General features: G+C 49.5%; 1 protein-coding gene and 1 long non-coding RNA gene across 4 annotated transcripts; one reads left to right on the top strand and one right to left on the bottom strand.

The window, feature by feature from the left end:
* The first annotated feature begins 87,612 nt into the window (after window positions 1-87,612).
* On the top strand, window positions 87,613-92,025 carry LOC138579458 (uncharacterized). Its single transcript, XR_011304012.1, has 3 exons — window positions 87,613-87,727; window positions 87,919-88,098; window positions 91,544-92,025. It is a non-coding gene; the product is annotated as an uncharacterized lncRNA (long non-coding RNA).
* An 89,543-nt stretch (window positions 92,026-181,568) lies between these two features.
* Window positions 181,569-732,938, bottom strand: LOC138580080 (alpha-2-macroglobulin-like). Of its 3 annotated transcripts, XM_069650342.1 has the most exons (38): window positions 732,708-732,938; window positions 668,588-668,774; window positions 637,257-637,401; window positions 632,538-632,590; window positions 627,867-627,887; window positions 624,164-624,332; window positions 615,518-615,602; window positions 537,427-537,553; window positions 508,754-508,868; window positions 493,344-493,459; window positions 492,330-492,488; window positions 466,063-466,293; window positions 465,192-465,249; window positions 459,175-459,320; window positions 422,328-422,480; window positions 417,271-417,438; window positions 405,314-405,506; window positions 394,212-394,305; window positions 393,500-393,731; window positions 389,775-389,898; window positions 388,040-388,152; window positions 385,879-385,930; window positions 347,926-348,045; window positions 326,263-326,346; window positions 298,258-298,434; window positions 295,588-295,681; window positions 285,342-285,498; window positions 273,131-273,193; window positions 258,965-259,127; window positions 249,695-249,918; window positions 242,982-243,197; window positions 239,176-239,300; window positions 238,158-238,248; window positions 216,758-216,829; window positions 187,488-187,590; window positions 184,417-184,470; window positions 182,891-182,949; window positions 181,569-181,806 (listed from the first exon to the last, which is right to left on the bottom strand). In XM_069650342.1, the coding sequence occupies exons 1-38, from the start codon at window positions 732,830-732,832 to the stop codon at window positions 181,759-181,761; spliced, it is 4,716 nt and encodes a 1,571-aa protein (XP_069506443.1). In that variant the 5' UTR covers window positions 732,833-732,938; the 3' UTR covers window positions 181,569-181,758. The 3 variants fall into 3 exon arrangements, with proteins under 3 accessions (XP_069506443.1, XP_069506444.1, XP_069506445.1); XM_069650343.1 differs by lacking the exon at window positions 347,926-348,045 and having other exon boundaries at window positions 732,708-732,937; XM_069650344.1 differs by lacking the exons at window positions 347,926-348,045; window positions 385,879-385,930; window positions 388,040-388,152 and having other exon boundaries at window positions 732,708-732,937.
* Window positions 732,939-1,153,433: the final 420,495 nt, after the last annotated feature.

Here is a 1,153,433-nt window from a genome sequence, read left to right as displayed (position 1 = left end):
AGGAGATCAGAGCGTGTTGTGGGGCTTCAAGCCAGACACTGGTAGAGACCAGCATGGAAGGAGAGCAGAGCTTGCTGTGGGGCCACAAGCTAGACATTGGAATAGACCAGCTTGGAAGCAGAGCAGAGCTTGCTGTGGGGCTTCAAGCTAGACATTGGAATAGACTAGCTTGGAAGGAGAGCAGAGCTTGCTGTGCGCTTCAAGCCAGACATTGGTATAGACTAGCTTGGAAGTAGAGCAGAACTTGCTGTGGGGACTTCAAGGCATTGGAAGAGAACCGGTTGGAAGGTGAGTAGAGCTTGCTTTGGGACTGCAAGGCATTGGAAGAGAACAGCTTGGAAGGAGAGCAGAGCTTGCTGTGGGACTTTAAGGCATTGGAAGAGAACAGGTTGGAAGGAGAGCAGAGCTTGCTGTGGGACTTCAAGGCATTGGAAGAGAACAGGTTTGAAGTAGAGCAGAGCTTGCTGTGGGACTTCAAGGCATTGGAAGAGAAAAGGTTGGAAGGAGAGCAGAGCTTGCTGTGGGGCTTAAAGGCATTGGAAGAGAACAGGTTGGAAGGAGAGCAGAGCTTGCTGTGGGGCTTCAAGGCATTGGAAGAGAACATGTTGGAAGGAGAGCAGCGCTTGCTGTGGGGCTTCAAGGCATTGGAAGAGAACAGGTTGGAAGGAGAGCAGAGTTTGCAGTGGGGCCTCAAGCTAGACACTGGTAGAGACCTGCTTGAAAAGAGCGTGGAGCTTGCTGTGGGGCTTTAAGCTAGACATTGGAAGAGACCAGCATGGAAGGCGAGCAGAGCTTTATGTGGGGCTTCAAGCCAGACACTGGAATAGACCAGATTGGAAGGAGAGTAGAGCTAGCTGTGGGGCTTTAAGATAGACATTGGAAGAGACCAGCATGGAATGAGAGCAGAGCTTGCTGTGGGGCTTCAAGCCAGACACTAGTAGAGACCAGCATGGAAGGCGAGTAGAGCTTGCTGTGGGTCTTCAAGCCAGAGATGGGAAGAGACCAGCTTGGAAGGAGAATAGAGCTTGCTGTGGGGATTCAGGCCAGACAGTGGTCGAGACCAGCTTGGAAGGAGAGCAGAGTTTGCAGTGGGGCCTTAAGCCAGACACTGGTAGAGACCTGCTTGGAAAGAGAGCAGAGCTTGCTGGGGGGGCTTCACGCTAGACATTGGAAGAGACCTGCTTGGAAGGAGAGAAGAGCTTGCTGGGAGCTTCAAGCTAGATATTGGAAGAGACCAGCTTGGAAGGAGAGCAGAGCTGAGAGTAGAGCTTGCAGTGGGGCTTCAAGCTAGACATTTGAAGAATTAGAACAGAGCATGCTGTGGGACTTCAAGCCAGAGATTGGTAGAGACCAGCATGGAAGGCGATCAGAGCTTGCTAGGGGGCTTTAATCCAGACATTGGACTAGACCAGCATGGAAGGAGGGCAGAGCTTGCTGTGATGCTTTAAGCTAGACATTATAAGAGACCAGCTTGGAAGGAGAGTAGAGCTAGCTGTGGGGCTTTAAACCAGACACTGGTAGAGACCAGCATGGAAGGAGAGCAGAGCTTGCTGTGGGACTTCAAGGCATTGGAAAAGAACAGGTTTGAAGTAGAGCAGAGCTTGCTGTGGGACTTCAAGGCATTGGAAGAGAAAAGGTTGGAAGGAGAGCAGAGCTTGCTGTGGGGCTTAAAGGCATTGGAAGAGAACAGGTTGGAAGGAGAGCAGAGCTTGCTGTGGGGCTTCAAGGCATTGGAAGAGAACATGTTGGAAGGAGAGCAGCGCTTGCTGTGGGGCTTCAAGGCATTGGAAGAGAACAGGTTGGAAGGAGAGCAGAGTTTGCAGTGGGGCCTCAAGCTAGACACTGGTAGAGACCTGCTTGAAAAGAGCGTGGAGCTTGCTGTGGGGCTTTAAGCTAGACATTGGAAGAGACCAGCATGGAAGGCGAGCAGAGCTTTATGTGGGGCTTCAAGCCAGACACTGGAATAGACCAGATTGGAAGGAGAGTAGAGCTAGCTGTGGGGCTTTAAGCTAGACATTGGAAGAGACCAGCATGGAAGGAGAGCAGAGCTTGCTGTGGGGCTTCAAGCCAGACACTAGTAGAGACCAGCATGGAAGGCGAGTAGAGCTTGCTGTGGGTCTTCAAGCCAGAGATGGGAAGAGACCAGCTTGGAAGGAGAATAGAGCTTGCTGTGGGGATTCAGGCCAGACAGTGGTCGAGACCAGCTTGGAAGGAGAGCAGAGTTTGCAGTGGGGCCTTAAGCCAGACACTGGTAGAGACCTGCTTGGAAAGAGAGCAGAGCTTGCTGGGGGGGCTTCACGCTAGACATTGGAAGAGACCTGCTTGGAAGAAGAGAAGAGCTTGCTGGGAGCTTCAAGCTAGATATTGGAAGAGACCAGCTTGGAAGGAGAGCAGAGCTGAGAGTAGAGCTTGCAGTGGGGCTTCAAGCTAGACATTTGAAGAATTAGAACAGAGCATGCTGTGGGACTTCAAGCCAGAGATTGGTAGAGACCAGCATGGAAGGCGATCAGAGCTTGCTAGGGGGATTTAATCCAGACATTGGACTAGACCAGCATGGAAGGAGGGCAGAGCTTGCTGTGATGCTTTAAGCTAGACATTATAAGAGACCAGCTTGGAAGGAGAGTAGAGCTAGCTGTGGGGCTTTAAACCAGACACTGGTAGAGACCAGCATGGAAGGAGAGCAGAGCTTGCTGTGGGGCTTCAAGCCAGACACTGGAATAGACCAGCTTGGAAGGAGAGCAGAGCTTGCGGCGGGGCTTCAAGGTAGACATTGGAAGAGACCAGCTTGGAAGGGGAGTAGACTTTGCTGTGGGGCTTCAAGCTAGAGATTGGTAGAGGAGAGGAGAGCTTGCTGTAGTGCTTCAAGCTAGACATTGGAAGAGACCAGCTTGGAAGGAGGGCAGAGCTGAGAGTAGAGCTTGCAGTGGGGCTTCAAGCTAGACATTGGAAGAGACCAGCTTGGAATTAGATTAGAGCGTGCTGTGGGACTTCAAGACAGAGATTGATAGAGACCAGCATAGAAGGAGAGCAGAGTTTACCGTGGGGCTTTAAGCCAGACATTGGAAGAGACCTGCTTGGAAGGAGATCAGAGCGTGCTGTGGGGCGTCAAGCCAGAGATTGGTAGAGACCAGCATGGAAGGAGAGAAGAGCTTGCTGTGGGGCCTTCACGCTAGACATTGGAAGAGACCTGCTTGGAAGGAGAGCCGAGCTTGCTGGGGGCTTCAAGCTAAATATTGGAAGAGACCAGCTTGGAAGGAGAGCAGAGCTGAGAGTAGAGCTTGCAGTGGGGCTTCAAGCTAGACATTGGAAGAGACCAGCTTGGAATTAGATCAGAGCGTGCTGTGGGGCTCCAAGCCATAGATTGGTAGAGACCAAGAGACCAGCATGGAAAGAGAGCAGAGCTTGCTGTGCGGCTTTAAGCCAGACATTGGAAGAGACCTGCTTGGAACGAGATCAGAGCGTGCTGTGGGGCGTCGAGCCAGAGATTGGTAGAGACCAGCATGGAAGGAGAGCAGAGCTTGCTGTGGGGCGTCGAGCCAGAGATTGGTAGAGACCAGCATGGAAGGAGAGCAGAGCTTGCTGTGGGGCTTTAAGCCATACATTGGTAGAGACCAGCTTGGAAGGAGAGTAGATCTGCGAGCAGAGCTTGCTGTTGGGCTTCAAGCCAGACACTGGTAGAGACCAGCATGGAAGGTGAGCAGAGCTTGCTGTGGGGCTTCAAGCTAGACATTGGAATAGACCAGCTTGGAAGGAGAGCAGAGCTTGCTGTGGGGTTTCAAGCCAGACATTGGTATAGACCAGCTTGGAAGGAGAGTAGAGCTTGCTGTGGGGCTGCAAGCTAAACATTGGAATAGACCAGCTTTGAAGGAGATCAGAGCGTGTTGTGGGGCTTCAAGCCAGACACTGGTAGAGACCAGCATGGAAGGAGAGCAGAGCTTGCTGTGGGGCCACAAGCTAGACATTGGAATAGACCAGCTTGGAAGCAGAGCAGAGCTTGCTGTGGGGCTTCAAGCTAGACATTGAAATAGACTAGCTTGGAAGGAGAGCAGAGCTTGCTGGGTGCTTCAAGCCAGACATTGGTATAGACTAGCTTGGAAGTAGAGCAGAACTTGCTGTGGGGACTTCAAGGCATTGGAAGAGAACCGGTTGGAAGGTGAGTAGAGCTTGCTTTGGGACTGCAAGGCATTGGAAGAGAACAGCTTGGAAGGAGAGCAGAGCTTGCTGTGGGACTTCAAGGCATTGGAAGAGAACAGGTTGGAAGGAGAGCAGAGCTTGCTGTGGGACTTCAAGGCATTGGAAGAGAACAGGTTTGAAGTAGAGCAGAGCTTGCTGTGGGACTTCAAGGCATTGGAAGAGAAAAGGTTGGAAGGAGAGCAGAGCTTGCTGTGGGGCTTAAAGGCATTGGAAGAGAACAGGTTGGAAGGAGAGCAGAGCTTGCTGTGGGGCTTCAAGGCATTGGAAGAGAACATGTTGGAAGGAGAGCAGCGCTTGCTGTGGGGCTTCAAGGCATTGGAAGAGAACAGGTTGGAAGGAGAGCAGAGTTTGCAGTGGGGCCTCAAGCTAGACACTGGTAGAGACCTGCTTGAAAAGAGCGTGGAGCATGCTGTGGGGCTTTAAGCTAGACATTGGAAGAGACCAGCATGGAAGGCGAGCAGAGCTTTATGTGGGGCTTCAAGCCAGACACTGGAATAGACCAGATTGGAAGGAGAGTAGAGCTAGCTGTGGGGCTTTAAGCTAGACATTGGAAGAGACCAGCATGGAAGGAGAGCAGAGCTTGCTGTGGGGCTTCAAGCCAGACACTAGTAGAGACCAGCATGGAAGGCGAGTAGAGCTTGCTGTGGGTCTTCAAGCCAGAGATGGGAAGAGACCAGCTTGGAAGGAGAATAGAGCTTGCTGTGGGGATTCAGGCCAGACAGTGGTCGAGACCAGCTTGGAAGGAGAGCAGAGTTTGCAGTGGGGCCTTAAGCCAGACACTGGTAGAGACCTGCTTGGAAAGAGAGCAGAGCTTGCTGGGGGGGCTTCACGCTAGACATTGGAAGAGACCTGCTTGGAAGGAGAGAAGAGCTTGCTGGGAGCTTCAAGCTAGATATTGGAAGAGACCAGCTTGGAAGGAGAGCAGAGCTGAGAGTAGAGCTTGCAGTGGGGCTTCAAGCTAGACATTTGAAGAATTAGAACAGAGCATGCTGTGGGACTTCAAGCCAGAGATTGGTAGAGACCAGCATGGAAGGCGATCAGAGCTTGCTAGGGGGCTTTAATCCAGACATTGGACTAGACCAGCATGGAAGGAGGGCAGAGCTTGCTGTGATGCTTTAAGCTAGACATTATAAGAGACCAGCTTGGAAGGAGAGTAGAGCTAGCTGTGGGGCTTTAAACCAGACACTGGTAGAGACCAGCATGGAAGGAGAGCAGAGCTTGCTGTGGGGCTTCAAGCCAGACACTGGAATAGACCAGCTTGGAAGGAGAGCAGAGCTTGCGGCGGGGCTTCAAGGTAGACATTGGAAGAGACCAGCTTGGAAGGGGAGTAGACTTTGCTGTGGGGCTTCAAGCTAGAGATTGGTAGAGGAGAGGAGAGCTTGCTGTGGTGCTTCAAGCTAGACATTGGAAGAGACCAGCTTGGAAGGAGGGCAGAGCTGAGAGTAGAGCTTGCAGTGGGGCTTCAAGCTAGACATTGGAAGAGACCAGCTTGGAATTAGATTAGAGCGTGCTGTGGGACTTCAAGACAGAGATTGATAGAGACCAGCATAGAAGGAGAGCAGAGTTTACCGTGGGGCTTTAAGCCAGACATTGGAAGAGACCTGCTTGGAAGGAGATCAGAGCGTGCTGTGGGGCGTCAAGCCAGAAATTGGTAGAGACCAGCATGGAAGGAGAGAAGAGCTTGCTGTGGGGCCTTCACGCTAGACATTGGAATAGACCTGCTTGGAAGGAGAGCCGAGCTTGCTGGGGGCTTCAAGCTAAATATTGGAAGAGACCAGCTTGGAAGGAGAGCAGAGCTGAGAGTAGAGCTTGCAGTGGGGCTTCAAGCTAGACATTGGAAGAGACCAGCTTGGAATTAGATCAGAGCGTGCTGTGGGGCTTCAAGCCATAGATTGGTAGAGACCAAGAGACCAGCATGGAAAGAGAGCAGAGCTTGCTGTGCGGCTTTAAGCCAGACATTGGAAGAGACCTGCTTGGAACGAGATCAGAGCGTGCTGTGGGGCGTCGAGCCAGAGATTGGTAGACACCAGCATGGAAGGAGAGCAGAGCTTGCTGTGGGGCGTCGAGCCAGAGATTGGTAGAGACCAGTTTGGAAGGCGAGTAGATCTGCGAGCAGAGCTTGCTGTTGGGCTTCAAGCCAGACACTGGTAGAGACCAGCATGGAAGGTGAGCAGAGCTTGCTGTGGGGCTTCAAGCTAGACTTTGGAATAGACCAGCTTGGAAGGAGAGCAGAGCTTGCTGTGGGGTTTCAAGCCAGACATTGGTATAGACCAGCTTGGAAGGAGAGTAGTGCTTGCTGTGGGGCTTCAAGCTAAACATTGGAATAGACCAGCTTGGAAGGAGATCAGAGCGTGCTGTGGGGCTTCAAGCCAGACACTGGTAGAGACCAGCATGGAAGGAGAGCAGAGCTTGCTGTGGGTCTTCAAGCTAGACATTGGAATAGACCAGCTTTGAAGGAGATCAGAGCGTGTTGTGGGGCTTCAAGCCAGACACTGGTAGAGACCAGCATGGAAGGAGAGCAGAGCTTGCTGTGGGGCCACAAGCTAGACATTGGAATAGACCAGCTTGGAAGCAGAGCAGAGCTTGCTGTGGGGCTTCAAGCTAGACATTGGAATAGACTAGCTTGGAAGGAGAGCAGAGCTTGCTGGGCGCTTCAAGCCAGACATTGGTATAGACTAGCTTGGAAGTAGAGCATAACTTGCTGTGGCGCTTCAAGACATTGGATGAGAACAGGTTGGAAGGCAAGTAGAGCTTGCTTTGGGACTCCAAGGCATTGGAAGAGAACAGCTTGGAAGGAGAGCAGAGCTTGCTGTGGGACTTCAAGGCATTGGAAGAGAACAGGTTTGAAGTAGAGGAGAGCTTGCTGTGGGACTTCAAGGCATTGGAAGAGAACAGGTTGGAAGGAGAGCAGAGCTTGCTGTGGGACTTCAAGGCATTGGAAGAGAACAGGTTTGAAGTAGAGCAGAGCTTTCTGTGGGGCTTCAAGGCATTGGAAGAGAACAGGTTGGAAGTAGAGCAGAGCTTGCTGTGGGGCTTCAAGGCACTGGAAGAGAACAGGTTGGAAGGAGAGCAGAGCTTGCTGTGGGACTTCAAGGCATTGGAAGAGAACAGGTTTGAAGTAGAGGAGAGCTTGCTGTGGGACTTCAAGGCATTAGAAGAGAAAAGGTTGGAGGGAGAGCAGAGCTTGCTGTGGGGCTTCAAGGCATTGGAAGAGAACAGGTTGGAAGGAGAGCAGAGCTTGCTGTGGGACTTCAAGGCATTGGAAGAGAACAGGTTTGAAGTAGAGGAGAGCTTGCTGTGGGGCTTCAAGCTTGACATTGGAGGAGACCAGTTTGGAAGGAGAGTAGATCTGTGAGCAGAGCTTGCTGTGGGGCTTCAAGCCAGACACTGGAAGAGACCAGCTTGGAAGGAGAGCAGAGTTTGCAGTGGGGCTTCAAGCTAGACACTGGTAGAGACCTGCTTGAAAAAAGCGTGGCGCTTGCTGTGGGGCTTTAAGCTAGACATTGGAAGAGACCAGCATGGAAGGCGAGCAGAGCTTGCTAGGGGGCTTTAATCCAGACATTGGTTGAGACCAGCATGGAAGGAGAGCAGAGCTTGATGTGGTGCTTTAAGCTAGACATTATAAGAGACGAGCTTGGAAGGAGAGTAGAGCTAGCTGTGGGGCTTTAAGCCAGACACTGGTAGGGACCAGCATGGAAGGAGAGCAGAGCTTGCTGTGCGGCTTCAAGCCAGACACTGGAATAGACTAGATTGGAAGGAGGGTAGAGCTTGCTGTGGGGTATCAAGCTCGAGATTGGTAGAGACCAGCTTGGAAGCAGAGCAGAGCTTTCTCTGGGGCTTCAAGCTAGAGATTGGTAGAGACCAGCATGGAAGGAGAGCAGAGCTTGCTGCGAGGCTTCAAGGTAGACATTGGAAGAGACCAGCTTGGAAGGGTAGTAGAGTTTGCTGTGGGGCTTCAAGCTAGAGATTGGTAGAGACCAGCATGGAAGGAGAGGAGAGCTTGCTGTGGGGCTTTCAGCCAGACATTGTTAGAGACAATCTTGGGAGGAGAGCAGAGCTTGCTGTGGGGCTTCAATGCATTGGAAGAGAACAGGTTAGAAGGAGAGCAGAGCTGGCTGTGGGGCTTCCAGGCATTGGAATAGAACAGGCTGGAAGGAGAGCAGAGCTGGCTGTGGGGGGACTTCAAGGCATTGGAAGAGAACAGGTTGGAAGGAGAGCAGCGCTTGCTGTGGGGCTTCAATGCATTGGAAGAGAACAGGTTAGAAGGAGAGCAGAGCTGGCTGTGGGGCTTCCAGGCATTGGAAGAGAACAGGTTGGAAGGAGAGCAGCACTTGCTGTGGGGCTTCAATGCATTGGAAGAGAACAGGTTTGAAGGAGAGCAGAGCTTGCTGTGGGGCGTCGAGCCAGAGATTGGTAGAGACCAGCATGGAAGGAGAGCAGAGCTTGCTGTGGGGCTTTAAGCCATACATTGGTAGAGACCAGCTTGGAAGGAGAGTAGATCTGCGAGCAGAGCTTGCTGTTGGGCTTCAAGCCAGACACTGGTAGAGACCAGCATGGAAGGTGAGCAGAGCTTGCTGTGGGGCTTCAAGCTAGACATTGGAATAGACCAGCTTGGAAGGAGAGCAGAGCTTGCTGTGGGGTTTCAAGCCAGACATTGGTATAGACCAGCTTGGAAGGAGAGTAGAGCTTGCTGTGGGGCTGCAAGCTAAACATTGGAATAGACCAGCTTTGAAGGAGATCAGAGCGTGTTGTGGGGCTTCAAGCCAGACACTGGTAGAGACCAGCATGGAAGGAGAGCAGAGCTTGCTGTGGGGCCACAAGCTAGACATTGGAATAGACCAGCTTGGAAGCAGAGCAGAGCTTGCTGTGGGGCTTCAAGCTAGACATTGAAATAGACTAGCTTGGAAGGAGAGCAGAGCTTGCTGGGTGCTTCAAGCCAGACATTGGTATAGACTAGCTTGGAAGTAGAGCAGAACTTGCTGTGGGGACTTTAAGGCATTGGAAGAGAACCGGTTGGAAGGTGAGTAGAGCTTGCTTTGGGACTGCAAGGCATTGGAAGAGAACAGCTTGGAAGGAGAGCAGAGCTTGCTGTGGGACTTCAAGGCATTGGAAGAGAACAGGTTGGAAGGAGAGCAGAGCTTGCTGTGGGACTTCAAGGCATTGGAAGAGAACAGGTTTGAAGTAGAGCAGAGCTTGCTGTGGGACTTCAAGGCATTGGAAGAGAAAAGGTTGGAAGGAGAGCAGAGCTTGCTGTGGGGCTTAAAGGCATTGGAAGAGAACAGGTTGGAAGGAGAGCAGAGCTTGCTGTGGGGCTTCAAGGCATTGGAAGAGAACATGTTGGAAGGAGAGCAGCGCTTGCTGTGGGGCTTCAAGGCATTGGAAGAGAACAGGTTGGAAGGAGAGCAGAGTTTGCAGTGGGGCCTCAAGCTAGACACTGGTAGAGACCTGCTTGAAAAGAGCGTGGAGCATGCTGTGGGGCTTTAAGCTAGACATTGGAAGAGACCAGCATGGAAGGCGAGCAGAGCTTTATGTGGGGCTTCAAGCCAGACACTGGAATAGACCAGATTGGAAGGAGAGTAGAGCTAGCTGTGGGGCTTTAAGCTAGACATTGGAAGAGACCAGCATGGAAGGAGAGCAGAGCTTGCTGTGGGGCTTCAAGCCAGACACTAGTAGAGACCAGCATGGAAGGCGAGTAGAGCTTGCTGTGGGTCTTCAAGCCAGAGATGGGAAGAGACCAGCTTGGAAGGAGAATAGAGCTTGCTGTGGGGATTCAGGCCAGACAGTGGTCGAGACCAGCTTGGAAGGAGAGCAGAGTTTGCAGTGGGGCCTTAAGCCAGACACTGGTAGAGACCTGCTTGGAAAGAGAGCAGAGCTTGCTGGGGGGGCTTCATGCTAGACATTGGAAGAGACCTGCTTGGAAGGAGAGAAGAGCTTGCTGGGAGCTTCAAGCTAGATATTGGAAGAGACCAGCTTGGAAGGAGAGCAGAGCTGAGAGTAGAGCTTGCAGTGGGGCTTCAAGCTAGACATTTGAAGAATTAGAACAGAGCATGCTGTGGGACTTCAAGCCAGAGATTGGTAGAGACCAGCATGGAAGGCGATCAGAGCTTGCTAGGGGGCTTTAATCCAGACATTGGACTAGACCAGCATGGAAGGAGGGCAGAGCTTGCTGTGATGCTTTAAGCTAGACATTATAAGAGACCAGCTTGGAAGGAGAGTAGAGCTAGCTGTGGGGCTTTAAACCAGACACTGGTAGAGACCAGCATGGAAGGAGAGCAGAGCTTGCTGTGGGGCTTCAAGCCAGACACTGGAATAGACCAGCTTGGAAGGAGAGCAGAGCTTGCGGCGGGGCTTCAAGGTAGACATTGGAAGAGACCAGCTTGGAAGGGGAGTAGACTTTGCTGTGGGGCTTCAAGCTAGAGATTGGTAGAGGAGAGGAGAGCTTGCTGTGGTGCTTCAAGCTAGACATTGGAAGAGACCAGCTTGGAAGGAGGGCAGAGCTGAGAGTAGAGCTTGCAGTGGGGCTTCAAGCTAGACATTGGAAGAGACCAGCTTGGAATTAGATTAGAGCGTGCTGTGGGACTTCAAGACAGAGATTGATAGAGACCAGCATAGAAGGAGAGCAGAGTTTACCGTGGGGCTTTAAGCCAGACATTGGAAGAGACCTGCTTGGAAGGAGATCAGAGCGTGCTGTGGGGCGTCAAGCCAGAAATTGGTAGAGACCAGCATGGAAGGAGAGAAGAGCTTGCTGTGGGGCCTTCACGCTAGACATTGGAAGAGACCTGCTTGGAAGGAGAGCCGAGCTTGCTGGGGGCTTCAAGCTAAATATTGGAAGAGACCAGCTTGGAAGGAGAGCAGAGCTGAGAGTAGAGCTTGCAGTGGGGCTTCAAGCTAGACATTGGAAGAGACCAGCTTGGAATTAGATCAGAGCGTGCTGTGGGGCTTCAAGCCATAGATTGGTAGAGACCAAGAGACCAGCATGGAAAGAGAGCAGAGCTTGCTGTGCGGCTTTAAGCCAGACATTGGAAGAGACCTGCTTGGAACGAGATCAGAGCGTGCTGTGGGGCGTCGAGCCAGAGATTGGTAGACACCAGCATGGAAGGAGAGCAGAGCTTGCTGTGGGGCGTCGAGCCAGAGATTGGTAGAGACCAGTTTGGAAGGAGAGTAGATCTGCGAGCAGAGCTTGCTGTTGGGCTTCAAGCCAGACACTGGTAGAGACCAGCATGGAAGGTGAGCAGAGCTTGCTGTGGGGCTTCAATCTAGACTTTGGAATAGACCAGCTTGGAAGGAGAGCAGAGCTTGCTGTGGGGTTTCAAGCCAGACATTGGTATATACCAGCTTGGAAGGAGAGTAGTGCTTGCTGTGGGGCTTCAAGCTAAACATTGGAATAGACCAGCTTGGAAGGAGATCAGAGCGTGCTGTGGGGCTTCAAGCCAGACACTGGTAGAGACCAGCATGGAAGGAGAGCAGAGCTTGCTGTGGGTCTTCAAGCTAGACATTGGAATAGACCAGCTTTGAAGGAGATCAGAGCGTGTTGTGGGGCTTCAAGCCAGACACTGGTAGAGACCAGCATGGAAGGAGAGCAGAGCTTGCTGTGGGGCCACAAGCTAGACATTAGAATAGACCAGCTTGGAAGCAGAGCAGAGCTTGCTGTGGGGCTTCAAGCTAGACATTGGAATAGACTAGCTTGGAAGGAGAGCAGAGCTTGCTGGGCGCTTCAAGCCAGACATTGGTATAGACTAGCTTGGAAGTAGAGCATAACTTGCTGTGGCGCTTCAAGACATTGGATGAGAACAGGTTGGAAGGCAAGTAGAGCTTGCTTTGGGACTCCAAGGCATTGGAAGAGAACAGCTTGGAAGGAGAGCAGAGCTTGCTGTGGGACTTCAAGGCATTGGAAGAGAACAGGTTTGAAGTAGAGGAGAGCTTGCTGTGGGACTTCAAGGCATTGGAAGAGAACAGGTTGGAAGGAGAGCAGAGCTTGCTGTGGGACTTCAAGGCATTGGAAGAGAACAGGTTTGAAGTAGAGCAGAGCTTTCTGTGGGGCTTCAAGGCATTGGAAGAGAACAGGTTGGAAGTAGAGCAGAGCTTGCATTGGGGCTTCAAGGCACTGGAAGAGAACAGGTTGGAAGGAGAGCAGAGCTTGCTGTGGGACTTCAAGGCATTGGAAGAGAACAGGTTTGAAGTAGAGGAGAGCTTGCTGTGGGACTTCAAGGCATTAGAAGAGAAAAGGTTGGAGGGAGAGCAGAGCTTGCTGTGGGGCTTCAAGGCATTGGAAGAGAACAGGTTGGAAGGAGAGCAGAGCTTGCTGTGGGACTTCAAGGCATTGGAAGAGAACAGGTTTGAAGTAGAGGAGAGCTTGCTGTGGGGCTTCAAGCTTGACATTGGAGGAGACCAGTTTGGAAGGAGAGTAGATCTGTGAGCAGAGCTTGCTGTGGGGCTTCAAGCCAGACACTGGAAGAGACCAGCTTGGAAGGAGAGCAGAGTTTGCAGTGGGGCTTCAAGCTAGACACTGGTAGAGACCTGCTTGAAAAAAGCGTGGCGCTTGCTGTGGGGCTTTAAGCTAGACATTGGAAGAGACCAGCATGGAAGGCGAGCAGAGCTTGCTAGGGGGCTTTAATCCAGACATTGGTTGAGACCAGCATGGAAGGAGAGCAGAGCTTGATGTGGTGCTTTAAGCTAGACATTATAAGAGACCAGCTTGGAAGGAGAGTAGAGCTAGCTGTGGGGCTTTAAGCCAGACACTGGTAGGGACCAGCATGGAAGGAGAGCAGAGCTTGCTGTGCGGCTTCAAGCCAGACACTGGAATAGACCAGATTGGAAGGAGAGTAGAGCTTGCTGTGGGGTATCAAGCTCGAGATTGGTAGAGACCAGCTTGGAAGCAGAGCAGAGCTTTCTCTGGGGCTTCAAGCTAGAGATTGGTAGAGACCAGCATGGAAGGAGAGCAGAGCTTGCTGCGAGGCTTCAAGGTAGACATTGGAAGAGACCAGCTTGGAAGGGTAGTAGAGTTTGCTGTGGGGCTTCAAGCTAGAGATTGGTAGAGACCAGCATGGAAGGAGAGGAGAGCTTGCTGTGGGGCTTTCAGCCAGACATTGTTAGAGACAATCTTGGGAGGAGAGCAGAGCTTGCTGTGGGGCTTCAATGCATTGGAAGAGAACAGGTTAGAAGGAGAGCAGAGCTGGCTGTGGGGCTTCCAGGCATTGGAAGAGAACAGGCTGGAAGGAGAGCAGAGCTGGCTGTGGGGGGACTTCAAGGCATTGGAAGAGAACAGGTTGGAAGGAGAGCAGCGCTTGCTGTGGGGCTTCAATGCATTGGAAGAGAACAGGTTAGAAGGAGAGCAGAGCTGGCTGTGGGGCTTCCAGGCATTGGAAGAGAACAGGCTGGAAGGAGAGCAGAGCTGGCTGTGGGGGGACTTCAAGGCATTGGAAGAGAACGGATTGGAAGGAGAGCAGAGCTTGCTGTGGGACTACAAGCCAGACATTGGTAGAGACCAGCTTGGAAGGAGAGCAGAGCTTGCTGTGGGACTTCAAGGCATTGTAAGAGAACAGGTTGGAAGTAGAGCAGAGCTTGCTGTGGGGCTTCAAGCTAGAGATTGGTAGAGACCAGCATGGAAGGAGAGGAGAGCTTGCTGTGGGGCTTTCAGGCAGACATTGTTAGAGATAATCTTTGGAGGAGAGCAGAGCTTGCTGGCAGGCTTCAAGCTTGACATTGGAGGAGACCAGTTTGGAAAGAGAGTAGATCTGTGAGCAGAGCTTGCTTTGGGGCTTCAAGCCAGACACTGGAAGAGACCAGCTTGGAAGGAGAGCAGAGTTTGCAGTGGGGCTTCAAGCTAGACACTGGTAGAGACCTGCTTGAAAAAAGCGTGGAGCTTGCTGTGGGGCTTTAAGCTAGACATTGGAAGAGACCAGCATGGAAGGCGAGCAGAGCTTGCTAGGGGGCTTTAATCCAGACATTGGTTGAGACCAGCATGGAAGGAGAGCAGAGCTTGATGTGGTGCTTTAAGCTAGACATTATAAGCGACAGGCTTGGAAGGAGAGTAGAGCTAGCTGTGGGGCTTTAAGCCAGACACTGGTAGGGACCAGCATGGAAGGAGAGCAGAGCTTGCTGTGGGGCTTCAAGCCAGACACTGGAATAGACCAGATTGGAAGGAGAGTAGAGCTTGCTGTGGGGTATCAAGCTCGAGATTGGTAGAGACCAGCTTGGAAGCAGAGCAGAGCTTGCTCTGGGGCTTCAAGCTAGAGATTGGTAGAGACCAGCATGGAAGGAGAGCAGAGCTTGCTGCGAGACTTCAAGGTAGACATTGGAAGAGACCAGCTTGGAAGGGTAGTAGAGTTTGCTCTGGGGCTTCAAGCTAGAGATTGGTAGAGACCAACATGGAAGGAGAGGAGAGCTTGCTGTGGGGCTTTCAGCCAGACATTGTTAGAGACAATCTTGGGAGGAGAGCAGAGCTTGCTGGGGGGCTTCAAGCTAGGCATTGGAGGAGACCAGTTTGGAAGGAGAGTAGATCTGTGAGCAGAGCTTGCTGTGGGGCTTCAAGCCAGACACTGGTAGAGACCAGGATGGAAGGAGAGCAGAGCTTGCTGTGGGGCTTCAAGCCAGACACTAGTAGAGACCAGCATGGAAGGCGAGTAGAGCTTGCTGTGGGTCTTCAAGCCAGAGATGGGAAGAAACCAGCTTGGAAGGAGAGTAGAGCTTGCTGTGGGGATTCAGGCCAGACACTGGTCGAGACCAGTTTGGAAGGAGAGCAGAGCTTGCTGCGAGACTTCAAGGTAGACACTGGTAGAGACCTGCTTGGATAGAGAGCGGAGCTTGCTAGGGGGGCTTCACGCTAGCCATTGGAAGAGACCTGCTTGGAAGGAGAGAAGAGCTGAGAGTAGAGCTTGCAGTGGGGCTTCAAGCTAGACATTTGAAGAGACCAGCTTGGAATTAGATCAGAGCATGCTGTGGGACTTCAAGCCAGAGATTGGTAGAGACCAGCATGGAAGGCGATCAGAGCTTGCTAGGGGGCTTTAATCCAGACATTGGACTAGATCAGCATGGAAGGAGAGCAGAGCTTGCTGTGGTGCTTTAAGCTAGACATTATAAGAGACCAGCTTGGAAGGAGAGTAGAGCTAGCTTGGGGCTTTAAACCAGACACTGGTTGAGACCAACATGGAAGGAGAGCATAGCTTGCTGTGTGGCTTCAAGCCAGACACTGGAATAGACCAGCTTGGAAGGAGAGCAGAGCTTGTGGCGGGGCTTCAAGGTAGACATTGGAAGAGACCAGCTTGGAAGGGGAGTAGAGTTTGCTGTGGGGCTTCAAGCTAGAGATTGGTAGAGACCAGCATGGAAGGAGAGTAGAGCTTGCTGTGGTGCTTCAAGCTAGACATTGGAAGAGACCAGCTTGGAAGGAGAGTAGAGCTTGCTGTGGGGCTTTAAGTCAGACATTGTTAGAGACAATCTTGGGAGGAGAGCAGAGCTTGCTGGGGGGCTTCAAGCTAGACATTGGAGGAGACCAGTTTGGAAGGAGAGTAGAGCTCGCTGTGGGACTTCAAGGCATTGGAAGAGGACAGGTTGGAAGGAGAGCCGAGCTCGCTGTGGGACTTCAAGGCATTGGAAGAGGACAGGTTGGAAGGAGAGCCGAGCTCGCTGTGGGACTTCAAGGCATTGGAAGAGGACAGGTTGGAAGGAGAGCCGAGCTCGCTGTGGGACTTCAAGGCATTGGAAGAGAACAGGTTGGAAGTAGAGCAGAGCTCGCTGTGGGACTTCAAGGCATTGGAAGAGAACAGGTTGGAAGGAGAGCCGAGCTGGCTGTGGGAATTCAAGGCATTGGAAGAGAACAGGTTGGAAGGAGAGCAGCGCTTGCTGTGGGACTTCAAGGCATTGGAAGAGAACAGGTTGGAAGGAAAGCAGGGTGTGCTCTGGGGCTTAAAGGCATTGGAAGAGGCCAGCTTGGAAGGAGTGTAGGGTGTGCTGTGGGGCTTCAAGGCATTGGAAGAAACCAGCTTGGAAGGAGAGTAGAGCGTGCTGTGGGGCTTCAAGGCATTGGAAGAGAACAGGTTGGAAGGAGAGCGGAGCTTGCTGTGGGGCTTCAAGGCATTGGAAGAGAACAGGTTGGAAGGAGAGCAGAGCGTGCTGTGTGACTTCAAGGCATTGGAAGAGAACAGGTTGGAAGGAGAGCCGAGCTGGCTGTGGGACTTCAAGGCATTGGAAGAGAACAGGTTGGAAGGAGAGCCGAGCTTGCTGTGGGACTTCAAGGCATTGAAAGAGAACAGCTTGGAAGGAAAGCAGGGTGTGCTCTGGGGCTTCAAGGCATTGGAAGAGAAAAGGTTGGAAGGAGAGCAGAGCGTGCTGTGGGGCTTCAAGGCATTGGAAGAGAACAGGTTGGAAGGAGAGCAGAGCTTGCTGTGGGACTTCAAGGTAGACACTGGTAGAGACCAGGCCAACGTGAGCAGAAAGGGACAGGAGCCTTGCGTAATGACAGAGCCATTGGGCAGTACCCAAAAGATAGCAGAAGGAAGAAAGCCCAGGAGCCTACTGGGGACATTCACTCACATTGTGGTGAATGTCTGTCTTGGAAGAGGCCTTGGGGCCGGCTGAGAGCTATAACTCTTCCAATGAGGTGGCACAGCCCAGAGAAGAAGATAGCGATTGGAGGTATCTGTGAAATCGGATGCCTTATTCTTTGGCAAATCTAGTGGAACTGTCGATGACTGGGCGGTCTACACGCCCTTAGGCCCCCACTATAGGCTGGAGCTGGGCTCCTGGAAAGACACCAAGAGCCGATAGGACTGCCGGGGAAACACGATGACCCGCCGGCCGCTCAGTCCTGGAGACCTTGGCCACAGGAAGTGGTTCCTGACAGAGAGCAAGATAGACCGCAGTCTTGAGCCTTAGAAGTCATGTGTGTAGGCCTTGGCCTAGGAGGGTGATCCAGGCTGGGTTCAGGGTCCTCAGCCTACAATGTTCGCTGCTGGAAAAAGGGAACTACTCTTTGGTGAACCTTGATATGGGTGTGGGGTGATATAGCCCTGGAGTTTGCACCTGCTACCAGCAGTGAGTAGTTCATACAACCATGACAGTGCCTGGCAACAGTCTCTCCCATGCCTACACCAAAGCCCAGACTGTTGGCATTTCCAATGCTTGTGTAGGTCCGTCGCTGCCCTGTGCAGCAGTGGGTTCTGGCACGTGCTCGGCATCACCTTTCACCCCAGGAAGTCCTGTGGTGTCACTGGTTCTGCCCAGCTCCTTGCAGACAAAGCACTGAGTCTCCTGCCAGGAGACATTGCCAAGGAGGCCAGGCCGTGCCTGTGATGGGCAGAAGGGGACAGAGAAGGCTCTGTCACCGGATCCCAATCCATGAGGTCAGCAGAGGGGATTGGGTAGCTGTCTCCTCGGGGCTCAGATGTGCATTTGTGTCTCTGGAGGGGTGGGGACAGGCTAAGGGGGGAGTCTGGCCTATAAATAGAACGTGGTTCTTGATTTGGGACACACCCTGCATCCCTTGCTTGCCTTTAACTCATAGGTTTGATATTCAGAGATGCGGGCTGCCATGCTGAGGGTCCTGATACTGTCCATGGTGGTCGCTTTGGGTGTAGCACGTCACCTGAAGAAGGATGGAGGTGAGTGGCTGTAGGGCCACGAGAGAAAGGCAGGGGAGTGAGTGCCTGAGGAAGGATGAAGGTGAGTGGCTGTGCAACCATGAGAGAGAGGCAGGGGAGTGACTGCCTGAGGACGGATGAAGGTGAGTGGCTGGGCAACCACGAGAGAGAGGCAGGGGAGTGAGTGCCTGAGGACGGATGAAGGTGAGTGGATGTGCGACCACGAGAGAGAGGCAGGGGAGTGAGTACGTGAGGAAGGATGGTGAGTGGCTGAGGGACCACGAGAGAGAGGCGGGGAGTGACTGCCTGAGGAAGGATGAAGGCGAGTGGCTATGCAACTACGAGAGAGAGGTGGGGGAGTGAGTGCCTGAAGAAAGATGAAGACGAGTGGCTATGTAACCACGAGAGAGACGCAGGGGAGTGAGTACGTGAGGAAGGATGAATGTGAGTGGCTGTGCCACCATGAGAGAGAGGCGGGAGAGTGAGTGCCCGAAGAAGGATGGAGGTGAGTGGCTGTGCGACCACGAGAGAGAGGCAGGTGAGTGAGTGCCTGAGGAAGGGTGACGGTGAGTGGCTGTGCGACCACGAGAGAGAGGCGGGGGAGTGAGTGCCTGAAGAAGGAGGAAGGTGAGTGGCTGGGCAACCACGAGAGAGAGGCAGGGGAGTGAGTGCCTGAGAACGGATGAAGGTGAGTGGCTGGGCAACCACGAGAGAGAGGCAGGGGATTGAGTACGTGAGGAAGGATGAAGGTGAGTGGCTGTGCCACCATGAGAGAGAGGCGGGAGAGTGAGTGCCTGAAGAAGGATGGAGGTGAGTGGCTGTGCGACCACGAGAGAGAGGCAGGTGAGTGAGTGCCTGAGGAAGGATGAAGGTGAGTGCCTGTGCGACCACGAGAGAGAGGCGGGGGAGTGAGTGCCTGAAGAAGGAGGAAGGTGAGTGGCTGTGCGGCCACGAGAGAGAGGCAGGGGAGTGAGTACCTAGGGAAGGAGGAAGGTGAGTGGCTGTGCAACCATGAGAGCGAGGCAGGGGAGTGAGTGCCTAGGGAAGGAGGAATGTGAGTGGCTGTGCGACCACGAGAGAGAGGCAGGTGAGTGAGTGCCTGAGGAAGGATGAAGGTGAGTGGCTGTGCGCCCACGAGAGAGAGGCGGGGGAGTGAGTGCCTGAAGACGGATGAAGGTGAGTGGCTGTGCAACCATGAGAGAGAGGCAGGGGAGTGACTGCCTGAGGACGGATGAAGGTGAGTGGCTGTGCCACCATGAGAGAGAGGCAGGGGAGCGAGTGCCTGAAGAAGGATGAAGGTGAGTGCACTGTGCAACCACGAGAGAGAGGAAGGGGAGTGAGTGCCTGAAGAAGGATGAAGGTGAGTGGCTAGGCAACCACGAGAGAGAGGCAGGGGAGTGAGTGCCTAGGGAAGGAGGAAGGTGAAAGGCTGTGCGACCATGAGAGAGAGGCGGGGGAGTGAGTCTCTGAGGAAGGATGAAGGCGAGTGGCTGTGCGACCATGAGAGAGAGGCAGGGGAGTGAGTGCCTGAAGAAGGATGAAGGCGAGTGGCTGTGCAAACACGAGAGAGAGGCGGGGGAGTGAGTGCCTGAGGAAGGATGAAGGCGAGTGGCTGTGCGACCACAAGAGAGAGGCAGGGGAGTGAGTGCCTGGGGAAGGATGAAGGCGAGTTGCTGTGCGACCACGAGAGAGAGGTGGGGGAGTGAGTGCCTGAGGAAGGATGAAGGCGAGTGGCTTTGCGACCACGAGAGAGAGGCGGGGGAGTGAGTGCCTGAGGAAGGATGAAGGCGAGTGGCTGTGCGACCACGAGAGAGAGAGGCAGGGGAGTGAGTGCCTGAAAAAGGGTGAAGGTTAGTGGCTGTGCGACCAGGAGAGAGAGAAGCGGGGGAGTGAGTGCCTAAAGAAGGATGGAGGTGAGTGGCTGTGCAACTGTGAGAGAGAGGCAGGGGAGTGAGTGCCTGAAGAAGGATGAAGGTGAGTGGCTGTGCAATCACGAGAGAGAGGCAGGGGAGTGAGTGCCTGAAGAAGGATGACAGTGAGTGGCTGTGCGACCACGAGGGAGAGAGGCGGGGGAGTGAGTGCCTGGAGAAGGATGAAGGCGAGTGGCTGTGTGACCATGAGAGAGAGGCAGGGGAGTGAGTGCCTGTGGAAGGATGAAGGCGAGTGGCTGTGAGACCACGAGAGAGAGGCGGGGGAGTGAGTGCCTGAGGAAGAATGAAGGTGAGTGGCTGTGCAACCATGAGAGAGAGGCGGGGGAGTGAGTGCCTGAAGAAAGATGGAGGTGAGTGGCTGTGCAACCACCAGAGAGAGGAAAGGGAGTGAGTGCCTGAAGAAGGATGGAGGTGAGTGGCTTTACAGCCACGAGAGAGAGGCAGCGGAGTGAGTGCATAAAGAAGGGTGGAGGTGAGTGGCTGGGCCACCATAAGAGAAAGGCAGGTGAGTGAGTGCCTGAGGAAGGATGGAGGTGAGTGGCTGTGCGACCACGAGAAAGAGGCAGGGGAGTTAGTGTCTGAAGAAGGATGAAGTTGAGTGGCTGTGCGGCCACGAGAGAGAGGCATGTGAGTGAGTGCCTGAGGAAGGATGAAGGTGAGTGGTTGTGTGACCACGAGAGAGAGGCAGGTGAGTGAGTGCCTGAGGAAGAATGAAGGTGAGTGGCTGTGCCACCATGAGAGAGAGGCAGGTGAGTGAGTGCCTGGGGAAGGATGAAGGTGAGTGGTTGTGTGACCACGAGAGAGAGGCAGGTGAGTGAGTGCCTGAGGAAGAATGAAGGTGAGTGGCTGTGCCACCATGAGAGAGAGGCAGGTGAGTGAGTGCCTGGGGAAGGATGAAGGTGAGTGGTTGTGTGACCACGAGAGAGAGGCAGGTGAGTGAGTGCCTGAGGAAGAATGAAGGTGAGTGGCTGTGCCACCATGAGAGAGAGGCAGGTGAGTGAGTGCCTGGGGAAGGATGAAGGTGAGTGGCTGTGCAACCACGAGAGAGGGGCAGGGGAGTAAGTGCCTGAAGAAGGATGACGGTGAGTGGCTGTGCGACCACAAGAGAGAGAGGCGGAGGAGTGAGTGCCTGGAGAAGGATGAAGAAGAGTGGCTGTGTGACCATGAGAGAGAGGCAGGGGAGTGAGTGCCTGGGGAAGGATGAAGGTGAGTGGCTGTGTCACCGTGAGAGAGAGGCGGGGGAGTGAGTGCCTGAAGAAGGATGGTGGTGAGTGGCTGTGCAACCATGAGAGAGAGGAAGGGGAGTGAGTGCCTGAAGAACGATGGAGGTGAGTGGCTTTGTGGCCACGAGAGATAGGAATGGGAGTGAGTGCCTGAAGAAGGATGGAGGTGAGTGGCTTTGCAGCCTCGAGAGAGAGGCAGGGGAGAGAGTGCATAAAGAAGGGAGGAGGTGAGTGGCTGTTCGACCACGAGAGAGAGGCGGGGGAGTGAGTGTCTGAAGAAGGATTAAGGTGAGTGGCTGTGCCACCATGAGAGAGAGGCAGGTGAGTGAGTGCCTGAGGAAGGATGAAGGTGAGTGGCTGTGCCACCATGAGAGAGAGGCATGTGAGTGAGTGCCTTTGGAAGGATGAAGGTGAGTGGCTGTGCGACCATGAGAGAGAGGCAGGTGAGTGAGTGCCTCTGGAAGGATGGAGGTGAGTGGCTGTGCGACCACGAGAAAGATGCGGGGGAGTGAGTGCCTGAAGAAGGATGAAGGTGAGTGGCTGTGCCACCATGAGAGAGAGGCAGGTGAGTGAGTGCCTGAAGAAGGATGGAGGTGAGTGGCTGTGCCACCATGAGAGAGAGGCGGGGGAGTGAGTGTCTGAAGAAGGATGAAGGTGAGTGGCTGTGCCACCATGAGAGAGAGGCAGGTGAGTGAGTGCCTGGGGAAGGATGAAGGTGAGTGGCTGTGCAATCACGAGAGAGGGGCAGGGGAGTGAGTGCCTGAAGAAGTATGACGGTGAGTGGCTGTGCGACCACGAGAGAGAGGCAGGGGAGTGAGTGCCTGGGGAATGATGAAGGTGAGTGGCTGTGTCACCGTGAGAGAGATGTGGGGGAGCGAGTGCCTGAAGAAGGATGGAGGTGAGTGGCTGTGCAACCACGAGAGAGAGGAAGGGGAGTGAGTGCCTGAAGAACGATGGAGGTGAGTGGCTTTGCGGCCACGAGAGAGAGGAAGGGGAGTGAGTGCATAAAGACGGGAGGAGGTGAGTGGCTGTGCGACCATGAGAGAGAGGCAGGTGAGTTAGTGCCTGGGGAAGGATGAAGGTGAGTGGCTGTGCAACCACGAGAGAGAGGAAGGGGAGTGAGTGCCTTAGGAAGGATGGAGGTGAGTGGCTGTGCAACCACGAGAGAGAGGCAGGGGAGTGAGTGCCTGGGGAAGGATGAAGGTGAGTGGCTGTGCAACCACGAGAGAGGGGCAGGGGAGTGAGTGCCTGAAGAAGGATGACGGTGAGTGGCTGTGCGACCACGAGAGAGAGGCAGGGGAGTGAGTGCCTGGGGAATGATGAAGGTGAGTGGCTGTGTCACCGTGAGAGAGATGTGGGGGAGCGAGTGCCTGAAGAAGGATGGAGGTGAGTGGCTGTGCAACCACGAGAGAGAGGAAGGGGAGTGAGTGCCTGAAGAACGATGGAGGTGAGTGGCTTTGCGGCCACGAGAGAGAGGAAGGGGAGTGAGTGCATAAAGACGGGAGGAGGTGAGTGGCTGTGCGACCATGAGAGAGAGGCAGGTGAGTTAGTGCCTGAGGAAGGATGGAGGTGAGTGGCTGTGCGACCATGAGAGAGAGACAGATGAGTGAGTGCCTTAGGAAGGATGGAGGTGAGTGGCTGTGCAACCACGAGAGAGAGGCAGGGGAGTGAGTGCCTGAAGAAGGATGAAGTTGAGTGGCTGTGCGGCCACGAGAGAGAGGCATGTGAGTGAGTGCCTGAGGAAGGATGAAGGTGAGTGGTTGTGTGACCACGAGAGAGAGGCAAGTGAGTGAGTGCCTGAGGAAGAATGAAGGTGAGTGGCTGTGCCACCATGAGAGAGAGGCAGGTGAGTGAGTGCCTGGGGAAGGATGAAGGTGAGTGGCTGTGCAACCACGAGAGAGGGGCAGGGGAGTGAGTGCCTGAAGAAGGATGACTGTGAGTGGCTGTGCGACCATGAGAGAGAGAGGCGGAGGAGTGAGTGCCTGGAGAAGGATGAAGGCGAGTGGCTGTGCGACCACGAGAGAGAGGCGGGGGAGTGAGTGCCTGAGGAAGGATGAAGGTGAGTGGCTGTGCCACCATGTGAGAGAGGCAGGTGAGTGAGTGCCTTTGGAAGGATGAAGGTGAGTGGCTGTGCCATCATGAGAGAGAGGAAAGGGAGTGACTGCCTGAAGAAGGATGGAGGTGAGTGGCTGTGCGACCACGAGAGAAAGGCGGGGGAGAGAGTGCCTGGGGAAGGATGAAGGCGAGTGGCTTTGCGGCCATGAGACAGAGGCATGTGAGTGAGTGCCTGAGGAAGGATGAAGGTGAGTGGTTGTGTGACCACGAGAGAGAGGCAAGTGAGTGAGTGCCTGAGGAAGAATGAAGGTGAGTGGCTGTGCCACCATGAGAGAGAGGCAGGTGAGTGAGTGCCTGGGGAAGGATGAAGGTGAGTGGCTGTGCAACCACGAGAGAGGGGCAGGGGAGTGAGTGCCTGAAGAAGGATGACTGTGAGTGGCTGTGCGACCACGAGAGAGAGAGGCGGAGGAGTGAGTGCCTGGAGAAGGATGAAGGCGAGTGGCTGTGCGACCACGAGAGAGAGGCGGGGGAGTGAGTGCCTGAGGAAGGATGAAGGTGAGTGGCTGTGCGACCACGAGAGAGAGGCGGGGGAGTGAGTGCCTGAAGAAGGATGGAGGCGAGTGGCTGTGCGACCACGAGAGAGAGGCGGGGGAGTGAGTGCCTGAGGAAGGATGGAGGCGAGTGGCTGTGCGACCACGAGAGAGAGGCGGGGGAGTGAGTGCCTGAGGAAGGATGAAGGTGAGTGGCTGTGCGACCACGAGAGAGAGGCGGGGGAGTGAGTGCCTGAGGAAGGATGAAGGTGAGTGGCTGTGCCACCATGAGAGAGAGGCAGGTGAGTGAGTGCCTTTGGAAGGATGAAGGTGAGTGGCTGTGCCATCATGAGAGAGAGGAAAGGGAGTGAGTGCCTGAAGAAGGATGGAGGTGAGTGGCTGTGCGACCACGAGAGAGAGGCGGGGGAGTGAGAGCCTGGGGAAGGATGAAGGTGAGTGGCTGTGCCATCATGAGAGAGAGGAAAGGGAGTGAGTGCCTGAAGAAGGATGGAGGTGAGTGGCTGTGCGACCACGAGAGAAAGGCGGGGGAGTGAGTGCCTGGGGAAGGATGAAGGCGAGTGGCTTTGCGGCCACGAGACAGAGGCAGGGGAGTGAGTGCCTGAGGGGGGTCATCGAGGCAAGAGTCACCGTAAGAAAGAATATGTATTTGTTTATTTGTTTCTCTCTGCATGGCTGTGGTGAACTGATGGGGTACAGAAGGGGCGGGTCGGGAGGATGGGGCAGCGCGTCTCTTCAGAGAGAGGACGAGCAGATCATGTCTGCAGGCTCCAGGTGCCCCTGGCCTGGGAGGGGCGCCACTGGCTAGTGCCTTGCCCCATTGCGCGCCTCTTCACTGCTCTCTCCAGGGAGCTCCCTTTTGCCCCAGAATATCCAAGTAAAGCACGAGTGGGGCGTGCTTTTATTGCAAGCAAGGTGTGACCTCACATTTTGCTTATAAGAAGAAACTCTGATAACAACATGTTTTCCTCAATTCCAACGGAACAGCAAGTTCTGCATGGCTTTCTCTGTTCTGTGATGCGCCTCGCAGGCCGCTTCTCGGCGCCTCACGGTCCTGGGGTTTCCAACCTATTGACTGCGTGCGTCAGCGGGGGAGACCCGACGTCACGCCCGTGCTGGGATGATGGCGATGGCTCCCAAGGTTGGGTAAGAGAGGGCCGGCACTTACTGTGGTCTGGGGTCGGGATTCTGCTAATGGCAGGTAGTTCACGCAAATGCAGAAGTGGGGTAGACAGCAGGTGAGGGGGCATGCTCCCTACCCAGCAGCCGCAGCAGGCCAGTGCCTACCATGTTGCTCTCTTTGCTGGTGGTAGATCAGGATTGGCAGCGAGAAGGAGCGGCTCTGATGCTGTCGCGCGAGGAGAGAAAGGAAGGAGGCGGCAAGGGAGGGCAGAATGCCCAGGAGAAACACCAGAATGAGAAGAGCGCCAGAGCAAGTCGCCAAAAATGCAACCCCTTCTGCTTTTATATCTGTTGTTTCCAAGCATTAATTGTATACGCTTGGGAATTCATGCATCAGATGGCAGGTATTGCCATGATATGCTCTAGTATTCACATCATATAGCAGGTATTGCCATGATATGCTCTAGTATTCACATCATATAGCAGGTATTGCCATGATATGATCTAGTATTCACATCATATAGCAGGTATTGCCATGATATGCTCTAGTATTCACATCATACGGCAGGTATTGCCATGATATGTTCTGGTTTTCACATCATATAGCAGGTATTGCCATGATATGCTCTAGTATTCACATCATATAGCAGGTATTGCCATGATATGATCTAGTATTCACATCATATAGCAGGTATTGCCATGATATGCTCTAGTATTCACATCATACGGCAGGTATTGCCATGATATGTTCTGGTTTTCACATCATACGGCAGGTATTGCCATGATATGTTATGGTACTCACTTCATACGGCAGGTATTGCCATGATATGCTCTAGTATTCACATCATACGGCAGGTATTGCCATGATATGCTCTAGTATTCACATCATATAGCAGGTATTGCCATGATATGCTCTAGTATTCACATCATATAGCAGGTATTGCCATGATATGCTCTAGTATTCACATCATACGGCAGGTATTGCCATGATATGCTCTAGTATTCACATCATATAGCAGGTATTGCCATGATATGCTCTAGTATTCACATCATACGGCAGGTATTGCCATGATATGCTCTAGTATTCACATCATATAGCAGGTATTGCCATGATATGCTCTAGTATTCACATCATACGGCAGGTATTGCCATGATATGCTCTAGTATTCACATCATATAGCAGGTATTGCCATGATATGCTCTAGTATTCACATCATACGGCAGGTATTGCCATGATATGCTCTAGTATTCACATCATATAGCAGGTATTGCCATGATATGCTCTAGTATTCACATCATATAGCAGGTATTGCCATGATATGCTCTAGTATTCACATCATACGGCAGGTATTGCCATGATATGCTCTAGTATTCACATCATATAGCAGGTATTGCCATGATATGCTCTAGTATTCACATCATACGGCAGGTATTGCCATGATATGCTCTAGTATTCACATCATATAGCAGGTATTGCCATGATATGCTCTAGTATTCACATCATACAGCAGGTATTGCCATGATATGCTCTAGTATTCACATCATACAGCAGGTATTGCCATGATATGCTCTGGGACTCAAATCATATAGCAGGCATTGCCATGATATGCTCTAGTATTCACATCATACGGCAGGTATTGCCATGATATGTTCTGGTATTCACATCATACGGCAGGTATTGCCATGATATGTTCTGGTACTCACTTCATACGGCAGGTATTGCCATGATATGTTCTGGTACTCACTTCATACGGCAGGTATTGCCATGATATGCTCTAGTATTCACATCATACAGCAGGTATTGCCATGATATGCTCTGGGACTCAAATCATATAGCAGGCATTGCCATGATATGCTCTAGTATTCACATCATACGGCAGGTATTGCCATGATATGTTCTGGTATTCACATCATACGGCAGGTATTGCCATGATATGTTCTGGTACTCACTTCATACGGCAGGTATTGCCATGATATGTTCTGGTACTCACTTCATACGGCAGGTATTGCCATGATATGCTCTAGTATTCACATCATACGGCAGGTATTGCCATGATATGCTCTGGTACTCACTTCATACGGCAGGTATTGCCATGATATGTTCTGGTATTCACATCATACGGCAGGTATTGCCATGATATGCTCTAGTATTCACATCATATAGCAGGTATTGCCATGATATGCTCTAGTATTCACATCATACAGCAGGTATTGCCATGATATGCTCTGGGACTCAAATCATATAGCAGGCATTGCCATGATATGCTCTAGTATTCACATCATACGGCAGGTATTGCCATGATATGTTCTGGTATTCACATCATACGGCAGGTATTGCCATGATATGTTCTGGTACTCACTTCATACGGCAGGTATTGCCATGATATGTTCTGGTACTCACTTCATACGGCAGGTATTGCCATGATATGCTCTAGTATTCACATCATACGGCAGGTATTGCCATGATATGCTCTGGTACTCACTTCATACGGCAGGTATTGCCATGATATGTTCTGGTATTCACATCATACGGCAGGTATTGCCATGATATGCTCTAGTATTCACATCATACGGCAGGTATTGCCATGATATGCTCTGGGACTCACATCATACGGCAGGTATTGCCATGATATGCTCTAGTATTCACATCATACGGCAGGTATTGCCATGATATGCTCTGGGACTCACATCATACGGCAGGTATTGCCATGATATGCTCTGCGACTCACATCATATAGCAGATATTGCCATGATATGCTCTGGGACTCACATCATATAGCAGGCATTGCCATGATATGCTCTGGTATTCACATCATACGGCAGGTATTGCCATGATATGTTCTGGTTTTCACATCATACGGCAGGTATTGCCATGATATGTTATGGTACTCACTTCATACGGCAGGTATTGCCATGATATGCTCTAGTATTCACATCATACGGCAGGTATTGCCATGATATGTTCTGGTACTCACTTCATACGGCAGGTATTGCCATGATATGCTCTAGTATTCACATCATATAGCAGGTATTGCCATGATATGCTCTGGGACTCACATCATATAGCAGGTATTGCCATGATATGCTCTGGGACTCACATCATATAGCAGGCATTGCCATGATATGCTCTAGTATTCACATCATACGGCAGGTATTGCCATGATATGTTCTGGTATTCACATCATACGGCAGCTATTGCCATGATATGTTCTGGTACTCACTTCATACGGCAGGTATTGCCATGATATGCTCTAGTATTCACATCATACGGCAGGTATTGCCATGATATGCTCTAGTATTCACATCATACAGCAGGTATTGCCATGATATGCTCTAGTATTCACATCATACAGCAGGTATTGCCATGATATGCTCTGGGACTCAAATCATATAGCAGGCATTGCCATGATATGCTCTAGTATTCACATCATACGGCAGGTATTGCCATGATATGTTCTGGTATTCACATCATACGGCAGGTATTGCCATGATATGTTCTGGTACTCACTTCATACGGCAGGTATTGCCATGATATGTTCTGGTACTCACTTCATACGGCAGGTATTGCCATGATATGCTCTAGTATTCACATCATACAGCAGGTATTGCCATGATATGCTCTGGGACTCAAATCATATAGCAGGCATTGCCATGATATGCTCTAGTATTCACATCATACGGCAGGTATTGCCATGATATGTTCTGGTATTCACATCATACGGCAGGTATTGCCATGATATGTTCTGGTACTCACTTCATACGGCAGGTATTGCCATGATATGTTCTGGTACTCACTTCATACGGCAGGTATTGCCATGATATGCTCTAGTATTCACATCATACGGCAGGTATTGCCATGATATGCTCTGGTACTCACTTCATACGGCAGGTATTGCCATGATATGTTCTGGTATTCACATCATACGGCAGGTATTGCCATGATATGCTCTAGTATTCACATCATACGGCAGGTATTGCCATGATATGCTCTGGGACTCACATCATACGGCAGGTATTGCCATGATATGCTCTAGTATTCACATCATACGGCAGGTATTGCCATGATATGCTCTGGGACTCACATCATACGGCAGGTATTGCCATGATATGCTCTGCGACTCACATCATATAGCAGATATTGCCATGATATGCTCTGGGACTCACATCATATAGCAGGCATTGCCATGATATGCTCTGGTATTCACATCATACGGCAGGTATTGCCATGATATGTTCTGGTTTTCACATCATACGGCAGGTATTGCCATGATATGTTATGGTACTCACTTCATACGGCAGGTATTGCCATGATATGCTCTAGTATTCACATCATACGGCAGGTATTGCCATGATATGTTCTGGTACTCACTTCATACGGCAGGTATTGCCATGATATGCTCTAGTATTCACATCATATAGCAGGTATTGCCATGATATGCTCTGGGACTCACATCATATAGCAGGTATTGCCATGATATGCTCTGGGACTCACATCATATAGCAGGCATTGCCATGATATGCTCTAGTATTCACATCATACGGCAGGTATTGCCATGATATGTTCTGGTATTCACATCATACGGCAGCTATTGCCATGATATGTTCTGGTACTCACTTCATACGGCAGGTATTGCCATGATATGCTCTAGTATTCACATCATACGGCAGGTATTGCCATGATATGCTCTAGTATTCACATCATACAGCAGGTATTGCCATGATATGCTCTAGTATTCACATCATACGGCAGGTATTGCCATGATATGCTCTGGTATTCACATCATACGGCAGGTATTGCCATGATATGCTCTGGTATTCACATCATACGGCAGGTATTGCCATGATATGCTCTAGTATTCACATCATACGGCAGGTATTGCCATGATATGCTCAAGTATTCACATCATATAGCAGGTATTGCTATGATATGCTCTGGGACTCACATCATATAGCAGGCATTGCCATGTTATGCTCTAGTATTCACTTCATACGGCAGGTATTGCCATGATATGTTCTGGTTTTCACATCATACGGCAGGTATTGCCATGATATGTTCTGGTACTCACTTCATATGGCAGGTATTGCCATGATATGCTCTAGTATTCACATCATACGGCAGGTATTGCCATGATATGTTCTGGTACTCACTTCATACGGCAGGTATTGCCATGATATGCTCTAGTATTCACATCATACGGCAGGTATTGCTATGATATGTTCTGGTACTCACATCATATGACAGATGTTGCCATGATATGGTCTGGTACTCACATCAGATGGCAGGTATTGCCATGATATGCTCTAGTATTCACATCATAAGGCAGGTATCGCCATGATGTGCTCTAGTACTCACATCATACGGCTGGTATTGCCATGATATGCTCCAGTACTCACATCATATAGCAGGCATTGCCATGATATGGTCTGGTACTCACATCATATGACAGATATTGCCATGATATGGTCTGGTACTCACATCATATGACAGATATTGCCATGATATGGTCTGGAAATCACATCAGATGGCAGGTATTGCCATGATATGTTCTGGTACTCACATCCGATAGCAGGTAGCGCCATGATGTGTTCTAGTACTCAAATCATATTGCAGGTATCGCCATGATGTGCTCTAGTACTCACATTATATGGCAGGTATTGCCATGATATGCTCTGGTACTCACTTCATACGGCAGGCATTGCCATGATATGGTCTGGTATTCACATCATATGACAGATGTTGCCATGATATGTTCTGGTACTCACTTCAGATCGCAGGTATTGCCATGATATGCTCTAGTATTCACATCATATGGCAGGTATTGCCATGATATGCTCCAGTACTCACATCATATAGCAGGCATTGCCATGATATGGTCTGGTACTCACATCATATGACAGATATTGCCATGATATGGTCTGGTACTCACATCATATGACAGATATTGCCATGATATGGTCTGGAAATCACATCAGATGGCAGGTATTGCCATGATATGTTCTGGTACTCACATCCGATAGCAAGTAGCGCCATGATGTGCTCTAGTACTCACATTATATGGCAGGTATTGCCATGATATGCTCTAGTACTCACATCATATGCTCTGGGACTCACATCATATAGCAGGCATTACCATGATATGGTCTGGTACTCACATCAAATGACAGATATTGCCATGATATGGTCTGGTACTCACATCATTTGACAGATGTTGCCATGATATGGTCTGGTACTCACATCAGATGGCAGGTATTGCCATGATATGTTCTGGTACTCACATCCGATAGCAGGTATCACCATGATGTGCTGTAGTACTCACATCATATGGCAGGTATCGCCATGATGTGCTCTAGTACTCACATCATATGGCAGGTATTGCCATGATATGCTTTAGTACTCACATCATATAGCAGGTATTGCCATGATATGCTCTGGGACTCACATCATATAGCAGGCATTGCCATGATATAGTCTGGTACTCACATCATATGACAGATATTGCCATGATATGGTCTGGTACTCACATCAGATGGCAGGTATTGCCATGATATGTTCTTGTACTCACATCAGATAGAAGGTATCGTCATGATGTGCTCTAGTACTCACATCATATGGCAGGTATTGCCATGATGCTCTGGTACTCACATCAGATGGCAGGTATTGCCATGACATGCTCTAGTACTCACATCATATGGCAGGTATCGCCATGATGTGCTCTAGTACTCACATTATTCGGCAGGTATTGCCATGATATGCTCTAGTACTCACATCATATAGCAGGTATTGCCATGATATGCTCTGGGACTCACATCATATAGCAGGCATTGCCATGATATGGTCTGGTACTCACATCATATGACAGATATTGCCATGATATGGTCTGGTACTCACATCAGATGGCAGGTATTGCCATGATATGTTCTGGTACTCACATCTGATAGCAGGTATCGCCATGATGTGCTCTAGTACATCATATGGCAGGTATCGCCATGATGTGGTCTAGTACTCACATCATACGGCAGGTATTGCCATGATATGCTCTAGTACTTACATCATATAGCAGGTATTGCCATGATATTCTCTGGGACTCACATCATATAGCAGGCATTGCCATGATATGGTCTGGTACTCACATCATATGACAGATATTGCCATGATATGGTCTGGTACTCACATCATATAACATATATTGCCATGATATGGTCTGGTACTCACATCAGATGGCAGGTATTGCCATGATATGTTCTGGTACTCACATCAGATAGCAGGTATTGCCATGATGTGCTCTAGTACTCACATCACATGGCAGGTATTGCCATGATATGCTCTGGTACTCACATTATATGGCAGATATTGCCATGATATGCTCTAGTACTGACATCATATAGCACATATTGCCACGATATGCCCTGGTACTCACATTATATTGCAGGTTTTGCCATGATATGGGCCGGTACTCACACCATATGGAAGGTGTTGCCATGCTATGCTCTGGTACTCACATCAGATGGCAGGTATTTCCATGACATGCTCTAGTACTCACATCATATTGCAGGTTTTGCCATGATATGCTCTGGTACGCACAGCATATTGCAAGTATTACCATGATATGCTCTGGGACTCACATCATATGACAGGTATTCCCATGATATGCTCTGGTCCTTACATTATATAGCACATATTGCCACGATATTCCCTGGTACTCACATCATATTGCAGGTTTTGCCATGATATGCTGTGGTACTCACATCATATGGCAGGTGTTGCCATGATATGCTGTGGTACTCACATCCTAGTGCAGGTATTGCTGCAATATGCTCTAGTACTCACATCATATAGCAGGATTTGCCATGATATGGTCTGGTACTCACATCATACAGCAGGTATTGTCATGATGTGCTCTGGTACTCACATCATATCATAGATATTGCCATGCTTTGATACTCACATCATGTGGTAGGTATTGCCATGGTATGTTGGGGTACTTGCATCATATGGCAGATATTGCTTTTGTTTTCCTTGGAACTCGTTTCATTTGGCTGGGTATTGCCATCACACGCCCAGATACTCACATCACTATCCAGATATTGATAGCACACGATCAAATACTCACATCATTGGACAATTATTGCCATCAAATTCCCAGATACTCACATTATTAGCTAGGTATTGCCATCAGAGGTCCAGATAGGTACATCACTTGCCAGGTATTTCCAACAAATGCCAAGATACCCACATTACTGGCCAACTATTGACATGAACTACTCAGATAATGCCACACTAACAGGTATTTTCATTAAAAGTCCAAGTATTCACAGTGGAGCCTGGCATTGACTTCATATATGCAGCCGCTCACGCCATTGCCTGGAATTGCTGTCAAATACCAAAGTACTGCCAACAAAAAAGTAGTTATCCACAGGACTGACAGGCATTTCTTTCAAAATCCCACTTGCCTACACCATTGCCAGGTGTCGACCATCAAAAGGCAAGGCGCCCACCGCTTTTGCCACATAAGGAAATCCACTGCACACGTGCTCCCACCATAGGCCAGGTATTGGCATCAAGTGGCCTAGTACACTCACATCATTGCAATGTTATCAAAAGTCGATGTAAAGTACCCACGAGATGATCTAGCATTACCATTAATTGCCCAGATAGTCACATACTGAATTCTGTTGCCAATACAAATCTAGCTGTACCCTCTGGTGCTACATATGTACACCAAAAGCCAAGGCACTTACACAATTGCTAGATATTGCCATCAAAAGCCCAGGCACTCACACAATTGCTAGATATTGCCATCAAAAGCCCAGGCACTCACACAATTGCTAGATATTGCCATCAAAAGCTCAGGCACTCACACAATTGCTATATATTGCCATCAAAAGCCCAGGCACTCACACAATTGCTAGATATTGCCATCAAAAGCCCAGGTACTCACACAGTTGCTAGATATTTCCATCAGAAGCTCAACCACTGGCTAGTTGTTGCCAGCAAAGGCCCAGGCAGAGACCCAATTGCTATTTATTGCCATCACAAGTTCAAGCAATCAATCTCATTGCCAGGTGTTGCCATCAAATGCTGTGGTACTCTCCTTAATGGCAGGTCTGGGTACCGGCAGCTCCTCCATTATACTGAAAAGGGAGCATTATACTGACCCGCCGGCTACGAGGGACTTTTTTGTGTTCTGTTTTCCATTACTGGTCTGGTTTCCACCACTTATGCCCCTCTTTCCATCACCCTTTAATTACCCCTCCTTTCCCCCCACTTTTACTTGCCATAGTATGGTGTATGTATGGTTGGTGTGGAAAGTCATCACAATGGAGTCAGTACATTTGGATGGGCAATTTCCTTTTCGAGAATCCTGCACACCGAGCGGGGGAGCTAGCGGTAATGTGGCGGTCAACCAACACCTGCAGTGCCACCGTCACATGCATGCCCCAGCGGTACACGGCAGAGAGGCTCAGGAGGCAGGACAGGCTGGAGGATCCCGGGGTGACTGGCTGGGGAGAGTAGGTGTGCTGTGCCCAACAGGGCTGCTTTGGACAACACACAATAAGACAGTGGGGAGCAGGAATGCCAGGCTACCCATGCCACATGCCTTGCCACATGCCTTGTACAGGGATCTGTACAGCCAGCCTGAAGTCTAGCAGGGTGTTTGCTAAGTCATTAGGTTGCATATTCCTGTAAATGTACTTTAGGGAACATTTAGCTCTAGTAGACAGCTGTACCCTGGAGTGACCAACGAGTGCACCGAGCTTTGGCTGCTCACCCGTGCCGGAAATTAGGAGAATAAACCAGGATTGGATCTTGTCTTCTGTTGGCTTCCCCGATCTTCATTACAACCTCGAACTCGGGTCCTAGAGGATGTGGCGAAAGTGCTGGATAGTGGGAGGAAAATAATATTATTCCTTCTTTTTCGATATAGTGACTAGATACTGGCAAAAGGGGCAGTGTTAAAACAAAGAGAAGCAGAAAACTGCAGAAACTATAACCATTTGGGAGGGTTGTGATCCACACTTTATTGGCAATAACAGCTCCTCAGTAGTGCGTGAAACGGCTGCTGGAAGTCAGACTTCTGGGCCTGTATAAAGGGTCCTGTGGTCTCATACCCGCGCTTGGCTGGGGATGTCCTCTCTCTGTTAACTGCACTGTCCTTACACCACACAGCAGGGGTGCTATAGCCTCCCCAGAACCAGCACGTGGGGTTCTCGCATCTTGCTTGATGACCGGGCTTAAGACCGTGAGCCCGGGCTGCATGTCAGGAGCAGCCGGGCTCTCATGGCACCCTGGGGTCAGTTGGCCTGCCCGGGGCCCTGACCGGACAGGCCCAGTAAAAGCACGGGGCCCCTGCAGCCAGTGCTCCAGAAAGTCGGAAGGAAAGTGTTTTTTTATGGAGTAAAAATGTAAGTCCAATTCCCAATGTGAGTATTTTAAAAGCGGATGAAACTGTTTTAACTGGAAAAAGGAAATGTTTTTGTAATAATTATTCCTTTGCACCTATTTCATACACATTAATAGCTGCATGTTTACTTCTTCCAATCAGGCAGTGATTATAGTAGTTTCTTCCTGTGTTACTATGTGCACTACTGCTCCAAACACATCCATGGAGCTGTGAGGGTGAGAACAGGAGCACAAGGTCTTGCATGTCTGTTTCCTGTTTTTGGTTGGGAGTATTTTTACTCCCTATTTTTAATTTTTGGGAGTATTTTTACTCCCTATTTTTAGGGAGTAAAAGTGGCTGATACACCCCTTATCTGTAGAGCTGCGTGCAGTGTGCACGGGGCTGTCCGGGCCAAAGGAAAACTACCCAGTTCGAGGAATGTGAAGGGGGCGGCCCAGATCATGCAGCCTGACCGTGCCCCCAACTCGGCCCGCCTCATGGCAGAGGAAGCAGGCCCATCTGTGAAATCCTACTGGGCCGCACATGCCAGATGGTGTGGGGGTGAGGGAGGCGAAGTATGCTCTACCCCGTATGGCAGAGTCCTGAAGATAAGTCACGGGCTGCCCTGCAAGACAGCCCAGATGAAGCGGGTGCTGTGGAAGCCCCGGGCTGCTGCAGTGAAGTAGTGCATTGATGCTCCAGTAAGCCCACAAAATACAGAAGGGCGACCTGGGAAGCTCAGAAGGCTACAGGCATGGCGATAAACATAGAAGCATCCCCATAGCAACAGGGCTGCCCCATGAACTAAAGTCAATGCCTGGGGGATGTGGGCGGCCCCCATGCTAATGAAGCCAATCAGAAGTATACATTGTGGCTGTGGGGTACATTTGTGAGTGTTGGTGGACCCCAGGCTATGGGGTCACCCTGAAGATTGGAGATTGGCCACAGGGCATGCTGTGATGCAGATAGGCCCCACTTAGCAGGGGGGGCACCAAGAACTTTCATAAGCACGAGCCACACGGTGCTGACATCGCGTTGAGCCCCTACTTTGGCAGGGTGCCACCTAAGGTCATTCACAGTGTTGGCAGTGGTGTCTGGTGATTTTTTGAATTGGAGGGCCGTAAATATTGACCACAAATATGCCAGAACGACTGAGTGCAGCAATGGAGACCAAAGCCAACCTCCATAGTGCTTCTGTGGGGATAAAGAACACCCCCTACGTCTCCATAGCTCCTGCTCTTCTTGTGGGGTTCTACCCTGTATCTCTATTAGTTGCATAGTTGACAGCATATTAAACCCCTCTCGTATAATCATACTTCTATTTGATTCTTCTTTAACATTTTCAGTTTCGAAACTCGAAATTTCTCAGGAATACATAACCCTTTTAGCTTCTAAATCTGCTGCTTCGTTTCTGCAAGAATTCAAGTCTGTTCATAATGTATGCGCTGCGCATTTTACAACCGCTAAGGCTACTGGGAGTTATAGTGCCTTAATGAGCCTGTCCAATAAAGACGCATGTTTTACTGGAGTGCCGTCTGCACGGAGATAACCCCTCCTTTTCCAATGTGACAGCCCTGCGTGTATGGTTGATGTCATATAGGCAGAGTCACTGTACATGGTCACTTCCTGATCTTTGTGTTTCTCGAGCGCAAAAATAAGCGCTACCAATTCTGCTGTCTGTGCTGAAAAATGGGATGGTTGTCTTGCACTCGCCACAACCTCAAGTTCACTATTTAACCTGCATCTTACAAATGCGGATCCTGTATGCCTCTCCCCACTAGTTTAATCAATTTTTGACAAACCATCAATAAAAAGAATCTCCCCTCCAGCTACAGCATTTTCGTTCACACAGGGTATATCATCATAAAATTCAACATAGTTAGTGCAATCATGTACATGATCACCTTCTTTTATAGGTTCAGCTATAAACGTGGCTGGGTTCACTAATTTACATCTCACAATTTTAATCGCTGGGTTTCTCTAAAATGGCAAATGCGGCATGCTCCACATATAGTGTCATTGCACAGCCCACAGTAATGCTTGTGGAATTATCAATTGCAAATGCGGCAGCAGCAAAAGATTGTTTGCATGGACAATGTCCTCTCATAACTGGATCTAAAATCCCACTGTAATACGCCAAAGGTTTAAACCCTAGTGTTTTTCTTTGTGTGAGTGCTGCTGTCATTACAGATCCATTAGTGTGTGGAAACAAATAAAACTCTTCACTGTATTTGGGAATTCCAAAAACTGCTCTACAAATGGCTCTTTTTAATTCCTCAAATTCTTTCTCAATTTCTTCAGTCCATTCTATCTTTTCCTTACCAACTTATGCTTTCTTAAGTGCTTGCAAAAGTGGTTTTGTGTATGTGCTGTAGTTGAACACCCAGGCCCTGCAATAATTGCATCGGCCCAGAAACTGCTGCATTTGCCTCACTGTATTTGGCTTTGGTGTTTTCATGATAGCCTCAGCTCTCTCAAGTGTCGCTTTCTTTCCTTCATGTGAAATTTACTGGCCTATGTACAACACCATTTCCTGGCAATACTGTAATTGCTCATCTACTTTGTATCCCTTGTCCGCCAATACAGTCATTAACTGAACAGAGTCCTGCCTATATTCATCCTCTGTTTCACTGCAGATTAATATGTCATCTATGTACTGAATTACCACATGTTACCTAATTCCATCTGTAGGACCCTGTTAAAAATCGACGGGGATGCACAGTACCCCTGAGGCAAACGTTTATGTTGTAGTCTTTTTTTGTCTGAACTTAAAGGAAGTAAAGTCTTGTGAGTCTCTGTGCAGCGGGATTGAGAAAAACGCATTTTTCAACTCAATCACTGTGAAATACTTGGCTTCAACTGGAATGCTACACAATATTGTTGCATGGTTCGGAACTAATGGAAATTCCACTTCTACAATCTGATTAAGAGGGTGCAAGTCCTGGATAAATGTCCACTACCCACCTTTTGATTTTTTAATCGGATACACCACAGTATTGCATGAGGAGTCAAATGGCACTAGGATTCCCTGTTTCATCAATGCTGAGATAGTTTTGCTTGGGGTAAAATTGCTCCTGGTTTCAGTTTTATTTTAATATCCCCTATTCCTTTCAATAGGCCTACGTCATATGGGCTGTAGTCCAAAGGACACTTGCCACTTTTTTTGTGTCTTCCTGAAAGAAAGCTTGTCTTTGCCGCATCAGTGCCATTTGCTGCAGGACTTCCCTTTTCTCAATCTTTATCCAGTATGTAATGCTTATTTTAAAAAAACACTAGCTCATCATCTATATACCTTAATCTCTGAACATATCTTCATCTGTTATATCAGTCAATCTGTATCCTTCCTCAAGAGCTATCCCTTTTCTCCATGCTCTGCCTTTGTCGTCTACTCCTTAAAGCATTGCTGTTTTCCCTCGCACAATAGCTGCTTCCCATTCTATGGGACTATTCTGCCCTTCTTCCTCATCCATAGCTACTTGTGGTCTAAATAAAAATGCATCAAGTATCCCCACAATTTCCCCTGCAAATCCAGGTAGCCATGTTAATAAAATGCTCACCCCATACGTGAAGACTTCCGGATCTACCGGAACCCCTTGTAGAGCCACTTGCCTGGTAAATGCCAATATAAATTGCTTACGTTTAAATTGTGTATTCCTGGAGTGGAGCACACTATTCATTGATCAGTGAATGAAATCGTCATGTTAAGTTTTGTTATCAAATCTCTACCCAGAATGTTAACTGGCATTTGTCGCGAATATAACAACGGGACAGACATGTCACATTCCACAATGGAAACAGGTAATTTATCAGAAAAAGGAACTAAGTTCTTAGCTCCAGAGAACCCTTGAGCATTCATTCCAATACCTGACATTGGGTATTTTCCCTCCCTTATACAAGAGTGAGTCGCTGCAATCTCTACAAGAAAAGAAAGTGATTTGCCTCCTATCGTCACATTGACCCTTGGTTCCTCTAGAGGGTCTGGTGTTACTAATAGTACTGAACACATCAAGTCACGCTGTGAGTTGTCCTATTGAGGGTTCAAATTCATCCCTGTCTCTGTAAAAGCATTCCTCCCTAACACATTGACACCCGCTATTCTACGTGTTTGTGCTTGCCCTCTGTTCACATTCCATTGCTTCTGCATAGGTGCTTGTTGCGATTGCCCTTGCGGTGGGTGCAGTTGCACCGGCCCCTACTGTTATGCCTGATGTACTTGCAGCGCCTGTGTCTGATAAGATGTGTGACCCTGGGCATAGCCATCTTGTGTGTGTGTGTACTGTATGTCCGTGGATGACCTGTCCCCCTCCTGGATTTTGTCCATTCTGCTGCATGTTTCCTCGGCTTCTACATACACACACAATATGCCCTGTTATCCCACAATTCCAGCACAACAGGGGTGGCCCTCTGGCAAACCCACCATTTTATCCTCCCTGAGTGTTCTCACTTCCACCCAGGGTGCTTTGAAATCCACCTCCTCTTCCTATGAATCCTCCTCCTCTGCTTCGTGGCAGAACCTATACCCACTTTGATCCACTGGGTGTACATTATTCACCTGTGAGGCGCACTTTGTTTCTTGCGTTCCTCCTCCTTCTCCACTTGTCAAGACTGCCCCTTCTATAGCAAATGTTGACAATTTCTTCTGAACTAACTTGGCTTCCTCAATCTTCCTATTCTCATCTTTCTTTTTATTCTTCTCTTATAACAATCGGCAATGATGCACAATAGTCAACTGTATCTCAGCCCATGGCTTCGCTTCCATTCCTACTTGTTTTTTCATTTGTCTCTGTACTGTATCTTGCAATCGCTGACACAAAATATAATAGAATAATGCCACTGTTTTTCCCCATGGTTCACGCGTTTCAAGCTGCCTTCTCTCTTGTATATGCGCAATAGGGTCTTAATCTTTTTTCATTTTACGTGTCATAATTGCACACATATCTGACGTAACGAGATATTGTACCATGAGAGCCCTCCAAACATCTGTCCTACAATTATTAAATGGTGCTCCATCATGCGCTGTGTTTTGTGCTGTCACACTTGCATATCCCCCTTGTTTCAAAATGTCGTCAGCTTTCTCTCCAAGGATAGCTGCCAGTAGACCTTTTATGTCCCCTATTGCAAACATATTTCCCCCTGTCATTTTCTCTAATTCGTATATCCATTTTACAGCCCCAGAAGTCAATCTAGCATTATAACTTGCATTATAAGTTTTCCGTATCGATCTGAGGCCATGCAATATATTGCGTTCTTGCCCCCCTTCTCCAACAAGGGGAACTGTGTGAACCCCATCCCATAACTGGACCCCACTATTCAGTTATTCAATCCAGGGGTAATTACCCCTGTTTGTCTCCGTGCTGGTAACAACCGTAACTTACTCACATAGGGTGGGGATTCTCCTCCCACACTACACAATCATCTTTGGGAACGTTCGGGATGTGGTATCGCATCTGGTGTTCTTTTATTCGGGTGTTCCAGATCTGACCATCTTACCTCCTTATCCAGATTTTGACTTCCCAAGAAGCCGCATGTACCCTCCCCTTCTATCTTATGACCTGGCTCCCTTTCTTCATCTGACATTGCTACACCCCAACTGGTGTGACTAGCATCCTCTGCTCATCTTCCCTATTTGAATCCAATCTACTCAAAGACAATGCTCTGTGTTCATCACTAAACATGTTTTCCTCCTCATCCCTTGGTTTTGGTATCAGGGATTGTCTGCCACTCCCCCGAGTCCCATACTCACTGTTATGCCTTACTTGTTGATATATCTTATCAATCCTCTCTTCAATACCTTCTGCATCACATCTTTCCTCTTCTTGTGCTACTTTAGGTATTTCTTGAGCCATTTCTCTCATTGGGAAAATGTCTCTTATCGTTTCCCATCGTCCCTGTATTTTGTCGCCCTGTCTTATTCGTTCTTTAAGAATGAGACTGGCATCAAGATCTTGCTGCCTTCTATTCTTTTTTATTCCTTCTTCCACTTCCCTTCGTTCTCTTGCATCTCTTCATGCCCTCTATTCTTCTTGCTTTCATGCTTCCCTTCTTATTTCTTCTCTTTTCTCTTCTTCTTCTCTTTTTCTCTGAAATCTTGTTTCCTTCACACTTTGTGCCTTTTCTTCCTCGCTCTTTCTTTCTCTCCTATCCCTTTCTTTCTTTTCTTTCTTCTGACTTTCATACTTCCTTTGTTCCTCTGCCCGCTTTTCGTCTTTCTCTTGTTCTTCTCTATATAACTTTTCCCGTAGTTCCCAGGTTTTCCTTCCTTGCTCATCCTCCCTAAACCGCTTTTCTCATTCCCTATCCTTCTTTTCTTGCTCAGCTTTGTCTTCCTTTTGTCTAACCTCCTTGATGCTTTTCCCCTCTAACTTGAGTAATATCTTTCCTCCCATCCATTTGTTGTGTACAAGCATTACCTCATTGGCCCTATCCTTCTCTCCTTTCCATCTCTAAATTTCCTTGTCAACATCTGTTGATAAATTCGATCTCTCGCCTCGTTCCTCTTTATCTCATGTTAACATACACAGGTATTCCTTCTTTTTACTCTCTTCTGGACTGTCATTGCTACTATAAGCGGGGGGTGCATATACTGGGTTAATAAATCCTGCCGCTGCTTTTAATACTTTTGAAGGATAACATCCTGTCTCCTCTGCATCTACATTATTAGTTTCAGGCAGAGTAAGAGGAGCAGAGAGCTGGATGCCCTCCCCTTTATGCTGTAGAAGCATCCACTCCTCCGGTGGTGGGTCCTCTTTCTTCTCTTGATACATTTTAAAGAGTTCTAAAACTGCCAGTCATCTCTAATTTCTTTCCCATGTACGCAGCGTGCACATATGTGGTCATGTTTTGTAATACTGCCTTTGACAATGATCCCACTTGTGGCCATGGCATGAACATTTTGTCATCTGTGCCCTTTACCCATTCTGCACTGTACTGTTTGAGCTTGAGGGCATGTCGTGGTAATGTTTTTCAAAGGCGCATAAGAGGTGTGTCCTCCATGAGGACACGTCACAATTAACTGTTGATACTTACCACATCGTTACCTTGTTTATATTTAATACATCTCTACTTATCTCAAAGCTTATTGTTCAACTCTTTTAATCTCAAAAACAATAAAAAAGCACCATCAATCGCTGCACAATCCTCTTTTGTCTCAAAAACCTATCTGTCTACTGACTGGTGCCAATCGTTTACTGCACTTAAGTCAAAACAATTTAAATTCCAAATTTCACAATTTATCACTTTTCAGAACTTCATACATCAAATAAAAGAATAACACAGTACACATTAAAAATCCCTGTGATCACCTTCTCTTTTCCCTATAACATTTATAGTAAGCAGTATTCTTCCTATGCCTCCAATTATATTACCCCACACAGAGTTTAAAACGTCATCTTCCACGCTCCTGACCGTGGATATCCTCTCTCTTAATATTCCAAATGGAATTTGAGACGTCTTCTTCTATCTCCCTTGAAAAAGGATTACCTAGGCATTCCTTTATCCAAACAATATTCCTGTTACCCAATTTATTTTCATACAATATCACAATCCAGCCCCTTTATATTGCCATTTCCCTTAGTATACTTACATTCGTTTAATCGACTTGAGGCCTACGGTATTGACTCCTCCTCCAATCCAACCACTACGTCTTCCGTCCACGGAGCACCTGTGGAAACCAAGCAGGGATTTCTTCAAAGAGGGACCTGCCCATTATCTCGGTTTTTATTGCAAGTTTATTTCTATTGGCTGCTCTCCACAAGAAACTCCTCGATCTTCCAACTAATAGTGGAGGATGCCTAATCGTTCAAAACTCTGAAGTCAAATTAGTTTAGATCGAAACCATCGGCACTGGTACCACATGGGCTTATGGCCCTTGGAGCGTGCATCTGTTACTGGATGGGATTACACCACAATAATTTTGAGTCCAAAAAACCAGACAAACTCAAGAAGATGGCAAGTTGCTGTTTTACTAGCAATTATCTAAAACAGGGAGTTTACAATGAAGCTCATTCTCAGCGATTTCCACATGCAATACAATTATATACTCTTTGTGCATCAGAATGACGTCATGCTATGTGGTAATAGTGAAAAATCTATCAAGGGACACATCTAGAAATACAATCGTATAGGGGCTAGGTTTATTTTTGGCAGTCAGCTATCATGTGGACAACTTATGACTAACTCTTCATACGCGTCATTTAAAAAAATCAGTTGCATAGTTTTTCATTGGTTTCTCAAGCTATAATTTCCTTCGTTATATAGACTAATACAATTGGTTGGGCACGCTTGAACCATGTCTGGAACATTCGTTCAATTAGCAGCACATAAGCCAAAGCCCAGGTGCAAGTATTTAGGACATGAAGCTTCCCTACCACCCAATTAGCCCAACATCTCTCATAACCCGTGCCTTCTGCCATGAAATTCTCTTTGTACTTGGCCTTGCAGAGTATTCTTTTCCTAGGAATGCAACAGGATTAATGGCACTCGCTATCATGTTTGGATCTCCAACTTCAAGCCCTATTTTCAGCCTCGACTCATGTGCCAAGAGACCATGATTCTGTTAATTCTGCAAGCTTTTAAATGTTTTAATGAATTAAGGCTTGGCAACTTCTGTGTTCTTTCTTCCACTTTAACGTGAGAGGATTCATCCTCCACACACATGTTCCTCTTCAGCCTAGATAGCTGACCTCGACTTCGCAGTTCTTGACTTCAGGCCAGACAGCCTCCCAACGCAGCTCCAACAGCCTGCTATTCTACTGCGACGCAGCCTTTCATTTTCTCTTCATGATTCTATGGCTTAATTATTTCATGATACGAATGTCCAGTATCTGTACAATGGCGGCTCCACCTGCATTCTATTCACTACTTGTAGCTGGCCTATACGATGACTTGATCTAGCTCATTCATTATACTTCTGATTTCTGCAGCACATTTTATCGTTTAATCTTCTTCTTTTACACTTTTAAGGTTCACTTGTTTCTTTACTTTGTCATTTCTCCTCAAGGATTCATCCATTGTCTTCACTCAGTATCTCTGGACGTCATGCACACATTCTTATGACGTCATCAGTCCATTTTCTTAGCTCTTTCTCAGGAATCTCCTCCTGCAGGTTATCATCAACTCAAGGGTACATTCGATAGAGTTGTCTTAATGGATACCGTCTTCCGAATACTCACTGCGGTATTGGTACAAAAGCTGGTGTTAGACAGGGCACGGTCTCATGTCTCCAATACAGGGGGTTATAGGGTAGAATATCCTGCGGATGTGTACGTCTGCTCCTCTATACCAGTGTGCCCAGTCATCAGAGACAAGGCAGATTCCAGTGTGCCCAGTCAGCAGAGAGTAGGCAGGTTCCAGTGTTCCCAGCCAGCACAGTGAGGACAGATTCATGTGTGTACAGTCAGCCGAGAATAGGCAGAATCCACTGTGCCCTGTCAGCAGAACGTAGGCAGCTTCCAGTGTACCCAGTCAGCAGAGAGTAGGCAGGTTCCAGTGTGCCAAGTCAGTAGAGAGTAGGCAGATTCCAGTGTGCCCAGTCAGCAGAGAGTAGGCAGATTCCAGTGTTCCCAGCCAGCAGAGATTAGGCAGATTCTAGTCTGCCCAGTCAGCAGAAAGTAGAATGATTCTAGTGTGCCCATTCAGCGGAGATTAGGCAGGTTCCAGTGTGCCCAATCAGCAGAATGTAGGCAGCGTCCAGTGTGCCCAGTCAGCAGAGAGTCGGCAGATTCCAGTGTGCCCAGTCAGCAGAGAGTCAGCATGTTCCAGTGTGACCAGTCAGCAGAGAGTAGGCAGATTCCATTGTGCCCATTCAGCAGAGAGTAGGCAGATATTCCAGTGTGCCCAGTCAGCAGAGCGTATGCAGATTCCAGTGTGCCCAGTCAGCAGAGAGTAGGCAGGTTCCAGTGTTCCCAGCTAGCACAGTGAGTACAGATTCCAATGTGTACAGTCAGCAGAGAATAGGCAGATTTCAGCCTGCACAGTCAGCAGAGATTAGGCAGATTCTAGTCTGCCCAGTCAGCAGAAAGTAGGATGATTCTAGTGTACCCAGTCAGCGGAGATTAGGCAGGTTCCAGTGTGCCCAATCAGCAGAATGTAGGCAGCGTCCAGTGTGCCCAGTCAGCAGAGAGTCGGCAGATTCCAGTGTGCCCAGTCAGCAGAGAGTCAGCATGTTCCAGTGTGACCAGTCAGCAGAGAGTAGGCAGATACCAGTGTGCCCATTCAGCAGAGAGTAGGCAGATATTCCAGTGTGCCCAGTCAGCAGAGCGTATGCAGATTCCAGTGTGCCCAGTCAGCAGAGAGTAGGCAGGTTCCAGTGTTCCCAGCTAGCACTTTGAGCACAGATTCCAGTGTGGTGAGTCAGCAGAGAGTAGGCAGATGCCAGTGTGCCCGTTCAGCAGAAAGTAGGAAGATTCCAGTGTGACTAGTCAGCAGAGAGTAGGGAGATTCCAGTGTGACCAGTCAGTAGAGAGTAGGCAGATTCCAGTGTGCCCGTTCAGCAGAAAGTAGGAAGATTCCAGTGTGACTAGTCAGCAGAGAGTAGGGAGATTCCAGTGTGACCAGTCAGTAGAGAGTAGGCAGATTCCAGTGTGCCCTGTCAGCAGAGAATAGGCATGCTCCAGTATTCCCAGTCAGTTGAGAGTAGGCAGGTTCTAGTATTGCCAGTCAGCTGGGCGTAGGCAGGCTCCAGTATTCCCAATCAGCTGAGAGTAGGCTGGTTCTGGTATTGTCAGTCAGCAGAGAGTGGGCAGCTTCCAGTATTGCCAGTCAACTGAGCGTAGGCAGATTTCAGTATTCCCAGTCAGCTGAGCGGAGGCCGGTTCCAGTATTGCCAGTGAGCTGCGTTTGGGCATCTTCCAGTATTTCCAGTCAGCTGAGTGTAGGCAGCTTTCAATATTCCCAGTCAGCTGAGCATAGGCAGCTCTCAGTATTCCCAGTCAGCTCAGTGTAGGCAGCTTTCAGTATTCCCAGTCAGCTGAGAGTGGGCAGTTTCCAGTATTGCCAGTCAGCTGAGAGTAGGCCGGTTCCAGCATTGGCAGTCAGCAGAGAGTGGGCAGCTTCCAGTATTGCCAGTCAGCTGAGATTGGGCACCTTTCAGTATTCCCAGTCAGCTGAGCATAGGCAGGTTTCAGTATTCCCAGTCAGCTGAGCGGAGACCGGTTCCAGTATTGCCACTCAGCTGTGATTGGGCATCTTCCAGTATTTCCAGTCAGCTGAGTGTAGGCAGCTTTCAGTATTCCCAGTCAGCTGAGCATAGGCAGCTCTTAGTATTCCCAGTCAGCTCAGTGTAGGCAGCTTTCAGTATTCCCAGTGAGCTGAGAGTGGGCAATTTCCAGTATTGCCAGTCAGCTGAGATTAGGCCGCTTCCAGTATTGCCAGTCAGCTGGGAGTGGGCTGCTTTCAGTACTGCCAGTCAGCTGAAATTGGCCACTTTCAGTATTCCCAGTCAACTGAGTGTAGGCAGGTTTCAGTATTCCCAGTCATTTGAGAGTGGGCAGCTATTGCCAGTCAGCTGAGAGTAGGCCGGTTCCAGTATTGCCAGTCAGCTGGGAGTGGGCTGCTTTCAGTACTGCCAGTCAGCTGAAATTGGCCATTTTCAGTATCCCAGTCAGCTGAGTGTAGGCAGGTTTCAGTATTGCCAGTTAGCTGAGAGTGGGCAGCTTCCAGTATCGCCATTCCGCTGAGCATAGGCAGGATCCAATATTGCCAGTCTGCTGAGATTGGCCACTTTCAGTATTCCAAGTCAGCTGAGCGTAGGCAGGTTTCAGTATTGCCAGTCAGCTGAGCGTAGGCAGGATCCAGTATTGCCAGTCAGCTGACAGTGGGCGGCTTCCAGTATTGCCAGTTTGCTGAGTGTAGGCACGCTCCAGTATTGCCAGTCAGGTGAGATTGGGCAGGTTTCAGTGTTCCCAGTCAGCTGAGCGTAGGCAGGATCCAGTATTTCCAGTTCACTGAGCGTAGGCATGCTCCAGTATTCCCAGTCAGCTGAGCATAGGCAGGATCCAATATTGCCAGTCAGCTGAGAGTGGGCAGCTCCCAGTATGCCCAGGCAGCTGAGAGAGGGCCGCTCCCAGTATAGCCAGTCAGCTGAGATTGGGCATCTTTCAGTATTGCCAGTCATCTGAGAGTAGGAAGGTTCCAGTTTTGCCAGTCAGCCTAGCGTAAGGCGGCTCCAGTATTGCTAGTCAGTTGTGAGTGGGCAGTTCCCAGTATTACCAGTCAGCAGAGAGTAGGCAGGTTCCAGTGTGCCCAGTCAGCAGAGAGTAGGCAGATTCCAGTGTGCCCAGTCAGCAGAGAGTAGGCAGGTTCCATTGTGCCCAGTCAGCAGAGAGTATGCAGATTCCAGTGTGCCCAGTCAGCAGAATGTAGGCAGCTTCCAGTGTGCCCAGTCAGCAGAGAGTAGGCAGATTCCAGTGTGCCCAGTCAGCAGAGAGTAGGCATGTTCCAGTGTGATGAGGCAGCAGAGAGTAGGCAGGTTCCAGTGTGCCCATTCAGCAGAGAGTAGGCGGATTCCAGTGTTCCCAGCTAGCACAGTGAGTACAGATTCCAATGTGTACAGTCAGCAGAGAATAGGCAGATTTCAGCCTGCACAGTCAGCAGAGATTAGGCAGATTCTAGTCTGCCCAGTCAGCAGAAAGTAGGATGATTCTAGTGTACCCAGTCAGCGGAGATTAGGCAGGTTCCAGTGTGCCCAATCAGCAGAATGTAGGCAGCGTCCAGTGTGCCCAGTCAGCAGAGAGTCGGCAGATTCCAGTGTGCCCAGTCAGCAGAGAGTCAGCATGTTCCAGTGTGACCAGTCAGCAGAGAGTAGGCAGATACCAGTGTGCCCATTCAGCAGAGAGTAGGCAGATATTCCAGTGTGCCCAGTCAGCAGAGCGTATGCAGATTCCAGTGTGCCCAGTCAGCAGAGAGTAGGCAGGTTCCAGTGTTCCCAGCTAGCACTTTGAGCACAGATTCCAGTGTGGTGAGTCAGCAGAGAGTAGGCAGATGCCAGTGTGCCCGTTCAGCAGAAAGTAGGAAGATTCCAGTGTGACTAGTCAGCAGAGAGTAGGGAGATTCCAGTGTGACCAGTCAGTAGAGAGTAGGCAGATTCCAGTGTGCCCGTTCAGCAGAAAGTAGGAAGATTCCAGTGTGACTAGTCAGCAGAGAGTAGGGAGATTCCAGTGTGACCAGTCAGTAGAGAGTAGGCAGATTCCAGTGTGCCCTGTCAGCAGAGAATAGGCATGCTCCAGTATTCCCAGTCAGTTGAGAGTAGGCAGGTTCTAGTATTGCCAGTCAGCTGGGCGTAGGCAGGCTCCAGTATTCCCAATCAGCTGAGAGTAGGCTGGTTCTGGTATTGTCAGTCAGCAGAGAGTGGGCAGCTTCCAGTATTGCCAGTCAACTGAGCGTAGGCAGATTTCAGTATTCCCAGTCAGCTGAGCGGAGGCCGGTTCCAGTATTGCCAGTGAGCTGCGATTGGGCATCTTCCAGTATTTCCAGTCAGCTGAGTGTAGGCAGCTTTCAATATTCCCAGTCAGCTGAGCATAGGCAGCTCTCAGTATTCCCAGTCAGCTCAGTGTAGGCAGCTTTCAGTATTCCCAGTCAGCTGAGAGTGGGCAGTTTCCAGTATTGCCAGTCAGCTGAGAGTAGGCCGGTTCCAGCATTGGCAGTCAGCAGAGAGTGGGCAGCTTCCAGTATTGCCAGTCAGCTGAGATTGGGCACCTTTCAGTATTCCCAGTCAGCTGAGCATAGGCAGGTTTCAGTATTCCCAGTCAGCTGAGCGGAGACCGGTTCCAGTATTGCCACTCAGCTGTGATTGGGCATCTTCCAGTATTTCCAGTCAGCTGAGTGTAGGCAGCTTTCAGTATTCCCAGTCAGCTGAGCATAGGCAGCTCTTAGTATTCCCAGTCAGCTCAGTGTAGGCAGCTTTCAGTATTCCCAGTGAGCTGAGAGTGGGCAATTTCCAGTATTGCCAGTCAGCTGAGATTAGGCCGCTTCCAGTATTGCCAGTCAGCTGGGAGTGGGCTGCTTTCAGTACTGCCAGTCAGCTGAAATTGGCCACTTTCAGTATTCCCAGTCAACTGAGTGTAGGCAGGTTTCAGTATTCCCAGTCATTTGAGAGTGGGCAGCTATTGCCAGTCAGCTGAGAGTAGGCCGGTTCCAGTATTGCCAGTCAGCTGGGAGTGGGCTGCTTTCAGTACTGCCAGTCAGCTGAAATTGGCCATTTTCAGTATCCCAGTCAGCTGAGTGTAGGCAGGTTTCAGTATTGCCAGTTAGCTGAGAGTGGGCAGCTTCCAGTATCGCCATTCCGCTGAGCATAGGCAGGATCCAATATTGCCAGTCTGCTGAGATTGGCCACTTTCAGTATTCCAAGTCAGCTGAGCGTAGGCAGGTTTCAGTATTGCCAGTCAGCTGAGCGTAGGCAGGATCCAGTATTGCCAGTCAGCTGACAGTGGGCGGCTTCCAGTATTGCCAGTTTGCTGAGTGTAGGCACGCTCCAGTATTGCCAGTCAGGTGAGATTGGGCAGGTTTCAGTGTTCCCAGTCAGCTGAGCGTAGGCAGGATCCAGTATTTCCAGTTCACTGAGCGTAGGCATGCTCCAGTATTCCCAGTCAGCTGAGCATAGGCAGGATCCAATATTGCCAGTCAGCTGAGAGTGGGCAGCTCCCAGTATGCCCAGGCAGCTGAGAGAGGGCCGCTCCCAGTATAGCCAGTCAGCTGAGATTGGGCATCTTTCAGTATTGCCAGTCATCTGAGAGTAGGAAGGTTCCAGTTTTGCCAGTCAGCCTAGCGTAAGGCGGCTCCAGTATTGCTAGTCAGTTGTGAGTGGGCAGTTCCCAGTATTACCAGTCAGCAGAGAGTAGGCAGGTTCCAGTGTGCCCAGTCAGCAGAGAGTAGGCAGATTCCAGTGTGCCCAGTCAGCAGAGAGTAGGCAGGTTCCATTGTGCCCAGTCAGCAGAGAGTATGCAGATTCCAGTGTGCCCAGTCAGCAGAATGTAGGCAGCTTCCAGTGTGCCCAGTCAGCAGAGAGTAGGCAGATTCCAGTGTGCCCAATCAGCAGAGAGTAGGCATGTTCCAGTGTGATGAGGCAGCAGAGAGTAGGCAGGTTCCAGTGTGCCCATTCAGCAGAGAGTAGGCGGATTCCAGTGTTCCCAGCCCGCACAGTGAGGACAGATTACAGTGTGCCCAGTCAGCAGAGAATAGGCAGATTCTAGTCTGACCAGTCAGCAGAAAGTAGGAAGATTCCAGTGTGCCCAGTCAGCGGAGAGTAGGCAGGTTCCAGTGTGCCCATTCAGCAGAGAGTAGGCAGATTCCAGTGTTCCCAGCCCGCACAGTGAGGACAGATTACAGTGTGCCCAGTCAGCAGAGAATAGGCAGATTCTAGTCTGACCAGTCAGCAGAAAGTAGGAAGATTCCAGTGTGCCCAGTCAGCGGAGAGTAGGCAGGTTCCAGTGTGCCCAGTCAGCAGAGAGTATGCAGCTTCCAGTGTGACCAGTTAGCAGAGAGTAGGCAGATTCCAGTGTGCCCACTTAGCAGAGAGAAGTCAGGTTCCAGTGTGTCCAGACAGCAGATCGTAGGCAGATTCCAGTGAGCCCGTTCACCAGAAATTAGGCAGATTCTACTGTGACTAGTCAGCAGAGAGTAGGCAGATTCCAGTGTGACCAGTCAGTAGAGCGTAGGCAGATTCCAGTGCGCCCTGTCAGCAGAGAGTAGTCAGATTCCAGTGTGCCCTGTCAGCAGAGAGTAGTCAGATTCCAGTATTCCCAGTCAGCTGAGCGGAGACCGGTTGCAGTATTGCCAGTCAGCTGCGATTGGGCATCTTCCAGTATTCCCAGTCAGCTGAGAGTGGGCAGATTCCAGTGTGCTCAGTCAGCTGAGAGTGGGCAGCGTCCAGTATTGCCAGTCAGCAGAGAGTAGACAGATTCCAGTGTGCCCACTCAGCAACGAGTAGGCAGATTCCAGTGTGCCCACTCAGCAACGAGTAGGCAGATTCCAGTGTGCCCAGTCAGCTGAAAGTGGGCAGCTCACAGTATTCACAGGTGCTCTTTTGTACTTCTGCTCTCTGCTCCTATTTTCCCTCACACATTCCCATTTTTCTAAGGTCTTTCCCCCATTTCCTAGTGGCCTGTTATTTATTTTTGCACATTGCCCACTTCTGCTGTTTCCTTCCTCTTCTTGTCCCCTAACCCAAACCCTTAACTCTCCCAAGCACCCTTCCTTTTGAAACCTTTCCACCCCCCTAATCCCCCACTAGTCCTTTCCCCTGCTCCTTTAGCCTGGTCCCCAAATGCATGCAGTCGCCCGCCACATGTTGCCTTTAGAGTGTGCATGCTTGTTGTCATCCTAGAAACTCCAATGCCTAGAAGAATGTCCTGCCAATTTATAAAAGAATATCACCAGTGCAGATGGACATGACTAGCAATGTCCTTCTGATGGGTGATGGGGGCTCAGTCCAGTATCCTGCATGCAAGATGTGAGGAGACTGGCCTCTAAATGTGTATCTAATACAGAAGGTCCGCTTTCATTGGTGAGTCTACCAGGTCCACTTTAGCTTGACCTCTTCCTGTGTGGTCTTTTTTGGTTGGCATATCCCGCCCCAGTCTACATCAGGCCCAGTCTCCCTTGGTCTTTCTTGGTTGGCATATCCCGCCCCAGTCTACATCATGCCCAATCTCCCTTTGGTCTTTTTTGGTTGGCATATCCCGTCCCAGTCTACATCAGGCCCAGTCTCCCTTGGTCTTTCTTGGTTGGCATATCCCGCCCCAGTCTACATCATGCCCAATCTCCCTTTGGTCTTTTTTGGTTGGCATATCCCGCCCCAGTCTACATCATGCCCAGTCTCCCTTTGGTCTTTTTTGGTTGGCATATCCCGTCCCAGTCTACATCATGCCCAGTCTCCCCTTTGGTCTTTCTTGGTTGGCATATCCCGCCCCAGTCTACATCATGCCCAATCTCCCTTTGGTCTTTTTTGGTTGGCATATCCCGCCCCAGTCTACATCATGCCCAATCTCCCTTTGGTCTTTTTTGGTTGGCATATCCCGCCCCAGTCTACATCATGCCCAGTCTCCCTTTGGTCTTTTTTGGTTGGCATATCCCGTCCCAGTCTACATCATGCCCAGTCTCCCTTTGGTCTTTTTTGGTTGGCATATCCCGCCCCAGTCTACATCACTCCCCTTTTTCTACCAGGAGGGGCCTGACACTGGAAATGGCACAGTGCCTCCTGGTTTGGGGATCGGAGCCACATTAAATGTTCTGTTTGTTTTTTTTCTTTAGACTGCTCATCGGAAGGGGCCAACACCAGGGAGGAGAAGCCGGGACAGTGCCCTTCGGAGAACATCACAGTCACCACCCCATCTCAAGCTTGCGTGAATGGAACCAATGGCACTGATCCAAACTGCACCCTCACCGCCGCTGCCCCGGAATGCAGCAATGGCACTGCAGAGAACTGCACGGCGGATTCATCGTGCCTTGGATCCCAGAAGTGCTGCCAGACCCGCTGCGGCAAGCGCTGCCTGGACACGATACCAGGTGAGTAGCGCCTGGACAGCATTGCGTGTATCTCACATAGAGATCCGAAGGGATGAGGAAGAGACACAGGGTGTCATTATGAGTTTGGCAGTAAATCAGGCCACTAGGATAATTACTGTCCCAATCATACTATCCATGAGCTTTGTCCGCATATTTGTATTTATTTGTATTTACTAAATTTATAGAGCGCCTATATGGTCATTTGTGTTTTTTGCTGTTTCCGTACATGAAAAGAAAAACAAAAAAAAACTATAAAAAGTAGGAAAATAAAAAATGTGACTTTGCAGAGAAGGATCTAGAAAGATCTAGAAAGCAGTGTTGGGTGTTAGAGACTAAACGCAGTGCAGTAGAGCAAGCCCTCAGACCCCAGGCCTTGAGGCAAGCTTCAGCTTTAAGCCCAGACTCTTCACAGTATCAAAGTGTTTGGTCCATTTGCCAATGGGTAAACAAAAGCTAAAAAATAAAATAAAAAACACCAGACAAGTTCACGACTTCTCATTCGGAAACCAGTGTCCTAACCACCTCACAACTGATGCGTGCGCATGCGCTCCATAGTAGCTCAGGTGAGACCTTTCACCCCAGAGCGCTAGCAGGTGAGTGGGTGGGCCAGGCGACCCTCCTGGGCCTGCTTTGGTGTATTTTCAAACTTGCCTCCATTTCTGTAGGCCCAGACCCGGCACAGTCCCTTGCAGCTCCCGACACCCTCTCCCTCCCTCCTCCCGCCTCCCAGACCACCCCCGGTCCCTGATTGGGCAATGCAGCAAACCTGGCCGGTGTACTGACCAGTGCCTCCCTGCATGCTCGTTTTCACCCCAGAGCGCTAGCAGGTGAATGGGTGGGCCAGGCGACCCTCCTGGGCCTGCTTTGGTGTATTTTCAAACTTGCCTCCATTTCTGTAGGACAAGACCCAGCACAGTCCCTTGCAGCTCCCGACACCCTCTCCCTCCCTCCTCCCGCTTTGGGCCCTTTTTTAAATAATGATTAGCCCCCAGCGGTCCGCGTGCAGCCTTGTCCCCTATCGCGCCCCCCCCCCATGATTGGCCACCTGATACACAAATCTGAAATGCCCTGGGCAGCCCTCTGCCCAGCAGCCCCTTCAGCTAAAGGCCCCAAGGCAAAGGGCGGCTCCTACACTGGCGGCTCCAAGAGGTGTCGGGCAGGTGTCAGCAGGGGAAGCCAAAGAAGCCAGCAGCTAACAGACATCAACAAAAACTGTAAGTGTGGCCTGGGTGGCGTGTAGAGCAATTACTCTACAGCAGAAAGCCCCTGCCACTATACCTTACCTTCCCATAACACAGACTGCCATAGACTTAGCCCATGCATACTTAGAAGGTTTTGTGACCACGAACCGGACATCAACCATGACAGTGTTTAAAATGTTGCATTACACTGCATCCTAACATACTAGTCAATGTTAACAAGTGTCACACCTGGAGGGAATTGTGGACGCTGGCCTGCGTCACACCTAGATAGGTTTATGTATGTCGGCGCCTGCCTACTTGGATGGAATTAGGAAGGCTTAGCATACACCACACTTGATAGAACTCCAATTAACATGTTAGAAATGTGAATGTTGACAAGCGCCGCACTTAGAATTCCTAGCTTTGCCTCACATCTAGATGGGATTGTGAGTATTAGCAGCAGCATACTCAGATGAAACTGTCAATGTTGGCATGTGCAACACTTCGACGTAATTCCTAACTTGGGTCTGCGTCGCATCCAGACAGAATTGTGAATGTTGACATGTGCCACACTTAGACAGAATTATGAAGATTACCAAGCACAACACTTAAAAGCAAATGAGAATGTTAGCATGTCCCACACTTACATAGAATTGTGAACATTAGCCTGTGCAAGTATCTAGATAATATTGTGAAGATTAGTGACTGCCACACTCAGACTGAATTATGTAGGTCAGCAAGTGCTACACTTAGACAGAACTGTGAATGCTTGCATGTTAAATGTCACATAACCCACTAACCACTATAAACTCAAACTCTCTGCATACTTAAACTCACACAACCATCTCTCGCACAACAAGCTGCACGCACTTCACCACACCGCAACAACACATAAGCCGCACCAACAGCACACGCGGACTGACACTGATCCAATACTCGCACCAAAGCTCAGCACCCAGTGAGTTGAAGCTGCCAACAGTACACCACTCCTCTCACTATCCCACTCCCTCTCCACCTTACTAACCCATCCCACCTTCTCATTTACAGATCCTCCAGAGCGCCTGGGGACCAATTCCGTTGGTAACGGTGCGCTATATAAGTACCGTTAACATAACATAACATCTGCAGACAAGCCCATGTGTCGGCCATAGACTTGTGCATGCGCCGTGGGCCTTCTGTCCAGTTCCACGCCATGGAACTACTCTCACCAGGGAGTAGAGCGGGGCAGTCATTTTCCCTTTAGGCACGTCACTGATGACTCGCTGAGAGAGCAGTGTGAAGCAGGTGTTATTAGCAGGCACTGGACCTGGCATCACACGTCCAAACGAGTGCAAGTCAGCTGCTGCCTTCTGGTGGTTGCTGTGCACACTGGGGCAGAGCTGTGAACACACAGAAAGCTACTCAGAGAATGTGCACCTCTCTTCAAGGCCTTGGATTTGTAAACACGTCATCACTGGTCTATGTTGTAAAACGTTTTCAAAGAGGCAAAGGCTTGACCCAACTCTACGGTCCACAAAGCTGCCTCTCATGCAGAGCCACAAAGCATGCATGCGTTGCCAATCTGCCTGCCTCTCATGCAGAGCCACAAAGCATGCATGCGTTGCCAATCTGCCTGCCTCTCATGCAGAGCTGCAAAGCATGCATGCGTTGCCAATCTGCCTGCGTTGTCAATCTGCCTGCCTCTCATGCAGAGCCGCAAAGCATGCGTGCGTTGCCAATCTGCCTGCCTCTCATGCAGAGCTGCAAAGCATGCATGCGTTGTCAAGCTTATATTGCAGAAATACAAGATCCACCAATCGTGTGTACCAAACCCTTTTATTCAAACTACTGTACTGCACATCAGTATAACCAGCCTTCCGATTACTTCTCCATAAACATCTCTGTGGGGTAAATCGCAGGATGCAGACGTCTCTTTGGAACCCTCACCAAAGCGAATGTAATGTGCAGGGCAAGGGGGGCCCAGGCTTTCAACTGTATGTAGTCAATGAAATGCCTACAATGGTCCATTGATACTGTAGCTGTTACAATTACCCATTTACTGTGGCCTGTCCCTTTGTCATTTCCGGGGGGGGGGGGAGGGATGACTGGTGCGAGATGTAGTATGAAACATATCCCGTTCCTCGGCTCTCATTCGTTCATTCGTAACTCTGCTTAATCTTGCCAACTGAAGCAACCCTTTTTCGTTTTTCCGCAGGACAACCTCCACTACAGTTCTTATCCCCCTGCACACCCAGAAACCAAGAGTGTGTTTTTTGCATTCTTTATTCGCAAGTATTTGCAACACTTGCAGGGGAGGGGCTGTGGAAGCAGATGATTGGGGTGCAAAGGCTGCGAGGGGTGCCTGTTACGTTCTGGCTCCGCGCAGAGGCAGAACATTGAAGGCCTCTGAAGTTAGCCGCGGTGGCGCAGCTCCTGCCGGAGCAAAATGAAACACGCCACACGTTGTTAGAGTTGTGGCCCGGAACTGCCTCCCATGCGCGGGGGCTAGGCTTTTATTAAGACGCCCTGTGTCACCGCGTTGCGGGACGCAGAGCGGATATAACATTCCTCCTTTATTATAACTTAACTTAACATTTAACCACACACATCATCAGATATGCAAATGCTTGAAAATACAACAACCCAGGTGCTTTCCGCTTTTAGAGTCCTCGTGGGACAAACTACCACACATAGTCTTTGAGCCGAGCTGGCGGCTTGGTGGTGGTTCTTAGGCCATATCTCCCACCCCTGGAGCTGGGCCCCACTGTCTCATCGGGTCTCTCACCTTCCATCTCCAGCTCACCCACGTCCGGTTCGCTCCACTGCTCCCAAGTTCTGTCACTCGCTTCTTCTTCACCCTGAAAGTCAGTGGGTTCATCTTCAAGCAGCTGGGAGTCTTCATCTTCTTGGGGACAGTCCCCATCAGTCCATAGGTTGCGTGGCACTGCCTTGAACCACAACGCATTTTGTGTCACCTGACGGTGTCCTCTTTGCACAGTTATCATGGTCCCTTGTGTCTCGCTGACAGTCCATGGGAGAGACTCATAGCGGGAGTCCAACTTGGACTTTGTCAGGTTCTGCAGCATGACCACCTGGTCGCCTACCTGGTGGTTGGATGGTTTCGACCTCCTCTTGGCACTCCTGTGAGCATTGGCACCTGTTCTCCTTCTTGCGGTGCGCTCATTGTCGAATCTGTCCGGGTTTCTGCTGGGGTGATGTGGAATGGAAGACTTTATGACGGTGCCGAACATGAGGTCAGCTGGCGGGACACCAGTCGTGCTGTGTGGGGTGACCCTGTAGTTTCGCAGAAAACGATAGAGGTCGACTTTCCATGGACTGGCATTTGCTCTTGATAACCTCAGCACTTTGTTAATTGTTCTCACGAACCGTTCCACATCCCCATTCGCCTGGGGCCACCTTGGCATGATGTGATGATACCAGATATTAAGTTCTTGCAGGTAGTGTTTGAACTCCTCCCCTTGGAAAGATTCGCCGTTGTCACTCTTGATCGTAGTGGGCAGTCCATGCGTTGCAAACATCTTCTCGATGGCCGGGATGACCACCTCCGCTGCCGTGGATTCATCCACCTGGACTTCGGGATATCGGGAGTGATCATCAATGGCCACCAGGAGGTACAGGCCTTCTTGCAGTTTACAAAAGTCGATGCTTATTGCGTCCCATCTGCCAAAACCTCGTTCCGCTGACTGGATTGGTTCTGGATCAGATGGGGCTCCGGTTATCAGGCATGGTAGACAGGTGTTGACTAGCCTTTCCACCTTTGCATCTATTTGTGGAAACCACACTCGGTGTCGAATTCGGGCCTTCGTCCGAGCCATCCCTTGTTGGCCTTCATGGGCGAGCGCCACTATTCTGTCCTGCAGGCACGACGGGATGATGATGCGATTTCCCCTGAGCAGCAATCCTTGCTCTGTGATCAACAGGTCCTGTCGTGTGGTGAACATCCCTGTGAGGAACGCCTTTGCTTCCGCTGTCCTGTTGTGGGTGTTCTTCATGAAGGACCTCCAGTCGCCTGAAATGATGGCATCCTTTACCTGGTCGAAACACGGGTCCTTGTGTGTTTCATCTGCAATGTCATCGATGCTGACAGCCTTTGGTCTCATAGCCCGCACCACCTGGCAGATATGTTCCTCGGTCTCTTCGGCTACCTGAACTTCCTGTGATGTCGCCGCTCAAGGGTGTCTTGAGAGGAAGTCTGCCAGGTTTCCGCTTCCCGGCTGATATGCCAACTCAAAATTGTACTGTTGGAGATGTAGCAGCCGTTTGGTTATTCTGGTCGGCGGGTGCGAGGATGTGCCCATGAAGATTGGCAGGAGGGGTTTGTGATCCGTAATCACCGTGAACCTTCTGCCATACAGATAGAGATGAAAGTGGCGACACCCCCACAGTACGGCAATTGCCTCCTTCTCAATGTGAGAGTATCGCTGCTCTGTCATTGTGAGAGCTCTTGACGCATAGGCGATGGGCCTCTTCTCACCTTCTTTGGTGACCTGCATGAGGATGGCCCCTAGGCCAACGGGGCTGGCATCCACAAAAAGTTCAGTTGGGAGCGCAGTGCCGTAGTACGCCATCTTCGTGTCCATGGATAATGACTCTTTGATGCTTTCAAATGCTTCCTGACACGCTTTCCCCCATTCCCACTTTGTGTTGAGCTTGGTAAGTTCTCTAAGGGGTTCGGAGAGAGTGGCCAGGTTCCGGATGAATCTCCCACAGTACGTGGCCATCCCCAGGAAGCTGCGCACGTCAGTCGGTGTCATAGGCGGACTCACAGCCTGTATGTCGGCAACCTTCTGGGGGTCCGGGGAAATGCCTGTGCTGCTGAACTTGTAGCCAAAAAACGATATTTCCGTCTTGAAGAACTCACATTTTTCTTTGTGAATGGTTAGTCCAGCATCTTCTAGTCGGCCCAAAATCATCCGTAATCTTCTTAAGTGTTCTCCTCTGTCCTGAGCATGTATCAGGATATCGTCACTCACATTTAGGACACCTGGTATGCCCTGGATGACTTCCTGAATTGTCTGTTGAAAGACTTCGGCAGCCGAAGAGATTCCAAAGCTTCGCCGCTTATATCTACGCAAACCCATATGTGTCGAAAAAGTGGTTATGTACCGAGAGTCCCTATGCAGCTTCAGCTGGTGGTAACCTGCTTTCAAATCAACCTTAGAGAAGACCCTTGATCCCATGAGGTCAGCCACGATTTCGTCGAGGGTCGGCGTGATGTGGTGCTCCCGCTTGATGGCAGTGTTCGGGAGGCGCATGTCTATACAGATTCGGACCTTGCCCGGCTGTTTGGGTTTCTTTGTGACCACCATCGGGGAAACCCATGGTGTCAGCCCTGTTACCTCTTCTATAATGCCGGCTTCTTCCAACACTTTAAGTTCTTTCTCCACCTGTTCACGCATGTGAAATGGGGTCCTCCGGTGTCTGACGGCCTTTGGCTGGACCGACTTGTCAATATGGAGCTTGATTGTCTTTCCTTTCAAACACCCAATCCCTTTTTGCAGGTTGGGATACTGTGCAAGGATGTTCTCAACCTCTTGGGCTTCCTTGACTTGACTGATGAACTGTACTAGCCCTAGGTCCTCAGCCGCATCACCACTCAGAAGGCATTCGATCCCCGCATTTACTACGTAGATCTTAGACGGCAGACTGTTTTCACCGTGGCTGAGGGTGGTGCGGAATCTGCCAACCACCGGTAGGGTTTCCTACAGCCATATGCAAACAGAAGAGTGTCTGTGTTCTTCAGGTCTGGTCGTGGTTGCAGTGTTTGAAATGTGCTTGTGGGCATGACATTTATGGAAGCTCCCGTGTCTATGGTCATCCATACCCGCTGGTTTTGGAGAGAGACCTGGCATTTGCGCCTCCTGAGCCCTTTTTTCTGCGTAGCATGTCCATGATCCAAAGCTGACACCAGGTATACTTTTCTCCCTTTCGTCCGCTGCTTCCTGCCAGATTCTTGTTGGGCCTCTGTGACGTCATCCCCTTCTTCCTCAGTTGAAGAGTTGGTCGTTTCGACTCACCTTGCACTCGCTTGCTTCTTTTTCTTGGTCCCACTCTTCTCCTGGGGATTCTGTGGAGGCATTAGTGGGGTGCCCGATGACTGGCATACCTTAGCATAGTGGTCTTTTCTGCCACATGCCCCACATGTTGTCCCTTGCGCCAGTCAGTTCCGCCGTCCATGACGCGGTCCACCACACCATCCACACTCCGATGGTCCCGGGATCTGTGGCTCCCACATGGCTGGTGCGTAGTTGCCGCCAGCCTCATCTCTTGTGGACTGTCTATTGGTGACATGGGCCACCATGGATGTCGTGAGGGCAGGCTGTAGTTTTTGAAGAGTCACGCCCATGTTGGTGGCCCTGGCATGAGCCAGCTCCCTTTGACGACCCAACTCCAGAATGTGTGTTAGAGAGATGCCCTTCTCACTCAGCACCATCCTTCTCAGTTTCTCCGATTGGATGCCGTTGATGAGTTGTCTCCGGATTTCTTTCTCGACATCCATGAACTCACACGAAATTGCCAGCTTCCTGAGTCGGGTGTGGTAGGCGTCCAAGGTCTCCTCTTCTGCCTGAAATGTGGTGCAGAATATGAAGGTTTCATAATCCAGATTGAGTTGTGGGAGAAAATGAGCCGTCAAGGCATCTTTCGCTTGTTGGTAAATGTCCTGGCCATCAGCAATGGTTAGCGAGTTGAAGATACGTAGCACCTCGTCCCCCACATTTAGCAACAGGTGCGATCTCATTTTCCTGGCGGTGGTTATGTCCTTGCACGCCATTGCCATTTAGAATCTTTGGATGCATAGCTGCCACCGGGGGCCAACTGATGATGGATCCGTGAATGGGTCAAATGGCTGAATCATTGCAGAGGAGCTCCCTTGTGGGCGAGCTTGTGGTGACGACATTGACAGATTCGCTGCGAGTCTAGAGGGCGTACCGGGCCTGTTCCTTGAATGGGTCTATTCTCCTCACCTCGGTACGTGGTTTCAGGTGTCAGTGGTCCCTTCTGTGGCTGACCTTCGAACCAGTAGCTGATGGGACCGCTGCCTCGCTCCAGGTGCCTGCTGCCGTGATCACAAGTGCGCGCTGCGTGTGCGATGGCTTCTCACGTAGTGCTGTGGTGCCTCTGGCCCCTGGATACCAGTTGGTTGGATGTTGCAGCGCCCTAGGACCGCTGTGTCTCCTCCAGCGCCTGGGCCCCGTGTGGAAAGCAAATTCGACAATTCAGCCGAAAAGAGAATTATATTATATGTTTTATATATTAATTATATATATTTTTTTGGGGCGGGGGGGTTTTGTGCGCCCCCCCTCCCCATCAGGTGTGCAAAAATTGTGCGCGTCGCTGCTGAAATAATCAGCAGGTAGGGCGTCGAGCGTGTGTGCTGGGTCCCGTTTCCCTCGTCGCCAGTGTTACGTTCTGGCTCCGCGCGGAGGCAGAACGTTGAAGGCCTCTGAAGTAGGCTGCGGTGGTGCAGCTCCGGCCGGTGCGAAATGAAACACGCCACACGTTGTTAGAGTCGTGGCCCGGAACTGCCTCCCATGTGCGGGGGCGGGGCTTTTATTAAGACGCCCTGCGTCACCGCGTTGCGGGACGCAGGGCGGATATAACAGTGCCTGTGGATCACCCACCAGAATGTGTTCCTCTCGTCCTTGTGCACTGGGGAGATTTCCTGGGCGTCATCAGGGTGGTGCTCAGAATAAGAGCCGTTCTTGATATAGTGCACATGCCATCTCACCAGGGGAGGGCCTGCAGATACTAATGATCACAGCGAGGCAAGGGGTCGCAGGGCACTCCTTCCTCCCAACCATGGGCAAGGCACTGGTGCCACCACCACAAGGAGCAGTGGCTTGCAAGTAGGACTGGCGACTACCTGGGTGCCAACACCCAGCAGTCACGTGAGCAGAGCTGTTCGTCAATGCAATAGAGAGTGTGGCCAATCACAAGCTCGGATCAAAGGGCCAGAGGGGTTATTTTAAGAAGAGGCATAAGTGGCACGTGGCATGACCTGTACATAAAAAGGCATTCGTAACTGGCAGAAGAGACTGAGGGGCACAGCTCAAGGATCTCTATCTGCCATGACCTAATAGGAGGAGTCAAGCTTATCTAAATGACCATGTGCCTTGAGAGTGAACATCAGGGGATCTGTCCATCCCATATTGGGAATCCAGGAAAGGTGTAGGAACACCGATGAGGCCCGGGCATTCTCCAGCTTGCTCCCAGAAAGCACCGCAAGTCGCTCACACAGCTCTAAAGTGGGAGGAGCTGGAGCTGTCAGTGCACAGGGAAGTGAGGGGTCAGCCAGGCTGCAAACATGTACTTCTCAGGATGGAAACATATATGATTCTGTCTTCTCTAGAAACGCTCGCCGGCTTTCTGAGAAGAGCACCTTGAGTGATGGACTCGGAGCCGCCGGCCGCTCTTCTGCCCCTTGTCTAGTCCCTGTGATGCCCCACGGCTCGGGCACGACATTCTCAAGTGATGCAGAGCTATGTTAGAGGGGATTCAAGTGTCAAGAACAGAAGCCCTGTATGCATTCATAGCTGTAACTCTAAAATCAGCTATTAATCAGTGCGTGCCTTGTTGTATGATGTGTCCCTGCTCTTATCATCACTGACCAAGAGTGTAATGGCTTGAAAACAGGACAACCTGACAGGTGTATGTGAAACCCAGTAGCCATACAGTCAGAGAGAGAGTGAGAGAATTGTAACAGGCGCGTTGTGGGTAGAAAACCCTACCATACCCCCATGCAGTTGCATACCCTGCAAACGGTTTGACCAATGAGAACATTAAGGTAACATCTACAAAGTGCAGGAACATAACCGGATGGCTCAGTAGGACCGCCTCCTTCCCTTTGGGCCCTCAGAATGTAATGGCCTTCTGCCACCATCAGGGGTCTCTTCCATTTCATGGCAGATTTCGGATGCCCCAAGTCTGGGGTATCAATGAATGAAAAGGCAGCTTTGCATGGCATGGTCCCAACGCTTGCCATAGAAAGCGCTGGTCTGCACTTAAAGGCTGCAGCTGTTGGATAGGATGAGGTTGTGGCCATCAGATGGTGGCCTTGGGTTTTAGGTGGATTTGCAGCTTTGTAACTGGAGACAAGGAACAGACCCGCTCGGAGCGGCATTGCCCCTGGCATAATGTGGAGCAGTGCAATGTGGTCGCCACTTTAGCTGAGAGAATGGTGACATATGGGGATGGGTGGGCGTTCTTCCGTCCTTCACCTCTGCAATTGTTTGCCTTTTGGCATTAGCCTTCTCTTAAATTCATGTTGGTCTTTCCTTTTATTTTAATGTCATCAGTCAATTGAAATACAAAAATAAATAAATAAACAATGACAATTCTAATGCGAGTCGCAGATCACAGCACTGCGTGTACCCCCTGTGCGCTTGGAGCAGCCTTTCCCATAGGCGCTTGGTTGGCCCGGAGGTCTGATGCATTGACCTGCTAGTTGGGGATCATCGCCCCATGTATCAATGCCCCCAGGGGGGGGTTGAAATAATCCATCCAGGTATCAAACAACACAGGTTCAGAACTGCTGGACAACCAACATCATTGTGACTTTGTTGTAAGATAATAATACTCACAATGGAATCTGTTTACTTCAAGATCCTCATTGAAATGTACACCAAGGTGTGGGTGCCTTTTCCAATTATTTACTTTCTTATAGTTCCTTTACATTTAGAATTTTTGGTGGCTGTTTTGGTCGAGATGTTAACCTCCTCTGTGCCGAGTTCCGCCTCTGTTTGCACCTTGTACATGGGGTCCAGTAGTTGCCAGGAGTAAACAGCTGAGGGTGGGCAGATGAGTGACCACAGAGCAGCTTGAGCTGAACACTCCTTTTAAAGTAAGTAGTGTTCGGGGGCTCATCGACAAGTTCCACTATACATTTGATTGTTAGGTCTTTGTTGTGTGTAGTACAAACTCTGCGACTATACCCAATGCATTGCACCAGTAACGATAATCACTGCACACATTTCCAGCCGTATTTCCCGTACTTATTCACAGCACCCAAAGTTACAGTATACTAATAAATCGTAGGCGAGCATTTACTGCACGTCACAATGCACTTGGCTCAGACCAACCCTTGCCTATAGGCAGCGCTGTGTCTATCTAGAATCACTCCCCAGGGAAAGAGTACAGAGGTGCGGTTAGTTTCTCCTTAGACTTATCGAGGTCGGGAACGAATACATCAAACAGAGGTCACTCAACGAGACAATTGGGCTTGTCAACAGGAAGGAGGTCAATCTCCCCTCCGCCAGTACTGCACATCTCAATGACATATACTCTAGCTGCTCAACCCAGCATCCACAATCACAAATACCTGAAAATCAGCCAAGAACTTGAGAATCAAGAAATCAACCAAGTAGTGGAGGGCCAGGAAATCCTCCAAATACTGGAAAATCTTCCAAGAACTTGAGAATCAGAAAATCAACCAAGTACTGGAGGTCCAGGAAATCCTCCAAATACTGGAAAATCACCCAAGAACTTGAAAAACAGGAAATCACCAAAGTACTGGAGAACAAGGAAATCATTCAAATACTGGAAAATCATCCAAGAACTTTGGAATCAGGAAATCACCCAACTACTGGAGGACCAGGAAATCATCCAAGTACTGGAGGACCAGAAAATGACCAAATACCAGAAAATCATCCAAGAACTTGAGAATCAGGAAATCATCAAAGTACGGGGAGGACCAGGAAATAATCCAAATACTGGAAAATCATCCAAAAACGTGAGAATCAGGAAATCTTCAAAGTACTGGAGCACCAGGAAATCATCCAAGTACTGGAAAATCATCCAAGAACTTGAGAAACAAGAAATCACCAAAGTACCGGAGGACCAGGAAATCATCCAAATACCAGAAAATCATCCAAGAACTTGAGAATCAGGAAATCAACCAAGCACAAGAGGACCAGGAAATCCTCCAAATACTGGAAAATCATCCAAGAACTTGAGAATCAGGAAATCATCAAAGTACAGGGAGGACCAGGAAATAATCCAAGTACTGGAGAACCAGGAAAACATCCAAATACAGGAAAATCATCCACGAACTTGAGAATCAGGAAATAATCAAAGTATTGGAGGACCGGGAAATCTTACAAGTACTGGAGAACTAGGAAATCATCCAAATACTGGAAAATCACCCAAGGACTTGAGAATTAGGAAATCATAAAAGTGTAGGAGGAGCAGGAAATCATTCAAGTACTGGAAAATCCACCAATCGTCCAAGAACCTGAGAACCAGGAAATCATCCAAATACTTTAAAATCATCCAAGAACTTGAAAATCAGGAAATCATTAAAGTATGGGGAGGACCAGGAAATCATCCAAGTACTGGAGAACCAGCACATCATCTAAATCCTGCAACAGCATCCAAAAACTTGATAATCAGGAAATCATCAAAGTACTGGAGGACCAGGAAATCAAGCAAATAATGGAGAACCTGGAAATCATCCAAATACTAGAAAATCAGCCAGGAACTTGAGAATCAGGAAATCATCAAAGTACTGGAGAACTAGGAAATCATCTAAATACTGGAAAATCATCCAATAATTTGAGCATCAGGAAATCATCAAAGTAGTGGAGGACCAGGAAATCTTACCAGTACTGGAGAACTAGGAAATCATCCAAATACTGGAAAATCATCCATGAACTTGTAAATCAGGAAATCATTAAAGCACTGGAGCACCAGGAAATCATCCAAGTACTGGAGAACCAGGAAATCAGGCAAATAATGGAGATCAGGAAATCATGCAAATACTGGAAAATCAGCCAATCACCCAAGAACATGAGAATCAGGAAATCCTCAAAGAACTGGAGGACCAGGAAATCATCCAAGTACTTGAGAACCAGAAGATCAACCAAGTACTGGATAATCAGCCAATCATGTAAGAACTTGAAAATCAGGCAATCATCAAAGTACTGCAGGGCCAGGAAATCAAGCAAATAATGGAGAACCAGGAAATCATCCAAATACTGGAAAATCATCCATGAATTTGTGAATCAGGAAATCATTAAAGCACTGGACCACCAGGAAATCATCCAAGTATTGGAGAACCGGGAAATCAGGCAAATAATGCAGAAACAGGAAATCATGTTAATGTTAATGTTAAAGGACATTTGTACCGTGCACTATCACCACCAGAGTGGTCCCCTGGTGCTCTGGCGGCTCTGAAAGAGGAGGGGAGGTTGAGTTAGTGGGAGGAAGCAGGAAAAGTGCAAGAGAGCAGTGATGTGCTGTTGGCGGCCTCAGCCCGGTGGGTCGGTTGGCTGGGCCTGGGGCGTTTGCGGCCGGTAGTCGTTGTGTACTGTTGTGCAAGACTATGTGTGTTTTTGTTTTGTTGTTGCAATGTAGTGAAGTTTGTGCGGTTTGTTGTGCTGTAGGTTTTGGTTGTGTTTGGTTCAGAGTTTGAGAGGTGTATGCAGAAAGGGAAATTGTTAGTAGGGTTGGTTAATTTGCGTCTCTATCCTGAATTGAGGTGCTCGGCTTGCTTAGTCTCCCCTGATGCAGCTCTGTTTTGATCTGGGTCCGACTGGTATACAAGGTTTCTTATCCTCTGGCCCCCACCTCTAACATGCTTTCTCATAGCTCCCCTTATCCTCCCTTCATACTCCTCTGGCAGGTGCACCTGCCTATGTCAGCCTCTTAGGTAGTGTGGTGATTGCCAATATCTTGACAATTCCACGCTACTGTGGTACCTGGCAGTAACTCAGGGGTGGGCGAAAGTGTTGGTGGGATTGTCTGGGATAGTTGATCCAGTCTCTGTGCGTGCCGCCTGTGTTCCAATCTATCCTGTGCCACCCGTCCAGGTGCCGTGGGAGCTACCCTCTCGGGTCGGGGATGTCCGTGTCCTTTCCGGCTCAGTCGTCCTTTTTTCGGTTTTGGTTTCAAGGTGTAGTCTGTGGTGTTGAAGAGCCAGGTTTTTAGTGATTTCCTGCATTTTAGGTGATCTTCAGTGTTTCTTATTTCTTTTGGGATGTTGTTCCAGATTTTTGCGGCTAAGTGGTAGACGGAGGTGCCTCCAAGTTTTTTCTTAAGGTATGGTTTGAGTTCCAGGTGGATTTTGTTGCTTGATCGGAAGGGTCTCGTTGGTTTGTAGACTTATTTTCTTTTGTAGGAATTCTGCTCCTTGTCCGCTGATTGCCCTGTGCGTTATGCACATAGTTTTGAGGTGATGCGTTGTTTTACTGGGAGCCAGTGTAGTGTTTTTAGGGCTGGAGTGATGTGGTCTCTTCTGGATAGTTTGAGGAGTAGTCTTGCTGCTGCATTTTGGATCCGTTGCAGTTTCTTTAGGAGGTATTCTGGTATTCCGAGGTAGAGGCTGTTTGCATAGTCGATTTTTGACATGATTAGGGCGACGATAGCGAGTTTTTTATGTGCAAAGGAGAGGAAAGGTAGAATTCTTCTTGCCGTGTGGAGGAGAAAAAAGCTTTTCTTCACTGTTGCATTAATTTCTGGTTCCAGGGTTAGGGTGTTGTCCATTAGGACTCCCAGATTTTTTACTACCTTCGATGGTGTTGCCGTGTGTCCCATTTCCGTAGGCCATGGGATGGTGGTTTCATTCTCCTGGTCTTTGGATACGATCATGATTTCTGTTTTTCCTGGGTTGATTTTCAGGTTGTTGGCATCCATCCAGTTGAAGACTTCTTTTAGACATTTGATTAGGGTTGAGTGGTCGGCATCAGTGTCTTTGATTTTGTAGATGATCTGAGTGTCATCTGCGTAGTTGTAACATGTAATGTTGTATTTTTTGAAGATTCTGATGACTGGAGTCTGGTAGATGTTGAAATATAGTGGAGATAGTGAGGATCCTTGTGGCACTCCACAGTCGTTAACTCGTGGAGTGGATTTGAAAGTTTTATCCATACGGTTTCTGTTCTGTCTGTTAGGTATGATTTGGTCCAGCGTAATGCTGTGTCTGTTATGCCTATATTTTCTGGTCTTTTGGTCAGGGTGTCGTGGCTAACTGTATCAAAGGCTGCGGAGAGTTCGAGCAGAATAAGGGCTGAAGTAGTGTTTGAGTCTGCGTTAGTTTTGAGGTCATCCCAGATGGATAGTAGTGCTGTTTCCGTTCCTCTTGCTGGTCTGAAACCGATTTGAGCTTGGTCGAGCAGGTGGTGTTTTTCTATGTGTTCTTGGGTTAGTTTATATATGTAGGTTTCTAGAAGTTTTGCTGGGTAGGGAATGTTAGAGATCGGTTAGAGTTGGAAAGGTCATCTACATCACCACTTGTGTTTTTCAAGAGTGGCTTGATGTATGCTGATTTGAAGATCTTCGGTACGGCCCTTGTTGATAGTGATAGATTTAGAAGGTTTCTGTAGTGTTCTGCTGGCGATCCTTGCGCGAGGATTGATTTGTAGATGTCTGGGGTACAGGTGTCCATGGGTGATCCCGCTTTCTTGCTTCGTTTTACCAGCATTGCGAATGCCTCTGCTGCTATTTCAGGAAAGCTTTGGAATTTGTGCTGTGGTTCCGTGTTAGGTTTGTTGGGTTGTATGTTGTGGTTGGTTGGTTGCTTTTGTATGGTTTGTCGGTTGTCATTGATTTCTTTTTTGAAGTGGTCCGCCAGGTCGTTGCATAGTTTTTCTAATGGGGTTGGGGCGTTATCGCAGCCTGGTGGGTTTCTCATTTCTTCAGTGATGCTAAACATTTCTTTTTGTGTGTTGGTGGCAATGTTGATTCTGTCATTGTAATGTCTTCTCTTTGCCTTTTGAATTTCATTCTTGTATGCGCAGATTTGTTTCTTGTACAGTGTTTTTTCCCTGGGTTGTATTCTTTCCTCCATTCCAATTCCATCTTTTTTTTCCTTTTTCATGGCGTTTAATAGTGGGGTGAACCATTTTGCCATTGCTCTTTTTTTTGATGGGGTGAACGGTTTTTCTGGGGCGATCTTGTCTATTGTATCTGCAATCCATTTGTGCAGTATCTCTGCTTTCCCGTCTAGGTCAGCTAGCTCCAGTTCTGTAGTTGAGGGTTTCGTTAATTCCAGTTGTTCAAATAGGTTGCTTTCTTTGACGTGTTTCCAGTTTCTTTTGGTGGTGGTTGTGAGTTTCGGATGTTGGATGTAGGCATGGGTAGGCAGAGTGATCACGAATGGGATGCTGAGATGGTCGCTCCACAGTATTTGTAATGGAGGTGCCGTGGTGATGAGTTTTTCTTTGGCGATAATTGCGTCAGGGGTGTGTCCTGCCCAGTGCGTTGCTCCTTTGACTAGTTGTCGTAGTTTCATGGTGTTGAGTTGTTCAATTAGTGAGTTTTGGGAGTTGGCGTGGCTGTCTTCAGACCAGATGTTGAAGTCCCCCAGGATGATTAGGTGTTCGTGGTTGATGGCTAAGTTGGTGACAGCTTTTATGAAGTTATCGACGAATGTTGCATCATATGTCGGCGGTCTATATACCAGGATGAATGTGATGCTGGTTTTTGGGCTCGCTGTTAGGTGTATTACCATGGTTTGGCAGTTGAGGATGTTGAGTGGTTCGTCAGTTTTTATTTTCAGGTGTTCTTTGAATGCTATAGCGATGCCTCCTCCTTTTTTGTTTTTTCTGTTTATTTGTAGGCATTTGAAGTCGGACAGAAGGCAGCTTTGGAGTGTGATTTTGTAGTTTTCGTCCAGCCATGTTTCTGTGATGAACAGGATGTCAATGCCGTTGTCGTCGAGTAGGTCAAAGATCTGTGTTGAGATCATCTAAATACTGGAAAAATAAACCAATCATCCAAGTATTCGAGGACCAGGAAATCATCCAAGTATTCGAGGACCAGGAAATCATACAAATAATGGAGAACCAGGAAATCTTGCAAATACTGGAAAATCAGCCAATCACTCAAGAACTTGAGAATCAGTAAATCATCAAAGTACTGGTGGACCAGGAAATCATCCAAGTACTTGAGAACCAGGAGATCATGAAAATACTGGATAACCAGGAACTACCCTAAGTTCTGGTGAACCAGGAAATCACCCAAGTACTGAAAAGACAAAGATTATCCAAGTATTGAAGAATGTGCTCAGATGTCTTCTCGCCTAAACTTCTAGGCGCATGCTAAATATCTTGAAAAGGGAAGATGATGCAGATTGATCAAACTATGGGCCCAAGCATTGCCATGTTCATCCACGTGTGGCTCAGTCAAGCAGTACATCCCAGGTGCACTTGAGGCAAACTGCAAGCCATGCATATGCCACAGCTTTCTAGCCATTGTCTTTTTGGGCGCTCCCTCTATTGCAGATATGGAAAATGTATCTACGGGCCATTCTGTGAAGAACCCAAAAACCCACCTTTGACATCTTCTTCGTCAGCTTCTATCTCGCTCACAACACTAATGCCTTTACTGAACGCGCACCTTCACCCCCTTAGGCCCTTTACCGAAGGTGGAAACATTAAATCAAGCCCTTCTTTCGGGACCTTTGGCCTCCTGGTCAGGCCTAGGCATTATTTTAGCCTTAAAGAGCTCCAAAGTCTCTCCCTATGAACCCCTGTTCCCTTTCATAATTAAAAGCTCCTCACATTCTAGAGTGGTGCAAGCGTAACATGATGCACTGTCTTCTCTGCACATGATGTGTTTATGTTTAACACTGTGCACCTGTGCCCAGATGTCAGTGCTAAGAGAGAGTGTGAGTGAGGCAAGCTCAGCTAGGTATGGAGAGAGGGTGGACTGGACACATATTGTATAAGATGGAATGGATAGATCATTAGGGGCCCAGGACATGGGGCCCATGAGATAGGGCCCATGAGATGGGGCCCATGAGATGGCACCCATAAAGGGGAATATTTGGACACAGGATTCTCTTAGAAGTATTTCAATTATTGTTTGGGAAAGTGAGATGCCAAGAGAGGTCAAAGGAGAAGAGAAGGAGATGGTGAGAAGACAGCCGATGACCCTATAGCACTGCACAATGCTTCTCTATATTTGTGCCATGCTGTACTATGAACAATTCCGGGAATGGTGCCACACAATATACACAGAACGCACGCTGAGGGATCATGTGAACTTGAATGTGTACAGGATCCGTGGCACCCGGAGGGGGATCTGTGAAACGTGGAGGAGGATCCGTGACACCCGTAGCAGGATCCGTGACACCCGGAGAAGGATCTGTGACACCCGGAGGGGGATCTGTGATACCCAGAGGAGGATCCGTGGCACCCAGAGGGGGATCTGTGGCACCCAGAGGGGGATCCATGGCACGCAGAGGGGAATCTTTGGCACCCAGAGGAGGATCCGTGACACCCGGAGGAGGATCCGTGACACCTGGAAGGGGAACCATGACACCTGGAGGAGGATCCGTGGCACCCAGAGGGGGATTTGTGGCACCCAGAGGAGGGTCTTTGGCACCCAGAGGAGGGTATGTGACACCCGTAGGGGATCTGTGGCACCTGGAGGGGAATCTGTGACACCCGGAGGAGGATCCGTGACACCTGAAGAAGGATCTATGACACCCGGAGGGGGATCCGTGATACCCAGAGGAGGATCCGTGGCACCCGGAGGAGGATCTGTGACACCTGAAGGGGGATCTATGATACCCAGAGGAGGATCCGTGGCTCCTGGAGGGGGATCCATGACACCCGGAGGGGAATCTGTGGCACCCAGAGGAGGATCCGTAGCACCCAGAGGTGGATCCGTGGCACCCAGAGGAGGATCCGTGGCACCCGGAGGAGGATCCGTGACACCTGGAGGGGGATCTATGATACCCAGAGGAGGATCCGTGGCTCCTGGAGGGGGATCCATGACACCCGGAAGGGAATCTGTGGCACCCAGAGGAGGATCTGTGTCACCCGGAGGAGGATCCGTGGCACCCAGAGGAGGGTCCGTGGCACCTGGAGGAGGGTCTGTGACACCCAGAGGGGGATCCATGATACCCGGAGGAGGATCCGTGGCACCCGGAGGGGGATCCATGACACCTGGAGGAGGATCTGTGGCACCCGGAGGGGGATCCGTGGCACCCAGAGGGGAATCTGTGGCACCCAGAGGAGGATCCGTGGCACCTGGGGGAGGATCCGTGACACCTGGAGGGGGATCTATGATACCCGGAGGAGAATCCGTGGCACCCAGAGGAGGGTTTGTGGCACCTGGAGGAGGGTCTGTGACACCCAGAGGGGGCTCTGTGGCACCTGGAGGGGGATCTGTGGCACCCAGAGGAGGGTCTGTGGCACCCATAGCGGGATCCGTGGCACCCAGAGGAGGATCAGTGGCACCTGGAGGAGGGTCTGTGACACCTGGAGGATGATCCATGACACCTGGAGGAGGATCCGTGGCACCCGGAGGGGGATCCGTGGCACCCATAGGAGGGTCCGTGGCACACAGAGAAGGGTCTGTGACACCCGTAAGGGGATCTGTGACACCTGGCGGGGAATCCGTGACACCTGGAGGAGGATCCGTGACACCCAGAGAAGGATCTGTGACACCCAGAGGGCGATCTGTGATACCCAGAGGAGCATCCGTGGCACCCGGAGGGGGATCCGTGGCACCCAGAGGGGAATCTGTGGCACCCAGAGGAGGATCCGTGGCACCTGGAGGAGGATCCGTGACACCTGGAGGGGGATCTATGATACCCGGAGGAGCATCTGTGGCACCTGGAGGGGGATCTCTGGCACCCAGAGGAGGGTCTGTGGCACCCAGAGGAGGGCCTGTGACACCCAGAGGGGGATCTGAGGCACCTGCAGGGGAATCCGTGGCACCCGGGGGAGCCCGTGGCACCCGGAGTGGGATCCGTGGCAACCGGAGGGGGATCCGTCGCACCCAGAGGAGGGTCTGTGGCACCAGAGGAGGGTCTGTGACACCCGGAGGGGGATCTGTGGCACCTGGAGGGGGATCTGTGGCACCCAGAGGAGCTGAACCTGGATCTCTGAGCCTGAGAAGCGAGTGCTTGTGGTCTGTGGGTTTTGGATGGGAAAGGGGATATTGATGAGGTTTGCCTGCCGGTGCTGTCCCAGGAGCTTGGCCAATGAACTCTAGCAAGGGCGGGTATGGGCTGTGGAGGGAGGAGTCACATGGTGATGTCTTGTGGCATTTCCTTGTGTAGCTGATACATTTTAGGAGAAATGTGGGTAACGGGTCTGCCTTTGGCCTTTCAGGCCTGAGCAGGTGAGACTCATGTTCTTGTCTGTCCTTTGATAAGGACACCCGTGATGAAACTGGTGGTGGACAGAGCAACTTAGTGGAAGGACCTAGTCATGTGACAAGCCTCCTACTCCAAGGTGCTCAATGGGAGGCTTAGGGGTGTTGAAATTAACTTCTTCATGGGCTGCCAAAGGGTGTCAAGGTTCCTCATCGTGCAACACGTCTGAAATCTTCTCGGCTCCAGTGCAACCTCCCTTCCCCACTTCCTTCTTATCACTAATTATCATTTGCCTACCTTCCTCCTTGATGTGTAGAGATGCTCTAGACTGACCCTCTGCCTCCCTCCTGGTTGCTCATTCACTCACTCCTTCTTCTACTCCTCTCCTACTCCTTAATACTTTCCAACTCCTACTTAACACTTTACTGCACCTCAGTTCTTGCACCCCCCTCCTTCTCTCTCCAATTACTCTCCAGCACCTCCTTGCTATTCCTCTATCTCTATCAGCCTTTCTACTCCTCCTGCCTCCATGTTTCTCCTCGCCACCCCTCCTTCACTCTTTGCCTCATCTATCATCTCCCCCTCCCTCTGGTGCTCGCTCTACCTCCTCTCTGGGCATTTCCACCGCTACCTCCTCTCTGGCCACTTCCACCACCATCTCTTTCTCTGATGTTCTTACCACTTCCTCTCCACTCCCTTGCTTCGCAGGCACCTCCTATGGGATGTATGTGATCACTGCACCGCCTGCAACTGCGACGCCGAAAATGGCGACGGCAGCTACGGCGTGGAGCAGTGATCATATGGATCACTGTGCCCGCTTCCCCAGGCCTGCATTACCCCTCCCAACACCCCACCCCACTAACCTTTAGGGTGGCACACTTCTGCGTGTGCCGCCCGCACTCTTTGATCCCTGCGGTGTCAGCTCTTCCCACTAACGTGGGTTGGAGCTGACGCCGCAGGGTGCTTTTGTTTTTTTTGTGGTTTTTTTTAACGTGTCCACTGCTTTCCGAAATGGTAAACGGGGGACACCCCCGCATCCCCTGACCCCCATTACAGCACCCAGGAAGAGCGGGGGACACAGTAAATGTCACCCTCATGTTGTGCGCCTGCAAAGTTACAGTGACTGTGGGGGCGCACAAATGAGGGCAACATTTTGTATGATACCCCTCCTATGAACTCTCTCCCCTCACAGCCAGTTGTCAGCCTTCATACCTTGCCTGATCATTTGTCAGAGTTCAATCTCTTGCCACGCAGATGTGTGGGCCTTCTGTGTGTGAGAGCGGGGGTTGCAGCATTGCCTCTGGTAGTGAATAATGTCTGTAACCAATCATTTATCTGTGCCAACAAACTGTACCTATGCTCACTGTTCTCATGTAACCTTGGAAAATGAGCAATGTCTGTAAGCAAGCTCCTACTCTTTCCTGATATTACACCTATGCCAAGAAAATGTTCATGTAGCAGCGCCACAATGCCCGAGGGCAGCTGTGCGCTTAATAAATGCAAATAAATAAATATATAAATAATAACCAACTGTTATAGGCTTAGTCTCCAGATCATGGGCCAGGGACTCTGAGTTAGATGTCCTCAAAGACCACAGTGAGTCTGAGACCTTTCCTACTGGTAATACAGTCCCCCAGACTCCTCCCATTGCCTTGCCACCTGGACCTCTTGGGGGGACCATTGCTTAACTCCACCCGAGTCTCTCTAATTCTAACTGGGGTGGCACGGTTAGGTGTCTTCCGGAGCAGCTTCATGCCATGGCTGGTGATGCCCTGGGAGCCAGGGGAATCTTCCTGGTGCCTCTGCTTGTTGTCAGCCAGCTCCCATTTAGGGGTGTGCAAAGGTGTTTTCTTGTGGGGAGATTTTGTGCAGTTCCCATCTTGGAAGCTACCTGTATGTGCGTGAAGTCATTGTGAACAATCCAATTGTGCAGGAGAATTGAGAAGCATAACCCCGCTTGAAGGTTTACTGGATGAAGTACCTCGGGCAGAGCATGCACAAGCATGATAAAAGACGCATAGTTACTTATGCATGAGTTTATGCATACAGAGTGCGCGTGATGCAGGTGGAAGTGGAAATGCATGCATGCACACAACACACATGACTTTCTGATCCGCGAGGCCACCGGGTTCTCCTGGTGAGTATTTCTGGGAATAGGCCACTGGAAGAACACAGAATCCACGGAGGCCCAATATGCTACATGGCACAATACTTGCCAGCTGTTCTGGAGTAAGAAAGAGGGCATTCCCTCTCCCACTATAGAAGGCATTGTCGGAGCAGGTGGTCTCCAAGATGAAGGTGTGAATTGGCGTCAAACACTCCCCCAGGCAGCCCTGTCTCCATTCAGAAACAAACTCATCCACCGAGAAACAGATATTGTTTCTGAGGTCATCGTCCCGTTGGGCGCCCAATCAGATGGGCCAATCCCTTCTGGTCGCTGTGAAGCAAGACCTCTTCGCGCTTGCTTCTGGTAGATCTCTTTCATCGACCGGGGCCCTCAGTCTGGAACAGCCTCCCTGCCTCTCTGAAACTTGAGGAGAACCATCTCTGGTTCTGGAAGCACCCCAAGACCTTCCTCTTTGCTTCTGCCTTCTCTCTTCCTCTCCTCTGCTGATTTTCTGTCTGATACTGCGCTGGTCACCTATCTACTCTCTGATTTCGGGCCCAGGTGCCTGCCTGCCCAGTTGCACACCCACACTAGCGCCCAGCAATCCCTTGCACTTGGGCCTGTATCTGTAATCCTACAGTCCGCCTACCTGCACTTTTGGACACCTGCTGTCTTCACTTACCCTTGCACCTGCCACCTGCTGGCTGAACTTCTTGTTATTGTTTTGATCCCATGTACAGCACTGCCCCCTCCCCTTTCCCCTGGCACTTTTCCCCTCCCCCCCTAAACTTGCACAATCTTAATTACACTTGGCCTAGTAAGATCGTTGTCTCTGTCCTCCTTCTGTTCCCCCTTCCTTGCCTCGTCGCACCTTGTGTATAGGTGCGTTACAAATGCCATATCATATCATATCATGGAGGGGGAGAAGCAGGTGCAAAATGTGATGTTTTCAGGGGGGCAGCCAGACGTACCCGAGTCCTGTGTGGTGGAATGTTTCTAGGTGGTATCTGTCCACCTGGAGGAGAGGGAACCCCAAATCCCTGCCAGGCAGGTTATATGGAAGCCCCTGATCTGGAAAGAGGGGGTTGGTATGCGATTGGGGTTCACATGTTGGAGGCAGTGTAGAGGGAGCACTCTATGCCTCCACTGTGGTGGGGTCCTACAGGCAATGGCTGCTGTCTGCACAGGTGTGTGTATGAAGAGTAAGGTGCAGGTTAGTTGGCTGGGAGACCTGTGTCTGTGGTTAATGGGCTAGACCAAGTGGACAGGGCTTTGCACTGAAGGTGCACAGAAAGGTGGCTGTAGACCCTCCCGAGTGGGAACCAACCTGTCGAACAAGTTATTTAGCCGTGTTCGCTCTCAGTGGAGGGACTCTCAGCCCTGTGTAAATATACAAAAAGGAAAGGTTTCATATTCTTGGTCCTTGGTCCAATTTGATGATCATTATTGGGTGGTGGTCATTTGCACGGTCCTTGAGAAATCCTGCGTTGTCCGTGGTTGATGATTCGTCCACCGCAGTCTCGCGACACAGCCAGGTTTCGATTCTTTTCGGATGAGCCTGGGAGCTGTAATATATGCGGTCACCTGGCCCTGGATTTCCACCAGTTACCTCCCAGGGATGAGACGGAGGATGCTCCTGGTTGGAGTACGGGGCGGTTACTAGAGAGTTGCTGCAGGATCGCACCTGCCTGACTGGTGCACACTGGGCCACTGCCGTGGAAGGCATGATCCGTGAGTCCTTACATGTGAGACAATTGCCATGGCCTGGTGCATTTCAGGGTTCCGGACTGGCTATGCTTGCGGATGATATGAGTGTCATCTGTGTAGTCGTAGTAGGTGTGGTCTTGGTTCCTGGTGATTTCAAAGAGGGCGGCCAAGTAGATATTGGGGTACTACACAGATGATGTTGCGGGGTAGTGACCAAATGAAACATGCAAAATGCTCCCCCTCCCAGAATGATCTGGAAATCTTCTGATGCAAGCACCATTCCTCATCTTGAATGGCAGAGTAAAGAGACACGAAGGACAGGTACATAGTAAGCTCTTTATTTAATGTAATCTATTTTGTACATGTGTAAAGCGCCTCAGCCCACGGGCATCGGGGTGCTGGTGCCGCACCAGTGACATGCGATCATCAATGAAGCAAGCACATGGCAGCATATTACAAGGGCAGAGGATCTTCGTCCTTCCTACTGGCGGGGGTGCATAACTGGTAAGAGGTCAGTCTTGGCCCTGGTACTGCCAGATCGGGAGTATCTTAGGCGAGCGCCAGGTGTTTAGTGCAGTGTGGAATGAGCAGTAAGAAGATTCTGCTCTTGGAGCAGGTGGAAGGGCATTCCAGTTGGTCGTTGCCAGAGTCCGGAAGCTGGAGCCCCCTCCTTTGGCTCTTTTTACTCTTGGTAGGTCCAAGCGGTGAGCGTAGGCGGCTCTGGTTGGTCTGTTGGATTTGGATCTCACCGTTGTTTGGGGCAGGTATTGGGGCGCTGTGTTAGGCATTTCTGTGTGATAGGATTTCTGGTTGGTCTGATGGATTTGGATCTCACATTTTTTGGGAGCGGTATTGGGGCGCTGTGTTAGGCATTTCTGTGTGATACATAGGATTTCTGGTTGTTCTGTTGGATTTAGATCGCACAGTTCTTTGGGGCAGGTATTGGGTGTTAGGCAAAGTTTGAATGCAGTACCCTCTGGGAACACTACAAACAACTATGACTACAGGTATAGGCAACCCAACTTTTGGTATAAGCTTGTACTACACAGTTTTGGTAGCGTGTTGAGCAGCCAGGCTTATCTCAAAACAGGAGAAACATGAGCTGTAGTTGAGTTACACAAAGAGTTACAGTAACAGGTATTCAAATAAACGCTTATACTCAAGGATTCTTGCATAAACAATTAATAATGTATTAATCAGTCAGTTATAAAGCCTTCTTCAGAAGGAAGCAATAGAATAGTAACACAAAAATATACTTCATTAATGTACACTTTGAGTTCCTGAATCAGACAAGGTCCCTTTGGGGTGGCCCAAAGACCCAACCTACACCCACAGGTGACTTCAGTAACAAGGGTTCTGGGGACATTAATACCTTACTGTTGGCATTCAGAATACTCTTTAAAAGTTGGTAAAAGGCAAAGGTTATTAGAACACAAGAGACCACAAATATTCCAAAGCAGTGCAGATACTTTTAGAGTTCACTAGAAGAGTCATTCAATACAATAGGCTAAGCCAAAGTCAAGGGGCAAAAGTCTTGGATAGGATAAAGCACCTCTGGTAAGTAAAGGAAAAGTCTTTGCACAAGTTCTTAGGAGTCTTCGATGAAAAAAATAATCAAATGTTGGGCCACAAGCTGATTAGACTTGTCAGTTGTGGAAGTTACAAGCACTTCCACAGTAAGAGGTAAGTTCTCTTAGACTTCTTTTACAGTACCTTGGTAAACAAGAAAAGGTGCAGCAGATGGCTTCTGTTCCTGTGCAGGTCTGCAGGGCTCACTGTTCCTGGGCCTCAGTTGTGGAGACAAGATGGAGGACATCGGGGGACGCCTGCACTGCACTGGCACTGTCAAAACAGGCAACCGGCAAACTTTAATTTCAGTGGCTGTTTCGCGTTTCAGCTCCTTGCGGTACAGCAAATAGCAATAAGCGTGGTCCCTGGCTGTCAAGGTGTACTGTCCTTGCTTCTGGGGTCCCTCACTCTACTGAGGGGGCTCAGGCTTGGTCAGTCCTGCTTCGTGGGAGTACAGAGGATCTTCCAAAAGCTTTAGGCTAGCTTAAAAGTAACGCACACAATCTGGGGTTCCTCTCCCTGGCTATACAGTTTCCTGCAGCACTCGGAGGAAATTCAACCAGCTCCGAGATGGGTGTCCAGGTGGCTTACTTTGGAGTTGATTGGTCCCACCAACGCAAAGGGAGAAGTCGTCCTTGCAGGGGCTTCTGTGTCGATGCGAACTTGGCAAGTAGTCACTGCAGCAGGGCTTCACCAGGCAAACCAACGGTCCAGGAGTTGCAGCAGGCGTCCTCTTCAAGTTCTTCTTTGGTTCCTTTATCCAGTGGTTGACTCTGCCTTCTAAGCCAAAAGACTTGCCTTTTATTCAGTTTTCTCCCATTCATTCCAGCCTAGCGTCACTCACCCAGCAGGGTGGCTGTCTTTGCTTGACAGTCAGCCAGCCAATCACCACAGAGTGCATTTGGGTCTCCTGGCGAAAGAAGAAGACTGGACACCATTTTAGCAAAGATGGCTGGACACCATTTTGAAAAGATGGCTTCCGTGGTTACTTTACCGAAGCCACGAATGGTTGCGGTAAATACAATTCAAGGTAGTTCAAAATGAAACCACTGCCACCAGTGAGTCAATTGAGGAAAGTGTAACATGAAAAATGTTACATGAGCATTTAGAGAAAGCGGCTACTAAGTTATCCCTCCAGCACTCTACGCTAAAATGGGGTGTGCTGGGTCTAGCATGTGCAATGCTAAGTAAAGTCAGTTTCACTTCACTGCCCTGGGAAACAGTAGTTGATCCCAGAGAAGGTAGTGAAACCTTGGGAAACCTGTAAGACTTCCCTGTGTCACTGCACTGAAGGTGCTTTGGGACACAATTGTAAAAGATGATGCCTATGGAGTTGGTTAGACTCCATAACCAAAAAAGAAACACAGTGTTCAAATCACATTAAAATACATGGGAGAGTGGGAAAAAAGGGTCACCCTCTCTCCAGGTAAAAAAAACCAAGTCCTCAAAATCCAGAAAGTTGCTGGGGGTCTCTAAGGTGGAGGGAATTAGCACATTTTAGAGAATTCTCCCTAACATGAGGCACTGTGTTGGATAGGCATTTGTGTGTGATAGATAGCACTTCTGATTGGTCTGATGGATCTCAACGTTCTTTGGGGCAGGTATTAGGGTGCTGTGTTAGAAAGGCATTTGTGTGTGATATATAGGACTTCTGATTGGTCTGATGGATTTGGAACTCACCGTTCTTTGGGGCAGGTATTGGGGCGCTGTGTTAGATAGGCATTAGTGTGTAATATATAGGACTTCTGATTGGTCTGATGGATTTGGATCTCACCGTTCTTTGGGGCAGGTATTGGGGTGCTGTGTTAGATAGTCATTTGTGTGTGATAGATAGGACTTCTGATTGGTCTGATGGATTTGGATCTCACCATTCTTTGAGGTAGGTATTGGGACGCTGTGTTAGATATGCATTTGTGTGTGATAGATAGGACTTCTGTTTTGTCTGAATGATTTGGATCTCACCGTTCTTTGGGGCAGGTATTGGGGCGCTGTGTTAGATAGTCATTTGTGTGTGATAGATAGGACTTCTGATTGGTCTGATAGATTTGGATCTCACCGTTCTTTGGGGCAGGTATTGGGACGCTGTGTTAGATATGCATTTGTGTGTGATAGATAGGACTTCTGTTTTGTCTGAATGATTTGGATCTCACCGTTCTTTGGGGCAGGTATTGGGGCGCTGTGTTAGATAGTCATTTGTGTGTGATAGATAGGACTTCTGATTGGTCTGATAGATTTGGATCTCACCGTTCTTTGGGGCAGGTATTGGGGCACTGTGTTAGATAGGAATTTGTGTGTGATAGATAGGACTTCTGATTGGTCTGATAGATTTGGATCTCACCGTTCTTTGGGGCAGGTATTGGGGCACTGTGTTAGATAGGAATTTGTGTGTGATAGATAGGACTTCTGATTGGTCTGATAGATTTGGATCTCACCGTTCTTTGGGGCAGGTATTGGGGCGCTGTGTTAGATAGTCATTTGTGTGTGATAGATAGGACTTCTGATTGGTCTGATAGATTTGGATCTCACCGTTCTTTGGGGCAGGTATTGGGGCACTGTGTTAGATAGGAATTTGTGTGTGATAGATAGGATTTTAAATAAGATCCTTTCCCTGATTGGGAGCCAGTGAACTTTTTCCTCAATGCGGAGATGTGGTCTGTTTTCGGTATGTTGAGTGCGGACGGGAGGGCATTGGTTTGGATTATATTGCCATGAATATTGAAGGAGGAGAATGATGCGTTCAGATTATTCAGGTTGGCTGGCAAGCCCAGAAGGAGCAACTCTGTCTTGTCATCATTAAGACAGAGTCCGTGCTTCGCCATCCAGGCTTGTATGATGGTGTACATTTTGTTGAGATTTCTGACTGTCTACAATGTAGTCGCCGGTAATTGGGATGAGTATCTGAGTGTCATCAGCATAATTAGTGTAGATGACACCCAGATGGTCAAGCTTGTCAAAAAGGGGCTTGGTGAATACATTGTAGAGAGTGGGGGACACGCAGGAGCCTTGGGGTACCCCACAAGTGACAGGCGTTGGTGAAGCGGAAGCAGACAGTGCAAAGACCCTCATTGATCTGTTATTGAGGAATGACTCAATCCAAGAGAAAGGACTCAATCCAAGCATTGGCTTGGTCTGAGAAGTTTGCAGCAGAGGATAGGTGATTGCATAGGATTGTATGGTCTACCAAATCAAAAGCTGCTGAAAGGTCTAGTAAGAGGAGCAGAGCTAATTTACCTTTATCTTTCAGGGTTTGGATTTGGGTCTTGAGGTCGATAAGGGCAGTTTTGGTTCTGTGTCTAGGTCTAAAACCAGATTGTCTCAAACCTACAAGGTTGCTGGTTTCCAAGTGTTGTTGTATCTGCAAGTATGCAGTGGGGTCAAGAATTTTTAGAAGAAATGGGACCGTCTTGATGGGTCTTTAGTTAGCTGGGTTATTAGGGTCGAGTGAGGATTTTTATAACAGCGGGAGAACCCAAGTGTCTTTCAGGTTATTGGGAACTGTGCTGGATTTGAATGAGGCATTGATAACTGTTGTAATGAAGGGGGCTTAGTCCTTGGCAGCATCCTTGATGAGAGGGGCAGGACATGCATCACCTTGACAGTTTGAGGGTTTCAGTTTTAGGATGATGGTTTTGACCTCTTTAATGGAGAGTGGTGAGCAATTAAATTGGGGTTGAGAACTCTTAGTGGATACCTGAGGAATTGGGGTGGAATCGTTGTTTGAGATGAGGGATTTCTTCATTACTATTTTATTTTGTAGCATGGAGATTTTATCTTGGAGTGTGTTTTGTATATTGGTACACCATTGGGTGTTTTTAATGCATGTGTCTGGAGGCAGAGCAGGTGATTCTAACTCCTTCAGTATGTTGAAGAGTTCCTTGGTGTTGGACTCTGCTTTGGAGATTCGGTCATTGAAGTTGTCTTTCTTGGCTTGGATTATTGCTATTTTGTAGTTAAAGAATGCTGCAGTAAAGTTGGCTTTGTTGACTACAGTTGGTGAGTTTTTCCATAATGACTCGGCTGTTCTTTTGATTTTCCTAAGTGACTTGAGATGAGGAGTGTACCAGGTATTGAGGTGAGTACGAGGTTTGGATTTGCGTAGTTTCAAGGGTGCTAGCATGTTAATCGCTTTGAGGATGGTGCGATTGTATAAATCAACTACTACTGTCGGGTCAGGAGATGTTGTGGTACGGTTAGTGATCGGCTGTAGTAGAGGGATGAGTTTGTCACGGGTAAGATTGCGTTTGTTCCTGGTCATTGTGGCTGGCGCTTGAGTCGTTTGGGTGGGAGGGTGGGAGAGACTGTGTCATTAAGGTTGAACCGGATGAGGTGATGGTCGGTCCAGGCACAAGGAGAGTTGGAGAGGGTTTTGATGTTACAATTAAGGTCCGCTATCCAGTCAAGGATAGGACCTTTGTTGTGAGTGGGAGTCGATACACGGTGGGAAAAGACTAGTTCGGACAGGGTATCCTTCATGGTACAGGCATTCTGATCATTAGGGTCAAGAAGGCCTAGATTGAGATCTCCCAAGATGACAATTTGTGATTTTTTCTTAGTGTTAGATGATAGTAGGTGTGAGATGTTATTTTCAAAAGAAGTGGTTGGACCTGGCGGGCGATAGACGAGATGCAGAGTAATGGTAGATGTGGGAGAGGTGGCTAGTTTGGCAGTTGAGCATTCAGCTGAAGGCATAGGAAGATTGGTGGTTTTTCTCAAGCCTAGCAAAGGTTTGTGTATGAATGCCAAGCCTCCTCCTTTCAAGATGCTGGAGTCGCTATCGTCACAAATGATTGAGTAGTTGTCCAGAATGGCAAGGGCCAGTGAAGTGCCTGAGGCTGTGTGTAGCCAGATTTCAGTGACCACAATAAAGTCAAGGTCGTGAGTGGTTATGCTGCAGTGATATCTAGGGCCTGTGTCTGAAGGGATCTAGCATTAATGAGGGCAGCTTTTATAGGTGGTGAGGGTAGTTAGGTGATTCCTGGTTGGTATGGGTGACTGGTGGGCTTTCTATGAGGGCGTCTTGTACCACTACTTTGTGGTGATAACGTGTAGATCTAGAACTAAGTCTAAGGTTTCTGTGGGTTACGGGGTATGGCAGAGTGTGCGATGCAGTTGGTATAGCTTGGAGTGGTGTATCAATGGTGGTAGCTGAGAGGAGTTATAGGAGTTGGGGTGTAAGGATGCTATATTATTGGGGGGACAGACTGTCTGAGGATGCAGAGCTTTGCATAAAGTGTGCCTTGTCTTAAGGGGGGCAGTGAGCTCAGGGTCATAGCAAGGTGGTAAGAAGCTGGAAGGTGGTATTGAACCTGATAATGGTAAATTAGGTGATAATGTTAGTCGGATAGTGGGGGCCATGTGGCCGATAATGGAGAGTCTATGTTTCGCTGGATGGCGGGTTTGGATGAGTGTTGTTATTGGTAGGGAGCAATAAATTAGACAGCTAAATAAGCTTATTAGAGTTGGGTAGTGTTTTTTCATGACTATGCTAGCTGTGCGTTGATCGTGGTTGGGGCGGCGCAGAGGTAGCACTGTGCAAATAATTTACTGGGTAGTTACAGGGATTAGATCAATACAGTATACAACAGAAGGTCAGTATCTATGGGCAATGAGACAGTTGGACATTAAAATTGTGTTGTATGAGGCGTCTCACAATGAACAGCATATAGGAGGGGCACAGTGCAATGCGAAGGGAGAATATAGCAAGACGTTGCAATGAGTAGCAAGTTAAAAGTGGCACAGTTCAATACAATAATCCATAGCGAGGCATCACAGTAAACAGCATATGGGGGTGGGCAAAGTATAATGCAGTGGGTAATGGGTGATCAAGAAATCGCAAGGCGTTGCAATGAGGGACAAGTTAGGATGGCATAATTCAGTACAATAGACCATGGCGATGAGTCATAGTAAGCAACATATAGGGGGCACAATTCAATTCGATCCGCAGTGGGTGACCAGAATATGGCAACGGCGTCACAGTGAGCAGCATGTAGGAGGGACACGGTACAATGCAAAGGGCAATGGGCGACCAGAATACGGCAGGCGTTACAATGAGCAGCATGTAGGAGGGACACGGTACAATGCAAAGGGCAATGGGCGACCAGAATACGGCAGGCGTTACAATGAGCAGCATGTAGGAGGGACACGGTACAATGCAAAGGGCAATGGGCGACCAGAATACGGCAGGCGTTACAATGAGCAGCATGTAGGAGGGACACGGTACAATGCAAAGGGCAATGGGCGACCAGAATACGGCAGGCGTTACAATGAGCAGCATGTAGGAGGGACACGGTACAATGCAAAGGGCAATGGGCGACCAGAATACGGCAGGCGTTACAATGAGCAGCATGTAGGAGGGACACGGTACAATGCAAAGGGCAATGGGCGACCAGAATACGGCAGGCGTTACAATGAGCAGCATGTAGGAGGGACACGGTACAATGCAAAGGGCAATGGGCGACCAGAATACGGCAGGCGTTACAATGAGCAGCATGTAGGAGGGACACGGTACAATGCAAAGGGCAATGGGCGACCAGAATACGGCAGGCGTTACAATGAGCAGCATGTAGGAGGGACACGGTACAATGCAAAGGGCAATGGGCGACCAGAATACGGCAGGCGTTACAATGAGCAGCATGTAGGAGGGACACGGTACAATGCAAAGGGCAATGGGCGACCAGAATACGGCAGGCGTTACAATGAGCAGCATGTAGGAGGGACACGGTACAATGCAAAGGGCAATGGGCGACCAGAATACGGCAGGCGTTACAATGAGCAGCATGTAGGAGGGACACGGTACAATGCAAAGGGCAATGGGCGACCAGAATACGGCAGGCGTTACAATGAGCAGCATGTAGGAGGGACACGGTACAATGCAAAGGGTAATGGGCGACCAGAATACGGCAGGCGTTACAATGAGCAGCATGTAGGAGGGACACGGTACAATGCAAAGGGCAATGGGCGACCAGAATACGGCAGGCGTTACAATGAGCAGCATGTAGGAGGGACACGGTAAAATGCAAAGGGCAATGGGCGACCAGAATACGGCAGGCGTTACAATGAGCAGCATGTAGGAGGGACACGGTAAAATGCAAAGGGCAATGGGCGACCAGAATACGGCAGGCGTTACAATGAGCAGCATGTAGGAGGGAAACGGTAAAATGCAAAGGGCAATGGGCGACCAGAATACGGCAGGCGTTACAATGAGCAGCATGTAGGAGGGACACGGTAAAATGCAAAGGGCAATGGGCGACCAGAATACGGCAGGCGTTACAATGAGCAGTACATACACAATACAGTGGAACAATATGAACCAGAAATAGCATGTAATGCAGTGGGTCAATGGGAGCCACATGGGGTCATAATTATGCAAACTATAGTGATGGGGCTGGACCCATAGGGTCTGGTGGTGCATAGGTGGCACTACAGAACATACGAGTGCATATTGTTGTTTAGTACCGGGTATAACCACCGGATGACACAGACTGCTAACACATGTTGACAGAGCATATGAGTAATAACGTTGTTTGCGTGGATATCAATGAATGAACACTAAATAGCATGGGTTCAGTGTAGCAACTAGACACTAATGAAACAGTGTCGTTGACTAATGTCGTTGCGCCGGTCTTCTAGGTGACGGCGATCAAGAAATGTCTTGCAGCATTGATTAGCTTGGCCGTGTAAACTGCTGACGTGGCGATTGCATTCACTTGCTTGGTGAGGGTGAGAGAGGCGTGTAGGTGGACGCCCAGAGTTTTTATTGACGCAGAGATGGGGATCTGTATCCTGTCGATGGTGAAGTGGGAGAATTGAGGGGTCGAGATTCTTGAGTATGGCTGGAGAGCCTACCAGTAGGATTTCCATTTTGTCATCATTTAGGCATAGGACACGTTCTGCCATCTAGGATTGGATTGTTGAGTAGGTGCTGTTAACGGTACGAGAGTCTTCATCGTAACTGCATGTCAGGGTAGGTGAATTTGAGTGTAATCGTCATAGTGCGTGTAGAATATGTCGATGCTGTCTGGGAGGTTGAAGAGGGGTTTGGTGATACGTTGTAAAGAGCAGGGGATATACAATGAGCCTTGTGCGACTCAGCTGGGGGTGGGTATGGGAGGAACGCTGGCCAGGTTGGAAAAGACTTTCATGGATCTACCCTCTAAGAAAGATGCTACCCATGATGTTACCTCTGGCGAGAAATTGGCGGTGTCTGTGAGGTGATGGCATAAGCTTTCATGCCATCACCTGGTTTTTACGTCCCTCAGATTGAGGGTGTTATTTATCACTACTTCTAGACTGCACTAGAAAGGATGCCGTGTGTAGTGGCATGGTCAGGTCCCTGTTGTAGCTTGCATTATTGAGGGCCGAAGCAACCCCTGCAAGGGCAGATGTGACTCCCTGGATCTCAGGGTGAGGTTGCCTAGCCTTCCACTTGATATTACCCTGAGAGCATGCGCACAGAGGCCATGTGACTCCCTGGCTCCCAGGGTGAGGTTACCTAGCCTTCCACTTAATGTTCCCCTGAGAGCATGCGCACAGAGGCCATGTGACTCCCTGGCTCCCAGTGTGATGTTGCCTAGCCTTCCACTTGATGTTCCCCTGAGAGCATGCGCACAGAGGCCATGTGACTCCCTGGGTTGACGTCCACTTGATGTTCCCCTGAGAGCATGCGCACAGAGGCCACGTGACTCCCTGGCTCCCAGGGTGAGGTTGCCGTCCACTTGATGTTCCCCTGAGAGCATGCGCACAGAGGCCATGTGACACCCTGGCTCCCAGGGTGAGGTTGCCTAGCCTTCCACAGAGGCCATGTGACTCCCTGGCTCCCAGTGTGAGGTCACCTAGCCTTCGACTTGATGTTCCCCTGTGAGCATGCGCACAGAGGCCACGTGGCTCCCTGGCTCCCACTGTGAGGTTGCCTAGCTGTCCACTTGCTGTTCCCCTGAGAGCATGCGCACAGAGGCCACGTGACTCCCTGGCTCCCAGTGTGAGGTTGCCTAGCCTTCCACTTGATGTTCCCATGAGAGCATGCGCACAGAGGCCATGTGACTCCCTGGCTCCCAGTGTGAGGTTGCCTAGCCTTCCACTTGATGTTCCCCTGAGAGCATGCGCACAGAGGCCATGTGACTCCCTGGCTCCCAGGGTGAGATTGCCTAGCCTTCCACTTGATGTTCCGCTGAGAGCATGCGCACAGAGGCCATGTGACACCCTGGCTCCCAGGGTGAGGTTGCCTAGCCTTCCACAGAGGCCATGTGACTCCCTGGCTCCCAGTGTGAGGTCACCTAGCCTTCGACTTGATGTTCCCCTGAGAGCATGCGCACAGAGGCCACGTGGCTCCCTGGCTCCCACTGTGAGGTTGCCTAGCTGTCCACTTGCTGTTCCCCTGAGAGCATGCGCACAGAGGCCACGTGACTCCCTGGCTCCCAGTGTGAGGTTGCCTAGCCTTCCACTTGATGTTCCCCTGAGAGCATGCGCACAGAGGCCACGTCACTCATGTTTACACTGAAAGCCGCCCCGTAATAACTCAAAAATCAAGTCAAAGAGCCCGATCCTTGCTAGTGTTCACACAATGTTTCACGACGTTGCTATCCACCACAAAAGTAAGCCTCCCACTAGGAGATTGCCAGAGTGTTCCTACGCCTTTGACACTTCACCTTTGACCCGCTAGCATGCTCTGTTGTTGCTGCATCATGCTGACTTCAGAGGCTGTTACCAGCTCAACCGGGTCACTTCGTGAGTATGTCCGAGGCGTGATGCATACTCACCCTCTCTCTCTCTCTTTCCTCCCCAGAGTATGAATGCAGAGGCCATGATGACTGTGCAGTCCAGGGCAAGCTGTGCTGCCGTGGTGTCTGCGCCTATGTATGCAGCGGCTCCCCACTGGCCCACCTCTTCCCGGATATGTTCCCTAGCGTGTCAGAAAGCGGAGAGGAGTCTGGCAGCTGGAGTCTGTGACACCATCACATTGCAGGTAAGCAGAGTTGAGACTGGCAGTGCGAGTGAGTGACACCATCCATTGTAGGTAAGCAGAGTGGAGGCTGGCAGTACGAGTGAGTGACACCAAGCATTGCAGGTAAGCAGAGTGGAGGCTGGCAGTGAGAGTGAGTGACACCATCCATTGCAGATAAGCAGAGTGGAGGCTGGCAGTGAGAGTGAGTGACACCATCCATTGCAGATAAGCAGAGTGGAGCCTGGCAGTGAGAGTGAGTGACATCATCGTGTTGCAGGTAAACCGAGTGGAGGCTGGCAGTGCGAGTGATTGACACCAAGCATTGCAGGTAAGCAGAGTGGAGGCTGGCAGTGTGAGTGAGTGACACCATCGTCTAGCTGGTAAGCAGAGTGGAGGCTGGCAGTACGAGTGATTATCACCATTGTGTTGCAGGTAAGCAGAGTGGAGGCTGGCAGTGTGAGTGAGTGACACCATCGTGTTGCAGGTAAGCAGAGTGTAGGCTGGCAGTGTGAGTGAGTGACACCATCCATTGCAGGTAACCAGAGTGGAGGCTGGCAGTGTGAGAGAGTGACACTATCCATTGCAGGTAAGCAGAGTGGAGGCTGGCAGTGCGAGTGAGTGACACCATCTGACTGCAGGTAAGCATAGTGTAGGTTGGCAGTGTGAGAGAGTGACACCATCCATTGCAGGTAAACAGAGTGGAGGCTGGCAGTGTGAGTGAGTGACACCATCGTGTTTCTGGTAAGCAGAGTGGAGGCTGGCAGTAAGAGTGATTATCACCATTGTGTTGCAGGTAAGCAGAGTGGAGGCTGGCAGTGTGAGTGAGTGACACCATCGTGTTGCAGGTAAGCAGAGTGGAGGCTGGCAGTGCGAGTGAGTGACACCATCGTGTTTCTGGTAAGCAGAGTGGAGGCTGGCAGTACGAGTGATTATCACCATTGTGTTGCAGGTAAGCAGAGTGGAGGCTGGCAGTGTGAGTGAGTGACACCATCCATTGCAGGTAAGCAGAGTTGAGGCTGGCAGTGTGAGTGAGTGACACCATCGTGTTGCTGGTAAGCAGAGTGGAGGCTGGCAGTACGAGTGATTATCACCATTGTGTTGCAGTTAAGCAGAGTGGAGGCTGGCAGTGTGAGTGAGTGACACCATCGTGTTGCAGGTAAGCAGAGTGGATGCTGGCAGTGTGAGTGAGTGACACCATCGTGTTGCAGGTAAGCAGAGTGGAGGCTGGCAGTGCGAGTGAGTGACACCATATGATTGCAGGTTAGCAGAGTGGAGGCTGGCAGTGCGAGTGAGCGACACCATCTTATTGCAGGTAAACAGAGTGGAGGATGGCAGTGCGAGTGAGTGACACCATTGTGTTACAGGTAAGCAGAGAGGAGGCTGGCAGTGCAAGTGAGTGACACCATCTCATTGCAGGTAAGCAGAGTGGAGGCTGGCAGTGCGAGTGAGTGACACCACTGTGTTGCAAGTAAGCAGAGTGGAGACTGGCAGTGCGAGTAAGTGACATCATCGTGTTACAGGTAGGCAGAATGGAAGCGGGCAGTGGGAGTGAGTGACACGATACTCTACCACAGTCCTGAGAGAGCAGCGGAACTTGTGCAGTGGAATCTGTGCTCACACACCTGTACCGATGTTCACACTGCACTCTCTCTCCCTCTTTCTCTCTCTCTCGCTTTCTCCCTCTCTCTCTCTCTCTCGCTCTCTATTGGTACCCATGGCCGCTGCAAACACTGATGGTTTAATGTTGCTCTACAAACACATTGATGGCACTCAATTATTTCATGTGTCTTTCATTTCACTTTTGTTGGATGCTGTTGAGTGGGTTCTATGAGGGCAGTCTTCGGCGCTGACAATCCAGCCCATGGAGCGGAACTTGAGTTAGTATTTGGATAAACTACATCTGCACTAAGTCTAATTTAAGGTCCTTGTCGAGGCTGGGTTGGGATATCCTGATTCACTAAGATGCTCATTCCTCGTGTTGAGGTTCAAATCCTGCTGCGTTATGTACAAGGCTGTCACCCTTAAGTCCCCAAGCTACCTCACTGAGACACTCAGCATCTCCGGGAGCCTATGATCCCCCAGAAGTAAGAACATGTTCAGACTTGAACTGCACCAATGCAGGAAGGAAATAACCAGAAGACAGGCCTACTCTGTCTGTGCCACAGGTCTATGGAACCTCTGATTCGCCCCTTGCTTTTACAGTTCAGGAAGGAGCTCAAGACCCTCCTCTTCAAGGGATGACTCCTGCCTAACACTTAGGTTCACACAGCCTGAAGTCACACCCTACTTGAGACTTGGTGATCTGCTCCCCACTGTTTCCTCGCCGGGCTGCTTGTAGATCCCCTGTTGCTAAACTGCCTGTCCTCCCAACCCCATGTGGTTCCTCTGTTTCCCTCACTAGGAATTTCATCCTATGCTTGTAAAGCAATATGTTGCTTCCCGAAGCTCGGTCCGTGCTCCCTAAATGCCCTAATAATAAAGCAATATGACCCGAGCAGCGGGGGCATTACCGATTCAGGTAATGCCCCGGGGCCCATAGTTATAGGCCCGAGCGAAGCGAGGACCTTAACGAAGGCCCCGGCCCTATTAGTACCCGGCCTGCAAAAACTGCGTAACTGGGGCACTAACATCTTTTTTTTGTCCCGAAACACTGCAGCGTTTCGGGAGAAAAAAGAAAAAAAAGACGACAAAGAAAATGGCCGCCATATTGCCCTTTCCATGGCGACCATCGGGAACGGATGCGCAGAAGCGTTTCCAGCGTGTCCGGTCCCGAAAAAAAAGAAGATAAGTGCGGTTGGGACGGCGGAAGGGGGGGGAAGGGGAAAAAAAAAAGAAGCTACCTGGATCCCCAGCGGGGGACGATAGAAGCCTCCAGCTCTGTGAAGGCTCGGAGCGGGGATGGCCCTGCTCCGAGTCTCCACACGGTAGAAGGCTGCCGTCGTCCCCCACCGGGGACGAGGGGTGGGGAGGGTAGGGAGGTGGGAGGAGGGAGGGAGGGGAAAAAAAACAAAGCCTTACCTGAGTCCCCGGTGGGGGGCGAAGGCAGCCTCTCAGCCGTGGGGGAGGCTTGGAGCGGGATGGCCCCACTTCGAGCATCCTCATTGACTGAGGGGTTGCCATGCCCCCCCACCGGGGACAAAGGCCGTGGAATCCCGACAGAGGGATTCCCGGCCTGGTAATGACTCGGCGAGGGCCAATTAGAATGGCTCTTTCATTCTGATGGCGCCCTTGCTGGGTGCTAATAATAGTAATCTGATGGGACCCTGCTTTTCCTCATCGCAGGGCACACATGACCTTAAGTAGGGTACTCCTTTAGATGGACAGCAAAATGTGTGAAGGAGTGTAAATGCTGCAGGAAACTGTTCCTAAAAGGCTCAGACAGGACTTTGTTGACATTGGTGGTATAGAGGGGGATTGGGGGGGATGTAACCCACTTCTTTACATATTTTCTCCTTGTCTTTTCCAGAAAAGAGGCTACAACATGCTGTGTGCGTCCCACAATAAGGCAGTGGAAGAACCAACAAGCCTATCCAAATCCAAATGCTGAAACTTGACGGCCCTTCAGCGCTCTATCTTTTCTTGTCAGAGACACAATCGTTGCAGTCTGTGTTCAAAGATCCTGGGATTTGCGACTGTTGTGCATTAGTCGAAGTCCAAGTGTACACCTAGTAGGGGAAGTAAGGCACCAAGACGATAAGGACCAAAAGAAAACCAACACTGGTCCAGGAGCAGGCACTGAAGAACGCACCTTGAAGAAGAGATCTGATATACCCGCCTTACAATGCAAACAAGGTGGCACACTTTCCCGAATGTGTGATCTGTGTGACCGCAAGCAGATGTTCCGGGACTACATGTGAAACAGTTCTCTGAAGCCATTGCCTGATTGTGCTGCTGACCAGTATGTCCTCTTGCAACCCAGTAGTGACCATTGATAGTAGCAATAAAAAAAATTCAACAATGCCTTGTCACAATCTTCTTTCTTTCCCACCTGTCATGCTATGTGTTCACTTGTCACCACAGTGCTCAAGAGATGCTGAGCGTGAGGTGTCGCAAAGAGGCTTCTCGTGAAGTATGTCTCAATAATTCTCAGATCCCATGATACAAAGAGATGTTTCTGGAATCCTTACTGGTCACGACTCGTGGAGGTGGAGGAGCAGGCAAATAGATATGCGATTGTTTTCATTAAAAAGACGCTTTAGGCGCCCACAGGTGCACTGGATGTATAAAGCTCCATTGGAGGTTAGCTGTAGGCATATCTCTGCACCCATTGCCTTTCTACAAGATGGATGTTCATCGATCAGGAACATGTCACAGCCTCAGTATTTTGTCTTTATGGTTTGAGCATGGCTGGGTGCTACACGCTGTATCAGGCTTATCATTGATAGTGGACGTGGGTCCCGTAACATCGCGTCCATAGGAAGCTTCCTAGGAAACTGGCAGTAGCATTAGTGTGGAGCCCATATCATTTATATCCTCATTATATCCTCAAGACCTAGGGGTTAGCACTCCACCTTGTGAGTGGCAAAGCTGCACCTGGGCCACTTGCGACCTTCAATATCAGATATTTTGAATACAAGTGAAAACTGCATGCATACAAACACGATGAGACCGAAAAACCCTCAAGGTTTTTCCATAAACCATTCTGACTGAAATTGGAGCACAGAACCACTCCATTCCCACTATCTACCCAACTATAGGGCTGTAGCAGTTGACATCATGCGAGAGGGCTATAACTCATTGAGACTGTAAGAGTTCATCACCATATCACTTGGAAGCGTGCCCCTTTGTACTAGAGTCCTCCCCCCACACACCCCACGCCTCCATCAGACATCTATGGATTCTATGGATTCTCATGCTCCCATCCATCAGGCAGAGACAGGGAAAAAACAGACGCCTGGGAGTCAAAATGTGTCTTTAATCATAAAGAAGAAAGAACAACTCTCAATCCATGTCTGCATCCAACCCATCTATATAGATTTTCCAAAATTCCACAACATCTGTATGCAAATTAGCACCTTGTGAATGGTAGGCTTTGATAGGCCAAGTTAATTAAAGGGCAAACATCCCTTCATTACCATTGGATAACTGTATCACATGTTTACAACAATTTTATATTAGCATAACTGACATCCACAACAATTTTTCGCTGATGCACGAATTTAGACAAAACTAGGAAAGTGCTCATCTCCTAGGTAGTAAATAAAGGGCGCCTGGCAAAGTCCTGATATGCCCAGGTGGGTACATATATTGATAACTCAAATAATCAGGATTCGATATCCTCACAATAATCCACGGTTTTTTGACATATTTATTTCCATCTTAAAAAACCTGTGTCTTCAATTTTTATACAAACTCTCGCTAAGCACGAAAGCGATAACGGACAGATTTCAATAAAAAACATAGGGAAGTGCAGTTGTGCACCCTCATCGGGATGTGAAAGATGAGTACCCTAGTGACAAGCACATGTGAGTATACAACGTAGGTGACACAGGTAACTCAGATCAGTGCTGCCCGTGGTTGTTCTTCAACCCGGGTGTGGTTTTTCAAACAAAAGCAGTGTACACAACACGAAATTCTAAACATACAACAAAAGGGTATTTTCACAGTTGTGCCACAAGTGATCGACACAGTTGTGTTTCACGATATTTAAGTTCTTGCTGGGTTCACGTTGGCGCCACCGTGGACCCAGCAAGAACTTAAATATCGTGAATCAGATTAATGGCTAACCATAAGCCCAGCGCCGTTTAAATCCGGTCTCCACGGCACGGCCGATCTACACCAGACCTAGGATTACACCCAGGCCCCTTGACAGTTTTACCGCCTTGCTCCGGTCGGACGATCTTACCAACGGACAGACTCTTCAACTAGTCTCTCCTGATGAAGGCCACCAGAACTACTAGCTTCAACCGAGCGATTATGGCCGAAACACAACTGTGTCGATCACTTGTGGCACAACTGTGAAAATACCCTTTTGTTGTATGTTTCAAATTTCGTGTTGTGTACACTGTTTTTGTTTGAAAAACCACACCCGGGTTGAAGAACAACCACGGGCAGCACTGATCTGACTTAGCAGTGTCACCTACGTTGTATACTCACATGTGCTTGTTACTAGGGTACTCATCTTTCACATCCCGATGAGGGTGCACAACTGCACTTCCCTATGTTTTTATTGAAATCTGTCCGTTATCGCTTTCGTGCTTAGCGAGAGTTTGTATAAAAATTGAAGACACAGGTTTTTTAAGATGGAAATAAATATGTCAAAAAAACGTGGATTTTTGTGAGGATCTCGCATCCTGATTATTTGTGTTATCAATATAAGTGCTCATCTCCTGCCAAGAACATTCTTCATGAGTCAATGTCTGCACCTTATCTACTTCCTGAGGTCATCCCAATATATATATATATATATATATATATATATATATATATATATATATATATATATATATATATATATATCCTCATTATATGGTGCCAAATAATACAGCTGAGCTTTGCAACTAATTTAGTGGACACTTTCTCCACAAGAACCCAAGATGGACAGGAGAGTGAACCACGTGACCTACCTACCATTTTATCTATATATCAGTTGAGGGGGGAGGGGCTGGCACCCCATGCACTCCTTCAAGTGCAAATATCTGCCAATCCAAATTGAGGGTTATCCCCAATCCATACCTTCAGGTATCCCAGAAAGGCACCTATTGGCAGATCTCACCACAGACCATGGCAGTACTCAGTTTACCATGATGTCCACCAGTCTATCTGGTGACTGTAAGGAGGTGGCACACTTAGGCAGCCACTTCAGCAAGTTGGACGCACCCCTGTTTTCTAACGAGAAAATGTATAATGGTGTAGGTGTACTCCTTCTCCCTGATGCCAACAGACCTAAAGATTGCAGTTCATCGGACAATATGGACGAATTCCACCACAGCCCATCTCATCCACGAATAACTTCATTGACATTGAGGCTGGCATCATAGATGGGGGCAATACGGGTTGTATTGTTCAAATTTGTGCTGCTTTCCTTGAAGTCCGAAGAGGGGACACGGTGGCCCAGTAAATATGTGAGCAAATGTGCAACGCTTGGTTGAAAGAGGTAGGCCCTGGGAACAATTGTAAGAGAGGCCAGATGTTCTGGCTACACTGACCCTTGCTGGCGCTCACTGTAATCAAGAGATGCCAATTTCCAACTCAGTAACCCAAGAGCTTGTGTGGCCCACTGCTATCCCTGTCATTACACTAAAACCATTGCCATGGGACAACGAGAGGGTCCTCTGTTGAGGCATGGCTTGTATAAAAGTAGCAAATATGGCGAGTGCCTTGGAAAGAACCATGTGTTCTTCACAGAGAAACAAAGGCCGTTTGGTAGAATGGAACTCAATTATTAAGGTGATGGACAACCACGCCTTGAATTACTTATCTAAAACCCCTCCAAATGTCCACATGCTTTTAGCCCAACCCATCTTCTTGCTTGTCATTTGGCATGGCCAAAACACAAGATCATATCTGGGGTCAGTTCTATTGGACTGGAGTCTACAGCGGCTTCAAGAGATACTTGCATACATGTGCAATCTGCCAGGAGGCTGATTGTAAGGATATCCCAAAGGCACCATTATGGCCATTGCTAACCATCGAGGAATCTCTTGAGAGCATTGCCATAGATGTTCTCGCCCACTTAAACAACTTTAGGGGGAGGTTCCGTATGATCTAGTTCTTTGGAATTATGCTGCTCGCTGTCGAGAATCATCCTGGCTGAGAGCCTAAAACACTGCAGACATTATACTGACACTGGTCCTGTCCTACTTCACAATGTGGTCTTTCCACCAGCGATCTAAGCAGGCAGCGGATGACTCTACTTGTTGAAAGTGTATGGGAATGATGAAAACACTGTTGACTATTAAAACATTGCATGCCAATAATCCATCTTCAGACTGGCCAATGAGTCGGAAGGTTTAGCAAGACCTTGGATCACCTTGTGAAGAAACTCATTGAGAAAGCTGGATGGATCCTGGATGCACTGTAATCCTGGGAAATGTTGGTCGTCTGGGAGACTGCTCGGGATTTTATTTGTTTGCTCCCTTTGAGGTATGTCAGGGCTGAGGGAGCAACAGGAAATTCGAGGCCCCAAGTATTTCTTTCAAAAAGGTTTATTTTGTAAAGTTAATCTGCTAAGGATTTGTGGTAGACTGGAATTATGGTTATGTGGGATTGTCAGTAAATCACAATTAGTGATGTCACCTTCCTCAAAGGCTGTAATCCATCAACCCACCCCTCCCTTCCCTTCGGTTCCACCAACTGTTGGTGAAGGCGCTCATAGTATCCATTTAAAGTGCCTAAAGCGGCTTTCTTGGCTTGAAATGTTGGTTGCTATTTCACTGATCTTGTCAGGATGTTGCTTGCCTTGGGGACATGTGCCACCAGATTCAGTTTATGGGACTGTGTGGATCGTGTGCCGGGTCTCCAAGCCCTACTGATATTGAAGGATCCCCTTTTCGGCCAAAAAATACGAGCCTCAAGCCACTTCATGTCATTGGAAGTCTCTGCCACGCCTCTGGCAGCATGGGTTGGTAGGTGTCCCACCAGATGGCTTCCATGGACCTTGGCCACTTCATCCTCATTCAGACTTCATTCGATGTAACCTCTCCCCTTTACTGCCAGACTATCCTCTTCCTCCTATTGATGCCCTGCAACACCTGGGCCCTTTTAACATGCCCATTGATCTTCCTGCGTTTTCACCTGCTTACACTCTTCCCTCTATCCTGTCTGTCACCTCCTTCCTCCTCTCCATGTAATTACTTATCCCTTCCTCTCTGGTAGGGTGCTTTCCTCATGTTCTTCTCAAACATCTCTGATGCTTCACCGCCTGCTGGCCTTCTCAAACTATCAAACTCTCAATTTCCTCGAGCTCTGCCAGCTCATTCTTGTTCTGCTCCAGCACCACACCTGCTGTTCTCCAGCCTCCTCCACACACTCTCTCTGCACCCGCTCCCCCTCCTTCTTCTTTCGATCCACCCACTCTGGGTCATTCCCAACCCCCTCTCCTCCCTTTCTATTTCTTTGCTTGCTGCCTATGTCTCTTTCTGCTCCACCGCCTCCTAATCTTTCCCAACCTTCTCTGCTATCTCCCTCCCTCTCTGATTAAGAACACTTAGCTGTTTCATCAGTGTGCTTAAGCATGCTGCGTATTCCCTTGAATTTGGAACTTCTGTTGAGTCTGATTTTATTCCCACAGATACTTACAGTCCGGTGCTCCAAGCCCTCATGAAGACTATCCGCCATCTTGGACTTCTGTCTCTTGCTCTGATCCCTCATGGCTCGTCCCAGGGTTCTGTGAGCTCCACCAGCACTGCAAGTGTTCACACTAAAGGGTGGGGGTCAGGGTTCAATAGGTGATATTTTGGCATTTCGGAGGCCGCACAAAATCGGCCACAATAAATCTGCCTTTTTTGTGTTCTGTCTTCAAGTGCCGAAATACTACATAAAAGCCTTTTGGATTTTGTCTTGTATAGGCATTAAAGGTAACAATGAACAGGCAATTCCAGGGCATCGCCAATTTATGTGTGACTTCATGCAGAGGTTGGTGGTCCCCGGACCCAAGGCATCTCCAGTCCTCTAAACTCCTACATGGGAGCTGATCACTGGTAGCTTATGGCAGAAATGCAGAGGACGTATCTGTCAGGGCTGACATTGGAACTCTGCACTCACACCTCTCAAAAGGTGAATGCACGTTGCCATTAAAGCAAGTAAATTTTACAACAGCTGCTGGGAGAGAGGCTAGACAACTCCTTGGAGATTAACTACCCTGATTCTCTCTCTGAACCACGGAACAGATACAGTAGATATACAATTCCAGAATACTTAACACACTCCCACAATTCCATTATGTTCCTTTACCAGTCATTAACCAGATTTACAAATGGGTTGGCCCTGTTCAAAGAAATCTAATCCCCACAATCCCATTGGCTGCCTTCCACTGTGGCACCATCCCTTTAAACAAACAATTGTTATGAGATTGCAAATACAAGCCCAACCCTCTTCTTTGGTTTCTTCCCGCAAGACACACAATCCTAGCATTGCATGAAATACATTTTTAGTACAATGATGTGTTCTCCCCTATTCCCCTCCCTTGCCTTGTAATGCTCTGAAACACTTGTGTATGAGCGCGATACAAATAAAATATCATATCATATCATACAGTTTAGACTTGGTCTCCGACCTGCCATGCTAAATCTGACACGCATGGTTTATGTATGGACACTTTGTGAGGCTACAGAGAGTTAACAAAAAAGTTACTTTGATCGAGCACTAACTTTGATCGTTTCTCCAAGCATTCGGGCATTCCGGATATTTATTCTTGGTGTTCTCTCGCCTTTTCATCATGTGCTACAACCAGTTCAATTAATCCGGCGTCCTTTTCCATGGTAATTTTTCCTGCTAATCCATTTACCAGTCACATTGTTACACATTTAGCTACTACCCCTAGATTGACAGTGCCAGGTGGCAGATACGTCTCCAGCTATCTGCTTAAAAATGTCCAAGCTGAAAACCCTTGGCCCATGCTCTTCATTCTATTTCAGATCGAAATAGCCGTTCCCATGTGCTCTCAGCTGTTCTTTCTGCCAACCGATACTTTCTTCCCTGGCCAGTCAGATTTTTCCAAACAAGAATGCGTGCATGTCTATTTTTATGTATGTGTGTTCAAGACGACCGCATAGGAAAACACTTGTGCTTTTAAATCTCATCGTACTAAGTTGCACGATGTGCTCCCATATTTTTTTCACACAATGTTCCTTGCTACATGTATGCAAATCTAAAATGTATTACACTTGGCACAAAATAACATTAAAAGTAATCTTTAACAAACTTCTATTAACTATTCTAAAAACATTCCAAACTGCAACATTATAATAATATTGCATCCATTTTTAACATTAATATGGTGCATGCTACATTAACCTCTCTTTTCTATTGGGATACAATTGATCTACCCAACATTTTCCCCTTTAGCTAATGAATTAACTAATACATTTCCTATACCCAAACCTGAACCCCCACTTAATTCCCAATTTAAAGTTTGAGTAACCACATGACATGAAATGGCAATGTGTCAGACCCAAAGGGGTATCCACAACCCCTCACTAACCACGGAAGCCAAATGGAGTATGACCCTCCCACCTTGGCACAGGTCCCTGATACTTGCAAAACAGGTCACCACGAGGCAGCCAATGAGGGCAAGAGGGTTAGGTAGAGGTTGTGGATAGGTAGGCGGAAAGAGGATCCCCAGAAAGAGGGTTAGGCTAACATGACTGGGTGGGTATGGGGGTTGTAAGGAGAAAAGTCATGCAAACCTTCACACACCTGAGACATCACCTTGGCGAGTGTCTAACAGTCCTCACTAATTATGTTACCCTTGTACCAAAATTACTGCCTGTACGCTACCTAATGTGGCCTAGAATCCTGCCAGTCTTACTCTCTGGCACCAAAACAATGGTCATTCACATGAATGCAACATAGTGGGCTAAAACATATGAGTGAAGAAACACAGGATGAGATGAAACATAAATGGAATGGAACACTTGAAGAACTGAGATATGAACACAGAGTCTGGCTTTACACACAAATATTCTGCACAATTACATTAATGGCAATGGTTTTCTCTGCATTGACTCCCTTTAGCCTTCCAACTCAAAATACAATCCTGCTTTCCCACAACATATAAATGCAGAGTGTGGATTGATGCAAAGCTAATTTTCAGAAAAACACGCTGCCCTGTTACCTCTCAGAGTGCACATATAAACTCAGCGGACTTGTCCAGTAAATGCTTTCATGTACAGCGTATCATAATGATCCTGACAACTCATCCATGCCTTTAACCACTAGGTTAGTTATAGCGGGATGTTTATCTTTGGCTCAGAGAGATTCCCGCTGCATCCCCGAGCATGTACCTGAAGGTGGAACACTTGCAACCAGCGTTTTGCAGGTCTGGACGCGGCAAGCAGGCAAAGGAATCTTGCGTCTTCCCTTTCCTCCGAACACTCAGTTGAGCCTCACTGCCCCTCCCGGTTACACCACCTGCCCCTGGATCCACCTTCTGCCCTGCTCCTGAACACCAGTCCCCTGTTCTGTGTCCGACCTGTGCCTCCAAGGTCACAACAATCAGTACAGAGCACGCGCACAGAAGGGGCTTATCAGGACCTGGTGGCACATGCCCAAGACATGTTGCCACGGGGAATCATGGGGCTTGTAGTCCCCAGCAAGCCGCGGGCCCAGCCACCTGCAAAGCCAGGGCTTGTTGACCCGTCCATTGTAGCTAAATCCACAGGTAGCCCCACAAATCCTCACATGGTGGCCCTAGCCTTGGACGGGTTTGCAAACAGTTCTTGGCATGTTAAAGGAACAGTATCTAAAAAATATGTGACAAAGGCAAAACATACATAAAATGAGAACGATGAAGGGCATCTTCATTGCAAGGCTCATGCATGATGGAGTCCACGCGAACAAAAAGTCAATCCACAAATCTGATTTTAATACAGGCCTGGCAATGTGTAATAGTCTGTGTGTTATGGCTTGAACACCAGGACCAGGAATGAGGCAAGCACCATCTCAGCCTTGCTGAAAAGGCTGTACTGTGAAGTGCTTCTGTAGATGCCGCTGAAACATAACTTGAGCATTTGTACCTACTGGAAAGTTCCATCTTCATAGGCTCCAAAATGTTTGATGCACTATTCTCATTTGCATACCCAAAGGATGTAAGGGGCACAGGGGGCAAGGTGGGCACAGATACAGTTTTGTTGCCATATTTCGAAATATCAAGTGTTTTTCCGGAACCATGTACATGGGCACATGCAGTGTAGTTGTACTGCACACACCCCGCCAGGCTGGAGGCAATAGTCAATAGGAGTTTGTTCTACAAGTCCACATGGTGTTTAATGCAGATGCTCCTCCAGCCAGATCGGCAAGGCATGTTATGCAACTGCAGTTTCCATTGGTGCCCACAGGCACCATGCCATTGCCCTTAAACACAGAGAAACATGTGTACATAACTGATTCTTGACAGGTTTCTCTGGCTCCTTGAGCCATGTCGGACATCTTATATGACGGTCCCTGATATTTCACAGTCTTCATTACTCTGTGCTACCATTTCATAGGTATAGCGCCTCCTTACACCAGCTTTACAACTCTTCACCCCTTACTCCTATCCGGTTATCTGTGACAATAGAGCCTTCGAGATTCTTGTTGACACATTCCTCTTCATCAATAGGAATGACTGAAGCTCTAACAGACTGCTCTTGAACTGCCCTCCAACTTGACACAAGGCTAGACACACCAAACACAGTGCAGCTCCAGATTCGCTCTCATCCGGAATAAGTAAGCGAGGTACACCAGCCGCGTGAGGAAGGAGTGAGCAGGTATCACAAGATCCTACTGATTTCTCTCTCCCCACCTCCTTCATATGCCCATGCCAGACGTTCTCTACAGTGAAACCACACGTGTCTACGATTTTATCAAATTTGGTTTATTGTTCAATTTTATGAATTCTGTTTTCCAGGTCTACTGGTGACCGTAACAATACTTCATTAAACTCTATACTCCTAGATAACTCATGAATATTAAAATGTGCTCTTCCTGATCCATTAGAACAGAAAACGTAAGGAAAAAGAAAACCTACATAACAAAACATCCTAGTATTAATTATCCTTCATATTTTTCTCTAAAATCCTTGAAATCTTTCATCTGTCTTGTACTGGTCAACTGGAGTCAAAGGATTTTTCCTTGGTCGTAGTTAACTTACATTTTTGTCCTTCTTCTGTGTTGGTGGAGGAATACCGGTATCACAGTGGTAAAAATCGCCTTCCAAGGGCTGTGAAATCTCTTCTCACTTCACGGTTGCACAAAAGGTGGAATGGAATTGCGATCCCCGGCAGCAATAGCTAAAGCTTCAGCTGTCCTCCATTGCAGTCGACTGTTGATGAACAAACTCAACTGGTGAAGATATAATTCTGACAGCTTTGGTTAAGTCCCTAAGGTGCTCCCTAAACTCATTGCCCAGAATCTCTGCAGATTTTGGGCCCTCTGCTGCAGTACTTACAGGGGTAAGTGGTGTGCACATCCTTTTCCCTGTGACTATGAATGAACAGAACTGTGCACCATTCTTGACCCTCCTCACCGAAGCATGAGAGAAGTGCCCTACCTGTTTTTTTCCCTTCTTTTGTTTGTGATAATCACTGCCTCTAATATTATAGTAGCAATGGTACCTGGTATTATCTCTTGTGAATTTGTAGGTCGAAACAAAAGTTCAAGTGGTATTCATCAAGTCCTGTCTCAAATCCCACGGACCCATCCTAGCACAACCATGACCCCATGAAAGACCAGAGTCGAATGCACAAGCACCCCCCTCCCCCTTATCACGCAATAACCGTAACATGCATGCAAAAGTGCTGTTGTTCTTACTGGGTACAACCGTGGAGTTGAGCATACAATACCTTTCTCTGTGAATGTGATGGTCATATTTAGTTTGATGAGAATGTCTCTACCTGAAAGTTTTGCTGGAATATCAGTACGATATAACAAGGGAGCAGATACATTTTGATTAGCCACCTTGATGCAGTGATCCTCCGTGTATGGAACCAACAGGACTGCCCCAGAAAATCCCTGCATGTCCATTATATTACCTGATAAGGGAAACATACAATACTTGACACAAGATTTTGTAACCCCTGTATCCATATTAGACAAAAAGGTTTGATTTTCTATTATCACACCCAGTGCTCCAGATAAGATTTTGAAGTGGGTTTTGTTTTAGCCCCGATTTTTGAAAGTTGAGAGTAAAATGTTTTTTTTAGGAATTCTTTTCCCATTGGGAGTTTTTTTATAAACTAGTAAACATAGGTTCAATTGTAAAACAGAAATGTTTTTGTGAGAAGAACTTCTTTGCAGTAAGTTATTCATGGACATTAAAAGATACATTTTACCTCTTTCCTTCTAATAGCCATTTCTTCTGGTGCTAGTACAAGCACATCCATGGAACTGTTTTGGGGAAAACAGAGGCACAAGCTCCTTTGTGTCCATTTCCCATTTTTTATTGGGAGTACTTTAACTCCCTTTTTATATTTTTGGGGATTATTTGCCTATTGGTAGGGAGTAAACGTGGCTGATATGCCCCTTATCTGTAGGGCTGGTCACACAGACCCGGGTTCCTCTTCTGGATCAGCAGTAACAGACAGGACTGGACATGCTAGAGAGTTCTTTGGGGTTTCCTAATTTGGATACACATTGGCACCCGGGGGCGGGAAAGAATGCCTTCCCAAAACACTTGCTCCGGAGTAATGCGCCATTATTCCTTGAGGTAAATGATCCATATCCAATATCTGCACTGACACCTGTGCTGGCATGACCGACTGAGGTATATAATTCTGTGCAACTTCAGTCACTGGGTTCTGACCAACCCGAACCTGCTGTGGTTGCACAGATCCTGGGCCATATGACAGGGTTGGAGGCTGCAATCTGTTGTGAAGGACTACAAAGAAACCTGCCAACAAATCCCACTGAATTAGCATGTGGGTGGCAAAAATACAGAGATCTATTCCGACAATCTCTTGACACATGTCCCATTTTCCCACAAGACCAGCATTGCACTCCATACAACGCTCCATACTGACCCCCCATCGGCCCAATCAACTGGGGCCTCATCACACCAAACACACCAAAGGCACCTCCTCTTGGCAATGCTCCTCATCCCCTCATTAATCCACCCTTCAGCCTTATATCAGGAGAATAACCATCTGCCCATCCTGAGTCAAACTTTCCCAGTTGTTGCGATCATCCCCGCTGTCCCTCCTTTTGGGAGCTGGTAATCATTGCTCCTTCCAGATTAATTTTAGCTAATATCTTCTGGACAAGCTTACCCTCTGCCTTTTGTGCCTGTTCAGCATTATTTTTTTTCTTTTTTCAATCTTCTTTTACAAAAATGAATAATATGCACCTGTATCTCTGACCTCCTCTTGGCCTCTAGCCCCACACCTTTTTCCAAATCCTGCTGGCCCTCTTTGGAAACACCCTCTTTCAACATATGATAAAAATTGATATGTTCCTATCCCATGCTTCTCCTGTTTCTGCTCTCCACATTTCCTGAATTATATGAATATGTATAATAGGATCACCTTCCAATTTCATGGTTTTAGCTCAAATTGAATCAATATCTGGTGTATCGGGGTACATTACCGTAGTGCCTTTCACACATCCGACCTACAATTATTAAAAGGTGATCCATCATTTTCATTTGATTCTAATCTAACTTTGGGGCACCCTACTTTCCTCCATGGGTCTTCTGATTTTTCCCCAATTAAAGCTGAAAATAAACGTTTCATGTCCCCAATAGCTAACATGACCCCAGCAGTATATTGATATTGATATTGATATTTTATTTCTATCACACTCCTACACACGTGTTACAGAGCGAGACAAGGCAAAGGGAAGGGGAACAGGGGAGACCAAAAACAACAATCTTACTAGGCCCAGTGACATTGAACACGCTGCAAGTGCATGGTAGAGGGAGAGGGTCGGAAGTGCATGGAAGGGGGGAGAAAAGGGGAGTGCAGAGCAAAGAGAAAAACAGATAAATTGTAAAAAATGAATAAATAATGAAGGAAACAAACAATGGTAGTGCAGCCAGCAAGTGGCAAGTGCTGTGTTTAAGGCAGCAGGCCGGGTAGGTCTGATAACTGCAGGAAGAAAAGGGTGGTTGACTGCATTGGTACAGATACAGACCCCAGTGCAAGGGGTGGCCCGGAGGCAGTGTGTGAGGGTGGTGGGGTGACCAGGTACCTGGGCCTGGAGTGACAGAGGATGGCCAGGTGCACCGTGCCGAGGGAGAACAGAATCAGCTGGGGAGGGTGGGAGGGCAAATGCAGAAGCAAAGAGGAAGGTCTTGAGGCGCTTTAGGAAATAGAGGTGGTTCTAATCAAGTTTTAGAGTGACAGGGAGGATGTTCTAGAGGGAGGCCCCAGCCGAAGACATAGATCTACCCCCAGCTCCTTTCTTTGAGAAACGACTGACCCTGAGGCAGTTAGAGGTAGAGGAGCGGAGAGCTTGAGATGGGAGGTATTTGCAGAGGAACAGCTGAGGGTATGTTGGAACCAGACCCAAGAAACATTTGTGGACAATGCAGAGGGTCTTGAATTTAATCCTTGCATCCACTGGGAGCCAATGGAGAGATTTCAGGGCTGGAGACATACGATCCCAGGGTTTGAGGCCAAGGACAAGTCTCGTAGTCCTGTTCTGGATAAGTTGCGAAGGGCGGAGAGTAGAGGCAGGTAGATTAAGAAAGAGGCTGTTGCAATAGTCCAAACTAGAGAGAACCAGAGCTTGAGAGACTGTGAGGTTCTGGGGAAAGAAGAGGAAAGGCAGAGTACCTCTGAGAAGGTGCAGTAAGAAGTTTTACTTTTTTGAGACATCAGCGATGTGGGCGGAGAAGGAGAGTGTGGAATCAAAGGTGACACTGATGTTCTTGGCCTTGTAGGTGGGGATAGGAGGAGGGCCAAGGGAGGCCGGCCAGAGAGTGAGGGGAAAGGATGGTGTCCAGATGAAGAGGATCTCCGTCATTGCTGGTATTTAGACAAAGATAGTTGGCAGCACACCAATCTTGAATGGCAGTTAGGCAATTGGAGATGAGACAGCTAGACGAGGTGGCCGAGGGCAGCCGGAAAATGAGTTGAGTCTCGTCCGAGTAGCACTGGAAGTTTGAGCAGAAAATGTCAATACAGCGGGCAAGAGTTGCCAGGTATTGGTTGAACAGCCATGGCGAGAGGTTAGACCCATGGGAAACACCACAGGTAGAGAGGAAGATAGATGATAGGAAGGACCTAAGTTGGACATGGGAAGGTCGATCAGAGAGGAAAGAGGTCAGTATATATTCCTAAAGCATACATCGGATTCCTTGCACCTGCATTCAGCAGAGGGCAGTGCCTTTATTAAATGATTCTGGTCCATGTGCGACCATGAACATAATCAGCCTTGCCGTGTCCTTTCTGAAGCAACAGAAATTGAGATGCTCCTTTTTGTCTAATTTTTCTGTTCTTACAAAGTCCATGAGATGAGCACGGTGTGCCCTATGTCCCCATGGTGTGGATTCTGTGACCATGGGGAATGCCGGGGCTACTGCGCCTGAGCTCCCTCCCCAGTCACATCTTCCTAATCCTCATCTTCCTAATCCTCATCTTCCTGTTCTATTGCTGCATCCATTGCTCTTCCTTCTTGTTCAAATCCTATACGTAAAGCAACACTATTCTCACCAAGACCTACATGAACATCCTTGATGGAAGATTGATAAAGTGTTGAAAGTACTTTCCCATACCTCCAGTTCTCCAATCCAACCTCTCCTTTCTGTCTATTCCTTTCTTCCCTGTCTTGCTGTTGTAGTCCCAGTACCGCCTCATCTCATTTGTGACTCTGTTTCAGCCCAATCTCTTCACCTCTGATTTTCAAGTTCCCTTCTCAACCTATCTTCGATTCTGTCTGTTGAAAGCCCTTCCAGCCCTTCTTCCATTAGTCGTACCGGTTAAGAATGTTGACCTCCTCTTCTTTTCCGCTTTTAACCTTTTTGACTAACCTTTTGGTCGACGGCATATCCCCTCTGAATTCTCTCTAGTCTGAGTTACCAGGAAGGCTCCCCCTTTGGGACGTAACCCTCTCTTTTTCTTGTTGTTGTATGTCACGAAAAACCCTGCTCAAACAACCCAGTCCACCCCGTCTCCTACACACACAGCCCAGACCACCCCGCAGCAGACCACCCCAGAGCATGATACCTGTGTCAGGAATCCCTCTTGGCTGTGCCCCTCCAGATCCCGCTGCACCAGGAGCCCCGCGATGGGGAAGCAACGTGCAGGATCCTGGCGGTTGCGGCCACGATGGCGCTGGGGTGTGCCAGGTTCCTGGTCACGTGTCACTCGACATCGCTCACGTGACACCAAGAGACCATTCCGCCCAGCCAACCCCGTTGTCACTTCCTGGTAGAACAGGTCACGTGATACGCAACGCCACTCACGTGGTTCAACGAGGAAGCGGTTACATGATCAAAGAACCAGCATAAAAGAATGCTGAATCCACTCCTCCACGCTTCTCAGCTGTTCTTCAGCGTTACGAGTGGCGTTTGTTGTGCTTGGATCCTGTTTTCTCGGCTCTTGGACCTTGTTTTTTCGTGTTACCGGATTGCTTTTGCCTGTGCCTTGGATTTGGTGCCTTGGACATTGTTTTCGAGGACTTTGGACTACTTGGTTATGGATATTTGGACTACTCTCTTGGATTCCTCATTGGTTCAAGTTTGCTTTGTATTCTAGCTGTGCTCTGCATCAGGTGCTCCAACCGCGAAGGGGACTAGGGTTCCAGTATCCTCCTGGTACTCCCCCCATCATCCACAATCATTGGATTACGTGGGGTCTTCAATCCTTTCCCATCCTGCAGTTTAGGTAGGCGTTGCCCACTCCTATTTTTGACCCTATCTGTAATTCTTGGCCTTGTACTTACGTTAGCCTAACCTTTTTCCTTGCAGCTACCTGGTACCCGTGTTCCTGCCCCTTCGCACCTGTGGCCTCAATAACTGGTGAGGGAGTATCTCTTATTCCTCCCTGACCGGTGCTTGGGGACGGAGGTATTCATAGACATCGCGGAGCCTTGGCGTGACAGACTGAGAAGCCTCTCTGCTTTGGCTATGCATACCGCCGCCGGGGACCAGGTGGCAGCCTTAGTTCAGGCCATCACGGTTCTCAGAGCCGATATGTCAGCTGCCACAGCCGCCATTCACCAGCAGCTGGACACAATACAAATTGAACGCCATGCACTTCCCCCTGACTCTGAGTTTGGGGATGCCCCTCCCCAGGTGAACCCACCCGCTCCTGCTCCGACCCCTGCACCTGTCTACGTTCCTACCCCGTTTCCACTGGCCCCTCCCGAAAAGTTTCAGGGCGACCCTCAGAAGTTCTGCACTTTTTTAAATCAGTGCAAACTCCATTTTCTGTGTCGTCCGAAAGCTTTTCCAGATTCCACAACAAAGGCAGCGTTTACATCTGGGGGGCATACCGGCCGCTTGGGCCAATCCACTATTAGAGACCAACAGCCCTGAGTTATACGACTTCCACTTACTGATCACCGAAATGACAAGAGTGTTTGACACCAGACATAAAGCACAAGCACGGGCCTAGAACTTCTTGAACTGAGTCAGGGTAAGACTTCACTGGTCGATTATATTACTCGTTTCAACCAACTATCAGTAGAGACAGCATGGCCGGAAAACAAGAAAGCCGTGGTGTTCTACCGTGGTCTTAACGATGCTATGAAGGAGGCACCAGCGGTAGTGCCTTCCTTGCCTGCTCAATATCCCAAACTTGTGGATCTGTCCTTACAGGTCGATGCCTGAAGGGCTGAGAGAAGACATGAGTCTGGAAAATCCGTACCCTTATCAAGTCTAAACCCCAACAACACCCCAGGCGAACCCGTGCAAATAGGTGGGGTTCGCAGTCCTTTCACAGCCACAGAAAGGGAGCGTCGTAGAACCTCCAATGCCTGTTTCTACTGTGGGCTTAATGGCCATTATGTCCGTGAATGCCCCCGACGTCCCAAACCAAAGTCAGAGGTTTTTCAGAAAGCCCGTCCCTAAACGAGGAGGTTCGGACAGGCTCTTCTTCTCCTTCCTCCTCAAAGACATCCTCAGTATTAACTGGACCCATGCACATCCAAGCCCTTGGATTTCCACAGACAACAAACACTCCTCATCAGGTACACTTAGCCAATGACTCAGGGGCTATGGGGAATTACGTGGACATAGCACTAGCCGCCTCTCTCAATCTTCCCCTCCTGAATAAGCGGCGACCAGAACCTGTACAAGCTTTTGATGGTTCTTCACTCATATCAGGCCCAATAAAGCAGCAAACAGCACCTTTGACTCTTGTCATCCAGGAAACACATAGGGAAACCCTTTCGTTTGATCTCATCACAACACCACAATTCAGGCTCATACTGGGTCTCCCGTGGCTGCGAACCCACAATCCGGTCATTGACTGGGCTCAAGGTAAAATATTCTTCGAGTCCGCCCATTGCCAAAATCACTGCCTGGTATCCCCCGGTCCAATGACCTCCCCTTCTCAGGTTTTGGGCGCATTGGCCCATTTACAGCTCAATGGCGAGTAAGTCATGGATTGTGAACTTTCAAACCATGTTGTGGGGGGCCACCGTTGCTGGCATTCCTGTGGAATACAGGCACTATCTGGATGTTTTCAACAAAAAACTAGCTGAACATCTTCCACCACACAGGCCGTATGACTGTCCCATCAACCTTATCCCTGAGGCTGTCATACCCTGTGGTCAGATATATTCCTTGTCCCCCACGGAAGATCAGGCCCTGAAAGAATACCTACAAACTGCTCTGAGAAAAGGCCACATTCACCCATCACAATCTCCTGCTGCTAGTCCCATCTTTTTTGTTCCTAAGCGGGAAGGCGACTTACGCCCATGTGTGGACTATCGTCGCTTTAACCAAATTGCCATTAAAAACCGATACCCGATTCCCCTTAAAATCCGCTCCTGGACAACCTCACTCATGCTGTCATCTTCACCAAGCTTGACCTCAGGGGGGCCTACAACTTGATCCGAATAAAACAAGGGCACGAGTGGAAAACCGCCTTTTGTACCAGACATGGATTATTTGAATACACCGTCATGCCCTTTGGTCTCTGTAATGCCCCTGCAACGTTCCAGAGATTCATGAATGATATTTTTCATGACATTGTGGATACATATGTCGTTGTATACTTAGATGACATCCTGATCTACTCACCCTCCCTCTCGTCACATGTAGTCCATGTTAAAGAGGTGCTCCATAGATTTAGGACCAATGCCTTGTTTGCCAAGCCCGAGAAATGTCTTTTTCATGTCACAGAAGTGGAATTCCTGAGGTTTCATATCACTTCCAAGGGCCTTTCCATGAATTTGGCTAAAGTTGATGCTGTTCTGAACTGGCCTGTACCCACAACGGTTAGAGCACTGCAGTCATTTCTCAGGTTTGCAAACTTCTACAGGAGGTTTATTGCAGAGTTTTCCTCCATAGCAGTACCCCTGACTAGTCTTACCAGCCCACGAGAACCGTACGTATGGTCACAAGACTTGGCTTTCAAGACTCTAAAAGCAGGTTTTACGTCCGCCCCTATCCTGCAGCATCCTAATCCTGACATGCCTTTCGTGGTTGAGGCAGACACCTCATCTTTTGCATTAGGAGCAGTACTATCCCAGCACTGTCCTGCCACGGAATTACTTCACCCTGTCGCCTACCACTCCCGCAAGTTCACTCCTACGGAACAACACTATACTGTTACCGAAAAGAAGTTGCTAGCTGTCAAAGACGTGTTTCAGGTGTGGAGGCATCATTTGTTAGGGGCCAAACACCAAATAACCGTTTATTCTGACCATCGTAATCTACAAGACCTAGCAACCCTTAAATGTGTGAATAGCCGGCAAGTCCGCTGGCATCTGTTCTTTTTCTCTTACGATTTTGTTATACGGCATCGTCTTGGTACTGGTCATGGTAAAGCAGATGCCCTATCGAGCCTACTGGGTGGTGAATCCCTTCCTATCTTTCCTGAGAGTCTATTGGGCAAGAAACATGCAATCTGTCTTTGTACCTCTTCTGTTGGCCTTCTCGATTCCATCCGCCAATGGGTCTCCATGCATTCCAATGACACTAATGAATGGGATTTGACGTTCCACGAGAGGTTACCCTTCATGCAGGGCCGATAGTATCTCCCCACCCAGGATACACGCATCCAGGCCCTCGAATGGTCTCACGACGCCCCAATCAATGGACATCCTGGGCAAAAGAAAACCCTCACAATGTTACACAGATGGTGTTGGTGGTCTAGCATGTGCAGAGACGTGACCACCTACGTTTCGAACTGCCCAATCTATGCTCAATGTAAAAACACAAAGGGATGCCCCTTAGGGTTGCTACAACCCCTGCCCATTCCCCCACATCCCTGGCATATGGTGACAATGGATTTTATTACAGATCTGCCAAGTCCAGGGCCATCATACGATATGGGTTGTGATAGACACGTTTACCAAGATGGCAGGTTTTATCCCTTGCACTGGCATCCCCTCAGCACCAACACTAGCCAAGTTATTTTTTCAGTTTGTCTTTTGCCTTTTTGGGTTACCTTCTGTTATTGTGTCCGATAGGGGTTCCCAATTCACCTCCCGATTTTGGCGCTCCCTCACCCACCTTTTAGGCATAGATGCCAGGATCTCATCCTCGTACCACCCTGAGACTGACGGCCAAACCGAACGTGTCAATCAACCGTTGGAGCAGTACCTCCACTGTCTCTCCCTGCAACACCAATACACCTGGTACCAAGTGTTACACTTAGCGGAATTCGCATACAACAACGCACCACATTCTGCCAGTGGGTTTTCGCCGTTCTACTCCATGTATGGCCAACATCCTCGAGTTTTGCCCATACCAGATTTTTACACAGCCCTGGCTCCTGCAGCAGTCGCTTGCATTAGGGATTTGGGAGACGTGCATGCTCAGACCCATACGCATTTGAGGGAAGCCAAAGCCACCATGTGTCACGCAGCCAATAAGAAATGTGTACCTGCCCCTTGCTACTCGGTTGGTGATAAAGTCTGGTTGTCCACTCGTCATCTAGGAATACCAGGGGGTGGTAAACTCCTCCCGCGTTTAGTGGGCCTGTATCGTGTTTCTAGGGTCATAAATCAGGTGGCTTTTCGTTTGCCTGTACCCCCATCATGGCGCATACACCCGGTGTTCCACACCACCCTGTTGTAGCCCTGCCATCCTCACACGAGGCCACTTCTGCCGCCTGCACCACTTGTACAGGGGTCTTCTGATGAGTGTGAAGTTATGGGTATCCTGGGGTCGCGTCTCCGTAGGGGGGTTCTGTATTATCTGGTGGATTGGGCCGGCTTTGGCCCGGAAGAAAGATCATGGGAACCTGCCTCTAATGTCAACACCCCCCTCTTGGTGTCTAGGTTCCATCGGGAGCACCCATCCAGCCCACGTTGACATGGGCCCTTGGGGGGTTCTGTCATGAAAAACCCCGCTCAAACAACCCAGTCCACCCCGACTCCTACACACACAGCCCAGACCACCCCGCAGCAGACCACCCGCAGCACAATACCTGTGTGAGGAATCCCTCTTGGCTGTGCCCCTCCAGATCTCGCTGCACCAGGAGCCCCGCGCTGGGGAAGCAACACGCAGGATCCTGGCAGTTGTGGCCACGATGGCGCTGGGGGGTGCCAGGTTTTGCCGGCACTACTTCCTGGTCACGTGTCATTCGACATTGCTCACGTGACACCAAGAGACCATTCCGCCCAGCCAACCCTGTTGCCACTTCCTGGTCGAACAGGTCATGTGACATGCAACGCCACTCATGTGGTTCAATGAGGAAGCGGTCACATGATCAAAGAACCAGCATAAAAGAACGCTGAATCCACTCCTCCATGCTTCTCAGCTGTTCTTCAGCGTTACGAGTGGAGTTTGTTGTGCTTGGATCCTGTTTTCTCGGCTCTTGGACCTTGTTTTTTCATGTTACCAGGTTGCCTTTGCCTGTGCCTTGGATTTGGTGCCTTGGACATTGTTTTCATGAAATTTGGACTTCTTGGTTATGGATATTTGGACTACTCTCTTGGATTCCTCATTGGGTCAAGTTTGCTTTGTACTCTAGCTGTGCTCTGCATCAGGTGCTCCAACTTTAAAGGGGACTAGGGTTCCAGTATCCTCCTGGTTCTCCCCCCATCATCCACAATCATTGAACTATGTGGGGTCTTCAATCCTTTCCCATCCTGCAGTTTAAGTAGGTGTTGCCCACTCCTCCTTTTTTTGACCCTATCTGTAATTCTTGGCCTTGTACTTACGTTAGCCTAACCTTTTTCCTTGCAGCTACCTGGTACCCGTGTTCCTGCCCCTTCGCACCTGTGGCCTCAATAACTGGTGAGGGAGTATCTCTTATTCCTCCCTGACCGGTGCTTGGGGACGGAGGTATTCATAGACATCGCGGAGCCTTGGCGTGCCATTGTAACCTCTTAACTAACCGGGCTGGCAGAAGCGTCACTTCACCTCTATTCTCCATTCTCAATCTTCCATAGCCCCTCTCTGAAGGCGTTGGTTCTTGCCTTCATCTGTCACAACCACTGGAGTAGTTGACGTGGGGCTCATACACTGGATTGGAGAATCCTTCGGCAGGCGCAAAGGGATACCACCCTTATGGTGGTGGCAACGAGGAACCATCTGAACCTATCATATTTGACCCCTTTTCATATCCCTTTCGGCCCCCTTTTTCTCATCATATATGTTACATAATTCCTAAATAATTCATCACTTTTCTAATTTATAACCCTTATACTGCATAACTAAAAAGGTATGCATATGTTCTAAGATCCTTTTATCAAATGCCCCTTCCTCTGGCCATGATTTAAACATGTTCCCCATAGTTAATTGTAGTCATCCACTGTAATTAGGGTGACCAGATGTCCCGGTTTACTGGGACTGTCCTGGTTTTTGGTGCTCTGTCCCCCTTTCTCAAGATTATGTTTCCATTGGAAACTGTAGTGGTCCCGGTTTTTGGTAGTCGGTTTTTATAGCTGACAGGCTTGAATGCACAATCTCACACAGAAGAAATGCTGCATTGTACAACTTAAGATAGTGTTCGTTTGTGATAAATTAATTATAATATGTGTTTATTTGAACAGTAACACCTAACCCTTCACCTCCAACCTCTGCTGAAGCGTAGTGCCTTGACAGCCACTTTCAAGATTTAGTCCTACCTTTGTGTTAGTTGCCCTGTCCCGGTTTTTTACTTTTTAAATCTGGTCACCCTAGCTGTAGTACTTTAAAAATGTTTTTTTTATGCCCTGGAAGTACCTGGCACAAATGATTGAGCGGAGTCTCCATATTTATATGAATCCGAATAGAACAATCTATGTCTACCAAACCTTAACAGCTGACACTGCATCACAAAAATTGAATCATACATCCAGCAAAAAGCTAATGTTTACCTCCAGATTTCTTTAATAAAAATTCCCCCAATCATTCGTACACTTCCTAGTCACACCACAATTGTATCACTAACTTCTCTCCCCCTATTTCTTTCCAAGACATTCATACACAAAAGACAACATGTTATTACACCGCCATGGCCTCTTTATCTCTTCATCCCTTTTGCAGTGCTATCAACTATAACACTATCGTTTTCTGACTAGAGAGAGATTCCCATCACTACTTTTGACTAACCAAGAAAATTAAATAATAAACAAAGTAAAAAATAGAAAACATGGAAAACCTTACAGCATATTAACAATTCATGCACTCCCGCCAAGCACTCATCTTACACGGAGGATAGCACAGGGGAAACGCGCTGGTCTTAGATGCAAGATCACGCAGAACAATAGAGGTTTGAATCCCAGATCCGCACTTAGAAACCGGACTCAAGTACGGTATTAGGCACATTATAAAAAAACAATAAAAATAAATAAAAACCACTCTATCTGACTTCATACATACGTATCTGAATTATTATTCCCCAAAAAGATACAATAGATAGCCCTATAAAAAAGACACTAGGTTTCCAGCGAAAGTGCACTCACATAAACTAGACATCCTCCGAGGCTTTCCAAAGTGGTGCTTCTCTCAATCATCCTGCACAGCTGGGGCATGGCGCCACGCTTTAGGGAGCAGACATGTTATTACCCAATATGGTGCCTGGAAACTGCTCCTTTTCTAGGTGCACAGTACCTGGTCCCCTCAGAAAAGTGCCACAGCCAGTATGTGCCGATAGGAGATTCCCAACTTCTTGGGGGCCTGGAGATCACATCAGGGTCACCAAATGTCAGAGCTGATCTCAGATCTATGTACTCCAAAATAGCCCACCTCTCAAGAAGTGAATGCACTTTGTCATTGAACCAAGTATATTTTACAACGGCCGCTGGGAGAGAGGCTAGACAATTCCTTGGAGATGAACTACCCTGAGTCTCTCTCTGAACCACGGAACAGATACAGTTGATGTACATTTCCAGAACACTTAACCCACTCCCACATTTCCTGTATGCTCCCTTACAAGTCATCACACAGAAATACAAATGGGTTGGCCCAATACAAGGAAATCTAATCCGGACAATGCCATTGACTGCCTTCCACTGTGGCACCGCCCACTTGAATATCCAATTTTCATGACATTACAAATACAAGCCCAGCCCTCTTCGTTGGTTTCTTCCTGCAAGGCACATAATCCTACATGGTATAAAATACATTTTTAGTGCAGCTTCCACTTGGTCACAGACCTGCAATACTAAATCTGACACGCATGGTTTATGTAGTGACACTTTATGAGGCTACCGATAGCTAACAAAAAGGCTCCTTTGGTCGAGCACTAACTCGTTTCTCCAAACATTCTAGATACTTATTCTTGGTGTTCTCTCACCTTTTCATTGTGCGCTATAATTTGCTCAATGGATCTGGCCTCTGTTCCATTATGATTTTTCCCTGGTAATCCACTTGACAGTCACCCTGTTACATATTTAGCTACTACCCCTAGATTGACAGTGCCAGGTGGCAGATGCTTCTCCATCTACTCGCTTTACAATTGCCAAGCTGAAAACCCTGGGTCCATGCTTTTCATTCTATTTCAGATCCAAATAGCCGTTCTCATGTGTTCTCAACTGTTCCTTTTGCCAACCGACACTTTCTTCCCCTGCCAGTCCGATTTTTCCGAACGTGAATGCGTGCATGTCTATTTTAATGAAATATCTCAAATTGCAGGCACACGTGAGACCTTGCGGCAAAGAATCTAAACACTTGGGGATGCCGGCGCTAGAGTGTAATCCCACATATTGTGTCGGCCCGATATCAATATGTGGAATGCTTCATTTCGAAGGAGTAAGACATCTGCGCACAGGCTATGTTCTATTCAAGGCGAGTATACAACTTTAGTTGTTGAAACTTAGACATTTATTCTGGTTTCGCATTCAATTGAGCAAAGATTTATTGCCGTTACATATTCAATAAAGTTAAAAGGTTCAAAGTGTTCAATCTCACACTTGGAATGTAGATCCAAAATTACTTCAAAGTCTGCCGCAGAAAATAAATAATCACCCTCAATAGGGTCTAAAATGTTCTGCTTCGTAAAGTTCAGAGAATTCAATCTCAAAATTGGGATGTATATCCAAAACTTGTTTTGAGTTCAATACGTGTTGCACCGCTATATGTTTTTCACCACACTAATCAAATGTGGGTCATGAGGGGGTTTTGTTTAAACTGTGATTATTATTGGTGTATGTGGATCTAGAACAGAAACAGGACACTTAGCAAAATGAATACTGCTGTGTCAATTTAGAATATATTGCTTATCAAAGGTTACAGATTGTGCAAGAGCATTAACCAGTTAGATGCTTGTTGGCTATTCACCCGAGTGATTTCTATCTTTGCTTAAGGTCAGTATTGTTAATCGTTCAAATAAATAAAAAATGGTTTCTGTAAAAGTATTATACATCTCATTAGTATCTTTCTTCTATGTCTAGTGGTAGTATAACTAGAGATAATTGTAATGTAGGCATGCAATCATGCATAGCTTCAGTTCCCTTAAAAAGCAGTGTGCTGGATATAATAGTCCAGCGGGAACATTGACAAGCGTGGATTCGGCGATCCAAAATGGCCACCCCACTATAACGACACGCATGACGTCACTGCATGCGTGAGATGCCACAATGACGTCATCGCGCTGCCACGTGCTGCGGCCATCTCTGTAGTCGGCTCATTTGCTGGTGAATGCTATTTGTAACTATAAGTCGTTTGTGTGGGCTGCAGCCCAAATGAAGTACCTAATTTGAAATTTCTATTGGCATCTGTCAAGTAATTGCACAATCGTCAGAATATACAAATTTAAAGTGGAAATAGACTAATTCCAACAACAGATGGTTGGTCACTGCATGCATAAGATAATGCAATGATCTCCTCACACCACCACGATTAAGGAAAGATGGAAATCACACGCTTCATGGACTGATTTATAATGGCAACGCTGAGAAATGTCAAGAGTGCAGCCACATGTAAGTGAGATAATGGCAATCTTGTGGTCACACGCGTTATATGGGTGACATGGCATCTGTTTTTTGTTTTTTTTCTATGCTACCACATTTAATCAATTCTAGATTGTATGGATTTTTAAACTATTTTTCTCAAACACTGTTTCTATTACATTATTTGAAACAGTTTCTCAGCAGCTGCTGCACCCACCGCAGGCAGGATCATAATAATGCTACTGGTCGTGCATAGTGGAGGCTGGTTGATTTGGGTGCCAGGGGGCAGGTCTACCCTCCTTATTTCTCTGAGTAAACATCAATCCCTTGCCAAATGGTGGTATTTTTTCCAGGTTGGGGAAACCCATGACAAAATCCCTAGTGATCCTTTTTTACAGCCTGATGGGCACTTTCCTTGCACTAGTGGCCGAGGGGTGGGAGGGGCGACAAGCTTCCTTTTGTTGTGTGCAGACAGAGCATTCTTTGATCTAATCTTTGATGTTCTTTACCAGGGGTGGTGACCTGAACCATGGCTGGGTCGTCCTTTGTTTTTTCTCTGGACAGGATGTCCAAATATCTTGGAATCTTGGCTTCACTTTAATAATGCACAGGCAGTTTCAGGCACGGGTGTGTGCAGTGGTGACACAAAGGCCCTGTCCCCCATTTTAGATGAAAAGATTCTAATGTGGATTTCAATTAAACACTGAGAATAGTATCCGTTATATGGTTATATTTGGTAATTTAAATTGACATCTTCAACTAAGCCTTGATAGCGGTGTGCACCCCTCTAGGGACTTTGCTTCCTTTTTTATTAACACAGAACCTGAGGCTCCATGCAGAATGTGTAGTGTGCACTGTTGAGAGGCTGGTGGGATGTATACATGCATCTCTCATGTATGCACTGTCAGTGTACTGCGCTTCGGCCTGCACTTGATTGGCTGGAGACGAGGGCGGGCCATCCAGGGCGGCATGGTGGTGTGGGGCTGATTCGTGGAATATATCTTTTTGTATCTATGTATGTAGATATGCGTGTATGGCAAGGATATATGCAAGGGGTGTCTGTGTAAGTGCACATATGAAAGAGAGTGCAGTGTCAATGGTGTTTATGAATTTGAGTGCCCGTGTGAATGGTAATGCACTGTGAATGTTTCACGGGTGAATGTGAATTATTGAGAGAGAGAAGCTGCATGTGTGCATGACTGATGGGTGAATGTGTATGCATGTGTGTGCAACACTTGGGAGAATTGGTGCAGGGAGTTTGACGTTTTCTTCAATGGAATTTAATGTGTTGCTGGCTTTTTGGGGCAGAGTCAACTTGATGAGTGTATTACATGGAGGATGGGTTGGATAGGAGGAAGGGAACTAGATGGGGGTAGGAAGCCTGGACTTTGTCTTTATGTGGCATGTCATTTTTTACTTGCATTAAGGGCAACTTCAACAAGATGAGTGTTTTCCGTGGAAGGAATTTGTGCAGCCAGCAAAGACATGTTTTCTTACTGGGGTATTGCATTTTTACTGAGGTTAACGTCAAATCCAACATGGGGGACATTTCTGCAACCAGCAAGGACATGTATTCTTACTGTGGCATGGCATTTTTTACTGATATCAAGGGCAAAGCTAACATGCATAGTGTTCTAATGTGTGTGTGTGTGTGTGTGTGTGGGAGGAGGCGGGGAAAGGGGGGTACTATTGTGCAGCCAGCAAAGAAATGTTTATTTATTGTGCCATGGCATTTTTACACACATTAAGGGCAAAGCCAAACATGGCACATGTTTTCTTATAGTATCATTACTGGCATTGTGGACAAAGCATGTGCATGTTGGTATGTGGTAATACTGGCCTATAATGGTGCAGCTGCAATGGGCATGCATGGCCACAGTTAGCATGAGGATGTTGGTATGTGGTAATACTGGCCTATAATGGTGCAGCTGCAATGGGCATGCATGGCCACAGTTAGCAGGAGGATGTTGGTATGTGGTAATACTGGCCTATAATGGTGCAGCTGCAATGGGCATGCATGGCCACAGTTAGCATGAGGATGTTGGTATGTGGTAATACTGGCCTATAATGGTGCAGCTGCAATGGGCATGCATGGCCACAGTTAGCATGAGGATGTTGGTATGTGGTAATACTGGCCTATAATGGTGCAGCTGCAATAGGCATGCATGGCCACAGTTAGCAGGAGGATGTTGGTATGTGGTAATACTGGCCTATAATGGTGCAGCTGCAATGGGCATGCATGGCCACAGTTAGCAGGAGGATGTTGGTATGTGGTAATACTGGCCTATAATGGTGCAGCTGCAATGGGCATGCATGGCCACAGTTAGCAGGAGGATGTTGGTATGTGGTAATACTGGCCTATAATGGTGCAGCTGCAATGGGCATGCATGGCCACAGTTAGCAGGAGGATGTTGGTATGTGGTAATACTGGCCTATAATGGTGCAGCTGCAATGGGCATGCATGGCCACAGTTAGCAGGAGGATGTTGGTATGTGGTAATACTGGCCTATAATGGTGCAGCTGCAATGGGCATGCATGGCCACAGTTAGCAGGAGGATGTTGGTATGTGGTAATACTGGCCTATAATGGTGCAGCTGCAATGGGCATGCATGGCCACAGTTAGCATGAGGATGTTGGTATGTGGTAATACTGGCCTATAATGGTGCAGCTGCAATGGGCATGCATGGCCACAGTTAGCATGAGGATGTTGGTATGTGGTAATACTGGCCTATAATGGTGCAGCTGCAATGGGCATGCATGGCCACAGTTAGCATGAGGATGTTGGTATGTGGTAATACTGGCCTATAATGGTGCAGCTGCAATGGGCATGCATGGCCACAGTTAGCATGAGGATGTTGGTATGTGGTAATACTGGCCTATAATGGTGCAGCTGCAATGGGCATGCATGGCCACAGTTAGCAGGAGGATGTTGGTATGTGGTAATACTGGCCTATAATGGTGCAGCTGCAATGGGCATGCATGGCCACAGTTAGCATGAGGATGTTGGTATGTGGTAATACTGGCCTATAATGGTGCAGCTGCAATGGGCATGCATGGCCACAGTTAGCAGGAGGATGTTGGTATGTGGTAATACTGGCCTATAATGGTGCAGCTGCAATGGGCATGCATGGCCACAGTTAGCATGAGGATGTTGGTATGTGGTAATACTGGCCTATAATGGTGCAGCTGCAATGGGCATGCATGGCCACAGTTAGCATGAGGATGTTGGTATGTGGTAATACTGGCCTATAATGGTGCAGCTGCAATGGGCATGTATGGCCACAGTTAGCAGGAGGATGTTGGTATGTGGTAATACTGGCCTATAATGGTGCAGCTGCAATGGGCATGCATGGCCACAGTTAGCAGGAGGATGTTGGTATGTGGTAATACTGGCCTATAATGGTGCAGCTGCAATGGGCATGCATGGCCACAGTTAGCAGGAGGATGTTGGTATGTGGTAATACTGGCCTATAATGGTGCAGCTCCAATGGGCATGCATGGCCACAGTTAGCAGGAGGATGTTGGTATGTGGTAATACTGGCCTATAATGGTGCAGCTGCAATGGGCATGCATGGCCACAGTTAGCATGAGGATGTTATTTTACATTGTCAGAAGTTGGCACATAGTGGGCAAAGGAATAATTAAAATGCATCAAATGGATTTTTTCATGTCTTACCCTACAAGATTGAGACTTTTAATACATTTTCTTTCAGAAAGTGTGCTGTAAGGTGCACCATTTTAGCCCATTACTTAAATATATTCCCCTAGTGCCTGTGGTTGGTTTGGGGTCCCACGCTAATCTTGGTCGCTCCCATATATAGATCCAAAGTGTTTACACCCCTCTAAATAAATTATTCAGTAGCCACAACTGGGTATGTGCTGTCTGTTGTGCAGGTACCAGGTACTTTTGAGTATTGGCCATAACTCAGGATGTTGGTTGGTAAGCTCTATGACGGCTGCAGCTTGAGTGAATACGTTAAGCTTCTATTCCAGCTGAGGAATGTCCTAAGAGCTGTTGTCTGTACTGGCTGCAGAATGGGTCATTACTCTATAGGATGCCTGGGATAAAGCATCCTTCTTCTCTCAGTGGAGCCTGGATGATAAGGCGGTGTGTGGTGCAACCAGCCAGCATGAAGAGTGGTAAGGCCTTGCAATTAATTTCTGTGGTCAATTAGGACTTCCACAAATACCTGGCTCTGTAGATGTCTGTGTCACTGCGTAGTTCCATCTCTTACGGCCAGAGTGTCCTCATCATAGGTGTCAGTGTTGCAGTCAGGTGGGTCGAGCTTGTGTGGGTATTATGCCACAGAAAGTAGCACACATGTCTTATTCTTTGAGCAATAATACAGCTGCTGTGGTCACACTAGAGGAGGCACTTTCTAACACAAGAGGTTTGTGTGCAACAACTGGGTCCCAACAGGTGTCCTCGAGTGAATGGAAGGCTCCTGCGATACATAGCACTCTAGAGAAATGGAATGCACTTCTCCGACGGCCGAGAGCTCCACAACCGACTCCAAACAGCACTCTAATTTCTTTATTACTCTTCTCAGAGTTGCAATGGGATTTAAATGGCTTAAATCATCAGCGTAGCATCAAAACAGCGTGTGATGGAGTGTTCTACTTGAGTGCTCTATCCTTTGGCGTGTGATGGAGTGTTCTACTTGACTGCTCTATCCTTTGGCGTGTGATGGAGTGTTCTACTTGACTACTCTATCCTTTGGCATGTGATGGAGTGTTCTTCTTGACTGCTCTATCCTTTGGTGTGTGATGGAGTGTTCTACTTGACTACTCTATCCTTTGGCATGTGATGGAGTGTTCTACTTGACTGCTCTATCCTTTGGTTTGTGATAGAGTGTTCTACTTGTCTGCTCTATCCTTTGGTGTGTGATGGAGTGTTCTACTTGACTGCTCTATACTTTGGTGTGTGATGAGTGTTCTGCTTGACTGCTCTATCCTATGGTGTGTGATGGAGTGTTTTACTTGACTGCTCTATCCTTTGGTTTGTGATGCAGCGTTTTACTTGACTGCTCTATACTTTGGCGTGTGATGGAGTGGTCTACTTGACTGCTCTATCCTTTGGTGTGTGATGGAGTGTTCTACTTGACTGCTCTATATCCTTTGGTGTGTGATAGGGTGTTCCACTTGACTGCTCTATCCTGTGGTGTGTGATGGAGTGTTCTACTTGACTGCTCTATCCTTTGGTGTGTGATTGCTCTATCCTTTGGTGTGTGAAGGAGTGTTCTAATTGACTGCTCTATCCTTTGGTGTGTGATAGAGTGTTCTACTTGACTGCGCTATCCTTCAGAGTGTGATTGCACTATCCTTTGATTTGCGATGGAGTGTTGTACTTGACTGCTCTATCCTTCGGCTTGTGATGGAGTGTTCTATATGACAGCTCTATCCTTTGGCGTGTGATTGAGTGTTCTATTTGACCGCTCTATCCTTTGACGTGTGATGGAGTTTTATACTTGACTGCTCTATCCTTTGGTGTGTGATGGAGTGTTCTACTTGCCTGCTCTATCCTTTGGCGTGAGATGGAGTGTTCTACTTGACTGCTCTATCCTTTGGCGTGTGATGGAGTGTTCTACTTGACTGCTCTATCCTTTGGCGTGTGATGGAGTGTTCTATTTGGCTGCAGTATCCTCTGAGATCGTATTGTACTTCTTAACACTGCCTGCTTTCTCCGGTGTCTTTCTTGGCTTTCCAGGGTTCCTCATGGACTCTTTCTTTGCTGCCATGCACCCTTAGGTTGTCTAACATGGGTCAAGTGACACACTCTGCATGAACAGTTCTACCTCAGGTTACTTTCCTTTCCCCTGCTGGCAAGACTATAGTCGGCCTGTGGTAACCGTATGGCTGTTCAAGATGCTGCCTCTGGAGAAAAAGGACCTAGGCTTGTATGCCTTCGGTGTGGGCCGCACACCCAAAATCCCACTCAGGGTTTGTCAATTTCTTCCTGTTGCTTGATAAGTTACAAGACAATCTTTGGTAATAATTCCAAAAAATAAAGTCTTTCCTAATGTTCAAAAGTAAGGATTTATTACGTTCAAAAAATTGTGCGTTTTATTGGTTCATTTTCACCAATAAAACTGTTGCTGAATGCTGAGGCAAAATACGAAACCCATTTGGTTAATGCATTTCGGAATCTATCCTTCTTCAGAGCCAGGGTATTACTATACTGCACACATTATCATTTTTATGAGTCACAATAACAACGTTGTATTAGACACATGAACATATTTAGAATTTCGGATCAAAAAGTAGATATTTTTATACAATCTTTACTGGACAGTCCCTTTTATCATTGGGTAACAATTGTATTTTCGTTGTGTTTCAACTAACCAACGATCCATGACCTTGCAGAGATAAGCCTGCCATTCCGTCCACGTTACCAAAATTGGACAAGGAGGTTTATAATTGACCTGTGTTTCCAATCTGTTTGGATCCCTTCTGGTGTACTATGGGTGTAGGGCTGATTGATGGTTTAGAAACCGATATTCATCCCTAGACCACTAGTGCCCCGGAAGTTGATTCATCACAGAAGCCCTATAGGTTCTAGGGCCAATTAACTAAGAAAAGCCTGAAATCAAGTTATGGGCTACAAAATGACAGACAAAGCATTTGAAATCCCCCAGCATGGGTTCCTCTAATCCCTCCTCTGTGCTGATGGTTGCGCGTATACTTGCTTAAGTATTAGCGGTCCAGCACAGGCTGGTGTTAAGTGCTCTGCGAAACTCAGTTTTATAATTAGCTCGGTATGTCATGTGAGGGGTCAGTAATGTGAGGCTCACAACTGTGTTTAGCTTTTCCAAGTTTTCACTTTTTTTTAAAAAAACAAAACAGTACATAAACCCTAACTAAACCCATTCTACCAGGGGATTCCCTACCTAGTCTAGGATCTGAGGGAAAACCTCCCAGCATACACAAAACTAACCCTCACACTAAACATTAAAAGTAACATACACACAACATAAATAAAAGGTTACGAAATGACCAGCGTCTTGGATGACTTCTACTTGTCCTGGGCAGATTTCATTCCCCCCCCCCAGAAATGTCCCAAAGTCAATTTCTTCCACGTAAAAAGAAAGTCTTAAATTAGTTCTTGAAAAGTTCCAAAGAAATAGGTTCACTGAAACAAAAATCCACTGGTAACAGTTCCTTCTTTGCTTGATGAAAAGATTCCCTTTCCAAGTTCCACAAAGTAAACAACATAACCAATGGTATTCCTGGATAACCTCCTTTCAGGAAAGGATGGATAACATTTAAGACAAAAGTACCACTCCTGCTTAACAACAATGGAATACAATTTGTTAGGATCCTTCTCCTTAGAGGTTGGTCTCCCATTAGCAAGTCCCTCAATGTACAGAGTCCATCCTCCCAGTACACTTTGAACAGGCCAGGGGTCTCACCCTTAGCCTGCTTCTCCGCCTGCTTTCACAGACCCGCCAGAGTGGGACACTCTTTCTGGGCTGTGACGAAGTCAGTCTGACCTGGGCCCCCTGCTGATGCAAACTCATCCAGATTGGGAAGGCCCTTCAGATGTGCACTCACCTCAGGTTCTTGTGCTGCGCCTGGCAATTCTGAAGTCACTGAGTCCCCTGCTACCAAAGCAGGATCCTCAGTGCCTACTGGCCTCTCTCCCACAGGAATAGGCAACTCAGCAGTCTGTGGAACTGGACTAAGGGCTACATGCCATGTCGGTCCTTCCAATAAGCCCTCTGGAAGCACTCCAGGCCCTAACAGATGTTTATGAGAGGTAACTTGTTTCTCTCTTGGAAATCCTGGCCTTCCTTCTCTGGTGGAAGTTGTGAGGCAAACTGTACCTTCAGCCAAGGTCCAAATGAGTCCTTTGTCTTACTCCTTTCGAAATCGTCGGATGATCTGCTAAATGAGGGGCTCAGCCCTCTTTTAAAGACAAATGTGCCCCACTGATTGGTGCAGGCTAAGTCTACCTTAATGAACCAATCCTGGGTCCCCACCAACAATCTTCTGATATGCATGAGGTCATAACAAGAGTGATTTGCAACAGGAAAAGTAAGGGGTGACAGCATGTACTGCTAACTCCCACCCATCTTCCTGTCTGTTGTGGATCAAAGGGTCTCTCTGCTTCATTGAGCTCTCTGTGACTCCTGATCACAGTGCAGTTCTCCCTTGAAGTTTATGGTGAGAACAGACTTTCTGTCTCCATCAAACCACATACTTCTTCCCTCTGAAAGGGGGTTCCCTGCAGGGGTTGCCAACTGTAAACCTTTGTCCCAGATACGTCATTCACTGCCATTCATACAAAGGGATGTGAGCTAGCTTCAAGCTGACACATTGCATAGCAATGTGTATGTCTACACACATTCTCAGTTCTGGGTTTAAGGGGTTTCTGCACCCTCTGATGACCACTTCAGTGTCTCGCTACCCACGTTCTCAGTTCTGGGTTTAAGGGGTTTCTGCACCCTCTGATGACCACTTCAGTGTCTCGCTACCCACATTCCCAGTTCTGGGTTTAAGTGGTTTCTGCACCCTCTGATGACCACTTCAGTGTCTTGCTACCCACATTCTCAGTTCTGGTTTAAGGGGTTTCTGCACCCTCTGATGACCACTTCAGTGTCCCGCTAGCCACATTCTCAGTTCTGGGTTTAAGGGGTTCCTGCACCCTCTGATGACCACTTCAGTGTATCTCTACCCACATTCTCAGTTCTGGGTCTAAGGAGTTCCTGCACCCTCTGATGACCACTTCAGTGTCTGGTTACCCACATTCTCAGTTCTGAGTTTAAGGGGTTCCTGCACCCTCTGATGGCCACTTGAGTGTCTCGCTACCCACATTCTTCGTTCTGTGTTTAAGGGGTTTCTGCACCCTCTGATGACCACTTCAGTGTCTCGCTACCCACATTCTCAGTTCTGGGTTTAAGGGTTCCTGCACCCTCTGATGACCACTACAGAGTTTCTCTACCCACATTCTCAGTTCTGGTTTTAAGGGGTTTCTGCACCCTCTGATGACCACTTCAGTGTCTGGCTACCCACAATCTCAGTTCTGGGTTTAAGGGGTTCCTGCACCCTCCAATGACCACTTCAGTGTATGTCTACCCACATTCTCAGTTCTGGGTTTAAGGGGTTTCTGCACCCTCTGATGACCACTTCAGTGTCTCGCTACCCACATTCTCCGTTCTGGGTTTAAAGGGTTTCTGCACCCTCTGATGACCACTTCAGTGTCTCGCTACCCACATTCTCCGCTCTGGGTTTAAGGGGTTCCTCTACCCTCTGATGACCAGTTCAGTGTATCTCTACCCACATTCTCAGTTCTGGGTTTAAGGGGGTTGTGCACCCTCTGATGACCATTTCAGTGTCTCTCTACCCACATTCTCAGTTCTGGTTTTAAGGGGTTTCTGCACCCTCTGATGACTACTTCAGTGTCTTGCTACCCACATTCTCAGTTCTGGGTTTAAGGGGTTCCTGCACCCTCTGATGACCACTTCAGTGTATTGCTACCCACATTCTCGGCTCTGGGTTTAAGGGGGTTCTGCACCCTCTGATGACCACTTCAGTGTCTCGCTACCCACATTCTCAGTTCTGGGTTTAAGGAGTTTTTTGCACCCTCGGATGACCACTTCAGTGTCTCGCAACCCACATTCTCAGTTCTGGCTCTAAGGGGTTTCTGAACCCTCTGATGACCACTTCAGTGTCTTGCTACCCACATTCTCGGTTATGGCTTTAAGGGGTTTCTGCACCCTCTGATGACCACTTCAGTGTCTCACTACCCCCTCTGATGACCATGTCAGTGTCTCGCTACCCACGTTCTCAGTTCTAGGTTTAAGGGGTTTCTGCACCCTCTGATGACCACTTCAGTGTCTCGCTACCCACATTCTCAGTACTGGGTTTAAGGGGTTCCTGCACCCTCTGATGACCACTTCAGTGTATGTCTACCCACATTCTCAGTTCTGGTTTTAAGGGGTTTCTGCACCCTCTGATGACCACTTCAGTGTCTCGTTACCCAGATTCTCTGTTCTGGGTTTAAGGGGTTTCTGCACCCTCTGATGATCACTTCAGTGTCTCGCTACCCACATTCTCCGTTCTGAGTTTAAAGGGTTTCTGCACCCTCTGATGACCACTTCAGTGTCTCGCTACCCACATTCTCCGCTCTGGGTTTAAGGGGTTTCTCTACCCTCTGATGACAAGTTCAGTGTATCTCTACCCACATTCTCAGTTCTAGGTTTAAGGGGTTTCTGCACCCTCTGATGACCACTTCAGTGTCTCGCTACCCACATTCTCAGTACTGGGTTTAAGGGGTTCCTGCACCCTCTGATGACCACTTCAGTGTATGTCTACCCACATTCTCAGTTCTGGTTTTAAGGGGTTTCTGCACCCTCTGATGACCACTTCAGTGTCTCGCTACCCAGATTCTCTGTTCTGGGTTTAAGGGGTTTCTGCACCCTCTGATGATCACTTCAGTGTCTCGCTACCCACATTCTCCGTTCTGAGTTTAAAGGGTTTCTGCACCCTCTGATGACCACTTCAGTGTCTCGCTACCCACATTCTCCGCTCTGGGTTTAAGGGGTTTCTGCACCCTCTGATGACCATTTCCGTGTCTTGCTACCCACATTCTCGGTTCTGGGTTTAAGGGGTTTCTGCATCCTCTGATGACCACTTCAGTGTCTCGCTACGCACATTCTTGCTAATGGGTTTAAGGGGTTCCTGCACCCTCGGATGACCACTTCAGTGTCTCACAACCCACATTCTCAGTTCTGGCTCTAAGGGGTTTCTGAACCCTCTGATGACCACTTCAGTGTCTCGCTACCCACATTCTCGGTTATGGCTCTAAGGGGTTTCTGCACCCTCTGATGACCACTTTCAGTATCTCGCTACCCACATTCTCGGTTATGGCTTTAAGGGGTTTCTGCACCCTCTGCTGACCACTTCAGTGTCTCGCTACCCCCTCTGATGACCACGTCAGTGTCTCGCTACCCACATTCTCAGTTCTCGGTTTAAGGGGTTTCTGCACCCTCTGATGACCACTTCAGTGTCTCGCTACCCACATTCTCAGTTCTGGGTTTAAGGAGTTCCTGCACCCTCTGATGACCACTTCAGCGCCTCGCTACCCACATTCTCAGTTCTGGGTTTAAGGGGTTCCTGCACCCTCTGATGACCACTTCAGTGTCTTGCTACCCACATTGTCAGTTCTGGGTTTAAGGGGTTCCTGCACCCTCTGATGACCACTTCAGTGTCTCGCTACCCACATTCTCAGTTCTGGGTTTAAGGGGTTCCTTCACCCTCTGATGACCACTTGAGTGTCTCGCTACCCACATTCTTGGTTCTAGGTTTAAGGGGTTTCTGCACCCTCTGATGACCACTTCAGTGTCTCGCTACCCACATTCTCAGTTCTGGGTTTAAGGGTTCCTTCACCCTCTGATGACCACTTCAGTGTCTCGCTACCCACATTCTCAGTTCTGGGTATAAGGGGTTCCTGCACCCTCTGATAACCACTGCAGTGTCTCGCTACCCACATTCTCAGTTCTAGGTTTAAGGGGTTTCTGCACCCTCTGATGACCACTTCAGCGCCTCGCTACCCACATTCTCAGTTCTGGGTTTAAGGGGTTCCTGCACCCACTGATGACCACTTCAGTGTCTTGCTACCAACATTGTCAGTTCTGGGTTTAAGGGGTTCCTGCACCCTCTGATGACCACTTCAGTGTCTCGCTACCCACATTCTCGGTTCTGGGTTTAAGGGGTTCCTTCACCCTCTGATGACCACTTGAGTGTCTCGCTACCCACATTCTCAGTTCTGGGTTTAAGGGGTTCCTGCACCCTCTGATGACCACTTCAGTGTCTCGCTACCCACATTCTCGGTTCTGGGTTTAAGGGTTTCTGCACCCTCTGATGACCACTTCAGTGTCTCGCTACCCACATTCTCGGTTCTGGGTTTCAGGGGTTCCTGCGTCCTCTGATGACCACTTCAGTGTCTCGCTACCCACATTCTCTGTTCTGGGTTTAAGGGGTTTATGCACCCTCTGATGACCACTTCAGTGTCTCGCTACCCCCTCTGATGACCACTTCAGTGTCTCGCTACCCACTTTCTCTGTTCTGGGTTTAAGGGGTTTCTGCACCCTCTGATGACCACTTCAGTGTCTATCTCTTCCTTGATTCTCTGTCCTGGGTTTAAGGGGTTCCTGTCATGATGCCTACCTCCAAGGTGCCAGACAAAACCCAGCTACCTCAGAGGCAGACATCATGTCTTCAAGGGAAGTCACAACAGCCTCAAGTAGGGGCTCTTTGGACTCAGTCCTGGCGCCTTTGGCGCCAGGCTCATATCGGGCCACAGTCCTGGCGCCATAGGTGCCAGGCTCATAAAAGGGGACTTTGTGTTAAAGGTGCTTAGTGTTAACTTACCTGATGCAGACCATGCTGCAACATCCAGGCCTTCTGAGGCCTGAATGGGACTACTTTATCTTTGGAACTACTTAACCACACGGGTGTGGTCAGGGGAGGAATACATACCTGAGAGGAAGGATACATACCTGGAACTACTTTGAAGGCTATTTAAGCCACGCCCAAGCAGCAACTCACGCTTTGTGTTGTTCTGCATCTAGCAGCTGGACGCTCACTGTGTTTGCTCCTGCATTCTGTCTTCTGCCACTCCTGCCAGCATCCTGGAACATCTGCAAGGAGAGAAGAGAGGAGAAAAGGGTAAAGAAGAGTCCTTACCTGCTAAATCCGCATTCCGGAGACATCTCGCCGACGGGCCTGAAAAGGAAGACATCCATTTAAAAGCACATCGCATCGATCGCTGCAGCGCCGCATCTCTCTCACCTGTACAAGGTACCACCACGTTCTACGGCGACATCAGGACTCGCAGCCACATCACCGCGCCTAGGGAGAAAAAGACAAGAATAAAGGTGAGAGGGGAAAGAAAACAAGGAAACCTTAATTTCCATTACAAAGCTTACCTGTTGGGTTATTCCAACTTCATTTTGGGTCGGTGCCGCATCCTGGCATTTCCGGACCCCGGCCCCTAAGGGAAAAAAGAGACATCAGCGTTAGTGGGTGCATGAAAAGACGTTACCCAACGCCCATTAAAGTCTTACCTGATTTCTTCTGGATTGATCTTCGTTTCGGGTCGGTGCCGCATCCAGGCATTTCCGGACCCCGGCCCCTATGGGGAAAAAAGACATCAGCGTTATTGGGTGCATGAAAAGACATTACCCAAACGCCCATTAAAGACTTACCTGATTTCTTCTGGATTGAGCTTCGTTTCGGGTCGGTGCCGCATCCAGGCATTTCCAGACCCCAGCCCCTATGGGGAAAAAAGACATCAGCGTTAGTGAGCGCATTGATACAAGGACACTGAGAGAACTCTCATCAAGCTCACCAGAGTCTCATTCTTCGGTTCCACAGCTCTTCTCGTAATAGTTTCCGCACCTGAAAAAGAGACAACGAACAATTATTATTGCGGAAGCATACTCATGAACAGAATCTTTACGGTACTATACCGGGAAAACAAAACCTGAACCCTCTACAATCAAAATCCCAGTGAAGTAACTGGATACAACGCACCCCTGCATGAGAAGCAGGATGGAGAGCTCAACCTTTCAAACCCTAAGGTGAGACTTCACGTGGGGGTCGCAGGAGGGTTTCGTAGAGGGGTGAGAAGGGAGCGGGAGGCTTATACTTTCTCCCGCAGTGTTAATACTCCCTTTTCACATACAGAAAGATATTCCTGCGAGCCAGACAAGCCAGATTCGAAGGTCCGGTCCAGTCCATCTTCCGGGTCCTGCGCTTCACCATAGAAGAAGCAACAACACTCCAAACCAGACCTGTGCCTCCGTGGGAGTCAGGTGAGCGTAACAGAACGCAAAGCCTACCTACAATTTCCCACCCGGGCGCTATGGAAACTTCCGAGACAGACCAGCTGGCTCAGCTTTTGGGGGAATTAAGGGCAGAAGTACACTCCACCCGCCAGGAAACTAATGCTCTCAAAAGAGAATTAATCTTTTCCAAGGAAAGAACTGATGACCTGGCCAAACGATTGTTGCAGGGTCAAGCAGGACAAACTCCTTTACCTAGTTCTGGGGGTAATGCCTCGTCAATGGTTTCGAATAACCCGGTACAAATCAATCTACCTGGAAACATGCCTTTGGCCCCGCCTGAACGTTTTGTGGGGGACCCCAAGAAATATGCTGTTTTTATGAACCAATGTCGCCTACACTTTCTATGCAGACCTGGGGCCTTCCCTAATGATCAAACCAAGGTAGCCTTTGTATTATCTTAACTCAGTGGCTGTGCTGCCGATTGGTCTGTTCCGTTGGTAAGTCAGGATGACCCAATTCTCCAGGATTTTCAAAGCTTCCAGGCGAGCATGGAAAGATTATTCGCTCGACACTCTCAGGGACAGGCTCTTGACAACGAACTTCTATCCTTACGACAAGGTAACCAAGATCTCTTATCTTATATTGCCACATTTAATAGGCTGGTTGTAGAAATGGAGTGGCCCGAAAATAAAAGGATCACACTATTTCATCGAGGCCTGCGCGGAGAACTTAAGGATGTTCTAGCTCAAATAGTAAATCCACCTCAAGCCGGCGCAGAATACATAGATTTAGTGGTCCAACTTGACCACAGACTGCAAACTAGAAAAGCAGATCGGTCCAAGTTCGAAACTCGATTGCTGATCAAAACTCACGCTAACCCTAAGAGTACCGACATTTAAGAACCTATGCAGATCGGCGGTGTTAAAGGACCATTGACGCAGAAGGAACGAGAGAGAATATGGCAAAAGCAACTATGTCTCTATTGCGGGACTTCTGGTCACTTTCTACGAGACTGCCCGGTAAAGCCACCTAAGAAGGTGGTTGGAGCCACGGACAATAATTTAATAGAACCTGATTCGGGAAACGGTCAAGCCCGACAAGCGTAGAGGTTCGCTTGCCGAGCTTGAAAACAGACTCTTTGACCTCGCATTTTGTCATTCCAATGGTGCTCGTGGACCCGAAACAGCCTCAGCGGTTGCATGCTATAAAAGCATACATCGACAGTGGAGCTATTGGAAACTACGTAGATCGTGAATTGGCCTCCAGGATTAATGTTCCTCTCCGTCCGAAAGTCAACAAGGATGTCATTACTACAGTAGATGGAACCAAAATAGCCTCAGGGCCGGTAACACATTCCACTACAGAAATGACACTAGTGGGACAGGATGGACATCGGGAAGCAATTGTGTTCGATGTAATCAAGGCACCAGAATTTCAAGTAATTCTAGGAATCCCTTGGTTAGAAACACATAATCCTCGAATTGACTGGCGAGCAAAGAGAATAACCTTTCCTGATTGTGAACTGACTTGTTATCCAAGAAATCCAGATATGGGTCTGGCCACAGTAACTTCTACCACGATACAACTACCGGTTTAATACCAAGAGTTCCACGACGTTTTTCAAAAAGAACAGGCGAACATGTTACCTCCCCACCGGTCGTACGATTGTCAAATCGACCTGATACCCAATGCTCAACCGCTCTGTAGTAGGATTTATGCTCTTACTGAACCTGAGAACGTTAATTTGCGTCAGTATTTAGATCAGTATCTTGCCAACGGTTTTATTCGCCCGTCAAAGTCTCCTGTTTCCTCAGCTCTGTTCTTCGTGCCGAAAAAAGAAGGCGACCTTAGAACATGTATTGACTACCGCGCCCTAAATCAAATAACGATTAAGAATCGTTATCCTCTGCCTCTGATCCCTGAACTTCTTGACCAGGTAAAAGATGCTTGTATATACACCAAGTTAGATCTCCGAGGAGCTTATCACCTGGTACGTATAAAAGAAGGCGACGAATGGAAGACTGCATTCTGCACCAAATATGGGCTCTTTGAATATCAGGTGATGTCCTTCGGATTATGCAACGCACCTGCCGCCTTTCAATACTTTATGAATGATGTTCTTCGGGAACTTAACGATGTTTGTGTCATCGTATATATCGATGACATCCTGGTACATTCCTCCTCGGAATCCGAACACAGAAAACATGTCAGGGCAGTTCTTGAGAAATTGCGCCAGCACAACCTGTTTGCGAAACTCGAAAAATGCGTTTTTCAGACCACAGAGGTCGAGTTTCTCGGATTCATCCTGACACCTAAAGGAGTCCGAATGGACTCGCGAAAGGTGGACGCCATCCTCAAATGGCCATCTCCTAACTCTGTTAAGGGGGTTCAGAGTATGCTTGGCTTTGCCAATTTCTATCAAAGACTCATCCCGGAATTTTCTCGAGTGGTTCATCCCATAACAGCCCTCTTACGGAAGAATAAACGTTTCGAATGGACTCCTGAGGCAGAACAGGCCTTTCAAGACCTAAAGACCAAATTCACCTCCGCCCCTGTATTGAAGCATCCGCGCCCAGATCTCCCTTACATTGTTGAAACCGACGCTTCCAGTTTGGCCATGGGTGCTGTGTTGTATCAAAGGGATCCAGAAATTAACCAGATGCACCCTGTAGCCTTTTGGTCCAGGAAATTCACGGCTCCTGAAATCAATTACGCAATCACCGACAAAGAATTACTAGCTATTAAGTCTGCCTTCAAGGCTTGGCGTCATTACCTCCTCGGCGCAAGACACACCATTACGGTGATTACAGATCACAGGAATTTGCAATATCTAAAAACGCCCAAAGTACAATCATCCCGCCAACTCCGATGGGCTTTATTCTTTGCAGAATTTGATTTCATAATCACCTACAGCCCTGGTTGAAAGAATGGCAAAGCGGACGCTTTATCCCGGATTGGAATGGATGAAACAAATTCAAACTTAGAACCAGTACCAATTATACCCAAACAAAGAATTTTAGGCTTGACCTCTTTACAAACTATAGAGGACGTTCAAACTCGAGTTAAACAACTTTTAAATTCCACAGCCTTGCAAGAATGGACTCAAAAAGGGTCACACTTTTCTGTTAATAACAATTTACCGTACTTCCAAGGCCGGTTATTTCTGCCCAACAAAGAACTGCAAGAATTGGTCATTGCTCACTATCATGATACATTAATGGAAGGACATCCTGGTATCGCAAAAACTGAAGAAAAGATCAAACGACAATTCTGGTGGCCATCCTGGAGAAAAGGCATAAAATCTTTTGTGATGTCTTGCGGAGTTTGCACCCAAAATAAAGGTCAAAAGAAGAGACCAGCCGGTCTCCTACAACCCTTGGATATTCCACCGGCCCCTTGGCACACCTTGTCAATGGACTTTATTACCGACCTGCCTCCTTGCTATGGATATAACACTATCTTGGTAATCGTGGATCTGTTCTCCAAGATGGCCCACTTTATCCCTTTAAAAGGGGTACCTTCAGCCTCCATCTTGGCCAAGGAATTTCTGGAAAACATAGTTCGTATGCATGGTTTTCCATCCATATTAATCTCAGACCGAGGAAGCCAATTTATTTCCCATTTTTGGAGGAAATGCTGCCAACTGGCACAAATTGATTTACGCTTGTCCACTAGTCACCACCCCCAGACCGATGGTCAAACCGAGAGGACTAACCAAACCCTTGAACAATATCTTCGGTGCATGTTGCATCAATCTGAAAACAACTGGAGAGATATTCTTTGGATCGTAGAGTATGCATATAACAATTCTGTACATTCTGGAACAGGACAAACCCCTTTTTACACCTTGTATGGTCATCATCCTAGAACCTCAGACCTAGACCCTCCTCAAAACCTGGAAATGCCTGCAGTTGATCATTTGCATTCTACTATAACCCGAGCCTTCAAGGAAGCTACAACTCATTTGCAACAAGCCAAGAAAAAATACAAAGAAAATGCTGATCTACATCGGAGTGAAGCACCTTCGTACCAGATTGGAGACCAGGTGTGGCTGGCAACCAAGCATTTGCCTCTCAAAGGACCGCAGACTTTTAATCCCAGATACATTGGACCCTATCCCATCAAAGCTATAATTAACCCGGTGGCCTTTAAACTCGATCTACCAGCCAACATGCAAATTCATCCCGTTTTTCATGCATCACAGTTAAAACCGGTGCAGCCTGGAACTTGACTAAGCAAACCACCTGAACCAATTCAAATCGATGGGGAATTAGAATTTCAAGTTAAGGACATATTGGATTCCAAAATGTTAAAATCAAAACGCTTCTATCTAGTTGATTGGAAGGGGTACAGACCTCAGGAAAGATCTTGGGAACCAAGTGACCATGTACACGCCCCGCGATTAGTGCAAAGATTCCACCGAAAATTCTCAAGCAAGCCGAAACCCCCGTAAAGGACGACCTTGAGAGGGGCCTTGGGAGGGGGTACTGTCATGATGCCTACCTCCAAGGTGCCAGACAAAGCCCAGCTACCCCAGAGGCACACATCATGTCTTCAAGGGAAGTCACAACAGCCTCAAGTAGGGGCTCTTTGGACTCAGACCTGGCGCCTTTGGCGCCAGGCTCATATCGGGCCACAGTCCTGGCGCTATAGGCGCCAGGCTCATAAAAGGGGACTTTGTGTTAAAGGTGCTTAGTGTTAACTTACCTGATGCAGACCATGCTGCAACATCCAGGCCTTCTGAGGCCTGAATGGGACTACTTTATCTTTGGAACTACTTAACCACACGGGTGTGGTCAGGGGAGGAATACATACCTGAGAGGAAGGATACATACCTGGAACTACTTTGAAGGCTATTTAAGCCACGCCCAAGCAGCAACTCATGCTTCGCGTTGTTCTGCATCTAGCAGCTGGACGCTCACTGTGTTTGCTCCTGCATTCTGTCTTCTGCCACTCCTGCCAGCATCCTGGAACACCTGCAAAGAGAGAAGAGAGGAGAAAAGGGTAAAGAAGAGTCCTTACCTGCTAAATCCGCATTCCGGAGACATCTCGCCGACAGTCCTGAAAAGGAAGACATCCATTTAAAAGCACATCGCATCGATCGCTGCAGCGCCGCATCTCTCTCACCTGTACAAGATACCACCACGTTCTACGGCGACATCTGGACTCGCAGCCACATCACCGCGCCTAGGGAGAAAAAGACAAGAATAAAGGTGAGCGGGGAAAGAAAACAAGGAAACCTTAATTTCCATTACAAAGCTTACCTGTTGGGTTATTCCAACTTCATTTCGGGTCGGTGCCACATCCTGGCATTTCCGGACCCCGGACCCTAAGGGGAAAAAGAGACATCAGCGTTAGTGGGCGCATGAAAAGACATTACCCAAACGCCCATTAAAGACTTACCTGATTTCTTCTGGATTGAGCTTCATTTCGGGTCGGTGCCGCATCCAGGCATTTCCGGACCCCGGCCCCTATGGGGAAAAAAGACATCAGCGTTAGTGAGCGCATTGATACAAGGACACTGAGAGAACTCTCATCAAGCTCACCAGAGTCTCATTCTTCGGTTCCACAGCTCTTCTCGGAATAGTTTCCGCACCTGAAAAAGAGACAACAAATAATTATTATTGCGGAAGCATACTCATGAACAGAATCTTTACGGTACTATACCGGGAAAACAAAACCTGAACCCTCTACAATCAAAATCCCAGTGAAGTAACTGGATACAACGCGCCCCTGCATGAGAAGCAGGATGGAGAGCTCAACCTTTCAAACCCTAAGGTGAGACTTCACGTGGGGGTCGCAGGAGGGTTTCGTAGAGGGGTGAGAAGGGAGCGGGAGGCTTATACTTTCTCCCGCAGTGTTAATACTCCCTTTTCATATTCCTGCGAGCCAGACAAGCCAGATTCGAAGGTCCGGTCCAGTCCATCTTCCGGGTCCGGCGCTTCACCATAGAAGAAGCAACAACACTCCAAACCAGACCTGCGCCTCCGTGGGAGTCAGGTGAGCGTAACAGATCCACTCTCTTTTTATATGCAGTGGTGCTCCTGAGTGTCTCTGCCACTTCCCTCCCTCAGGGTCCTGGCTGCCATCCACTTCCCCACCGCAGTACTGCTGCTCGAGTCCTGCTTCTCCTCGCCACCAGGCCACATTCGTGTAGCTCCTACAACACTGGCTTGATCCATTCTGATCAGCGCCCCAAAGCTACCACCTTCCTTGGGCCAACTGTACCCGCGCAAGCATTTTTTTTTACGAACTTTATTTTTGGTATTTAAAACATGATACAACTTCACACCCACATTAGGGTGGACTAAAACTTTGCGCCTTGATCCGGAACCCACCCGTTGCCCCTCCCCCCCACCCCCTCACAACTCCGTCCCCCTGAAACAGCGTCCTCTATAATTGAGCTAGTGCCCCCTCCGACCAACACATCGAGGATGTGGAGTCAATCTGGCTCAGACCTCACCGGGGGGGGTGTCCTCCGAGTCTGAAGATGCAGATGTGTGCTCAGCCGCTTCGCCCATCACGAACAGGGTCAGTGGCCCCCAGATGTCTGGGGGTCGGGCGTGCAGCGGGAGTAATTTAATGAAGTCCGTTTCTACATCCTGGTAATATAGCAAGTCTTTGCGCCAGGCCTGGGCCGACGGGGGGGGCCTCTGCCCCATGCCATGGCGACCTTCCTACGGGCCAGAGTCAGCATTACCCCCGCCAGTTTCCTTATTGAAGCGGAGAGCAGCCTAGTCATGCCCAACATAGCCGCTGTATGACTTGGTTGTATTGGTTCTCCCACAACATCCGCAGTCGTCTTCAGAACTTGATTCCAGAAAGGCGAGAGCTCGGGGCACTCCCAGGCCAGGTGAGTAAAGTTTGCAGAGACCAGCCCACATCTGATGCATCTCGCTTCAGTGTCTGGGTGATGCTTGTTTGTCTTCGCCGGTGTGTGATATGTTTGATGGAGAAAGTTGAAGTGGATAAGTTTAAGGCGTGAGTTTAGCGCCACTTTCTGAGTTTGTTTCAGGCAGAACAACCAGTCTTCATCGGAAATCTCAACCTGTAACGACTTCTCCCATCTGGCCTTTGCACCTGAGATGGCGAGGGATGAGTCGGGAGTGAGAGCCTTGTATATCTGCGACACCAGCCTGCCCTCGCCCTGCGCTTGGATGACGTTATGTAGTAATTGCCATGTTGGTGGCTGGCGAGGGACGTCTGGTAGTAGAGTCTGTATTGTATAGCGAGTTCTGAAGTAGAGGAATACGTCCAGAGCCGTGTCTCCTCCTTTACTTTTTGCTTGCTGTGGTGTCAGAAAACCCTCCTCTGTGAAGAGATCCCCCAGTGTTCGTATGCTCAGCTTGTCGACCCACCTGTGGAACACCGTCTCCGAGGTCAGCGGGACTCCGGGAATAAACTTGATAGGTAGAAGCGGGGAGTACCGTGACTGCACCCCGAGCTTCTGGGCCAGCGTCTTCCAAGCCTTGTACGTTATGAGCATCACGTTCATCGTGGCACTGGGAACTGGCGTTTGACTAAGGACGATTGCAGTTAGGAAGTTAGGTGTTGCAAGGGCACGCTCAACTTGTACATGAGGTCGGATCGCCGGGGAGGCGTACCAATGGCTGAGGAACTGTGCTTGGGCCGCCAAGTAGTATCTTTCCAGGTCCGGCAGAGCCAATCCCCCCTCGGAGACTGGGAGTGTTAGCGTGGTGTATGCCACTCTCGCTGGCTTACCCGCCCAGAGTAATTCAAGGACCAAGCTTTTCAATTTTTTCCAGAAGGATTGTTGCAGCGACATTGGAATATTGTTGAAGAGATGTAGTAGTTTGGGTAAAATCACCATCTTCACCAGGGAGATCCTGCCCCAGAGGGTTAGTGGAAGAGACTTCCAACGAGAGATCTTGTCCTGAAGTGATTTGATCACCACTTCATAGTTATCCCGGAACACTTCCTGGCGATTTAGAGATAGCTGTATCCCGAGGTACCTAACTCCGGAGCACTTCCATGTGAGGTTGAAGTCGTCTGAGAACTGTTTGGTGGCTGGTGTTAGGGGGAAAACGATGGATTTTGCGTGGTTGATTTTTAATCCCGACGCTGCTCCGAACTTGAGGACTTCTCTCATGACTGGGTTAAGATTTTCTTCTGGGTTTCGGATGAATAGTGCTACGTCGTCGGCGTAGAGCGAGATGATGAGCTTGTGGGGGCCTATAGTAAGTCCTCTCTGCTGTCTCTGTTCCCGCAGATTGGAGGCTAGAGGTTCCATCACCAGGGCGAATATTAAAGCCGATAATGGGCAGCCTTGTCTTGTGCCTCGTTGCAGAGCTATTGGGGCCGACTTGGCCGTACCAACAATAATGTTGGCACAAGGCTTGGTATACAGGAGTGAGACCAGGTTAATAAAACGGGCGCCTAGGCCCATTCTAGTGAGCACCATAAACAGAAAAGGCCACTCGACCGAGTCAAATGCCTTTTCGGCGTCGAGAAGCACTGCCACGGCTTGTAGTGAGGGGTCCAGTGCGGCCATGACCCCGAACATTCTCCTAAGGCCAAACATCGTGTTGCGGCCTGGGATGAAGCCGGCTTGGTCCGCCAGAACAAGGGCAGGCATCAATGGTATCAGCCTCCTGGCCAGCACCTTGGCAAGTATTTTATTGTCTAGATTGAGGAGAGATATTGGTCGGTATGATGAGCAGTCTTCTGGTGATTTGCCAGTTTTGTGCAGAAGAATAACATTTGCTTCACAGGTCGTAGGGGGCAGGTGCCCTCTTTCCAGTGCTTCCGCATATACTGCCTCCAGGAGGGGGGCCAAGGTGCCCGCGAAGGCCTTATAAAATTCTCCCGTCAGTCCGTCGGGGCCTGGTGCTTTGGAGCTGGGGAGGGACTTTATGGCTTCTAAGATCTCTTCTTGCGTGATCAATTCGTTTAGGGGTTCTCGGAGAGGATGTTCGACCCAGTAGAGTTCCGTGTCTTGCAGGTACTCCAGCGGGGCAGTCGACGACTTGTTGAGTTTAGCACTATATAGTTCTTGATAGAAGACCCTGAACTCCTCCGCTATCCTGTCATCGGTATAGACTAACTCACCCGTGGCGGTCCGGATCGTCTCAATGTGTGCACTTCTGTTGTCGGCTCTGATTAAGTTTGCTAGAAGGGCCCCAGGCTTTTGGCCTTCTCCGTACTGACGAGCTTGGCTATTACGATTCAGGAATTTGACCTCACGGTCTGCTGCTAGATTGAATTTCGTCAATTCTTCTTTCAGGGCTGCTGATATTTTGGGATCCGCCCCATTAATGACTTGACGCTCGAGGTTCTTTAGTCTCCCTTCGCTGTTTGTGAGCTTGCGCTTGATGAGCCGGTGGATGCCATTTTCCTTGGCGTGGCAGACTCCTCTAATAAAGCATTTTAGTGCCTCCCAAATTGTGCTAGCGGATGTGACTGATCCAGCGTTGGCGTCAAGAAACACCATGATCTCGTCTCTTAGTTCGGAAGCAAACACTTCATCCCTTAGCGAGCCGTTCTTGAAGCGCCATCGTTGTAGCGGTGGTGTCGGCGTGGATGGCTTTAAGTTGAGGAAGATAGGGGAATGATCGGAGATAGTTCTCGGATGTATGCAGCATCGATCGCCTGTCAGAGGGCCACTTGCAGAGATGAAGAGATAGTCAATGCGTGAGCTCGAGTTGTGTACAGGTGAATGAAAGGTGAATTCCCGTGAGTCGCCATTGGAGACCCTCCAAATGTCTATCAAGCTGAAGGCGTTGCAGATTTCTTTTATTTGGAGGCCAGCTTTGGTGGGGGGCAGAGGAGAGGGTTTTGATCTGTCCTTTAGTGGATCAAGCACAGTGTTCATGTCTCCCCCCCAGATTATGGTCGCAGGATCCTGTTTGGAAAGCTGGGTAAGTACCCATCCGAAATTGTCGGGGCCGTCTGTGTTCGGAGCGTAGGAGTTGACAAAGGTCACCTTCTGTCCGGTTACGATGCCGCTTACTATGATGGCTCTCCCCTCCGCGTCTTTTGCCATGCGTAACAGGCGGAAGCCCATCCTTCTGTGTATAAGTATGGCGACTCCTCTAGAGTAGGTTGAGTAAGAGGAGTAGTATCTGTGACATCCCCAGCTCTTGGCCCACTGGTGCTCATTCCCTGGCAGAAGGTGGGTCTCTTGAATCATAGCCACGTCGATTTCGTGCCGCCTGAGGTATTGGAGGATTTTCCTGGTTTTGGCTGGGATATTGCCGCTTCTAATGTTCTACGTTAATACGTTGAATGGTTTGGGTGAGGCATTCAATTGTCTGCTTTTCGTTTACTACCGTTGGTCTCAGAGAGGTACCGAGAAGAGACTTGTTGGCTTTGGTGCTGATAGCTTTGTAACTTGCTTGAATAGATGACATTGGAGTCTGCCCAGGAGGCGGAGAGCGAGAGGGGGGGTGCGAACCGGTGGCGCTGAACTTTCCTGATGAACCATGAGGGCACCGTCCGTGGACAACCCCCCACCAACCCGTGGTGTTTCCCTCTTCCTGGTGGGCAACCCCCAACTGGCCCACAGAGAGATCCCACCTAATCCCTTTGAAACAAACAGCGTAACAATTGGAAACCATGTCGCTGTGAAAACTGTACCCCCGAGGGACTCATCTTAGAGACCTACTGGTAGCCGAGTGCACCCTGGGGAACAACTGGAGCTGTGCTAGGGGCACCAGGGGCCCTCCAAGCTACCCTGCCCCGCAATGAAATCACTATGTCTTGAGCCTGTTTCCGTCGTACCGTCTTGCGAGTTTTCACTCCGCCCCTGGTCGCTTCGGACTATGGCGGATTCCTGTTATTTCTGTCTCTTTGGGGCCTGGGACGGTTGGGATTCGGGTCCGGGCAGCCCATCTGATCCAGAAACATGCGTGCATCCTCGGGTGTTTGGAAAAAGTGGACCCTCTCTCCATGTTGCACTCTGAGCCGTGCTGGAAAGAGCATCGAATATGGTAATTGATTGGCACGGAGTCTTTGTTTGATGGCGGTGAAGGATTTCCTCTGGGTTTGTACCGTGGGAGAGAAGTCTGGATAGAAATGAATTATGTCCCCATCATGAAGGAGCTCTCCTTTCTCTCTTGCCAGGCGGAGGATAGTGTCTCGGTCTTTGTAGTTGAGTAACCTGGCAATAATTGGTCTGGGTGGAGCGCCGGGGGCCGGTCGGATCGATGGAATCCTGTGAGCTCTCTCCACTATAAACATTGGGGACAGTGCTTCCCTACTGAAGAGTGATGAGCAGAGCAACTCCACGAACTCCTCCATTCTACTTTGCGGCTGATGCTCTCTCACCCCGACGATTCTTATGTTATTCCGTCTTGAACGACCTTCGAGGTCCTCACATTTAGCTATCGTTGCCTTCATTTGGGTTTCGAGTTGCGAGACTTTGGTTGAGAGGGATGACGTGCCATCATCCAGATTTAACACTCTTTGCTCGACCTCGTCTAGACGTTCTGTGTGAGTGTCTATGCGGTGTTGAAGGAGGTCTACCTTGGAGGCGAGGCCGTCCATTTTATTATTCAGATTTCCAATGCCTGCCTTCAGGTCTAAAAGGAGTTCTTTTATTTCAAATGTATTGCCCTCTGGTTCTGTCAGGGCGAACCACCGGGAGCGGGCGGTTGGTCTTCCCGCTGGACGTGGGCTCTTGGAGTCGCGCCGCCCTCAAAAGTTAATTTCCTCTGAGACTTGTCGTTTTTCCCCATTTCGGCTGTGGAGCCGGTGCGCTTTAAGTGAGAGCTGTTGTATTGTAAGGCCTGGGGTGGGCAGAAGTTGTCCGGTTGCTCGGTTCTGGGCGAGTTATAGTTCAATAACAAAATGGAGCTCCGTTTTTGGGATGCGTTCTGCGCGCCCTAGGGGGCTGATGTGGTTTGATTTGTGTGAGGGGTTGGCGACCAGCTGTGGTGGCCGGTCCGGCCACCGGTGGGCTCTCTCTAAGGTGGTGCCGACACTGCGGTGGGGAAACGGAGGGCGAAGTTCTCTGTTGGGCTTGTAGCTGTGGTCTCGGTAGGCGAAAGAAGTGAGATGCAGCCTTGCGTTGGTGACTGTCCCGACTGGCTGTATGGTGGGTGTCAAGGCGCCGAGGTGCCGGAGGGGTGCAGGAAATTAACGCCCCCGGAGTGTTGGGTAGCCAGTCAGAACCGAAGCATCAATCCAACGTGGAGGGGAACGAGGAGGGCCGGATCATCCAGGGGTATTCCCCGCGACTCTCTCCTCCGCCGATACGAACCAGGCCCCCGGCTCCCCTTGAGGCCGAAGCCTCAGTGCGCCGGCGGGAACTCCACACGCCCCGCAGCCCCGGATCGTGGCCTCCTGCGGCCGGGGCTACCTGGGGGGGGGCCGGGCTGGGGGGGAGGTCGTGCCGGCTCGGGGCCAACTTCAGCGCGGCGCGCGAACCCCCCCCCGTACCTGGTGTCTCTGCTGGTCTTCTGGCCTCCCTCTTCCGAACTCCGGCGGGGCCAACTGGGGGCGGGCGGGCACCGATGTAGGCCGCGCGCCTGGCGGATGCCGAGCCCGCACCGCTGGACCCCCATCGCTCGTTCCCGCGCTGGGCTCGGTCCACGCCGAGCGGGGTAGACCCCCCGGCGGCGCGGTGTAGGCACTCGTGGTCGACGGGCTGGACGTGGGCTGTGGCCTCTCTTGCTCTGGCGGGCTACCTGTGTAGGGCTCAGACCCAGGGCCTCAAGGGTCCCGAACAGGCATGGAGAGGCTGATTCTCGTTGGAAAAACACCGGCAGGCAGCTGGGCAGATCAGGGAGACAGGAGACGGGGAGTTGGGGCTGTGCAGTGCAGGAAACAGCAGGATTATAAAGGATTGATGCGGGGCGATTGCGGGTGCTCAGGCCAAGGCGGCCATCTTGGATGGCCCTCTAGCGCCCTCTCCACCCACGCAAGCATTTATGCTCTTAACGGCCAGGGACTTCACCTTGCAGATGTTTTCTCAATGTTCCTGATAATCCAGATGTTCCACAGCCTTTCACCAACTTCCCTGTGATGTGTCCCATTTCCTCCTGGTAACTTTCACCAACCTCCTCTTCTTTCCTTCCCTCCTCCTGAGATCATTTGCCAACCTACTCCTGATGTATCCCACAATCCTCTGGGCCTGACTTCCCTCCCCTCTTGCCGCTACCCTCCTTCTCAGTGATTCCTGCTTTCTCCAATCACCTCCAAAGATCAGACTTCTGCAACCACCTATAATCGCCTGCTCTCTCCAGCACCCCATCTGCCTCTCTGGGACTTTGGGGTTGTGTTGCTCTGTGATCCCACTCTTGGCGCTTGTCTCTTTGTGAGGGTCTTCACCAGTGTATGGACTGAAGACTGTGATTAGATCTCTCCAATTAAAGCACCTGTGTGAGTGTAGGGCTGGACAAAGGATTTAAAGAGCGTGTACAGTGTACACCATTTTGAATCCCTCCCATAGCATTTTCTTTTGTGATGTCTTGATGGTTAGCAGTGGTGATGAACTAAATAGTGTCTCTTAGGAGCCAAACAAAACCTCCTTCAGATGATGATGAGGACAGGTCACTATGTTCCTGATTTGGGAGTGGTCTTGCTGAGTGAGCACCAGAGAAAATGAAATGTGTTCTTGATGCCGGAGCGTTTTTGCGGAGCGAACTCTGGGGGGACAGCAATGGACCCTTGATGTGTGAGCATGCATTTATTTTCTGCATCCAAGGAGTAGGTTTCCTTCACTGCATGGTCTCCCTCACATGCTGAGTTCAGGTTTATTTAAAGGGGCAGTAGTTTCAATGTTTTCTCTTGCAGAAACAGCAAACTTCTGCCCATGGGCACACCACCTGGCCAATGCCCTGCTGATCCAACTTAAGGGGGCAGTGCCCGCTCCGGCCCAAACGCATACTTACAGGAAGGGAATGGCTCTGGGGGCGGGGGGGTGATGAATGTGGAGAATATTGGGGGCGGGGAGGGGAACCCGCGCACCCAAGGACTTCCTTTTGTGACATAGGGAGGACTTTTGTGTGTGATTGTCTCCTCCCATTGTCAGGGACTGAAGGAGGGTGAGCAGGAGATCCCCCCACACCATCCCCAGATCCATCACCCAATAGCCCAGCAAAGCACCGCCCCCCATAGTCGCCCCACTAGAAGCCCCCAGACTCAGGCAGAGGACGTTCACACAGTACAGAAAGTGGTTCGGCTCAATATGGAGTCCAAATAAATGTGCAGCGAAATCTCTGACACAGCGTCAGTGCAGTTTCACAATCACACACAATGCACGATTGTATACCCTTTATTTGTGGAACTGATGCGATGCTGAGGGGATACAATGTATTTGTTTCCAAGCCCCACCCACGGCCGTCTTCACCAGATGCTGCCACCCATGGCACGAGTAACACAATACTGGACATTTTATCACGAAGAAAACAGGAGAGCTGTCCCTTTAAATTCCATTGGAATCAGGAAGACTATGCATGGAGTGTAGTCCTGGAACGACCACCTGGAATGACCACCAGGAACGGCCACCTGGAATGACCATCTGGAACGGCCACCTGGAATGACCATCTGGAAAAACCACCTGGAATGACCACCTGGAATAACCACCTGGAATGGCCACCTGGAATGACCACCTGGAACGACCATCTGTAATGACCACCTGTAACGACCACCTGGAATGACCACTGTTAGGGAGAATTCTCTGATTAGGCTGAATTTCCTAACCTAGTGAGTCCCCCAGCAGCTTTGCTGGATTTCTGGAGTTTGTTTTTTTTATCCTGCCAAGGGTGAGACTCTTTTCTCCCACTCTTGGACATGATGTGTGGTATTTCTTTGAATGTCAATGTGTTCTATGGGCCATGGGGTCTTTTACTCCATAGGGTCTCGAATGTTTTGCTATGTGTGTTACACCACACCCTCTGTGCCATGACACTGGGGTGTCCTAGGTGATCCCCACCATAGACTCCATACCCTGGGACTGACTACTGTCTCCCAGGGCATGTAAAGTCACCATTGGCTTTACTAGACCAAAATATACTAACAGAACCAGTACAAACCATCATATTGTGGATGTACTGGTAGGGGTAATTCGATTACCCCTGGGTCTGTTGTTCGAGGGGGCTCTGTCCCGCCCCCCCCTCGTCGAGTTTTGGCTGGTGGCAGTGGATACTACTTTTTATATTCGACCGCAAATATATTTCTATGGGATTCTTCCCATTGTTCGAGGCTAATACTTTTTCACATTAGTCTCTAACATACCGCCGGTTTATTTATCTTAAATAAATCCACCGGTTGGTATTTTCTGCCAGAACTCGGTTTTTAAAACGGCATATGTGTTCGCCTCTGTAACTCCGAACCAAAGGTTGAGCCCTTTGTTCCACTTTTGGCGGGCCTCTGCACAGAAGCCCTCCAGAGTGGTGCCATTCTGTCTGGGTACCACAGGGGGTGTGGGAGGGGGTTTAGGCACCCTGGACTGAGTTGCCTTGCCAACTCAAGTCGCACTCTGGTGTGATTGGCCCTAGTGGTGAGCCGCCCCGCTCACCACTTAGCGTGTTTGATTGACAGCTAGGCTGAATGAATGGGGTTTTTCTGCATAAAAACAGTGCTTTTGGGACTGGAATTTCAGAAGTCGCCACAGGACCTAAGAATCCGACGAGGGTAAAGCTGAGCCGACCTGCAACGACGACACCTCCGGTGGAGCCCTGCTGAACCGACTCACCACTTCCCAACGACAGAGGAGATCTCCCTGCTGGAGAGTCTTCTTCCCTTGACTGGTGGGAACAACCGGTCCCTTGCTTTTTCTTCGCTTCCAGGACGTTTAGTGGTCGAATTGTCCGTGCTGAGCACCCCGGCAACCGGAAAACTACTAACCACTGTACCGCGACCAAAAGGTGGTGCCTTGTGACGGAGCACTCCGCGGCTGGTCTCTTCCCTGGTGGTGCAACGATCTTCGCTTTCCTCTACGACGAGATCATCTCTTCTTCTGGCAAAGTCCCGACTTGCATCCACCACCAGGAACAACTGCCCCGCCGGAGCTGTCTCTTCACTTACAAGGTACTGTGTCCACCTGGCTTCCCTTGTGACTGTTAGCGTGAGGTGTCTTAAATCCTTACCTTTCCACTGGGTCGCCTCCAGACCTTCTTAACTTTTGTTCTAAAACTGGTCCAACCTTGCTGTGACATTTTGCTACAAAGACTCGAAGTGCATTTCCACTGTGATACTTTTAGGGACATATCGCCTTGCCTCTCTCCGAGTGGACCTGGCCTCTGAACTTTGTGATCTACAGTAGACCCTGCCTTGCTTGCCTTGCATTTGCTACGTAAAAGCGTTGGTACCGAGTTGGTTTCATACCCTGCCTTTTTTCTCTCCCTTTCTAACGAATATTAGAGTGCCATCAAGGTTAAAGCATTCACCTTTGTCTGCAAATAAGTGGTGCCGTTGAACCTAGACTTGTCGAAATATTGTTAGGGGGATTGATATATATTTATAGTGATTGTGATTGGAGTTGTTTGCCATATTAGTGCCAGTGTGTTTTTCATAGATGTGTTTTTCAATAAATAAGTATATATCTTTACACCCAAGCTCTGATCAGTGTCTGCTTGTTCTACTGTGTAAATTGCCCTATTTTGTATACTCTAAATACTGCCTAACACATGAGAGAGGTCTGACTGCTCAGCCACAGCTACCAGGTAAATCTAGGTGGTGCGGACTGCTACCAATTGGTTTTACTGCTAACTCCTGCAGACTTAAACTTTTTGCAGTGGTCCCAGAGGGAACTGCACAGGTTTCTGCCCAACAACCACCTGGAATGACCACCTGTAACGACCACCTGCAACGACCACCTGGAACGACCACCTGGAACGACCACCTGGAATGACCACCTGGAATGACCACCTGGAATGACTACCTGCAATGACCATCTGGAATGACCACCTACAACAACCACCTAGAATGACCACCTGGAATGACCATCTGGAATGACCACCTGCAACAACAACCTGGAACGACCACCTGTAATGACCACCTGGAAGGGCCACCTGGAATGACCACCTGCAACAACCATCTGGAATGACCTGGACGCCTGCCACGGGGTGATCCAGGGAGCTCGATAAAGGGTGCCAAGCACTGGGGCCTGGACACCTGCCACGGGGTGGATCCAGGGAACTTGTTAAAGGGTGCCAAGCACTGGGGCCTGGACGCCTGCCACGGGGTGATCCAGGGAGCTCGATAAAGGGTGCCAAGCACTGGGGCCTGGACGCCTGCCACGGGGTGATCCAGGGAGCTCGATAAAGGGTGCCAAGCACTGCGGCCTGGACACCTGCCACGGGGTGGATCCAGGCAACTCGATAAAGGGTGCCAAGCACTGGGGCCTGGACACCTGCCACGGGGTGGATCCAGGCAACTCGATAAAGGGTGCCAAGCACTGGGGCCTGGACACCTGCCACGGGTTGATCCAGGGAGCTCGATAAAGGGTGCCAAGCACTGGGGCCTGGACGCCTGCCACGGGGTGATCCAGGGAGCTCGATAAAGGGTGCCAAGCACTGGGGCCTGGACGCCTGCCACGGGGTGATCCAGGGAGCTCGATAAAGGGTGCCAAGCACTGGGGCCTGGACGCCTGCCACAGGGTGATCCAGGGAGCTCGATAAAGGGTGCCAAGCACTGGGGCCTGGACACCTGCCACGGGGTGGATCCAGAGAACTCGTTAAAGGGTGCCAAGCACTGGGGCCTGGACACCTGCCACAGGGTGATCCAGGGAGCTCGATAAAGGGTGCCAAGCACTGGGGCCTGGACACCTGCCACGGGGTGATCCAGGCAACTCCATAAAGGGTGCCAAGCACTGGGGCCTGGACACCTTCCACGGGGTGGATCCAGGCAACTCCATAAAGGGTGCCAAGCACTGGGGCCTGGACGCCTGCCACGGGGTGATCCAGGGAGCTCGATAAAGGGTGCCAAGCACTGGGGCCTGGACGCCTGCCACAGGGTGATCCAGGGAGCTCGATAAAGGGTGCCAAGCACTGGGGCCTGGACACCTGCCACGGGGTGGATCCAGGGAACTCGTTAAAGGGTGCCAAGCACTGGGGCCTGGACGCCTGCCACGGGGTGATCCAGGGAGCTCGATAAAGGGTGCCAAGCACAGGGGCCTGGACGCCTGCCACGGGGTGATCCAGGGAGCTCGATAAAGGGTGCCAAGCACTGTGGCCTGGACACCTGCCACGGGGTGGATCCAGGCAATTCGATAAAGGGTGCCAAGCACTGGGGCCTGGACACCTGCCACGGGGTGGATCCAGGCAACTCGATAAAGGGTGCCAAGCACTGGGGCCTGGACACATGCCACGGGGTGATCCAGGGAGCTCGATAAAGGGTGCCAAGCACTGGGGCCTGGACGCCTGCCACGGGGTGATCCAGGGAGCTCGATAAAGGGTGCCAAGCACTGGGGCCTGGACGCCTGCCACGGGGTGGATCCAGGGAGCTCGTTAAAGGGTGCCAAGCACTGGGGCCTGGACGCCTGCCACGGGGTGCATCCAGGGAGCTCGATAAAGGGTGCCAAGCACTGGGGCCTGGACGCCTGCCACAGGGTGATCCAGGGAGCTCGATAAAGGGTGCCAAGCACTTGGGCCTGGACGCTGCCACAGGGTGATCCAGGGAGCTCGATAAAGGGTGCCAAGCACTGGGGCCTGGACACCTGCCACTGGGTGGATCCATGGAACTCGTTAAAGGGTGCCAAGCACTGGGGCCTGGAAGCCTGCCACGGGGTGGATCCAGGCAACTCGATAAAGGGTGCCAAGCACTGGGGCCTGGACACCTGCCACGGGGTGATCCAGGCAGCTCGATAAAGGGTGCCAAGCACTGGGGCCTGGACGCCTGCCACGGGGTGATCCAGGCAGCTCGATAAAGGACGCCAAGCACTGGGGCCTGGACGCCTGCCACGGGGTGATGCAGGGAGCTCGATAAAGGGTGCCAAGCACTGGGGCCTGGACATCTGCCACGGGGTGGATCCAGGCAACTCGATAAAGGGTGCCAAGCACTGGGGCTCGGACGCCTGCCACAGGGTGATCCAGGGAGCTCGATAAAGGGTGCCAAGCACTGGGGCCTGGACACCTGCCACGGGGTGGATCCAGGGAACTCGATAAAGGGTGCCAAGCACTGGGTCCTGGACGCCTGCCACGGGGTGGATCCAGGGAGCTCGATAAAGGGTGCCAAGCACTGGGTCCTGGACGCCTGCCACGGGGTGGATCCAGGGAGCTCGATAAAGGGTGCCAAGCACTGGGCCCTGGACGCCTGCCACGGGGTGATCCAGGGAGCTCGATAAAGGGTGTCAAGCACTGGGGCCTGGACGCCTACCACGGGGTGATCCAGGGAACTCGTTAAAGGGTGCCAAGCACTGAGGCCAGACGCCTGCCACGGGGTGGATCCAGGTAACTCGATAAAGGGTGCCAAGCACTGGGGCCTGGACACCTGCCACAGGTGATCCAGGGAGCTCGATAAAGGGTGCCAAGCACTGGGGCCTGGACGCCTGCCACGGGGTGGATCCAGAGAGCTCGATAAAGGGTGCCAAGCACTGGGGCCTGGACGCCTACCACAGGATGATCCAGGGAGCTCGATAAAAGGTGCCAAGCACTGGGGCCTGGACGCCTGCCACGGGGTGATCCAGGGAGCTCGATAAAGGGTGCCAAGCACTGGGTCCTGGACACCTGCCACGGGGTGATCCAGGGAACTCGATAAAGGGAGCCAAGCACTGGGGCCTGGACGCCTGCCACGGGGTGGATCCAGGGAGCTCGTTAAAGGGTGCCAAGCACTGGGGCCTGGACGCCTGCCACGGGGTGGATCCAGGCAACTCGACAAAGGGTGCCAAACACTGGGGCCTGGACGCCTGCCACAGGGTGATCCAGGGAGCTCGATAAAGGGTGCCAAGCACTTGGGCCTGGACGCTGCCACAGGGTGATCCAGGGAGCTCGATAAAGGGTGCCAAGCACTGGGGCCTGGACACCTGCCACTGGGTGGATCCATGGAACTCGTTAAAGGGTGCCAAGCACTGGGGCCTGGAAGCCTGCCACGGGGTGGATCCAGGCAACTCGATAAAGGGTGCCAAGCACTGGGGCCTGGACACCTGCCACGGGGTGATCCAGGCAGCTCGATAAAGGGTGCCAAGCACTGGGGCCTGGACGCCTGCCACGGGATGATCCAGGCAGCTCGATAAAGGACGCCAAGCACTGGGGCCTGGACGCCTGCCACGGGGTGATGCAGGGAGCTCGATAAAGGGTGCCAAGCACTGGGGCCTGGACATCTGCCACGGGGTGGATCCAGGCAACTCGATAAAGGGTGCCAAGCACTGGGGCTCGGACGCCTGCCACAGGGTGATCCAGGGAGCTCGATAAAGGGTGCCAAGCACTGGGGCCTGGACACCTGCCACGGGGTGGATCCAGGGAACTCGATAAAGGGTGCCAAGCACTGGGTCCTGGACGCCTGCCACGGGGTGGATCCAGGGAGCTCGATAAAGGGTGCCAAGCACTGGGTCCTGGACGCCTGCCACGGGGTGGATCCAGGGAGCTCGATAAAGGGTGCCAAGCACTGGGCCCTGGACGCCTGCCACGGGGTGATCCAGGGAGCTCGATAAAGGGTGTCAAGCACTGGGGCCTGGACGCCTACCACGGGGTGATCCAGGGAACTCGTTAAAGGGTGCCAAGCACTGAGGCCAGACGCCTGCCACGGGGTGGATCCAGGTAACTCGATAAAGGGTGCCAAGCACTGGGGCCTGGACACCTGCCACAGGTGATCCAGGGAGCTCGATAAAGGGTGCCAAGCACTGGGGCCTGGACGCCTGCCACGGGGTGGATCCAGAGAGCTCGATAAAGGGTGCCAAGCACTGGGGCCTGGACGCCTACCACAGGATGATCCAGGGAGCTCGATAAAAGGTGCCAAGCACTGGGGCCTGGACGCCTGCCACGGGGTGATCCAGGGAGCTCGATAAAGGGTGCCAAGCACTGGGTCCTGGACACCTGCCACGGGGTGATCCAGGGAACTCGATAAAGGGAGCCAAGCACTGGGGCCTGGACACCTGCCACGGGGTGGATCCAGGGAACTCGACAAAGGGTACCAAGCACTGGGGCCTGGACACCTGCCACGGGGTGGATCCAGGCAACTCGACAAAGGGTGCCAAACACTGGGGCCTGGACACCTGCCACGGGGTGGATCCAGGCAACTCGATAAAGGGCGCCAAGCACTGGGGCCTGGTCACCTGCCACGGGGTGGATCCAGGGAACTCGATAAAGGATGCCAAGCACTTGGGCTCGGAAATCTGCCACGGGGTGGATCCAGGGAACTCGATAAAGGGAGCCAAGCACTGGCGCCTGGACACCTGCCACGGGGTGGCTCCAGGGAACTCGATAAAGGATGCGAAGCACTGGGGTCTGCAGACCTGCCACGGGGTGGATCCTGGGAGCTCGATAAAGGGAGCCAAACACTGGGGCCTGGACACCTGCCACGGGGTGGATCCAGGGAACTCGATAAAGGGTGCCAAGCACTAGGGCCTGGACGCCTGCCACAGGGTGATCCAGGGAACTCGATAAAGGGTGCCAAGCACTGGGGCCTGGACACCTGCCACAGGGTGATCCAGGGAACTCGATAAAGGGTGCCAAGCACTGGGGCCTGGACACTTGCCACGGGGTGGATCCAGGCAACTCGATAAAGGGCGCCAAGCACTGGGTCTGGACACCTGCCACGGGGTGGATCCAGGCAACTCGATAAAGGGCGCCAAGCACTGGGGCCTGGACACCTGCCACGGGGTGGATCCAGGCAACTCGATAAAGGGCGCCAAGCACTGGGGCCTGGACACCTGCCACGGGGTGGATCCAGGGAACTCGATAAAGGGAGCCAAGCACTGGGGCCTGGACACCTGCCACGGGGTGGATCCAGGGAACTCGACAAAGGGTACCAAGCACTGGGGCCTGGACACCTGCCACGGGGTGGATCCAGGCAACTCGACAAAGGGTGCCAAACACTGGGGCCTGGACACCTGCCACGGGGTGGATCCAGGCAACTCGATAAAGGGCGCCAAGCACTGGGGCCTGGTCACCTGCCACGGGGTGGATCCAGGGAACTCGATAAAGGATGCCAAGCACTTGGGCTCGGAAATCTGCCACGGGGTGGATCCAGGGAACTCGATAAAGGGAGCCAAGCACTGGCGCCTGGACACCTGCCACGGGGTGGCTCCAGGGAACTCGATAAAGGATGCGAAGCACTGGGGCCTGCAGACCTGCCACGGGGTGGATCCTGGGAGCTCGATAAAGGGAGCCAAACACTGGGGCCTGGACACCTGCCACGGGGTGGATCCAGGGAACTCGATAAAGGGTGCCAAGCACTGGGGCCTGGACACCTGCCACGGGGTTGATCCAGGCAACTCGATAAAGGGTGCCAAACACTGGGGCCTGGACACCTGCCACGGGGTGGATCCAGGCAACTCGATAAAGGGCGCCAAGCACTGGGGTCTGGACATCTGCCATGCGGTGGATCCAAGGAACTCGATAAAGGATGCCAAGCACTGGGGCTCGGACACCTGCCACGGGGTGGATCCAGGGAACTTGATAAAGGGAGCCAAGCACTGGGGCCTGGACACCTGCCACGGGGTGGATCCAGGGAACTTGATAAAGGGTGCCAAGCACTGGGGCCTGGACACCTGCCACGGGGTGGATCCAGGCAACTCGATAAAGGGCGCCAAGCACTGGGGCCAGGACACCTGCCACGGGGTGGATCCAGGGAGCTCGATAAAGGGAGCCAAACACTGGGGCCTGGACACCTGCCACGGGGTGGATCCAAGGAACTTGATAAAGGGAGCCAAGCACTGGGGCCTGGACACCTGCCACGGGGTGGATCCAGGGAACTCGATAAAGGATACCAAGCACTGGGGCTCGGACACCTGCCACGGGGTGGATCCAGGGAACTCAATAAAGGGTGCCAAGCACTGGGCCTCGGACACCTGCCACGGGGTGGATCCAAGGAAGTTGATAAAGGCAGCCAAGCACTGGGGCCTGGACACCTGCCACGGGGTGGATCCAGGGAACTCGATAAAGGATGCCAAGCACTGGGGCTCGGACACCTGCCACGGGGTGGATCCAGGGAACTCAATAAAGGATGCCAAGCACTGGGGCTCGGACACCTGCCACAGGGTGGATCCAGGGAGCTCAATAAAGGGTGCCAAGCACTGGGCCTCGGACACCTGCCACAGGGTGGATCCAGGCAACTCGATAAAGGGCGCCAAGCACTGGGGCCTGGACACCTGCCACGGGGTGGATCCAGGCAACTCGATAAAGGGCGCCAAACACTGGGGCCTGGACACCTGCCACAGGGTGGATCCAGGGAACTCGATAAAGGGTGCCAAGCACTGGGGCCTGGACACCTGCCACGGGGTGGATCCAGGGAGCTCGATAAAGGCAACCAAACACTGGGGCCTGGACACCTGCCACAGGGTGGATCCCGGCAACTCGATAAAGGGCGCCAAGCACTGGGGCCTGGACACCTGCCACGGGGTGGATCCAGGGAACTCGATAAAGGGTGCCAAGCACTGGGGCCTGGACGCCTGCCACGGGGTGATCCAGGCAGCTCGATAAAGGGCGCCAAGCACTGGGGCCAGGACACCTGCCACGGGGTGGATCCAGGGAGCTCGATAAAGGGAGCCAAACACTGGGGCCTGGACACCTGCCACGGGGTGGATCCAAGGAACTTGATAAAGGGAGCCAAGCACTGGGGCCTGGACACCTGCCACGGGGTGGATCCAGGGAACTCGATATAGGATACCAAGCACTGGGGCTCGGACACCTGCCACGGGGTGGATCCAGGGAACTCAATAAAGGGTGCCAAGCACTGGGCCTCGGACACCTGCCACGGGGTGGATCCAAGGAAGTTGATAAAGGCAGCCAAGCACTGGGGCCTGGACACCTGCCACGGGGTGGATCCAGGGAACTCGATAAAGGATGCCAAGCACTGGGGCTCGGACACCTGCCACGGGGTGGATCCAGGGAACTCAATAAAGGATGCCAAGCACTGGGGCTCGGACACCTGCCACAGGGTGGATCCAGGGAGCTCAATAAAGGGTGCCAAGCACTGGGCCTCGGACACCTGCCACAGGGTGGATCCAGGCAACTCGATAAAGGGCGCCAAGCACTGGGGCCTGGACACCTGCCACGGGGTGGATCCAGGCAACTCGATAAAGGGCGCCAAACACTGGGGCCTGGACACCTGCCACAGGGTGGATCCAGGGAACTCGATAAAGGGTGCCAAGCACTGGGGCCTGGACACCTGCCACGGGGTGGATCCAAGGAGCTCGATAAAGGCAACCAAACACTGGGGCCTGGACACCTGCCACAGGGTGGATCCAGGCAACTCGATAAAGGGCGCCAAGCACTGGGGCCTGGACACCTGCCACGGGGTGGATCCAGGGAACTCGATAAAGGGTGCCAAGCACTGGGGCCTGGACACCTGCCACGGGGTTGATCCAGGCAACTCGATAAAGGGTGCCAAACACTGGGGCCTGGACACCTGCCACGGGGTGGATCCAGGCAACTCGATAAAGGGCGCCAAGCACTGGGGCCTGGACACCTGCCACGGGGTGGATCCGGGGAACTCGATAAAGGACGCCAAGCACTGAGGCTCGGACACCTGCCACGGGGTGGATCCATGGAACTCGATAAAGGGAGCCAAGCACTGGGGCCTGGACACCTGCCACGGGGTGGATCCAGGGAACTTGATAAAGGGTGCCAAGCACTGGGGCCTGGACACCTGCCACAGGGTGGATCCAGGCAACTCAATAAAGGGCGGCAAGCACTGGGACCTGGACACCTGCCACAGGGTGGATCCAGGGAGCTCAATAAAGGACGCCAAGCACTGGGGCCTGGACACCTGCCACGGGGTGGATCCAGGGAGCTCTATAAAGGGCGGCAAGCACTGGGGCCTGGACACCTGCCACGGGGTGGATCCAGGCAACTCGATAAAGGGTGCCAAGCACTGGGGCTCAGACGCCTGCCACGGGTGGATCCAGGGAACTCGATAAAGGGTGCCAAGCACTGGGGCTCGGACCACTTCCACGGGGTGGATCCAGGGAACTCGATAAAGGGTGCCAAGCTCTGGGGCCTGGACACCTGCCACGGGGTGGATCCAGGCAACTCGATAAAGTGTGCCAAACACTGGGGCCTGGACACCTGCCACAGGGTGGATCCAGGCAACTCGATAAAGGGTGCCAAGCACTGGGGCATGGACACCAGCCACGGTGTGGATCCAAGGAACTCGATAAAGGATGCCAAGCACTGGGGCCCGGACACCTGCCACGGGGTGGATCCAGGGAACTCGATAAAGGGTGCCAAGCACTGGGGCCTGGACACCGGCTACGGGGTGGATCCAGGCAACTCGATAAAGGGTGCCAAACACTGGGGCCTGGACACCTGCCACAGGGTGGATCCAGGCAACTCGATAAAGGGCGCCAAGCACTGGGGCCTGGACATCTGCCACAGGGTGGATCCAAGGAACTCGATAAAGGATGCCAAGAATTGGGGCTCAGACACCTGCCACGGGGTGGATCCAGGGAACTCGATAAAGGGTGCCATGCACTAGGGCCTGGACACGTGCCACGGGGTTGATCCAGGCAACTCGATAAAGGTTGCCAAGCACTGGGCTCGGACCCCTGCCACGGGGTGGATCCAGGGAGCTCGATAAACAGTGCCAAGCACTGGAGCTCGGACACCCGCCACGGGGTGGATCCAGGGAGCTCGATAAAGGTTGCCAAGCACTGGGGCCTGGACACCCGCCACGGGGTGCATCCAAGGAACTCGATAAAGGGTGTCAAGCACTGGGGCCTGGACACCCGCCACGGGGTGGATCCAGGGAACTCGATAAAGGGTGCCAAGCACTGGGGCCTGGACACCTGCAACGGGCTGGATTCAGGGAGCTCGATAAAGGGTGCCAAGCACTGGGGCCTGGACACCTGCCACGGGGTGGATCCAAGGAACTTGATAAAGGGAGCCAAGCACTGGGGCCTGGACACCTGCCATGGGGTGGATCCAGGGAACTCGATAAAGGATGCCAAGCACTGGGGCTCGGACACCTGCCACGGGGTTGATCCAGGGAACTCAATAAAGGGTGCCAAGCACTGGGGCTCGGACACCTGCCACAGGGTGGATCCAGGGAGCTCAATAAAGGGTGCCAAGCACTGGGCCTCGGACACCTGCCACAGGGTGGATCCAGGCAACTCGATAAAGGGCGCCAAGCACTGGGGCCTGGACACCTGCCACGGGGTGGATCCAGGCAACTCGATAAAGGGCGCCAAGCACTGGGGCCTGGACACCTGCCACGGGGTGGATCCAGGGAACTCGATAAAGGATGCCAAGCACTGGGGCTCGGACACCTGCCACGGGGTGGATCCAGGGAACTCGATAAAGGGAGCCAAGCACTGGCGCCTGGACACCTGCCACAGGGTGGATCCAGGGAACTCGATAAAGGGTGCCAAGCAGTGGGGCCTGGACACCTGCCACGGGGTGGATCCAGGGATCTCGATAAAGGCAACCAAACACTGGGGCCTGGACACCTGCCACGGGGTGGATCCAGGCAACTCGATAAAGGGCGCCAAGCACTGGGGCCTGGACACCTGCCACGGGGTGGATCCAGGGAACTCGATAAAGGGTGCCAAGCACTGGGGCCTGGACACCTGCCACGGGGTTGATCCAGGCAACTCGATAAAGGGTGCCAAACACTGGGGCCTGGGCACCTGCCACGGGGTGGATCCAGGCAACTCGATAAAGGGTGCCAATTACTGGGGCCTGGACACCTGCCACGGGGTGGATCCAGGCAACTCGATAACTCGATAAAGGGTGCCAAGCACTGGGGCCTGGACACCTGCCACGGGGTGGATCCATGCAACTCGATAAAGGGTGCCAAGCACTGGGGCCTGGACACCTGCCACAGGGTGGATCCAGGCAACTCGATAAAGGGTGCCAAGCACTGGGGCCTGGACACCTGCCACAGGGTGGATCCAGGGAGCTCGATAATGGGCGCCAAGCACTGGGGCCTGGACAACTGCCACAGGGTGGATCCAGGGAGCTTGATAAAGGGTGCCAAGCACTAGGGCCTGGACACGTGCCACGGGGTTGATCCAGGCAACTCGATAAAGGGTGCCAAGCACTGGGCTCGGACCCCTGCCACGGGGTGGATCCAGGGAGCTCGATAAACAGTGCCAAGCACTGGAGCTCGGACACCCGCCACGGGGTGGATCCAGGGAGCTCGATAAAGGTTGCCAAGCACTGGGGCCTGGACACCCGCCACGGGGTGCATCCAAGGAACTCGATAAAGGGTGTCAAGCACTGGGGCCTGGACACCCGCCACGGGGTGGATCCAGGGAACTCGATAAAGGGTGCCAAGCACTGGGGCCTGGACACCTGCAACGGGCTGGATTCAGGGAGCTCGATAAAGGGTGCCAAGCACTGGGGCCTGGACACCTACCACGGGGTGGATCCAAGGAACTTGATAAAGGGAGCCAAGCACTGGGGCCTGGACACCTGCCATGGGGTGGATCCAGGGAACTCGATAAAGGATGCCAAGCACTGGGGCTCGGACACCTGCCACGGGGTTGATCCAGGGAACTCAATAAAGGGTGCCAAGCACTGGGGCTCGGACACCTGCCACAGGGTGGATCCAGGGAGCTCAATAAAGGGTGCCAAGCACTGGGCCTCGGACACCTGCCACAGGGTGGATCCAGGCAACTCGATAAAGGGCGCCAAGCACTGGGGCCTGGACACCTGCCACGGGGTGGATCCAGGCAACTCGATAAAGGATGCCAAGCACTGGGGCTCGGACACCTGCCACGGGGTGGATCCAGGGAACTCGATAAAGGGAGCCAAGCACTGGCGCCTGGACACCTGCCACAGGGTGGATCCAGGGAACTCGATAAAGGGTGCCAAGCACTGGGGCCTGGACACCTGCCACGGGGTGGATCCAGGGATCTCGATAAAGGCAACCAAACACTGGGGCCTGGACACCTGCCACGGGGTGGATCCAGGCAACTCGATAAAGGGCGCCAAGCACTGGGGCCTGGACACCTGCCACGGGGTGGATCCAGGGAACTCGATAAAGGGTGCCAAGCACTGGGGCCTGGACACCTGCCACGGGGTTGATCCAGGCAACTCGATAAAGGGTGCCAAACACTGGGGCCTGGGCACCTGCCACGGGGTGGATCCAGGCAACTCGATAAAGGGTGCCAATTACTGGGGCCTGGACACCTGCCACGGGGTGGATCCGGGGAACTCGATAAAGGACGCCAAGCACTGAGGCTCAGACACCTGCCACGGGGTGGATCCATGGAACTTGATAAAGGGAGTCAAGCACTGGGGCCTGGACACCTGCCACGGGGTGGATCCAGGGAACTTGATAAAGGGTGCCAAGCACTGGGGCCTGGACACCTGCCACAGGGTGGATCCAGGCAACTCGATAAAGGGCGCCAAGCACTGGGACCTGGACACCTGCCACAGGGTGGATCCAGGGAGCTCAATAAAGGACACCAAGCTCTGGGGCCTGGACACCTGCCACGGGGTGGATCCAGGGAGCTCTATAAAGGGCGGCAAGCACTGGGGCCAGGACACCTGCCACGGGGTGGATCCAGGCAACTCGATAAAGGGTGCCAAGCACTGGGGCTCAGACGCCTGCCACGGGTGGATCCAGGGAACTCGATAAAGGGTGCCAAGCACTGGGGCTCGGACCCCTGCCACGGGGTGGATCCAAGGAACTCGATAAAGGGAGCCAAGCACTGGGGCCTGGACACCTGCCACGGGGTGGATCCAGGGAACTCGATAAAGGGTGCCAAGCACTGGGGCCTGGACACCTGCCACGGGGTGGATCCAGGCAACTCGATAAAGTGTGCCAAACACTGGGGCCTGGACACCTGCCACAGGGTGGATTCAGGCAACTCGATAAAGGGTGCCAAGCACTGGGGCATGGACACCAGCCACGGTGTGGATCCAGGGAACTCGATAAAGGATGCCAAGCACTGGGGCCCGGACACCTGCCACGGGGTGGATCCAGGCAACTCGATAAAGGGCGCCAAGCACTGGGGCCTGGACACCTGCCACAGGGTGGATCCAAGGAACTCGATAAAGGATGCCAATAACTGGGGCCTGGACACCTGCCATGGGGTGGATCCAGGGAACTCGATAAAGGGTGCCATGCACTGGGGCCTGGACACCTGTCACGGGGTGGATCCAGGCAACTCGATAACTCGATAAAGGGTGCCAAGCACTGGGGCCTGGACACCTGCCACAGGGTGGATCCAGGCAACTCGATAAAGGGTGCCAAGCACTGGGGCCTGGACACCTGCCACAGGGTGGATCCAGGGAGCTTGATAAAGGGCGCCAAGCACTGGGGCCTGGACAACTGCCACAGGGTGGATCCAGGGAGCTTGATAAAGGGCGCCAAGCACTGGGGCCTGGATACTTGCCACGGGGTGGATCCAGGCAACTCGATAAAGGGTGCCAAGCACTGGGGCTCGGACCCCTGCCACGGGGTGGATCCAGGGAGCTCGATAAACGGTGCCAAGCACTGGAGCTCGGACACCCGCCACGGGGTGGATCCAGGGAGCTCGATAAAGGTTGCCAAGCACTGGGCATGGACACCCGCCACGGGGTGCATCCAAGGAACTCGATAAAGGGTGTCAAGCACTTGGGCCTGGACACCCGCCACAGGGTGTATCCAGGGAACTCGATAAACGGTGCCAAGCACTGGGGCCTGGACACTTGCCATGGGGTGGATCCAGGGAGCTCGATAAAGGGTGCCAAGCACTGGGGCCTGGACACCTGCAACGGGCTGGATTCAGGGAGCTCGATAAAGGGTGCCAAGCACTGGGGCCTGGACACCTGCCACGGGGTGGATCCAGGGAGCTCGATAAAGGGTGCCAAGCACTGGGGCCTGGACACCTGCCACGGAGTGGATCCAGGGAACTCGATAAAGGGCATCAATCACTGGGGCCTGGACACCTCCCACGGGGTGGATCCAGGGAACTTGATAAAGGGTGCCAAGCACTGGGGCCTGGACACCTGCCACGGGGTGGATAAAAGGAGCGCGATAAGGGTGCCAAGCACTGGGGCTCGGACACCTGCCACAGGGTGGATCCAGGGAACTTGATAAAGGGAGCCAAGCACTGGAGCCTGGACACCTGCCACGGGGTGGATCCAAGGAATTTGATAAAGGGAGCCAAGCACTGGAGCCCGGACACCCGCCACAGGGTGGATCCAGGGAACTCGTTAAAGGGTGCCAAACACTGGGGCCTGGACACCCGCCACGGGGTGGGTCCAAGGAACTTGATAAGGGAGCCAAGCACTGGGGCCTGGACACCTGCCACAGGGTGGATCCAGGGAACTCGATAAAGGATGCCAAGCACTGGGGCTCAGACACCTGCCACGGGGTGAATCCAGGGAACTCAATAAAGGGTGCCAAGCACTGGGCCTCAAACACATGCCACAGGGTGGATCCAGGGAACTAGATAAAGGGTGCCAAGCACTGGGGCCTGGACATCTGCCACGGGGTGGATCCAGGGAACTAGATAAAGGGTGCCAAGCACTGGGGCCTGGACACCCGCCACAGGGTGGATCCAAGGCACTCAATAAAGGGTGCCAAGCACTGGGGCTCGGACCCTTGCCACAGGGTGGATCCAGGGAGCTCGATAAAGGGTGTGAAGGACCGGGGCCTGGACAATGGACACCTGCCATATAGTGGATCCAGGTGTGCCAAGCACTGGCGCCTGGACACCTGCCAAGCGGTGGATCCAGGGAACTCGATAAACGGTGCCAAGCACTGGGGCCTGGACACCTGCCACGGGGTGGATCCAGGGAACTCAACAAAGGGTGCCAAGCACTGGGGCCTGGACATCTGCCACGAGGTGGATCCAAGGAACTTGATAAAGGGTACCAAGCACTGGGGCCTGGACACCTGCCACGGCGTGGATCCAAGGAACTCGATAAAGGGCATGAAGCACTGGCAAGAGCTTTTGTTTCACCCCATTAGCCTGGGGGTTCTTGGACACACTGCTACTGTGGCAAGAGCTTGTATTTCAACCATTATCCTGGGGGCTCCTGGACACACTGCTACTGTGGCAATATCGTGTGTTTCACCCATTAGCCTGGGGGCTCCTGGACACACTGCTACTGTGTCAAGAGTTTGTGTTTCACCCCATTAGCCTGGGGGTTCCTGGACACACTGCTACTGTGCGAAGAGTTTGTGGTTCACCCATTAGCCTGGGGGCTCCTGGACACACTGCTACTGTGGCAAGACCTTGTATTTCACCCATTAGCTTGGGGGCTCCTGGACACACTGCTACTGTGACAAGACCTTGTGTTTCACCCATTAGCCAGGGGGCTCCTGGACATACTGCTACTGTGGCAAGAGCTTGTGTTTCACCCATTAGCCTGGGGGCTCCTGGACACACTGCTTCTGTGGCAATAGCTTGTGTTTCACCCATTAGCCTGGGGTCTCCTGGACACACTGCTACTGTGACAAGATCTTGTGTTTCACCCCATTAGCCTGGGGGCTCCTGGACACACTGCTACTGTGGCAAGGCCTTGTGTTTCACCCCATTAGCCTGGGGGTTCCTGGACACACTGCTATTCTGGCAAAAGCTTGTGTTTCACCCATTCGCCTGGGGGCTCCTGGACACACTGCTACTGTGGCAAGAGTTTGTGTTTCACCCCATTAGCCTGGGGCTTCCTGGACACACTGCTACTGTGGCAAGAGTTCGTGTTTCACCCATTAGCCCGGGGGCTCCTGGACACACTACTACTGTGGCAAGAGCTTGTGTTTCACCCATTAGCCCGGGGGCTCCTGGACACACTGCTACTGGCAAGAGCTTGTGTTTCACCCATTAGCCTTGGGGCTCCTGGACACACTGCTACTGTGGCAAGAGCTTGTTTTTCACCCATTAGCACAGGGGCTCCTGGACACACTGCTACTGTGGCACTCGCTTGTGTTTCACCCATTAGCCCGGGGTCTCCTGGATACACTGCTACTGTGACAAGACCTGGTGTTTCACCCGTTAGCCTGGGGGCTCCTGGACACACTGCTACTGTGACAAGACCTTGTGTTTCACCCATTAGCCTGGGGGCCCCTGGACACACTGCTACTGTGGCAATAGCTTGTGTTTCACCCATTAGCCTGGGGGCTCCTGGACACACTGCTACTGTGACAAGACCATGTGTTTCACCCATTAGCCTGGGGGCTCCTGGACACACTGCTACTGTGACAAGACCATGTGTTTCACCCATTAGCCTGGGGGCTCCTGGACACACTGCTACTGTGGCAATAGCTTGTGTTTCACCCATGAGCCTGGGATCTCCTGGACACACTGCTACTGTGACAATACCTTGTGTTTCACCCATTAGCCTGGGGGCTCCTGGACACACTACTACTGTGGCAAGAGTTTCTGTTGTACCCATTAGCCTGGGGTCTCCTGGACACACTGCTACTGTGGCAAGACATTGTGTTTCACCCTTTAGCCTGGGGGCTCCTGGACACACTGCTACTGTGGCAAGACCTTGTGTTTCACCCATTAGCCCGGGGGCTACTGGACACACTGCTACTGTGGCAAGAGCTTGTGTTTCACCCATTAGCACGGGGGCTCCTGGACACACTTCTACTGTGGCACTCGCTTGTGTTTCACCCATTAGCCCGGGGTCTCCTGGACACACTGCTACTGTGACAAGACCTTGTGTTTCACCCATTAGCCTGGGGGCTCCTGGACACACCGCTACTGTGGCAAGAGCTTGTGTTTCACCCATTAGCACGGGGGCTCCTGGACACACTGCTACTGTGGCACTCGCTTGTGTTTCACCCATTAGCCCGGGGTCTCCTGGACACACTGCTACTGTGACAAGACCTTGTGTTTCACCCATTAGCCTGGGGGCTCCAGGACACACTGCTACTGTGACAAGACCTTGTGTTTCACCCATTAGCCTGGGGGCTCCTGGACACACTGCTACTGTGGCAATAGCTTGTGTTTCACCCATTAGCCTGGGGGCTCCTGGACACACTGCTACAGTGACAAGACCATGTGTTTCACCCATTAGCCTGGGGGGTCCTGGACACACTGCTACTGTGGCAATAGCTTGTGTTTCACCCATTAGTCTGGGGTCTCCAGGACACACTGCTACTGTGACAAGACCTTGTGTTTCACCCATTAGCCTGGGGGTTCCTGGGCACACTGCTACTGTGGCATGAACTTGTGTTTCACCCCATTAGCCTGGGGGCTCCTGGACACACTGCTACTGTGGCAAGACCTTGTTTTACCCATTAACTCGGGGGCTCCTGGACACACTGCTACTGTGGCAAGGCCTTGTGTTTCACCCATTAGCCCGGGGGCTCCTGGACACACTGCTACTGTGGCAAGGCTTTGTGCTCACAGCCCTTTTCCCAGGCATCTCGTCATGACAATGGGCAGGATTGCATCCCCTCTGCCAGTATGCCTTTCCGGCTACAATCATTGCCCTCCACCCAAATGCCCCCCTCCTGGGCTTGAGCCCTCCACAGGCTCTTCTAAGTCTTCCCAAGAACTCTTTTGGTGCAAGGTCTTTGAAAGTTTCACATTTTCATTTTTTAATGCCAAGGTTTTTTTTTTGCGTACTGAGTTGCTACTGTGCCCTCTCAAAAGCGGCTGCACGAAAGTGCCAGATAGAAGCAGTGGGAACCAAGGGGCACCATGTACTCTCTGCCAATTGCCCTGCAGCAGAGCCATCATTCGGACATTTAATTTTAACATCAGGAAAATATATATACTGCTTTTTAAAATACATTCAAATTAAGATGTATAAGGAAGTCACTTCAGTTGATAAAAACAAGCAGATATTTAAGTGCCCCCCCCCCAAGATGTATGTAAGACTGTAGCTGTCTACTTTGCAGATAAAGTTGGGGTTCCCATGCTTACATTGAGAGGGGACCCTGAAGGGGGGCTCGCCACTAGGCTCTTCTGAGGTGTTGCGAAGAGTTGGAACTGCTCTGAGGTTTATAGCAGCATCAGATGTCATGAATCCTCCTGCCACCTCTAGAAATCGCCCCCTGTCCATCTGGCCTTTTGGGGGACAACCTTGAAGCAGCGCCAGGTGATTTGGCCGTTTTATCAACATCTCTGCAAAGACGCTCAGTACTGTCTAAAGAAGTTCTAGGCTCCCCTGTTCTGGAACATCTCTCCCTAGGCCTGACACTACTGGGCACTTTCAGACCCATCTATACCCCCGCCGCCCCATTAGTGGGAGGGTAATTATCTAGAACTGGGTGACTTGTTGGCAGAAGTATAGAGACTACTTCTGTACTTTGTGAGGGAAAACACCTTGTATTGAGGGTGAGGGTTTGATCTCTTCTATTGACAGCGTTGGGCGCTGTAGGCCACGAAATGCGGCTCCGCCGCCTGGAGCGCGCGGTCGATATTAAAGGAAGAGCTTCAGAGCTTGGGAGACGAGCAAGGGGGTGGCTGCTGGAAGCTGCATCTGCCCCAGGCATCCGGGTATGGGTGGGGTTCCACAGGGTTCCCCTCTTTCCCACTTATCGTGTACTATCTATATGGACCCATTGCTCCATGCTGAGGATGGCCATGGGCTGCAAGGCCAACTGCACCTGGACGATGCGCCTGTTGCTGATCCTTCTTCAGAGGAGTGCCAAGGATGGGGAAGTGGTGCCTGATTGGTTGGGCGCGCAGCAGAGCAGCCGGCTTTGTCTTAACGGGGGATAAGGCAGGGCTTCCGCTGCTTATCACTTCTCTGTCGGTCCCTTCTTTTCCTCTGCTGACTTGGGTCACGTTGACAGTAATTTGCCCCCAAATGGATGTAGTGGTTGTGATGCTGGAAATGGATCGGAGGGACAGGGCCTCCGTATCCTTGTCCTTTACTGCTTTTTATCGTGTGTTCTGTCGTGTTTTCCGCGCAGGAGTCCATGTGTGACTCCTGGCGGTGCAGCTCTCTCTCTTTTGGTTTAGTGAACGGACCCGTGGGATACCCTTATGGCACCCATGGGTGGGGGTGCAACCCTGTGCCCCTAGTGTATGTTGTTGGGCACCTGTGGGTGGCCCGCAGAGCAGGGTATGGGCTGGTGGCAGCTCCATGCTGAATTTGACAGGTGCGTGGAATAACCTCTATTTTGGGATACCCCGGCCCTGCCATTGGGATCCGTTGATTCCTGATGGAAAAGAAAATGGCCCCTGCGGCCTCTTGCTTTCTATTACCCATTACCTTGTTTTCCCAAAGTCCTGGGAAGCCCTGACTCTGTCCCTTCCCCCTGACTGGCTGTTGGGTGGAAGTGCCATATGGTGCTGTTGTGAAGGCCCAGCCAGACTAGCTGGAGCCTTCCCGGTGATGTATGTTGTGGGTACCTCCTGTGGGTGGGACCTGGGTGAATAGAGTGTGTGACGAATATGCATTCTGTGTTGTGGATGTCTAGTATCTGGTGGTTGACACAATGACTGAGACAGCCCTGCCCAAAACCGGTATGAATGCAGCTTGGAGAGTTGAATGGCTTGGTACTTGTCCCAATACACATAACTTGTTGTGAGTGTCTGGAGAGAAGTGAATGGCCTGAATACCTCGTGCACCTGATTGGCTGCCTGCCTGCATGAATGTCCTTAGTCGTGATTGGATGCTTGAGTGTGACCCAGCGGAATGAATGGGAGATCAACAGTATATCTGGGGACCTCTCACTGCTAGGAATCGTGTTCAGAAGCTGAAGTCCACTACGACGATTAACTGGAGTAACTGAAGCTTGACCGTGAAGCCCTGCTGGACGAGAAGAATTGCTGTTGCTCTCCTTCACAATCTGAAAGCTGCTGTGCCTCCAAGGACTGACCCAGAGAGGACCTGGTAAGGCGCCCTCTTCCCGAGCTACGAGGGACCATCGTGCACAGCTGACCTTTGCCAAGGCTCCCTGGTAGACAGACCTTCGACAGGCTGCCGACCCGAGACGGGGACTGCTGTGGAATCTCAAAGAGAAGCACTCGGACTGTTGTCTGCCACTGTCGACGACTGCCGTCGCCGACCGGAGCCGCCGTGCTCCCGTTTGCCTAAGAACTTCATTTGATCACCGGACGCTCTCGTCTGCATCGTCGCCCGCTTTATCCCGCTGGAGAAGGCCCGACCATCGACGCACCGAGGAGTATCCGCCGGTGGGTTTCCCGCCACCTAAAGACCACAGAGACGCCGATGACTCGACGCCCTTGCTGGGCCACAGTTCTTCATCATCTCTTTGCAGTCCAGAACTATCATCACCGAGGTGCCCCGCACGCCTCTTCCTTGCAGGACACCAACGCTCTGTCGTCGACGAGCACCGCTAGGAACGAAGCTGCCACTTCACTGCCATAGTTCAACCTGTTCACCGTCGGACGTTCGACGACCCGTGACTCCTGCCTTAAAGGGAGGGCACTCACGAAGGGCCGTCGATTCCCCGACACCGAACGCCGAGTTCCTCAACGCCTCTCGATGATCCGTGGCTCCTGCTTTAAAGGGAGTCACTCAAGAAGGATCGGTCGACTCATCTTCGGAGAACTCTACTCCACCAGGTACATTGGGGGGGTGTAAAACCTTAATAGGAGGAAATAAGACTATTGAACATTACATGGACTGGGCTTGTGCTATATATCTTTATTTACAGGTTGCCCAGGCGGGGGGATCTCCACACAGAACTGTGCCTAGTGGTAGGGGTCAGCATTCTGCCTATTGTTTCAACCATCTTACGTTCCTGCCTATCTCTATTGCTGGTTTTCTCGTTATTGATCTGTGTGACATTTTAACCGTACAGTTGATGCACTTTAATGAGATTTGATAACATTGGTGGTACCACTTTAGAATTGTATATATTTATCATTATTGACTTCTGAGTACAAAGTGCGTTATTGTGATCGTGTACATACCTTTGAATATTAATTATATAAAGACTGTGTTTTCAGTAATACAGTGTGTGGACATTCCTTTGTGGGGGTTCGGGGACTACACTGTACTTAAGAAACAGCCTGCATCACTTCCTGAGAAGCTAGGCCTTGATTGCTCGTCCATTGCTACCTTATAGAGAATCTTGGCTGGGGTCCTCTGTGCCTCTCCTCTACCATATAGAGAGCAGAAGTACAGACATCCCCTACCAGTCTTTACACTGGTGGCAGCGGTGGGATGCTTATGGTTTTAAGAATCAGTGTATAACCGTGCCACTTACAAAATATCTGCACTTTCTTAAATTAAGATTTGGTTGTGTACAAAATAACTGCATTACAAGCAATGGAGTCTATTGCAAATGGTAAATTGACTCGGATGAGCTTAAAGGCTCTCCAGAGTGCTTGTGAAGCCAGGGAGTTTGACTTTGTGGGTAAGTCTAGGGCCGAGCTGATAGCTGCCCTGGTGGACTACCAGACCGATGGTGAAACTCTTGATGAGGGGGGGAATGCAATCAATGAGGACTCTGCCCCTGGGGTTTCTACTGAATCTGTTTCTGGGAATGCCACCATTCCTGCTGCCTCTATTCCGAACCCCAACAATTCCTTTGAGCTTGAGCTATTAAGGATGAAATTAGCCTTTGAATATCGCAAGTTGGAAATAGATGCTGAGCTTAAGAAGGAGGAGCTGGCTCAACAAGTTGAACTCAAGAATAGGGATCTTGAACTCAAAGACAAGGACACTGAATGTCAGAGAATCCAGCTAGAGAAAGCTAGAGTGGAGACTTCAGCGAAACCCAGTGAGAGTGTCAGGTCCCCAGCAACCAAGTTTATGAAGGATTTGGTTGGTGTGTTTTCGGAGGGTTCTGATATCCTCCAATGGATTGAAGCGTTTGAAATGGCTTGTGCAATTCATGATGTTGACAAAAGAGATTGGGCTAAGTGTTTGCTAAGCAGAGTGCCTCAAACTGGATATGACTGTATTCTGAAGCTGAGTGTGGAAGAAAGGGGTCAGTATGAGGGTATGAAATATGCTTTGATTGCCAAGTTTGGCAAGACACCTATCCAATACCTTAAAAGGTTCAGGGATTTTAAGGAAAGAGAGAATGTGTCTTGGGTTGACTGGGTGAGTGCTGCGCACATGAACATGATGGGGTGGATTGATGGTTACAAGGTGAAAACCTTTGTTGAATTGTCTCACCTTTTGTTTTTTGAGCATTTTTCTGAAGCCTGTTCACCAGAGCTGCGTCAGTATGTTGCTGACCAGAACATCTTGGATCCCTTTAAGCTGGCTAGGCTGGCTGACACGTGGGTCTCCCACCGGGTGTCCCCTAAGGACTCCAGTGGGAAGGACAAGGACAAAGAGAAGGGGGCCTCTCAGAAAGCTGAGGAGTCCCAGAAGCAATCACAGTCGGGTAAACCTAAACCCTCCTCTCCGAAGACCCAAAAATTTAGTGGGGATAAGTCAGCTGTGGGTGGGAATAAGAGTAGTGGTCCACCTGCTGCAAAGCAGGCTCCCGGTGGTTCCAGTACCATACCCCGCACTCCCGGCACTTGTTGGGACTGTGGGGCTCTGGATCACAAAAGGGGTGACTCCAAGTGTAAAGGTAAGGCACTTAGAGTACAGGCTGTCAGCCTGACCTACCCTTACCCCATGTCTGAGGTGGAGGCCACTGTCCTCCCCTCCTCTACCGGGATCACCTTTGGTGCTCCTGTAGAGATTTCCTTAGTGTCCTTTGGGGCCTGGGACCAGTACGCGGAAGTACTGGCGACTATCCCACAGAACACCCGTATATTTTTGTGAAGTGTCCTCCTGAATGGCCAGCCTTCTAATGGTTTGAGAGACACTCGGGCAAGCATGACAGTGGTGGACAGGACCCTGCTCAAGCCAGAGGACTATGTAGGTGCTCCTCTGAGAACCACCAGGTTAGCTGGTGGGCCTCCCAAATTATCGCCTGTAGCCCGAGTCACACTCGTAATTGGAGACAAGACAGCAAAGCTTCCTGTCCTGGTTCAGGACAATGTCCCTGCTAACATTCTGTTAGGTAATGATCTAGTGGAGTTGGGATTGATCGCGGATGGTCTTCCCATGACTGCTGCTGCGGTCACTAGGTCACAGGTGACACCGGGTCTGGCTGTGAGTCAGGTACTCGAGCCAAAGGTGCGGCCTAAGGCAAGATGAAGGAAGAGCAAGAAGGCCACCTCTGTGGAGGGAGCTCCTTCTCTTCCTGCTGTTCCTACAGCACCCATTGGGATCCATGCTCCGGACGGGCTGGGTCCAGTGGTAAACCCCGTCTCAACTCCTGTGGGAGAAGAGCCAGAAGACTCTCCTGTGGGAGAGGTTCTCAACCCGGAGGATCATCCCGACCTTCAATGCTTGTTAGCTGAAAGGGGACCCTCCCGGGCAGACTGCTGTAAAGGACAGAGAGAGTGCCACTCTCTCGAGGGTCTGAGGAAACAGGCCCTGTCACAGGCACAAGGAGAAGTGCCTAGGACATTCTGGATTTATTGGGAGGGTGAGCTCCTTGTTAGTGAGCCCACTAAGCCTGAACCTGGTGCCCTCATGCGGTTGGTGGTACCCCAGGTTTACAGGACCTTCCTACTGCAGTTGGCGCATGAGGTGCCCTAAGCTGATCATCTTGGTACCAGGAAGACTAAGCAGAGGCTCTCTGCTCATTTCTACTGGCCTCGGATGGGAGTAGAAGTGGAGTCCCGCTGCAGGACCTGCCCAACTTGTCAGTTGTCTGGCAAGACTGGTGGCAGTGTCATTGCCCCACTGCAGCCATTGCCAGTGGTTGGCACACCATTTTAGAGGGTGGGCATCGACATTGTCGGTCCCCTTGACCCTCCCATGTCAGGTGGACATCGGTTCATCCTGGTTTTGGTAGATCATGCCACCAGGTACCCTGAGGCTATACCCCTTCGGACCGTTACTGCCAAGGTGGTTGCCAGGGCTCTCCTGGGCATTTTCCCCCGGGTTGGATTCCCCAAGGAGGTCGTCTCTGACAGAGGATGCAACTTCATGTCTAGTTACATGAAGACCATGTGGAAAGAGTGCAGAGTAACCTATAAGTTCTCCACCTCTTACCACCCCCAGACCAATGGTCTGGTTGAGAGATTTAATAAAACTCTCAAGGGCATGATAGGTGCTTTGGAAGAGCCCCTGCAGAGGAAACGGGATCTGCACCTGCCATGCCTGCTGTTTGCTTACCGAGAGGTACCTCAAGAGGGTGTTGGTTTCAGCCCCTTTGAGTTACACTTTGGACATCCCGTGAGGGGGCCCTTTGCCTTGATCAGAGAACGTTGGGAAGCCACCCCTCCACGTCTCACCAAGCAAGTGGGGGACTACGTGTTAGGCCTCAGACGGAGGATGACACAGATGATGGGTCAAGCAACAGCGAATCTCAAGGCCAGCCAGGAATTGAACAAATACTGGCATGAACTTAGAGCGTCGCAAGTGGATTGGACTCCGGGACAGGAGGTCCTCGTGATGGAGCCTACCAAGCCTCGAGCATTGGCAGATAAATGGACTGGACCCTTCAGGATAATCTCCAAGATGGGCGAGGTCAAGTACCTGGTTGACATGGGAATCCCTGGGGTAGCCCCTCAGGTATTCCATGTTAATAGGCTCAAGCCTTTCCACAGGCGAGCCGAAGTCTCATGTCTCTTGCTGGCTTCAGAGCAAGAAGAGGATGAGAGTGAGCCCCTTCCTGATTTGCTGCATAGCAACCCTCAGGATGGCTCAGTAGAGGGAGTGCAGCTCTCTCCAGATTTGACAACCGAGCAGCAGAGGGCCTGCCGGACTTTGCTACAGCAGTATGCCTCTCTGTTTTCGCTGACGCCAGGCCTTACACCGTGGTGTAAGGACGAAATTGACAATGGTGACAGTGTGCCTGTCAAGAGCAGGAGCTACCGAATGTCAGATACGGTTAAGAACCACATCCAGGCTGAGGTCGCCAAGATGTTGGATCTGGGTGTTATTGAACCCTCAACCAGTCCCTGGTCCAGTCCCGTGGTCCTTGTCCCCAAGGCAAGTTCCCAGGCAGGTACCAAGGATTGGAGGTTCTGTGTGGACTACCGAGGAGTCAATGCCGTCACCAAAACTGACACGTACCCATTGCCCAGGGCTGATGAGCTCATGGACACCATCGGTGCTGCCAAATTTGTGAGCACCTTTGACCTCACCTCAGGCTATTGGCAAATAGCTCTGACGGACCATGCCAAGGAAAAGACGGTGTTCTCAACACCAGAGGGACTCTACCAGTTTAGGGTCATGCCTTTTGGGTTGAAGAATGCCCCTGCCACCTTCCAGAGATTGATCAATCATGCTCTCAGTGGGCTGGAAGCCTTTTGTGTGGCTTATTTAGACGACATTGCGGTCTACAGTTCCCCTTGGGAAGAGCACTAGACACATCTGGGTAGGGTCTTGCAGGCCTTGAAAAGGGCTAACCTCACTATCAAGGCCACCAAGTGCCAGATAGCTCAGGGGAAAGTCACGTATCTTGGTCATGAGGTAGGAGGGGGTCAAATCCAACCTCTCCCCAGTAAGGTACAGGATGCACAGGACTGGGAGACTCCCACTACTCAAACCCAGGTGAGAGCCTTTTTGGGCCTCACTGGGTATTATCGCAATTTCATGGCGGACTATGGAACCATAGCTGCACCACTGACAGCTCTGACTTCACCCAAACAACCTAGGAAGGTTAATTGGACTGAAGACTGTCAGAGGGCCTTTGATGGCTTGAAAGAAAGTCTGTGTAGGGCACCTGTGTTGTGTGCGCCTGACTACAGCCGACCCTTTATCGTCCAGACAGATGCCTGCGACACCGGAATTAGAGCTGTTTTGTCCCAGTTAGATGACAAAGGGAGATAACATCCTATCATATTCATCAGCAGACAACTCAAGGGTAGAGAACTTAGGTGGGCTACTGATGGAAAGGAATGTTTTAGTATAGTTTGGAGCCTTAGGCGTTTTAGGCCCTACCTTACGGGGTCTACCTTCAAGGTCCAAACAGATCATAAGCCCCTGAAGTGGCTTATGCAGATGAAGGGTGAGAACCCGAAACTGCTCAGGTGGTCCATTAGCCTGCAAGGGCTAGACTTCACCATAGAGCATAGACCAGGGAAGAGTCACGATAATGCAGATGGCCTTTCCAGAAGGTATGTTGACCGTCTGGATGAGGGTGTCTATCCCGTGGGATATTAGGCACCTTCCACCTCAGTCTGGGGGGGGGGGCGACTGTGATGCTGGAAATACATCGGAGGGACAGGGCCTCCGTATCCTTGTCCTTTACTGCTTATTGTGTGTTCTGTCGAGTTTTCCGCGCAGGAGTCCATGTGGGACTCCTGGCGGTGCAGCTCTCTCTCTTTTGGTTTGGGGAATGGACCCGTGGGATACCCTTATGGCACCCATGGGTGGGGGTGCAACCCTGTGCCCCTAGTGTATGTTGTTGGGCACCTGTGGGTGGCCCGCAGAGCAGGGTATGGGCTGGTGGCAACTCCATGCTGAATTTGACAGGTGCGCGGAGTATCCTCCATTTTGGGATACCCCGGTCCTGCCATTGGGATCCAGTGATTCCTGATGGAAAACAAAATGGCCCCTGCGGCCTCTTGCTTTCTATTACCCATTACCTTGTTTTCCCAAAGTCCTGGGAAGCCCTGACTCTGTCCCTTCCCCCTGACTGGCTGTTGGGTGGAAGTGCCATATGGTGTTGTTGTGAAGGCCCGGCCAGACTAGCTGGAGCCTTCCCGGTGATGTATGTTGTGGGTAACTCCTGTGGGTGGGACCTGGATGAATAGAGTGTGTGACGAATATGCATTCTGTGTTGTGGATGTCTAGTATCTGGTGGTTGACACAATGACTGAGACAGCCCTGCCCAAAACCGGTATTAATGCAGCTTGGAGTGTTGAATGGCTCGGTACTTGTCCCAATACACATAACTTGTTGTGAGTGTCTGGCGAAAAGTGAATGGCCTGAATACCTGGTGCGCCTGATTGGCTGCCTGCCTGCATGAATGCCCTTAGTCGTGATTGGATGCTTGAGTGTGACACAGCGAAATGAATGGGAGATCAACAGTATATCTGGGGACCTCTCACTGCTAGGAATCGTGTTCAGAAGCTGAAGTCCACTACGACGAGTAACTGGAGTAACTGAAGCTTGACCTTGAAGCCCTGCTGGAGGAGAAGAATTGCTGTTGCTCTCCTTCACAATCTGAAAGCTGCTGTGCCTCCAAGGACTGACCCAGAGAGGACCTGGTAAGGCGCCCTCTTCCCGAGCTACGAGGGACCATCGTGCACAGCTGACCTTTGCCAAGGCTCCCTGGTAGACAGACCTTCGACAGGCTGCCGACCCGAGACGGGGACTGCCACGGAATCTCAAAGAGAAGCACTCGGACTGTTGTCTGCCACTGTCGACGACCGCCATCGCCGACCGGAGCCGCCGTGCTCCTGTTTGCCTAAGAACTTCATTTGATCACCGGACGCTCTCGTCTGCATCATCGACCGTTTTATCCCGCTGGGGAAGGCCCGACCGTTGACGCGCCGAGGAGCATCCGCCGGTGGGTTTCCCGCCACCTAAAGACCAAAGAGACGCCGACGACTCGACGCCCTTGCTGGGCCACAGTTCTTCATCATCTCTTTGCGGTCCATAAGTATCATCACCGAGGTGCCCCGCACACCTCTTCCTTGCAGGACGCCAACGCTCTGTCGTCGACGAGCACCGCTAGGAACGAAGCTGCCACTTCACCGCCATAGTTCAACCTGTTCACCGTCGGACTTTCGATGACCCGTGACTCCTGCCTTAAAGGGAGGGCACTCAAGAAGGGCCGTTGATTCCCCGACACCCAACGCCGAGTTCCTCGATGATCCGTGGCTCCTGCTTTAAAGGGAGTCACTCAAGAAGGATCGGTCGGAGAACTCTACTCCACCAGGTACATTGGGGGGGTAAAAACTTAATAGGAGGAAATAAGACTATTGAACATTACATGGACTGGGCTTGTGCTATATATCTTTATTTACAGACTGCCCAGGTGGGGGGATCTCCACACAGAACTGTGCCTAGTGGTAGGGGTCAGCATTCTGCCGATTGTTTCAACCATCTTACGTTCCTGCCTATCTCTATTGCTGGTTTCCTCATTATTGATCTGTGTGACATTTTAACCGTACAGTTGATGCACTTTAATGAGATTTGATAACATTGGTGGTACCACTTTAGAATTGTATATATTTATCATTATTGACTTCCGAGTACAAAGTGCGTTATTGTGATCGTGTACATACCTTTGAATATTAATTATATAAAGACTGTGTTTTCAGTAATACAGTGTGTGGACATTCCTTTGTGGGGGTTCGGGGACTACACTGTACTTAAGAACCAGCCCGCATCACCTCCTGAGAAGCTAGGCCTTGATTGCTCGTCCATTGCTACCAAATAGAGAATCTTGGCTGGGGTCCTCTGTGCCTCTCCTCTACCATATAGAGAGAAGAAGTACAGACACCCCCTACCAGTCTTTACAGTGGTAAAGGCAGTTCATTCTCATGTACTTAATATTAGATTAGTGGTGACACTTTTCGGGGAAAATCATCATTAAATGCTGTTCTAGAGGAACAGATGTTTACCTCTGCAGGACATCCCGCCTCCCTACCTCCCTTGTATTGGAGACATGAGACCGTGCCCTGTCTGACACCATCAGTCTTGCCAATACCGCAGTGAGTGTTTGGAAGAAAGTATCCACGGAGACAACCGTATCGAATGTATCCACGAGGTAATGGCGGCCTGCAGGAAGAGATCCCGGAAGAGATATGAGAACAAACTAAGAAGACGGACTGATAACGTCACAAGAAAGTGTGCAGGAGGTCCTGGCGTATTGAATGGAGACAATGGATCCCAGAGAAGAAATAACCAAATAAAGAATTAGGTGAACCTTAAAAGTATAAAGAAAGGTGCACGTTAGAAAAGGCCTAAGAAAAGAGAAGCATGAAGAATGTACAGACGCTGACACGCGAGATAGATCATGTCATCGTGTAGGCTAGCTACAAGTAGTAAATAGAATGCAGGCGGCGCCGCCATTGTACAGAAACTGGACATTGGTATCATGAAATAAGTAAGCCAAAGAACCATGGAGAGAAAACCAAAAGCTGTGTCACAGTAGAATAGCGGGTTGATGGATCTGCGTTGGGAGGCTGTCTGGCCTGAAGTCAAGAACTGAGTAGTCGAGGTCAGCTATCTACGCTGACGAGAACATGTGTGCGGAGGACGAATCCTCTCATGTTAAGGTGCAAGAAACGACACAGGAGATGTCAAGTTTTATTTAATCAAAACATTTAAAAGCTTGCAGAATTAACAGAATCGTGGTCTCGTGTCACGTGATTTGAGGCTGAAAATAGGGCTTGAACTTGGAGTTCCAGAAACGATAGCGAGGGCCCTCACTCCCGTTTCATTCCCAGGACAAGAATACTCTGCAAGACCAAGTACAAAGCAAATTTCATGGCAGAAGTCATGGGTGATGGGAGATGCTGGTCTAATTGGCTGGCGAGTTAGCTTCCTGTCCTATCTCCTTGCACCTGGGTCTGGGCGTATGTGCTGCTAAATGAAATGAATGTTCCAGACATGGCACACACGTGCCAAACAATTGTAATAGTCCATATAAAGAAGGACCTTATAGCTTGAGAAACCAATGAAACAAAGTAACTGATTTTCCTTAAATGACACGTATGACAAGGTAGGCATAAGTTGTCTGCCTGATAAAGGACAGCCAATAACAATCCCAGCTCCTATATGATGGCATAACTAGATGTTTCCCTTAACCAATCCTGACCCCTGATAGGTTTTTTACTATTGCCACGTAGGGTGACGTCAGTATGATACACAAAATGAATAAGTGTATTTTGTGCGGAAATTGCTGAGAGAACGAGCAGACGTCCGTTGATGTTCGTTTTAGCTCCCTGTTTTAGATCATTGCTAATGAAAAAGCAACGTGCCATCTTCTTGAGTTTGTCTGGTTATTTGGACTCAGAATGATTCTGGTGTAATCCCACCCAGTAACAGATGCAAGTTCCAAGGGCTCAAAGCTCACTGTTGCAGCCAGTGCTGAGGTTGCAACTCCAGTAAGACCTCAGTAAACTCCATGCCACCCCGCTCTTCAGATCGCTGGGTCACGTGACCTATGCACGGAAGATACCATTCAACAAGGCATTCTTCACACCCTAGGCCCTACCACCATGGGCATAGGAAACGGGGGGGACAGAGGGGACAAATCCCCCCAACAATTTTAAGTGGGGACATATAATGTCATTTATCCCGCCAACAATGAGAAGCGAGGCGAGGGAAAGGCAGGGGTTATTTTTCATTACAACTGGGAAGGCTTCGCCTGTGCCAGTGCTACACTGCCTGCCAGGGTCCAGAGGACAGAAACTGTACACCAGTGCAAGTGCAGAAATTGCACGGTATTAGCACAAGGGCAACGTTTGCCCTATTTTTAAAAAACACAGGGACATATTAAAAAATATTGCACCATAACACGTGCAATTTGGTGTGGTATGAGCACCTGGGCAAAAATTGCCCTAGTGCAGAAAAGATGCCACCACATACACATCACCGCCCGCCCGTTCCAAAAAAAGGACCTGCCCAAGACACAGCCTGGCCCCTCTCTCTTCACCTCAGTATTACACTGTGCAGGGCTGGAGCATGTACCAAGAACAGGAGCCGGCCGTTAGGACCGTGGCTACCAGTGCAGTACTTCCGTGGGATCACGCATGAATTGTTAAAGCTGCATTCAGTGGGTGCACCGTGTCCAACTCATCCAAACGTCCCGCGCTGGGATTGCCTGTTAAATGCATCTACAAAGCACTTTATTGGTATGCTAAAAAAGGCAATTATTGACCAAATGAGTTCAAGGGGTGCAAACACCACCCCACTGGCTTCTCATGCATTTTCATGTGTAAAGCAGATTTATTTCCCTGTCCCTCCGTGGATAGGACTGTGGCAAAAAAAGTACCAGGTACCAAAAATATGGCCTGTAAACACAAATTGTGATTTATTGCAACAAACTAGTGCTTGGATGTGGGTCTATTCTTTTCTGAAAAATGTGTGGTGAATGAAGGTTTTCAAATAGCATTGGGCCAGCATTATGACCAAAACTACCAGATGTGGCCCGCCAGGTGCACCAAGTCGCAAAACTCCCTCGCGCTGGCCCACAAAATGGTGCACACTAGTCTGTCAGGCCAGCACTTCAGGCAAGCCTGAGTTTGGTCTACTTGTCTCAGTTTTCTTGCCACAGACACCTGTTCTGAATACTCACAAGGCATAGTAAGTTCATCCCCCTCCATCCTCCCCCTCTGCTCTTAAATATTGTGTTCTAATGTACTTCCCACTCTCCCTCCCTGCCCTGCGGGTGCTTTGAAACAGTATATTCTTATTGTATAAGCGCTTTACAAGCAAACAATAAATAAATACAAGTTGCTTCTATCTCCTGTTGACAGCATCTCCCAAAGCATAAGGAAGAGCTTTGCTTCTGTGGTGTTTTAGTTTTGAGTGGTGGGGTATCACTGCCTACCTGGGATAGGATAAGAGCACTTAGCATTTGGCAATACCCTGTGTGTGGTGTGAGTGACTGGGTATGTGCTGACAATGGTTGGCAAATGGGGCAAATACTTACCCTTTAATGGAAAGGCTGAGCACATGCTGATCACTTGATGATGATACCAGCTATATGATCTGAGAAGCTGGCATTTGATGGCACCACCTGGAATATGATTTGCTGACTTCAGCATATGATATGAGTGCAATATCTAAGGCTGCTTACGTTCCATTGGCATGCCCGCTAGATGATGGGAATTAGTGGAATACCTGGCTTCGGATGCGGGCACTTGGCAATTCATGTAGTTGCCTAGCATCAGCATTGGTAGAATAATCTTCAGAGTGGGGGGTGATGGCATCACCTGGCCAAACAAATAGCGTTTGCTAGCAATCATGGTGCGAGTGTAACAAGTAAGTGAACGCTTTCAACTGCGGCATGTGTGTCAGGAAGTCTGCTTGAGGAAATGTGTGATAGACCACCGTGCTTGTCGGTACCAGGAAACTATCAAATGCTTCTTGGTTCTGGCCGAAATTAGAAACAAATCACACCATTGGATAAGGTCTTATTCTTACAAGTATATGACATCAGTCAAAAAATATGTTAGCAGGCCTCCAAACTTTCAGTAGCCATTGACTAGTGATAATGGACTCTTGGTGAGTAAGAAATGGAGTGCTGTGTGTATGTGAAGAATTGAGGGGGCGAGTGACTATTAATGCCTGGCTAATAGCTTGTAACTTTCAATGGTTTGCCCTGATGGTAGCGCACTATAATTGGAGCTTCATTTGTGTCGTTCCCTTAAGTAGTGCAGCTCAGTGCTACACTGTGCGTGTTACAGGAATGGGACATCTGTAGGAGGTGCAGGTTTAAAAGCCATATATCATTACTCCTTATGTTCTGTGCTAAAAAGCATAGGCAGATCACACAAAAATGAAAATAAGCCCAGATTCTTTATCTAGCATAGTGGGCGAAACATATATCACTCATTCTTAATGCAACCCTGCAAGGCTAAAAACGAAACTACAGCCCCATGCTGCGTAATACTAAATAGTTCTGTAATTAGTCTGTGTAATGAGGGGACTGTGTGGTGTGGCATGTATGAATCACACTTGTTGAAAAGGAAGTTCAGAGTCTTTGCACTTCAATCACGAGCTCACTTCTGAGACACAAGGCAAGTGCTACAGCATTGAAAAACGGCACTCGGATGTGCTGTGAAGGTGTCATTGCAAAGTTTAGCAGCAAAGGCTCTGCTCGATGTGAAGTGCCACACCGTCTTATTAAAACTGTACCAGTTGTGTTGAGAGAGCTGTCGATACTGTCCCATTGATAGTTTAGTTGCCTTACTGGCAAGTGATGCACAGTTCCATTAAACACACAGCATCCGATGCCATGCTGTCGAATACAAGTAATAGCATCCAGTCCGAAAGGTTTTCTATAGGGCCATGAAAAAAGCATTTGAAAAATATTCTTCTGTCTGATCAAATGCTTATCAGCTCTGCTGAAAGGAGCAGTCATGTGGAGTATAAAGCTGTTTTTTCTGATTTTAATGTATTGTAGCTCTTCCGAGAAATGCCTTTACAGTGCCATGAAGTGGCTGCGAGGTGGCACTGAGCGCTATGTAAAAAGTGCATTGGGCAGTATTCCTCTGAAAAATCTATCCAGTAGATGCAGGCCAGGCAGCTCTATTATATCACATACTTCGGCTATAATTTAAGGCCAGCCATAATAGCATATACAATTCTAAAATAACGCATACAATACTATGTGGGTCTGCGGTCTTAAGAGGCCTTATTTGACACTATATGAATTGCGGGAAAGTGCTGGAGACCTTTGCTGGGATTACCCCAGAGCACCTCAATGCAATTAATCTGGGGTGATTTTGAGACTGGCAGCTACCGAGTTGCTAATCCAGGGTCGTGCTCTGGGTCTCTGTGTTAAACTAATGAAATCATGGGCGCATACTCCTAATTTGTTGCTAAGCGAAGCTTTGCTCAGAAACTCGGTTTGCTAGAAGGTGTGTTGACTTGCTGGTTAAGCACGGCATTAGCGCAGTGGTACATGAAGGCCTTAGCCGCATACTAGAGGAGGTACAAATCAAATTGAACACTCTTGATCCTTTTCCAACACCTGCATACAAAAGTCAATTGACTGCTACATGTAAAATAATGTCCTGCAGTACTGCAGTAGGCATTACACCATCTCACGTGGCACAGCTGCTTCTAACAGGAAGAAGTGCTGAAAATATTATGTACCCAGAAATCGATTATTTCCTCGTCTCTGCACAATTAACAACATTATCAAGCGTCCATAAGTATCCTTCCATCTCAGAATTGGTAGACATCAAAGGAGGCCTCCCACAGAAAGAGCTTTTATTTGCACAGGTGGAGAAGTTACTGAGGTTCCTTCTAAATGTTCCAATATGTTCCTGTGAGGCTGAGAGGAGCTTTAATGCTTTGCGACGACTGAAAACGTGGCTGTGTACAACTATGACTCAGAAAAGACTCAAATGCCACAAAACATATTTGTTTTTTTGAACAAATATGCATGATCATCGCTCAGTACAAATACATTGGCATATTTTACTCTGTGGTTTGTGTCTGTAGCAAAGTCATCAAGATGTCCCCTGCCCTCCTCCCCCAGATTTGAGGTGTCTCCTACGCCCTTGCCTACCACCCCTTCAAAATTGGCGGAATGATTGACGCAGTCCAGGCTATGCCGCTCTACTTCATTTCCAGCTGAAAAGTGGGGAGATACCAACGAGAGGTCATGGGGGGGGGGGGCGTTCACTGAATGGTAAAGGTACCCTGTTATTGAAGAAATGTCCTCCCGCGGAAAGCACATTTTTTTTTACACCAGGATGACGTGAGCAGGCCTCAGGTTACTACACTCGCTACCTGTTTTTTTGTTTGCTATTGTGTATGTTCTTTGTTGATTTCTAGCCTGTATTCTTTTATTTGTACCACAGCGCCTTGAAACGGTTTTCTTTTTTCTGGTGCATTTTGCACCTTACACGCATTTTTATTATTTCTGCTGCCAATAGTGTTGTGATTCACATTTCTCAAATTCTCGCACGTTATACTGAGGGTGCAATGTTGCGTTTTCGGTAAACTGGGCACCGCCCGACTCCATCCCACCTCCTCGCACGCGACAGCATGCCACAACACACCACATAACGGCAACCAATGAAACACACCATGCTGCGGGGTCGCATAACCTTTTATTTGGCACATGCTAGATCACAGGTTCACAGCAAGTGGGGGTCCCGGCCGCCGTCTCTGCATTGGTGGAAAGGGGCATCCAGGGTGCTGGTAAGAAGCTGACCTGTGCGACCTTCAGGGCAGGAAGGAGCAGAGCACAAGGATGCACACGCGCCGCTGTCATCATCCCCTCAATGTTTTTTCTCTTTCTTCACTCCTGCCTTTGTTCGCCCTTCATGCTGTAAAAGAAATCAAACGACTATAAAGAAAATGTACCTCACACATTTATCCTAAACCCTCAGGCCAGGTTTTGTGGCATAATTGATCTTTTGGCTGTAGCACTCTGTGTGATCTTGGGCATGTCTCCTGAACCACCTACTCTGTCTGAGATAAAGCACTGCATTGCTCAATCAATGAATGGCATATTCCAGGCCAGGGTATGAAGGCTTGAAGGGACATGCTGTGTCCACAATAAATTGGGGTGCAGCGGGGTAGCAGAATGGCCTCCCTTACAGCAAGTACATGTGCTTGGCCCTAATCTGGTGTCCTTCTTGGCACATGCCAAGGGACACTGAAAAGCTTTCGTTTTTCAAACATCTGCTAACACCCCACTAAAAATCCATTCTTGTCTGTACTTTCCATACTTTGGAATTACTGTCCTCTATAAAAGCGATGAACAAAGAGATTGTAACATGCAATCTCATTGGCTCTTGCCGGGTAGTTACCACCCTGACAAAGTCTTACCTGCACTTCTTCCGTGTCCCTCGAGGTTCACGTTTGGCCACAATGGAAAGGGAGAATTAACTAAATAGTCCTTTCTCCCAGTTCCCTGGCGGCCATTTTCTGTGTTTACCTTTTTTAAATTACTTTTTAATGGCAGCCATTGAAAGGGAGGAGGGACTATGAGTCCCTTCTTGCGTTCCATGGCAGCCATCTTGTTCTTCTTTTTTCTTTTCAGTTGTACCCCTGAAAAGATTCTATTAGTACCCTGGTCCAAAGGGCCTGTAACTATCGGCCCCGGGGTATTACCTGAAGCGCTAATGCCCCCCAGCTCGAAGCTTATTGCTGAAGTAAAGCACTTAAACTTTGTTTATTAAAAAAAGGAGAAACAGCCTAACAAAGAGCTTCACAATGAAGGGTGGAGAGTTGAGCAGACATCTTGAACATACGAATGCTGCCTATCAGGGACACATTATAAAACGCATGGATTGAGCTGCGGCAGCTATAGAAGGCCGCCGGGTCTCTATATGCAGAGCATAGTATAGCATGTGGTCAGTCTTCACCCTACACCTGTGTCCGTTCCCCCTTGAGTGTGGAACTTACCTGCACAGGCCTCTGTGTGGCAGGAGTCGGTGCAAGAGGGCGGTCGCCGCCAGCGCTTCCTAACAGGACAGAAAGGAAAGAGTAAAGTGTTATATATAGACAGAGGCTTGACACGCGTGCTCAAAACATTTTTATCACTCCCAGCACCAGAGAACTGGGCAGAAGATCACAGAGACTCCAATCCATCAGAAACAGATCGCCAAAACATAGGAAACCTTGCCTGACCTGTGGACCTCTGTGGCTTTGCTGTCTGTCCATAGCACCCACATGGGAGGTGCCACCCGAAAGGGTGGCTAGGAAAGTGGATGGCATCTCCCAGTAGCTGCCCACGTATCCCCTTGGGCTTCTTGAGATTCTCCCACCACAGGTCGGCCAATTGGTTTCAGCCAGCCCCGTGCATTGATGCTTGGCTGTGCATCCCATCACCCGCCTCCTAGTTGTTATTAGTTTCTTTTTGTGTGAAATCTGTGTTTCACACAAAATTTCCCTTAGAAAGCATCAGATCTCTTGGGACTTGGACATACCTTTCAGCGGACGGTAGGCATTGTTATGTTATGTTATAAGAATGTATTCAGCGCTCGTACGACGAAGGCATCATGGCGCTAGAGGCAGCTAGCAGAAACCGAACAGGGAGGAGAGCCATTAGGATAATGTTTTCAATTCACTTCGAAAGCAGAAATGATCAGCAGTGCTCCGCAGAGCATGCAGAAGTTTGTTCCAGGCATTAGCGGCTACAGTAGAAAAGGCACGACCACCTGAACGAGCCAGCCTGTGATGGGGAACCACAAGAAGAATGTAGGGGGCGGGGAGGAATGTAGTGGCTTGAAGATACTCGGTGGACCATACACATAGATTTAAACATGACACGGGCCTCCACGGGGAGCCAGTGCAACTGCCTCAGTGGCGGGGACATATGAGTGCCAAAGGACGGGCGGAGGATAGATCTGGCAGCTGCACTGCGGTGCCCATGAGCTTCTAGGTTCTTCTAGGCCCATGACTCCACTCCTGTGTGTGGGGGTGTGCGGGGAGAGGGACGTTCCCAGTGGCACGACCATAGAAGCAAATGGCCCTTGCTTCCCCAGCATCTGCCCCACCATGGCACAATCATCTCCTCCCTGGGGCAACACTGGTCCGTAATGGACCAGAAGACCAAGTTAACGCCCGACCAGAGACATTGCAGCCCAAGGGGGAGGGCAGTAAATGGTCCCATGCGCCGTGGCTTCGCGTTGGTCTCATTACTCGGGTGTGGGCTGGTGACGCCTGTTATGGCCCTGTCCTCCCGGGCTGTAATGGTGCATTATTGACCTTCCATGGTTGAGAGGCTGGGAATTCACTGGGTGCCGCTCACGCAATCTGTCACTGCCACCCTGATTTCTCCCAGTGCGGGACGGGTCCAGAAAACAAGATGGCGACTGTGACCTGCAGCACAGCAGGACCCACGGTAAGACAGTGCATTCAAGCATTCACAGGCTAGCTGACATGCAGGCTGCTGCGGCCAGCACTCCGGGTGCCCAACTGTACGTTACCTGAGGGTGAGGATTGGCTGCAAGGAGCGGCATATTGTGCAATACCATAACGGTCTGTGGAAAAGAAAAAACATTGTCAGAATCAGAGAAGCAATCACTTGTCATGAAGCAGAGGCAAGAGTGTGATAAAATCCCACTGCACCCCCAACAGGAAGGCAATGCTGCACACACACGCACCCACACATGCACGTGCACACACACACACATGCACACACACACGCACACACACACACACATGCACCCACACACATGCACCCACACACACACACACGCACACACGCACACACACGTGCACCCACACACACACACACACACACACACGCGCGCGCACACACACACACATGCACACACACACACGCACACACACACGCACACACACGTGCACCCACACACACACACACATGCACCCACACACACACACACGCACACACGTGCACCCACACATACACACACACACACACATGCACCCACACACATGCACCCACACACACACACACGCGTGCACCCACACACACACACACACACACACACACACGCGCACACACACACACATGCACACACACACACGCACACACACACACACGTGCACCCACACATGCACATACTAAAGCTAAGATGGCTGCGGCGGTGATGTAGGGCAGCACCCATGCCAGTAGGGATGCCCTGAAGATGTTGCAGGTGCAGCCGGAATTGTGGGTGGGCCCCCCAGCCTATGGGGCGCTCACAAAAGATGAATAAAAGCTGCGGTAGCAGCGGCGAGTGTGTCCACATGCACCGGGCACTACCCAAAGACTCCTTGGAAGCGTGACCCATGCAGTGATCACGGGTGCGCCATGTGGTGGATGGGGTCACACAGAAGAATGAGCAGTGGTGCCATGCCTCAGCCAGTCACTACTGGTGCAAAGATCGACCCCCCACACCTCACTGCATCTTGCATGCGCTCACTCCGATGCACTTTTTCACCCCTTCGACCATCCGCGCATATCAGGGACATTTTTGTGCATCGAAAAAGCGCATCCTGGATTCACAAACGCAATGCGCTTTTCAATGAGCACTAATGAGGGTCAAAGTGGGGTACGGCCATACATGGGAGGTCTCCCCTGTGCAGCCTGCATTAGGATTGGGTAGGACCTTGTTTGCTCAAGAAATAGTCTCTCTCTCTAAAGAGAGCAAAAGCCATAATGTATTGAAATTATTATTTTTTTCTTTTATTAAAGTGTTCATGGTTACAATAAAAATCTTTTAAACACGACACGCCAATAACAAAACCATTATTATTCATCGCCAACATTCCAACATTCATAATTCCATCAACATGATGAAATACATCCCTCAAACACTTTTGTTGGTTTATATACAGGAAAAGCTTGTCTATCATAGCCTGCATCCTTCCGCTCCCAGCACAGAATCCTCAAACGCTTGTCTCTGCCCCAGACGGATGCCTTTTGCTTAATCTCTTTAATACCTGCACCTAAATGTATAGAGGGTGCGGTGGGGGGGCGGGGGGGCGGCAATTCCATCAAACTAGAGATTGACATCTTCCAACCAAGGCGTAATCGCAACAGGGGCCACACGTGTCTTCAACACATCGACACAATGGGAGCAGAGTGGCTTATCCTGTCCTTTCTCCTGTGAAATCTTCATCTGTATAACCCCCACGGGTCTCCTCCTAGGCGCCTGCATTGCCACCCCCGACTCCCTTCGAATAGGGGTGGAATTGGGAAGACCCAGCATAGCTCCCCATAGCTTTGCCTCCAACCTGGGCAGCCAAGACGTTTATTTTACTGCCTGCACCCCCACATCAGGCACTATGCTAGATGTGGAGACCCCTTTTGCGCAATAACATTTTCAAATCGCAGCAAATCTTCTGCGCACTTTAGCAATACCCCAGAGGCAAGAGCAGCCATCATCTTCGTTTTCTTATAATTAACAATGAAATGGTTCTTGTCAGCGTGTTTTTGGAGCGTGATCAAACTCCTTTTCCCGCCTATTTGAGGGCGGTCTAGCAGAACAGTATCATCCGCACACATAAACAATCTATATGGTGGCAGCCAACCCGCAAAGGAAGATGCCATTAAATCTGCCCCATAGAGGGTGAGCAGGGTAGGGGAGAGCACGTATCCCTGATCAGTTGCCTGGCTGAGCCCCCCTTCCTGATCCAAGCTAACATACACCCTGGTGGCTTTATATGGGCTCCAGCAAAGTGCAATGTGACCGGGTCCAGTCCCCCTGCTGGCAGGCTCGCCCAGAATATCAACCGGCCCACTGTATCAAAGGCCTTTTCACATGATATGATGGGTTATTTATAACGCGCTTAATACGCGCGGACCCCAGGGATCGAACCTGTGTTGCTCCGTGTTATCTTGCTTCCAAGGTGAGCACGTTGCCCCTGAGCTATCCTCCTGAGTCAACAAATGCTATATACATAGCCATCCCCTTAGTACACAGGGATAATTCAATTACAAAGATTGATAGTTGTTCGGGCCCCTTTCCTAAAGCCAGGCATGAAAATCACTGTTGGGTCCCCAGACTTCTGCCCCAGTGTCTAGATGACCACAGACATGATTGGCAGCCACGCCCACTGCTCTGGGGTGCAGCGGGTGAAGACCCCTCCGGGAGTACCAGGGGGCCGCAGTTGCTGACCGATGCCATTGTGACATGGGACTGAACACCCCCCCAAAAAGCCAGGTGCATCCCAAGCCATGATTCCTGTCCCTGCCCCACAGAGCCAGTGGGCCCTGGGGGGCTTCTCTGCGTCCTCCGACAGTCTCCCATGGGGTCAGACATCAGAGGTCCGCCCTCCTCACCAGCACCAGAAGGTGATATGTACGTATGGGAAAATTAACTTGCCACAAGAGCACCCCCACAGCCCACTCACGACCAGGAAGCAAACACCCGCCCTTGCAACGAAAGGCAAAATGGGACATCTGTGTACCCCACTCCCCTTCTAAAATCCAGCCGATGGGGTCCAGAGCACCCCAAAATGACTCAATCATCTTCCATTCAGTGGGCAAAGATGAATGGACCCCCCCACACCCCACCCTGAGAATCAGTTCACGCAACCTTCTCACCTGGATTGTAGTAATCGTACACACGCATCTCCACCGGTTGGAGGTTGTCCACCGGAGTTAACTGCTCGACAGAGAACGAGAAACTGGTCTTGTTGTGGGTGATCTAAGGAGAAAAACAAAGGTAAGTCAGCCAACAAGCCAGTGGGGTGGAGTGTCTCCTCGGGGGAGTCCGCTGGGGCCCGCTGGTGGCCCTGGGTCGCCTCATATAGAACACGTCTTGAGTCTTGTACCAAAGTTCAAAGGTGTAAAGTGCACTTCTGCTTCCGGGTGAGGACATGGCTGAGTCCTTCTTAGCGAAACATTCTGGAGTTATGTTGCTGGTTTCTTTGGATCAATACATAAAGCGATGTACAGACATTGAGCAAATGCACTCCGCCTAATTACACACAGAGCAGAGTGAGTGCACATCATTGGGCAAAGCCAGGAGGAGTACAGTGGACTCAAGAAACTACCGAAATAAAGAACGGCAGGGGCGCAGCAGACGGGAGTGTGAGCAGCCAGACGATAGCGAGAAGCCGAATGAAAAGGATGGCGGAGGTCCCACAAATAAATCAAAGGAAAGAGATTATGAGGAAGGCTCATGAAGGGTGGTGTGGATGAATTGGACTCGGCCCCCTTAAGAGGGAGGCAACTGGGGAGCGAGGGTGGGAGCTGGGGAAGGAAGGGCAAGGGGAAGCAAGTTAGTTAACAGATGTTCAATAAAGGAGGAGGACGTGCCAGGCTGGTGTCCTGTGTTATTTAATAAATGCACGTGCGAATAGCGAGCACCAAATGGCAACGAGCCAAGGCCCACGCTTGCTGACTTGTGGACGAGGAGACGCGGATTAGGAGGAGGATCGCTGGCACCCATGCGCAGCGAGACACATGCCGTTGCTAGAGGAGGGGCCCAGCGCCAATGGAGAAGTGGCCAACCAGTGGAAGGGTCGCCGCCCTTAGCAACTGAGAGGTGAACGCAAGATGGCTGACAAAGGCAGCCACCTGAAGGAGAAGAGGAGGCAGCCAATCTGAAGGAGGAGAGGATCGGAGACAAGTGGACTGCCGGAGTCCACCCAATGGCAGTCAGCAGCGGAGAGGTGAACCGGACTCCGCAGACGACAGCCAAAGAGAAAACACATCCACGGTAAGGAGCACCATGGCTGGGGAATGAGTGCACAAGTAGAAACAAGGCCCAGCAGAATCAAATACATAAGCTCGCCCAACCAAGACCGTGCATTCCCCCGACCGGTCGCGATTTACATATGCCACGCAGCCTTTCGTTGAATACCCACTACAACGCGAGGAGCCGAACGAGAAAGTTCACTGTAGCCACACCCACTAGAACGCGCATAGCCGAACAAGAACGTTCACTGCTGCCAACAACGAAGGCGCACACCCGCCAACACAAATAAACGCCCAAACCACTTCCACACTTGGGTGCACACTACGATCAGTGCACCCACCCTGGAAGCAAGGACAAAGACCGCAAGAAGCCACATACCACGTGCACCATGCAGCCCGGAGGGCAAATCAATACACAAGACCACATGTCATGCATGCAAAGCAGTCTTGCCTGAGACACACCAAAAGAACAAGCAAGTCGATGCACTAGCCCACATGTGTAGGCAACCCTACAGTGCATGGACCACAACCCTACACTCCCAGGAAGCATGAGGACAGTACCAACAAGGTCATCGGACCTCAAACATCACAAGGAAAGCTTTACTGACGGAGAACAAGGACAAAGGGGTGAAGGACTCCTTGACACCACACCCGAAGTACAGAAGAAAGAAACAACTCAAAAAGTAATATCAGGAAAAGGCAACCATGTCGCAAGGAGTAGCAGGAGCAGCAGACACAGTGGCACAAATTGTGTCAGGAGTAGCTCCCACAAATCCAGTAACGTTCCTACGCCGCCCAAACCCCTTCACCCTAGAGCCACAAGATGATCAAGGCCAAAGATGCAGGAGTGGATGAAGGAATTTGAAGAATTCATGAGAGTGGTAGGCAACCAAACTGGACATCCTCACGTATCTTGTAGGGAAAGAAATGAAAGGCATTATTAAGACCATCTCTACCCAAGAAAAGTCCACCTACAAACTCCTCACTGCCGCGATCAATGGACGACTGGTGGTCCTCCCCAACAGGGACTACGAAAGATATACTTTCAACCAGTGCGCATAGGCACCTCATGAAACAATTGGACAATTCATACTACGCCTCCAGAGGAAGATAACATACTGTGACTTTACAAACTTCAATGATGACAAAGCCATCAGACTAAGGGTGATAGAAGGGTGCATATCATTGCAGTTCAGAAAACATCTACTGAAGAAACCTCTCCCGTTGAAGGAAATAGCAGACCTTGCAAGGGTATATGAAAGAGTCGACGCACAAGCAGCCAATACAGAAAACCCCAGGAAAATGGACACAGTGGGTGCCATAGTTACCAAACCACAGGGGCAGGCCCGATATCCGGGTACGATAACCCACCAAGATACGTGGAATACAAATCGTTGAGCCCTGCCAGAAAGACAATGCTACAGGTGCAGGTTTGAATTTGCCCATAAGGGCCAAAGCCCTGCCATTGGCTAAATGTGCATGAGGTGCGGCCAGGAGAACTATTTTCAGATTATGTGCCGAGAAAAAGCACCACTACTGCCGGCATACAGACCACCTCCACAGTCGACTCCCAACAGGAGATATGACTCGACAAGAACACCCAACCCATAGCCATAACCAGAGAACGATGGTGGGAGGACAAATCTCAACAGAAACACAGTGATGTACGCAACACATCCTGGGTTCATGTGAGCTGTTGAAAATCTACAGGTTGACACACCTGCCAGACTCTTCGAGACACCAGAACACCTCTTCCACACACAACCAAGCCGGGTGGAAACCCAGAGACCCGGGCGAGAAATTTCCACAGATGACACATATGAGAACCCCCCAGTAGAAGAAGAACCATCAAGTATGGAGCCATATTACAAATATGACAGGTAAAGCAGGGAATATGTTCAGCTCATATATGACACCTCTGATGATAGCACTGCCCCGAAAGTGACAGTGCAAATAGAAGGACTTCATAGCATGTTCCTCATTGATACAGGAGCCACAGTGAATGTGATGAACAAAAGGACATATGAGACCATGGCAAGCATCTACCTGCTGCATCCGTCCCAGGCTTGCATCTTCCAGTGGGGAGCAACCCTCCTGTTACAATCCAAAGGCCAATTCTGCTGTGACCTGGTACACAGAGTACAACGCATTCCTGCCACGATTCACGTCATCCATAGCCTGTGACGGGGAGAAGTCTCCTCAGCTACAAAACAGCCACCGCTTTACAGCTTATTAGCATCCAATACGATCATTCCGAGACGATACAGGACCTCCCACCACATGCCCAGACCATGCAGGACCTATCTCAAAGGGCATTAGACATCGATGAACTGAAAGCGATGTTCTTCAACCCATTCAAAGGAGTAGGCATGCTAAAGGACAACGTCATCCAACTCCATATTGACTCCACAATACGCCCCGTACCGAAACACTCCCGGAGAATAGGGTTTCATCTACAGGCCAAAGTGACACGTGAACTACAACTACTGCTTGAAAATGACATAATTGAAAGAGTCGATGGACCCACCACTTGGGTGTACCCTCTGGTGGTGGTTCCCAAGTCTGACAGACACCTACGTCTCTGCATAGACATGCAGATTCCCAATACTGCAATCTAGAAGGAGAGATATCCCGGGCCCAACATTGAGGACATGCTGGTAAGACTCAATCAGGCCACAAGGTTCTCTAAGTTAGATCTGAACCAAGGTTACCACCAGCTGGTCATTGATCCTGCCTCGAGACCCATAACCACCTTCACAAGACACAAAGGATTGTTTCCACTACAAGTGGCTCAACTTTGGAATATCATTGGCAGCCGAGATATTCCAGGAAATGATACCCCGTTTGATAGCACCAGTCACAAATGCTTTCAATTATAGCGATAATATATTAGTGTTTGGCAACACCCAGAATCAGCACAACGCGTTAAGGCAGGTGTGCACCATCCTACACGAAGCCGGCCTCACCCTCAATGGTGCAGAATGCACCGTCAACAAATGCAGCCTGTGCTTCTTTGGGCACATATTCTACGACCAAGGAATCAGGGCAGACCCTGACAAGATCAGCGCCACTGTAAATCTGGAGGCCCCAAAGGATGTGACGGAACTGCGGTCCTTCCTGGGAATGGCAGGATACTGGGCCTGGTACCTCCCACGCTATGCAACATTTACCCACTCAGACAGCTCCTCAAGAAGGACCTCCCCTTCGCATGGGATGAAGAGTGTCAAGAAACTTTCAGCACCATCAAGCAAGAACTGGCGTACTTCAACCCCGCCTGGGATACCGAGATCACAGTTGACACCAGTCCGGTCGGATTCGGCACCATCCTAGACCAAACAGACCCAAGCAACGAATCCGACATGCGCATAGTAGCGTATGCCAGCAGAGCGCTCACTGCCATTGAGCAAGCCTATTCCCAGGCTGAATGCGAGAGCCTGGCAGTGGTTTGGGCATGTGAGACATTCCATCACTTTGTCATTGGGAGAACATTCTTCCTCATAACAGGCCATCAGACACTCCTTTCCCTCTTCAGAAACCCCAAGATCAAGATGCCACCACGTATAGAAGGTTGGGGTATTCAATTGCAAGAATATGACTACATCATCGTTCACAAGCCCGTAGGTGAGGCCAACCCCGCGGACTACTTGTCAAGGCAAAATGAAAAACAAAATTGAGGTGTGCCGGTGTGGTGAGGCGCTGGGTTAGAACTAAATTTGAAAAGACAAACTAAAGTCAATGCGACCCTTACAAACCAAATAAGATTGGGTTGCTGCACGAAAGAGGGACCAGCAGTCACCACAAAAACTTCTAATAAATACATACACTTGAAAAATGTCACCTCTAAATGATTGCGCAGCCCTAAGCGAATGGTAAATGTCCTTTTCAAATTAAATGTGTAACTGGACAACAAATACTGTGAAACAGAGAGTCCAAAGCAATAGATTCTTCAGTCAAAAAACCGGTGTTGAAACAGATTTTATGAGTTTATGCAAAAACAAGACTGCCGACACGTGTTTCAACCCAAAACAACGGGTCCTTTTCAAGGCAAGACTGCAATGGTCTTCTGAATATTTCACTATGAACTGTACATACTCCAGACTTGGTGGGTTTTGTGTTCGTAACCAACGTCTGATCCTGAGTGAATGTGTTGATACAGTTGAACCCTTGCTTAATGCATTGACTACTGTATCCACTTTCATGGAACCTCTGCCTAATCATGCGACACTCATGTTGAAAAGCCATGTCAGTACTGCAATTACGTCTCGCACGATAGGAAATGGTTGTTTTGCTCTTTTGACATGATGTAATGTCCATATGGGCTTTTTTCTTTCTTGGTTGCATTTCTCTTCTTTAACTCTAGCCCCCTCTTCTTCCTCTGCTGGTTAATTTTGTTTATATTTCAAATGTTCTTATCCTTATGGCATGTTTATATTATATGTTGCTGTATTGGAATGCATAGGAATCATTCTAACACCACAGTCTTGCCTTGAAAAGGACCCGAGGTGACATTTTTCAAGTGTTTGTACTTGTCAAGGCACCCTGAAAGCACACCAGAAGACAGCATGCAGCTTCAAGCAAAAGCCTACATTGTGTACTTGTCTCTTAACATCCTGCCCCCCGAGATCACGAAGGATCTATTTACCGAGAGGAGTAGGACTGACCCCACCATCCAAGCGGCCATCCTGCTCACAAATACCAACAGGTGGAGGACGGGGAGGTGAACAAGAGAGACCTGCAGAGAATGACAAAGATACTAAGAGAATTGGCCACAACAGACCAGGGGACACTGCTGTGGGGAAATCGACTAGTGGCCCCCAGGAACCTCAGGAAAGCCCTACTCATCATATTGCATGAAGGCCACAGGGGAATCGCCAATACAAAGAAAAGTTTGCGAAACCAGGTGTGGTTCCCGTATATGGACACAATAGTAGAGGACACGCTAAAACACTGTACACCATGCCAGGTAACAGTAGCAAGCAGACCTCCGTGCCCTCTCCAAACAGTCCCACTACCTGAAGGACCCTGTTAAAGGGTGGCGATGGATGTCTACGGGCCCCTAGAAGAAGGAGGCCATCTATTGGTAACCATTGATGAATACTCTCGCTTTCCCCTGGTAAAGCATGTTCCATCCACAGCATTCCACCACGTAGTGGCAGTAACAGAGGAGCTATCCAGTGAATGGGGTGTCCCAAACACAGTAAAAACGGACAACGATCCACTGTTCCAGGGTCAAGAATTTAGGATGTTTACAGCACACTTAGGATTCCACCACCAAGGGTCATGCCACTGTGGCTGCAGGCCAACAGCATGGTGGAACGTTTTATGGCTACCATAAAAAGGACACGCCAGAAAGTAGCCGCAGACCTAATGTCCATGGCTCAAGCCATCACCCAAATGTTAAGGAGCCACAAGAATACACCGCATGAGACAAGCGGACGAGCACCTGCTGAACTCATGATGAAATACAAACCACGGACCTGACTACAGCAACTGGAAGACTACACCCCTGTGGAAGATGCAGAGATCAGGGAACGAGAGGCCAAAAAAAAGAGGAAAGCCAAAAAGTGGACAGATTGAAAGCGAAAGGCTGAAGAACACCTACTCCCAGTGGGTGAGGTTGCACTGGTCAGGAAAAACAACCAAAAAAGACTGACACAAGATACAGGCCCGAGCCGCTCGTGGTCACCGATGTCAAAGGACCAATGATCATGGCCCTGGGAGAAGACGGAGAGATAACAGGAACGCCACATTCTTCGTCATGCTGTTCCAAGAGAATTCTAATTGACGTGTGCGGTGGAAGAAGAAGAAGAAGGGGAACCCAGGATGGAACCTGTGGGATGTATTTACCCATGCATCCTAGCCCTACCTCAAAACTGTGCAGTACTGACACGGAAAACATCATGATGGCCAGAGCTTCCCAGAAAATGCACAGGGAAATGCATGAAGAATAGGCTGCCACTCATTTTTGCCGATGTTATGGGCACAGAAGGACGCTGCCTAAAACCACCATTGGACTACCCGCACAGTAGTCTGAAACCATTGGGAATGGCAATGCTGATTGCCAAATGCAACCTAAAATTGTGGGGAATTCATTTCTTAAATCCCAAAAATGGGTGCAGTACCAGTACTCACCACTATCCAAAAGCCGGCGTTTTAAAACCACTCTGTTTCCCTGAAGGCAAGTCAAAATGCCTATTTTCAAACATTGCAATATGTGCAAAATATTTACTGAACACCAGCAGACATTTGGCAGAATGGAGTTTTGTGTGCCTACAAAATCTGGGAAATGAAGATCATAAGACAAGGTTTATAACAAGACTGGCTGTGCTATGGAGTCAGCAGTTTAAGTTGCACTGGATTTAAAGACACTAAAATCGAAAATGTTTAGATTAAATGAGTGAGCTATGTTTGGTGTCACATGCCTTTGTAACTGTTTAAATGTCATAGTTTTAAACTTAGAATCAGCATTCTAGCTGCATGTGTAAAATTGCAAGTTAATTTAAAAAGCAACAAATAACATGACAGTAGCTGAAAGTCTGGCTTAAGGAACTTGATTCTGCCTGGCAACTACCCCCATCAGGAGGAAACTTGAGTCACAGCTGTGTTCCCAGGCCAACCTTCCTTTTGCTGCCCACACTAAGGATATGCCATCTATCTGATAATTGAATTATCTGTGCTCTGCAAGAGAGTGAACAAAGCCCTCTTCACTCAGGCAAAGGTTTTTATTACCGCAGTCGTAAAATGTAGCTTCCTCTTGGCAGGAGCTGGGAGGAGCACTGCCTGTGAGAGCAAGCTGGCTTGGCAGAAACTGGAAAGACTGGTTTCTATACCATGTGACCTGGGAAACCACACCCCTTTGGAGCCAGAACATAACTTTAAAAAGATGAATAACTCATAGAGCGGACATGTGAAAATTTTATAAATGATACCATAATTCTTGTGATTTTTCTGCCCACATTTAAGAGGTTTTTCGACCCGGTGGCATGTTCAGGGGGGTTTTAGCGGAAAAATGGATATTACTCTAACTGTATGCATGTTAAAAATCTGAAACTTCTTCAGTTAATGTCCATACTCCCTGCACACATGTATGTAAAGTTGGGTCAATGTCAGAAATTGAAAAATCAGTTAAAAAGTGAAATATGTGCCATTTCTGAATGCAAGCTCCCAGGAAGAGCAGAGTTTGAACAGGGGACGAATGAAAGCTGGACCAATGACCAGTGAGAGGGGCAAGTCTATTGATGCAACATCCACACCCACTCTAAAAAACACATAAAAGCACAGAGTCAGGACAGATAGGGATCTTCCAAATCCATCTGCAGCGGGGCGCTCTGCCGGAAAAATCCATACTTACCTCCATCAAACCTCCAGAGAGCCAAACTAGAGACTTCAATCTATCCAGAACTAAGAGACCAGACCAGAGAGACCCAGACCAGCAGAGAGAGTGACCAGAGCCCAGTCTAAAACCCTGACCAGATCCGTGATGAGGCCCATTTAATTCAAGAATATAGTGTGAGTACCCAGCAGAACTGTGTAGAACCAATCTCTTAGTTTAAATTCATCTAATTCAATCTATTTAACCTAAGTAGAACTGCCTCCTAACTGTCACCTGTCATTTGTAAAGCTGTCACTTGTCATTTCTAGTCGCAAGCTGCACTTGTCTTTTGGAACTTTAAAATTTCAAATCTGAAAAACGACCTCTATTCAATCGCTCATATCTCCGCAACCGTTTGGGCTAGAGACTTGCAGTAACTTTTTTTTGGAAGCTGAGATCCTAGGCTTTCATAGGACCCCAAAACGATAGAGATAGTCCTTGCGGTTCCTCTGTAATAGCGCTCGGCGCATCCGCGAATTTTGCCGCGATTTGCAATTTCTTCACATGTAAAAAAACTGCTGCTGCTGGCTTTCCATTTGCCAGAAATTCGTTTAACCTGTTAACTATCCCTGCATCATTGCTAGTGTGAGCCTGGACTAATATTAACTAGATACCACTCACCCTGAACCTCTAAAAGGGAATTAAAAGCGTTTCCAGCATATTTCTCATTCATTGCCAGCACATATCAAAGCAATTTGGGCCTGTGATTTCAAAACTCCTATCTGTTTTCTGTTGTCTAAGCGTGCTGGATTGAACTGATTACATTGATTGCATTTCTGAGAACTGTGTGTGTTTCCTCCCATTTCCTTGCATTGCATAAAGAGGGGGGGGAGTGAATAGCCAGAGAAAAGTGATTACATTGTTTGGTTGAAATCATATTGAGTATTTTCTGTACTGCATTCATTGAATATTGCATCCACCTGAGCTTACATAAAGCATCCTCTACCACATTATACTTTTGTTCCTATTCACCAGTGTGCTACCTTATCCATTTCAAGTCAACTCATTAGTGATTATAAGAAGTGTGCTAGTGCCAGATTCTCTGTTGTTAATCTGTATCATATCAGATTAAGTGTGCTATTCAATTATTAATTTATTATAAAGCGTGATATAATATATATTGTTTAAATTATCAAATAAACCCTTTTAACTTGCAAAACAGAACTACTTCTTGGCTCAGTGGGGTCAGGGGGATTCCAAGAGAGGGGTGTTATATAGGGGTAGTCATCCAGAACGCATGAACTGGACCTAAAGATATATCAATAAGGGTTTTCATTCAGTATTCTAGACTAGGCGTTAACTTAGCTGTAGTGCTGAATTGAATCCTCTTACAAATTGGGGGCTCGAGCCGAGACGTTGGGTTAGATTTACCACTTGTGCAGCTTAATACAGTGTGCTAACTGACGGGATACATACGTCCGGTCGGATCACCACGCTGCATTACGCTGTGAAGCATTCCTCAAAAGGGACACTCCAAGAAAAGTTCTGTTCTGCAAGAATAAAATACTAACTTCTGTAAGTCAGGACAGAGACCAATCTCTAGAATGACGACCTTAGTAGACATGAAAATAGCCAGAGAGCACCTCTTGCACAAGCTATTTGTGAGAGGTGAATGGACCGAACAGGGCCAGGATGCGTGGTTGCAGGCCATCACACAACAGGTCACTGAAACAGGGTCAGATATATATAGAGATCAGGGTCCCTTACATGTGGCCCTGAGTGAACTATATATGGCTCCTAAAGCCAAAGAGGAACACAATAAGATTGCCAGGATAGCAGCATACCTGTACCTATACGTTGGAGACATGCAGGATAGATGTGCGGAAAGCCAAAATCTGGCAAATAGGCAACAGATGGCATTACAGAAGGCCCAATCTGATCTGGACTCTTCTGAGCAGAGGCTGCAGAGGAGCCAGGAGTCAGAAAATGACAGCAGACGGTACATCACTAAAATAAAGGAGGATATGGATATAATGCAACAGGAAAAGGCTGACCAGGATACCAGATTTCTGGCCCTGCAGAAGGAGCACCAAGACAGTTTGGACTCCTTACTGCAGAGCCAGAAAAAGCTGGAGCAACAATTAGACTTTAACAGGGCATGCACGGAGCAGGTAGCCACCCTGCAAAGTCATCTAGATAGAGTGAAGGTAGAGAGCAACAAGCTGATTTTGAAAGACCTGGATACCCAGGCAGAGTTTGATGAAGAACGCCAGAAAGCTGGTGCCTTTCAAAGGCAGAGGGACGACCTGGCGGCACAAATGCAGGCTCTTAGTCAGGAAAGAGACGCCTTAGGCCAGGAAGTCTGCCATTTAAAAAGAAAAATGGAAGAAAATCACCTGGCCCACCAGGGACTGGGTGATCTCCAAAAAGAACACCAGAACTTGCTAGAGCACACCAGGAGGGTGGAGGATGCTCTAGCAAGAAAGGAGCAGGCCAATAGGGACACAGCTCAGGAGGTAACCCTCCTGCAGCAAAGACTGGCCCAGTTCTCCAGGACCAACCAGGAAGCACAGAGGGAAAATGAGGCCCTCTGTCAACACAATGATAAGCTCCAACAACAGGTAGCGATGCAGGAGAGACTGATAGAGTCGAGTAAGGCCTTAACAGAGGAACTGAAAGCACAAATGCAGGCTCTTGCATTGCAACAGGGAGCAGGGGCGGATAGAGATGAGGTCCGCTGGGAAAGAGAGACTCCTGACCATAACCGCAGGAGCCCTAACCCCAGGGGCCTTCATCTCCCCCAGTCCCTGGACTCTACCACCCCCATGTCCCCTGGCGCACATGAGCACAGGGCCGCAGGGATGGCAGATTACTATCCATCTAAGAGTATGGGGCTCATAGGCCAGTACCACTCAGGAATGGAGGGGTGGGCATCCGGGTATGGGCACCCAAGTACAGTACAGTTCAATGGGGAACCCCAGGAGAGTAGGCCCATTAAGGGCATCCTGAAAACCTCTGCCCAGTTATGTCAGTGGAGGGGGTACCCATCAAATCCTGGCAGCAAGGAGGAATCTGAAGACTCCTCTGAACTGCGCAGGACACAGGAGACCAGGTCCCCACATTCTGCCAGCCATTCCCAGGCTCGCAGAATCCGGGAAAACCTGGAAGAACAGACGGGAACCTCTGGGAGCAGTGCCTCTGAGTCCGAGGAAGAATGGACAAGGGTTACCCGAACCAAAAAGGCCAATAAGGCAAAAAGGGCCTTGCTTAAGGACCCCTTAAAGCAGATTAAGGCGATCAGGAGCGTCATCACGCCTTACCATAAGAACGCTAAGTATTCTGTTTGGGAGCACTTAGAGTTGTTTGAACAAATGATGGAGACTTTCCATTTGAAGGACAGCCAAAGCTGCATTCAATATGTAAAGTGGACCTTCTCCCCGGAATGCTCCAGTTTCTTTGCAGGGCTGGAGGACCAAAATCATTTAAGATGGTCCACCTATAAGGCGGCCATCTTGAAACATTTTTCTGTTCACAGAAATCCTCAAGAGGCTCGCAAGGCAGCCTACAATTTACAATGTGGGGAGGATCAGGCCCCACAAGAATTTGTGCAGGAGTTAAAGCGTGCTTTTGCACAGACCACAAGAAGGGTGCGCACAGATAGTAGAGAGTTTGTCAATACATTTTTCCATGCCTTGCCCAAATATATAATGACCCAGCTCGTGAGAGATTTTCATGAGAAAAGATCTTTAGACTGGGTCATTGAACAGGCTACCCGGATCTATGAGGTGCAGAAGCCCATAGAAAATAAAAGCAATGCCCAGAAAAACCCCAAAGCCAACAGCACCCCTGCTGCTGTCAAGGTGGCAGAGGTAAAGGTCACCCCCGTTTTGGATCTGGAGATGGGGGGGCCTAAAAACCTACCTGCACCTAATAATGCTAGGCCCAGAAGGTCCTCGGGCCAGTCACAGACAGGGAGCCAGGGAGGCAGCCCCACAAATGGGGTCCCTCGCTCTCCTGACTATGTAAGTCCTCGCTACAAAGGTAACAGACCCATCCTGGGTTATGTGTGGACTCCTCCAGCCCAAGGGGGGGGATCCAGCCAAGCACCTAACCCAGGGAACTTCCCTCCAAACTTCCCACAGGAGGGCAGAAATTTACCAAACCCTGGGCAGAACTTTTTCCCCAGATATCCTCCCGACTTTCAGCCCCAAAACCATCCATCCTTCTTTCCCCAATTCCCTGAGCCCAGACCACTGAATCCGGGAGAGGGGAGGCCAAGGGTGGAGGGGTACCCAAATCTTCCCAACCCGGGGTATTACCAGAGGAGGGACAGCTACCCTTCCCGGGATCAGCCCAGGGGAGAAAACAGGGCCCCGTATCAGCCTGAGCGGGTTTCCCAGTTAGAGCGCCAGGTTCAAAACATGGCGCGGGATATGGGTCATCTACTGAGGGCGCAGCAGAACCCTCAGATCAGCATGCCGGCGCAGAACGCACCCAACTCTGGACCTGGTGCTCCAGAACAATGACGGGGGCAGCACCCCGATAACTCACCGGTTCCCAGGGGGGAGGCACAAGGGGAAGGGGGGTGTAAAGCCTTGGAGGAAGCTTCCTTCCTCACTTGTAAACAGCCCCTGGAAACCCAGGAACCGGAAACAAAATCTCTTGCCCCTGAAAGTCTGCCTCCTAAGGAGCAGAGGGGGGTAGGAGAAACAAAAGACCCAAACAGACTCAGTTTGAGGAGGAGGTACAGGTCTTCCAATTTGAGGGAGAGGGATCCTCAGAGGATCCTGGGAAAAGGATCTTCTCCTTCAGAGAGGGGGGAACTCCCCCCAAAGAAAAATGGGTCCCTAGGGATGCAAATCCAGACTGGGGAGATGTGGAGACTGAGCTACCGCCGCCCACTATCTCATCCCAGAACAAACAGCAAGAAAACCCCCTGGTTCAAACCCATCCTGGTGACTGCCTCCAAAAAGGGGGGGGGCGGCCCAGAACCGGAACCAGGGGAACCCACAATGGCTCTGATCTCCAGTTGCCAACTTTTTCTTTCAGATTCCCAAGGCTCTCCACAGAATTCTGCCCAAAATTCTTCTCGCGATGTTCAAAACCAGAAAGTTAGCCCACCAGTTGTCCAAAAATGTACATTATCTGTGCCCCCTTGAGGAGAAGGAGGGAAGATATTATGCCCCGGTACAAGTACAGGGGCAGGGTACAATCTCGGCACTGGTGGACACTGGATCTCAAGCTACCCTTCTGTCCAGAAGGGCCTTTGATGAACTGAATGCAGGAAGGGGAGAGAATTACCAAATTCCTCTCACCTCACTTCCTGGACAACTCCAGAACTTTGACGGGAAGGAAATTCCCGTTGAGGGGACTGCAGACTTGGACATTAAGATCGGGCGACACAAGTTGAAACACCCGGTCATAATTGTGACCCCAGAGGGCACCCCTTGTTTACTAGGGAATGACCTCCTGAGAAGGTTGTCACCCCTAATAGATTGCGTAAACAAGGTCCTCTGGACCCAGACTAGCCGACCAATAAAATTAAAACAGAGTGTCAACCATGTTAGTTTAAACGGCACATGCCACATGGTTGAACAAAAATCTGACCAAGTAGAATTTCACTTCCAGAATAGCCAAATTCCAGACGTGACAGTAATAGCAGTAGGACAACAGACTGGTGATGGGGGGTCCTCTCTATTTCTGAAAATCAACCTTCCTTCCAGTTTAAGGTGGTATTCCACGCTGGAAGGAAACACTCTGAAATTCTATACCAATCCACAATCTGAAACTCCCACTCCTATAGTCCAGAAAGATGTGAAATCAGCTCAAAGCCTGGCTGATATTCAGCAAATTGGAGAGCAGTTGTTCATCCCTGTTCAGTTAAATGATGGGAAGGACTCTGTTCTCGCTCGAGTGTGTGTGAACAACGGTAAGAGCTTCATCAGCGAAGCCATGTTTCGCCAACTTCCAAAAGATCCAGCCATTCCCACCTTCAAACTGATAGACAAATGGGAAATGGACCTGGAAGCACCCAATTCAAAACATCTCCTGCCAAGCAGGTGTATGCTCAAAATCTCCATTGGCAACAAGAGCATAGTCCATAATTGTTGGGTCGTGCGAGACGTCACTGCCGCCTTTTACTTAGGCAGTGACATTCTCAATCGCTTTGCCATTAGTTTGGACCTAATAAACTTCAAAGCTTGGTCCCGATTAGCGGATAATCCCATGGGCTTTGATGATCCAGAAAAAGCATTTAGGTCAGCTCAATTGCTACCTTATGCAGTTGAAATTCAGATCAAAGAGGAAGTCACCATCCCAGAAAGGACCCGACAATTCTCCCTGGAAGTGAAAGTTAAAAGGGGACAAGAGTTGAAAAACCCTGATGCTTACATACATCTAAATGCTTCTCTCCAACAGCAAGGGTTGGGGGTAAACCCAACACCATTAGTCAACATAGAACATGACACCATTCCAATAGAGGATCTCCTGAAGGGGGGGGTCAAGTGGGAATGGGGTCCAGAACAAGCCGAGGCGGTAAAACAACTCAAAAGAAGCCTCTCACAAGCGCCTTGCCTAGCTTACCCTGTCAGAAACAAGGAGTTCTTCCTGGAGACGGGGTTCTCTGATACGTGCTTGACGGCAGTATTATACCAAAAGCATGACAAGGTCAATAAAGTAATCTCCTATGCAAGCAAAACTTTATCCTCTGTGGAGGAAAAATTCAACGATTGTGAGAAGGCACTCCTGGCAACGGTGTGGGCATTGAAGAATTACCGCCCGTTTATCCAGGGGGAACACATCATAGTGGAGACTCCACACCAGCCTCTGCAATATCTCCAAAGTGACAGAATCCGGGCCGGAAATGTGAGTAATTCCCGAATTACTTCCTGGATTCTGTCAATGCAAGGCTTTCCTGTGGAGGTCAGATATGGCCAAAACAAGAAGAGTCCCCTCGCGCAAGGTCTGGCTGACTTGCATGATTGTGCCAGAGAAAACTGTCTCGAGGACGAAAGTCTAAAAATAAAGGACAACATGGAGGCATACCTTAATTCCCCCCACAAAGTCTTTGAAGAAGACAAGTGTGAGGGAATGCCCACTGTGTATGTGGATGGATGCTCTTACCATGTTGACAACAACGGGGAGAAAGAACTAGTGGCCGGCGTAGGGAATGCATGGGTGAATGAGTCCCCAGAACCCTCCGCCGGATACAAAATTGGTCCCCGAAGTAGTCAGGTGGCAGAATTGATGGCTGTGCATCAAGCCATCCTCACTGCTGTCCAGCATCAACTCCACGAACTGGTCATAATCACAGATTCGGATTATGTACGGAACGGGTTCGTGGAGCACCTGGTTAATTGGAAAACCAGAGGCATGTTATGTGCTAACAACAAACCCTTGAAACATGGGAAGTTGATCCAAAACATTGATGATTTGGTCACCTCGAATGAGATGACCATCTATTGGAAAAAGATCAAGGGTCATTCCAAAGTAGAGGGACCAGACAAAACTGGAAATGACTTAGCTGATCAGCTGGCCAAAACCGGGGCCATCCAAGGGGATCTAATTGAGATTGAGTCCCTGTTGGGGGAAATCCAGGTCACCGCTATCACTAGGTCCCAGACAAATGCTCACAACGACCTCTCAATTGCACAATGGAGTAAGGAGACCCCTGATGCTGATTTGATTACTGCTCAGAAGGGGGATCCAATAATTGGTAAATTTTACCAGCACCTTGAGGACCCTGAGAACTTTCCCCTGACGGATACCGATTACATTGGGAAAGAGGACCTAAGAGTGTTGATGAAGTGTCCAAAAATGTTCCGGATCCAAGACGGTTTGTTGGTAAGGAAATCCAAAGCTGGCCACGATCAGTGGGTGGTTCCTACCTCATTCCGAAGCCTGATGTTAAGTCACGCCCATGATGCGGCCACCGCCGGTCATAGGGGGTTTCACACAACATTGGAAATCTTAAGAGAGGTTGCATACTGGCCACACATGGGCCAGGACCTCAACCAATATTTGAAGGGTTGTCTTGTGTGTGCACAATTTCAGCCGACATCCCTCACACACCGGGCGCCTTTACAAAAGAGGGGAATGACACTCCCATGGTCAGATTTACAAATCGACTTTGTAGGCCCTGTGATTCGCTCGGCTAGGGGGAATAAGTACATGTTGACTGTGACATGCTTGTTTACCAAGTGGGTGGAATGTCTCCCAGCCCCAAATTGCAAGGCAGAAACTGCAGCTGCCTTGATGATTAACCACATCTTTTCCCGTTTTGGTCTACCTCAAAGGATTGAGTCAGACAGAGGTAGCCACTTCACCAGTGAGGTAATGACAAAGATGTGGGAGATACTGGGGGTCAAGAGAAAGCTGCATATTGCTTACCGGCCAGCTTCTTCTGGGGCAGTAGAGAGATATAACCGGACAATTGTGAGCATATTAAAGAAGTTTGTGGCAGATTCTGGGCCAAGTTGGGATATCCGATTACCTCTGGTCCTAATGGCTATCAGATCTACCCCTTCATCTGCAACCAAAATGTCACCATTTGAGTTGATGACTGGGCGCAAGATGGTGCTTCCGCAGCATTTGCTCTACAGGACCCAAGAGCAGACACTGATAAATGCCTCCACTACTCATGAGTATGTAGAGAATTTAAGGAAACACCTTCAACATGCTTTTGCTTATGCTCAGCGGAATCTAGAAAGATCAGCTGATAGCATGAAGACCCATTATGACCTGAAAACTTCCAGGAAGGAATATCAGGTGGGAGACCGGGTCTATCTATACAACTTCCAAAGGAACCAGGCCAAGCAGCGAAAATTTTTGCCTACATGGAAGGGACCCTTTGAGATCGTCGATAAGATCTCCCCTGTGGCCTACAAAATCCACATCCCCAAAGGTCCTTTGGCAGAGGGGGAAGACAAGTGGGTCCACATAAACCAGTTGAAATGTTGCCATCCCAGGCACGCTCTGCAACAACTGGAGGAAACCTCTGGAATCCTAGCGGGTACTGTATCAGACTAATTCAGTTCCAATCATAAAACATACCACATCTAGTCTCTAAAATATTGTGATTTGCATGAAACTGTCTCTTAGTTATACTGTTTTTTTTTTCAAAATAAGAATTTAATGTTTCGTTATGATGAAATGCATATGCTGCCCCACTATCTCAACAGTGGTGGAAAAACGTCTATGAGTAGATATTGCCGCTTTTGCTTTATCATCCTAGGAGAGATGAAACCATGAAGGATGACCAAGAAGGACGATCCGGAGACCGGGAACGGAGACACAATGGGCCCAGTGGACCGCCCAATATTCACATCAGGACCGGCGAGGAGAACCCATCGATCAGTACCGGATGGAGAAGAAGATGCTGAACTGTGCCATCTACCGGAAGATGAGGAAACATCCCAGATCTTGCGAGTCCCATTCGTGAAATAGAATGGCCATCGCAAGAGGGGGGCTTGTGGGATGTATTTACCCATGCATCCTAGCCCTACCTCAAAACTGTGCAGTACTGACACGGAAAACATCATGATGGCCAGAGCTTCCCAGAAAATGCACAGGGAAATGCATGAAGAATAGGCTGCCACTCATTTTTGCCGATGTTATGGGCACAGAAGGACGCTGCCTAAAACCACCATTGGACTACCCGCACAGTAGTCTGAAACCATTGGGAATGGCAATGCTGATTGCCAAATGCAACCTAGAATTGTGGGGAATTCATTTCTTAAATCCCAAAAATGGGTGCAGTACCAGTACTCACCACTATCCAAAAGCCGGCGTTTTAAAACCACTCTGTTTCCCTGAAGGCAAGTCAAAATGCCTATTTTCAAACATTGCAATATGTGCAAAATATTTACTGAACACCAGCAGACATTTGGCAGAATGGAGTTTTGTGTGCCTACAAAATCTGGGAAATGAAGATCATAAGACAAGGTTTATAACAAGACTGGCTGTGCTATGGAGTCAGCAGTTTAAGTTGCACTGGATTTAAAGACACTAAAATCGAAAATGTTTAGATTAAATGAGTGAGCTATGTTTGGTGTCACATGCCTTTGTAACTGTTTAAATGTCATAGTTTTAAACTTAGAATCAGCATTCTAGCTGCATGTGTAAAATTGCAAGTTAATTTAAAAAGCAACAAATAACATGACAGTAGCTGAAAGTCTGGCTTAAGGAACTTGATTCTGCCTGGCAACTACCCCCATCAGGAGGAAACTTGAGTCACAGCTGTGTTCCCAGGCCAACCTTCCTTTTGCTGCCCACACTAAGGATATGCCATCTATCTGATAATTGAATTATCTGTGCTCTGCAAGAGAGTGAACAAAGCCCTCTTCACTCAGGCAAAGGTTTTTATTACCGCAGTCGTAAAATGTAGCTTCCTCTTGGCAGGAGCTGGGAGGAGCACTGCCTGTGAGAGCAAGCTGGCTTGGCAGAAACTGGAAAGACTGGTTTCTATACCATGTGACCTGGGAAACCACACCCCTTTGGAGCCAGAACATAACTTTAAAAAGATGAATAACTCATAGAGCGGACATGTGAAAATTTTATAAATGATACCATAATTCTTGTGATTTTTCTGCCCACATTTAAGAGGTTTTTCGACCCGGTGGCATGTTCAGGGGGGTTTTAGCGGAAAAATGGATATTACTCTAACTGTATGCATGTTAAAAATCTGAAACTTCTTCAGTTAATGTCCATACTCCCTGCACACATGTATGTAAAGTTGGGTCAATGTCAGAAATTGAAAAATCAGTTAAAAAGTGAAATATGTGCCATTTCTGAATGCAAGCTCCCAGGAAGAGCAGAGTTTGAACAGGGGACGAATGAAAGCTGGACCAATGACCAGTGAGAGGGGCAAGTCTAGTGATGCAACATCCACACCCACTCTAAAAAACACATAAAAGCACAGAGTCAGGACAGATAGGGACCTTCCAAATCCATCTGCAGCGGGGCGCTCTGCCGGAAAAATCCATACTTACCTCCATCAAACCTCCAGAGAGCCAAACTAGAGACTTCAATCTATCCAGAACTAAGAGACCAGACCAGAGAGACCCAGACCAGCAGAGAGAGTGACCAGAGCCCAGTCTAAAACCCTGACCAGATCCGTGATGAGGCCCATTTAATTCAAGAATATAGTGTGAGTACCCAGCAGAACTGTGTAGAACCAATCTCTTAGTTTAAATTCATCTAATTCAATCTATTTAACCTAAGTAGAACTGCCTCCTAACTGTCACCTGTAATTTGTAAAGCTGTCACTTGTCATTTCTAGTCGCAAGCTGCACTTGTCTTTTGGAACTTTAAAATTTCAAATCTGAAAAACGACCTCTATTCAATCGCTCATATCTCCGCAACCGTTTGGGCTAGAGACTTGCAGTAACTTTTATTTGGAAGCTGAGATCCTAGGCTTTCATAGGACCCCAAAACGATAGAGATAGTCCTTGCGGTTCCTCTGTAATAGCGCTCGGCGCATCCGCGAATTTTGCCGCGATTTGCAATTTCTTCACATGTAAAAAAACTGCTGCTGCTGGCTTTCCATTTGCCAGAAATTCGTTTAACCTGTTAACTATCCCTGCATCATTGCTAGTGTGAGCCTGGACTAATATTAACTAGATACCACTCACCCTGAACCTCTAAAAGGGAATTAAAAGCGTTTCCAGCATATTTCTCATTCATTGCCAGCACATATCAAAGCAATTTGGGCCTGTGATTTCAAAACTCCTATCTGTTTTCTGTTGTCTAAGCGTGCTGGATTGAACTGATTACATTGATTGCATTTCTGAGAACTGTGTGTGTTTCCTCCCATTTCCTTGCATTGCATAAAGAGGGGGGGGGAGTGAATAGCCAGAGAAAAGTGATTACATTGTTTGGTTGAAATCATATTGAGTATTTTCTGTACTGCATTCATTGAATATTGCATCCACCTGAGCTTACATAAAGCATCCTCTACCACATTATACTTTTGTTCCTATTCACCAGTGTGCTACCTTATCCATTTCAAGTCAACTCATTAGTGATTATAAGAAGTGTGCTAGTGCCAGATTCTCTGTTGTTAATCTGTATCATATCAGATTAAGTGTGCTATTCAATTATTAATTTATTATAAAGCGTGATATAATATATATTGTTTAAATTATCAAATAAACCCTTTTAACTTGCAAAACAGAACTACTTCTTGGCTCAGTGGGGTCAGGGGGATTCCAAGAGAGGGGTGTTATATAGGGGTAGTCATCCAGAACGCATGAACTGGACCTAAAGATATATCAATAAGGGTTTTCATTCAGTATTCTAGACTAGGCATTAACTTAGCTGTAGTGCTGAATTGAATCCTCTTACAAACCGCCTGAGGATCCCCCAATGAGGGCGCCCGACGAGGAGTCCCATTACCCGCAGGGTCGGCCCCAACGAACCATACGCAGGCCCCCCCGCCTCATCGAACAGATGTGGGCCACAAACTTCTGTGATAAGCAAGGGGAGGATGTTGTGGACGAATTGGACATGGCCCCCTTAAGAGGGAGGGAACTGGGGAGCGAGGGAGCTGGGGAGGGAAGGGGAAGGGGATGGGACAGGGGAAGCAAGTTAGTTAAAGGAGGAATACGCGCCAGCCTGGTGTCCTGCGAAGAGCGAGCAACAAAGGGATGTAAAAGTAAAACTGAGCGACCAGAAGTGAGGGTGGAGGGGAGAAAGGAGAATGGGCACCACAGAGGGTGGGGGAGGAGGAAAGAGATGGAATAATGGAGAGAAGGTTGAAGCTGGGAGAAAAAAAGAGCGGTGACACAACTGAGAAGGAAGAGCAAGGAATGACACAGGCTTTTCTTCCTTTGTAAGATGAGATTGTTCAGATATTGTATAGTTCAAAATGACAGAAGGGAGTCAGAACAGAAACGCAGAAAAAGGGACCCAAGGTCAAATGCCAGAGCAAGATTGCCAGCTGAAGAGGCAAGGATGAGTGCCGCGGGGGGGTACGAGGCAGTGCTGGAGTGAGCCAAGAAAAGGATGGGAGGCAGGAATCAGGCCATTCAGGGAGCACAAAAGATGAAAGGAGTGAGAAAGCAGACGGATGGGAGGTGGGAACCAGGCCATCCAGAGAGCACTAAAGATGAAAGGAGTGAGAAAGCAGAAGGATGGGAGGCAGGAACCAGGCCATCCAGGAAGCACAATAGATGAAAGGAGTGAGAGAGAAGAAGGGTGGGAGGTGGGAACCAGACCATCCAGGGAGCACAAAAGATTAAAGGAGTGACAAAGCAGAAGGATGGGAGGCGGGAACCAGGCCATTCAGGGAACACAAAAGATGAAAGAATTGAGAAAGCAGAAGGATGGGAGGCAGAGACCAAACCATCCAGGGAGCACAAAAGATGAAAGGAGTGAGAAAGCAGAAGGGTGAGAGGTGGGAACCAGACCATCCAAGGAGCACAAAAGATGAAAGGAGTGAGAAATAAGAATTATGGGTGACGGGAACAGGCCATCCGGGGAGCACAAAAGATGAAAGGAGTGAGAAAGAAAAAGGATGGGAGGTGGGAATAAGACCAGCCAGGGAGCATAAAAGATTAAATGAGTGAGAAAGCAGAAGGATGGGATGCAGCAATCAGACCATCCAGGGGGCACAAAAGATGAAAGGAGTGAGAAAGCAGAAAGATGGGAGGCAGGAACCAGGCCATCCAGGGGGCACAAAACATGAAAGGATTGAGAAAGCAGAAGGATGGGAGGAGGGAATAAGACCATCCAGGGAGCACAAAAGATGAAAGGAGTGAGAAAGAAAAAGAATGGGTGGCTGGAATCAGACCATCCAGGGAGCACAAACAATGAAAGGAGTGAAAAAGCAGAAGGATGGGAGGTGGGAACCAGGCTATCCAGGGAGCACAATAGATGACAAGATTGAGAAAGCAGAAGGATGGGAGGCGGGAACCAGACCATCCAGGGAGCACAAAAGATAAAAGGAGTGAGAAAGCCAAAGGATGGGAGGCGGGGGTAAACGCAAGTCACCTTTGGGCTGCGTTGTATAGTAAAGGAATCCAGTGAGTAACTACAGGCAGGCAGGGGGGATGGCATGGCATAGAGAAGGGGCCCACTGATTAACCACAGGCAGGCAGGGGGTGGGGTTGCATAGAGAAGGAACCCAGTGATTAACCACAGGCAGGCAGGGGGATGGCGTGGCATAGAGAAGGCATCCAGTGATTAACCACAGACGGGCAAGGGGATAGCATGGCATAGAGAAGGCACCCAGTTATTAACCACAGGCAGGCAGGGGGATGGCGTGGCATAGAGAAGGCACCCATTTATTAACCACAGGCGGGCAGGGGGAAATCATGGGATAGAGAAGGCACCCAGGTATTAAACACAGGCGGGCAGGTGGATAGCATGGCATAGAGAAGGCACCCAGGTATTAACCACAGGCGGGCAGGGGGGATGGCGTGGCATAGAGAAGGCACTCAGTGTTTAACCACAGGAAGGCAGGGGATGGCGTGGCATAGAGAAGGCACCCAGCTATTAACCACAGGCAGGCATGGGGGTGGCATGGCATAGAGAAGGCATCCAGTGATTAACCACAGGTGGGCAGGGGGATGGCATGGCATAGAGAAGACACCCAGGTATTAACCACAGACAGGCAGGGGATGGGGTGGCATAGAGAAGGCATCTAGTGATTAACTGCAGGCAGGCAGGTGGGATGGCGTTGGATAGAGAAGGCACCCAGTGATTAAACACAGGCAGGCAGGGGGATGGCGTGGCATAGAGAAGGCACCCAGGTATTAACCACAGGCGGGCAGGGGGGATGGCGTGGCATAGAGCAGGCACCCAGTGATTAACCACAGGCAGGCAGGGGGATGGCGTGGCATAGAGAAGGCACCCAGTGATTAACCACAGTCGGGCAGGGGGATAGCATGGCATAGAGAAGGCACCCAGCTATTAACCACAGGCAGGCAGGGGGGTGGCGTGGCATAGAGAAGGCATCCAGTGATTAACCACAGGCGTGCAGGGGGATGGCATGGCATAGAGAAGGCACCCAGGTAATAACCACAGGCAGGCAGGGGATGGGGTGGCATAGAGAAGGCATCTAGTGATTAACCGCAGGCAGGCAGGGGGGATGGAGTGGCATAGAGAAGGCACCCATTTATTAACCACAGGCGGGCAAGGGGATAGCATGGCAGAGAGAAGGCACCCAGTTATTAACCACAGGCAGGCAGGGGGATGGCGTGGCATAGAGAAGGCACCCAGTTATTAACCACAGGCGGGCAGGGGGAAATCATGGGATAGAGAAGGCACCCAGGTATTAAACACAGGTGGGCAGGGGATAGCATGGCATAGAGAAGGCACCCAGGTATTAACCACAGGTGGGCAGGGGGGGTGGCGTGGCATAGAGAAGGCACCCAGGTATTAACCACAGGCAGGGGGGTGGCGTGGCATAGGGAAGGCATCCAGTGATTAACCACAGGTGGGCAGGGGGATGGCATGGCATAGAGAAGACACCCAGGTATTAACCACAAGCAGGCAGAGGATGGGCTGGCATAGAGAAGGCATCTAGTGATTAACCGCGGGCAGGCAGGTGGGATGGCGTTGGATAGAGAAGGCACCCGGTGATTAACCACAGGCAGGCAGGGGGGATGTCGTTGGATAGAGAAGGCACCCAGTGATTAACCACAAGCAGGCTGGGGATGGTGTTACATAGAGAAGGCACCCAGTGATTAACCACAGGCAGGCAGGGGGATGTCGTTGGATAGAGAAGGCACCCGGTTATTAACCACAGGAAGGCAGCGGGATGGGGTTGCATAGAGAAGGCACCGAGTGATTAACCACAGGCGGGCAGGGGGATGGCGTTGGATAGAGAAGGCACCTGGTTATTAACCACAGGCAGGCAGGGGGATGGCGTGGCATAGAGCAGGCACCCAGTGATTAACCACAGGCAGGCAGAGGGGATGGCGTTGGATAGAGAAGGCACCCGGTTATTAACCACAGGAAGACAGGGGATGGCGTTGCATGGAGAAGGCACTGAGTGATTAACCGCAGGCAGGCAGGGGGGATGGCGTTGGATACAGAAGGCACCCAATGATTAACCACAGGCAGGGGGATAGCGCTGCATAGAGAAGGCACCCAGTGTTTAACCACAGGCAGGCAGGGGATGGCGTGGCATAGAGAAGGCACCGCGCTATTAACCACAGGCAGGCAGGGGGGTGACGTGGCATAGAGAAGGCATCCAGTGATTAACCACAGGCGTGCAGGGGGATGGCATGGCATAGAGAAGGCACCCAGGTACTAACCACAGGCAGGCAGAGGATGGGGTGGCATAGAGAAGGCATCTAGTGATTAACCGCAGGCAGGCAGTGGGGATGGAGTGGCATAGAGAAGGCACCCATTTATTAACCACAGGTGGGCAGGGGGATAGCATGGCATAGAGAAGGCACCCAGGTATTAACCACAGCCGGGAAGGGGGGATGGTGTGGCATAGAGAAGGCACTCAGTGTTTAACCACAGGCAGGCAGGGGATGGCGTGGCATAGAGAAGACACCCAGCTATTAATCACAGGCAGGCAGGGGGGTGGCATGGCATAGAGAAGTCACCCAGGTATTAACCACAGGCAGGCAGGGGATGGGGTGGCATAGAGAAGGCATCTAGTGATTAACCACAGGCAGGTGGGATGGTGTTGGATAGAGAAGGCACCCAGTGATTAACCACAGGCAGGCAAGGGGATGGCGTGGCATAGAGAAGGCACCCAGGTATTAACCACAGGCAGGCAGGGGGGATGGCGTGGCATAGAGCAGGCACCCAGTGATTAACCACAGACAGGCAGGGGGATGGCGTTGCAAAGAGAAGGCACCCAGTGATTAACCACAGGCAGGCAGGGAGATGGCGTGGCATAGAGAAGGCACCCAGGTATTAACCACAGGCAGGCAGGCGATGGCGTGGCATAGAGAGTGCACCCAGTGATTAACCACAGGCGTGCAGGGGGATGGTGTGGCATAGAGAAGGCACCCAGGTATTAAGCACAGGCGAGCAGAGGGGTGGCGTGGCATAGAGAAGGCACCCACGTATTAACCAAAGGCGGGCAGGGGGATGGCGTTGGATAGAGAAGGCACCTGGTTATTAACCACAGGCAGGCAGGGGGGTGGCGTGGCATAGAGCAGGCATCCAGTGATTAACCACAGGCAGGCAGGGGGTATGGCGTTGGATAGAGAAGGCACTGAGTGATTAACCACAGGCAGGCAAGGGGATGGCGTGGCATAGAGAAGGCACCCAGGTATTAACCACAGGCGGGCAGGGGGGATGGCGTGGCATAGAGCAGGCACCCAGTGATTAACCACAGGCAGGTAGGGGGATGGCGTTGCAAAGAGAAGGCACCCAGTGATTAACCACAGGCAGGCAGGGGGATGGCGTGGCATAGAGAAGGCACCCAGGTATTAACCACAGGCAGGCAGGGGATGGCGTGGCATAGAGAATGCACCCAGTGATTAACCACAGGCGTGCAGGGGGATGGTGTGGCATAGAGAAGGCACCCAGATATTAAGCACAGGCGAGCAGGGGGGTGGCGTGGCATAGAGAAGGCACTGAGCTATTAACCACAGGCAGGCAGGGGGGTGACGTGGCATAGAGAAGGCATCCAGTGATTAACCACAGGCGTGCAGGGGGATGGCATGGCATAGAGAAGGCACCCAGGTACTAACCACAGGCAGGCAGGGGATGGGGTGGCATAGAGAAGGCATCTAGTGATTAACCGCAGGCAGGCAGGGGGGATGGAGTGGCATAGAGAAGGGACCCATTTATTAACCACAGGTGGGCAGGGGGATAGCATGGCATAGAGAAGGCACCCAGGTATTAACCACAGCCGGGCAGGGGGGATGGCGTGGCATAGAGAAGGCACTCAGTGTTTAACCACAGGCAGGCAGGGGATGGCGTGGCATAGAGAAGGCACCCAGCTATTAACCACAGGCAGGCAGGGGGGTGGCGTGGCATAGAGAAGTCACCCAGGTATTAACCACAGGCAGGCAGGGGATGGGGTGGCATAGAGAAGGCATCTAGTGATTAACCACAGGCAGGTGGGATGGCGTTGGATAGAGAAGGCACCCAGTGATTAACCACAGGCGGGCAGGGGGAATGGCGTGGCATAGAGCAGGCACCCAGTGATTAACCACAGGCAGGCAGGGAGATGGCGTGGCATAGAGAAGGCACCCAGGTATTAACCACAGGCAGGCAGGCGATGGCGTGGCATAGAGAGTGCACCCAGTGATTAACCACAGGCGTGCAGGGGGATGGTGTGGCATAGAGAAGGCACCCAGGTATTAAGCACAGGCGAGCAGAGGGGTGGCGTGGCATAGAGAAGGCACCCAGGTATTAACCAAAGGCGGGCAGGGGGATGGCGTTGGATAGAGAAGGCACCTGGTTATTAACCACAGGCAGGCAGGGGGGTGGCGTGGCATAGAGCAGGCACCCAGTGATTAACCACAGGCAGGCAGGGGGTATGGCGTTGGATAGAGAAGGCACTGAGTGATTAACCACAGGCAGGCAGGGGATGGCGTGGCATAGAGAAGGCACCCAGGTATTAAGCACAGGCGGGCAGGGGGGATGGCGTGGCATAGAGCAGGCACCCAGTGATTAACCACAGGCAGGTAGGGGGATGGCGTTGCAAAGAGAAGGCACCCAGTGATTAACCACAGGCAGGCAGGGGGATGGCGTGGCATAGAGAAGGCACCCAGGTATTAACCACAGGCAGGCAGGGGATGGCGTAGCATAGAGAAGGCACCCAGTGATTAACCACAGGCGGGCAGGGGGATGGTGTGTCATAGAGAAGGGACCCAGTGATTAACCACTGGCGGGCAGGGGGATGGCGTGGCAAAGAGAAGGCACCCAGTGATTAACCACTGGCGGGCAGGGGGATGGCGTGGCATAGAGAAGGCATGCAGGTATTAACCACAGGCGGGCAGGGGGATGGCGTGGCATAGAGAAGGGACCCAGTGATTAACCACTGGCAGGCAGGGGGATGGCGTGGCATAGAGAAGGCATGCAGGTATTAACCACAGGCGGGCATGGGGATGGCGTGGCATAGAGAAGGAACGCAGGTATTAACCACAGGTGGGCAGGGGGATCTCGTGGCATAGAGAAGGCACCCAGTGATTAACCACAGGCAGGCAGGGGGATGGCGTGGCATAGAGAAGGCATGCAGGTATTAACCACAGGCGGGCATGGGGATGGCGTGGCATAGAGAAGGAACGCAGGTATTAACCACAGGCGGGCAGGGGGATCTCGTGGCATAGAGAAGGCATGCAGGTATTAACCACAGGTGGGCAGGGGGTATGGCGTTGGATAGAGAAGGCACTGAGTGATTAACCACAGGCAGGCAGGGGATGGCGTGGCATAGAGAAGGCACCCAGGTATTAAGCACAGGCGGGCAGGGGGGATGGCGTGGCATAGAGCAGCCACCCAGTGATTAACCACAGGCAGGTAGGGGGATGGCGTTGCAAAGAGAAGGCACCCAGTGATTAACCACAGGCAGGCAGGGGGATGGCGTGGCATAGAGAAGGCACCCAGGTATTAACCACAGGCAGGCAGGGGATGGCGTAGCATAGAGAAGGCACCCAGTGATTAACCACAGGCGGGCAGGGGGATGGTGTGTCATAGAGAAGGGACCCAGTGATTAACCACTGGCGGGCAGGGGGATGGCGTGGCAAAGAGAAGGCACCCAGTGATTAACCACTGGCGGGCAGGGGGATGGCGTGGCATAGAGAAGGCATGCAGGTATTAACCACAGGCGGGCAGGGGGATGGCGTGGCATAGAGAAGGGACCCAGTGATTAACCACTGGCAGGCAGGGGGATGGCGTGGCATAGAGAAGGCATGCAGGTATTAACCACAGGCGGGCATGGGGATGGCGTGGCATAGAGAAGGAACGCAGGTATTAACCACAGGTGGGCAGGGGGATCTCGTGGCATAGAGAAGGCACCCAGTGATTAACCACAGGCAGGCAGGGGGATGGCGTGGCATAGAGAAGGCATGCAGGTATTAACCACAGGCGGGCATGGGGATGGCGTGGCATAGAGAAGGAACGCAGGTATTAACCACAGGCGGGCAGGGGGATCTCGTGGCATAGAGAAGGCATGCAGGTATTAACCACAGGTGGGCAGGGGGATGGCGTGGAATAGAGAAGGCACGCAGGTATTAACCACAGGCGGGCATGGGGATGGCGTGGCATAGAGAAGGCACGCAGGTATTAACCACAGGCGGGCAGGGGGATGGCGTGGCATAGAGACGGCACCCAGTGATTAATCACTGGCGGGCAGGGGGATGGCGTGGCATAGAGAAGGCATGCAGGTATTAACCACAGGCGGGCATGGGGTTGGCGTGGCATAGAGAAGGAACGCAGGTATTAACCACAGGCGGGCAGGGGGATGGCGTGGCATAGAGAAGGCATGCAGGTATTAACCACAGGCGGGCATGGGGATGGCGTGGCATAGAGAAGGAACGCAGGTATTAACCACAGGCGGGCAGGGGGATGGCGTGGCATAGAGAAGGCATGCAGGTATTAACCACAGGCGGGCAGGGGAATGGCGTGGAATAGAGAAGGCACGCAGGTATTAACCTTGGACCTATGCTTGATTTTATTCCCAGGTCGCCCTGTCTCAAGCTTCTGCCCAACAGACACATGCCTCCGCTTTAGACGAGGGGTTTCAGACTCTTGGCGACCACTTGCCTGATGAATAGGGGGTGCCGCTCATTGCTGTACTCGCTTGGGGTACTGCCTGGACTAGCAGAGGCATTGCCTTTTGTTGTATGTTCGGCATGGGTGTGTTGTAAGTGCACTTGCAGTATGACATTTGAGTTCAATAATAAAGGTATTAAGCAGGAAATGTTCACCAGTCGGTCACACCCACCTTATCAAAGTAGAAGTAAGCGTGGCCCGGGGTGGACGTCTCGAACCGATCCACAAATCTCTTTTCCATCAACTGGGGGTGAAAGTAAAAAGAGAGCAATTAAAGGAAGAAACTGGAGCAATTGAGCATTTACCCTGCCCCCCAACCTCTTTCCCGAATCTCAGGGGCAGGAACAGAACATGGGATGACCTCCTGCTCCCAAGCTCTTTCCCGAATCTCAGGGACAGGAACAGAACACAGGATGACCACCCTGGCCCCAAGCTCTCTCCCTAATGTCAGGCATAGGAACAGAACACAGGATGACCCCCTGCCCCAACCTCTTTCACGAATCTCAGGGGCAGGAAAAGAACACAGGATGACCTCCTGCCCCAAGCTCCCTCCCTAATCTCAGGGGCAGGAACAGAAAACAGGATGACTCCCTGCCCCCAAGCTCTTTCTGGGATCTCAGGGGCAGGAACAGAACACAGGATGACTCCCTGCCCCAAAGCTCTTTCCCGATCTCAGGGGCAGGAACAGAAAACAGGATGACTCCCTGTTCCCAAGCTCTTTCCGGGATCTCAGGGGCAGGAACAGAACACAGGATGACCCCTCTGACCCCAAGATCTCTCCCATATCTCAGGGGCAGGAACAGAACACAGGATGTCTCCCTGTCCCCAAGCTCTTTCCCGAATCTCAGGGGTGGGAACAAAACACTGGGTGTCCGCCATGACCCTCAGCTCTCTCCCTAATATCAGTCATAGAAAGAGAACACAGGATGACTCCCTGCCCCCACGCTCTCTCCCTAATCTCAGGGGCAGGAACAGAACACAGGATGACCCCCCTGACCCCAAGCTATCTCCCTAATGTCAGGCATAGGAACAGAACACAGGTTAACCCCCTTCCCCAACCTCTCTTCGGAATCTCAGGGGCAGGAAAGGAACACAGGATGACTCCCTGCCCCGAACTTCTTTCCCGAATCTCAGGGGCAGCAACAGAACACAGGATGACCCCCCCCTGACCCCAAGCTCTCTCCCTAATCTCAGGGACAGGAACAGAACACAGGATGACCCCCCTGACCCCAAGCTCTCTCCCGAATCTCAGGGACAGGAACAGAACACAGGATGGCCCCACTGACCCGAAGCTCTCTCCCGAATCTCAAGGGCAGGAATAGAACACAGGATGACCTCCTGCCCCCACGCCCTCTCCCGAATCTCAAGGGTGGGAACAGAACACAGGATGACTCCCTGCCCCCAAGCTCTCTCCCTAATCTCAGGGGCAGGAACAGAACCCCCTGTCCCCAATCTCTCTCCCCAATCTCAGGAGCAGGAACAGAACACAGGATGAGGCCCCTGACCCCAAGCTCTCTCCCGAATCAAAGGGGCAGGAACTGAACACAGAATGACTCCCTGCCCCCAAGCTCTCTCCCTAATCTCAGGTGCAGGAACAGAACACAGGATGACTCCCTGCCCCCAAGCTCTTTCCCGAATCTCAGGGACAGGAACAGAACACAGGATGGCCCCCTCGGAACACAAGCTCTCTCCCGAATGTCAGGGGCAGGAACAGAACACAGGATGACCCCCCGGCCCCAAGCTCTCTCCATAATGTCAGGCATAGGAACAGAACACAGGATGACGCCCTGCCCCAACCTCTTTCCTGAATCTCAGGGGCAGGAACAGAACACAGGGTGACCCCCTGACCCCAAGCTCTCTCCTGAATCTCAGGGGCAGGAACAGAACACAGGATTACTCCCCTGACCTCGAGCTCTCTCCATATTCTTAGGGGCAGGAACAGAACACAAGATGACTCCCTGGCACCAATCTCTCTCCCCAATCTCAGGGGCAGGAACAGAACACAGGATGACTCCCTGCCCCCACGCTCTCTCCCTAATCTCAGGGGCAGGAACAGAACCCCCTGTCCCCAATCTCTCTCCCTAATCTCAGGGGCAGGAACAGAACCCCCTGTCCCCAATCTCTCTCCCTAATCTCAGGGGCAGGAACAGAACACAGGATGACTCCCTGCCCCCACGCTCTCTCCCTAATCTCAGGGGCAGGAACATAACCCCTGTCCCCAAAGCTCTCTCCCTAATCTCAGGTGCAGGAACAGAACACAGGGTGACCCCCTGACCCCAAGCTCCCTCCCGAATCTCAGGGGCAGGAACAGAACACATGATGACTCCCTGCCCCCAATCTCTCTCCCTAATCTCAGGGGCAGGAACAGAACACAGGGTGACCCCCTGACCTCAAGCTCTCTCCATGAGCTTAGGGGCAGGAACAGAACACAGGATGACTCCCTGCCCGGAACCTCTTTCCCGCATCTCAGGGGCAGGAACAGAACACAGAGTGACCCCCTGACCCCAAGCTCTCTCCCAAATCTCAGGGGCAGGAACAGAACACAGGATGCCTTCCTTCCTAAAAGCTCTTTCCCTAATCTCAGGGGCAGGTACAGAACACAGGGTGACTCCCTGCCTCAAGCTCTCTCCCTAATCTCATGGGCAGGAAAAGAACACAAAATAAGTCCCTGCCCCCAAACTCTCTCCCTAATCTCAGGGGCAGAAACAGAACACACGATGTCTCCCTGCCCCCAAACTCTGTCCCTAAACTAGGGGGCAGAAAAAGAACACAGGATGCCTTCCTTCCCCAAAGCTCTCTCCCTATTCTCAGGGGCAGGTACAGAACACAGGATGACTCCCTGCCCTCAAGCTCTCTCCATAATATCAGGGGCAGGAACAAAACACAGGATGAGTCCCTGCCCTCAAGCTCTCTCCCTAATCTCAGGGGCAGGAACAGAACACAGGATGACTCCCTGCCCCCAATCTCTCTCCCTAATCTCAGGGGCAGGAACAGAACATGGGATGACCTCCTGCCCCAATGCTCTCTCCCTAATCTCAGGGGCAGGAACAGAACACAGGATGACTCCCTGCCCCCAACATCTTTCCCGAATCTCAGGGGCAGGAACAGAACACGGTTGACTCCCTGACCCCAAGCTCTTTCCCAAACCTCAGGGGCAGGAACAGAACACAGGGTGACCCCCTGGCCCCAAGCTCTCTCCCGAATCTCAGGGGCAGGAACAGAACACAGGATGACTCCCCTGACCTCAAGCTCTTTCCCAAATCTCAGGGGCAGGAACAGAACACAGGATGACTCCCCTGACCTCAAGCTCTTTCCCAAATCTCAGGGGCAGGAACAGAACACAGGATGACTCCCTGCCTCCAAACTCTTTTCGGAATCTCAGGGGCAGGAACAGAACACAGGGTGACCCCCCTGACCTCAAGCTCTTTCCCAAATCTCAGGGGCAGGAACAGAACATGGGATGACCTCCTGCCCCAATGCTCTCTCCCTAATCTCAGAGGCAGGAACAGAACACAGGATTACTCCCTGCCCCCAACCTCTTTCTCGAATCTCAGGGGCAGGAACAAAACACAGGGTGACCCCCCTGACCCCAAGCTCTCTCACGAATCTCAGGGGCAGGAACAGAACACAGGATGACTCTGTGCCTCCAATCTCTCTCACTAATCTCAGGGGCAGGAACAGAACACAGGATGACCCCCTGCCCCCAAGTTCTGACCCTAATCTCAGGTGGTGGGACAGAACACAGGATGACCTCCTGCCCCCAAGCTCTCTCCCTGATCTCAGGGGCGGGAACAGAATACAGGATGTCTCCCTGCCCCCAAACACTCTCCCTAATCTCAGGGGCAGGAACATAAAACAAGATGACCACCATGCCCCAAAGCTCTCTCCCTAATCTCAGGGGCAGGAACAGAACACAGAATGACTCCCTGCCCCCAAGCTCTCTCCCTAATTTCAGGGTCAGGAACAGAACACACAATGTCTCCCTGCCCCCAAACTCTCTCCCTAAACTCAGGGGCAGGAACAGAACACAGGATGCCTTCCTTCCCCAAAGCTCCCTCCCTAATCTCAGGGACAGGTACAGAACACAGGATGACTCCCTGCCCGCAAGCTCTCTCCCTAATATCAGGGGCAGGAACAAAACACAGGATGCCTCCCTGTCCCCAAACTCTCTCCCTAATCTCAGGGGTGGGAACAGAACACATGATTACTCCCTGTCGACAAGCTCTCTCCCTAATCTCAACCATAAGAACAGAATACAGGATGATCCCCTTACCCCCCGAACTCTCTCCCTAATCTCAGGGGCAGGAACAGAACACAGAATGACTCCCTGCCCCCAAGCTCTCTCCCTAATTTTAAGGGCAGGAACAGAACACAGGAGGACTCTGTGCCCCCAAACTCTCTCCCTAATCTCAGGGGCAGGAACAGAACACAGGATGACTCTCTGCCCCCAAACTCTCTTCCTAGTCTCAGGGGCAGGAACAGAACATGGGATGACCTCCTGACCCCAAACTCTCTCCCTAATCTCAGGGGCGGGAACAGAACACAAGATTACTCCCTGCCCCCAAACTCTCTCCTTAATCTCAGGCATGGAACAGAATACATGATTAGCCCTTTACCCCCAAACTCTCTCCCTAATCTCAGGCATAGGAACAGAACACAGGATGACTCCCTGCCCCCAAAGTCTCTCCCTAATCTCAGGGGTGGGAGCAGAACACAGGATTACTCCCTACCCCCAACCTCTTTCCCGAATCTCCGGTTTAGGTACAGAACACAGGATGACTCCCTGCCCGCAAGCTCTCTCCCTAATATCAGGGGCAGGAACAAAACACAGGATGCCTCCCTGTCCCCAAACTCTCTCCCTAATCTCAGGGGTGGGAACAGAACACATGATTACTCCCTGTCGACAAGCTCTCTCCCTAATCTCAACCATAAGAACAGAATACAAGATGATCCCCTTACCCCCCAAACTCTCTCCCTAATCTCACGGGCAGGAACATAACACATAATGACCCCTGCCCACAAACACTCTTCCTAATCTCAGGGGCAGGAACAGAACACAGAATGACTCCCTGCCCCCAAACTCTCTCTCTAAGTTTATGGGCAGGAACAGAACACAGGATGACTTCCTGCCCCCAAACTCTCTTCCTAATCTCAGGGGCAGGAACAGAACATGGGATGACCTCCTGACCCCATGCTCTCTCCATAATCTCAGGGGCAGGAGCAGAACACAGGATCACCCCCCTGACCCCAAGCTCTCTCCTGAATCTCAGGTTCAGGAACAGAACACAGGATGACTCCCTGGCCCCAAACTCTCTCCCTATTCTCAGGGGCAGGAACAGAACCCCCTGTCCCCAAACTCTCTCCCGAATCAAAGGGGCAGGAACTGGACACAGAATGACTCCCTGCCCCCACGCTCTCTCCCTAATCTCAGGGGCAAGAACAGAACACAGGGTGACTCCGTGCCCCCAAACTCTCTCCCTAATCTCAGGGGCAGGAACAGAACACACGATGTCTCCCTGCCCCCAAACTCTCTCCCTAAACCCAGGGGCAGGAACAGAATGCAGGATGCCTTCCTTCCCCAAAGCTGTCTCCCTAATCTCAGGGGCAGGTACAGAACATGGGATGACCTCCTGCCCCAATGCTCTCTCCCTAATCTCAGAGGCAGGAACAGAACACAGGATTACTCCCTGCCCCCAACCTCTTGCTCGAATCTCAGGGGCAGGAACAAAACACAGGGTGACCCCCCTGACCCCAAGCTCTCTCACGAATCTCAGGGGCAGGAACAGAAAACAGGATGACTCTGTGCCTCCAATCTCTCTCACTAATCTCAGGGGCAGGAACAGAACACAGGATGACCCCCTGCCCCCAAGTTCTCACCCTAATCTCAGGTGGTGGGACAGACCACAGGATGACCTCCTGCCCCCAAGCTCTCTCCCTGATCTCAGGGGCGGGAACAGAATACAGGATGTCTCCCTGCCCCAAAACACTCTCCCTAATCTCAGGGGCAGGAACATAAAACAAGATGACCACCATGCCCCAAAGCTCTCTCCCTAATCTCAGGGGCAGGAACAGAACACAGAATGACTCCCTGCCCCCAAGCTCTCTCCCTAATTTCAGGGTCAGGAACAGAACACACAATGTCTCCCTGCCCCCAAACTCTCTCCCTAAACTCAGGGGCAGGAACAGAACACAGGATGCCTTCCTTCCCCAAAGCTCCCTCCCTAATCTCAGGGACAGGTACAGAACACAGGATGACTCCCTGCCCGCAAGCTCTCTCCCTAATATCAGGGGCAGGAACAAAACACAGGATGCCTCCCTGTCCCCAAACTCTCTCCCTAATCTCAGGGGTGGGAACAGAACACATGATTACTCCCTGTCGACAAGCTCTCTCCCTAATCTCAACCATAAGAACAGAATACAAGATGATCCCCTTACCCCCCAAACTCTCTCCCTAATCTCACGGGCAGGAACATAACACATAATGACCCCTGCCCACAAACACTCTTCCTAATCTCAGGGGCAGGAACAGAACACAGAATGACTCCCTGCCCCCAAACTCTCTCTCTAAGTTTATGGGCAGGAACAGAACACAGGATGACTTCCTGCCCCCAAACTCTCTTCCTAATCTCAGGGGCAGGAACAGAACATGGGATGACCTCCTGACCCCATGCTCTCTCCATAATCTCAGGGGCAGGAGCAGAACACAGGATCACCCCCCTGACCCCAAGCTCTCTCCTGAATCTCAGGTTCAGGAACAGAAAACAGGATGACTCCCTGGCCCCAAACTCTCTCCCTATTCTCAGGGGCAGGAACAGAACCCCCTGTCCCCAAACTCTCTCCCGAATCAAAGGGGCAGGAACTGGGCACAGAATGACTCCCTGCCCCCACGCTCTCTCCCTAATCTCAGGGGCAAGGACAGAACACAGGGTGACTCCGTGCCCCCAAACTCTCTCCCTAATCTCAGGGGCAGGAACAGAACACACGATGTCTCCCTGCCCCCAAACTCTCTCCCTAAACCCAGGGGCAGGAACAGAATGCAGGATGCCTTCCTTCCCCAAAGCTGTCTCCCTAATCTCAGGGGCAGGTACAGAACACAGGATGACTCCCTGCCCTCAAACTCTCTCCCTAATCTCAGGGGTAGGAACATAACACAGGATTACTCCCTGCCCCCAATCTCTCTCCCTAATATCAGGGGCAGGAACAAAACACAGGATTAGTCCCTGCATTCAAGCTCTCTCCCTAATCTCAGGGGCTGGAACAGAACACAGTATGACTCCCTGGCCCCAATCTCTCTCCCTAATCTCAGGGGCAGGAACAGAACATGGGATGACCTCCTGCCCGATGCACTCTCCCTAATCTCAGGAGCAGGAACATAACACAGGATGACTCCCTGCCCCGAATCTCTTTCCCGAATCTCAGTGGCAGGAACAGAACACAGGATGACTCCCTGCCCCAATGCTCTCTCCCTAATCTCAGGGGCAGGAACAGAACACAGGATGACTCCCTGACCCCAACCTCTTTCCCAAATCTCAGGGGCAGGAACAAAACACAGGATGACTCCCTGCCCCCAAACTCTCTTCCTAATCTCAGGGGCAGGAACAGAACATGGGATGACCTCCTGACCCCATGCTCTCTCCATAATCTCAGGGGCAGGAGCAGAACACAGGATCACCCCCCTGACCCCAAGCTCTCTCCTGAATCTCAGGTTCAGGAACAGAACACAGGATGACTCCCTGGCCCCAAACTCTCTCCCTATTCTCAGGGGCAGGAACAGAACCCCCTGTCCCCAAACTCTCTCCCCAATCTCAGGGGCAGGAACAGAACACAGGATGAGGCCCCTGACCCCAAGCTCGCTCCCGAATCAAAGGGGCAGGAACTGGACACAGAATGACTCCCTGCCCCCACGCTCTCTCCCTAATCTCAGGGGCAAGAACAGAACACAGGGTGACTCCGTGCCCCCAAACTCTCTCCCTAATCTCAGGGGCAGGAACAGAACACACAATGTCTCCCTGCCCCCAAACTCTCTCCCTAAACCCAGGGGCAGGAACAGAACACAGGATGCCTTCCTTCCCCAAAGCTGTCTCCCTAATCTCAGGGGCAGGTACAGAACACAGGATGACTCCCTGCCCTCAAGCTCTCTCCCTAATCTCAGAATCTCAGGGGTAGGAACAGAACACAGGATTACTCCCTGCCCCCAATCTCTCTCCCTAATATCAGGGGCAGGAACAAAACACAGGATGAGTCCCTGCCCTCAAGCTCTCTCCCTAATCTCAGGGGCTGGAACAGAACACAGTATGACGCCCTGCCCCCAATCTCTCTCCCTAATCTCAGGGGCAGGAACAGAACATGGGATGACCTCCTGCCCGATGCACTCTCCCTAATCTCAGGAGCAGGAACAGAACACAGGACGACTCCCTGCCCCAATCTCTTTCCCGAATCTCAGTGGCAGGAACAGAACACAGGATGACTCCCTGCCTCAATGCTCTCTCCCTAATCTCAGGGGCAGGAACATAACACAGGATGACTCCCTGACCCCAACCTCTTTCCCAAATCTCAGGGGCAGGAACAGAACACAGGATGACACCCTGCCTCCAAACTCTTTTCCGAATCTAAAGGTCAGAAACAGAACACAGAGTGGCCCCTCCTGACCTCAAGCTCTCTCCATAATCTTAGGGGCAGGAAAAGAACACAGGATGACTCCCTGGCCCCAACCTCTTTCCTAAATCTCAGGGGCAGGAACAAAACACAGGGTGACCTCCCTGACCCCAAGCTCTCTCACGAAACTCAGGGGCAGGAACAGAACACAGGATGACTCTGTGCCTCCAAGCTCTCTCACTAATCTCAGGGGCAGGAACAGAACACAGGATGACCCCCTGCCCCCAGGTTCTCTCCCTAATCTCAGGTGCAGGGACAGAACACAGGATGACCTCCTGTCCCCAAGTCTCTCCCTGATCTCAGGGGTGGGAACAGAATACAGGATGTCTCCCTGCCCCCAAACACTCTCCCTAATTTTAGGGGCAGGACATAACACAGGATGACCACCTGCCCCCATGCTCTCTCCCTAATCTCAAGGGACAGGAACAGAACACATGATGTCTCCCTGCCCCCAAACACTCTCCCTAAACTCAGGGGCAGGACCAGAACCAGAACACAGGATGCCTTCCTTCCCCAAAGCTCCCTCCCTAATCTCAGGGGCAGGTACAGAACACAGGATGGCTCCCTGCCCTCAAGCTCTCTCCCTAATCTCAGGGGCAGGAACAGAACACAGGATGACTCTCTGCCCCCAATCTCTCTCCCTAATATCAGGGGCAGGAACAAAACACAGGATGCCTCCCTGTCCCCAAACTCTCTCCCTAATCTCAGGGGTGGGAACAGAACACATGATTACTCCCTGTCGACAAGCTCTCTCCCTAATCTCAGGCATAGGAACAGAATACAGGATGATCCCCTTACCCCCCAAACTCTCTCCCTAATCTCAGGGGCAGGAACAGAACACAGAATGACTCCCTGCCCCCAAGCTCTCTCCCTAATTTTATGGGCAGGAACAGAACACAGGAGGACTCTGTGCCCCCAAACTCTCTCCCTAATCTCAGGGGCAGGAACAGAACACAGGATGAGTCTCTGCCCCCAAACTCTCTTCCTAATCTCAGGGGCAGGAACAGAACATGGGATGACCTCCTGACCCCAAACTCTCTCCCTAATCTCAGGGGCGGGAACAGAACACAAGATTACTCCCTGCCCCCAAACTCTCTCCTTAATCTCAGGCATGGAACAGAATACATGATTAGCCCCTTACCCCCAAACTCTCTCCCTAATCTCAGGCATAGGAACAGAACACAGGATGACTCCCTGCCCCCAAAGTCTCTCCCTAATCTCAGGGGTGGGAGCAGAACACAGGATTACTCCCTACCCCCAACCTCTTTCCCGAATCTCCGGTTTAGGAACAGAAAACAGGATGACTCCCTGCCCCCAAACTCTCTTCCTAATTTTAGGGGCAGGAACAGAACACAGGATCACTCCCTGCCCCCAAATTCTCAGGAACAGAACAAAGGATGACTCCCTGCCCCCAAACTCTCTTCCTAATTTTAGGGGCAGGAACAGAACACAGGATGACCTCCTGTCCCCACGCTCTCTCCTTAATCTCAGGGGTGGGAACAGAACACATGATTACTCCCTTCCCCCAAACTCTCTCCTTAATCTCAGGCATGGAACAGAATACATGATTAGCCCATTACCCCCAAACTCTCTCCCTAATCTCAGGCATAGGAACAGAACACAGGATGACTCCCTGCCCCCAAAGTCTCTCCCTAATCTCAGGGGTGGGAGCAGAACACAGGATTACTCCCTACCCCCAACCTCTTTCCCGAATCTCCGGTTTAGGAACAGAAAACAGGATGACTCCCTGCCCCCAAACCCTCTTCCTAATTTTAGGGGCAGGAACAGAACACAGGATCACTCCCTGCCCCCAAATTCTCAGGAACAGAACAAAGGATGACTCCCTGCCCCCAAACTCTCTTCCTAATCTCAGGGGCAGGAACAGAACACAGGATGACCTCCTGTCCCCACGCTCTCTCCTTAATCTCAGGGGTGGGAACAGAACACATGATTACTCCCTGCCCCCAACCCCTTTCTCGAATCTCCGGTTTAGGAACATAAAACAGGATGACTCCCTGCCCCCAAACTCTCTTCCTAATTTTAGGGGCAGGAACAGAACACAGGATCACTCCCTACCCCAAGCTCTCTCCCTAATCTCAGAGGCAGGAACAGAACAAAGGATGACTCCCTGTCCCCAAACTCTCTTCCTAATTTTAGGAGTAGGAACAGAACACAGGATGACTCTCTGCCCCCAAACTCTCTTCCTAATTTTATGAGCAGGAACAGAACACAGGATGACTCCCTGCCCCCAAGATCTCTCCCTAATTTTAGGTGCGGGAATGGAACACGGGATGACCACTTGCCCCCAAGATCTCTCCCTAATCTCAGGGGCAGGAACAGAAAACAGGATTACCCCCTTCCCCCAGTCTCTCTCCCTAATCTCAGGGGCAGGAACAGAAAACAGGATGACCCCCTTCCCCCAGGCTCTCTCCCTAATCTCAGGTGCAGGAACAGAACACAGGATGACGCTCTGCGCCCAAGCACTCTCCCTAATCTCAGGTGCAGGAACAAAACACACAATGGGCCCTGCCCCCAAGCTCTCTCCCTAATCTCAGGTGCGGGAACAGAAAACAGGATGACCCACTTCCCCCAGGCTCTCTCCCTAATCTCAGGGGCAGGAACAGAAAACAGGATGACCCCCTTCCCCCAGGCTCTCTCCCTAATCTCAGGTGCGGGAACAGAACACAGGATAACACTCTGCCCCCAACCACTCTCCCTAATCTCAGGTGCAGGAACAGAACACAGGATGACTCCCTGCCCCCAGGCTCTCTCCCTAATCTCAGGGGCAGGAACAGAAAACAGTATGACCCCCTTCCCCCAGGCTCTCTCCCTAATCTCAGGTGCGGGAACAGAACACAGGATGACACTCTGCCCCCAAGCACTCTCCCTAATCTCAGGTGCAGGAACAAAACACACAATGGGTCCTGCCCCCAAACTCTCTCCCTAATCTCAGGTGCGGGAACAGAACACAGGATGACTCGCTGCCCCCAAGCTCTCTCGCTAATCTCAGGGGCAGGAACAGACACAGGATGACTCCCTGCCCCCAAGATCTCTCCCTAATCTTAGCGGCAGGAACAGAATACAGTATAACTCTCTGGCCCCAAGCTCTCTCCCTAATCTCAGGGGTGGGAACAGAACACAGGATGGCTCACTGCCTCCAAGCTCTCTCCCTAATCTCAGGGGCAGGAACAGAACACAGAATGACTCGCTGCCCCAATCTCTCTCCCTAATCTCAGGTGCGGGAACAGAACACAGAATGACCCTCTGCCCCCAAACTCTCTCCCTAATCTCAGGTGCGGGAACAGAAAACAGGATGACTCCATGCCCCCAAGCTCTCTCCCTAATTTTAGGGGCAGGAACAGAACACAGAATAACTCTGTGCCCCCAAACTCTCTCCCTAATCTCAGGGACAGGAACAGAACATGGGATGACCTCCTGCCCCGATGCTCTCTCCCTAATCTCAGGGGCAGGAACAGAACACAGGATGACTCCCTGCCCCCAACCTCTTTCCCAAACCTCAGGGGCAGGAACAGAACACAGGGTGACCCCCTGACCACATGCTCTCTCCCGAATCTCAGGGGCAGGAACAGAACACAGGATGACTCCCCTGACCTCAAGCTCTTTCCCAAATCTCAGGGGCAGGAACAGAACACAGGATGACTCCCCTGACCTCAAGCTCTTTCCCAAATCTCAGGGGCAGGAACAGAACACAGGATGACTCCCTGCCTCCAAACTCTTTTCCGAATCTCAGGGGCAGGAACAGAACACAGGATGGCTCCCTGCCTCCAAGCTCTCTCCCTAATCTCAGGGGCAGGAACAGAACACAGAATGACTCGCTGCCCCCAATCTCTCTCCCTAATCTCAGGTGCGGGAACAAAACACAGGATGACCCTCTGCCCCCAAATTCTCTCCCTAATCTCAGGTGCGGGAACAGAACACAGAATGACCCTCTACCCCCAAACTCTCTCCCTAATCTCAGGTGCGGGAACAGAACACAGGATGATTCCATGCCCCCAAGCCCTCTCCCTAATCTTAGGGGCAAGAACAGAACACAGAATAACTCTGTGCCCCCAAACACTCTCCCTAATCTCAGGGGCGGGAACAGAACACAGGATGACTCCCTGCCCCCAAGCTCTCTACTTAATCTCAGGGGCAGGAACAGAACACAGGATGACTCCCTGCCCCAAGCTCTCTCCCTAATCTCAGGGGCGGGAACAGAACACAGGATGACTCCATGCCCCCAAGCTCTCTGCTTAATCTCAGGGGCAGGAACAGAACACAGGATGACTCCCCTGACCTCAAGCTCTCTCCCTAATGTCAGGGGCAGGAACAGAACACAGGATGACTCCCTGCCCCCAATCTCTCTCCCTAATCTCAGGGACAGGAACAGAACATGGGATGACCTCCTGCCCCGATGCTCTCTCCCTAATCTCAGGGGCAGGAACAGAACACAGGATGACTCCCTGCCCCCAACCTCTTTCCCAAACCTGAGGGGCAGGAACAGAACACAGGGTGACCCCCTGACCCCAAGCTCTCTCCCGAATCTCAGGGGCAGGAACAGAACACAGGATGACTCCCCTGACCTCAAGCTCTTTCCCAAATCTCAGGGGCAGGAACAGAACACAGGATGACTCCCCTGACCTCAAGCTCTTTCCCAAATCTCAGGGGCAGGAACAGAACACAGGATGACTCCCTGCCTCCAAACTCTTTTCCGAATCTCAGGGGCAGGAACAGAACACAGGGCGACCCCCCTGACCTCAAGCTCTTTCCCAAATCTCAGGGGCAGGAACAGAACAGGGGATGACCTCCTGCCCCAATGCTCTCTCCCTAATCTCAGGGGCAGGAACAGAACACAGGATGACTCCCTGCCCCCAACCTCTTTCTCGAATCTCAGGGGCAGGAACAAAACACAGGGTGACCCCCCTGACCCCAAGCTCTCTCACGAATCTCAGGGGCAGGAACAGAACACAGGATGACCCCCTGCCCCAAAGTTCTCTCCCTAATCTCAGGTGGTGGGACAGAACACAGATGACCTCCTGCCCCCAAGCTCTCTCCCTGATCTCAGGGGCGGGAACAGAATACAGGATGTCTCCCTGCCCCCAAACACTCTCCCTAATCTCAGGGGCAGGAACAGAACACAGAATGACTCCCTGCCCCCAAGCTCTCTCCCTAATTTCAGAGTCAGGAACAGAACACACAATGTCTCCCTGCCCCCAAACTCTCTCCCTAAACTCAGGGGCAGGAACAGAACACAGGATGCCTTCCTTCCCCAAAGCTCCCTCCCTAATCTCAGGGGCAGGTACAGAACACAGGATGACTCCCTGCCCGCAAGCTCTCTCCCTAATATCAGGGGCAGGAACAAAACAAAGGATGCCTCCCTGTCCCCAAACTCTCTCCCTAATCTCAGGGGTGGGAACAGAACACATGATTACTCCCTGTCGACAAGCTCTCTCCCTAATCTCAGGGACAGGAACAGAACATGGGATGACCTCCTGCCCTGATGCTCTCTCCCTAATCTCAGGGGCAGGAACAGAACACAGGATGACTCCCTGCCCCCAACCTCTTTCCCAAACCTCAGGGGCAGGAACAGAACACAGGGTGACCCCCTGACCCCAAGCTCTCTCCCGAATCTCAGGGGCAGGAACAGAACGCAGGATGACTCCCCTGACCTCAAGTTCTCTCCCTAATCTAAGGTGGTGGGACAGAACACAGGATGACCTCCTGCCCCCAAGCTCTCTCCCTGATCCCAGGGGCGGGAACAGAATACAGGATGTCTCCCTGCCCCCAAACACTCTCCCTAATCTCAGGGGCAGGAACAGAACACAGAATGACTCCCTGCCCCCAAGCTCTCTCCCTAATTTCAGGGTCAGGAACAGAACACACAATGTCTACCTGCCCCCAAACCCTCTCCCTAAACTCAGGGGCAGGAACAGAACACAGGATGCCTTCCTTCCCCAAAGCCCCCTCCCTAATCTCAGGGGCAGGTACAGAACACAGGATGACTCCCTGCCCACAAGCTCTCTCCCTAATATCAGGGGCAGGAACAAAACAAAGGATGCCTCCCTGTCCCCAAACTCTCTCCCTAATCTCAGGGGTGGGAACAGAACACATGATTACTCCCTGTCGACAAGCTCTCTCCCTAATCTCAGGGGCAGGAACAGAACATGGGATGACCTCCTGACCCCATGCTCTCTCCATAATCTCAGGGGCAGGAGCAGAACACAGGATCACCCCCCTGATCCCAAGCTCTCTCCTGAATCTCAGGTTCAGGAACAGAACACAGGATGACTCCCTGGCCCCAAACTCTCTCCCTATTCTCAGGGGCAGGAACAGAACCCCCTGTCCCCAAACTCTCTCCCCAATCTCAGGGGCAGGAACAGAACACAGGATGAGGCCCCTGACCCCAAGCTCGCTCCCGAATCAAAGGGGCAGGAACTGGACACAGAATGACTCCCTGCCCCCACGCTCTCTCCCTAATCTCAGGGGCAAGAACAGATCACAGGGTGACTCCATGCCCCCAAACTCTCTCCCTAATCTCAGGGGCAGGAACAGAACATACAATGTCTCCCTGCCCCCAAACTCTCTCCCTAAACCCAGGGGCAGGAACAGAACACAGGATGCCTTCCTTCCCCAAAGCTGTCTCCCTAATCTCAGGGGCAAGTACAGAACACAGGATGACTCCCTGCCCTCAAGCTCTCTCCCTAATCTCAGGGGTAGGAACAGAACACAGGATTACTCCCTGCCCCCAATCTCTCTCCCTAATATCAGGGGCAGGAACAAAACACAGGATGAGTCCCTGCCCTCAAGCTCTCTCCCTAATCTGAGGGGCTGGAACAGAACACACTATGACTCCCTGCCCCCAATCTCTCTCCCTAATCTCAGGGGCAGGAACAGAACATGGGATGACCTCCTGCCCGATGCACTCTCCCTAATCTCAGGAGCAGGAACAGAACACAGGATGACTCCCTGCCCCAATGCTCTCTCCCCAATCTCAGGGGCAGGAACAGAACACAAGATGACTCCCTGACCCCACCCTCTTTCCCAAATCTCAGGGGCAGGAACAGAACACAGGATGACTCCCTGCCCCCAAACTCTCTTCCTAATCTCAGGGGCAGGAACAGAACATGGGATGACCTCCTGACCCCATGCTCTCTCCATAATCTCAGGGGCAGGACAGAACACAGGATCACCCCCCTGACCCCAAGCTCTCTCCTGAATCTCAGGTTCAGGAACAGAACACAGGATGACTCCCTGGCCCCAAACTCTCTCCCCAATCTCAGGGGCAGGAACAGAACACAGGATGAGGCCCCTGACCCCAAGCTCACTCCCGAATCAAAGGGACAGGAACTGGACGCAGAATGACTCCCTGCCCCCACGCTCTCTCCCTGATCTCAGGGGCAAGAACAGAACACAGGTTGACTCCATGCCCCCAAACGATCTCCCTAATCTCAGGGGCAGGAACAGAACACACAATGTCTCCCTGCCCCCAAACTCTCTCCCTAAACCCAGGGGCAGGAACAGAACACAGGATGCCTTTCTTCCCCAAAGCTGTCTCCCTAATCTCAGGGGCAGGTACAGAACACAGGATGACTCCCTGCCCTCAAGCTCTCTCCCAAATCTCAGGGGTAGGAACAGAACACAGGATTACTCCCTGCCCCCAATCTCTCTCCCTAAACTCAGGGGCAGGAACAAAACACAGGATGAGTCCCTGCCCTCAAGCTCTCTCCCTAATCTCAGGGGCAAGAACAGAACACAGGGTGACTCCGTGCCCCCAAACTCTCTCCCTAATCTCAGGGGCAGGAACAGAACACACGATGTCTCCCTGCCCCCAAACTCTCTCCCTAAACCCAGGGGCAGGAACAGAATGCAGGATGCCTTCCTTCCCCAAAGCTGTCTCCCTAATCTCAGGGGCAGGTACAGAACACAGGATGACTCCCTGCCCTCAAACTCTCTCCCTAATCTCAGGGGTAGGAACATAACACAGGATTACTCCCTGCCCCCAATCTCTCTCCCTAATATCAGGGGCAGGAACAAAACACAGGATTAGTCCCTGCATTCAAGCTCTCTCCCTAATCTCAGGGGCTGGAACAGAACACAGTATGACTCCCTGGCCCCAATCTCTCTCCCTAATCTTAGGGGCAGGAACAGAACATGGGATGACCTCCTGCCCGATGCACTCTCCCTAATCTCAGGAGCAGGAACATAACACAGGATGACTCCCTGCCCCGAATCTCTTTCCCGAATCTCAGTGGCAGGAACAGAACACAGGATGACTCCCTGCCCCAATGCTCTCTCCCTAATCTCAGGGGCAGGAACAGAACACAGGATGACTCCCTGACCCCAACCTCTTTCCCAAATCTCAGGGGCAGGAACAGAACACAGGATGACTCCCTGCCCCCAAACTCTCTTCCTAATCTCAGCGGCAGGAACAGAACATGGGATGACCTCCTGACCCCATGCTCTCTCCATAATCTCAGGGGCAGGAGCAGAACACAGGATCACCCCCCTGACCCCAAGCTCTCTCCTGAATCTCAGGTTCAGGAACAGAACACAGGATGACTCCCTGGCCCCAAACTCTCTCCCTATTCTCAGGGGCAGGAACAGAACCCCCTGTCCCCAAACTCTCTCCCCAATCTCAGGGGCAGGAACAGAACACAGGATGAGGCCCCTGACCCCAAGCTCGCTCCCGAATCAAAGGGGCAGGAACTGGACACAGAATGACTCCCTGCCCCCACGCTCTCTCCCTAATCTCAGGGGCAAGAACAGAACACAGGGTGACTCCGTGCCCCCAAACTCTCTCCCTAATCTCAGGGGCAGGAACAGAACACACAATGTCTCCCTGCCCCCAAACTCTCTCCCTAAACCCAGGGGCAGGAACAGAACACAGGATGCCTTCCTTCCCCAAAGCTGTCTCCCTAATCTCAGGGGCAGGTACAGAACACAGGATGACTCCCTGCCCTCAAGCTCTCTCCCTAATCTCAGAATCTCAGGGGTAGGAACAGAACACAGGATTACTCCCTGCCCCCAATCTCTCTCCCTAATATCAGGGGCAGGAACAAAACACAGGATGAGTCCCTGCCCTCAAGCTCTCTCCCTAATCTCAGGGGCTGGAACAGAACACAGTATGACGCCCTGCCCCCAATCTCTCTCCCTAATCTCAGGGGCAGGAACAGAACATGGGATGACCTCCTGCCCGATGCACTCTCCCTAATCTCAGGAGCAGGAACAGAACACAGGACGACTCCCTGCCCCAATCTCTTTCCCGAATCTCAGTGGCAGGAACAGAACACAGGATGACTCCCTGCCTCAATGCTCTCTCCCTAATCTCAGGGGCAGGAACATAACACAGGATGACTCCCTGACCCCAACCTCTTTCCCAAATCTCAGGGGCAGGAACAGAACACAGGATGACACCCTGCCTCCAAACTCTTTTCCGAATCTAAAGGTCAGAAACAGAACACAGAGTGGCCCCTCCTGACCTCAAGCTCTCTCCATAATTTTAGGGGCAGGAAAAGAACACAGGATGACTCCCTGGCCCCAACCTCTTTCCCAAATCTCAGGGGCAGGAACAAAACACAGGGTGACCTCCCTGACCCCAAGCTCTCTCACGAAACTCAGGGGCAGGAACAGAACACAGGATGACTCTGTGCCTCCAAGCTCTATCACTAATCTCAGGGGCAGGAACAGAACACAGGATGACCCCCTGCCCCCAGGTTCTCTCCCTAATCTCAGGTGCAGGGACAGAACACAGGATGACCTCCTGTCCCCAAGTCTCTCCCTGATCTCAGGGGTGGGAACAGAATACAGGATGTCTCCCTGCCCCCAAACACTCTCCCTAATTTTAGGGGCAGGACATAACACAGGTTGACCACCTGCCCCCATGCTCTCTCCCTAATCTCAAGGGACAGGAACAGAACACATGATGTCTCCCTGCCCCCAAACTCTCTCCCTAAACTCAGGGGCAGGACCAGAACCAGAACACAGGATGCCTTCCTTCCCCAAAGCTCCCTCCCTAATCTCAGGGGCAGGTACAGAACACAGGATGGCTCCCTGCCCTCAAGCTCTCTCCCTAATCTCAGGGGCAGGAACAGAACACAGGATGACTCTCTGCCCCCAATCTCTCTCCCTAATATCAGGGGCAGGAACAAAACACAGGATGCCTCCCTGTCCCCAAACTCTCTCCCTAATCTCAGGGGTGGGAACAGAACACATGATTACTCCCTGTCGACAAGCTCTCTCCCTAATCTCAGGCATAGGAACAGAATACAGGATGATCCCCTTACCCCCCAAACTCTCTCCCTAATCTCAGGGGCAGGAACAGAACACAGAATGACTCCCTGCCCCCAAGCTCTCTCCCTAATTTTATGGGCAGGAACAGAACACAGGAGGACTCTGTGCCCCCAAACTCTCTCCCTAATCTCAGGGGCAGGAACAGAACACAGGATGAGTCTCTGCCCCCAAACTCTCTTCCTAATCTCAGGGGCAGGAACAGAACATGGGATGACCTCCTGACCCCAAACTCTCTCCCTAATCTCAGGGGCGGGAACAGAACACAAGATTACTCCCTGCCCCCAAACTCTCTCCTTAATCTCAGGCATGGAACAGAATACATGATTAGCCCCTTACCCCCAAACTCTCTCCCTAATCTCAGGCATAGGAACAGAACACAGGATGACTCCCTGCCCCCAAAGTCTCTCCCTAATCTCAGGGGTGGGAGCAGAACACAGGATTACTCCCTACCCCCAACCTCTTTCCCGAATCTCCGGTTTAGGAACAGAAAACAGGATGACTCCCTGCCCCCAAACTCTCTTCCTAATTTTAGGGGCAGGAACAGAACACAGGATCACTCCCTGCCCCCAAATTCTCAGGAACAGAACAAAGGATGACTCCCTGCCCCCAAACTCTCTTCCTAATTTTAGGGGCAGGAACAGAACACAGGATGACCTCCTGTCCCCACGCTCTCTCCTTAATCTCAGGGGTGGGAACAGAACACATGATTACTCCCTGCCCCCAAACTCTCTCCTTAATCTCAGGCATGGAACAGAATACATGATTAGCCCATTACCCCCAAACTCTCTCCCTAATCTCAGGCATAGGAACAGAACACAGGATGACTCCCTGCCCCCAAAGTCTCTCCCTAATCTCAGGGGTGGGAGCAGAACACAGGATTACTCCCTACCCCCAACCTCTTTCCCGAATCTCCGGTTTAGGAACAGAAAACAGGATGACTCCCTGCCCCCAAACTCTCTTCCTAATTTTAGGGGCAGGAACAGAACACAGGATCACTCCCTGCCCCCAAATTCTCAGGAACAGAACAAAGGATGACTCCCTGCCCCCAAACTCTCTTCCTAATCTCAGGGGCAGGAACAGAACACAGGATGACCTCCTGTCCCCACGCTCTCTCCTTAATCTCAGGGGTGGGAACAGAACACATGATTACTCCCTGCCCCCAACTCCTTTCTCGAATCTCCGGTTTAGGAACATAAAACAGGATGACTCCCTGCCCCCAAACTCTCTTCCTAATTTTAGGGGCAGGAACAGAACACAGGATCACTCCCTACCCCAAGCTCTCTCCCTAATCTCAGAGGCAGGAACAGAACAAAGGATGACTCCCTGTCCCCAAACTCTCTTCCTAATTTTAGGAGTAGGAACAGAACACAGGATGACTCTCTGCCCCCAAACTCTCTTCCTAATTTTATGAGCAGGAACAGAACACAGGATGACTCCCTGCCCCCAAGATCTCTCCCTAATTTTAGGTGCGGGAATGGAACACGGGATGACCCCTTGCCCCCAAGATCTCTCCCTAATCTCAGGGGCAGGAACAGAAAACAGGATTACCCCCTTCCCCCAGTCTCTCTCCCTAATCTCAGGGGCAGGAACAGAAAACAGGATGACCCCCTTCCCCCAGGCTCTCTCCCTAATCTCAGGTGCAGGAACAGAACACAGGATGACGCTCTGCGCCCAAGCACTCTCCCTAATCTCAGGTGCAGGAACAAAACACACAATGGGCCCTGCCCCCAAGCTCTCTCCCTAATCTCAGGTGCGGGAACAGAAAACAGGATGACCCACTTCCCCCAGGCTCTCTCCCTAATCTCAGGGGCAGGAACAGAAAACAGGATGACCCCCTTCCCCCAGGCTCTCTCCCTAATCTCAGGTGCGGGAACAGAACACAGGATAACACTCTGCCCCCAACCACTCTCCCTAATCTCAGGTGCAGGAACAGAACACAGGATGACTCCCTGCCCCCAGGCTCTCTCCCTAATCTCAGGGGCAGGAACAGAAAACAGTATGACCCCCTTCCCCCAGGCTCTCTCCCTAATCTCAGGTGCGGGAACAGAACACAGGATGACACTCTGCCCCCAAGCACTCTCCCTAATCTCAGGTGCAGGAACAAAACACACAATGGGTCCTGCCCCCAAACTCTCTCCCTAATCTCAGGTGCGGGAACAGAACACAGGATGACTCGCTGCCCCCAAGCTCTCTCGCTAATCTCAGGGGCAGGAACAGACACAGGATGACTCCCTGCCCCCAAGATCTCTCCCTAATCTTAGCGGCAGGAACAGAATACAGTATAACTCTCTGGCCCCAAGCTCTCTCCCTAATCTCAGGGGTGGGAACAGAACACAGGATGGCTCACTGCCTCCAAGCTCTCTCCCTAATCTCAGGGGCAGGAACAGAACACAGAATGACTCGCTGCCCCAATCTCTCTCCCTAATCTCAGGTGCGGGAACAGAACACAGAATGACCCTCTGCCCCCAAACTCTCTCCCTGTGAGCTTTCATGTGTAAGACGATGTTAAGGTGAGTTCCACAACTCGATGAACTTAATGGGACGACATGTCCATCCCCCATCCTGCAACTTCCCCTCTGGACCTCATCCCCTTCACCATGTCCCCAAAGGTTCCCTCCATCACCTACCTCCCTCAGAGAGGAATCGACAGCTCGGTGTCCAGAAGGAAAGGTCACATCAATGATGGCCATGTTGGAGGCGTCCTCGCTGCCGGTGTAACTGGGTGAAGGGGGAACACAAAGCCAAGAATTAGGTTCTGCTCCCCCTGGATGCAGGTTTGAAAGGGGACACTACATGTATGATGCCGCCGCCTCAGAACCTAGGGTAGAATGGGTTCAGCTTCATTGTACCTCTTACACCCTACCAAGACCACCAAGACCTCACCAGCACTCATGGTCGCGACCCTCCAAAGGAGGACCCAAAAGACAGCCTTTTCTCTCGGAGAAACTGAAAATGCCTCCTCCCCCTCATCAAATCTGGAACCGTCCATGGTAGGCCAATCGCTACAGAGTGGACCTTCTGCAGGGGCCTACATCAGTTTGGCACCAGGCGGTTCCTGTTGGCACATGTGCACTCTTTAATACGTAGCTATGAGTCTAACTCAGGTAGTGTTGCAAGGCGGAGAATGGGCCCTTTCTAGAGAGAAACACAGGCTTCTCCCAGACCAACAAACGAGCAGCTTTCATGCACAGTGAGGGCCAAGGGGGCTATAAACCGTGCATGCAACAGTGCGTGTGAGGAGGTCTATGCACAAAATGCACAGAGGGGTACGCGGTACATGTAGCCAGAGTTGCTAAACCATGAGATGACTAGACCAGCCCCCTACTTTATTACAGAAAGCAGAGAGGTAGGAACCATGGAAGCTGCTGTCAAGGGCGGTGCATGGCGGCAATGTTTGGGAAGACACCATGGCTCCTGGGAAGGAAACGGTGTCCTGTCTGCATGTGCATGGGTAGCTGGGGAGCCCGAGCTATATGTGAGGTCAATCTAGTTGCTCTTGAGACTTCACCACTTTATAGGAGTGGTGGTGCGGTCTCCTATCATCTAATAGGGGGCCCTTCGCTGGGAAATCGATATCTGGACGCTACACGGGGCTGGGTGATTTTTCCAACTGTTGTGATGATACGTCTTTGAAGCTCTCCTTACCTGACATTAACGTGTAGAACAAACTGTGTTTGCGCTCCGGCCAGGCAGGTCTCTGGAGAAGTGGACGCCACCAGGTCGAACGACGTCTGGATGTTGGCCAGCTGAATGTTATATCGGAGTGTGGACTACAACATGAGAAAAACAGAACACCCTTAGTCCTTCTGACAGATACTCACTATGTGCGCTTCAGAGGAAGGCAGCCAGAAGGACTTCCACAGCCCCCACCCAAGAGGGCATCTAACACCCTTAGTCCTTCTGATGGATACTCAGTAGGCGCCCTTCAGAGGAACGCTGCCAGAAGGACTTCCATCAGCCCGCAGCCAAGAGGGCATCTAATACCTCAGTCCTTCTGACAGATACTCAGTAGGCGCCCTTCAGAGGAAGGCTGCCAGAAGGACTTCCATCAGCCCCCAGCCAAGAGGACATCTAACACCCTCAGTCCTTCTGACAGATACTCAGTAGGCGCCCTTCAGAGGAAAGCTGCCAGAAGGACTTCAATCAGCCCCCAGCCAAGAGGGCATCTAACACCCTTAGTCCGTCTGACAGATACTCAGCAGGTACCCTTCAGAGGAACGCTGCCAGAAAGACTTCCATCAGCCCCCAGCCAAGAGAGCATCTAACACCCTTAGTCCTTCTGACAGATACTCAGTAGGTGCCCTTCCGAGGAAGGCTGCCAGAAGGACTTCCATCAGCCCCCAGCCAAGAGGGCATCTAACACCCTTAGTCCTTCTGACAGATACTCAGTAGGTGCCCTTCCGAGGAAGGCTGCCAGAAGGACTTCCATCAGCCCCCAGCCAAGAGGGCATCTAACACCCCTAGTCATTCTGATAGATACACAGTAGGTGCCCTTCAGAGGAAGGCTGTCAGAAGGACTTCCATCAGTCCCCAGCCAAAAGGGCATCTAACACCCTGGGTCCTTCTGACAGATACGCAGTAGGCGCCATTCAGAGGAACACTGCCAGAAGGACTTCCATCAGCCCCCATCCAAGAGGGCATCTAGCACTCTTAGTTCTTCTGACAGATATATATCAATAGGCACCCTTCAGAGGAAGGCTGCCAGAAGGACTTCCATTAGCCCTCAGCCAAGAGGACATCTAACACCCTTAGTCCTTCTGATAGATACTCAGTAGGTGCCCTTCAGAGGAAGGCTGCCAGAAGGACTTGCATCAGCCCCCAGCCAAGAGGGCATCTAACACCCTGTGTCCTTCTGACAGATACTCAGTAGGTGCCCTACAGAGGAAGGCTGCCAGAAGGGTTTCCATCAGCCCCCATCCAAGAGGACATCTAACACCCTCAGTCCTTCTGACAGATACTCAGTAGGTGCCATTCAGAGGAAGGCTGCCAGAAGGACTTCCATCAGTCCCCAGCCAAGAGGGCATCTAACACCCTCAGTCCTTCTGACAGATACTCAGTAGGTGCCCTTGAGAGGAAGGCTGCCTGAAGGACTTCCATCAGCCCCCAACCAAGAGGGCAACTAACACCCTGGGTCCTTCTGACAGATACTCAGTAGGTGCCCTTCAGAGGACAGATGCCAGAAGGACTTCCATCAGCCCCCAGCCAAGAGGGCATCTAACACCCTCAGTCCTTCTGACAGATACTCAGTAGGTGCCATTCAGAGGAAGGCTACCGGAAGGACTTCCATCAGTCCCCAGCCAAGAGGGCATCTAACACCCTCAGTCCTTCTGACAGATACTCAGTAGGTGCCCTTGAGAGGAAGGCTGCCTGAAGGACTTCCATCAGCCCCCAACCAAGAGGGCATCTAACACCCTGGGTCCTTCTGACAGATACTCAGTAGGTGCCCTACAGAGGAAGGCTGCCAGAAGGGTTTCCATCAGCCCCCATCCAAGAGGACATCTAACACCCTCAGTCCTTCTGACAGATACTCAGTAGGTGCCATTCAGAGGAAGGCTGCCAGAAGGACTTCCATCAGTCCCCAGCCAAGAGGGCATCTAACACCCTCAGTCCTTCTGACAGATACTCAGTAGGTGCCCTTGAGAGGAAGGCTGCCTGAAGGACTTCCATCAGCCCCCAACCAAGAGGGCATCTAACACCCTGGGTCCTTCTGACAGATACTCAGTAGGTGCCCTTCAGAGGACGGATGCCAGAAGGACTTCCATCAGCCCCCAGCCAAGAGGGCATCTAACACCCTCAGTCCTTCTGACAGATACTCATTAGGTGCCCTTCAGAGGAATGCTGCCAGAAGGACTTCCATCAACCCCCAGCCAAGAGGGCATCTAACACCCCTAGTCCTTCTGACAGATACTCATTAGGCGCCCTTGAGAGGAAGGCTGCCTGAAGGACTTCCATCAGACCCCAACCAAGAGGGCATCTAACACCCTCAGTCCTTCTGACAGATAGTAGGTGCCCTTCAGAGGAACGCTGCCAGAAGGACTTCCATCAGCCCCCAGCCAAGAGAGCATCTAACACCCTGGGTCCTTCTGACAGATACTCAGTAGGTGCCCTTCAGAGGACGGCTGCCAGAGGACCTCCATCAGCCCCCAGCCAAGAGGGCATAAAACACCCTCAGTCCTTCTGACAGATAGTAGGTGCCCTTCAGAGGAACGCTGCCAGAAGGACTTCCATCAGCCCCCAGCCAAGAGAGCATCTAACACCCTGGGTCCTTCTGACAGATACTCAGTAGGTGCCCTTCAGAGGACGGCTGCCAGAGGACTTCCATCAGCCCCCAGCCAAGAGGGCATAAAATACCCTCAGTCCTTCTGACAGATAGTAGGTGCCCTTCAGAGGAACGCTGCCAGAAGGACTTCCATCAGCCCCCAGCCAAGAGAGCATCTAACACCCCTAGTCCATCTGATAGATACTCAGTAGGCGCCCTTCAGAGGAAGGCTGCCAGAAGGACTTCTATCAGCCCCCAGCCAAGAGGGCATCTAACACCTTAGTCCTTCTGGCAGATACTCAGTAGGTGCCCTTCAGAGGAAGGATGCCAGAAGGACTTCCATCAGCCCCCAGCCAAGAGGGCATCTAACACCCTGGGTCCTTCTGATAGATACTCAGTATGTGCCCTTCAGAGGAAGGCTGTGAGAAGGACTTCCATCAGCCCCCACCCAAGAGGGCATCTAACACCTTAGTCCTTCTAACAGATACTCAGTAGGCGCTCTTCAGAGGAAGGCTGCCAGAAGGACTTCCATCAGCCTCCAGCCAAGATGGCGTCTAACACCCTCAGTCCTTCTGACAGATACTCAGTAGGTGCCCTTCAGAGGAAGGCTGCCAGAAGGACTTCCATCAGCCCCCACCCAAGAGGACATCTAACACCCTTAGTCCTTCTGACAGATACTCAGTAGGTGCCCTTCAGAGGAAGGCTGCGGGAAGGACTTCCATCAGCCCCCAGCCAAGAGGACATCAAACATCATTCCAAGGTTTCTTGAAGGCATGCTGTACTCAAAGCCCCTTGGTAGAGGGGGCGGGGGTGTCTCATGCAGGCACCCTTTCCCCCTTTTTGGAGGGTCTTGCATTACTCAAAATCTTGATGCCATCTTGCAAACACCCACGAGACCACCTTCTGACACCACCGGCAGCGGGAAGGGGAGGTTTCGCTCTAGTCAATGTGGATATTAGGACTGCAGACTGCTTGCACTTCAAGTGGGGACAGGCTCTCCCTTGGCTGTCATGAAGGGTCCCTGAGCTTCCCACAATAGTCCCAGTGGGAAGAAGTTTGGGTTAACAGCTCTATAAGCAAACAAACAGCTGCTGAGATCAATGCACTCCTACCTTGGCACAAGGTGCAGGGATAACCCACCCTACCTCCCTCCCCTTCATCATGATAGCGAGTGTCGGATGTCTCCACTCACCTGTATGTAAACGCAGGCGGTGCCAGTCACTTCTGCCGTGTAGACCCCCGGGAGGGTCTTCAGGTCGGCGCGCTGCAGGAGCAGGGTGTTGTCTCTGTTTACACTGAACTGCTGAATTGCCTTTCCGCCAGATTTCAGGGTCAGCACACTCGTGCCGTTCTTGGTGCTGACAAGTTGCTGAAACTTGGCCATTGCTTCCAGTCCCACCTTAGTGTCCTGTAGGTGTGAATGGACATTCTGTTAAAGCGGCCCTCTGGGCACCTCTGCGCTTCAGTGTGCTAAGCAGAGCAAGCAGACTTTGAGCGGGGACGGTTGCTTGCTGGAAGCTGGGTGATAGGAGGATTTATTCATTTGAAGCAAGATGAGGGCTGTGGGTCCGATTATCGCTATATCCAAGAGTTCCCAGAAACCCCGGGGAAGAAAGCTCTAGAGTACAAGACACATGGTACCCCCGATGCGACCTCAGCCAGGGAGAGACGGCCTAGAGGCTGGGGCGCCGCACTATATGCCCAGTAACCTTAAAAGAGACAGACCCAATGTACATGGCTGTGACCTAGGCACGAGTCTAACAGGTCCGGGGAATGGGGGCCAGTGAAAGGACTATCACACAAGGTGAGGGTGGGGGTATGGAGAAGCCCCTGTGGTGAGGATGGGGATATTTGGAAGGGTGTGTGGTGAGGATGGGGATATTGGGAAGGCTGTGTGAAGAGTATGGGAATATGGGGAAGGATGTGTGGTGAGGGTGGGGACATGGGGAAGGATGTGTGGTGAGGATGGGAATATGGGGAGGATGTGTGGTGAGGATGGGGATATGGGGAAGGGTGTGTGGTGAGGGTGGGGATATGGGGAAGGATGTGTGGTGAGGGTGGGGATATGGGGAAGGATGTGTGGTGAGGGTGGGGACATGGGGAAGGATGTGTGGTGAGGGTGGGGATATGGGGAATGATGTGTGGTGAGGGTAGGGATATGGGGAATGATGTGTGGTGAGGATGGGGATATGGGGAAGGATGTGTGGTGAGGGTGGGGACATGGGGAAGGATGTGTGGTGAGGGTGGGGATATGGGGAATCTTGTGTGGTGAGGGTGGGGACATGGGGAAGGATGTGTGGTGAGGATGGGAATATGGGGAGGATGTGTGGTGAGGATGGGGATATGGGGAAGGATGTGTGGTGAGGATGGGGATATGGGGAAAGATGTGTGGTGAGGGTGGGGACATGGGGATGGTTGTGTGGTGAGGATGGGGATATGGGGAGGATGTGTGATGAGGATGGGAATATGCGGAAGGATGTGTGGTGAGGGTGGGGACATGGGGAAGGATGTGTGGTGAGGATGGGAATATGGGGAGGATGTGTGGTGAGGATGGGGATATGGGGAAGGATGTGTGGTGAGGCTGTGAATATGGGGAGGATGTGTGGTGAGGATGGGAATATGGGGAGGATGTGTGGTGAGGATGGGAATATGGGGAGGATGTGTGGTGAGGATGGGAATATGGGGAGGATGTGTGATGAGGATGGGAATATGGGGAGGATGTGTGGTGAGGATGGGAATATGGGAAGGCTGTGTGAAGAGTATGGGAATATGGGGAAGGATGTGTGGTGAGGATGGGAATATGGGGAAGGATGTGTGGTGTGGATGGGAATATGCGGAAGGATGTGTGGTGAGGGTGGGGACATGGGGAAGGATGTGTGATGAGGATGGGAATATGGGGAGGATGTGTGGTGAGGATGGGGATATGGGGAAGGATGTGTGGTGAGGGTGGGGAAATGGGGAAGGATGTGTGGTGAGGGTGGGGACATGGGGAAGGATGTGTGATGAGGATGGGAATATGGGGAGGATGTGTGGTGAGGATGGGAATATGGGGAAGGATGTGTGGTGATGGTGGGGATATGGGGAAGGATGTGTGGTGAGGATGGGAATATGGGGAAGGGTGTGTGGTGAGGGTGGGGATATGGGGAAGGATGTGTGGTGAGGATGGGGATATGGGAAGGATGTGTGGTGAGGATGGGAATATGGGGAAGGATGTGTGGTGAGGGTGGGAATATGGGGAAGGGTGTGTGGTGAGGGTGGGAATATGGGGAAGGGTGTGTGGTGAGGATGGGAATATGGGGAAGGGTGTGTGGTGAGGGTGGAGATATGGGGAAGGATGTGTGGTGAGGGTGGGGACATGGGGATGGTTGTGTGGGGCGAGGGTGGGGATATGGGGAATCTTGTGTGGTGAGGGTGGGGACATGGGGAAGGATGTGTGGTGAGGGTGGGGACATGGGGAAGGATGTGTGGTGAGGATGGGCATATGGGGAAGGATGTGTTGTGAGGATGGGAATATGGGGAAGGATGTGTGGTGAGGGTGGGAATATGGGGAAGGGTGTGTGGTGAGGGTGGGGATATGGGGAATCTTGTGTGGTGAGGGTGGGGACATGGGGACGGATGTGTGGTGAGGATGGGAATATGCGGAAGGGTGTGTGGTGAGGGTGGAGATATGGGGAAGGATGTGTGGTGAGGATGGGGATATGGGGAAGGATGTGTGGTGAGGATGGGAATATGGGGAAGGATGTGTGGTGAGGGTGGGAATATGGGGAAGGGTGTGTGGTGAGGGTGGAGACATGAGGATGGTTGTGTGGCGAGGGTGGGGATATGGGGAATCTTGTGTAGTGAGGATGTGGATAAGGGAAAGGTGGGGTGGGGATATGGGGATGATTGTGGGGTGAGGATGGGATACGGGGAAGGATGTGTGATGAGGATGGGATATGGGGAAGGTCCTGTGGTGAGGATGTGGATATGAGGATGGTTGCGTGGTGAGGATGGGGCTATGAGGATGGTTGCGTGGTGAGGATGGGGATATGAGGATGGTTGCGTGGTGAGGATGGGGATATGAGGATGGTTGCGTGGTGAGGATGGGGATATGGGGAAGGTGGTGTCGTGAGGATGGGGATATGAGGATGGTTGTGTGGTGAGGATGGGGATATGAGGATGGTTGCGTGGTGAAGATGGGGATATGAGGATGGTTGCGTGGTGAGGATGGGGATATGAGGATGGTTGCGTGGTGAGGATGGGGATATGAGGATGGCTGTGTGGTGAGGATGGAGATATGGGGAAGGTGGTGTAGTGAGGGTGGGGATATGAGGATGGTTGTGTGGTGAAGATGGGGATATGAGGATGGTTGCGTGGTGAGGATGGGGATATGAGGATGGTTGCGTGGTGAGGATGGGGATATGAGGATGGTTGCGTGGTGAGGATGGGGATATGAGGATGGTTGCGTGGTGAGGATGGGGATATGAGGATGGTTGCGTGGTGAGGATGGGGATATGAGGATGGTTGCGTGGTGAGGATGGGGATATGAGGATGGTTGCGTGGTGAGGATGGGGATATGGGGAAGGTGGTGTCGTGAGGATGGGGATATGAGGATGGTTGTGTGGTGAGGATGGGGATATGAGGATGGTTGTGTGGTGAGGATGGGGATATGAGGATGGTTGCGTGGTGAGGATGGGGATATGAGGATGGTTGCGTGGTGAGGATGGGGATATGAGGATGGTTGCGTGGTGAGGATGGGGATATGAGGATGGTTGCGTGGTGAGGATGGGGATATGAGGATGGTTGCGTGGTGAGGATGGGGATATGGGGAAGGTGGTGTCGTGAGGATGGGGATATGAGGATGGTTGTTTGGTGAGGATGGGGATATGAGGATGGTTGCGTGGTGAGGATGGGGATATGAGGATGGTTGCGTGGTGAGGATGGGGATATGAGGATGGTTGCGTGGTGAAGATGGGGATATGAGGATGGTTGTGTGGTGAGGATGGGGATATGAGGATGGTTGTGTGGTGAGGATGGGGATATGGGGAAGGTGGTGTAGTGAGGATGGGGATATGAGGATGGTTGTGTGGTGAAGATGGGGATATGGGGAAGGTGGTGTAGTGAGGATGGGGATATGAGGATGGTTGCGTGGTGAGGATGGGGATATGAGGATGGTTGCGTGGTGAGGATGGGGATATCACGATGGTTGCGTGGTGAGGATGGGATACGGGGAAGGATGTGTGATGAGGATGGGATATGGGGAAGGTCCTGTGGTGAGGATGTGGATATGAGGATGGCTGTGTGGTGAGGATGGGGATATGGGGAAGGTGGTGTAGTGAGGATGGGGATATGAGGATGGTTGTGTGGTGAGGATGGGGATATGAGGATGGTTGCGTGGTGAGGATGGGGATATGAGGATGGTTGCGTGGTGAGGATGGGATACGGGGAAGGATGTGTGATGAGGATGGGATATGGGGAAGGTCCTGTGGTGAGGATGTGGATATGAGGATGGCTGTGTGGTGAGGATGGGGATATGGGGAAGGTGGTGTAGTGAGGATGTGGATATGAGGATGGCTGTGTGGTGAGGATGGGGATATGGGAAAGTGGTGTAGTGAGGATGTGGATATGAGGATGGTTGCGTGGTGAGGATGGGGATATGAGGATGGTTGCATGGTGAGGATGGGGATATGAGGATGGTTGCGTGGTGAGGATGGGGATATGAGGATGGTTGTGTGGTGAAGATGGGGATATGGGGAAGGTGGTGTCGTGAGGATGTGGATATGAGGATGGCTGTGTGGTGAGGATGGGGATATGGGGAAGGTGGTGTAGTGAGGATGTGGATATGAGGATGGCTGTGTGGTGAGGATGTGGATATGGGGAAGGTGGTGTAGTGAGGATGGGGATATGAGGATGGTTGCGTGGTGAGGATGGGGATATGAGGATGGTTGCGTGGTGAGGATGGGGGTATGGGGAAGGTGGTGTCGTGAGGATGGGGATATGAGGATGGTTGCGTGGTGAGGATGGGGATATGCGGAACGGTGTGTGGTGAGGATGGGCATGTGGGGAAGGGTATAAGGAACTGCAGAGGCCATACTGGTGGGTCTAGGATGTGTGTGAGGGTGTGTGTGTGAACTATTCATTGTGCCGTGTGGATTGGTTGCTGCAATGTTGTGAGGTCAGGCGTCATGCTGGGGTCTTCAGCCCAGTGTGTGTGGCAAGAACGCAGTAGTATTAAGCGCTTTGGGGGGAGGCTTTACTTGGATCCATATGATGTGTACATGAATGGTGGGGTCCCCCATGTTTGGGAGAGCTGGTCCTGGCTCCCCTAGGACTGGAGCTGGGAGGGAACAGATTTTTGGGGGAGAACGAGTGAAAGGAGGGGGGACAGGGATGCTGTGGAAGCAAAGGTAGGCATTGATCCTTTACCCTGCAAAACCGATTGTTGGCTTTTTACTCACATTTTCCCAGAAAGTGTGCTGTGTAAGGCACCATTTTAACCCATTACTCAAAACATTGACTCTGGGGAGGGGAAGAATCCCCACGGGGTCCCCCCAACCCATTTCCGTTAGTTCGGGTCCCCTCGCTATGCTCAGTCGCAATCACGTACTTGGGGCAAATATTTACAACCTCCAAAAAAACTACTCACCAGCCACCACTGGTGGCTGGCATATTTGTGGACAAGGCACCGCCCCCCTTCTCTCTATGTTATGTTAAAGATTTATGCTTTGCTTGAAAAACATATTTATTTATTTCACTTGCAGCAGTTCATGTCCCTGCAGCGGCAAAATCATCATGGACATTGCGTGCACGTGGTGGTGTGGACGGGCCGGGATGTGGCATATCCTGTGCTCAGTTAAGGAGCTTGGGGGGGAGGCACAACATGGCTCGCAGGGGAGCTGCCACATATTCTGCTACTCCATTAGGCACCACTGGTTCTGACAAAGGGGTACTGTGCAGTGCGTGCCTTGAAGTCTGCCAGTGAGTCCCCGGGTGGGAAGCACCTTCTGGGTGTTTTCAATTTTAAATGACTGTGGTGCTATGAATGTATGTGTGCAGCAATGATATGACATTAAATGGTGTTTTTTTACAGTCCTCTGGAACCCAGTATTATGCTTAGGTAACAGAAACTACGGGGGTGGAGGGTCTTGGGTACATTGAAAGAACCTTTCCCAGGTATTATATTCCAGCAAAGATAACATTTTCAGGCGCACCCCCCTCTGTGCAGCAGACCAGTCTAGTATCGTAGTGGTTGAGGAATCATAGGTACATTTATAACCAGGGAATGTTATTGATAATAAAGCCTGGTCAATGATTTCATCTTCAGGCCTTGCTCGTGCAGCATTTTCCTCCCGGGTAAACAGCAGCGCGCGCGCCTCCCCAGGTCAGTGCTTTTTTGGCTTGTTTAACACAGCAACGCCACAGATAACACGTACTTCTGTGTCTATTAGTCTAAAGATGTTTCAAACACTAGCTGTAGCCTGCGTTACAGATTTTGGTCACCCTTTTAGAAATTCTGCATTATGTATGTTTTACATATAGACCCCACGTTGAATCTGGAAAAGGCCATTCCCCAAATGTGTAAATGTGGGTAAATCACGCCTCCCTCTGTGCCTCGGTTCTTAGATCTGGCTGAAATGAGAGCACCTGGAAACACGGGATAGTCTGAAGGTAGTTTGTCATCACTTCCTGTAAGGTTATCAAGGGGGTGGGGCAAATGACATCACTTCCTGTGATGTAACTTGGGGGGAGCAAGGTCAAATGACATCACTTCCTGTGATGTCTTCAGGGGGTCACGGGTCGTGGGGTGTCACTTCCGCTACCCCTGGCATTTTGATGAAATGAGGGGTTCCCTTCACCATGTAACAGCAAAGTGAGTGCCCTTCAGGCTTCCATTATGTGAAGCGCCTTATGGGATGGGAAGCTTACCAGGCTGGAGTAAAAGCCTCCATTGCCGTTCATCTGACTGCCGAGCCAGTGGCCCATGTCAGCGGCCTTAGTGAGGTCCTCCGCAGACAGCTCTTCCCGCTGGAGGTGGCACAGCAGGTGGTAGGCGTTGGTCAGGATCGTGCTGGAGGGAGCCTTTCTGCGCAGGGAGTAGGAGAAACCTTTGTCAGTCTGCTCCTCTTCTCCTTTCAGGTAAAGACCGTTGCCTGCGAGAGGAAGAAACAAGGCTTTACTTCCTGCCACATCGCGCCGTGCTCCAGACCGCCATGGCGCTTTGAAGCACTCGTTTTGTGTAAAAGCGCTTTATAAATAAACAATACAATACAAATGTGGACCTTCTCTCTGCACTTGCCATGCTCCTCTCTGCTCCTGCCCCACCTGCCTCGTGCACTCCCACCGCCCACATGCGCCGCCATGCAACTACCCAGTGGCACATCCCATGATGTCAGCTGCCTCAGCTCCGCGCCCAGGCCATGTCAAGTGCAGGGTTATGCGCTCTCATCTGTCCCAGCCCACGTGATGCTCTCCTCCTGCCACACGTTGCGCCATGCAAGCTCTTCTGCCATTTACACCTCGCTTCTCCTATCATCAGTTCATTGGTTTAAATACCAGCAGATGGTCCTCTCCTCTTGTCATAAGGGCCACCCCCCCCCTACATAACGTATGTGAATATAGCACTCTCTTTGAGCGCGATACCCCCACATGTCTGCCCCCTCCTGACACCTCTTTCATGCATTCATTGGGCCTTTGGAATAGGATGGCAGTCTTGCAGTGCTCCAAAGCCACAGGTAAGGGGAGATTGCAAACACTGAGATTGCTTGTGAGGAAGGGGCGGGGGGGCAGGGGGGCTTATACAATGGCATTCGACTTTTCACTTATTAACTTATTAACTGTGTGTGGTTTTACCTTCCTTCACGTTTGCATTTGCTGCGAGGTCGTTGTGGTGTACAGCTGTGGGGGCGAGTAACTGTCTGTTGTGTTTGCTATGTCTAAAGGGGAGACCTGAAGTCATTTACCCGATGGTTCTGCAAGAAAGCGCACCCCCGGGTTTCTGGAAAGGACAGAAGAAGCCAATGCCATGATTGAAGAAATGAAGGGGTGTTTGAGTGAAATTGACCCCACTAGAAGGGCGGGCTGGAGGCGAAGGAAACTAAAGCAAAGAGGGGTTCCCGAGGCTCGAGGGTCTTTTCCGGTTGCAGTCCATTGGGCATGGAGGGTATGGAAGCAATTAGTAAGGTCAGCAAAGATGGGGTGCCCGAGGCTCAAAGTCTTCGTTTCAATGAGATGCAAGCATTGGCTAAGGAGAGCGTGGGCCTCGCTGGGGGGGGGAGGGCAATACCAGGGGTTAAGAAGGGAGCCTTGCTAGGGGTTGGTGGCATTGTTGGGTCCTGCAATGAAACTGGTTTTCAAATGAAGATTGTTTCACAACCTGATCCCCCCTTCATCTGCCTATCTGCGGTGATGGGAAGGGTTAACAAGAGGGAGGCCAGGCTCCCCATGCCCCCTCCCCCATTTGGTAGTGGGCCAGGTAATTTATAGAAGGATTGTTTTTATCTTGTGAATGTGCCCAAGAGCCAGGACTGGAGGTAGTTTGATAAATAAGGCTATTCCTTGGTTGAGGTCCAGGAGAGGTTGTCTCTCAGTTATTTTTTCCTTTGAGAGATTAGTGGAGCCACGAGGCCAGGATGCAATAAAAATCGTGAGGAAAGATCCCTCTCTTATCCGGGGTATTTTAGAGATGGAACAGTGGTCCTTCCCCCCGAATGAGTTGACAATGCTTATAACAATATCCCCCCCTGCGTGGTATTCTTCACCTGCTACAGGAAGCTCGAGGGTGTACTCGGGGTTTGGGTGGCAAGATTTACGACACACTAGGCAATCACCCTCAGTCTTCTCGTAATTTGGCGGGCAGCGAAGAGAGTATGCTTGCAGGTAACGATCGACCCAGAGAGGGCCCGGCGACACATCATTCTAACGTGGTAGGGATCCAACCTATTTTGCTCCATCTTAGTGGGAGCTAGGAGTTGCCCCCAGAAAGTGAAGGTCCAGGCGCCCCTGGCAGGGACAGAGCTTTACTCCATCTGCTCTCACCCTGGAGTTGGACTCCAGGGTGTTGCAAGCAGCCTCGAATCTTCATCTGGGTGACAGTTTGGCTCAGATTTTCCCTGGGGGTGCTGGGGTTAACAAGTATTTCTCTGATAACGATTGGCTTGCTTTTGTCCAGGACTGTGGGGTGATTTGTTTGCAGGAACCTTGGGCTCTGGAACCCCCACAAATTCAAAAGTATGCTACCTTTTTCACTGCGGCATGCAAAGGGGCAAGAGGTCACCCGAGCGGGGGTTTTGTGACTGTTGTGTGCCTCATGGACACCACTTTAATTATTATATCTTCATCAAATAATGACAGGAGTCAGCCTGCATGTCTGAACTCCTTTATTCCCATATCATAACTGACCCCTCTCCATTCCATTCCTTCCCTAGTTCTACCCACCAAACATTCCACATTCTATTCATAGAAGATTCAGCCATCCAAGATTCAGCTACAACACCTCCCCCTTGCCTATCATAGAAGATTCAGCCATCCAAGATTCAGCTACGACACCTCCCCCTTGCCTATCATAGAAGATTCAGCCATCCAAGATTCAGCTACAACACCTCCCCCTTGCCTATCATAGAAGATTCAGCCATCCAAGATTCAGCTACAACACCTCCCCCTTGCCTATCATAGAAGATTCAGCCATCCAAGATTCAGCCACAACACCTCCCCCTTGCCTATCATAGAAGATTCAGCCATCCAAGATTCAGCCACAACACCTCCCCCTTGCCTATAATAGAAGATTCAGCCATCCAAGATTCAGCTACAACACCTCCCTCTTGCCTATCATAGAAGATTCAGCCATCCAAGATTCAGCTACAACACCTCCCCCTTGCCTATCATAAAAGATTCAGCCATCCAAGATTCAGCTACAACACCTCCCCCTTGCCTATCATAGAAGATTCAGCCATCCAAGATTCAGCTACAACAGTGACGTGGGTAAAGTTGCCTTGTTTAAGTCCACTGACCAAATAGACACGGCTTGCCCTGATTTCCTTGAAATACCCTTAAAAGTAAGAGATGACACGTTGATTCTCTTGATGAACTTTTATACCAGGGTTACATCCGGTAGGGGTATGGACCTCATTGAGAAGATCACAGGTAAAGTATTGGACTGGAGATTGCGTTCCCCTGGACCTTTGAAGGTCTTCGTCATGGGGGACCTTAAGCTCCAGGTCGAGCCTCTTCGTGGTTTGGCTGATATTATGGATGAGGAGGTCAGCCATTGGGACTGGGACCCCTGAATTCTACATACCCACGAAGACAGCATAAGCATGCAGATGAAATGGCTAGTTGGCTAATGTCTTCTAATCTGAGGGCGTGTAATGGCCGATTCCCAGGAGATTCACCAGCAGCTCCAATCCTTGATAACAACTTGGCCATCAGTAAAACTGATTCTATTTTGGTGAACCCCAAGGCCTGGGACTCTATAAACGCATTTGCCGTCCGTAGGAGGGTTGAGAGTGACCATCATCCTTTGGTTAGATGAGCGAGCACTTATGGGCCGTACCCGGTAGTAGGTTAACTGGCTCTGGGGAGGGTGCAGTTTGTTTGGAAATTGTGGGTCACGCCAGGAGAAACATCAGGTGCGGCAGGATGGACCTTGGGGCAGTTTTGCCATTGGCTTATGAGGATATTATTCAATTGCTTGCGGATCATTGATTCTCTAAGCCTTCGAAAGTTGTACGTAGCCTTATTGAGACAGCCACCCCCTGGTATGATAAGGATGGTAGGCAGGCCAAGGGGTGGCTTATAGCAGCTGTGAAGTATTCACGATCCCCAATGAGTGGGGAAGTTAGGCTGGCTAGAAGGGAATATCGCAGGTTGTTAAAGGACAAAAAGAGAGGACGGCATGTGGACACCTGGAAAGCATAGGAAGAGGGGATTCAAAGGCTTTTGGGCCCTGATGGGGGCAGGCCATAGAACTGCTTGCAATCTTTTACAGGGATGTACCCCAGAGCAAGTCTGGGTTGGTCGCTATGGCAGCGTCTATCAGCGCGCACAAGGACTAGCTGTATTGGAGCGCGTGCTGGTTTTGAGGGTGAGCATCATTTCTCCCCTTTGATACTATGCAGCAAAAAGGTAGAGAAGGCGCTTGAGTGAAAAGCCGGGAAAGCACCAGGCCCTGACAGGGTCATGAGAGACTTTTCTAAAAATGAGCTTACTGTTTGGGTGCCATACTTAACCAAATTATTTAACGCAATTTTGAGCCAAGATCTGGTACCTGTGTCCTGGACAAGTGCTGAACTTGTTCTAATTTACAAAAAAAATTCTTGCGATGCCCCTGCTAATTTTAGTCCGATTTTATTATTGGATGCTGGAGGGAAAACGTTTGCTCGGGCACTTTTATTTCATCTGGACGAATGGGCCGAGAGTAATAGGATTATCAATCGGTGCCAGGCAGGATTCTGCGATGGGCTGAGCACAATCGAGCAAAGCCTATGGCTGCGGTTGGTGTGCGACAAATATGCAGTCCTTAGAAAGACTAGTGTTTACGCAGTCTTTGCAGACTAACGTACTGCTTTCCATACCGTGCCCAGACATCGGCTCTGGGAGATGATAAGGGATTAGGGTGTCCCGAGGGCACTCTTGTCTGCAATCCAGAATGTACACTGGTAATACCGCAGTGGTCCGTTGGGGAACTGACGGGAGTACCTCGGGTAGTATTGACATCGAGAAGGGTGTCCGGCAGGGGTGCGTTCTGGCTCCCAAATTGTTTTGTATCTTCATCAATGGTATGATAGAGTAGCGTTTGGGTCCGCAAACTGATGCCCCATCCCTAGCTGGTGACAGGACGCCGGCCCTGCTGTATGCGAATGACTCGGGTCTTTTATCTTTGACATCCGCTGGGGTCCGCAAGCAGCTGGAAATCTTTGTTGCTTTCTGTAAGAGGAATGGTCTGTCACTTAATATCAGCAAAACAAGTCCATGGTCTTTAATACTAATGTCAGGAGAAAGCATCAGGGCAGTAGGCTGGGCAAGTCATTACTTATGAGTATTTGGGGGTGATGGCATCTTGCGGTTGGTCATTGCAGCTGGAGAAGGTTAGGCTAATGTTGGCTAGTTATGGTAGTGCCCTTGCCAGGTTTATCAATGAGTATGGCAATGGGGCAGTGTGTGTTTCTTTACAGACATATAACGTGCAGACAAGGCAATACAAGCTGCATAGTATGGGGCTGAGCTCACCCTTTAGTGATCTACTTGTGCTGCCCAACAGGGCACCAAATATGCTGGTACTGCTAGAGACTGGTATGCAGGGGATTGAGTCGATCTGCCAGTCGCGACCCAACAGTGCGCCAAATAGCCCAGTACTGCTAGAGACGGGTATGCAGGGGATCAAGTCGATTTGTCAGTTGCGACCCGACAGTGCGCCAAATATGCCAGTACTGCTAGAGACGGGTATGCAGGGGATTGAGTCGATCTGCCAGTCGCGACCCAACAGTGCGCCAAATAGCCCAGTACTTCTAGAGACGGGTATGCAGGGGATCAAGTCGATTTGTCAGTTGCGACCCGACAGTGCGCCAAATATGCCAGTACTGCTAGAGACGGGTATGCAGGGGATTGAGTCGATTTGTCAGTTGCGACCCAACAGTGCGCCAAATAGCCCAGTGCTTCTAGAGATGGGTATGCAGGGGATCGAGTCGATTTGTCAGTTGCGATCCAACGGTGCACCAAATATGCCAGTACTGCTAGAGACGGGTATGCAGGGGATTGAGTCGATTTGTTAGTTGCGACCAAACATTGCACCAAATAGGCCAGTACTGCTAGAGACGGGTATGCAGGGGATCGACTCGATCAGCCAGTCGCGACCCAACAGTGCACCCAGTATGCCACTACTGCTAGAGACGGGTATGCAGGGGATCGAGTCGATCTGTCAGTTGCGACCGGTGCTCTATTGGGTCCGTTTATGTACATATGAAAATCTTTTTAAATATAGAGAGGCACTCTTGTATGTTTTTTCCCAGCAGGGGGGTACATCTTGAAGTGGGTTACCCATGTTTACAGATTTGCTGGGGGACATGGGGCTTGGGGACTATTGGTGTAACTTAACCCCTGTTGCTAAAGTAGTGGTAAAAAGTGCGACGTTGGTCAAGGTGGAGGGTGGTATGATGTTGAAATCTCGAGCCTCTGAATCTTTGGCCCGCTATCTTGCCATTAAAAGCCAGGTAGGCTGTGAGGACCACCTGGATTATATCCGCTCCAAATATGAAACATCTTTCTTCCTAAAGTTTCATTTTGGGATCCTGCCCTCTACAGCGCTGTTACGCTAGTGGAATAACGCCGTTTCTTCAATGTGTATGTTACGCAAAGATCCTGATGAAGACTCGCGTCATGTAATAATGTTATGCCCCGTGACCAAGCCGTGGAGGAAACGCTTTCTGAAGCCACTCCTCTTAAGCAGCGGCTGCAGGACAGTCGCTGAAGCCATGCTTTGTGCTTAGACTCTGCTGATGTTCCTGCTGTTTTCGCAACCATTAGTTGCCTTAAGTGGGCATGGCGAGCCCGCCTAAAGAAGCAGAAGGGGTCTATTTAGTTTTATGTGGAAGTCATTTTGTGACTTTTTTTGCATTATGAGACAGTGCAATACGTGGTATCCATTTGTAGCTTTGATGATCTGAAGACTTGATGATTTCATGGTGCAATGACGTATTTAGGAATTGCTGCTTTTATGATTTATTTGTCGGAATAAAGCCCACGAGCTGAGAAAGTTGAAGACATGACTGAGTCTTGGTGGAGTGCTTACCTCGGAAGCCCGATTGAACTGGATCTCCAAGGCCATTGACCTCAACGTATGTAGAGATCTGCTTGAAGGCGACACACTCAAAGACCTTTGAATAATGGGGAAGGAGAGAAACTGAGTGACAGTTTGCGGGGTTGTTTGGGTCAGCAGAGGGGTTCTTCATTAGGGGTAAAACAGTTGCAGGTTTGAAGGAGGCAGGGAAGAGTCCAGCGGAGAGGGAGAGGTTACAGAGCTGAGATAAAGAAGGGCAGGTGGCGTGGCAACACTTCTCCACACATCTAATGTCAGCAGGAAGAGCATACACAGAACGTGAGGACCTGGTCACCTGCTCTGACTCATCAGGAACAGATCATTCCTTTTCAACAAAGCGTCTCCAACGCGTGAAGTCCAGTAACATGATAAACGTTCAAGACATTCTGAAAGAAAACCAATGAAGGTCCAAATCCTTGCATAACCCTAATAGAAATCTATCATTTTATTTCATCCAAAAATCTCCCAAAACATCCCAGAGCTGAAAAGTGCTTAAAGTGCATGGACCCTTAAAAATCAAGAAGCTGCAAAATGCTTGATATTCAATTCCTGTGGGATAGCAACACCAGCAAGACCAGAGTTCATCACAAAGGAAAAACCAGCAGTTGAATGTGCTCTAATTTCTAAAACAACAATGTAGTAGGTCAAGATTATTTTGACATAGTGTAGTCGTTGACACGTTGCGTTTCGGTCCACAAAAATCTTAATTGTGTGTAAGGGACCTTCATCAGAACAAAGCAGTTTATCACATTTAATGTTCTCCTGTGAGTCTTTACATAATTTGCATATTCTCTTGGTGATCAAATGAATGTCTGTTTACGGATACCTTCCATCCATCCGTGGCGTCTGCTCTACACTAGTGCAGCGCCCAGGTCTTGAGATTTGATTCCCATGTTGTAAACGTGTCACAGTAGGGGGCATCCTATCAGCATTTACATTGTTTTATGGGAACACTTTTGAGTGATTCTGCAATGAGTAATGACGTCACCCGCAGTTGCCGCCCAAGTCCTGCCATTTTTAGATTACTGTAATTCCTTGCTCCTGGCTCCATCTGCCTGCTGGATCTGGCGGCTTCAGGTGCATCACCGCTCTGCTGCCAGAGGGGCCACTTCTACATCAGGACACTTGCGTATTTCTCCTGTTCTTCTAAGCGTTCATTGGCTTCCTGTTGGCAAACGCATCCATTCCAAGGTTCTTTGCCTGGTTCACAGTGCTTTCTATGGCGCTGGGACTGAAATCCTTCAGGCCAAGTTTCACCCTCATGTGCCTGTTAGGATGCTTGGTTCTGCCAGTGCTTGCCTGGTGCTGGTTCCTCGCTTTAGGCTTGCTCGCATGGGTGGTCGCTCTTTCTCCGTCGCCGCAGATAAACTGTGGAACTCTCTCCCTCTTGCCCTCAGGGCCACAGAGAATTATGTAGTATTCAGGCATCTTCTTAAAACGTATCTGTTCTCACCTTCCGTGGCGGCCTTCCTGGAGCTAGCGCCAAGTTGCTCTTGGGTGTTTGAGAGCTTTAAAAACAAATTTAACATAACATAACGGCGGCTCCCAATGCCAAGTGGTAGGATGCCCCCCACTGGCACACACTTACAACATGGGAATCAAATCTCAAGTCCTTTGAGCTGCACTAGTGCAGCGCAGATGCCACTGAAGGGTGGAATGCATCTGTAAACATCACCAGGAGACTTTGTCGTCGTGCCACATCATGGCGTTCAATTTACCCCTTGAAATTTACTCCATAACATGCTGTGTTACTAGACAGTATTCTGAATCAACCTGGGTTCAAACCCCTTTCTTCCTCTGTCGTAACACTGGCATACATCTGAGACCCCAATCCCAGGGTGGGACCCATCTTCGAGTCAAACTCACTGCATACTAAACACATGTCCTGAGTCGCCAGTGTCGGCCTACAGGCCTTTTCCTGCCATGGAGCAGAATTTAAAGCTGGGTGATGTTGTAGGAGAATTGGCACCCTTCCACCTCTGGACTGCCTCTTCGCGTGTCTGGAAGTACAGCCAGTGTGACAATAGCCGCCCCAGGTCACTAGTCCCCTGGTCAAGGTAGCAGATGCCGTGAGCCAGACAGGTGATGGAGCATTGGGCCTCTCACCCCGCCAGTAATCCCGGCTGGCTTGAGTAAAAAGTGGAACAGGAGACCACACTCTGCTCGCCACTTTCTACATGCACGTTCTCACCACATGCACGCCTTAATTCCCAGGCCAGAATCGCTTTCGAAAGCCTGATTATGTGGACGTTAAAGAGCCTAGTTGCTCCCTAGCAGCCAGATGAATGCGCTTGCGCAGGTCCTAGTTACTCCTAGCCCACCACACTGTTCCCCCTCTTCTCTTGCCTTCTGTACCTCAGACAATGGAAGGAACAATGAGTACAAACCTTCGTTGACGGCTTTGGCTGCCAGCTTTCCCAGCAGGAGCTTCTGCTTCTCCACGTTTCCAGACGAGGCGAAGGCCAGGCACACCATAGCCTGGGCATGGGTTTTAGCCGTTGTCTCCACGACAGAGTCCAAGTACTCCAAGACCTTGCTCTGCACCGGATGCTGGCACCATGGAAAGAGAAAGAAGCACACAGAATTAGATTGGGCAAAAGCTGAAAAGCCGCCTCACTTCTCAAAAGGCATATTAAGGCTGATTAACGGAACGTGTTCCTATGGGATTGCGCCATTATAAAACACTTCCATGAATCAGGCCCGTCGACTTCAGTCAGAAGCAGGTCCTGGGGACATCTGGATACATCCTAAAGCGCGCAGACCCTTCCTTACCGGAAGCAGCAAAGTCTTGATATAATCAGGGTCTTCCGCGTCACAAATGCGTATAGCATGACAGACATAGGGTCCATTGAGTCCCATTCCCCAACGACGCCGGCAAATAATGGGAAATGCTGCCACCCAATTAGCTGTAATCATTGGTGGGCATGAAGAGGGCACCTATGCTTCTGATTCCCCAATGGACCGCACTGGGCACCATCGAGGCCGGATTCATCCCCTTATTGCTGTGTTTTGGGAACAGCAAAGGCCCTACTGACGGATTGAATCGAACTTCCTAATAATGTGCATTGCACGCAATGAAAGGCCTTCTTCTATTGACCAAATCTGTTTCAGAGAAAGGAGCGAACACTCTTAGTGTGAGTTTCCATTTATTGGGCACAGTTATGGTTGTGCTACACACACTAATTATGTTTAGTTACTGTTTAGTATTGGCTGAAGCATGAGCTATTTGCATTTGTTTAAGAATACAGCAGCCCATCTTACCGTTGTGGCTTTGCCTGACCCTGACATGGCAACGTCGCACAATCAATGCATTCTGTCCTGCCACGGCTTTGCCTGTCCCTTACATGGCAATGTCAGGCATGGCCCTGCCTGGATGAACACTCAATTCATTCTGTCCTGCCACGGCTTTGCCTGTCCCTTACATGGCAACGTCAGGCATGCCCTGCCTGGATGAACACTCAATGCATTCTGTCCTGCCACGGCTTTGCCTGACCCTGACATGGCAACGTCAGGCATGCCCTGCCTGGATGAACACTCAATGCATTCTGTCCTGCCACGGCTTTGCCTGACCCTGACATGGCAACGTCAGGCATGCCCAGCCTGGATAAACAATGAACGCATTCTGTCCTGCCGGCTTTGCCTGACCCTGACATGGCAACGTCAGGCATGCCCTGCCTGGATGAACACTCACTTATGCCCTGCCTGGATGAACACTCACGCATTCTGTCCTGCCACAGTTTCCACAGGTCCCCAGATGATGTATTTATTTGCTGGCTGACACGAGGCAGACAGGAAGGAGCTCATTGGAGCAATGATGTATTGCAGCACAAACATCAAAGGTCACATGTACCACATGCTTAAGAGGTGTGCAGTGAAAATGTTGCCAACAAAAACGTGGTCATGTGAAATAAATCGTGGTCAAAACACATCTGCATTATGTTTGAGGGAGGCGCTCGATATTCAGAAACTCTGTTAATTATAACACTCCGATCATTCACACCTTTTCAGAATGCATTTCCTTGGTTCTGGGATTTGTAGTTTTACCTTTCCTGCTATAAACACAGGACTACAAGGCCGAGAATACAAAAACTGAAAAAAGAACCGGGTGGGTGGCACCTGCATGGCACACGTGCAGTAAGAAGCTCTGCAAAGGAAATTGCACAGAGTACATTTTGATCTGTACTCAACTTTACAGGAACTCCTTAAGTGCCAGGCTGCTATGCCAGTCTATGCAAAAAGGAGGAGCATCCTCGTCCCTGGCACTTATAAAAAGCTCCTCTCTGCTATACCTTTCAAACTGATGCGTCTTTCACCATGACCTACATGCACTGAGGTTGCTATCTAAATTCTTCTAATATTGGAAGGTTTCTTAAAGAAACACTTCTGTTTGACTTACACTTTGTCTGTGCCCTGCCTTTACATTGCATCCCCTAAATGTCTTCCTAACTAAGCAAACATGCGGACATAAAATGCGGTTTATTTGCCTGAAAGCCTTCTCTTTCATCCTTCACCAAGCAAACAGGGACATTATAATGTGTACATCTGGCTGTCGATCACACATATCTGTTTGTCATTTCTAGTTTTTGGCTGAAAGTTGGAAAACTCAACTTTACCAATGCATTTCTGTAGTCTCAGCCTTCCGACAGGTGTCAGGATACACTCCAATTCAGGCTGTCTTCTGCCCACATGGGGTGCGTGCATCCAAGCTTAGTGTATGCATCCTATCTGGCTGTCTTTGATGTGAGTGCTATCTTGTGTTCCAATCAATGCTACTGAGCAGAGAGAAGAGAGTGGGTGCTGAGAAGGAGTCATTCTCCTTCATCTCAGTCCTTTTCTTTTGTCACAGTCTTTCGCCTTCATCATAATCTTTCTCCTTCGTCATAGCCCTTCTCATTTGTCAGAGCCTTTCTCCTTCGTCACAATCTTTCTCCTTCGTCACAATCATTCTCTTCTTCGCAGGCCTTCCTCACAACCTTCTCCTTAGTCATAATATTCCTTGGTAACATTCCTTCTTCTTCATCACATTCCTTACTCTTTCACACTTTACACATTGCTCCTTCATCGTAGTCCTGCTTCGTAACAGTTCTACGCCTTCATCACAGTCCTTCGTCCTTCTTCAGCGTCCATCATAGCCCTTCTCCTCTATCATAGTCCTCTGTTACAGTCTGTCATTGCATCCAGTCCTTCTCCTTGGCCACAGCCCTTGCACGTCATCTGCCCTTCTCAACATTCAACTCCTTCTCATTGGTGACCTCAATATCCATCTGGATTCTCCCTGTTCATCATCTGTGCTCTTTCGCAACCTCTGCGATTCACTCTCCCTCTCCATCCTCCCCTCCGGCCTGACTCACTCTGCTGGTCACACACTTTATGTCTTGATCTCCTCTGGCCTCCCTCTCTCTATTCCCCTCACCACTCCTCTCTCCTGGAGTGATCACTGCCTCCTCTCCTCTCATCTTTCCATCTCCTTCCCTCAAGCCAAGCCTTCCCCAAGATTACCACCTACCTTCTCGGACATCCGGCCCATGAAGCGCTTGTCAGTTGAGGCTTTCGCTGCCACCTTCTCCCCCCCCCCCCACTCGTCCTTTGGCTGAGTCACACCCTGACACAGCCCTGTCCCTTCTCTACTCTTCTATTTCTGCTACTCTTGATACTCTTTCCCCTGTCATGAGGATCCATTTGAAGTCCAAAGCCAAGTGCAATTCCTGGTATGACTCTGACCTAGCTATGCTTAAACGTAAGTGTAGGGTGGCTGAGAGGAAATGGAGGGCTTCCTGTTCATCCTCTGACAAACGGGCCTGTCACCTGCTCCAAAGGCAATACCGACTCTCTGTCCTCACCAAGAAGAGAGCCCACATTCAAGCTTGTGTCTCTGCGGCATCTAACAACTCGGCCGAACTGTTTAAAATCTGCAAGGAGCTGGCCAACCCTGCTGCAGTCTCCACCCCCCTCTCTCACTTAGCAGGCTCTTTGCAATGCCCTTGCTGCTCACTTTATCTCTAAAACCCAGGACATCTTGTCCACCTTTTCCTCCGCTCCCCCTCCTCTCCCCTCTCTGTCTCTGCTTGCTGTCCCTCCTCCAGCTAACCCCCACCCTCTTTCTCCTCCTTTCCTTTTTTCTCCCCTGATGAGGTACCGATCTATGAAAGCCTCATCAAAACAAGTCCATCCCTGCTCCTCTAAAACCTTTAAGGACCACATTGATACCCTTGCTCCGGCCCTTGCCGATTTCTGCAACCACTCCTTTGCCTCAGGATCCTTCCCCTCCCCCCTGAAGCACTCACTTGTGCATCCTCTTCTCAAGAAACCCACAGCCGATCCTTCTTGTCCGGCTAACTATCGCCCAATTTCCATTACTCCCTTTTTGGGTAAACTCCTGGAAAAGTTGGCCATCTCTCAGCTAAACCTTCATTCCAATTCTATTGGCTCTCTCCATGACCACCAATCTGGCTTCAGAGCTGCCAGAAGCACGGAAAAGTGCTCTCCTCGACATCCGTGAAGATCTGCTCTCCAAACTTGACTCTAACATTCCCCTTCTCCTTATCCTATTTGATCTCTCCTCTGCCTTCGACACGGTCAACCACACCACCCTGCTCAACCGTCTCCGTGACAACCTGGGTATCACCGATCAGGCTCTGGCCTGGCTGACCTCTTTCCTCTCTGATCGCCCCTCCCAGTTACAACTTGGGTCCTTCCTTTCATCAATCTCCGTCTCTACCTGTGGTGTTCCCCAGGGATCTAACCTCTCGCCCTGGCTTTTCAACCAATAGCTGGCAGCTCTCGCCTACTGCATTTCCATTTTCTGCTCAAACTTCCAGTTCTATGCTGATGACGCCCAACTCATTTTCACGCTGCTCTCAGTCAACTCCTCTCCCTCCCTCATCTCTGATTGCCTAATCGACATTCAAAATTGGTGTACTGCCAGCGATCTTTGTCTAAATGGCAACAAGACTGAGATCCTCCTCATCGGTACACCTTCACCATCCTTTCCCCTTACTCTCTGCCCGGCCTCCCTTGGCCCTCCTCCTACCCCCACCTGCGAGGCCAAGAACCTTGGGTCATCTTTGACTCCACACTTTCTTTCTCCGCACACATTTCTGACGTCTCGAAAAAGTCAAACTTCTTACTGCACCTCCTCAGAGGTACTCTGCCTTTCCTCTCCTTCCCCCAGAAGCTCACTGTCTCTCAATCTCTGGTTCTCTCCAGGTTGGACTACTGTAACAGCCTCTTTCTAAATCTACCTGCCCCCACTCTCTGCCCTCTACAACTAATCCAGAACAGGACTGCACGACTTGCCCTTGGCCTCAAACCCTTGGATCATATCTCTCCAGCTCTGAAAACCCTTCATTGGCTCCCAGTGGATGCAAGGATTACATTTAAAACTCTCTGCATTGTCCACAAAGCTTTCTGGGGCCTGGGTCCAAAACACCTTCGACTATCCCTGTGCAAATACCTCCCCTCTCGAGCGCTTTGCTCCTCTACCTCTAACTCCCTCAGGGTTAGTTGTTTTTCAAAGAAACAAGCTGGGGGCAGATCTCTGTTTTCAGCTGGGGCCTCTCTTTGGAACAGCCTACCGGCCACCTTGAAACTTGAGGAGAACCATCTCTTGTTCCGGACACAGCTCAAGACCTTCCTCTTCGTTTCTGCCTTTACCCCTCTTCTCCCCTGCTAACCTGTTTTTCTCCCTTGGCACTGTGCACCTGGACACCCTCTGTCCTTCGGGCCCACGTACCTGCTCACCCTGCCTCCCTCCTGCACTGCCTCCAGGCCTCCCATTGCACTGGGTTCTGTATCTGTACCCATACAGTGCCCCACACTTCCTCTGCACTTATCAGATATACCCTATCTGATTAATCTTGCACTTACCACTTGCTGGCTGAACTACCACTTTTTCATTGCCTGTATTTATTCATTTATTTAACTTATTTTTTTCTCTCCTCTGTTCTGCACTTTCCACTTCTCCCCCTTCCACGCACTTTCCCCCCTTTCCCTTCTCCATGCACTTGCGCGTTCTTAATGTCACTGGGCCTAGTAAGATTGTTGTTTTTATTTTTTGTTCTCCTTTGTTCCCTTCCATTTGCTTGGTCGCGCTCTGAAAAACACGTGTATGAGCGCGATATAAATAAAATATCATATCATATCATATCATAATTCATCACAGTACTTCTTTGTCAAAGTGCTTATCTTTCTTTAGTCTTTCATCAGTCGATCATCACAGTCCTTCTCCACTGTAACAGTCCTCCTTCATTCTAGTCCTTCTTCATCAGTCTTTCTTCTTCACAGTCCTTCTGCTTCCTCATGATCCTTCTTCACAGTCCTTCTGCTTCTTCATGGTTCTTCGCAGTCCTTCTCCTTCCTCATGATACTTCTTTACAGTCCTTCTGCTTCCTCATGATCTTTCTTCACAGTCCTTCTGCTTCCTCATGATCCTTCTTCACAGTCCTTCTCCTTCCTCATGATCCTTCCTCACAGTCCTTCTGCTTCCTCATGATCCTTCTTCATAAAAGTCCTCCTAAGTCAAAGTCAATTTTATTGGTCACATTCATTCATCACAATTCTTCTCATTTGTCACAGTCCTTCTTCGACACGCTCCTTCATGACAGTCCCTGTTCCTCACAATCCTTCTCCACAGCCCTTCTCCATCCCAGTCTTGCTCAGACACAACCCTTTTCCTTTGTCGCAGTCCTCTTTCATCACAGAGGAAAACACCACTTAATTGTCAAGAACTGGAAACTATGTTTTGTACAAATTGCTTGTCAACAGAACTTGATTTGTTGTGCACCTTTGCAAAACAAGTTAAATGATAAAACCACCCTTTATTCTACAAATTTCATCCACCAAACACTACCCTATAAATTCCATCTAATTACATGGTATAGAATCAGTTAAAAAGCCAGTCTGTATTACAGTGCTAGTTCGCTATTACCAATCTGCCCACGACCATGCATGGGCGTGTCACAAGAATTCCATAAGTTACAGCCTATTTAGTTGAACAAGGTGTGCATGTGAATATCAAAGGCGCCCACAAAATCAAATTCTGTTGACAAGCAGCTTGTACAAAACCTATTTTCCAGGTCTTGTCAACTGTGTGGTGTTTTGCACAAGGATCCTGGAAGGGAAGGCTGCGAACCAGGTGTGACTTTTTAATTACAGTCCATTTCTTTCATCGCTATCCTTCATCACAATATTTGCCCTTTGCCTTTATCAGTTCCTCTCCTTCACCACAGTCCTTCTCTGGTGTCACACTCCTCCATCAGTCCAATTCTTCTCCTTCATTGCACTCCTTCTCCTTTGCTATAGGCCTTCTTCTTCATCACAGTCCTTCTCTTTTATCACTGTCCTCCATCAGTCCAGTTCTTCTCCTACATTACACTCCTTCTCTTTTGCTATAGGCCTTCTTCTTCATCGCAGTCCTTCTCTTTCATCAGAGTCCTTCTCCGATATCAAAGTCCTCCATCAGTCCAGTCCATCTCCTTCATTGCACTCCTTCACCTTTGCTATAATCCTTCTTCTTCATCGCAGTCCTTCTCTTTCATCAGAGTCCTTCTCCGATATCACAGTCCTCCATCAGTCCTGTCCATCTCCTTCATTGCACTCCTTCTCCTTTGCTATAGGCCTTCTTCTTCATCACAGTCCTTCTCTTTCATCACAGTCCTTCTCTGGTGTCACAGTCTTCCATCAGTCCAGTCCATCTCCTTCATTGCACTCCTTCTCCTTTGCTATAGGCCTTCTTCTTCATCACAGTCCTTCTCTTTCATCACAGTTCTCCATCAGTCCAGTTCTTCTCCTTCATTGTACTCCTTCTCCTTTGCTATAGACCTTCTTCTTCATCGCAGTCCTTCTCTTTCATCACAGTCCTCCATCAGTCCAGTTCTTCTCCTTCATTGCACTCCTTCTCCTTTGCTATAGGCCTTCTTCTTCATCGCAGTCATTCTCTTTCATCACAGTCCTTCTCTGGTGTCACAGTCCTCCATCAGTCCAGTTCTTATCCTACATTGCACTCCTTCTCTTTTGCCATATGGCTTCTTCTTCATCACAGTCCTTCTTTTTCATCACAGTTCTTCTCTGTTATCACAGTCCTCCATCATTCCAGTCCTTCTCCTTCATTGCACTCCTTCTCCTTTGCTAAAGGCCTTCTTCTTCATCACAGTCCTTCTCTTTAATCACAGTCCTTTCTCCGGTGTCACAGTCCTCCATCAGTCCAGTTCTTCTCCTTCATTTCACCCCTTCTCCATTGCTATAGGCCTTCTTCTTCATCACAGTCCTTCTCTTTCATCACAGTTCTTCTCTGATATCACAGTCCTCCATCATTCCAGTCCATCTCATTCATTGTACTCCTTCTCCTTTGCTATAGGCCTTCTTCTTCATCGCAGTCCTTCTCTTTCATCACAGTTCTTCTCCGGTGTCACAGTCCTCCATCCATCCAGTCCATCTCCCTCATTGCACTCCTTCTCCTTTGCTATAGGCCTTCTTCTTCATCGCATTCCTTCTCTATCATCACAGTCCTCCATCATTCCAGTTCTTCTCCTTCATTGCACTCATTCTCCTTTGCTATAGACCTTCTTCTTCATCGCAGTCATTCTCTTTCATCACATTCCTTATCCATTGTCACAGTCCTCTATCAGTCCAGTTCTTCTCCTACATTGCACTCCTTCTCCTTTGCTATAGACCTTCTTCTTCATCGCAGTTTTTCTCTTTCATAACAGTTCTTCTCCGGTGTCACAGTCCTACATCAGTCCAGTCCATCTCCTTCATTGCACTCCTTCTACTTTGCTATAGGCCTTCTTCTTCATCGCAGTCCTTCTCTTTCATCACAGTCCTCCATCAGTCCAGTTCTTCTCCTTCATTGCACTCCTTCTCCTTTGCTATAGGCCTTCTTCTTCATCGCAGTCCTTCTCTTTTATCACAGTCCTCCATCAGTCCAGTTCTTCTCCTTCATTGCACTCCTTCACCTTTGCTATAGGCCTTCCTCTTCATCGCAGTCCTTCTCGTTCATCACAGTCCTTCTCCGGTGTCACAGTCCTCCATCAGTTCAGTCCATCTCTTTCACTGAACTCCTTCTCCTTTGCTATAGGCCTTCTTCTTCATCGCAGTCCTTCTCTTTCATCACAGTTCTTCTCCGGTGTCACAGTCCTCCATCAGTTCAGTCCATCTCCTTCATTGCACTCCTTCTCTTTTGCTATAGGCCTTCTTCTTCATCGCAGTCCTTCTCTTTCATCACAGTCCTTCTCTGGTGTCACAGTCCTCCATCAGTCCAGTCCAACTCCTTCATGGCACTCCTTCTCCTTTGCTATAAGCCTTCTTCTTCATCACAGTCCTTCTCTTTCATCACAGTCCTCCATCAGTCCAGTTCTTCTCCTTCATTGCACTCCTTCTTATTTGCTATAGGCCTTGTTCTTCATCGCAGTCCTTCTATTTCATCACAGATCTTCTCTGGTATCACAGTCCTCCATCAATCCAGTCCATCTCCTTCATTGAACTCCTTCTCCTTTGCTATAGGACTTCTTCTTCATCACAATCCTTCTCTTTCATCACAGTCCTTCTCCGGTGTCACAGTCCTCCATCAGTTCAGTCCATCTCCTTCATTGCACTCTTTCTCCTTTGCTATAGGCCTTCTTCTTCATCGCAGTCCTTCTCTTTCATCACAGTCCTTCTCTGGTGTCACAGTCCTTCATCAGTTCAGTCCATCTCCTTCATTGCACTCCTTCTCCTTTGCTATAGGCCTTCTTCTTCATCGCAGTCCTTCTCTTTCATCACAGTCCTTCTCTGGTGTCACAGTCCTCCATTAGTCAAGTCCATCTCCTTCATGGCATTCCTTCTCCTTTGCTATAGGCCTTCTTCTTCATCGCAGTCCTTCTCTTTAATCACAGTCCTTCTCCGGTGTCACAGTCCTCCATCAGTCCAATTCTTCTCCTTCATTTCACTCCTTCTCCTTTGCTATAGGCCTTCTTCTTCATCACAGTCCTCCACCAGTCCAGTTCTTCTCCTTCATTGCACTCCTTCTCCTTTGCTATAGACCTTCTTCTTCATCACAGTCCTTCTCTTTCATCACAGTCCTTCTCCGGTGTCACAGTCCTCCATCAGTCCAGTCCATCTCCTTCATGGCACTCCTTCTCCTTTGCTATAGGCCTTCTTCTTCATCGCAGTCCTTCTCTTTAATCACAGTCCTTCTCCGGTGTCACAGTCCTCCATCAGTCCAATTCTTCTCCTTCATTTCACTCCTTTTCCTTTGCTATAGGCCTTCTTCTTCATCATAGTCCTTCTCTTTAATCACAGTCCTTCTCCGGTGTCACAGTCCTCGATTAGTCCAATTCTTCTCCTTCATTTCACTCATTCTCCTTTGCTATAGGCCTTCTTCTTCATCATAGTCCTTCTCTTTAATCACAGTCCTTCTCCGGTGTCACAGTCCTCCATTAGTCCAATTCTTCTCCTTCATTTCACTCCTTCTCCTTTGCTATAGGCCTTCTTCTTCATCGCAGTCCTTCTCTTTAATCACACTCCTTCTCCGGTGTCACAGTCCTCCATTAGTCCAATTCTTCTCCTTCATTGCACTCCTTCTCCTTTGCCATAGACCTTCTTCTTCATCACAGTCCTTCTCTTTCATCACAGTCCTTCTCCGGTGTCACAGTCCTCCATCAGTCCAGTCCATCTCCTTCATGGCACTCCTTCTCCTTTGCTATAGGCCTTCTTCTTCATCGCAGTCCTTCTCTTTAATCACAGTCCTTCTCCGGTGTCACAGTCCTCCATCAGTTCAATTCTTCTCCTTCATTTCACTCCTTCTCCTTTGCTATAGGCCTTCTTCTTCATCGCAGTCCTTCTCTTTAATCACAGTCCTTCTCCGGTGTCACAGTCCTCCATCAGTCCAATTCTTATCCTTCATTTCACTCCTTCTCCTTTGCTATAGGCCTTCTTCTTCATCACAGTCCTTCTCTTTCATCACAGTTCTTCTCTGGTATCACAGTCCTCCATCAGTCCAGTCCATCTCCTTCATTGCACTCCTTCTCCTTTGCTATAGGCCTTCTTCTTCATCGCAGTCCCTCTCTTTCATCACAGTCCTTCTTTGTAATACTTCTTCTCTGCCCCTGAGTCTGTCTCCAGCCCAATCTTTCAGTCAGTGACAGAGTCTCCCACTGTCTGGTGACTCTCAGTATCTTTTCATCCTTTGCTCATGTACACCTCACTCTTTGTCTCTCTCTCTCTGACTTTCCCTCTTGCTCGCTGTCTCTCTCACTCATCATCTTGTTCGTCATCACTCTATTTTGCAGTAAAAGCCATTACAGTTTAACACAATGCAATATCCTCATAGAATTATACACTGACATTAAAATGGGGAGACTAAACCACAAAGAATAAGACCTACCAACACTAAGACACGGATCTATGGCATTTTATCTAACCCCAAAATGGAGAATGACATTTTAAAAAACCGAAAATACTGAAAGAAATTTCCATTTTCTTTTGCCCCCCTCCAAGCCCTCTGTCTCCCCATGTTTAATACCCCTCACCAAACTCCTTCCCACCAAATTTGACCCATTATCCCACATATCTTTTTTATAATAAATTAGGTATTTATTCTGTATTTTGTATTGGTTCAAATATCATTCTCTATTTTTTATTAGATATAATCATTGGAAACCCTACGACATGAGCAACCCCCATATCCCTCACAGCACCCCCAATCTCTATCGTTGCAGAGCCTGTACATCGAGGGAGCAAGGCGCCTTCTTCTTTGGTGCCCGGCCACAGTGAGACATTGGGCCACGACCTCCATCACTCTCTTTTCTTTCATGGATGTGCAGTACCCCACACTCTCCTTACACATTGTAAGACTGACCTAAAGAGGGAGAAAACCCCCTTTGGTCGCCATCTGTGATAACGTGGACATGAGAATAAGACATGCATCCTGGTCTCAAGAGTGGATTCTGGCAATGAGCTCTCTGCTCATCCACCTCCAACTCTCTGAGGGGCAGATGCTTCTCCAGGCAGAGAGTGGGGGTAGATCTCTGTCTTCGGCTGGGGCCACCCTCTGGAACAGCCTCCCTGCCTCTCTCAAACTTGAGCAGGACCACCTAAAGTTCCGGAAGCAACTCAAGACCTTCCTTCTCACTTCCGCTTTTCTCTCCCGCTCAGCTCCCTTGCTGATGTCCCTGTCTGCTGCACGTACTGGTTACTTGGCCACCCACTGAACTTACAGGACCAGATTCCTGCATGACCAGTAGCCCCTTGCACTGCCTCCAGGCCTCCCAAACACTTAGGGACTGTATCTACAACCCTACAGTCCCCTGACTCTCTGCACTTATAATCCACCACCCGGCAGTACTTACAAGTTCCCTTGCACTCTCCCCTCCTGTTCTGCCCCGGCACTTCTCCACCTCCCTAACCCCGTACTTGCGTGATCTGAATGGCATAAGGCCTAGTAAGATTTTTGTTTTGACCTCCTTCTGTCTTCCCACCTTGTCTTGCCATACCTAGAAACACTTGTGTACAGGCGCGTTATAAATGCATTATCATATCATATCATAGCATATTTCAGAGTGGTGGCATCCTACCCTGTGGCCAAGTAGTAAATGGATTGTTCTGTGCCGTGCTCTTCTCTTGAACATATTGTACAGCCCAGTTAATTGGAACGTATGGGTGTATTGTAACACTGTTGATGCCATGCTGCATTGTAATGAACAATCATGGGTCAAACACCCTGTTCTATAGAATTTCTTCCCCTCAGGAGGGCCTACAACCACGTTTTAGCTCACTGTACCCTTCACAGAGGAGACATATCCATTTGCATATCCGTCTGGTCCCACCCGCAAGGGCAGTCCAGCACCGAAATGCCAGGCAATTCTCCTCTGACCAAGAGTACCATCAGTAACCCCAGACACATGTTTCGGCCTTGTCGGGCCTCCTCAGTGAGGTGAAGCTGAGCCTCTGTAAGGCACAGTGAGCAAGGGGTCCACGTCTGGATTACCATGGGTAATTTAGGAGGAAACCCCTAGTCCCCAAAGGTGTGGGAACCCCTCTGCTGAGAACGAACACATTCATGCCGATACATTTAAAATACAATGATCTAGAAAATCCAGAACTAATGGCTGTGCAAAGGCTTGTTCTCAGTTGCTATGAATGTTTTTCCACATATTTTCAAATTGTTTTTAGAAGATGTTGTCCCACCGCCCCCAGAGTTTCCCCCACATAAGAGTGATGGGGCAGGGCCAGGCTCTTGCACCAGTATAGGTTAATGGCCCTGAGTGATGGCGCTGGGCAGGGCTCTTGGTCATCATAAGCCAATGGACATGAGTGATGGAGCAGCGCAAGGCTCTTGGTCATCATAAGCCAATGGCTCCGAGTGATGGCGCGGGGCAAGGCTCTTGGTCATCATAAGCCAATGGACATGAGTGATGGCGCGGGGCAAGGCTCTTGGTCATCATAAGCCAATGGACCTGAGTGATGGAGCGGGGCAAGGCTCTTGGTCATTATAAGTCAATGGACCTGAGTGATGGCGCTGGGCAGGGCTCTTGGTCATCATAAGCCAATGGACTGGAATGATGGAGAGGGGCAAGGCTCTTGGTTCAGCATTGGCCAATGGACCTGAGTGATGGAGCGGGCAAGGCTCTTGGTCATCATAAGCCAATGGACATGGGTGATGGAGCAGGGCAAGGCTCTTGGTCATCATAAGCAAATGGACCTGAGTGATGGAGCGGGGCAAGGCTCTTGGTCATCATAAGCCAATGGACCTGAGTGATGGCGCTGGGCAGGGCTCTTGGTCATCATAAACCAATGGACTGGAATGATGGAGCGGGGCAAGGCTCTTGGTTCAGCATTGGCCGATGGACCTGAGTGATGGAGCGGGCAAGGCTCTTGGTCATCATAAACCAATGGACCTGAGTGATGGAGCGGGCAAGGCTCTTGGTCATCATAAACCAATGGACCTGAGTGATGGAGCAGCGCAAGGCTCTTGGTCATCATAAGCCAATGGACCTGAGTGATGGTGCTGGGCAGGGCTCTTTGTCATCATAAGCCAATGGATCTGAGTGATGGAGCGGGGCAAGGCTCTTGGTCATCATAAGCCAATGGACCTGAGTGATGGAGCGGGGCAAGGCTCTTGGTCATCATAAGCCAATGGACTGGAGTGATGGAGCGGGCAAGGCTCTTGGTCATCATAAGCCAATGGACTGGAGTGATGGAGCGGGGCAAGGCTCTTGGTCATCATAAGCCAATGGACTGGAGTGATGGAGCGGGGCAAGGCTCTTTGTCATCATAAACCAATGGACCTGAGTGATGGAGCGGGGCAATGCTCTTGGTCATCATAAGCCAATGGACCGGAGTGATGGAGCGGGGCAAGGCTCTTTGTCATCATAAGCCAATGGACCTGAGTGATGGAGCGGGGCAAGGCTCTTGGTCATCATAGGCCAATGGACCAGAGTGATGGAGCGGGCAAGGCTCTTGGTCATCATAAGCCAATGGACCTGAGTGATGGCACTGGGCACGGAATTCTATCTGTTGCGAGGTCTTTTGGATGATGTTTAAGCGACTGTTGGATGAATCCTGCATAGGTTTCTTACCAAATTGCTGACTCCAGCTTTTGCAAAATTGATGGCGATGTAGGCGCTGTAGGAGGGGGCATCCTGTGGAAAAGAAAAATGAATGAAATGTGAGGAAATGCCCTCAGGGAAGCAGAAAGACAATGTCAACATTAGGGTAAATGGGGAGAAACATAGTCAGGCAGGGATAGTGAATGGGAAGTGTAGGGAGGAAAGGAAACGCAGGATTGGTAATATTTAGAGAGAGATAGGAAGAGAAAGAGAAAGAAAGAGAGAGAGAGAGAGAGAGAGAGAGAGGGGGGAGTGAGCAAGAGGGCGATATACTGAGTGAGAGCGAGATAGAGGGAATGAAGGAGAGAGGAATTGAGGGAGAGAAAGAGAAACAGAGAGGAAGGGAGATAAAGAGAGAGTGAGAGAAAGAGGGAGAGGTAGAGAGAAATGGAGAGAGAGCACGAGCGAGAGAGAGAGATAGATGTGGGTAATGGTATTGGGTAATGCGGGTAATGGGTATTGTGCTCGTTGATGCTAAAATCATCAAAGCCTTCACCCCTATGTCAAGGCCTAGCTCCAGGGTGTTTAACTGATTTTCAATTGAAATGGTCCCCATACCCGGGGGTAGAAGGGGGCTGTGCCTCTGACAGAACAGTCCAATATATTTTTGTAAGTGGACATTTAGTGTTTCAGAGGCCTGCTGGGTGCTTTTCTTAGTTCTGCTGTGCAGAGGCCAATACAGCGATCCCATCATGATCTTCAGCTACTCGCCCCCTCCTAACACTGTTTCTTCATCATTATGTAACACAATGCAAGCTGTGACTGATGCTGAGCACACACTGCCTAAAGGAGCACCAGTCTTCACAAACTAAAGGCCTCATCACTTCAAATGTGGCATTTCTGGCCACAGACAGATCTCTTTTGGCAGACATGTTTCACCCTGCTTTCAGCTCTTTGGTGTGGGGCAGGGTGTATGCTTGGGAAATAATGAATTTGAAGGTGTGGCCTTTGTTAAGCTCTGTCAATGATAAACTCAGGGACATCGCCCACTGGAGCTTGAAGAAGAGGAAACAGCCTGCTTATCATGTACGTACCAGACAGCTGCCTCAGAGGGGGTTTCCAGCTGTAGGCCAGGTAGTTCCCAAACATCACTATGTAAAGGGGGCCCTTAAGCCAGCCCTGCCAATGCCTCTATCTCACATACTGAACAAACACATCCCTTCATCCTTTCCCTTTAGCCGTGCTGGGAGTGCAGCGGACAACCCGTGCCTAAGAGTCTTTCTTCTGACCCCATCAGCTGCTCCCAACTCTCTGCTCTCTCTTTGGACTTCTCGAAACCCTGTGAAGAGGAAGTGCCAAGTGTCATCCACACTCCAGCCAGCCCCTTCGTAGTGCCCGGTACTTTCACACCAAAGTATGTGACGTATGATGAACAAATAAACCAGCAAAGAGCAGAGGTTGGGCGCTGCCCAGTGCCTAAAAGAGTAACAGCACCTATTGAAGTACCGACACCTAAGAAAACATGGACAGTAAAGTATCCATTGAGAAAACCATAGCTACAGTCAAGACAGAATGACGGTTGTCAGAATGAGATACCTGAAGAAGCCAAAAAGATAATAAAAGAAGACGAATGATGACGTCATAAGAAATCGGACTGACGCTCATATAGAAGATATAATGACCTAAGAATGCTGACAAAGAGACGAAATATCATGGATAAGGGACATCTTGAGCCTAAAGTGAAGCAGTTGATGTGATGTCAAGACGCAGAAACGTATGCCATATGTACGATGAAGATATTCAGTTAGTTTAAACATGTACAGATGCAAGAAACCGCAAGAAGCAAAGAAATCGTGAAGCTTGCTTATGCTTAGTAGTAAATAGATTGCGGCAAGCGCCAACTATGCACATATCTACCTCAAAAGCACTTTATAGATGAGTATAAATCTACTACGCACATAAGCAGAATTGAGCAAAGGTTACTAAAGGTCTCAAGAGGAGAGTGTTGCAGCAAACAAATCGAGAACTAAGACGGAGAGAAACCCAGCTGAAGGTAACCATGCCAAGAAGCCATTGTTGTATCGGGGTGGAAAAGGTCAACAGTGGATACAATTAAAGAGAAAAAGAACAGAGTATCATGTTCAGAAAGCTCAAGATAAGCCACAGATGGTAAAAGACTGGCAGAATTAAATAAAATACACAAAATTACACGAAGAAGAGGTTGATTTCACGGTGTTCTAATCACATGACAAGGCAGGCAGGAAGGGATGAGACTTTCACACCTACGCATGGATCCCTGCCACACCCATACTCCTTAAACTGTCTCAGACCAAGAAGCAGACTCGAGGCCAAACTACAAAGAAGTAATTGACACATGACCACTGAGGTGATGATTGATTGCAACATAATTGGAGGGAAGCTGGGGTGCAGACAAACTCCCTGCACCTGGCTGATTGTTCTGCATGCTGCTAGACATAAGTGGAGAAGTATGAATGGGGTTGATGCCAACCCAATTATTTTGGACAGTGTAATCTAGGGTCCTATAGTGAGTAGAACCAATGGGATGTCGTACTTTTAGTGACGTTTATCATGGCCATTTTGAAGGAAGGGCTTAGTTGCCTCACCTGACATTGATTATCCAATCCCCTCTCCCCGTTACCACATACAGTTATAGTACCTATGTTAAAGTTACCTTCCTATAACCAATCACGATGCATATTAGGTTTTTTAAGATTGCACGTCAGTGATGACGAGTTTTTGATACAAATACTGTGTTTTTTCTGAAATTGAGTGGAGTTGAAGCGAGAAGGAAGATCGAGCGGTTGCTGATGTTCATTGCACTCCCCGTTTTTTGTACTTGTCATTAAACAGACTCCCTTTGCCAAACTATTGAGTTGTCATAGTTATTTGATGCAAGAGTATGAATCTGCATCTTCATCCATCTCGAGGGTACTGCTACTCATCTTAAAGGGATGTTTGGAATACCCCAGTCAAATGGGCAGCCTGGGGTCCATTCAGTTCACCTTTAAAGGTCCCCCAGTTATAGACCCTACCAGGAGATCAGAGGAAAGAAACCGGCAGGATCTGGCTGCAAAGCGCTGGCCATAGATGCATGATGGCAGTCTGGGCTCTCAACCTTCATCCCTTCACTGACCTCTCTGCCGCCAGAGGTCGAGGGGGGCTGAAATGGAAGAGTGGGTGTGAAATCACCCGTCATTCCTTTACTTTTTTCCCCATCTGTGGTGCAATTTTTATTTAATGTGCTGTGGTTCAACACAAAAATGTCTTGTGTGTGCGGAGCAGTGTGTCTGGTGTGTGTCGTGGGGACGGACTACTGCTGCAGTTTCTGCGAACTATTTGCTTTGTGGCCCTATCCTGTTGGCCTACTTCTATTTCCACGAAGACTTTCCATTTAAGCACCGCGCAGGCGCGGAGCGCGGCGCGGTGTGCGGAGCAGTGTGTCCGGTGTGTGTCGTGGGGACGGACTACTGCTGCAGTTTCTGCGAACTATTTGCTTTGTGGCCGTATCCTGTTGGCCTACTTCTATTTCCGCAAAGACTTTCCATTTAAGCACTGCGCAGGCGCGGAGCGCGGCGCGGTATGCGGAGCAGTGTGTCTGTTGTCAGGTGCCGGGTGACGGGAGACGGAGACGGCAGCGGTAAGGCACCCTCCTTCCTGAAGAGAGACACAGAGACAGATTCCAAAACTCTTGAAACTTGCATATTCTGATCTCCCTAAGAGTCATGGCTCCCCTGTCCCCATCGGAAGCCGATATAAGTCGCCGCTTGCATAGCAGTACACCTACGCAAGAGGCATTAGAACCCCACGGACAGCAAATTCAGCAGCTTAACCTACATGGCAAACCAGGAAGTGGCGCCGCTAGGGAGCCGTCGAGACCAACTATGGGAAACACTGACCGGCCTTGACTTTTCCATCAAACCCCCCCACGGGTGCTCCTTTCCCCGCCGAAGCATCCCCGTGGGTCGGGACAAAACAGAGCTACGAACCTTGATAAATGCGATCCAGCACCAACATCGACGATGGAAAAAAGCGATGAGGAGATTGCAAACGACTCCGCTCCAAAAACTGCTCACTCACCTGAGATCCCTTCGAGTTCCGCAGCGGCTGCAGCATCTAGAACTTCCGGCCGTCTTACCGTTATGACGAGTGACTCCTCGCCGGAGACTGTCGGAGGACGGTCGTGGCGGGAGTCTAAACGGCCGGAAATAATGCCCATGAAGTGCCCTAAGGACGGCGTTACTCCAAACTGGCTGACAACGCCAGGGGTGCGCTTCCACGTGGCAATCCGGAAACTGGGCGCCGTTGGTATTCCGGAGCAGCCCCCGGTGCCCGCCTTGCAAGCTATAACAACTGCTGCCCAAGTCCACCAATCACTCCAAACCACTAATCTACAAACGGACGCCACAAAGAACAACAAACAGCTTAACCAAAGTCTCTGCCCCAATGAAGACAACGCGAACGCCTCTTGGGAATCAGAGCATGGGGATGATCTGTCGTCTGTCAATGGCAGCTTGTCGAAGACTCGGTCTTTGAAGTGTCAGAGGCGGAAATTTCATCTCATGAAGAGTTGAAAACAGGCAAATTGGACCTGTCCCGGCCATCTGTGTTTGCGGGGGCTGAAACACACGGGCAGGCCGCACAGCACGTATCATCTACGTTAGGATCTCCTAGCAGCTCAGTGGAGGTACCTGCTCTGCCGAAAACCGGATCACTGACTAAACCCATGGTGAGTGTCGCCATGTCAGCAAACCAAGCCACAGCTCCTATGATAGTGCCGGCAAAGCCAAACACAAAACACAAAGTTAGACAAGAAAAAATACTGACAAAAAAGCAGCGCAAAGCCCCGGTCAAAGTACTGGGAGGCGCCAAACGCCTAGCCACTCCATTTATATCTGCATCCCTCAAAGAGTACTTTTTAAAACAGCACAAAAGAAAACATGAGTCAGATTTGGAACTTTCAGATGTGGAAATCCTTGAGGCGATTCGGGAACCCTCACCAAGATTAAAAGCAAGAAAAATTGACGCCGCCCCCCAAAGGTCTCCTGACAGTCACACAACAAATCAAACTCCGAATAAAGCCATCGCCGAGAGCATAGGGTCAGAAAGGTCTACTCCTCATCTAAAAAACTCTCCAGCTGACAAGAGAGGTGAGCCCATGGAATCTTCAAAGGAGCCACTGATTGAAGGTGCCACCCCACAATTTCGGGGTCGTTCGCCTAAACACAGAGAAAGACGAGATCGCAATCTAATCCCCACAAAGGATCAATATGCATGGACTCACCCTCACACCCAAGGCAACCCGGCAGACTGTCAGGAGAAACCCCCCGTGTCATTCAAGAAGTGCTGTTGCCGACAAAGAAAAGGTCTTCAGAAAAGTTTGCACAGCTTCAAAGTGATAGAGAGCAAGACACCCCTATATTACCAGGACGGCTGAGCGAAATTTCAAGCGTGACAGATAAAGATAACCCTTCCAAAAAAAAAGCGGACCTACTATCTATAATGTCGGCCCTGACAATAGCCCTAAATCCATTCGGCAAACTGTACGAGTCTATTCACGAAGCTCTGAAAGACAATACGTCTATGATAAGTTCGATGAATGGCAAGCTGACTTTCATTGAAGGCTACCTAACCGCCGTTGAGCGAAACTCAAACAAGATTGCCGCAAATCTGGAGGAAAAAATCTGGAAAAATCTGGAAAATCTGGAAAAAATCGATAAACTGAGAGTTGAACTTTCTGAAGCCAAATCCAAAGTAAACCACAGTGTGACCTTATCTGAGACTATAGAGAACGCAAAGCGGATAGACACGGCCCCAATTTTTACAAAGCTACCAAAAAAGCCTATGACACATGTACAAATTCCGAATACATCAGGGCGTCCTACTGGTAATGTCAATCAGACAAAGGGGAAAAAACCAGTAAAAATTGGCTCCCAAGAAAAATCCATCGATGTAGAGCCAGAGGAAGTACAGAGTACTTCAGTCGGCCCATTTTCAAGGCCACGGACCGACTCCAATTTGCTAATGACAAAAACTCAAACTACTGATAGACCAGTCCTGGTAGTGGTAGCGAGCAGCGACCAAGAGCCTGATCAAGACCTGCTAAACATCTCGCAACATCTTGAGTCGGAACCAACAATGCCCTCCATATCGGCAAATTCAGGACCTTCACTAAAAACCTCGAAAAATACCACTTCTGACCTAGTGTTATCTGGCCCACCGAAGGAAAAAAACCGAAAGGAGGTAGCGGCTCAAATTTGCACCCACAGATCACCTTCAAACTCACCGAGTGCTGCCCTAAAAACACTCAAAGCTCTTGAGGAAAAAGGAAAGTCTCCACATCACATATGTGACAGAGAACAACACTTAAAATCAGACGGAGCACACAAACAGGGTAGACCCCGAGTGCACTCCTACAAGGTGACATGATCGCAAAACAAGGCTAAAGCAAAGATAAATAACAAATTACAAGATTCTATACTCTTCAAAGTGGAGCAAATTTCAGCAAAGGACAGTTATTTAGTACTAAATCGCAACACGGTACTAAAACTTCTGGGAAAGGTTGACAAATTGCGCCATTTAACATCCAGCGACCTAATACTTGTGGAGCCATACCATCGAGAACACAGAGCCAAAGCTTATCTCCACATCAGCAATAAGGCGAAAATCGACCTCTCTGCAGACCTTACACAGGACCTTCACCGTCTGGGCCTAAATATACAAATACTTGGCAACGCTACTCTCGTGAAGCAGACTGAGGAGAGAGAAAAGAGAAGCACTATCCACCATCTGGGCCTAAAGTCCACCCAAGAGGAGTCCCACTACAAGCCAAAGTGGACCTCGCGGGTACAAAGACGAGAGGAGTCATGGGGAAACCACTATGAGGAGCAAAAAGAAGCTTGGACTCACCGACACAAACGACCTCTTGAAGCACCAAAAAGGGCCAGCGAGAGGCACCGCGAAAGGCAGCACACAGATCCAGAGGAACACACACCGGAGATGGGTCAGAAAGAGGCTAAACACACCAAACCGTGGAAGTGGGTTCAGGATATCATTTTTCGTACTGAAAAGAAATAGTAACGATCACTGTGTTCCATCGCCGATAAAGAACAAATGGAGATCCCAACAAAACAACAGAAGGAAATCCCTCTCCAAATGGCATCATGGAACACCAGAGGCTACGGACATCTAATGAAACCAAGTGAGGTAAATCTAGGTGTCTTCGATCTCATCTGTCTGCAAGAAACCTGGCTTACGGGAAAGCCAGCTTTAGACGGCTTCGAAATCGAAGTCTCTCCAGCAACAAAGTCCATGCTGGGACGCCCCTCCGCTGGCTTGCTAACTGCCATTCGTGTGGGGTCGGGAATTACCCGAATAAAGAATATAGCAGAAGATTATGGCATGTTAGCGACCCTCACGTCATGGAACCATCGCACCACAGACCTAAACTCTGGTGCAAACTCGGCACTTGCAATAATTAATTTATATTGGAATCCAGGAAGAACCACAACCAAAGGGTTCTGCATCTCCATAGCAAACATCATTGATGAAATTACAATCGTGTGGGACGTCCCAAACATAATACTATGTGGTGATTTAAACGCTAAATGTACGACAAATATACCCGGAGACCGAGATTTCCAAACCACTTCGATGGATGAAAGAGGGAGAGCGTGGACGGAGCTGATGAAATCGCGAAAGCTCTATAACGTGGCCGATATGAGTGACCGCAAAAGTCAAATTCCAACCTGGGGAAGGCCGGGGGCTGAGGCTACCCTAGATTATATCTACATTACAGAAGGCCTGATACCATACTTCATAGATTTTACAGTCCATAAAACGTCAAACAGTGATCACAACTTGCTCCAGATGTCTTGGGGAGGCCTGGCCCAAGAAAAAACCTACTACCATCCCAGGGTAGATACGAATAACCAGCAAAACCGCCTACGCCTTTCATCCGAAAACGTGAGAGTCTTTGAAAGAAACTTAAGAAGAAAATGGGGTGCCAGTCACACAAGAGCACCTGAAGACAGGCCGGAGTATGTGTCCCTATTAGCCCCTCACAAGATGAGTTTTGGAGGGAAGACAAACAACCCTCCGAACCACATACATATGTTCAACAAAGAAGTAGGGGCAAAGAGGCTGGAGATGAGAAAGCTAAAAAAACTAGCCATCAAAAGAGGGAACACTGAGTTGTGGACTGCATATCGCACCAGTAAGGGGATCTACAAAACATGGCTAATCCACCAACGACTGGTGCTTTACCAAAAAGACGCGGAAGCCATGCTCAGGTCTGGAGCATCACGAAAGACCAAAGACTTCTGGTCGCTGCTCAGGAATGCCAACAGCCAAAAAGCCCCCCCGCTCTTCAATGCAGTATCAGAACAAAGATGGGTCTCCCACTACACGGACTTATATCGACCACCCTCAGAGTCAGTTACGTCGCCCCAAAAACCTGCGGGCAAACCTTGGATAAACCTTGCAGACGCAGAAGATATCCAAAAAGTAATTGCCAACCTAAAAACCTAAAAACCTCTAGGGCCCCAGGCTCTGATGGTCTGACCAACGTGGACCTTAAAAAGCACGCAACAGCATGGGCAAACGTGATCGGGCTCCCCTTCCTGCAATTCGGCGGGACCTGGGACTGGCATCTCTAGCCTCGGTTGTGACGATAAGCGCAACCCACCTTTACAGAAAAATATTGCTCTCAAGTTCCCCTACAATTTTCCAAATCGTAGCATCTGAATTGGAAAAAGGTTCGTGCAAAGCACTAACAGACTGGGCAAAAAAAATTCAAAACAAATTGTAAGAAGTAGCTTGCGACGAGGATACTCTTATCTCAAACCAAAGTCGGGTTAAAACTAAACTAGAAGAACAAGACTGGATACATAGAAACGATAAAATCCAGCTCTACAAATCATTAAAGCACCTTCCACCGTCTCACAATCGACGGAAGGAACCGTTAAAGTACTGTGAGAAATTCCCCGAAAAAGAGCTAAGGAAAACTTTCATGCGCGCCCGTTTGAACTTGCTACCTACCAGAGAAATCCTGGCCATCAGATCACTATCTCCATCATCCGAGTGTCGCCTATGTAGAGTCCCGGACCAAGTAGAAACAGTGCGCCATCTTCTCATGATGTGCCCAGCGCTAACGTTTGAGAGACAATCATACCTGACACCACTCATCGTCCATCCCGGGACACTGGATGAAGATACCTGTTGGTTTCGGCTGATAGCCGGTGACTCGGCCAAATGGTCTAGGAGTGCAGCAAAATTCCTGACGGTGGCCCTGCAAAAAGCACATGACAGGAGAAAAGCCCCTGTCCGCAGATCCCGGGGCTAAGCCCTCGCAAAATCAGCAACCCTTCGAAGAGTCTTCGTGAGTCTTCGCGAGTGGTGTCCCTAGGTAGTTCGCAAATAGTATAAAAGACTTTTAATTCACGAACTAATTTTGTAAAAACCTAGAGGTTATAAACAAATAAAAAAAATAAAAAAGTCTTTCTGTTTACCCCCACAAAATACTAAAGCGCATAGTTCTAAAATTCCGGTTGAATGGGTTATAAACATTTGAGGCTGGGGGACTTGGAGACAGGGGCTCCTTCAATCACTGGCTGGCAGAGTTTTAGCCTTGTTTAGAAGAGTATCACTGAAGAGAGAGCTTTGATGGCCAGGGTTGCGGGGCAGGGGGGGGGGGGCGACATTTCAGTGGAGTGATGCCAGTAGGGAAAAGGAACGAAAGCGGGTGGAGGCACAGGATGTGCTGGGGAATGATAGGTCATGAAGATCTGAGGGTAGCAGAGTTAAGGGGGAGACTACACTGAGAGGCATTCAGTGCGGTAGTGGGTAACAAGACCATGAATGGGTTTGTAGACCAGTAGCAGAATTTTATATAGAGAGCAATTTCGCATAGAGAGCCGTCCAGAATGGTGACGGAATGTGGGGGAGGATCTGGGTAGGTTGAAGATGGTGCGCCTTCCAAAGTTCAGGTCTTTGGTGAGTGGAGCAAAGGAGTAGAGGGGTAGACCCAGAATTAAGCTGGCACAGTAGTCCAGTTGGCACGTAATAAGAGCTGAGATCAGGGTATTAGTTGGGTGGTGGGTGAGGAGTGGACAGATATTTTTCAGGTTTATTAGTTTGAGTCTTGCTGCAGTGACAGTGGCCATGATGAACTGGTAGAGGTTCAGGTCACATTCAAAGAGGACCCCAAGGTTGTGATCCATAGGTGAGGGAGTGAGGAGGTCCGAAGGGTAAAGAAATTGAAGAGGGTAAATAGGGTTGGCAATGAAGGCAGAGAGAAAGATGACTTCCGTCTTTGAGGAGTTGAGCATGAGGCAGCAAAGAGCCATAGAGCCATCCAATGGAGGATGGAGGTTAGGCAGTTGGGTGGGTGCCCAGTAATTGCCGAAGTAAGGAGAAGAATATCTGAGTGTCGTCAATGAAGATGTGATAAATAAAGCCAAAGGAAGGAATGAGCTTGGCTAGGGAAGAGGTATGTAGGGTGAAGAGAAGGGGGTCCATGATGGATCCTTGAGAGACACGCATGGAAAGGGGTGTTAGAGAAGAAGTGTTGGAGTCCAATGATATGGAGAATGTGTGGTCCAAGAGATACGACGACACCCAATCGAGTGTGGTGTCCTTCAACCCAAGGAGGGAAAGAGATGGAAACAGGGAGGAATGATCCAGGGTGTCAAAGGCATCCAAAAGATCTAGAAGAACGAGAATGCAGAGGAGGTGGGAGATATGAACAGTGGTCAAATAACTGGCAATATGGTTGAGCACAAACTGAGTGGAATGTTTGCACCAGAATCCAAAATGGGGAAGGCCAGCAAGTGAGTGTACCCCAAGATAGTTGACTATACAGTTGAATTGAAGACAACCCACTTGAGGATTTTAGAGTGTTAGGGAAGGAGAGAGACAGGTCTTTAGAATGCGCTTTTTTGGGGGAGTCACAAGTTAGAACGATGGTAGTGTCCCATATTTTGTTGATTTTACTCGATATGTAAGAGGCAAAGTAATTGACAGAGAGATAGGAGGAAATGGAGCGATTCTCAGGGGGCGTAGCATGGCTGTGAGGGTGCGAGTGGAGAGATAGGAAATAAGATCAGTGTTGAGGGCTGTGGTCAGGGTCAGTAGCGAACCCTTGTAGGCAGAGAGAAGAGTGGAGGATTGGACTTGGCGCCAACGGGATATGCAGCAAAGCATTGACCCCCTGAGCAGTTGGATGGTGGTGGGGGTAGAAGGCTGAGAACATTGGCAACAATCATGATCATTCAAGGGAGTAGACAGTGGAGAGTTGAATTTGATAAATGCAAGTTTAATGGAGTGAGCAAGTGGGAGAGCGAGAGCTTAGAGGGAGATGTTGGCTTGGCTTGGCTGATGTGGGGGACCATGGTATCGGGCTTGCATTTACATTTGATGATGGATGATGGAGGGGATGGGAGAGGGAGGAAAATGAATGAGATTTGTCAGAAGGGAGGGTTCATTGTGGGAGTAGAAGAAACCAGGGTGCAAGAGAAGAAGGCAGCAGCAGGAAAGTGGCGTTGGGTGTGGGTTGACTAGTGAGTTGTTAGAAAGAGACGTCAAGTTGGAGCTTCTGTCCACTAGTCACATTGGAGAAGCTGAGGTCACCCACTATGGTAGGATGGACATCACCTGCCAGGGTTTTGGGGAAGAGGTCAAGGTCAGAGAAGAAGAGGTTGAGTGTCCCCATAGGGTGGTAGAGAAGGGGAGTGAGAAGTTGAAGCGAGAGATGCTCGATGGAGGAGGGAGTGAAATCAGAGTGGGGAGGGGTCCCCATGGTGCGTCCTTGCTGGGCATGAGACCTTTTATAGAGAGATGACGGGAGTGAAAGGAAGAGGCAACATCGGCCTGAAGGGCTGCAAAGGGTGGCAATGCCATGGGTGGGGGGGATCTGTGGGGCAGTCCGGCCTTAGAGACGAAGACAGAGATCGGAAGGATTGTGGATATTTAGAAAGATGGATGGATGGATAGATAGATGTGTGGACCTGTGGAAGGACAGACAGAAGTGAGAGCAAGAAGAGCAAGTACAAGATGAAAGCGCTGCAGACAAGGGACAGGTTGATGCCTATGAAGTAACAAAAGAAGGTAACGGGGATGGATCCTCTTGCAACCCTCAAAGGTTTCTAATTTGATTTAATTTGAAGCTATTTTGGAGGACCTCTTATGAGGTCTGGACAGGGCCTAGTGACCATTAGAAACTGACCTGGATACGACTGTTGAAGCTGTGGCCATCGTCCTGGAAGGCCCCGGTGTTGTTCTGCTTCGTGGAGATCCAACTCTCGATCTGATTTGGAATCTTGCCATCGACGAATATGATCTTCCGAGCCTCTTGGATGCAGCCTAATGCCATGGCAGTGAGCCTGAAATAAAGTGCAAGTGATTACGTTGCATCCATTGTGTCCTCTAAAGAGATGACCGGGCGCCATCTGTGACAAAGCAGGACACCACCATGTTACACAGAGTAGTTACTGCAACCACAGTTCTGTCTTTTAGAACACAACCTACATCACTTAGTGTAGCACTACTTTCTGCTGTGACGGAGGGCATGCGCATTGTGTAAAGAATAGCCCATTATTATTTATTTATGTATGCATTCATTTATAAAGCGCTCAAAGCCCCAAGGCAACTAGGCGCTGATACAAACTTATGAAGATGGTTACAGGTAGCTTAGCATGATAGTTACAGAATTATGCATTGCAGAATTACACTTTTACACATTACACAATATACATTTTTATACACAAGTAGTAGCTGTGTTGGACAAGTACCTAAAGAGCTACTTAGGTAGAGCTGTCCTAAAGAGTAGTGTTTTTAGATTTCTTCTGAAAGACCCGAAGAAGGTGTCGGTTCTATGGTGAGTGGGAAGGGCATTCCACAATTTGGGAGCTATAGTAGGGAAACTTGTTCCCCCACTTCTTTTCCTCTGTACTTAGGGGTGATGAGAAGATTGGTATATAGAGAGCAGGTTGGTCTGTTGCATTGGGATTTGCGAATCAGGTTACTGAGGTTTAAGGGTGCCTTATTTGCAATAGATTTGTGCGTAAGCATGAGGATTTTGAAACTGATTCTGTCCTGTACAGGGAGCCAGTGGATCCTCCTCCTGATGGAGGAAATGTGTTCGTGTTTCGGAATGTTTAAGGCAGCTCTGATGGCGTTATTTTGAACAACCTGTAATTTTTAATATATTTTTTAAGCTAGTTCCTGCAAGTAGTGAGTTGCAGTAGCCGATCCTGGATAATATCAAGGCGCTGGCCATGGTGATAGAGTTCTCAGCAGAGAGGAACGGTCTGCTGGCTGTTATCAGTTTGGCAGTGTAGGCTTCCGAGGAGACAACAGCGTTGACCTGTCTATTTAAGGTAAGGGAGGAGTCGATATACACCACCAAAATTTTTATTTAATTAGCGATTGTGATAGGATTACCATCGATATTGAATGATTTGTAAGTCTGGGGGAAAGTTGCTGAGTTTAGTTTTGTTTCCAATGATGATTAGTTCAGTCTTATCATCATTAAGACATAATTCATTAAGTGCCATCCAAGCCTGGATGGCCAGGTACATCTTTTTTAGGGTTTTGGAATCAATGTCGTGACATCCGGTGATGGGTATGAGTATTTGCGTGTCATCCGCATAGCATATGTACACGTTATACCCACATTGTCAAGTTTATCAAACAGGAGCTTGGTGAAGGCATTGTATAATGTGGGTGATACGCACGAGCCTTGCGGTACTCCACAGGTCACAGGGACTGGAGGGGCTGCTGAGGTGTCAGAAAAGACCCTCATGGTCTGATTGGTGAGAAATGATTTAATCCATTTGATGGAGTCTGATGAGAATTTGGAAGCGGTCTCAAGGTGTTGCCAGAGAATGTCGTTATTGACCAGATCGAAGGCTGCGGAAAGGTCTAGGAAGAGGAGGATGCACAGTTCCCCTTTGTCTTTATATTGGTCCATTTGTGTTTTCAGATCTAATAAGGCCATCTCTGTGCCGTGACCTGGTCTGAAGCCTGATTGTCTTAGACCCAGAAGGTTATTATCTTCCAAATGTTTTTGGATCTGCAGATAGACTGCACAATTGAGTATTTTTAATAAAACAGTACCGTGGTGATGGGATAGGAGTTAGTGGGGATATTGGGGTCTAATGTTGGTTTTTTGAGTTAGGGTAGAATCCAGGCTGTATTTAGGTCACTCAGTTCTGTATTAGAAGCAAATGAGCTGTTGATAAGACTGGTGATAAAGGGTGCAAATTCTGATGCGCATTCTTTTATCAGTGTTGCCGGGTAGATGTCTCCTTTGCATCTAGATGGTTTTAAGCTATTGATGATATTAATGGTATCGGGAATGGAGAGTGGAGAGAATGAGAATTTATTAGCCTCTAATGAGGGTGTTGAGGTTGTGTTTGCTTGAGGCAAAGTTTAGATTATTTTTGTTCTATTTTTCGTTGAAGTGAGGAGATGTTTTCTGCTAGGGTATTTTGAATATCGGAGCACCATTGTTCGTCTTTGACAGTATCATCCGGGGTGGGTGCTGGTGATTCTAATCTACGGAGACTGGAGAATGGTGAATAATTCTCTAGTGTTAGATTGAGCATTGGATAGTCTCTGGTTACAGACCTCACTTTTAGCTGAGAGAATTTATTTTTTATGGTTCTTAGCTGCTGCCTGAAAGTGGCATTTGTTTGCTGTAGTTGGCGAATTGTGCCAGTTATTTTCTGCAGATCTCTTTGCCGCACGCATTGTTCTGAGTTCTGATGTGAACCAGGGGTTGATGTGTGCTGGGCATTTAGATTTTTTTCTTTTTAGGGGATCAACTTTTTCAATAAGTTCTGACATGATTTTGTTGTATTGGCAAATCAGGGTTGATGGGTCATTGTCTTGATGCCTCGAGTCTAGGAAGGGAGTTATTATAAGTTCTGTGTTTTTTACCACAGCCCATGCAGGGTTAATTTATGTTAATGTTAAGGTTAAAGGACATTTGTACCATGTACCATCACCACCCGAGTGGTCCCCTGGCGCTATGGCGGATCTGAAAGGGAAAGGGGGTGGGGGTGAGTTAGTAGGACCGAGAGCCGTGATTTGCTGTTGGCAGCTTCAGTGAGTTTAGGTGTTCTTTTCGGTTGGTAGCCTTTGTGTTCTGTTGTGCGAGGCTATGTATGATTTGTTTTGTTGTCGCAGTGTAGTAAGGTATGTGCAGTTTGTGTGCTTTAGAGGTTTGGTTGTGTTTGGTTAGAGTTTGAGAGGTGTATGCAGAAAACTGAGATTTTTAGTGGGTTGGTTAGTGGCATCTCTAGCTAGATGTGAAGTGTGCTAATTTACAAATTATTTCTAGATGTGGCGAGTGAATATCTTCCTAACCCTGTCTGAATGTGACACAAGCTAATATTCATAATCCTGTCTAAATGTGACACAAGCTAATATTCACATGTAATCTAAATGTGCCACTGGCTAATATTCATAATCCTGTCTGGATGTGACACAAGCTAATATTCATAATCCTGTCTAAATGTGACACAAGCTAATATTCACATGTAATCTAAATGTGCCACTGGCTAATATTCATAATCCTGTCTGGATGTGACACAAGCTAATATTCACAATTTTATCTAAATGTGGCACTGGCTAATTTTCATAATCCTGTCTGATGTGACGCAAGCTAATATTCACAATCCTGTCTAAATGTGACACAAGGTAATATTCATAATCCTGTCTAGATGTGACACAAGCTAATATTCACAATCCTGTCTAAATGTGACACAAGCTAATATTCACAATCCTGTCTAAATGTGACACAAGCTAATATTCATAATCCTGTCTGATGTGACGCAAGCTAATATTCACAATCCTGTCTAAATGTGACACAAGCTAATATTCACAATCCTGTCTAAATGTGACACAAGCTAATATTCATAATCCTGTCTGATGTGACGCAAGCTAATATTCACAATCCTGTCTAAATGTGACACAAGGTAATATTCATAATCCTGTCTAGATGTGACACAAGCTAATATTCATAATCCTGTCTAGATGTGACACAAGCTAATATTCACAATCCTGTCTAAATGTGACACAAGCTAATATTCATAATCCTGTCTGATGTGACGCAAGCTAATATTCACAATCATGTCTAAATGTGACACAAGGTAATATTCATAATCCTGTCTAGATGTGACACAAGCTAATATTCACAATCCTGTCTAAATGTGACACAAGCTAATATTCACAATCCTGTCTAAATGTGACACAAGCTAATATTCATAATCCTGTCTGATGTGACGCAAGCTAATATTCACAATCCTGTCTAAATGTGACACAAGGTAATATTCATAATCCTGTCTAGATGTGACACAAGCTAATATTCATAATCCTGTCTAGATGTGACACAAGCTAATATTCACAATCCTGTCTAAATGTGACACAAGCTAATATTCATAAAACTGCCTGGATGTGATGGAAGCTAATATTCATAATCCTGTCTAAATGTGACACAAGCTAATATTCACAATGTTATCTAAATGTGGCACTGGCTAATTTTCATAATCCTGTCTGATGTGACGCAAGCTAATATTCACAATCCTGTCTAAATGTGACACAAGCTAATATTCATAATCCTGTCTGGATGTGACACAAGCTAATATTCACAATCCTGTCTAAATGTGACGCAAGCTAATGTTCATAAAACTGTCTGGATGTGATGGAAGCTAATATTCACAATCCTGTCTAAATGTGACACAAGCTAATATTCATAATCCTGTCTAGATGTGACGCAAGCTAATATTCACAATCCTGTCTAAATGTGATACAAGCTAATATTCATAATCCTGTCTGGATGTGACACAAGCTAATATTCACAATCCTGTCTAAATGTGACGCAAGCTAATGTTCATAAAACTGTCTGGATGTGATGGAAGCTAATATTCACAATCCTGTCTAAATGTGACACAAGCTAATATTCATAATCCTGTCTAGATGTGACGCAACCTAATATTCACAATCCTGTCTAAATGTGACACAAGCTAATATTCATAATCCTGTCTGAATGTGACACAAGCTAATATTCACAATCCTGTCTAAATGTGACGCAAGCTAATGTTCATAAAACTGTCTGGATGTGATGGAAGCTAATATTCACAATCCTGTCTAAATGTGACACAAGCTAATATTCATAATCCTGTCTAGATGTGACGCAAGCTAATATTCACAATCCTGTCTAAATGTGACACAAGCTAATATTCATAATCCTGTCTGGATGTGACGCAAGCTAATATTCCCAATCCTGTCTAAATGTGACGCAAGCTAATATTCATGAAACTGTCTGGATGTGATGGAAGCTAATATTCACAATACTGTCTATATGTGACACAAGCTAATATTCATAATCCTGTCTAAATGTGACACAAGCTTATATTCACAATCCTGTCTAAATGTGACACAAGCTAATATTCATAATCCTGTCTAGATGTGGCACAAGCTAATATTCACAATTTGATCTAAATGTGGCACTGGCTAATATTCATAATCCTGTCTAAATGTGACGCAAGCTAATATTCTTTAAACTGTCTGGATGTGATGGAAGCTAATATTCATAATCCTGTCTAAATGTGACACAAGCTAATATTCACAATCCTGTCTAAATGTGACACAAGCTAATATTCATAAAACTGTCTGGATGTGATGGAAGCCAATATTCAGAATCCTGTCTAGATGTGATGCAAGCTAATATTTACAATTTTATCTAAATGTGACACAGGCTAATATTCACAATCCTGTCTAAATGTGACGCAAGCTAATATTCATAAAACTGTCTGAATATGATGGAAGCTAATATTCGTAATCCTGTCTAGATGTGACGCAAGCTAATATTCACAATGTTATCTAAATGTGCCACTGGCTAATATTCATAATCCTGTCTGGATGTGACACAAGCTAATATTCACAATTTTAACTAAATGTGGCACTGGCTAATATTCATAATCCTGTCTAAATGTGACACAAGCTAATATTCATAAAACTGCCTGGATGTGATGGAAGCTAATATTCATAATCCTGTCTAAATGTGACACAAGCTAATATTCACAATGTTATCTAAATGTGACACAAGCTAATATTCACAATCCTGTCTAAATGTGACACAAGCTAATATTCATAATCCTGTCTGGATGTGACACAAGCTAATATTCACAATCCTGTCTAAATGTGACACAAGCTAACATTCATAATCCTGTCGGGATGCGACGCAAGCTAATAGTCGCAATACTTTCTAGATGGAACGCAAGCTAGTGCTCTCAGTTCTTTCTGGGGTGGGTAGCACAGTTTGGGAACAGTTCATTTACATGTGAGGGGTGGCTAGGCTTAGTGGCTATATATTATGTGATTATTAGTTGCCAATTGGTACATCATGAAGGCTTCAAGTTAAAGTGTGTTGGCTTCAGATATGGTAGCAGAGAGGTGGGCCAGTTTAGTGGGGTGCAGCGATTGCTTTGCCCCCTGCCCCCACCACACCTATTTTGTCTCTCGCTGCTGGTTGATGGCTGCCTGCTTACTGCTTCCCCTGCTGACACCAGTAGATGCCATCTGCAGCCGCTTCTTCTGGAGCCGTCCTTTGCTTGGGGTCCTGAGACGCTGGGGGTGCCGGTCAGAGGGCTGCCCTGGAAGGGTGGCTAAAGGGGCAGTTGGACCAATCACAGGGAGGGGGCTGGCTGGGAGGTGGGCAGGGGAGGGGAAGGGGACCAGGAAATGGCTCGGAGGAGCGGGCAGGGACAGAAAGGGCATTCATATGAAAGGCCAGATGCACAGGCCAAAATTGCCATAGAGCATACTCACCGGGGGCAGATGGCAACATGAGGTGGCTGCAGAGTGGAAATGTGGGCCAGACATCAGCCCCGGCAGTACATTGCCCACACAAACATAGTTTGGACCAACCACAGGGAGGGGGCTGGCTGAGAGGCGGGAGGAGGGGAGGACGACCAGGAAACGGTTTGGAGGAGCGGGCAGGGACTGAAACGGCATGCATATGAAAGACCAGGTGCACAGGCCAAAATGTCTATAGAGCCTACTCACCGGGGGCAGATGGCAACACGAGGCAGCATAAAAAATGGACCATTATAAGTTGTGTGTATTTTTACCATAGCCTGTGCCCTGTTCATTTATCATAAGCCTTGTGATGGAGTCGCTTCACCGATGAGTGTGGAAGTGTTATTTTCTGGGCGTAGGGTGTCTGAGAGATTAATATTCGCAGCAGAAGATTTCTAGCTCCCACAGACTCCTTCATCAGATGGGAGTCAGACAACATAACGATCAACAAAGAAAACCGCGGTCATGGCCAATTTTTTCAGATAGGAAAAAGGAGAGAAGGGTTCACCTTGCACTCCGTTGGCTGCAGGGAACCCTATGCACGAAGATCAGTCCTCGGGTGGCCCACTTACCTGCAGGGAATACAATACAGAATAAGGACAAATAAGTGCCCATTAGCAAACAGTTGTCAAATCAATCAAGAGTGGGTTCTGTACACCTGAGCCAGTGGATTACTAAGCAAGAGCTTCTGCCCACCTTTGCTCAGTGTTGCAGCCCTGAAAGTGCCTGCTTCTCATTTTGGTTGATGTATACTGAATCCTGGATGAGCATGGCTTCTGTCTGAATCCTGGATGAGCAGGGCTTCTGTCTGAATCCTTGATGAGCGGGGCTCCTGTCTGAATCCTGGATGAGTATGTTGACAATGATCAGTCTTATGGCAGAGTGTCGTCGGAGGGAGGCACCCATCACCTCTGTGATTGTTTACTTGATATCTTAGATTGGATGGCATCTCATTTTTTAAAAGTGAACCCTTCGAAGAGAGAGTTTCTCTATTTTCTCATTCGACTTCATCTTCTCCGATGGATACTTGGCTGGCATCAGCCAATATTAAAGGTGCACTATCGGGTTTTGCTCTACACGCTAAATCATTGGGCGTCCGTTTTGGTTCCTGCCTGTCTATGACCCACCGAAATATCAATTCTGTAGTTAAATCTGATGATGAGCACATATTTTACTTCAGAGTTGTTAAATCTTTTCTTTCATTTGTTCATTTTCGGCTACTGGTCCAGTCTTCAGTCTTATCCCTTACCGACTTTTGTAATCCGTTATTTATTTCGTTTAGGCATTTATATAAGTGCGCCAAGCCAGAGGGAATCAGGGCGCTGGTTACAGTAAGACAGGAGAAGAAGAGAGAAAGGGGTCGAACACAAGAGGTGGGGGGAAAGAGTCTTATTGAAAAGGTAGGTTTTGGGATTCTTCCTGAAGGTGCCATAGGAAGGTAATTCACAGAGGTGACCAGGGAGCTCATTCCAGAGTGCAGGGCTACGGGCTGGAAAGCTACCCCCCCTTTTACGATTGAATCTGGGGGTGATGAAGCAGTGTTTGTAGACCATGCATTGAGGCCTTGTTGTAGTGTGTCTTGACAGTGTTGTTGCAGGTAGGAGGGGGCGTTGTTGGAGAGGCAGCGGTGTGTGATTGATAAGATCTAGAAGTTGATCCTATCCTTACCCAGAAGCCAGTTGTTGGATCACCTGGCTTCGGATATGTGGTTACGCTTTCCGATGTTGAGTGCTGCTCTCGGTGCATTGTTCTGGATTGAAGGTTGCATAGGATTTAATTTTGGGTGAGGTGCCATTGAACAGAGAGTTGCAATAGTCAAGTTTTGAGCAAATGAGTGCTTGAGCAACTTCTAGCTGTTTTTTTAGAACAAAAAAGGTCTGCTGACGGTGATGAGCTTAGTGGCGTAACCTGAAGATGAGGCAATGTGGTTGGTTTGACATGTCATGTTGAGGGTGGAGTCCAGATAAATGCCAAGGTTTTTTACAGTGGCTATGATGGGGATGACGCGACCATCGTTAGTGAAGGACTTGCAGTCCTGATGGAGCTTTGCTAGTCTTGCTGGGGTCCCCACGAGAAGGAGCTCGGTCTTCTCGCCGTTGAGACAAAGGCAGTGTTTGGCCATTCAGATTTGGATTGTTTTATAGAGGAAGTTGACCTTGAGTGAGTCCTGTGTGCGGTTGCCTGGGAGGGGGATGGGGATCTGGGTGTCGTCAATATTGCTGAGGCTTCCTCACTCTTCATTGGTTCCTCTGACAGCCGTATTCCATGGATTAGCCTTCGGTGCACTGAGGTTCAGTAGAATTATCCCTTTTCTGAAAAGTCTCCACTAGCTTTTATTAGAAGCAGGAATCTCTTTGAAATGGATTTGTATTACTTACAATGCCCTTCCCGGGTCTACCCCATCATATTCTAGTGCCATTTTGGTCAACTACAAGCCTGGGAATATCAAGGTAACCACATCAACAGCACCGGAAGACAACCGGACAGGACCATCTGCCACCAAGTTTCAGACCCCTGAACGGGGAGGACACGGGATTATAGAGTACGAGGCATATCGAGCTGACCTTAGACATGGCACTATTCCAACAGTAGACTGGGAGAACATTGGCCATTGGCAATATTTCTCAACTGGTTCTCTCGCCTACAGCCGTCGACCTACGGCAAGACTCGGGCACTGCATGGAGGCTGCAGAAACACGCACTTGCCTCGTGCCTTGTCTGGGATCCTCTCAGCAGATTCAAATCCATGCTCCAATCCACAGTCTTCACAAAGTTCTCTGTTTCTTTTCATTTGGGCCATAAGCAGCGTGCAAGTTTATCGTCGACTATTCCTTCGTAAGGGCCTTCTGCGGCCGACCTCCCAACCTCAAACGCAATCTCGATTTACTAATACCCATCCCTAACCGTCGAGCTGCAGTGGTAAGAGTGGCCGAGCAGGAGCATTTTTTCCCACTTAATCTTTTAATTTGGTCGGTCCACTGCACGCCCTCGCTAAAGAATACTGCCATATCTTCGCAGCAGCGCATTTTATTTTATTAAGTATTTGGTGCCATAATTATCTTCAGAGTTTGTATTTAAAAAAGGATTTTAGATTTCACAACTTACTTTAGGATGTTCCGGTTTGGAATTAACATATTAATGACCAGGTATTTTTAAACTGTTGATACCTTTTGGAATAATCAATACTTCAACCTTCCCCCTCCCTCATTCTCATTCATTTATCAATCCTCACTTTGTAATCATTCATGCACCCCTACAGCCCCCTCTCCCCACTAAGTCTGCCTTCCCCTCTACACATTCCCCACCTGCCTAAGGGTGTCTGTGGTGCTGAGCTCCGAAACACTCAGAAGCCCACGCTACTGGCTTTGAAGAAGAGTATTTTCCTCTGGATGCGTTCACATCTGGTGTCCTCCTGCCAATGAAGAGATGACAGGGTCAATTCTACCAGTGATCTCCCTCATGTGCGGCAACGTGGCGCCGCTGGTGTTGTGCTTGCCGGCCCGGTGTTATCCTTATGGGCGTCATTGCTTCTGTCCTCTTGTGGTGTGTAAGGTGCACCTTATTGCATCTGCCAATCCTCTGACTACTAAGACTAGGAGCTCTTACCACAGGCTACATGGTGGGTTCTGGTTCCAGCTGTTCCGTGCCCAAGTGGTGAAGCATCCAGAAGAGTCATAGAATGTGAGTTGGCGTGCATATCCTGTGGAGTGAGAAGAGCAGAACACTAGCATTAGAGCTTCAGGGGTACACAAGGTCTAATCTGAACACTTGGCATGCAAAGAAACACAAGGACTGACAGATGCACGCGTTTCACACGCTTTTGAGGCGTGTGGGCAGCACGGTGCACTGCTTTCCAACACCCAAATACAACTGTAGACAACAGGATCTCCACCCACAAGTACATTCATGCGACACTCTTCAGGCAAATTGTCAGAGCTATTCCAAAATAATCTCTCCATATGGTTGGTCTAAGTGTGTGTGTGTGTATGTGTGTGCGCATGCGTGTGAGAATGTATGTGCGTATGCATGTGTGCTCCTGTAAAACTGTAGAATGACACGCAAGCTAAGGCTGGGAGCTAGGGTGTGAACCTGTGAAGTGATGAAACATTAATGTACACTAACCTGCCTCTGTGCATGTCTGTGGAGAGTCTGAGGGAGGGAGCAGACAAGGGGTTGGCGGGGTTCTCTCTGGAGAAAGGAGGAGGCAAGCTCCTGGGAAACAGACAAGGAAAGAGAGAGGTAGGACTTCCGCCAGAGGGTTGCTCAGAGGAGGATAGAGAGAGGAAGGGCTTCAGCCAGAGGGTGGCCATGATTGAGCAGAAAGGTGAAGGTCAGAGGGGAATTACAGATCTCCGTCGGGAGGAGGAGCCATGGAAGAGGAAACAGGGAAGGAGTCTGACCAGAGGCTCCAGGCAGAAGGATCAGGAATTAAGAAAAGAGTGAGAAAGTGTGGAGGAGGAGGAAGGCAAAGGCAGCAGAGAGGCGGGGGAAGTGGAGTAGACATGGAGTCAGGGTATTAGGTCAGGCATGAGGCACCAGGAGTGTATATGGCGGGATCAAGATATCAGGGAAATGAAATTGAGGAATAGGACACAGAATGAAGGTCCATCTGAATGACTTGATCTTCCACTGGTGTGAAAGTGACCAGATGAGCAGGGAAACTTGGGTTTGTCGCTCTGGATGTAGGCCTAATAAAATGGGTCTTGGTTGGGTGAAGTGGAAAGAAACCCTTTGTGCCGTGCTATCATCAACTATCCGGGTCCTCGACGACTCTTTTAAGTGCCTGCTTAAATGACAGGCCTGTCCTATGGTTTTACTTGACCTCTCACCAGTCTTAACACAGTTGGCCAAACACTTCTGAAAAATCCTGGCCTCGCGCAGAGGTTTTCAAGAAGATATCCTATGATGGCTAGCATCTTTCCCAGCAAACAGACGCAAAGCACCGATTCCACTAGCAGCCCGTAACCTGGGCAGTCCATGGGCTTCCACCCTCTCCACAGCCATCTTCAAAATAGATATGAAGCCATTGGGTGAAATACTGGCAAGGCACGACATCAAGCAGCGCAAATAGGAGGATGAACCCCAGCTTTGAAGTTCCACGGCATCAAGGACATCCATCATGCAGGCCCAGATGTGAACTGCCTACCTCAGTCTGTACCCTAGCTCATCCAAGTTCAGCATTGACTGTCAGAAATGGAGTCTGGTGGATTTCCCCTCCAGATGGCTGCTGCCAGCGCCAAGTCACCCACCTGCAGCATTGACATTGACCTCTCCTTGAAGGCTCAACTCTTCAAGTAAAGTCAAATAGCCAGGCACTTGCTCTGTCTTCTCTTAAAGGTCAAACCCATCCTCAGACCTACAGACCTCAGCACTATCATTTAGCCATCAAACTCTCCCACCTGGATGGTGGTGCCCCCCTCCTTGGTAGCACTCTCCGCAGGAGTGGAGATATTCAACCACATTGCGGCCATCTTACAGGTGCTGCACCGGCTGCCACTACAGGCCAGAAGCACATTCAAGAGAGCCTCCGTCATATACAGGGCAACGTAGGCAGTCACCCTCCTACCGGACTGACAAATCCACAATCTTTAAATGCCAGTACAACACAAAGAACCTTAACATTGTCTAGAAAACACAAACTGCAAAGCAGAACAAACAAGATATCAAGCCTACTACTGCTACACACCCCAGAAATCTAAGCAAAATCAAGATGGCTGCCTACCTCGTGCACTCATGAAAAGAATTAAAGACCCTACTCTCTGAAGTGCCCCAACCTCTGCACTCTGTGTTGCTCTTTTCCTCATCGGCATAAGAACTCATGAGTGCTCGTCAATACTTGGGTTCCCATGGTGGATCTTCTCCACAATACATGGTATGAAACAAAATCCTCGCATACTGCGGCCGACCAAGGTGGAACTGTGGAGCCAGGCTAGACTATGTGGAGACCCAACCAGACAGCCCTGGAAGCAGACACACAATGTATGAGAAGGACTCATCCAGCGAAGGAACTCTACAACTAGGATGCAAGCTCTTGGCAACTCTACAGCAATCAGCGAACCAACACGTCAAAGGGAAATTGGGATTATGCTGGGAAGTGGGGGCACAGAAGTCGGAATAGTCTTATGCAGAAGCTGTTTTTGAACTACTTTTTTTTTTACAATAGGTCAGCTTGCATCCATCGCCTGCAACAAAGGCTACTGACATTTTCATTGGGCGAGGGTCAATTTTCAGAGTAGTGCAAAAGGATAAGGCATAGGAGATATTAACAGCACTCACCAACGTTTAGGTTATTCCGGATTTTAGATTCCATCTCTGGGGTCAGGCTATGCGTGGCATTCAGGTAGTTGTAGGCCACAATATTGCTACAGAATTTGGCCATGTTCTGCTCCCCGCATCCAGACGGCATCTGGACCAGGTTGTCCAAGTTGCGCACAGAGACTCCCATCGCGTCACCTAAGGGAAGAGGATTGGTCAAGTCCATCCGGCCAAAAGACACAGGCACTCAATAGATCACAGTAGAATGGTGCAAGGCAGCCCCCACAGGCTTCCTGTGCATCCGACAAAGCAACGGTCCCCACGCACACACGCCCCCACACTCGCGACTCAGAAAAGGGTCTGGATGCTGGAAATGCACTCATCATCACCGCTCCGGGCAAGGTATACACGTTACTGAACATGGTGATACTGGAGTATTTCTTCTGTTTCTTTCTAGTTCAGCCAGTGACCACGTGATCTTTAGCACCTCCCTGATCAAGGAAGTGCGGTTTCATTCACAATTCTTGGGGTGTATAAAAAGACATTTTGAGCAGTCTCCAGGGGCAAGTGCGGGAAGTTAGGGGTGCAATGTGTCAGGACATGTCTGGAATGCAGAGGAGGCATGGTGCCTTCAGTTCCACATGCAATGCAGCAACGCTTACACCATGCATTTGTTTGTTCCCCTCAAAAGCACATTAAACCAGAAATCCATCTTGGTAGAGGACTCTGTCCCAAGCCCCTTGCTAGGTGCTCTCTCCTAAGGATTGGGACCTTTCTTTCATATTCTAGTGTGTTCTTTTACAGACTCTGTCTTCACACATTTGAAGTCTACCTTGCCCCCTAGTTGTCTATTTTAGCCTGCAGTGAACTGGGTCTGAAGGCTGCCCTGGGCCATGTGACACTTACCTTCTGACTAATTGATATTTTAAACACCATGGAAGCTACTGAGGAAGAAGAATGGGGCGTGGAGGTTGGGGGGCACTCACTACATGTTTCCTAGATTTGGGGGAAAAACTGACAGGCTGTATGGACAGGTGAGTGACAGGGCAGTCTCACAGAGTCTGGTGGTCCACCCTTCAACCATTCTCCACCCAAACACTTTATTGTAATTAAGCCCGGGAGGAGCATTTTATGGATGGGGCATGTGGCAGACCGCACTGTGGCTCAACAGCAGAACTGTGGCATCTTGTGCGTAGCATCCACACAAACAGGCCCTGTGGTCTGCGGAACTGTACAACCATCTCCCCCACATACGACTCACACAAACACGGTCAATGCAGCTGAACTGCAGAACTGTAAAGCTATCTATCCTTCACACAACACCCACGCAAACATCATCACTGCAACTTTGGAGCAGAACTGTGGCACTATCAGACCAGCACACAACACCCACACAAACACAGTGCCTGCAGCTGACCAGAAGAATGCTTATACCATCTATAGTGCATACAGCATCCACATACACATGTGCACGAGCATGTGGCTGAAGTGTTCAACTGTGACACAATCTACCCTGCACACAACAGCCACATGAACAGATTCACTGCAAGTGAACTGCACCACCCTGCATACAACATCCATACAAACACAGGCCCTGTGTGTGTTATGTGAAGACATTTGTGCACTCATGCCAGACAAACGTGCACACTGATATGGTGCTTGAACCTATGCAATGGGAGATGGAAGCGCTTCACACCCACTGCAAATGCATAGATTTAAATTAAGGGGAAACTTGTAGCGGACATCCACTGAAAAAGTCAGCTGAAGCCAAGAATGCCAAAGGAAGCAGACAGGAGAGCCACAAAGCACTGCAGGGTGCCCAGCCTAAGCTGAAGCCAAGAATGCCAAAGGAAGTAGATAGGAGAGTCACACAGCACTACAGGATGCCCAGCCTAAACTGAAGCCAAGAATGCCAAAGGAAGCCAATATGAGAGCCAAACAGCACTGCAGGAGGCCGAGCATAAGCCAATGCCAAGAATGCCAAAGGAAGCTGATATGAGAGCCACAGAGCACTGCAGGATGCCCAGCCCAAGCCAAAGCCAGGAATGTCAGTAGAAGCAGATACGAGAGTCACACAGCACTGCAGGATGCCCAGCCTAAGCTGAAGCCAAGAATGCCAAGGGAAGCACATATGAGAGCCAAACAGCACTGCAGGATGCCCAGCCTAAGCTGAAGCCAAGAATGCCAAAGGAAGCAGTTATGAGAGCCACACAGCACTGCAGGATGCTCAGCCTAAGCTAAAGCCAAGAATGCCAAAGGAAGTAGATACGAGAGTCACACAGCACTGCAGGATGCCCAGCCTAAACTGAAGCCAAGAATGCCAAAGGAAGCAGATAGGAGAGTCACACAGCACTGCAGGATGCCCAGCCTAAGCTGAACCCAAGAATGCCAAAGGAAGCAGATAGAAGAGTCACACAGCACTGCAGGATGCCCAGCCTAAACTGAAGCCAAGAATGCCAAAGGAAGCAGATAGGAGAGTCACACAGCACTGCAGGATGCCCAGCCTAAGCTGAACCCAAGAATGCCAAAGGAAGCAGATAGGAGAGCCAAGCAGCACTGCAGGAAGCCCAGCCTAAGCTGAAACCAAGAATGCCAAAGGAAGCAGATATGAGAGCCACACAACACTGCAGAATGCACTACCTAAGCTGAAGTCAAGAATGCCAAAGGAAGCAGATAGGTAAGTCACACAGCACTGCAGGATGCCCGCCTAAACTGAACCCAAGAATACCAAAGGAAGCAGATAGGAGAGCCAAGCAGCACTGCAGGAAGCCCAGCCTAAGCTGTAACCAAGAATGCCAAAGGAAGCAGATAGGAGAGTCACAAAGCACTGCAGGATGCCCGCCTAAGCTGAACCCAAGAATGCCAAAGGAAGCAGATAAGAGAGCCAAGCAGCACTGCAGGATGCCCAGCCTAAGATGAAGTCACGAATGCCAAAGGAAGCAGATAGGAGAGTCACACAGCACTGCAGGATGCCCAGCCTAAGCTGAAGCCAAGAATGCCAAAGGAAGCAGATATGTAAGTCACACAGCACTGCAGGATGCCCGCCTAAGCTGAACCCAAGAATGCCAAAGGAAGTAGATAGAAGAGCCAAGCAGCACTGCAGGAAGCCCAGTATAAGCTGAAACCAAGAATGCCAAAGGAAGCAGATAGGAGAGTCACACAGCACTGCAGGATGCCTACCTAAACTGAACCCAAGAATGCCAAAGGAAGCAGATAGGAGAGCCAACCAGCACTGAAGGATGCCCAGCCTAAGCTGAAGTCATGAATGCCAAAGGAAGCAGATAGGTAAGTCACACAGCACGGCAGGATGCCCGCCTAAGCTGAACCCATTCTTGGTTTCAGCTTAGGCTGGGCTTCCTGCAGTGCTGCTTGGCTCTCCTATCTGCTTCCTTTGGCATTTGTGGCTTCAGTTTAGGCTGGGCATCCTGCAGTGCTGTGTGACTCTCCTATCTGCTTCCTTTGGCATTTGTGACTTCAGTTTAGGCTGGGCATCCTTCAGTGCTAGTTGGCTCTCCTATCTGCTTCCTTTGGCATTCTTGGGTTCAGTTTAGGCGGGCATCCTGCAGTGCTGTGTGACTCTCCTATCTGCTTCCTTTGGCATTCTGGGTTTCAGTTTAGGCTGGGCTTCCTGCAGTGCTGCTTGGCTCTTCTGTCTGCTTCCTTTGGCATTCTTGGGTTCAGTTTAGGCGGGCATCCTGCAGTGCTGTGTGACTTACCTATCTGCTTCCTTTGGCATTCTTGGCTTCAGCTTAGGCTGGGCATCCTGCAGTGCTGTGTGACTCTCCTATCTGCTTCCTTTGGCATTCGTGACTTCAGTTTAGGCTGGGCATCCTGCAGTGCTGCTTGGCTCTCCTATCTGCTTCCTTTGGCATTCTTGGGTTCAGCTTAGGCGGGCATCCTGCAGTGCTGTGTGACTCTCCTATCTGCTTCCTTTGGCATTCTTGGTTTCAGCTTAGGCTGGGCTTACTGCAGTGCTGCTTGGCTCTCCTATCTGCTTCCTTTGGTATTCTTGGGTTCAGCTTAGGTGGGCATCCTGCAGTGCTGTGTGACTTACCTATCTGCTTCCTTTGGCATTCTTGGCTTCAGCTTAGGTAGTGCATTCTGCAGAGCTGTGTGGCTCTCATATCTGCTTCATTTGGCATTCTTGTCTTCAGCTTAGGTTGGGCATCCTGCAGTGCTGTGTGACTCTCGTATCTGCTTCCTTTGGCATTCTTGGCTTTAGCTTAAGCAGAGCATCCTGCAGTGCTGTGTGGCTCTTATATCTGCTTCCTTTTGCATTCTTGGCATTGGCTTATGCTGGGCATCCTGCAGTGCTGTTTGGCTCTTTGGCTCTCATATTGGCTTCCTTTGGCATTCTTGGCTTCAGCTTAGGCTGGGCATCCTGCAGTGCTGCGTGGCTGTCATATCTGCTTCCTTTGGAATTCTTGGGTTCAGCTTAGGCGGGCATCCTGCAGAGCTGTGTGACTTACCTATCTGCTTCCTTTGGCATTTGTGGCTTCAGTTTAGGCTGGGCCTCCTGCAGTGCTGTGTGACTCTCCTATCTGCTTCCTTTGGCATTTGTGACTTCAGCTTAGGCTGGGCATCCTTCAGTGCTAGTTGGCTCTCCTATCTGCTTCCTTTGGCATTCTTGGGTTCAGCTTAGGCGGGCATCCTGCTGTGCTGTGTGACTCTCCTATCTGCTTCCTTTGGCATTCTGGGTTTCAGCTTAGGCTGGGCTTCCTGCAGTGCTGCTTGGCTCTTCTGTCTGCTTCCTTTGGCATTCTTGGGTTCAGTTTAGGCGGGCATCCTGCAGTGCTGTGTGACTTACCTATCTGCTTCCTATGGCATTCTTGGCTTCAGCTTAGACTGGGCATCCTGCAGTGCTGTGTGACTCTCCTATCTGCTTCCTTTGGCATTCATGACTTCAGCTTAGGCTGGGCATCCTGCAGTGCTGCTTGGCTCTCCTACCTGCTTCCTTTGGCATTCTTGGGTTCAGCTTAGGCGGGCATCCTGCAGTGCTGTGTGACTCTCCTATCTGCTTCCTTTGGCATTCTTGGTTTCAGCTTAGGCTGGGCTTACTGCAGTGCTGCTTGGCTCTCCTATCTGCTTCCTTTGGTATTCTTGGGTTCAGCTTAGGTGGGCATCCTGCAGTGCTGTGTGACTTACCTATCTGCTTCCTTTGGCATTCTTGGCTTCAGCTTAGGTAGTGCATTCTGCATTGCTGTGTGGCTCTCACATCTGCTTCATTTGGCATTCGTGTCTTCAGCTTAGGCTGGGCATCCTGCAGTGCTGTGTGACTCTCGTATCTGCTTCCTTTGGCATTCTTGGCTTTAGCTTAAGCTGAGCATCCTGCTGTGCTGCGTGGCTCCCATATTTGCTTCCTTTGGCATTCTTGGCTTCAGCTTAGGCGGGCATCCTGCAGTGCTGTGTGGCTCTTATATCCGCTTCCTTTTGCATTCTTGGCATTGGCTTACGCTGGGCATCCTGCAGTGCTGTTTGGCTCTTTGGCTCTCATATTGGCTTCCTTTGGCATTCTTGGCTTCAGCTTAGGCTGGGCATCCTGCAGTGCTGCGTGGCTGTCATATCTGCTTCCTTTGGAATTCTTGGCTTCAGCTCAGGCTGGGCATCCTGCAGTGCTGTGTGGCTCTCATATCTGCTTCCTTTGGCATTCTTGGCTTCAGTTTAGGCTGGGCATCCTACAGTGCTGTGTGACTCACGTATCTGCTTCCTTTGGCATTCTTGGCTTCAGCTTAGGCTGGGCATCCTGCAGTGCTGCGTGGCTGTCATATCTGCTTCCTTTGGCATTCTTGGCTTCAGCTTAGGCTGGGCATCCTGCAGTGCTGCCTGGCTCTCATATCTGCTTCCTTTGGCATTCTTTGCTTCAGCTCAGGGTGGGCATCCTGCAGTGCTGTGTGGCTCTCATAACTGCTTCCTTTGGCATTCTTGGCTTCAGTTTAGGCTGGGCATCCTGCAGTGCTGTGTGACTCGTATCTGCTTCCTTTGGCATTCTTGGCTTCAGTTTAGGCTGGGCATCCTGCAGTGCTGTGTGACTCACGTATCTGCTTCCTTTGGCATTCTTGGCTTTAGCTTAGGCTTGGCAACTGCAGTGCTGTGTGGCTCTCATAACTGCTTCCTTTGGCATTCTTGGCTTCAGTTTAGGATGGGCATCCTGCAGTGCTGTGTGACTCTTGTATCTGCTTCCTTTGGCATTCTTGGCTTTAGCTTAGGCTGGGCATCCTGCAGTGCTGCGTGGCTGTCATATCTGCCACATATCTGCCACACAGCACTGCAGGATGCCCAGCCTAAGCTGAAGCCAATCATGTCAGTGGAAGCAGATAGGAGAGTCACACAGCACTGCAGGATGCCCAGCCTGAGCTGAAGCAACGAATACCAAAGGAAGCAGATTGGAGAGTCACGCAGCACTGCAGGATGCCCAGCCTAAGATGAAGCCAAGAATGCCAAAGGAAGCAGATAGGAGAGTCACGCAGCACTGCAGGATGCCCAGCCTAAGCTGAAGCCAAGAATGCCAAAGGAAGCAGATAGGAGAGTCACGCAGCTCTGCGGGATGCCCAGCCTGAGCTGAAGCCAAGAATGCCAAAGGAAGCAGATAGGAGAGTCACGCAGCACTGCAGGATGCCCAGCCTAAGCCAATGCCAAGAATGCCAAAGGAAGTAGATACGTGAGTCACACAGCACTGTAGGATGCCCAGCCTAAACTGAAGCCAAGAATTCCAAAGAAAGCAGATACGAGAGTCACACAGCACTGCAGGATGCCCAGCCTAAGCTGAACCCAAGAATGCCAAAGGAAGCAGATACGAGAGTCACACAGCACTGCAGGATGCCCAGCCTAAGATGAAGTCACGAATGCCAAAGGAAGCAGATAGGAGAGTCACACAGCACTGCAGGATGCCCGCCTAAGCTGAACCCAAGAATGCCAAAGGAAGCAGATAGGAGAGCCAAGCAGCACTGCAGGAAACCCAGCCTAAGCTGAAACCAAGAATGCCAAAGGAAGCAGATAGGAGAGTCACACAGCACTGCAGGATGCCCGCCTAAGCTGAACCCAAGAATGCCAAAGGAAGCAGATAAGAGAGCCAACCAGCACTGAAGGATGCCCAGCCTAAGATGAAGTCACGAATGCCAAAGGAAGCAGATAGGAGAGTCACACAGCACTGCAGGATGCCCAGCCTAAGATGAAGCCACGAATGCCAAAGGAAGCAGATAGGAGAGCCACACAGCACTGCAGGATGCCCAGCCTAAGATGAATCCAAGAATGCCAAAGGAAGCAGATAGGAGAGTCACACAGCACTGCAGGATGCCCAGCCTAAGCTGAAGCCAAGAATGCCAAAGGAAGCAGATAGGAGAGTCACGCAGCCCTGCGGGATGCCCAGCCTGAGCTGAAGCCAAGAATGCCAAAGGAAGCAGATAGGAGAGTCACGCAGCACTGCAGGATGCCCAGCCTAAGCCAATGCCAAGAATGCCAAAGGAAGTAGATACGTGAGTCACACAGCACTGCAGGATGCCCAGCCTAAACTGAAGCCAAGAATGCCAAAGAAAGCAGATACGAGAGTCACACAGCACTGCAGGATGCCCGCCTAAACTGAACCCAAGAATGCCAAAGGAAGCAGACAGAAGAGCCAAGCAGCACTGCAGGAAACCCAGCCTAAGCTGAAACCAAGAATGCCAAAGGAAGCAGATAGGAGAGTCACACAGGACTGCAGGATGCCCGCCTAAGCTGAACCCAAGAATGCCAAAGGAAGCAGATAAGAGAGCCAACCAGCACTGAAGGATGCCCAGCCTAAAATGAAGTCACGAATGCCAAAGGAAGCAGATAGGCGAGTCACACAGCACTGCAGGATGCCCAGCCTGAGATGAAGCCACGAATGCCAAAGGAAGCAGATAGGAGAGCCACACAGCACTGCAGGATGCCCAGCCTAAGCTGAACCCAAGAATGCCAAAGGAAGCAGATAGGAGAGCCACACAGCACTGCAGGATGCCCAGCTTAAGCTGAAGCCAAGGATGCCAAAGGAAGCAGATAGTAGAGCCACGCAGCACAGCAGGATGCCTAGCCCAAGTCAATGCGAAGAATGCAAGTGGAAGCAGACAATAGAGCCACACAGACATAGAAGGACATAGAAGGCCAGGGATCAGATACTCTTCTGGCTGTAATACAAAGAGTGTTTCTTGGTAGGATTTGCGATGGCCAGCAGCAACTTAGACAGATTTTGAGTTAGCTACTAGGCAGGTTGTCATCAGTCGGATCAGTGTTTTCTGAATATCATTGATGCAGTGGGCATCCGGAACCCAGGATTATCTCTCAGGATGGATGGTGTGTTGGCATTCCTGCAAGCTGCTTACAGCCTGGTGTACATGACTTGGCACACCTTCGACAATACAACAAGGCACCATCCCTTATACCGGGGTATAAAGTTTGGTGGAAAGTCTGCCATTTCCTACCAAAACATAATGTTGCAGAATGCCATGACTGTGTCCGCATTAGCCTACCCTCAATGACAACCACTGCCAACAAAGCCTTTTTTTGTTCAAGGGAACAAGATCTTCCTCCTTGCCACGAAAAGGCTTCAAAGAGGGTTGGTAAGTGGAAGGGGAATGAGGTCTGAAGGATTCAGAGGAAGCTGGGGAGTGGAAGAGGAAGGGGGTCTGAAGGCTTCAAAGCAGGTTGGGGAGTGGAAGAGGAAGGAGGTCTGAAGGCTTCAGAAGAACCTGGGCAGTGGAAGATCAAGGAGGTCTGAAGACTTCAGAGCAGGTTGGGGAGTGGAAGAGAAAGGAGGTCTGAAGGCTTCAGAGGAAGCTGGGGAGTGGAAGAGGAAGGGGGTCTGAAGGCTTCAGAGCAGGTTGGGGAGTGGAAGAGAAAGGAGGTCTGAAGGATTCAGAGGAAGCTGGGGAGTGGAAGAGGAAGGAGGTCTGAAGGCTTCAGAGCAGGTTGGGGAGTGGAAGAGGGAGGAGGTCTGAAGGCTTCAGAGCAGGTTGGGGAGTGGAAGAGGAAGGAGGTCTGAAGGCTTCAGAGCAGGTTGGGGAGTAGAAGAGGAAGGAGGTCTGAAGGCTTTAGAGGAAGCTGGGGAGTGGAAGAGGAAGGAGGTCTGAAGGCTTCAGAGCAGGAGGGGGAGTGGAAGAGGAAGGAGGTCTGAAGGATTCAGAGCAGGTTGGGGAGTGGAAGAGGAAGGAGGTCTGAAGGCTTCAAAGCAGGTTGGGGAGTGTAAGAGGAAGGAGGTCTGAAGGCCTCAGAGGAAACTGGGGAGTGGAAGAGGAAGGAGGTTTGAAGGCTTCAGAGCAGGTTGGGGAGTGGAAGAGGAAGGAGGTCTGAAGGCTTCAGAGGAAACTGGGGAGTGGAAGAGGAAGGAGGTCTGATGGCTTCAGAGGGGATTGGGGAGGGGAAGAGGAAGGAGGTCTGAAGGCGTCCGAGGAGGATGGGGGATCGAAGAGGGAGGAGGTCTGAAGGCTTCAGAGGAGGTTGGGAGTGGAAGAGGAAGGAGATCTGAGGCTTCAGAGAGGCTTGGGGAACAAAAGAGGAAGGAGGTCTGAAGGCTTCATCAAGGTTTGGGGAGTGGAAGAGGAAGGATGTTTGAGACTTCTTAGGGCCTTGGCGAGCAGAAGAGGAAGGAGGTCTGAAGGCTTCAGAGGAGGTTGGGGAGCAGAAGAGGAAGGAGGGCTGAAGGCAGAGGGGCTTGTGGAGCAGAAGAGGAAGGAGGTCTGAAGGCTTCAGAGGGGCTTGTGGAGCAGAAAAGGAGGGGGTCTGAGCCTTCAGATGTGCTTGGGGAGCAGAAGAGGAAGAAGGGTTGAAGGCTTCATCAAGGTTTGGGGAGTGGAAGAGGAAGGAAGTCTGAAGGCTTCAGAGGGGCTTTGGGAGGGGAAGAGGAAGGAGTCTGAAGGCTTCAGAGGGGCTTTGGGAGCAGAAGTGGAAGGAGGTCTGAAGGCTTCAGAGGAGGTCTGAAGGCTTTAGAGGAGGTTGGGGAGCAGAAGAGGAAGGAGGCAAGAAGGCTTCAGAGGAAGCTGGGGAGTGGAAGAGGAAGGAGGTCTGAAGGCTTCAGAGCAGGTTGGGGAGTAGAAGAGGAAGGAGGTCTGAAGGCTTCAGAGGAAGATGGGGAGTGGAAGAGGAAAGAGGTCTGAAGGCTTCAGAGCAGGTTGGGGAGTGGAAGAGGATGGAGGTCTGAAGGTTTCAGAGGAAGCTGGGGAATGGAAGAGGAAGGAGGTCTGAAGGATTCAGAGCAGGTTGGGGAGTGGAAGAGGAAGGAGGTCTGAAGGCTTCAGCGGAAGCTGGGGAGTGGAAGAGGAAGGAGGTCTGAAGGCTTCAGAGCAGGTTGGGGAGTGGAAGAGGAAGGAGGTCTGAAGGCTTCAGAGGAAACTGGGGAGTGGAAGAGGAAGGAGATTTGAAGGCTTCAGAGCAGGTTGGGGAGTGGAAGAAGAAGGAGGTCTGATGGCTTCAGAGGGGATTGGGGAGGGGAAGAGGAAGGAGGTCTGAAGGCGTCCGAGGAGGATGGGGGATGGAAGAGGAAGGAGGTCTGAAGGCTTCATCAAGGTTTGGGGAGTGGAAGAGGAAGGATGTTTGAGGTTTCATAGGGCCTTGGAGAGCAGAAGAGGAAGGAGGTCTGAAGGCTTCATAGGAGGTTGGGGAGCAGAAGAGGAAGGAGGGCTGAAGGCAGAGGGGCTTGTGGAGCAGAAGAGGAAGGAGGTCTGAAGGCTTCAGAGGGGCTTGTGGAGCAGAAAAGGAGGGGTCTGAGCCTTCAGAGGGGCTTGGGGAGGGGAAGAGGAAGGAGTCTGAAGGCTTCAGAGGGGATTGGGGAGCAGAAGAGGAAGGAGGTCTGAAGGCTTCAGAGGAGGTCTGAAGGCTTCAGAGGAGGTTGGGGAGCAGAAGAGGAGGGAGGCATCAAGGCTTCAGAGGAATCTGGTGAGTGGAAGAGGAAGGAGGTCTGAAGGCTTCAGAGCAGGTTGGGGAGTTGAAGAGGAAGGAGGTCTGAAGGCTTCAGAGGAAGCTGGGGAGTGGAAGAGGAAGGAGTTCTGAAGGCTTCAGAGCAGGCTGGGGAGTGGAAGAGGAAGGAGGTCTGAAGGCTTCAGAGCAGGTTGGGGAGTGGAAGAGGAAGGAGGTCTGAAGGCTTCAGAGGAAGCTGGGGAGTGGAAGAGGAAGGAGGTCTGAAGGCTTCAGAGGAAGCTGGGGAGTGGAAGAGGAAGGAGGTCTGAAGGCTTCAGAGGAAGCTGGGGAGTGGAAGAGGAAGGAGGTCTGAAGGCTTCAGAGCAGGTTGGGGAGTGGAAGAGAAAGGAGGTCTGAAGGCTTCAGAGGAAGCTTGGGAGTGGAAGAGGTAGGAGGTCTGAAGGCTTCAGAGCAGGTTGGGGAGTGGAAGAGAAAGGAGGTCTGAAGGCTTCAGAGGAGATTGGGGAGTGGAAGAGGAAGGCGCTCTGAAGGCTTCAGAGGAAGCTGGGGAGTGGAAGAGGAAGGAGGTCTGAAGGATTGAGAGCAGGTTGGGGAGTGGAAGAGGAAGGAGGTCTGAAGGCTTCAGCGGAAGCTGGGGAGTGGAAGAGGAAGGAGGTCTGAAGGCTTCAGAGCAGGTTGGGGAGTGGAAGAGGAAGAAGGTCTGAAGGCTTCAGAGGAAACTGGGGAGTGGAAGAGGAAGGAGGTCTGATGGCTTCAGAGGGGATTGGGGGGGGAGAGGAAGGAGGTCTGAAGGCGTCCGAGGAGGATGGGGGATGGAAGAGGAAGGAGGTCTGAAGGCTTCATCAAGGTTTGGGGAGTGGAAGAGGAAGGATGTTTGAGGCTTCATAGGGCCTTGGAGAGCAGAAGAGGAAGGAGGTCTGAAGGCTTCATAGGAGGTTGGGGAGCAGAAGAGGAAGGAGGGCTGAAGGCAGAGAGGCTTGTGGAGCAGAAGAGGAAGGAGGTCTGAAGGCTTCAAAGGGGCTTGTGAAGCAGAAAAGGAGGGGGTCTGAGCCTTCGGAGGGGTTTGGGGAGCAGAAGAGGAAGGAGGGTTGAAGGCTTGATAAAGGTTTGGGGAGTGGAAGAGGAAGGAGGTCTGAAGGCTTCAGATGGGCTTGGGGAGGGGAAGAGGAAGGAGTCTGAAGGCTTCAGAGGGGCTTGGGGAGCAGAAGAGGAAAGAGGTCTGAAGGCTTCAGAGGAGGTCTGAAGGCTTTAGAGGAGGTTGGGGAGCAGAAGAGGAAGGAGGCATCAAGGCTTCAGAGGAATCTGGTGAGTGGAAGAGGAAAGAGGTCTGAAGGCTTCAGAGCAGGTTGGGGAGTAGAAGAGGAAGGAGGTCTGAAGGCTTCAGAGGAAGCTGGGGAGTGGAAGAGGAAGGAGTTCTGAAAGCTTCAGAGCAGGTTGGGGAGTGGAAGAGGAAGGAGGTCTGAAGGCTTCAGAGCAGGTTGGGGAGTGGAAGAGGAAGGAGGTCTGAGGGCTTCAGAGGAAGCTGGGGAGTGGAAGAGGAAGGAGGTCTGAAGTCTTCAGAGGAAGCTGGGGAGTGGAAGAGGAAGGAGGTCTGATGGCTTCAGAGGGGATTGGGGAGTGGAAGAGGAAGGAGGTCTGAAGGCTTCAGAAGAACCTGGGGAGTGGAAGAGGAAAGAGGTCTGAAGGCTTCAGAGCAGGTTGGGGAGTGGAAGAGAAAGGAGGTCTTAAGGCTTCAGAGGAAGCTGGGGAGTGGAAGAGGAAGGAGGTCTGTAGGCTTCAGAGCAGGTTGGGGAGTGGAAGAGGAAGGAGGTCTGATGGCTTCAGAGGGGATTGGGGAGGGGAAGAGGAATGAGGTCTGAAGGCTTCCGAGGAGGTTGGGGAGTGGAAGAGGAAGGAGGTCTGAAGGCTTCAGAGGAAGCTGGGGAGTGGAAGAGGAAGGAGGTATGAAGGCTTCAGAGCAGGTTGGGGAGTGGAAGAGGAAGGAGGTCTGAAGGCTTCAGAGGAAGCTGGGGAGTGGAAGAGGAAGGAGGTCTGAAGGCTTCAGAGCAGGTTGGAGAGTGGAAGAGGAAGGAGGTCTGAAGGCTTCAGAGGAAACTGGGGAGTGGAAGAGGAAGGAGGTTTGAAGGCTTCAGAGCAGGTTGGGGAGTGGAAGAGGAAGGAGGTCTGATGGCTTCAGAGGGGATTGGGGAGGGGAAGAGGAAGGAGGTCTGAAGGCGTACGAGGAGGATGGGGGATGGAAGAGGAAGGAGGTCTGAAGGCTTCATCAACATTTGGGGAGTGGAAGAGGAAGGATGTTTGAGGCTTCATAGGGCCTTGGAGAGCAGAAGAGGAAGGAGGTCTGAAGGCTTCATAGGAGGTTGGGGAGCAGAAGAGGAAGGAGGGCTGAAGGCGGAGGGGCTTGTGGAGCAGAAGAGGAAGGAGGTCTGAAGGCTTCAGAGGGGCTTGTGGAGCAGAAAAGGAGGGGGTCTGAGCCTTCAGAGGGGCTTGGGGAGCAGAAGAGGAAGGAGGGTTGAAGGCTTCATCAAGGTTTGGGGAGTGGAAGAGGAAGGAGGTCTGAAGGCTTCAGATGGGCTTGGGGAGGGGAAGAGGAAGGAGTCTGAAGGCTTCAGAAGGGTTTGGGGAGCAGAAGAGGAAGGAGGTCTGAAGGCTTCAGAGGAGGTCTGAAGGCTTTAGAGGAGGTCTGAAGGCTTAAGAGGAGGTTGGGGAGCAGAAGAGGAAGGAGGCATGAAGGCTTCAGAGGAAGTTGGGGCATGGAAGAGGAAGGAGGCCTGAAGGCTTCAGAGCAGGTTGGGGAGTAGAAGAGGAAGGAGGTCTGAAGGCTTCAGAAGAAGCTGGTGAGTGGAAGAGGAAGGAGGTCTGAAGGCTTCAGAGCAGGTTGGGGAGTGGAAGAGGTAGGAGTTCTGAAGGCTTCAGAGCAGGTTGGGGAGTGGAAGAGGAAGGAGGTCTGAAGGCTTCAGAGGAAACTGGGGAGTGGAAGAGGAAGGAGGTTTGAAGGCTTCAGAGCAGGTTGGGGAGTGGAAGAAGCAGGAGGTCTGATGGCTTCAGAGGGGATTGGGGAGGGGAAGAGGAAGGAGGTCTGAAGGCATCCGAGGAGGATGGGGGATGGAAGAGGAAGGAGGTCTGAAGGCTTCATCAAGGTTTGGGGAGTGGAAGAAGAAAGATGTTTGAGGCTTCATAGGGCCTTGGAGAGCAGAAGAGGAAGGAGGTCTGAAGGCTTCATAGGAGGTTGGGGAGCAGAAGAGGAAGGAGGGCTGAAGGCAGAGGGGCTTGTGGAGCAGAAGAGGAAGGAGGTCTGAAGGCTTCAGAGGGGCTTGTGGAGCAGAAAAGGAGGGGGTCTGAGCCTTCAGAGGGGCTTGGGGAGCAGAAGAGGAAGGAGGGTTGAAGGCTTCATAAAGGTTTGGGGAGTGGAAGAGGAAGGAGGTCTGAAGGATTCAGAGGGGCTTGGGGAGGGGAAGAGGAAGGAGTCTGAAGGCTTCAGAGGGACTTGGGGAGCAGAGGAGGAAGGAGGTCTGAAGGCTTCAGAGGAGGTCTGAAGGCTTTAGAGGAGGTTGGGGAGCAGAAGAGGAAGGAGGCATCAAGGCTTCAGAGGAATCTGGTGAGTGGAAGAGGAAGGAGGTCTGAAGGCTTCAGAGCAGGTTGGGGAGTAGAAGAGGAAGGAGGTCTGAAGGCTTCAGAGGAAGCTGGGGAGTGGAAGGGGAAGGAGTTCTGAAGGCTTCAGAGCAGGTTGGGGAGTGGAAGAGGAAGGAGGTCTGAAGGCTTCAGAGCAGGTTGGGGAGTGGAAGAGGAAGGAGGTCTGAAGGCTTCAGAGGAAGCTGGGGAGTGGAAGAGGAAGGAGGTCTGAAGGCTTCAGAGGAAGCTGGGGAGTGGAAGAGGAAGGAGTTCTGAAGGCTTCAGAGCAGGTTGGGGAGTGGAAGAGGAAGGAGGTCTGAAGGCTTCAGAGGAAGCTGGGGAGTGGAAGAGGAAGGAGGTCTGAAGGCTTCAGAGCAGGTTGGGGAGTGGAAGAGAAAGGAGGTCTGAAGGCTTCAGAGGAAGCTGGGGAGTGGAAGAGGGAGGAGGTCTGAAGGCTTCAGAGCAGGTTGGGGAGTGGAAGAGAAAGGAGGTCTGAAGGCTTCAGAGGAGGTTGGGGAGTGGAAGAGGAAGGAGGTCTGAAGGCTTCAGAGGAAGCTGGGGAGTTGAAGAGGAAGGAGGTCTGAAGGATTCAGAGCAGGTTGGGCAGTGGAAGAGGAAGGAGGTCTGAAGGCTTCAGCGGAAGCTGGGGAGTGGAAGAGGAAGGAGGTCTGAAGGCTTCAGAGCAGGTTGGGGAGTGGAAGAGGAAGGAGGCCTGAAGGCTCCAGAGGTAACTGGGGAGTGGAAGAGGAAGGAAGTTTGAAGTCTTCAGAGCAGGTTGGGGAGTGGAAGAAGAAGGAGGTCTGATGGCTTCAGAGGGGATTGAGGGGGGGAGAGGAAGGAGGTCTGAAGGCGTCCGAGGAGGATGGGGGATGGAAGAGGAAGGAGGTCTGAAGGCTTCATCAAGGTTTGGGGAGTGGAAGAGGAAGGATGTTTGAGGCTTCATAGGGCCTTGGAGAGCAGAAGAGGAAGGAGGTCTGAAGGCTTCATAGGAGGTTGGGGAGCAGAAGAGGAAGGAGGGCTGAAGGCAGAGGGGCTTGTGGAGCAGAAGAGGAAGGAGGTCTGAAGGCTTCAGAGGGGTTTGTGAAGCAGAAAAGGAGGGGGTCTGAGCCTTCAGAGGGGCTTGGGGAGCAGAAGAGGAAGGAGGGTTGAAGGCTTCATAAAGGTTTGGGGAGTGGAAGAGGAAGGAGGTCTGAAGGCTTCAGAGGGGCTTGCGGAGGGGAAGAGGAAGGAGTCTGAAGGCTTCAGAGGGGCTTGGGGAGCAGAAGAGGAAGGAGGTCTGAAGGCTTCAGAGGAGGTCTGAAGGCTTTAGAGGAGGTTGGGGAGCAGAAGAGCAGAAGAGGAAAGAGGCATCAAGGCTTCAGAGGAATCTGGTGAGTGGAAGAGGAAGGAGGTCTAAAGGCTTCAGAGCAGGTTGGGGAGTAGAAGATGAAGGAGGTCTGAAGGCTTCAGAGCAGGTTCGGGAGTGGAAGAGAAAGGAGGTCTGAAGGCTTCAGAGGAGGTTGGGGAGTGGAAGAGGAAGGAGGTCTGAAGGCTTCAGAGGAAGCTGGGGAGTGGAAGAGGGAGGAGGTCTGAAGGCTTCAGAGCAGGTTGGGGAGTGGAAGAGAAAGGAGGTCTGAAGGCTTCAGAGGAGGGTGGGGAGTGGAAGAGGAAGGAGGTCTGAAGGCTTCAGAGGAAAATGGGGAGTGGAAGAGGAAGGAGGTTTGAAGGCTTCAGAGCAGGTTGGGGAGTGGAAGAAGAAGGAGGTCTGATGGCTTCAGAGGGGTTGGGGGGGGAAGAGTAAGGAGGTCTGAAGGCGTCCAAGGAGGATGGGGGTTGGAAGAGGAAGGAGGTCTGAAGGCTTCATCAAGGTTTGGGGAGTGGAAGAGGAAGGATGTTTGAGGCTTCATAGGGCCTTGGAGAGCAGAAGAGGAAGGAGGTCTGAAGGCTTCATAGGAGGTTGGGAAGCAGAAGAGGAAGGAGGGCTGAAGGCAGAGGGGCTTGTGGAGCAGAAGAGGAAGGAGGTCTGAAGGCTTCAGAGGGGCTTGTGGAGCAGATAAGGAGGGGGTCTGAGCCTTCAGAGGGGGATGGGGAGCAGAAGAGGAAGGAGGGTTGAAGGCTTTATAAAGGTTTGGAGAGTGGAAGTGGAAGGAGGTCTGAAGGATTCATAGCAGGTTGAGGAGTAGAAGAGGAAGGAGGTCTGAAGGCTTCAGAGAAAGCTGGGGAGTGGAAGAGGAAGGAGTTCTGAAAGCTTCAGAGCAGGTTGGGGAGTGGAAGAGGAAGGAGGTCTGAAGGCTTCAGAGCAGGTTGGGGAGTGGAAGAGGAAGGAGGTCTGAAGGCTTCAGAGGAAGCTGGGGAGTGGAAGAGGAAGGAGGTCTGAAGGCTTCAGAGAAAGCTGGGGAGTGGAAGAGGAAGGAGGTTTGAAGGCTTCAGAGCAGGTTGGGAGTGGAAGAGGAAGGAGGTCTGAAGACTTCAGAGCAGGTTGGGGAGTGGAAGAGGAAGGAGGTCTGAAGGCTTCAGAAGAACCTGGGGAGTGGAAGAGGAAGGAGGTCTGAAGGCTTCAGAGCAGGTTGGGGAGTGGAAGAGAAAGGAGGTCTGAAGGCTTCAGAGGAAGCTGGGGAGTGGAAGAGGAAGGAGGTCTGAAGGCTTCAGAGCAGGTTGGGGAGTGGAAGAGGAAGGAGGTCTGAAGGCTTCAGAGGAAGCTGGGGAGTGGAAGAGGAAGGAGGTTTGAAGGCTTCAGAGCAGGTTGGGGAGTGGAAGAGGAAGGAGGTCTGATGGCTTCAGAGGGGATTGGGGAGGGGACGAGGAAGGAGGTCTGAAGGCGTCCGAGGAGGATGGGGAATGGAAGAGGGAGGAGGTCTGAAGGCTTCAGAGGAGGTTGGGTGTGGAAGAGGAAGGAGGTCTGAAGGCTTCAGAGCAGGTTGGGGAGTGGAAGAGGAAGGAGGTCTGAAGGCTTCAGAGGAAGCTGGGGTGTGGAAGAGGAAGGAGGTCTGAAGGCTTCAGAGCAGGTTGGAGAGTGGAAGAGGAAGGAGGTCTGAAGGCTTCAGAGGAAACTGGGGAGTGGAAGAGGAAGGAGGTTTGACGGCTTCAGAGCAGGTTGGGGAGTGGAAGAGGAAGGAGGTCTGATGGCTTCAGAGGGGATTGGGGAGGCGAAGAGGAAGGAGGTCTGAAGGCGTACGAGGAGGATGGGGGATGGAAGAGGAAGGAGGTCTGAAGGCTTCATCAACGTTTGGGGAGTGGAAGAGGAAGGATGTTTGAGGCTTCATAGGGCCTTGGAGTGCAGAAGAGGAAGGAGGTCTGAAGGCTTCAGAGGAAGCTGGGGAGTGGAAGAGGAAGGAGGTCTGAAGGCTTCAGCGCAGGTTGGGGAGTGGAAGAGGAAGGAGGTCTGAAGGCTTCAGAGGAAGCTGGGGTGTGGAAGAGGAAGGAGGTCTGAAGGCTTCAGAGCAGGTTGGAGGGTGGAAGAGGAAGGAGGTCTGAAGGCTTCAGAGGAAACTGGGGAGTGGAAGAGGAAGGAGGTTTGAAGGCTTCAGAGCAGGTTGGGGAGTGGAAGAGGAAGGAGGTCTGATGGCTTCAGAGGGGATTGGGGATGGAAGAGGAAGGAGGTCTGAAGGCTTCATCAACGTTTGGGGAGTGGAAGAGGAAGGATGTTTGAGGCTTCATAGGGCCTTGGAGAGCAGAAGAGGAAGGAGGTCTGAAGGCTTCATAGGAGGTTGGGGAGCAAAAGAGGAAGGAGGGCTGAAGGCAGAGGGGCTTGTGGAGCAGAAGAGGAAGGAGGTCTGAAGGCTTCAGAGGGGCTTGTGGAGCAGAAAAGGAGGGGGTTTGAGCCTTCAGAGGGGCTTGGGGAGCAGAAGAGGAAGGAGGGTTGAAGGCTTCATCAAGGTTTGGGGAGTGGAAGAGGAAGGAGGTCTGAAGGCTTCAGATGGGCTTGGGGAGGGGAAGAGGAAGGAGTCTGAAGGCTTCAGAGGAGTTTGGGGAGCAGAAGAGGAAGGAGGTCTGAAGGCTTCAGAGAAGGTCTGAAGGCTTTAGAGGAGGTCTGAAGGCTTTAGAGGAGGTTGGAGAGCAGAAGAGGAAGGAGGCATGAAGGCTTCAGAGGAAGCTGGGGCGTGGAAGAGGAAGGAGGCCTGAAGGCTTCAGAGCAGGTTGGGGAGTGGAAGAGGAAGGAGGTCTGAAGGCTTCAGAGGAAGCTGGGGAGTGGAAGAGGAAGGAGGTCTGAAGGCTTCAGAGTAGGTTGGGGAGTGGAAGAGGAAGGAGTTCTGAAGGCTTCAGAGCAGGTTGGAGAGTGGAAGAGGAAGGAGGTCTGAAGGCTTCAGAGCAGGTTGGAGAGTGGAAGAGGAAGGAGGTCTGAAGGCTTCAGAGGAAACTGGGGAGTGGAAGAGGAAGGAGGTTTGAAGGCTTCAGAGCAGGTTGGGGAGTGGAAGAGGAAGGAGGTCTGATGGCTTCAGAGGGGATTGGGGCGGGGAAGAGGAAGGAGGTCGGAAGGCGTACGAGGAGGATGGGGGATGGAAGAGGAAGGAGGTCTGAAGGCTTCATCAACATTTGGGGAGTGGAAGAGGAAGGATGTTTGAGGCTTCATAGGGCCTTGGAGAGCAGAAGAGGAAGGAGGTCTGAAGGCTTCATAGGAGGTTGGGGAGCAGAAGAGGAAGGAGGGCTGAAGGCAGAGGGGCTTGTGGAGCAGAAGAGGAAGGAGGTCTGAAGGCTTCAGAGGGGCTTGTGGAGCAGAAAAGGAGGGGGTCTGAGCCTTCAGAGGGGCTTGGGGAGCAGAAGAGGAAGGAGGGTTGAAGGCTTCATCAAGGTTTGGGGAGTGGAAGAGGAAGGAGGTCTGAAGGCTTCAGATGGGCTTGGGGAGGGGAAGAGGAAGGAGTCTGAAGGCTTCAGAAGGGTTTGGGGAGCAGAAGAGGAAGGAGGTCTGAAGGCTTCAGAGGAGGTCTGAAGGCTTTAGAGGAGGTCTGAAGGCTTAAGAGGAGGTTGGGGAGCAGAAGAGGAAGGAGGCATGAAGGCTTCAGAGGAAGTTGGGGCATGGAAGAGGAAGGAGGCCTGAAGGCTTCAGAGCAGGTTGGGGAGTAGAAGAGGAAGGAGGTCTGAAGGCTTCAGAAGAAGCTGGTGAGTGGAAGAGGAAGGAGGTCTGAAGGCTTCAGAGCAGGTTCGGGATTGGAAGAGGTAGGAGTTCTGAAGGCTTCAGAGCAGGTTGGGGAGTGGAAGAGGAAGGAGGTCTGAAGGCTTCAGAGGAAACTGGGGAGTGGAAGAGGAAGGAGGTTTGAAGGCTTCAGAGCAGGTTGGGGAGTGGAAGAAGCAGGAGGTCTGATGGCTTCAGAGGGGATTGGGGAGGGGAAGAGGAAGGAGGTCTGAAGGCATCCGAGGAGGATGGGGGATGGAAGAGGAAGGAGGTCTGAAGGCTTCATCAAGGTTTGGGGAGTGGAAGAAGAAAGATGTTTGAGGCTTCATAGGGCCTTGGAGAGCAGAAGAGGAAGGAGGTCTGAAGGCTTCATAGGAGGTTGGGGAGCAGAAGAGGAAGGAGGGCTGAAGGCAGAGGGGCTTGTGGAGCAGAAGAGGAAGGAGGTCTGAAGGCTTCAGAGGGGCTTGTGGAGCAGAAAAGGAGGGGGTCTGAGCCTTCAGAGGGGCTTGGGGAGCAGAAGAGGAAGGAGGGTTGAAGGCTTCATAAAGGTTTGGGGAGTGGAAGAGGAAGGAGGTCTGAAGGATTCAGAGGGGCTTGGGGAGGGGAAGAGGAAGGAGTCTGAAGGCTTCAGAGGGACTTGGGGAGCAGAAGAGGAAGGAGGTCTGAAGGCTTCAGAGGAGGTCTGAAGGCTTTAGAGGAGGTTGGGGAGCAGAAGAGGAAGGAGGCATCAAGGCTTCAGAGGAATCTGGTGAGTGGAAGAGGAAGGAGGTCTGAAGGCTTCAGAGCAGGTTGGGGAGTAGAAGAGGAAGGAGGTCTGAAGGCTTCAGAGGAAGCTGGGGAGTGGAAGAGGAAGGAGTTCTGAAGGCTTCAGAGCAGGTTGGGGAGTGGAAGAGGAAGGAGGTCTGAAAGCTTCAGAGCAGGTTGGGGAGTGGAAGAGGAAGGAGGTCTGAAGGCTTCAGAGGAAGCTGGGGAGTGGAAGAGGAAGGAGGTCTGAAGGCTTCAGAGGAAGCTGGGGAGTGGAAGAGGAAGGAGTTCTGAAGGCTTCAGAGCAGGTTGGGGAGTGGAAGAGGAAGGAGGTCTGAAGGCTTCAGAGGAAGCTGGGGAGTGGAAGAGGAAGGAGGTCTGAAGGCTTCAGAGCAGGTTGGGGAGTGGAAGAGAAAGGAGGTCTGAAGGCTTCAGAGGAAGCTGGGGAGTGGAAGAGGGAGGAGGTCTGAAGGCTTCAGAGCAGGTTGGGGAGTGGAAGAGAAAGGAGGTCTGAAGGCTTCAGAGGAGGTTGGGGAGTGGAAGAGGAAGGAGGTCTGAAGGCTTCAGAGGAAGCTGGGGAGTTGAAGAGGAAGGAGGTCTGAAGGATTCAGAGCAGGTTGGGCAGTGGAAGAGGAAGGAGGTCTGAAGGCTTCAGCGGAAGCTGGGGAGTGGAAGAGGAAGGAGGTCTGAAGGCTTCAGAGCAGGTTGGGGAGTGGAAGAGGAAGGAGGCCTGAAGGCTCCAGAGGTAACTGGGGAGTGGAAGAGGAAGGAGGTTTGAAGTCTTCAGAGCAGGTTGGGGAGTGGAAGAAGAAGGAGGTCTGATGGCTTCAGAGGGGATTGAGGGGGGGAGAGGAAGGAGGTCTGAAGGCGTCCGAGGAGGATGGGGGATGGAAGAGGAAGGAGGTCTGAAGGCTTCATCAAGGTTTGGGGAGTGGAAGAGGAAGGATGTTTGAGGCTTCATAGGGCCTTGGAGAGCAGAAGAGGAAGGCGGTCTGAAGGCTTCATAGGAGGTTGGGGAGCAGAAGAGGAAGGAGGGCTGAAGGCAGAGGGGCTTGTGGAGCAGAAGAGGAAGGAGGTCTGAAGGCTTCAGAGGGGCTTGTGAAGCAGAAAAGGAGGGGGTCTGAGCCTTCAGAGGGGCTTGGGGAGCAGAAGAGGAAGGAGGGTTGAAGGCTTCATAAAGGTTTGGGGAGTGGAAGAGGAAGGAGGTCTGAAGGCTTCAGAGGGGCTTGCGGAGGGGAAGAGGAAGGAGTCTGAAGGCTTCAGAGGGGCTTGGGGAGCAGAAGAGGAAGGAGGTCTGAAGGCTTCAGAGGAGGTCTGAAGGCTTTAGAGGAGGTTGGGGAGCAGAAGAGCAGAAGAGGAAAGAGGCATCAAGGCTTCAGAGGAATCTGGTGAGTGGAAGAGGAAGGAGGTCTAAAGGCTTCAGAGCAGGTTGGGGAGTAGAAGATGAAGGAGGTCTGAAGGCTTCAGAGCAGGTTCGGGAGTGGAAGAGAAAGGAGGTCTGAAGGCTTCAGAGGAGGTTGGGGAGTTGAAGAGGAAGGAGGTCTGAAGGCTTCAGAGGAAGCTGGGGAGTGGAAGAGGGAGGAGGTCTGAAGGCTTCAGAGCAGGTTGGGGAGTGGAAGAGAAAGGAGGTCTGAAGGCTTCAGAGGAGGGTGGGGAGTGGAAGAGGAAGGAGGTCTGAAGGCTTCAGAGGAAACTGGGGAGTGGAAGAGGAAGGAGGTTTGAAGGCTTCAGAGCAGGTTGGGGAGTGGAAGAAGAAGGAGGTCTGATGGCTTCAGAGGGGTTGGGGGGGAAGAGTAAGGAGGTCTGAAGGCGTCCAAGGAGCATGGGGGTTGGAAGAGGAAGGAGGTCTGAAGGCTTCATCAAGGTTTGGGGAGTGGAAGAGGAAGGATGTTTGAGGCTTCATAGGGCCTTGGAGAGCAGAAGAGGAAGGAGGTCTGAAGGCTTCATAGGAGGTTGGGAAGCAGAAGAGGAAGGAGGGCTGAAGGCAGAGGGGCTTGTGGAGCAGAAGAGGAAGGAGGTCTGAAGGCTTCAGAGGGGCTTGTGGAGCAGATAAGGAGGGGGTCTGAGCCTTCAGAGGGGGATGGGGAGCAGAAGAGGAAGGAGGGTTGAAGGCTTTATAAAGGTTTGGAGAGTGGAAGTGGAAGGAGGTCTGAAGGATTCATAGCAGGTTGAGGAGTAGAAGAGGAAGGAGGTCTGAAGGCTTCAGAGAAAGCTGGGGAGTGGAAGAGGAAGGAGTTCTGAAAGCTTCAGAGCAGGTTGGGGAGTGGAAGAGGAAGGAGGTCTGAAGGCTTCAGAGCAGGTTGGGGAGTGGAAGAGGAAGGAGGTCTGAAGGCTTCAGAGGAAGCTGGGGAGTGGAAGAGGAAGGAGGTCTGAAGGCTTCAGAGAAAGCTGGGGAGTGGAAGAGGAAGGAGGTTTGAAGGCTTCAGAGCAGGTTGGGAGTGGAAGAGGAAGGAGGTCTGAAGACTTCAGAGCAGGTTGGGGAGTGGAAGAGGAAGGAGGTCTGAAGGCTTCAGAAGAACCTGGGGAGTGGAAGAGGAAGGAGGTCTGAAGGCTTCAGAGCAGGTTGGGGAGTGGAAGAGAAAGGAGGTCTGAAGGCTTCAGAGGAAGCTGGGGAGTGGAAGAGGAAGGAGGTCTGAAGGCTTCAGAGCAGGTTGGGGAGTGGAAGAGGAAGGAGGTCTGAAGGCTTCAGAGGAAGCTGGGGAGTGGAAGAGGAAGGAGGTCTGATGGCTTCAGAGGGGATTGGGGAGGGGACGAGGAAGGAGGTCTGAAGGCGTCCGAGGAGGATGGGGAATGGAAGAGGGAGGAGGTCTGAAGGCTTCAGAGGAGGTTGGGTGTGGAAGAGGAAGGAGGTCTGAAGGCTTCAGAGCAGGTTGGGGAGTGGAAGAGGAAGGAGGTCTGAAGGCTTCAGAGGAAGCTGGGGTGTGGAAGAGGAAGGAGGTCTGAAGGCTTCAGAGCAGGTTGGAGAGTGGAAGAGGAAGGCGGTCTGAAAGCTTCAGAGGAAACTGGGGAGTGGAAGAGGAAGGAGGTTTGACGGCTTCAGAGCAGGTTGGGGAGTGGAAGAGGAAGGAGGTCTGATGGCTTCAGAGGGGATTGGGGAGGCGAAGAGGAAGGAGGTCTGAAGGCGTACGAGGAGGATGGGGGATGGAAGAGGAAGGAGGTCTGAAGGCTTCATCAACGTTTGGGGAGTGGAAGAGGAAGGATGTTTGAGGCTTCATAGGGCCTTGGAGAGCAGAAGAGGAAGGAGGTCTGAAGGCTTCAGAGGAAGCTGGGGAGTGGAAGAGGAAGGAGGTCTGAAGGCTTCAGAGCAGGTTGGGGAGTGGAAGAGGAAGGAGGTCTGAAGGCTTCAGAGGAAGCTGGGGTGTGGAAGAGGAAGGAGGTCTGAAGGCTTCAGAGCAGGTTGGAGGGTGGAAGAGGAAGGAGGTCTGAAGGCTTCAGAGGAAACTGGGGAGTGGAAGAGGAAGGAGGTTTGAAGGCTTCAGAAGAACCTGGGGAGTGGAAGAGGAAGGAGGTCTGAAGACTTCAGAGCAGGTTGGGGAGTGGAAGAGGAAGGAGGTCTGAAGGCTTCAGAAGAACCTGGGGAGTGGAAGAGGAAGGAGGTCTGAAGGCTTCAGAGCAGGTTGGGGAGTGGAAGAGAAAGGAGGTCTGAAGGCTTCAGAGGAAGCTGGGGAGTGGAAGAGGAAGGAGGTCTGAAGGCTTCAGAGCAGGTTGGGGAGTGGAAGAGGAAGGAGGTCTGAAGGCTTCAGAGGAAGCTGGGGAGTGGAAGAGGAAGGAGGTCTGATGGCTTCAGAGGGGATTGGGGAGGGGACGAGGAAGGAGGTCTGAAGGCGTCCGAGGAGGATGGGGAATGGAAGAGGGAGGAGGTCTGAAGGCTTCAGAGGAGGTTGGGTGTGGAAGAGGAAGGAGGTCTGAAGGCTTCAGAGCAGGTTGGGGAGTGGAAGAGGAAGGAGGTCTGAAGGCTTCAGAGGAAGCTGGGGTGTGGAAGAGGAAGGAGGTCTGAAGGCTTCAGAGCAGGTTGGAGAGTGGAAGAGGAAGGCGGTCTGAAGGCTTCAGAGGAAACTGGGGAGTGGAAGAGGAAGGAGGTTTGACGGCTTCAGAGCAGGTTGGGGAGTGGAAGAGGAAGGAGGTCTGATGGCTTCAGAGGGGATTGGGGAGGCGAAGAGGAAGGAGGTCTGAAGGCGTACGAGGAGGATGGGGGATGGAAGAGGAAGGAGGTCTGAAGGCTTCATCAACGTTTGGGGAGTGGAAGAGGAAGGATGTTTGAGGCTTCATAGGGCCTTGGAGAGCAGAAGAGGAAGGAGGTCTGAAGGCTTCAGAGGAAGCTGGGGAGTGGAAGAAGAAGGAGGTCTGAAGGCTTCAGAGCAGGTTGGGGAGTGGAAGAGGAAGGAGGTCTGAAGGCTTCAGAGGAAGCTGGGGTGTGGAAGAGGAAGGAGGTCTGAAGGCTTCAGAGCAGGTTGGAGGGTGGAAGAGGAAGGAGGTCTGAAGGCTTCAGAGGAAACTGGGGAGTGGAAGAGGAAGGAGGTTTGAAGGCTTCAGAGCAGGTTGGGGAGTGGAAGAGGAAGGAGGTCTGATGGCTTCAGAGGGGATTGGGGATGGAAGAGGAAGGAGGTCTGAAGGCTTCATCAACGTTTGGGGAGTGGAAGAGGAAGGATGTTTGAGGCTTCATAGGGCCTTGGAGAGCAGAAGAGGAAGGAGGTCTGAAGGCTTCATAGGAGGTTGGGGAGCAGAAGAGGAAGGAGGTCTGAAGGCTTCAGAGGGGCTTGTGGAGCAGAAAAGGAGGGGGTTTGAGCCTTCAGAGGGGCTTGGGGAGCAGAAGAGGAAGGAGGGTTGAAGGCTTCATCAAGGTTTGGGGAGTGGAAGAGGAAGGAGGTCTGAAGGCTTCAGATGGGCTTGGGGAGGGGAAGAGGAAGGAGTCTGAAGGCTTCAGAGGAGTTTGGGGAGCAGAAGAGGAAGGAGGTCTGAAGGCTTCAGAGAAGGTCTGAAGGCTTTAGAGGAGGTCTGAAGGCTTTAGAGGAGGTTGGAGAGCAGAAGAGGAAGGAGGCATGAAGGCTTCAGAGGAAGCTGGGGCATGGAAGAGGAAGGAGGCCTGAAGGCTTCAGAGCAGGTTGGGGAGTGGAAGAGGAAGGAGGTCTGAAGGCTTCAGAGGAAGCTGGGGAGTGGAAGAGGAAGGAGGTCTGAAGGCTTCAGAGTAGGATGGGGAGGGGAAGAGGAAGGAGGTCTGAAGGCTTCTGAGGAAGCTGGGGAGTGGAAGAGGAAGGAGGTCTGAAGGCTTCAGAGCAGGTTGGGGAGTGGAAGAGGAAGGAGGTCTGAAGGCTTCAGGGGAAGCTGGGGAGTGGAAGAGGAAGGAGGTTTGAAGGCTTCAGAGCAGGTTGGGGAGTGGAAGAGGAAGGAGGTCTGATGGCTTCAGAGGGGATTGGGGATGGAAGAGGAAGGAGGTCTGAAGGCTTCATCAACGTTTGGGGAGTGGAAGAGGAAGGATGTTTGAGGCTTCATAGGGACTTGGAGAGCAGAAGAGGAAGGAGGTCTGAAGGCTTCATAGGAGGTTGGTGAGCAGAAGAGGAAGGAGGGCTGAAGGCAGAGGGGCTTGTGGAGCAGAAGAGGAAGGAGGTCTGAAGGCTTCAGAGGGGCTTGTGGAGCAGAAAAGGAGGGGGTCTGAGCCTTCAGAGGGGCATCGGGAGCAGAAGAGGAAGGAGGTCTGAAGGCTTCAGAGGGGCATCGGGAGCAGAAGAGCAAGGAGGGCTGCCTTGTGCTAAGGCCTCCATGACCACCACAGAGTGTACAGGGGATGAAAAGCCAGGCAGACTATGTTATCTGCAGGCATACAGAATGTTGCATGAAGATTCTTGGTAAGAGGGCTCAGTGACTACGGAGTCTCCCAGATCCTTTTGGTCTTCAGTAAAGGTTTTTCCAGTATGGCTATCTCAGTCTCTGCGGGTATGGCGGGCACTCCACAGCCAGGGCACCTGTACCTTGTGCTGCCAGATCTTGGGGATCCAAACCTCCACCACTGTCAGGACCCTTTCATGGAAAGTCCAGTTGCCCAGATAAGGTTCTTCATCTCCCAAGTCCACTGCTGGGGGGCTGAGCTTCCAGTTGAAGAGTAAGCACTGGGGACACAGCGGGAAGAAGAGGAGACGTTGGACCCATGGTCAAGTGAACCCATGGAGGAGCTGGTGGCAGTGACAGAGCTGAGGAACCTTGCTATGGCCTAGCTTCACTCGTGATCTTGTTTAAAAAGGTCCTTTATATGGGAGGTTCCACAGAACAACGTGAACCCAACACAGCAGAGAATATTCCCCAGGCCCCCTCCCAGGATTCTATGCCTGTTAGAGTCAATTACCCCCAAGAGCCCAATGGAGTTCAAGGGGTTCAAATCCAAAGAGAATAGTCTCCCCAAAGTAAGCAGTTGAAGAGCCCCCTAGCTCGAAGGCTCCTGGCATAGGTTCTCGGACTAGGCACTCTGCCTCTGGCAGGGGTGGGGGGGGGCAGCCTCATCCTTTTTTTTCAAGGATCTCTGGGTCGAGCAAGTCTCTATTCAGCCATTTAACAGTGTACCTTCACCTGTAGCAAGCCTGAAGTGTCAAGAGTGCAGTCCAAGGAGAGAGGTTGCTATTTCACACGAGGCAGATGCTGAGGAAAGGGCATCACCTGTGAGGTCCACGGTGTGAAAGCCCAATTGGCTGGTTCAGAAGCCTTTGAAATGGTCAAAGGTGTGTGTATAAGCTGTGTACGGTTCTCCAGTCAAGCACCGGACCGAAACCTTGTGGAAGGGCTTGCGCACAGTCCAAAGGCTGGGAGGTGTCTTCAGAAGTAGTGCATCACGGTCAGCCCCAGCGATAGGCTGCTCAATCCCTACACCGGATCCGGTACAGACGGCACTTCGGGAGAAGCCATGTTAGCCTGTCAACCCAAGGAAGGGTTCTTGGATCCCACAGGAAATGAGTCACCCACCTGGTGTGCCCGGGTAAATAAAAGGAACGGCACTCACTTCCTTCAATGCAAGGCTCTCAGTGTAAGAATTGCACCCAGTTTAGGACCTGTGGCGGTGAAGGAAAGAATGATAAACTAAACGGACGTGTCCAGGGTCACCAGCTAACAGGGGTAATCCATGTATGTACTGAATTCATGCATTGATCCCTCCCCCTCCCGGGGACAACATCTCTTAATAATGGAGGAAAGGGGACATGGTGTAGGAGTAATTATTCATTCCTTGCACGCGTCATTGGTCAGTGATGGAGCTGCGTCTTCTTGAACAGCCTATCATGGCTCTCTGCGTGCTCCTATGTGGCGTATAATAGAGCTGTAATTGCATCAGTTTGAACAACTCCCAGGTTGGTGAAGGATTCCATGGGCCCTCTCCCTCAGAGTATCAGTGATGAACAGGAAGTAGCTGTTTATATTCCATGACATGCAGCGTATGGGTTCATGAAAGGATATTTCCATTCTATGAATCTTCAGGGATTTTGGTAATCAATAGCACAATTGGGGCAACAAAATGCCGAACAAGGATGCGCCCTGCAAATCAATGTGTTGTTAGCGTCTGCGAGCACAACTCAGAGCCCCAAACCAGTTCCTTAGATCCAGGCCCATCGTCTGCAGATCTGAGATCCATTGATATCCCCCCCGTTGAGCCCCATGAACAGTGCTAATCATCTTTGGCTGCGCAACTGGTGTGAGACTCAAAAAAGAGGCGCCACCCGAGACTGCAAGCATCATGCACTCACCTAGACATGTCACAAATCCCCTCGCGGAACCATTCACCATGTTTGCAGGTAGCTTCAAATCCAGGGACTGAGATACAGGGCTGCCTGTAACAAAGAAAACAGAAAAAAAGACTAATGTTCCCGGAAGAAAAGAACATTTCAACTGACAAGTAATTCCATGTAGAAGAGAGAGCCAATAAGACCATTGTTTCAGATACAGAAAACCCATAGAAGTACAACATAACAAAATCCTTAGACATCAACAGGAACTTTCCTGAGTCTAATACAAACCATGCAAAAACCTCCTTTGCTAGACAGGAACAAATTACAAAAGTACGGAATACATTCAAATACCTTTCATCTAATCATTGAGATTTATTACAGCTTGTTACATAGAAAAATAATAAGTAAAGGCAGATCAAAAAAGCCCGAAGGGGAAGTAGATGTGGAAGAGAAGGTCTAAAAACAGTCCTGTCCTCATCAATGTACATCTGCCTTGATTTCGCTCTGATCCACCAGGCAACAGTCCTGTCCTTATCAATGTGCATCTGCCTTGATTTTGCTCTGATCCACCAGGCCTGAGTTCAGACATTGGAAGCCGCATCCTCCTAACAGGTCATGTTAGCATCCAGAGGCGCGGAAACTGCTCTTCTGAACAACTGTGAAGATCTGCACTCAAATTTTGATTCTAACACTCCCTCTGTCCTCATTCGACTCGTCCTCTCCTCTGCCTGTGATACGGTAAACCACAACTACCTGATCGCGCGTCTCCGTGATACCCTGGGCATCACTGATCAGGCCCTGGCGTGGCTAACCTCCTTTCTCTCTGACCGCCCATCCCATGTGGAATTGGGGTCCGTTCTCTCCCCTATCACTCTCTCTGTGTGTGGTGTCCCCCAGGGAGATAACCTATCCCGCTGGTTTTTCAATGGCTACACGCCCCCCCTGGCTCGTAGGATAGCCACTTTCATCTCCAACTTTCAGTGTTACGCGGATGACACGCAGCTCTCCTTCAGGCTACCCCTGGCCTCTTCCTCACTCATACCTGATTGTCTGTCCGTAATTCAGTCGTGGTGTGCTGCAAACGACCTCTGTCTCAATACCAGTAAGACAGAGATTGTCCTCATCGGGACCCCTGCTCCCGCTTTCCCTCTTTCTCTCTGGCCAGTCTCCCTTGGCCCTGCGCTTCAAGTTACCAACGAGGCAAAAAACATTGGGGTCATCTTCGACTCTACTCTCGCTTTCTCTTCTCACATCGCAGACATCTCTAAAAAGTCCCACTAGCAACTGCACCTACTCAGAGGTATTCTACCTTTTCTCACTTTCCCCCAGAGGCTCACCGTCTCCAGAGCCCTTGTCCTGTCTAGGCTGGACTACTGCAACAGCCTCTTTCTCAACCTTCCTTCTTCTACTCTCTGTCCTCTTCAACTCATCCAAAACAGAACCAGGAGACTTATCCTTGGCCTCTAGCCCGGGGACCACATCTCTCCGGCGCTGAAATCCCTTCACTGGCTCCCCATGGCTGCAAGGATTAAGTTCAAGACTCTTTGCATTGTCCACAAGGCTTTCTGGGGCCTGGACCTACCCATCTGAAACAATGCCTACCTAAATACTGTCCCTCCCGAGCCCTCCGCTCATCTACTTCCAACCTTCTGCGAGTGAGCCGGTTCTCCAAGCAGAGATTTGGAGGGAGATCTTTATCCTCCCTCTGGAAAAGCCTCCCCGCCTCTCTCCGTCTTGAGCTGGCTCTCCTTAAATTCTGGAAACTCCTCAAGACTTTCCTCTTCGCCTCCTCCTTCTCTCTCCCTCTTTGCAGCCTACTTGTAGGACAATGTCCCAAAACATCTTATTATCTGTATTAAATGTCGAAGCCTACATATTCTCAGGGATGGCCAGAAAATGAGCGGTTTGCATTGGGCCTCGAAGTGTATTGTTTTAGCGCCCACTTCCCTGAGTAAGGGAACCATTGTTGTGCTGGCAGGTAAGTTTACAATCTTCTCCAGACATTTATTTTCCATGACTATTAAAGTGGGAGTTGCCTCGACCCCCGAAGTTTGCTGCCGTACAGGGTAGCAGATAGCGTTAGTAGCTTGTAGACTTCCAATACAGATAACCGTAGTCTGTTGCTAAGTTCTAAACTCTGTGAGCTCAGCACACCAGCGCGTCTTTTTAGGGTGAGGTTGCTTTGGCTTAATTGGGTAGACCATTGACTGTTATATGAAGGAGCGCTAAAGCTACCAGCCCACCTCAAAAATCTGTTCTATGACTGTGATACATTGAGTAATTCTGTGATGGAAGAGAGGGTGCGAATTGGGATCATAGTGCTGTGGGGGAGGTCTCCCAAATACACCTGAAACTATCATATGCAAGTCCGAAGATTTTGACCTCGCTAGCACCCCAGTGTAACAGGCCAAGCACCTCATTTCCTCATAATTACAAGGTGGCATCAATGGTTAACTATGCCAACATCATGTATGAAAAGCAATTGGGGGCCGCGAGCTTGGCAGCAGTGAGGCCCGACTCGCAGTCGTTGCGTGTACTGCCCTCTACGAGTTCTGGCAATTCTCCTAGAGTGGCCGAAGGACATCAACTGCCTACAGCTTGTTCGAAATCTTTCTAGACCAACCTTCTCCCTATATCTTCTGGTTGGAACTTATGCCGGAGCCGGAAACAGCTGTAACTTTGAACAGACAAATAGTTTTGCAACTTTTGCATGAGAACCCCTGCCTTCGTTTAATTAGTTCAAGAGATATTGGGAGAGTTTTGTTCTGAATGATAAGCAGACTGACGTTGTCCAACTAACGATTCCCTAAAAGATTGTCGCAAAAATGATAACGGTTGAAACAGAATATTTTAGATTGATGGGTTATGAGTTCATCCCATGCCCATTAAGCAATCCGGGAAACCAAATGCCACGCAACAATTCTGTGAAGAAACCTTGGGAGGGCGAATCTCTGCTAGGTTTTAGTTGTATGATATAGGTTGCGCCCACCCCAATACCAAAGACTGGGGAAGACTCTCATGACTGTCATTGGTTGCCAGGAAGTTTATCCTCTAGTTTTAACAAACTTGGTGAGAGAGGCAACGGCCTTTAGCCCTATATCTGAGGATAATCTTAAGATTCTGGTGTGGAACACGAGGGGCTAATATAATGTTAAGGGTAACTATAAGGTAAAAAGTATGATCGCTGCCATCCACATGACCCTATTACACGAAACCCAGCTCACTCTTCCTTTCCTGTTCATATGGATGGATTCACATCTATACAGCAACTGGCAACCCCCAGTGAAACAGGCTGGGCTTCAGGGGGTCTGTTCATTTTTATTAGAAATTCTAAAACTATAGAAATGATTACTAAGGAGACCTACAGGCTGGTGGCAGCGAAAGTTCATTGGAAATTTCTTCCAGACCCACTATTCGTAAACAACGTATATTGGAACCCCTCATCTTCCGCTCTAGAGATCTTCTTGTGGGGAGTTTTGGATGTTTGCCAAAACGTCATGAGTGATTTTGAAGGTGGGAATGTTGTATTGGTGGGAGATCGAAACGCAGATTGCAGGGGCGCCTTCGATACTTCTACGCTTGGGTCACCTGAGCGCTCAATGGGTAGGACTTATGGGAAGAGATGGAGGGAGTTCTTTAAGATCCGTGATCTGAGAGTCGCAAATGGTAATGTAGCGGGAGGCATTCCAGCTAAAGCGACCTGGGAGGGGAAATATGGGAATTCCTTTTGGGATTTCCTAGGGCTCAGCCCCCAAATGTTTGACATCTGTGCGGTGATGAAAATCACCAGCGACCATCACCTTCTAAGTGGTCCTTTTAACATCCAAATTAAGGCTCTAGAACAAGGTCCGCATGATAATCTCATCGCCCATATTCACGACCATCGTATAGCAAGACAAGATCGAAATAAGGTCAAGTGCATAAAACGAGTTAGAGACACTCTGGATAATGTAACAATGGAGGAAAAAGCGTATTCATCTCTCCCTTGACTTTCACAACTTATCCACCTGCTCTCCAACCTGTACGATGTGCGTTTGATGACGTAACACGACTAAAGGAGAGAGCTTTAGGAGCCAAGTTTCTGCTACTGCGCCGACATGTCTAAATAAGAAAGAGTGTGATGGAGAGGCTAGGGAAGTGCCTCTGTTGTATGAATATGAGAGTAATTTCTTCGCTTATGATTAAACTTGTTGCAAACAGAAGAGAGTATTGAAATTTGGGCAGGGGCAAAATCCAACTCCCAGGGTTTGTCACTGTGCCAAGTGGCGGGCACCATACAACATGGGGAGGATTTGATTTCTGAATGCAAAGCCAGCAGATGTAGCAATTTTCGTAGATGCGTGGATAACCTCAACCGTCTTACAAGAAGAAACTTCTGGGACAGGGCCATTGGTGGCCATGAAGTGAGCCTCAGCACCTAAGTCTTGGCATGTCCTGGTGCAGCAGGCATAATCTCTATTAGAGACGCGTGGGCCCGAGCATATCGACGACGTACGAGCTTGAGTGGTCTATAGAAACGTTGTGGTTTTATAGAATTGTTAACAGGACACACAATTTTATTTTATTGAATAGTTAATTATAGGGCCTTAACTATTTGATAATGATATATGACAGGGCCTATTATAAGGACTGTAGATAGAGTGTTCACGATTGTTTTCTATTTTGTTTTTTTATACTAGTATTTTATACTGTTTCTTTTATTGGTTCTTCATGTGCTGTGTTGCTATTTATGCAATTAATACATGCATTTTTTTTTTACGTTTACCGTTATATTAGAATGTCACCCCCAAATAGTCCCAGAAGGGCACTTGCTGTAGGATGACTCCTTCCATCCTAAGGCCTGCACTTATTTGAAGTTTTTGATTAGTTGCTCTGCAGCCTTCGTTCTTTAGAGAATACATGTTATGCTTCCGTTAGATTTTCTGCAGCCATTGTAGACTTGGAGATGAGAATACGTGTTATGCTTCCATCAGCTTTTCTGTAGCCATTGTAGACATGGAGATGAGAATACATGTTATGCTCCCATTAGATTTTCTGCAGCCATTGTAGACTTGGAGATGAGAATACATGTTATGCTTCCATCAGCTTTTCTGTAGCCATTGTAGACATGGAGATGAGAATACATGTTATGCTCCCATCTGCTTTTCTTATCGACTTTTCTGCAGTCATTGTAGACAAGGAGATGAGAATACAGGTTATGCTCCCATCAGCTTTTCTGCAGCCATTGTAGACAAGGAGATGAGAATACATGTTATGCTCCCATCTGCTTTTCTGCAGCCATTGTAGACATGAAGATGAGAATACAGGTTATGCTCCCATCAGCTTTTCTGCAGCCATTGTAGACAAGGAGATGAGAATACATATTATGCTCCCATCGACTTTTCTGCAGTCATTGTAGACTTGGAGATAAGTACAGCGTCGTCGGCATACATAAGAATGCCGGCTTTCTCATCAGTGATCATAGGCGCCTCAGCATTTAGCCTCGATGTCCTCGATAATAGGTCGCTACTGTACAGAAGAGAGGCAAAGGACCGAGTACATATTCTGGGTACACACCATTTTTAACGGGAAAAGGGTTGGCTTATCCTCCAACTGGTCCACTCCTAACAGCTGCCATCTTATTTTCATAGAGACGTTGGTTGGGCCTGAGGATTTCAATGGGATCTTGGGCTCGGCCAAAGTTTCCTATAAAATGTCCCGCTCTACGGAGTCGAACTCTGTAGACCGTTGTTTGAAACCAATACTTACCAAATTGTGTACTGTAAAATATGCACGTTCTATGACCGCCCCACAGTAATGCACATTCTAGGACCACCCCAGAGTAATGCACATTCTAGGACTGCTCCACAGTAATGCATGTTCCTGGACCACCCCTACAGTAATGCACGTTTCAGGACCACACCACAGTATTGCACATTCCAGGACCACCCCATAGTAATGCATGTTCTAGGACCACCCCCACAGTAATGCATGTTCTAGGACAACCCCACAGTAATGCACGTTTCAGGACCACCCCACAGTAATGCACAATCTAGGACTGCCCCAGTATAATGCACATTCTAGGACCACAACACAGTAATGCACACTTAAGGACCACCCCACAGTAATGCACGTTCCAGGACCAGCCCCACAGTAATGCACGTTCTAGGACCACCCCACAGTGGTATACATGCATTTCATCGCCGGATTTTTTATCGTGGGACTTTTCATCGCCGATTTTTTCATCGCCAAAAACCCTTTTTTTAAAAAAAAAAATTTGGGGTGGGTTTATAGGGGTTGGAGTATGATTATTTAAGTAGGAGAGGTTTGGGGGGTGGAAACCCCCCAAAAATAAAAAAAAATAAAAAACAGGGTTTTTGGCGATGAAAAATTCGGCCCAGAAAAGTCCCACAATGAAAAATCTGGCGATTAAATAACGTAGAACCCCCACAGTAATGCACGTTCCAGGACCAACCCCACAATAATGCACTTTCTAGGAGCACCCCACAGTAAGGAACCCCACAATAATGCCTTTTCTAGGAGCACCCCAAAGTAAGGCACATTACAGAACTACCCCCACAGTAATGCACATACCAGGACCACCCCCACAGTAATGCATGCTCTAGCACCACCCCCACAGTAACGCATATTCTAGGACAACCCCACAGTAATGCACGCTCCAGGACCACCCCCACAGTAATGCACATTCTAGGACTGCCCCACAGTAATGAACATTCTATGACCACCCCACAGACCACCCCACAGTAATGCACGTTCCAGGACCACCTCCACAGAAATGCACGTTTCAGGACCACCTCCACAGAAATGCACGTTCTAGGACAACCCCACAGTAAGGCACATTCCAGGACCACCCCACAGTAATGCGTGCTCCAGGACCACCTCCACAGTAATGCACGTTCTAGGACCACCCCACAGTAATGCACATTCCAGGACCACCCCACAGTAATGCATGTTCCAGGACCACCCCACAGTAATGCACATTCCAGGACCACCCCCACATTAATGCATAGTCTATGACCACCCCAATGCACATGCACCATCACTTCTCAGAAGCACTGCTACACTTTCAATGCACATGCACCATCACTTCTCAGAAGCACTGCTATACTTTCAATGCACGTGCACCATCACTTCTCAGAAGCACCGCTACACTTTCAATGCACGTGCACCATCACTTCTCAGAAGCACTGCTATACTTTCAATGCACGTGCACCATCACTTCTCAGAAGCACTGCTATACGTTCAATGCACGTGCACCATCACTTCCCAGAAGCACTGCTTGCTATGCGTTCAATGCGTTGAGGATTGGTCCTTCCCAGAAGCACATCTATCCTTTCAATGCACGTGTACCATCACTTCCAAGAAGCACTGCTATACGTTCAATGCATGTGCACCATCACTTCTCAGAAGCACTGCTATACGTTCAATGCACATGCACCATCACTTCTCAGAAGCACAGCTACACTTTCAATGCACGTGCATCATCACTTCTCAGAAGCACTGCTATACTTTCAATGCACGTGCACCATCACTTCTCAGAAGCACTGCTATACTTTCAATGCACGTGCACCATCACTTCCCAGAAGCACTGCTATACTTTCAATGCACATGCACCATCACTTCTCAGAAGCACTGCTATACTTTCAATGCACGTGCACCATCACTTCTCAGAAGCACAGCTACACTTTCAATGCACGTGCACCATCACTTCCCAGAAGCACTGCTTGCTATGCGTTCAATGCGTTGAGGATTGGTCCTTCCCAGAAGCACATCTATCCTTTCAATGCACGTGTACCATCACTTCCAAGAAGCACTGCTATACGTTCAATGCACATGCACCATCACTTCTCAGAAGCACTGCTATACGTTCAATGCATGTGCACCATCACTTCTCAGAAGCACTGCTATACTTTCAATGCACGTGCACCATTACTTCCCAGAAGCACTGCTATACTTTCAATGCACCTGCACCATCACTTCTCAGAAGCACTGCTATCCTTTCAATGCACGTGCACCATCACTTCCCAGAAGCACTGCTATACGTTCAATGCACATGCACCATCACTTCTCAGAAGCACTGCTATCCTTTCAATGCACGTGTACCATCACTTCCAAGAAGCACTGCTATAAGTTCAATGCACGTGCACCATCACTTCTCAGAAGCACTGCTATACGTTCACTGCACGTGCACCATCACTTCTCAGAAGCACTGCTATACGTTCAATGCACATGCACCATCACTTCTCAGAAGCACTGCTATACTTTCAATGCACGTGCACCATCACTTCTCAGAAGCACAGCTACACTTTCAATGCACGTGTACCATCACTTCCAAGAAGCACTGCTATACGTTCAATGCACGTGCACCATCACTTCTCAGAAGCACTGCTATACGTTCAATGCACGTGCACCATCACTTCCCAGAAGCACAGCTAGACTTTCAATGCACGTGCACCATCACTTCTCAGAAGCACTGCTATACTTTCAATGCACGTGGACCATCACTTCTCAGAAGCACTGCTATACTTTCAATGCACGTGCACCATCACTTCTCAGAAGCACAGCTACACTTTCAATGCACGTGCACCATCACTTCCCAGAAGCACTGCTTGCTATGCGTTCAATGCGTTGAGGATTGGTCCTTCCCAGAAGCACATCTATCCTTTCAATGCACGTGTACCATCACTTCCAAGAAGCACTGCTATACGTTCAATGCACGTGCACCATCACTTCCAAGAAGCACTGCTATACTTTCAATGCACATGCACCATCACTTCTCAGAAGCACTGCTATCCGTTCAATGCACGTGCACCATCACTTCTCAGAAGCACTGCTATACTTTCAATGCACGTGCACCATCACTTGCCAGAAGCACATCTATCCTTTCAATACACGTGGACCATCACTTCTCAGAAGCACTGCTATACTTTCAATGCACGTGCACCATCACTTCCCAGAAGCACTGCTATACGTTCAATGCACGTGCACCATCACTTCTCAGAAGCACTGCTATACTTTCAATGCATATGCACCATCACTTCCAAGAAGCACTGCTATACTTTCAATGCACGTGCACCATAATTTCTCAGAAGCACTGCTATACTTTCAATGCACATGCACCATCACTTCCAAGAAGCACTGCTATACTTTCAATGCACGTGCACCATCACTTCTCAGAAGCACTGCTATACTTTCAATGCACATGCACCATCACTTCTAGGACCATGAGAATCTTCTCACCATCTGCAGCAGCTGACCCAATTCCCATTACATGTGGAGTCGCTCAAGGCTCGTGCGTGTCACTGACCATGTACAATATTTTCACGAAGCCATTATTCGATAACCTGGACTATCTGGGTGTCACCTACACTAACTATGCAGATGACACCCAGATCCTCATTCCCCTATTGGGCAACTATGATATGGATGTGCGGCTAGTGAACAAAATGTCTCTAATCATTCAGGCATGGATGGCCACCCGTGGCCTGTGCCTGAATGACAAAACTGAGCTCCTGATCCTAGGCTCCCCAGCTAACCTGAATAAACTCAACACAGATTATACCTCCTTTAATATCCCACTGGCTAAAGAGGTCAAAACTCTAGGTTTCTATCTGGATTCCACCTTGAACCTACAGAAACAAGTCAACGCCACGGCCTTGGCCACAGCCTATACTGGTATTGATAAGAGCCTGCAATCCTTACCTTTCCAAGGAGAGTTGTCTCACCTTAGCCAGAGCCCTCATCCTGCCTAAGTTGGATTATTGTAACAGACTTTACTTGGACGCAAGTAAGTACGTTATCAGCAATTTACAAATCCTGCAATATAATGCCCTGAGGACTGCCTTGAGCATCCCTAGGAGAGCACATATCTCAGAAACAAGAAGACGGGTTAAATGGCTGTCCATCAAGGAACAGATCCAGCTTAAAACCATGTCGATCACGTATAAATCCTTAAACCCTGCAGCTCCACTATGCCTAACTGAGAAATTCATCACCAAACCATGTTCACAGCCCCAGTCCATATCGGGTAGTCTGCCCCTTAACTTTCCTTTTCAGGCCGTGCGCCCTGATGCCCATGGGCATTTGGCGTGTAACAAGAAATAAAATAAATAAATAAATGCACAGGGTTTCTGTTGAGCTGCCCCGTGTCTATCAGCATATTCTTAACACATTTCAGCCTTTTCCATTTTGGCGTTGCTCCCATACCACATCCTTAGGAAAGGTCAGATGTTTGAAGTTTGAAGTTTATTTTATTTGTAAAGCGCAGCCAGGCCCATGGGCAACCGGGCGCATATTCTTAGAAACAAGTTACAATATAAACAATATACATACATTAATATACACATACATTATAATATTCTAAGATATATACAAGCAAGAGATATATTACAGTAGCAGAACTGGTGGAGGAATTTATAGAGTCTGCGTGAACAGCCAACATTTGGTATTATTCTTGAAAGTTAGGAACGAAGATCGGGCAGCGTGTTAAGACGTAACCAAACTGGGGTAGGTCTGATAAGTGCCGCCTGAATTACCGGGCGGAGGCCAAGATCATAATAAGCCGGTACAGAGGGAACGCTGTTAAGATACAGAAACATGTTTTCCCCCCTAGACAATGATCCCATTCATTTGTGGCCCCCGTAGTCCTGACCCGTGCAGGATGGCAAGGCGACCATGAACTTTAATAATCTCCACAGTAGGTTAAGCCGTCCTCCCACCAAATCTGGCAAAGGTGCACTTACTGCGTGCCACTTGATCTGTCCAGATCTTTTTGGACGAAACTCTCAGACCCAAATAGTCAAAACAATCGACCTCTCTATTTGTTTCGTCCTGATTCTTCAGACATATTTTGCAGGATGCATATTTTAAGGCGTCAATGTCTACACAACTTATATAAAGTTCCCAATTGCATATGTCTTCCATGTACGACATGTGACAAATCAACTTCCGGGTCACCGGTGGTCCACGAATGATTATCGGTGTCTAAACCATCAATCAGCCCCACAACTCTACTACACCAGAAGGGATCCGAACAGATGGAAACACAAGCAAATTATAAACGCCCTTGTCCAATTTTGGTAACGTGGACCGAACAGAAGGCTTATCTCTGCAGGGTCGTTGATCGTTGGTTAGTTGCAACATAGCAAAAATTCAATTATTACCCAATGATAAAAGGGACTGTCCAGTCAAAGTTGTATGCAAATATCTACTTTATTATTATCACAACAGACAGTCTAACAACACTACGAAATACAACCCACCCTGTAAAGGAATGAAGAGGACAGACAGTTTCATAGAAGGAAAATGGATGCTCACAGGAGGGTAGTCAGTAAAATATTTAACCACAACAGTTCAAGGATACTCGGTTTCAGCAGAAAGGGAGCAATGGGTCGTAAAATGTCACTATGAGCCTTCGGAAAAGGACAGGGCGACATAACCACAATGTACCTTGTGCTTGTAGAAGTTCTTGGTGCTCGATAGGGATCAGTCGGTTTAGGGCACTTTGCAGCTTCTGCAACAGAGTTCAAGTCAGGAGACAGCTGCGGGTATCAGGCGGCAGGCAGTTCGGCGAGCGAGGCTGGGCGAACGGCTGCAGGTTGGCCTATGTGGTGGCTCGGGGTCAGGAATTGTCTCACCGCTGTTTGGCGGGTCTGAAGTACTGGTCTCAAATGAGGTTTAGTGACTGCAATGTGACAACATTCAGTGGCGCAGTCAGTTACAGCTTGAGCGGCTCGACTGGCTCAAAAATGTCTTTTAAGATGGACACTGGTTGATTCTTGTAGATATACTCATTCTAGCTTCTTCGCTGGGCTTGTGTCGTCCTTTAAGGTGAACGGCCCAAAGCTAAGGAGAGTGTTGCAGACAACTGTCTTGTCCTTGGTTTGGTTCAGAGACTCTCTGACACTTCATATCTAGGAAGCTTGCTGCAAAGCTTAGCAGGGAACACTGTGTGCCGGCTGGGTACCAGTCCTGGAGCTGCTGGAGGGTCCTCTGGATTCAGTATCGCTCTCTGTTCCCTGGGAGATGTTTAGGGGAGGGATCATGCTTCCCTCTTTGGAAATCCTGGCCTACCTTCACTGGCGGAAGCTGTAAGGCAGACTGTACCTTCAGACATGGTGCAAATTCGTTTTTCTTGTTACTCTTCGCAGATGATCTGCCAAGAGAGGGGCCAACCCTCTTTTAAAACTAAATGGGCCCCAGTGATTGGTGTAGGCTAAGCCTACCTTAATGAACCAACAGTATGTCCCCACCAACAATCTCCTGTATGCCTGAGATCATAACCACAGTGTTTTGCAACAGAAAAGGTAAAGGGGTGAAAACATGTAATACTAAGTCCCGCCCATCTTCCTGTCTGGTGTGGATCAAAGGGTCTCTCTGGTTGAGCTCTCTGTGTTTCCTGATTAAAGTGGCAGGCCACCCTTCAAGCTGTGGTGAAACCAGACTTTCTGTCTCCATCAAATCACATCCTCCTACCTTTTGAATGGGGTCCCCCTGTGGGGGGTTGCCTACTCTAAACACACGTACTAGACATGTCAGCTCATTGTCATTGATACTGAGAGGCAGGAGCTGGCTTCAGTTTGACACAGTGCATATCAAAGGTTGTTGGGGTTTCCTGTCTCCTTTGTTTTAGCCACTGCAGCCAGGCCCCATGTGGGCCTGTTTGATGTATACTCAATTAGTATGCTAATTATGTTAATTGCTGCCACCATTCTGCAGTGCTTAAACAAAAGGACAGGGCGGATCCATGGACCCTTTGGTAGTTAATTAGGATGGCAATGGCAAGAGGGAGGTTATGCCTTTGCCCTTCTAAGATGCCTTGATTTACTTATGGCTGTCATATTCAAACTAAATATGACAGGGAGGACAGTACCTGTAAACTGTGTCCACCCAGAGTACACAAGTCTATGGGCCTCATTACACGGAAGGCAGAGGACCAAGGTGCTATTAGCACCTTGGTCCATGCCGGTAAAATACCAGCACCGCCTTGGTGGAAAGGGGAATTACCGCCCCATTCCAAGGTTGGCGGGGCGGTAATTCCCCCTTTCACCACTGCCCTTCCCCATTCCCATTTTGCCCCATATGGCATAATGGGAATAGGGAAGGTGCTAATTACGGCACCGCAATTTTGCGGTGCCGTAATTAGCACCAAGGTCCCTTAGCGGGTTGGTTTTTAACGCCTGCAAAAAGCAGGCGTTAAAGCACCAACCCGCTAAGGGACCTCGTAGTAAGGCGGTAATGGTAACGGTCATCGTTACCATTAACTGTGACCGTTAACCTTTACCACCTTCCGTGTAATGAGGCCCTATGTGTATGGTGTGTAGTGAGCATAGGAAAATGTGTGCGGATTAGCCTCACACATTTTCCGGAGGTTGATCTACCATCATCCAATTTCATTTAAAAAATGTAAAAAGCCAAGGCGCGCGCGCACCCACCGCGCGGATAGTCGAATTTCTCACACCACCTGTGAGATTAGACCCACATTATTGGCATTAATTATAATATCCACCTTGATACCTCCAATTTTAGGCCCATCACAATCAAGGAGTTGGAGGTGCAGTGCTAAGTCGCATCTATATAATTAGAACAACCAGAGTGCCAGAACGCCCACTTGCCTGACTTCCTTGCCCATCCGCCTTTAAAACCACACCTCACTTCTGGTGCATTGTTCTCATATAATAATTTCATCGCGGCTCGAAGAGAGGAAGGGAGCTCTTTATCCTTTCAAATTTGATACAAAATAGCCCTTTACATGCAATCAAAAGCAGTTTTAAAATCGACAAACACCAAGTAAAGGGGCATTTTCTTTTGGGTGGTGATTTGTTGTATTAAGGTTGTTCATAAAAGACAATACTCTATTGTGCCTTTGATCTGAAACCTCCTTGCAGATCCGCTATCTTCAAGTTTCTTAAAGAGTGTTTTACTGCACACTCTGGCAAGAGAGTTCATAATGCAGATCGGCTGATAAGAGCGGGGTACAGTGCGGGTGCAATTAATAGAGTTCAAAAACAAAGTTAAAATGGGACCCAGACCGATAATTAATTAAAAAAATAAACAGTATAGGCATTTGCCAGGGCTGTATGCCCTTCTCGCTGTCTAACTTAGGCTAGTCTGAGTGCCAATTTCCATTGGGGAATAATAGTAATGTTTGTAGATATGTCCTATGTAAAGAGCTTCAGATTAAAGCGCTAAAAAAACAAATTATTATTATTCTTTTGGCCAATAGATACTTTCTCTTGAGCCTGATCTGAAATCTCGAGTCTGGGTCATTTCTCGTTTTGGGGTCCCTCCACAGACATAGATTCTTTGTCTGTGAAACCGATCACCCAGTGCCAGCTGCTCCTCAAAAGCTTTTCTGCCACTAGGGGGCGCAGCGTGGCTCTGCGCGATGCCTCCATGTGCCCCACGCTGGACATGACATCGGGGCCGGTATATACGGAGGCACTGTGGCCCTTTTTCCCTAGCACTCTGACACTGAGGGACTGCAGTACTAAGGTGTACTAGCTACCCCAATAGGGGCTGGTAGGGTGGTCTATGAGGCAAGTAAAGGGCACCTCTGCCGAAAACAAGCTTTCTGACCAGACGTAGAATCCAAGCAGTAATGTTTACCAAGTGGACGCGACTAATCCGAGAGACGTCGAAAATCAACATCAGGTCAAACAAATAAGAATTAAGAGCAGTGTTCTGGAGCGAGCAGAGTGTGCAGAAAAAAGGAACTGAGATCACAGGGTGGCAGAGCCAACGCAGAGCTGCGTCCCCTGGAGGCGTGAAGGTTTCTGGGGAGTGATGGATATCATGGATGAGGAATCTGTGGGAGGAAGGAATGATGGATATCATGGATGAGGAATCCGTGGGAGGAAGGAGTGATGGATATCATGGATGAGGAATCTGTGGGAGGAAGGAGTGATGGATATCATGGATGAGGAATCTGTGGGAGGAAGGAGTGATGGATATCATGGATGAGAAATCTGTGGGAGGAAGGAGTGATGGATATCATGGATGAGAAATCCATGGGAGGAAGGAGTGATGGATATCATGGATGAGGAATCCGTGGGAGGAAAGAGTGATGGTATCATGGATGAGGAATCTGTGGGAGAAAGGAGTGATGGATCTCATGGATGAGGAATCCGTGGGAGGAAGGTGTGATGGATATCATGGATGAGGAATCTGTGGGAGAAACGAGTGATGGATATCATGGATGAGGGTAAGAGAATTCCAGGCCGGCGAACAGGAGATGTAAACGTGTGGGCCGAGTAATGAGCATGTCTAAAAAGTGGTAGTTCTAGGTGCCGGATGAACTCAAAGTAGGAGGAAGGCGTTCACACTTACGCACGCCAGTGACTAAAGGGTGCCTGAGAGCAGTACTGTCTTCAGAGCGGCCAAGGTGGAAGCGGGGAGGCTCACGCAGACCGCATTGCCGCCAACGAGGCGAAAGAGAAGCAAGGCCTGGGCGGCCAAGGTGGAAACGGTGAGGCTTGCGCAGACAGCATTGCTGCCACTAAGACGAGAGAGAAGCAAGGCCTGGGCGGCCATGGTGGAAACGGTGAGGCTCACGCAGACCGCATTGCCGCCACCGAGGTCAAAAGAGAAGCAAGGCCTGGGCGGCTAAGGTGGAAACGGTGAGGCTCACGCAGACCGTATTGCTGCCACTGAGACGCGAGAGAAGCAAAGCCTGGGCGGCCACGGTGGAAACGGTGAGGCTCATGCAGACCGCATTGTCGCCACGAGGCAAAAGAGATGCAAGGCCTGGGCAGCCAAGGTTGAAACGTTGAGGCTCACGCAGACTGCATTGCTGCCTAGGCGAGAGAGAAGCAAGGCCTGGGCGGCCATGGTGGAAATGGGGAGGCTCACGCAGACAGCATTGCTGCCACTGAGGCGAGAGAGTAGCAAGGCCTGGGCGGCCAAGGTGGAAGCGGTGAGGCTCACGCAGACTGCATTGCCTCCACTGAGACGAGAGAGAAGCAAGGCCTGGGTGGCCATGGTGGAAATGTGGAGGCTCACGCAGACAGCATTGCCGCCACTGAGGTGAGGGAGAAGCAAGGCCTGGGCGGCCATGGTGGAAACGGTGAGGCTCACACAGACCGCATTGCCGCCAACGAGGCAAAAGAGAAGCAAGGCCTGGGCGGCCAAGGTGGAAACGGTGAGGCTCGCGCAGACCGCATTGCTGCCACTGAGACGAGAGAGAAGCAAGGCCTGGGCGGCCATGGTGGAAACGGTGAGGCTCACGCAGACCGCATTGCCACCACCGAGGTCGAAAGAGAAGCAAGGCCTGGGCGGCTAAGGTGAAAACGGTGAGGCTCACGCAGACCGTATTGCTGCCACTGAGACGAGAGAGAAGCAAGGCCTGGGCGGCCATGGTGGAAACGGTGAGGCTCATGCAGACCTCATTGTCGCCACGAGGCAAAAGAGATGCAAGGACTGGGGGGCCAAGGTGGAAACGTTGAGGCTCACGCACACTGCATTGCTGCCAACGAGGCTAGAGAGAAGCAAGGCCTGGGCGGCCATGGTGGAAATGGGGAGGCTCATGCAGACAGCATTGCCGCCACTGAGGTGAGAGAGAAGCAAGGCCTGGGCGGCCATGGTGGAAACGGTGAGGCTCACACAGACCGCATTAGAGCCAACGAGGTGAAAGAGAAGCAAGGACTGGGCCGCCAAGGTGGAAATGGTGAGGCTCACGCAGACTGCATTGCCGCCACTGAGACGAGAGAGAAACAAAGTCTGGGTGGCCATGGTGGAAATGGGGAGGCTCACGCAGACATCGTTGCTGCCACTGATGCGAGAGCAAAGCAAGACCTGGGCGGCCAAGGTGGAAGCGGAGAGGCTCACGCAGACTGCATTTCCGCCACTGAGGCGAGAGAGAAGCAAGGCCTGGGCGGCCAAGATGGAAGTGGGGAGGCTCACGCAGAAAGCATTGCTGCCAACGAGGCGAGAGAGAAGCAAGGTATAGGCGACCAAGGAGGAAGTAGGGAGGCTCACGCAGACAGCATTGTTGCCACCGAGACGAGAGAGAAGCAAGGCCTAGGCGGCCATGGTGGAAGTGGGGAGGCTCACACAGACAGCATTGTTGCCAATGAGGCGAGAGAGAAGCAAGGTCTGGGTGGCCATGGTGGAAATGGGGAGGCTCATGCAAGCAGCATTGCTGCCAACGAGGCGAGAGAGTAGCAAGGCCTGGGCGGCCAAGGTGGAAGCGGTGAGGCTCACGCAGACTGCATTGCCTCCACTGAGACAAGAGAGAAGCAAGGCCTGGGTGGCCATGGTGGAAATGGGGAGGCTCACGCAGACAGCATTGCCGCCACTGAGGTGAGAGAGAAGCAAGGCCTGGGCGGCCATGGTGGAAACGGTGAGGCTCACACAGACCGCATTGCCGCCAACGAGGCGAAAGAGAAGCAAGGCCTGGGCGGCCAAGGTGGAAACGGTGAGGCTCGCGCAGACCGCATTGCTGCCACTGAGACGAGAGAGAAGCAAGGCCTGGGCGGCCATGGTGGAAACGGTGAGGCTCACGCAGACCGCATTGCCACCACCGAGGTCGAAAGAGAAGCAAGGCCTGGGCGGCTAAGGTGGAAACGGTGAGGCTCACGCAGACCGTATTGCTGCCACTGAGGCGAGAGAGAAGCAAGGCCTGGGCGGCCATGGTGGAAACGGTGAGGCTCATGCAGACCTCATTGTCGCCACGAGGCAAAAGAGATGCAAGGACTGGGGGGCCAAGGTGGAAACTTTGCGGCTCACGCACACTGCATTGCTGCCAACGAGGCTAGAGAGAAGCAAGGCCTGGGCGGCCATGGTGGAAACGGTGAGGCTCACACAGACCGCATTAGAGCCAACGAGGTGAAAGAGAAGCAAGGCCTGGGCGGCCAAGGTGGAAATGGTGAGGCTCACGCAGACCGCATTGCCGCCACTGAGACGAGAGAGAAACAAAGTCTGGGTGGCCATGGTGGAAATGGGGAGGCTCACGCAGACATCGTTGCTGCCACTGAGGCGAGAGCAAAGCAAGACCTGGGCGGCCAAGGTGGAAGCGGAGAGGCTCACGCAGACTGCATTTCCGCCACTGAGGCGAGAGAGAAGCAAGGCCTGGGCAGCCAAGATGGAAGTGGGGAGGCTCACGCAGAAAGCATTGCTGCCAACGAGGCAAGAGAGAAGCAAGGTATAGGCGACCAAGGAGGAAGTAGGGAGGCTCACGCAGACAGCATTGTTGCCAATGAGGCGAGAGTGAAGCGAGACCTGGGCGACCAAGGTTGAAGTGGGGAAGCTCATGCAGACAGTATTGCCGCTAATGTGGTGAGAAAGAAGCAAGGCCTGGGTGGCCACAGTGGAAGCGGGGAGGCTCACGCAGACAGCATTGCTGCCACCGAGACGAGAGAAGCAAGGCCTAGGCGACCATGGTGGAAGTGGGGAGGCTCACAGAGACCGCATTGTTGCCACTGAGGCGAGAGAGAAGCAAGGTCTGGGTGGCCAAGGTGGAATTGGGGAGGCTCATGCAAGCAGCATTGCTGCCAACGAGGCAAGATAGAAGCAAGGCCTGGGCGGCCAAGGTGGAAACGGGGAGGCTCACGCAGACAGCATTGTCGCCAATGAGGCGAGAGTGAAGCGAGACCTGGGCGACCAAGGTTGAAGTGGGGAAGCTCATGCAGACAGTATTGCCGCTAATGTGGTGAGAAAGAAGCAAGGCCTGGGTGGCCACAGTGGAAGCGGGGAGGCTCACGCAGACAGCATTGCTGCCACTAAGACGGGAGAGAAGAAAGGTCTGGCTGGCCAAGATGGAAGCGGGGAGGCTCACACAAACAGCATTGCTGCCAACGAGTTGAGAGAGAAGCAAGGCCTAGGTGGCCAAGGTGGAAGTAGGGAGGCTCACGCAGACAGCATTGCTGCTACTGAGGCGAGAGAGAAGCAAGGCCTAGGCGGCCAAGGTGGAAGTGGGGAGGCTCATGCAGATGGCATTGCCACCACTGAGGCGAGAGAGAAGCAAGGCCTGAGCGGCCAAGGTGGAAGCGGAGAGGGTCACGTAGACAGCATTGCCACCAACAAGGCGAGAGAGAAGCAAGGCCTGGGCAGCCAAGGTGGAAGCAGGGAGGCTCACGTAGACAGCATTGCTGCCACTGAGGCGAAAGAGAAGAAAAGCCTGGCCGGCCAAGGAGGAAAGAGAGGCTCACGCAGACAGCATTGCCGCCAACGAGGCAAGATAGAAGCAAGGCCTGGGTGGCCAAGGTGGAAACCGGGAGGCTCACGCAGACAGCATTGTCGCCAATGAGGCGAGACAGAAGCATGGCCTGGGCGACCAAGGTTGAAGTGGGGAGGCTCACGCAGACATCATTGCCACTAGCGAGGTGAGAAAGAAGCAAGGCCTGGGCAGCCAAGGTGGAAGCAGGGAGGCTCACGTAGACAGCATTGCTGCCACTGAGGCAAGAGAGAAGAAAAGCCTGGCCAGCCAAGGTGGAAGAGGAGAGGCTCACGTAGACAGCATTGCCACCAATGAGGCGAGAGAGAAGCAAGGCCTGGGTGGCCAAGGTGGAAGCAGGGAGGCTCACGTAGACAGCATTGCTGCCACTGAGGCAAGAGAGAAGAAAAGCCTGGCCAACCAAGGTGGAAGAGGAGAGGCTCACGTAGACAGCATTGCCGCAAACGAGGCGAGAGAGAAGCAAGGCCTGGGTGGCCAAGGTGGAAGTGGGGAGGCTCACACAGACAGCATTGCCGCCAACGAGGTGAGAGAGAAGCAAGGCCTGGGTGGCCAAGGTGGAAGTGGGGAGGCTCACGCAGACAGCATTGCCGCCACTGAGGCAAGAGAGAAGCAAGGCCTGGGCGGCCACGTGTACGTCAAGAAACATGTGCTTTGAAGTTTAGATTTGAATCAAGCATAAATCCCAGAGATTTAACAGAAGGCACCAGGGTGTGGTGGATACCCAGAGAAGAGACTAGGACAAACCATTCCTGAACATGTGTGGAAGATGAAGAACCGATGAAAAGAAACTCTGCTTTAGAAGGATTTAATTTGAAAGAAAGCAAAGACTTCCAATCCTGAATGGAAGCATGACAGCCCCTAGGGTGGGGCCTATCAGGACGAGAGGACACCTTCCTTCCTATGTATTCAAGTGTCGTCAGCGTGCTGTTGTATCTTGATACCAATTTCTGTCACCAGATCTGTTCGTTATTCAATGTATATGCTAAGTAACCTTGGTGACAAAACGGACCCCTGAGGGACTCTTCAATGTAGGGATAACCGGCCTGATCTTGCTGTGCCCCCCACCCGCAGAGAGTACGATGAGACAGAAGGAGGAGAAGCACACAGAGACAGACCCACATGCGAGCAGGCAGTCTATGAATGAGATCCTTGTGGTCCAGTAGGTTAAACGCCACTGAGCGATCGGGAAGGGCCAGGAGACCGCAATCACAGAGCATCGTCCAACACCTGAAGCGTGTCTGTCTGCGCGCTACTCTAAGGTCAGACACCAGACTGATAGTCCCACAAAAGGAAGTGAGTAGACAAGTGCTGGGCATGCTGAAATACTGCACACCTCTCAAAAAATTTCCACAATAAAGGTACGTTTTCATGGGTGGATATTTAACTCCCTTAAACCATTTGTGTGGGGTGTATCTGTCGTCGTGTCAGCTAAAGCTGGGGCGCTCAGAGAATGAGCCCTTCAAGGTGGATGTGCATGATTGCTGAAGGAACAGCTGGTGGGCACCTGGGATTCCCTCTTGCTGGTGCTTGGATTAAGACTGGATGAAACCCAAGACACTCAGCAAAGTCTAGAGTCTGCAGAATGCTTGGTTTGCAAGTCTGAGGGCACTAGTCCATGAGACCCACTCCTCATCGTCTGCATCCAGCTGTGGTGGTGGGGACTGGATAGACGAAGGGGGAGTGCAATATTCAGGGAATATAATGTTGGATGGCGTGAGTTTGCTCATTTACAGAATGGATGTCGAGGAGAAGTACCTCAGTCTTTGCAATTGTAGTGCAGATAAACTAGGATGGAATTGAGAGAGGGGTTTGTGGGTTAGGGAGATGTCTGTAAGAGGTGGTGGGTTATGCGTTGTCGAACAAGCAGCGCCATTCATATTGGGCGGCTGAAAAGAATCAAGTGGGAGTGGCGTTTCGCAACTGGGCTAACTTCATCAGGCATCACTTGTTAGTGGGCCCTTATCTTAGATTTGATGATATGTATTTAACTTCATCAAGGTCCAATGTAAGATAGTGAAACAGGCGCCATGAAATAAGGAGACTGAGAGGGTCAGTCACTATGCGTTCACCGTATGCTGTGGCAAGGCCTCTTGCATTATGGAGATTCGCGGGTTCTTATAGGACCTGCCAACGAGTCCGACCACTGGCAAACCATCCAGATGTTGTAAATGGGGGACCACTTGGCCAAGACAGTGGCGTGGTTTGCTGACTGGCCCCTAGTGTATATGGAGTCTTCAGTGCAGACATGGCACAAGAATCGTTGGCATGGGGGCCAGTGCCATCCTTCATGGCGAGGGTAACTCACCCGCCGGCAACACTTTGATTGGCTGCCAGGACAGAGTCTAGTGAGGAAGCTCCACCTCTCTATGTGGGCCTACCACAGTCACATCGGCAATTCAGAAGACGGAAGGCCCGTAAGGTTTTCAGACCCTCGACATCTACAGAGAAATCCATCACCAGCAGAGGCCATCGTGGCCCAGAACCCTCCACCATAGACCACATGTGGGTACCTGCAGCTCCCTGGTGATGGGCCGTGCGATACAGCCACTCGCTCGGCGTTGGGTTGCAGTGAGGTTGTGTTGCACCCCGGGGGTACTCTGATGAAACCAGACAGTGATTCTCGCCAACTCCTGGATAAAGACAATGGTCGATCGTTAAACATCTAGACAACAGAAGAACCCTTTGAACCTCCTTCAAAAGGCCATCTCGATGCCGGGCGAGTAGAGTGGAAGGGTTAGAGAAACTAGGAGGAGAAGCACAAGGGGGCCTAGAAGGCCTACATGGATAGTTGGCTGATAGAAGTCTAACCGGTCAGCCCACTCCTCAGATAGGTACCTGGCCTTGATGCAAATTGGGCGGAAGAGAGGAGATTTGGTATTTGATGATATTCAACTCTCTACTGCTGATGAAGGCAGATGCATGATCTTAGTTTGAGTGTAACTAGTGTTCTGGTGTATTGAGTTGACATCACCCCCACAAGTTCATCAAGTGACCCCGAGTGATGATAGAAAAGTACCGAGGGTAGTGTTGACTCCTAGCCCACCGCGCACCAATGGGAACAGACAGACAGGGGAGGACTCCTCCCAAAAATGCCCACCTTTTCAACCAAGAGAACAAAACTCCCTTCACACCAATGCGGGCAGAGAGATCGGGCAGTGGCACTACCGCCAAGGCCCCGTGCCACACTGAGGTGGCAGACAGATGGGACAGTGGATCCCTGTGGAGGACGGCACTGAAAGCCAGCAAAGGTTCACCCCAGGACTGGCAGAGATGTGATCCTGCCATCTGTCACACTGAGGGCATTGCCTACCGCCTAAATAAAGATTTGCAGCATGCTGCATTCAAGTCAATGACCCTCATTACAACACCGGCGGTAACCAATGGCGCTATTAGCACCATGGTTGCTGACGGTTTTGTAACGAGTCCGCCAATGGTAAATGGGGAAATACCGCCCCATTCCAAGGTTGGCGGGGCGGTAATTCCCCATTTACCATTGGCCCTTCCCCATTCCCATTTTTGCCCCACAGGGCTCAATGGGACTGGGGAAGGCGGTAATTACGGTACCGCAAATTGCGGTACCGTAATTACCCACGAAAGTCCCTTTGCGGGTCCCTACTTTAACGGCTGGTACATACCAGCCGTTAAGGTCGGGAGCCGCAAAGGGACCTTGTAATCAGGCGTTAAGGGTTTAACGGCACTGACACATTTTACGGTGCCGTTAACCTCTTACCGCCAGGGTCCTAATGAGGCCCCATGACTTAAGTTGCAATCCATATTATCTCCCTTACATGGGAACAAAACTACCCTTTCAATAAAGTTGCTCCTGGAAGTGGGTTTGGTTCTTGTTGTAGTTTTTACCATTATTATGGTCTAATGCGCTGGTGGTGGGAACGCCCTCGGGGACCGTAGTCCAGAGTGTTGGAGGTCACGCAGTAGGATTAGAATACATTGGTGCATTTAGCCAAATAAGGTTTAGCACGGCTGGCCAGGCTCTGGTCGAGGTGATTGGCCAATAATGTGCTCTGTCAGAACATTCCATACAGGTTTTTTCAGCCGCATTGATATATGCCCACTTTTCATAATTAAAGGCAACGTCCTTAGGAGAGGGATTTAGTCCCAATGTTTAGGCATGAAGGGACAGAGTCTGGACAGGGTGGCCACACCTGAACAAGGTCCTCAGTAGAGCTAGGAAGGGACAGAGTCTGGACAGGGTGGCCACACCTGAACAAGGTCCTCAGGAGAGCTAGGAAGGGACAGAGTCTGGACAGGGTGGCCACACCTGAACAAGGTCCTCAGGAGAGCTAGGAAGGGACAGAGTCTGGACAGGGTGGCCACACCTGAACAAGGTCCTCAGGAGAGCTAGGAAGGGACAGAGTCTGGACAGGGTGGCCACACCTGAACAAGGTCCTCAGTAGAGCTAGGAAGGGACAGAGTCTGGACAGGGTGGCCACACCTGAACAAGGTCCTCAGGAGAGCTAGGAAGGGACAGAGTCTGGACAGGGTGGCCACACCTGAACAAGGTCCTCAGTAGAGCTAGGAAGGGACAGAGTCTGGACAGGGTGGCCACACCTGAACAAGGTCCTCAGGAGAGCTAGGAAGGGACAGAGTCTGGACAGGGTGGCCACACCTGAACAAGGTCCTCAGGAGAGCTAGGAAGGGACAGAGTCTGGACAGGGTGGCCACACCTGAACAAGGTCCTCAGTAGAGCTAGGAAGGGACAGAGTCTGGACAGGGTGGCCACACCTGAACGAGGTCCTCAGGAGAACTAGGAAGGGACAGAGTCTGGACAGGGTGGCCACACCTGAACGAGGTCCTCAGTAGAGCTAGGAAGGGTCAGAGTCTGGACAGGGTGGCCACACCTGAACAAGGTCCTCAGGAGAGCTAGGAAGGGACAGAGTCTGGACAGGGTGGCCACACCTGAACAAGGTCCTCAGGAGAGCTAGGAAGGGACAGAGTCTGGACAGGGTGGCCACACCTGAACAAGGTCCTCAGGAGAGCTAGGAAGGGACAGAGTCTGGACAGGGTGGCCGCACCTGAAGGAGGTCCTCAGGAGAGCTAGGAAGGGACAGAGTCTGGACAGGGTGGCCACACCTGAACAAGGTCCTCAGGAGAACTAGGAAGGGACAGAGTCTGGACAGGGTGGCCACACCTGAACAAGGTCCTCAGGAGAGCTAGGAAGGGACAGAGTCTGGACAGGGTGGCCACACCTGAACAAGGTCCTCAGGAGAGCTAGGAAGGGACAGAGTCTGGACAGGGTGGCCACACCTGAACAAGGTCCTCGGGAGAACTAGGAAGGGACAGATTCTGAACAGGGTGGCCACACCTGAACAAGGTCCTCAGGAGAGCTAGGAAGGGACAGAGTCTGGACAGGGTGGCCACACCTGAACAAGGTCCTCAGGAGAGCTAGGAAGGGACAGAGTCTGGACAGGGTGGCCACACCTGAACAAGGTCCTCAGGAGAGCTAGGAAGGGACAGAGTCTGGACAGGGTGGCCACACCTGAACAAGGTCCTCAGGAGAGCTAGGAAGGGACAGAGTCTGGACAGGGTGGCCACACCTGAACAAGGTCCTCAGGAGAGCTAGGAAGGGACAGAGTCTGGACAGGGTGGCCGCACCTGAACAAGGTCCTCAGGAGAGCTAGGAAGGGACAGAGTCTGGACAGGGTGGCCGCACCTGAAGGAGGTCCTCAGGAGAGCTAGGAAGGGACAGAGTCTGGACAGGGTGGCCACACCTGAACAAGGTCCTCAGGAGAGCTAGGAAGGGACAGAGTCTGGACAGGGTGGCCACACCTGAACAAGGTCCTCAGGAGAGCTAGGAAGGGACAGAGTCTGGACAGGGTGGCCACACCTGAACAAGGTCCTCAGGAGAGCTAGGAAGGGACAGATTCTGAACAGGGTGGCCACACCTGAACAAGGTCCTCAGGAGAACTAGGAAGGGACAGATTCTGGACAGGGTGGCCACACCTGAACAAGGTCCTCAGGAGAGCTAGGAAGGGACAGAGTCTGGACAGGGTGGCCACACCTGAACAAGGTCCTCAGGAGAGCTAGGAAGGGACAGAGTCTGGACAGGGTGGCCACACCTGAACAAGGTCCTCAGGAGAGCTAGGAAGGGACAGATTCTGAACAGGGTGGCCACACCTGAACAAGGTCCTCAGGAGAGCTAGGAAGGGACAGAGTCTGGACAGGGTGGCCACACCTGAACAAGGTCCTCAGGAGAGCTAGGAAGGGACAGAGTCTGGACAGGGTGGCCACACCTGAACAAGGTCCTCAGGAGAGCTAGGAAGGGACAGATTCTGAACAGGGTGGCCACACCTGAACAAGGTCCTCAGGAGAGCTACGAAGGGACAGAGTCTGGACAGGGTGGCCACACCTGAACAAGGTCCTCAGGAGAGATACGAAGGGACAGAGTCTGGACAGGGTGGCCACACCTGAACAAGGTCCTCAGGAGAGCTAGGAAGGGACAGAGTCTGGACAGGGTGGCCACACCTGAACAAGGTCCTCAGGAGAGCTAGGAAGGGACAGATTCTGAACAGGGTGGCCACACCTGAACGAGGTCCTCAGTAGAGCTAGGAAGGGTCAGATTCTGGACAGGGTGGCCACACCTGAACGATGTCCGCAGGAGAACTAGGAAGGGACAGCTTCTGAACAGGATGGTCACACCTGGATGAGGTCTTCAGGAGAGTTAGGAAGGGTCAGATTCTGGATAGGGTGGCCATACCTGGATGAGGTCCTCAGGAGAGCTATGAAGGGTCAGCTTCTGAACAGGGTGGCCACACTCGAATGAGGTCCTCAGGAGAGCTAGGAAGGGTCAGATTCTGGACACAGTGCCTACACCTGATTGCGGTCCCTGGGAGAACTAGGAAGGCCAGATTCTGGACTGGACACAGTGGCTGCACATGAATGAGGTCCCCAGGAGAACGAGGAAGGGCCAGATTCTGGACAGGGTGGCCGCACCTGAAGGAGGTCCTCAGGAGAACTAGGAAGGGCCAGATTCTGGACAGGGTGCCCACACCTGAATGAGGTCATCAGGAGAACTAGAAAGGGCCAGATTCTGGACACAGTGCCCACACCTGATTGCGGTCCCTGGGAGAACTAGGAAGGCCAGATTCTGGACTGGACACAGTGGCTGCACATGAATGAGGTCCCCAGGAGAACTAGGAAGGGCCAGATTCTGGACAGGGTGGCCATACCTGAATGAGGTCCTCGGTAGAGCTAAGAAGGGTCAGATTCTGGACAGGGTGGCCACACCTGAATGAGGTCCCCAGGAGAACTAAGAAGGGGGTACATTCTGGACAGGGTGGCTACCCCTAAATAAGGTCCTTGGGAGAACTAGGAAGGGCCAGATTCTGGACAGGGTTGCAACACCTGATTGAGGTCCCTGGGAGAACTAGGAAGGCCTAGATTCTGAACAGGGTGGCTGCACCTGCATGAGGTCCCCAGGAGAACAAGAAAGGGCCAGATTCTAGACAGGGTGGCCACACCTGAATGAGGTCCTCGGGGGAACTAGGTAGGGCCAGATTCTGGACAGGGTGGCCGCACCTGAATGAGGTCCTCGGGAGAACTAGGTAGGGCCAGATTCTGGACAGGGTGGCCGCACCTGAATGAGGTCCTCAGAAGAACTAGGAAGGGACAGATTCTGGACAGGATGGCCACACCTGAATGAGGTCCGCAAGAGAACTAGGACAGGACAGGTTCTGGACAGGGTGGCCACCCCTAAATGAGGTCCTCAGAAGAACTACGAAGAGACAGATTCTGGACAGGGTGACTGCACCTGAATGAGGTCCTCGGGAGAACTAGGAAGGGCCAGATTCTGCACAGGTTGGCCACCCCTGAATGAGGTCCTCAGGAAAACTAGGAAGGGACAGATCCTGGACAGGGTGGCCATACCTGATTGAGGTGCCCAGGAGAACTAGGAAGTGCCAGGTTCTAGACAGGGTGGCCGCACCTGATTGAGGTCCCCAGGAGAACTAGGAAGGGACAGATTCTGGACAGGATGGCCACACCTGAATGGGGTCCACAAGAGAACTAGCAAGGGCCAGATTCTGGACAGGCTGGCCACACCTGAATGAGGTCCGCGGGAGAACTAGGAAGTTCCAGATTCTGGAGTACTCTAATACAATACAACACCCTAATGGCTCATGTAATCTGTCCTGGGGGTTGTAATGCCTAGCACTGTGTCCCACGACTACATCATTGATTTACAGGGAATATAACTGCATGTGGCCTGCTACTGTGTGGGACTAGTTGCCCCTATTTCCCAGCAATTATGCATATATCCACGTCCAGGTGTGAGACAGCTGCTTCCACAAGCTGAATTTTCCAACCAAGGGAGCTGTCTTTGCAGCCACAAAGGTTATGTTATGTTATCTTACCTACATTTGTTAAGCGCACATACACCCAAAGGCAACTTGGTGCTATAAACAGAGGTACAGTTTCCTTAGAGGCAATTAGAATAGAAAAGTTTTCAGTAGCCACCAAAATCTAAAATGTTCAGCCGTTACACGAAGAGAGAAAGGCAAGGTGTTCCAGGCCTTAGCGGCAGCCACCGCAAAAGCCCAACCACCCATCCAAGACAGTCTAACACGGGGTACCAACACTTGGAGAGCAGACTGAAAACAGAGACATCGAGCCGGAACATAGCGTGGAAACTTAACCTGTAAGTATTCCGCACCTAATCCATAGAACGCGCGATGGACGATACACATAGACTTGAAGAGAATACGTTTCTTCACCGGCAACCAATGAAACTGTCTCAATACAGGAGACATGTGAGCGACAAACCGAGGATGTAGGATGGCTTTGGCTGCTGCATTCTGAAGAAGTTGGAGCTGGTTAGTAAAATTGTGAGGCTGTGCCAGATAAAGTGAGTTGCAATAAGCAATGGTACTCAAAACAAGTACCGCCACCACAGGCGCCTGACATTTTTCCAGAATAAATGGAAGGACTTTCTGCAAAGTACAGAGCTTAAAATGCCCGCTCTTACAGACAGCAGCCACCTGTTCATCCATTGAAAGCAAAGAGGTGATTTTTACCCCCAGATTTATCACAGAAGATGATGGCAAAGGAAACTGGCTGAGAGATGGGGGCCAGAAATCTGGGGTCCAAAACAGCAGAGGAGAGGTGGTACCAACGACCAACACCTCAGTATTACTACCGTTCAACTTCAGCCAGTTAATTGCCATCCATAGACCCAGCTCCTCCAGGCACCTCCTAAGCCGAGCAGCTGTATCGGAGCTAGTAAGATCCAGACGTAGCAGAATTTGCGTGTCATCAGCATAGGAATAATATTGAAACCCATGTGATGAAATAAGATACAGATGGAATCGAATATAAATATTAAACAATATGGGAGAAAGAGAAGATCCCTGAGGGACTCCGCAGGAAAGCAATACAGGTTTGCATCGAAAAGGAGGAAGAGAAACCGACTGGGAACGATCGGCCAAGAAACCCGTAAACCATCCAAGAACTTGGCCGGCCAGCCCCGCCACAGAAAGACAGGAGATCAGGGTGAGATGGTCAACTGTGTGGAAAGCAGCCGAAAGATCCAACAGAAGGATTGCTCCGACACCACCCTGATCCACCAGGTGGGTAAGGTCGTCTACCACTGACTTCAGGACTGACTCCGTGCCTCTCCCAGGACGGAACTCGAATTGGAAGGAGTCAAAGAATCCAGAGGATTCCAGGAAGGCAGAGATCAAAGGGGCCATCAGCGCCTCCAGCACTTTAATCGGGATTCAGATGGGGTGTTTTCAACAAAGGAATCACCAAGGTGTGCTTTAAGATGACAGGAATAGCCCCCTCAGTAAACGAGGCATTAACTGCCGCAGTGATTTCAGATATTATATCCTCAGAGATCTCTTTCAGAAGGACCAGCGGGATGGCATCTGCCAGCGAGGCTGACGTGAGACGAGAGATAACTCCAAGTATGTCTGAATCAGAAAAAATGGGAAAAGTGGACCACAACGAGTTAACGGGGGAGTCAACTTAAGCGGACCCGATGTGCCCAAGTGGCAAACCTCAACAGCAATATTGTCACGAATAGTCATGATTTTAGTATAGAAAAAAAGTTATAGTTAGTTAGTAGAACCAAAGGGCCGTTGTACTTTTAGTGACGTCTACAGTAGCCATTTTTAAGGTAGGGCTTAGATGCCCCACCTGACAATGTTTACCCAATCCCCTCACTCCGTTACCATATACAGATATAGCACCTATGCTAAAGTTACCTTCCTAGAACCAATAGAATTGCATGCAACATTTTAAGCATTATACGTCAGTGATGATGAGTTTTTAGTATAAATGATGTGTCTTTTATGAAGTTCGTCGGAGTTGTGAAGCGAGAAGGAAGATCAAGAAACCGCTGATATTCATGAAACTCCCCGTTTTTTGTAATTGTCATTAAACGGACTCCCTTTGCCAAACTATTGAGTTGTCATTATTGATTTGATGCTAGAGTACGAATCTGCATCTTCATCCATCTCACGGGTGCTGCTACTCCATCTTAAAGTGCCATTGGGCAACCCCCAGCGTTATGGGCTGGTTGGGGCCCTAGTGCACACCTTCCCATGTGAAGATGTGGGCAGTAAATCAGTCCAAACCTTTCCTAATGAAGATGTGGGCAGTGAATCAGTCCAAACCTTTCCTAATGAAGATGTGGGCAGTGAATCAGTCCAAACCTTTCCTAATGAAGATGTGGGCAGTGAATCAGTCCAAACCTTTCCACGTGAAGATCAGTGAATCAGTCCAAACCTTCCCATATGAAGATGTGGGCAGTGAATCAGTCCAAACCTTCCAATATGAAGATGTGGGCAGTGAATCAGCCCAAACAGTTCCATAGGAAGATGCAGGCAGCAAATCAGTCCAAACCATCCCATATGAAGATGTGGGCAGTGAATCAGTCCAACCCTTCCCATATGAAGATGTGGGCAGTGAATCAGCCCAAACCTTCCGAATCAGAGATGTGGGCAGTGAATCAGCCCAAACAGTTCCATATGAAAATGTGGGCAGTGAATCAGCCCAAACCTTCCCATAACCTTCTCATATGCATATGTGGGCAGTGAATCAGCCCAAACAGTTCCATATGAAGATGCAGGCAGCAAATCAGTCCAAACCATCCCATATGAAGATGTGGGCAGTGAATCAGTCCAACCCTTCCCATATGAAGATGTGGGCAGTGAATCAGCCCAAACCTTCCCATAACCTTCTCATATGCATATGTGGGCAGTGAATCAGCCCAAACAGTTCCATATGAAGATGCAGGCAGCAAATCAGTCCAAACCATCCCATATGAAGATGTGGGCAGTGAATCAGTCCAACCCTTCCCATATGAAGATGTGGGCAGTGAATCAGCCCAAACCTTCCCATAACCTTCTCATATGCATATGTGGGCAGTGAATCAGCCCAAACAGTTCCATAGGAAGATGTGGGCAGTGAATCAGTCCAAACCTTCCAATATGAAGATGTGGGCAGTGAATCAGCCCAAACAGTTCCATAGGAAGATGTGGGCAGTGAATCAGTCCAAACCTTCCAATATGAAGATGTGGGCAGTGAATCAGCCCATACCTTTCTATATGAAGATGTGGGCAATGAATCAGCCCAAACCTTCCGAATCAGAGATGTGGGCAGCGAATCAGTCCAAACCTTCCCATATGAGGATTTGGGCAGTGAATCAGTGCAAACCTTCCAATATGAAGATATGCGCAGTGAATCAGCCCAACCATTCCCATATGAAAATGTGGGCAGTGAATCAGCACAAACAGTTCCATAGGAAGATGTGGGCAGTGAATCAGCCCAAACAGTTCCATAGGAAGTTGTGGGCAGTGAATCAGCCCAAACCTTCCCATATGAAGATGTGGGCAGTGAATCAGCGCAAACCTTCCCATATGAAGATGTGGGCAGTGAATCAGTCCAATCCTTCCCATATGAAGAGGTGGGCAGTGGATCAGTCCAAACCTTCCCTAATGAAGATGTGGGAAGTGAATCAGTCAAACCTTCCCATAGGAATATGAGGGCAGTGAATCAGCGCAAACCTTCCCATGTGAAGATGTGGGCAGTAAATCAGCCCAAGCCTTCCCATATGGAGATGGGTGCAGTGAAATCAGCGCAAACCTTCCCATATGAAGACGTGGGCAGGGAATCAGTCCAAACCTTCCCTAATGAAGATGTGGGCAGTGAATCAGTCCAAACCTTTCCACGTGAAGATCAGTGAATCAGTCCAAACCTTCCCATATGAAGATGTGGGCAGTGAAGCAGACCAAACCTTCCCATATGAAGATGTGGGCAGTGAATCAGCGCAAACCTTCCCATATGAAGATGTGGGCAGTGAATCAGTCCAATCCTTCCCATATGAAGAGGTGGGCAGTGGATCAGTCCAAACCTTCCCATATGAAGATGTGGGAAGGGAATCAGTCAAACCTTCCCATATGACGGTGTGGTCAGTGAATCAGTCCAAACCTTCCCATATGAAGATGTGGGCAGTGAATCAGTCCAAACCTTCCCATATGAAGATGTGGGCAGGGAATCAGCGCAAACCTTCCCAGAGGAAGCTGTGGGCAGTGAATCAACCTAAACCTTCCCGTAGGAAGATGTGGGCAGTGAATCAGTCCATACCTTCCCATAGGAAGATGTGGGTAGTGAAGCAGTCCAAACCTTCCCATATGAAGATGCAGGCAGTGAATCAGTCCAAACCTTCCATACGATACGAAGATGTGGGCAGTGAATCAGCCCAAACCTTCCCATACAAAGATGTGGGCAGTGAATCAGTCCATACCTTCCCATAGGAAGATGTGGGTAGTGAAGCAGTCCAAACCTTCCCATATGAAGATATGGGCAGTGAATCAGCGAAAACCTTTCCATATGAAGAAGTGGGCAGGGAATCAGCCCAAACCTTCTCGTATGAAGGTGTGGGCAGTGAAGCAGTCCAAACCTTCCCATATAAAGATGTGGGCAGTGAAACAGCCCACACCTTCCAAATCAGAGATGTGGGCAGTGAATCAGTCCAAACCTTCCCGTATGAAGATTTGGGCACTGAATCAGTCCAAACCTTCCCATATGAAGATATGGGCAGTGAATCAGCGCAAACCTTTCCATATGAAGAAGTGGGCAGGGCATCAGCCCAAACCTTCTCGTATGAAGGTGTGGGCAGTGAAGCAGTCCAAACCTTCCCATATGAAGATGTGGGCAGTGAAACAGCCCAAACCTTCCAAATCAGAGATGTGGGCAGTGAATCAGTCCAAACCTTCCCGTATGAAGATGTGGGCACTGAATCAGCCCAAACCTTTCCATATGAAGATGTGGGAAGTAAACAGCCCAAACTTTCCGACTCAGACTGGGCAGTGAATCAGTCCAAACCTTCCCACATGAAGATGTGGGCAGTGAATCAGCCAAACCATCCCATATGAAGATGTGGGCAGTGAATCAGTCCAAACCTTCCCATACGAAGATGTGGGCAGTGAATCAGCCCAAACCTTCCCATATGAAGATGTGGGCAGTGAATCAGTCCAAACCTTCCCATACGAAGATGTGGGCAGTGAATCAGTCCAAACCTTCCCATACGAAGATGTGGGCAGTGAATCAGCCCAAACCTTCCCATATGAAGATGTGGGCAGTGAATCAGTCCAAACCTTCCCATACGAAGATGTGGGCAGGGAATCAGCCCAAACCTTCCCATATGAAGATGTGGGCAGTGAATCAGCCCAAACAGTTCCATAGGAAGATGTGGGCAGTGAATCAGTCCAAACCTTCCCATATGAAGATGCAGGCAGCGAATCAGTCCAAACCATCCCATATGAAGATGTGGGCAATGAATCAGCCCAACCCTTCCCATATGAAGATGTGGGCAGTGAATCAGCCCAAACCTTCCCATAACCTTCTCATATGCATATGTGGGCAGTGAATCAGCCCAAACAGTTCCATAGGAAGATGTGGGCAGTGAATCAGCCCAAACAGTTCCATAGGAAGATGTGGGCAGTGAATCAGCCCAAACCTTCCCATAACCTTCTCATTTGCATATGAGGGCAGTGAATCAGCCCAAACAGTTCCATAGGAAGATGTGGGCAGTGAATCAGCCCAAACAGTTCCATAGGAAGATGTGGGCAGTGAATCAGCGCAAACCTTCCCATATGAAGATGTGGGCAGTGAATCAGTCCAATCCTTCCCATATGAAGAGGTGGGCAGTGGATCAGTCCAAACCTTCCCATATGAAGATGTGGGAAGGGAATCAGTCAAACCTTCCCATATGAAGGTGTGGTCAGTGAATCAGTCCAAACCTTCCCATATGAAGATGTGGGCAGTGAATCAGTCCAAACCTTCCCATATGAAGATGTGGGCAGGGAATCAGCGCAAACCTTCCCATATGAAGATGTGGGCAGTGAATCAGCGCAAACCTTCCCATATGAAGATGTGGGCAGTGAATCAGTCCAATCCTTCCCATATGAAGAGGTGGGCAGTGGATCAGTCCAAACCTTCCCATATGAAGATGTGGGAAGGGAATCAGTCAAACCTTCCCATATGAAGGTGTGGTCAGTGAATCAGTCCAAACCTTCCCATATGAAGATGTGGGCAGTGAATCAGTCCAAACCTTCCCATATGAAGATGTGGGCAGGGAATCAGCGCAAACCTTCCCAGAGGAAGCTGTGGGCAGTGAATCAACCTAAACCTTCCCGTAGGAAGATGTGGGCAGTGAATCAGTCCATACCTTCCCATAGGAAGATGTGGGTAGTGAAGCAGTCCAAACCTTCCCATATGAAGATGCAGGCAGTGAATCAGTCCAAACCTTCCATACGATACGAAGATGTGGGCAGTGAATCAGCCCAAACCTTCCCATACAAAGATGTGGGCAGTGAATCAGTCCATACCTTCCCATAGGAAGATGTGGGTAGTGAAGCAGTCCAAACCTTCCCATATGAAGATGCAGGCAGTGAATCAGTCCAAACCTTCCCATATGAAGATATGGGCAGTGAATCAGCGAAAACCTTTCCATATGAAGAAGTGGGCAGGGAATCAGCCCAAACCTTCTCGTATGAAGGTGTGGGCAGTGAAGCAGTCCAAACCTTCCCATATAAAGATGTGGGCAGTGAAACAGCCCAAACCTTCCAAATCAGAGATGTGGGCAGTGAATCAGTCCAAACCTTCCCGTATGAAGATTTGGGCACTGAATCAGTCCAAACCTTCCCATATGAAGATATGGGCAGTGAATCAGCGCAAACCTTTCCATATGAAGAAGTGGGCAGGGCATCAGCCCAAACCTTCTCGTATGAAGGTGTGGGCAGTGAAGCAGTCCAAACCTTCCCATATGAAGATGTGGGCAGTGAAACAGCCCAAACCTTCCAAATCAGAGATGTGGGCAGTGAATCAGTCCAAACCTTCCCGTATGAAGATGTGGGCACTGAATCAGCCCAAACCTTTCCATATGAAGATGTGGGAAGTAAACAGCCCAAACTTTCCGACTCAGACTGGGCAGTGAATCAGTCCAAACCTTCCCACATGAAGATGTGGGCAGTGAATCAGCCAAACCATCCCATATGAAGATGTGGGCAGTGAATCAGTCCAAACCTTCCCATACGAAGATGTGGGCAGTGAATCAGCCCAAACCTTCCCATATGAAGATGTGGGCAGTGAATCAGTCCAAACCTTCCCATACGAAGATGTGGGCAGTGAATCAGTCCAAACCTTCCCATACGAAGATGTGGGCAGTGAATCAGCCCAAACCTTCCCATATGAAGATGTGGGCAGTGAATCAGTCCAAACCTTCCCATACGAAGATGTGGGCAGGGAATCAGCCCAAACCTTCCCATATGAAGATGTGGGCAGTGAATCAGCCCAAACAGTTCCATAGGAAGATGTGGGCAGTGAATCAGTCCAAACCTTCCCATATGAAGATGCAGGCAGCGAATCAGTCCAAACCATCCCATATGAAGATGTGGGCAATGAATCAGCCCAACCCTTCCCATATGAAGATGTGGGCAGTGAATCAGCCCAAACCTTCCCATAACCATCTCATATGCATATGTGGGCAGTGAATCAGCCCAAACAGTTCCATAGGAAGATGTGGGCAGTGAATCAGCCCAAACAGTTCCATAGGAAGATGTGGGCAGTGAATCAGCGCAAACCTTCCCACAACCTTCTCATATGCATATGTGGGCAGTGAATCAGCCCAAACAGTTCCATAGGAAGATGTGGGCAGTGAATCAGCCCAAACCTTCCCATAACCTTCTCATTTGCATATGAGGGCAGTGAATCAGCCCAAACAGTTCCATAGGAAGATGTGGGCAGTGAATCAGCCCAAACAGTTCCATAGGAAGATGTGGGCAGTGAATCAGCCCAAACCTTCCCATATGAAGATGTGGGCAGTGAATCAGCGCAAACCTTCCCATATGAAGATGTGGGAAGGGAATCAGTCAAACCTTCCTATAGGAATATGTGGGAAGTGAATCAGCGCAAACCTTCCCATGTGAAGATGTGGGCAGTAAATAAGCCCAAGCCTTCCCATATGGAGATGGGTGCAGTGAAATCAGCGCAAACCTTCCCATATGAAGACGTGGGCAGGGAATCAGTCCAAACCTTCCCTAATGAAGATGTGGGCAGTGAATCAGTCCAAACCCTTCCACGTGAAGATCAGTGAATCAGTCCAAACCTTCCCATATGAAGATGTGGGCAGTGAAGCAGACCAAACCTTCCCATATGAAGATCTGGGCAGTGAATCAGCACAAAACCTTCCCATATGAAGATGTGGGCAGTAAATCAGTCCAAACCTTCCCATATGAAGATGTGGGAAGGGAATCAGTCAAACCTTCCCATATGAAGGTGTGGTCAGTGAATCAGTCCAAACCTTCCCATATGAAGATGTGGGCAGGGAATCAGCGCAAACCTTCCCAGAGGAAGCTGTGGGCAGTGAATCAACCTAAACCTTCCCGTAGGAAGATGTGGGCAGTGAATCAGTCCATACCTTCCCATAGGAAGATGTGGGTAGTGAAGCAGTCCAAACCTTCCCATATGAAGATGCAGGCAGTGAATCAGTCCAAACCTTCCATACGATACGAAGATGTGGGCAGTGAATCAGCCCAAACCTTCCCATACAAAGATGTGGGCAGTGAATCAGTCCATACCTTCCCATAGGAAGATGTGGGTAGTGAAGCAGTCCAAACCTTCCCATATGAAGATGCAGGCAGTGAATCAGTCCAAACCTTCCCGTATGAAGATTTGGGCACTGAATCAGTCCAAACCTTCCCATATGAAGATATGGGCAGTGAATCAGCGCAAACCTTTACATATGAAGAAGTGGGCAGGGCATCAGCCCAAACCTTCTCGTATGAAGGTGTGGGCAGTGAAGCAGTCCAAACCTTCCCATATGAAGATGTGGGCAGTGAAACAGCCCAAACCTTCCAAATCAGAGATGTGGGCAGTGAATCAGTCCAAACCTTCCCGTATGAAGATGTGGGCACTGAATCAGCCCAAACCTTTCCATATGTAGATGTGGGAAGTAAACAGCCCAAACTTTCCGACTCAGACTGGGCAGTGAATCAGTCCAAACCTTCCCACATGAAGATGTGGGCAGTGAATCAGTCCAAACCTTCCCATATGAAGATATGGGCAGTGAATCAGCGCAAACCTTTACATATGAAGAAGTGGGCAGGGCATCAGCCCAAACCTTCTCGTATGAAGGTGTGGGCAGTGAAGCAGTCCAAACCTTCCCATATGAAGATGTGGGCAGTGAAACAGCCCAAACCTTCCAAATCAGAGATGTGGGCAGTGAATCAGTCCAAACCTTCCCGTATGAAGATGTGGGCACTGAATCAGCCCAAACCTTTCCATATGTAGATGTGGGAAGTAAACAGCCCAAACTTTCCGACTCAGACTGGGCAGTGAATCAGTCCAAACCTTCCCACATGAAGATGTGGGCAGTGAATCAGCCAAACCATCCCATGTGAAGATGTGGGCAGTGAATCAGTCCAAACCTTCCCATATGAAGATGTGGGCAGTGAATCAGCCCAAACCTTCCCATATGAAGATGTGGGCAGTGAATCAGTCCAAACCTTCCCATACGAAGATGTGGGCAGTGAATCAGCCCAAACAGTTCCATAGGAAGATGTGGGCAGTGAATCAGCCCAAACCTTCCCATATGAAGATGTGGGCAGTGAATCAGTCCAAACCTTCCCATACGAAGATGTGGGCAGGGAATCAGCCCAAACCTTCCCATATGACGATGTGGGCAGTGAATCAGCCCAAACAGTTCCATAGGAAGATGTGGTCAGTGAATCAGTCCAAACCTTCCCATATGAAGATGCAGGCAGCGAATCAGTCCAAACCATCCCATATGAAGATGTGGGCAATGAATCAGCCCAACCCTTCCCATATGAAGATATGGGCAGTGAATCAGCCCAAACCTTCCCATAACCTTCTCATATGCATATGTGGGCAGTGAATCAGCCCAAACAGTTCCATAGGAAGATGTGGGCAGTGAATCAGCGCAAACCTTCCCATAACTTTCTCATATGCATATGTGGGCAGTGAATCAGCCCAAACAGTTCCATAGGAAGATGTGGGCAGTGAATCAGCCCAAACAGTTCCATAGGAAGATGTGGGCAGTGAATCAGCCCAAACCTTCCCATAACCTTCTCATTTGCATATGAGGGCAGTGAATCAGCCCAAACAGTTCCATAGGAAGATGTGGGCAGTGAATCAGCCCAAACAGTTCCATAGGAAGATGTGGGCAGTGAATCAGCCCAAACCTTCCCATATGAAGATGTGGGCAGTGAATCAGCGCAAACCTTCCCATATGAAGATGTGGGAAGGGAATCAGTCAAACCTTCCTATAGGAATATGTGGGAAGTGAATCAGCGCAAACCTTCCCATGTGAAGATGTGGGCAGTAAATAAGCCCAAGCCTTCCCATATGGAGATGGGTGCAGTGAAATCAGCGCAAACCTTCCCATATGAAGACGTGGGCAGGGAATCAGTCCAAACCTTCCCTAATGAAGATGTGGGCAGTGAATCAGTCCAAACCCTTCCACGTGAAGATCAGTGAATCAGTCCAAACCTTCCCATATGAAGATGTGGGCAGTGAAGCAGACCAAACCTTCCCATATGAAGATCTGGGCAGTGAATCAGCACAAAACCTTCCCATATGAAGATGTGGGCAGTAAATCAGTCCAAACCTTCCCATATGAAGATGTGGGAAGGGAATCAGTCAAACCTTCCCATATGAAGGTGTGGTCAGTGAATCAGTCCAAACCTTCCCATATGAAGATGTGGGCAGGGAATCAGCGCAAACCTTCCCAGAGGAAGCTGTGGGCAGTGAATCAACCTAAACCTTCCCGTAGGAAGATGTGGGCAGTGAATCAGTCCATACCTTCCCATAGGAAGATGTGGGTAGTGAAGCAGTCCAAACCTTCCCATATGAAGATGCAGGCAGTGAATCAGTCCAAACCTTCCATACGATACGAAGATGTGGGCAGTGAATCAGCCCAAACCTTCCCATACAAAGATGTGGGCAGTGAATCAGTCCATACCTTCCCATAGGAAGATGTGGGTAGTGAAGCAGTCCAAACCTTCCCATATGAAGATGCAGGCAGTGAATCAGTCCAAACCTTCCCGTATGAAGATTTGGGCACTGAATCAGTCCAAACCTTCCCATATGAAGATATGGGCAGTGAATCAGCGCAAACCTTTACATATGAAGAAGTGGGCAGGGCATCAGCCCAAACCTTCTCGTATGAAGGTGTGGGCAGTGAAGCAGTCCAAACCTTCCCATATGAAGATGTGGGCAGTGAAACAGCCCAAACCTTCCAAATCAGAGATGTGGGCAGTGAATCAGTCCAAACCTTCCCGTATGAAGATGTGGGCACTGAATCAGCCCAAACCTTTCCATATGTAGATGTGGGAAGTAAACAGCCCAAACTTTCCGACTCAGACTGGGCAGTGAATCAGTCCAAACCTTCCCACATGAAGATGTGGGCAGTGAATCAGCCAAACCATCCCATGTGAAGATGTGGGCAGTGAATCAGTCCAAACCTTCCCATATGAAGATGTGGGCAGTGAATCAGCCCAAACCTTCCCATATGAAGATGTGGGCAGTGAATCAGTCCAAACCTTCCCATACGAAGATGTGGGCAGTGAATCAGTCCAAACCTTCCCATACGAAGATGTGGGCAGTGAATCAGCCCAAACCTTCCCATACGAAGATGTGGGCAGTGAATCAGTCCAAACCTTCCCATACGAAGATGTGGGCAGGGAATCAGCCCAAACCTTCCCATATGACGATGTGGGCAGTGAATCAGCCCAAACAGTTCCATAGGAAGATGTGGTCAGTGAATCAGTCCAAACCTTCCCATATGAAGATGCAGGCAGCGAATCAGTCCAAACCATCCCATATGAAGATGTGGGCAATGAATCAGCCCAACCCTTCCCATATGAAGATATGGGCAGTGAATCAGCCCAAACCTTCCCATAACCTTCTCATATGCATATGTGGGCAGTGAATCAGCCCAAACAGTTCCATAGGAAGATGTGGGCAGTGAATCAGCGCAAACCTTCCCATAACTTTCTCATATGCATATGTGGGCAGTGAATCAGCCCAAACAGTTCCATAGGAAGATGTGGGCAGTGAATCAGCCCAAACAGTTCCATAGGAAGATGTGGGCAGTGAATCAGCCCAAACCTTCCCATAACCTTCTCATTTGCATATGAGGGCAGTGAATCAGCCCAAACAGTTCCATAGGAAGATGTGGGCAGTGAATCAGCCCAAACAGTTCCATAGGAAGATGTTGGCAGTGAATCAGCCCAAACCTTCCCATATGAAGATGTGGGCAGTGAATCAGCGCAAACCTTCCCATATGAAGATGTGGGCAGTGAATCAGTCCAATCCTTCCCATATGAAGAGGTGGGCAGTGGATCAGTCCAAACCTTCCCATATGAAGATGTGGGAAGGGAATCAGTCAAACCTTCCCATAGGAATATGTGGGAAGTGAATCAGCGCAAACCTTCCCATGTGAAGATGTGGGCAGTAAATAAGCCCAAGCCTTCCCATATGGAGATGGGTGCAGTGAAATCATCGCAAACCTTCCCATATGAAGACGTGGGCAGGGAATCAGTCCAAACCTTCCCTAATGAAGATGTGGGCAGTGAATCAGTCCAAACCTTTCCACGTGAAGATCAGTGAATCAGTCCAAACCTTCCCATATGAAGATGTGGGCAGTGAAGCAGACCAAACCTTCCCATATGAAGATGTGGGCAGTGAATCAGCACAAAACCTTCCCATATGAAGATGTGGGCAGTAAATCAGTCCAAACCTTCCCATATGAAGATGTGGGAAGGGAATCAGTCAAACCTTCCCATATGAAGGTGTGGTCAGTGAATCAGTCCAAACCTTCCCATATGAAGATGTGGGCAGGGAATCAGCGCAAACCTTCCCAGAGGAAGCTGTGGGCAGTGAATCAACCTAAACCTTCCCGTAGGAAGATGTGGGCAGTGAATCAGTCCATACCTTCCCATAGGAAGATGTGGGTAGTGAAGCAGTCCAAACCTTCCCATATGAAGATGCAGGCAGTGAATCAGTCCAAACCTTCCATACGATACGAAGATGTGGGCAGTGAATCAGCCCAAACCTTCCCATACAAAGATGTGGGCAGTGAATCAGTCCATACCTTCCCATAGGAAGATGTGGGTAGTGAAGCAGTCCAAACCTTCCCATATGAAGATGCAGGCAGTGAATCAGTCCAAACCTTCCCGTATGAAGATTTGGGCACTGAATCAGTCCAAACCTTCCCATATGAAGATATGGGCAGTGAATCAGCGCAAACCTTTCCATATGAAGAAGTGGGCAGGGCATCAGCCCAAACCTTCTCGTATGAAGGTGTGGGCAGTGAAGCAGTCCAAACCTTCCCATATGAAGATGTGGGCAGTGAAACAGCCCAAACCTTCCAAATCAGAGATGTGGGCAGTGAATCAGTCCAAACCTTCCCGTATGAAGATGTGGGCACTGAATCAGCCCAAACCTTTCCATATGAAGATGTGGGAAGTAAACAGCCCAAACTTTCCGACTCAGACTGGGCAGTGAATCAGTCCAAACCTTCCCACATGAAGATGTGGGCAGTGAATCAGCCAAACCATCCCATATGAAGATGTGGGCAGTGAATCAGTCCAAACCTTCCCATACGAAGATGTGGGCAGTGAATCAGCCCAAACCTTCCCATATGAAGATGTGGGCAGTGAATCAGTCCAAACCTTCCCATACGAAGATGTGGGCAGTGAATCAGTCCAAACCTTCCCATACGAAGATGTGGGCAGTGAATCAGCCCAAACCTTCCCATATGAAGATGTGGGCAGTGAATCAGTCCAAACCTTCCCATACGAAGATGTGGGCAGGGAATCAGCCCAAACCTTCCCATATGAAGATGTGGGCAGTGAATCAGCCCAAACAGTTCCATAGGAAGATGTGGGCAGTGAATCAGTCCAAACCTTCCCATATGAAGATGCAGGCAGCGAATCAGTCCAAACCATCCCATATGAAGATGTGGGCAATGAATCAGCCCAACCCTTCCCATATGAAGATGTGGGCAGTGAATCAGCCCAAACCTTCCCATAACTTTCTCATATGCATATGTGGGCAGTGAATCAGCCCAAATAGTTCCATAGGAAGATGTGGGCAGGGAATCAGCGCAAACCTTCCCATAACCTTCTCATATGCATATGTGGGCAATGAATCAGCCCAAACAGTTCCATAGGAAGATGTGGGCAGTGAATCAGCCCAAACAGTTCCATAGGAAGATGTGGGCAGTGAATCAGCCCAAACCTTCCCATAACCTTCTCATTTGCATATGAGGGCAGTGAATCAGCCCAAACAGTTCCATAGGAAGATGTGGGCAGTGAATCAGCCCAAACAGTTCCATAGGAAGATGTGGGCAGTGAATCAGCCCAAACCTTCCCATATGAAGATGTGGGCAGTGAATCAGCGCAAACCTTCCCATATGAAGATGTGGGCAGTGAATCAGTCCAATCCTTCCCATATGAAGAGGTGGGCAGTGGATCAGTCCAAACCTTCCCATATGAAGATGTGGGAAGGGAATCAGTCAAACCTTCCCATAGGAATATGTGGGAAGTGAATCAGCGCAAACCTTCCCATGTGAAGATGTGGGCAGTAAATAAGCCCAAGCCTTCCCATATGGAGATGGGTGCAGTGAAATCAGCGCAAACCTTCCCATATGAAGACGTGGGCAGGGAATCAGTCCAAACCTTCCCTAATGAAGATGTGGGCAGTGAATCAGTCCAAACCTTTCCACGTGAAGATCAGTGAATCAGTCCAAACCTTCCCATATGAAGATGTGGGCAGTGAAGCAGACCAAACCTTCCCATATGAAGATGTGGGCAGTGAATCAGCACAAAACCTTCCCATATGAAGATGTGGGCAGTAAATCAGTCCAAACCTTCCCATATGAAGATGTGGGAAGGGAATCAGTCAAACCTTCCCATATAAAGGTGTGGTCAGTGAATCAGTCCAAACCTTCCCATATGAAGATGTGGGCAGGGAATCAGCGCAAACCTTCCCAGAGGAAGCTGTGGGCAGTGAATCAACCTAAACCTTCCCGTAGGAAGATGTGGGCAGTGAATCAGTCCATACCTTCCCATAGGAAGATGTGGGTAGTGAAGCAGTCCAAACATTCCCATATGAAGATGCAGGCAGTGAATCAGTCCAAACCTTCCATACGATACGAAGATGTGGCAGTGAATCAGCCCAAACCTTCCCATACAAAGATGTGGGCAGTGAATCAGTCCATACCTTCCCATAGGAAGATGTGGGTAGTGAAGCAGTCCAAACCTTCCCATATGAAGATGCAGGCAGTGAATCAGTCCAAACCTTCCCATATGAGGATATGGGCAGTGAATCAGCGCAAACCTTTCCATATGAAGAAGTGGGCAGGGAATCAGCCCAAACCTTCTCGTATGAAGGTGTGGGCAGTGAAGCAGTCCAAACCTTCCCATATGAAGATGTGGGCAGTGAAACAGCCCAAACCTTCCAAATCAGAGATGTGGGCAGTGAATCAGTCCAAACCTTCCCGTATGAAGATGTGGGCACTGAATCAGTCCAAACCTTCCCATATGAAGATATGGGCAGTGAATCAGCGCAAACCTTTCCATATGAAGAAGTGGGCAGGGAATCAGCCCAAACCTTCTCGTATGAAGGTGTGGGCAGTGAAGCAGTCCAAACCTTCCCATATGAAGATGTGGGCAGTGAAACAGCCCAAACCTTCCAAATCAGAGATGTGGGCAGTGAATCAGTCCAAACCTTCCCGTATGAAGATGTGGGCACTGAATCAGCCCAAACCTTTCCATATGAAGATGTGGGAAGTAAACAGCCCAAACTTTCCGACTCAGACTGGGCAGTGAATCAGTCCAAACCTTCCCACATGAAGATGTGGGCAGTGAATCAGCCAAACCATCCCATACGAAGATGTGGGCAGTGAATCAGTCCAAACCTTCCCATACGAAGATGTGGGCAGGGAATCAGCCCAAACCTTCCCATACGAAGATGTGGGCAGTGAATCAGTCCAAACCTTCCCATACGAAGATGTGGGCAGTGAATCAGCCCAAACCTTCCCATATGAAGATGTGGGCAGTGAATCAGTCCAAACCTTCCCATACGAAGATGTGAGCAGGGAATCAGCCCAAACCTTCCCATATGAAGATGTGGGCAGTGAATCAGTCCAAACCTTCCTGTTAGAAGATGTGGGCAGTGAGTCAGCGCAAACCTTCCCATAGGAAGATGTGGGCAGTGAATCAGTCCAAACCTTTTCATATGAAGATGTGGGCAGTGAATCAGTCCAAACCTTTCCATATGAAGATGTGGGAAGTAAGCAGCCCAAACTTTCTGACTCAGACTGGGCAGTGAATCAGTCCAAACCTTCCCACATGAAGATGTGGGCAGTGAAACAGCCAAACCATCCCATATGAAGATGTGGGCAGTGAATCAGTCCAAACCTTCCCATACGAAGATGTGGGCAGTATATCAGCCCAAACCTTCCCATATGAAGATGTGGGCAGTGAATCAGTCCAAACCTTCCCATACGAAGATGTGGGCAGTGAATCAGTCCAAACCTTCCCATGCGAAGATGTGGGCAGTGAGTCAGCGCAAACCTTCCCATAGGAAGATGTGGGCAGAGAATCAATCCAAACCTTTTCATATGAAGATGTGGGCAGGGAATCAGAGATGTGGGCAGTAAATCAGCCCAAACCTTTCCATATGAAGATGTGGGAGGTAAACAGCCCAAACTTTCCGACTCAGACTGGGCAGTGAATCAGTCCAAACCTTCCCACATGAAGATGTGGGCAGTGAATCAGCCAAACCATCCCATATGAAGATGTGGGCAGTGAATCAGTCCAAACCTTCCCATACGAAGACGTGGGCAGTGAATCAGTCCAAACCTTCCCATACGAAGATGTGGGCACTGAATCAGTCCAAACCTTGCCATATGAAGATATGGGCAGTGAATCAGCGCAAACCTTTCCATATGAAGAAGTGGGCAGGGCATCAGCCCAAACCTTCTCGTATGAAGGTGTGGGCAGTGAAGCAGTCCAAACCTTCCCATATGAAGATGTGGGCAGTGAAACAGCCCAAACCTTCCAAATCAGAGATGTGGGCAGTGAATCAGTCCAAACCTTCCCGTATGAAGATGTGGGCACTGAATCAGCCCAACCCTTTCCATATGAAGATGTGGGAAGTAAACAGCCCAAACTTTCCGACTCAGACTGGGCAGTGAATCAGTCCAAACCTTCCCACATGAAGATGTGGGCAGTGAATCAGCCAATCCATCCCATATGAAGATGTGGGCAGTGAATCAGTCCAAACCTTCACATACGAAGATGTGGGCAGTGAATCAGCCCAAACCTTCCCATATGAAGATGTGGGCAGTGAATCAGTCCAAACCTTCCCATACGAAGATGTGGGCAGTGAATCAGTCCAAACCTTCCCATACGAAGATGTGGGCAGTGAATCAGCCCAAACCTTCCCATATGAAGATGTGGGCAGTGAATCAGTCCAAACCTTCCCATACGAAGATGTGGGCAGGGAATCAGCCCAAATCTTCCCATATGAAGATCTGGGCAGTGAATCAGCCCAAACAGTTCCATAGGAAGATGTGGGCAGTGAATCAGTCCAAACCTTCCCATATGAAGATGCAGGCAGCGAATCAGTCCAAACCATCCCATATGAAGATGTGGGCAATGAATCAGCCCAACCCTTCCCATATGAAGATGTGGGCAGTGAATCAGCCCAAACCTTCCCATAACCTTCTCATATGCATATGTGGGCAGTGAATCAGCCCAAACAGTTCCATAGGAAGATGTGGGCAGTGAATCAGTGCAAACCTTCCCATAACCTTCTCATATGCATATGTGGGCAGTGAATCAGCCCAAACAGTTCCATAGGAAGATGTGGGCAGTGAATCAGCCCAAACAGTTCCATAGGAAGATGTGGGCAGTAAATCAGCCCAAACTTTCCATATGAAGATGTGGGAAGTAATAAGCCCAAACTTTCCGACTCAGACTGGGCAGTGAATCAGTCCAAACCTTCCCACATGAAGATGTGGGCAGTGAATCAGCCCAAACCTTCCCATATGAAGATGTGGGCAGTGAATCAGTCCAAACCTTCCCATACGAAGATGTGGGCACTGAATCAGTCCAAACCATCCCATACGAAGATGTGGGCACTTAATCAGTCCAAACCATCCCATATGAAGAAGTGGGCAGGGCATCAGCCCAAACCTTCCCATACGAAGATGTGGGCAGTGAATCAGTCCAAACCATCCCATACGAAGATGTGGGCACTGAATCAGTCCAAACCATCCCATATGAAGAAGTGGGCAGGGCATCAGCCCAAACCTTCTCGTATGAAGATGTGGGCAGTGAAACAGCCCAAACCTTCCAAATCAGAGATGTGGGCAGTGAATCAGTCCAAACCTTCCCGTATGAAGATGTGGGCACTGAATCAGCCCAAACCTTTCCATATGAAGATGTGGGAAGTAAACAGCCCAAACTTTCCGACTCAGACTGGGCAGTGAATCAGTCCAAACCTTCCCACATGAAGATGGGGGCAGTGAATCAGCCAAACCATCCCATATGAAGATGTGGGCAGTGAATCAGTCCAAACCTTCCCATACGAAGATGTGGGCAGTGAATCAGCCCAAACCTTCCCATATGAAGATGTGGGCAGTGAATCAGTCCAAACCTTCCCATACGAAGATGTGGGCAGTGAATCAGTCCAAACCTTCCCATACGAAGATGTGGGCAGTGAATCAGCCCAAACCTTCCCATACGAAGATGTGGGCAGTGAATCAGTCCAAACCTTCCCATACGAAGATGTGGGCAGGGAATCAGCCCAAACCTTCCCATATGAAGATGTGGCCAGTGAATCAGCCCAAACAGTTCCATAGGAAGATGCGGGCAGTGAATCAGTCCAAACCTTCCCATATGAAGATGCAGGCAGCGAATCAGTCCAAACCATCCCATGTGAAGATGTGGGCAATGAATCAGCCCAACCCTTCCCATATGAAGATGTGGGCAGTGAATCAGCCCAAACCTTCCCATAACCTTCTCATATGCATATGTGGGCAGTGAATCAGCCCAAACAGTTCCATAGGAAGATGTGGGCAGTGAATCAGCCCAAACAGTTCCATAGGAAGATGTGGGCAGTGAATCAGCGCAAACCTTCCCATAACCTTCTCATATGCATATGAGGGCAGTGAATCAGCCCAAACAGTTCCATAGGAAGATGTGGGCAGTGAATCAGCACAAACAGTTCCATAGGAAGATGTGGGCAGTGAATCAGCCCAAACCTTCCCATATGAAGATGTGGGCAGTGAATCAGCGCAAACCTTCCCATATGAAGATGTGGGCAGTGAATCAGTCCAATCCTTCCCATATGAAGAGGTGGGAAGGGAATCAGTCAAACCTTCCCATAGGAATATGTGGGAAGTGAATCAGCGCAAACCTTCCCATGTGAAGATGTGGGCAGTAAATAAGCCCAAGCCTTCCCATATGGAGATGGGTGCAGTGAAATCAGCGCAAACCTTCCCATATGAAGATGTGGGCAGGGAATCAGTCCAAACCTTCCCTAATGAAGATGTGGGCAGTGAATCAGTCCAAACCTTTCCACGTGAAGATCAGTGAATCAGTCCAAACCTTCCCATATGAAGAGGTGGGCAGCGGATCAGTCCAACCCTTCCTGTTTGAAGATGTGGGCAGGGAATCAGCGCAAACCTTCCCAGAGAAAGCTGTGGGCAGTGAATCAACCTAAACCTTCCCGTAGGAAGATGTGGGTAGTGAAGCAGTCCAAACCTTCCCATAGGAAGATGCAGGCAGTGAATCAGTCCAAACCTTCCATACGATACGAAGATGTGGGCAGTGAATCAGCCCAAACCTTCCCATACAAAGATGTGGGCAGTGAATCAGTCCATACCTTCCCATAGGAAGATGTGGGTAGTGAAGCAGTCCAAACCTTCCCATATGAAGATGCAGGCAGTGAATCAGTCCAAACCTTCCCATATGAAGATATGGGCAGTGAATCAGCGCAAACCTTTCCATATGAAGAAGTGGGCAGGGAATCAGCACAAACCTTCTCGTCTGAAGGTGTGGGCAGTGAAGCAGTCCAAACCTTCCCATATGAAGATGTGGGTAGTGAAACAGCCCAAACCTTCCAAATCAGAGATGTGGGCAGTGAATCAGTCCAAACCTTCCCGTATGAAGATGTGGGCACTGAATCAGTCCAAACCTTCCCATATGAAGATATGGGCAGTGAATCAGCGCAAACCTTTCCATATGAAGAAGTGGGCAGGGAATCAGCCCAAACCTTCTCGTATGAAGGTGTGGGCAGTGAAGCAGTCCAAACCTTCCCATATGAAGATGTGGGCAGTGAAACAGCCCAAACCTTCCAAATCAGAGATGTGGGCAGTGAATCAGTCCAAACCTTCCCGTATGAAGATGTGGGCAGTGAATCAGTCCAAACCTTCCCACATGAAGATGTGCGCAGTGAATCAGCCAAACCATCCCATATGAAGATGTGGGCAGTGAATCAGTCCAAACCTTCCAATACGAAGATGTGGGCAGTGAATCAGCCCAAACCTTCCCATATGAAGATGTGGGCAGTGAATCAGTCCAAACCTTCCCATACGAAGATGTGGGCAGGGAATCAGCCCAAACCTTCCCATATGAAGATGTGGGCAGTGAATCAGTCCAAACCTTCCTGTTAGAAGATGTGGGCAGTGAGTCAGCGCAAACCTTCCGATAGGAAGATGTGGGCAGTGAATCAGTCCAAACCTTTTCATATGAAGATGTGGGCAGTGAATCAGTCCAAACCTTTCCATATGAAGATGTGGGAAGTAAGCAGCCCAAACTTTCCGACTCAGACTGGGCAGTGAATCAGTCCAAACCTTCCCACATGAAGATGTGGGCAGTGAATCAGCCAAACCATCCCATATGAAGATGTGGGCAGTGAATCAGTCCAAACCTTCCCATACGAAGATGTGGGCAGTGAATCAGTCCAAACCTTCCCATACGAAGATGTGGGCAGTGAATCAGCCCAAACCTTCCCATATGAAGATGTGGGCAGTGAATCAGTCCAAACCTTCCCATACGAAGATGTGGGCAGTGAATCAGTCCAAACCTTCCCATGCGAAGATGTGGGCAGTGAGTCAGCGCAAACCTTCCCATAGGAAGATGTGGGCAGTGAATCAGTCCAAACCTTTTCATATGAAGATGTGGGCAGGGAATCAGAGATGTGGGCAGTAAATCAGCCCAAACCTTTCCATATGAAGATGTGGGAAGTAAACAGCCCAAACTTTCCGACTCAGACTGGGCAGTGAATCAGTTCAAACCTTCCCACATGAAGATGTGGGCAGTGAATCAGCCAAACCATCCCATATGAAGATGTGGGCAGTGAATCAGTCCAAACCTTCCCATACGAAGATGTGGGCAGTGAATCAGTCCAAACCTTCCCATACGAAGATGTGGGCAGTGAATCAGTCCAAACCTTCCCATACGAAGATGTGGGCAGTGAATCAGCCCAAACCTTCCCATGCGAAGATGTGGGCAGTGAGTCAGCGCAAACCTTCCCACAGGAAGATGTGGGCAGTGAATCAGCCCAAACCTTCCCATGCGAAGATGTGGGCAGTGAGTCAGCGCAAACCTTCCCACATGAAGATGTGGGCAGTGAATCAGCCAAACCATCCCATATGAAGATGTGGGCAGTGAATCAGTCCAAACCTTCCCATACGAAGATGTGGGCAGTGAATCAGTCCAAACCTTCCCATACGAAGATGTGGGCAGTGAATCAGTCCAAACCTTCCCATACGAAGATGTGGGCAGTGAATCAGCCCAAACCTTCCCATACGAAGATGTGGGCAGTGAATCAGTCCAAACCTTTTCATATGAAGATGTGGGCAGGGAATCAGAGATGTGGGCAGTAAATCAGCCCAAATCTTCCCATGTGAAGATGGGGCAGGAAATCAGCACTGATGTGTTGTGAGTCTCACTCTTCCTGGCCACGTTCACGCAACACTGGCAGCTACACTCTTCACAAGCCGCAAGAAACTTTCCAAAATGGCTCCACGCTAAACATTTAGCTTCAACCATTTAATCTCAAAAATAGATCTTTACGATTGTGGATGAAATCCGCACCCCGGGGGGGGGGGCTCTGGACTCGCCCTAGGCCCGCCGGGAGGTCCCTGGACATGCCCCAAGCACCCCAGGTGGCCTCTGGACTCGCCCCAGGACCCCTGGGTGGCCTCTAGACTCGCCCTAGGCCCTGACTCTTGATGAGAAGCTCCTACAACGTGGATGTGATCAGACAAAGCATTACGCCACGCGCCCCCCTTGCACCCCTTCTTCACACTCCACCTAAAACTGTGCACCTTGTTCTCTGTATGAAGGGGTCCTACAGCATGTGTCCCCACACCTTCTCGCACAGCGTTGCTTGTATGAGTAGTATGCCATGTGTACTATAGAGTTCACACCTAGCTCAGCACTGTACATGCGTTATAGAGAAGCAGGTGGGGACCTTTAGAAGGCAATGGCCTAATATGCAAGATCCTGGTCTAAGACACCCCCAGATGTGATTGCATGCCCCCCTTTCAGCCATACACCACGCAAGTACACCCACGTACACCCAAGCTGCCAGTACACCAAGCCGCCAGTACACCCCAGTCGCCAGTACACCCAAGCCACCAGTACGCCTATGCTGCCAGTACACCCAAGTCGCCAGTATACCCAAGCTGCCAGTACACCCACGCTGCCAGTACACCCAAGCCGCCAATACACCCAAATCACCATTACACCCAAATCACCAGTACACCCAAGCCACCAGTATGCCCACGCTGCCAGTACACCCAAGTCGCCAGTATACCCAAGCCACCAGTGCACCCACACTGCCAGTACACCCAAGCAGCCAGTACATCCAAATCACCATTACACCCAAATCACCAGTACACCCAAGATGCCAGTACACCACGCCAGTACACCCAAGTCGCCAGTATACCCAAGCTGCCAGTACACCCATGCTGCCAGTACACCCAAGCCGCCAATACACCCAAATCACCATTACACCCAAATCACCAGTACACCCAAGACACCAGTACACCCAAGCCACCAGTATGCCCACGCTGCCAGTACACCCAAGTCGCCAGTATACCCAAGCCACCAGTGCACCCACACTGCCAGTACACCCAAGCAGCCAGTACATCCAAATCACCATTACACCCAAATCACCAGTACATCCAAGCCGCCAGTACACCCAAATCACCATTACACCCAAATCACCAGTACACCCAAGACGCCAGTACACCTAAGCCACCAGTACACCCAAGTCACCAGTACACCCAAGCCGCCAGTACACCCAAGCCGCCAGTACACCCAAATCACCATTGCACCCAAATCACCATTACACCCAAATCACCAGTACACCCAAGACGCCAGTACACCTAAGCCACCAGTACACCCAAGTCACCAGTACACCCAAGCCGCCAGTACACCCAAGCCGCCAGTACACCCAAATCACCATTACACCCAAATCACCAGTACACCAAAATCACCAGTACACCCAAGATGCCAGTACACCTAAGCCACCAGTACACCCAAGTCCCCAGTATACCAAAGCCACCAGTACACCCACGCCGCCAGTACACCCAAGCCACCATTACACCTAAGCCACCAGTACGCCCACGCTGCCGGTACACTCAAGTCACCAGTATACCCACGCCACCAGTACGCCCACGCTGCCAGTACACCCAAGTCGCCAGTATACCCAAGCCACCAGTACACCCACACTGCCAGTAAACCCACGCCGCCAGTACACCCACGCTGCCAGTACACCCAAGTCACCAGTACACTGAAGTCGCCAGTACACCCACGCTGCCAGTACACCCAAGTCCCCAGTACAGTACACCCAAGTCACCAAATGGAGACAGGCAGTTGGTGGGGTGAGTGCTGTGGGGGTGACTTTAGGGCATGAGTTGGGAAGGACTTTAGGCCACTATGTTTGTGATGAATCCACTTCCGGGGCACCAGTTGTTCAGGGATGAATATCAGTTTCTCAACCATCAATCAGCCCCACACCTCTTGCACACCAGAAGGGATCCGAACAGATTGGAACACAAGTAACTTATAAACCTCCTTGTCCAATTTTGGTAACACATACAGAATGGCAGGCTTATCTCTGCAAGGTCGTGAATCGTTGGTTAGTTGCAACACAGTGAAAATACAATTATTACCCAATGATAAAAGGGACTGTCCAGTCAAGGTTGGTTAAACATATCTACTTTATTATTATTACAACAGACAGTTCTAGCACACTCCAAAATGCAACCCACCCTGTAAAGGAACACAGAGGACAGTTTCACAAACATCTGGTTACTGACAGGAGGGTAGTCGGTAAAGCAGTCTTAACTGTTCAAGGTTTTTTGGTATCAGCACCAAGGGAGCAAGGGGTCGTAACTGTCACTAGGGGCTTTCGGAGAAGGACCAGGGGGACAGAACCACAATGTCCCTGGTGCTTGAGATGATCTTGATGCTCAAAAGCATCGCGTCAGTTCCAGGACACTTTGCAGCTCCTGCGACAGAGTTCGGGACGGGAGACAGCTGTGGGTATCAGGTGGCAGGCAGTTCGGCAAGCGAGGCTGGACGGACGGCTGCAGGCTGGCCTACACGGCGGCTCAGGTGCAAGAATCGTTGTCTCTATGCTGGTTGGTGGATTTGGAATGCTGGACGAGGCGTCTCAGATGGCTTTAGTGACTACAGCGTGACAACAGTCAGTGGTGCAGCCGGTCACGGTTTGAGAGCTCGACTGCCTCAAAAATGTCATTAAAAGATGGGCAGTGGTTGATGCTTGTTGTGGAACTCCTCCTAGCTTCTTTGCAGGGCTTGTGTCGCCCTTTAAGGTGGACGGCCCAAAGTTCAGGAGAGTGTTTGCAGGCAACTGCCTTGTCCTTTGTTCAGAGACTCTCTGGCACTTCCTACTTGGGAATCTTGCTGGCAGAACCTAGCAGGGCACACTGTGTGCTGGCTGGGCACCAGTTATGGAGCTGCTGGAGGGTCCTCTGGGTTCAGTATCTCCATCTGTTCCCAGGGAGATGGTTAGGGGAGGGATCTTGCTTCCCTCTTGGAAATCCTGGCCTTCCTTCACTGGCAGAAGATGTAAGGCAGACTGTAAATTCAGCCAGGGTCAAAATGAGTCCTTCTTCTTATTCCTTTCAAAGTCGTCAGATGATCTCTAAGAGAGGGGCTCAGCCCTCTTTTAAAGTCAAATGGGCCCCAGTGATTGGTTCAGGCTAAGCCTACCTTACTGAACCAATCATGGGTCCCCACCAACAATCTTCTGTTATGCCTGAGGTCAGGACCAGAGTGCTTTGCAACAGGAAAGTTAAGAGGTGACACCATGTACTCCTAAGTCCCACCCATCTTCCTGTCTGTTCAATATAAAAGTGTCTCTCTGGTTAACTGATCCCTCTGTGGCTTTTGATCAAAGCGCAGGGCTCCCTTGAAGTTTGCGGTGAGAACATACTTCTGTCTCCCCAATCACATACCTTTTCCCTCTGAAAGGGGTCCACTCTTCAGGGGTTGCCTACAGTAAATACTGGACCCAGACATGCCATTCACTGTCCTTCATACAGGGGGTAGGAACTAGTTTCAAGTTGACACATTGCATATCCAAGAGGTGTTGTCCTGGCTTCCTCTTGTCCATTCTGCCATTGAGCCTGACGCAGGTCTGTTCCAATTAACTCCTATTAGCATGCGCTGCCACCTGCAGTTTAGACATTAGGAAGGCAGATCCATGGAGCCTTTGATATTTTAATTAGGCTGCTGATGGCTGGAGGAAGGTGTCGCCTTCCCCCTTCTTGAGATGCTTTGATATAACCGTGGCTGCCAACTTCCAGCTGAACATGACAGGGGAGGACAGCGCCTGTAGGCTGTGTCCTCCAGGAGTACATGTGACTGACTATGTGTGCAGTGAGCAGGGAAAATGTGTGCACAATGGCCTCACACATTTTCGGAGGTTGATCTCCCATCATTCAGTTTAAAAAGGACATCCTGGTCTCTAACCCAGGTCTCCCTATCGCTGACACCTACACTAGTTCCTGCTCCAAGGAAACTCTCACTGACATCCTCTTTTTCGTGCCTTCGCCTGACCTATGGACCCTTCATATGGTCTCTGTGCTCTCTCCTTTCTCCTCTTCTCCCATTAATGGTGGCACCCGTTGGGATGTCCTCTTGGCCTCCTTCCACTCCTCTAAGGCCATCATTAATGTCTACGCTAACGGGACCGTCTTGGTCCAAGGCCCTCAGGCCAACCTTCACCTCTTTGACAGACGCTTCCCATGCCTCATTAACTTCCTTTCCTCTCCTGCTGTCCCCCCTCCTCTGTCCTCGGCTACCTTGCCTCTACCCTCCCTCCCTGCCCCCTCTCGTGCTCATTCTTCACCTCCCTCTTCTACACCTCCGCAGGGCGTACCTCTGATCTGTACCCCTCCCCGGAAGTCCTTCAAGGATGGCAACCTTCTCCACATTGCCACTCTTAACTCTTGCCCTGCCATCAAGCATTCCTCTGATATCTGTCGCCTTCTTGAGGAACTGGACCTTGACGCCCTCGGTCTCACTGATACATGGTTCACGGCCAGCTCTGTCACCAGCTTTGACACACTCCTACCTGACGGCTACAAGATCCTCTCCGTGCCCAGGCCCAACCGTGCAGGGGGGGGTGTAGCCCTTATCTTCCCTGAGTGGATTCCTGCCACTGTCACTCCTACGCAGTCATACTCCTCTTTTGAATGCCTTGTCTGCAGTCTCTCTCTCTCTCCTAGCCATTCCCTTACCGTGGCTACTATCTATCGGCCACCTGGTCAAATCTCCTCCTTCCTCTCCGAGTGGGCTGACCTCTCCTCCTCACTCCTGTCCTCAACCACTCAACTCCTCTTTCTTGGTGACTTCAAAATCCACTTGGATGTCTCCTGTCCCCCCACGGGACTCTTTCGTGACCTCTGCGACTCTCTCTCACTCTCTATTCTCCCGTCTGGGCCTACTCATTCTGCAGGGCACACTCTTGATGCTCTGATCTCTTCCGACCTTCCCCTCTCCGTCCCTCTCTCCACTCCTCTCTTCTGGAGTGATCACTTTCTCCTCTCCTCCCACCTCACCCTCCCTACCCCACTGACAAAGCCACCCTCACCACTGCCACCCACCTTCTCGGTCATCCGACCCATGAAGCGCGTGTCAGTTGAGGCTTTCGCTGCCACCTTCGCATCCCCCCCCCATTCTGCTGACTCCCACCCTGACACTGCCCTCTCCATGCTCCACTCTGCTATATCTGATACTCTTGATATCCTTGCCCCTGTCATGAGAATCCGCCTGAAGCCTAAAGCCAAATGTAACTCCTGGTATGACTCGGAGCTCGTTACCCTTAAACGCAAGTGCAGGGTGGCAGAGAGGAAATGGCGTGCTTCATGTTCATCCTCTGACAAACTGGCCTGCCGCCTGCTCCAAAGGCAATACCGTCTCTCCGTTCTCTCCAAGAAGAGAGCCCTTATCCAAGCCCGCATCTCTGCGGCATCTAACAACTCGGCCAAACTCTTTAAAATCTGCAAGGAGCTTGCCAACCCTGCTGCAGTCTCTACCTCTCCTGTCCCCTTCCAGGCCCTCTGCACTGCACTTGCCTCTCACTTCATCTCTAAAACTCAGGACATCCTGTCCTCACTCTCCTCCTATCACCTCCCTCCCTCTCTTCCTGGCTCTTCCTCTGGCCCTTCTACAGCCACCCCTCCTCCCTCCTTCTCTGCCTTTCCTCTTTTCTCTGCTGATGAGACAGACAAGTCTCCAGACAAGTCCGATCTATGAAAGTCCAAACAGGTTCACCCCTGTTCCACCAAAACTATCAAGGACCACATCGACGCCCTGGCTCCTGCCCTAGCTGACTTTTGCAACCACTCCTTCGACTCTGGAGTCTTCCCATCCCCCCTTAAGCAATCCCTTGTGCACCCTCTTCTTAAGAAACCCTCTTCTGACCCCTCCTGCCCGGCTAACTATCGCCCAATCTCCATCACTCCCTTCCTGGGCAAGCTCCTGGAGAAACTGGCCATCTCCCAGGTCAACCTCCATGCTGAATCTGTTGGCAGTCTTCATGACCATCAATCTGGCTTCAGAGCTGCCAGAAGCACGGAAACTGCTCTCCTGAACATCCGTGAGGACCTACTCTTGAACCTTGACTCCAACACTCCGTGTGTTCTCATTCTGCCCGATCTCTCTTCTGCCTTTGACACTGTCAACCATGCCATCCTGCTCAACCGTCTCCGTGATAACCTGGGTATCACTGGTCAGGCTCTGGCGTGGCTGACCTCTTTCCTCTCCAATCGACCCTCCCAGGTCCAACTGGGGTCCTTCCTCTCTGACATCTTTTTCTCCACCTGTGGTGTCCCCCAGGAATCAAATCTCTCCCCCTGGCTTTTCAACCAGTACCTGGCACTCCTTGCCCACCTCATCGCCGCTCTCTGCCCCAACTTGTAGTGCTATGCGGACGATACCCAGCTCATTTTCAGGCTACCCTCGGCCTCCTCCTCTCCTTCCCTCATCTCTGACTGTCTGTCGGCTATCCAGGAATGGTGTGCCGCCAATGACCTCTGCCTTAATGCCAGTAAGACTGAGATTCTACTCATCGGCACACCCACTCCCTGCTTCCCTGCAGCTCTCTGGCCGGCCTCTCTTGGCCCTCTTCCTGCACCTACCTGCACGGCAAAAAACCTCGGGGTTATCTTCGACTCCACACTCTCCTTCTCTCCTCATATATCTGACGTCTCTAAGAAGTCACACTACCAGCTGCACCTCCTCAGAGGTATTCTTCCCTTCCTCTCCTTCCCCCAGAAGCTCACTGTCTCACGAGCCCTGGTTCTCTCAAAGATGGACTACTGTAACAGCCTCTATCTTAATCTGCCTGCCTCCACTCTCCGCCCTCTGCAACTCATCCAGAACAGAACTGCGAGACTTGTCCTTGGCCTTAAGCCCAGGGACTGTATCTCTCCAGGACTGAAGTCTCTACACTGGCTCCCAGTGGTTGCGAGGATAAAGTTCAAAACCCTCTGCATTGTCCACAAGGCCTTCTGGGGCCTGGGTCCTAAATACCTTCAACTCTCTCTTCCTAAATATCTTCCTTCCCGAGCCATTCGCTCCTCCGTCTCCAACTCCCTCTGGGTCAGCCGTTTCTCGAAGCAACGAGCTGGGGGTAGATCTCTCTCCGCGGCAGGGGCCTCCCTCTGGAACAGCCTTCCTGCCTCCCTGAAACTTGAGGAGAACCATCTACGGTTCCGGAAGCACCTCAAAACCTTCCTCTTTGCTTCTGCTTTCTCTCTCCCTCTCCCCTGCTAATTCTTCGCTGAATCTGCACCGAATCTGCAACTGGGCCACTCTCGCCGACCTTGGTCCTGGGCCCAGCCACTCTCCACTTGCACTGCCTCCCTGGCAACCCCTGCACTGCGGGACTGTCTCTGTATCCCTACAGCCCCCGTTCCCAGCACTTGTCTGCACTTACCTTGCACTTGCCACCAGCTGGCCCTATTCATTTTATTATATATACTTACCTTGTACTGCACTTGCCCCTTCCCCTCCCCTTGCGCTTTGTCCCTTCCCCCTTCCCCTGCACTTGCCCGATCTGAATGACACGTGGCCTAGTAGGATCATTGTCTGTCTTCCCCCGTTCCCCCCTCCCTGCCTCGTCGCGCCTTGAAACACTTGAAACCCTTGTGTATAGGCGCGTCACAAATGCCATATCATATCATATCATATCATTCATTTTAATTTCCAAAAACTCAAAAACGCCCAGGCGAGTGCACACTCCCGGTGTGGATGGTCGAATTCCTCACAATGTTCATCCCGCAACACAAGGGTTGTCGATCACACGGGACAGCGTTGCCCTAAACACTAACACCCTCATTGGGTGGTGCATCAAATGAAGGTGTAAAAACAGGCGTATGGCTTTCATGCCTCCATCTGCTCCAGACCATTGTCAAGTAGTAATGAGTTGAAGGAGGGCACAGGGTGGAAGGAGGATCTTTGCTGAGCATTCCTCCTCCTCCCCCCTCGCACCAGTGCGTTTCATTTTACGCACGCATGAGAATTTCACGCAGGAGGGAAACTAATGGAATGGTTTCTCCCCCCCCTCCACCTTGTGACCGCCGAGCACGTGCATGCTAGCGGTGGGGGTCCCAGGCATGCAAGTACAATTCAGTATGAAATGAGGCTGACTGAGGGAAAGTGATGTCATTTCAGCATCATACTAGGGACCACCGCAGAATGGCGGGCAGGAAATTGGCGGGAAGCATGCTGGGATTTCACGACACGTGTGATCCGCTGCTGGGGAAAGGAGGGGGTAAAGGGGTGTACGTAATGTACACTTCATGGAGTAGGCATGCAATCCTGCAGTACAGGAGTTTTTTAAGAAAAGTTTACAAAAAGATTGCAAAAGAATAAAAGTCAGAGGTTTTTTCAATTGCCAAAAACATTTTATAACATTTTAGTTGCGTTCACAAGAAGGTCAAAAAGGGTCAGACACGTACACATGGACGTAGGAACATGCACGCGGCACGCACTCACTGCCTAACCTTCTGATTGCTGACGAGGTCCCAACCTTCACCTTCAGAGAGAGCATTTAAATATCAACTCAAAAGGGAGCACATGTTTTAGTTTCCCCTTAAATGACGCCTTGGAACCCCTGTTACATTTGCTCTTTTCTGTAAACAGGTCCCGCTACGTCATTTTGATGATTTGCAAATCGGAGTGCAAAAGGGAGTAGTAAAGTGGGAGCAAAATCACTTTTATATGCCTCCTTTTTTTACTCCGCTGTACAAATTGAGAAAATGCCTGATACCATTTATGCATGGAAGCGTTTACAATTGATTCCTATGGAATTTACCATGTACGCATGTCAGGCAGCGTTCACAATGGATTCCTATGGAAAGCACCATTTACGAGTGGCTGGCAGTGTTTACAATGGATTCCTATAGAAAGCGCCATTTACGCATGGCAGCCGATGGTCACAATGGATTCCTATGGAAAGCACCATTTACGAGTGGCTGGCAGTGTTTACAATGGATTCCTATAGAAAGCGCCATTTACGCATGGCAGGCGATGGTCACAATGGATTCCTATGGAAAGCACCATTTACGAGTGGCTGGCAGTGTTTACAATGGATTCCTATAGAAAGCGCCATTTACGCATGGCAGGCGATGGTCACAATGGATTCCTATGGAATTCACCATTTACGCATGGCAGGCAGTGTTCACAATGGATTCCTATGGAATTCACCATTTACGCATGGCAGGCAGCGTTGACAATGGATTCCTATGGAATTCACCATGTATGCATGGCAGGCAGCGTTCACAATGGATTCCTATGAAATTCACTATTCACGCCTGGCATTCAGCGTTCCCAATGGAGTCCTACGGAATTAATTTACGCATGGCAGGCAGCGTTCACAATGGATTCCTATGGAATTCACCATTTACGCATGGCAGGCAGCGGGCACAATAGATTTGTTTGGAATCCACCTTCTTCTGCTGGTGTAAGAAGCAGGGAGATGCCATAGCAATCCCGAGCATTTACACCGGCATGAAAATGTCATGCTGGCGTACATGCTGTTGCATTTGTATGGCGGAAAGGAAGGTAGATGCAGAATCGTATAGTGTGATCCGTGCCCCCCTCCCCGCACCAACCAAATACAGAAAAATGAGGTTTAACACAAGAATAATGTGTACAAGTTTGACTCATTCCTGTTCTGCTACGCGTCGTTCAGCAGGAGCCCCAAGGCAGGAAAACGTGCCCCGCCCATAGCCTAAAATACTGCGGGCACTGTTAATGGCCGGTGTTTGAAGAGAATCTGCAGCCAGCATCACATGGGAGAACATTCAAGAACAAGGCTGATTAGACATCCCTGCAACTTCAAGATGCTCCTACCTTTTGGGCATATCAAGTTGCTTTGCGTCTCCTCGCGGGGAATTCCTTCTGGCTGTTCAGGGGGAAAAAAGACACAGTTAAAAGTCTGCAGGTAGGGGGCATAAACAGTGTGCCTCAGCTCCCAGCCCCTGAAGAACACTTGCCAAAGTCATCAGCCCTGGCATCACCCGATGGACTCATCAGCACAATAACTCGCACACCCCTAGCTGGCAAAGCAACCACTACTCAAATCCAAGCTAATCATCATTCATGACAACTTCACCCACAAACACAAGTATGCACATGTCTCCTGCAACCTTTCTCCCCACAATCAAAATGGCCGCCACTGCCCTGATTCAGCCACTCACCCGCACAGGAGCCACAACCCATGCCAGCCCTGCCTGTGCCTCCCTCTATCTCACGGATAGCATGGCAATGGCGACCCACCTCACTAGAGACTGATAGACGGAAAGTGTTGAATTAATCACAACCACTGGCATTACTGTGAACAACCGTTCGGAGTATCGATGTCCAGCCTTCCATGCCAATACAGAAGGGGAAATACCATGTGCAAAGTGGGCATGACCCACAACCAAAAGGGGCAGTCGAGAGTCACGTGTCGTCTGCGTGAGACCAGAAGGAGCCCCCGGCATGTTTCAAGCGTCACCTCACTATTGAGAGAGAAACATGTCTGGGGTTGCCTGTGTTACCTTACACGGGTGCCGTGACGTGGCCCAGCAGTTCAGACTAGTCTGCTCCGATTCATGGCTGTTCTGTAACTGATTTGCATATAGCTGGTTCCCTTTTTCAATATCCCAAATGGGCTCAGACATTATGGTGTCGAAGGCTGCAAAAGAGCAATGCCGGTGGTTATGATTAATCCATAGCCCTCCATTTGTCCCAGTTTTGGTTATAGTTTGCCTCTGTAAGTAAGTGAACGAGGGTGCCTTGCTCTATCTGCACCATAGGGAATGAAGCTGTGCCTCGCTGGTGAAGCTCAACACGGCCGAAACATGTCTGTGGTTGTGTTTCCATGCAGGTAGCATGCGGTTTAGCACTTGGCTAATCTGCCCATCGGTGGCAGTTTCAATACTCATTTCCCTCTGTTTGGCCTTCTTCTGAAATGGCTCAGAAGGGATATGAAATAGTGGCGAGGAAGGTTGCCCATAGCAATGGCAGTGGCTATGATTAATTTAAAACATTCCACCCATCACATTCACTAGTGCAGCCACCATCCTGTTAAGAACTGCCTCAACACTGCAGCTGAGACTGGAGCTGACAACACCCTCAGAATCTCTAACCCTTGAATCTTGACCAACGTCACTCACCATGTGACGTTGGTCATGGTCTTAGCAGCCCTCACGATCAATGCTACGGGCTCATCACCAGTGCCACTCCTACAGCGACTGCTGCAACTAGCACGATGGAAGTGAAGGTGTCCGCAGCCGCCATCTTCTCTGATGACTTCTTGTCTGCTTCCACCCTTGACGGTCCAGCCTCATCAGTCCTTATCCTCACTGCCAGCTCCTCACCTATCCTTGCTTTCAGCCAAGCTTCTTCCGGCGCCATGTTGGCCGCCATGACCTCCATCAGCCCTTCCAGGGGCTCGGTCTTGATCACCGTCTTCGCCGCCATTTCCACCAGCCGCCATCTTCATCAGCCATCACCCTCCCGGGCAGAGCATCCTCACTCACACTCCTGAGTCCTGCCACCTGCATCATGGCAGGCATGACATGCAGAAGACATGCTCTTCCATGAAGGCGATCCACATGGGAACTCTACGCTGCTTCCTCACCATGACGGCTCTGGTAAACGGCATAAGCGCCACAAAGCCTGTTGCCCCCAACCATAGTCCCACTAGAAGACCAGCCATCGGCAGGAATGTCATTTAAAAACCTATGGAATCCTTCCCCAGAAACCATCTTGCTTCTTTATGTCGACCTATTTTTTCTGTGTTATTTATTTAGTTATTTTAAAGGGGGATTCCCCTCAGTAGCTGGTAATACCTTTTCACTCTGGATGTCTTCCATTTCCCTCTTTTTAAACCCCTTTCCACTGTTTGTGTTCACCTTCCCTGCAACTCTCTTTCCAGCCCTGCGCAATCTTCCTTTACGCCAGCCTAGTGTCGTCATTGGGAATTTGCCACTTTTCTTTGGGATCGCAGCGGATCGCGGCCCCTCACCTTCACCAAGAGCGTCCGCGTCACAATGTCCTTATATCTTGGGCCGGTGTAGGGCTCCTTGTTGCAGGTGCTGTCCTCAACCGTCTCTGCAGACATAGTTATGTTTATGTTGCCTGAAAAAGAAAAATGGGAAAGGATCTTCAATGGCATTGGATCCGGGGACTCACCGACACCCGTAACAAGGTAACACCCACGTTGGCGTATTATAAGTGGGACTGATGGCCATCCCTGACTTTCATGGTAAAATAAAGTGTTGTGATAAGACACGCCGTCTGCGGCCTCCGTTATGGTCCGACCCGCACCGCGGGTGGCGGGCAAGGTAGAACTCCGACCCGCACCACGGGTGGCGGGCAAGGTAGAACGGAACATACAGAGTTACACAGAATAATATGCAAATGGATATATATCGCCCTTGTGAAGGGTGCAGTGAGCTAAAACGTGGTGGTAGACCCTCCTGAGTGGGCGCCTTCCCATAGAACAGGATATTTGGCTGTGTTCATTCTCAATAGAGGGGTTCCCAGACCTTTGGGGAGTTGGGGTTTCCTCCTAAATTACCCAGGGTAGTCCAGACGTGGGCCCCTTGCTCACTGTGCCTTAGAGGGGCTCAGCTTCCCCTCACTGAGGAGGCCCGACTAGGCTGAAACGCGTGTCTGATGGCACTCTCTTTCAGAGGAGAATTGCCTGGCATTTCGGTGCTGGACTGCCCTTGCGGATGGGACCAGACGGATATGCAAATGGTTATTGCTATGCTGGCACGGTCTGGGGTGCTCAAACATGCCCCACAGGCGCCGTCCCGTAGAACAGGTTATTTGGCCTTTTTCATTCTCTGTGGAAGGGCTCTGGGGCTTTTGGTAAATGATGGACTGGGAGGTAAGCAAGGGTGCAGCCCTCACTCCTAACTGTTAACATTCCCCATTGCCAATCCATATGGGATCATCTGGGCTATGATTGTCAAGCAAGCAACAGCCCAGCAAGACTCCTACCTCAGGACTATACACCCTGGTGTCTTGCTACTCACTATCGATCAGTAGAATGCCTGTTAGTTGCCACCAGGGTGGTGGTTATCATAAACTGGACCCTTTTTTGTTGGCCTCACTCACTGGGGCCCCTCCAATGCCAGCCCAGTGTACACAGAAGCTTAGGTAGATCAGGGTTCAGGCAAAAGTGTTTTCCCCGATCCAGCCGATCCTCGTGATCACATGCCTGGAGAACACAATTTCATCAAATCGGGACTCAAACCTTCCCTGATAAAAAAAAAGGCAGTAATGAGGCCAAGACCCCCAAGCACTCGCTGGTGACTGAGTGGTGTACAATGGTGAGAAAGAAAAGACATGAGTGTTGTATTTCCTAGCCTTGAACCCGGACTCTGACATGGGGAAATGCTTTCAAGATGTGATAAATCCTGCGTATTCCAAGTGTATGGCACCCTCTGATACTCACCATACAGTGAGGCCTATCTCAGCCCTATTGCGTTGCGTGTCTTGTGTGCTCCCAAACCATTTCATGCAGCCCCGTCCTTCCTATTCTCTAAACTCCCACAAAAGTTGTGCATTTTGAAACACAGTGATGATGGCCAGGACATATCACCCCAACTCTTCGCTAAGTGACCTCTCTGCACCACAGAGGTCAGGAAGCGACTGGCTGAGCGCCCTTTATATTAAGGGGCACCTTATGGAAATCACAGACTGGACAGAGAAGACGGGGTGCTGTTGCTACCCCCCGATCATACACGTACTCAGTGTCTTGGCTGCAAAGGTCCAGGAGTAGGTAGTCTGCTGGTTCTGGCACACACAGCTCTTGAGTTCGGTGTTCAGAGATTTAGCGGTGTAGTCGGGGGACTCTGACAGCACTGCCTTGAGCTAAGAGAAAAAAAAAACCCTGATAAGTGTCCTCTCCAGGGAAGAGGAGGTGCACAAACGACCCTGGGTCTTCTTCAGAGAGGTGTCGCTCTTAGACAGGAGCAGCTTCTGTCATATAGCGGGACCCCCCTAAAGCCTCTCCCCCTTCTGTGCCTCCACCTCTCCAGTTTTATCGCAACATATGACGACCCAGGAAAGTTGGGAAGGCACTGATAATAAAATAGGCGCTATGCACAAGGAATTTTTACAGCACTATACAGCTTTTTCTTACCTTTTTGTTTGTCTCTTTTTAATATTATAGTGTTTATAATGTGAAATTAGCTGGCGAGCAATGGAGAGCTGTGCAGGTCATATAGAGTTCACTGGTTGGGAGAATTTAACAAGTCGTCAAGTAAACCTTAGTAATAATGATCACGATAGAACAGAGGGACGGGGCGTGCATGAGATAGTTGAGGTGTTGCTGGAAGAGTCATGCCTTCAATTCTTTCCTAAACTGAAGACTTGCATCCTTCCTGACTGCCACCTGGATGGAGTTCCAGAGGGCTGGAGCACAGCCTGAGAGGGACGGTTTCCACGTTTTCTCATTGCGAGGCCGTCTAGTTTCCATTCTGGGAATGGTTTTATTGTGAGATGGCTGTGGGCCACCGGATGTTTTTAGTTCGGCCATCAGGCAGGCTGGTGTAGCAGCAGTGTTTGACTTGTATTGAGGCATGTGGTTTGCGAAGAGATCCTGGCTGGGAGGAGGAGTCAGTGTAATTCACACAAGGTGGGGGTGTCACTTCTGGTCCCAGTTATCTGGACAGGTGTATGGCAAATAATGAACACGTGGTATGGCGAGACACAGGCTCAAGGCAGCTGTCTGCATACACAGCTGGAAAGAGCATCTTCCATTCATCACAGAACAGTGGGGAATGCCTGACTACTCCACTGACGGAAGCCTCACCTTCCATCAAAAGATGGGGTGGAATATCTGAATCCGGCCGGGTTGGAGACTCATCTTCCATCAGGGGATGGTGTGGAATATCTGAATCCGGCCGGGTTGAAGACTCATCTTCCATCAGGGGATGGTGTGGAATATCTGAATCCGGCCGGGTTGGAGACTCATCTTCCATCAGGGGATGGTGTGGAATATCTGAATCCGGCCGGGTTGGAGACTCATCTTCCATCAGAGGATGGTGTGGAATATCTGAATCCGGCTGGGTTGGAGATTCATCTTCCATCAAAGGATGATGCGGAATATCTGAATCCGGCTGGATTGGAGACTCATCTTCCATCAGGGGATGGTGTGGAATATCTGAATCTGGCCGGGTTGGAGACTATCAGAGGATGGTGTGGAATATCTGAATCTGGCTGGGTTGGAGACTCATCTTCCATCAAAGGATGGTGCGGAATATCTGAATCCGGCTGGATTGGAGACTCATCTTCCATCAGAGGATGGTGCAGAATATCTAAATACGGCTAAATTGGAGACTCATCTTCCATCAGTGGATGGTGCAAAATATCTTAATCCGGCTGGGTTGGAGACTCATCCTCCATCAGAGGATGGTGCGGAATATCTGAATCCGGCTGGTTTGGAGACTCATCTTCCATCAGAGGATGGTGTGGAATATCTGAATCCGGCCGGGTTGGAGACTCATCTTCCATCAGAGGATGGTGTGGAATATCTGAATCTGGCTGGGTTGGAGACTCATCTTCCATCAAAGGATGGTGCGGAATATCTGAATCTGGCTGGATTGGAGACTCATCTTCCATCAGAGGATGGTGCAGAATATCTAAATACGGCTAAATTGGAGACTCATCTTCCATCAGTGGATGGTGCAAAATATCTTAATCCGGCTGGGTTGGAGACTCATCCTCCATCAGAGGATGGTGCAGAATATCTGAATCCGGCTGGTTTGGAGACTCTTCTTCCATTACAGGATGGAGCGGAATATCTGAATCTGACTGGGTTGGAGACTCACCTTCCTTCAGATGATGGTGCGGAATATCTGAATCAGGCTGGGTTGGAGACTAATCTTCCATCAGATGATGGTGCGGAATATTTGAATCCAGCTGCGTTGGAAACTCATCTTCCATCAGAGGATGGTGTGGAATATCTGAATACGGCCGGGTTGGAGACTCATGTTGCATCAGAGGATGGTGCAGAATACCTGAATCCGGCTGGGTTGGAGACTCATCTTCCATCAGAATATGGTGCAGAATATCTTAATCCGGCTGGGTTGGAGACTCATCTTCCATCAGAGGATGATGTGGAATATCTGAATCTGGCCGGGTTGGAGACTCATGTTGCATCAGAGGATGGTGTGGAATAATATCTGAATCCAGCTGGGTTGGAGACTCATCTTCCATCAGAGGATGGTGCAGAATATCTGAACTGGCTGGTTTGAAGACTCATCTTCCTTCAGATGATGGTGCGGAATATCTGACTCCAGCTGAGTTGGAGACTCATTGTCCATTAGAGGATGGTGCGGAATATATGAATCGGCTGGGTTTGAGATTCATCTTCCATCAGAGGATGGTGCAGAATATCTGAATCTGGCTGGGTTGGAGACTCATCTTCCAATCTTCCATTAGAGGATGGGGTGGAATATTTGAATCCGGCTGGGTTGGAGACTCATCTTCCATTAGAGGATGGTGTGGAATATCAGAGACTTGGCTGGGTTGGAGACTCATCTTCCATCAGATGATGGTGTGGAATATCTGACTCTGGCCAGGTTGGAGACTCATCTTCCATCAAGGGTGGTGTGTAATATCTGAATCCGGCTGGGTTTGAGGCTCATCCTCCATCATAGGATGGTGTGGAATATCTGACTCCGGCTGGGTTGAAGACTCGTCATCCATCAGAGGATGGTGTGGAATATCAGAGACTCATCTTCCATCAGAGGATGGTGTGGAATATCAGAGACTCAGCTGGGTTGAAGACTCATCTTTCATCAGAGGATGGTGTGGAATATCTGAATCTGGCTGGGTTGGAGACTCATCTTCTATCAGAGGATGTTTGGAATATCAGAGACTCATCTTCCATCAGAGGATGGTGTGGAATATCTGACTGCGGCTGGGTTAGAGACTCATCTTCCATGTGATGAATACTTCACTTCCTGCTTGGTGTAAAGTGTGGAATTAATGAATGCTCCTCTGATGGACCCTTTGCTCCATGGCCTTAGGCCACTGTGTGCAGTGTCCTGCTCTCTCTCGTATTAGGGGTGAGCAGAGCCTGCACAGAGCGGTCATTTGAAAGGGGGCTTCCTGGATCCTCAGACCAAAAAGTGGGAATCCTGAAATCCTGCCCTAGAGGGGGCTTCCTTCTCACTCAGAGAGGAAATGGTGGGGCGCCTTATAGGGCTCCTGTGCAGTGTAAATGATATCATTAATACTACACACCATGAGAGGCGCGGCTCCTGGGGCCCACCTGACAGTGATGAGAGGACAGGTCAGAATGGGGTCCCCTCTGGTGTGAGGGCAGAAGGCAGGGTCCCATGAGTACCCCGGCGGGTCTTCTGATCAGCCAAGCCCCCCCCGCACCCACACGCCCCCCGGCCCGCCACCCTCTGCGCACACCATCACCGTAGCACAGGGCACAGTACTGGCGGCGGGTACTCACCCGGACACACTGAGGCAGGTAGGTGTGGATGCTGGCCTTGAGGACGAAGGTCTCCCCCCGGAAGATGGAGTAGGGCAGCGCCATCTCGAGGAACATCTCCTGGAAGCAGATCAGGCTGGCGGGCACCTGGGTGGCTCCGAAGCCCGCATCCTCCGAGAGGCAGAAGGAGTCCAGCTTCCACTCTGTGATGGTGTCGGGCACCTTGTAGGGCAGCGCCGCCTTCCCTTCAGCACTGGGGGGGGCACAAGTCAAGGTCTGTGTGAGAGAGGCCCGGCAACCCAGCAAGCAGTTAGACATGCCCATGGAGAGTCATTATACTGGCAAGTCCCAGGATGTCTTGCTTCACTCTGTGTGGGTCCCCAGAGGTCACATTCCCCCCACCTGTCCACATTCTTCCATGTGACCACATGTCCCAGAATGCATTATGCCTTCCTCGGTACATGGGAGGCTACCCCCCCCCCCCTACCCCCGCCCCCAGGCCCACGAGAAATAGCCCACACAGTGCTCTCTTTGCCATGCATCACAATATACCACTAACTGGCCCGGCGTCTTTCCTGCACAGCCCGTGCCAGGGAGCCCTGTGTGGTGGGCCTGCACATTCAGTGTCACCTCCAGTAAATGTCAATCACCAGCTCGCAGTCATTACAAGGCCACGCCCACCCACAGCAAACACACAAAGAAGAATGCACCAATGGCAGCCGCCTCCACTTACTTCACAGTCGCGTCGTCAAAGAACCAGGTCTCTGGGAAATGTACACGGACAGACTCCTGCACAGCATTTCCAACCATGTCAGCCGCCCCGGACACTAGTGCGGGAGAAAGGAGCATGCTACGGTCACGTGGCTGCAATGCTATCCAACCCCCTCCCCCACTCGAGGCAGACGCTGAGTGACCCCATAGGACGGGTCACAGACCACTGCCCTTACCCTACAGACAACGTTACCCAAGGGACAGAATCTAGCGACATTGCTAAGTGCGATGGCTAGACTGGCCTTCGCCATCTCTTCTGCATATGTCTGGCTCGTGCCTGGTATGGGCCATTACTAAATATACTGCCTGGCCGTGTCTGCAGGACTGGCTGTATCAGTGGTGTATGCTTGTGGGTGAGTTCTCTTATGTCTGTACCAGGGTGATGCAGAAACTGCCTTATAGCAGAACTGGTCACCTCCACTGCCTTGGGGGGCTGCAGCTATGCTGGCTGGTGAATGCATATCGTGTCTTATAGAAGAACTGGCCGCCTCCACTGCCTTGGGGGGCTGCAGCTATGCTGGCTGGTGGATGCATATCGTACCTTATAGAAGAATTTTCCACCCCCACTGCCTTGGGGGGCTGCAGCTATGCTGGCTGGTGGATGCATATCGTGTCTTATAGAAGAACTGGTCACCTCCACTGCCTTGGGAGACTGCAGCTATGCTGGCTGGTGGATGCATATCGTGCCTCATAGAAGAACTTTCCACCCCCACTGCCTTGGGAGACTGCAGCTATGCTGGCTGGTGGATGCATATCGTGCCTCATAGAAGAACTTTCCACCCCCACTGCCTTGGGAGGCTGCAGCTATGCTGGCTGGTGGATGCATATCGTGCCTCATAGAAGAACTTTTCACCCCCACTGCCTTGGGGGGCTGCAGCTATGCTGGCTGGTGGATGCATATCGTGCCTCATAGAAGAACTTTCCACCCCCACTGCCTTGGGAGGCTGCAGCTATGCTGGCTGGTGGATGCATATCGTGCCTCATAGAAGAACTTTCCACCCCCACTGCCTTGGGGGGCTGCAGCTATGCTGGCTGGTGGATGCATATCGTGCCTCATAGAAGAACTTTCCACCCCCACTGCCTTGGGGGGCTGCAGCTATGCTGGCTGGTGGATGCATATCGTGCCTCATAGAAGAACTTTCCACCCCCACTGCCTTGGGAGACTGCAGCTATGCTGGCTGGTGGATGCATATCGTGCCTCATAGAAGAACTGGCCGCCTCCACTGCCTTGGGGGGCTGCAGCTATGCTGGCTGGTGGATGCATATCGGGCCTTATAGAAGAACTTTCCACCCCCACTGCCTTGGGGGGCTGCAGCTATGCTGGCTGGTGGATGCATATCGTGCCTCATAGAAGAACTTTCCACCCCCACTGCCTTGGGAGACTGCAGCTATGCTGGCTGGTGGATGCATATCGTGCCTCATAGAAGAACTTTCCACCCCCACTGCCTTGGGGGGCTGCAGCTATGCTGGCTGGTGGATGCATATCGTGCCTCATAGAAGAACTTTCCACCCCCACTGCCTTGGGAGGCTGCAGCTATGCTGGCTGGTGGATGCATATCGTGCCTCATAGAAGAACTGGCCGCCTCCACTGCCTTGGGGGGCTGCAGCTATGCTGGCTGGTGGATGCATATCGGGCCTTATAGAAGAACTTTCCACCCCCACTGCCTTGGGGGGCTGCAGCTATGCTGGCTGGTGGATGCATATCGTGCCTCATAGAAGAACTTTCCACCCCCACTGCCTTGGGAGGCTGCAGCTATGCTGGCTGGTGGATGCATATCGTGCCTCATAGAAGAACTTTCCACCCCCACTGCCTTGGGGGGCTGCAGCTATGCTGGCTGGTGGATGCATATTGTTAGGAAAGATTTCGTTATTGTAGGGAACTTTCCTTCCATGTGGCAACCCCTAAACTTTTTGCTATTGTTTTCAACCTGTTTTCTTGACTTTGCCAGAGAAGTGCAGCCTTCTGCTGTACTCCTCTGGGCTTTCGCTCCTTTCTTACGGGGAAACTGACATGCCCTTAAGACAGTCAGTACCGGGGAACGCTGTTTCCCGTAGTTTCTTTTATCGTGTCGCCATTTTAGTGCAACACGACACAAGAGGGCACTGTAAGCTAAGTTACAGCTCTCTTGGGTCTCTAGCCTTCTACAGACCCTAGACACTCTTATAGGATGGTTTTTGGATCGGTGCAAGTCATTCAGGGACTGGGCTGGTGGCAGCGATCATTTGGTTTATTTTGAGCTCCTTTTGCCGTTCTGAGCACCTTTTTGCCGCGAACACAAAAGGGTGGCCCGGCTACACAAAATGGCCGGACCACGAGGCTCCTTTGTCTAGTCCACTGTCCGTCTTGCTCCCTTTACCTTCCCCCGGGTCAGGCGACCCGGGGCCTTCCTTATTTGGGCATGTAGTTTCCCGCGAAACACGGTTGCTTTCGCGGGCTTCTACATGTCGTTTGAGTGCCCCCAGGATGTGGGCTGGGCTGTCTGGTCCCAATACACATCCTGGGTGCCAGAGAGTCTAGGGTGGTGTGAATGCCTGGGACCACCGTGGTCCGTGATTGGTCCACGTATGGTATGTGTGTTGATGAGCGGATCTCCCATTGGCTCCCCTCCGTTTTGGCGCGAAGGGAACCGTGGATAAGAGGGAGCTGGAAACACCACTGCCATGTCGATCTCCTGAGTTCTTGCGAACCCAGGGATACAGGAGCCAAGTATCCTGCGAACACGAGGCTGGACCGAGGAATCACTGGTGACCCCCTGAAGAACTTCTGCTCCTCATTGCTGTCGTCCGGTGAAGCCCTTTCCACCTAAGATCGAACAAGAAGGCCTGTACTGGCGCTTCGACCTATTGGAATAGCAGGACCAGCTATTCCCGGCACCTTCATCAACTCCTGCTGTAAGCCTTCGGAAGTGTCTCTGGGCCATCCAGTTGACTGACCAGCTTACTAAGGAGGCCTGCTCTGTAATCGCCGACAGGTTGGGTGGTATTCTGAGTCCGGGGCATGCTCACACGCTTCGTTTGCTTAGCAGTCCTAAGCTAGAGGTGAGCGGTGCTCGTTTGGCTTGAATACACCCGGCCGTTCCGTTGCCCTGCGGTGGCGACAAAACTGTGCTTGTTTCTTCGATCGGGACGTCTTTTTACTCTGCACGACGACGAGACGTTCCCTGCTCTTCAGAACCTGCCAGAAGCTGCATCTATCGAGGAGAAGCTCGGGCCTGCTTGCTTCGGGGACCGGTGAGTAGATTAGCTAGGATCTGGTCGCCCTCCTGCAGTGCCCTTTGCTTTTCCCCGCTGTGAATACAGCACCCCTTGTCCGTACTCGCGCCCTGCTTCTGCCTCACAGTGGAGGCTGCGCTAGAGTCGCGGACCGTGTTCTCCTTCATTAGAGCTCCCTACAGAGCTGTTCAACGTCCTCCGAAGAGCTTCACCTTCTGCCCATTGGCACCGGCGTGTGCAGGTACTTTTGAGCGCTAGGCTCCACTCTTCGTAGGGATTGGACTACCATCTAGTTAGGGGCCTCAGAAGGCGGACATATCACACGCATTGGTTCGCACTGCCTGTTTTCCTTCCCCTGCAGGTGGATAACATATTTCGTGCTGCTAATGCTGTGAAACTGTGTATTCTGTATATATATTGGGTGGATAGTGTATGTGTTGGTTTAATATCGTTGTATATTGCTGCTTTTACTGTGGTTATTAGTTTCAAGGCCTTATAATAAATGTGTATCTATTTTTGATATAAACAACTGTTTGGAGTAGTTTGTAAGCGCTCTTGCTTTGTGTGCTCATTGCGGGCTTTCAGTCACCCTCACCCCTCTTGAGACCTAGTCTTGACCGCCGCGATCGCTACCTTGATTGGTCTGGCTTGTCCAGAGGTTACCCTGTTCCAAGTAATTAGGTTGGCCTTCTGAACCTCTGCGCCACCAGGACAGAGTTCAGAAATCCGTCTTAACAAATTGGTGTACAGCGGTGGGATACGACTGAAGGTATCCAGTGTTGCGCACGAGCTAAGGCGTTTTCAGGTTATTCCAACCAGGACACGCAGTAAAGTATTGAATATAACGTTAAAAAGGCCATAGTCCTATCGACAGTATGGAAACGAATACTTTATTAACCTTAAATGCTTCGAAATCTGAAACATTGAAGAAGATGTGTGCGGAGAGAGGGGTTTCCTCTCAAGGCACTAAATTGGAAATGATCCAGAGAATCGTGGCGTGGCAAGAAGCGCAGCTTGACGCTATAACTTCCGAGGACAGTGCAGAAGGTGGTGGGGCTGCTCTCACTGGCAGAACCGACGGTTCTGCCGCTGCACTGATCCATCACGACCACGAGGACAGGGAGGATGTAATGTCTAACGTTTCCTCTGCCAGTGTTGATGGGGAGGCTATGCTTGAATTCAAGAAGCAAGAGCTGCGGTTTAGGCAGCAGGAGCTTGAATTCAGCATAGCCAAACTGAAAATCGACCAGGCAGAAAAACAAAAAGACAGGGATCACCAGTTGGAACTGGCCAAGCTTCAGTTCGCAAATGGGTCCAAGGGTCCTGGACATGGTTCTGGGGCTTCCTCCCATCCACGGTTTCCAAAAGATCTGCTCAGTGTGTATGAGGAACGAAATGACATTATGGACTGGTTAAATGCGTTTGAGTATGCATGCGAGGTTCAAGAGGTTGATAATGCGGATAAGATTGCATGGTTACTCAGCAGACTGCCCCATTCTGGTTGCAGTGCCATTATGGAAATGTCGAAGGCTGAGCGCGCTGATTTTGCAATGTTGAAGCAGACTCTCATTTTAAAGTTTGGGAAGACTCCGACCCAATATTTGAAAAGGTTTAGAGAGTATAAGAAAAAGGAAGGTGGTACTTGGGTGTCGTATGTAGCTGAGTCCCTGAAAAACTTGACTGGCTGGGTTGAAGGTTATAAGGTTTCTACCTTCGAAGGCATGATCAATCTGGTCATGCTGGAACACATTTTTGCTTCTTCTTCCCCGGAGCTTAAGCAGCATTTGGCCGATTCGAAGGAGATAGATCCTAAGAAGCTGGCCATTGCAGCAGATTTATGGGTGTCACATCGAGTGTCCCATAAGGACAAAACTCATCCTGGTAAGCAGGAAGAAGGGAAAAAGTCCAAAGATGTGGAGGGTGGGGAATCTGCTAAATCTTCTTCCCATAAGGGCCACAAAAAGAAAAATAAGGGTAAGCCATCCGAGAACTCACAGGGTAGTGGAGGTTCGCCTCCGAAACAGAACTCTGGTTATAATAAGCCTCCCTACGTAAACAGACCCAATGGGGCTTGTTTTTCTTGTGGAGCAACTGACCATGTGAAGGGGGATCCCCGTTGTAAGGTTAGACCTTTGGGGGTCCACTCCGCTAATCTGGCCTTCTCCTCCTACGAGGAAGAAGAGATTACAGGAGCATCCTTCTCCTCAGACTCATTTCCCAGCGGAATAGAGGCGGAGGTAGTTTTAGTGTCCCTGGGTTCCTGGGAGCCTAAAGTCGCAGAGGCGTATGCTAGGATTCCGGATAATACCAAGCACTACTTTAAAGACAGTGTGCTGATCAATGGAGTGGATACTCCAGCTCTTAGGGATAGTGGGTGCAGTCGAACTGTAGTGGATTCTACCTTGGTAGACTCAGAGGAAGTTGCCAGAGCTACTCTGATGCCCACTAAGTTGGCTGACGGCCCCCTCCGTATGTTTCCCGTGATCCCTGTTAATCTAACTTTAAATGGTACAGCAGTTAGGATTCCAGTGAGCATTCAGAGAAACGTCCCGGGAAAGGTCTTGTTGGGCAATGATCTCAGAGCTCTAGGGCTCGTAGGAGACACTGCCGAAAGACCCTACACACGGTCTCAAGCACGGGCAGCATTGGCCAAGTCCAATACGCCGCCCCAGCCGAAGGGGAAATCCAAGGCGAAAGGAGTCAACAAGTCCCGACGGGGGAAAGAGAATATTCCCCCGAACTCGCCTACCACTGCGGTGGAGGGAGTTGGTCAATCGCCCGAGCCTGACGAGGAGGTGGCGATGCCTGAAGTGTTCGACCCCAACGACCATCCTGAACTAAAAGACTTGTTAGTTGAAGGAGGTCCTGATAGGGACGACTTCAGTAAGGGCCAACGTGAGTGCCCATCTCTGGAAGGCCTAAGGAGACAGGCCTGCTCCCAGCTTGAGGGTGAACCTCCTGGGTTGCAAAGGATTTACCAGGAAGGTGGACTCCTTTATAGTGAGCCCACAGAGTCTACAGAAGGAGACCATAGGAGGTTGGTGGTTTCCCTTGCTGTTAGGCCCTTCCTCCTGCAGTTGGCGCATGTCGTTCACCTTGCTGGTCACCTTGGTATGAGGAGGACCAAGCAAAGGTTATCCATGCACTTCTACTGGCCCAAGATGGGGGTGCAAGTAGAAAGTCACTGCAGGAGTTGTGCCTCCTGCCAGTTGTCTGGTAAGGTTGGCGCGACAATCCAAGCTCCGTTGGTACCGCTCCCAGTTGTGGGGGTACCATTTGAAAGGGTAGGGATCGACATGGTTGGTCCCCTTGACCCGCAAACATCCTCAGGCAATAGGTTTATCCTGGTGCTGGTCGACCATGCAACCAGGTATCCTGAGGCCGTCCCATTTACAACTGTAACTGCCAAGCCAGTTGCAGAAGCTTTACTCGGCATGTTTACTAGGGTTGGCTTCCCTAAAGAAGTTGTGTCGGATCATGGCAGCAACTTTATGTCGAAGTATAGGCAGGCTATGTGGAAAGAATGTGGGGTCACCTACAGGTTCTCTTCTGCATACCGCCCCCAGACCGATGGTCTGGGGGGGCGTCTTAACAGGACGTTAAAAAGCATGATTGGGGCTCTGGAGGAGCCTCAGAGAAGAAAATGGGATCTTCTTGTTTCATGCTTACCGTTTGCCTACCGAGAGGTACCACAGGAGGGTGTTGGCTTCAGCCCCTTCGAACTTCTGTTCGGTCATCCCGTACGGGGACCCTTAGCCATTGTCAAGGAGGGATGGGAGATGCCCACTCCCCCTGTTACTACCAATGTAGTTGATTATGTGCTAGGGCTCAGAAAACGGATGGTACTTCTGATGGGCTTGGCCAGTGATAAATTGAAGGCAGGGCAAGCGCTGGTGAAACATTGGTACGACCAGAAAGCTTCCCTCATCAACTTTACACTTGGTCAGCAAGTCCTGATCATGAATCTCATAAGGCCTCGAGCTTTACAGGACAAATGGTCAGGCCCTTGCCCAGTGGTGGAGCCCCTGGGTGAGGTTAGCTATTCAGTGGACCTTGGAAGGCCTGGACAGGCTCTAAAAGTGTTTCACGTGAATAGGCTGAAGGCTTTCGGCCCAAGCGTCGAAATCGCAGCACTGCTACTGGCTTCAGACGTTGTGGGAGAGGAGTCTGAACCTCTCCCCGACCTGTTCCCAAGCAGTCCTTCAGTTAGCTCTTCTGAGGGTGTCCCAGTGGCCCCTCACCAAAATGGACAAGGCTCAGTGGTTTACCTTGGACATGAAGTAGGTGGAGGGAGGAGACAGCCTCTATCCAGTAAGGTACCAGCGGTACAAGACTGGCCTACCCCCACTACGCAAACCCAAGTGAGAGCCTTCTTAGGACTCACGGGTTATTACCGCAATTTTGTGGCAGACTATGGCACCATAGCTGCTCCTCTGACTGCCCTCACAACTCCGAAGAAACCCAAGAAGGTAACTTGGACTGACGAGTGTGAGAAGGCCTTCAATGGCTTGAAAGACTCCTTGTGCCAGGCCCCTGTGCTCAGGGCCCCTGATTATCAAAGACCTTTTATCGTGCAGACGGATGCCTCTGACACTGGGATAGGAGCTGTACTATCACAAGTAGATGAGAAGGGTAAGGAACACCCTATCGGTTTTATTAGTCGCCAGCTTAAGGACAGAGAGCTCAGATGGTCCACGGTAGAGAAAGAATGTTTCTCTGTTGTGTGGGCCCTAAGGAAGCTGCGGCCCTACCTCTATGGGACCCACTTCACTGTGCAGACTGACCATAAGCCGTTAAAGTGGCTAATGAACATGAAGGGGGAGAATCCAAAGTTGCTTAGGTGGTCCATAAGTCTACAAGGCTTCGACTTCACTATTGAGCATAGGCCAGGTGTCCAACATAGCAATGCTGATGGGTTGTCCAGAATGTTTTACCGACCTGAACAAGAGACTCATCCAGGGGTGGATTAGTTCCCCCTGTCCATAGTCTGGGAGGGGCGAGTGTTAGGAAAGATTTCGTTATTGTAGGGAACTTTCCTTCCATGTGGCAACCCCTAAACTTTTTGCTATTGTTTTCAACCTGTTTTCTTGACTTTGCCAGAGAAGTGCAGCCTTCTGCTGTACTCCTCTGGGCTTTCGCTCCTTTCTTACGGGGAAACTGACATGCCCTTAAGACAGTCAGTACCGGGGAACGCTGTTTCCCGTAGTTTCTTTTATCGTGTCGCCATTTTAGTGCAACACGACACAAGAGGGCACTGTAAGCTAAGTTACAGCTCTCTTGGGTCTCTAGCCTTCTACAGACCCTAGACACTCTTATAGGATGGTTTTTGGATCGGTGCAAGTCATTCAGGGACTGGGCTGGTGGCAGCGATCATTTGGTTTATTTTGAGCTCCTTTTGCCGTTCTGAGCACCTTTTTGCCGCGAACACAAAAGGGTGGCCCGGCTACACAAAATGGCCGGACCACGAGGCTCCTTTGTCTAGTCCACTGTCCGTCTTGCTCCCTTTACCTTCCCCCGGGTCAGGCGACCCGGGGCCTTCCTTATTTGGGCATGTAGTTTCCCGCGAAACACGGTTGCTTTCGCGGGCTTCTACATGTCGTTTGAGTGCCCCCAGGATGTGGGCTGGGCTGTCTGGTCCCAATACACATCCTGGGTGCCAGAGAGTCTAGGGTGGTGTGAATGCCTGGGACCACCGTGGTCCGTGATTGGTCCACGTATGGTATGTGTGTTGATGAGCGGATCTCCCATTGGCTCCCCTCCGTTTTGGCGCGAAGGGAACCGTGGATAAGAGGGAGCTGGAAACACCACTGCCATGTCGATCTCCTGAGTTCTTGCGAACCCAGGGATACAGGAGCCAAGTATCCTGCGAACACGAGGCTGGACCGAGGAATCACTGGTGACCCCCTGAAGAACTTCTGCTCCTCATTGCTGTCGTCCGGTGAAGCCCTTTCCACCTAAGATCGAACAAGAAGGCCTGTACTGGCGCTTCGACCTATTGGAATAGCAGGACCAGCTATTCCCGGCACCTTCATCAACTCCTGCTGTAAGCCTTCGGAAGTGTCTCTGGGCCATCCAGTTGACTGACCAGCTTACTAAGGAGGCCTGCTCTGTAATCGCCGACAGGTTGGGTGGTATTCTGAGTCCGGGGCATGCTCACACGCTTCGTTTGCTTAGCAGTCCTAAGCTAGAGGTGAGCGGTGCTCGTTTGGCTTGAATACACCCGGCCGTTCCGTTGCCCTGCGGTGGCGACAAAACTGTGCTTGTTTCTTCGATCGGGACGTCTTTTTACTCTGCACGACGACGAGACGTTCCCTGCTCTTCAGAACCTGCCAGAAGCTGCATCTATCGAGGAGAAGCTCGGGCCTGCTTGCTTCGGGGACCGGTGAGTAGATTAGCTAGGATCTGGTCGCCCTCCTGCAGTGCCCTTTGCTTTTCCCCGCTGTGAATACAGCACCCCTTGTCCGTACTCGCGCCCTGCTTCTGCCTCACAGTGGAGGCTGCGCTAGAGTCGCGGACCGTGTTCTCCTTCATTAGAGCTCCCTACAGAGCTGTTCAACGTCCTCCGAAGAGCTTCACCTTCTGCCCATTGGCACCGGCGTGTGCAGGTACTTTTGAGCGCTAGGCTCCACTCTTCGTAGGGATTGGACTACCATCTAGTTAGGGGCCTCAGAAGGCGGACATATCACACGCATTGGTTCGCACTGCCTGTTTTCCTTCCCCTGCAGGTGGATAACATATTTCGTGCTGCTAATGCTGTGAAACTGTGTATTCTGTATATATATTGGGTGGATAGTGTATGTGTTGGTTTAATATCGTTGTATATTGCTGCTTTTACTGTGGTTATTAGTTTCAAGGCCTTATAATAAATGTGTATCTATTTTTGATATAAACAACTGTTTGGAGTAGTTTGTAAGCGCTCTTGCTTTGTGTGCTCATTGCGGGCTTTCAGTCACCCTCACCCCTCTTGAGACCTAGTCTTGACCGCCGCGATCGCTACCTTGATTGGTCTGGCTTGTCCAGAGGTTACCCTGTTCCAAGTAATTAGGTTGGCCTTCTGAACCTCTGCGCCACCAGGACAGAGTTCAGAAATCCGTCTTAACACATATCGTGCCTCATAGAAGAACTTTCCACCCCCACTGCCTTGGGAGACTGCAGCTATGCTGGCTGGTGGATGTATATCGTGCCTATATCGTGCTCCCGCGGCTGCTTTTGAGGGTTGCAGCTATGCTGGCTGGTGGTCTCCATCAGTGTGTTCACAAGACGTATCTGAATATGTATGTATGAGTGCCAACATGTGTTGTGTATGTGTCCGATGTGCCGTTATGTGTGCTATTTAGGTCAGCATGCTGACGTGTGTGTGTTTGTGTGCATGCACTATACAGGCCAGGCACACATGATGTGTCAATGCTTGCTCTTTCTTCTATATAATACCCTTTTTGTTGATCAAACACTAAGCTACTGCTCTCTTGTATCCTTGGCAATGCCCCAATATGGAAAGACATTCTAGGTCCCCTTTAATTCTTCCCGAGGGATCCCAGGCATGGTCGAGGCTGGTGCTTCCTCAAGCTTCTGGCTTGCACCCCTGCTCCACGACCTACCTGCACGGAAGCAGTTCTCCAGTCGCCTTGGCACCCAGCCCCTGCCCGCAGGAGGCTCCCCCAAGCATCTCCTCACCTCCCAGTCAAAGTGCGGGCCACCCGTTAAAGGTCGCCACCGGCTGCGGGTCCAGCCACTGTCAGGTGTCCCCCGAAAGTAAGTGTCTAGGACTGTCTAGAACTCTGACCTTTTGACTTAGAGGCAAACTATACTAGCGGGCAGCCTTGAAATCCATACACCCCTTTGCACACTCACCCGAAGTCAACTTCATGGCAACTGGAGCGCCTTCAAATCCGCTGCCACCGAACCCGCCACCGAACCCGCCACCGACTCCTCTTGGTCGCCCGTCCGTGAATGGGGCCGGCGAGGGCTCCGGGCAGAAGTTCTGGATCGGGCACACGTTCGGCTTCCGCTGGTCCACACACGTGCCCAGCTGCATGCCCATATTCTGCAGAATGGGGGGCAAAGGAAACGCTCTGAGGGGGTGTGAGCCTCATTACAGTGCTACTGCGCATGCGCGTCATCAGACAGTGCATCGCCCCCCACCCTCATGCAAAGGTGGGGTCTACAGGAGCTTCCTCGCTGGCCACAGCCTCCTCAGTCTCCCATACGCACCCCGGGTCACACTCTTATTATAATGCACTGTGTGGCTGCCTCCTTCCATCCCTACTCACCCTACCTCTCTTCTGCCACTCCTCTTCACATCCCATCACGCTCCCATTCCCTTGATTCTCACCACGCCTGGCTCCCAGCTCCACAACTCGTGACCCCTCTGCACCCCTGGCCCCACTGGGTTTCACCTCCCTCCTGGACCCCTGCCACCTTTGGACCACGCCCCACTGCCAGCCCTTTGCCATCCCTGGCTATCCCCTCCCCTTCAGCCTCTACCCCACTGCATACATGACAACATTATTCATTCCATTCGGGAGACAACATTCCAGTTCTGGTTTTAACTTTGCATTTTGACACTTGTAGTCCTGGATGACCCCTGTATGAACCCAATAAGTCCCAGAATGCAAAGTCAAAACCAGGACTAGACTAGTGTTTACTGAATGGAATGGATAGTGTTGGCATGTATGCCACTGGCTCTCTCCTGCCCTCCTTTACACTTGCTCTCCCTCAATCCTTCTGGCTCTCACTTTCCCTGCCCACTCTCTGCACTCACCCTGCACCCACCGACCGCTCCAGTAGACGCATCCCCTTACTGTCCTAGGACCTGACCCATCTTAGTTCACACTCTCTCTCCTCTGGTACTAACCCTCCAACCCTTCTGCCAATACTCAGAGTGCTGACATATCCTGTGTGCTTCCGCGAGTCACCTAGGTAAACCAAACATCTAGTTTCCTCATACCAGTGCTTGCTTGCTAAGAAGGTACCCGCGAACGCAAGCTCAGATGAGCTAACCATACTTGCCTCTCTAATGAGACACAGAGACTTGGCTGGAATTTAGTAACAGGCCCTGAGGAAGCACACACTATCAGCATTATATTGCTAGCCTGTTTTAGTGCGAAACATGTGTCGGCCATTGTAGCTCATTAAAGTTGGTTAGCAAGTGACCCGCCGGTTGAGCTCCCTAGGATTTTCATCAAGCAATTTGCCTCTCCTTTGTCCTGACAAGTGAACCTTTTAGGGTTGTTCCTAAGGAAATGAACCTCTTCCTGGGGAAGGGAAGCGTGCTCTATTTTACTTTGTTCTTTTCTTGAACTGTACCATATGCATTTAGCTTACAGCAATGATCCAAACATCAGACTAATAGTATACATTTTCCCAAAGAAGACATGATGTACTAGAGCACTAAGTGTTCCAATGGTTTGGGACATACCTTATGCAGCTACCGTCAACATATACATGTTGTTATATTTCTAATTCTGCACTTTCTTTTGGTTTCTTTGAGATTCATCGGATACAAATGGACTGGCCTAAGAGGCTGCCCTAACAGCGATGTCGCAGAGCACAGCAGAGCTGAGCTGTTGAAGGCAGTGATGCCTCAGACTGCCCGGCATGAACAGCCCCTCCTGAGAAGTACACAGTGTTGAAGCTGCTGGCTCAAATCCCAAGGCTGCCAGAGCCTGCCTCGCAGAAACAGCCTGCAGTTGCGAAATGTACTTTTCCCCCCGTACGGCGAAATGACCTGTGTGTTATCATACGTGCGGGTTTATGGGTTGGAGAATAGATGTAGCTGCTCCACTGTACATAAGGATGAGCCAGGCCTGGGAGGGGCAGAGCAGAATGCAGCCCTCCTATGCACTGGTGTGTGTTTGCATTACAGCACTTTTCACCCCACTTCTGGTCTCTTGTGTAGTATTTGTGTCAAGTGCCGAGTGCTTGGAATGCAGGAAGTAGCACGAGGGAGCTGGATTAGCCTGTAACACATGTATTCATGCATTTATAATTAGTATCAGACTAAAAAGTAGCACAGTCGGTAATCACAACCTACTCACTTACCACTAGATTTAAAATAATCCATTTTTGTAAGCAAGCTGGTGTTATGTGTGAAAGTCAGGCCGCTTATGAGTCGACTCACTCACTGCAGGTGGAAGAAGCACTTTCTGAACACAGTGTTGATTTGCGGTTCAAGGGTTAGTCGGCGGGCCATGGGGATCCCTCCGTTCTTGACCACTTTTGATGTCTCCGTAGAGCATGGCTTTGTTGCCTGGGTAAACCATGGTCTCAGTCTTATTTGAGGTGAGTCTAAGGTTTCCCCTTCTCATCCATGAGCCTTGTGCGCTCTGCACCCCTAATTTTGATAATTGGTATTAACATGAGCAGGCCATGGGTTCTTGAGTGTCCCTGTGGTAATAGGTGGTTAGTGGCCAATATCGATCAGCTGATTGGTCGCTGGTGTGCTTGGGGGTGTGTGATAGGGCTACATAAGTCTGCAGTGGCATTGGTGTGTTAACGCAGTCTGCGTGCAGGCACCTCGCTGCTGTGTTCACCAGTTGGTTGTGCGAGTAGTGTAAGGTGGAGCGAGATGGAGATGTGTGTGTGTTAGTGGGGGGGGAGAGGGGCATGGTTTAGAGAGAGAGGTGGATTGACTGGGCTGCACAGGTGAACTGTCAGCCTGAGGGAGAAGGAGGCAGAAGCTTGCACTTCACGAGCAGCTCAAGATGGCCGCCCTAATGCCGGTAGTAGTCTGAGGGAAAAGGAGGCAGAAGCTGGCACTTCACGAGCAGTTCAAGATGGCCGCCCTAATGCAGTGGTCGAAGTGAGCGGGAGTGGTTGGGAGCGGTGCTCCTCTACTTTTAAAAATTACGTTTTACTGCTCCTATACTTTTATTTTAAAAAGAAACAGTTCCGGAACGGTTTTGTTTTCAAATAACAGGGTAGCAAGAAGTTGAAAATTGCACTTTCAATGCACTACACTTTACATTCCCTTAAACGGCAGGTGCATGTGTTTGGGGGTTTGTATTGTGTGTGGGAGGCGATGTGGTGATGGGGTTTGTGGGGAGCCGGGCAGACCAGCAGGGAACATCGTTCCTCTACATCTTTTCGTAAACTTCGACCACTGCCCTAATGCTGGGAGTAGCCTGAGGGAGAAGGAGGCAGAAGCTGGCATTTCATGAGCAGCTCAAGATGGCCGCCCTAATGCTTGGTGTAGCCTGAGGGAGAAGGGAGCAGAAGCTGGCACTTCATGAGCAGCTCAAGATGGCTGCCCTAATGCTGGGTGTAGCCTGAGGGAGAAGGAGGCAGAAGCTGGCATTTCATGAGCAGCTCAAGATGGCCACCCTAATGCTGGGTGTAGCCTGAGGGAGAAGGAGGCAGAAGCTGGCACTTCACGCGCAGCTCAAGATGGCCGCCCTAAATACTGGGAGTAGTCTGAGGGAGAAGGGAGCAGAAGCTGGCACTTCATGAGCAGCTCAAGATGGCTGCCCTAATGCTGGGAGTAGCCTGAGGGAGAAATGGGCAGAAGCTGGCACTTCATAAGCAGCTCAAGATGGCCGCCCTAATGCTGGGAGTAGCCTGAGGGAGAAGGAGGCAGAAGCTGGCACTTCATGAGGAGCTCAAGATGGCTGCCGTAATACTGGGCGTAGCCTGAGGAAGAAGCATGCAGAAGCTGGCACTTCGTGAGCAGCTCAAGATGGCCGCCCTAATGCTGGGAGTAGTCTGAGGGAGAAGGGAGCAGAAGCTGGCACTTCATGAGCAGCTCAAGATGGCTGCCCTAATGCTGGGAGTAGCCTGAGGGAGAAATGGGCAGAAGCTGGCACTTCATAAGCAGCTCAAGATGGCCGCCCTAATGCTGGGAGTAGCCTGAGGGAGAAGGAGGCAGAAGCTGGCACTTCATGAGGAGCTCAAGATGGCTGCCCTAATACTGGGCGTAGCCTGAGGAAGAAGCATGCAGAAGCTGGCACTTCGTGAGCAGCTCAAGATGGCCGCCCTAATGCTGGGAGTAGTCTGAGGGAGAAGGAGGCAGAAGCTGGCACTTCACGAGCAGCTCAAGATGGCCGCCCTAATGCTGGGAGTAGCCTAATGGAGAAGGAGGCAAAAGCTGGCACTTCACGAGCTGCTCAAGATGGCCGCCCTAATGCTGGGAGTATCCTAATGGAGAAGGAGACAGCAGCTGGCACTTCACGAGCAGCTAAAGATGGCCGCCCTAATGCTGGAAGTAGCCTGAGGGAGAAGGAGACAGAAGCTGGCACTTCACGAGCAGCTCAAGACCTTGGAGCCTGAGGGAGAAGGGGGCAGAAACTGGCACTTCACAAACAGCTCAAGATGGCTGCCCTAATGCTGGGCGTAGCCTGAGAAAGAAGGATGCAGAAGATGGCACTTCATGAGCAGCTCAAGATGGCTGCCCTAATGCTGGGCGTAGCCTGAGGAAGAAGGATGCAGAAGCTGGCACTTCATGAGCAGCTCAAGATGGCTGCCCTAATGCTGGGCGTAGCCTGAGGAAGAAGGATGCAGAAGCTGCACTTCATAAGCAGGTGAAGATGGCTGCCCTAATGCTGGGCGTAGCCTGAATGAGAAGGAGGCAGAAGCTGGAACTTCACGAGCAGCTCAAGATGACCGCTCTAATGCTGGGCGTAGCCTGAGGGAGAAGGAGGCAGAAGCTGGCACTTCACGAGCAGCTCACGATGGTCGTCCTAATGCTGGGCGTAGCCTGAGGGACTAGGAGGCAGAAGCTGGCACTTCACAAGCAGCTAAAGATGGCCGCCCTAATGCTGGGAGTAGTGTGAGGGAGAAGGAGGCAGAAGCTGGCACTTCACGAGCAGCTAAAGATGGCCGCTCTAATGCTGGAAGTAGCCTGAGGGAGAAGGAGTCAGAAGCTGCCATTTCACAAGCAGCTCAAGACGGCCGCCCTAATGCTGGGAGCCTGAGGGCCGCCCTAATGCTGGGAGTAGCCTGAGGGAGAAGGAGGCAGAAGCTGGTACTTCACAAGCAGCTCAAGGTGGCTGCCCTAATAATGGGAGTAGTCTGAGGGAGAAGGAGGCAGAAGCTGGCACTTCACGAGCAGCTCAAGATGGCCGCCCTAGAACTGGGAGTAGCCTGGGGGAGAAGGAGACAGAAGCTGGCATTTCACGAGCAGCTCAAGATGGCCACCCTAATACTGGGAATAGCCTGAGGGAGAAGGATGCAGAAGCTGGCACTTCATGAGCAGCTAAAGATGGCTGCCCTAATGCTAAGCTGGCACTTCACGAGCAGCTCAAGATGGTCGCCCTAATGCTGGGAGTAGCGTGGGGGAGAAGGAGGCCGAAGCTGGCACTTCACGAGCAGCTCAAGATGGCCGCCCTAATACTGGGAGTAGCCTGAGGGAGAAGGAGGCAGAAGCTGGCACCTCATGAGCAGCTCAAGATGGCCGCCCTAATGCTGGGAGTAGCCTGGGGGAGAAGGAGGCAGAAACTGGCACTTCACGAGCAGCTAAAGATGGCCGCCCTAATGCTGGGAGTAGCCTGAGGGAGAAGGAGGCAGAAGCGGGCCCTTCACAAGCAGCTCAAGATGGCCACCCTAATGCTGGAAGTAACCTGTGGAAGAAGGAGGCAGAAGCTGGCACTTCACGAGCAGCTCAAGATGGCCGCCCTAAATACTGGGAGTAGCCTGAGGGAGAAGGGGGCAGAAGCTGGCACTTCACGAGCAGCTCAAGATGGCCGCCCTAATACTGGAGGCAGAAGCTGGCCCTTCACAAGCAGCTTAAGATGGCCGCCATAATGCTGGAAGTAGCCTGAAGGAGAAGGAGGCAGAAGCGGGTACTTCACAAGCAGCTAAAGATGGCCACCCTAATGCTGGAAGTAACCTGAGGGAGAAGGAGGCAGAATCTGGCACTTCACGAGCAGCTCAAGATGGCCGCCCCAAATACTGGGAGTAGCCTGAGGGAGAAGGGGGCAGAAGCTGGCACTTCACAAGCAGCTCAAGATGGCCGCCCTAATTCTGGGCGTAGCCTGAGGGAGAAGGAGGCAGAAGCTGGCACTTCACGAGCAGCTGAAGATGGCCGCCCTAATGCTGGGCGTAGCCTGAGGGAGAAGGGGGCAGAAGCTGGCACTTCACGAGCAGCTCACGATGGCTGCCCTAATGCTGGGAGTAGCCTGAGGGATAAGGGGGCAGAAGCTGGCACTTCACGAGCAGCTCACGATGGCTGCCCTAATGCTGGGCGTAGCCTGAGGAAGAAGGAGGCACTTCACGAGCAGCTCAAGATGGCCGCCCTAATGCTGGGAGTAGCCTGGGGGAGAAGGAGGCAGAAACTGGCACTTCACGAGCAGCTAAAGATGGCCGCCCTAATGCTGGGAGTAACCTGAGGGAGAAGGAGGCAGAAGCTGGCACTTCACGAGCAGCTCAAGATGGCCGCCCTAATACTGGAGGTAGAAGCTGTCACTTCACAAGCAGCACAAGATAGCCGCCCTAATGCTAGGCGTAGCCTGAGAGAGAAGGAGGCAGAAGCGGGCCCTTCACAAGCAGCTCAAGATGGCCGCCCTAATGCTGGAAGAAGCCTGAGGGAGAAGGAGGCAAAAGCGGGCACTTCACAAGCAGCTAAAGATGGCCACCCTAATGCTGGAAGTAACCTGTGGGAGAAGGAGGCAGAAGCTGGCACTTCACGAGCAGCTCAAGATGGCCGCCCTAAATACTGGGAGTAGCCTGAGGGAGAAGGGGGCAGAAGCTGGCACTTCACGAGCAGCTCAAGATGGCCGCCCTAATACTGGAGGCAGAAGCTGGCACTTCACAAGCAGCACAAGATGGCCACCCTAATGCTGGGCATAGCCTGAGAGAGAAGGAGGCAGAAGCGGGCCCTTCACAAGCAGCTTAAGATGGCCGCCCTAATGCTGGAAGTAGCCTGAGGGAGAAGGAGGCAGAAGCGGGCACTTCACAAGCAGCTAAAGATGGCCACCCTAATGCTGGAAGTAACCTGAGGGAGAAAGAGGCAGAAGCTGGCACTTCACGAGCAGCTCAAGATGGCCGCCCTAAATACTGGGAGTAGCCTGAGGGAGAAGGGGGCAGAAGCTGGCACTTCACGAGCAGCTCAAGATGGCCACCCTAATTCTGGGCGTAGCCTGAGGGAGAAGGAGGCAGAAGCTGGCACTTCATGAGCAGCTCAAGATGGCCGCCCTAATTCTGGGCGTAGCCTGAGAGAGAAGGGGGCAGAAGCTGGCACTTCACGAGCAGCTCACGATGGCTGCCCTAATGCTGGGAGTAGCCTGAGGGAGAAGTGGGCAGAAGCTGGCACTTCACGAGCAGCTCACGATGGCTGCCCTAATACTGAGCGTAGCCTGAGGAAGAAGGAGGCAGAAGCTGGCACTTCACGAGCAGCTCAAGATGCCCGCCATTATGCTGGGAGTAGCCTGAGGGAGAAGGAGGCAGAAGCTGGCACTCACGAGCAGCTCAAGATGGCCATCCTATTGCTGGGAGTAGCCTGAGGGAGAAGGATGCAGAAGCTGGTACTTCATGACCAGCTAAAGATGGCTGCCCTAATGCTAAGCTGGCACTTCACGAGCAGCTCAAGATGGTCGCCCTAATGCTGGGAGTAGCGTGGGGGAGAAGGAGGCCGAAGCTGGCACTTCACGAGCAGCTCAAGATGGCCGCCCTAATACTGGGAGTAGCCTGAGGGAGAAGGAGGCAGAAGCTGGCACCTCATGAGCAGCTCAAGATGGCCGCCCTAATGCTGGGAGTAGCCTGAGGGAGAAGGAGGCAGAAGCTGGCACTTCTCGAGCAGCTCAAGATGGCCGCCCTAATACTGGAGGCAGAAGCTGGCACTTCACAAGCAGCACAAGATGGCTGCCCTTATGCTGGGCGTAGCCTGAGAGAGAAGGAGGCAGAAGCTGGCCCTTCACAAGCAGCTCAAGATGGCCGCCCTAATGCTGGAAGTAGCCTGAGGGAGAAGGAGGCAAAAGCGGGCACTTCACGAGCAGCGCAAGATGGCCTCCCTAATACTGGAGGCAGAAGCTGGCACTTCACAAGCAGCTTAAGATGGCCGCCCTAATTCTGGAACTAGCCTGAGGGAGAAGGAGGCAGAAGCGGGCACTTCACAAGTAGCTAAAGATGGCCACCCTAATGCTGGAAGTAACCTGAGGGAGAAGGAGGCAGAAGCTGGCACTTCACGAGCAGCTCAAGATGGCCGCCATAAATACTGGGAGTAGCCTGAGGGAGAAGGGGGCAGAAGCTGGCACTTCACGAGCAGCTCAAGATGGCCACCCTAATTCTGGGCGTAGCCTGAGGGAGAAGGAGGCAGAAGCTGGCACTTCACGAGCAGCTCAAGATGGTCGCCCTAATGCTGGGAGTAGCGTGGGGGAGAAGGAGGCCGAAGCTGGCACTTCACGAGCAGCTCAAGATGGCCGCCCTAATACTGGGAGTAGCCTGAGGGAGAAGGAGGCAGAAGCTGGCACCTCATGAGCAGCTCAAGATGGCCGCCCTAATGCTGGGAGTAGCCTGAGGGAGAAGGAGGCAGAAGCTGGCACTTCTCGAGCAGCTCAAGATGGCCGCCCTAATACTGGAGGCAGAAGCTGGCACTTCACAAGCAGCACAAGATGGCTGCCCTTATGCTGGGCGTAGCCTGAGAGAGAAGGAGGCAGAAGCTGGCCCTTCACAAGCAGCTCAAGATGGCCGCCCTAATGCTGGAAGTAGCCTGAGGGAGAAGGAGGCAAAAGCGGGCACTTCACGAGCAGCGCAAGATGGCCTCCCTAATACTGGAGGCAGAAGCTGGCACTTCACAAGCAGCTTAAGATGGCCGCCCTAATTCTGGAACTAGCCTGAGGGAGAAGGAGGCAGAAGCGGGCACTTCACAAGTAGCTAAAGATGGCCACCCTAATGCTGGAAGTAACCTGAGGGAGAAGGAGGCAGAAGCTGGCACTTCACGAGCAGCTCAAGATGGCCGCCATAAATACTGGGAGTAGCCTGAGGGAGAAGGGGGCAGAAGCTGGCACTTCACGAGCAGCTCAAGATGGCCACCCTAATTCTGGGCGTAGCCTGAGGGAGAAGGAGGCAGAAGCTGGCACTCACGAGCAGCTCAAGATGGCCATCCTATTGCTGGGAGTAGCCTGAGGGAGAAGGATGCAGAAGCTGGTACTTCATGACCAGCTAAAGATGGCTGCCCTAATGCTAAGCTGGCACTTCACGAGCAGCTCAAGATGGTCGCCCTAATGCTGGGAGTAGCGTGGGGGAGAAGGAGGCCGAAGCTGGCACTTCACGAGCAGCTCAAGATGGCCGCCCTAATACTGGGAGTAGCCTGAGGGAGAAGGAGGCAGAAGCTGGCACCTCATGAGCAGCTCAAGATGGCCGCCCTAATGCTGGGAGTAGCCTGAGGGAGAAGGAGGCAGAAGCTGGCACTTCTCGAGCAGCTCAAGATGGCCGCCCTAATACTGGAGGCAGAAGCTGGCACTTCACAAGCAGCACAAGATGGCTGCCCTTATGCTGGGCGTAGCCTGAGAGAGAAGGAGGCAGAAGCTGGCCCTTCACAAGCAGCTCAAGATGGCCGCCCTAATGCTGGAAGTAGCCTGAGGGAGAAGGAGGCAAAAGCGGGCACTTCACGAGCAGCGCAAGATGGCCTCCCTAATACTGGAGGCAGAAGCTGGCACTTCACAAGCAGCTTAAGATGGCCGCCCTAATTCTGGAACTAGCCTGAGGGAGAAGGAGGCAGAAGCGGGCACTTCACAAGTAGCTAAAGATGGCCACCCTAATGCTGGAAGTAACCTGAGGGAGAAGGAGGCAGAAGCTGGCACTTCACGAGCAGCTCAAGATGGCCGCCATAAATACTGGGAGTAGCCTGAGGGAGAAGGGGGCAGAAGCTGGCACTTCACGAGCAGCTCAAGATGGCCACCCTAATTCTGGGCGTAGCCTGAGGGAGAAGGAGGCAGAAGCTGGCACTTCACGAGCAGCTCAAGATGGCCGCCCTAATGCTGGGCGTAGCCTGAGGGAGAAGGGGGCAGAGGCTGGCACTTCACGAGCAGCTCACGATGGCTGCCCTAATGCTGGGAGTAGCCTGAGGAAGAAGGGGGCAGAAGCTGGCACTTCACGAGCAGCTCACGATGGCTGCCCTAATGCTGGGCGTAGCCTGAGGAAGAAGGAGGCAGAAGCTGGCACTTCACGAGCAGCTCAAGATGCCCGCCATTATGCTGGGAGTAGCCTGAGGGAGAAGGAGGCAGAAGCTGGCACTTCACGAGCAGCTCAAGATGGCCACCCTAATGCTGGAAGTAACCTGAGGGAGAAGGAGGCAGAAGCTGGCACTTCACGAGCAGCTCAAGATGGCCGCCATAAATACTGGGAGTAGCCTGAGGGAGAAGGGGGCAGAAGCTGGCACTTCACGAGCAGCTCAAGATGGCCACCCTAATTCTGGGCGTAGCCTGAGGGAGAAGGAGGCAGAAGCTGGCACTTCACGAGCAGCTCAAGATGGCCGCCCTAATGCTGGGGGTAGCCTGAGGGAGAAGGGGGCAGAAGCTGGCACTTCACGAGCAGCTCACGATGGCTGCCCTAATGCTGGGAGTAGCCTGAGGAAGAAGGGGGCAGAAGCTGGCACTTCACGAGCAGCTCACGATGGCTGCCCTAATGCTGGGCGTAGCCTGAGGAAGAAGGAGGCAGAAGCTGGCACTTCACGAGCAGCTCAAGATGCCCGCCATTATGCTGGGAGTAGCCTGAGGGAGAAGGAGGCAGAAGCTGGCACTTCACGAGTAGCTCAAGATGGCCGCCCTAAAGCTGGGAGTAGCCTGAGGGAGAAGGAGGCAGAAGCTGGCACTTCACGAGCAGCTCAAGATGGCCACCCTAATGCTAGGAGTATCCTAATGGAGAAGGAGACAGAAGCTGCCACTTCACGAGTAGCTAAAGATGGCCGCCATAATGCTGGAAGTTGCCTGAGGGATAAGGAGGCAGAAGCTAGCACTTCAGAGCAGCTCAAGACCTTGGAGCCTGAGAGAGAAGGGGGCAGAAACTGGCACTTCACGAACAGCTCCAGATGGCCGCCCTAATACTGGGAGTAGCCTGAGGAAGAAGGGGGCAGAAGCTGGCACTTCACGAGCAGCTCAAGATGGCGGCCCTAATTCTGGGCGTAGCCTGAGGGAGAAGGAGGCAGAAGCTGGCACTTCACGAGCAGCTCAAGATGGCCGCCCTAATGCTGGGCGTAGCCTGAGGAAGAAGGGGGCAGAAGCTGGCACTTCACAAGCAGATCAAGATGGCTGCCCTAAAGCTGGGAGTAGCCTGAGGGAGAAGGAGGCAGAAGCTGGCACTTCAGAGCAGCTCAAGACCTCGGAGCCTGAGAGAGAAGGGGGCAGAAACTGGCACTTCACGAACAGCTCAAGATGGCCGCCCTAATACTGGGAGTAGCCTGAGGGAGAAGGAGGCAGAAGCTGGCACTTCACGAGCAGCTCAAGATGGCCGCCCTAATACTGGGCGTAGCCTGAGGAAGAAGGGGGCAGAAGCTGGCACTTCACAAGCAGATCAAGATGGCTGCCCTAAAGCTGGGAGTAGCCTGAGGGAGAAGGAGGCAGAAGCTGGCACTTCAGAGCAGCTCAAGACCTCGGAGCCTGAGAGAGAAGGGGGCAGAAACTGGCACTTCACGAACAGCTCAAGATGGCCGCCCTAATACTGGGAGTAGCCTGAGGGAGAAGGAGGCAGAAGCTGGCACTTCACGAGCAGCTCAAGATGGCCGCCCTAATACTGGGAGTAGCAGGTGATTGCTTCATTGTGGAGGGTGCAGCTATGTCCTTTCATGTGCACGAGTGGAGACGTGAAACTGTCCCTGGACTCTGCCCTGTCCTCATGCACCACCGCAGTGCCCCCTTCGGGTTCTGAACCTGCACACTTACCTGAAAGAGGCCATGGACAGACCCGTCGCCGCTGACGTCCAGTGCCATGTAGGGCACGCCTTCTTGGAAGATGTTCTTCAGGTTCTGGCACGGGGGCTCGGGTTCCTGCAGATTGAAGCCTTCTTGATGATACCCCCAGAGTTCTCGGGAGGGCATTCGATTGAACACCTGTAGGGGGGTGGGGGGAAGAACCCAGAAGAGAATCCATTTAGAGAAAAGGACCCACGCTGCTGAGTGACCACTCTTGGCCTCGGAGTTGTTGAACTGTGGACCTCTGGCATGGATCCAAGCATTTTATAGTGCAATCTACTCTGAACACCATCAAGACTTTACATGCAGGTAGTGCTTACTCTTTCACCTCCATTGCTAGGCGCTTTTGAGACAGCTGAGGTTTGGAAACCATGCCCACTCGGTACAGCCCCTGATTTATTTGGGTTGTAGGTCTTGCCCAGGTTTACTTTCTTAGTGATGTTTAAGTTAATTTGCTTCAGAGAAATATTTGCAGTTATTATGAAACATAAAGGGGTGTTTTTGGTGCAGGTCTGTAGTACCACAAAAGCCAAAGCAGTGCCTAGGTGTTCTGTGCAAGCAACGTGTGTCTAAATACAGGTGGAGGGACAGACAGACAAATGCACAAACCCACGGAAATGCCCAGGCAGAAAGACAGCACATGGCTAGCTAGTGCCTCGCCTTGCCTTTGGGTAGCCAGGCCAAACTCAAGGCGCTGTGGTGTGCAGAAGACAGGCCTGATGCAAAACTAACTGTGCAGTCCAGGCAAAGGAAAAATGCGTTTAACAACACTGCATCGTTGTGAATAATTGTCCAATGAAAATTAAATATATGACAGAGTCTCAAGGCCCACACAAGAGAAGTAGGAAAAGGTTAAAGAAAAGGTTTCAGTGTGGGCGATTCAGGGGTCGCGGTGCAGCCAGAGGGGCTGGTGGCCACTAGGCCTGACCGCAGCAGACGCAGAAGGGCTGAGGTGAAGGAAGCCACGGGGCTGGAGAAGACTTTGCCATACGAGGCTCCAATATTCAGGATGTGGGCTCTCAGTCGTTCTTTACTAAGATGGCCTCTCCAGGAGAGTTCTCCCTGGGGTGGAGCTCCCTGGGGTGGAAGGTGAAGGGGGGTGAAGTTCGTGTGGGGTCCCTCGCGCAGAGGAACCAGCTTCTAAGCACGCCTGGCACAGGTCAGTGGACGCTCTCAATGATACTATGGGATAAGGTGTGTCCTACTCCCAACTCAATGCTCCTGCTTAGTCTCCGGTTCGGCTCCTGAGGCAAGGGGTCTCCTGAACGTCCTGACGGGGTCTCCTAACATTACTCAGAGTCTCAACTCAACAGCCCCGGCACTTTGGAGAACTTCCAGGGACGGGACATGCGACGTGGATCCATAATGGCTCCTGGCAACCCTGGCTTTGTTCAGAGGAGTCCAACGTCAGGTGTCTGCGTAAAGTCAACAGGCAGTGGTAATTAAGGGACTCAAATATTTACATGAAAAGGTGCCGCCAATATCGCATGTACCCCTCTGCTCTGGCAAGAAGCCTTCAACCAGCAGACACGTAGGCACCAGCTACTTTCAATCTCCGTGCTGCTTGCCAGCTCGAGTGCAAGGCGGATCCTATGTTTGCCCGGGTATGCGATGCAAGCTCCACAGCCCAAGGGTGATTGAGTGTGTATGTGTAGAAAAGTCAGGGCTCAACCGGATCCGGGATGTTCCAAAACAGATTAACCAGTGGCATCTCCTTCAACATGGAAATGAACATTCAGTGCTTATTAAAGAGATGTTCCATGATTCAGAACTTGGACTCTGGTTCAGCAGGAACGGCAGCGGTACCTTGGATGCGCCGTCGCAATCCTTGGCGTGGCAGCGGCCCTGGGAGAGCTTCTGGTCCCACCTTGGGAAGTTCTGCAGATAACTGAGCGATCTGGAGCTGAGTCTGTGGAGATGTCTGGGAGAGGGCTGAGTGTATCATCGCCATTGTGTCTCTTGAGTCCTGGTGCATGTCTGAGGGCATCTTAGTTTCTTGCAGAGGGAACAGTTCCGCGTTATAGATCCTCCAGAGTTTTCGGGGATGACTGTCGCTCCATAAATTAATGTCGCCAATCTTGCCTTTTTGGTGGTTCTGGTGTCCATGAGCAGAGGGACCGGTGCATCTCACTGTTCTCTCGTTTAGGAGTGTAACGTAGGGTGCATGGAGTCTCACAATTGCAGCAAATTTGGAAGCGTGTCAATTCTATGTTTTTGGATTCTTCATGTGAAATTCTCATCACATCACCGACTTCTAACTCCATGTGGATCTCTCAGCATCACCGATCTCTTGGGGTGATTCCAACATGCTGGATGATCAGTTCCTCAAGGGGTTCTGGAACGTGCGGCACCGGAGAGGTGCCCTCAGAGATGTCGCCAATGCTCGCTGTTATTTCCTCTAATGTTGGCACTGCGTCTTCTTCTGGATCTCTTGAGTCATCCTCACTGAGTGCAAGAAGACCTGGTGCTCCCGGGAGTGACCAGAAGTTAGAGCTTCTCCCGCCTTGGCCTCTTTCCTCTGAGAGGTCGACACAGAAGGCAGGTCTGTCCGACTTCTTCAGCTAATGGGCCAATCATCGGGTCTTGATTTGTTTGTGGGCTAAGAACCCTGCTCTTTTCATGAGTGCTGCTGCAATCACACTTCAGCGGCCTCTTTGCGGGAGTCCAGGTGAAGCGGTTACTGTTACCGCTGCTTCTGAGGTGAGGGGGGAGTTATGGCCTCCTGTGGAAAGGTGCTGTTCCCTGAGCAATTCCGGTATTCCTTCAGTCACCGCTGGTCTTGGATGTCTGGGAAGAATTGAGCAGGGATCTCTAGGACAGGGCAAACCGACCATTGGAGATCTATTTGTGAATTTTGGCAGGTGGGGGAGGGGAGATGCCCTGAGAAATGGGAGTGAGTGGTTTGTGGTTGGGGAAGCTCTAAAATGGAGGCCACATGTGTCTCGATGGAAATGATGACTACTTAACAAAGCCCAAATTCCTCGAGGCTCTCTTTGCGGGCCTATTTTCTCTGTGGGGGCGAGTGTTCTTCTCTGTGGGGGCGAGTGTTCTGCTGGCAATTGTGCATGTGTCGCATTTCGGCGCAGGGCTCATGATCACTGCTGGAAGAGCACGCGGGCTGGCATCCACCACCACGGTCTCGGTGCTAGTCCTACATCCTGGTGTCATGGTGAATGCATTCTTCACCGTCCGGAAGGACGATTGCTGTGCGCCATTCCAGTCTTAGCCTCTCAGTGGGCCCCTCAGTGGTGCATGCTGGGTAGGGAAGTGCCACAGTAGTCTTCGCTTCCTACGAAGCCTTGGAGCTCTGTAGCTGTCTGTGGGGCATAGGGAGTGCTAATGCCAAACGCTTCTTTGAGCTGACCGTAACAGCATCTTTTCTGAAAAGATAACTAGGAAAATCTGGCCTTTCTCTGATGCATCCATACTAGTGGTGTGAGCCCGCAGTCTGGCAGGTGCCGGGTCACCGCTTGACATTCTAGGACCTGCTTGCAGAGCATGCCAGCGCTGGAAGGGGACTCTTCAAAGGCATGGCCGCCTGAAGAGCAAGAAGAGTCCTCCATATGATGTCTTGGAACACTTCTGCAGCCGAGGACGCACCAACACCTACTGTCTTACATTGGCAGAGACTGACATGTGTTGGAAAAGTCATTATTTGTGTGGACTCCTTGCTTAGCATGAGTTGGTGGTATCCTGTGTGCAGGTCAACTTTGCAGACAACTGTAGAACCTGACAGATCTGCGATGAGGCGGTCATCAGTCGGTGTCGGGGCAACCCTTTCTATCGATTGTTTTGACCAGAAGACGTATATGGGCACAAAGTATGCCACCCGGTTCCTAAACCTTCTGTGCAATGGCTACTGGGGTGAATGAGGGCATCAGTCTTGTCAGTTAGTGTTCCACCTTGGCACACACGCTGGACCGTGCAGTTAATGTGTAGTTTGGCAGGTTCGCTGCCTTGGAAGCAAGCGTGGGCCTCTTCCAGGAGACTTGACAAGGTCCACCTCTTCCACAAAACGCTTTTGACCTGGAACAGTAGATGCCAGTTAAGCTTAGTACTGGACTAGTTGTGGAGCACAATGGCTTGCACACTGAGGGTGCGCACCGTATTCCGTGTCCCCATCGGCAAAGGGCCAGGCCCGCCCCATACAAAGGGCGAAAAGAGCAGTGGTGTGGCATGTCTGAACAGCAAAACACAGACCATTCTGGCAACACCGCACAAGACCACAGTCTGACCAGATGCCAGAACAAGGGTACGTGAAAGCAGGGATGGGCTGGGAACCAAAAGGGGCCCTGGAAATAATGTTCAAAGTGGCCCCATATTACACATTTTCAACAAGCCCATTCCTTTTCCTATGAGAAAATGTGGAAATAAAATAGGTCACCACACAAAAGAGATGGAGGGTACAGGGGCCTACTGGGAAATCTCCAAAGTTCCCTATAGGCCAGTCTACCCCAATGCTGGACTACCACAGGTGGTAGAAGGACTCCCAACCAGGAAAGAGAGAAGGACACACAGTGAGAGACGGACAGATAGAGAACGAGAGAGGGCGGTGGGGAGAATAGAGCCTTTGGGACACATGTCATGAGGTGAGTGGAGCACACATCACCACACACATATGCACATGCACACACTAACGGTCAAGGCAAGAACACACATACCTTGGCTTGTGAGGTGTTCAACTGGGTTACATAAGAGCCTGTCAAAGGCTGTCCAGTGCCAGGCCAGCCTCAAGCATGAACACATGATCTATAGCCGGGGTCACGCAGCAAGGTGGTGCCCGGGGTAAATGTGCACGGGGCACTCAGGGCAGACTAGCCTTTGGAAGTAGTGCTGTTTGAGGATAGGCCTTTGCACTGGCAGGCCGGGACATCTGTACCTCTGTCTGTATAACTCAGAACTCCCCAACATGTTTCGACACCCCTGACTGCTGAAGAATGACCCACAACACCCACTGTCCCAGAATGTGGTCTATACCACCATAGGTAAAGAGAGGGGGGTGGCAAGCACAGCAGGCACAATCTTACCTCTTGTGCCAAGGTTTGGGAGCCTTGGCCACTCAGGAGGTTGATGCTCTGGTCGATGGCGCGGAGGCCGCACTGAGAGTTTGGTGCGGCCTGGAGATTCACGGTGATGTTGGCACCCGGCAGGGCCTTCTGTGCTGAGACGGTGAGGTTGACCTGTGAACAAAAGCGAGAGAGAGAAAAGAAGGGGTTAGTTAGGGTCAAGCTCATGGCTAGAACGAAGACATAGCACAGAATGCAGCACAGTAGTGCACTCATTCCACCACTGAGTGAAGAAGGTGAGTGAGGGTGGGTGCTGGAGACGACCATGATAACTATGCATCCCTCACCTGCAGGAATACTGGGGACATCACTGTATTTCCTGATGGGTCACCCCCCCAACCTTACCCCAACACTCGCCCTCAGAAGCAGGCTCACCACTTGTTCTCATATTCACGCTATTGTACAGGCACACCTCGTGGGAATGCCACTATAAGGTGTCCACTGCCAGACACCCTGGGGCATCCACAGCCAGACACCCTGGGGCATCCACAGCCAGACACCCTGGGGCATCCACAGCCAGACACCCTGGAGCATCCACAGCCAGACACCCTGGAGCATCCACAGCCAGACACCCTGGGGGATCGACAGGCAGACAACCTGGTACTTCTACAGCCAGGCACCCTGGGGCATCCACAGCCAGACACCCTGGGGCATCCACAGCCAGACACCCTGGAGCATCCACAGCCAGACACACTGGGGGGATCGGCAGCCAGGCACCCTGGGGCATCCACAGGCAAACACCCGGGGCATCCACAGGCAGACACCCTGGGGCATCCACAGCCAGACACCCTGGGGCATCCACAGCCAGACACCCTGGGGCATCCACAGCCAGGCACCCTGGGGGGATCGACAGGCAGACAACCTGGTACTTCTACAGCCAGGCACCCTGGGGCATCCACAGCCAGACACCCTGGGGCATTCACAGCCAGACACCCTGAAGCATCCACAGCCAGACACCCTGGGGCATCCACAGCCAGACACCCTGGAGCATCCACAGGCAGACAACCTGGTACTTCTACAGCCAGACACCTGGAGCATCCACAGGCAGACACCCTGGAGCATCCACAGCCAGACACCCTGGAGCATCCACAGGCAGACACCCGGGGCATCCACAGCCAGACACCCTGGAGCATCCACAGGCAAACACCCTGGAGCATCCACAGCCAGACACCCTGGAGCATCCACAGGCAGACACTTGGGGCATCCACAGGCAGACAAGCTGGAGCATCCACAGGCAGACACCCGGGGAGTCCACAGGCAGACAACCTGGCACTTCTACAGCCAGACACCCTGGAGCATCCACAGCCAGACACCCTGGAGCATCCACAGCCAGACACCCTGGGGCATCCACAGCCAGACACCATGGAGCATCCACAGGCAGACACCCTGGGGCATCCACAGCCAGACACCCTGGGGCATCCACAGCCAGACACCCTGGAGCATCCACAGCCAGACACCCTGGGGCATCCACAGCCAGATACCCTGGAGCATCCACAGCCAGACACCCTGGGGCATCCACAGCCAGACATCCTGGGGCATCCACAGGCAGACACCCGGGGCATCCACAGGCAGACAACCTGGCACTTCTACAGCCAGACACCCTGGGGCATCCACAGCCAGACACCCTGGAGCATCCACAGCCAGACACCCTGGGGCATCCACAGCCAGACACCCTGGGGCATCCACAGGCAGACACCCCGGAGCATCCACAGCCAGACACCCCGGGGCATCCACAGCCAGACATCCTGGGGCATCCACAGCCAGACACCCTGGGGCATCCACAGCCAGACACCCTGGAGCAATCACAGCCAGACACCCTGGGGCATCCACAGGCAGACACCCTGGGGCATCCACAGCCAGACACCCTGGGGCATCCACAGCCAGACACCCTGAGCATCCACAGCAATACACCCTGGAGCATCCACAGCCAGACACCCTGGGGCATCCACAGTCAGGCACCCTGGAGCATCCACAGGCAGACACCCTGGGACATCCACAGCCAGACACCCTGGGGCATCCACAGGCAGACACCCTGGGGCATCCCGAGGCAGACACCCTGGGGCATTCACAGCCAGACACCCTGGAGCATCCACAGCCAGATACCCTGGGGCATCCACAGCCAGACACCCTGGAGCAATCACAGCCAGACACCCTGGGGCATCCACAGCCAGACACCTTGGAGCATCCACAGGCAGACACCCTGGGGCATCCACAGGCAGACACCCTGGGGCATCCCGAGGCAGACACCCTGGGGCATCCACAGCCAGACACCCTGGAGCAATCACAGCCAGACACCCTGGGGCATCCACAGCCAGACACCCTGGAGCATCCACAGCCAGACACCCTGGAGCATCCACAGCCAGACACCCTGGAGCATCCACAGCCAGACACCCTGGGCATCCACAGCCAGACACCCTGGAGCAATCACAGCCAGACAACCTGGGGCATCCACAGCCAGACACCCTGGAGCATCCACAGCCAGACACCCTGGGGCATCCACAGCCAGACACCCTGGGGCACCAAAAGCCACCCCTGAGCATCCACAGCCAGGCACCCTGGGGCATCCACAGGCAAACACCCGGGGCATCCACAGGCAGACACCCTGGGGCATCCACAGCCAGACACCCTGGGGCATCCACAGCCAGGCACCCTGGAGCATCCACAGGCTGACACCCTGGGGCATCCACAGGCAGGCACCCTGGAGCATCCACAGGCTGACACCCTGGGGCATCCACAGCCAGACACCCTGGAGCATCCACAGCCAGATACCCTGGGGCATCCACAGCCAGACGCCCTGGAGCAATCACAGCCAGACACCCTGGGGCATCCACAGACAGACACCCTGGAGCATCCACAGGCAGACACCCTGGGGCATCCACAGGCAGACACCCTGGGGCATCCCGAGGCAGACACCCTGGGGCATCCACAGCCAGACACCCTGGAGCATCCACAGCCAGACACCCTGGGGCATCCACAGCCAGACACCCTGCCAAACACCCTGGAGCATCCACAGGCAGACACCCTGGGGCATCCACAGGCACACACTCTGGAGCATCCACAGGCAGACACCCTGGGGCATCCACAGCCAGACACCCTGGGGCATCCACAGGCAGACACCCTGGGGCATCCACAGCCAGACACCCTGGGGCATCCACAGTCAGACACCCTGGGGCATCCACAGCCAGACACCCTGTAGCATCCACAGGCAGACAACCTGGTACTTCTACAGCCAGACACCCTGGGGCATCCACAGCCAGACACCCTGGGGCATCCACAGCCAGACACCCTGAGCATCCACAGCAATACACCCTGGGGGGATCGACAGCCAGGCACCCTGGGGCATCCACAGCCAGACACCCTGGAGCATCCACAGGCAAACACCCGGGGCATCCACAGGCAGACACCCTGGGGCATCCACAGCCAGACACCATGGAGCATCCACAGCCAGAGACCCTGGGGCATCCACAGCCAGACATCCTGGGGCATCCACAGCCAGACACCCTGGGGCATCTACAGCCAGACACCCTGGAGCATCCACAGCCAGACACCCTGGGGCATCCACAGCCAGACACCCTGGAGCAATCACAGCCAGACACCCTGGGGCATCCACAGCCAGACACCCTGAGCATCCACAGCCAGACACCTGGAGCATCCACAGCCAGACACCCTGGAGCATCCACAGCCAGACACCCTGGGGGGATCGACAGCCAGGCACCCTGGGGCATCCACAGGCAAACAGCCGGGGCATCCACAGGCAGACACCCTGGGGCATCCACAGCCAAACACCCTGGGGCATCCACAGCCAGACACCCTGGAGTATCCACAGGCTGACACCCTGGGGCATCCCGAGGCAGACACCCTGGGGAATCCACAGCCAGACACCCTGGAGCATCCACAGCCAGACACCCTGGGGCATCCACAGCCAGACACCCGGGAGCAATCACAACCAGACACCCTGGGGCATCCACAGCCAGACACCCTGGAGAATCCACAGGCAGACACCCTGGGGCATCCACAGGCAGACACCCTGGGGCATCCCGAGGCAGACACCCTGGGGCATCCACAGCCAGACACCCTGGAGCAATCACAGCGAGACACCCTGGGGCATCCACAGCCAGACACCCTGGAGCATCCACAGCCAGACACCCTGAAGCATCCACACCCAGACACCCTGGGGCATCCACAGCCAGACACCCTGGAGCATCCACAGCCAGACACCCTGAAGCATCCACAGCCAGACATCCTGGGGCATCCACAGGCAGACACCCGGGGCATCCACAGGCAGACAACCTGGCACTTCTACAGGCAGACACCCTGGGGCATCCACAGCCAGACACCCTGGGGCATCCACAGGCAAACACCCGGGACATCCACAGGCAGACACCCTGGGGCATCCACAGCCAGACACCCTGGGGCATCCACAGCCAGGCACCCTTGGGCATCCACAGGCAGACACCCTGGGGCATCCACAGCCAGACACCCTGGGGCATCCACAGCCAGGCACCCTGGAGCATCCGCAGGCTGACACCTTGGGGCATCCACAGGCAGACACCCTGGGGCATCCCGAGGCAGACACCCTGGGGCATCCACAGCCAGACACCCTGGGGCATCCACAGCCAGACACCCTGGGGCATCCACAGCCAGACACCCTGGAGCAATCACAGCCAGACACCCTGGGGCATCCACAGCCAGACACCCTGGAGCATCCACAGCCAGACACCCTGGAGCATCCACAGGCAGACACCCTGGGGCATCCACAGCCAGACACCCTGGGGCATCCACAGCCAGACACCCTGGGGCATCCACAGCCAGACATCCTGGGGCATCCACAGCCAGACACCCTGGAGCATCCACAGGCTGACACCCTGGGGCATCCACAGCCAGACATCCTGGGGCATCCACAGCCAGACACCCTGGGGCATCCACAGCCAGACACCCTGGAGCATCCACAGCCAGACACCCTGGAGCAATCACAGCCAGACACCCTGGGGCATCCACAGCCAGACATCCTGGAGCATCCACAGCCAGACACCTGGAGCATCCACAGCCAGACACCCTGGAGCATCCACAGCCAGACACCCTGGGGGGATCGACAGCCAGGCACCCTGGGGCATCCACAGGCAAACACCCGGGGCATCCACAGGCAGACACCCTGGGGCATCCACAGCCAGACACCCTGGGGCATCCACAGCCAGACACCCTGGAGTATCCACAGGCTGACACCCTGGGGCATCCCGAGGCAGACACCCTGGGGAATCCACAGCCAGACACCCTGGAGCATCCACAGCCAGACACCCTGGGGCATCCACAGCCAGACACCCTGGAGCATCCACAGCCAGACACCCTGAAGCATCCACAGCCAGACACCCTGGGGCATCCACAGCCAGACACCCTGGAGCAATCACAGCCAGACACCCTGGGGCATCCACAGCCAGACACCCTGGGGCATCCACAGCCAGACACCCTGGGGCATCCACAGCCAGGCACCCTTCGGGCATCCACAGACAAACACCAGGGGCATCCACAGGCAGACACCCTGGGGCATCCACAGCCAGACACCCTGGGGCATCCACAGCCAGGCACCCTGGAGCATCCACAGGCTGACACCCTGGGGCATCCACAGGCAGACACCCTGGGGCATCCCGAGGCAGACACCCTGGGGCATCCACAGCCAGACACCCTGGAGCATCCACAGGCAGACACCCTGGGGCATCCACAGCCAGACACGCTGGAGCAATCACAGCCAGACACCCGGGGCATCCACAGCCAGACATCCTGGAGCATCCACAGGCAGACACCCTGGGGCATCCACTGGCAGACACCCTGGGGCATCCCGAGGCAGACACCCTGGGGCATCCACAGCCAGACACCCTGGAGCATCCACAGCCAGACACCCTGGGGCATCCACAGCCAGACACCCTGGAGCAATCGCAGCCAGACACCCTGGGGCATCCACAGCCAGACACCCTGGAGCATCCACAGGCAGACACCCTGGGGCATCCACAAGCAGACACCCTGGAGCATCCACAGGCAGACACCCTGGGGCATCCACAGGCTGACACCCTGGGGCATCCACAGGCAGACAGCCTGGGGCATCCAGAGGCAGACACCCTGGGGCATCCAGAGCCAGACACCCTGGGGCATCCACAGGCAGACACCCTGGGGCATCCACAGGCAGACACCCTGGGGCATCCACAGCCAGACACCCTGGAGCATCCACAGCCAGACACCCTGGGGCATCCACAGCCAGACACCCTGGAGCAATCACAACCAGACACCCTGGGGCATCCACAGCCAGACACCCTGGAGCATCCACAGGCATACACCCTGGGGCATCCACAGGCAGACACCCTGGAGCATCCACAGGCAGACACCCTGGGGCATCCACAGCCAGACACCCTGGAGCATCCACAGGCAGACACCCTGGGGCATCCACAGCTAGACACCCTGGGGCATCCACAGCCAGACACCCTGGGGCATCCACAGCCAGACACCCTGGGGCATCCACAGCCAGACACCCTGAGCATCCACAGCAATACACCCTGGGGGGATCGACAGCCAGGCACCCTGGGGCATCCACAGCCAGACACCCTGGAGCATCCACAGGCAAACACCCGGGGCATCCACAGGCAGACACCCTGGGGCATCCACAGCCAGACACCCTGGAGCATCCACAGCCAGACACCCTGGAGCATCCACAGGCAGACACGCTGGAGCATCCACAGGCAGACACCCTGGAGCATCCACAGCCAGACACCCTGGAGCATCCACAGGCAAACACCCTGGAGCATCCACAGCCAGACACCCTGGGGGGATCGACAGCCAGACACCCTGGGGCATCCACAGCCAGACACCCTGGGGCATCCACAGCCAGACACCCTGGAGCATCCACAGGCAGACACCCTGGGGCATCCACAGCCAGTCACCCTGGGGCATCCACAGCCAGACACCCTGGAGCATCCACAGCCAAACACCCTGGAGCATCCACCGGCAGACACCCTGGAGCATCCACAGCCAGACACCCTGGGGCATCCACAGCCAGACACCCTGGGGCATCCACAGCCAGACACCCTGGGGCATCCACAGCCAGACACCCTGAGCATCCACAGCAATACACCCTGGGGGGATCGACAGCCAGGCACCCTGGAGCATCCACAGGCAAACACCCTGGAGCATCCACAGCCAGAGACCCTGGGGCATCCACAGCCAGACACCCTGGGGCATCCACAGCCAGACACCCTGGGACATCCACAGCCAGACACCCTGGAGCAATCACAGCCAGACACCCTGAGGCATCCACAGCCAGACACCCTGGAGCATCCACAGCCAGACACCCTGGAGCATCCACAGACAGACACCCTGGGGCATCCACAGCCAGACACCCTGGGGCATTCACAGCCAGACACCCTGGGGCATCCACAGCCAGACACCCTGGGGCATCCACAGCCAGACACCCTGGAGCATCCACAGCCAGACACCCTGGGGCATCCACAGCCAGACATCCTGGGGCATCCACAGCCAGACACCCTGGGGCATCCACAGCCAGGCACCCTGGAGCATCCTCAGGCTGACACCCTGGGGCATCCACAGGCAGACACCCTGGGGCATCCCGAGGCAGACACCCTGGGGCATCCACAGCCAGACACCCTGGGGCATCCACAGCCAGACACCCTGGGGCATCCACAGCCAGGCACCCTGGGGCATCCACAGCCAGACACCCTGGGGCATCCACAAGCAGACACCCTGGAGCATCCACAGGCAGACACCCTGGGGCATCCACAGGCTGACACCCTGGGGCATCCACAGGCAGACAGCCTGGGGCATCCAGAGGCAGACACCCTGGGGCATCCAGAGCCAGACACCCTGGGGCATCCACAGGCAGACACCCTGGGGCATCCACAGGCAGACACCCTGGGGCATCCACAGCCAGACACCCTGGAGCATCCACAGCCAGACACCCTGGGGCATCCACAGCCAGACACCCTGGAGCAATCACAACCAGACACCCTGGGGCATCCACAGCCAGACACCCTGGAGCATCCACAGGCATACACCCTGGGGCATCCACAGGCAGACACCCTGGAGCATCCACAGGCAGACACCCTGGGGCATCCACAGCCAGACACCCTGGAGCATCCACAGGCAGACACCCTGGGGCATCCACAGCTAGACACCCTGGGGCATCCACAGCCAGACACCCTGGGGCATCCACAGCCAGACACCCTGGGGCATCCACAGCCAGACACCCTGAGCATCCACAGCAATACACCCTGGGGGGATCGACAGCCAGGCACCCTGGGGCATCCACAGCCAGACACCCTGGAGCATCCACAGGCAAACACCCGGGGCATCCACAGGCAGACACCCTGGGGCATCCACAGCCAGACACCCTGGAGCATCCACAGCCAGACACCCTGGAGCATCCACAGGCAGACACGCTGGAGCATCCACAGGCAGACACCCTGGAGCATCCACAGCCAGACACCCTGGAGCATCCACAGGCAAACACCCTGGAGCATCCACAGCCAGACACCCTGGGGGGATCGACAGCCAGACACCCTGGGGCATCCACAGCCAGACACCCTGGGGCATCCACAGCCAGACACCCTGGAGCATCCACAGGCAGACACCCTGGGGCATCCACAGCCAGTCACCCTGGGGCATCCACAGCCAGACACCCTGGAGCATCCACAGCCAAACACCCTGGAGCATCCACCGGCAGACACCCTGGAGCATCCACAGCCAGACACCCTGGGGCATCCACAGCCAGACACCCTGGGGCATCCACAGCCAGACACCCTGGGGCATCCACAGCCAGACACCCTGAGCATCCACAGCAATACACCCTGGGGGGATCGACAGCCAGGCACCCTGGAGCATCCACAGGCAAACACCCTGGAGCATCCACAGCCAGAGACCCTGGGGCATCCACAGCCAGACACCCTGGGGCATCCACAGCCAGACACCCTGGGACATCCACAGCCAGACACCCTGGAGCAATCACAGCCAGACACCCTGAGGCATCCACAGCCAGACACCCTGGAGCATCCACAGCCAGACACCCTGGAGCATCCACAGACAGACACCCTGGGGCATCCACAGCCAGACACCCTGGGGCATTCACAGCCAGACACCCTGGGGCATCCACAGCCAGACACCCTGGGGCATCCACAGCCAGACACCCTGGAGCATCCACAGCCAGACACCCTGGGGCATCCACAGCCAGACATCCTGGGGCATCCACAGCCAGACACCCTGGGGCATCCACAGCCAGGCACCCTGGAGCATCCTCAGGCTGACACCCTGGGGCATCCACAGGCAGACACCCTGGGGCATCCCGAGGCAGACACCCTGGGGCATCCACAGCCAGACACCCTGGGGCATCCACAGCCAGACACCCTGGGGCATCCACAGCCAGGCACCCTGGGGCATCCACAGCCAGACACCCTGGGTCATCCACAGCCAGACACCCTGGAGCATCCACAGCCAGACACCCTGGGGCATCCACAGCCAGACACCCTGGAGCAATCACAGCCAGACACCCTGGGGCATCCACAGCCAGACATCCTGGAGCATCCACAGCCATACACCTGGAGCATCCACAGCCAGACATCCTGGAGCATCCACAGCCAGACACCCTGGGGGGATCGACAGCCAGGCACCCTGGGGCATCCACAGGCAAACACCCGGGGCATCCACAGGCAGACACCCTGGGGCATCCACAGCCAGACACCCTGGGGCATCCACAGCCAGACACCCTGGAGTATTCACAGGCTGACACCCTGGGGCATCCCGAGGCAGACACCCTGGGGAATCCACAGCCAGACACCCTGGAGCATCCACAGCCAGACACCCTGGGGCATCCACAGCCAGACACCCTGGAGCAATCACAGCCAGACACCCTGGGGCATCCACAGCCAGACACCCTGGAGCATCCACAGGTAGACACCCTGGGGCATCCACAGGCAGACACCCTGGGGCATCCCGAGGCAGACACCCTGGGGCATCCACAGCCAGACACCCTGGAGCAATCACAGCGAGACACCCTGGGGCATCCACAGCCAGACACCCTGGAGCATCCACAGGCAGACACCCTGAAGCATCCACAGCCAGACACCCTGGGGCATCCACAGCCAGACACCCTGGAGCAATCACAGCCAGACACCCTGGGGCATCCACAGCCAGACACCCTGGAGCATCCACAGCCAGACACCCTGGGGCATCCACAGCCAGACACCCTGGGGCATCCACAGCCACCCCTGAGCATCCACAGCCAGGCACCCTGGGGCATCCACAGGCAAACACCAGGGGCATCCACAGGCAGACACCCTGGAGCATCCACAGCCAGGCACCCTGGGGCATCCACAGCCAGACACCCTGGAGCAATCACAGCCAGACACCCTGGGGCATCCACAGCCAGACACCCTGGAGCATCCACAGCCAGACACCCTGGAGCATCCACAGCCAGACACCCTGGGGGATCGACAGGCAGACAACCTGGTACTTCTACAGCCAGGCACCCTGGGGCATCCACAGCCAGACACCCTGGGGCATCCACAGCCAGACACCCTGGAGCATCCACAGCCAGACACACTGGGGGGATCGGCAGCCAGGCACCCTGGGGCATCCACAGGCAAACACCCGGGGCATCCACAGGCAGACACCCTGGGGCATCCACAGCCAGACACCCTGGGGCATCCACAGCCAGACACCCTGGGGCATCCACAGCCAGGCACCCTGGGGGGATCGACAGGCAGACAACCTGGTACTTCTACAGCCAGGCACCCTGGGGCATCCACAGCCAGACACCCTGGGGCATTCACAGCCAGACACCCTGAAGCATCCACAGCCAGACACCCTGGGGCATCCACAGCCAGACACCCTGGAGCATCCACAGGCAGACAACCTGGTACTTCTACAGCCAGACACCTGGAGCATCCACAGGCAGACACCCTGGAGCATCCACAGCCAGACACCCTGGAGCATCCACAGGCAGACACCCGGGGCATCCACAGCCAGACACCCTGGAGCATCCACAGGCAAACACCCTGGAGCATCCACAGCCAGACACCCTGGAGCATCCACAGGCAGACACTTGGGGCATCCACAGGCAGACAAGCTGGAGCATCCACAGGCAAACACCCGGGGAGTCCACAGGCAGACAACCTGGCACTTCTACAGCCAGACACCCTGGAGCATCCACAGCCAGACACCCTGGAGCATCCACAGCCAGACACCCTGGGGCATCCACAGCCAGACACCATGGAGCATCCACAGGCAGACACCCTGGGGCATCCACAGCCAGACACCCTGGGGCATCCACAGCCAGACACCCTGGAGCATCCACAGCCAGACACCCTGGGGCATCCACAGCCAGATACCCTGGAGCATCCACAGCCAGACACCCTGGGGCATCCACAGCCAGACATCCTGGGGCATCCACAGGCAGACACCCGGGGCATCCACAGGCAGACAACCTGGCACTTCTACAGCCAGACACCCTGGGGCATCCACAGCCAGACACCCTGGAGCATCCACAGCCAGACACCCTGGGGCATCCACAGCCAGACACCCTGGGGCATCCACAGGCAGACACCCCGGAGCATCCACAGCCAGACACCCCGGGGCATCCACAGCCAGACATCCTGGGGCATCCACAGCCAGACACCCTGGGGCATCCACAGCCAGACACCCTGGAGCAATCACAGCCAGACACCCTGGGGCATCCACAGGCAGACACCCTGGGGCATCCACAGCCAGACACCCTGGGGCATCCACAGCCAGACACCCTGAGCATCCACAGCAATACACCCTGGAGCATCCACAGCCAGACACCCTGGGGCATCCACAGTCAGGCACCCTGGAGCATCCACAGGCAGACACCCTGGGACATCCACAGCCAGACACCCTGGGGCATCCACAGGCAGACACCCTGGGGCATCCCGAGGCAGACACCCTGGGGCATTCACAGCCAGACACCCTGGAGCATCCACAGCCAGATACCCTGGGGCATCCACAGCCAGACACCCTGGAGCAATCACAGCCAGACACCCTGGGGCATCCACAGCCAGACACCTTGGAGCATCCACAGGCAGACACCCTGGGGCATCCACAGGCAGACACCCTGGGGCATCCCGAGGCAGACACCCTGGGGCATCCACAGCCAGACACCCTGGAGCAATCACAGCCAGACACCCTGGGGCATCCACAGCCAGACACCCTGGAGCATCCACAGCCAGACACCCTGGAGCATCCACAGCCAGACACCCTGGAGCATCCACAGCCAGACACCCTGGGCATCCACAGCCAGACACCCTGGAGCAATCACAGCCAGACAACCTGGGGCATCCACAGCCAGACACCCTGGAGCATCCACAGCCAGACACCCTGGGGCATCCACAGCCAGACACCCTGGGGCACCAAAAGCCACCCCTGAGCATCCACAGCCAGGCACCCTGGGGCATCCACAGGCAAACACCCGGGGCATCCACAGGCAGACACCCTGGGGCATCCACAGCCAGACACCCTGGGGCATCCACAGCCAGGCACCCTGGAGCATCCACAGGCTGACACCCTGGGGCATCCACAGGCAGGCACCCTGGAGCATCCACAGGCTGACACCCTGGGGCATCCACAGCCAGACACCCTGGAGCATCCACAGCCAGATACCCTGGGGCATCCACAGCCAGACGCCCTGGAGCAATCACAGCCAGACACCCTGGGGCATCCACAGACAGACACCCTGGAGCATCCACAGGCAGACACCCTGGGGCATCCACAGGCAGACACCCTGGGGCATCCCGAGGCAGACACCCTGGGGCATCCACAGCCAGACACCCTGGAGCATCCACAGCCAGACACCCTGGGGCATCCACAGCCAGACACCCTGCCAAACACCCTGGAGCATCCACAGGCAGACACCCTGGGGCATCCACAGGCACACACTCTGGAGCATCCACAGGCAGACACCCTGGGGCATCCACAGCCAGACACCCTGGGGCATCCACAGGCAGACACCCTGGGGCATCCACAGCCAGACACCCTGGGGCATCCACAGTCAGACACCCTGGGGCATCCACAGCCAGACACCCTGTAGCATCCACAGGCAGACAACCTGGTACTTCTACAGCCAGACACCCTGGGGCATCCACAGCCAGACACCCTGAGCATCCACAGCAATACACCCTGGGGGGATCGACAGCCAGGCACCCTGGGGCATCCACAGCCAGACACCCTGGAGCATCCACAGGCAAACACCCGGGGCATCCACAGGCAGACACCCTGGGGCATCCACAGCCAGACACCATGGAGCATCCACAGCCAGAGACCCTGGGGCATCCACAGCCAGACATCCTGGGGCATCCACAGCCAGACACCCTGGGGCATCTACAGCCAGACACCCTGGAGCATCCACAGCCAGACACCCTGGGGCATCCACAGCCAGACACCCTGGAGCAATCACAGCCAGACACCCTGGGGCATCCACAGCCAGACACCCTGAGCATCCACAGCCAGACACCTGGAGCATCCACAGCCAGACACCCTGGAGCATCCACAGCCAGACACCCTGGGGGGATCGACAGCCAGGCACCCTGGGGCATCCACAGGCAAACAGCCGGGGCATCCACAGGCAGACACCCTGGGGCATCCACAGCCAAACACCCTGGGGCATCCACAGCCAGACACCCTGGAGTATCCACAGGCTGACACCCTGGGGCATCCCGAGGCAGACACCCTGGGGAATCCACAGCCAGACACCCTGGAGCATCCACAGCCAGACACCCTGGGGCATCCACAGCCAGACACCCGGGAGCAATCACAACCAGACACCCTGGGGCATCCACAGCCAGACACCCTGGAGAATCCACAGGCAGACACCCTGGGGCATCCACAGGCAGACACCCTGGGGCATCCCGAGGCAGACACCCTGGGGCATCCACAGCCAGACACCCTGGAGCAATCACAGCGAGACACCCTGGGGCATCCACAGCCAGACACCCTGGAGCATCCACAGCCAGACACCCTGAAGCATCCACACCCAGACACCCTGGGGCATCCACAGCCAGACACCCTGGAGCATCCACAGCCAGACACCCTGAAGCATCCACAGCCAGACATCCTGGGGCATCCACAGGCAGACACCCGGGGCATCCACAGGCAGACAACCTGGCACTTCTACAGGCAGACACCCTGGGGCATCCACAGCCAGACACCCTGGGGCATCCACAGGCAAACACCCGGGACATCCACAGGCAGACACCCTGGGGCATCCACAGCCAGACACCCTGGGGCATCCACAGCCAGGCACCCTTGGGCATCCACAGGCAGACACCCTGGGGCATCCACAGCCAGACACCCTGGGGCATCCACAGCCAGGCACCCTGGAGCATCCGCAGGCTGACACCTTGGGGCATCCACAGGCAGACACCCTGGGGCATCCCGAGGCAGACACCCTGGGGCATCCACAGTCAGACACCCTGGGGCATCCACAGCCAGACACCCTGGGGCATCCACAGCCAGACACCCTGGAGCAATCACAGCCAGACACCCTGGGGCATCCACAGCCAGACACCCTGGAGCATCCACAGCCAGACACCCTGGAGCATCCACAGGCAGACACCCTGGGGCATCCACAGCCAGACACCCTGGGGCATCCACAGCCAGACACCCTGGGGCATCCACAGCCAGACATCCTGGGGCATCCACAGCCAGACACCCTGGAGCATCCACAGGCTGACACCCTGGGGCATCCACAGCCAGACATCCTGGGGCATCCACAGCCAGACACCCTGGGGCATCCACAGCCAGACACCCTGGAGCATCCACAGCCAGACACCCTGGAGCAATCACAGCCAGACACCCTGGGGCATCCACAGCCAGACATCCTGGAGCATCCACAGCCAGACACCTGGAGCATCCACAGCCAGACACCCTGGAGCATCCACAGCCAGACACCCTGGGGGGATCGACAGCCAGGCACCCTGGGGCATCCACAGGCAAACACCCGGGGCATCCACAGGCAGACACCCTGGGGCATCCACAGCCAGACACCCTGGGGCATCCACAGCCAGACACCCTGGAGTATCCACAGGCTGACACCCTGGGGCATCCCGAGGCAGACACCCTGGGGAATCCACAGCCAGACACCCTGGAGCATCCACAGCCAGACACCCTGGGGCATCCACAGCCAGACACCCTGGAGCATCCACAGCCAGACACCCTGAAGCATCCACAGCCAGACACCCTGGGGCATCCACAGCCAGACACGCTGGAGCAATCACAGCCAGACACCCTGGGGCATCCACAGCCAGACACCCTGGGGCATCCACAGCCAGACACCCTGGGGCATCCACAGCCAGGCACCCTTCGGGCATCCACAGACAAACACCAGGGGCATCCACAGGCAGACACCCTGGGGCATCCACAGCCAGACACCCTGGGGCATCCACAGCCAGGCACCCTGGAGCATCCACAGGCTGACACCCTGGGGCATCCACAGGCAGACACCCTGGGGCATCCCGAGGCAGACACCCTGGGGCATCCACAGCCAGACACCCTGGAGCATCCACAGGCAGACACCCTGGGGCATCCACAGCCAGACACGCTGGAGCAATCACAGCCAGACACCCGGGGCATCCACAGCCAGACATCCTGGAGCATCCACAGGCAGACACCCTGGGGCATCCACTGGCAGACACCCTGGGGCATCCCGAGGCAGACACCCTGGGGCATCCACAGCCAGACACCCTGGAGCATCCACAGCCAGACACCCTGGGGCATCCACAGCCAGACACCCTGGAGCAATCGCAGCCAGACACCCTGGGGCATCCACAGCCAGACACCCTGGAGCATCCACAGGCAGACACCCTGGGGCATCCACAAGCAGACACCCTGGAGCATCCACAGGCAGACACCCTGGGGCATCCACAGGCTGACACCCTGGGGCATCCACAGGCAGACAGCCTGGGGCATCCAGAGGCAGACACCCTGGGGCATCCAGAGCCAGACACCCTGGGGCATCCACAGGCAGACACCCTGGGGCATCCACAGGCAGACACCCTGGGGCATCCACAGCCAGACACCCTGGAGCATCCACAGCCAGACACCCTGGGGCATCCACAGCCAGACACCCTGGAGCAATCACAACCAGACACCCTGGGGCATCCACAGCCAGACACCCTGGAGCATCCACAGGCATACACCCTGGGGCATCCACAGGCAGACACCCTGGAGCATCCACAGGCAGACACCCTGGGGCATCCACAGCCAGACACCCTGGAGCATCCATAGGCAGACACCCTGGGGCATCCACAGCTAGACACCCTGGGGCATCCACAGCCAGACACCCTGGGGCATCCACAGCCAGACACCCTGGGGCATCCACAGCCAGACACCCTGAGCATCCACAGCAATACACCCTGGGGGGATCGACAGCCAGGCACCCTGGGGCATCCACAGCCAGACACCCTGGAGCATCCACAGGCAAACACCCGGGGCATCCACAGGCAGACACCCTGGGGCATCCACAGCCAGACACCCTGGAGCATCCACAGCCAGACACCCTGGAGCATCCACAGGCAGACACGCTGGAGCATCCACAGGCAGACACCCTGGAGCATCCACAGCCAGACACCCTGGAGCATCCACAGGCAAACACCCTGGAGCATCCACAGCCAGACACCCTGGGGGGATCGACAGCCAGACACCCTGGGGCATCCACAGCCAGACACCCTGGGGCATCCACAGCCAGACACCCTGGAGCATCCACAGGCAGACACCCTGGGGCATCCACAGCCAGTCACCCTGGGGCATCCACAGCCAGACACCCTGGAGCATCCACAGCCAAACACCCTGGAGCATCCACCGGCAGACACCCTGGATCATCCACAGCCAGACACCCTGGGGCATCCACAGCCAGACACCCTGGGGCATCCACAGCCAGACACCCTGGGGCATCCACAGCCAGACACCCTGAGCATCCACAGCAATACACCCTGGGGGGATCGACAGCCAGGCACCCTGGAGCATCCACAGGCAAACACCCTGGAGCATCCACAGCCAGAGACCCTGGGGCATCCACAGCCAGACACCCTGGGGCATCCACAGCCAGACACCCTGGGACATCCACAGCCAGACACCCTGGAGCAATCACAGCCAGACACCCTGAGGCATCCACAGCCAGAAACCCTGGAGCATCCACAGCCAGACACCCTGGAGCATCCACAGACAGACACCCTGGGGCATCCACAGCCAGACACCCTGGGGCATTCACAGCCAGACACCCTGGGGCATCCACAGCCAGACACCCTGGGGCATCCACAGCCAGACACCCTGGAGCATCCACAGCCAGACACCCTGGGGCATCCACAGCCAGACATCCTGGGGCATCCACGGCCAGACACCCTGGGGCATCCACAGCCAGGCACCCTGGAGCATCCTCAGGCTGACACCCTGGGGCATCCACAGGCAGACACCCTGGGGCATCCCGAGGCAGACACCCTGGGGCATCCACAGCCAGACACCCTGGGGCATCCACAGCCAGACACCCTGGGGCATCCACAGCCAGGCACCCTGGGGCATCCACAGCCAGACACCCTGGGTCATCCACAGCCAGACACCCTGGAGCATCCACAGCCAGACACCCTGGGGCATCCACAGCCAGACACCCTGGAGCAATCACAGCCAGACACCATGGGGCATCCACAGCCAGACATCCTGGAGCATCCACAGCCAGACACCTGGAGCATCCACAGCCAGACACCCTGGAGCATCCACAGCCAGACACCCTGGGGGGATCGACAGCCAGGCACCCTGGGGCATCCACAGGCAAACACCCGGGGCATCCACAGGCAGACACCCTGGGGCATCCACAGCCAGACACCCTGGGGCATCCACAGCCAGACACCCTGGAGTATCCACAGGCTGACACCCTGGGGCATCCCGAGGCAGACACCCTGGGGAATCCACAGCCAGACACCCTGGAGCATCCACAGCCAGACACCCTGGGGCATCCACAGCCAGACACCCTGGAGCAATCACAGCCAGACACCCTGGGGCATCCACAGCCAGACACCCTGGAGCATCCACAGGTAGACACCCTGGGGCATCCACAGGCAGACACCCTGGGGCATCCCGAGGCAGACACCCTGGGGCATCCACAGCCAGACACCCTGGAGCAATCACAGCGAGACACCCTGGGGCATCCACAGCCAGACACCCTGGAGCATCCACAGGCAGACACCCTGAAGCATCCACAGCCAGACACCCTGGGGCATCCACAGCCAGACACCCTGGAGCAATCACAGCCAGACACCCTGGGGCATCCACAGCCAGACACCCTGGAGCATCCACAGCCAGACACCCTGGGGCATCCACAGCCAGACACCCTGGGGCACCCACAGCCACCCCTGAGCATCCACAGCCAGGCACCCTGGGGCATCCACAGGCAAACACCAGGGGCATCCACAGGCAGACACCCTGGAGCATCCACAGCCAGGCACCCTGGGGCATCCACAGCCAGACACCCTGGAGCAATCACAGCCAGACACCCTGGGGCATCCACAGCCAGACACCCTGGGGCACCCACAGCCACCCCTGAGCATCCACAGCCAGGCACCCTGGGGCATCCAGAGGCAGACACCCTGGGGCATCCACAGCCAGACACCCTGGAGCATCCACAGCCAGACACCCTGGGGCATCCACAGCCAGACACCCTGGAGCAATCACAGCCAGACACCCTGGGGCATCCACAGCCAGACACCCTGGAGCATCCACAGGCAGACACCCTGGGGCATCCACTGGCAGACACCCTGGGGCATCCCGAGGCAGACACCCTGGGGCATGCACAGCCAGACACCCTGGAGCATCCACAGCCAGACACCCTGGGGCATCCACAGCCAGACACCCTGGAGCAATCGCAGCCAGACACCTTGGGGCATCCACAGCCAGACACCCTGGAGCATCCACAGGCAGACACCCTGGGGCATCCACAAGCAGACACCCTGGAGCATCCACAGGCAGACACCCTGGGGCATCCACAGGCTGACACCCTGGGGCATCCACAGGCAGACAGCCTGGGGCATCCACAGGCAGACACCCTGGGGCATCCAGAGCCAGACACCCTGGGGCATCCACAGGCAGACACCCTGGGGCATCCACAGGCAGACACCCTGGGGCATCCACAGCCAGACACCCTGGAGCATCCACAGCCAGACAGCCTGGGGCATCCACAGCCAGACACCCTGGAGCAATCACAGCCAGACACCCTGGGGCATCCACAGCCAGACACCCTGGAGCATCCACAGGCATACACCCTGGGGCATCCACAGGCAGACACCCTGGAGCATCCACAGGCAGACACCCTGGGGCATCCACAGCCAGACACCCTGGAGCATCCACAGGCAGACACCCTGGGGCATCCACAGCCAGACACCCTGGGGCATCCACAGCCAGACACCCTGGAGCATCCACAGGCAGACAACCTGGTACTTCTACAGCCAGACACTCTGGGGCATCCACAGCCAGACACCCTGGGGCATCCACAGCCAGACACCCTGAGCATCCACAGCAATACACCCTGGGGGGATCGACAGCCAGGCACCCTGGGGCATCCACAGCCAGACACCCTGGAGCATCCACAGGCAAACACCCGGGGCATCCACAGGCAGACACCCTGGGGCATCCACAGCCAGACACCCTGGAGCATCCACAGCCAGACACCCTGGAGCATCCACAGGCAGACACCCTGGAGCATCCACAGCCAGACACCCTGGAGCATCCACAGGCAGACACCCTGGAGCATCCACAGCCAGACACCCTGGGGGGATCGACAGCCAGACACCCTGGGGCATCCACAGCCAGACACCCTGGGGCATCCACAGCCAGACACCCTGGAGCATCCACAGGCAGACACCCTGGGGCATCCACAGCCAGACACCCTGGGGCATCCACAGCCAGACACCCTGGAGCATCCACAGCCAAACACCCTGGAGCATCCACCGGCAGACACCCTGGAGCATCCACAGCCAGACACCCTGGGGCATCCACAGCCAGACACCCTGGGGCATCCACAGCCAGACACCCTGGGGCATCCACAGCCAGACACCCTGAGCATCCACAGCAATACACCCTGGGGGGATCGACAGCCAGACACCCTGGAGCATCCATAGGCAAACACCCTGGAGCATCCACAGCCAGACAACCTGGAGCATCCACAGCCAGACACCCTGGAGCATCCACAGCCAGACACCCTGGAGCATCCACAGGCAGACACCCGGGGCATCCACAGGCAGACAACCTGGCACTTCTACAGCCAGACACCCTGGGGCATCCACAGCCAGACACCCTGGGGCATCCACAGCCAGACATCCTGGAGCATCCACAGGCAGACACCCTGGGGCATCCACAGCCAGACACCCTGGGGCATCCACAGCCAGACACCCTGGAGCATCCACAGCCAGACACCCTGGGGCATCCACAGCCAGACACCCTGGAGCATCCACAGCCAGACACCCTGGGGCATCCACAGCCAGATATCCTGGGGCATCCACAGGCAGACACCCGGGGCATCCACAGGCAGACAACCAGGCACTTCTACAGCCAGACACCCTGGGGCATCCACAGCCAGACACCCTGGAGCATCCACAGCCAGACACCCTGGGGCATCCACAGCCAGACACCCTGGAGCATCCACAGGCAGACACCTTGGGGCATCCACAGCCAGACACCCTGGGGCATCCACAGCCAGACACCCTGGAGCATCCACAGCCAGACACCCTGGGGCATCCACAGCCAGACACCCTGGGGCATCCACAGCCAGACATCCTGGGGCATCCACGGGCAGACACCCGGGGCATCCACAGGCAGACAACCTGGCACTTCCACAGCCAGACACCCTGGGGCATCCACAGCCAGACACCCTGGAGCATCCACAGCCAGACACCCTGGGGCATCCACAGCCAGACACCCTGGAGCATCCACAGGCAGACACCCTGGGGCATCCACAGCCAGACACCCTGGGGCATCCAGAGCCAGACACCCTGGGGCATCCACAGCCAGACACCCTGGAGCATCCACAGGCAGACACCCTGGGGCATCCACAGCCAGACACCCTAGGGCATCCACAGCCAGGCACCCTGGAGCATCCACAGCCAGACACCTTGGGGCATTCACAGCCAGACATCCTGGGGCATCCACAGCCAGACACCCTGGGGCATCCACAGCCAGACACCCTGGAGCATCCACAGCCAGACACCCTGGGGCATCCACAGCCAGACACCCTGGAGCAATCACAGCCAGACACCCTGGGGCATCCACAGCCAGACACCCTGGAGCATCCACAGCCAGACACCCTGGGGCATCCACAGCCAGACACCCTGGGGCACCCACAGCCACACCTGGGGCATCCACAGCCAGACACCCTGGAGCATCCACAGCCAGACACCCTGCGGCATCCACAGCCAGACACCCTGGAGCAATCACAGCCAGACACCCTGGGGCATCCACAGCCAGACACCCTGGAGCATCCACAGGCAGACACCCTGGGGCACCCACAGGCAGACACCCTCGGCCATCCCGAGGCAGACATCCTGGGGCATCCACAAGCAGACACCCTGGCACTTCTACAGCCAAACACCCTGGGACATCCACAGCCAGACACCCTGGAGCATCCACAGGCAGACACCCTGGGGCATCCACAGGCAGACACCCTGGAGCATCCACAGGCAGACACCCTGGGGCATCCACAGCCAGACACCCTGGGGCATCCACAGCCAGACACCCTGGGGCACCCACAGCCACCCCTGGGGCATCCACAGCCAGACACCCTGGAGCATCCACAGCCAGACACCTTGGGGCATCCACAGCCAGACACCTTGGAGCAATCACAGCCAGACACCCTGGGGCATCCACAGCCAGACACCCTGGAGCATCCACAGGCAGACACCCTGGAGCATCCACAGCCAGACACCCTGGAGCATCCACAGGCAGACACCCGGGGCATCCACAGCCAGACACCCTGGAGCATCCACAGGCAAACACCCTGGAGCATCCACAGCCAGACACCCTGGAGCATCCACAGGCAGACACTTGGGGCATCCACAGGCAGACAAGCTGGAGCATCCACAGGCAGACACCCGGGGAGTCCACAGGCAGACAACCTGGCACTTCTACAGCCAGACACCCTGGAGCATCCACAGCCAGACACCCTGGAGCATCCACAGCCAGACACCCTGGGGCATCCACAGCCAGACACCATGGAGCATCCACAGGCAGACACCCTGGGGCATCCACAGCCAGACACCCTGGGGCATCCACAGCCAGACACCCTGGAGCATCCACAGCCAGACACCCTGGGGCATCCACAGCCAGATACCCTGGAGCATCCACAGCCAGACACCCTGGGGCATCCACAGCCAGACATCCTGGGGCATCCACAGGCAGACACCCGGGGCATCCACAGGCAGACAACCTGGCACTTCTACAGCCAGACACCCTGGGGCATCCACAGCCAGACACCCTGGAGCATCCACAGCCAGACACCCTGGGGCATCCACAGCCAGACACCCTGGGGCATCCACAGGCAGACACCCCGGAGCATCCACAGCCAGACACCCCGGGGCATCCACAGCCAGACATCCTGGGGCATCCACAGCCAGACACCCTGGGGCATCCACAGCCAGACACCCTGGAGCAATCACAGCCAGACACCCTGGGGCATCCACAGGCAGACACCCTGGGGCATCCACAGCCAGACACCCTGGGGCATCCACAGCCAGACACCCTGAGCATCCACAGCAATACACCCTGGAGCATCCACAGCCAGACACCCTGGGGCATCCACAGTCAGGCACCCTGGAGCATCCACAGGCAGACACCCTGGGACATCCACAGCCAGACACCCTGGGGCATCCACAGGCAGACACCCTGGGGCATCCCGAGGCAGACACCCTGGGGCATTCACAGCCAGACACCCTGGAGCATCCACAGCCAGATACCCTGGGGCATCCACAGCCAGACACCCTGGAGCAATCACAGCCAGACACCCTGGGGCATCCACAGCCAGACACCTTGGAGCATCCACAGACAGACACCCTGGGGCATCCACAGGCAGACACCCTGGGGCATCCCGAGGCAGACACCCTGGGGCATCCACAGCCAGACACCCTGGAGCAATCACAGCCAGACACCCTGGGGCATCCACAGCCAGACACCCTGGAGCATCCACAGCCAGACACCCTGGAGCATCCACAGCCAGACACCCTGGAGCATCCACAGCCAGACACCCTGGGCATCCACAGCCAGACACCCTGGAGCAATCACAGCCAGACAACCTGGGGCATCCACAGCCAGACACCCTGGAGCATCCACAGCCAGACACCCTGGGGCATCCACAGCCAGACACCCTGGGGCACCAAAAGCCACCCCTGAGCATCCACAGCCAGGCACCCTGGGGCATCCACAGGCAAACACCCGGGGCATCCACAGGCAGACACCCTGGGGCATCCACAGCCAGACACCCTGGGGCATCCACAGCCAGGCACCCTGGAGCATCCACAGGCTGACACCCTGGGGCATCCACAGGCAGGCACCCTGGAGCATCCACAGGCTGACACCCTGGGGCATCCACAGCTAGACACCCTGGAGCATCCACAGCCAGATACCCTGGGGCATCCACAGCCAGACGCCCTGGAGCAATCACAGCCAGACACCCTGGGGCATCCACAGACAGACACCCTGGAGCATCCACAGGCAGACACCCTGGGGCATCCACAGGCAGACACCCTGGGGCATCCCGAGGCAGACACCCTGGGGCATCCACAGCCAGACACCCTGGAGCATCCACAGCCAGACACCCTGGGGCATCCACAGCCAGACACCCTGCCAAACACCCTGGAGCATCCACAGGCAGACACCCTGGGGCATCCACAGGCACACACTCTGGAGCATCCACAGGCAGACACCCTGGGGCATCCACAGCCAGACACCCTGGGGCATCCACAGGCAGACACCCTGGGGCATCCACAGCCAGACACCCTGGGGCATCCACAGTCAGACACCCTGGGGCATCCACAGCCAGACACCCTGTAGCATCCACAGGCAGACAACCTGGTACTTCTACAGCCAGACACCCTGGGGCATCCACAGCCAGACACCCTGGGGCATCCACAGCCAGACACCCTGAGCATCCACAGCAATACACCCTGGGGGGATCGACAGCCAGGCACCCTGGGGCATCCACAGCCAGACACCCTGGAGCATCCACAGGCAAACACCCGGGGCATCCACAGGCAGACACCCTGGGGCATCCACAGCCAGACACCATGGAGCATCCACAGCCAGAGACCCTGGGGCATCCACAGCCAGACATCCTGGGGCATCCACAGCCAGACACCCTGGGGCATCTACAGCCAGACACCCTGGAGCATCCACAGCCAGACACCCTGGGGCATCCACAGCCAGACACCCTGGAGCAATCACAGCCAGACACCCTGGGGCATCCACAGCCAGACACCCTGAGCATCCACAGCCAGACACCTGGAGCATCCACAGCCAGACACCCTGGAGCATCCACAGCCAGACACCCTGGGGGGATCGACAGCCAGGCACCCTGGGGCATCCACAGGCAAACAGCCGGGGCATCCACAGGCAGACACCCTGGGGCATCCACAGCCAAACACCCTGGGGCATCCACAGCCAGACACCCTGGAGTATCCACAGGCTGACACCCTGGGGCATCCCGAGGCAGACACCCTGGGGAATCCACAGCCAGACACCCTGGAGCATCCACAGCCAGACACCCTGGGGCATCCACAGCCAGACACCCGGGAGCAATCACAACCAGACACCCTGGGGCATCCACAGCCAGACACCCTGGAGAATCCACAGGCAGACACCCTGGGGCATCCACAGGCAGACACCCTGGGGCATCCCGAGGCAGACACCCTGGGGCATCCACAGCCAGACACCCTGGAGCAATCACAGCGAGACACCCTGGGGCATCCACAGCCAGACACCCTGGAGCATCCACAGCCAGACACCCTGAAGCATCCACACCCAGACACCCTGGGGCATCCACAGCCAGACACCCTGGAGCATCCACAGCCAGACACCCTGTAGCATCCACAGCCAGACATCCTGGGGCATCCACAGGCAGACACCCGGGGCATCCACAGGCAGACAACCTGGCACTTCTACAGGCAGACACCCTGGGGCATCCACAGCCAGACACCCTGGGGCATCCACAGGCAAACACCCGGGACATCCACAGGCAGACACCCTGGGGCATCCACAGCCAGACACCCTGGGGCATCCACAGCCAGGCACCCTTGGGCATCCACAGGCAGACACCCTGGGGCATCCACAGCCAGACACCCTGGGGCATCCACAGCCAGGCACCCTGGAGCATCCGCAGGCTGACACCTTGGGGCATCCACAGGCAGACACCCTGGGGCATCCCGAGGCAGACACCCTGGGGCATCCACAGCCAGACACCCTGGGGCATCCACAGCCAGACACCCTGGGGCATCCACAGCCAGACACCCTGGAGCAATCACAGCCAGACACCCTGGGGCATCCACAGCCAGACACCCTGGAGCATCCACAGCCAGACACCCTGGAGCATCCACAGGCAGACACCCTGGGGCATCCACAGCCAGACACCCTGGGGCATCCACAGCCAGACACCCTGGGGCATCCACAGCCAGACATCCTGGGGCATCCACAGCCAGACACCCTGGAGCATCCACAGGCTGACACCCTGGGGCATCCACAGCCAGACATCCTGGGGCATCCACAGCCAGACACCCTGGGGCATCCACAGCCAGACACCCTGGAGCATCCACAGCCAGACACCCTGGGGCATCCACAGCCAGACACCCTGGAGCAATCACAGCCAGACACCCTGGGGCATCCACAGCCAGACATCCTGGAGCATCCACAGCCAGACACCTGGAGCATCCACAGCCAGACACCCTGGAGCATCCACAGCCAGACACCCTGGGGGGATCGACAGCCAGGCACCCTGGGGCATCCACAGGCAAACACCCGGGGCATCCACAGGCAGACACCCTGGGGCATCCACAGCCAGACACCCTGGGGCATCCACAGCCAGACACCCTGGAGTATCCACAGGCTGACACCCTGGGGCATCCCGAGGCAGACACCCTGGGGAATCCACAGCCAGACACCCTGGAGCATCCACAGCCAGACACCCTGGGGCATCCACAGCCAGACACCCTGGAGCATCCACAGCCAGACACCCTGAAGCATCCACAGCCAGACACCCTGGGGCATCCACAGCCAGACACCCTGGAGCAATCACAGCCAGACACCCTGGGGCATCCACAGCCAGACACCCTGGGGCATCCACAGCCAGACACCCTGGGGCATCCACAGCCAGACACCCTGGGGCACCCACAGCCACCCCTGAGCATCCACAGCCAGGCACCCTTCGGGCATCCACAGACAAACACCAGGGGCATCCACAGGCAGACACCCTGGGGCATCCACAGCCAGACACCCTGGGGCATCCACAGCCAGGCACCCTGGAGCATCCACAGGCTGACACCATGGGGCATCCACAGGCAGACACCCTGGGGCATCCCGAGGCAGACACCCTGGGGCATCCACAGCCAGACACCCTGGAGCATCCACAGGCAGACACCCTGGGGCATCCACAGCCAGACACGCTGGAGCAATCACAGCCAGACACCCGGGGCATCCACAGCCAGACATCCTGGAGCATCCACAGGCAGACACCCTGGGGCATCCACTGGCAGACACCCTGGGGCATCCCGAGGCAGACACCCTGGGGCATCCACAGCCAGACACCCTGGAGCATCCACAGCCAGACACCCTGGGGCATCCACAGCCAGACACCCTGGAGCAATCGCAGCCAGACACCCTGGGGCATCCACAGCCAGACACCCTGGAGCATCCACAGGCAGACACCCTGGGGCATCCACAAGCAGACACCCTGGAGCATCCACAGGCAGACACCCTGGGGCATCCACAGGCTGACACCCTGGGGCATCCACAGGCAGACAGCCTGGGGCATCCAGAGGCAGACACCCTGGGGCATCCAGAGCCAGACACCCTGGGGCATCCACAGGCAGACACCCTGGGGCATCCACAGGCAGACACCCTGGGGCATCCACAGCCAGACACCCTGGAGCATCCACAGCCAGACACCCTGGGGCATCCACAGCCAGACACCCTGGAGCAATCACAACCAGACACCCTGGGGCATCCACAGCCAGACACCCTGGAGCATCCACAGGCATACACCCTGGGGCATCCACAGGCAGACACCCTGGAGCATCCACAGGCAGACACCCTGGGGCATCCACAGCCAGACACCCTGGGGCATCCACAGCCAGACACCCTGGGGCATCCACAGCCAGACACCCTGGGGCATCCACAGCCAGACACCCTGAGCATCCACAGCAATACACCCTGGGGGGATCGACAGCCAGGCACCCTGGGGCATCCACAGCCAGACACCCTGGAGCATCCACAGGCAAACACCCGGGGCATCCACAGGCAGACACCCTGGGGCATCCACAGCCAGACACCCTGGAGCATCCACAGCCAGACACCCTGGAGCATCCACAGGCAGACACGCTGGAGCATCCACAGGCAGACACCCTGGAGCATCCACAGCCAGACACCCTGGAGCATCCACAGGCAAACACCCTGGAGCATCCACAGCCAGACACCCTGGGGGGATCGACAGCCAGACACCCTGGGGCATCCACAGCCAGACACCCTGGGGCATCCACAGCCAGACACCCTGGAGCATCCACAGGCAGACACCCTGGGGCATCCACAGCCAGTCACCCTGGGGCATCCACAGCCAGACACCCTGGAGCATCCACAGCCAAACACCCTGGAGCATCCACCGGCAGACACCCTGGAGCATCCACAGCCAGACACCCTGGGGCATCCACAGCCAGACACCCTGGGGCATCCACAGCCAGACACCCTGGGGCATCCACAGCCAGACACCCTGAGCATCCACAGCAATACACCCTGGGGGGATCGACAGCCAGGCACCCTGGAGCATCCACAGGCAAACACCCTGGAGCATCCACAGCCAGAGACCCTGGGGCATCCACAGCCAGACACCCTGGGGCATCCACAGCCAGACACCCTGGGACATCCACAGCCAGACACCCTGGAGCAATCACAGCCAGACACCCTGAGGCATCCACAGCCAGACACCCTGGAGCATCCACAGCCAGACACCCTGGAGCATCCACAGACAGACACCCTGGGGCATCCACAGCCAGACACCCTGGGGCATTCACAGCCAGACACCCTGGGGCATCCACAGCCAGACACCCTGGGGCATCCACAGCCAGACACCCTGGAGCATCCACAGCCAGACACCCTGGGGCATCCACAGCCAGACATCCTGGGGCATCCACAGCCAGACACCCTGGGGCATCCACAGCCAGGCACCCTGGAGCATCCTCAGGCTGACACCCTGGGGCATCCACAGGCAGACACCCTAGGGCATCCCGAGGCAGACACCCTGGGGCATCCACAGCCAGACACCCTGGGGCATCCACAGCCAGACACCCTGGGGCATCCACAGCCAGGCACCCTGGGGCATCCACAGCCAGACACCCTGGGTCATCCACAGCCAGACACCCTGGAGCATCCACAGCCAGACACCCTGGGGCATCCACAGCCAGACACCCTGGAGCAATCACAGCCAGACACCCTGGGGCATCCACAGCCAGACATCCTGGAGCATCCACAGCCAGACACCTGGAGCATCCACAGCCAGACACCCTGGAGCATCCACAGCCAGACACCCTGGGTTGATCGACAGCCAGGCACCCTGGGGCATCCACAGGCAAACACCCGGGGCATCCACAGGCAGACACCCTGGGGCATCCACAGCCAGACACCCTGGGGCATCCACAGCCAGACACCCTGGAGTATCCACAGGCTGACACCCTGGGGCATCCCGAGGCAGACACCCTGGGGAATCCACAGCCAGACACCCTGGAGCATCCACAGCCAGACACCCTGGGGCATCCACAGCCAGACACCCTGGAGCAATCACAGCCAGACACCCTGGGGCATCCACAGCCAGACACCCTGGAGCATCCACAGGTAGACACCCTGGGGCATCCACAGGCAGACACCCTGGGGCATCCCGAGGCAGACACCCTGGGGCATCCACAGCCAGACACCCTGGAGCAATCACAGCGAGACACCCTGGGGCATCCACAGCCAGACACCCTGGAGCATCCACAGGCAGACACCCTGAAGCATCCACAGCCAGACACCCTGGGGCATCCACAGCCAGACACCCTGGAGCAATCACAGCCAGACACCCTGGGGCATCCACAGCCAGACACCCTGGAGCATCCACAGCCAGACACCCTGGGGCATCCACAGCCAGACACCCTGGGGCACCCACAGCCACCCCTGAGCATCCACAGCCAGGCACCCTGGGGCATCCACAGGCAAACACCAGGGGCATCCACAGGCAGACACCCTGGAGCATCCACAGCCAGGCACCCTGGGGCATCCACAGCCAGACACCCTGGAGCAATCACAGCCAGACACCCTGGGGCATCCACAGCCAGACACCCTGGGGCACCCACAGCCACCCCTGAGCATCCACAGCCAGGCACCCTGGGGCATCCCGAGGCAGACACCCTGGGGCATCCACAGCCAGACACCCTGGAGCATCCACAGCCAGACACCCTGGGGCATCCACAGCCAGACACCCTGGAGCAATCACAGCCAGACACCCTGGGGCATCCACAGCCAGACACCCTGGAGCATCCACAGGCAGACACCCTGGGGCATCCACTGGCAGACACCCTGGGGCATCCCGAGGCAGACACCCTGGGGCATGCACAGCCAGACACCCTGGAGCATCCACAGCCAGACACCCTGGGGCATCCACAGCCAGACACCCTGGAGCAATCGCAGCCAGACACCTTGGGGCATCCACAGCCAGACACCCTGGAGCATCCACAGGCAGACACCCTGGGGCATCCACAAGCAGACACCCTGGAGCATCCACAGGCAGACACCCTGGGGCATCCACAGGCTGACACCCTGGGGCATCCACAGGCAGACAGCCTGGGGCATCCACAGGCAGACACCCTGGGGCATCCAGAGCCAGACACCCTGGGGCATCCACAGGCAGACACCCTGGGGCATCCACAGGCAGACACCCTGGGGCATCCACAGCCAGACACCCTGGAGCATCCACAGCCAGACAGCCTGGGGCATCCACAGCCAGACACCCTGGAGCAATCACAGCCAGACACCCTGGGGCATCCACAGCCAGACACCCTGGAGCATCCACAGGCATACACCCTGGGGCATCCACAGGCAGACACCCTGGAGCATCCACAGGCAGACACCCTGGGGCATCCACAGCCAGACACCCTGGAGCATCCACAGGCAGACACCCTGGGGCATCCACAGCCAGACACCCTGGGGCATCCACAGCCAGACACCCTGGGGCATCCACAGCCAGACACCCTGGAGCATCCACAGGCAGACAACCTGGTACTTCTACAGCCAGACACTCTGGGGCATCCACAGCCAGACACCCTGGGGCATCCACAGCCAGACACCCTGAGCATCCACAGCAATACACCCTGGGGGGATCGACAGCCAGGCACCCTGGGGCATCCACAGCCAGACACCCTGGAGCATCCACAGGCAAACACCCGGGGCATCCACAGGCAGACACCCTGGGGCATCCACAGCCAGATACCCTGGAGCATCCACAGCCAGACACCCTGGAGCATCCACAGGCAGACACCCTGGAGCATCCACAGCCAGACACCCTGGAGCATCCACAGGCAGACACCCTGGAGCATCCACAGCCAGACACCCTGGGGGGATCGACAGCCAGACACCCTGGGGCATCCACAGCCAGACACCCTGGGGCATCCACAGCCAGACACCCTGGAGCATCCACAGGCAGACACCCTGGGGCATCCACAGCCAGACACCCTGGGGCATCCACAGCCAGACACCCTGGAGCATCCACAGCCAAACACCCTGGAGCATCCACCGGCAGACACCCTGGAGCATCCACAGCCAGACACCCTGGGGCATCCACAGCCAGACACCCTGGGGCATCCACAGCCAGACACCCTGGGGCATCCACAGCCAGACACCCTGAGCATCCACAGCAATACACCCGGGGGGATCGACAGCCAGACACCCTGGAGCATCCATAGGCAAACACCCTGGAGCATCCACAGCCAGACAACCTGGAGCATCCACAGCCAGACACCCTGGAGCATCCACAGCCAGACACCCTGGAGCATCCACAGGCAGACACCCGGGGCATCCACAGGCAGACAACCTGGCACTTCTACAGCCAGACACCCTGGGGCATCCACAGCCAGACACCCTGGGGCATCCACAGCCAGACACCCTGGGGCATCCACAGCCAGACACCCTGGAGCATCCACAGCCAGACACCCTGGGGCATCCACAGCCAGACACCCTGGAGCATCCACAGCCAGACACCCTGGGGCATCCACAGCCAGATATCCTGGGGCATCCACAGGCAGACACCCGGGGCATCCACAGGCAGACAACCAGGCACTTCTACAGCCAGACACCCTGGGGCATCCACAGCCAGACACCCTGGAGCATCCACAGCCAGACACCCTGGGGCATCCACAGCCAGACACCCTGGAGCATCCACAGGCAGACACCTTGGGGCATCCACAGCCAGACACCCTGGGGCATCCACAGCCAGACACCCTGGAGCATCCACAGCCAGACACCCTGGGGCATCCACAGCCAGACACCCTGGGGCATCCACAGCCAGACATCCTGGGGCATCCACAGGCAGACACCCGGGGCATCCACAGGCAGACAACCTGGCACTTCCACAGCCAGACACCCTGGGGCATCCACAGCCAGACACCCTGGAGCATCCACAGGCAGACACCCTGGGGCATCCACAGCCAGACACCCTAGGGCATCCACAGCCAGGCACCCTGGAGCATCCACAGCCAGACACCTTGGGGCATTCACAGCCAGACATCCTGGGGCATCCACAGCCAGACACCCTGGGGCATCCACAGCCAGACACCCTGGAGCATCCACAGCCAGACACCCTGGGGCATCCACAGCCAGACACCCTGGAGCAATCACAGCCAGACACCCTGGGGCATCCACAGCCAGACACCCTGGAGCATCCACAGCCAGACACCCTGGGGCATCCACAGCCAGACACCCTGGGGCACCCACAGCCACACCTGGGGCATCCACAGCCAGACACCCTGGAGCATCCACAGCCAGACACCCTGCGGCATCCACAGCCAGACACCCTGGAGCAATCACAGCCAGACACCCTGGGGCATCCACAGCCAGACACCCTGGAGCATCCACAGGCAGACACCCTGGGGCACCCACAGGCAGACACCCTCGGCCATCCCGAGGCAGACATCCTGGGGCATCCACAAGCAGACACCCTGGCACTTCTACAGCCAAACACCCTGGGACATCCACAGCCAGACACCCTGGAGCATCCACAGGCAGACACCCCGGGGCATCCACAGGCAGACACCCTGGAGCATCCACAGGCAGACACCCTGGGGCATCCACAGCCAGACACCCTGGGGCATCCACAGCCAGACACCCTGGGGCACCCACAGCCACCCCTGGGGCATCCACAGCCAGACACCCTGGAGCATCCACAGGCAGACACCCTGGGGCATCCACAGGCAGACACCCTCGGGCATCCCGAGGCAGACATCCTGGGGCATCCACAAGCAGACAACCTGGTACTTCTACAGCCAGACACCCTGGGGCATCCACAGCCAGACACCCTGGGGCATCCACAGCCAGACACCCTGAGCATCCACAGCAATACACCCTGGGGGGATCGACAGACAGGCACCCTGGGGCATCCACAGCCAGACACCCTGGAGCATCCACAGGTAAACACCCGGGGCATCCACAGGCAGACACCCTGGGGCATCCACAGCCAGACACCCTGGAGCATCCACAGCCAGACACCCTAGAGCATCCACAGGCAGACACCCTGGGGCATCCACAGCCAGACACCCTGGAGCATCCACAGCCAGACACCCTGGAGCATCCACCGGCAGACACCCTGGAGCATCCACAGCCAGACACCCTGGGGCATCCACAGCCAGACACCCTGGGGCATCCACAGCCAGACACCCTGAGCATCCACAGCAATACACCCTGGGGGGATCGACAGCCAGACACCCTGGGGCATCCACAGCCAGACACCCTGGAGCATCCACAGCCAGACCCCCTGAGCATCCACAGCAATACACCCTGGGGGGATCGACAGCCAGACACCCTGGGGCATCCACAGCCAGACACCCTGGGGCATCCACAGCCAGACACCCTGGGGGGATCGACAGCCAGACACCCTGGGGCATCCACAGACAGGCACCCTGGGGCATCCACAGCCAGACACCCTGGGGGGATCGACAGCCAGACACCCTGGGGCATCCACAGCCAGACACCCTGGGGCATCCACAGCCAGACACCCTGGAGCATCCACAGGCGGACACCCTGGGGCATCCACAGCCAGACACCCTGGGGCATCCACAGCCAGACACCCTGGAGCATCCACAGCCAGACACCCTGGAGCATCCACCGGCAGATACCCTGGAGCATCCACAGCCAGACACCCTGGGGCATCCACAGCCAGACACCCTGGGGCATCCACAGCCAGACACCCTGGGGCATCCACAGCCAGACACCCTGAGCATCCACAGCAATACACCCTGGGGGGATCGACAGCCAGGCACCCTGGAGCATCCACAGGCAAACACCCTGGAGCATCCACAGCCAGACACCCTGGAGCATCCACAGCCAGACACCCTGGAGCATCCACAGCCAGACACCCTGGAGCATCCACAGGCAGACACCCGGGGCATCCACAGGCAGACAACCTGGCACTTCTACAGCCAGACACCCTGGGGCATCCACAGCCAGACACCCTGGAGCATCCACAGCCAGACACCCTGGGGCATCCACAGCCAGACACCCTGGAGCATCCACAGGCAGACACCCTGGGGCATCCACAGCCAGACACCCTGGGGCATCCACAGCCAGACACCCTGGAGCATCCACAGCCAGACACCCTGGGGCATCCACAGCCAGACACCCTGGGGCATCCACAGCCAGACATCCTGGGGCATCCACAGGCAGACACGCGGGGCATCCACAGGCAGACAACCTGGCACTTCTACAGCCAGACACCCTGGGGCATCCACAGCCAGACACCCTGGAGCATCCACAGCCAAACACCCTGGGGCATCCACAGCCAGACACCCTGGAACATCCACAGGCAGACACCCTGGGGCATCCACAGCCAGACACCCTGGGGCATCCAGAGCCAGACACCCTGGGGCATCCACAGCCAGACACCCTGGAGCATCCACAGGCAGACACCCTGGGGCATCCACAGCCAGACACCCTAGGGCATCCACAGGCAGACACCCTGGAGCATCCACAGCCAGACACCTTGGGGCATCCACAGCCAGACATCACAGCCAGACACCCTGGGGCATCCACAGCCAGACACCCTGGGGCATCCACAGCCAGACACCCTGGAGCATCCACAGCCAAACACCCTGGGGCATCCACAGCCAGACACCCTGGAACATCCACAGGCAGACACCCTGGGGCATCCACAGCCAGACACCCTGGGGCATCCAGAGCCAGACACCCTGGGGCATCCACAGCCAGACACCCTGGAGCATCCACAGGCAGACACCCTGGAGCAATCACAGCCAGACACCCTGGGGGGATCGACAGACAGGCACCCTGGAGCATCCACAGGCAGACACCCTGGGGCATCCACAGGCAGACACCCTCTGGCATCCACAGGCAGACATCCTGGGGCATCCACAAGCAGACACCCTGGCACTTCTACAGCCAGACACCCTGGGGCATCCACAGCCAGACACCCTGGAGCATCCACAGGCAGACACCCTGGGGCATCCACAGGCAGACACCCTGGGGCATCCACAGCCAGACACCCTGGAGCATCCACAGGCAGACACCCTGGGGCATCCACAGGCAGACACCCTGGGGCATCCACAGCCAGACACCCTGGGGCATCCAGAGCCAGACACCCTGGCACTTCTACAGCCAAACACCCTGGGACATCCACAGCCAGACACCCTGGAGCATCCACAGGCAGACACCCCGGGGCATCCACAGGCAGACACCCTGGAGCATCCACAGGCAGACACCCTGGGGCATCCACAGCCAGACACCCTGGGGCATCCACAGCCAGACACCCTGGGGCACCCACAGCCACCCCTGGGGCATCCACAGCCAGACACCCTGGAGCATCCACAGGCAGACACCCTGGGGCATCCACAGGCAGACACCCTCGGGCATCCCGAGGCAGACATCCTGGGGCATCCACAAGCAGACAACCTGGTACTTCTACAGCCAGACACCCTGGGGCATCCACAGCCAGACACCCTGGGGCATCCACAGGCAGACACCCTCTGGCATCCACAGGCAGACATCCTGGGGCATCCACAAGCAGACACCCTGGCACTTCTACAGCCAGACACCCTGGGGCATCCACAGCCAGACACCCTGGAGCATCCACAGGCAGACACCCTGGGGCATCCACAGGCAGACACCCTGGAGCATCCACAGGCAGACACCCTGGGGCATCCACAGGCAGACACCCTGGGGCATCCAGAGGCAGACATCCTGGGGCATCCACAAGCAGACACCCTGGTGCTTCTACAGCCAGATAATTCTGGAGCTTGGGTTGACAGTGCACCCTCTGCAAGGGTGGGCAATGTAGACACACTCATCTGTTTCACTGGTGCCCACCCACATGCGCCGCTGTATGGTCATGTGTTAGCTGGTATTCGCCAGCACTGGTGGCCACGTGGCCTGATGCCGGACACCCTCCTGATACCCCGCTTGGGCCCTGACACTTGATTCTCTGCACCTGCAGCACCAGACTACCACCCTGGCAAAGTGCCAGTGGGGCCCTCATTAACAAGGCGGTAAAGACAAAAACAGGGGGCATTTGAAATGCTGCCGATTTCCTGCAGGAAAAAAACACTTCAAGAGGTCCCCTATGTGTTTGCCATTGTGTGTGCTCTTCTGCAGGGCAACATAACTGCGACCTGGTGCTGTCCCATGTGCATTGCAAACCCCCTCCCCCCCCCCACCCCCAGGCCCAGAGAGGTCTCTTTTTAAATGAAGGCGAGTACGACACAGGGCACACCTGAAACACTGCATGCCTGGCGCGACTTTCCCACCCTGGAGGCAGTAACGCTATAGTCCAGCCCTTATGCACAGCACTTGCTGCGTGGGTGCTTGTGTTCTGTTGGCCATTTCCTGGGCAAAGGTCGGCTCATAGTGTCTGTGGAACTCTCAGACTGGCCGAACTATAGCCCCTCAGAATAAAACACGACCCTTAGCTCTGTTCTATGGTTACTCTCTAGATGAATGCCAGGCTATATTATGCAAGTCTACGCAAAAAGGACGAGCATACTTGTCCTTGGCACTTAGGGGGTTAATAACATCAAACTTCATTTTAAACTTGAATATAAAAGTGGCACTCTGTGCTTGAAGCTTGTTCAAGTCGTACCAATAGATAATGTGGTTGTTTGCGGGTTTGAGGGAGTGGGGGTTGGGGATGGCTGGTGGTACTTTGTCAAGACAGCCCATTCTTTTACCCCATGTGGTTCTGGCACATGCGAGTGGGCAGATCCCGGAAGCAGTTTCCTTGCCTTCCGCCACCCGCAGCAGAGGTCACGCCCCCTTGGCACTCACTCACCTGGTTCTGGAAGCACTGCTCCACGTTGATCTCGACTTTATCGCCCACGATTTCCCCATTGGGCAAGACGGCGAAGACCATCATGTTGAGCTTTGGCGCCACCTCGTGGGTGGCCCGCACAGAAAACGAGAAGGACCCTTTGGCTTCTGAAAGGAAACAGGAAAAGAATGGATTAAAATGGCGTCCACATTCGCTTGAAAGGTTCACCAACACCTTTCCAATTACTAATGAAATATAACGATATGCCCGTTACCCAGTGGGTATTTCCCTTGATAGAACACCTCGTCTCATGTGGTGGTGGCCATGTACTTCAATGCATTATTTGATCACACCCCCTAAACAATTCCTGGCAATCAGATGCCTATAGACTGCCAGTTGTGATGTGAATGGGCGGGAGGGTACTGAATGAGGTGGTTGGGGGCACAGGACTTCTGAAAGAGGGCTCCTGTATTCGATATGGCGATTGGGGTGGGACCAGTGGGCTGCCTCCTTTAAGGGAATGTGTCCCTCGCCTGTGTGTTGCCCTTTTAACATGGGCCACGATTGTGTCATGCCCCAAGCTAATAAAAAGAGCCTCTGCAGACACGCGCCCAGAGCGGCTGCCGACTCCAGAAGAGGAATGACTGGGTCCGCCTCTCATTTCATGTAGGCCTGCAGGCCCTGATGCCGTGGGACCCTCGTGCCAGGACGGTGGCAGAGGTCCGCATGGTCAAGGGCATGGCAGGCTGTGCCCCCACCCCCATTGGTGCTGGTGTCCTGTAGTACCATGGGGCCTGCCGGATGTCCAGGGAAGGCCCTAACCCCCACAGGCCCCCACAACAGCGATGCAGGGGTCGCTGCAAACATAGGTGTACAAATTCAACCCAAATGTTAACAGGTCTTTCACAATTCTTGGTGAAATGCTCTGGAACATTCCAAATTTGAAGGCCAGTCAGAGGGAGGGCCCAACCTTTTGTGGTGACTGTGCCCGAATTCTAGGTTAATCAAGAGAGGGGTGGCCTTTTAATGAAAGGTTCCTGGTACAGACAAGGGTACATCGTTCCCCATTGTGATGGTGACCCACTGGGGACGTGGCTCACACTTCATAGTATGATTTACTGAAATAAAAGAACGGCGGCACGAGTGCCAGAAAGAAAATCCTTTGGCTGCCTTGACCTCAATATTGCCTTGTTTGGTACCACAGGAGATGGACCATTCTGAGCCTATTCCCCAAGAACTACCCAGACAGAAGCAAGAAGACTTAAACGACCTGGTCACGTCATTCCCCAATGTATTCTGCGAGGAACCAGGGAGAGTACATGGTACTTATCTTTATACCAGAAACCCAAAGGGAAAAGTGGTCCATTTGAAACCATATAGACTCCCAGGAGCACGAAAACAAAAAGTGGTTGAGGAAGTGAAAAAAATGCTGAAGTCAAACATTATCGAGCACTCTTCGAGTCCATGGTCCTCCCATTTTGTGTTGGTCACTAAACCTGATCATTCTCTGAGGTTTTGCATAGACTTCCGGCAGGTCAACGGCATCCCCGCCTCAATGCCTATCCTATGCCATGCATCGATGAGTTAATAGATAAACTCAGAAATGTCACATTCCTATCAACCCTGGACTTAACCAAAGTGTACTGGCAGGTCCCAGTACATGGACTTAATAAGGAAAAGACAGCTTTCTCGGTACCCCTGGGACTATTCCAGTTCCAAGTCCTCCCTTTTAGCCTACATGGGGGCCCAGCCACTTTCCAACGGCTTATGGACAGGATATTGCAGCCCTACTCTTTTTTTCTCACGATTTCTGTGTGGTTTATATTGACGACATAGTCATTTATAGCAACACTTGGGAAGACCATCTTTTCTCTCTCTTTACTATTATGAGAGCCCTCAGAGACGCCCGCTTAACTGCCAATCCATCCAAATGCAATCTAGCCCAATCAGCCGTGAAATACCTCGGCTTCTATGTAGGGAATGGCAATGTACAGCCCCAAGAGTGAAAGCCGCCCTAGATACCCCCACGCCTAAGACCAAGAGAGACCTCAGGGCATTCCTAGGTTTGATAGGAGATTGCCATAGGTTTATCCCTAATTTCTCAGATAGAACAGCTTGGTTGACAGACAAATTAAGGAACGCTGAACCCCAAACGATTAATTGGACTGACAAGGAAGATTTATGTTACAACAACTTCAAACAAACCTTGTGACAGAACACAATCCTAAAGGTAGTAGATGTTTCAAAGGAGTTTGTGTTGCAAACTGATACCTCTCCCACAGGGTTAGGAGCAGTTTTATCACAAATTTGTGACTAATTGGAACACCCCATCCTATTCACTAGTCGAAAACTCTTCCCACATGAAAAGAACTGCTGTGTGTTGGAATTAGAGGCCCTTGCCATCAAATGGGCAATCACCGACCTAAGATACTGTCTTTTAAGAAGGACGCTCACACTTGTCACAGACCACTCACCTTTAGTATGGGTAAGCCAATGAAAGGACTCTATCCTTCAAGTCTGTGGTGATTCTTAGACCTTCAACCCAATTGTTTCACTGTGGAACACCGAAAAGGTAAAGACCAGGGGAATGTCTATTTCCTTTCCTGGTTTCTCTGTGAAACAGTTGCGGCTACATCGCATAGGGGAAGGGGATGTATGAAACCAGAAGGTTTCTTACCCGCTAGTCGCTGCGGATCTCTCTATCATGTGGCCAGGGCACAGCCTTCGCCTTTGGACCAGTGCGGGAGGATCACCTGGGGGAGGATTCTTCGGGTGGTGGGATTTGGACACCGGATGGTGAGATGCAGTATCCCCCCCCATAACACTTTTAGCCCATCCTAGCATGTACGATATGTGGGAACTTTACCCCTTCCTTTCACAAACACTTTCACACAGACAGCCCGCTCTGGGTGAAAACAGACTCACACCCGAGAAATGTACCTGACATGTCCCACTACTATGGTCAGGCAAGGTCAGGAAATTACTGGTAATTACTCACACCTGACTTCCATTAAGCTTCCCCACACGGATAAAAGGGAGAGCAAGAAAGCACATTCTGAACGCGGCAAAGCACACAAAGGAACAGTAGTTTAGAGTCAGTAGCTCAATGAGGGGAGAAAGACGCCAAACCAGGAAGGATTTGCAAGGAGGGAAGTACTTTTGACCTTTCCGGCAAGATCCATTACTTTCAAGAAACCTTCAGATTGGAAAGCGTAAGGCCAGGAAAACACAATGAAGAACCCTGCATTATGTGTCGGAGATACCCGGGCCCTCCCGCGTATCTGACCAAGTCGGGGAGGAGCAGCAGCCGCTGTGGTACCATCCTTTGCTCCAAGATCAAAGCAGAGCCAGAGAGATCAACGCAGCCATTGAGAAGGGGAGACCAAGGCAAGACTGGTCTGCGTTGAAGTCAAGGCTGCAAGCAGCAACATTCTATAACGAGCACAGGAACGAACATTGTTACACGTGTGATGAAAGACGTGAGTAAAAGCTAAGTGGTTCATGCATTTTTGAACTTTAACAGAGTGGTCAGGCACCGTGAGTGTTCTCAATCGAAGGTCTCTCTAAGGTATCCAGCCAAAAAAGCATATAAGCGAAAGTTTAAAAAGGAAATTGATGAATATAGTGAATCAAAGTGGCTCTGCAACAGTTTAAGCAAAATCCATTGCACAGTCATAAGTCTTCAATATCTGATACATAGAGGAAAGCTTGGAAAGTGAGACATGTTCCGAGCTCGATCGAGGGAGACCTATTGGGAACTTGTGTTTAAATGGTCCGATCCCGATCGAGGGAGACCGGTGGTCCAAGTCCGAACGAGGGAGACCAATTGTGAACATTGTGTTGAAGGGGGTCTGAGACCCATGGAGGGGGACCCGTGGTGAACAGTAATTACTTGAGAAATTGTGAATGTGAAAATCCTGAGAAGAAAGGAACTTTGATACTTATTTGTTGCATCAGGCCCTTTGTAATAAGAGACTTTGGGCCTCATTACGAGGCTGGCGCTGATGGAATGAAGGGGGCTGGTACGGGACCGGCCCCCTTCATTCTATCAGGGCCGATTACGAGCTTCCCATTGCGGGACCCGGATCGGACGCCTGGTAAAACCAGGCGTCCTTTCTGGGTCCCGTGAGGGGAAGGGGGAGGTAACAACGGGACACTCGTACTGTGCCCATTGTTACCTCCAACCTCATTCCCATTGAGCCCTATGGGGGCTCAAATGGAGATGAGGAATGGTTCCTGCAAGGAGAAATTACCGGGTCCTCCAATGTTGGAATGGCCCGGTTATTCCTCATTGAAGGAACCCGGTAAATGAGCCCGGTTTGGTGGCAGCCATGGAGCTAATAGCACCATGGCTGTCTCCAAACTCGTAATGAGGGCCTTTGAATGGTAAAGAGACTTTGGCACAGAAGGCCCTGATCTTGAAGTTTCAAACTGCATACTCGGGCTAGAGAAGCCAGAGTGTGTGCTAAACTCGAGTGTGCTGCCTTGTTCCATGATGTTAAAGTGGGAAGGGAATCTAACTGCGGAACTATGCTGACATATCATTTCTTGAACACTTTTCTTTTGCATACATGTTATCCCACACCATTTGTGTTTAGAAGTAAGGATTGGCAATAGGTTTATTAGATCAGGCCCTTTTATTCTGACAGAGACTTGACTAGTACTGCGTTATTATGATTTGATGGTCGTAGCTTCCGCCCATCCTTAGATTTAGGTTAGACAGGGGTTCAACCAACCCATGGAAGTTCAATAAACACCATTGAACTGTGATCACTTGGGTCTGTCGTCACTGTTTGAGAACGTGCCTTCCTTACAGGGTGCTGTGGCATAGAAAGTGCACCGTGCACCATCCGTTCACCCTGAGCAAGGAATGCACATGCGGGTGGGGGTCCTGTGGCATAGAAAGTGCACCGTGCACCATCCGTTCACCCTGAGCAAGGAATGCACATGCGGGTGGGGGTCCTGCGGCGTAGAAAGTGCACCGTGCACCATCCGTTCACCCTGAGCAAGGAATGCACATGCGGGTGGGGGTCCTGCGGCGTAGAAAGTGCACCGTGCACCATCCGTTCACCCTGAGCAAGGAATGCACATGCGGGTGGGGTCCTGCGGCGTAGAAAGTGCACCGTGCACCATCCGTTCACCCTGAGCAAGGAATGCACATGCGGGTGGGGGTCCTGCGGCGTAGAAAGTGCACCGTGCACCATCCGTTCACCCTGAGCAAGGAATGCACATGCGGGTGGGGGTCCTGCGGCGTAGAAAGTGCACCGTGCACCATCCGTTCACCCTGAGCAAGGAATGCACATGCGGGTGGGGGTCCTGCGGCGTAGAAAGTGCACCGTGCACCATCCGTTCACCCTGATCAATGAATGCACCTGCTGGGGGGAGGTGGGGGGCTATGGCAGTTGGTGTAGTACTGGTTATTTCCATGCCCCCGTCCCCTTTAGAATGTTCTCTTGGATGGTGACTGCTTCCTCCAAATAGTGGGATAACATAAGCCTAAATACACCCTTTGACCCCACATTTTGCTGCCAGAATTTGTCATGTAGTTTTTCTCCATTCGTGTTGTTCTAGAACTAACAAAGAGCGTAGGTAGCCCCCTCGCACCTCCCCCTACTGCTCGGGGGCTGATCCTGCCATCCTAGGGGGAAGCAGGAGTGGTCCCACCCAATGTGTGATTTCCGTAAAGACTGGGGAGTGCACATCAGGCCTGGATCCCTTCCACATGTGTCTGATCTTGTCCCAGAAGATCCTGCCATGGTCTGTGATGTTAACCGGGCCCCCAGAGCCCACCGTGCCCCTCTATGTCACCTTCCAGAGGGTTTGGCCTTCAATTCCCATGACCCCTCAGCATTGAGCATGGCGGCTAGGGCTGATGGGGGTTGTAGGCCCGAATATAGGCCGGGTGACAGGTTGACATTCCCTGGGTAATGACTACAGGCAGGTGTGGTCGAGGGGAGAGTTGCAAACCTTCAACATGTGCCCTACAACCCCAAAACCCAAAACCCCACAGTGGTCTCTAGAAGTCGTTGGTGACTTACCTGCACCCAAGGGGGCCTCCACTTGGCCGTTGACGGTAATCTCAGCTTTGCTCATGCCCTAAGGGACAGACAGACTTTTAAAATATGCAAGTAATACAGGTATGTAGCCCACCTAAAGCCATGGGCAGGCATCAGAGCAGAACATGCCATGCCACTGAAGGGTGAATGCAGAACAGAATAAAAGCGCTGCGAGGCCTTCAGTTCCTGCCCTTAGGCCATGCATCTGCTAAGAACAGGGCACAATAAGTGGCCGGGTTATACGTAAGCTTAGCTGGCAGCACAGGTGGTAACTATGGCCACACACATGCACTGAAAAGGCTATACACTGCAAGCAGCAACATTAGACACACACACACGGCAAGTGCTCGTTGTTTAGGCTCCAGGGGCAAACAGATCACAAAAGCCTGGAGACAGTCACCCGGCCACAGGCTAACATTTAGGGTTGTTTCCAAGCTGCTGCCCAAGCAACACAATGAGAATGTGAATGTCACAGAACTGCATGTGTGTGTCTGCTGCGGGGAATGCATGTTCCAGGTCCCACCTAGGACCTGAGTTGGAGCCAGAGGACAAAGGACAAGGGGTGTCTGTACCACACTGGCAGACATCTCAGTGGCCACATGCCGCAGATATCCGACCTCTCTACAGTGCCATGTGTTGGCTCCTTGCCATTCTACTGCTCTACAGTGCCACCACCACCCAGCATACCTAGTCACACTAGAGGGGACTGCACAGTAATGCACCACAGATGCGCAGCGGACCCTTGCACCCCAGGGACACACATCCCCACGAGCGCTGGTGCATCTCATCTGCCCAGTGGCGCATGCGCGGCTAAGTGACGCCAGCCCCCAGAGAGAGGCTCCTCGGAACTCACCACATAGTAAAAGACGACGCTGGTAGCGTCCTTCGCCAGGGCCTGGTGGTTCAGGATGAACTGGCCTGTCACGGTGGTGGTCTGGCCGCAGCCCACTGTGCCCGAGGACACGGTGGCCTTGAGGAAGCTGCCGGTCTTGGAGTAGAAGCGGCTGATGTAGTAGTCTGTGGTGGGGTAGTTGGGCCTACTCCAGCTCGTTGGATAGCATTCCGCATTCTTTTGGTACCGGGCCTGTTAAGAAGCAGGAAGTGGAGGAAACAAGTCAAGAAAGGAATGAGTGGCAGGAAGAGGTGGACCAAGAGGGCACAGGGGCACATATAGAAATGTCGAGAAGGTGGACATTGCAGGAAGGACTTCCACTGGTGGCCCAGGAGTAGCCCAGGAGAGGAGAGTGACCATTGACAAGGGCAGTGTCTTTAGGTCTCCTAGAGGAGACTCATCCAGGACCTCATCCTTCTAGTGGAGACTCTCCCATGACCTCCATAAGCTCTTCCTTCTAGAGGAAACTCATCCATGACCTCATCCTTCTAGAGGAAACTCATCCATGACCTCTTCCTTCTAGAGGAAACTCATCCATGACCTCATCCTTCTAGGAGACTCATCCATTACCTCATCCTTCTAAAGGAGTCCCATCCATGACCTCCATGATCTCATCCTCCTAGAGGAGACTCATCCATAACCTCATATGGCTTCATGGGTTTGACCCGCAAGAGGCAGTGTTGGCATGCCCCCCCACATACCCTTCAAGTATAAGCATGACTCCTGCACACATCAGACATTACTGGTATGACCCCCCTCCCCACCCCCATCCACAGTGAGGGAAATATGAGCAAAGGCCCCTACTGGACACTCCATGAATGACTGAGCTAGCCTAATCAGTTCTGGGGATTCCTGCATTGTTTGGGTATTTCCCATCCCAGCTCCGAATAACCAGGCCAGTCTTGTTTCCGAGGCAGACGGCCACTTCAGTTTGCAGAGTGGCTGTGCGGGACACAGGTTGTCCCGACTTGCTGTCTCCCAAGACTCACACTCCAGGGGGAACCAAGCAAGTCGGGACAACCTGTGCCCCGCACAGCCACTCTGCAAACTGCGGAACAGAGTCCCCAATTACAGGACAATCCCGCAAAATACGGGACAGTTGGCCACCCTACCCCTGACAGGCAGGGGAGTGCCTGAGATGACTGCTGCCTCCACGGCACCCTTTCTGTCACCACCACGGGCCCCGCACTGTAATTACTCATGATCCCCCAGCAGGGAGAGCCCAACCCCACATCCTCCTCTTGGGCTGCCTGAAAAAATATAATAGGCCTGCACCTAGGAATGGCCCAGGTGGAGGGAAGTCTTTGTGGACTGCACTGCAAGCTCCACCTGGCATAAGTAGCTCAGCCAATGAGGACTTTGGGGCCCCACTCACACTCCTGCTGCTGTCTGTCTGCCTGAGAACATCCTGCCCAGCAGAAACATGGACAACAGCAGCAGCAGGACCTTGACACAGCCCTGGCCAGGCTGTCCCCGAGCAACGCTTCTATACATAGTTTGAACAGTGCACTGTACAGAGACTTTTTGTATATATTTTCTAAGACTTTATTTTTAAAGAACTTTCTATATATTTTTAAAAGGACTCTTTTTATATGTTTTAAATGTTAATTAGTTGGTTTTGGCTTTGGTTTATAGTGTAAATAGTGTCTCGTGAGGACGCCTTTTTATACAAAACTTCTAAAACCCTACTGATCAACTGGAAGAATATAAAAGTAATGAAAAGAATTCAAGAACTGTACGCCCGCATATTGGGGTCCCCCTTTCCTTGTGTGCTAAGGTCTTATAACCAAGTGTTTTCTTCCCCAGGTGTTTAGGGGGTCCCATCCTAATCCTGGCCTTTCCGTGTCGAATTCCCAAAGAATTCCACCCAGGTGCTCTTGAGCTCAGGCAGGAGGGGGTTGGAGACAGGTAAGAGGTAGGTCAAGTATTAAAGTAAAGCATCATAAAGAGTATTTTGTGCCCGCCTACACCTGCCTCCCAATGAGAATGTGCTGCAATTCCCCACTACATTTCTCTCGCCCCCTCGCACTGTCTTTTTCTCTCTCGCTCTCTCTCCCTCGCTCTCCCCCTGTACACATCTGCCCTTCTCCCCCTCTCTCTGTCTTTTTCTGTCTTGCTCTCCCTCCCTCTCTGCCCTCTACACATCTCTCTTGTCCCCCTCTGCCTCTCTCTCACTCTGTCTCATTCTCTCTCGCTCTCTCTTCCTAGCTCTGCCTCACTACCCAACTCTCTCTATCTCTCTCTCTGTCTCTCTGTCGCTCTTTCTCTTTCTCTCTCAGCTCAATGTCACGGTTTTCCCCCTTTCTCTATTTGTGTTTATAGTGGCTGAACAGTCACTGGAAACACTTGAGTTGTGCTAGAACCAGCCCTCTGGACTATTGAGCTCTCGTATTTTGCCACGTCACGTTTTCTAGTATAGTGACGATTATGCTACCGCCCTGATGAAAGTGATCTCCATTTTGAACCACAGCGAATTAGGAGAAAACAACGATAAGAGTACTGAATGGGATGAGGTTGTCCAACTAAAGAAGAGACTCATCCGGACAGAACTACATGGGGCGTTTATGCTCGAGGACTTAAAAAATAAGTCTCTTCCCCAAGAGTTGATTGTTCGAAATGAACTACGTTCATTTTTAGACAACCCCAAATTTAAACTTCAGTGAAGTTACATCTCTAATCGATGCGGCAGGGATTGGTTAATCTTGATAACCGGTACTGCTAAAGAGACTGTCGAAAAAATTGAAATCGACCTCAAAAAGATCGAGATATAAAAAAACGTACCTTTCTAGACACTTTCAAAAAAAGAATTGAGGAAATTGAGAAAGAAATGAAGGAGTTTAAAGATAAAAATACATTTGACTGTATAACAAGGTTCAAGAAGGACCTATCAAAATTCACCCATGAGAGAGCATTCCCCTATCGAAAAGACGGTTATCAGAATCCCTCCTTTCAACAAAACGGTCAAAACAACCGATCACGGAGAGTCCGTTTTTGCGCCGCGTCTTATAGCACTAGCAACGACAGTAGCGCTAGCGACCCAGATGACCCAGGAGAAGGGGGCTCAGCTGGACCATCAAAAAGAGGGAGAGGGAATGCAAACTACAGACAAGGGCGAGGCAATCGGAACAACACTCAGAGGCCTTTTTTATACTAAGGCCCCTCCAGAGGAACCTGGAATGTATTCCCGCAACAATAGGCCGACCTGGTGGATGAACAAGGGTTTTGTGGATCTTATGAAGGCAATAGAAGCTCGGGATATAAGGTTCTTTGTTGATGAGGAACTCACTTTCTTGTGGGCTGATCACTTTTAGCTCAATGAGGAGGGCTAAATCTTTAGTCGGGTCATTACTAAGCTTTTTATAGTAAGCCTCATTCAGAAGTTGTCTGTTGCATTCCTTAAGATAGTCGGTGCAGTTCAAAACAACTATCCTGCCACCCTTGTCGGCTTTCTTGAAGATAATTAGTTCATTTCTCACAAGGTTGGTAAGTGTTGTTTTCTCCAATTTAGTGAGATTGTGAAAAACATTAGTGTGGGCCTGTTCAAGTTTCTCTACCTCAGCTAGTACCCGCTTTTCAAAGATGAATGATTCTGGGGGAAATTGGGGAGTTGGAGGGTAGAAAGTGGAAGGGGGACGGAGACCAGTACAGTTAGTCATGGTGGCAGAACTCGATTCACTTGGGAGGAGGGGGAAGAATTCATTCATTTTGGAGGCATAAATACTTATGAAATATTCCAATTGGGAAACAAGTATGCCAGTCTATCCGTGCATTCTGCTAGCTGACCATTAGAGGGCCACTATCTAAGTCAGCTATGTGCCGGTCAATGTATAGACACAAACGAAGGACCATTCTTTGGCACCTGTGGAATTTCAGTTTTAGATGTATACTACATCTAATATGGCTCCCGCCATTTTTTTTTTGCAGCATTTTTTGCAAAGTGCCTGTCATTGTATAGACACAAACGAAGAACCATTCTTTGGCACCTGTGGAATTTCAGTTTTAGGTGTATACTACATCTAATATGGCTCCCATGATTTTTTAGCTGCGTTTTTGAAAATTATTCCGCGCCAGTAGTCGGCTTCGAATGACCTTGTTGTTGCAGGGTAATTAGTCCTGCCAATCGAAGCCATATCCGCAGGGTGTTTTTTCCCCGGCGGTCACTTTTATTTTTTGATCGCGGACCCAGAGCTACCACAAGAAACCAGGATACCTCTTCGTGTGCCACCCAAAGGTAAGTACCATTCGGATCCTGTTGCCTTTTGTGCCCTACTGATCACTCTAGAGACTCAGAGATCTCTTTGCCCAATGACACAGGATCACAGAGATGTTAGATAGTGTGTTAGTATTTCTAACATAAGAGTGGGAATTTTACCATCTCAGACAACTGCTAACTGGCACCCCTCTTTAATTTATTTTAGTGGGCGGTGACTAGTCCACCAGAGAGAGAGCCCTACTCTAACTCAGGAGTCAGACTAATCTAGCTGTGTGAATACCGCGATTTCTATTCTTCTATTGAGAGAGGTAAGAAGTCCTCTTCCAGGCGAATATGTAGCTTTTACGTTGTTATAAAGAAATAAACCCCTGTAAGAATGATACTTGAGTATTCAACCACCCCCCACTTTTATTTAATAGGTGATTGGGTAGCAGGGACGTGTACCTGAAGATCCATCTATTTCACTGTAGACCATCGATACAACGGGACCCTATTTTCCTCTGTTCATCATCTAGAGGTATTTCATGACTTTCAACAGTTTTTTTGTGAACAAGTCTTTTGTAGAATAAGTTTCTTTTACATCTCTCTGATACTAATTTACTGAAATGTGACTGGCAGAAAATGTTTGTAATGCTTTATAGGCAGAGAGCTTGGTTGCTCCAGGTACAATTGATATGTATTTTCACTGACGACTGTGCCCAATTTTGGACAGAAGTATTACTGGAGGATCATATAAGAACCCAGTAGTTTACTAAGACTACCACCACTGCAACACAAGGTAAAGACTTCTTTTCTTTAACCTCGGGTTGTGCAGACTAATACTGTTTAGATATTAAGCATTCGATTGGCTTACATTTTGCTTTTACTTTTTACCAATAGCACTTCAATGTCAAAAACGCACTTGTGGGCACTTTTTGGAAAGATGTTCTTAGATTAAATCATAAAGTTCAAGTGACTAATTGAGAAATCCTCCTGAAGAAAGTTTGAGACGAAAGACAGAGAACTGAAACATGTCGAGGCATAATACTAGTAATTTGATATACTGGATATGTATTGAGATCTTTATTGATTACACTTCATCTCTACAAGTCAAATGAATCATAAGGATGAAGTAAACTGATGCCATTATTACATCAGGAATGAACTGCAGCTATTTTGCTAGCTTTTTTTCTATGTCACTAGCACTTTGTTTTTATAAATGTTTGATTTTTGCTGTGTTTTTTATGGATTATGAATGAAATGTATATATATTTTGTAAGTATTAACTGACTGTTTGGAAGTTCTGTTGTGGATAATTATACCTCGTTGCTCTATATATGGTCTCTTCAACTACCCCAAATCAAAAGGTAGATACATTACTACTCATACAGTAGTTTTTTGGGGTTTCCCCCTTTCTATATCTGGTTTTATGAACCATATTGAATGGTGAGTCTCGACGCGTGTGACTGTTTGTGTTCCAGGAACGGATTGTTACTGGGGATTTTACCCCGTTACTACTACATGGACATAAATCATAAGAACTGGTTACATCCAATTTCGGCCCGGATTTGAAAAAGGCTCAGTGGAGCCGAAACATGTTATCAATTATGGGCTCAACGGTTCTTGATGATTAATAAATCAGTAACCATGATATAAAATCGTTGGCGCAGAGTCCTGTATTTCCATTAATTAACTTATTCGGTGTATGGGACGGTTAGGCTTTTCACCGTCCTTATACATTTGACCTGCGACTTCACTGATCGGATTTTGAAACTTTTACTTTGTACGAATAACTATTGGGATTGTAAGGAGTCGCCCTTGTGGAGCAAGGTTCTTCAAAGCCACAGTTCTTCAAAACACATTTTTATGAAGTTTTGTTGGTGCAGATGATTTGTGACTAAATGTCTATGTACCGCACTTTAAATATAGTACGCAAGCATGATTTTGATATTACGAGGTGGTCTATATGCATTTCTCAGTATTGTACAAAAGCCTTAAATGTAGGGCTCGGAAAAGACCCAAACCCAGGGCACCACTAGAAAGCTGATCTATACAAATGGGTAAGATATGAGGCGGGGGAACGGAAGATTCAGAAGCAAGACTGATATAATGACCCCTAGGGGCTTTAAGAGTTAACGGCACCTGCATATGCTTATATGGCCATTGGTGTCATGTTAACCACCCTCTGCTAGGCCACAAGCAGGAGCTAAATAGTTACAATTCTCAGAGACACTGCACTGAGAGAGCTGATGCAGGGTTTGTGGTAGGAGTAGGCAGCCATGATGGGGCAGCACTCTTGCTTGGCCTCTGGACTGCAAAGGAGGCCCCACCATTCCTTGGCAGGTACCCGTGGTGCACGGGAGTGCCAGTTAGGCCGAACTCTGCATGCCATCTTTGATTCTGTATCCCTTTTCCGTCCTTATTTGTACTTGTTTGATAATGTTTCATTTTCAAGTTCTCCCAGTAGATATATTAACACAATGGGAAGCAGGCAAGATAGCACGATGGGTCCATGCACCAGCTGCTTACAGATCACTGGCCTGAGGTTTCAGGAGTCCAGAGTCCTCCAACTTGTATTAGTAAGATACCAGTCTTCTGAGGCATTCTAAGAAAGCAACCTTCTTATCCAGTCAGCTGCATGCTACTGCCTCCCAGCTCTTCTTCATTTCAATCATTTTCTGGCCTTCAATATCATCTTTGCAGTGGTGCCTCCCCCTCATGCTCACAGCGTACACACTGGGGGTCTTAAACCTCCAGCTTTCAACTCTCCGGTTAACTGTACCCCTGTTTACAATGTCCCCTCTGCAAGTCATCCGTTCCGTTCTTCTCCCAGAAGGCACATTGCATCCAGTATGGTGCAATTCATCTGACCATGTTGCCACTCTCCCTGAGCTCACCCTTCTACACTCCTGGCCACTCCCTCATGCCTACAAACCCCTCAGGTGTATATTTCTCAACTCCCAAACATGACATTGAAATCCCCAAACTCTGCTCGACAACAGCCTGGTCATCGCCTACCTCGCAGAGACTCCTGCAGCTCCATCATCCCTGAGATGACCCTGGCCAATGACAACATCCTCTCCAACAAAAGACCTACTCAAAGTGGTGGCGGCGGCGTCCATATGAACCAGAGGAAATCTTGCCAATCGCCTACCTCACCGAAACTCCTGCAGCTCCATCATCCCTGAGATGACCCCGGCCAATGCGGACATCCTCTCCAACAAAAAACCTAATCAAACTGGTGGTGGCATCCAAAGCAACCAGAGGAACTCTTTGCCATCACCTACCTCACCAAGACTTCTGCAGCTCCATCATCCCTGAGATGACCCCAGCCAATGCCTACATCCTCTCCAACAAAGACCTACTCAAGTGGTGGCGCGTCCATATCAACCAGAGGAACTCTTTGCCATCACCTACCTCGCCGAAACTGCTGCAGCTCAATCATTTCTGAGATGACCCTGGCCAATGCCGACATCCTCTCTGACAAAAGACCTACTCAAAGTGGTGGCGGTGTCCATATCAACCAGAGGAACTCTTGGCTATCGCCTACCTCGCCGAAACTCCTGCAGCTCCATCATCCCTGAGATGACCCCAGCCAATGCCTACATCCTCTCCAACAAAGACCTACTCAAGTGGTGGCGCGTCCATATCAACCAGAGGAACTCTTTGCCATCACCTACCTCGCCGAAACTGCTGCAGCTCAATCATTTCTGAGATGACCCTGGCCAATGCCGACATCCTCTCTGACAAAAGACCTACTCAAAGTCGTGGCGGCGTCCATATCAACCAGAGGAACTCTTGGCTATCGCCTACCTCGCCAAAACTCCTGCAGCTCCATCATCCCTGAGATGACCCCGGCCAATGCCTATATCGTCTCCAACAAAAGACCTACTCAAAGTGGTGGCGGCGTCCATATCAACCAGAAGAATTCTTGGCCACCGCCTACCTCACCGAGACTCCTGCAGCTCCATCATCCATGAGATGACCCTGGCCAATGCTGACATCCTCTCCAACAAAAGACCTACTCAAAGTGAAGGCGGCGTCCATATCAACCAGAAGAATTCTTGGTCACCGCCTACCTCACCGAGACTCCTGCAGCCCCATCAGCCCTGAGATGACCCCAGCCAATGCCGACATCCTCTCTGACAAAAGACCTACTCAAAGTGGTGGCAGCGTCCATATCAACCAGAGGAACTCTTGGCCATCGCCTACCTCGCCGAAACTTCTTCCCCGTCTCTATCATTGACCCCCTACCTCCCACCCCATACGGAAAGCCCTTAACTTCACTTGTGACCCTAATCCCTTCTCATTCCACCTCAGTAACCTACCGCCCACCTACCCCCGGCAACATCCTCAATGGCACGCAGCCAGAAGCCTCCATGCCGCTTCTCGCCAATCACTCCAATCGCACCAGAGCAGCCGATTTTAACATTTGGCTTCACCAACCCAATGTTCCAGCCTGAATTTGTTTCTCTCACAACTTGGAGGCACTGGTTCGAAAAACTGGGTACTGGCCTCTGACATATTAAAAGTCACACATGAACCCGCTGCCCACCATGACTTGAAGACTACCTATCCAAGCCTGTTGCACGCTGCACGACCAGCTCTAGGATTTTGCCATTAATAGAGTAACCACTATGCCCTGTGAGTTGGCTGCAGAGAAAGAACATCCAGCAATCTCCTCTCCCACCTCACCAAACGCTTGGTCTCAACTCCAACTCACAAGCACCAGCCATTTCTCTTCTTCTAGCATCATGGTAGCATCATTCTTCTTAGTCATATTAGGATACAGTCTTTAGTGAGATAAAAACACTTTAAGGACTTGGATCGCGTGGAGGCTCCCATTCCCATGAAAATGCTGAAGCGCTGTAGATGCATTGCGGGGCTCCCTGCATCCACAGGCACATCCCAGTGGGGGACTCTCTAACAATGACTTGTGGCTAATATACCTGCATCCACGCACCCTTCCTAGTGGGGGACTCTCTAACGATGGCTAGTGTTGCTGCATCCACACACCCAGCCTACTTGGGGACTCTCTAACAGTGACTTGTGGCTAATGTCCCTGCATCCACACACCCATCCCAGTGGGGGACTCCCTAATGATGACTTGTGGCTAATTTCCCTGCATCCACAGGCCCATCCCAGTGGGGACTCTCTAACGATGGCTCGTGGCTAATATACCTGCCTCCACACACCCATCCCAGTGGGGACTCTCTAACGATGGCTCGTGGCTAATATACCTGCATCCGAACACCCATCCCAGTGGGGACTCTCTAATGACGACTTGTGGCTAATTTCCCTGCATCCACACACCCACCCAGTGGGGGACTCTCTAACGATGACTTGTGGCTAATGTCCCTGCATCCACAGGCCCATCCCAGTGGGGGACTCTCTAACGAAGGCTCGTGGCTAATATACCTGCATCCACACACACATCCCAGTGGGGACTCTCTAACGATGACGTGTGGCTAATTTCCCTCCATCCACACACCCACCCAGTGGGGGACTCTCTAACGATGACTTGTGGCTAATGTCCCTGCATCCACAGGCCCATCCCAGTGGGGGACTCTCTAACGATGGCTCGTGGCTAATATACCTGCATCCACACACCCATCCCAGTGGGGACTCTCTAATGATGACTTGTGGCTAATTTCCCTGCATCCACACACCCACCCAGTGGGGGACTCTCTAACGATGACTTGTGGCTAATGTCCCTGCATCCACAGGCCCATCCCAGTGGGGGACTCTCTAACGATGGCTCGTGGCTAATATACCTGCATCCACGCACCCATCCCAGTGGGGACTCTCTAATGATGACTTGTGGCTAATTTCCCTGCATCCACACCCCCACCCAGTGGGGGACTCTCTAACGATGACTTGTGGCTAATGTCCCTGCATCCACAGGCCCATCCCAGTAGGGGACTCTCTAACGATGGCTCGTGGGTAATATACCTGCATCCACACACCCAACCCAGTGGGGGACTCTCTAACGGTGACTCGTGCCTAATGTCCCTGCATCCACACACCCAGCCCATTGGGGGACTCTCCATTGATTACTCGTGGCTAATGTCCCTGCATCCAAACACCCAGCCCATTGGGGGACTCCCCAATGATGACTCATGGCTAATGTCCCTGCATCCACACATTGACCCCAGTGGGGGACTCTCTAACGATGACTAGTGGCTAATATACCTGCATCCAGACAGGAACTCTGTAATGATGACTCGTGGATAATGTCCCTGCATCCACACACCAACCCCAGTAGGGGACTCCCTAACGATGAAGTGTGGCTAATGTCCCTGCATCCACACGCCCACCCCAGTGGGGGACTCTCTAATTATCACTCGTGGCTAATGTCACTGCATCCATAGGCCCATCCCAGTGGGGAACTCTCTAACGATGACTTGTGGCTAATATACCTACATCCACACACCCATCCCAGTGTTGGATTCTCTAATGATGGCTTGTGGCTAATTTGCCTGCATCCACACACCCAACCCAGTGGGGGACTCTCTAACGATGACTTGTGGCTAATGTCCCTGCATCCACAGACGCATCCCAGTGGGGGACTCTCTAATGATGGCTTGTGGCTAATTTCCCTGCATCCACACACCCAACCCAGTGGGGGACTCTCTAACGATGACTTGTGGCTAATGTCCCTGCATCCATAAACCCAGCCCAGTGGGGACTCTCTAATGATGACTTGTGGCTAATATACCTGCATCCACACACCCTTCCCAGTGGGGGACTCTCTAAGGGTGACTCGTGGCTAGTGTTGCTGCATCTACACACCCAGCCTACTTGGGGACTCTCTAACAGTGACTTGTGGCTAATGTCCCTGCATCCACATGGCCACCCCAGTGGGGGACTCTCTATTAATGACATGTGGCTAATTTCCCTGCACCCACACACCCAACCCAGTGGGGTATTCCCCAATGATTACTCGTGGCTAATGTCCCTTCATCCAAACACCCAGCCCATTGGGGGACTCCCCAATGATGACTCATGGCTAATGTCCCTTCATCCACACATTGACCCCAGTGGGGGACTCTCTAATGATGACTCGTGGCTATGTCCCTGCATCCACACACCCACCCCAGTGGGGGACTCTCTAACGATGACTCGTGCCTAATTTCCTTGCATCCACACACCCACCCCAGTGGGGGACTCTCTAACGATGACTCGTGGCTAATGTCCCTGCATCCACACACCCAACCCAGTGGGGGACTCTCTAACGATGACGTGTGGCTAATGTCCCTGCACCCACATTCCCAGCTCAGTGGGGGACTCTCTAACAATGGCTTGTGGCTAAAGTCCCTGCATCCACAAACCTCCTCAGTGGGGGACTCTCTAACGTTGACTTGTGGCTAATGCTCCTGTATCCACATGCCCACCCCAGTGGGGGACTCTCTAATGATGACTTGAGGCCAATGTCCCTGCACCACACACCCAGCGCAGTGGGGACTATCTAATGATGACTCATGGCTAACGTACCTGTATCCACATGCCCATCCCACTGGGGGACTCTCTAGCGATGGCTCGTGGCTAATGTCCCTGCACCACACACCCAGCCCAGTGGAGGACCCTCTAACGATGACTTGTGGCTGATGTCCCTGCATCCACACACCCATCTCAGTGGGGGACTCTCTAACGATGACTCGTGGCTAATGTCCCTGCACCACACACCTAGCCCAGTGGGGGACCCTCTAACGATGACTCGTGGCTGATGTCCCTGCATCCACACACCCACTCCAGTGGGGGACTCTCTAACAATGACTCGTGGCTAATGTCCCTGCACCACACACCTAGCCCAGTGGGGGACTCTCTAAAGATGACTTGTGGCTAATGTCCCTGCACCACACACCTAGCCCAGTGGGGGACCCTCTAACGATGACTCGTGGCTGATGTCCATGCATCCACACACCCACCCCAGTGGGGGATGCTCTAACGATGACTCGTGGCTAATGTACCAGCATCCACACACCCACCCCAGTGGGGGACACTCTAATGATGACTCGTGGCTAATGTCCCTGCACCACACACCCAGCTCAGTTGGGGACCCTTTAATGATGACTCGTGGCTAATGTCCCTGCACCACACACCTAGCCCAGTGGGGGACCCTCTAACGATGACTTGTGGCTGATGTCCCTGCATCCACACACCCACCCCAGTGGGGGACTCTCTAACGATGACTCGTGGTTAATGTCCCTGCATCCACACACCCACCCCAGTGGGGGACTCTCTAACTATGACTCGTGGCTAATGTCCCTGCACCACACACCTAGCCCAGTGGGGGACCCACTAACGATGACTCGTGGCTGATATCCCTGCATCCACACACCCACCCCAGTGGGGAACTCTCTAACGATGACTCGTGGCTAATGTCCCTGCACCACACACCCACCCCAGTGGGGGACTCTCTAACGATGACTCGTGGCTAATGTCCCCGCACCACACACCTAGCCCAGTGGGGGACCCTCTAATGATGACTCGTGACTGATGTCCCTGCATCCACACACCCACCCCAGTGGGGGACTCTCTAACGATGACTCGTGGCTAATGTCCCTGCACCACACACCCACCCCAGTGGGGGACTCTCTAACGATGACTCGTGGCTAATGTCCCTGCACCACACACGTAGCCCAGTGGGGGACCCTCTAATGATGACTCGTGGCTAATGTCCCTGCACCACACACCTAGCCTAGTGGGGGACCCTCTAACCATGACTCGTGGCTGATGTCCCTGCATCCACACACCCACCCCAGTGGGGGACTCTCTAATGATGTCTCTTGGCTAATGTCCCTGCATCCACACACCCACCCCACTAGGGGGTTCTCTAAAAATGACTTGTGGCTAATGTCCCTGCACCACACACCTAGCCCAGTGGGGGACCCTCTAACGATGACTCGTGGCTGATGTCCCTGCATCCACACACCCACCCCAGTGGGGGACTCTCTAATGATGACTCGTGGCTAATGTCCCTGCATCCACACACCCACCCCAGTGGGGGACTCTCTAATGATGACTCGTGGCTAATGTCCCTGTATCCACATGCCCATCCCACTGGGGGACTCTCTAGAGATGACTCGTGGCTAATGTCCCTGCACCACACACCCAGCCCAGTGGGGGACCCTCTAATGATGACTTGTGGCTAATGTCCCTGTACCACACACCCATCCCAGTGGGGGGGGGGGCTCTCTAATGATGACTCGTGGCTAATGTCCCTGCATCCACATACCCAGCCCAGTGGGGGACCCTCTAACGATGACTTGTGGCTAAAGTTCCTGCATCCACACACCCAGCTCAGTGGGGGGGCTCTCTAATGATGACTCATGGCTAATGTCCCTGCACCACACACTCAGCCCACTGAGGGACTCTCTAATGATGACTCATGGCTAATGTCCCTGCACCACACACCCAGCCCAGTGGGGGACCCTCTAACCCTGACTTGTGGCTAATGACCCTGCACCATACACCCATCCCAGTGGGGGGGCTCTCTAATGATGACTCGTGGCTAATGTCCCTGCATCCATACACCCAGCCCAGTGGGGGTGTCTCTAATGATGACTCGTGGCTAATGTCCCTGCACCACACACCCAGCCCAGTGGGGGACCCTCTAATGATGACTCGTGGCTAATGCCCCTGCATCCACACACCCACCCCAGTGGGGGACTCTCTAATGATGACTCGTGGCTAATGTCCCTGCATCCACACACCCACCCCAGTGGGGGACTCTCTAATGATGACTCGTGGCTAATGTCCCTGTATCCACATGCCCATCCCACTGGGGGACTCTCTAGAGATGACTCGTGGCTAATGTCCCTGCACCACACACCCAGCCCAGTGGGGGACCCTCTAATGATGACTCGTGGCTAATGTCCCTGTACCACACACCCATCCCAGTGGGGGGGGGGGCTCTCTAATGATGACTCGTGGCTAATGTCCCTGCATCCACATACCCAGCCCAGTGGGGGACCCTCTAACGATGACTTGTGGCTAAAGTTCCTGCATCCACACACCCAGCTCAGTGGGGGGCTCTCTAATGATGACTCATGGCTAATGTCCCTGCACCACACACTCAGCCCACTGAGGGACTCTCTAATGATGACTCATGGCTAATGGCCCTGCACCACACACCCAGCCCAGTGGGGGACCCTCTAACCCGGACTTGTGGCTAATGACCCTGCACCATACACCCATCCCAGTGGGGGGGCTCTCTAATGATGACTCGTGGCTAATGTCCCTGCATCCACACACCCATCCCAGTGGGAGACCCTCTAACAATGACTCGTGGCTAATGTCCCTGCATCCACACACCCAGCCCAGTGGGGGGCTCTCTAATGATGACTCGTGGCTAATGTCCATGCATCCACACACCCATCCCAGTGGGGGACCCTCTAACGATGACTCGTGGCTAATGTCCCTGCATCCACACACCCATCCCAGTGGGGGGGCTCTCTGGCGATGACTCATGGCTAATGTCCCTGCATCCATGCACCCAGCCCAGTGGGGGGGTCTCTAATGATGACTCGTGGCTAATGTCCCTGCACCACACACCCAGCCCAGTGGGGGGCCCTCTAATGATGACTTGTGGCTAATGTCCCTGCACCACACACCCACCCCAGTGGGGGGCTCTCTAATGATGACTCATGGCTAATGTCCCTGCACCACACACTCAGCCCACTGAGGGACTCTCTAATGATGACTCATGGCTAATGTCCCTGCACCACACACCCAGCCCAGTGGGGGACCCTCTAACCCTGACTTGTGGCTAATGACCCTGCACCATACACCCATCCCAGTGGGGGGGCTCTCTAATGATGACTCGTGGCTAATGTCCCTGCATCCACACACCCATCCCAGTGGGAGACCCTCTAACGATGACTCGTGGCTAATGTCCCTGCATCCACACACCCAGCCCAGTGGGGGGCTCTCTAATGATGACTCGTGGCTAATGTCCATGCATCCACACACCCATCCCAGTGGGGGACCCTCTAACGATGACTCGTGGCTAATGTCCCTGCATCCACACACCCATCCCAGTGGGGGGGCTCTCTGGCGATGACTCATGGCTAATGTCCCTGCATCCATACACCCAGCCCAGTGGGGGGGTCTCTAATGATTACTCGTGGCTAATGTCCCTGCACCACACACCCAGCCCAGTGGGGGACCCCCTAATGATGACTTGTGGCTAATGTCCCTGCACCACACACCTACCCCAGTGGGGGATGCTCTAACGATGACTCGTGGGTAATGTCCCTGCACCACACACCCATCCCAGTGGGGGACTCTCTAATGATGACTCGTGGCTAATGTCCCTGCACCACACACCCAGCCCAGTGGGGGACCCTCTAATGATGACTCGTGGCTAATGCCGCTGCATCCACACACCCACCCCAGTGGGGGACTCTCTAATGATGACTCGTGGCTAATGTCCCTGCATCCACAAACCCACCCCAGTGGGGGACTCTCTAATGATGACTCGTGGCTAATGTCCCTGTATCCACATGCCCATCCCACTGGGGGACTCTCTAGAGAAGACTCGTGGCTAATGTCCCTGCACCACACACCCAGCCCAGTGGGGGACCCTCTAATGATGACTTGTGGCTAATGTCCCTGTACCACACACCCATCCCAGTGGGGGGGGGGGGCTCTCTAATGATGACTCGTGGCTAATGTCCCTGCATCCACATACCCAGCCCAGTGGGGGACCGTCTAACGATGACTTGTGGCTAAAGTTCCTGCATCCACACACCCAGCTCAGTGGGGGCTCTCTAATGATGACTCATGGCTAATGTCCCTGCACCACACACTCAGCCCACTGAGGGACTCTCTAATGATGACTCATGGCTAATGTCCCTGCACCACACACCCAGCCCAGTGGGGGACCCTCTAACCCTGACTTGTGGCTAATGACCCTGCACCATACACCCATCCCAGTGGGGGGGCTCTCTAATGATGACTCGTGGCTAATGTCCCTGCATCCACACACCCATCCCAGTGGGAGACCCTCTAACGATGACTCGTGGCTAATGTCCCTGCATCCACACACCCAGCCCAGTGGGGGGCTCTCTAATGATGACTCGTGGCTAATGTCCATGCATCCACACACCCATCCCAGTGGGGGACCCTCTAACGATGACTCGTGGCTAATGTCCCTGCATCCACACACCCATCCCAGTGGGGGGGCTCTCTGGCGATGACTCATGGCTAATGTCCCTGCATCCATACACCCAGCCCAGTGGGGGGGTCTCTAATGATGACTCGTGGCTAATGTCCCTGCACCACACACCCAGCCCAGTGGGGGACCCTCTAATGATGACTTGTGGCTAATGTCCCTGCACCACACACCCACCCCAGTGGGGGATGCTCTAACGATGACTCGTGGGTAATGTCCCTGCACCACACACCCATCCCAGTGGGGGACTCTCTAATGATGACTCGTGGCTAATGTCCCTGCACCACACACCCAGCCCAGTGGGGGACCCTCTAATGATGACTCGTGGCTAATGTCCCTGCACCACACACCCAGCCCAGTGGGGGACCCTCTAATGATGACTTGTGGCTAATGTCCCTGCACCACACACCCAGCCCAGTGGGGGACCCTCTAACGATGACTCGTGGCTAATGTCCCTGCATCCACACACCCATCCCAGTGGAGGGGCTCTCTGGCGATGACTTATGGCTAATGTCCCTGCATCCATACACCCAGCCCAGTGGGGGGGTCTCTAATGATGACTCGTGGCTAATGTCCCTGCACCACACACCCAGCCCAGTGGGGGACCCTCTAATGATGACTTGTGGCTAATGTCCCTGCACCACACACCCACCCCAGTGGGGGATGCTCTAACGATGACTCGTGGGTAATGTCCCTGCACCACACACCCATCCCAGTGGGGGACTCTCTAATGATGACTCGTGGCTAATGTCCCTGCACCACACACCCAGCCCAGTGGGGGACCCTCTAATGATGACTCGTGGCTAATGCCCCTGCATCCACACACCCACCCCAGTGGGGGACTCTCTAATGATGACTCGTGGCTAATGTCCCTGCATCCACACACCCACCCCAGTGGGGGACTCTCTAATGATGACTCGTGGCTAATGTCCCTGTATCCACATGCCCATCCCACTGGGGGACTCTCTAGAGATGACTCGTGGCTAATGTCCCTGCACCACACACCCAGCCCAGTGGGGGACCCTCTAATGATGACTTGTGGCTAATGTCCCTGTACCACACACCCATCCCAGTGGGGGGGGGCTCTCTAATGATGACTCGTGGCTAATGACCCTGCACCATACACCCATCCCAGTGGGGGGGCTCTCTAATGATGACTCGTGGCTAATGTCCCTGCATCCACACACCCATCCCAGTGGGAGACCCTCTAACGATGACTCGTGGCTAATGTCCCTGCATCCACACACCCAGCCCAGTGGGGGGCTCTCTAATGATGACTCGTGGCTAATGTCCATGCATCCACACACCCATCCCAGTGGGGGACCCTCTAACGATGACTCGTGGCTAATGTCCCTGCATCCACACACCCATCCCAGTGGGGGGGCTCTCTGGCGATGACTCATGGCTAATGTCCCTGCATCCATACACCCAGCCCAGTGGGGGGGTCTCTAATGATGACTTGTGGCTAATGTCCCTGCACCACACACCCACCCCAGTGGGGGATGCTCTAACGATGACTCGTGGGTAATGTCCCTGCACCACACACCCATCCCAGTGGGGGACTCTCTAATGATGACTCGTGGCTAATGTCCCTGCACCACACACCCAGCCCAGTGGGGGACCCTCTAATGATGACTCGTGGCTAATGTCCCTGCACCACACACCCAGCCCAGTGGGGGACCCTCTAATGATGACTCGTGGCTAATGTCCCTGCACGACACACCCAGCCCAGTGGGGGACCCTCTAACGATGACTCGTGGCTAATGTCCCTGCATCCACACACCCATCCCAGTGGGGGGGCTCTCTGGCGATGACTCATGGCTAATGTCCCTGCATCCATACACCCAGCCCAGTGGGGGGGTCTCTAATGATGACTCGTGGCTAATGTCCCTGCACCACACACCCAGCCCAGTGGGGGACCCTCTAATGATGACTTGTGGCTAATGTCCCTGCACCACACACCCACCCCAGTGGGGGATGCTCTAACGATGACTCGTGGTAATGTCCCTGCACCACACACCCATCCCAGTGGGGGACTCTCTAATGATGACTCGTGGCTAATGTCCCTGCACCACACACCCAGCCCAGTGGGGGACCCTCTAATGATGACTCGTGGCTAATGCCCCTGCATCCACACACCCACCCCAGTGGGGGACTCTCTAATGATGACTTGTGGCTAATGTCCCTGCATCCACACACCCACCCCAGTGGGGGACTCTCTAATGATGACTCGTGGCTAATGTCCCTGTATCCACATGCCCATCCCACTGGGGGACTCTCTAGAGATGACTCGTGGCTAATGTCCCTGCACCACACACCTAGCCCAGTGGGGGACCCTCTAATGATGACTTGTGGCTAATGTCCCTGTACCACACACCCATCCCAGTGGGGGGGGGGCTCTCTAATGATGACTTGTGGCTAATGTCCCTGCATCCACATACCCAGCCCAGTGGGGGACCCTCTAACGATGACTTGTGGCTAAAGTTCCTGCATCCACACACCCAGCTCAGTGGGGGGCTCTCTAATGATGACTCATGGCTAATGTCCCTGCACCACACACTCAGCCCACTGAGGGACTCTCTAATGATGACTCATGGCTAATGTCCCTGCACCACACACCCAGCCCAGTGGGGGACCCTCTAACCCTGACTTGTGGCTAATGACCCTGCACCATACACCCATCCCAGTGGGGGGGCTCTCTAATGATGACTCGTGGCTAATGTCCCTGCATCCACACACCCATCCCAGTGGGAGACCCTCTAACGATGACTCGTGGCTAATGTCCCTGCATCCACACACCCAGCCCAGTGGGGGGCTCTCTAATGATGACTCGTGGCTAATGTCCATGCATCCACACACCCATCCCAGTGGGGGACCCTCTAACGATGACTCGTGGCTAATGTCCCTGCATCCACACACCCATCCCAGTGGAGGGGCTCTCTGGCGATGACTCATGGCTAATGTCCCTGCATCCATACACCCAGCCCAGTGGGGGGGTCTCTAATGATGACTCGTGGCTAATGTCCCTGCACCACACACCCAGCCCAGTGGGGGACCCTCTAATGATGACTTGTGGCTAATGTCCCTGCACCACACTCCCACCCCAGTGGGGGATGCTCTAACGATGACTCGTGGGTAATGTCCCTGCACCACACACCCATCCCAGTGGGGGACTCTCTAATGATGACTCGTGGCTAATGTCCCTGCACCACACACCCAGCCCAGTGGGGGACCCTCTAATGATGACCCGTGGCTAATGCCCCTGCATCCACACACCCACCCCAGTGGGGGACTCTCTAATGATGACTCGTGGCTAATGTCCCTGCATCCACACACCCACCCCAGTGGGGGACTCTCTAATGATGACTCGTGGCTAATGTCCCTGTATCCACATGCCCATCCCACTGGGGGACTCTCTAGAGATGACTCGTGGCTAATGTCCCTGCACCACACACCCAGCCCAGTGGGGGACCCTCTAATGATGACTTGTGGCTAATGTCCCTGTACCACACACCCATCCCAGTGGGGGGGGGCTCTCTAATGATGACTCGTGGCTAATGACCCTGCACCATACACCCATCCCAGTGGGGGGGCTCTCTAATGATGACTCGTGGCTAATGTCCCTGCATCCACACACCCATCCCAGTGGGAGACCCTCTAATGATGACTTGTGGCTAATGTCCCTGCATCCACATACCCAGCCCAGTGGGGGACCCTCTAACGATGACTTGTGGCTAAAGTTCCTGCATCCACACACCCAGCTCAGTGGGGGGCTCTCTAATGATGACTCATGGCTAATGTCCCTGCACCACACACTCAGCCCACTGAGGGACTCTCTAATGATGACTCATGGCTAATGTCCCTGCACCACACACCCAGCCCAGTGGGGGACCCTCTAACCCTGACTTGTGGCTAATGACCCTGCACCATACACCCATCCCAGTGGGGGGGCTCTCTAATGATGACTCGTGGCTAATGTCCCTGCATCCACACACCCATCCCAGTGGGAGACCCTCTAACGATGACTCGTGGCTAATGTCCCTGCATCCACACACCCAGCCCAGTGGGGGGCTCTCTAATGATGACTCGTGGCTAATGTCCATGCATCCACACACCCATCCCAGTGGGGGACCCTCTAACGATGACTCGTGGCTAATGTCCCTGCATCCACACACCCATCCCAGTGGAGGGGCTCTCTGGCGATGACTCATGGCTAATGTCCCTGCATCCATACACCCAGCCCAGTGGGGGGGTCTCTAATGATGACTCGTGGCTAATGTCCCTGCACCACACACCCAGCCCAGTGGGGGACCCTCTAATGATGACTTGTGGCTAATGTCCCTGCACCACACTCCCACCCCAGTGGGGGATGCTCTAACGATGACTCGTGGGTAATGTCCCTGCACCACACACCCATCCCAGTGGGGGACTCTCTAATGATGACTCGTGGCTAATGTCCCTGCACCACACACCCAGCCCAGTGGGGGACCCTCTAATGATGACTCGTGGCTAATGCCCCTGCATCCACACACCCACCCCAGTGGGGGACTCTCTAATGATGACTCGTGGCTAATGTCCCTGCATCCACACACCCACCCCAGTGGGGGACTCTCTAATGATGACTCGTGGCTAATGTCCCTGTATCCACATGCCCATCCCACTGGGGGACTCTCTAGAGATGACTCGTGGCTAATGTCCCTGCACCACACACCCAGCCCAGTGGGGGACCCTCTAATGATGACTTGTGGCTAATGTCCCTGTACCACACACCCATCCCAGTGGGGGGGGGCTCTCTAATGATGACTCGTGGCTAATGACCCTGCACCATACACCCATCCCAGTGGGGGGGCTCTCTAATGATGACTCGTGGCTAATGTCCCTGCATCCACACACCCATCCCAGTGGGAGACCCTCTAACGATGACTCGTGGCTAATGTCCCTGCATCCACACACCCAGCCCAGTGGGGGGCTCTCTAATGATGACTCGTGGCTAATGTCCATGCATCCACACACCCATCCCAGTGGGGGACCCTCTAACGATGACTCGTGGCTAATGTCCCTGCATCCACACACCCATCCCAGTGGGGGGGCTCTCTGGCGATGACTCATGGCTAATGTCCCTGCATCCATACACCCAGCCCAGTGGGGGGGTCTCTAATGATGACTTGTGGCTAATGTCCCTGCACCACACACCCACCCCAGTGGGGGATGCTCTAACGATGACTCGTGGGTAATGTCCCTGCACCACACACCCATCCCAGTGGGGGACTCTCTAATGATGACTCGTGGCTAATGTCCCTGCACCACACACCCAGCCCAGTGGGGGACCCTCTAATGATGACTCGTGGCTAATGTCCCTGCACCACACACCCAGCCCAGTGGGGGACCCTCTAATGATGACTCGTGGCTAATGTCCCTGCACCACACACCCAGCCCAGTGGGGGACCCTCTAACGATGACTCGTGGCTAATGTCCCTGCATCCACACACCCATCCCAGTGGGGGGGCTCTCTGGCGATGACTCATGGCTAATGTCCCTGCATCCATACACCCAGCCCAGTGGGGGGGTCTCTAATGATGACTCGTGGCTAATGTCCCTGCACCACACACCCAGCCCAGTGGGGGACCCTCTAATGATGACTTGTGGCTAATGTCCCTGCACCACACACCCACCCCAGTGGGGGATGCTCTAACGATGACTCGTGGTAATGTCCCTGCACCACACACCCATCCCAGTGGGGGACTCTCTAATGATGACTCGTGGCTAATGTCCCTGCACCACACACCCAGCCCAGTGGGGGACCCTCTAATGATGACTCGTGGCTAATGCCCCTGCATCCACACACCCACCCCAGTGGGGGACTCTCTAATGATGACTTGTGGCTAATGTCCCTGCATCCACACACCCACCCCAGTGGGGGACTCTCTAATGATGACTCGTGGCTAATGTCCCTGTATCCACATGCCCATCCCACTGGGGGACTCTCTAGAGATGACTCGTGGCTAATGTCCCTGCACCACACACCCAGCCCAGTGGGGGACCCTCTAATGATGACTTGTGGCTAATGTCCCTGTACCACACACCCATCCCAGTGGGGGGGGGGGGCTCTCTAATGATGACTTGTGGCTAATGTCCCTGCATCCACATACCCAGCCCAGTGGGGGACCCTCTAACGATGACTTGTGGCTAAAGTTCCTGCATCCACACACCCAGCTCAGTGGGGGGCTCTCTAATGATGACTCATGGCTAATGTCCCTGCACCACACACTCAGCCCACTGAGGGACTCTCTAATGATGACTCATGGCTAATGTCCCTGCACCACACACCCAGCCCAGTGGGGGACCCTCTAACCCTGACTTGTGGCTAATGACCCTGCACCATACACCCATCCCAGTGGGGGGGCTCTCTAATGATGACTCGTGGCTAATGTCCCTGCATCCACACACCCATCCCAGTTGGAGACCCTCTAACGATGACTCGTGGCTAATGTCCCTGCATCCACACACCCAGCCCAGTGGGGGGCTCTCTAATGATGACTCGTGGCTAATGTCCATGCATCCACACACCCATCCCAGTGGGGGACCCTCTAACGATGACTCGTGGCTAATGTCCCTGCATCCACACACCCATCCCAGTGGGGGGGCTCTCTGGCGATGACTCATGGCTAATGTCCCTGCATCCATACACCCAGCCCAGTGGGGGGGTCTCTAATGATGACTCGTGGCTAATGTCCCTGCACCACACACCCAGCCCAGTGGGGGACCCTCTAATGATGACTTGTGGCTAATGTCCCTGCACCACACACCCACCCCAGTGGGGGATGCTCTAACGATGACTCGTGGGTAATGTCCCTGCACCACACACCCATCCCAGTGGGGGACTCTCTAATGATGACTCGTGGCTAATGTCCCTGCACCACACATCCAGCCCAGTGGGGGACCCTCTAATGATGACTCGTGGCTAATGTCCCTGCACCACACACCCAGCCCAGTGGGGGACCCTCTAATGATGACTTGTGGCTAATGTCCCTGCACCACACACCCAGCCCAGTGGGGGACCCTCTAACGATGACTCGTGGCTAATGTCCCTGCATCCACACACCCATCCCAGTGGGGGGGCTCTCTGGCGATGACTCATGGCTAATGTCCCTGCATCCATACACCCAGCCCAGTGGGGGGGTCTCTAATGATGACTCGTGGCTAATGTCCCTGCACCACACACCCAGCCCAGTGGGGGACCCTCTAATGATGACTTGTGGCTAATGTCCCTGCACCACACACCCACCCCAGTGGGGGATGCTCTAACGATGACTCGTGGGTAATGTCCCTGCACCACACACCCATCCCAGTGGGGGACTCTCTAATGATGACTCGTGGCTAATGTCCCTGCACCACACACCCAGCCCAGTGGGGGACCCTCTAATGATGACTCGTGGCTAATGCCCCTGCATCCACACACCCACCCCAGTGGGGGACTCTCTAATGATGACTTGTGGCTAATGTCCCTGCATCCACACACCCACCCCAGTGGGGGACTCTCTAATGATGACTCGTGGCTAATGTCCCTGTATCCACATGCCCATCCCACTGGGGGACTCTCTAGAGATGACTCGTGGCTAATGTCCCTGCACCACACACCCAGCCCAGTGGGGGACCCTCTAATGATGACTTGTGGCTAATGTCCCTGTACCACACACCCATCCCAGTGGGGGGGGGGCTCTCTAATGATGACTTGTGGCTAATGTCCCTGCATCCACATACCCAGCCCAGTGGGGGACCCTCTAACGATGACTTGTGGCTAAAGTTCCTGCATCCACACACCCAGCTCAGTGGGGGGCTCTCTAATGATGACTCATGGCTAATGTCCCTGCACCACACACTCAGCCCACTGAGGGACTCTCTAATGATGACTCATGGCTAATGTCCCTGCACCACACACCCAGCCCAGTGGGGGACCCTCTAACCCTGACTTGTGGCTAATGACCCTGCACCATACACCCATCCCAGTGGGGGGGCTCTCTAATGATGACTCGTGGCTAATGTCCCTGCATCCACACACCCATCCCAGTGGGAGACCCTCTAACGATGACTCGTGGCTAATGTCCCTGCATCCACACACCCAGCCCAGTGGGGGGCTCTCTAATGATGACTCGTGGCTAATGTCCATGCATCCACACACCCATCCCAGTGGGGGACCCTCTAACGATGACTCGTGGCTAATGTCCCTGCATCCACACACCCATCCCAGTGGGGGGGCTCTCTGGCGATGACTCATGGCTAATGTCCCTGCATCCACACACCCAGCCCAGTGGGGGGGTCTCTAATGATGACTCGTGGCTAATGTCCCTGCACCACACACCCAGCCCAGTGGGGGACCCTCTAATGATGACTTGTGGCTAATGTCCCTGCACCACACACCCACCCCAGTGGGGGATGCTCTAACGATGACTCGTGGGTAATGTCCCTGCACCACACACCCATCCCAGTGGGGGACTCTCTAATGATGACTCATGGCTAATGTCCCTGCACCACACACCCGGCTCAGTGGGGGACCCTCTAACGATGACTCGTGGGTAATGTCCCTGCACCACACACCCAGCCCAGTGGGGGACCCTCTAATGATGACTTGTGGCTAATGTCCCTGCACCACACACCCAGCCCAGTGGGGGACCCTCTAATGATGACTCGTGGCTAATGTCCCTGCACCACACACCCAGCCCACTGGGGGACTCTCTAATGATGACTCGGGGCTAATGCCAAAGTCTGGCTGTATTGCACTCACAGTAGTGGTGAGACCGGACAGTGTCAATGCGCTGCCCACTTGAGTGACTAAAAAGGACACACTTGGCCCAGGGGTGTCATTTCACCAAAATGCCAGGGGTAGTGGAAGTGACATCACACGACCATTGACGCCCCTCATGACATCACAGGAAGTGATGTCATTTGACCCCACCCCAAACTGATATCGTAGGAAGTGATGAAACACGACCTTTCACCCGTTGACAAAACAGGAAGTGGCATCACATATCATTGTACACTACAAAAATATGGTTATGCTATTACTATAATGTGATGAACATTTCATGCAAGAATGGATCACCATATGTATCTTTAAGATCAGTGTGTGTATAGGCCCATATTACCAAATTACTGTGAATGCAAGCAGACCCCCAAGGCCAAATGATAATGATGTGTTATTATATAGCACTTACACTTAAGCGCTTTATATAGAAAAAATATACACCCAATATCACCCAACCAGTGTTGGTACTCCTTTGTCACCTCAGGAGGATGAAAGGCTGAGTTGAGGCGTTTAAGAATAGACTAAATCAGTGACTCACCCCCTGAAGTGTGCCTGAAATATACCTTTAATGAGTCTAGCAATTATTGTATAGAATTCCAGAAAGACACATTATTTGGAATTCCTATTCTTTCTTATTTGGGGTCAGTGCTGAAAGTGTTAGACTTGTGGAACTCCTGTTCTTATTTTTCTTCTTTTTTTCAGGGGTCTGAACATGAAAGCCAGCCACTCTAGACGTAAAGAGCCACATGGTGCTGGCCACCGCCCAGGAGCTTGCATTAATTTAATGTATTTGTTTAAACATTTTTATTAGAGGCTGCAAGGGTGACCTCTCGCGACTCCTAAATGACGTCCCTGACTTGGCCACCACTGGAGCATCGTCTGCAATGGCAAGCTTGACTCTCTTGCATAAAGCCCTGCTCATCACTTGAGGAGCCAGAGTGGATCCCCTTTACTGAGGACCTACTGGTCCCTCAAAGTGGATGTTCAGGTCACACGAGTGAACTGACAGCACGCACGTGGATGAGGACGGTGTACACCCAGGGTGTGATACTCACTTGCAGGACCACGGTGGGCTTCAGGAAGTCGGTGGTGTTGATGGAGAAGTGGCACTTGCCCTCCTGGTCGGTGGTACCGTTTGCCACTTTCAGGCCTTCGATGTAGAACTCGATCTCCTCGTTGGGGATTGGCTCATTGTTGCTACCTTTGAGGGTGACCTGCGTGAGAAAGTTCATCGAGGGTTCAGAGTGGGCCGCATCTCGCCTGTGCAGGCAATTCCGGGTCTGCTCCCACCCAACTAGTCATGCGTTGCAACTAAAAACATTCATTTGGCGGTAATACAAGGGGTCTGTGTTTCCTCTCGAGTAAGAATGAGCATTAATGTGAGCCTCGATGGGAGGGAAAGGCTGTGTTCTGCCGCTAGGCCACACGCCTGGGGGCGTAGACCCCCGCCCTCCTGGCTAAGGAGCTGTCTGCTGGGGTCTGGGTGCCAGGGTGCCGGCTCGCGGCGGGTGTCTGTTTCTAGAATGGTCACGATTGGTCTCTTTAGAGTAACGCAGACGCACTTCCCTTGTGTGTGGTGGTCTCTTCAATGGCAGTCTCCCCCCCCCACTGTCTTCGTGATCTCGCCCTTGGGTGCTGCCAGCGAGTGAGGAGCGGCAGTTTCGCGTTTCAGCTCTTCTGCACTCTGCACTTGGAGCAGGATACTGAAAAGCGGTGCCAGGGCTTCCTTTTGCTGATGTAAATATGACATGTAACAAAACATCACAATAAGGATGCGCTTAAGAATAAAATAGAGCCGCCTGCCGCCCACGTGATGCGCTGGCTTCCCTTTATAAACGGGCAGAACTGTCGGGGGCCTGTGCAGGGTCCCCTGGGTCTGGCCCAGAGAGTCTTGGGGCTGCCAATCAGCTTTCCGAGGAGGGGGGTTTATTTCCAGGGCCCCGAGACACAAGGCACAGGCGCTGATTCCTAAGGGGCCCCTCCTCTCTTCCCACAGGGGCCACAGGGTAAGGACAGGCAATCATGCTATGCTGTGCCCCCCCCCCTCGACTTTAGGGCATGCCACCTACCGCGCCAACGTAGTCAAGCCCCCGCTTGTAGTACTGCTCCATGGCGCTGTAGTCATAATTGAGGCGGGCCATCTCCTGGGCCACGTGGACGTATGCGGTCTCCACCACCTGCACATCTGTGAAAGGGGAGAAGAGAGAGAGGGGGTAAGGGGGCGGCAGGACAGGTTCCTTCATGGTCAGTGTGTACTCCGCTGCATGGGAGCTGCATAGTGCCTGGAGGCCTCACGTGATGGCGCTTCAGCGCTCTATGAAACCGTACTTAAATAACACAACTCGGTCGCATACCATAATGGGGTATGAGAATGATGAAGGGGACATGGTTGCCATGCCAACAGTTCTTGGAACGTCCCTAAAAATCAAGTAAAGGTCCTCTTGTGGTCGTCGTTACACTGTCACATATGTGTAGCGCGTCCCCAGACCCATGTGTGGGGGTGGCACACTACACAATGTTTCCAGGGTGAGTGACCCTCTATCTAAGTACTGGCTCTGCAGGTTTTGGTTCCCCAGACCCTTTGGACTACAGCTCTCATTAGCCATAGGCAGCCTAGTCAATGGTAAGGGGTCATGGGAGTCGTAGTTCAGAACATCTGGAGGGCCCCAGATTGCATGTCCGTGCTCTACATCACTGAGTGCAAGGGCTGCTCTCAGCTGGTCCTGATGACCTTGGGCTCAGGATCCAATCTCTCCAGGCGGTCATAGAGAGAGAGACTCTCTAGCCAGTCAGTGAGAGACTCTCTGGGTGGTCAGAGAGACAGAGAGAGACTCTCTAGGTGGTCAGAAAGAGAGACGCTCTAAGCGGTCAGAGAGAGAGTGACTCTCTGGGCGGTCAGAGAGAGAGTGACTCTCTGGGCGGTGAGAGAGAGAGACTCTCTAGGCAGTCAGAAAGACAGACTCTCTAGGCAGTCAGAGAGAGAGTGACTCTCTGGGCAGTCAGAGAGAGAGAGTGACTCTCGAGGCAGTCAGAGAGAGAGTGACTCTCTGGGCGGTCAGAGAGAGAGAGAGTGACTCTCTAGGTGGTCAGAGAGAGTGACTCTCTAGGCGGTCAGAGAGAGAGAGAGAGTGACTCTCTAGGCGGTCAAAGAGAGAGTGATTCTCTGGGCGGTCAGAGAGAGAGAGACTCTCTAGGCAGTTAGAGAGAGAGTGACTCTCTGGGCAGTCAGAGAGAGAGAGTGACCCTCTAGGTGGTCAGAGAGAGAGTGACTCTCTGGGTGGTCACAGTGAGACAGAGAGTGACTCTAGGCAGTCAGAGAGAGAGTGACTCTCTAGGCAGTCAGAGAGAGAGACTCTCTAGGTGGTCAGAGAGAGTGACTCTCTAGGCGGTCAGAGAGAGAGAGAGAGTGACTCTCTCGGTGATCAGAGAGAGAATGACTCTCAGGCAGTCAGGGACAGAGAGTGACTCTCTAGGTGGTCAGAGAGAATGACTCTCTAGGCAGTCAGGGAGAGAGTGACTCTCTGGGTGGTCAGAGAGAGAGAGAGTGACTCTCTAGGCGGTCAGAGAGAGAGTGACTCTCTGGGTGGTCACAGAGAGACAGAGAGTGACTCTAGGCAGTCAGAGAGAGAGAGACTCTCTGGGCAGTCAGAGAGAGAGCGAGAGAGACTCTAGGCAGTCAGTAAGAGAAACTCTCTAGGCAGTCAGAGAGAGAGAGTGACTCTCTGGGTGGTCAGAGAGAGAGAGTGACTCTCTAGGCGGTCAGAGAGAGAGTGACTCTCTGGGTCATCACAGAGAGACAGAGAGTGACTCTAGGCGGTCAGAGAGAGAGAGACTCTCTAGGTGGTCAGAGAGAGTGACTCTCTAGGTGGTTAGAGAGAGATAGAGTGACTCTCTAGGTGGTCAGAGAGAGAGTGACTCTCTGGGCGGTCAGAGAGAGAGAGTGACTCTCTAGGTGGTCAGAGAGAGTGACTCTCTAGGCGGTCAGAGAGAGAGAGAGAGTGACTCTCTAGGCGGTCAAAGAGAGAGTGATTCTCTGGGCGGTCAGAGAGAGAGAGACTCTCTAGGCAGTTAGAGAGAGAGTGACTCTCTTGGCAGTCAGAGAGAGAGAGTGACCCTCTAGGTGGTCAGAGAGAGAGTGACTCTCTGGGTGGTCACAGTGAGACAGAGAGTGACTCTAGGCAGTCAGAGAGAGAGTGACTCTCTAGGCAGTCAGAGAGAGAGACTCTCTAGGTGGTCAGAGAGAGTGACTCTTAGGCGGTCAGAGAGAGAGAGAGTGACTCTCTCGGTGATCAGAGAGAGAATGACTCTCAGGCAGTCAGGGACAGAGAGTGACTCTCTAGGTGGTCAGAGAGAATGACTCTCTAGGCAGTCAGGGAGAGAGTGACTCTCTGGGTGGTCAGAGAGAGAGAGTGACTCTCTAGGCGGTCAGAGAGAGAGTGACTCTCTGGGTGGTCACAGAGAGACAGAGAGTGACTCTAGGCAGTCAGAGAGAGAGACTCTCTGGGCAGTCAGAGAGAGAGCGAGAGAGACTCTAGGCAGTCAGTAAGAGAAACTCTCTAGGCAGTCAGAGAGAGAGAGTGACTCTCTGGGTGGTCAGAGAGAGAGAGTGACTCTCTAGGCGGTCAGAGAGAGAGTGACTCTCTGGGTCATCACAGAGAGACAGAGAGTGACTCTAGGCGGTCAGAGAGAGAGAGACTCTCTAGGTGGTCAGAGAGAGTGACTCTCTAGGTGGTTAGAGAGAGATAGAGTGACTCTCTAGGTGGTCAAAGAGAGAGTGACTCTCTAGGCGATCAGAGAGAGAATGACTCTTGGGGCAGTCAGAGACAGAGGGTGACTCTCTAGGCAGTCAGAGAGAGAATGACTCTCTGGGCGGTCAGAGAGAGAGTGACTCTCTGGGTGGTAAGAGAGAGTGACTCTCTGGGCAGTCAGAGAGAGAGTGACTCTCTAGGCGGTCAGAGAGAGAATGACTCTGTAGGCAGTCAGAGAGAGAGTGACTCTCTGGGTGGTCAGAGAGAGAGTGACTCTCTAGGCAGTCAGGGAGAGAGTGACTCTCTGGGCGGTCAGAGAGAGAGAGACTCTCTAGGCAGTCAGAAAGACAGACTCTCTAGGCAGTCAGAGAGAGAGTGACTCTCTAGGCGGTCAGAGAGAGAGTGACTCTCTGGGCAGTCAGAGAGAGAGAGTGACTCTCTAGGCGGTCAGAGAGAGAGTGACTCTCTGGGTGGTCAGAGAGAGAGAGAGTGACTCTGTAGGTGGTCAGAGAGAGTGACTCTCTAGGCAGTCAGGGAGAGAGAGAGTGACTCTCTAGGTGGTCAGAGAGAGAGTGACTCTCTAAACGGTCACAGAGAGAGTGATTCTCTGGGCAGTCAGAGAGAGAGAGACTCTCTAGGCAGTTAGATAGAGAGTGACTCTCTGGGTGGTCAGAGAGAGAGAGTGACCCTCTAGGTGGTCAGAGAGACAGTGACTCTCTGGGTAGTCACAGAGAGACAGAGAGTGACTCTAGGCAGTCAGAGAGAGAGTGACTCTCTAGGTGGTCAGAGAGAGAGACTCTCTAGGTGGTCAGAGAGAGTGACTGTGTAGGCGGTCAGAGAGAGAGGGAGTGACTCTCTAGGCGATCAGAGAGAGAATGACTCTCAGGCAGTCAGGGAGAGAGAGTGACTCTCTAGGCGGTCAGAGAGAATGACTCTAAGCAGTCAGGGAGAGAGTGACTCTCTGGGTGGTCAGAGAGAGAGAGTGACTCTCTAGGCGGTCAGAGAGAGAGTGACTCTCTGGGTGGTCACAGAGAGACAGAGAGTGACTAGGCAGTCAGAGAGAGAGAGAGAGAGAGACTCTCTGAGAAGTCAGAGAGAGAGAGAGACTCTAGGCGGTCAGTGAGAGAGACTCTCTAGGCAGTCAGAGAGAGAGAGTGACTCTCTGGGCGTTCAGAGAGAGAGAGAGAGTGACTCTCTAGGCGGTCAGAGAGAGAGTGACTCTCTGGGTGGTCACAGAGAGACAGATGTGACTCTAGGCTGTCAGAGAGAGAGAGAGAGTGACTCTCTAGGTGGTCAGAGAGAGTGACTCTTTAGGCGGTCAGAGAGAGATAGAGTGACTCTCTAGGTGGTCAGAGAGGGAGTGACTCTCTAGGCGATCAGAGAGAGAATGACTCTCAGGGCAGTCAGAGACACAGAGTGACTCTCTAGGCAGTCAGAGAGAGAATGACTCTCTGGGCAGTCAGAGAGAGAGTGACTCTCTGGGTGGTCAGAGAGAGAGTGACTCTCTAGGCGGTCAGAGAGAGAGTGACTCTCTGGGTGGTCACAGAGAGACAGAGAGTGACTCTAGGTGGTCAGAGAGAGAGAGTGACTCTCTAGGTGGTCAGAGAGAGTGACTCTCTAGGCGGTCAGAGAGAGATAGAGTGACTCTCTAGGTGGTCAGAGAGAGAGTGATTCTCTAGGCGATCAGAGAGAGAATGACTCTCGGGGCAGTCAGAGACAAGAGTGACTCTCTAGGCAGTCAGAGAGAGAATGACTCTCTGGGCGGTTAGAGAGAGAGTGACTATCTGGGCGGTAAGAGAGAGTGACTCTCTGGGCGGTCAGAGAGAGAGTGACTCTCTAGGCGGTCAGAGAGAGAATGACTCTGTAGGCAGTCAGAGAGAAAGTGACTCTCTGGGTGGTCACAGAGAGAGTGACTCTCTAGGCGGTCAGAGAGAGAGTGACTCTCTGGGTGGTCACAGAGAGACAGAGAGTGACTCTAGGCGGTCAGAGAGAGAGAGTGACTCTCTAGGTGGTCAGAGAGAGTGACTCTTTAGGCGGTCAGAGAGAGATAGAGTGACTCTCTAGGTGGTCAGAGAGGGAGTGACTCTCTAGGCGATCAGAGAGAGAATGACTCTCAGGGCAGTCAGAGACACAGAGTGACTCTCTAGGCAGTCAGAGAGAGAATGACTCTCTGGGCAGTCAGAGAGAGAGTGACTCTCTGGGTGGTCAGAGAGAGAGTGACTCTCTAGGCGGTCAGAGAGAGAGTGACTCTCTGGGTGGTCACAGAGAGACAGAGAGTGACTCTAGGTGGTCAGAGAGAGAGAGTGACTCTCTAGGTGGTCAGAGAGAGTGACTCTCTAGGCGGTCAGAGAGAGATAGAGTGACTCTCTAGGTGGTCAGAGAGAGAGTGATTCTCTAGGCGATCAGAGAGAGAATGACTCTCGGGGCAGTCAGAGACAAGAGTGACTCTCTAGGCAGTCAGAGAGAGAATGACTCTCTGGGCGGTTAGAGAGAGAGTGACTATCTGGGCGGTAAGAGAGAGTGACTCTCTGGGCGGTCAGAGAGAGAGTGACTCTCTAGGCGGTCAGAGAGAGAATGACTCTGTAGGCAGTCAGAGAGAAAGTGACTCTCTGGGTGGTCACAGAGAGAGTGACTCTCTAGGCGGTCAGAGAGAGAGTGACTCTCTGGGTGGTCACAGAGAGACAGAGAGTGACTCTAGGCGGTCAGAGAGAGAGAGTGACTCTCTAGGTGGTCAGAGAGAGTGACTCTCTAGGCAGTCAGAGAGAGATAGAGTGACTCTCTAGGTGGTCAGAGAGAGAGTGAATCTCTAGGCGATCAGAGAGAGAATGACTCTCGGGGCAGTCAGAGACAGAGGGTGACTCTCTAGGCAGTCAGAGAGAGAATGACTCTCTGGGCGGTCAGAGAGAGAGTGACTCTCTGGGTGGTAAGAGAGAGTGACTCTCTGGGCGGTCAGAGAGAGAGTGACTCTCTAGGTAGTCAGAGAGAATGACTCTGTAGGCAGTCAGAGAGAGAGTGACTCTCTGGGTGGTCAGAGAAAGAGTGACTCTCTAGGCAGTCAGGGAGAGAGTGACTCTCTGGGTGGTCAGAGAGAGAGAGACTCTCTAGGCAGTCAGAAAGACAGACTCTCTAGGCAGTCAGAGAGAGAGTGACTCTCGGCGGTCAGAGAGAGAGTGACTCTCTGGGCAGTCAGAGAGAGAGAGTGACTCTCTAGGTGGTCAGAGAGAGAGTGACTCTTTGGGCGGTCAGAGAGAGAGAGAGTGACTCTCTAGGTGGTCAGAGAGAGAGTGACTCTCTAGGTGGTCACAGAGAGAGTGATTCTCTGGGCGGTCAGAGAGAGAGAGACTCTCTAGGCAGTTAGAGAGAGAGTGACTCTCTGGGCGGTCAGAGAGAGAGAGTGACCCTCTAGGTGGTCAGAGAGACAGTGACTCTCTGGGTGGTTACAGAGAGACAGAGAGTGACTCTAGGCAGTCAGAGAGAGAGTGACTCTCAAGGTGGTCAGAGAGAGAGAGACTCTCTAGGTGGTCAGAGAGAGTGACTCTCTAGGCGGTCAGAGAGAGAGGGAGTGACTCTCTAGGCGATCAGAGAGAGAATGACTCTAGGCAGCCAGGGAGAGAGTAACTCTCTGGGTGGTCAGAGAGAGAGAGAGACTCTCTAGGTGGTCAGAGAGAGAGTGACTCTCTGGGTGGTCACAGAGAGACAGAGAGTGACTCTAGGCAGTCAGAGAGAGAGAGACTCTCTGGGCAGTCAGAGAGAGAGAGAGAGACTATAGGTGGTCAGTAAGAGAGACTCTCTAGGCAGTCAGAGAGAGAGAGTGACTCTCTGGGCGGTCAGAGAGAGAGAGAGAGTGACTCTCTAGGCGGTCAGAGAGAGAGTGACTCTCTAGGCGGTCAGAGAGAGAGTGACTCTCTGGGTGGTCACAGAGAGACAGAGAGTGACTCTAGGTGGTCAGAGAGAGAGTGACTCTCTAGGTGGTCAGAGAGAGTGACTCTCTAGGCGGTCAGAGAGAGATAGAGTGACTCTCTAGGTGGTCAGAGAGTGAGTGACTCTCTAGGCAATCAGAGAGAGAATGACTCTCGGGGCAGTCAGAGACAGAGAGTGACTCTCTAGGCAGTCAGAGAGAGAATGACTCTCTGGGCAGTCAGAGAGAGAGTGACTCTCTGGGCGGTAAGAGAGGGTGACTCTCTGGGTGGTCAGAGAGAGAGTGACTCTCTAGGCAGTCAGAGAGAGAATGACTCTGTAGGCAGTCAGAGAGAGAGTGACTCTCTGGGTGGTCAGAGAGAAAGTGACTCTCTAGGCGGTCAGAGAGAGAGTGACTCTCTGGGTGGTCACAGAGAGACAGAGAGTGACTCTAGGCGGTCAGAGAGAGAGAGAGTGACTCTCTAGGTGGTCAGAGAGAGAGACTCTCTAGGCAGTCAGAGAGATAGAGTGACTCTCTAGGTGGTCAGAGAGAGAATGACTCTTGGGGCAGTCAGAGACAAGAGTGACTCTCTAGGCAGTCAGAGAGAGAATGACTCTCTGGGCTGTCAGAGAGAGAGTGACTCTCTGGGCGGTAAGAGAGAGTGGGCCTCATTACGACCCTGGCGGTAAGGGGTTTACGCCAGCGTTAGCTGCGCCGACCCCTTACCGCCAATTACGAGGTCCCCTAGCGCCATGGTGCTTTTAACACCTGCTTTTAGCAGGTGTTAAAATCCATGGCGCTAAGGGACCATGGAGTTAATTACGCCACCGTAATTTACGGTGGCGTAATTAACGCCTTCCCCACTCCCATTATGCCCTATGGGGCAAAAATGGGAATGGGGAAGGGTAAATGGGGATTGGGGACTTACCGCCCCGCCAAGGTCGGAATGGGGCGGTAAGTCCGCCAACCACCATGGCGTAAACGTAGTTTACGCCATGGTGGTAAAGTCACGGCCCAGGCGGTAACTTACCGCCTGGGTCGTAATGAGGCCCAGTGACTCTCTGGGCGGTCAGAGAGAGAGTGACTCTCTAGGCAGTCAGAGAGAGAATGACTCTGTAGACAGTCAGAGAGAAAGTGACCCTCTGGGTGGTCAGAGAAAGAGTGACTCTCTAGCCGGTCAGAGAGAGAGTGACTCTCTGGGTGGTCACAGAGAGACAGAGAGTGACTCTAGGCGGTCAGAGAGAGAGTGACTCTCTAGGTGGTCAGAGAGATTGACTCTCTAGGCGGTCAGAGAGATATAGAGTGACTCTCTAGGTGGTCAGAGAGAGAGTGACTCTCTAGGCGATCAGAGAGAGAATGACTCTCTGGGCGGTCAGGGAGAGAGTGACCCTCTGGGTGGTAAGAGAGAGAGTGACTCTCTAGGCAGTCAGAGAGAGAATGACTCTTTAGGGAGTCAGAGAGAGAGTGACTCTCTAGGTGGTCAGAGAGAGTGACTCTCTGGGTGGTCACAGAGAGACAGAGAGTGACTTTAGGCAGTCAGAGAGAGAGTGACTCTCTAGTTGGTCCGAGAGAGTGACTCTCTAGGCGGTTAGAGAGAGAGTGACTCTCTAGGTGGTCAGAGAGAGAATGACTCTTGAGCAGTCAGAGACAGAGAGTGACTCTCTGGGTGGTCAGAGAGAGAGAGACTCTCTAGGTGGTCAGAGAGAGAGAGACTCTCTAGGCAGTCAGAGAGAGAGTGACTCTCTGGGTGGTCAGAGAGATAGAGAGACTCTCTAGGCAGTCAGAAAGAGAGACTATCTATGCAGTCAGAGAGAGAGAGTGACTCTCTGGCCGGTCAGAGAGAGAGAGTGACTCTCTAGGTGGTCAGAAAGAGAGTGACTCTCTGGGTGGTCACAGAGAGACAGAGATTGACTCTAGGCAGTCAGAGAGAGAGTGACTCTCTAGGCGGTCAGAGAAAGAGAGAGAGAGAGACTCTCTAGGTGGTCAGAGAGAGTGCCCTCTAGGCGGTCAGAGAGAGAAAGAGTGACTCTCTGGGTGGTCACAGAGAAACAGAGAGTGACTCTAGGCGGTCAGAGAGAGAGTGGCTCTCTAGGTGGTCAGAGAGAGAGTGACTCTCTAGGCGATCAGAGAGAGAATGACTCTCGGGGCAGTCAGGGACAGAGAGTGACTCTCTAGGCAGTCAGAGAGAGAATGACTCTCTAGGCAGTCAGGGAGAGAGTGACTCTCTGGGCGGTCAGAGAGAGAGTGACTCTCTGGGCGGTCAGAGAGAGAGAGTGACTCTCTAGGTGGTCAGAGAGAGAGTGACGCTGGGCAGTCAGAGAGAGAGAGAGACTCTCTAGGTGGTCAGAGAGAGTGACTCTCTAGGCGGTCAGAGAGAGAGAGTGACTCTCTAGGTGGTCAGAGAGAGAGTGACCCTCTAGGCGGTCACAGAGAGAGTGATTCTCTGGGCGGTCATAGAGAGAGAGACTCTCTAGGCAGTTAGAGAGAGAGTGAGTCTCTGGGCAGTCAGAGAGAGAGAGAGACTCTCTAGGTGGTCAGACAGAGAGTGACTCTCTGGGTGGTCACAGAGAGACAGAGAGTGACTCTAGGCAGTCAGAGAGAGGGTGACTTTCTAGGCGGTCAGAGAGAGAGAGAGACTCTCTAGGTGGTCAGAGAGAGTGACTCTCTAGGCAGTCAGAGAGAGAGAGTGACTCTCTTGGGGATCAGAGGGAGAATGACTCTCAGGCAGTCAGGGACAGAGAGTGACTCTCCAGGTGGTCAGAGAGAATGACTCTAAAGGCAGTCAGGGAGAGAGTGACTCTCTGGGCGGTCAGAGAGAGAGAGTGACTCTCTAGGCGGTCAGAGAGAGAGTGACTCTCTGGGTGGTCACAGAGAGACAGAGAGTGACTCTAAGCAGTCAGAGAGAGAGAGACTCTGGGCGGTCAGAGAGAGAGAGAGAGACTCTAGGCGTTCAGTAAGAGAGACTCTCTAGGCAGTCAGAGAGAGAGAGTGACTCTCTGGGTGGTCAGAGAGAGAGAGAGTGACTCACTAGGCGGTCAGAGAGAGAGTGACTCTCTAGGTGGTTAGAGAGAGAGTGACTCTCTGGGTGGTCACAGAGAGACAGAGAGTGACTCTAGGCGGTCAGAGAGAGATAGAGTGACTATCTAGGTGGTCAGAGAGAGTGACTCTCTAGATGATCAGAGAGAGAATGTCTCTCTGGGCGGTCAGAGAGAGAGTGACTCTCTGGGCAGTAAGAGAGAGTGATTCTCTGGGCAATCAGAGAGAGAGTGACTCTCTAGGTGGTCAGAGAGAGTGACGCTCTAGGCGGTCAGAGAGAGAGTGAGTGACTCTCTAGGTGGTCAGAGAGAGAATGACTCTCAGGGCAGTCAGAGACAGAGAGTGACTCTCTAGGCAGTCAGAGAGAGAATGACTCTCTGGGCGGTCAGAGAGAGAGTGACTCTCTGGGCGGTAATAGAGAGTGACTCTCTGGGCGGTCAGAGAGAGAGTGACTCTCTGGGCGGTCAGAGAGAGAGAGAACGACTCAACAGTCTGTGAGAAAGCGACTCTCCCAGCAGTCCATGAGAAAGCGACTCAAAGTCCATGAGAAAACAACTCTCTCAGCAGTCTGAGAAAGTGATTCTACCGGCAGTCTGTGAGAAAGCGACTCTCTCAGCAGTCTGTGAGAAAGCAACTCTCTCAGCAGTCTGTGAGAAAGCGACTGCCTCAACGGTCATTGAGAGAACGACTTTCTTGACAGTCTGTGCGAGAGAAACACTTTCTGCAGATGGTGAGGGAGTAACTCTCAGTGAGGCTGTTACTTGACAGTCGGTGAGAGCGTGGCCCTCTTGACAGTTGTTGAGAGAGGAACTGTCTTGGCGGTCAGTTAGAGAGCGACCCTCTCATCGGTTGGTGAAAGAGTGACTCTCTTGGCTGCCAGGGAGTGTGACTTTTTGAGTGGTCCGTGAGAGAGTGACTCCCAGGCCATCATTGGTCGCTCTGAGGGAGTCAGGGTCGCCGGCATGGTCGGATATTGCTCTTGGAGATGAAAGTCCCATTTCCAAGGCTTCCTGTGATGCACTGGCGTCGGTCGGTGTGTGTGTGTGTGGTGGTGTGTGTGTGTGTCAGTGTGTGCGTGTGCGTGTGCGTGTGCGTGTGTGTGTGTGCGTGCGTGCGTGCGTGCGTGTGTGTGTAAGCTATGCACTGTGGCAGCGGGGTGGGCTGCAGGTGTAGCCAGTCTGTGCTGGCGTCGGGGATGTGCTTGAGTTTGTGTGATGCTCGTGGGCTCCGTGGCTGTGAATATGTGAGCGTGTGGAATGAGTTGCACTCCGGGTGTCTTGTGTGTCTGTTTGGGTGACAGCTTTCTGTGAGGGAGCGGGGAATAGGTGGGAAGGCGGGCACCGTGTCTGGCATAAAGACTGTAGTGCTGGAAGGCTCAGTTTGTCTCTGATGTTGCAGGACACATGGAGGAGCAACACAGCTTGAGGCGCCTTCAGAGTTATTCAAGTTCCTGCGCCTACCTCACTGCCCCGAGCCGGAAACACCATGCAGGCCTGTGGGCTGAAGGGTTCGCACGCTCCACTGTGCTCCACACACACATTTGCACTAGATGCAAGGGCCAAGGGAGCCACAGAGTCCTCGGCGGCATCCTGAGTATGGATAGAGTAGATGGGGGTAAGGTGGCCATTTAGTCCTCAGGAGCATCCTAAGTATGGATAGAGTAGAAGGGGGGTAAGGTGGCCACAGAGTCCTCAACAGTATCCTGGGTATGGATAGAGGAGATGGGGGGTAAGGTAGCCACAAAGACCTTGGTGGAATCCTGAGTATGGATAGAGTAGATGGGGGGGTAAGGTGGCCACAGAGTCCTTGGCAGAATCCTGAGTATAGATAGAGTAGATAATGGGTAAGGTGGCCACAGAGTCCTCGACTGCATCCTGAGTATGGATAGAGTAGATGGGGGTAAGGTAGCCACAGAATCCTCGGCGGCATCCCGGGTATGGATAGAGAAGATGGGCGGTAAGGTGGCCACACAGTCCTAGGCGGCATCATGAGTGTAGATAGAGTAGATGGGGGGTAAGGTGGCCACAGAGTCCTTGGTGGAATCCTGCGTATGGATAGAGTAGATGGGGGTAAGGTGGCCATAGGGTCATGGGCGGCATCCTGAGTATGGATAGAGTAGATGTGGGTAAGGTAGCCATAAAGTCCTCAGCAGCATTCCCGGGTATGGATAGCGTGGTTTTGGGGTAAGGTGGCCACACAGTCCTCGGCAGCATCCTGAGTATGGATAGAGTAGATGGGGGTGGGGGGTAAGGTGGCCACAGAGTCCTAAGTGGCATCCTGAGTATGGGTAGAGTAGATGGGGGGTAAGGTAGCCACAAAGACCTTGGTGGAATCCTGAGTATGGATAGAGTAGATGGGGGGGTAAGGTGGCCACAGAGTCCTTGGCAGAATCCTGAGTATAGATAGAGTAGATAATGGGTAAGGTGGCCACAGAGTCCTCGACTGCATCCTGAGTATGGATAGAGTAGATGGGGGTAAGGTAGCCACAGAATCCTCTGCGGCATCCCGGGTATGGATAGAGAAGATGGGCGGTAAGGTGGCCACACAGTCCTAGGCGGCATCATGAGTGTAGATAGAGTAGATGGGGGGTAAGGTGGCCACAGAGTCCTTGGTGGAATCCTGCGTATGGATAGAGTAGATGGGGGTAAGGTGGCCATAGGGTCATGGGCGGCATCCTGAGTATGGATAGAGTAGATGTGGGTAAGGTAGCCATAAAGTCCTCAGCAGCATTCCCGGGTATGGATAGCGTGGTTTTGGGGTAAGGTGGCCACACAGTCCTCGGCAGCATCCTGAGTATGGATAGAGTAGATGGGGGTGGGGGGTAAGGTGGCCACAGAGTCCTAAGTGGCATCCTGAGTATGGGTAGAGTAGATGGGGGGTAAGGTAGCCACAAAGACCTTGGTGGAATCCTGAGTATGGATAGAGTAGATGGGGGGGTAAGGTGGCCACAGAGTCCTTGGCAGAATCCTGAGTATAGATAGAGTAGATAATGGGTAACGTGGCCACAGAGTCCTCGACTGCATCCTGAGTATGGATAGAGTAGATGGGGGTAAGGTAGCCACAGAATCCTTGGCGGCATCCCGGGTATGGATAGAGAAGATGGGCGGTAAGGTGGCCACACAGTCCTAGGCGGCATCATGAGTGTAGATAGAGTAGATGGGGGGTAAGGTGGCCACAGAGTCCTTGGTGGAATCCTGCGTATGGATAGAGTAGATGGGGGTAAGGTGGCCATAGGGTCATGGGCGGCATCCTGAGTATGGATAGAGTAGATGTGGGTAAGGTAGCCATAAAGTCCTCAGCAGCATTCCCGGGTATGGATAGCGTGGTTTTGGGGTAAGGTGGCCACACAGTCCTCGGCAGCATCCTGAGTATGGATAGAGTAGATGGGGGTGGGGGGTAAGGTGGCCACAGAGTCCTAAGTGGCATCCTGAGTATGGGTAGAGTAGATGGGGGGTAAGGTAGCCACAAAGACCTTGGTGGAATCCTGAGTATGGATAGAGTAGATGGGGGGGTAAGGTGGCCACAGAGTCCTTGGCAGAATCATGAGTATAGATAGAGTAGATAATGGGTAAGGTGGCCACAGAGTCCTCGACTGCATCCTGAGTATGGATAGAGTAGATGGGGGTAAGGTAGCCACAGAATCCTCGGCGGCATCCCGGGTATGGATAGAGAAGATGGGCGGTAAGGTGGCCACACAGTCCTAGGCGGCATCCTGAGTATGTATAGAGTAGATGGTGGTTGGGGGGTAAGGTGGCCACAGAGTCCTCGGCGGCATCCTAAGTCTGGATAGAGTAGATGGGGGGTAAGGTGGCCACAGAGTACTCAGCGGCATCCTGAGTATGGATAGAGTAGATGGGGGTAAGGTGGCCACAGAGTCCCCGGCCATATCCTGAGTATGGAAAGAGTAGATGTGGGGTAAGGTGGCCACAGAGTACTCAGCGGCATCCCGAGTATAGATAGAGTAGATGGGCGGTAAGGTGGCCACAGATTATTCGGCAGCAACCTGAGTATGGATAGTGTTGATGGGGGTAAGGTGGCCACAAAGTGCTCGGCGGAATCCTGAATATGGATAGAGTAGATGGGGGTTAAGGTGGCCACAGAGTCCTCGGCAGCGTCCTGAGTGTGGATAGAGTAGAAGGGGGTAAGGTGGCCATAGAGTCCTCGGCAGAATCCTGAGTATGGATAGAGTAGATGAGGGGGTATGGTGGCCACAGAGTCCTCGGTGGAATCCTGAGTATGGATAGAGTAGATGGTAGCGTAATGTGGCCACAGAGTCCTTGGCGGCATCCCGAGTATGGATAGAGTAGATGGGGGGAAGGTGGCCACAGAGTCCTCGGCAGCATCCTGAGTACGGATAGAGTAGATGGGGTGGGGGGGGGTAAAGTGTACACAGAGTCCTCGGCGGCATCCTGAGTATGGATAGAGTAGAAGGGGGTAAGGTGGCCACAGAGTCCTCGGCAGCGTCCTGAGTGTGGATAGAGTAGAAGGGGGTAAGGTGGCCATAGAGTCCTCGGCAGAATCCTGAGTATGGATAGAGTAGATAGGGGGGGTAAGGTGGCCACAGAGTCCTCGGCGGCATCCTGAGTATGGATAGAGTAGATAGTGGGGGTAAGGTGGCCACAGAGTCCTCGGGGGCATCCTGAGTATGGATAGAGTAGATAGGGGGGGTAAGGTGGCCACAGAGTCCTCGGCGGCATCCTGAGTATGGATAGAGTAGATAGGGGGGGTAAGGTGGCCACAGAGTCCTCGGCAGCATCCTGAGTATGGATAGAGTAGATGGGGGGGGGTAAGGTGGCCACAGAGTCCTCGGCAGCATCCTGAGTATGGATAGAGTAGATGAGGGGGTAAGGTGGCCACAGAGTCCTCGGCAGCATCCTGAGTATGGATAGAGTAGATGAGGGGGTATGGTGGCCACAGAGTCCTCGGCAGCGTCCTGAGTATGGATAGAGTAGAAGGGGGGTTGGTGGAGCTCCATCCCTGTGTTTTTCATGAAGAGCTTTGAGCTGGGGTGGGAGTCACTGCTCTCATGCCAATCCACGGCATAGCATTCCTAAGTGGAATCCCCGGTGGCTATTTCAGATGGATGACCCTTCCATCTTTGGCCTCTCCTCAGAGGGCTGAGATCTAGGACTAGGTGGAGCACAGACTACCCGCCATCTTTTGACAAATCCCAAGGGGGCTTCTGTTGTGGCAAGGCCCCTTTAAGAGGAAAGCAGAGCCAGCCTTCGGACAGGGCGGGCCGGGCGACAGCCCGGGGTGCCATACCACCCAGGACACCATTTGCCCACTGCCCCACCAGCTCGGGGAGTCTTTCAAGGGGTCCCCCGAGCTGGCGTAGCGGGAGAAGGCGCGGCCTGTGCCCTTTTGTTAATAAATACGCTGAGAGCTGTCGGGCATTAAATGCGCCTCTGACGCGGGAGCGAGGCGGTTTTTATTGGAATAGGGCGCCCATGCATTAGTATGGAGGCCCTATTCCAGTGATTAACTCCCTGCTCAGGCGCTGGAGCGGGGAGTTAGAAAAAAAATCTGGTGATCCTGCCCCCCACGCCCCTCTCTCTGTCCCGCCCCTCCATCGCCGGAGGAAAGGGCTGGAGACCCCGGGAGGACGGTGGGAGGAAGGAGGAAGGGGAGGGGACAGGGAAGGAGATGTGGCTCTGTGTTAATTATTCTCAGCCTACAAGAGGCAGAACAGCTTCCCAGTGGAGAGGCGACGAGTGGGCCGCTGGGGGCTAGCATGGAGGCCTCTGCCTCCATGCACCATGGCTCCCTGGGGCAGAGACTTGGAAGGGCCGCTCACCTGTCCCCTGCTCGGTCATAGTGGCTTCCACAGTCAGACTCATCTGCAGGCCGGGGCGATACATCTGGAACTTGAGCAGGTCCACGGTCATATTCAGGACCCCGTCCGGTCCCAGCTGGGGAATGAGACACAACAGGGTTACGCCCCCTACTGGATGCCCCATTTAATAAACCCCCTCTCCCCAACCCCCCAGAGCTCTTGCTAAAGACAAACATACCCTTTCCTTCAGAAGCAGAGACATCGATCCCAAAATTAGGACATTTCAAAGATCACTGACTTTATTTTTGTTTAACATGCATTCAGCCCAAAGCTTTGCTCATCCAAAGGTCTCTGGCCGGGGGTGAAGTGGCATTGATTTGAAAGCTCTGTGTTATTGGGGCGCACACCTGCGCGTGATGAACGCAGTGATTACTAGTCACTGACGCTACAAGACTGCATTGCTGGCGTCCTCCTGGGGGGCACTGAGGGGGTTGCTTTAAATGACCTATGAGCCTGGTTGAGGAAATAGAGAGTCCCCCTCTGTTTTTTTAAAAAGTACATTTACCCCAACTTAGTGTTTCCTAAAATAAAACATCAACAATGACCTTTGTAATCACCATTGACGAGTGAAGGGGGGGTCCATGAGAACCCGTGGTGTCCAACTAGCCCCCAAACTCCAGCTGTGCCATCACCTGGTTCACTGCTAGATCCGCATGGGAACAACAATAATGGGGAGAGTTGCTGTGGGTTGCTGGAGTCGAGCTCAATGTTGAGATCATGTGTTCTGGTTTCAGGAAGGGAGCTGCTGTGTGATACTGGAGTAGAGCTCAGTGGTGAGATCATGTGTTCTGGTTTCAGGAAGGGAGCTGCTGTGTGATACTGGAGTAGAGCTCAATTGTGAGATCCTGTGTTCTGGTTTCAGGAAGGGAATTGCTGTGTGATACTGGAGTAGAGCTCAGTGGTGAGATCATGGGTTCTGGTTTCAGGAAGGGAACTGCTGTGTGATACTGGAGTAGAGCTCAATGGTGAGATCATATATTCTGGTTTCAGGAAGGAAGCTGCTGTGTGATACTGGAGTAGAGCTCAGTGGTGAGATCATGTGTTCTGGTTTCAGGAAGGGAGCTGTTGTGTGATACTGGAGTAGAGCTCAGTGGTGAGATCATATATTCTAATTTCAGGAGGGAGCTGTTGTGTGATACTGGAGTTGAGCTCAGTGGTGAGATCATGTGTTCTGGTTTCAGGAAGGGAGCTGCTGTGTGATACTGGAGTAGAGCTCAGTGGTGAGATCATGTGTTCTGGTTTCAGGAAGGGAGCTGCTGTGTGATACTGGAGTAGAGCTCAGTGGTGAGATCATATTTTCTGGTTTCAGGAGGGAGCTGTTGTGTGATACTGGAGTAGAGCTCAGTGGTGAGATCATATATTCTGGTTTCAGGATGGAGCTGCTGTGTGATACTGGAGTAGAGGTCAGTGGTGAGATCATGTGTCCTGGTTTCAGGAAGGGAGCTGCTGTGTAATACTGGAGTAGATCTCCTTGGTGAGATCATGTGTTCTGGCTTCATAGAGGCATCTGCTGTGTGCTACTGGAGTAGAGCTCAGTGGTGAGATCATGTGTTCTGGTTTCAGGAAGGGGGCTGCTGTGTGATACTGGAGTAGAGCTCAGTGGTGATATCATGTGTTCTGGTTTCAGGAAGGGAGCTGCTGTGTGATACTGGAGTAGAGGTCAGTGGTGAGATCATGTGTTCTGGTTTCAGGAAGGGAGCTGCTGTGTGATACTGGAGTAGAGCTCAGTGGTGAGATCATGGGTTCTGGTTTCAGGAAGGGAACTGCTGTGTGATACTGGAGTAGAGCTCAATGGTGAGATCATATATTCTGGTTTCAGGAAGGAAGCTGCTGTGTGATGCTGGAGTAGAGCTCAAGTGAGATCATATATTCTGGTTTCCGGAAGGGAACTGCTTTGTGATACTGGAGTAGAGCTCAATGGTGACATCGTATATTCTGGTTTCAGGAAGGGGATTGCTGTGTGATACTGGAGTTTAGCTCAATGGTGCAATCATGTGTTCTGGTATCAGGAAGGGAGCTGCTCTGTGATACTAGAGTAGAGCCCAAGTGAGATCATATATTCTGGTTTCATCGAGGGAGCTGCAGTGTGATACTGGAGTAAAGCTCAGGTAAGAGCATATATTCTGGTTTCAGGAACAGTACTACTGTGTGATACTGGAGTAGAGGTCAATGATAAGATCATATATTCTGGTTTCAGGAAGGGAACTGCTGTGTGATACTGGAGTAGAGCTCAATGGTGAGATCATATATTCTGGTTCCAGGAAGGGAACTGCTGTGTGATGCTGGAGTAGAGCTCAAGCGAGATCGTATATTGTGTTTTCAGGAAGGGAACTGCTGTGTGATACTGGGGTAGAGCTCAATGGTGAGATCATATATTCTGGCTTCAGGAAGGGAACTGCTTTGTGATACTGGAGTAGAGCTCAATGGTGACATCGTAAATTCTGGTTTCATGGAGGGAGCTGTGTGTGATACTGTAGTAGAGCTCAGTGGTGAGATCATGTGTTCTGGTTTCAGGAAGGGAGCTGCTGTGTGATACTGGAGTCCAGCTCAATGGTGACATTGTGTGTTCTGGTTTCAGAAGGGAGCTGCTGTGTGATACTGGAGTAGAGCTCAGTGGTGAGATCATGTGTTCTGGTTTCAGGAAGGCAGCTGCTATGTGATACTGGAGTAGAGCTCAGTGGTGAGATCATGTGTTCTGGTTTCAGGAAGGGAGCTGCTGTGTGATGCTGGAGTAGAGCTCAATGGTGAGATCATGTGTTCTGGTTTCAGGAAGGGAACTGCTGTGTGATACTGGAGAAGAGCTCAGTGGTGAGATCATGGCTTCTGGTTTCAGGAAGGGGACTGCTGTGTGATACTGGAGTAGAGCTCAATGGTGAGATCACATATTCTGATTTCAGGAAGGGAGCTGCTGTGTGATACTGCTGTAGAGCTCAATGGTGAGTGTTAGGCAGAAACCTGTGCAGTTCCCTCTGGGACCACTGCAAAAGATTTAAGACTACAGGTGTTTGGCAGTAAACCCACTTGGTAGCAGTCTGTACCACCCAGATTTACCTGGTAGCTGTGGCTGAGCAGTCAGACTTCCCTCAAGAAGAGTTAGGCAGTATATAGAGCATACATAATAGATACAGAGGCACAGTAGTACAAGCAAACACTGACCAGAGCTAGGTGTAAAAGTCTACAATTATTTATTTAAAAGACACACTCATAAATTACACTAGCACAGATAAGGTAAGTAAGTCAAAACACAGTCACTATTACTTATATGTACATCCCTTTGTTGGACAAGTCTAAGTTAACACCACTTATTTCCAGACAGAGGTGAGCGCTTAACGTTAGATGGCACTCCAACAAGTTAGTTAAAAAGGGAGGGAAAAGGCAGAAGTAATGAAAACAGCAAGGCAAAACACTTTTCAGAAATTCACAGTAAGTTTAGAAAAGCAGTCTATTGAGCAGCAAGGAAGTTCGGTTGCTAGGCCCACTTTAGGGAGAGCCAGGCGAAAATGTGTCCAAGATCACACAATGTCACAAGTCTTTACAGGTGAGTAGAAAAGGTTTTTACTACGTTTAGAAAAGTTTAGTTAGGGTGTCCCAGGCTTACCCAGGTTCGAGAGCCGAGGGCTAAATCTACCTCGTACAATCGGTGGCAAGGGAAGCCGGGCGGAACACGGTACCTTTAAAAATGGAAAGGATCCTTCAGCGGTGGCAGTTGTTCCTGGTAGTGGGTGCAAGTCACGGCGTCGTCCAGAGAAAGAGAAGATCTCGACGTGGAGGAAAGCTGAAGGTCGTTGCACTACCAGGGAAGAAACCAGCCGTGGAGTTTTCCGGTTAAAAGGATGTTACCCCTCTTTCGCGGTTGAGGTAAAAAGTGGTATCCCGCTTGCCGGGGTGCTTGGCACAGGCAAGGCGGCCACGAGATGCTTCAGGGAGGCACAAAGAAGGCAGAAACTGGTTGTCCCCACCAGTCAAGGGAAGAAGACTCTCCAGGCGGGAGATCTCCTCTGTCGTTGGGAAAAGTGGTGAGACGGTTCCGCAGGGTTCCACCGGTGGTGTCGTCTTGGCAGGTCGGCTCGGCTTCTCCCTCTTTGACTTCTTAGGTCCTGTGGCGACTTCTGAAGAACCAGTCCCAAAAACCCTGTTTTTATGCAGCAAACCCCCATTCATACAGTCTAGCTGTCACTCAAACATGCTAAGTGGTGAGCGGGGTGGCTCACCACTTGGGCCAATCACACCAGAGTGCGACATGAGTTGGCAAGGCAACTCAGTCCAGGGTGCCTAAACCCCCTCCCACACCCCCTGTGGTACCCAGACAGAATAGCACCACTTTGGAGGGCTTCTGTGCAGAAGCCCGCCAAAAGTGGGACAAAGGCTCGACTCGGGTTCAGGGTTACTGAAGTGAACCTAGATGCCATTTTGGCGGCGAGTTCTGGCAAAAAATCCCAACCGGTGAATTTGTATTAAATAAATAAACCAGCGGTATCTTTAACATTGCACCAAAAAGTGGTGCATTAAAATCAATGGGAAATCCCATTGGGAAATATTCCGGTGGAATATTTCCGTGGTATCCACTGCCACCAGCCAGAACTCGGCGAGGGGGGACGGGACAGTACCCCCTCGACAACAGACCCAGGGGCAATCTAATTGCCCCTACCAGTACTTCCACAGTATGATGGTTTGTAATGGTTAAGTTCCTAAATTAAGACTAGTAAAGTCAATGGTGACCCTACAGACCCAGGGAGACAGTAGTCAGCCCCAGGGTGTGGAGTCTATGTTTGGGGATCTCTATGAAACCCCTGTGTTACTGCACTGAGGGTGCTGTGTAACACACATTCAAAAACCAATGATAGCCTACGGAGAAAAAATACCCCATAGCCCATAAGCACATAGCAAGTCACAGAAATACTCTCAAGTCATGTCCAAGAGTGAGGGTAAAAAGAGTCTCACTCTTGGCAGGAGAAAAAAATAAACCCCAAAAATCCAGCAAAGCTGCTGGGGGACTCACTAGGTTAGGAAATACAGCCTAAACAGAGAATTCTCCCTAACAGTGAGATCATGTGTTCTGGTTTCAGGAAGGAAGCTGCTGTGTGATGCTGGAGTAGAGCTCAAGTGAGATCATATATTCTGGTTTCAGGAAGGGAACTGCTTTGTAATACTGGAGTAGAGCTCAATGGTGACATCGTATATTCTCGTTTCAGGAAGGGAGCTGCTCTGTGATACTGGAGTAGAGCCCGAGTGAGATCAATATTCTAGTTTCATCGAGGGAGCTGCAGTGTGATACTGGAGTAGAACTCAGGTAAGATCATATATTCTGGTTTCAGGAACAGTACTACTGTGTGATACTGGAGTAGAGCTCAATGGTAAGATCATATATTCTGGTTTCAGGAAGGGAACTGCTGTGTGATACTGGAGTAGAGGTCAATGATGAGATCATATATTCTGGTTTCAGGAAGGGAACTGCCGTGTGATGCTGGAGTAGAGCTCAAGCAAGATCATATATTCTGGTTTCAGGAACAGTACTACTGTGTGATACTGGAGTAGAGCTCAATGGTGAGATCATATATTCGGGTTTCAGGAAGGGAACTGCTTTGTGATACTGGAGTAGAGCTCAATGCTGACATTGTATATTCTGGTTTCAGGAAGGGAGCTGCTGTGTGATACTGGAGTAGAACCCAAGTGGGATCATATATTCTGTTTTCATCGAGGGAGCTGCTGAGTGATACTGGAGTAGAGCTCAAGTAAGATCATATATTCTGGTTTCAGGAAGCGTATTGCTGTGTGATACTGGATTAGAGCTCAATGGTGAGATCATGTATTCTTTTTTCAGGAAGGGAACTGCTGTGTGATTTTGGAGTAGAGCTCAATGGTGAGATCATATATTCTGGTTTCAGGAAGAAAACTGCTGTGTGATGCTGGTGATACTGGAGTAGAGCTCAATGATGAGATCATATATTCTGATTTCATGGAGAGAGCTGCTGTGTGATTATGGAGTCGAGCTCAATGATAAGATCATGTGTTCTGGTTTCAGGGAGGGAGTTGCTGTGTGATACTGGAGTAGAGCCCAAGTGAGATCATATATGCTGGTTTCATGGAGGGAGCTGCTGTGTGATACTGGAGTAGAGCTCAATGGTGAGTTCATATATTCTGGTTTCAGGTAGGGAACTGCTGTGTGATACTGTAGTACAACTCAATGGTGAGATCACATATTCTGATTTCATGGAGGGAACTGCTGTGTGATACTGGAGTAGATCCCAATGGTGAGATCATATATTCTGGTTTCAGGAAGGGAGCTGCTGTGTGCTAGTGGAGTAGATTCCAAGTGAGATCTTATATTCGGGTTTCATGGAGGGAGCTGCTGTGTGATAATGGAGTAGAGCTCAATGGTGAGATCATATATTCTGGATTCAGGAAGGGAACTGCTGTGTGATACTGGAGTAGAGCTCAATGGTGAGATCATATATTCTGGTTTCAGGAAGGGAACTGCTGTGTGATACTGGAGTATAGCTCAATGGTGAGATCATAAACTCTGGTTTCAGGAAGGGAACTGCTGTGTGATGCTGGAGTAGAGCTCAATGGTGAGATCATATATTCTGATTTCATGAAGGGAACTGCTGTGTGATACTGGAGTAGAGCTCAATGGTGAGCTCATATATTCTGATTTCATTGAGGGAGCTACTGTGTGATAATGGAGTAGAGCTCAATGGTGAGATCCTATATTCTGATTTCATGGAGGGAGCTGCTGTGTGATACTGGAGTAGAGGTCAATGGTGAGATAATGTGTTCTGGTTTCAGGAAGGGATCGGTTGTGTGATACTGGAGTAGAGTTCAATGGTGAGGTCATATATTCTGGTTTCAGGAAGGGATCTGCTGTGTGATACTGGAGTAGAGCTCAATGGTGAGATCATATATTCTGGTTTCAGGAAGGGAACTGCCGTGTGATTGTGGAGTAGAGCTCAAGTGAGATCATATATTCTGGTTTCAGGAAGGGAGCTGCTGTGTGATACTGGAGTAGAGCTCAATGGCGAGATCATATATTCTGGTTTCAGGAAGGGAACTGCCGTGTGATTGTGGAGTAGAGCTCAAGTGAGATCATATATTCTGGTTTCAGGAAGGGAGCTGCTGTGTGATACTGGAGTAGAGCTCAATGGTGAGATCATATATTCTGATTGCATGGAGGGAGCTGCTGTGTGATACAGGAGTAGAGCTCAATGGTGAGATCATGTGTTCTTGTTTCAGGAGGAAGCTGCTGTGTGATACTGAAGTAGAGCTCAATAGTGAGATCATATATTCTGATTTAATGGAGGGAGCTGCTGTGTGGTATTGGAGTCTGGCTCAATGGTGAGATCATGTGTTTGGGTTTCAGGAGGGAGCTGCTGTGTGATAATGGAGTAGAGCTCAATGGTGAGGTCATATATTCTGGTTTCAGGAAGGGAGATGCTGCGTGATACTGGAGTAGAGCTCAATGGTGGGATTGTGTGTTCTGATTTGATGGAGGGAGGTGCTGTGTGATACTGGAGTATAACTCAATAGTGAGATCATGTGTTCTGATTTCATGGAGGGAGCTGCTGTGTGATACTGGAGTAGAGCTCAATGGTGTGAGCATGTGTTCTGATTTCATGGAGAGAGCTGCTGTGTTATACTGGAGTAGAGCTCAATGGTGAGATCTTGTGTTCTGATTTCATCGAGGGAGCTGCTATGTGATACTGGAGTAGAGCTCAATGGTGGAATCATGTTTTTGGGGTTCAGGAAGGGAGCTGCTGTGTGATACTGGAGTAGAGCTCAATGGTGGAATCATGTTTTTGGGGTTCAGGAAGGGAGCTGCTGTGTGATACTGGAGTAGGGTTCAATGGTGAAATCAGGTTTTGGGGTTTCAGGAAGGGAGCTGATGTGTGATACTGGAGTAGAGTTCAATAGTGGAATCATATTTTTGGATTTCAGGAAGGGAGCTGCTGTGTGATACTGGAGTAGAGTTCAGTGGTGTTATCATGTTTTTGGGTTTGAGGAAGGGAGCTGCTGTGTGACACTGTAGTAGAGCTCAGCGGTGAGAGCATGAGTTCTGGCTTCAGGAGTGAGCTGCTGTGTGATACCGGAGCAGAGCTCAATGGTGAGATCATATATTCTGGTTTCAGGAAGGGAACTGCTTTGTAATACTGGAGTAGAGCTCAATGGTGACATCGTATATTCTCGTTTCAGGAAGGGAGCTGCTCTGTGATACTGGAGTAGAGCCCGAGTGAGATCAATATTCTAGTTTCATCGAGGGAGCTGCAGTGTGATACTGGAGTAGAACTCAGGTAAGATCATATATTCTGGTTTCAGGAACAGTACTACTGTGTGATACTGGAGTAGAGCTCAATGGTAAGATCATATATTCTGGTTTCAGGAAGGGAACTGCTGTGTGATACTGGAGTAGAGGTCAATGATGAGATCATATATTCTGGTTTCAGGAAGGGAACTGCCGTGTGATGCTGGAGTAGAGCTCAAGCAAGATCATATATTCTGGTTTCAGGAACAGTACTACTGTGTGATACTGGAGTAGAGCTCAATGGTGAGATCATATATTCGGGTTTCAGGAAGGGAACTGCTTTGTGATACTGGAGTAGAGCTCAATGCTGACATTGTATATTCTGGTTTCAGGAAGGGAGCTGCTGTGTGATACTGGAGTAGAACCCAAGTGGGATCATATATTCTGTTTTCATCGAGGGAGCTGCTGAGTGATACTGGAGTAGAGCTCAAGTAAGATCATATATTCTGGTTTCAGGAAGCGTATTGCTGTGTGATACTGGATTAGAGCTCAATGGTGAGATCATGTATTCTGGTTTCAGGAAGGGAACTGCTGTGTGATTTTGGAGTAGAGCTCAATGGTGAGATCATATATTCTGGTTTCAGGAAGAAAACTGCTGTGTGATGCTGGTGATACTGGAGTAGAGCTCAATGATGAGATCATATATTCTGATTTCATGGAGGGAGCTGCTGTGTGATTATGGAGTCGAGCTCAATGATAAGATCATGTGTTCTGGTTTCAGGAAGGGAGTTGCTGTGTGATACTGGAGTAGAGCCCAAGTGAGATCATATATGCTGGTTTCATGGAGGGAGCTGCTGTGTGATACTGGAGTAGAGCTCAATTGTGAGTTCATATATTCTGGTTTCAGGTAGGGAACTGCTGTGTGATACTGTAGTACAACTCAATGGTGAGATCACATATTCTGATTTCATGGAGGGAACTGCTGTGTGATACTGGAGTAGATCCCAATGGTGAGATCATATATTCTGGTTTCAGGAAGGGAGCTGCTGTGTGCTAGTGGAGTAGATTCCAAGTGAGATCTTATATTCGGGTTTCATGGAGGGAGCTGCTGTGTGATAATGGAGTAGAGCTCAATGGTGAGATCATATATTCTGGATTCAGGAAGGGAACTGCTGTGTGATACTGGAGTAGAGCTCAATGGTGAGATCATATATTCTGGTTTCAGGAAGGGAACTGCTGTGTGATACTGGAGTATAGCTCAATGGTGAGATCATATACTCTGGTTTCAGGAAGGGAACTGCTGTGTGATGCTGGAGTAGAGCTCAATGGTGAGATCATATATTCTGATTTCATGAAGGGAACTGCTGTGTGATACTGGAGTAGAGCTCAATGGTGAGCTCATATATTCTGATTTCATGGAGGGAGCTACTGTGTGATAATGGAGTAGAGCTCAATGGTGAGATCCTATATTCTGATTTCATGGAGGGAGCTGCTGTGTGATACTGGAGTAGAGCTCAATGGTGAGATCATGTGTTCTGGTTTCAGGAGGGAGCTGTTTTGTGATACTGGAGTAGAGGTCAATGGTGAGATAATGTGTTCTGGTTTCAGGAAGGGATCTGTTGTGTGATACTGGAGTAGAGTTCAATGGTGAGGTCATATATTCTGGTTTCAGGAAGGGATCTGCTGTGTGATACTGGAGTAGAGCTCAATGGTGAGATCATATATTCTGGTTTCAGGAAGGGAACTGCCGTGTGATTGTGGAGTAGAGCTCAAGTGAGATCATATATTCTGGTTTCAGGAAGGGAGCTGCTGTGTGATACTGGAGTAAAGCTCAATGGTGAGATCATATATTCTGATTGCATGGAGGGAGCTGCTGTGTGATACAGGAGTAGAGCTCAATGGTGAGATCATGTGTTCTTGTTTCAGGAGGAAGCTGCTGTGTGATACTGAAGTAGAGCTCAATAGTGAGATCATATATTCTGATTTAATGGAGGGAGCTGCTGTGTGGTATTGGAGTCTGGCTCAATGGTGAGATCATGTGTTTGGGTTTCAGGAGGGAGCTGCTGTGTGATAATGGAGTAGAGCTCAATGGTGAGGTCATATATTCTGGTTTCAGGAAGGGAGATGCTGCGTGATACTGGAGTAGAGCTCAATGGTGGGATTGTGTGTTCTGATTTGATGGAGGGAGGTGCTGTGTGATACTGGAGTATAACTCAATAGTGAGATCATGTGTTCTGATTTCATGGAGGGAGCTGCTGTGTGATACTGGAGTAGAGCTCAATGGTGTGAGCATGTGTTCTGATTTCATGGAGAGAGCTGCTGTGTTATACTGGAGTAGAGCTCAATGGTGAGATCTTGTGTTCTGATTTCATCGAGGGAGCTGCTATGTGATACTGGAGTAAAGCTCAGTGGTGAGATCATACATTCTGGCTTCAGGAGGGAGCTGCTGTGTGATACTGGAGTAGAGCTCAATGGTGGAATCATGTTTTTGGGGTTCAGGAAGGGAGCTGCTGTGTGATACTGGAGTAGGGTTCAATGGTGAAATCAGGTTTTGGGGTTTCAGGAAGGGAGCTGATGTGTGATACTGGAGTAGAGTTCAATAGTGGAATCATATTTTTGGATTTCAGGAAGGGAGCTGCTGTGTGATACTGGAGTAGAGTTCAGTGGTGTTATCATGTTTTTGGGTTTGAGGAAGGGAGCTGCTGTGTGACACTGTAGTAGAGCTCAGCGGTGAGAGCATGAGTTCTGGCTTCAGGAGTGAGCTGCTGTGTGATACCGGAGCAGAGCTCAATGGTGAGATCATATATTCTGGTTTAAGGAAGAGAACTGCCGTGTGATGCTGGAGTAGAGCTCAAGTGAGATCATATATGGTGGTTTCAGGAAGGGAACTGCTGTGTGATACTGGAGTAGAGCTCAATGGTGAGATCATACATTCTGGTTTCAGGAAGGGGACTGCTGTGTGATACTCGAGTAGAGCTCAATGGTGAGATCATATATTCTGATATCATGGAGGGAGCTGCTGTGTGATTATGGAGTCGAGCTCAATGATAAGATCATGTTTTCTGGTTTCAGGAAGGGAGTTGCTGTGTGATACTGGAGTAGATCCCAAGTGAGATCATATATTCTGGTTTCATGGAGGGAGCTGCTGTGTGATACTGGAGTTTAGCTCAATGGTGAGTTCATATATTCTGGTTTCAGGAAGGGAACTGCTGTGTGATATTGGAGTAGAACTCAGTGGTGAGATCATATAATCTGATTTCATGGAGGGAACTGCTGTGTGATACTGGAGTAGAGCCCAATGGTGAGATCATATATTCTGGTTTCAGGAAGGGAACTGCTGTGTGCTAGTGGAGTAGATTCAAAGTGAGATCTTATATTCGGGTTTCATGGAGGGAGCTGCTGTGTGATAATGGAGTAGAGCTCAATGGTGAGATCATGTGTTCTGGTTTCAGGAAGGGATCTGCTGTGTGATAGTGGAGTAGGTCCCAAGTTTGATCATATGTTCTGGTTTCATAGAGGGAGCTGCTGTGTGATACTGGAGTAGAGCTCAATTGTGAGATCATGTGTTCTGGTTTCAGGAAGGGAATTGCTGTGTGATACTGGAGTAGAGCTCAGTGGTGAGATCATGGGTTCTGGTTTCAGGAAGGGAATTGCTGTGTGATACTGGAGTAGAGCTCAATGGTGAGATCATATATTCTGGTTTCAGGAAGGAAGCTGCTGTGTGATGCTGGAGTAGTGCTCAAGTGAGATCATATATTCTGGTTTCAGGAAGGGAACTGCTTTGTGATACTGGAGTAGAGCTCAATGGTGACATTGAATATTCTGGTTTCAGGAAGGGGACTGCTGTGTGATACTGGAGTTGAGCTCAATAGTGAGATCATGTGTTCTGGTTTCAGGAAGGGAGCTGCTCTGTGATACTAGAGTAGAGCCCAAGTGAGATCATATATTCTGGTTTCATCGAGGGAGCTGCAGTGTGATACTGGAGTAGAGCTCAGGTAAGATCATATATTCTCGTTTCAGGAACAGTACTACTGTGTGATACTGGAGTAGAGCTCAATGGTAAGATCATATATTCTAGTTTCAGGAAGGGAACTGCTGTGTGATACTGGAGTAGAGCTCAATGGTGAGATCATATATTCTGGTTTCAGGAAGGGAACTGCTGTGTGATGCTGGAGTAGAGCTCAAGCGAGATCGTATATTGTGGTTTCAGGAAGGGAACTGCCGTGTGATACTGGAGTAGAGCTCAATGGTGAGATCATATATTCAGACTTCAGGAAGGGAACTGCTTTGTGATACTGGAGTAGAGCTCAATGGTGACATCGTATATTCTGGTTTCATGGAGGGAGCTGTTTGTGATACTGTAGTAGAGCTCAGTGGTGAGATCATGTGTTCTGGTTTCAGGAAGGGAGCTGCTGTGTGATACCGGAGTCAAGCTCAATGGTGACATTGTGTGTTCTGGTTTCAGAAGGGAGCTGCTGTGTGATACTGGAGTAGAGCTCAGTGGTGAGATCATGTGTTCTGGTTTCAGTAAGGGAGCTGCTGTGTGATGCTGGAGTAGAGCTCAATGGTGAGATCATGTGTTCTGGTTTCAGGAAGGGAACTGCTGTGTGATACTGGAGAAGAGCTCAGTGGTGAGATCATGGGTTCTGGTTTCAGGAAGGGAACTGCTGTGTGATACTGGAGTAGAGCTCAATGGTGAGATCATATATTCTGATTTCAGGAAGGGAGCTGCTGTGTTATACTGCTGTAGAGCTCAATGGTGAGATCATGTGTTCTGGTTTCAGGAAGGAAGCTGCTGTGTGATGCTGGAGTAGAGCTCAAGTGAGATCATATATTCTGGCTTCAGGAAGGGAACTGCTTTGTGATACTGTAGTAGAGCTCAATGGTGACATCGTATATTCTGGTTTCAGGAAGGGAACTGCTGTGTGATACTGGAGTCAAGCTCAATGGTGAGATCATGTGTTCTGGTTTCAGGAAGGGAGCTGCTCTGTGATACTGGAGTAGAGCCCAAGTGAGATCATATATTCTGGTTTCATCGAGGAAGCTGCAGTGTGATACTGGAGTAGAGCTCAGGTAAGATCATATATTCTGGTTTCAGGAACAGTACTACTGTGTGATACTGGAGTAGAGCTCAATGGTAAGATCATATATTCTGGTTTCAGGAAGGGAACTGCTGTGTGATACTGGAGTAGAGGTCAATGGTGAGATCATATATTCTGGTTTCAGGAAGGGAACTGCTGTGTGATGCTGGAGTAGAGCTCAAGTGAGATCATATATTCTGGTTTCAGGAACAGTACTACTGTGTGATACTGGAGTAGAGCTCAATGGTGAGATCATATATTCTGGTTTCAGGAAGGGAACTGCTTTGTGATACTGGTTAGAATTCAATGGTGGAATCATGTTTTTGGGTTTCAGGAAGGGAGCTGCTGTGTGATACTGGAGTAGAGTTCAATGGTGGAATCATGTTTTTTGGGTTTCAGGAAGGGAGCTGCTGTGTGATACTGGAGTAGAGTTCAATGGTGGAATCAGGTTTTGGGGTTTCAGGAAGGGAGCTGCTGGGTGATACTGGAGTAGAGCTCAATTGTGGAATCATATTTTTGGGTTTAAGGAAGGGAGCTGCTGTGTGATACTGGAGTAGAGTTCAGTGTTGGAATCATGTTTTTGAGTTTGAGGAAGGGAGATGCTGTGTGATACTGGAGTAGAGTTCAGTGGTGGAATCATGTTTTTGAGTTTCAGGAACGGAGCTGCTGTGTGACACTGGCGTGGAGATCAGTGGTGAGAGTATGAGTTCTGCCTTCAGGAGTGAGCTGCTGTTTGATACCGGAGCAGCGCTCAATGGTGAGATCATATATTCTGGTTTCAGGAAGGGAACTGCTGTGTGATACTGGAGCAGAGCTCAATGGTGAGATCATATATTCTGGTTTCAGGAAGGGAACTGCTGTGTGATGCTGGAGTAGAGCTCAAGTGAGATCATATATTCTGGTTTCAGGAACAGTACTACTGTGTGATACTGGAGTAGAGCTCAATGGTGAGATCATATATTCTGGTTTCAGGAAGGGAACTGCTTTGTGATACTGGTTAGAATTCAATGGTGGAATCATGTTTTTGGGTTTCAGGAAGGGAGCTGCTGTGTGATACTGGAGTAGAGTTCAATGGAGGAATCATGTTTTTTGGGTTTCAGGAAGGGAGCTGCTGTGTGATACTGGAGTAGAGTTCAATGGTGGAATCAGGTTTTGGGGTTTCAGGAAGGGAGCTGCTGGGTGATACTGGAGTAGAGCTCAATTGTGGAATCATATTTTTGGGTTTCAGGAAGGGAGCTGCTGTGTGATACTGGAGTAGAGTTCAGTGTTGGAATCATGTTTTTGAGTTTGAGGAAGGGAGATGCTGTGTGATACTGGAGTAGAGTTCAGTGGTGGAATCATGTTTTTGAGTTTCAGGAGTGAGCTGCTGTTTGATACCGGAGCAGCGCTCAATGGTGAGATCATATATTCTGGTTTCAGGAAGGGAACTGCTGTGTGATACTGGAGCAGAGCTCAATGGTGAGATCATATATTCTGGTTTCAGGAAGGGAACTGCTGTGTGATGCTGGAGTAGAGCTCAATGGTGAGATCATATATTCTGGTTTCATGAAGGGAACTGCTGTGTGATACTGGAGTAGAGCTCAATGGTGAGATCATATATTCTGGTTTCAGGAAGGGAACTGCTGTGTGATACTGGAGTAGAGATCAATGGTGAGATCATATATTCTGGTTTCAGGAAGGGAACTGCTGTGTGATGCTGGAATAGAGCTCAATGGTGAGATCATATATTCTGGTTTCATGAAGGGAACTTCTGTGTGATACTGGAGTAGAGCTCAATGGTGAGATCATATATTCTGATTTCATGGAGGGAGCTGCTGTGCGATACTGGAGTAGAGCTCAATGGTGAGATCCTATATTCTGATTTCATGGAGGGAGCTGCTGTGTGATACTGGAGTAGAGCTCAATGGCGAGATCATGTGTTCTGGTTTCAGGAGGTCGCTGTTATGTGATACTGGAGTAGAGCTCAATGGTGAGATCATGTGTTCTGGTTTCAGGAAGGGAGCTGCTGTGTGATACTGGAGCAGAGCTCAATGGTGAGGGCATATATTCTGGTTTCAAGAGGGAGCTGCTGTGTGATACTGGAGTCGAGCTCAATGGTGAGATCATGTGTTCTGGTTTCAGGAAGGGAGCTGCTGTCTGATACTGGAGTAGAGCCGAAGTGAGATCAGCTATTCTGGTTTCATGGAGGGAGCTGCTGTGTGATACTGGAGAAGAGCTCAAGTAAGATCATATGTTCTCGTTTCAGGAAGGGAACTGCTGTGTGATACTGGAGTAGAGCTCAATGGTGAGATCATATATTCTGGTTTCAGGAAGGGAACTGCCGTGTGATTGTGGAGTAGAGCTCAAGTGAGATCAGGTTTCAGGTTTCAGGAAGGGAGCTGCTGTGTGATACTGGAGTAGAGCTCAATGGTGAGATCATATATTCTGGTTTCAGGAAGGGAACTGCTGTGTGATACTGGAGTAGAGCTCAATGGTGAGATCATATATTCTGATTGCATGGAGGGAGCTGCTGTGTGATACTGGAGAAGAGCTCAATGGTGATTTCATATATTCTGATTTAATGGAGGGAGCTGCTGTGTGATACTGGAGTAGCGCTCAATGGTGAGATCATGTGTTCTTGTTTCAGGGGGGAGCTGCTGTGTAATACTGGAGTAGAGCTCAATGATGAGATCATATATTCTGATTTGATGGAGGGAGGTGCTGTGTGATACTGGAGTAGAGCTCAATGGTGAGATCATGTGTTCTGATTTCATGGAGGGAGCTGCTGTGTGATACTGTAGTAGAGCTCAATGGTGAGATCATGTGTTCTGATTTCATTAAGGGAGCTGCTGTGTGTTATTGGAGTAGTTCTCAATGGTGCGAGCATGTGATCTGATTTCATGGAGAGAGCTGCTGTGTGATACTGGAGTAGAGCTCAATGGTGAGATCATGTGTTCTGATTTCATGGAGGGAGCTGCTGCGTGATACTGGAGTCACGCTCAGTGGTGAGATCATATATTCTGGTTCCATGGAGGGAGCTGCTGTGTGATACTGGAGTAAAGCTCAGTGGTGAGATCATATATGCTGGTTTCAGGAGGGAGCTGCTGTGTGTTATTGGAGTAGTTCTCAATGGTGCGAGCATGTGATTTGATTTCATGGAGAGAGCTGCTGTGTAATACTGGAGTAGAGCTCAATGGTGAGATCATGTGTTCTCATTTCATGGATGGAGCTGCGGTGTGATACTGGAGTAAAGCTCAGTGGTGAGATCATATATTCTGGTTTCAGGAGGGAGCTGCTGTTTGATACTGGAGTAGAGCTCAATGGTGGAATCATGTTTTTGGGTTTCATGAAAGGAGCTGCTGTGTGATACTGGAATAGAGTTCAATGGTGGAATCATGTTTTTGGGTTTCAGGAAGGGAGCTGCTGTTTGATACTGGAGTAGAGTTCAATAGTGGAATCATGTTTTTGGGTTTCAGGAAGGGAGCTGCTGTGTGATACTGGAGTAGAGTTCAATGGTGGAATCAGGTTTTGGGGTTTCAGGAAGGGAGCTGCTGTGTGATACTGGAGTAGAGTTCAATTGTGGAATCATGTTTTTGGGTTTCAGGAAGGGAGCTGCTGTGTGATACTGGAGTAGAGTTCAATGGTGGAATCATGTTTTTGGTTTTCAGGAAGGGAGATGCGGTGTGATACTGGTGTAGAGTTCAATGGTGGAATCATGTTTTTGGGTTGCAGGAAGGGAGCTGCTGTGTGACACTGACGTAGAGCTCAGTGGTGAGAGCATGTGTTCTGGCTTCAGGAGGGAGCTGCTGTGTGATACCGGAGCAGAGCTCAATGGTGAGATCATGTGTTCTGATTTCATGGAGGGAGCAGCTGTGTGTTATTGGGGTAGTTCTCAATGGTGAGAGCATGTGTTCTGATTCCATGGAGGAGCCTCCTGTGTGATACTGGAGTAGAGCTCAATGGTGAGATCATGTGTTCTGATTTCACGGAGGGAGCAGCTGTGTAATACTGGAGTAGAGCTCAATGATGAGATCATTTATTCTGATTTGATGGAGGGAGGTGCTGTGTGATACTGGAGTAGAGCTCAATGGTGAGGTCATGTATTCTGATTTCATGGAGGGAGCTGCTGTGTGATACTGTAGTCGAGCTCAATGGTGAGATCATGTGTTCTGATTTCATGAAGGGAGCTGCTGTGTGTTATTGGAGTAGTTCTCAATGGTGCGAGCATGTGATCTGATTTCATGGAGAGAGCTGATGTGTGATACTGAGGTAGAGCTCAATGGTGAGATCATGTGTTCTGATGTCATGGAGGGAGCTGCTGTGTGATACTAGAGTAAAGCTCAGTGGTGAGTTCATATATTCTGGTTTCATGGAGGGAGCTGCTGTGTGATACTGGAGTAAAGCTCAGTGGTGAGATCATATATTCTGGTTTCAGGAGGGAGCTGCTGTGTGATACTGGAGTAGAGCTCAATGGTGGAATCATGTTTTTGGGTTTCATGAAAGGAGCTGCTGTGTGATACTGGAGTAGAGTTCAATGGTGGAATCATGTTTTGGGGTTTCAGGAAGGGAGCTGCTGTGTGATACTGGAGTAGAGCTCAGTGGTGAGAGCATTGATTGTGTTTTCAATGAGAGACAGTTTCTGTGTAAAGGAGCAGAGTTTACAGTTTATCTCCCTGCCTTGGGGTCCTAGACCTCTGACCTCTCATCCATGTCCTGCTCACACCTCGCTGAGTTGATGCTCACTCCTGCCTATGGGCTTGGTACAGTTCCATGCCATTTTTCAGATGGTAATTACTTAGAAAAATCACTTCACATTCTTTAATTTTAATTGGTGGAGTTGCTCACAACCTCCCCCCACCCGCGATTTCCCTAAAGTAGCAACGCTTCCCCAAGCCCCTCCCCACCCCTTTTTAAACCCTTTACCCATAACCTCCTATATAATTCAAAGTGTTTTCGAAATAATTACTTCAAAGTAATTACTGTCGGGAAAAGCACAGGATACCCCTTGCTACTACACCTTGTTAGCGGCCCCTGAGCTCACTGTGTGCTTGTTGCTCATCCCACTTCTCCCAGCCAATAAACAGGCTCACATTGTCTCCCCCTGTGCCTGGGACCCTCTCCCTGTGCCTTCAAATGAGGTCACACTATCTCATGTACCACCCGTGTCTTGAGTCTCATCAGTGTCTGTGGGGGCGCTTCCTGGTGTCTTGTACCAGGAACGCCTGTGTCTTGAGTCCCACCAGTGTCTGTGGGGGCGCTTCCTGGTGTCTTGTACCAGGAAAGCCTGTGTCTTGAGTCCACCAGTGTCTGTGGGGGCGCTTCCTGGTGTCTTGTACCAGGAAAACCTGTGTCTTAAGTCTCATCAGTGTCTGTGGGGGCGCTTCCTGGTGTCTTGTACCAGGAAAGCCTGTGTCTTGATTCTCCTCAGTGTCTGTGGGGGCACTTCCCGGTGTCTTGTACCAGGAAAGCCTCTCTCTTGAGTCTCCTCAGTGTCTGTGGGGGTGCTTCCTGGTTTCTTCTAGGAAAGGACATCTCTTAAGTCTCACCAGTGTCTGTGGGGGCGCTTCCTGATGTCTTCCAGGAAAGGCCATGTCTTGAGTCTCCTCAGTGTCTGTGGGGGCGCTTCCTGGTGTCTTGTACAAGGAAAGCCTGTGTCTTGAGTCTCACCAGTGTCTTTGGGGGCGCTTCCTGGTGTCTTGTACCAGGAAAGCCTGTGTCTTGATTCTCCTCAGTGTCTGTGGGGGCGCTTCCCGGTGTCTTGTACCAGGAAAGCCTGTGTCTTGATTCTCCTCAGTGTCTGTGGGGGCACTTCCTGGTGTCTTGTACCAGGAAAGCCTCTCTCTTGAGTCTCCTCAGTGTCTGTGGGGGCGCTTCCTGGTTTCTTCTAGGAAAGGACATCTCTTAAGTCTCACCAGTGTCTGTGGGGGCGCTTCCTGATGTCTTCCAGGAAAGGCCATGTCTTGAGTCTCCTCAGTGTCTGTGGGGGCGCTTCCTGGTGTCTTGTACCAGGAAAGCCTGTGTCTTGAGTCTCACCAGTGTCTGTGGGGGCGCTTCCTGGTGTCTTGTACCAGGAAAGCCTGTGTCTTGAGTCTCACCAGTGTCTGTGGGGGCGCTTCCTGGTCTTTTGAGTTTCACCAGTGTCTGAGGGGGCGCTTCCTGGTCTCTTGTACCAAGAAAGCGTGTTTCTTGAGTCTCACCAGTGTCTGTGGGGGCACTTCCTGGTGTCTTGTACCAGGAAAGCCTTTTTTTCAGTCTCACCAGTGTTTGTGGGGCCGCTTCCTTGTCTCTTGAGTCTCACCAGTGTCTGTGGAGGTGCTTCCTGGTCTCTTGAGTCTCACCATTGTTTGTGGGGGTGCTTCCTGTTGTCTTGAGTCTCACCAGTGTCTGCGGGGGCGCTTCCTGGTCTCTTGTACCAGGAAAGCCTGTGTCTTGAGTCTCATCAGTGTCTGTGGGGGCGCTTCCTGGTGTCTTGTACCAGGAAAGCCTGTGTCTTGAGTCTCCACAGTGTCTGTGGGGGCGCTTGCCGGTGTCTTGTACCAGGAGAGCATGTGTCTTGAGTCTCACCAGTGTCTGTGGGGGCGCGTCCTGGTGTCCTGTACCAGCAAAGTCTGTGTCTTGAGTCTCACAAGTGTCTGTGGGGGCGCTTCCTGGTGTCCTGTACCAGGAAAGCCTGTCTCTTGAGTCTCACCAGTGTCTGTGGGGGCGCTTCCTGGTCTCTTGAGTCTCACCAGTGTCTGTACGGGCGTTTCCTGGTGTCTTGTACCAGGAAAGCCTGCGTCTTGAGTCTCCTCAGTGTCAGTGGGGGCGCTTCCTGGTGTCTTCCAGGAAAGGCCGTGTCTTGAGTCTCCTCAGTGTCTGTAGGGGCGCTTCCTGGTGTGTTCCAGGAAAGGCCGTATCCTGAGTCTCCTTAGTGTCTGTGGGGGTGCTTCCTGGTCTCTTGCATCTCACCAGCGTCTGTGGGGGCGCGTCCTGGTGTCTTGTACCAGCAAAGTCTGTGTCTTGAGTCTCACAAGTGTCTGTGGGGGCGCTTCCTGGTGTCCTGTACCAGGAAAGCCTGTCTCTTGAGTCTCACCAGTGTCTGTGGGGGCGCTTCCTGGTCTCTTGAGTCTCACCAGTGTCTGTACGGGCGTTTCCTGGTGTCTTGTACCAGGAAAGCCTGCGTCTTGAGTCTCCTCAGTGTTTGTGGGGGCGCTTCCTGGTGTCTTCCAGGAAAGGCCGTGTCTTGAGTCTCCTCAGTGTCTGTAGGGGCGCTTCCTGGTGTGTTCCAGGAAAGGCCGTATCCTGAGTCTCCTCAGTGTCTGTGGGGGCACTTCCTGGTGTCTTGTACCAGGAAGCCCATGTCTTGAGTCTCACCAGTGTCTGTGGGGGTGCTTCCTGGTGTCTTGTACCAGGAAAGCATGTGTCTTGAGACTCACCAGTGTCTGTGGGGGCACTTCCTGGTGTCTTGTACCAGGAAAGCCCGTGTCTTGAGTCTCCTCAGTGTCTGTGGGGGCGCTTCCTGGTGTCTTGTACCAGGAAAGCCTCTCTCTTGAGTCTCCTCAGTGTCTGTGGGGGCGCTTCCTGGTTTCTTCTAGGAAAGGAAGTCTCTTAAGTCTCACCAGTGTCTGTGGGGGCGCTTCCTGATGTCTTCCAGGAAAGGCCATGTCTTGAGTCTCCTCAGTGTCTGTGGGGGCGCTTCCTGGTGTCTTGTAGCAGGAAAGCCTGTGTCTTGAGTCTCACCAGTGTCTGTGGGGGCGCTTCCTGGTGTCTTGTACCAGGAAAGCCTGTGTCTTGATTCTCCTCAGTGTCTGTGGGGGCACTTCCCGGTGTCTTGTACCAGGAAAGCCTGTGTCTTGATTCTCCTCAGTGTCTGTGGGGGCACTTCCTGGTGTCTTGTACCAGGAAAGCCTCTCTCTTGAGTCTCCTCAGTGTCTGTGGGGGCGCTTCCTGGTTTCTTCTAGGAAAGGACATCTCTTAAGTCTCACCAGTGTCTGTGGGGGCGCTTCCTGATGTCTTCCAGGAAAGGCCATGTCTTGAGTCTCCTCAGTGTCTGTGGGGGCGCTTCCTGGTGTCTTGTAGCAGGAAAGCCTGTGTCTTGAGTCTCACCAGTGTCTGTGGGGGCGCTTCCTGGTGTCTTGTACCAGGAAAGCCTGTGTCTTGATTCTCCTCAGTGTCTGTGGGGGCACTTCCCGGTGTCTTGTACCAGGAAAGCCTGTGTCTTGATTCTCCTCAGTGTCTGTGGGGGCACTTCCTGGTGTCTTGTACCAGGAAAGCCTCTCTCTTGAGTCTCCTCAGTGTCTGTGGGGGCGCTTCCTGGTTTCTTCTAGGAAAGGACATCTCTTAAGTCTCACCAGTGTCTGTGGGGGCGCTTCCTGATGTCTTCCAGGAAAGGCCATGTCTTGAGTCTCCTCAGTGTCTGTGGGGGCGCTTCCTGGTGTCTTGTACCAGGAAAGCCTGTGTCTTGAGTCTCACCAGTGTCTGTGGGGGCGCTTCCTGGTGTCTTGCACCAGGAAAGCCTGTGTCTTGAGTCTCACCAGTGTCTGTGGGGTCACTTCCTGGTCTTTTGAGTTTCACCTGTGTCTGAGGGGGCGCTTCCTGGTCTCTTGTACCAAGAAAGCCTGTTTCTTGAGTCTCACCAGTGTTTGTGGGGGCGCTTCCTTGTCTCTTGAGTCTCACCAGTGTCTGTGGGGGTGCTTCCTGGTCTCTTGAGTCTCACCATTGTTTGTGGGGGTGCTTCCTGGTGTCTTGAGTCTCACCAGTGTCTGTGGGGGCGCTTCCTGGTCTCTTGTACCAGGAAAGCCTGTGTCTTGAGTCTCATCAGTGTCTGTGGGGGTGCTTCCTGGTGTCTTGTACCAGGAAAGCCTGTGTCTTGAGTCTCCACAGTGTCTGTGGGGGCGCTTGCTGGTGTCTTGTACCAGGAGGCCTGTGTCTTGAGTCTCACCAGTGTCTGTGGGGGTGCTTCCTGGTCTATTGCGTCTCACCAGCGTCTGTGGGGGCGCGTCCTGGTGTCTTGTACCAGCAAAGTCTGTGTCTTGAGTCTCACAAGTGTCTGTGGGGGCGCTTCCTGGTGTCCTGTACCAGGAAAGCCTGTCTCTTGAGTCTCACCAGTGTCTGTGGGGGCGCTTCCTGGTCTCTTGAGTCTCACCAGTGTCTGTACGGGCGTTTCCTGGTGTCTTGTACCAGGAAAGCCTGCGTCTTGAGTCTCCTCAGTGTCTGTGGGGGCGCTTCCTGGTGTCTTCCAGGAAAGGCCGTGTCTTGAGTCTCCTCAGTGTCTGTAGGGGCGCTTCCTGGTGTCTTCCAGGAAAGGCCGTCTCTTAAGTCTCACCAGTGTCTGTGGGGGCGCTTCCTGGTGTCTTCCAGGAAAGGCCATGTCTTGAGTCTCCTCAGTGTCTGTGGGGGCGCTTCCTGGTGTCTTGTACCAGGAAAGCCTGTGTCTTGAGTCTCACCAGTGTCTGTGGGGCGCTTTCTGGTGTCTTGTACCAGGAAAGCCTGTGTCTTGAGTCTCACGAGTGTCTGTGGGGGTGCTTCCTGGTCTCTTGAGTCCCACCAGTGTCTGTGGGGGCACTTCCTGGTCTCTTGTACCAGGAAAGCCTGTTTCTTGAGTCTCACCATTGTCTATGAGGGAACTTCCTGGTGTCTTGTACCAGGAAAACCTGTGTCTTGAGTCTCACCAGTGTCTGTGGGGGCGCTTCCTGGTCTCTTGTACCAGGAAAGCCTGTTTCTTGAGTCTTACCAGTGTCTATGGGGGAACTTCCTGGTGTCTTGTACCAGGAAAGCATGTTTCTTGAGTTGGGGCGCTTCCTGGTGTCTTGAGTCTCACCAGTGTCTGTGGGGGCGCTTCCTGATGTCTTGAGTCTCACCAGTGTCTGTGAGGGCGCTTCCTGGTCTCTTGAGTCTCACCAGTGTCTGTGGAGGTGCTTCCTGGTCTCTTGAGTCTCACCAGTGTCTGTGGGGGTGCTTAGTGGTGTCTTGTACCAGGAAAGCCTGTTTCTTGAGACTCACCAGTGTCTGTGGGGGTGCTTCCTGGTCTCTTGAGTCTCATGAGTGTCTGTGGGGGCGCTTCCTGGTTTCTTCTAGGAAAGGAAGTCTCTTAAGTCTCACCAGTGTCTGTGGGGGCGCTTCCTGATGTCTTCCAGGAAAGGCCATGTCTTGAGTCTCCTCAATGTCTGTGGGGGCGCTTCCTGGTGTCTTGTACCAGGAAAGCCTGTGTCTTGGGGGTCGCTTAGTGGTGCCTTGTACCAGGAAAGCCTGTGTCTTGATTCTCCTCAGTGTCTGTGGGGGCACTTCCCGGTGTCTTGTACCAGGAAAGCCTGTGTCTTGATTCTCCTCAGTGTCTGTGGGGGCACTTCCTGGTGTCTTGTACCAGGAAAGCCTCTCTCTTGAGTCTCCTCAGTGTCTGTGGGGGCGCTTCCTGGTTTCTTCTAGGAAAGGACATCTCTTAAGTCTCACCAGTGTCTGTGGGGGCGCTTCCTGATGTCTTCCAGGAAAGGCCATGTCTTGAGTCTCCTCAGTGTCTGTGGGGGCGCTTCCTGGTGTCTTGTACCAGGAAAGCCTGTGTCTTGAGTCTCACCAGTGTCTGTGGGGGCGCTTCCTGGTGTCTTGTACCAGGAAAGCCTGTGTCTTGAGTCTCACCAGTGACTGTGTGGGCACTTCCTGGTCTTTTGAGTTTCACCAGTGCCTGAGGGGGCGCTTCCTGGTCTCTTGTACCGAGAAAGCCTGTTTCTTGAGTCTCACCAGTGTTTGTGGGGGCGCTTCCTTGTCTCTTGAGACTCACCAGTGTCTGTGGGGGTGCTTCCTGGTCTCTTGAGTCTCACCATTGTTTGTGGGGGTGCTTCCTGGTGTCTTGAGTCTCACCAGTGTCTGTGGGGGCGCTTCCTGGTCTCTTGTACCAGGAAAGCCTGTGTCTTGAGTCTCATCAGTGTCTGTGGGGGCGCTTCGTGGTGTCTTGTACCAGGAAAGCCTGTGTCTTGAGTCTCCACAGTGTCTGTGGGGGCGCTTGCTGGTGTCTTGTACCAGGAGGCCTGTGTCTTGAGTCTCACCAGTGTCTGTGGGGGTGCTTCCTGGTCTATTGCGTCTCACCAGCGTCTGTGGGGGCGCGTCCTGGTGTCTTGTACCAGCAAAGTCTGTGTCTTGAGTCTCACAAGTTTCTGTGGGGGCGCTTCCTGGTGTCCTGTACCAGGAAGGCCTGTCTCTTGAGTCTCACCAGTGTCTGTGGGGGCGCTTCCTGGTCTCTTGAGTCTCACCAGTGTCTGTACGGGCGTTTCCTGGTGTCTTGTACCAGGAAAGCCTGCGTCTTGAGTCTCCTCAGTGTCTGTGGGGGCGCTTCCTGGTGTCTTCCAGGAAAGGCCGTGTCTTGAGTCTCCTCAGTGTCTGTAGGGGCGCTTCCTGGTGTGTTCCAGGAAAGGCCGTATCCTGTGTCTCCTCAGTGTCTGTGGGGGCACTTCCTGGTGTCTTGTACCAGGAAGCCCATGTCTTGAGTCTCACCAGTGTCTGTGGGGGTGCTTCCTGGTTTCTTGTACCAGGAAAGCCTGGGTCTTGAGACTCACCAGTGTCTGTGGGGGCACTTCCTGGTGTCTTGTACCAGGAAAGCCCGTGTCTTGAGTCTCCTCAGTGTCTGTGGGGGCGCTTCCTGGTGTCTTGTACCAGGAAAGCCTGTGTCTTGAGTCTCCTCAGTGTCTTTGGGGGCGCTTCCTGGTGTCTTCCAGGAAAGGCCGTCTCTTAAGTCTCACCAGTGTCTGTGGGGGCGCTTCCTGGTGTCTTCCAGGAAAGGCCATGTCTTGAGTCTCCTCAGTGTCTGTGGGGGCGCTTCCTGGTGTCTTGTACCAGGAAAGCCTGTGTCTTGAGTCTCACCAGTGTCTGTGGGGCGCTTTCTGGTGTCTTGTACCAGGAAAGCCTGTGTCTTGAGTCTCACGAGTGTCTGTGGGGGTGCTTCCTGGTCTCTTGAGTCTCACCAGTGTCTGTGGGGGCACTTCCTGGTCTCTTGTACCAGGAAAGCCTGTTTCTTGAGTCTCACCATTGTCTATGGGGGAACTTCCTGGTGTCTTGTACCAGGAAAACCTGTGTCTTGAGTCTCACCAGTGTCTGTGGGGTGGCTTCCTGGTCTCTTGTACCAGGAAAGCCTGTTTCTTGAGTCTCACCAGTGTCTATGGGGGAACTTCCTGGTGTCTTGTACCAGGAAAGCCTGTTTCTTGAGTTGGGGCGCTTCCTGGTGTCTTGAGTCTCACCAGTGTCTGTGGGGGCACTTCCTGATGTCTTGAGTCTCACCAGTGTCTGTGAGGGTGCTTCCTGGCCTCTTGAGTCTCACCAGTGTCTGTGGAGGTGCTTCCTGGTCTCTTGAGTCTCACCAGTGTCTGTGGGGGTGCTTAGTGGTGTCTTGTACCAGGAAAGCCTGTTTCTTGAGACTCACCAGTGTCTGTGGGGGTGCTTCCTGGTCTCTTGAGTCTCACGAGTGTCTGTGGGGGCGCTTCCTGGTCTCTTGAGTCTCACCATTGTCTGTGAGGGCGCTTCCTGGTGTCTTGAGTCTCACCAGTGTCTGTGGGGTCGCTTAGTGGTGTCTTGTACCAGGAAAGCCTGTTTCTTGAGACTCACCAGTGTCTGTGGGGGTGCTTCCTGGTCTCTTGAGTCTCACCAGTGTCTGTGGGGGCGCTTCCTGGTCTCTTGAGTCTCACCATTGTCTGTGGGGGCGCTTCCTGGTGTCTTGAGTCTCACCAGTGTCTGTGGGGTCGCTTAGTGGTGTCTTGTACCAGGAAAGCCTGTTTCTTGAGACTCACCAGTGTCTGTGGGGGTGCTTCCTGGTCTCTTGAGTCTCACCAGTGTCTGTGGGGGCGCTTCCTGGTCTCTTGAGTCTCACCATTGTCTGGGGGGGGGCGTTTCCTGGTGTCTTGAGTCTCACCAGTGTCTGTGGGGGCGCTTCCTTGTCTGCTGAGTCTCAGCAGTGTCGGTGAGGGTGCTTTCTGGTCTCTTGAGTCTCACCAGTGTGTGTGGCGGCGCTTCCTGGTCTCTTGAGTCTCACCAGTGTCTGTGGGGGTGCTTCCTGGTCTCTTGTACCAGGGTCTGTGGGGGCGCTTTCTGGTGTCATGAGTCCCACCAGTGTCTGTGGGGGTGCTTCCTGGTGTCTTGAGTCTCACCAGTGTCTGTGGGGGCGCTTCCTGGTGTCTTAAGTCTCACCAGTGTCTGGGGGGGGCACTTCCTGGTGTCTTGTACCAGGAAAGCCCGTGTCTTGAGTCTCCTCAGTGTCTGTGGGGGTGCTTCCTGGTGTCTTGTACCAGGAAAGCCTGTGTCTTGAGTCTCCTCAGTGTCTTTGGGGGCGCTTCCTGGTGTCTTCCAGGAAAGGCCGTCTCTTAAGTCTCACCAGTGTCTGTGGGGGAGCTTCCTGGTGTCTTCCAGGAAAGGCCATGTCTTGAGTCTCCTCAGTGTCTGTGGGGGCGCTTCCTGGTGTCTTGTACCAGGAAAGCCTGTGTCTTGAGTCTCACCAGTGTCTGTGGGGCGCTTTCTGGTGTCTTGTACCAGGAAAGCCTGTGTCTTGAGTCTCACGAGTGTCTGTGGGGGCGCTTCCTGGTCTCTTGAGTCTCACCAGTGTCTGTGGGGGCACTTCCTGGTCTCGTGTACCAGGAAAGCCTGTTTCTTGAGTCTCACCATTGTCTATGGGGGAACTTCCTGGTGTCTTGTACCAGGAAAACCTGTGTCTTGAGTCTCACCAGTGTCTATTGGGGAACTTCCTGGTGTCTTGAGTCTCACCAGTGTCTGTGAGGGTGCTTCCTGGTCTCTTGAGTCTCACCAGGGTCTGTGGGGGTGCTTCCTGGTCTCTTGAGTCTCACCAGTGTCTGTGGGGGTGCTTAGTGGTGTCTTGAACCAGGAAAGCCTGTTTCTTGAGACTCACCAGTGTCTGTGGGGGTGCTTCCTGGTCTCTTGAGTCTCACCAGTGTCTGTGGGGGCGCTTCCTGGTGTCTTGAGTCTCACCAGTGTCTGTGGGGGTGCTTCCTGGTGTCTTGAGTCTCACCAGTGTCTGTGAGGGCACTTCCTGGTCTCTTGAGTCTCACCAGTGTCTGTGGGGGTGCTTCCTGGTCTCTTGAGTCTCACCAGTGTCTGTGGGGGTGCTTAGTGGTGTCTTGTACCAGGAAAGCCTGTTTCTTGAGACTCACCAGTGTCTGTGGGGGTGCTTCCTGGTCTCTTGAGTCTCACCAGTGTCTGTGGGGACGCTTCCTGGTCTCTTGAGTCTCACCATTGTCTGTGGGGGCGCTTCCTGGTCTCTTGTACCAGGAAAGCCTGTTTCTTGAGTCTCACCAGTGTCTATGGGGGAACTTCCTGGTGCTTGTACCAGGAAAGCCTGTTTCTTGAGTTGGGGTGCTTCCTGGTGTCTTGAGTCTCACCAGTGTCTGTGGGGGCGCTTCCTGGTGTCTTGAGTCTCACCAGTGTCTGTGAGGGCGCTTCCTGGTCTCTTGAGTCTCACCAGTGTCTGTGGGGGTGCTTCCTGGTCTCTTGAGTCTCACCAGTGTCTGTGGGGGCGCTTAGTGGTGTCTTGTACCAGGAAAGCCTGTTTCTTGAGGCTCACCAGTGTCTGTGGGGGCGCTTCCTGGTGTCTTGAGTCTCACCAGTGTCTGTGAGGGCGCTTCCTGGTCTCCTGAGTCTCACCAGTGTCTGTGGGGGTGCTTCCTGGTCTCTTGAGTCTCACCAGTGTCTGTGGGGGCGCTTAGTGGTGTCTTGTACCAGGAAAGCCTGTTTCTTGAGGCTCACCAGTGTCTGTGGGGGTGCTTCCTGGTCTCTTGAGTCTCACCAGTGTCTGTGGGGGCGCTTCCTGGTATCTTGAGTCACACCAGTGTCTGTGGGGGCGCTTCCTTGTCTGTTGAGTCTCACCAGTGTCGGTGAGGGTGCTTTCTGGTCTCTTGAGTCTCACAAGTGTGTGTGGGGGAGCTTCCTGGTCTCTTGAGTCTTACCAGTGTCTGTGGGGGTGCTTCCTGGTCTCTTGTACCAGGGTCTGTGGGGGCGCTTTCTGGTGTCTTGAGTCCCACCAGTGTCTGTGGGGGTGCTTCCTGGTGTCATGAGTCTCACCAGTGTCTGTGGGGGCGCTTCCTGGTGTCTTAAGTCTCACCAGTGTCTGGGGGGGGGGCACTTCCTGGTCTCTTGAGTCTCACCAGTGTCTGTGGGGGCGTTTCCTGGTCTCTTGAGTCTCACCAGTGTTGTGGAGGCGCTTAGTGGTGTCTTGTACCAGGAAAGCCTGTTTCTTGAGTCTCACCAGTGTGGGGGCGCCTCCTGGTGTCTTCCAGGGAGTGGGCACAGTCTTGCTTGTTTCTGGACAGGACTTGCCCAGGGTGGCATCAGGTAATGGGCTGGCACTCACTCCTCCATTAGCCCCTACTCACCTCTCCCTTCAGCTCCACGCAGAGGCCGTCTTTGCTGAGTTTGCAGGTCTGCTCTGGGTTCCAGTAGTTGGGCTTCCTGCAGATGGACACACTGACCTTTGCAGGCAAGGCCTGGTTGTAGGTGTACCTGCAGGAAGAGGAGGGGAAGAAGGCTTAGACTCAATGAGAAGACGCTCAAGGCCTGACACTCACTCTTATGTACAGCAACATTTTGCGATATGTTGTCATTGGGCCACAGGGCCGCTGGCACAGGTCGGGGATACTTTCTTCCATGCATCTGGGCCATGCAATGTTCAATTAAGTGTAAAAAACTCCCACGGAAGCCAATCTTTCTGGGATCAATTCCCCTTGGGTAGCGCCAATATACGCACTCCTTCTCAAGCTGCACGGTGGGGGATGGCGAGGTCATTGCGAGTAGGGGGAGAAGGCAGGTAAGATCCTACCAGCTTCTCTCCCTGCATGCAATGTGTAGTGTAGTTACCCATGAACGCTGTCTCCTGGGTATCCCTGAAGGCAATGTGTAGCATAGGTACCCATGAAGGCGGTCTCCTGGTTCTCCCTGCATGGAAGGTTTAGTGTAGTTACCCATGAACGCTGTCTCCTGGGTCTCCCTGAAGGCAATGTGTAGCGTAGGTACCCATGAAGGCGGTCTCCTGTGTCTCCCTGCATGGAATGTGTACTGTAGGTACCCAGGAACGCTGTCTCCTGGTTCTCCCTGCATGCAATGTGTAGTGTAGGTACCCAGGAACACTGTCTCCTGGTTCTCCCTGCATGCAATGTGTAGCGTAGATACCCATAAACACTGTCTCCTGGGTCACTCTGAAGGCAATGTGTAGCATAGGCCCCCAGGAGCGCTGTCTCCTGCTTCTCCCTGCATGCAATGTGTAGTGTAGGACCATGTACGCTGTCTCCTGATTCTCCCTGAAGGCAATGTGTAGTTTAGTTACCCATGAACGCTGTCTCCTGGTTCTCCGTGCATGCACCATGTTGTTTAGGTACCCATATACCATATCTCCTGTTTCTGCCTGCATTCAATGTGTAGTGTAGGACCATGAATGATGTCCCTTGGTTCTTCCTGCATGCAATGTGTAGTGTAGGTACCCTGGAGCGCTGTCTCCCGGGTCTCCCTGCATACAATGTGTAGCGTAGGCCCCAAGGAACGCTGTCTCCTGGTTCCCTCTGCATGCAATGTGCAGTGTAGGCCCCCAGGAGCACTGTCTCCTGATTCTCCCTGCATGCAATGTGTAGTGTAGGTACCCAGGAGCGCTGTCTCCCGGGTCTCCCTGCATGCAATGTGTAGCATAGGCCCCAAGGAGCGCTGTCTCCTGGTTCTCCCTGCATGCAATGTGTAGTGTTGGCCCCCAGGAGCGCTGTCTCCTGGTTCTCGCTGCATGCAATGTGTAGCGTAGGTACCCAGTAACGCTGTCTCCTGGTTCTTCCTACATGCAATGTGTAGTGAAGGTACCCATGAACGCTGTCTCCTGGTTCTTCCAACATTCAATGTTCAGCATAGGTACCCAGGAATGCTGTCTCTGGTTCTTCTTGCATGTAATGTGTAGCGTAGGTACCCATAAATGCTGTCTCCTAGTTGTCCCTGCATGCAATGTGTAGCGTAGGTAAACATGAACGCTGTCTCCTGGGTCTCCCTGCTTGCAATGTGTAGCATAGGTACCCAGGAACGCTGTCGCCTGGTTCTCCCTGCATGCAATGTGTAGTGTTGGTACCCAGGAACACTGTCTCCTGGTTCGCACTGCATGCAAATTGTAGCGTAGGTACCCATGAATGCTGTTTCCTGGTTCTCCCTGCATGTAATATGTAGTGTAGAATGATGAATGCTGTCTCCTGGTTCACCCTACATGTAATGTGTAGTGTAGTTACCCATGACTGCTGCCGCCTGGTTCTTCCTGCATGGAATGTGTAGCATTAGTACCCATGAACGCTATCTCCTGGTTCTCTCTGCAAGGAATGTGTAGTGTAGGGCCATGAACACTGTCTCCTGGTTTTCCCTGCATGCAATGTGTAGCGTGGGTACCCAGGAACACTGTCTCCTGGTTCTCCCTGCATGGAATGTGTAGTGTAGGACCATGAACGCTGTCTCCTGGTTCTCCCTGCATGCAATGTGTAGCATAGATACCAAGGAACGCTGTCTCCTGGTTCTTCCTACAGGCAATGTGTAGTGTAGGTACTCCCGAAGGCTGTCTCCTGGTTATTCTTGCATGTAACTTGTAACGTAGCTACCCATGAACACTGTCTCCTGGTTCTCCCTGCATGCAATGTGTAGCGAAGGTATTCATGAACGCTGTCTCCTGGTTCTCCTTACACGCAACGTCTAGCGTAGTTACCCATGAACGCTGTCTCCTGGTTCTCCCTGCATACAATGTTTAGTGTAGGATCATGAATGCTGTCTCCTGGTTCTCTGTGCATGCAATGTGTAGCATAGGTAACCATGAACGCTGTCTCCTGGTTCTCCCTGCATGGAATGTGCAGTGTAGGACCATGAACGCTGTTTCCTGGTTCTCCCGGTATGTAATGTGTAGTGTAGATACCCAGGAACGCAGTCGCCTGGTTCTCCCTGCATGCAATGTGTAGTGTTGGTACCCAGGAACCCTGTCTCCTGGTTCTCCCTACATGCAATGTGTAGCGTAAGTAAACATGAACGCTGTCTCCTGGGTCTCCCTGCATTCAATGTGTAGCGTAGGTACCCAGGAACGCTGTCGCCTGGTTCTCCCTGCATGCAATGTGTAGTGTTGGTACCCAGGAACACTGTCTCCTGGTCTCCTGGTTCACACTGCATGCAATGTGTAGCGTAGGTACCCATGAACGCTGTTTCCTGATTCTCCCTGCATGCAATGTGTAGTGTAGTTACCCATGACTGCTGTCGCCTGGTTCTTCCTGCATGGAATGTGTAGCGTTAGTACCCATGAACGCTATCTCCTGGTTATCTCTCCAAGGAATGTGTAGTGTAGGGCCATGAACGCTGTCTCCTTGTTCTCCCGGCATGCAATGTGTAGCATTGGTACCCAGGAACGCTGTCTCCTGGTTCTCCCTGCATGGAATGTGTAGTGTAGGACCATGAACGCTGTCTCCTGGTTCTCCCTGCATGCAAGGTGTTGCATAGGTACCCAAGAACGCTGTCTCCTGGTTCTCCCTGCATGTAATGTGTAGTGTAGAAGGATTAACACTGTCTCCTGGTTCTCCCTGCATGCAATGTGTAACGTAGGTACCCAGTAACTCTGTCTCCTGGTTCTCCCTGCATGTAATGTGTAGTGTAGGACCGTATACCCTGTCTCCTGATTCTCCCTGCGTGCAATGTGTAGCATACGTACCCATGAACGCTGTCTCCTGGATCTCCCAGCATGCAATGTGTAGCAGTGGTACCCATGAACACTGCCTCTTGGTTCTCCCTGCAATTAATGTGTAGCATGGGTACCCAGGAACACTGTCTCCTGGTTCTACCTTCATGGAATGTGTAGTGAAGGTACCCATGAACACTGCCTCTTGGTTCTCCCTGCAATTAATGTGTAGCTTGGGTACCCAGGAGCGCTGTCTCCTGGTTCTCCCTGGATGGAATGTGTAGTGAAGGTACCCATGAAAGCTGTCTTCTTGTTCTCCCTGCATGCAATGTGTAGCGAAGGTACCCATGAACGCTGTCTCCTGGTTCTCCCACCATGCAATGTGTAGCAGTGGGACCCATGAACACTGTCTCTTGGTTCTCTCTGCAATTAATGTGTAGCGTGGGTAACCATGAACATGGTCTTCTGGTTCTCCCTGTATTCAATGTGTAGTGTGGGTACCCAGGAACGCTTTCTCCTGGTTCTCCCTGCATGTAATGTGTAGTGTAGGACCATGAACGCTGTCTCCTAGTTCTCCCTGCATGCAGTGAGTAGCGAAGGTACCCATGAACGCTGTCTCCTGGTTCTTCCAACATGCAATGTTCAGCATAGGTACCCAGGAATGCTGTCTCTGGTTCTTCTTTCACGTAATGTATAGCGTAGGTACCCATAAACGCTGTCTCCTAGTTCTCCCTGCATGCAATGTGTAGCGTAAGTAAACATGAACGCTGTCTCCTGGGTCTCCCTGCATGCAATGTGTAGCGTAGGTACCCAGGAACGCTGTCTCCTGGTTCTCCCTGCATGCAATGTGTAGTGTTGGTACCCAGGAACACTGTCTCCTGGTTCTCCCTGCATGCAATGTGTAGCGTAAGTAAACATGAACGCTGTCTCCTGGGTCTCCCTGCATGCAATGTGTAGCGTAGGTACCCAGGAACGCTGTCGCCTGGTTCTCCCTGCATGCAATGTGTAGTGTTGGTACCCAGGAACACTGTCTCCTGGTTCTCACTGCATGTAATGTGTAGTGTAGAAGGATGAACGCTGTCTCCTGGTTCTTCCTACATGCAATGTGTAGCGTAGGTACCCAGGAACTCTGTCTCCTGGTTCTCCCTGCATGCAATGTGTAGCGTAAGTAAACATGAACGCTGTCTCCTGGGTCTCCCTTCATGCAATGTGTAGCGTAGGTACCCAGGAACGCTGTCGCCTGGTTCTCCCTGCATGCAATGTGTAGTGTTGGTACCCAGGAACACTGTCTCCTGGTTCTCACTGCATGCAATGTGTAGCGTAGGTACCCATGAACGCTGTTTCCTGGTTCTCCCTGCATGCAATGTGTAGTGTAGTTACCCATGACTGCTGTCGCCTGGTTCTTCCTGCATGGAATGTGTAGTGTTAGTACCCATGAACGCTATCTCCTGATTATCTCTCCAAGGAATGTGTAGTGTAGGGCCATGAACGCTGTCTCCTGGTACTCCCGGCATGCAATGTGTAGCATGGGTACCCAGGAACGCTGTCTCCTGGTTCTCCCTGCATGGAATGTGTAGTGTAGGACCATGAACGCTCTCTCCTTGTTCTCCCTGCATGCAAGGTGTTGCATAGGTACCCAAGAACGCTGTCTCCTGGTTCTCCCTGCATGCAATGTGTAACGTAGGTACCCAGTAACTCTGTCTCCTGGTTCTCCCTGCATGTAATGTGTACTGTAGGACCGTATACCCTGTCTCCTGATTCTCCCTGCGTGCAATGTGTAGCAGTGGGACCCATGAACACTGTCTCTTGGTTCTCTCTGCAATTAATGTGTAGCGTGGGTAACCTTGAACATGGTCTTCTGGTTCTCCCTGCATTCAATGTGTAGTGTGGGTACCCAGGAACGCTTTCTCCTGGTTCTCCCTGCATGTAATGTGTAGTGTAGGACCATGAACGCTGTCTCCTAGTTCTCCCTGCATGCAGTGAGTAGCGAAGGTACCCATGAACGCTGTCTCCTGGTTCTTCCAACATGCAATGTTCAGCATAGGTACCCAGGAATGCTGTCTCTGGTTCTTCTTTCACGTAATGTGTAGCGTAGGTACCCATAAACACTGTCTCCTAGTTCTCCCTGCATGCAATGTGTAGCGTAAGTAAACATGAACGCTGTCTCCTGGGTCTCCCTGCATGCAATGTGTAGCGTAGGTACCCAGGAACGCTGTCTCCTGGTTCTCCCTGCATGTAATGTGTAGTGTAGAAGGATGAACGCTGTCTCCTGGTTCTTCCTACATGCAATGTGTAGCGTAGGTACCCAGGAACCCTGTCTCCTGGTTCTCCCTGCATGCAATGTGTAGTGTAGAAGGATGAACACTGTCTCCTGGTTCTCCCTGCATGCAATGTGTAGCATACGTACCCATGAACGCTGTCTCCTGGATCTCCCAGCATGCAATGTGTAGCAGTGGTACCCATGAACACTCCCTCTTGGTTCTCCCTGCAATTAATGTGTAGCATGGGTACCCAGGAACACTGTCTCCTGGTTCTACCGTCATGGAATGTGTAGTGAAGGTACCCGTGAACACTGCCTCTTGGTTCTCCCTGCAATTAATGTGTAGCTTGGGTACCCAGGAGCGCTGTCTCCTGGTTCTCCCTGGATGGAATGTGTAGTGAAGGTACCCATGAAAGCTGTCTTCTTGTTCTCCCTGCATGCAATGTGTGGCGAAGGTACCCATGAACGCTGTCTCCTGGTTCTCCCACCATACAATGTGTAGCAGTGGGACCCATGAACACTGTCTCTTGGTTCTCTCTGCAATTAATGTGTAGCGTGGGTAACCTTGAACATGGTCTTCTGGTTCTCCCTGCATTCAATGTGTAGTGTGGGTACCCAGGAACGCTTTCTCCTGGTTCTCCCTGCATGTAATGTGTAGTGTAGGACCATGAACGCTGTCTCCTAGTTCTCCCTGCATGCAGTGAGTAGCGAAAGTACCCATGAACGCTGTCTCCTGGTTCTTCCAACATGCAATGTTCAGCATAGGTACCCAGGAATGCTGTCTCTGGTTCTTCTTTCACGTGATGTGTAGCGTAGGTACCCATAAACGCTGTCTCCTAGTTCTCCCTGCATGCAATGTGTAGCGTAAGTAAACATGAACGCTGTCTCCTGGGTCTCCCTGCATGCAATGTGTAGCGTAGGTACCCAGGAACGCTGTCTCCTGGTTCTCCCTGCATGTAATGTGTAGTGCAGAAGGATGAACGCTGTCTCCTGGTTCTTCCTACATGCAATGTGTAGCGTAGGTACCCAGGAACCCTGTCTCCTGGTTCTCCCTGCATGCAATGTGTAGCGTAAGTAAACATGAACGCTGTCTCCTGGGTCTCCCTGCATGCAATATGTAGTGTAGGTACCCAGGAACGCTGTCGCCTGGTTCTCCCTGCATGCAATGTGTAGTGTTGGTACCCAGGAACACTGTCTCCTGGGTCTCCCTGCATGCAATGTGTAGCGTAGGTACCCAGGAACGCTGTCTCCTGGTTCTCCCTGCATGTAATGTGTAGTGTAGAAGGATTAACACTGACTCCTGGTTCTCCCTGCATGCAATGTGTAACGTAGGTACCCAGTAACTCTGTCTCCTGGTTCTCCCTGCATGTAATGTGTAGTGTAGGACCGTATACCCTGTCTCCTGATTCTCCCTGCGTGCAATGTGTAGCATACGTACCCATGAACGCTGTCTCCTGGATCTCCCAGCATGCAATGTGTAGCAGTGGTACCCATGAACACTGCCTCTTGGTTCTCCCTGCAATTAATGTGTAGCATGGGTACCCAGGAACACTGTCTCCTGGTTCTACCTTCATGGAATGTGTAGTGAAGGTACCCATGAACACTGCCTCTTGGTTCTCCCTGCAATTAATGTGTAGCTTGGGTACCCAGGAGCGCTGTCTCCTGGTTCTCCCTGGATGGAATGTGTAGTGAAGGTACCCATGAAAGCTGTCTTCTTGTTCTCCCTGCATGCAATGTGTAGCGAAGGTACCCATGAACGCTGTCTCCTGGTTCTCCCACCATGCAATGTGTAGCAGTGGGACCCATGAACACTGTCTCTTGGTTCTCTCTGCAATTAATGTGTAGCGTGGGTAACCATGAACATGGTCTTCTGGTTCTCCCTGTATTCAATGTGTAGTGTGGGTACCCAGGAACGCTTTCTCCTGGTTCTCCCTGCATGTAATGTGTAGTGTAGGACCATGAACGCTGTCTCCTAGTTCTCCCTGCATGCAGTGAGTAGCGAAGGTACCCATGAACGCTGTCTCCTGGTTCTTCCAACATGCAATGTTCAGCATAGGTACCCAGGAATGCTGTCTCTGGTTCTTCTTTCACGTAATGTGTAGCGTAGGTACCCATAAACGCTGTCTCCTAGTTCTCCCTGCATGCAATGTGTAGCGTAAGTAAACATGAACACTGTCTCCTGGGTCTCCCTGAATGCAATGTGTAGCGTAGGTACCCAGGAACGCTGTCTCCTGGTTCTCCCTGCATGCAATGTGTAGTGTTGGTACCCAGGAACACTGTCTCCTGGTTCTCCCTGCATGCAATGTGTAGCGTAAGTAAACATGAACGCTGTCTCCTGGGTCTCCCTGCATGCAATGTGTAGCGTAGGTACCCAGGAACGCTGTCGCCTGGTTCTCCCTGCATGCAATGTGTAGTGTTGGTACCCAGGAACACTGTCTCCTGGTTCTCACTGCATGTAATGTGTAGTGTAGAAGGATGAACGCTGTCTCCTGGTTCTTCCTACATGCAATGTGTAGCGTAGGTACCCAGGAACCCTGTCTCCTGGTTCTCCCTGCATGCAATGTGTAGCGTAAGTAAACATGAACGCTGTCTCCTGGGTCTCCCTGCATGCAATGTGTAGCGTAGGTACCCAGGAACGCTGTCGCCTGGTTCTCCCTGCATGCAATGTGTAGTGTTGGTACCCAGGAACACTGTCTCCTGGTTCTCACTGCATGCAATGTGTAGCGTAGGTACCCATGAACGCTGTTTCCTGGTTCTCCCTGCATGCAATGTGTAGTGTAGTTACCCATGACTGCTGTCGCCTGGTTCTTCCTGCATGGAATGTGTAGTGTTAGTACCCATGAACGCTATCTCCTGATTATCTCTCCAAGGAATGTGTAGTGTAGGGCCATGAACGCTGTCTCCTGGTTCTCCCGGCATGCAATGTGTAGCATGGGTACCCAGGAACGCTGTCTCCTGGTTCTCCCTGCATGGAATGTGTAGTGTAGGACCATGAACGCTCTCTCCTTGTTCTCCCTGCTTGCAAGGTGTTGCATAGGTACCCAAGAACGCTGTCTCCTGGTTCTCCCTGCATGCAATGTGTAACGTAGGTACCCAGTAACTCTGTCTCCTGGTTCTCCCTGCATGTAATGTGTACTGTAGGACCGTATACCCTGTCTCCTGATTCTCCCTGCGTGCAATGTGTAGCAGTGGGACCCATGAACACTGTCTCTTGGTTCTCTCTGCAATTAATGTGTAGCGTGGGTAACCTTGAACATGGTCTTCTGGTTCTCCCTGCATTCAATGTGTAGTGTGGGTACCCAGGAACGCTTTCTCCTGGTTCTCCCTGCATGTAATGTGTAGTGTAGGACCATGAACGCTGTCTCCTAGTTCTCCCTGCATGCAGTGAGTAGCGAAGGTACCCATGAACGCTGTCTCCTGGTTCTTCCAACATGCAATGTTCAGCATAGGTACCCAGGAATGCTGTCTCTGGTTCTTCTTTCACGTAATGTGTAGCGTAGGTACCCATAAACGCTGTCTCCTAGTTCTCCCTGCATGCAATGTGTAGCGTAAGTAAACATGAACGCTGTCTCCTGGGTCTCCCTGCATGCAATGTGTAGCGTAGGTACCCAGGAACGCTGTCTCCTGGTTCTCCCTGCATGTAATGTGTAGTGTAGAAGGATGAACGCTGTCTCCTGGTTCTTCCTACATGCAATGTGTAGCGTAGGTACCCAGGAACCCTGTCTCCTGGTTCTCCCTGCATGCAATGTGTAGTGTAGAAGGATGAACACTGTCTCCTGGTTCTCCCTGCATGCAATGTGTAGCATACGTACCCATGAACGCTGTCTCCTGGATCTCCCAGCATGCAATGTGTAGCAGTGGTACCCATGAACACTCCCTCTTGGTTCTCGCTGCAATTAATGTGTAGCATGGGTACCCAGGAACACTGTCTCCTGGTTCTACCGTCATGGAATGTGTAGTGAAGGTACCCGTGAACACTGCCTCTTGGTTCTCCCTGCAATTAATGTGTAGCTTGGGTACCCAGGAGCGCTGTCTCCTGGTTCTCCCTGGATGGAATGTGTAGTGAAGGTACCCATGAAAGCTGTCTTCTTGTTCTCCCTGCATGCAATGTGTGGCGAAGGTACCCATGAACGCTGTCTCCTGGTTCTCCCACCATACAATGTATAGCAGTGGGACCCATGAACACTGTCTCTTGGTTCTCTCTGCAATTAATGTGTAGCGTGGGTAACCTTGAACATGGTCTTCTGGTTCTCCCTGCATTCAATGTGTAGTGTGGGTACCCAGGAACGCTTTCTCCTGGTTCTCCCTGCATGTAATGTGTAGTGTAGGACCATGAACGCTGTCTCCTAGTTCTCCATGCATGCAGTGAGTAGCGAAAGTACCCATGAACCCTGTCTCCTGGTTCTCCCTGCATGCAATGTGTAGCGTAAGTAAACATGAACGCTGTCTCCTGGGTCTCCCTGCATGCAATGTGTAGTGTAGGTACCCTGGAACGCTGTCGCCTGGTTCTCCCTGCATGCAATGTGTAGTGTTGGTACCCAGGAACACTGTCTCCTGGTTCTCACTGCATGCAATGTGTAGCGTAGGTACCCAGGAACGCTGTTTCCTGGTTCTCCCTGCATGCAATGTGTAGTGTAGTTACCCATGACTGCTGTCACCTGGTTCTTCCTGCATGGAATGTGTAGCGTTAGTACCCATGAACGCTATCTCCTGGTTATCTCTCCAAGGAATGTGTAGTGTAGGGCCATGAACGCTGTCTCCTGGTTCTCCCGGCATGCAATGTGTAGCATGGGTACCCAGGAACGCTGTCTCCTGGTTCTCCCTGCATGGAATGTGTAGTGTAGGACCATGAACGCTCTCTCCTTGTTCTCCCTGCATGCAAGGTGTTGCATAGGTACCCAAGAACGCTGTCTCCTGGTTCTCCCTGCATGTAATGTATAGTGTAGAAGGATGAACACTGTCTCCTCGTTCTCCCTGCATGCAATGTGTAACGTAGGTACCCAGTAACTCTGTCTCCTGGTTCTCCCTGCATGTAATGTGTACTGTAGGACCGTATACCCTGTCTCCTGATTCTCCCTGCGTGCAATGTGTAGTGTACGTACCCATGAACGCTGTCTCCTGGATCTCCCAGCATGCAATGTGTAGCAGTGGTACCCATGAACACTGCCTCTTGGTTCTCCCTGCAATTAATGTGTAGCATGGGTACCCAGTAACACTGTCTCCTGGTTCAACCGTCATGGAATGTGTAGTGAAGGTACCCGTGAACACTGCCTCTTGGTTCTCCCTGCAATTAATGTGTAGCTTGGGTACCCAGGAGCGCTGTCTCCTGGTTCTCCCTGGATGGAATGTGTAGTGAAGGTACCCATGAAAGCTGTCTTCTTGTTCTCCCTGCATGCAATGTGTAGCAAAGGTACCCATGAACGCAGTCTCCTGGTTCTCCCACCATGCAATGTGTAGCAGTGGGACCCATGAACACTGTCTCTTGGTTCTCTCTGCAATTAATGTGCAGCGTGGGTAACCTTGAACATGGTCTCCTGATTCTCCCTGCATGTAATGTGTAGTGTAGAAGGATGAACGCTGTCGCCTGGTTCTCCCTGCATGCAATGTGTAACGTAGGTACCCAGTAACGCTGTCTCCTGGTTCTCCCTACATGTAACGTGTAGTGTCGGACTGTATACCCTGTCTCCTGGTTCTCCCTGCGTGGAATGTGTAGCGTACGTACCCATGAACGCTGTCTCCTGGTTCTCCCAGCATGCAATGTGTAGCAGTAGTACCCATGAACACTGCTTCATGGTTCTCCCTGCAATTAATTTGTAGCAAGGGTACCCAGGAACGCTGTCTCCTGGTTCTCCCTGCATGGAATGTGTAGCGAAGGTACCCATGAACATTGCCTCTTGGTTCTCCCTGCAATTAATGTGTAGCATGGGTACCCATGAAAGCTGTCTTCTTGTTCTCCCTACATGCAATGTGTAGCAGTGGTACCCATGAACACTGTCTCTTTGTTCTCTCTGCAATTAATGTGTAGCGTGGGTAACCTTGAACATGGTCTCCTGGTTCTCCCTGCATTGAACGCTTTCTCCTAGTTCTCCCTGCATGCAGTGAGTAGCGAAGGTACCCATAAACACTGTCTCCTGTTTCTTCCAACATGCAATGTTCAGCATAGGTACCCAGGAATGCTGTCTCTGGTTCTTCTTGCATGTAATGTGTAGCGTGGTTACCCAGGAACGCTGTCTCCTGGGTCTCCCTGCATGCAATGTGTAGCGTAGGTACCCAGGAACGCTGTCTCCTGGTTCTCCCTGCATGTAATGTGTAGTGTAGAAGGATGAACACTGTCTCCTGGTTCTCCCTGCATACAATGTGTAACGTAGGTACCCAGTAACGCTGTCTCCTGGTTCTCCATGCATGTAATGTGTAGTGTTGAACCGTATACCCTGTCTCCTGGTTCTCCCTGCGTGCAATGTGTAGTGTACGTACCCATGAACGCTGTCTCCTGGTTCTCCCAGCATGCAATGTGTAGCAGTGGTACCCATGAACACTGTCTCCTGGTTCTCCCTGCAATTAATGTGTAGCATGGGTACCCAGGAATGCTTTCTTCTGATTCTCCCTGCATGGAATGTGTAGTATAGGACCATGAACACTGTCTCAGAGTTCTCCCTGCATGCAGTGAGTAGCAAAGGTACCCAGTAACGCTCTCTCCTGGTTCTTCCTACATGCAATGTGTAGTGAAGGTACCCATGAACGCTGTCTCCTGGTTCTTCCAACATGCAATGTTCAGCATAGGTACCCAGGAATGCTGTCTCTGGTTCTTCTTGCATGTAATGTGTAGCGTAGGTACCCATAAACGCTGTCTCCTAGTTCTCCCTGCATGCAATGTGTAGCGTAAGTAAACATGAATGCTGTCTCCTGGGTCTCCCTGCATGCAATGTGTAGCGTAGGTACCCAAGAACGCTGTCGCCTGGTTCTCCCTGCATGCAATGTGTAGTGTTGGTACCCAGGAACACTGTCTCCTGGTTCTCACTGCATGCAATGTGTAGCCTAGGTACCCATGAATGCTGTTTCCTGGTTCTCCCTGCATGTAATGTGTAGTGTAGAATGATGAATGCTGTCTCCTGGTTCACCCTACATGTAATGTGTAGTGTAGTTACCCATGACTGCTGTCGCCTGGTTCTTCCTGCATGGAATGTGCAGCATTAGTACCCATGAACGCTATCTCCTGGTTCTCTCTGCAAGGAATGTGTAGTGTAGGGCCATGAACGCTGACTCCTGGTTCTCCCTGCATGCAATGTGTAGCGTGGGTACCCAGGAACACTGTCTCCTGGTTCTCCCTGCATGGAATGTGTAGTGTAGGACCATGAACGCTGTCTCCTGGGTCTCCCTGCATGCAATGTGTAGCGTAGGTACCCAGGAACGCTGTTGCCTGGTTCTCCCTGCATGCAATGTGTAGTGTTGGTACCCAGGAACACTGTCTCCTGGTTCTCACTGCATGCAATGTGTATCGTAGGTACCCATGAACGCTGTTTCCTGGTTCTCCCTGCATGTAATGTAGTATAGAATGATGAATGCTGTCTCCTGGTTCACCCTACATGTAATGTGTAGTGTAGTTACCCATGACTGCTGTCACCTGGTTCTCACTGCATGCAATGTGTATCGTAGGTACCCATGAACGCCGTTTCCTGGTTCTCCCTGCATGTCATGTGTAGTGTAGGAGGATGAACACTGTCTCCTGGTTCTCCCTGCATGCAATGTGTAGCGTGGGTAACCTTGAACATGGTCTCCTGGTTCTCCCTGCAGTCATGTGTAGCGTGGGTACCCAGGAACGCTGTCTCCTGGATCTCCGTGCATGGAATGTGCAGTGAAGGTACCCATGAACACTGCCTCTTGGTTCTCCCTGCAATTAATGTGTAGCATGGGTACCCAGGAACGCTGTCTCCTGGTTCTCCCTGCAATTAATGTGTAGCAAAGGTACCCATGAACGCTGTCTCCTGGTTCTCCCAGCATGCAATGTGCAGCAGTGGGACCCATGAACACTGTTTCTTGGTTCTCCCTGCAATTAATGTGTAGCGTGGGTAACCTTGAACATGGTCTCCTGGTTCTCCCTGCATTCATGTGTAGCGTGGTTACCCGGGAACGCTTTCTCCTGGTTCTCCCTGCATGGAATGTGTAGTGTAGGACCATGAACGCTGTCTCCTAGTTCTCCCTGCATGCAGTGAGTAGCGAAGGTACCCATGACGCTGTCTCCTGGTTCTTCCAGCATGCAATGTTCAGCATAGGTACCCAGGAATGCTGTCTCTGGTTCTTCTAGCATGTAATGTGTAGCGTAGGTACCCAGGAACGCTGTCTCCTGGTTCTCCCTGCATATAATGTGTAGTGTAGAAGGATGAACGCTGTCTCCTGGTTCTTCCTACATGCAATGTGTAGCGTAGGTACCCAGGAACGCTGTCTCCTGGTTCTCCCTGCATGTAATGTGTTGTGTAGATGGATGAACGCTGTCTCCTGGTTCTTCCTACATGCAATGTGTAACGTAGGTACCCAGTAACAATGTCTCTTGGTTCTCCCTGCATGTAACGTGTAGTGTCGGACCGTATACCCTGTCTCCTGGTTCTCCCTGCGTGCAATGTGTAGCGTACGTACCCATGAACGCTGTCTCCTGGATCTCCCAGCATGCAATGTGTAGCAGTGGTACCCATGAACACTGCCTCTTGGTTCTCCCTGCAATTAATGTGTAGCAAGGATACCCAGGAACGCTGTCTCCTGGTTCTCCCTGCATGGAATGTGTAGCGAAGGTACCCATGAACTTTGCCTCTTTGTTCTCCCTGCAATTAATGTGTAGCGTGGGTAACCTTGAACATGGTCTCCTGGTTCTCCCTGCATTCAATGTGTAGCATAGGCACCCAGGAATGCTGTCTCTGGTTCTTCTTGCATGTAATGTGTAGCGTGGTTACCCAGGAACACTGTCTCCTGGGTCTCCCTGCATGCAATGTGTAGCGTGGGTACACAGGAACGCTGTCTCCTGGTTCTTCTTGCATTTAATGTGTAGCGTAGTTACCCAGGAACGCTGTCTCCTGGTTCTTCTTGTATGTAATGTGTAGCGCAGTTACCCATGAACGTTGTCTCTTGGTTCTCACTGCATGGAATGTGTAGTCGAGGACCGTGAACGCTGTCTCCTGGTTCTTCTTGCATGTAATGTGTAGTGTAGGACCGTGCACGATGTCTCTTGGTTCCCCCTGCATGGAATGTGTAGTGTAGGACCATGAACGCTGTCTCTTGGTTCTCCCTGCATGGAATGTGTAGTGTAGGACCATAAACGCTGTCTCCTGGTTCTCCCTGCATGGAATGTGTAGTGTAGGATCATGAACGTTGTCTCCTGGTTCTTCCTGCATGCAGTGTGTAGCGAAGGTACCCATGAACGCTGTCTCCTGGTTCTTCCTACATGCAATGTGTAGCGCAGGTACCCAGGAATGCTGTCTCCTGGTTCTCCCTTCATGACATGTGTAGTGTAGGACCATGAAGGTTGTCTTTGTTGTCTCCTGGTTCCCCCTGCATGCAATGTGTAGTGTAGGACCATAAACACTGTCTTCTGGTTCTCCTTGCATGGAATGTGCAGTGTAGGACCATGAACGTTGTCTCCTGGTTCTCCCTGCATGAAATGTGTAGTGTAGGACCATGAACGTTGTCTCCTGGTTCTCCCTGCATGAAATGTGTAGTGTAGGACCATAAAAGCTGTCTCCTGGTTCTCCCTGCATGCAATGTGTAGCGAAGGTACCCATGAACGCTGTCTCCTGGTTCTCCCTGCATGAAATGTGTAGTGTAGGACCATAAACGCTGTCTCCTGGTTCTCCCTGCATGCAATGTGTAGCGTAGGTACCCGGGAATGCTCTCTCCTGGTTCTTCTTGCATGCAATGTGTAGCGAATTTACCCAGTAATGCTGTCTCCTGGTTCTTCTTGCATGCAATGTGTAGCGAAGGTACCCAGTAATCCTGTCTCCTGGTTCTTCGTGCATGTAATGTGTAGCGTAGGTACCCAGGAACACTGTCTCCTGGTTCTTCTTGCATGCAATGTGTAGTGTAGGTACCCAGGAACGCTGGCTCCTGGTTCTTCTTGCATGTAATGTGTAGTGTAGGTACCCAGGAACGCTGTCTCATGGTTCCCCCTGCATGCAATGTGTAGTGTAGGACCACAAACACTGTCTCCTGGTTCTCCCTGCATGCAATGTGTAGCGAAGGTACCCAGTAACGCTGTCTCCTGGTTCTACTTGCATGCAATGTGTAGCGAAGGTACCCAGTAACGCTGTCTCCTGGTTCTCCCTGCATGTAATGTGTAGTGTAGAAGGATGAACACTGTCTCCTGGTTCTCCCTGCATACAATGTGTAACGTAGGTACCCAGTAACGCTGTCTCCTGGTTCTCCATGCATGTAATGTGTAGTGTTGAACCGTATACCCTGTCTCCTGGTTCTCCCTGCGTGCAATGTGTAGCAGTGGTACCCATGAACACTGTCTCCTGGTTCTCCCTGCAATTAATGTGTAGCATGGGTACCCAGGAATGCTTTCTTCTGATTCTCCCTGCATGGAATGTGTAGTATAGGACCATGAACACTGTCTCAGAGTTCTCCCTGCATGCAGTGAGTAGCAAAGGTACCCAGTAACGCTCTCTCCTGGTTCTTCCTACATGCAATGTGTAGTGAAGGTACCCATGAACGCTGTCTCCTGGTTCTTCCAACATGCAATGTTCAGCATAGGTACCCAGGAATGCTGTCTCTGGTTCTTCTTGCATGTAATGTGTAGCGTAGGTACCCATAAACGCTGTCTCCTAGTTCTCCCTGCATGCAATGTGTAGCGTAAGTAAACATGAATGCTGTCTCCTGGGTCTCCCTGCATGCAATGTGTAGCGTAGGTACCCAAGAACGCTGTCGCCTGGTTCTCCCTGCATGCAATGTGTAGTGTTGGTACCCAGGAACACTGTCTCCTGGTTCTCACTGCATGCAATGTGTAGCCTAGGTACCCATGAATGCTGTTTCCTGGTTCTCCCTGCATGTAATGTGTAGTGTAGAATGATGAATGCTGTCTCCTGGTTCACCCTACATGTAATGTGTAGTGTAGTTACCCATGACTGGTGTCGCCTGGTTCTTCCTGCATGGAATGTGCAGCATTAGTACCCATGAACGCTATCTCCTGGTTCTCTCTGCAAGGAATGTGTAGTGTAGGGCCATGAACGCTGACTCCTGGTTCTCCCTGCATGCAATGTGTAGCGTGGGTACCCAGGAACACTGTCTCCTGGTTCTCCCTGCATGGAATGTGTAGTTTAGGACCATGAACGCTGTCTCCTGGGTCTCCCTGCATGCAATGTGTAGCGTAGGTACCCAGGAACGCTGTTGCCTGGTTCTCCCTGCATGCAATGTGTAGTGTTGGTACCCAGGAACACTGTCTCCTGGTTCTCACTGCATGCAATGTGTATCGTAGGTACCCATGAACGCTGTTTCCTGGTTCTCCCTGCATGTAATGTAGTATAGAATGATGAATGCTGTCTCCTGGTTCACCCTACATGTAATGTGTAGTGTAGTTACCCATGACTGCTGTCACCTGGTTCTCACTGCATGCAATGTGTATCGTAGGTACCCATGAACGCCGTTTCCTGGTTCTCCCTGCATGTCATGTGTAGTGTAGGAGGATGAACACTGTCTCCTGGTTCTCCCTGCATGCAATGTGTAGCGTGGGTAACCTTGAACATGGTCTCCTGGTTCTCCCTGCAGTCATGTGTAGCGTGGGTACCCAGGAACGCTGTCTCCTGGATCTCCGTGCATGGAATGTGCAGTGAAGGTACCCATGAACACTGCCTCTTGGTTCTCCCTGCAATTAATGTGTAGCATGGGTACCCAGGAACGCTGTCTCCTGGTTCTCCCTGCAATTAATGTGTAGCAAAGGTACCCATGAACGCTGTCTCCTGGTTATCCCAGCATGCAATGTGCAGCAGTGGGACCCATGAACACTGTTTCTTGGTTCTCCCTGCAATTAATGTGTAGCGTGGGTAACCTTGAACATGGTCTCCTGGTTCTCCCTGCATTCATGTGTAGCGTGGTTACCCGGGAACGCTTTCTCCTGGTTCTCCCTGCATGGAATGTGTAGTGTAGGACCATGAACGCTGTCTCCTAGTTCTCCCTGCATGCAGTGAGTAGCGAAGGTACCCATGACGCTGTCTCCTGGTTCTTCCAGCATGCAATGTTCAGCATAGGTACCCAGGAATGCTGTCTCTGGTTCTTCTAGCATGTAATGTGTAGCGTAGGTACCCAGGAACGCTGTCTCCTGGTTCTCCCTGCATATAATGTGTAGTGTAGAAGGATGAACGCTGTCTCCTGGTTCTTCCTACATGCAATGTGTAGCGTAGGTACCCAGGAACGCTGTCTCCTGGTTCTCCCTGCATGTAATGTGTTGTGTAGATGGATGAACGCTGTCTCCTGGTTCTTCCTACATGCAATGTGTAACGTAGGTACCCAGTAACAATGTCTCTTGGTTCTCCCTGCATGTAACGTGTAGTGTCGGACCGTATACCCTGTCTCCTGGTTCTCCCTGCGTGCAATGTGTAGCGTACGTACCCATGAACGCTGTCTCCTGGATCTCCCAGCATGCAATGTGTAGCAGTGGTACCCATGAACACTGCCTCTTGGTTCTCCCTGCAATTAATGTGTAGCAAGGATACCCAGGAACGCTGTCTCCTGGTTCTCCCTGCATGGAATGTGTAGCGAAGGTACCCATGAACTTTGCCTCTTTGTTCTCCCTGCAATTAATGTGTAGCGTGGGTAACCTTGAACATGGTCTCCTGGTTCTCCCTGCATTCAATGTGTAGCATAGGCACCCAGGAATGCTGTCTCTGGTTCTTCTTGCATGTAATGTGTAGCGTGGTTACCCAGGAACACTGTCTCCTGGGTCTCCCTGCATGCAATGTGTAGCGTGGGTACACAGGAACGCTGTCTCCTGGTTCTTCTTGCATTTAATGTGTAGCGTAGTTACCCAGGAACGCTGTCTCCTGGTTCTTCTTGTATGTAATGTGTAGCGCAGTTACCCATGAACGTTGTCTCTTGGTTCTCACTGCATGGAATGTGTAGTCGAGGACCGTGAACGCTGTCTCCTGGTTCTTCTTGCATGTAATGTGTAGTGTAGGACCGTGCACGATGTCTCTTGGTTCCCCCTGCATGGAATGTGTAGTGTAGGACCATGAACGCTGTCTCTTGGTTCTCCCTGCATGGAATGTGTAGTGTAGGACCATAAACGCTGTCTCCTGGTTCTCCCTGCATGGAATGTGTAGTGTAGGATCATGAACGTTGTCTCCTGGTTCTTCCTGCATGCAGTGTGTAGCGAAGGTACCCATGAACGCTGTCTCCTGGTTCTTCCTACATGCAATGTGTAGCGCAGGTACCCAGGAATGCTGTCTCCTGGTTCTCCCTTCATGACATGTGTAGTGTAGGACCATGAAGGTTGTCTATGTTGTCTCCTGGTTCCCCCTGCATGCAATGTGTAGTGTAGGACCATAAACACTGTCTTCTGGTTCTCCTTGCATGGAATGTGCAGTGTAGGACCATGAACGTTGTCTCCTGGTTCTCCCTGCATGAAATGTGTAGTGTAGGACCATGAACGTTGTCTCCTGGTTCTCCCTGCATGAAATGTGTAGTGTAGGACCATAAAAGCTGTCTCCTGGTTCTCCCTGCATGCAATGTGTAGCGAAGGTACCCATGAACGCTGTCTCCTGGTTCTCCCTGCATGAAATGTGTAGTGTAGGACCATAAACGCTGTCTCCTGGTTCTCCCTGCATGCAATGTGTAGCGTAGGTACCCGGGAATGCTCTCTCCTGGTTCTTCTTGCATGCAATGTGTAGCGAATTTACCCAGTAATGCTGTCTCCTGGTTCTTCTTGCATGCAATGTGTAGCGAAGGTACCCAGTAATCCTGTCTCCTGGTTCTTCGTGCATGTAATGTGTAGCGTAGGTACCCAGGAACACTGTCTCCTGGTTCTTCTTGCATGCAATGTGTAGTGTAGGTACCCAGGAACGCTGGCTCCTGGTTCTTCTTGCATGTAATGTGTAGTGTAGGTACCCAGGAACGCTGTCTCATGGTTCCCCCTGCATGCAATGTGTAGTGTAGGACCACAAACACTGTCTCCTGGTTCTCCCTGCATGCAATGTGTAGCGAAGGTACCCAGTAACGCTGTCTCCTGGTTCTACTTGCATGCAATGTGTAGCGAAGGTACCCAGTAACGCTGTCTCCTGGTTCTTCGTGCATGTAATGTGTAGCGTAGGTACCCAGGAACGCTGTCTCCTGGTTCTTCTTGCATGTAATGTGTAGTGCAGGTACCCAGGAACGCTGGCTCCTGGTTCTTCATGCATGTAATGTGTAGTGTAGGTACCCAGGAACGCTGTCTCCTGGTTCTTCTTGCAGGTAATGTGTAGTGTAGGTACCCAGTAACGCTGTCTCCTGGTTCTCCCTGCATGCAGTGTGTAGCGAAGGTACCCAGTAATGCTGCTGGTTCTTCTTGCATGCAATGTGTAGCGAAGGTACCCAGTAACAATGTCTCCTGGTTCTACTTGCATGCAATGTGTAGCGAAGGTACCCAGTAACGCTGTCTCCTGGTTCTTCGTGCATGTAATGTGTAGCGTAGGTACCCAGGAACGCTGTCTCCTGGTTCTTCTTGCATCTAATGTGTAGTGTAGGTACCCAGGAACGCTGGCTCCTGGTTCTTCATGCAAGTAATGTGTAGTGTGGGTACCCAGGACCGCTGTCTCCTGGTTCTCCCTGCATGCAATGTGTAGTGTAGGACCACAAACAATGTCTCCTGGTTCTCCCTGCATGCAGTGTGTAGCAAAGGTACCCAGTAACGCTGCTGGTTCTTCGTGCATGTAATGTGTAGTGAAGGTACCCACTAACGCTGTCTCCTGGTTCTTCTTGCATGCAATGTGTAGTGAATGTACCCAGTAACACTCTCTCCTGGTTCTTCTGGCATGTAATGTGTAGTGTAGGTGCCCAGTAACGCTGTCTCCTGTTTCTTCGTGCATGTAATGTGTAGCTAAGGTACCCAGGAATGCTGTGACCTGGTTCTCCCTGCATGCAATTTGTAGTGTAGGTACCCAGGAACGCTGTCTCCTGGTTCTTCATGCATGTAATGTGTAGTGTAGGTACCCAGTAACGCTGTCTCCTGGTACTTCGTGCATGTAATGTGTAGCTAAGGTACCCAGGAATGCTGTGACCTAGTTCTCCCTGCATGCAATTTGTAGTGTAGGTACCCCGGAACACTGTCTCCTGGTTCTTCTTGCATGTAATGTGTATTGTAGGTACCCAGTAACGCTGTCTCCTGGTTCTTCGTGCATGTAATGTGTAGCGAAGGTACCCACTAACGCTGTCTCCTGGTTCTTCTTGCATGCAATGTGTACCAATGTACCCAGTAACACTCTCTCCTGGTTTTTCTTGCATGTAATGTGTAGTGTAGGTACCCAGTAACGCTGTCTCCTGGTTCTTCGTGCATGTAATGTGTAGCTAAGGTACCCAGGAACGCTGTCACCTGGTTCTCCCTGCATGCAATTTGTAGTGTAGGTACTCAGGAACGCTGTCTCCTGGTTCTCCCTGCATGCAATGTGTAGTGAAGGTACCCAGTAACGCTGGCTCCTGGTTCTCCCTGCATGCAATGTGTAGCGTAGGTGCCCAGGAATGCTGTCTCCTGGTTCTTCTTGCATGCAATGTGTAGTGTAGGCACACAGTTTTTTTAAGTGCGGTGAGAAATCGAGGGGACTGTAAGGAGTGTGTGTGGCCAAAATGATGGGCGTGGCCTGAAGTGTCCCCACCACGAGACAAAAAAAAAGAAGCGGGCCTTTCCTCACTGCCGGGTTCCTTATTTTTATTGTCCGTGCCGGGGATTCGAACCCGAGCCCTGGGGATTATTGCACTGTGCTATTTTGTAGGACTGGATTTCTCTGGTTTCATTAAATATACCGCTTCAGCAAACGAAATCCAGCATCTCTGAATAGCGCGATGTGCTGTGATTCTGGCGTGTCACTGGAAGTGCTTGGTTTGAATCCCCAGCACAAGACAATCCAATGAAAAGTGGCTTTCCTCGCTGGTGGGAGCTGAGGGAGCCCGGCAGTGACCCTAATTGATCAACATGCTGGGAGACTGCCCATGCTCAGCCCTGGGCCACTTAAAGCCCTGAATGATGTCTCCTGGTTCTTGAAGCAGGTTGTCCTTATTTTTGGAAGTGTGACTTGCCTGCTGTGCATGACATGTGGTCCATTTGGGACTGCTACATTATTATCCTGTGACGCTCATGACTTGGGACCAAGTACCCCTGCATGCACGTGACTTAAATCACGGCTTTAGAGGATGCGCGTGAACTTCTCAGAAATGGTTTGATCCATTCAGCACTTGGGCAGCTCGGCACTTAGGGATATCTGAACTGAGGTGCGAGTCAAAGAACTGTTTAACCTATTAGACAAAATACACAGAACCAACGAACTTTGTGTTGTGTTGGACCTGGTGGGACTCCTGGAAGGAAACCTCACCTGTAGCCAGGAGAACCTATGGAGCCCTGAGCACCCTCCTTCCCCTAGGGTCCAGTGCTTAAGAGCACATGCACCTGTGTATGTGCAGAGAACACGGCCCCCTCCCCTCCTAGCAATGTGAGTATATGCACTTGTGTATGTGCAAAGAACATGCCCCCTCCCCTCCTAGCAATGTGAGTATATGCGCCTGTGTATGTGTAGAGAACATGCACCCTCCTTCCCTCCTAGCATTGTGAGTATATGCACCTGTGTATGTGTAGAGAACATGCCCTCTCCCCTCCTAGCAATGTGAGTATATGCACCTGTGTATGTGCAGGGAACATGCCCTCTCCCCTCCTAGCAATGTGAGTATATGCACCTGTGTATGTGCAGAGAACATGTCCCGTCCTTCCCTCCTAGCATTGTGAGTATATGCACCTGTGTATGTGCAGAGAGCATGCACCCGCCTTCCCTCCTAGCATTTTGAGTATATGCACCTGTGTATGTGCAGAGAACATGCACCCTCCTTCCTCCTAGCATTGTGAGTATATGTGCCTGTGTATGTGTAGAGAACATGCAACTCCTCCTTCCCTCCTAGCATTGTGAGTATATGTGCCTGTGTGTGTGCAGAGAGCATGCCCCCTCCCCTCCTAGCAATGTGAGTATATGCACCTGTGTATGTGCAGAGAGCATGCCCCCTCCCCTCGTAGCAATGTGAGTATATGCACCTGTGTATGTGCAGAGAGCATGCCCCCTCCCCTCCTAGCATTGTGAGTATATGTGCCTGTGTATGTGCAGAGAGCATGCCCCCTCCCCTCCTAGCAATGTGAGTATATGCACCTGTGTATGTGCAGAGAACATGTCCCCTGCTTCCCCCCTAGCATTGTGAGTATATGCACCTGTGTATGTGCAGAGAACATGCACCCTCCTTCCTCCTAGCATTGTGAGTATATGTGCCTGTGTATGTGTAGAGAACATGCAACTCCTCCTTCCCTCCTAGCAATGTGAGTATATGTGCCTGTGTATGTGCAGAGAGCATGCCCCCTCCCCTCCTAGCAATGTGAGTATATGCACCTGTGTATGTGCAGAGAGCATGCCCCCTCCCCTCCTAGCAATGTGAGTATATGCACCTGTCTATGTGCAGAGAACATGCCCTCTCCCCTCCTAGCAATGTGAGTATACGTGCCTGTGTATGTGCAGAGAGCATGCCCCCTCCCCTCCTAGCAATGTGAGTATATGTGCCTGTGTATGTGCAGAGAGCATGCCCACTCCCCTCCTAGCAATGTGAGTATATGTGCCTGTGTATGTGCAGAGAGCATGCCCCCTCCCATCCTAGGAATGTGAGTATATGCACCGGTGTATGTGCAGAGAGCATGCCCCCTCCCCTCCTAGCAATGTGAGTATATGTGCCTGTGTATGTGCAGAGAACATGCCCTCTCCCCTCCTAGCAATGTGAGTATATGCACCTGTCTATGTGTAGAGAACATGCCCTCTCCCCTCCTAGCAATGTGAGTATATGCACCTGTGTATGTGCAGAGAGCATGCACCCCCTCCTTCCCTCCTAGCAATGTGAGTATATGTGCCTGTGTATGTGCAGAGAACATGCCCTCTCCCCTCCTAGCAATGTGAGTATATGCACCTGTGTATGTGCAGAGAACATGCCCTCTCCCCTCCTCGCAATGTGAGTATATGCACCTGTCTATGTGTAGAGAACATGCCCTCTCCCCTCCTAGCAATGTGAGTATATGCACCTGTGTATGTGCAGAGAGCATGCACCCCCTCCTTCCCTCCTAGCAATGTGAGTATATGCACCTGTGTATGTGCAGAGAGCATGCACCCTCCTCCCCTCCTAGCATTGTGAGTATATGCACCTGTGTATGTGCAGAGAGCATGCCCCCTTCCCTCCTAGCATTGTGAGTATATGCACCTGTGTATGTGCAGAGAACATGCACCCTCCTTTCCTCCTAGCATTGTGAGTATATCCACCTGTGTATGTGCAGAGAGCATGCACCCCCTCCTTCCCTCCTAGCATTGTGAGTATATGCACCTGTGTATGTGCAGAGAGCATGCCCCCTTCCCTCCTAGCAATGTGAGTATATGTGCCTGTGTATGTGCAGAGAACATGCACCCTCCTTCCCTCCTAGCAATGTGAGTATATGTGCCTGTGTATGTGTACAGAGCATGCACCCTCCTCACCTCCTAGCATTGTAAGTATATGCACCTGTGTATGTGCAGAGAGCATGCACCCCCTCCCCTCCTAGCAGTGTGAGTATATGCACCTGTGTATGTGCAGAGAGCATGCACCCCCTCCTTCCCTCCTAGCATTGTGAGTATATGCACCTGTGTATGTGCAGAGAGCATGCCCCCTTCCCTCCTAGCAATGTGAGTATATGTGCCTGTGTATGTGCAGAGAACATGCACCCTCCTTCCCTCCTAGCAATGTGAGTATATGTGCCTGTGTATGTGTAGAGAGCATGCACCCTCTTCCCCTCCTAGCATTGTGAGTATATGCACCTGTGTATGTGCAGAGAGCAGGCACCCTCCTTCCCTCCTAGCATTTTGAGTATATGCACCTGTGTATGTGCAGAGCACACGGCCCCCGCCTCCCCTCCTAGCATGTGAGTATATGCACCTGTGTATGTGCAGAGAACATGCACCCTCCTTCCCTCCTAGCATTTTGAGTATATGCACCTGTGTATGTGCAGAGAACATGCACCCTCCTTCCTCCTAGCATTGTGAGTATTTGCACCTGTCTATGTGCAGAGAACATGCCCCCTCCTTCCCTCCTAGCATTTTGAGTATATGCACCTGTGTATGTGCAGATAGCATGCACCCTCCTTCCCTCCTAGCATTTTGAGTATATGCACCTGTGTATGTGCAGAGCACACGGCCCCCGCCTCCCCTCCTAGCATTGTGAGTATATGCACCTGTGTATGTGCAGAGAACCATGCCCTCTCCCCTCCTAGCATTGTGAGTATATGCACCTGTCTATGTGCAGAGAACATGCCCCCTCCTTCCCTCCAAGCATTGTGAGTATATGTGCCTGTGTATGTGTAGAGAACATGCAACTCCTCCTTCCCTCCTAGCATTGTGAGTATATGTGCTTGTATATGTGCAGAGAGCATGCCCCCTCCCCTCCTAGCATTGTGAGTATATGCACCTGTGTATGTGCAGAGAACATGCCCTCTCCCCTCCTAGCATTGTGAGTATATGCACCTGTCTATGGGCAGAGAACATGCCCCTCCCCACCTAGCATTGTGAGTATATGCACCTGTGTATGTGCAGAGAGCATGCACCCCCTCCTTCCCTCCTAGCAATGTGAGTATATGCACCTGTGTATGTGCAGAGAGCATGCACCCCCTCCCCTCCTAGCAGTGTGAGTATATGCACCTGTGTATGTGCAGAGAGCATGCACCCTCCTTCCCTCCTAGCATTGTGAGTATATGCACCTGTGTATGTGCAGAGAGCATGCCCGCTCCCCTCCTAGCATTGTGAGTATATGCACCTGTGTATGTGCAGAGAGCATGCCCCCTCCACACCTAGCATTGTGAATATATGCTCCTGTGTATGTGCATAGAGCATGCACCCCCTCCTTCCCTCGTAGCATTGTGAATATATGCACCTGTGTATGTGCAGAGAGCATGCCCCCTCCCCACCTAGCAATGTGAGTATATGTGCCTGTGTATGTGCAGAGAACATGCCCCCTCCCCACCTAGCATTGTGAGTATATGCACCTGTGTATGTGTAGAGAGCATGCCCCCGCTCCTTCCCTCCTAGCATTGTGAGTATATGCACCTGTGTATGTGCAGAGAACATGCCCCCTCCCCGCCTAGCATTGTGAGTATATGCACCTGTGTATGTGCAGAGAACATGCACCCTCCTTCCCTCCTAGCATTGTGAGTATATGAACCTGTGTATGTGCAGAGAACATGCCCCCTCCCCTCATAGCAATGTGAGTATATGCACCTGTATATGTGCAGAGAACATGCCGCTCCCCTCCTGGCATTGTGAGTATATGCACCTGTGTATGAGCAGAGAGCACGGCCCCCTCCCCTCCTAGCATTGTGAGTATATGCACCTGTGTATGTGCAGAGAACATGCCCCCTCCTTCCCTCCTAGCATTGTGAGTATATGCACCTGTGTATGTGCAGACAGCATGCAACTCCTCCTTTCCTCGTAGCATTGTGAGTATATGCACCTGTGTATGTGCAGAGAGCATGCCCACTCCCCTCCTAGCATTGTGAGTATATGCACCTGTGTATGTGCAGAGAGCATGCCCGCCCCCCACCTAGCAATTTGAGTATATGTGCCTGTGTATGTGCAGAGAGCATGCCCCCTCCCCACCTAGCAATGTGAGTATATGTGCCTGTATATGTGCAGAGAACATGCCCCCTCCCCTCCTAGTATTGTGAGTATATGCACCTGTGTATGTGCAGAGAGCACGGCCCCCTCCCCTCCTAGCATTGTGAGTATATGCACCTGTGTATGTGCAGAGAACATGCCCCCTCCCCTCCTAGCATTGTGAGTATATGCACCTGTGTATGTGCAAAGAACATGCACCCTCCTTCCCTCCTAGCATTGTGAATATATGCACCTGTGCATGTGCAGAGAACATGCCCCTCCTTCCCTCCTAGCATTGTGAGTATATACGCCTCTGTATGTGCAGAGAGCACATTCCCCACCTTCCCTCCAAGCATTGTGAGTATATGCACCTGTGTATGTGCAGAGAACATGCCCCTCCCCTCCTAGCATTGTGAGTATATGCACCTGTGTATGTGCAGAGAACATGCCCCCTCCTCTCCTAGCATTGTGAGTATATGTGCCTGTGTATGTGCAGAGAACATGCCCCCTCCTTCCCTCCTAGCATTGTGATTATATGCACCTGAGTATGTGCAGAGAACACGCCCCTCCTTCCCTCCTAGCATTGTGAGTATATGCACCTGTGTATGTGCAGAGAACATGTCCCCTCCTTCCCTCCTAGCATTGTGAGTATATGCACCTGTGTATGTGCAGAGAACATGCCCCCTCCTTCCCTCCTAGCATTGTGAGTATATGCACCTGTGTATGTGCAGAGAACATGCCCCCTCCTTCCCTCATAGCATTGTGAGTATATGCACCTGAGTATGTGCAGAGAACACGCCCCCTCCTTCCCTCCTAGCATTGTGAGTATATGCACCTGTGTATGTGCAGAGAACATGTCCCCCCCTTCCCTCCTAGCATTGTGAGTATATGCACCTGTGTATGTGCAGAGAACATGCCCCCTCCTTCCCTCCTAGCATTGTGAGTATATGCACCTGAGTATGTGCAGAGAACACGCCCCTCCTTCCCTCCTAGCATTGTGAGTATATGCACCTGTGTATGTGCAGAGAACATGTCCCCTCCTTCCCTCCTAGCATTGTGAGTATATGCACCTGTGTATGTGCAGAGAACATGCCCCCTCCTTCCCTCCTAGCATTGTGAGTATATGCACCTGTGTATGTGCAGAGAACATGCCCCCTCCTTCCCTCATAGCATTGTGAGTATATGCACCTGAGTATGTGCAGAGAACACGCCCCCTCCTTCCCTCCTAGCATTGTGAGTATATGCACCTGTGTATGTGCAGAGAACATGTCCCCTCCTTCCCTCCTAGCATTGTGAGTATATGCACCTGTGTATGTGCAGAGAACATGCCCCCTCCTTCCCTCCTAGCATTGTGAGTGTATGCACCTGTGTATGTACAGAGAACATGGTTCCTCCCCTCCTAGCATTGTGAGTATATGCACCTGTGTATGTGCAGAGAACATGCCCCCTCCTTCCCTCCTAGCATTGTGAGTATATGCACCTGTGTATGTGCAGAGAACATGTCCCCTCCTTCCCTCCTAGCATTGTGAGTATATGCACCTGTGTATGTGCAGAGAGCATGCAACTCCTCCTTCCCTCCTAGCATTGTGAGTTTATGTGCCTGTGTATGTGCAGAGGACATGCCCCCTCCCCTCCTAGCATTGTGAGTATATGCACCTGTGTATGTGCAGAGAACATGCCTCCTCCCCTCCTAGCATTGTGAGTATATGCGCCTGTGTATGTGCAGAGAACATGCCCCCTCCTCTCCTAGCATTGTGAGTATATGTGCCTGTGTATGTGCAGAGAACAGACCCCCTCCTTCCCTCCTAGCATTGTGAGTATATGCACCTGAGTATGTGCAGAGAACATGCCCCCTCCTTCCCTCCTAGCATTGTGAGTATATGCACCTGTGTATGTGCAGAGAACATGTCCCCTCCTTCCCTCCTAGCATTGTGAGTATATGCACCTGTGTATGTGCAGAGAACACGCCCCCTCCTTCCCTCCTAGCATTGTGAGTATATGCACCTGTGTATGTGCAGAGAACATGCCCCCTCCTTCCCTCCTAGCATTGTGAGTATATGCACCTGAGTATGTGCAGAGAACACGCCCCCTCCTTCCCTCCTAGCATTGTGAGTATATGCACCTGTGTATGTGCAGAGAACATGCCCCCTCCTTCCCTCCTAGCATTGTGAGTATATGCACCTGTGTATGTGCAGAGAACATGCCCCCTCCCATCCTAGCATTGTGAGTATATGCGCCTGTGTATGTGCAGAGAACATGCCCCCTCCTCTCCTAGCATTGTGAGTATATGTGCCTGTGTATGTGCAGAGAACATGCCCCCTCCTTCCCTCCTAGCATTGTGAGTATATGCACCTGAGTATGTGCAGAGAACACGCCCCCTCCTTCCCTCCTAGCATTGTGATTATATGCACATGTGTATGTGCAGAGAACATGTCCCCTCCTTCCCTCCTAGCATTGTGAGTATATGCACCTGTGTATGTGCAGAGAACATGCCCCCTCCTTCCCTCTTAGCATTGTGAGTATATGCACCTGTGTATGTGCAGAGAGCATGCAACTCCTCCTTCCCTCCTAGCATTGTGAGTATATGTGCCTGTGTATGTGCAGAGAACATGCCCCCTCCCCTCCTAGCATTGTGAGTATATGTGCCTGTATATGTGCAGAGAGCATGCCCCCTCCCCTCCTAGCATTGTGAGTATATGCGCCTGTGTATGTGCAGAGAGCATGCACCCTCCTTCCCTCCTAGCATTGTGAGTATGTGCGCCTGTGTATGTGCAGAGAGCATGCACCCTCCTTCTCTCCTAGGATTGTGAGTATATGCGCCTGTGTATGTGAAGAGAACATGCCTCCTTCCCTCCTAGCATTGTGAGTATATGCACCTGTGTATGTGCAGAGAACATGTCCCCTCCTTCCCTCCTAGCATTGTGAGTATATGCACCTGTGTATGTGCAGAGAACATGCCCCCTCCTTCCCTCTTAGCATTGTGAGTATATGCACCTGTGTATGTGCAGAGAGCATGCAACTCCTCCTCCCCTCCTAGCATTGTGAGTATATGTGCCTGTGTATGTGTAGAGAACATGCAACTCCTCCTTCCCTCCAAGCATTGTGAGTATATGTGCCTGTGTATGTGTAGAGAACATGCAACTCCTCCTTCCCTCCAAGCATTGTGAGTATATGCACCTGTGTATGTGTAGAGAACATGCAACTCCTCCTTCCCTCAAAGCATTGTGAGTATATGCACCTGTGTATGTGTAGAGAACATGCAACTCCTCCTTCCCTCCAAGCATTGTGAGTATATGTGAATGTGTATGTGTAGAGAACATGCAACTCCTCCTTCCCTCCAAGCATTGTGAGTATATGCACCTGTGTATGTGTAGAGAACATGCAACTCCTCCTTCCCTCCTAGCATTGTGAGTATATGTGCCTGTGTATGTGTAGTGAACATGCCCCCGCTCCTTCCCTCGTAGCATTGTGAGTATATGAACCTGTGTATGTGCAGAGAACATGTCCCCCCCTTCCCTCCTAGCATTGTGAGTATATGCACCTGTGTATGTGCAGAGAACATGCCCCCTCCTTCCCTCCTAGCATTGTGAGTATATGCACCTGAGTATGTGCAGAGAACACGCCCCTCCTTCCCTCCTAGCATTGTGAGTATATGCACCTGTGTATGTGCAGAGAACATGTCCCCTCCTTCCCTCCTAGCATTGTGAGTATATGCACCTGTGTATGTGCAGAGAACATGCCCCCTCCTTCCCTCCTGGCATTGTGAGTATATGCACCTGTGTATGTGCAGAGAACATGCCCCCTCCTTCCCTCATAGCATTGTGAGTATATGCACCTGAGTATGTGCAGAGAACACGCCCCCTCCTTCCCTCCTAGCATTGTGAGTATATGCACCTGTGTATGTGCAGAGAACATGTCCCCTCCTTCCCTCCTAGCATTGTGAGTATATGCACCTGTGTATGTGCAGAGAACATGCCCCCTCCTTCCCTCCTAGCATTGTGAGTGTATGCACCTGTGTATGTACAGAGAACATGGTTCCTCCCCTCCTAGCATTGTGAGTATATGCACCTGTGTATGTGCAGAGAACATGCCCCCTCCTTCCCTCCTAGCATTGTGAGTATATGCACCTGTGTATGTGCAGAGAACATGTCCCCTCCTTCCCTCCTAGCATTGTGAGTATATGCACCTGTGTATGTGCAGAGAGCATGCAACTCCTCCTTCCCTCCTAGCATTGTGAGTTTATGTGCCTGTGTATGTGCAGAGGACATGCCCCCTCCCCTCCTAGCATTGTGAGTATATGCACCTGTGTATGTGCAGAGAACATGCCTCCTCCCCTCCTAGCATTGTGAGTATATGCGCCTGTGTATGTGCAGAGAACATGCCCCCTCCTCTCCTAGCATTGTGAGTATATGTGCCTGTGTATGTGCAGAGAACAGACCCCCTCCTTCCCTCCTAGCATTGTGAGTATATGCACCTGAGTATGTGCAGAGAACATGCCCCCTCCTTCCCTCCTAGCATTGTGAGTATATGCACCTGTGTATGTGCAGAGAACATGTCCCCTCCTTCCCTCCTAGCATTGTGAGTATATGCACCTGTGTATGTGCAGAGAACACGCCCCCTCCTTCCCTCCTAGCATTGTGAGTATATGCACCTGTGTATGTGCAGAGAACATGCCCCCTCCTTCCCTCCTAGCATTGTGAGTATATGCACCTGAGTATGTGCAGAGAACACGCCCCCTCCTTCCCTCCTAGCATTGTGAGTATATGCACCTGTGTATGTGCAGAGAACATGCCCCCTCCTTCCCTCCTAGCATTGTGAGTATATGCACCTGTGTATGTGCAGAGAACATGCCCCCTCCCATCCTAGCATTGTGAGTATATGCGCCTGTGTATGTGCAGAGAACATGCCCCCTCCTCTCCTAGCATTGTGAGTATATGTGCCTGTGTATGTGCAGAGAACATGCCCCCTCCTTCCCTCCTAGCATTGTGAGTATATGCACCTGAGTATGTGCAGAGAACACACCCCCTCCTTCCCTCCTAGCATTGTGATTATATGCACATGTGTATGTGCAGAGAACATGTCCCCTCCTTCCCTCCTAGCATTGTGAGTATATGCACCTGTGTATGTGCAGAGAACATGCCCCCTCCTTCCCTCTTAGCATTGTGAGTATATGCACCTGTGTATGTGCAGAGAGCATGCAACTCCTCCTTCCCTCCTAGCATTGTGAGTATATGTGCCTGTGTATGTGCAGAGAACATGCCCCCTCCCCTCCTAGCATTGTGAGTATATGTGCCTGTATATGTGCAGAGAGCATGCCCCCTCCCCTCCTAGCATTGTGAGTATATGCGCCTGTGTATGTGCAGAGAGCATGCACCCTCCTTCCCTCCTAGCATTGTGAGTATGTGCGCCTGTGTATGTGCAGAGAGCATGCACCCTCCTTCTCTCCTAGGATTGTGAGTATATGCGCCTGTGTATGTGAAGAGAACATGCCTCCTTCCCTCCTAGCATTGTGAGTATATGCACCTGTGTATGTGCAGAGAACATGTCCCCTCCTTCCCTCCTAGCATTGTGAGTATATGCACCTGTGTATGTGCAGAGAACATGCCCCCTCCTTCCCTCTTAGCATTGTGAGTATATGCACCTGTGTATGTGCAGAGAGCATGCAACTCCTCCTCCCCTCCTAGCATTGTGAGTATATGTGCCTGTGTATGTGTAGAGAACATGCAACTCCTCCTTCCCTCCAAGCATTGTGAGTATATGTGCCTGTGTATGTGTAGAGAACATGCAACTCCTCCTTCCCTCCAAGCATTGTGAGTATATGCACCTGTGTATGTGTAGAGAACATGCAACTCCTCCTTCCCTCAAAGCATTGTGAGTATATGCACCTGTGTATGTGTAGAGAACATGCAACTCCTCCTTCCCTCCAAGCATTGTGAGTATATGTGAATGTGTATGTGTAGAGAACATGCAACTCCTCCTTCCCTCCAAGCATTGTGAGTATATGCACCTGTGTATGTGTAGAGAACATGCAACTCCTCCTTCCCTCCTAGCATTGTGAGTATATGTGCCTGTGTATGTGTAGTGAACATGCCCCCGCTCCTTCCCTCGTAGCATTGTGAGTATATGAACCTGTGTATGTGAAGAGAACATGCAACTCCTCCTTCCATCCAAGCATTGTGAGTATATGCACCTGTGTATGTGTAGAGAACATGCAACTCCTCCTTCCCTCCAAGCATTGTTAGTATATGCGCCTGTGTATGTGTAGAGAACATGCCCCCTCCCCACCTAGTATTGTGAGTATATGCACCTGTGTATGTGCAGAGAGCATGCCCCCGCTCCTTCCCTCCTAGCATTGTGAGTATATGCACCTGTGTATGTGCAGAGAACATGCCCCCTCCCCGCCTAGCATTGTGAGTATATGCACCTGTGTATGTGCAGAGAACATGCACCCTCCTTCCCTCCTAGCATTGTGAGTATATGCACCTGCGTATGTGCAGAGAACATGCCCCCTCTCCTCATAGCAATGTGTGTATATGCACCTGTATATGTGCAGAGAACATGCCCCCTCCCCTCCTAGCATTGTGAGTATATGCACCTGTGTATGTGCAGAGAGCACGGCCCCCTCCCCTCCTAGCATTGTGAGTATATGCACCTGTGTATGTGCAGAGAGCATGCCCCCTCCCCAACTAGCAATGTGAGTATATGTGCCTGTGTATGTGCAGAGAGCATGCCCCCTCCCCACCTAGCAATGTGAGTATATGTGCCTGTATATGTGCAGAGAACACCCCCTCCCCTCCTAACATTGTGAGTATATGCACCTGTGTATGTGCAGAGAGCACAGCCCCCTCCCCTCCTAGCATTGTGAGTATATGCACCTGTGTATGTGCAGAGAACATGCCCCCTCCCCTCCTAGCATTGTGAGTATATGCACCTGTGTATGTGCAGAGAACATGACCCTCCTTCCCTCCTAGCATTGTGAGTATATGCACCTGTGCATGTGCAGAGAACATGCCCCTCCTTCCCTCCTAGCATTGTGAGTATATACGCCTGTGTATGTGCAGAGAGCACAGTCCCCACCTTCCCTCCAAGCATTGTGAGTATATGCACCTGTGTATGTGCGGAGAACATGCCCCCTCCCCTCCTAGCATTGTGAGTATATGCACCTGTGTATGTGCAGAGAACATACCCCCTCCTATCCTAGCATTGTGAGTATATGTGCCTGTGTATGTGCAGAGAACATGCCACCTCCTTCCCTCCTAGCATTGTGAGTATATGCACCTGAGCATGTGCAGAGAACACACCCCCTCCTTCCCTCCTAGCATTGTGAGTATATGCACCTGTGTATGTGCAGAGAACATGTCCCCTCCTTCCCTTCTAGCATTGTGAGTATATGCACCTGTGTATGTGCAGAGAACATGCCCCCTCCTTCCCTCCTAGCATTGTGAGTATATGCACCTGTGTATGTGCAGAGAACATGCCCCCTCCTTCCCTCCTAGCATTGTGAGTATATGCACCTGTGTATGTGCAGAGAACATGCCCCCTCCCCTCCTAGCATTGTGAGTATATGCACCTGTGTATGTGCAGAGAACATGCCCCCTCCTCTCCTAGCATTGTGAGTATATGTGCCTGTGTATGTGCAGAGAACATGCCCCCTCCTTCCCTCCTAGCATTGTGAGTATATGCACCTGAGTATGTGCAGAGAACACGCCCCCTCCTTCCCTCCTAGCATTGTGAGTATATGCACCTGTGTATGTGCAGAGAACATGTCCCCTCCTTCCCTCCTAGCATTGTGGGTATATGCACCTGTGTATGTGCAGAGAACATGCCCCCTCCTTCCCTCCTAGCATTGTGAGTATATGCACCTGTGTATGTGCAGAGAGCATGCAACTCCTCCTTCCCTCCTAGCATTTTGAGTATATGTGCCTGTGTATGTGCAGAGAACATGCCCCTCCCCTCCTAGCATTGTGAGTATATGCACCTGTGTATGTGCAGAGAACATGCCCCCTCCCCTCCTAGCATTGTGAATATATGCACCTGTGTATGTGCAGAGAACATGCCCCCTCCTCTCCTAGCATTGTGAGTATATGTGCCTGTGTATGTGCAGAGAACATGCCACCTCCTTCCCTCAAAGCATTGTGAGTATATGCACCTGTGTATGTGTAGAGAACATGCAACTCCTCCTTCCCTCCAAGCATTGTTAGTATATGCGCCTGTATATGTGTAGAGAACATGCCCCCTCCCCACCTAGCATTGTGAGTATATGCACCTGTGTATGTGCAGAGAACATGTCCCCTCCTTCCCTCCTAGCATTGTGAGTATATGCACCTGTGTATGTGCAGAGAACATGCCCCCTCCTTCCCTCCTAGCATTGTGAGTATATGCACCTGTGTATGTGCAGAGAACATGCCCCCTCCCCTCCTAGCATTGTGAGTATATGCACCTGTGTATGTGCAGGGAACATGCCCCCTCCTCTCCTAGCATTGTGATGTGCAGAGAACATGCCCCCTCCTTCCCTCCTAGCATTGTGAGTATATGCACCTGAGTATGTGCAGAGAACACGCCCCCTCCTTCCCTCCTAGCATTGTGAGTATATGCACCTGTGTATGTGCAGAGAACATGTCCCCTCCTTCCCTCCTAGCATTGTGAGTATATGCACCTGTGTATGTGCAGAGAGCATGCAACTCCTCCTTCCATCCTAGCATTGTGAGTATATGTGCCTGTGTATGTGCAGAGAACATGCCCCCTCCCCTCCTAGCATTGTGAGTATATGCACCTGTGTATGTGCAGAGAACATGCCCCCTCCCCTCCTAGCATTGTGAGTATATGCACCTGTGTATGTGCAGAGAACATGCCCCCTCCTCTCCTAGCATTGTGAGTATATGCACCTGTGTATGTGCAGAGAGCATGCAACTCCTCCTTCCCTCCTAGCATTTTGAGTATATGTGCCTGTGTATGTGCAGAGAACATGCCCCCTCCCCTCCTAGCATTGTGAGTATATGCAACTGTGTATGTGCAGAGAACATGCCCCCTCCCCTCCTAGCATTGTGAGTATATGCACCTGTGTATGTGCAGAGAACATGCCCCCTCCTCTCCTAGCATTGTGAGTATATGTGCCTGTGTATGTGCAGAGAACATGCCACCTCCTTCCCTCAAAGCATTGTGAATATATGCACCTGTGTATGTGTAGAGAACATGCAACTCCTCCTTCCCTCCAAGCATTGTTAGTATATGCGCCTGTGTATGTGCAGAGAACATGCCCCCTCCTTCCCTCCTAGCATTGTGAGTATATGCACCTGTGTATGTGCAGAGAACATGCCCCCTCCCCTCCTAGCATTGTGAGTATATGCACCTGTGTATGTGCAGGGAACATGCCCCCTCCTCTCCTAGCATTGTGAGTATATGTGCCTGTGTATGTGCAGAGAACATGCCCCCTCCTTCCCTCCTAGCATTGTGAGTATATGCACCTGAGTATGTGCAGAGAACACGCCCCCTCCTTCCCTCCTAGCATTGTGAGTATATGCACCTGTGTATGTGTAGAGAACATGCAACTCCTCCTTCCCTCAAAGCATTGTGAGTATATGCTCCTGTGTATGTGTAGAGAACATGCAACTCCTCCTTCCCTCCTAGCATTATGAGTATATGTGCCTGTGTATGTGTAGAGAACATGCCCCCACTCCTTCCCTCGTAGCATTGTGAGTATATGCACCTGTGTATGTGAAGAGAACATGGAACTCCTCCTTCCATCCAAGCATTTTGAGTATATGCACCTGTGTATGTGTAGAGAACATGCAACTCCTCCTTCCCTCCAAGCATTGTTAGTATATGCGCCTGTGTATGTGTAGAGAACATGCCCCCTCCCCACCTAGCATTGTGAGTATATGCACCTGTGTATGTGCAGAGAGCATGCCCCCGCTCCTTCCCTCCTAGCATTGTGAGTATATGCACCTGTGTATGTGCAGAGAACATGCCCCCTCCCCGCCTAGCATTGTGAGTATATGCACCTGTGTATGTGCAGAGAACATGCACTCTCCTTCCCTCCTAGCATTGTGAGTATATGCACCTGTGTATGTGCAGAGAACATGCCCCCTCCCCTCATAGCAATGTGAGTACATGCACCTGTATATGTGCAGAGAACATGCCCCCTCCCCTCCTAGCATTGTGAGTATATGCACCTGTGTATGTGCAGAGAGCACGGCCCCCTCCCCTCCTAGCATTGTGAGTATATGCACCTGTGTATGTGCAGAGAGCATGCAACTCCTCCTTCCCTCCTAGCATTTTGAGTATATGTGCCTGTGTATGTGCAGAGAACATGCCCCCTCCCCTCCTAGCATTGTGAGTATATGCACCTGTGTATGTGCAGAGAACATGCCCCCTCCTAGCATTGTGAGTATATGCACCTGTGTATGTGCAGAGAACATGCCCCCTCCTCTCCTAGCATTGTGAGTATATGTGCCTGTGTATGTGCAGAGAACATGCCACCTCCTTCCCTCAAAGCATTGTGAGTATATGCACCTGTGTATGTGTAGAGAACATGCAACTCCTCCTTCCCTCCAAGCATTGTTAGTATATGCGCCTGTGTATGTGTAGAGAACATGCCCCCTCCCCACCTAGCATTGTGAGTATATGCACCTGTGTATGTGCAGAGAACATGTCCCCTCCTTCCCTCCTAGCATTGTGAGTATATGCACCTGTGTATGTGCAGAGAACATGCCCCCTCCTTCCCTCCTAGCATTGTGAGTATATGCACCTGTGTATGTGCAGAGAACATGCCCCCTCCCCTCCTAGCATTGTGAGTATATGCACCTGTGTATGTGCAGGGAACATGCGTCCTCCTTCCCTCCTAGCATTGTGAGTATATGCACCTGAGTATGTGCAGAGAACACACCCCTCCTTCCCTCCTAGCATTGTGAGTATATGCACCTGTGTATGTGCAGAGAACATGTCCCCTCCTTCCCTCCTAGCATTGTGAGTATATGCACCTGTGTATGTGCAGAGAACATGCCCCCTCCTTCCCTCCTAGCATTGTGAGTATATGCACCTGTGTATGTGCAGAGAACATGCCCCCTCCCCTCCTAGCATTGTGAGTATATGCACCTGTGTATGTGCAGAGAACATGCCCCCTCCCCGCCTAGCATTGTGAGTATATGCACCTGTGTATGTGCAGAGAACATGCACTCTCCTTCCCTCCTAGCATTGTGAGTATATGCACCTGTGTATGTGCAGAGAACATGCCCCCTCCTCTCATAGCAATGTGAGTACATGCACCTGTATATGTGCAGAGAACATGCCCCCTCCCCTCCTAGCATTGTGAGTATATGCACCTGTGTATGTGCAGAGAGCACGGCCCCCTCCCCTCCTAGCATTGTGAGTATATGCACCTGTGTATGTGCAGAGAGCATGCAACTCCTCCTTCCCTCCTAGCATTTTGAGTATATGTGCCTGTGTATGTGCAGAGAACATGCCCCCTCCCCTCCTAGCATTGTGAGTATATGCACCTGTGTATGTGCAGAGAACATGCCCCCTCCTAGCATTGTGAGTATATGCACCTGTGTATGTGCAGAGAACATGCCCCCTCCTCTCCTAGCATTGTGAGTATATGTGCCTGTGTATGTGCAGAGAACATGCCACCTCCTTCCCTCAAAGCATTGTGAGTATATGCACCTGTGTATGTGTAGAGAACATGCAACTCCTCCTTCCCTCCAAGCATTGTTAGTATATGCGCCTGTGTATGTGTAGAGAACATGCCCCCTCCCCACCTAGCATTGTGAGTATATGCACCTGTGTATGTGCAGAGAACATGTCCCCTCCTTCCCTCCTAGCATTGTGAGTATATGCACCTGTGTATGTGCAGAGAACATGCCCCCTCCTTCCCTCCTAGCATTGTGAGTATATGCACCTGAGTATGTGCAGAGAACATGCCCCCTCCCCTCCTAGCATTGTGAGTATATGCACCTGTGTATGTGCAGGGAACATGCGTCCTCCTTCCCTCCTAGCATTGTGAATATATGCACCTGAGTATGTGCAGAGAACACGCCCCCTCCTTCCCTCCTAGCATTGTGAGTATATGCACCTGTGTATGTGCAGAGAACATGTCCCCTCCTTCCCTCCTAGCATTGTGAGTATATGCACCTGTGTATGTGCAGAGAACATGCCCCCTCCTTCCCTCCTAGCATTGTGAGTATATGCACCTGTGTATGTGCAGAGAACATGCCCCCTCCCCTCCTAGCATTGTGAGTATATGCACCTGTGTATGTGCAGAGAACATGCCCCCTCCCCTCCTAGCATTGTGAGTATATGCACCTGTGTATGTGCAGAGAACATGCCCCCTCCTTCCCTCCTAGCATTGTGAGTATATGCACCTGAGTATGTGCAGAGAACACGCCCCCTCCTTCCCTCCTAGCATTGTGAGTATATGCACCTGTGTATGTGCAGAGAACATGTCCCCTCCTTCCCTCCTAGCATTCTGAGTATATGCACCTGTGTATGTGCAGAGAACATGCCCCCTCCTTCCCTCCTAGCATTGTGAGTATATGCACCTGTGTATGTGCAGAGAGCATGCAACTCCTCCTTCCCTCCTAGCATTGTGAGTATATGTGCCTGTGTATGTGCAGAGAACATGCCCCCTCCCCTCCTAGCATTGTGAGTATATGCACCTGTGTATGTGCAGAGAACATGCCCCCTCCCCTCCTAGCATTGTGAGTATATGCACCTGTGTATGTGCAAAGAACATGCCCCCTCCTCTCCTAGCATTGTGAGTATATGTGCCTGTGTATGTGCAGAGAACATGCCCCCTCCTTCCCTCAAAGCATTGTGAGTATATGCACCTGTGTATGTGTAGAGAACATGCAACTCCGCCTTCCCTCCAAGCATTGTGAGTATATGCACCTGTGTATGTGTAGAGAACATGCAACTCCTCCTTCCCTCAAAGCATTGTGAGTATATGCACCTGTGTATGTGTAGAGAACATGCAACTCCTCCTTCCCTCCTAGCATTGTGAGTATATGTGCCTGTGTATGTGTAGAGAACATGCCCCCGCTCCTTCCCTCGTAGCATTGTGAGTATATGCACCTGTGTATGTGAAGAGAACATGCAACTCCTCCTTCCATCCAAGCATTGTGAGTATATGCACCTCTGTATGTGTAGAGAACATGCAACTCCTCCTTCCCTCCAAGCATTGTTAGTATATGCGCCTGTGTATGTGTAGAGAACATGCCCCCTCCCCACCTAGCATTGTGAGTATATGCACCTGTGTATGTGCAGAGAGCATGCCCCCGCTCCTTCCCTCCTAGCATTGTGAGTATATGCACCTGTGTATGTGCAGAGAACATGCCCCCTCCCCGCCTAGCATTGTGAGTATATGCACCTGTGTATGTGCAGAGAACATGCACTCTCCTTCCCTCCTAGCATTGTGAGTATATGCACCTGTGTATGTGCAGAGAACATGCCCCCTCCCCTCATAGCAATGTGAGTACATGCACCTGTATATGTGCAGAGAACATGCCCCCTCCCCTCCTAGCATTGTGAGTATATGCACCTGTGTATGTGCAGAGAGCACGGCCCCCTCCCCTCCTAGCATTGTGAGTATATGCACCTGTGTATGTGCAGAGAACATGCCCCCTCCTTCCCTCCTAGCATTGTGAGTATATGCACCTGTGTATGTGCAGAGAGCATGCAACTCCTCCTTTCCTCCTAGCATTGTGAGTATATGCACCTGTGTATGTGCAGAGAGCATGCCCCCTCCCCTCCTAGCATTGTGAGTATATGCACCTGTGTATGTGCAGAGAGCATGCCCCCTCCCCACCTAGCAATGTGAGTATATGTGCCTGTATATGTGCAGAGAACATGCCCACTCCCCTCCTAGCATTGTGAGTATATGCACCTGTGTATGTGCAGAGAGCACGGCCCCCTCCCCTCATAGCATTGTGAGTATATGCACCTGTGTATGTGCAGAGAACATGCCCCCTCCCCTCCTAGCATTGTGAGTATATGCACCTGTGTATGTGCAGAGAACATGCACCCTCCTTCCCTCCTATCATTGTGAGTATATGCACCTGTGCAGAGAACATGCCCCTCCTTCCCTCCTAGCATTGTGAGTATATACGTCTGTGTATGTGCAGAGAGCACAGTCCCCACCTTCCCTCCAAGCATTGTGAGTATATGCACCTGTGTATGTGCAGAGAACATGCCCCCTCCCCTCCTAGCATTGTGAGTATATGCACCTGTGTATGTGCAGAGAACATGCCCCCTCCTCTCCTAGCATTGTGAGTATATGTGCCTGTGTATGTGCAGAGAACATGCCCCCTCCTTCCCTCCTAGCATTGTGAGTATATGCACCTGAGTATGTGCAGAGAACACGCCCCCTCCTTCCCTCCTAGCATTGTGAGTATATGCACCTGAGTATGTGCAGAGAACATGCCCCCTCCTTCCTTCCTAGCATTGTGAGTATATGCACCTGTGTATGTGCAGAGAACATGCCCCCTCCTTCCCACCTAGCATTGTGAGTATATGCACCTGTGTATGTGCAGAGAACATGTCCCCTCCTTCCCTCCTAGCACTGTGAGTATATGCACCTGTGTATGTGCAGAGAACATGCCCCCTCCTTCCCTCCTAGCATTGTGAGTATATGCACCTTTGTATGTGCAGAGAGCATGCAACTCCTCCTTCCCTCCTAGCATTGTGAGTATATGTGCCTGTGTATGTGCAGAGAACATGTCCCCTCCCCTCCTAGCATTGTGAGTAAATGCACCTGTGTATGTGCAGAGAACATGCCCCCTCCCCTCCTAGCATTGTGAGTATATGCACCTGTGTATGTGCAGAGAACATGCCCCCACCTCTCCTAGCATTGTGAGTATATGTGCCTGTGTATGTGCAGAGAACATGCCCCCTCCTTCCCTCCTAGCATTGTGAGTATATGCACCTGAGTATGTGCAGAGAACACGCCCCCTCCTTCCCTCCTAGCATTGTGAGTATATGCACCTGTGTATGTGCAGAGAACATGTCCCCTCCTTCCCTCCTAGCATTGTGAGTATATGCACCTGTGTATGTGCAGAGAACATGCCCCCTCCTTCCCTCCTAGCATTGTGAGTATATGCACCTGTGTATGTGCAGAGAACATGTCCCCTCCTTCCCTCCTAGCATTGTGAGTATATGCACCTGTGTATGTGCAGAGAACATGCCCCCTCCTTCCCTACTAGCATTGTGAGTATATGCACCTGTGTATGTGCAGAGAACATGCCCCCTCCCCTCCTAGCATTGTGAGTATATGCGCCTGTGTATGTGCAGAGAACATGCCCCCTCCTCTCCTAGCATTGTGAGTATATGTGCCTGTGTATGTGCAGAGAACATGCCCCCTCTTTCCCTCCTAGCATTGTGAGTATATGCACCTGAGTATGTGCAGAGAACACGCCCCCTCCTTCCCTCCTAGCATTGTGAGTATATGCACCTGTGTATGTGCAGAGAACATGTCCCCTCCTTCCCTCCTAGCATTGTGAGTATATGCACCTGTGTATGTGCAGAGAACATGCCCCCTCCTTCCCTCCTAGCATTGTGAGTATATGCACCTGTGTATGTGCAGAGAGCATGCAACTCCTCCTTCCCTCCTAGCATTGTGAGTATATGTGCCTGTGTATGTGCAGAGAACATGGCCCCTCCCCTCCTAGCATTGTGAGTATATGTGCCTGTATATGTGCAGAGAGCATGCCCCCTCCCCTCCTAGCATTGTGAGTATATGCGCCTGTGTATGTGCAGAAGCATGCACCCTCCTTCCCTCCTAGCATTGTGAGTATGTGCGCCTGTGTATGTGCAGAGAGCATGCACCCTCCTTCCCTCCTAGCATTGTGAGTATATGCACCTGTATATGTGTAGAGGACATGCAACTCCTCCTTCCCTCCAAGCATTGTGAGTATATGTGCCTGTGTATGTGTAGAGAACATGCAACTCCTCCTTCCCTCCAAGCATTGTGAGTATATGCACCTGTGTATGTGTAGAGAACATGCACCTCCTCCTTCCCTCAAAGCATTGTGAGTATATGCACCTGTGTATGTGTAGAGAACATGCAACTCCTCCTTCCCTCCAAGCATTGTGAGTATATGCACCTGTGTATGTGTAGAGAACATGCAACTCCTCCTTCCCTCCTAGCATTGTGAGTATATGTGCCTGTGTATGTGTAGAGAACATGCCCCCGCTCCTTCCCTCGTAGCATTGTGAGTATATGCACCTGTGTATGTGTAGAGAACATGCAACTCCTCCTTCCCTCCAAGCATTGTTAGTATATGCGCCTGTGTATGTGTAGAGAACATGCCCCCTCCCCACCTAGCATTGTGAGTATATGCACCTGTGTATGTGCAGAGAGCATGCCCCCGCTCCTTCCCTCCTAGCATTGTGAGTATATGCACCTGTGTATGTGCAGAGAACATGCCCCCTCCCGGCCTAGCATTGTGAGTATATGCACCTGTGTATGTGCAGAGAACATGCGCCCTCCTTCCCTCCTAGCATTGTGAGTATATGCACCTGTGTATGTGCAGAGAACATGCCCCCTCCCCTCATAGCAATGTGAGTATATGCACCTGTATATGTGCAGAGAACATGCCCCCTCCCCTCCTAGCATTGTGAGTATATGCACCTGTGTATGTGCAGAGAACATGCCCCCTCCCCTCCTAGCATTGTGAGTATATGCACCTGCGTATGTGCAGAGAGCATGCCCCCTCCCCACCTAGCAATGTGAGTATATGTGCCTGTGTATGTGCAGAGAGCATGCCCCCTCCCCACCTAGCAATGTGAGTATATGTGCCTGTATATGTGCAGAGAACATGCCCCCTCCCCTCCTAGCATTGTGAGTATATGCACCTGTGTATGTGCAGAGAGCACGGCCCCCTCCCCTCCTAGCATTGTGAGTATATGCACCTGTGTATGTGCAGAGAACATGCCCCCTCCCCTCCTAGCATTGTGAGTATATACGCCTGTGTATGTGCAGAGAGCACAGTCCCCACCTTCCCTCCAAGCATTGTGAGTATATGCACCTGTGTATGTGCAGAGAATATGCCCCCTCCCCTCCTAGCATTGTGAGTATATGCACCTGTGTATGTGCAGAGAACATGCCCCTTCCTCTCCTAGCATTGTGAGTATATGCGCCTGTGTATGTGCAGAGAACATGCCCCCTCCTTCCCTCCTAGCATTGTGAGTATATGCACCTGAGTATGTGCAGAGAACATGCCCCCTCCTTCCCTCCTAGCATTGTGAGTATATGCACCTGTGTATGTGCAGAGAAAACGCCCTCTGCTTCCCTCCTAGCATTGTGAGTATATGCACCTGTGTATGTGCAGAGAACATGTCCCCTCCTTCCCTCCTAGCATTGTGAGTATATGCACCTGTGTATGTGCAGAGAACATGCCCCCTCCTTCCCTCCTAGCATTGTGAGTATATGCACCTGTGTATGTGCAGAGAGCATGCAACTCCTCCTTCCCTCCTAGCATTGTAAGTATATGTGCCTGTGTATGTGCAGAGAACATGCCCCCTCCCCTCCTAGCATTGTGAGTATATGTGCCTGTATATGTGCAGAGAGCATGCCCCCTCCCCTCCTAGCATTGTGAGTATATGCGCCTGTGTATGTGCAGAGAGCATGCACCCTCCTTCCCTCCTAGCATTGTGAGTATGTGCGCCTGTGTATGTGCAGAGAGCATGCACCCTCCTTCCCTCCTAGCATTGTGAGTATATGCACTTGTGTATGTGTAGAGGACATGCAACTCCTCCTTCCCTCCAAGCATTGTGAGTATATGTGCCTGTGTATTTGTAGAGAACATGCAACTCCTCCTTCCCTCCAAGCATTGTGAGTATATGCACCTGTGTATGTGTAGAGACATGCAACTCCTCCTTCCCTCAAAGCATTGTGAGTATATGCACCTGTGTATGTGTAGAGAACATGCAACTCCTCCTTCCCTCCAAGCATTGTGAGTATATGTGAATGTGTATGTGTAGAGAACATGCAACTCCTCCTTCCCTCGTAGCATTGTGAGTATATGAACCTGTGTATGTGTAGAGAACATGCAACTCCTCCTTCCCTCCAAGCATTGTTAGTATATGCGCCTGTGGATGTGTAGAGAACATGCAACTCCTCCTCCCCTCCTAGCATTGTGAGTATATGTGAATGTGTATGTGTAGAGAACATGCAACTCCTCCTCCCCTCCTAGCATTGTGAGTATATGTGAATGTGTATGTGTAGAGAACATGCAACTCCTCCTTCCCTCCAAGCATTGTGAGTATATGCACCTGTGTATGTGTAGAGAACATGCAACTCCTCCTTCCTTCCTAGCATTGTGAGTATATGTGCCTGTGTATGTGTAGAGAACATGGCCCCGCTCCTTCCCTCGTAGCATTGTGAGTATATGCACCTGTGTATGTGTAGAGAACATGCAACTCCTCCTTCCCTCCAAGCATTGTGAGTATATGTGCCTGTGTATGTGTAGAGAACATGCAACTCCTCCTCCCCTCCTAGCATTGTGAGTATATGTGCCTGTGTATGTGTAGAGAACATGCAACTCCTCCTCCCCTCCTAGCATTGTGAGTATATGTGCCTGTGTATGTGTAGAGAACATGCAACTCCTCCTCCCCTCCTAGCATTGTGAGTATATGTGCATGTGTATGTGTAGAGAACATGCAACTCCTCCTCCCCTCCTAGCATTGTGAGTATATGTGCCTGTGTATGTGTAGAGAACATGCAACTCCTCCTCCCCTCCTAGCATTGTGAGTATATGTGCCTGTGTATGTTTCGAGAACATGCAACTCCTCCCCTCCTAGCATTGTTAGTATATGTGCCTGTGTATGTGTATAGAGAACATGCAACTCCTCCCCTCCTAGCATTGTTAGTATATGTGCCTGTGTATGTGTATAGAGAACATGCAACTCCTCCTCCCCTCCAAGCATTGTGAGTATATGTGCCTGTGTATGTGAAGAGAACATGTAACTCCTCCTTCCCTCCAAGCATTGTGAGTATATGTGCCTGTGTATGTGAAGAGAGCATGCAACTCCTCCTTCCCTCCTAGCATTGTGAGTATATGTGCCTGTGTATGTGTAGAGAACATGCAACTCCTCATTCCCTCCAAGCATTGTGAGTATATGCACCTGTGTATGTGAAGAGAACATGCAACTCCTCCTTCCCTCGTAGCATTGTGAGTATATGCACCTGTGTATGTGTAGAGAACATGCAACTCCTCCTTCCCTCCAAGCATTGTGAGTATATGCACCTGTGTATGTGTAGAGAACATGCAACTCCTCCTTCCCTCCAAGCATTGTGAGTATATGTGCCTGTGTATGTTTAGAGAACATGTAACTCCTCCTTCCCTCCTAGCATTGTGAGTATATGCACCTTTGTATGTGTAGAGAACATGGAACTCCTCCTTCCCTCCAAGCATTGTGAGTATATGCACCTGTGTATGTGTAGAGAACATGCAACTCCTCCTTCCATCCAAGCATTGTGAGTATATGCACCTGTGTATGTGTAGAGAACATGCAACTCCTCCTTCCCTCCTAGCATTGTGAGTATATGTGCCTGTGTATGTGTAGAGAACATGCCCCCGCATCTTCCCTCGTAGCATTGTGAGTATATGAACCTGTGTATGTGAAGAGAACATGTAACTCCTCCTTCCCTCCAAGCATTGTGAGTATATGAACCTGTGTATGTGTAGAGAACATGCAACTCCTCCTTCCCTCCAAGCATTGTTAGTATATGCGCCTGTGTATGAGTAGAGAACATGCCCTCTCCCCTCCTAGCATTGTGAGTATATGCACCTGTGTATGTGCAGAGAACATGCAACTCCCCCTTGCCTCCTAGCATTGTGAGTATATGCACCTGTGTATGTGCAGAGAACATGCAACTCCTCCTTCCCTCCTAGCATTGTGAGTATATGCACCTGTGTATGTGCAGAGAGCATGCACCATCTCCTTCCCTCCTAGCATTGTGAGTATATGCACCTGTGTATGTGCAGAGAGCATGCACCAGCTCCTTCCCTCCTAGCATTGTGAGTATATGCACCTGTGTATGTGCAGAGAACATGCCCCATCCTTCCCTCCTAGCATTGTGAGTATATGCACCTGTGTATGTGAAGAGAACATGCAACTCCTCCTCCCCTCCAAGCATTGTGAGTATATGCACTTGTGTATGTGCAGAGAACATGCCCCCTCCTTCCCTCCTAGCATTGTGAGTATATGTGCCTGTGTATGTGAAGAGAACATGCAACTCCTCCTCCCCTCCAAGCATTGTGAGTATATGTGCCTGTGTATGTGTAGAGAACATGCAACTCCTCCTCCCCTCCTAGCATTGTGAGTATATGTGCCTGTGTATGTTTCGAGAACATGCAACTCCTCCCCTCCTAGCATTGTTAGTATATGTGCCTGTGCATGTGTATAGAAAACATGCAACTCCTCCTCCCCTCCAAGCATTGTTAGTATATGTGCCTGTGTATGTGTATAGAGAACATGCAACTCCTCCCCCCCTCCAAGCATTGTTAGTATATGTGCCTGTGTATGTGAAGAGAACATGCAACTCCTCCTTCCCTCCTAGCATTGTGAGTATATGTGCCTGTGTATGTGTAGAGAACATGCAACTCCTCCTTCCCTCCTAGCATTGTGAGTATATGTGCCTGTGTATGTGTAGAGAACATGCAACTCCTACTTCCCTCCAAGCATTGTGAGTATATGCACCTGTGTATGTGTAGAGAACATGCAACTCCTCCTTCCCTCCAAGCATTGTGAGTATATGCACCTGTGTATGTGTAGAGAACATGCAACTCCTCCTTCCCTCCACGCATTGTGAGTATATGCGCCTGTGTATGTGTAGAGAACATGCAACTCCTCCTTCCCTCCTAGCATTGTGAGTATATGCACCTGTGTATGTGTAGAGAACATGCAACTCCTCCTTCCCTCCAAGCATTGTGAGTATATGCACCTGTGTATGTGAAGAGAACATGCAACTCCTCCTTCCCTCCAAGCATTGTGAGTATATGCACCTGTGTATGTGTAGAGAACATGCAACTCCTCCTTCCCTCCTAGCATTGTGAGTATATGTGCCTGTGTATGTGTAGAGAACATGCCCCCGCACCTTTCCTCGTAGCATTGTGAGTATATGAACCTGTGTATGTGAAGAGAACATGTAACTCCTCCTTCCCTCCAAGCATTGTGAGTATATGAACCTGTGTATGTGTAGAGAACATGCAACTCCTCCTTCCCTCCAAGCATTGTTAGTATATGCGCCTGTGTATGTGTAGAGAACATGCCCTCTCCCCTCCTAGCATTGTGAGTATATGCACCTGTGTATGTGCAGAGAACATGCAACTCCCCCTTGCCTCCTAGCATTGTGAGTATATGCACCTGTGTATGTGCAGAGAACATGCAACTCCTCCTTCCCTCCTAGCATTGTGAGTATATGCACCTGTGTATGTGCAGAGAGCATGCACCATCTCCTTCCCTCCTAGCATTGTGAGTATATGCACCTGTGTATGTGCAGAGAGCATGCACCAGCTCCTTCCCTCCTAGCATTGTGAGTATATGCACCTGTGTATGTGCAGAGAACATGCCCCCTCCTTCCCTCCTAGCATTGTGAGCATATGCACCTGTGTATGTGCAGAGAACATGCACTCTCCTTCCCTCCTAGCATTGTGAGTATATGCACCTGTGTGTGTGCAGAGGGCATGCACCCTCCTTCCCCCCTAGCATCGTGAGTATATGCACCTGTGTATGTGTAGAGAACATGCAACTCCTCCTTCCCTCCTGGCATTGTGAGTATATGTGCCTGTGTATGTGTAGAGAACATGCAACTCCTCCTTCCCTCCAAGCATTGTGAGTATATGCACCTGTGTATGTTTAGAGAACATGCAACTCCTCCTTCCCTCCAAGCATTGTGAGTATATGTGCCTGTGTATGTGTAGAGAACATGCCCCCGCTCCTTCCCTCGTAGCATTGTGAGTATATGCGCCTGTGTATGTGTAGAGAACATGCACCCTCCTTCCCTCCTAACATTGTGAGTATATGTGCCTGTGTATGTGAAGAGAACATGCAACTCCTCCTCCCCTCCAAGCATTGTGAGTATATGTGCCTGTGTATGTGTAGAGAACATGCAACTCCTCCTCCCCTCCTAGCATTGTGAGTATATGTGCCTGTGTATGTTTCGAGAACATGCAACTCCTCCCCTCCTAGCATTGTTAGTATATGTGCCTGTGTATGTGTATAGAGAACATGCAACTCCTCCTCCCCTCCAAGCATTGTGAGTATATGTGCCTGTGTATGTGAAGAGAACATGTAACTCCTCCTTCCCTCCAAGCATTGTGAGTATATGTGCCTGTGTATGTGAAGAGAACATGCAACTCCTCCTTCCCTCCAAGCATTGTGAGTATATGTGCCTGTGTATGTGTAGAGAACATGCAACTCCTCCTCCCCTCCTAGCATTGTGAATATATGTGCCTGTGTATGTGTAGAGAACATGCAACTCCTCCTTCCCTCCTAGCATTGTGAGTATATGCACCTGTGTATGTGCAGAGAACAGGCACCCTCCTTCCCTCCAAGCATTGTGAGTATATGCACCTGTGTATGTGTAGAGAACATGCAACTCCTCCTCCCCTCCTAGCATTGTGAGTATATGTGAATGTGTATGTGTAGAGAACATGCAACTCCTCCTCCCCTCCTAGCATTGTGAGTATATGTGAATGTGTATGTGTAGAGAACATGCAACTCCTCCTTCCCTCCAAGCATTGTGAGTATATGCACCTGTGTATGTGTAGAGAACATGCAACTCCTCCTTCCTTCCTAGCATTGTGAGTATATGTGCCTGTGTATGTGTAGAGAACATGGCCCCGCTCCTTCCCTCGTAGCATTGTGAGTATATGCACCTGTGTATGTGAGACAACATGCAACTCCTCCTCCACTCCAAGCATTGTGAGTATATATGCCTGTGTATGTGTAGAGAACATGCAACTCCTCCTTCCCTCCAAGCATTGTGAGTATATACACCTGTGTATGTGTAGAGAACATGCAACTCCTCCTTCCCTCCAAGCATTGTGAGTATATGCGCCTGTGTATGTGTAGAGAACATGCAACTCCTCTTTCCCTCCAAGCATTGTGAGTATATGTGCCTGTGTATGTGTAGAGAACATGCAACTCCTCCTCCCCTCCAAGCATTGTGAGTATATGTGCCTGTGTATGTGAAAAAACATGCAACTCCTCCTTCCCTCCTAGCATTGTGAGTATATGTGCCTGTGTATGTGTAGAGAACATGCAACTCCTCCTCCCCTCCTAGCATTGTGAGTATATGTGCCTGTGTATGTGTAGAGAACATGCAACTCCTCCTCCCCTCCTAGCATTGTGAGTATATGTGCCTGTGTATGTGCAGAGAACATGCACCCTCCTTCCCTCCTAGCATTGTGAGTATATGCACCTGTGTATGTGTAGAGAACATGCAACTCCTCCTTCCCTCCAAGCATTGTGAGTATATGCGCCTGTGTATGTGCAGAGAACATGCAACTCCTCTTTCCCTCCAAGCATTGTGAGTATATGTGCCTGCGTATGTGTAGAGAACATGGAACTCCTCCTCCCCTCCAAGAATTGTGAGTATATGTGCCTGTGTATGTGTAGAGAACATGGAACTCCTCCTCCCCTCCAAGCATTGTGAGTATATGTGCCTGTGTATGTGAAAAAACATGCAACTCCTCCTTCCCTCCTAGCATTGTGAGTATATGTGCCTGTGTATGTGTAGAGAACATGCAACTCCTCCTCCCCTCCTAGCATTGTGAGTATATGTGCCTGTGTATGTGTAGAGAACCTGCAACTCCTCTTCCCCTCCTAGCTTTGTGAGTATATGTGCCTGTGTATGTGTAGAGAACATGCAACTCCTCCTCCCCTCCTAGCATTGTGAGTATATGTGCCTGTGTATGTGCAGAGAACATGTCCCCTCCTTCCCTCCTAGCATTGTGAGTATATGCACCTGTGTATGTGCAGAGAACATGCACCCTCCTTCCCTCCTAGCATTGTGAGTATATGCACCTCTGTGTGTGCAGAGGGCATGCCCCCTCCTTCCCTCCTAGCATTGTGAGTATATGCACCTGTGTATGTGCAGAGAGCATGCACCATCTCCTTCCCTCCTAGCATTGTGAGTATATGCACCTGTGTATGTGCAGAGAACATGCCCCCTCCTTCCCTCCTAGCATTGTGAGTATATGCACCTGTGTATGTGGAGAGAACATGCAACTCCTCCTCCCCTCCAAGCATTGTGAGTATATGCACCTGTGTATGTGTAGAGAACATGCAACTCCTCCTTCACTCGTAGCATTGTGAGTATATGCACCTGTGTATGTGTAGAGAACATGCAACTTCTCCTTCCCTCCAAGCATTGTGAGTATATGCACCTGTGTATGTTTAGAGAACATGCAACTCCTCCTTCCCTCCTAGCATTGTGAGTATATGCACCTGTGTATGTGTAGAGAACATGCAACTCCTCCTTCCCTCCAATCATTGTGAGTATATGCACCTGTGTATGTGAAGGGAACATGCAACTCCTCCTTCCATCCAAGCATTGTGAGTATATGCACCTGTGTATGTGTAGAGAACATGCAACTCCTCCTTCCCTCCAAGCATTGTGAGTATATGCGCCTGTGTATGTGTAGAGAACATGCAACTCCCCCTTCCCTCCTAGCATTGTGAGTATATGCACCTGTGTATGTGCAGAGAACATGCAACTCCCCCTTCCCTCCTAGCATTGTGAGTATATGTACCTGTGTATGTGCAGAGAACATGCAACTCCTCCTTCCCTCCTAGCATTGTGAGTATATGCACCTGTGTATGTGCAGAGAGCATGCACCATCTCCTTCCCTCCTAGCATTGTGGGTATATGCACCTGTGTATGTGCAGAGAGCATGCACCAGCTCCTTCCCTCCTAGCATTGTGAGTATATGCACCTGTGTATGTGCAGAGAACATGCCCCCTCCTTCCCTCCTAGCATTGTGAGTATATGCACCTGTGTATGTGCAGAGAACATGCACCCTCCTTCCCTCCTAGCATTGTGAGTATATGCACCTGTGTGTGTGCAGAGGGCATGCACCCTCCTTCCCCCCTAGCATCGTGAGTATATGCACATGTGTATGTGTAGAGAACATGCAACTCCTCCTTCCCTCCTGGCATTGTGAGTATATGGGCCTGTGTATGTGTAGAGAACATGCAACTCCTCCTTCCCTCCAAGCATTGTGAGTATATGCACCTGTGTATGTGTAGAGAACATGCAACTCCTCCTTCCCTCCAAGCATTGTGAGTATATGTGCCTGTGTATGTGTAGAGAACATGCCCCCGCTCCTTCCCTCGTAGCATTGTGAGTATATGCACCTGTGTATGTGAAGAGAACATGCACCTCCTCCTTCCATCCAAGCATTGTGAGTATATGCACCTGTGTATGTGTAGAGAACATGCAACTCCTCCTTCCCTCCAAGCATTGTGAGTATATGTGCCTGTGTATGTGTAGAGAACATGCAACTCCTCCTCCCCTCCTAGCATTGTGAGTATATGTGCCTGTGTATGTGTAGAGAACATGCAACTCCTCCTCCCCTCCAAGCATTGTGAGTATATGTGCCTGTGTATGTGCAGAGAACATGCCCCCTCCTTCCCTCCTAGCATTGTGAGTATATGCATCTGTGTATGTGCAGAGAACATGCACCCCCCTTCCCTCCTAGCATTGTGAGTATATGCACCTGTGTGTGTGCAGAGGGCATGCACCCTCCTTCCCCCCTAGCATCGTGAGTATATGCACCTGTGTATGTGTAGAGAACATGCAACTCCTCCTTCTCTCCTGGCATTGTGAGTATATGTACCTGTGTATGTGTAGAGAACATGCAACTCCTCCTTCCCTCCAAGCATTGTGAGTATATGCACCTGTGTATGTGTAGAGAACATGCAATTCCTCCTTCCCTCCAAGCATTGTGAGTATATGTGCCTGTGTATGTGTAGAGAACATGCCCCGCTCCTTCCCTCGTAGCATAGTGAGTATATGCACCTGTGTATGTGAAGAGAACATGCAACTCCTCTTTCCATCCAAGCATTGTGAGTATATGCACCTGTTTATGTGTAGAGAACATGCAACTTCTCCTTCCCTCCAAGCATTGTGAGTATATGCGCCTGTGTATGTGTAGAGAACATGCAACTCCTCCTCCCCTCCTAGCATTGTGAGTATATGTGAATGTGTATGTGTAGAGCATGCAACTCCTCCTCCCCCCCTAGCATTGTGAGTATATGTGCCTGTGTATGTGTAGAGAACATGCAACTACTCCTCCCCTCCAAGCATTGTGAGTATATGTGCCTGTGTATGTAAAGAGAACATGCAACTCCTCCTCCCCTCCAAGCATTGTGAGTATATGTGCCTGTGTATGTGTAGAGAACATGCAACTCCTCCTCCCCTCCTAGCATTGTGAGTATATGTGCCTGTGTATGTGTCGAGAACATGCAACTCCTCTCCACCTAGCATTGTGAGTATATGTGCCTGTGTATGTGAAGAGAACATGCAACTCCTCCTTCCCTCCAAGCATTGTGAGTATATGTGCCTGTGTATGTGAAGAGAACATGCAACTTTTCCTTCCCTCCAAGCATTGTGAGTATATGTGCCTGTGTATGTGTAGAGAACATGCAACTCCTCCTCCCCTCCTAGCATTGTGAGTATATGTGCCTGTGTATGTGTAGAGAACATGCAACTCCTCCTCCCCTCCTAGCATTGTGAGTATATACATCTGTGTATGTGTAGAGAACATGCAACTCCTCCTTCCCTCCAAGCATTGTGAGTATATGTGCCTGTGTATGTGTAGAGAACATGCAACTCCTCCTTCCCCCCAAGCATTGTGAGTATATGTGCCTGTGTATGTGTAGAGAACATGCAACTCCTCCTCCCCTCCTAGCATTGTTAGTAAATGTACCTGTGTATGCGTAGAGAACATGCAACTCCTCCTCCCCTCCTAGCATTGTGAGTATATACACCTGTGTATGTGTAGAGAACATGCAACTCCTCCTCCCCTCCTAGCATTGTGAGTATATGCACCTTTGTATGTGTAGAGAACATGCAACTCCTCCTTCCCTCCAAGCATTGTGAGTATATGCGCCTGTGTATGTGTAGAGAACATGCAACTCCTCCTTCCCTCCAAGCATTGTGAGTATATGTGCCTGTGTATGTGTAGAGAACATGCAACTCCTCCTCCCCTCCTAGCATTGTGAGTATATACACCTGTGTATGTGTAGAGAACATGCAACTCCTCCTTCCCTCCAAGCATTGTGAGTATATGTGCCTGTGTATGTGCAGAGAACATTCAACTCCTCCTTCCCTCCTAGCATTGTGAGTATATGTGCCTGTGTATGTGTAGAGAACATGCAACTCCTCCTTCCCTCCTAGCATTGTGAGTATATGCACCTGTGTATGTGTAGAGAACATGCACCCTCCTTCCCTCCTAGCATTGTGAGTATATGTGCCTGTGTATGTGCAGAGAGCATGCACCCTCCTCCCCCCTTGCATTGTGAGTATATACACCTGTGTATGTGTAGAGAACATGCAACTCCTCCTTCCCTCCAAGCATTGTGAGTATATAGACCTGTGTATGTGTAGAGAACATGCAACTCCTCCTTCCCTCCAAGCATTGTGAGTATATGCACCTGTGTATGTGTAGAGAACATGCAACTCCTCCTTCCATCCAAGCATTGTGAGTATATGTGCCTGTGTATGTGCAGAGAACATGCAACCCCTCCTTCCCTCCAAGCATTGTGAGTATTTGTGCCTGTGTATGTGAAGAGAACATGCAACTCCTCCTTCCCTCCAAGCATTGTGAGTATATGTGCCTGTGTATGTGCAGAGAGCATGCACCCTCATCCCCTCCTAGCAATGTGAGTATATGTGCCTGCGTATGTGTAGAGAACATGCCCCCTTCCCTCCAAGCATTGTGAGTATATGCACCTGTGTATGTGTAGAGAACATGCAACTCCTCCTTCCCTCCTAGCATTGTGAGTATATGTGCCTGGGTATGTGTAGAGAACATGCAACTCCTCCTTCCCTCCTAGCATTGTGAGTATATGTGCCTGTGTATGTGCAGAGAACATGCCCTCTCCCCTCCTAGCATTGTGAGTATATGTGCCTGTGTATGTGTAGAGAACATGCAACTCCTCCTTCCCTCCTAGCATTGTGAGTATATGTGCCTGTGTATGTGTAGAGAACATGCAACTCCTGCTTCCCTCCTAGCATTGTGAGTATATGTGCCTGTGTATGTGTAGAGAACATGCAACTCCTCCTTCCCTCCTAGCATTGTGAGTATATGTGCCTGTGTATGTGTAGAGAATATGCAACTCCTCCTTTCCTCCTAGCATTGTGAGTATATGCACCTGTGTATGTGTAGAGAACATGCAACTCCTCCTCCCCTCCAAGCATTGTGAGTATATGCACCTGTGTATGTGTAGAGAACATGCAACTCCTCCTTCACTCTTAGCATTGTGAGTATATGCACCTGTGTATGTGTAGAGAACATGCAACTCCTCCTTCCCTCCAAGCATTGTGAGTATATGCACCTGTGTATGTGTAGAGAACATGCAACTCCTCCTTCCCTCCAAGCATTGTGAGTATATGTGCCGGTGTATGTTTAGAGAACATGCAACTCCTCCTTCCCTCCTAGCATTGTGAGTATATGCACCTGTGTATGTGTAGAGAACATGCAACTCCTCCTTCCCTCCAATCATTGTGAGTATATGCACCTGTGTATGTGAAGAGAACATGCAACTCCTCCTTCCATCCAAGCATTGTGAGTATATGCACCTGTGTATGTGTAGAGAACATGCAACTCCTCCTTCCCTCCAAGCATTGTGAGTATATGCGCCTGTGTATGTGTAGAGAACATGCAACTCCCCCTTCCCTCCTAGCATTGTGAGTATATGCACCAGTGTATGTGCAGAGAACATGCAACTCCCCCTTCCCTCCTAGCATTGTGAGTATATGTACCTGTGTATGTGCAGAGAACATGCAACTCCTCCTTCCCTCCTAGCATTGTGAGTATATGCACCTGTGTATGTGCAGAGAGCATGCACCATCTCCTTCCCTCCTAGCATTGTGGGTATATGCACCTGTGTATGTGCAGAGAGCATGCACCAGCTCCTTCCCTCCTAGCATTGTGAGTATATGCACCTGTGTATGTGCAGAGAACATGCCCCCTCCTTCCCTCCTAGCATTGTGAGTATATGCACCTGTGTATGTGCAGAGAACATGCACCCTCCTTCCCTCCTAGAATTGTGAGTATATGCACCTGTGTGTGTGCAGAGGGCATGCACCCTCCTTCCCCCCTAGCATCGTGAGTATATGCACATGTGTATGTGTAGAGAACATGCAACTCCTCCTTCCCTCCTGGCATTGTGAGTATATGGGCCTGTGTATGTGTAGAGAACATGCAACTCCTCCTTCCCTCCAAGCATTGTGAGTATATGCACCTATGTATGTGTAGAGAACATGCAACTCCTCCTTCCCTCCAAGCATTGTGAGTATATGTGCCTGTGTATGTGTAGAGAACATGCCCCTGCTCCTTCCCTCGTAGCATTGTGAGTATATGCACCTGTGTATGTGAAGAGAACATGCAACTTCTCCTTCCATCCAAGCATTGTGAGTATATGCACCTGTGTATGTGTAGAGAACATGCAACTCCTCCTTCCCTCCCAGCATTGTGAGTATATGTGCCTGTGTATGTGTAGAGAACATGCAACTCCTCCTCCCCTCCTAGCATTGTGAGGATATGTGCCTGTGTATGTGCAGAGAACATGCCCCCCCTTCCCTCCTAGCATTGTGAGTATATGCATCTGTGTATGTGCAGAGAACATGCACCCCCCTTCCCTCCTAGCATTGTGAGTATATGCACCTGTGTGTGTGCAGAGGGCATGCACCCTCCTTCCCCCCTAGCATCGTGAGTATATGCACCTGTGTATGTGTAGAGAACATGCAACTCCTCCTTCCCTCCTGGCATTGTGAGTATATGTACCTGTGTATGTGTAGAGAACTTGCAACTCCTCCTTCCCTCCAAGCATTGTGAGTATATGCACCTGTGTATGTGTAGAGAACATGCAACTCCTCCTTCCCTCCAAGCATTGTGAGTATATGTGCCTTTGTATGTGTAGAGAACATGCCCCCGCTCCTTCCCTCGTAGCATAGTGAGTATATGCACCTGTGTATGTGAAGAGAACATGCAACTCCTCTTTCCATCCAAGCATTGTGAGTATATGCACCTGTTTATGTGTAGAGAACATGCAACTTCTCCTTCCCTCCAAGCATTGTGAGTATATGCGCCTGTGTATGTGTAGAGCATGCAACTCCTCCTCCCCTCCTAGCATTGTGAGTATATGTGCCTGTGTATGTGTAGAGAACATGCAACTCCTCCTCCCCTCCAAGCATTGTGAGTATATGTGCCTGTGTATGTGAAGAGAACATGCAACTCCTCCTCCCCTCCTAGCATTGTGAGTATATGTGCCTGTGTATGTGTAGAGAACATGCAACTACTCCTCCCCTCCAAGCATTGTGAGTATATGTGCCTGTGTATGTGAAGAGAACATGCAACTCCTCCTCCCCTCCAAGCATTGTGAGTATATGTGCCTGTGTATGTGTAGAGAACATGCAAATCCTCCTCCCCTCCTAGCATTGTGAGTATATGTGCCTGTGTATGTGTCGAGAACATGCAACTCCTCTCCACCTAGCATTGTGAGTATATGTGCCTGTGTATGTGAAGAGAACATGCAACTCCTCCTTCCCTCCAAGCATTGTGAGTATATGTGCCTGTGTATGTGAAGAGAACATGCAACTTTTCCTTCCCTCCAAGCATTGTGAGTATATGTGCCTGTGTATGTGTAGAGAACATGCAACTCCTCCTCCCCTCCTAGCATTGTGAGTATATGTGCCTGTGTATGTGTAGAGAACATGCAACTCCTCCTCCCCTCCTAGCATTGTGAGTATATACACCTGTGTATGTGTAGAGAACATGCACCTCCTCCTTCCCTCCAAGCATTGTGAGTATATGTGCCTGTGTATGTCTAGAGAACATGCAACTCCTCCTTCCCCCCAAGCATTGTGAGTATATGTGCCTGTGCATGTGTAGAGAACATGCAACTCCTCCTCCCCTCCTAGCATTGTGAGTAAATGTACCTGTGTATGCATAGAGAACATGCAACTCCTCCTCCACTCCTAGCATTGTGAGTATATACACCTGTGTATGTGTAGAGAACATGCAACTCCTCCTTCCCTCCTAGCATTGTGAGTATATGCACCTGTGTATGTGTAGAGAACATGCAACTCCTCCTTCCCTCCAAGCATTGTGAGTATATGCGCCTGTGTATGTGTAGAGAACTTGCAACTCCTCCTTCCCTCCAAGCATTGTGAGTATATGTGCCTGTGTATGTGTAGAGAACATGCAACTCCTCCTCCCCTCCTAGCATTGTGAGTATATACACCTGTGTATGTGTAGAGAACATGCAACTCCTCCTTCCCTCCAAGCATTGTGAGTATATGTGCCTGTGTATGTGCAGAGAACATTCAACTCCTCCTTCCCTCCTAGCATTGTGAGTATATGTGCCTGTGTATGTGTAGAGAACATGCAACTCCTCCTTCCCTCCTAGCATTGTGAGTATATGCACCTCTGTATGTGTAGAGAACATGCACCCTCCTTCCCTCCTAGCATTGTGAGTATATGTGCCTGTGTATGTGCAGAGAGCATGCACCCTCCTCCCCCCTAGAATTGTGAGTATATACACCTGTGTATGTGTAGAGAACGTTCAACTCCTCCTTCCCTCAAAGCATTGTGAGAATATACACCTGTGTATGTGTAGAGAACATGCAACTCCTCCTTCCCTCCAAGCATTGTGAGTATATGCACCTGTGTATGTGTAGAGAACATGCAACTCCTCCTTCCATCCAAGCATTGTGAGTATATGCACCTGTGTATGTTTAGAGAACATGCAACTCCTCCTTCCATCCAAGCATTGTGAGTATATGTGCCTGTGTATGTGCAGAGAACATGCAACCCCTCCTTCCCTCCAAGCATTGTGAGTATTTGTGCCTGTGTATGTGAAGAGAACATGCAACTCCTCCTTCCCTCCTAGCATTGTGAGTATATGTGCCTGTGTATGTGCAGAGAGCATGCACCCTCCTCCCCCCCTAGCATTGTGAGTATATACACCTGTGTATGTGTAGAGAACATGCAACTCCTCCTTCCCTCAAAGCATTGTGAGAATATACACCTGTGTATGTGTAGAGAACATGCAACTCCTCCTTCCCTCCAAGCATTGTGAGTATATGCACCTGTGTATGTGTAGAGAACATGCAACTCCTCCTTCCATCCAAGCATTGTGAGTATATGCACCTGTGTATGTGTAGAGAACATGCAACTCCTCCTTCCATCCAAGCATTGTGAGTATATGTGCCTGTGTATGTGCAGAGAACATGCAACCCCTCCTTCCCTCCAAGCATTGTGAGTATTTGTGCCTGTGTATGTGAAGAGAACATGCAACTCCTCCTTCCCTCCAAGCATTGTGAGTATATGTGCCTGTGTATGTGCAGAGAGCATGCACCCTCATCCCCTCCTAGCAATGTGAGTATATGTGCCTGCGTATGTGTAGAGAACATGCCCCCTTCCCTCCAAGCATTGTGAGTATATGCACCTGTGTATGTGTAGAGAACATGCAACTCCTCCTTCCCTCCTAGCATTGTGAGTATATGTGCCTCGGTATGTGTAGAGAACATGCAACTCCTCCTTCCCTCCTAGCATTGTGAGTATATGTGCCTGTGTATGTGCAGAGAACATGCCCTCTCCCCTCCTAGCATTGTGAGTATATGTGCCTGTGTATGTGTAGAGAACATGCAACTCCTCCTTCCCTCCTAGCATTGTGAGTATATGTGCCTGTGTATGTGTAGAGAACATGCAACTCCTGCTTCCCTCCTAGCATTGTGAGTATATGTGCCTGTGTATGTGTAGAGAACATGCAACTCCTCCTTCCCTCCTAGCATTGTGAGTATATGTGCCTGTGTATGTGTAGAGAATATGCAACTCCTCCTTTCCTCCTAGCATTGTGAGTATATGCACCTGTGTATGTGCAGAGAGCACATCCCCCACCTTCCCTCCTAGCAATGTGAGTATATGTGCCTGTGTATGTGTAGAGAACATGCAACTCCTCCTTCCCTCCTAGCATTGTGAGTATATGTGCCTGTGTATGTGTAGAGAACATGCAACTCCTCCTTCCCTCCTAGCATTGTGAGTATATGTGCCTGTGTATGTGTAGAGAACATGCAACTCCTCTTTTCCTCCTAGCATTGTGAGTATATGTGCCTGAGTATGTGTAGAGAACATGCAACTCCTCCTTCCCTCCAAGCATTGTGAGTATATGTGCCTGTGTATGTGTAGAGAACATGCAACTCCTCCTTCCCTCCTAGCATTGTGAGTATATGCGCCTGTGTATGTGTAGAGAACATGCAACTCCTCCTTCCCTCCTAGCATTGTGAGTATATGTGCCTGTGTATGTGTAGAGAACGTGCAACTCCTCCTTCCCTCCTAGTATTGTGAGTATATGTGCCTTTGTATGTGTAGAGAACATGCAACTCCTCCTTTCCTCCTAGCATTGTGAGTATATGCACCTGTGTATGTGCGGAGAGCACAGCCCCCACCTTCCCTCCTAGCAATGTGAGTATATGTGCCTGGGTATGTGTAGAGAACATGCAACTCCTCCTTCCCTCCTAGCATTGTGTGTATATGTGCCTGTGTATGTGTAGAGAACATGCAACTCCTCCATCCCTCCTAGCATTGTGAGTATATGTGCCTGTGTATGTGTAGAGAACATGCAACTCCTCCTTCCCTCCTAGCATTGTGTGTTTATGTGCCTGTGTATGTGTAGAGAACATGCAACTCCTCCTTCCCTCCTAGCATTGTGAGTATATGTGCCTGTGTATGTGTAGAGAACATGCAACTCCTCCTTTCCTCCTAGCATTGTGGTATATGTGCCTGTGTATTTGCAGAGAACATGCACCCTCCTTCCCTCCTAGCATTGTGAGTATATGCACCTGTGTGTGTGCAGAGGGCATGCGCCCTCCTTCCCCCCTAGCATCGTGAGTATATGCACATGTGTATGTGTAGAGAACATGCAACTCCTCCTTCCCTCCTGGCATTGTGAGTATATGTGCCTGTGTATGTGTAGAGAACATGCAACTCCTCCTTCCCTCCAAGCATTGTGAGTATATGCACCTGTGTATCTGTAGAGAACATGCAACTCCTCCTTCCCTCCAAGCATTGTGAGTATATGTGCCTGTGTATGTGTAGAGAACATGCCCCCGCTCCTTCCCTCGTAGCATTGTGAGTATATGCACCTGTGTATGTGAAGAGAACATGCAACTCCTCCTTCCATCCAAGCATTGTGAGTATATGCACCTGTGTATGTGTAGAGAACATGCAACTCCTCCTTCCCTCCAAGCATTGTGAGTATATGTGCCTGTGTATGTGTAGAGAACATGCAACTCCTCCTCCCCTCCTAGCATTGTGAGTATATGTGCCTGTGTATGTGTAGAGAACATGCAACTCCTCCTCCCCTCCAAGCATTGTGAGTATATGTGCCTGTGTATGTGCAGAGAACATGCCCCCTCCTTCCCTCCTAGCATTGTGAGTATATGCATCTGTGTATGTGCAGAGAACATGCACCCCCCTTCCCTCCTAGCATTGTGAGTATATGCACCTGTGTGTGTGCAGAGGGCATGCACCCTCCTTCCCCCCTAGCATCGTGAGTATATGCACCTGTGTATGTGTAGAGAACATGCAACTCCTCCTTCCCTCCTGGCATTGTGAGTATATGTACCTGTGTATGTGTAGAGAACATGCAACTCCTCCTTCCCTCCAAGCATTGTGAGTATATGCACCTGTGTATGTGTAGAGAACATGCAACTCCTCCTTCCCTCCAAGCATTGTGAGTATATGTGCCTGTGTATGTGTAGAGAACATGCCCCCGCTCCTTCCCTCGTAGCATAGTGAGTATATGCACCTGTGTATGTGAGGAGAACATGCAACTCCTCTTTCCATCCAAGCATTGTGAGTATATGCACCTGTTTATGTGTAGAGAACATGCAACTTCTCCTTCCCTCCAAGCATTGTGAGTATATGCGCCTGTGTATGTGTAGAGAACATGCAACTCCTCCTCCCCTCCTAGCATTGTGAGTATATGTGAATGTGTATGTGTAGAGAACATGCAACTCCTCCTCCCCTCCTAGCATTGTGGGTATTTGTGCCTGTGTATGTGTAGAGAACATGCAACTCCTCCTCCCCTCCAAGCATTGTGAGTATATGTGCCTGTGTATGTGAAGAGAACATGCAACTCCTCCTCCCCTCCTAGCATTGTGAGTATATGTGCCTGTGTATGTGTAGCGAACATGCAACTACTCCTCCCCTCCAAGCATTGTGAGTATATGTGCCTGTGTATGTGAAGAGAACATGCAACTCTTCCTCCCCTCCAAGCATTGTGAGTATATGTGCCTGTGTATGTGTAGAGAACATTCAACTCCTCCTCCCCTCCTAGCATTGTGAGTATATGTGCCCGTGTATGTGTCGAGAACATGCAACTCCTCTCCACCTAGCATTGTGAGTATATGTGCCTGTGTATGTGAAGAGAACATGCAACTCCTCCTTCCCTCCAAGCATTGTGAGTATATGTGCCTGTGTATGTGAAGAGAACATGCCCCCGCTCCTTCCCTCGTAGCATTGTGAGTATATGCACCTGTGTATGTGAAGAGAACATGCAACTCCTCTTTCCATCCAAGCATTGTGAGTATATGCACCTGTGTATGTGTAGAGAACATGCAACTCCTCCTTCCCTCCAAGCATTGTGAGTATATGTGCCTGTGTATGTGTAGAGAACATGCAACTCCTCCTCCCCTCCTAGCATTGTGAGTATATGTGCCTGTGTATGTGTAGAGAACATGCAACTCGTCCTCCCCTCCAAGCGTTGTGAGTATATGTGCCTGTGTATGTGCAGAGAACATGCCCCCTCCTTCCCTCCTAGCATTGTGAGTATATGCATCTGTGTATGTGCAGAGAACATGCACCCCCCTTCCCTCCTAGCATTGTGAGTATATGCACCTGTGTGTGTGCAGAGGGCAAGCACCCTCCTTCCCCCCTAGCATCGTGAGTATATGCACCTGTGTATGTGTAGAGAACATGCAACTCCTCCTTCCCTCCTGGCATTGTGAGTATATGTACCTGTGTATGTGTAGAGAACATGCAACCCCTCCTTCCCTCCAAGCATTGTGAGTATATGTGCCTGTGTATGTGTAGAGAACATGCCCCCGCTCCTTCCCTCGTAGCATAGTGAGTATATGCACCTGTGTATGTGAGGAGAACATGCAACTCCTCTTTCCATCCAAGCATTGTGAGTATATGCACCTGTTTATGTGTAGAGAACATGCAACTTCTCCTTCCCTCCAAGCATTGTGAGTATATGCGCCTGTATATGTGTAGAGAACATGCAACTCCTCATCCCCTCCTAGCATTGTGAGTATATGTGAATGTGTATGTGTAGAGAACATGCAACTCCTCCTCCCCTCCTAGCATTGTGGGTATATGTGCCTGTGTATGTGTAGAGAACATGCAACTCCTCCTCCCCTCCAAGCATTGTGAGTATATGTGCCTGTGTATGTGAAGAGAACATGCAACTCCTCCTCCCCTCCTAGCATTGTGAGTATATGTGCCTGTGTATGTGTAGCGAACATGCAACTACTCCTCCCCTCCAAGCATTGTGAGTATATGTGCCTGTGTATGTGAAGAGAACATGCAACTCTTCCTCCCCTCCAAGCATTGTGAGTATATGTGCCTGTGTATGTGTAGAGAACATGCAACTCCTCCTCCCCTCCTAGCATTGTGAGTATATGTGCCTGTGTATGTGTCGAGAACATGCAACTCCTCTCCACCTAGCATTGTGAGTATATGTGCCTGTGTATGTGAAGAGAACATGCAACTCCTCCTTCCCTCCAAGCATTGTGAGTATATGTGCCTGTGTATGTGAAGAGAACATGCAACTTTTCCTTCCCTCCAAGCATTGTGAGTTTATGTGCCTGTGTATGTGTAGAGAACATGCAACTCCTCCTCCCCTCCTAGCATTGTGAGTATATGTGCCTGTGTATGTGTAGAGAACATGCAACTCCTCCTCCCCTCCTAGCATTGTGAGTATATACACCTGTGTATGTGTAGAGAACATGCAACTCCTCCTTCCCTCCAAGCATTGTGAGTATATGTGCCTGTGTATGTCTAGAGAACATGCAACTCCTCCTTCCCCCCAAGCATTGTGAGTATATGTGCCTGTGCATGTGTAGAGAACATGCAACTCCTCCTCCCCTCCTAGCATTGTGAGTAAATGTACCTGTGTATGCATAGAGAACATGCAACTCCTCCTCCCCTCCTAGCATTGTGAGTATATACACCTGTGTATGTGTAGAGAACATGCAACTCCTCCTTCCCTCCTAGCATTGTGAGTATATGCACCTGTGTATGTGTAGAGAACATGCAACTCCTCCTTCCCTCCAAGCATTGTGAGTATATGCGCCTGTGTATGTGTAGAGAACATGCAACTCCTCCTTCCCTCCAAGCATTGTGAGTATATGTGCCTGTGTATGTGTAGAGAACATGCAACTCCTCCTCCCCTCCTAGCATTGTGAGTATATACACCTGTGTATGTGTAGAGAACATGCAACTCCTCCTTCCCTCCAAGCATTGTGAGTATATGTGCCTGTGTATGTGCAGAGAACATTCAACTCCTCCTTCCCTCCTAGCATTGTGAGTATATGTGCCTGTGTATGTGTAGAGAACATGCAACTCCTCCTTCCCTCCTAGCATTGTGAGTATATGCACCTCTGTATGTGTAGAGAACATGCACCCTCCTTCCCTCCTAGCATTGTGTGTATATGTGCCCGTTTATGTGCAGAGAGCATGCACCCTCCTCCCCCCCTAGCATTGTGAGTATATACACCTGTGTATGTGTAGAGAACGTGCAACTCCTCCTTCCCTCAAAGCATTGTGAGAATATACACCTGTGTATGTGTAGAGAACATGCAACTCCTCCTTCCCTCCAAGCATTGTGAGTATATGCACCTGTGTATGTGTAGAGAACATGCAACTCCTCCTTCCATCCAAGCATTGTGAGTATATGCACCTGTGTATGTGTAGAGAACATGCAACTCCTCCTTCCATCCAAGCATTGTGAGTATATGTGCCTGTGTATGTGCAGAGAACATGCAACCCCTCCTTCCCTCCAAGCATTGTGAGTATTTGTGCCTGTGTATGTGAAGAGAACATGCAACTCCTCCTTCCCTCCTAGCATTGTGAGTATATGTGCCTGTGTATGTGCAGAGAGCATGCACCCTCCTCCCCCCTAGCATTGTGAGTATATACACCTGTGTATGTGTAGAGAACATGCAACTCCTCCTTCCCTCAAAGCATTGTGAGAATATACACCTGTGTATGTGTAGAGAACATGCAACTCCTCCTTCCCTCCAAGCATTGTGAGTATATGCACCTGTGTATGTGTAGAGAACATGCAACTCCTCCTTCCATCCAAGCATTGTGAGTATATGCACCTGTGTATGTGTAGAGAACATGCAACTCCTCCTTCCATCCAAGCATTGTGAGTATATGTGCCTGTGTATGTGCAGAGAACATGCAACCCCTCCTTCCCTCCAAGCATTGTGAGTATTTGTGCCTGTGTATGTGAAGAGAACATGCAACTCCTCCTTCCCTCCAAGCATTGTGAGTATATGTGCCTGTGTATGTGCAGAGAGCATGCACCCTCATCCCCTCCTAGCAATGTGAGTATATGTGCCTGCGTATGTGTAGAGAACATGCCCCCTTCCCTCCAAGCATTGTGAGTATATGCACCTGTGTATGTGTAGAGAACATGCAACTCCTCCTTCCCTCCTAGCATTGTGAGTATATGTGCCTCGGTATGTGTAGAGAACATGCAACTCCTTCTTCCCTCCTAGCATTGTGAGTATATGTGCCTGTGTATGTGCAGAGAACATGCCCTCTCCCCTCCTAGCATTGTGAGTATATGTGCCTGTGTATGTGTAGAGAACATGCAACTCCTCCTTCCCTCCTAGCATTGTGAGTATATGTGCCTGTGTATGTGTAGAGAACATGCAACTCCTGCTTCCCTCCTAGCATTGTGAGTATATGTGCCTGTGTATGTGTAGAGAACATGCAACTCCTCCTTCCCTCCTAGCATTGTGAGTATATGTGCCTGTGTATGTGTAGAGAATATGCAACTCCTCCTTTCCTCCTAGCATTGTGAGTATATGCACCTGTGTATGTGCAGAGAGCACAGACCCCACCTTCCCTCCTAGCAATGTGAGTATATGTGCCTGTGTATGTGTAGAGAACATGCAACTCCTCCTTCCCTCCTAGCATTGTGAGTATATGTGCCTGTGTATGTGTAGAGAACATGCAACTCCTCCTTTCCTCCTAGCATTGTGAGTATATGTGCCTGAGTATGTGTAGAGAACATGCAACTCCTCCTTCCCTCCAAGCATTGTGAGTATATGTGCCTGTGTATGTGTGGAGAACATGCAACTCCTCCTTCCCTCCTAGCATTGTGAGTATATGTGCCTGTGTATGTGTAGAGAACATGCAACTCCTCCTTCCCTCCTAGCATTGTGAGTATATGTGCCTGTGTATGTGTAGAGAACATGCAACTCCTCCTTCCCTCCTAGCATTGTGAGTATATGTGCCTGTGTATGTGTAGAGAACATGCAACTCCTCCTTTCCTCCTAGCATTGTGAGTATATGTGCCTGAGTATGTGTAGAGAACATGCAACTCCTCCTTCCCTCCAAGCATTGTGAGTATATGTGCCTGTGTATGTGTGGAGAACATGCAACTCCTCCTTCCCTCCTAGCATTGTGAGTATATGCGCCTGTGTATGTGTAGAGAACATGCAACTCCTCCTTTCCTCCTAGCATTGTGAGTATATGCGCCTGTGTATGTGTAGAGAACATGCAACTCCTCCTTCCCTCCTAGCATTGTGAGTATATGTGCCTGTGTATGTGTAGAGAACATGCAACTCCTCCTTCCCTCCTAGTATTGTGAGTATATGTGCCTTTGTATGTGTAGAGAACATGCAACTCCTCCTTTCCTCCTAGCATTGTGAGTATATGCACCTGTGTATGTGCGGAGAGCACATCCCCCACCTTCCCTTCTAGCAATGTGAGTATATGTGCCTGGGTATGTGTAGAGAACATGCAACTCCTCCTTCCCTCCTAGGATTGTGTGTATATGTGCCTGTGTATGTGTAGAGAACATGCAACTCCTCCATCCCTCCTAGCATTGTGAGTATATGTGCCTGTGTATGTGTAGAGAACATGCAACTCCTCCTTCCCTCCTAGCATTGTGTGTATATGTGCCTGTGTATGTGTAGAGAACATGCAACTCCTCCTTCCCTCCTAGCATTGTGAGTATATGTGCCTGTGTATGTGTAGAGAACATGCAACTCCTCCTTCCCTCCTAGCATTGTGGTATATGTGCCTGTGTATGTGCAGAGAACATGCACCCTCCTTCCCTCCTAGCATTGTGAGTATATGCACCTGTGTGTGTGTGCAGAGGGCATGCACCCTCCTTCCCCCCTAGCATCGTGAGTATATGCACATGTGTATGTGTAGAGAACATGCAACTCCTCCTTCCCTCCTGGCATTGTGAGTATATGTGCCTGTGTATGTGTAGAGAACATGCAACTCCTCCTTCCCTCCAAGCATTGTGAGTATATGCACCTGTGTATGTGTAGAGAACATGCAACTCCTCCTTCCCTCCAAGCATTGTGAGTATATGTGCCTGTGTATGTGTAGAGAACATGCCCCCGCTCCTTCCCTCGTAGCATTGTGAGTATATGCACCTGTGTATGTGAAGAGAACATGCAACTCCTCCTTCCATCCAAGCATTGTGAGTATATGCACCTGTGTATGTGTAGAGAACATGCAACTCCTCCTTCCCTCCTGGCATTGTGAGTATATGTGCCTGTGTATGTGTAGAGAACATGCAACTCCTCCTCCCCTCCTAGCATTGTGAGTATATGTGCCTGTGTATGTGTACAGAACATGCAACTCCTCCTCCCCTCCAAGCATTGTGAGTATATGTGCCTGTGTATGTGCAGAGAACATGCCCCCTCCTTCCCTCCTAGCATTGTGAGTATATGCATCTGTGTATGTGCAGAGAACATGCACCCCCCTTCCCTCCTAGCATTGTGAGTATATGCACCTGTGTGTGTGTGCAGAGGGCATGCACCCTCCTTCCCCCCTAGCATCGTGAGTATATGCACCTGTGTATGTGTAGAGAACATGCAACTCCTCCTTCCCTCCTGGCATTGTGAGTATATGTACCTGTGTATGTGTAGAGAACATACAACTCCTCCTTCCCTCCAAGCATTGTGAGTATATGCACCTGTGTATATGTAGAGAACATGCAACTCCTCCTTCCCTCCAAGCATTGTGAGTATATGTGCCTGTGTATGTGTAGAGAACATGCCCCCGCTCCTTCCCTCGTAGCATAGTGAGTATATGCACCTGTGTATGTGAGGAGAACATGCAACTCCTCTTTCCATCCAAGCATTGTGAGTATATGCACCTGTTTATGTGTAGAGAACATGCAACTTCTCCTTCCCTCCAAGCATTGTGAGTATATGCGCCTGTGTATGTGTAGAGAACATGCAACTCCTCCTCCCCTCCTAGCATTGTGAGTATATGTGAATGTGTATGTGTAGAGAACATGCAACTCCTCCTCCCCTCCTAGCATTGTGGGTATATGTGCCTGTGTATGTGTAGAGAACATGCAACTCCTCCTCCCCTCCAAGCATTGTGAGTATATGTGCCTGTGTATGTGAAGAGAACATGCAACTCCTCCTCCCCTCCTAGCATTGTGAGTATATGTGCCTGTGTATGTGTAGCGAACATGCAACTACTCCTCCCCTCCAAGCATTGTGAGTATATGTGCCTGTGTATGTGAAGAGAACATGCAACTCTTCCTCCCCTCCAAGCATTGTGAGTATATGTGCCTGTGTATGTGTAGAGAACATTCAACTCCTCCTCCCCTCCTAGCATTGTGAGTATATGTGCCCGTGTATGTGTCGAGAACATGCAACTCCTCTCCACCTAGCATTGTGAGTATATGTGCCTGTGTATGTGAAGAGAACATGCAACTCCTCCTTCCCTCCAAGCATTGTGAGTATATGTGCCTGTGTATGTGAAGAGAACATGCCCCCGCTCCTTCCCTCGTAGCATTGTGAGTATATGCACCTGTGTATGTGAAGAGAACATGCAACTCCTCTTTCCATCCAAGCATTGTGAGTATATGCACCTGTGTATGTGTAGAGAACATGCAACTCCTCCTTCCCTCCAAGCATTGTGAGTATATGTGCCTGTGTATGTGTAGAGAACATGCAACTCCTCCTCCCCTCCTAGCATTGTGAGTATATGTGCCTGTGTATGTGTAGAGAACATGCAACTCCTCCTCCCCTCCAAGCGTTGTGAGTATATGTGCCTGTGTATGTGCAGAGAACATGCCCCCTCCTTCCCTCCTAGCATTGTGAGTATATGCATCTGTGTATGTGCAGAGAACATGCACCCCCCTTCCCTCCTAGCATTGTGAGTATATGCACCTGTGTGTGTGCAGAGGGCAAGCACCCTCCTTCCCCCCTAGCATCGTGAGTATATGCACCTGTGTATGTGTAGAGAACATGCAACTCCTCCTTCCCTCCTGGCATTGTGAGTATATGTACCTGTGTATGTGTAGAGAACATGCAACTCCTCCTTCCCTCCAAGCATTGTGAGTATATGTGCCTGTGTATGTGTAGAGAACATGCCCCCGCTCCTTCCCTCGTAGCATAGTGAGTATATGCACCTGTGTATGTGAGGAGAACATGCAACTCCTCTTTCCATCCAAGCATTGTGAGTATATGCACCTGTTTATGTGTAGAGAACATGCAACTTCTCCTTCCCTCCAAGCATTGTGAGTATATGCGCCTGTATATGTGTAGAGAACATGCAACTCCTCCTCCCCTCCTAGCATTGTGAGTATATGTGAATGTGTATGTGTAGAGAACATGCAACTCCTCCTCCCCTCCTAGCATTGTGGGTATATGTGCCTGTGTATGTGTAGAGAACATGCAACTCCTCCTCCCCTCCAAGCATTGTGAGTATATGTGCCTGTGTATGTGAAGAGAACATGCAACTCCTCCTCCCCTCCTAGCATTGTGAGTATATGTGCCTGTGTATGTGTAGCGAACATGCAACTACTCCTCCCCTCCAAGCATTGTGAGTATATGTGCCTGTGTATGTGAAGAGAACATGCAACTCTTCCTCCCCTCCAAGCATTGTGAGTATATGTGCCTGTGTATGTGTAGAGAACATGCAACTCCTCCTCCCCTCCTAGCATTGTGAGTATATGTGCCTGTGTATGTGTCGAGAACATGCAACTCCTCTCCACCTAGCATTGTGAGTATATGTGCCTGTGTATGTGAAGAGAACATGCAACTCCTCCTTCCCTCCAAGCATTTTGAGTATATGTGCCTGTGTATGTGAAGAGAACATGCAACTTTTCCTTCCCTCCAAGCATTGTGAGTATATGTGCCTGTGTATGTGTAGAGAACATGCAACTCCTCCTCCCCTCCTAGCATTGTGAGTATATGTGCCTGTGTATGTGTAGAGAACATGCAACTCCTCCTCCCCTCCTAGCATTGTGAGTATATACACCTGTGTATGTGTAGAGAACATGCAACTCCTCCTTCCCTCCAAGCATTGTGAGTATATGTGTCTGTGTATGTGTAGAGAACATGCAACTCCTCCTTCCCCCCAAGCATTGTGAGTATATGTGCCTGTGTATGTGTAGAGAACATGCAACTCCTCCTCCCCTCCTAGCATTGTGAGTAAATGTACCTGTGTATGTGTAGAGAGCATGCAACTCCTCCTCCCCTCCTATCATTGTGAGTATATGCACCTGTGTATGTGTAGAGAACATGCAACTCCTCCTTCCCTCCAAGCATTGTGAGTATATGCGCCTGTGTATGTGTAGAGAACATGCAACTCCTCCTTCCCTCCAAGCATTGTGAGTATATGTGCCTGTGTATGTGTAGAGAACATGCAACTCCTCCTCCCCTCCTAGCATTGTGAGTATATACACCTGTGTATGTGTAGAGAACATGCAACTCCTCCTTCCCTCCAAGCATTGTGAGTATATGTGCCTGTGTATGTGCAGAGAACATTCAACTCCTCCTTCCCTCCTAGCATTGTGAGTATATGTGCCTGTGTATGTGTAGAGAACATGCAACTCCTCCTTCCCTCCTAGCATTGTGAGTATATGCACCTGTGTATGTGTAGAGAACATGCACCCTCCTTCCCTCCTAGCATTGTGAGTATATGTGCCTGTGTATGTGCAGAGAGCATGCACCCTTCTCCCCCCCTAGCATTGTGAGTATATACACCTGTGTATGTGTAGAGAACATGCCACTCCTCCTTCCCTCCAAGCATTGTGAGTATATACACCTGTGTATGTGTAGAGAACATGCAACTCCTCCTTCCCTCCAAGCATTGTGAGTATATGCACCTGTGTATGTGTAGAGAACATGCAACTCCTCCTTCCCTCCAAGCATTGTGAGTATATGTGCCTGTGTATGTGCAGAGAACATGCAACCCCTCCTTCCCTCCTAGCAATGTGAGTATATGTGCCTGCGTATGTGTAGAGAACATGCCCCCTTCCCTCCAAGCATTGTGAGTATATGCACCTGTGTATTTGTAGAGAACATGCAACTCCTCCTTCCCTCCTAGCATTGTGAGTATATGTGCCTGGGTATGTGTAGAGAACATGCAACTCCTCCTTCCCTCCTAGCATTGTGAGTATATGTGCCTGTGTATGTGCAGAGAACATGCCCTCTCCCCTCCTAGCATTGTGAGTATATGTGCCTGTGTATGTGTAGAGAACATGCAACTCCTCCTTCCCTCCTAGCATTGTGAGTATATGTGCCTGTGTATGTGTAGAGAACATGCAACTCCTCCTTCCCTCCTAGCATTGTGAGTATATGTGCCTGTGTATGTGTAGAGAACATGCAACTCCTCCTTCCCTCCTAGCATTGTGAGTATATGTGCCTGTGTATGTGTAGAGAATATGCAACTCCTCCTTTCCTCCTAGCATTGTGAGTATATGCACCTGTGTATGTGGAGAGAGCACAGCCCCCACCTTCCCTCCTAGCAATGTGAGTATATGTGCCTGTGTATGTGTATAGAACATGCAACTCCTCCTTCCCTCCTAGCATTGTGAGTATATGTGCCTGTGTATGTGTAGAGAACATGCAACTCCTCCTTCCCTCCTAGCATTGTGAGTATATGTGCCTGTGTATGTGTAGAGAACATGCAACTCCTCCTTTCCTCCTAGCATTGTGAGTATATGTGCCTGAGTATGTGTAGAGAACATGCAACTCCTCCTTCCCTCCAAGCATTGTGAGTATATGTGCCTGTGTATGTGTAGAGAACATGCAACTCCTCCTTCCCTCCTAGCATTGTGAGTATATGCGCCTGTGTATGTGTAGAGAACATGCAACTCCTCCTTTCCTCCTAGCATTGTGAGTATATGCGCCTGTGTATGTGTAGAGAACATGCAACTCCTCCTTCCCTCCTAGCATTGTGAGTATATGTGCCTGTGTATGTGTAGAGAACATGCAACTCCTCCTTCCCTCCTAGTATTGTGAGTATATGTGCCTTTGTATGTGTAGAGAACATGCAACTCCTCCTTTCCTCCTAGCATTGTGAGTATATGCACCTGTGTATGTGCGGAGAGCACAGCCCCCACCTTCCCTCCTAGCAATGTGAGTATATGTGCCTGGGTATGTGTAGAGAACATGCAACTCCTCCTTCCCTCCTAGCATTGTGTGTATATGTGCCTGTGTATGTGTAGAGAACATGCAACTCCTCCATCCCTCCTAGCATTGTGAGTATATGTGCCTGTGTATGTGTAGAGAACATGCAACTCCTCCTTCCCTCCTAGCATTGTGTGTATATGTGCCTGTGTATGTGTAGAGAACATGCAACTCCTCCTTCCCTCCTAGCATTGTGAGTATATGTGCCTGTGTATGTGTAGAGAACATGCAACTCCTCCTTCCCTCCTAGCATTGTGAGTATATGTGCCTGTGTATGTGTAGAGAACATGCAACTTCTCCTTCCCTCCTAGCATTGTGAGTATATGTGCTTGTGTATGTGCAGAGAGCATGCCCCCTCCCCTCCTAGCATTGTGAGTATATGCACCTGTGTATGTGCAGAGAACATGCCCTCTCCCCTCCTAGCATTTTGAGTATATGCACATGTCTATGTGCAGAGAACATGCCCCCTCCTTCCCTCCAAGCATTGTGAGTATATGTGCCTGTGTATGTGTAGAGAACATGCAACTCCTCCTTCCCGCCTAGCATTGTGAGTATATGTGCTTGTGTATGTGCAGAGAGCATGCCCCCTCCCCTCCTAGCATTGTGAGTATATGCACCTATGTATGTGCAGAGGACATGCCCTCTCCCCTCCTAGTATTGTGAGTATATGCACCTGTCTATGTGCAGAGAACATGCCCCCTCCCCTCCTAGCATTGTGAGTATATGCACCTGTATATGTGCAGAGAACACGGCCCCCGCCTCCCCTCCTAGCAATGTCAGTATATGCACCTGTGTATGTGCAGAGAGCATGCACCCCCTCCTTCCCTCCTAGCAATGTGAGTAAATGCACCTGTGTATGTGCAGAGAGCATGCACCCCCTCCCCTCCTAGCAGTGTGAGTATATGCACCTGTGTATGTGCAGAGAGCATGCCCCCTCCCCTCCTAGCATTGTGAGTATATGCACCTGTGTATGTGCAGAGAGCATGCACCCTCCTTCCCTCCTAGCATTGTGAGCATATGCACCTGTGTATGTGCAGAGAGCATGCCCCCTCCCCTCCTAGCATTGTGAGTATATGCACCTGTGTATGTGCAGAGAGCATGCACCCTCCTTCCCTCCTAGCATTGTGAGTATATGCACCTGTGTATGTGCAGAGAGCATGCCCCCTCCACACCTAGCATTGTGAGTATATGCACCTGTGTATGTGCAGAGAGCATGCACCCCCTCCTTCCCTCCTAGCATTGTGAGTATATGCACCTGTGTATGTGCAGAGAGCATGCCCCCTCCCTACCTCGCAATGTGAGTATATGTGCCTGTGTATGTGCAGAGAACATGCCCCTCCCCACCTAGCAATGTGAGTATATGCGCCTGTGTATGTGCAGAGAACATGCACCCTCCTTCCCTCCTAGCATTGTGAGTATATGCACCTGTGTATGTGCAGAGAACATTCCCCCTCCCCTCATACCAATGTGAGTATATACACCTGTATATGTGCAGAGAACATGCTCCCTCCCCTCCTAGCATTGTGAGTATATGCACCTGTGTATGTGCAGAGAGCACGGCCCCGTCCCCTCCTAGCATTGTGAGTATATGCACCTGTGCATGTGCAGAGAACATGCCCCCTCCCCTCCTAGCATTGTGAGTATATGCACCTGTGTATGTGCAGAGAACATTCCCCCTCCCCTCCTAGCATTGTGAGTATATGCACCTGTGCATGTGCAGAGAGCATGCAACTCCTCCTTCCCTCCTAGCATTGTGAGTATAAGCACCTGTGTATGTGCAGAGAACATGCCCCCCCTAGCATTGTGAGTACATGCACCTGTGTATGTGCAGAGAGCATGCAACTCCTCCTTCCCTCCTAGCATTGTGAGTATATGCACCTGTGTATGTGCAGAGAGCATGCCCCCTCCCCACCTAGCAATGTGAGTATATGTGCCTGTGTATGTGCAGAGAGCATGCCCCATCCCCACCTAGCATTGTGAGTATATGCACCTGTATATGTGCAGAGAGCACGGCCCCCTGCCCTCCTAGCATTGTGAGTATATGTGCCTGTGTATGTGCAGAGAACATGCCCCCTCCCAGCATTGTGAGTATATACGCCTGTGTATGTGCAGAGAGCACAGTCCCCACCTTCCCTCCAAGCATTGTGAGTATATGCACCTGTGTATGTGCAGAGAACATGCCCCCTCCCCTCCTAGCATTGTGAGTATATGCGCCTGTGTATGTGCAGAGAACATGCCCCCTCCTCTCCTAGCATTGTGAGTATATGTGCCTGTGTATGTGCAGAGAACATGCCCTCTCCTTCCCTCCTAGCAGTGTGAGTATATGCACCTGTGTATGTGCAGAGAACATGCCCCCTCCTTCCCTCCTAGCATTGTGAGTATATGCACCTGTGTATGTGCAGAGAACACGCCCCCTCCTTCCCTCCTAGCATTGTGAGTATATGCACCTGTGTATGTGCAGAGAACATGTCCCCTCCTTCCCTCCTAGCATTGTGAGTATATGCACCTGGTATGTGCAGAGAACATGCTCCCTCCTTCCCTCCTAGCATTGTGAGTATATGCACCTGTGTATGTGCAGAGAGCATGCAACTCCTCCTTCCATCCTAGCATTGTGAGTATATGTGCCTGTGTATGTGTAGAGAACATGCCCTCTCCCCTCCTAGCATTGTGAGTATATGCACCTGTCTATGTGCAGAGAACATGTCCCCTCCCCTCCTAGCATTGGGAGTATATGTGCCTGTGTATGTGCAGAGAACATGCCCTCTCCCCTCCTAGCATTGTGAGTATATGTGCCTGTGTATGTGCAGAGAACATGCCCTCTCCCCTCCTAGCATTGTGAGTATATGTGCCTGTGTATGTGCAGAGAACATGCACCCTCCTCCCCTCCTAGCATTGTGAGTATATGCAGCTGTGTATGTGCAGAGAACATGCCCCCTCCCATCATAGCATGTCAGTATATGTGCCTGTGTATGTGCAGAGAGCACATCCCCCCACCTTCCCTCCTAGCATTGTGAGTATATGCACCTGTGTGTGTGCAGAGAACATGCACCCTCCTTCCCTCCTAGCATTGTGAGTATATGCACCTGTGTATGTGAAGAGAACATGCACCCTCCTTCCCTCCTAGCATTGTGAGTATATGCACCTGTGTATGTGCAGAGAACATGCAACTCCTCCTTCCCTCCAAGCATTGTGAGTACATGCACCTGTGTATGTGCAGAGAGCACGGCCCCCACCTTCCCTCCAAGCATTGTGAGTATATGCACCTGTCTATGTGTAGAGAACATGCAACTCCTTCTTCCCTCCAAGCATTGTGAGTATATGCACCTGTGTATGTGCAGAGAACATGGCCACCTTGCCTCCTAGCATTGTGAGTATATGCACCTGTGTATGTGCAGAGAGCACGGCCCCCACTTCCCTCCAAGCATTGTGAGTATATGCACCTGTGTATGTGTAGAGAACATGCAACTCCTCCTCCCCTCCTAGCATTGTGAGTATATGCGCCTGTGTATGTGTAGAGAACATGCAACTCCACCTTCCCTCCAAGCATTGTGAGTATATGCACCTGTGTATGTGAAGAGAGCATGCAACTCCTCCTTCCCTCCTAGCATTGTGAGTATATGTGCCTGTGTATGTGTAGAGAACATGCAATTCCTCCTTCCCTCCAAGCATTGTGAGTATATGCGCCTGTGTATGTGAAGAGAACATGCAGCTCCTCCTTCCCTCCTAGCATTGTGGGTATATGTGCCTGTGTATGTGTAGAGAACATGCAACTCCTCCTTCCCTCCTATCATTGTGAGAATATGTGCCTGTGTATGTGCAGAGAGCACGGCCCCCACCTTCCCTCCAAGCATTGTGAGTATATGCACCTGTGTATGTGTAGGGAACATGCAACTCCTCCTTCCCTCCAAGCATTTTGAGTATATGTGCCTTTGTATGTGTAGAGAACATGCAACTCCTCCTTCCCTCCTAGCATTGTGAGTATATGCACGATGGTATGTGCAGAGAGCACGGCCCCCACCTTCCCTCCAAGCATTGTGAGTATATGCACCTGTGTATGTGTAGAGAACATGCAACTCCTCCTTCCCTCCAAGCATTGTGAGTATATGTGCCTGTGTATGTGCAGAGAACATGCCCCCTCCCCTCCTAGCATTGTGAGTATAGAGAACATGCACCCTCCTTCCCTCCTAGCATTGTGAGTATATGCACCTGTGTATGTGGAGAGAACATGCAACTCCTCCTTCCCTCCTAGCATTGTGAGTATATGCACCTGTCTATGTGCAGAGAACATGCCCCCTCCCCTCCTAGCATTGTGAGTATATGCAACTGTGTATGTGAAGAGAACATGCACCCTCCTTCCCTCCAAGCATTGTGAGTATATGCACCTGTGTATGTGAAGAGAACATGCACCCTCCTTCCTTCCTAGCATTGTGAGTATATGCACCTGTGTATGTGCAGAGAACATGCAACTCCTCCTTCCCTCCAAGCATTGTGAGTATATGCGCCTGTGTATGTGCAGAGAGCATGCACCCTCCTTCCCTCCTAGCATTGTGAGTATATGCGCCTGTGTATGTGCAGAGAGCATGCACCCCCTTCCCTCCTAGCATTGTGAGTATATGGGCCTGTGTATGTGCAGAGAACATGCCCCCTCCCCTCCTAGCAATGTGAGTATGTGCACCTGTGTATGTGCAGAGAACATGTCCCCTCCCCTCCTAGCATTGTGAGTATATGCACCTGTGTATGTGCAGAGAACATGCAACTCCTCCTTCCCTCCAAGCATTGTGAGTATATGCACCTGTGTATGTGCAGAGAGCATGCACCCGCCTTCCCTCCTAGCATTGTGAGTATATGCGCCTGTGTATGTGCAGAGAGCATGCACCCTCCTTCCCTCCTAGCATTGTGAGTATATGTGCCTGTGTATGTACAGAGAACATGCCCCCTCCCCTCCTAGCAATGTGAGTATGTGCACCTGTGTATGTGCAGAGAACATGTCCCCTCCCCTCCTAGCATTGTGAGTATATGCACCTGTGTATGTGAAGGGAACATGCACCCTCCTTCCCTCCAAGCATTGTGAGTATATGCACCTGTGTATGTGAAGAGAACATGCACCCTCCTTCCTTCCTAGCATTGTGAGTATATGCACCTGTGTATGTGCAGAGAACATGCAACTCCTCCTTCCCTCCAAGCATTGTGACTATATGTGCGTGTGTATGTGCAGAGAACATGCAACTCCTCCTTCCCTCCTAGCATTGTGAGTATATGCACCTGAGTATGTGCAGAGAGCATGCACCCTCCTTCCCTCCTAGCATTGTGAGTATATGCGCCTGTGTATGTGCAGAGAGCATGCACCCTCCTTCCCTCCAAGCATTGTGAGCATATGTGCCTGTGTATGTGCAGAGAACATGCACCCTCCCCTCCTAGCATTGTGAGTATATGCACCTGTGTATGTGCAGAGAACATGTCCCCTCCCCTCATAGCAATGTGAGTATATGCACCTGTGTATGTGCAGAGAACATGCACCCTCCTTCGCTCCTTGCATTGTGAGTATATGCACCTGTGTATGTGCAGAGAGCATGCACCCTCCTTCCCTCCTAGCATTGAGTATATGCACCCTCCTTCCCTCCTAGCATTGTGAGTGGGGGACTACTAATTGAGTTAAAGTGACTACCTTCCATCGGTCATCACTTTTTTGTTTGTGACCTGCCCGTTCAAGGATCGGCTCACCCCACCCTTCCTTCCCCCAAGGGCCCCGGGGCCCTACCTTCCAGAGACGCTGATGTCCATTTTCTGGTCATACACGTTGATTGTCTGCGGGATAATCAAGGTTGCTTGAAACTTCGGTATAACTAAGGGCAGAGAAAGGAACATCATGAACAGCCATGTTGTTTGTGAACATATTTTTGTCGCAGCAACCATACACATACCATGCCCAACGACACACATGTTACCATACAACCCCAATCTGTGCAAAACAACACCACCCCAACCAAACTACACCAGACTCTCTAGGTTTGCCTACACCTAAGCCAAACCCAAGACTGTGCCGAACCAGCTCCAAACACAGAGCCCTACCAACCTCTTCAGAAACACTACACCTAAGCCAAACCCAAGACTGTGCCGAACCAGCTCCAAACACAGAGCTCTACCAACCTCTTCAGAAACACTACACCTAAGCCAAACCCAAGACTGTGCCGAACCAGCTCCAAACACAGAGCCCTACCAACCTCTTCAGAAACACTACACCTAAGCCAAACCCAAGACTGTGCCGAACCAGCTCCAAACACAGAGCTCTACCAACCTCTTCAGAAACACTACACCTAAGCCAAACCCAAGACTGTGCCGAACCAGCTCCAAACACAGAGCCCTACCAACCTCTTCAGAAACACTACACCTAAGCCAAACCCAAGACTGTGCCGAACCAGCTCCAAACACAGAGCTCTACCAACCTCTTCAGAAACACTACACCTAAGCCAAACCCAAGACTGTGCCGAACCAGCTCCAAACACAGAGCTCTACCAACCTCTTCAGAAACACTACACCTAAGCCATACCTGACACTGTGCCTAACCAACGCCAAACACAGAGCCCTACCAACCTCTTCAGAAACACTACACCTAAGCCATACCTGACACTGTGCCTAACCAACGCCAAACACAGAGCCCTACCAACCTTTTCAGAAACACTACACCTAAGCCATACCTGACACTGTGCCTAACCAACGCCAAACACAGATCCCTACCAACCTCTTCAGAAACACTACACCTAAGCCAAAGCTGACACTGTGCCTAAACAACCCCAAACACAGATCCCTACCAACCTCTTCAGAAACACTACACCTAAGCCAAAGCTGACACTGTGCCTAAACAACCCCAAACACAGATCCCTACCAACCTCTTCAGAAACACTACACCTAAGCCAAACCCAAGACTGTGCCGAACCAGCTCCAAACACAGAGCCCTACCAACCTCTTCAGAAACACTACACCTAAGCCAAACCCGAAACTGTACCTAACCAACGCCAAACACAGAGCCCTACCAACCTTTTCAGAAACACTACACCTAAGCCAAACCCAAGACTGTGCCGAACCAGCTCCAAACAAAGAGCCATACTTACCTCTTCAGAAACACTACACCTAAGCCCAACCAGACACTGTGCTTAACCAACTCCAAACGGAGCCCTACCAACTTCTTCAGAAACACTAAACCTAAGCCAAACCTGACACTGTACCTAACCAACTCCAAACAGAGCCATACCAACCTCTTCAGAAACGCAACACCTAAGCCAAACATGACACTGTGCCTAACCAACTGCAAACACAGAGCCCTACCAAACTCTTCAGAACACCTAAGCCATACCTGACACTGTGCCTAACCAACTCCAAACACAGAATCCTACCAACCTCTTCAGAAACACTACACCTAAGCCAAACCAGACACTGTGCCTAACCAACGCCAAACGGAGCACGACCAACCTCTTCAGAAACACTACACCTAAGCCAAACCGACATCTGCCTAACCAACCTCAAACACTGAGTCCTAGTAAACTCTTCAGAAACACTACACCTAAGCCAAGCCCGACACTGTGCCTAATCAACTCCAAATGGAGCCCTACTAACCTCTTCAGAAACACTACACCTAAGCCAAACCCAACACTGTGCCTAATACACTCCAAACTAAGCCCTACCAACCTCTTCAGAAACACTACACCTAAGCCAAACCTGACACTGTGCCTAACCAACTCAAAACACAGAGTCCTAACAACCTCTTCAGAAACACTACACCTAAGCCAAACCCGACACTGTGCCTAACCAAACCCAAACACTGAGTCCTACTAAACTCTTCAGAAACACCACACCTAAGCCAGACCAGACACTGTGCCTAACCAACTCGAAATGGAGCCCTACCAACCTTTTCAAAAACACTACACCTAAGCCAAATCCGACACTCTGCCTAACCAACTCCAAACACAGAGTCCTACCAGCCTCTTCAAAAACACTACACCTCAGCCAAACCCGACACTGTGCCTAACCAACTCGAAACAGAGCCCTACCAACCTTTTCAGAAACACTACACTGAAGCCAAACCCGACACTCTGCCTAACCAACTCCAAACACAGAGTCCTACCAACCTCTTCAGAAACACTACACCTCAGCCAAACCCGACACTGTGCCTGACCAATTCCAAACACTGTGTCCTCCCAACCTCTTCAGAAACACCACACTTAAGCCAACCCCAACACTGTGCCTAACCAACTCAAAACACAGAGCCCTACCAACCTCTTCAGAAACACTACACCTAAACCAAACCCAACACTGTGCCTAACCATCTCCAAACAGAGCCCTACCAACCTCTTTAGAAACACTACACCTAAGCCAACCCGACACTGTGCCTAACCAACTCAAAACACAGAGTCCTAACAACCTCTTCAGAAACACTACACCTAAGCCAAACCCGACACTGTGCCTAACCAAACCCAAACACTGAGTCCTACTAAACTCTTCAGAAACACCACACCTAAGCCAGACCAGACACTGTGCCTAACCAACTCGAAATGGAGCCCTACCAACCTTTTCAAAAACACTACACCTAAGCCAAATCCGACACTCTGCCTAACCAACTCCAAACACAGAGTCCTACCAGCCTCTTCAAAAACACTACACCTCAGCCAAACCCGACACTGTGCCTAACCATCTCCAAACAGAGCCCTACAAACCTCTTTAGAAACACTACACCTAAGCCAACCCCGACACTGTGCCTAACCAACTCAAAACACAGAGTCCTAACAACCTCTTCAGAAACACTACACCTAAGCCAAACCCGACACTGTGCCTGACCAATTCCAAACACTGTGTCCTCCCAACCTCTTCAGAAACACCACACTTAAGCCAACCCCAACACTGTGCCTAACCAACTCAAAACACAGAGCCCTACCAACCTCTTCAGAAACACTACACCTAAGCCAAACCCAAGACTGTGGCTAACCAACTCCAAACATGGAGCCCTGCCAACCTCTTCAGAAACACTACACCTAAGCCAAACCGACATGTGCCTAACCAACCCCAAACACTGAGTCCTACTAAACTCTTCAGAAACACTACACCTAAGCCAAGCCCGACACTGTGCCTAAACAACTCCAAATGGAGCCCTACCAACCTCTTCAGAAACACTACACCTAAGCCAAGCCCGACACTGTGCCTAAACAACTCCAAATGGAGCCCTACTAACCTCTTCAGAAACACTTCACCTAAGCCAAACCCAACACTGTGCCTAATCAACTCCAAACTAAGCCCTACCAACCTCTTCAGAAACACTACACCTAAGCCAAACCTGACACTGTGCCTAACCAAATCCAAACGGAGCCCTACCATCTGCTTCAGAAACACTACACTAACCCAAACCCGACACTGTGCCTAACCAACTCCAATCACAGAGTCCTACCAACCTCTTCAGAAACACTACACCTAAGCCAAACCCAACACTGTGCCTAACCAACTCCAAACACAGAGCCCTACAACCTCTTCAGAAACACTACACATAAGCCAAACCCAAGACTGTGCCTAACCAACTCCAAACATGGAGCCCTATCAACCTCTTCAGAAACACTACACCTAAGCCAAACCCAAGACTGTGCCTAACCAACACCAAACACAGAGTCCTAACAACTTCTTCAGAAACACTACACCTAAGCCAAACCCGACACTGTGCCTAACCAACTCAAAACAGAGCCCTACCGACCGCTTCAGAAGCACTACACCTAAGCCAAACCTAACACTGTGCCTAACCATCTCCAAATGGAGCCCTACCAACCTCTTCAGAAACACAACACCTAAGCCAAACCCGACACTGTGCCTAACCAACTCAAAACACAGAGTCCTACCAACATCTTCAGAAACACTACACCTAAGTCAAACCCGACACTGTGCCTAACCAAACCCAAACACTGAGTCCTACTAAACTCTTCAGAAACACCACACCTAATCCAAACCAGACACTGTGCCTAACTAACTCCAAACACAGAGTCCTAATAACTTCTACAGAAACACTGCACCTAAGCCATACCCGACACTGTGCCTAACCAACTCAAAACGGAGCCCTACCAACATTTTCAGAAACACTACGCCTAAGCCAAACCCGACACTCTGCCTAACCAACTCCAAACACAGAGTCCTACCAAACTCTTCAAATACACTACACCTAAGCCAAACCCGACACTGTGCCTAACCAACTCCAAACAGAGCCCTACCACCTCTTCAGAAACACTACACCTACGCCAAACCCCGGACTGTGGCTAACCAACTCCAAACATGGAGCCCTGCCAACCTCTTCAGAAACACTACACCTAAGCCAAACCCAGGACTGTGCCTAACCAACTCCAAACACAGAGCCCTACAACCTCTTCGGAAACACTACACATAAGCCAAACCCAAGACTGTGCATAACCATCTCCAAACATGGAGCCCTAGCAACCTCTTCAGAAACACTACACCTAAGCCAAACCCAAGACTGTGCCTAACCAACACCAAACACAGAGTCCTAACAACTTCTTCAGAAACACTACACCTAAGCCAAACCCGACACTGTGCCCAACCAACTCAAAATAGCGCCCTACCAACCACTTCAGAAACACTACACCTAAGCCAAACCTAACACTGTGCCTAACCATCTCCAAATGGAGCCCTACCAACCTCTTCAGAAACACTACACCTAAGCCAAACCCGACACTGTGCCTACCCAACTCCAGATGGTGCCCTTGCAACCTCTTCAGAAACACTACACTTAAGCCAAACCCTACACTGTGCCTCAACAACTCAAAACACAGTGTCCTACCAACCTCTTCAGAAACACTACACCTAAGCCAAACCTGACACTGTGCCTAACCAACTCAAAACAAAGATTCCTACCAACCTCTTCAGAAACACTTCACCTAAGCCAAACCTGACACTGTGCCTAACCAACTCCAAACAGAGCACTACCAACCTCTTCAGAAACACTACACCTAAGTCAAGCGCGACTCTGTGCCTAACGAACTCCAAACACGGAGTCCTACCAATCTCTTCAGAAACACTACACCTAAGCCATACCCGACACTGTGCCTAACCAACTCCAAACACGGAGCCCTACCAACCTCCTCCGAAACAATACACCTGGGCCAAACCTGACACTGTGCCTAACCAACTCCAAACAGAGCCCTACCAACCTCTTCAGGAACACTACACCTAACTCAAACCCCACATGTTGCCTAACCAACTCCAAACACAGAGCCCTACCAACCTCTTTGGAAACACTACACCTAAGCCAAATCTGACACTGTGCCTAATTAACTCCAAACACGGAGTCCTAACAACCTCTTCAGAAACACTACACTTAAGCCAAACCCAACACTCTGGCTAACCAACTCCAAACACCGAGCCCTATCAACCTCTTCAGAAACACTACACCTAAGTGAAGCCCGACACTGTGCCTGACGAACTCCAAACTGAGCCCTACCAACCTCTTCAGAAACATTACACCTTACTCAAACTCCACCTGTTTCCTAACAAACTCCAAACACAAAGCCATACCAACCTCTTCAGAAACACTTCACCTAAGCCAAACCTGACACTGTACCTAATCAACTCCAAACGGAGCCCCATCAACCTCTTCAGAAACTCTGCACCTAACTCAAACCCCACATTTTGCCTAACCAACTCCAAACACAGAGCCCTACCAACCACCATAGAAATGCAGTACCTAACTCAAACCCCACACTGTGACAAACCAACTCCAAACACAGAGCCCCACCAACCTCTTCAGAAACACTGCTCCTAACTCAAACCCCACAGTTTGCCTAACCAACTCTAAACACGCAGACCTACCAACCTCTTCAGAAACACTGCACATAACGCAAACTCCATACTATGCCTAACCAACTCCAAAAACAGAGCCCTACCAACCTGTTCAGAAACACTGCACCTAGCACAAACCCTATATTGTGCCTAACCAACTTCCAACATGGAGCCCTACCAACTGCTTGAGAAACACTGCACCTAACACAAACCCCACACCGTGCCTAACCAACTCCAAACAAGCAGACCTACCAAGGTCTTCAGAAACACTGCACCTAACTCAAACTCCAAAATGTGCCTAACCAACTCCAAACATGGAGCCCTACCAACCTCTTCAGAAACACTGCACCTAACACAAACCCTACATTGTGCCTAACCAACTCCTATTATGGAGCCCTACCAACCGCTTGAAAAACACTGCACCTAACTCAAATCCCACACCATGCCTAACCAACTCCAAACACAGAGACCTACCAACCACCACAGAAACACAGTACCTAACTCAAACCCCACACTGTGCCTAACCAACTCCTAACATGAAGCCCTAAAAACCTCTTCAGAAACACTGCACTAAACTCAACCCCACACTGTGCCTAACCAACTCCAAACATGGAGTCCTACCAACCACAGCAGAAACACTGCACCTAACTCAAAGCCCACACCTTGCTTAACCAACTCCAAACATGGAGTCCTACCAATCTCTTCAGAAACCCTGCACCAAACTCAAACCCCACACTGTGCCTAACCAACTTCAAAAACAGAGCCCTACCAACAGATGCAAAAACTCTGTACCTAACTTTAACCCCACACTGTGTCTAGCCAACTCCAAACACAAAGCCTTACCAACCACCACAGAAACACTACTCCTAACTAAACCCCACACTGTACCTTACCGACTCCACACAGAGCCCTGCCAACCTCTTCAGAAACACTGCACCTAACTCAAACCCCACACTATGCCTAACCAGCTCAAAACACAGAGCCCTACCAACCACTGCAGAAACACAGTACGTATCTCAAACCCTACACGGTGCCTAACCAACTCCAAACATGAAGCCCTACCAACCTCTTCAGAAACACTGCACCTAACTAAACCCTACACTGTGCCTACCCGACTCCAAACACAAAGCCCTAACACCCTCTTTGGAAATATTGCACCTAACTCAACCCCACACTGTGCCCAACCAACTCCAAACATGGAGTCCTACCAACCACAGCAGTAACACTGCACCTAACTCAAACCCTACACTGTGCCTAACCTACTCCAAACACAGAGCCCTACCAACCGTTTCGGAAACAATGGACCTAACTCAAACCCCACACTTTTCCTAACCAACAACAAACACGCAGACCTACCAACCTCTTCAGAAACACTGCAGCTAACTCAAACCCCAGACTTTGCCTAACCAACTCCAAACACGGAGCCCCACCAACCTCTTCATAAATATTGCACCTTACTCAACCCCACACTGTACCTAACCGACTCCACACAGAGCCCTGCCAACAAAGTCAAAACAAACAAAGTCCTTGGTGGCAAGCGGGTCCCACTGCCAGGGGTGACTGAGTTCTGCAGTGGGGACCCGCCTGCTTTTAAGGGGCTAACTCCGCCCCCTACCCATTGTCTTGCTTCGCGGGCTTTTCGTTCCTTTGCCGCGCTCCCTTTTCGCGGGCTTCTCCCGTTGTTTGCCGCGCCTGCCTTCCCCCACCACCCCTGTGGAGAGGGGGAGGCCGCCTTTGGAGGAGGACACCGCTCGGGTTATCGGGGTGCCTCCTCCATTTTGTGTTTTTTCGTCGACACCTGCAGAAACACTGCACCTAACTCAAACCCCACACTGTGCCTAACCCACTCCAAATACAGAGCCCTGCCAACCTCTTCAGAAACACTGCACCTAACTCAAACCCCACAATGTGCCTAACCCACTCCAAATACAGAGCCCTGCCAACCTCTTCAGAAACACTGCACCTAACTCAAACCCCACACTGTGCCTAACCGACTCCACACAGAGCCCTGCCAACCTCTTCAGAAACACTGCACCTAACTCAAACCCCACACTGTGCCTAACCCACTCCAAATATAGAGCTCTGCCAACCTCTTCAGAAACACTGCACCTAACTCAACCCCCACACTGTGCCTAACCAACTACCTATAAATGCCCCCCCCATTATTCCCAACTGATCCTCTCAATGCAACCAAGGAACGCCCCTAAACTTGCTCTTGCAAACCCCAATATCGCACATATATACATGGCTCAAAGATATGGAATTTCCTACTGAAGGGCCCTTATTTTAAGGTAGGAGCCCTGCTTTAAACCACAAAAGCCCCATGCAAGGACCTGAGCAACCTACATGCTCCAGTGAGAAGCATGCTATGCGTAGCCAAACAACCCACCACACGTGTTCAACAACCGTAGCGTCATGCCTAAGAAACCCACATGCCAGGCCCAGCAAATGTCACGAGCTGCACCATAACCCTGGTGCTCTTCCCAAGAACCCACTCATCAAATGGCAATGCCCACATCTGCCAAAGGGGGCCCCAGATGAGAGGCCGCCTGACCTGCCCCACCTGGCCCACACAGGTACTTACCATACTCCCTAACCTCAAAGGAGTGAGAGACGGTGTCTCCGGAAGCGGTCTGGAAGGACAATTGGTAGTAGCCCAGCTGAGGCTCGTCGAGAAGCTGGTAAGTGAACGTGGGGAAGGCGTGTGTGGACTCCACGTTACGCTGCTGCATCAGCCGGTTCCGGGACGGGTCCTGTCGCGAGGGAGAGAGGAGGTTGGACACTGTTTGACTATGTGCATCAGAGCCAGTCACCGTTCGTGGCTGCGCTCTGGGTTCTCCATCCCACTCTGCAGCCAGAACAGAAGCCACATGTGGCAGTATGCCGATAAGTCTTGACGCCAGCGCTGCCACATGTTGCTTGGCTCATGAGCCGGGCTAGAACATGGCTACCCGTGCAACAGAGCGCTGCAGCTGAGCAAGTCAGAAGACGTGCATGCGTGTGTGTGTGAGTCTGGGAGTGCATCAGGTGTCTGTGTGCAGGGATGCACGTTGCTGGGCTGCCTGCCGTAGTGATTGTGCACGCGGGTGGTGAATGCACAAGGGGTGTGAGTGGGTGTGGTGGGAGAACATGGCAATAGCAGGGCTATACCTGCAGGTGGGAGTGCCTGGGTTTGATTTACTTGGGACTATGTTGGCAATATTCGGCATCTGAGCAAAGTACTCGGGTATGTTATGAGAAATACCTCTATTGTAGATAACAGCAGTACCTGGCATATTGCGTGGGTTGTGCCATGAACGGCCCAGGGGCTGTCCCAGACCTGATCACACGTTTCTCGCCCCCACCACCGCCGCCAATTGGATCTGATGTTGTTCCTTCTTTTTAGACCCAGTGGGTAGGAAACACACGTAAATACACCTTCACTTGTCCAGTCTCCCACAATCCTCTTCTTAATTCCTGGGGCGTCTCCCGTCACTCTCAGGCTTGGGGTGCTGGGCGTCTCCCACCAATCTTGTGGTTTCCTTGGCTCTCTGGAATGAGTGTGGAGTCCCTCGGGATCCGGGTCCAATGTGCGGGGCCCGCGGCGGCTTCCACAGACAGGAGGCCCTCCCTGAACTGCCCGACTGTCCTTCTGGACGCCAGGCCGCGTGCCTGCTCCTCCACCACCTGCAGGGCTTAGGGTGAATGGCTTCTCCTTGAGGGCAGCATTAACCCAGAAAGGTCGGGGAGATGAGGATGTCATGAGGCAGTCACACGGTGTAGAGACCGAGCAGCGGGAGATGCCTGGTCTTTAGCAGGTGGTCGTCGACCTCTACTGGCCTGGTGGCTATATCTCTGGAAGGGGGCAACCCGTGCGGGTAGTCCTCCAGGCTGCTCCTGGTGTCATGGTGGCCCTGCAGTTGGGGGAAAACGAAAATGGAACCCGTAACTTCTGTTGGAGGTGTTGGAGGTGTGCCCATGCAGTTTGTCTGGACTTCTAAGTCGGAGGTAGGAATTCCTTCACACCTGGATTTGCGTCTGCTCATTTCAGGGTTCCTGGACCGGTGCCATCACTTGTGGGGGGGGGGTTGGGGGGGTGCAGGTAGCTGGACCTTGTGTGAGATGCGTTGGCCTGGACAGCGGTTGGAGTTGGTTGGAAGGGAGGGAGTTGCTGGCAAGTCGATAGGGTGAGTTCCGAGCTGTCCTGTCCTTGAGATTTGAAAGTCAGTGGGGCGGTACCCAGCTCACTTGACTGATTTTTGACCAGAATTCCTTTCTGCTGAAGGTGTAGGGAGAGACGTCGTGCTTCTTTTGGCGTAGCATTTAGACTTGGACTTTTCTGGGGGTAGTGTGAGGTGTCACCCATTGACTATGAGCACAGATTTGGCTTTTCACATTTCAAAGGTCTTGTGGGAGCTCTGGGTTGAGAGTGTGTATCCTTTCTTTTTGAACCTGAAGCTGTTGAGGGTGGACCTTCTATGGTGAGCTATGGGTGGGCGGGTTCTCCATGGGAAGTCAAGCCATGGAAGGCTTCCTTGATGGTCTGTGTTGAGAGTGACCGGCAGGCAGAGTGGTCTACCAGAGTTGGACTTGGAGTGTGCCGTCTGGGGGAGGGGCTGCCACACCATGTGCATGGAAGCTTGAGGTGGAACATGTTGGCTGAGGCCTGTGGTGGTCGGGCTGCGTGCACAGGCATTCATGTCTCAGGAGTCCAGCGTCTTGTTGGCCAATGTTCGTAGGCACTCAATGGCTCTTACTTTATATCATGGTGCATTTGGGCCCCCCTCTTAGTAACCGAGGGTTCAACCAAGAACAAATGTGCATCCGGAAAGACCCCCATGAAAGACGATGGTCAATTGCAGTGGGGGGCGACTAACCAAGTCAGCAGGGCCTAGTCTACCATGAGCGTGTTGGCAAATGCAGAGCGAGGTCTAGCCCAGAGGTTTCAGTGAGGCTGTGGACATGTGAGGGACGTGTTGTTGGTTTCCAGTGACCATATGAGGCCTGGCCCAGGCTGTGGACGTGTGAGGGTTATTAAGTTGAGAACCTAGCAGGGACGTCACTTCACCAAAATGCCAGGGCTAGCAGAAGTGACATCACATGACCCTTGACCACAAGTGACATCACAGGAAGTGATGGAACATGACCTTTCACCCCTTGACAAAATAGGAAGTGGCATCAGATAGCATTGTTCACTACGAAAAATGTGGTTAGATATCACTGTAATGTGATGGACATTTCATACAAGAATGGATCGCCATATGTATCTTTAAGGTCAGTGTGTGTATAGGCCCATATTACCAAGTTACTGTGAATGCAAGCAGACGTCCATGACCAAATGATAATGATGTGTTATTATATAGCACTTACGCTTAAGCGCTTTATATAGAAAAAATAATTACCCAATATCACCCAACCTGTGTTGGTACTCATTTATCGACCTCAGGAGGATGAAAGGCTGAGTTGAGGCGTTTAAGAACAGACTAAATCAGTGACTCACCCCCTGAAGTGTGCCTGAAATAAACCTTTTATGAGTCTAGCAATTATCGTATAGAATTACAGAAAGACACATTATTTGGTATTCCTATTCTTTCTTGTTTAGGGTCAGTGCTGACAGGGTTACACGTGTGGGTCCCCCTGCTTCTTTAAGAAGCCGGAACCAGAAAGCCAGCCACTCCAGAAACCACAAGGCACGAGCCACAGCCGTTAAAAAAACAAAATCTTTACATTTTTTAAAGGGTAGCTTGGGGAACCCCAAGGGTATCAAATGAGACCCCAGGGGTAGCAGCTGCGACCCCTGGCGAACCCCGAATCACGTCCCTTGAAGCTAGTAATCAAGGGTGCAGCTGACAGGTGCCCTGCACAGGGAGGGGGTGAGCGTGCACTGGTTGGTGTGTGAGCCTCCATTGGAGAGGCTTGAGAATGTGTAGGGGTACTTTTTCTGCTGCCGTTAGTGGGATGTTTCCGGGGTGCTTTCCCTCTTTAGACTTTAGCGAGGGCACGCTTCTGTGGAGCAGGGCAACGTTAGGTTCACATAGTATAAAGCATACACTGAGCCCCAAATACACATATATGCCATACCATCACACTCCCCAGTGTACTGCACACACGTGCACCATAGTTATAAAACGTGCGCCTGATGCCCGTACTACCCAGCATGCCAGAGACGTGCTTAGTCTTGCGAAGACCAAGGACCCCTCTTCTCTCTCTCCAGACCACTGAGAGCGTCAGAAATGGGACCCCCACTGCACTGAGGCAACACATTTGACTTTTTTTTTCATTTAAAAAGAAACAGGTTTTGGACTTACCATGAGCTCCATCAGGACCACCTGGAAGGGAAGAGAAAGACACATAAGGTGGAGCGGGCGGGCAGAATAATCACAGTGACTGACAGGTCTTTAGTCCAATCGAAGGGTCGCACTCAGGTGCAGTGATGGTAAAATGGCGGCGCAACCCTGATGAAGGGTGGAGAGGGTTACCTGGCCCCAGACACCCACGTGACAGGCCAGCTCCCGCGCTCTGTCTCCCTCTTACAGTCTATCCTGCTCCTCATTGGTGCGTGCTGATGCCCTATCACAGGGGGCGTACATCTAACACTATAGTGAATTAGTGCCCTGCACCCTTGTCATTGACGAGGCTCTCTGACGTGTTGCGCTACTTCACCTGCGTCATTGCGTGTACAGGTGCCAGGACCTTTCACTCCTGTAGCCAATCATTGGTTCTCCCCCTCCCTCTGCAAAGCCCCCCATGCACACCAAGTGTCCCACTGCTTCTTCTGCTTCAATGGGAAAGTCTCAAACGGTGGGGAAGCTTTCTATAGGATCTGACCACAGCAGCAGAAAACCCACACAATGTCTCCTTTCTCTTAATCTTCTCACCTGTGATAAACTTAATCCAAGGGACTGCCTTTCTTTTGACCCTATGCACCATGAACACATCCCCCATTCTCCTCAGGACCCCCTGGAATGGAAATACCCCCAACCTCTCTTGCCCCAGTGGAGAGGGTGTTATGTTCCTTCCCAGTCACCACAGAGGTCCTTATGTCTTCCTTCAGGTGCCCTTTGTGGGCACCTTTCAGAAAGCTCTAGCATGCATCTCGCACCCCCGCCCCCACCCCGTTCCATGTGTGTATCTCAAGTTTATCCCATTCGCTGCACACTATCCTATGCGTTCCCCATAATGGGCCTGAGATGTTCCTTCCTTCTGCCCCTCCTGGGTACATCTTCCCAACCTCCCGAGGCCACCCCTTGCCTTTGCAGTCACCTGGACTGGTCAACACACGTGCACCGTGTCACGCTGTCTCTGCCGCATCACCACCAATGCATCGCGTGTCTCATGCGCGCTGACCCCAGGCAGGTGTCTTTTCAGACTCCAGGGATTCACATATTAAGCCCCTGGTCAGCGGCCGGTCCAATCACATGTCCCAAGGCTACTCCTTCACTGAGGAATGCAGGGCAGCCCTAGGAACCATAAGGGATGCAAGGCAGCCCTAGCAACCACGAGGAATGCAGGGCAGCCCTAGCAACCACAAGGAATGCAGGGCTGCCCCAGGAACCATAAAGGATGCAAGGCAGCCCTAGCAACCACGAGGAATGCAGGGCAGCCCTAGCAACCACGAGGAATGCAGGGCAGCCCTAGGAACCATAAGGGATGCAAAGCAGCCCTAGCAACCACGAGGAATGCAGGGCAGCCCTAGCAACCACGAGGAATGCAGGGCAGCCCTAGGAACCATAAGGGATGCAAGGCAGCCTTAGCAACCACGAGGAATGCAGGGCAGCCCTAGCAACCATGAGGAATGCAGCGCAGCCCTATCAACCACGAGGAATGCAGGGCAGCCCTAGGAACCATAAGGGATGCAAGGCAGCCCTAGCAACCACGAGGAATGCAGGGCAGCCCTAGCAACCACAAGGAATGCAGGGCAGCCCCAGGAACCATAAAGGATGCAAGGCAGCCCTAGCAACCATGAGGAATGCAGGGCAGCCCTAGCAACCACGAGGAATGCAGGGCAGCCCTAGGAACCATAAGGGATGCAAAGCAGCCCTAGCAACCACGAGGAATGCAGGGCAGCCCTAGCAACCACGAGGAATGCAGGGCAGCCCTAGGAACCATAAGGGATGCAAGGCAGCCTTAGCAACCACGAGGAATGCAGGGCAGCCCTAGCAACCACGAGGAATACAGCGCAGCCCTATCAACCATGAGGAATGCAGGGCAGCCCTAGCAACCATGAGGAATGCAGGGCAGCCGTAGCAACCATGAGGAATGCAGGGCAGCTCTAGCAACCACAAGGAATGCAGGGCAGCCCTAGCAACCGTGAGGAATGCAGGGCAGCCCTAGCAACCATAAGGAATCCAGGGCAGTCCTAGCAACCACAAGGAATGCAGGGCAGCCCTAGCAACCATGAGGAATGCAGCGCAGCCCTAGCAACCATGAGGAATGCAGGGCAGCCCTAGCAACCATGAGGGATGCAACCACAATGAATGCAGGGCAGCCCTAGCAACCATGAGGAATGCAGGGCAGCCCTAGCAACCACGAGGAATGCAGGGCAGCCCTAGCAACCATGAGGGATGCAAGGCAACCCTAGCAACCTTGAGGAATGCAGGGCAGCCCTAGCAACCATAAGGGATGCAAGGCAACCCTAGCAACCTTGAGAAATCCAGGGCATCCCTAGGAACCATAAGGGATGCAAGGCAGCCCTAGCAACCACGAGGAATGCAGGACAGCCCTAGCAACCATAAGGAATGCAGGGCAGCCCTAGGAACCATAAGGGATGCAAGGCAGCCCTAGCAACCATGAGGAATGCAGGGCAGCCCTAGGAACCATAAGGGATGCAATGCAGCCCTAGCAACCATAAGGAATGCAGGGCAGCCCTAGCAACCATGAGGAATGCAGGGCAGCCCTAGCAACCATGAGGAATGCAGGGCAGCCCTAGCAACCACGAGGAATGCAGGGCAGCCCTAGCAACCATAAAGGATGCAAGGCAGCCCTAGCAACCGTGAGGAATGCAGGGTTGCCCTAGCAACCATAAGGAATCCAGGGCAGTCCTTGCAACCACAAGGAATGCAGGGCAGCCCTAGCAACCACGAGGAATGCAGGGCAGCCCTAGCAACCATGAGGAATGCAGCACAGCCCTATCAACCATGAGGAATGCAGGGCAGCCCTAGCAACCATGAGGAATGCAGGGCAGCCGTAGCAACCATGAGGAATGCAGGGCAGCTCTAGCAACCACGATGAATGCAGAGCAGCCCTAGCAACCATGGGGCATGCAGGGAAGCCCTAGCAACCACGAGGAATGCAGGGCAGCCTTAGCAACCATGGGGAATGTAGGGCAGCCGTAGCAAGCATGAGGAATGCAGGGCAGCCCTGGCAACCATGGGGAATGCAGGGCAGCCCTGGCAACCATGGGGAATGCAGGGCAGCCCTAGCAATCACGAGGAATGCAGGGCAGCCCTAGCAACCATGAGGGATGCAAGGCAACCCTAGCAACCACGAGGAATGCAGGGCAGCCCTAGCAACCATAAGGGATGCAAGGCAACCCTAGCAACCTTGAGGAATGCAGGGCAGCCCTAGCAACCATAAGGGATGCAAGGCAACCCTAGCAACCTTGAGGAATGCAGGGCAGCCCTAGCAACCATGAGGAATGTAGGGCAGCCAAAGCAATCACGAGGAATGTAGGGCAGCCCTAGCAACCATGAGGGATGCAAGGCAACCCTAGCAACCACGAGGAATGCAGGGCAGCCCTAGCAACCATAAGGGATGCAAGGCAACCCTAGCAACCTTGAGGAATGCAGGGCAGCCCTAGAAACCATAAGGAATGAAGGGCAGTGCTAGCAACCCTGAGGAATTCAGGGCAGCCCTAGAAACCATGAGGAATGCAGTGCAGCCCTAGAAACCAAGAGGAATGCAGTGCAGCCACAGTAACCATGAGGAATGCAGGTCAGCCCTAACTACCATGAGGAATGCAGGACAGTCCTAGCAATCATGAGGAATGCAGGACAGCCCTAGCAACCATGAGGAATGCAGGGCAACCCTAGCAACCATGAGGAATGTAGGGCAGCCCATGCAACCATGAGGAATGCAGGGCAGAGCTAGCAACCACAAGGAATGCAGGGCAGCCCTAGCAACCATGAGGAATGCAGGAGAATCGTAGCAACCGTGAGGAATGCAGGGCAGCCCTATGAACCATAAGGAATGCAGGGCAGCCCTAGCAACCAAGAGGAATGAAGGGCAGCCACAGCAACCATGAGGAATGCAGGTTAGCCCTAGCAACCATGAGGAATGCAGGAAAGTCCTAGCAATCATGAGGAATGCAGGGCAGCCCTAGAAACCATGAGGGATGTAGGGAGCCCTAGCAACCCTGAGGAGTGCAGTGCAGCCCTAGCAACCATGAAGAATGTAGGGCAGCCTATACAATCATGAGGAATGCAGGGCAGCCCTAGCAACCGTGAGGAATGCAGGGCAGCCCTAGCAACCGTGAGGAATGCAGAGCAACCCTAGCAACCGTGAGGAATGCAGGGCAGCCACATGGAGGGGATTCTCCTCCCAGCAGCACTGCTTTAGCACAACCAAAAAAAGGAGTTAAGACTTTTTCCTTTCATAAATGAAGCATTTCTTAGACTGCAGCACCACATTTCTAGTGAATTAGCTGCGCGTGCATGTTTCCCCCACAGCGTGCGATTTAGCTGCGCGCGCATGTTTCCCCCACAGCATGTGATTTTAGCAGCTTTTGCTGCTGGAAAGCACAGCATCTCCCCTCCAATATTTCCACCCAACTGAGAATGATGGTTCTGGAAACTGGAGGGGGAGAATGCCGGCTTTCCACACCGTTTTTATCATGCCCTGAGTGTGCATTTCTCCACGCCATCAAGGCGCAAGTTCTAGAAAGTTCTCCCGCTCCTTATCCAAAGCATTCAATGTGATCTGTGAAGAGCACTGCATTCACACGACCACAAACCACACAAAACATGTGTGAAATGGCTCACCTGTTCCTTCACTGGATGGAACGTGCTGTTCATGCAGATGAGACGGGCGTGCACTGTGGAGAGAAAAGCAGAGAGTTAGGGTGCAGTGTGAGGCGGTAATGCACCGTGGAGAGAAAAGCAGGGAGTTGGGGTGCAGTGTGAGGCAGAAGTGCACTGTGGGGAGACAAGCAGAGAGTTTGGGTGCAGTGTGAGGGGAGAGTGCACTGTGGAGAGAAAAGTAGAGAGTTAGGGTGGAGTGTGAGGGGAGTGGGCACTGTGGAGAGAAAAGCAGAGAGTTATGGTGCAGTGTGAGGCGAGTGTGCACTGTCGAGAGAAAAGCAGAGATTTCAGGTGCAGTGCGAGGTGGCAGTGCACTGTGGAGAGAAAAGCAGAGAGTTAGGGTGCAGTGTGAGGCGGTAGTGCACTGTGTTGAGAAAAGCAGAGAGTTAGGGTGCAGTGTGAAGTGAGTGTGAACTGTGGAGAGTAAAGCAGAGAGTTAGGGATCAGTGTGAGGCAGTAGTGCACTGTGGAGAGAAAAGCAAAGGGATAGGGTGCAGTGTTAGGGGACAGTGCTCTGTTGAGAGAAAAGCAGAGAGTTTGGGTGCAGTGTGAGCCGGTAGTGCATTGTGGAGAGAAACAAAGAGAGTTAGGGTGCAGTGTGAGGGGAGATTGCACCGTGGAGAGAAAATCAGAGAGTTAGGATGTAGTGTGAGAGGAGTGTGCACTGTGGAGAGAAAAGCAGAGAGTTAGGGTGGAGTGTGAGGGGACTGGGCAATGTGGAGAGAAAAGCAGAGAGGTAGGGTGCTGTGTGAGGCGAGTGTGCACTGTGGAGAGAAAAGTAGAGATGTCAGTTGCAGTGTGAGGTGGCAGTGCACTGTGGAGAGAAAAGCAGAGATTTGGGGTGCAGTGTGAGGTGGTATTGCACGGTGGAGAGAAAAGCAGAGAGTTAGGGTGCAGTGTGGGGCATGTGTGCCCTGTAGAGAGAAAAGCAGAGAGTTAGGGTGTAGTGTGAGGCGTGTGTGTGGCGAGTGTGCACTGTGGAGAGAAAAGTAGAGAGTTTGGGTGCAGTGTGAGGTGGTAGTGCATTGTGGAGAGGAAAGCAGAGAGTTAGGGTGCAGTGTGAGGTGGTAGTGCACTGTGGAGAGAAAAGCAGATAGTTACGGTTCAGTGTGAGGCAGTAGTGCATTGTGAAGAGAAAAGGAGAGAGTTAGGGTGCAGTGTGAGGCGGTAGTGCACTGTGGAGAGAAAAGCAGAGAGTTAGGGTGTAGTGTGAGGTGGTAGTGCACTGTCGAGAGAAAAGCAGAGAGTTAGTGTGTAGTGTGAGGTGGAAGTGCACTGTGGAGAGAAAAGCAGAGTGTTAGGGTGCAGTGCAAGGCGGTAGTGCACCGTGGAAGGAAAAGCAGAGAGCTAGGGTGCAGTGCGAGGCGGTAGTACAAGGTGGAGACAAAAGCAGACAGTTAGTGTGCACTGTGAGGCGGTAGTGCACTGTAGAGAAAAGCAGAGAGTTAGTGTGCAGTGTGATGTAGTAATGCACTGCAGAGAGAAAAGCAGAGAGTTAGGGTGCAGTGTGAGGCAGTAGTGCACTGTGGGGAGACAAGCAGAGAGTTAGGGTGCAGTGTGAGGCGGTAGTGCACTGTGGAGAGAAAAGCAGAGAGTTAGTGTGTAGTGTGAGGCGGTAGTGCACTGTGGAGAGAAAAGCAGAGAATTAGGGCGCAGTGTGAGGCAGTAGTGCATTATAGAGAGAAATGCAGAGAGTTAGGGTGCAGTGTGAGGGAAGAGTGCACTGTGGAGAGAAAAGCAGAGAGTTAGGGTGCAGTGTGAGAGGAGTGTGCACTGTGGAGAGAAAAGCAGTGGGTTCGGGTGCAGTGTGAGGCGGTAGTGCATTGTGGAGAGAAAAGTAGGGAGGGTGGAGTGTGAGGCGTTAGTGCACTGTGGAGAGAAAAGCAGAGAGTTAGGGTGCAGTTTGAGGCGGTAGTGCACTGTGGAAAGAAAAGCAGAGAGTTAGGGTGCAGTGTGAGGCGGGAGTGAACACTGGAGAGAAAAGCAGAAAGTTAGTGTGCAGTGTGAGGCAGTAGTGCACCGTGGAGAGAAAAGCAGAGAGTTAGGGTGCAGTGTAAGGCGCGTGTGTGGCGAGTGTGCACTGTGGAGAGATAAGTAGAGGGTTTCGGTGCAGTGTGAGGTGGCAGTGCACTGTGGAGAGGAAAGCAGAGAGTTAGAGTGCAGTGTGAGGTGGTAGAGCACTGTGGAAAGAAAGCAGAGAGTTAGGTGCAGTGTGAGGTGGTAGTGTACTGTCGAGAGAAAAGCAGAGAGTTAGGTGCAGTGCGAGGTGGTAGTGCACCGTGGAAGGAAAAGCAGAGAGTTAGGGTGCCGTGCGAGGCGGTAGTGCAATGTGGAGAAAAAAGCAGAGAGTTGGGGTGCTGTGCGAGGCGGCAGTGCACTGTGGAGAGAAAAGCAGAGAGTTAGTGTGCAGTGTGAGGCGGTAGTACACTGTAGAGAAAGCAGAGAATTAGTGTGCAGTGTGATGCAGTAATGCACTGCGGAGAGAAAAGCAGAGAGTTAGGGTGCAGTGTGAGGCAGTAGTGCACTGTGGGGAGACAAGCAGAGAGTTAGGTTGCAGTGCGAGGCGGTAGTGCACTGTGGAGAAAAAAGCAGAGAGTTAGGTTGCAGTGCGAGGCGGTAGTGCACTGTGGAGAGAAAAGCAGAGAGCTAGGGTGCAGTGTTAGGCTGGTGTGCAAGAAGGCCGCTCCTTGGGTCCACCAAATGTTTGGGTCGCAAAGGGAGGCTGTAACCCCAGGCCCACCACCTTCATAGGGGTGCAACTCAGGCCCTGGCGTGGCCAGGACAGCTAGTCTACCCCTCACCCCCAGTTACTGGGCTGCACGCGTGGAGGTGGATGGTGGATAAGACACAGCTCCTATTGGCCAGGGTGCCCACTATCATGGGGCTTTCCGGGGCTTGGAAGGATGTGAAGCCCCCCAAAGCGCAGTAGGTGAGAGGGGTTTGCGAACCCTAAATTAACATACACAAAACCCCTCAGGGTCATGAGTGGGTGGCAAGCAAAGCAGCAGCCCCTTGGATAATTCAGTGGCCGCCTGCAGTGTCCTGGAAGCCACTTGTACATTCACATCATTGCAGGGTCTTGTGGAGGGGGCAACTGTGTAGTCTTCAGAAGAGGCCCGCGTGGTCTTCAAAACTCGTTCCCTAATGAAGGGGTAATCTCTGCAAAGCCATGTATTCTTTAGCAACTCCCTGCACCCCTGAGCGAGCTGAGGGGTCTGCTGTTGGCATTGGTGGGCAACCTAAAGGTGATGAATCGCCCTATTGCCCACAAAGGCTTGAAGCCTATGAGATGGCAGAGGTGGGTGGCAGCCCACCTCTGCCCTCCGCTCTACGAAGTTGCATTACTTCTGGGGACTTGCAAACCAGTGGGTCTTGAGTGACCTCAACGGAGAACCAGCAATCGGCCATCATGGTTTCATCGCTGCCCCCCCCTGGTTCATCGCTGGACCCCCCCTGGTTCATTGCTGGGGCTCACCCCTGGTTCATGGCTGGGGCCACCCCTGGTTCACCGCTATGGCCATCCCTGGTTCATAGGTAAGGGCACCCCTGGTTCATCGCTAGGCCCACCCCTGGTTCAAGGCTGGAGCCACCCCTGGTTCATAGCTTGGGCCACCCCTGGTTCATCGCTAGGGCCATCCCTGGTTCATCGCTGGGGCCACCCCTGGTTCATCGCTAGGCCCACCCCTGGTTCATCGCTAGGCCCACCCCGGTTCATTGCTGGGTCCCCCCTGGTCATCACTGGGGCCACAATCACTGGGGCTACTCCTAGTTCATCACTAGGGCCACCCCTTGTTCAAGGCTGGGGCCACCCCTGGATCATCACTGGGGCCATACCTGGTTCATTGCTAGTGCCACCCCTGGTTCATCGCTGGTGCCACCCCTGGTTCATTTCTGGGCCATCCCTGGTTCATCGCTAGGGCCACCTCTGGTTCATTGCTGGGGCCATCCCTGGTTCATCACTGGGGCCATCCCTGGCTCATCGCTGGGGCCACCCCTGGTTCATCACTAGGGCCACCCATTGTTCGTCGCTGGGGCCACCCCTGGGTCATCGCTGGGGCCACCCCTGGTTCATCACTGGGGCCATCATCGCTGGGTCCACCCCTGGTTCATCGCAGGGTCCACCCCTGGTTCATCGGTGGGGCGACCCCTGTTTCATCGCTAGGGCCACCCCTGGTTCATCACTGGGGCCACCCCTGGTTCATCACTGGGGCCACCCTGGTTCATCACTGGGGCCAACCCAGTTCATTGCTGGGGCCACCCCTGGATCATCACTGCCCCCCCCTGGTTCATCACTGGGCCACCCCGGTTCATCGCTGGGGCCACCCCTTGGTCATTGCTGGGGCCACCCCAGGTTCAGCGCTGGGGCCACCTCTGGTTCATTGCTAGGGTCACCCCTGATTCATCGCCGGGGCCACCCCAGGTTCAACACTGGGGCCACCTCTGGTTCATCGCTAGGGTCACCACTGGTTCATTGCTGGGGCCATCCCTGGTTCATCATGGAGGCCATTCCTGGTTCATCGCTGGGCGCTAGGGTCACCCTGGTTCATCACTGGGGCCATCCCTGGTTCATCACGGAGGCCACCCCTGGTTCATTGCTAGGCCCACCCCTGGTACATCGCTGGAGCCACCCCTGGTTCATCGCTAGGGTCACCCCTGGTTCTCCACGGACTCTTTCCTCACCCTTTTGGCCAGCCTTGTAGATGGGTTTGTCTGTCTGCACGACACAGATATTGGGCACCCCGTTGATGACCACACTCCTACGCTGCTGGCACACTCCGGCCTCGACGGAGATATAGGCGATGTCTGCCTTTGGTAGACTGGGAACCTGTGAAGACACACAAGAGCAGGAGTTACAACCTATACAGCCCCTCACCATCCTCACCCGTGTGCTCCGAGACCCCCAACCGGCCCATAGAGCCGGGGTTTGCTCAGAAGCACTTAAGACAAGATAGCAGCACCTCTGAGATGGATGGGGGTGCAGATTTATATATACTTCAACACCAATCAATAAGGACAACTCAACGGTTTGGCAAAGGGAGTCCGTTTAATAACAAGTACTAAAAACAGGGAGTCTCATCAATATCAGCGAATGCGTGATCTTCTCTCTCGCTCCATAACTCCAACGAACTTCATAAAAAACACATCATTTATACTAAAAACTCATCATCACTGACGTTTAACGCTTAAAAGTTGGCATACAATTCTAATGGTTCGGGAAAGGTAACTTTACTATAGGTGCTATATCTGTATATGGTAACGGAGTGAGGGGATTGGGTAAACACTGTCAGGTGGGCGTCTAAGCCCTTCCTTCAAAAATGGCTACTGCAGACGTCACTAAAAGTATGACATCCCATTGGTTCTACTAACTATAGGACCCTAGATTATTTGGTCCACTGTCATTGGGTTGGCACCAACCCCATGCATACTTTTCCACTTTGCCTAGCAGCACGCAGAATGGTCGGCCAGGTGTGGGGTGCCCCTCAGTTACCCGGCCTTCCTCCAGTTATTGTTACAATCAATCATCACTTTAGTGGCCATGTGTCAATTATTTCACTGTGGTTGGCCTCGAGGCTGCATCTTCTGTCTGGAAAAGGTTCTGATATCATCGCCTGGCCTGGTACCATGCGTAGGTGTGAGCTCATGCTTCTTCTTGCTCGGCTGGTCACGTGATTCGGACACTGTGAATTTGCCTCTTTTCCATCAATTTGTGTATTTGATTTTCGTTTCACCCAGCACCTGCCTTCGTCTTCTTATCTCGACCTTCCAGAGGCATGATATTCTGTTCTTAGTTTCAATTAAATGTAGCTACTGTTCGGCTCTTCTATAGGTGTGACCTTGGCTCTCCTGGCACGAGTTGCCTCTGCTGAGTTTCCTTTCTGCCGTCTCTTCTTGATTTTGCTAAATATGAAGCCTTTTCTCACGTGGCCTTTAGTAACTTGGCTTGATTCTGCTTCTTGTGCAAAGTGGAAATACACTTATATAACGTACTTCTTTTGAGGTGGATTGTGTATAGTGGCGCATGCCGCACTATCCTTCTACTAAGCATAGCAAGCCGCACGATTTTCTTAGCTTTCTTGCGGTTCCAAGCATATGTACAAGTGTAAGCTTGTCGAATATCTTCATCTTGCTTACAGCTTAAGATATCTCACATTTTGACATCGTCCTTTCACTTTAGGTTCACGATATCCTTGTTCATGGCATTTTCGTCTCTTTACGTCATTCTCTGGTCGCCATTTCTTCTATACGGGAGTCAGTCCTGGTTCTTGTAACGTCACCATTCGTTTTCCATTAAGACCTTTTTACTTTCTTCAGGGACTGTACTTAGACGATCTTTGTTTTTTTTCATTTGTTGATATGGCTTTCTCAATGGGTACCTTACTGTCCATGGTTTCCTTGGTATTGGTACTTCAATAGGCGCTGTTAGTCTGATAGGTACTGGGCAGAGCCCTACTGCGTCTCTCTGCTGGTTTATTTGCTCATCATACGTCACATATTTGGGTGTGAACATTCCTGGTACTTCAAAATGGACGGTTGGAGTGAAGGCTTTATTTTGGGCCTCTTCTACACCTGGCACGAGCTTCTCCAGCCCCAGTCCTGCACTCACAAGGACCCGAGGCCATGCCTCTCTGCCGGGAACTCATGCCCCAAAGTTTGGTAGCCACACATTGACAATGAGGTGGGCGGCTGCAGTGTGGAGGGAACTTCAAAATGAAACACCTGATATTGTGTGGGTTGTTTTTCTTGCCAGCAGATGGCAGTAGGGAGCTCGATGGCCAAGAGAAGCATCAATGACACCTCGAGACATTAGGCCTGCAAGAGAGTTTAGGGTTTCCCTTCCCCCATATCCAAATCCCAGTGCGGCCTCAGGCTGGTAAAGCTGCAACTTCTGAAAGTCCTGAAACTGTGAAGGGCATGGTAGCGAGGCCGAGCCCAAGGCTTCCGTTTGGATCCTGGAGAAAGGGCGGCGGGCAGGGTTTAGCTACACTGAGACAAGGATGGGTTAAAGTGAAGAAGAAAGTAAAAATGCCCAAAAACATTCCCCAATGCTTGGATTCTGCGTTTATCCATTACCGTTAAAAATGCATAATTTGGTAGGTGGCGAGTGTCCCCTACAAGGGTACCCAAGAGACCCTCAGGATGAGCGGAACCATGGTCCAAGGAGGAACTCTCCGCCAGCCCATCCAGAGGGGCCTTGACGTCCAGAAGGTCTGCTGAGACCGCCTCGTGCAGTGGGACACATTCCGAGTCCAGACAGCGTGTGGCAGCTGGTGCTGTGAGGGCCCTGCCGCCTTTCTGGATGAGAAGGATAAGAGCCCTTCCCCCCTTCCCCCTCCCGTGGTGCTGAGGTTCCCCCCGGCATCATTTCCCGCATCTGGGGCCTGTGCGCCTAGGAACCTATGTCAGCCTGTGCGCCTAGGAACCTCTGTGAGCCTGTGCATCTAGGGACCTCTGTGAGCCTGTGCACTTAGGAACCTCTATGAGCCTGTGTGCCTAGAAACCTCTATAAGCCTGTGCGCCTAGAAACCTCTGTGAGCCTGTGCGCCTAGAAACCTCTGTGAGCCTGTGTGCCTAGGAACCTCTGTCAGCCTGTGTGCCTAGGAACCTCTGTGAGCCTGTGTGCCTAGAAACCTCTGTGAGCCTGTGCGCCTAGAAACCTCTGTGAGCCTGTGTGCCTAGGAACCTCTGTGAGCCTGTGTGCCTAGGAACCTATGTCAGCCTGTGCGCCTAGGAACCTCTGTGAGCCTGTGCATGTAGGGACCTCTGTGAGCCTGTGCACTTAGGAACCTCTATGAGCCTGTGCGCCTAGAAACCTCTGTCAGCCTGTGCGCCTAGAAACCTCTGTGAGCCTGTGCACCTTGGAACCTCTATGAGCCTGTGCGCCTAGAAACCTCTGTGAGCCTGTGCGCCTGGAAACCTGCATGAGCCTGTGCACATAGGAACCTCTATAAGCCTGTGCGCCTAGAAACCTCTGTGAGCCTGTGCGCCTAGAAACCTCTGTGAGCCTGTGCACCTAGGAACCTCTATGAGCCTGTGGGTCTAGAAACCGCTGTGAGCCTGTGCATCTAGGGACCTCTGTGAGCCTGTGCACTTAGGAACCTCTATGAGCCTGTGCGCCTAGAAACCTCTGTGAGCCTGTGCACCTAAGAACCTCTATGAGCCTGTGTGCCTAGAAACCTCTGTAAGCCTGTGCGCCTAGAAACCTCTGTGAGCCTGTGCACCTAGGAACCTCTGTGAGCCTGTGTGCCTAGGAACCTCTGTGTGCCCAGAAACCTCTGTGAACCTGTGCACCTAGGAACCTCTATGAGCCTGTGCGCCTAGAAACCCCTGTGAGCCTGTGTGCCTAGGAACCTCTGTGAGCCTGTGCACATAGAAACCTCTGTGACCATGTGTGCCTAGAAACCTCAGTGAGCCTGTGCGCCTAGAAACCTCTGTGAGCCTGTGCACCTACGAACCTCTGTGAGCCTGTGCACCTCGGAACCTCTATGAGCCGGTGTGCCTAGGAACCTCTGTGAGCTTGTGCGCCTAGGAACCTCTGTGAGCATGTGCACCTAAGAACCTCTGTGAGCCTGTGCACCTCGGAACCTCTATGAGCCTGTGTGCCTAGGAACCTCTGTGAGCTTGTGTGCCTAGGAACCTCTGTGAGCCTGTGTGCCTAGGAACCTCTGTGAGCCTGTGCGCCTAAGAACCTCTGTGAGCCTGTGTGCCTAGGAACCTATGTCAGCCTGTGCACCTAGGAACCTCTGTGAGCCTGTGAGCCTAGAAACCTCTGTGAGCCTGTGCGCCTAGGGACCTATGTCAGCCTGTGAACCTAGGGACCTCTGTGAGCCTGTGCACCTAGAAACTTCTGCGAGCCTGTGCGCCTAGGAACCTCTATGAGCCTGTGCGCCTAGAAACCTCTGTGAGCCTGTGCACCTAGGAACCTCTGTGAGCCTGTGCACCTCGGAACCTCTATGAGCCGGTGTGCCTAGGAACATATGTCAGCCTGTGCACCTAGGAACCTCTGTGAGCCTAGAAACCTCAGTGAGCCTGTGCGCCTAGGGACCTATGCCAGCCTGTGCACCTAGGGACCTCTGGGAGCCTGTGCACCTAGAAACTTCTGTGAGCCTGTGCGCCTAGGAGCCTCTATGAGCCTGTGCACCTAGGAACCTCTGTGAGCCTGTGCGCCTAGGAATCTCTGTGAGCCTGTGCGCCTAGGAAAATCTATGAGCCTCTGTACCTAGGAACCTCTGTGAGCCTGTGCACATAGGAACCTGTGTGAGCCCGTGCACCTAGAAACCTCTGTGAGCCCATGCGCCCAGAAACCTCTATGAGCCTGGCACCTAGAAACCTCTGTGAGCATGTGCGCCCAGGAATCTGTGTAAGCCTGTGCGCCTAGGAACCTCTTTGAGCCTGTGCCCCTCGGAACCTCTGTGAGCCTGTGCACCTAGAAACCTCTGTGAGCCTGTGTGCCTAGGAACCTCTGTGAGCCTGTGCACCTATGAACCTCTATGAACCTGTGTGCCTAGAAACCTCTGTGAGCCTGTGTGCCTAGAAACCTCTGTGAGCCTGTAGGCCTAGACATCTCTGTGAGCCTGTGTGCCTAGGAACCTCTGTGAGCCTGTGTGCCTAGAAACCTCTGTGAGCCTGTGTGCCTAGGAACCTCTGTGAGCCTGTGCACCTAGGAACCTGTGTAAGCCTGTGCCCCTAAAAACCTCTGTGAGCCTGTGCACCTAGGAACCTCTGTGAGCCTGTGTGCCTAGGAACCTCTGTGAGCCTGTGCAACTAGGAACCTCTGTGAGCCTGTGCGCCTAGGAACCTCTATGAGCCTGTACGCTTAGGAATCTCTATGAGCCTGTGCACCTAGGAAAATCTATGAGCCTGTGCACCTAGGAACCTCTGTGAGCCTGTGCGCCTAGGAACCTCTATGAGCCTGTGCGCCTTGAAACTTCTGTGAGCATGTGCGCCTAGAAACCTCTGTGAGCTTGTGCACCTAGGAACCTCTGTGAGCCTGTGCGCCTAGGAACATCTATGAGCCTGTGTGCCTAGAAACCTCTGTGAGCCTGTGCACCTAGGAACATCTATGAGCCTCTGTGCCTAGGAGCCTCTATGAGCCTGGGCGCCTACAAACCTCTGTGAGCCTGGGCACCTAGGAACCTCTGTGAGTCTGTGTGCCTAGGAACCTCTGTGAGCCTGTGCACCTAGGAACCTCTGTGAGCCTGTGTGCCAAGAAACTTCTGTGTGCCTAGAAACCTCTGTGTGACTAGAAACCTCTGTGAACGTGTGCACCTAAGAACCTCAGTGAGCCTGTGTGCCTAGGAACCTCTGTGTGCCTAGAACCCTCTATGTGCCTAGAAACCTCTGTGAGCCTGTGCATATAGGAACCTCTGTGGGCCTGTGTACCTAGAAACCTCTGTGTGCCTAGAAATCTCTATGTGCCTAGAAATCTCTGTGTGCCTAGAAACCTATGTGAGCCTGTGAACCTAAGAACCTCTATGAACCTGTGTGCCTAGAAATCCCTTTGTGCCTAGAAACCTCTGTGTGCCCAGAAAGCTCTGTGAGCCTGTGTGCCCAGGAACCTCTGTGAGCCTGTGTGCCTAGGAACCTCTGTGTGCCTAGAAACCTGTGTGTGCCTAGAAACCTGTGTGTGCCTAAAAAACCTCTGTGAGCCTGTGCAGCGAGGAACCTCGGTGAGCCTGTGTGCCTAGGAACCTCTGTGTGCTTAGACACCTCTATGTGCCTAGAAACCTATGTGAACCTGTGCACCTAGAAACCTCTGTGAGCCTGTGCACCTAGGAACCTCTGTGAGCCTGTGCGCCTAGGAACCTCTGTGAGCCTGTGTGCCTAGGAACCTTTGTGAGCCTGTGCACAGAGGAACCTCTGTGAGCCTGTGTGTCTAGAAACCTCTGTGCACCTAGAAACCTCTGTGTGACGAGAAACCTCTGTGAACCTGTGCATATAGGAACCTCTGTGGGCCTGTGTGCCTAGGAACCTCTGTGAGCCTGTGTGCCTAGGAACCTGTGTTCTATAAGCGTCCGTACGAGCCTGTGATGTCATGCATTATGTGTACCTAGGAAACCCTATCAACCTGTCTGCATCTAGGAACCTCTATGTGCCTGTGTGCCTAGGACCATCTGTGAGCATGTTTGCCTAGGAACCCCTATGAGCCTGTGTGCCTAGGCACCTTTATGAGACTGTGTGTATAGGAACCTCTATGAGCCTGTGTGCCTAGGAACCTCTATCAACCTGTCTGCATTTAGGAACCTCTATGAGCCTAGGAACCTCTGTGAGCCTGTGCACATAGGAACCTGTGTTCTATAAGTGTCCGTACGAGCCTGTGATGTCATGCATTATGTGTACCTAGGAACCTCTATCAACCTGTCTGCATCTAGGAGCCTCTATGAGCCTGTGTGCCAAGGAACCTCTGTGTGCCTGTGTGCCTAGGAACCTCTATGAGCCTGTTTGTATAGGAACACTATGAGCCTGTGTGCCTAGGAACCTTTGTGAGCCTGTGTGCCTAGGAACCTCTATGAACCTGTTGGCCTAGGAACGTTTGTGAGCCTGTGTGCCTAGGAACCTCTATGAACCTGTTTGCCTAGGAACCTCTATAAGCCTGTGTGCCTAGGAACCTCTGTGAACCTGTGAGCCTGTGTGCCTAGGAACCTCTATCAACGTGTCTGTATCTAGGAACCTCAATGAGCCTGTGTGCCTAGGAACCTCTATGAGCCTGTGTGCCTAGGAACCTCTATCAACCTGTCTGCATCTAGGAACCTCTATGAGCCTGTGTGCCTAGGAACCTCTATGAACCTGTCTGCATCTAGGAACCTCTATGAGCCTAGGAACCGCTGTGAGCCTATGCACCTAGGAACCTGTGTTCTATAAGTGTCAGTACGAGCCTGTGATGTCATGCATTATGTGTACCTACGAACCTCTATCAACCTGTCTGTACCTAGGAGCCTCTATGAGCCTGTGTGCCTAGGAACCTTTGTGAGCCTGTGTGCCTAGGAACCTCTATGAACCTGTGTGCCTAGGAACGTTTGTGAGCCTGTGTGCCTAGGAACCTCTATGAACCTGTTTGCCTAGGAAACTCTATAAGCCTGTGTGCCTAGGAACCTCTGCGAACCTGTGTGCCTAGGAACCTGTGTTCTATAAGCGTCTGTACAAGCCTGTGATGTCATGCATTATGTGTACCTAGCAACCTCTATCAACCTGTCTGCATCTAGGAACCTCTATGAGCCTAGGAACCTCTGTGAGCCTGTGCACCTAGAAACCTGTGTTCTATAAGTGTCCGTACGATCCTGTGATGTCATGCATTATGTGTACCTAGAAACCTCTATCAACCTGTCTGCATCTAGGAACCTCTATGAGCCTAGGAACCTCTGTGACCCTGTGCATCTAGGAACCTGTGTTCTATAAGTGTCCGTACAAGCCTGTGATGTCATGCATTATGTGTACCTAGGAACCTCTATCAACCTGTCTTCATCTAGGAACCTCTATGAGCCTGTGTGCCTAGGAACATCTATGAGCCTGTGTGCCTAGGAACCTCTATGAGTCTGTGTGCCTAGGAACATCTGTGAGCCTGTGTGCCTAGGAACCTTTGTGAGCCTGTGTTCCTAGGAACCTCTATGAGCCTGTGTGCCTAGAAACCTCTGTGAGCCTGTGTGCCTAGGAACCTGTGTTCTATAAGCGTCCGTACGAGCCTGTGATGTCATGCATTATGTGTACCTAGGAACCCCTATCAACCTGTCTGCATCTAGGAACCTCTATGGGCCTGTGTGCCAAGGAACCTCTGTGAGCCTGTGCATCTAGGAATCTGTGTTCTATAAGCGTCCGTACGAGCCTGTGATGTCATGCATTATATGTACCGAGGAACCTCTATCAACCTGTCTGCATCTAGGAACCTCTATGAGCCTGTGTGCCTAGGAACCTTTATGAGCCTGTGTGTATAGGAACCTCTGTGTGCCTGTGTGCCTAGGAACCTGTGTTCTGTAAGCTTCTGTGCAAGCCTTTGATGTCATGCATTATGTGTACCTAGGAACCTCTATCAACCTGTCTGCATCTAGGAACCTCTATGTGCCTGTGTGCCTAGGTACCTTCATGAGCCTGTGTGTATAGGAACCTCTATGAACCTGTGTGCCTAGGCACCTCTATGAGCCTGTTTTTCTAGGAACCTCTATGAACCTGTGTGCCTAGGAACCTCTATGAGCCTGTGTGCCTAGGCACCTCTGTGAGCCTGTGTGCCTAGGAACCTCTATGAACCTGGGTGCCTAGGCACCTCTATGAGCCTGTGTGCCTAGAAACCTCTGTGAGCCTGTGTGCCTGGGAACCTCTGTGAGCATGTGTGCCTAGGAACCTCTATGAGCCTGTGTGCCTAGGAACCTCTATGAGCCTGTGTGCTTAGGCACCTTTGTGAGCCTGTGTGTCTAGGAACCTCTATGAACCTGTGTGCCTAGGAACCTCTATGAGCCTGTGTGCCTAGGAACCTTTGTGAGACTGTGTGCCTAGGAACCTCTATGAAACTGTGTGCCTAGGAACCTTTGTGAGCCTGTGTGCCTAGGAACCTCTATGAACCTGTTTGCCTAGGAACCTCTATAAGCCTGTGTGCCTAGGAACCTCTGTGAACCTGTGTGCATAGGAACCTGTGTTCTATAAGTGTCTGTACAAGCCTGTGATGTCATGCATTATGTGTACCTAGCAACTTCTATCAACCTGTCTGCATCCGTAAACCTCTATGGGCCTAGGAACCTCTGTGAGCCTGTGCACCTAGGAACCTGTGTTCTATAAGTGTCTGTACAAGCCTGTGATGGCATGCATTATGTGTTCCTAGGAACCTCTATCAACCTGTCTGCATCTAAGAACCTCTATGAGCCTGTGTGCCAAGGAACCTCTGTGAGCCTGTGCGCCTAGGAACCTGTGTTCTGTAAGCGTCCGTACAAGCCTGTGATGTCATGCATTATGTGTACCTAGGAACCTCTATCAACCTGTCTGCATCTAGGAACCTCTGTGAGCCTGTGTGCTTAGGAACCTCTGTGTGCCTGTGTGCCTAGGAACCTCTATGAGCCTGTGTGTATAGGAACATCTATGAACCTGTGTGCCTAGGAACCTCTATGAGCCTATGTGCCTAGGAACCTCTATGAGCCTGTGAGCCTGTGTGCCTAGGAACCTCAATGAACTTGTTTGCCTAGGAACCTCTATAAGCCTGTGTGCCTAGGAACCTCTGTGAACCTGTGTGCCTAGGAACCTGTGTTCTATAAGCATCCGTACGAGCCTGTGATGTCATGCATTATGCGTACCTAGGAACCTCTATCAACCTGTCTGCATCTAGGAACCTCTATGAGCCTGTGTGCCAAGGAACCACTGTTAGCCTGTGCGCCTAGGAACCTGTGTTCTATAAGTGTCCGTACGAGCCTGTGATGTCATGCATTATGTGTACCTAGGAACCGCTATCAACCTGTCTGCATCTAGGAACCTCTATGAGCCTGTGTGCTTAGGAACCTCTATGAGCATGCGTGCTTAAGAACATCTGTGTGCCTGTGTGCCTAGGATCCTCTATGAGCCTGTGTGCCTAGGAACCTATGTAAGCCTGTGTTCCTAGACATCTCTGTGAGCCTGTGTGCCTAGGCAACTTCATGAGCCTGTGTGTCTAGGAACCTCTATGAACTTGTGTGCCTGGAAACGTCTATGGGAAAGTGTGCCTAGGAACCTCTATGAGCCTATGTGCCTAGGAACCTTTATGGGCCTGTGTGCCTAGGAACCTCTATGAGCCTCTGTGCCTAGGAACCTCTATGAGCCTGTGTGCCTAGGCACCTCTGTGAGCCTGTGTGCCTAGAAACCTCTATGAACCTGTGTGCCTAGGCACCTCTATGAGCCTGTGTGCCTAGACAACTCTGTGAGCCTGTGTGCCTAGGAACCTCTGTGAGCATGTGTGCCTAGGAACCTCTATGAGCCTGTGTGCCTAGGAACCTCTATGAGCCTGTGTGCCTAGGCACCTTTGCAAGCCTGTGTGTCTAGGAACCTCTATGAACCTGTGTGCCTAGGAACCTCTATGAGCCTGTGTGCCTAGGAACCTTTGTGAGCCTGTGTGCCTAGGAACCTCTATGAAACTGTGTGCCTAGGAACCTTTGTGAGCCTGTGTGCCTAGGAACCTCTATGAAACTGTGTGCCTAGGAACTTTTGTGAGCCTGTGTGCCTAGGAACCTCTATGAACCTGTGTGCCTAGGAACCTCTGTGAACCTGTGTGCCTAGGAACCTGTGTTCTATACGTGTCTGTACAAGCCTGTGATGTCATGCATTATGTGTACCTAGCAACCTCTATCAAACTGTCTGCATCTAGGAACCTCTAGAGCCTGTGTGCCAAGGAACCTCTGTGAGCCTGTGCACCTAGGAACCTGTGTTCTATAAGCATCTGTACAAGCCTGTGATGTCATGCATTATGTGTACCTAGGAACCTCTATCAACCTGTCTGCATCTAAGAACCTCTAAGAGCCTGTGTGCCAAGGAACCTCTGTGAGCCTGTGCACCTAGGGACCTGTGTTCTATAAGCGTCCGTACGAGCCTGTGATGGCATGCATTATGTGTACCTAGGAACCTCTACCAACCTGTCTGCATCTAGGAACCTCTGTGAGCCTGTGTGCCTAGGAACCTCTATGAGCCTGTGTGCCTAGTAACCTCTATCAACCTCTCTGCATCTAGGAACCTCTATGAGCCTGTGTGCCTAGGAACCTCTATGAACCTGTCTGCATCTAGGAACCTCTATGAGCCTAGGAACCGCTGTGAGCCTATGCACCTGTGTTCTATAAGTGTCAGTACGAGCCTTTGATGTCATGCATTATGTGTACCTACGAACCTCTATCAACCTGTCTGTATCTAGGAGCCTCTATGAGCCTGTGTGCCTAGGAACCTTTGTGAGCCTGTGTGCCTAGGAACCTCTATGAACCTGTGTGCCTAGGAACGTTTGTGAGCCTGTGTGCCTAGGAACCTCTATAAACCTGTTTGCCTAGGAAACTCTATAAGCCTGTGTGCCTAGGAACCTCTGTGAACCTGTGTGCCTAGGCACCTCTATGAGCCTGTGTGCCTAGAAAACTCTGTGAGCCTGTGTGCCTAGGAACCTCTGTGAGCATGTGTGCCTAGGAACCTCTATGAGCCTGTGTGCCTAGGATCCTCTATGAGCCTGTGTGCCTAGGCACCTTTGCAAGCCTGTGTGTCTAGGAACCTCTATGAACCTGTGTGCCTAGGAACCTCTATGAGCCTGTGTGCCTAGGAACCTTTGTGAGCCTGTGTGCCTAGGAACCTCTATGAAACTGTGTGCCTAGGAACCTTTGTGAGCCTGTGTGCCTAGGAACCTCTATGAAACTGTGTGCCTAGGAACTTTTGTGAGCCTGTGTGCCTAGGAACCTCTATGAACCTGTTTGCCTAGGAACCTCTATAAGCCTGTGTGCCTAGGAACCTCTGTGAACCTGTGTGCCTAGGAACCTGTGTTCTATAAGTGTCTGTACAAGCCTGTGATGTCATGCATTATGTGTACCTAGCAACCTCTATCAACCTGTCTGCATCTAGGAACCTCTAGAGCCTGTGTGCCAAGGAACCTCTGTGAGCCTGTGCACCTAGGAACCTGTGTTCTATAAGCATCTGTACAAGCCTGTGATGTCATGCATTATGTGTACCTATGAACCTCTATCAACCTGTCTGCATCTAAGAACCTCTATGAGCCTGTGTGCCAAGGGACCTCTGTGAGCCTGTGCACCTAGGAACCTGTGTTCTATAAGCGTCCGTACGAGCCTGTGATGGCATGCATTATGTGTACCTAGGAACCTCTACCAACCTGTCTGCATCTAGGAACCTCTGTGAGCCTGTGTGCTTAGGAGCCTCTGTGTGCCTGTGTGCCTAGGAACCTCTATGAGCCTGTGTGTATAGGAACCTCTATGAACCTGTGTGCCTAGGAACCTCTATGTGCCTGTGTGCCTAGGAACATCTGTGAGCATGTTTGCCTAGGAACCCCTATGAGCCTGTGTGCCTAGGCACCTTTATGAGCCTGTGTGTATAGGAACCTCTATGAGCCTGTGTGCCTAGGAACCTCTATGAGCCTGTGAGCCTAGGAACCTCTATCAACCTGTCTGCATCTAGGAACCTCTATGAGCCTAGGAACCACTGTGAGCCTGTGCACATAGGAACCAGTGTTCTATAAGTGTCCGTACGAGCCTGTGATGTTATGCATTATGTGTACCTAGGAACCTCTATCAACCTGTCTGCATCTAGGAGCCTCTATGAGCCTGTGTGCCAAGGAACCTCTGTGTGCCTGTGTGCCTAGGAACCTCTATGAGCCTGTTTGTATAGGAACACTATGAGCCTGTGTGCCTAGGAACCTTTGTGAGCCTGTGTGCCTAGGAACCTCTAAGAACCTGTTGGCCTAGGAACGTTTGTGAGCCTGTGTGCCTAGGAACCTCTATGAACCTGTTTGCCTAGGAACCTCTATAAGCCTGTGTGCCTAGGAACCTCTGTGAACCTGTGAGCCTGTGTGCCTAGGAACCTCTATGAGCCTGTGTGCCTAGGAACCTCTATCAACCTGTCTGCATCTAGGAACCTCTATGAGCCTGTGTGCCTAGGAACCTCTATGAACCTGTCTGCATCTAGGAACCTCTATGAGCCTAGGAACCGCTGTGAGCCTATGCACCTGTGTTCTATAAGTGTCAGTACGAGCCTTTGATGTCATGCATTATGTGTACCTACGAACCTCCATCAACCTGTCTGTATCTAGGAGCCTCTATGAGCCTGTGTGCCTAGGAACCTTTGTGAGCCTGTGTGCCTAGGAACCTCTATGAACCTGTGTGCCTAGGAACGTTTGTGAGCCTGTGTGCCTAGGAACCTCTATAAACCTGTTTGCCTAGGAAACTCTATAAGCCTGTGTGCCTAGGAACCTCTGTGAACCTGTGTGCCTAGGAACCTGTGTTCTATAAGCGTCTGTACAAGCCTGTGATGGCATGCATTATGTGTACCTAGCAACCTCTATCAACCTGTCTGCATCTAGGAACCTCTATGAGCCTAGGTACCTCTGTGAGCCTGCGCACCTAGAAACCTGTGTTCTATAAGTGTCCGTACGATCCTGTGATGTCATGCATTATGTGTACCTAGAAACCTCTATCAACCTGTCTGCATCTAGGAACCTCTATGAGCCTAGGAACCTCTGTGAACCTGTGCACCTAGGAACCTGTGTTCTATAAGTGTCCGTACAAGCCTGTGATGTCATGCAATATGTGTACCTAGGAACCTCTATCAACCTGTCTGCATCTAGGAACCTCTATAAGCCTGTGTGCCTAGGAACATCTGTGAGCCTGTGTGCCTAGGAACCTCTATGAGTCTGTGTGCCTAGGAACATCTGTGAGCCTGTGTGCCTAGGAACCTTTGTGAGCCTGTGTGCCTAGGAACCTCTATGAGCCTGTGTGCCTAGAAACCTCTGTGAGCCTGTGTGCCTAGGAACCTGTGTTCTATAAGCGTCCGTACGAGCCTGTGATGTCATGCCTTATGTGTACCTAGGAACCCCTATCAACCTGTCTGCATCTAGGAACCTCTATGAGCCTGTGTGCCAAGGAACCTCTGTGAGCCTGTGCATCTAGGAATCTGTGTTCTATAAGCGCCCGTACGAGCCTGTGATGTCATGCATTATATGTACCGAGGAACCTCTATCAACCTGTCTGCATCTAGGAACCTCTATGAGCTTGTGTGCCTAGGAACCTCTATGAGCCTGTGTGTATAGGAACCTCTGTGATCCTCTGTGCCTAGGAACCTGTGTTCTGTAAGCTTCTGTGCAAGCCTTTGATGTCATGCATTATGTGTACCTAGGAACCTCTATCAACCTGTCTGCATCTAGGAACCTCTATGTGCCTGTGTGCCTAGGTACCTTTATGAGCCTGTGTGTATAGGAATCTCTATGAACATGTGTGCCTAGACACCTCTATGAGCCTGTTTTTCTAGGAACCTCTATGAACCTGTGTGCCTAGTAACCTCTATGAGCCTGTGTGCCTAGGCACCTCTGTGAGCCTGTGTGCCTAGGAACCTCTATGAACCTGTGTGCCTAGGCACCTCTATGAGCCTGTGTGCCTAGAAACCTCTGTGAGCCTGTGTGCCTGGGAACCTCTGTGAGCATGTGTGCCTAGGAACCTCTATGAGCCTGTGTGCCTAGGAACCTCTATGAGCCTGTGTGCCTAGGCACCTTTGTGAGCCTGTGTGTCTAGGAACCTCTATGAACCTGTGTGCCTAGGAACCTCTATGAGCCTGTGTGCCTAGGAACCTTTGTGAGCCTGTGTGCCTAGGAACCTCTATGAAACTGTGTGCCTAGGAACTTTTGTGAGCCTGTGTGCCTAGGAACCTCTATGAACATGTTTGCCTAGGAACCTCTATAAGCCTGTGTGCCTAGGAACCTCTGTGAACCTGTGTGCCTAGGAACCTGTGTTCTATAAGTGTCTGTACAAGCCTGTGATGTCATGCATTATGTGTACCTAGCAACCTCTATCAACCTGTCTGCATCCGGGAACCTCTATGGGCCTAGGAACCTCTGTGAGCCTGTGCACCTAGGAACCTGTGTTCTATAAGTGTCTGTACAAGCCTGTGATGGCATGCATTATGTGTTCCTAGGAACCTCTATCAACCTGTCTGCATCTAAGAACCTCTATGAGCCTGTGTGCCAAGGAACCTCTGTGAGCCTGTGCGCCTAGGAACCTGTGTTCTGTAAGCGTCCGTACGAGCCTGTGATGTCATGCATTATGTGTACCTAGGAACCTCTATCAACCTGTCTGCATCTAGGAACCTCTTTGAGCCTGTGTGCTTAGGAACCTCTGTGTGCCTGTGTGCCTAGGAACCTCTATGAGCCTGCGTGTATAGGACCATCTATGAACCTGTGTGCCTAGGAACCTCTATGAGCCTGTGTGCCTAGGAACCTCTATGAGCCTGTGAGCCTGTGTGCCTAGGAACCTCTATGAACTTGTTTGCCTAGGAACCTCTATAAGCCTGTGTGCCTAGGAACCTCTGTGAACCTGTGTGCCTAGGAACCTGTGTTCTATAAGCGTCCGTACGAGCCTGTGATGTCATGCATTATGCGTACCTAGGAACCTCTATCAACCTGTCTGCATCTAGGAACCTCTATGAGCCTGTGTGCCAAGGAACCACTGTTAGCCTGTGCGCCTAGGAACCTGTGTTCTATAAGCGTCCGCACGAGCCTGTGATGTCATGCATTATGTGTACCTAGGAACCTCTATCAACCTGTCTGCATCTAGGAACCTCTATGAGCCTGTGTGCTTAGGAACCTCTATGAGCCTGTGTGCTAAGAACATCTGTGTGCCTGTGTGCCTAGGATCCTCTATGAGCCTGTGTGCCTAGGAACCTATGTAAGCCTGTGTTCCTAGAAACCTCTGTGAGCCTGTGTGCCTAGGCAACTTTATGAGCCTGTGTATCTAGGAACCTCTATGAACTTGTGTGCCTGGAAACGTCTATGGGAAAGTGTGCCTAGGAACCTCTATGAGCCTGTGTGCCTAGGAACCTTTATGGGCCTGTGTGCCTATGAACCTCTATGAGCCTGTGTGCCTAGGAACCTCTATGAGCCTGTGTGCCTAGGCACCTCTGTGAGCCTGTGTGCCTAGGAACCTCTATGAACCTGTGTGCCTAGGCACCTCTATGAGCCTGTGTGCCTAGAAAACTCTGTGAGCCTGTGTGCCTAGGAACCTCTGTGAGCATGTGTGCCTAGGAACCTCTATGAGCCTGTGTGCCTAGGAACCTCTATGAGCCTGTGTGCCTAGGCACCTTTGCAAGCCTGTGTGTCTAGGAACCTCTATGAACCTGTGTGCCTAGGAACCTCTATGAGCCTGTGTGCCTAGGAACCTTTGTGAGCCTGTGTGCCTAGGAACCTCTATGAAACTGTGTGCCTAGGAACCTTTGTGAGCCTGTGTGCCTAGGAACCTCTATGAAACTGTGCCTAGGAACTTTTGTGAGCCTGTGTGCCTAGGAACCTCTATGAACCTGTTTGCCTAGGAACCTCTATAAGCCTGTGCGCCAAGGAACCTCTGTGAGCCTGTGCACCTAGGAACCTGTGTTCTATAAGCATGTGTACAAGCCTGTGATGTCATGCATTATGTGTACCTAGGAACCTCTATCAACCTGTCTGCATCTAAGAACCTCTATGAGATAGTGTGCCAAGGAACCTCTGTGAGCCTGTGCACCTAGGAACCTGTGTTCTATAAGCGTCCGTACGAGCCTGTGATGTCATGCATTATGTGTACCTAGGAACCTCTATCAACCTGTCTGCATCTTGGAACCTCTGTGAGCCTGTGTGCTTAGGAACCTCTGTGTGCCTGTGTGCCTAGGAACCTCTATGAGCCTGTGTGTATAGGAACCTCTATGAACCTGTGTGCCTAGGAACCTCTATGAGCCTGTGTGCCTAGGAACCTCTATGAGCCTGTGAGCCTGTGTGCCTATGAACCTCTATGAACCTGTTTGCCTTGGAACCTGTGTTCTATAAGCGTCCGTACGAGCCTGTGATGTCATGCATTATGTGTACCTAAGAACCTCTATCAACCTGTCTGCATCTAGCAACCTCTATGAGCCTGTGTGCCAAGGAACCACTGTTAGCCTGTGCACCTAGGAACCTGTGTTCTATAAGCGTCCGTACGAGCCTGTGATGTCATGCATTATGTGTACCTAGGAACCTCTATCAACATGTCTGCATCTAGGAACCTCTATGAGCCTGTGTGCTTAGGAACCTCTATGAGCCTGTGTGCTTAGGAACATCTGTGTGCCTGTGTGCCTAGAATCCTCTATGAGCCTGTGTGCCTAGGAACCTATGTAAGCCTGTGTTCCTAGAAACATCTGTGAGCCTGTGTGCCTAGGCAACTTTATGAGCCTGTGTGTCTAGGAACCTCCATGAACTTGTGTGCCGGGAAACGTCTATGGGAAAGTGTGCCTAGGAACCTCTATGAGATGGTGTGCCTAGGAACCTCTATGAGCCTGTGTGCCTAGGAACCTCTATGAGCCTGTGTGCCTAGGAACCTTTATGAGTCTGTGTGCCTAGGAACCTCTGTGAGCCTGTGTGCTTAGGAACCTCTGTGAGCCTGTGTGCTTAGGAACCTCTGTGAGCCTGTGTGCCTAGGAGCCTGTGTTCTATAAGCGTCCGTACGAGCCTGTGATGGCATGCATTATGTGTATCTAGGAACCTCTACCAACCTGTCTGTATCTAGGAACCTCTACGCTCAGAGTTATACCCGGCTCAGAGTTTTCATTAAGATGGCTCCCTCCTCCCAAATTAGCATCTATTTCTGAAACTAAACATGCTTTAACAGCTCCACAGCCATGGACAGTGTGATCATTTCTGCATGTCACTGGCATGACAAAATTGAGTGTTGGGGGCTTTTTGTGTATTAGCACCCTTGGAAAGGGTGCGAGCCAATAAAAAGGCACAGAACACGTGCTGAAACTGATAATCTAAGCCCGCCTTCCAAGCCATCTGATGGCCGGATCCCCCACCCACCATCTTCCCCTCACCAACCAATCAATCTGTACGCACACCTCCCAAATCCCCACTTCCCTGATTGCTGCTGCCGCTGCTCCTGCAGCTTCTGTCCCTGCCCCATTTGACCACCATGAAAATGGAAGAGGGGCTCCGTACAGAGCCCTGCCTTCCTATTCCATGGCGGCCATGTTTGTATAGTATTTTCTTTCCGTGAACAGGACACTGCGAGAACTACACGGTTGCTAATGGCGATATGCCCCGAGGTGGTGGGCCGACCCTGTAGGTAATGGTCCACAACTTTCTTTAAGGGGCCCTCCCTGCGCTCAGGATTCCTTTCATGCGCATGTGTGTGTGCGTGCAACTGCAAAAAAACAAGCAGTAACAAAGCCAACAGTTTTGACAAGTGTGTAGTGAATTGGATTTCTTCGTTGCTGGGGCAGCTATTGAGATCACATGACCACATGCCTTCCTTGTTTGCCTTGTGTTGGAGTCACTTTTCCAAGTTGACATCATTTGCCAGATTTGCCAGGATATGTTAATATACAACCTACTGCAGGTGTTGTCATCGTAAAGTAAGGAACTCGCATTTACACACATTGCCAGCTTTGCCACCAGGCAACAGCACCCTGCACAACCTACGAGGCGTTTCAATATGTAGGCATTGTACTTGCATAATATGATTATAATGTGGTGATTTTGTAGAACTTCTAAACTCTGCATTAATCAGTGTTACATTTACCCAATGCTGATAGTCGATTCATCGCCGTCAGAACGATGAAGTCACTGGGTGCGCCAAACTCCCCCCCACGCCCCCAAAAAAAGAAAACAATAAATGAATGCATCTGTTGTCCCTTTCATATTCCAGAATGGGTACACAACTAACACACAAGGCTGTGAAACAATGACTCTTTGCCCCCAGACGTGCAATGCAGGCAAACCTGGGAATGGAATAACAAGCATTTTCAGGGTCTGGAGTTTTTAATGGGAATGGAATATTAAGCATTTTCAGAGTCTGGAGTTTTTAATGGAAATGGAATATCAAGCACTTTCAGGGTCTGTAGTTTTTAATGGGAATGGAATATTAAGCACTTTCAGTGTTCAGAGTTTTTAATGGGAATGGAATATTAAGCACTTTCGGGTGTGGAGTTTTTAATGGGAATTGAATATTAAGCACTTTCAGGGTCTGGATGTTTTAATGGGAATGGAATATTAAGCATTTTCAGAGTCTGGAGTTTTTAATGGGAATGGAATATTAAGCATTTTCAGGGTCTGGAGTTTTTAATGGGAATGGAATATTAAGCATTTTCAGAGTCTGGAGTTGTTAATGGGAATGAAAAACAAGCACTTTCAGGGTCTGTAGTTTTTAATGGGAATGGAATATTAAGCACTTTCAGTGTTCGGAGTTTTTAATGGGAATGGAATATTAAGCACTTTCGGGTGTGGAGTTTTTAATGGGAATTGAATATTAAGCATTTTCAGGGTCTGGAGTTTTTAATGGGAATGGAATATCAAGCACTTTCAGGGTCTGTAGTTTTTAATGGGAATGGAATATTAAGCACTTTCAGTGTTCAGAGTTTTTAATGGGAATGGAATATTAAGCACTTTCGGGTGTGGAGTTTTTAATGGGAATTGAATATTAAGCACTTTCAGGGTCTGGATTTTATAATGGGAATGGAATATCAAGCACTTTCAGCGTCTGGAGTTTTTAATGGGAATGGAATATTAAGCACTTTCAGGGTCTGGAATTTTTAATGGGAATGGAACATTAAGCACTTTCAGGGTCTGGAGTTTCTAATCGAATGGAATATCAAGCACTTTCGGTGTCTGGAGTTTTTAATGGGAATTGAACATTAGGCAATTTCGTGGTCTGGAGTTTTTAATGGGGATGGAATATTAAGCACTTTCAGGGTCTGGAGTTTTTAACGGGAATGGAATATTAAGCCCTTTCGGGGTCTGGATTTTTTTATGGGAATAGGATATTAAGCACTTTCAGGGTCTGGAGTTTTTAACAGGAATGGAATATTAAGCACTTTCGGGGTCTGGAGTTTTTAATGGGAATTGAACATTAGGCAATTTCGTGGTCTGGAGTTTTTAATGGGGATGGAATATTAAGCACTTTCAGGGTCTGGAGTTTTTAACGGGAATGGAATATTAAGCCCTTTCGGGGTCTGGACTTTTTTATGGGAATAGGATATTAAGCACTTTCAGGGTCTGGAGTTTTTAACAGGAATGGAATATTAAGCACTTTCAGGGTCTGGAGTTTTTAACAGGAATGGACTATTAAGCACTTTCAGGGTCTGGAGTTTTTACTAGGAATGGAATATTAAGCACTTTCAGGGTCTGGAGTTTTTAAAGGGAATGGAATATTAAGCATGTTCAGGGTCTGGAGTTTTTAATGGGAATGGAATATTAAGCACTTTCAGGGTCTGGGGTTTTTAATGGGAATGGAATATTAAGCACTTTCAGGGTCTGGAGTTTTTAATTGGAATGGAATATTAAGCACTTTATTGGAATGGAATATTAAGCACTTTCAGGGTCTGGAGTTTTTAATGGGAATGGAATATTAAGTACTTTCGGGGTCTGGAGTATTTAATGGGAATGGAATATTAAGCACTTTCGGGGTCTGGAGTTTTTAACGGGAATGGAATATTAAGCACTTTCAGGGTCTGGAGTTTTTAATGGCAATGGAATATTAAGCACTTTCATGGTCTGGAGTTTTCAATGGCAATGGAATATTAAGCACTTTCGGGTGTGGAGGTTTTAATGGGAATGGGATATTAAGCACTTTCAGGGTCTGGGGTTTTTAATGGGAATGGAATATTAAGCACTTTCAGGGTCTGGGGTTTTTAAAGGGAGTGGAATATTAAGCACTTTCAGGGTCTGGAGTTTTTAATGGGAATGGAATATTAAGTACTTTCAGGGTCTGGAGTATTTAATGGGAATGGAATATTAAGCACTTTCGGGGTCTGGAGTTTTTAATGGGAATGGAATATTAAGCACTTTCAGGGTCTGGAGTTTTTAATGGCAATGGAATATTAAGCACTTTCATGGTCTGGAGGTTTTAATGGCAAAAGAATATTAAGCACTTTCGGGTGTGGAGGTTTTAATGGGAATGGAATATTAAGTACTTTCAGGGTCTGGAGTATTTAATGGGAATGGAATATTAAGCACTTTCAGGGTCTGGAGTTTTTAATGGGAATGGAATATTAAGCACTTTCGAGTGTGGAGGTTTTAATGGGAATGGAATATTAAGCACTTTCAGGGTCTGGGGTTTTTAATGGGAATGGAATATTAAGCACTTTCAGGGTCTGGAGTTTTTAATGGGAATGGAATATTAAACACTTTCAGGGTCTGGAGTTTTTAATGGGAATGGAATATTAAGCACTTTTGGGGTCTGGAGTTTTTAACGAGAATGGACTATTAAGCACTTTCAGGGTCTGGAGTTTTTAATGGAAATTGAATATTAAGCACTTTCAGGGTCTGGAGTTTTTAATGGGAATGGAATATTAAGCACTTTCAGGGTCTGGAGTTTTTAATGGGAATGGAACATTAAGCCCTTTCAGGGTCTGGACTTTTTTTTATGGGAATAGGATATTAAGCACTTTCGGGGTCTGGAGTTTTTAATGGGAATGGAATATTAAGCCCTTTCCGGGTCTGGACGTTTTAATGGGAATAGGATATTAAGCACTTTCGGGGTCTGGAGATTTTAATGGGAATGGAATATTAAGCACTTTCGGGGTCTGGAGTTTTTAACAGAGTTTTTAATGGGAACAGAATATTAAGCACTTTTGGGGTCTGGAGTTTTTAACGGGAATGGAATATTAAGCACTTTCAGGGTCTGAAGTTTTTAATGGGAATGGAATATTAAGCCCTTTCAGGGTCTGGAGTTTTTAATGGGAATGGAATATTAAGCACTTTCGGGGTCTGGAGATTTTTAATGGGAATGGAATATTAAGCACTTTTGGGGTCTGGAGTTTTTAAGGGGAATGGAATACTAAGCACTTTCAGTGTCTGGAGTTTTTAATGGGAATGGAACATTAAGCACTTTGGGGGTCTGGAGTTTTTAATGGGAGTGGAACATTAAGCACTTTCGGGGTCTGGAGTTTTAAATGGTAATGGAACATTAAGCACTTTCATGGTCTGGAGTTTTTAATGGGAATGGAACATTAAGCACTTTAGGGGTCTGAAATTTTTAATGGGAGTGGAACATTAAGCACTTTCGGGGTCTGGAGTTTTAAATGGTAATGGAACATTAAGCACTTTCAGGGTCTGGACTTTTAAATGGGAATAGGATATTAAGCACTTTCGGGGTCTGGAGATTTTAATGGGAATGGAATATTAAGCACTTTCGGGGTCTGGAGTTTTTAACAGAGTTTTTAATGGGAATGGAATATTAAGCACATTTGGGGTCTGGAATTTTTAACGAGAATGGAATATTAAGCACTTTCAGGGTCTGGAGTTTTTAATGGGAATGGAATATTAAGCACTTTCGGGGTCTGGAGTTTTTAACGGGAATGGAATATTAAGCACTTTCAGGGTCTGGAGTTTTTAATGGAAATGGAATATTAAGCACTTTTGAGGGCTGGAGTTTTTAACGGGAATGGAATATTAAGCACTTTCAGGGTCTGGAGTTTTTAATGGGAATGGAATATTAGGCACTTTCAGGGTCTGGAGTTTTTAATGGGAATGGAATATTAAGCACTTTCAGGGTCTGGAGTTTTTAAAGGGAATGGAATATTAAGCACTTTCAGGGTCTGGAGTTTTTAATGGGAATGGAATATTAAGCACTTTCAGGGTCTGGAGTTTTTATGGGGATGGGACATTAAGCACTTTCAGGGTCTGGAGTTTTTATGGGGATGGAACATTAAGCACTTTCAGGGTCTGGAGTTTTTAATGGGAATGGAACATTAAGCACTTTCAGGGTCTGGAGTCTGGAGTTTTTAACGGGAATGGAATATTAAGCCCTTTCGGGGTCTGGACTTTTTTATGTGAATAGGATATTAAGCACTTTCAGGGTCTGGAGTTTTTAACAGGAATGGAATATTAAGCACTTTCAGGGTCTGGAGTTTTTAACAGGAATGGACTATTAAGCACTTTCAGGGTCTGGAGTTTTTAAAAGGAATGGAATATTAAGCACTTTCAGGGTCTGGAGTTTTTAAAGGGAATGGAATATTAAGCATGTTCAGGGTCTGGAGTTTTTAAAGGGAATGGAATATTAAGCACTTTCAGGGTCTGGGGTTTTTAATGGGAATGGAATATTAAGCACTTTCAGGGTCTGGAGTTTTTAATTGGAATGGAATATTAAGCACTTTCAGGGTCTGGAGTTTTGAATGGGAATGGAATATTAAGCACTTTCAGGGTCTGGAGTATTTAATGGGAATGGAATATTAAGCACTTTCGGGGTCTGGAGTTTTTAACGGGAATGGAATATTAAGCAATTTCAGGGTCTGGAGTTTTTAATGGCAATGGAATATTAAGCACTTTCGGGTGTGGAGGTTTTAATGGGAATGGGATATTAAGCACTTTCAGGGTCTGGGGTTTTTAATGGGAATGGAATATTAAGCACTTTCAGGGTCTGGAGTTTTTAAAGGGAGTGGAATATTAAGCATTTTCAGGGTCTGGAGTTTTTAATGGGAATGGAATATTAAGCACTTTCAGGGTCTGGGGTTTTTAATGGGGATGGAATATTAAGCACTTTCAGGGTCTGGAGTTTTTAATTGGAATGGAATATTAAGCACTTTCAGGGTCTGGAGTTTTTAATGGGAATGGAATATTAAGTACTTTCAGGGTCTGGACTATTTAACGGGAATGGACTATTAAGCACTTTCAGGGTCTGGAGTTTTTAATAGGAATGGAATATTAAGCACTTTCAGGGTCTGGAGTTTTTAAAGGGAATGGAATATTAAGCATTTTCAGGGTCTGGAGTTTTTAATGGGAATGGAATAGTAAGCACTTTCAGGGTCTGGGTTTTTTAATGGGAATGGAATATTAAGCACTTTCAGGGTCTGGAGTTTTTAATTGGAATGGAATATTAAGTACTTTCAGGGTCTGGAGTATTTAATGGGAATGGAATATTAAGCACTTTCGGGGTCTGGAGTTTTTAACGGGAATGGAATATTAAGCACTTTCAGGGTCTGGAGTTTTTAATGGCAATGGAATATTAAGCACTTTCATGGTCTGGAGTTTTTAATGGCAATGGAATATTAAGCACTTTCGGGTGTGGAGGTTTTAATGGGAATGGAATATTAAGTACTTTCAGGGTCTGGAGTATTTAATGGGAATGGAATATTAAGCACTTTCAGGGTCTGGAGTTTTTAATGGGAATGGAATATTAAGCACTTTCGAGTGTGGAGGTTTTAATTGGAATGGAATATTAAGCACTTTCAGGGTCTGGGGTTTTTAATGGGAATGGAATATTAAGCACTTTCAGGGTCTGGAGTTTTTAATGGGAATGGAATATTAAACACTTTCAGGGTCTGGAGTTTTTAATGGGAATGGAATATTAAGCACTTTCGGGGTCTGGAGTTTTTAACGAGAATGGACTATTAAGCACTTTCAGGGTCTGGAGTTTTTAATGGGAATGGACTATTAAGCACTTTCAGGGTCTGGAGTTTTTAATGGAAATGGAATATTAAGCACTTTCAGGGTCTGGAGTTTTTAATGGGAATGGAATATTACGCACTTTCAGGGTCTGGAGTTTTTAATGGGAATGGAACATTAAGCCCTTTCAGGGTCTGGACTTTTTTTTATGGGAATAGGATATTAAGCACTTTCGGGGTCTGGAGTTTTTAATGGGATGGAATATTAAGCACTTTCGGGGTCTGGAGTTTTTAACAGAGTTTTTAATGGGAATGGAATATTAAGCACTTTTGGGGTCTGGAGTTTTTAATGGGAATGGAATATTAAGCACTTTCAGGGTCTGGAGTTTTTAATCGGAATGGAATATTAAGCACTTTCAGGGTCTGGGGTTTTTATTGGGAATGGAATATTAAGCACTTTCGGGGTCTGGAGTTTTTAACGGGAATGGAATATTAAGCACTTTCAGGGTCTGGAGTTTTTAATGGCAATGGAATATTAAGCACTTTCAGGGTCTGGAGTTTTTAATGGGAATGGACTATTAAGCACTTTCAGGGTCTGGAGTTTTTAATGGGAATGGAACATTAAGCCCTTTCAGGGTCTGGACTTTTTTTATGGGAATAGGATATTAAGCACTTTCGGGGTCTGGAGTTTTTAATGGGATGGAATATTAAGCACTTTCGGGGTCTGGAGTTTTTAACAGAGTTTTTAATGGGAATGGAATATTAAGCACTTTTGGGGTCTGGAGTTTTTAATGGGAATGGAATATTAAGCACTTTCAGGGTCTGGAGTTTTTAATCGGAATGGAATATTAAGCACTTTCAGGGTCTGGGGTTTTTAATGGGAATGGAATATTAAGCACTTTCAGGGTCTGGAGTTTTTTTTATTGGGAATGGAATATTAAGCACTTTCGGGGTCTGGAGTTTTTAACGGGAATGGAATATTAAGCACTTTCAGGGTCTGGAGTTTTTAATGGCAATGGAATATTAAGCACTTTCATGGTCTGGAGTTTTTAATGGCAATGGAATATTAAGCACTTTCATGGTCTGGAGTTTTTAATGGGAATGGAATATTAAGCACTTTCGGGTGTGGAGGTTTTAATGGGAATGGAATATTAAGCACTTTCAGGGTCTGGGGTTTTTAATGGGAATGGAATATTAAGCACTTTCAGGGTCGGGAGTTTTTAAATGGAATGGAATATTAAGCACTTTCATGGTCTGGAGTTTTTAATGGGAATGGAATATTAAGCACTTTCGGGTGTGGAGGTTTTAATGGGAATGGAATATTAAGCACTTTCAGGGTCTGGGGTTTTAATGGGAATGGAATATTAAGCACTTTCAGGGTCTGGAGTTTTTAATGGGAATGGAATATTACGCACTTTCAGGGTCTGGAGTTTTTAATGGGAATGGAATATGAAGTACTTTCAGGGTCTGGAGTATTTAATGGGAATGGAATATTAAGCACTTTCGAGTGTGGAGGTTTTAATGGGAATGGAATATTAAGCACTTTCAGGGTCTGGAGTTTTTAATGGGAATGGAATATTAAGCACTTTCAGGGTCTGGAGTTTTTTTAATGGGAATGGAATATTAAGCACTTTCAGGGTCTGGAGTTTTTAATGGGAATGGAATATTAAACACTTTCAGGGTCTGGAGTTTTTAATGGGAATGGAATATTAAGCACTTTCGGGGTCTGGAGTTTTTAACGAGAATGGACTATTAAGCACTTTCAGGGTCTGGAGTTTTTAAATGGGAATGGACTATTAAGCACTTTCAGGGTCTGGAGTTTTTAATGGAAATGGAATATTAAGCACTTTCAGGGTCTGGAGTTTTTAATGGGAATGGAATATTAATCACTTTCAGGGTCTGGAGTTTTTAATGGGAATGGAACATTAAGCCCTTTCAGGGTCTGGACTTTTTTTATGGGAATAGGATATTAAGCACTTTCGGGGTCTGGAATTTTTAATGGGATGGAATATTAAGCACTTTCGGGGTCTGGAGTTTTTAACAGAGTTTTTAATGGGAATGGAATATTAAGCACTTTTGGGGTCTGGAGTTTTTAATGGGAATGGAATATTAAGCACTTTCAGGGTCTGGAGTTTTTAATCGGAATGGAATATTAAGCACTTTCAGGGTCTGGGCTTTTTAATGGGAATGGAATATTAAGCACTTTCAGGGTCTGGAGTTTTTTTCATTGGGAATGGAATATTAAGCACTTTCGGGGTCTGGAGTTTTTAACGGGAATGGAATATTAGGCACTTTCAGGGTCTGGAGTTTTTAATGGCAATGGAATATTAAGCACTTTCATGGTCTGGAGTTTTTAATGGGAATGAAATATTAAGCACTTTCGGGTGTGGAGGTTTTAATGGGAATGGAATATTAAGCATTTTCAGGGTCTGGAGTTTTTAATGGGAATGGAATATTAAGCACTTTCGGGTGTGGAGGTTTTAATGGGAATGGAATATTAAGCACTTTCATGGTCTGGAGTTTTTAATGGGAATGGAATATTAAGCACTTTCAGGGTCTGGAGTTTTTAATGGGAATGGCATATTAAGCACTTTCAGGGTCTGGAGTTTTTAATCGGAATGGAATATTAAGCACTTTCAGGGTCTGGGCTTTTTAATGGGAATGGAATATTAAGCACTTTCAGGGTCTGGAGCTTTTTTCATTGGGAATGGAATATTAAGCACTTTCGGGGTCTGGAGTTTTTAACGGGAATGGAATATTAAGCACTTTCAGGGTCTGGAGTTTTTAATGGCAATGGAATATTAAGCACTTTCATGGTCTGGAGTTTTTAATGGGAATGAAATATTAAGCACTTTCGGGTGTGGAGGTTTTAATGGGAATGGAATATTAAGCACTTTCAGGGTCTGGAGTTTTTAATGGGAATGGAATATTAAGCACTTTCGGGTGTGGAGGTTTTAATGGGAATGGAATATTAAGCACTTTCATGGTCTGGAGTTTTTAATGGGAATGGAATATTAAGCACTTTCAGGGACTGGAGTTTTTAATGGGAATGGAATATTAAGCATTTTCAGAGTCTGGAGTTTTTAATGGGAATGGAATATCAAGCACTTTCGGGTGTGGAGGTTTTAATGGGAATGGAATATTAAGCACTTTCAGTGTTCGGAGTTTTTAATGGGAATGGAATATTAAGTACTTTCAGGGTCTGGAGTATTTAATGGGAATTGAATATTAAGCACTTTCAGGTCTGGAGTTTTTAATGGGAATGGAATATTAAGCACTTTCGGGTCTGGAGTTTTTAATGGGAATGGAATATTAAGCACTTTCGGGTCTGGAGTTTTTAATGGGAATGGAATATTAAGCACTTTCGGGTCTGGAGTTTTTAATGGGAATGAAATATTAAGCACTTTCGGGGTCTGGAGTTTTTAACGGGAATGGAATATTAAGCACTTTCAGGGTCTGGAGTTTTTAATGGCAATGGAATATTAAGCACTTTCATGGTCTGGAGTTTTTAATGGGAATGAAATATTAAGCACTTTCGGGTGTGGAGGTTTTAATGGGAATGGAATATTAAGCACTTTCAGGGTCTGGAGTTTTTAATGGGAATGGAATATTAAGCACTTTCGGGTGTGGAGGTTTTAATGGGAATGGAATATTAAGCACTTTCATGGTCTGGAGTTTTTAATGGGAATGGAATATTAAGCACTTTCAGGGTCTGGAGTTTTTAATGGGAATGGAATATTAAGCATTTTCAGAGTCTGGAGTTTTTAATGGGAATGGAATATCAAGCACTTTCAGTGTTCGGAGTTTTTAATGGGAATGGAATATTAAGCACTTTCGGGTCTGGAGTTTTTAATGGGAATGGAATATTAAGCACTTTCGGGTCTGGAGTTTTTAATGGGAATGGAATATTAAGCACTTTCGGGTCGGGAGTTTTTAATGGGAATGGAATATTAAGCACTTTCGGGTCTGGAGTTTTTAATGGGAATGGAATATTAAGCACTTTCGGGTGTGGAGGTTTTAATGGGAATGGAATATTAAGCACTTTCAGTGTTCGGAGTTTTTAATGGGAATGGAATATCAAGCACTTTCAGTGTTCGGAGTTTTTAATGGGAATGGAATATTAAGTACTTTCATGGTCTGGAGTATTTAATGGGAATGGAATATTAAGCAATTTCGGGTCTGGAGTTTTTAATGGGAATGGAATATTAAGCACTTTCGGGTCTGGAGTTTTTAATGGGAATGGAATATTAAGCACTTTCGGGTGTGGAGGTTTTAATGGGAATGGAATATTAAGCACTTTCGGGTGTCGAGGTTTTAATGGGAATGGAATATTAAGCACTTTCAGGGTCTGGAGTTTTTAATGGGAATGGAATATTAAGCACTTTCGGGTGTGGAGGTTTTAATGGGAATGGAATATTAAGCACTTTCATGGTCTGGAGTTTTTAATGGGAATGGAATATTAAGCACTTTCAGGGTCTGGAGTTTTTAATGGGAATGGAATATTAAGCATTTTCAGAGTCTGGAGTTTTTAATGGGAATGGAATATCAAGCACTTTCAGTGTTCGGAGTTTTTAATGGGAATGGAATATTAAGCACTTTCGGGTCTGGAGTTTTTAATGGGAATGGAATATTAAGCACTTTCGGGTCTGGAGTTTTTAATGGGAATGGAATATTAAGCACTTTCGGGTCTGGAGTTTTTAATGGGAATGGAATATTAAGCACTTTCGGGTGTGGAGGTTTTAATGGGAATGGAATATTAAGCACTTTCAGTGTTCGGAGTTTTTAATGGGAATGGAATATCAAGCACTTTCAGTGTTCGGAGTTTTTAATGGGAATGGAATATTAAGTACTTTCAGGGTCTGGAGTATTTAATGGGAATGGAATATTAAGCACTTTCGGGTCTGGAGTTTTTAATGGGAATGGAATATTAAGCACTTTCGGGTCTGGAGTTTTTAATGGGAATGGAATATTAAGCACTTTCGGGTGTGGAGTTTTTAATGGGAATGGAATATTAAGCACTTTCGGGTGTGGAGGTTTTAATGGGAATGGAATATTAAGCACTTTCGGGTGTGGAGGTTTTAATAGGAATGGAATATTAAGCACTTTAAGTGTTCGGAGTTTTTAATGGGAATGGAATATCAAGCACTTTCAGTGTTCAGAGTTTTTAATGGGAATGGAATATTAAGCACTTTCGGGTCTGGAGTTTTTAATGGGAATGGAATATTAAGCACTTTCGGGTCTGGAGTTTTTAATGGGAATGGAATATTAAGCACTTTCGGGTCGGGAGTTTTTAATGGGAATGGAATATTAAGCACTTTCGGGTCTGGAGTTTTTAATGGGAATGGAATATTAAGCACTTTCGGGTGTGGAGGTTTTAATTGGAATGGAATATTAAGCACTTTCAGTGTTCGGAGTTTTTAATGGGAATGGAATATCAAGCACTTTCAGTGTTCGGAGTTTTTAATGGGAATGGAATATTAAGTACTTTCAGGGTCTGGAGTATTTAATGGGAATGGAATATTAAGCACTTTCGGGTCTGGAGTTTTTAATGGGAATGGAATATTAAGCACTTTCGGGTCTGGAGTTTTTAATGGGAATGGAATATTAAGCACTTTCGGGTGTGGAGGTTTTAATGGGAATGGAATATTAAGCACTTTCGGGTGTAGAGGTTTTAATGGGAATGGAATATTAAGCACTTTCAGGGTCTGGAGTTTTTAATGGGAATGGAATATTAAGCACTTTCGGGTGTGGAGGTTTTAATGGGAATGGAATATTAAGCACTTTCAGGGTCTGGAGTTTTTAATGGGAATGGAATATTAAGCATTTTCAGAGTCTGGAGTTTTTAATGGGAATGGAATATCAAGCACTTTCAGTGTTCGGAGTTTTTAATGGGAATGGAATATTAAGCACTTTCGGGTCTGGAGTTTTTAATGGGAATGGAATATTAAGCACTTTCGGGTCTGGAGTTTTTAATGGGAATGGAATATTAAGCACTTTCGGGTCTGGAGTTTTTAATGGGAATGGAATATTAAGCACTTTCGGGTCTGGAGTTTTTAATGGGAATGGAATATTAAGCACTTTCGGGTGTGGAGGTTTTAATGGGAATGGAATATTAAGCACTTTCAGTGTTCGGAGTTTTTAATGGGAATGGAATATCAAGCACTTTCAGTGTTCGGAGTTTTTAATGGGAATGGAATATTAAGTACTTTCGGGTCTGGAGTTTTTAATGGGAATGGAATATTAAGCACTTTCGGGTGTGGAGGTTTTAATGGGAATGGAATATTAAGCACTTTCAGTGTTCGGAGTTTTTAATGGGAATGGAATATTAAGCACTTTCAGTGTTCTGAGTTTTTAATGGGAATGGAATATTAAGCACTTCTCAGTTATAAGAGATTTTTTTGTGTGAAATAAAATCATGTGCTGGATCTTTGGGCTTTAATTGGTTTTCCTTCAAGGTTTTTTTGTGAAATTTTGTCGGATTTCCGGGGTCTGTTGAAAAAGACTTCACGCATTGGAGTAACTTTGTTGAACATAAATGATCCGATCAGAGTCTTGACAGGTTCTATCAAAGGTAGTGATCCTGGGGCGTCAGGACAGGTGAGCAGGCACCCCACATTGTGTTCATTGGAGCCATCCATAGCGCCAACGCTGCTACTACACGCAGCGCCTCGAATGAGCACGGTTTCAAAAATCTGATGGGCCGACTCATGCCTTTATACTTTCGAGGTTGCAGTACCACAAATGTGGGAAATAGTAACGGCATTCGTAAACACTTGTGACCAAGCGCTCTGAAACTGTTATCTCAGGTCTGTGGCGCTATACAAAACATGAAGCAGCATCATTATAATTATCAGCAGTCACCAATGACACGCAAGCAATGGGTGACACCCCTAACCCCGCGCGTGTGCTCCCAGGGAAAGCAGCTGGGAAGTGATAGCAAAGGTCCCGTACATTGGTCACGTGGTGACCGTCCCTTCCTTCTCAGGTCTCGGGAGGACACTCACCTGCACGTGCACACACGTGAAGAAGGCACTCCCCGCTGGGACGGTCTGGTTGAGCGCGATGATGTTGAAATCGGAGTGGCCCAAGGTGACGATCAGGGGGGTCGGGGCTGGGATGTTCGTGAGCTGGACACATATCCTCTCAGAGGTGTTGGCCTTCAGCAGTGCGGGGGCCATCATCACAGAGTGCCTGTCAGAGAGAGCAGGAGACAACATGAGCAGGCATCATCACAGAGTGCCTGTAAGAGAGCCGGAGAGAATATCCCCAGACATCATCACAGAGTGCCTGTAAGAGACCAGGTGAGAACATCATCACAGAGCGCCTGTCAGAGAGAGCAGGAGACAACATGAGCAGGCATCATCACAGAGTGCCTGTAAGAGAGCAGGTGAGAACATCATCACAGAGTGCCTGTCAGAGAGAGCAGGAGACAACATGAGCAGGCATCATCACAGAGTGCCTGTAAGAGAGCAGGAGAGAATATCCCCAGACATCATCACAGAGTGCCTGTAAGAGAGAGCAAGAGAGAGCAGGAGAGAACATCAGACATCATCACAGAGTGCCTGTCAGAGAGAGCAGTAGACAACATGAGCAGGCATCATCACAGAGTGCCTGTAAGAGAGCAGGTGAGAACATCATCACAGAGTGCCTGTCAGAGAGAGCAGGAGACAACATGAGCAGGCATCATCACAGAGTGCCTGTAAGAGAGCAGGTGAGAACATCATCACAGAGTGCCTGTCAGAGAGAGCAGGAGACAACATGAGCAGGCATCATCACAGAGTGCCTGTAAGAGAGCAGGAGAGAATATCCCCAGACATCATCACAGAGTGCCTGTAAGAGAGAGCAAGAGAGAGCAGGAGAGAACATCAGACATCATCACAGAGTGCCTGTCAGAGAGAGCAGTAGACAACATGAGCAGGCATCATCACAGAGTGCCTGTAAGAGAGCAGGTGAGAACATCATCACAGAGCGCCTGTCAGAGAGAGCAGGAGACAACATGAGCAGGCATCATCACAGAGTGCCTGTAAGAGAGCAGGTGAGAACATCATCACAGAGTGCCTGTCAGAGAGAGCAGGAGACAACATGAGCAGGCATCATCACAGAGTGCCTGTAAGAGAGCAGGTGAGAACATCATCACAGAGCGCCTGTCAGAGAGAGCAGGAGACAACATGAGCAGGCATCATCACAGAGTGCCTGTAAGAGAGCAGGTGAGAACATCATCACAGAGCGCCTGTCAGAGAGAGCAGGAGACAACATGAGCAGGCATCATCACAGAGTGCCTGTAAGAGAGCAGGTGAGAACATCATCACAGAGCGCCTGTCAGAGAGAGCAGGAGACAACATGAGCAGGCATCATCACAGAGTGCCTGTAAGAGAGCAGGAGAGAATATCCCCAGACATCATCACAGAGTGCCTGTAAGAGAGAGCAAGAGAGAGCAGGAGAGAACATCAGACATCATCACAGAGTGCCTGTCAGAGAGAGCAGGAGACAACATGAGCAGGCATCATCACAGAGTGCCTGTAAGAGAGCAGGTGAGAACATCATCACAGAGTGCCTGTCAGAGAGAGCAGGAGACAACATGAGCAGGCATCATCACAGAGTGCCTGTAAGAGAGCAGGAGAGAATATCCCCAGACATCATCACAGAGTGCCTGTAAGAGAGAGCAAGAGAGAGCAGGAGAGAACATCAGACATCATCACAGAGTGCCTGTCAGAGAGAGCAGGAGACAACATGAGCAGGCATCATCACAGAGTGCCTGTAAGAGAGCAGGTGAGAACATCATCACAGAGTGCCTGTCAGAGAGAGCAGGAGACAACATGAGCAGGCATCATCACAGAGTGCCTGTAAGAGAGCAGGAGAGAATATCCCCAGACATCATCACAGAGTGCCTGTAAGAGAGAGCAAGAGAGAGCAGGAGAGAACATCAGACATCATCACAGAGTGCCTGTCAGAGAGAGCAGGAGACAACATGAGCAGGCATCATCACAGAGTGCCTGTAAGAGAGCAGGTGAGAACATCATCACAGAGTGCCTGTCAGAGAGAGCAGGAGACAACATGAGCAGGCATCATCACAGAGTGCCTGTAAGAGAGCAGGAGAGAATATCCCCAGACATCATCACAGAGTGCCTGTAAGAGAGAGCAAGAGAGAGCAGGAGAGAACATCAGACATCATCACAGAGTGCCTGTCAGAGAGAGCAGGAGACAACATGAGCAGGCATCATCACAGAGTGCCTGTAAGAGAGCAGGTGAGAACATCATCACAGAGTGCCTGTCAGAGAGAGCAGGAGACAACATGAGCAGGCATCATCACAGAGTGCCTGTAAGAGAGCAGGAGAGAATATCCCCAGACATCATCACAGAGTGCCTGTAAGAGAGAGCAAGAGAGAGCAGGAGAGAACATCAGACATCATCACAGAGTGCCTGTCAGAGAGAGCAGGAGACAACATGAGCAGGCATCATCACAGAGTGCCTGTAAGAGAGCAGGTGAGAACATCATCACAGAGTGCCTGTCAGAGAGAGCAGGAGACAACATGAGCAGGCATCATCACAGAGTGCCTGTAAGAGAGCAGGAGAGAATATCCCCAGACATCATCACAGAGTGCCTGTAAGAGAGAGCAAGAGAGAGCAGGAGAGAACATCAGACATCATCACAGAGTGCCTGTCAGAGAGAGCAGGAGACAACATGAGCAGGCATCATCACAGAGTGCCTGTAAGAGAGCAGGTGAGAACATCATCACAGAGTGCCTGTCAGAGAGAGCAGGAGACAACATGAGCAGGCATCATCACAGAGTGCCTGTAAGAGAGCAGGTGAGAACATCATCACAGAGTGCCTGTAAGAGAGCAGGAGACAACATGAGCAGGCATCATCACAGAGTGCCTGTAAGAGAGCAGGTGAGAACATCATCACAGAGTGCCTGTCAGAGAAGCAAGAGAGAGCAGGAGAGAACATCAGACATCATCACAGAGTGCCTGTAAGAGAGAGCAGGAGAGAACATCAGACATCATCACAGAGTGCCTGTAAGAGAGAGCAGGAGAGAACATCCCCAGACATCATCACAGAGTGCCTGTAAGAGAGAGCAGGAGAGAACATCCCCAGACATCATCACAGAGTGCCTGTAAGAGAGAGCAGGAGACAACATGAGCAGGCATCATCACAGAGTGCCTGTAAGAGAGCAGGAGACAACATGAGCAGGCATCATCACAGAGTGCCTGTAAGAGAGCAGGTGAGAACATCATCACAGAGTGCCTGTCAGAGAGAGCAGGAGACAACATGAGCAGGCATCATCACAGAGTGCCTGTAAGAGAGCAGGTGAGAACATCCCCAGACATCATCACAGAGTGCCTGTCAGAGAGAGCAGGAGACAACATGAGCAGGCATCATCACAGAGTGCCTGTAAGAGAGCAGGTGAGAACATCCCCAGACATCATCACAGAGTGCCTGTCAGAGAGAGCAGGAGACAACATGAGCAGGCATCATCACAGAGTGCCTGTAAGAGAGCAGGAGAGAATATCCCCAGACATCATCACAGAGTGCCTGTAAGAGAGAGCAGGAGAGCACATCCCCAGACATCATCACAGAGTGCCTGTAAGAGAGAGCAAGACAGAGCAGGAGAGAACATCAGACATCATCACAGAGTGCCTGTAAGAGGGGCACAGGAGAGAACATCCACAGACATCACAGAGTGCCTGTAAGAGAGTGCAGGAGAGAACATCCCCAGACATCATCACAGAGTGCCTGTAAGAGAGAGCAGGAGAGAACATCAGACATCATCACAGAGTGCCTGTAAGAGAAAGCAGGAGAGAACATCCCCATACATCATCATAGAGTGCCTATAAGAGAGAGCAGGAGAGAACATCCCCAGAAATCACCACAGAGTGCCTGTTAGAGAGAGCACAGGAGAGAACATCCCCAGACATCATCACCGAGTGCCTGTAAGAGAGCACAGGAGAGAACATCCTCAGACATCCTCATAGAGTGCCTGTAAGAGAGAGCAGGAGAGAACAGCCACAGGCATTATTACAGGACACCTGTCAGAGAGAGCAGGAGAGAACATCCCCAGACATCATCACAGAGTGCCTGTAAGAGAGAACACAGGAGAGAACATCCCCAGACATCATCACAGAGTGCATGTAAGAGAGAGCAGGAGAGAACAGCCACAGGCATCATAACAGAGTGCCTGTAAGAGAAAGCAGGAGAGAACATCCCCAGACATCATCGCAGAGTGCCTGTAAGAGAGAGCAGGAGGGAACATCCCCAGCAAATCATCACAGAGTGCCTGTAAGAGTGAGCAGGAGAGAACATCCCCATACATCATCACAGAGTGCCTGTAAGAGAGAGCAGGAGAGAACATCCCGAGACATCATCACAGAGTGCCTGTAAGAGAGAGCACAGGACAGAACATCCCCAGACATCATCACAGAGTGCCTGTGAAAGAGATCAGGAGAGAATATCCCCAGACATCATCACAGAGTGCCTGTCAGAGAGAGCAGGAGAGAACATCCCCAGACATCATCACATAGTGCCTGTCAGAGAAGCAAGAGAGAGCAGGAGAGAACATCAGACATCATCACAGAGTGCCTGTAAGAGAGAGCAGGAGAGAACATCAGACATCATCACAGAGTGCCTGTAAGAGAGAGCAGGAGAGAACATCCCCAGACATCATCACAGAGTGCCTGTAAGAGAGAGCAGGAGAGAACATCCCCAGACATCATCACAGAGTGCCTGTAAGAGAGAGCAGGAGACAACATGAGCAGGCATCATCACAGAGTGCCTGTAAGAGAGCAGGAGACAACATGAGCAGGCATCATCACAGAGTGCCTGTAAGAGAGCAGGTGAGAACATCATCACAGAGTGCCTGTCAGAGAGAGCAGGAGACAACATGAGCAGGCATCATCACAGAGTGCCTGTAAGAGAGCAGGTGAGAACATCCCCAGACATCATCACAGAGTGCCTGTCAGAGAGAGCAGGAGACAACATGAGCAGGCATCATCACAGAGTGCCTGTAAGAGAGCAGGTGAGAACATCCCCAGACATCATCACAGAGTGCCTGTCAGAGAGAGCAGGAGACAACATGAGCAGGCATCATCACAGAGTGCCTGTAAGAGAGAGCAGGAGAGAACATCCCCAGACATCATCACAGAGTGCCTGTAAGAGAGAGCAGGAGAGAACATCCCCAGACATCATCACAGAGTGCCTGTAAGAGAGGAGAGAACATCCCCAGACATCATCACAGAGTGCCTATAAGAGAGAGCAGGAGAGAACATCCCCAGATATCATCACAGAGTGCCTGTAAGAGAGAGCACAGGAGATAACAGCCACCGGCATTATTACAGGCCGCCTGTAAGCGAGCACAGGAGAGCACATCCCCAGACATCATCATAGAGTGCCTATAAGAGAGCACAGGAGTTAACATCCCCAGACATCATCACAGAGTGCCTGTAAGAGAGCACAGGAGAGAACATCCCCAGACATCATCACAGAGTGCCTATAAGAGAGCACAGGAGAGAACATCCCTAGACATCATCACAGAGTGCCTGTAAGAGAGCACAGGAGAGAACAGCCACACGCATCATCACAGAGTGCCTGTAAGAGAGAGCAGGAGAGAACATCCCCAGACATCATCACAGAGTGCCTGTAAGAGAGAGCAGGAGAGAACATCCGCAGACATCATCACAGAGTGCCTGTAGGAGAGATAGCAGGAGAGAACATCCCCAGAATCATCACAGAGTGCCTGTAAGAGAGAGCAGGTGAGAACATCCCCAGAATCATCACAGAGGGCCTGTAAGAGAGAGCAGGTGAGAACATCCCCAGACATCATCACAGAGTGACTGTAATTGAGAGCAGGTGTGAACATCCCCAGACATCATGACAGGCCGCCTGTAAGAGAGAACAGGTGAGAACATCCCCAGACATCATCACAGAGTGACTGCAAGAGAGAGCAGGTGAGAACATCCCGAGACATCATGACAGGCCGCCTGTAAGAGAGAGCAGGTGAGAACATCCCCAGACATCATCACAGAGTGACTGTAAGAGAGAGCAGGAGAGAACATCCCCAGACATCATCACAGAGTGCCTGTAAGAGAGAGCACAGGAGAGAACATCCCCAGACATCATCAGAGAGTGCCTGTAAGCGTGCACAGGTGAGAACATCCCCAGACGTCATGACAGGACGCCTGTCAGAGAGAGCACGAGAGATCAGCCACACGCATGATCAGACTCCCAAAGCTTGCTTTGACATATTAGGGCCGGAAAATGCTATGTAAAACGAAACAGCTTTTCTCGAATAGGACTCTATTTTTTTTTAAGTGCTTTTAATTTACAAATATACTTTTTGCACCTTTAACCAAATATTCATTAAAAAAAAACATACATACAACCGACATATCATTCATGGCTTCAATAAAAATACCGTGTTGAATGAGACAGGGTGACATAACACCCTAAAGTGCTCGTGCGTAATCGGTTCACATGTCCCAATCTTTAATGGCTGTTCCCGGGCTCAGAAAGACTCTTACAGGGGATATGGGAAGGCGCTACAGGCTGCGGGCAGCCCGGGCCTCCGGTGTGGCACAGACCCTTACAGGGGAGATGGGAAGGCGCTACAGGCTGCGGGCAGCCCGGGCCTCCGGTGTGGCACAGACCCTTACAGGGGAGATGGGAAGGCGCTACAGGCTGCGGGCAGCCCGGGCCTCCGGTGTGGCACAGACCCTTACAGGGGAGATGGGAAGGCGCTACAGGCTGCGGGCAGCCCGGGCCTCCGGTGTGGCACAGACCCTTACAGGGGAGATGGGAAGGCGCTACAGGCTGCGGGCAGCCCAGGCCTCAGGGGAGATGGGAAGGCGCTACAGGCTGCGGGCAGCCCAGGCCTCAGGGGAGATGGGAAGGCGCTACAGGCTCCGGGCAGCCCGGGCCTCCGGTGTGGCACAGACCCTTACAGGGGAGATGGGAAGGCGCTACAGGCTGGGGGCAGCCCGGGCTTCCGGTGTGGCACAGACCCTTACAGGGGAGATGGGAAGGCGCTACAGGCTGCGGGCAGCCGGGCCTCCGGTGTGGCACAGACCCTTACAGGGGAGATGGGAAGGCGCTACAGGCTGCGGGCAGCCCGGGCCTCCGGTGTGGCACAGAAGGCGCTACAAGCTGCGGGCAGCCCGGGCCTCCGGTGTGGCACAGACCCTTACAGGGGAGATGGGAAGGCGCTACAGGCTCCGGGCAGCCCGGGCCTCCGGTGTGGCAGAGACCCTTACAGGGGAGATGGGAAGGCGCTACAGGCTGCGGGCAGCCCGGGCCACCGGTGTGGCACAGACCCTTACAGGGGAGATGGGAAGGCGCTACAGGCTGCTGGCAGCCCGGGCCTCCGGTGTGGCACAGACCCTTACAGGGGAGATGGGAAGGCGCTACAGGCTCCGGGCAGCCCGGGCCTCCGGTGTGGCACAGACCCTTACAGGGGAGATGGGAAGGCGCTACAGGCTGCGGGCAGCCCGGGCCTCCGGTGTGGCACAGACCCTTACAGGGGAGATGGGAAGGCGCTACAGGCTGGGGGCAGCCCGGGCCTCCGGTGTGGCACAGACCCTTACAGGGGAGATGGGAAGGCGCTACAGGCTCCGGGCAGCCCGGGCCTCCGGTGTGGCACAGACCCTTACAGGGGAGATGGGAAGGCGCTACAGGCTGCGGGCAGCCCAGGCCTCAGGGGAGATGGGAAGGCGCTACAGGCTGCGGGCAGCCCAGGCCTCAGGGGAGATGGGAAGCCGCTACAGGCTCCGGGCAGCCCGGGCCTCCGGTGTGGCACAGACCCTTACAGGGGAGATGGGAAGGCGCTACAGGCTGGGGGCAGCCCGGGCTTCCGGTGTGGCACAGACCCTTACAGGGGAGATGGGAAGGCGCTACAGGCTGCGGGCAGCCGGGCCTCCGGTGTGGCACAGACCCTTACATGGGAGATGGGAAGGCGCTACAGGCTGCGGGCAGCCCGGGCCTCCGGTGTGGCACAGAAGGCGCTACAGGCTGCGGGCAGCCCGGGCCTCCGGTGTGGCACAGACCCTTACAGGGGAGATGGGAAGGCGCTACAGGCTGCGGGCAGCCCGGGCCTCCGGTGTGGCACAGACCCTTACAGGGGAGATGGGAAGGCGCTACAGGCTGCTGGCAGCCCGGGCATCCGGTGTGGCACAGAGCCTTACAGGGGAGATGGAAAGGCGCTACATGCTCCGGGCAGCCCGGGCCTCCGGTGTGGCACAGACCCTTACAGGGGAGATGGGAAGGCGCTACAGGCTGCGGGCAGCCCGGGCCTCCGGTGTGGCACAGACCCTTACAGGGGAGATGGGAAGGCGCTACAGGCTGGGGGCAGCCCGGGCCTCCGGTGTGGCACAGACCCTTACAGGGGAGATGGGAAGGCGCTACAGGCTGCGGGCAGCCGGGCCTCCGGTGTGGCACAGACCCTTACAGGGGAGATGGGAAGGCGCTACAGGCTGCGGGCAGTCCAGGCCTCCGGTGTGGCACAGAAGGCGCTACAGGCTGCGGGCAGCCCGGGCCTCCGGTGTGGCACAGACCCTTACAGGGGAGATGGGAAGGCACTACAGGCTCTGGGCAGCCCGGGCCTCCGGTGTGGCACAGACCCTTACAGGGGAGATGGGAAGGCGCTACAGGCTGCGGGATGCCCGGGCCTCCGGTGTGGCACAGACCCTTACAGGGGAGATGGGAAGGCGCTACAGGCTGCTGGCAGCCCGGGCCTCCGGTGTGGCACAGACCCTTACAGGGGAGATGGGAAGGCGCTACAGGCTGCGGGCAGCCCGGGCCTCCGGTGTGGCACAGACCCTTACAGGGGAGATGGGAAGGCGCTACAGGCTGCGGGCTGCCCGGGCCTCCGGTGTGGCACAGACCCTTACAGGGAAGATGGGAAGGCACTACAGGCTGCGGGCAGCCCGGGCCTCCGGTGTGGCACAGACCTTTACAGGGGAGATGGGAAGGCGCTACAGGCTGCGGGCAGCCCGGGCCTCCGGTGTGGTACAGACCTTTACAGGGGAGATGGGAAGGCGCTACAGGCTGCGGGCAGCCCGGGCTTCCGGTGTGGTACAGACCCTTACAGGGGAGGCGCTACAGGCTGCGGGTAGCCCGGGCTTCCGGTGTGGTACAGACCCTTACAGGGGAGATGGGAAGGCGCTACAGGCTGCGGGCAGCCCAGGCCTCAGGGGAGATGGGAAGGCGCTACAGGCTGCGGGCAGCCCGGGCCTCCGGTGTGGCACAGACCTTTACAGGGGAGATGGGAAGGCGCTACAGTCTGCGGGCAGCCCGGGCCTCCGGTGTGGCACAGACCTTTACAGGGGAGATGGGAAGGCGCTACAGTCTGCGGGCAGCCCGGGCTTCCGGTGTGGTACAGACCCTTACAGGGGAGATGGGAAGGCGCTACAGGCTGCGGGCAGCCCAGGCCTCAGGGTAGATGGGAAGGCGCTACAGGCTGCGGGCAGCCCGTGCCTCCGGTGTGGCACAGACCCTTACAGGGGAGATGGGAAGGCGCTACAGGCTGCGGGCAGCCCGGGCCTCCGGTGTGGCACAGACCCTTACAGGGGAGATGGGAAGGCGCTACAGGCTGCGGGCAGCCCGGGCCTCCGGTGTGGCACAGACCCTTACAGGGCAGATGGGAAGGCGCTACAGGCTGCTGGCAGCCCGGGCCTCCGGTGTGGCACAGACCCTTACAGGGGAGATGGGAAGGCGCTACAGGCACCCCGGGCCTCCGGTGTGGCACATACCCTTACAGGGGAGAGGGGAAGGCGCTACAGGCTGCTGGCAGCCCGGGCCTCCGGTGTGGCACAGACCCTTACAGGGGAGATGGGAAGGCGCTACAGGCTGCTGGCAGCCCGAGCCTCCGGTGTGGCACAGACCCTTACAGGGGAGATGGGAAGGCGCTACAGGCTGCGGACAGCCCGGGCCTCCGGTGTGGCACAGACCCTTACAGGGGAGATGGGAAGGCGCTACAGGCTGCTGGCAGCCCGGGCCTCCGATGTGGCACAGACCCTTACAGGGGAGATGGGACGGCGCTACAGGCTGCGGGCATCCCGGGCCTCCGGTGTGGCACAGACCCTTACAGGGGAGATGGGAAGGCGCTACAGGCTGCGGGCAGCCCGGGCCTCCGGTGTGGCACAGACCTTTACAGGGGAGATGGGAAGGCGCTACAGGCTGCGGGCAGCCCGGGCCTCCGGTGTGGCACAGACCCTTACAGGGGAGATGGGAAGGCGCTACAGGCTGCGGGCAGCCCGGGCCTCCGGTGTGGCACAGACCTTTACGGGGGAGATGGGAAGGCGCTACAGGCTGCGGGCAGCCCGGGCCTCCGGTGTGGCACAGACCTTTACGGGGGAGATGGGAAGGGGCTACAGGCTGCGGGCAGCCCGGGCCTCCGGTGTGGCACAGACCCTTACGGGGGAGATGGGAAGGGGCTACAGGCTGCGGGCAGCCCGGGCCTCCGGTGTGGTACAGACCCTTACGGGGGAGATGGGAAGGCGCTACAGGCTGCGGGCAGCCCGGGCCTCCGGTGTGGCACAGACCCTTACAGGGGAGATGGGAAGGCGCTACAGGCTGCGGGCAGCCCGTGCCTCCGGTGTGGCACAGACCCTTACAGGGGAGATGGGAAGGCGCTACAGGCTGCGGGCAGCCCGGGCCTCCGGTGTGGCACAGACCCTTACAGGGGAGATGGGAAGGCGCTACAGGCTGCGGGCAGCCCGGGCCTCCGGTGTGGCACAGACCTTTACAGGGGAGATGGGAAGGCGCTACAGGCTGCGGGCAGCCCGGGCCTCCGGTGTGGCACAGACCCTTACAGGGGAGATGGGAAGGCGCTACAGGCTGCGGGCAGCCCGGGCCTCCGGTGTGGCATAGACCCTTACAGGGGAGATGGGAAGGCGCTACAGGCTGCTGGCAGCCCGGGCCTCCGGTGTGGCACAGACCCTTACAGGGGAGATGGGAAGGCGCTACAGGCTCCGGGCAGCCCGGGCCTCCGGTGTGGCACAGACCCTTACAGGGGAGATGGGAAGGCGCTACAGGCTGCGGGCAGCCCGGGCCTCCGGTGTGGCACAGACCCTTACAGGGGAGATGGGAAGGCGCTACAGGCTGGGGGCAGCCCGGGCCTCCGGTGTGGCACAGACCCTTACAGGGGAGATGGGAAGGCGCTACAGGCTGCGGGCAGCCGGGCCTCCGGTGTGGCACAGACCCTTACAGGGGAGATGGGAAGGCGCTACAGGCTGCGGGCAGTCCGGGCCTCCGGTGTGGCACAGAAGGCGCTACAGGCTGCGGGCAGCCCGGGCCTCCGGTGTGGCACAGACCCTTACAGGGGAGATGGGAAGGCACTACAGGCTCTGGGCAGCCCGGGCCTCCGGTGTGGCACAGACCCTTACAGGGGAGATGGGAAGGCGCTACAGGCTGCGGGCAGCCCGGGCCTCCGGTGTGGCACAGACCCTTACAGGGGAGATGGGAAGGCGCTACAGGCTGCTGGCAGCCCGGGCCTCCGGTGTGGCACAGACCCTTACAGGGGAGATGGGAAGGCGCTACAGGCTGCGGGCAGCCCGGGCATCCGGTGTGGCACAGACCCTTACAGGGGAGATGGGAAGGCGCTACAGGCTGCGGGCTGCCCGGGCCTCCGGTGTGGCACAGACCCTTACAGGGAAGATGGGAAGGCGCTACAGGCTGCGGGCAGCCCGGGCCTCCGGTGTGGCACAGACCTTTACAGGGGAGATGGGAAGGCGCTACAGGCTGCGGGCAGCCCGGGCCTCCGGTGTGGTACAGACCTTTACAGGGGAGATGGGAAGGCGCTACAGGCTGCGGGCAGCCCGGGCTTCCGGTGTGGTACAGACCCTTACAGGGGAGGCGCTATAGGCTGCGGGCAGCCCGGGCTTCCGTTGTGGTACAGACCCTTACAGGGGAGATGGGAAGGCGCTACAGGCTGCGGGCAGCCCAGGCCTCAGGGGAGATGGGAAGGCGCTACAGGCTGCGGGCAGCCTGGGCCTCCGGTGTGGCACAGACCTTTACAGGGGAGATGGGAAGGCGCTACAGTCTGCGGGCAGCCCGGGCCTCCGGTGTGGCACAGACCTTTACAGGGGAGATGGGAAGGCGCTACAGTCTGCGGGCAGCCCGGGCTTCCGGTGTGGTACAGACCCTTACAGGGGAGATGGGAAGGCGCTACAGGCTGCGGGCAGCCCAGGCCTCAGGGTAGATGGGAAGGCGCTACAGGCTGCGGGCAGCCCGTGCCTCCGGTGTGGCACAGACCCTTACAGGGGAGATGGGAAGGCGCTACAGGCTGCGGGCAGCCCGTGCCTCCGGTGTGGCACAGACCCTTACAGGGGAGATGGGAAGGCGCTACAGGCTGCGGGCAGCCCGGGCCTCCGGTGTGGCACAGACCCTTACAGGGGAGATGGGAAGGCGCAACAGGCTGCGGGTAGCCCGGGCCTCCGGTGTGGCACAGACCCTTACAGGGGAGATGGGAAGGCGCAACAGGCTGCGGGTAGCCCGGGCCTCCGGTGTGGCACAGACCCTTACAGGGAAGATGGGAAGGCGCTGCAGGCTGCGGGAAGCCCGGGCCTCCGGTGTGGCACAGACCCTTACAGGGGAGATGGGAAGGCGCTACAGGCTGCGGGCAGCGGCTGCGGGCAGCCCGGGCCTCCGGTGTGGCACAGACCCTTACAGGGCAGATGGGAAGGCGCTACAGGCTGCTGGCAGCCCGGGCCTCCGGTGTGGCACAGACCCTTACAGGGGAGATGGGAAGGCGCTACAGGCACCCCGGGCCTCCGGTGTGGCACATACCCTTACAGGGGAGAGGGGAAGGCGCTACAGGCTGCTGGCAGCCCGGGCCTCCGGTGTGGCACAGACCCTTACAGGGGAGATGGGAAGGCGCTACAGGCTGCTGGCAGCCCGAGCCTCCGGTGTGGCACAGACTCTTACAGGGGATATGGGAAGGCGCTACAGGCTGCGGACAGCCCGGGCCTCCGGTGTGGCACAGACCCTTACAGGGGAGATGGGAAGGCGCTACAGGCTGCTGGCAGCCCGGGCCTCCGATGTGGCACAGACCCTTACAGGGGAGATGGGATGGCGCTACAGGCTGCGGGCATCCCGGGCCTCCGGTGTGGCACAGACCCTTACAGGGGAGATGGGAAGGCGCTACAGGCTGCGGGCAGCCCGGGCCTCCGGTGTGGCACAGACCTTTACAGGGGAGATGGGAAGGCGCTACAGGCTGCGGGCAGCCCGGGCCTCCGGTGTGGCACAGACCCTTACAGGGGAGATGGGAAGGCGCTACAGGCTGCGGGCAGCCCGGGCCTCCGGTGTGGCACAGACCTTTACGGGGGAGATGGGAAGGCGCTACAGGCTGCGGGCAGCCCGGGCCTCCGGTGTGGCACAGACCTTTACGGGGGAGATGGGAAGGGGCTACAGGCTGCGGGCAGCCCGGGCCTCCGGTGTGGTACAGACCCTTACGGGGGAGATGGGAAGGCGCTACAGGCTGCGGGCAGCCCGGGCCTCCGGTGTGGTACAGACCCTTACGGGGGAGATGGGAAGGCGCTACAGGCTGCGGGCAGCCCGGGCCTCCGGTGTGGCACAGACCCTTACAGGGGAGATGGGAAGGCGCTACAGGCTGCGGGCAGCCCGTGCCTCCGGTGTGGCACAGACCCTTACAGGGGAGATGGGAAGGCGCTACAGGCTGCGGGCAGCCCGGGCCTCCGGTGTGGCACAGACCCTTACAGGGGAGATGGGAAGGCGCTACAGGCTGCGGGCAGCCCGGGCCTCCGGTGTGGCACAGACCTTTACAGGGGAGATGGGAAGGCGCTACAGGCTGCGGGCAGCCCGGGCCTCCGGTGTGGCACAGACCCTTACAGGGGAGATGGGAAGGCGCTACAGGCTGCGGGCAGCCCGGGCCTCCGGTGTGGCACAGACCTTTACAGGGGAGATGGAAAGGCGCTACAGGCTGCGGGCAGCCCGGGCCTCCGGTGTGGCACAGACCTTTACAGGGGAGATGGGAAGGCGCTACAGGCTGCGGGCAGCCCGGGCCTCCGGTGTGGTACAGACCCTTACAGGGGAGATGGGAAGGCGCTACAGGCTGCGGGCAGCCCGGGCCTCCGGTGTTGTACAGACCCTTACAGGGGAGATGGGAAGGCGCTACAGGCTGCGGGCAGCCCGGGCCTCCGGTGTGGCACAGACCCTTACAGGGGAGATGGGAAGGCGCTACAGGCTGCGGGCAGCCCGTGCCTCCGGTGTGGCACAGTCCCTTACAGGGGAGATGGGAAGGCGCAACAGGCTGCGCGTAGCCCGGGCCTCCGGTGTGGCACAGACCCTTACAGGGGAGATGGGAAGGCGCAACAGGCTGCGGGTAGCCCGGGCCTCCGGTGTGGCACAGACCCTTAGAGGGGAGATGGGAAGGCGCTACAGGCTGCGGGCAGCCCGGGCCTCCGGTGTGGCACAGACCCTTACAGGGGAGATGGGAAGGCGCTACAGGCTGTGGGCAGCCCGGGCCTCCGGTGTGGCACAGACCCTTACAGGGGAGATGGGAAGGCGCTACAGGCTGCTGGCAGCCCGGGCCTCCGGTGTGGCACAGACCCTTACAGGGGAGATGGGACGGCGCTACAGGCTGCGGGCAGCCCGGGTCTCCGGTGTGGCACAGTCCCTTACAGGGGAGATGGGAAGGCGCTTCAGGCTGCGGGCAGCCCGGGCCTCCGGTGTGGCACAGACCCGTACAGGGGAGATGGGAAGGCGCTACAGGCTGCGGGCAGCCCGGGCCTCCGGTGTGGCACAGACCCTTACAGGGGAGAAGGGAAGGCGCTACAGGCTGCGGGCAGCCCGGGCCTCTGATATGGCACAGACCCTTACAGGGGAGATGGGAAGGCGCTACAGGCAGCCCGGGCCTCCGGTGTGGCACAGACCCTTACAGGGGAGATGGGAAGGCGCTACAGGCTGCGGGCAGCCCGGGCCTCCGGTGTGGCACAGACCCTTACAGGGGAGATGGGAAGGCGCTACAGGCTGCGGGCAGCCCGTGCCTCCGGTGTGGCACAGACCCTTACAGGGGAGATGGGAAGGCACTACAGGCTGCGGGCAGCCCGGGCCTCCGGTGTGGCACAGACCCTTACAGGCCTCCGATGTGGCACAGACCCTTACAGGGGAGATGGGAAGGCGCTACAGGCTGCGGGCAGCCCGGGCCTCCGGTGTGGCACAGACCCTTACAGGCCTCCGATGTGGCACAGACCCTTACAGGGGAGATGGGAAGGCGCTACAGGCTGCGGGCAGCACGGGCCTCCGGTGTGGCACAGACCCGTACAGGGGAGATGGGAAGGCGCTACAGGCTGCGGGCAGCCCGTGCCTCCGGTGTGGCACAGACCCTTACAGGGGAGATGGGAAGGCGCTACAGGCTGCTGGCAGCCCGGGCCTCCGGTGTGGCACAGACCCTTACAGGGGAGATGGGAAGGCGCTACATGCTGCGGGCAGCCCGGGCCTCCGGTGTGGCACAGACCCTTACATGGGAGATGGGAAGGCGCTACAGGCTGCTGGCATCCCGGGCCTCCGGTGTGGCACAGACCCTTACAGGGGAGATGGGAAGGCGCTACAGGCTGCGGGCAGCCCGGGCCTCCGGTGTGGCACAGACCCTTACAGGCCTCCGATGTGGCACAGACCCTTACAGGGGAGATGGGAAGGCGCTACAGGCTGCGGGCAGCCCGGGCCTCCGGTGTGGCACAGACCCTTACAGGCCTCCGATGTGGCACAGACCCTTACAGGGGAGATGGGAAGGCGCTACAGGCTGCGGGCAGCACGGGCCTCCGGTGTGGCACAGACCCGTACAGGGGAGATGGGAAGGCGCTACAGGCTGCGGGCAGTCCGGGCCTCCGGTGTGGCACAGACCCGTACAGGGGAGATGGGAAGGCGCTACAGGCTGCGGGCAGCCCGGGCCTCCGGTGTGGCACAGACCCGTACAGGGGAGATGGGAAGGCGCTACAGGCTGCGGGCAGCCCGGGCCTCCGGTGTGGCACAGACCCGTACAGGGGAGATGGGAAGGCGCTACAGGCTGCGGGCAGCCCGGGCCTCCGGTGTGGCACAGACCCTTACAGGGGAGATGGGATGGCGCTACAGGCTGCGGGCAGCCCGGGCCTCCGGTGTGGCACAGACCCTTACAGGGGAGATGGGAAGGCGCTACAGGCTGCTGGTTGCCTGCATTCTCGCCCCTCCAAATAGGGGCTTTCTGTTTTAACAACGGGTGAGTTGCTCGGGAGTTATTGGTGCATTTGGGAGAGTTCGACTCGGCACCCCCTTCGTTGCACGTGCCTCTTTCCTGACCTCGAAAACGCACCACACACATGTTCCAGGACTGGGTGCACTTCCCATTCTAACTCCAACCCCAGAACACTTTCGTTTGACACGTTTGACTTGTCTGGAGGAAGGCCCACACAGATGTGGGGTGCCAACCGGAGCTTTGTGTGGGCGTTGATGAGAGAGAATAAGCAGTCGTGGCTCCTATTATCCCAAACATTGTAACTCATTGGGGTTTTATCAGAAACATGTGTCACTGTAATAACGCGCGTCCCGTTTCCGTGCTCTGCCCCAACAGAGTCTTACATTTCTAGGTGTCTGCAAGGCCACCGGGGAACGTTCAGTGCCGAGTCTGCGGGGCTGCAGGGTGTGTGTGTCGGGGGGGCGGGGTGGAGGCCGGGGGGGTGTATCCAGAGCCTCACCAGTGTGTGTGTGGGTTGAGAATCATTAGACTTTGTAGGGGTTCAGGAGAGGGTGAAGACACCCCGACACTACGCTCCCACGGCCAGTTAGTATCTATATTGTTGCTCTTAAACGCCCTGGGGATGCGGGAATATTAACACACGGAACCCTTTGAGGTAGCTCCATCAAGCAGCAACATAACACCTTGGCTGCCAGTGTTATTTCTAAGCAGTCTACTGAGAGTTCATGGCTGTATTGCAGCTGCAAATGCATATCAGGTGTAACAGAAAGGTGTCCCACAAGGGGGCGCTCGCCCTCTTGATTTACAGCTGTCCCTTGCTCTGAAGTCCTGTTAAAACAAGCATTAACAAAGCCAACAGGTGCGGCTTGTGAATAGCTATTACATGAGCATTCGCCAACCAAGCATATTACATACCCAATGGGTCAAGCCAATGTCCAGCTGGTGTCGCCTCATGCCCAGGGAGTACCATTATGGTATTGGCAGGCACATGCCAGCCCCATGTCTACACAAAGTGCCTGGAGTTGCCAGCGAGAGTCTGCTTATTTTTAGCAGAGTCCTAATGTAAACAGGTTTTTCAGTGTTGAGAAGTGATAATGTACAGCTTTGCCTGTAGGCTGCACAGGGAGACTGGTTTATGCAAATCCTATTTCAACAGCTATCCCGAGGCTAAAAGATCAATCCGTTTGGGCCCTGAATGGAAGGAGGACTTTCAAATGGTCTTGAAGCCTCAATGTTTGTCTTTTTCAAAAGTGTGCATGGTTTAAACCGGGGCCCGCAGCAGCAGCTGCCAGCATTGCTCGTCCTGTCTATTTGCTTTGCCTCACAAGGTTTGCTCTTCGTCTCTGCCTCCAGGGTCGCTAACACGGGCCTCTCATTCCGTCCAGAACATAGTGTTTCACGGATTGGCCCAAACAGTGTGCAGTTTCCAGCAAGCGACACATGCGGAAAGGGTAAGACGAGTTAGAGGGTTTTGCAGCCTTTCTCACAGCTGTAACACACCGGGATAATGATATCTGACCCCCCCCCCCCACCCACAATCGCCCCCTCACAAGCTTCCAAAGCCTCCAGCTGTTTTGTCACTGGTCTACGCCCGGTGGCGGCTCACCCACAATAGGCGACTGGGCGTTGACCCGAGCCACCAGGCCAGCCCAGAGAAAACACATAGCCCTCCCTCACCTGCAAAAGGTAGCTGCGGGAGCACTGCTGGACTGGCTTGAACTGTCAAATGAAAACACATTTCCCTTTGACAGTTCCTACCCCACCGCGCATGTCCAATGGCCGGCTGCTTTGCTTCCCCAGCCTTGCATGGCCCATTGAAGATGCAGGCTGGGCCACAGCAGCTGTTGGGGCGTTCTCCAGGGGCAGCACCCTGGCCGCTGTGCGCATGTGCAGGAACCAGGAAGCACTCGCACCCGTTACGGGATCTGGCAGAGAGGATTCCGGACCCGGGCTGCAGATAAGGAAAAAAATATGTGAATGTCTGTGTGTGTGGTGCGTGTGATGAATGAGTGCCTATTTGGGTGCGTGCGTGGATGAGAGAGTGAATATGTGCGGGAGCGTGAGGGAATGTGTATAAATGAGTGAAAAATGTACCCCATTGCCCCAGGCCCCCAAATCAGAGGCCTGTTCACCCGCATGTCACCATGGTAAGCGGGCTACAGATTAGGGGATATTGGGGTGCATATTTTACTGGGCATCAATGTAAAAGCAAACATGACATCATGTTTGGACATAACAAGCGTTGCTACGTGGCTAGACTGGCTGCATTGCTGCAGTCTGTCTGGTTACACTTTCTGCCTCTGGCATGGCATTTCTTTAATGGGCATTTATGATGAAGTAAACCAGATAAGTATTATTGCCTGCCTGCCAGACTATACTACATTTTTAATGGCAGAGCCAGCATGAGTGTGCTCCCATGCGCAGGTACTGGCATGTATTGGCAGAGCCAGCATGGACATGTTTTCTTATAGTATCATTACTGGCATTATGCGCCAAACAAACACGAGTATGTTCTTAAATGGGAATATTGGCATATACTGGTGCAGCCAGCATGGACACGTATGGCCACAGACTTATTTACTTATTTTATTTATTTCTATAGTGCTGGAACAGAGCACGTAGGCGTAGAAGCGCTCAAGACTAGAGACAGACATACAAGGAACATACAACATTTTTTCTCGCATTAGTCTCAAAGATGGTGATTAAATATGATAATACAAAGAGAATGGTTTTCAGACTGCGCTTAGAGGTCGCCAGAGGGGGGCAAGCCCTTAGGTCGGGCAGCAAGGCATTCCGCAAGAACGGAGCTACCATAGGAAATCAACCTTCCGTGACCAAGGACAGTTTGGTCTTTGGGATTAGGAGGAGGCACGAGTTAGTAGACATTATCCTTCCCCTATTAGGGAGAGCCTGCTGGAGAGATAAACAGGGCTGTTCCCATAGAGACAGGCAAGAGCGAGGCATGAGGTCCGGAAAGTGATACGTCTGCCAATTGGCAACCAATGTAGGGATCTTCTTGCCTGAGTCCCAATACCAGGCAAACAGCATTATTTTGTGCCACCAGCAAATGGTTGATTTCTCCCCTACCAACACCCTGCAGGAGACTGGAGCGGTAGCCGAGGCGGGCTCCAATAATGGCGCGAGCAAGACTGGCACAGTTAGCGGAGTCGGGGAAGGTCTGAGCGGAGAAAGAAGCTTGATGTAATAGAAGGTGCTTGTAACAAGACTGCTGATGCGAGCTTTCATGCTGAGCTCTTGAACAAGAACAACCCTGAGAGTCTTAACTTTAGGAAGAGAAGCCAGAGTGCAATCTGCGGTCCGGACAGGCCAGTAGGATGTAACCAGTTTACGCAGCTTGGGTGCTGTGCTCGTAACCATAATCTCTGTTTTGGTGTTTTTTAATGCCAACCCATTGTGAATAATCCATATGTAGATATGGTTGTAGACAGTGTTCATGGTAACGGTGTCGTGGCTATAGTTGCCTGAGAGCGGCATCAGGCACTGTGTCATCGGCGTAGTTGGCATACACTATGCCTTCTGAGTCCAAGAACCCAAAGAGGAAGGGTAAAGATGTTAAATAAAGTGGGGGACACAGAGGAGCCCTGAGGCCCTCCACAGGATATCACATATCCCTCAGCTACTCCACAGGATATCACATGGCCCTCAGCCACTCCACAGGATAACACGTATCCCTCAGCCACTCCACAGGATAACACGTATCCCTCAGCCACTCCACAGGATAACACGTATCCCTCAGCCACTCCACAGGATAACACATATCCCTCAGCCACCCCATAGGATATCACATGTCCCTCAGCCACTCCACAGGATAACACGTATCCCTCAGCCACTCCATAGGATATCACATGTCCCTCAGCCACTCCACAGGATAACACGTATCCCTAAGCCATTCCACAGGTTATCGCATATCAGCCACTCCACGGGATATCACGTACCCCTCAGCCATTCCGCAGGAGATCACGTATCCCTCAGCCACTCCACAGGATATCACGTATCCCTCAGCCACTCCACAGGATATCACGTATCCCTCAAGCACTCCACAGGTTATCACGTATAAGCCACTCCACAGGATATCACGTACCCCTCAGCCACTCCACAGGAGATCACGTATCCCTCAGCCACTCCACAAGATAACACATATCCCTCAGCCACTCCATAGGATATCACATGTCCCTCAGCCACTCCACAGGATAACATTTATCCCTCAGCCACTCCACAGGATAACACATGTCCCTCAGCTACTCCACAGGATAACACGTATCCCTCAGCCACTCCGCAGGTTATCACATATCAGCCACTCCACGGGATATCACATACCCCTCAGCCACTCTGCAGGAGATCACGTATCCCTCAGCCACTCCACAGGATATCATGTATCCCTCAGCCACTCCACAGGTTATCACGTATCAGCCACTCCACAGGATATCACGTACCCCCCAGCCACTCCACAGGAGATCACGTATCCCTCAGCCACTCCACAGGATAACACATATCCCTCAGTCACTCCATAGGATCTCACATGTCCCTCAGCCACTCCACAGGATAACACGTATCCCTCAGCCACTCCACAGGATAACACATATCCCTCAGCCACGCCACAGGATAACACGTATCCCTCAGCCACTCCACAGGATAACACGTATCCCTCAGCCACTCCACAGGATAACACATATCCCTCAGCCACTCCATAGGATATCACATGTCCCTCAGCCACTCCACAGGATAACACGTATCCCTCAGCCACTCCATAGGATATCACATGTCCCTCAGCCACTCCACAGGATATCATGTATCCCTCAGCCACTCCACAGGATATCACGTATCCCTCAGCCACTCCACAGGTTATCACGTATCAGCCACTCTACAGGATATCACGTACCCCTCAGCCACTCTGCAAGAGATCACGTATCCCTCAGCCACTCCACAGGATATCACGTATACCTCAGCCACTCCACAGGATATCATGTATCCCTCAGCCACTCCACAGGATATCACGTATCCCTCAGCCACTCCACAGGTTATCACGTATCAGCCACTCCACAGGATATCACGTACCCCTCAGCCACTCCACAGGATATCACGTACCCCTCAGCCACTCCACAGGAGATCACGTATCCCTCAGCTACTCCACAGGATAACACATATCCCTCAGCCACTCCATAGGATCTCATATGTCCCTCAGCCACTCCACAGGATAACACATGTTCCTCAGCTACTCCACAGGATAACACGTATCCCTCAGCCCTGGCCTCTTCATGGTAAACTCTGGCTACGCGGCTCAGGATGAACAAATGAACCCACCTGGACGCCCCACTGGAGAAGCTGGCATAGTCCTGCCATCTGGTACAAGGGTGGAGTGATCTACTAGATAAGAATCCGCCGTACGGTCCAGAAGCATCGGGAGAGCAGTGTGTCCTGTATCACAGCGCCGCATGATATCAGCTTTAAGGTTCAATAGAGCGGACTCAGAACTGTGAGCACATCTGAAGCCTGATTGCTTTGGACCAGGGATGTTATGATGGCATAAGAATTCTTGGATTTGAAGGTGAGTGACTTTCTGCAGAATCTTTAGTAAGAACAGTGTATTGGTAATGGGGCGATAGTTGGCCACCAGGTGAGGATCCAGAGGGGGAGATCAACGCCTGTTTAGTGTCTGGAGGAAGGCGGCTCTCTGGGAAGGAGAGGGAGGGTACGAGCAGCATGGCACAGGCTAAACAATAGATGCCGAGCACATGTCACCCGTACAGTTAGTAGGTTTTATTCTCTCCAGAATAGCCAGAATTTCTGCTTCAGAGACTTCCAAAAGATTGAACTGGGGTTGTGGAATGGCAGGTCTCCCACCCTTTTTAGTAGGGATAGATCCATTCAGTGCATGTACGTTAGATGCAATCTCATCGCTTTCTGAACGGAAACACACCAACTGAAATCTTTATTAATCGTGGAAACGATGGAATTAGGATCTTCCAGCTTCCTTCTGATTTTGATGAAGACACCCACCTCAAGACTGTAGCCTTGCTTTGGGTGTCTTGGTGAAGACACCCCTCTCAAGACTCTAGTCTTGCTATGGGTGTCTTGGTGAAGACACCCCTCTCAAGACTCTAGCCTTGCTATGGGTGTCTTGGTGAAGACACCCCTCTCAAGACTCTAGCCTTGCTATGGGTGTCTTGGTGAAGACACCCACCTCAAGACTCTAGTCTTGCTATGGGTGTCTTGGTGAAGAAACCCCTTGCTATGGGTGTCTTTCTTGGTGTGCTGGAGAAAACCAAGATCTTGTAGAGTCATTTTACGGGTTTAGCAAGAGAGTCAGAGAGGTCATCAAGACCAAGGTTAAGGTCGCCCGGAATAATTATTTTAAATTGAGGTTTGAGGGAATATGAGATTAGATTGAGGAAGTGAGTTAAGAGGTCAAGCAGGGTGTTAGGTGGGCGGCAGATAACAAAGATGTTGATAGAGGTGTTATCATCAACTGCCAGTTTCACTTGCAGTGTTTCGCGTTCCGGAATATTCCCGCCAGCATTTCCTACCTTCCCTGGACGGCCAGGAACATCGAAGCAATCACTGGACGGGTGAGTTCTCCCTGCAAGCATTTCCTTCCTCCTCTGGATCTCCAGGAACATAAAGCAATCAGTGGACGTGTGAGTGCTTGCTGCCAGCATTTCCTTCCCCCCCTGGACCGCCAGTAACTTGAGGTAATAAGTGGAGGAGCAAGAGCTTCCCACAAGCATTTCCTTCCTCCTCTGGAACTCTAGGAACTCAAGGCATTCACTGGAAGGGCGAGTGCTTCCCACCAGCATTTCCTTCCTCCCTTGGACCACCAGGAACTTGAGGCAATCAGTCGAGGGGTGAGTGCTTCCCGCCAGCATTAACTTCCTCCCCTGGATCTCCAGGAACTTGAGGCAATCAGTCGAGGGGTGAGTGCTTCCCGCCAGCATTAACTTCCTCCCCTGGATCTCCGGGAACTTGAGGCAATCAGTGGAGGGGTGAGTGCTTCCCACCAGGATTTCCTTCCTCCCCTGGATCTCCAGGAACTCAAGCAATCACTGGACGGGTGAGTGCTTCCCACCAGCATTTCCTTCCTCCCTTGCACCAACAGGAACTTGAGGCAATCAGTGTAGGGGTGAGTTTTATTATGCATTTCCTTTGGTTTTGGAGTCCGACAACAAATCCTTTAGATTTCTCATAAGGTTTGAATACCTTTTCTTGTGTGATCTACTGTTCCCAAGAATAATAAAGTGAAATTGAGGGGTGCTGGGGGCGGGGGGTTACCTAGTAGCTACTCATGTAACATTTTTTTATGTTACCCTCACTACTTTAAATGGCTGGTGGCAGTGGTTTTATTTTCCTACCATTGTGCATTTCTACCACAGGCTGAATCCACAGCTGCATTATAGCACCCATAGGTGACCATTTTGTCAAACTTGCCATGGGATTTTTTAAAAACCATTTTCTGTTTGTGATGTCTTTCCTGGGTTTTACTCTGCGTGCTGAGCCAAGTTTGAGCCCTTTGTTAATTTTGCCCTCTGTGGGCTTCAGTCCTGAAACCCGCCTCTGGCTCCAGTGTGTCTGGCAGGACAGGATGTGAGGGAGGTTCTCGAAACTCCCCTGTCCTTAGTCTCTACGAATGCCTGAATGCAACCAGTCCTGATTGGCTAGCTGGCTCATCCTGCTGTGTGATTGACAGCCTAGACCGTGCATGAATGGCAGAAACCTGCTCAAAAGGCAAGGGTTTTGGGACTAGAGTCAGAGTCGACCACTGGGAGAAACACTGGACCTTTGAATTGCCCGGTGAAGCCCTGCTGCTGTGCTGAAACTCCTTTTTCTGATTGACAAGAGACGCGCCGAACGGACAACTTCTTCCCTTGGGTTAGTTGGACCAACTAACCCTGAGAAGAACTCCACTGGACCATCTTCCTGATTAGCTGTACTTGTTCCCTGCTGCAAGAACCAAGTACTTTCGGTTGAGAAATACGTAGTTGAGTGCAACGTCTGTGATCCAGCCAGACGATTCAAGAGTCTCTCAAGAACCCTCCAGATGCAGGACGACCAGGGCTCGAACCCCTTCACCAGAGTGCAAGGCTCAAGGAGTGAAGGAAGCCCAACCGGTATCCGAGATCCGCGACAGTGCTGTTTACCAAGCGCTGAAACCGTGAAGTGCCGGTGATCCAAAAAGAGCCCGTAGCTGCCGGCGACCTCCAAATTTCTGCGGCAGGAGTCCCCAGACATCCTCCGTCTTGTCCCCATGACTGAGGCTCAGGAACCCCGGGTCTGCACCCCTGCAAGAGGACAGAAAACAGCTGGACCCCTCTTCTTCAAACCAGAGGTACTGTTGAGACTTGGGGTACTTACCTCTGTGTCTTTGGCTTTGCTCTTCTCAGTTGAGACTTGCAGTGGCTGCATTTCTAGAGTTGATTGTAGGTCTAACTTTAAGAAGTGTAACAACTTGTGACCCTACACGTGATTTCTATAAAACTCTCTAACTTTGTGCAAGACTTTGACTATCCAAGAAGTGATTCAGCTCCATAGACTCGGCCCCAATTGACCTTGGCTGTCCTGGCTCCCTGCAGACTCTTCTAGTCCATTGACTTTGATGTTTCTGTCCCTCAGAGGTGGTAACTTGTTTTAGACGGTTATTGCTGGGAAAGGCTTGTCTCGATATCTTTGGAAGATGTATTGTCCTCACTTAAACTGAGAGCCTTTTCTAACCTTGTCACTTCCTTTAACCTTTCCTTTCTGCAACCTCAGTATCTGCAGAGTATAACCAGTGTTATATAAATGCCACGACTGTCCTTGTGAGTGAAATCACCTCTGGGTGTAGGAAGTGTGTAAAAAGCATCTCTAAAGAGTATCTACTAACTTGTGCTGATTCTGAAAAAGTATTTTAAAGTATATTTGATTGTTACATACCCTGCCCTTTTTAAAGAACGCTTCTTTAAAAATGTATGTTAAATAAACAAATAACTACGTTTAACTGAAACCTTGAGTGTAAGTGTTTCTTGGCTGCTTGTATTTGCGAATTTCATTGCTACAGCTCACATTACCCCTCTTAAGATAAGCCTGGCTGCTCAGTCACACTACCAACGTATGTAGTACAGGCCTATACCAAAAGGTGGGTTACCTAATACCAAGCAGATAAGTGTTGTGTAGTCTCACACAGTGTGACTACATCAATTCTTACCTAGCATTCCCGCTTGCATTTCCTTCCTCCCTTTGACCACCACGATCGAGGCAATTAGTGGATGGGTGAGTGCTTCCCGCCAGCATTTCCTTCCTCCCCTGGACCACCGGGAACTCGAGGCAATCAGTGGAGGGGTGAGCGCTTCCCGCCAGCATTTCCTTCCTCCCCAGGACCACCGGGAACTCAAGGCACTCAGTGGAGGAGCGAGTGCTTCCCACAACCATTTCCTTCCTCCCTTGGACCACCAGAAACTTGAGGCAATCAGTGGAGGGGCAAGTGCTTCCCACAAGCATTTCCTTCCTCCCTTAGACCACCACGAACTTGAGGCAATCAATGGATGGGTGAGTGCTTCCCGCCAGCACTTCCTACCTCCCCTGGACCACCAGGAACGAGGCAATCAATGGATGGGTGCTTCCCACCAGCACTTCCTACCTCCCCTGGACCACCAGCAACTTGAGGCAATCAGTGGAGGGGTGAGTGCTTCCCGCCAGCATCTCCTACCTCCCTGGGACCACGAGGCAACCAGTGGAGGGGTGAGTGCTTCCCGCCAGCATTTCCTACCTCCATGGGACCACCGGGAATTCGAGGCCACCAGTGGAGGGCTGAGTGCTTCCCGCCAGCATTTCCTTCCGGGAACTCGAGGCAATCAGTGGAGGGGTGAGTGCTTGCCGCCAGCATTTCCTTCCTCCCCTGGACCACCGGGAACTCGAGGCAATCAGTAGAGGGGCGAGCGCTTCCCGCCAGCATTTCCTTCCTCTCCAGGACTACCGGGAACTCCTTCCTCCCCAGGACCACCGGGAACTCGAGGCAATCAGTAGAGGGGTGAGCGCTTCCCGCCAGCATTTCCTTCCTCCCCAGGACCACCGGGAACTCGAGGCAATCAGTAGAGGGGTGAGCGCTTCCCGCCAGCATTTCCTTCCTCCCCTGGACCACCGGGAACTCGAGGCAATCAGTGGATGGGTGAGTGCTTCCCGCAAGCATTTCCTTCCTCCCCTGGACTACCAGGAACGAGGCAATCAGTGGATGGGTGAGTGCTTCCCGCCAGCACTTCCAACCTCCCCTGGACCACCAGGAACTCGAGGCACTCAGTGGAGGAGCGAGTGCTTCCCACAACCATTTCCTTCCTCCCTTGGACCACTAGAAACTTGAGGCAATCAGTGGAGGGGCAAGTGCTTCCCACAAGCATTTCCTTCCTCCCTTAGACCACCACGAACTTGAGGCAATCAATGGATGGGTGAGTGCTTCCCGCCAGCACTTCCTACCTCCCCTGGACCACCAGGAACGAGGCAATCAATGGATGGGTGACGCTTCCCACCAGCACTTCCTACCTCCCCTGGACCACCAGCAACTTGAGGCAATCAGTGGAGGGGTGAGTGCTTCCCGCCAGCATCTCCTACCTCCCTGGGACCACGAGGCAACCAGTGGAGCGGTGAGTGCTTCCCGCCAGCATTTCCTACCTCCATGGGACCACCGGGAATTCGAGGCCACCAGTGGAGGGCTGAGTGCTTCCCGCCAGCATTTCCTTCCGGGAACTCGAGGCAATCAGTGGAGGGGTGAGTGCTTGCCGCCAGCATTTCCTTCCTCCCCTGGACCACCGGGAACTCGAGGCAATCAGTAGAGGGGCGAGCGCTTCCCGCCAGCATTTCCTTCCTCTCCAGGACTACCGGGAACTCCTTCCTCCCCAGGACCACCGGGAACTCGAGGCAATCAGTAGAGGGGTGAGCGCTTCCCGCCAGCATTTCCTTCCTCCCCAGGACCACCGGGAACTCGAGGCAATCAGTAGAGGGGTGAGCGCTTCCCGCCAGCATTTCCTTCCTCCCCTGGACCACCGGGAACTCGAGGCAATCAGTGGAGGGGCGAGCGCTTCCCGCCAGCATTTTCTTCCTCCCCAGGACCACCGGGAACTCGAGGCAGTCAGTGGAGGGGTGAGCGCTTCCCGCCAGTATTTCCTTCCTCTCCAGGACTACCGGGAACTCCTTCCTCCCCAGGACCACCGGGAACTCGAGGCAATCAGTAGAGGGGTGAGCGCTTCCCGCCAGCATTTCCTTCCTCCCCAGGACCACCGGGAATTCGAGGCAACCAGTGGAGGGGTGAGTGGTTCCCGCCAGCATTTCCTTCCGGGAACTCGAGGCAATCAGTGGAGGGGTGAGTGCTTGCCGCCAGCATTTCCTTCCTCCCCTGGACCACCGGGAACTCGAGGCAATCAGTAGAGGGGCGAGCGCTTCCCGCCAGCATTTCCTTCCTCCCCAGGACCACCGGGAACTCGAGGCAATCAGTGGAGGGGCGAGCGCTTCCCGCCAGCATTTCCTTCCTCTCCAGGACTACCGGGAACTCCTTCCTCCCCAGGACCACCGGGAACTCGAGGCAATCAGTAGAGGGGTGAGCGCTTCCCGCCAGCATTTCCTTCCTCCCCAGGACCACCGGGAACTCGCGGCAATCAGTAGAGGGGTGAGCGCTTCCCGCCAGCATTTCCTTCCTCCCCAGGACCACCGGGAACTCCTTCCTCCCCAGGACCACCGGGAACTCGAGGCAATCAGTAGAGGGGCGAGCGCTTCCCGCCAGCATTTCCTTCCTCCCCAGGACCACCGGGAACTCGAGGCAATCAGTAGAGGGGTGAGCGCTTCCCGCCAGCATTTCCTTCCTCCCCAGGACCACCGGGAACTCGCGGCAATCAGTGGAGGGGCGAGTGCTTCTTACACGCATTTCCTACCTCCTCGGGACCAGTTATATGTTTGTCTTTCTTTCTCTTAGAATCTAAATTCCTCTTTGCCTGGGAACATACTTGTAGTGTTTACTCTTTTCAGCGGGCAGGTGACGCAGGACGTCTGGTGCCCGTTTCCACACTACCACTACTTTTTCCACGCCAGCTGGTATGTAAGTGTGGGCAAGGCAATGCCACACCCAATACCAGAGGAGCCATGTTGTTTCCATAGACTCAAATATTTTCTGCAGGTGTATAAACAAACCAGCTGCACAGAAAAACAAGCATTGGCAAAGCCAGCCGTTTTGTTTTTTTTGTGTAGGCATAGGAGAGGTATTTGCCAGACACCACCACCGTGATACCACCTGGCCACGAGATGGTAACAGCTGACACTAGTGCGGTGACCTGGGTATATGGTGCCAGCGCATGGCAAGGGCCTATACAAGACCTTCAACTGGGAAGATTTCAAACAAATGCTCAAAGCTGCTTATCAACTGCTTTCTAGCAAGTGCTTTGCAAGTAAACATTTCATTCATGAATGTAATACACATTTTAGTAACTGTTTAATAAACACTAATGAAAAAAATTGTTCATCTTTATAAGCAGCTCACGAAATGCTTACAGAGTCTGTGAAATGAGCATCACTGCTTGGGACCTGCTGGCAAGCAGGCCACCTGCTGGATGAAGCTGGATTGGGCAGAGCTGAGCTAGCATGTCCCTGTGCCTAGAGCTGCTAGCTGCTTCTAGGTGCAGCACTCCCTCTCGCCGCCAGGTGGCAGGCTGCAGCTCCAGCTCCTCTCTTCAGTAGAGTTGCCCCAGGACTGGCAGGGGCCAGCTGGGCAGGTTATGGCGTCTATCTGCGGGATCTGGCATCATGGACGCTGTGCCATCCATCAGACGCCCCTGCCTTGGGATGAAGCTGGCACCTCCTTGCTCGTGGGCGAGGCAGCCAGGGAGTGCTGGCAGGTTTTTCCTGTCTGTGGGCAAGTTCAGACTGTAAGCAAGCAGGGGGCTCTCTGAGGAGTGGTATTTATGCCAAGCCCAGAAGTCGCAGCATAAGGAGCGTGGTCAGTGGTAGAAGTATGACTCCCCAAAAAGTAAGTGGGTCTACAAGTAGCAACACATGTTTCAAGGGGTTGTAATTGCTAAATGAAGAGGTGTGCTTTAACTTCAAAAAGAACCGCTCCGGGACGGTGGAAGTGGTTGTTAAAGGTAGTGGAACTCTGCTCCCAATAGTTCCCGCTCACTTCGACCTCTGAGCATGGTGTACCCGCATGGAGCAAAGAAAAGCAAACAGAACTAGTGAATGACGCATAAAGAACACTATGCTTTGCCCAGCTGCAGGTTTCTTTGCATCATGCATAAGAGCACACTTGTGCTGGCGGTAAAAAATCCCCCGTGGACCTGCCTGAAGAGGGAGGTTAAGGGAAAGGGCACAGGTGGTTGAGGGAGTGAGGGGAAATGAGGGTACACATGAGTAAGTCTCTTTAAAAAGAAACAAAAAGAACAGGAATGAGATGGCCGGCCCTTTTACCGCCAGCGTGCCGCACATTTACGTATATTAGGCAAGCGCTTTCAAGCACTATGGGAGTTTACAGAAACCTCTAGTTGGCCCTTGCCAGGTGTAAGCTGTTCTCTGTGTAATGCTCACGTTACTTTGCATTCTGGTACTTATAGTTCTATATAATTTGCATGTATTTATTTATTGTGTTATGCTTTTATATTTAAACCTTTCACAAATTCAATTCAATTCATTATCAATCCATGAAAGACAGAACATCCTTGCATTTCATCGCCGTTTTAACAGACAGCTGAAAACATAGAAACATCCCATAGCCAGTAACCGCCCAGAAGCCACAAAACCTCAACCTATAAACTAGGTAACCGAACCGGAATGCGCCTGGCATACCCCAGACCAGTCACCTCCCATGCCCCCAATACAAAACATGGGCACCCCACAACCACCTGCTGCCACCTCTCAGATGAACGAGACCACTACACTGGCTACATCCCTACTAGCCCGCGCACTTGACATCGCAGACGTCATCACACCAAGGACCTCGACTTCCTAGCAATCACCGAAACCTGGCTCCATGCAGCTGCTGGCCCAGCCCTCTCGCTGGCGGTCCCCAACAACGATTCCATACAGAGGACTGACAGGCTCACAAATAAAGGGGGTGCAGGAGCCTTTATAGCTACGAAGAGTATCAACGTCTGGGAAACACCCCATTTTCCCTACGGGGGAACTACTGTCAATTAAAATGACCATCTCTCCCACGAGCACACTGAACCTACACCTGATCTACAGGTCCCCTGATCTACAGGTCCCCTGGCCCAATTTCATCCTTTGAGGAAGACATAGCTCAGCTGATGTCCACCAATACCAAATCTAGCACCTACACCATCATATCAGGGGACTACAACTTGGGATTTAATGAACGCAAAGAAAACCTTGCATTGAACCTAGTCAATACCATCGCCTCACTAGGATTCACCCAACGCACACACAACCTGACACACAACAAAGGTTGCACCCTAGACTGACTTATCGACCTTAATTGCAACACCACTATCACCTCCAACTCCCATTGTCCCTGGTCGGACCATCACTTAATCACCTTCAACATAGACAAGAAGGAAAGTGTCGCCATTCCCCCTCATCAGGGCCACACGTGCCAGAAATGGATGAAAAATCACAGCCAACAACATCCTCCTGCTGCTTAGTCCCATCAAAACCCTCCACGACTTGCATTCCCATGACACCTCAGCACTGGTCAACCTGTACAACCGAACCATACTAACAGCCCTTGACAAGGTAGCGCCCACGACTCATCTCAAACCTCGTGCACACCTCAATGCGTGGTACACACCTAACCTGCAAGCCCTCCGCAATCTGAAAAGAACAGCAGAATGTAATTGGAAGAAATATCCAACATCACGGAATAAATGCACCTTCACTACAGCTTCGAGTAACTACAAACAGGCAATCCTGCACTCTAAAAGCACCACCTCCAACGAGAGACTCTCCAATGCTAAATCTAAACCCAAAGAACTCTTCTCCATCCTGAGAGAACTTGAATCCCCAGTTACACCCCAAGAAACTTGCACCAAAGAGAAGAGCTGGTGCGCCAGCTTCCAAAAAGCCCTAACTGACAAAATCACCATCCTGCAAAGCAAAATTGAAGCCAAAACAATTAACCTTAACCTAACCCAACCGGTTCCTAGCCCTTTCTTCCATAAACTGGACAGGCCCTTTGAATTTTCTCCAATCTCCAACCTGAATACTGAAAAAAATGATCTCTAGCCTTAAACCGTCCAGATGCCAGGGCGATAAGTGCCCGACCTTATATAACATATTTTCAAAACCCTTATTTGACAGACTTGACGAGCCTGGTGACACATACGTGAACTATGCAGACGACACCTAGATCCTCATGCCAATCACTGGCTCCCACGACACAGACTCTAAGTTTGCCCAGATCTCCTAAAGGGCTTCTCTCTGGCGTGGCACTGCATGTCTCCCTGCACCCTTTCACCATGGGCTTGTGTCACTGTGCACTGCCTCTTCTCCCGAGCCTGTGTATGGCGCTGCACTATTTATATGCAGCAAAGACCGTGTGTGGTCTGGCTCTCCACCAAAGCCTTTATCGGGCCATGTGTCGCGGTTTGGTCTGTAATGTTTCATTGATGCCAGCCCGTGCCTGGAGGTGCACCGGAACCACCTGCCTGTCTGGCTGTAGCTTTCCTCCGAAGCCTGGCTGTGTGTGTCCTCTGCCTCTCTCCCTCTAGCTCCCTTTCCACGGCCTTTTTGGGATAGCTCTCCGCCTTCAGTGCCTGTTGTGATCTGCATCCTGATGTTGCCCAGCGGAGCGCAGTGCCTGCTGTGCACGGCTGCATTTTCTCCTGGGTGTCTCTATGTTGGGAATGCTTGCGTCTGTTCCCAGGTTGGGTCACATGCCATGTAGTTCTGCATGGCCTTAGCGAGTCTCTTGCGTGACACAGAGCCAGCTTTCACCCACCTTGGTGTCTGGCCTGGCATGCGCTCCTGTCTGCTTTTTTTTTAGACACTGCTGAGTGGGCACCTACCCAGACATCAGGTGATTTGGCCATGTCTGTCATCTGTAGAAGGGCTCCATGACCGTAGTATATATGTTTAGGGACTTGGGGTTTCACCCTAAGTTACCTGGGGGAACGCAGACGTGGACCCCTTGCTCACTGTGCTCAGAGAGGCTCAGCTCCACCTCACTGATGAGGCCAGCTAGGCTGAAACACGTGTCTGGGGTTGCTCTTGTTCAGAGGAGAAACGCCATGGCATTTTGGTGCTGGACTGCCCAGGTGTGTGGGACCAGAGTGATAAGCAAATGGGTAGTTCTCCTCTGTGAAAAGTACAGTGAGGTAAAACGTGGTTCTAGGCCCTCCCGAGTGGGCATCTACCCATAGATCAGGTTAATTGGCTGTGCTCGTTCTCAGTAGGGGGGCTCCCAGACCTTTTTATACACGCCTGCCTGCCTGCCTTTCTCCACAGAAGACCAGCATTTCAGCCCCGTCTTGGGCAAGCTGCCCAGAGAGGCAGAGGCATGGCTGGTGTGTGCAGGTAATCCACTCCTGCCTTGTTGGGTTTAGTCAACTCTAGTCATCCTTCAAAGGTGGGCACTCAATCGCAAGGTTCTGTTTTTCTTTTGATCTTTTCATATTATTGAAAACGAACTTTATAGGTGAGCAGAGCTAAGGCCTGACATATCAGAAACCTATATAGGTGCAGTGTGTTTGGCTGCACTGCCTTGTGCCTGCGTTAGCAGCAATTTTAGGCTCAAGCACTTGGTGGTCTTCATCTCAGTGTAGTTTTTTCCCCACCCCCTAACTTATGCAGTGGGGTTTTACTCTGGCGGTCACCAATGGCAACCAACCATCAAAGTAAAATGTATAGCGGGCTCCTAAGTGACATCACCGGAAGTGGACAGAGTTCAAGTTAAATGTGCAAACGGCACTCAATTTGCCAGTGCACTGGACACATAAGCATTTGCCGCTCAGGAGGTTAATCGTGTTATGTTAGCAAGCTTTATTGAGCGCACGTACGAAGCATTATGCCGCTGGTAGCAGGAAGGAGATTTGAGTGATATGTCGGATTCTAAAATAGCAGTGCTTCCAATAGCCGATGAAAGACAAAGTGGTCAGCGGTCCCCCGTAAAGCAAGAGGAGGCCCATTCCAGGCTGTAGCAGCTGCCCCCCTTGTCGAGATAACCTGAAGCGGACTTGGATCGGAGAGAGCGAGCGAGTGGGCATGCAGTGCACACATGCAGCTTGCAGATATTCAGATACCATGCCGTAGAAAGCCTGATGTACAATGCACATGGACTTGAGTACGATCCGATCCGCAACGGGAAGCCAGTGCAGTTGCCTCAGCAGTGGAGATGTATGGGCTCCAAGAGGGGGGTGAAGAAGAGACCTGGCAGCAGCATTCTGGAGTAGTTGTAGCCACTTGATTAAATAACGAAGCTGCGCCAGATAAAGCGAATTACAATAATCCAGTACACTCAAAACCAGAGCTGCGACCACCGGGGCCTGACATGCTGTAGGAAGGAAGGGGAGGACCTTCCGGAGGACACGAAGCTCAAAATGGCCGGTCTTACAGATCATGACCACCTGAAAAGTAACGCAAGGGAAGAGCGTTTCTATACTGTTGCCAGCAAAGAATAAAAGGGGCGCACCCACCTTTTAGACCTAAAACATTGTATGTGCCTATTCCCTGCAGAGTTGCATCCTAATGAGCAGACAATCATGTGCTCTTGTCGTTCAGTGTCCCAGGCTTAGTCCCTGTTTGCAGCAGGCCAAGCACACCAAACCAGATTGTGGCGTCCAGATCTCTGCAATTTCTGGTGTGCACAAACATGTACTCTGAGTGATGGGGAAATAGTCAGCTTGTATTATTTGACTGGTTTCAAACCTGTGTCGTCCAGATCACCACTGGGATCAAAGAGCAGTCCGCTGACTTAGATATCTTGCAAGTGCTATAGAGTTTTGTTTGACCGAACAACCTGCCCTTCACTATCATACAATTATTCTACTCTTTTACCTATTATATTTCCAGAGTTTTTATACATTTGTCAATTTGTTTTTTTATGATTTGTGTTCTTTTCAAGTACTCTGATTAAAACAGAGTATTCTTGAAATTCGATCCTTCAACAAGTCTACTAATCCCTCCATTGCGGACTTGTGTCCAATCCTGGCTTCACCACCAAACTCAATGTGCGATTGTATTTACCTATTCCCCCTATCGCTGTAAACCCGCCCCCTGTCAATGTGCGTTGCAGAGATTCCTGCCATCCTATTCCCGTAATGTCACTATACGTCCCAATGTATTACACAACACTCTCGTCATCCTCTGTGCCCACCGTGGGCGTGCATCGCTCTGCACACTGCTTTCCTACCCCCATGCTGTTACTATATATCCGTATGCCCCCTCCTGTCACTGTGTGTCCGTGTGTCAATAAGACGACCCATCATATCACATCCTTATGCCTACTCTCTACTATACACCATCATTCAACTAGAATACAGCTATACCCCTGACGTATTCGGCCTAGCTGTATACATACCGACATCTACCCCATGAACACCTCAACACCCTAATAAAACGCAGCTATCCAATGACATTCCGGCCTCCTTGCTCACATATGCATCCTTCAGGCCTAACGCAGCCAGAGCCCAGTCTGGGTGTCCACCCACCAGACTGCACACATTTCAAACATTATCTTCAACACCACACCCAATGCTAGGACACCGCTACCATACAGCTATCACATCAGCTGCACGCATAAGTGGTGCACCCACGCACTCTAAGACACCACCTCTCTCTACTGACCTGAACTGCGGTTCCCCGAGGGTGTTCATCCTACCAGTGCTTTGAGGTCATACCAATGATATGTTTGTTTGTTTATTTATTTAGTATGGCGCGCAAAACCCAGAGGTAACAGGGCGCAACAGAGGACGGGAAGATAAGGTTACATAAAAACGTAGTTACAAGATAGGCACATATGTACATACAGTTAATTACATTTCAGCAGGTCAGTTTAAGGGATATACATATATACAGTCAAGTTGGCTATAGTTTGTTAGTATGAGGGTGCACAGATCAGTCGTAGGGATCATTGGAGCGTAACCAGGTGAGAATGTTTCGCCTGAAGCTGTGGTAGGATTGGTCTGCTCTGGTGTTGAGTGGGAGGGCGTTCCAGTGTTGGGCTGCCATGACAGGGAAGCTGCTGTCGCCCGTTTTCTTTTGTCTGAATTTGGGTACTTGAAGGCGGTAGGAGTTAATCATTCTGGTGGGGCGGGTGGAGGTCTTTTCTACTACTCTGGATGCGAGATAGGGGGGGCTGCGTTGTTTAGGGATTTGAAAGTAAGTGATGCTGTTTTGAGCGAGATGTGGTCAAAGATTTTGAGCCATTTGTGTTCTCGTCTTTTGTTGGAGATGTGTCCCTTAGAGGGTAGTTTGAGGGCTGTTCTGAGTGCGTTGTTTTGCAGAGTTTGGAGTTTGTTGATTATGTATTTGTTGGCTCCTAGGTACATGGCATTACAATAGTCGAGTCTGGATAGTATTAGGGCATTGGCGATGATGATGCAGCTGGCTTGGGTGAGGAAGGCTCTGCTTGCCCTGATTAGCTTGCACGTGTATGTGGTAGAGGAAGCTAGTGAGTTCACTTGTTTATTTAGAGACAAGGCTGAGTCTAGGTGAAAGCCTAGGGTTTTCACTGTTTTGGCAGCTGTAATGGTATTGCCATTGATGTTGAACGCTTTGTAGTTGGGGCTGAGTTTTTTTAGATTGGCGCTGGAGCCAAGGAGCAGGATTTCGGTTTTCTCATCGTTCAGGCATAGGCCGTGTGTGGCCATCCATGCCTGAATGATGAGATATATTTTGCTTACCAAGGCCGTATCTGAGTCGAAGTTGCCCGAAAGAGGTATGAGGATCTGGGTGTCATCTGCATAATTAGTGTATGTGACACCCAGTCTGTCCAACTTGTCAAATAAGGGCTTGGTAAAGATGTTGTAGAGGGTAGGGGAGACGCAGGAGCCCTGGGGTACCCCGCAGGTTATGCTGATGGGGTCTGCTGAGGCTAGTGAGAAGACTCTCATCGTTCGATTGTCCAAGAATGATTGGATCCAGGCTATGGCCTCTTTTGAGAAGTGGGCTGCCGAGGCCAGGTGTTTGCACAGGACTGTGTGATCCACCAGGTCGAAGGCCGTCGACAGGTCGAGGAGGAGTAACATGGCGGTGTTCCCTTTGTCATGAATTTCATTGATCTGGGTTTTAAGGTCGATAAGGGCTGTTTCAGTACCGTGTTGTGGTCTGAAGCCTGATTGGCGGGTGCCTAATCGTTTGTGAGTTTCTAGGTATTGCTGAATTTGCAGGTATGCTACTCTGTCAATTATCTTTAACAGGAACGGTACCGTAGTGATGGGCCTGTAATTGGTGGGGATAGCAGGGTCTAGTGTTTGCTTCTTGAGCAGAGGCAGGACCCGAGATTCTTGAGATTATTAGGTATGGTGTTGGAGGAGAAGGGCGCGTTGATCAGTTTGGTTATAAAAGGGGCTAGATTCCTGGCAGCGTCCTTGATTATTTGGGGTGGGCAGTTGTCGCCTTTGCAGTTGGATGGTTTAAGTGAGGATATGATCCTTTCATTTTCTAGGTTGGATATTTTGGTGAACCTGAAAGGATTCAAGTTTGATGGGTTGGTAGTTTTGGCATGGTGACTGGGTGATGATGCGTTAGGGGTTATGGAGTCTTTTTTCAGTTTGATTTTGGATTGGAGCGTTGTGATTTTGTTAGAGGGAGCATTTTGTACACTGGTGCACCATTGCTTGTCCGAGGTTATGTTCTCCGGCAGGGGTATGGGGGATTCTAGATATATAGAGCACTATATAAATGCCAAGTAACATAACATAACTAAACAGAATTTACTAAATAATCCAAGCCTGGATGACATCACATGGGCTATGACTAAATGACGACAAGACGGGGCTCCTCCTCCTAGGCACCCAACGCCATCTCCACAAACTACCGAACTCTTCCAAATCTTTCAGCATTGACGGTAACACCATCAAAGCATCAAACAAGGTGAGACTCTTGGCTTCTACCTGGACTCATCATTAATTGGAACACGACAAGTTATCGGCATAACATCTGTAGCTGCCTGTACATCGAAGCTCATTACCGCCTGCAGACCATTCTTATCTCCCGACAGCTGCATCACCCTAGCTAGAGCCCTGATACTGCCTAGAGTAGACTATTGCAAAGCCCTCTGCTCAGGCACTGTGACCCAAAATATTAACAAGCTCCGAGTGTTACAAAACAACGCTCTCAGAGCTGCATTACGCATTCCTAAAGAATCATACCTATCAGCAACCAGAAGAAACCATCACTGGCTCCCCATTTCAGAATTTATCCAATTCAACACACTTGCCTTGACACACAAATGCATATACAAGCAAGCACCGAAATACCTCACCGACAAATTCACAGCCAACCAATCCTCTAGACCTACACGCGCTGCTTACACGCATTGCCTTGCCAGGTGATAGTGGCCAAACAGTGGAACAATCTACCGGCATCACTCAGAACGGAAAGCTCCTATTGCAAATCGCCTTGCGGGTTATTTGTCAAGAAATGCGCCCAGATGCCTTCGGCTTTGAGCGCTATATGAATAACCAATTAAATAAATGTAAATAACCCACAAAAAAAAAGAAAAACTAAAAAAGATTTTCTTTAGAACTTACTACATTTAATCATTCACCTATACTTAAGCAACAAGCCTTGGAAGGGGGGGGGGAGCATTATCGCTTCAGGTAATGCCCCAGGGCCCAAAGTTACAGGCCTGAGTGAAGCCAGAGGATCGGCATACTAATAGTGAATTTGTTCAGTTGTGAAACGAAATGGCGTTTCGCAACTGAAAAAAATAAAACAAAATAAAGATGGCTGCCATGGAACGGGATACATAGCCTTTTCTCCCTTAGCATGGTGGCCATCTAAAAAAGTAAACAAACAAGATGGCTGCCATGGAATGGGGAAAAGGGACTACATGTAGTCACTTCGCCCTTTCCATGGCGGCTATTAAAAAGAGGAAACAAAAAAAAAACAAAGAAGATGGCTGCAATGGAATGGGAGAAGGGACACGACGAGGACCAATCAGATTGCTTGTTGCAAACTGAATGACCCTCGCTAGGTACTAATTAGCACTACTTTTTAAAAAAATATTTTTTATTACTTGTATCTAATCAAAGAATGATTTTTACAAGACGAGACAGAATGAAGACTAAGTAAAGTTTCCAAATACATGAATACGCTATTTCATGCAGTTTAAAAAATTGCCCATAGTTTGCATAGTTTGTACTATCCTGTACCCTCAGAGTCCTCAAAAGTCATGACCAGCATGAGGAGATGCTGCCATAGTTCCTTACGCCCCCTCGCAGGGCTTCACTCAAGTTGCGGCCTGAGGTTAGCCGAGCCGTGGAGTTTGGCACAGATTGATTTAGTTAATGACTTGGGCGCTTATTTTTGTAAAGGCTACTTCCAATAATTTGCACGTAGCTTCTGCCCAACGTGCCTTCTCCCCCGAGATCAGGCGACACCACCACGTGTCTCCTTCTACCAGAACGGAATTTACCCACAAGGGGGCCAGAACTGCCACCCGTTCTGGATTGAGAGATGGACCGTTTAGCAGGAGATGTCGAATGGTTTCTTTCGAGTCCAGGGTTTGGCACAGTCTGCATGTAGTGATGCTGGCTTGGTATCTTATCCCCAGGATCTCTCTGGTATGAAGCCGATTCAGTCGTGCTCTTAGGAAGATGTTCCAGAGATTTTTGTCAGGACATTTTATACAATATGCCAAAGGTGATTTTAGCTTATTATGTGTTGGTGGCAGATGTTTCAGGAGCTTGATTGCGACTGTTTGCTCGTCTGTATTTATCCAGTCTTGGTTTTTAAGTTTTTGAATCACTCTTTGTGGGTTATAGATCAGATCCTCTGTTGTCCATGCTATCTCTTCCAGTTTATTTTTTTGCTGATTGACCCACTTCTGGGTTGTCTTTCATTTCGTGGCCGCAAGCTCGTCGCCGAGGATGTTGAAAATTGGAAGGCCATCTTGCATAAGGGTCTTTCTGTACATGGCCAGTGAAGACACACTGACCGTAGCACCCAGCGACAGTAAGCCCAATTCTCTTCTGATAGCCGCCATCGGGATAGAGTTAGGCAAGCCCAGGATCGATTTCCAAATGTGCCCCCCCAATTTCAGCCAGAGCGAGCTAGGCATGTTGATCGTTGCGTCCATGCCATATGTAAGTGCGGGCACTATTTTGCCTTTATAAAAGCTAATAGCCGGAATCAATGAGAATTTGCCGAACTTACGATCAATCATCCTGAGTTGTGCAGTCAGGTTTTTGGCTTTGTCCCAGCGGTGGAATTGAATTTTTGTCTCCTTTGGTGTCCCATTGATGAATACTCCCAGATATTTAAAGGGGGGCACAACTTTGATGTGAAGATTGTTCCCAGACCAGGCATGAACAGCTTTCTGAGGTTGTCGATTCTTAGCTAGGATCATGATTTTTGTCTTAGTGTTATTTATGCAGAGATTGTTAGTGGACATATATTCTGCCAGATTGTCCAGCTGGCGCTGAAGGCCTGTTGGAGTCTGATCTAGAATTATCATATCATCTGCATAAAGAAGACGAGACACCTCAGCGTGACCAATCTTCGGGGGAAAACATCGAACAGTTGCTGCTGAACCTTTAAAGTCTCCCAAGAAAGCTACAAAGAGGGCCGGCGCCAGCGGGCAGCCCTGTTTCACTCCTCTTTCTGCGTGAATTTCTTTAGTGAGAGTAGCTTGCTTGTTCAGCCGGACACATAAGGTAGTGTTTGAATGTAGGGCGACGATGATGGGGTTTAGAATTTCTTCTGGGCAGCTCCAGTTTTTTAACTTTTTCCATAAAAGCATTCTATCGACCCGGTCAAACGCCTGCGAGAGATCTATAAATGCAGCGTAGACCGTCGGTGCTCCCTGTTTAAGTTTTGCCTTTAAGATGCTGAGTATGAAAATATTCACTGGGGGGCTGCCATTCTTCTTAAAGCCCAACGGGAAGGGATCTTCGCAGGGAGCCGATTTTGCCCAGCGTCGAGCGTCGAAAATGTTGTAAAAGGAGGGTGGCAAACAATTTGCCCATAATATCCAGAAGGGCTATTGGTCGATAGTTTGCCGGAGCTTCCCTGCTTCCTTTTTTGAAAATTGGAATAACTGTAGCTTTTGTCCATGAAGCTGGAATCTGGCTGCTTGCTCTACAATGGGTTAACAGGAGACTGATGAAATCTGTCCATTCATTGATGTATTTTTTTAGATCAGTGTTAGTGAGGCCATCAGGACCTGGAGCTCTAGATGTTTTTAACTTTTGGATGGCCTCAGTTATGTCAATTTTTGCGGACAGGTCAACCCAAGTGGTTAGCAGTACTTTAGTTAGGGCCGGTATGTTGACTAATTCATAAAACTCTATTAAAAATGTAAGATAGCTATAGAGAACGTCTCCACAAATTCTCTCTAAACGCAGCTGCAGTGCAATGGATACAACGACTGAAGAATACTGTTTGTATTTACTGGGCATTTGTTGGGCGCTTATACAACAGAATAGTGTTTCCAAGCGCCACAAGGCAAAACGGGTGGGGGAGGGAATAGGGGGAATAAAGAACATTGGCAAGAACAGTAAATACAATCGTGCTCCTACTTGGCCTTGTGGCATTTGGACTAAGTGAAGAAGGATAGCTCAGGGGCAGCGTGCAACGCATCACAACACGGGTTCGAATCCCGATCCCAGGCTTAGAAACCACTGGCTGGTATTAAGCGCGCTATAATGATATGCGTCACGGAAATGAAGCCTCGCAATTGAATCCTAAATGTTGCAGCGATTCCTGTCCTCCCAGTCACGTCCTGTTGGCACGCGTCCCGGATCACCTCCAGGGTATGAAGCCGACTCAGCCCAATTCCCAGTAGCAAAGCTCTAGAAGCAGGTGAAGGCACCTTGGCCACCTGTGGTTGCCATTTGAAACCCGGAGAAGAGCCCTCCAGGGCATCCAGACTTTCCTAGCTCGTGGGAATGGTTCACGGTCCGTGGGAACAGTCAGCAGCCACGGTTAGGAAGTGTTCAGACACTTTTATAAACTCCTTCGCGGCCCCAGTTCAGAGGACACACTCTGAACGCCTTCCCCGTAAATCTTCACGTATAAGCGCACCTGATCCCACTTCTATAAGTTCCACCAAGAATCTAGGCCCAGCTCACGAGGAAGTGCTTCAATGCGCCTAGAAGACGTGTTTCCAGGCGCGTTATAAATGCCATATCAACGAGGTGGAGTGGGGGCAAGGGGCAGATTCAATATCTCACGCCAACTGCTCCCTTCATAATTATTTCACCATGTCTTTATCTGAATCGGGAGCAATTCCAGGCCTTATAAAAACTGGCCCAATGGGTGTCACCTTTCAAGCCCAATGGGTGTCACATCGATTCAAATAAGGTCGTCGGCCTGAGCTGGCCAGCCCACCGCTACCTGGAGGCAAACATTGAGCAGAGGCAGGTCCCGCACATACCAATTAAAAAGGGTGGGGGCCAGCACACACACACCCCTGCCTTAAGCCTGCATCTACCAAAACATCCCTTGGCAGCAAACCTTGGGAATTCAACCGCCCCTTTAATGAGGAGCAACCCCTCCTCCTCCCCCCTCCCTCCCCCCTCCCCCCTCCCCCCCACACACGCATTGACACCATCGTAAGGTCATTCAGAGTAACTTGTGCTGGCTGCCTGGCAGGGGGGGCAGGAGTGTGGACAGCTGGGAAACATGGCAGTAGCTTGTGACCATTGGTAGGTTTATTGGAATTCTGCCCTCCCAGTCACGTGCCACAGGGGGCCAGGGTTACGGCCAATCAGGGGAACATTCGCCCCAAGCGGCTGCTAACCCCCGAGGTATTACCCGGAGCTGCCGTGAACCCCACCCACACATACTCTCTCCTGTTGAGGGTGGTCGTCTGCGGTCAGGCATACATTCCCTGTTTACTTTGATATAGGGTTCACTTATGAGTGCCCAGAAAGAGGGGGGGGGGCTATAATGCACGAGCTTAGAGAATACATCGGGGAATTACCCCAGCGCTAGCAGAATACAATGTATATTGGGACGTGCACAAAACCTTTTGGTAGGTGATGCGGCCCCAAGTGTGTGTGTGCGTATGTGTGTGTGGTGTGTATGGGTCAGTGAGAGAGAGCACCCACCTCACGGCACCCTCTCCTAGTGCAAAGTCTGGCCCCACAGATGCCGGGAGAGCCTCGCCTCTTTGTGTGATCTTGGACAGATACCGGGAGAGCCTCGCCTCTTTGTGTGATCTTGGACAGATACCGGGAGAGCCTCGCCTCTTTGTGTGATCCTGGACAGATACCGGGAGAGCCTCGCCTCTTTGTGTGATCCTGGACAGATACCGGGAGAGCCTCGCCTCTTTGTGTGATCCTGGACAGATACCGGGAGAGCCTCGCCTCTTTGTGTGATCCTGGACAGATACCGGGAGAGCCTCGCCTCTTTGTGTGATCTTGGACAGATACCGGGAGAGCCTCGTCTCTTTGTGTGATCCTGGACAGATACCGGGAGAGCCTCGCCTCTTTGTGTGATCCGGGAGAGCCTCGCCTCTTTGTGTGATCCTGGACAGATACCGGGAGAGCCTTGCCTCTTTGTGTGATCCTGGACAGATACCGGGAGAGCCTCGCCTCTTTGTGTGATCCGGGAGAGCCTTGCCTCTTTGTTTGATCCTGGACAGATACCGGGAGAGCCTCGCCTCTTTGTGTGATCCTGGACAGATGCTGGGAGAGCCTCGCCTCTTTGTGTGATCCTGGACAGATACCGGGAGAGCCTCGCCTCTTTGTGTGATCCTGGACAGATACCGGGAGAGCCTCGCCTCTTTGTGTAATCCTGGACAGATACCGGGAGAGCCTCGCCTCTTTGTGTGATCCTGGACAGATACCGGGAGAGCCTTGCCTCTTTGTGTGATCTTGGACAGATACCGGGAGAGCCTCGCCTCTTTGTGTGATCCTGGACAGATACCGGGAGAGCCTTGCCTCTTTGTGTGATCTTGGACAGATACCGGGAGAGCCTCGCCTCTTTGTGTGATCCTGGACAGATACCGGGAGAGCCTCGCCTCTTTGTGTGATCCTGGACAGATACCGGGAGAGCCTCGCCTCTTTGTGTGATCTTGGGCAGACGCAGCAGAGCCGCTTCCCCACAGTCCTCTTCAGTATGGAGTCATCTCTCCGTGTGCTAAGGGGCATGTCCCAGGGATTGAGAAAGGCGGGGTGCGGATTCCTTTGGAATTTCAGGGGCTCACTGTTCACCCCAATCACTGGCACATTCAAACTTTCCCATCCTTCTTCCCAAGTCACAGAACGTGGATCGAGCCGTGACAAAGATGACGTTTTGCAGTCAAGTGTTGGCAAACATGCTTCGTACACAGGAACACTACGTCCTTTTGTGGCCTTTTTTCCCCATTTTCTGTGCGGAACCACTTGGAGATACTTAAAATGGCTGCCGCTACCTTGTGTTGCTCGGTTGCCGAGCAACCATTCTGTAAGCTCATTGGAGGGACATTTGAATTTTATTATATTCCTATCTCAGTAGCTCGCAGGGCATTTGGCCTCATCATCCTAGATACACCTGCTGGTTCCATGATAATGGGCCGTTGCCTACTGCCTCACTAATGGCTTGCCATCATTAGCCTCCCTCATCTCTTACCGTTACTTAGCAACCCTTCCACATCCTTGTTTGAATACAACCATGCGTCTATCACACTCAGCTACTGCCCTTATCACTAACTCTGTCATCAAATTGTGTCTGCCTGTTCTTATCGGTACCTTAGCTAGTGTGCCTCTGACAACTATCGTGGACCATCCCGTCAATCCCAGAGCCTCCCAAACACGCATGTGCATGGCTCATCGCCTGCCGCCATCTGACCTCATACCGCCCTCAAAGTTCCTTCCACCATGTCTAGACACTGAATCCACCCACCACAGTCACGTAACACCTCAAGTTACTCACTCTGAAGGCATCACCTTAGTAACCAACTCACCAGCCAAGCCAACCAACTCTACCACTGCACCTAAGCACAGCCCAAAACAAACTAAGAGCGAACGGGACCACCCTTCATCCCAAATCAAAGGGGCCCTTATTAATGCTATATCACTGCCGGCCCATGCTTTAGACATTGCTCACTACATAACTGCACATGACCTCGACTCTATAGCCATCGCGGAGACTTGGCTCCATGCCGCATCAGGACCAGTGCTTGCCCTTGCAGTCCCTAAACACTACTCCATCATCCGACTTCAGTGAGACACCAACCAATCCAAAGGCGGGGGCATCGCATTTATCCATAAAACTTCCCTCGGCCTAAAAACCATTAACAACCTATCTATGCCGTCAGCAGAACTTGTATCCGCCAAACTAGCCACCTCACCTTCACGCACCATTACTATTCAGCTAATCTATCGACCAGCAGGACCAACTACCACTTTTGAAGACGACATATCGCTACTACTCTCAACTACTAACACCAAAACGAAATCTGAAGTCATCATTCTTGGCGACTTTAACTTGCGTTTCCAAGACCTCAAAGACATCCAAGCTTGCAACATTAAAGATACCATCTCTGAACTAGGATGTACACACCACATTACTGAACCAACATACAACAAGGGTAGAACCGTAGACTGATTAGCTGATCTCAATTGTCATATAAATATTCAATCTAGCACCCCCTGTGCATGGTCGGACCACCATTTAATCTCATTCATTTTAAAAGAAACCACCCTACCTATCCAGCCAAAACAGGCACCAGCTAGGATGACTAGAAATAAACAGAATGTAACCATTGAGAAAATCCTACCCCTACTACAACCAATCATCAACCCCACCACAACCATCTCAGATCCTACGGCCCTAGTAGACCTCTATAAACATACTATCCTTAAGGCCATCAACACATTAGCACCCCTTAAACTATGTAAATCCAAGCCTCGTGCACACCATTAATACTTGGTACACACCACATCTTAAATCCTTACGGAAATTGAAAAGAAATTCAGAGACCGCGTGGAAAGATTCCCTGTCTCCATCTAATAAGGACAACTTTGCGCTAGTCTCCCTTAACTATAAGAAGCCATGATCCAAGCTAAAAAAGGCAACTATAATGACTGCATAACTAATGCTAAGGAACTCGTCAACACCTTGAAAGAATTAGAATGGCATGTCCAACCACCTGATACTTGCAATAAAGATACTCTCTGGTGTACTAACATCCAGGACGCATTGCAAGATAAGATTAAAATGCTCCAAAACAAAATAGAAATGATAAAACTCCACATCACTAAGTCTGATCCTAATTCTAACCCACTGTTTCCTACAGGGGAAACACATTCTCCATTTCGCTTCACTCCTCTCTCTATCAAAGAGGTTGAAACCATCATTATGAAAACTAAAACCATCAAACTGCCAGGGAGATACTTGTCCTGCCCCTATTATCAAAGAGGTTGCAAAGGAACTCACCTCATTCATCAGCTCCTCTATTAATGCCTCATTCAAATCAAGTATAGTACCGAATAACCTAAAAGACGCTCCTAAAAAAAACCTCATTGGACCCTAATCGCTCAACAAACTATAGACCTATTACGACAGTGCCCTTTCGCCTAAAAACCTCAGACTGAGCAGCTTATCTGCAAATCCAGTAATACCTTGAATCTAAGAACTTGCATGGTCTCGGACAGTCAGGATTTACACCCGGACATGGGACTGAAATGGCACCGATGGACCTCAAGTCACAAGTCCAAATCCTAATAGACAAAGGTAAGCTGGCACTGCTTGTCCTTCTCGACCTATCAGCTGCTCTCGATTTAGTGAACCACAAAATCCTATGCCAATATCTAACGTCTGATGCGCATTTCCCTGGTCAAGGGAACGCCCGGATCCAGTCCTTCCTCAACGATCCATGAGGGTCTTTGCACCCTCAGCCGCTGCAGAACCCACGCCAGTCACCTGCGGGGTCCCCCAAGGGTCCTGCATGTCCTCCACCCTCTATAATGTATTCACCAAGCCCCTATTTGATGATCTTGACTATTTGAGTGTCACCTACATGAATTATGCAGCCGACACCCAAATACTCATCCCTATCACTGGCGACTACGTTACAGACAGTAAAACTCTAAATAACATATAGCTCATCACACAAGCTTGGATGGCTAATCATGGGCTTTGCCTTAATGACGAGAAGACGGAGCTGCTCCTCCTAGGATCTCCTGCCGACCTGAACAAGCTGATTGAACTGTTTACCTCCTTTGATATTGACGGCAACATCATGAAAGTCCCCAATGCTGTAGAAACACTGGCCATTTCCATTGACGCCGCCTTATCCTTAACGAAACAGACTAACGCCGTGGCATCCTCTGCAGCCTTTACGTGCAAACTCATCACTGCATGTAGACCTTTCTTGACCCCATCCAACTGTATCACAATAGCAAGAGCCTAAGTCCTCTCCGAATTCGACTATTTAGGTACTACACAGCAGCATCTTAATAAGATGCAAATTATTCAAAATAACGCCATTAGGGCAGCTTTGAACATCCCAAGGAAACAACACATCTCTGGAACTAGACACTCCTTAAATTGGCTGAACATCAAGTAAGGAATTGCACTGAAAACACTGTCCCTCACCCATATTAGTGCCACTCCAACCAGGCTCCTAAGTACCTGGCGGACAGCATGACTCTCCAGACCTCAACCCGCCCAGCTAGATCAGCCAAACCCACTGTGTCAAGACCCCACGGTTTAAGCAACACAGAGCAGGGGAATCAGTTTTCTGGTCCTGGCAGCAAAAAGCTGGACTGCCCTCCCCAGTTCCCTAAGAAATGAACCGTCCTACTTCTTATTCAGAAAAAAAGTTAAGATATGGCTACGGGGGCGAGAACCCAACCCTGGCGCACAACCGCTCCTACCTGCCTAAATGCATACCTAGTCAATCTAACCACAAGAGGTATAGCACAAGCGAACCTTTCTCTGATCTGTGCATTTGCAATATATTGCCCTTTATTTCAATGTATAAGTGGAACTGTCCCTATGCCATGCGTGCTTTATTTCTTGTAACTTGTAAGGTTAGCGCCCGGATGCCCCGGGGCTTGGCGCGCTCTACAAAGAAATAAACTAAACTAATGGCAGGGCTTCTATCCAGCTGCCAGACACGGGTGGCACCGGCTGCTACAGCCTCAGGCTTCCCGAGCAGGCAGCGTCCATGGCCCTATATGTCCTTTCAAACAAAGGAAAACAACGTTTAGCTCTGGAGCCCTTGCTGCATTTCCACTGCAGGAGCTCCATTTGGGGGTTCGTTTGAGGGGCAGCTCAGTTTCCAACCATAATTAAGTTTCAAACACCTGCCACCAGCCAGAGTAAGACAAACTACTAGGCAAGGTTACTCGCCCAGGATGCCCCTCTAAGAGCCACCGAAACCCCACCCAGGGAACACCTGGGAAGCACTCTGCACCAGCCAGACGTCTCAGCTGCGTATGACACCCCTGACCAGGACCCTCTTGAGCAACTATGTAACCAAAGCGGCAAGTACAGGCACGCCAGCTGCAACCTGGCTCCATCGGCCATCATTGGCTTCCATGGACACGTGGGTAGCACCTCCATCTCAAAGGCCAGAGGGACTCTGGCGACGGAAGTCTAATCACTGGAAGGTCAGGAGGAGTGGGAATGGACCTGACTAAATGGGTCAAAGTCAGAAATCCTACTCATAGGCCTGGGTGGCACACTAGCGCTTTGAAACACATTGTGTATAGGCGCTATATAAATAAACAATCAATCAATCAACCAGGACATAACTCTCACACGGGCACGGAAAGTCCCACAGCGCTGTCTGCGAGGAACTATCGCTCCTGCCAAAGGCCTCACCACCTCTGGCTTCCTCTCAAGGTCTTGCTGTTCACTGAACTATTCTCAAGGTAGCCGCGTCCTTCTTGGATTTCTGCCACCCTATCTTCATAGAAAGGCCTCAGAAGACTCTCTACAGACTCCACTAGACTCAAACTATGCAGGGCGTCTCCTGCCAAATCTACTTTTCCAGTCATCAACCGCTAGCACTACTATGTTGGCCGGTCCCTGTCAAGTCTACTTTGCCAGTCAGCAACCGCTAGCTCTACTATGTTGGCCGGTCCCTGCCAAGTCTACTTTGCCAGTCAGCAACCGCTAGCTCTACTATGTTGGCCGGTCCCTGCCAAGTCTACTTTGCCAGTCAGCAACCGCTAGCTCTACTATGTTGGCCGGTCCCTGCCAAGTCTACTTTGCCAGTCAGCAACTGCTAGCTCCACTTTGCCAGCCAGTCCCTGCCAAGTCTACTTTGCCAGTCAGCAACTGCTAGCTCTACTATGCCGGCTGGATCCTGCCAAGTCTACTTTTCCAGTCATCAACCGCTAGCACTAATATGCTGGCCGGCCCCTGCCAAGTCTACTTTGCCAGTCAGCAACTGCTAGCTCTACTATGCCGGCTGGATCCTGCCAAGTCTACTTTGCCAGTCAGCAACTGCTAGCTCCACTTTGCCAGCCGGCTCCGGACAAGCCTACTTGCTGGTCAGTAACTGCAAGCTCTACTATGCCGGCTGGCTCCTGCCAAGTCTACTTTTCCAGTCATCAACCGCTAGCACTACTATGCTGGCCGGCCCCTGCCAAGTCTACTTTGCCAGTCAGCAACTGCTAGCTCCACTTTGCCAGCCGGCTCCTGCAAGCCTACTTGCTGGTCAGTAACTGCTAGCTCTACTATGCCGGCTGGCTCCTGCCAAGTCTACTTTTCCAGTCATCAACCGCTAGCACTACTATGCTGGCCGGTCCCTGCCAAGTCTACTTTTCCAGTCAGCAACTGCTAGCTCTACTATGCTGGCCGGCCCCTGCCAAGTCTACTTTTCCAGTCAGCAACTGCTAGCTCTACTATGCCGGCTGGCTCCTGCCAAGTCTACTTTTCCAGTCATCAACCGCTAGCACTACTATGCTGGCCGGTCCCTGCCAAGTCTACTTTTCCAGTCAGCAACTGCTAGCTCTACTATGCTGGCTGGCCCCTGCCAAGTCTACTTTTCCAGTCAGCAACTGCTAGCTCTACTATGCTGGCCTGCCCCTGCCAAGTCTACTTTGCCAGTCAGCAACTGCTAGCTCCACTATGCCGGCTGGCTCCTGCCAAGTCTACTTTTCCAGTCATCAACCGCTAGCTCTACTATGCCGGCTGGCTCCTGCCAAATCTACTTTTCTAGTCATCAACAGCTAGCACTACTATGCTGGGCGTTCCCTGCCAAGTCTACTTTGACAGTCAGTAACTGCTAGGACCAATGGACCAATCGGCACCTGTTAGATCTAACGTGCCGGTCAGTCCCTTCTTCATGTACTATGCCAGTCGCACCTTCTAGGTTTCCTATGCAGGTTATCTCCTACTAAGTCTACTATGCTTGTTGGCTAAGCTTGGCCTACTATGCCTGTCGGCAGCTGTTAGGTCTACTATGCAGTTTGGCTGCTGCTAGGTCTACTATGCTGGCTGGCTAAGCTTAGACTACTATGACTGTCAGCACCTGCTTGGTCTGCTATACAGGTTGGATCATCCTGGGACTACTATACAGGTTTGATCATCCTGGGTCTACTATACAGGTTGGCTCCTGCTAGGCCTACTATGCCTGTCAGCACCTGGTAGCTCTACTATGCAGGTTGGCTCCTGCTAGGTCTACTATGCTTGTCGGCACCTGCTCAGTCTACTATACAGGATGGCTCCTGCTAGATCTACTATACCGGATGGCTCCTGCTAGGTCTACTATACAGGATGGCTGCAGGTAGCTCTACAATACAGGTTGGCTCCTGCTAGGTCTTTTATACAGGTTGGCTCATGCTAGGTCTTCTATACAGGTTGGCTCCTACTAAGTCTAATATACTGGTTGGCTCCTGCTAGGTCTATTATGCAGGTTGGCCCCCAGCTAATTTTACTATACAGGTTGGCTCCTGCTAGGTCTACTATACAGGATGGCTGCAGGTAGCTCTACAATACAGGTTGGCTCCTGCTAGGTCGTCTATAGAGGTTGGCTCCTACTAAGTCTACTATACTGGTTGGCTCCTGCTAGGTCCATTATGCAGGATGGCTCCCGCTAGATTTGCTATACAGGTTGGCTCCTGCTGGGTCAACTATGCCTCTTGGCACCTGCTCGCTCTATTATATAGTTTGGTTCCTGCTAGGTCTACTATACAGGTTGGCACCTGCTAGGTCTACTATGCAGGGTGGCACCTGCTAGGCCTACTATACAGGTTGTCTCCTACTAGGTCTATTATGCAGGGTGGCTCCTGCTAGGCCTACTATACAGGTTGGCTCCTGCTAGGTCTACTATGTGGGTTGGATCCTGCTGGGTCTAATATACAGTGTGGCTCCTGCTAGGTCTACTATGCATGTTGGCACCTGCTAGGTCCACTATACAGGTTGTCGCTAGCTAGGTCTAATGTGCAGGCTGATGACTGCTAGGCCTACTATGCATGTTGGCTCCTGCTAGGCCTACTATACAGGTTTGATCCTACTGGGTCTACTATATAGGTTGGCTCCTACTATGTCTACTATGCCGGTTGGCTCCTGCTAGCTCTACTATACAGGTTGACTCCTGCTAGGTCTACTATGCAGGGTGGCACTGCTAGGTCTACTATGCCTGTTGGCACCTGCTAGGTCCACTATACAGGTTGGATTGTGTTAGGTCTACTATAAAGGTATGATCCAGCTGGGTCTACTATACAGGTTGGCTCCTGCTAGCTCTACTATACAGGTTGGCTCCTGCTAGGTCTACTATGCCTGTTGGCACCTGCTAGCTCTACTATACAGGTTGACTCCTGCTAGGTCTACTATGCAGGGTGGCTCCTGCTAGGTCTACTATGCCTGTTGGCACCTGCTAGGTCCACTATACAGGTTATATTGTGTTAGGTCTACTATAAAGATATGATCCAGCTGGGTCTACTATACAGGTTGGCTCCTGCTAGCTCTACTATACAGGTTGTCTCCTGCTAGGTCTACTATGCCTGTTTGCACCTGCTAGGTCTACTATGTAGGTTGGCTCCTGCTAGGTCTACTATGCCTGTTTGCACCTGCTAGGTCCACTATACAGGTTGGCTCCTGCTAGGTCTACTATACAGGTTGGCTCCTGCTAGGTATACTATGCCTGTTTGCACCTGCTAAGTCTACTGTGCAGGTTGGCTCCTGCTAGGTCCAATATGCCTGTTTGCACCTGCTAGGTCTACTATACAGGTTGGCTCCTGCTAGGTCTACTATACAAGTTGGTTCCTGCTAGGTCTACTATGCCTGTTTGCACCCGCTAGGTCTACTATGCAGGTTGGCTCCTGCTAGGTCAACTATGCCTATCAGCATCTGCTAGGTGTACTATGCAGGTTGGCTCCTGCTAGGTCTACTATGCCTTTCATATCTGCTAGGTCTACTATGCAGGTTGGCTCCTGCTAGGTCTACTATACAGGTTGGCTCCTACTAGGACCACTATACAGTTTGGCTCCTGCTAGGCCTACTTTAAAGGTCAGCTCCTGCTAGGTCTACTATGCCTATCAGCATCTGCTAGGTGTACTATGCAGGTTGGCTCCTACTAGGCCTACTATACAGTTTGGCTCCTGAGAGGCCTACTTTAAAGGTCAGCTCCTGCTAGGTCTACTATGCCTATCAGCATTCGCTAGGTCTCCTATACAGGTTGGCACCTGCTAGGTCCACTATACAGGTTGGATTGTGTTAGTTCTACTATAAAGGTATGATCCAGCTGGGTCTACTTTACAGGTTGGCTCCTGTTAGCTCTACTATACAGGGTGGCTCCTGCTAGGTCTACTATGTCTTTTGGCACCTGCTAGGTCCGCTATACAGGTTGGCTCCTGTTAGGTCTACTATAAAGGTATGATCCAGCTGGGTCTACTATACAGGTTGGCTCCTGCTAGCTCTACTATACAGGTTGTCTCCTGCTAGGTCTACTATGCCTGTTTGCACCTGCTAGGTCTACTATGCAGGTTGGCTCCTGCTAGGTCTACTATGCCTGTTTGCACCTGCTAGGTCCACTATACAGGTTGGCTCCTGCTAGGTCTACTATACAGGTTGGCTCCTGCTAGCTATACTATGCCTGTTTGCACCTGCTAGGTCTACTATGCAGGTTGGCTCCTGCTAGGTCTACTATGCCTGTTTGCACCTGCTAGGTCTACTATACAGGTTGGCTCCTGCTAGATCTACTATACAAGTTGGTTCCTGCTAGGTCTACTATGCCTGTTTGCACCTGCTAGGTCTACTATGCAGGTTGGCTCCTGCTAGGTCTACTATGCCTGTTTGCACCTGCTAGGTCCACTATACAGGTTGGCTCCTGCTAGGTCTACTATACAGGTTGGCTCCTGCTAGCTATACTATGCCTGTTTGCACCTGCTAGGTCTACTATGCAGGTTGGCTCCTGCTAGGTCTACTATGCCTGTTTGCACCTGCTAGGTCTACTATACAGGTTGGCTCCTGCTAGATCTACTATACAAGTTGGCTCCTGCTAGATCTACTATACAAGTTGGTTCCTGCTAGGTCTACTATGCCTGTTTGCACCTGCTAGGTCTACTATGCCGGTTGGTGCCTGCTAGGCCTGCTATCTGCATTAGATTCCTATGGATCCCGTCAGCATCTGATCTGACGTTGTCAAGTCTGCATTAGATTCGCTGGAATGTTCATGTATTTGCATTTGGTGCAAGCAATGCAAGTGTCATTTGTGGACTTCATGCAAGTGCTGGGGAGGGCCGCCCTGTCTGCATTCAGAAGAGGCAAATAAATGACCTGCTTCCACCCGAGAGTACCCGTGGCATGGTGCCCTCAGTAATGAGCCGCTTCCACCCGAGAGTACCCGTGGCTTGGTGCCTCCCGCTTCCACCCGAGAGTACCCGTGGCATGGTGCCCTCGGTAATGAGCCGCTTCCACCCTAGAGTACCCGCGGCATGGTGCCCTCGGTAATGAGCCGCTTCCACCCGAGAGTACCCGCGGCATGGCGCCCTCGGTAATGAGCCGCTTCCACCCGAGAGTAACCGCGGCATGGTGCCCTCGGTAATGAGCCGCTTCCACCCGAGAGTACCCGCGGCATGGCGCCCTCGGTAATGAGCCGCTTCCACCCGAGAGTACCCGCGGCATGGCGCCCTCGGTAATGAGCCGCTTCCACCCTAGAGTACCCGCGGCATGGCGCCCTCGGTAATGACCCGCTTCCACCCTAGAGTACCCGCGGCATGGCGCCCTCGGTAATGACCCGTTTCCACCCTAGAGTACCCGCGGCATGGCGCCCTCGGTAATGACCCGCTTCCACCCTAGAGTACCCGCGGCATGGCGCCCTCAGTAATGACCCGCTTCCAACCTAGACAACCCGCGGCATGGCGCCCTCAGTAATGAGCCGCTTCCACCCGAGAGTACCCGCGGCATGGCGCCCTCAGTAATGAGCCGCTTCCACCCGAGAGTACCCGCGGCATGGCGCCCTCAGTAATGAGCCGCTTCCACCCGACAGTACCCACGGCATGGCGCCCTCAGTAATGAGCCGCTTCCACCCTAGAGTACCCGCGGCATGGCGCCCTCAGTAATGACCCGCTTCCACCCGAGAGTACCGGCGGCATGGCGCCCCCAGTAATGAGCCGCTTCCACCCGAGAGTACCCGCGGCATGGTGCCCCCAGTAATGACCCGCTTCCACCCGAGAGTACCCGCGGCATGGTGCCCCCAGTAATGAGCCGCTTCCACCCGAGAGTACCCGCGGCATGGTGCCCTCAGTAATGAGCTGTTTCCACCCGAGAGTACCCGCGGCATGGTGCCCTCATTAATGAGCCGCTTCCACCCTAGAGTACCCGCGGCATGGTGCCCTCAGTAATGAGCCGCTTCCACCCTGGAGTACCCGTGGCATGGTGCCCTCAGTAATGAGCCTCTTCCACCCGGGAGTACTCGTGGCATGGTGCCCTAAGTAATGAGCCGCTTCCACCCGGGAGTACCCGTGGCATGGTGCCCTCAGTAATGAGCCGCTTCCACCCTAGAGTACCCGTGGCATGGTGCCCTCAGTAATGAGCCGCTTCCACCCGAGAGTACCCGTGGCATGGTGCCCTCAGTAATGAGCCGCTTCCATCCTAGAGTAGCCGTGGCATGGTGCCCTCAGTAATGAGCCGCTTCCACTCTAGAGTAGCCATGGCATGGTGCCCTCAGTAATGAGCCGCTTCCACCCTAGAGTACCCGTGGCATGGTGCCCTCAGTAATGAGCCGCTTCCACCCTAGAGTACCCGTGGCATGGTGCCCTCAGTAATGAGCCGCTTCCACCTGAGAGTACCCGTGGCATGGTGCCCTCAGTAATGAGCCGCTTCCATCCTAGAGTAGCCGTGGCATGGTGCCCTCAGTAATGAGCCGCTTCCACCCTAGAGTAGCCATGGCATGGTGCCCTCAGTAATGAGCCGCTTCCACCCTAGAGTACTCGTGGCATGGTGCCCTCAGTAATGAGCCGCTTCCATCCGAGAGTACCCGTGGCATGGTGCCCTCAGTAATGAGCCGCTTCCACCCAAGAGTACCCGTGACATGGTGCCCTCAGTAATGAGCCGCTTCCACCCTAGAGTACCCGTGACATGGTACCCGTGGCATGGTTCCGCTTCCACCCGAGAGTACCTGTGGCATGGTGCCCTCAGTAATGAGCCGCTTCCACCCAAGAGTACCCGTGACATGGTGCCCTCAGTAATGAGCCGCTTCCACCCTAGATTACCCGCAGCATGGTGTCCTCAGTAATGAGCCGCTTCCACCCGAGAGTACCCGTGGCATGGTTCCGCTTCCACCCTAGAGTACCCGTGGCATGGTGCCCTCAGTAATGAGCCGCTTCCACCCTAGAGTACTCGTGGCATGGTGTCCTCAGTAATGAGCCGCTTCCACCCGAGAGTACCCCTGGCATGATGCCCTCAGTAATGAGCCGCTTCCACCTGAGAGTACCCGTGGCATGGTGCCCTCAGTAATGAGCCGCTTCCACCCGAGAGTACCCGTGGCATGGTGTCCTCAATAATGAGCCGCTTCCACCCAACAGTACCCGTGGCATGGTTCCGCTTCCACCCGAGATTACCCGTGGCATGGTGCCCTCAGTAATGAGCCGCTTCCACCCGAGAGTACCCGTGACATGGTGCCCTCAGTAATGAGTTGCTTCCACCCTAGAGTACCCGTGGCATGGTGCCCTCAGTAATGAGCCGCTTCCACCCGAGAGTACCCGTGGCAGGGTGTCCTCAGTAATGAGCCGCTTCCACCCGAGAGTACCCGTGGCATGGAGTCCTCAGTAATGAGCCGCTTCCACCCAAGAGTACCCGTGGCATGGTTCCGCTTCCACCCGAGAGTACCCGTGGCATGGTGCCCTCAGTAATGAGCCGCTTCCACCCACCCGAGAGTACCCGTGGCATGGTGCCCTCAGTAATGAGCCGCTTCCACCCTAGAGTACCCGTGGCATGGTGCCCTCAGTAATGAGCCGCTTCCACCCTAGAGTACCCGTGGCATGGTGCCCTCAGTAATGAGCCGCTGCCACCCGAGAGTACCCGTGGCATGTTGCCCTCAGTAATGAGCCGCTGCCACCCGAGAGTACCCGTGGCATGGTGCCCTCAGTAATGAGCCGCTTCCACCCGAGAGTACCCCTGGCATGATGCCCTCAGTAATGAGCCGCTTCCACCTGAGAGTACCCGTGGCATGGTGCCCTCAGTAATGAGCCGCTGCCACCCGAGAGTACCCGTGGCATGGTGTCCTCAATAATGAGCCGCTTCCACCCAACAGTACCCGTGGCATGGTTCCGCTTCCACCCGAGATTACCCGTGGCATGGTGCCCTCAGTAATGAGCCGCTTCCACCCGAGAGTACCCGTGACATGGTGCCCTCAGTAATGAGTTGCTTCCACCCTAGAGTACCCGTGGCATGGTGCCCTCAGTAATGAGCCGCTTCCACCCGAGAGTACCCGTGGCAGGGTGTCCTCAGTAATGAGCCGCTTCCACCCGAGAGTACCCGTGGCATGGAGTCCTCAGTAATGAGCCGCTTCCACCCAAGAGTACCCGTGGCATGGTTCCGCTTCCACCCGAGAGTACCCGTGGCATGGTGCCCTCAGTAATGAGCCGCTTCCACCCACCCGAGAGTACCCGTGGCATGGTGCCCTCAGTAATGAGCCGCTTCCACCCTAGAGTACCCGTGGCATGGTGCCCTCAGTAATGAGCCGCTTCCACCCTAGAGTACCCGTGGCATGGTGCCCTCAGTAATGAGCCGCTGCCACCCGAGAGTACCCGTGGCATGTTGCCCTCAGTAATGAGCCGCTGCCACCCGAGAGTACCCGTGGCATGGTGCCCTCAGTAATGAGCCGCTGCCACCCGAGAGTACCCGTGGCATGGTGCCCTCAGTAATGAGCCGCTTCCACCCTAGAGTAGCCGTGGCATGGTGCCCTCAGTAATGTGCAGGGCAGCCTCCGAATGAGCAGGGGGAAGCGGAGGTGCACTCCTCTATGCTGCCACCCCGTGCCCCTCGGCAGGTTCCAGGGGGGAGGGGATAGTGAGAGTTCTCTTTATGCCCCCTCGGTTATCCTTAGCTCATAGTTATCCTTACAGTATTACTTGCTGTCTGATCCTTTTTTCCTTCAAAGCCTGCTCACTTGTATGCCAAAACAGGGCAAAATCAGTCTGTAATTACTGGCCGTCTTTGAGAAATGTCATAAGTACAGCATTATACTGAGCTTTTGGTCGGCATCACTGATCGTAATGTTTCGGTGGCCAGAGTCTCAAGGGACTTACACACGGTGCAAGAGAAAGGGAACCTATGATTGGAGTGCAGGGAAATGAGAAGTGATACAAATAGACAAGGAAATACAAAGAGCACGACACACACAGAAAGAGAGGAAATAGGAACATACATGACTTCACGGGACGACAGGGCAGATGAGAGGAAATAGGAACATACATGACTGGGCGGAGAGACAGGACAGAAAGAGAGGAAAATAGGAACATACATGACTGGGCGGAGAGACAGGACAGATGAGAGGAAATAGGAACATACATGACTGGGCGGAGAGACAGGACAGATGAGAGGAAAATAGGAACATCCATGACTGGGCGGAGAGACAGGACAGATGAGAGGAAAATAGGAACATACATGACTGGGCGGAGAGACAGGACAGAAAGAGAGGAAAATAGGAACATACATGACTGGGCGGAGAGACAGGACAGATGAGAGGAAAATAGGAACATCCATGACTGGGCGGAGAGACAGGACAGATGAGAGGAAAATAGGAACATCCATGACTGGGCGGAGAGACAGGACAGATGAGAGGAAAATAGGAACATACATGACTGGGCGGAGAGACAGGACAGATGAGAGGAAAATAGGAACATACATGACTGGGCGGAGAGACAGGACAGATGAGAGGAAATGGGAACATACATGACTGGGCGGAGAGACAGGACAGATGAGAGGAAATAGGAACATCCATGGCTGGGCGGAGAGACAGGACAGATGAGAGGAAATAGGGACATACATGACTGGGAGGAGAGACAGGACAGATGAGAGGAAAATAGGAACATACATGACTGGGCGGAGAGACAGGACAGATGAGAGGAAATGGGAACATACATGACTGGGCGGAGAGACAGGACAGATGAGAGGAAATAGGAACATCCATGGCTGGGCGGAGAGACAGGACAGATGAGAGGAAATAGGGACATACATGACTGGGAGGAGAGACAGGACAGATGAGAGGAAAATAGGAACATCCATGACTGGGCGGAGAGACAGGACAGATGAGAGGAAATGGGAACATACATGACTGGGCGGAGAGACAGGACAGATGAGAGGAAATAGGAACATCCATGACTGGGCGGAGAGACAGGACAGATGAGAGGAAATAGGAACATACATGACTGGGCGGAGAGACAGGACAGATGAGAGGAAATAGGAACATCCATGACTGGGGGGAGAGACAGGACAGATGAGAGGAAAATAGGAACATACATGACTGGGCGGAGAGACAGGCTCAATAGAAATGGATTGGATCCAGCACAAGAGCAATTTGTGTGCCTTACTCGGTGTGAGCCCTGGCACACTTAAAGCCGAGACTGCTGGGTACCTGCGCTTCGTTTCCCATTTAAAGCGCATCCGGGGTGCATTCATAGAGATGGCGAGAGTTGTTGGACACCAGGACTGATGTGCACCAGTAGATTTGGGTCTGCTGGCAGGACTGGAATGGAAAGGGTGTTGGAGGCCTGGGCTGGGGTGTTGGAGGCCTGGGCTGGGGTGCATTGTGTGACCCCCGAACATCACTAGTAAGGGGAGCTGCATCCAAAGACTGGGGTGCATTGGCAGAGTTGAGTATGACTCCAGAACTGGAATGGAAAGGGGTTTTGGAGGCCTGGGCTGGGGTGCATTTTGTGACCCCCGAACATCACTAGTAAGGGGAGCTGCATCCAAAGACTGGGGTGCATTGGCAGAGTTGAGTATGACTCCAGAACTGGAATGGAAAGGGGTTTTGGAGGCCTGGGCTGGGATGCATTGTGTGACCCCCGAACATCACTAGTAAGGGGAGCTGCATCCAAAGACTGGGGTGCATTGGCAGAGTTGAGTATGACTCCAGAACTGGAATGGAAAGGGGTTTTGGAAGCCTGGGCTGGGGTGCATTGTGTGACCCCCGAACATCACTAGTAAGGGGAGCTGCATCCAAAGACTGGGGTGCATTGGCAGAGTTGAGTATGACTCCAGAACTGGAATGGAAAGGGGTTTTGGAGGCCTGGGCTGGGGTGCATTGTGTGACCCCCGAACATCACTAGTAAGGGGTGCATTGGCAGAGTTGAGTATGCAAATACTCAGGACGGAGGTGCATTTGCAGAATTGTGGGTGACCTCAGAGCATGGAGAGTAAGGGGTGCTGTAGGCAAGGACTGGGGTGCATTGGTAGAGGTGGGCATGACCCCAGAATTGGAGTGAAGATCTATACAAAGATGCATTGTCGGTGTTGTCTGTGGCCCCCAGATGGTTCGGGTACTGCAGGTCAGTACTGGTGTGCTTTGGTACAGTTGTGTGTGATACCAGCAGGAATAGTGAGGGGTGCTGCATGCCAGGTCTAGGGTGCACTGGTAGAGTCGGGAGTGATCCCAGCACAGACATGGTGACAGGTGCATTGCTAGAGATGCAAACAGTTATTGGAAGCCACGACTAAGGTGCACGGATAGATGTGTGAGTGACCCCAGAACAAGAATGCAAAGTACTGCTGCAGAGCAGAAGGGGGGTGCATTGGTAGAGCTGTGTGACACCCCACAGCAGCAATGGCAAGAGAGGCTCGAAGCAGCGGCTGCGGTGCACGGGTAGAGCTGTGTGGCATCCAGAGCAGGAATGGCAAGGGGTGCTCGACGCAGGAGCTGGGGTGCACTGGTAGAGCTGTGTGGCATCCAGAGCAGGAATGGCAAGGGGTGCTTGTCGCAGGAGCTGGGGTGCACTGCTAGAGCTGTGTGACATCCAGAGCAGGAATGGCAAGGGGTGCTCGAAGTAGGAGCTGGGGTGCACTAGTAGAGCAGTGTGACATCCCAGAGCAGGAATGGCAGGGGGTGCTCGAAGCAGCGGCTGAGCTGCACTGGTAGAGCTGTGTGACGTCCCAGAGCAGGAATGGCAGGGGGTGCTCGAAGCAGCGGCTGAGCTGCACTGGTAGAGCTGTGTGACATCCCAGAGCAGGAAGGGCAAGGGGTGCTTGACGCAGGAGCTGGGGTGCACTGGTAGAGATGGGTGTTCGATCCCAGAGCAGGAGTTGCCAGGGGTGCTGCAGACCAAGATTGGTATGGTAATGTTTATTTTTAAAGTGCTTATACACAAGGCTAGTGTTTCAAAGCACTCAACGAGGATGGGACCATGGGGGAAAAAAAACAGCAGTCGCTCAGAGCCCTTGAAATTCTGAGACAATAATAGTCTGCACGGGCAGAGTAAATGCATAAAATACATTTAGCAGTTGAAACACAGCAAATAAGCCTGACAGAGATTCTGCAGTTTTACTAGTGCTGCAGTGCAACTAAGAGGGTGAAGACAAGGGACGACGGACAGACGGTCTTCTGGCAAGGTGCATTAGGATTAAGCAAGTAGTACACAGACGGTTACAGGGGGGGGTCCAAGGGCACCCAATCGATGGAGAATGGGGTAAGTGCAGAGAGAGACACTCTGTTGGGTCATTTCTTAAGTGCAGTGAGGGTGGGGGAGTGCCAGGCCCTGAGGTAAGTGCAAGAGAGGACTGGCGGGGGTGCCAGGAACCTGTGGGACTCTGAGGTACACCAGGCGGCCAGTCAGCCAGCTGTAAGGAAGAGCAGGGAGAGAGGGAAAGAACAGAGAGCTAAGTAGGAGAGAGAGAGAGAGAGAGAGAGAGAGAGAGAGAGAGAGAGAGAAAGAGAGAGAGAGAGAGAGAGAGAGAGAGAGAGAGAGAGAGAGAGAGAGAGAGAGAGAGAGACGGATGGTCTGCCGAGGAGAGGGATCTCCCTCCAGATCTCTGCTTGGAAAACTGGCTCACTCGCAGAAGGTTGGAGGTAGATGAGCGGAGTGCTTGTGAGGGACACTATTTAGGCAGGCATCGCTGAAGGTAGGTAGGTCCCAGTCCCCAGAAAGCCGTGTGAACAATACAGAGGGTCTTGAACTTGATCCTGGCAGCCACGGGAAGACAGTGGAGGGATTTCAGTGCCAGAGAGATGCTGTCCCTAGGCTTCAGGCCAAGGGTAAGTCTTGCGGTTCTGTTCTGGATGTGTTGCAGAGGGTGCAGGGCAGAAGCAGGGAGGTTGAGAAAGAGGCTGTTGCAGTAGCCCAGGCTTCGGAGAACCAGGGCTCTGGAGACTGTGAGTCTCTGGGGGAAGTGAGAAAAGGGAGAGTACCTCTGAGGAGGTGCAGCTGGTAGTGGGACTTTCGGGACATGTCCGAGATGTGAGAGGAGGAGAGAGTCGAGTCGAAGATGACCCCAAGGTTTTTAGCCTCACAGGTGGGTGCGAGCGCATGACCAAGGGAGGCCGGCCAGAGTCAAAGTGGGACGGCGGGAGCAGGGGTCCCAATGCGAACGATCTCAGTCTTACTGGCGTTGAGGCAGAGGTCGTTTGCAGCACACCATGACTGAATAACAGACAGACAGTCAGATGTGAGCACAGAGGAGGAGGAGGAGGAGGCGGCTGAGGGTAGCCTGAAGGAGAGTTGCATGTCATCCGCATAACACTGGAAGTTAGAGGTGAAAGTGGCAATCACACCTGCCAAGGCAGCCATATAGATGTTAAAGAACCAGGGGGAGAGGTTAGATCCCATGGGGAACGCCACCGGTTGAGAGAGCTATAGTTGAGAGAAAGGCTCTGAGTTTCTCCTGGGATGGCCGGTCGGAGAGAAAGGAGGTTAATCACGCCAGAGCCTGACCTGTGATTCCCAGGGTGTCAGAGAGACATGTGATCAGGATGTTGTGGTTAACCGTGTCAAAGGCAGAGGAGAGGTCCAGGAGAATGAGAACAGAGGGAGTGTTAGAGTCAAGATTTGAGAGCAGGTCTTCACGGGTGTTCAGAAGAGCAGTTTCCGTGCCTCTGGAGCACTAAAGCCAGACTGATGGCCCTGGAAGCAGCCAATAGATTCAGTGTGGAGGGTCAGCTGAGTGATAGCCAACTTCTCCAGGAGTTTGCCCAGGAAAGGATTGATGGAGATAGGGAAGTAGTTTGCCGGAGTGGAGGGGTCGGCAGAGGGTTTCTTGAGCAGAGGGTGCACAAGGGAGTGCTTAAGGGCAGTTGGGAAAGCTCCAGTGGAATGCATTGGTACAGCTGCTTAGGAACCCAGAGATAGAATTGCATGGGGTGCTGAAGGCCAGCAGAGGGGTGCATTGTTGGAGCTGTGTAGGAGCCCAGAGATAGAATTGCAAAGGGGTGCTGCGGGACAGGACAGGGGTGCATTGCCAGAGCTGCGTGGGTGCCCAAAGACAGCATTCTAAGGGGTGCTGCAGGTCAGGACAGGGGTGCATTGCCAGAGGTGCATGGGTGCCCAGAGACAGAATTCTAAGGGGTGCTGAAGGGCAGCAGAAGGGTGCATTGCCAGAGCTGTGTGGGTGCCCAGAGACAGAATTCTAAGGGGTGCTGCAGGTCAGGACAGGGGTGCATTGCCAGAGCTGCGTGGGTGCCCAGAGACTGAATTCTAAGGGGTGCTGAAGGCCAGCAGAGGGGTGCATTGCCAGAGCTGCGTGGGTGCCCAGAGACAGCATTCTAAGGGGTGCTGCAGGTCAGTACAGGGGTGCATTGCCAGAGCTGCATGGGTGCCCAGAGACAGAATTCTAAGGGGTGCTGCATGCCAGGATAGGGGTGCATTGCCAGAGCTGCGTGGGTGCCCATAGACAGCATTCTAATGGGTGCTGCAGGTCAGGACAGGGGTGCATTGCCAGAGCTGTGTGGGGGCCCAGAGACAGAATTCTAAGGGGTGCTACATGCCAGGATAGGGGTGCATTGCCAGAGCTGCGTGGGTGCCCAGAGACAGAATTCTACGGGGTGCTGCAGGCCAGGACAGGGGTGCATTGCCAGAGCTGCGTGGGTGCCCAGAGATAGAATTCTAAGGGGTGCTGCAGGCCAGGACAGGGGTGCATTGCCAGAGCTGCGTGGTGCCCAGAGACAGAATTCTAAGGGGTGCTGCGGGCCAGGGTAGGGGTGCATTGCTAGATCTGTGTGGTGCGAAGAGACAGAATTTTAAGGGGTGCTGCAGGTCAGGACAGGGGTGCATTGCCAGAGCTGCATGGGTGCCCAGAGACAGAATTCTACGGGGTGCTGCAGGCCAGGACAGGGGTGCATTGCCAGAGCTGCGTGGGTGCCCAGAGACAGCATTCTAAGGGGTGCTGCAGGTCAGGACAGGGGTGCATTGCCAGAGCTGCATGGGTGCCAAGAGACAGAATTCTAAGGGGTGCTGAAGGCCAGCAGAGGGGTGCATTGCCAGAGCTGTGTGGGTGCCCAGAGACAGAATTCTAAGGGGTGCTGCAGGTCAGGACAGGGGTGCATTGCCAGAGCTGCGTGGGTGCCCAGAGACAGCATTCTAAGGGGTGCTGAAGGCCAGCAGAGGGGTGCATTGCCAGAGCTGCGTGGGTGCCCATAGACAGCATTCTAAGGGGTGCTGCAGGTCAGGACAGGGGTGCATTGCCAGAGCTGCGTGGTGGCCCAGAGACAGAATTCTAAGGGGTGCTACATGTCAGGATAGGGGTGCATTGCCAGAGCTGCGTGGGGGCCCAGAGACAGAATTCTACGGGGTGCTGCATGCCAGGATAGGGGTGCATTGCAAGAGCTGCGTGGGTGCCCAGAGACAGAATTCTACGGGGTGCTGCAGGCCAGGACAGGGGTGCATTGCCAGAGCTGCGTGGGTGCCCAGAGATAGAATTCTAAGGGGTGCTGCAGGCCAGGACCGGGGTGCATTGCCAGAGCTGCGTGGGTGCCCAGAGACAGAATTCTAAGGGGTGCTGCAGGCCAGGATAGGGGTGCATTGCTAGAGCTGTGTGGAGCGAAGAGACAGAATTTTAAGGGGTGCTGCAGGTCAGGACAGGGGTGCATTGCCAGAGCTGCATGGGTGCCCAGAGACAGAATTCTACGGGGTGCTGCAGGCCAGGACAGGGGTGCGTTGCCAGAGCTGCGTGGGTGCCCAGAGACAGAATTCTACGGGGTGCTGCAGGCCAGGACAGGGGTGCGTTGCCAGAGCTGCGTGGGTGCCCAGAGACAGAATTCTACGGGGTGCTGCAGGCCAGGTCTCGGGTGCCTTGCAGTGAGGTGTGTGATCCTGGGGCAGAGCGGGTGCTGTAGGCAGTGACTTCTACTGAGCTACCCCCCTCCGGCCCTCCTCCCACAAGTCAAACAGGAACCCTGTGCCGCCCCCGCCCTTGGATGGCGGTGCCTCTGCTGCGGGGAGCTGGGCGGGGGCAACGGGGTACCACTGGGTGGCAGGGGGGCACTTACATCTGCGGGGTGTCGGCGGCGGCGGCGGCGCCTGGCAGCAGCAGCAGGAGGGAGCCCAGCAGCAGAGAGCACATCGCGACAGAGCTGGAGACCAGGGACCGCGGCAGAACCTGCTCAGCTCGCATTGCCACCGGTGTATGCGGCCTCAGCCCCGGGAGCCGGCTTTAAGCCTCCCAGGAGCGGGTGTGGCCCTGCGAGGCCCGGTGCCAGGGCTCCAAGCCGTTCCCACACCTCGTCCCGGGCAGGCCTCCTGGGACCCGAGGGCGGTGCCCAGCAAACGCACACCCCCGGGGGTGGACTCGCCGACGCAGAGTCACACCGTGCTGGGGATCAGGCACGCAGGCTACGAGTTCATGAAGTGACCTGAATAATGGACCGGCATTAACGCCCTGGAGCACAGAAGCTCGCGGACTCCAGCGGACCCGCGAGCTCTAGCGGACCCCGAGCTCCCTGCACTGGGGTCTTGCCTTTTTTTGGGTCTTGCCTTTTCAGGGACCCGCGAGCTCTAGCGGACCCCCAGCTTCCTGCTCTGGGGTCTTGCCTTTTCTGGGACCTGCGAGCTCTGGTGGACCCCAAGCTTCCTGCTCTGGGGTCTTACCTTTTCTGGGACCCGCGAGCTCTAGCGGAACCCCAGCTTCCTGCACTGGGGTCTTTCCTTTTCTGGGGTCTTGCCTTTTCTGGGACCTGCGAGCTCCGGGGGACCCCAAGCTTCCTGCTCTGGGGTCTTGCCTTTTCTGGGACCTACGAACTCTGGTGGACCCCAAGCTTCCTGCTCTGGGGTCTTGCCTTTTCTGGGACCCGCAAGCTCTAGCGGAACCCCAGCTTCCTGCACTGGGGTCTTGCCTTTTCTGGGGTCTTGCCTTTTCTGGGACCTGTGAGCTCCGGGGGACCCCAAGCTTCCTGCACTGGGGTCTTGCCTTTTCTGGGACCTGCGAGCTCCGGGGGACCCCAAGCTTCCTGCTCTGGGGTCTTGCCTTTTCTGGGGTCTTGCCTTTTCTGGGACCTGCGAGCTCCGGGGGACCCCAAGCTTCCTGCTCTGGGGTCTTGCCTTTTCTGGGACCCCCGAGCTCTAGCGGACCCCCAGCTTCCTGGACTGGGGTCTTGCCTTTTCTGGGACCTGCGAGTTCCGGGGGACGCAAGCTTCCTGCTCTGGGGTCTTGCCTTTTCTGGGACCTGTGAGCTCTGGCGGACTCCAAGCTTCCTGCTCTGGGGTCTTGCCTTTTCTGTGACCTGCGAGCTCCGGGGGACCCCAAGCTTCCTGCTCTGGGGTCTTGCCTTTTCTGGGACCCCCGAGCTCTAGCGGACCCCCAGCTTCCTGGACTGGGGTCTTGCCTTTTCTGGGACCTGCGAGTTCTGGGGGACCCAAGCTTCCTGCTCTGGGGTCTTGCCTTTTCTGGGACCTGTGAGCTCTGGCGGACTCCAAGCTTCCTGCTCTGGGGTCTTGCCTTTTCTGGGACCCGCGAGCTCTGGCGGACCCCAAGCTTCCTGCTCTGGGGTCTTGCCTTTTCTGGGACCCGCGAGCTCTGGCGGACCCCAAGCTTCCTGCTCTGGGGTCTTGCCTTTTCTGGGACCCGCGAGCTCCGGGGGACCCCAAGCTTCCTGCTCTGGGGTCTTGCCTTTTCTGGGACCCGCAAGCTCTCGAGGCACCCAAGCTTCCTGCTCTGGGGTCTTGCCTTTTCTGGGACCTGCTTGGCTGGGATTTCAATACACCCCGGGCCTGCGCCAATCCTAGACCCCGGCCAGGGGTCTGTTAAAATAAGGGAGACATGTTCGCTGTATCGGGGTGTTGCTTGATTATGACTAAGCTGGCATTTTTCCTTTTGCCATTATCATTCAAATGTAAACAGCAGATGCCACCCCCACCCCACTGGATGGTACACCTTTTAACCACTGTGAAAGGAGAAATGCAGAAAGGGCCCTGCTAGCCATTGCTTGTCAGCTAAGCCTGCGCTGCACAGGTCCATACATACACACTAACATACTGTGATGAATCCCTCTCCCTAAGGGGGTCACCCCGCTCAGAAAGACCCTCCTTGGGGTCTGGGCAAGTGGGACCTCACTGGGAGTGATTCCCCCTTAGGAGACAAGGACGCCCATTCCCAAAGGGAACTCCCTATGCAGGACACTTTATCTGCATATCTGGGGTGCCTTCCATCCAAAACACGGTGTCTTCCTGTTCGGCTGAAGGCAATGGTGAATCCAACATGTCGCCTGAAAGAAAAGGGAATACCCCTTTAAGAAGAAACTTGTATGAAAGTGGGACGAGTGGACCCGAAAAGGAGGAGAGAGAATGGTACGCAGGGGAAGCCCCCGGACGTCAGAACGCTGTGGAGAGACGAAGCAACAGAGTTAAACTACGGAGCCCGCGGAACTGCGAGGAGCTGAGAACGGCCGGCACGGACGCCGGAGGCCCGGTGAAGCAGAGAACGGCAAAGCCGCTATCAGGATGCAGTGTGAGGAGCCGCCTGACATGGTGGTGTGACTACGGAAGTACTGTGGTGGGCTCATCTAACGCCGAAACCTGGATGACAGGCAGTGTTGACAGCTCCCATCCACCATCGTTCGCTGAACACGGCCAACTGCCAAGACGCTGAGATCGGTACGCGTGTGAAGCCCAAAAGATAGAAGCGGGAAAGCACCGCAACGCACCCGAGCGAGTGCCGAGACTGAAGTGCAGGAGTGGGAGGCCCCCGGGGGCAATAGAGAATAAAGAGGCAGGACTGTGATTGGATGAGGGCGATAATGAAGCATTGGATCAGTGTTATTTGATATGCCAGGAATTATTCAAGAACCGGAAAAATAAGAACGATTCTGAAATATTAGGGAAGTGGAGGCAAACGTCCTGGGATCAGGGAGAAACCACAGGAAGTTACTCCAGGAGAGATCATTGATGAAGACTGGGGAAGACCACTTATTGGGAAACTGGAAAAAGTTTCACCAGTTAAACAAACTGAGCGAAGAAAGAGAGAGAGAAAAGTCACAAGAGACACTGTTTAAGGAAGGGGGAAACACTTAGGGGGAATTTGTATGTACACAGCAAGCCAAGAGAGTGGGAGAGCCACAAGAAAGGATTCCACGAGAGAAAACTCGCGATGAGTGAGCAGAGGGGGGATAGCTCAGGGGCAACATGCTCGCCTTGGAAGCAAGACAACACCGAGCAAAACAGGTTTGATCCCTGGGTCTGCGCTTAGAAACCTCTGGATATTAAGTGTGTTATAAATAAAAGAACGAAACAACATCAAATCAAAGAACGGTGTTTGAGAGAGTATCGCAAAGAAAACAATACGTGTCATTTTGTCAGGAAGACAAGGCCTGTGACCAGGTGGGAGGAGCTAGAGAAACTCATAACTAAACCTGAGAAGAGGGTCAGCAGAGATGGCCATATAAGGAACGTATTTCCTGAAGGAGACCTTTGCACATTGAAGCTTTGTGTGGAACAAGGAAACCTTGAACAAAAGCCTAAAGACTAAGGGCTAATGGGAGCCGGCCGGACGAGCAGACTTTGGCCGGACGAGTAGCCTTTGGCCGGACAAGCAGCCTTCCTTTGGCCCCTTTCAGCTGTTCCTGCTAGTGGTAGTATATATTATAAAAGAAGGATAAGATGGTAAACTTTCTCTACCTCCACCCCTCCTTCTCCCCCAACGATTAGACACCTCTGACAGATTCTCCGGCACTACAGGTCTTGACAACATAGACTGCGTGCAACATTCCAAATTTTTAAAAAACATTTTTGTTTAATACAGAATATTTAAATTAAAACATAAGATACTACCCACACCTAACACAGTGTACAAAGCCACCACTAAAACCTACAAAATCTAAAAAGCTAAATTTCAAATAAACCACTATAGGGATTATATGTTGTTTTAGTGACACATTTAGGTTTTTTCTATGTACTGTGATATGTGATTTCGTCTGTGTCCATTTGTAAGTGGTTTATTTGAAATTTAGCTTTTTAGATTGTGTAGGTTTTAGTGGTGGCTTTGTACACTGTGTTAGGTGTGGGTAGTATCTTATGTTTTAATTTAAATATTCTGTATTAAACAAAAATGTTTTTTGAAATTTGGAATGTTGCACGCAGTCTATGTTGTCAAGACCTGTAGTGCCGGAGAATCTGTCAGAGGTGTCTAATCGTTGGGGGAGAAGGAGGGGTGGAGGTAGAGAAAGTTTACCATCTTATCCTTCTTTTATAATATAATCTATGTTCCTATTGGTGGAGTAAGATGTGGTACATATAAATAGGATCCTGTGTACCTATTTGATTACCTGCTAGTGGTAGGGCAGGAAGATTTAGGTTTGGACTGAGGACATTTTGAGTTTGGACTTCACCACAACAGAGTGAATGGAGGATAGTCCAGGGGCAACGCGCTGGTCTTGGAAGCAAAACCATCCAGAAAAACAGATTTGAAGTCCGGATACCCACTGTGAAACCAAACTCAGGTACGCGTTAGAAAAACCGACGCACACCTTTAGTTAGGGAGGGAATCTTCCTGTAGCAATAGGGTGAGACCGGCCTTTTTCCGTATTATTTAAATAAAAGAACGCCAGACTGGCCCCCATGTGTCCGACTCCTTCTGCTGGCCCACCACAATACGCGGGTACACGCCGTCCCCTCTGCCGCGCGGCAGTGATGTGCAGGCAACACACCTGCAGATTGCGAGAACACCGAAGCTGGCCATGCAGACCCCCCCACCCACCCTCTGCATTCCCACTCCTGCTGCTTCACCAGCTCACGATGACAGGCAGGTCTTACGCCATGCCCTGAGCCACCTGCCACTGTTCACACGCCTGTTTGCATTGCAACCCACAACCACAAGCAGCCGAATGAACTGAGACCCGAGCCTCAGAGGAAAAGGCACTTGATTGTTCACGACCTGGCGTGGCATAACCTGACCCTCTGCCTGTTACCCGGGACTCAAGGGGTTAACGCTCGTGAGCCCCCTCCGTTGGAAAGGCGGAGTTTGACTGGGCAAGGGGGTTATGGGGCACGTGCGCTGCGAGTGCCAGTTCCAGTTTGGTTGTGAAAGAATAAAGAAGTTCCTCTTATCTCTCCGTGTGTGCGTCCTTCATTTGGGCCTAGATCCCTAGGCAACATTTGGCGACGAGGATCTCTCCCGCGCACCGGAGTCCTCCTCCTACGGCAGTCCGCCTGTGGTGGCCGATCCAGCGAGCCCCCTCCTCCTGCTCCACCTCCGCGCAACACGGCACTCCGCCGAATCCGCCTTGCCGGACCTCCTCCGTCGAACCTCCGCGGAAGCGACCCCGCCCGCGCACCCGTGGGCCTTCTCTCCCAGGCGCCATGAGCACCTCCAACCCGGGGTCCAGCCAGGGCTCGCCTCAACTGCCACGGGTGGCGAAGTCGATTCAACTACGACTGCCCCCGCCGTTCACTATGACTCCTCAGGCCACCAAAGGCCCCAGATGGACCGACTGGATGGACGATTTTCGACACTTCGTGAGAGGTTCCGGCGACGGGGACTCCCCCAATATGAGAGACATTTTCCTTAACCTGGTAGGGGGAGAGATCAAAACGGTCGTCAAGGCCATTCCGCCCACAGACCAGGACACTTTTCCCAAGCTGATCGGCGCTTTGGACAAACTGCTTATCATCGAAGTCAATCGGGACTATGAAAGATACCTGTTCAATCAATGCACCCAACTCCCGCAAGAGACCGTCGACGAATTCATCACACGTCTACGGGTGAAAGGGGCGAACTGCCAATTTGATGCGTTCTCGTTAGAGGAAGCTATCCGGCTGAGGGTGATCGAGGGATGCCTCTCCCCCGCACTCAAGAAACAGCTCCTCAAGAAACCGCTCACCATGCCCGAGGTCAGTGAACTCGCCCGCATCCACGAGAGGGTGGATGCGCAGGCCTCGGCCATGGGCCATTCCAACAACGCGAAAGTGGACTCAGGGGAATTCGTGGCCGCCATACTGCCCCCCCGTCAAGGCGACAGGGGCCCTCAGCCATATAGACCACCGATTGCCCCGTCGATGTCAACCCCGCGTCTGCAAAGACAGTGCTACCGCTGCGGGATGTCCTTCCCCCACTCAGGGTCTTGCCCAGCCCTGTCCCAGCGATGTACCAACTGCGGGAGAGAAGGACACTTTCACTCCGTTTGCAGGGAGGGCGTACCATTTCCACCGATGCGGCCCCAGGCGGCCCCCAGAATGCCGTTCCGCCCGCAACCCCTGCAATACAGCCAGCCGAGACCATATCAACAGGGCCTCGGCCAGAGGCGTTACGTTCGTGCGATGGACGAATACCTAGCGGCAGGATATGCCCCTCCGTATGACCAGGCCGAACAGCCCAGACATTTCACAGACGAATACGACAACCCGCCTGCAGAATACAGGCCGGAAACCCTCTGCCAAGACGACCAGGCGGCGGCCTACTACGCGCCGCAGGACCACTACGACCAGGATGAGTTCGTGAACCTCATCCTCGACAACAAAGAGGCCAGGGAGGCCCCGCAGATCCCGCTCAAGATGGCGAATTGCCAATTTCAATTTATGATCGACTCTGGGGCCACAGTGAACATCATGGGTGAACAAGACTACGCCAGGATACCATGCCCGCCACAGCTCAGTCCGTCTCGCTCCAGAATCTTCCAGTGGGGTGCCGCCACCCCGCTCCAAACGGTGGGTCAATTCACCCAGTGCCTTCTCCTGAACGGGCGGCAAGTCGATGCGACCATTCACGTGATACGGTCCCTCGCCAAGAGCCGATGCCTCCTTAGCTACTACACGGCGTCGCACCTCGGACTGATCGAAATTCACGTGAATGCGGGAGACGTGATCACTGCCGCAGCGGCCAAACCCGGCCAGGGGAACACGGTAGATGCGATTGCCTATCATCAAACTCAATCGCTCGTCTCACAAGAAGACATCGCGGAGGCCTTCCCCAAGCTCTGCGTGGGGCTAGGAAAACTACAGGGACCCCCCATCCGGCTCCACATTGACCCCAACGTGCGTCCAGTGCCGCAACATCCCAGAAGGGTCGGATTCCACCTTCAGGAGACAGTTTCGGAGGCGCTCCAGCAACTGCTCCGCGACGACATTATTGAACCGGCGACGGGGCCGACGCCGTGGGTGTCCCCCCTTGTGGTGGTACCCAAGGAAGGGGGTAAGATCCGCTTGTGTGTGGACATGCGGGTGGCCAACACGGCGATTCAACGGGAGCGACACCCGGGACCATGTATTGAGGACATGATTGTGCTGCTGAACAGTGCCCAAATGTTCTCCAAACTGGACTTAAATCAGGGATACCATCAGCTGGAGCTCCACCCTGATTCCCGGCCCATAACCACGTTTGCGACACACGATGGGCTCTTTAGATACCGGAGGCTGAACTTTGGAATCTCATCTGCCGCTGAGATCTTCCAGGAAACTATACGCCAGATCATCCGACCTATCAAGGGGGCTCTCAATTACAGCGACGACATTCTCGTCTTTGGATCGTCCAAGGAATCCCATGACAGGGCTCTACACGACACATGCGAAGCCCTTCAGAGTGCCGGCCTCACGCTCAACATATCAAAATGCCGGTTCAGCAGAACAAAACTCAAGTTCTTTGGACATATCTTCTCCAAGGACGGCATGCTGCCTGACCCTGAGAAGGTCGAGACGATCACCAACCTCGCCGAGCCCCGACAAGTGGCGGACGTCCGCTCGTTCCTTGGCATGGCAGGATACTGTGCGAGGTACATCCCCCACTATGCCTCCATCACAGACCCGCTGAGGAAACTGCTACAGAAGGAGTCGCCGTTTGAATGGACACAGGCCTGCCAACAGGCTTTCGCGGACATCAAGCAAGCCCTCGCCGAGGCTCATCGCCTCGCATATTTTAACCCACAGTGGCACACCGAGGTGGTAGTCGACGCCAGCCCCGTAGGCCTCGGCGCCATTCTGGCCCAAACCAGTGGCGCGGATGTTAACCCCAGACACGTGATTGCATACGCGAGCCGAGCGCTATCAACACCTGAACTAGCCTACTCCCAAGCCGAGAAGGAGAGCTTGGCAGCCGTCTGGGCGTGTGAGCATTTTCATAACTTTATAATCGGAAAGAAGTTTACGCTGATCACCGATCATCAGGCACTCCTCTCATTGTTTGGGAACCCGCATACCAAGATGCCACCGAGGATCGAGAGGTGGGGCATCCGCCTCCAGGAATATGATTACGATATCGTACACCGCCCGGGGGGCGACCTTAACCCCGCTGACTACCTCTCCCGACACCCAGTAGGGGCCCCGCTGGCACGGAAGGGTGACGTTGCGTATGTGCAATATGTGGCGGCTCAGGCGCTGCCCCCGGCACTATCACTTGAAAGGGTAGCGGCCGCATCGGCAGCCGATCCCACGACAGCCCTGGCGATCAGCCTCACGACGGCCAACAAGTGGAAAGATCACCAGAGAGCCACCCTAGCTCACCCGGGCGTGAACAAGCAAGAAATCGAACGGCTAGCCAGGGTCCATGGTGAACTGGCGGTAAAGGACGATAACATTCTGCTCAGAGGGTGCAGGATCGTCATCCCTGCCACACTCAGGAGCGAGGTGGTCAGCATAGCGCACGAAGGTCACAGGGGAGCGGAGAACACAAAGAAGCAGCTCAGATGCCATGTGTGGTTCCCCTTCCTGGACGCAGCTGTGGACGAGTGGGTGAAGAACTGCCACGCCTGTCAGTGCACAGCCCCTGCAGAACGTCCGCCCCCGCTCCAACACACTCAAATACCTGAGCACCCATGGGAACGAGTAGCCATGGATTTTTACGGGCCCACTGAAGCGGGCGACTACATTCTGCTCTTCGTGGATGAACACTCAAGATTCCCGATTGCCAAGAGAGTCAGTTCCACAGCGTTCTCTCAAGTTGCGGCAACGATAGAAGAGGTCTTTAGTGAGTGGGGGATCCCCAAGTGGGTCAAATCCGACAACGGACCACCGTTCTGTGGACACGAATTTGGGACATTGGCAGAGCACCTGGGGTTCAGGCACATGAAGATCACACCACGTCACCCCCAGGCTAATGGAATGGCGGAGCGATTTATGGGATCGATTAAGAAGACCATTCAGAGGGCACGGCTGGACGCCGTTGATACACACCAAGCGCTATGCCGCTTGTTAAGAGACTACAGGAACACTCCTCACGAGGTCACAAATAAGACGCCTGCAGAGCTCATGTTCAGATATGTGGTGCGAACTCGCATCCCGAGGAGTACGGTGCAGGCTGAGCCGGCCGACCAAGATCTGCTCCAGAGAGATGCGGTGGCAAAAGAGGTTGCGAGGCGTCGCACCGATGCACGAAGAGGAGCGGTGCTGCCGGAGCTCCAGGTGGGAGACGAAGTCCTGGTACAGCAGCCGGCAAGCAGGAAGACAGACCCGCGGTTTGCTCCAAGCCCCATGAGGATTGTTGCCATGAAAGGCACGATGGTGACGGCGGAAGATGAGAACAGGACCATCACCAGAAACTGTCAGCAGTTCAGGCCATATACAAGGAGAGAGCCCACGGAAGGAACCCAAAGGGCACTTTCACCGGAACCACGGATGCCGAGGGATGATGAGTGGTTTCCCCCGGAAGGGGACCCCTGGGACATGGCCCAGAGTGAAGTGATTGAAGAGGAGCCTGATCTGGGGACTCGAGGTGAGAGGCCGAGACGGCTCATAAAGAAGCCGATGAGACTTGTTGAAGAGTGTTGAGTTATTTGTTGAGACACAGCGTGTCAAGTTGATGTTTGGACATATTGTCCGGGGGTAGTGTTACCCGGGACTCAAGGGGTTAACGCTCGTGAGCCCCCTCCGTTGGAAAGGCGGAGTTTGACTGGGCAAGGGGGTTATGGGGCACGTGCGCTGCGAGTGCCAGTTCCAGTTTGGTTGTGAAAGAATAAAGAAGTTCCTCTTATCTCTCCGTGTGTGCGTCCTTCATTTGGGCCTAGATCCCTAGGCAACACTGCCCAATGACTTCTGCTTCCCAAGGTTTCCTCACACCCAAGAAGACTTCGCGTGATAAAGTCGCATGCTTGCAGTCGGTGCTTTGGTCCAAGATGCAGTTTGCAGGTATGCAGAACGTGAGGAACATTTGCAGTGCCACATACAATGTAATACGTGTTTGTGCATCAAACAAGCTGCCAGTAAAGGCTCCGGAAGCAACACAGCTGTGCTCAGAACAACAGGTTGACCTTGGGCCAATGAAGGTGGGCCTTGACCCTCATGCCCGCACCCTGTCTAGGGCCCTGCACTAGGGCCCGGCTCGGGTCACTGCCATGCCTTCTAGGCCGATTCCAGAGGGATCAGCCTCCCCTTTAACACCCGTCTCTGGGCCTTTAATGACTTTTACAGCCCCCACCCAGGCTTTATCACCAAATCAGCAGTCACGCCCAGTGTGTGGACCAATGAGATTACAGAGAAGGCGGGCTGTGTCCTTCATAGGCCGGTATTTAATCCTCTCGGCCCCCAGTCCTAGGTCTGGGGCACAGGAGGCTCTGACTCATGCACTGTTTATTTATTTATTTTTTTGTTTTAATTAAGTGCATGTAGCTGGTGATGCAAGCCTTTTACACTACATAATATCAGAATTATTAATGCACAATCAATCTACATGACCTATTACTAATATTACCATGAAATACACTGTAGCATTGACTGCAGAATGACTCAGTTATTGAGAGGCCGCTTCTGAGATGGACCCCATCGCGCTTACTCATATGCTCCATCATACAGGCAACCTGTCCCATGTCTTCTTGGCCTCAAGCCATATCTGATATTTATTTATTTAGCAATGTATATAGCGCACCCAACCCGAGGACATCTAAACGCGGAGGCGCAGGGATTCCGCGCCAAATAGACGTGCCCAGAATTGGTCAGAGCCGGAACCGGGCAAACTTGCTGCCGCGTTTCCCGTATTCCTTTCCCGGAATGGGACAAGCCGTAAGTACATGCCTTGCAGTTTCAATATGAGCTTTGCAGAGCTGCTCATGCAGCGGTGCAACCCTCCAAGCCCCAACGCAGTGACGTACTGCGCCGTCAGGTAACGTATCGCATTAAGGCCGGGCGGCGGCCTTCCGTCAGGTAACTGCGGGGATTCTCTATGAGTATAAAGCATCCACCGGTTCATATTCGCGAACCTAGATATAGACCGGGCACGGGCCCATGCCAAGTCGCTCTCGTCTTGGTGGACCTGAACTGTACGTAGCGACTCAGTATAACCGATACTGCAGGGTCTCAGCCTTGCATTCTACGTTCTTAAACACAGAAGAGCTCTTTTTGCGTCACCTGTGTTAATTTTGAGCCAAAATGTACATCTCCCCATTTTCCACAGTCACATTAAAGACTGCAACCCCAGGTCCAACCTTCTGCTCCCAGGAGCCCCAATAAAGAGGGGAATATTGTGGCTTCTAATTCATGGAGCCATTGGACCGCCTTCTCAGGGAGGACTTCCAACACGTACATTACTACTGGGACGATAGAGACTCAATAGAATGCCCCCCACTCCTGTCTATGACACCCTTGATTGACAGCCATTTTCCCCATGCTTTGGGGGCTGGGCCAGGCAATTTATAGCCTTTATAGGCAGTCCTGGATATGCATAATCTTTCGCCTGCTCCAGATGTGTCCCACCCAGGACCCAAGAGTAAGATGTGCCACCCAATGCCCTCGTTCCTGTTCTCATTACTTCCGTCTCCTTCAGATTAATCCTGAGGTCACTGCGCTTTACGTATAAACACGGGGCTTCTACAGAGGGCTGGAGACCCGCTGCCGCACCATCAAGGATAACAGAATCGTCTGTGTAAGGAAGCCACAGGGCACCCTCCCCTCCAAAGCTCGGTGGGAAATGATGCCTACCCCTTAATGCTTGAAATAAATTGGCAACATAGAGAGAAAACAGCCCCTATTTGTAGAGAAACTTTTTGACATGCCCCCTCCGGTGACAGTCTCACCCTAACCGTTGTGTAGCTACACAGAGCCTTGATGCAGGATAATAAAAAGCGGTCAATTCCCCATGCCACCAGTTTCTGCCAGAGTGTAACACAGCTGACACTATCCAAAGCCACGCAATAATCAATAGAGCACAGGTAGAAACAGGTCCCCGGCTTTTGACATTACCGTTTGCAGAACATAACTTGAGTGCACTGTGCCCCCCCCACTTTCTGAAGCCACTCTGTTGAGGCTTTAGCAAATTCATTGCGTCCAACCACTTTGTTAGTATTTCCGACAGAAGGCTCATGAATATTTTTGGACTAGTATCGAGCATTGGCAATAATCTGTAGTTCTTAGGGTCGAGGCGCGAGCCCCCTTTATTTACTGGTATCCGAACAGAGTCACACCATGAATGGGGTGGTAACTCAGCCCCCTCAATGATATGCAAGAAAAGCTTGTGTAGAATAGCCGCCCATAACTAGAGGGCGTTCTTGATATGCAAAAAAAAGGGGGGTCCTGGAAAACTCCCTGCCACACATTAGTCCCGGTTACGAGAGCCTTACCCAGAGTCTTTAGCTCACTATCTTTCACAGAGAAGAAATATCCTAAACATATCAGTCTTTGTCCTGGAAATGCTAGGCAATTCTCCTCTGAACAAGAGTACCAACTGCAACCCCAGACACGTGTTTCGGTCTGGTTGAACCTCATCAGTAGGGTGTAGCTGTGCCTCCCTAAGAATAGTGAGCAAGGGGTACACATCTGGATTCCCCTAGTAACTTAGGGTGAGACCCAAAGTTACTTAAATATGCAAAAAACAAGGGGGGGGGTCCGGGGAGTCTGATATGTTACGGATATTTCTTCTCTGTGAAAGAGATAGTGAGCTAAGACTCTCGAAACCGGGACTAATGGCTGGTAGAGGGACTCCCAGGACCCCCCTGTTTTCGCATAATTAAAGTAACTTTGGGTCTCACTGCTGAACAGAGGGGTGACCGAGCAAGCAAGGAAGCAGGCAAAAAGCAGGCAAACAGGTGATAAGACTTCAATGTGCTTGGGTTGGGTTCTCTCAATGGATGTAGTAGACATTGAGGCCGGTGAGTCAGTTTGACGCAGTCCTACCATGCAATGAATTCCTGCACCAGTGATTAGTTTGAAATATCTAACGAACTGGCCAAAGAATTGGTGTTTTGAATTGGTTGAGTTGGTAGAACGAAGTCCAGGCTATGCAATGTGGTTCTGCCACAGTGATCGGCTTGAAGAAGGCATAAGCACAGGCAGACAACAGTCGATTCAGTGGCTTGACGGCGTGGAGTGGATCGAAGAACCACTGAGTGTCAGGAGACAGCTCTGGAGGTCTCATAGAACCAGTTGGTGTCATAGACAGCGCTGGAGGTCTTGTAGAACCAGTGAGTGTCACAGACAGCTCTGGAGGTTTTGTAGAACCAGTGAGTGTTACAGTCAGCGCTGGAGGTCTTGTAGAACCAGTGAGTGTCATAGACATCTCTGGAGGTCTTGCAGCACCTAAGAGTGTCACAGACAGCGGTGGAGGTCTTGCAGAACCAGTGACTGTCTTAGAAAGCTCTGGAGGTCTTGTAGAACCAGTAAGTGACTTAGACTGCTCTAGAGGTCTTGTAGAACCAGCGAGTGACTTAGACAGCTCTGGAGGTATTGTAGAACCAGTGAGTGACTTAGACAGCTCTGGAGGTCTTGTAGAACCAGTGAGTGTCATAGATTGCTCTGGAGGTATTGTAGAACCAGTGAGTGACTTAGACAGCTCTGGAGGTATTGTAGAACCAGTAAGTGTCTTAGACAGCTCTGGAGCTATTCTAGAACCAGTGAGTGACTTAGACAGCTCTGGAGGTATTGTAGAACCAGTAAGTGTCTTAGACAGCACTGGAGGTATTCTAGAACCAGTGAGTGACTTAGGCAGCTCTGGAGGCTTTGCCAGGGTGGTCACCTCCCGTGAGCAAGATCCTGGTTGGCAGTGTTCAGGCTGCAGCAGGCCTCATCTCAACCTTCTCCCTATGTGGGTGAGGGCAGGGCTGTGCTGGAGACATTATCTTCACCTATATGTCAGAGGAATTTGGGCACACTGTACCCCAATAAAGTTCCAGGTGCAACCACTTCTTTCGATGTCCAAAGATGATTGAACTGGGGGGTTTCCCCCTCATACAATCTATTTGCAGTATTGGATTGATCCATTTCAAGCCTCCTGTAAGGATCCAATCCTTGCTGCTGTAACAAGATGCTTTCCCTGATGTCAGCCTCAGAGTACCTTGTCTGGAGGATATGGGCGGGGGCATAGAAGATTTGAGTGGCCTCAGAAATAACTAAATAGTAGGACCGCTTTCTTGACTGCGACTACTCTCCAGGCTACAGTAACTCCTCCCTCTGCCCTGTCTGCCTTGCATCAAGGGGGCTCCAGCTACTGGCCCCATGGTGTGAACTCACAATTGTCCCGTAAGGTTTGGCCCTTTGTAGCTGGGGTCCCCAGTTAAGGCCCCGGGGGATATTTCCATAACGCGAGTCCTGAGGGCTGGATTCAAATGGCGTGGTTTGGTTCAAGCACAGCGCCAGACGGCTGATACAAATAAGGCCATGTCACTCGAATGAGTCACTAGAAAGCAAGCTAACCATGAAAGGACACCAGAGGGTTAGGCCCTTTATAATTGTATGTTCCCCTAGACCACCATATCAAACCAGATATGCTATATATGTATTTAAAAAAACAGTGCAATTTTATTTCGATAAAATCCAATAAAAGTACAAAACAATACAAAAACGCTAAAATCCCCACAGATACAATATCAATCGCAACCACACACACGAAAACATTGAGGTTACCATAAGAACAATACATCGGTTAAAATGAAACATAGAAATTAATCCTTAAAAGGGATCTATACTTATTTATGAATCTGCCACCAGGCCTTGGTGTGGCAGACTTTGCATCGCAGTTGCCTATGGTTAAAGGCAGCCCAGGGCTGCTGGAACTTTTGGCCTCCAGCAAACTGTTTGTAGGAATGCGACATGGCTGTGTCACTGCCATGCTGCCAAATTACAAGGCAGTGGGTGGTGTTTTCATATAGCAGCCCTAGGAAACTTCCACGCTTGCGCTGTACACTTCAGCAAAGGGCATTAGGAAAGGGAGATCTGGTTAGCAAACCTCACTCTCTGATATAGAATTAACATCATTCTGTATCACAAATCCCAAAGTCTCAGGTTAGTCCACCCTCACAAGTGGCAATCTGTCAAGCAGCAAGGCACAGGAGGTGTGTCTGTAAACCCTGAGAGTGAGTCTCAGAACCAAGCGGGGAATGATGACGCCTCCCTTACTTTGACTTCCATGACTTGTTTCAGTCCCAGGGGGGAATATACATGTACAATCATTCTCCCTCTGCTCAACATATTTCTACCATTAGTTGGTTCCATCGGCTTCCCACCCAGAGCTGAAAAGATACGTGCTCAGTGATGTGCAGACTGGGCTCAAGTGTGTTAGGGAGAATTCTCCAAATGTGCTAATTTCCCTTACCTTTTGAGACCTCCAGCAACTTTGATGGATTTCTAGGATTTGATTTTTTTTACCTGGGAAGAGTGTGAGCCTTTTTCCCCACTCTTCCATGTATTTTGATGTGTGTTTTACTTTTGTGTTCTTTGGGATATGGAGTTTTAAACAAACGCCAGTGGCATAATATTTTTCTGTGTGTCACACAGCACCTTCAGTGCAGTGGTATAGGGGTGTCTTTCGGACTCCCCAAGGTTTAAATACCTTCTCTGGGACTGACTCCTGTCTCCCGGAGCATGTAAAGTTAAATTGATTTTACTAGTCTCTTTATATACTGACCCAGCACACACTATCTTCCTATAGAGTGCTGGAGGGGTTGCCTAGAATCCCCTGAGTCAAAACACTCATGTAACAGTAAAATGTTACCCTTTCCTACTTTAAATGGCTGGTGGCAGTGGTTTAGATTAACTACCGTGATTTTTCTCCTCTGATAACAACGGTAGCTAAAAATCAGGTCAGCCTTGTTTTTCAATATGGCGCCCAAGACCTACCTGTAAAAACAGACTCATGTCATCTTTTTTCGCCATTTCTTTTATGAAAGGTCCTTCTTGTGTTTGTCTCTGCACGCCAAACCAGGTTTCGTCCCTTTGTTCGTTTGCCTTTAGTGGGCTTCAGTGCTGAAGCCCTCCTCTGGCACCTGAGTGTCTGAGGTGGACAGGATGTGAGGGAGGTGCCCGAAACTCGCTGTGCTTAGTCTCCTAGTAGACCTGAATGCACTCTGGCGTCATTGGCCGGCTGGCTGTCGGCAAGGACTGCCACCATGCTGTGTGAGTGACAGCAGGCTGGAATGAATGGGGGGAAAACTGTTTTAAAGCAGGTCTCTGGGACTTTGAAAGCAGAGTCGACCACTGGAACAAAAGAACCGAAGAGGAGAGGAAGGAAGAAGATTGCTGCAACTCCTGGACGACCGGTGAAGCCCTGCTGCAGGTCCGAATTGCCTGAAACTCCGACAACAGAGAAGCCCTTCAAGGTTAACTTCTTACATTGAGTTTGGTGGGAAAAACCAACTTGCGGTCCAGAAATATTTTCAGCTATCAAGAAAGTGCGTGAAACTTTCCTCATCTTCGAAGGCTTATCCTTCCCTAAACATTCATCAAACTTTTCACCTAGCCAAATCCTTTAAAAATCTGTGGCAAAGACTTAACCGCTCCTTACCAGAACTGTGCTATCCTATTCACAAGACTCTGAACCATTGACTTTGGCCCAGGCCTGTTGAGAAGAATTGCTGGTTGTATTTAACTGAAACCCTTTGCCCTGCCTATGAATGTATGTGGGCTGTCTATTCTTATAACCTTGTCTTTTCCCTCCGTTATTAAGTATCTGAAGTGCCATTTTCCTCACACTTCAAAGGAGCTAAACTTCTTCAGTTACATATCGGTTGGATTTTTGTGGTGCATTAGTGTGTGAGATTGAGCTGCTTATGCTAGAGTAATGTTTTATAACTGACTGAGTAAATAAATGTATATTCTATTACCAAGAAACCTTGAGTAAGTGTATATTTGAAACACTGGGCCTCATTACGGGTCGGGCGGTCCGGAATTAACAGTGGCGGTAAACCCGCCGCCACTGTTAATTCCGGACCGCCCGATCCCGACTCCTGCAGGCGGGAGGTGATGTTCCCGCCAGGTCTGACCTGGTGGGTTGAACACCTCCCGCTTGCAGGTGGATGTGGAAACGCTGGCTCCATCACGAGATGGTGCCGGTGTTTCCACTTCCCGATTCCCATTGAGTCCTACGGGACTCAATGGGAATGGGGATTTACACCATTCCGCCTCCGTGACGCCCGGGACACCGGGGCTGTAATGCCCTGGTAATTCCGGGAGTCACGGAGGTGGAATGGTAATACGAGTCTGGCGGTAACCAGTCGGTTTTACCGCCGCGGTTACCGCCGGACTCGTAATGAGGCCCACTGTATGTTTTGGTCCTTTGTGTAACTTGTTCTACTGCTCACTTGCTCTTAAGATAAGTCTGGCTGCTCAGTCATCGCTACCACTTTACTGTGTAGTGCAGGCTTGTACCACAGGTGAAATTGTGCTGCCACTTATAGTCTTAATTGACTGTAGTGTTCCCAAAGGGTACTGCAGGGGATTCTGCCTAACATATGTAACACAAAAGAGTGTGTCCTTGGGAACATCATGTTTCTGTTACTCTACCTAAACTGGGAGTCCATACAAAAGATCCATTTTGCAGTGTGAACTTTTTGAAAAAAACGCAAAAATAGTTTTGTAGTCTATAAGTGTCGCTCCAGTTATAACATTATGTGGGACCTGTCCAGTGCACCTCAAAGTTATTTCTGCCTTGTTATTCCATTCCTGCCATGTCACTTCCGTGCTGCACTGCGGTCTCACCCACTCAGGTCACCCCTGTGATGTCATGCTCTGCATTGTTCCTTTCAGCAATTTCAACACATATGCACATTAGGGGGCCTCTGGTCTTGCGTCACACCAGGCGCGGAAACCCCCCTGGCGCTGGTGCCTCGGGTTCCTTGACCTGCACCCTTGCCGTGCCAGGCCAGGGAGGATGGGGGCAGGATTCACCCGCCCTACCCACTGGGCGCCCAGGGGGCAGCGGGCATCCGCCTGGGTGTCGAGTAATTGAAGCTGCCCTTGGCACGGGCACTAATGGAAGCCGCAGGGTGCCAAGGCAAGCATGCCAGAGGCTGTGTACCAGGAAGGCTTTGTCCTCTGGCAGTCTCTCGCACTGTCCTGCACCAGTGGATTCCTGCGGATCAGGGCAGGGATTAGCCGAGCCCTGGACTCCGAGGAAGTTTGCACAACATCTCACGCGTGTTCCAGGGCTGGCCCTTACAGAGGGGACATTGTAAGGGAGGTTGCCTGCAAGAGGAAGGAGGAGGGGGACGGGAGGATGAGAGGAGGAAGGAAGGATGGAAGAGAAGGAGGAGGAGAGAAGGTAGCGAGGAGAGGAGGAAAGAGGAGAGGAAGAAGGGGCGAGGAAGGAAGGATGGAAGAGAAGGAAGGAGGAGAGAAGGTAGCGAGGAGAGGAGGAAAGAGGAGAGGAGGAAGGGGCGAGGAAGGAAGGATGCAAGAGAAGGAGAGAGGAGAGAAGCAAGCGAGGGAGGGGAAAGAGGAGAGGAGAGGAGGAAGGGAGCAAGGAAGGAAGGATGGAAGAGAAGGAAGGAGGAGAGAAGGTAGCGAGGGAGGGGAAGAGGAGAGGAGGAAGGAGTGAGGAAGGAAGGATGCAAGAGAAGGAGAGAGGAGAGAAGGTATCGAGAGAGGGGAAAGAGGAGAGGAGAGAAGGAAGGGAGCGAGGAAGGAAGGATGGAAGAGAAGGAAGGAGGAGAGAAGGTAGCGAGGGAGGGGAAAGGGGAGAGGAGAGGAGGAAGGGGCGAGGAAGGAAGGATGGAAGAGAAGGAAGGAGGAGAGAAGGTAGCGAAGGAGGGGAAGAGGAGAGGAGGAAGGGGCGAGGAAGGAAGGATGCAAGAGAAGGAGAGAGGAGAGAAGGTAGCGAAGGAGGGGAAGAGGAGAGGAGGAAGGGGCGAGGAAGGAAGGATGCAAGTGAAGGAGAGAGGAGAGAAGGTAGCGAAGGAGGGGAAGAGGAGAGGAGGAAGGGGCGAGGAAGGAAGGATGCAAGTGAAGGAGAGAGGAGAGAAGGTAGCAAAGGCGGGGAAAAAGGAGAGGAGGAAGGAAGGATGGAAGAGAAGGAGGAGGAGAGAAGGTAGCAAGGAGAGGAGGAAAGAGGAGAGGAAGAAGGGGCGAGGAAGGAAGGATGCAAGAGAAGGAGAGAGGAGAGAAGGTAGCGAGGCAGGGGAAAGAGGAGAGGAGGAAGGAGGGATGGAAGAGAAGGAGACAGGAGAGAAGCTAGCGAGGGAGGGGAAGAGGAGAGGAGAGGAGGAAGGGAGCGAGGAAGGAAGGATGCAAGAGAAGGAGAGAGGAGAGAAGCAAGCGAGGGAGGGGAAAGAGGAGAGGAGAGGAGGAAGGGAGCGAGGAAGGAAGGATGGAAGAGAAGGAAGGAGGAGAGAAGGTAGCGAGGGAGGGGAAGAGGAGAGGAGAGGAGAAAGGGAGCGAGGAAGGAAGGATGGAAGAGAAGGAAGGAGGAGAGAAGGTAGCGAGGAGAGGAGGAAAGAGGAGAGGAGGAAGGGGCGAGGAAGGAAGGATTCAAGAGAAGGAGAGAGGAGAGAAGCAAGCGAGGGAGGGGAAAGAGGAGAGGAGAGGAGGAAGGGAGCAAGGAAGGAAGGATGGAAGAGAAGGAAGGAGGAGAGAAGGTAGCGAGGGAGGGGAAGAGGAGAGGAGGAAGGAGTGAGGAAGGAAGGATGCAAGAGAAGGAGAGAGGAGAGAAGGTATCGAGAGAGGGGAAAGAGGAGAGGAGAGAAGGAAGGGAGCGAGGAAGGAAGGATGGAAGAGAAGGAAGGAGGAGAGAAGGTAGCGAGGGAGGGGAAAGGGGAGAGGAGAGGAGGAAGGGGCGAGGAAGGAAGGATGGAAGAGAAGGAAGGAGGAGAGAAGGTAGCGAGGGAGGGGAAAGAGGAGAGGAGGAAGGGGCGAGGAAGGAAGGATGCAAGAGAAGGAGAGAGGAGAGAAGGTAGCGAAGGAGGGGAAGAGGAGAGGAGGAAGGGGCGAGGAAGGAAGGATGCAAGTGAAGGAGAGAGGAGAGAAGGTAGCAAAGGCGGGGAAAAAGGAGAGGAGGAAGGAAGGATGGAAGAGAAGGAGGAGGAGAGAAGGTAGCAAGGGAGGGGAAAGAGGAGAGGAGAGGAGGAAGGAAGCGAGGAAGGAAGGATGGAAGAGAAGGCGTGAGGAGAGAAGGTAGAGAGGGAGGGGAAAGAGGAGAGGAGGAAGGGGCGAGGAAGGAAGGATGGAAGAGAAGGAAGGAGGAGAGAAGCTAGCGAGGGAGGGGAAAGAGGAGGAAGGGAGCGAGGAAGGAAGGATGCAAGAGAAGGAGAGAGGAGAGAAGCTAGCGAGGGAGGGGAAAGAGGAGAGGAGAGGAGGAAGGGAGCGAGGAAGGAAGGATGGAAGAGAAGGAAGGAGGAGAGAAGGTAGCGAGGGAGGGGAAGAGGAGAGGAGGAATGAGCAAGGAAGGAAGGATGCAAGAGAAGGAGAGAGAAGAGAAGGTATCGAGAGAGGGGAAAGAGGAGAGGAGAGAAGGAAGGGAGCGAGGAAGGAAGGATGGAAGAGAAGGAAAGAGGAGAGAAGGGCCCTCATTACGACCCTGGCGGAGGACCATGGTGCAATTTGCACCATGGTCCATGGCGCAAAGCTGCCAACTCCGCCATGGGGGTTGGCGGACTTACCGCCCCATTCCGACCTTGGCGGGGCGGTAAGTCCCCAATCCCCATTTACCCTTCCCCATTCCCATTTTTGCCCCATAGGGTATAATGGGAGTGGGGAAGGCGTTAATTACGCCACCGTAAATTACGGTGGCGTAATTAACAACAGGTCCCGTAGCGCCATGGATTTTTCCGCCCGGAAAAACCAGGCGAAAAAAGCACCATGGCGCTACGGGAACTCGTAGTATGGCGGAAAGGTACGCCATGCATTACGCTGGCGTAAACCCCTTTCCGCCAGGGTCGTAATGAGGGCCAAGGTATCGAGGGAGGGGAAAAGGGAGAGTAGAGGAGGAAGGGGCGAGGAAGGAAGGATGCAAGAGAAGGAGAGAGGAGAGAAGCTAGCAAGGGAGGGAGGAGAGGAGAGGAGAAAGGGAGCGAGGAAGGAAGGATTGAAGAGAAGGAAGGAGGAGAGAAGGTAGCGAGGGAGGGGAAAGAGGTGAGGAGGAAGGGGCGAGGAAGGAAGGATGCAAGAGAAGGAGAGAGGAGAGAAGGTAGTGACGGAGGGGAAAGAGGAGAGGAGGAAGGGGCGAGGAAGGAAGGATGCAAGAGAAGGAGAGAGGAGAGAAGGTAGTGACAGAGGGGAAAGAGGAGAGGAGGAAGGGGCGAGGAAGGAAGGATGGAAGAGAAGGAAGGAGGAGAGAAGGTAGCGAGGGAGGGGAAAGAGGAGAGGAGGAAGAGGAGAGGAAGGTAGGATGCAAGAGAAGGAGAGAGGAGAGAAGGTAGCGAAGGAGGGGAAAGAGGAGAGGAGGAAGGGAGCGAGGAAGGAAGGATGGAAGAGAAGGACAGAGAAGAGAAGGCAGCGAGGGAGGGGAAAGAGGAGAGTAGGAAGGGGAGAGGAAGGAAGGATGCAAGAGAAGGAGAGAGGAGAGAAGGTAGCGAAGGAGGGGAAAGAGGAGAGGCGGAAGGGGCGAGGAAGGAAGGATGCAAGCGAAGGAGAGAGGAGAGAAGCTAGCGAAGGCAGGGAAAGAGGAGAGGAGAAAGGGAGCGAGGAAGGAAGGATGGACGAGAAGGAAGGAGGAGAGAAGGTAGTGAGGGAGGGGAAAGAGGAGAGGAGGAAGGGAGCGAGCAAGGAAGGATGGAAGAGAAGGAGGGCGGAAGGAGAGAAGGTAGGGAGTGCAAGGGAAGAGGAGAAGAAGACGGGAGCAATGAAGGAAGGATGGAAGAGAAAGAGAGAGGAGGGGAAAGAGGAGAGGAGGAAGGGAGGAGAAGAAGGAAGGATGGAAGCGAGGAAGAGAGGAGAGAAGGTAGCGAGGTAGGGGAAAGAGGAGAGGAGAGGAGGAAGGGAGCGAGGATGGAAGGATGGAAGAGAAGGAAGGAGGAGAGAAGGTAGCGAGGGAGGGGAAAGAGGAGAGGAGGAAGGAGAGAGGAAGGAAGGATGCAAGAGAAGGAGAGAGGAGAGAAGCTAGCGAGGGAGGGGAAAGAGGAGAGGAGAGGAGGAAGGGAGCGGGGAAGGAAGGATGGAAGAGAAGGAAGGAGGAGAGAAGGTAGCAAGGGAGGGGAAGAGGAGAGGAGGAAGGAGCGAGGAAGGAAGGATGCAAGAGAAGGAGAGAGGAGAGAAGGTATCGAGAGAGGGGAAAGAGGAGAGGAGAGGAGGAAGGGAGCGAGGAAGGAAGGATGGAAGAGAAGGAGTGAGGAGAGAAGGTAGCGAGGGAGGGGAAAGAGGAGAGGAGGAAGGGGAGAGGAAGGAAGGATGCAAGAGAAGGAGAGAGGAGAGAAGGTAGCGAAGGAGGGGAAAGAGGAGAGGAGGAAGGGAGCGAGAAAGGAAGAATGGAAAAGAAGGACGGAGGAGAGAAGGCAGCGTGGGAGGGGAAAGAGGAGAGTAGGAAGGGGAGAGGAAGGAAGGATGCAAGAGAAGGAGAGAGGAGAGAAGGTAGCGAAGGAGGGGAAGAGGAAAGGAGGAAGGGGCGAGGAAGGAAGGATGCAAGCGAAGGAGAGAGGAGAGAAGCTAGCGAAGGCGGGGAAAGAGGAGAAGAGGAAGGAAGGATGGAAGAGAAGGAGGAGGAGAGAAGCTAGCAAGGGAGGGGAAAGAGGAGAGGAGAGGAGGAAGGAAGCGAGGAAGGAAGGATGCAAGAGAAGGAGAGAGGAGAGAAGGTAGCGACAGAGGGGAAAGAGGAGAGGAGGAAGGGGCGAGGAAGGAAGGATGCAAGAGAAGGAGAGAGGAGAGAAGGTAGCGACAGAGGGGAAAGAGGAGAGGAGGAAGGGGCTAGGAAGGAAGGATGGAAGAGAAGGAAGGAGGAGAGAAGGTAGCGAGGGAGGGGAAAGAGGAGAGGAGGAAGGGGAGTGGAAGGAAGGATGCAAGAGAAGGAGAGAGGAGAGAAGGTAGCGAAGGAGGGGAAAGAGGAGAGGAGGAAGGGAGCGAGGAAGGAAGGATGGAAGAGAAGGACGGAGAAGAGAAGGCAGCGAGGGAGGGAAAAGAGGAGAGTAGGAAGGGGAGAGGAAGGAAGGATGCAAGAGAAGGAGAGACGAGAGAAGGTAGCGAAGGAGGGGAAAGAGGAGAGGAGGAAGGGGCGAGGAAGGAAGGATGCAAGCGAAGGAGAGAGGAGAGAAGCTAGCGAAGACAGAGAAAGAGGAGAGGAGAAAGGGAGCGAGGAAGGAAGGATGGACGAGAAGGAAAGAGGAGAGAAGGTAGTGAGGGAGGGGAAAGAGGAGAGGAGGAAGGGAGCGAGCAAGGAAGGATGGAAGAGAAGGAGAGAGGAGGGGAAAGAGGAGAGGAGGAAGGGAGGAGAAGAAGGAAGGATGGAAGCGAGGAAGGGAGGAGAGAAGGTAGCGAGGGAGGGGAAAGAGGAGAGGAGGAAGGGGCGAGAAAGGAAGGATGGAAGAGAAGGAAGGAGGAGAGAAGGTAGCGATGGAGGGGAAAGAGGAGAGGAGGAAGGGGCGAGGAAGGAAGGATGGAAGAGAAGGAAGGAGGAGAGAAGGTAGCGAGGGAGGCGAAAGAGGAGAGGAGGAAGGGAGCGAGGTAGGAAGGATGGAAGAGAAGGAGGGAGGAAGGAGACAAGGTAGGGAGTGCGAGGGAAGAGGAGAGGAAGATGAGAGCAAGGAAGGAAGGATGGAAGAGAAAGAGGGAGGAAGGAGATAAGGTAGGGAGTGCGAGGGAAGAGGAGAGGAAGACCAGAGCAAGGAAGGATGAGAAGGAGGGAGGAAGGAGAGAAGGAACGGAGCGCGAGGCTAGAGGAGAGGAAGACGGGAGCAAGGAAGGAAGGATGGAAGAGAAAGAGAGAGGAGGGGAAAGAGGAGAGGAGGAAGGGAGGAGAAGAAGGAAGGATGGAAGCGAGGAAGGGAGGAGAGAAGGTAGCGAGGGAGGGGAAAGAGGAGAGGAGAGGAGGAAGGGAGCGAGGAAGGAAGGATTGAAGAGAAGGAAGGAGGAGAGAAGGTAGCGAGGGAGGGGAAGAGGAGAGGAGGAAGGAGCGAGGAAGGAAGGATGCAAGAGAAGGAGAGAGGAGAGAAGGTATCGAGAGAGGGGAAAGAGGAGAGGAGAGGAGGAAGGGAGCGAGGAAGGAAGGATGGAAGAGAAGGAGTGAGGAGAGAAGGTAGCGAGGGAGGGGAAAGAGGAGAGGAGGAAGGGGAGAGCAAGGAAGGAAGCAAGAGAAGGAGAGAGGAGAGAAGGTAGCGAAGGAGGGGAAGAGGAAAGGAGGAAGGGGCGAGGAAGGAAGGATGCAAGCGAAGGAGAGAGGAGAGAAGCTAGCGAAGGCGGGGAAAGAGGATAGGAGGAAGGGGCGAGGAAGGAAGGATGGACGAGAAGGAGAGAGGAGAGAAGGTAGCGAAGGAGGGGAAGAGGAAAGGAGGAAGGGGCGAGGAAGGAAGAATGCAAGCGAAGGAGAGAGGAGAGAAGCTAGCGAAGGCGGGGAAAGAGGAGAAGAGGAAGGAAGGATGAAAGAGAAGGAGGAGGAGAGAAGGTAGCAAGGGAGGGTAAAGAGGAGAGGAGAGGAGGAAGGGAGCGAGGAAGGAAGGATGCAAGTGAAGGAGAGAGGAGAGAAGGTAGCGAAGGTGGGGTAAAAGGAGAGGAGGAAGGAAGGATGGAAGAGAAGAAGGAGGAGAGAAGGTAGCAAGGGAGGGGAAAGAGGAGAGGAGAGGAGGAAGGAAGCGAGGAAGGAAGGATGGAAGAGAAGGAGTGAGGAGAGAAGGTAGCGAGGGAGGAGAAAGAGGAGAGGAGGAAGGGACGAGGAAGGAAGGATGCAAGAGAAGGAGAGAGGAGAGAAGGTAGCGACGGAGGGGAAAGAGGAGAGGAGGAAGGGGCGAAGAAGGAAGGATGGAAGAGAAGGAAGGAGGAGAGAAGGTAGCGAGGGAGGGGAAAGAGGAGAGGAGGAAAGGGAGAGGAAGGAAGGATGCAAGAGAAGGAGATAGGAGAGAAGGTAGCGAAGGAGGGGAAAGAGGAGAGGAGGAAGGGAGCGAGGAAGGAAGGATGGAAGAGAAGGACGGAGAAGAGAAGGCAGCGAGGGAGGGGAAAGAGGAGAGTAGGAAGGGGAGAGGAAGGAAGGATGCAAGAGAAGGATAGAGGAGAGAAGGTAGCGAAGGAGGGGAAAGAGGAGAGGAGGAAGGGGCGAGGAAGGAAGGATGCAAGCGAAGGAGAGAGGAGAGAAGCTAGCGAAGGCAGGGAAAGAGGAGAGGAGAAAGGGAGCGAGGAAGGAAGGATGGACGAGAAGGAAGGAGGAGAGAAGGTAGTGAGGGAGGGGAAAGAGGAGAGGAGGAAGGGAGCGAGCAAGGAAGGATGGAAGAGAAGGAGGGCGGAAGGAGAGAAGGTAGGGAGTGCGAGGGAAGAGGAGAGGAAGACGGGAGCAAGGAAGGAAGGATGGAAGAGAAAGCGAGAGGAGGTGAAAGAGGAGAGGAGGAAGGGAGGAGAAGAAGGAAGGATGGAAGCGAGGAAGGGAGGAGAGAAGGTAGCGAGGGAGGGGAAAGAGGAGAGGAGAGGAGGAAGGGAGCGAGGAAGGAAGGATGGAAGAGAAGGACGGAGAAGAGAAGGCAGCGAGGGAGGGGAAAGAGGAGAGTAGGAAGGGGAGAGGAAGGGAGGATGCAAGAGAAGGAGAGAGGAGAGAAGGTAGCGAAGGAGGGGAAAGAGGAGAGGAGGAAGGGGCGAGGAAGGAAGGATGCAAGCGAAGGAGAGAGGAGAGAAGCTAGCGAAGGCAGGGAAAGAGGAGAGGAGAAAGGGAGCGAGGAAGGAAGGATGGACGAGAAGGAAGGAGGAGAGAAGGTAGTGAGGGAGGGGAAAGAGGAGAGGAGGAAGGGAGCGAGCAAGGAAGGATGGAAGAGAAGGAGGGCGGAAGGAGAGAAGGTAGGGAGTGCGAGGGAAGAGGAGAGGAAGATGGGAGCAAGGAAGGAAGGATGGAAGAGAAAGAGAGAGGAGGGGAAAGAGGAGAGGAGGAAGGGAGGAGAAGAAGGAAGGATGGAAGCGAGGAAGGGAGGAGAGAAGGTAGTGAGGGAGGGGAAAGAGGAGAGGAGAGGAGAGGAGGAAGGGAGCAAGGAAGGAAGGATGGAAGAGAAGGAAGGAGGAGAGAAGGTAGCGAGGGAGGGGAAGAGGAGAGGAGGAAGGAGAGAGGAAGGAAGGATGCAAGAAAAGGAGAGAGGAGAGAAGCTAGCGAGGGAGGGGAAAGAGGAGAGGAGGAAGGGAGAGAGGAAGGAAGGATGGAAGAGACGGAAGGAGGAGAGAAGGTAGCGAGGGAGGGGAAGAGGAGAGGAGGAAGGAGCGAGGAAGGAAGGATGCAAGAGAAGGAGAGAGGAGAGAAGGTATCGAGAGAGGGGAAAGAGGAGAGGAGAGGAGGAAGGGAGCGAGGAAGGAAGGATGGAAGAGAAGGAGTGAGGAGAGAAGGTAGCGAGGGAGGGGAAAGAGGAGAGGAGGAAGGGGAGAGGAAGGAAGGATGCAAGAGAAGGAAAGAGGAGAGAAGGTAGCGAAGGAGGGGAAAGAGGAGACGAGGAAGGGAGCGAGAAAGGAAGGATGGAAGAGAAGGACGGAGGAGAGAAGGCAGCGAGGGAGGGGAAAGAGGAGAGTAGGAAGGGGAGAGGAAGGAAGGATGCAAGAGAAGGAGAGAGGAGAGAAGGTAGCGAAGGAGGGGAAAGAGGAAAGGAGGAAGGGGCGAGGAAGGAAGGATGCAAGCGAAGGAGAGAGGAGAGAAGCTAGCGAAGGCAGGGAAAGAGGAGAGGAGAAAGGGAGCGAGGAAGGAAGGATGGACGAGAAGGAAGGAGGAGAGAAGGTAGTGAGGGAGGGGAAGGAGGAGAGGAGGAAGGGAGCGAGCAAGGAAGGATGGAAGAGAAGGAGGGCGGAAGGAGAGAAGGTAGGGAGTGCGAGGGAAGAGGAGAGGAAGACGGGAGCAAGGAAGGAAGGATGGAAGAGAAAGAGAGAGGAGGGGAAAGAGGAGAGGAGGAAGGGAGGAGAAGAAGGAAGGATGGAAGCGAGGAAGGGAGGAGAGAAGGTACCGAGGGAGGGGAAAGAGGAGAGGAGGAAGGAGAGAGGAAGGAAGGATGCAAGAGAAGGAGAGAGGAGAGAAGCTAGCGAGGGAGGGGAAAGAGGAGAGGAGAGGAGGAAGGGAGCGGGGAAGGAAGGATGGAAGAGAAGGAAGGAGGAGAGAAGGTAGCAAGGGAGGGGAAGAGGAGAGGAGGAAGGAGCGAGGAAGGAAGGATGCAAGAGAAGGAGAGAGGAGAGAAGGTATCGAGAGAGGGGAAAGAGGAGAGGAGAGGAGGAAGGGAGCGAGGAAGGAAGGATGGAAGAGAAGGAGTGAGGAGAGAAGGTAGCGAGGGAGGGGAAAGAGGAGAGGAGGAAGGGGAGAGGAAGGAAGGATGCAAGAGAAGGAGAGAGGAGAGAAGGTAGCGAAGGAGGGGAAAGAGGAGAGGAGGAAGGGAGCGAGAAAGGAAGAATGGAAAAGAAGGACGGAGGAGAGAAGGCAGCGAGGGAGGGGAAAGAGGAGAGTAGGAAGGGGAGAGGAAGGAAGGATGCAAGAGAAGTAGAGAGGAGAGAAGGTAGCGAAGGAGGGGAAGAGGAAAGGAGGAAGGGGCGAGGAAGGAAGGATGCAAGCGAAGGAGAGAGGAGAGAAGCTAGCGAAGGCGGGGAAAGAGGAGAAGAGGAAGGAAGGATGGAAGAGAAGGAGGAGGAGAGAAGCTAGCAAGGGAGGGGAAAGAGGAGAGGAGAGGAGAGGAGGAAGGAAGCGAGGAAGGAAGGATGCAAGAGAAGGAGAGAGGAGAGAAGGTAGCGACAGAGGGGAAAGAGGAGAGGAGGAAGGGGCGAGGAAGGAAGGATGCAAGAGAAGGAGAGAGGAGAGAAGGTAGCGACAGAGGGGAAAGAGGAGAGGAGGAAGGGGCTAGGAAGGAAGGATGGAAGAGAAGGAAGGAGGAGAGAAGGTAGCGAGGAGGGGAAAGAGGAGAGGAGGAAGGGGAGTGGAAGGAAGGATGCAAGAGAAGGAGAGAGGAGAGAAGGTAGCGAAGGAGGGGAAAGAGGAGAGGAGGAAGGGAGCGAGGAAGGAAGGATGGAAGAGAAGGACGGAGAAGAGAAGGCAGCGAGGGAGGGAAAAGAGGAGAGTAGGAAGGGGAGAGGAAGGAAGGATGCAAGAGAAGGAGAGACGAGAGAAGGTAGCGAAGGAGGGGAAAGAGGAGAGGAGGAAGGGGCGAGGAAGGAAGGATGCAAGCGAAGGAGAGAGGAGAGAAGCTAGCGAAGACAGGGAAAGAGGAGAGGAGAAAGGGAGCGAGGAAGGAAGGATGGACGAGAAGGAAGGAGGAGAGAAGGTAGTGAGGGAGGGGAAGGAGGAGAGGAGGAAGGGAGCGAGCAAGGAAGGATGGAAGAGAAGGAGGGCGGAAGGAGAGAAGGTAGGGAGTGCGAGGGAAGAGGAGAGGAAGACGGGAGCAAGGAAGGAAGGATGGAAGAGAAAGAGAGAGGAGGGGAAAGAGGAGAGGAGGAAGGGAGGAGAAGAAGGAAGGATGGAAGCGAGGAAGGGAGGAGAGAAGGTACCGAGGGAGGGGAAAGAGGAGAGGAGGAAGGAGAGAGGAAGGAAGGATGCAAGAGAAGGAGAGAGGAGAGAAGCTAGCGAGGGAGGGGAAAGAGGAGAGGAGAGGAGGAAGGGAGCGGGGAAGGAAGGATGGAAGAGAAGGAAGGAGGAGAGAAGGTAGCAAGGGAGGGGAAGAGGAGAGGAGGAAGGAGCGAGGAAGGAAGGATGCAAGAGAAGGAGAGAGGAGAGAAGGTATCGAGAGAGGGGAAAGAGGAGAGGAGAGGAGGAAGGGAGCGAGGAAGGAAGGATGGAAGAGAAGGAGTGAGGAGAGAAGGTAGCGAGGGAGGGGAAAGAGGAGAGGAGGAAGGGGAGAGGAAGGAAGGATGCAAGAGAAGGAGAGAGGAGAGAAGGTAGCGAAGGAGGGGAAAGAGGAGAGGAGGAAGGGAGCGAGAAAGGAAGAATGGAAAAGAAGGACGGAGGAGAGAAGGCAGCGAGGGAGGGGAAAGAGGAGAGTAGGAAGGGGAGAGGAAGGAAGGATGCAAGAGAAGGAGAGAGGAGAGAAGGTAGCGAAGGAGGGGAAGAGGAAAGGAGGAAGGGGCGAGGAAGGAAGGATGCAAGCGAAGGAGAGAGGAGAGAAGCTAGCGAAGGCGGGGAAAGAGGAGAAGAGGAAGGAAGGATGGAAGAGAAGGAGGAGGAGAGAAGCTAGCAAGGGAGGGGAAAGAGGAGAGGAGAGGAGAGGAGGAAGGAAGCGAGGAAGGCAGGATGCAAGAGAAGGAGAGAGGAGAGAAGGTAGCGACAGAGGGGAAAGAGGAGAGGAGGAAGGGGCGAGGAAGGAAGGATGCAAGAGAAGGAGAGAGGAGAGAAGGTAGCGACAGAGGGGAAAGAGGAGAGGAGGAAGGGGCTAGGAAGGAAGGATGGAAGAGAAGGAAGGAGGAGAGAAGGTAGCGAGGGAGGGGAAAGAGGAGAGGAGGAAGGGGAGTGGAAGGAAGGATGCAAGAGAAGGAGAGAGGAGAGAAGGTAGCGAAGGAGGGGAAAGAGGAGAGGAGGAAGGGAGCGAGGAAGGAAGGATGGAAGAGAAGGACGGAGAAGAGAAGGCAGCGAGGGAGGGAAAAGAGGAGAGTAGGAAGGGGAGAGGAAGGAAGGATGCAAGAGAAGGAGAGACGAGAGAAGGTAGCGAAGGAGGGGAAAGAGAAGAGGAGGAAGGGGCGAGGAAGGAAGGATGCAAGCGAAGGAGAGAGGAGAGAAGCTAGCGAAGACAGAGAAAGAGGAGAGGAGAAAGGGAGCGAGGAAGGAAGGATGGACGAGAAGGAAAGAGGAGAGAAGGTAGTGAGGGAGGGGAAAGAGGAGAGGAGGAAGGGAGCGAGCAAGGAAGGATGGAAGAGAAGGAGAGAGGAGGGGAAAGAGGAGAGGAGGAAGGGAGGAGAAGAAGGAAGGATGGAAGCGAGGAAGGGAGGAGAGAAGGTAGCGAGGGAGGGGAAAGAGGAGAGGAGGAAGGGGCGAGAAAGGAAGGATGGAAGAGAAGGAAGGAGGAGAGAAGGTAGCGATGGAGGGGAAAGAGGAGAGGAGGAAGGGGCGAGGAAGGAAGGATGCAAGCGAAGGAGAGAGGAGAGAAGCTAGCGAAGACAGAGAAAGAGGAGAGGAGAAAGGGAACGAGGAAGGAAGGATGGACGAGAAGGAAAGAGGAGAGAAGGTAGTGAGGGAGGGGAAAGAGGAGAGGAGGAAGGGAGCGAGCAAGGAAGGATGGAAGAGAAGGAGAGAGGAGGGGAAAGAGGAGAGGAGGAAGGGAGGAGAAGAAGGAAGGATGGAAGCGAGGAAGGGAGGAGAGAAGGTAGCGAGGGAGGGGAAAGAGGAGAGGAGGAAGGGGCGAGAAAGGAAGGATGGAAGAGAAGGAAGGAGGAGAGAAGGTAGCGATGGAGGGGAAAGAGGAGAGGAGGAAGGGGCGAGGAAGGAAGGATGGAAGAGAAGGAAGGAGGAGAGAAGGTAGCAAGGGAGGCGAAAGAGGAGAGGAGGAAGGGAGCGAGGTAGGAAGGATGGAAGAGAAGGAGGGAGGAAGGAGACAAGGTAGGGAGTGCGAGGGAAGAGGAGAGGAAGATGAGAGCAAGGAAGGAAGGATGGAAGAGAAAGAGGGAGGAAGGAGATAAGGTAGGGAGTGCGAGGGAAGAGGAGAGGAAGACCAGAGCAAGGAAGGATAAGAAGGAGGGAGGAAGGAGAGAAGGAACGGAGCGCGAGGCTAGAGGAGAGGAAGACGGGAGCAAGGAAGGAAGGATGGAAGAGAAAGAGAGAGGAGGGGAAAGAGGAGAGGAGGAAGGGAGGAGAAGAAGGAAGGATGGAAGCGAGGAAGGGAGGAGAGAAGGTAGCGAGGGAGGGGAAAGAGGAGAGGAGAGGAGGAAGGGAGCGAGGAAGGAAGGATTGAAGAGAAGGAAGGAGGAGAGAAGGTAGCGAGGGAGGGGAAGAGGAGAGGAGGAAGGAGCGAGGAAGGAAGGATGCAAGAGAAGGAGAGAGGAGAGAAGGTATCGAGAGAGGGGAAAGAGGAGAGGAGAGGAGGAAGGGAGCGAGGAAGGAAGGATGGAAGAGAAGGAGTGAGGAGAGAAGGTAGCGAGGGAGGGGAAAGAGGAGAGGAGGAAGGGGAGAGCAAGGAAGGAAGCAAGAGAAGGAGAGAGGAGAGAAGGTAGCGAAGGAGGGGAAGAGGAAAGGAGGAAGGGGCGAGGAAGGAAGGATGCAAGCGAAGGAGAGAGGAGAGAAGCTAGCGAAGGCGGGGAAAGAGGATAGGAGGAAGGGGCGAGGAAGGAAGGATGGACGAGAAGGAGAGAGGAGAGAAGGTAGCGAAGGAGGGGAAGAGGAAAGGAGGAAGGGGCGAGGAAGGAAGAATGCAAGCGAAGGAGAGAGGAGAGAAGCTAGCGAAGGCGGGGAAAGAGGAGAAGAGGAAGGAAGGATGAAAGAGAAGGAGGAGGAGAGAAGGTAGCAAGGGAGGGTAAAGAGGAGAGGAGAGGAGGAAGGGAGCTAGGAAGGAAGGATGCAAGTGAAGGAGAGAGGAGAGAAGGTAGCGAAGGTGGGGTAAAAGGAGAGGAGGAAGGAAGGATGGAAGAGAAGAAGGAGGAGAGAAGGTAGCAAGGGAGGGGAAAGAGGAGAGGAGAGGAGGAAGGAAGCGAGGAAGGAAGGATGGAAGAGAAGGAGTGAGGAGAGAAGGTAGCGAGGGAGGAGAAAGAGGAGAGGAGGAAGGGAGGAGGAAGGAAGGGTGCAAGAGAAGGAGAGAGGAGAGAAGGTAGCGACGGAGGGGAAAGAGGAGAGGAGGAAGGGGCGAAGAAGGAAGGATGGAAGAGAAGGAAGGAGGAGAGAAGGTAGCGAGGGAGGGGAAAGAGGAGAGGAGGAAAGGGAGAGGAAGGAAGGATGCAAGAGAAGGAGAGAGGAGAGAAGGTAGCGAAGGAGGGGAAAGAGGAGAGGAGGAAGGGAGCGAGGAAGGAAGGATGGAAGAGAAGGACGGAGAAGAGAAGGCAGCGAGGGAGGGGAAAGAGGAGAGTAGGAAGGGGAGAGGAAGGAAGGATGCAAGAGAAGGAGAGAGGAGAGAAGGTAGCGAAGGAGGGGAAAGAGGAGAGGAGGAAGGGGCAAGGAAGGAAGGATGCAAGCGAAGGAGAGAGGAGAGAAGCTAGCGAAGGCAGGGAAAGAGGAGAGGAGAAAGGGAGCGAGGAAGGAAGGATGGACGAGAAGGAAGGAGGAGAGAAGGTAGTGAGGGAGGGGAAAGAGGAGAGGAGGAAGGGAGCGAGCAAGGAAGGATGGAAGAGAAGGAGGGCGGAAGGAGAGAAGGTAGGGAGTGCGAGGGAAGAGGAGAGGAAGATGGGAGCAAGGAAGGAAGGATGGAAGAGAAAGAGAGAGGAGGGGAAAGAGGAGAGGAGGAAGGGAGGAGAAGAAGGAAGGATGGAAGCGAGGAAGGGAGGAGAGAAGGTAGTGAGGGAGGGGAAAGAGGAGAGGAGAGGAGAGGAGGAAGGGAGCAAGGAAGGAAGGATGGAAGAGAAGGAAGGAGGAGAGAAGGTAGCGAGGGAGGGGAAGAGGAGAGGAGGAAGGAGAGAGGAAGGAAGGATGCAAGAGAAGGAGAGAGGAGAGAAGCTAGCGAGGGAGGGGAAAGAGGAGAGGAGAGGAGGAAGGGAGAGAGGAAGGAAGGATGGAAGAGACGGAAGGAGGAGAGAAGGTAGCGAGGGAGGGGAAGAGGAGAGGAGGAAGGAGCGAGGAAGGAAGGATGCAAGAGAAGGAGAGAGGAGAGAAGGTATCGAGAGAGGGGAAAGAGGAGAGGAGAGGAGGAAGGGAGCGAGGAAGGAAGGATGGAAGAGAAGGAGTGAGGAGAGAAGGTAGCGAGGGAGGGGAAAGAGGAGAGGAGGAAGGGGAGAGGAAGGAAGGATGCAAGAGAAGGAAAGAGGAGAGAAGGTAGCGAAGGAGGGGAAAGAGGAGACGAGGAAGGGAGCGAGAAAGGAAGGATGGAAGAGAAGGACGGAGGAGAGAAGGCAGCGAGGGAGGGGAAAGAGGAGAGTAGGAAGGGGAGAGGAAGGAAGGATGCAAGAGAAGGAGAGAGGAGAGAAGGTAGCGAAGGAGGGGAAAGAGGAAAGGAGGAAGGGGCGAGGAAGGAAGGATGCAAGCGAAGGAGAGAGGAGAGAAGCTAGCGAAGGCAGGGAAAGAGGAGAGGAGAAAGGGAGCGAGGAAGGAAGGATGGACGAGAAGGAAGGAGGAGAGAAGGTAGTGAGGGAGGGGAAAGAGGAGAGTAGGAAGGGAGCGAGCAAGGAAGGATGGAAGAGAAGGAGGGCGGAAGGAGAGAAGGTAGGGAGTGCGAGGGAATAGGAGAGGAAGACGGGAGCAAGGAAGGAAGGATGGAAGAGAAAGAGAGAGGAGGGGAAAGAGGAGAGGAGGAAGGGAGGAGAAGAAGGAAGGATGGAAGCGAGGAAGGGAGGAGAGAAGGTAGCGAGAGAGGGGAAAGAGGAGAGGAGGAGGGGGCGAGAAAGTAAGGATGGAAGAGAAGGAAGGAGGAGAGAAGGTAGCGATGGAGGGGAAAGAGGAGAGGAGGAAGGGGCGAGGAAGGAAGGATGGAAGAGAAGGAAGGAGGAGAAAAGGTAGCGAGGGAGGCGAAAGAGGAGAGGAGGAAGGGAGCGAGGAAGGAAGGATGGAAGAGAAGGAGGGAGGAAGGAGAGAAGGTAGGGAGTGCGAGGGAAGAGGAGAGGAAGATGAGAGCAAGGAAGGAAGGATGGAAGAGAAAGAGGGAGGAAGGAGAGAAGGTAGGGAGTGTGAGGGAAGAGGAGAGGAAGACCAGAGCAAGGAAGGATGAGAAGGAGGGAGGAAGGAGAGAAGGTACGGAGCGCGAGGCTAGAGGAGAGGAAGACGGGAGCAAGGAAGGAAGGATGGAAGAGAAAGACGGAGGAAGGAGAGAAGGTAGGGAGTGCGAGGGAAGAGGAGAGGAAGACGGGAGCAAGGAAGGAAGGATGGAAGAGAAGGAGGGAGGAAGGAGAGAAGGTAGGGAGTGCGAGGGAAGAGGAGAGGAAGACGGGAGCGAGGACGGAAGGATGGATGAGAAGGAGGGAGGAGGGGAAAGTGGAGAGGAGGAAGGGAGCGAGGAAGGAAGGATGGAAGTGAGGAAGGGAGGATAGAAAGGTAGGGAGTGTGAGGGAAGAGGAGAGGATGACGGATGCAAGAGAAGGTGGGAGGATAGACAGCTAGGGAGTACGGACTAAGGGGAGTGGAGAATGGGAGCAAGGAAGGGAGCACACACAAAAATATGGAAGAGAAGGTGGGAGGATAGAAAGGTAGCGAGGGAGGGGAAAGAGGAGAGGAGGAAGGAAGCGGTGAGGAAGGAAGGATGGAAGAGAAGGATGGAGTGTAGAAAGGTAGGGAGTGTGAGGGGAAGAGGAGAGGAGGAAAGGAGCAAGAGAAGGTCGGGGGATAGACAGCTAGGGAGTACGGACTAAGGGGAGAGGAGAATGGGAGCGAGGAAGGGAGCACACACAAAAATATGGAAGAGAAGGTGGGAGGATAGAAAGTTATGTTATGTTATGTTATTTGGCATTTATATAGCACCCTATATATCATTGGTATGATCTCAAAGCGCTTGTAGGTTGAATGCCCTCTGGGACCGTAGTCCAGGTCAGTTGAGTGAGTAGGGTAGAATACAGCGCTTGGGTGCACTCAATGTGTGTGTAGCCAGTCTGATTTGTGTTCTGGTGGCTGCATCCTTACACTAGGTGTGGTGGTAGTGAGAGATCAGTTGAATGTGTGCAGTCTGGTGGTTGGTCTCAGAGACTGCATTCTGGCGGCATTAGGCCTGTGTAGGACGTTTATGTGTGCAGCTAGGCTGATTATTTTGTGGGGTATAGCTGTGTTCTAACAGGTTGTTGAGGTGCACATGGAGTAATGTTCGTATGTGTGCAGCTAGGCTGAAATTGATCGAGGGGTGTAGCTGCGCTCTATGGTGTGGTGGTGTAAAGTGGAGAGTGAGCACAGAGGTAGGAGAGGTGAGTGTCTGGAGTGGGTGATAAACTCTTAGGAGCCTCCTGTTCCTGGTTACTTTCTGAGTCTGGATGAACGTGCAGTGATCGTCCTCATGTTTCGCAGCAGTAGGACTCTGGGGTAGATTCACAGGTTGGATCGGAGTGAGTTATGATTGCACGGTCAGAGGGTCATTATTCTTAGGCTCAGCACTATGTGTCGGAGAGCCCATTTTCTAGGTTCCTGGATGTGGTTCATGGTGGGTTACAGGGTAGGTCTGGGCAGGATACTGGTTATAGGTCAGGATATATCTCACAGTAACGTAGCCCTATCGAGGTAGTGGTGCTAAGGGACAGGCAGGAGAGAGACATTATAGAGCCCGCTTGTTTGATGCTTTGGGAGAGTTCCTATCTTGGGTATGCAGTGGGGCAAGGTAGGGGTGAATGGGTATGATCAAGTCGATGACACGAGAGGCTGCTAGACCTGTCTAGTACTATCGAGAAGCGGAGAGTCAGCAGATCCATATTTTAGACTCTACAGGACAGTAAGGGTGTGAACTGCGCTCTCACAGTTCCAGAATCCTCATTGAAGTCTGATTGGTCTGTTTCTGTGGTGCCTTCCATCGGTAACCCTAGGAACACTTGTTGGCCGACTGTGATTATTTACAATTTAATGTAATCAAACTCCTGATTCCATAATTTGGTGAGTTGCTGTGGTCTTAGCCAGTCCTAATCATGGTTCATTGAGCTTTACAGAAGGCCATGTCGTCTTTGGTGTGTCGAATGTGAGGAGGGAGTGAGTTCCACAGAGTTAGAGCCAGGGATGAGTAGGCGGACCCTCCAATCCTCGTTGAATTGGAGGCTGGAATCACCAGTAAGAGGGCAGCGCTTGACTTTAGGGTGCTTGATGGGTAAGTAAGGGTATAATCTTCTATTGCAGGTGTGCTGGGCCGGTTTTTTGCTCTGCTTGGTGGGTAATGCATAGGATTTTGAAAGTGGCCCTTTGTCCAACAGGCAGCCAGTGCAGAGTGTGGAGAGCAGGGGAGATGTGATCCCTGTGTCCCATTGCAAGAAGGAGTCGGGTGGCAGTGTTTTGGGCTCTTCGGAGTTTGTTAAGTTGGTAAGCCGGTGTACCCAGATATAAGGAGTCCAGTCGCGACATAACAATGGACATAACAGCGGCGACTCTGTTGGGGTAGATGAGGTAAGGGAAATGCGTCTTAGGAGCTTGAGGTGGTAGTGACAGGATTTTGATACATTATTGATCTGACGGGAGAAGGTTAATGTCACGCTCACCTGATTCCCACGGAGGCGCAGGTCTGGCTTCGAGTGCTGATGCTTCTTCAATGGTGAAGCGCAGGACTCTGATGATGGACAGGAAGGGCCCCTCTACTCTGGCTTTTCTGGCTCGCAGGAATATTCCCCTGTGCGTGAAAAGGGAGTATTACCTACTGACGGAATAATGCTCAAGCCTCCCACTCCCTTCCAACCCTCCTCGATACCCTTCCACGATTCCCCGTGAAGTCTCACCTTAGGGTCTGGAAGGATGAGCTCTCCATCCTGCTTCTGATGCAGGTGCGCGTTGAAACCCAGTTACTTCACTGGATTGAGGTTTGATGGGAGTTCAAAATAAGCTTGACCATTTAGGTAAGGCGCTGTAAGAGTTCTGTTGCAAGTTCAAAAGTTCAAGCTTAATAATAATGTTCATTGTCTTATTGCAGCAAGCGCTAATGCTTATGTCTTTTTCCCCTTAGGGGCCAGGGTTCGGAATGCCAGAGATATGGCGCCGACCCGAAGTGTAAGTTCCGGATGAGCGTTCAGTTAATGTCTTTGTATTCGCTCATTCAATGTCTTTGTCTTTTTTCCCCATTGGGGCCGGGGTCCGGAATGCCAGGAAGCGGCAGGACCCGAAATGAAATGGGAATGACCCAACAGGTAAGTCTTAGAAGGAAACTGAGATTTTCCTATTTCCCTTCCTTCTCTCACCTTGTTTTCTTGTCTTTTCTCTCTAGGCTCTGGGAAGTGGCTGCGGATCCGGATGATCGCTGCTGAAGATGGAGGCGCCCAGGAAAGGTGAGTGAAATGCAGCGCTGCAGCGATCGAAGCGAAATGCTTTTAAAATGATGTCTTCCCTTTCAGGATCGTCGGTGTGATGTCTCTGTGATGCAGCTTTAGCAGGTAAGGTCTTCTTTCTCCCCAATTCTCTCTTGTCTCCCTTTGCAGGCGACCCAGGATGCTGACAGGCGTGGCTGAAGTCCAGATGCAGGAGCTGACACGGTGAGCGTCCAGCTGCGAGGAGCAGAACAACGCGGAGCGTGAGTTGCTGATCGAGCGTGGTTTAAATAGCTTTGGAAGAAGTTCCAGGCATGTATCCTTCCACAGATCAGGTATGTATCCTTCCCCAACCACACCCAGGTGGAAAGTAGTCCCACAGGTAAAGTAGTTCCATCCAGGCCTCAAAAGGGCCTGGATGTAGCAGCATGGTCTGCATCAGGTAAGTGCACATTAAAACACTTGAACACATGTCTAGCTTTATGAGCCTGGCGCCTAAGGCGCCAGGACAGGGGTCCAACATGAGCCTGGCGCCTAAGGTGCCAGGACTGTGTCCAAAGGGCCCCAGCTTGGGCCCGCTGGCACTTCCCTGGGGGTAATGATGCCTGCCTCTGGGGTTGCTGGGTCGGACCTGGCTCCTTGGAGGCAGGCATCATGACAGTACCCCCCCCTCAAGGCCCCTCCCAAGGTTGTTCCCTCCGGGGGTTTTGGCTTGTTCGGAAATATCCGGTGGAACCTTTGAATTAATCGAGGTGCGTGAACATGGTTACAAGGCTCCCACGATCTCTCCTGAGGTCCATATCCCTTCCAGTCAACAAGATAGAAGAGTTTTGACTTTAACACCTTGGAGTCTAAAATGTCTTTAATTTCGAATTCTAATTCCCCTTCAATTTGAGGTGGGTCTGGAGGCTTGGACAGTCGGGTCCCTGGTTGTACTGGCTTCAAAAGTGATGCATGAAAAACTGGATGAATACGCATGTTAGACGGTAAATCCAGTTTAAAGGCCACGGGATTGATTATAGCCTTGATGGGATACGGTCCTATGAATCTGGGATTGAAGGTTCGCGTGGGCCCTTGAGGGGTAAATGTTTCATTGCTAGCCATACCTGGTCTCCTACTTGGTAAGGAGGAGTTTTACTTCGGTGCAAATCAGCATTTTCTTTATACTTTTTCTTGGCTTGCTGTAAATGAGTTGCAGCTTCTTTGAAGGCTCGGGTTATTGTGGAATGCAGATGATTTACTGCGGGCATTTCCATGGTCAGAGGTGAATCTAGGTCAGAGGTCCGAGGATGGTGACCATACAAAGTATAAAAAGGAGTTTGTCCGGTTCCAGAATTCACTGAATTGTTGTATGCATATTCTGCGATCCAAAGGATGTCTTTCCAATTTAACTCGGATTGGTGTAACATGCACCGAAGATATTGCTCGAGAGTCTGATTGGTTCTCTCGGTTTGTCCGTCGGTCTGGGGGTGGTGGCTGGTGGATAACCGCACATCTATTTGTGCTAGTTGGCAACATTTCTTCCAAAAATGGGAGATAAATTGACTTCCACGATCCGAGGAAGGAAAACCATGTATGCAAACTATATTCTCCAGAAATTCCTTGGCCAAGGTGGAAGCTGAAGGCAAACCTTTTAAAGGGATAAAGTGGGCCATTTTGGAGAATAGATCCACAATTACAAGGATAGTGTTGTAACCAGCACAAGGAGGCAGGTCAGTTATAAAGTCCATTGACAAGGTGTGCCATGGTGCCGGTGGAATATCCAAGGGTTGAAGTAGGCCGGCTGGCCTTTTCTTTTGACCCTTGTTTTGGGCGCAAATTCCGCAAGACAATACGAAAGACTTTATGTCTTTTCTCCAAGAAGGCCACCAGAAGTGGCGTTTGATTTTTTCCTCCGTTTTAGCGATACCAGGGTGTCCTTCCATTAATGATTCATGATGATGGGCAATAACAAGTTCTTGCAATTCTTTACTTGGCAGAAACAACCGCTCCTGGAAGTAGGGTAAATCATCCTTAACGGTGTAATGAGGACCCTTTTGACTCCATTCCAGTAAGGCTGAAGAGTCTAGAAGTTGTTTTACTTGCGTTTGGATGTCCTCAATAGTTTGCAATGAAGTTAGGCCTAAGATTCTTTGTTCAGGTATGATTGGCACAGGTTCTAAACTCGAATTGGGTTCTTCCATGCCAATCCGGGATAAGGCGTCCGCTTTACCATTCTTGCAGCCAGGGCGATAGGTAATTACGAAATCAAATTCAGCAAAGAATAGAGCCCATCGAAGTTGTCGTAAAGATTGAGCTTTGGCCGTCTTTAAATATTGTACATTTCTGTGGTCCGTAATTACGGTGATGGTGTGTCTTGCCCCAAGAAGGTAGTGACGCCAAGCCTTGAAAGCAGATTTAATAGCCAGTAACTCCTTGTCGGTAATTGCGTAGTTGATTTCAGGAGGAGAAAATTTCCTGGACCAAAAGGCCACAGGGTGTAGTTGGTTAGTTTCTGGGTCTCTTTGCGACAGGACAGCTCCCATGGCCGAACTGGATGCGTCGGTTTCCACAATGTAAGTGTAACGCTTACCTCAGAAACTCTGCAGGAGCACTTCTCTGGAAATCTGTTTGGTGCTATTCTCTGTGTGCGTAGTTAATCTATGCAGTCTGGTGATCTACAAGAAACATTCAGTAATCCTTAGTATACTAGTCTAATGCACCCGTTCAGGAATTATCTCTCATACCCTTCGGGAGGCGTTACCTGTAGTTTGTTTTTTGGGAGCTCTCCATCCTGCTTCTACGCAGGGGCGCTTGTTCTGAAGAAGGGAAATGAAATGCGATTTTCTGAGGGAAGGAAGGATGGCAGGTGTGCGTGACATGAAAAGAATGGGGTGATAGGAATAGATAAGGAGTTAGATACTATTGATAAGCTGTTCCATTATATTGACGTGCATGAACACCTAGTCACATCCAACCCAACTATGAGGAGCAACTCAATATGCGTGTGAACAATTGGCCAGAAAAGAGGTTAACTGCAGAGATAAAGTATAATTCTTTTTCACATTAAACGTGTGGTGTATGCTAACTCGTGAAGAAGACTTTCCACAACCAATAACCTGACTCTAGTAGTTTTACTGACTGGAAGCAACTGTAACATTCCCCAGAATTGACGACTCACAACCTTGTCACCGAATTGTAATACTACCTAGCATGTGTGGAAGGGCTGACTGACAGGGGAACAACGTATTACTGTTGTTACAAAAACAATGAAACTCCGCTGACTGAAAAGGCACGCTAAAAACAAGGGCGCAACAACATAAACAGCCAATACTTGCGGTAACTGCCGCTTGACGAAGCAACAGGCTTCAAACTGCTGAGGGAAATTTGCAAATGTTCCGCTGACAGGAATGAGCGCGGCAATTGTATTGAGGTAACCGTGAAGGCAACTTGCGAGAATGCTGCCTAAAATCAGACACCAGGGAAATACTGTGGAAGTGACGGGAAATGTACACTAACTACAGAGGGAAAAAACTATGGAACCATGACAGGAGATCATAAGAGTGGGCTGAGGAAAACTGTGACGAGAACTGGAGCCGCGGTAAGCGTACACTGCAAAGCAGACGACGCGAAGCGCGGAGCAGGTGAGAGGAGGGACTTATATATGCTGTGAGTGTGAAGCACTAGACCATGACGGTTACTTTCCATAGAACCCCTTAAGCCGCCATCTTAGGTGATGAGGAAGTGTCTTTCCCCCCGTAGCCTAAACATGGTTCTTTCCGTGTTACGGACCAAGCATGATAAGCCATGGTCCACGAATTCTTAGAGGCTAATCTAGGGGCATGACCCAAGCTCATGACAGTAAGGGAGAACTGGGTGCGGGTGCTTCAATACAGGTGCAGAGGTGAATTTGGTTTTCAGGTCCTGAAAAGCTTGTTCGGCCTCAAGAGTCCATTCAAAGCGTTTGTTTTTCTTTAGGAGAGCTGTGATGGGTTGGACTGTTTGGGAAAATTCCGGAATGAATCTTCGATAGAAATTGGCAAAGCCGAGCATGCTCTGAACTCCCTTCACCGAGCTAGGAGATGGCCATTTGAGGATGGCATCCACCTTTCGCGAGTCCATTCGGACTCCTTGAGGTGTCAGGATGAATCCGAGAAACTCAACTTCTGTGGTATGAAAAATGCATTTTTCGAGCTTTGCAAATAGTCTGTGCTGGCGCAATTTCTCAAGAACTGTCCTAACATGTTTTCTGTGATCGGATTCTGAAGAAGAATACACCAGGATGTCGTCAATATAAACAATGACACAGACATCGATAAGTTCCCGAAGAACATCATTCATAAAGTACTGAAAGGCGGCAGGTGCATTGCACAAACCGAAGGGCATCACCTGATATTCGAAGAGCCCAAATTTGGTGCGGAATGCAGTCTTCCATTCGTCGCCTTCTTTTACACGCACCAGGTGATAAGATCCTCGGAGATCTAACTTGGTGTACACACAAGCGTCTTTCACCTGGTCGATAAGCTCAGGGATTAGGGGCAGAGGATAACGATTCTTAATTGTTATTTGATTAAGGGCGCGATAATCTATACATGTTCTAAGGTCGCCCTCTTTTTTCGGCACGAAGAACAGAGCTGAGGAGACAGGAGACTTGGACGGGTGAATAAAACCATTGGCTAGGTACTGATCTAAATACTGACGCAAATGCAGGTTCTCAGGTTCCGTAAGAGCATAAATCCTACTACAAGGTAGTTGAGAATTGGGTACCAGATCGATTTGGCAATCATAAGACCGATGGGGAGGTAACGTGTTAGCCTGTTCCTTCTGAAAAACATCTTGGAATTCTTGGTATTCTGACGGTAGCTGTACAGGGGTGGAAGTTGCTGAGGCTAGACCCATAACTGGATTTCTTGGATAACAAGTTGGTTCACAATCAGGAAAACTTATCTTCTTTGCTCGCCAGTCAATTCTGGGATTATGTGTTTCTAACCAAGGAATTCCAAGGATTACTTGAAATTGTGGGGCCTTGATCACATCAAACACAATTGCTTCCCGATGTCTATCCTGACCCACCAGTGTCATTTCAACAGTGGAATGCGTTACAGGTCCTGAGGCTATTTCGGTTCCATCCACTGTAGTAATGACATCTTGGGTTACTTTCGGGCAGAGAGGGAGCTTAATCCTGGAAGCCAATTCATGGTCTATGTAGTTTCCAATAGCTCCACTGTCGATGTATGCTTTTACAGCATGCAAATGCTGAGGCTGTTTTGGGTCCACGAGCACCATTGGCATGACAAAATGTGAGGTCAAAGAGTTTGTTTTCAAGCTCGGCAAGCGGACCCCTACGCTTGTCGGGCTAGGTCGTTTCCCGAATCAGGTGTCAATAAATCGTTATCAGTGGCTCCAACCACCTTCTTAGGTGGTTTAACCGGACAATTTCGAAGAAAGTGACCGAAAGTCCCGCAATACAGACAAAGTTGCATTTGCCGCCTTCTGTCTCGTTCCTTCTGCGTTAATGGTCCTTTAACACCGCCGATTTGCATAGGTTCGGATATGTCGGTACTCTTGGAGTTAGCGTGGGTTTTGATCGGTACTCGGGTTTCGAACTTGAACCGATCTGCTTTTCTATTTTGAAGTCTGTGATCAAGTTGAACCACCAAGTCTATGTAGTCTGCGCAGACCTGGGGTGGATCCACTATCTGAGCTAGAACATCCTTAAGCTCTCCGCGCAGGCCTCGATGAAACAATGTGATCCTTTTGTTTTCTGGCCATCCAGTTTCCACAACCAGTCTATTAAAGGTGGCAACGTAGGACAGGAGATCCTGATTACCTTGTCGTAAGGATAGCAGTTCGTTATCAAGGGCCTGTCCTTGAGAGTGTCGAGCAAACAATCTTTCCATGCTGGCCTGGAAACCCTGAAAATTCTGGAGAATGGGATCATCCTGATTTACCAATGGAATAGACCAATCGGCAGCACTGCCACTGAGGTAAGATAGTATAAAGGCTACCTTGGTCTGGTCGTTAGGGAAGGCCCCGGGTCTGCATAGAAAGTGTAAACGACATTGGTTCATAAAGACGGCATATTTCTTGGGATCCCCCGCAAAACGTTCAGGTGGGGCCAAAGGTATGTGTCCAGGTAGATTGATTTGTACCGGGTTATTCAAACCCATTGATGTAGAAGTACCTCCGGAATTAGGTAAAGGAGTGTGCCCTGCCTGGGCCTGCAATAACCTTTTGGCCAGGTCATCTGTTCTTTCCTTGGATAGGATCAGTTCTCTTTTGAGAGCATTAGTCTCCTGGCGGGCTGAGTGCACTTCTGCCCGTAATTCCCCCAAAAGCTGGGCCAGCTGATCTGTCTCGGAAGTCTCCATAGCACCCGGGTGGGAAATTGTGGGTAGGCTTCGCGTTCTGTCACGCTCACCTGATTCCCACGGAGGCGCAGGTCTGGCTTCGGGTGCTGATGCTTCTTCTATGGTGAAGCGCAGCACTCTGATGATGGACAGGAAGGGCCCCTCTACTCTGGCTTTTCTGGCTCGCAGGAATATTCCCCTGTGCGTGAAAAGGGAGTATTACCTACTGACGGAATAATGCTCAAGCCTCCCACTCCCTTCCAACCCTCCACGATACCCTATCACGATTTCCCGTGAAGTCTCAACTTAGGGTCTGGAAGGATGAGTTCTCCATCCTGCTTCTGATGCAGGGGCACGTTGAAACCCAGTTACTTCACTGGATTGAGGTTTGATGGGAGTTCAAAATAAGCTTGACTATTCAGGTGAGGCGCTGTAAGAGTTCTGTAGCAAGTTCAAAAGTTCAAGCTTAATAATAATGTTCATTGTCTTATTGCAGCAAGCGCTAACGCTTATGTCTTTTTCCTCTTAGGGGCCGGGGTTCGGAATGCCGGAGATATGGCGCCGACCCGAAGTGTAAGTTCCGGATGAGCGTTCAGGTAATGTCTTTGGGCCTCATTCCGAGTACGGCGCTAACCAATGGCGCTATTAACGCCTTGGTTGACGCCGTACCCGGACCGGCAGCGCCTTGGTGGATGGCGGAATTACCGCCCCATTCCAAGGTTGGCGGGGCGGTAATTCCCCAATCCCCATTTACCCTTCCCCATTCCCATTCTTGCCCCATAGGGCATAATGGGAGTGGGGAAGGCATTAATTACGCCACCGTAAATTACGGTGGCGTAATTAACATCAAGGTCCCTTAGCGCCATGGTTTTTAACACCTGCAAAAAGCAGGTGTTAAAACCTCCATGGCGCAAAGGGAACTCAGAGTATGGCGGTAAGGGATTACCGCCACCGCTCTCGTTAGCGGTGGCCGCTATCCCTTACCGCCATACTCGGAATGAGGCCCTTTGTCTTTTTTCCCATTGGGGCCGGGGTCCGGAATGCCAGGAAGCGGCAGGACCCGAAATGAAATGGGAATGACCCAACAGGTAAGTCTTAGAAGGAAACTGAGCTTTTCCTATTTCCCTTCCTTCTCTCACCTTGTGTTCTTGTCTTTTTCTCTCAAGGCTCTGGGAAGTGGGTGCGGATCCGGATGATCGCTGCTGAAGATGGAGGCGCCCAGGAAAGGTGAGTGAAATGCAGCGCTGCAGCGATCGAAGCGAAATGCTTTTAAAATGATGTCTTCCTTTTCAGGATTGTCGGTGTGATGTCTCCGTGATGCAGCTTTAGCAGGTAAGGTCTTCTTTCTCTCCAATTCTCTCTTGTCTCCCTTTGCAGGCGACCCAGGATGCTGACAGGCGTGGCTGAAGTCCAAATGAAGGAGCTGACACGGTGAGCGTCCAGCTGCGAGGAGCAGAACAACGCGAAGCTTGAGTTGCTGATCGGGCGTGGTTTAAATAGCTTTGGAAGAAGTTCCAGGCATTTATCCTTCCACCGATCAGGTATGTATCCTTCCCCAACCACACCCAGGTGGAAAGTAGTCCCACAGGTAAAGTAGTTCCATTCAGGCCTCAAGAGGGCCTGGATGTAGCAGCATGGTCTGCATCAGGTAAGTGCACATTAAAACACTTGAACACATGTCTAGCTTTATGAACCTGACGCCTAAAGCGCCAGAACAGGGGTCCAACATGAGCCTGGCGCCTAAGGCGCCAGGACTGTGTCCAAAGGGCCCCAGCTTGGGCCCGCTGGCACTTCCCTGAGGGGAATGATGCCTGCCTCTGGGGTTGCTGGGTCAGACCTGGCTCCTTGGAGGCAGGCATCATGACAGATAAGTCTGAGGCCATAGTGCAGCCAATGTTTTTGACTATTTCGGAAGTAGGAGGGGGGGCATGGGAGTGGTTGCGGGCGAAGGGCAGTGTTCTTGCTTATAATGATCTCAGTTTTATCAGGGTTCAGAAGGAGGTGGTTTCTTGTAATACATTGGTCAATATCTCTGAGGCAAGCTTCAAGATCAGGTTGCGGGTTAAAGCTTGTTTTTGGAATTCTCAGGATAATTTGGGTATTGTCAGCATAGTTGTAGCAGGTGAGGATGTGCGCGCGTATGATCCCTGGTAGAGTGGTCAGATAGAGGTTGAAAAGGAGAGCAGAGAGGCAGGTGCCTTCTGGTACTTCAGTGTTCACGGTGCAAGTGGTTGAGAGAAAAGGGGAGAGGAGGATAGCTCAGGGGAAACGTGATCGCCTTGGAAGCAAGATGACACAGAGCAACACAGGTTTGATCCCCGGGTCCATGCTTAGAAACCTCTGGGTATTAAGAGCATTATAAATAACCTATCATATCATAAAGTGATTTGTTTCCTGTTGTTGAGGAATGAGGCAATCCATTTGAGTGCTGAGCCTCAGATTCCAAGGGAGTGCAGTCAGTCGGGAGGATAGAATGTTAACAGTGTCACAGGTGGCCAACCCGTCAAGGAGAACCAGTGCTGCACAGAACTTCGAGTCTGCCGAGACCTTAAGATCGTCCCAGATCAAAATCAGAGTGGTTTCTGTTTCATGGCACGGCCGGAAGCCTGATTGAGTGGAGTCGAGTTGGTTGTTGGATTCTACGAAACAGTTGAGTTGTGAGTACGGAGCACGGTCAATGAGTTTCGCCAAGAATCGGGTGTTGGAAATCGGCCTGTAATTCTTAGGCTCAAGGGGTGCCTTTTTTAGAAGCGGTTTAACATGCGCTATTTTAAAGGCCTCGGAAAGATGCCAGAGGTGAGGGAGTCATTTATTATGGACTTTGCTTGTTCTCCAGCACAAGTCGAGGAGAATATTTCTTTCAGAAGAGCGGCGGGACAGCGTTCAAGGGGGGATCCAGAGGGTCTGCTGCCGGATTGTAGATCAGGGAACTCGTCTCTCGAGATGGGGTTGAAAGAGTCAAAAGATGGTATTGTGGTGGTTGGAGCAGTGGGGTTAGGAGGAGCAGGAGTGGGACAGGGGGTGAGAGTAGAAAGTTTGGTTTTAAGGATTGCCATCCTGTCTAGAGATGTGTTGGAGAAATTAAGATAGAGGGAGTCGTAGAGCATTTGCTTGGGCGTGGTCGGGTCAGAGGTCCAGGAGGGTTTCACAAATTCGGTGATGATCCTGTGGAGCTCTTTGCTCCTGTTGTGACAGTTCCCGATTCGTTTATTGTAATAGGCTTTTTTGGCCTTTCGGATCTCGGATTTGTAATTACGGTGGTGGTGGGCGAACACAGATCTGCTGAGAGGGGTTTTAGATCTTCGCCATTTGCGCTGAAATGAGTTATTTTTGCTTTTGAAGGTCTTCAGGTGGGGCGTGAACCATTTGGGGGACTGTCCTTTGTGAGAGGCTGCGTAGCAAGAGGGGGTGAGAGGAAGTAGTGATTCATTGAGCCAGGAGTCAAAGGATTCAATGGTTAATGGTCTATCTGAGATCAGACTGTGCATCAGGGCTTCAGCTAGATCGGGGAGTACCTTGACTTTGTTCCAGCATTTGGGATCATGTGTGCAGGCAGGGTGAGCCTTGAGTGGAGGGGGTGGAGTGCGGACAGAGAAAGGGATGGCGCAGTGGACTGTCCAGATGAGCGGTTTGCGACTATATACAGAAACAAGGTCATAGGAGCTGAAGATTGCATCGAGGGTGTGACCTCCAGAGTGGGTGTACCAGTGGGAAGTCGGGAGAGGTTGAGGGCCTCTAGACTGTCGACCAGGGATTGGGTCATGGAGTTGTTTGGCACATCAACCTAGATATTGAAGTCCCCCAGTAGTGCGAGTCTTGGGTGGTTTACCTGAATGTTAGCTAGTGAATCATAGAGATTGTTGGCAAATGTCTGTCATATCCTGGGGGCCTATATATGAGTAGGAAGCTGTGAGTGAGTGTTGAAAGTAGAAAGAGTTTTACTAGAAGGGCTTCACAGTTAGCATTGTATGGCTGGCTTTCAGTGCGTGAGATGGAGAAATGAGATTTATAGAGGATCGCTACTCCGCCACCTCTGGAAGGTCTGTTGTAGAAGTTAAGCGAGTAGCCAGGGGGGGAAGGCCTCATGCGTGATTGGTGCAAAATCATCAGGGAACCAAGTTTCAATGATGAAGGTGAGGTCGGGATTGTCAGAGGACAGGATGTCAAAGATACTGTGTCTGCTTCTTGCCACAGAGCAGGCATTGAAAAGGAGGCAGGTGTCTTCCTGGGGCGTGGTGGTTTTCCTGACGCTCGTAGCTGGGAAGGCTTGTTTGGATTGAGAGGCATTGAGTATGTTGTTCGTCGGTGCGTTTCAAGGTGTGGTCAGAACAATCAGGGTGGCTTTGGCTGACCGAGCCGTGGTAGTGAGGGTTCGGGACACAAGTGTTCTTTGAGGGGGGTGAGTGGGTCAGGTTGATGGGGAGCGGGAAGAGTAGGCGGGCGGTGGTAGGTATTCATGAGATGTGGAGGGGAGGATCAGGGGAGGGAGGGTGAGGGATGAGTGGTGCATGTGTGGTGTGTGGGGTCAGGTTAGTTGTTGAGTTTGGTTCTTGTCTGGAGGGAGCTAGGGGTTAGGGTGTACTGGGTGACGGCAGGGCTGGGAAATGATGGGATGTTGGACTTACGAAGAAATGGTGAGGTATGGAGACTCGAGGGAGAGGGCCGGTCACTATTTCTACGTTTTGTTCCCTTGGCTGCCAGATAAGTGTGACAGAGTGTCAGAGGGTCAGAGGGGGAAAGGGGCTGAAAGAGGAGTCTGTGGGTGGGGTCAAGGAGGAGCTAAGAGTGAAGGGCAGGGGGTGAGAGGGTTAGGGCGAGAGGGCTTCGCAGGTAAAGCGCGGGAGTGGCCGTGCTGTGCAGAGTTTGGTGAGTGCAGAGATTTTAGTGGGTCTGTGCTGTCAAGGAGATGGTGGGAATGCCAAGGAGTGGAGTTAGTAGTGGGGAGGTACAGGATTGAGGTGGAGGGTGGAATGGATGCGTGTTGGCTGGGAGTTGATGATGATGGTGTAACGTGAAGCTCTGGAAGAGTGGGTGAATGGTAGTACAGGAGTAAAAGGTGTTTTGGCAGGGGCGGGGAGGACTATCGGGGGTGCAGGTTTAGAGGGACGTTCTTGCATGACCCCACCAGTGCAGCAGGGGGCACGTGTTGTTTTGAGCACCAGAGAGCTCCTCTGGCTTGTGAGTTTGAAATTGTGCCATGTGTAGGAATGAGGGTAGGGTGTTGTTCTCAGTGGATGAGGTGAGAGAGGGTGGGAGGGGGGATGAGCTGAGGTGTATGGCAAGTGGGTAGGGGTCGGGTGGTATTTGGCACGCCTGGGCGCTCCTCTGATTATAGGGTTAGAGGGGGTATGGTGATTTGTGGGAGTGTGAGGGGGTCAAAGTGTATGGGTGTTCGAGAGGAGAGGTCAGAGATGGTGGGGTGAAGTGGCATGCAGGGGAGTTCATGAATGAGCTGCTAGTACGGAGGACAGGAGCCGGGTGGGGTGCATTATTGTTTGGAGTGGACTGTCAGTGGCACAGAGGGGGCAGGATTGTGGGGGCATAGAGGCAGTCTTGGTTGTCGTGGTATCTCTGTCAGTTTGGGCAAGTCAGTCATGGGTGTGGGGTGGAGAAGTGTAGTGGGTGAGCGATGTAGGGCAGAGAGTACCTGCAGATACAGAGGGTTAGGACAGAAGGTATCAGGGTCGATGCACTAAGATTAAGATAGCAGCAGATGTAGTGAGAGTTAATGCAATAGCAGCACCTAGATTTGCGACACCTGGATAAAGGGAGAAAATGCCTAACACAGGGGTGCAACAGAAAGTTCGATAGCAGCACTTAGGTCTGGGACACCTGGATAGCGGGAGAAAGGCCCAGGTTTCACAGAATGGCAGGCAATACATTAAATATATCTAGATTAGAGACACCAGGATAAGAGGAGAAAGAACCAGTAATTTAGGCAGTAAATTAAGAACACCTAGTTTTGAGACACCAAGATAACAGGATAATTACAAGATAATTTGAGGCACCTGGATAATGGGAGGAAGGCCTAGGCTTCACAGAATGGTAGGCAGGAATACAGTGCCTAGATTAGAGAATCCTGTAAAGTGGGAGAGAGGCCTAAGTGTTACGATACAATCGTTTTTTTAAGTAGTTTTTCTTTACAGTGGATCCCCTAGTGCAGGTGATGGGTGTGAGTGGTTGATGTACTTCTTTCCAGTGGTAGTGTTTTATGGTGCGGAGAATTGGCCTTCCTTATCCTTTGGTGCTGGTTGAGGACAGTCTGTTCTTTGTTTGACACGTCTGGGTACTGCAGGCGGTTGCTGCTGCTTGTTCGAAGGTGGAATTAAGCCTTTGTAACCACCTCATTGAATATGTTGCAGCAGGAAGGTGTTAGCTGTTGTTAGAGGGCATGGTAGGAGTTTGACACTGCACCCTGGGACTCAGGTGGGAGCACCACTGGTCATTTCCCTTGAGCTAGGTGATCAGGCTCAGTGGGTTTGGTTATATGTGTCACGGAGCGATTGAGAGTTAGTTGCTACTATAGGCTTGTTTAATGTTAGTGGGTGGCTGCTTTCCCTGCTGACACCTGCAGACATAGTATAGAGCCATCCCTGTAGGAACCGCCCTTTGCCTTGAGCCCTTAGCCACGCGGGCTGCTATGGGCAGAGGGCTGACCTAGCACTATGTTATTAATCTGATTCTGTGAGCCTATCGGTGGAGGGGGCGGGACACGAGGCTGGGAAAGAACATGGAAGGAGGGCAGGGAGCTCACACTGCACTGGAGCACACTAAAATACAGCAAAAATGTACAAGTAAATGAAAATGAGCTTAAAGGTGCAGGAGGCCTCACCTGGGCGACACCAGGGAATGTGAAGGAAGAGGAGAAGAGGAAGAGAGCAATAGAGGGAGAAAACACGAAACTATGGAAGAGAAGGTGGGAGGATAGAAAGGTAGTGAGCGCTGAATAAGAGGAGAGGAGGAAAGAAGCAATGAAGGGAGCAAATACAAAACTATGGAAGAGATGAAAGAAGGATAGAAAGACACGGAGTGCGAGGGAAGAGGAGAGGAGGAAGGGAGCGATGAAAAGAACACATACAAAACTATGGGAGAGAAGGAGGGAAGATAGAACGGTAGGGAGTGTGAGGGAAGAGGAGAGAAGGAAGGGAGCGATTAATGGAGCAAACACGACACTATGGAAGAGAAGGAAGGAGGATATAACGGTAGGGAGTGTGAGGGAAGAGGAGAGGAGGAAGGGAACAAGGAACGGAGTAAAAAAAGGAAGGATGGATGGGATAAGGGAGAAAAGAAGGAAGGGGGAGAGGGGGAAGATCTGCGTGGAAATGCTTGCTCTGTATGGAACAGCGTAATCTGTAGCATCGTCCTCTGTGTGTGGTGCAGCGTCTTCTGTGTGGAGAGGCTTCCTCTGCATGGAGCAGTGTACTCTCCATGGAGCAGCATCCTCGAGATGCTTCCTCTGTATGGAGCAGTGTAGTCTCTGTGGAGCAATGTCCTCTCTGTATGGAGCAATGTACTCTCTATGTATCACAGTCCACTGTGTGTGGAGCAGCGTCCTCTACGTGGAGAGGCTTTCTCCGTATGGAGCAGCATCCTCAAGATGCTTCCTCTCTATGGAGCAGTGTAGTCTCTGTAGAACAGTGTCATCTCTGTATGGAGCAGCATTCTCTCTGTGTGGAGCAGTGTCCTCTGCGTGGAGTTGTTTCCTCTGTATGGAGCAGCATCTTCTCTGTGTAGAGTTATGTGTTTTGTGAGGAGCAGCGTGGTCTGTGTGAAGCAGCGTCCTCTCTGTGTGGAGTAGCATCATTTGTGTGGAGATGTGTCTTTTGTATGGATCAGCGTATACCCTATGGAGCAGCGTCCTCTCGTGTGTGAAGCAGCGTCCTCTGCATGGAGGTGCTTCCTCTGTATTGAGCAGCGTACTCTGTGTGTGGAGCAGCATCCTCTGCATGGAGATGCTTCCTCTGTATGGAGCATCATACTCTCTGTGGAGCGGTGTGCCCTCTGTATGGAACAGCATCGTCTCTGTGTGGAGCAGCATCCTCTGCGTGGAGATGCTTCCTCTGTATGGAGCAGTGTACTCTCTGTGGAGCAGTGTCCTCTCTGTGTGGAGCAGCATTTTCTCTGTGTCGAGTGCTGCGCTCTGTGTGGAATGGCATCCTCTCTGCATGGAGTAGCGTTGTTTGTGTGGAGAGGCTTCCTCTGTGTGGAGTGGTGTGCTCTGTGTGAAGCAGCCTTCTCTCTGTGTGAAGCAGTGTCCTCTCTGTGGAGCAGTGTCCTTTCTGTGTGGAGCAGTGTGCTCTGTGCGGAGCAGCATCCTCTGTGTGGAACAGTGTTCTTTTGGTGTGGAGCAGTATCCTGTCTGTGGAACAGGGTCCTATCTGTGTGGAGCAGAGTGCTCTGTGTGTAACAGCATCCTCTGGGTGGAGCAGCATCCACTCTGTGTAGAGTAGTGTCCTCTCTATGGAACAGTGTCCTCTCTGTGTGGAGCAGTATGCTCTGTGTGGAGCAGCATCCTCTGTGTGGAGCAGTGTCCTCTCTGTGGAACATTGTCCTCTCTGTGTGGAGTAGTGTGCTCTGTGTGTAACAGCATACTCTGTGTGGAGCAGCATCCCCTTTGTGGAGCAGCATCCACTCTGTGTGGAGCACTGTACTCTGTATGTAACAACATCCTCTGTGTGGAGCAGCATTCTCTGTGTGTAGAGCAGTGTCCTCTCTGTGGAGCAGAGTTCTCTCTGTCTGGAGCAGTGTGCTTTGTGTGTAAAAGCATCCTCTCTGAGGAACAGCGTTCTCTCTGTGTGGAGCAGCGTCCTCTCTGTGTGGAGTAGCATTGTATGTGTGGTGATGCTTCCTCTTTGTGGAGTGGTGTTCTCTGTGTGTAGCAGCATCCTCTGTGTGTGGAGCAGCATTCTCTCTGTGTGGAGCAGTGTCCTCACTGTGGAGCAGTGCGCTCTGTGTGTAGGAGCATCCTCTGTGTGGAGCACTGTTCTCTGTGTGTGGAGCAGTGTCCTCTCTATGGAATAGTGTTCTCTCTTTGCGGAGCAGCTTGCTCTGTGTGCAGCTACATCCTCTGTGTGGAGCAGCATTCTCTCTGTGTGGAGCAGTGTCCTCTCTGTGGAACAGTGTCCTCTCTGTGTGGGGCAGTGTGCTCTGTATGTAACAGCATCCTCTGTGTGGAGCAGCGTCCCCTCTGTTTGGAACAGTGTCCACTCCGCGTGGAGCAGCATCCGCTCTATATGGAGCACTTTACTCTGTGTATAACAGCATCCTCTGTGTGGAGCAGCATTCTCTGTGTGTGGAGCAGCGTCTTCTCTGTGTGGAGTAGCATTGTTTGTGTGGTGATGCTTCCTCTGTGTGGAGTGGTGTTCTCTGTGTGTAGCAGCATCCTCTGTGTGTGGAGCAGCATTCTCTGTGTGTGGAGCAGTGTCCTCTTTGTGGAGCAGAGTCCTCTCCATGTGGAACAGTGTCCTTTGTGTGTAGCAGCATCCTCTCTGTGGAACAGCATTCTCTCTGCGTGGAGCAGCATCCTCTCTGTGTGGAGTAGCGTTGTTTGTGTGGAGATGCTTCATCTGTGTGGAGTGGTGTGCTCTGTGTGTAACAGCATTGTCTGTGTGGAGCAGCCTTCTCTCCGTGTGGAGTTTTGTCCTCTCTGTGGAACAGTGTCCTCTAAGTGTGGAGCAGTGTGCTTTCAGTGTAGCAGCATCCTCTCTGAGGAACAGCATTCTCTCTGTGTGGAGCAGCATCCTCTCTGTGTGGAGTAGCGTTGTTTGTGTGGAGATGCTTCCTCTGTGTGGAGTGGTGTTCTCTGTGTGTAGCAGCATCCTCTGTGTGGAGCAGCCTTCTCTCTGTATGGAGCAGTGTTCTCTAAGCGTGGAGCAGTGTGCTTTGTGTGTAGCAGCATCCTCATTGTGGAGCAGTGACCTCTAAACGTGGAGCAGTGTGCTTTATGGGTAGCAGCATCTTCTGTGTGGAACACTGTTCTCTGTGTGTGGAGCAATGTCCTCTCTATGGAATAGTGTCCTCTCTGTGTGTAGCAGCATCCTCTGAGGGGAGCAGCATCCTCTCTGTGTGGAGCAGTGTTCTCTAACCGTGGAGCAGTGTGCTTTGTGTGTAACAGCATCCTCTGTGTGGAGCAGTGTCCTTTTTGTTTGGAGTAGTGTCCTCTGAGTGGAGTAGCTGTCTGTCCACGCTCTCAGCAGTTCTGAATTTAAAGATTCTAATGTCCTGTGAGGGAGATATTTGTAGGTTTTGTTTATAAGGTATAGGGTTGTGATGCTGGAAATGCATTGGAGGGACAGGGCCTCCTTGTCCCTGTCCTTGTCCTGTAGTCCTTTTTCATCTGAGTTCGGTATTGTTTTATGCCCAGGAGTCCATATGGGACTCCTGGCAGTGCAGCTCTTCCTGTTTTTTGGTTTGGTGTACAGGCCCATGGGATACCCTTATGGCACCCATGGGTGGGGGTGCAACCCTGTGCCCCTAGTGTATGTTTTTGGGCACCTGTGTGTGGCCCACAGAGCAGGGTATGGGCTGGTGGCAGCTCCATGCTGAATTTGACAGGTGCTCTGAATATTCTCAATTTTGGGGTACCCAGGCCCTGCCATTGGAATCAGTTGATTCCTGATGGGAAACAAGATGGCCCCTGTGGCCTCTTGCTTTCTATTACCCATTACCTTGTTCTCCCAAAGTCCTGGAAAGCCCTGACTCTATCCCTTCCCCCTGACTGGCTGTGGGGTGGAAGTTCCATATATGGCATTTTTGTGAAGTCCAGGCCAGGCTGGCTAGAGCCTTCCCAGTGACTGTATGTTTTGGGTACACCATGTGGGTGGGACCTGGGTGAATGGAGTGTGTGACCAATATGCACTTCTTGTTGTGGACGTCTGGTTTCTGGTGTTTGACACAATGACTTAGACAGCTCTGCTCGAAACTGGTATGAATGCAGTGTGGAGTGTTGAATGGCTGGGTACTTGTCCCAATACACATACCTTGTTGTGAGTGTCTGAGAGGGAGGAGTATGGCCTGAATGCACTGTATGTCTGATTGGCTGACTGACTGCATGAATGCCCTTCTGTATGATTGGCTGCTGAGTGTGACCCAGCAGTGTGGATGAGAGACAGAATAGTATATCTGGGGACCTCTCACGACTGGAAATTATTCAGAAGCTGATTTGACACTTGAAGAGTAAATGGAACTGCTTATCCTTGACGCCCAGCTGGAAGAAGGAGAACTGCTGCTGCATTTGCTTCGACCCGATCTAAAAGCTGTTGAGTTCATCAAGGACTGATCCGAGAGAGGACCTGGTTAGGCGCCCTCTTACCGTGATCTGAGGGACCAATGAGCACTGCTAACCTTCACCGAAGCTCCCTGGAAGTCAGACCCTCGAAAGGCTGCCGACCGGAGACGGGGACCGCCGAGGAAAACAAAGTAAAGCACCGGGACATCGACGCGGTCGAAGTCCATTGCCGTCAACCAGGGTTCGGAGTATCGAGGCCTGTCGAAACCGTGTTGCCCAGAAGAGGGGACCGCTTGATGCCGCGCCGCCGATGACTGGAGCCGCACGCTCCTTTGCCTAAGACTTTGGATTCACGGACGTGCTCGGCCGCAACGCCGCCGCCTTATACCGCCGGAGAAGGCCAGGCCGTCGACGTGCCGAGGAGCATCCACCGGTGGGTTTCCCGCCACCCGAAGACCACAAAAACTTCAACGACTCGATGCCCTTGTCGGGCCACAGTTCTTCCGAAACTCTTTGTGGTCTTGAACTATCAAACGCTGAGGTGCCCCGCACACCTCATCCTCTCAGGACGTCACCGACGAGCACCGCCTGGATCAACGCCGTGGTCTCGGCACCATCGAACTTTTCATCGACGCTGTCAACGCCAATTTCACCCTTCTCAACGCCTCTTGACGATCCGTGGCTCCTGCTTTAAAGGGAGTCACACAAGAAGGATCCATCGACGCCTCATCGAAGAACTCTTCTCTACCAGGTACATTGTGGGGGTAGAAAACTTTATAGAAGGAAATAAGACTTATAGAACAATATATTGACTGGGCCTGTGATATATCTTCAATTTACAGGTTGCCCAGGTAGGAGGATCACCACACAGAATTGTGCCTAGTTGGCAGGGGTCAATATTCTGCTCATTGTTCTAACCAACTTCTTTCCTCCTATATCTATTGTTGGTTACTTTTATTCCTTGATATGTGTGATAGAGTATACCAGAGTATAGTTGATGCACTTTAATGAGATCTGATAATAATTGTGGTACCACTTTAAAACTCTATATATTTGCCATTGTGGATTTTCTGAGCACAAAGTGAGTTATTTTGATAGTGTACATAACCTTAAATATTAATTATATAAAGACTGTGTTTTAACTAATACAGTGTGTGGACATTCATTTGTCGGGGCTTGGGGACTACATTGTAGTTAAGAACCAGCCTACACCACCTCCTGAAAAGCTAGGTCTTGATTGCTCGACCAGCGCTACTCTATAGAGAATCTTGGCTGAGGTCCTCTGTGCCCCTCCTCTTCCGTATAGAGAGCAGGAGTACAGACACCCCCCCTCCAGTCTTTACACTGGTGGCAGCGGTGGGATGCTTATGGTTTTAAGAATCACTGTATAACCGTGCCACTTACAAAATGTATGCACTTTGTTAAATTGAGGTTTAGTTGTGAACAAGATAACTGCATTACAAGCAATAGAGTCTATTGCAAATGGTAAATTGACTAGGATGAGTTTAGAGGCTCTCCAGAGTGCTTGTGGAGCCAGGGAGTTAGACTTTATGGCTAGGTCTAGGGCTGAGCTTATAGCTGCCCTGGTAGACTGCCAGACTGATGTAAAACTCTCGAAGGGGGGATGCAACCAATGAGGACTCTGCCCCTGGGGTTTTTGCTGAATCTGATTCTGGGAATGCCACCATTCCTGCTGCCTCTGTTCCAACCCCCAGTACTGCTCTTCAGGGGAAAGCCCTGAAGATTGAACTTTTAAAATTGGAGCTACAACAGTTAGCCTTTCAATACAAAAAGTTGGCAATAGAAGCTGAGTCGAAGAAAGAGGAGTTGGCACAGCAAGTGATACTCAAAGATAGGGACACTGAGCACCAAAGAATCCAGCTGGAGAAAGCTAGAGTGGAGACTTCAGCTAAACCAGTGGAGAGCGGCAGGTCCCCAGCAACCAACTATATGAAAAGTATATGAAATATTTGGTTGGTGTGTTTGTGGAGGGTTCTGATACCCTCCAGTGGATTGAAGCATTTGAGATGGCTTGTGCAATTCATGATGTTGATAAGCGAGATTGGGCTAAGTGTTTGTTAAGCAGAGTGCCTCAGAGTGGATATGACTGTATTATGAAACTGAGTGTGCAAGAAAGGGGTCAGTATGAGTGCATGATGTCTGCTTTGATTGCCAAGTTTGGCAAGACACCTACCCAATACCTTAAAAGGCTCAGGGATTTTAAGAAAAGAGAGAATGTGTCTTGGGTTGACTGGGTGAGTGCTGCACTTATGAACATGATTTGATGGGATGGATTGGTGGATACAAGGTGAAAACTTGTGTTGAATTGTCCCACCTTTTGCTTTTTGAGCATTTTTCTGAAGCCGCTCACCAGAGCTGCGTCAGTATGTTGCTGACCAGAACATTTTGGATCCCTTTAAGCTGGCTAGGTCGGCTGACAAGTCGGTCTCCCACTAGGTGTCCCCTAAGGACCCAGTTGGAAGGACAAGGACAAAGAAAAGGGGACCTCTCAGAAAGCCGAGGAGTCCCAGAAGCAATCACAGTCGGTGTTAGGGAGAATTCTCATTTTATGGCTAATTTCCCTCACCTAGTGAGTCTCCCAAAAGCTTTGCTGGATTTCTGGAGTTATTTATTTGCACTTGGTAAGAGTGTGAGTTTTTCCCCCACTCCTACCCATGTTTTGCCATGTGTATTTCATCTGTTTTTGTGATTGTGGACTCTGGAGTACACCACTTCAGTAGCCCCCTTCTTTTGTGTGTTACACAGCACCTTCAGTGCCATGACACAGGGTTGTCTTTTAGACTTTCCACCGACTCCATTTTCTGAGGCTGACTACTGTCCCCCAGAAAAAGGTAAAGTTTCCATTAACTTTACCTAGTCATTTAACTACAGATACAGTACACCCCATCTTACATGGAATACTGGAAAGGGTTACTCCGCATCCCTTTTTATCTGTACCTCCTAGAGCATTGTTTCGCTCTTTTAACATTTAGACTTGGCTGGTGGCAGTAGTATCTACCCTAACGTTTCTACGGTGATTATATTATATAAACGTGGTATTGTTTTAGGCTATTATATTAGCCTCGAACATAAACCCGCTGGACCAAATACTTGTTCTTTTGGCTCCGGTCGGGTTTATTCGCCATTTCTTTTTGTTAAAGTCCTTCTTGTGTTTTGCTTTGCGCGACAAACCAGGTTTGCCTCCTTTGTTCACTGTTTTTTGGCGGGCTTCTGCCAAGAACCCCTCCTCTATGAGCCTGGGTGTCTAGGTGGGTTGAATGTGAGGGAGGGGTGTAGTCAACCCCTGCAAAGGGTATCCTAGGAAACCCAAGTCGCACTTTGCCATGATTGGCTGAGGTGGTTGTCCGGGCTGGACAACACCCCTGCTACGTGATTGACAGCCAGGCTGTGTGAATGGGGGATTTTCACATAAAAGGCAGGTCTCTTGGGCTAGAAGTGAGAGTCGCCACTGGAACTACAAGGAACCGAAGAGAAGCGGAGAAGAAGACGGCTGCTGCAAATACACTGTCCGCTGAAGCCCTGCTGCAGTCCCGAGCTATCTACCCTTCGACAACCAGAGAAGACCCAGTCCGGAGTCTTCTTCCCTTGAGCCTGGTGGGGATAACCAGTTCATCTTCCATAGCCAGAGGATCCTCTTCTTGGTCGAAATCGCTGCACACTGCTGTAGTCGTCCGGATAGCCATCTGAATAGCCTCTCCTGTTTGTAAGAAGCACACCTTTTATTCACCGTCGCTGCTGATGGCTTCATCTCTGAGTGGTGCAGACCCCTCCAGACGTCCTCCTTCGCACCGAAGCTCCAGGAACCGTGGGTCTGCCGGAAACTACCAGGAACAACTGCCGTGGCACCAGCTTCTTCATTGAATAAGGTACTGTTTTCTGCTTGAGGAATTAGAGTGAATCCCTTTTCTTCGCCTCCAAGGCTTGCCCTTGTCTTCCCTCCTTCTTATAACTTTTACTTCCTCTGTTGACAATATCTAAATACTCCTGGCAATGTTGAATCTTGAACTGTCCAACGGTGTGATCTTCGACAACAGGAACCCGGTTCCACTTGACACTGGCTCCGGCCTATTGACTCTTGAATTCCTGTCAACTAGTGTTCTCTGGTTCTGTCTGCTTTGACAAAATTATTGCCTATGATTTTTGCCCCCAACTCTCTCTGGTTAACTCAGATGCTAAGTGTGTTTTGCCCCGGTAACATTTCTTGCCACGGATACGCGTTTCTTTAGAAAGACCGAACTGTCATTACTGTCAAAATGTGATGGCAAGTGTATTCCCGGTAACGTCTTTTGTTTCACAACACCGGTCTGTTAAAACATAGGGTACTTACCTTGAGTTAGAGTGTACCAAAGTAAATTGGTTGGTTGTAGTCTATTTTACGTGTGATTTTGAATTAATAGACGTGTTGTGTTTATAACAAATGGTTTAAAAATAAATGTACTCATATTTTTTTATATGAAACCTTGAGTCAGTGTTTGCTTGAGTCACAGTAATTGTGGTCCCTTTGTGTAATCTCTGCTCCTGCTCATATACTCTTGAGATAAGCCTGGCTGCTCCACTACTGCTACCACTTTAACATAGTAGTACAAGCTTGTACCAAAGGTAAAACTTGTATTGCCACCAATAGTCTTAATTGTGTGTAGTGGTCCCTAAGGGCACTGCACAGGATTCTGTCAAACACTGGTGTACAGCGGTGAGGATTTGGAAGTAGAGTGACTGCACCTAGAGTGCTGCTGTTGCTTGGGTTCAACTAACCACAAGGCTAAACACCACTAATTCTATTTAACTGTGAAATCATGTCAAATATTGAAAGCTACACTGAAGAGGGTCTCTTAAACTACACTACTGAGGTTCTGAGAACCATGTGTAGGGAGAGGAGTCTCTCTGGTAAAGGAAAGACATCTGAATTTGTTGCAAAGATAATAGGAAAACAAAGTCTGGAGAGTGGGTCAGAAGGGCCTACCCCTCCAGCAAATGTGGATACTGATGTTTCTGATTCTGAGAATGTTGCTTTAGAAGAAATAGATGAGTCCTTGTTAGGAAACCCTACAACTCCTTTACCTGCTCAGAAAGCACAACCTCTGTCCACAGGGACCCCCACAGGTCCTGCACTTACTCCTGAGTTTATTGCACTTGAGAAAATGAGACTTGAATTGGAAGTGAAACGTATTGATGCACAAACTGCCATGAAACATCAAGAGTTGAGGCTCAGAGAAATGGAGCTGAATCATGAACTAGAGATGAAGAAATTGTCTGTAGAAAATGCTTCTCTCCCAGAGTCTTCTAGGTCTTCCAGCCCTATGAGACCCTGTATGCCAAAGGAAATGATTGGTATGTATGAGACTAAACTTGATGTTTTGGATTGGTTAGCAATGTTTGAGTACAATCATGGGATTCAAGGAATCTCAGGGAATCAGCTGATTCCCTGGCTTTTCTCTAGGCTCCCCCCTGTTGCAAGTGATGCTGTAATGGAGTTGGGGGAGGAGGATACACAGGATTACGGGTGTGTGAAACTAGCATTAATAGCAAGGTTTGGGAAGACTCCTTCCCAGTATTTTAAGAGGTTTAGGACCCTCAAAAAGCATGATGGTACCCCTTGGGCTACCTGGGTGTGTGAATGTTTGAAAAACCTAGATGGTTGGGTTAAGGGTTACAAAGTGAACACTTATGAAGGTTTGAGGAATCTTGTAATGGAGTCTATTTGTGATGTCTGCTCTCCTGAGCTTAGACAGCACTTGGCTGATTCAAAGGAGATAGATCCTAAGAAGCTAGCTAAGGCTGCTGACTTGTGGGTTGCCAACAGCGCTACTCACATGGATTCTGGGGCTACTCAGAAAAAAGATGAGGGGAAGCAGCCCAAGAAAGACAACAAAGAGAATTCCAATAACTCCAATCCAAAAGAGGCCCACAAACATAACCAGGATAAGCCACACAGGAAACCGAATCAGGCTAGTGTACCATCTGGTCCCACACCAGATGGAAGTCATAACAAACCCCCATTCCAAAGAGCATTTGGGAAATGCTTTGTTTGTGGGTTAACTGACCATGTGAAAGGAGATCCCAGATGTAAGGGTAAACCTTCAGGGGTCCACGCTGTCTCCTTAGCCTTCTCCCAGCTGGATGAAGTACCTATAGCCAGTGAAAACTTTCAGTTACTAGCTGATGAGCCCATGAGAGTCTCAGCTAGTGTTTCTTTGGTGTCCTTGGGTCTTTGGGAACAACAGAAGTTAGATGTCTATAATTCAATCCCAGATAATACTAAAGAGTATTACAAAGATAGTGTTCTTGAGAATGGTCAGGAAATCCCTGCCATCAGAGACACTGGAGCCAGCATAACTGTGGTTGATGAATGTTTTTTCAAGGTGGAGGATGTTGCTAAGGCACCCAAACACCTAACCAATTTAGGTGGAGGCCCTGTGCAAATGGTTCCACAGTTACCAGCTCTCTTCCACTGTAATGACATGACTGTCAGAATACCTGTAAGTGTGCAATATAACGTACCCGGGAGGGTCCTGCTGGGTAATGACCTTAAAACTCTTGGAGTTGTGTCTAGTTCCCCCAGACCCCCCAGTAGAAGGAAGCAGGAGCTCACTAGGTCTGCAAGGGAGAGAACCTTGAGAGGCTCTCCTGGGGACATGATAGAAGAAACTATCATCCCAAGTCCACAGGAATTACTTGCTGCTATTGCAGGACAGAAAGAGACAAAGGGGAAACCCAAGTCTGCCAGCAAGAAACCAGCAAGCACCCCTGTGCCCAGAAGGACATCTCCAAGACTGTCCAAAGTCACATCTGTGACTCCTCAACCAGCTGAGGCTGAGTGTGAGGTTCAACCCTGTATGGTTCAGCTAGATACTGAGGTTCCATGTGATAATATTGCCGCAAAAATATTGCCATACAAAAATGTCACCATATTTTTGCAGCGATATTACCCCATGGAACATGCAGGGGACACCCCCGCAACCTCCATATATTTTAAAAGGGAGCGGGGGACACCCCCGCAACCCTCCCATCCTTGTACCCCATAAATTATCCCCACCAAAAATATCGCCTATGGCCGTTCCCGACGACCATATGTACGGCGATATTTTTGGTGGCGATAATATTACCTGATATCGATACTGAGGAATCAGATCTAGAAGAAGATTTTACTCTGGTAGGAGATCCTGACCCTGTGATACCTATGATGACTGTTATGGCTCCGGCTGTGGCTAAGGCCCTACTTGTTATTTGTACCAGAGTAGGTTTTCCTAAGGAGGTGATATCTGACAGGGGATCACATTTTATGTCCCACTACATGCATGCCATGTGGAAAACCTGTGGAGTCACCTACAAGTTCTCAACTGCCTACCATCCCCAAACCAATGGATTGTGGAGAGGTTTAACAGAAATATGAAGAGCATGATAGGTGCTTTAGAAGAACCCCTTAAAAGAAAGTGGGACCTTTGTTGAGACTTGATTGTTGTGAAGATTAGAGGGGCCTCTGTCCCCAAGTACCACACCGGGAGAGATAATATGACTCTCTATGCGATCCTTCAGGCCACAGGCGGGAGATGCCGGAACGCCGGAACCACGTAGCACTGGAAACCACAAAGCTGCTGTAAGGCAAACAATTATTAGTACAATTACAGTTGCAGTATACAGAACGGACTAATACTATCCAGGAAGAAGCTTACCTAAGTGTAGTAGTAAGGTCGCTGCTAACCACACAGGTGCCTGAGATACAGGTACGTGGGGGCGCCTGAGCAGCACCTTCAGATGATGGTAATGGTGACTTGGGATGGTGGTCAGAGTAGTCACCAGTTGCTGAGCCCACCTGCAGTTGTTGACGTGGAAGACTTGATTATACGTAAGTTCATGAGAAGTAAAAATCAATCCAGGGAAGAACTAAAAGAAGTCTGGTATGAAAGTCCTGAGGTCAAAACAGCCAGATATCCACAAGAAAAAGCACCAAATCCAAAGGGAAAGCCAAAAGGAGTCCATAGTTCGAGGTCCGAGTTCGAGTAATCCAAGAATCAAGGTTGAAGAGCAAACGCCAAACAGAGTCATGAAGAACAGCTGTGAAGCGATGTGTGGTTGCGGGAACTCTGCTTTTATACCGTTTGCTTCCTAGTCACATGACACAAAACAGGATCACATGATCGGGATCTCCTTGTCACGTGATCCGGAAGTAAATGTGACTGCCTGACTCTGCCTGACCCAATGCGCCACGGCAGGTGCCAATGCAGAAATGGATATTACGGGGACTGCATGTGACTTCTGCTGTGACGTAAGGTATGGACCCCAAGCTGCTCACGCGGCCCCCGTCCTACATGTGTACCGGATGTTGGGATTGGACGTGCTGTGGGGCTTCTAGTGGGCGTGTGGACATGATGCATGACAGAGACCTCCCAAAGGCCCACGGCCCCGTGGGCAAGATGGATGCTCAAGGTGAAAACGGGAAATGAGGCGAGGAGCATGAACGTCCCCAGCAGGGACACAGGAATGCTCCTCAGGACCATACCCCAACCAATCCACCAGATACTGCAACCTACCTCTAAAAATGTGGAAACCCAAGATACCAGAGACCTCGTACACATCAGGGGTGTCCAAAGAGACAGGGGCAGGAGGAGCATGGAGGCGGGTAGGACCAGGGCAGGGTTTGAGCATGGAGGTGTGAAAGACAGGATGGATATGCCAGGCAGCAGGAATCAAAAGCCAATAAGCCACAGAATTGATCACCTTAGACACCACAAAAGGCCCAACAAACCGGGGCATGAGCTTGCGACAACCCGGCAAACGGAGGTGACGAGAGGACAACCAAACCCTATCCCCCACAGAATAATTGGGCGCTGCTGAACGCTTTTTGTCAGCTGCGGACTTCAGGGATGCCTGGGCTTCTTGGAGATGAACAAGGGTCTGGAAATGAACAGTGGAGATATCACGGACACAGGCAGCAGCAACAGCAGGATTGCTAGAAAGGGAGAGATCAGGGAAAGGCAAGGTGCGTGGGTGCTGACCATAAAGGGCATAGAATGGAGGAAAACCTGTGGAGGAGTGCAAGGCGTTATTGTAGGCGAATTCAGCAAGGTGTAATACGCGGAACCAGGACTGCTGATGTTGCAACAACGCAGGTATTGTCCATAGTCTGGTTCACCCGCTCAGTTTGTCCATCTGTTTCTGGATGGTAGGTTGAGGAGTAACTAACGTAAACTAACACGGTGGGTAACCCAAACAAACAAAAAATGGACTTGAAAAACAACCCAGCTAATACAGGAGCGGAAGGAATACCTGAGCATGGAATGAAATGTGCCATTTTTGTGAATGAGTCTACCACTACCCATATCGTGTCAAATCCTTGTACTCAGGGTAGGTCAGTCACAAAGTCCATGGTAAGAGTGTGCCATGGTCTTGGGGGTACAGGTAGGGGTTGCAGCAGGCCTACAGGTCGTCCCCTGCGGTTTTTGCATTGGGCACACACTGAACAAGTGTTCACATAACAGTCGACGTCCTGCTTCATAGACGGTCACCAGCACCATCGCTTCAACAGAGCCAGTGTCCGTCTCTGACCGGGATGTCCATTGATGGCGGTATCGTGGGACCATTCTAATACAAGGTTACAGGTGTCAGTGGTGGGTAAAACTAGTCTGTTCTGCACAAAGGGTAGACCGTCGTGATACACAGGGTCCCATTCAGACAAATGATCAGGATGTTGGGCCACCCAGGTACGGATAGAAGCCAACATGGATAGAGGTGGAGTGCAAAGGCAAATGACGTTTTTCCGTTCCAGTAAAGTTTCAGGAAACATTGGTAGGGAAACATCCACAGGGGAACGGGACAATGCATCGGCTTTCCCATGTGCTAACCCAGGTTGATGTTTGATCTGGAAATCATAGGCTGCAAAAAACAGACGCCAACGGACCTGGCGGCTATTGACGCAGTTGACAGAGGCCAGATCTTGAAGGTTGCAGTGATCAGTAAACACGATTGTCTGATGTTTAGCACCCAGGAGGTGGTGCCGCCAAACCTGGAACGCATCCTTTACGGCCAGTAACTCCTTTTCTGTGACTGTGTAATGGATTTCTGTGGGGGTGAATTTACGGGAGTGGAATGCCACAGGATGTAAACGACCAGAAGAAGAGCATGCTTGAGATAGGACAGCCCCTAAAGCAAAAGAGGAAGCATCTGCTTCCACTACAAAAGGTAATTCTGCGGAGCAGTGGTAAAGGCGGGTTTTAAGGATTCAAAGGCTTTCTGGTGCTCGTCTAACCATAGGTACGGGACATGAGGACTGGTGAAAGCTGCGAGAGGGGCTACGATAGAAGAGAATCCATAGATGAACCGTCCGTAAAAATTTGCAAAGCCTAAGAATGACTGTAGGGCTTTGAGATTGACTGGAGTTGGCCAGTCTAACACTGCTTGGACCTTTGAACGATTCATTGCCAAACCCCCTGGTGTGATATGAAAACCCAGGAATTCGACATTGTCGACATGAAATTGACATTTTTCGGGTTTAGCAAAGAGTGAGTGCTTCCGTAGATGAGAGAGTACTTTGCGAACATGTGTTACATGTTCATCCATGTTTTGGGAAAATATGAGGATGTCATCTAGATACACGACCACGTACACATCCAATATATCGTTGAACACCTTGTTCATGAAACGTTGGAAAGTGGCCGGCGCGTTGCAAAGCCCGAATGGCATGACTGTATACTCGTATAAGCCATAGCGGGTACGAAACGCGAATTTCCATTCGTCCCCCTTGCAGATTCGAACCAAGTTGTAAGCTCCTCTGAGGTCGAGTTTTGTATACACAGAAGCATGTGTTAGTCGATCTATCAAGGGTGTGATGAGGGGTATTGGATGGCGGTTCTTTACAGTGATAGCATTTAGACAGTGATAATCCACACATGGTCGGAGATCGTCTTCTTTCTTGGGGACAAAGAATATTGGACTGGCTGCAGGTGAATTGGATGGACGTATGTGTCCTAGTTTTAGTGATTTCTGAATGTATGATTTCAGAGCTTGCTCCTCAGAATGGGACAGGGATTATATGTGTCCAATAGATATGGAGGTAGGTGCTCGAGCAGGAGATCGCACCCCCTGCAGGAGCAGGGCCTCCCCATCACCCGATCCAACCGAGAAGCTCCCAGCTGCATCCAGGCATCACTCGGCGGCATTTTTCATATGCCTTCCGAGTAATCTTCACAAGTAAGGCAGACACCACCCACTCGATGACCTGCCTGATTCTGCCCGCCACACGGAATTGCCACATGAAGGCAGAAACGCCCCACATATCTCCCAACTGGGCTTCATTTCCTCGTGTGTAGCCCCATCCCAAGATGGTCGCCGCCATCCCGACACAGAAGCAAATTCGCTTCGCGGCCGCCGCACAGCTGACCGGCTTGATTCCTGTATAAGCCAATTGATTCAGCCGGCAGGCAGAGCCGGCCGTCTGACGAAGGCCGGAGGACAAATGCTAATCCTGTCTGAGCCTGTCCGAGACGGTAGAGATGACCCCCTATTTGTCTCAAGGCACTTGGTCACTGGACCTCACGAAACGCAGCGATTTCTCTGCTTGGTAAGCGCCATCCTGCCCCTCACGAACTATTACTAGCACTAACACTTAAGCATTTCTGTTGAGCTCGCTTTCCTGGTAGTGTAATTAACCTGGTACCAGCTGGCACTTCTCCTCAGACTGCACTAAACCTGCCTATGCCTCAGTACACGTCTGTCTATGCTCATTGCCTATCCAACTGCTCTGTCTAAGATCCTAGGTGACCCACTACTCGCCTAACTGGTCGCTCGTACAGGACTCTTAGCCTGTGTCCATGTCGCTTGTACTGTATTATAGCCTTGCTCATGGCCACATCCACAGTGATATTTAGCCTACAATGCGTATCATGAATCTAAGTGGTCTAAGAATTATGCTCATAGTCGTGTTTACAGCCCCTCCAGCTTGTGTTCATGGTTGCACCCTTAGTGATAGTTAGCCTAAAATGCTTACCTCTGTGATTAGCACTGTTTTGCTGTATTATACTGCCTAAACTGCTGCTGATTGCTGCCCTTTGCACCTAGCTGCACACCTCTGTGATTGCCACTGCTTTGCTGCTTCACACTGATTGCTGCCCTCTGCACCAAGCTGTGTTTGCCGCTCCTAGCGTCCGGCCTTATTGCCAGCCGATCACAGCCCTATAGCTCTACTCACCATGTGTCTCCCTCAAGCGACTAGCTCACCAGCCACCCTCACCACTTTCCCATCCAACATTCCCCCCACCCACTTTCTACCATCCTTCTTCACCAATAGCAACATCACAACCACCGATCCTCCACCCAGCACTACATCATACACCAGACCCACCAACATCAGGAACCAACTCCTGGAACTCCGGTCCAGACACCCGAACACCACCCACCTAGCACCTCCCAACTCACGCAAAACCACAGAAACGTCCACCTTCACGGCCAAACCCTCCCCTCCCACACCTGTCTTGGCACACCCCAACCCATACCTCACCGACACCACACAACACCACCCCTCCTCTTCCGAGACCTCACACAACCTACAGTGTGCCCTCATTAATGCCAGATCCATTCCTGCTCATGCCACTGAAATTCACAAACTCCTCATCAAACTGGATCTTGACATCCTAGCCATCACGGAGACCTGGCTTCATAGTGCCGCAAGGCCAGCCCTCAACCTTGCCATCCCAGTAGGAGGGGGGTTAGAACTCATCCTGAAAGATCACTTATAGGCCAGACAAATTCCATCCAACTTGGGTGACACCACAGACTCCCTTGCTATAAAAATCTCCCTCTCCCCCAACTCCACCATCACCATCAACCTCGTCTACCGCCCACCTGGCCCACTACTGGAATTGCACGAGAACCTCCTACATCGCTTATCAGAAAACCTTAAACTCACCTCCAAAAGTATCCTTCTAGGTGACCTTAACCTAGGCTACAACGACAAAAAGGATAAGTCAGTCAAATCCCTCTCACTAGCCCTAAAAGAGCTAGGCTTTGACCAAAAGATAACCTCACCCACACATAACAAAGGTTGCATCCTTGATTGGCTAGCGGACTACAACTGCCACATCGATATTAGCTCCATTACGCCGACGCCTTGGTCAGACCACCACATCATCCACTTCTTCATCCCAGCCGCATCCAAACCCAATAAGCCCAACCCTACCCCCCAGCCTTGGCAAGATGTGCCAAAAATCTTACCAAAGAAAAGATCACTCCACACCTCAACCCCCTCACTACAGACCTTAAATCCACCGACCCGTCAGTGTTAGCAGATATCTATAAGACTACCATAATCTCTGCTATCGACACTATTGCCCCATTACAGAATAAAAAAGCTAAAACAGTGAAGCACTCAAACACCTGGTTCTCTGCTGAACTTAAATACCTCTGCTCTCAAAACAGAAAAGCTCTGAACACCTGGCAAAAATCACCCTCCCCAGACACCCTATCCTCCTATAAAAAAATCACCTCCCAAAACAAAAAAGCCATAATCCTAGCCAAGTCAGCTTCCTACAACGAAAGAATTGCTAACGCAAGCTCAGAATCCAAAGAACTCTTCGCCATTTTCAAAGAATTCACCACACCAGCTGCCAAATCACAAGATATTGTTAAAGACCAAACCTGGTGCAACTCTATACAATCTGCCCTATTGAACAAAATCGAACACCTACAAGTTAAAATTAAGGAGCACCACAAAAATCTATCACAGCACCTCGAATCCACTACCACTGCCGACCACTTGCACACCCCCAGCCCTGTGCCCCCTCCAGCCAAAGCCACCTTAACCCCCTTCAAATTCAGAGAAGTAACAGAACAGTAGGTCATTGACATAATGAACAAGATTAAACCATTCAACTGCAAAGGAGACCCGTGTACAGCCAGTCTCATTAAAGATTGCACTGAAACACTCACCCCCTTTCTCAAATCCTTCATTAATGCCTCCTTCAACTCCAACACAGTTCCAGACAATCTAAAAGAAGCCTGGGTACGCCCCCTTTTAAAGAAGTCTACCCTTGACCCAGAAGTTGCCAATAACTACAGGCCCATCACCACCGTGCCCTTCTTGCTTAAGATCTTGGATAAAGTTGCCTACACGCAAATCCAAGACTATCTTGAAACCAATCATATCCTAGGCAAAAGACAGTCAGGATTCCGACCAGGTTACAGGACAGAATCAGCCCTACTCGACTTAAAAATACAACTTGGTGACATCATGGACAAAGGCAAACCGGCACTCCTTCTCCTATTGGATCTGTCCGCCGCCGTTGCCCTTGTCAACCACGATATCCTAGGCATGCACGTAAAAAATGAAGCGCACTTCTTCCCAGAAGCTATCGCCTGGGTGGCCTCATTTCTAAATGGTAGACCCATGAAGGTCTTCTTGGACACTGCCTTGGCATCATCCACTGCGGAGTCCCGCAGGGCTCCTGCACCGCCCCCCACACTCTACAACATATATACCCTCCCACTCTTCAATGATCTCGACAGTCGCAACATAACGTACACCAACTACGCGGACAACACGCAGGTACTACTCCCACTAACTGGGACCTACGAAGAAGATGCAACAGCCCTAACCAAAATCTACACAGCCATCCAAACCTGGATGGCTCCTGACAGCCTCTGCTTAAACGGGGATAAAACTGAGATCCTCATAGTAGGGACCACCTAGATGCCACATTATCCATGTCCCACCAGGTCAACGCTACAGCCTCCTCCTCAGCGCTCACCACCAAGGTGATCAACGCAGTCAAGCCGTTTCTCTCCACCAAAAACTGCCTATCCATCACCGGAGCCACAATAGGTACCAAACTGGACTGCTGTAATGCCCTTTTTCTAGGCACCTCTGTCAACAACCTAAAAAAACTTCAAATCACGCAAAATAATGCGCTCCGGGCAGTGCTGACCATTCCCAAAAGTGAGCACATCTCTCAAGCTAGGAAAGATGCCCATTGGCTACCGGTAAAAGACTGCATTCTCTTCAAAGCCATGTCCATCACACACAGATGCCTTATTTCAGCTGCCCCACCCTACCTTTTGGAAAGAATCACCCCTAACACCTCCAAGAGACCCACCAGAGCACACTGCGCCAACCAGATCCATGTCCCCACGTTCAAAGGAACTAGAGTAGGAGGGTCTAGCTTCCAACATCTCGCTCCCAAAAACTGGAATTCCCTGCCAACATCACTAAGGAATAAAAAAACATACACCTCCTTTCGCAAAAACCTAAAAACCTTTCTATTCTGCTAAATGTCTCTAACCAACATGTACAGTTAAGCCTGCACTGTAACCTGGGCAAGCATAAACGCTTGGACCACTCAGTCCCTTACCACCTGTCACTGTACTAATGCTACCTACTGTTTCATCCTACCTATGTAAAGCTCAAGTCTTTGTATGTTAAGATCAAGCCTTCTGTAACAGCGCCACGATGCCTCAGGGCAGCTCTGTGCGCTTTATAAATGCAAATAAATAAATAAATGGAGGTATCGGGGAGCAGATCTATAGGGCAATCGTAAGAAAGATGCAGAGGGAGGACCTCGGCTGTCCCCTGGTCAAAAACCTCTTGAAAGTCGTGGTTGACTGTAGGAATGCCCACAGCGACCGCCCCTACCACATGAGGACTAGATGTAGAATCCCCAGCGCCCTCCAAAGTAATTTGTGCGACAGCACCCAAAACCTGCGAGGGTGTCCCGTCTCCTTCAGGCAAGGTGAGACAAACGTTTTGGCATACTTCGGATTCGAAGTGTACTTGCCCCGATTTCCAATCGATAAGCGGATTGTGTTCTTTTAACCATGGAATACCCAAGATGAGACTGAACTGAGGCATGGAGATCAAGTCAAAACATATGGTCTCTTTATGGATGGTTTGGATGATCAAGGTGAGGGGAGCGGTTTGTTATTTGATGGGGCCAGACACTAAGGCTGTACCGTCAACGGCTTGGACTGGTTCCGGAAGTGATTTATTCACCAATGGGAGATTCAAGGACAAGGCCCATGTAATGTCGATGTAGTTCCCAGTGGACCCAGAATCGATGACAATGGTGACTGGGTGCATGATATCTGGAGTTGGTTTCAGAATGGCTTGTACAATAACGGGTCTTATGCAACCAAAAGCGGGCACTGATTCCGAGGAAAAACAAGGCGTGCTCGATCCAGTCCCCAGATCTAAGATCGAGCTGTCCGAAAAACCTGGTTCTTCAGCTTTGGGCGATGAGGACATTCTTTGACGAAATGTCCGGTCAGGCTACAATAGAAACAGGTGTTGTCTGTCTTTCTACGTTCCCTTTCTGTGAGAGAGATAGGACTACGGTTTCCCCCGGTTCCCCGGAAGACTCAGAAGTTGAAGTGGTGGGATGTGTACTAGAAAACCCAGCTTCGGCCCTTCGTTTAGTTTGTTGGGCGTCCACCTGCAGGGCCAAGTCCACTAGGTCGGGGTATTGTGTTGGTAAAGAGGGAACGACTGAAAGGGCGTCTTTCATAGAGTTGCTCAGTCCTCTATAAAACACCACTGCTTTCTTGCTTTCCGGCCATGAAGTTTCAACTGATAACTGGTTGAAACGAGTGATGTACTCTATGAGTGTACCTTTTCCTTGACTTAAATCTAACAATTCTAGATCACGTGATTGGGCCTTACGTCTAGTATCAAAAACCTGGGTCATTTCTGTCACTAGTAAATCAAAGTCGTACAAGGTAGGGCTGTCTTTTTCTAACAAAGGGTTGGTCCAGGCAGCTGCAGTACCTGCCAAATGAGATAGGGTAAATGCTGCTTTAGTGGTGGAATCTGGGAAGGCCAATGGTCTGCACAAGAAATATAATTTACATTGATTGAGGAAGGTGCGGAACTTCCTAGGGTCACCGTGGAATCTCTCAGGAGCTGCTAATGGGAAGGGAGTGGGAACCACCACAGGAACGGGTGGTGGCACACTGGGTGCTGGGGGTTGTGGTACTGGGGGCTGTGATGTAGCACCCCCGAATTCTGGATCTGCAGGCAGGGGATGTTGGACACTTTGTATGGAATCAAGACGTTGGTGAATGGCGGTGGTGGCGACAGCCCGTAAAACTGTGATTGCTTGAACCAAAGCGGCCACGGGATCATCAGCTGAGGCCTCCATAACCTGAACGACAAGTGGCTTCACAGTCTGTCGAGACTTGATTGTCGTGAAGATTAGAGGGCCTCCGTCCCCAAGTACCACACAGGGAGAGATAATATGACTCTCTATGCGGTCCTTGAGGCCACTGGTGGGAGATGCTGGAACGCCGGAACCACATAGCACTGGAAACACCAAGGCCGCTGTAAGGCAAACAATTATTAGTACAAACAATCACAGTTGCAGTATACAAAACGGACTAGTACTATCCAGGAAGAAGCTTACCTAAGTGTAGTAGTAAGGTCGCTGCTAACCACACAGGGGCCTGAGATTCAACTACGTGGGGGCGCATGAGCAGCACCTTCAGATGATGATAATGGTGACTTGGGATGGTGGTCAGAGTAGTCACCAGTTGCTGAGCCCACCTACAGTTGTTGACGTGGAAGACGTGGTTATAGGTAAGTTCGTGAGAAGTAAAAATCAATCCAGGGAAGAACCAAAAGAAGTCCGGTATAAAAGTCCTGAGGTCTAAACAGACAGATATCCACAAGAAAAAGTGCCAAATCCGAAGGAAAAGCCAAAAGGAGTCCGTAGTTCGAGGTCCGAGTTCGAGTAATCCAAGAATCAAGATTGTAGAGCAAACGCCAAACAGAGCCGTGAAGAACAGCTGTGAAGCGATGTGTGGTTGCGGGAACTCTGCTTTTATACTGTTTGGTTCCCAGTCACAAGACCCAAAACAGGATCACGTGATCAGGATCTCCTTGTCACGTGATCTGGAAGTGAACGTGTCTTCCTGACTCTGCCTGACCCAATGTGCCATGACAGTTGCCAATGCAGAAATGGATACAACGGGACCGAATGTGACTTCTGCTGTAACGTAAGGTTTGGACCCCAAGCTGCTCACGCGGCCCCCGTACTACATGTGTACCGGATGTTGGGATTAGACGTGCTGTGGGGCGTCTAGTGGGCGTGTGGACATCATGCATGACAACCTTCTACTGCCATGCCTTCTCTTTGCATATAGAGAAGTCCCTCAGGAGGGAGTAGCTTACAGTCCCTTTAAACTTCTCTATGGCCATCCAGTCAGAGGTCCATTGGCCCTGATTAAGGAGGGGTTGGAGAGTGCTCCTTCCCCCAAGCCAGTCAGAGTGACTGACTATGTGATAGGTCTCCGGAGGAGAATGTCATACATGATGACAGAGGCAAGTGATAACTTGAACACTGGTTAAGCTCTGGTCAAACATTGGCATGACCAGAAGGCTAACATGGTTGAGTTCTCTCAAGACCAGCTTGTTTTTGTTATGGTCCCCACAAGGCAGAGGGCTTTGCAGGACAAATGGATAGGACCCTTCAATGTTGTGGGTAAACTTGGAGAGGTGAACTATCTGGTGGATTTTGGCAATCCTAAGGAGGCTCCCAGAGTCTTTCACACCAACCGTTTATAGACTTCTGCCTCTAGACCTGACATAGGAGCTCTGCTTCTAGCTTCAGCTCAGGAGGAGGAGGAGAGTGAACATCCGCCTGACCTCCTCAGAGGCTTACCTTTAGATGAGCAAGTGGAAGGAGTTAATCTCTCTTCCAGTCTCACATCTGACCAGCAGGATGAGTGCAAGTTACTGTTAAATCAGTTTGCCTCCCTGTTCTCACTTTCACCAGGCTTGACCCCTTGGGGCCAGCATGATATACTCACTGGTAACTGTTTGCCTGTCAAAAGCAGGGGGTACAGAATGTCTGACAATGTAAGGAATGAGGTCAACAAGATGCTTGATCTCGGGGTTATAGAGCCCTCTACTAGCCCATGGTCTAGCCCAGTTGTGCTTGTACCAAAGGCAGGATCCAAGGAGTTGAGATTCTGCGTGGACTTTAGAGCTCTAAATGCAGTCACAAAGACTGATGCCCATCCTTTGCCTAGGACAGATGAGCTGGTGGACAAACTTGGTGCAGCCAAGTACCTCAGCCCATTTGACCTAACGTCAGGCTATTGGCAAATAGCTGTCATGATGCCTACCCTCAGGCATCCGGACCAGGCCCATCAGTCCCGGGAGCAGGCATCCAGATGCTTAGAAAAAGCCCAGCAGCCCCGGCTAGGGGCTATCTGGGTACAGTCCTGGTGCCGTAGGCACCAGGCTCATAGTAGGTGTCAGACCTGGTGCCATAGGCACCAGGCTCATATGCTTACACTTACCTCATGCAGACCATGCTGCTAAGAATCCAAGCCAACGTGAAGCCTGAAGGGAACTACTTTACTTCAGGGACTATTTTCTTACTCGGGTGTGGTCTTGGGGGAACTTCTTACCTGGGACTACTTTGAAGGCTATTTAAACCACGCCCAAAGTGCAGCACACGCTTCGCGTTATTCTGCATCCAGCAGCGTAACGCTCACCGTGCCTGCAAGTCAGCATCCAGCCTTCTGCCATGCCCGCTTCGAGTGTGGAGCTCCTAGAAAAAAGGGGAAAAAGGAGGAAAGATTAGAACAAGAACATTACTTCTATTCCTCACCTGATTCCGGATCCATCGCGCCTTCAAACAAGGAAAGAGACGTTAATTCGATACGCGTCGCATTGCCCGCTGTAGCGCCACGCTATTCTCACCAGCCTTCGCAGCACCTCCACGATCCGCCGCAGTCTCCATCACATCTTCGCTGAACTGCGGCACCTAAGGGGGACAAAAGAACGGCAAGGTGAGCCGAGAGAATAAACAAAGGACAATCTCTGTTACCACCATATACTTACCAGATTTTACCGTCAGAGGCATTTTTCATCTCCACGGTCCGGCACAGTCTCCATCTCATCTTCGCTGAACTCCGGCACCTAAGGGGAACAAAAGAACAGCAAGGTGAGCCGAGAGAATAAACAAAGACAATCTGTTTACCACCATAGACTTACCTGATTTTACCACCGGAGGCATTATTCATCAAGACGTCATATTTTCTCACGCCGCACCTGTAAAAGGAGGGAAAGCAACAGATTAAACACAGGTATCATTTACCGGACAGTTTTGGGTAATACAGACTCTTACCTGAACGCTACTAGCTGCCACGAGGCAATCTTCTCTTGGGTCAAGGATGTTTTTCAGAAAGGACAGGGAAACACCTTACCACCTCACAGATCTTACGATTGTCAAATTGATCTCTTACCCGGTGCACAACCCCCATGCAGCAGGATCTACGCCCTTACGGAGCCGGAAAACCTTCACCTACGGCAATACTTGGACCAATACCTTGCTAATGGCTTCATTCGCCCATCCAAGTCTCCTGCATCCTCAGCTCTATTCTTTGTGCCTAAAAAGGAAGGTGACCTTAGAACGTGCATAGATTGCCGTGCCTTAAATCAAATTACGGTAAAAAAACTATACCCATTGCCTCTGATCCCCGAATTACTGGACCAAGTTAAGGATGCTTGTATCTACACTAAGTTAGATCTCCGAGGGGCATATCATCTGGTACGTGTGAAGAAAGGCGATGAATGGAAGACTGCCTTTCGCACCAAGTACTGATTATTCGAATATCAGGTGATGCCTTTCAGGTTGTGCAATGCACCTGCAGCCTTCCAGTATTTTATGAACAATGTCTTTCGTGAACTCATTGACGTCTGTGTTGTCGTATACATAGACGATATTCTAGTGTACTCATCCTCAAAATCAGTCATTGAGAAATTACGCCAGCACAAGTTATATGCAAAATTGGAAAAATGTGTCTTTCACTCTACAGAAGTCGAATTTCTTGGATTTATCCTGACCCCAAAAGGAGTCCGAATGGACTCTCGGAAGGTGGACGCCATTCTCAAATGGCCATCACCCAGTTCAGTCAAAGGAGTACAAAGCATGCTTGGCTTCGCTAATTTCTACCTAAGATTTATCCCTGAATTCTCACATATTGTACATCCCATCACAGCACTCTTGCAAAAGAACAAGCGCTTCTTGTGGACCGAAGAAGCTGAAAGAGCCTTCCAAGATCTAAAATTGAAATTCACGTCTGCACCTGTCTTAAAGCACCCACGCCCTGAGCTTCCATACGTAGTTGAAACGGATGCATCCAGTTTAGCTATGGGAGCTGTCCTGTCTCAGAAGGATCCTGAAACCAGGCCGATTTCATCCAGTAGCATTCTGGGCCAGAAAATTCTCGGCGCCCGAATTAAACTATGCAGTTACTGATAAAGAGTTATTGGCCATCAAATCTGCCTTCAAGGCTTGGCGGCATTATCTTCTCGGCACCAGGCATACCATCACTGTAATCACCGATCACAAGAATTTGCAATATTTGAAGACAGCCAAAGCCCAATCATCACGTCAACTTAGGTGTGCATTATTCTTTGCAGAATTCGATTTTGTGATCACTTATCGACCAGGTTGTAAAAATGGCAAGGCAGATGCCTTATCCCGAATTGGAATGGGAGAAGCATACTCGAACCCAGAACCGGTACCTATAATTTCAGAAGAAAGAATTCTTGGCATAACTACTCTACAGACTCTAGAAGATATTCATCTAAAAATCAAGCAACTTTTCGATCCAGCAGCCCTACAGGACTGGGTAAAGAAAGGCCAAGATTATTTAGTCACCAATGACCTACCTTACTATCAAGGTCGTCTATTCATACCACACAAGGAACTACAAGAATTGGTTATCTCCAATTATCACGATGCGCTGATTGAAGGACATCCAGGAGTCGCAAAAACTGAAGCTAAAATTAAGAGACAATTTTGGTGGCCCACCTGGCAAAAAGACGGAAAGTCATTTTTGCTATCTTGTGGGATCTGTGCCTAAAACAAAAGCCTGAAGAAAAGACCAGCCGGTCTTTCACAACCTTTGGAAAGTCCACCTACATCATGGCACACTTTGTCCCTAAACTTCATTACTGATCTGCCTCCATGTAGTGGATTTAACACCATTCTAGTTGTAGTGGATCTTTTTCCAAGATGGCCCACTTTATTCCTTTGAAGGGATTACCTTCCGCTTCGACTTTGGCCAAGGAATTTCTTGAAAATATTGTTCGACTACGTGGATTCCCTTCTGTATTGGTTTCAGACCGAGGTAGTCAATTCATTTCGCAATTTTGGAGGAAATGCTGTCAATTAGCGCAAATCGACGTGAGGTTATCTACCAGTCACCATCCCCAGACCGATGGTCAGACAGAGAGAACCAACAAGACTCTTGAGCAATACCTACTTTGCATGCTACACCAAACCAAAGGCAATTGGAAGGATATTTTGTGGATTTCCGAATACGCATACAACAACTCTGTACATTCAGGAACCGGACAAAGCCCCTTTTATACCATATATGGGCATCATCCTCGAACTTCAGAACTCGATTCGCCCCAACACCTAGAAATGCCCGCGGTGAATCATCTGCACTCTACTATTACACAAGCTTTCAAGGAGGCAACAGAACATTTACGACAAGCAAAAGAAAAAAAAAATTGCTGACCAACATAGTAGTGATGCTCCACAATACCAGGTTGGGGATCAAGTTTGGCTGGCTACAAAACACATACCCCTAAAAGGAACTCGGACCTTTAACCCTAGATATTTGGGACCTTACACTATTAAGGCCATTATCAAACCGGTGGCCGTCAAATTGGAATTACCTTCTAACATGCGAATCCATCCCGTCTTTCACGTTTCACTTCTGAAACCAGTTGAACCGGGGACAAGATTAACCAAACCACCTGACCCCATCCTAATAGATGGGGAACCCGAATTTGAAGTTAAAAATATCCTGGACTCTAAGATAGTGAACTCAAGACTTTTTTATTTAATTGACTGGAAGGGTTACGGACCACAAGAAAGGTCATGGGAGCCTAGTGACCACGTTCATGCACCTCGATTGGTCAAAAAATTCCATCGGAACTTCCCAGACAAACCAGGGCCAAGAGGAAGAACGACCTTAGCAGGGGCCTTGGGGGGGAGTGCTGTCATGATATCTACCCCTGGGCATCCGGACCAGGTCCATCAGCCCCGGGAGCAGGCATCCAGATGCTTAGAAAAAGCCCAGCAGCCCCAGCTAGGAGCTATCTGGTTACAGTCCTGGCACCGTAGGCACCTGGCTTATAGAAGGGGTCAGTCCTGGCGCCATAGGTGCCAGGCTCATATGCTTACACTTACCTCATGCAGACCATGCTGCTAAGAATCCAAACCAACGTGAAGCCTGAAGGGAACTACTTTACTTCAGGGACTATTTTCTTACTCGGGTGTGGTCTTGGGGGAACTTCTTACCTGGGACTACTTTGAAGGCTATTTAAACCAGGGCCGAAGAGCAGCACACGCTTCGCGTTATTCTGCATCCAGCAGCGTAACACTCAACGTGCCTGCAAGTCAGCATTCAGCCTTCTGCCACGCCCGCCTCGAGTCTGGAGCTCCTAGAAAAAAGGGGAAGAAGGAGGAAAGATTAGAACAAGAACATTACTTCTATTCCTCACCTGATTCCGGATCCATTGCGCCTTCAAACAAGGAAAGAGACGTTAATTCGATATGCCTCGCATCGCCCGCTGTTGCGCCACGCTATTCCCACCAGCCTTCGCAGCACCTCCACGATCCGCCGCAGTCTCCATCACATCTTCGCCGAACTCCGGCACCTAAGGGGGACAAAAGAACAGCAAGGTGAGTCGAGAGAATAAACAAAGGGCAATCTCTGTTACCACCATAAACTTACCTGATTTTACCGCCGGAGGCATTTTTCATCTCCACGGTCCGGCGCAGTCTCCATCTCATCTTTGCCGAACTCCGGCACCTAAGGGGAACAAAAGAACAGCAAGGTGAGCCGAGAGAATAAACAAAGACAATCTGTTTACCACCATAGACTTACCTGATTTTACCACCGGAGGCATTATTCATCAAGACGTCATATTTTCTCACGCCGCACCTGTAAAAGGAGGGAAAGCAACAGATTAAACACAGGTATCATTTACCGGACAGTGTTGGGTAATACAGACTCTTACCTGAAGGCTACCAGCTGCCACGAGGCAATCTTCTCTTGGGTCAAGCTGCAAGATAAAAGGAATTAGACAAGAGTGAATATCAGACATTTTGAACTCTTACGAACTATATACTTACGGTTCCTGCCAGGGACCTCAGAGTCAATATTGGTCTGGAACTCTCCCAACTCCTTCGGACCAGTGAAGTAACTGGTTATCTGCGCACCCCTGGATTCCATGCAGGAAGGAGAGCTCATCTTTTATGAACATAAGGCGAGACTATAAAAGGAGATATCGGAGGTAATTAGTGGGAAGAACAGTGGGGTGTTATCACTCAAATCCAAGGGTGGCTAATTCCCTTTCTCCACTTTCAGGAAAATACTTCTACGGATCAAGCAGACGAAATTAGGCGGGCCAGTCCAATCTGTCATCTCTGCACTACGCGTCACGTTGGTGGAGACCGCAGCTGTCCAGTTCTGATCAACGCCCCTGTGGGAGCCAGGTGAGCGTAACAATAGCCCTGACAGACCATGCCAAGGAGAAAACTGCATTCTCCACCCCAGCTGGCCTCTACCAATTTAAGGTAATGCCTTTTGGACTAAAGAATACACCTGCTACATTTCAGAGGATGGTCAATCAAGTTCTGAATGGGATGGAGGACTTCTGCATGGCATACTTGGATGACATTGCAGTGTTCAGCCCTACATGGAAAGAACATTTTGAACACCTAGGATATGTATTGCAGGCTCTGGACCAGGCCCATCTGACCATAAAGGCAAGCAATGTCACATTGGTCAGAGTACAGTGGTCTACCTTGGATATGAGATAGGAGGAGGTGAAATAAGGCCATTGCCTAGCAAAGTACAAGCTGTACAAACCTGGGCCACCCCTACTACTCAAACCCAAGTGAGAGCCTTCGTAGGTCTCACTGGGTATTATAGGAACTTCATAGAGAACTATGGGACTATAGCTTCTCCCTTGAATGTCATCTCCTCTCCCAAATTTCCTAAAAAGGCCAGGTGGAATGAGGAGTGCAATCAAACCTTTGAAGGTCTGAAGAAAGCCCTTTGTCAAGCTTCAGTCTTAAGAGCTCCTGACTATCACCAACCCTTCATTGTACAAACTGATGCTTCTAATGTAGGTATCGGTGCAGTCCTTAGATAACTGGATGAGAAAGGTAGGGAACACCCCATTTGTTTCATCAGCAGGAAACTAAAGGTTCCTGAGACAAGGTGGGCAACAATAGAACGGGAATGTTTTGCTATTGTGTGGTCACTGAAGAGGTTGAGACCATACTTGTATGGATCTACCTTCATCATTCAGACTGACCACCAACCCTTGAGATGGGTGATGCAAATGAAAGGGGAAAACCCAAAGTTACTCAGATGGTCAATCTCCCTACAAGGATTTGATTTTTCCATTGAGCACAGAGCAGGAAGTCACCACCAAAATGCTGATGGTCTCTATAGGATGTTTTTAACCGACTCGAGGTATGAGATCCATCCAGGAGTGAATTAAATCCTCCTGCTCCTTAGTCTGGGGGGGGCGAGTGTTAGGGAGTATTCTCATTTTATGGCTAATTTCCCTCACCTAGTGAGTCCCCCAGCAGTTTTGCTGGATTTCTGGAGTTATTTCTTTCCACTTGTTAAGAGTTTTAGCTTTTCCCCCACTCTTACCCATGTTTTGCCATGTGTATTTCATCTGTTTTTGTGATTGTGGACTCTGGAGTACACCATTTCAATAGCCCCCTTCTTTTGTGTGTTACACAGCACCTTCAGTGCCGTGACACGGGGTTGTCTTTTAGACTTCCCACCGACTCCATTTTCTGAGGCTGACTACTGTCCCCCAGAAAAAGGTAAAGTTTCCATTGACTTTACCTAGACATTTAACCACAGATCCCGTACACCCCATCTTACATGGAGTACTGAAAAGGGTTAATTTGTATCCCTTTTTATCTGTACCTCCTAGAGCATTGTTTCGCTCTTTTAAAATTTAGACTTGGCTGGTGGCAGTTGTATCTACCCAAACCTTTCTACCACGATTATATTATATAAACGTGGTATTGTTTTAGGCTATTATATTAGCCTCGAACATAAACCCGCATGACCAAATACTTTTTCTTTTGGCTCCGGTCAGGTTTATTCACCATTTCTTTTTGTTAAAATCCTTCTTGTGTTTTACTTTGCATGGCAAACCAGGTTTGTTCACTGTCTTTTGGCGGGCTTTTGCTAAGAAGCCCTCCTCCAAGCGCCTGGGTGTCTAGGTGGGCTGAATGTGAGGGAGGGGTGTAGTCACCCCCTGCACAGGGTATCCTAGGAAACCCATGTCGCACTTTGCCATGATTGGCTGAGGTGGTTGTCTGGGCTGGACAACCCCCTGCTGCGTGATTGACAGCCAGGCTGTGTGAATGTGGGATTTTCACATAAAATGCAGGACTCTTGGGCTAGAAGTCAGAGTCGCCACTGGAACTACAAGGAACCGAAGAGAAGCGGAGAAGAAGATGGCTGCTGCAACTACCCCATCCCGGTGAAGCCCTGCTGCAGTCCCGAGCTATCTACCCTTCGATGACCAGAGAAGATCCAGTCCGGAGTCTTCTTCTCTTAAGCCTGGTGGGGATAACCAGCTCATCTTCCACAGCCAGAGGATCCTCTTCTTGGTTTAAATCGCTGTACACTGCTGTAGTGGTCCGGATAGCCATCTGAAGAGCCTCTCCTGTTTGTAAGGAGCGCACCTTTTATTCACCGTCGCTGCTGCCGGCTTCATCCCTGAGTGGTGCAGACCCCTCCAGACGTCCTCCTTCGCACCGAAGCTCCAGGAACCGTGGGTCTGCCGGAAACTACCAGGAACAACTGCCGTGGCACCAGCTTCTTCATTGAATAAGGTACTGTGTTCTGCTTGAGGAATTAGAGTGAATCCCTTTTCTTCGCCTCCAAGGCTTGCCCTTGTCTTCCCTCCTTCTTATAACTTTTACTTCCTCTGTTGACAATATCTAAGTACTCCTGGCAATGTTGAATCTTGAACTGTCCGACGGTGTGATCCTCGACAACAGGAACCCGGTTCCACTTGACTCTGGCTCCGGCCTATTGACTCTTGAATTCCTGTCAACTAGTGTTCTCTGATTCTGTCTGCTTTGACAAAAGTATTGCCTATGATTTTTGCCCCCAACTCTCTCTGGTTAACTCAGGTGCTAAGTGTGTTTTTGCCCCGCTAACATTTCTTGCCGTGGATACGCGTATCTTTAGTAAGACCGAACTGTCATTACTGTCAAAACGTGATGGCAAGTGTCTTTCCGGTAACGTCTTTTGTTTCACAACACCGGTCCATTAAAACATAGGGTAATTACCTTGAGTTAGAGTGTACCAAAGTGAATTGGTTGGTTGTAGTGTATTTTACGTGTGATATTGAATAAATAGAAGTGTTGTGTTTATAACAAATGGTTTAAAAATAAATGTGCTTATATTTTTTTACCTGAAACCTTGAGTCAGTGTTTGCTTGAGTCACAGTAATTGTGGTCCCTTTGTGTAATCTCTGCTACTGCTCATATACTCTTGAGATAAGCCTGGCTGCTCCGCTACTGCTACCACTTTAACATAGTAGTACAGGCTTGTACCAAAGGTAAAACTTGTATTGCCACCTGTAGTCTTAATTGTGTGTAGTGGTCCCTAAGGGCACTGCACAGGATTCTGCCAAACAGTCGGGTAAACCAAAACCTTCCTCTCTTAAGACCCAATAATCTAGTGGGGATAAGTCATCTGTGGGTGGGAATAAGAGTAGTGGTCCACCTGCTGCAAAGCAGGCTCCCAGTGGTTCCAGTACCATACCCCACATTCCCGGCACTTGCTGGGAATGAGGGGCTCTGGATCACAAGAAGGGTGACTCCAACTGTAAAGGGACGGCACTTGGAGTACAGGCTGTCAGCCTGAGCTACCCTTACCCCATGTCTGAGGTGGAGGCCACTGTCCTCCCCTCCTCTACAGGGATCACCTTCGGTGCTCCTGTAGAGATTTCCTTAGTGTCCTTGTGGCCGGGGACCAGTACGCAGAAGTACTGGAGGCTATCCCACAGAACACCCATAGGTTTTTGAGAAGTGTCCTCTTGAATGGCCAGCCTTCTACTGGTTTGAGAGACCCTGTGGCAAACATGACAGTGGTGGACAGGACCCTGCTCAAGCAAGAGGACTATGTAGGTGCTGCTCTGAGAACCACCAGGTTACCTGGTGGGCCTCCCAATTTATTGCCTGTAGCCTTAGTCACACTCATGATTGGAGACAGACAGCAAAGCTTCCTGTCCTGGTTCAGGACAATGTCCCTGCTAACATTCGGTTAGATAATGATCTAGTGGAGTTGGGGTTGATCTCGGATGGTCTCCCCCTGACTGCTGCTGCAGTCACTAGGTCACAGGTGACACAGGGTCTGGCTGTGAGTCAGGTACCCAAGCCAAAGGCGACGGAAGACCAAGAGGCCACCTCTGTGAAGGGGGCTCCTTCTCTTCCTGCTGTTCCTACAGCACCCATTGGGATCCATGCTCCGGACGGGCAGGGTCCAGTGGAAAACCCAAACTCAACTCCTGAGCGAGAAGAGACAGAAGACTCTCCTGTGGGAGAGGTTCTCAATCCGAGGACCACCCCGATCTTCATTGCCTGCTGGCTGAAGGGGGACCCTCCCGGGTGGACTTCTGTAAGGGACAGAGAGATTGCCACGGTCTTGAGGGTCTGAGGAAACGGGCCCTGTCCCAGGCACAAGGAGAAGTGCCTAGGACATTCCGGATCTATTGGGAGGGTAAGCTCCTTGTTAGTGAGCCCACTAAGCCTGAACCTGGTGCCCTCAAGAGGTTGGTGGTACCCCAGGTTTACAGGCCCTTCCTGCTGCAGTTGGCGTGTGAGGTGCCCTTAGCTGGTCATCTTGGTACCAAGGAGACTAAGCAGAGGCTCTCTGCCCATTTGTACTGGCCCCGGATGGGAGTGGAAGTGGAGTCCCACGGCAGGACCTGCCCAACTTGTCAGTTGTCTGGCAAGACTGGAGGCAGTGTCATTGCCCCACTGCAGCCATTGCCAGTGGTTGGCACACCATTTGAGGGGGTGGGCATCAACATTGTCGGTCCCCTTGACCCTCCCACTTCAGGTGGACATCGGTTCATCCTGGTCTTGGTTGATTATGCCACCAGGTACCCTGAGACTATACCCCTTCGGACTGTTACTGCCAAGGTGTTTGCCAGGGCTCTCCTGAGCATTTCCACCTGTATTGGATTCCCTAAGGAGGTTGTCTCTGACAGAGGATCCAACTTCATATCTAGTTACATGAAAACCATGTGGAAAGAGTGCGGGGTAACCTACAAGTACTCTACCTCTTACCATCCCAAGACCAATGGTCTGGTTAAGAGATTTAATAAAACTCCCAAGGGCATGTTAGGCACTTTGGAAGAGCCACTAAGGAGGAAATGGGATCTTCTCCTGCCATGCCTGCTGTTCGCTTACAGAGAGGTACCTCAAGAGGGTGTTGGTTTCAGCCCCTTTGAGTTACTCTTTGGACATCCCGTGAGGGGGGCCTTTGCTTTGATCAGAGAAGGTTGGGAGGCCACCCCTCCAGGTCCCACCAAGCAAGTGGGGGACTATGTGTTAGGCCTCAGACGGAGGATGACACAGATGATGGGTCAGGTGACAGCGAATCTCAAGGCCAGCCAGGAATTGAATAAGTACTGGCATGACCTTAAAGCCTCGCAATTGGATTGGACTCCGGGATAGGAAATCCTAGTGATGGAGCCTACCAAGCCTAGAGATTTGGCAGACAAGTGGACTGGACCCTTCAGGATCATCTCCAAGATGGGCCAAGTCAATTATCTGGTTGACATGGGAGCCCCTGGGGTAGCCCCTTAGGTATTCCATGTTAAAAGGCTCAAGCCTTTCCACAGGCGAGCAGAAGTCTCTTGCTAACTTCAGTGCAAGAAGAGGATGAGAGTGAGCCCCTTCCTGATTTGCTGCATAGCAACCCTCAGGATGGCTCCGTGGAGGGAGTACATCTCTCCCCCGATCTGACGACAGAGCAGCAGCAGGCCTGCAGGGCTTTGCTCCAGCAGCATGCCTCTCTGTTTTCACTGACTCCAGGCCTTACACTGTGGTGCAGGCACGAAATTGACACTGGTGACAGTGTGCCTGTCAAAAGCAGGTGCTACTGTATGTCAGATACAGTTAAGAACCACATCAAGGCTGAGGTTACCAAGATGTTGGATCTGGGTGTTATTGAACCCTCAACCAGTCCCTGGTCCAGGCTAGTGATCCTTGTCCCCAAGGCAAGTTCCCAGGCAGGTACCAAGGATTGGAGGTTCTGTGTGGACTACCGAGGAGTCAATGCCGTCACAAAAACTGACGCGCACCCATTGCCCCGGGCTGATGAGCTTGTGGACACCATAGGTGCTGCCAAATTTGTGAGCACCTTTGACCTTACCTCAGGCTATTGGTAAATAGCTCTGACGGACCATGCCAAGGAAAAGACAGCATTCTAAACACCTGAGGGACTCTACCAGTATAGGGTCATGTCTTTTGGGTTGAAGAATGCCCCTGCCACCTTCCAGAGATTGGTCAATCATGCGCTGAGTGGGCTGGAGGCCTTTTGTGTGGCCTACTTAGACGACATTGCCGTCTACAGCTCCACCTGGGAAGAGCATTTTATACATCTGGATAAGGTGTTGCAAGCCTTGAAAAGGGCTAACCTCACTATCAAGCCCACCAAGTTCCAGATAGCTCAGGGGAAAGTCACATATCTTGTCATAAGGTAGTATGGGGTCAAATCCAACCCCTCCCCAGTAAAGTACAGGATGTACATGACTCGGAGATTCCCACTACTCAAACCCAGGTGAGAGACTTTTTGGCCCTCACTGGGTATTATCGCAATTTCATGGCATACTATAGGACCATAGCTGCACCACTGACAGCTCTGACTTCACACAACCAGCCTAGGAAGGTTAATTGGACTCAAGACTGTCAGAGGGCCTTTGATGGCTTGAAGGAAAGTCTGTGTAGGGCACCTGTGTTGTGTGCGCCTGACTACAGCAAAACCTTTATCGTCCAGACGGATGCCTACAACACCGGAATTGGAGCTGTCTTGTCCCAGTTAGATGACAAAGGGGGGGAACACCCGATCATATTCATCAGTAGACAACTCAAGGGTAGAGAACTTAGGTGTGCTACTTTGAAAAGGAGTGTTTCAGTATAATTTGGAGCCTTAGGCATTTTAGGCCCTACCTTACAGGGTCTACCTTTCAGGTCCAAACAGATCATAAGCCCCTGAAGTGGCTTATGCAGATAAAGGGTGAGAACCCGAAACTGCTCAAGTGGTCTATTAGCCTGCAAGGGCTAGACTTCACCATTGAGCATAGACCAGGGAAGAGTCACGATAATGCAGATGGCCTTTCTAGAAAGTATGTTGACCGTCTGGATGAGGGTGTCTATCCCGTGGGAGATTAGGCACCCTAACCTCAGTCGGTGGGGGGGCGACTGTGATGCTGGAAATGCATTGGAGGGACAGGGCCTCCCTGTCCTTGTCCTGCAGTCCTTTTTCATTTGTGTTCTGTATTGTTTACTGCCCAGGAGTCCTGGCAGTGCAGCTCTTCCTGTTTTTTGGTTTGGTGTACAGACCCATGGGGTACCCTTATAGCACCCATGGGTGGAGGTGCAACCCTGTGCCCCTAGTATATGTTTTTGGGCACCTGTGTGCAGCCCACAGAGCAGGGTATGGGCTGGTGGCAGCTCCATGCTGAATTTGACAGGTGTTCTGAGTATCCTCCATTTTGGGATATCCAGGCCTTGCCATTGGAATCAGTTGATTCCTGATAGGAAACAAGATGGCCCCTGTGGCCTCTTGCTTTCTATTGCCTGTTACCTTGTTTTCCCAAAGTCCTGGGAAGCCCTGACTCTGTCCCTTCCACCTGACTGGCTGTTGGGTGGAAGTTCCATATATGGTGTTGTTGTGAAGTCCAGGCCAGACTGGCTGGAGGCTTCCCAGTGACTGCATGTTGTGGGTACACCCTGTGAGTGGGACCTGGGTGAATGGAGTGTGTGACCAATATGCACCTCTTGTTGTGGATGTCTGGTTTCTGGTGCTTGGCACAATGACTGAGACAGCCCTGCCCGAAACTGGTATGAATGCAGTGTGCAGTGTTGAATGGCTGGGTACTTGTCCCAATACACATTCCTTGTTGTGAGTGTCTGAGAGGGAGGAGAATGGCCTGAATGCACTGTATGCCTAATTGGCTGACTGACTGCATGAATGCCCTTCTGTATGATTGTCTGCTGAGTGAGACCCAGCAGTGCGGATAATAATAATAATAATAATTAGGCATTTATATAGCGCTACGAACCCTCATGAAAGGCTGAGTTTGGCCCCACCGGGATTCGAACCTGCGTTAATGGGCTCTGCACAGGTGTCAAAGCGAGCGCTCTACTCGCTGTGCCACTTGACCAGCATACAGATTAGTATATCCGGGGACCACTCACCACTGGAAATTGTTCAGAAGCTGAGTTGACACTTGAAGAGTAACTGGAACTGCTTATCCTCGACGCCCAGCTGGAAGAAGAAGAAGAACTGCTGCATTTGCTTCGACCCGATCCGAAAGCTGTCGAGTTCATCAAGGACTGATCCGAGAGAGGACCTGGTTAGGCACTCTCTTCCCGTGCTCTGAGGGACCATCGAGCACCACTAACCTTCGCCGAAGCTCCCTGGAAGTCAGACCCTCGAAAAGTGCCGACCAGAGATGGGGATCGCCGAGAAGAATGAAGTAAAGCACCCAGACATTGATGCCGTCGAAGTCCATTGCTGTTAACCAGATTTCGGAGTATCGCCGTAACCGATGGAGGCCCATCGAAGCCGTGTTGCCCAGAAGAGGGGACCGCTTGATGCCGTGCCACCGACAACCAGAGCAGCACGCTCCTTTGCCTAAGACTTTTGATTCACGGGCACGCTCGTCCGCACCACTGCCCGCCTTATCCCGCCGGATAAGGCCAGGCCGTCGATGTGCCGAGGAGCATCCGCCGGTGGGTTTCCCGCCACCCGAAGAACACAAAGACTTCGATGACTTGACGCCCTTTTCGGGCCACAATTCTTCTGAAACTCTTTGCGGTCCTGAACTATCAAATGACAAGGTGCCCCGTACACCTCATCCTCACAGGACGTCGCCGACGAGCACGCCTGGATCGATGCTGTGGTCTCGGCACCATCGAACCTTTCATCGAAGCTGTCAATGCCAAGTTCATCTTCTTTGATGCCTCTCGACGATCCATGGCTCCTGCTTTAAAGGGAGTCACTCAAGAAGGATCCATCGATGCCTCATCGAAGAACTCTGCTCTACCAGGTACATCGGGGGGGTAGAAACCTTATAGAAGGAAATAAGACTTATAGAACAATATACAATCCACGGGCTGCCAGTAGAACATCATCCCACACCATCAGGAGGGTGGTGGGTGGATTCTGTTCCAGACTGCCAGGATTCAAGAATGGAATGAGTAACCTCCACAATGGTCTTGAAAAAGATGACCAGGGATGCCGGTAGAACATCATCCTGCACCGACAGGAGGGTGGTAGGGTGGATTCCATTCCAAACTGCCAGGGATCAAGGATGGAATGAGTAACCTCCATAATAGTCTGGAGCAAGATGACCAGCGATGCAGGTAGAACATCATCCCGCACTGACAGGAGGGTGGTAGGGTGGATTCTGTTTTAGACTGCCAGGGGTCAAGGATTGAATGAGTAACCTCCACAATAGTTTGGAGCAAGGAGATGACCAGAGATACCGGTAGAACATCATCCCGCACCGACAGGAGGGTAGTAGAGTGTATTCCGTTCCAGACTTCCTGGGGTCAAGGATGGAATGATTAACCTCCACAATGGTCTAGAGCAAGGAGATGATGATGGATGCCGGTAGGATATCATCCCGCACTGTCAGGAGAGTGGTAGGGTGGATTCCGCTCCAGACTTCCAGGGGTGTAGGATGGAATGAGTAACCTCCACAACGGCTTGGAGCAAGGAGATGACTAGGGATACTGGTAGAACATCATCCCGCACCATCAGATGGGTGGTAGGGTGGATTCTGTTCCAGACTGCCAGGGGTCAAGGATGGAATGAGTAACGACGGACCTGTTCATTGACCCTAACCTCAGGGCCCACCAGGAGCCACTGTCTCTACAGGACAGCTTGTATACCACAGACCAGGACCCCATAGGGGGCTAGAGACTGTCTACGATAGCCTTGATAAAGACCCACGGGTCGAAACACGTGTCGGCTGACAAACATGGCATATAATTGCCCGTAAATGTACTTAATGCAAACCAACTAAATGTCAAAAACAACTCAGCACGAGCACAAATAAAAGCGAAACTCGTATCGCAAAAACCACTGTGTTAGAACTATTATTTGAACCACTGAAGCAAGATAACCAGGAGAAAACTTCCTTCTTCTGCTTAACAATTGGGGTGCTGGCTAAACCCCAACAGCTCCTGTGATCTTGCCAGCTAAGAACCCTAATATTAGACTTGGACAATAACAGAGCCTAGCACAGGCTGTTTCCATACCTAGAGCCAACCACGATTCTATCATGAAGGTGGTAGGGTGGATTCCCTTCCACACTGCCAGGGGTGAAGGATGGAATGAGTAATCTCCACAATGGTGTGGAGCAAGGAGATAACCGGAGATGACCAGCGATGCCAGTAGAACATCATCCCGCACTATCATGAGGGTGGCAGGGTGGATTCCAGTCCAGGATTCCAGGGGTCAAGGATTGAATGAGTAACTTCCACAATGGTCTGGAGCAAGGAGATGACCAGCGATGCTGGTAGAACATCATCCTGCACCATCAGGAGGGTGGTAGGGTAGATTCCGTTCCAGACTGTCAAGGGTGAAGGATGGAATGAGTAACCTCCACAATGGTCTGAAGCATGGAGATGACCAGCAATGCCGGTAGAACAACATCCCGCACCTTCAGGGGGGTGGTAGGGTGGATTCTTTTCCAGACTGCAAGGGGTCAAGGATGGAATGAGTAACCTCCACAATGGTCTGGAGCAAAGAGATGACCAGGGATGCCAGTATAACATCACCCTGCACCATCAGGAGGGTGGTAGGGTGGATTCTGTTCCAGACTGCCAGGGGTCAAGCATGGAATGAGTAACCTCCACAATTGTTTAGAGCAAGGAGATGACCATGGATTCCGGCAGAACATTATCCCGTACCGTCAGGAGTGTGGTAGGGTGGCTTCTGTTCCAGACTGCCAAGGGTCAAGGATGGAATGAGTAACCTCCACAATGGTCTGGAGCAAGGAGATGACCAGCGATGCCGGTAGAACATCATCCCACACCGTCAGAAGGGTAGTAGGGTGGATTCTGTTTCAGACTCCCAGGGGTAAAGGATGGAATAAGTAACCTCAACAAAGGCCTGGTGCAAGGAGATGACTAGGGATGCCGGTAGAACATCATCCTGCACCGTCAGATGGGTGGTAGGGCAGATTTCGTTCCAGACTGCCAGGGGTGAAGGATGGAATGAATAACCTCCACAATGGTCTGGAGCAAGGAGTTGACCAGCGATGCCGTTAGAACATCATCCCGCACCTTCAGGAGGGTGGTAGGGTGGATTATTTTCCAGACTACAACGTGTCAAGGATGGAATGAGTAACCTCCACAATGGTTTGGAGCAAGGAGATGACCAGGGATGCCAGTAGAACATCATCCAAAACCATCAGAAGGGTGGTAGGGTGGATTCTGTTCCAGACTGCCAGGGGTCAAGGATGGAATGAGTAACCTCCACAATGGTCTGCAGCAAGGAGACTGCCAGCGATGCCGGTAGAACATCATCCCGCACCATCAGGAGGGTGGTAGGGTGGATTCTGTTCCAGACTACCAGGGGTCAAGGATGGAATGAGTAACCTCCACAGTGGTCTGGAGCAAGGAGATGACCAGGGATGCTGGTAGAACATCATCCTGCACCGTCAGGAGGGTAGTAGGGTGGATTCGGTTCCAGACTCCCGGGGGTCTAGAATGGAATGAATATCCTCAACAAAGGCCTGCAGAAAGGAGATGACTAGGGATGCTGGTAGAACATCATCCTGCACCATCAGATGGGTGGTGGATGGATTATGTTCCAGACTGTCAAGGATGAAGGATGGAATGAGTAATCTCCACAATGGTCTGAAGCAAGGAGATGACCAGGGATGCCAGTAGAACATCATCCAAAACCATCAGAAGGGTGGTAGGGTGGATTCTGTTCCAGACTGCCAGGGGTCAAGGATGGAATGAGTAACCTCCACAATTGTTTGGAGCAAGGAGATGATCAGCGATGCTGGTAGAACATCATCCTGCACCATCAGGAGGGATGAAGCTTGGATTCTTTTCCAGACTGCCAGAGTTGAAGGATGGAATGAGTAACCTCCACAATGGTCTGGAGCAAGGAAATGACCAGCGATGCCGGTAGAACATCATCCCGCACCATCAGGAGGGCGGTAGGGTGGATTCTGGTCCAGACTTCCAGGGGTCAAGGATGGAATGAGTAACCTCCACAATGGTGTGGAACAAGGAGATGACCGGGGATGCCGGTAGAACATTGTCCCACACTATCAGGAGGGTTGTAGGAGAGATTCCCTTGCAGAGTGTCAGAGGTCAAGAATGGAATGAGTTTTAGGGAGGATTCTCATTTATGGCTAATTTCCCTCACCTAGTGAGTCCCTGAGCAGCTTTGCTGGATTTCTGGGGTTTATTTTTTCCACCTGGTAAGAGTGTGAGCCTTTTTCCCCACTCTTACATGTGTTTTGCCATGTGTATTTCTACTGTTTGTGTGATCTTGGGATCTGGAGCACACCACACCACGAGCCCCACCTTTTGTGTGTGTTACACAGCACCTCCAGTGCAGTGCAACAGGGTTGTCTTTTAGACTTCCCACTGACTCCATTTTTCTGGGGCTGACGACATGTAAATTTGCCATTAACTTTATATAGCCATTTTAAAACTACAGACCCAGTACACACCATCTTACATGGAGTATTGGAATGGGGGTACTTCCTACCCCTTTTTGTCTGTGCCTCTCTGAGCTTTGTTTAGCTCTTTTAACATTTGGACATGGCTGGTGGCTGGTGGCAGTGATATCTACACTAACTTTTCTACCGCGATTGTACTATATAAATGTGGCACTTTTCCAGGCTATTGTATTAGCCTCGAACATAAACCCGCTTGCCCAAATACTTTTTATTTTGGCTCAGTTCGGGTTTAGGCACCATTTCTTTTTGTTAAAGTCCTTCTTGTGTTTTACTTTCAGTGGCAAACCAGGTTTGCATTCTTTGTTCACCGTCTTTTGGTGGGCTTCTACGAAGAAGCCCTCCTTTGGCGCCTGGGTGACTAGGTGGGCTGAATGTGAGGGAGGGGTGTAGTCACACCCTGCACAGGGTCTCCTTGGGGACCCCAGTCACATTTTGTATTGATTGGCTGAGGTGGTTTTCCGGCCCGGACAACCCCCCTGCTGAGTGATTGACAGCCAGGCTGTGTGATTTTCGCATAAAAGGCAGGACTCTTGGGCTGGAAGTCAGAGTCGCCACTGGAACTGCAAGGAACCGAAGTGAAGCAGAGAAGAAGACGGCTGCACCCCCGAGTCCCGGTGCAGCCCTGCTGCAGTCCTGAGCTATCTACCCTTCAACGATCAGAGAAGATCCAGTCCAGAGTCTTCTTCCCATGAGCCTGGTGGGGTCAACCAGCTCATCTTCCACAGCCAGAGGATCCTCTTTGTGGTCGAAATCGCTGCACACTGGTGTAGTGGTCCGGATAGCCATCTGAAGAGCCTCTCCTGTTTTAAAGGAGTGCAGATTTTGTTCACCGTCGCTGCTGCTGGCTTCATCCCTGGGTAGTACAGATCACTCCAGACGTCCTCCTTCTTGTCTCCACGACTGAAGCTCCAGGACCCGTGAGTCTGCAGGAAACTACCAGGAACAACTGCCGTGGCACCAGCGTTCTTCAGCGAATAAGGTACTGTGTCCGACTTCGAGGAATTGGGGTGAACCCTTCTTCCTCACCAAAGGCTTGTCCTTTTCTTCCTTCCCTCTTATAACTTTTGCCTCCTCTTCTAACAATATCTGAGTACTCCTGGCAACCTTGAATCGTGAACTGCTCTAACTGTGTGATTCTCGGCAACAGGGACCCTGTTCCACTTGACACCGGCGCAGGCCTACTGACTTTTATCTTCTTATTGGAAAGTGCCCTCTGATTCTCTCTGCCTTGACAAAAATATTGCCTATGATTTTTATCCCCAACTCTCTTGTGTGTATTCATGTGCTAAGTGTGTTTGACTATGGTTACTTTTCTTCCCGCGGACATGCGTATCTTTAGTAAGACCGAACTGTCATTACTGTAAAAAAGTGATAACATTTGTACTGCCGGTAATGTCTTTGTTTCATAACACTGGTCTGTCAAATCCTAAGGTACTTACCTTGAATTGTTCTGCACAAGGGGAATTGGTTGTGTGTAGTGTATTTGAAGTGTGGTTTTATTTTACTAGAAGTGAAGTGTTTTGTGAACAGATGGTTTAAAAATAAATGTACTTATATTTTTTAACCAGAAACCTTGAGTCAGTGGCCCTCATTACGACCCTGGCGGAAATCGGAAAACGATGGCGGAAATGCAATACCGCCATCGAATAGCGCTCGGTGCGACTATGACCCGTCACCGCAAAGTACGAAGCCATTAGCGACACCGTAGTGAACGCCAACGCTAACTGCACCAAGTACGCGCGCACGCGCCATGCCAAACCGTAAATACCACCATGGCGCAAGGGTACGCGAATTCCGACCCTAGCGGACATGTACCTAACGCCATCAAGCATGGCGGAAAGCACCATTCCGCCAGGGTGAGAAGTACGGCATCGCGAATCAACCGTAAACGGCCCCACTGAGTGCCTGTACACCGCTCCCTGCCCACAAAGTACAACTCCCCGTAGGTGCAATGAAGTCACAATGCAACCAGTGAAATGTACAAGTCACCCATGCATGCCAACGAACAAAAGATTCACAAGAGGGGCCAATGGGAGCTGCAGGGCACAGATGGCACGAATACAGAATCCATTCCAATGGACATGACCACAGTCCCCCCCCCCGAAACGCACGCAAACACAGGCACCTGTGACCAGCAATATTCCGAAAATCACAACATTCCACCAGTCCACCTGGCTGACCGGCGTCTGTTACACAAAACCCAATCCCCCGCCCCTGAGCATGACAACATTCAAACAGTCATATTGCCAGCCCCCATCCCTGACCTCACTGGGGTCCGTAGGCAAAGGCGCCCAGCACAGTACCACGCGACTATACTCCGAAGCCGGAACCCAATGCAGATCTCCTCACAATACATCGCTCCCCAAATAGGAATATGCCACATCACTCGCAAAGAAGAACGCTACACGGCCCATATCAGAATAGAAATTTTATGCACAACTAAATCACCAAGCTCATACAGCCATTAGTCCATGAACTCCAAAACACATATCACCATCGTGGGCTGCATCCGCAAGGAATGACCAGCTACTACTTGTGTGACGCCCTCTTCCATCATGCCACACAGAGCCACATTCACGTACGAAAAGGCAACATGGAAGCGCACAGAACCGCAGGCCCGTCCCAATGGGGAGGCACTAGTCCAGCTGAAAGGCCGAAATGTTGCTCCGAGCCACTAGTACTGCGTAAGGGCATGTGGCCCATTGGCGATCGTCCCATAAGATCGTAATGCTGCTCCACTGATTAACACGAAGCAGCAGGTGTCGGGAGTAAACGCCATCTGCAGGAGTGGCATACAGATGGCAGTGGCAAAAGGGGAGGAGATACCTGTCAACCAAAAGAAAAGAAAAAGAACAGAATGGCCATCAGAACTACATTCGAACAACTCACTTCAATGATCACACTAAATCCACAGCCATATGCATGCTAGCCCACTCCAAAGGAACATCACCACCCCAAAACCACTTGCGACTCATAACTATCCATATCGAGGTGTAAACACCATCACAAACGAGTGTACGTGTGCATGCGTCTGTCAAAACAGATCCCATCAGATGGGAATGTTAACGTGCATGGACACAAGTGTCTGAAGGCGCGTCGAGACAGGGAGGGCTCAACAAGGCCAGATAGACGATGGTCCCACTATGGCAGCCCTGCATCACATAGCGCAGGGGAGGCGGATAGATTCCAAGAAGCCCTGTACATGGCAAACCCTGTATCAAATCACCTGCCCAAGCATCCATTCATCATTCCCTCATCCTGTCATAAAAACGGCTGAATATTTACTCACAAAACATTCGAAATTTCCATTGAGTCTGTGCGTTATGCAGCCTGCAAAATCCACAGTGCCCCAGCCCGTAATTCCAGTGTTGTGGAGTTACATGTATTTGGGAACGTCCGGCCTCATCGGCCACGTCACTATTGCGCACCCCAAACTATTCATATCAATCATTGCTCCTCGCCATGGCCTCTGTCCCAAGGACATTGAACAATAGAACGTTATATTTGCAGTCAGACCTGTGGGCATCTCCCCTCCGCTAGCTGAATACCGAAAGCGCCGGCCTTCGAATTCCTCATTTGCAACATCACGTCGAAAAGGCATCTGTGGCCGTTTGAAATCACAAATTAATCCAGCTAGTGCGGCTGTGTGTGAAAATGGCAACTGCCATCACCCACTAATGGGACGCCCCGCCCGTCGTTGCAACTCGGTACAGTGATGCATGAGGGCCCACCGTTACTCGAGTACTACGTTCCACTGACCCATCACAAGTCTGTTCGCGACTGCAAAGATTGTATGTGAAACAATGGCACCATAGCCGAATGTACATATCAACAAATGTTACACGGCCATCGGGTACAAATACATGATTGCAATAGCAAGATGCCATTCCTCGATTCGCAGCGTTGTGTGCGGGACGTGCTCGCCCAAAGGGGAGAGCAGCTTGCACAGGTGGAATGAATCACCACAGGTGGAGGCCATACAGCCTGAAAACACATAAAATGCACACCCAGTCTCCTCCCACAACCACACCCACTCCGAAATGCTACCGGCAGGACTCGCGATGTTGGCCCTGGGGGACTTGATAGCACTGCAAGTACTGCAACTCCAAGAAGAAGACGAACACCAACTACAACCGGCCGCACGGAGGAGAGGCAGGAGGAGGAGGAGGCCAAGGCAGGGCCAGCAAGGGCCGCCAGCACAGCCACTACCACCACGCAGGCAGCCCGCAATCCCACGCCTCCGAGCACATCCGTTCAACCTCACTGATGAGCAGATCCACACCCTCTACCGTTTGGACCGGGACACCATAGCCGCAATAGTGGACATGACACAGGCTGACCTTGTCAGCATGATAGATAGCCCAACCGCCATCCCACCCCTACTGAAGGTGGTGTCTGTACTCCACTTCCTGGCCACAGGCACCTACCAGCACACAGTCGGACAGTTGCATGGCATTTCTCAGCCACTGTTCTCACGGACACTATCGCAAGTGCTCGATGCCCTCCTGCAGCACGCAGACGACTACATCTCTCTACCACGCTCGGAGCAGGAAATTACCAACACAAAAGTGGGATTCATGCACTTGCCGGCATACCGGGTTGCATTGGTGCCATCGACTGCACCCATGTGGAATTGGTCGTCCCACATGCCATGGAGGCCCAGTACCGCAACCGAAAACAATTTCATTCCCTGAATGTACAGATGGTGTGTGACTCCAACAGGATCATTACACATTGTTGTGCCAGATTCCCTGGATCAACCCATGATTCTATGGTGTTGAGGAACTCTACTATACCACGCTACATGGAGCGACACGCAGGGAACAGATCCTGGCTACTCGGTGAGTCTCTTTTCATGCATGATGATGTGGGGTATGTGATGCGGCAATGACCTGGCAGGAAGGGGGGGGTGTGCGTACGTAGCAATGGCATTCCACATCATACGTTTATCGTCCACATACAGGTGATGCTGGGTATCCACTGAAGAGATGGCTCCTCACACCAGTCCGGAACCCACGGAACCAGCAAGAGGAGGACTACAACCATGCCCACTCACGTACCCGTGTAGTCATTGAACAGGCATTCGGCCTACTGAAGACTCGTTTCCGCTGCCTCAGCAGGTCTGGCGGGGCACTCCTGTACCGCCATGAGAAGGTTGCTAAGATGGTCATGGCATGTGTCATGCTCCACAACATGTGCGTACGTAGAAATGTGCCCATGCCCCCTGACGCAGAACTGCAAGCACCTGATGATGGTCATGATGAGGGTGGGGATGTGGCAGCGCCTCAAGGAGTCTGCAAGGCACCGGAGGGCCGTGACATTCGTCAGCATCTCATTGATGCATGCTTCTAGCACTCACGCCTGGTGGCTGATACATGGACACGGGACTCGTGGCACTGTGTGTGTCTGGTACATGCACAATATGGACTGTACGCCTATGATGGCCTAGTACACTAAAATCATTGTCCACACATCTCATTGGTTGATCGTGCACTGTTTATGGCATATGTGATATCATGTTGAACACCCTATCGACCCGCCACCCTAGTGAGCCCAACACACCCCCTCCACCCTCCTACCTCCCCCCCGAACACCAGTGTCCAACGATGCTCATTGTCAGTGGGCGGTCGCTATTGCAAGCCCCCTCTGCGGGTGTCAGGGGCACCCCTGCCTGTGGAGCGCAGGTTCCTCCCAGATCTACGTTGGGGGCTGCCCTGGACGGAACTTGCAACGGATGATGTCTCTGCCTGCTCACGTCCATGCATGTCCCTAAGGGTTTGTGAGAGCTCAGTGAGCACACGGCGCACTGCGGCAAGTTCGGCACATACGTCTTTGGACGTCGCATGCAGTTCCCCCCTCAGGCACTCGGTGCTACTCTCCATTTGTGCCCTTAGTGTCTCTGTACTTCTCTCCATTTCTGCCCTGAGTGTCTCAGTTGATGTTTCTATGTCTGCCTTAGTGCGCCCACATTCATCGGCATGGTCCTTGAGGAGCGTGGCCAGTTGCTGCTGTTGCACGATTAACTGGTCGAGGGACTGTTGCCTCTGCTGGGCCATGGCCATTTGCGGGGGTGTCACAGAGGGGCTGTTGACCTCATGTTGCCTTGCCACAGGGCTTGTGGGGGATGGCCAGTCGTCGTCTTGTGGGTGCCCCTGCGTGGTATCCTCCTGTTGTATGGGATGGGACAGACAGGGGGAATGGGACAGGTCATGGATGGATCTGACTTCGACATCCCCGTCTTCTGTGTCGGAGCATGCTGCCATCATTGGGGTGTCACCTATGGTGCTGCTGCCACCAGAGGCAGTGCCTTCTGTGGCATCCGTTGAGGGGACCTGTGGTGGTGGTGTTGTGGGCATGCTGGCTGCTGGGGTGCCTGTTGATGTTCCCTCCTCTGTGCTGACACCTGATGTGTGCTGCTGCCGTGTCTTGATGCGTGCAGCTGAGGTGGAGGGTCTTTGGCCGTTGCTCTTGGCCCTCTTTGCAGGTGCGCTGGTAGGGGTGTCCTGATGCTCGTCGTTTGGATCAGACCCTGTGGTGGAGTAAAGGAGGGCGAGGGTTAATAATGGGTCTGTGGGTATTGGAATGGCATTGTATCACATGCATTGGGGTGGTACCTGAGGGTGATTTGGGTCGGGGCCTTGGAGGTGCTTTCATTTGTGTGTGGAGTGAGGGTGCAGTTGTTTGGCAGGCTGCAGTTAGGGTGTGCCTGCTGCACGTGTAGTGGGTGTTTTAGGGGTTTTTAATTATTTATGTATTTATTGTGAGTTTTAAAGTGCGCTATCAGGGCGATGTGTGTGGACCTTCTCCTGGACATGTGTTTCTGTTGCACTATGTGGACACATGGTAGTTCACATGATTGGACATTGAGGATTTAGCATTGTTTTATCTGGCCCACCTACCTGAATCTTCGGATGTCTGCACTCCTTTCTCCATCCCTCCGACTCCCTCTATGCTCTCCATTCCGATGGTGGAGGCACAGATTTCTTCCCAGGGGGTCAACTTGATGGGTGATTCTGGGCCTCCCCCGGTGGCTGTGGCAATGTTGCGGTTGGCAGAGAGTATGCTGCGGACGCGTATCCGCAGGTCGTCCCATCGCTTTCGGCATTGCTGTGGGGTGCGGGGTGCGGTCCCCACCGCACTCACCCGCTGTGCCACCAGAGCCCATATGGCCTTCTTGTTTGCAAGTGCCGTCCTGGTCATTTGCGTGGAGAAGACGACGGCAGCATTCTCCTGGAGGGTCTCTGTTAGCACGGTGAGTTCCTCACGGGAGAAGTGGACCTGCCGTTTGCGGTCGCACGCTTTCTTCGCTACTTTTCCCATTTTTCTTGGTTTCGCTAGGGTGGATGACGGGTTGGGGTGTGTCTCGGGGTAGTGTTCTTAGTGGTTGTGTGGTTTTTGTGGTTTTATAGGTGTACGGCGGGATGTTTCCCGTTCCGGGCCCATGTTTTTACTTCCGTTTCCGTATATTTCCGGTCACCGTACTTTCCGGTAGGCGCACTCTGCGGTGTCCGCTGTGATGGGTGGCGGTATTGCACCTAGTGCGACGTACGGCGGCGGTGTGGGCCGTTTTGGGGTCAGTTCCGCCATCGCGGAGTTTGCACTTCCGCCATGCCGTGGTGCTCGTGCCCGATGGGTCGGAATGGGCCGCACTTTGCTCCTTCGTGCAATGGCGGAAACGCTATTTACGCTGTTGCGGTCCGGTCAGTCACTTTCCGCCAGGGTCGTAATGAGGCCCAGTGTTTTCTTGAGTCACAGTAATTGTGGTCCCTTTGTGTAATCTCTGCTACTGCTCATATACTCTTGAGATAAGTCTGGCTGCTCCGCTACTGCTACCACTTTAATATAGAAGTACAGGCTTGTACCAACGGTGAACTTGTATTACCACTTGTAGTCTTAGCTCTGTGCAATGGTCCCTAAGGGCACTGCAGAGGATTCTGCCTAACAATGAGTAACCTCCATAATGGTCTGGAGAATGGAGATGCCCAGGGATGCTGGTAGAACATCATTCTGCAGCGTCAGGAGGGTGGTAGGTTGGATTCTTTACCAGACTGCCAGGGATTAAGGATGGAATGAGAAACCTCCACAGTGGTCTGGAGCAAGGAGATGATCAGCGATGCCAGTAGAAAATCGTCCCGCACCGTCAGGAGGGTGGTTGGGTGGATTCCATTGCAGACTGACAGGGGTTAAAGGTGGAATGAGGTCCACAATAGTTTGGAGCAAGGAGATGACCAGGGGTGCTGGTAGAACATCATCCTGCACCGTCAGGAGGGTAATAGGGTGGATTCCGTTCCAGACTTCCAGGGGTGAAGGATGGAATGAGTAACCTCCACAATGGCCTGGAGCAAGGAGAGGACTAGGGATGCTGGCAGAGGTGGAGCTTCAGTTCACCTCTGCGAGAAGAAGCCATAACCTTCATGAAAGTCATTCCAAGGCCATGGAAGTCAAACTACTTCCATGATTAAACCTCTGCAGGAAAATGATGCATGCGACCAAAACAAGAAGTGAGTATATGGGTGAGAAGGCGGGTAACATGATCATGCCTCAGAACAACATGTGAAAAAAGTAGAAATCTGATAGTTAAAAGCCCCAATTTGTCCCCAGCGAGTGGGAGGAGAAGCTCTGCGAGATATTCAAGGAAATACAAACGTCATCTTCCTGTTTCCACATGCGACTGAGGCTCTACCAGTGGAAGTTACATTTTAAACACTGCGCAGTTGCGGGAGATTTTTCTTTTTCTTGCTATTATTTTTTGGAGCTTCTGGGGCCTTAACTCGGCTTAAAACCACGAGCACATCTTAACTCCTGGTTCACCCCACAGTTAAGAGTGCTCCGCAAAGCTAAACGTTCTGCTGAAAATCGCTGGAAAAGCCACCCCTCTGATGAGCATAAAGATGGCTTCTTCCTTGCCTCACTCACCTACAAAGATGCCATTATCACTGCAAAAAAAGAGTCCCTTAATAATCGTATCCTGCAAGCTGACTCAAACACAAAGGAGCTCTTTAAGATCATAAAAGAGTTAGAAACTCCAGCCACCCCCCTGACACTTGCACTAAAGATAGCAAATGGTGTACCAACATTCAGACAGCCTTACTGAATAAAATGTCCATGTTACAATCCAAAATTAAAGACAAGCAAGACAGTCTGAAACTTGACAACCGACCTCCCTCCCCTGCAAGGGCCACCTCTCTAGACTCGGCTAAGATTAAACCATTTGCCTTCTCGCCTCTCACTATTATTGAGGTAGAAAACATCATCCTGAGAATTAAACCATCTAACTGCCAAGGTGACCCTTGCCCAGCTCCTATCATTAAGGAATCTGCACACGATCTTGCCCCTTTCATTACGGCCTTCATCAATTCCTCCTTTAAATCAGGTATTGTGCCTGACAACCTCAAGGACGCATGGGTGATCCCACTGCTCAAAAAACCCTCCCTAGACCCTAACATACCCACTAACTTCAGACCCATAACCACTGTCCCGTTTCTGCTCAAGATCCTTGACCAGGCAGCATACCTCCAGATCCAAGACTACTTGGAATCCAACAATCTCCTAGGTCTATGACAATCCGGTTTTCGCCCAGACATGAGACCGAAACGGCTCTGATAGACTTAAAAACTCAAATTGAGGTACTGAAGGACAAGGGAAAATTACCCTTGCTACTTCTTATCGACCTCTCTGCGGCATTCGATCTGGTCAACCACCAGATCCTATGCATGCACCTCCACTCTGCTGCCCACTTCTCCACCTCTGCCACGGCCTGGATCAAATGCTTTCTGAGTAATAGATCCATGAGGGTCTTTGCCCCATCCGCAGCCGCGGATCCATCTCCTATTCACTGTGGAGTTCCTCAGGGATCCTGCGTGTCACCTACACTCTACAACATCTTCACGAAACCTCTCTTCGGTGTGCTCGACTATCTGGGTGTCTCCTACACAAACTATGCAGACGACACCCAGATACTCATTCCAATCACAGGCGACTATCTAGTTGACTCCAAGGCCCTTAACAACGTTTACTTGGTCATCCAAGTCTGGATGGCCCAACACCAGTTATACCTAAATGACGACAAGACTGAACTCCTCATTCAGGGCACTTTGCAACGCCTTAGCAAACTAGAGCCAGCCTACCAGTCATTTGCCATTGACGGTAATAATATCCAAGTTTCGAAAGACACCAAACCCTAGGCTTTTACCTTGACGCCACTCTATCCTTATCTCGACAAATATATGCAGTCAGATCAGCTTCTGCATACACATGTAAACTCATTGCAGCCTGCAGACCATTTCTTACCACTCCAAACAGTGTCACACTAGCTAGAACCCTCATTATGGCCAAAATTGACTATTGCAGTGCTCTCTACTTAGGAACCGGCCAAGAGAAACTGAATAAACTTCAAACAACCCAAAACAACGCTATTAGAGCCGCCCTAAACATCCCTCGCAACCATCATATCTCCGAATCCAGAAGCAATCTAATGTGGCTATCTGTCAAACAGAGAATCTCTCAGAAAACAGTTGCCCTCAAGCACAAGTGCCTGGCGAACAAGGCCCCCCCACCTCTGAAGTCGGTTGTCATGCCACTCGACATCCCGACCTCTAAGAACCGCCCAGACCCATTGTCTATCGATCCCCAGGTTCAAACTGCAAAAAGCGGGGGCACAAGTTTCCCTGTCCTAGCTTCCAAGTTATGGAATGCCCTCCCTGTCACCATCAGATCTGAAGACTCATTCAACACATTCAAGTCAAATACCAAATCTTAGCTCTTCAACCAGCTCTAAGACACGTTCGGCACCCCATGCCTTCCATACTCTGACCCATTCTATATATAGAAATCTGCTATGTCTCATGTCATACCCACATCCGCATTCTATTTTTGTTTACAGAATTGCTCTGTATGTATTACCTTCATGTATGTATATATGCTCTGTATGTAACCTCTGCACAAATTGTGTAATCTTTAAGTATGTCTATATGTTCTGCATGTAACCTTTGCACAAATTGCGCCCTGATGCCTCCGGGCCTGATGGTTTGCGCATTATAAATAAACAAATACAAATTAAAACCATCTAGAAAAGGTGGTAGAGATGAATTCCAACTTGAGGAACTATAAACAGTAGAGCGGCTTCAAGGATCTGAGAGATGCCACAGGGTGTGCAGTCATAATGTCGAAAATAAAAAGTCGAATGACAAAAATGTCGAAAAAAAAATGTCGAAAAAAAAAAGTCAAATCTATTATTTTTTTATTTATATGTATTTTTTGGGTTTGGTAAGTATACAAAATGGGTAAAATAAAAAAGGGGGGTTTGGGGGGTAATCCCCCCATTTTTTGAAAAAAAAAGTATTGAAAAAAAAATGTGACTTTTTTTTTTACTTTTTTTTTTCTCCATTATGACTTTCGACATTTTTGTTTTCGACCAAATGACTATAAACCATGCGACAGATCACGTAGCGGAGAGCCGGGAAGCAGCCGGGACCGAAGGCAGAGACAGAAGAGCAGGAGGAGCAGGGACCAGGGAGGGGGAAATGGAGAATGAAGATATCACGGAAGAAGAAAGAAGATGGGAAATGGCAGTGCTACCCAGAGAAAGGAACAGGCAGGTGGTACTCCGTGCACTCTAACCAGAGCGTCACAGGATCTGAAATGCCAGTTCTACTCACCATGATCTGCAAGTCATCACCTCCATCTTGCTTTGGGATACACCTCAGTGTTGGACTGTAGATACCACTTATGGGTGCCATTTTGGAAGGGTCATTCAGTCACGGGGGCCATGCTTGTAGTTCCCCAATCTACTTTTACATTCGTCCACCACTCAAATCTAGGCGCCCAATCACTGTCCTTGCTGGACACTCCCTTGCTGCCAGCCAGTGCCGCCAGCCACTGCCCTAGCAAGAGTCCCTTCACAAAACTGAGCCAGGCGCCCTCTTCCCAAAATAAGGCTCAAACAGAACAGCTTGGAGCAGCAATCTATCTCCCGTGTAGGGTTCCTGGTAGTGCATTCTGGAGCAGTGGCCCAGACTGCCCGGCGCAGGATAAATGTGTACGCACAGACATCCTTGCCACCAGAGGTCTAAACGAAGATGCAGGTGAGGTACCATGCTCGGCGTGATTAGCCCCAAGAACTAGAACAAGATGTCACCAGACCACAGACTCTTGGAGAGTCTCTGTCATGAAAGATTGAAACAGCACCCCTTTCGGAAGGCCTTCCCCAAGTGGCTCAGACCCACCTGATTCATTAGACCTTAAGTCAATATTCTATATGCACCACAGGATTGTCAGGCGGAACCTCTGCCCAGCCAAGGGGCTACCACTGGATCACAAAGTTCTTTTCCAAACCCTGGCACTTATGGTTTTAATGTTGATGTTTTTCACCAAACCATGACACTTGTTGTGTGGTGGTCTAGTGGTTTACTCAGCGTGAGCGTCATGACTGTGTCATGACGCTCCTTTTATAAAAGGGGCTCTGCTGCCACGCGGAGGGCAGTGCAGCAGAGCCCCAGGAAGCAGCAAGTTGTGTCTGTGTCATGGAATTTCACCTATCTGCCATGTGATCATGGCCTAGACTTGCAGCGCGGCCCAAGTGACCTTGGAGCCGCGACTGCTGAGAAGTGGGGGTGATCCCCCAGACTGCAGAGTTTCTGCTGTGATCCGGGCCTGGTAGGGTCTAGCCCTGTTGGGTGACCCCGACAGCACGTGTGGCCCGCTCCGGTGACCGGAGGCAGGCCACCACATTGGCGACGAGGAGGTCTCTCCCCGCACACAGTGGTGTGCGGCCTCCCAGAGTTGGGTCCCCCCCCCTTCTCTGGTGGTGATGACGGAACAAAGAAGAAGGACACCGCATGTACGGTTGCAGCCTGTGTGAGCCGGAGGAGGCAGCGCCCACTGTGCGGGAGGGGCGCACGCTGGAGGGTGCGCAGCAGTCCTGGTGCAGGCACCGAGAGTGCCGTCGAAGTGCCGGGCTGGGACCGCCCGCCGGAGGAAGCGGCCCGACCTGCATCGGCACCGCCCGCGTTGGTGGAGGAGGGTCGTACCCATAAACAAAGGAAAAGGCCTGGAGGCCTGCAGCAGCGCACTCAGTCAACATCTCCCGCAAGGAGCGGGAAGAGCAGCGGTGAGTGCCCTGTCCAGCGCTCACCTGAGGGGGAAATAACCAGTCACCTGATTTGAAACCCTCTCACAGACGTTGCTTCGGGCCCTGAAGGTGTGGCTAGCAGCACCCAGGCCGCAGCGGTGGAGAGAGAGAGACTTTTTTTCCTGCGTGGTGCTCCACGTGAAGAGGGGCGTGGCCCCAGCAGGCTCAGCAGCATGCCTCAGAACAAAGAAAAGGGGCGTGAAATAAGAGGAATCCCCTCTAACCCTGGGCCGCATCTGGGTGAAAGCTAAGCACTAGAAAAAGTGCAGGTGGTGGACACTTCCACTGCACGCAGTATCTGGAAAAAGGGACAGAGTTTGCTCTCCACCTTGCCCGCTCAGGAAGGAAGAGACACTCCTGCACCCGGGCCGTGGTGGTGAAGTGCCGGGGCTGGTGCACAGTGAATGAGGGCCAATCAACACCTGTGCCTGAAGAAATACAAATAATAAAAGATCTTTCTTCAAAAAGTGGATCTCGAGGCCGGCAGAGCAGCCTAAAAAGGGGTCTGGCCTCAGCATTGGAAAAAAAAGAGTTCAGTACCTGCCCGGGCCTGGGCAGGTACTGAACTCATCAACCCCCCCCTGAGTTCAGTACCTGCCCAGGCCCGGGGGTAGCGGCTCCAAGCCGAGTGCTTGTGCGCCCTTCGGGATCCTGGTATATGAGGGCCAAGGAACAGTGTGTGCGTCATCTACACCAACCGATTACCATATCCCAAGGGTAGTGGCTCCCCAAGGAGTGCTCGTGCGCCCTCCAGGACATCCATGAAGGGATAGGCACCCCAAAACCTACCTCCTGTAGCCATGTAGTGGGCCCGACCAGTGTTCATCATGGCGGAGGATGACAACGAAGGGGTATGGCGGGGACAGCTTGTGCCACTACAGCACTTTGACGTTGTGGGTGCGCCGGCCAGCTTGGGACCCCAATGGACAGCCTGGTTGGAGAACCTGGAGCTGTCCTTTGAGGCGGTAGAAATGAAGGACAACGTCAAATACCCGACCCTCCTGTTCTCCGCCGGATTCGCTGTTCAAAGGCTATTCAAGACACTAAGGGCCGCAGATCAGTCCTAAGATGCAGCCATCACAGCTCTGAACGAATATTTCTGATCCATGGTCCACAGGGACAACGAACGGTTCTGGATGTGGTGCGTGAGGTAAGAAGAAGGGGAAAGCCACGATGCATTCCATGGGAAGCTGCGCGGCATTGCACTGTCCTGTGCCCTGGGAAATTTTGAGGAGGACGAAATCAGGGTGCAGATCATCTACAGCTGCAGTTCCTCAAAGCTGCGTAAGCAAGTCCTGAGGGACCCAGCGCTAACCCTCGAACGGATCTTAGACCTTGGCCGTGCCCAGGAGCTAGCAGAGGTGCAGGCCTCTGCCATGGACTCATCCAGACAACACCTCAAATTAGAGGCCCCCATGCAGCGGGTCAAGCTGAAGGAGGTATCAGCTGTCGGCAAGTGGCAAAGAGGAAAGCCGATGAGGTGGGGAGACTGGCCAAGAAGAGACCCTAATGCCACACTATGGCATTAGTGCGGGTGGGATCTGCCACACCCGCAGGACTGCCCGGCGAAAAGACACATCTGTGGGAGATGTGGGAAGGTGTATCACTTCGCACGGGTGTGTCTTGCCCCGACACCAGCCAACATGGCGGGGACATCGCTGGGGAGTGAGTCGAGGGGGGAAAAGACCCCCCGAGTGGCTGCGATCCAAGCGGCGGAGGATCAAGGGAGAAGGCAGTATGATGCAGGAGAGGAGGCTGATGAAGAAAACATATTCTTTCTGTCCTGCAGCAGTGTCACAGGCCAGTTCGACCCTGGTATCTTCTGAACTCCAACTGCCCGCTGGTGGGCCCGTGGTGTGCGGACTGGAACACACCTGTTAGTTGTGTAGTGCCAAATGTTTAAGTTCATGAGTAGCTATTAGGTGGTGCATGGACTGGAATGCACCCTGTGTTTGCAGTGATGATGTAGGAGCCCAATGGGTGCTCGGACTAGAATACACCGAGTTAGACCCCGCCAAGGGTTGCTGTTTGTTTGCAGTGGGTGGTGGTTTTTCTTTGTTATAATAAAGGAGGGATGTTGTGTGGTGGTCTAGTGGTTTACTCAGCGTGAGCGTCATGACTGTGTCATGACGCTCCTTTAATAAAAGGGGCTCTGCTGGCACGTGGAGGGCAGTGCAGCAGAGCCCCAGGAAGCGGCAACTTGTGTCTGTGTCATGGAATTTCACCTATCTGCCACGTGATCGTGGCCTAGTCTTGCAGCGCGGCCCAAGTGACCTTGGAGCCGCGACTGCTGAGAAGTGGGGGTAATCCCCCAGACTGCAGAGATTTCGCCCGGTGATCCGGGTCTGGTAGGGTGTCCCCCGCCTGCAGTCTGCTGGGTGCCTCCAGCATGCCTGCCCTGTTGGGTGACCCTGACAGCACATGTGGCCCGCCCCGGTGACCAGAGGCGGGCCACCAGAACACTGATTGCCCATATGTCATGAAGAGTTGGCTATTCTGTAGGCACCTCTTGTTTGTCCCAATCTTGGACTCTCAGGGAGAGCATGTCCCGCCCCTGGGTTTTTGGGAGGCTCCCCACTGGCACCTGTGGTCGCTGGACCTTCAGCTTTGCAGTCTCTGGGCTTGCTGTCAGTGAAGTGTCCCCCAGCTTCCTTCCGCTCTCACTTCCGGACTCTGCACGTGTCTTGATTGAACTAATCATCCTCAGAAGTGCTTGGCTCTGCACGTGGCGCTGTCCGGAACACCCACACACCTGTCAGGTTATGGGCAAATTTCGTAAGTGGGTACACACCCATCCTCTGTCATGTCACTGTGTTGCACAGGATCATCATTGTTGAACATGTATGAAGGTAGTAGGCGCCCAAGATCAGGCACGCTCGCAGCCATGCTCGCCGCCCACGTGAACCCAACACAGCCATGTGTTTGGCATGGAGCATCACAGGGAAGCAGTCCAGTCAAACAGTGGAATTCACGCCATGATTGGCTGAAGCACATGAGTCTTATTAACGTTTTTGTAATGTGCTTCATTGGAAGTGGGCCTGTATAGCCATCATTGTTGGCTTCACCTTATGTGGCTCTGTAAGAACAAAAGGGCAGTGGGTCATCATTAATGGGACAATGGGAGAGGCAGATGTGAAACCTGTGGCGTGGGTGGGTGCAGGCCACACGTTCCCAGTCCCTGTGTGCCACTCTTCTTTCAGTGGGTCTGCTGGAGCAAACTGGCACCTTAGGGGCTGACGCTAAACGGAGACAGGGCAGGAATCCTTGTGGTTGGGTCCTTTTCTGCTACCTCTCTGGTCGCCCACTTTCTGGCCTTCTGCACTTCCTTCTCCTGTTCCTGTGGTTAGGGGCCTTGCTGTCTGCCAATCCAGATATTTCCATCTGAAACCTCTGATGAAGATTCTGCCTTTCCTTCCTGAAGCACTACATGATCCAGTGGGGGCCCCACTGCTACTGGGTAGAAGTGATTACTGCAATTCATTATATCCTGCTCAGCCTCAATGGGTAGAAGCGATTACTGCAATTCATTATATCCTGCTCAGCCTCAAAAGGTAGAAGTGATTACTGCAATTCATTATATCCTGCTCAGCCTCAATGGGCAGAAGTGATTACTGCAATTCATTATATCTTGTTCAGCCTCAATGGGTAGAAGTGATTACTGCAATTCATTATATCTTGCTCAGCCTCAAAAGGTAGAAGTGATTACTGCAATTCATTATATCTTGCTCAGCTTCAATGGGTAGAAGTGATTACTGACATTTCTATTGAAACCCTTGTTACCGATCCGGATAGAGCCAAGAAAAAGCTCTACATGATGGATTGGATTGACACTAGAGATCTGTGTTTGAAGTATAAAGATTTTGATCCATCTGTTTTTTCGGCAAAACGTTACAGAGATATGGCCTTCTACTTATGTAAATCTCCTTTTCCTGCTGTCAGGAATGCATTGTTGCGCATGCGTTTTAATTTATGTCTTACCCGTGAAATTCAAGCCCGTAAGAAAGAAATCCCGCGGGAATCTTCAGGGTGTCGTTTGTGCAATAATGCAACAACTGTTGAAACTTTGGAGCATGTCATTGTAGATTGTCCTGAACTCATGAGCTTAAGACAAAGTCACTTTAGTAAACATTTGCCCTACTTTAGCCAGAGGAGGCATGAGCATAGATGGCTTGCTATTTCCACTACCAACTGTATGAGTATAAGGCTGGCCACAATTAACTTTTTGCGAGCCTTAAATTTACTAAAATAGTTTGATTCCTAATGATAACTGCTCTTTGGATCTGTGATTGTTATACTCACTCATTGCTCTTTCATTCGATTGATAATTGCAAAATCCAAATGTAACTATTCGCATCAGTATTGATGTTTTGCTATATGGTGTGATCTGTAGGGACTCATAATTGGGTGTGATGTTCAACTAACAATTCTTATCCTATGTATAAAGTGTCTGTAACATGAATGTCAAACACTCATTCTTATATATGAATATGTGAAATCTTTGCCCTGATATATTTGTTTTTCTTTTCTTTTATCTTCAAACTCTTTGTGTTCAGAAAAGCTCTTCATTTTTACTTGACTTGGTTAGAGTTGCTTTTTAGTTTCCTTTTTTCACTGTTATACACAATGATAATTCAAGGATGATTTCATGGATATGTGAACTTGAAAAAAAAATGCTATCTCTTATGATTGGATGTTTTATATTTCATTGTGTTTTATATGTAAACCTTTTGATACATTGTTGTCATAAATTGAAAAAAGTTGATCAAATTCAACTAAACTCAATACAAAAAATATAAAAGTGATTACTGCAATTCATTATATCCTGCTCAGCCTCAATGGGTAGAAGTGATTACTGCAATTCATTATATCTTGCTCAGCCTCAATGGGTAGAAGTGATTACTGCAATTCATTATATCCTGCTCAGCCTCAATGGGTAGAAGTGATTACTGCAATTCATTATATCCTGCTCAGCCTCAATGGGTAGAAGTGATTACTGCAATTCATTATATCTTGCTCAGCCTCAATGGGTAGAAGTGATTACTGCAATTCATTATATCCTGCTCAGCCTCAATGGGTAGAAGTGATTACTGCAATTCATTATATCCTGCTCAGCCTCAATGGGTAGAAGTGATTACTGCAATTCATTATATCCTGCTCAGCCTCAATGGGTAGAAGTGATTACTGCAATTCATTATATCTTGCTCAGCCTCAATGGGTAGAAGTGATTACTGCAATTCATTATATCCTGCTCAGCCTCAATGGGTAGAAGTGATTACTGCAATTCATTATATCCTGCTCAGCCTCAATGGGTAGAAGTGATTACTGCAATTCATTATATCCTGCTCAGCCTCAATGGGTAGAAGTGATTACTGCAGTTCATTATATCCTGCTCAGCCCCAATGGGTAGAAGTGATTACTGCAATTCATTATATCCTGCTCAGCCTCAATGGGTAGAAGTGATTACTGCAATTCATTATATCCTGCTCAGCCTCAATGGGTAGAAGTGATTACTGCAATTCATTATATCCTGCTCAGCCTCAATGGGTAGAAGTGATTACTGCAGTTCATTATATCCTGATCAGCCCCAATGGGTAGAAGTGATTACTGCAATTCATTATATCTTGCTCAGCCTCAATAGGTAGAAGTGATTACTGCAATTCATTATATCTTGCTCAGCCTAAATACTCACTTCATTGCATGCAGCTTCTTCTAAATCTGGCAGCCAGGGTTGCCACTGCCACCCCTTTGGAGTTACATATCTCTCCAGTTCTCTGTAAACTTTATTGGGTCCTCGTTGAGAAACGGATGGCCTTCAAATCAGTTTGCATTGTTCATCAAGCTGTCTATGGTCAAGGTGCAAAGTATTTGCAATCAAAATGTCCGCATTATGTTCCTAGTGGGTCTCGACTCTCAGGACATATGTTTAGTTCAGGTTCCTTGCTTTAAACTAATGAGATATGGTGGCTGAGCTTTTTCTATTGCAGCTGCAAAATTATCAAACTCTATACCTTATCTGTTAAGATCTACAGTCAATCACTTAGAGTTTAGGCGTGCCATAAAATCATTCTGTTTTAGTTTCTGTTAGAGTCTCTTTTTCCTTGTCATGTCTGTTTTTTTAGTGCCATGATACCTTTGGTGTAAGTGCACTTTATAAATATGAGTAAGATAAGATAAGAAAACTGGCACTATGTTATCCACAGGGGAGCGTGGCCTTTGACGAGCATGCCAATGGACCGCAAAAACCTGAAAAGTCAACGATATCCCAGAAAAATCTGCACAGCTTTTATAGGCAAAGGTCAAGGCAATTCCAGGGTACAGTACACTTTGCTTGAATACATTTCTATGCCACGCGGGGTCATGGCAAATGCCAGGGTTGCTGGAGTTGCTGATGGCACTCTTGATCAAAGGCGAATTGCCCAGCATTTCATTGCTAGACTGGCCTTGTGGGATATATTTGGCCCTAAAAGAAGGAAACTGCAGTTAGCCACGTTGGCCTAAACATTGTAGGGTATTGAAAGCATGCTGAGATGAATGCCAAACTGAAAATGTAATATTTCATTAGCATCTGCCACATATCATAAGGCTGATTCAAATAAAAATAAATCCACTTGCTGATTGGGCCTTGCATCTGATTGATAAAGTCAAGAAAAATTAAAGGCTTGCTCAACATGGAAAGCATGGCATTTGCAAACCCAGGAACTGCGATCATGGAAGTGGAATAAACACATAGATTTAACATTTCCCTTGCCAAAATGAACATATCACGATGACAAAATAAAAAAGTGGTGGCAAGATACCATTTTATTACAACATAAACAGAAGGCCTCATGTGCCCAAGGAAATGTAACCTTCACAAATATAAGTGTCTGTTTCTAGAGGCATGACTTTGAGTTTATATTGCCTGGTAAGGGCTCATTTTCTATTCAGAACACTCAAGCAATGACCAGGAAGGAGTTATATTGGGGCCTGTTCTCTGAGATAAGCAACAGGATGACCATTAGCCCTGAGAGCAAAAAGGCTGATGGGGTAATTGCAGGCTAAAATCAACAGCAGAGCAGCAGGGACTGGGACAGATGCTCCGAGGAGAAATGAAACTTAACTGGGAAATGAAAGTCGGGATCTGCATATATGTTTGAAGATTCCCATTTGTTTAAACGGATGATGATAGCTGTTCATTTTCTCAAAAATCATAAAACCCACAGTAATGGTTCCAGTATCACTAAAGAGCTGCACAACTGGCCAACGTATTGATGTAGCCCTTATCAAAATTCAACCTTGGGGATGAGTTACAACCTAAAATGTTTTTTTAACTCCCCAGAAAATATCAAAAGGCAGAAATTCGGGGATGTGAAAACATAATAAAGTAGATATCTGGGTAGACAAATTCACAATCTTAACTATTATAATTGGTGCATAGACTATGGAAAATTGCTGTTTACACCTGTATCCTCCTGCGGAGATGGGAATTAGTGCATTATAAGCAGCAGGATTAGAGGAACCTATATATATATATATATAATATATAGCTAGGTTTATGTGGAAAATGAAGAAAGTTGCCATGTAGTGACTTTTTAGGTGAAAAATGTAAAAGTGCAATTGAAACCACCAGTGGGTGGATTCATCCCTCCCATCATTTCAACTACAACACTCCAGGGGCCTATCCCCAGAGAAGGGCTGGGCCTTAGGGTGGAGAGGACTGTAGGGTCCAATATAATTCAGGGCTAATAAGCTAAAACGTGGATGTACATGCCAGAGAAGGGAGAGCTGCCTAAAAATCACCTGGGTGCAACCATTGAAAAAATACAGTAGACATAACATTGCCTGCGAGACAGCAATTGGGAAAGACTAAAGAGGCTGGATTCCATGAATTAGACCCTTAGTTTAACCTTTTCATATAAGATAGACAATACACAATTGAAAGAAAGCCAGATTACTCTTTGAGTGGACTTTTAAATGGCATTACTGTTAATCATTCCCACTGCAACACTCCCTCAAACCCCTATTAATCAAACATTTTCTCACCTCAAAACACTTGTTTATAGACACGTTATAAATACCATATCATATCATATCATATCATATCAATTTGCGTGGATGGGGAGGTGTAGCAAGGAGTCAGGTATGCTACGCAACAATCAGAGTTAAAATATGACCGGATTTAGCTCCCTTGAAAAATGAGCAAAACAGTACGCAAAATTACTAAACAGTCATTTTACATGTGCGGTTCAATGGCGAAGGCACAACTGTGTGTGGCTGTATCAAAAAGGCAAGGCAACTCGCAAAATACAATGCAAAGGTACTGAGCATATACACACAATTCTGAAAATCGAGTTGGGAAGAGAAAGACAGTCCAGCAAAATCACACGTGGATGAAATTGCATTTGCTTATTTTCACGGGTTTAAAATGACAAAACAGCTTGAAAAGTGGGTTAAACAGGCAAAATCGGAATGTGGTTTTGATGCCAAGGGACAAATGCACATCACAGGTATAATATGAAAGTGAAAGGGTAACTCTGGAGGATGACAGGATGACATTTTTAACGGGAAAGGAAACTCGGTTTTTAAACGGAAGGCAGTTGTACAGGGAAAATCGGTTTGGAAAGGTGAATGACAAGTGCAACTAGAACTATGTTTTTGTGACTAGATTTTCAAGAAGAAAAACGCTACCCGTGAAAAGGGTTAAGCTGCGAGAGGGCTTCTTGTGAAGAGTTTGGACGGTGTTAGATTGTTGCAAAGGGAAAACATTTGCCGTACGGCTGGAGTGAATTTCTCTGCTATTTTACAGATTTGATTTGACACATCATGCCTTTTAGGGAGGACTGCCCTCATTTGCTGGTGTATAACATGAAGATACATGGGCATGAATGTGTTTTACTGGAACCAACTCTGCCATGTTGACATTTCCTTTTCTTAGTTGGACAATGTAAGCTGGCAGCAAAGCAGCGCTGCAACAAGCTGCTTTTGAACTCTTTTTTTGATGCAAATGAAGAAAATAACTGGCAGCAATTCTCTGGGTGTTCTATGTTTCATCTCGCCCCATATGTGCCTGGTAAAGATAGTGCAGCCATTATTTTGGTGACTGGAAAACGCAGTTTTGATGGAAGGAAATAGTGCTCAACAGAACCAGTGCAGCTCTTCTGCTGGTGACTGCTGAAGATGTGGTTTGGTGATGTTGGGGAGTTCTGCAGGGCTGGTAAATGTACCCCACAGGTATAGGAGGGGGATTCCATAGGAAACCATTATAAAATGCTGCTTGCAAAGCATAATAGTATTTAATTGGTGGACTGGCCTTGCATTTAAACCTGCTGCATAGCAGGGGTATTCCATAGGAAACCATTGTAAAACCCTGAAAAGCATAATTTGCAGGCAGCATTTTATTCATCACAAATACCGGAGAGTGGAAGTGAAGAGTGAAGGATAGCTCACCTTTATTTACTCTTCACGATTACTCTCCAATGTGTGAGTGTTAAACATTGCAGGTTGGGGTCTAATTGAAGAGAGGCAAAGGAAAATGTCCATCATTGCGTCGGCCCAGCCCCCTCCCTGTTTCAATGGTATAGACATGAATGGTGCATTTCGCTCATAGCATCTAACCCCTCACCATCGCTACATTTCCAATGCAGGAGACCCTAGTCCCTGAGACACATGTACAGACCCCACCCCGATGATGTCATTGAAGCAATAAGCCTGCAGGCGATGGAACCCCTGGATGAGCTCTAATTATGAAAGAGACAAACAGTATCACAACTGTGGCCAACACAAGTAGCCGCATTAGACAGAAGCACACATGCAACCAAACACGAAGATGCACACAGATGCACAAACACCTGGTCAAACTACAATTAGGCACAAAGAACACGCTTACAATCACTAGGGTACAAAACATATACTCTCTTATGCTGAAATGCAAGTCGCACAAGGATACATATACATGCTTGCTTAGTGCACATTAGGTTACTGGGAACCTTTGAGAAAGCCTAAAACACTGTGGAGGGGCCCTCTCTTGCTGAGCCAGTGGAAGGAGCCACGCCCGAGCACCTCAGGCTGCACATACACAGTTTGCCATGGTTATCAAGGGAAGACAGGTTTGAGCCAGTGTCGAAAAGGTACAGACACTAAGGCAATCCCAGGCGAGAGGCATAGCTTTATCTGAATCAACAAGGAAACAAGTGTTTTAGGAAGGCCAGGTTCTCATCAGCTGACTCCTGACACTGCGGTGAGAGTAGCTCAAACAAATCTCCAGAGGCCAGGACCATAACACCCATGGTAAAATCAGCTAAAATTCTCATAAATTACTGAGTAGGAAAATTTGAAATACGGTCCCCACACACGTGACTTGCAGCCGGCAGAGAAGGACTATTCATTTGAACCAGATAAGAACAGAAAGAGACCTTCACTCCCATACATCTCGTGGACAAAAGACACAATATAGTACTAAGTTGAAAGACAAATGTCCTGGTTCGGGGCCTAGGGAATCAGGGAATGGTAACTTTAGTGGGACACACAGCACCTTGGGAACATTCTCATCACCTTCAATTGTTGCTCATAGGCTGGTAACTGTCCAACCTGCCATGGGTGAGAAGCTCCCCCTGATCAATACCCGTCCATCTTTTACGTTCACCATAACAGTGTTGCAACAGCCACTCATGATATGCCCTGATGACATAGTCCCTGTGTGTCTTTTTCGTAGGTGGTTCTAGGTGGAGCTACTCAGTATCACTGGGCCAATTAGAAGACTAACCCCATATAGAAAATGCACCATACCCTACTACTCACCCAAGCGTATCCCCCCTAGGATTGATCGATGTATCATTGCACGGGTAGTATACCTCAGTGGCAACACGCTCGGCTTGGAAGCAAGACTAGGCAGAGCAACACAGGTTTGAATCCCGGGTCTGCGCTTAGAAACCTCTTTGGTATTAGGTGCATTATAAAAAACCAATTATAATATAATCATTTGTTTGTGACCTCATACCAAGATAAAACTATATGGCAAGCCTGTGTTCGAGCGAGAGGAACCGGGAGATCATCTGATGTCCATGACCATCCCTGTTTTGTTTACGTATTGTCAATAAAACAGGATTTTGCCACACTATTGGTCTCTTGCATTTTTTGGGCATGGGGCACTCCCTGCTGGTCCGCTGCATACCTGAGTGAGGGGGTGTCCTCCTTAAACTTGACAAATGGTAGCAGAGGATGGTTGCTAACTCCCTCGGTGACTATACCATCTTTTTTCTGCCGCGAGCCTAAACTAATGCATCGCACCCCATGAGGACTGGATTGCCAATCATGCGTGAAAACTCAGACAATCGTCAGGAGCCCCCTTGTAGAAATTGCTGGCTGCTACCCGCAGGGTGCTTTGCAGACCAGAGGGCGGAGTGGCAGATTGTGGGAAAAGGCATTTCCAATGGTTTTGGTCGACCAACAGATGTAAGTATGAGAAGAGTAATCTGGCAAATGTAGGGGGGAGATACTGTACATATTGTGGGGAGAAAAGAGAGACAGATTCCCTGTAATGAGAAGCTTTCCTTGAGTTGCAGAAGGTGGCACCTTATGAGATATTACGGAAGAGAACAAATAAATAGTACAGAAAAACAGAAGAAAAACAGAAGAAAGGACTCCCTGTGACCGATTGAAGCCATGAAGAATAGGTGTTTTGACATTAGCACGGGCTCCTGGAGCACGTGGAGGTTTGGATTGACCTTAAATATTGGAGTTTTGAAGGAGGGGCGATGACTGTGGTGTGTACTCCGAATCAGTGTTGGGTGAGCCGGAGTGGCTTGTGGGAAGACTTGAGAAGTGTTGAAATTAGAAGTAAATATGTTGTCAGTTGATGAAGGATTGTCAAAGTAAATTGTGGATATTTGAGGTATAAGACAAAAGACCATTTTGAGTTCACGTAAGTACAAGGTCGCAGAGTTGAGCGACGCAGGTGCGCAGGAGACGCTATCTGATTATATATAGCATGCTTTGCTACGGCCATGCTACCGTGCCTAGAAGAACTGAGGTACGGACCCTCTGCGGCAAAGCTCTCGCAGGACAAGGCCACAGTGTTGGGTGATGCAGCTGTGCAGGAGATGCTGCCCGATTATACGTAGCACACTTCACTACGTCCACGCCACTGAGCCTATAAGAACCAAGGTATGGAACCTCGGCTGTCACAGGACAAGGCTGCAGTGTTGAGCGATGCAGGTGTGTGACGGCGATGGGGTAGTGGTGCAGACTGGGAGCGTGAATGGCCTCACCCTCCTGACTGCGACCGCAAGGTAAGAAGGAGAGCTAGCTTTGCTAATTTCCATACAACCCCCTACCATACATGCTCTCCCCCTGCTACTGACCCTCACCTCTCCACATGCGTGCATCCACCCTCCTACCTCCAATCCCTCGCAACTTAGGCTGTGTGTGCTCCCTCGCAATTTAGGCTACATGTGCTCCCTCGCAACTTAGGCAGTGTGCGCTCCCTTGCTTCTCTAGCAGCGTGTGCTCCCTCACATTGTAGGTCCCTGCATCCTGTTCTGCTCCCCCCTGCATTCCCTTCATTCTACATCTTATCCCCTCTTTTTTTGATCTATAGTGTACTGTTTTCAACACTGTGTTTGCTCCACTGAATTCCTTTGTGCTCTGTTCCTTGCTGATGTTAATGACTGGGTTGTTCTCCACGGTTTGTGGCATTACATTGCATTGTCTGCATTCTTCACTTCCAGGATCCTGTTGAGCTCTGTGTTTTGCTCTTTGTTCTGTATACATCTGCTTTCTTACTCCCATGTTTCCTGTTGATCGCTTTACTTTGTAAATGGTTCTGTATTGCTTCTGATTTCTAGATTGTTGTTCTTGCTCTTTGTTGTGCTCCCCTCCCTCTCATGTCCCCCCTTGTACCTACCAGTTGTCTACACACCCCTGTGTGACCCCTCCCTCACTGCTTGGGCTCCCCCCCTCTTCCTTCCCTTTTAGGCAGAATCATATGCAGTACCCTTTGGGAACCCCACACACAATTAAGAATACAAGTGACAGTACAAATTCACCTTTGGTACACGCCTGTACTACACAGTATAATGGTAGCGATGACTGAGCAGCCAGACCTATCTCAAGAGTAAAGTGAACAGTATCAGAAATTACACAAAGGACAGCAATTACTATGGTTCAATCAAAAATTGACTCAAGGTTTCTGAGTAAAATAATAATATTTATTTACACATCATTTGTAAAACAGAACACTAAAGTAAAGCAGCAGAAAATCACGATCTTATTACACTACACACCACCCAATGAATTCTGAACAAGTTAAGCTCAAAATGAAGTGTGAGCAAAATGGCACTCCAGCAATTTAAAATGGGAGGGAAAAACAAGGTTATTGAAAATCAAGCAGCATCAACAAGTAAGTAGGCAGGGCAATCTAGAAAAGGCTTACCACAACTAGGATTCAAATCAGTAGGCCTGGGCCAATGTTAATGGTTCAGAGTCTTTGCAGAGGATCACACAGTTCAGAGTAGTTTGGGTTAAGTCTTTGCCAAGAGTTCGAAACGAAGTTGGTCAGAAGAAAAGTTACTTAAAAGAGTAGAGAAGGACAAGCCCTCGGATTGGAGAAAGATTTCAAACACTTTCACCACGGTCGGACGGAACGAACAACCGGGTTAGAACAGTACCTTAAATGGAGAAGAAGGCTGTAGCTGAGGCGGACGTTCCTGGCAGGTCCTGCAGGCTCACGGTTCCTGAAGCAACTGTTGGACTGACACGAAGTAGGAAGACTGGAGGGTCCTGCACTGCCCAGGGAAGAAACCAGCAGCAGAGCAAAGCAACAAATAAAGGGTGCGCTCCTTAAAACCCAAACAGGGTCCGGTCCTCTTGGCTATCCGGGTTCACTGCAGCGATGCACAGAAAATTCGACCAGGGGAGGGAGGCCTTGCTTGGTGTTTGGCAAACTGGTTGGTCCCTCCAGCTCAAGGGTCGAAGATTCCTTGCAGATCTTCTCTGTCGTCGAAGTGTAGGAGATTCGGACCCACAGCAGGGCTTCACCGGGAGGTTCAGTAGTTGCAGTAGTCCGCTTTCTTCAGCTTCTCTTCGGTTCTCTCGATCCAGTGGCGACTCTGCCTTCCAAGTCCCAGAGACCTGCTTTTTATGTAGTTTTCCCCCATTCACACAGCCTGGCTGTCAATCACACAGCAGGGTGGCTGTCCTGGCAGGACACTAAACTAGCCAATCAAACAAGAGTGTGACTTGGGTCTCCAAGGAGACCCTTTTCAGGGGTCCTAAAACCCCTCCCTCACATCCTGCCCACCCAGACACTCAGGCGCCTAAGGAGGGCTTCTGTGCAGAAGCCCGCCAAAGGACGGCAAACAAAGGAACGAAACCTGGTTTGGTGCACAGAGTAAAACACGAGAAAGACCTTCACAAAAAGAAATGGTGAATAAACCCAGCCAGAACTAAATAAAATTAAATGGGGTCCAGCGGATTAACGTTCGAGGCTACTAACTTAGCCTAAAACAATACCAAGGCTATTTTCATAGACCGTGGTAGGAAAAATACAGTAGATACCACTGCCTCCAGCCAAATCTTAAAGAAAGGGGAACGAAATAATGTTCCATGAGAAACAGACAAAAGGGATAACTATTAACCCTTTCCAGTACTCTGTGGAAGATAGTTTGTACTGGGTCTTTGAATTTAAAAAGACTAATAAAATCAATGGCAACTTTACATGCTTTGGGAGACAGTAGTCAGTCCCAGAAAATGGAGTCTAAAGTGGGAAGTCTGAAAAAGACAACCCTGTGTCACTGCACTAAAGGTGCTGTGTGACACACAGAAAAACGATGATGACTATGGAGTAGGTGAGACTCCATAGTCTATGAACACAAAAATGTAAAACACACAGCAAAACACATGTAAGAGTGGGAAAAAAGGCTCACACTCTCACCAGGTGAAAAAAATAAATCGTAGAAATCCAGCAAAGCTGCTGAGGGAATCATTAGGTAAGGGAAATTAGCCATTCTGAATTCTCCCTAACACTCCCACGCCCCCTATGGTTCTCTCTGTCTCACCTATCTTCTCTAACTGCTTTTCTATCAACTATCCTATCCCTCTAACTAGGGATGGCAGGAAGAAACTCAAAAGGGATACCCTGGTCTCCAACCTAGGCTGCCTTTTCACTGATACCTATACGACTGATTCCTCCAGACAGGCCCTTACAGACATACACTTTGCGTTCCCTCTCCAGGCCATATGGTCTCTGTTTTCTCCTTTTTTCTCTTCTCCCATTAATGGTGGCATCCATTGAGAGGCCCTCCTGCCCCCCTTCCACTCCTTCAAGACCATAATTAATGTCTACCTAAACGGCACTGTCTTGGTCTAAGGTCCTCAGGCCAACCTCCCCCTTTTTGATAGACGCTTCCCGCGCCTTATCAACTTCCTTTCCTCTCCTGCTATCTCTTCGTACCCCTCTCTGGCTGTAACGCTCACCTGGTATCCACGAGGACGTCACTCAGACGGTTCTGACCTCTTACGACCTCAAACCCTTCCCTGGAGTCTACTCAACTGGAGACTGGGCCTGAAACACAGGATTGGTAGAGTTTAACTCCCTATTGTCTCTGTGTGCTTGAACCCCTTCTTCCCCGAGGTCCAACCCTTCCCTTTGATCCACAGCTCACCTTGTTTTCTTGGAAAGTGTGCTCTCCGTCCTGCTTTCAGCACAGGGGCGCGTTGATTGATGCGGGATCATTGCTGCCTAGTTACTTCACTGGCAAGAGTCCGACAGGTAAGTATAATGAGGCTTTTGAACAGTTCTCTAACTTCGTTCCTTTCCTTCCTTAGATGAAGGCCGGCGTCCGGGGATGGCGACGTGCTGCTGAGATGAGTAGCGCTGAAGGTGAGTGAGAGCGCGATGCGCGATGCAACCCTTTCGTATTTGTATTACTGAGTTCTTTTTCTGTGTCTTTTAGGTACCGCGATGTTTTCAGCGTGGATGCTAGTTATGAAGAACAAATGCGGTGGGTAAGCACGGTATGCAGCGCCTCTAGATGTTTCCACGCTAACCTGGAGTGTCTTTTCCCTCTTGCAGATGGATGAGAAGTTCCGGAGACAGAGTTCCCTCAGAGCAGCTGGGATTCAGGTAAGCATTTGAAGGGTTACCAGTCATTTGGTCGAAAAAAAAAGGTCGACAGGACAAATGGTCGACACCATTTGGTCGAAAGACAAATGGTCGAATTTTTTTTTGTTTGTATTTTCACTTTTTTTTTTTTCCCGCAACCCCCTTTTTTTTCTAAAAAACCCTTTTTTCCCTAAACGAAAACCTAAAAAATATATATATAAATAAAAGAAAATCGACCATTTGTCTTTCGACCAAATTCCGTCGACCATTCATCTTTCGACCAAATGTCTTTCGACCAAATGGCTGGACAGCCATTTGAAGCTCGTACAGTCTTTAAAAATAAGCGAAGATTTGCTGAATGCTTACTAATACCTTTTTTCTGTTCTTTCCCCTTTTCCTTAGGAAGAGGCGTGCCGGGATGGGAATGACACCGCCGAAGATGCCCGCAGAACAGAAGAAGTGATGAATGATAGGCAGAGGCGCCGCAAGGTAAGGCTGTTCCTAACGGTGTTCTTGTTCTTGCAGGAGCTGAGCGCAGAAGAAAGATGCAGGCCTACTGGAGACCGATCTGAACACGGTGAGTGTCACGCTGCAGGTGCAGAAAAACGCAAAGCATGTTTCTCAGCCTGGGCGTGGCTTAAACAGTCTCTGGGTATCCCAGGTGTCTCTGGGCTGAACCACATCCAAAAGACTAGACTGCACATGCAGTTCTGGGAACCGAAATATGTGGGGGCATCCATCTTGTCCCCATCAATGCACTACAAGTCCAATCCCCAATGTTATCCTATGGGAGTGAGTGAGTCTGGTGCCACAAGCGCCAAGTCTGACTCCAAGTGGGTCTTTGGAGGGATGGAGAGGCCCTTGAGTGCCACGTAGGTGATCGTGGCCTGGCTCCAGCCTGACATCTTGGAGAGCTGGGGACATGAGGGACAGGAATCATGACATTGGCTCCTCTGCTGCCTCCTTCCTCAGCCACCTCTCTGGCACCTCATACTGTTTCTCTGAGTACCATGTTGCCTCCTTCCTCTGTCACCCCTTTTTCACTTTCTTCTTCTTCCTCTCTAACAATCCTACCTTCTCTTCCTTCCTTCTCTGTCCATCCTCAGGCCCCTCCAACACTTCCGCAGGGCATACCTCTGGTCTGTAGCCCTCCCCGGAAGACCTTCAAATGTGGCAACCTGCTCTACATCGCTACTCACAATGCTCGTTCAGCTGTCAAACATTCCTCTGACATCTGCCATCTCCTGGAAGAGCTGGATGTGGATGTACTCACTCTCAGTGAGACTTGGTTCACAGCCAGCTCTGTCATGAGTTTTGACACTCTCCTTCCTGATGGCTACAAGACCCTCTCCAAACCCAGAACCAACTGTCCTGGTGGGGTTGTAGCCTTGATTGTCCCAGAGTGGATCCCTGGATTCAAAGGAGTAGTAGTCATGCATTGGAAGGATAGAAATATCATTCTAATGTAGGGCTACTCCTCCTTTGAATGCCTCTATCTCTCTTGGCCTCTCTCTCACCGTGGCCACTATCTACACACCACCTGGCCAGGTCACCCTCTTCCTCTCGGGGTAGACTGACCTCTCCACCTCTCTCCTTGCCTTTTCCTCTCAACTGCTCCTCCTCAGAGACCTAAACATCCACCTGGATACTACCAGCCCTTCTTCTGGACTCTTAGGCAACCTCTGCAACTCTCTTTCTCTCTCTATTCTTCCCTCTGGCCGGACACACTCTGCAGGGCACACCCTAGATGTTCTGATCCCCTCAGATCTCCCCCTCTTTAACCCTCTCACCACTCCTTCCTCTTGGAGTGATCGCTTTCTCCTTTCCTCCCACCTCTCTCTACCCCTCAGGCCAAGCCGACTCCAGCACTGCCACCTACCTTCTCGCTCATCCGACCCATGAAGCGTGTGTCAGTGGAGGATTTCACCACTACTTTCTCTCCTCATCCTGCACCTTTGGCCGACTCATACCCTGAGACATCCCTCTCTAACCTTCATCTCTCTATCTCTAACACTCTGGATGTCCTTACCCCTGTCATGAGGATCTGCTTGAAGCCCACTTCCAAGTGCAACTCTTGGTACGATTCCAACCTCGCCACCCTTAACCACAAGAGTAGGGCAGCATCGAGGAAGTGGAGGGCATCAGGCACCCCCCCTGACAAATTGGCCTGCTCCCTGCTCCAAAGGCAATACAGACACTCTGTGCTCTCTAAGTAGAGAGCCCACATCCAAGCCTGCATCTCTGCGGCATCTAAAAATTCGGCTGAACTCTTCAAAATCTGCAAGGAGCTGGCCAATCCTGCTGCAGTCTCTACCTCTCCTGGCCTCTCATTTCACCATTAAAAATTATAACTCAGAACTCCCTGTCCACCGTTTCTTCCTCTACCTCTTCTTCCTCCTCCTCCTCTACCCCTCCTGGCCAGTCTGAGACCGTCTCTCCTCCTCCTTTCTCCTCCTTTCCCCTGATCACCCCTGACAATGTTTCTAGACAGGTTGAGATATGAAAGTCGCGTCAAAACAGGTCCTCCCCTGCTCAGCCAGAACCACCAAGGACCACACTGACACCCTTGCGCCAGCCTTGGCAAATTTCTGCAATCACTCCTTTGCCACTGGAACCTTCCCTCTCCCTAAAGCACACCCTTGTGCACCCCCTTATCAAGAAGCCCTCGGCTGATACTTCCTCTCCGGCTAACTATCGCCTGATCTCTATCACTCCTTTCCTGGGCAAACTCTTGGAAAAGCTGGCCATCTCCCAGATTAATCTTCATACCGACTCTGTTGGATGTCTCCATGACCATCAGTCTGGCTTCAGAGCTGCCAGAAGCACAGAAACTGCTCTCCTGAACATCCATGAAGACCTCCTCTCTAATCATTACTCTAATCTCCCTTCTGTCAGCATTCTCCTTGATCTATCCTCTGCTTTTGACACAGTCAACCTTGCCATCCTGCTCAATCGTCTCCAGGACAACCTAGGTATTATTGATCAGGCTCCGCCTTGGTTGACCTCCTTTCTCACCGACCAGCCCTCTCAGGTCCAACTGGGGTGTATCCTCTCTTCTATCCCTCTCTCTACTTGTGGTATTTCCCAGGGTTCTACCCTCTCTCCCTGGCTCTTCAACCACTACCTGGCATATCTTGCCCACCGCATCGCTACTTTCTGCTCCAATTTTCAATGTTATGCGGATGACACTCAGCTGTCTTTCAGGCTCCCCTCAGCCACCTCTGCTTCCTCTCTCATACCAGACACCCGCTCCCTCCTTTCCTCTCTCTCTCTCTCTGGCCATCCACTGTGGGCCCTCTTCATGCTCCTTCCTGTGAGGCTAAGAACCTGGGTGTCATCTTTGACTCCACCCTCTCCTTCTCTCCTCAAATCTCTGACGTCTCTAAGAAGTCAAACTAGCAGCTCCACTTCCTCAAAGGTATTCTTCCTTTTCTCACTTTCCCCCAGAAGCTCACTGTCTCCAGAGCCCTAGTTCCCTCTAGGCTCTAAATCTTCCTGCCTCTACTCTTGGACCTTTACAACTTATCAAGAACAGAACTGCGAGACTTGTCCTTGGCCTGTCGTTATGTTATTGCCCGTTTAAAGAGGGCAACGTGCTAGCGAGAATTCTCAAGAATGTGCTAATTTCCCTTACCTTTTGAGACCCCCAGCAACTTTGCTGGATTTATAGGATTTGATTTTTTTACCGGGGAAGAGTGTGAGCCTTTTTTCCCACTCTTCCATGTATTTTGATGTGTGTTTTACTTTTGTATTCTTTGGTTATGGAGTTTTTAAAACAATTCCATAGGCATCATCTTTTTCTGTGTGGCACACAGCACCTTCAGTGCAGTGGCACAGGGATGTCTTTCAGACTCCCCAAGGCTTAAATACCTTCTCTGGGACTGACTATTGTCTCGCAGAGCATGTAAAGTTAAATTGACTTTACTAGTCTCTTTAAATTTACAGACCCAGCACACACTATCTTCCTATAGAGTGCTGGAGGGGTTGCCTAGCTTCCCCTGAGTCAGAACACTCATGTAACAGTCAAATGTTACCCTTTCCTACTTTAAATGGCTGGTGGTTTAGATAAAACTACCATGATTTTTCCCGACAGCTAACAACGGTAGCTAAAAACCGGGTCAGCCTTGTTTTTCAATATGGCGCTCAAGATCTATCTGTAAAAATAGACTCCAGTCATCTTTTTTCACCTTCTTGTGTTTGTCTCTGAGCGCCAAACCAGGTTTGGTCCCTTTGTTTGTTGGCCTTTGGCGGGCTTCAGTGCTGAAGTCCTCCTCTGGCGCCTGAGTGTCTGGGATGTACAGGATGTGAGGGAGGTGCCCGAAACTCCCTGTGCTTAGTCTCCTATGAGACCTGAATGCACTCTGGAGTGATTGGCCAGCTGGCTGCCCGCCAAGGACAGCCAACCTGCTATGTGAGTGACAGCCGGCTGGAATGAATGGGGGAAAACTGTTTAAAAGCAGATCTCCGGGACTTGGAAAGAAAAGTCGACCACTGGAACGTAAGAAGCGAAGACAAGTTGAAGGAATAGGACTGCTACAACTCCTGGACGACCGGTGAAGCCCTGCTGCAGGTCCAAATTGCCTGAAACTCCATTGACAGAGAAGCCCTTCAAGGTAAACTTCTTCCCTTGAGTTTGGTGGGAACAACCAACTCGCAAGCCACCTGGACACCGTCCCCTCCTGGTCGAATTTTCATCAGAGTGCTGTTGAAATCCAGATAACCAGAGGGAAGGAAACCACCTTGTGGACTTAAAGGCACTCACACCTTAAAACAATATTTTGCCAAGCTTGTGGCCTCATTTCTGGGTAGTGCAGGAACCTCCCGACGTCCTCCTTCTTGTCCCCACGACTCAAGCTCAGGAACAGCAAGATCTGCTCGAACTGCCAGGAACAACTGCCTCAGCTACAGCTTTTCTTCACTTACAAGGTACTGTGCAAACGCGGTCCGGAAATCTTTTCAGCCATGGAGAAAGTGCGTGAAACTTCCCCAACTTCGAAGGCTTGTCCTTCCCTAAACATTCGTCAAACTTTTCGCCTAGCCAAATTCTTCTAAAAACCGTGGCAAAGACTTAACCATTTACTACCAGAACTGTGCTATCCTATACAAAGACTCTGAACCATTGACTTTGGTCCAGGCCTTTGAACTGAATTGCTGGTTGTAGTTTACCAAAACTCTTTGCCCTGCCTATAAAAGTATTTGGGCTGTCTATTCTTATGACCTTGTCTTTTTAACCCTTTTTAAAGTATCTAAAGTGCCATTTTGCTACCACTTCAGGGGAGTTGAACTTGTTCAGTAACTTATTTGGTTGTGTATTTGTGGTATATTGGTATCTGATATTGAGCTGTTCTTGCTAGTGTAATGTTTTCAAACTGACTGTGTAAATAAATGAATATTCTTTTACCAAGAAACCTTGAGTAAGTGTTTGTTTGAATCGCTGTATTTGTTGGTCCTTTGTGTAACTTGTTCTACTACTCACTTACACTCTTGAGATAAGTCTGTCTGCTCAGCCATCGCTACCACTTTACTGTGTAGTACAGGCTTGTATCAAAGGTGAATTTGTACTGGCACTTGTAGTCCTAATTGCATGTAGTGTTCCCCAAGGGTACTGCATGTGATTCTGCCTAACACTGGTGTACAGTGGTGAGGATAAAGTATACTTGTTACATTTAGAGTGCTACTTTTAGGTTTATAGTCATAATATCGAAAAAATAATGTCGAATTACAAAAATGTCGAAAAAAAAATGTCGAATTCAAAAATGTCGAAAACACATACATATAATAGAAAAAGTAATTAATTCGAAAATAAAATGTCAAAAAAAAATCGAAAAACCAATGTTAAAATAACTATGTAAAATATCACATATACTAACGTTTTTTATTGGGGGGGTCCCCCCCGAACCCCCCATCCCAAACCCCTACCCCAACCCTCCACTCCTCCCCATCCCCCCAACACCCCCCCATGGATATACCTTTAATTTTTGTAAAAAAGTATTTAATAAAACATTAATTAAATAATTAATTATTAAAAAAACCCATCCCAAACCCCTACCCCAACCCCCCCCTCCTCCCCATCCCTCCCACTCACCATGGATATACCTTTAACCATTTAAAAAAAATATGTTTTATAAAATATAATTAATTAATTATTTATTTAAACATTATTTCGAAAAAAATCGAAAAAAATTCGACATTTTTGTAATTCGACATTTTTATTTTCGACATTTTTTTTCGACATTTTGACTTTCGATATTATTGTATTCGACATTATGACTGGACACCCTACTTTTACCTTCGTTCAAATAACCCTCACAGGGCTAAGCAACACTAGAGAAGCAATTATTTTGTCATGACTGATATGGAACGCTACAGACAGGAGACCCCAGTGACTTTAACTGTTGATCAATTGAGAGATATGTATAACGCTAGGAATCTCACTGTAAAAAGCAAATAGGTAGAATTGATAGAAAATGTGTTAGAATACCAAAGTCTGAGGAGTGGGTCTGAACCCCCCACCCCTGCAGCAAATGTGGAAAATGTTGATGAGGATGATAATATGTCAGAGCCCAGCTCTAATGTTATAGATGAGTTAGATGAGGAAGAAGAGTATCACAATGTAGGCCCTGTTTTACCTCTACCTGCTCATAGGCCTCAATCTTTGACCACAGGGACCCCATCAGGTCCAAATCTATGTCCTTAATTTGTCTCTTTAGAAAGAATGAGACTTGAGTTAGAATTTAAAAGAATCCAATCTCAAACAGAAAGCAAACACCAAGAACTTAAACTCAGGGAAATGGAGTTGAACCATGCACTTGAAATGAAAAAGTTGTGTCTTGAAACTGGTTCTCTCCCAGGGTCTTCTAGGTCTTCCAGTCCTAAGAGGCCTTACATGCCCAAAGATGCAGTAAGTATGTATGAGGCTAACTTGATATTTTGGATTGGTTGTCTGCTTTTGAATATAACCATGGGATTCAAGACATTACAGGGAATCAGCCGATTCCTTGGTTTTTTTCTAGGCTACCCCCTGTTGCAATGATGTGGTAATGGAGTTGCGGGATATAGACAGAAAGGAGTATGAAACTGTGAGGCTAGCTTTGATAGCTAGGTTTGGGAAGACCCCTTATCAGTATCTTAAGAGGTTTAGAACCCTCAAAAAGCAGGATGGAACCCCTTGGGCTACCTGGGAGTGTGAAGGGTTGAAAAACTTAGATGGATGGGTTAAGGGTTACAGAGTTAACACTTATGAAGGTATGAGGAATCTATTTATGTTGGAATCTATTCATGATGCCTGCTCTCCTGAGCTGAGACATCACTTGGCTGACTCTAAGGAAATTGATCCTAAGAAGTTAGCTAAGGCTGCTGACTTGTGGGTTGCCAACAGGGCTACTCAAAAGGATCCTGGGGTAACTCAGAAGAAGGATGAGGGGAAGCAGCCAAAGAAAAATACCAAAGAGAATTCCAATACCTCCACTCCAAAAGAGGGCCCCAAACATAACAAAGGTAATCCACAAGGAAAACCAAATCAGGCTAGTGTACCTCCTGGTGCTCCTGGTGCCAAACCAGAAGGAGGTCAGAACATACCCCCATTCATAAAGACATTTGGTAAATGTTATGCTCGTGAGTCAACTGACCATGTGAAAGGAGATCCCAGATGTAAGGGTAAACCTTCAGGGGTCCACACTGTCAATGGCAAGTGGAAACTTTCACTTACTGGCTGAGGAACCCATGAACGTATCATCCAGTGTTTCTTTAGTATCCCTGGGTCTGTGGGAACAAAAGAACTTAGGTGTCTACAATTCCATTCTAGACAATACTAAAGCGTATTACAAAGATAGTGTTCTTGTGAATGGTCAGGAAACCCCTGCCATCAGAGACACTGGAGCCAGCATAACTGTAGTTGATGAATCATTTTCAAGGTAGAGGATGTTGCTAAGGCACCCAAATGCCTAACTAAGCTTGTTGGAGGCCCTGTCCAAATGCTTCCACAGTTACGAGCTCTCATCCAGTGCAATGACATGACTGCCAAGATACCTGTAAGTGTGCAGAGTGAAGTACCTGGGAGAGTCCTGTTGGGGAATGACTTAAACACTCTTGGAGTTGTATCAATCACCCCCAGGCCTCCCAGCAAAAGGAAACAGGAGCAGACTAGGAAGGCCAGAGAGAGTACCTTAAAAGGTACTCAAGTGTCGATTATAGAAGAAAATATAACTCCCAGTCCACAGGACTTACTGACTGCAATTTCGAAAAAGGAAGAGGAAAAGGGGAAACCTAAAACCTCTAGGAAGAAACCAGCCAGCACTCCTGTGCTACCAACAAGGACATCCCCGAGAGGACTGTCCAATGTCACACCTGTGACTCCTCCACCAGCTGAGGTTGAGTGTGTGGAACAACCTTGTGTGGTTGAATCAGCTGCTGAGGAATCAGAGCTGGAAGAGGACCTTGCTCCTGTTGGAGATCTGGATCCTGCAGACCATCCTGAGCTGCAGTCTTTACTGGCAGAAGGTGGACCCTGCAGGGCAGACTTCAGCAGAGGTCAAAGAGAGTATCCTACTCTTGAAGGTCTTTGCCAACAGGCAGCTTCTCAGCTCGATGGAAAGAGCCAGGGAAGCATAGTTTGTACTGGGAAGATGGCCTCTTCTACAGTGAACCGACTGAGTCTATCCCAGGGGACTACAGAAGACTTGTAGTGCCTCTAGAGATAAGAAAACAGTTCCTACAGTTAGCTCATGAGATCTTTGGCTGGTCACTTGAGTTTCAAGAAGACTAAGGCAAGTTTCTCTCTGTATTGATGAAGGGTCCCTACCATTATGAATAAGCGTTGGCTGCAGCAGCCTCTGCACTAAAGAAGTCAGTGAATATATTACCATGGGCTGCGAAACAACACACTCTTTTTGCCATCCTTAAGAAGCCCAAGAGTACACAAACAACACAAAGGGTGTCAGGTTACGAAGTAATAATTTCAAACCCAGTAGTGAAAGTAGTGAGATGCAGAGTAGTGAACCCTGCAACATTCATAGCAGAGCCAGTTGAAGGGAGGGACTATGTACACGACTGCGCAAAATACACTGAAAGCTATGATGACATAGCCCACGTGAGAGTAAATTCCCTCGGAGGGGGGGTAGTCTTTATTGACGGGTCTTCGACAACTGACCAAGCTGCCAGTGAAAGACACACTGAGACGGCAGTAGTATAGGCAAGACAGAGTGAGACATTTGAGGTAGTAGCAAGCGCGAGACTGACCTCACATTTTTCATCGCAAGTAGCAGAGCTAGTAGCACGTATTGTAGCCCTTGAATCACATTAGGATGAGGAAATCACAGTATATTCTGACTCCGCCTACGTGACATCAGCAGTACACGGAGGACTGTCATGATGGAAAAGGCAGGGCTTCCTACATGCTGATGGCACACTGGTGCAGCACGCATCCCTATTGGACAGACTCATAAACGCACTACAGTTCCCAGTGGCCAATGCCGCTGTGAAGTACACAACCCATACGAGGGGGTGAACCTAATCTCCTGGGGCAACAAAGCTACAGATGCAGAGACCAAAAGTGCAGCATATTTTCCTGAAATTGCTGAGTCTGAAAGCCAACCCAACAAGTGCATGCGAACACATAAAATGATCTGAGGAAAGGGTTTAATTCACTGCCCTTCACCCAAATAGCAGAATTACAGGGAAGAGAGGGAGCTGTAGAGGAAAAGGGGGTGTTCAGTGTCCCCCACAGATGCCTTATTGTGCCAAGAGAGCACCAGTAAACCAGTCAGGCCCCTCACACTATTGCATACAGCATTAAAGCAATTTCACCATCCCACCCATACAAGTAAAGAGACTCTTGCAGCACAGATTGCAGTAGATAGGTTCACTCGCAACCTGGAGGCGCACATGGCTGCCTTCGTTTTCAACTGTATGATTTGTAAATTGTTTACAGCAGGACATATGTTACGAGTTGTGAGAGGATCAATACCCCGGCCTACAGGGCCCTTCCAACATTTGCATACTGACTATGTAGATATGATCCAAATTTGCAACATCTACCGATACAAGTTAGTAGTCGTGTGTCCATTCTAAAGCCAGACCGAGGCTGGTCTGTGTACACACCTTAACTCCACCTATGCGGTTTGTGCGATGTCCTCCGATCCGACAATGGACCACATTTTGTACATTACGTTTTTGAGCATATCACAACTCTATTGGTGTCACGCCAAGATTCTGCGATGTCTATGAATACCTCCGTCCCCAAGCACCAGTCAGGGAGGACCAAAGAACACCCCCTGACCAGTTATTGAGGCCACAGGTGCAAAAGGGCAGGAACACGGGTGTCAGGTGGCTGCAAAGAAAGAACCAGGTTAAGGGAACGTGAATGCGAGATCAATAACCATAAAATGGAGGGGAAAAGGAAGTGGGAGTAGCACCTACCAATATTGCTGTAGATATGGGGATAACTCCGACGTGGGAAAACTTCGGGCAAAAGATGATAAGGAGTCCTGGAACGTGCTGGCGCCCTGGTTTCCCTGGAAATGGAACACCTGTAATGGGGCACAGTTCTAAATCGAACGTTCACTGAAGCAGAAACTGTATCCAGAGGCAGTCCCAATGTCCGTAGGCCAAGAAGTCCAAAATCCGAAACGGCAAGAGTTCCAAATACCAAATCCGAGATAACCAAAAGGCAGTCCGATAATACGAGAAAAGCGGGGTCAGCTCCAGGAAGACAAAAGTTCAGAAACACCAAATCCGAGGTACCAGCGGAAGCAATCCAGTTGACAAAAGCAGGGTCCAAAAGCCGGGTGAACAAGATCCAAGTAATAACAAACGCTACTCGAGCACAGGAGAACAGCTGAGAAGTGAGGTCAGTTTGGAGTTAGCGTTCTTTTATGCCGAAGTTCTGATCATGTGACCGCACCTTCATTGGGTCACGTGGGGCGGCTTAGCGTGTCACATGATGTAGCAGACCAGGAAGTGGCAATAGGTTTCCTTGGGTGGAGCGGTCTCAAGGCATCACGTGAGCGGTATCGGGCAGCCCGAAACCCGGAAGTCATGCCGGCGTATGTTGTTGTTCCCCAGCGCCATCGCAGCCACAACTACCAGGAGCCCGAGCGGTATCTTTTCAGCGCGAATCTTCGTGCGTAGTGGAACCTGGAGGGATGAAGCCGCGTGGGATGCCTGGTGCAGGTATCGGGCTGCGGGGTACTATGTGTGAGTGTCATGACAATTGGGGATTAAATATAAATATTCCTGTGCTTATCACCCACAACCGAGTGGAGTTTGTGAGCACCTCAACAGCCTGCTGAAGGAGAAAATAGCCAAACTGAAGATAACACTGAAAAAGGGATGGCTCCACTGCCTACCCTAGCACTCTTTGCACTACAAAATCAACTCGGCTCTGATCACCAATGAACTCCTCATGAGTTGCTGACAGGACGCTGCATGCATATCCCACTTGCTCATCCCGCTAGAGCTCTGACTGATGCCCAGAATTCTGCTGTCATTTTAAGAAATTAGATGCATGAATACCTTACGGCTATTATGGCGTTTCTTTTATTTCCCAACAGCTTCAAGGGTGGTAGGGGAGTATGAAGAAGAACGAGGAAGACGAAGCAATAGGAGATCCCCAGGAACTATACAAGCCCCCTCCCTTGTATCCAGGGGACACTGTCCTCTTGAATTTTAACAAAACACGGCACAGGCCTGGGTTTAACGGCCCATTTTTGGTGGAGAATGTCACCGCCACTGCCGTAAAAGCATGTCGGGAAAAGATCCTGGTTCCATCTCAGAGACGTCAAACGCTCTACAGGAGAGACTCTGCTGCCTCACAACCTAGACAAAGCAGTCCAAGAAGAAGACGAAGAAGGACGAGTGCAGACGAGGACCATGACAAGAAGGAGATTAGCCATAACAGGAAAATAGTATAGGCGCACTGGGCCTCATTATTAGTCGTCCGGTAATAAAGTGCTGGTATTCATGGATACCGGCACTTTACCAGACCGGCTGACTACGGCTTTGCTAGTGGGACACATGAGTTTAGCTGGCGGTAAGGCTAGCACCCTACTGGCAAAAAAGCTGTCATTACCGGCACCAGTACTGCCAGTGCCGGTAATGATGGCAAATCCCATAATGGACTTGCATTCATTACCCCTCATCCTATGGGACTCCATGAATGGGGATTAACACCGTCACTCCAGCACTCATAACCCTGTGGCAATGCCGCAGGACCAAGTGCTGGAAACGGTCATTGCCTTTGCCGATATCCTGGCGGGTTACTGCCAGGATAACGGCGGGGTTAAAATGAGGCCCAATGGGCTTTCCTCACCTAAGGTTACCACAGTGCATGCAGGAACAGCACTTTTGAGGAGAACACGTCTGCATAAAGAAGAAAGTCCGTTTTGACATACTGAAATGCAGACATTCAGTGTTGCCTATCCAGCTTCTTATCTGTGCCTTTCTTGTGTACGTTGCCAGCACCTAGCCAGTTTTAGCCAGGAGAAAGGTGCCCGTTGCTGTCTAACCCAGTGACCCAAAGACCAGGTTCCTCTTTGAATGCACTTTAGTAGCAGTTCTAAGGCTGATTTCTCGTAATCATTTGATACTTAAACACAAAAGGGAGAAATTCAAATTATGGCGGCTAAATGATAATTCTCAGTAAGGCTGTGGATTTTGCCAAACGTAGGGTGCTTGTTTACAAACAAGGGAATAGACGTGCACACGTGCAACACATGGCATATACAATGAAGATGATTGTGATAACATTTCTGGCATTCGCTCTCTCTATCTCTTTACCCTCCTAGCGTTGAAAAAGGTGATAATGTATTATGCACTCAAACCAGTACATGCCAACATGACCCCCATGTCCATTCTAAACAAAGGAACAACCCCATTCCTTACCAGTACCACCCAAGAGATAAAGAGACTTATACGAAGCACCACTGATAACTTTGAACACGTGGATGTGTTAATAACAAGTTTGCTCACATGACTAATAACATGTGCTACCAGCACATGACCCGTGTGGTATGGTATGCTATTGTCTATTTATATAGCGCCTATACATGGGCAAGTGTTTAAAAGCTTTCAGCAGGGTGGGAACAGGGGAAAAAACAACAGTCGCTCAGAGCCCTTGAAATTCTGAGCGATAACTGTCTGCACAGGCAGAGTAAGTCCGTAAAATACATGTAACAGTTGAGACACAGCAAATAGGCCTGACGGCGATTCTGCAGTTTTACCGGTGAAGACAAGGGAGAACAGATGGAGGATCTTCAGGCATGGCACCTAAGGGTCGTGCAAGTGCACACAGTCATGGGGGGGTACAATTGTGGAAAGACAGTCAGATATGAGTGAGGAGGAGGTGGAGGCTGAGGGTAGCTTGAAGGAGAGTTGCATGTCATCCGCATAACACTGGAAGTTAGAGGTGAAAGTGGCAATCACACCTGCCAAGGCAGCCATATAGATGTTAAAGAACCAGGGGGAGAGGTTAGATCCCATGGGGAACGCCACCGGTTGAGAGAGCTATAGTTGAGAGAAAGGCTCTGAGTTTCTCCTGGGATGGCCGGTCGGAGAGAAAGGAGGTTAATCATGCCAGAGCCTGACCTGTGATTCCCAGGGTGTCACAGAGACATGTGATCAGGATGTTGTGGTTAACCGTGTCAAAGGCAGAGGAGAGGTCCAGGAGAATGAGGACAGAGGGGGTGTTCGTGTCACGATTTGAGAGCAGGTCTTCACGGGTGTTCCGAAGAGCAGTTTCCGTGCCTCTGGATGCTCTAAAGCCAGACTGATGGCCCTGGAAGCAGCCAATAGATTCAGTGTGGAGGGTCAGCTGAGAGATCACCAACTTCTCCAGGAGTTTGCCCAGGAAAGGAGTGATGGAGATAGGGTAGTAGTTTGCCGGAGTGGAGGGGTCGGCAGAGGGTTTCTTGAGCAGAGGGTGCACAAGGGAGTTCTTAAGAGCAGTTGGGAAAGCTCCAGTGCAAAAGGAGAAATGGCAGAGATCAACCAAAGGGGGGGGCGAGGGTGGCAATATTGCCCTTAATGTTTTTAGAGGGGCGGGGGTCCACCTGTTTGGATGAGGACTTCATAGATCGGACTTGTCTGGTGAACTCCTCAGGTGTGACGGGTGGAAGAGAGGAGAGGGTAAGTGGAGGGGCCCAGGGAGGCTCCGGTGTTGGTGTATGCTGTGGAGTGGAAGAGAGGGTGGAAAAGATGTCTTGGGATTTTGCATTGTAGGGTGCAGCCAGGGCCGAGCAAAGGTCCTGGGTGGGTGTGACAGAAGAAGGCTTTGCAGACTTTGAAAAGTTCGGCTGTGTTGTTTGAGGCTGCGGAAATTCGAGCTTGAATAAAGACTATTTTCTTGGTGTGAATGCAAAGTCGAGAATGCCTTTGAAGGAGGTGGCAGGAAAGTTTGTCAGATGGTTCGCACGACATATTCCATTTCCGCTGAGCTGCCCTACACTTGCGTTTAAGGGCAGCCAGATCAGAGTTGCACCAATAGTTGCACCTTTTGGAAGCCTTCAATCGGACCCTCATGACAGGGGCAAGAGTGTCCAGAGTGTTGGAGATAGAGAGATTGAGGTTAGCGAGGGCTGTGTCAGGGTGGGAGTCAGTCGAAGGAATGGGAGGAGAATAGGTGGAGGCAAAGGCAGCCACTGTCACTTTTTTCATGGGTCTGGTGACTTTGAAGCCGGGTGGCTGTGCAGGGTGTGTTGCTGCAAGAGGAGAGGAGAGCTTCAGGTGTGTTGAGAGAAGAGAGTGGTCAGTCCAGGAGAGGGAGGTAGTGAGAGGGAATGAGAGAGGGATGTCAGCAATGTTCCCGCTAATTATTTTTCTCTATGTGCGGAAATGGTTGGCTGTTGTACGCACATTATTTTCCATGTGCGCAACTGTCTAATGAGGTAAACCACTTTGTGAGCTACCGTTGCAGAAGAGAGTTTAGAAAGGAATTTCCTCTTCCCAGCCACTGCGATTCTTTACAAACCTTACAACACTTAGATAGGTTAAATAAAATATGTCATATGTGATTATTGAGAAAACTTATCAACCAGTCCAAGACTTCAACATCTGCCACGGTACCTTGCAAACATACTTCTGTGCAGAGAAAAAGGTATGTTTTATGTCACTGGAAAATCACTCATGTCTATTACAAAACACACATATCTGTTGGCATAACTGATGAGGCTGTCAAGGAATTCAGACAGAATACAACATTTGCTGATGGATTAATGTCAATTAAAAGCAATGTGTCAAAAAACATGTTGATAGGAGCTCAAGTGCTACTTTAAAGAAGTAATTAAAGGGCCAGGAGAACGTGCTTTTAATAATGTGTGTAAGGATGATAATTGCATCAAAATAACTGCCCCTCCGAATATGAGGATCAGAAATTCCTGTGTCTCTGCTTACTATCCACATTACGTTCCCCTGTGTGTAGTGATAACACCAGCCTTACGGCTAAGAGACATGTGCACCATACATTTTTACTCCCTAAAAAAGGAAAACGTGCCTAACAAAAATGAGAAACAATGAACATAGCATTGCTTAAACACACAAAGCTCCACTGATATTTTTTCGAATTAGTGACCAGTAGGTCAGTGGCATAGGAAGGAACTCTAATAATATTAATGCCTGATCTCATGAGGAATTTTAAGGGGACAGAGCATCTTTTAATGAGCAGAAAGTATCCCTATTGGCAAAGCTTATAACTTTTTTACTCCCTGAAAAATCATTTGACTCCAAGTAGGGAGTAGAATCTGATTATAGCCCTGCTTGTACCCCTACATAGGAGGTGAAATGACAGGGCACATAATAAAGTGTATAGTTTTGCCCACCCTTCCTCACCACAGCCTAGATACAATTAAACACGTGCCTTACTGAAGAAAATCACATATATATGCCTTTTAAGTTAATAGCATCAATTCTTCAGAGATACAATTGACTGAGTGCTTTCTTCTGTAACTATGGATCCCTCTTCTGTAATTCTTTGTGACAAGTTAAATAAGATACAGGGATCTGCTAGAGACGATACACACAGAACACGTGGTTATATTGAAAAGCCCTCAGCAGCTGAGCATAGAAAGAAAACGAAGGTGCTGTTGTCTAGACGGGTACTAGAATTTCCTATCCTTTAGCAAACAAGCAACATATTTCCTTCAGTGTACTGACGAAACATCTGCCTTGGTTTTTGAAATGTGCTGCTTTGTTCATCACCCGCAAGGAGTGATGGCCTGTGCTCTTCCACCCATACCCTTCCCCGGCCCTTGTGCTTGCCTCCAATACTAGTTGATAGAGCACTGTAAAAAGTGAGGGATTTTAGCAGTAATTACTCACTGGGATATATGCAGACCCACAATACTTTGCAACCAAGGCATATATAATGCCTCAACAAATTATGTGCATTTTAAGAATGTCACGACTCTGCATGTACACAATTCTTTTGCAGTGCATACAAGACTGTTGTCAACATAACCCACCCTTATATCATTGTGTAGGATTACACAAGTGCTCAGGGAAACACTTTTTGTGTAGAAGCAAGTTACCATATAATGTGCGAAGGTCTCTGCCCAAAGAAACTCTGGACACTTGTAAATGATGCAGATTGTGTGAAAAGCATTCTTCTGTCTGAATATACGGTGCCCGGACACTATGGGCGAGTAGACCCAGGCACAGTCCACACCCATTATCCCTTGTAGGCTAAGTAAATGAAATTGCAATGTTGCTCTCCACTTATAGGGTAATTTTAGTAATGCTAAAATAGGAGACGCTGAGCATCGCATTTGTCATCTCAAAATCTTTAGAGGGAAAATTAGTATTTGATTTTTAGAATGTTACCCTGCGGTAACTTGCAAGGGGGCCACTTCAAAGCATTTGCCTGACATATGTAAAAAAAAGAGGAAGTATGGCATAAGGTTACACATCCAAGTAGCCTACTTACTTACAGTCAGTGGGCCTCATTACACGGAAGGCGGTAAGGGTTAACGGTCACCGGGAATGCTACCGGTGACCGTTAACCCTTACCGCCTTACTACGAGTTCCCTTTGCGTGACCCGACTTCAATGGCTGGTTTTACCAGCTGTTAAAGTAGGGTGCCGCAAAGGGACCTTGGTGGTAATTACGGTACCGCAGTTTGCGGTACCTGAATTAGCGCCTTCCCCATTCCCATTATGCCCTATGGGGGCAAAAATGGCAATGGGGAAGGGCCTTGGTGAATGGGGAATTACCGCCCCCCCTCACCTTGGAGTAGGGCGGTAATTCCGCCATCCACCAAGGCGGACAGGGTAAAATACCGGCGGCAACCATGGCGCTATTAGCGCCATGATTACCGCCTACCGTGTAATGAGGCCCATTATCTGTTATTTGAGCTGGTAGTTCGGTTATATAGTGTGGGTGATGCTTTTGGTAAGGCGCAATGAGTAACAAATGGTGGAGCGTGACCGTTATTCATGTTACAACAAACATAAAACAAGTGGATGTAGGTTCAAGTCTGCTAACCTTTCGCAGAACCAAGAGAGAAAGAGTCAAGGTTGTCTGGTAGTATCTTAATGTGTTCTGGAGCCGAAGTTAGAATCATAAGGTAAAAGTGTGGTTGAGTAAGGTTTAGGAGTCATGGGTGGGGAGGTAACATTATTTGGTTAATGTGTGCAGGCATATCTTGGTTAGATTCTTCTGTACATGGAGCCAGTTTTTTCATATTCGTTTTAACCTCTTGTGTGTGTATTTTGCTGTTAGGGATTTTAGGTGTTTACTGTCACCCTTGCATAGTAGTCTAATGCAAATGAGCAGGATATCAAGATTAGTTGGTTAATTCAAAGGAAAGATAATTGCAGGTAATTGCTGTGGCTTGTGCCTTATTTAAACTTTTTTGAATAGGTCAGAATTGTCTGTGTGCATTTCTAAAAATCTTCTGAGTGGGACCCAGAAGAAAGCTAGGGAAGCGCACATGCGCACAGCTTAGAGGGAACATTGGATGTCAGTAGAGATGAGAGCATCCAAGGTGTGTCCCGCGGTGTGCGTGGAGCCAGAGGGTAGGATGGAGAGGCAGAGAGAGTCGCAGAGGTTGCAGTAAGGACCTGAAGAGTCAGGAGAGTCCAGATGGATGTTCAGATTACCCATCAGGAGCAGTTGAGAGGAGTAGGAGAGTAGGCAGGAGGCCAGGTCAGCCCATTGCGAGAGGAAGAGAGTGGCCTGACCTGGTGGCTGATAGAAGGCAGCCATAGTGAGAGCGGATTTTGGGGAGAGTGAGGGTCTGCAAACCAGGCACTTGAAGGAGGAGTAGGCCCGAGTAGGGATGATGGGTACAGGTATCCATTCTGCAAATATAAGCACTACTCCCCCACCTGTCTTCTTAGGCCTAGGCACAGAGAGGATTGTGTAGCCTTCAGGGAGGAGTGTGTCAAAGCTTGTGACGAGCTCTCCTTGAACCATGTCTCAGTGATGGTGAGCACATCAAGATTCATGTGTGCAAGGAGGTTGCGTAAGTCAGACGAGTGTTTGATGGCCGAGCGAGTGTTGAGAGTGGCGATGTGGAGTAGCTTGCCATCTTTGGGGTCTTCCTCGGAGGGGCACAGGGGACAGTGGACCTCCCCCCGGCTGTGGCAGAGGGCCAGGGGGATAGTGGAGGATTCAGGGGAGAACGGCTATGTTTGTTCACTCATTCCGTGTGCCATGAGTGCCTCCATGACATTCACAGCCACTGAGATTGCAGTGACTACAACACAGTGCCTAATGCATCTGGCGCGTTGCAACACTAGAGACCAATTTCTGGGAAAGTGGGCTACACTAAGATGGATGTCACAGAGGACATTCCCATATGAGGGCACTTACCTAAACAGACACACAATGATGGACGACTATTGGAGCTCAAACAAAATGCTACAATATATACTGGATGGCCCTCATAGAGGGGAGGTTAGAAAGCGACACAAAAGGTGCTGCTGAGCCCAAAGAGTGATAGGGGGAGTGCCACGCTGCTGGGAGAGACCCCCACTACTAGTTTATGGATAGGTTTTCACAGGAGACGAGTGGGTGAAGGACTGATGTGGTGTAAAGCACATGCACTCTTGACAGTTCCAGTGCACATGGTGCAGAAAGGAAATGATGAAAGCCTCATTGCAGGCTGGGCTTTTGGTTTTGAAAAAAGGGAAAAAACAACCTTGGAAAGATTACAGATTGTTAGGCTAATCCACTTTTTTCCAATCTAGCATTCAAGACCATGCAGGTCCCTTCCTCAGGCATACTGCCCGAGGATGAGACCGAGGTGGCCTTGAAACCTACAGGGCAATTATATGCAGTTAGTCCAGTAAAGGGTTACCTTGAGAAAGCACCTTCCAGGGTGAAATGCGTGAGATGGTGGCCTCCACAGGCTGGACAATGTGTGTTGACATTTTAATAATATTCTACTAATTAACGTGAACTTTAACTTTACTCCCCACAAAATGTGTTCTGCTCTTTGGAGGTCAATACCTTGAGAATGTGTTTTTGTGTGAAATGTGCTTCTCATTCATTAATAAACTCCCCCATCATTCTGTGGCCTGCATTCTGGGACCTGCATTCTGGGGCCTGCATCCTGTGGCCTGCATCCTCTGGCCTGCATTCTGGGGCCTGCAGCCTGGGGCCTGGATTCTCCGGCCTGTATCCTGTGGCCTGCATTCTGGGACCTGCATTCCGGGGCCTGCATTCTGTTGCCTGCATCCTGAGGCCTGCATCCTGAGGCCTGCATTCTGAGGCCTGCATTGTGGGGCATGAATTCTGTGGCCTGCATCCTGGGGCCTGCATTCTGGGGCCTGCATTTTGGTGCCTTCATTCTCTGGCCTGCATCCTGGGGTCTGCATTCTGTGGCCTGCATCCTGGGGCCTGCATTCTGGGGCCTGCATTTTGGTGCCTTCATTCTCTGGCCTGCATCCTGGGGTCTGCATTCTGTGGCCTGCATCCTGGGGCCTGCATTCTGGGGCCTGCATCCTGGGGCTTTCATTCTCTGGCCTGCATCCTGGGGCCTGAATTCTGTTGCCTGCATCCTGGGGCCTGCATTCTGTGGCCTGCATTCTGGGACCTGCATTCTGGGGCCTGCATCCTGTGGCCTGCATCCTCTGGCCTGCATTCTGGGGCCTGCAGCCTGGGGCCTGGATTCTCCGGCCTGTATCCTGTGGCCTGCATTCTGGGACCTGCATTCTGGGGCCTGCATTCTGTTGCCTGCATCCTGAGGCCTGCATCCTGAGGCCTGCATTCTGAGGCCTGCATTGTGGGGCATGAATTCTGTGGCCTGCATCCTGGGGTCTGCATTCTGTTGCCTGCATCCTGGGGCCTGCATTCTGGGGCCTGCATTTTGGTGCCTTCATTCTCTGGCCTGCATCCTGGGGTCTGCATTCTGTGGCCTGCATCCTGGGGCCTGCATTCTGGGGCCTGCATCCTGGGGCTTTCATTCTCTGGCCTGCATCCTGGGGCCTGAATTCTGTTGCCTGCATCCTGGGGCCTGCATTCTGTGGCCTGCATTCTGGGGCCTGCATTCTGGGCCTTTATTCTGGGCCTTCATCCTGGGGCCTGAATCCTGGGGCTGCATTCTCTGGCCTGAATCCTGGTGCCTGCATTCTCTGGCCTGCATGCTGGGGCCTGCATCCTCTGGCCTGCATTCAGTGGCCTGCATTCTGGGGCCTGCATTCTGTGGCCTTCATTCTGTGGCCTGCATCCTGGGGCCTGCATTCTGAGGCCTGCATTGTGGGGCATGAATTCTGTGGCCTGCATCCTGGGGTCTGCATTCTGTTGCCTGCATCCTGGGGCCTGCATTCTGGGGCCTGCATTTTGGTGCCTTCATTCTCTGGCCTGCATCCTGGGGTCTGCATTCTGTGGCCTGCATCCTGGGGCCTGCATTCTGGGGCCTGCATCCTGGGGCCTGCATTCTGAGGCCTGCATTGCGGGGCATGAATTCTGTGGCCTGCATCCTGGGGTCTGCATTCTGTTGCCTGCATCCTGGGGCCTGCATTTTGGTGCCTTCATTCTCTGGCCTGCATCCTGGGGTCTGCATTCTGTGGCCTGCATCCTGGGGCCTGCATTCTGGGGCCTGCATCCTGGGGCTTTCATTCTCTGGCCTGCATCCTGGGGCCTGAATTCTGTTGCCTGCATCCTGGGGCCTGCATTCTGTGGCCTGCATTCTGGGGCCTGCATTCTGGGCCTTCATTCTGGGCCTTCATCCTGGGGCCTGCATCCTGGGGCTGCATTCTCTGGCCTGAATCCTGGTGCCTGCATTCTCTGGCCTGCATGCTGGGGCCTGCATCCTCTGGCCTGCATTCAGTGGCCTGCATTCTGGGGCCTGCATTCTGTGGCCTTCATTCTGTGGCCTGCACTTCTTCATTTCTTCACTTCAGCTTAATAAAGGCATAATTTCTGCACCTTCCTGTGTTTTATGAACGTCTTTACAAAAAACAAAAAATTGTTTTTCTTGGTTTTTGACTGGCTGGTCCTTGCACAATGAGGATGTTGGCACTCAAGGCGTTCCTTATTACCTAACATGCTGTTCCATGACCTTTTCGCTGTGCCATCACTTGGCATCTGCACTCATGCCAGCATGCGCCACCATCCTAAGGCACCTAGTACTTGCTTCCTGTTCTCAGCAGGTGGTTCCAGTGTTCCTCTTTCCCCGATTGCAGGCTCTTGCAGGCACCACCCCTTCACTCCTCTCTATTCACATTCTGAGTCTCTGACTCATCCATCAGAATCTGGGGCACCAAGTGTGTGCGTGCACAGCCATCCACACCTGGCACTCCAAAGGGGTGAGCAATGCCACAGCCATCCTCTCCTCAGATCCAAGTCCTGAAGCTGTCCCACTCAGTCCATGTGGTTCAATGTTACAAAAATATTTAATGTTAAGGAGAGTGATGTGACAAATGAAAGACGCACCGCGCCTATTGTGATATGATATGATCAGGCATTTATAACACGCCTGAACACAAGTGTTTCAAGGCGGGACAAGACAAGGGAGGGAAGACAAACGATCCTACTAGGCCTTTTGACATTCAGATCATGCAAGTGCGACAATAGAAGTTCAGGGGGAGGGAGAGGGGGAAGTGCCAGAGAGAGGAAAGGGGGAAGTGCGATCAGGGCAACATGACTCTGAGTAAGTGCTGCCAGGGCAGCGCGGCTCTGGGTAAGTTCAAGGAGACAGGGGGGCTGTAGGGTTTACAGTTACAGCCCCTAAGGGCGCAGTAGGGCAGGAGGCCGTGCAAATGAAGACCGGTCATGGAGGGGACTGGAGCCCAGAGAGATGCTGGGGTACCAAGCAACCTGTCGGTGCAGCAGGCAGGAAAGTTAGCAGGGGAGCGGGAGAGAGAGAAGCCAGAGGAGAAAAGGAGGGTATTTAGCGGCTTCTGGAACTTCAGGTGGTCTGGCTCAATTCTGGTAGGGTCAGGGATGCCGTTCCAGAGGGAGGCACCTGCAGAAGAGAGAGATCTACCCCCACTCTCTGCCTCGAGAAGCGTCTGTTCCTCAGTGAGTTGGAGGTAGCTGAGTGAAGGGCTCTAAAAGGAAAGTATTTTGGAAGAGAAAGTTATATAGTGTGGGCCCCAGCCCCAGAAAGCCTGGTGGACGATGCAGAGAATCTTGAACTTGATCCTTGCAGCCACTGGGAGCCAGTGAAGGGATTTCAGGGCTGGAGAGATACGGTCCCTGGGCTTGAGGCCAAGGATAAATCTTGCAGTCCTGTTCTGGATTAGTTGCAGGAGGTGAAGAGTAGAGGTAGGCAGATTGAGAAAGAAGCTGTTGCAGTAATCCAGCCTAGAGAGAACCAAAGCTCTGGTGACAGTGAGCTTCTGGTGGAAGTGAGAAATGGTAGAATACCTCTGAGGGGGTGCAGCTGGAAGTGGGCCATCTTGGCAAGGTCTGTGATGTGAGGAGAGAAGGAAAGAGTGGAGTCAAAGATGACACCAAGGTTTTTTTCCTCACAAGAAGGCGAGGGTAGAGGGACCAAGGAGGGTGGCCAGAGTGACAGAGGGAAAGCAGGAGCAGGGGTCCCAATGAGAAGCATCTCTGTCTTACTGGCATATTTGAGTAACTTTGGGTCTCACCCTAAGTTACTAGGGGAATCCAGACGTGGACCCCTTGCTCACTATTCTTAGAGAGGCACAGCTCCTCCCTACTGATGAGGTCCAACCAGACCGAAACACGTGTCTGGGAATGCTGTTGGTACTCTTGTTCAGAGGAGAATTGCCTAGCATTTCGGTGCTGGACTGCCCCAGGGCAGGACAAAGACTGATATGTTTGGGATATTTCTTCTCTGTGAAAGATAGTGAGCTAAAGACTCTGGGTAAGTCTCTCGCAACCAGGACTAATGTCTGGCAGAGGGACTCCCAGGACCCCCCCCTTGTTAATTTACTGGCATTAAGGCAAAGATTGTTGGAGGTGCACCAATCCTGAATCGCAGATAAACAGTCAGGAATGAGCGAGGGAGGAAAGGAGGCTGATGGAAGCCTGAAAGAGAGCTGAGTGCCATCTGCATAACACAACAGTAAAAGCTTTAATGGAAGGTGGAGATCAGGTGGGCCAAAGGGGCCAGATAGACATTGAAGAGCCAGGGTGAGAGGATAGAGCCCTGGGGGACACCACATGTGGAGGGAGAGTGGGTGGAGAGAAAGTACCCAAGTTGGACATGATATGATATGACATTTATAATGCACCTATACACAAGTGTTTCAAAGCGCGATGAGGCAAGGGAGGGGGAACAGAGGGAAGACAGAGACAACGATCTTACTAGGCCCGGTGACATTGAGATCGCGCAAGTGCAGGGGAAGGGGAAAAGTGTGGAGGGGAAGGCGGAGGGGTCAGTGCAGTATATGGCATGAACAGTAAAAAATAAATAGAATAAATAAAAAACAATAAGTAAAAGGTGTGGCCAGCTGGTGGCAAGTGCAAGGGTGAGTGCAGACATCAGGTGTCAAGTGCAGGTAATATACTGTAGGGATACAGAAACAGTCCACAAGTGCGGTGGTTGCCAGGCAGGAAGTGCAGGTGTGCAACTGGCGGGGGATGGGACCTGGGCTCGAGATCAGAGGGTGGCCATGCGTCCAGTGCCATTTCAGTTTCAGCCAGGAGCTCAGCAGGGGAGAGCCCGTGAGAAAGCAAAAGCAAAGAGGAAGGTTTTGAGGTGCTTTCGGAACCGGAGATGGTTCTCCTCAAGTTTCAGAGGGCAGGGAGGCTGTTCCAGAGGGAGGCCCCGGCCGAAGACAGAGATCTACCACCAACTTGTTGCTTGGAGAAGAGACTGACCCTGAGGGAGTTTGAGGCGGATGAGCGAAGAGCTCAAAAAGGAAGATATTTAGGAAGAGGGAGTTGAAGGTATTGAGCCCCAGCCCCCAGACGCCCTTGTGGACAATGCACAGGGTTTTGAACTTAATCCTGGCAGCCACTGAGAGCCAATGCAGAGATTTCAGTCCTGGAGAGATATGGGAGGGAATGTCCAGGAGGAAAGTGGTCAGCCACACCAGGGCCTGGTCCGTGATGCCCAGGTTCACACGGAGTCCGTTGATCAGGGTGGTGTGATTGACTGTGTCGAAAGCAGAGGAAAGATGAAGGAGGATGAGGGAGGACAGAGGGAGAGCTGAAGTCAAGATTAGAGAGCAGATATTCATGGGTGTTCAGGAGAGAGGTTTCTGTGCCTCTGGTTGACTGATGGTCATGGAGGCAGCCATCACATTGTGTGGTGGATACGCTGGGAGATGGTAATTTTTCCAGGAGTTTGCCCAGGAAAGGAGTGATAGATATCGGGCAATAGTTTGCAGGACATGTAAGATCAGCAGAAGGCTCTTTTAGAAGGGGTTGAACAAGGAAGTGCTTGAGGAGAGAGGGGAAAGATCCAGTGATGAAAGAGTCATTGCAGAAATTGGCCATGGCTGGAGCAAGGGTGGTAATGTGGTCCCTGATGGTTCTGGAGGAGCAGGGGAGCACCTGTTTGGACAACATATTCATAGATCGTACTTGTCTAGAAACATCCTCAGGTGTTGTCAAAGAGAAGGAGAAAAAAGGAAGAGGAGAGGGAGAGGCGGCCAAAGGTGGCCTGAGTGAGGTAGAGTGAGAGGAAGAGGAAATGGGAGGACAGAGCTGTACAGAGCGCCTGGGAAGGAACAGGAGAGGTGGATGCTGCAGTGGAATTGGCCAGCTCTCTGCAGATTTTAAAGAGTTCAGCCATGTTTTTATAGGCCGGAGAGACGTGGGCTTGCATATGGACCCTCTTCTTGGAGAAGACAGAGGATCTGTATTGCCTTTGGAGCAGGCAGCAGGCCAGTTTGTCAGAGGAGGCCCACAAAGCCCTCCACTTCCTCTCAGCAACCCTGCACTTGCATTTCAGGGTGCAGAGGTCAAAGTCGTACCAAGAGTTGCACTTGGAGGTAGGCTTCAGAAAGATTCTCATGACAGGGGCAAGGATGGCCAGAGTGTTGGAGATAGAAAGATGCAGGTTAGAGAGGGCTGCGTCAGAGTGTGAGTCAGCTGCAGGAGTAGGAGAAACAGAAAAAGTAGAGGCAAAGGCATCCACTGACACTAGCTTCATGGGTCAAATGATCGTAAAGAAAGGTGGCAGTGCTAGGGCAGGCTTTGCTTGAGGGGTGTACAGGAGTGTGGAGCGACCTCTGACGGGCTCATGGGATCAGAGCTCCCCCTCGAGTACTTTAAGACGAGATAGCTGCACCTTGAGGAGGATGGGGTGCAGGATTCTCTTACTCCAACACCAATCAATAAGGACAACTCAAATGGTTTGGCAAAGGGAAGTCTGTTTAATGACAAGTACAAAAAAAGGGGAAACATTAGGAAATCATCAGTGATGCGATCACCCGTCTCGCTTCAACTTCCACAATCTTCACTCAAACAGCAGTTTTTATAGGCAAAATTTGTCATTATTGACGTGAAACACTTGAAAGTTTGTCATGCAAGTCTATTGGTTGGAAAAGGTAACTTAAGTATAGGTTCTATAACTGTATATGGTAACGGGGTGTGAGGATTGATAGCTCTTATCGGGTGGGCGTCTATGCCCATCCCTCTACATCACTCGTGCTAGACGTCACTACAAATACGACATCTCATTGGTTCTACTATCTATAGGACCCTAGATCATTTGGTCTATTACGATTGGGTGGGTTACACCCCTAGGCATAAATCTCGACTTTAATTAGCAGCATGCAGAATGTTCACCCAGATGCGGCGTGCCCCAAGATTCACCCGGCCGCCCTTCCATCAATCAGTACTTTAGGGCTATGTGTCAATTAGTTGGGCGAGGACTGCCTTGAAACTGTAGCTTCTTATCAGAAAACGTTATGGCATCCTGTGGGGTTTGGGTGACATCAGACGTTGGTACCTCTTCGCGCTTGGCTGGTCACGTGTCAGTACACCGTGAAGCTGCTTCATTTTCTATCTATTTGCGTATTTAATTCTCTCTTCGGTCTCGTCACCTGCCTGGGCCTCCTTATCTCGATCTTCACGGGCAGGCTGCTATGCTCTTAAGTTTCGATTCTTCAGAGTTGCCGCTCTCCTCCCTTCCTGGGGTTGACCTCGAATTCCTAGGCATGCGCTGCTTCTTGCTAACTTTCGATTCCGTCGTTCTTTCTAACTTTAGCTGGAATATGAATCTTGGCCTGTTTGACCCCTAGCAGCCTGGGCTTAATTCTGCTTTTGTAAAATGGAGTCGCAATTGTATAACGTGCTTCGTTGAGATAGATATATAGTTGGCGCTTGCCGCTCTATTCTTCTACTAAGATTAGCAAGCCATACTGTTTTCTTAGCTTCTCGCGTTACAAGCCTAAGTACAGGCGTTAGCTGGTTGCATATTTTCATCCTGCTTTATGGTTGCGATTCTTTATATTTTGACATCGTCTTATCTTCTATGTCTGTGATATCTTTATTCATGGTGTTTCGTCTTAGTGTGTTATCTTTTGGTTGTTGTTTGTTCATCTGTACTTCTGTCCGGGCCCTTGTGACGTCACCATTCGCCTTCCATTAAGGCCCTTTGGGTCTCTTCTCGGACAGTATGAAAGTAGTCTTCATGTCATGTCAGCTGTTGGTACGGTTGTCTCAATGGGTACCGTGCTGCCTATGGTTGTCTGGTTATTGGCACTTCAACAGGTATTGCTCTTCCGAAGGGCACTGGACAGAGCGCGGCTCTCTGCTGGTTTATTTGCTCATCATACATCACATATCTTGGCGAGTATGTTTCTGGTATTTCAAAGTGGGTGGCTGGAGTGCGGGCCATATCTCTCCTCTACAGGGGCAAGAAGTTTCAGGTGACAGGTGATCAGACAGTTGTCAGTCCAAGAGAGATGAGTTGTGAGAGGGTTAGAGAGAGGGATATGTGAGGAGATGAGAACATCCAAGGTGTGTGTGGCAGAGTTTGTCGGACTGGAGGGTAGAATGGAGAGAGAGAGTGTAGCAGAGGTTGGAGATAACTGCATAGGAGGGTTTAGAAGCATCCAGGTGGATGTTGAGGAATCCAACGAGCAGAAGCTGAGAGGTAGAGGCAAGGAAAGACGAGGAGAGGTCTGCCCACTCTGAGAGGAAGAGGGTGACATGGCCAGGTGGCCTTTAGATGGTGGCCACAGTCAGAGAGAGGCCAGGAGAGATACAGAGCCTGCAGACTAGACATTCAAAGGAGTAGAAGGCCTGCGTAGGAATGACAGAAGCAGTAACCCACTCCAGAAAAATCAGGATCACTACAACTCCGGGCCGGTTAGTTCTGGGCTTGGAGAGTATCTTGTAGGCCTCAGGGAGGAGAGTGTGAACACTTGTGACAGAGAGGGCCGTGAATCATGTCTCGTGAGAGCGAGAACATCCAGGTCAAGGTCTTCAAGGAGGTGGCAGATGTCAGAGGAGTGTTTGACAGCAGAGCGAGAGTTGAGAGTAGCAACGTGGAGCAGGTTGCCACCTTTGAAAGTCTTCCAGGGTGGGTTGCAAGAGTGAGGTACACCCAGCGGAGGTGGTAGAAAGGCCCGAGAGTGGGCAGAGGCGGAAGGAGGTGGTCAGAGAGGTGATAAAAGGAGTGGCAGGAGAAGGAAGGTAATTGATGAAATGCAGGAGATGCCTATCAAAAGGAGGATATCAAAAAGGAAGAGATTGGGCCAAGAGCCCTAACCATGATGGTACCATTTAGATAGACATTGATGATGGTCTTGGAGGATTGGAACGGCGCCACAAGGACCTCTCACCGGGTGCCACCATTAGTGGGAGAGGAGGAGAAAGCAGAGAGAACAGAGACCATATGAGGGTTACACATTCTGGAGAGGGAACAACAAAGACGATGTCGGTGAGAATCTGTCTGGAGGAAGCACTGATTTGGGTATCAGCGATAGGGTGGCCTGGGTTGGAGACCAGGATGTCCCTCTTGAACTTTTTCCTTGCAGACCTAGCGAGAGGGATAGGATAGGAGATAGAGTAGCAGTTTGAGAAGATGGGAGAAACAGAGAGCACCATAGGGGGTGCAAGGAGGAGGGAGGGAAGAGTGAGGGCGGTGGAAGCACAGCTCAGAGCCACGCACCACAGGAAGCACCGTAAGGGGAGGGTTCACACAGAAGGCTGCACACTAGAGGAAGCAGGCAACACACCACAGGTGACACAGGGGCAGTGTTGAGGGAAGGCAGGGGGAGGACTGGGCACTGCAAAACACCCATTGTCGACTTTCCTAAAAGGAGGGGAAAAGGCCAAGATTTAACACAGCAGCAATGCAAGGACACCCAGATTTGACTTTCCTAAAAGGAGAGGAAAAGGCCAAGTTTTAACACAGCAGCAATGCAAGGACACCCAGATTCAACTTTCCTAAAAGGAGAGGAAAAGGCCAAGATTTAACACAGCAGCAATGCAAGGACACCCAGATTTGACTTTCCTAAAAGGAGGGAAAAATGCCCAGTTTTAACTCAATAACAAGGCAAGGACACCCAGATTCGCCTTTCTAAAAGGAGAGGAAAAGGCCTAGTTTTAACTCAATAACAAGGCAAGGACACCCAGATTTGACTTTCCTAAAAGGAGAGGAAAAGGCCAAGTTTTTACACAGCGCAATGCAAGGACAGCCAGATTCAACTTTCCTAAAAGGAGAGGAAAAGGCCAAGATTTAACACAGCAGCAATGCAAGGACACCCAGATTTGACTTTCCTAAAAGGAGGGAAAAATGCCCAGTTTTAACTCAATAACAAGGCAAGGACACCCAGATTCGACTTTTCTAAAAGGAGAGGAAAAGGCCTAGTTTTAACTCAATAACAAGGCAAGGACACCCAGATTCGACTTTCCTAAAAGGAGAGGAAAAGGCCTAGTTTTAACTCAATAACAAGGCAAGGACACCCAGATTTGACTTTCCTAAAAGGAGAGGAAAAGGCCAAGTTTTTACACAGCAGCAATGCAAGGACAGTCAGATTCAACTTTCCTAAAAGGAGAGGAAAAGGCCCAGTTTTAACTCAATAACAAGGCAAGGACACCCAGATTCGACTTTTCTAAAAGGAGAGGAAAAGGCCTAGTTTTAACTCAATAACAAGGCAAGGACACCCAGATTCGACTTTCCTAAAAGGAGAGGAAAAGGCCTAGTTTTAACTCAATAACAAGGCAAGGACACCCAGATTTGACTTTCCTAAAAGGAGAGGAAAAGGCCAAGTTTTTACACAGCAGCAATGCAAGGACACCCAGATTCAACTTTCCTAAAAGGAGAGGAAAAGGCCAAGATTTAACACAGCAGCAATGCAAGGACACCCAGATTCAACTTTCCTAAAAGGAGAGGAAAAGGCCAAGATTTAACACAGCAGCAATGCAAGGACACCCAGATTTGACTTTCCTAAAAGGAAGGAAAAAATGCCCAGTTTTAACTCAATAACAAGGCAAGGACACCCAGATTCGACTTTCCTAAAAGGAGAGGAAAAGGCCTAGTTTTAACACAGCAGCAATGCAAGGGCACCCAGATTAGACTTTCCTAAAAGGAGGGAAAACAGCCTAGTTTTAACCCAGCAGCAATGCAAGGACACCCATTTTTTGACTTTCCTAAAAGGAGGGAAAAAGGCCTAGTTTTAACCCAGCAGCAATGCAAGAACACCGAGACTTGAGAAGTGAGAGATGGTCTCTGAGATGCTTATGTGTGATGCGATTAAAGAAATTAGTAATTGGAGGAGTGGGTCAGTTTAGTGGGGTTCAGCGATTACTGCCTCCTGTTTCGGCACTGCACCTACCTTGTCAGTCGCAGCAGATTGATGGCTGCAGACTTCTTGCTTCCCCGGCTGACACCGGCAGACACCATCTGGAGCTGCTTCTGTGGGAGGGGTCCCGGCGTGTGCATCACACACTTAGGGATTCAAGCACACACTCTCTCTATCACAGACATAAAGACCTGTGGTCATTCTTATGTTCCCAACATGCTCTTTGTATGCGAAGCAGGGTGGGACACCTGCTGTTACTTGTCAGAATCCCTCTTGTTATAGGGGGATAGTACCAGACCCCCCCCAGGACCCCCCCACTGGGAATGATGCTGTAGTTCCTATTGGTTACTCTAGGTATGGGTAATGTGCTTTGCTCAGGAGGACACGCGTAGCGTTCTTATTGCAACATTATATCCCCAAAGGCAGCAGTGGAAAGAAACATTGAAACATTTAATAACTTCCAGTTTACAATGTTAGTACAATTAAATATGTTATTTTTTGTCATATGTTTAATACCTGACTTTGCACTAAAACACACCCCTTCTGTATTGACAGGGTGGGGCTATACAATGTGACACTCTCACACATAAAAAGGGACAGGCGTGAGACAAAGAGAGATGGAGCGATAAAAGGTGGAAGAGGGGTGGGAGGGAGAGAGGGAGGTAGAGAGAAAGAGGGAGAGAGGAGGAGAGAAAGAGAGATTGAGGAGAGAAAGAGGGGGGAGAGATACAGAAAGAGAGAGAAAAAAAGAGACATGAGAAAGAGAGAAAGGGAGGAAGAGAGAGACGCCGAGGGAAAGAGAGAAAGAGAGAGAAAGACAGAGAGGGGAGAAAGAAAGAGAGGATGGAGAGAGAGGAGAGAGAAGAAGAGAGACAGAGAAGATAGAGAGAAAGGGAGGAAGAGAGAGAGGGGATAGAGAGGGGAGAGAAAGAGAGAATGAGGAAAGAGACAGACAGAGAGAGAGAGAAAGAGGTGGCGAGATATAGAAAGAGAGAGAGGGAGAGAGAGAATATAAGAGAGAGGAGAAAGAGAGTGAGAGAGGGGAAGAAAGAGAGACAGAGAGAGAGAGAGAGCTAAAGAGAGAAAGGGGAGAGAGAAAGAGAAGGAGAGTGGATAGAGAGAGAGGAGAGAGAAGAATAGAGACAGAAAAGATAGAGAGCAAGAGGGGGAAGAGAGAGACAGGAGAGAGAGAGAGAAAGAGAGAGGAGAGAGACAGAGAGAGAGAGAAAAAAAAGAGAGAAGAGAAAGAAAGTGAGAGAGGTGAAGTGAGAGAGACTGAGGGAGCGAGAGATAAAGAGAGACAGGGGAGAGAGAAAGAGAGAGAGGGGGATAGAGAGAGAGGAGAGAGAGAAAGAGAAAGGGGGAAGAGAGATGGGGAGAGTGAGAGTGAGAGAGAGATAGGAATAGAAAGATACAGTGGGAGACTGCGAGAAAGTGAGAACTAGGGGTGGGAGTAGAGAGAAAGAGAGAGAGAGGAGAGAGACAGAAAGAGAGAGAGGATAGAGAGAGAAGGAGAGAGGGGAAGAGAGAGAGGGAGGGAGGGAGAGAGACAGATGGAGAGATAGGATAGAGCAAGAGAGAGGATAGAGAGAGAGAGAGGGGGAAAGAGAGTGCTAGATGGGCGTATGGTTGGCTGGTTACAGCTATTCTCAAATACTCTCTAAACAGGAACGGACAAGACCTATACTTTATCTTGTTTATAAGCACTGTGCAGGTATTGCCCAGGCACTCCCTTCATTTGCCCCGGTCTACGATCCATTGCTAGCTTTTGCCATCAAATGCTCAGGGGCTCACATCATTTGTTAGGGGGTGTCATTAAATTTTCAGTGACTCACATGAGTGCCAGGCATTGGCATTAACTCATAGATTCCCGCACTCCCTCTGGTATAAGAGTGCAGTGTTGCTACTTACCATGCGGCTTGCACAGGAGGCAGAACAGTGATGCAGCACTGTTCCGGCTGATGGAGTGCGATGTCCCTGTAGGGCATCCGCTACTCCCACTCTGCCACCACACAGCTCTTCATGGGGTGGCAGGAAGATGGGTGACTTTGGGAGGGGCAGGAACATGGGAGCACTGATGCCTGTGTCCCGGAGGTTGTTGCTTTTTGAGAAAGTGGCGGAAGACCCAGGAGTGTTATGTGGCAGCGCCGCAGGACCACGGGATGGAGGCAGTAGAGGGCAGTAGTTATAGGGGGCCCCTTTTTTCAAATGTAAACTTTTTGACAAGTGGGAATGGCCCCTGGTTGTCCTTATTCCCACCCCCTTTTTATATGGCTTTGATTTTTTTTATATGGAATTTGATATCAATACATTTTTGATATCAAAATGTTTTGATATCAAATTGTATATCGATTTGATACCCGTTTTATATAAACGGCTATATAAAGTGTGTTTGTGTACTTTAATACAGTTTGATATAAAGTTTCCATCAAAATGTTTTTAATATGGGAGAGCGCGGGTGCGCTGTTGCTTGATCGAGGGCAAAGTGAGTTGTGAGGAGTTAGATGGCGAGTGTTAAGGTTTGGTGACACAGTGATAACGCAGGAGTGGGTTGTGCTGCGTGTGTGAGAGTTTGATAGAGATGGAATATAAAGCTAGGCAGATGGGGTGATGTCACGCAGTGCTAAGAGTTTTATGAATATAAATCTAGGCGCGCTAAATGAGGTCACGACTTGATAGGGGTTTTAGAGAGTTTGAATATAATTCTAGGGGGCTCGCCGACATGATTTTATATGGATTTAATATAAAAACAAGGGTTTTAGGCATACCATTGTTGGGGGTGCGGCGGGGCAGACATGACCAGGCATTTATGTTTGTAAGGACCATGGAACCATTGAAAATAGAAGTGGGCAAAACAAGTGTAATGTTCCAACACTGGTGGGAAATGTGAATGTGTGAACAGCGCGGGTGCGATTGTGTGCTTTTGTTATTTTTAAAAATGATTAGTAGAACCTTATAGAGCACTTGCTATAATTAAATGGGCCTGTAAAGCTGTTTTTTTAGAAAAAAATGGGTTTATATTTGACACTTTCTTTGCAAGCAATACAGTCGTGTAGCTGGCAGGGGTTACACAGACACACAGACTGACTAGGAGATTTAAAACTGTTAACAAAATACAAATATATAATATTTCCCCATTTCTTGAACATAGACGAAATCAAAGGCCTATGCACGTCTGCAGGCAATGCATTTCCCTCATTCCAAAAAAAAAAGAAAAAACTCCAAATGTTTTGTAAAAGTCTTAATTAAATACATCTGTGCCAATCTGAAAGACAGCGCACTGCCCCCACTGAGTTTGAGCTTAGAAGGCAGGGGTTCTTGTTATGCCCGGGGGGGATTGACCAAGTATTTTAATTAGGTGTGATGAAATGACACTGTCAGGAGACACAGGGCTGAGCATCGCGGGCTCACACAATTAAAAGAGATAATATCACACATTTAAAATGACGAGTTACTCATGCTAATGCCCCAGGCCCCCGCACATGCACATCTCCTGATAAAGCCAGAACATTAAATTGCTAATAGAATCGGCGGGACAAATTGGCAATGTCAAGAGATTCAGGGCTGAGAGGACAGCCCGTGAATCTGGGCTCTTGTTATGCCTGAGGGGTTTAACCAAGTATTTTAAAAGGTGTGACCCAGAGTTCAGTATTGCGGGCTCTCACAATCTAAAGAGATAATGCAAAACATTTAAAATGATGAAGCATTCATGATGATGCCCCAGGCCCTGCATATGCACATTTCCTGATAAACCCAGAACTTTAAATAGTTATTAGACTAGTCATGGCAAATTGGCAATGTCAAGGAATCCAGGGCTGAGTATTGCATGATCGCACAATCCAAGGAGACAATGTGGGACATTAAAAATGACGTAGCGTTAATGGTGTCAGCTGAGTGTCATGAGGGGAAAAGATAACTACAAAGCCCCTCCTACAAAGATGTGTAACTTGTTCTATAAAAGAGGGGTCCCCTGAACCATTGTTACCATGTCAGGGCTGCACAACAGGATGTGTGAGCTGTAGCACCCTTGCAAAGGTGACGGACAGCCCCCTGCAGGTGCAGCTCTCCGCAGGAGACGGCTTACCGGGCCGGCAGTGAGCAGGAGAGGTTGGTGCCAGAGACCTTTGAAAAGCTACTCTTAAGGCAGATATATCGGCAGGAGTAGGAAGACACTGCCCCAGGCCCATCTTATCTTGACTTCGAGGCATTGAATAATGCAGTGTGAATAACATAAGCGGCATTGCCTGGGGGGGTTGCATATATATTTCAAAAGGTGTTTCTGACCGCAAGCCATTGTGCTTTTAAAATGTGAAATGGCAGTGTTAGGCCTAGTCAATCTGTGTTAGGAGTTATTGACAGCTCCCCACTGTGTGAAAGATAGCTACAGACAACAAGCGTGACATTTGTGATGTAAAGACATGTGTTCCTATGCAGGCCTTGTGATGTTCTAGGGTATTAGAGGCTTTTGTGTGGGGATAGAGTTAATAACTAACCACTAACCAAATACCTCGTATTTTGTTGCAAGCAACGGTTATGAGAATGTTTTTAAATATCTGTAGAGGAGGTCCCAGACGTGGCCTGCACCCCTTCCCCTCATTTCGAAGTACCAGGAGCATACTCGCCAAGGTATGTGACGTATGAAGAGCAAATGAACCTACAAAGAGCTGCACTGGGACTCTGCCCAGTATACATCAGAAGATCCATACCGGTTGAAGCACCCTTAACCAGACAAACCTGGGCAGCACGGTACCCTATCAGACAGCCATACCTGCCACTGATACGAAATGAGGAGTACCTACACACGGTCCACGAAGAGACCCCAAAAGCCTTAATGGAAGGCCAGTGGAAATTACACAAGGGCCTGAACAGACTCGTGAATGAACAAAAGCGGCTATCGAAGACAAGCACGCCAGTGCGAGTAACTACGAAATAAATGTAATGGACACAGAGAAGAGACAATATTAAAACTAGAGGAAACAGTGCTACGTGACAAGATGGAAGCAACCGACCTGTTAAACGTGGGTAAATAGGCTTGAAACGCAAGATGCTAAGAAATCGATACTGCTTGCAATGCTTAGTAGAAGATAGAGTGGCAAGCACCAACCATATATCTACTTCAATAAGGCACATTATACAAGTGCGACTCCATTTTGTAAAAGCAGAAATGTACCCAGGCGGCCAGAGGCCTGGCAGGCCAAGATTCGAAACCCAGCCAAAGGCAAGAGAAGGAGTGGAATCCAAACTCAACAAAGAGCGGCTCATGCCTAGGAAATCGAGGCCAACCAGAGAAGGGGAGGAGAGCGTCAGCTAACAAAACTCAAACTTCAGAGCATACCAGCCTGCCTCATGAAGGTCAAGATAAGGGGGGGCCCATGCAGGTGGCGAGGCTGAAACAGATTCAAATGCACTAAAAGCTGGAAACTGAAGCAGATTCATGGTGAACTAACACGTGACCAGCCAGGCGCGAAGAAGTACCATTGCCTAATGTCATCCAGGACCCGAGGATGCCATAACTTTCCCGATGAGAGACTACAGTTTCGAGGCCATCCTTAGCCAACTAATTGACACATCGCCCTAAAACGCTGATTGATGGAAGGGAGGCAGGGTGAAACTTGGGACACCAGGAACAGGGGTGTCCATTCTGCATGCTGCTAATTAAAAGTGGAAATTTATGTCTTGGGGTGTAACATGCCCATTCACAATGGACCAAGTTATCTGGAGTCCTATAGATACTGTAACCAATAAGACGTCGTAGTTGTAGTGACGCCTATCACACATGATGTAGAGGGATGGGCGTAGATACCCACCCAATAAGAGGTATCCAATCCACATGCCCTATTATCCTATTCAGATATAACGCCTATATTTAAGTTACCTTTCCTAACCAATTATATTGCATGATGATTTTTCATAGACTTAGACGTCAGTGATGATGAGCTTAGCCTATAACAATGACTGTTCGACTGAAGTTCAAGGAAATCGGAGCGAGACAGGTGATCGCAATTCTGCTGATTTCCATTTGTTTCTCTGTTTGATGTACTTATCATTAAACTGACTTCCTTTTGCCAACTTACTGAGTCCTCGTTATTGAGTCGTGTCAGAGTAAGTGAATCCTGCACCCCCTGTCCTCACATGGTGCAGCTATCTTGTCTTACAAGTTCTAGAGGGTGAGCGCTGACCTATGGGCCCGTCAGTGAATTCCTCTCCTCCGGAACACTTGGTAGCGGAGGATGGCTTCGGCCATTAATTATTGATTATTAATACTAAGACACCTTTAGACCGACGGCACGAAGTAACTCTAGGCCTTCGGTAAGATCATGAGTCCTTTCGCCATTCTGGCTGAGTAGACTGAGAAGCTCCCCATGGACAATGATAGAGTAAAATTTAACAAATCTGCAGCGGATCGTAAGGAACCCGCCTTTCCAAGCATAACCCTTCTCATTCCCACGGGCAGCGGATCGGAAGAAAACCTTAAAAGCAGGAAGAGGAAGGGGCGGTGATCCCGAAGTTTCCAGAGAGGAAAAGATGTGATCGGTGAGTGAAACAACTCGTTACTTTGGCAAATGTCTTGTAGGCATTAGAGTAAGTAAGGGAAAGGTAACAGAGGGTGGCAGAGAAAAAAACATATAAAGTAGTTAGAAGTAGAGAAGACTGTATATATATAGGGGATAATGACTCGAGCATAACAAATAAAGAGTGTATACCGGGGGGACACCCGAGATAAAATGTAAGGATTACCAGGGGGGCACCTGAGACAAAACGTAAGGATTACCAGGGGGGCACCTGAGACAAAACATAAGGTACATACAAAGGTCTGGGGAGCTTTTTTGAGTAGGTACTAGTTCATCGCTTAATTCTTTCTTTTTCTATTCCTACATGTATATATGCTTTATACTGTGTTATGATTTATTGAGATTTATTGTTCAGTTCTGCTCTATGTACTAAAATTAAAATAAAGAAATAAAAAAAAAAAAACATAAGGATTACCAGGGGGGCACCTGAGATAAAAATTTAAGGATTTGCCTTATTCCTTTGCTTTAAAGAGTGGTCAGAAGAAATGTGAACTCATGGCCCACAGTGGGGTGACGATTTAGGCTACGGTGACGATTAAAGACGGCATAAAAGGGGTTTGTTTACACCCCATGTCAGGGTATTGATTAGAAGGCAGGTATACGTGTGTCCAGCTGGTGTTCGTCTAGTCTGTCGAGTGTCTGTCATATGTGTTTTGTTGTATGTCAAATGTAAAATAATTGTATTAATGATTGGTTGAAATGCATTTTGGCTTTACGTGTTTCTGTAACTAAGAGGGAATCGCCATTGAATTGATGAGTTTTTAGTAAATTGTTGGTATAAATTTTGCCGGGAAAAGATTGGATTGGAGCTTGCGTATGCGGTGCTCATTCATACCATTGAAAGGTTAAAGAACTGTATAAATACTGTTAGTGACGAAATTAAAAATGGAGGAAGTTACCCCGCTTGCACATTTGTGCAAGCAGCTACCCAAGCATGCACCAAAACTAAAGAAATACAGCACGGAGTGGGTCAAGGGTACCACCAATAAGATGTTTATGCCGTGGCCCCAGAATGGGTCACTCTCTAAGGCTGTTTTACAGCATATGACTACCTTCCTACATGCCACATATACGGGCAAGAAGTTAGAGAAACGTCTTGCTGTTCTAGAATTGTGGAAAATGTTTGAAGAAACAAAGGTGGAAGAACCACCCACAGACTGGATACTAAATGTATGTACGGAAGAGGGTGAGACACCTACCACGCCTCCAGCCCGCCTGAGCCAGTCATTGAAGGAAGCAAGTCAGAGGGTCTTTACCCACTAAGAGAACTTAAGGCAGTCACGGGGTATAGCAACCCCGCATATGAGTCGCCTATGTACAGTAGTGACGATAATAAGAGAAAAGAACAGGAAAACAATATCGCCTCCGCAGTCTCAAGGGACAAAGAGAGATGCAAAGATGAAGGGAAAGATTGGGCATGGAGTTGTGCACCTCAAGATAAGGAGAGAGAGGAAAATAAACGTAAAGGAAATAAAGGTAGAGGTGACACGATAGCATTCGCGAAAGACGAATGGATGGGAGGTCATATATTACTGAAGTTGGATGGAAAAGGAAGTGATGATTTGATGCCAAGGGGGAGGTCTGATGAGACGCAAAGGAGAGAGAGAGAGAAAGGGATGGAAGAAAGGGATGAAAGGACTAGAAAGAAAGATAGGCTAAGGCGAGAACAACTATATCGCGAAGAGCAAGGAATACCGCTCAGTCGCACACAGTACGCAGCCTATAAAAAGTACAGACAGAACATGTTATGGTTAGAGGAAGAAAGGAGAGTGCATGAAAGGAAAGTAAAAAAGCGGGAGGATGAGGAAAGTTGAAGGGCAAAAGAACATAGAAATGATCAGATGAAGGAAGTAGATAAGGCTAGAGAAGAACCGAAGAAGCGAAAGGAAATAGACAAAGAAGTAGAACGTAAGCACAGACAGAGGGCACAGGATCTTGAACATTTGGAGCGGGAAATGATTAAACCCAATCCTACAGTAGAATGGGAAGACATAGAAGAATTATTTCCTGCAAGCGATGCGGTACCAGGTACGAGTGGGACAAATATTGAAGATGACTTCAACACCAGAAGCATCGGGGAAACAATCGATAAAATATACAATGAGATGGGGCGAGAACAGATATCCGATGGGGGAAGGGAAGATGAGCGCTTAGAGAGCACTCAGCTATATGACACTGAGGATGTCACCCGAAGTAGTGGGAGCAGGGGACTGTCCTTAGACAGGCTGGAGTTTGGGTGAAACGGAGAAGATGCTAGGAGTTGTGTAAACTGGGAGTATTCAGGATCTGACTCCGGTGGGGAAACGGAGGATGTGGCACATGAAGAAGTGAGACGGTGTGAAAAACGGCTCCTAGGGGGGCGAGAGGTTCGATGGTCAGACGCTAGCAGGTCCACAAGTAGGGCACCGAAGACTGCCGTGCAGTCCGGCCGACAAGAAGGAACACCCCACGGTCAGCGGGGGGCGGCAGCACCTACCTACACAGACAGATTAAGGGCATTGCCAGGTAGACGGCAAGGCGGGAATGCCACACAGGCAATAGACCGGAGAGCTATGGGGAAGGAGAAGGAGGACTGTGCATTCCTATTCCCATTGCTAGAAAAGAGGGGGAGCAAGACCACAATATAATCCATGGCCACACACGGAACGAGAGAACCTTAAAAATAAGCTTCCAATGCTGACATCGGGAGCTGGAAAGTGGATACATGAGTTAGAGAAAATGACGGGGTGTGTCACCTTAGCTATAGGGGACATAAAGGGCCTCCTAATTGCCATACTTGGTGAAAGAGCAGATGATGTATGGAGACAGGCAGGCTATCCTAGGGTAACCCTAACTAACATCTCCCATGATGGAGCACCATTTAATAACTGTAGGGCAGCAGTGTGGAAAGTGCTGCGAACGCTATATCCAGGCACTTCTGATATGGGAACTATAATGACTCAAAATATAAAATTGATTTATATCCAGAATTTTCAAGACGCGTGGGTGCTCGAAACGCATGAGTCTTGGATGAAATCTATCCCTGTATTCTACCACATATTATGCCAGGGGTTGCCTGAACCGATGCAGAAGCAGCTCAGAGAATTGGTAAGAGTCGAAGCAAAACCATGGGCCGAAATACAGTTGACACTTGCACACTACTGTAGATTGGTGCAAGAAAAGAACTGGAAAAAGGAGGCAACTTGTAAGGGCGAGGAGGTGAAGCTGGTGCAAAAGAAGCTCTCGAAGTATGCTCTCGAGGGAGCCATGCTCACCAGCCCAGCCGAACCAAGCGCACAACAAGCGACCAACCCATTGCAGAATAATCAGGGTAATGCAGGATTTTACCCAAGAGGAAGGGGTTTTGGAGGAAGAGGATGGCAGAGTAATCAAGGAGGGTTTCGAGGTAACCAGGGAGGATTTCAGAATAATCAAAATGGCTTTCAGAACACACAGAGGGGCGGTCCAGCTATGCCAGATGGACAGATGGCCCGACTACCGCCAGTATGTTGGCTGTGTGGAATGACAGGACACGTGGTGTGCATGTGCAGAAGCCAAGGCATGTGGCAAAACAGCCAAGGGATGGGGGCAAGCATGGTGAATCAGCCTGCCGTCCGCAACAGGGCGGTGCATAAAATTACACAGTGCAGCCGCAGGCGTCAGGCATGCAGCAAGGTGCACAGCAAGTGGTTCAACCACTGAACATGGGGAACTTCCCGCGGGGACAATCCCAGCAGGCACCATCGCAAATGTCACAGGACACTAGCTCCGGAGGGGGAGTTAACCCTGGGGCTGGGGGAAATCAACAAGTATACAGTGGGCCGAACTTATATATGAAATAGGACAGCTCACGGGGGACTCTGATGTGCTCTATCCTATCAGTGACACCAGACCCTAACAGGGAACCAAGAGTGAATGTCACCATAGGGGGTAAATAATATTCCTTCTTAGTTGACACGGGTGCAACGCGCTCGTGCATACGAGAGGGCACATTTTCCTTGTCTGGCGAGGCTATAGATACTCACAGTTTCACTGGAGCTCATAGTAGAGTTCCCTTTACAGACACACTCCCAGTCTCAGTGAGAGAATGCGAAATGAATGTACCCCTATTATATTTCCGTCAGACCCCAGTAAATATTCTGGGCCGAGACCTGAGGACTAAATTAAACATGACCATCTCATTTACCGAGAATGGTATAGTGTGCTCCACTCCAGGAATGCATCATTCAAACGTGTGCAAAATGATCAGAGCATACTCAGGATGTATAGCCATGAGAGCTGTACCGTTAGAGCCAGAAGTCTTTGCATATGGCGTGCGGGTGCTTATGTCAGGACTGCCAGGCCTCGCAGATAGAACAATGAGGACACCTGATGAGTTTCTGTTCAGGCCAAGAATACCCATGCACGAAGAGGAGGAACAAGTATTTCCCTTAATGATACAATCTGCCGCAGTGCGAGGGAAAGTGGTGCTGGTCGAAGAATATGATGACGAAGGCAGACAATGGTGTGCGATTATCGCCATCATGGAAGGGTATCGAGTGACTGACGTCACCAATGATGATCTGTTCGAAGAGCACCCTGACCTAGAGGAGATGAGAGTGGAAGTAAGTCTCACATTTTGGGTCAAAATGATCAGACGGAAGGTGCCACAGAGAATGATGTTGGCGCTGGTACGTCCAGAATACTTTGATGACCACATGGCCCAAGTGCCTGCCGCAGTATGGACTACAGGGCCCTATGACGTAGGTCTCCTGAAGGGGGCAGGTGAAGTGAAAATTAAACTGAAACCAGGAGCAATTTTACCACGAGCGCGACAATATCCCATGTTCAGAGAGGCAGATGAAGGGATCGCAAAGACAATTTTCGCCATGTTGGAACTGGGCATCCTAGTGACATCAGAATCACCTTGCAACACGGTTATTTACCCTCCCTGTCAAGAAATCAAAGGGAGGGTCTTGGCATTTAATCAAAGATTTACGAGCATTAAACGATATAGTTGAAGCCGAGTTCCCTCTAGTCCCCAATCCATCCACAATACTGTGAAACATACCCATCGAGGCAAAATATTTCACAGTGATTGATTTGAAAAACGCATTTTTCTCAATTCCACTGCACCGTGACCCTCAAGACCTGACGTCATTCCCTTTCAGACAGATGCGTCTGAAAAGTACGAGGTTGCCACAGGGGTATTGCGAGTCCCCGTCTATTTTCAACAGAGTCCTGCAAATGGACCTAAGCAATATTGCGGTGGACAGTGTTGTTTTGAAGTATGTAGATGACATTCTGATCTGCAGCACCACTGAAGAGCAATGCAGGTGTGACTCAGTCCAGCTATTGACTATACTGGCTGAGAAGAGATACAAAGTTGATAAGGAAAAGTTGCAGTACTGTCAACAGGAGGTGTTGTACATAGGGCAACTAATCTCTCATGAGGGGAAAAAGGTAACCCCAGAAAGGGCTGAAGCCATCATGAACATGGCCAAGCCGTGCACGATGAAACAAATGCAGAGCTTCTTAGGCCTGTGCAATTATGTCAGAGCATGGGTTTTCGACTACAGCTGGTATACCAAGCCCTTGCTTCAGGCTTTGAAGAAAGCCCAGGCAACAAAGGAGAAATTGAGGAATGAGGCAATGGAGAAAGGGTTTTCAGAACTCAAGGGGGCAATTTGTAAGGCCCCAGTTCTCAGGATTCCTAATTATGCAGAGGAATTCTACCTGTTCTCACACTCCGATGGTAATTTTATGACAGCAGTGCTCGCTCAGCGAACCTCGCTGGGGTACAAGCCCCTAGCATATTACAGCGGGAGTGTGGAGCCAGTTATGAAGGGCCACTTCCCATGCAAACAAAATCTAGCTGCTGCTGCATTTGCTATCGAAAAGGCATCATCCATCGTGATGGGGTGCTCCATGACATTGTATGTTGAACATTCGCTGTTTGCCATACTAGAGAAGCCAAAGGACACACTGACGTCTCATCTCAGAGAGCATCCGCCAATGAAGTGATTATCTCTAACCCATCGATCAAAATAGTTTGATGTAATACTGTGAACCCTGCTACATTCATAGCTGAGCCAGTCACAGAGTGAGAACATATACACGACTGTGCAAACTATGAGGAATTCTATGATGAGATCCCCAGGGTAAAGGAAAACGCCCTGGCAAGTGGAGAGATCGTCTTTATTGACGGTTCTTCGAGAATCGACCAAGAAGACGGACAAAGGTATACAGGTGTGGCCGTGGTAAAACACCTAGCGAATGGAGAGTTTTGAGTACTCATCAGTGCACGAATACCCTCTCCCTATTCTGTGCAAGCTGCAGAACTGCTGGCACTGATACTCGCCATTGAGAATCATCCAGACCAGGAAGTAACTCTGTACAGTGACTCAGCCTATGTGACGTCCACAGTACATGCAGGTCTAGCGCACTGGAAAAGGAGGGGCTACCTCCGAGCAGACGGCACACCAGTGCAACATGCAGCCTTATTGGACAGGCTGATAAAAGCACTACAGCTCCCAGTGGGCATAGCGGTCGTGAAATGCACCGCTCATACCAAGGGGACGGATTTCGTGTCATGTGGAAATCATGAAGCGGACACGGAAGCCAAGCGCATGGCATCCAAAACTGAAACAATCATGGACGTGGAGGTGGCACGTACCCATGAGAGGATAACGGTAGCGCGAGCCATACCAGAAGCCTATAGCAATATGGGACAGACTCAGCTAATGGAGCTCCAGGGGGAGGTACCTCAGGAGGAGAAAAATGTGTGGAAGCGTCAAGGGTGTTCTTTAAACCCCTCTGACGGGTTGTGGAGGCAAGACAGCAATGGTAAACCAGTAATGGCTGTCGCCCTTCTAAAAGTAGCATTAGAACAACTACACTACCCCATCCATATGACAAAAGAAAATCTTGCTGCAACGCTCGCAGAAGACTGGTTCACACCAAATTTTGCAGAGCATGTTGCATTTTTCATGGTGAACTGCATTATCTGCCAGCAATTCACCGCTGGGCACACATTAAAGGTAGTGAGAGGAATCATTCCCAGACCAAATGGACCATTCCAGCACTTGCATATCGACTACGTCGACATGATTCAAGTGTGCAATGGGTACAGGTATTTAATTGTGGTGGTGTGTCCATTCTCCAGATGGATAGAAGCATGTCCCTGTACACACCCAGATGCTACCTGTGCTGCCAAGTTCCTAGTGAGGGAGGTGTTCCTGTCATGATTTCTGCTTCCAAAAGGTCATGGTTTTCCCAACTCCCTTGGAAGCAGATCCATAACCCAGGTTCCGAGTGCCAACCAGTCCCAATTGGGACCTTTTGGACCCAGTCCTGGCGCCAGTGGCACCAGGCTCATAAATATGCCCAGTCCCAGCGCTGGAAGCGCCGGGCTCATAATGCTTGGGTGGACTTACCTGCAGCAGACCATGCTGCTTACTTGCCTGCCAGTTGAGCCTCTGATCCTCTTCTGTTTGGAACTACTTTTCCTGTTGGGTGGGGCAGGAGCCACTCCCTAGATTCAGAACACTGGAACTCTTCTGGAAAGCAGGAACTCTTTTCTTACCTAGGCGTGGCTGTGGAAGGAGACACCTAAGCACTACAGGAGGCTATTTAAACCACACCCGATGGATGAATCTTGCTTTGCGTTATTCTGCATCCTCTGCAGCAGAACGCTTGTGTCTTCTGCATCTGATCCTGGGCCTAAGGAAAAAGGCTTACCATCCTGAATCCAGTCTTCAGCAACACCTATAAAGACAAGAAAGAACAGGTTAGCATTACGGTCTTCAGTGACAGCTCTTCACTTACCTGGTCCATCGGCTGTCACCAACGCCTCGCGCTGCATTCCGGCATCTGAAAGACAAAGGCTTACCTGCTCTTCGTGCGCTCCGGAGGTCTTCACACTGCATTCCGGCATCTGAAAGACAAAAGCTTACCAACTCTTTGCACGCTCCGGAGGCCTTCGGCGCTGCATCCCGCATCTGAAAGACAAAACAAGGTGCGTTTAAAGACATTGGGGAACTTTAATACTCACGTGCCATTACTCCTTTCCACATCTAACCCAGTGGGTATTCCGGCACCCTGCAGCCGCTCCGAACTTGTACCTGCAAAATAAAAAGACAGTTAGAGCGCATCGTGAAGCAGGCAACAAGCGCTTACTTACGTGCTTCCAGGCGCTTCTATTCATCACACGGGCTCCATCTTCAACTCACTTCAGCCCGTCATCCGCCATCGCCGGAACCCTGCAAAACAAGAAACATCATTACTAAAGACTTTAAAGATATTAGAATTGCTCGAAACTTACCATTCGTGCAGTAAACGACGGACAGCAGTCCTCTGAAGTCAAGAGGCCTGCTACCCTTATCCAGTGAAGAAACTGGTTACAGCACCCTGCCCCGAGGCAGATGGAGAGCACGGCGTTCACTTACCTAAGGTGAGAGCGTTAACCTTTGGGGTTCTACAGGAGAAGAGAAAGGGAAGAAGAGAGAGTCATTCAATAACCCAGTTCCTTAATCCCATATTTTCTATCTGCAGACATCTTACCCTTCGAGTCAGACATACAGTGCACAGAGGTCCAGCCCAAAGAGCCAGCCGTGTGTTACACATCACCTTTGAAGATACGGTATACGCCCAGTCAAGACCGGCGCCTCTACGGGAATCAGGTGACCGTTAAAGAACGCAAAGCCTACCACAAAACTCCAGTCCAGGCGCTATGGAAACCTCGGATACCGACCAGCTAGCCCAGTTACTTGGGGAACTAAGGGCAGAAGTGCATGCAGCCCGTCAGGAAACGAACGCTCTAAGAAGGGAACTGATTATTTCCAAGGAGCGAACAGATGATCTCGCTAGACAATTGCTACAGTCACAAGCCGGACAGACCCCGTTACCCGCATCTGGGGGAAATCTTCCTTCTACATCCTCTATGAATCCAGTGCAGATCAACCTACCTGGTAATGTACCTCCGCTCCGCCCGAACGATTTTCTGGTGACCCAAAGAGGTTTGCAGTATTTATCAATCAGTGCCGGTTGCATTTCTTATGCCGGCCAGCAGCCTTTCCAACTGATCAAGCTAAAGTAGCTTTCGTGCTTTCGTACCTTAGTGGCAATGCGGCAGACTGGTCGATCCCTCTAGTAAATCAAGATGATCCGGTCCTCCATGATTTTCAAGCTTTTCAGCTCAGTATGGAAAAACTGTTCGCAAGACATTCACAGGGGCAGGCCTTGGACAATAAGCTTCTTTCGTTGCAACAAGGTAATCAAGACCTTTTGGCTTATATTGCGTCTTTCAACAGACTGATAGTGGAAACTCAATGGCCTGAGGACAAAAGGATTACGCTGTTTTATAGAGGTCTACGTGGAGAGCTCAAAGATGTGTTAGCCCAAGTAGTGAATCCCCCACAAGATTGTTCGGACTATATAGACTTAGTTGTTCAAATAGATCACAGACTGCAGAACAGGAAGGCCGATCGTTCCAAGTTTGATGCTCGAGTATTTTCCAAACCGCCAACTCCTTCCAAAGGAGTAGACTCCGGGGAACCCATGCAAATAAGGGGTCTGAAAGGTCCTCTAACACAAAAGGAGCGGGAAAGGAGAAAACAGTTGCAATTATGCCTCTATTGCGGAAACTCAGGGCACTTTCTTCGAGACTGTCCGGTGAAACCTGCCAAGAAGGCAGTAGGAGCTGCAGTTACCAAAGTTACAAACTCTGAGCAGGGAAACAACCTCGCCCGACAAGAATAGAGGTCCTCTTGCCGAGCGTGAAAACCAGTTCCGTGACCTCGCATTTCGTGATACCTATGGTCCTCATTAGCCCTGATAATCCGGATCGATTACATGCAATTGAAGCTTACGTCGACAGCGGTGCCATCGGCAATTATGTGGATCATGAAATGGTTTTGAGGATGAATCTAACTCTTTGTCCCAAGGCTGTAAAGGACGTCATTACTACGGTGGATGGTACGGAGATAGCCTCCGGGCCAGTAACGCATACCACTCAAGAGGTGACGCTAGTAAGTCAAGATGGACACCATGAGAAGATCGTGTTCGATGTGATCAAGGCCCCTCAGTTTCAGATTATTCTAGGAATACCTTGGTTAGAGAAACACAATCCTCTGATCGATTGGCGAGCAAGAACGGTCCAGTTTCCAGAATGTGTCTCTACTTGTCACCCTCCACCTGGTGTTGCACTGGCAGCAATTTCTTCAGAGACTCCCCGGTTACCTCCCAAATACCTAGAATACCAAGATGTTTTCCGGAATGATCAGGCTAACTCTCTACCTCCTCATAGGTCTTATGACTGCCAGATAGACCTGATACCTGGATCTACTCCTCCTTGTAGTAGAATTTATGCTCTCACCGAGCCTGAGAACCTTCACCTTCGACAATACCTGGATCAATACCTGGCAAATGGGTTTATTCGTCCTTCCAAGTCCCCTGCTTCTTCAGCTTTGTTCTTCGTTCCAAAAAAGGAAGGAGACCTTAGAACTTGTATAGATTATCGCTCCCTGAACCAGATCACTGTTAAGAATAGATATCCGTTACCTTTGATCCCTGAACTCCTGGACCAAGTCAGAAAAGCATGCATATATACAAAGCTGGATCTTAGAGGAGCTTACCACTTGGTACGAGTAAAAGAGGGCGATGAATGGAAGACGGCCTTCCGCACCAAGTATGGGCTATTTGAATATCAGGTCATGCCCTTCGGACTTTGCAATGCCCCGGCCGCCTTTCAATATTTTATGAACGATGTCCTCAGAGTGCTCATAGAAGTATGTGTTGTTGTTTACATTGACGACATCCTCGTTTATTCTTCATCGGAATCTGAACATCGGAAACACGTGAAAATGGTCCTCGAAAGATTGCGTCAACACAAACTTTTCGCTAAGTTGGAAAAATGTGTTTTCAACGTGACTGAAGTTGAATTCTTGGGATTCATATTATCACCTGGCGGAGTGCGTATGGATTCAAAGAAGGTCGATGCAGTTCTCAACTGGCCATCACCATCCTCCGTAAAAGGTGTGCAAAGCATGTTAGGCTTCGCTAACTTTTACCGCAGGTTTATCCCCGAATTCTCTCGAATAGTCCAGCCCATCACTGCCTTGTTAAAGAAAAACAAACGTTTTGAATGGTCTACCGAGGCGGAACAAGCTTTCCAGGATTTGAAGACTAAATTTATCTCTGCACCAATCTTAAAACACCCTCGCCCCGAACTCCCCTACATCGTGGAAACTGATGCTTCAAGCCTTGCCATGGGGGCAGTTCTATCACAAAAGGACCCGGTAACCAATCAGTTGCATTCCGTGGCATTTTGGTCCCGCAAATTCTCGCCTCCTGAAATCAATTACACGATTACTGACAAGGAACTTCTGGCTATCAAGTCTGCCTTTAAGGCTTGGCGGCATTATCTGCTGGGGGCCCGACACACCGTTACTGTGATTACGGATCACCGAAACCTGCAATATTTGAAAACCGCAAAAGCCCAATCCTCTAGACAACTCCGTTGGGCATTATTCTTTGCCGAGTTTGACTTCATAATTACCTATCGACCTGGTACAAAGAACGGTAAAGCTGATGCCCTTTCTCGGATGGGAGTGGAAGAACACTTGATCAACCCTAAACCTGTACCAATCATTCCCGAACAAATAATTCTGGGTATAATCGCCACAGAATCCATAGAGGAAGTTAAGGATAAAGCCAGGCAACTTGTAACTCCAGCAGACATACAGAATTGGCATCTGCAGGGAAAGGACTTTGCAGTAAAGGACAACTTATTGTATTTCCAAGAACGATTATACCTACCCAGCACAGATTTACAGAAAAAAGTAATCTCTTGTTATCACGATTCTTTAATGGAAGGACATCCCGGTATGGCCAAGACCTCAGAAAAGATCAAGCGCTACTTCTGGTGGCCGTCTTGGAAAAAAGATATCAGAGACTTTATAATGTCCTGTGGAGTATGCGCCCAAAACAAGAGTCAAAAGGAAAGACCAGCAGGCCTCTTACGCCCTATTGACATCCCACCTCGCCCTTGGCATACGCTTTCTATGGACTTCATCACCGATCTACCTCCATGCTCCGGATACAATACGATTCTAGTAATCGTGGACTTATTCTCCAAGATGGCGCATTTCATTCCGCTCAAAGGCTTGCCAACAGCAGCAACTCTGGCCCGAGAATTTCTCGAAAACATCGTCCGACTGCACGGTTTTCCTTCGGTTCTAATTTCGGATCGAGGTAGTCAATTTATTTCTCATTTTTGGCGAAGTTGCTGTCGGTCGGCCCAAATTGATGTGAGACTATCGACCAGTCACCACCCTCAGACCGACGGACAAACCGAGAGGACCAATCAAACTCTGGAACAGTATTTACGCTGCATGCTGCAACAAACTGAAAAAACTTGGAAAGACATCCTTTGGATAGCCGAATATGCCTACAATAACTCTGTCCATTCGGGAACTGGGAAAACCCCGTTTTTTCTTTTGTAGGGCAGTCACCCTCGAACATCGGAGTTGGATCCCCTCCAAGATCTTGAAACACCAGCAGTAGACTACCTGCATTCTACAATCACCCAAGCCTTTAAGGAAGCTGTTTCTCACCTTCAAAGGGCTAAAGAACAATACAAGAAAGGAGCAGATCAACATCGGAAGGAAGCCCCTCAATATCAAGTAGGGGATCAAGTCTGGTTATCCACCAAATATCTACCTCTAAAAGGGCCACGCACATTCAACCCAAGATACCTTGGTCCCTATTCCATCACTACCATAGTAAACCCAGTAGCGGTCAAGTTGGACTTGCCCCCGCACATGAAGATACATCCGGTCTTCCACGTCTCTCTATTAAAACCCGTGCAACCTCAAACCCGACTAACTAAATCTCCAAAACCTATCCTAGTTGATGGAGAACTCGAGTTTGAAGTCAAAAGCATTCTGGACTCCAAGATCTCCAAATCTAAACTATTTTACCTAATTGACTGGAAAGGCTACGGCCCCCAAGAGAGATCCTGGGAACCTGCTGAATATGTCCACGCTCCTCGCCTAATCAAAAGATTTCACCGAACATTTCCTGACAAGCCAAAACCCCCGGAGAAGCCCGGTTTGGGAGGGGCCTTGAGGGGGGGTACTGTCATGATCTCTGCTTCCAAAAGGTCAGGGTTTTCCCAACTCCCTTGGAAGCAGATCCATAACCCAGGTTCCGAGTGCCAACCAGTCCCAATTGGGACCTTTTGGACCCAGTCCTGGCGCCAGTGGCACCAGGCTCATAAATATGCCCAGTCCCAGCGCTGGAAGCGCCGGGCTCATAATGCTTGGGTGGACTTACCTGCAGCAGACCATGCTGCTTACTTGCCTGCCAGTTGAGCCTCTGATCCTCTTCTGTTTGGAACTACTTTTCCTGTTGGGTGGGGCAGGAGCCACTCCCTAGATTCAGAACACTGGAACTCTTCTGGAAAGCAGGAACTCTTTTCTTACCTAGGCGTGGCTGTGGAAGGAGACACCTAAGCACTACAGGAGGCTATTTAAACCACACCCGATGGATGAATCTTGCTTTGCGTTATTCTGCATCCTCTGCAGCAGAACGCTCATCGTGTCTTCTGCATCTGATCCTGGGCCTAAGGAAAAAGGCTTACCATCCTGAATCCAGTCTTCAGCAACACCTATAAAGACAAGAAAGAACAGGTTAGCATTACGGTCTTCAGTGACAGCTCTTCACTTACCTGGTCCATCGGCTGTCACCAACGCCTCGCGCTGCATTCCGGCATCTGAAAGACAAAGGCTTACCTGCTCTTCGTGCGCTCCGGAGGTCTTCACACTGCATTCCGGCATCTGAAAGACAAAAGCTTACCAACTCTTTGCACGCTCCGGAGGCCTTCGGCGCTGCATCCCGCATCTGAAAGACAAAACAAGGTGTGTTTAAAGACATTGGGGAACATTAATACTCACGTGCCATTACTCCTTTCCACATCTAACCCAGTGGGTATTCCGGCACCCTGCAGCCGCTCCGAACTTGTACCTGCAAAATAAAAAGACAGTTAGAGCGCATCGTGAAGCAGGCAACAAGCGCTTACTTACGTGCTTCCAGGCGCTTCTATTCATCACACGGGCTCCATCTTCAACTCACTTCAGCCCGTCATCCGCCATCACCGGAACCCTGCAAAACAAGAGACATCATTACTAAAGACTTTAAAGATATTAGAATTACTCGAAACTTACCGTTCGTGCAGTAAACGACGGACAGCAGTCCTCTGAAGTCAAGAGGCCTGCTCCCCTTATCCAGTGAAGAAACTGGTTACAGCACCCTGCCCCAAGGCAGATGGAGAGCACGGCATTCACTTACCTAAGGTGAGAGCGTTAAACTTTGGGGTTCTACAGGAGAAGAGAAAGGGAAGAAGAGAGAGACATTCAATAACCCAGTTCCTTAATCCCATATTTTCTATCTGCAGACATCTTACCCTTCGAGTCAGACATACAGTGCACAGAGGTCCAGCCCAAAGAGCCAGCCGTGTGTTACACATCACCTTTGAAGATACGGTATACGCCCAGTCAAGACCGGCGCCTCTACGGGAATCAGGTGAGCGTTACACTCACCTGGCGTCATTACCCAGAGTGCTATCACATTTATAATTGCGTAGTCACCCCGGCGTCATTACCCATAGTGCTATCACATTTATAATTGCCTACTCACCTGGCGTCATTACCCAGAGTGCTATCACATTTATAATTGCCTAGTCACCCCGGCTTCATTACAAAGAGTACTATCACATTTATAATTGCCTAGTCACCCCGGCATCATTACCCAGTGCTAGTGAAGCTTGCTGGGCTCTCTTAACGTGATAACAAGGAACCGCAGTGCTATTGAAGCTTGCTGGGACCTCTTAAAGGGTTTACAAGGAACTGCAGTTGTGGTGAAGCTTGCTGTGATCTCTCAAAGTGATAACAAGGAACCGCAGAGCTAGTGAAGCTTGCAGGGATCTCTTAAAGTGATAACAAGGAACCGCAGTGCCAGTGAAGCATGTTGGGATCTCTTAAAGTGATAACAAGTAACCACAGTGCCAGTGAAGTTTTCTGAGATCTCTCAAAGTGATAACAAATAATCGCAGTGCTAGTGAAGCTTGCTGGGATCTCTTAAAGTGATAACAAGGAACCACGGTGCTATTGAAGCTTGATGGGATCTCTTAATGTGATAACAAGTAACCACAGTGCTAGTGAAGCTTGCTGGGCTCTCTTAAAGTGATAACATGGAACAGCAGTGCTAGTGAATCTTGCTGGGATCTTGTAAATTTATAACAAGTGACCGCAGTGTTAGTGAACCTGACTGGGATCTCTTAAATTGATAAAAATGAACCACAGTGCTAGTGAAGCTTGCTGGGATCTCTCAAAGTGATAACAAGGAACCACGGTGCTAGTGAAGCTTGATGGGATCTCTTAATGTGATAACAAGTAACCACAATGCCAGTGAAGCTTGCTGGGATCTTGTAAAGTTATAACAAGTGACTACAGTGCTAGAGAAACTGGCTGGGATCATCTCTTAATTTGATATAAAAGTAACCGCAGTGCTACTGAAGCTTGCTGGGCTCTCTTAAAGGGATAACAAGGAACCGCAGAGCTAGTGAAGCTTGCAGGGAGCTCTTAAAGTGACAACAAGGAACTGCTGAGCCGGTGAAGTTTGTTGGGATCTCTTAAAGTGATAACAAGTAACCACAGTGCCAGTGAAGCTTGCTGGGATCTTGTAAAGATATGACAAGTAACCACAGTGCTAGTGAAGCTGGCTGGGATCTCGTAAAGTGATACCAAGTAACTGCAGTGCTAGTGAAGCTTGCTGTGATCTCTTAAAGTGATAACAAGTAACTGCATAGATAGTGGAGCTTGCTGGGAACTCTTAAAGCGATACCATGGAACCACAGTGCTAGTGAAGCTTGCTAGGATCATCTCTTAATTTGATAACAAGTAACCACAGTGCTAGTGAAGCTTGCTGTGATCTCTTAAAGTGATAACAAGTAACCAAAGAGCTAGTGAAGCTGGCTGGGATCCCTCAAAGTGATAATAAGGAACCACAGTGCTAGTGAAGAGTGAAGCTGGCTGCGGTCTCTTACAGTGATAAAAAGGAACTACAGTGCCAGTGAAGCTTGCTGGGATCCCTTAAAGTGATAAGAAGGAACCGTGGTGCTAGTGAAGCTGGCTGGGATCTCTTAAAGTGATAACAAGTGAACACACTGCTAGTGAAGCTTGCTGGGATCTCTTAAAGTGATAATAAGTAACCGAAGAGCTAGTGAAGCTTGCTGGGATCTCTCAAAGTGATAACAAGTAACCGCAGTGCTAGTGAAGCTTGCTGAGATCTCTTAAAGTGATAACAAGTAACCGCAGAGCTGGTAAAGCTTGCAGGGAGCTCTTAAAGTGACAACAAGGAACTGCTGTGCCAGTGAAGCTTGTTGGGATCTCTTAAAGTGATAACAAGTAACCACAGTGCCAGTGAAGCGTGCTGGGATCTTGTAAAGATATAACAAGTAACCGCAGTGTTAGTGAAGCTGGCTGGGATCTTGTAAAGTGATAACAAGGAACCACAGTGCTAGTGAAGCTTGCTGGGATCATCTCTTAATTTGATAACAAGTAACCACAGTGCTAGTGAAGCTTGCCTCGCTCTCTTAAAGTGATAACAAGTAACTGCATAGTTAGTGAAACTTGCTGGGATCTTTCAAAGTGATAACAAGTAACCGCAGTGCTAGTGAAGCTTGCTGAGATCTGTTAAAGTGATAACAAGTAACCACAGTGCCAGTGAAGCTTGCTGAGATCTTGTAAAGATATAACAAGTAACCGCACTGCTAGTGAAGCTTGCTGGGATCTCTTAAAGTGATAACAAGGAACTGCAGTGCTAGTGAAGCTTGCTGTGATCTCTTAAAGTGATAACAAGGAACTGAAGTGCTTGTGAAGCTTGCTGGGATCTCTTAATGTGATAACAATTAACCGCAGTTCCAGTGAAGCTTGCTGGGATCTCTTAAAGTGATAAAAAGTAACCAAAGAGCTAGTGAAGATTGCCGGGATCTCTTAAAATGATAACAAGTAACTGCAGAGCTAGTGAAGCTTGCTGGGATCTCCTAAAGTGATAACAAGGAACCGCTGTGCCAGTGAAGCTTGCTGTGATCTCTTAAAGTGATAACAAGGAACTGAAGTGCTTGTGAAGCTTGCTGGGATCTCTTAATGTGATAACAATTAACCGCAGTTCCAGTGAAGCTTGCTGGGATCTCTTAAAGTGATAAAAAGTAACCAAAGAGCTAGTGAAGATTGCCGGGATCTCTTAAAATGATAACAAGTAACTGCAGAGCTAGTGAAGCTTGCTGGGATCTCCTAAAGTGATAACAAGGAACCGCTGTGCCAGTGAAGCTTGTTGGGATCTCTTAAAGTAATAACGAGTAACTGCAGTGCCATTGAAGCTTGGTGGGATCTCTTACAGTGATAAAAAGGAACTACAGTGCCAGTGAAGCTTGCTGGGATCCCTTAAAGTGATAAGAAGGAACCGTGGTGCTAGTGAAGCTGGCTGGGATCTCTTAAAGTGATAACAAGTGAACACACTGCTAGTGAAGCTTGCTGGGATCTCTTAAAGTGATAATAAGTAACCGAAGAGCTAGTGAAGCTTGCTGGGATCTCTCAAAGTGATAACAAGTAACCGCAGTGCTAGTGAAGCTTGCTGAGATCTCTTAAAGTGATAACAAGTAACCGCAGAGCTGGTAAAGCTTGCAGGGAGCTCTTAAAGTGACAACAAGGAACTGCTGTGCCAGTGAAGCTTGTTGGGATCTCTTAAAGTGATAACAAGTAACCACAGTGCCAGTGAAGCGTGCTGGGATCTTGTAAAGATATAACAAGTAACCGCAGTGTTAGTGAAGCTGGCTGGGATCTTGTAAAGTGATAACAAGGAACCACAGTGCTAGTGAAGCTTGCTGGGATCATCTCTTAATTTGATAACAAGTAACCACAGTGCTAGTGAAGCTTGCCTCGCTCTCTTAAAGTGATAACAAGTAACTGCATAGTTAGTGAAACTTGCTGGGATCTTTCAAAGTGATAACAAGTAACCGCAGTGCTAGTGAAGCTTGCTGAGATCTGTTAAAGTGATAACAAGTAACCACAGTGCCAGTGAAGCTTGCTGAGATCTTGTAAAGATATAACAAGTAACCGCACTGCTAGTGAAGCTTGCTGGGATCTCTTAAAGTGATAACAAGGAACTGCAGTGCTAGTGAAGCTTGCTGTGATCTCTTAAAGTGATAACAAGGAACTGAAGTGCTTGTGAAGCTTGCTGGGATCTCTTAATGTGATAACAATTAACCGCAGTTCCAGTGAAGCTTGCTGGGATCTCTTAAAGTGATAAAAAGTAACCAAAGAGCTAGTGAAGATTGCCGGGATCTCTTAAAATGATAACAAGTAACTGCAGAGCTAGTGAAGCTTGCTGGGATCTCCTAAAGTGATAACAAGGAACCGCTGTGCCAGTGAAGCTTGTTGGGATCTCTTAAAGTAATAACGAGTAACTGCAGTGCCATTGAAGCTTGGTGGGATCTCTTAAAGTGATAACAAGTAACTACAGTGCCAGTGAAGCTTGCTGTGATCTCTTAAAGTGATAACAAGTAACCAAAGAGCTAGTGAAGCTGGCTGGGATCCCTCAAAGTGATAATAAGGAACCACAGTGCTAGTGAAGAGTGAAGCTGGCTGCGGTCTCTTACAGTGATAAAAAGGAACTACAGTGCCAGTGAAGCTTGCTGGGATCCCTTAAAGTGATAAGAAGGAACCGTGGTGCTAGTGAAGCTGGCTGGGATCTCTTAAAGTGATAACAAGTGAACACACTGCTAGTGAAGCTTGCTGGGATCTCTTAAAGTGATAATAAGTAACCGAAGAGCTAGTGAAGCTTGCTGGGATCTCTCAAAGTGATAACAAGTAACCGCAGTCCTAGTGAAGCTTGCTGAGATCTCTTAAAGTGATAACAAGTAACCGCAGAGCTGGTAAAGCTTGCAGGGAGCTCTTAAAGTGACAACAAGGAACTGCTGTGCCAGTGAAGCTTGTTGGGATCTCTTAAAGTGATAACAAGTAACCACAGTGCCAGTGAAGCGTGCTGGGATCTTGTAAAGATATAACAAGTAACCGCAGTGTTAGTGAAGCTGGCTGGGATCTTGTAAAGTGATAACAAGGAACCACAGTGCTAGTGAAGCTTGCTGGGATCATCTCTTAATTTGATAACAAGTAACCACAGTGCTAGTGAAGCTTGCCTCGCTCTCTTAAAGTGATAACAAGTAACTGCATAGTTAGTGAAACTTGCTGGGATCTTTCAAAGTGATAACAAGTAACCGCAGTGCTAGTGAAGCTTGCTGAGATCTCTTAAAGTGATAACAAGTAACCACAGTGCCAGTGAAGCTTGCTGAGATCTTGTAAAGATATAACAAGTAACCGCACTGCTAGTGAAGCTTGCTGGGATCTCTTAAAGTGATAACAAGGAACTGCAGTGCTAGTGAAGCTTGCTGTGATCTCTTAAAGTGATAACAAGGAACTGAAGTGCTTGTGAAGCTTGCTGGGATCTCTTAATGTGATAACAATTAACCGCAGTTCCAGTGAAGCTTGCTGGGATCTCTTAAAGTGATAAAAAGTAACCAAAGAGCTAGTGAAGATTGCCGGGATCTCTTAAACTGATAACAAGTAACTGCAGAGCTAGTGAAGCTTGCTGGGATCTCCTAAAGTGATAACAAGGAACCGCTGTGCCAGTGAAGCTTGTTGGGATCTCTTAAAGTAATAACGAGTAACTGCAGTGCCATTGAAGCTTGGTGGGATCTCTTAAAGTGATAACAAGTAACTACAGTGCCAGTGAAGCTTGCTGGTCTCTTGTAAAGTTTCTAACAAGTGACAGCAGTGCTAGTGAAGCTGGCTGGGCTCTCTTAAATTGATACCAAGGAACCACAGTGCCAGGGAAGCTTGCTGGGATCTTGTAAAGCTATAACAAGTAACCGTAGTGCTAGTGAAGCTGGCTGGGATCTCTTAAAGTGATAACAAGTAACTGTATAGCTAGTGAAGCTTGCTGGGAACTCTTATAGTGATAACAAGGAACTGCAGTGCTAGTGAAGCTTGTTGGGATCTTCTAAAGTGATAACAAGGAACTGCAGTGCTCGTGAAGCTTGCTGGGATCCCTTAAAGTGATAACAAGGAACCGCAGTGCTAGTGAAGCTTGTTGGGATCTCTTAAAGTGATAACAATTAACCGCAGTGCCAGTGAAGCTTGCTGGGATCTCGTAAAGTTATAACAAGTAACCACAGTGCTAGGGAAACTTGCTGGGATCTCTTAAAATGATAACCAAGGACAGCAGTGCCAGTGGAGCTGGCTGGGCTCTTTTAAAGTGATAACAAGTAACCGAGGAGATAGTGAAGCTTGCTGAGATCTCTCAAAGTGATAACAAATACCCACAGTGCTAGTGAAGCTTGCTGAGATCTCTTAAAGTGATAACAAGTAACCACAGAGCTGGTGAAGCTTGCAGGGAGCTCTTAAAGCGATAACAAGAAAATGCAGTGCCAGTGAGGCTTGTTGGGATCTCCTAAAGAGATAAAAAGTAACCACAGTGCCAGTGAAGCTTGCTGGGATCTTGTAAAGTTATAACAAGTAACCGCAGTGCTAGTGAAGCTGGCTGGGATCTCTTAAAGTAATAACAAGGAACCACAGTGCTAGTGAAGCTTGCTGGGATCATCTCTTAATTTGATAAAAAGTATCCGCAGTGCTAGTGAAGCTTGCTGGGCTCTCTTAAAGTGATAACAAGTAACCGCAGAGCTAGAGAAGCTTGCTGGGAACTCATAAATGGATAACAAGGAACTGCAGTTCTAGTGAAGCTTGCTATGATCTCTCAAAGTGATAACAAGGAACTGCAGTGCTAGTGAAGCTTGCTGGGATCACTTAAAGTGATAACAATTAACTGCAGTGCCAGTGAAGCTTGCTGGGATCTCTTAAAGTGATATCAAGTAACCGAAGAGCTAGTGAAGCTTGGCAGGATCTCTCAAAGGGATAACAAGTAACCACAGTGCTAGTGAAGTTTGCTGGGATCTCTTAAAGTGATAACAAGTAACCGCAGAGCTAGTGAAGCTTGCTGGGATCTCTTAAAGTGATAATAAGGAACCGCTGTGCCAGTGAAGCTTGTTGGGATCTCTTAAAGTGATAACAAGTAATGCAGTTCCAGTGAAGCTTGCTGGGATCTCTTAAAGTGATAACAAGTAGCCACAGTGCCAGTGAAGCTTGCTGGGCTATTTTAAAGTTATAGCAAGTGACGGCAGTGCTAGTGAAGCTGGCTGGGATCTCCTAAAGTGATAACAAGTAACCACAGTGTTAGTGAAGCTTGTTGGGATCTCTTAAAGTGATAACAAGGAACAGCAGTGCTTGTGAACCTGGCTGCGGTCTCTTACATTGATAACAAGGAACTACAGTGCCAGTGAAGCTTGCTGGGATCTCTTAAAGTGATAAGAAGAAACCACAGTGGTAGTGAAGCTGGCTGGGATCTCTTAAAGTGATAACAAGGAACCGCGGTGCTAGTGAAGCTCACTGGGATCTCTCAAAGTCATAACAAGTGAACAAACTGCTATTGAAGCTTGCTTGGATCTCTTAAAGTGATAACAAATAACCACAGAGCTAGTGAAGCTTGCTGGATCTCTTAAGTGATAACAAAGAACTGCAGTACTAGTGACTCTTGCTGCGATCTCTTAAAGTGATAACAAGGAACTGCAGTGCTAGGGAAGCTTGCTCGTATCTCTTAAAGTGACAACAAGTAACCGCAGTGCCAGTGAAGCTTGCAGGACTCTTTTAAAGTGACAACAAGAAACTGCAGTGCCAGTGAAGCTTGCTGGGATCTCTCAAAGTGATAACAAATAATCACAGTGCTAGTGAAGCTTGCTGGGATCTCTTAAAGTGATAAGTTACCGAAGAGCTAGTGAAGCTTGCTGGGATCTCTCAAAGTGATAACAAGGAACTGCAGTGCCAGTGAAGCTTGTTGGGATCTCTTAAAGTGATAACAAGTAACCACAGTGCCAGTGAAGCTTTCTAAGATCTCTTAAAGTGATAACAAGTAACCACAGTGCCAGTGAACCTTGCTGAGATCTTGTAAAGTTATAACAAGTAACCGCAGTGCTAGTGAAGATGGCTGGGATCTCTGAACTTGATAACAAGAAACCACAGTGCTAGTTAAGCTTGCTGGGCTCTCTTAAAGTGATAACAAGTAATTGCAGAGCTAGTGAAGCTTGATTGGCACTCTTGAAGTGATAACAAGGAACTGCAGTGCAAGTGAAGCGTGCTGTGATCTCTTAAAGTGATATCAACGAACTACAGTGCTCGTGAAGCTTGCTACGACCTCTCAAAGTGATAACAAGGACCTCTCAAGTGCCAGTGAAACCTGCTGGGATCTATTAAAGTTATAACAAGGAACTGCAGTGCCAATGAAGATTGTTGGAATCTCTTAAAGTGATAACAAGGAACTGCAGTGCCAGTGAAGTTCACTGGGATCTCTTAAAGTTATAACAAGGAACTGCACTGCTAGTGAAGCTTGCTGGGGTCTCTTGTAGTGATAACAAGGAATCACAGTGCCAGTGAAGCTTACTGGGATCTCGTGAAGTGATTACAAGTAATCACAATGCTAGTGAGGCTTGCTGGGATCTCTCAAAGTGATAACAAGGAACCGCAGTGCTAGTGAAGCTGACTGCGGGATCTTACATTGATATCAAGGAACTACAGTGCTAGTGAAGCTCACTGGGATCTCTCAAAGTGATGACAAGTGAACACACTGCTAGTGAAGCTTTGTGGGATCTTTAAAGTGATAACAAATAACCACAGAGCTAGTGGAGCTTGCTGGATCTCTTAAAGTGATAACAAAGAACTGCAGTGCTAGTGAAGCTTGCTGTGATCTCTTAAAGTAATCACAAGGAACTGCAGTGCTCGTGAAGCTTGCTGCGACCTCTTAAAGTGATAACAAGGAACCGCACTGCTAGTGAAGCTCACTGGGATCTCTCAAAGTGATAACAAGTGAACACACTGCTAGTGAAGCTTGCTGGGAACTCTTAAAGTGATAACAAGGAACTGCAGTGCCAGTGAAGCTTGCTGGGATCTCTCAAAGTGATAACAAATAATCCCAGTGCTAGTGAACCTTGCTGGGATCTCTTAACGTGATAACAAGTAACCGAAGAGCTAGGGAAGCTTTCTGGGATCTCTTAAAGTGATAACAAGGAACTGCCGTGCTAGTGAAGCTTGCAGGGATCTCTTAAAGTGATAACAATTAACTGCAGTGTCAGTGAAGCTTGCTGGGATCTCTTAAAGTGATAAAAAGTAACCACAGAGCTAGTGAAGATTGCTGGGATCGCTTAAAGTGATAACAAGGAACCGCTGTGCCAGTGAAGGTTGCTGGGATCTCTTAAAGTGACAACAAGTAACCGCAGTGCCAGTGAAGCTTGTTGGGATCTCTTAAAGTGATAACAAGTAACCACAGTGCCAGTGAAGCTTGCTGGGATCTGGTAAAGTTATAACAAGTGAGCGCAGTGCTAGTAAACCTGGCTGGGATCTCTTAAAGTGATAACAAGGAACCACAGTGCTAGTGAAGCTTGCTGGGATCTCTCAAAGTGATAACAAGGAACCACAGTGCTAGTGAAGCTTGCTGGGCTCTCGTAACGTGATAACAAGGAACCGCAGTGCTATTGAAGCTTGCTGAGATCTCTTAAAGTGATAACAAGTAACCACAGAGCTGGTGAAGCTTGCAGGGAGCTCTTAAAGCGATAACAAGAAAATGCAGTGCCAGTGAGGCTTGTTGGGATCTTCTAAAGAGATAAAAAGTAACCACAGTGCCAGTGAAGCTTGCTGGGATCTTGTAAAGTTATAACAAGTAACCGCAGTGCGAGTGAAGCTGGCTGGGATCTCTTAAAGTGATAACATGGAACCACAGTGCTAGTGAAGCTTGCTGGGATCATCTCTTAATTTGATAAAAAGTATCCGCAGTGCTAGTGAAGCTTGCTGGGCTCTCTTAAAGTGATAACAAGTAACCGCAGAGCTAGAGAAGCTTGCTGGGAACTCATAAAGGGATAACAAGGAACTGCAGTTCTAGTGAAGCTTGCTGTGATCTCTCAAAGTGATAACAAGGAACTGAAGTGCTCGTGAAGCTTGCTGGGACCTCTTAAAGTGATAACAAGGAACTGCAGTGCTAATGAAGATTGCTGGGATCACTTAAAGTGATAACAATTAACTGCAGTGCCAGTGAAGCTTGCTGGGATCTCTTTAAGTGATATCAAGTAACCGAAGAGCTAGTGAAGCTTGGCAGGATCTCTCAAAGTGATAACAAGTAACCGCAGTGCTAGTGAAGTTTGCTGGGATCTCTTAAAGTGATAACAAGGAACCGCTGTGCCAGTGAAGCTTGCTGGGATCTCTTAAAGTGATAACAAGTAACGCAGTTCCAGTGAAGCTTGCTGGGATCTCTTAAAGTGATAACAAGTAGCCACAGTGCCAGTGAAGCTTGCTGAGCTATTTTAAAGTTATAGCAAGTGACGGCAGTGCTAGTGAAGCTGGCTGGGATCTCCTAAAGTGATAACAAGTAACCACAGTGTTAGTGAAGCTTGTTGGGATCTCTTAAAGTGATAACAAGGAACCGCAGTGCTTGTGAAGCTGGCTGCGGTCTCTTACATTGATAACAAGGAACTGCAGTGCCAGTGAAGCTTGCTGGGATCTCTTAAAGTGATAAGAAGGAACCACAGTGGTAGTGAAGCTGGCTGGGATCTCTTAAAGTGATAACAAGGAACCGCAGTGCTAGTGAAGCTCACTGGGATCTCTCAAAGTCATAACAAGTGAACAAACTGCTATTGAAGCTTGCTTGAATCTCTTAAAGTGATAACAAATAACCACAGAGCTAGTTAAGCTTGCTGGATCTCTTAAGTGATAACAAAGAACTGCAGTACTAGTGACGCTTGCTGCGATCTCTTAAAGTGATAACAACGAACTGCAGTGCTAGGGAAGCTTGCTTGTATCTCTTAAAGTGACAACAAGTAACCGCAGTGCCAGTGAAGCTTGCAGGACTCTTTTAAAGTAACAACAAGAAACTGCAGTGCCAGTGAAGCTTGCTGAGATCTCTCAAAGTGATAACAAATAATCACAGTGCTAGTGAAGCTTGCTGGGATCTCTTAAAGTGATAAGTTACCGAAGGGCTAGTGAAGCTTGCTGGGATCTCTCAAAGTGATAACAAGTAACCGCAGAGATAGTGAAGCTTGCAGGGATCTCTTAAAGTGATAACAAGGAACCACAGTGCCAGTGAAGCTTGTTGGGATCTCTTAAAGTGATAACAAGTAACCACAGTGCCAGTGAAGCTTTCTAAGATCTCTTAAAGTGATAACAAGTAACCACAGTGCCAGTGAAGCTTGCTGAGATCTTGTAAAGTTATAACAAGTAACCGCAGTGCTAGTGAAGATGGCTGGGATCTCTGAACTTGATAACAAGAAACCACAGTGCTAGTTAAGCTTGCTGGGCTCTCTTAAAGTGATAACAAGTAATTGCAGAGCTAGTGAAGCTTGCTTGGCACTCTTGAAGTGATAACAAGGAACTGCAGTGCAAGTTAAGCGTGCTGTGATCTCTTAAAGTGATAACAACGAACTACAGTGCTCGTGAAGCTTGCTACGACCTCTCAAAGTGATAACAAGGAACTGCAGTGCCAGTGAAACCTGCTGGGATCTATTAAAGTTATAACAAGGAACTGCAGTGCCAATGAAGATTGTTGAAATCTCTTAAAGTGATAACAAGGAACTGCAGTGCCAGTGAAGTTCACTGGGATCCCTTAAAGTTATAACAAGGAACTGCACTGCTAGTGAAGCTTGCTGGGGTCTCTTATAGTGATAACAATGAACCACAGTTCTAGTGAACCTTGCTGGGATCTCTTAAAATGATAACAAGGAACCACAGTGCTAGTGAAGCTTGCTGGGATCTCTCAAAGTGATAACAAGGAACCACAGTGCTAGTGAAGCTTGATGGGATCTCTTAATGTGATAACAAGTAACCACAGCGCCAGTGAAGCTTGCTGGGATCTTGTAAAGTTATAACAAGTGACTGCAGTGCTAGTGAAGCTGGCTGGGATTTCCTAAAGTGATAACAAGGAACCACAGTGCTAGTAAAGCTTGCTGGGATCATCTCTTAATTTGATAAAAAGTAACCGCAGTGCTAGTGAAGCTTGCTGGGCTCTCTTAAAGGGATAACAAGGAACTGCAGTACTAGTGAAGCTTGCTGTGATCTCTCAAAGTGATAACAAGGAACTGTAGTGCTCGTGAAGCTTGCTGGGACCTCTTAAAGTGATAACAATGAACTGCAGTGCTAGTGATACTTGTTGGGATCTCTTAAAGTGATAACAAGTAACGCAGAGCTAGTGAAGCTTGCTGGGATCTCTTAAAGTGATAACAAGTAACGCAGTTCCAGTGAAGCTTGCTGGGATCTCTTAAAGTGATAACAAGGAACCACAGTGCCAGTGAAGCTTGCTGGGATCTCTTAATGTGATAACAAGTAACCACGGTGTTAGTGAAGCTTGTTGGTATCTCTTAAAGTGATAACAAGGAACCGCAGTGCTAGTGAAGCTGGCTGCGGTCTCTTACATTGATAACAAGGAACTACAGTGCCAGTGAAGCTTGCTGGGATCTCTTAAAGTGATAAGAAGGAACCACAGTGCCAGTGAAGCTTGCTGGGATCTCTTATAGTGATAACAATGAACCACAGTGCCAGTGAAACTTACTGGGATCTCGTAAAGTGATTACAAGTAATCACAAAGCTAGTGAGGCTTGCTGGGATCTCTCAAAGTGATAACAAGGGACCGCAGTGCTAGTGAAGCTGACTGCGGTATCTTACATTTATATCAAGGAACTACAGTGCTAGTGAAGCTCACTGGGATCTCTCAAAGTGATGACAAGTGAACACACTGCTAGTGAAGCTTTGTGGGATCTTTAAAGTGATAACAAATAACCACAGAGCTAGTGAAGTTTGCTGTGATCTCTTAAAGTAATAACAAGGAACTGCAGTGCTCGTGAAGCTTGCTGCGACCTCTTAAAGTGATAACAAGGAACCGCACTGCTAGTGAAGCTCACTGGGATCTCTCAAAGTGATAACAAGTGAACACACTGCTAGTGAAGCTTTCTGGGAACTCTTAAAGTGATAACAAGGAACTGCAGTGCCAGTGAAGCTTGCCGGGATCTCTCAAAGTGATAACAAATAATCCCAGTGCTAGTGAAGCTTGCTGGGATCTCTTAACGTGATAACAAGTACCCGAAGAGCTAGGGAAGCTTGCTGGGATCTCTTAAAGTGATAGCAAGGAACTGCAGTGCTAGTGAAGCTTGCAGGGATCTCTTAAAGTGATAACAATTAACTGCAGTGCCAGTGAAGCTTGTTGGGATCTCTTAAAGTGATAGAGAGTAACCACAGTGCTAGTGAAGCTTGCTGGGATCACTTAAAGTGATAACAAGGAACCGCTGTGCCAGTGAAGGTTGCTGGGATCTCTTAAAGTGACAACAAGTAACCGCAGTGCCAGTGAAGCTTGCTGGGATCTCTTAAAGTGATAACAAGTAACCACAGTGCCAGTGAAGCTTGCTGTGATCTGGTAAAGTTATAACAAGTGAGCGCAGTGCTAGTAAACCTGGCTGGGATCTCTTAAAGTGATAACAAGGAACCACAGTGCTAGTGAAGCTTGCTGGGATCTCTCAAAGTGATAACAAGGAACCACTGTGCTAGTGAAGATTGATGGAATCTCTTAATTTGATAACAAGTAACCACAGTGCTAGTGAAGCTTGCTGGGCTCTTGTAACGTGATAACAAGGAACCGCAGTGCTATTGAAGCTTGCTGGGATCTCTTAAAGTGATAACATGGAACAGCAGTGCTAGTGAATCTTGCTGGGATCTTGTAAAGTTATAACAGGTGACCACAGTGCTAGTGAACCTTGCTGGGATCTCTTAAAATGATAACAAGGAACCACAGTGCTAGTGAAGCTTGCTGGGATCTCTCAAAGTGATAACAAGGAACCACAGTGCTAGTGAAGCTTGATGGGATCTCTTAATGTGATAACAAGTAACCACAGCACCAGTGAAGCTTGCTGGGATCTTGTAAAGTTATAACAAGTGACTGCAGTGCTAGTGAAGCTGGCTGGGATCTCCTAAAGTGATAACAAGGAACCACAGTGCTAGTAAAGCTTGCTGGGATCATCTCTTAATTTGATAAAAAGTAACCGCAGTGCTAGTGAAGCTTGCTGGGCTCTCTTAAAGGGATAACAAGGAACTGCACTACTAGTGATGCTTGTTGGGATCTCTCAAAGTGATAACAAGGAACTGTAGTGCTCGTGAAGCTTGCTGGGATCTCTTAAAGTGATAACAATGAACTGCAGTGCTAGTGATGCTTGTTGGGATCTCTTAAAGTGATAACAAGGAACCACAGAGCTAGTAATGCTTGCTGGAATCATCTCTTAATTTGATAAAAAGTAACTGCCGTGCTAGTGAAGCTTGCTGGGCTCTCTTAAAGTGATAACAAGTAACTGCAGAGCTAGTGACGCTTGCTGTGATCTCTCAAAGTGATAACAAGGAACTGCAGTGCTCGTGAAGCTTGCTGGGACCTCTTAAAGTGATAACAAGGAACTGCAGAGCTAGTGAAGCTTGCTGGGATCTCTTAAAGTGATAACAAGGAACCGCTGTGCCAGTGAAGCTTGTTGGGAGTTCTTAAAGTGATAACAAGTAATGCAGTTCCAATGATGCTTGCTGGGATCTCTTAAAGTGATAACAAGTAGCCACAGTACCAGTGAAGCTCGCTGGGATCTCTCAAAGTGATAACAAGAAACCACAGTGCTAGTGAAGCTTGCTGGGATCTCTCAAAGTGATAACAAGGAACCACAATGCTAGTGAAGCTTGCTGGGATCTCTCAAAGTGATAACAAGGAACCACAGTGCTAGTGAAGCTTGATGGGATCTCTTAATGTGATAACAAGTAACCACAGTGCCAGTGAAGCTTGCAGGGATCTTCTAAAGTTATAACAAGTGACTGCAGTGCTAGCGAAGCTGGCTGGGATCTCTTCATGTGATAAAAAGTAAACACAGTGTTAGTGAAGCTGGCTGGGATCTCCTAAAGTGATAACAATGAACCACAGTGCTAGTGAAGCTTGCTGGGATCTCTTAATGTGATAACAAGTAACCACGGTGTTAGTGAAGCTTGTTGGGATCTCTTAAAGTGATAACAAGGAACCACAGTGCTAGTGAAGCTGGCTGCGGTCTCTTACATTGATAACAAGGAACTACAGTGCCAGTGAAGCTTGCTGGGTTCTCTTAAAGTGATAACAAGGAACCACAGAGCTAGTGAAGCTGGCTGGGATCTCTTAAAGTGATAACAAGGAACTGCAGTGCTAGTGAAGCTCACTGGGATCTCTCAAAGTGATAACAAGTGAACAAACTGCTATTGAAGCTTGCTGGGATCTCTTAAAGTGATAACAAATAACCACAGAGCTATTGAAGCTTGCTGGATCTCTTAAGTGATAATAAAGAAATTCAGTACTAGTAAAGCTTGCTGTGATCTTTTAAAGTGATAACAAGGAACTGCAGTGCCCGTGGAGCTTGCTGGGATCTCTTAAAATGATAGCAAGGAACTTCAGTGCTAGTGAAGCTTGCTTGGATCTCTTAAAGTGACAACAAGTAACCGCAGTGCCAGTGAAGCTTGCAGGGCTCTTTTAAAGTGATAACAAGGAACTGCAGTGCCAGTGAAGCTTGCTGGAATCTCTCAAAGTGATAACAAATAACCGCAGTGCTAGTGAAGCTTGGTGGGATCTCGTAAAGTGATAATAAGTAACCGAAGAGCTAGTGAAGCTTGCTGGGATCTCTCAAAGTGATAACAAGTAACCGCAGAGCTAGTGAAGCTTGCAGGGATCTCTTAAAGTGATAACAAGGAACCGCAGTGCCAGTGAAGCTTGTTGGGATCTATTAAAGTGATAACAAGTAACCACAGTGCCAGTGAACCTTTCTGAGATCTCTTAAAGTGATAACAAGTATCCACAGTGCTAGTGAAGCTTTCTGAGATCTCTTAAAGTGATAACAAGTAACCGCAGTGCTAGTGAAGCTGGCTGGGATCTCTCAACTTGATAACAAGGAACCACAGTGCTAGTTAAGCTTGCTGGGATCATCTCTTAATGTGATAACAAGTAACCGCAGTACTAGTGAAGCTTGCTGGGCTCTTTTAAAGTGATAACAAGTAATTGCAGAGCTAGTGAAGCTTGCTTGGCACTCTTGAAGTGATAACAAGGAACGCAGTGCAAGTGAAGCTGGCTGCGGTATCTTACATTGATATAAAGGAACTACAGTGCCAGTGAAGCTTGCTGGGATCATCACTTAATGTGATAACAAGTAACCACAGTGCTAGTGATGCTTGCTGGGCTCTCTTAAAGTGATAACAAGTAATTGCAGAGCTAGTGAAGCTTGCTTCCCAGATGTCAGGTGGGCGTGCGTGTAGAGGCAGCGTACGAATAAATTCGGTGTCCATATCCTGGCAATAAGTTATATCCTTCTCCCAGTCGGCTACTCTAGGGAGTGGGCCCCTGCCCCATGACATGGCTATTCTTCTTCGTGCTAGTACCATGAGAAGTGCTGCTAACTTGCGTGATGCTGGCTGCAGATGTCTTGTGAGGCCAAGAAGTGGGCCCAGCGGCAGGGGGGCCATCTCCTCTCCTATAATCTCAGATGTTGTTTGTATAACGGAGGACCAGAATTGCTGGATACCGGGGCAGACCCATGCCAAATGAAGAAAATCGGCGTTGGGACAAGCGCATCTCTCGCACTGAGCCGATGCCTCTGGGTGGTGCCGGCGTTTTTTGACGGGTGTGTAATATGTTTGGTGCACAAAATTGAAGTGGGTTTGTAGCGAGAATTTAGCGCTACTTTTTGGGTTTGTCGAAGAATGTAGGCCCAGTCATCCTCATTAATTGGTTCCTGTAAAGCCGATTCCCACCTGCGTTGCACCTTAGGTTGAAGCTTTCTTGTGTCACTTACCAAGGTTTTGTACAGGGTTGACACCAGTCTACCCTCTCCTTGTGCTAATATTGTGTTATGAAGCAGCTCCCACGTGGGGGGTTGCTTTGGGAATGAGGGGAATAGCCCCTGTAGAGAGTGACGGAGTCTGAAATAGAGAAAGATGTCCAAGGATGTGTTCCCTCCCTTGTCCCTGGCCATTTGGGGGGTCAGAAAGGTGCCCTCTAGGAAGAGGTCTCCTAGCGTTTTTACTCCTATTTTGTCTACCCATAGCAGGAATACCTTTTCATTCGTGAGTGGGATGCCGGGGATAAATTTTATAGGTAGTATGGGGGAGAATCGTACAGCCACACCGTACTCACTAGCTATCTTCTTCCATATCGCATATGTGGATAGGAACAAGGAACTGTAGTGCTCGTGAAGCTTGCTGGGACCTCTTAAAGTGATAACAATGAACTGCAGTGCTAGTGATACTTGTTGGGATCTCTTAAAGTGATAACAAGTAACGCAGAGCTAGTGAAGCTTGCTGGGATCTCTTAAAGTGATAACAAGTAACGCAGTTCCAGTGAAGCTTGCTGGGATCTCTTAAAGTGATAACAAGGAACCACAGTGCCAGTGAAGCTTGCTGGGATCTCTTAATGTGATAACAAGTAACCACGGTGTTAGTGAAGCTTGTTGGTATCTCTTAAAGTGATAACAAGGAACCGCAGTGCTAGTGAAGCTGGCTGCGGTCTCTTACATTGATAACAAGGAACTACAGTGCCAGTGAAGCTTGCTGGGATCTCTTAAAGTGATAAGAAGGAACCACAGTGCCAGTGAAGCTTGCTGGGATCTCTTATAGTGATAACAATGAACCACAGTGCCAGTGAAACTTACTGGGATCTCGTAAAGTGATTACAAGTAATCACAAAGCTAGTGAGGCTTGCTGGGATCTCTCAAAGTGATAACAAGGGACCGCAGTGCTAGTGAAGCTGACTGCGGTATCTTACATTTATATCAAGGAACTACAGTGCTAGTGAAGCTCACTGGGATCTCTCAAAGTGATGACAAGTGAACACACTGCTAGTGAAGCTTTGTGGGATCTTTAAAGTGATAACAAATAACCACAGAGCTAGTGAAGTTTGCTGTGATCTCTTAAAGTAATAACAAGGAACTGCAGTGCTCGTGAAGCTTGCTGCGACCTCTTAAAGTGATAACAAGGAACCGCACTGCTAGTGAAGCTCACTGGGATCTCTCAAAGTGATAACAAGTGAACACACTGCTAGTGAAGCTTTCTGGGAACTCTTAAAGTGATAACAAGGAACTGCAGTGCCAGTGAAGCTTGCCGGGATCTCTCAAAGTGATAACAAATAATCCCAGTGCTAGTGAAGCTTGCTGGGATCTCTTAACGTGATAACAAGTACCCGAAGAGCTAGGGAAGCTTGCTGGGATCTCTTAAAGTGATAGCAAGGAACTGCAGTGCTAGTGAAGCTTGCAGGGATCTCTTAAAGTGATAACAATTAACTGCAGTGCCAGTGAAGCTTGTTGGGATCTCTTAAAGTGATAGAGAGTAACCACAGTGCTAGTGAAGCTTGCTGGGATCACTTAAAGTGATAACAAGGAACCGCTGTGCCAGTGAAGGTTGCTGGGATCTCTTAAAGTGACAACAAGTAACCGCAGTGCCAGTGAAGCTTGCTGGGATCTCTTAAAGTGATAACAAGTAACCACAGTGCCAGTGAAGCTTGCTGTGATCTGGTAAAGTTATAACAAGTGAGCGCAGTGCTAGTAAACCTGGCTGGGATCTCTTAAAGTGATAACAAGGAACCACAGTGCTAGTGAAGCTTGCTGGGATCTCTCAAAGTGATAACAAGGAACCACTGTGCTAGTGAAGATTGATGGAATCTCTTAATTTGATAACAAGTAACCACAGTGCTAGTGAAGCTTGCTGGGCTCTCGTAACGTGATAACAAGGAACCGCAGTGCTATTGAAGCTTGCTGGGATCTCTTAAAGTGATAACATGGAACAGCAGTGCTAGTGAATCTTGCTGGGATCTTGTAAAGTTATAACAGGTGACCACAGTGCTAGTGAACCTTGCTGGGATCTCTTAAAATGATAACAAGGAACCACAGTGCTAGTGAAGCTTGCTGGGATCTCTCAAAGTGATAACAAGGAACCACAGTGCTAGTGAAGCTTGATGGGATCTCTTAATGTGATAACAAGTAACCACAGCACCAGTGAAGCTTGCTGGGATCTTGTAAAGTTATAACAAGTGACTGCAGTGCTAGTGAAGCTGGCTGGGATCTCCTAAAGTGATAACAAGGAACCACAGTGCTAGTAAAGCTTGCTGGGATCATCTCTTAATTTGATAAAAAGTAACCGCAGTGCTAGTGAAGCTTGCTGGGCTCTCTTAAAGGGATAACAAGGAACTGCACTACTAGTGATGCTTGTTGGGATCTCTCAAAGTGATAACAAGGAACTGTAGTGCTCGTGAAGCTTGCTGGGATCTCTTAAAGTGATAACAATGAACTGCAGTGCTAGTGATGCTTGTTGGGATCTCTTAAAGTGATAACAAGGAACCACAGAGCTAGTAATGCTTGCTGGAATCATCTCTTAATTTGATAAAAAGTAACTGCCGTGCTAGTGAAGCTTGCTGGGCTCTCTTAAAGTGATAACAAGTAACTGCAGAGCTAGTGACGCTTGCTGTGATCTCTCAAAGTGATAACAAGGAACTGCAGTGCTCGTGAAGCTTGCTGGGACCTCTTAAAGTGATAACAAGGAACTGCAGAGCTAGTGAAGCTTGCTGGGATCTCTTAAAGTGATAACAAGGAACCGCTGTGCCAGTGAAGCTTGTTGGGAGTTCTTAAAGTGATAACAAGTAATGCAGTTCCAATGATGCTTGCTGGGATCTCTTAAAGTGATAACAAGTAGCCACAGTACCAGTGAAGCTCGCTGGGATCTCTCAAAGTGATAACAAGAAACCACAGTGCTAGTGAAGCTTGCTGGGATCTCTCAAAGTGATAACAAGGAACCACAATGCTAGTGAAGCTTGCTGGGATCTCTCAAAGTGATAACAAGGAACCACAGTGCTAGTGAAGCTTGATGGGATCTCTTAATGTGATAACAAGTAACCACAGCACCAGTGAAGCTTGCTGGGATCTTGTAAAGTTATAACAAGTGACTGCAGTGCTAGTGAAGCTGGCTGGGATCTCCTAAAGTGATAACAAGGAACCACAGTGCTAGTAAAGCTTGCTGGGATCATCTCTTAATTTGATAAAAAGTAACCGCAGTGCTAGTGAAGCTTGCTGGGCTCTCTTAAAGGGATAACAAGGAACTGCACTACTAGTGATGCTTGTTGGGATCTCTCAAAGTGATAACAAGGAACTGTAGTGCTCGTGAAGCTTGCTGGGATCTCTTAAAGTGATAACAATGAACTGCAGTGCTAGTGATGCTTGTTGGGATCTCTTAAAGTGATAACAAGGAACCACAGAGCTAGTAATGCTTGCTGGAATCATCTCTTAATTTGATAAAAAGTAACTGCCGTGCTAGTGAAGCTTGCTGGGCTCTCTTAAAGTGATAACAAGTAACTGCAGAGCTAGTGACGCTTGCTGTGATCTCTCAAAGTGATAACAAGGAACTGCAGTGCTCGTGAAGCTTGCTGGGACCTCTTAAAGTGATAACAAGGAACTGCAGAGCTAGTGAAGCTTGCTGGGATCTCTTAAAGTGATAACAAGGAACCGCTGTGCCAGTGAAGCTTGTTGGGAGTTCTTAAAGTGATAACAAGTAATGCAGTTCCAATGATGCTTGCTGGGATCTCTTAAAGTGATAACAAGTAGCCACAGTACCAGTGAAGCTCGCTGGGATCTCTCAAAGTGATAACAAGAAACCACAGTGCTAGTGAAGCTTGCTGGGATCTCTCAAAGTGATAACAAGGAACCACAATGCTAGTGAAGCTTGCTGGGATCTCTCAAAGTGATAACAAGGAACCACAGTGCTAGTGAAGCTTGATGGGATCTCTTAATGTGATAACAAGTAACCACAGTGCCAGTGAAGCTTGCAGGGATCTTCTAAAGTTATAACAAGTGACTGCAGTGCTAGCGAAGCTGGCTGGGATCTCTTCATGTGATAAAAAGTAAACACAGTGTTAGTGAAGCTGGCTGGGATCTCCTAAAGTGATAACAATGAACCACAGTGCTAGTGAAGCTTGCTGGGATCTCTTAATGTGATAACAAGTAACCACGGTGTTAGTGAAGCTTGTTGGGATCTCTTAAAGTGATAACAAGGAACCACAGTGCTAGTGAAGCTGGCTGCGGTCTCTTACATTGATAACAAGGAACTACAGTGCCAGTGAAGCTTGCTGGGTTCTCTTAAAGTGATAACAAGGAACCACAGAGCTAGTGAAGCTGGCTGGGATCTCTTAAAGTGATAACAAGGAACTGCAGTGCTAGTGAAGCTCACTGGGATCTCTCAAAGTGATAACAAGTGAACAAACTGCTATTGAAGCTTGCTGGGATCTCTTAAAGTGATAACAAATAACCACAGAGCTATTGAAGCTTGCTGGATCTCTTAAGTGATAATAAAGAAATTCAGTACTAGTAAAGCTTGCTGTGATCTTTTAAAGTGATAACAAGGAACTGCAGTGCCCGTGGAGCTTGCTGGGATCTCTTAAAATGATAGCAAGGAACTTCAGTGCTAGTGAAGCTTGCTTGGATCTCTTAAAGTGACAACAAGTAACCGCAGTGCCAGTGAAGCTTGCAGGGCTCTTTTAAAGTGATAACAAGGAACTGCAGTGCCAGTGAAGCTTGCTGGAATCTCTCAAAGTGATAACAAATAACCGCAGTGCTAGTGAAGCTTGGTGGGATCTCGTAAAGTGATAATAAGTAACCGAAGAGCTAGTGAAGCTTGCTGGGATCTCTCAAAGTGATAACAAGTAACCGCAGAGCTAGTGAAGCTTGCAGGGATCTCTTAAAGTGATAACAAGGAACCGCAGTGCCAGTGAAGCTTGTTGGGATCTATTAAAGTGATAACAAGTAACCACAGTGCCAGTGAACCTTTCTGAGATCTCTTAAAGTGATAACAAGTATCCACAGTGCTAGTGAAGCTTTCTGAGATCTCTTAAAGTGATAACAAGTAACCGCAGTGCTAGTGAAGCTGGCTGGGATCTCTCAACTTGATAACAAGGAACCACAGTGCTAGTTAAGCTTGCTGGGATCATCTCTTAATGTGATAACAAGTAACCGCAGTACTAGTGAAGCTTGCTGGGCTCTTTTAAAGTGATAACAAGTAATTGCAGAGCTAGTGAAGCTTGCTTGGCACTCTTGAAGTGATAACAAGGAACCGCAGTGCAAGTGAAGCTGGCTACGGTATCTTACATTGATATAAAGGAACTACAGTGCCAGTGAAGCTTGCTGGGATCATCACTTAATGTGATAACAAGTAACCACAGTGCTAGTGATGCTTGCTGGGCTCTCTTAAAGTGATAACAAGTAATTGCAGAGCTAGTGAAGCTTGCTTGGCACTCTTGAAGTGATAACAAGGAACTGCAGTGCAAGTGAAGCGCGCTGTGATCTCTTAAAGTGATAACAATGAACTGCAGTGCTCGTGAAGCTTGCTGCAAACTCTTAAAGTGATAACATGGAACTGCAGTGCCAGTGAAACTTGCTGGGATCTATTAAAGTTGTAACAAGGAACTGCAGTGCCAATGAAGATTGTTGGGATCTGTTAACGTGATAACAAGGAACTGCAGTGCCAGTGAAGTTCACTGGGATCTCTTAAAGTTATAACAAGGAACTGCAGTGCTAGTGAAGCTTACTGGGATCTCGTAAAGCGATAACAAGTAATCACAAGGCTAGTGAAGCTTGCTGGGATCTCTCAAAGTGATAACAAGGAACCGCAATGCTAGTGAAGCTGGCTGGGATCTCTCTTAAAGTGATAACAAGTAGCCACAGTGCCAGTGAAGCTTGCTGGACTATTTTTAAGTTATAGCAAGTGACCGCAGTGCTAGTGAAGCTGGCTGGGATCTCCTAAAGTGATAACAAGGAACCACAGTGCTAGTGAAGCTTGCTGGGATCTCTTAATGTGATAACAAGTAACCACAGTGTTATTGAAGCTTGTTGGGATCTCTTAAAGTGATAACAAGGAACAGCAGTGCTAGTGAAGCTGGCTGCGGTATCTTACATTTTTTTTTTTTTTTTTTCAAAACTTTATTTATATTTTTTTACAGTAATCAGTAGGCATAGCTCCAACAGGGAGATGCCGAATGCAGTACCCAACCTCAGTTCCCCCGCCCCTCCGCCCCCCATCTCCCATTTCCACAGTGTCTCTGAATGTTCCCGACCGTCGCCTTAGTCGAATGGAAGGTTTCTCGCCTTGTCCTCCCGCTTCTCTCTCCTATGGACACGTGTTCTGGGCGTTCGGATTATCTGAGTCTGAGGTAACAGACTTTTTCATCAGGTAGGTGATATATGGTCCCCAGATGTCAGGAGGGCGTGCGTGTAGAGGCAGCGTACGAATAAATTCGGTGTCCATATCCTGGCAATAAGTTATATCCTTCTCCCAGTCGGCTACTCTAGGGAGTGGGCCCCTGCCCCATGACATGGCTATTCTTCTTCGTGCTAGTACCATGAGAAGTGCTGCTAACTTGCGTGATGCTGGCTGCAGATGTCTTGTGAGGCCAAGAAGTGGGCCCAGCGGCAGGGGGGCCATCTCCTCTCCTATAATCTCAGATGTTGTTTGTATAACGGAGGACCAGAATTGCTGGATACCGGGGCAGACCCATGCCAAATGAAGAAAATCGGCGTTGGGACAAGCGCATCTCTCGCACTGAGCCGATGCCTCTGGGTGGTGCCGGCGTTTTTTGACGGGTGTGTAATATGTTTGGTGCACAAAATTGAAGTGGGTTTGTAGCGAGAATTTAGCGCTACTTTTTGGGTTTGTCGAAGAATGTAGGCCCAGTCATCCTCATTAATTGGTTCCTGTAAAGCCGATTCCCACCTGCGTTGCACCTTAGGTTGAAGCTTTCTTGTGTCACTTACCAAGGTTTTGTACAGGGTTGACACCAGTCTACCCTCTCCTTGTGCTAATATTGTGTTATGAAGCAGCTCCCACGTGGGGGGTTGCTTTGGGAATGAGGGGAATAGCCCCTGTAGAGAGTGACGGAGTCTGAAATAGAGAAAGATGTCCAAGGATGTGTTCCCTCCCTTGTCCCTGGCCATTTGGGGGGTCAGAAAGGTGCCCTCTAGGAAGAGGTCTCCTAGCGTGTTTACTCCTATTTTGTCTACCCATAGCAGGAATACCTTTTCATTCGTGAGTGGGATGCCGGGGATACATTTTATAGGTAGTATGGGGGAGAATCGTACAGCCACACCGTACTCACTAGCTATCTTCTTCCATATCGCATATGTGGATAGGACCGTGTTCAGCGTTTTATGCGGCACGGGGATGTGGCTAATTATGACTGCGGTTAGTAGATCGGGGGAGGCCAGGGCTCTTTCCACTTGTGCATGTGGTTTTATGTAGTGGGTTGAGTACCAGTGGCTCAGGAATTGGGCCTGAGCCGCCCAATAATATTTCTCTATATCGGGGAGCGCCAGACCACCCTTCGATATTGGTAAAGTGAGTGGGCCTCATTCCGAGTATGGCGGTAAGGGATAGCGGCCACCGCTAACGAGAGCGGTGGCGGTAATCCCTTACCGCCATACTCCGAGTTCCCTTAGCGCCATGGTGCTTTTAACACCTGCTTCTAGCAGGCGTTAAATACCATGGCGCTAAGGGACCTTGATGTTAATTACGCCACCGTAATTTACGGTGGCGTAATTGACGCCTTCCCCACTCCCATTATGCCCTATGGGGCAAGGATGGGAATGGGGAAGGGTAAATGGGGATTGGGGAATTACCGCCCCGCCAACCTTGGAATGGGGCGGTAATTCCGCCAACCACCAAGGCGCTGCCGGTCCGGGTACGGCGTCAACCAAGGCGTTAATAGCGCCATTGGTTAGCGCCGTACTCGGAATGAGGCCCAGTGTGTTGTATGCCACCCGAGCAGGCTTCCCCGCCCATATTAACTCTAGGATCGCGCTCTTGATTTTTGACAGAAAGGACTTGGGGAGAAGTAGGGGGATATTTGTGAAGAGATATAGGAGTTTGGGGAGAATAACCATTTTCGTCAGTGAGGTCCTGCCCCACAGCGTCAATGGGAGTGATTTCCATCTCTGAATACGTTCCTGTAATATCTGCAGTGTGGTTCCATAATTGTCTCTAAATATCTCGTGATAGTTACGTGACATCTTGATCCCCAGGTAGCGCACCTTTGAGGTTTCCCATTGGAACCCATGGTCGTCGGCGAACTCTGAGGTGCAAGGAGTCAGGGGGAATACTATTGATTTGGAGCGGTTGGTTTTCAGTCCTGACATCAACCCAAATTTTATCACCTCTCGCATTACGGGGTTAAGGTTAACTTGGGGGTCGCTGACGAACAACATGACGTCGTCCGCGTAAAGGGAGACGATTAGCCTGTGAGGACCCAGTCTTAACCCTCGCTCTAACTGCTCGGCCCGTAACCTCGAGGCTAGGGGTTCCATCACCAGGGCGAAGATAAGGGCCGAAAGTGGGCAACCCTGTCTCGTTCCGCGTTCTAGTGTGATCCCCGATGATTTAGTGTTCCCTAGCGTGATGTACGAGCGTGGTTTGTTATAGAGCAGAGCTACCAGTTTCAGGAAGAAGTTACCCAGACCCATCTGCCTCAGTGTCGCGAACATGAAGGGCCACTCCACTGAGTCAAACGCCTTCTCGGCGTCTAGCAGTACTGCTATTGCCTGTTGTGTCGGGTCTATGGCTTCGATGACACCAAACAACCTCCTTATGCCGAACGTCGTGCTGCGCCCCGGGATGAACCCGGCTTGGTCACCCAGCACCAGTGCCGGCATCAGAGGGAGCAGTCTGGCCGCTAGAATTTTGGCCAGGATCTTGTTGTCCAGATTGATCAGTGAGATCGGCCTGTACGAGGCGCAGTTCTCTGTAGGTTTTCCGGGCTTATGCAGCATCATCACGTTGGCCTCGCGCATCGTGGGGGCAAGTGCTCCTCGACCCACCGCCTCTTCGTAGACCTGCAAGAGGAGGGGGGCCACTATGTCCATGTGTGCCTTGTAGAACTCGCCATTGAGCCCATCGGGACCGGGTGCTTTGGTGTTAGGTAGAGATTTGATTGCTGTCTGGATTTCTTCAAGTGAAATGGGCGCGTTCAGGGGTTCGCGCAAGTCTTGGCTTACCCAGTACAGTTCTGTGTCATTGAGGTATTCTTGTATCGCTTCGGGATCTGATGTTCCTTTTGAGCTGTACAGGTCTTGATAGAATTCCTGGAAGGCGTTGGAGATCTCCTCCTCCGCGTAGGCCTTCTGTCCTAGCGCGTCTGTGACACATTCAATATGGGGTGGGACTTTGTCTATCGCTAATAGTCGGGCCAGCAGTGCACCTGGTTTTTGCCCCTCTCCGTACTGCCTGATCTGCTGTCTACGACCCAGGAACTTCAGTTCACGGTCTGCCGTCTCCTTAAATTTCAAGAGTTCTTTTTTAAGCTTGGCTTGGGTGCATGGATCTGGGGTATTGAGGAGATTCTGTTCCAATTCCTTCAAACGGTCCTCAATGTTGGACAGTTCCCTTTGGATCAGTTTTAGTACCCCATTTTCTTTAGTCAGGCAGATTCCTCTTACAAAGCACTTGAATGTTTCCCAAATGGTGCATGCGGAGTCGACCGAGTTTTGGTTGGTGTCTATGAAGGAGATTATTTCTTGTCGCAGTTCTGCTGCAAACACGGCATCTGTGAGTGACCCGGGTTTAAACCTCCAGTTGAGGCCTGGCACTGCTGCGCCCGCTAGAGTGGTCTCCAACACCACCATCGAATGGTCGGAGTAGGACCTTGGTAGGATCTGGCACGCGTCCCACCTAAAAGGGCTATGGGAAGATGCCAGGATATAATCGATTCTAGAACTGGTGTTGTGTACCGCTGATCGGAAGGTGTAGTCTCTGCTGTCCCGGTTGTGTCTTCTCCACATGTCGGAAAGGTTGAAGGCCCGACAAATCTCTCGAACCTGTGTACTGGCTTTAGACGGTTTTCCTGAAGTGTTGTGGCATCTGTCGAGCCTGGGGTCCAGTGTGGTATTGAGGTCGGCACCCCACACCACAGTCGACGCGTCGGTTGTGGCTAGGTGGGACATTATCCAGTTAAAGTTGTCAGGTCCATCTGTGTTTGGGGCATAAGAGTTGACCACCACCACTTCCTTTCCTGCGATTATTCCTTTCACCATTAGGGCCCTCCCTTCAGTGTCTTTCTTTGACTCGATGAAGCTAAAATTGGACCTTTTATCGATCAGGATCGCCACACCTCTGGCGAACGATGAGTAAGACGAGAAGTACCGATGGCATCCCCATGATCTGGCCCAATGTTGTTCCGACGAGGGCAGCAGGTGAGTCTCCTGGAGTATTGCAATGTTAATTTTGTGTCTCCGCAGATATTGGAGGATTCTCCTCATTTTCGTGGGCTGGTTGCCACCACGTATATTCCAGGTAGCGATTTTCAACTTCGTCGCTGCCATCTGTACGCGTCGATGTGATCCTGTCGGGCCGGGGCCCGCGGAATTGGCTGGGGTCACTTTCGGGGATGGGGCCAGGAAGACTTGGCGATTGTTAGGTATATGGTTCCTCGCATGACTGTCGTGGATCGGGGGTACGTGGGTTGAGGCGGCGTTGCTGAATTAACTTCCCTCCCCTGCACGGGCAACCCCCAACTGGCCCGTGGTAAACAGTCCCATAGTAACAAAACAACTTGCATTGCTGTGCTCGGGGCGCAAGTGGCCCTCCAAGAGGAGGTTAGCTCCCTTCCCCGGATTCGATAGTGGGCTGCGGTGGTCTTCCCTTGTCAGCCATGCAGTCACAAGCTGTCCCCTTGGGTGCCCTGTGGGCGAATTTTACGGTGGATTTCTTCTCGGTCTCTCCCCCCTTTGTGGCCTTCCGTTGGAGGAGGCGGGCCTGCAGCCCGAGCGGTCCAGATAGTTGCTTGTCTCTTCTGGAGAGTTGAAAAACTGGGTCTTACCCTCGTGTTGGATTCGGAGTTTGGCCGGGTAGAGCATGGCGTATTGTATCTGGTTCTCTTGGAGCCTGCGCTTTACCGCCGTGAACGATCTTCTTTGCACTTGGACCGCCTGGGAGAAATCCGGGAAAAACTGAATCTTATCGCCGTCGTACTGAAGATCTCCTTTCTCCCTGGCCGCCCGTAGGATGGCGTCCCGGTCTTTGTAGTTGAGCACTCTCGCTATGATTGGGCGAGGATTCGCCCCCGGGATCGGTCTGGTGTTGGGAATTCGATGGGCTCTCTCTACGACGAACAATTTAGACAGGATGTCCGTGCCGAAGAGGTCCACGCATAGTTTCTCAATGTAGTCCTCCATTTTTATGGTAAGTTGTTGTTCCCTAGCTCCAACGATCCTGATGTTGTTGCGTCGGGAGCGGCCCTCCAAGTCTTCGTTCTTGGCGTTTACCGCTTTCATTTGCACTTCTAGGGAGGCCACTCTGGATGTTAGGGCCACTGCCCCATCGTCGAGGTCCGACACCCTCTGCTCGACTGTGTCCAGTCTATCAGCGTGTTTGTCTAACCTATGCTGGAGCAGATCGACCTTGGAGGAGAGTGTGTCGAGTTTGCTTCCAAGACCGCCTATCCCGGCTTTTAGTTCTAGGAGGATTTCCCTGATGTCGAACCCGTGGGCCTCCTCCTCGTCCTGGGCCGCGGCCTGGATGGGAGACAGCACTCTGCCATTTGAGGTGATTGGTTTGGTCGTGGAGCTGCCCTCAAAGTTTAGCTTCTTTTGAGCTCTGTCCATTTTCTTTGAAGTCGCCATTGATGCTCGCGTTGCGGGGGCCCTGATGGTAACGGGAAGTAGGCCCGGTTGATCCGTGCTTTGTTGCGCCGCTACCGGTGGGGATTCCCCCCAATGTTCCCCTTTTGGATAGGAGTTTGTGGAGGCGGGGGTGACGCCGGATCCAGGCGTTGTCTACCGCTGGTTAACGGTTGCGCAGCCCGTTTGTTGGAGGCCCCGGGTCGGCTCGTGTGGACCCAGGCTTGCGGTCACCCGCGCCTCGCGCCTTCTCACAGGCTGGATATCACCCCGGGGTGTATGGACGAGGGTGCACAGGGCGCGCGTACCTGGCCTTCGGCGTCCGTTCGGGATGGCTCCTCCGAGACTCTGCAGGAAGTTCCTCCGCCTTCGGCCCGCCCCGCCTCCAACCGCCTCGCGTCCGGCCCGTGCCTACGCTCCACTCGGACAGGGGTGGGGGATGGTTTCTCGTCGTCGAGGAATCGGGACCCAGCGTCCGAGGTTCGACGAAAGAGGTACTTCGTTCCGTTCAGAATCGCCTTGGCTACAAACTGGGGGTGGCAGCATACACATTGCCCATCGCAGATGCCTCGATTAGTCAGGATTTTAGGGGAGCTCCGCGGAGCTCACAGGGAGGCCGCCATCTTGGACGGCTCTCTAGCGCCCTCTCCGCGGTATCTTACATTGATATCAAGGAACTACAGTGCCAGTGAAGCTGGCTGGGATCTCTCAAAGTGATAACAAATTATCAAAGTGCTAGTAAAGCTTGCTGGTATCTCTTAAAGTGATAACAAGTAAGCGAAGAGCTAGTGAAGCTTGCTGGGATCTCTCAAAGTGATAACAAGTAACCGCAGAGCTAGTGAAGCTTGCAGGGATCTCTTAAAGTGATATCAATTAACCACAGTGCCAGTGAAGCTTGCTGGGATCTCTTAAAGTGATAAAAAGTAACCGCAGAGCTAGTGAAGCTTGCTGGGATCACTTAAAGTGCTAACAAGGAACCGCTGTGCCAGTGAAGCTTGTTGGGATCTGTTAAAGTGACAACAAGTAACCACAGTGCCAGTGAAGCTTGCTGGGATCTCTTAAAGTGATAACAAGTAACCACAGTGCCAGTGAAGCTTGCTGGGAACTTGCAAAGTTATAACAAGTGACCACAGTGCTAGTGAAGCTTGATGGGATCTCTTAATGTGATAACAAGTAAGCACAGTGCTAGTGAAGCTTGCTGGGCTCTCTTAACGTCATAACAAGGAGCCGCAGTGCTATTGAAGCTTGCTGGGATCTCTTAAAATGATAACATGGAACAGCAGTGGTAGTGAATCTTGCTGGGATTTTGTAAAGTTATAACAAGTGACCGCAGTGCTAGTGAACCTGTCTGGGATCTCTTAAAGTGATAACAAGGAACCACAGTGCTAGTGAAGCTTGCTGGGATCTCCCAAAGTGATAACAAGGAACCACAGTGCTAGTGAAGCTTGATGGGATCTCCTAATGTGATAAAAAGTAACCACAGTGCCAGTGAAGCTTGCTGGGATCTTGTAAAGTTATAACAAGTGACTGCAGTGCTAGTGAAGCTGGCTGGGATCTCTTAAAGTGATAACAAGGAACCACAGAGCTAGTAATGCTTGCTGGAATCATCTCTTAATTTGATAAAAAGTAACCGCCGTGCTAGTGAAGCTTGCTGGGCTCTCTTAAAGTGATAACAAGTAACTGCAGAGCTAGTGACGCTTGCTGTGATCTCTCAAAGTGATAACAAGGAACTGCAGTGCTCGTGAAGCTTGCTGGGACCTCTTAAAGTGATAACAAGGAACTGCAGAGCTAGTGAAGCTTGCTGGGATCTCTTAAAGTGATAACAAGGAACCGCTGTGCCAGTGGAGCTTGTTGGGAGTTCTTAAAGTGATAACAAGTAATGCAGTTCCAATGATGCTTGCTGGGATCTCTTAAAGTGATAACAAGTAGCCACAGTACCAGTGAAGCTCGCTGGAATCTCTCAAAGTGATAACAAGGAACCACAGTGCTAGTGAAGCTTGATGGGATCTCTTAATGTGATAACAAGTAACCACAGTGCCAGTGAAGCTTGCAGGGATCTTCTAAAGATATAACAAGTGACTGCAGTGCTAGCGAAGCTGGCTGGGATCTCTTCATGTGATAAAAAGTAAACACAGTGTTAGTGAAGCTGGCTGGGATCTCCTAAAGTGATAACAATGAACCACAGTGCTAGTGAAGCTTGCTGGGATCTCTCAATGTGATAACAAGTAACCACGGTGTTAGTGAAGCTTGTTGGGATCTCTTAAAGTGATAACAAGGAACCACAGTGCTAGTGAAGCTGGCTGCGGTCTCTTACATTGATAACAAGGAACTACAGTGCCAGTGAAGCTTGCTGGGTTCTCCTAAAGTGAAAACAAGGAACCACAGAGCTAGTGAAGCTGGCTGGGATCTCTTAAAGTGATAACAAGGAACTGCAGTGCTAGTGAAGCTCACTGGGATCTCTCAAAGTGATAACAAGTGAACAAACTGCTATTGAAGCTTGCTGGGATCTCTTAAAGTGATAACAAGTAACCACAGAGCTATTGAAGCTTGCTGGATCTCTTAAGTGATAATAAAGAAATGCAGTACTAGTAAAGCTTGCTGTGATCTTTTAAAGTGATAACAAGGAACTGCAGTGCCCGTGGAGCTTGCTGGGATCTCTTAAAATGATAGCAAGGAACTTCAGTGCTAGTGAAGCTTGCTTGGATCTCTTAAAGTGACAACAAGTAACCGCAGTGCCAGTGAAGCTTGCAGGGCTCTTTTAAAGTGATAACAAGGAACTGCAGTGCCAGTGAAGCTTGCTGGGATCTCTCAAAGTGATAACAAATAACCGCAGTGCTAGTGAAGCTTGGTGGGATCTCGTAAAGTGATAATAAGTAACCGAAGAGCTAGTGAAGCTTGCTGGGATCTCTCAAAGTGATAACAAGTAACCGCAGAGCTAGTGAAGCTTGCAGGGATCTCTTAAAGTGATAACAAGGAACCGCAGTGCCAGTGAAGCTTGTTGGGATCTATTAAAGTTATAACAAGTAACCACAGTGCCAGTGAACCTTTCTGAGATCTCTTAAAGTGATAACAAGTATCCACAGTGCTAGTGAAGCTTTCTGAGATCTCTTAAAGTGATAACAAGTAACCGCAGTGCTAGTGAAGCTGGCTGGGATCTCTCAACTTGATAACAAGGAACCACAGTGCTAGTTAAGCTTGCTGGGATCATCTCTTAATGTGATAACAAGTAACCGCAGTACTAGTGAAGCTTGCTGGGCTCTTTTAAAGTGATAACAAGTAATTGCAGAGCTAGTGAAGCTTGCTTGGCACTCTTGAAGTGATAACAAGGAACCGCAGTGCAAGTGAAGCTGGCTGCGGTATCTTACATTGATATAAAGGAACTACAGTGCCAGTGAAGCTTGCTGGGATCATCACTTAATGTGATAACAAGTAACCACAGTGCTAGTGATGCTTGCTGGGCTCTCTTAAAGTGATAACAAGTAATTGCAGAGCTAGTGAAGCTTGCTTGGCACTCTTGAAGTGATAACAAGGAACTGCAGTGCAAGTGAAGCGCGCTGTGATCTCTTAAAGTGATAACAATGAACTGCAGTGCTCGTGAAGCTTGCTGCAAACTCTTAAAGTGATAACATGGAACTGCAGTGCCAGTGAAACTTGCTGGGATCTATTAAAGTTGTAACAAGGAACTGCAGTGCCAATGAAGATTGTTGGGATCTGTTAACGTGATAACAAGGAACTGCAGTGCCAGTGAAGTTCACTGGGATCTCTTAAAGTTATAACAAGGAACTGCAGTGCTAGTGAAGCTTACTGGGATCTCGTAAAGCGATAACAAGTAATCACAAGGCTAGTGAAGCTTGCTGGGATCTCTCAAAGTGATAACAAGGAACCGCAGTGCTAGTGAAGCTGGCTGGGATCTCTTAAAGTGATAACAAGTAGCCACAGTGCCAGTGAAGCTTGCTGGGATCTCTCAAAGTGATAACAAGTAACCACGGTGTTAGTGAAGCTTGTTGGGATCTCTTAAAGTGATAACAAGGAACTGCAGTGCTAGTGAAGATGGCTGCGGTCTCTTACATTGATAACAAGGAACTACAGTGCCAGTGAAGCTTGCTGGGATCTCTTAAAGTGATAACAAGGAACCACAGTGCTAGTGAAGATGGCTGGGATCTCTTAAAGTGATAATAAGTAACCGAAGAGCTAGTGAAGCTTGCTGGGATCTCTCAAAGTGATAACAAGTAACCGCAGAGCTAGTGAAGCTTGCAGGGATCTCTTAAAGTGATAACAAGGAACTGCAGTGCCAGTGAAGCTTGTTGGGATCTCTCAAAGTGATAACAACGAACCACAGTGCTAGTGAAACTTGCTGGGATCTCTCAAAGTGATAACAAGGAACCACAGTGCTATTGAAGCTTGCTGGGATCTCTCAAAGTGATAACAATGAACCACAGTGCTAGTGAAGCTTGATGGGATCTCTTAATGTGATAACAAGTAACCACAGTACCAGTGAAGCTTGCTGGGATCTTGTAAAGTTATAACAAGTGACTGCAATGCTAGTGAAGCTGGCTGGGATCTCTTTATGTGATAACAAGTAACCACAGTGTTAGTGAAGCTGGCTGGGATCTCCTAAAGTGTAAACAAGGAACCACAGTGCTAGTGAAGCTTGCTGGGATCTCTTAATGTGATAACAAGTAAACACGGTGTTAGTGAAGCTTGTTGAGATCTCTTAAAGTGATAACAAGGAACTGCAGTGCTAGTGAAGCGGGCTGCAGTCTCTTACATTGATGACAAGGAACTACAGTTCCAGTGAAGCTTGCTGGGATCTCTTAAAGTGATAACAAGATACCACAGTGCTAGTGAAGCTGGCTGGGATCTCTTAAAGTAATAACAAGGAACCAGAGTGCTATTGAAGCTCACTGGGATCTCTCAAAGTGATAACAAGTGAAGAAACTGCTATTGAAGCTTGCTGGGATCTCTTAAAGTGATAACAAATAACCACAGAGCTATTGAAGCTTGCTGGATCTCTTAAGTGATAACAAGGAACTGCAGTGCTCGTGGAGCTTGCTTGGATCTCTTAAAGTGATAACAAGGAACTGCAGTGCTAGTGAAGCTTGCTTTGCTCTCTTAAAGTGACAACAAGTAACCGCAGTGCCAGTGAAGCTTGCAGGGCTCTTTTAAAGTGATAACAAGGAACTGCAGTGCCAGTGAAGCTTGCTGGGATCTCTCAAAGTGATAACAAATAATCGCAGTGCTAGTGAAGCTTGCTGGGATCTCTTAAAGTGATAACAAGGAACCACAGTGCTAGTGAAGCTTGATGGGATCTATTAATGTGATAACAAGTAACCACAGTGCTAGTGAAACTTGCTGGGCTCTCTTAAAGTGATAACATGGTACAGCAGTGCTAGTGAATCTTGCTGGGATCTTGTAAATTTATAACAAGTGACAGAAGTGTTAGTGAACCTGGCTGGGATCTCTTAAATTGATAAAAAGGAACCACAGTGCTAGTGAAGCTTGCTGGGATCTCTCAAAGTGATAACAAGGAACCACGGTGCTAGTGAAGCTTGATGGGATCTCTTAATGTGATAACAAGTAACCACAGTGCCAGTGAAGCTTGCTGGGATCTTGTTAAGTTATAACAAGTGACTGCAGTGCTAGAGAAAGTGGCTGGGATCATCTCTTAATTTGATAAAAAGTAACTGCAGTGCTACTGAAGCTTGCTGGGCTCTCTTAAAGTGATAACAAGTAACTGCAGAGCTAGTGAAGCTTGCTGGGAACTCTTAAAGGGATAACAAGGAACTCCAGTTCTAGTGAAGCTTGCTGTGATCTCTCAAAGTGATAACAAGGAACTGCAGTGCTCGTGAAGCTTGCTGGGACCTCTTAAAGTGATAACAAGGAACCGCAGAGCTAGTGAAGCTTGCTGAGATCTCTTAAAGTGATAACAAGGAACCACAGTGTAAGTGAAGCTTGCTGGTATCTCTTAATGTGATAACAAGTAACCATGGTGTTAGTGAAGCTTGTTGGGATCTCTTAAAGTGATAACAAAGAACCGCAGTGCTAGTGAAGCTGGCAGGATCTCTTAAAGGGATAACAAGGAACCGCAGAGCTAGTGAAGCTTGCTGGGATCTATTAAAGTGATAACAAGGAACCGCTGTGCCAGTGAAGCTTGTTGGGATCTCTTAAAGTGATAACAAGTAATGGAGTTCCAGTGAAGCTTGCTGGGATCTCTTAAAGTGATAACAAGTAGCCACAGTGCCAGTGAAGCTCGCTGGGCTATTTTAAAGTTATCGCAAGTGACGGCAGTGCTAGTGAAGCTGGCTGGGATCCCCTAAAGTGATAACAAGGAACCACAGTTCTAGTGAAGCTTGCTTTGATCTCTTAATGTGATAACAAGTAAACACGGTGTTAGTGAAGCTTGTTGGGATCTCTTAAAGTGATAACAAGGAACCGCAGTGCTAGTGAAGCTGGCTGCGGTCTCTTACATTGATAACAAGGAACTACAGTGCCAGTGAAGCTTGCTGGGATCTCTTAAAGTGATAACAAGATACCACAGTGCTAGTGAAGCTGGTTGGGATCTCTTAAAGTGATAACAAGGAACCGCAGTGCTAGTGAAGCTCACTGGGATCTCTCAAAGTGATAACAAGTGAACAAACTGCTATTGAAGCTTGCTGGGATCTCTTAAAGTGATAACAAATAACCACAGAGCTATTGAAGCTTGCTGGATCTCTTAAGTGATAACAAGGAACTGCAGTGCTCGTGGAGCTTGCTTGGATCTCTTAAAGTGATAACAAGGAACTGCAGTGCTAGTGAAGCTTGCTTTGATCTCTTAAAGTGATAACAAATAATCGCAGTGCTACTGAAGCTTGCTGGGATCTCTTAAAGTTTTAACAAGTAACTGAAGAGCTAGTGAAGCTTGCTGGGATCTCTTAAAGTGATAACAAGGAACCGCATTGCCAGTGAAGCTTGTTGGGATCTCTTAAAGTGATAAAAAGTAACCACAGTGCCAGTGAAGATTTCTGAGTACCTTAAAGTGACAACAAGTAACCAAAGAGCTAGTGAAGCTTGCTGGGATCTCTCAAAGTGATAATAACTAACCGCAGAGCTAGTGAAGCTTGCAGGGATCTCTTAAAGTGATAACAATTAACCGCAGTGCCAGTGAAGTTTGCTGGGATCTCTTAAAGTGATAACAAGGAACCGCAGTGCTAGTGAAGCTGACTGCAGTCTCTTACATTGATGACAAGGAACTACAGTGCCAGTGAAGCTTGCTGGGATCTCTTAAAGTGATAACAAGATACCACAGTACTACTGAAGCTGGCTGGGATCTCTTAAAGTAATAACAAGGAACCGCAGTGCTAGTGAAGCTCACTGGGATCTCTCAAAGTGATAACAAGTGAAGAAACTGCTATTGAAGCTTGCTGGGATCTCTTAAAGTGATAACAAATAACCGCAGAGCTAGTAAAGCTTGCAGGGATCTCTTAAAGTGATAACAATTAACCGCAGTGCCAGTGAAGCTGACTGCAGTCTCTTACATTGATGACAAGGAACTACAGTGCCAGTGAAGCTTGCTGGGAAATCTTAAAGTGATAACAAGATACCACAGTGCGAGTAAAGCTGGCTGGGATCTCTTAAAGTAATAACAAGGAACCGCAGTGCTCGTGAAGCTTACTGGGATCTCTCAAAGTGATAACAAGTGAACAAACTGCTATTGAAGCTTGCTGGGATCTCTTAAAGTGATAACAAATAACCACAGAGTTAGTGAAGCTTGTTGGGATCTCTTAAAGTGATAACAAGGAACCGCAGTGCTAGTGAAGCTGACTGCAGTCTCTTACATTGATGACAAGGAACTACAGTGCCAGTGAAGCTTGCTGGGATCTCTTAAAGTGATAACAAGATACCACAGTGCTAGTGAAGCTGGCTGGGATCTCTTAAAGTAATAACAAGGAACTGCAGTGCTAGTGAAGCTCACTGGGATCTCTCAAAGTGATAACAAGTGAACAAACTGCTATTGAAGCTTGCTGGGATCTCTTAAAGTGATAACAAATAACCACAGAGCTATTGAAGCTTGCTGGATCTCTTAAGTGATAACAAGGAACTGCAGTGCTCGTGGAGCTTGCTTGGATCTCTTAAAGTGATAACAAGGAACTGCAGTGCTAGTGAAGCTTGCTTTGATCTCTTAAAGTGATAACAAATAATCGCAGTGCTAGTGAAGCTTGCTGGGATCTCTTAAAGTGATAAAAAGTCACCGAAGAGTTAGTGAAGCTTGCTAGGATCTCTCAAAGTGATAACAAGTAACCGCAGAGCTAGTGAAGCTTGCAGGGATCTCTTAAAGTGATAACAAGGAACCACAGTGCCAGTGAAGCATGTTGGGATCTCTTAAAGTGGTAACAAGTAACCACAGTGCCAGTGAAGTTTTCTGAGATCTCTTAAAGTGATAACAAGTAATCGCAGAGCTAGTGAAGCTTGCAGGGATCTCTTAAAGTGATAACAAGGAACTGCAGTGCTAGTGAAGCTTGCTTGGATCTCTTAAAGTGACAACAAGTAACTGTAGTGCCAGTGAAGCTTGCAGGGTTCTTTTAAAGTGATAACAAGGAACTGCAGTGCCAGTGAAGCTTGCTTTGATCTCTCAAAGTGATAACAAATAATCGCAGTGCTACTGAAGCTTGCTGGCGTCTCTTAAAGTTTTAACAAGTAACTGAAGAGCTAGTGAAGCTTGCTGGGATCTCTTAAAGTGATAACAAGGAACCGCAGTGCCAGTGAAGCTTTTTGGGATCTCTTAAAGTGATAAAAAGTAACCACAGTGCCAGTGAAGCTTTCTGAGTCTCTTAAAGTGACAACAAGTAACCGAAGAGCTAGTGAAGCTTGCTGGGATCTCTCAAAGTGATAATAACTAACCGCAGAGCTAGTGAAGCTTGCAGGGATCTCTTAAAGTGATAACAATTAACCGCAGTGCCAGTGAAGCTTGCTGGGATCTCTTAAAGTGATAAAAAGCAACCGCAGTGCTAGTGAAGCTGACTGCAGTCTCTTACATTGATGACAAGGAAATACAGTGCCAGTGAAGCTTGCTGGGATCTCTTAAAGTGATAACAAGATACCACAGTGCTAGTGAAGCTGGCTGGGATCTCTTAAAGTAATAACAAGGAACCGCAGTGCTAGTGAAGCTCACTGGGATCTCTCAAAGTGATAACAAGTGAACAAACTGCTATTGAAGCTTGCTGGGATCTCTTAAAGTGATAACAAATAACCACAGAGCTATTGAAGCTTGCTGGATCTCTTAAATGATAACAGTGAACTGCAGTGCTCGTGGAGCTTGCTTGGATCTCTTAAAGTGATAACAAGGAACTGCAGTGCTAGTGAAGCTTGCTGGGATCTCTTAAAGTGACAACAAGTAACCGCAATGCCAGTGAAGCTTGCAGGGTTCTTTTAAAGTGATAACAAGGAACTGCAGTGCCAGTGAAGTTTGCTGGGATCTCTCAAAGTGATAACAAATAATCGCAGTGCTACTGAAGCTTGCTGGGATCTCTTAAAGTTTTAACAAGTAACTGAAGAGCTAGTGAAGCTTGCTGGGATCTCTTAAAGTGATAACAAAGAACCGCAGTGCCAGTGAAGCTTGTTGGGATCTCTTAAAGTGATAAAAAGAAACCACAGTGCCAGTGAAGCTTTCTGAGTCTCTTAAAGTGACAACAAGTAACCAAAGAGCTAGTGAAGCTTGCTGGGATCTCTCAAAGTGATAATAACTAACCACAGAGCTAGTGAAGCTTGCAGGGATCTCTTAAAGTGATAACAATTAACCGTAGTGCCAGTGAAGCTTGCTGGGATCTCTTAAAGTGATAACAAGGAACCGCAATGCTAGTGAAGCTGACTGCAGTCTCTTACATTGATGACAAGGAACTACAGTGCCAGTGAAGCTTGCTTGGATCTCTTAAAGTGATAACAAGATACCACAGTGCTAGTGAAGCTGGCTGGGATCTCTTAAAGTAATAACAAGGAACCGCAGTGCTAGTGAAGCTCACTGGGATCTCTCAAAGTGATAAAAAGTGAACAAACTGCTATTGAAGCTTGCTGGGATCTCTTAAAGTGATAACAAGGAACCGCAATGCTAGTGAAGCTGACTGCAGTCTCTTACATTGATGACAAGGAACTACAGTGCCAGTGAAGCTTGCTGGGATCTCTTAAAGTGATAACAAGATACCACAGTGCTAGTGAAGCTGGCTGGGATCTCTTAAAGTAATAACAAGGAACCGCAGTGCTAGTGAAGCTCACTGGGATCTCTCAAAGTGATAACAAGTGAACAAACTGCTATTGAAGCTTGCTGGGATCTCTTAAAGTGATAACAAATAACCACAGAGCTATTGAAGCTTGCTGGATCTCTTAAATGATAACAGTGAACTGCAGTGCTCGTGGAGCTTGCTTGGATCTCTTAAAGTGATAACAAGGAACTGCAGTGCTAGTGAAGCTTGCTTGGATCTCTTAAAGTGACAACAAGTAACTGCAGTGCCAGTGAAGCTTGCAGGGTTCTTTTAAAGTGATAACAAGGAACGGCAGTGCCAGTGAAGCTTGCTGGGATCTCTCAAAGTGATAACAAATAATCGCAGTGCTACTGAAGCTTGCTGGCGTCTCTTAAAGTTTTAACAAGTAACTGAAGAGCTAGTGAAGCTTGCTGGGATCTCTTAAAGTGATAACAAGGAACCGCAGTGCCAGTGAAGCTTGCAGGGTTCTTTTAAAGTGATAACAAGGAACTGCAGTGCCAGTGAAGCTTGCTGGGATCTCTCAAAGTGATAACAAATAATCGCAGTGCTACTGAAGCTTGCTGGCGTCTCTTAAAGTTTTAACAAGTAACTGAAGAGCTAGTGAAGCTTGCTGGGATCTCTTAAAGTGATAACAAGGAACTGCAGTGCTAGTGAAGCTTGCTTTGATCTCTTAAAGTGATAACAAATAATCGCAGTGCTACTGAAGCTTGCTGGGATCTCTTAAAGTTTTAACAAGTAACTGAAGAGCTAGTGAAGCTTGCTGGGATCTCTTAAAGTGATAACAAGGAACCGCATTGCCAGTGAAGCTTGTTGGGATCTCTTAAAGTGATAAAAAGTAACCACAGTGCCAGTGAAGATTTCTGAGTACCTTAAAGTGACAACAAGTAACCAAAGAGCTAGTGAAGCTTGCTGGGATCTCTCAAAGTGATAATAACTAACCGCAGAGCTAGTGAAGCTTGCAGGGATCTCTTAAAGTGATAACAATTAACCGCAGTGCCAGTGAAGTTTGCTGGGATCTCTTAAAGTGATAACAAGGAACCGCAGTGCTAGTGAAGCTGACTGCAGTCTCTTACATTGATGACAAGGAACTACAGTGCCAGTGAAGCTTGCTGGGATCTCTTAAAGTGATAACAAGATACCACAGTACTACTGAAGCTGGCTGGGATCTCTTAAAGTAATAACAAGGAACCGCAGTGCTAGTGAAGCTCACTGGGATCTCTCAAAGTGATAACAAGTGAAGAAACTGCTATTGAAGCTTGCTGGGATCTCTTAAAGTGATAACAAATAACCGCAGAGCTAGTAAAGCTTGCAGGGATCTCTTAAAGTGATAACAATTAACCGCAGTGCCAGTGAAGCTGACTGCAGTCTCTTACATTGATGACAAGGAACTACAGTGCCAGTGAAGCTTGCTGGGAAATCTTAAAGTGATAACAAGATACCACAGTGCTAGTAAAGCTGGCTGGGATCTCTTAAAGTAATAACAAGGAACCGCAGTGCTCGTGAAGCTTACTGGGATCTCTCAAAGTGATAACAAGTGAACAAACTGCTATTGAAGCTTGCTGGGATCTCTTAAAGTGATAACAAATAACCACAGAGTTAGTGAAGCTTGTTGGGATCTCTTAAAGTGATAACAAGGAACCGCAGTGCTAGTGAAGCTGACTGCAGTCTCTTACATTGATGACAAGGAACTACAGTGCCAGTGAAGCTTGCTGGGATCTCTTAAAGTGATAACAAGATACCACAGTGCTAGTGAAGCTGGCTGGGATCTCTTAAAGTAATAACAAGGAACTGCAGTGCTAGTGAAGCTCACTGGGATCTCTCAAAGTGATAACAAGTGAACAAACTGCTATTGAAGCTTGCTGGGATCTCTTAAAGTGATAACAAATAACCACAGAGCTATTGAAGCTTGCTGGATCTCTTAAGTGATAACAAGGAACTGCAGTGCTCGTGGAGCTTGCTTGGATCTCTTAAAGTGATAACAAGGAACTGCAGTGCTAGTGAAGCTTGCTTTGATCTCTTAAAGTGATAACAAATAATCGCAGTGCTAGTGAAGCTTGCTGGGATCTCTTAAAGTGATAAAAAGTCACCGAAGAGTTAGTGAAGCTTGCTAGGATCTCTCAAAGTGATAACAAGTAACCGCAGAGCTAGTGAAGCTTGCAGGGATCTCTTAAAGTGATAACAAGGAACCACAGTGCCAGTGAAGCATGTTGGGATCTCTTAAAGTGGTAACAAGTAACCACAGTGCCAGTGAAGTTTTCTGAGATCTCTTAAAGTGATAACAAGTAATCGCAGAGCTAGTGAAGCTTGCAGGGATCTCTTAAAGTGATAACAAGGAACTGCAGTGCTAGTGAAGCTTGCTTGGATCTCTTAAAGTGACAACAAGTAACTGTAGTGCCAGTGAAGCTTGCAGGGTTCTTTTAAAGTGATAACAAGGAACTGCAGTGCCAGTGAAGCTTGCTGGGATCTCTCAAAGTGATAACAAATAATCGCAGTGCTACTGAAGCTTGCTGGCGTCTCTTAAAGTTTTAACAAGTAACTGAAGAGCTAGTGAAGCTTGCTGGGATCTCTTAAAGTGATAACAAGGAACCGCAGTGCCAGTGAAGCTTTTTGGGATCTCTTAAAGTGATAAAAAGTAACCACAGTGCCAGTGAAGCTTTCTGAGTCTCTTAAAGTGACAACAAGTAACCGAAGAGCTAGTGAAGCTTGCTGGGATCTCTCAAAGTGATAATAACTAACCGCAGAGCTAGTGAAGCTTGCAGGGATCTCTTAAAGTGATAACAATTAACCGCAGTGCCAGTGAAGCTTGCTGGGATCTCTTAAAGTGATAAAAAGCAACCGCAGTGCTAGTGAAGCTGACTGCAGTCTCTTACATTGATGACAAGGAACTACAGTGCCAGTGAAGCTTGCTGGGATCTCTTAAAGTGATAACAAGATACCACAGTGCTAGTGAAGCTGGCTGGGATCTCTTAAAGTAATAACAAGGAACCGCAGTGCTAGTGAAGCTCACTGGGATCTCTCAAAGTGATAACAAGTGAACAAACTGCTATTGAAGCTTGCTGGGATCTCTTAAAGTGATAACAAATAACCACAGAGCTATTGAAGCTTGCTGGATCTCTTAAATGATAACAGTGAACTGCAGTGCTCGTGGAGCTTGCTTGGATCTCTTAAAGTGATAACAAGGAACTGCAGTGCTAGTGAAGCTTGCTGGGATCTCTTAAAGTGACAACAAGTAACCGCAATGCCAGTGAAGCTTGCAGGGTTCTTTTAAAGTGATAACAAGGAACTGCAGTGCCAGTGAAGTTTGCTGGGATCTCTCAAAGTGATAACAAATAATCGCAGTGCTACTGAAGCTTGCTGGGATCTCTTAAAGTTTTAACAAGTAACTGAAGAGCTAGTGAAGCTTGCTGGGATCTCTTAAAGTGATAACAAAGAACCGCAGTGCCAGTGAAGCTTGTTGGGATCTCTTAAAGTGATAAAAAGAAACCACAGTGCCAGTGAAGCTTTCTGAGTCTCTTAAAGTGACAACAAGTAACCAAAGAGCTAGTGAAGCTTGCTGGGATCTCTCAAAGTGATAATAACTAACCACAGAGCTAGTGAAGCTTGCAGGGATCTCTTAAAGTGATAACAATTAACCGTAGTGCCAGTGAAGCTTGCTGGGATCTCTTAAAGTGATAACAAGGAACCGCAATGCTAGTGAAGCTGACTGCAGTCTCTTACATTGATGACAAGGAACTACAGTGCCAGTGAAGCTTGCTGGGATCTCTTAAAGTGATAACAAGATACCACAGTGCTAGTGAAGCTGGCTGGGATCTCTTAAAGTAATAACAAGGAACCGCAGTGCTAGTGAAGCTCACTGGGATCTCTCAAAGTGATAAAAAGTGAACAAACTGCTATTGAAGCTTGCTGGGATCTCTTAAAGTGATAACAAGGAACCGCAATGCTAGTGAAGCTGACTGCAGTCTCTTACATTGATGACAAGGAACTACAGTGCCAGTGAAGCTTGCTGGGATCTCTTAAAGTGATACCAAGATACCACAGTGCTAGTGAAGCTGGCTGGGATCTCTTAAAGTAATAACAAGGAACCGCAGTGCTAGTGAAGCTCACTGGGATCTCTCAAAGTGATAACAAGTGAACAAACTGCTATTGAAGCTTGCTGGGATCTCTTAAAGTGATAACAAATAACCACAGAGCTATTGAAGCTTGCTGGATCTCTTAAATGATAACAGTGAACTGCAGTGCTCGTGGAGCTTGCTTGGATCTCTTAAAGTGATAACAAGGAACTGCAGTGCTAGTGAAGCTTGCTTGGATCTCTTAAAGTGACAACAAGTAACTGCAGTGCCAGTGAAGCTTGCAGGGTTCTTTTAAAGTGATAACAAGGAACTGCAGTGCCAGTGAAGCTTGCTGGGATCTCTCAAAGTGATAACAAATAATCGCAGTGCTACTGAAGCTTGCTGGCGTCTCTTAAAGTTTTAACAAGTAACTGAAGAGCTAGTGAAGCTTGCTGGGATCTCTTAAAGTGATAACAAGGAACCGCAGTGCCAGTGAAGCTTTTTGGGATCTCTTAAAGTGATAAAAAGTAACCACAGTGCCAGTGAAGCTTTCTGAGTCTCTTAAAGTGACAACAAGTAACCGAAGAGCTAGTGAAGCTTGCTGGGATCTCTCAAAGTGATAATAACTAACCGCAGAGCTAGTGAAGCTTGCAGGGATCTCTTAAAGTGATAACAATTAACCGCAGTGCCAGTGAAGCTTGCTGGGATCTCTTAAAGTGATAACAAGCAACCGCAGTGCTAGTGAAGCTGACTGCAGTCTCTTACATTGATGACAAGGAACTACAGTGCCAGTGAAGCTTGCTGGGATCTCTTAAAGTGATAACAAGGAACCGCAATGCTAGTGAAGCTGACTGCAGTCTCTTACATTGATGACAAGGAACTACAGTGCCAGTGAAGCTTGCTGGGATCTCTTAAAGTGATAACAAGATACCACAGTGCTAGTGAAGCTGGCTGGGATCTCTTAAAGTAATAACAAGGAACCGCAGTGCTAGTGAAGCTCACTGGGATCTCTCAAAGTGATAAAAAGTGAACAAACTGCTATTGAAGCTTGCTGGGATCTCTTAAAGTGATAACAAATAACCGCAGAGCTAGTGAAGCTTGCAGGGATCTCTTAAAGTGATAACAATTAACCGCAGTGCTAGTGAAGCTGACTGCAGTCTCTTACATTGATGACAAGGAACTACAGTGCCAGTGAAGCTTGCTGGGATCTCTTAAAGTGATAACAAGGAACCGCAGTGCTAGTGAAGCTCACTGGGATCTCTCAAAGTGATAACAAGTGAACAAACTGCTATTGAAGCTTGCTGGGATCTCTTAAAGTGATAACAAATAACCACAGAGCTATTGAAGCTTGCTGGATCTCTTAAGTGATAACAAGGAACTGCAGTGCTCGTGGAGCTTGCTTGGATCTCTTAAAGTGATTACAAGGAACTGCAGTGCTAGTGAAGCTTGCTTTGATCTCTTAAAGTGACAACAAGTAACCGCAGTGCCAGTGAAGCTTGCAGGGCTCTTTTAAAGTGATAACCAGGAACTGCAGTGCCAGTGAAGCTTGCTGGGATCTCTCAAAGTGATAACAAATAATCGCAGTGCTAGTGAAGCTTTCTGTGATCTCTTAAAGTGATAACAAGTCACCGAAGAGCTAGTGAAGCTTGCTAGGATCTCTCAAAGTGATAACAAGGAACCGCAGAGCTAGTGACGCTTGCAGGGATCTCTTAAAGTGATAACAAGGAACCGCAGTGCCAGTGAAGCATGTTGGGATCTCTTAAAGTGGTAACAAGTAACCACAGTGCCAGTGAAGTTTTCTGAGATCTCTTAAAGTGATAACAAGTAATCGCAGAGCTAGTGAAGCTTGCAGGGATCTCTTAAAGTGATAACAAGGAACTGCAGTGCTAGTGAAGCATGCTTGGATCTCTTAAAGTGACAACAAGTAACCGCAGTGCCAGTGAAGCTTGCAGGGTTCTTTTAAAGTGATAACAAGGAACTGCAGTGCCAGTGAAGCTTGCTGGGATCTCTCAAAGTGATAACAAATAATCGCAGTGCTACTGAAGCTTGCTGGGATCTCTTAAAGTTTTAACAAGTAACTGAAGGGCTAGTGAAGCTTGCTGGGATCTCTTAAAGTAATAACAAGGAACCGCAGTGCCAGTGAAGCTTGTTGGGATCTCTTAAAGTGATAAAAAGTAACCACAGTGCCAGTGAAGCATTCTGAGTCTCTTAAAGTGACAACAAGTAACCGAAGAGCTAGTGAAGCTTGCTGGGATCTCTCAAAGTGATAATAACTAACCGCAGAGCTAGTGAAGCTTGCAGGGATCTCTTAAAGTGATAAGAATTAACCGCAGTGCCAGTGAAGCTTGCTGGGATCTCTTAAAGTGATAAAAAGTAACCACAGAGCTAGTGAAGCTTGCTGTGATCGCTTAAAGTGATAACAAGGAACCGCTGTGCCAGTGAAGCTTGTTGGGATCTCTTAAAGTGACAACAAGTAACCACAGTGACAGTGAAGCTTGCTGGGATCTCTTAAAGTGATAACAAGTAACCACAATGCCAGTGAAGCTTGCTGGGATCTTGTAAAGTTATAACAAGGAACCACAGTGCTAGTGAAACTTGCTGGGATCTCTCAAAGTGATAACAAGGAACCGCGGTGCTAGTGAAGCTTGATGGGATCTCTTAATGTGATAACAAGTAACCACAGTGCTAGTGAAGCTTGCTGGGCTCTCTTAACGTGATAACAAGGAACCGCAGTGCTATTGAAGCTTGCTGGGACCTCTTAAAGGGTTTACAAGGAACTGCAGTTGTAGTGAAGCTTGCTGTGATCTCTAAAAGTGATAACAAGGAACTGCAGTGCTCGTGAAGCTTGCTGGGACATCTTAAAGTGATAACAAGGAACCGCAGAGCAAGTGAAGCTTGCTGGGATCTCTTAAAGTGATAACAAGGAACCGCTGTGCCAGTGAAGCTTGTTTGGATCTCTTATTTGGATCTCTTAAAGTAACACAGTTCCAGTGAAGCTTGCTGGGATCTCTTAAAGTGATAACAAGTAGCCACAGTGCCAGTGAAGCTTGCTGCACTATTTTACAGTTATCGCAAGTGACGGCAGTGCTAGTGAAGCTGGCTGGGAACTCCTAAAGTGATAACAAGGAACCACAGCGCTAGTGAAGCTGGCTGGGATCTCTTAAAGTGATAACATGGAACCGCAGAGCTAGTGAAGCTTGCAGGGATCTCTTAAAGTGATAACAAGGAACTGCAGTGCTAGTGAAGCTTGCTCGGATCTCTTAAAGTGACAACAAGTAACCACAGTGCCAGTGAAGCTTGCAGGGTTCTTTTAAAGTGATAACAAGGAACTGCAGTGCCAGTGAAGCTTGCTGGGATCTCTCAAAGTGATAACAAATAATCGCAGTGCTACTGAAGCCTGCTGGAATCTCTTAAAGTTTTAACAAGTAACTGAAGAGCTAGTGAAGCTTGCTGGGATCTCTTAAAGTGATAACAAGGAACTGCAGTGCCAGTGAAGCTTGTTGGGATCTCTTAAAGTGATAAAAAGTAACCACAGTGCCAGTGAAGCTTTCTGAGTCTCTTAAAGTGACAACAAGTAACCGAATAGCTAGTGAAGCTTGCTGGGATCTCTCAAAGTGATAACAAGTAACCGCAGAGCTAGTGAAGCTTGCAGGGATCTCTTAAAGTGATAACAATTAACCACAGTGCCAGTGAAGCTTGCTGGGATCTCTTAAAGTGATAAAAAGTAACCACAGAGCTAGTGAAGCTTGCTGTGATCGCTTAAAGTGATAACAAGGAACCGCTGTGCCAGTGAAGCTTGTTGGGATCTCTTAAAGTGACAACAAGTAACCGAAGTGCCAGTGAAGCTTGCTGGGATCTCTTAAAGTGATAACAAGAAACCACAATGCCAGTGAAGCTTGCTGGGATCTTGTAAAGTTATAACAAGGAACCACAGTGCTAGTGAAGCTTGCTGGGATCTCTCAAAGTGATAACAAGGAACCGCAGTGCTAGTGAAGCTTGATGGGATCTCTTAATGTGATAACGAGTAACCACAGTGCTAGTGAAGCTTGCTGGGCTCTCTTAACGTGATAACAAGGAACCGCAGTGCTATTGAAGCTTGCTGGTACCTCTTAAAGGGTTTACAAGGAACTGCAGTTGTAGTGAAGCTTGCTGGGATCTCTTAAAGTGATAACAAGGAACTGCTGTGCCAGTGAAGCTTGCAGGGCTCTTTTAAAGTTATAACAAGGAACTGCAGTGCCAGTGAAGCTTGCTGGGATCTCTCGAAGTGATAACAAATAATCGCAGTGCTAGTGAAGCTTGCTGGGATCTCTTAAAGTGATAACAAGGAACCACGGTGCTAGTGAAGCTTGATGGGATCTCTTAATGTGATAACATGTAACCACAGTGCTAGTGAAGCTTGCTGGGCTCTCTTAAAGTGATAACATGGAACAGCAGTGCTAGTGAAGCTTGCTGGGATCTTGTAAATGTATAACAAGTGACCGCAGTGTTAGTGAAGCTTGCTGGGATCTCTTAAAGTGATAACAAGGAACTTGCTGGGATCTCTTAAAGTGATAAAAAGTAACCACAGTGCCAGTGAAGCTTTGAGTCTCTTAAAGTGACAACAAGTAACCGAAGAGCTAGTGAAGCTTGCTGGGATCTCTCAAAGTGATAATAACTAACCGCAGAGCTAGTGAAGCTTGCAGGGATCTCTTAAAGTGATAACAATTAACCGCAGTGCCAGTGAAGCTTGCTGGGATCTCTTAAAGGGATAAAAAGTAACCACAGAGCTAGTGAAGCTTGCTGTGATCGCTTAAAGTGATAACAAGGAACCGCTGTGCCAGTGAAGCTTGTTGGGATCTCTTAAAGTGACAACAAGTAACCGCAGTGCCAGTGAAGCTTGCTGGGATCTCTTAAAGTGATAACAAGTAACCACAATTCCAGTGAAGCTTGCTGGGATCTTGTAAAGTTATAACAAGGAACCACAGTGCTAGTGAAGCTTGCTGGGATCTCTCAAAGTGATAACAAGGAACCGCAGTGCTAGTGAAGCTTGATGGGATCTCTTAATGTGATAACAAGTAACCACAGTGCTAGTTAAGCTTGCTGGGCTCTTTTAACGTGATAACAAGGAACCGCAGTGCTATTGAAGCTTGCTGGGACCTCTTAAAGGGTTTACAAGGAACTGCAGTTGTAGTGAAGCTTGCTGTGATCTCTCAAAGTGATAACAAGGAACTGCAGTGCTCGTGAAGCTTGCTGGGGCCTCTTAAAGTGATAACAAGGAACCGCACAGCAAGTGAAGCTTGCTGGGATCTCTTAAAGTGATAACAAGGAACCGCTGTGCCAGTGAAGCTTGTTTAGATCTCTTAAAGTGATAACAAGTAACACAGTTCCAGTGAAGCTTGCTGGGATCTCTTAAAGTGATAACAAGTAGCCACAGTGCCAGTGAAGCTTGCTGCACTATTTTACAGTTATCACAAGTGACGGCAGTGCTAGTGAAGATGGCTGGGAACTCCTAAAGTGATAACAAGGAACCACAGCGCTAGTGAAGCTGGCTTGGATCTCTGAAAGTGACAACAAGTAACCACAGTGCCAGTGAAGCTTGCAGGGTTCTTTTAAAGTGATACCAAGGAACTGCAGTGCCAGTGAAGCTTGCTGGGATCTCTCAAAGTGATAACAAATAATCGCAGTGCTACTGAAGCTTGCTGGGATCTCTTAAGGTTTTAACAAGTAACTGAAGAGCTAGTGAAGCTTGCTGGGATCTCTTAAAGTGATAACAAGGAACCGCAGTGCCAGTGAAGCTTGTTGGGATCTCTTAAAGTGACAACAAGTAACCGAAGAGCTAATGAAGCTTGCTGGGATCTCTTAAAGTGATAAAAAGTAACCACAGAGCTAGTGAATCTTGCTGTGATCGCTTAACGTGATAACAAGGAACCGCTGTGCCAGTGAAGCTTGTTGGGATCTCTTAAAGTGACAACAAGTAACCGCAGTGCCAGTGAAGCTTGCTGGGATCTCTTAAAGTGATAACAAGTAATCACAATGCCAGTGAAGCTTGCTGGGATCTTGTAAAGTTATAACAAGTGACTGCAGTGCTAGAGAAACTGGCTGGGATCATCTCTTAATTTGATAAAAAAGTAACCGCAGTGCTACTGAAGCTTGCTGAGCTCTCTTAAAGTGATAACAAGTAACTGCAGAGCTAGTGAAGCTTGCTGGGAACTCTTAAAGGGATAACAAGGAACTCCAGTTCTAGTGAAGCTTGCTGTGATCTCTCAAAGTGATAACAAGGAACTGCAGTGCTCGTGAAGCTTGCTGGGACCTCTTAAAGTGATAACAATGAACCGCAGAGCTAGTGAAGCTTGCTGAGATCTCTTATAGTGATAACAAGGAACCACAGTGCTAGTGAAGCTTGCTGGTATCTCTTAATGTGATAACAAGTAACCATGGTGTTAGTGAAGCTTGTTGGGATCTCTTAAAGTGATAACAAAGAACCGCAGTGCTAGTGAAGCTGGCAGGATCTCTTAAAGGGATAACAAGGAACCGCAGAGCTAGTGAAGCTTGCTGGGATCTATTAAAGTGATAACAAGGAACCGCTGTGCCAGTGAAGCTTGTTGGGATCTCTTAAAGTGATAACAAGTAATGCAGTTCCAGTGAAGCTTGCTGGGATCTCTTAAAGTGATAACAAGTAGCCACAGTGCCAGTGAAGCTTGCTGGGCTATTTTAAAGTTATCGCAAGTGACGGCAGTGCTAGTGAAGCTGGCTGGGATCTCCTAAAGTGATAACAAGGAACCACAGTGCTAGTGAAGCTTGCTGGGATCTCTTAATGTGATAACAAGTAAACACAGTGTTAGTGAAGCTTGTTGGGATCTCTTAAAGTGATAACAAGGAACCGCAGTGCTAGTGAAGCTGGCTGCGGTCTCTTACATTGATAACAAGGAACTACAGTGCCAGTGAAGCTTGCTGGGATCTCTTAAAGTGATAACAAGATACCACAGTGCCAGTGAAGCTGGCTGGGATCTCTTAAAGTGATAACAAGGAACCGCAGTGCTAGTGAAGCTCACTGGGATCTCTCAAAGTGATAACAAGTGAACAAACTGCTATTGAAGCTTGCTGGGATCTCTTAAAGTGATAACAAATAACCAGAGAGCTATTGAAGCTTGATGGATCTCTTAAGTGATAACAAAGAACTGCAGTACTAGTGAAGCTTGCTGTGATCTCTTAAAGTGATAACAAGTAGCCACAGTGCCAGTGAAGCTCGCTGGGCTATTTTAAAGTTATCGCAAGTGACGGCAGTGCTAGTGAAGCTGGCTGGGATCTCCTAAAGTGATAACAAGGAACCACAGTGCTAGTGAAGCTTGCTGGGATCTCTTAATGTGATAACAAGTAAACACAGTGTTAGTGAAGCTTGTTGGGATCTCTTAAAGTGATAAAGAGGAACCGCAGTGCTAGTGAAGCTGACTGCAGTCACTTACATTGATGACAAGGAACTACAGTGCCAGTGAAGCTTGCTGGGATCTCTTAAAGTGATAACAATATACCCCACTGCTAGTGAAGCTGGCTGGGATCTCTTAAAGTAATAACAAGGAACCACAGTGCTAGTGAAGCTCACTGGGATCTCTCAAAGTGATAACAAGTGAACAAACTGCTATTGAAGCTTGCTGGGATCTCTTAAAGTGATAACAAATAACCACAGAGCTATTGAAGCTTGCTGGATCTCTTAAGTGATAACAAGGAACTGCAGTGCTCGTGGAGCTTGCTTGGATCTCCTAAAGTGATAACAAGGAACTGCAGTGCTAGTGAAGTTTGCTTTGATCTCTTAAAGTGACAACAAGTAACCGCAGTGCCAGTGAAGCTTGCAGGGCTCTTTTAAAGTGATAACAAGGAACTGCAGTGCCAGTGAAGCTTGCTGAGATCTCTCAAAGTGATAACAAATAATCGCAGTGCTAGTGAAGCTTGCTGGGATCTCTTAAAGTGATAACAAGTCACCGAAGAGCTAGTGAAGCTTGCTAGGATCTCTCAAAGTGATAACAAGTAACCGCAGAGCTAGTGAAGCTTGCAGGGATCTCTTAAAGTGATAACAAGGAACCGCAGTGCCAGTGAAGCATGTTGGGATCTCTTAAAGTGATAACAAGTAACCACAGTGCCAGTGAAGTTTTCTGAGATCTCTTAAAGTGATAACAAGTAACCGCAGAGCTAGTGAAGCTTGCAGGGATCTCTTAAAGTGATAACAAGGAACTACAGTGCTAGTGAAGCTTGCTTGGATCTGTTAAAGTGACAACAAGTAACCGCAGTGCCAGTGAAGCTTGCATGGTTCTTTTAAAGTGATAACAAGGAACTGCAGTGCCAGTGAAGCTTTCTGGGATCTCTCAAAGTGATAACAAATAATCGCAGTGCTACTGAAGCTTGCTGGGATCTCTTAAAGTTTTAACAAGTAACTGAAGAGCTAGTGAAGCTTGCTGGGATCTCTTAAAGTGATAACAAGGAACCGCAGTGCCAGTGAAGCTTGTTGGGATCTCTTAAAGTGATAAAAAGTAACCACAGTGCCAGTGAAGCTTTCTGAGTCTCTTAAAGTGACAACAAGTAACCGAAGAGCTAGTGAAGCTTGCTGGGATTTCTCAAAGTGATAACAACTAACCGCAGAGCTAGTGAAGCTTGCAGGGATGTCTTAAAGTGATAACAATTAACCGCAGTGCCAGTGAAGCTTGCTGGGATCTCTTAAAGTGATAAAAAGTAACCACAGAGCTAGTGAAGCTTGCTGTGATCGCTTAAAGTGATAACAAGGAACCGCTGTGCCAGTGAAGCTTGTTGGGATCTCTTAAAGTGACAACAAGTAACCGCAGTGCCAGTGAAGCTTGCTGGGATCTCTTAAAGTGATAACAAGTAACCACAATGCCAGTGAAGCTTGCTGGGATCTTGTAAATTTATAACAAGGAAACACAGTGCTAGTGAAGCTTGCTGGGATCTCTCAAAGTGATAACAAGGAACCGCGGTGCTAGTGAAGCTTGATGGGATCTCTTAATGTGATAACAAGTAACCACAGTGCTAGTGAAGCTTGCTGGGCTCTCTTAACGTGATAACAAGGAACCGCAGTGCTATTGAAGCTTGCTGGGACCTCTTAAAGGGTTTACAAGGAACTGCAGTTGTGGTGAAGCTTGCTGTGATCTCTCAAAGTGATAACAAGGAACTGCAGTGCTCGTGAAGCTTGCTGGGACCTCTTAAAGTGATAACAAGGAACCGCAGAGCAAGTGAAGCTTGCTGGGATCTCTTAAAGTGATAACAAGGAACCGCTGTGCCAGTGAAGCTTGTTTGGATCTCTTAATGTGATAACAAGTAACACAGTTCCAGTGAAGCTTGCTGGGATCTCTTAAAGTTATAACAAGGAACCACAGTGCTAGTGAAGCTTGCTGGGATCTCTCAAAGTGATAACAAGGAACCGCGGTGCTAGTGAAGCTTGATGGGATCTCTTAAAGTGATAAAAAGTAACCACAGAGCTAGTGAAGCTTGCTGTGATCTCTTAAAGTGATAACAAGGAACCGCTGTGCCAGTGAAGCTTGTTGGGATCTCTTAAAGTGACAACAAGTAACCGCAGTGCCAGTGAAGCTTGCTGGGATCTCTTAAAGTGATAACAAGTAACCACAATGCCAGTGAAGCTTGCTGTGATCTTGTAAAGTTATAACAAGGAAACACAGTGCTAGTGAAGCTTGCTGGGATCTCTTAAAGTGATAAAAAGTAACCACAGTGCCAGTGAAGCTTTCTGAGTCTCTTAAAGTGACAACAAGTAACCGAAGAGCTAGTGAAGCTTGCTGGGATCTCTCAAAGTGATAACAACTAACCGCTGTGCCAGTGAAGCTTGCTTGGATCTCTTAAAGTGATAACAAGTAACACAGTTCCAGTGAAGCTTGATGGGATCTCTTAAAGTGATAACAAGTAGCCACAGTGCCAGTGAAGCTTGCTGGGCTATTTTAAAGTTATTGCAAATGACCGCAGTGCTAGGGAACCTGGCTGGGATCTCTTAAAGTGATAACAAGGAACCACAGTGCTAGTAAAGCTTGCTGGGATCATCTCTTGATTTGATAAAAAGTAACCGCAGTGCTAGTGAAGCTTGCTGGGCTCTCTTAAAGTGATTACAAGTAGCTGCAGAGCTAGTGAAGCTTGCTGGGAACTCTTAAAGGGGTTACAAGGAACTGCAGTTGTAGTGAAGCTTGCTGTGATCTCACAAAGTGATGACAAGGAACTGCAGTGCTCGTGAAGCTTGCTGGGACCTCTTAAAGTGTTAACAAGGAACCGCAGAGCTAGTAAAGCTTGCTGGGATCTCTTAAAGTGATAACAAGGAACTGCTGTGCCAGTGAAGCTTGTTTGGATTTCTTAAAGTGATAACAAGTAACACAGGTCCAGTGAAGCTTGCTGGGATCTCTTAAAGTGATAACAAGTAGCCACAGTGCCAGTGAAGCTTGCTGGGCTATTTTAAAGTTATCGCAAGTGACAGCAGTTCTAGTGAAGCTGGCTGGGATCTCCGAAAGTGATAACAAGGAACCACAGCGCTAGTGAAGCTTGCTGGGATCTCTTAATGTGATAACAAGTAACCACGGTGTTAGTGAAGCTTGTTGGGATGTCTTACATTGATAACAAGGAACTACAGTGCCAGTGAAGCTTGCTGGGATCTCTTAAAGTGATAACAAGGAACCACAGTGCTAGTGAAGCTGGCTGGGATCTCTCAAAGTGATAACAAGTAACCGCAGAGCTAGTGAAGCTTGCAGGGATCTCTTAAAGTGATAACAAGGAACCGCAGTGCCAGTGAAGCATGTTGGGATCTCTTAAAGTGATAACAAGTAACCACAGTGCCAGTGAAGTTTTCTGAGATCTCTTAAAGTGAAAACAAGTAACCGAAGAGCTAGTGAAGCTTGCTGGGATCTCTCAAAGTGATAATAACTAACCGCAGAGCTAGTGAAGCTTGCAGGGATCTCTTAAAGTGATAACAAATAACCGCAGTGCCAGTGAAGCTTGCTGGGATCTCTTAAAGTGATAAAAAGTAACCACAGAGCTAGTGAAGCTTGTTGGGATCTCTTAAAGTGACAACAAGTAACCGCAGTGCCAGTGAAGCTTGCTGGGGTCTCTCAAAGTGATAAAAAATAATCGCAGTGCTACTGAAGCTTGCTGGGATCTCTTAAAGATTTAACAAGTAACTGAAGAGCTAGTGAAGCTTGCTGGGATCTCTTAAAGTGATAACAAGGAACCGCAGTGCCAGTGAAGCTTGTTGGGATCTCTTAAAGTGATAAAAAGTAACCACAGTGCCAGTGAAGCTTTCTGAGTCTCTTAAAGTGACAACAAGTAACCGGAGAGCTAGTGAAGCTTGCTGGGATCTCTCAAAGTGATAATAACTAACCGCAGAGCTAGTGAAGCTTGCAGGGATCTCTTAAAGTGATAACAAATAACCGCAGTGCCAGTGAAGCTTGCTGGGATCTCTTAAAGTGATAAAAAGTAACCGCAGTGCCAGTGAAGCTTGCTGGGATCTCTTAAAGTGATAACAAGTAACCACAATGCCAGTGAAGCTTGCTGGGATCTTGTAAAGTTATAACAAGGAAACACAGTGCTAGTGAAGCTTGCTGGGATCTCTTAAAGTGATAAAAAGTAACCACAGTGCCAGTGAAGCTTTCTGAGTCTCTTAAAGTGACAACAAGTAACCGAAGAGCTAGTGAAGCTTGCTGGGATCTCTCAAAGTGATAACAACTAACCGCTGTGCCAGTGAAGCTTGCTTGGATCTCTTAAAGTGATAACAAGTAACACAGTTCCAGTGAAGCTTGATGGGATCTCTTAAAGTGATAACAAGTAGCCACAGTGCCAGTGAAGCTTGCTGGGCTATTTTAAAGTTATTGCAAATGACCGCAGTGCTAGGGAACCTGGCTGGGATCTCTTAAAGTGATAACAAGGAACCACAGTGCTAGTAAAGCTTGCTGGGATCATCTCTTGATTTGATAAAAAGTAACCGCAGTGCTAGTGAAGCTTGCTGGGCTCTCTTAAAGTGATTACAAGTAGCTGCAGAGCTAGTGAAGCTTGCTGGGAACTCTTAAAGGGGTTACAAGGAACTGCAGTTGTAGTGAAGCTTGCTGTGATCTCACAAAGTGATGACAAGGAACTGCAGTGCTCGTGAAGCTTGCTGGGACCTCTTAAAGTGTTAACAAGGAACCGCAGAGCTAGTAAAGCTTGCTGGGATCTCTTAAAGTGATAACAAGGAACTGCTGTGCCAGTGAAGCTTGTTTGGATTTCTTAAAGTGATAACAAGTAACACAGGTCCAGTGAAGCTTGCTGGGATCTCTTAAAGTGATAACAAGTAGCCACAGTGCCAGTGAAGCTTGCTGGGCTATTTTAAAGTTATCGCAAGTGACAGCAGTTCTAGTGAAGCTGGCTGGGATCTCCGAAAGTGATAACAAGGAACCACAGCGCTAGTGAAGCTTGCTGGGATCTCTTAATGTGATAACAAGTAACCACGGTGTTAGTGAAGCTTGTTGGGATGTCTTACATTGATAACAAGGAACTACAGTGCCAGTGAAGCTTGCTGGGATCTCTTAAAGTGATAACAAGGAACCACAGTGCTAGTGAAGCTGGCTGGGATCTCTCAAAGTGATAACAAGTAACCGCAGAGCTAGTGAAGCTTGCAGGGATCTCTTAAAGTGATAACAAGGAACCGCAGTGCCAGTGAAGCATGTTGGGATCTCTTAAAGTGATAACAAGTAACCACAGTGCCAGTGAAGTTTTCTGAGATCTCTTAAAGTGAAAACAAGTAACCGAAGAGCTAGTGAAGCTTGCTGGGATCTCTCAAAGTGATAATAACTAACCGCAGAGCTAGTGAAGCTTGCAGGGATCTCTTAAAGTGATAACAAATAACCGCAGTGCCAGTGAAGCTTGCTGGGATCTCTTAAAGTGATAAAAAGTAACCACAGAGCTAGTGAAGCTTGTTGGGATCTCTTAAAGTGACAACAAGTAACCGCAGTGCCAGTGAAGCTTGCTGGGGTCTCTCAAAGTGATAAAAAATAATCGCAGTGCTACTGAAGCTTGCTGGGATCTCTTAAAGATTTAACAAGTAACTGAAGAGCTAGTGAAGCTTGCTGGGATCTCTTAAAGTGATAACAAGGAACCGCAGTGCCAGTGAAGCTTGTTGGGATCTCTTAAAGTGATAAAAAGTAACCACAGTGCCAGTGAAGCTTTCTGAGTCTCTTAAAGTGACAACAAGTAACCGAAGAGCTAGTGAAGCTTGCTGGGATCTCTCAAAGTGATAATAACTAACCGCAGAGCTAGTGAAGCTTGCAGGGATCTCTTAAAGTGATAACAAATAACCGCAGTGCCAGTGAAGCTTGCTGGGATCTCTTAAAGTGATAAAAAGTAACCACAGAGCTAGTGAAGCTTGCTGTGATCGCTTAAAGTGATAACAAGGAACCGCTGTGCCAGTGAAGCTTGTTGGGATCTCTTAAAGTGACAACAAGTAACCGCAGTGCCAGTGAAGCTTGCTGGGATCTCTTAAAGTGATAACAAGTAACCACAATGCCAGTGAAGCTTGCTAGGATCTTGTAAAGGTTTAACAAGGAACCACAGTGCTAGTGAAGCTTGCTGGGATCTCTCAAAGTGATAACAAGGAACCGCGGTGCTAGTGAAGCTTGATGGGATCTCTTAATGTGATAACAAGTAACCACAGTGCTAGTTAAGCTTGCTGGGCTCTCTTAACGTGATAACAAGGACCTGCAGTGCTATTGAAGCTTGCTGGGACCTCTTAAAGTGATAACAAGGAACCGCAGAGCAAGTGCAGCTTGCTGGGATCTCTTAAAGTGATAACAAGTAACCGCTGTGCCAGTGAAGCTTGTTTGGATCTCTTAAAGTGATAACAAGTAACACAGTTCCAGTGAAGCTTGCTGGGATCTCTTAAAGTGATAACAAGTAGCCACAGTGCCAGTGAAGCTTGCTGCACTATTTTACAGTTATCGCAAGTGACGGCAGTGCTAGTGAAGCTTGCTGGGATCTCTCAAAGTGATAACAAATAATCGCAGTGCTACTGAAGCTTGCTGGGATCTCTTCAAGTTTTAACAAGTAACTGAAGAGCTAGTGAAGCTTGCTGGGATCTCTTAAAGTGATAACAAGGAACCGCAGTGCCAGTGAAGCTTGTTGGGATCTCTTAAAGTGATAAAAAGTAACCACAGTGCCAGTGAAGCTTTCTGAGTCTCTTAAAGTGACAACAAGTAACCGAAGAGCTAGTGAAGCTTGCTGGGATCTCTCAAAGTGATAATAACTAACCGCAGAGCTAGTGAAGCTTGCAAGGATCTCTTAAAGTGATAACAATTAACCGCAGTGCCAGTGAAGCTTGCTGGGATCTCTTAAAGTGATAAAAAGTAACCACAGAGCTAGTGAAGCTTGCTGTGATCGCTTAAAGTGACAACAAGTAACCGCAGTGCCAGTGAAGCTTGCTGGGATCTCTTAAAGTGATAACAAGTAACCACAATGCCAGTGAAGCTTGCTGGGATCTTGTAAAGTTATAACAAGTGACTACAGTGCTAGAGAAACTGGCTGGGATCATCTCTTAATTTGATATAAAAGTAACCGCAGTGCTACTGAAGCTTGCTGGGCTCTCTTAAAGTGATAACAAGTAACTGCAGAGCTAGTGAAGCTTGCTGGGAACTCTTAAAGGGATAACAAGGAACTCCAGTTCTAGTGAAGCTTGCTGTGATCTCTCAAAGTGATAACAAGGAACTGCAGTGCTCATGAAGCTTGCTGGGACCTCTTAAAGTGATAACAAGGAACCGCAGAGCTAGTAAAGCTTGCTGAGATCTCTTAAAGTGATAACAGGGAACCACAGTGCTAGTGAAGCTTGCTGGTATCTCTTAATGTGATAACAAGTAACCATGGTGTTAGTGAAACTTGTTGGGATCTCTTAAAGTGATAACAAAGAACCGCAGTGCTAGTGAAGCTGGCAGGATCTCTTAAAGGGATAACAAGGAACCGCAGAGCTAGTGAAGCTTGCTGGGATCTATTAAAGTGATAACAAGGAACCGCTGTGCCAGTGAAGCTTGTTGGGATCTCTTAAAGTGATAACAAGTAGCCACAGTGCCAGTGAAGCTCGCTGGGCTATTTTAAAGTTATTGCAAGTGACGGCAGTGCTAGTGAAGCTGGCTGGGATCTCCTAAAGTGATAACAAGGAACCACAGTGCTAGTGAAGCTTGCTGGGATCTCTTAATGTGATAACAAGCAAACACGGTGTTAGTGAAACTTGTTGGGATCTCTTAAAGTGATAACAAGGAACCGCAGTGCTAGTGAAGCTGGCTGCGGTCTCTTACATTGATAACAAGGAACTACAGTGCCAGTGAAGCTTGCTGGGATCTCTTAAAGTGATAACAAGATACCACAGTCATAGTGAAGCTGGCTGGGATCTCTTAAAGTGATAACAAGGAACCGCACTGCTAGTGAAGCTCACTGGGATCTCTCAAAGTGATAACAAGTGAACAAACTGCTATTGAAGCTTGCTGGGATCTCTTAAAGTGCTAACAAATAACCACAGAGCTATTGAAGCTTGATGGATCTATTAAGTGATAACCAAGAACTGCAGTACTAGTGAAGCTTGCTGTGATCTCTTAAAGTGATAAAAAGTAGCCACAGTGCCAGTGAAGCTCGCTGGGCTATTTTAAAGTTATCGCAAGTGACGGCAGTGCTAGTGAAGCTGGCTGGGATCTCCTAAAGTGTAAACAAGGAACCACAGTGCTAGTGAAGCTTGCTGGGATCTCTTAATGTGATAACAAGTAAACACAGTGTTAGTGAAGCTTGTTGGGATCTCTTAAAGTGATAAAGAGGAACCGCAGTGCTAGTGAAGCTGACTGCAGTCTCTTACATTGATGACAAGGAACTACAGTGCCAGTGAAGCTTGCTGGGATCTCTTAAAGTGATAACAAGATACCACAGTGCTAGTGAAGCTGGCTGGGATCTCTTAAAGTAATAATAAGGAACCGCAGTGCTAGTGAAGCTCACTGGGATCTCTCAAAGTGATAACAAGTGAACAAACTGCTATTGAAGCTTGCTGGGATCTCTTAAAGTGATAACAAATAACCACAGAGCTATTGAAGCTTGCTGGATCTCTTAAGTGATAACAAGGAACTGCAGTGCTCGTGGAGCTTGCTTGGATCTCTTAAAGTGATAACAAGGAACTGCAGTGCTAGTGAAGCTTGCTTTGATCTCTTAAAGTGACAACAAGTAACCGCAGTGCCAGTGAAGCTTGCAGGGCTCTTTTAAAGTGATAACAAGGAACTGCAGTGCCAGTGAAGCTTGCTGGGATCTCTCAAAGTGATAACAAATAATTGCAGTGCTAGTGAAGCTTGCTGGGATCTCTTAAAGTGATAACAAGTCACCGAAGAGCTAGTGAAGCTTGCTAGGATCCCTCAAAGTGATAACAAGTAACCGCAGAGCTAGTGAAGCTTGCAGGGATCTCTTAAAGTGATAACAAGGAACCGCAGTGCCAGTGAAGCATGTTGGGATCTCTTAAAGTGATAACAAGTAACCACAGTGCCAGTGAAGTTTTCTGAGATCTCTTAAAGTGATAACAAGTAACCGCAGAGCTAGTGAAGCTTGCAGGGATCTCTTAAAGTGATAACAAGGAACTGCAGTGCTAGTGAAGCTTGCTTGGATCTCTTAAAGTGACAACAAGTAACCGCAGTGCCAGTGAAGCTTGCAGGGTTCTTTTAAAGTGATAACAAGGAACTGCAGTGCGAGTGAAGCTTGCTGGGATCTCTCAAAGTGATAACAAATAATCGCAGTGCTACTGAAGCTTGCTGGGATCTCTTAAAGTTTTAACAAGTAACTGAAGAGCTAGTGAAGCTTGCTGGGATCTCTTAAAGTGATAACAAGGAACCGCAGTGCCAGTGAAGCTTGTTGGGATCTCTTTAAGTGATAAAAAGTAACCACAGTGCCAGTGAAGCTTTCTGAGTCTCTTAAAGTGACAACAAGTAACCGAAGAGCTAGTGAAGCTTGCTGGGATCTCTCAAAGTGATAATAACTAACCGCAGAGCTAGTGAAGCTTGCAGGGATCTCTTAAAGTGATAACAATTAACTGCAGTGCCAGTGAAGCTTGCTGGGATCTCTTAAAGTGATAAAAAGTAACCACAGAGCTAGTGAAGCTTGCTGTGATCGCTTAAAGTGATAACAAGGAACCGCTGTGCCAGTGAAGCTTGTTGGGATCTCTTAAAGTGACAACAAGTAACCGCAGTGCCAGTGAAGCTTGCTGGGATCTTGTAAAGTTATAACAAGGAACCACAGTGCTAGTGAAGCTTGCTGGGATCTCTCAAAGAGATAACAAGGAACCGCGGTGCTAGTGAAGCTTGATGGGATCTCTTAATGTGATAACAAGTAACCACAGTGCTAGTTAAGCTTGCTGGGCTCTCTTAACGTGATAACAAGGAACCGCAGTGCTATTGAAGCTTGCTGGGACCTCTTAAAGGGTTTACAAGGAACTGCAGTTGTAGTGAAGCTTGCTGTGATCTCTCAAAGTGATAACAAGGAACTGCAGTGCTCGTGAAGCTTGCTGGGACCTCTTAAAGTGATAACAAGGAACCGCAGAGCAAGTGAAGCTTGCTGGGATCTCTTAAAGTGATAACAAGGAACCGCTGTGCCAGTGAAGCTTGTTTGGATCTCTTAAAGTGATAACAAGTAACACAGTTCCAGTGAAGCTTGCTGGGATCTCTTAAAGTGATAACAAGTAGCCACAGTGCCAGTGAATCTTGCTGCACTATTTTACAGTTATCGCAAGTGACGGCAGTGCTAGTGAAGCTGGCTGGGAACTCCTAAAGTGATAACAAGGAACCACAGCACTAGTGAAGCTGGCTGGGATCTCTTAAAGTGATAACATGGAACCGCAGAGCTAGTGAAGCTTGCAGGGATCTCTTAAAGTGATAACAAGGAACTGCAGTGCTAGTGAAGCTTGCTTGGATCTCTTAAAGTAACAACAAGTAACCACAGTGCCAGTGAAGCTTGCAGGGTTCTTTTAAAGTGATAACAAGGAACTGCAGTGCCAGTGAAGCTTGCTGGGATCTCTCAAAGTGATAACAAATAATCGCAGTGCTACTGAAGCTTGCTGGTATCTCTTAAAGTTTTAACAAGTAACTGAAGAGCTAGTGAAGCTTGCTGGGATCTCTTAAAGTGATAACAAGGAACCGCAGTGCCAGTGAAGCTTGTTGGGATCTCTTAAAGTGATCAAAAGTAACCACGGTGCCAGTGAAGCTTTCTGAGTCTCTTAAAGTGTATTTGTATTTGTATTTATTTTATTTGTATAGCGCAGACCAGGCCCGGAGGCTACCGGGCGCATTTCTTAAGGCAATGGTTACATACGTTGCATACAGTGATGATATATCAACAATAAGTAAGGCATAGAAATAGACATGTGTAGGTGGTACATGGAATGTCAAGCAATGCATCCTTACTGATGTTGTTGCAGCACGTTTTAGCAAGAATTTTAGGCATTGGAGGAGGCGAGCCAGCATTTGGCTTTGTGTTTGAAGAGGTTGAAGGAGGGGAGGTTTCTAATAGTCAAGGGGACAGTATTCCACAGTTTGGCTGCCAGGACTGGGAAGCTAGAACCACCGGCTGTTTGGAGCTTGTATCTAGGTATCGATAGGCTCTGATTCAGGGTAGATCTAAGTGATCGAACTGAAGTGTACATCGTGAATCGTGAGGAGAGATACGTGGGGGCCAGATTGTTCAGGCATTTGTAAGTAAGGGCAAGCGATTTTAGTGAGATCCTTTGGGTGACTGGCAACCAGTGAAGGTTCTTCCTAGTATCCGAGATGTGTGCTGATCTGGGTATATTGAGGGCTGCCCTGATGGCGTTATTTTGTATAATTTGGAGCTTGTCTAGGTTGCACTGATTAGTGCCCTGGTACAATGCATTGCAATAGTCAAGTTTAGACATGACCAGGGTCCTAGCTAGGGTAGTGCAATTGTGCGAGGAGAGGAGAGGACGACAGGCTGTGATCAACTTGCAGGTATAGGCGGCGGCGGCCGCAACTGCATTGGTTTGTCTGTGAAGGGAGAGGGTGGAGTCAAGGTAGATTCCAAGTGTTTTTGTGTCTTTAGAAACTTTAGTTATGTTTCCATCAATGTTAAAGGAACTAAACATAGGGTTCAGTTTGTTTAGTCTTTGCTGAGTACCTAGGATGAGGAGCTCTGTCTTGTCATCATTAAGACAGAGCTCATGTTGGGCCATCCAAGTTTGAATGACATGGTAAACATCATTCAAGGCTTTTGAGTCTAATATGTAATCACCCGTGATGGGGATGAGTATCTGGGTGTCATCCGCATAATTTGTGTAGGTAACACCCAGATAGTCAAGCACATCGAATAATGGTTTAGTGAAAACATTGTAAAGGATGGGGGAAACACACGATCCTTGGGGGACTCCGCACGGGACTGGTGCAGGGTCAGCCGCAGAGGTGGGCGAGAATACCCTCATCTGTCTGTTATTCAGGAAGGATTGAATCCAGTTTGTGGCCATGTCAGAGAAGTGAGCTGCAGTTTTCAGGTGGTGACAGAGGATTTGGTGATTAACCAGATCAAAGGCAGCAGATAAGTCTAGTAGTAGTAGCAGGGCTAGTTTACCTTTGTCTTTGATATCCTCGATTTGGGTCTTGAGATCGAGGAGGGCTGTCTCCGTACCATGCTTCGGTCTGAAGCCGGATTGTCTCATGCCTAGTAGGTTGTTTGATTCCAGATAGTTCTGTATCTGAAGATAGGCTGCTCTATCTAAGATCTTTAGCAGAAAAGGGACCGTTGTGATGGGTCTATAATTGGTTGGGACCTCCGGGTCTAAGGTAGGTTTTTTTAGGAGAGGGATAACCCAAGCATCCTTTAGGTTATTGGGGACCACTCCCGATTGAAAGGAGGCATTGATGAAAGAGGTTATAAAAGGAGCGAGGTCATGAGCCGACTCCTTAATGATCAGGGCTGGACAGGTGTCCCCTTGGCAATTTGTGGGTTTTAGATTGCAGATGATTTTTTCAACCTCCAGAACGGTGAGTGGTGTGAAGCTAAACGGCACCGGGGAGTCGAGGGTTGTTATTTTGGGTGGCCTGGTATTGCTAAATAAAGGGGTGTGGAGGGTGTTTTGTTTGGCGTTGATTTTGGCTTGTAAGGTGGATATTTTGTTGAGAAGGGCATTTTGTATGTTGTTGCACCAAGTGCTGTCCTTGTTGCACGTGTCCAGTGCAGGAGAGGGAGATTCTAGCTCTTTGAGGATTTTGAATAATTCCCTGGTGTTCGATTCTGCCTGGCATATTCGTGTGTTGTATGTCTCCTTTTTGTCTCCTTGTGACAACAAGTAACCGAATAGCTAGTGAAGCTTGCTGGGATCTCTCAAAGTGATAACAACGAACTGCAGTGCTCGTGAAGCTTGTTGGGACCTCTTAAAGTGTTAACATGGAACCGCAGAGCTAGTGAAGCTTGCTGGGATCTCTTAAAGTGATAACAAGGAAACGCTGTGTCAGTGAAGCTTGCTTGGATCTCTTAAAGTGATAACAAGTAACACAGTTCCAGTGAAGCTTGATGGGATCTCTTAAAGTGATAACAAGTAGCCACAGTGCCAGTGAAGCTTGCTGGGCTATGTTAAAGTTATTGCAAGTGACCGCAGTGCTAGGGAACCTGGCTGGGATCTCTTAAAGTGATAACAAGGAACCACAGTGCTAGTAAAGCTTGCTGGGATCATCTCTTGATTTGATAAAAAGTAACCGCAGTGCTAGTGAAGCTTGCTGGGCTCTCTTAAAGTGATTACAAGTAGCTGCAGAGCTAGTGAAGCTTGCTGGGAACTCTTAAAGGGGTTACAAGGAACTGCAGTTGTAGTGAAGCTTGCTGTGATCTCTCAAAGTGATGACAAGGAACTGCAGTGCTCGTGAAGCTTGCTGGACCTCTTAAAGTGTTAACAAGGAACCGCAGAGCTAGTAAAGCTTGCTGGGATCTCTTAAAGTGATAACAAGGAACCGCTGTGCCAGTGAAGCTTGTTTGGATTTCTTAAAGTGATAACAAGTAACACAGTTCCAGTGAAGCTTGCTGGGATCTCTTAAAGTGATAACAAGTAGCCACAGTGCCAGTGAAGCTTGCTGGGCTATTTTAAAGTTATCGCAAGTGACAGCAGTGCTAGTGAAGCTGGCTGGGATCTCCGAAAGTGATAACAAGGAACCACAGTGCTAGTGAAGCTTGCTGGGATCTCTTAATGTGATAACAAGTAACCACGGTGTTAGTGAAGCTTGTTGGGATGTCTTACATTGATAACAAGGAACTACAGTGCCAGTGAAGTTTTCTGGGATCTCTTAAAGTGATAACAAGGAACCACAGTGCTAGTGAAGCTGGCTGGGATCTCTCAAAGTGATAACAAGTAACCGCAGAGCTAGTGAAGCTTGCAGGGATCTCTTAAAGTGATAACAAGGAACCGCAGTGCCAGTGAAGCATGTTGGGATCTCTTAAAGTGATAACAAGTAACCACAGTGCCAGTGAAGTTTTCTGAGATCTCTTAAAGTGATAACAAGTAACCGCAGAGCTAGTGAAGCTTGCAGGGATCTCTTAAAGTGATAACAAGGAACTGCAGTGCTAGTGAAGCTTGCTTGGATCTCTTAAAGTGACAGCAAGTAACCGCAGTGCCAGTGAAGCTTGCAGGGTTCTTTTAAAGTGATAACAAGGAACTGCAGTGCCAGTGAAGCTTGCTGGGATCTCTCAAAGTGATAACAAATAATCGCAGTGCTACTGAAGCTTGCTGGGATCTCTTAAAGTTTTAACAAGTAACTGAAGAGCTATTGAAGCTTGCTGGGATCTCTTAAAGTGATAACAAGGAACCGCAGTGCCAGTGAAGCTTGTTGGGATCTCTTAAAGTGATAAAAAGTAACCACAGTGCCAGTGAAGCTTTCTGAGTCTCTTAAAGTGACAACAAGTAACCGAAGAGCTAGTGAAGCTTGCTGGGATCTCTCAAAGTGATAACAACTAACCGCAGAGCTAGTGAAGCTTGCAGGGATGTCTTAAAGTGATAACAATTAACCGCAGTGCCAGTGAAGCTTGCTGGGATCTCTTAAAGTGATAAAAAGTAACCACAGAGCTAGTGAAGCTTGCTGTGATCGCTTAAAGTGATAACAAGGAACCGCTGTGCCAGTGAAGCTTGTTGGGATCTCTTAAAGTGACAACAAGTAACCGCAGTGCCAGTGAAGCTTGCTGGGATCTCTTAAAGTGATAACAAGTAACCACAATGCCAGTGAAGCTTGCTGGGATCTTGTAAAGTTATAACAAGGAAACACAGTGCTAGTGAAGCTTGCTGGGATCTCTCAAAGTGATAACAAGGAACCGCGGTGCTAGTGAAGCTTGATGGGATCTCTTAATGTGATAACAAGTAACCACAGTGCTAGTGAAGCTTGCTGGGCTCTCTTAACGTGATAACAAGGAACCGCAGTGCTATTGAAGCTTGCTGGGACCTCTTAAAGGGTTTACAAGGAACTGCAGTTGTGGTGAAGCTTGCTGTGATCTCTCAAAGTGATAACAAGGAACTGCAGTGCTCGTGAAGCTTGCTGGGACCTCTTAAAGTGATAACAAGGAACCGCAGAGCAAGTGAAGCTTGCTGGGATCTCTTAAAGTGATAACAAGGAACCGCTGTGCCAGTGAAGCTTGTTTGGATCTCTTAAAGTGATAACAAGTAACACAGTTCCAGTGAAGCTTGCTGGGGTCTCTTAAAGTTATAACAAGGAACCACAGTGCTAGTGAAGCTTGCTGGGATCTCTCAAAGTGATAACAAGGAACCGCAGTGCTAGTGAAGTTTGATGGGATCTCTTAAAGTGATAAAAAGTAACCACAGAGCTAGTGAAGCTTGCTGTGATCGCTTAAAGTGATAACAAGGAACCGCTGTGCCAGTGAAGCTTGTTGGGATCTCTTAAAGTGATAACAAGTAACACAGTTCCAGTGAAGCTTGCTGGGGTCTCTTAAAGTTATAACAAGGAACCACAGTGCTAGTGAAGCTTGCTGGGATCTCTCAAAGTGATAACAAGGAACCGCAGTGCTAGTGAAGCTTGATGGGATCTCTTAAAGTGATAAAAAGTAACCACAGAGCTAGTGAAGCTTGCTGTGATCGCTTAAAGTGATAACAAGGAACCGCTGTGCCAGTGAAGCTTGTTGGGATCTCTTAAAGTGACAACAAGTAACCGCAGTGCCAGTGAAGCTTGCTGGGATCTCTTAAAGTGATAACAAGTAACCACAATGCCAGTGAAGCTTGCTGGGATCTTGTAAAGTTATAACAAGGAAACACAGTGCTAGTGAAGCTTGCTGGGATCTCTCAAAGTGATAACAAGGAACCGCGGTGCTAGTGAAGCTTGATGGGATCTCTTAATGTGATAACAAGTAAACACAGTGCTAGTGAAGCTTGCTGGGCTCTCTTAACGTGATAACAAGGAACCGCAGTGCTATTGAAGCTTGCTGGGACCTCTTAAAGGGTTTACAAGGAACTGCAGTTGTGGTGAAGCTTGCTGTGATCTCTCAAAGTGATAACAAGGAACTGCAGTGCTCGTGAAGCTTGCTGGGACCTCTTAAAGTGATAACAAGGAACCGCAGAGCAAGTGAAGCTTGCTGGGATCTCTTAAAGTGATAACAAGGAACCGCTGTGCCAGTGAAGCTTGTTTGGATCTCTTAAAGTGATAACAAGTAACACAGTTCCAGTGAAGCTTGCTGGGATCTCTTAAAGTTATAACAAGGAACCACAGTGCTACTGAAGCTTGCTGGGATCTCTCAAAGTGATAACAAGGAACCGCAGTGCTAGTGAAGCTTGATGGGATCTCTTAATGTGATAACAAGCAACCACAGTGCTAGTGAAGCTTGCTGGGCTCTCTTAACGTGATAACAAGGAACCGCAGTGCTATTAAAGCTTGCTGGGACCTCTTAAAGGGTTTACAAGGAACTGCAGTTGTAGTGAAGCTTGCTTGGATCTCTTAAAGTGATAACAAGGAACCGCTGTGCCAGTGAAGCTTGTTTGGATCTCTTAAAGTGATAACAAGTAACACAGTTCCAGTGAAGCTTGCTGGGATCTCTTAAAGTGATAACAAGTAGCCACAGTGCCAGTGAAGCTTGCTGCACTATTTTACAGTTATCGCAAGTGACGGCAGTGCTAGTGAAGCTGGCTGGGAACTCCTGAAGTGATAACAAGGAACCACAGCGCTAGTGAAGCTGGCTGGGATCTCTTAAAGTGATAACATGGAACAGCAGTGCTAGTGAATCTTGCTGGGATCTTGTAAAGTTATAACAAGTGACCGCAGTGCTAGTGAACCTGGCTGGGATCTCTTAAAGTGATAACAAGGAACCACAGTGCTAGTGAAGCTTGCTGGGATCTCTCAAAGTGATAACAAGGAACCACAGTTCTAGTGAAACTTGATGGGATCTCTTAATGTGATAACAAGTAACCACAGTGCCAGTGAAGCTTGCTGGGATCTCTTAAAGTGATAACAACGAACCACAGTGCTAGTGAAGCTTGCTGGGATCTCTCAAAGTGATAACAAGGAACTACAGTGCTAGTGAAACTTGATGGGATCTCTTAATGTGATAACAAGTAACCACAGTGCTAGTGAAGCTTGCTGGGCTCTCTTAAAGTGATAACAAGTAACTGCCGAGCTAGTGAAGCTTGCTGGGAACTCTTAAAGGGTTAACAAGGAACTGCAGTTGTAGTGAAGCTTGCTGTGATCTCTCAAAGTGATAACAACGAACTGCAGTGCTCGTGAAGCTTGCTGGGACCTCTTAAAGTGTTAACATGGAACCGCAGAGCTAGTGAAGCTTGCTGGCATCTCCTAAAGTGATAACAAGGAACCGCTGTGCCAGTGAAGCTTGCTTGGATCTCTTAAAGTGATAACAAGTAACACAGTTCCAGTGAAGCTTGATGGGATCTCTTAAAGTGATAACAAGTAGCCACAGTGCCAGTGAAGCTTGCTGGGCTATTTTAAAGTTATTGCAAGTGACCGCAGTGCTAGGGAACCTGGCTGGGATCTCTTAAAGTGATAACAAGGAACCACAGTGCTAGTAAAGCTTGCTGGGATCATCTCTTGATTTGATAAAAAGTAACCGCAGTGCTAGTGAAGCTTGCTGGGCTCTCTTAAAGTGATTACAAGTAGCTGCAGAGCTAGTGAAGCTTGCTGGGAACTCTTAAAGGGTTTACAAGGAACTGCAGTTGTAGTGAAGCTTGCTGTGATCTCTCAAAGTGATAACAACGAACTGCAGTGCTCGTGAAGCTTGCTGGGACCTCTTAAAGTGTTAACATGGAACCGCAGAGCTAGTGAAGCTTGCTGGCATCTCCTAAAGTGATAACAAGGAACTGCTGTGCCAGTGAAGCTTGTTTGGATTTCTTAAAGTGATAACAAGTAACACAGTTCCAGTGAAGCTTGCTGGGATCTCTTAAAGTGATAACACGTAGCCACAGTGCCAGTGAAGCTTGCTGGGCTATTTTAAAGTTATCGCAAGTGACAGCAGTTCTAGTGAAGCTGGCTGGGATCTCCGAAAGTGATAACAAGGAACCACAGCGCTAGTGAAGCTTGCTGGGATCTCTTAATGTGATAACAAGTAACCACGGTGTTAGTGAAGCTTGTTGGGATGTCTTACATTGATAACAAGGAACTACAGTGCCAGTGAAGCTTGCTGGGATCTCTTAAAGTGATAACAAGGAACCACAGTGCTAGTGAAGCTGGCTGGGATCTCTCAAAGTGATAACAAGTAACCGCAGAGCTAGTGAAGCTTGCAGGGATCTCTTAAAGTGATAACAAGGAACCGCAGTGCCAGTGAAGCATGTTGGGATCTCTTAAAGTGATAACAAGTAACCACAGTGCCAGTGAAGTTTTCTGAGATCTCTTAAAGTGAAAACAAGTAACCGAAGAGCTAGTGAAGCTTGCTGGGATCTCTCAAAGTGATAATAACTAACCGCAGAGCTAGTGAAGCTTGCAGGGATCTCTTAAAGTGATAACAAATAACCGCAGTGCCAGTGAAGCTTGCTGGGATCTCTTAAAGTGATAAAAAGTAACCACAGAGCTAGTGAAGCTTGTTGGGATCTCTTAAAGTGACAACAAGTAACCGCAGTGCCAGTGAAGCTTGCTGGGGTCTCTCAAAGTGATAAAAAATAATCGCAGTGCTACTGAAGCTTGCTGGGATCTCTTAAAGATTTAACAAGTAACTGAAGAGCTAGTGAAGCTTGCTGGGATCTCTTAAAGTGATAACAAGGAACCGCAGTGCCAGTGAAGCTTGTTGGGATCTCTTAAAGTGATAAAAAGTAACCACAGTGCCAGTGAAGCTTTCTGAGTCTCTTAAAGTGACAACAAGTAACCGAAGAGCTAGTGAAGCTTGCTGGGATCTCTCAAAGTGATAATAACTAACCGCAGAGCTAGTGAAGCTTGCAGGGATCTCTTAAAGTGATAACAAATAACCGCAGTGCCAGTGAAGCTTGCTGGGATCTCTTAAAGTGATAAAAAGTAACCACAGAGCTAGTGAAGCTTGCTGTGATCGCTTAAAGTGATAACAAGGAACCGCTGTGCCAGTGAAGCTTGTTGGGATCTCTTAAAGTGACAACAAGTAACCGCAGTGCCAGTGAAGCTTGCTGGGATCTCTTAAAGTGATAACAAGTAACCACAATGCCAGTGAAGCTTGCTAGGATCTTGTAAAGGTTTAACAAGGAACCACAGTGCTAGTGAAGCTTGCTGGGATCTCTCAAAGTGATAACAAGGAACCGCAGTGCTAGTGAAGCTTGATGGGATCTCTTAATGTGATAACAAGTAACCACAGTGCTAGTTAAGCTTGCTGGGCTCTCTTAACGTGATAACAAGGACCTGCAGTGCTATTGAAGCTTGCTGGGACCTCTTAAAGTGATAACAAGGAACCGCAGAGCAAGTGCAGCTTGCTGGGATCTCTTAAAGTGATAACAAGGAACCGCTGTGCCAGTGAAGCTTGTTTGGATCTCTTAAAGTGATAACAAGTAACACAATTCCAGTGAAGCTTGCTGGGATCTCTTAAAGTGATAACAAGTAGCCACAGTGCCAGTGAAGCTTGCTGCACTATTTTACAGTTATCGCAAGTGACAGCAGTGCTAGTGAAGCTTGCTGGGATCTCTCAAAGTGATAACAAATAATCGCAGTGCTACTGAAGCTTGCTGGGATCTCTTCAAGTTTTAACAAGTAACTGAAGAGCTAGTGAAGCTTGCTGGGATCTCTTAAAGTGATAACAAGGAACCGCAGTGCCAGTGAAGCTTGTTGGGATCTCTTAAAGTGATAAAAAGTAACCACAGTGCCAGTGAAGCTTTCGGAGTCTCTTAAAGTGACAACAAGTAACCGAAGAGCTAGTGAAGCTTGCTAGGATCTCTCAAAGTGATAATAACTAACCACAGAGCTAGTGAAGCTTGCAAGGATCTCTTAAAGTGATAACAATTAACCGCAGTGCCAGTGAAGCTTGCTGGGATCTCTTAAAGTGATAAAAAGTAACCACAGAGCTAGTGAAGCTTGCTGTGATCGCTTAAAGTGACAACAAGTAACCGCAGTGCCAGTGAAGCTTGCTGGGATCTCTTAAAGTGATAACAAGTAACCACAATGCCAGTGAAGCTTGCTGGGATCTTGTAAAGTTATAACAAGTGACTACAGTGCTAGAGAAACTGGCTGGGATCATCTCTTAATTTGATATAAAAGTAACCGCAGTGCTACTGAAGCTTGCTGGGCTCTCTTAAAGTGATAACAAGTAACTGCAGAGCTAGTGAAGCTTGCTGGGAACTCTTAAAGGGATAACAAGGAAATACAGTTCTAGTGAAGCTTGCTGTGATCTCTCAAAGTGATAACAAGGAACTGCAGTGCTCATGAAGCTTGCTGGGACCTCTTAAAGTGATAACAAGGAACCGCAGAGCTAGTAAAGCTTGCTGAGATCTCTTAAAGTGATAACAGGGAACCACAGTGCTAGTGAAGCTTGCTGGTATCTCTTAATGTGATAACAAGTAACCATGGTGTTAGTGAAACTTGTTGGGATCTCTTAAAGTGATAACAAAGAACCGCAGTGCTAGTGAAGCTGGCAGGATCTCTTAAAGGGATAACAAGGAACCGCAGAGCTAGTGAAGCTTGCTGGGATCTATTAAAGTGATAACAAGGAACCGCTGTGCCAGTGAAGCTTGTTGGGATCTCTTAAAGTGATAACAAGTAGCCACAGTGCCAGTGAAGCTCGCTGGGCTATTTTAAAGTTATCGCAAGTGACGGCAGTGCTAGTGAAGCTGGCTGGGATCTCCTAAAGTGATAACAAGGAACCACAGTGCTAGTGAAGCTTGCTGGGATCTCTTAATGTGATAACAAGTAAACACGGTGTTAGTGAAACTTGTTGGGATCTCTTAAAGTGATAACAAGGAACCGCAGTGCTAGTGAAGCTGGCTGCGGTCTCTTACATTGATAACAAGGAACTACAGTGCCAGTGAAGCTTGCTGGGATCTCTTAAAGTGATAACAAGATACCACAGTGCTAGTGAAGCTGGCTGGGATCTCTTAAAGTGATAACAAGGAACCGCACTGCTAGTGAAGCTCACTGGGATCTCTCAAAGTGATAACAAGTGAACAAACTGCTATTGAAGCTTGCTGGGATCTCTTAAAGTGATAACAAATAACCACAGAGCTATTGAAGCTTGATGGATCTATTAAGTGATAACCAAGAACTGCAGTACTAGTGAAGCTTGCTGTGATCTCTTAAGGTGATAACAAGTAGCCACAGTGCCAGTGAAGCTCGCTGGGCTATTTTAAAGTTATCGCAAGTGACGGCAGTGCTAGTGAAGCTGGCTGGGATCTCCTAAAGTGTAAACAAGGAACCACAGTGCTAGTGAAGCTTGCTGGGATCTCTTAATGTGATAACAAGTAAACACAGTGTTAGTGAAGCTTGTTGGGATCTCTTAAAGTGATAAAGAGGAACCGCAGTGCTAGTGAAGCTGACTGCAGTCTCTTACATTGATGACAAGGAACTACAGTGCCAGTGAAGCTTGCTGGGATCTCTTAAAGTGATAACAAGATACCACAGTGCTAGTGAAGCTGGCTGGGATCTCTTAAAGTAATAACAAGGAACCGCAGTGCTAGTGAAGCTCACTGGGATCTCTCAAAGTGATAACAAGTGAACAAACTGCTATTGAAGCTTGCTGGGATCTCTTAAAGTGATAACAAATAACCACAGAGCTATTGAAGCTTGCTGGGTCTCTTAAGTGATAACAAGGAACTGCAGTGCTCGTGGAGCTTGCTTGGATCTCTTAAAGTGATAACAAGGAACTGCAGTGCTAGTGAAGCTTGCTTTGATCTCTTAAAGTGACAACAAGTAACCGCAGTGCCAGTGAAGCTTGCAGGGCTCTTTTAAAGTGATAACAAGGAACTGCAGTGCCAGTGAAGCTTGCTGGGATCTCTCAAAGTGATAACAAATAATCGCAGTGCTAGTGAAGCTTGCTGGGATCTCTTAAAGTGATAAAAAGTCACCGAAGAGCTAGTGAAGCTTGCTAGGATCCCTCACAGTGATAACAAGTAACCGCAGAGCTAGTGAAGCTTGCAGGGATCTCTTAAAGTGATAACAAGGAACCGCAGTGCCAGTGAAGCATGTTGGGATCTCTTAAAGTGATAACAAGTAACCACAGTGCCAGTGAAGTTTTCTGAGATCTCTTAAAGTGATAACAAGTAACCGCAGAGCTAGTGAAGCTTGCAGGGATCTCTTAAAGTGATAACAAGGAACTGCAGTGCTAGTGAAGCTTGCTTGGATCTCTTAAAGTGACAACAAGTAACCGCAGTGCAAGTGAAGCTTGCAGGGTTCTTTTAAAGTGATAACAAGGAACTGCAGTGCGAGTGAAGCTTGCTGGGATCTCTCAAAGTGATAACAAATAATCGCAGTGCTACTGAAGCTTGCTGGGATCTCTTAAAGTTTTAACAAGTAACTGAAGAGCTAGTGAAGCTTGCTGGGATCTCTTAAAGTGATAACAAGGAACCGCAGTGCCAGTGAAGCTTGTTGGGATCTCTTAAAGTGATAAAAAGTAACCACAGTGCCAGTGAAGCTTTCTGAGTCTCTTAAAGTGACAACAAGTAACCGAAGAGCTAGTGAAGCTTGCTGGGATCTCTCAAAGTGATAATAACTAACCGCAGAGCTAGTGAAGCTTGCAGGGATCTCTTAAAGTGATAACAATTAACCGCAGTGCCAGTGAAGCTTGCTGGGATCTCTTAAAGTGATAAAAAGTAACCACAGAGCTAGTGAAGCTTGCTGTGATCGCTTAAAGTGATAACAAGGAACCGCTGTGCCAGTGAAGCTTGTTGGGATCTCTTAAAGTGACAACAAGTAACCGCAGTGCCAGTGAAGCTTGCTGGGATCTTGTAAAGTTATAACAAGGAACCACAGTGCTAGTGAAGCTTGCTGGGATCTCTCAAAGAGATAACAAGGAACCGCGGTGCTAGTGAAGCTTGATGGGATCTCTTAATGTGATAACAAGTAACCACAGTGCTAGTTAAGCTTGCTGGGCTCTCTTAACGTGATAACAAGGAACCGCAGTGCTATTGAAGCTTGCTGGGACCTCTTAAAGGGTTTACAAGGAACTGCAGTTGTAGTGAAGCTTGCTGTGATCTCTCAAAGTGATAACAAGGAACTGCAGTGCTCGTGAAGCTTGCTGGGACCTCTTAAAGTGATAAAAAGGAACCGCAGAGCAAGTGAAGCTTGCTGGGATCTCTTAAAGTGATAACAATTAACCGCAGTGCCAGTGAAGCTTGCTGGGATCTCTTAAAGTGATAAAAAGTAACCACAGAGCTAGTGAAGCTTGCTGTGATCGCTTAAAGTGATAACAAGGAACCGCTGTGCCAGTGAAGCTTGTTGGGATCTCTTAAAGTGACAAAAAGTAACCGCAGTGCCAGTGAAGCTTGCTGGGATCTTGTAAAGTTATAACAAGGAACCACAGTGCTAGTGAAGCTTGCTGGGATCTCTCAAAGAGATAACAAGGAACCGCGGTGCTAGTGAAGCTTGATGGGATCTCTTAATGTGATAACAAGTAACCACAGTGCTAGTTAAGCTTGCTGGGCTCTCTTAACGTGATAACAAGGAACCGCAGTGCTATTGAAGCTTGCTGGGACCTCTTAAAGGGTTTACAAGGAACTGCAGTTGTAGTGAAGCTTGCTGTGATCTCTCAAAGTGATAACAAGGAACTGCAGTGCTCGTGAAGCTTGCTGGGACCTCTTAAAGTGATAACAAGGAACCGCAGAGCAAGTGAAGCTTGTTGGGATCTCTTAAAGTGATAAAAAGTAACCACAGTGCCAGTGAAGCTTTCTGAGTCTCTTAAAGTGACAACAAGTAACCGAAGAGCTAGTGAAGCTTGCTGGGATCTCTCAAAGTGATAATAACTAACCGCAGAGCTAGTGAAGCTTGCAAGGATCTCTTAAAGTGATAACAATTAACCGCAGTGCCAGTGAAGCTTGCTGGGATCTCTTAAAGTGATAAAAAGTAACCACAGAGCTAGTGAAGCTTGCTGTGATCGCTTAAAGTGACAACAAGTAACCGCAGGGCCAGTGAAGCTTGCTGGGATCTCTTAAAGTGATAACAAGTAACCACAATGCCAGTGAAGCTTGCTGGGATCTTGTAAAGTTATAACAAGTGACTACAGTGCTAGAGAAACTGGCTGGGATCATCTCTTAATTTGATATAAAAGTAACCGCAGTGCTACTGAAGCTTGCTGGGCTCTCTTAAAGTGATAACAAGTAACTGCAGAGCTAGTGAAGCTTGCTGGGAACTCTTAAAGGGATAACAAGGAACTCCAGTTCTAGTGAAGCTTGCTGTGATCTCTCAAAGTGATAACAAGGAACTGCAGTGCTCATGAAGCTTGCTGGGACCTCTTAAAGTGATAACAAGGAACCGCAGAGCTAGTAAAGCTTGCTGAGATCTCTTAAAGTGATAACAGGGAACCACAGTGCTAGTGAAGCTTGCTGGTATCTCTTAATGTGATAACAAGTAACCATGGTGTTAGTGAAACTTGTTGGGATCTCTTAAAGTGATAACAAAGAACCGCAGTGCTAGTGAAGCTGGCAGGATCTCTTAAAGGGATAACAAGGAACCGCAGAGCTAGTGAAGCTTGCTGGGATCTATTAAAGTGATAACAAGGAACCACTGTGCCAGTGAAGCTTGTTGGGATCTCTTAAAGTGATAACAAGTAGCCACAGTGCCAGTGAAGCTCGCTGGGCTATTTTAAAGTTATCGCAAGTGACGGCAGTGCTAGTGAAGCTGGCTGGGATCTCCTAAAGTGATAACAAGGAACCACAGTGCTAGTGAAGCTTGCTGGGATCTCTTAATGTGATAACAAGTAAACACGGTGTTAGTGAAACTTGTTGGGATCTCTTAAAGTGATAACAAGGAACCGCAGTGCTAGTGAAGCTGGCTGCGGTCTCTTACATTGATAACAAGGAACTACAGTGCCAGTGAAGCTTGCTGGGATCTCTTAAAGTGATAACAAGATACCACAGTGCTAGTGAAGCTGGCTGGGATCTCTTAAAGTGATAACAAGGAACCGCACTGCTAGTGAAGCTCACTGGGATCTCTCAAAGTGATAACAAGTGAACAAACTGCTATTGAAGCTTGCTGGGATCTCTTAAAGTGATAACAAATAACCACAGAGCTATTGAAGCTTGATGGATCTATTAAGTGATAACCAAGAACTGCAGTACTAGTGAAGCTTGCTGTGATCTCTTAAAGTGATAACAAGTAGCCACAGTGCCAGTGAAGCTCGCTGGGCTATTTTAAAGTTATCGCAAGTGACGGCAGTGCTAGTGAAGCTGGCTGGGATCTCCTAAAGTGTAAACAAGGAACCACAGTGCTAGTGAAGCTTGCTGGGATCTCTTAATGTGATAACAAGTAAACACAGTGTTAGTGAAGCTTGTTGGGATCTCTTAAAGTGATAAAGAGGAACCGCAGTGCTAGTGAAGCTGACTGCAGTCTCTTACATTGATGACAAGGAACTACAGTGCCAGTGAAGCTTGCTGGGATCTCTTAAAGTGATAACAAGATACCACAGTGCTAGTGAAGCTGGCTGGGATCTCTTAAAGTAATAACAAGGAACCGCAGTGCTAGTGAAGCTCACTGGGATCTCTCAAAGTGATAACAAGTGAACAAACTGCTATTGAAGCTTGCTGGGATCTCTTAAAGTGATAACAAATAACCACAGAGCTATTGAAGCTTGCTGGATCTCTTAAGTGATAACAAGGAACTGCAGTGCTCGTGGAGCTTGCTTGGATCTCTTAAAGTGATAACAAGGAACTGCAGTGCTAGTGAGGCTTGCTTTGATCTCTTAAAGTGACAACAAGTAACCGCAGTGCCAGTGAAGCTTGCAGGGCTCTTTTAAAGTGATAACAAGGAACTGCAGTGCCAGTGAAGCTTGCTGGGATCTCTCAAAGTGATAACAAATAATCGCAGTGCTAGTGAAGCTTGCTGGGATCTCTTAAAGTGATAACAAGTCACCGAAGAGCTAGTGAAGCTTGCTAGGATCCCTCACAGTGATAACAAGTAACCGCAGAGCTAGTGAAGCTTGCAGGGATCTCTTAAAGTGATAACAAGGAACCGCAGTGCCAGTGAAGCATGTTGGGATCTCTTAAAGTGATAACAAGTAACCACAGTGCCAGTGAAGTTTTCTGAGATCTCTTAAAGTGATAACAAGTAACCGCAGAGCTAGTGAAGCTTGCAGGGATCTCTTAAAGTGATAACAAGGAACTGCAGTGCTAGTGAAGCTTGCTTGGATCTCTTAAAGTGACAACAAGTAACCGCAGTGCCAGTGAAGCTTGCAGGGTTCTTTTAAAGTGATAACAAGGAACTGCAGTGCGAGTGAAGCTTGCTGGGATCTCTCAAAGTGATAACAAATAATCGCAGTGCTACTGAAGCTTGCTGGGATCTCTTAAAGTTTTAACAAGTAACTGAAGAGCTAGTGAAGCTTGCTGGGATCTCTTAAAGTGATAACAAGGAACCGCAGTGCCAGTGAAGCTTGTTGGGATCTCTTAAAGTGATAAAAAGTAACCACAGTGCCAGTGAAGCTTTCTGAGTCTCTTAAAGTGACAACAAGTAACGAAGAGCTAGTGAAGCTTGCTCGGATCTCTCAAAGTGATAATAACTAACCGCAGAGCTAGTGAAGCTTGCAGGGATCTCTTAAAGTGATAACAATTAACCGCAGTGCCAGTGAAGCTTGCTGGGATCTCTTAAAGTGATAAAAAGTAACCACAGAGCTAGTGAAGCTTGCTGTGATCGCTTAAAGTGATAACAAGGAACCGCTGTGCCAGTGAAGCTTGTTGGGATCTCTTAAAGTGACAACAAGTAACCGCAGTGCCAGTGAAGCTTGCTGGGATCTTGTAAAGTTATAACAAGGAACCACAGTGCTAGTGAAGCTTGCTGGGATCTCTCAAAGAGATAACAAGGAACCGCGGTGCTAGTGAAGCTTGATGGGATCTCTTAATGTGATAACAAGTAACCACAGTGCTAGTTAAGCTTGCTGGGCTCTCTTAACGTGATAACAAGGAACCGCAGTGCTATTGAAGCTTGCTGGGACCTCTTAAAGGGTTTACAAGGAACTGCAGTTGTAGTGAAGCTTGCTGTGATCTCTCAAAGTGATAACAAGGAACTGCAGTGCTCGTGAAGCTTGCTGGGACCTCTTAAAGTGATAACAAGGAACCGCAGAGCAAGTGAAGCTTGCTGGGATCTCTTAAAGTGATAACAATTAACCGCAGTGCCAGTGAAGCTTGCTGGGATCTCTTAAAGTGATAAAAAGTAACCACAGAGCTAGTGAAGCTTGCTGTGATCGCTTAAAGTGATAACAAGGAACCGCTGTGCCAGTGAAGCTTGTTGGGATCTCTTAAAGTGACAACAAGTAACCGCAGTGCCAGTGAAGCTTGCTGGGATCTTGTAAAGTTATAACAAGGAACCACAGTGCTAGTGAAGCTTGCTGGGATCTCTCAAAGAGATAACAAGGAACCGCGGTGCTAGTGAAGCTTGATGGGATCTCTTAATGTGATAACAAGTAACCACAGTGCTAGTTAAGCTTGCTGGGCTCTCTTAACGTGATAACAAGGAACCGCAGTGCTATTGAAGCTTGCTGGGACCTCTTAAAGGGTTTACAAGGAACTGCAGTTGTAGTGAAGCTTGCTGTGATCTCTCAAAGTGATAACAAGGAACTGCAGTGCTCGTGAAGCTTGCTGGGACCTCTTAAAGTGATAACAAGGAACCGCAGAGCAAGTGAAGCTTGTTGGGATCTCTTAAAGTGATAAAAAGTAACCACAGTGCCAGTGAAGCTTTCTGAGTCTCTTAAAGTGACAACAAGTAACCGAAGAGCTAGTGAAGCTTGCTGGGATCTCTCAAAGTGATAATAACTAACCGCAGAGCTAGTGAAGCTTGCAAGGATCTCTTAAAGTGATAACAATTAACCGCAGTGCCAGTGAAGCTTGCTGGGATCTCTTAAAGTGATAAAAAGTAACCACAGAGCTAGTGAAGCTTGCTGTGATCGCTTAAAGTGACAACAAGTAACCGCAGTGCCAGTGAAGCTTGCTGGGATCTCTTAAAGTGATAACAAGTAACCACAATGCCAGTGAAGCTTGCTGGGATCTTGTAAAGTTATAACAAGTGACTACAGTGCTAGAGAAACTGGCTGGGATCATCTCTTAATTTGATATAAAAGTAACCGCAGTGCTACTGAAGCTTGCTGGGCTCTCTTAAAGTGATAACAAGTAACTGCAGAGCTAGTGAAGCTTGCTGGGAACTCTTAAAGGGATAACAAGGAACTCCAGTTCTAGTGAAGCTTGCTGTGATCTCTCAAAGTGATAACAAGGAACTGCAGTGCTCATGAAGCTTGCTGGGACCTCTTAAAGTGATAACAAGGAACCGCAGAGCTAGTAAAGCTTGCTGAGATCTCTTAAAGTGATAACAGGGAACCACAGTGCTAGTGAAGCTTGCTGGTATCTCTTAATGTGATAACAAGTAACCATGGTGTTAGTGAAACTTGTTGGGATCTCTTAAAGTGATAACAAAGAACCGCAGTGCTAGTGAAGCTGGCAGGATCTCTTAAAGGGATAACAAGGAACCGCAGAGCTAGTGAAGCTTGCTGGGATCTATTAAAGTGATAACAAGGAACCGCTGTGCCAGTGAAGCTTGTTGGGATCTCTTAAAGTGATAACAAGTAGCCACAGTGCCAGTGAAGCTCGCTGGGCTATTTTAAAGTTATCGCAAGTGACGGCAGTGCTAGTGAAGCTGGCTGGGATCTCCTAAAGTGATAACAAGGAACCACAGTGCTAGTGAAGCTTGCTGGGATCTCTTAATGTGATAACAAGTAAACACGGTGTTAGTGAAACTTGTTGGGATCTCTTAAAGTGATAACAAGGAACCGCAGTGCTAGTGAAGCTGGCTGCGGTCTCTTACATTGATAACAAGGAACTACAGTGCCAGTGAAGCTTGCTGGGATCTCTTAAAGTGATAACAAGATACCACAGTGCTAGTGAAGCTGGCTGGGATCTCTTAAAGTGATAACAAGGAACCGCACTGCTAGTGAAGCTCACTGGGATCTCTCAAAGTGATAACAAGTGAACAAACTGCTATTGAAGCTTGCTGGGATCTCTTAAAGTGATAACAAATAACCACAGAGCTATTGAAGCTTGATGGATCTATTAAGTGATAACCAAGAACTGCAGTACTAGTGAAGCTTGCTGTGATCTCTTAAGGTGATAACAAGTAGCCACAGTGCCAGTGAAGCTCGCTGGGCTATTTTAAAGTTATCGCAAGTGACGGCAGTGCTAGTGAAGCTGGCTGGGATCTCCTAAAGTGTAAACAAGGAACCACAGTGCTAGTGAAGCTTGCTGGGATCTCTTAATGTGATAACAAGTAAACACAGTGTTAGTGAAGCTTGTTGGGATCTCTTAAAGTGATAAAGAGGAACCGCAGTGCTAGTGAAGCTGACTGCAGTCTCTTACATTGATGACAAGGAACTACAGTGCCAGTGAAGCTTGCTGGGATCTCTTAAAGTGATAACAAGATACCACAGTGCTAGTGAAGCTGGCTGGGATCTCTTAAAGTAATAACAAGGAACCGCAGTGCTAGTGAAGCTCACTGGGATCTCTCAAAGTGATAACAAGTGAACAAACTGCTATTGAAGCTTGCTAGGATCTCTTAAAGTGATAACAAATAACCACAGAGCTATTGAAGCTTGCTGGATCTCTTAAGTGATAACAAGGAACTGCAGTGCTCGTGGAGCTTGCTTGGATCTCTTAAAGTGATAACAAGGAACTGCAGTGCTAGTGAAGCTTGCTTTGATCTCTTAAAGTGACAACAAGTAACCGCAGTGCCAGTGAAGCTTGCAGGGCTCTTTTAAAGTGATAACAAGGAACTGCAGTGCCAGTGAAGCTTGCTGGGATCTCTCAAAGTGATAACAAATAATCGCAGTGCTAGTGAAGCTTGCTGGATCTCTTAAGTGATAACAAGGAACTGCAGTGCTCGTGGAGCTTGCTTGGATCTCTTAAAGTGATAACAAGGAACTGCAGTGCTAGTGAAGCTTGCTTTGATCTCTTAAAGTGACAACAAGTAACCGCAGTGCCAGTGAAGCTTGCAGGGACCTCTTAAAGTGATAACAAGGAACCGCAGAGCAAGTGAAGCTTGTTGGGATCTCTTAAAGTGATAAAAAGTAACCACAGTGCCAGTGAAGCTTTCTGAGTCTCTTAAAGTGACAACAAGTAACCGAAGAGCTAGTGAAGCTTGCTGGGATCTCTCAAAGTGATAATAACTAACCGCAGAGCTAGTGAAGCTTGCAAGGATCTCTTAAAGTGATAACAATTAACCGCAGTGCCAGTGAAGCTTGCTGGGATCTCTTAAAGTGATAAAAAGTAACCACAGAGCTAGTGAAGCTTGCTGTGATCGCTTAAAGTGACAACAAGTAACCGCAGTGCCAGTGAAGCTTGCTGGGATCTCTTAAAGTGATAACAAGTAACCACAATGCCAGTGAAGCTTGCTGGGATCTTGTAAAGTTATAACAAGTGACTGCAGTGCTAGAGAAACTGGCTGGGATCATCTCTTAATTTGATATAAAAGTAACCGCAGTGCTACTGAAGCTTGCTGGGCTCTCTTAAAGTGATAACAAGTAACTGCAGAGCTAGTGAAGCTTGCTGGGAACTCTTAAAGGGATAACAAGGAACTCCAGTTCTAGTGAAGCTTGCTGTGATCTCTCAAAGTGATAACAAGGAACTGCAGTGCTCATGAAGCTTGCTGGGACCTCTTAAAGTGATAACAAGGAACCGCAGAGCTAGTAAAGCTTGCTGAGATCTCTTAAAGTGATAACAGGGAACCACAGTGCTAGTGAAGCTTGCTGGTATCTCTTAATGTGATAACAAGTAACCATGGTGTTAGTGAAACTTGTTGGGATCTCTTAAAGTGATAACAAAGAACCGCAGTGCTAGTGAAGCTGGCAGGATCTCTTAAAGGGATAACAAGGAACCGCAGAGCTAGTGAAGCTTGCTGGGATCTATTAAAGTGATAACAAGGAACCGCTGTGCCAGTGAAGCTTGTTGGGATCTCTTAAAGTGATAACAAGTAGCCACAGTGCCAGTGAAGCTCGCTGGGCTATTTTAAAGTTATCGCAAGTGACGGCAGTGCTAGTGAAGCTGGCTGGGATCTCCTAAAGTGATAACAAGGAACCACAGTGCTAGTGAAGCTTGCTGGGATCTCGTAATGTGATAACAAGTAAACACGGTGTTAGTGAAACTTGTTGGGATCTCTTAAAGTGATAACAAGGAACCGCAGTGCTAGTGAAGCTGGCTGCGGTCTCTTACATTGATAACAAGGAACTACAGTGCCAGTGAAGCTTGCTGGGATCTCTTAAAGTGATAACAAGATACCACAGTGCTAGTGAAGCTGGCTGGGATCTCTTAAAGTGATAACAAGGAACCGCACTGCTAGTGAAGCTCACTGGGATCTCTCAAAGTGATAACAAGTGAACAAACTGCTATTGAAGCTTGCTGGGATCTCTTAAAGTGATAACAAATAACCACAGAGCTATTGAAGCTTGATGGATCTATTAAGTGATAACCAAGAACTGCAGTACTAGTGAAGCTTGCTGTGATCTCTTAAAGTGATAACAAGTAGCCACAGTGCCAGTGAAGCTCGCTGGGCTATTTTAAAGTTATCGCAAGTGACGGCAGTGCTAGTGAAGCTGGCTGGGATCTCCTAAAGTGTAAACAAGGAACCACAGTGCTAGTGAAGCTTGCTGGGATCTCTTAATGTGATAACAAGTAAACACAGTGTTAGTGAAGCTTGTTGGGATCTCTTAAAGTGATAAAGAGGAACCGCAGTGCTAGTGAAGCTGACTGCAGTCTCTTACATTGATGACAAGGAACTACAGTGCCAGTGAAGCTTGCTGGGATCTCTTAAAGTGATAACAAGATACCACAGTGCTAGTGAAGCTGGCTGGGATCTCTTAAAGTAATAACAAGGAACCGCAGTGCTAGTGAAGCTCACTGGGATCTCTCAAAGTGATAACAAGTGAACAAACTGCTATTGAAGCTTGCTGGGATCTCTTAAAGTGATAACAAATAACCACAGAGCTATTGAAGCTTGCTGGATCTCTTAAGTGATAACAAGGAACTGCAGTGCTCGTGGAGCTTGCTTGGATCTCTTAAAGTGATAACAAGGAACTGCAGTGCTAGTGAAGCTTGCTTTGATCTCTTAAAGTGACAACAAGTAACCGCAGTGCCAGTGAAGCTTGCAGGGCTCTTTTAAAGTGATAACAAGGAACTGCAGTGCCAGTGAAGCTTGCTGGGATCTCTCAAAGTGATAACAAATAATCGCAGTGCTAGTGAAGCTTGCTGGGATCTCTTAAAGTGATAACAAGTCACCGAAGAGCTAGTGAAGCTTGCTAGGATCCCTCACAGTGATAACAAGTAACCGCAGAGCTAGTGAAGCTTGCAGGGATCTCTTAAAGTGATAACAAGGAACCGCAGTGCCAGTGAAGCATGTTGGGATCTCTTAAAGTGATAACAAGTAACCACAGTGCCAGTGAAGTTTTCTGAGATCTCTTAAAGTGATAACAAGTAACCGCAGAGCTAGTGAAGCTTGCAGGGATCTCTTAAAGTGATAACAAGGAACTGCAGTGCTAGTGAAGCTTGCTTGGATCTCTTAAAGTGACAACAAGTAACCGCAGTGCCAGTGAAGCTTGCAGGGTTCTTTTAAAGTGATAACAAGGAACTGCAGTGCGAGTGAAGCTTGCTGGGATCTCTCAAAGTGATAACAAATAATCGCAGTGCTACTGAAGCTTGCTGGGATCTCTTAAAGTTTTAACAAGTAACTGAAGAGCTAGTGAAGCTTGCTGGGATCTCTTAAAGTGATAACAAGGAACCGCAGTGCCAGTGAAGCTTGTTGGGATCTCTTAAAGTGATAAAAAGTAACCACAGTGCCAGTGAAGCTTTCTGAGTCTCTTAAAGTGACAACAAGTAACCGAAGAGCTAGTGAAGCTTGCTGGGATCTCTCAAAGTGATAATAACTAACCGCAGAGCTAGTGAAGCTTGCAGGGATCTCTTAAAGTGATAACAATTAACCGCAGTGCCAGTGAAGCTTGCTGGGATCTCTTAAAGTGATAAAAAGTAACCACAGAGCTAGTGAAGCTTGCTGTGATCGCTTAAAGTGATAACAAGGAACCGCTGTGCCAGTGAAGCTTGTTGGGATCTCTTAAAGTGACAACAAGTAACCGCAGTGCCAGTGAAGCTTGCTGGGATCTTGTAAAGTTATAACAAGGAACCACAGTGCTAGTGAAGCTTGCTGGGATCTCTCAAAGAGATAACAAGGAACCGCGGTGCTAGTGAAGCTTGATGGGATCTCTTAATGTGATAACAAGTAACCACAGTGCTAGTTAAGCTTGCTGGGCTCTCTTAACGTGATAACAAGGAACCGCAGTGCTATTGAAGCTTGCTGGGACCTCTTAAAGGGTTTACAAGGAACTGCAGTTGTAGTGAAGCTTGCTGTGATCTCTCAAAGTGATAACAAGGAACTGCAGTGCTCGTGAAGCTTGCTGGGACCTCTTAAAGTGATAACAAGGAACCGCAGAGCAAGTGAAGCTTGCTGGGATCTCTTAAAGTGATAACAATTAACCGCAGTGCCAGTGAAGCTTGCTGGGATCTCTTAAAGTGATAAAAAGTAACCACAGAGCTAGTGAAGCTTGCTGTGATCGCTTAAAGTGATAACAAGGAACCGCTGTGCCAGTGAAGCTTGTTGGGATCTCTTAAAGTGACAACAAGTAACCGCAGTGCCAGTGAAGCTTGCTGGGATCTTGTAAAGTTATAACAAGGAACCACAGTGCTAGTGAAGCTTGCTGGGATCTCTCAAAGAGATAACAAGGAACCGCGGTGCTAGTGAAGCTTGATGGGATCTTTTAATGTGATAACAAGTAACCACAGTGCTAGTTAAGCTTGCTGGGCTCTCTGAACGTGATAACAAGGAACCGCAGTGCTATTGAAGCTTGCTGGGACCTCTTAAAGGGTTTACAAGGAACTGCAGTTGTAGTGAAGCTTGCTGTGATCTCTCAAAGTGATAACAAGGAACTGCAGTGCTCGTGAAGCTTGCTGGGACCTCTTAAAGTGATAACAAGGAACCGCAGAGCAAGTGAAGCTTGTTGGGATCTCTTAAAGTGATAAAAAGTAACCACAGTGCCAGTGAAGCTTTCTGAGTCTCTTAAAGTGACAACAAGTAACCGAAGAGCTAGTGAAGCTTGCTGGGATCTCTCAAAGTGATAATAACTAACCGCAGAGCTAGTGAAGCTTGCAAGGATCTCTTAAAGTGATAACAATTAACCGCAGTGCCAGTGAAGCTTGCTGGGATCTCTTAAAGTGATAAAAAGTAACCACAGAGCTAGTGAAGCTTGCTGTGATCGCTTAAAGTGACAACAAGTAACCGCAGTGCCAGTGAAGCTTGCTGGGATCTCTTAAAGTGATAACAAGTAACCACAATGCCAGTGAAGCTTGCTGGGATCTTGTAAAGTTATAACAAGTGACTACAGTGCTAGAGAAACTGGCTGGGATCATCTCTTAATTTGATATAAAAGTAACCGCAGTGCTACTGAAGCTTGCTGGGCTCTCTTAAAGTGATAACAAGTAACTGCAGAGCTAGTGAAGCTTGCTGGGAACTCTTAAAGGGATAACAAGGAACTCCAGTTCTAGTGAAGCTTGCTGTGATCTCTCAAAGTGATAACAAGGAACTGCAGTGCTCATGAAGCTTGCTGGGACCTCTTAAAGTGATAACAAGGAACCGCAGAGCTAGTAAAGCTTGCTGAGATCTCTTAAAGTGATAACAGGGAACCACAGTGCTAGTGAAGCTTGCTGGTATCTCTTAATGTGATAACAAGTAACCATGGTGTTAGTGAAACTTGTTGGGATCTCTTAAAGTGATAACAAAGAACCGCAGTGCTAGTGAAGCTGGCAGGATCTCTTAAAGGGATAACAAGGAACCGCAGAGCTAGTGAAGCTTGCTGGGATCTATTAAAGTGATAACAAGGAACCGCTGTGCCAGTGAAGCTTGTTGGGATCTCTTAAAGTGATAACAAGTAGCCACAGTGCCAGTGAAGCTCGCTGGGCTATTTTAAAGTTATCGCAAGTGACGGCAGTGCTAGTGAAGCTGGCTGGGATCTCCTAAAGTGATAACAAGGAACCACAGTGCTAGTGAAGCTTGCTGGGATCTCTTAATGTGATAACAAGTAAACACGGTGTTAGTGAAACTTGTTGGGATCTCTTAAAGTGATAACAAGGAACCGCAGTGCTAGTGAAGCTGGCTGCGGTCTCTTACATTGATAACAAGGAACTACAGTGCCAGTGAAGCTTGCTGGGATCTCTTAAAGTGATAACAAGATACCACAGTGCTAGTGAAGCTGGCTGGGATCTCTTAAAGTGATAACAAGGAACCGCACTGCTAGTGAAGCTCACTGGGATCTCTCAAAGTGATAACAAGTGAACAAACTGCTATTGAAGCTTGCTGGGATCTCTTAAAGTGATAACAAATAACCACAGAGCTATTGAAGCTTGATGGATCTATTAAGTGATAACCAAGAACTGCAGTACTAGTGAAGCTTGCTGTGATCTCTTAAAGTGATAACAAGTAGCCACAGTGCCAGTGAAGCTCGCTGGGCTATTTTAAAGTTATCGCAAGTGACAGCAGTGCTAGTGAAGCTGGCTGGGATCTCCTAAAGTGTAAACAAGGAACCACAGTGCTAGTGAAGCTTGCTGGGATCTCTTAATGTGATAACAAGTAAACACAGTGTTAGTGAAGCTTGTTGGGATCTCTTAAAGTGATAAAGAGGAACCGCAGTGCTAGTGAAGCTGACTGCAGTCTCTTACATTGATGACAAGGAACTACAGTGCCAGTGAAGCTTGCTGGGATCTCTTAAAGTGATAACAAGATACCACAGTGCTAGTGAAGCTGGCTGGGATCTCTTAAAGTAATAACAAGGAACCGCAGTGCTAGTGAAGCTCACTGGGATCTCTCAAAGTGATAACAAGTGAACAAACTGCTATTGAAGCTTGCTGGGATCTCTTAAAGTGATAACAAATAACCACAGAGCTATTGAAGCTTGCTGGATCTCTTAAGTGATAACAAGGAACTGCAGTGCTCGTGGAGCTTGCTTGGATCTCTTAAAGTGATAACAAGGAACTGCAGTGCTAGTGAAGCTTGCTTTGATCTCTTAAAGTGACAACAAGTAACCGCAGTGCCAGTGAAGCTTGCAGGGCTCTTTTAAAGTGATAACAAGGAACTGCAGTGCCAGTGAAGCTTGCTGGGATCTCTCAAAGTGATAACAAATAATCGCAGTGCTAGTGAAGCTTGCTGGGATCTCTTAAAGTGATAACAAGTCACCGAAGAGCTAGTGAAGCTTGCTAGGATCCCTCACAGTGATAACAAGTAACCGCAGAGCTAGTGAAGCTTGCAGGGATCTCTTAAAGTGATAACAAGGAACCGCAGTGCCACTGAAGCATGTTGGGATCTCTTAAAGTGATAACAAGTAACCACAGTGCCAGTGAAGTTTTCTGAGATCTCTTAAAGTGATAACAAGTAACCGCAGAGCTAGTGAAGCTTGCAGGGATCTCTTAAAGTGATAACAAGGAACTGCAGTGCTAGTGAAGCTTGCTTGGATCTCTTAAAGTGACAACAAGTAACCGCAGTGCCAGTGAAGCTTGCAGGGTTCTTTTAAAGTGATAACAAGGAACTGCAGTGCGAGTGAAGCTTGCTGGGATCTCTCAAAGTGATAACAAATAATCGCAGTGCTACTGAAGCTTGCTGGGATCTCTTAAAGTTTTAACAAGTAACTGAAGAGCTAGTGAAGCTTGCTGGGATCTCTTAAAGTGATAACAAGGAACCGCAGTGCCAGTGAAGCTTGTTGGGATCTCTTAAAGTGATAAAAAGTAACCACAGTGCCAGTGAAGCTTTCTGAGTCTCTTGAAGTGACAACAAGTAACCGAAGAGCTAGTGAAGCTTGCTGGGATCTCTCAAAGTGATAATAACTAACCGCAGAGCTAGTGAAGCTTGCAGGGATCTCTTAAAGTGATAACAATTAACCGCAGTGCCAGTGAAGCTTGCTGGGATCTCTTAAAGTGATAAAAAGTAACCACAGAGCTAGTGACGCTTGCTGTGATCGCTTAAAGTGATAACAAGGAACCGCTGTGCCAGTGAAGCTTGTTGGGATCTCTTAAAGTGACAACAAGTAACCGCAGTGCCAGTGAAGCTTGCTGGGATCTTGTAAAGTTATAACAAGGAACCACAGTGCTAGTGAAGCTTTCTGGGATCTCTTAAAGTGATAACAAGGAACTACAGTGCTAGTGAAGCTGGCTGGGATCTCTCAAAGTGATAACAAGTAACCACAGTGCTAGTTAAGCTTGCTGGGCTCTCTTAACGTGATAACAAGGAACCGCAGTGCTATTGAAGCTTGCTGGGACCTCTTAAAGGGTTTACAAGGAACTGCAGTTGTAGTGAAGCTTGCTGTGATCTCTCAAAGTGATAACAAGGAACTGCAGTGCTCGTGAAGCTTGCTGGGACCTCTTAAAGTGATAACAAGGAACCGCAGAGCAAGTGAAGCTTGCTGGGATCTCTTAAAGTGATAACAAGGAACCGCTGTGCCAGTGAAGCTTGTTTGGATCTCTTAAAGTGATAACAAGTAACACATTTCCAGTGAAGCTTGCTGGGATCTCTTAAAGTGATAACAAGTAGCCACAGTGCCAGTGCTGCACTATTTTACAGTTATCGCAAGTGACGGCAGTGCTAGTGAAGCTGGCTGGGAACTCCTAAAGTGATAACAAGGAACCACAGCACTAGTGAAGCTGGCTGGGATCTCTTAAAGTGATAACAAGTAACCGCAGAGCTAGTGAAGCTTGCAGGGATCTCTTAAAGTGATAACAAGGAACTGCAGTGCTAGTGAAGCTTGCTTGGATCTCTTAAAGTGACAACAAGTAACTGCAGTGCCAGTGAAGCTTGCAGGGTTCTTTTAAAGTGATAACAAGGAACTGCAGTGCCAGTGAAGCTTGCTGGGATCTCTCAAAGTGATAACAAATAATCGCAGTGCTACTGAAGCTTGCTGGGATCTCTTAAAGTTTTAACAAGTAACTGAAGAGCTAGTGAAGCTTGCTGGGATCTCTTAAAGTGATAACAAGGAACCGCAGTGCCAGTGAAGCTTGTTGGGATCTCTTAAAGTGATAAAAAGTAACCACAGTGCCAGTGAAGCTTTCTGAGTCTCTTAAAGTGACAACAAGTAACCGAAGAGCTAGTGAAGCTTGCTGGGATCTCTCAAAGTGATAATAACTAACCGCAGAGCTAGTGAAGCTTGCAGGGATCTCTTAAAGTGATAACAATTAACCGCAGTGCCAGTGAAGCTTGCTGGGATCTCTTAAAGTGATAAAAAGTAACCACAGAGCTAGTGAAGCTTGCTGCGATCGCTTAAAGTGATAACAAGGAACCGCTGTGCCAGTGAAGCTTGTTGGGATCTCTTAAAGTGACAACAAGTAACCGCAGTGCCAGTGAAGCTTGCTGGGATCTTGTAAAGTTATAACAAGGAACCACAGTGCTAGTGAAGCTTTCTGGGATCTCTCAAAGTGATAACAAGGAACCGCGGTGCTATTGAAGCTTAATGGGATCTCTTAATGTGATAACAAGTAACCACAGTGCTAGTTAAGCTTGCTGGGCTCTCTTAACGTGATAACAAGGAACCGCAGTGCTATTGAAGCTTGCTGGGACCTCTTAAAGGGTTTACAAGGAACTGCAGTTGTAGTGAAGCTTGCTGTGATCTCTCAAAGTGATAACAAGGAACTGCAGTGCTTGTGAAGCTTGCTGGGACCTCTTAAAGTGATAACAAGGAACCGCAGAGCAAGTGAAGCATGCTGGGATCGCTTAAAGTGATAACAAGGAACCGCTGTGCCAGTGAAGCTTGTTTGGATCTCTTAAAGTGATAACAAGTAACACAGTTCCAGTGAAGCTTGCTGGCATCTCTTAAAGTGATAACAAGTAGCCCAGTGCCAGTGAAGCTTGCTGCACTATTTTACAGTTATCGCAAGTGACGGCAGTGCTAGTGAAGCTGGCTGGGAACTCCTAAAGTGATAACAAGGAACCACAGCACTAGTGAAGCTGGCTGGGATCTCTTAAAGTGATAACATGGAACCGCAGAGCTAGTGAAGCTTGCAGGGATCTCTTAAAGTGATAACAAGGAACTGCAGTGCTAGTGAAGCTTGCTTGGATCTCTTAAAGTGACAACAAGTAACCACAGTGCCAGTGAAGCTTGCAGGGTTCTTTTAAAGTGATAACAAGGAACTGCAGTGCCAGTGAAGCTTGCTGGGATCTCTCAAAGTGATAACAAATAATCGCAGTGCTACTGAAGCTTGCTGGGATCTCTTAAAGTTTTAACAAGTAACTGAAGAGCTAGTGAAGCTTGCTGGGATCTCTTAAAGTGATAACAAGGAATCGGAGTGCCAGTGAAGCTTGTTGGGATCTCTTAAAGTGATAAAAAGTAACCACGGTGCCAGTGAAGCTTTCTGAGTCTCTTAAAGTGACACCAAGTAACCGAATAGCTAGTGAAGCTTGCTGGGATCTCTCAAAGTGATAACAAGTAACCGCAGAGCTAATGAAGCTTGCAGGGATCTCTTAAAGTGATAACAATTAACCACAGTGCCAGTGAAGCTTGCTGGGATCTCTTAAAGTGATAAAAAGTAACCACAGAGCTAGTGAAGCTTGCTGTGATCGCTTAAAGTGATAACAAGGAACCGCTGTGCCGGTGAAGCTTGTTGGGATCTCTTAAAGTGACAACAAGTAACCCCAGTGCCAGTGAAGCTTGCTGGGATCTCTTAAAGTGATAACAAGTAACCACAATGCCAGTGAAGCTTGCTGGGATCTTGTAAAGTTATAACAAGGAACCACAGTGCTAGTGAAGCTTGCTGGGACCTCTCAAAGTGATAACGAGTAACCACAGTGCTAGTGAAGCTTGCTGGGCTCTCTTAACGTGATAACAAGGAACCACAGTGCTATTGAAGTTTGCTGGGACCTCTTAAAGGGTTTACAAGGAACTGCAGTTGTAGTGAAGCTTGCTGGGATCTCTTAAAGTGATAACAAGGAAGCGCTGTGCCAGTGAAGCTTGCAGGGCTCTTTTAAAGTGATAACAAGGAACTGCAGTGCCAGTGAAGCTTGCTTGGATCTCTCAAAGTGATAACAAATAATCGCAGTGCTAGTGAAGCTTGCTGGGATCTCTTAAAGTGATAACAAGGAACCACGGTGCTATTGAAGCTTGATGGGATCTCTTAATGTGATAACAAGTAACCACAGTGCTAGTGAAGCTTGCTGGGCTCTCTTAAAGTGATAACATGGAACAGCAGTGCTAGTGAATCTTGCTGGGATCTTGTAAATTTATAACAAGTGACCGCAGTGTTAGTGAACCTGGCAGGGATCTCTTAAAGTGATAACAAGGAACTGCAGTGCTAGTGAAGCTTGCTTGGATCTCTTAAAGTGACAACAAGTAACCACAGTGCCAGTGAAGCTTGCAGGGTTCTTTTAAAGTGATAACAAGGAACTGCAGTGCCAGTGAAGCTTGCTGGGATCTCTCAAAGTGATAACAAATAATCGCAGTGCTACTGAAGCTTGCTGGGATCTCTTAAAGTTTTAACAAGTAACTGAAGAGCTAGTGAAGCTTGCTGGGATCTCTTAAAGTGATAACAAGGAACCGCAGTGCCAGTGAAGCTTGTTGGGATCTCTTAAAGTGATAAAAAGTAACCACAGTGCCAGTGAAGCTTTCTGAGTCTCTTAAAGTGACAACAAGTTACCGAATAGCTAGTGAAGCTTGCTGGGATCTCTCAAAGTGATAACAACGAACTGCAGTGCTCGTGAAGCTTGCTGGGACCTCTTAAAGTGTTAACATGGAACCGCAGAGCTAGTGAAGCTTGCTGGGATCTCTTAAAGTGATAACAAGGAAACGCTGTGTCAGTGAAGCTTGCTTGGATCTCTTAAAGTGATAACAAGTAACACAGTTCCAGTGAAGCGTGATGGGATCTCTTAAAGTGATAACAAGTAGCCACAGTGCCAGTGAAGCTTGCTGGGCTATTTTAAAGTTATTGCAAGTGACCGCAGTGCTAGGGAACCTGGCTGGGATCTCTTAAAGTGATAACAAGGAACCACAGTGCTAGTAAAGCTTGCTGGGATCATCTCTTGATTTGATAAAAAGTAACCGCAGTGCTAGTGAAGCTTGCTGGGCTCTCTTAAAGTGATTACAAGTAGCTGCAGAGCTAGTGAAGCTTGCTGGGAACTCTTAAAGGGGTTACAAGGAACTGCAGTTGTAGTGCAGCTTGCTGTGATCTCTCAAAGTGATGACAAGGAACTGCAGTGCTCGTGAAGCTTGCTGGGACCTCTTAAAGTGTTAACAAGGAACCGCAGAGCTAGTAAAGCTTGCTGGGATCTCTTAAAGTGATAACAAGGAACCGCTGTGCCAGTGAAGCTTGTTTGGATTTCTTAAAGTGATAACAAGTAACACAGTTCCAGTGAAGCTTGCTGGGATCTCTTAAAGTGATAACAAGTAGCCACAGTGCCAGTGAAGCTTGCTGGGCTATTTTAAAGTTATCGCAAGTGACAGCAGTGCTAGTGAAGCTGGCTGGGATCTCCGAAAGTGATAACAAGGAACCACAGCGCTAGTGAAGCTTGCTGGGATCTCTTAATGTGATAACAAGTAACCACGGTGTTAGTGAAGCTTGTTGGGATGTCTTACATTGATAACAAGGAACTACAGTGCAAGTGAAGCTTGCTGGGATCTCTTAAAGTGATAACAAGGAACCACAGTGCTAGTGAAGCTGGCTGGGATCTCTCAAAGTGATAACAAGTAACCGCAGAGCTAGTGAAGCTTGCAGGGATCTCTTAAAGTGATAACAAGGAACCGCAGTGCCAGTGAAGCATGTTGGGATCTCTTAAAGTGATAACAAGTAACCACAGTGCCAGTGAAGTTTTCTGAGATCTCTTAAAGTGATAACAAGTAACCGCAGAGCTAGTGAAGCTTGCAGGGATCTCTTAAAGTGATAACAAGGAACTGCAGTGCTAGTGAAGCTTGCTTGGATCTCTTAAAGTGACAACAAGTAACCGCAGTGCCAGTGAAGCTTGCAGGGTTCTTTTAAAGTGATAACAAGGACCTGCAGTGCCAGTGAAGCTTGCTGGGATCTCTCAAAGTGATAACAAATAATCGCAGTGCTACTGAAGCTTGCTGGGATCTCTTAAAGTTTTAACAAGTAACTGAAGAGCTAGTGAAGCTTGCTGGGATCTCTTAAAGTGATAACAAGGAACCGCAGTGCCAGTGAAGCTTGTTGGGATCTCTTAAAGTGATAAAAAGTAACCACAGTGCCAGTGAAGCTTTCTGAGTCTCTTAAAGTGACAACAAGTAACCGAAGAGCTAGTGAAGCTTGCTGGGATCTCTCAAAGTGATAATAACTAACCGCAGAGCTAGTGAAGCTTGCAGGGATCTCTTAAAGTGATAACAATTAACCGCAGTGCCAGTGAAGCTTGCTGGGATCTCTTAAAGTGATAAAAAGTAACCACAGAGCTAGTGAAGCTTGCTGTGATCGCTTAAAGTGATAACAAGGAACCACTGTGCCAGTGAAGCTTGTTGGGATCTCTTAAAGTGACAACAAGTAACCGCAGTGCCAGTGAAGCTTGCTGGGATCTTGTAAAGTTATAACAAGGAACCACAATGCTAGTGAAGCTTGCTGGGATCTCTCAAAGTGATAACAAGGAACCGCGGTGCTAGTGAAGCTTGATGGGATCTCTTAATGTGATAACAAGTAACCACAGTGCTAGTTAAGCTTGCTGGGCTCTCTTAACGTGATAACAAGGAACCGCAGTGCTATTGAAGCTTGCTGGGACCTCTTAAAGGGTTTACAAGGAACTGCAGTTGTAGTGAAGCTTGCTGTGATCTCTCAAAGTGATAACAAGGAACTGCAGTGCTCGTGAAGCTTGCTGGGACCTCTTAAAGTGATAACAAGGAACCGCAGAGCAAGTGAAGCATGCTGGGATCGCTTAAAGTGATAACAAGGAACCGCTGTGCCAGTGAAGCTTGTTTGGATCTCTTAAAGTGATAACAAGTAACACAGTTCCAGTGAAGCTTGCTGGGATCTCTTAAAGTGATAACAAGTAGCCACAGTGCCAGTGAAGCTTGCTGCACTATTTTACAGTTATCGCAAGTGACGGCAGTGCTAGTGAAGCTGGCTGGGAACTCCTAAAGTGATAACAAGGAACCACAGCACTAGTGAAGCTGGCTGGGATCTCTTAAAGTGATAACAAGGAACCGCAGAGCAAGTGAAGCATGCTGGGATCGCTTAAAGTGATAACAAGGAACCGCTGTGCCAGTGAAGCTTGTTTGGATCTCTTAAAGTGATAACAAGTAACACAGTTCCAGTGAAGCTTGCTGGGATCTCTTAAAGTGATAACAAGGAACTGAAGTGCCAGTGAAGCTTGCTGGGATCTCTCAAAGTGATAACAAATAATCGCAGTGCTACTGAAGCTTGCTGGGATCTCTTAAAGTTTTAACAAGTAACTGAAGAGCTAGTGAAGCTTGCTGGGATCTCTTAAAGTGATAACAAGGAACCGGAGTGCCAGTGAAGCTTGTTGGGATCTCTTAAAGTGATAAAAAGTAACCACGGTGCCAGTGAAGCTTTCTGAGTCTCTTAAAGTGACACCAAGTAACCGAATAGCTAGTGAAGCTTGCTGGGATCTCTCAGAGTGATAACAAGTAACCGCAGAGCTAGTGAAGCTTGCAGGGATCTCTTAAAGTGATAACAATTAACCACAGTGCCAGTGAAGCTTGCTGGGATCTCTTAAAGTGATAAAAAGTAACCACAGAGCTAGTGAAGCTTGCTGTGATCGCTTAAAGTGATAACAAGGAACCGCTGTGCCGGTGAAGCTTGTTGGGATCTCTTAAAGTGACAACAAGTAACCGCAGTGCCAGTGAAGCTTGCTGGGATCTCTTAAAGTGATAACAAGTAACAACAATGCCAGTGAAGCTTGCTGGGATCTTGTAAAGTTATAACAAGGAACCACAGTGCTAGTGAAGCTTGCTGGGATCTCTCAAAGTGATAAAAAGGAACCGCGGTGCTAGTGAAGCTTGATGGGATCTCTTAATGTGATAACGAGTAACCACAGTGCTAGTGAAGCTTGCTGGGCTCTCTTAACGTGATAACAAGGAACCGCAGTGCTATTGAAGTTTGCTGGGACCTCTTAAAGGGTTTTCAAGGAACTGCAGTTGTAGTGAAGCTTGCTGGGATCTCTTAAAGTGATAACAAGGAACCGCTGTGCCAGTGAAGCTTGCAGGGCTCTTTTAAAGTGATAACAAGGAACTGCAGTGCCAGTGAAGCTTGCTTGGATCTCTCAAAGTGATAACAAATAATCGCAGTGCTAGTGAAGCTTGCTGGGATCTCTTAAAGTGATAACAAGGAACCACGGTGCTATTGAAGCTTGATGGGATCTCTTAATGTGATAACAAGTAACCACAGTGCTAGTGTCATGACCGCAGCCTCCAAGGAGTCAGGTTTAGCCCAACTGCCTCGGAAGCCGGGTCACAACTTCATTTCCAGGCTCCCATCGGCTCCCATAGGGGCCTTATGGACCTTGTCCTGGCGCCAGTGGCGCCAGGCTCATAAGGGGACCCAGTCCCGGCACAGGACGTGCCGGGCTCATGATGCAAGGAAGGGTGCTTGGGTGGACCTACCTGCTGCAGACCATGCTGCTCACTCACCTGCAGGATGAAATCCTCATCCATCCATGGCTGGAACTACTTTACCTTCTGGGTGTGGCCAGCACCACTCCCTGGGACTGGATACTGGAACTATTCTGGAAGCTGGGACTTCTTTCCTGGGCGAGGCTGCTGTGGAAGGAGACACCTAAGCACTCCAGTAGGCTATTTAAACCACGCCCGATCAGAGCAACGTGCTTCGCGTTATTCTGCAATAGCAGCAGGACGCTCACCGTGTCAGCTCCAGAGAATCTGCAACTTCTGCATCTAGGGAAGAGAAATCCGTAATCTCACCTTCTGAAATACCATCTTTGTCTTCAGCAGCATCTGAGAAGGGAAAAGAACACCAGGTTAGCACGAGATAAAACCAGCGCAGCACTTACCCAATACATCGGTGCATCTCAAGCCACGGGCTGCAGCTCTCCATTTTTTTTTGGCACCCTGTGGAAGCAAGGACATTGGTTAGTAACCTTCGTGAACCTTTTCCTACCTGCGCTGCATTCTTCTCGCCTCCGCCGACGCTGCTACTCGCATCTGCAAAACAAAAGGACATCATTAAGAAATACAAAACTCCATCCATACGCACGTGTTTTGGGCAACTCCCATCTTTCTCACTCCTCGGCGCATTCCTCGACATCTATTTTTCTACCCAGCTGCTTCTGCAACCTGAAAAAGGAAAAGAGACATTAAGAAGTGCTTTAAACTTCGAATTGACATTTCTTACTTACTTGCCTGCAATACCTTCGCATTTCCATCGCTCTCCATTCAAGCAACCGCCGTTCGTAGCTCCAAATCTTCATCCTCTGCAACCAAGAGGCTGGACAATCAACCAGTGAAGTAACTGGCTTCGGCGCCCCTGCATAGACGCAGGATGGAGAGCTCCGCTTTCACCTATATAAGGTGAGCACATTTAGCCTACGAACTACGTGGGGATTACCAGGAAGGGGAGTCAGCTTGCCTGTCAGGCTTATATATCCTATTAACCCCTTGCTCTCACAATTGCAGACACCTCACCCTTCAGATCAAGATCTCAGTGAGGAGAGGGCCTTTCCAGGGTGGCATTCGAGGCCTGCGCGTGACCCTAGAAGACTCCGAGAACCCCCCGCCCAGACCTGCGCCTCCGAGGGATTCAGGTGAGCGTTACAGAACGCGAAGCCTACCGCAATATTCCCACCCAGGCGCAATGGAAACCTCGAACACAGATCAACTGGCTCAAATGCTTGGGGAACTAAGGGCAGAAGTACACGCATCTCGCCAAGAAACAAACGCTTTACGAAGGGAGTTGATCATGGCCAAGGAACGGACTGATGATCTGGCCAGACAGTTGCTACAGGCTCAAGCGGGACAGACGCCACTGCCTCTCTATGGAGGGGGCGGCACGCCTACAACTTCAAGTAATCCGGTGCAAATTAATCTGCCAGGGAATGTGCCTTTGGCCCCGCCCGAACGTTTTTCCGGAGATCCAAAGCGATATGCAGTATTCATCAATCAATGCCGCTTGCACTTTCTGTGTAGACCCGCTGCATTCCCAACGGACCAAGCCAAGGTAGCGTTTGTACTCTCCTATCTTAGCGGTAGTGCTGCAGATTGGTCCATTCCTCTCGTGACACAGGATGACCCGCTCCTCTATCACTTTCAAGACTTTCAGACCAGTATGGAAAAGTTGTTCGCAAGACATTCACAGGGGCAGGCCTTGGACAATGAACTCCTATCACTCAGACAAGGTAATCAGGGTCTCCTGGCTTACATAGCGTCCTTTAATAGACTGGTGGTTGAGACCAGGTGGCCTGAAGATAAGAGAATCACGCTCTTCTACAGAGGCCTACGTGGGGAACTTAAAGACGTTTTAGCACAGGTGGTTAATCCGCCGCAAGACTGTTCAGATTATATCGACCTAGTGGTCCAATTAGATCATCGGCTACAGAACAGGAAGTACGATCGATCCAGATTTGAAACCCGGGTACTTTCGAGACCTCAGAGCTCCGCTAAAGGGAATGACTCCGTGGAACCAATGCAAATAGGAGTAGTAAAAGGACCATTAACTCAGAAAGAACGGGAAAGAAGAAGGCAATTACAGCTGTGCCTATACTGTGGGAATTCTGGACATTTCCTTCGTGATTGCTCAGTGAAACCGGTCAAGAAGACCGTAGGAGCTTCTGATAAAAATGCTGAGAAACTGGAATCGGGAAACGACCTCGCCCGACAAGCGTAGAGGTCCGCTTGCCGAGCGTTAAAACCAGTTCCTTGACCTCGCATTTGGTTATGCCTATGGTCCTCATAAATCCCAATAGACCAGATCGCATGCATGCTATCAAAGTATACATTGATAGCGGAGCAATCGGTAATTATGTGGACCACGACTTGGCTACCAGGATGGATCTTCCCCTATGTCCCAAGATGGTAAAGGACGTAATCACTACAGTGGATGGTACTGAAATAGCTTCCGGACCAGTTTCTCATACCACCATGGAGGTAACGTTGCTATGTCAAGGCGGACATCGGGAGAAGATCGTGTTTGATGTAATCAAGGCCCCGCAGTTTCAGGTGATTCTGGGAATGCCTTGGTTGGAAAAGCACAATCCTCAGATAAACTGGCGAGCCAAGGTAATTCGGTTTCCAGAATGCGCTTCAACCTGTTATCCTCAGTCCGAAATCAAGCTAGCAGCCATCACTTCCGAGGACCCCCGATTACCTCTGGAATACCAAGAGTTCAGCGACGTCTTTCAGAAAGATCAAGCCAACACCCTGCCACCACATCGGTCATACGACTGCCAGATAGACCTGATACCTGGGTCCACCCCTCCGTGCAGCAGAATATATGCCCTCACTGAACCAGAAAACCTCCATCTCAGGCAATACTTGGACCAGTACTTGGCTAACGGATTCATCCGCCCCTCGAAATCCCCGGCTTCCTCAGCTTTGTTCTTCGTCCCGAAAAAGGAAGGTGACCTAAGAACGTGTATCGATTATCGCGCCCTGAACCAGATTACAGTAAAAAACCGATACCCGTTGCCATTGATTCCTGAATTATTGGACCAGGTAAAAGGCGCCTGCATATACACAAAGTTAGACCTCAGAGGAGCTTACCATTTGGTACGCATTAAGGAGGGCGACGAGTGGAAGACGGCCTTTCGCACTAAATATGGATTATTTGAGTATCAAGTAATGCCCTTCGGACTATGTAACGCACCGGCCGCTTTCCAGTATTTCATGAATGATGTCCTCAGAGAATTTATTGATGTGTGCGTAGTCGTTTATATTGACGACATCCTGGTATACTCAGCCTCAGAAACTGATCATCGTAGACACGTCACAGCGGCTTTACAGAGACTTCGCCAACACCGCTTGTTTGCTAAACTGGAGAAGTGCACCTTTCACGCAAAGGAAGTGGAATTTTTAGGGTTCATCTTATCACCCAACGGAGTTCACATGGACTCAAGAAAAGTGGATGCTATCACCAAATGGCCTTCCCCAACTTCCGTTAAAGGTGTGCAGAGCATGCTGGGCTTCGCTAATTTTTACCGAAGGTTCATTCCTGAATTCTCTCGGGTAGTCCAACCTATCACGGCTCTTCTGAAAAAGAATAAAAAATTCGAGTGGACTCCAGAAGCCGAACAAGCCTTCCAAGAATTAAAAGCCAAATTTATCTCTGCTCCAGTCTTAAGGCATCCCCGTCCAGAACTTCCCTACATCGTTGAGACAGACGCTTCCAGTCTTGCAATGGGGGCGGTGCTGTCACAAAGAGACCCCGAAACGCACCAGTTACACCCTGTAGCCTTTTGGTCTCGCAAATTTTCGGCTCCTGAAATCAACTACACAATTACGGACAAAGAACTCTTGGCAATTAAGTCCGCCTTTAAGGCCTGGTGGCATTATCTTTTGGGAGCCCGGCACACAGTAACTGTAATCACGGATCACCGTAATCTCCAGTACCTGAAGTCAGCTAAAGCTCAATCTTCGAGGCAACTACGCTGGGCTTTATTCTTCGCAGAATTCGATTTTGCAATCACATTTCGACCAGGCGTTAGGAACGGAAAAGCAGACGCCCTTTCCCGGATAGGGGTAGACGAACTTACAGCTAATCCGGAGCCGGTGCCAATAATTCCTGAACAAAAGATACTAGGAGTAATCAACACATTATCCCTCGAAGAGATTAAAGCAAGGGTCAATAAGCTCATAACTCCCGAAGATTCATCGAATTGGCAATTGAAAGGAAAGGACTTTACAATAGATCAGAACCTATTGTATTTCCAAGGAAGACTATTCTTACCCTGCGCGGACTTACAAAAACAGGTCATCACCTGCTACCATGATTCTCTAATGGAAGGACATCCTGGAGTTGCCAAAACCTCAGAGAAAATTAAAAGGCATTTTTGGTGGCCATCTTGGAGGAAAGACGTTAAGGAGTTTGTGGCTTCTTGTGGTATCTGCGCACAAAACAAGAGTCAGAAGGAAAAACCAGCAGGATTATTACGTCCAATAGACATTCCACCAGGCCCTTGGCACACGCTCTCGATGGATTTTATCACGGATTTACCCCCTTGCTCCGGATACAACACAATTCTAGTGATCGTAGACCTTTTTTCAAAAATGGCTCATTTTATCCCACTGAAGGGTTTACCTACAGCTTCCATTCTAGCCCGAGAATTTCTTGAAAACATTGTCCGGTTACACGGTTTCCCTTCAGTACTAATCTCTGACCGAGGGAGCCAATTTATTTCCCATTTTTGGCGGAGTTGTTGTCGTTTAGCACAAATTGATGTACGACTTTCCACCAGCCATCATCCTCAAACCGATGGGCAGACTGAGAGAACTAACCAAACTCTAGAACAATATCTGCGCTGCATGTTGCATCAATCCGAGGGTACTTGGAAGGATGTCCTTTGGATTGCTGAATACGCTTACAATAATTCAATCCATTCTGGGACGGGAAAAACCCCTTTTTTCCTGCTGTATGGAAGTCATCCTCGAACCTCAAATCTGGACCCACCTCAAGCTCTCGGAACACCTGCTGTTGACCATCTGCATTCGACAATAACTCAAGCATTTAAAGAAGCCACAGCTCATCTTCAACGAGCTAAAGAGTCATACAAAAAAGGAGCAGACCAACATCGAAAAGAGGCTCCTCAATATCAAAAAGGAGATCAAGTCTGGCTGTCCACTAAACATTTATCTTTAAAAGGGCCACGCACCTTCAACCCAAGATATTTAGGGCCCTACTCAATCACGGCCGTGATTAACCCAGTGGCTGTCAAACTAGAATTACCTACTCGAATGAAGATACATCCTGTCTTCCATGTTTCTCTCCTGAAACCTGTGCAACCCGGAACCCGTTTGACTAAACCTCCTGAGCCAATCCAAGTTGACGGAGAATCCGAATTTGAAATTCGAGACATCTTGGACTCCAAAATTTCCAAATCAAAACTATACTACCTGATTGATTGGAAGGGATATGGACCCCAGGAGAGATCTTGGGAACCCTCAGAATATGTACATGCACCTCGTCTAGTCCGAAAATTTCATCGGGCTTTTCCCAACAAGCCAAAACCTCCGGAAAAGACAAGCTTGGGAGGGGCCTTGAGGGGGGATGCTGTCATGACCGCAGCCTCCAAGGAGTCAGGTTTAGCCCAACTGCCTCGGAAGCCGGGTCACAACTTCATTTCCAGGCTCCCATCGGCTCCCATAGGGGCCTTATGGACCTTGTCCTGGCGCCAGTGGCGCCAGGCTCATAAGGGGACCCAGTCCCGGCACAGGACGTGCCGGGCTCATGATGCAAGGAAGGGTGCTTGGGTGGACCTACCTGCTGCAGACCATGCTGCTCACTCACCTGCAGGATGAAATCCTCATCCATCCATGGCTGGAACTACTTTACCTTCTGGGTGTGGCCAGCACCACTCCCTGGGACTGGATACTGGAACTATTCTGGAAGCTGGGACTTCTTTCCTGGGCGAGGCTGCTGTGGAAGGAGACACCTAAGCACTCCAGTAGGCTATTTAAACCACGCCCGATCAGAGCAACGTGCTTCGCGTTATTCTGCAATAGCAGCAGGACGCTCACCGTGTCAGCTCCAGAGAATCTGCAACTTCTGCATCTAGGGAAGAGAAATCCGTAATCTCACCTTCTGAAATACCATCTTTGTCTTCAGCAGCATCTGAGAAGGGAAAAGAACACCAGGTTAGCACGAGATAAAACCAGCGCAGCACTTACCCAATACATCGGTGCATCTCAAGCCACGGGCTGCAGCTCTCCATTTTTTTTTGGCACCCTGTGGAAGCAAGGACATTGGTTAGTAACCTTCGTGAACCTTTTCCTACCTGCGCTGCATTCTTCTCGCCTCCGCCGACGCTGCTACTCGCATCTGCAAAACAAAAGGACATCATTAAGAAATACAAAACTCCATCCATACGCACGTGTTTTGGGCAACTCCCATCTTTCTCACTCCTCGGCGCATTCCTCGACATCTATTTTTCTACCCAGCTGCTTCTGCAACCTGAAAAAGGAAAAGAGACATTAAGAAGTGCTTTAAACTTCGAATTGACATTTCTTACTTACTTGCCTGCAATACCTTCGCATTTCCATCGCTCTCCATTCAAGCAACCGCCGTTCGTGCTGCTAACGACGGCCTAGCTCCAAATCTTCATCCTCTGCAACCAAGAGGCTGGACAATCAACCAGTGAAGTAACTGGCTTCGGCGCCCCTGCATAGACGCAGGATGGAGAGCTCCGCTTTCACCTATATAAGGTGAGCACATTTAGCCTACGAACTACGTGGGGATTACCAGGAAGGGGAGTCAGCTTGCCTGTCAGGCTTATATATCCTATTAACCCCTTGCTCTCACAATTGCAGACACCTCACCCTTCAGATCAAGATCTCAGTGAGGAGAGGGCCTTTCCAGGGTGGCATTCGAGGCCTGCGCGTGACCCTAGAAGACTCCGAGAACCCCCCGCCCAGACCTGCGCCTCCGAGGGATTCAGGTGAGCGTTACAGCTAGTGAAGCTTGCTGGGCTCTCTTAAAGTGATAACATGGAACAGCAGTGCTAGTGAATCTTGCTGGGATCTTGTAAATTTATAACAAGTGACCGCAGTGTTAGTGAACCTGACTGGGATCACTTAAATTGATAAAAAGGAACCACAGTGCTAGTGAAGCTTGCTGGGATCTCTCAAAGTGATAACAAGGAACCATGGTGCTAGTGAAGCTTGATGGGATCTCTTAATGTGATAACAAGTAACCACAGTGCCAGTGAAGCTTGCTGGGATCTTGTAAAGTTATAACAAGTGACTGCAGTGCTAGAGAAACTGGCTGGGATCATCTCTTAATTTGATAAAAAGTAACCGCAGTTCTACTGAAGCTTGCTGGGCTCTCTTAAAGTGATAACAAGTAACTGCAGAGCTAGTGAAGCTTGCTGGGAACTCTTAAAGGGATAACAAGGAACTCCAGTTCTAGTGAAGCTTGCTGTGATCTCTCAAAGCGATAACAAGGAACTGCAGTGCTCGTGAAGCTTGCTGGGACCTCTTAAAGTGATAACAAGGAACCGCAGAGCTAGTGAAGCTTGCTGAGATCTCTTAAAGTGATAACAAGGAACCACAGTGCTAGTGAAGCTTGCTGGTATCTCTTAATGTGATAACAAGTAACCATGGTGTTTTTGAAGCTTTTTGGTATCTCTTAAAGTGATAACAAAGAACCGCAGTGCTAGTGAAGCTGGTAGGATCTCTTAAAGGGATAACAAGGAACCGCAGAGCTAGTGAAGCTTGCTGGGATCTCTTAAAGTGATAACAAGGAACCGCTGTGCCAGTGAAGCTTGTTGGGATCTCTTAAAGTGATAACAAGTAAGGCAGTTCCAGTGAAGCTTGCTGGGATCTCTTAAAGTGATAACAAGTAGCCACAGTGCCACAGTGAAGCTCGCTAGGCTATTTGAAAGTTATCGCAGGTGACGGCAGTGCTAGTGAAGCTGGCTGGGATCTCCTAAAGTGATAACAAGGAACCCTAGTGCTAGTGAAGCTCACTGGGATCTCTCAAAGTGATAACAAGTGAACAAACTGCTATTGAAGCTTGCTGGGATCTCTTAAAGTGATAACAAATAACCACAGAGCTATTGAAGCTTGATGGATCTCTTAAGTGATAACAAAGAACTGCAGTACTAGTGAAGCTTGCTGTGATCTCTTAAAGTGATAACAAGTAGCCACAGTGCCAGTGAAGCTCGCTGGGCTATTTTAAAGTTATCGCAAGTGACGGCAGTGCTAGTGAAGCTGGCTGGGATCTCCTAAAGTGTAAACAAGGAACCAGAGTGCTAGTGAAGCTTGCTGGGATCTCTTAATGTGATAACAAGTAAACACAGTGTTAGTGAAGCTTGTTGGGATCTCTTAAAGTGATAACAAGGAACCGCAGTGCTAGTGAAGCTGACTGCAGTCTCTTACATTGATGACAAGGAACTACAGTGCCAGTGAAGCTTGCTGGGATCTCTTAAAGTGATAACAAGATACCACAGTGCTAGTGAAGCTGGCTGGGATCTCTTAAAGTAATAACAAGGAACCGCAGTGCTAGTGAAGCTCACTGTGATCTCTCAAAGTGATAACAAGTGAACAAACTGCTATTGAAGCTTGCTGTGAACTCTTAAAGTGATAACAAATAACAACAGAGCTAGTGAAGCTTGCTGGATCTATTAAGTGATAACAAAGAACTGCAGTACTAGTGAAGCTTGTTGTGATCTCTTAAAGTGATAACAAAGAACCGCAGTGCTAGTGAAGCTGGTAGGATCTCTTAAAGGGATAACAAGGAACCGCAGAGCTAGTGAAGCTTGCTGGGATCTCTTAAAGTGATAACAAGGAACCGCTGTGCCAGTGAAGCTTGTTGGGATCTCTTAAAGTGATAACAAGTAATGCAGTTCCAGTGAAGCTTGCTGGGATCTCTTAAAGTGATAACAAGTAGCCACAGTGCCAGTGAAGCTCGTTGGGCTATTTTAAAGTTATCGCAAGTGACGGCAGTGCTAGTGAAGCTGGCTCGGATATTCTAAAGTGATAACAAGGAACCACAGTGCTAGTGAAGCTTGCTGGGATCTCTTAATGTGATAACAAGTAAACACGGTGTTAGTAAAGCTTGTTGGGATCTCTTAAAGTGATAACAAGGAACCGCAGTGCTAGTGAAGCTGGCTGCGGTCTCTTACATTGATAACAAGGAACTACAGTGCCAGTGAAGCTTGCTGGGATCTCTTAAAGTGATAACAAGATACCACAGTGCTAGTGAAGCTGGCTGGGATCTCTTAAAGTGATAACAAGGAACCGCAGTGCTAGTGAAGCTCACTGAGATCTCTCAAAGTGATAACAAGTGAACAAACTGCTATTGAAGCTTGATGGGATCTCTTAATGTGATAACAAGTAACCACAGTGCTAGTGAAGCTTGCTGGGCTCTCTTAAAGTGATAACATGGAACAGCAGTGCTAGTGAATCTTGCTGGGATCTTGTAAATTTATAACAAGTGACCGCAGTGTTAGTGAACCTGGCAGGGATCTCTTAAAGTGATAACAAGGAACTGCAGTGCTAGTGAAGCTTGCTTGGATCTCTTAAAGTGACAACAAGTAACCACAGTGCCAGTGAAGCTTGCAGGGTTCTTTTAAAGTGATAACAAGGAACTGCAGTGCCAGTGAAGCTTGCTGGGATCTCTCAAAGTGATAACAAATAATCGCAGTGCTACTGAAGCTTGCTGGCATCTCTTAAAGTTTTAACAAGTAACTGAAGAGCTAGTGAAGCTTGCTGGGATCTCTTAAAGTGATAACAAGGAACCGCAGTGCCAGTGAAGCTTGTTGGGATCTCTTAAAGTGATAAAAAGTAACCATGGTGCCAGTGAAGCTTTCTGAGTCTCTTAAAGTGACAACAAGTAACCGAATAGCTAGTGAAGCTTGCTGGGATCTCTCAAAGTGATAACAACGAACTGCAGTGCTCGTGAAGCTTGCTGGGACCTCTTAAAGTGTTAACATGGAACCGCAGAGCTAGTGAAGCTTGCTGGGATCTCTTAAAGTGATAACAAGGAAACGCTGTGTCAGTGAAGCTTGCTTGGATCTCTTAAAGTGATAACAAGTAACACAGTTCCAGTGAAGCTTGATGGGATCTCTTAAAGTGATAACAAGTAGCCACAGTGCCAGTGAAGCTTGCTGGGCTATTTTAAAGTTATTGCAAGTGACCGCAGTGCTAGGGAACCTGGCTGGGATCTCTTAAAGTGATAACAAGGAACCACAGTGCTAGTAAAGCTTGCTGGGATCATCTCTTGATTTGATAAAAAGTAACCGCAGTGCTAGTGAAGCTTGCTGGGCTCTCTTAAAGTGATTACAAGTAGCTGCAGAGCTAGTGAAGCTTGCTGGGAACTCTTAAAGGGGTTACAAGGAACTGCAGTTGTAGTGAAGCTTGCTGTGATCTCTCAAAGTGATGACAAGGAACTGCAGTGCTCGTGAAGCTTGCTGGGACCTCTTAAAGTGTTAACAAGGAACCGCAGAGCTAGTAAAGCTTGCTGGGATCTCTTAAAGTGATAACAAGGAACCGCTGTGCCAGTGAAGCTTGTTTGGATTTCTTAAAGTGATAACAAGTAACACAGTTCCAGTGAAGCTTGCTGGGATCTCTTAAAGTGATAACAAGTAGCCACAGTGCCAGTGAAGCTTGCTGGGCTATTTTAAAGTTATCACAAGTGACAGCAGTGCTAGTGAAGCTGGCTGGGATCTCCGAAAGTGATAACAAGGAACCACAGCGCTAGTGAAGCTTGCTGGGATCTCTTAATGTGATAACAAGTAACCACGGTGTTAGTGAAGCTTGTTGGGATGTCTTACATTGATAACAAGGAACTACAGTGCAAGTGAAGCTTGCTGGGATCTCTTAAAGTGATAACAAGGAACCACAGTGCTAGTGAAGCTGGCTGGGATCTCTCAAAGTGATAACAAGTAACCGCAGAGCTAGTGAAGCTTGCAGGGATCTCTTAAAGTGATAACAAGGAACCGCAGTGCCAGTGAAGCATGTTGGGATCTCTTAAAGTGATAACAAGTAACCACAGTGCCAGTGAAGTTTTCTGAGATCTCTTAAAGTGATAACAAGTAACCGCAGAGCTAGTGAAGCTTGCAGGGATCTCTTAAAGTGATAACAAGGAACTGCAGTGCTAGTGAAGCTTGCTTGGATCTCTTAAAGTGACAACAAGTAACCGCAGTGCCAGTGAAGCTTGCAGGGTTCTTTTAAAGTGATAACAAGGAACTGCAGTGCCAGTGAAGCTTGCTGGGATCTCTCAAAGTGATAACAAATAATCGCAGTGCTACTGAAGCTTGCTGGGATCTCTTAAAGTTTTAACAAGTAACTGAAGAGCTAGTGAAGCTTGCTGGGATCTCTAAAAGTGATAACAAGGAACCGCAGTGCCAGTGAAGCTTGTTGGGATCTCTTAAAGTGATAAAAAGTAACCACAGTGCCAGTGAAGCTTTCTGAGTCTCTTAAAGTGACAACAAGTAACCGAAGAGCTAGTGAAGCTTGCTGGGATCTCTCAAAGTGATAATAACTAACCGCAGAGCTAGTGAAGCTTGCAGGGATCTCTTAAAGTGATAACAATTAACCGCAGTGCCAGTGAAGCTTGCTGGGATCTCTTAAAGTGATAAAAAGTAACCACAGAGCTAGTGAAGCTTGCTGTGATCGCTTAAAGTGATAACAAGGAACCACTGTGCCAGTGAAGCTTGTTGGGATCTCTTAAAGTGACAACAAGTAACCGCAGTGCCAGTGAAGCTTGCTGGGATCTTGTAAAGTTATAACAAGGAACCACAGTGCTAGTGAAGCTTGCTGGGATCTCTCAAAGTGATAACAAGGAACCGCGGTGCTAGTGAAGCTTGATGGGATCTATTAATGTGATAACAAGTAACCACAGTGCTAGTTAAGCTTGCTGGGCTCTCTTAACGTGATAACAAGGAACCGCAGTGCTATTGAAGCTTGCTGGGACCTCTTAAAGGGTTTACAAGGAACTGCAGTTGTAGTGAAGCTTGCTGTGATCTCTCAAAGTGATAACAAGGAACTGCAGTGCTCGTGAAGCTTGCTGGGACCTCTTAAAGTGATAACAAGGAACCGCAGAGCAAGTGAAGCATGCTGGGATCACTTAAAGTGATAACAAGGAACCGCTGTGCCAGTGAAGCTTGTTTGGATCTCTTAAAGTGATAACAAGTAACACAGTTCCAGTGAAGCTTGCTGGGATCTCTTAAAGTGATAACAAGTAGCCACAGTGCCAGTGAAGCTTGCTGCACTATTTTACAGTTATCGCAAGTGACGGCAGTGCTAGTGAAGCTGGCTGGGAACTCCTAAAGTGATAACAAGGAACCACAGCACTAGTGAAGCTGGCTGGGATCTCTTAAAGTGATAACAAGGAACCGCAGAGCAAGTGAAGCATGCTGGGATCGCTTAAAGTGATAACAAGGAACCGCTGTGCCAGTGAAGCTTGTTTGGATCTCTTAAAGTGATAACAAGTAACACAGTTCCAGTGAAGCTTGCTGGGATCTCTTAAAGTGATAACAAGTAGCCACAGTGCCAGTGAAGCTTGCTGCACTATTTTACAGTTATCGCAAGTGACGGCAGTGCTAGTGAAGCTGGCTGGGAACTCCTAAAGTGATAACAAGGAACCACAGCACTAGTGAAGCTTGCTGTGATCGCTTAAAGTGATAACAAGGAACCGCTGTGCCAGTGAAGCTTGTTGGGATCTCTTAAAGTGACAACAAGTAACCGCAGTGCCAGTGAAGCTTGCTGGGATCTTGTAAAGTTATAACAAGGAACCACAGTGCTAGTGAAGCTTTCTGGGATCTCTCAAAGTGATAACAAGGAACCGCGGTGCTATTGAAGCTTAATGGGATCTCTTAATGTGATAACAAGTAACCACAGTGCTAGTTAAGCTTGCTGGGCTCTCTTAACGTGATAACAAGGAACCGCAGTGCTATTGAAGCTTGCTGGGACCTCTTAAAGGGTTTACAAGGAACTGCAGTTGTAGTGAAGCTTGCTGTGATCTCTCAAAGTGATAACAAGGAACTGCAGTGCTTGTGAAGCTTGCTGGGACCTCTTAAAGTGATAACAAGGAACCGCAGAGCAAGTGAAGCATGCTGGGATCGCTTAAAGTGATAACAAGGAACCGCTGTGCCAGTGAAGCTTGTTTGGATCTCTTAAAGTGATAACAAGTAACACAGTTCCAGTGAAGCTTGCTGGGATCTCTTAAAGTGATAACAAGTAGCCCAGTGCCAGTGAAGCTTGCTGCACTATTTTACAGTTATCGCAAGTGACGGCACTGCTAGTGAAGCTGGCTGGGAACTCCTAAAGTGATAACAAGGAACCACAGCACTAGTAAAGCTGGCTGGGATCTCTTAAAGTGATAACATGGAACCGCAGAGCTAGTGAAGCTTGCAGGGATCTCTTAAAGTGATAACAAGGAACTGCAGTGCTAGTGAAGCTTGCTTGGATCTCTTAAAGTGACAACAAGTAACCACAGTGCCAGTGAAGCTTGCAGGGTTCTTTTAAAGTGATAACAAGGAACTGCAGTGCCAGTGAAGCTTGCTGGGATCTCTCAAAGTGATAACAAATAATCGCAGTGCTACTGAAGCTTGCTGGGATCTCTTAAAGTTTTAACAAGTAACTGAAGAGCTAGTGAAGCTTGCTGGGATCTCTTAAAGTGATAACAAGGAACCGGAGTGCCAGTGAAGCTTGCTGGGATCTCTCAAAGTGATAACAAGTAACCGCAGAGCTAGTGAAGCTTGCAGGGATCTCTTAAAGTGATAACAATTAACCACAGTGCCAGTGAAGCTTGCTGGGATCTCTTAAAGTGATAAAAAGTAACCACAGAGCTAGTGAAGCTTGCTGTGATCGCTTAAAGTGATAACAAGGAACCGCTGTGCCGGTGAAGCTTGTTGGGATCTCTTAAAGTGACAACAAGTAACCGCAGTGCCAGTGAAGCTTGCTGGGATCTCTTAAAGTGATAACAAGTAACCACAATGCCAGTGAAGCTTGCTGGGATCTTGTAAAGTTATAACAAGGAACCACAGTGCTAGTGAAGCTTGCTGGGATCTCTCAAAGTGATAAAAAGGAACCGCGGTGCTAGTGAAGCTTGATGGGATGTCTTAATGTGATAACGAGTAACCACAGTGCTAGTGAAGCTTGCTGGGCTCTCTTAACGTGATAACAAGGAACCGCAGTGCTATTGAAGTTTGCTGGGACCTCTTAAAGGGTTTACAAGGAACTGCAGTTGTAGTGAAGCTTGCTGGGATCTCTTAAAGTGATAACAAGGAACCGCTGTGCCAGTGAAGCTTGCAGGGCTCTTTTAAAGTGATAACAAGGAACTGCAGTGCCAGTGAAGCTTGCTTGGATCTCTCAAAGTGATAACAAATAATCGCAGTGCTAGTGAAGCTTGCTGGGATCTCTTAAAGTGATAACAAGGAACCACGGTGCTATTGAAGCTTGATGGGATCTCTTAATGTGATAACAAGTAACCACAGTGCTAGTGAAGCTTGCTGGGCTCTCTTAAAGTGATAACATGGAACAGCAGTGCTAGTGAATCTTGCTGGGATCTTGTAAATTTATAACAAGTGACCGCAGTGTTAGTGAACCTGACTGGGATCTCTTAAATTGATAAAAATGAACCACAGTGCTAGTGAAGCTTGCTGGGATCTCTCAAAGTGATAACAAGGAACCACGGTGCTAGTGAAGCTTGATGGGATCTCTTAATGTGATAACAAGTAACCACAGTGCCAGTGAAGCTTGCTGGGATCTTGTAAAGTTATAACAAGTGACTGCAGTGCTAGAGAAACTGGCTGGGATCATCTCTTAATTTGATAAAAAGTAACCGCAGTTCTACTGAAGCTTGCTGGGCTCTCTTAAAGTGATAACAAGTAACTGCAGAGCTAGTGAAGCTTGCTGGGAACTCTTAAAGGGATAACAAGGAACTCCAGTTCTAGTGAAGCTTGCTGTGATCTCTCAAAGCGATAACAAGGACCTGCAGTGCTCCTGAAGCTTGCTGGGACCTCTTAAAGTGATAACAAGGAACCGCAGAGCTAGTGAAGCTTGCTGAGATCTCTTAAAGTGATAACAAGGAACCACAGTGCTAGTGAAGCTTGCTGGTATCTCTTAATGTGATAACAAGTAACCATGGTGTTAGTGAAGCTTGTTGGTATCTCTTAAAGTGATAACAAAGAACCGCAGTGCTAGTGAAGCTGGTAGGATCTCTTAAAGGGATAACAAGGAACCGCAGAGCTAGTGAAGCTTGCTGGGATCTCTTAAAGTGATAACAAGGAACTGCTGTGCCAGTGAAGCTTGTTGGGATCTCTTAAAGTGATAACAAGTAAGGCAGTTCCAGTGAAGCTTGCTGGGATCTCTTAAAGTGATAACAAGTAGCCACAGTGCCAGTGAAGCTCGCTGGGCTATTTTAATGTTATCGCAAGTGACGGCAGTGCTAGTGAAGCTGGCTGGGATCTCCTAAAGTGATAACAAGGAACCGCAGTGCTAGTGAAGCTCACTGGGATCTCTCAAAGTGATAACAAGTGAACAAACTGCTATTGAAGCTTGCTGGGATCTCTTAAAGTGATAACAAATAACCACAGAGCTATTGAAGCTTGATGGATCTCTTAAGTGATAACAAAGAACTGCAGTACTAGTGAAGCTTGCTGTGATCTCTTAAAGTGATAACAAGTAGCCACAGTGCCAGTGAAGCTCGCTGGGCTATTTTAAAGTTATCGCAAGTGACGGCAGTGCTAGTGAAGCTGGCTGGGATCTCCTAAAGTGTAAACAAGGAACCAGAGTGCTAGTGAAGCTTGCTGGGATCTCTTAATGTGATAACAAGTAAACACAGTGTTAGTGAAGCTTGTTGGGATCTCTTAAAGTGATAACAAGGAACCGCAGTGCTAGTGAAGCTGACTGCAGTCTCTTACATTGATGACAAGGAACTACAGTGCCAGTGAAGCTTGCTGGGATCTCTTAAAGTGATAACAAGATACCACAGTGCTAGTGAAGCTGGCTGGGATCTCTTAAAGTAATAACAAGGAACCGCAGTGCTAGTGAAGCTCACTGGGATCTCTCAAAGTGATAACAAGTGAACAAACTGCTATTGAAGCTTGCTGTGAACTCTTAAAGTGATAACAAATAACAACAGAGCTAGTGAAGCTTGCTGGATCTATTAAGTGATAACAAAGAACTGCAGTACTAGTGAAGCTTGTTGTGATCTCTTAAAGTGATAACAAAGAACCGCAGTGCTAGTGAAGCTGGTAGGATCTCTTAAAGTGATAACAAGGAACCGCTGTGCCAGTGAAGCTTGTTGGGATCTCTTAAAGTGATAACAAGTAATGCAGTTCCAGTGAAGCTTGCTGCGATCTCTTAAAGTGATAACAAGTAGCCACAGTGCCAGTGAAGCTCGCTGGGCTATTTTAAAGTTATCGCAAGTGACGGCAGTGCTAGTGAAGCTGGCTCGGATCTTCTAAAGTGATAACAAGGAACCACAGTGCTAGTGAAGCTTGCTGGGATCTCTTAATGTGATAACAAGTAAACACGGTGTTAGTGAAGCTTGTATGGATCTCTTAAAGTGATAACAAGGACCCGCAGTGCTAGTGAAGCTGGCTGCGGTCTCTTACATTGATAACAAGGAACTACAGTGCCAGTGAAGCTTGCTGGGATCTCTTAAAGTGATAACAAGATACCACAGTGCTAGTGAAGCTGGCTGGGATCTCTTAAAGTGATAACAAGGAACCGCAGTGCTAGTGAAGCTCACTGGGATCTCTCAAAGTGATAACAAGTGAACAAACTGCTATTGAAGCTTGCTGGGATCTCTTAAAGTGATAACAAATAACCACAAAGCTATTGAAGCTTGATGGATCTCTTAAGTGATAACAAAGAACTGCAGTACTAGTGAAGCTTGCTGTGATCTCTTAAAGTGATAACAAGTAGCCACAGTGCCAGTGAAGCTCGCTGGGCTATTTTAAAGTTATCGCAAGTGACGGCAGTGCTAGTGAAGCTGGCTGGGATCTCCTAAAGTGTAAACAAGGAACCAGAGTGCTAGTGAAGCTTGCTGGGATCTCTTAATGTGATAACACGTAAACACAGTGTTAGTGAAGCTTGTTGGGATCTCTTAAAGTGATAACAAGGAACCGCAGTGCTAGTGAAGCTGACTGCATTCTCTTACATTGATGACAAGGGACTACAGTGCCAGTGAAGCTTGCTGGGATCTCTTAAAGTGATAACAAGATACCACAGTGCTAGTGAAGCTGGCTGGGATCTCTTAAAGTAATAACAAGGAACCGCAGTGCTAGTGAAGCTCACTGGGATCTCTCAAAGTGATAACAAGTGAACAAACTGCTATTGAAGTTTGCTGGGATCTCTTAAAGTGATAACAAATAACCACAGAGCTATTGAAGCTTGCTGGATCTCTTAAGTGATAACAAGGAACTGCAGTGCTCATGGAGCTTGCTTGGATCTCTTAAAGTGATAACAAGGAACTGCAGTGCTAGTGAAGCTAGTTTTGATCTCTTAAAGTGACAACAAGTAACCGCAGTGCCAGTGAAGCTTGCAGGGCTCTTTTAAAGTGATAACAAGGAACTGCAGTGCCAGTGAAGTTTGCTGGGATCTCTCAAAGTGATAACAAATAATCGCAGTGCTAGTGAAGCTTGCTGGGATCTCTTAAAGTGATAACAAGTCACCGAAGAGCTAGTGAAGCTTGCTACGATCTCTCAAAGTGATACCAAGTAACCGCAGAGCTAGTGAAGCTTGTAGGGATCTCTTAAAGTGATAACAAGTAACCACAATGCCAGTGAAGCTTGCTGGGATCTTGTAAAGTTATAACAAGGAACCACAGTGCTAGTGAAGCTTGCTGGGATCTCTCAAAGTGATAACAAGGAACCACAGTGCTAGTGAAGCTTGCTGGTATCTCTTAATGTGATAACAAGTAACCACAGTGCTAGTTAAGCTTGCTGGGCTCTCTTAACGTGATAACAAGGAACTGCAGTGCTATTGAAGCTTGCTGGGACCTCTTAAAGGGTTTACAAGGAACTGCAGTTGTAGTGAAGCTTGCTGTGATCTCTCAAAGTGATAACAAGGAACTGCAGTGCTTGTGAAGCTTGCTGGGACCTCTTAAAGTGATAACAAGGAACCGCAGAACAAGTGAAGCTTGCTGGGATCTCTTAAAGTGATAACAAGGAACCGCTGTGCCAGTGAAGCTTGTTTGGATCTCTTAAAATGATAACAAGTAACACAGTTCCAGTGAAGCTTGCTGGGATCTCTTAAAGTGATAACAAGTAGCCACAGTGCCAGTGAAGCTTGCTGCACTATTTTACAGTTATCGCAAGTGACGGCAGTGCTAGTGAAGCTTGCTGGGATCTCTCAAAGTGATAACAAATAATCGCAGTGCTACTGAAGCTTGCTGGGATTTCTTAAAGTTTTAACAAGTAACTGAAGAGCTAGTGAAGCTTGCTGGGATCTCTTAAAGTGATAACAAGGAACCGCAGTGCCAGTGAAACTTGTTGGGATCTCTTAAAGTGATAAAAAGTAACCACAGTGCCAGTGAAGCTTTCTGAGTCTCTTAAAGTGACAACAAGTAACCGAAGAGCTAGTGAAGCTTGCTGGGATCTCTCAAAGTGATAATAACTAACCGCAGAGCTAGTGAAGCTTGCAGGGATCTCTTAAAGTGATAACAATTAACCGCAGTGCCAGTGAAGCTTGCTGGGATCTCTTAAAGTGATAAAAAGTAACCACAGAGCTAGTGAAGCTTGCTGTGATCGCTTAAAGTGATAACAAGGTACCGCTGTGCCAGTGAAGCTTGTTGGGATCTCTTAAAGTGACAACAAGTAACCGCAGTGCCAGTGAAGCTTGCTGGGATCTCTTATAGTGATAACAAGTAACCACAATGCCAGTGAAGCTTTCTGGGATCTTGTAAATTTATAACAAGTGACTGCAGTGCTAGAGAAACTGGCTGGGATCATCTCTTAATTTGAAAAAAAAAAGTAACCGCAGTGCTACTGAAGCTTGCTGGGCTCTCTTAAAGTGATAACAAGTAACTGCAGAGCTAGTGAAGCTTGCTGGGAACTCTTAAAGGGATAACAAGGAACTCCAGTTCTAGTGAAGCTTGCTGTGATCTCTCAAAGTGATAACAAGGAACTGCAGTGCTTGTGAAGCTTGCTGGGACCTCTTAAAGTGATAACAAGGAACCGCAGAGCTAGTGAAGCTTGCTGAGAACTCTTAAAGTGATAACAAGGAACCACAGTGCTAGTGAAGCTTGCTGGTATCTCTTAATGTGATAACAAGTAACCATGGTGTTAGTGAAACTTGTTGGGATCTCTTAAAGTGATAACAAAGAACCGCAGTGCTAGTGAAGCTGGCAGGATCTCTTAAAGGGATAACAAGGAACCGCAGAGCTAGTGAAGCTTGCTGGGATCTATTATAGTGATAACAAGGAACCGCTGTGCCAGTGAAGCTTGTTGGGATCTCTTAAAGTGATAACAAGTAACACAGTTCCAGTGAAGCTTGATGGGATCTCTTAAAGTGATAACAAGTAGCCACAATGCCAGTGAAGCTTGCTGGGCTATTTTAAAGTTATTGCAAGTGACCGCAGTGCTAGGGAACCTGGCTGGGATCTCTTAAAGTGATAACAAGGAACCACAGTGCTAGTAAAGCTTGCTGGTATCTCTTAATGTGATAACAAGTAACCACAGTACTAGTTAAGCTTGCTGGGCTCTCTTAACGTGATAACAAGGAACTGCAGTGCTATTGAAGCTTGCTGGGACCTCTTAAAGGGTTTACAAGGAACTGCAGTTGTAGTGAAGCTTGCTGTGATCTCTCAAAGTGATAACAAGGAACTGCAGTGCTTGTGAAGCTTGCTGGGACCTCTTAAAGTGATAACAAGGAACCGCAGAGCAAGTGAAGCTTGCTGGGATCTCTTAAAGTGATAACAAGGAACCGCTGTGCCAGTGAAGCTTGTTTGGATCTCTTAAAATGATAACAAGTAACACAGTTCCAGTGAAGCTTGCTGGGATCTCTTAAAGTGATAACAAGTAGCCACAGTGCCAGTGAAGCTTGCTGCACTATTTTACAGTTATCGCAAGTGACGGCAGTGCTAGTGAAGCTTGCTGTGATCGCTTAAAGTGATAACAAGGTACCGCTGTGCCAGTGAAGCTTGTTGGGATCTCTTAAAGTGACAACAAGTAACCGCAGTGCCAGTGAAGCTTGCTGGGATCTCCTAAAGTGATAACAAGTAACCACAATGCCAGTGAAGCTTGCTGGGATCTTGTAAAGTTATAACAAGTGACTGCAGTGCTAGAGAAACTGGCTGGGATCATCTCTTAATTTGATAAAAAAGTAACCGCAGTGCTACTGAAGCTTGCTGGCCTCTCTTAAAGTGATAACAAGTAACTGCAGAGCTAGTGAAGCTTGCTGGGAACTCTTAAAGTGATAACAAGGAACCACAGTGCTAGTAAAGCTTGCTGGGATCATCTCTTGATTTGATAAAAAGTAACCGCAGTGCTAGTGAAGCTTGCTGGGCTCTCTTAAAGTGATTACAAGTAGCTGCAGAGCTAGTGAAGCTTGCTGGGAACTCTTAAAGGGGTTACAAGGAACTGCAGTTGTAGTGAAGCTTGCTGTGATCTCTCAAAGTGATGACAAGGAACTGCAGTGCTCGTGAAGCTTGCTGGGACCTCTTAAAGTGTTAACAAGGAACCGCAGAGCTAGTAAAGCTTGCTGGGATCTCTTAAAGTGATAACAAGGAACCGCTGTGCCAGTGAAGCTTGTTTGGATTTCTTAAAGTGATAACAAGTAACACAGTTCCAGTGAAGCTTGCTGGGATCTCTTAAAGTGATAACAAGTAGCCACAGTTCCAGTGAAGCTTGCTGGGCTATTTTAAAGTTATCGCAAGTGACAGCAGTGCTAGTGAAGCTGGCTGGGATCTCCGAAAGTGATAACAAGGAACCACAGCGCTAGTGAAGCTTGCTGGGATCTCTTAATGTGATAACAAGTTACCACGGTGTTAGTGAAGCTTGTTGGGATGTCTTACATTGATAACAAGGAACTACAGTGCCAGTGAAGCTTGCTGGGATCTCTTAAAGTGATAACAAGGAACCACAGTGCTAGTGAAGCTGGCTGGGATCTCTCAAAGTGATAACAAGTAACTGCAGAGCTAGTGAAGCTTGCAGGGATCTCTTAAAGTGATAACAAGGAACCGCAGTGCCAGTGAAGCATGTTGGGATCTCTTAAAGTGATAACAAGTAACCACAGTGCCAGTGAAGTTTTCTGAGATCTCTTAAAGTGATAACAAGTAACCGCAGAGCTAGTGAAGCTTGCAGGGATCTCCTAAAGTGATAACAAGGAACTGCAGTGCTAGTGAAGCTTGCTTGGATCTCTTAAAGTGACAACAAGTAACCGCAGTGCCAGTGAAGCTTGCAGGGTTCTTTTAAAGTGATAACAAGGAACTGCAGTGCCAGTGAAGCTTGCTGGGATCTCTCAAAGTGATAACAAATAATCGCAGTGCTACTGAAGCTTGCTGGGATCTCTTAAAGTTTTAACAAGTAACTGAAGAGCTAGTGAAGCTTGCTGGGATCTCTTAAAGTGATAACAAGGAACCGCAGTGCCAGTGAAGCTTGTTGGGATCTCTTAAAGTGATAAAAAGTAACCACAGTGCCAGTGAAGCTTTCTGAGTCTCTTAAAGTGACAACAAGTAACCGAAGAGCTAGTGAAGCTTGCTGGGATCTCTCAAAGTGATAATAACTAACCGCAGAGCTAGTGAAGCTTGCAGGGATCTCTTAAAGTGATAACAATTAACCGCAGTGCCAGTGAAGCTTGCTGGGCTATTTTAAAGTTATAACAAGGAACCACAGAGCTAGTGAAGCTTGCTGGGATCTCTCAAAGTGATAACAAGGAACCGCGGTGCTAGTGAAGCTTGATGGGATCTCTTAATGTGATAACAAGTAACCACAGTGCTAGTTAAGCTTGCTGGGCTCTCTTAACGTGATAACAAGGAACCGCAGTGCTATTGAAGCTTGCTGGGACCTCTTAATGTGATAACAAGTAACCACAGTGCTAGTTAAGCTTGCTGGGCTCTCTTAACGTGATAACAAGGAACTGCAGTGCTATTGAAGCTTGCTGGGACCTCTTAAAGGGTTTACAAGGAACTGCAGTTGTAGTGAAGCTTGCTGTGATCTCTCAAAGTGATAACAAGGAACTGCAGTGCTTGTGAAGCTTGCTGGGACCTCTTAAAGTGATAACAAGGAACCGCAGAGCAAGTGAAGCTTGCTGGGATCTCTTAAAGTGATAACAAGGAACCGCTGTGCCAGTGAAGCTTGTTTGGATCTCTTAAAATGATAACAAGTAACACAGTTCCAGTGAAGCTTGCTGGGATCTCTTAAAGTGATAACAAGTAGCCACAGTGCCAGTGAAGCTTGCTGCACTATTTTACAGTTATCGCAAGTGACGGCAGTGCTAGTGAAGCTTGCTGTGATCGCTTAAAGTGATAACAAGGTACCGCTGTGCCAGTGAAGCTTGTTGGGATCTCTTAAAGTGACAACAAGTAACCGCAGTGCCAGTGAAGCTTGCTGGGATCTCTTAAAGTGATAACAAGTAACCACAATGCCAGTGAAGAGTGCTGGGATCTTGTAAAGTTATAACAAGTGACTGCAGTGCTAGATAAACTGGCTGGGATCCTCTCTTAATTTGATAAAAAAAAGTAACCGCAGTGCTACTGAAGCTTGCTGGGCTCTCTTAAAGTGATAACAAGTAACTGCAGAGCTAGTGAAGCTTGCTGGGAACTCTTAAAGTGATAACAAGGAACCACAGTGCTAGTAAAGCTTGCTGGGATCATCTCTTGATTTGATAAAAAGTAACCGCAGTGCTAGTGAAGCTTGCTGGGCTCTCTTAAAGTGATTACAAGTAGCTGCAGAGCTAGTGAAGCTTGCTGGGAACTCTTAAAGGGGTTACAAGGAACTGCAGTTGTAGTGAAGCTTGCTGTGATCTCTCAAAGTGATGACAAGGAACTGCAGTGCTCGTGAAGCTTGCTGGGACCTCTTAAAGTGTTAACAAGGAACCGCAGAGCTAGTAAAGCTTGCTGGGATCTCTTAAAGTGATAACAAGGAACCGCTGTGCCAGTGAAGCTTGTTTGGATTTCTTAAAGTGATAACAAGTAACACAGTTCCAGTGAAGCTTGCTGGGATCTCTTAAAGTGATAACAAGTAGCCACAGTTCCAGTGAAGCTTGCTGGGCTATTTTAAAGTTATCGCAAGTGACAGCAGTGCTAGTGAAGCTGGCTGGGATCTCCGAAAGTGATAACAAGGAACCACAGCGCTAGTGAAGCTTGCTGGGATCTCTTAATGTGATAACAAGTTACCACAGTGTTAGTGAAGCTTGTTGGGATGTCTTACATTGATAACAAGGAACTACAGTGCCAGTGAAGCTTGCTGGGATCTCTTAAAGTGATAACAAGGAACCACAGTGCTAGTGAAGCTGGCTGGGATCTCTCAAAGTGATAACAAGTAACCGCAGAGCTAGTGAAGCTTGCAGGGATCTCTTAAAGTGATAACAAGGAACCGCAGTGCCAGTGAAGCATGTTGGGATCTCTTAAAGTGATAACAAGTAACCACAGTGCCAGTGAAGTTTTCTGAGATCTCTTAAAGTGATAACAAGTAACCGCAGAGCTAGTGAAGCTTGCAGGGATCTCTTAAAGTGATAACAAGGAACTGCAGTGCTAGTGAAGCTTGCTTGGATCTCTTAAAGTGACAACAAGTAACCGCAGTGCCAGTGAAGCTTGCAGGGTTCTTTTAAAGTGATAACAAGGAACTGCAGTGCCAGTGAAGCTTGCTGGGATCTCTCAAAGTGATAACAAATAATCGCAGTGCTACTGAAGCTTGCTGGGATCTCTTAAAGTTTTAACAAGTAACTGAAGAGCTAGTGAAGCTTGCTGGGATCTCTTAAAGTGATAACAAGGAACCGCAGTGCCAGTGAAGCTTGTTGGGATCTCTTAAAGTGATAAAAAGTAACCACAGTGCCAGTGAAGCTTTCTGAGTCTCTTAAAGTGACAACAAGTAACCGAAGAGCTAGTGAAGCTTGCTGGGATCTCTCAAAGTGATAATAACTAACCGCAGAGCTAGTGAAGCTTGCAGGGATCTCTTAAAGTGATAACAATTAACCGCAGTGCCAGTGAAGCTTGCTGGGATCTCTTAAAGTGATAAAAAGTAACCACAGAGCTAGTGAAGCTTGCTGTGATCGCTTAAAGTGATAACAAGGAACCGCTGTGCCAGTGAAGCTTGTTGGGATCTCTTAAAGTGACAACAAGTAACCGCAGTGCCAGTGAAGCTTGCTGGGATCTTGTAAAGTTATAACAAGGAACCACAGAGCTAGTGAAGCTTGCTGGGATCTCTCAAAGTGATAACAAGGAACTGCGCTGCTAGTGAAGCTTGATGGGATCTCTTAATGTGATAACAAGTAACCACAGTGCTAGTTAAGCTTGCTGGGCTCTCTTAACGTGATAACAAGGAACCGCAGTGCTATTGAAGCTTGCTGGGACCTCTTAAAGGGTTTACAAGGAACTGCAGTTGTAGTGAAGCTTGCTGTGATCTCTCAAAGTGATAACAAGGAACTGCAGTGCTCGTGAAGCTTGCTGGGACCTCTTAAAGTGATAACAAGGAACCGCAGAGCAAGTGAAGCATGCTGGGATCGCTTAAAGTGATAACAAGGAACCGCTGTGCCAGTGAAGCTTGTTTGGATCTCTTAAAGTGATAACAAGTAACACAGTTCCAGTGAAGCTTGCTGGGATCTCTTAAAGTGATAACAAGTAGCCACAGTGCCAGTGAAGCTTGCTGCACTATTTTACAGTTATCGCAAGTGACGGCAGTGCTAGTGAAGCTGGCTGGGAACTCCTAAAGTGATAACAAGGAACCACAGCACTAGTGAAGCTGGCTGGGATCTCTTAAAGTGATAACATGGAACCGCAGAGCTAGTGAAGCTTGCAGGGATCTCTTAAAGTGATAACAAGGAACTGCAGTGCTAGTGAAGCTTGCTTGGATCTCTTAAAGTGACAACAAGTAACCACAGTGCCAGTGAAGCTTGCAGGGTTATTTTAAAGTGATAACAAGGAACTGCAGTGCCAGTGAAGCTTGCTGGGATCTCTCAAAGTGATAACAAATAATCGCAGTGCTACTGAAGCTTGCTGGGATCTCTTAAAGTTTTAACAAGTAACTGAAGAGCTAGTGAAGCTTGCTGGGATCTCCTAAAGTGATAACAAGGAACCGCAGTGCCAGTGAAGCTTGTTGGGATCTCTTAAAGTGATAAAAAGTAACCACGGTGCCAGTGAAGCTTTCTGAGTCTCTTAAAGTGACACCAAGTAACCGAATAGCTAGTGAAGCTTGCTGGGATCTCTCAAAGTGATAACAAGTAACCGCAGAGCTAGTGAAGCTTGCAGGGATCTCTGTCATGATGCCTACCTCTAAGGAGGCAGGCCGGGCCCAGCAACCCCAGAGGCAGACATCATTTTCCCCATGGAAGTCTCAGCGGGCCCAAGTCGGGGCCCTTTGGACTCAGTCCTGGCGCCTTAGGCGCCAGGCTCATAGCGGACCCCAGTCCTGGCGCCTTAGGCGCCAGGCTCATAGAAGAGGATATGTGTTTAAGTGCTTGGGTGCACACTTACCTGATGCAGACCTTGCTGCTTCATCCAGGCCCTCTTGAGGCCTGAATGGGACTACTTAACCTGTAGGACTACTTCACCACCCGGGTGTGGGCGGGGAAGGATACATACCTGATTGGTGGAAGGATACATACCAGGAACTTCTTCCAAGGCTATTTAAACCCCACCCGAACAGCCACACATGCTTCGCGTTGTTCTGCACCTAGCAGCTGGACGCTCACCGTGTCAGCTCCTGCATCCTGACTTCAGCTTCGCCTGCCAGCACCCTGGAACACCTGCAAGGGGAGAAAGGAAGAGAATAGGAGAAGAAAAGCCCTTACCTGCTAAATCTGCATCCCGGAGTCATTTCTCCAACGGCCCTGAAAAGGAAGACATCATTTTAAAGGCATTTCGTTTCGATCGCTGCAGCGCTGCATTTTACTCACCTTTGCAAGGCGCTTCCATCTTCAGCAGCGATCTTCCGGATTCAGCTACGCCCCAGCGCCTAGAGGAAAAAAGACAAGAACAAAGGTGAGAGGGAGAAAAGGAATAAGGAAAGCTCAGTTTCTTTTTATGTCTTACCTGTTGGATTATTCCCACTGCATTTCGGGTCCTGCCGCTTCCTGGCATCTCCGGACCCCGGCCCCTATGGGGAAAAAAGACAAAGACATTGAATGAGCGAATGCAAAGACATTACCTGAGCGCTCATCCAGAACTGTTTCACTTCGGGTCGGCGCCATATCTCCGGCACTCCGAACCCCGGCCCCTAAGGGGAAAAAGACATAAGCATTAGCGCTTGCTGCAATTAGACAACGAACATTATTATTAAGCTTGAACTTTTGAACAGAACTTTTACAGCGCCTTACCTGAACAGTCAAGCTTACCTGAACTCCCATCAATCCTCAATCCAGTGAAGTAACTGGGTTTCAACGCGCCCCTGCATCAGAAGCAGGATGGAGAGCTCATCCTTCCAAACCCTAAGGTGAGGTTTCACGGGGAATCGTGGAGGAGGTATCGTGGAGGGTTGGAAGGGAGTGGGAGGCTTGAGCATTGTTCCACAGTTGGTAATACTCCCTTTTCACGCACAGGAGGGTATCCAACGAGCCAGGGAAGCCAGAATAGAGGGGCCCTTCCTGTCCATCTTCAGAGTTCTGCGCCTTCGACGCCGCGCCTCCGTGGGAACCAGGTGAGCGTTACAGAACGCGAAGCCTTACCACAATTTCCCACCTGGGCGCTATGGAGACTTCTGAGACAGATCAGCTGGCCCATCTTTTAGGGGAATTACGGGCAGAAGTGCACTCAGCCCGCCAGGAGACTAATGCTCTCAGAAGGGAACTAATCCTATCCAAGGAAAGAACTGATGATCTGGCCAAAAGGTTATTGCAGGGCCAGGCAGAGCACACACCTTTACCTGTTTCCGGAGATATTTCTACAACAATGGGTTCGAATAACCCGGTACAAATCAATCTACCTGGACACATGCCTTTGGCCCTGCCGGAACGTTTTGCGGGGGATCCCAAGAAATATGCCGTTTTTATGAACCAATGCCGTTTACACTTTTTATGCAGGCCCGGGGCCTTCCCCAACGACCAGACCAAAGTAGCCTTTGTACTATCTTACCTCAGTGGCTGTGCTGCCGATTGGTCTATTCCATTGGTAAATCAGGATGATCCCATTCTCCGGGATTTCCAGGGCTTCCAGGCCAGCATGGAAAGATTGTTCGCTCGACACTCGCAGGGACAGGCCCTTGACAACGAACTGCTATCCTTACGACAAGGTAAACAGGATCTTTTGTCCTATATCGCCACCTTTAATAGACTAGTTGTGGAAACCGGATGGCCTGAAAATAAAAGGATCACATTGTTTCATCGAGGCCTGCGCGGAGAGCTTAAAGATGTTATAGCTCAGATAGTAGATCCACCCCAGGCCTGCGCAGACTACATAGACTTATATGGTTCAACTTGATCACAGACTTCAAAATAGAAAAGCAGATCGGCTCAAGTATGAAACCAGAGTACATATCAAGACCCACGTTAACTCCAAGAGTACTGACGTTTCCGAACCTATGCAAATTGGCAGTGTTAAAGGACCATTAACGCAGAAGGAACGAGAGAGAAGGCGACAAATGCAACTTTGTCTGTATTGCGGAATTTCCGGTCACTTTCTTCAAAGTTGTCCAGTTAAACCACCCAAGAAGGTGGTTGGAGCCACTGATAACGAGTTATTGACACCTGGTTCGGGAAACGACCTAGCCCGACAAGCGTAGGGGTCGGCTTGCCGAGCTTGAAAACAAACTCTTTGACCTCGCATTTTGTCATGCCAATGGTGCTTGTGAACCCAAAACAGCCTCAGCAGTTGCATGCTATAAAAGCATACATAGAGAGTGGAGCTATTGGAAATTACATAGACCGTGAATTGGCTTCCAGGATTAAGCTTCCTTTCCGCCCGAAAGTAACCCAAGATGTAATTACTACAGTTGATGGAACCGAAATAGCCTCAGGGCCTGTAACGCATTCCACAGTTGAAATCACTCTGGTGGGTCAGGACGGACATCGGGAAGCAATCGTGTTTGATGTGATCAAGGCCCCACAATTTCAAGTACTTCTTGGAATCCCTTGGTTAGAAACACATAATCCGAGAATAGACTGGCGAGCAAAGAAGATAACTTTTCCTGATTGTGAACCAACCTGTTACCCAAGGAATCCAGCTATGGGTCTAGCCTCTGTAACTTCCACCCCTGTACAGCTACCATCTGAATACCAAGAATTCCAAGACGTTTTTCAGAAAGAGCAGGCTAACACCTTACCTCCCCATCGATCTTACGATTGCCAAATCGACTTGGTACCCAATGCACAACTACCTTGTAGTAGGATTTATGCTCTTACTGAACCTGAGAACCTGCATTTGCGCCAGTATTTGGATCAATACCTGGCCAATGGTTTCATTCGCCCATCAAAGTCACCAGTCTCTTCCTCTTTGTTCTTCGTACCTAAAAAGGAAGGAGACCTTAGGGCCTGTATTGACTACCGCGCCCTAAATCAGATAACAATTAAGAATCGTTACCCTTTGCCCCTGATACCTGAGCTTATCGACCAAGTAAAAGATGCTCGTGTGTACACCAAGCTAGATCTCCGAGGAGCTTACCACCTGGTACGTATAAAAGAGGGCGACGAGTGGAAGACTGCATTCCGCACCAAATTTGGGCTCTTCGAATATCAAGTAATGCCCTTCGGTTTGTGCAACGCACCTGCCGCCTTTCAGTACTTCATGAATGATGTTCTTCGGGAACTTATCGATGTTTGTGTCATTGTTTATTTTGACGACATCCTGGTGTATTCCTCCTCAGAATCTGATCACAGAAACCATGTTAGGGCAGTTCTTGAGAAATTGCGCCAGCACAAATTATTTGCCAAGCTCAAAAAATGCGTTTTTCATACCACAGAAGTGGAGTTTCTCGGATTCATCCTGACACCTCAAGGAATCCGAATGGACTCGCGGAAAGTGGACGCCATTCTCAAATGGCCATCTCCTAGCTCTGTGAAGGGAGTGCAAAGCATGCTTGGCTTTGCCAATTTCTATCGAAGGTTCATCCCGGAATTTTCTCGAACTGTTCAACCCATCACAGCTCTCCTAAAGAAAAATAAACGCTTTGAATGGACTCTTGAGGCTGAACAAGCCTTTCAGGACCTGAAAACCAAATTCACCTCTGCACCTGTATTGAAGCACCCGCGCCCAGATCTCCCTTACATCGTGGAAACCGATGCATCCAGTTCGGCCATGGGAGCTGTCCTGTCGCAAAGAGACCCAGAAACTAACCAACTACACCCTGTAGCCTTTTGGTCCAGAAAATTCTCTCCACCTGAACTCAATTACGCAATTACCGACAAAGAACTACTGGCTATTAAATCAGCTTTCAAGGCTTGGCGTCACTATCTTCTCGGTGCAAGACACACCATCACCGTAATTACGGACCACAGAAATTTGCAGTATTTAAAGACGGCCAAAGCTCAATCTTCGCGACAACTCCGATGGGCTTTATTCTTTGCGGAATTTGATTTTGTAATTACCTATCGCCCTGGCTGCAAGAATGGTAAGGCAGATGCCTTATCCCGGATAGGCATGGAAGAACCCAATTCGAGTTTAGAACCTGTGCCAATCATACCGGAACAAAGAATTCTGGGCTTGACTTCATTGCAAACCATTGAGGACATCCAAGCTCAAGTAAAACAGCTTTTTGACTCTTCTGCCTTACTGGAATGGAGTCAAAAGGGTCCTCACTACACCGTTAAGGATGATTTACCCTACTTCCAAGAGCGGTTATTTCTGCCAAGTAAAGAATTGCAGGAACTTGTCATTACCCGTCATCATGAATCATTAATGGAAGGACACCCCGGTATCGCGAAAACAGAAGAAAAGATCAAACGCCACTTCTGGTGGCCTTCTTGGAGAAAAGACATAAAGTCATTTGTGTTGTCTTGCGGAATCTGTGCCCAAAATAAGAGTCAAAAGAAAAGGCCAGCCGGCCTACTTCAACCTTTGGACATTCCACCAGCACCTTGGCACACCTTGTCAATGGACTTTATAACTGACCTGCCTCCTTGTGGTGGTTACAACACGATTCTCGTAATAGTGGATCTATTCTCCAAAATGGCCCATTTTATCCCTTTAAAAGGATTGCCGTCAGCTTCCACCTTGGCCAAGGAATTTATGGAAAATATAGTGCGGTTACATGGTTTCCCTTCCATATTAGTATCAGACCGTGGAAGTCAATTTATCTCCCACTTTTGGAAGAAATGTTGCCATCTAGCACAAATAGACGTGCGGTTATCCACCAGCCACCACCCCCAGACCGACGGACAAACCGAGAGAACCAATCAGACTCTCGAGCAATATCTGCGGTGCATGTTACACCAATCCGAGTTGAATTGGAAGGACATCCTTTGGATTGCAGAATATGCATACAACAATTCAGTGCATTCTGGAACCGGACAGACTCCTTTTTATACCCTGTATGGTCACCATCCTCGGACCTCTGACCTAGATCCACCTCTGACCCTGGAGATGCCTGCAGTAAATCACCTACATTCCACAATGACCCAAGCCTTCAAAGAAGCTACAACCCACTTACAGCAAGCCAAGAAAAAGTATAAAGAAAACGCTGATTTGCACCGAAGTAAAACTCCTCCTTACCAAGTAGGAGATCAGGTATGGCTAGCAACTAAACATCTACCCCTCAAGGGTCAGCGAACTATTAATCCCAGATTCATTGGGCCTTACCCCATCAAAGCTATTATCAACCCAGTGGCCTTTAAACTCGATTTACCCTCCAACATGCGGATTCATCCCGTTTTTCACGAATCTCTTCTAAAACCAGTACAACCTGGAACCAGACTGTCTGAGCCCCCAGGCCCTGTCCAAATTGATGGAGAATTAGAATTCGAAGTGAAAGACATTTTAGATTCCAAGATAGTTAAGTCGAAACTCTTCTATCTTGTTGATTGGAAAGGATATGGACCTCAGGAAAGATCTTGGGAACCCAGTAACTATGTTCACGCATCACGATTAATTCAAAGATTCCATCGAAGATTCCCGCACAAACCAAAACCCCCGGAGGAAAAGACCTTGGGAGGGGCCTTGAGGGGGAGTACTGTCATGATGCCTACCTCTAAGGAGCCAGGCCGGGCCCAGCAACCCCAGAGGCAGACATCATTTTCCCCATGGAAGTCTCAGCGGGCCCAAGTCGGGGCCCTTTGGACTCAGTCCTGGCGCCTTAGGCGCCAGGCTCATAGCGGACCCCAGTCCTGGCGCCTTAGGCGCCAGGCTCATAGAAGAGGATATGTGTTTAAGTGCTTGGGTGCACACTTACCTGATGCAGACCTTGCTGCTTCATCCAGGCCCTCTTGAGGCCTGAATGGTACTACTTAACCTGTAGGACTACTTCACCACCCGGGTGTGGGCGGGGAAGGATACATACCTGATTGGTGGAAGGATACATACCAGGAACTTCTTCCAAGGCTATTTAAACCCCACCCGAACAGCCACACATGCTTCGCGTTGTTCTGCACCTAGCAGCTGGACGCTCACCGTGTCAGCTCCTGCATCCTGACTTCAGCCACGCCTGCCAGCACCCTGGAACACCTGCAAGGGGAGAAAGGAAGAGAATAGGAGAAGAAAAGCCCTTACCTGCTAAATCTGCATCCCGGAGTCATTTCTCCAACGGCCCTGAAAAGGAAGACATCATTTTAAAGGCATTTCGTTTCGATCGCTGCAGCGCTGCATTTTACTCACCTTTGCAAGGCGCTTCCATCTTCAGCAGCGATCTTCCGGATTCAGCTACGCCCCGGCGCCTAGAGGAAAAAAGACAAGAACAAAGGTGAGAGGGAGAAAAGGAATAAGGAAAGCTCAGTTTCCTTTTAAGTCTTACCTGTTGGATTATTCCCACTGCATTTCGGGTCCTGCCGCTTCCTGGCATCTCCGGACCCCGGCCCCTATGGGGAAAAAAGACAAAGACATTGAATGAGCGTATGCAAAGACATTACCTGAGCGCTCATCCAGAACTGTTTCACTTCGGGTCGGCGCCATATCTCCGGCACTCCGAACCCCGGCCCCTAAGGGGAAAAAGACATAAGCATTAGCGCTTGCTGCAATTAGACAACGAACATTATTATTAAGCTTGAACTTTTGAACAGAACTTTTACAGCGCCTTACCTGAACAGTCAAGCTTACCTGAACTCCCATCAATCCTCAATCCAGTGAAGTAACTGGGTTTCAACGCGCCCCTGCATCAGAAGCAGGATGGAGAGCTCATCCTTCCAAACCCTAAGGTGAGGCTTCACGGGGAATCGTGGAGGAGGTATCGTGGAGGGTTGGAAGGGAGTGGGAGGCTTGAGCATTGTTCCACAGTTGGTAATACTCCCTTTTCACGCACAGGAGGGTATCCAACGAGCCAGGGAAGCCAGAATAGAGGGGCCCTTCCTGTCCATCTTCAGAGTTCTGCGCCTTCGATGCCGCGCCTCCGTGGGAACCAGGTGAGCGTTACAATCTCTTAAAGTGATAACAATTAACCACAGTGCCAGTGAAGCTTGCTGGGATCTCTTAAAGTGATAAAAAGTAACCACAGAGCTAGTGAAGCTTGCTGTGATCGCTTAAAGTGATAACAAGGAACCGCTGTGCCGGTGAAGCTTATTGGGATCTCTTAAAGTGACAACAAGTAACCGCAATGCCAGTGAAGCTTGCTGGGATCTCTTAAAGTGATAACAAGTAACCACAATGCCAGTGAAGCTTGCTGGGATCTTGTAAAGTTATAACAAGGAACCACAGTGCTAGTGAAGCTTGCTGGGATCTCTCAAAGTGATAAAAAGGAACCGCTGTGCTAGTGAAGCTTGATGGGATCTCTTAATGTGATAACGAGTAACCACAGTGCTAGTGAAGCTTGCTGGGCTCTCTTAACGTGATAACAAGGAACCGCAGTGCTATTGAAGTTTGCTGGGACCTCTTAAAGGGTTTACAAGGAACTGCAGTTGTAGTGAAGCTTGCTGGGATCTCTTAAAGTGATAACAAGGAACCGCTGTGCCAGTGAAGCTTGCAGGGCTCTTTTAAAGTGATAACAAGGAACTGCAGTGCCAGTGAAGCTTGCTTGGATCTCTCAAAGTGATAACAAATAATCGCAGTGCTAGTGAAGCTTGCTGGGATCTCTTAAAGTGATAACAAGGAACCACGGTGCTATTGAAGCTTGATGGGATCTCTTAATGTGATAACAAGTAACCACAGTGCTAGTGAAGCTTGCTGGGCTCTCTTAAAGTGATAACATGGAACAGCAGTGCTAGTGAATCTTGCTGGGATCTTGTAAATTTATAACAAGTGACCGCAGTGTTAGTGAACCTGGCTGGGATCTCTTAAATTGATAAAAAGGAACCACAGTGCTAGTGAAGCTTGCTGGGATCTCTCAAAGTGATAACAAGGAACCACGGTGCTAGTGAAGCTTGATGGGATCTCCTAATGTGATAACAAGTAACCACAGTGCCAGAGAAGCTTGCTGGGATCTTGTAAAGTTATAACAAGTGACTGCAGTGCTAGAGAAACTGGCTGGGATCATCTCTTAATTTGATAAAAAGTAACCGCAGAGCTAGTGAAGCTTGCTGGGAACTCTTAAAGGGATAACAAGGAACTCCAGTTCTAGTGAAGCTTGCTGTGATCTCTCAAAGCGATAACAAGGAACTGCAGTGCTCGTGAAGTTTGCTGGGACCTCTTAAAGTGATAACAAGGAACCGCAGAGCTAGTGAAGCTTGCTGAGATCTCTTAAAGTGATAACAAGGAACCACAGTGCTAGTGAAGCTTGCTGGTATCTCTTAATGTGATAACAAGTAACCATGGTGTTAGTGAAGCTTGTTGGGATCTCTTAAAGTGATAACAAAGAACCGCAGTGCTAGTGAAGCTGGTAGGATCTCTTAAAGGGATAACAAGGAACCGCAGAGCTAGTGAAGCTTGCTGGGATCTCTTAAAGTGATAACAAGGAACCGCTGTGCCAGTGAAGCTTGTTGGGATCTCTTAAAGTGATAACAAGTAATGCAGTTCCAGTGAAGCTTGCTGGGATCTCTTAAAGTGATAACAAGTAGCCACAGTGCCAGTGAAGCTCGCTGGGCTATTTTAAAGTTATCGCAAGTGACGGCAGTGCTGGTGAAGCTGGCTGAGATCTCCTAAAGTGATAACAAGGAACCGCAGTGCTAGTGAAGCTCACTGGGATCTCTCAAAGTGATAACAAGTGAACAAACTGCTATTGAAGCTTGCTGGGATCTCTTAAAGTGATAACAAATAACCACAGAGCTATTGAAGCTTGATGGATCTCTTAAGTGATAACAAAGAACTGCAGTACTAGTGAAGCTTGCTGTGATCTCTTAAAGTGATAACAAGTAGCCACAGTGCCAGTGAAGCTTGCTGGGCTATTTTAAAGTTATCGCAAGTGACGCCAGTGCTAGTGAAGCTGGCTGGGATCTCCTAAAGTGTAAACAAGGAACCAGAGTGCTAGTGAAGCTTGCTGGGATCTCTTAATGTGATAACAAGTAAACACAGTGTTAGTGAAGCTTGTTGGGATCTCTTAAAGTGATAACAAGGAACCGCTGTGCCAGTGAAGCTTGTTGGGATCTCTTAAAGTGATAACAAGTAATGCAGTTCCAGTGAAGCTTGCTGGGATCTCTTAAAGTGATAACAAGTAGCCACAGTGCCAGTGAAGCTCGCTGGGCTATTTTAAAGTTATCGCAAGTGACGGCAGTGCTAGTGAAGCTGGCTGGGATCTCCTAAAGTGATAACAAGGAACCGCAGTGCTAGTGAAGCTCACTGGGATCTCTCAAAGTGATAACAAGTGAACAAACTGCTATTGAAGCTTGCTGGGATCTCTTAAAGTGATAACAAATAACCACAGAGCTATTGAAGCTTGATGGATCTCTTAAGTGATCACAAAGAACTGCAGTACTAGTGAAGCTTGCTGTGATCTCTTAAAGTGATAACAAGTAGCCACAGTGCCAGTGAAGCTCGCTGGGCTATTTTAAAGTTATCGCAAGTGACGGCAGTGCTAGTGAAGCTGGCTGGGATCTCCTAAAGTGTAAACAAGGAACCAGAGTGCTAGTGAAGCTTGCTGGGATCTCTTAATGTGATAACAAGTAAACACAGTGTTAGTGAAGCTTGTTGGGATCTCTTAAAGTGATAACAAGGAACCGCAGTGCTAGTGAAGCTGACTGCAGTCTCTTACATTGATGACAAGGAACTACAGTGCCAGTGAAGCTTGCTGGGATCTCTTAAAGTGATAACAAGATACCACAGTGCTAGTGAAGCTGGCTGGGATCTCTTAAAGTAATAACAAGGAACCGCAGTGCTAGTGAAGCTCACTGGGATCTCTCAAAGTGATAACAAGTGAACAAACTGGTATTGAAGCTTGCTGGGAACTCTTAAAGTGATAACAAACAACAACAGAGCTAGTGAAGCTTGCTGGATCTATTAAGTGATAACAAAGAACTGCAGTACTAGTGAAGCTTGTTGTGATCTCTTAAAGTGATAACAAAGAACCGCAGTGCTAGTGAAGCTGGTAGGATCTCTTAAAGGGATAACAAGGAACCGCAGAGCTAGTGAAGCTTGCTGGGATCTCTTAAAGTGATAACAAGGAACCGCTGTGCCAGTGAAGCTTGTTGGGATCTCTTAAAGTGATAACAAGTAATGCAGTTCCAGTGAAGCTTTCTGGGATCTCTTAAAGTGATAACAAGTCGCCACAGTGCCAGTGAAGCTCGCTGGGCTATTTTAAAGTTATCGCAAGTGACGGCAGTGCTAGTGAAGCTGGCTGGGATCTCCTAAAGTGATAACAAGGAACCAGAGTGCTAGTGAAGCTTGCTGGGATCTCTTAATGTGATAACAAGTAAACACGGTGTTAGTGAAGCTTGTTGGGATCTCTTAAAGTGATAACAAGGAATGCTAGTGAAGCTGGCTGCGGTCTCTTACATTGATAACAAGGAACTACAGTGCCAGTGAAGCTTGCTGGGATCTCTTAAAGTGATAACAAGATACCACAGTGCTAGTGAAGCTGGCTGGGATCTCTTAAAGTGATAACAAGGAACCGCAGTGCTAGTGAAGCTCACTGGGATCTCTCAAAGTGATAACAAGTGAACAAACTGCTATTGAAGCTTGCTGGGATCTCTTAAAGTGATAACAAATAACCACAGAGCTATTGAAGCTTGATGGATCTCTTAAGTGATAACAAAGAACTGCAGTACTAGTAAAGCTTGCTGTGATCTCTTAAAGTGATAACAAGTAGCCACAGTGCCAGTGAAGCTCGCTGGGCTATTTTAAAGTTATCGCAAGTGACGGCAGTGCTAGTGAAGCTGGCTGGGATCTCCTAAAGTGTAAACAAGGAACCAGAGTGCTAGTGAAGCTTGCTAGGATCTCTTAAAGTGATAACAAGGAACCGCTGTGCCAGTGAAGCTTGTTGGGATCTCTTAAAGTGATAACAAGTAATGCAGTTCCAGTGAAGCTTGCTGGGATCTCTTAAAGTGATAACAAGTAGCCACAGTGCCAGTGAAGCTCGCTGGGCTATTTTAAAGTTATCGCAAGTGACGGCAGTGCTAGTGAAGCTGCCTGGGATCTCCTAAAGTGATAACAAGGAACCGCAGTGCTAGTGCGGTTCTCTCAAAGTGATAACAAGTGAACAAACTGCTATTGAAGGTTGCTGGGATCTCTTAAAGTGATAACAAATAACCACAGAGCTATTGAAGCTTGATGGATCTCTTAAGTGATCACAAAGAACTGCAGTACTAGTGAAGCTTGCTGTGATCTCTTAAAGTGATAACAAGTAGCCACAGTGCCAGTGAAGCTCGCTGGGCTATTTTAAAGTTATCGCAAGTGACGGCAGTGCTAGTGAAGCTGGCTGGGATCTCCTAAAGTGTAAGCAAGGAACCAGAGTGCTAGTGAAGCTTGCTGGGATCTCTTAATGTGATAACAAGTAAACACAGTGTTAGTGAAGCTTGTTGGGATCTCTTAAAGTGATAACAAGGAACCGCAGTGCTAGTGAAGCTGACTGCAGTCTCTTACATTGATGACAAGGAACTACAGTGCCAGTGAAGCTTGCTGGGATCTCTTAAAGTGATAACAAGATACCACAGTGCTAGTGAAGCTGGCTGGGATCTCTTAAAGTAATAACAAGGAACCGCAGTGCTAGTGAAGCTCACTGGGATCTCTCAAAGTGATAACAAGTGAACAAACTGCTATTGAAGCTTGCTGGGAACTCTTAAAGTGATAACAAACAACAACAGAGCTAGTGAAGCTTGCTGGATCTATTAAGTGATAACAAAGAACTGCAGTACTAGTGAAGCTTGTTGTGATCTCTTAAAGTGATAACAAAGAACCGCAGTGCTAGTGAAGCTGGTAGGATCTCTTAAAGGGATAACAAGGAACCGCAGAGCTAGTGAAGCTTGCTGGGATCTCTTAAAGTGATAACAAGGAACCGCTGTGCCAGTGAAGCTTGTTGGGATCTCTTAAAGTGATAACAAGTAATGCAGTTCCAGTGAAGCTTGCTGGGATCTCTTAAAGTGATAACAAGTAGCCACAGTGCCAGTGAAGCTCGCTGGGCTATTTTAAAGTTATTGCAAATGACGGCAGTGCTAGTGAAGCTGGCTGGGATCTCCTAAAGTGATAACAAGGAACCACAGTGCTAGTGAAGCTTGCTGGGATCTCTTAATGTGATAACAAGTAAACATGGTGTTAGTGAAGCTTGTTGGGATCTCTTAAAGTGATAACAAGGAACCGCAGTGCTAGTGAAGCAGGCTGCGGTCTCTTACATTGATAACAAGGAACTACAGTGCCAGTGAAGCTTGCTGGGATCTCTTAAAGTGATAACAAGATACCGCAGTGCTAGTGAAGCTCGCTGGGCTATTTTAAAGTTATCGCAAGTGACGGCAGTGCTAGTGAAGCTGGCTGGGATCTCCTAAAGTGTAAACAAGGAACCAGAGTGCTAGTGAAGCTTGCTGGGATCTCTTAATGTGATAACAAGTAAACACAGTGTTAGCTAAGCTTGTTGGGATCTCTTAAAGTGATAACAAGGAACCGCTGTGCCAGTGCAGCTTGTTGGGATCTCTTAAAGTGATAACAAGTAATGCAGTTCCAGTGAAGCTTGCTGGGATCTCTTAAAGTGATAACAAGTAGCCACAGTGCCAGTGAAGCTCGCTGGGCTATTTTAAAGTTATCGCAAGTGACGGCAGTGCTAGTGAAGCTGGCTGGGATCTCCTAAAGTGATAACAAGGAACCGCAGTGCTAGTGAAGCTCACTGGGATCTCTAAAAGTGATAACAAGTGAACAAACTGCTATTGAAGCTTGCTGGGATCTCTTAAAGTGATAACAAATAACCACAGAGCTATTGAAGCTTGATGGATCTCTTAAGTGATCACAAAGAACTGCAGTACTAGTGAAGCTTGCTGTGATCTCTTAAAGTGATAACAAGTAGCCACAGTGCCAGTGAAGCTCGCTGGGCTATTTTAAAGTTATCGCAAGTGACGGCAGTGCTAGTGAAGCTGGCTGGGATCTCCTAAAGTGTAAACAAGGAACCAGAGTGCTAGTGAAGCTTGCTGGGATCTCTTAATGTTATAACAAGTAAACACAGTGTTAGTGAAGCTTGTTGGGATCTCTTAAAGTGATAACAAGGAACCGCAGTGCTAGTGAAGCTGACTGCAGTCTCTTACATTGATGACAAGGAACTACAGTGCCAGTGAAGCTTGCTGGGATCTCTTAAAGTGATAACAAGATACCACAGTGCTAGTGAAGCTGGCTGGGATCTCTTAAAGTAATAACAAGGAACCGCAGTGCTAGTGAAGCTCACTGGGATCTCTCAAAGTGATAACAAGTGAGCAAACTGCTATTGAAGCTTGTTGTGATCTCTTAAAGTGATAACAAAGAACCGCAGTGCTAGTGAAGCTGGTAGGATCTCTTAAAGGGATAACAAGGAACCACAGAGCTAGTGAAGCTTGCTGGGATCTCTTAAAGTGATAACAAGGAACCGCTGTGCCAGTGAAGCTTGTTGGGATCTCTTAAAGTGATAACAAGTAATGCAGTTCCAGTGAAGCTTGCTGGGATCTCTTAAAGTGATAACAAGTAGCCACAGTGCCAGTGAAGCTCGCTGGGCTATTTTAAAGTTATCGCAAGTGACGGCAGTGCTAGTGAAGCTGGCTGGGATCTCCTAAAGTGATAACAAGGAACCACAGTGCTAGTGAAGCTTGCTGGGATCTCTTAATGTGATAACAAGTAAACATGGTGTTAGTGAAGCTTGTTGGGATCTCTTAAAGTGATAACAAGGAACCGCAGTGCTAGTGAAGCTGGCTGCGGTCTCTTACATTGATAACAAGGAACTACAGTGCCAGTGAAGCTTGCTGGGATCTCTTAAAGTGATAACAAGATACCACAGTGCTAGTGAAGCTGGCTGGGATCTCTTAAAGTGATAACAAGGAACCGCAGTGCTAGTGAAGCTCACTGGGATCTCTCAAAGTGATAACAAGTGAACAAACTGCTATTGAAGCTTGCTGGGATCTCTTAAAGTGATAACAAATAACCACAAAGCTATTGAAGCTTGATGGATCTCTTAAGTGATAACAAAGAACTGCAGTACTAGTGAAGCTTGCTGTGATCTCTTAAAGTGATACCAAGTAGCCACAGTGCCAGTGAAGCTCTCTGGGCTATTCTAAAGTTATCGCAAGTGACGGCAGTGCTAGTGAAGCTGGCTGGGATCTCCTAAAGTGTAAACAAGGAACCAGAGTGCTAGTGAAGCTTGCTGGGATCTCTTAATGTGATAACAAGTAAACACAGTGTTAGTGAAGCTTGCTGAGATCTCTTAAAGTGATAACAAGATACCACAGTGCTAGTGAAGCTGGCTGGGATCTCTTAAAGTAATAACAAGGAACCGCAGTGCTAGTGAAGCTCACTGGGATCTCTCAATGTGATAACAAGTGAACAAACTGCTATTGAAGCTTGCTGGGATCTCTTAAAGTGATAACAAATAACCACAGAGCTATTGAAGCTTGCTGGATCTCTTAAGTGATAACAAGGAACTGCAGTGCTCATGGAGCTTGCTTGGATCTCTTAAAGTGATAACAAGGAACTGCAGTGCTAGTGAAGCTTGCTTTGATCTCTTAAAGTGACAACAAGTAACCGCAGTGCCAGTGATGCTTGCAGGGCTCTTTTAAAGTGATAACAAGGAACTGCAGTGCCAGTGAAGTTTGCTGGGATCTCTCAAAGTGATAACAAATAATCGCAGTGCTAGTGAAGCTTGCTGGGATCTCTTAAAGTGATAACAAGTCACCGAAGAGCTAGTAAAGCTTGCTAGGATCTCTCAAAGTGATAACAAGTAACCGCAGAGCTAGTGAAGCTTGTAGCGATCTCTTAAAGTGATAACAAGTAACCACAATGCCAGTGAAGCTTGCTGGGATCTTGTAAAGTTATAACAAGGAACCACAGTGCTAGTCAAGCTTGCTGGGATCTCTCAAAGTGATAACAAGGAACCGCAGTGCTTGTGAAGCTTGCTGGGACCTCTTAAAGTGATAACAAGGAACCGCAGAGCAAGTGAAGCTTGCTGGGATCTCTTAAAGTGATAACAAGGAACCGCTGTGCCAGTGAAGCTTGTTTGGATCTCTTAAAATGATAACAAGTAACACAGTTCCAGTGAAGCTTGCTGGGATCTCTTAAAGTGATAACAAGTAGCCACAGTGCCAGTGAAGCTTGCTGCACTATTTTACAGTTATCGCAAGTGACGGCAGTGCTAGTGAAGCTTGCTGGGATCTCTCAAAGTGATAACAAATAATCGCAGTGCTACTGAAGCTTGCTGGGATCTCTTAAAGTTTTAACAAGTAACTGAAGAGCTAGTGAAGATTGCTGGGATCTCTTAAAGTGATAACAAGGAACCGCAGAGCAAGTGAAGCTTGCTGGGATCTCTTAAAGTGATAACAAGGAACCGCTGTGCCAGTGAAGCTTGTTGGGATCTCTTAAAGTGATAAAAGTAACCACAGTGCCAGTGAAGCTTTCTGAGTCTCTTAAAGTGACAACAAGTAACCGAAGAGCTAGTGAAGCTTGCTGGGATCTCTCAAAGTGATAATAACTAACCGCAGAGCTAGTGAAGCTTGCAGGGATATCTTAAAGTGATAACAATTAACCGCAGTGCCAGTGAAGCTTGCTGGGATCTCTTAAAGTGATAAAAAGTAACCACAGAGCTAGTGAAGCTTGCTGTGATCGCTTAAAGTGATAACAAGGTACCGCTGTGCCAGTGAAGCTTGTTGGGATCTCTTAAAGTGACAACAAGTAACCGCAGTGCCAGTGAAGCTTGCTGGGATCTCTTAAAGTGATAACAAGTAACCACAATGCCAGTGACGCTTGCTGGGATCTTGTAAAGTTATAACAAGTGACTGCAGTGCTAGAGAAACTGGCTGGGATCATCTCTTAATTTGATAAAAAAGTAACCGCAGTGCTACTGAAGCTTGCTTGGCTCTCTTAAAGTGATAACAAGTAACTGCAGAGCTAGTGAAGCTTGCAGGGAACTCTTAAAGGGATAACAAGGAACTCCAGTTCTAGTGAAGCTTGCTGTGATCTCTCAAAGTGATAACAAGGAACTGCAGTGCTCGTGAAGCTTGCTGGGACCTCTTAAAGTGATAACAAGGAACCGCAGAGCTAGTGAAGCTTGCTGTGATCTCTTAAAGTGATAACAAGGAACCACAGTGCTAGTGAAGCTTGATGGTATCTCTTAATGTGATAACAAGTAACCATGGTGTTAGTGAAACTGGTTGGGATCTCTTAAAGTGATAACAAAGAACCGCAGTGCTAGTGAAGCTGGCAGGATCTCTTAAAGGGATAACAAGGAACCGCAGAGCTAGTGAAGCTTGCTGGGATCTATTAAAGTGATAACAAGGAACCGCTGTGCCAGTGAAGCTTGTTGGGATCTCTTAAAGTGATAACAAGTAATGCAGTTCCAGTGAAGCTTGCTGGGATCTCTTGAAGTGATAACAAGTAGCCACAGTGCCAGTGAAGCTCGCTGGGCTATTTTAAAGTTATCGCAAGTGACGGCAGTGCTAGTGAAGCTGGCTGGGATTTCCTAAAGTGATAACAAGGAACCGCAGTGCTAGTGAAGCTGGCTGCGGACTCTTATATTGATAACAAGGAACTACAGTGCCAGTGAAGCTTGCTGGGATCTCTTAAAGTGATAACAAGATACCACAGTGCTAGTGAAGCTGGCTGGGATCTCTTAAAGTGATAACAAGGAACCGCAGTGCTAGTGAAGCTCACTGGGATCTCTCAAAGTGATAACAAGTGAACAAACTGCTATTGAAGCTTGCTGGGATCTCTTAAAGTGATAACAAATAACCACAGAGCTATTGAAGCTTGATGGATCTCTTAAGTGATAACAAAGAACTGCAGGACTAGTGAAGCTTGCTGTGATCTCTTAAATTGATAACAAGTAGCCACAGTGCCAGTGAAGCTCGCTGGGCTATTTTAAAGTTATCGCAAGTGACGGCAGTGCTAGTGAAGCTGGCCGGGATCTCCTAAAGTGTAAACAAGGAACCACAGTGCTAGTGAAGCTTGCTGGGATCTCTTAATGTGATAACAAGTAAACACAGTGTTAGTGAAGCTTGTTGGGATCTCTTAAAGTGATAAAGAGGAACCGCAGTGCTAGTGAAGCTGACTGCAGTCTCTTACATTGATGACAAGGAACTACAGTGCCAGTGAAGCTTGCTGGGATCTCTTAAAGTGATAACAAGATACCACAGTGCTAGTGAAGCTGGCTGGGATCTCTTAAAGTAATAACAAGGAACCGAAGTGCTAGTGAAGCTCACTGGGATCTCTCAAAGTGATAACAAGTGAACAAACTGCTATTGAAGCTTGCTGGGATCTCTTAAAGTGATAACAAATAACCACAGAGCTATTGAAGCTTGCTGGATCTCTGAAGTGATAACAAGGAACTGCAGTGCTCGTGGAGCTTGCTTGGATCTCTTAAAGTGATAACAAGGAACTGCAGTGCTAGTGAAGCTTGCTTTGATCTCTTAAAGTGACAACAAGTAACCGCAGTGCCAGTGAAGCTTGCAGGGCTCTTTTAAAGTGATAAAAAGGAACTGCAGTGCCAGTGAAGCTTGCTGGGATCTCTCAAAGTGATAACAAATAATCGCAGTGCTAGTGAAGCTTGCTGGGATCTCTGAAAGTGATAACAAGTCACCGAAGAGCTAGTGAAGCTTGCTAGGATCTCTCAAAGTGATAACAAGTAACCGCAGAGCTAGAGAAGCTTGCAGGGATCTCTTTAAGTGATGACAAGGAACCACAGTGCCAGTGAAGCATGTTGGGATCTCTTAAAGTGATAACAAGTAACCACAGTGCCAGTGAAGTTTTCTGAGATCTCTTAAAGTGATAACAAGTAACCGCAGAGCAAGTGAAGCTTGCAGGGATCTCTTAAAGTGATAACAAGGAACTGCAGTGCTAGTGAAGCTTGCTTGGATCTCTTAAAGTGACAACAAGTAACCGCAGTGCCAGTGGAGCTTGCAGGGTTCTTTTAAAGTGATAACAAGGAACTGCAGTGCCAGTGAAGCTTGCTGGGATCTCTCAAAGTGATAACAAATAATCGCAGTGCTACTGAAGCTTGCTGGGATCTCTTAAAGTTTTAACAAGTAACTGAAGAGCTAGTGAAGCTTGCTGGGATCTCTTAAAGTGATAACAAGGAACCGCAGTGCCAGTGAAGCTTGTTGGGATCTCTTAAAGTGATAAAAAGTAACCACAGTGCCAGTGAAGCTTTCTGAGTCTCTTAAAGTGACAACAAGTAACCGAAGAGCTAGTGAAGCTTGTTGGGATCTCTCAAAGTGATAATAACTAACCGCAGAGCTAGTGAAGCTTGCAGGGATCTCTTAAAGTGATAACAATTAACCGCAGTGCCAGTGAAGCTTGCTGGGATCTCTTAAAGTGATAAAAAGTAACCACAGAGCTAGTGAAGCTTGCTGTGATCGCTTAAAGTGATAACAAGGAACCGCTGTGCCAGTGAAGTTTGTTGGGATCTCTTAAAGTGACAACAAGTAACCGCAGTGCCAGTGAAGCTTGCTGGGATCTCTTAAAGTGATAACAAGTAACCACAATGCCAGTGAAGCTTGCTGGGATCTTGTAAAGTTATAACAAGGAACCACAGTGCTAGTGAAGCTTGCTGGGATCTCTCAAAGTGATAACAAGGAACCGCGGTGCTAGTGAAGCTTGATGGGATCTCTTAATGTGATAGCAAGTAACCACAGTGCTAGTTAAGCTTGCTGGGCTCTCTTAACGTGATAACAAGGAACCGCAGTGCTATTGAAGCTTGCTGGGACCTCTTAAAGGGTTTACAAGGAACTGCAGTTGTAGTGAAGCTTGCTGTGATCTCTCAAAGTGATAACAAGGAACTGCAGTGCTTGTGAAGCTTGCTGGGACCTCTTAAAGTGATAACAAGGAACCACAGAGCAAGTGAAGCTTGCTGGGATCTCTTAAAGTGATAACAAGGAACCGCTGTGCCAGTGAAGCTTGTTTGGATCTCTTAAAGTGATAACAAGTAACACAGTTCCAGTGAAGCTTGCTGGGATCTCTTAAAGTGATAACAAGTAGCCACAGTGCCAGTGAAGCTTGCTGCACTATTTTACAGTTATCGCAAGTGACGGCAGTGCTAGTGAAGCTGACTGGGAACTCCTAAAGTGATAACAAGGAACCACAGCGCTAGTGAAGCTGGCTGGGATCTCTTAAAGTGATAACATGGAACCGCAGAGCTAGTGAAGCTTGCAGGGATCTCTTAAAGTGATAACAAGGAACTGCAGTGCTAGTGAAGCTTGTTTGGATCTCTTAAAGTGACAACAAGTAACCACAGTGCCAGTGAAGCTTGCAGGGTTCTTTTAAAGTGATAACAAGGAACTGCAGTGCCAGTGAAGCTTGCTGGGATCTCTCAAAGTGATAACAAATAATCACAGTGCTACTGAAGCTTGCTGGGATCTCTTAAAGTTTTAACAAGTAACTGAAGAGCTAGTGAAGCTTGCTGGGATCTCTTAAAGTGATAACAAGGAACCGCAGTGCCAGTGAAGCTTGTTGGTATCTCTTAAAGTGATGAAAAGTAACCACAGTGCCAGTGAAGCTTTCTGAGTCTCTTAAAGTAACAACAAGTAACCGAATAGCTAGTGAAGCTTGCTGGGATCTCTCAAAGTGATAACAAGTAACCGCAGAGCTAGTGAAGCTTGCAGGGATCTCTTAAAGTGATAACAATTAACCACAGTGCCAGTGAAGCTTGCTGGGATCTCTTAAAGTGATAAAAAGTAACCACAGAGCTAGTGAAGCTTGCTGTGATCGCTTAAAGTGATAACAAGGAACCGCTGTGCCGGTGAAGCTTGTTGGGATCTCTTAAAGTGACAACAAGTAACCGCAGTGCCAGTGAAGCTTGCTGGGATCTCTTAAAGTGATAACAAGTAACCACAATGCCAGTGAAGCTTGCTGGGATCTTGTAAAGTTATAACAAGGAACCACAGTGCTAGTGAAGCTTGCTGGGATCTCTCAAAGTGATAAAAAGGAACTGCGGTGCTAGTGAAGCTTGATGGGATCTCTTAATGTGATAACAAGTAACCACAGTGCTAGTGAAGCTTGCTGGGCTCTCTTAACGTGATAACAAGGAACCGCAGTGCTATTGAAGCTTGCTGGGACCTCTTAAAGGGTTTACAAGGAACTGCAATTGTAGTGAAGCTTGCTGGGATCTCTTAAAGTGATAACAAGGAACCGCTGTGCCAGTGAAGCTTGCAGGGCTCTTTTAAAGTGATAACAAGGAACTGCAGTGCCAGTGAAGCTTGCTGGGATCTCTCAAAGTGATAACAAATAATCGCAGTGCTAGTGAAGCTTGCTGGGATCTCTTAAAGTGATAACAAGGAACCACGGCGCTATTGAAGCTTGATGGGATCTCTTAATGTGATAACAAGTAACCACAGTGCTAGTGAAGCTTGCTGGGCTCTCTTAAAGTGATAACATGGAACAGCAGTGCTAGTGAATCTTGCTGGGATCTTGTAAATTTATAACAAGTGACCGCAGTGTTAGTGAACCTGGCTGGGATCTCTTAAATTGATAAAAAGGAACCACAGTGCTAGTGAAGCTTGCTGGGATCTCTCAAAGTGATAACAAGGAACCACGGTGCTAGTGAAGCTTGATGGGATCTCTTAATGTGATAACAAGTAACCACAGTGCCAGTGAAGCTTGCTGGGATCTTGTAAAGTTATAACAAGTGACTGCAGTGCTAGAGAAACTGGCTGGGATCATCTCTTAATTTGATAAAAAGTAACCACAGTGCTACTGAAGCTTGCTGGGCTCTCTTAAAGTGATAACAAGTAACTGCAGAGCTAGTGAAGCTTGCTGGGAACTCTTAAAGGGATAACAATTAACCACAGTGCCAGTGAAGCTTGTTGGGATCTCTTAAAGTGATAATAAGGAACCGCAGTGCTAGTGAAGCTGGCTGCGGTCTCTTACATTGATAACAAGGAACTACAGTGCCAGTGAAGCTTGCTGGGATCTCTTAAAGTGATAACAAGATACCACAGTGCTAGTGAAGCTGGCTGGGATCTCTTAAAGTGATAACAAGGAACCGCAGTGCTAGTGAAGCTCACTGGGATCTCTCAAAGTGATAACAAGTGAACAAACTGCTATTGAAGCTTGCTGGGATCTCTTAAAGTGATAACAAATAACCACAGAGCTATTGAAGCTTGATGGATCTCTTAAGTGATAACAAAGAACTGCAGTACTAGTGAAGCTTGCTGTGATCTCTTAAAGTGATAACAAGTAGCCACAGTGCCAGTGTAGCTCGCTGGGCTATTTTAAAGTTATCGCAAGTGACGGCAGTGCTAGTGAAGCTGGCTGGGATCTCCTAAAGTGTAAACAAGGAACCAGAGTGCTAGTGAAGCTTGCTGGGATCTCTTAATGTGATAACAAGTAAACACAGTGTTAGTGAAGCTTGTTGGGATCTCTTAAAGTTAGAACAAGGAACCGCAGTGCTAGTGAAGCTGACTGCAGTCTCTTACATTGATGACAAGGAACTACAGTGCCAGTGAAGCTTGCTGGGATCTCTTAAAGTGATAACAAGATACCACAGTGCTAGTGAATCTGGCTGGGATCTCTTAAAGTAATAACAAGGAACCGCAGTGCTAGTGAAGCTCACTGGGATCTCTCAAAGTGATAACAAGTGAACAAACTGCTATTGAAGCTTGCTGGGAACTCTTAAAGTGATAACAAATAACAACAGAGCTAGTGAAGCTTGCTGGATCTATTAAGTGATAACAAAGAACTGCAGTACTAGTGAAGCTTGTTGTGATCTCTTAAAGTGATAACAAAGAACCGCAGTGCTAGTGAAGCTGGTAGGATCTCTTAAAGGGATAACAAGGAACCGCAGAGCTAGTGAAGCTTGCTGGGATCTCTTAAAGTGATAACAAGGAACCGCTGTGCCAGTGAAGCTTGTTGGGATCTCTTAAAGTGATAACAAGTAATGCAGTTCGAGTGAAGCTTGCTGGGATCTCTTAAAGTGATAACAAGTCGCCACAGTGCCAGTGAAGCTCGCTGGGCTATTTTAAAGTTATCGCAAGTGACGGCAGTGCTAGTGAAGCTGGCTGGGATCTCCTAAAGTGATAACAAGGAACCACAGTGCTAGTGAAGCTTGCTGGTATCTCTTAATGTGATAACAAGTAAACACGGTGTTAGTGAAGCTTGTTGGGATCTCTTAAAGTGATAACAAGGAATGCTAGTGAAGCTGGCTGCGGTCTCTTACATTGATAACAAGGAACTACAGTGCCAGTGAAGCTTGCTGGGATCTCTTAAAGTGATAACAAGATACCACAGTGCTAGTGAAGCTGGCTGGGATCTCTTAAAGTGATAACAAGGAACCGCAGTGCTAGTGAAGCTCACTGGGATCTCTCAAAGTGATAACAAGTGAACAAACTGCTATTGAAGCTTGCTGGGATCTCTTAAAGTGATAACAAATAACCACAGAGCTATTGAAGCTTGATGGATCTCTTAAGTGATAACAAAGAACTGCAGTACTAGTAAAGCTTGCTGTGATCTCTTAAAGTGATAACAAGTAGCCACAGTGCCAGTGAAGCTCGCTGGGCTATTTTAAAGTTATCGCAAGTGACGGCAGTGCTAGTGAAGCTGGCTGGGATCTCCTAAAGTGTAAACAAGGAACCAGAGTGCTAGTGAAGCTTGCTGGGATCTCTTAATGTGATAACAAGTAAACACAGTGTTAGTGAAGCTTGTTGGGATCTCTTAAAGTGATAACAAGGAACCGCAGTGCTAGTGAAGCTGACTGCAGTCTCTTACATTGATGACAAGGAACTACAGTGCCAGTGAAGCTTGCTGGGATCTCTTAAAGTGATAACAAGATACCACAGTGCTAGTGAAGCTGGCTGGGATCTCTTAAAGTAATAACAAGGAACCGCAGTGCTAGTGAAGCTCACTGGGATCTCTCAAAGTGATAACAAGTGAACAAACTGCTATTGAAGCTTGCTGGGATCTCTTAAAGTGATAACAAATAACCACAGAGCTATTGAAGCTTGCTGGATCTCTTAAGTGATAACAAGGAACTGCAGTGCTCGTGGAGCTTGCTTGGATCTCTTAAAGTGATAACAAGGAACTGCAGTGCTAGTGAAGCTTGCTTTGATCTCTTAAAGTGACAACAAGTAACCGCAGTGCCAGTGAAGCTTGCAGGGCTCTTTTAAAGTGATAACAAGGAACTGCAGTGCCAGTGAAGCTTGCTGGGATCTCTTAAAGTGACAACAAGTGATAACAAATAATCGCAGTGCTAGTGAAGCTTGCTGGGATCTCTTAAAGTGATAACAAGTCACCGAAGAGCTAGTGAAGCTTGCTAGGATCTCTCAAAGTGATAACAAGTAACCGCAGAGCTAGTGAAGCTTGCAGGGATCTCTTAAAGTGATAACAAGGAACCGCAGTGCCAGTGAAGCATGTTGGGATCTCTTAAAGTGATAACAAGTAACCACAGTGCCAGTGAAGTTTTCTGAGATCTCTTAAAGTGATAACAAGTAACCGCAGAGCTAGTGAAGCTTGCAGGGATCTCTTAAAGTGATAACAAGGAACTACAGTGCTAGTGACGCTTGCTTGGAACTCTTAAAGTGACAACAAGTAACCGCAGTGCCAGTGAAGCTTGCAGGGTTCTTTTAAAGTGATAACAAGGAAATGCAGTGCCAGTGAAGCTTGCTGGGATCTCTCAAAGTGATAACAAATAATCGCAGTGCTACTGAAGCTTGCTGGGATCTCTTAAAGTTTTAACAAGTAACTGAAGAGCTAGTGAAGCTTGCTGGGATCTCTTAAAGTGATAACAAGGAACCGCAGTGCCAGTGAAGCTTGTTGGGATCTCTTAAAGTGATAAAAAGTAACCACAGTGCCAGTGAAGCTTTCTGAGTCTCTCAAAGTGACAAGAAGTAACCGAAGAGCTAGTGAAGCTTGCTGGGATCTCTCAAAGTGATAACAACTAACCGCAGAGCTAGTGAAGCTTGCAGGGATCTCTTAAAGTGATAACAATTAACCACAGTGCCAGTGAAGCTTGCTGGGATCTCTTAAAGTGATAAAAAGTAACCACAGAGCTAGTGAAGCTTGCTGTGATCGCTTAAAGTGATAACAAGGAACCGCTGTGCCAGTGAAGCTTGTTGGGATCTCTTAAAGTGACAACAAGTAACCGCAGTGCCAGTGAAGCTTGCTGGGATCTCTTAAAGTGATAACAAGTAACCACAATGCCAGTGAAGCTTGCTGGGATCTTGTAAAGTTATAACAAGGAACCACAGTGCTAGTGAAGCTTGCTGGGATCTCTTAAAGTGATAACAAGTAACCACAATGCCAGTGAAGCTTGCTGGGATCTTGTAAAGTTATAACAAGGAACCACAGTGCTAGTGAAGCTTGATGGGATCTCTTAATGTGATAACAAGTAACCACAGTGCTAGTGAAGCTTGCTGGGCTCTCTTAACGTGATAACAAGGAACCGCAGTGCTATTGAAGCTTGGTGGGACCTCTTAAAGGGTTTACAAGGAACTGCAGTTGTGGTGCAGCTTGCTGTGATCTCTCAAAGTGATAACAAGGAACTGCAGTGCTCATGAAGCTTGCTGGGACCTCTTAAAGTGATAACAAGGAACCGCAGAGCAAGTGAAGCTTGCTGGGATCTCTTAAAGTGATAACAAGGAACCGCTGTGCCAGTGAAGCTTGTTTGGATCTCTTAAAGTGATAACAAGTAACACAGTTCCAGTGAAGCTTGCTGGGATCTCTTAAAGTTACAACAAGGAACCACAGTGCTAGTGAAGCTTGCTGGGATCTCTTAATGTGATAACAAGTAACCACAGTGCTAGTGAAGCTTGCTGGGCTCTCTTAACGTGATAACAAGGAACCGCAGTGCTATTGAAGCTTGCTGGGACCTCTTAAAGGGTTTACAAGGAACTGCAGTTGTAGTGAAGCTTGCTGGGATCTCTAAAAGTGATAACAAGGAACCACTGTGCCAGTGAAGCTTGTTTGGATCTCTTAAAGTGATAACAAGTAACACAGTTCCAGTGAAGCTTGCTGGGATCTCTTAAAGTGATAACAAGTAGCCACAGTGCCAGTGAAGCTTGCTGCACTATTTTACAGTTATCGCAAGTGACGGCAGTGCTGGTGAAGCTGGCTCGGAACTCCTGAAGTGATAACAAGGAACCACAGCGCTAGTGAAGCTGGCTGGGATCTCTTAAAGTGATAACAAGGAACCACAGTGCTAGTGAAGCTTGCTGGGATCTCTCAAAGTGATAACAAGGAACCACAGTGCTAGTGAAACTTGATGGGATCTCTTAATGTGATAACAAGTAACCACAGTGCCAGTGAAGCTTGCTGGGATCTCTTAACGTGATAACAAGGAACCACAGTGCTAGTGAAGCTTGCTGGTATCTCTCAAAGTGATAACAAGGAACTACAGTGCTAGTGAAACTTGATGGGATCTCTTAATGTGATAACAAGTAACCACAGTGCTCGTGAAGCTTGCTGGGCTCTCTTAAAGTAATAACAAGTAACTGCCGAGCTAGTGAAGCTTGCTGGGAACTCTTAAAGGGTTTACAAGGAACTGCAGTTGTAGTGAAGCTTGCTGTGATCTCTCAAAGTGATAACAACGAACTGCAGTGCTCGTGAAGCTTGCTGGGACCTCTTAAAGTGTTAACAAGGAACCGCAGAGCTAGTGAAGCTTGCTGGGATCTCTTAAAGTGATAACAAGGAACCGCTGTGCCAGTGAAGCTTGCTTGGATCTCTTAAAGTGATAACAAGTAACATAGTTCCAGTGAAGCTTGATGGGATCTCTTAAAGTGATAACAAGTAGCCACAGTGCCAGTGAAGCTTGCTGCACTATTTTACAGTTATCGCAAGTGACGGCAGTGCTGGTGAAGCTGGCTCGGAACTCCTGAAGTGATAACAAGGAACCACAGCGCTAGTGAAGCTGGCTGGGATCTCTTAAAGTGATAACAAGGAACCACAGTGCTAGTGAAGCTTGCTGGGATCTCTCAAAGTGATAACAAGGAACCACAGTGCTAGTGAAACTTGATGGGATCTCTTAATGTGATAACAAGTAACCACAGTGCCAGTGAAGCTTGCTGGGATCTCTTAAAGTGATAACAAGGAACCACAGTGCTAGTGAAGCTTGCTGGTATCTCTCAAAGTGATAACAAGGAACTACAGTGCTAGTGAAACTTGATGGGATCTCTTAATGTGATAACAAGTAACCACAGTGCTCGTGAAGCTTGCTGGGCTCTCTTAAAGTAATAACAAGTAACTGCCGAGCTAGTGAAGCTTGCTGGGAACTCTTAAAGGGTTTACAAGGAACTGGAGTTATAGTGAAGCTTGCTGTGATCTCTCAAAGTGATAACAACGAACTGCAGTGCTCGTGAAGCTTGCTGGGACCTCTTAAAATGTTAACAAGGAACCGCAGAGCTAGTGAAGCTTGCTGGGATCTCTTAAAGTGATAACAAGGAACCGCTGTGCCAGTGAAGCTTGCTTGGATCTCTTAAAGTGATAACAAGTAACATAGTTCCAGTGAAGCTTGATGGGATCTCTTAAAGTGATAACAAGTAGCCACAGTGCCAGTGAAGCTTGCTGGGCTATTTTAAAGTTATTGCAAGTGACCGCAGTGCTAGGGAGCCTGGCTGGGATCTCTTAAAGCGATAAGAAGGAACCACAGTGCTAGTAAAGCTTGCTGGGATCATCTCTTGATTTGATAAAAAGTAACCGCAGTGCTAGTGAAGCTTGCTGGGCTCTCTTAAAGTGATAACAAGTAGCTGCAGAGCTAGTGAAGCTTGCTGGGAACTCTTAAAGGGTTTACAAGGAACTGCAGTTGTAGTGAAGCTTGCTGTGATCTCTCAAAGTGTTAACAAGGAACCGCAGAGCTAGTAAAGCTTGCTGGGATCTCTTAAAGTGATAACAAGGAACCGCTGTGCCAGTGAAGCTTGTTTGGATCTCTTAAAGTGATAACAAGTAACACAGTTCCAGTGAAGCTTGCTGGGATCTCTTAAAGTGATAACAAGTAGCCACAGTGCCAGTGAAGCTTGCTGGGCTATTTTAAAGGTATCGCAAGTGACAGCAGTGCTAGTGAAGCTGGCTGGAATCTCCTAAAGTGATAACAAGGTACCACAGTGCTAGTGAAGCTTGCTGGGATCTCTTAATGTGATAACAATTAACCACGGTGTTAGTGAAGCTTGTTGGGATGTCTTACATTGATAACAAGGAACTACAGTGCCAGTGAAGCTTGCTGGGATCTCTTAAAGTGATAACAAGGAACCACAGTGCTAGTGAAGCTGGCTGGGATCTCTTAAAGTGATAACAAGGAACCGCAGTGCTAGTGAAGCTGGCTGGGATCTCTTAAAGTGATAACAAGGAACCACAGTGCTAGTGAAGCTTGCTGGGATCTCTCAAAGTGATAACAAGGAACCACAGTGCTAGTGAAACTTGATGGGATCTCTTAATGTGATAACAAGTAACCACAGTGCCAGTGAAGCTTGCTGGGATCTCTTAAAGTGATAACAAGGAACCACAGTGCTAGTGAAGCTTGCTGGTATCTCTCAAAGTGATAACAAGGAACTACAGTGCTAGTGAAACTTGATGGGATCTCTTAATGTGATAACAAGTAACCACAGTGCTCGTGAAGCTTGCTGGGCTCTCTTAAAGTAATAACAAGTAACTGCCGAGCTAGTGAAGCTTGCTGGGAACTCTTAAAGGGTTTACAAGGAACTGGAGTTATAGTGAAGCTTGCTGTGATCTCTCAAAGTGATAACAACGAACTGCAGTGCTCGTGAAGCTTGCTGGGACCTCTTAAAGTGTTAACAAGGAACCGCAGAGCTAGTGAAGCTTGCTGGGATCTCTTAAAGTGATAACAAGGAACCGCTGTGCCAGTGAAGCTTGCTTGGATCTCTTAAAGTGATAACAAGTAACATAGTTCCAGTGAAGCTTGATGGGATCTCTTAAAGTGATAACAAGTAGCCACAGTGCCAGTGAAGCTTGCTGGGCTATTTTAAAGTTATTGCAAGTGACCGCAGTGCTAGGGAGCCTGGCTGGGATCTCTTAAAGCGATAAGAAGGAACCACAGTGCTAGTAAAGCTTGCTGGGATCATCTCTTGATTTGATAAAAAGTAACCGCAGTGCTAGTGAAGCTTGCTGGGCTCTCTTAAAGTGATAACAAGTAGCTGCAGAGCTAGTGAAGCTTGCTGGGAACTCTTAAAGGGTTTACAAGGAACTGCAGTTGTAGTGAAGCTTGCTGTGATCTCTCAAAGTGTTAACAAGGAACCGCAGAGCTAGTAAAGCTTGCTGGGATCTCTTAAAGTGATAACAAGGAACCGCTGTGCCAGTGAAGCTTGTTTGGATCTCTTAAAGTGATAACAAGTAACACAGTTCCAGTGAAGCTTGCTGGGATCTCTTAAAGTGATAACAAGTAGCCACAGTGCCAGTGAAGCTTGCTGGGCTATTTTAAAGGTATCGCAAGTGACAGCAGTGCTAGTGAAGCTGGCTGGAATCTCCTAAAGTGATAACAAGGTACCACAGTGCTAGTGAAGCTTGCTGGGATCTCTTAATGTGATAACAATTAACCACGGTGTTAGTGAAGCTTGTTGGGATGTCTTACATTGATAACAAGGAACTACAGTGCCAGTGAAGCTTGCTGGGATCTCTTAAAGTGATAACAAGGAACCACAGTGCTAGTGAAGCTGGCTGGGATCTCTTAAAGTGATAACAAGGAACCGCAGTGCTAGTGAAGCTCACTGCGATCTCTCAAAGTGATAACAAGTAAACAAAGTGCTATTGAAGCTTGCTGGGATCTCTTAAAGTGATAACAAATAACCACAGAGCTATTGAAGCTCACTGGATCTCTTAAGTGATAACAAAGAACTGCAGTACTAGTGAAGCTTGCTGGGATCTCTTAAAGTGATAACAAGGAACTGCAATGCTAGTGAAGCTTGCTTGGATCTCTTAAAGTGACAACAAGTAACCGCAGTGCCAGTGAAGCTGGCAGTGCTCTTTTAAAGTGATGACAAGAAACTGCAGTGCCAGTGAAGCTTGCTGGGATCTCTCAAAGTGATAACAAATAATCGCAGTGCTAGTGAAGCTTGCTGGGCTCTCTTAAAGTGATAACAAGTAACCGAAGAGCTAGTGAAGCTTGCTGGGATCGCTCAAAGTCATAACAAGTAACCGCAGAGCTAGTGAAGCTTGCAGGGATCTCTTAAAGTGATAACAAGGAACCGCAGTGCTAGTGAAGCTGGCTGGGATCTCTTAATTTGATAACAAGTAACCGCAGTGCTAGTGAAGCTTGCTGGGCTCTCTTAAAGTTATAACAAGTAATTACAGAGCTAGTGAAGCTTGCTTGGCACTCTTGAAGTGATAACAAGGAACTGCAGTGCATGTGAAGCGTGCTGTGATCTCTTCAAGTGATAACAATGAACTGCAGTGCTCGTGAAGCTTGCTGCGACCTCTTAAAGTGATAACAAGGAACTGCAGTGCAAGTGGAGCTCGCTGGGATCTCTTAAAGTGATAACAAGGAACCACAGTGCTAGTAAAGCTTGCTGGGATCTCGTAAAGTGGTATTAAGGAACCGCAGCGCCAGTGAAGCATGCTGGGGTCTCTCAAAGTGATAACAAGGAACCGCAGTGCCAGAGAAGCTTTCTGGAGTCTCTCAAAGTGATAACAACAAAATGCAGTGCTAGTGACTCTGACTGGGCTCTCTTAAAGTGATAACAAGGAACTGCAGTGCTAGTGAAGTTGGCTGGGATCTCTTAAAGTGATAACAAGGAACTGCAGTGCCAGTGAAGCTTGTTGGGGTCTCTCAAAGTAATAACAAGGAAATGCAGTGCTACTGAAGCTTGCTGGGATTTCTTAAAGTGATAACAAGGAACCGCAGTGCCAGTGAAGTTTACTGGGGTCTCTTAAAGTGATAACAAGGAACCGCAGAGCTAGTGAAGCTTGCTGGGATCTCCGAAAGTGATAACAAGGGACGGAAGTGCCAGTGAAGCTTGCTGGGATCTCTTAAAGTGATAACAAGGAACCGCATAGCTAGTGAAGCTTGCTGGGATCTCACAAAGTGATTACAATGGGCGGAAGGGCCAGTGAAGCTTGCTGGGATCTCTTAAAGTGATAACAAGGAACCGCAGAGCTAGTGAAGCTTGCTGGGATCTCACAAAGTGATTACAAGTAACCGCAGTTCTAGTGAAGCTGGCTAGGATCTAATAAAGTTATAAAAAGTAACCACCGTGCTAGTGAAGCTTGCTGGGATCTCCCAAAGTGATAACAACGGGCGGAAGGGCCAGTGAAGCTTGCTGGGATCTCTTAAAGTGATAACAAGGAACCGCAGAGCTAGTGAAGCTTGCTGGGATCTCACAAAGTGATTACAAGTAACCGCAGTTCTAGTGAAGCTTGCTGGGATCTCACAAAGTGATTACAAGTAACCACAGTGCTAGTGAAGCTGGCTAGGATCTGATAAAGTTATAAAAAGTAAGCACAGTGCTAGTAAAGCTTGCTGGGATCTCCCAAAGTGATAACAAGGGACGGAAGTGCCAGTGAAGCTTGCTGGGATCTCTTAAAGTGATAACAAGGAACCGCAGAACTAGTGAAGCTTGCTGGGATCTCACAAAGTGATTACAAGTAACCGCAGTGCTAGTGAAGCTGGCTAAGATCTGATAAAGTTATAAAAGTAAGCACAGTGCTAGTAAAGCTTGCTGGGATCTCCCAAAGTGATAACAAGGGACGGAAGTGCCAGTGAAGCTTGATGGGATCTCTTAAAGTGATAACAAGGAACCACAGTGCTAGTGAAGCTTGCTGGGATCTCTCAAAGTGATAACAAGGAACTACAGTGCTAGTAAAACTTGATGGGATCTCTTAATGTGATAACAAGTAACCACAGTGCTAGTGAAGCTTGCTGTGCTCTCTTAAAGTGATAACAAGTAACTGCCAAGCTAGTGAAGCTTGCTGGGAACTCTTAAAGGGTTTACAAGGAACTGCAGTTGTAGTGAAGCTTGCTGTGATCTCTCAAAGTGATAACAACAAACTGCAGTGCTCGTGAAGCTTGCTGGGACCTCTTAAAGTGTTAACATGGAACCGCAGAGCTAGGGAAACTTGCTGGGATCTCTTAAAGTGATAACAAGGAACCGCTGTGCCAGTGAAGCTTGTTTGGATCTCTTAAAGTGATAACAAGTAACACAGTTCCAGTGAAGCTTGCTGGGATCTCTTAAAGTGATAACAAGTAGCCACAGTGCCAGTGAAGCTTGCTGGGCTATTTTAAAGGTATCGCAAGTGACAGCAGTGCTAGTGAAGCTGGCTGGAATCTCCTAAAGTGATAACAAGGTACCACAGTGCTAGTGAAGCTTGCTGGGATCTCTTAATGTGATAACAATTAACCACGGTGTTAGTGAAGCTTGTTGGGATGTCTTACATTGATAACAAGGAACTACAGTGCCAGTGAAGCTTGCTGGGATCTCTTAAAGTGATAACAAGGAACCACAGTGCTAGTGAAGCTGGCTGGGATCTCTTAAAGTGATAACAAGGAACCGCAGTGCTAGTGAAGCTCACTGCGATCTCTCAAAGTGATAACAAGTAAACAAAGTGCTATTGAAGCTTGCTGGGATCTCTTAAAGTGATAACAAATAACCACAGAGCTATTGAAGCTCACTGGATCTCTTAAGTGATAACAAAGAACTGCAGTACTAGTGAAGCTTGCTGGGATCTCTTAAAGTGATAACAAGGAACTGCAATGCTAGTGAAGCTTGCTTGGATCTCTTAAAGTGACAACAAGTAACCGCAGTGCCAGTGAAGCTGGCAGTGCTCTTTTAAAGTGATGACAAGAAACTGCAGTGCCAGTGAAGCTTGCTGGGATCTCTCAAAGTGATAACAAATAATCGCAGTGCTAGTGAAGCTTGCTGGGCTCTCTTAAAGTGATAACAAGTAACCGAAGAGCTAGTGAAGCTTGCTGGGATCGCTCAAAGTCATAACAAGTAACCGCAGAGCTAGTGAAGCTTGCAGGGATCTCTTAAAGTGATAACAAGGAACCGCAGTGCTAGTGAAGCTGGCTGGGATCTCTTAATTTGATAACAAGTAACCGCAGTGCTAGTGAAGCTTGCTGGGCTCTCTTAAAGTTATAACAAGTAATTACAGAGCTAGTGAAGCTTGCTTGGCACTCTTGAAGTGATAACAAGGAACTGCAGTGCATGTGAAGCGTGCTGTGATCTCTTCAAGTGATAACAATGAACTGCAGTGCTCGTGAAGCTTGCTGCGACCTCTTAAAGTGATAACAAGGAACTGCAGTGCAAGTGGAGCTCGCTGGGATCTCTTAAAGTGATAACAAGGAACCACAGTGCTAGTAAAGCTTGCTGGGATCTCGTAAAGTGGTATTAAGGAACCGCAGCGCCAGTGAAGCATGCTGGGGTCTCTCAAAGTGATAACAAGGAACCGCAGTGCCAGAGAAGCTTTCTGGAGTCTCTCAAAGTGATAACAACAAAATGCAGTGCTAGTGACTCTGACTGGGCTCTCTTAAAGTGATAACAAGGAACTGCAGTGCTAGTGAAGTTGGCTGGGATCTCTTAAAGTGATAACAAGGAACTGCAGTGCCAGTGAAGCTTGTTGGGGTCTCTCAAAGTAATAACAAGGAAATGCAGTGCTACTGAAGCTTGCTGGGATTTCTTAAAGTGATAACAAGGAACCGCAGTGCCAGTGAAGTTTACTGGGGTCTCTTAAAGTGATAACAAGGAACCGCAGAGCTAGTGAAGCTTGCTGGGATCTCCGAAAGTGATAACAAGGGACGGAAGTGCCAGTGAAGCTTGCTGGGATCTCTTAAAGTGATAACAAGGAACCGCATAGCTAGTGAAGCTTGCTGGGATCTCACAAAGTGATTACAATGGGCGGAAGGGCCAGTGAAGCTTGCTGGGATCTCTTAAAGTGATAACAAGGAACCGCAGAGCTAGTGAAGCTTGCTGGGATCTCACAAAGTGATTACAAGTAACCGCAGTTCTAGTGAAGCTGGCTAGGATCTAATAAAGTTATAAAAAGTAACCACCGTGCTAGTGAAGCTTGCTGGGATCTCCCAAAGTGATAACAACGGGCGGAAGGGCCAGTGAAGCTTGCTGGGATCTCTTAAAGTGATAACAAGGAACCGCAGAGCTAGTGAAGCTTGCTGGGATCTCACAAAGTGATTACAAGTAACCGCAGTTCTAGTGAAGCTTGCTGGGATCTCACAAAGTGATTACAAGTAACCACAGTGCTAGTGAAGCTGGCTAGGATCTGATAAAGTTATAAAAAGTAAGCACAGTGCTAGTAAAGCTTGCTGGGATCTCCCAAAGTGATAACAAGGGACGGAAGTGCCAGTGAAGCTTGCTGGGATCTCTTAAAGTGATAACAAGGAACCGCAGAACTAGTGAAGCTTGCTGGGATCTCACAAAGTGATTACAAGTAACCGCAGTGCTAGTGAAGCTGGCTAAGATCTGATAAAGTTATAAAAGTAAGCACAGTGCTAGTAAAGCTTGCTGGGATCTCCCAAAGTGATAACAAGGGACGGAAGTGCCAGTGAAGCTTGATGGGATCTCTTAAAGTGATAACAAGGAACCACAGTGCTAGTGAAGCTTGCTGGGATCTCTCAAAGTGATAACAAGGAACTACAGTGCTAGTAAAACTTGATGGGATCTCTTAATGTGATAACAAGTAACCACAGTGCTAGTGAAGCTTGCTGTGCTCTCTTAAAGTGATAACAAGTAACTGCCAAGCTAGTGAAGCTTGCTGGGAACTCTTAAAGGGTTTACAAGGAACTGCAGTTGTAGTGAAGCTTGCTGTGATCTCTCAAAGTGATAACAACAAACTGCAGTGCTCGTGAAGCTTGCTGGGACCTCTTAAAGTGTTAACATGGAACCGCAGAGCTAGGGAAACTTGCTGGGATCTCTTAAAGTGATAACAAGGAACCGCTGTGCCAGTGAAGCTTTCTTGGATCTCTTAAAGTGATAACAAGTAACACAGTTCCAGTGAAGCTTGATGGGATCTCTTAAAGTGATAACAAGTAGCCACAGTGCCAGTGAAGCTTGCTGGGCTATTTTAACGTTATTGCAAGTGACTGCAGTGCTAGGGAACCTGGCTGGGATCTCTTAAAGTGATAACAAGGAACCGCAGAGCTAGTGAAGCTTGCTGGGATCTCACAAAGTGATAACAACGAACTGCAGTGCTCGTGAAGCTTGCTGGGACCTCTTAAAGTGTTAACAAGGAACCGCAGAGCTAGTAAAGCTTGTTTGGATCTCTTAAAGTGATAACAAGTAACACAGTTCCAGTGAAGCTTGCTGGGATCTCTTAAAGTGATAAAAAGTAGCCACAGTGCCAGTGAATCTTGCTGGGCTATTTTAAAGGTATCGCAAGTGACAGCAGTGCTAGTGAAGCTGGCTGGGATCTCCTAAAGTGATAACAAGGTACCACAGTGCTAGTGAAGCTTGCTGGGATCTCTTAATGTGATAACAATTAACCACGGTGTTAGTGAAGCTTGTTGGGATGTCTTACATTGATAACAAGGAACTACAGTGCCAGTGAAGCTTGCTGGGATCTCTTAAAGTGATAACAAGGAACCAAAGTGCTAGTGAAGCTGGCTGGGATCTCTTAAAGTGATAACAAGGAACCGCAGTGCTAGTGAAGCTCACTGGGATCTCTCAAAGTGATAACAAGTAAACAAAGTGCTATTGAAGCTTGCTGGGATCTCTTAAAGTGATAACAAATAACCACAGAGCTATTGAAGCTCACTGGATCTCTTAAGTGATAACAAAGAACTGCAGTACTAGTGAAGCTTGCTGGGATCTCTTAAAGTGATAACAAGGAACTGCAGTGCTAGTGAAGCTTGCTTGGATCTCTTAAAGTGACAACAAGTAACCGCAGTGCCAGTGAAGCTTCCAGTGCTCTTTTAAAGTGATGACAAGAAACTGCAGTGCCAGTGAAGCTTGCTGGGATCTCTCAAAGTGATAACAAATAATCGCAGTGCTAGTGAAGCTTGCTGGGCTCTCTTAAAGTGATAACAAGTAACCGAAGAGCTAGTGAAGCTTGCTGGGATCGCTCAAAGTGATAACAAGTAACCGCAGAGCTAGTGAAGCTTGCAGGGATCTCTTAAAGTGATAACAAGGAACCGCAGTGCTAGTGAAGCTGGCTGGGATCTCTTAATTTGATAACAAGTAACCGCAGTGCTAGTGAAGCTTGCTGGGCTCTCTTAAAGTTATAACAAGTAATTACAGAGCTAGTGAAGCTTGCTTGGCACTCTTGAAGTGATAACAAGGAACTGCAGTGCAAGTGAAGCATGCTGTGATCTCTTCAAGTGATAACAATGAACTGCAGTGCTCGTGAAGCTTGCTGCGACCTCTTAAAGTGATAACAAGGAACTGCAGTGCAAGTGGAGCTCGCTGGGATCTCTTAAAGTGATAACAAGGAACCACAGTGCTAGTAAAGCTTGCTGGGATCTCGTAAAGTGGTATTAAGGAACCGCAGCGCCAGTGAAGCATGCTGGGGTCTCTCAAAGTGATAACAAGGAACCGCAGTGCCAGAGAAGCTTTCTGGAGTCTCTCAAAGTGATAACAACAAAATGCAGTGCTAGTGACGCTGACTGGGCTCTCTTAAAGTGATAACAAGGAACTGCAGTGCTAGTGAAGTTGGATGGGATCTCTTAAAATGAGAACAAGGAACTGCAGTGCCAGTGAAGCTTGTTGGGGTCTCTCAAAGTAATAACAAGGAAATGCAGTGCTACTGAAGCTTGCTGGGATTTCTTAAAGTGATAACAAGGAACCGCAGTGCCAGTGAAGTTTACTGGGGTCTCTTAAAGTGATAACAAGGAACCGCAGAGCTAGTGAAGCTTGCTGGGATCTCCGAAAGTGATAACAAGGGACGGAAGTGCCAGTGAAGCTTGCTGGGATCTCTTAAAGTGATAACAAGGAACCGCATAGCTAGTGAAGCTTGCTGGGATCTCACAAAGTGATTACAATGGGCGGAAGGGCCAGTGAAGCTTGCTGGGATCTCTTAAAGTGATAACAAGGAACCGCAGAGCTAGTGAAGCTTGCTGGGATCTCACAAAGTGATTACAAGTAACCGCAGTTCTAGTGAAGCTGGCTAGGATCTAATAAAGTTATAAAAAGTAACCACCGTGCTAGTGAAGCTTGCTGGGATCTCCCAAAGTGATAACAACGGGCGGAAGGGCCAGTGAAGCTTGCTGGGATCTCTTAAAGTGATAACAAGGAACCGCAGAGCTAGTGAAGCTTGCTGGGATCTCACAAAGTGATTACAAGTAACCGCAGTTCTAGTGACGCTTGCTGGGATCTCACAAAGTGATTACAAGTAACCACAGTGCTAGTGAAGCTGGCTAGGATCTGATAAAGTTATAAAAAGTAAGCACAGTGCTAGTAAAGCTTGCTGGGATCTCCCAAAGTGATAACAAGGGACGGAAGTGCCAGTGAAGCTTGCTGGGATCTCTTAAAGTGATAACAAGGAACCGCAGAACTAGTGAAGCTTGCTGGGATCTCACAAAGTGATTACAAGTAACCGCAGTGCTAGTGAAGCTGGCTAAGATCTGATAAAGTTATAAAAGTAAGCACAGTGCTAGTAAAGCTTGCTGGGATCTCCCAAAGTGATAACAAGGGACGGAAGTGCCAGTGAAGCTTGCTGGGATCTCTTAATTTGATAACAAGTAACCGCAGTGCTAGTGAATCTTGCTGGGCTCTCTTAAAGTGATAACAACAAATTGCAGAGCTAGTGAAGCTTGCTGGGATCTCTTAAAGTGATAACAAGGAACTGCAGTGCTAGTGAAGCTTGCTTGGATCTCTTAAAGTGACAACAAGTAACCGCAGTGCCAGTGAAGCTGGCAGTGCTCTTTTAAAGTGATGACAAGAAACTGCAGTGCCAGTGAAGCTTGCTGGGATCTCTCAAAGTGATAACAAATAATCGCAGTGCTAGTGAAGCTTGCTGGGCTCTCTTAAAGTGATAACAAGTAACCGAAGAGCTAGTGAAGCTTACTGGGATCGCTCAAAGTGATAACAAGTAACCGCAGAGCTAGTGAAGCTTGCAGGGATCTCTTAAAGTGATAACAAGGAACCGCAGTGCTAGTGAAGCTGGCTGGGATCTCTTAATTTGATAACAAGTAACCGCAGTGCTAGTGAAGCTTGCTGGGCTCTCTTAAAGTTATAACAAGTAATTACAGAGCTAGTGAAGCTTGCTTGGCACTCTTGAAGTGATAACAAGGAACTGCAGTGCAAGTGAAGCGTGCTGTGATCTCTTCAAGTGATAACAATGAACTGCAGTGCTCGTGAAGCTTGCTGCGACCTCTTAAAGTGATAACAAGGAACTGCAGTGCAAGTGGAGCTCGCTGGGATCTCTTAAAGTGATAACAAGGAACCACAGTGCTAGTAAAGCTTGCTGGGATCTCGTAAAGTGGTATTAAGGAACCGCAGCGCCAGTGAAGCATGCTGGGGTCTCTCAAAGTGATAACAAGGAACCACAGTGCCAGAGAAGCTTTCTGGAGTCTCTCAAAGTGATAACAACAAAATGCAGTGCTAGTGACGCTGACTGGGCTCTCTTAAAGTGATAACAAGGAACTGCAGTGCTAGTGAAGTTGGCTGGGATCTCTTAAAGTGATAACAAGGAACTGCAGTGCCAGTGAAGCTTGTTGGGGTCTCTCAAAGTAATAACAATGAAATGCAGTGCTACTGAAGCTTGCTGGGATTTCTTAAAGTGATAACAAGGAACCGCAGTGCCAGTGAAGTTTACTGGGGTCTCTTAAAGTGATAACAAGGAACCGCAGAGCTAGTGAAGCTTGCTGGGATCTCCGAAAGTGATAACAAGGGACGGAAGTGCCAGTGAAGCTTGCTGGGATCTCTTAAAGTGATAACAAGGAACCGCATAGCTAGTGAAGCTTGCTGGGATCTCACAAAGTGATTACAATGGGCGGAAGGGCCAGTGAAGCTTGCTGGGATCTCTTAAAGTGATAACAAGGAACCGCAGAGCTAGTGAAGCTTGCTGGGATCTCACAAAGTGATTACAAGTAACCGCAGTTCTAGTGAAGCTGGCTAGGATCTAATAAAGTTATAAAAAGTAACCACCGTGCTAGTGAAGCTTGCTGGGATCTCCCAGAGTGATAACAACGGGCGGAAGGGCCAGTGAAGCTTGCTGGGATCTCTTAAAGTGATAACAAGGAACCGCAGAGCTAGTGAAGCTTGCTGGGATCTCACAAAGTGATTACAAGTAACTGCAGTTCTAGTGATGCTTGCTGGGATCTCACAAAGTGATTACAAGTAACCACAGTGCTAGTGAAGCTGGCTAGGATCTGATAAAGTTATAAAAAGTAAGCACAGTGCTAGTAAAGCTTGCTGGGATCTCCCAAAGTGATAACAAGGGACGGAAGTGCCAGTGAAGCTTGCTGGGATCTCTTAAAGTGATAACAAGGAACCGCAGAACTAGTGAAGCTTGCTGGGATCTCACAAAGTGATTACAAGTAACCGCAGTGCTAGTGAAGCTGGCTAAGATCTGATAAAGTTATAAAAGTAAGCACAGTGCTAGTAAAGCTTGCTGGGATCTCCCAAAGTGATAACAAGGGACGGAAGTGCCAGTGAAGCTTGCTGGGATCTCTTAATTTGATAACAAGTAACCGCAGTGCTAGTGAATCTTGCTGGGCTCTCTTAAAGTGATAACAACAAATTGCAGAGCTAGTGAAGCTTGCTTGGCACTCTTGAAGTGATAACAAGGAACCGCAGAGCTAGTGAAGCTTGCTGGGATCTCACAAAGTGATTACAAGTAACCGCAGTGCTAGTGAAGCTGGCTAGGATCTGATAAAGTTATAAAAATTAAGCACAGTGCTACTAAAGCTTGCTGGGATCTCCCAAAGTGATAACAAGGGACGGAAGTGCCAGTGAAGCTTGATGGGATCTCTTAAAGTGATAACAAGGAACCACAGTGCTAGTGAAGCTTGCTGGGATCTCTCAAAGTGATAACAAGGAACTACAGTGCTAGTAAAACTTGATGGGATCTCTTAATGTGATAACAAGTAACCACAGTGCTAGTGAAGCTTGCTGTGCTCTCTTAAAGTGATAACAAGTAACTGCCAAGCTAGTGAAGCTTGCTGGGAACTCTTAAAGGGTTTACAAGGAACTGCAGTTGTAGTGAAGCTTGCTGTGATCTCTCAAAGTGATAACAACAAACTGCAGTGCTCGTGAAGCTTGCTGGGACCTCTTAAAGTGTTACCATGGAACCGCAGAGCTAGGGAAACTTGCTGGGATCTCTTAAAGTGATAACAAGGAACCGCTGTGCCAGTGAAGCTTTCTTGGATCTCTTAAAGTGATAACAAGTAACACAGTTCCAGTGAAGCTTGATGGGATCTCTTAAAGTGATAACAAGTAGCCATAGTGCCAGTGAAGCTTGCTGGGCTATTTTAACGTTATTGCAAGTGACTGCAGTGCTAGGGAACCTGGCTGGGATCTCTTAAAGTGATAACAAGGAACCGCAGAGCTAGTGAAGCTTGCTGGGATCTCACAAAGTGATTACAAGTAACCGCAGTGCTAGTGAAGCTGGCTAGGATCTGATAAAGTTATAAAAAGTAAGCACAGTGCTAGTAAAGCTTGCTGGGATCTCCCAAAGTGATAACAAGGGATGGAAGTGCCAGTGAAGCTTGCTGGGATCTCTTAATTTGATAACAAGTAACCGCAGTGCTAGTGAAGCTTGCTGGGCTCTCTTAAAGTGATAACAAGTAATTACAGAGCTAGTGAAGCTTGCTTGGCACTCTTGAAGTGATAACAAGGAACCGCAGAGCTAGTGAAGCTTGCTGGGATCTCACAAAGTGATTACAAGTAACCACAGTGCTAGTGAAGCTGGCTAGGATCTGATAAAGTTATAAAAAGTAAGCACAGTGCTAGTAAAGCTTGCTGGGATCTCCCAAAGTGATAACAAGGGACGGAAGTGCCAGTGAAGCTTGCTGGGATCTCTTAAAGTGATAACAAGGAACCGCAGAACTAGTGAAGCTTGCTGGGATCTCACAACGTGATTACAAGTAACCGCAGTGCTAGTGAAGCTGGCTAAGTTCTGATAAAGTTATAAAAGTAAGCACAGTGATAGTAAAGCTTGCTGGGATCTCCCAAAGTGATAACAAGGGACGGAAGTGCCAGTGAAGCTTGCTGGGATCTCTTAATTTGATAACAAGTAACCGCAGTGCTAGTGAAGCTTGCTGGGCTCTCTTAAAGTGATAACAACAAATTGTGTCAAGGTGCAGGCCTTGGGATTATGTAAAGGGGAGTCTGGAGTGAGTTGTGGACGTGGTCCACACATGGACAAACACAAAAAACTCCAGCACAAAAGGATATTGCCTTATCGAAGGTTTCTGTGCCCTCTTTGCAGGAACAAAGGCCTACAAACTTCAACTCCCAGCAGGCTCTGGGCCAGAAACTACAAAACCCCACCCACGTCGGGTGGAGCACATCCGCGCATGCGCGCGCGCACGTTAGCACGGGGCTTGTGCTTGAACTCCCGAATGAAGAGGACGTGTTCATTGCAGCTCCGAGGAAGGGGATACACGCGAGGGGCCACGCCCCAGCCAGCCATCACCCGGGCCCCTCACACGCCTGAGATAAGTACAGCAAGCGCAGGGGAGCAGCTACAGCACATGCTGGGAAAAACGCGCTTGAGCAGCAAAGCCGCGTTCAGGGGCGAACAGTCAGGATTCTCTCACGCGGAGCGGGGCACACGCAAGGGGGCATCGCCCAGACTCATCAGTCCCCTTGTTTGGCAAAAGATAAGTCCAGCGCAAAACCAAAGCTAAGACTCGCGCAAGACTCGCACCGAAGCGCAGCGATCCCACGAGCAGTGCATATTATTTGCATGCATAATTAGCCATGTGCATTAGCTAGGGGAACCGCCATTGGGAGCACAGCGGCGTGGCTTGTACAGAAGTCGCACTGCGCCACGTGCGGCTAGCGGCACGTTTATTATCTAATTTACGTGTGAATATTAACACGTGGATCAGCGAGAATTGCGGGGCCACGTGCGGCCTAAACCGCATATTTGGGTGAAACCCACTCACGGGGGCATACGAGTTAGAACGTGGGGGTGCATGAAGGAATGTCGTTTACCCACTGATGCTTCTGTTGTGTGTGTGAGGAAACACTCACAAGGTAATAACTCATAACTCTCTTTGCAGCATTTATCTGCTCCGGAGACCGGACCTGAGAGTGCGCAGGCAGGAGGCCAGCACTCAAAAACTGAGATAAGTCCTTTTGCTCTTGACTCCGTAATGATAACAGTCTGTAATGTGGGCATGTAATGTATATGCAGGTTTGGTATGCATGTTTAATTGTTAGTTTGTATTTACCCTATCACCCCCAGTCCTGTCCACCTTCCCTCTCCTAAACCTTGTTCCGGTTATCCTGAAAACCAGTTCCTGTCCAACCATCGATTCCCTAACCCTCTTTCCCCGCCGGGGATCCGGAGGTCTGTGTAAGCTGTGACTTGCAGGCACTCGGACCGCGGAGGGGGTGGTTGGTTCGTGCCACTCCTGCGCTTGAAGGTTGGAGCCTGACAAATTGCAGAGCTAGTGAAGCTTGCTTGGCACTCTTGAAGTGATAACAAGGAACCGCAGAGCTAGTGAAGCTTGCTGGGATCTCACAAAGTGATTACAAGTAACCGCAGTGCTAGTGAAGCTGGCTAGGATCTGATAAAGTTATAAAAATTAAGCACAGTGCTAGTAAAGCTTGCTGTGATCTCCCAAAGTGATAACAAGGGACGGAAGTGCCAGTGAAGCTTGATGGGATCTCTTAAAGTGATAACAAGGAACCACAGTGCTAGTGAAGCTTGCTGGGATCTCTCAAAGTGATAACAAGGAACTACAGTGCTAGTAAAACTTGATGGGATCTTTTAATGTGATAACAAGTAACCACAGTGCTAGTGAAGATTGCTGTGCTCTCTTAAAGTGATAACAATTAACTGCCAAGCTAGTGAAGCTTGCTGGGAACTCTTAAAGGGTTTACAAGGAATTGCAGTTGTAGTGAATCTTGCTGTGATCTCTCAAAGTGATAACAACGAACTGCAGTGCTCGTGAAGCTTGCTGGGACCTCTTAAAGTGTTAACATGGAACCGCAGAGCTAGTGAAACTTGCTGGGATCTCTTAAAGTGATAACAAGGAACCGCTGTGCCAGTGAAGCTTGCTTGGATCTCTTAAAGTGATAACAAGTAACACAGTTCCAGTGAAGCTTGATGGGATCTCTTAAAGTGATAACAAGTAGCCACAGTGCCAGTGAAGCTTGCTGGGCTATTTTAAAGTTATTGCAAGTGACCGCAGTGCTAGGGAACCTGGCTGGGATCTCTTAAAGTGATAACAAGGAACCGCAGAGCTAGTGAAGCTTGCTGGGATCTCACAAAGTGATTACAAGTAACCGCAGTGCTAGTGAAGCTGGCTAGGATCTGATAAAGTTATAAAAAGTAAGCACAGTGCTAGTAAAGCTTGCTGGGATCTCCCAAAGTGATAACAAGGGACGGACGTGCCAGTGAAGCTTGCTGGGATCTCTTAATTTGATAACAAGTAACCGCAGTGCTAGTGAAGCTTGCTGGGCTCTCTTAAAGTGATAACAAGTAATTGCAGAGCTAGTGAAGCTTGCTTGGCACTCTTGAAGTGATAACAAGGAACCGCAGAGCTAGTGAAGCTTGCTGGGATCTCCCAAAGTGATAACAAGGGACGGAAGTGCCAGTTAAGCTTGATGGGATCTCTTAAAGTCATAACAAGTAACTGCAGAGCTAGTGAAGCTTGGTGGGATCTCTTAAAGTGATTACATGGAACTGCAGTGCTAGTTAAGCTTGCTGGGATCTCTTAAAGTGATTTCAAGGAACTGCAGTGCTAGTTAAGCTTGCTGGGATCTCTTAAAGTGATTTCATGGAACTGCAGTGCCAGTGAAGCTGGCTGGGATCTCTTAAAGTGATAACAAGGAACTGCAGTGCCATTAGAGCTGGCTGGGATCTCCCAAAGTGATAACAAGGAACCACAGTGCCATTAGAGCTGGCTGGGATCTCCCAAAGTGATAACAAGTAACCGCAGAGCTAGTGGAGCTTGCAGGGATCTCTTAAAGTGATAACAGGGAACCGCAGTGCTAGTAAAGCTTGCTGGGATCTCGTAAAGTGGTATTAAGGAACCGCAGCGCCAGTGAAGCGTGCTGGGGTCTCTCAAAGTGATAACAATGAACCGCAGTGCCAGAGAAGCTTTCTGGAGTCTCTCAAAGTGATAACAACAAAATGCAGTGCTAGTGACGCTGACTGGGCTCTCTTAAAGTGATAACAAGGAACTGCAGTGCTAGTGAAGTTGGCTGGGATCTCTTAAAGTGATAACAAGGAACTGCAGTGCCAGTGAAGCTTGTTGGGGTCTCTCAAAGTAATAACAAGGAAATGCAGTGCTACTGAAGCTTGCTGGGATTTCTTAAAGTGATAACAAGGAACCGCAGTGCCAGTGAAGTTTACTGGGGTCTCTTAAAGTGATAACAAGGAACCGCAGAGCTAGTGATGCTTGCTGGGATCTCCGAAAGTGATAACAAGGGACGGAAGTGCCAGTGAAGCTTGCTGGGATCTCTTAAAATGATAACAAGGAACCGCATAGCTAGTGAAGCTTGCTGGGATCTCACAAAGTGATTACAAGTAACCGCAGTGCTAGTGAAGCTGGCTAGGATCTAATAAAGTTATAAAAAGTAACCACCGTGCTAGTGAAGCTTGCTGGGATCTCCCAAAGTGATAACAACGGGCGGAAGGGCCAGTGAAGCTTGCTGGGATCTCTTAAAGTGATAACAAGGAACCGCAGAGCTAGTGAAGCTTGCTGGGATCTCACAAAGTGATTACAAGTAACCGCAGTTCTAGTGAAGCTTGCTGGGATCTCACAAAGTGATTACAAGTAACCACAGTGCTAGTGAAGCTGGCTAGGATCTGATAAAGTTATAAAAAGTAAGCACAGTGCTAGTAAAGCTTGCTGGGATCTCCCAAAGTGATAACAAGGGACGGAAGTGCCAGTGAAGCTTGCTGGGATCTCTTAAAGTGATAACAAGGAACCGCAGAACTAGTGAAGCTTGCTGGGATCTCACAAAGTGATTACAAGTAACCGCAGTGCTAGTGAAGCTGGCTAAGATCTGATAAAGTTATAAAAGTAAGCACAGTGCTAGTAAAGCTTGCTGGGATCTCCCAAAGTGATAACAAGGGACGGAAGTGCCAGTGAAGCTTGCTGGGATCTCTTAATTTGATAACAAGTAACCGCAGTGCTAGTGAAGCTTGCTGGGCTCTCTTAAAGTGATAACAACAAATTGCAGAGCTAGTGAAGCTTGCTTGGCACTCTTGAAGTGACAACAAGGAACTGCAGAGCTAGTGAAGCTTGCTGGGATCTCACAAAGTGATTACAAGTAACCGCAGTGCTAGTGAAGCTGGCTAGGATCTGATAAAGTTATAAAAATTAAGCACAGTGGTAGTAAAGCTTGCTGGGATCTCCCAAAGTGATAACAAGGGACGGAAGTGCCAGTGAAGCTTGATGGGATCTCTTAAAGTGATAACAAGGAACCACAGTGCTAGTGAAGCTTGTTGGGATCTCTCAAAGTGATAACAAGGAACTACAGTGCTAGTAAAACTTGATGGGATCTCTTAATGTGATAACAAGTAACCACAGTGCTAGTGAAGCTTGCTGTGCTCTCTTAAAGTGATAACAAGTAACTGCCAAGCTATTGAAGTTTGCTGGGAACTCTTAAAGGGTTTACAAGGAACTGCAGTTGTAGTGAAGCTTGCTGTGATCTCTCAAAGTGATAACAACAAACTGCAGTGCTCGTGAAGCTTGCTGGGACCTCTTAAAGTGTTAACATGGAACCGCAGAGCTAGGGAAACTTGCTGGGATCTCTTAAAGTGATAACAAGGAACCGCTGTGCCAGTGAAGCTTGCTTGGATCTCTTAAAGTGATAACAAGTAACACAGTTCCAGTGAAGCTTGATGGGATCTCTTAAAGTGATAACAAGTAGCCACAGTGCCAGTGAAGCTTGCTGGGCTATTTTAACGTTATTGCAAGTGACCGCAGTGCTAGGGAACCTGGCTGGGATCTCTTAAAGTGATAACAAGGAACCGCAGAGCTAGTGAAGCTTGCTGGGATCTCACAAAGTGATTACAAGTAACCGCAGTGCTAGTGAAGCTGGCTAGGATCTGATAAAGTTATAAAAAGTAAGCACAGTGCTAGTAAAGCTTGCTGGGATCTCCCAAAGTGATAACAAGGGACGGAAGTGCCAGTGAAGCTTGCTGGGATCTCTTAATTTGATAACAAGTAACCGCAGTGCTAGTGAAGCTTGCTGGGCTCTCTTAAAGTGATAACAAGTAATTGCAGAGCTAGTGAAGCTTGCTTGGCACTCTTGAAGTGATAACAAGGAACCGCAGAGCTAGTGAAGCTTGCTGGGATCTCACAAAGTGATTACAAGTAACCACAGTGCTAGTGAATCTGGCTAGGATCTGATAAAGTTATAAAAAGTAAGCACAGTGCTAGTAAAGCTTGCTGGGATCTCCCAAAGTGATAACAAGGGACGGAAGTGCCAGTGAAGCTTGCTGGGATCTCTTATAGTGATAACAAGGAACCGCAGAACTAGTGAAGCTTGCTGGGATCTCACAACGTGATTACAAGTAACCGCAGTGCTAGTGAAGCTGGCTAAGATCTGATAAAGTTATAAAAGTAAGCACAGTGCTAGTAAAGCTTGCTGGGATCTCCCAAAGTGATAACAAGGGACGGAAGTGACAGTGAAGCTTGCTGGGATCTCTTAATTTGATAACAAGTAACCGCAGTGCTAGTGAAGCTTGCTGGGCTCTCTTAAAGTGATAACAACAAATTGCAGAGCTAGTAAAGCTTGCTTGGCACTCTTGAAGTGATAACAAGGAACCGCAGAGCTAGTGAAGCTTGCTGGGATCTCACAAAGTGATTACAAGTAACCGCAGTGCTAGTGAAGCTGGCTAGGATCTGATAAAGTTATAAAAATTAAGCACAGTGCTAGTAAAGCTTGCTGTGACCTCCCAAAGTGATAACAAGGGACGGAAGTGCCAGTGAAGCTTGATGGGATCTCTTAAAGTGATAACAAGGAACCACAGTGCTAGTGAAGCTTGCTGGGATCTCTCAAACTGATAACAAGGAACTACAGTGCTAGTAAAACTTGATGGGATCTTTTAATGTGATAACAAGTAACCACAGTGCTAGTGAAGCTTGCTGTGCTCTCTTAAAGTGATAACAATTAACTGCCAAGCTAGTGAAGCTTGCTGGGAACTCTTAAAGGGTTTACAAGGAACTGCAGTTGTAGTGAAGCTTGCTGTGATCTCTCAAAGTGATAACAACGAACTGCAGTGCTCGTGAAGCTTGCTGGGACCTCTTAAAGTGTTAACATGGAACCGCAGAGCTAGTGAAACTTGCTGGGATCTCTTAAAGTGATAACAAGGAACCGCTGTGCCAGTGAAGCTTGCTTGGATCTCTTAAAGTGATAACAAGTAACACAGTTCCATTGAAGCTTGATGGGATCTCTTAAAGTGATAACAAGTAGCCACAGTGCCAGTGAAGCTTGCTGGGCTATTTTAAAGTTATTGCAAGTGACCGCAGTGCTAGGGAACCTGGCTGGGATCTCTTAAAGTGATAACAAGGAACCGCAGAGCTAGTGAAGCTTGCTGGGATCTCACAAAGTGATTACAAGTAACCGCAGTGCTAGTGAAGCTGGCTAGGATCTGATAAAGTTATAAAAAGTAAGCACAGTGCTAGTAAAGCTTGCTGGGATCTCCCAAAGTGATAACAAGGGACGGACGTGCCAGTGAAGCTTGCTGGGATCTCTTAATTTGATAACAAGTAACCGCAGTGCTAGTGAAGCTTGCTGGGCTCTCTTAAAGTGATAACAAGTAATTGCAGAGCTAGTGAAGCTTGCTTGGCACTCTTGAAGTGATAACAAGGAACCGCAGAGCTAGTGAAGCTTGCTGGGATCTCACAAAGTGATTACAAGTAACCACAGTGCTAGTGAAGCTGGCTAGGATCTGATAAAGTTATAAAAAGTAAGCACAGTGCTAGTAAAGCTTGCTGGGATCTCCCAAAGTGATAACAAGGGACGGAAGTGCCAGTTAAGCTTGATGGGATCTCTTAAAGTCATAACAAGTAACTGCAGAGCTAGTGAAGCTTAATGGGATCTCTTAAAGTGATTACATGGAACTGCAGTGCTAGTTAAGCTTGCTGGGATCTCTTAAAGTGATTTCAAGGAACTGCAGTGCTAGTTAAGCTTGCTGGGATCTCTTAAAATGATTTCATGGAACTGCAGTGCCAGTGAAGCTGGCTGGGATCTCTTAAAGTGATAACAAGGAACTGCAGTGCCATTAGAGCTGGCTGGGATCTCCCAAAGTGATAACAAGGAACCACAGTGCCATTAGAGCTGGCTGGGATCTCCCAAAGTGATAACAAGTAACCGCAGAGCTAGTGGAGCTTGCAGGGATCTCTTAAAGTGATAACAATGAACCGCAGTGCCAGTGAAGCTTGCTGGGATCTCTTAAAGTGAGAAAAAGTAACCACAGAGCTAGTGAAGCTTGCTGTGATCGCTTAAAGTGATAACAAGGAACCGCTGTGCCAGTGAAGCTTGTTGGGATCTCTTAAAGTGACAACAAGTAACCGCAGTGCCAGTGAAGCTTGCTGGGATCTCTTAAAGTGATAACAAGTAACCACAATGCCAGTGAAGCTTGCTGGGATCTTGTAAAGTTATAACAAGTAACCACAGTGCTAGTGAAGCTTGCTGGGCTCTCTTAACGTGATAACTAGGAACCACAGTGCTATTGAAGCTTGCTGGGACCTCTTAAAGGGTTTACAAGGAACTGCAGTTGTAGTGCAGCTTGCTGTGATCTCTCAAAGTGATAACAAGGAACTACAGTGCTCGTGAAGCTTGCTGGGACCTCTTAAAGTGATAACAAGGAACCGCAGAGCTATTGAAGCTTGCTGGGATCTCTTAAAGTGATAACAAGGAACCACTGTGCCAGTGAAGCTTGTTTGGATCTCTTAAAGTGTATAACAAGTAACAGAGTTCCAGTGAAGCTTGCTGGGATCTCTTAAAGTGATAACAAGTAGCCACAGTGCCAGTGAATCTTGCTGCACTATTTTACAGTTATCGCAAGTGACGGCAGTGCTAGTGAAGCTGGCTGGGAACTCCTAAAGTGATAACAAGGAACCACAGCGCTAGTGAAGCTGGCTGGGATCTCTTAACGTGAAAACATGGAACAGCAGTGCTAGTGAATCTTGCTTGGATCGTGTAAAGTTATAACAAGTGACCGCAGTGCTAGTGAACCTGGCTGGGATCTCTTAAAGTGATAACAAGGAACCACAGTGCTAGTGAAGCTTGCTGGGATCTCTCAAAGTGATAACAAGGAACCATAGTGCTAGTGAAACTTGATGGGATCTCTTAATGTGATAACAAGTAACCACAGTGCCAGTGAAGCCTGCTGGGATCTCTTAAAGTGATAACAAGGAACCACAGTGCTAGTGAAGCTTGCTGGGATCTCTCAAAGTGATAACAAGGAACTACAGTGCTAGTGAAGCTTGATTGGATCTCTTAATGTTATAACAAGTAACCACAGTGCTAGTGAAGCTTGCTGGGCTCTCTTAAAGTGATAACAAGTAACTGCCAAGCTAGTGAAGCTTGCTGGGAACTCTTAAAGGGTTTACAAGGAACTGCAGTTGTAGTGAAGCTTGCTGTGATCTCTCAAAGTGATAACAACGAACTGCAGTACTCGTGAAGCTTGCTGGGACCTCTTAAAGTGATAACAAGGAACCGCTGTGCCAGTGAAGCTTGCTTGGATCTCTTAAAGTGATAACAAGTAACACAGTTCCAGTGAAGCTTGATGGGATCCCTTAAAGTGATAACAAGTAGCCACAGTGCCAGTGAAGCTTGCTGGGCTATTTTAAAGTTATTGCAAGTGACCCAGTGCTTTCGAACCTGGCTGGGATCTCTTAAAGTGATAACAAGGAACCACAGTGCTAGTAAAGCTTGCTGGGATCATCTCTTGATTTGATAAAAAGTAACCGCAGTGCTAGTGAAGCTTGCTGGGCTCTCTTAAAGTGTTAACAAGGAACCACAGAGCTAGTAAAGCTTGCTGGGATCTCTTAAAGTGATAACAAGGAACCGCTGTGCCAGTGAAGCTTGTTTGGATCTCTTAAAGTGATAACAAGTAACACAGTTCCAGTGAAGCTTGCTGGGATCTCTTAAAGTGATAACAAGTAGCCACAGTGCCAGTGAAGCTTGCTGGGCTATTTTAAAGTTATCGCAAGTGACAGCAGTGCTAGTGAAGCTGGCTGGGATCTCCTAAAGTGATAACAAGGAACCACAGCGCTAGTGAAGCTTGCTGGGATCTCTTAATGTAATAACAAGTAACCACGGTGTTAGTGATGCTTGTTGGGATGTCTTACATTGATAACAAGGAACTACAGTGCCAGTGAGGCTTGCTGGGATCTCTTAAAGTGATAACAAGGAACCACAGTGCTAGTGAAGCTGGCTGGGATCTCTTAAAGTGATAACAAGGAACCGCAGTGCTAGTGAAGCTCACTGGGATCTCTCAAAGTGATAACAAGTGAACAAAGTGCTATTGAAGCTTGCTGGGATTTCTTAAAGTGATAACAAATAACCACAGAGCTATTGAAGCTCGCTGGATCTCTTAAGTGATAACAAAGAACTGCAGTACTAGTGAAGCTTGCTGTGATCTCTTGAAGTGTTAACGAGGAACTGCAGTGCTCGTGGAGCTTGCTGGGATCTCTTAAAGTGATAACAAGGAACTGCAGTGCTAGTGAAGCTTGCTTGGATCTCTTAAAGTGACAACAAGTAACCGCAGTGCCAGTGAAGCTTGCAGTGCTCTTTTAAAATGATAACAAGAAACTGCAGTGCCAGTGAAGCTTGCTGGGATCTCTCAAAGTGATAACAAATAATCGATGTGCTAGTGAAGCTTGCTGGGCTCTCTTAAAGTGATAACAAGTAACCGAAGAGCTAGCGAAGCTTGCTGGGATCGCTCAAAGTGATAACAAGTAACCGCAGAGCTAGCGAAGCTTGCAGGGATCTCTTAAACTGATAACAAGGAACCACAATGCTAGTGAAGCTGGCTGGGATCTCTTAATTTGATAACAAGTAACCGTAGAGCTAGTGAAGCTTGCAGGGATCTCTTAAAGTGATAACAAGTAACCACAGTGCTAGTGAAGCTGGCTGGGATCTCTTAATTTGATAACAAGTAACCGCAGTGCTAGTGAAGCTTGCTGGGCTCTCTTAAAGTGATAACAAGTAATTGCATAGCTAGTGAAGCTTGCTGGGCTCTCTTAAAGTGATAACAAGTAATTGCAGAGCTAGTGAAGGTTGCTTGGCACTCTTGAAGTGATAACAAGGAACTGCAGTGCAAGTGAAGCGTGCTGTGATCTCTTCAAGTGATAACAATGAACTGCAGTGCTCGTGAAGCTTGCTGCGACCTCTTAAAGTGATAACAAGGAACTGCAGTGCTAGTGGAGCTCGCTGGGATCTCTTAAAGTGATAACAAGGAACCACAGTGCTAGTAAAGCTTTCTGGAATCTCGTAAAGTGGTATTAAGTAACCACAGTGCCAGTGAAGCTTGCTGGGGTCTCTCAAAGTGATAACAAGGAACCACAGTGCCAGAGAAGCTTTCTGGAGTCTCTCAAAGTGATAACAACAAAATGCAGTGCTAGTGACGCTGACTGGGCTCTCTTAAAATGATAACAAGGAACTGCAGTGCTAGTGAAGTTGGCTGGGATCTCTTAAAGTGATAACAAGGAACTGCAGTGCCAGTGAAGCTTGTTGGGGTCTCTCAAAGTAATAACAAGGAAATGCAGTGCTACTGAAGCTTGCTGGGATTTCTTAAAGTGATAACAAGGAACCGCAGTGCCAGTGAAGCTTACTGGGGTCTCTTAAAGTGATAACAAGGAACCGCAGAGCTCGTGAAGCTTGCTGGGATCTAATAAAGTTATAAACAGTAACCACAGTGCTAGTGAAGCTTGCTGGGATCTCCCAAAGTGATAACAAGGGACGGAAGTGCCAGTGAAGCTTGCTGGGATCTCTTAAAGTGATAACAAGGAACCGCATAGCTAGTGAAGCTTGCTGGGATCTCACAAAGTGATTACAAGTAACCGCAGTGCTAGTGAAGCTGGCTAGGATCTAATAAAGTTATAAAAAGTAACCACTGTGCTAGTGAAGCTTGCTGGGATCTCCCAAAGTGATAACAACGGGCAGAAGGGCCAGTGAAGCTTGCTGGGATCTCTTAAAGTGATAACAAGGAACCGCAGAGCTATTGAAGCTTACTGGGGTCTCTTAAAGTGATAACAAGGAACCGCAGAGCTCGTGAAGCTTGCTGGGATCTAATAAAGTTATAAACAGTAACCACAGGGCTAGTGAAGCTTGCTGGGATCTCCCAAAGTGATAACAAGGGACGGAAGTGCCAGTGAAGCTTGCTGGGATCTCTTAAAGTGATAACAAGGAACCGCATAGCTAGTGAAGCTTGCTGGGATCTCACAAAGTGATTACAAGTAACCGCAGTGCTAGTGAAGCTGGCTAGGATCTAATAAAGTTATAAAAAGTAACCACCGTGCTAGTGAAGCTTGCTGGGATCTCCCAAAGTGATAACAACGGGCAGAAGGGCCAGTGAAGCTTGCTGGGATCTCTTAAAGTGATAACAAGGAACCGCAGAGCTAGTGAAGCTTACTGGGGTCTCTTAAAGTGATAACAAGGAACCGCAGAGCTCGTGAAGCTTGCTGGGATCTAATAAAGTTATAAACAGTAACCACAGTGCTAGTGAAGCTTGCTGGGATCTCCCAAAGTGATAACAAGGGACGGAAGTGCCAGTGAAGCTTGCTGGGATCTCTTAAAGTGATAACAAGGAACCGCATAGCTAGTGAAGCTTGCTGGGATCTCACAAAGTGATTACAAGTAACCGCAGTGCTAGTGAAGCTGGCTAGGATCTAATAAAGTTATAAAAAGTAACCACCGTGCTAGTGAAGCTTGCTGGGATCTCCCAAAGTGATAACAACGGGCAGAAGGGCCAGTGAAGCTTGCTGGGATCTCTTAAAGTGATAACAAGGAACCGCAGAGCTAGTGAAGCTTGCTGGGATCTCACAAAGTGATTACAAGTAACCGCAGTGCTAGTGAAGCTGGCTAGGATCTAATAAAGTTATAAAAAGTAACCACCGTGCTAGTGAAGCTTGTTGGGATCTCCCAAAGTGATAACAACGGGCAGAAGGGCCAGTGAAGCTTGCTGGGATCTCTTAAAGTGATAACAAGGAACCGCAGAGCTAGTGAAGCTTGCTGGGATCTCACAAAGTGATTACAAGTAACCGCAGTTCTAGTGAAGCTTGCTGGGATCTCACAAAGTGATTACAAGTAACCACAGTGCTAGTGAAGCTGGCTAGGATCTGATAAAGTTATAAAAAGTAAGCACAGTGCTAGTAAAGCTTGCTGGGATCTCCCAAAGTGATAACAAGGGACGGAAGTGCCAGTGAAGCTTGCTGGGATCTCTTAAAGTGATAACAAGGAACCGCAGAACTAGTGAAGCTTGCTGGGATCTCACAAAGTGATTACAAGTAACCGCAGTGCTAGTGAAGCTGGCTAGGATCTGATAAAGTTATAAAAAGTAAGCACAGTGCTAGTAAAGCTTGCTGGGATCTCCCAAAGTGATAACAAGGGACGGAAGTGCCAGTGAAGCTTGCTAGGATCTCTTAATTTGATAACAAGTAACCACAGTGCTAGTGAAGCTTGCTGGGCTCTCTTAAAGTGATAACAAGTAATTGCAGAGCTAGTGAAGCTTGCTTGGCACTCTTGAAGTGATAACAAGGAACCGCAGAGCTAGTGAAGCTTTCTGGGATCTCACAAAGTGATTACAAGTAACCACAGTGCTAGTGAAGCTGGCTAGGATCTGATACAGTTATAAAAAGTAAGCACAGTGCTAGTAAGCTTGCTGGGATCTCCCAAAGTGATAACAAGGTACGGAAGTGCCAGTGAAGCTTGCTGGGATCTCTTAAAGTGATAACAAGTAACTGCAGAGCTAGTGAAGCTTAGTGGGATCTCTCAAAGTGATTTCATGGAACTGCAGTGCTAGTTAAGCGTGCTGGGATCTCTTAAAGTGATTTCAAGGAACTGCAGTGCTAGTTAAGCTTGCTGGGATCTCTTAAAGTGATTTCATGGAACTGCAGTGCCAGTGAAGCTGGCTGGGATCTCTTAACGTGATAACAAGGAACTGCAGTGCCATTAGAGCTGGCTGGGATCTCCCAAAGTGATAACAAGGAACCACAGTGCCAGTAAAGCTTTCTGGGATCTCTTAAAGTGATAACCAGGAACTGCATTGCTAGTGAAGCTTGCTGGGCTCTCTTAAAATGATAACTAGGAACCGCAGTGCCAGTGAAGCTGGCTGGGATCTCTTAGAGTGATAATAAGGAAACACAGTGCTAGTGAAGCTGGTTCAGATCTCTTAACGTGATAACAAGGATCCACAGTACCAGTGGAGCTCGCTGGGATTACCCAAAGTGATAACAAGGAACTGCAGTGCCATTGAAGCTTGCTGGGATCTCTTAAATAGATAATGAGGAACCACTGTCCTAGTGAAGCTGGCTGGGATCTCTTAAAGTGATAACAAGTAAATGCAGTGCCAGTGAAGCTTGCTGGTAGTTTTTATAAAGTGATAACAAGTGACCGCAGTGCCTTTGAAGCTTTCTGGAGTCTCTCAAAGTGATAACAACAAAATGCAGTGCTAGTGAAGCTGACTGGGATCTCTTAAAGTGATAACAAGGAATTGCAGTTCCAGTGAAGCTTGTTGGGTTCTCTCAAAGTGATAACAAGGAACCGCAGTGCTAGTGAAGCTTGCTGGGATCTCTTAAAGTGATAACAAGTAACTGCAGTGCCAGTGAAGCTTGTTGGGTTCTCTCAAAGTGATAACAAGGAAACGCAGTGCTAGTGAAGCTTGCTGGGATTTCTTAAAGTGATAACAAGGAAACGCAGTGCTAGTGAAGCTTGCTGGGATTTCTTAAAGTGATAACTATGAACCGCAGTACCAGTGAAGCTTGCTGGGGTCTCTCAAAGTGATAACCAGGAACCGCAGTGCTAGTGAAGTTGGCTGGGATCTCTTAAAGTGGTACCAAGGAACCACAGAGCTAGTGAACCTTGCTGGGAACTCTTAAAGTGATAACAAGGAACTGCAGTGCCAGTGAAGCTTGCTGGGGTCTCTCAAAGTGATAACCAGGAACCGCAGTGCTAGTGAAGTTGGCTGGGATCTCTTAAAGTGATAAGAAGGAATTGCAGTGCCAATGAAGCTGGATGGGATCTCTTAAAGTGGTAACAAGGAACCGCAGAGCTAGTGAAGTTTGCTGGGATCTCTTAAAGCGATAACAAGGAACCGCAGTGCCAGTGAAGCTTGCTGGGATCTCCCAAAGTGATAATAAGGGACGGCAGTGCTAGTGAATCTTGCTGGGATCTCTTAAAGTGATAACAAGGAACCACAGTGCTAGTGAAGTTGGCTGGGATCTCTTAAAGTGATAACAAGGAACTGCAGTGCTAGTGAATCTTGCTGGGATCTCTTAAAGTGATAACAAGGAACCGCAGTGCTAGTGAAGTTGGCTGGGATCTCTTAAAGTGATTACAAGGAATTGCAGTGCTAGTGAATTTTGCTGGGATCTCTTAAAGTGATATCAAGTAACCGAAGAGCTAGTGAAGTTCACTGGGATCTCTTAAAGTGATAACAAGGAACCGCAGTGCTAGTGAAGTTGGCTGGGATCGCTTAAAGTGATTACAAGGAATTGCAGAGCCAGTGAAGCTTGCTGGGATTTCTTAAAGTGATAACAAGGAACCGCAGTGCCAGTGAAGCTTGCTGGGGTCTCTCAAAGTGATCACAAGGAACCACAGTGCCAGTGAAGCTTGCTGGGGTCTCTCAACGTGATAACAAGGAATCACAGTGGCAGTGAAGCTTGCTGGGATTTGTTAAAGTGATAACAAGGAACCACAGTGCCAGTGAAGCTTGCTGGGGTCTCTCAAAGTGATAACAAGGAACCGCAGTGCCAGTGAAGCTTGCTGGGATTTCTTAAAGTGATAACAAGGAACCACAGTGCCAGTGAAGCTTGCTGGGGTCTCTCAAATTGATAACAAGAAACTGCACTGCTAGTGAAGCTTGCAGGGAGCTCTTCACTGCTGTCTTTCTGTCCCACGCAGCACATTAGCTACAGTTCCAAATAAAGAGGCTTTCACAGCCTTCAAATGACAGCGACAGTATTACATGTGAATACAACAGGAACACTGCGTCTGTTCCGCTCCCGCAGTGTGACCCTGTGTGTGTTCCTTTGCACCTCTCCTTGTTCCATTGTGTACCTGCAAGTGACTGCTTAGTGCTTCTGTCTTGTTTACCTGATCTTGCAGGAGGCCCTGTATAGCATTGAGTAATATTGACATCATCCAATAAGAAGAGGAGGCGGCGTCCTTCATGACACCAGGGCACAGTGCTGCTGTGTGGGGTGGTGTCTAAAATATGCCACCGCACCGGTTCTGATAAATGACCTCACTCACACACAGCTGCAGGCAGGAAAGCAGCCATTCCCAAGAAAAGGAGGGGACGCCCAAACCTCGCACTACACCTGCGGGGCTTGAAGGTGTGGCAGGGCTTCCAGAGGAGTTCAGGCACATCCCAGGGACAGGCCCCACGCCCCTGCAAGGGTCCCCGGAGCTGCACGCACAGGAGAATCGGGAGTCTGCAGAGTTACATGCAGAGGTAGACAAGATCACACAGTTACAGACGAAGAGAATGCAGGGTTCTAATGAATGGCATGTAAATGCACTAAAGACTCCAAGGGCTTCCCTGCACAGGTATGACAGGGTTCCAATGAATGGTGTGTAAATGCAGGGCAGCCAGACTCCAAGGAGTTCCATGCACAGGTATGACAGGGTTCCAGTACATGACATGTAAATGCACGACAGTCAGACTCCAAGGAGTTCCATGCACAGGTATGACAGGGTTCCAATGAATGGCATGTAAATGCACGGCAGCCAGACTCCAAGGAGTTCCATGCACGGGTATTACAGGGTATTACAGTACATGACATGTAAATGCACAACAGTCAGACTCCAAGGGCTTCCCTGCACAGATATGACAGGATTCCAATGAATGGTGTGTAAATGCACGGCAGCCAGACTCCAAGGAGTTCCATGCACAGATATGACAGGGTTCCAGTACATGACATGTAAATGCACTACAGACTCCAAGGGCTTCCCTGCACAGGTATGACAGGGTTCCAATGAATGGTGTGTAAATGCACGGCAGCCAGACTCCAGGGAGTTCCATGCACAGGTATGACAGGGTTCCAGTACATGACATGTAAATGCACGACAGTCAGACTCCAAGGAGTTCCATGCACAGGTATGACAGGGTTCCAGTACATGACATGTAAATGCACGACAGTCAGACTCCAAGGAGTTCCATGCACAGGTATGACAGGGTTCCAGTACATGACATGTACATTCACCACAGACTCCAAGGGCTTCCCTGCACAGGTATGACAGGGTTCCAATGAATGGTGTGTAAATGCACGGCAGCCAGACTCCAAGAAGTTCCATGCACATGTATGACAGGGTTCCAGTACATGACATGTAAATGCACGACAGTCAGACTCCAGGGAGTTCCATGCACAGGTATGACAGGGTTCCAATGAATGGCATGTAAATGCACGGCAGCCAGACTCCAAGCAGTTCCATGCACGGGTATTACAGGGTATTACAGTACATGACATGTAAATGCACGACAGTCAGACTCCAAGGGCTTCCCTGCACAGATATGACAGGATTCCAATGAATGGTGTGTAAATGCACGGCCGCCACACTCCAGGGAGTTCCATGACAGGGTTCCAGTACATGACATGTAAATGCACGACAGTCAGACTCCACGGAATTCCATGCACGGGTATGACAGGATTCCAATGAATGCCATATGAATGCACAACAGTCAGACTCCAAGGGCTTCCATGCACAGGTATGACAGGGTTCCAGTACATGACATGTAAATGCATGACAGGGATCCAGTATATGACATGTCAATGCATGACAGGGATCAGTATATGACATGTCAATGCATGACAGTCAGACTACAAGGAGTTCCATGCATAGATATAACAGGGATCCAGTATATGACATGTCAATGCATGACAGGGATCAGTATATGACATGTCAATGCATGACAGTCAGACTACAAGGAGTTCCATGCATAGATATAACAGGGATCCAGTATATGACATGTCAGTGCATGACAGGGATCCAGTATATGACATGTCAATGCATGACAGTCAGACTACAAGGAGTTCCATGCACAGATATAACAGGGATCCAGTATATGACATGTCAATGCATGACAGTCAGACTACAAGGAGTTCCATGCACAGATATAACAGGGATCCAGTATATGACATGTCAATGCATGACAGTCAGACTACAAGGAGTTCCATGCACAGATATAACAGGGATCCAGTATATGACATGTCAATGCATGACAGTCAGACTACAAGGAGTTCCATGCACAGATATAACAGGGATCCAGTATATGACATGTCAATGCATGACAGTCAGACTACAAGGAGTTCCATGCATAGATATAACGGATCCAGTATATGACTTGTCAGTGCATGACAGGGATCCAGTATATGACATGTCAATGCATGACAGTCAGACTACAAGGAGTTCCATGCACAGATATAACAGGGATCCAGTATATGACATGTCAATGCATGACAGTCAGACTACAAGGAGTTCCATGCACAGATATAACAGGGATCCAGTATATGACATGTCAATGCATGACAGTCAGACTACAAGGAGTTCCATGCATAGATATAACAGGGATCCAGTATATGACATGTTGTCAAGATTGGGGAAGACGCCTCCTCTCGGGCATGCAGCAGACAGGCAGGGAGCGTCTCTCGCCCAAAAAGCTGAGGAGTACAGTAATGTGGCAAAAGTACTGTTTTTTAAACAACACCCAAATAAAACAGGGACAGCGATGGACGACAGGTGATCTCCAGTATATATTCTATATGGTGTTAGTAGTATAATTAGTCTGGGAACTGCTACAGAATGATACATGGGGAGCAGGTCATCAGGGTGCGTCATGAGTGGCGGCTGAAACACTGTTAAGGTGAGCATGAAAGGTGTATCGTGATTGGTCAGAGATGGATTTTTCAGCCTTGGCAGTCTGGAGAGTTGCCAGCATATGAGCAACAACTGAAGGTGATGAGAACAGCCCCAAGATGCTGCATGTCCCACTAAAGTTACCATTCCCTGATTCCCCAGTCCTTGGGCCAGGGCATTCGGCTTTCAACTTTACACTGTATTGTATCTTTCATCCCAAAGAGATGGATGGGAACAAAGGTCTCCATCTGCCCATGTCTGGCTCTAATGAATAGGCATTCTCTGCCAGCTGAAAGTCACCTGTGTGGGGACCTCTTTTTGAATAATTCTGCTCCGTAATTTATGCAATTTTTAGCCCCTTTTGCTATGGGTGTCCTTACCTCCTTGGCCTCTAGAGACTTCTGCAAGCTACTTTCCTCTCTGTGTCAGGTGTGTGCTGGTGGGAGCCTGACCTTCTGACAAGATTTGTTTCCTTGCTTCTTCAGATAGAGTCCTGTCCATTGTCTGGTATCTATTGTTGCCTGTAATTTTCCAATGCTAGGCCAAACCAGTCTTTCTCCCGCTAACATTGCAAACTGGGCACTTGCTGTCTGCTGACTCTGCAAGACAGGGTGCCTCTTCAGTCTTGAGGCTTCTAAATGTCTCCCATTCGACTAATGTGGCTGCGTCCTCCATCTTGGTTTACATGGACACTCAGTTTAGTTGCGTTCTGCAGTAAGCAAGTGTTTATAAGTATTCTCGTGTGACTTGCCTTTCAGCATAGAAAAGAGAGTATATTTTTTCTGACCTAGTGGTTGCAAGCGTGTTCTTCATGTCTAATTGCAATTTGACTTAGTGTTTGTGTATCTTTGTGCTTGGGTGTATATGTGCTTCGTGTCTAATGCGCATAAGTGTGCTGGCCTCAGCCGTGACATAATATGTATCTTCCATGATTACAGCTCATCCAGGAGTTCCATCGCCTGCGGATATGTTTCTTCGGTGACATCATCCGGGTAGGGTCTGTAAGGTTGTCTCAGGGAGTAACGTCTCTCGCATCGGTGATACAATGGTGGTGAGAGGGTAGATGCTATCAGCAAGGTACACTGTTCATGTCTATACTGCCAAAATGGGGAGGGCTGACATGATAATGGACACATTCATTTGCCTCTCTTCACTCACCCCTCTGGTCGAGTCATTAACCAGAAGTATAAGCAGGAATTGGAGACCAAAAAAATCAGGAAGTTTAGACGCGACACAATGGACTATAAACTTGACATTGTGTACACGTGGCAGGAGTACTACGGTCATCGCCCAAGTAAACCATATCCTGGCCATACACCGCAGCCGGGACCACCTGGTAACGAAACCACAACATCTGAAGCATCCAGTACAGAACTGGAAATCCAATCAACTACGGAAGCAGGAGGCAGTGTCATTCCATACAAAGAGCCACCAACTGTGGATAGAGCTCGTTTTTTAGAAAAGGACCTATCAGACGAGGGGGTAAGAAAAAATCTGCAAAGAAAGAAATTACAAAAGAAGAGCTAGTAGTGAACATATCATCTTATCCACTGTTACGTTTGGAACTACAGGTGTTGAGCAAGGGGCTGTCATTTGTTCCCCAAAGCAATAGTACTCTTCTGAAAGAAAAAATCGATTCCTTTAGATTGCTGCGTAAAATTAAATTGCGACTTTCCTCCGACATTTCTTGAAATCAAACCAAAAAGTGTGTTTAACCCACTTGTCCAAAATCACATCTTGTCGGTGTTTGAAAAATCAGTTCTTCGGGAATTTAGGAAACCGCACTTTCAAAGTAAAGGATATGGAAATTTCACTGTGCGAGAAAAACAGACATTGAAGAACCTATTGGATAATACCAACATTATTTTCAAACCAGCCGATAATGGAGGAGTGTTGGTTCTGATTGACAAAGAGGATTATATCAATGAAATTGAAAGACAGCTTGCAGATCCAGAAACTTACAGGGAGATTCCCTTCAATCCTACAGCACAGGTCCTACATTTAATCCAGGAAACTCTTGAGGATGCAGTGGAGAGAGGAGTCATATCTGAGAAGACACAGATTTTTTTGGAAAATAAACACCCTATTACACCGGTTATCTATATTTTGCCGAAGATACATAAAAGACTCTTGAATCCCCCTGGGAGACCTATTATTGCTGCATCGAATAGCTTACTGGAGCCTTTAGCTCAGTATTTGGACAAACACTTACAGCCCCTGATACAGAATACAGCCACATACCTAAGGGACACCATGCAATTTTTACAGAAACTACAAGAGGTACAGTTTTAGGTCGGACGTAATATCCTTTTCACGATGGATCTCACCTCCCTCTATACAAATATTGTACATGATGCGGGCCTAGAAGCCGTTGAATGGATCCTATTAAGATCTGACAACTGTCAGGGAGTGTAACGCTCACCTGACTCCCACGGAGGCGCTGGCCTGGTTCGTGCTGCTGTGACCTCTTCTAAGGTGATGCGCAGGGTTCGGAAGACGGACTGGACCGGGCGCCCAAATCTGGCTTGTATGGCTCCCAGAAGTATCCTTCTGTAGGCGAAAATAGGGGATTAACTGTCTGCGGGGTAATGCAATCGGCCTCCCACTTTCCCCTCTCACCCTCCTCGAAACCCTTCTGTGATTCCCCGTAGCGTCTCACCTTAGGGTCTGGAAGGACGAGCTCTCCATCCTGCTTCTGATGCAGGGGCGCGTTGGTATCCAGTTACTTCACTGGATTTTCGGATTGGTGAGAACCAAACTTGCTTGGCTTCCAGGTAAGTTTTTTGATAAGAGGTTCTCCTTGTGTCCATGCATTAATGTACTAATGCTAGTGTCTTTTTCCCCATAGGGGCCGGGGTACGGAATGCCGGGGAACAGGCACCGACCCGAGATGAGAGGTGAAATCCTTGTAGAAATCAGGTAAGTCTTTAATGAGCGTTTTTTGGTAATGTCTTTTCATTCACTCATTAACGCTGATGTCTCTTTTTCCCCTTAGAGGCCGGGGTCCGGAAATGCCAGGATGCGGCGCGGACCCGAAATGAAGAGGGAATGAATCAACAGGTAAGACTTAACATGGAGATTTAGCTTTCCTTATTCCCTTCTCTCTCTCACCTTTTGTTCTTGTCTTTTTCTCCCTAGGCGCTGCGGCGTGACTGCGAATCCGGATGATCGCTGCTGAACGTGGAAGCGCCCTGTAAAGGTGAGTGGAATGCGGCGCTGCAGCGATCGACGCGATGAGCTTTTAAATAAAAGTCTTCCTTTTCAGGATTGTCGGCGAGATGTCTCCGGGATGCGGATTTAGCAGGTAAGGACTTTTCCTTCTTCTGTTCTCTTCTTCTCTTCCTTTGCAGGTGATCCAGGATGCTGGCAGGCGTGGCAGAAGTCAGGATGCAGGAGCAGACACGGTGAGCGTCCAGCTGCTAGATGCAGAACAATGCGAAGCACGTGTGGTTGTTCGGGTGGGGTTTAAATAGCCTTGGAAGAAGTTCCAGGCATGTATCCTTCCTCCAATCAGGTATGTATCCTTCCCCGACCACGCCCGGATGGTAAATTAGTCCCACAGGTAAAGTAGTTCCTTTCAGGCCTGAAGGAGGCCGGGATCCTGCAGCATGGTCTGCATCAGGTAAGTGCACCCAAGCACTCCCATAATGAGCCTGGCGCCTATGGCGCCAGGACTGATGTCTTTTATGAGCCTGGTGCCTAAAGGGCCCCTATATGGGGTTGCTGGGTCCTTCCTTGGGGACTGGATGTCCGCTTTCGGGGACGCAGGGCTTGAACCGGCTCCCCGGGAGCGGGCATCATGACAGCACTCCCCCCCAAGGCCCCTCCCAAGGTTGTTCCCTCCGGGGGTTTTGGTTTGTCTGGGAAGAGTCGGTGGAATTTCCTGACTAATCGAGGTGCATGCACATGGTCGCTGGGTTCCACGACCTCTCCTGAGGTCAGTACCCCTTCCAATCAATTAGGTAGAACAGTTTTGACCTAAACATTTTTGAGTCTAAAATGTTCTTCACTTCGAATTCGGGCTCCCCATCTATTAGAATAGGTTCTGGAGGTTTGAGTAGTCGGGTTCCAGGTACCACTGGTTTCAGAAGTGACACATGAAAAACAGGGTGAATTCGCATACTAGCTGGTAAATCAAGTTTAACAGCCACTGGGTTAATTATTGCCGTAATAGAATAAGGTCCCAGATATTTTGGGTTAAAATTTCAAGGCCCTTTGAGTGGTAAATGTCTGGTAGCTAACCACACTTGATCCCCAATCTGATACGGAGGTGCTTCACTCTGATGTAGATCAGCATTCTCCTTGTATTTTCTCTTGGCTTGTTGTAAATGCGTAGTTGCCTCTTTGAAGGCTTGGGTAATTGTAGAATGCAGATGTTTTACTGCAGGCATTCCGAGGTTCTGAGGTGAGTCAAGGTTTGAGGTTCGAGGGTGATGCCCAAACAAAGTATAAAAAGGACTGTGGCCAGTTCCAGAGTGTACCGAATTATTATATGCGTATTCGGCTATCCAAGGAATGTCTTTCCAGTTGCTTTCAGATTGCTGTAACATACACCGTAAGTACTGCTCAAGGGTCTGATTTGTCCTCTCGGTCTGACCATCGGTCTGAGGGTGGTGACTGGTCGATAATCTTACGTCGATCTGCGCCATTTGACAACATTTGCGCCAGAAGTGGGAAATGAATTGGCTTCCCCGGCCAGAGATTAGCATAGATGGGAATCCATGTAGCCGAACAATATTTTCGAGGAATTCTTTGGCTAGGACAGAAGCTGAAGGTAAACCTTTCAAAGGAATAAAGTGGGCCATTTTGGAAAACAAATCCACAATTACCAGAATAGTATTGTACCCCCAACAAGGAGGCAGGTCCGTAATAAAATCCATTGATAGGGTGTGCCAGGGTGCTGGCGGTATGTCTAGAGGTTGAAGGAGACCGGCTGGTCTTTTCTTTTGACTTTTCTTTTGGGCGCAAACACCACAGGACATCACAAAAGATTTAACATCTTTTCGCCAAGAGGGCCACCAAAATTGTCGTTTCACCTTTTCCTCTGTCTTGGCAATACCGGGGTGTCCCTCTATTAATGTATCATAATAACCGGAAATAACTAGTTTGTGTAATTCCTTATGTGGCAGGAATAAGCGTCCTTGGAAATAAGGTAAACCATTATCTATGGTAAAGTCTGATCCCGTTTGTATCCGATCCTGTAAGGTTGTAGGGTCCAGGAGTTGTTTCACTCTGGCTTGAATGTCTTCAAGCGTCTGTAACGAAGTCATGCCTAGAATCCTCTGTTCGGGAATTATTGGTACTGGTTCTGAGTTTGTATCAGATTCTCCCATTCCAATTCGGGATAAGGCGTCTGCTTTGCCATTCTTTCAGCCAGGTCGATAGGTAATCACGAAATCAAATTCAGCGAAAAACAAAGCCCATCGGAGCTGCCGTGATGACTGAGCCTTGGCGGTTTTCAAATACTGTAAATTCCGGTGATCAGTGATCACTGTGATGGTATGTCGAGCGCCAAGCAGATAATGCCGCCAGGCTTTAAAAGCGGACTTAATGGCTAACAGTTCTTTGTCACTGATTGCATAATTAACCTCGGGTGCCGAGAATTTTCTGGACCAAAATGCTACGGGATGCAGTTGGTTGGTTTCGGGATCTCTTTGGGACAGGACAGCTCCCATGGCTAGGCTGGATGCGTCAGTCTCGACGACATAAGAGAGATCTGGACGCGGGTGTTTCAATATAGGTGCAGAGGGAAACTTAGCTTTTAAATCCTGAAAGGCCTGCTCGGCTTCTTCAGACCATTCAAAACGTTTATTTTTCCTCAAGAGTGCAGTAATGGGTTGTACCACGCGTGGAAATTCCGGGATAAACCTGCGATAGAAATTGGCAAAGCCGAGCATGCTTTGAACCCCTTTTACATAGCTAGGTGATGGCCATTTGAGGATGGCATCCACTTTTCTTGAGTCCATTCGGACTCCTTTGGGTGTCAGAATAAAACCTAGAAACTCGACTTCTGTGGTATGGAAAACACATTTCTCCAATTTAGCAAATAGTTTGTGTTGGCGCAGTTTTTCAAGTACTGCCCTGACGTGTTTTCTGTGATCAGATTCCGAAGAGGAGTACAACAGAATGTCATCGATATATATGACTACACAAACATCGATGAGTTCCCGAAGGACATCATTCATGAAGTATTGGAAGGCAGCCGGCGCGTTACACAACCCGAAAGGCATCACCTGGTACTCGAATAATCCGTATTTACTACGGAAGGCAGTTTTCCATTTGTCGCCTTCTTTAACTCGTACCAGATGATAAGCCCCCCGGAGATCTAACTTGGTGTATATGCAAGCATCCTACACCTGGTCAAGGAGTTCAGGGATCAGAGGCAGAGGATAACGGTTTTTAACCGTTATCTGTTTCAATGCGCGGTAATCGATAAAGTTCTAAGGTCGCCTTCTTTTTTGGGCACGAAGAACAAAGCCGAGGATGCCGGGGACTTTGACGGGCGAATAAAACCATTAGCTAGGTATTGATCCAAATATTGTCTCAAATGCAGGTTCTCAGGTTCGGTAAGGGCATAAATCCTGCTACAAGGGGGTTGTGCACCGGGCTCCAGATCGATTTGGCAATCGTACGATCTGTGAGGAGGTAACGTGTTGGCCTGTTCCTTTTGGAAGACGTCCTGAAAGTCTTGGTATTCCGGAGGTAGTTGCATGGAGGCAGAGGTTACAGATGCTAGATTAATCTTCTGTTTTTCTAGGTAGCAGGTTTGTGTACAATCCGGGAAGGTTATTCTTTTAGCTCGCCAATCAATTTGAGGATTATGTGTCTCTAACCAAGGGATTCCAAGAATAACCTGAAACTGTGGAGCCTTGATTACATCAAACACAACACCCTCCCGATGGCCGTCGGGACCAATAAGAGTCACCTCAGTAGTGGAATGTGTTACCGGTCCAGAGGCAATTTCAGTTCCATCGACTGTGGTGATGACATCTTTGCTGGTTTTAGGACGGAGAGGGAGGTTAATCCTAGAGACCAATTCACGATCCACATAGTTTCCAATAGCCCCACTATCGATGTATGCCTTTATTGCATGCAACCGCTTAGGCTGTTCTGGATCCATGAGAACCATTGGCACAATGAAATGCGAGGTCTGAGAGTTAGTTTTCAAGCTCGGCAAGCGGACCCCTACGCTTGTTGGGCGGAGTCGTTTCCCGAAACAGAGTCTTCATGGTTTTTATCAGCGTCTCCTACCGCCTTTCGGGGTGGTTTTGCCGGGCAATCTCGTAGAAAGTGTCCAGAATTCCCACAATAAAGACATAATTTTAACAGCCGCCTCCTTTCACGTTCCTTTTGAGTTAAGGGTCCTTTAACCCCTCCAATTTGCATAGACTCAGAGACATCAACTCCCTTGGGGTTAGCATGGGTCTTGACCAACACCCGGGTCTCAAACCTGGACCGATCTGCTTTTCTGTTTTGAAGTCTGTGATCCAATTGGACCACTAAGTCTATATACTCTGTGCATTCTTGGGGCGGATTTACAACTTGGGCCAAGACATCTTTAAGATCTCCGCGTAGGCCCCGATTAAACAACATGACTCTTTTATCCTTTGGCCATCCCGTTTCCACAATTAGTCTGTTAAAGTTTGCAATATAGGATAGGAGGTCCTGATTGCCCTGTCCCAGGGATAGAAGTTTGTCATCCAGAGCCTGCCCCTGAGAGTGTCGAGCAAATAACCTTTCCATGCTTGCTTGAAACCCTTGAAAATCACGGAGAATCGGGTCATCTTGAGTAACCAGTGGAACTGACCAATCGGCAGCGCAGCCGCTGAGATATGACAATACAAAGGCTACCTTGGTCTGATCATTAGGGAAGGCCCCAGGTCTGCATAGGAAGTGCAAACGACACTGATTCATGAATACGGCGAATCGTTTGGGGTCCCCAGCAAAGCGTTCGGGTGGGGCCAGCGGCATGTTTCCAGGTAGATTAATCTGCACAGGGTTACTGGAAACCACAGGAGCGGGGTTCCCTCCGGAACCGGGTAGAGGAGTTTGCCCAGCTTGACCTTGCAAAATCTGTCTGGCCAGGTCATCAGTTCTTTCCTTTGATATTATTAATTCCGTCCTGAGGGCATAAGTCTCTTGACGAGCGGCATGTACTTCGGCCCATAATGCACCCAGTAATTGGGCCAACTGATCAGTCTCAGAACTTTCAATAGCGCCTGGGTGGGAATTTGTAGGAAGGCTTCACGTTCTGTAACGCTCACCTGACTCCCACGGAGGCGCTGGCCTGGTTTGTGCTGCTGTGACCTCTTCTAAGGTGATGCGCAGGGTTCGGAAGACAGACTGGACCGGGCCCCCAAATCTGGCTTGTCTGGCTCGCAGAAGTATCCTTCTGTAGGCGAAAATAGGGGATTAACTGTCTGCGGGGTAATGCAATCGGCCTCCCACTTTCCCCTCTCACCCTCCTCGAACCCCTTCTGTGATTCCCCGTAGCGTCTCACCTTAGGGTCTGGAAGGACGAGCTCTCCATCCTGCTTCTGATGCGGGGGCGCGTTGGTATCCAGTTACTTCACTGGATTTTCGGATTGGTGAGAACCAAACTTGCTTGGCTTCCAGGTAAGTTTTTTGATAAGAGGTTCCCCTTGTGTCCATGCATTAATGTACTAATGCTAGTGTCTTTTTCCCCATAGGGGCCGGGGTACGGAATGCCGGGGAACAGGCACTGACCTGAGATGAGAGGTGAAATCCTTGTAGAAATCAGGTAAGTCTTTAATGAGCATTTGATCCCCAATCTGATACGGAGGTGCTTCACTCCGATGTAGATCAGCATTCTCCTTGTATTTTCTCTTGGCTTGTTGTAAATGCGTAGTTGCCTCTTTGAAGGCTTGGGTAATTGTAGAATGCAGATGTTCTACTGCAGGCATTCCGAGGTTCTGAGGTGAGTCAAGGTTTGAGGTTCGAGGGTGATGCCCAAACAAAGTATAAAAAGGACTGTGGCCAGTTCCAGAGTGTACCGAATTATTATATGCGTATTCGGCTATCCAAGGAATGTCTTTCCAGTTGCTTTCAGATTGCTGTAACATACACCGTAAGTACTGCTCAAGGGTCTGATTTGTCCTCTCGGTCTGACCATCGGTCTGAGGGTGGTGACTGGTCGATAATCTTACGTCGATCTGCGCCATTTGACAACATTTGCGCCAGAAGTGGGAAATGAATTGGCTTCCCCGGTCAGAGATTAGCATAGATGGAAATCCATGTAGCCGAACAATATTTTCGAGGAATTCTTTGGCTAGGACAGAAGCTGAAGGTAAACCTTTCACAGGAATAAAGTGGGCCATTTTGGAAAACAAATCCACAATTACCAGAATAGTATTGTACCCCCAACAAGGAGGCAGGTCCGTAATAAAATCCATTGATAGGGTGTGCCAGGGTGCTGGCAGTATGTCTAGAGGTTGAAGGAGACCGGCTGGTCTTTTCTTTTGACTTTTATTTTGGGCGCAAACACCACAGGACATCACAAAAGATTTAACATCTTTTCGCCAAGGGGGCCACCAAAATTGTTGTTTCACCTTTTCCTCTGTCTTGGCAATACCGGGGTGTCCCTCTATTAATGTATCATAATAACCGGAAATAACTAGTTTGTGTAATTCCTTATGTGGCAGGAATAAGCGTCCTTGGAAATAAGGTAAACCATTATCTATGGTAAAGTCTGATCCCGTTTGTATCCAATCCTGTAAGGTTGTAGGGTCCAGGAGTTGTTTCACTCTGGCTTGAATGTCTTCAAGCGTCTGTAACGAAGTCATGCCTAGAATCCTCTGTTCGGGAATTATTGGTACTGGTTCTGAGTTTGTATCAGATTCTCCCATTCCAATTTGGGATAAGGCGTCTGCTTTGCCATTCTTTCAGCCAGGTCGATAGGTAATCACGAAATCAAATTCAGCGAAAAACAAAGCCCATCGGAGCTGCCGTGATGACTGAGCCTTGGCGGTTTTCAAATACTGTAAATTCCGGTGATCAGTGATCACTGTGATGGTATGTCGAGCGCCAAGCAGATAATGCCGCCAGGCTTTAAAAGCGGACTTAATGGCTAACAGTTCTTTGTCAGTGATTGCATAATTAACCTCGGGTGCCGAGAATTTTCTGGACCAAAATGCTACGGGATGCAGTTGGTTGGTTTCGGGATCTCTTTGGGACAGGACAGCTCCCATGGCTAGGCTGGATGCGTCAGTCTCAACGACATAAGGGAGATCTGGACGCGGGTGTTTCAATATAGGTGCAGAGGGAAACTTAGCTTTTAAATCCTGAAAGGCCTGCTCGGCTTCTTCAGACCATTCAAAACGTTTATTTTTCCTCAAGAGTGCAGTAATGGGTTGTACCACGCGTGGAAATTCCGGGATAAACCTGCGATAGAAATTGGCAAAGCCGAGCATGCTTTGAACCCCTTTTACAGAGCTAGGTGATGGCCATTTGAGGATGGCATCCACTTTTCTTGAGTCCATTCGGACTCCTTTGGGTGTCAGAATGAAACCTAGAAACTCGACTTCTGTGGTATGGAAAACACATTTCTCCAATTTAGCAAATAGTTTGTGTTGGCGCAGTTTTTCAAGTACTGCCCTGACGTGTTTTCTGTGATCAGATTCCGAAGAGGAGTACACCAGAATGTCATCGATATATATGACTACACAAACATCGATGAGTTCCCGAAGGACATCATTCATGAAGTATTGGAAGGCAGCCGGCGCGTTACACAACCCGAAAGGCATCACCTGGTACTCGAATAATCCGTATTTACTATGGAAGGCAGTTTTCCATTCGTCGCCTTCTTTAACTCGTACCAGATGATAAGCCCCCCGGAGATCTAACTTGGTGTATATGCAAGCGTCCTACACCTGGTCAAGGAGTTCAGGGATCAGAGGCAGAGGATAACGGTTTTTAACCGTTATCTGTTTCAATGCGCGGTAATCGATAAAGTTCTAAGGTCGCCTTCTTTTTTGGGCACGAAGAACAAAGCCGAGGATGCCGGGGACTTTGACGGGCGAATAAAACCATTAGCTAGGTATTGATCCAAATATTGTCTCAAATGCAGGTTCTCAGGTTCGGTAAGGGCATAAATCCTGCTACAAGGGGGTTGTGCACCGGGCTCCAGATCGATTTGGCAATCGTACGATCTGTGAGGAGGTAACGTGTTGGCCTGTTCCTTTTGGAAGACGTCCTGAAAGTCTTGGTATTCCGGAGGTAGTTGCATGGAGGCAGAGGTTACAGATGCTAGATTAATCTTCTGTTTTTCTAGGTAGCAGGTTTGTGTACAATCCGGGAAGGTTATTCTTTTAGCTCGCCAATCAATTTGAGGATTATGTGTCTCTAACCAAGGGATTCCAAGAATAACCTGAAACTGTGGAGCCTTGATTACATCAAACACAACACCCTCCCGATGGCCGTCGGGACCAATAAGAGTCACCTCAGTAGTGGAATGTGTTACCGGTCCAGAGGCAATTTCAGTTCCATCGACTGTGGTGATGACATCTTTGCTGGTTTTAGGACGGAGAGGGAGGTTAATCCTAGAGACCAATTCACGATCCACATAGTTTCCAATAGCCCCACTATCGATGTATGCCTTTATTGCATGCAACCGCTTAGGCTGTTCTGGATCCATGAGAACCATTGGCACAATGAAATGCGAGGTCTGAGAGTTAGTTTTCAAGCTCGGCAAGCGGACCCCTACGCTTGTCGGGCGGAGTCGTTTCCCGAAACAGAGTCTTCATGGTTTTTATCAGCGTCTCCTACCGCCTTTCGGGGTGGTTTTGCCGGGCAATCTCGTAGAAAGTGTCCAGAATTCCCACAATAAAGACATAATTTTAACAGCCGCCTCCTTTCACGTTCCTTTTGAGTTAAGGGTCCTTTAACCCCTCCAATTTGCATAGACTCAGAGACATCAACTCCCTTGGGGTTAGCATGGGTCTTGACCAACACCCGGGTCTCAAACCTGGACCGATCTGCTTTTCTGTTTTGAAGTCTGTGATCCAATTGGACCACTAAGTCTATATACTCTGTGCATTCTTGGGGCGGATTTACAACTTGGGCCAAGACATCTTTAAGATCTCCGCGTAGGCCCCGATTAAACAACATGACTCTTTTATCCTTTGGCCATCCCGTTTCCACAATTAGTCTGTTAAAGTTTGCAATATAGGATAGGAGGTCCTGATTGCCCGGTCCCAGGGATAGAAGTTTGTCATCCAGAGCCTGGCCCTGAGAGTGTCGAGCAAATAACCTTTCCATGCTTGCTTGAAACCCTTGAAAATCACGGAGAATCGGGTCATCTTGAGTAACCAGTGGAACTGACCAATCGGCAGCGCAGCCGCTGAGATATGACAATACAAAGGCTACCTTGGTCTGATCATTAGGGAAGGCCCCAGGTCTGCATAGGAAGTGCAAACGACACTGATTCATGAATACGGCGAATCGTTTGGGGTCCCCAGCAAAGCGTTCGGGTGGGGCCAGCGGCATGTTTCCAGGTAGATTAATCTGCACAGGGTTACTGGAAACCACAGGAGCGGGGTTCCCTCCGGAACCGGGTAGAGGAGTTTGTCCAGCTTGACCTTGCAAAAGCTGTCTGGCCAGGTCATCAGTTCTTTCCTTTGATATTATTAATTCCCTCCTGAGGGCATTAGTCTCTTGACGAGCGGCATGTACTTCGGCCCGTAATGCCCCCAGTAATTGGGCCAACTGATCAGTCTCAGAACTTTCAATAGCGCCTGGGTGGGAATTTGTAGGAAGGCTTCACGTTCTGTAATGCTCACCTGACTCCCACGGAGGCGCTGGCCTGGTTCGTGCTGCTGTGACCTCTTCTAAGGTGATGCGCAGGGTTCGGAAGACAGACTGGACCGGGCCCCCAAATCTGGCTTGTCTGGCTCGCAGAAGTATCCTTCTGTAGGCGAAAATAGGGGATTAACTGTCTGCGGGGTAATGCAATCGGCCTCCCACTTTCCCCTATCACCCTCCTCGAAACCCTTCTGTTATTCCCCATAGCGTCTCACCTTAGGGTCTGGAAGGACGAGCTCTCCATCCTGCTTCTGATGCAGGGGCGCGTTGGTATCCAGTTACTTCACTGGATTTTCGGATTGGTGAGAACCAAACTTGCTTGGCTTCCAGGTAAGTTTTTTGATAAGAGGTTCCCCTTGTGTCCATGCATTAATGTACTAATGCTAGTGTCTTTTTCCCCATAGGGGCCGGGGTACGGAATGCCGGGGAACATGCACTGACCTGAGATGAGAGGTGAAATCCTTGTAGAAATCAGGTAAGTCTTTAATGAGCGTTTTTTGGTAATGTCTTTTCATTCCCTCATTAACGCTGATGTCTCTTTTTCCCCTTAGAGGCCGGGGTCCGGAAATGCCAGGATGCGGCGCGGACCCGAAATGAAGAGGGAATGAATCAACAGGTAAGTCTTAACATGGAGATTTAGCTTTCCTTATTCCCTTCTCTCTCTCACCTTTTGTTCTTGTCTTTTTCTCCCTAGGCGCTGGGGCGTGACTGCGAATCCGGATGATCGCTGCTGAACGTGGAAGCGCCCTGTAAAGGTGAGTGGAATGCGGCGCTGCAGCGATCGACGCGATGAAGTTTTAAATAAAAGTCTTCCTTTTCAGGATTATCAGCGAGATGTCTCCGGGATGCGGATTTAGCAGGTAAGGACTTTTCCTTCTTCTGTTCTCTTCTTCTCTTCCTTTGCAGGTGATCCAGGATGCTGGCAGGTGTGGCAGTAGTCAGGATGCAGGAGCAGACACGGTGAGCGTCCAGCTGCTAGATGCAGAACAATGCGAAGCACGTGTGGCTGTTCGGGTGGGGTTTAAATAGCCTTGGAAGAAGTTCCAGGTATTTATCCTTCCTCCAATCAGGTATGTATCATTCCCCAACCACGCCCGGATGGTAAATTAGTCCCACAGGTAAAGTAGTTCCTTTCAGGCCTCAAGGAGGCCGGGATCCTGCAGCATGGTCTGCATCAGGTAAGTGTACCCAAGCACTCCCATAATGAGCCTGGCGCCTATGGCGCCAGGACTGTTGTCTTTTATGAGCCTGGCGCCATAGGCGCCAGGACACTGTCCAAAGGGCCCCTATATGGGGTTGCTGGGTCCTTCCTTGGTGACTGGATGTCCGCTTTCGGGGACGCAGGGCTTGAACCGGCTCCCCGGGAGCGGGCATCATGACAGCGAGACCATCTTTTTATTCTAACACTCCTCAAATTGGTCCTGAATAATAATTTCTTTAAATTTGGTGAGAGATTTTTCCTGCAAACCTCTGGCACTAGCATGGGGCCAGCCATGGCCCCATGCTATGCCAACATATTTATGTATCATTTGGAGTATGTGTTATCCATACCGAGATGGCAGCAATATTTATCCCTTTATGTGAGATACATCGACGACATATTCGGGATATGGACGGGACCAGCAGAGGAGCTGAACGCGTTCTTTGAGATGAGGAATCAGATGCATCCGAGGATTCCCTTTACTACTGAAACCAGTCAATCAATGATCCATTTTCTGGACATCGAGATCTACACTCTGTCACAGGGACTGGCGACTAGAGTATTTACTAAGACAACAGACAGAAACAGTTTACTGTTAGCTAGCAGTTTCCACCCACGGAGAACGATCGAGAGTGTACCAATGAGCCAGTTCCTGAGATACAGGCGGAACATTTCGGAAATGACTGAATACCAACGACAATAAACTCTATTGGAACAGAAGTTTGTATCAAGAGGGTACGATGTGACATCTATCCAAGAGATTTCCGGAAGGACACGATCTATAGAAAGGGCAACCCTTCTAACTCCAAAACATACACAAATTGATGACCACCTGGTGTATGTGACTACATACTCGACACAGAGTGCAAGAATTAGGAGGATAATCCAAAATCATTGGCAGATGCTACATATGGACCCCCATTTACAACAACTATTCCCCCAAACACCTAGATTCGCCTACAGAAACAATAAAGCACTAAGATCTAGCTTGATAAAGGCTGAAATTCAGACACCCACAACTAAGATCACGCACAAGGGTACGATTCCGTGCCAGAACTGTCCGTACTGTGCTAAGATAATTAAAGGGAACAGCATTACACATCCACATTCTGGAAAACCTATCTGGTTGAAACATTCCTGTACCTGTGATGCTAGGAACGTGGTGTACGGTTTGAAATGCCCTTCCGGCCTGTACTATGTGGGGGTAACGCCTAGGAAGGTTAGGACACGCTGGTCTGAGCATAAATCAAACATTCGCAAAAATAACCAGAAATCTCCTGTTGCAAGTCACTTCCACATAGCTAGACACACCGTAGCTCAGCTTAAATGTGTAATCCTTGAGCAAGTCAAAATTAGCCCACGGGGGGGGGGGGGCGGGGTGATCTCCATAGAAAGCTCCTCCAAAGGGAAATCATGGGGATTGGTCTATTGGACACCCTGATCCCTAGAGGCATGAATGTCCAATTTGATTTGATGTGTTTTATTTGAAAAGTTTTAGTTGGTTTCAAAACAATTTTTATGTGGAGATGTATAGGGAATTATGATGAAGATATGCAGCTTATCCAATATGTCTAAGTTTTACACATGGTGTCGAACATGTATTACACTTTGTAGTGTACATTTATGTATATGAATTTTTTTTGTTGAAGAAATTATAGAGGGATATGATGCTGAGTACATAATCTCTTTCTTGGAATGACATTGTTTTTGTTTAATTGCATGCATGACTTTAGTGGTTCCATTCACTACGGGGGAGTGCCTGTCGGAGTGCAGGCATCCCCGGCCATTGGGGCACAGCTAATTTCCGTTTGTTTACCTTTTCGTCCTTGAGTTTATTTAGTGGGTGACCTATCATGGGGACTGGGGCAGATCTCGCTGGTCTGCCTTTTTTTCCCCCCTCTGCTCGGTCATCCTTTGAATACACGCGGCTTTGCGTGGCTCTTTATCCTTTTGGACCTCCCTTGGGTCTGCTTTGTGGCGGGCTCCTGTGCTGCACCGGGGCATGCGTGGGTGGTGCTACTGAACTGGTTGTGGTTTCGCTTTAGAGGCCTGAGGATTGGGTGCACATTTCCTTACCTACCCAAGATGGCCAAAGACGTACATGTACGTTCTTTGGTCCGTCGTTCACGTCGGACTTCGTCAGTGAATGGTATTTATGCATGCGCACTCGCATTGGCGACGTGAACCTGCCTGTCGGGCTGTGGAGTGCGGCTATCGGCCCCTGGAACTTTTGAACCTGAGTGAAGAAAGTTTAGGAGTTACGTTGGTAAGTGCACATGTTCTCCTGTTGGGGGCTCGGATTGAATTTTAAAAATATGGGGGGTTCACAGATAGGGACTTATCTTTGTGAACTACTTGTGTTTTGCTGATATAGGGGGGTGATGACCACGGTTGTGGTACAGTTTGAAAGCGGAGGTCCGGTCCCTTCGGTACGTGGAGATTTTACATTTCTGCACTTTGAACTTTAACTACCTTCTCTGATGGTGGCTTACAGTCCTTCCATGTGGTGATGAGAGCATGCTGCCATGGCACACTGTGGTGTTTTATGGGCTTTGTGGTCCTCTATTAATGGTGTAGTCATTTTCATGCTTAGGGGCAATTTGATCATTACTTACACGGTGTGGTGATTCGGTTTTGGTATAGGATTCAGTAATTGATGTTGTTTCAAAGGAGATAATGTGGTTGGCACCACTTGAGTTACACTCTTTATTATTGGTTTTATTTAATTAGGAATCTGTTGGAAGACGGTTACTCCCTGGGCCAAGCGCTTAAATTGGTATCGGGTGAAGTTGGATTAAGGTGCTGTGAATGTTTCGTTCTGACTAGTGCCTTAATGGGTTTATGTCTGTACTCTCAATGGTGCTCCCTCCCGAGTGGATTTGACCTATGGAACATTTAGGCTTTCTATGCCCTGAAGATGGATTGTTTTCCAATCCGAAATGCGTTGGCTGTATAAGAATACCAAGCAAAGCCTATCTGGATGTATTTTTGAAAGAAAGTTGTTTGAGGCTATATGTAGTCTTGAAAAGAAGTCACTGGAGACCACTGCTGTTAATTGTGGCTCAAAAAAATGTTTGTAAAAAAATTGGAATTGTACTGTGTGGAATTTAAGCAACAAGTCAGAGTCATCTTTTGGATTTTTGAACTAGGACTCATTTAATGCACAGTACTGCTTGAAATCACATTGTTGTATATTAATACGAGCCCTATGAGTTAATAGGAGTTCAGTGAGAAGTGTGCCTATCATCTGTGAATTAACTGAAATTCCTTTAAGTGTTATTGTTTGAAGTCTATGATATTACATTTGTGTTTGAAATAAAATCACTGTTTGAACTATGTTCTTTTGAATATCATTGTATAAAACCTGAGAATATTGCTCATATTTACACAAGGTGGGGACTTTGATGTGGTTCAAAGTTCCCGTTCAATATATTGTCCTACTTACTGTGGGTTCGGAGGGACCCTTTTAGAGTGCACCGTGGGGGTTACTATACGGTGACGTATGGTTTCGTCAACTACAGGCCCTTACCCACTAACAGGTGTCTTGGGGTTCTACACCTTTGCTACCACACTCAGGTTATAATGATACTTCACACGTTCGTCCACACTCAGGTCATATAGTGGCAATCCCCATCTGGTTTGCACCAGACCCAGCATTCCACATAATTGCAGGCATCCCGGGGATACAATTATTTTGCACCTGGAGGAAAGAGGAATCGCTGTTTTAGATTTGACTGAAGCACTTCAAAGGTTTGTGTGTTCCTGTCTGTCTTAGTATCCACGTACACTAATATTTTCATACCTATCGTTTTGTGGGTTGTCTTCTTGCACTGTGCCATTGCTACCTCGATCACTCAAAATCTGAATAATAATAACACTAGTGCAGCTACGAGGACATACAGACCGTTTGCCATCCATGATGAGCTCCCGTCAAAGATATACGCCAGTCAGTCGTCCTCTGTCCCTATCAAGTTAGTTTCTTCTTCTTCCATCTTAGTGTAATGTTTCAAGTTTAGCCCTATCTCAACAGAGTATATGGAAGGGATACTGGCATCCATGAAACCTACCTCGTGCACAGAGAACCTACTTCTGACAAAAATTATACTATATAACAAGGAGATGGGACCATTCCCGTGGGCATTAAGAGAGTCACCATCACACCACTGGCAAAAAATCCTGGCCTGGACCAGAAGGTTCTGGGCAATCTCCAGCCAATAACCACTTCCTATTGAAAGTCATGGATGTGGTGGCTACCGCCCAACTCCAAACATTTGTGGAAGCAAGAGATATCCTACATAGACCGCAGTCAGGATTTAGAGCAGCATAGCACTGAGACAGCAATGCTGGACCTACAAACCAATATGCTGAGAATCATGGATAAAGGTCAAACTGGCCTGCTGGTGCTACTAGATCTAAGCCCTGCATTCAACCTTCTAGATCAGCAACCGCTTCAATGGGCACTTGAACATGTAGGCAATTGCTTCACAGAAGCCACTAGATGGGTAGCATCATTTCTATCAGACATGAGGTCTACAATTCACTGGGGGGAAACATTCTCAAGTGAGACGCCCATTAACTGTGGCATACCCCAGGGCACTAGCCTATCTCCATTGTTTGTCAATCTCTACGTGCAGTGTCTCTACATAGTGCTCGATAACATCGGAGCCTATTTTACAAACTATGCAGACGACACTCAGTTGGTGGTGGAGTTGAGTGACTGCTAAACCAGTGATAGTACCAAGGTGGCATCTTTCTATAACATCATTGAAGCCTGGATGGAAAGGAACTGGATGTTCTTGAACGGGAGCAAAATGGAGTTGATGATATTCGGCTCTCACCAAGCTCGAGCCAAGCTAAGTCAAGAGAATAAGTCATTTAACATCAAAGACTCCCCTATTTTAGGGGCAGAGAAGGTGAAAACTCTGGGGATTTTCTTGGAAGCCTTGATGGGGGCAGAAGCACAGGTTACCGATCTCAACAAAAGTTGCCAATACTACCTGCCTCTACTTAAAGCTACCAGACCATATTAGAGTGAGGGAAATAGTGCCACCATAGCAAGGGCCACAATTCTATCCAGGCTGGACTACAGCAATGCACTCCTGTTTGACGCAAGCAAGGGATGCATAGCAAGGTGTTAGACCTTGCAAAACAACACCTTAAGAATAGTAAGGAAAAAAACAAGGAGAAAGCACATTACAGAGGAAAGAAAAGCCCTCCATTGCTTGACCGTAGAGGACAGAATCTATTTTAAGACCATGACTACGGTCATAGATGTTTATTTGGGCAGACGCCGGTCTACCTAAAAAGAAAAATCACACTCTATGCACTCAGTCGACCTTTAAGATCAGAGGTTCTGGGACAGGTTAATTGCCCCATCTCGAAAAGGTCTAACGCCATGGGTCAGTCATTCCCAGTGAAAGCGGCTCAGTAATGGAACAGCCTACCGATGCAGCTCAGAAAAGAAAGAGGAGAAAAGTTTAGGAAAGCTCTGAAAACAAATCTCTTTAGATGAATGAACCAGATCTAAAGGGTATGTACCATGAGTGAGGTAGACAATTTGTCCTGTTTTTTATGTTAGTCTTGAGTCTATGTGTTTTGTGCCCTGATGCCTGCTGACTTTCGGCGCAATATAAAAAAACAAATAAATAAGTATGCAGGTCTGACATCAATATTATTGCTTCTGTGAGGGTCCCATTTTGCTCATCGTGGGCAGGTATGTATGTACAGCAGAATGGCACAATTTTTGTACAGACGCCACCCTCCATTGCTGTGATGAGGTCCAGGATATACCTATTTTGAAGGGTCATGAGCCTCACTGCTCTGAGCTCCTCCTTTATGGCGTTGAACCCTTTCACTGCAGAGTTGATTGTCTACAACAGCTCCCATTGTGTAATCTGCAACCACTTGGCATTCCAAGTTCATTTGTTTTCCAGGAACGGCAGAGGCGAAGAACATCTCTGTCCTGCTGAACAGCCTGTGCTCCTTTGGTATTGCATCAAGCACTGATTCCATCTTCTTGGACACATCATTTCCTCTCTTCACTTAGTTCAGCTCCAAGGACCTTTTCTTTTTCAAGTGTGCATCAATTTTGTAGAACCCATTTATTTTGTTGTCTTTATGAGGTACTACAAAGACTGGTGTGTTCAGTAGCACCAAGGAATAGATCTTTCCCCAGTTTGGGGGCAGCAGCATGATGCTTGGGAATCACAGGCCCAGTATTGGTCCATTAGTACTGCTGTTCTTACTTCCGTGTCATGTATCTTCGAAATGTGTTTGCAGCCTTTGTTTTCTCCAACCTTTAGTGGACCATCATTCTGTTACCATAATGATGTGTTCTTGAGGGGTTTTATGGGTAAGGGTCTGTTTTGTTTTCTATCTAGGTAAGCATTCATCATTTTCTTTCTGCACCACTTCTACTGGTACTGTCAGGTGCGCATGTGGCTTGCACCCCATTAGCCTTTCGGCCAGTTCTTCTCCTCTGAAGAGCTGTACATATACCAACATTTGGGGTCTCTCCCAGCATCCTGACATTCCCCCTATCACTCTTCTTCCAGTTTCAGGGCATTGCAGATCCTTTTGTGCCACTATTCTATCTTCCCCTCTGTGGGGGCCATCCCGTATGTATTGCAGCATTTTGTCTGTGCTCCAGTAGTCCTCCATCATTGTCTGTGTCTTTATGTAGCTATCCTCATATGGAAATGTCTTTTGTGACATCCACCTTAATGTAGCCCCTGAAATTGGCCCCTAGTGATGCAAAGCGCCACATGCATTAGGCACTGTGCTCTAGTTGCTGGTATTTCAGTGGCTACAAATGTCCTGGAGGTGATCGTGGGGTAGGGAATGAGCGAACAAACATAACAGCTCTCCCCTGAAGCGTCTCTCCACAAATGGGTCATGTGCTGATACCACATGTCAATGGTGACGTAGGCCAAACTGGTCATGTAAGCATTCACATGTTCAAAGTTATTAGTGTTGCTTCGTTTGAGCCTCTTTATCTCTTGGGTGGTACTGGTGAGGGGTGGGGTTGTTACCTCAGTTAGTATTGAAATAGGTTTCACATTGACATACACAGGTTCAGGTGCATAAAACATTGCCGCATTTCTTAATGCTAGGAGGAGAAAGAGGTAGAGACAGCAGAATGCAAATATGTAATCACAATTGCCTTAGTGGTATAATTCACGTATTGATAATAATCATTTTGTCGTTGTTTGCATTTCTCACCCTTGTGTTTAGGTGCTAACCATTTACCAGAGAACTGTGCTAGAATCGCCACTAAGACACGCTCAAAGAGAAACCGCGTTTTAGGGTCGATGAGTAAGACCGCAATGGGCACCTTGCTCTTCTCTAATTTCCGGTTACTACTGGCAACATATGCAAGGAAGGCATAGATAAAAAAGTGTAGAGGAGCTCCCAAACAAAGCCTGCACTCCAGACGCCCATTTTGAAGTACCAGGAATGTTAACACCAATATGACGTATGATGAGCAGATAAATCAGCAGAGAGCCGCAGTAGGGCTCTGCCCAGTACCTATCAGAAGAGCAACACCTATTGAAGTACCGATACCAAGAAAACCATGGACAGTGAGGTATCCATTAAGGAAACCTTACCAGCAAATGAGACGAAATGAGGATTGCCTAAGTACAGTCCCGGAAGAAATAAAAAAGGTCTTAATGGAAGATAAATGATTACATCACGAGGACCCGGACTGACGTACAAGTAGAAGAAATGACAACCCGAGAATCACACCCAGAGACAAAACGCCATGAATAAGGATATTGTGAATCTAAAAGTGGAGAACGATGTTGAAATACAAAGAAGCTTAAGCTGTGAAAATGATGAAGATATTCAACCAGCTAACACCTGTACACATGCTTGGAACCGCAAGAAAGCTAAGAAAACAATGTGGCTTGCAATGCTAAGTAGAAAGATAGTGCGGCAAGCGCCATTATACATGATCTACCTCAAAACAAAGCACAGTATTATACATTTTATGCCACTTTGCAAACGAAGCAGAATCAACCCAGGGTACTAAAGGCTGAATGAGCAGAAATTCATATTGTAGTAAAACGAGAAGAGACGGCTGAATCGTAACTCGGCAGATGAAACTCGTGCCAGGAGAGCCAAGGTCATACCAGTAGAAGGAACAAACAGTAGCTATATATAATTGAAATTTAAGCACAGAATATCCTGTCTCTGAAAGGTCAAGATAAGGAGGCGTAGGCAGGTGGCAAGTTGAATAAGAATCAAATGCACAAATTGAGAGAAACTAGAAAAATTCACTGTGTGGGAAGCATGTGACCAGCCGATCGAGGAGAAGCACGGACTCACACCTATGCTTGGCATCCGCCCAGGAAGAGATATCAGAACTTTTCCGGACAGAAGATGCAGTTTCGAGGTCAACCACAGTAAAATAATTGACACATAGTTGCTGAACCGATGATTGATTGTAACCTTAATTGGAGGAAGGCCGGGTAACTAGGGGGCATCCTGCACCTGGCTGACCATTCTGCATGCTGCTAAGAAAAGTGGAAATGTATGCATGGGGTTGGTGCCAACCCAATCACAAGGGACCAAATAATCTAGGGTCCTATGGTTAGTAGAACCAATGGGATGACGTACTTTTAGTGACGTCTACAGTAGTCATCTTTAAGGGAAGCGCTTAGACGCCCACCTGACAGTGTTTACCCAATCCCCTCACTCTGTTACCATATACAGATATAGGACCTATATTAAAGTTACCTTTTCCTAACCAATAGAATTGCATATTAACTTTTGAGTATTATACGTCAATTATGACGAGTTTTCAGTATAAATGCTATGATTTTTATGAAGTTCATTGGAGTTGAAGCGAGAAGGACGATCGCATCACTGCTGATTTCCATGACTCCCCGTTTTTTTTTACTTGTCATTAAACAGACTCCCTTTGCCAAACCATTTAGTTGTCCTTATTGATTGGTGTTCGAGTAATACGTCTGCACCCCCATCCATCTCAAGGGTGCAGCTATCTCATCTTAAAGTACTTTCGGAGCAAACCTCAGCTCTATGGGCCAGCCGGGGGTCTCCAGAGTAGCAGAGTTTGAGGGTTTATCGATTATCGATTATTAATTAGAATGAAAGACCCATTGACCGTCGACATAAAGTAACTCTTCAGCAATATCACCTGTCCTATGCCATTCGGCCGAGTAGACCGTGAAGCTCCCTGTAGACTGTGGTAGTGTAAGAAAAACTGCAGACCAGGGCCTGAAGGGACCCGTGTTCCCCACACATCCCTACCCATTCCTACGGGCAGCTGAGCGAGTGAAAAGCTGAAGAAGGCGGTAACAAAGGCGGTGATCCCGAGGGTCCAGAGAGGAACCATGCGAACGGTGAGTGAAAAAGATTGAATGTTTTGGCAAATGTGCATGCCTTAGAACAAGTAAAGGGGAAAGGTAACAGAGGAAGGAAGGAAAAAACAAAATATAGTTGGAAGTAGAGAAGAATGTATATATATATATATATATATATATATATATATATATATATATATATATATATATATATATATTCATATATTCAGTGAAAAAAACTTTGTTAAAGGGACGTTATGGTTAAGTTGCGCTACTAAAAACCTATGAAATTCAGTGAAAAAACTTTGTTAAAGGGACGTTATGGTTCCAAGTAAAACCGAAAAACCCTTGAAATTCGCCAGTTATGGTAAGCTAAGCAACCATAACTCGCGCCACCACCGTGCACTGCTAAGACTAACACCCAGGACATCAAAGATGACATTCACTCTGGGGCTATTCGCAGGGTTGTACCTTGCGAAGAACGTGCCTCACAGGCCATACAGAATGCTGATGACCCTTACCTTTCGAGGGTCACAGTTGTATGTATGTACTGTGACACAGTACTCTGCAGGGGGGAGCGACTTCAGAGTGCTTTTGAGACTATCGTCTCAGAGCACGAGAAGACCTGCTCACTACCCAAATAAAACCCACTCTACATCTTCCTCTCTCAGCTCGCCCTTTCTTATCCTTGTGGTTGGTGTCCCCCCCTTTACCCTCCTTTACCCTCCTCTCCTACTGTGTCGTGTGTGAAAAACCAAAACAAATACAAAATTACAAAAATCAAAAAAAAATAAGCCTCTTTTCAGAGCCGCCTTTCCCAGTTAAAAAATAGAAGTGAAAATAAATGAAGCAGGGCTCTTTGTATTTTTTAGAAGTACGCGAACAGTTCGCGAACATTAAAAAAATTGGGTTACTACTCCATCACAAACATTGTAATTTTCTCTGGAAAGAAGTGGTGGCTCTGAAAAGAGCCTTTGGGTGGTGTTTGTAAGTCAAAAATTGTAAATGCTTAACATCTACTTCAAAATCGTTGTTGTAATTCCAAAAAAGGTCGCAATGCATTTTGTACATTTCTCAGAAAAATCTGATTGCCAGCATAAGTAAGATGAACTCCATCTCTGCGAAAAATGTATGTACTACAAAACATAATATTTTTATTGGGAAAAGAAGACATTCCAAAATCTCTTAGAAAGCCACAAACAGCCTTATTAACATTGCGCCTTGCTTTATCCATTTGTGGACCAAATGAAGAAGATCAAAGCCACATTTGTCTCTGCGCAATCCGTGAAAATATCACTTGCGAATTAGGAAACATGTCCATAACCTTCCTCAGTCCTTCTTTCATAGCAAATTGCAAAAAAATTCCATTCACATGCCCTAAACTGTTCCCTCCACAATGAATTACAATTATGTCTGGATGTTGCTCTGTCTCCAAAGTAGCACAGAGAGGTAGCAAGTCCAACCACTTCATTCCACGTACTCCATGCCATTGTACTTCCACATGTGGGAATCCAAGATCTACAGCTACTCCACAGCTTTCTGCATGCACCTTCAACCAATGTATCCACGAATCTCCTAAAATCCAAACGATCTGTTTTCTGAAACACACAGCCATAGCTATCTTTTGTTCTCTCAGCAAAAAGAGTATCTGAGAAAATCTCTCCTGGCACAACACACCCACCAAACTTTCCTGACCAATCCCTTTCAGTGCTTATTCTCATTTGCATGACTTCTGAACCCAAAAATCCCCGGATGTAACTCCCGATGTCCGGGAACTACCGCCATGTCCGCGGACATATCGTAACATGAACAGCCCTTCTACCATTTCCACTACACTCTCTCTGCCATTCCCTCATTGGATGTACCTCAAAAATCACATGACCATGCACCAATCACATTCAAGACCTCTACATCTAACTGCATCATCATAGATCAGCACTGCAAATGTACTCTGAATCTCTCTGAGTACAAGTGTCATATCATTGGCAAGCAGCATCTACCACAAATACTGTACAAGTCTTCAAGATGTCTACTTGCAGCTCCACGCATATCCATATGCATGAACACAAACTTCAGGTATGCACATTTTCTGTATAGTACATGACATAGCTCTCAACCATTTTTGTTTTACAGGTGGGTGAAATCACCCGATTTTGTTTTTAGCGGGTGAGACGCCCATTGGAATGAATGGGCGTGCAGGAGGCTTGGCGGGTGAGTCTGCCCTTTACAAGGCGTGTGACACCCGCCAAAAGCATGTGACTTCAGAGCTATGGTAGATGAACACATTTTCAAACAGACTTTTACCTTGTAAAATCTGTTAAATGAATTTACTGTACTTTTTTCAATTTCCTAAAATCAACTACCACTTATACACCTTTATACTTTTTACTTTCTTTAAACACACACATTCAAATCATGTTAAACTAACATTTTTTAAATGAAATATATAGACTACATATATTCAAACAAAATTGCATGCAAACACAATCTATGTTTAAATCTTTATAAAAATACTGTTTTTATTTATTTATTTACTTAATTACTTTAAATTAGACATGACATTGAGGCGCTATTACCTAGAACAGTTCACTTACAGAAATAGTGGTATTTACTAATATATTATAAATTTCACAAGACATAGTAAAGATATTTTATTTTTGCTACAGTTAGTCATTCAATACAATTTGTTCATTAAGAACATATCATATGTACTGAACTGATGCAATGTATCTTATGTAAATAAATTAGTTTAATAGTTTTACAGAAGGCACTGAGGATTTCAATTAAAAGAATCAATATCTAAATTAAAAACAGTGCTATATACAAACAAAGTTACTAATTTGAAGCTTTTACAATTGCAGTGAAGACCAGTTTCCTGAAAAGAAGCAGCCGAATTCGAAGAAGAAAGAAAAACTAAGAAGTTACCTGTTACTTTTAAAAAAAAAGTAAGTAAAATATCACCAGATTATTTATATTATTAATCACATATACTATAATATTAATACCAGCTATTTTGGTTTCTTAAAATAGAGATTTTGTACCATTTTGTCCAAAAATGTCCATGTCGTAAACAGCGATTTACAACCAGAATGGCCCACACATTTCTATTTTTGGACACACAAATTAGCCAACTGAACCACTACAATTTTCATATTATAGAACAAACAACTGTTTTAATTGTATACATTACATTTACTATTTGTACTTTTCCACACCACTAGCTTACTTTTTTTGTCATCTGAACCCCAGTTTAGTGACACATAAATTCAAGAATACCTACCCCTACTAGTTTTAGTTCCCAATGCACAATCACACACCATTACATACATCTTTATCATCTTACTCAAACACTCATGCACACAGCACACATATATTCCAGAACACCCCAACCCATATCTTCTTTATTTTTTTCAACAGACCCTAAAGAATGCCTACCAAAAGACAACTCCGTAGAAAGCAACGCAAAATTAGAGCAAATGAAAATAAAGGTGCCCAACATAAGCATCCATCTCTAGCAGAATTTGTAAAAAAAGTTGAAACAAAACAGCTAATACAATCATTTAGTGAAACACAAAAAGTTTCAAGTACAACAACTTTGCTTCCTCTATCAAAATGTAAAACAAACCAAAAAACAATTAACAGAAAATCAGCTATCAGTACAGATAAAACTACTTCTTCAAATTTTAATATAGTGCAAAGTAAGCATACCAAGAAAAGTATTTTAGCCAAAATATACTGTCAGAAAGTCCTTCAAAATCTTATAAAAACAGGAGAGAAATCAGGTTCAAAGCTTAAAACCTATCATAGGAAATTAATCTTAGAAGCATTGATGGACAGTGCAATTCTTCTCAAAAGAAATGTATTTATTTTACTGTTAAACAAAATGAAACCACTAACAAAACAAAACTAACAAAACTAATAACTAAATTACAAAAAAGACTTCTCAATAAGCGAAATGTCAACAGAAAGAACTTCTTAAGTATCTGCGGAGGTGAATGGAATCACACTACGAGCACAGAACCATATTTTAATGAAGAAGCGTACAAACAAAAGCAAACAAATACAATTGCCATAAATAGCAGTGGTCGAGGTTATGAAAAAGTGAATAATACCATAATGGAACAAGAAGTACTCCTTACAAAAATATGCCCTGAAAATTACCCCTCAATTCAACTGAATCAGAACGTCTAGTGTACAAATGGCCATGCACGTCAATGTGTAACAGTCCCAAACAATGTTTCAAATCTTTACACCAATTCCTCAATAAATATGCAAAAAGCAAAGACAAAATCAAAATTAAATTACTGCAAATATAGATACCTGTCCATGGCGCAAGTACACAGGACTACAAGGACATTCATTGGTCTGCATTACAGGACCTACTTGTAAAACCACTTTCCATGATATCAACACATCATTCAACTATAAGAAATCTAGCCTATAAACTGTACTATGCTAAAAGTCCTGCTTTAGCACTAGCAAAGTTAAATAACATCCTTCTACATGGTACAGCAAAAGACCTACTTGAAGAAATTCACTATATCCAGAAAAAATATTTTGGAAGTGAAAGCCATTTACAGAATGAAATAGCTTTAAACCAATTAAGCAACAATTCTACACATAGCAACCTTTTGCTAAACACATACAAAAAAGAAATACTAAAATTTAAAAGTACATCAGCTGAAGTACCAAACCATGTATGTGTATGTTGCCGTAGAATTTTTTATAAAAGTAACACAAAAACTGTGGACCTATCATACAAAATAGAAGACAATGAAGATTCTAAATGGTTTGAATTAGCTCTCTACCTTCTAGCAGAAAACAAATATGAAATAACTGAGTCCTTAATACTTTGCAGTTATTGCACTACAAAACTTGACAACAACCAAACTCCTTCACGTTCTATCACAAATAATTTGGAATTATACCCAGTACCAAAACCTCTACAACAACTTAATTTATATGAGAGCATCATAATTCAAACAGTACACCCATTTCAAGCAATAATACGCCTTCAACCAAAAACAGCAAAATTACCTCCCTCTGAATTGGTAAAAGGCATTCGTGGAAAAGTAGTTTATTTACCATTAAATCTAAAAGAAAATGTGCATACTCTAGGAGTACAACGTCCAATGCACCAATCTTTAATTATATTAGTAAATGGAGTACCTACAAAAGACAAAAAAATATGGCAACAGCTGGTAAATTTATATAAAGTTAGACAAGCCTTCCAATATCTTAAAGAGAATAATGAATATTACAAAGAAATTAATATTGAAGAAAACTTGAAAGATACAACTGAAATAATTCAAGAAACACAAGAAACTGGTCAATTTGAGCTACTAGATCCTGCTACAATATCAAATACTTTAGACCAGAATACAATTCATCCTTTGCACTGTAATGACACCGTACAAGATGTACTGGAAACTTACCAAATGCGTCAAACAAAAGGATCGCCAATCAGTATATGGGAAAAAAGTATAGAAGCACGTGCTTTTCCTCTACTCTTTCCAACTGGCAAAGGAGGAAGATATGATGATAGACCTATTCAAATATTAGCTTCAGAATACCGCTCATTACGGACGTATTCTGAAGATCCCAGATTTAGACAAAATGTGGAATACATATTCCACCTACTCTTTGAAAGTGAACTAGCAACTTTATGTTACGGAGTTGCACACTTATTAAAATCAGGATCACACTTTCAAAATATGACAGCTACACAATTATTAGAGAAAGTGCAACAAAAGGATGAGATTTTACAATCAAATATTACAAATCTATTAGCAAATATGCGTGGTACTAAAGAGTACTGGTTTCGACGTCATGGAGATGTACGTTGTATGATCAGAAACCTTGGCCCACCCACTTGGTTTGTTACATTAAGTTGTGCAGAATATGCATGGGAAGATTTACATGATTTCCTACGCATATCAAATAAAAACAAAACAAACATAGATATTCTAACACCTGGAGAACTTTGTTCTTTGGATCCTGTTAATGTTTCAAGATATTTTCACCATCGCTTCATTGCTATGCTACATTTTATTTGTAATAAAACTGTTGCTCCCCTTAGAGAAGTGCAACACTTCTTTTGGAGAAAAGAATACCAAGCCAGAGGAGCACCACATATCCACATGCTTTTATGGATTAAAGATGCTCCTAAATTTGGCCAAGACAGTGAAGCCACTGTTTTACAGTTTATTGAAAAATATGACACTTGTCAAATTCCATCAGAAGCCACAAATAGTGATCTTTGTGCACAAATTCTACAATTTCAAAGACACAAATGTGGAAAATATTGTTGTCGCAAATACAAAAACAAAGGCAAATACTACACCAAATGCCGATTTGGTTTCCCTAGACCAGTTACAAATACAGGTCAAGTAAACAACCTCATGTCTTCAGTTAGACATACTGTTAAAGGAAAGTCACCTAAAAATACATATTACATAAAAAGAAAAGAAGAAGAAAAATATATCAATGATTATAATGCAATCATTGCCCACTTATTGAATGCAAACATAGATGTGCAGTACATTGCAGACAATTCTACTGCAGTTGCACGATATGTCACAGCATACTTAACTAAAGCAGAAAAGACAGAGCTCCAAGACCTCTGGAATGACCTGTCATCAGATAAAATAGTATCTCAGAAATTATACAGCTTGGGAATAAAAATGCTCACCCATAGAGAATGTGGATCTTATGAAGCAGCTGATCGTTTAACTGGTACTTCATTGTATGGTAAATCTGAAAATATAGTATGGCTAAGTCTTGGTCCAGCTAAATCTAGAAAAAGAGTTCTAAAATCATGTGAAGATATAGAAACAATAGCCAAACATGATCCCAACAGCCAAGACATTTTAAAAAACAATTTATTGGACACATACTACCCAAACAGAAGTAATACTTTGGAAAACATGTGTCTATACCAAATAGCCCAAAACTACACATACAAAAATAATATGAAACCCGATGAAAAAAAGGTAAATATAGAGTGACAGACTGTGAAGGCAGCTTAGTTAAACTCACTAAACCAAATTTAATGAATCATATCAAATTGTCATTGAAGACTCCTCAACATAAAGAAGTATATTACATGTCCCTGCTACAACTCTTCAAACCATGGAGAAAGGAAGAACAATTACTAGATAACTATGACTCATATGAGGATGCTTTCAAAGCAAATGAAAGCACTATAACTGATGTAAACTTTACACAGTACAAAACAATGTTGCACAATGAACAGCAACATGAAGAAGAACTCCAAGCTCAACTAGATAAGGATACTCCTGACAGTAGTCAACCTTCTGTAACAGGAAGCCAAGAACCACTGGGAGAACCACTAATAACAAATGAGGCAGAATTAGCTATGATAGAAGTAGAAAACACCATGTGTCAGTATGAAGATAAGGAAGACTTAACTATACTACAATCAAAACTAAACAATGAGCAAAGTAGCATTTTTCAAGAAGTAACAAAACAAATTGCACATGGTGTAAAACATGAAAATAAAGAATGTTCCTGCCATAATTATAAACCTATACTACTGTACGTCAGTGGTGAAGCTGGTTCTGGCAAAACATTCCTAATCAAAATCATTAGTAAGTTCCTTCAACAATTGACAAACAACAAACTGTCAGTTGTTGTCACTGCCCCCACAGGTTTAGCTGCCTATGCCTGTGTTACATTACACCGATTACTACTATTACCAGTAGAACACCAGAACAAATTAGACTAATACAAACTTTCTGCAGAAGCTGCAATGGAATTACGCAGAGTATTGAAACAAATGGAAATGCTACTAATAGATGAAGTGAGCATGGTCTCCAACCTGATGTTAGCTTTGATTCACCTCAGATTACAAGAAGTACCCAAAACAGACTATGAAGAGCTCTTTGCAGGAAAACACATTATTGTTTTTGGAGATCTGCTTCAATTAACACCAGTAAAAGGTGAACCTATTTTTAAAACATTAGGGCACAAACTCTGCTGTAAAACTGTTGGCAGCATTGGAAATGTCAACCTTTGGCAACATTTCCAATACAGAGAATTAACAGAAAACATGCGCCAATCTGCAGATCTAACTTATGCCAACATTTTAAAAAGTTTGAGAGTTGGTATACTTTCTAAAGAAGCAGAAGCAACATTGAAAACCCGGCACATTAATACACTTTATGGCGATAATGCATGTGCTACAGATGTTATGGAACAATTAGCCCACAAAAATGTCAATTGTATGGCCTTAATGCCAACTCTTGCAAGCTGTTTCAAATTCAATGAAATCATGCTAAGTAAATAAATGCAACCAATAATGGAAATTAGCGCCACAGACAAACTAGATGTACATGGTATGACACTACCCATGTGTGACCAAGCCACAACAAGACTAAATAATTTAGAAAAATCAATCTCAAACACAGCAGGCTTAGAAAAGATGTTAAAATTATCCTAAATTGCAGAGTAATGCTTAGGCGTAACCTTGACGTGGACCAAGGACTAGTTAATGGAGCACTGGGTACAGTTATTGGCTTTCAAACATACCCACGTGACAACAAAATTCAGTTTGTCAATATACTCTTTGACAAACTTTCAGAAGTAAAACGGATAGGACGCTCAACAGCTAGATTCCTTCTCTTCAAAGATATGTATGTACGCAGAGAACAATTTTCTCTAACTCTTGCATACGCAGTCACAATTCATAAATCACAAGGTCTTACCCTAGACAAAGCAATGATAGATATTGGTAACACAGTCTTTAAAGAAGGCATGAGCTACGTAGCACTATCACGCTTACGTACACTTGACGGTCTATTTCTAATCAACTTTGATGCAAGTAAAGTAAACGCTGATATTCCTTGCATTTTAGAATATAATAGACTTCGCTCATTATACACTCCCCATCTAAACACATATTCTGTTCCACAAAAACTAAAACGTTGTAAAAGAAAACTAAATCAAACTGAAATGCAGCAGGACGTCACTGGAAATCCTCCAAAGAGAGTAAAAGAAACTAATACTTCATCAAGTACCACAAACAAAAAAGAATCAATTAGAGAAAGTAAACCAGGTACTTCTTTAAAGAAGGAAGACAAACTCCAAAAAAAGCAGTTAGATACAGAACTACCTGGACCATTTAAATTCTCAAATATAGTTGGTGTAAGTTGCTATGCAAATGTAGCAATGAATATTCTATTTCAATTACCACCAATTGTTGACAACATTTACTCACACAGTACAAACCCATTGTGTTTGCAAATGTTAGTACTTCACAGAAATGCAGCAAACAATCCTGACAACACATAGGGCCTCATTACGACCCTGGCGGAAAGTGACTGACCGGACCGCAACAGCGTAAATAGCGTTTCCGCCATTGCACGAAGGAGCAAAGTGCGGCTAATTACGACCCATCGGGCACGAGCATTACGCCATGGCGGAATCCGAAAGGCTGCGATGGCGGAAATGACCCCAAAACGGCCCTTACCGCCGCCGTACGCTGCACTAGGTGCAATACCGCCACCCATCTTAGCGGTCACCGTAATGAGCGGTCACCGTAACGAGCGGGCACCGCAAATTACGGGCACCGTAAATATACGGAAACGGAAGTAAAAGCATGTGGCCGGAACGGGAAACAGCACGCCGCACAACTATAAAATCCGAATCCCAACACAACCATTAAAAATCCGACCCTGACACACATCCCAACCCGTTAGCAACCCCAGTTAAAAAAATAAATATGGGAAAGGTAGCCAAGAAAGCGTGTGATCGCAAGCGGCAGGTCCACTTCTCCCGAGAGGAACTGACCGTGCTCACCGAGACCCTCCAGGAAAATGCCGCCGTCGTCTTCTCCAGTCAAATGACCAGGACGGCCCTTGCCAACAAGAAGGCCATATGGGCCCTGGTGGCACAGCGCGTAAGTGCGGTGGGGACAACACCCCGCACGCCACAGCAATGTCGCAAGCGGTGGGACGACCTGCGGATCCGCGTACGCAGCATACTTTCTGCGAACAGGAACATCGCCACAGCTACCGGGGGGGGTTCAGAGTCGCCCATCAAGTTGACCCCCTGGGAGGATATCTGCGCCTCCACCATAGGAATGGAGAGCATAGAGGGAGTCGGAGGGATGGAGAAAGGAGTGCCGACATCCGGAGAATCAGGTAGGTTGGCCAAGAGAAACAATGCGAAATCCACAAAACACGAACATGTGCAGTACCCTGTGACCCCATAGTGCAATACATACTTTGCCCTGACAGCGCCCTCTAAAAGTCAGAATGAATAAACAAATCAATCAAGATGCCATAAACAACCCCTACATGTGCAGCATGCACCCCCTAACTGCAGGCAGCCAAATGAATGCATCCTCAATCCACACGAAAATGAGACCACCTCCAAGGCCCAGTCCCAAATCAGCCTCATGTACCACCCCAATGCATTTGATACGTTGCCATTCCAAATCCGACAGACCCATAACTAACGCTCGCCCCTCTTTACTCCACCACAGGGTCCGATACCAACGACGAGCTGCAGGACACCCCTACCAGCACGCCTGCAAAGAGGGCCAGGACCAACGTCCCAAGAGCCTCCACCTCAGGTGCAAGGATCAAGACACGGCAGCAGCAGGAATCAAGTGGCAGCACACTGGAGGGGACTGCAACAGGCACCCCAGCAGCCAGCAAGTCCACAACCCCAGCACCACAGGTCCCCCCAAAGAACGTATCTGATGGCACTGCCTCTGGTGCTAGCAGCACCATAGGTGACACAGCTGTCATGCCAGCATGCTCCGACACGGAAAACAGTGCTGGCGACGTAGGTACCATCCATGACCTTTCCCAATCCCCCTGCATGTTCCATCCCCTACACCATGACGAAACCACGCAGGGGCACCCTGAAGACGACGACTGGCCAACCCCCACAAGTCCTGTGCCAAGGCAACATGTGTTGAGCAGCCCCCCTGTCACACCACCGCAAATGTCCATGGCCCAGCAGAGGCAACAGTCCCTCGACCTGCTGATCGAGCAACAGCAGGAAGTGTCCACGCTACTCAAGGACCATGCAAATGAATGCGGGGGTTCCAGGGCAGCCATGGAAACATCCACCGAGACACTCAGGGCACAAATAGAGAAAAGTAGTGAGAGCCTCAGGGGAGAAATGGAGAGAAGCACCGAGAGCCTGAGAGCACAAATGGAGAAAAGCACCGAGAGCCTGAGAGCACAAATGGAGAAAAGCACCGAGAGCCTGAGGGGGGAACTGCATGCGACGTCCAAAGACGTTTGTGCTGAACTTGCTGCTGTGCGCCGTGTGCTCTCGGAGCTCTCACAAACCCTCAGAGACATGCATGGACGCGAGCAGGCCGAGACATCATCCGTGGCAAGTTCCGTCCAGGGCAGCCCCCAACGCAGATCTGGCAGGAACCTGCGCTCCACGGGCAGGGGTGCCCCTGATACCCGTAGAGGGGGCTTGCAATAGCGTCTACCCACGGACAGCATGCATATTTGGACACTGGTGTTGGGGGGGGAGGTAGTCGGGTGGAGGGGGTGTGTTGGGCTTCACTGGGTGGCGGGTCCATAGGGTGTATAAATCAAATCACATTAACAATACAGCACCTCATTATCATCCAATGACATGTGTGGACATTGATATTTGCGTACGAGGCCTTCATAGGCGTACAGTCCACAATGTGCCTGTACTACACACACACAGTGCCACAGGTCCCCTTTCCGTGTAATAGGCACCATGCGTGGTTGCTAGAAGCATGCATCTATGATGCTCTGTCGGATTGCACGTGCATCCTGTGCCTCATGGACTCCTTGAGGTGCCTCCACATCCCCACCCTCATCATCATCATCATCTTCAGGTGCATGCAGTACAGCATCAGGGGGCATGGGCACATTCCTACGTATGCACATGTTGTGCAGCATGACACATGCCATGACCATCTTAGAAACCTTCTCATGGCTGTACATGAGTGCCCCGCCAGACCTGCTGAGGCTGCGGAAACGAGCCTTCAGTAGGCCGAATGCCTGTTCAATGACCACACGGGTACGTGAGTGGGCATGGTTGTAGTCCTCCTCATGCTCGTTCTGTGGGTTCCGGATTGGTGTAAGGAGCCATCTCTTCAGTGGATACCCGGCATCACCTGTATGAGACGAATAAAGGGTGTCAGTGGAATGATAGTGCTAAGTAGCCCCCCCCCCCTCCTGCAAGGTCATTGACGCATCAAATGGGCCACGATGTCATGCATGGAATGAGACTCACCGAGTAGCCAGGATCTGTGCCCTGCGTGTCGCTCCATGTAGCGTGGTATTCTTGTGTTCCTCAGGACCATAGAATCATGGGTAGATCCTGGAAACCTGGCACAACAATGCGTAAAGATCTTGTTGGAGTCACACACCATTTGCACATTGATTGAATGAAATTGTTTCCGGTTGCGGTACTGGACCTCCATGGCATGTGGGACAACCAATTCAACATGGGTGCAGTCGATGGCACCAATGCAACCCGGGATGCCGCCAAGTGCATGGAATCCCACTTTTGCGTTGGTAATCTCCTGGTACGTGCGTGGTAGTGTGATGTGGTCGTCGGCGTGCTTCAGGAGGGCATCGTGCACTTGGAAGAGTGTCCGTGAGAACAGTGGCTGTGAAATGCCATGCAACTGTCCCACTGTGTGCTGGTAGGTGCCTGTGGCCAGGAAGTGGAGTACAGACACCACCTTCAGTAGGGGTGGGATGGCGGTTGGGCTATCTATCATGCTCACGAGGTCAGCATGTGTCATGTCCACAATGGCGATTATGGTGTCCCGGTCCAAACGGTAGAGGGTGTGGATCTGCTCAGCAGTGAGGTTGAACGGATCAGCTCGGAGGCGTGGGATTGCGGGCCGCCTGCGTGGTGGTAGTGGCAGTGCTTGTGGGCCTTGCTGACCCTGCCTTGCCCTCCTCCTCCTCCTTCTCCTCCGTCTCCCCTGTGCGCCCGGTTGTTGTACCTGTTGTTGTTCGTCGTCTTCTTGTAGTTGTAGCACTTGCAGTGCTATCTGGTCCCCCAGGCCCAACATCGCTAGTCCTGCCGGTAGCATTTTGGAGTGGGAGTGGTTGTGGGAGGGGTTTGGGTCTGCTATATATGTGCTGTCGGCCTGTATGGCCTCCACCTGTGCTGATTGAATGGATCTGTGGCAGATGCAATCCCTTCTGGCCGAGCACGTCCCGCACGTAAGGCTGCATTTGGCCGCATGGCATCTTGGGATTGGAATCATGTATCAAATCCCGATGGCAGTGTGATGTACTTTGACTGATTTTCATGCTATGCTCCCATTGTTACACATGCTATAATTGCAGCCGCTTACATACCTGTGAAGAGTCAGTGGTATGTAGGGCTCGATCGATGGCCGACCCTCATGCAGCACAGTAACGTACTTCACCGACGGGCGTGGCGTCCCATTTGTGATTGCAGCCAGTTAGCATTATGACACACAGCCGCACTACATTGATGTAATTGTGAATGCAAGCGTTCACAGAAGCCTTTTCGACGTAATGTTGCAAGTGAGGAATTCGAAGGCCAGCATTTTTGGTTTTGAAGTAGCGGCGAGGATACGCCCACAGGTCTGGGTGGAAATGTAACGTTCTATTGTAGAATGTCCTTGGGACATGGCCCATAACGAGCAAGCAATGAATGATATGAATTGAATGGGATGCGCAATAGCGTAGTGGACGATAAGGCAGGACGTTCCCAAATCCATCTTGCTTCACAACACTACAGATCCGGCCAGGAGCACAGTGGTTTTTGCAGACTGCATTACGCACAGACGCGATGGAAGTTTCACATATTATGTGAGTGAATATTCATGCGTTTTCATTGCGGGATGAGGGAATGATGAATGGATGCATGGACAGATGATTCCATTTAGGGTCTGCCATGTACATGGGTTTTTTGAATCACTCCCCTTCCCCTGCGCTATGTGATGCAAGGCTGCCATAGTGGGATTTACGTCTATCTGCCCTTGTCGGATCCTCCCTGTCTCGACGCGCCTTCATACACTTGTGTCTAGGCACGTTACTAATCCCATGTCATGGGTTCTATCTTGACGGACGCATGCACAGTAACCGACGTTGCCAATGGTGTATTTACCTCGATTGATTTCGTTATGAATCGATACTGATTTAGGGGTGTGTATATTCCTTTGGAGTGGGCTAGCATGCATATGGGTGTGGATTTGGTGTGTTGAATGAAGATTGTAATGCATCATGAGTCCCGTAATGCAATCGGTTAATTTGTGTTTCATTTGGGTGACAGGTATCTCCTGCCCTATTGCAGATGCCATCTCTACGCCACTCCTCCAGATGGGTTTTACTCTCGACACCTGCAGCTTCGGGTGAATCAGTGGAGCACCATTACGATCTTATGGGACGATCGCCAATGGGCCACATGCCCTTACGCTGTACTGGTGGCTAGGTGCAACATTTCGGCCTTTCAGCTCGACTAGTGCCTGCCTCATGGGACGGACCTGCGGTTCTTGCCGCTTCCATGTTGCCTTTTGGAACGTTGATGTAGGCCCTGTGTGCCATGATGGTACAGGGCGTCACACAAGTGGAAGCTGGTCAATTATTGCAGATGCAGCCCTCGGTGATGATGGATGTTTTGGTGTTATTTTGCAAATTGCTGTGGGGCCTTTGTCATTTGGATGTGCATTTAAATTGTATTCCGATATTTGTCGTGTTGCGTTATTCTTTGCAGGTGATGTGGCGATTTTCGATTTGTGGCGGTATGTATTGCGAGATGATCTGCATTGTGTTCCGCCTTCTGAGTTGAGTTGTGTGGTACAGTACTGGCCGCGTTTGCCTACGTAGCACAGTATGGTCACGGATAGGGGCTGCCATTGTGACTGTTTACATGATGTGCTGTTCAGGGGCGGGGGATTGGCTTTTGGCCGACTGGTGCCTGTCAGCCAGGTCGATTGGTGGAATGATGGGATGTTCAGAATGTGGCTGGTCACAGGTGCCTGTGTTTGCGTGCGTTTGTTGGAGGGGGACTGGGGTCATGTCCATTGGAATAGCTTCTGTATTCATGCCATCTGTGCCCTGCAGCTCCCATCGGCCCCTCTTGGGATGAGCCTGGCTGCTCAGTCACTCTGCCAACTTGTGTGGTACATGCTTCTGCTGATGGTTGGTTTGTTTACTGGCAAGAGTACAGGGCTGGTGCAATCCCCCTCAGGATGCTGTTTTGGATGTTGCCTTGCGCTGGTGGCAAGCGATGGGGGACTACTGTTGTTTTGTGTCATGTGTTCTTGATTTTCATTTTGATGTATTGTACCTTCACATTCCTGTGCTGCATCAGTACGGCTATGGTGACATGCCGTACATGGATGCCCACTCACGGGGCGCTTTGAGCCCCTGCATGCATTTCTACGTTGGCATGCATGGGTGAATTGTAGATTTCACTGGTTGCATAGTGTGAGTACATTGCGCCTGCCAGGAGTTGTGCAATGTGGCCAGGGAGTGGAGTACAGGCACTCAGTGGGCCATTTACGGTTGGTTCACGATGCCGTATTTCTCGCCATGGCGGAATGGTACTTTACGACGTGCTTGATGGCGTTCAGTACATGTCCGCTAGGGTCAGAATTTGCGTACCGTTGCGCCATGGCGGTGATTCCGGTTTTGCAAGGCGCGCGTGCGCGTACTTGGTGCAGTTAGCGTTGCCGTTCACTGCGGTGTCGCTAATGGCATCGTACTTTACGGTGACGGGTCATAATCGCAACGAGCGGTGTTCGATGGCGGTATTGCATTTCCGCCATCATTTTTCCATTTCCGCCAGGGTCGTAATGAGGCCCATAGTGTTTTTGGAATAAGACGACAATTGGACTACTGTGCCGGAATAGTGAAATTCACTATAAACTCACAGGAAGATCCACAAGAATTTCTAATGTACTTACTACAAGAACTGGAAAACAAAAACATACCTATAAATGAAATCTTTCAGATTTAATACATGTGGAAACATACATGCACTCTCTGCAACAATGTGACACAAGAAGAAATCCCCAATGAAAGCTTCATATATATATATCAATACCAAATTGTGAATCCATTCCATTTCAGCAACTTGTACAAAATGCAAACCATGGTAGATTATGCTCTACCTGCAATTCATATAATCGCTCCACGTTAGTAATACAAACACATAGTAAATACGTAATACTAATGCTTCTACGTTACAATGCAGATGGTACCAAAAACAACTGCAAGCTGACTGGATTCACACATGGTCAAATATCACTTGGTAAGAAAACCTTCACAACAATAGGTATAATCTACCACGCAGGAGCCACAACCAATTTAGGGCACTACACTGCATACATAAAAAAGAAATGTGGATGGTTTGAATGTAATGATAGTACCATTACTCTAAAGCAGAGATTACCAGCAAATCTTACAAACGCTTATTTGATGTTCTTAAAACCAAAATTTGATAAATAAACTGTATTTAAACCTTTAAGTAAATTTGTGTTACAAAAATATAAACTGTTAGAATACTCCAAAAGATATCTAACAGCTCAAAGATTCTACAACAACTAATCAGATAAATGAATACCACTAAATTAGGCCAAAAAATACACAGTTAGAATACGCCAATTGGTATCTAACTGTCCCAAAATTTAACAATATCCAAATAGGTAAATGAAAACCACTACAATATATTAAAAAAATAGACAGTTAGAATACGCCAATTGGTATCTAACTGCTCCAAAATTGTATAATATCAAAACAAATGAAGAATCTGTTACTGTTCCAAAAAAAATACAACAAAGCAAAGTATAAAGCTTTAGCCAGAACCAACAAGTGAACACTGAAAACAAACAAACAAATAAACTGTAGCATAACAGAAAAAGGTTTTTTTTTAAATCCAACATGGATTTTTTTTTCTCCCACAGACCCAATGATTTTAGCAACAAATACAGAGACTGAGCAAATTGCACAGTACTCTGATTTGTACTCTACTAAATATGAGGGTCGAAAAAAAATAAAAGTATATTTCTTATACAATGTAATAAGTCATTACAAAATACTAATACTAACATGCTATTTTCTTTTATCACAGAAATGAAGAAGAAAAACATGGACTCCCATTACTAGACCAAACAGTAAGTATACAATAATAAGGACAACCATAGCAGCACATCACATCCATAATATCTAATACCTTTGTTCCTTATACATTTGTTTTTCACCCAAAGTTATAAACAAATATGAATGTGATATGCTGCGGTGGTTGTTGCCAGGGCATAGAGTCTTGGGTGCATGGCCATGGCCATGCACCCAAGACTCTATGCCCTGGCAACAACCACCGCAGCATATCACATCCATAGAGTCAAACATTTCAACTATGATCTATGGGAAACTTTTAATGTCCGCGAACAATGTGAGTGTTCTTAGAACACTTTGAACTTGCCAGCGAACAATACGGACACCGTTTTCAGGACACCTCCTACAAACATTTCAGAACAACGCGATAGTTCTTAGAACACTTTCAACTTAACAACGAACAATACGGACAGCGTCCTAAGGACACCCCCTACGAACATTCCAGGACACCGGGAGTGTTCTCAAAAACGTCTTCAGAACATCCCCATCTTGTTTATTTGTGAACACTTCAGGACACCACGAGTGTTCTTAGGACACATTCAACTTGACAGAGAACAATACGGACAGCGTCCTCAGGACACCCCCTACGAACATTCCAGGACACCAGGAGTGCTCTCAAAAACGTCTTCAGAACAGCCCCATCTTGTTTATTTGCGAACATTTCAGGACACCGCAAGTGTTCTTAGGACACATTCAACTTGACAAAGAACAATACGGACAGCGTCCTCAGGACACCCCCTACGAACACTCCCCGGACACCGGGAGTGTTCTTAGAAGCGTCTTCAGAACACCACCATCATGTTTATTTGCGAACATTTCAGGACACCGCAAGTGTTCTTAGGACGCATTCAACTTGACAAAGAACAATATGGACAGCGTCCTCAGGACACCCCCTACGAACACTCCCCGGACACCGCGAGTGTTCTTAGAAGCGTCTTCAGAACACCCCCATTTTGTTTATTTGCAAACATTTCAGGACACCGCAAGTGTTCTTACGACAGACTCAACTTGACAGAGAACAATACGGACAGCGTCCTCAAGACACACCCTACGAACAATCCCCGGACACCGCAAGTGTTCTTAGAAGCGTCTTCATAACACCCCCATTTTGTTTATTTGCAAACATTTCAGGACACCGCGCGTGTTCTTAGAACACATTCAACTTGACAGAGAACAATACAGACAGCGTCCTCAGGACACCACCTACGAACACTCCCCGGACACAGCGAGTGTTCTTAGAACAGTTTCATTTTGCTTGCGAACAAAACGGACACATTTTGACTCCTTAGAACACCCCTAGTCAGTTTATTTAGAAAATTTCAGAACACCCGTGATGTCCGCAAACAAATCGAACACAAAAAGAACATCTAACACATAAAAAACACAACTTTCATCCTATCTCACACACTCCCACCCTCCCCAAACACTCCTACAAACCAACACACTCTACAAAATACACATGTTGAACAAAGTTTCACCGCGCTGTCCGGGGACGTTCGCGAATCCAATATGGAGGGCGCTACCGAAAAATCTGACGCGCTTCACGCTCCACACCGTCCAATCAGCGAACACTTTGCATGTCCGCGAACATCACGCAAGACGATTGGCCAATCAGGACACTTTCCGCGGAGCGAACAGGGAAGTGTATCTGCAAACCGAACACAGATATCACTAATATTTTTTTACCTACTTTTTGGTCATTTTAAAAAAAAACTACTGGACGAATTTTCAGCAAATTTGCAAAAGCACGCTTTCGGGACCAAGCCGCTGCTCCTGGTCCAAATTTGGTGGAAATCCGTCCAGCGGTTTGGGCTGTAGACGCGAGCAAATTTTTTTTCCCATTCACTCTATGGAGAGTGAGTATAATGTATACAAATATGAGCATATAGAGGGAAGGTAGAGTAATAAAAATAAAACTATGACAAAGTGCTGATAACCATAATGATTATCTTCATGCACAGAAAGGATTGCTCTCTTTCAAGCCTGTATCTTCCGCTATGTACATGTTTCATATATGATGTGACAGGACCCCAAGTCTACAAATATAGTACCTTTTCAATTTTTACTTCCTGACTGTTACTGTAGAAAACTATGTGGCTTCGATATGTCAGTAAAGGATAAAAAGGGAGAGCCAGCCATGTGATGCCATCAGTTATGTCATCAATGACATTTGTGATGTCATATTTGATGTCCTGCGTGTTAGTGTTAGCAGTGCACGGTGGCGCGAGTTATGGTTGCTTATGTTACCATAACTGGCGAATTTCAAGGGTTTTTCGGTTTTACTTGGAACCATAACGTCCCTTTAACAAAGTTTTTTCACTGAATTTCATAGGTTTTTAGTAGCACAACTTAACCATAATATCCCTGACATGTAACATAGAACATACTAACACCCTCGTAGTGATTTTCATGTCCGCGGACTACCGCCATGTCCGCGGACACATCGAAAATCTGAGCGTGGTGAATGTAAATTTAAATAGTGTGCCCCATTTCCCCTTTGAAGTTGGCTCTGAAAAGAGCCGTTTTTTTTTTTTTTTTACAGATGCTTGACATACACCTGTTATTTTATATTTTTTTCTTGTTTTTTTTTCTTACTTTACTCCTAAAATCTTCACATAACCTTCTCCAAAGCAACCCTTACATTCCAAAATAAAAAGGCATTTCCGGTAAAAGATAAACAAATGCCATCTTCTTTAAAATTAACAGCATTACTGGAATCAATTTTCTCATTGTTACAGAAGAACATACCAGTTCTAAGCATGAATGCACACATGCCTTGGTTGATGACACACCTAGCAATGTTTTGCTGAGGACAAAAAACGGAACTATTGTCCCATATTGCCCTAGGTAGTAATCCAGAAAAAATTACTTTTGCATTTGGAAGGATCTTCACTACGGCTTGAACCAAGTGTTCCAAATCAGCCAACAAAGTAGGGGCACTGACGTTGCCCAAATGGAAAGCACCATAGTGCAAAACTACCACATGCGGACTGTTCATCGTGGCCATATCCGCACAAACCTGTACAATTCCCTGTACATTGCAATCAGGCACAGTGCTCCACACCACCTCCACTCCTTTGACATCAAAGTTCTTTGCAACATGCCTGCATTCAGCGTACTGCTGTAAACCATGCACAAACATATCTCCGAGCACCAACACCCTGACTTTCTCCACTTCTGCCATCTTCACCACACACAGTCTCTTTCAACACAAATCCACAACCTCGACATCTGATTGGCTGATCCGTACAGTCTTCTTTCCATGTTGGATTTCCTGGAAAAACCCGGATTTACCAAGCCCTGTCCATGAACAGCCGCGGTGTCCGCGGACGGCGTCCACTTTACTTTCTGTACCATTCCCTCATTGCATACAGCTAAGCAATCACACAATACGAATAACGTCCTCAGAACACCCCCATTTTGTGAATTTTCGAACATTTCAGGACAATTATCATTTCATTATTCTACATATTAACATTACAAATATTATACTTTTATCTTGTACTCTGCACACAATGCTATCTTTCTCCATTAGCAGCTCAGTATACTACATAGAATCCCATAATACAATGCTATTTATTGATATAAATGCATCGTTCAAAGCACTAATAACGGTATGATATTTATTGCAATATCCTTGACACTTTTTTCTGAACATTATAATGAAAATCCCTAGTACACAAATTCCATGAAAAGTACATAAACATGTGATGTCATCAGTGATTTCATCAATGACATTTGCGATGTCATCTTTGATGTCCTGGGTGTTAGTCTTAGCAGTGCATGGTGTTGGCGCGGATTATATTTCATAGCTTACCATAACTTGCTATTTTCATGGGTCTTTCGGCTGTACTTAGAACCATAACGTCCTTTAAACAAACTTTTTTTAATATCACGCAAACAATATACAAACATGGCGTGCAAAAACCAACTTCTACAGATGGCTTTACACAGAATGTTGCAAAGTAAGAATTTATGCTCGTTCACAATGAAGGTCAGCTGCTTCCATTTTTTTCTCGGGCTCCGGAGAGGCTCACGAAGCGGACTATAAGGTTGTATTGTGTTTTGACCTTGACAGACAGAGATTGTGATGAAAGACTTCTCTTGAAGGAGTGTTGCTAAAACGTAAGAGAAGATAAAGATGAAATTTCTGAAACAAAACCACTTTTACATATTATATCACTATGCGAAAGATCGTTGGCACACGCGGAGTCGTATTTTGGGACTGCACCACTCGTAGACAATGGAAATTGCAATTGTACTGTAAGTAACCCTTTACATTACTTTATACCAAATATAATTACAATAGCATAGCATTAAAGACCGCTGAAGTTGAACTTGTTCGTTGAAAGTGGCATACTGTTTTCTACCGCGCACAATCACCTCCGAATTGATCCCCTGTCGTTTAGAGGGCTCTGAAAAAGGCAGCTGACACAGAGTGGGTTAATATAAATAATTTAACCGGTCTATAGGCGGTCAAGCGCTCTACTCGCTGTGCCACTTCACTGTAGCCTGTCAAGTGGCACAGCGAGTACAGCGCTCGCTTTGACATCCGTGCACAGCTTGCTAACGCAAGTTCGAATCCCGGCAAGGCCAAACTCAGCCTTTCATCCTTCCGTGGTCGATAAATGAGCACCACACACCGTGGTTAATAATAAGCACCGCTTAGATACCTCACAGTTCTTAGCGCTATATGAATGGGAAAATATTATTATTTTATTATTAACATACTCTGTTGCACTATCTTCGATAGCAAATAGTTTCACGCCCTAATAAATAAAATGATGATTTTTAATGAAGATCGGCTGGTGAGACTAATTTATGTTTTTTAAAACAGGTACGTGGCCCCGTTTTGTCTATGTCATGATTTACAGACTCCAGCGGATGGGGTCTTCAACTGCCAGGTGCAAGTCCAAATGTGCAACTTCATGACCCTCACCATTTTATGGGACAATCACCAAGGACCAATATGCCCTTACGCAGTACTAGCGGCTACAAACAACATACCAACCAATACGGTGGTCTAATGGCTCGTTGTTGGAGCAACCTTCCGATTATCAGAGAGACCATTTACTGCTTTTATCATAAACCAACAGCCTATCTACCGCAAAGGAACAACGCGTGGCTCCAAAGAAACTTTTGCGGATCGACAGCAGAGACAATAGCAAATCGCTGAATATTCACTAAACATTTCATGTGAAATAAATGTACTTTACCAAATGTGCAATCCTGCTGTTTACTATTAAACCACAGTTTCATATTCCGAATTGTGGCGCACTGAGTTGTAACCTGATCTAACACTCTCTGTACCGCAAAGGAACATCGCGTGTCTCAACATGAACCTTTGCGGATTGACAACAAAGACAAATGCAAATTGCTGAATATTCTCTAAACATTTACAATCTTGCTCTTTGCTTTTAAATCACAGTTTCATATTCTGAATTGTGGCGCACTGTGTTGTGACATAATGTGTGTTGTCTTCCGGGTTCTGTGTAAAGTCGCATAGTACTGGAGACGACTGGGCGCGTTTCATTACGCACCCTGTAACGTCACGGAGAAAGGCGGGGAATATGAATGCTTTGATAATATCAGGCTTAGTGGCGGGAGATATGATTTAGTGTCGCAAAAGCAAGTCAGCCAGGTCAATAGCGCCAGTCATAGGATTATCACATAATGTCGATGCACACCAGCCGGATTTATCATTTCTTTAGTGGACAAAAAGTCGGTTGACGCCCCTATGAAATTGTACTATTAGCGAACAAAAGGAGTGCTCTTAAAACACTGTCACCCTGACAACGAACAATACAAACAACGTTCTCAGAACACCCCCATTTTGTGTAATTGCAACCATTTCGGGACACTGCGAGTGTTCTTAGAATACATTCAACTAGACAGATTACAATATGGACAGCGTCCAGAGGACACCCCCAGTTTGTGTATTTACGAACAATTAAGTACACCGCGAGTGTTCATAGCTCATTTTTACCTTCCTTGCGAACAAAAATGACACATACTCCGTCCTCTAAACACCCCACCATTTAGTTTATTTACAAAATGTCAGAGCAGCCGTGTTCTCCATGGACAAATCGAACGCAACAAAAAGGTCTAGCACATAAAAAAACAAAGCATTGAACCTATCTCATACTCCCCCACCCTCCCCAAACACTCTTACACACCAACACACGGCACTAAATACAATTTTGTATCCACGTTTCACTGCGCTGTACGCGGTAGACTGCGAATACAAGATGGCGGGCGCCACAGAAAATCTGACGCGCTCCACGCCCCTCGCCGTCCAATCAGCGAACACATCGCATGTCCGCGGACATGACGCAAGCCCATGGGCCAATCGGGGTGCTGTCCGCGGAGTGAACAGGGAAGTCCGTCCGCGAAGCAAACGCAGATATCACTAATTTTTTTGCCTTACATTTTGGTCATTTTTAAAAAAAACTACTGGACAGATTTACACCAAATTTACAAAAGCACGCTTTTGGGACCAGGCCGCCACTCCTGCCGCAAATTTGGTGTAAATCCGTCCAGCGGTTCGGGCTGTAGCCGTGCGCAAAGTTTTTTCCCATTCAGTCTATGGGAAAAATAAAAGTTTTGGGACCCCCCCTATAACTTTTCCCCTCCTGGACGAATCCTCACCAAACTTTGCAAAACAATTCAGAGTGACCCAACTACTTTTTTTGCAAAGGTTGGCGAGGATCCGTCCAGGGAGAGCGAAGTTATAAGCCGCCCAAAAAGTGCTCTTCCTATGGAAACAGCAACTTAACCATAACTACATGGCCACTACCGTGGCCATGTAATATATATATATATATATGGGACTAATGACTCAAGAATAATTAAGTAAACAAAGGTTACCGGGGAGGACACCCAAGAAGTCAAGAAGTGAGAGGATTCGCCCTTATTCCTACGATTTTAATACAAGCGGCTAGAAGAAACATGTACCCAGAGTCCCAGCTAAAGGGGGAACGATAAGACTACCAGGACGGTTAAAGACGTTGTGAAAGGGTATGTTTAGGCTCCATGAAGGGGTAATGATTAGAGGTAGACATATCTGTGACCAACTGGTGTTCGTCTAGACTTTCAAGCGTCTGTCTTATATGTTTTTTGTTGTGATGTCATACATCAAAAAACCTTTCCTTGAGAAACTGATTTAAATTTTATGCGATTGAATAGCTGAGATAATATCGCATATGAATTGATATTTTTCAAGTAAAATAGAAGGTAAAAAATGTTGTGAAAATTCGGGATTGGAGCTTGCAGTGTTTGGTGCTCGCTCATATTGTTGGAACTGTTTTAAGCCACGCGAAAGTGTTGACAAGTGCTATATAAGAGGAAGGGGAACAAATTTGAGCATGGAGGACAGAACTCCATTGACACACTTATGCAAACAGTTGCTGAAACACGCACCCAAACTGGACAAATACAGTACAGAGTGGGTTAAAGGAACCACCCACAAGATGTTTATGCCATGGCCACAGGGTGGGTCCTTATCTAAAGCTGTCTTGCAACATATGATGACATATTTGCATGCCACATACATCTAGAACTTTGGAAAATGTATGAACAGGGAAAGGAAGAGGAGCCGCCAATAGATTGGATACTTAATGTATGCACAGAGGGGGGTGAGACGCTTACCGCACCACCCACCTCATCCGAAACAAAAGTTGAAAAAAGCAAAGACGAGCGATTATACCCGCTGAGGGAGCTTAAAGCAGCCGCGTGGTATAGCAACCCGGCATATGAGTCACCTACGCAAATTATTGACGAAAATAAAGGGAAAGATAAGGATAAGGATATTACCAGTTTATAGTCATAATGTAGAAAAAAAATGTCGACTTACAAAAATGTAGAAAAAAAAATGTAGAAAACAATAATGTCGAAAAACTATACATATAATGAAGAGTCAATTTTTAGAAAAAAAAAATGTTGAAAAAAAAATGTCAATTAGCACTATCAATAAATACATAAACAAGAAGAGTATCATTTACTAGGGGGGCGTCCCCCCAACCCACCTCACCCAACACCCCCCGCCCACCCCCCACCCCCCCACCACCCTCTCACCCCTCATACTCAAGACATTTTAATTATATATATATATATTTTTTTTTTTTTCAAAAAAATTTGAAAAAATGTTGAAAAAATTTGACATTATTGGTTTTCGACATTATTGTTTTCTAAAACACATTCTCGACATTTTGACTTTCGACATTATTGCATTCTACATTATGACTGACCACCGATATTACCACCATAGTCCCACGGGACAAGGGGAGACACGATGATGAAAGAAGGGATCAGGCACAGTCAAGTGCATCTCTCGACAAAGAGAGAGAAGGAAAGAGATGGAAAGGAAGTAAAGATAGAACTGATGAGATAGCATTCGGAAAAAAACAAATGGATGGGAGGACACCTTTTATTGAAACTTGATGGCAAAGGCATTGATAATGGGTAACGAAAGGAGAGGTTAAATGAGGTACAGAGAAAGGGAAAAGAGAAGGAGTTAAGAGATGAAAAAATAAGAAAGAAAGACAGACAAAGGCGAGAAAAGCTATATCGCGAAGAGCAAGAAAGACAGCTCGAGCGCAACCCAAAAGCAGCCAATGATCAAGAAAGTCAGAAGCAGCAGAGGTTAGAGGAAGAGCAAAGGATACGTGAGAAAAGAATAAAGAGACGAAGAGATGAGGAAATTCGAAGGGCAGATGAACGTAGAAATGAAAAGAAAAAGGAAGAAGATAGAGTCAGAGAAGAGGGGAGGAAACACAAGGAATTTGATGACGATGTAGAACGTAAGTGAAGACGGAGAGCACTCGATCTTGAATGTCTGGGGAGAGAAGTTAAAAAACCAGATCCAGTAGTAGATTGGGAAGACATCGAAGAATTCTTCCCTGCGTACGATTCAGTACCAGGCACGTCTAGGGCAATTATGGAAGATGACATTGACACCAGAAGCATTGGAGAAACGATCGATATAATATATGATCAAATGGGGTTAGAACAAACACCCCAAGGGTAGGGGCAAGACGATCGCCTGGAGAGCACTCAGGTTTACGACACTGAGGATGTCACCCGCAGTGGTGTGAATAAGGAACTATCTCTGGATAGATTAGAAATAAGAAGGAACCAAGAAGATACAAGCAGTTGCACAAATTGGGGACAGACAATGTCCGACTCTGAAAAAGAGGAGCACAAGGAAAATGAAGAAGAGAGACGGAGCGAAAGACGACTCCCAAGAGAGAAAGGAATAAGATGGTCAGACACTAGTGAGTCTGCACCAAGAACATCAGAATCAGCCACACAGTCTGACCGACATGAAAAAGTATCTCATGGTCAGAGGGGAGTGTCTTCACCGCCCTACATGGACAGACCCTACCGGCAGACGACGATGCGGGAATATTACCATAGCAATAGACAGGAGAACAATGAGAGAAGAGAGAGAGGGCTATGCATCCTAATTTCCGTTACTCAAGAAAGGGGGAGTAAAACCACAATATATTACATGGCCACACATGGATCGAGAAAGTTTGCAAAACAAGCTTCCAATGCTGACATCGGGAGCCGGAAAAGGGATACATGAGTTAGAAAAAATGACAGGCAGGAACACGTTAGCTACAGGGGATATGAAAGGTCTCCTAATCGCCATACTTGGTGAGAGAGCAGACGATGTGTGGGCACGAGTAGGCTACCCTGGTGTAACCACAATTAATACCGTGCATGATGGAACTCCATTTAACAATTGTAGAGCCGCAGTATGGAAAGCTCTATGAGTGCTATACCCAGATACTTCCGATATGGGAGCTATAATGACACGAAAAATTAAGGAATCTGAGGATCCGTTAATTTATATACAGTATTTTCAAGATGCATGGGTACTCGAGACTCATGAATCTTGGACTAAATCTATACCTCTGTTCTACCATATATTGTGTGAAGGGCTGCCAGAGCCGGTAAAGAAACAGCTCAAGAAGTTGGTGGGAATTGAGGCCAAGTCTTGGGCTGAAATACAGCTGACCATCGCACACTATTGCAGATTTCTGCAAGAAAAGAATCGCAAAAAGGAAGCAATACGTAAGGGTGAGGAAGTGAAATTGGGGCAGAAGAAATTGTCAAAATATGCTCTTGAGGGAGCCATGATAACTAGCACAGCTGAATCGAGCATGCAGCAGGTGACTAATCCACAAGAGAATAATCAGGGCAATATGCGGTTTTACCCCAGGCGAAGAGGATTTAGGGGAAGAGGATGGCAGAGTAATCAGGGATTTTTCCAAAATAATCAAGGAGGTTTTGAAAATATGCAAAATGGTAATCAAACAGGCAAATGATCCATCCGCCGCCAGTATGTTGGTTGTGTGGAATGAGAGGGCACTTAGCTCACACATGCAGAAACCAAGGTATGATGCAGAAAGGCCAAGGGACAGGAGCAGGCATGGCAAATCCCCCTGCAGTTTTACAGCAGGGTGGTGCACAGAATCAAACGGTGCAACACCAAGCGCCAGGAGCACAACAAGGCGTGCAACCTCAGAACATGGGGAATTTTCCACAAGGACAATCCCAGCAGGCACCGTTGCAACTATCGCAGACGATGAGCACAGGGCAGATCCTTAACCCTGGAATGAGAAGTCACAATTGACATGGGGGAAATCCACCAGTACACAGTGGGCCAAAATTGTGTATGGACTAGGACAGCTCACTGGGAACCGTGATGTGTTCTATCCTATCAGTGACACCAGACCCTCACAGGGAGCCTAGGGTGGATGTCGTTATAGGGGATAAAGAATATTCCTTCCTAGTTGACACAGGTACAACACGCTTGTGCATACGTGAAGGCAAGTTTTCCTTGTCCGGCGAGGCCATAAATACTCAGTGTTTTACAGGAGCTGCAAGTCGTGTTCCCTTTACAAATGCACATACATTGAGATGAATGTGCCTTTACTATATTCACATCAGACCCCAGTGAACATTTTCGGTCGAGATTTAATGACAAAGTTAAACATGACAATCTCGTTCACGGAGAAGGGCATAATATGTTCAACTCCAGGAATGCACTATTCAAATGTATGCGAAATGATCAGAGCATACGCAGGACACACAACCATGAGGGCTAGACCAGTAGAGCCAGTAATATTCGCATATGGTATGCGTGTGCTTATGGCAGGATTGCCAGGCCTTGCAGACAGAATCATGAGAACCCCTGATGAATTCCTATTCAGGCCAAGAATACCGATGCACGAGGAAAAGGGACAAGTGTTTCCGTTGATGATACACACAGCTGCAGCACGAGGGAGGGTGGCCTTGATTGACGTTTATGATGACGAAGGCCGACAATGGTGCACAGTAATTGCGATTGAAGAAGGATATCGATTGACTGACGTCACCGATGACGATCTGTTTGAAGAACAAGCAGATATGGGAGAGACAATGGTGGAAGTGATTCTCACCTTTCTGGGTAAAAATGATCCAAAGAGAAGTACCTCAGAGAATGATGTTCGCACAAAACCGTCCTGAATATTTTGATGACGACATGGCCCAAGTGCCTGTCTCAGTATGGACTTCAGGACCCTATGACGTATGCCTCTTGAGGGGGTTGGAGAAGTGAAGATTAAACTGAATCCAGGAGCAATTCTACAAAATGGCTAACAATATCCCATGTCCAGAGAGGCAGATGAGGGGATTTTAAAGACAATTTCGGCTATGATGGAGTAGGGCATCTTAGTGACGTCAGAGTTGTCATGCAATACAGCAGTTTATCCGATCAACAAAACAAAGGGAGGGTCGTGGAGGCTAATTCAAGACCTAAGGCCAATAAATGATATTGTTGAGGCCGAGTTCCCTCTAGTCCCTAACCCTTATACAATTCTATGTAATATACTGGTTGAGGCAAAATATTTCACGGTGATTGACTTGAAAATTGCATTTTTCTCAATCCCGCTGCACCATTACTCACAAGATCTGACGTCATTTACATTCAGACAGATGCGTCTCAAAAGCACGAGACTACCCCAGGGGTATTGTGAGTCTCCATTTATTTTTAAAAGAGTCCTGCAGATGGACTTGAGCAATATTGCACTAAAAATGTGTGGTCCTGCAATACGTGGATGACATTTTAATTTGCAGCACCACGGAAGAGCAATGCAGGTACGATTCTGTTCAGCTGTTGACTGTACTGGCTGAGAAAGGTTATAAGGTTGACAAGGAAAAGTTACAATATTGCCAACAAGAAGTGCTGTACATAGGCCAGCTGATCTCAAATGAAGGAAAGAGAGTGACCCCAGAAAGGGCTGAAGCCATACTGAACATGGCTAAGCCACACACGATAAAACAGATACAGAGCTTTCTAGGCCTATGCAACTACGTTACGGCATGGGTCTTCGACTATACCTCTTACATTAAACCTTTACTTCAGGCCCTAAAGAAGGCCCAAGTGATGAAAGAAAAGATTGAATGGTCTGAGACCATGAGAAAAGGGTTTGCTGAACTCAAAAGAGCTATCTACACAGCACCAGTTCTAGGGATCCCCAATTATGCAGAGGATTTTTACCTGTTCTCACACACAAATGGCGGCGTTATGATGGAAGTACTCACACAGAGAACCACGTTGGGGTACAAGCCCCTGGCATACTATAGTGGGAATTTGGACCCAGTAATGAGAGGTAATTTTCCTTTCGAACAAAGTTTAGCTGCCGCAGCGTTCGCCATAGAGAAGGCTAAGACCATTGTGATGATATGCTCCATGACATTGTACGTCGAGCACTCACTATTTGAGATTCTAGAGAAACCAAAGGGCACATTGACATCTCAGAGAGCTTCAGTTTATGAAGTGATCATATCAAATCCATCGATTAAGGTAGTCCGATGCAAGATAGTGAACCCAGTTATGTTCATAGCCGAGCCAGTCACTGAAAGAGAGCCAATACATGAGTGTGCGAACTATGAAGAATTTTATTATGAAATCCCCAGGGTGAAAGAAAATGCCTTGGCAGAAGGAGAGATCGTCTTCATTGACGGGTCTTCGAGGATCGATCAAAGTGACGGACAAAGATATACTGGCGTTGCTGTGGTGAAGCACACAGCAAATGGAGAATTTCGAGTGCTTATTAGTGCACGAATACCATCTTACTATTCAGCACAGGCTGCAGAATTATTGGCGTTGATACTCGCCATTGAGAATCACGCAGACCTGGAAATAACGGTGTACAGTGACTCCACCGATGTGACATCAACAGTGCATGCAGGCTTAGTGCACTGGAAAAGGAGGGGCTACGGAACTCTAGTGCAGCACGCAGCCTTATTGGACAGGCTGATCAGGGCACTACAGCTCCCAGTGGGCATAGCGGTCGTGAAATATGCTGCCCACACGAAGGGGACAGATTTTATCTGATGCGGTAATCCAGCAGCAGACACGGAAGCCAAGCGTATGCATCTAAAAGTGAAACACTCATGGAAGGGAAAGTTATCCATGCTAACGAGCGAATGATGGTTACACAAACTGCACCTGAAAGTTACAGTAGTTTGGGGCAAACACAGCTAATGGAATTCCAAGGGGAGGCACAGAGGAAGAGAAGAATATTTGGAGATGTCAAGGGTGTTCTTTAAACCCCTCTGACAGCTTGTGGTGACAAGACAGCACTGGTAAACCAGTAATGCCTGTAGCCCTATTAAAAATTGCGCTGGAACAGTTACAATATCCAGCACATATGATAAAAGAGAATTTAGCAGCAACGCTCATGGAAGACTGGTTCATACCGAATTTAGCTGAGCATGTTGCATTCTTTATAGTGAACTGCATAATCTGTCAGGAATTTACAGCTGGGAACACATTAAAAGTAATGAGAGGAGTCATCCCCAGGCCAAATGGGCCTTTTCAGCACTTGCATGTCGATTACGTCAACATGATTCAAGTATGTAACGGGTACAGATACTTAATTGTTGTGGTGTGTCCATTCTCTAGATGGATTGAGGCAGGTCCATGTACACACCCAGACTCCACCTGTGCGGCCCAGTTTTTTGTGAGAGAGGTGTTTCCCAGGTGGGCTGTGTGAAGTCATGAGATCAGATAATGGGGCCCACTTTGTTACTGCAATTTTAGAACAGGTTAGCTTGATGCTTAGTATAAAGCACAAGTTCTCCTTGGCGTATCATGCGCAAGGTAAAAGGGCTTGTTGCACTACCTTCCTTTGGCACTGTATGCACTTCGGAACCAACCCGGTTCTGACCATCATCGTACGTGACACAAGATAGCCACAGGAACAAGAATGAGAACTCCTGTGACACCCCGAGATAGAGCTAGATGTGATGCCCAGTCAACAGGAGACATTTTAGGGTCTGAGATGCAAAACTACCTGAACTGCATGACATCTTGCCTTACTGTAATTTCAGACCAGCTGCAGTGACGACGAAAAGGGTGCAGGGCAGCACAGAACTCAGAAGCAGATACTACAACATACCAAGTTCAGGGTTTACGTGTTCCATCCGTCTTCCCTGGAGACACCGTCCATGTGAGGAATCATACAAGGAAAAAGTGGGATGAGCCAAGGTTTAACGGTCCCTTCACAGTGAAGGACTGCACCCCATCCGCAGTGAAACTACAAGGCAGGAGAGCTTGGATTTTTCTCGGAGATATTAAACCCTACATCGGAGAAGGCCCCCTGCCTGCACCCCAGTGAGAGGAATCAACGAGCGACGGAGAAGAACCTCAGCAAGTGCAGACGAGATCCATGACGAGGAAGCAGGACCCATGACCAGCCAAACAAAGACAAAGAACTTTTTGCAAATTGTGGCTTAAATTGTACACTTACTCTAAGCAAATAAGGGGCTAATGACATAACAAACTGACACTCTGTGCATCCTAGTTGCAGGGTGAAGAAGAACATTGCACGCATAAGGCACAACACAGTCTGTTGACTTTGAACTTTGGACTGAGGCACACTTAAGCCTTGATGAGAAAAGAATATGCCAAATTTTGACCGAGGACACTTACATTGGAAGCAAATACAGTATCCGACTCATTCCACACGAGACCCTATCCGGAATTACTTATGGTGTCCCACTGTAGAGACATCACAAAGGACCTAGTCACCTATTTTGATCTAGTGCTAAGATCATACCCGTCACTGGTAGGGAGACTCACCAGTGTCACAGACTTCCTTCAAGATCCTGAAAACGAAAAGACAATAAGACAACTGCTCACTGTCATTGCCGAACAATTTCGCTTACTTCCTGAGTACAGTGAGATAGAAACAAATGTCCCAAACACAGACAGAAATAAATGAGCTTATCAACACATTGTTCTTTCGCATAATCGAAGATTGTCCAACTCTTGTCGGAAGAATAACAGACACACTCACGTTTCTTCGAGATCCAGCAAATTCAGAGCATCTCAGCCAACTCTTAAATAAGATAGTGATCCTAGACAGGATCAGTGCAGACAATGTTTACATTAAAGAGAAAGCATACAATCAGCAAAAGCTCAGCAAGACAGGACGATGTCCCTGTCACTAGAAGACAGCAGGTTAGCTCACAATGTCCTTTTTCACCTAGTCACTGACTTTCCAGAGCTAGTGGGGGGGACCGATCGATGTTGACATCCTCACATTCATCAGAGATCCAGTTAATGTTGCACAGATGGGCATGCTCTTGCATGGAATCGTGTTACAGATAGAGCTCTCGACAGAACTATCTGAGGAGATTCTAAAAGCCTTCCAACGAGGGACAGATCAAGGAAACAGTGTCAAGGACTTCACTTACTGCATTTGTTGTTATTTTGTCCCTATTTCTTCATATTGACCAGCATACAATATGTCCTCAGGACTGAAGCAAATCCGAGGAGTGGACTGGGAGCTTACCTACTTTGAACACGCACAGTAAAAAGACGTACTGAGGTGTTAGTTGATTTTATTTTTCCCATAGTCTAGCAAAGAAACAGTATCCTGAAATAAGAGACAATCCGTCACCCGCAAGAGGGGGGACACTTGTGGAACACCTGAGACCCTTAACCAATAGACCTAATTTCAGGGAGGAACGAGGAACCAGCAACACTTTGAGCATACACATTGATAAAGCAAAGATGTAGGCCATTCAGAATGCCTCACACAATTCCAATTCTTTCTCAGAAGACAATATTGTGTAAAGGAAAACAATAAAATATTGACATTTGGTGAATGATCGAGATGGGGATCCAGAGCAGCAATCTGGTCCTCCCGCAGGAGGAGAGATGACCACGCTTCTCTGCAAGTAAATGCTGCCACCTGACATACAGCGGCATAATGTATTTATGTATCATATTCATCATTGTTTTACTGTCATTAACAATCAGAACTGCATTTTTTATTGGTGCACAAAGCAGTGCACCCACCTAATGATGCACGCATGAAACCCACAAAAGCACCCAGATGTGTTTAGGAATGATACACACACACTTGTGGTAACAAACAAACAGAAAAGCCGGAGACACGGTCGGCAAGGAATGAATGAAGAAAGGTTACTGACAACCACACACATGCAAACACTGAATGCACACAAAGCAGGCCTAGTGTCAATGACTGCAGAACCACAAGCCAAAACAGTAGAAAAGAAGAGATTGCTAGCCATAAGAAACTCCACAACGGAGGGGGTCGCAAGGGGAAGACTTGGCAGGCGGGTCCCGAGAGGAGGTGAATCCATCCCAGAAGCGCTCCAGACCAGTCGGGTGGCGTCCCTGTGGATACAAGGTGAGCGTTACAATCATGTACAGACCCCGAAGATGAAGAAGGAATGAACCCAGGCGATGGAGTGAAGATTAATACAGAAGAATCGAGTACGTTGAATCCAAAGACAGAGGTGAAAGTGGTCGATGAATCACCCAGAGGGGGGAGTGTAGAGGAAGTCCCAAACAAAGCCTGTACTCCAGTCGCCCATTTTGAAGTACCAGGAACGTTCACAACCAAATATATGACGTATGATGAGCAGATAAATCAGCAGAGAGCCGCACTAGGGCTCTGCCCAGTACCTATCAGAAGAGCAACACCTATTGAAGTACCGATACCAAGAAAACCATGGACAGTGAGGTATCCATTAAGGAAACCTTACCGGCAAAGGAGGCGAAATGAAGATTGCCTAAGTACAGTCCCGGAAGAAACCACAAAGGTCTTAATGGAAGACGAATGGTGACGTCACGAGGACCGGGACTGACGTACAAGTAGAAGAAATGACAACCCGAGAATGACACCCAGAGACGAAACGTCATGAATAAGGATATTGTGAATCTAAAAGGGGAGAACGATGTTGAAATACAAAGAAGCTTAAGCTGTAAACAGGATGATGATATTCAACAAGCTAACACCTGTACACATGCTTGGAACCGCAAGAAAGCTAAGAAAACAATGCAGCTTGCAATGCTAAGTAGAAAGATAGTGCGGCAAGCGCCATTATACATGATCTACCTCAAAACAAAGCACAGTATTATAAGTGTTATTCCACTTTGCAAACAAAGCAGAATCAACCCAGGTTACTAAAGGCCGAATGAGCAGAAATTCATATTCTAGTAAAACGAGAAGAAATGGCTGAATCGAAACTTGGCAGATGCAACTTGTGCTAGGAGAGCCAAGGTCATACCAGTAGAATGAACAAACAGTAGCTATATATAATTGAAACTTAAGTACAGAATATCCTGTCTCTGAAAGGTCAAGATAAGGAGGCGTAGGCAGGTGGCAAGCTGAATAAGAATAAAATGCACAAATTGGGAGAACTAGAAAAATTCACGGTGTGGGAAGCACGTGACCAGCCGAGCGAGGAGAAGCACGGGCTCACACCTACGCTTGGCATCCGCCCAGGAAGAGATATCAGAACATTTCCAGACAGAAGATGCAGTTTCGAGGTCAACCACAGTAAAATAATTGACACATAGTTGCTGAAGCGATGATTGATTGTAACCTTAATTGGAGGAAGGACAGGTAACTAGGGGGCACCCTGCACCTGGCTGACCATTCTGCGTGCTGCTAAGCAAAGTGGAAATGTGTGCGTGGGGTTGGTGCCAACCCAATTACAATGGACCAAATAATCCAGGGTCCTATAGTTAGTAGAACCAATGGGACGTCGTACTTTTAGTGACGTCTACAGTAGTCATCTTTGAAGGAAGGGTTTAGATGCCCACCTGACAGTTTTTACCCAATCCCTTCACTCCGTTACCACATACAGATATAGTAACTATATTAAAGTTACCTTTTCCTAACCAATAAAATTGCATATTAACTCTTGAGTGTTATACGTCAATTATGATGAGTTTTCAGTATAAATGCTATAATTTTTATGAAGTTCATTGGAGTTGAAGCGAGAAGGACGATCGCATCACTGCTGATTTCCATTACTCACCGTTTTTTGTACTTATTATTAAACGGACTCCCTTTGCCAAACCATTGAGTTGTCCTTATTGATTGGTGTTAGAGTAATACATCTGCACCCTCATCCATTTCAAGGGTGCAGCTATCTCGTCTTACTTTCGGAACAAACCTCAGCTCTATGGGCCGGCCGGGGGTCTCCGGAGTACAAAGCTGAATTAGCAACATTTAACGTCTGTGCTTCAGTCTGTCAAAACAGATTTTTTGCTGTTTCTTTCGGGTAAAAGTCTTTTTCTCGAGAGTGTGGTTCGCGTGTGCGTGGTGGTAGCCTTAGGTAAAAAAGGACAGTATGCCTACACTGATTCTCTTTTGTGGCTAATCTACTTCTTGTCCATGACCGCATCCGCACTTTTCATTCTTTGGGCCTCATTACGCCTTTTGAGGTAGCCATGGCGCTATTAGCGCCATGGCTGCCTCCAAAATCGGGTCCGGGTTCCCTGAATGGGGAATTACCGGGCCATTCCGAGTTCGGAGGGACCAGTAATTCCACTTACTGGGAACCTGGGCCCGGACCTTCCCCATTCCCATTAGAGCCCCTATAGGGCTTAAATGGGAATGGGTGTGGGAGCTAACAATGGGGCGATTAAGACTGGCCCGTTGTTAGCTCCCTGGTCCCCTCGCGGGACCCGCTATGGACGTCCGGTAAGACCAGACGTCCACATCGGGTCCCGCAAGGGAACTTCGTAATATTGTAGAATGGTGTTAACGGGTCCGCCTCCATTAGCGGCACCCGTTAACCCATTCCGCAATTCTTATAATGAGGCCCTTTGTCTTCTTTTTATGCTGCTTTGTCTGGGCTGTAGGGTGGGGGGGTCTCACCTGTAATGCATTTGACGTCTCAGAGATTAAACCAGGATCTATTCCCTATCAGTTTAACTGCTGTGGGAGTAACGTTATCAATGACAAAAGGACCATTAAAGCGAGGCCTGTGCCATGCCCTATTGACATTTCTCAGAACTATGTCCCCCAGATATTAGGAAGGGAGCTTAACATGTTCTTGGGTATCTGACAGTGCATCGTCTTCCTCGTTCTGCTTCGACCTCCCCTGCTCTGCTCAAAGCTGTTGGGAAATAAAAGAATCACTTACCATCATCGCTGTAGGGTAGTCATGCATTTCAGTTCCTAAGATAACTGCAGCATTCTGGGCATCAGTCGACGCTTTAGTGGGAGGAGCAAGTGGGATACGCATGCAGTGTCCCGTCACCAACTCACGAGGAGTTCAATGGTGATCAGAGTCGGACTGATTTCATAGTGCAAAACGTGTTTGGTGTAGGCAATGGAGCCATCCCTTCTTTAGTGTCATTTTTAGCTTGGCTATTTTCTCCTTGAGCAGGCCATTGAGGCGCTTACAAAGTTCATTCGCTTTTGGGTGATAAGTGCAAGAGAAGTTATACTTAATTCCCCATAGAATTGTGATATGCTCAAAGACTTCATTTACAAAATGCTGTCCATTGTCGGACCGGAGGACTTCACACACACCCCATCATGAGAACACTTCCCGTATGAGGAATTTTGCAGCAGAGGTGGAGTCCGGGTGGGTGCATGGACCGGCTTCAATCCAGCGTGAGAAAGGGCATATAACTACTAACATGTACTGTAGCCATTATAATTTGGAATCATATCAACATTATCAATGTGCAAATGTTGGAAGGGCCGTGTGGACCGGGGTATTGCTCCACTCACCACTTGCAAAGCATGTCCTGCTGGATATTGTCAATAAATCATACAATTCAATAAGAGAAGCAACATGTTCTGCCAAGTTGGGAGTGAGCCAGTATTGTGCCATCTGTGCTGCAAGACTCTCTTTACTTGTGTGTGTCGGGTGATGGAGTTGCTCTAATGCTGTCTGCAATAGTGTGAGGGGCATGACCGGTTTACCGGTGCTCTCTTGGTGCCATAAGAAAACCCCTTCTTCTCCACAGCTCCTGCTCTTCTGGTGGCTCTCCTCCCTGTAATTATACTATCTGGGTGAGGGGCAGTGAATTAAAACCTTCCTTCAATATCATGTTGCATGTTTCCATGTGTTTATTGGGTGGGGTATTGAATTCGGTAATTTCAGGAAATATGCTGCTTTTTGGGCTTCTGTGTCTGTGGCTTCATTGCTGCAGGTGATCAGCTCATACCCCCTCGTACGGGCCATGCACTCCATAATGGCAATGTCTGCTGGGAACTGTAGTGCATTTATGAGCCTGTCCACTAGGGGTGTGCGCTGCACCAGTGTGCCGTCAGCATGTAGGAAGCCCCACTTTTTCCACTGTGACACTCCTGCATGTACTGTTGACGTCATGTAGGCGGAGTCAGAATATACTGTGATGTCCTCATCCTCATGTGATTCAAGGGCTAAAATAAGCACTACTAATTCTGCTGCTTGTGCTGAAAAATATGAAGGCAATCGCGCACTTGCCACTACCTCAAAAATCCCACTCCATCTCGCATTCACTACTGCCGGCCCAGTGTGTCTTTCCCCGGAAGTCTGGTAAATTATTGAAGATCTGTCAATGAAGAGTACTTCCCCCCTCTGAGGGCATTTTCTCTCACGTGGGAAATGTCATAGTATTCCGTGTATTTGGTGCAGTTGTGTACATAGTCTCCTTCCTCAACTGGTTCTGCTATGACTGTTGCTGGATTTACTACTCTGCACCTCACTATCTTCACTTCCGGATTTCAGATAATTACATTGTAGCCAGATGCCCTTTGCATCGTCTTTGCAATCTTGAGCTTCTCAAGAATGGCAAAAAGGGCATGCTCCACATATATTGTTATTCCGTAGCTCATTCGATATTTGCTGACTTCTCCAGTGCAAAGGCTGCTGCAGCTAACGCTTGCTCACAAAGGTAATGACCCTTGATTACTGGATCTAGAAGCTCACTGTAGTAGGCTAATTGGTAGTCTTTTGGGTGAGTACTGCTGTCATCACCACCCCATTGGAGTGTGAGAACAAGTACAATTCCTCATTGTAATCAGGGATTCCTAAAACTGGTACTGTGCATAGTGCTCTTTTCAGCTCGCCAAAGGCTTTTGTTCTCTCATTTGTCAAGGCTATATCGCTGTTGTCTCTCTGAGCATCTTTAAGTCCTGCTAGGAGGGGCCTAGCATATGTGCTGTAATGAAATACCCATGCCCTGCAATAATTACCCATTCATTCTGGCATTCCTAAAATAGCTGATCCACACAGACAGCCGGGAATCATTCACCTAGCATACAGTAAGCCAATGAACATGCCAGACACCACACGCCTCCCTTCCTAAGGAAACAGAAGAACGACCCTAACACACAGTACAACCAACCACTCAGGACAAACACTACAACCAGTCATGCAACACAGGCTCCTAACAGAAAAGAAACTATTCATCCTCCTGCCCTGGATTGCCTCCCCAAGGCCTCATACCTGCCACGCCACACCTGATCACAATTTGCTATGAACTGTACAACAACCTGCCTACAAAAAAGCAGTAAATGTACCCACACCTATGCAACTCTCAAAGAAAAACAAAACCTCCTTGTGCCAGAACCTGCCACATTGCACCATAAGATCTACCACATCTGAGAAAAACCTAACTCCACAAACCGGAGCAACCAACAACACAATCCGTAACATGTCCTGGGCTTACCACAAAAATACATCCTGAGAATACAACACAACCAACCACCAAACTGAACACGACCAACACAACCAATGACAAAATCAAACACCACCAACACAACCACACCCACTTCTCCCTAACAACACAGAAAAAGTACAGAAGGAAGAACAATGACTCACAAGACAAAATAATCCATTGAAAGCAAATGCGACTGCAGGGAGACAGCATGCACAAGGCCCACGTACATGGTCGACTAGTCCATTGTACGTGGAATGCAAACTATCTCACCCAGGCACAGGTTAGTCACTCCTACCTCTCAATGAGACTACCAAATAGACCAGAACTACGTTGCACCGTCGCTTTCAAAATTCAATCTCAAAACTATCTGCACAACAGTGCACTAATGTCTACTCCCTGACATTCCCTGACATTAGCTCCCCGACATTAACAACAAAAACTGCCTGCACAATTGTGCACTGACATTAGCTCCTAAAATAACACCTACTAAAAGCTGGTACATAAACTCCAAAACTGCGCCCCTGGGACGCCTCAACTCAAACCAGTGATTTCCTAGGCCACTAGCCGGGTGAACAACTCTCAACTCCTCTGGTAACGAACCTACACCCCAGGACTAACACACCCTAACCAGTGGTTCGCTATGCCACCGACTAGACAGGAAATATGCACCACCAACTCCGACTATACTCAGGATGCCTACTCATAACAGGTGTAACTACGCCTTCCAGAAATACTCCAATGCACCTACAAATGACTTGTGCACAACAGCCTCTCCTACTACAGGTGCTGCAAACTGCACTACACCCTCCAAGCACTACTACCAAGCACCTACAAATCACAGACGCACAATGTCCTCCTCTACAACCGGTACACAAGACTGAACAATTACTACAACATCACCACAAGTGCTACAAAACTGCATAAATACGACAACATTACCACTGGTGCTGCACAACTGCATAAATACAACAACATTACCACTGGTGCTACACCACTGCACCCAACCACAACACTCCTCAACAACTACAGACAGGAGCATGGTTGTCCACGAGCCATGACCAAAACTCACGTTCATGTAAACATCCACAGCATACAACCTACATCAAACAATACACCACTCCGCAAAATACATCATGCTTGCAACACTACCGTATAATAGATGGAAGAACGCCTGTGTCATGTAAAAATAGTGATGAGCAGGCACTACATTACATAAGACACGGAAACAATTTGAAAAGGACTCACAAAATGTTAGAAACTCTTTAACTACATGACATACAATATACCCCAAACCCATTGTGTACATGTAAATGGCATAAAACCATTTCGACTACATTGTGCACAAAACACAGCTGTAAATGTGCACTTAACTTCAAACATGCAACATGAAAATCAATGTGCAAAAACATTCACATTTCTGTTATCTGTACATGTCATCCTTCAAAATCATGAAAAATGTCAAGATGATAATTGCTCACTAAGTCCAATGTCCAATGCTACTCATTAGCACTAATTTATTTATTTATTTATGTATTTATTTATTTATTTAGCGCACCTAACCCATAGATATCTGGGCGCATGTTTACAGGTTGCAATTATGGTACAGGAAGTTACAAGCAGCAAGATACATAGTTTGATCAGAGAAACATATGCCCCTGTACAAGGTACTATAGAAAAGCATGCGCATACTGTACTAAATCAGGGGAACGTAACAAGATGGGCAGTTAGTAAGTACAGTTGTGATCAGGGGAGAGGAGGCAGCAACATTATCGCTCCTGTGCAAAGAGCCATGTTTTTAGTTTTTTGCGGAAGGCCAGAAGGCCGGCTCAGATCTTAGGTCTGCTGGTGAGGCATTCCAGAGTTTAGCAGCTAGTACTGGGAATCTCTTACCCCACCCCCGCTTTTTCTAGTTTGTATCTGGGAATGGTGTGTAGGTTTACCTGGGAGGCTCTGCTAGGTCTGTTAGTTTTATTGTTTGTGAACGTATTGTTTAGGTATTTTGGAGCTTTGTTTGCCAGGCACTTGTGGGCATCCTTCACTGGTAACCAGAGGGCATTTTGTCTGGCAGAAGTGATGTGGTTTGCTCTAGGGATATTAAGTGCCGCTCTTAGGGCGTTATTTTGTAGCACTTGTCATTTTTTATAAGACATTGCAATAGCCCAATCTGGATAATATGAGGGCTCTGGACAAGGTAATACAACTGTCAGGAGAGAGGAACGGCTGCAGGCGGTGATGAGTTCCGAAGCATAGGCCACCGCGGAAGCTGTTGCATTCATTTGTTTAGTGAGTCATGTTAAATCCATAGAGTTTTTACTTCTTTTGAACCTTGCATGGTGAGATAATCAATAGCAAATGATTTAAATTGTTCAATAGTATCTCAGTTTTGTCATCATTCAGACAGAGGCCATGAATTGCCATCCAACCTTGTATTTGTAACATGAGGGATAGCCTATTGTCGGGCAGGACGTGAAGGCTGGTTAGATATTTTGTACAGGGGGGTTGTCCTGTCCTCAAACATTTGTACTACATTGAATTATTGTAGTGACAGTTTGAACACATCTCCATATTGAAGTTAAATACATCTATATAAGTATGTACCATTGGAGGAAAGTACAAATCCAAGTCCTGGAGAGAAAACAGTTTCGGTGACCTTTATTAATTAGGTCGCAAGTTTCAAACATTGGTGACTCAATGTAAATACCAAAAATTAAACATGAAAAGAATTTTTTAAACATGAGACAAAAATAAAATAAACCTTGTCACCCACTTGGTAAGCTATCTAGAACAAGAGTACATGTATTTCAAATATTAAGTACATATTTAAATAGCAAGACATGTCCAGTGGTGACAGGTAGTCACTCAATTCAGCCTGTTTAGTCCATACAGTGCAGCATTCAAAGGTGATTTTTTAGAAATGTACCAACAGTTCATAAAAGCAGTACATTTGCAAGAAGAGTATAGTGTGTTACCTACAGTCGACTATACTAGTGCTGTGTTGTATTGTCGAGTTTCCAAGTATTGCATCATATTGGTCAACCTATTGGGATATTGTCCTAGTCACACACAACATTTACACTGCACTATGTTTTAAAGGAACCTAAAAATAGGGTCTGCTTATAAGACTGTATAACTTGGTATATTTCATTCAGAAGTTTGGAATCAGTGTCGTAGGAGCCTGTGATGGGAATGAGGATTTGGGTGTCATCCGCATAGTATGTGTAGGTGACATCCAAACTATCAAGGTGGTCGAATAAAGGCTTGGTAAAAATATTATACAAGGTGGGTGGGGGCTGAGGCACAGGATCCCTGTAGTACTCCCCATAGAACTGGGGCAGAGTCAGCCATTGCCGTCGGGGCAAATACCCTCATGTTTCTATTAGAGAGAAAGGATTGAATCCAGGATGATACTTTTGCAGAGAAGTGTTCCGCTGATGTTAGGTGTTTGCAAAGGACTTTGTGGTTGAACAGGTCAAAGGTCACAGATAAGTCTAGTAGGAAAATGAGAGCTATGTTGCCTCTGTCCTTTAGCTCGTTCATTTGTATTTTAAAATCTATGAGGGCTGATTCTGTACCGTGACCTGGTTGGAAGCCTGACTGGCGAAGGCCCAGGAGTTTATTAGTTTCTAGATCATTTTGAATTTGCAGGAAGGCTGCCCTGTCCAGCATTCTGAGTAGGAAAGGTACCGTTGTTATAGGCCGATAATTCGTTGGGGTGTTAGCGTCTAGTGTTGTTTTTTCAGAGGTGGGAGGACCCAGGCACACTTAAGGTTAGTCGGGACCAAGCTAGTTTTGAATGATGCATTTATTAAGGTGGTGACAAATGGAGCAAGCTCCTTTGCCACTTCTTTAATGACCGTGGCTGGGCATATGTCCCCTTGACATCTAGAGTCTGTTAGCTCAAAGCGATGGGAGTCGGAGGGCAGGCTGAGTATTTTTTACTTTGATGTTTGACTGAAGAAGAGAGAATTTATCCAAAAGTGCTTTTTGGATTTTTGAGCACCAACATCAATATTTTGTGCAGGGTTTCTGCGGTGTCACCAGGGATTATAATTGTCTGTCAATGCCAGATAAATCTTTGGTAGCCGAGTTTGCATTTGTAATTTTTTCGTTGTGTCATTTTTAGTTTGGTGGATAGCGGCTTTGTAGATAGTAGAGGTGGTGTGAAATTTCTCTTTGTTCATAGTTGAAGTTTCTTTTTCCAGTTCTCTTCAGCTGCACTCTTGCTACTACATAGGTGTTTAGGTTAGTGGTGTACCAAGTGTTTACGTGGGCCACCAGTTTGGCTTTGTGCATTCTTAATAGCGCCACTTTGTCTATCACCTGCGAGAGTGTCTGGTTGTACAACTCTACCAACTCTGCCGGGTCCAGGTTAGCAAGGTTTGGTTGGCTATTGGTAGAGTGGAGTAGTGGCAATAATCTTTCTGCTGTAATATTATGTTTATTTCTAGTAAGGGCCGGTGGTGCCATACTTTGACCTGGGTCTGGGGTAGGGCTGTCCTGAATAGTGAAGGGCGTCACATGGTGGTCAGACCAGGCACAGGGGGTATTACAGAGAATCTTGATATTGCAGTTTAAATCTGCTATCCAGTTCAGTGTTCGAACCTTGAGAGTCCATTCTGCCAGCATGAGAGTCTAGTCTGCCGGCATGAGAGATGAGCAAGAGATTCTTCCTGGAAAGCAACGGTGACAGGTCCTCTCTCCCAGAGCTCCTGGAAGCCTTCAAGCATTGAACTCGGAAGGGTTCCAACTCGCCAGCGACACTTATGGTGTCACCATTCCTCTGATGGCCACCCTAAGAGGACAGAGATCCGGCTGAGCGCTCCACAAAGCTAGTGCTTGATGTCCCCCTCATCTGGGGGCATGGGTCCTGCGTGGCTCTGCTCCCAGTAGCCACCCGTGCCTCCTCCCAGTGTCCTGGTCCATATCCTGGTCCATTCATGGTCTCAATGCACTGACAGGCGCTGGACTGTCTACGCCTGCGCCTTCCTCCGCTCGCTGCAGAGGATTGCACCTGCACCTGCTCGAGTAGCCAGGCCTAATACACACTCTGAAAAACTAACTGCACCTGCCCATCCTCCAGGGCACTTAACAGTCCACTTCACAGCATTGTACTCCCCCATTACACTGCAGCCAATGCGGGAAGCAGCACTTCACAGTCCTGGAGCCTGCAACTGGCTCCCTCCTAGACAGCCAAGCTCTCTGAAAGGCACCGCAAAGACTCTCCACTGGATCCCTGGAGACACCTTTCCCTCCTCTCATAATAGCTCAGCATTTCATTCACCATCCTCATCGCCAAAATGTAGCATCTGGGTAAGCAGCCAGCTAGCAGGAACCACACAGGAGTCAGGTGAGTACAAAAAGGAAATGGACTGTAATGCTTAAAACTCAGGCAGGAAGGTTACATGGGAGTAAAGGGTTACGCATCCTTCTGCTGCAGGTTCCCATCTCCAAGACCCCACCAGCAGTCGTCCTCCGAATCCCCCTCACACCACATTCTACATTCCCTCTGACACCCACAGACAGCCAGGAATCTTCACACAGCCATGCCAGGTAAACATGCCAGGCACCACAGTTACCAAGGATGTATGCCTCAAACAACATGCTACATTCCTAAGGAAGCTGACCCACAAAGACAGCCAGGAATCATTCACTCAGCGCACAGCCATGCCAGGTGAGCATGCCACACACCACAGTTACCAATGATGTATGCCTCACACAACATTCTACATTCCCTCTGACATTCCTAAGGTAGCTGACACCCATAGACAGCCAGGAATCTTCACACAGCCATGCCAGGTAAACATGCCAGGCACCACAGTTACCAATGATGTATGCCTCACACAAAATTCTACATTCCCTCTGACATTCCTAAGGTAGCTGACACCCACAGACAGCCAGGACTCATTCACTCAGCGCACAGCCATGCCAGGGGAGCATGCCACACACCACGCAAAACCAATGATTTATGCCTCACACAACATTGTACATTCCCCCTGACATTCCTAAGGTAGCTGACACCCACAGACAGCCAGGAATCATTCACTCAGCACACAGCCATGTCAGGTAAACATGCCAGACACCACAGTTACCAATGATGTATGCCTCACACAACATTTTACATTCCCTCTGACATTCTTAAGGTAGCTGACACCCACAGACAGCCAGGAATCATTCACTCAGCACACAGCCATCTCAGGTAAACATGCCAGATACCACAGTTACCAATGATGTATGCCTCACACAACATTCTACATTCCCTCTGACATTCCTAAGGTAGCTGACACCAACAGACAGCCAGGAATCATTCACTCAGCGCACAGCCATGCCAGGTAAACATGCCAGACACCACAGTTACCAATGATGTATGCCTCACACAATATTCTACAGCCAGGAATCAGTCACTCAGCACACAGCCATGCCTGGTAAACATAGCAGACACCACAGTTACCAATGATGTATGCCCCACACAACATTCTACATTCCCTCTGGCATTCCTAAGATAGCTGACTCACACAGACCGCCAGGAATCAGTGACTAAGCACACAGCCATGCCAGGTAAACATGCCAGGCACCACAGTGTGCTTCTCCGGACATGGGATATTGTTCCACTCGGGGTAAGATTGCTCCTAGTTTTCATTTTATCTTGATGGCCCCTACTCACATTAGAAGGCCAACGTCATAAGAACTGTTGGTCCACAAGACAGCTAGCACTTGTGTCAAGTCGTCTTCAAGAAATGACGGTGCCTTTATCACAAGTGCCATCCTCTGTGGCCTTCCTTGTGCTCAATAAGTAATGCTTATAGAGAGCACCACGTCACTGCCTGAATACTCTTCTCCAAACAACTCCTCATCAGTCAGTCAGTCAGTCTGTGTCCTTCCTCCAGGGGGGTTACTGCCCGTCATGATTTCCCCTCGGCATCCCTCCCATGGAGAACTACTCTCTTATCCCTTAGTATGACCGTTACTAGTTCTTGTGCAAATATGTGTCCCTCTTCCTCATCCATGGGGATTCCTGGCCTGAATTCAATATCTGTGGGTAGCTCAATGCATTACCTTGTTTCCCAGGAGCCTATGCTAGTATAAGGCTCACTCCATACTGGAACACTTCAAGGTCCAGGGGCTCCCCCTTCTGTACTGTCTGCCCGCAGAATTCTAGAGTAAATTCTCGTACATTCATGCAGTCGATTCTTGGAGTAGAACACGCTGCTTAGTAAATGAGATGGTCATGTTGAGGTTGCTCATCATATCCCTTCCCATTTTGTTCACTGGTGTTTTTGGGAATATAATGGTGAATGGGACCAAATGTATGGCCCCAGAAAATCCTTGTGCATTCATGGCAAAAGCCTGACATTGGGTATCACCCTTCCCTAACACAGGATCTCGTGGCCCTCATGTGTACAAGAAAAGAGAATGTTTTGTCACCCATGGTTGCCCCACTTATGGCTCCTCTTGCAAGTCAGTTGTAACAGAGAGGATGGAACACATGAAATCAGTCTGTGGGCTGTTTTATTTTGGGTATAGGTTAA

This window comes from Ambystoma mexicanum, chromosome 3p, assembly GCF_040938575.1.
Source record: "Ambystoma mexicanum isolate Mex_15411 chromosome 3p, UKY_AmexF1_1, whole genome shotgun sequence".
Lineage (NCBI taxonomy): Eukaryota > Metazoa > Chordata > Amphibia > Caudata > Ambystomatidae > Ambystoma > Ambystoma mexicanum.
Note: the sequence above shows the minus strand (reverse complement) of the source record. Positions and strands in the feature narration are given on the sequence as shown.

Coding starts and splice junctions, on each gene's coding strand:
- LOC138580080 (XM_069650342.1), bottom strand. CDS start 732,832: ATGCGAGCTGAGCAGGTTCTGCCGCGGTCCCTGGTCTCCAGCTCTGTC. Junction 615,603..624,163: donor CTTTGAGGTTAGGGAGTATG/GTAAGTACCTGT, acceptor CTCTGCCCTTAG/TTATACCGAAGTTTCAAGCA. Junction 385,931..388,039: donor CGCGGACGCTCTTGGTGAAG/GTGAGGGGCCGC, acceptor CCCCCTGAACAG/CCAGAAGGAATTCCCCGCGA.